At 28.7% G+C, this 1,128,098-nt stretch overlaps 12 protein-coding genes, 2 long non-coding RNA genes and 6 other non-coding genes across 27 annotated transcripts; 16 read left to right on the top strand and 4 right to left on the bottom strand.

Annotated features, from left to right (window-relative positions):
* The first annotated feature begins 149,873 nt into the window (after nucleotides 1–149,873).
* On the top strand, nucleotides 149,874–151,394 carry LOC123294490. Its single transcript, XR_006535104.1, has 3 exons — nucleotides 149,874–149,976; nucleotides 150,614–150,907; nucleotides 151,199–151,394. It is a non-coding gene; the product is annotated as an uncharacterized LOC123294490 (long non-coding RNA).
* A 1,347-nt stretch (nucleotides 151,395–152,741) lies between these two features.
* Nucleotides 152,742–154,307, top strand: LOC123294488. The gene is made up of 3 exons (XR_006535103.1): nucleotides 152,742–152,889; nucleotides 153,527–153,820; nucleotides 154,112–154,307. It is a non-coding gene; the product is annotated as an uncharacterized LOC123294488 (long non-coding RNA).
* A 9,571-nt stretch (nucleotides 154,308–163,878) lies between these two features.
* Nucleotides 163,879–180,760, top strand: LOC123294487 (dnaJ homolog subfamily B member 6-B). 3 transcript variants are annotated; one of them, XM_044875535.1, is made up of 7 exons: nucleotides 163,879–164,013; nucleotides 172,778–172,957; nucleotides 174,569–174,678; nucleotides 176,357–176,494; nucleotides 178,218–178,409; nucleotides 178,484–178,745; nucleotides 180,645–180,760. In XM_044875535.1, exons 2-7 carry the CDS (start codon nucleotides 172,893–172,895, stop codon nucleotides 180,742–180,744), a joined length of 867 nt encoding a protein of 288 aa, XP_044731470.1. In that variant the 5' UTR covers nucleotides 163,879–164,013; nucleotides 172,778–172,892; the 3' UTR covers nucleotides 180,745–180,760. The 3 variants fall into 3 exon arrangements, with proteins under 3 accessions (XP_044731470.1, XP_044731469.1, XP_044731471.1); XM_044875534.1 differs by lacking the exon at nucleotides 163,879–164,013 and adding an exon at nucleotides 164,240–164,373; XM_044875536.1 differs by lacking the exons at nucleotides 163,879–164,013; nucleotides 176,357–176,494 and adding an exon at nucleotides 164,244–164,373.
* A 47,280-nt stretch (nucleotides 180,761–228,040) lies between these two features.
* On the top strand, nucleotides 228,041–721,616 carry LOC123296429 (peroxidasin). Of its 4 annotated transcripts, none has more exons than XM_044877898.1 (7): nucleotides 228,041–228,664; nucleotides 696,216–696,431; nucleotides 715,718–715,789; nucleotides 716,789–717,018; nucleotides 717,514–718,083; nucleotides 718,164–718,178; nucleotides 718,253–721,616. In XM_044877898.1, the coding sequence occupies exons 1-7, from the start codon at nucleotides 228,444–228,446 to the stop codon at nucleotides 721,366–721,368; spliced, it is 4,440 nt and encodes a 1,479-aa protein (XP_044733833.1). In that variant the 5' UTR covers nucleotides 228,041–228,443; the 3' UTR covers nucleotides 721,369–721,616. The 4 variants fall into 4 exon arrangements, with proteins under 4 accessions (XP_044733833.1, XP_044733834.1, XP_044733836.1 ...); XM_044877899.1 differs by lacking the exon at nucleotides 715,718–715,789 and adding an exon at nucleotides 715,597–715,668; XM_044877901.1 differs by lacking the exon at nucleotides 715,718–715,789.
* Nucleotides 291,052–291,123, top strand: Trnap-ugg. Its single transcript has one exon. It is a non-coding gene; the product is annotated as a tRNA-Pro (tRNA).
* On the bottom strand, nucleotides 629,279–629,350 carry Trnap-ugg. Its single transcript has one exon. It is a non-coding gene; the product is annotated as a tRNA-Pro (tRNA).
* On the bottom strand, nucleotides 631,451–631,522 carry Trnap-ugg. Its single transcript has one exon. It is a non-coding gene; the product is annotated as a tRNA-Pro (tRNA).
* Nucleotides 655,235–655,306, top strand: Trnap-ugg. Its single transcript has one exon. It is a non-coding gene; the product is annotated as a tRNA-Pro (tRNA).
* Trnap-ugg lies at nucleotides 658,580–658,651 on the top strand. Its single transcript has one exon. It is a non-coding gene; the product is annotated as a tRNA-Pro (tRNA).
* Trnap-ugg lies at nucleotides 695,294–695,365 on the top strand. The gene has a single exon. It is a non-coding gene; the product is annotated as a tRNA-Pro (tRNA).
* A 7,816-nt stretch (nucleotides 721,617–729,432) lies between the features above and the next one.
* On the top strand, nucleotides 729,433–730,489 carry LOC123296586 (neurogenic differentiation factor 1). Its single transcript, XM_044878117.1, has 2 exons — nucleotides 729,433–729,561; nucleotides 730,041–730,489. The coding sequence occupies exons 1-2, from the start codon at nucleotides 729,464–729,466 to the stop codon at nucleotides 730,432–730,434; spliced, it is 492 nt and encodes a 163-aa protein (XP_044734052.1). The 5' UTR covers nucleotides 729,433–729,463; the 3' UTR covers nucleotides 730,435–730,489.
* A 1,355-nt stretch (nucleotides 730,490–731,844) lies between these two features.
* On the bottom strand, nucleotides 731,845–736,394 carry LOC123295442. The gene is made up of 6 exons (XM_044876794.1): nucleotides 736,380–736,394; nucleotides 734,811–735,434; nucleotides 734,490–734,684; nucleotides 734,170–734,433; nucleotides 732,788–733,567; nucleotides 731,845–732,076 (listed from the first exon to the last, which is right to left on the bottom strand). The coding sequence occupies exons 1-6, from the start codon at nucleotides 736,384–736,386 to the stop codon at nucleotides 731,865–731,867; spliced, it is 2,082 nt and encodes a 693-aa protein (XP_044732729.1). The 5' UTR covers nucleotides 736,387–736,394; the 3' UTR covers nucleotides 731,845–731,864.
* A 3,226-nt stretch (nucleotides 736,395–739,620) lies between these two features.
* On the top strand, nucleotides 739,621–745,282 carry LOC123296270. The gene is made up of 6 exons (XM_044877732.1): nucleotides 739,621–739,792; nucleotides 739,890–740,077; nucleotides 740,185–740,333; nucleotides 741,107–741,231; nucleotides 744,637–744,824; nucleotides 744,928–745,282. The coding sequence occupies exons 1-6, from the start codon at nucleotides 739,706–739,708 to the stop codon at nucleotides 745,085–745,087; spliced, it is 897 nt and encodes a 298-aa protein (XP_044733667.1). The 5' UTR covers nucleotides 739,621–739,705; the 3' UTR covers nucleotides 745,088–745,282.
* Nucleotides 745,283–746,708: 1,426 nt separating this feature from the next.
* On the top strand, nucleotides 746,709–748,240 carry LOC123295773 (enkurin). Its single transcript, XM_044877220.1, has 3 exons — nucleotides 746,709–747,343; nucleotides 747,411–747,678; nucleotides 748,062–748,240. The coding sequence occupies exons 1-3, from the start codon at nucleotides 746,748–746,750 to the stop codon at nucleotides 748,233–748,235; spliced, it is 1,038 nt and encodes a 345-aa protein (XP_044733155.1). The 5' UTR covers nucleotides 746,709–746,747; the 3' UTR covers nucleotides 748,236–748,240.
* Nucleotides 748,241–748,460: 220 nt separating this feature from the next.
* On the top strand, nucleotides 748,461–755,220 carry LOC123295650 (cleavage and polyadenylation specificity factor subunit 5-like). Of its 2 annotated transcripts, XM_044877068.1 has the most exons (5): nucleotides 748,461–748,668; nucleotides 748,793–749,057; nucleotides 751,077–751,242; nucleotides 752,204–752,318; nucleotides 755,091–755,220. In XM_044877068.1, the coding sequence occupies exons 1-5, from the start codon at nucleotides 748,502–748,504 to the stop codon at nucleotides 755,110–755,112; spliced, it is 735 nt and encodes a 244-aa protein (XP_044733003.1). In that variant the 5' UTR covers nucleotides 748,461–748,501; the 3' UTR covers nucleotides 755,113–755,220. The 2 variants fall into 2 exon arrangements, with proteins under 2 accessions (XP_044733003.1, XP_044733004.1); XM_044877069.1 differs by lacking the exon at nucleotides 755,091–755,220 and having other exon boundaries at nucleotides 752,204–752,322.
* Nucleotides 755,221–755,567: 347 nt separating this feature from the next.
* Nucleotides 755,568–764,395, top strand: LOC123294492 (cleavage and polyadenylation specificity factor subunit 5-like). The gene is made up of 5 exons (XM_044875539.1): nucleotides 755,568–755,766; nucleotides 755,857–756,121; nucleotides 761,577–761,742; nucleotides 763,783–763,897; nucleotides 764,245–764,395. The coding sequence occupies exons 1-5, from the start codon at nucleotides 755,615–755,617 to the stop codon at nucleotides 764,264–764,266; spliced, it is 720 nt and encodes a 239-aa protein (XP_044731474.1). The 5' UTR covers nucleotides 755,568–755,614; the 3' UTR covers nucleotides 764,267–764,395.
* A 1,334-nt stretch (nucleotides 764,396–765,729) lies between these two features.
* LOC123296269 lies at nucleotides 765,730–766,867 on the top strand. The gene is made up of 3 exons (XM_044877731.1): nucleotides 765,730–765,872; nucleotides 765,932–766,194; nucleotides 766,789–766,867. The coding sequence occupies exons 1-3, from the start codon at nucleotides 765,837–765,839 to the stop codon at nucleotides 766,865–766,867; spliced, it is 378 nt and encodes a 125-aa protein (XP_044733666.1). The 5' UTR covers nucleotides 765,730–765,836.
* A 372-nt stretch (nucleotides 766,868–767,239) lies between these two features.
* LOC123295584 (probable small nuclear ribonucleoprotein Sm D1) lies at nucleotides 767,240–768,385 on the bottom strand. The gene is made up of 2 exons (XM_044876990.1): nucleotides 768,264–768,385; nucleotides 767,240–768,135 (listed from the first exon to the last, which is right to left on the bottom strand). The coding sequence occupies exons 1-2, from the start codon at nucleotides 768,275–768,277 to the stop codon at nucleotides 767,778–767,780; spliced, it is 372 nt and encodes a 123-aa protein (XP_044732925.1). The 5' UTR covers nucleotides 768,278–768,385; the 3' UTR covers nucleotides 767,240–767,777.
* Nucleotides 768,386–769,375: 990 nt separating this feature from the next.
* Nucleotides 769,376–1,125,985, top strand: LOC123294475 (neurocalcin homolog). Of its 2 annotated transcripts, none has more exons than XM_044875519.1 (4): nucleotides 769,376–769,513; nucleotides 1,123,646–1,123,833; nucleotides 1,124,678–1,124,985; nucleotides 1,125,576–1,125,985. In XM_044875519.1, the coding sequence occupies exons 2-4, from the start codon at nucleotides 1,123,764–1,123,766 to the stop codon at nucleotides 1,125,768–1,125,770; spliced, it is 573 nt and encodes a 190-aa protein (XP_044731454.1). In that variant the 5' UTR covers nucleotides 769,376–769,513; nucleotides 1,123,646–1,123,763; the 3' UTR covers nucleotides 1,125,771–1,125,985. The 2 variants fall into 2 exon arrangements, with proteins under 2 accessions (XP_044731454.1, XP_044731455.1); XM_044875520.1 differs by lacking the exon at nucleotides 769,376–769,513 and adding an exon at nucleotides 1,107,810–1,107,819.
* Nucleotides 786,554–1,118,084, top strand: LOC123294476 (neuronal calcium sensor 2). The gene is made up of 8 exons (XM_044875521.1): nucleotides 786,554–786,591; nucleotides 816,448–816,492; nucleotides 865,789–865,860; nucleotides 976,740–976,772; nucleotides 1,054,830–1,054,973; nucleotides 1,091,024–1,091,167; nucleotides 1,114,629–1,114,757; nucleotides 1,117,754–1,118,084. Exons 5-8 carry the CDS (start codon nucleotides 1,054,863–1,054,865, stop codon nucleotides 1,117,928–1,117,930), a joined length of 561 nt encoding a protein of 186 aa, XP_044731456.1. The 5' UTR covers nucleotides 786,554–786,591; nucleotides 816,448–816,492; nucleotides 865,789–865,860; nucleotides 976,740–976,772; nucleotides 1,054,830–1,054,862; the 3' UTR covers nucleotides 1,117,931–1,118,084.
* Nucleotides 1,125,986–1,128,098: the final 2,113 nt, after the last annotated feature.

The raw sequence follows: 1,128,098 nt of genomic DNA, 5'->3' as shown, positions 1-1,128,098 counted from the left end.
TACGATTCATATAAAAAATAGCAGTAACCATCCTCTTAAGGTAGTACTATCGGTATTAGACTTTGCATTCAGAATTTAATGAAACTTGGCATAGTTGTCCATTATTATATCATAATTAACCAGTTAAATTTTTAGGGGCCTTCCGAGAACTGATAATCTGAACGTCCAGTTTTGTGAAATAAAATAAAAATCTGTGATTTCCCATAAGGATCAATGTTAAAATATCTTTAAAATATCTTTTTTTTCAGTTCTCTGAAGGCCCTTAAAAATTTAACTGGCTAATTATGATATAATAATGGACAACTATGCCAAGTTTCATTAAATTCTGAATGCAAAGTCTATTACCGATAGTACTACCTTAAGTATATTATGAAGATAACAATAATTATGACTATATCTGTAGTTGTAGTTGCTTGGTCCGAATTCAATAATTCCCAAACCATACATTAAAAAACCATCTTAATGGTATCAGCCACGAAATGTGTGTAATTAGGTTAAATATAAATATCTACAACGGCGTATGGTTTTTATGAAAACAAATAAAATATTTTAAAAAAATATTTGATACATATTTCCGGTCAAATATTAACAAAAAAATTACAATATTCAAACCACACAAATTTTCTCTCTAAATAAAATTAATGGAATTGTGGTTTAATAAAGCGTTCTTTTTTTGGGCTGCGTTTCATTTAATGATTTATTTATTTATTTATTTATTTATTAAATTAGATTTTTTTTTTGGTTCTGGTTAATTATGGACATTTTTATGTTTATTTCATAGAATACCGGGTGTGTCATAAAAATTAATGCCGTTTAAAATATTGGATCCTGTTGAGGAAGAAGTTGATTATTATTTCAATGTTGATTAAAACGATTTCGAATTCTTAATAATAAAACATACGAAAGGTACCGTAAGTGAATCCTTGCGACATAGACCAAGGGTTTTCGTGACTATTTCGAACCCTTAATCTTTCTCGATCATTTGCAGACCTTATGCTAACATTTTTGTGTGTTTACTATAGGGGTTCAAAGTATTATGAAAGATTATAAATGAGAACTCTAGGATTTTTCAAATTAAATTTCGATTTTTGCCTCAATTTTCGTGTTACATAAATTTTACATATTTTGACTTACATGTATTCATTATCAGTATGGATTTGACGGTTTCGACAGACGAGAGTTTCCGATAAAACTTATTTAGTACTAGCTCGATACCCGCCCTCTTCACTGGACTTAAAAGCACAAACCACCGCTTTATATACTCCACCTCTCTTTATCGCACTTATCCCTCTTCAATAAAATTCGAAGGGATTGTTTTACCCAGCTAAAATATATGCACAGTTTTCAATTTTTTCAGTGTAAAATTGTCATAATTCATTGAGTATATCAGAAAAGATGGCCACGAATTGTTTTAATTTTAATATTTTAAATTTTTGCAGATATCTTTAATTTATAATTCAAAATGATGATCATTGATGGAGCAGTAAAATGGCAGATTAAATTTAATTTTTTTTAATTTTTTTTTAAAAGTATATCTTTATAAATTATACCTCATGTGTTATTCTGAAGTATGAGGTATATTGTTGTACAGTTTCATTCAAATCCATTCTGTAGTTTTTGCTTGAATGCGTAACAAACAAACAAAGATCCTTGCTTTCATATTTATAATATATAGGCAAACATACCATAGGGGCATAGGGGCAAAATCGTAATTTTCGAAAATTTTTTATATGTTATTTATTCTTTTCCAAAATAGAAGCGAAAAATGTGGCATACTGCTCTTTGCAGCTTTATGATTAGGGTATAATTTCGATGATGATATAATACAAACAAGCTTTATAGCTTTCAAAATTTCCGTCCATGTATTCAATTTCAAAAATTGCTGATAAAATTAGATTTTTAAAGCTGTAAATACTTGCTGTATTTTTTTTTCTCAAATGAAATTTTTTTTAATTTCAATGTATGACATTTTATACGACACATCAGGTAAATGATGTTCTAAAAATTTATCGACTATAAAGAATTGGAAACTCTTTTTAGTGTGCTAGATATGATGCTGTACCAAGGTATTACGACCTTAAAAAATATGTTTATGCAAATGAATGATCGAATAACTGTTTTAAGTTGTAACGTAATTGTAATTTATTGATATCTATATTTGAAAAATGTTACTATTCTCAGATATGTGGGTAATTATTTCTAGGTTGTTCTAATTCTTTGACAAATGTGTGTTTTTATATCAAGGAGATAAGGGATAAGAAGTACATTTTACCTTCAATTAAATTAATTGACGCGGGTATTCAGTATTGATTTTTCCTCTCAATTCGAAAATTTATTTAAATCGAATAAAATCTATTTTTACATTAAAACCTGTGTTCGTAAATTTAAGGACGTTTTTCGGAAAGTACCGAAAAACACTCGTTTTCTTAGGAAAATTTTTAAATCGCGTATAAGCATTCTTATTAATGCATTTTATGAGGGGGTAAGTTTTACTCCTTATGGTGTTAAATTTATAGATTCTAAGAAAAAATTGGAAAACTATTATTCATTAGAGACAAATATGCATGACAAATATTTTCTTATAAAGAAAATTATAGCAAGTGGCACTCTTTTTTTCCATAAAATACATCTAAATTGATGAAATTGCATGCATTTGTGTGTTATTTCTTCTATAAATAGTTTTCTCTAAATCTTAAGGCATCAATTTTACTCTTAATTTTCGCTTATTTTCCCAATTTATAAATAAAATTCGAACCGGTAGTCTCAAGTATGGTAATCAAACAGTCACTTTTTGAGAAATTACGTTAACAGTTATAAATACGAATTAGTGAAATTTGAAATCCCCATTAAAGAAATGACAATAAATTATATTTATTCACTCAAAATTAGTTTTCTGCACTAATCCTTGACGTTATAAAATTAATTTTTAAGTCCAAAATTAGAATGAAATATTTTCTATTTTGTATAGAAAAACTCCAAAGTAAGAATATTAAAATGAGCTAGGATATGAAAATTGTACAAACTCGGATAAGTGCGTACCTGTAGAATGAACGGAAAACTGATTTCCGCAATATAACAATGTGGTGTCTATTGATTTAGAATAATGACATTGATTAATTTTGTGGTTAGTAAAGGCACATCTCACGTGCTAAATAAAATAAAGTTCTTATTATTGAAATGTTTTGAATATACTAATTAGTCACTAATTTGTTGTGTAAAAGACTAATCACGAATCAAAATAGTAATTGATTAAAGTAATATAAACTTTTACATTTGTTCACAAATAAAATAAATGAATAGCTTTCTTTGTATACTTAAAACGAGGTGCTATTCTGAATAGAATAAACAGCATCGGTGAGAGAATGTGTTATGTTGGGTAATAGACCAAAAATTTTATAGATCTGGAGTATTGTTGTAATTTCGAGTTTGTTGATTTGAGTTTGCGACTAAAGAGGAGTTGATTGAATTCTGAAGAAGAAGAAGAGAATTCTGAAGTTGAATTTCTTGTTTTTAGCCCTTGTGTTTACAGAAATGTTTTCAGTCTAGTTTTTATTAAAATTAATGATGTACGGACGCCCAGGCAATTTTAGATAATAGGCTTGATTTTTTTATAAGAACTTGGACTTCAAAATCGATTCAGTTTGGAGAAGGCATGACAAATAATTTTAACATATAAATAATTACTATAGAAATGAATGGTCAAATAAACCTGGCTGAATTCATTTCGAAAAGTCAAATGATAAATAATTAGGTAATTCAAAACAATAATTCAAAAGAACAAATTCAACTCAAATATTTCAATTTCAATTAAAATATTTCCAAAAATTTTTCCCAAAAAATGATAGCTCTCTAACTTTTCTTTTCATCTCATCTGATGTCCTTGACCATCACTTTGATATTGATTTAAGGAGTGTTACAAGTTTAAAGTGTTTATCTGTGCGTCTGCATGTGTGTTTCTCAGTGTCATCTTAGCCCCTAAACGGTTGAACCGACTTGATTGAGAATATTTTCTAGCTAAGTAAAAAATCGGTTTACAAGGAATAAATCGGATTTGTCGGGGGTTTTTTAAATTTTGAAAATTTCCCTTGTCGTCTACATGAAGTTATAATAAAATTCAAGTTGAAAATAAGGTACACATAATTTCAACCACAAGTGTAAACTTGCCTTGTCCTTCGAACTACCTTAAATCCGTTTTGTTGAAACGGTTGAAATTGCTAACCATAACTACTTCTAGTTATCCTTTAGCCTTTACGTTTACAGGATTATCAATGAATAGATATATTCTTTAAGAGAGGAAAACTTATTTTAACATTTTATTGGAAAAAAAACCTATTTTCTGACCGTGGGCCTAGGACTTTGGACCTTTATTTTCCTGGTTTACATGACAACTGAAAAAGAAAAGCTGTGATTTAAACAATGTATTCCAAAATCTGCACACTTCCCCCTCTGTAATAGAAGATTACTTTCCGATCAAAAACCGCATTGGTATTAATGCCTCAGCTTATACCTTAGTATATGACACCTATACTGCGGTATAACTATAATATTCTCATCAGTTTTTGAGTACTCAATTTTAATCATAACTTGTTTGCCGTATTTACAGACCGGACTATCTGTGTGTAGATAATTACTCACATTTCATTCAATTTTGTATAATAGTTACGTGCTAGTGTTGAATATAAGTTGAGTATGTTTTTATATCAAAATAAAATGATTAATGCCTTACAATTTATAATTTGATACATCGTATAATATATTTTCTTGATAACAAAACATATTTCTAGCTAAGCAATGTTAGTGAAATGTATTTTAATGAAGTTATGATAATACAAACAGTATATTAACAACATATAGAAAATATTATATTTTATTATCCGTTTATATTTAGAATTAATAAAAACTTTTACCTGTGATAATTAACAGATAAATTAACATTAATTAAATTTAGAAATGAAAATATCATGGCTAGGTTATGTTAGGTTAGAGTGGCTGTCCTGAGGTGGGACTTAGACCATAGTTGTAATACCGTTTGACTCATCTCCGGCCACTACTCCATGAACCATTTGGAGCTGTTTAAGCCGCATTCACAAACCTCATGAATAGCCATCACTTCCGCTTGATACACACTGCAGTGAAAATGTCATGAAAGCAATAAATTTGTTTTGAGTTAATATTTCAAAGAACGAGACAAAAAAATTTTTTTCGAATCATTTTTTCAAAAATAAATCAATTTAAAATCAATTGAGAGCAAATAGAAAAACCATTTCAATTTTGGTAACTTTAGAAAATTCCTACAGATATATTGATTAAGACTAGAAGTGTGAAAAAACTCGTATTTGATAGACGTCACTATCTCTTCCTTTTAGTTTAATTAGGAATTTTAAACGTTCATATTTTGCGTATTTCAAAAGATTCTCAAAAATTAACTTCACTTTTCTGCCCGTTGAGTGGAAATTTTTAACCCGAAGTAATAGAAAAAATTTAGTCAATCTGTCTATTCAACTAAATCAGTGGTAAATCCAGGTCCAAAAAAGGACCTCCTGTGATGACAAATTTAAGCAGACGACACCCAGCCTAGATTTTTATTAGAAAACTCATAGAAAAGAGCTTACATAATTTATTTTTTTTGAATTTAATTGAAATTGATATTTTAATGTAAAAATAAATGTGGTTTTTCAAATCAACCAAGTAATTTTCACCCACGGAAAAAATCTTCTTAATTCTGATAAGAAATATCGTTGAAACCGAATAGGAAAGTTATTCTGATTGTTAACTTAAAGTTAATATTTAAAAGAACAAGTTTAACTGTACGTATATGAAAAACTTGAATCAAGTATACCTAATTAACATAATTAATAAAATAATCGTTTATATTTAATTTTTTTATGTTCTTGATGTGAAAACACGAAAGTTTTTCTTTTTTTCTTTTGAATTGGCTTGGTAACTCGTTAAACTTCATCTTGTGATTTTATTAGGTGTGTTTGTAAATGTGATAGTGAGCTGTAATGTACCATGTTGAAAATTTTTAATAAATGCATTAAATAATGATAAATGAATAAGAGACTATCAATATGTGTGTCAGTCAAAAAGAAATTGAAATCCATCTTATAAATTTTTAATATCGACAATTATAAAGTATTTTATGGAAATAATTACTTTCAATTATGTCTTGGAAAAAACGAAAGTTAAGACTATTGGTGCGACAAATATTGCCCGCAGTTCACAAAAAAAGGGCACGTGTTATAAATTATAGACTATCTATCAACTCGTGTTAAAGAATTTAAAAATTGACGGCAAATCTAACAGCTTAACATTTGTTTATTTATATCCAGTGCCAAAGACATGGTATCGTGGCCAGATTCGGGTGCTAAAATTTATTTAAGCCTATAATCTATTCACAAAATTTTTCATAATTGAAGTTGTTGCTATTCGCACCGTGCGTGAGTTTTATCGAAGGCGTTTCCATGGTAACGATACACTACTTTAATTATAGAATTGTATGGATGCATATGTAATTGTATGGATTGCATTTATGACTTAAATTGAAACTTTAATATTATTGTCTCACAAATTTAAATAAATAATTATGATAATTTGCACTTGAAAAATAATATTTGTGCAATTTAATTTCTTATTTTCACAATTTTTAATGCATTAAGTTAAATTAATTAGTGTTTTTCAATAATTTTAATTTGACATTTTCTATAATAAAAGAACTGTAAATTAGTCATAACAGCCTCCTTTATCGCCATAATTTTTCACTGGAAGCGCTGAATCAAATATACGCTTTGGTATGAATCAAATATACGCTTTGGTATGGTTACTAAAACTTGGATTATGATTCAAAAAATTTCATGCATAGGCTGATTAATTTACATTTCGAAACGATCACTTAATAAATCATTCTTCAAATAAATGACGAAGCTCTAAAGTCTATAAATTTAAGTCAATAAAATAATTGACTTTATTTATATAAAAATAAAACTTTTTAATCAATATTTTCATTACATGTATATTGATTTTAATTAATTTACAATATTGAATACGTTTATCCATACATTTTATTTAAGTTAAAAAACATTCTCAATTTATTTATTGAAGCTTAAAATAAAAAAACAAAACAAAACAGTTTTTTATTAGCCAATTAAAATTTTATATTATTTTATTTAATATTATTGTAAGCGAATCAAATAATTTTACAACTGTTTGAATAAGACATGTGCTATACTAGTGCTATGGTCTTTACTTTGCTTGGTTTGCTTGAAGATCAATTCTATATGATTATAAAGTGAAATAAAAACAGCTTGCTTGTGTTTTTATACCATGTATATATGAAATATACCATAGTATATTAAGTTTAGTCCCAAGTTTGTAACGCTTAAAAATAATTATGCTAGGAAAAGAATTTTGTCATAGGTGTTCATAAAATCACCTAATTAGTCCATTTCCGGTTGTCCGTCCGTCCGTCCGTCTGTGGAAACGATAACTCAAAAACGAAAAAAGATATCGAGCTGAAATTTTTACAGCGTACTCAGGACCTAAAAAGTGAGGTCAAGTTCGTAAATGAGCATCATAGGTCAATTGGGTCTTGTAAACAGTTCGAGATAAAAAGTTTAAATGTAAAAAATGTTCCTTATCAAAAATTAAACAACTTTTGATTGAAACATTTTTTCGTAAACATTACTGTTTACCCGTGAGGGCGCCAATTAGGCGGAAATTTTATAATATGTACTATACTTGATTATCAGTTATGTATGTGTCACATGTTTGTATGTGTAATGTGATAAAGAAATCAACACTGACTATGCATGGTATTTCAACAATTAACTCAGTCAATAGTTTGTTTTCACTTGTTAATATTGACTTAAGGCCAGTGTTTTCTCTCCATAGTTCACTTCAGCTCATTTTGTTTTATTATCAAAATGTAATAAATAATAAACCTTTGTGGATTAGAATCGAATATTCCTTCACTGTACTAAAAAAGTGGATAATAATAGTCCCACACATCCTTGTAATATAGTAGGCCGCAGGACCGCATCCTTTTTAAATACATATACACTGCGTAGTCATGGTAGAAACTAAACTTGCAATAAAAAGGCATCAAAAATTGTGAAAATAAATCAAATTGCATAAATTATATTTTTTAAATGTAAATTATCATAATTATTTATTTTAATTTGTGAGACAATAATATTAAATTTTCAATGTAAGTCATAAATGCAATCCATACAATTATATATGCATCCATACAATTCTATAATTAAAGTAGTGTATCGTTACCATGGAAACGTCTCCAAACTCAACTCGTCTCCAAGCAAAGTTTTTCAGTTTAGAATAATAAATCTTTGTGTAGGTAATTTGCAACGATTTTTTTCTCTATTTCTTTTTAAAAGAAAACACATATTAAAAGCAATCAGTCTGTAGAGCGTTACCCAGTTACTTGAAATTGCTTTATAATATATAAAAAGTTTTTAATGCCTCGTAAAATTTATCCGATAACTATATTTTTGTTTATTATCGATTACATTTTATGTGGAGAAATTTTATTTTACTTCTTTTGGTATCCTGGGAATTAGGTTAAAATTTTGTGGGTAAGTTGTTCATTGGTTGAAGTATAATTTTGAGAAGAGTACTTATAAACAATTTTAAGGTGGACTATATTATTAGAATAAAAATATTCTTTTTTCCAGACTTATCATTAGTTCAGACTTAGATTATTCCAAATCTTTTATTGATTTATTTATATTATTTGTATTTTTTTGGTATATTATTTGTATAGAATTTTGTCAATATTCTTTAGAACATTCATTTTGAAAAAACGGTGTGTGTTCGCTATTTTGGGAATAAGTTCATTTGTTTTACCATGTATATATGAAATATACATAGTATATTAAGTTTAGTCCCAAGTTTGTAACGCTTAAAAATATTGATGCTACGAAAAAAATTTTGGTATAGGTAAATCGATCGGAAATCGATCCGAAATATCGTTTTTTTCGAAAATTACTCGGCCAATCGCCAAATAAACTCGATTTTTGAATTTCTTGGGTCAAAATTACCTTATAAACTGAGTTTCATCAAATTCCGAAACAAATAATTTTTTACGATTTTTTCGAATTTTTCTAAGGGGTACCCCTTGAAAAAATTGCAAAAAATCGATACATATTTATCGTCTCCAATTTCGATAAAACTCTGTATATAAGGTAATTTTGACCCAAAAAATACAAAAATCGGTTTCATTTAACGATTGGGCGAATAATTCTCGAGATAATACCGGAAATCGATCCGAAATATCGTTTTTTTTCGAAAATTACTCGGCCAATCGCCAAATAAACTCGATTTTTGAATTTCTTGGGTCAAAATTACCTTATAAACTGAGTTTCATCAAATTCCGAAAAAAATAATTTTTTACGATTTTTTCGAATTTTTCTAAGGGGTACCCCTTGAAAAAATTGCAAAAAATCGATACAAATTGATCGTCTCCAATTTCGATAAAACTCTGTATATAAGGTAATTTTGACCTAAAAAATTCAAAAATCGGTTTCATTTAACGATTGGGCGAATAATTCTCGAGATAATACCGGAAATCGATCCGAAATATCGTTTTTTTTCGAAAATTACTCGGCCAATCGCCAAATAAACTCGATTTTTGAATTTCTTGGGTCAAAATTACCTTATAAACTGAGTTTCATCAAATTCCGAAACAAATAATTTTTTACGATTTTTTCGAATTTTTCTAAGGGGTACCCCTTGAAAAAATTGCAAAAAATCGATACATATTTATCGTCTCCAATTTCGATAAAACTCTGTATATAAGGTAATTTTGACCCAAAAAATACAAAAATCGGTTTCATTTAACGATTGGGCGAATAATTCTCGAGATAATACCGGAAATCGATCCGAAATATCGTTTTTTTCGAAAATTACTCGGCCAATCGCCAAATAAACTCGATTTTTGAATTTCTTGGGTCAAAATTACCTTATAAACTGAGTTTCATCAAATTCCGAAAAAAATAATTTTTTACGATTTTTTCGAATTTTTCTAAGGGGTACCCCTTGAAAAAATTGCAAAAAATCGATACAAATTGATCGTCTCCAATTTCGATAAAACTCTGTATATAAGGTAATTTTGACCTAAAAAATTCAAAAATCGGTTTCATTTAACGATTGGGCGAATAATTCTCGAGATAATACCGGAAATCGATCCGAAATATCGTTTTTTTCGAAAATTACTCGGCCAATCGCCAAATAAACTCGATTTTTGAATTTCTTGGGTCAAAATTACCTTATAAACTGAGTTTCATCAAATTCCGAAACAAATAATTTTTTACGATTTTTTCGAATTTTTCTAAGGGGTACCCCTTGAAAAAATTGCAAAAAATCGATACATATTTATCGTCTCCAATTTCGATAAAACTCTGTATATAAGGTAATTTTGACCCAAAAAATACAAAAATCGGTTTCATTTAACGATTGGGCGAATAATTCTCGAGATAATACCGGAAATCGATCCGAAATATCGTTTTTTTCGAAAATTACTCGGCCAATCGCCAAATAAACTCGATTTTTGAATTTTTTGGGTCAAAATTACCTTATAAACTGAGTTTCATCAAATTCCAAAACAAATAACTTTTTTAGATTTTTTCGAATTTTTCTAAGGAGTCATAAGGTCATTTGGGTCTTTGCTGCGTAGGACCTATCTTGTAAACCGTTAGAGATGGAACAAAAATTTAAATGTAAAAAATGTTCCTTATAAAATATTAAACAACATTTTTTCGTAAACATCATTGTTTACCCGTGAGAGCACAAAATTGTAGAGTATGTATGTATGGTTATATGTATCAGTTATAGTATCAGACAGAGTAATCAACACTGTCCATACATGGTATTTCGACAATTAACTCCATCAATTGTTTGTTTTCTCTTGTTAGTTTATTAATTTCCGATTTTTAATAATACGCAGACATACAGGAATACTTCCAACGTCCATGCTCCGACTTTTTTGAACTCAGATTTTACCATCATCCCAACTTTTGTTTGCACTGATTTGTTGCGCAAAAAAAATTCTATAGAAGTCTGTTTGAAGTTGATATGGTGTGGACCTGCCATTAGAATTTTTACTGAATTAATAAAATTGGATAATCAACTAGTGCAGATTTTGTGACGCAGAGATACAATACATGTAATGAATGTTTGGTTTATTAGTTTTGCTTCCAAGTATTTCATACAAATGAGTTTCAAAATATTCATCCAGGTAGTTGTTTTTTTTTTTAAATCTCTGCTTTGATAAAGTTATTTGAAGTGAATAAAGAAAGCGCCAAGATGATTAATTTTATAAAAAGATATAATAATAATACTCACTCTTCGTCACTCTTTGAATGTAACACCTTTGTGTAGTTAAAACTTGTAAATATTTCAGTAAAATCATTAATATCCGTTAGTTTGTCGTTAGTGTTAGTTAGTTATAATAATCTACGTTTACAATCAAAATGTTTCTTTCTAATAAACACGTGCTTAAAAATAAATAATAATTTTTATTTATTTTTTACATAATATTATTATTTATTTTATTATTATTATTCCTTTAGAGTTTAGATAGATTTTATACGTACATAGTAATTTATTTGTCGGTAAGATGTACACACCAACATCGCATCTCATATCAACTAATAATTATATACTTTTAAAAATACTTTTTTATTACTTGATTTTGAAAAGTTGAAAGATTATTAGGTATTTAGTTTGTTTTTTTATTTACAACAATTTATTTGTTTATTGTTTGTTTATTAAATTTTTAATCATATGTTACAAAAGTCGGTTGTTTTTTAACCACCCACATTATTTACTAGCCCTGCATTTGTCCCTTTCTTGAAAATGAGAGTATTGCGAATGTTTCTATTTTGAATTTCAAAAAGGGTTATTATATAGGGTATGTCCCGACTGGATGGCCATAGTTTAAGAGTGTATTCTTTTGACAATAATTTAATCGAAAGTCCCAAAACCCAATTGTTAAGGAGTTAATTGCACTATTAAATTTAACCAATTATTTAAATAAATTAAGAATTTTTATTTTGTCAACACAAATATAATTAAACACATTTTGGGACATGAATCTTTTTATAACAAATTTATAAAAGTAAAGCAATCACTGATATTCAACATTGTCTATACAGGGTATTTCAATAATTAAATTAACTCAGTCAATTAGATTAAATTTTGACAAATTCCTTCACTTATTTCTTGAATGGCATAAATTAAACAAACATTTTAGTCCAATAAAATGAACTTTTAAAATAGCATTCAAACTGGAAGCCAGCATTTTCGAATATTAGTTCGTTTTGACATAAATTTGAAGTATATGTAGTTAAAAGTTATTAAGAGGGTAGAAAAAAGTTAAAAACTACTACCAAGATCACTTCTTTGAAAATATTTAGAAAACATACGAATATATGGAAAAAATTTTCAAATAAAAATGTAGTTATCAAAATTTTCTGATCACTTTGACGTATTTGCAATTAAGATGGGTTCTTGCGAGTAAAGCGTTAAATAATTAAAAAAAAAATTATTTCTCTGGGATGACTACATTTTATAGATACGATAAAAAAAATTCCTATTTTCGAATTTTTTCATATGTGCGGCTGAGCTATAAATCAGTTTTAATTTAATACTTTTTTCCATATCTTCGTTTGTTCTTTTTATCCCTTTTCCATATTCTCGTATGATTTTTGGTGTAGTTTTTAATGTATTATACTTCAAATTTATGTCAAAACGAACTTATATTCAAAAAGGCAAGCTTCCAGCCTTCCTTAGCAGGCTTCCAGTCTATTTGCTTGTGAAAAAACTGTGACCAAATAATTCAAATTGCTTACTTTATTGGCTTTTTTATTGCTTTTGATTGTTTTCTAGTCTTGATTTCATATGTAAGATAGACTCTGCTAGCCCCTGGGTTGCTACGGGCCTGTCACAAACTTTCGAATATTATTAGTAATAAATTAATAAAAATTCAAAGCATTTTATTAAAAAAAAAATTAATCTATAGATTAATTTGTTATTTTAAATTTAATTTTTGTTAATTTTAATTAAAGGTAGCGAAATTACTTACATAGTAAGTGCTAAAAAAATCAACTTTGATTGGTCTTAAAAATGGTAGCTTATAAAAATATATAAAATAAACACTTTCTAACATGTAATAAAACTATAAAACCAATCAATTAGATTGACAGTTTTAAATCAATTCAAAATAAATACTTAATTTATTCTAATCAAAATGTTATTCTTAATAAAACATCCAATTAAAATTAATATGATTTATAAGTATCATCATTAAATATCGTAGTTAACACAATCAGTTTATTATGCATAAATTATCTCTATCTCTATATATTATAAATGCGAAAGTAAGCATGTTTGTTTGTTTGTTTATTTGTTACGCTTTCACGCTAAAACTAGCAAATGGTTTTTAATGAAACTGTACAGAAATATAGCTCATACTTCAAAATAACACATGAGATACAATTTGTAAAGATATATTAATAAAAAAAAATTTTCAAATTAATTTAATTTGACATTACCATAAATTACAGATTTCTGTAAAAATATTCAATATAAAATATGTCACGACCATTTTTTTCTGATATACTCAATGAATAATTACGACTATTATACATTTAAAAAATAGAAAACCATACATATATTTTACCTGTGTAAAACAATCCTTACCATTATTTCGAGTGTTATAGAAAGGGGATAAGCGAGAGCAATCTTTACCAATCTTTACTTATAAACCCAGCAAAGCGGATGGGTATCACTCTAGTATATAATATAAGTCACTATGATTTACCACCCAAAATATTGATGCTGTTTTTTTTGTCAATTTATTCAATATAACCGTTATAATTAATAACTTTGCAAATTTTGTGTGTATGAATTTATAGTTAATTAGTTAATTAAGCTAATTATATATAACTGTTTTTGTCAATTTTATAAATTCGATGCTTTGCATTCAGAATTTATTGAAACTTGGCATAGTTGTCCATTATTATATCATAATTAACCAGTTAAATTTTTAGGGGCCTTCAGAGAACTGAAAAATAGATATTTTAAAGATATTTTAACAGTGATCCTTATGGGAAATCACAGATTTTATTTAATTTCACAAAACTGGACGTTCAGATTCAGTTCTCTGAAGGCCTTTAAAAATTTAACTGGTTAATTATGATATAATAATGGACAACTATGCCAATTTTCATTAAATTCTGAATACAAAGTCTATTACCGATAGTACTACCTTAATTAAAAGTTTGTTCAAATCCAGTTTATAGCCCATTAAAATAAAAGTTTTTCTGTTTAAAAAATTCAAGTTAAGTTTTTTCGTCGTAATTATGGTTATTCGGATGCAAAAAATAACCTATAAAATGTCCATTGCAAAATCATTTGTGCAAAAAAAAAAAAAAATCAAGGTATATACATTTCTGATGCCTTGCAAAATAACTTTTTATTGAATAATTTCGTTCAATTGGATCTTACTTAAAATCTTTTATTTTTTGAAAACTTATTTTATATCCAAGCATAATTAACAAAATCAACAATTTAATTTGATAAGTAGTTCTTCCATAAATCACAATAGGCCCTATGTATATTGAGCCTGCACGCTATCAACATATTATTGTCCAATTACGGAAGTGAAATCAACAAGATTAAGAAAAAAAATTTCATTGCCATGGTCATCAGAGCCATTCAAACAGATATACATGAGAAGTGTGTACACATATATAGACATTAAAAATCGCCTAAAGGCTTTTCTTTCATTTTATTTTATCTCTTAATATGGTATAAGGTTAAAACATTATTTTGATGGATGGGACATCATTTGCCCACCCGTCTATTATGATTTTCATATTTGAAAACCGGCTTCTCCAGATTTCTATATAATCATCATGAATTGGAATAATAAAAACTTTCTGATATCGGACAGATATGTTTGTATAATTGATAACTTTTCATTTCTTATTAAATAAAAAAGTAATATTAACTGATTTCTTATTTTTTTTAAATTTTAATTGATCTTGATTTCATTACTGCGCAGTTAGCGATGTATGATACCTCCACTTTCCTTGTGCATTTATACTCAGTTCAAGTGATATGAAATGATACATTATTGTTTAAAGGAAATGAATAAGGATTTTTTAGATTTCATTAATTTCTTGTGGTAGTCGAAAGAAATGTTGTTCTCTTGTGATATCAGTTTTTCGCTTGCTATCACTAATGTTCCCAATTCGGGACTAGGACTCCACATTCTTGAAACGTATTAGAGCTTAATTTTGATCACAAATTTGAAAAGTATAGCCCAAATTTAGTAGGATTACATACTTGGTTTATCAAAATTGGATAAAAATTGGATGTGGTAGAGCAAAATGAAATTTTTTGAATTCTGGTGACGCAATAGAGTAAAAAAATCTTTTTTGATAACAGCCAAATTTGTTCCGATCTTATTGAAATATTTTTATTGAAAGCTTTGTTTATCAAAATTGAATAAAATTTCGATGTAATAGAGCAAAATAAAATATTTTGAATTTTGATGACGTCATCAAGTTCAAAAATTCGATTTTTTAAATAACACAGGCAATTTTGATCCGATCTTATTGGAATTTTTTTTGAAACCCACTAATTTTGGGTCATTCTTTTCAGCTGTGATGTCAGTTTTTCGCTTGTTATCACTTATATGCTTAATTCCGAAACTACACCTCCACATTCTTGAAACCTGTTAGTGCTGGGTTAATTTTGACCAAAAATTTGAAAAGTATGGCCCAAATTTAGTAGGATTACATACTTTGTTTATCAAAATTGGATAAAATTTCGATGTAATAGAGCAAAATTAAATATTTTGAATTTTGATGACGTCGTCAAGTTCAAAAATTCGATTTTTTTAATAACACAGGCAATTTTGATCCGATCTTATTGGAATTTTTTTTGAAACCCACTAATTTTGGGTCATTCTTTTCAGATGTGATGTCAGTTTTTCGCTTGTTATCACTTATATGCTTAATTCCGAAACTACACCTCCACATTCTTGAAACCTGTTAGTGCTGGGTTAATTTTGACCAAAAATTTGAAAAGTATGGCCCAAATTTAGTAGGATTACATACTTTGTTTATCAAAATTGGATAAAATTTCGATGTAATAGAGCAAAATTAAATATTTTGAATTTTGATGACGTCGTCAAGTTCAAAAATTCGATTTTTTTAATAACACAGGCAATTTTGATCCGATCTTATTGGAATTTTTTTTGAAACCCACTAATTTTGGGTCATTCTTTTCAGCTGTGATGTTAGTTTTTCGCTAGTTATCACTTATGTGCTTAATTCCGAAACCACACCTCCACATTCTTGAAACCTGTTAGTGCTAGGTTAATTTTGACCAAAAATTTGAAAAGTATGGCCCAAATTTAGTAGGATTACATACTTTGTTTATCCAAATTGGATAAAATTTCGATGTAATAGAGCAAAATTAAATATTTTGAATTTTGATGACGTCGTCAAGTTCAAAAATTCGATTTTTTTAATAACACAGGCAATTTTGATCCGATCTTATTGGAATTTTTTTTGAAACCCACTAATTTTGGGCCATTCTTTTCAGCTGTGATATCAGTTTTTCGCTAGTTATTACTTATGTGCTTAATTCCGGGACCAGACCTCCACATTCTTGAAACCTATTAGTGCTAGGTTAATTTTGAACAAAAATTTAAAAAGTATGGCCCAAATTTAGTAGGATTACATACTTTGTTTATCAAACTTGGATAAAATTTCGATGTAATAGAGCAAAATTAAATATTTTGAATTTTGATGACGTCGTCAAGTTCAAAAATTCGATTTTTTTTAATAACACAGGCAATTTTGATCCGATCTTATTTTAATTTTTTTTGAAACTCACTAATTTTGGGTCATTCTTTTCATCTGTGATGTTAGTTTTTCGCTAGTTATCACTTATGTGCTTAATTCCGAAACCACACTTCCACATTCTTGAAACCTATTAGTGCTAGGTCAATTTTGACCAAAAATTTGAAAAGTATGGCCCAAATTTAGTAGGATTACATACTTTGTTTATCAAAATTGGATAAAATTTCGATGTAATAGAGCAAAATTAAATATTTTGAATTTTGATGACGTCGTCAAGTTCAAAAATTCGATTTTTTTAATTACACAGGCAATTTTGATCCGATCTTATTGGAATTTTTTTTGAAACCCACTAATTTTGGGTCATTCTTTTCATCTGTGATGTTAGTTTTTCGCTAGTTATCACTTATGTGCTTAATTCCGAAACCACACCTCCACATTCTTGAAACCTGTTAGTGCTAGGTTAATTTTGACCTAAAATTTGAAAAGTATGTCCCAAATTTAGTAGGATTACATACTTTGTTTATCAAAATTGGATAAAATTTCGATGTAATAGAGCAAAATTAAATATTTTGAATTTTCATGACGTCGTCAAGTTCAAAAATTCGATTTTTTTTAATAACACAGGCAATTTTGATCCGATCTTATTTTAATTTTTTTTGAAACTCACTAATTTTGGGTCATTCTTTTCATCTGTGATGTTAGTTTTTCGCTAGTTATCACTTATGTGCTTAATTCCGAAACCACACTTCCACATTCTTGAAACCTATTAGTGCTAGGTCAATTTTGACCAAAAATTTGAAAAGTATGGCCCAAATTTAGTAGGATTACATACTTTGTTTATCAAAATTGGATAAAATTTCGATGTAATAGAGCAAAATTAAATATTTTGAATTTTGATGACGTCGTCAAGTTCAAAAATTCGATTTTTTTAATAACACAGGCAATTTTGATCCGATCTTATTGGAATTTTTTTTGAAACCCACTAATTTTGGGTCATTCTTTTCAGCTGTGATGTTAGTTTTTCGCTAGTTATCACTTATGTGCTTAATTCCGAAACCACACCTCCACATTCTTGAAACCTGTTAGTGCTAGGTTAATTTTGACCTAAAATTTGAAAAGTATGTCCCAAATTTAGTAGGATTACATACTTTGTTTATCAAAATTGGATAAAATTTCGATGTAATAGAGCAAAATTAAATATTTTGAATTTTCATGACGTCGTCAAGTTCAAAAATTCGATTTTTTTAATAACACAGGCAATTTTGATCCGATCTTATTGGAATTTTTTTTGAAACCCACTAATTTTGGGTCATTCTTTTCAGCTGTGATGTCAGTTTTTCGTTAGTTATCACTTATGTGCTTAATTCCGGGACCAGACCTCCACATTCTTGAAACCTATTAGTGCTAGGTTAATTTTGACAAAAAATTTGAAAAGTATGGCCCAAATTTAGTAGGATTACATACTTGGTTTATCAAAATTGGATAAAATTTCGATGTAATAGAGCAAAATAAAATATTTTGAATTTTGATGACGTCATCAAGTTCAAAAACCTATGACAAAATTTTTTCCTAGCATCATTATTTTTAAGCGTTACAAACTTGGGACTAAACTTAATATACTATCTATATTTCATATATACATGGTATAATAATCTCCAAACATTTTCATTTTATCAAAACCTCAAGTGAGTCTTCATCTTAAAGTATGGAATACCAATTTATCTTGGAATTCGAGCTATCTGTTATCTCATACTAAGAAGTATCTTAGATTTGCAGTGAGTGTAAAAGGAAAGTAGCCAATATATTAAGAGATGTGTAAACACTCAATATCACATATAAGAATTAAAAGTGAAAAGTTTGGTCTTGAAAAAAAGTCGTGACTTTTGATATTTGTTATTTGTATTTTAATTATATTTTTTTGTTGAAAGAAATTTTTTATTTATTTTTGCTGAATGTAATTGATGGTGCCAAAATATATCTTTGGGCGGTGTTTTAAAATTTATTGTCCCATCTTGGTTCAAACTTTCATGTTTGTTTATTATTTTGAAAAATGATTATTTATTTAATTCATTATTTTCGCACAAAATTGCTGTCCAAATATTTACAATCGATTTGTGTCAATTAAATCGTTATTTGAAACATTTGACAATGGTATTATAATCCAAATGATTTAAATATCATTTTTCTTTAAATAAAGTTTTTGACATTTGGACACAAAAAACATGTCATTTGTCATCATTTTCCCCGGAAAACCTCTACCCCTTCGTTAATGAAGAATTGATTTTTCTGTATATAAAAACAGATTTTTAATTTATAAATAATTTGATAATATTGTTTTTCCATTATTTCAAGAAATTTTAATATTTTTTAATATGTAACAATCATTTATTTTCTTAAATTTAAAATACATATTTTCTCACAAATATAAACAATTTTGTGTGGCCCAAAAAAGATGCAATATATTTTTTTTTTCAAGTCTCCTGTGGAAATATGTTTGTTTATCAAGTTTTAAAAGCCCGCAACATAGGACAGTTAAAAAAACATTTTAGGAGGTAGCATAAAACTTTATTTAATTACCAAAATTGACGAAAATAGAACACTAAATCTCGTTTTAAACTTTATTTATCTTTAATTTTTGGCATTTAGGTATTTAGTACACTGAAAAAAAATCTTAATACCAACCGATATGAGATTGTCTCAACCTCATCGCGAGAGCAATTATGGCAAAGGGGCGACGAATGTGATACAACTACCGTACGAGGTTGAGTGGTGAAGTTGACACAAGCGCATGAGTTGTTTGTATGAAAATGATATTCTGTCTTAACAAATTTCAAATATTTTTGTTTTGAAATGCAATATAGTTTTAAACAATTTTTTTATTGGTCCCATTGGTTGATTGCTTCTACCACTTATAAATATTATTTTTTTTAAATTCTGTGGTTGTCACAGCCACATGAGTAGGTTTATAAGGCTTATTTAAAAAAAAAAATTTATTTTTTCGAGTCGGATTTAAAGCAGCTTAGCCAACTATCTGTAAATTAGTTACAACAATTTTCACGTAGTTGACACAATCACATGTCGACTAGACATGATAGATATGTGTTCATAATTACCAAATCCTCTATTTATATCAAACGCAAAGAAATTTTAATTCATCGATTTGCTTTATTTACACACCTTATATATTTCAACTAAGTACAAGTTTATTTTCCACGTATAAAATACCTGACTTTAAACTTAAATCAATCTCTTTCATAGAAGTAATGATTTTGTTTATTTAACTTTAGTGATTTTGTATCAATGAATTCATATTTTAAATTCAATCCTATTCTATTATTTCAATCATTAGGACATTGGTTGAAAGTATTTTTACTTTATGTCAATATGAAACGACCAATTTTGCGATGAGGTTGCCATTATTTTAATTTTTTTTCAGTGTAAAATATAAATAAAGAAATAAATCTGACATTAAATAATTTTACCACTTTGGCCCTTGATTATGGAGTCAAAATATTTAGTGTAAAATTTATTTATTTATTATTTCCACACAAAACGTTTAATAATTAATTTAGCCTTGCCCATTGAAGACATAAATTAAATATAATCGAAAATTGATATGATTAAATTCAAAAATTGATTAGAATAAAATATTACAAAGGAAGCATACAATTAATAACATCTTTTATATTTCTTAAGTCCACAAAAACTATTTCAAATATTCATAAATTTATTTCGAAATACCGTTAATATAAATTTTAAATAAATAACATGTCCATTTATCATTTTATCATTTTATCATATTGGACATATATAATGTACTGCAGAGTTGATTAAATTAAATGACTTTTATTCGTATTTAAATGCATCAAGGAAACCGTAAGTCACATTTAATGTAATCAGTATTGCCATGGCCGTAAGTGAAACACATGATAACAATCAACCAATGTAATTCCCCCAATTAATCAAAATATTTTGAAGTCCCTGTCGTGGTTTAATCTTATTATTATACCTATTACGTACGATAAATCAAAAATAAGTTATTTCTTAATTAATATTCTCGATTGGTTTGGAACATATACAGGGTGGACCATTTATGGCTATGGCTAAAGAATTTTGTAGTGAACCAATTAAAAAATAACTTAGACAAAAGTTTCAGAATTTGATGGCGGCCAAGATGTTCAGTCATACCGGCGCAGTTTTCGTGCGATTTAAATCGTCTTTAAAACGTTCGGCTATTGACTGGTAGGTTGGGGCTTCGAATCCAGGCAGCGGCAGTGTGTGCAATATAATTAATGGGGTGGTAAATGGATCACATTGTCGTCGCTTGGATAAGAACGAAGTAATCGACTCCACCCACATCATACAAATTTAATTGTATATTGGATGTAATTTAAAATAAAATAAATAAAGATAAAAAAATAATGAAGGGGATGGTCTCTGTTATAGATTGTTATCTGAAAAACGGAGGTTAAAATCCCATTATTTTCTATTATTATATTACATGTTCTGATTGGACCTAATTCTCCGGTTTGAATTGACAGCAAATTTAGATTCTAAAAGGTTAGAAATAGAATAACACTGAATAGAACATTCGAAAGTTAATCCTCATAAAAAACTAACATTTTTTATTTAAAACATTTTTTCAAAAATCGTTAGATTTCGGAGGGAATGCAACTTAAAAGTATGTTATTATTGCATTTAATGGTAAGAAAATACGTTAGCTTTAAAAATTGTTTAACTAAAGTTATTAGTGACAGTAAAGATCATTCGCCTGTGTTAATAAATTTTAAGCCCAGGTAAATTTTCAACCTAATTTAAAGATCAAGATGAAGTGACCTTAAAATTAGAATTTCAGGGCAAAATCGTGGTTTCACGGGAATGTCCTTGACAAATTTTGGTTAGAGCATTTTTCTGTAGCTAGCGTGTTTTCTTTCGATTAAATGAAATAGTTTTTTTGTGAGGATCATCTTTTTAATTTAATATTTTATTCTATATCTTATCTCCAGTCTGATGACAGAACATGATGTCCCCCCATAAAACTTTGCAATTTCCTTTGTTATTTTTTGATTGAACTATAAAACGAGCTATTAGCCATAGTAAATTAAAATGATCCACCCTATATGAGCAAATTTTTGAGATAACGTTAAGTATTCTCATGAGAAAATTGCGAAAAAACAGAATTTTTTCATTGATGTTGCGCAGAAAATATTAAATAAGTCTCGTGGTTGAGACAGCGACAATATCATGACGAGATCTGAAAGAGTGAAAAGAAAAAAGCAGGTGCAATAGTAGTCTGTTCTTAGTTATCACAAAAAAGCTTTGGGTAATAATCATAAAAAAATTACTTGCAATTCCATAATTAAGCCAATTTGACAATAAATAAAATTTGAAAGTAGCAAAAAATTAATCATAAAAATTTAATGAAACATTGAACTTTATTTGCTTGCCTGTGTGAGAAAGACCACCTAGAGATACAAAAAACTAAATCAATCATAATCGAATTATATTTTCTATCAAGATAAATAATTGTGTAATTGATTTCATTTCTAATTTGTATATACAACAATATACAATACAATAAAAAGTGGTCCTCGCCACAGGTTTAACTGTACAATCATATATGTAATTTTGTAGATATTTTTTTTGTGGGACATTAAAAAAAAGTTTTCTCGCAAGTCATTTACATTTAAATAATAATATACTCTTAAAGATATTTGTTTTTATTAAAAATAGTTTTTATTCTCTTTGGTGTCATTGATTTATCGATTTTAGTGGATCTGTTGCTGCAAATTATATGTTTTATGGACACTGAGAGAACATTAACCTAATTGTTTTTTTGTTGTTTATGTCATTCATTTTTAGCTGATTGGAATTTTATTGTTGTATTCCTTCTTGACCATTAAGCAATTATAACTGGACTCTTGAATATTGCGAGAATTTAACTTGTAAAACATCTATGAATACAGATCATTTTACTACGTAAACTGAGCCAAGTAGTTAAACGAATGAAAATGAAATTATTTTTGAGGCAATCTTATTTTTCCTTAAAAAGTGAACTTAGCCACATACTTACCTTTTCATTCCCAATAGCTTCTACCGAAATATTTCGAATCATTAGTCAATACCTTTTAAATATAAGAATTTGAGAATACGCTAATCGATCGTCATAAAAATTCTGTTTGTTGCTACCGGTCTAAATAGTTTGTAAAAAAATAATTTGTTTTACTTAAATTTCATTTCGACTAAATCATTAAGGGGGGTCTTTAACTAGAAATAGTAGTATCTCTAATTGATGTTTCTTATTTCTATTAATTTCTATTGTTTAATTAAACTCGATTAATAATTATAAAAATAATTTATAACCATCAATAGCAAATAATTAAAACCAGTAGCGGATAATTGTCATAATTATAAATCAGTGCTGGGCAAAATATAAAGTTAGAAGATATGTAGCGACAACTTAAATCACAATAAGAATATTAGAAAAATATTATTGCAAAATATATTACAAAATATTACAAAATGATTGAAATGTGATATTATTTACAGAGATATCATCAGTTTTAGGATAATTCCCCTTTTAATGTCAATTCGAACAAATCGGAAGTGTTGGAATCGATTAAACCCTGAGGTAAACCTGAGGCGCAGGTAAATACATTAGACATATCGATTTTCGCTTCAAATTTCACTCTTTTACGTTCTCAATCGTTATTATATCATGTATATATGTACTATAAAAGGTAAACTAAGTTTAGTCTCAAGTTTTTATACCATGTATATATGTAATATACAAGGTATACTAAGTTTAGTCCCAAGTTTGTAACGCTTAAAAATATTGATGCTACCAAAAAAATTTTGGTATAGGTGTTCATAAAATCACCTAATTAGTCCTTTTTCGGTTGTCCGTCCGTCTGTCAACACGATAACTCAAAAACGAAAAAAGATATCAAGCTGAAATTATTACAGCGTACTCAGGACGTAAATGAGCAACATAGGTCAATTGGGTCTTGGGTCCGTAGGACCTATTTTGTAAATCGTAAGAGATAGGACAAAAGTTTAAATCTAAAAAATGTTCCTTATAAAAAAGATTAACAAAATTTTTTCTCACATCACTGTTTACCCACGAGGGTGCAAATTAGGCGCAAATTGTATAGTATGTCTTAATATGGGAATATCAGTTATGTATGTGTCACATGAATGTATGTGTAATGTGATAACAGTCATCAACATTGTCTATACATGGTATTTCAACAATTAACTCAGTAAATTGTTTTTTTTCACTTGTTTTGATTTTATTTTGCCCTGCACTATTTTCGATTGAAATTAACCAGTAGTCGGTACTTTTTAATTTCAAACCTTTAATATAATTATGAGAGATATCATAGCTGAGATATAGTCACGACTATTTTTTAATTGTTCATGCTGTTTTAACCATGTTTGGGATTTTATCGAAAAGTATGTCACAATTATATCTTTTAACGCGCAGAAAAATACACTTTAAAATAAATAAGATGACTTGTTAAGATTATTATACGCAGATATTTATTTCTATCCGTTGTTGCATTCATCGTACGTTTGTTTAAAATATTGGTTTGTAAAATGAATTTATATGTGGCAGATTAAATAGGTGTGTTTTGTTTTGGAATAGACAGAAGACTAACTAAACACATAGGTTATGTTCTCCGGTGATGGTGCTCTTGGTCTATGTTAGCTCTTAGCTATAGATAGACTCCCAGACTCATTTGAATAATCAATACATGTGACGAATAATTAGTTGTTGAGTGTATAATATATTTTATTATATATGAATATTTTAGTGTTTTTGGATGCACGATGCATTTATTTTTATTATGAATTATTTATTTGGAAGTTGATATTTTAGTTATGATAAAATGAGCCGACACAGCCTGCGGTTACTATGAGGTTACGTTAAAGGGGAGTATTCTGGTCTAGAAGCCTAAATTGTAGGCAGTATCAAACTGAGATTATAAAAAAATTGAAAAAATTTGTGTAGCCATTTTTTCATATGATATTTATTGACATTTACTTCTTCGAATTGCAGACCGGTGAAGTAGGGGAATATCTCTATCGTCTGGACTTCAGTCTAAAAAAAAAAAACTAAATAAATAAATAAAAAATTTACAAAATGACAACGAAATGAAAAAAAAATTGGTTTTGATACCTTTTTTGGCCTATTCGAATTTTTAAAAAAATACTCAAAATTGAAATTTTTTAAAAACCAAGGTTCAGACGATAGAGAAATTTATGAAGAAGATTCCCAGCAAATTTCAAATGAATCGAGTAGGCCTTGAGATATCAAGTCAATCATCTCGAAAAATCTAGTTTCAAGAAAATGCGTTTTAAGGTTGAGAGACAATTCCGGAGGAGTAACTTGGCGTTGTCAAATTAATTATTTTTAACTTTTAGTTTTGAAATTTAAGGCAAAACTTCTTCCGAAAGAAACACTATATACTTCCGGTCACATCGACACAAATCAAATGGTTTCTCATACAAAAAGCATCGTGTGTTAACACAATTTTAAAATAAAATGAAGCATAAATTTTATTAAATTATTTTCATTCGTCATTTAATTTATCTAACTACTAAATAATCGTAAGGCGGTTATATTAAAACATTAAAGACATTAAGCATTAAAGATATTAAACCATTAAACATCCTGTATTTAATAAAATGTTGATGATTATTTGTAGGTAAGCAATTCATCTTGCTGAGTTCACATTCAAATACTTAAGTTATTGGTTAGATGTTGTGAGAACCGCTTCAGGACACTTAAGAAGTAAGTACTTATACCTTTATAATTATCACAGTACAGTGTCAAAGTTATAGTATGGAATATCTATACTTTTATATATACCTTTTAATTCTGTCCAAGTCAACACACAAAAAAGTAACGATATATGGATTTCTTTTTTACCTCTATATAGATGTGTGCGAGCTCCAAAATAAATCGAATTTTTATCGGATCTTTACATTTTTTGATTTTCTTTTGTCAAGCAAATCACTTTTATACCATGCATATATGAAATTTATATCCCATTCCGGTTGTTTTTCCATCTGTCAGTCTGTCATCACGATAACTAAAAAAAACAAAAGGAGATATTAAGCTGAAATTTTATAGCGTGCTCAGAACGTAGAAGGTAGGGTTGAGTTCGTAAATGAGCAACATATTTCAATTGGATCTTGAAAGAAAATACAACCATTAAAAAAGAGTTTTCACAATTGATGATAATAACATTTCCAAAATAATGTTGGTTTAAAATTTATGAAAACTTAACTTTCTTTTAAAACTAAACATTCCATTGATTCCCAGGATATAATATTCCTTATCATTGTCGAATATTCTTTGTCGAAGGTAGTTATTCTTCTTTTTCTTGTGATATTATGAATCGTTACGTAATAGAAATATGATATAAAATCGCACATTCTATGTGTGTTTAGTAAAATATATTTTCTTTAATTTCTCTGTTTAATAAATATTACATTTGTGTAATATTAACCGAGAAATTACAAGTCCAAGCTTTTCGTTAATTTGTGTTTTTCATTGAACCGTGCTCATTAATGGACAAGGGATTTTAAATACAAAAGGGCGATTTTGCTTAACAACGGACGTATTCTGTATATAGATGTTATGTGATTGTCTACACGTAATTTTTTTTAGCTTTCATTATTTCAAATGTTTTCTCATCGTGTAGTTAGAGTGTTTGGTTTGAATTAAGTATGGGCGTGTTTTTTTTTTGTTATTCATTTGCAATTGCGATCATTTGAACGACTAAATAGTCAGTCGTTGATATTTTATTTTATAGGTAATGCGTGTATTTCATGTGTGTAATTTGATTTTAGAATTCCGTATCACAATGTTATTTTGGTGTTGATTCTCTGTGATCATAAAGATAAAACAGTTATAGATAATGCAAAGTCTGTGAATCAGTTTTTCGCCTAAAACAGTACAAATGAATGTTTCAAAATAAAATAAACTAATTTTGAATCTATGCCTAACTTTTACTGTTATTTTGCATACTCTATTCTGTTCAAGTTCGCCGTGAAGTTAATGATTTCATTTGACTAGATGTTTCTTGACGTAATTTGAGGACGTTCCCAAAAAGTTACGCTTTCTTAGGATCATCTTTAAATTGTGTACGAACTCTCATTGGGAAATTTTTAATATCCCTTCCGAATTTTGTAATGTTTGTTACCTTAGAACATTTGACTGGGTGAACCGATTTTGATTATTCATTTGGAAAAGCTGGTGCTTATTTATTTGAAAGCTGGTGCTTCGCGTGTTGTGCCATTTTAATTTGATCCAGTTCTATTAATCGTATCCATGAGAAAACCATATAAGTCTTAAATTTGCGCTGAGTATGTGCACGAAAAATTTTCGATGATTCTCTTTTAGTGACAAATTAGTGTAGTCAGGCTCACTAAAAATCACAAAATAAAAAACCCTTAACTAAAAAGAAACTATTCCAAAACTAATATGCACTAAAAAGTAAAAAATAACTATAATACAATGTAGGTAGTTACATTTATTGTTATTTTTGGAGTCGGTGTCAGCCAAGTTAATGTTGCAAACTGTCCTGTCACAGTTGTTTCTTTGACTGACACCGACTCCAAAAATAACAATAAATGTAACTACATTATATTATCGTTATTTCTTTACTTTTTAGAGCATATATTGATTTGTTTTAGAATTTTTTTTTTTTTTTTGAAGTGGGTTTTTTTGTTAATTTTCTTTTTTAATTGAAATAAAATAATCCAAATAGAACTCTTGTTACATCAAAGATGAAATTCCTTGATAATTTCGAAAAGAAATTTACGTTATCTTTGATAAAATTGAAATTATTTTCACACTTGTCGATTAATGTATAGAAATTTACTATAGTTTTTCTATACTGTAATTATTTTTATGTACAATAATTTATTTTGATTACTATAGTAGTAAAATTATTTGTTTGACCATTGTATTTAATATTTATATTGTATTTAAAAAAAAGTAAACCATTGTTATTATAACGCTTGATATAATTTGTCGGTTCTACGCACATCTACTTCTGTTTTCTTGAAAATTAAATGACCACATAAAAAATAAATATATTAAAATGATATTTTGACAAAAAACAATTGTGATTACTGATAAGAATTTCAATCAAATCTTAATTAAACTAATCTATGAAAAATTTCTATTTTTAATGATTTATATTTTATTTCAAGAAAAAAAAAAATCATTTTTGTGGATTTAAAATGAACAAATAAAACTAATTACATGGATTTTAATATTTAACAATGAAATCTTGTTGATTTTGACAAAAGTTGATTCTGGATTGGAACAGTGAATGTAAAATTATTATTTTTTGGTTTAATTTTTTTTTTCTTATTTTTAAAGGAAAGTGTACAAAATTTCTGCGGTATAATATAAATTATTCATGCTTTTAGGTATAAAAAATAAATTTGATATAAAATTATAGAATATATATGTTCAATTTAATAGAAGATAAAGTGTCGGTAAAGTACGAGATAGACGTACCTCATAGGGCTTAGAGACACCCGAAATCAAATTTAAAATCAATTTTGGAATAAACCTACGTCCCTGGGCTTAAAAGTAAAAACCACCGCTTTATAGTCTTCAACTACTTGATCTCACTTATCCCCTTTCCATAACACTCGAAGGGGGAAGAAAAGTCATAATTCATTGAGTATATCAGATAAGATGGCCATGGATATATTTAAATTCATTTATTATTTTAAATTTTTACAGAAATTTTTAATTTGTGGTGTAAAATGACGACCATAGATGGAGCAGTAAAATGTCAGACTAAATTTAAAAAAAATATAGCTTCATAAATTATAGCTCATGTGTTATTCTGATGTATGAGCTATATTGTTCTACAGTTCCATTTAAATCCATTCGGTAGTTTTTGCGTGAAAGCGTAACAAGCAAATAAACATTTATAAGGAAACATATAAAATATATATGGAAGAAAAAAATAGCCGAATTATTGTCAAATGTGACATGTACTGTATGTTTAAAATATATACCTATGGGTTAGCAGTTATAATTAGTTTGATACATTTATTCATCTTCACAAAACTTCACATTTATAATATATCTGGATTAGGGAACGATCTTTTAATATCTAAGCAATTTTTCCAAAATTAAAACTTTTGTAAAACAAGAAAAAACTCAAAACAAATAAAATATTTGGTTGGTAATTATATCTAAGTTTGGTTGGGAAAAATTGACAATTTTACTGATACCGTAAAAAGTCATATAAATTTCTATGTTAGTTAACAGATACGGATAGTGAATTTGCTACGGAACATTAAAAATATAAAAAAAAAAAATGAAAAAAAATTGAAGAATGAAATTATTAATAATTTTTATCAAAAGTGTTATAAAATTCCATTTTAAAATATAATAAAAAAATAAGTGAAATCATTATTATTACATGCATAAATTTTTTTGTTCAATTTCATGTTACTGCTTTACAAATCGCTAAGAATAAATGTTTTTACACTTTTTTTTATGTGCGTTGTGTCGTTTGATTTTGCAAAAAGTATTTTAGAAAACATTTACAATATTTGCACTTTCAAAATCGTTTTTTCTTTAGGAAAAAAAATTATAGAAAAAAAAATTTAGAATTTTTTTTTTAATAATATATCTATCACACAAAGGTAAACTGTGTAATCTGTGTTATGTCACTATTTGTGAAAAATTTCGGGGAAATTAGTTTTCCTATATTTTTTGTGCTGTCCGTGATACATACAAAATATTTATGCTATAACACATTAAAATGTTTTCCGAGTTTAATAAACTCAGAATACGTTAAAATTCTTGACAAATTTGATGTAAGTGTTTGTGTCCAGAAAGGAATATCATTGTTCTAGAAATTCTATATTAATTGTGGTTTTTAGTAAATCAGTGATTAACAATAATTGTCATTAGCAGAAAACTTTACTAAGGTTGATTGGACAATTTGAAATATATAAATAAATTGGCAGTACATAGTCGGTGTGGTACTGAAGTCGTGTAAGTGCGACCCCTGTAGTCCACACGACTAACTTCCCAGAGGGGGAAAAACATTTAAAAAAAGGTCTTGTAAGCCTTCATAGATTATTCTTCGAACATGTACTGAAGCTTATGTGGAACGATCATTATTTCCATACATAAATGACGTGTTTTATCCACTTTTCAGATTCTGTTTATTAAGTTTTTTTCCAGTGTTTTTATTACCATTATAAACGGCTCAACTAATTCTGCTCTTTCAGTTCCTAAATACGCGATTACGCGTCGAATAAGCACAGTCACGTGTCAATATCATAAATGGTTCTTGAGATAATCGAGGCGAAAGAATCCGAACGAACATACGCACATACGTACACATACACTCATAGACATCACATTGAAAAGTTTGGATTCGGATATTGCGGCCTTAAAACCGCGGAAATATGTAAAACTGGAGATTTTCAAAATCTGTCCGATAACATTAACTTCCTCCGGAAAATTAATAAAAATCTTGACTTTTTGACATGAAATGGTTTTTTGTGTTTTATCTTTTTCAAAACGGGCAAGAAGTTTCCGAGATATATAGAAATGTATCTTTTTTATGGTCGGAATACTTCCAGCAAGTTAATTGTGCACATTTTGTTTATTAATATTTCATGCCCTAAACGGTAAAAAAAATTGTTTTCTTTAAATTAAATCAGAATGCTTTTATTAATCTTAGACTTAAGTTTAATTTTGTTGAATGTCTAAAAGAAACAATTTCACAAATGAACTACCTTATTAAAAATTTCAACAGAATCTGATCAAATTTCTCGTTTGATAAAAATTGACATAATACCGTTGAATATTCTAGGAAATAAGATTTCAAAATATGGTGTTATAAATCGGTTACAAAGTTCAACTAATAAATTATAAATTAGTGTTTAAAATATAAAATTTATAAGATTATAGAGTGATTTTGTATGTCATTTGATATACCTTTATCTGTATAGATAAAAATAATAAATATATTTGTCATAAATCGTAACATTTATATCTATGGTATGGTATCAGATCTAATGATCTAATGAAATCAATGGACCATATTTAATTGTTCACATATATTATTATTATTATTATATTTATTATGCACCTACGCATATCATTTCATTTCATCATCAAGTAAAGTACATCATGACTTGATCTTTGACTGTGGTACTGATGGTTGTTTAATCCACACTTGTAATATTATTTCGATTAAACTTGACACAAGGCTAGACCTTGAGATGTTTCTAGGATTGGTATAGGTTACATATCCAGGAAAATTCGAGAAGGTCCACTCCCTTGGGAAAACCTTTTTTTTGGGCTTTTCTCAAAAATAGCTCCAAAGATTTCAATTAAACTTGGCACAAGGCTAAACCATAAGGTGCTCCTAGGATTGGTATAAGCCACTAGTCCGCGAAAATTCGAGAAGGCCACTTCCTAGGGAAAACATTTCAAAATACAGGAAAATTGGTTTTTCAAGGGAGAGGCTGAGGGGACAGCAGTGAAACTTCGTATCAGGGTTTATATCAACAAGGTCCTAGGTTTGATATAACTGGCCTCTGGGACCCTCAAATCATCTCTACCCAAAATTGATAAAATATTATTTAAAATGCCTTTTTAAGTAACTTTTGTAACTTGCTAATCTTTGCTTAACCTCACCCTTACCAAACTACATCCATCTAATTATTATATTACCCATTATATTACAAGAATAATATATCAATAATATATCAATTTTATAATATAATAAAGTCTTGTCCGATGTTTCGGACCGGTTATTTTATCTATTTCTTTTTAGTTTTCTTGAACGTTTCTTATTTTATTTTTTGGTAACTCTGTTTTGTTTTAATTACGAGTTGGTTAAGTTGAGTTTGTCGACTATAGAGGAGTTGATTGGTTTCTAAAGTTTTAAGCCCTTGCGTTCAAAAATGAGACACTTTTACAGAAAACGGAGATATTGTCGTAAACTATATATAAAAGTTCAAGTTAGAATTTTACATGCATATATTTATATACAAAAGATTCTATGACTAGAAGTAAGTTTTGGTCTTTTGATTGCACTTAAGTCATACACTAGTCGGTCAGTCATTCAGTGAACGTGTCAACGTGTGGATCGTGCATTAGAATATCATGACATAAAGTTCAATGGTGTGACATGTAGACCAACCACACAAATGAAATGCAGTGTAATATATCGTATACAGTATACACCTATTGTTACCTATTCTTACAGTCTTACCAACATTCAACATACATTACCATACATATATCAGTTTATAATCGTGTAACAATAAAAGTAATATAAGTAATATTGATTCTGTATCCTATATATATTTTTCACATATAAATTATATTCTAAGTCACGATTTTTAATAATATGTAGAAATATACGTATACGTATACGTTTTGTAGAATATATCATTTTTATAGATCTTTTCTTTCTTTACTTACCATACGGATATTTTTTATATCACATGTAGAAAATGAATTATTTATTTTGCATCTAACCTGGTGTATCAAAAAGACCGAAACTTAACTCTCTAGGAAAAGGTGTGTCTGCATAGTGGTCATATACTGGAAAACCAGGAAATGTTAGGAAATTCAAATTCTACGGTAAAAGTCAAGAGAATTGTTAGGGAATTTATAAAAATAGAAAATTCGGGGAATTTTATTAGTTTCGTTACAAAGTTCTAAACGGTATAAGGTCAAACTTCACCCATCTATTAACCGAATGAGACTTTTTTTTTATGAAATTTTATTGATTTATAAACACGCCTATCATAGTTTACCTATTGCAAAGTGTTCATGGCTATTTTTAACCTCCGACCGAAAAACAGGAGTGTGATAAGTTTGATCGCTGTGTGTCAGTCTGTCTGTCCATCTGTGGCATCGTAGCGCCTAAACAGATGAACCGATTTTAATTTTTTTTGTTGGATTTGAAAGATAATTTAATGGAGAGTGTTTTAGCTATGTTTCAAATGGCGATCCACAAAATCGGTTCAGTTTGGAAAAGGCTTTAAGGAAAAAAGTAATTTAAAGGAGAATGTTCTTAGATTTGTCTCAATTGCGAGGTTAGGGTTCCGCACCCGAAAAATTTGTGCAGTTTTTTTTAAAATTTTGTAAATTTCACTTGTTAATTAAATTTTACTCAATTTCTTCCATGAACGGTTATTTGCAGGCAAGTTTATATAATTATTTGCTTAATTACATTGTCTTTCTTTTGATACCAATTTCGATTGATTAACAAGACGATGTAAACCAGGTAAGCCAATATAGGTAGCTACACCGGTCTGTTAACTAATCAAAATCGGTATCAGAAGAAAGATTATTTCATTAAAAAAGAATGGTATAGGCTTGGCTGTTCATGTAAAAAATTGATTAAAAATAAATTTAATAATTAAAAATAGCCATAAAATCACTTTTCTATAGAAAAAGTATGATGAAAAACTTGATTGAAAGCTTCTACTGTAAGATAGAAGATCCTGGAAAGTTATTTTTGTGTTCCGACCTTTTTTTTGTTACATCTGGTATATAAGTAATGTGAATATTTCTTTATTTGTTTTATTGAGAATCGTGTATTGTCCGTAAGACTATTTACTTCCTCCTCGTGGAAAAATTTGTCGATTGGTTTATTAAAAGCTGTTGATTTTATGAAAAATATAGGTAATAAAAGTGATACAATTTATAAACATACCTGTAGGAAACATGCTCTCAGAGTGATGAATGAGTACCTACTTAAGTTTATTATATTAATTGATTTAGTAAAATTGATTTTCTATAATTTTAATATTTGAATTTTACTTATAACAGTTAACTAAACTTAAAGACAAGTCAATAAAAGAATTTTCCCAGAAAACGACTTTAGAGACAAAATACGACGGCAAGTAAAATAATAAATAACGTCTGAAAATCTTTTCAAAGAAAGTGTTTTAGAAATTTTTAAAACAATGTAAACTGGACAAAAAATACAAACTTGAAAGTCGTGATCATCTAACGATTTGACAAAATATTCTAATTTAAAATAGAAAAGAAAGGACAATCGTTACGACTTTTTTCGAATTGAAATGAAAACTCTAGCTACTCGATAAGAAATAACCTCATTAAAAAGTAAATCATTAAATTTATATACGCAATAATATATGTATTAGGAGAAAGCAAAAATATGATTAGAGGCAAGAAAAAGACAAGAAGACGATTTGAAAGATGTCTATTATATTGAATTTATTGACAAATGACAAGAAAAAAACAATAAAGGCTCATAAATATTTAGTATTATTTTATTTTCCATATTACTTTCTTTCATATATTATTAGTCATATTGTTTTAATAAATATATTTTGTTTGTGACGTTATTATATTTAAATATAATGAGACTTCCTTCATATTTTAAAATAAATATTTCATTTTGTTTGTTAAAAATAATATCATAAAGTCCAACGCACACTAGGTTAGCAAAACATGTTTAGACGAAACATTTTCTAGCATTTTTAACATCACTATAAAAGTGTTATAAGTTTAACGTGTCTATCTGTTTGTCTGTCTGTGGCATCGTAGCTTTTAAACGGATTTTGAAGGAGAGATGTTAGTTGTAGAGAAATTAATGGATTGATTTTTATACCACGTACATATGAAATATATCAAGGTATACTATGTTTAGCTCCAAGTTTGTGACGTTTAAAAATATTGATGAAATAAATTTTGGTACAGGTGTTCATATAATCACCTAATTAGTCTATTTTCGGTTTTTCGTCTGCCCGTCTGTCTGTGAATACGATAACTCAAAAAAGAAAAGAGATATCAAGCTGAATTATATCGTGCTCAGAACGTAAAAATGAGGCGAAGTTCGCAAATGAGTAACATTGGTCAAGTGAATCTTGGGTCCGTAGGATTCATTTGGAAACCGTTAGAGATACAACAAAAGTTTAAATGTAAAAAATTGTCCTTATAAAAGAAATAAACAACTTTTGTTTGAAATTTTTTTGTGTGAACATCACTGTTTACTCGCGTTGGCGCATATTAGGTGTAAATTTTATGTATTATATGCGAATAGTATGTATTATATGGGAATATCAGTTATGTGTGTGTGGCTATCTAAGAGTGGATATCTTTTTTTACTCAGGTGACGTAAAAAAAAAAAAAAACATATGGTATTTCAACAATTAACTCTGTCAATTTTTTGTTTTCACTTGTTAAAAATAAAATAACATTTATTTCTATTTTTCGCCTTAAACTTCGATTTTGATAAGGCTAGGCGAGTATTGTTTTAATGTATTTTAAGTACATAAAAAATTTTATCAGATGTGATACATAAAATTATTTATTACTTAAAAATAAAATATTTTGGTCAATATTTGTTAAGGCCCACTTTCATACCAAAGAATGTAAATTAAAAATATATAATACTTTTAAAAATAATCACAGGTTTCTTTTTTCTGAATCGGTATTATTGATAAAATTATCTCAATTTACAATTATGTAGGACTATTAGAATTTACGTGGTTTTTCAAGGGTTTCAACTTACTGGAAATGTCATTAACATTTTTTGCATGAATTTTGCAATAATAAAAGCACCCACTTAAAAATTATTATTATATAATAATTTAATCACACCTATATATTTTAATTCCATCATCGACTTAATAAAATATGAATATCAAATTTTATTTTATTGGATAAAATATAATCGTGTCAACAAGAATAATTATAAATTGGTGTATTATTTTGAGATTGTGATTCGAAAATGAAGAATGTTTAATTTTTGTTGCGAGAATAAAACTTCGCTAGGCAAAACCTACAACCATTTTTAATCCAAAACCTTTCAAATGGAATTATGATTTTGATATTTCTCTTTATTTTATTTATTGGTTGTGTTTATCTTTTAGTTTTAGTTTTCTTAAGTATGATGAGCCTGAGAACAATGTTTGATTTAAAATCTCAAAAATTTTTATAGATAAACTTTTACTCAAAGAATATGTGGCTATAATTTTCGGGTAGGTAACCGTTCGTATTTTAAAGAAATAAATTTTCGAAAATCGAAATAAAAATACTCATATGGAGAATTCTCAACAAAACGATATTTTTAGAAAATTTTTGATAATTTTCACTTGGAACGAATGAAAAAAAATAAATAAAATGATTTTTTAATAGAAAGTAGACATGTTAGCAATGATAGAAAAGAAAAAAAAAACAAAATTTATTTTTAAATAAAAAGGTTTGTTTTCAATGCCCGGAGAGGGAATTCGCTTAGCTAACGCAGCTACTGCGCTACGAATTAAAAAAAATTGTTTACCTGAAATTATTTGTTCTTCATTCTCATACATCCTTATCTTTTATTTTATTTTTATAATTTCTATAGTCGAGTTTTAGGTTTTTAACTTTTATTGGTTAGTTATACGACTTATTTCACTTTTAGTTTCAGTGATTACCAATACCTACTAATATATTAAAAATTCAGATATTTATCTACTACTTTTGATTGGTGTGACCTCCTTAATTATTCTTTAATCTATTATTCAAATTAAAAAAATTAAATACTAATTTTATTTTCATGTTTTTGTCATAAACATGCCATTTAGTTAGGCGTGGTTTCATCAAATCAAAACAAAAACTAACTTTTTTGACATTTCCGTTGCATATTTACACACAAATTTCTCTAAAATTTATTCAAAAAATAATAATAAAAGTATCAAATTTCTAAAATTTTGAAGATAACAGTTTAGGTGATAACAATCAAAGTAAACTAAAATTTACAATTCAAATCATTCAAAAAAAATTAAATTTACTCCTATTTAAAAAGTTCAAATATTTTTAGCCAAAAAAAAAAAAAAAAAACTCTTTTCATAGGAAAACATTTTATATTAATTAAAATTTATATTGTAAAAAACATATTAAACAGAAATGTCCTAGTTTCTAATATTTTGTAGTTGCATGTAAAAACATTGGGCTCTCTGTTCTTTGATAATTGTGCACCTGCCCTGGAGGTGTGTTTCATGTATAATATCGTGTGTATTTACATTAACAGATGGTTGCATTCGAAAAAAGTACAAATAATAACTTTTTTTAATAAAGTAGTAAGTAAATTCACCTAATATTATTTGTCACATGTAATGGTAATTTAACAAATCTTATATTTTAAGACAAATCAAAACCATATTTTGCTTTTTCTCTTTTATTATATTATCAATCGAAAAACAAGTGAAAATTCCAAATTTAAAAAAATCTACAAGTTTCTCGGGTACGGAATCCTAAACTTGTATTTCAAACATCTGAGAACACTCTCCATTAAATAATCCTTTTTCTTAGGGTACGGAAGCTTAAAACCGCACTCGAAATAGTTAAGACCACTCTCCATTAAATTACAGACAGACAGGCACACACACACAGCGTCAAACTTATTAATTTTGGGGGGTTTTGAAACCTTTTTTATTGGGGGGCTCTAATAAAACTACGATAAAAGGCCTAAATTGTGTTTCGTCAGGTGTTAAATAAATAGATATACATTAAATAAAAACCATAGTAACTTACAACAATTCTGCTCAAATGTATAAATGAACTTTTTAATAAAAAAGTGAAATTTACAAAATTTGAAAAACCCCGACAAAGTTTTCGGGACCGAACCTTAAACTCGAACTTGAAACATATCTTAGAACCCTTTCCAATAAATTACCTTTCAAACGAAACAAAAAAAGAAAAGTCGGTTCATCCGTTTAGGTGCTACGATGACAGACAAACACACACACATTGCGGTCAAATTTATAAAACTCCCTTTTTTAGTTCGGGTTTTAAAAATAGCCTTTCTTTTAATGTTTTGGTCATTCATTAGAATTTTTCCCCATAACAGTGTAAGTGATTCATAATTAACAATATACAAGGAGTTTAAACAATTAACTTTGTTAGTTATCATATTCCTTGTTTGATTTTACATACAATATTTGTAATTGTTTAAAAATTTTAGAACAAACGAACAATATAAACCATTGTATGACAAATTAAAGCAATGAATTGAAAATTATTTTCAAATGTAGGTTTTATTGTTTATTTACAAACAAATGAATATTTAACACAAAATTAGGTAATAGTTTAATAATTTATTAAATGTTTAAAGAAACATTTATTAAGACATATTGCGAACAATTGTCAAAATAAAATTCACTCAAAATTGTCTATTTATTGGTAACCTCATAAAACATTTATGCTTTGTTAACACACCTAAATTTTTTAAGTTCCATATAAAATAAGTTTACTTGTATGTTCGGTTAGGTTAGAGTGGCTGTCTTGAGTCCGTTGTGATAACGAAAAAGGGCTAGCCCATTCCCGGCCACTACTCCATGAATCATTTGGAGCTGTTTAAGAACAGCAGAAGAGCTTTGACGCCGACGGACTTTAGGTCGGAGAGGTTGTCAAAGAGAGGCTGGCTCAAGTAAGCCCAATTCCTCATGACAAGAGCTGGACAGTGTCTCCTCCTCCTCTCCAATGTGACATTTCCTGCAGTAGTCGTGATACACTGCCAGGCCAACGTATCTGTAATCCTGTAAAAGTTTACTTGTATCTGAGAACTAATTTTAATACAAAACTGAAAATGCTTTTTAAATCGCAAATGGGTTAGTTAACATATTCTAAAAAAGGTTGGGATTTCGATATACATAGATTTTTACTTAATAGTCCTCTCAGTGTCTAGAGATCGTATGGCCGAATTGGTTAAGGCGCTTGGCATGAATTTACTTAATAGTTGTCTTAGTGTCTAGAGCTCGTATAGCCGAATTGGTTAAGGCAAATATACATTTGCATTCAAAAAATTATATATTTTACGAAAACAAATCAATATTATTAATTCCTAGAAAGAAATTTTCTTAGTTTAAGTAATGAGGTCTATTATTATATGATAATCAAATATTCTAATCAGATTATTCAATATCAGTCGTAAGTAATATTTTACTTGTATATTTGTTTACCCACTTGTGTAAGTAACATGTTACTTGTGTACCCTACCACATTTTTGGGAAAAACAAGAAAGATTAGGTTTAGATATTTTAAAACAATAAAGATTAGAGACCTTAAAACGGATGGTGGTAGGCAAAAACGATTTAAACTGTACAATCAATCTTATCAAAAAATAATATGCAAACACTCAGATTAATATCAGGCTATTAATATGTACGATGTAAATATCAAATAAGTAAATTTCAAAAATCTTTCTTTTGATCTGTAAAATCACGAATTGTCCTCTCACAAAATCTGATAGTGCGGGTCGTTCGCGGCGACGGATTACGAATAAAGAGGGCACCACCAACTATCACTTCGATTTTTCGACTGTTAGATAAACCTACAGAACAATTGTTACTTTCGATCCGCCGTTACATTTGTACTCGGTCTCCCCTACCTTAAATTAACCTCATTTTCATTTTTTGCTACAAAGATGATGACACATGAAAGCTGTGTGTGGGATCAGCATTATGCATCTAAAATAAATAATGGTATATGCGATAAACTGCACATAAATTAGTCTTTTATTAGAAGTTAATCAATGACTACAATTTGTTTTATTTATAGGTTAGTTACCGTACCGTTAGAAAACATCAATAATTAAATTTCAATATGAATGAAATTTAAATTTTATATACTGCATGCATTTAATTAATTTTGTAAATGAATAGCTTTAATTATTTTATTATTTACATTTACATGCAATTAATCTCACTGTGTTATGTAATTTTTATTTTTTTCGAATTGTAACTGTGTTTTTTTTTATATCTCTTTACAGTCGATAATAGTATCTGAAAATAATAGAAACTTTTCAATAATTAAAGACTTACACGCAATTTGAGATTTGGACATTTTGTTTTGAAATATGTGGGCACTATTTTTTAATCCCTAAAAAAAGGATGTTATAGGTTTGACCGCTATGTGTGTGTTTGCCTGTCTGTGGCATCGTAGCGCCTAAGCAGATAAACCGATATTAATTTTTTTGGTTTTATTTGACAGGTAATTTAACGGAGAGTGTTCTTAGCTATGTTTCATGTGCGAGTTTAGCGTTTTGTATCCGAAAAAACTAAAAATATTTCGATGAAATTCAAAATCGATTCAGTTTGGAAAAGGCAGGGCATATAATTTTAACATATAAATTATTACTATGGAAATGAATGGTCAAATAAACATTCATTTCGAAAAGTGGAACGGTAAACTAATTAGGTAATTCAAAACAATAATTCGAAAGAAGTCAACTCAAATATTTCAATTTCAATTATAATATTATCAAAAATTTGTCCTAAAAAATGATAGCGATAGCTCTCTAAGTATCCTTTTCATTTCATCTGATGTCCCTGACCATCACTTTGATTAAATTTGTTTTCATTCATTCCAAATGAAAATTATCAAAAACTTCCAAAATATGTCGTTTTTTGAGATTCCTCCATAAGAGCCAATGTATTTTATATCGATTTTTAATGACTTTTTTCTTAAAAATTTGCACGGATACCTAAGCTGAAATTTTAACCACATACTCTTTGAGTAAAAGACTACCTACAAACAAATTTTGAGCCTTTAAATCAAACATTGTTGTCATGCTCATACATCCTTAATCATATCAGAAACGTAAAAGAAAATTTTTAGAGTAGGCTAGAAATGTTTTTTAAAAGAATCCCAACAATTGATGTGAGTTTGACGAAGATTTTTCGAGTGAAATTAAAATTGAGATACAGAAAAAGACTGTTAAAACTATGTATGATATGATGTATTCACGAAAAAGTACTTTCTCATGTTTTCTCAACAATATGCCATGTGGTAAAAAAAAACAGACTATTGTAAGTGGAAATTTTTAATATATTTGAATGAACTTTTAACTCGTTTGGACTTTTTTTCTTATTTTGATGATTCTTATCATTCGTTTAAATTTCTACAAATTACACCTTATATAGTATAATTATTATGATTGTCATTAAAAGCGGCATTATTATTTACAAATTTCACCATAATTGGGATCATAAAATCATTAAATAGGAATATAGTTCAATATTAATTATTCTAGTAAGGAATATTTAAACATCTGTTCATATTACTAAATCTACCTATCCGTTCATGCATATCAATTTATTTATTAAAATTTACATTTAATCATAAAAGTTAAGAGTAAAAAGAGTAAGAAGAGAGAGGGGGAATGAATTTATAATACTATAAGTAAGTAATATTACAATAATCAAATGTAATTACAACCTACAAAAAACAACAGAAATTGAGAGGTACACACAATTCACTGAATGAACTATGCCAAGTTTCATTAAATTCTGAATGCAAAGTCTATTACTGATTTAATTGACTTGTGTCTCGTCTTCCACATGAAAAACATTCCAATTTCAAAGTTTTCGTAAATGTACACAGAAATGAAGCCACTCACGAAGTTTCTCAAGAGTGTTAATTACGAAACTATTCCCTCCCTCTGTACTATAGACTATTAAGAGTCTAAATAGATAACTTGGAAAAACTTTTGGGTTTTGTTTCTACACCGTTTTCAAAATCGAACACATCTCTGCCCTACAAGTATATAAAAATAAATTATTAACAAATTGACAATAAATTAAAAAGCCTACTTTTAGTTTTGTATTTTTGTATTTACAATTCTACATGAATTCATGAATATTGAATATACATTTATTTTGTTTATTTATTTTTGCTATTCATTTAAATAATTATAATTGTTGTACTCAATGTTTAGTACGCAGTACTCCGTACTCAGGTGTGTTTACCTTTGTTTAAATAATAATGGATGCACATTAATTTGATTTAAAATAATATGCAGTTATAATTGATTACAATTACAATAACAAATAATTATAATTATTACTAAATGTATTATATTAATTTATTACTTCAACATTTAATACAGCAAACACTATATTTATATGCATTTACTTAATTTAGGTCATTTCAGTTTGTTTTGTTTTGTTTTTTTTTATGATTTGTTTGATTTAAATGTCTCCATTTTTATAACGGTATTTGAGAAAGATAAAAAATAAACAATAAATAATGGTTAAGCTTCTGGTTATTAGAATATCGTTTAGGATACGGTTGCTTTTAACTTCTTTGTTAAGCGATTTCTAAGAATTATTTTCTGAAGGATATGAAAAGTTATTAAATTTCGATTATCGTTATTTTTTATCCCCCGAATCAAAAAAAGGAGTATTATAAGTTTAACCGCTATGGTGTCTGCCTGCCTGTCTGTCTGTGGCATCGTAGCACCTAAACGGATGAACCGATTAGGATTTTTTTTTATTTCGTTTGAAAGGTAATTTAATGGAGAGTTTTCTTAGCTATGTTTAGGGCTCCGTACCTTTACCAATTAAAGACGATATACCTCAAAATCGGTTCAGTTTGGAGAAGGCTCTAAATAAGCGCGTTAAGGGTTCCGTATCCGAAGAAGTTATCGGGGCTTATTTAAATTTTATAAATTTCGCTTGTTTTGCGATAAATTCTCGTTGTTTTATACTGTTGTTCAAATCTGTTATAAAACAAATTTTTTAATTACTTTTAAATGTTTTCGTTTTCTTCTCCTCTCTAGTAATTTGAGAAATCGATCTCTGTTTGATATTTATAATACAAAAAATATTAGCAAATAATATTTTTTATTAAATTTGTAGACATATTCTCGACTTTTTGAATTTTTTTGAGGTGCTCCTTTTGAAGAAAATCTAAATGATCGGAAATAATTCTATCTTTCTGAATAACCAAAATTTGGTAATTTCTTATTTCTGTGGATTTTGTTTATTCTAAATTGATATCCGTTTAGTTTTTCAAAGTGAAAACAACTGGTATAAGCAATTGAAAATAGAACCAAACAATTAAAGTAATGTAGGTAAAAATTGGAAATTATTAGCACGCTAGTAGCTGTGTTTTAGTTTCTAAACTAGCCTAGAAAATTCTCAATATCGAAATGCTCTTACATTTGAAAATCCTTTTCCTTAAAAATTATATTTTTAATTTTCCTTAATATACCAAATTTAATTTTGTGAGACCCAATCAGTCAATCAAACATCGAAAAACTATTTAAAGTTTATAGCACAGAAAATGAAAGTTTTTCTGCTTAAAAAATCCAAGTTAAGTTTTTTAACCTGGATTATCTTAATTCAGATGCAAGAAAAGCCCTATGAAAAGTTCAATAATAAATCATGGATGCAAAAAAAAAAAAATTATTCATTGTCAAAGGACTTGAAAATTTTTTTTTCAAATATCTCGTAAACTATGAAATTTATGGCAGTTTTAGCTGCATAAATCCCATACTCTGCACGAAAAATATTGAATATATTTTATAAATCAAAAATATTTAAAAAAATATTAAAAAAATTTTTTAAATGTATTTTTTTCAGCCAAATATCTTCTGCGAAAATTCTGTTTAGAACCTTTTTTATGTAAAATTAATGGAAGAACAAACTTTACAATTGTTAAATCTGCCATAAACTTCCAAGTTTACGAGGTATTTGAAAAAAAACTACTTTCGCGACCTTTGACCTTGGAAATTTTTCTTTGCATACATAATTTTGCAATGTACTTTTTATAGATCATTTCTTACATCCAAATAAAGATAATACCTGACTTTTTTATGTGTCTTATTTGTCTCTTACATTGGTAGTTCTATTTTCTCAGATTATATTTTGATTCGATACGAGTATTCGATGATTTGTTTATAACTCAAAGTTTTAAGATGAATTGTTGTTGTGAATAATAGTATATATTTGTCTTTTTGTTTATACAGTTAATAAAAATAATAGTTAATAACATTAAACATTAAATACAATGACATTTAGTATTTCCTCTGTCGATGTGTAGACATATTAATAATATAAACACGTGTCTAGATTACTGATTACAATAATATAAATATAAAAATCATATTATTTACATATTATTTTAAAGTCACTTCATTAAACATCTATCTATCTCTAAACCACTAAACATCCGAACTAACTAACTAACTAACTACTACTGTACATCAAAATAATCTTAATAAATTTAATTTTTTTTTTATTATTTAGATCCATTTTAATAAATTGTTCAATTATTTAAACAACTTAATATTATTTAATAATATTTAATTGACGTTTAATATTAGTGTTTAATCTTCACAGTCAATTCAGAAAATTAGTTAAAATCAATTATTTATTTATTTATTTGCAACAAGTCAAAAAAGTCTTAAAGTACTAAAACGACCCTTTTTACTTCAGACTAAAGAGAATTGTTTTCTGCATTAAATTACAGGAGTTATTTTTTTATTTAAATAGATTCAGTATCACTAACTGAATGTAAATGAACCAAATCCTTACAAAATTAATCGGGGAATGTGCCTCCATTTTAAGGAAAACCGTTTTAGGCTATGTCTCCATAACCGTGCACTAGACCAAAAATGGTAATAATCTTACAGATAATTAAATTACCTACCTTTTTTGTAAACTAATTTTTTTTGTATCACTAACCGTTTACCACTTATACGATTATGACAATTTACTTATTAACTATTTGATCAATATGTTTTCTAATATTTGTTTAAACAAGAAAATGATGCTAACTTTTAAATCTATAAATTTCCTAGAACATTTACTTAAAACTTTTTTTTCTAAAATTAATATTTATGACGTTATAACGCGTTTAATGTTGCATTACAGCTACAGATAATTGAGAATTTTTTCTTGCACTAATTTACAGGAGTTATTATTTTCTAAAAATAGGTTTATTATAACGTATACTGAATCTAAATTTAACGTTTTAGGTCAACCTTGAATTCCGGTTGAATAACTTTTGTCTTTAAATTTATACGAATTTTTGAATTTGAATTTGTATGATTTGTATGTTTACAAACATTTAGTTGATGAAATATTGTAAAGAGTATGTCATTTTAGAACTGAATTTTCAAAACGTATATGTCTGCAATTATAGCTTCTAATTAAATTTTAAATTAGAAGCGCAACTTATATATTTTGTCAGGTCCAGAATTTAAAAAGCGTGGCTCTCAACTTTTTATCGATGTTGTTAGGCTACCCGAGGACTAAGCCCTCACAAATTCAAAATAATTTACGGAAGCTTATACTCAAAAAATGTACTAACTATTTAACGCTTGGGTGGGTAGCTCTGTAGCATTTACCATTTGAATTTGAAAGTAATGTAATAGGTTTTCTCATAAAACAAATATTTAGTTTGTTTGATGTTAGTGGGTAAAAGATATGTATTATATGTAATATGTATGATACATGAGAGTTGAATGAGAATAAAATGATGAATATGATTGAATTGTTAATTCAATCATATGATGATTTATGATTGTAAACAATGTAATAATAGCATGGAACTTATAACTACTAACTTCTAACTACTGGTTTTAAATCTAGATTCCCCATAGCGCTCGCTAAATTTGTTTCATAATATCATAAACATCGAAAATATTCCCTATTTGAATCTCTTTATAAAAAAAAGGATTTTTAAGGTTTTATTTGGTTTTTGTTTGTTAGTCCGTGGGACACCACCATTTTTGTTAAATGATTAATACTTGAAACTTAGTGAGTGACTAATTTTACCGAGTCTACCAAACTTTCTCTTAACGATTTTTTTCGAAAGTGTTCTGTTTTCAAATGAGCATGACAACGTCATATTTAGACTAGCGGTCTACAAAAACGCAGCAGGATTTTTGTCGGTCGCTATGACCACTTGATAACATTGATAATTATTAAACAATAAAATATTTTGTCCGAAATACTGCGCTGATGAGCTTGTATAATATATTTGTAAATAATTATATAATACCTTATATTTATAAATATTGACCCTGGTACGTATCGCTGAGATAATGTTTGTCTGAAAGATTTTTTCATACGTTGGACCGTTTTTGAATAATAGAGGGAGCAGAAGATGGAGCGCTGAGCTATACGTACCTTAGTGCAGTATTTATAAATATTGACCCTGCATTTAATCGGTAAGTAAGAGAAAAAACTGTATCAATCGTTAATCTCAGTCTATTATGCGGTTTTTTCCGTAATTATTCATTAAATATTACTTAAATAATTATTTAATATCTTATATTTGTAAATATTGACCCAGAACTAAAGTATACTCACTGTCAAAAAAAGTGCCACAGTTAAAACATTCTAAGCGTACTCATCATATGTTATGTTATAATAGTAAACCTTAAAATGTTTTAAAACGAGCATTTTTTGTGACATTGAGTGTACGTTAAGCTGAGCGCAACATATTCTGCACCCTCTATTTCAAAAACGGTTCATAATACAAAAAAAAGTTTCAGGCAAAATTTGTAGAAAATTTTATCCCCTACAACTATAATAAATTCTAATATGATTGAACGCAAAAGAAACGAGAAATTTACAAAAAACTGATTTTCGATACCTTTGCCCTTGAATATCTAACGACGAGAACGCGTAATCATTTGTGACTGTTGAGACAACATTTATACTATCAAAAAAAAGATTTGTACAAAAAATTAGCTTATTCCGTTAGATTCCGAGGTGAAACCCTAAGATGATTGGAGTACAATACATCACGAGGCTTTGCATACATTATTGTATTTGCAATAAAATCAATGACAATAGAAATTTTTTTTCTCGAAACTCTTTTTTTCTCGGTCTATGGCACATTCATATATCTACCTCTGGTTTTCGTAATTAATTATCATACACCTTAAATCATGAAATTTTTTCTCCAAAATGAAACTATGTACTCAGCAAAAGACGTTTTTTGGGCTATAAGTTTATTAAAAAACCGTCATTCTATTAACTATATCTACCATTTGAAGAAGTCCTTCTGTTCTAACTTGGACAACCCTGTTGTAGAAGCGCAAGGAAGAAATAAAGGCTTAATCTATTGATAAATTAACTACTTTAGTGGAATATACATACCATCATGGATTTAGTTGCAAGATTAGGCGGCGTTTTTGGTATGGAAATTGTATTTGATCGTTGTTCCTTGATTTTAATTTGCAAGGTTTAGATTTTTTATACGATATTGACAGATAAAATAGTAATTTTTATGCTAAATTGATCGTGAAATATCATCATATTAATAATTCATTTGATTCTGAGCTAATACGGAACTTTTATTGATTAGATATGTTATTTTTTCTAATCAAGGTAATATTATGCCTTGGAAAAAAATTGTTTGATTTATTAGCTTATATAAATGCAATTATTGATTTATTTTACTGGAATAATTCGTCTTTTGTAAATTACTATATTAGGTAAATATTTTGAAAAAAACAAACATTTTTATTGAATTGGCATTTGAGTCTATAGCTTCTGACAGAACTATAATCTAATCTTGGAAATTTTTGAGACTATTTAAAAAAAATGTAACGAACTCAAGATCAAGAATTTGTGAATAAATTGTATTTTTTAAAAGGAAGGAGTAATATATCTGTTCTTCGAAATTTTATTATTATTTCTTCTGTCGGTTACCAATTCTTGTTACTCTTGTCCTTGTCCACATTTTTCCTAGAAATACAATAATTTGCTCAACCAGAAAGCTATTGAAAATTAGAAATTACCTAAAATATTCAAGAAATAAAAATACAATAATCATTTAGAACCATTTTTTATGGCGTTGAGAGAATAATAATCTACTATTTGATTGTCGGTAAAATAAAAATAGATCTATAAAAGCGTTATGTTAAGGTTGATAGGGCGTTAAGACAGTGTATCGATAAAAATCAGAACTTTTGATATGTTATCAATTGCTTATTCAATAAGCACCAAAAAATAGTTTTTTGAAATAATCTGACGGGTTTTTATGTAATTAATCGTTAAAAATTTGGAATTTTAACATGCTTGAATAGCAAATGTTCAATGAACTTATGCATTTTCGATAATGTTGCTCCACGTTCTATAAATTAAAAAGTAAAAAACTTATTCTCTTATAAATTAAATATCGTAGGTACATTACGTTTAAACTTAGACTGGCTAAGAGCTTTGTAAATATTTTAATTGGGTATTTGTATTAAATTTATTTTTCGAATTTCTAACATAATATGAAAAACACAGCAAGCGAGATCACAAAAAGTGAAATTAAAATTTAAATCGACCAAGAACAGGTATTAAGATAAGAACAAAGAGGATAAGAACAATGTCGTCAGTGTGTCTATTAGCCATATGCTATAGCATAGGTACATATTGGTACAGTGTTCCTTAATATTTACCAGTAATAATACTGGCCAGTGCTGATGACGTCATAAACCGCCCCCATACTGGTGAATCGTTCCGAAATATACTGGACAGTACGTGACGTCATATTTTAGGTTAGTCAACAAAATAACTTCAATGTATTTGCTCCATGATACTCTACAGGAGTTACTTTGAGCGTATAAGATTTCTTATTGTATTCGTCAATTACGACTAACTCTTTTTCGGACGCCATTATTCCTTCTTAACGAACAATAAATAAATTTCTTGCACCCCGGGGGACACATGTACACTGTCATTTCCGTTTTACCAGTACAATATGGGGTAGTATACCAGTACAAAATGGCGTCGATTTCTAACGTCATGAGCACTGACTAGAATACTGGTGAATATTACGGAACAGGCCCATGGTATACCATAGCTACTCACTCCATGCTTATTCTGTTTTGCTAGAATGAGATAAAAAAAACTTTGGTCGATAAACAATGATTTATTAATTTTAGTAAATATATAATTTCGTAAATTCGATTACTATGGATGTTAGATGTCCTCTAAATTTAAATAATTAATAATTTTCAGATTAAATCTAACGAAAATTTAAGAATGTACTGTAAAATTGCAATTTACTGTCCGACCAACCTTAAAGTCGTGAACAATTTAATATACCTACAATGATCACTATGTAATTGGTTAAAGACTACCAGATTTGTTATAACTAACTGACTCTAATACTTTATATGTAATTTATAATAGATAAATAGATATAGTATTTGCATATTTTATAATAATAGTAATTGAAATAGTTACTTCCGTTTTACTACATACGATACAAGTTTATGTTACAATATTACTAAACAAATGAACATGATTTACTTTATACCGCGTGTATCAGAGTAAATGGCAAATAAGCTGGGAGTGATCGATAAGCTTCATTCAAAACAAGCTTTTGATATGCGGAACATATGTCCGAAAACATTGCCTTTCAGAGCTGCACGGTAAGAAATGTTTTCCCGATATCAATAGTTAAGTATAGGCGTGAATGCAGTACTGCACTAATGTAAGTGGCGCTAAGGTTTTTATACCATATCAGATATTTTTTGAGTATCTGTCCCTATATCATAACAGCATTATAATCAACGCCATGCATTTCTTACCGTGTAAATATGTATGTTACTCTATCGTGTTGAATTTTTGCCAAATTCATTGTATTTTCGAAAAGATGTTTCAAAAGTTAAAAGTTGCTGATATTCCTACAAAAAACTATTTAAAGTTTTGCTCTTTAAAGTTTGCTGTTCTTTTGCTCTATCTTTAACAAAATGGAATATCTGTTGAAGAACGAGCAAAACTTGTTTAATTAAATGTGACAAATTATTAGGGATAGAGCGAAACTTTAAATAGCAAAAATGTTCCTCATAAAAAAAAATCAAATCAAATCAAGTTTTTTTCGAAACATATTTTCTAAAACTCAACAGATTTGATAGAAATTTGGCACGGTTTGCTAACGTCTGTAGGTCTAAAGAGGGTGTTTCCGTACACAAAAATAGCAAAAATGTTTCTCATGAAAGTACCAACAATTTTTGATTGAAACATTTTTTCGAAATCTCAACGTTTTTGATAGAAATTTGGCACGGTTTGCTAACACATGTTCCTTCTAAATTCTGCTTTTGGTGTACCTTGTCTTTCATTGTCTTTGGCTTTCATAGCAAATGATACCCATGTTTCTCATTTAGTGTTGAAATAAAATACTGAAGTTTTTTTGATGTCAAATAGTTACAATTTAAACCGATGGCTTCTCTACGTTGATGCCTTAACCCAGTACTTAGTATGCCTTATTATAAATTCATCACTGGTTATCACCTCCTATTGACCATTTTTCTGACACACTCGGTACAGATATAGTTACTACTGTACTACTGTGTTTATTTTTGAATTATATTTGCTACCAGCTACCAACTTATATAAAATATAATTGTTTTGATCATTTGCGATGATTATATATGTTAGTTAGAATTAAATTGAATTCACTACCGAGTAATATTATCATATTAGCTGTAATGGTTTAGTTTTCTTCTTGCTATTAGTTTAATAAATCAATTAGAAAAATAGACTGTATCTTTCAAAAACCTACAACTCTAGGCAAAACGCTCATTTTTTTGAAAGTTGTAATGCTATAACGAAAGGTTGTAACAATGTGTGCTCAAAAGTATATTCCCTTCAAAATTTCTTTGGAATCAAAAATGTATATAAAATTTCGTAGCTCATATCTATGAGCTTTCAAAAAAGAAATTGATTTTAAGCACAAAATTTTGGTCTGGCACTTATTAAGTATATTCCTATGATTAAGTGGAATACAATAATTTCATTTTTTGATTAATTTAATGATTTCATATTTATAAAAATCCATTTAGCCATTCTTACCAATTCTAATAATCATAGGTGATATTTAGTTTTAAGTTTCTATTAAATAGAAATTAAATAAAAGTCTTAAATTATTTCTGAATATCGTAATTGTTTATACAAATTAATAACTATATTTTATTTTGTTTCAGGAATTGGTAATTGTTCAAAGAATATTTATCAAACGAAATTATATTAGGTACGTTAATAAATTTATATAGAATATTCTACACCTGTGTTCTCAGGAAAATCTACTTTTTCGTATTTGCTTATATTTAAATAAATATTTTCTTCGTTTCTAATTGAATCTAGCCTTTCATTAATTTGATCGCCCTAAGGCGTAACCATTTCCGTCCGCGGTATGCTTAGGGTAGCGGGTTCGATTCCCGCCGCCGCAACAAAATTAATTTAATTAATAGTTGTGAGGGGCTAGTGTAGTGCATGATATATGCATGAAGGAGGTGCACTCAGCCTCTGAAATTGAGGAGCTGATAAATGAAATTATCAGCGGAAAGATGGTAAAACACATATATGGTATCACAATGGGCTCTTTAGCCTAAGTGTGTCCTTCGTAGACAGCCAATATAACTTAACCTAACCTAACCTTCATTAATTTAAGAAGGAATATTAATATCTTTTTTTTAATCTTATTTCCAAAAAGTTTTGGATTATATACATGTTAAGAGTAAATAAGTTTGTAGTAAAAAGGTATATAATTTTTACCTCTACCTTAACATTCAACTGTTTCTTATACAATATAAAGTGTACAGTGAATTGTTATTCTGTTAATATAGTCGTTTCTCTTCAACCAGAATATTCTAACTATAGTTGTTTCTGTTCAACAATAAAATGTATGCATTTGCAAATATATTAATGATCAGTAAGTTTTTTGAAAATTCTGGACAGTTTTTCTAGCTACAGGTTTCTTTACAAAATTACCCACGCCGTAGAAAAAATTTGATTTAGTTTGAAATTTTGATTTTGTTTTGTATCATAAATATTTGCAGCAGAAATTAAAAACGCCTCAGAAAGAATTATTTTGAAATTTAAGTCGATATGTGCTTTATTTACAATGCATCAATTGTCGGACAATTTTTCAAATATTTTAAATAGCCGATTTAATTTTTTAAAATTGTTTAATTTTATTTTATAAATGCTGTCAGTATATTCAGTAATTCAGTATAAAAATAGATGTAAAACCACTGCCTTTGTGAATTGTGATTAGAACATTTGACTGATTCTCAAACATAAAACTAAGCTTGAATAATAAATAAGTAAAAATTAGAATATCAAAGTTATTATCATATAAATGAATTGGAGTCGAGCTACTTGAATGAATTTATTATTTATTCCAAGTTCAGTTCGTTTACTTTTTCTGTTTTATGAAAATTCAATTTTACATTTACCATTTTATTGCATGTCTTTGTAAAATTTGTTGTTCGTGGCAATAATGTACTAATTTTTCACTCAATGATTGTTAAATTCTTTCTCAAATTTTACAAAAAAAGTCAAGAGAAATTCACTTAAGAGATAAAAGAAAGAAATATAAGAAATTTCTCCATGAAAAAAACGATGGGTTACGAAAAGTTGTTGTAAATTTGCTGCAAACAAAAGTATTTACATCAGTATTTTAAATTCTTGAAACTTTTTCCCTGTCAATCTGAATTTTATTAATTTCATAATGGTTTTTTTGTTGAAAATTCTTTTATTTTTGTTCAACAAAGGACAGGAAGTTTGTCTTGATTATTTTCAATTATTTCGACGATGTTTGTAAATTTTTGGAATATCAAAATTGAAACTAAGAACGATTTAATATAAACCACCTGCCTTTTATAAATGCAATTTATTTATAAATATCAAAAATTCTTTGAAAATTTTGTATTTCGTAGAAGTAGTAGGTACTTAAAAATTTTATTTAAATAATTCAAAAAAAAAAAAAAAAAAAAGAATATTTATAGATTTTTTTACAAAATTGCATTTACTTGGAAAAAATTTTTAAAGACAGAGTTTTACGAAACAAGAAAAACAAACATTAAAAATCTACTAAAGATTTTGACTTTGAATTGTAACTTTTCAAACATCCGAATAAAATTATTACTGTTTTTCACAATCGCACAGATAAAATGGTAAAAAATTTATGGAAAATTTTGAAATTTAATTAAATTTTATATAATAGTAATATATTCTCAAATTAATTTTGTTAATTATAAAAGATGTTGTTGTCAATTTTAATTTTAATTAATGTTGTCTAATTAGTTAAAAGTAGTTATTATTATCATTTAAATTATTGCTGTGTCATTTTTTGACTTTTAATTAAATATACACGTTCAGATTTGTAAAAAATACGTTAAACTTTCACAAAACATGCTGTATTATTCATTAGTTTGCAAAATAGGGTACTTTCGGTAGTGAAAAATAAATTTTGAAATTTGATAAAAATTAAAGAGGTAGAAATATACTTAAATATTCTGATTTTGAGAAATAAAAGCACATAATTGTTTTATTATATTAACATTAAAAATCGTAATTTTTAAACTGTATGTGACTTAAATATAGACGAAAAATGTCAGTTCAGTGTAAAAAGCTGGGTACATATCTGTCAAATTTAAGTGTGTTTTTTCGTCATTGCATTTCATTTGTACCTATTTATTTATTAAAACGCAAATAATAACCACTGATGACATGATAAAAAAAAGGAGGTAAAAACTGATGAAAGCAAATCAACATAGAAGTGGATTATGGTACGCTATGGGAAGAATTACTGCTTCGAAATTTTTTGAAGTAATGACTGATTTTACCAACATTACTTCACCAAAATGGATGACATCGTTTTTGATAGAATGAAAAAGATTTAAAATTTAATGTAATTTTATGGCAAGAAAAAGTTTTTATTTTACCAGAATATATTTTTTGGGGCTTTTTATTAGGAAAATCAACAGTAAAATATCCTATTAGTTTACGCAATTATTTTGGAATCACAAAAACTAAATTTTTTTTAAACAAACGTTTAAATTTTAATTATTATCAATCATTTTATTCGAAATAATTTTTGTTTAAGAATCAAGAAGTCTGGCAGTCTATTTCAAACCATTCTTAACCTTGAATTTTTTTTTCAAAAATTTGTCTTTCAAATAGTAAATAAACATAGACTGCTGTATTTTGTTCATTTCAAGACCCACAAAAATTTAAATTTCCAAATATTATTGTTCACATAATTTTGGTTTTTTTTCCACACTTGTTCAGTTTTTAAACAAATATTATTTTATTTAAAATTAAATATTTAAAAACTATAAATATTATTTTATTATTGTCAAGGTAATATTAACATTAAATATTACAAAAAGTCAATGTTATTTAGACATCAAAATTTAATTAACGGTTTCATAACAATATGTAAATAAATAAAATAATAGAAAATAAGTTTATTCGTGGCATAATATGGCGCATCAACAGAATTTAATATGTTATGATAACTTATAATTATTGTTAATTATTATTAATAAAAGGTAATAATTAACAAAATATAATTAATATAAAATTTTAATATAAATATTTCAAAAAATATACGCAATAAAAATTAAATTCATTCTAAGAGATTAATATATTTGACCAGGAAATAGTAGAATTTTAAGAAGTATAGCAATAAAAACTAGGAATCCAACAATAGAAAATAAATTACTTTTTTTGGGATCAAGAAATTCAGAACTTTTATTGTTGTATTATCGTAGAAAAGAAAAATTCAAACATTACGAAAATCTACTATATTAAACAGATAAATGTTTCTTTGATATCGGCAAAAATCGATCCGATAAATAGATTTTCCTATAGGATTAAGTCTGGAAGATATTTCAGAAAGCGTTCTTCCCATCGTTAAATGAATCCGATTTTTGTAATTTTTGGGCCTGAATTAAAGTTTTATCAAATTCTGAAACATAAAATATTTCCGATTTTTTTCGGGACCAAAAGTGCTGTCTCCTATTTCGACAAAACTGCGTACACTCTATGGGTAATGTTATCTCAAAGAATAAAAAAATCGGATTCATTTAAGGATTAAAGGGACGATTTCTGAAATATCGTCTAAAATCTTATACGAAACGGCATTTCGAGCGTACCATTATAAGGCTGAACCAAAAAATTGAAAAAATTAGGTGAATTTGATGATTGGAGGAACTGAGATATCGGCCAAAATCTCACACGAAGAGCAATACCTCGCATCGACTTCAGCCAATTTCTATGAAAATTTATGAAAATATACGTCTAATAATCAAATAAATTGAATTTTCGTGACGTGTAGGCTCCAATTTGCTACAAAATCTATAAATCCGAACAAAAATAATTTGCTTTTTCCAATTTTTTTTTAAATCATAAAAAACAAAAAATCTGGTGAAAATTGTAAAATTATCTTTTGGATTTGGAAAGTAAACATTAAGGGAAAACACAAAAAAACTCAATTTTAAAATTGACTCCCTTCATATTTTTTATCATATTTAGACATGCATGCTGAGCAATTTGGAAAAAAAAAATTTCTTTTAAGAGGTGAACTTTTAAAAAATAATTACCAAATTATATATTTTTATTGTATGATGGCTACAAATCAAAAATACATTAAAAATTCATGTTTCCTTTGTTTTAAAACAACGAAACACGTAATGATGACATTGAACGTACCAAACATACAAATACATAAGTATTCACAGTCAGACTGTTGAAAACAAAATAAACTTTTATTTCATAAACAATCGAATCCAATTATTGTTCATTAATTTGTACGAACATATGTAATGTAGTGTATATTATTATTATTATTATTATATTATTGGTAAAAGAACGTATCAACCAACATATCAACAAAACATTTCCAGGTGTATTCTCTTATCAGTTTCAAAAGAAATTTTATTTTACCTGTATACTTTGTTAATATAATCACATTCACATCTATAGTATGTCAAACTGGTCTTCAATTGCAAATAATATATGATATACCATCTGGCTCGAAGGACCAAAATGTGTATAAATATTTATCCGAAACTGCTAGAACTTCTTGAAACAGTTATCAGTACCTAAATAAATTTAATAGGAAAGCGGCAAGCATTAACTTTAGTTCCCGTGGTAAATTCATCAGTTTTTGTACTGAATAAAACTTAAAGGAAAGGTCCGATAAACTTGGTTTTCATCAAAGCTCCGTCAATTTTTATGCAAATGACTTGAAACTTTTTTCATTTTCATTTTCAGGTTTTGTTTTTTTAGTACTAAAAAGTGTACGATATACTTTTTTCAAAAAATGTCAAATTTTTCTATTATTTGACGTTAAATACACCGAATTTCAATCGCCAATTACTCGGAAATTATTGACTTTTCGAAATATGTTTCAATGACACTTTTTGCTTGGAATTCATTCCTATATCGATTCCCGTTGTCATTTTCAGCAAAAATTTTTCCACTCCAGACAAGGGGTCTTTTCCACCCCCTGGGTAAGATCGCACAAATTTGTGTTTTTAACTTCTTTAAGTAAGCTTCAAACAATGTAGTCGCACAGTTTTTATAAAGATTCATTGACTTTCCCTGGATTCTGAAATTTTAAGATATTTATACCTTACAGCTGTCTGTTAATATTATTCTAGAATAAGAAATCAGTGCAATGAGAAGTTTTTTGAGTAAAAATATCATCTTTCTAGCATTCACCTAAATCAATGAAGTGATACAGCATTCCTTTCTCTGTATTTTCCTCCTTTGTCGAAAATTTACTAAAAGGAATAACTTTTCCATAACAGTAATCTTTGACTTGGCATATTTTCTATCCAACTAATAATATGGCAAGTATTGTTACGTCCTTAGATTTGTATCCAGTGCTAGTTTGAGCTAGGTTAGTTTATTTTTGCTGCCCACAAGGGTAACACTTATAGGCTATAGGACTCATAAATTAATCTTTATTGTGGTGATGAAAATCGATTCCTCTACGCTAGGTATAACGCATACGGACTCGGTTTCACTTTAACTAACTGAGCCACTATACTTGAGTTATTTATCGAGGCCAACTTTTTAATCTTTAAAGTGTGTTTTCGAGTGTAATAGTATAATTTAATTGATTCGAATTTATATTTTTGCTAAATATAAGTTATTTAAAATCAGAATTAAAATATCGAACCACTTAAATTAAACTACCTGCTTTAAAAATGTCCTTTGTTTTTTTTAAATGTTTGCCTCGGTAAAATAACTCAAGTATAAAGTTGATTATCTACTATTATTACTGAAAGTTTGAGCTTTATTACAATGATTAAACCTCATTTACATTTTAATTGTAATGATGTTCCCCGTCCCTAAATCAACGGCGATACGATCTAAAATAAGGTTTCTCTATATTTCCAAGTAGAGTTAAATTGATTAAATTTTCCAAAAACGAATAAATTGTTGTTGTAATATAGTATTTATTACAACAACAAGGGTTTATTTTTAGTACCGGGACACTAAAAAGCCTAAAATAAAAGAAATAATTCAAATAATCAAAAACTCGATTGTGTTAAATAAAATCTGAAAAGTAAAAAACAATATTAGTAGTTTAATTTTTCCAATAATATGCTCCGACTGTTAAAGTCGTAATGTAAACTACTAATATTGTTTTTTTTCCTGATTTTATTTAACGCAGTCGCATTTTTTATTTTTTCAGTTGTTTATTTTTTACCAAACTGATTTGTTTGAAAAAAGAATATTATAAGAGTTAACGATAAAAATTTCAGTGAACAATCGAATGTCCGGACAGCCGTCCCGTTTTGTAATTCGTATTACCTGATTAAAGAGACTTAAAAAAAATACACTCGAACCCGGACTTCTTGAATTCATGTCAAGCACCCTACCAATTAGGCCATTCGAGTTCTAGACGCAGAGTGCATTTTTTTCAACTCATTGAATTTTTATTTTTATTTTGTTTATTGACTTATTTATTATTATTACTTTTTGTTTTTGTTTACTTTTAATCATGTATACGATATTTATTTAGATCATGGTCTCTCAATTATAATTGACGATTTTCAATATAATACATACAGCGTAAATATTACAAAACCGAAAAGTAATAATTTTTACCTGTGTTGTTAATAATTGTCACACTGTAAATTTAAGGTGAGTTTACTACACAGAGTCGGTGAATAGAGTCGGTGAATAGAGTCGCGCACAATTGTAAACCTTGTGCACTCATACAATGAACGGCATATGGTTGTGTTAGTAAACGACTAACAAACAGCGCGGTAGAATCATATCATATGTATAATATATACATGTATTGTATATATGTGATATACTCCGGCCACAACCTATCTCTCTACGATGCTTACTTCATACTAGTCAGTCGATTGTGAGCTTTCAATGCGTACGTTTCGATTCTGATCGTATCCAGCTCACTTCTAATATTTATATTTATTATTATTAATCCTAGTTCAAATTCTAATTAAAAACCTGTTACATTTATTTATTATTATAATTTTAAAATTAGTGTAATTTTGTTTTTACAAGTGTATTATGGGTAATATTTGTTTGAATAATTGTGAAAATTGTATTGATTTAATTTAATTTGCATTTAAAAAATATAAACATTTGTGTTTGAAAATTTTTTGTGTGCAAAAATAATTTTCCAGTTGTGTCAATTTTATCCAACATAAAGTAAGTGGTTTTTAACTATTGATTTTTTTTAAATTTTAACTGGATTGTAATTAGGTCGAATTTTTATCACCTTTTGTTTTGTCGATGAGAGAAGGAATTTCTATGGTTTCTTAGTGATGTTTTTGTTAGTTATTATGAATGTCACGCAACGTTTGCGCATAGACTTGAATCAGTTTTTTTCTCTAGTAAGTATACCGGTAATGTTTAGGGTTGAAAGGATTATTCTAGAGATTGATAAGATTTGTTTTTGTTTAAATTCTGTTGCTATGTAGATATTTTTATATTGTGTAATGTATAATAATTATATTTTAATAACAAATCGATAATTTCAAACAGTAAGGTACATTATGTTGATATAACATCATCAAATTTAATAATTAATTAGAAAATAGTTTATTTATTTGATAGGGCTTCCCTCGTGATTGTTTATTTTTACTTAATATACACTTCGAGCAAGAGTGATCTTTATGTTTAGGATTGGAAGATAAAGAAGTAATTTAAAAAATTTCCTTTCTGTTGTTTAAGGATTTATTACTTCGGGTCTATTGTGTTTTCATATTTCTAGTGTGCACAGGTCTATTTTTCTTCCGATATAACTAATTTAGGAATATTTGGAAAATATGTTAAGAAAAATACTATCAAAGCCAAAATATAGTTAAACATTTCATAATCATAAATCTTAAATGAAATAAGGCAAAGTTTAATGCTGAGATATTGATTCGAACCCAATAGTAAGATCAAAACAAGGCTTAGACCAAGCCTCTAGTACTACATTTGTTTATCGCCATTTATACCTCGGAAGCATATCATAATAATAATATTGTAACGTTCTATCCCTCGAAGGATCGAACAATAAAAACATCACCAGGTGAAATTCTTTGGAAACTTTAATATACTTCAATGTTTATTTATTTCAAAGTATATGAATTATTCCACAATGGTTCACAAAATTTACAATCATCCGTCCACATTGACTTTGCGTAGAGAACTGCCCTGTTATATCCGCATCATCCATAACTACATATTTGCATATACGTCGTTTCTATGGAAACTACCTAAGTAACGATCTTCATAGCCGTCCATGATACTAGACTTGTTAAAATATGCTTCATATTAGAATAAAAAATAATAAAAAATTGAGATATGAATGTCGAATATTAACCAAAATTAGACATTCTGGATAGAATAAGACTTGAAAAGAACGGGAATTCTCCATAAAAATAAAACGATCAATCGTAGTGTAGTGAGAGTTTCTATTCGAACGAGGACTTAAAATCAATCCATAATAGCAAAATGGACTCACTTTGGAAAATTTTTTCTAGATCGTTCCTTTCTCGAAAATTTAAATTTAAATTGTGAAATTTTAAATTTCATAGTATGATCACACAGTTGAAATTCTCGAGTATCGACAGCTCTTCGAGCATCGTATCTCCCAAACGTTTTTTTTTTTTGTCGGATGAAAATCTATTCAATAGCTTGAAGATTGTTAGATTTTCCTAGTTATCCTTCTTATTGGGGGAAGCGTAAATCAGTTCATTAAATAAGTTTTCAAGTTTTTAGGGTATAGATCCGTCAAATTTCCTTTTGCATTTTTTCTGACCGATAGCTTAAGTATGACGTTATTTGTTCATATGAAAACGCAGCTTTTCGAAAAAAATCATAGGGAGAAGTTTGGTAGACTTAGCAAGAAGAGTATTAATGTATTAATAATTGAAAAACTCTTTCTGTTACACGGTCTAGTAGTCTCACATTTTTCTACTAACCATTTTTCGTTATCGTTGAGAAAGGCTTAAACATTACCATGATTATTTAATTTGTAGATATATAAAACTTAATTAAATGAGATATATTTATGTGTCCAGACTTCAAGGACAGTCCATAAATTATTTAATTTCAATTCCCCTTAGATCCGTTAGCACGAAATTCAAATTGATAATAGGTTTAATTAATATCTTTATTGTACATTATCAAACAATTTTAATTAATTAAAAATGGAATTGATTAATCCGGTGCGTCCCCCATATTTATATTTTAAAAATAACTGTAAATAATTAGTATTGTTGATAGAATTATTACGACAATGTATTGTTATTATTTTTATATTTTTAATAATAATAAATTCATTGTTTTTTTTTGTATTATTTGTGATAAGAATTTTAAACGATACCATACTAATTTTTATTGTATTTTATTTTAAATTACTGATAACGTTCAAAGTTTGAGTGATTGGTAAATATTGTAAACATTATTTATATTATTAAATTTTGAAAGCGCCATATTGTCGTTTCATATCGTAATTTAATATTTGAATTGGGTCTGATAAAAATATAGTGTTTGATAGTTGTAGTTCAAAGAATTTTTTAGTACGAAGGTACTAGAATTATTATAATTGATTATGAACTTTCCAAATCTTTAATTTGTGTTCAAATTCAGCCTTTATAGCTTTTTTTAAGTTAACTATAAGTTGAGTTGAGCTAATATGGGTTGATCTTGAAAGCTGCTAGATACGAGATTTTATAATCGGGCTACAACATAGTGAGCCCCCCTTAAAAAATATATTTTTAATTTCAGTTAAGCCCTTTTGCCTACGCTTTAAAATTAAATCCAAAAAACATAAGTATGTTTGAAATTTTCGATTTTTTAAAAGGTAATTGAAAAATTTATTTCCAATTTTGTATGAAATTCAATGTATACAGTAAATTAAGGATGTACGAGCGCCAAGGCAATTTTAAATAAAAATCTTGATTTTTGATTATATGAAGTTTGGCTAATTCTAGATTAATTCTGAAAATGTTTAGGGGAGGGGGGGAGGTAGTTGCCCGAAAATTTAAATAAATGAACGATTTTTAAAGTAAACATATTTAACATAGGTTTGATGGAAAAACGGTAGATGGATGATACGTTTTCGTAGATATCTCCAAAGAACTGTTTAAAACCTTAATAAATTATTGAAAACAAAAAAGAACCCCTTGTGTCCGATTAATTAAGGATGTATTAGCACGGCAGTGAAGTCACAAATTAAACAAAAAGATACATTAGCAATTTTGATTGTGAATTATCTTATAACTGGACGATATAAGACGAAAAGTACGATTAAATTTTTTTTGATATCTGAAGTAATTTTCAAAATATCGAAAGTTGAAAAGTTTGTTTAATTATTTTTTAATCAGTTTTAAGTCTCGATATTTTGAAAACCATGGCAGATATCGAAAAATTGTATTATCATTTTTCCTCTACATTCATGAAGTTATAACAAAATTCATCATCAAAGTTGAAAATAAAGGTACAAATAATTTCAACACTAAATCTAAAATTTTCAAGCCGTTAAATGAAATGATAAAAATCTAATTTTTAGATCCAAAATCTCATTTATATTGTCAGTTTTCATTGTGACATAGAAAATTATAAATTTCATAATAAATTATAAATTATTAATCAGAATTCATAGTGTGGCTTTCACCAAATCCAAAATGAAAATTTTCATGGTCGCACGCGGTAAACAATAAGAATTAATCATAATTTTCATACACTATAAGTTTATTTATTTGAAGGTTATAAACAATAATTTTCATAACGCTTTCCCAAATAAATAATATTTCTAATAAATTAACTTTTAAGGTGTTAAGATCACGGTACCCATCAATCGATTTTGTTTATATCGATATCGCGTTGTAGTGGCTTTGATTGACAAAATAGTCTTTGTAATTACTTATACTTTGTGATATTTTCGAAGTACTTTATAGTAAAATTTTCGAAGTATAGTAAAAATCTCTCATATTTGTTAGAAAAAATTATCACCAGTCATATTGTTTTACAAATATTGGAGTTCGACTCGGATTAAACGTCTGAAGATTAAAAAAAAAATTTCTTCCATAAACACTCCCACTGAGTGCATTGATACAAACTGCATTTGCACACATATAAATAATATTCCCATAAGGATTACGTGATCATAATCCCTTATCCACGATTAACTTTGTATGTATTTGGCATTAGTTTATCTAATCTCAGATTATATCATAGATTTTTGTTTACAAATACATTGTAGATTGACTGAGTCATATGTGTTTACTAATTAAAGTGCAACAAATGAAAATGGTAACATGTGGCAATGTTTTTAATTTTAAACAGTAACAACCACATATGTGTAACAACTTTTCTATGTAATTGTCAAACAATTTACTTTTTCTTTATTTAACATACGTTTCAAATTAAATTTATGTAATATAAAATTGCATGATTTTTAATAAAATATAGTTCATTAATTTTAACATATTTTTGATGAAATTTATTTTAAACATTTTTTTATAAAATTACAATTTATTTACTTTTGCAATGTTTTTTTAATTTATTAATTTTTGAAACCTCTAAAATTATCAGCAGTGTAAAAAAATCGTTTTTTTTCTAATTCGAATTTTTCAAAAATTCTTGTTCTGGAAAGTTGACAGGTTTTTTTCAAGACTAAAAATTAATGCTCTGTAAGCACAAGTGTAATGTAAAAATTCAAGAATCATTTTTTAATCAACTCGAAAATTTGGATGTTAGCCGATACTGTGGAAATTGCAATTCTTAAAGTTTTGGAATTTAAAGGCTTAATCTTTCGAGTATTGGACAAAATTATCTATGCATTGTTTTTCTTCATATCGGGGCCATTTTAATCTATACATTTAAATATCTCGTTTTGTAGATGGTGACCATCATGTTCTGACATCAGATTGTACCTAGTTCTTCGGGCTTCTTTAATAGCCAATTTAAATCATAAAAGGTAAGAGATAAGGTAAGGTAAGGTAAAGGTAAAGGTAAGAGAAAAAACTAACAATTTTGTTTAAAGCATTTTTTCAAAAAATTCGTAGGAAATGTGACATTATTGAAATGATGACATATTAAAAATATGTCATTATTGCATTTAATCGAAAGAAAACACGCTAACAACTGAAAAAGCTTTAGCCAAAAGTTGTAAAGGGCAATAGAGGACATTAGTTTGTGTCAATGCCTTTGAACTATATTTATCGATAATCTATCAGCTTTTTTTTTCGATTAAATGCAATAATGACATTTTTTTAAGTTGCATTTCCTCCGACTAACGTTCTGCCAAAAATTGTTTGTTTTTTTTTTATCGCGATCAACTTTCTAATTTAAAATGTTACTCTATTTCTTACTGTGTAGGATCCAAATTGGCTATTATAGAAACCCGAAGAACTAGGTTCAATCTGATGTCAGAACATGTTGTCCTCCATCAAACTCTACAACTTTTGTTCAAGTTATTTTTTGATTGGTTAACTTCAAAACGAGATATTTAGGTGTATTGATTAAAATAGCCCACCCTGTCTATCATATCTCTTCTTATTTGATTATCGCCCCCGTTGAATTTTCGTAAAATTTAAAATTTTCGCCTAATAAAAAATTTTTTAGGACCTAGAAATTTTTAGGACCTGATGTTCTTGGTTTTAAAAATTTCCAAGAGGTTAAAATTACCACACACGACCTTGGTAACAGCCCTTAAAACTTTTCCCATTCCCCTGAAATTATTGCCATCTGCCAAAATGTCTAAGTTACATCAATAATTTTGTTTGTGAGTCACGGTGTTATGTTTACATTTTTGTTGGTTGCTGTCTATTAAACTTTTTATGGAAATTTAAATAGATTAAAAGAAATTATTTTGATTTCCCGTTAAGCGAAAGGAATTTTATTCGTAGGTATTAATAATTTTTGCAATAAACCATATCCCAAATTGAAAATATTCGCCCAAATGAATTTGTCACAGTACAAGACAAGACAAATCGACATAATTTCTCTCTCCTTCATAAAACAATTTATTTTTTTGTAAATAAAATGGTAGGATATTTATTATTTATTTATTTACTGCCCATACCTACAAAGTTACAGTATTTATTGATTTACATAATAAACAACAATGTTTCCTAATAAGTAATCTCGTTATTACAATAAATGTATGTATAGATATGTGACGTCAGATATTTATAAAAAGTTTATTTTTTTTTACTGTTTCTTGACCACGCAATAGACCTTGGTAAATAATTAAATATATTAATAAAAAGGAAAAAAATGTATAATTGAATATATTTTCTATCAAATATAGCGTAAAAATCTCCATTATACTTTCATATTTCATATCGACAGTTTTAATAACTTAAGTGCTACCTCTTTAGATAACAATAGAAGCCATTCTTCACTTCATTAAAACCATTTGATTGGTTTTAACATTCAGAATAGTGAATATAACATTTAGATATGGTGTGCGCTAATTAGGTCTCGGATTTTTCAATTTTCCGACGGAATTTTTGGTTCCTGACATTCCTTTCCAAACATTATTTAGTATAAAATTTATTCGCTGTTTAAAACCACCCTGGTTTTCTGAAAACGTGTATCCTCCAGAACAGATAAGATAAACTCACTGCTAGCGTGAATTTTAACTTAATTTTCAGGTTTATTTTTTTCACGCTGAATTAAACATACTGCTTAATTTGCCAAACCATCTAGCTTGAGCCACAGAACCTCTATCTAGAACTTAGAATGCTCTCGCGACAGCTGTAGAACTCTCTTCAACTCTAGTAAAAGCATTTTACAAATGTATGCCTCGGGTAAACCTAGGAGTCCGTTTAATAGAGAGAGCAGATTAATGTGGCTATCGAATCTAACTCTAAATAACTCTGGCTACAGTGTAAATGTATCTTGTAAATGTAGCTATAAATTGGGTCAAATGCGATTCGGACTCGCACACAGGGTTTTGGGTACCGCCGTACAAGATTGAACATTATCCAATTCATTAATAGCTATACTGTGCTTAGCCCACTCGTTAAGCCCGTTAAGGCCTCCCTCAAGCCCGCCTTCTGCTTAACTTGCCCGCAAATACAAATTTTACTACTATCTCTTGGGCAGTCTTTCGTCCTGGCTGAAGCTTTCGGCAGTGGAGCTCGCTGAACTCACATGTAACTCTAATAAAATATCTTGAATAATTATAAATAATAACTCAATATTAATCAAATGTCTGTTCACAATTCTACATAAATATAGTGGAAGCGCAAATAAATACATAAGTACATGGTAAAGTAATATAGTGCATTATTTTTTTGCGTTTCCACCATTTATTGCAATATTTTGTTTTAAACTGTTTAATATTACACTAAAGTTCCTTAATGTTTTCTTTCATAAGAACCTTCTTCGGGCACTAATTAACACCAAAAGAGATAGGTAAAATTGTTCCATTCGTTCACACGCGCAAAATTTAGTACACAAACAAAAATTTTAAGATAGAATAACTTTATGAAATCGATTACATAATCTGATATTTACGTGTAAAAATGAATCTGAGTTGACCTGAGTGGAACAACCACGAAATTCTGGGACGTCCCATCTTTTTAAACGCAACAATATTTTCTTCACAATTTCTGCCTCATCTTGCGAAATCTAAACACAAATGCTGTAGTTAAATCGCCATTGGCTTGGTGCAAATTTGTCAAAATCCCCCATTAACTTTTACGGTATATTACAATTTACCATATTCCCAAGGCGCGTGACTAAGTGAAATCATAGGCAGCAAACATGGCTTTAGATTTTACTTATTTCGAAATCATAATATAATTTATTATTATTATTATTTTTTTTTTTTTTTGGGTTTCACCCTATTCCAAATAAATGTAATACTTTGCAAACAAAAAAAATTGAATCGCGATAAAAATCATAAAGCACGCCATCAAGAGCAAATTAAAAATAAAATTATTGTATCATTGAAATGTAATCGTATTTGGTATCAAGATATATTTGTAGGTGGGTTGATTTTATTTGATTCATATACTAACTACTCATCTCAAGTATATTATTATGTACTCTGACTCTGAGTAGTGGGTTACATTGACTATGTCAGACCTCTGAAGACGACTATGACTGTGAGAGCAGGGTTGTAAATACACATACAATTGTATGTGAAGAATAAAGTTACAAATATAATTGTTTATTTTCTATACTTCTTTTTGAATCATTCAAAAACCAATATGGAAATAGTTGAAGTGTGGTGTTCATATCTTTTCATATATATTACTTTACAATGGAACTGTTCTATTGATGAGATGATCAGAACATTGAATTATTAAGTAATTGAGTCTCTCACAGGGTTCCACAAGGATATCTACTTGGGCCAATCTTTTAAATATTGTATAAAAATCTTAGTCATGAATCATAAAAGCAGGTTACTCCAAGGAAGCCATTTACTGTAGTAATAAAAAACTAAAACACTTGACCCCATTTAATATAAACTGAAAAATAATCAAGTCTATGAGCTTGGGAAGATTTGAATCGGTCTAGATTTAATGGGTCCCGACTGTTAAAGTCGTTATGTAAACTATGGAACTTGTTTTTTTTTTTCAGTTAAAATTTAACTTGGTCGGCTTTTTTGATTTGTTAAATTAATTTTTTAATTTTTAGTTTTTCAAATACCTATTCACTGATACCCCACATAACATTGTTCGTCGATTTTCATTTTCAGCTTATGTATATTTGATCTTTTATGGCGTTTAAGAGACCAAAGGTGAGGCCCAAATTTAATGATCCGTCAATCGATTTGTCTGTTTAATACCTATTCAATGAGACTTCATAGTTCGTCCACTTTCATTTTTTTTTCTTTTTGACTTTTCTATACCTTCAGTGACACTTGCAAGATTAAGACAAATCGATTGACGTAAAAATAATCAAAATCAGTCCACGCGTTTAGTCTCTAGAGTGACGCCAAAGAACGAACATACAAATTACTACTCGTTTGCGTTGCGCAGTCTGGTAAAAATACACTTTGATTGTTATGAAAATGAAAATATTTCGATGAAAACTTCAATTATAGATACCCATTGGCGGGGTGTTAGTCTTAAAATAAGGCTGTTGATAAAGTTAGTTACCGAGGATGGTCTGGATGGTAATCGGAAAATAGCCTCGGAAAAACTAACGACAAATAATAGATCGGAAAAAATAGACCCGGGAAAAATATCGACAGATAACTGTATTGTTGTAAAATACGAATTGGATGGGTTGAGTTTGTCGGCTATAGAGGAGTTGGGTTTTGTAGCTTTTAGCCCTTGCGTTAAAAAATGATCCCTATTTTTCCGGGTTTGTTTTTTCAAAGTCTATTTTTTCCTTCGGTATTTTTCCCGGGGATATTTTTTTCTAAATTCGGTTTCGATAATTTTCTAATTTTTTATCGAAATGGAATATTAATTTGTGGGTGATATAGGAAAATCAATTTTTTTGTAACAAATATTTTTATGGCGTCATCATGTACAAAAAAAATCGATTTTTTGGATAATTTTGCTAAATTTGATTTGGTATTTAAGATTTATTTATAAAAAATTTGAAAAGTATTCATTTCAATAGAATTGTACAGTTGATTATTTAAAATTGAATAAACTTTGTTCACCGATAAGAACCTACAAGAATTTATCCAGTTGCTTTGATGGATCTGTTGAAAATTATTAAGTGTATACCAGTAGTTTCAATATCATTATTTATGTAGACGTTTCACTGTAATTTATCACATGCAAAGTTTTATGAGTGATGTTATTTATAGCCGTTGGTGGTTTATGTTTCATTTTGTATAATGGAAAATAATATTTTTGCCACATTCTCTTTATGGCATTACTAGGAATTAAATATGTATGTATTTATTTTGTTCAACAAAATTGAAGTGTCAAAGGTCTTTTGAGTTAATCCATAACATCATAGCTCTCAAACACGAACGTTTTCAGTATTATTAGCGAGCTAATTTTAGTTTAAAATCTGTTATTTTTTTCAACCATATGTTAATTTTTTGTTCCTAGTGATAAAAATAGTCGAGTCATCATAATTTAAAAAATTTATTTTTATGAAAATATTTTTACTGGATGATTGATATACGGAAGTATTTTCTTCCTTGAATGTCGGAAAATGAAAATATGTTTCCTGGTAAAATTATATTTATGCTTGTCAAAATACAATTATTATTTTTACACCGGGAAAATTATTTTCAAAGAAAATATTTTATTACTATCAATTAGTTGTGATTAACTAGGAAAAATTTGCATGAAAATATCATTAATTCTTTTATTTGACTTATTTAAAAGCAAAGTTTTTAGTAAAATTATTGAATTTTCATTTATACAGTGCAACCTCGATATAACGAATCTGAAGGGAACCAGTAAATATTCGTTATATCAAGTAATTCGTTAAACTGAGGTTTGTAATATTGAGGTTAAGTTGGTCTAAAATTCGTTATAAAGAGGAAAAAAGTGTCGGAACCTCTCGCGACATGAATTACTACTATCGAGCATACTAACTGTCATATATTGGTGGGACTTTATACGTTATATAAAGGTTTTGAATTGACGAATTTCGTTATTTAGAGGTATTTAAATTTTGTATTTTGTCTAAAATTCGTTATAAAGAGGCTGTTCGCAAAAAATATTCGTAATGTAGAGGTATATTTTATATTGACTCTTATGGACAATTCAAGGGGATTGCGAAAAATTTGTTAAATCGAGGAATTCGTTATATTGAGGTTCGTTATATTAAGGTTGCACTGTATTTAATTGAAATTTTAAATGTCTATTTTTGTGAATCTACACGTGTGTAAATTTTATGCTCGTGTGAGATAATTATAAAATTTATGTCTGGAAAATTTCACACAAAAGCAAACTTTTTAAGAAATATTATTTTTATTTATTCGAATATTAAGTTTGAAATTAAGTAAAACCTTTTAAATACCTTCTAAATACTAATTTGTATTTGGTATTTTTCTCAACTTTCCGCAACGCAAGTACAAACACCAGGTTCGAGGCAGACAACACCTAATCGGATAAACTCAAGTGTGATTTTTTGTTATAACATGTAACAGGATGGAAATTTTTGGAAAAATAGTGGCAGACTCCACAGACTGACAGTATGACGCTTGATTTCAAATTACCGTCATACTGCTAGTTTGCGATGTCTGCTACCTTTATTTCATAAAAGTGTAACCACAAATTTGCACTTGAGCTTATACGGTTAGGATTAACTTTTTTTTCGGTTTACTTCAACCACACCCCCCTTTGAAACTGACTGCCACTATTTTTCCCGGTTTATAAAAAATGTATGCTTTGACTTACCGTTACTTCCAGACGGTTGGAGTCCACTTTTTCCCCAGATTTCTAAACCCGTCTCTGTCTCGAAAATGGCCAATCTGTCGTTTATATGTTCCATGAGAGAAAATTCTCCACATCAAAAGTTAGGGTTCATGAATTTTTTTAGAACTTAGCTTCTGATCTTTTTATTTAAAAAAAATGAAGTCGAGAAATTTTTGCATAGATGTGCTGGATCATACCCACCACGGCTTGTTTCAATTATGCATTCTTCTGAATATATTATTTTTTTAAAAATATTTCCATATTTTTGATGCCAAGTGGAAAAAATGATGTTTTCAGATAAGAGTTGAAAAGTAAATAAAATTTCAACATCCATGCTTTTATTGATTGACCTATTTGTAACGTTGTAATGGTTGTTACTAGGAAGTGGTGAGTGAACCTCTTTCAAACTGTGATACAAACAAGACCGTATCTGTGTAGTAGATAACATAAAGATAAACCTCTTAAGTTAAGGTATCTGCAATATTGTCATCTTAAAAACTTTTTACGATGCAATTTCTTTTGTTAATACTTAAATATTTCTCACCATCATAAAATTTAATTATTCACAAACAGTAAAATTGCAGCAGGCTAAATTAATTATTAATAATCGATTACCCATAGAGATAAGATGACGTTAGTGTTAATAGTGATGTACAAATTAATAGCTTTAGACAGGCTATTTATAGTTTCTATATACCATGTGTGTTTGTACCATCTAGGCATACACATATCTGTAGTATGACAGAATACATCCGTTTAGTAATGCATCTAAGCGAGAGGTATTATATACATGTGTTGTAAGACTACAGATACGATACGACAGATCTTCTGTTGTATGCAGTGATGATTGATGAACTTTCTAGTTATCTGTAACTAAAAAACTCCCACACTCCAAGCGTCTTCCAACTAATGTTCAATACATGTATATAATACCTCTCGCTTAGATGCATTACTAAACGGGTGTATTCTGTCATACTACAGATATGTATATGCCTAGATGGTACAAACACACATGGCATATAACATAAACCTTTTATCACAAGTGACTGCAATATTATCATCTGTACAGGGTGTTTTTTAAAGTTGACATATGCTTGAAACTCGAAAAATAAGCTTTATCGATAAAAATCCTTTAAGCAATAAATGATGAATCTATAGGCGCCCATTTTACGCAGGCATTTAACTTGACCAGGGTTTTCAAACTCAATGAAAAGCTCAGTCTACTCCATCACTGGTCGCAGATAGATGAATCCTTTAAATTATAAAGTTGTTATTGATTAAAAATGTAACATTTTTTGTTCGCAACATTTTTCCATTTTTTCCATTTTTCCATCTTTGTTCACATTGAATGAAGTAACGCGCAAAAACCTGTAATATGTGCTTTCTTATCGGGTATTATAAGGTATTTTTGCTATCCATTACTGTCTTAACTCGGTTTATAAAAAAATGTTTCAAGCAAAAATTTTTGCGCTTTATAAAGAAGAACTTTCTAATTTAAACTGTTCGTTTAATGTTTGCCAGTTAAGATGTGCGCCTTTAGCACTTTAAGCGTATAAGATGTTAAATAAAATAAGTGTCAATAGCATCCATCCATGGGCAAACGTGGCTTAGAGAAGCCACTCAGACTTCTGTATCTAACATATGAGTAAGACAGTGATACCCTTACCAGTGTCAACCAATGATACGAGTAAGACAGAAGAGACAACATTTTTTTTCTACCTATTTCATTACTATTAGAGAAACTGAGATAGGTAAAAGAGTTGTATACCTGTCTCGCTTCCTCCTCTATGAGCAATGCGGGCTCGCATAAAGAGACACACAATAAACTTTATGGCACGCAATAAACTTATAACAATGGTGGCTTTGACTTAAAATAACGCACCCAAGCCTGGCCAATAGTGATGTGCAAATTAATAGCCATAAGTTATTTATGACATAGTAATTAGGTTATGATTATAAGGCTGAGAATATATTTGCTAGAGAAAATAGTATCCAGATATAGTAAAGCTCTAAACCTCGGGAAATCATATGTGAAGACAATTCTTTTTTCTCTTACAATGAATTTTTTCTCACAGTTTCTAAAAAATAAATACGTTTTTTTTTTATAAAAAAATAAAAAATTTGAATTCTTAGATTTGGAGCTTGGGAAAAAAGCCTCAAAATCGTTTAAATGCCGGTTTCAGAGCAGGGCAAAACACAAAATGAAGAGTGTCATTCGTTAGTTTTTATCCTGTTTAAAAACTTTTGTTGACAATTTAAAGCTTAGTCGAATACGTTTTTGACCTATATTAAAAGTTGGCTTCTGGACAATTTAAAGCATAGATGTGTTTTCATGACTTTCATATATCATTTTCTTTCGCTGTTCAACTTATTACACAATTATCTTCGTTCAAATTTTACAAATTCTTTGGCAGAATGACTAGACAAACGTTTGGTTGCATAAATTAATATGTTTTTTATCAAATGAAAATCAAGGTTGAAAATACTAAATTTGTACCTGTCAAAATGTCAGAGAATATAAAAATTGCAAAATATATTTCAACTCCAGTTTTTCTAACTGTTATTTACGGAAAAAAATTTCGCTATATAAATGTCATTCATCCATTGACAAAAATGCATTATTATAAGAGAATTCGTGAATTAATAGTTTTTTCTTTGATGATTTTGCCAGAAATAATACAATTATTTGAAAAAATATGACGAAAACTTGCGAAAAAAAAAAGTAAACAGTTGACACAAAGCCAAGTTTTTTTTGATTTGATACTTTATCAAAACCGTAGAATAAACACTATAATAGCATTTTTAACTGTTCAATTTAACATTAACGCAGTGTAAATTTAGTGAATTTTCTATGGTGCGTAAAAAAATACAATAAATACTTTTTGACCTAACAAGATAAACATTTTCGTGGATTCCTGATTTAAAACAAAAATAATTTTAATACGCTAATAACTAAGTCTAACAACCCTGTGTTTTCGTAAATTTTAATTTTATTTAGATTAGATAAATTTTAGAAGGAAATGATCAAGAATTGTTTATGGTGTCTTAAAATTTTGAAAAAAGGCTAGACTTAACTAACATACGTTGGTTTTTATATGTATATATGAAATATATCAAGGCATACTAAGTTTAGTTCCAAGTTTGTAACGCTTAAAAATGTTGATACTACCAACAAAATTTTGGTATATGCATGCATAAAATCACTTAATTAGACCATTTCCGGTTCTCCGTCTGTCACCACGATAACTCAAAAAACGAAAAGAGATACCGAGCTGAAATTATTATTGTGTGCTTAGAACGTAAAAAGTGAGGTCTAGTTCGTAAATGAGCAGCATAAGACAATTGAATCTTGTAAACCATTGGAGATAGAACAAAAACTAAAATGTAATAATGTTCCTTATAAAAAAATAAACAACTTTTGTTTGAAACATTTTTTCGTAAACATCACTGTTTTCCCGTGAGGGCGCAAATTGTATGTATTATATGGAATATCAGTTATGTATGTGTGACAGGTATGTATGTCTAATATGACAGTGTAATCAAAACTGTCTATACATGGTATTTCAACAATTAACTTAGTCAATTGTTTTTTTTCACTTGTTTTTTAATAAACGTACATATAAAATTTCCAGACAAAAAGTCTAGTATTTTTTTATAATGTATAAAAATAATTATGATAATATACGTATTTTTTTTTCAATATTCCAAAATCGATTATTTATTAACTATTTAATAATAGCCTATCAAATTTAATCAATAATAATTTATAAACAATATATGTTTCATATCGGAACAACGTGATCAATTATTTTACTGTGATGTTTAGAAAAAAAAAAAACACATGTACCTATTATAAAAACAAAATTTATTGAACGTGTTTCTTATTAGTGTTCTTCCGTATCAATTTACTATGTACTTATACTTGGGCCGAGCATATTAATACTTTCCAAAACGGTAAATTTTATTTTTTCTTAATCATACATATTTAACTTTTACTTGACTTTAACCCTTGATAATTATTGCTTTTAAAAGAGAAAAATCCTTCTTCTTTATTTGATGATTAATAAAAAAATTAAAGATTTATTACTTTTTTTTAAATATATGTTAAAATTAAAATTTAAATAAAGCCTTAATAAACTATTTGTTACTCACAAATTGGAGTATATCATCATTGATTCATTGCTAAGAGAACCTCAATTCACTGGAAAGAATTAAAAATGGCTCGATAGTCCTACAGAATCGAACTGGGATAATGTCTAATTAGGTCATATCGCCACAAATATGAAAGGTTTGAAAAGAATAGTACGATGATTTACGTGAATTACAGAAGGGAAATGATTAGTTAAAAAACCAATCGGGCGATTCTATGAAAAAGTATACCTTGAATGGAAAAAAATTACTGTTTTAGAGGGTAAAAATATTTTAGTATGGTAGTACTTTTAGCTTTCCGTATCCTAAATACCTACCTAAATAATATTTTTTCTTCTTGTTTGTTTTTTTATTTAAATTTCATTATTTATGTTTGTAAGAACGTTAAAATTCCAATTATTTCAAATTTTAATAGTGACCTTTTTGATTCTTATTAATTGTACGCAAAAATAGCAATTTAGTACATTTTTTATATCTTTGAAATGGTTTTTTAGTTCCTGTCTTGTGTCCTATATTATTAATTTCTGAGACTTCTTTTAAAATACAGCTCAAAAAACAACGATTTTGCAATTCAAAGTGACGGTCCAGTTTGGGCCCAGATACATTTTAAAATCTTAAGCCTTGCATTGAGAAACATAACATGAGAAGTTTAAAAACACTCTCGAACTTGAATTCCTTTTGTATGTAGTATTAGTCACATTAAGTTTTATTATCACTTTTTTTACTACAAAAAGATAAATATAGAATCAGCCATAAATCTGAAACTCTTAACATTGGTAATAGTATTTTCAATATATAGCACATTTTGAATCAGGTGTAGTGTCAGTCACATATGGAATCACACCCATTCGATTGTAATAAATAAGTTTTTTTTTTCAATAATTACGCAAATCGATCTTTTAAAGCATCGCCCTACTGTAAGAAATGGCTTGAAATTTTGGGTCGAGTCCATTAAGATAATAATAGACCTCCGTGGATTAGATTTGCAATAAATAAATGAGCGTTTGCCCTTATACCATAATTTTTTTATCACGAGGAATATTTTTTTCCCAGACTCTTGATAGACAGTTTATTAAGTGTTAATTATTTTATATTATTAAATTATTAATTTATATATATACAAAATAGTTAATTAACCGGAGATATCTAATTAAAAACCTATTTACTTTTAAAATAGAAATAAATATAAAATTAATTACATAAACTTAATTGGTAATGTATTTATTGGCAACATTCGTATGTATCCGACATTGCAGCGATGCAATGATGTGTTTATATATGTTTTATAAGGATATGTCAATCTTTTTTTTTTTATATAATAAATATTTTTTTCGCCTTTAGTATTATAACAAATATGAATTTTTCCACACGCAACAAATATGAATTTTTTTGTTAAGTGCATTGACATTATGCAATTGTTTCTTCATAACAAGTAGTTTTAATTTCACTTTCCAAGGATTGCATATAGACTTAAATAGTAATTACGGTAGCATTTATTGGCATAAAATGATTCTGTAATTTACATCACGATATTTAAATAAGGTTTCGCTTTTTATCTTACGACGTTTGAACATCTGATAGTTTTGGTGTTACTCTGATCTTTTTAAGAACAAATTCATTTTTTAGCCAGAGAAAAGCTTTAGCCGCGGTTGTATCTTTATCATTGCAAGAACGAATATTTTCTTCTGACTTGGCATAATTTCTAAAACTAGTATTTGCGAGTAAAAGAAGCCATGGCGAAGTAATGGTAGATATATTTTAGAAAATGTCCAGAAATAATTTAAAGAGTTAGAACGTAAGTGATAATCAATTTAAAAATTTTATTTATCAATTAATCACCCATGAATGTAAAAAATTCATATCCATTCTCTTCACGTCTTATGAGAAATGTGCCCTTTTTTGGTAACACTGACTTTGATAATTAATTTCTCAAATTTTTTGGATCATTTTCATTTTTTCGGTGTTGAAACACCTTAATGTCCGATCAACCTTAATCAAGTAGACTTTCACAAATACAATATTTATAAATTGGCGTAGCCTGGGGGAAACATCTAGGGAGTATAAAGTTGTAAGCATATTGTAATACTTTAGGCCGATTTCTAATAAAGGTTTAAAGTTAACAAGAAGTATGTTAAAACCATTTAGGCGGCAAAACATAAAAGTTTTGATAGTCAAATAAGCAGCACATGTATTCTATTTGATTTTTTTTCAAAACATTATTTTTGGTTGAGTTTGACCCCTACAAAGAGTAGTCGAAGCTATTATACATGATTATATCATATTTATAATTTTATATGCCTATTTATCTAATAAATAAAATATGCGTGGTCTGACTCTAAAACTTTAAAATGGTTGGTCGTAAGTTCATGACCGCCACAGCTATACAGAGTTGCTTCTAAACATAATAATAAAAAGTTTATTGTGACCAGTTTTTATTATAACAACTTATAAACACGAATATATCATAAAAATAATAAATTTGTTACAATGAATGCGAATAATATTCAGTCAATTGACTCTACCGCCTTCTTTTTGCGGTTATCATTATCACGAATCATTTGTGTGTGTACAGGAAGTTTCACGAATTAAAATTTGGCTTACATATTTTAATGTTCTTTACTAGCGTTTTGTTTAATCGATCAAGTTCATCATGTTTTTGGGCGAAAACAATTTCAAAATATTGCATCGATTTTAACAAAATCTCTGTGGTCACGGAATTCAAAAGTTCTTAATTTTCGATATATTTAATTTAGAATAAAATTAGTAGTAGACTTTGTTTGTATAAACAGAATTACTTATTTTCAACTTCTAGGTAAAAGGGTTCGAAATGTATTAAATATTAATAGGCTCCACCGCACTTTCCGGATCGTTTTCGCCAATTTTAATTTTAATTTTTTTGTCTGTTTTTTCTCGGTCATATGGCTCCAAAAAAATTAGCCCATTTATCAAGACATAACCGTGGTGGCATTTGTCAAATTTTCAGTAAGGAAGATGGAAAGTCATTTTTCGTAATAATGGTGCAGGATCTTTTAATTATCCTCCTAAGACTCCGGGTACAATAATTTGCACAAAATGAACATTACGCTTCAAGTCAAGTTTTTTTTTAGGTCTTAGTCATCTTGACCCATAGTACAATTTTTTGTTCTTATTTTTTAACTGACGATATTTCTTTTCGAATCTTCCCAATGTTCGACACAACCCACTAAACATTGAAATATCAATGTCTGATGTGATTATGAACAAAACATCGATATCGCTGGGCTTTAAAGCAAATATTTATTTTGTGCAAATAATTGAACATTGGGCCGCTTTGCTATATTACTACCTTGCTCTTAAAACTCAAGGCCTTAGGTCGTTATACTACGGCAAATCTTAATGTTATTAATTTTGGTAACGTCATTAAAATACAAAAATTATTTTTTATTTTTGATATTTTTTAAGAGAAATGTGAAATAATTTTTATGAAATTTGCGTCAAATAAAATTCTAGTGATATTTTTCTGTCAAGTATTGTTCATGCCTCTTTATAAACAATACGCCGAAGGGGTTACAGACTCTATTCTGTGTTGCGCCCAATCGGATGACCCGATTTAGTAAATATTAAGATTTAAATATTAAATTAATTATATTTCGTTTGCTACATCATGGAGAGCTTTTTATAAATTTACCAAATCGGATAAAATTAGAGTTTGTCATATTAATTTTTATGAATTTTATTGATTTGTTGATGTAATTATAGATCCTAAAGGTCTTTGTCATACTTACTTAATTGATGATTCACAAAAAACTTCATTTTCAAATCAGTTGAATGGAGAAATAATTTTTTTGAAATTAATTTTTAAAATCATAAATTAAAAAACCGTTAATTAATTAAATTATATGACTCTTGTTTTATATAAAAGAGATAAATTTTCAAAAATATCAAGTTACTACAATAAAATAAAATTTTATATTACAACCAGATAAGTAATAAAATTTATTTTATGCAAAACAGACGTTATAGTATGTATACTTAGTCTTTGTCTAGTAATATGAGTTATTAATTAATAACTAGTGGTACACACATAGTTATTAAAGTAATTAAAATCATTTAATTACTAGTAATTATTTTCATTTAGACATTATTTATTTTTATTTAAAGTTTTTGATAATGGAAATTGAATTAATAATATACATTTTGAGAAGAAGTACTTAAATTAATTAATTTTATTGTTAGTCATAAATTTATTATAGATTTTTAGAGACGAAGAAAGTATTATTAGAATATTACCAAACGGATGGGATTATTTGCAATTATAAATTATTTGTATTATTTATGAGGTTAGAACATCGACCCGGATAGTAATTATCAGTTTGAATATTTAAATTGAACAGTTAGTATTTTTCATCATATTTTCAGTCAAAAACCTTACTAATTTTTCTTCCTCTGTTAGTGTTGCATTTATCCACCCTTTCAAATTATACGACATTTAAAATACCTTGAATCTTCAAATAATAAGACTATTTGTATATTTCAAATTGAAATTTATTAAGTATTTTCCTCAATTATTGACTAGAGTTTATGAGTAATATAAGTTTTCAAGTGAAACACAACAATTTTCAAAATTTGATTTTGCGTATTAAAAAACATGCCGAGAAGCTTTATTTGAGTTGTTAGGTTGTAACTTTTTATTCAAATCGCTAATCTTCTAATTGTATAAAATTCGTTTTCAATCTTTATTTAAATATTAAATCAATGGTTCTTACAAAAGATTAAATTTATACAAAAAAAAAAAAAAAAATTGTTCTAAGCTGGAGGCTCATTATGAAGAGTAACCCAATTCAAGCAATATAAGTTAAATTAATATTTGTAAGTATCCTAAAAGCTGGGACACTTTGGGAAATAAATTATCAAGGCTAGTACCTAAGCTTCGTGAGAGTTCAAGATCATATATCCATATTCTTCTCGTGGGCGTCGCCAGCCAGTGTTCTAGTCAAGTTATTTTCTTATGGACCACTCATACATGGCTATTTATAAAAACTGAACGCACTCAATTTAAAATATCAAGGGTGATCCGGAGCGCCTTAAGGCTTTACAAATAATCATGAATGAATGAATGACCTATAAGAAAAATTATTTTCTATTTTTTAGTACAATAAAAGTAGGTCCCAATAAAAGTATTTTTTATTTAAATGGAAGTGGAAGCGAAGGGAAAATCACGATAATTTGCATTGTCTCGAGAAACAAACGTGTGTGCCAAATTTCAGGGCGATTCCTTCAGCAGAAGTGGATGACATATTAAATGCAAAATTTTGAAACATACACACATACAAGTTAATTAAAACCTATAGAATACGAAATGCGAGGGATTCGTGAAGGCGATAAAAGGTGCGGAATCTTTGAAAATTTTCTTTCGGTAGGGAATTATAAATCTTACATTCAAAATCTGACATTTGGTTAAATTTTTTCAAATTTTTAGGCTGTACTTCCTGTCTTCTTGGCGACGTTCTAGATTCTTCATAAGAATACAAAACCTTTCTACTTCTAATGATGTTAAGATACAATCAGATGATTGATATATTATCTCAAGTTTGATCCAAAAGTGCCCTAATTATTTTATATTTCAGCAAATGATACAAATAATAAATAAAATAATCAAAGTTTCATGTCACTAATTACTTCAAAAACATTATATTATTATTACTAGTTACTAGTACGTAGATACTTATACCATTGAATTACATACACTCACTAAGCTCATTATAAATTACATGCTCACTTAATTATAACATAATAATATTGTAAGAGAGATTCTCAGAATGTAACATCAATATTGATGTAAATTATTACTATATTATTATTTACTAATTCACAGATTCAAGGCATCTTCATTTACAATTAATAATTGTTTTTGATCTAAATATGTCCATTATATTGTCAAAATGAACAGGCATTTATTTTTATAGCAATTCTATGGAATTTAATTTTAAAAAAATGTTTATGCTATTTTAATACTTTTGCCTTGGAGTAAAAAATACCTAGCTATTTTTGCCCCGAATATAAACATGCGTTTGATTGTCAGTATAGGTACACCTATTCTCAAATTGTGGATAAATGAGTTGCAGGCACTTCCCAACGTAAAAAATGGTATGGGTACCGTTCCTTAGAAAATTTCAGAGGAAATAATGTTTATGAAATCATCTTAATAAAACTAATATTAAATACAGGGAGGAACGTATACTTTCTGCAAAAAGATATGGCCATAGTTCAATCAGAGGTGTTCCGATATTACGTCACTTCAAAGGGCCTCCATAAGCAATATTGCAGTGATCATAGAGGCCTGGTTACACACATTTTTCTCTGTCACTGCCCAGCTTTGATAAAGTAAAGTAATTAACCCACCTGGATCAGCTATTTTTGGATACCCTCTTCAATTTAAAGTTCAAAGCATCTGAAGCCCTGTTGTTTTTAAATTTTAAATGATTGTGGTTAGAAAATTCACTCTTCCATTCCTACACTTTTTTAAAAACCTTTCCCGCAAAATCTAGCATCTCTAATCATTGTATATCTATTTTTTTTATTATAGAAAATCGGTTGATAAATTTACAAAGAGAGTATCTTGATGGAGATGAGCCCAAATCTTTGAAGATATGAAAAAGAACCTTATGATTTAAGCGTGTTTCGCTCTGAGACAGCCATTTTAACCACCCAGAAAAAAAGGTAATAACTCTAGCGCCAATTCTTTGGGTAAAGTAGGGAATGAGAGACAATTTAATTTTTATCGGCTAGGTATTGAATTGTATTTTCAAAGAACTCTTAAACAAAGGAATTGACTTATATTTGCCGGAGATTTCAAAAAAATAAATGATAATTTAATTACATCTGGTTAATTTGGACAATTAACGTATTAAATATATTAAGGTTATATTTTTATGAAATTGTGGTCAAACCACTTTTTATAAACTAACCAAATTTCATCCTTAAGCTAATTTAATGTCATATTGAAATCTTTAAAAAAAATTAAATTATAAATGCATAAATTAAATCCAATTATTTGATGTTGTGTACTTAACTTAAGTAATTTAACTGTAAGTAAATGCGGTTTGTGTTTGTTGTTGTTAATATTACCTTGATAGTAATTATAATTATTATTACTGTTATTAAAGCGTTTTATTGACCTATTAAAATCGTAGTTCGAGAAATGAATAAACATACAGAAAACAATGTTGGCAGATTATTAATGTAGGAAATATTAAAACTAACTATTGATCAATAATGTTTTATTTACCTAGTTTTTAATTTCCCGAATCACCGTGCATGTAATAACACAGCTGTTTATTAGTACACCAACTCGTTTAAACTAATCGTAAATAAATAAAACAGAATATATAGGATTTAAATAAATTAAATGATCTAATTTAATAATTTTCAAATTTGTTTAAGACACACATAACTTATGAATTACGGGAGAATTATTTCAATGAAATTCTTTCACTAATATTCTTCTGACAAATATTTCCTTTAGCGGAATCATTTCAAGTAGGTTAGGTTAGGCTAGGTTATATTGGTTGTCTAGGAAGGACACAATTTTCTAATCATTTAAAATTTACATATTATTCCCTATACTATACTATTAATGGCACACAAACTTTCTTAAAGGGGTATGAAATTAGAAATTTTCAAGCCAAAGTAATTTCCTGGAAAAATACCATTTTTGATTTCCCATCAGGTTGTAATTACTTCCGTGATTTTCATTATTAATCTGTTCTATGATCACGCAACGAGTCATGTAGAAAATATTTAATAAGTTTTTTTTGCCAACAAAAGATTTTTGCTAATCAATCTTATGAATAATTTAAGTGGGGAAAAAATTCAAGTATGAAATTTACATCCAAATAAGTAATTCCGTGGGTACTGGGCTGACACCTGTAAAAATCGATATAATTTAAACAGTTCACCTTTTTTTTAATAATTCTTACCACACAACTAAAAAAGATTTCAAAAATTGTATGCATAACTTTTCTTAAATTAAAATAATAAATCATAAATTTAAAAATACACCAAAATTTTTAATTAATCTAATTTAAGCTCAGGAATTTTTTAAACATCCAATTTATTTATGTAAATATATTTTGATTATTTCTTAACGCTTTCGTTCTAACGCAACGTGCCTCCAATCCGATTTGAAAAGACTTTGCAAAATCAAGCAAATTTAAACAACCAACTAAACCAAAATTGGATTGAGTCCAATCATCTCTAAAAATAAAATCACAAAGCGCAAAAGAGTGTACAACATTTTCACAAATGTTGCAAACAAATATTGGTGGATGAATGACCTAGAACAAATATTTTTGTGGTCAATTACGGGCGTTTTACTACTCTGTTGATATATATTGATGATGATTTAGGTACGGAATTCTAACCAACAATTCTAATTTAATAGAAAACACAAAGTACCAACAACAAAAAATTGTTCAAGGCTATATTTTTGTGTGTTACAATAAGATTCAGAACGGTTCAATTTTTTTTTATACCAAAAACATATTTTTGCACCTGGTTGAATTTATTTCTTTATTTTTTTTACATAAACTTAATAATAAAGTACATATATTTTTTATTGGTAACAAAAAGAACCTTGAAACCTTCTTTTTAAAGTATATTATGGATATCAACTTTGAAATCAAAAGTTACTAAATTTAAGATACAGAATTTTATTACCTAATATATTAAAAAATGATTTACTAAACAATAGTAATCAATTTGAAGCAGTTTATAAATTGATAAAAAATTACCTAATTGAACGAGTAAAAAAACAAAATCTGTATTAAATTGTTAAGAAATTTGTTAAAAACAATGACAAGTCATTATTAAGTAATTCACGATTTTTGTTTAAAACAATTGTTTAACCTCGAGGGTTTTTTTAAAAGACATCTTAATTGCAACTTTGTACATCTTAATATTTTAGCACGAAGTTTAAATATCTACTTTTTCTTAAAATATCGCTACAAGGTTAAATTATTTTCAAAATCTATGATTCTTTTCTGAAAATTAAATGAGGTTTAATGACGATTTCGTTATTAAAAAAAAAAGTTAAATGAATTGATCATAACTTTTCGTATAATTTTGAAGCGTATATATTTTTTAAACCCAGTTTGTATTTGATAATGGCAATCAATGATGTAAGAAAAATTTTATAAAATAAATAAAACTTAAATAAAACGTAAATAAATTACGTAAATAAAACCAAAAGATGCATTGTAAGAAAAAATACAAGTTGCAAGTGTTCTTAACAAGGTAGCAAGTACATATTTTCTCGTAGGAAGTTAATATTTTCACTATTCAAGAACATTTTTAAGTAGTTAAATACTTATTTTCTTGATTTAAGTATTAAACTTCTTGACTCAAGAAATACTTGCTCTAGCCACATCAGAACATATCAAACAATGGGTTTCTGGACAACTTTGAGTTAGTTTTTTTACCAAACAAATTTTATTCTATGTTAGGTATCGCCTTTTAAAACTTCTTATTTTAGGAAGAATTGGACTTTTTGCAACCTTTCATGCTCGTAAAGGAAGAGTGTGTTAGAAAGCTTTATCTATTCGACAATCAGTGGCTAAAATGGGAGCTATGGTAACAGTTTTAAGCAGGCATTGAATAAATAGATGGATTTTAAGAAATCATTGTGATTTTGAAAAATATCATAAAATAAAGCATACTCGTAGTGTTAATCATTTCAAAAACTACTGCCTTTTTTAAAGACTACAACATTACAACAAAAAGATGAAATTCTTGGCAATAAATGGCACGATTTTCGAAAGATGTGTCAGAATCCGTGTTATATGACGTCGAATTCACGTAGCGACTAAGAACATCTCCTAGACCGTATAAATACTTAGTTTTTGTGCCAAAAAGTGGAATTTCCGATTAATTGGCACGATTTTAATATATGACATAATCCATTTAGATGTGCCCTTCGCCAGGGCCATATGCCACCCTATGAGTAGGTTAAGTTATCTGAATGTTCCTCGGTCCTATAAAATCGGTGTTGTTTTCCAACTTTTCCACTATCGACATTATTTTCCGACTTACTCACTATATTAAATGAAATAATTTCATAAACCCGATTATTAGTGATGTAATCTTCCAGTGTACTGTCCGATAAACCTTACGAAGAAGTATTTTCACCAGTAAATCACTCAGTACATGAAAAAAGTTGTAAATTGCTAATAATTTGTGTATTGAATTTACATCCGGTGACATAATGCCAGTGACCTAAATAGAGCAGTGTTTATATTTTTTTTCTGTTTATAATAAAAAAAAAACACACGCACCGGAGAGTATAGAGTACTTACTTACTCGTAATTGCCTCCTACCGTGGATGAATACTTTTTCCGCTCACAGTGGACACTACACAACATGAAACCAATGTTTTTTTAAAAATCGTGCCTTTATTTTTATCAATATCGGTGACATTACGCTTCAGTGCACATTACAAACAACAATAAATATTCGTGTAAAACAAGCGGGGAAAAGAGGGCAATTGGGGGTATTGTCAAAGTGAAAAAAATATACATATATAATTAGTTTGTGTAATGATATATTGGTCGTGTACCATTCATTTTTTTGTAATATAATTGAAACTAATAACAATACTCATTCTAACGGTAAACACACCTTTATATTTTTCATTAACAATGTTGTGTGATATTGTCACTGATGCGATGGTAATAGGGGATATAATGCTTGGAAGTCCGTAGGATATGCAACCGGGATCTTTTTTAGTTCTGGGAAAAATCTAAAAAAGCATTAAATAAAAATACTTTTTGAGAACACATTTTTAATGTACTAAAAAGTAGGAAATAATATTTTATCAGGAGTCATTCATATATGACTATTCGTAAAAGCTTGAGGCGCTCAATATAAAAATTGAGTTGCAAGTGCTAGTTACGGAACATTAAACTCGCACTTTAAACCAAGCCAAGAACACTCTTCATTAAAATACTTGTCAAACGAAATAAATAAAATTAAAATAGGTTCATTTGTTTAAGTGCAACGATGCCACAGACAGGCAGACAGACACACACACATAGCGGTCAAATTTATAGTAGGTACCCCTTTTTGTGGTTCGGGGTTAAAAAACCAGTTCATTTGACGACTACATTCAAATTTTGAGTTATTATACTGAATCCAAAATTTAGCTTCATATAGGATTTCGGGCGATGTCATTAAAAATACTTGATTAATCATTAATTGAAGCCGATTTTTGTATACCAAGTTTTACTATATTTCGTAAGGGATACTACTACCCCTTAAGAAAATTTCAGAAACCGACAAAAATTTTTGATCTTTATTTTCGATAATACTTTGTACGTCGGGTAATTTTGACATAAATGTTACAAACAAAAAAAATTCATTTGATAGTCGAGTGAATAATATTTAAAATATCGTGCAAAATTTCATATTGATTTTAGGAAATTTTTTCGAAAATATTTTTCTGATAGTCCTGTGAACTGGGTTTTCATAAATTTCTGATCCTAATTACTGTAGAAAAACCAAAATCCAAGACAATGCATTCAATTCTCAATCAGATAATTATTTACATGGAAAAAATCCTTTTCTATATTAAAATTCATGAAAAAAAAACTTCATTGTTACTTTTTTTTGCATATTAAGTACCACCTTAAAAAAGCGACAGCTGAATATTTTTTTATGTACAGTAAATAAAATATAGAAAATGTCTGCGCAGTCTGTACGATAAAATATTTACAAAATTAATTCATTCAATTCACTCTACACTAGAACTAATGCATTCCAACACGAATCATTTTGATGTTAAGCCCACTTTTATAATTAATTTACCTCACGTACGTTTTAATTAATTTGAAATTTACAAAACACGAAAAAAATACTATTTTTATTTTTCTAAATGTATTTTATATCATTGACTTCTGTCCTTTTACAGATCTCACAAATTTTTAATATACGCCAGTAAAAATACAGGTTTTTTTGGTCAACTTCGCACTAAACTTCCGATCCAATTTTATTTTTATAAGGTTTACTTATCGATTACTGAGTATAAAATCACAAAATGTTGACAGATTCCGGTGGAGCTTCAGGCGCCATCTTGTAAAAACGTTATGCCCGATATCTCAGTATCTATGCACTTTAGACCAAAAGTCATAGAGACCATTGTTGTAGAGAATCCATTTCGCATCTTTTGCTTCCGTTTCCTCTTAACTTTTTTGTAAAAATTACCGCTTACGATTTATGGCTCATTTAATGAACAGATTATTCTATCTCGATTTTTCTTATAATATTGGATTCTGTCAACATTTTGTGATTTTATCTTCAGTAAGTGTAAACCTTATAAAAAAGGTTGGCTCAGGAATTTAATGCGAAGTCGACAAAAAAAATTTGTATTTTTACTGGCCTAATATAAACTGAACTCGAAAAGTTTTATTTTTGATTTTTTGGTATTGGCTGTGTGCTTAGTCATGGTAGGGACAATAAAAACGATGCCAGCGATGTTATGACTAATTATCAATTCTTTACACGTTAATGTTATAGTAAATATCAAATTAAATTTATTGAAAAACACTAATTAATTAAACTTAATGCATTAAAAATTGTGAAAATAGGAAACCAAATTGCTCAAATATTATTTTTCAAAAGGAAATTATCATAATTATTTATTTAAATTTATGAGACAATAATATTAAATTTTCAATGTAAGTTATAATTGCAATCCATACAATTATATATGCATCCATACAATTCTATAATTAAAGTAGTGTATCGTTACCATGCAAACGCCTCAAAAAATAATCACGCACGATGCGAATAGGTAATGAAATATTATAACAAATGAGCTGAAATAGTCCATATTTTGTCCAGTGTCTTGATTCAATTATAAAATTTGGTTTTTATTTATTTAATTTTTTTGCTAACACCAAATTCGAAACAATTAAATTGATGTTTAGTGTAAAAGGAAAGCAATTTATATTATTTACTACTTAATTCGCGCGCTCAAATTAAAATATCATTTAACACAATACTTTTTAGAGATCTGTTATTAAATGTTTTTTTTCTTGTTTTCTTTTTAAATCGCCGTAATTACATACAATTTGAATTATATTGTTTCATATTTTCTGATGTAATTAAATTTATTTTATAACAAATTAAAAAGTGATTATTTAATAATAATCTACTTGTTAAAAGTAGGGGCCTAAAAAATTAATAATGCTAAAAATTGCATTGTGTTTTCCCCTCTCAAAATATTGAAGTTTATTTATATTACATGCGTGGCCTACTAAAAGGTGTTGACTTTGTTATTAATTTTGAAAACGAGGTACAATTTAAATCGTTAACGATAAATACGTGTATAGTCTTATTTATTAAGTCGTTAAAACATCATGGCAGAATTTCTGATTTTAGAGAAATTTTAGAATTCTTTGAAAATTTTCTGTAACAAATAAAATAATCGATCTTTTGTTTAAGTTTGATAAGCATCTGCATAGTAGGATTGATAAAAATTGTTAGATGTATTTTGTATTTTGTCAATTTCCGAACAATCTTTAATCATACTCCGTATATATGAAATATATATCAAGGTATACTAAGTTAAATTCCAAGTTTGTAACGCTAAGAAATGTTGATGATACGAGCAAAATTTTGGTAACGGGTTTCCAAAAAATCACCTAGTTACTTCATTTCCGTTACTCCAATTCTTCAATCACCTAATTACTCCATTTCTGTTCTTTCATCTGTCCGTCAACACGATAACTCAAAAATGAAAAGAGATATCAAACTTAAATGTCGTCTTAAAATTATAAAATAAAAAATATTTTTATCTCGTTCTTCAACTTCTTCTTCAAACACTCTGTTAATACTAAAGACGTTATTTTTGTAACCGCCTGTCCAAGTAAAACTACTAAACATTTATTTTTATAGCAAATTTACTATAAATAATTTTTATCAAAAAATAATTTATTCAGGTTAATTACATTTCATTAGAAAAAAAATAAAATTTCAATTAATTTTAATAAAAGAACATTATAATTAACAAAACACATTTTAAAGGTTTGAAAAAAAAAATTAATAATTATTATTAATAATCATTAATATTTTTAAATAAGTTTTAATTTAAAAGTTAGTTTTTATAACCGATGATTACTATCTCGTGAGAATATCACAAAACCTATTAAAGTAAGTAAAGTTAAAACGACATATACTCATGGTAAACCCGGTTATATGATTATCGATTATCAATGTTTCATCCTTTTTATTATAAGTGGAACAATCATATATATACACATTGTACGAGGCAGAATACCCGTTGAAAAGTCAACAATACCCGTATTTTATACCATAAAACTTTATAGCCCTGGAGTCTCTTACACTAATTTCAAAATTTCCCATATGAATCAATACTATTTAACGATTGGTACAATATGGAAATATTATACTAGGATGTATTTCTTCCAGGATCAACCCTGGCATACCTATAGTGCATATTGTACCTATTTATAAATAGTATTGATCCATGTACGAAATATCGAAATCCGTTTAAATGCAGTGAATGCTGTCACGGGCTCCCCACTTATTATAATTATTATAATATTTGTAAGAAAAAATTTAAATTTAGTTTGTTTGGGTATCAAATTTTAATTCTTGATTAAAAATGGTTTTAATTTTAACGCGACTATCTATCAATTACTGCCCGACCGAATTTTCGGTTTTAGCCAGTTTCGGCCAAAAAATCTATTTACGGAATCAGTTTCGATTTCGGCAGGAAATCTGCCGACTTTCGGCCACCCAAACTCTGCGTTCGGGAATTATCGCGTGTCGTTCGGCTAACTTTGAGTGATTTCGTGTCTGCTGAGTTTGCTAGCCAGCCCGGTGTAATTTTGTTGTGACTTTATATGTTTCTTAATTTTAACCAAACAAACATTGAAGCATTTTTAACTGTTGACACACGTGTTAACTGTCTGCATAAGTGTAATAATAATAGCCAAGTTTCAGTAAACAATCAATTTTTAACATGTCTAAAAAACTTTCAGTTTCGGCTAAAACGGAGAACTTCCAGTTTCGGCCGGGCACTACTATCAATGTATCTGTCGCATGAGAGCTCTCAAACAATCCACAGATTAATTTCAATGCAATTTATTATTTGATAATTGATTTAATTAGAATAATTACTTGGTATAATGACAACAGTTCTTTTCTTGAGCTTTTTTACGATGAAGGACGGGTTGCTTTGCACAAATTAACCAATGCCAAATTTTCAATTTTCTGGGTCTTTGAAATATGCCCAATAACATCGCACATGGTACATGGAACGAATTTATATAGATGGATGATGATTTGAAAGTCAATGATCTGGAACATTTTATTAAAAATAATATCTAGTAATTTAAATGTCGTATTTTTTTTTATTTTTAATAATAAAGTGTTGAGTTTATTAGTGGTTTTGCTAAAGTCGGTACAAATTTTCTTTTTTTGTTTAAAACAAATGTTGTATGTAAATTAAAGATTGTATCTTTGATTATTAATCAATTTCTGTTTAGAAAACGGATACATTAAAGTCAGTTTTAAAATTTATGACTTTTTAAAGTACAGGTTTAAAAAAACTGCATTTGAATTTGTTATTAAAGTATAATGTTTATGATTTGTATAATTTTCGTTCTATCGACCAACTTTTTGGCCCAAACATAATTATTTTTGGTATCTGACACACTATTAGGAATACATTGGAAATAGTATTCAACAACAGATCAGTTCAAGACAATAGAGAAATAAATTTTAGAGAGTTTAACTAAAAGTCCTAAAATCATTATAAAATCAACAATTTTTCCATCTTTTTTTTGAGAATGCGTTTGTTCTTATGTGACTTTTCGTGTTTATTTACGAGACTTCATTTTCAGACTTTATGTTAACATGCAAGTGGTATTTCCAGTTATCAATAAATACCATTAATTAATGCTGTTGTACTGTCTGATTCATTTAAGAAAATTTACTTAGCCTACGCAAGTTTTGATAAAAAATTCTCAATATGAACCAGTTGAGTCATCTAAAAAATAGATTGCATTTTTCTTACATAATGAATGACAACATTTGTTATAATTCAGATTTTAATGTTCAATAAACAAAGTAGAATGTTTCTGTGACCTACAGACTTTCTATACTAGGAGACAACAGGTCCTTAATTGCTTGTTACGTAGGTGTTAACATGGTAAAAGTTCTTTTTTTCTTTTATAGAAACATGGAAAAAATGTAACATTAAAAAGAAAAAAAATTAATGTGCATTCAAGTGTTTAACACGTAGGTAAAAATTTATTATGACAAAATTGTTTAAAAAAATGTTAATCTTTGTATTTATTGTTTATCAACTGAGGTCAAATAAATAATGGCGGTTGAAATTGTAGAATTAAATCTGATTATATCCATATAAACAATTGCGGCCAAGTAAAGTTTGAGTTACTTAAATACTTTGGTATTTGTGGAAAAATACCTAAACGTATATATAACACTCCTTTTTTTGGGTGAAAAACGAATAAAATTGGACCACTTTTCTGTTATCAAGCGCATAAAATTAAAAATTTTCACATTAAATATGGTACACGCTGCATTACTATTTTTTTAATACATATTTTTACAAGGAAAATGTAGATTCGTTCATATTTTCTAAAGAATATTTTTGCTTACATTGGAATTTAAATTTCTAAAATACTGACAGTTATACCCGGCCGCTTTGCTGAACCTCCCTTGCTCTCACACATCCTCCCCCCCCTTCTATAACATTCGAAATATATGCTACTTTTTATTAAAAAACTATTGCTTTTAAAATCGAAATCATCCAGCGAAGCGGAGGCGTAATTGCTAGTATAGCCTATACCCTTTTTCGATAAGTGGATTGAATAACACTAAAGAATTTTTCAATTCGAACCAGTCGTTTTTGAGATTAGCGCGTTCAACCAAGATTTAGTTTTATAAGGCTTGTATGACTGTCCAGGGGTGGAATTGGACCAATTTATCTGTTGGTATATCGAGGACAAACTCTTAAGCTTTATAATATTAGTTAAGATAAAACAATCCCGAACTGCAACAGCGAACCTTTAAAAAACTAAAAAAATATTCGATTATGAAAATTTCTGACAAAAAGCACTTTATTTGAATGAATGTCAAGAATCCCATGAAATTAATAATTTGAATCAAATTTAATATCTTAAATTAATAAATTTTTCTTTTGTTTTTAGGTAAGTGGATTTTAATTAACAAAAAAACATAAGCTGACGACTTAAGCCAAATTTGTAAGTAAATATCTTAACTGACAGTAATTAAATATTTTCAATGTAACACATTAAAATTTGTATTCGAATTTTATTTACAAGATGTCTTTTATAACTTATTCTGAACGACATTGAATAAATAAATAAATTTTGTATTATCTGTCCAAAGTCAAGGTTCCCACAAAATTTTCAGATTAAAAACACTGATCTTATTTTATTAAATTTTTTGTTGTTCTTATATAAACAAGATTTATTTCAATTACCAACAAATCAAATTAATAACAAAAAAATGATTCTTGTATAAAAGATAAAACAGATTTTAAAAAAAACACTAAAATTACACAAGTGAACAAATTTTCAACTTTTTTAAACAACTGACAAAATTTTACGTGTTTTGAATTACAATTGTCTAACATAACTAGAAACTGAAAATGAATTGTACCAGGTCTAGATTTACAGATACAGCGACCCTTATAAAATTAAAAAAGCATCACAAATTTTAACATAATGGCATTAATTTTAAATTGTCCACTATTTTGAGCTAAAAGAAACAGGTCTAATTTAATAGAGACTTTCCTTTTGCCTTTTGTGGGATGTTGAATCTTCGTTTTTGAGAACCCACAAAAATCTGCCATAATAGCTGGATCCTATCGTCCTTGCTATCTTATTTCTGTTGTTCGAACATCTGGATGGAACCTCTCTCCTTGTTCATCACTCACCGCACCAAGATTATCAAGAAAACAGTCGAAATGAGAGTGTAGAAAATGGATTTTGAGCTACATTATATGGGTCGCGATACAGGTTTCAAATTTGGATATTTTAATTTATTCTTATTTTTCTCGAGTATACAAAAATATCAATCATTTACATGATCGGAGGGCTCTCGCGACAACATAGGTGCAAAGTGCATTTTCTTTTGTTTAGTTTTCATCCACTTCGGGACTTTCGACAGTCCCATGTTACAAGAAATACAACAGCTTTTATCACTTTCGTAATTTTTATTAGATTTGTCACTCCATAACATCGACACAAGTAGCAAAATTTATTTGGTGGATTTTTACATCTTCTTTGATCGCTAGCCATATTTTTGTGCATAAAACATGTGTATAATTTAACTAGATATAATAACACAAAAAACTTGTTGATTTGTATTATATTGAATAATCTATTGCAAGGACTTGTTACAGTAGGCCAATTCTAGCGAAATTATGAAACATTAAATAAAAGTGATATTAGACCTGTCCAAACACTTTGATGACTTGATATGAGAAAGGTGAGGGTAGTGCAACAAAAATATATGATTACAGCTCTGGTTGTCAAACCTCTGTTCCCTAGTGTAATTTTTATAATGTCGAACGCTTTTCATAGTTTTTAGAAAGCTCAGTAATCGATGAAAAACAATAATATGCCGCTAACACTATTTAATAGTTTGTCACGGTTAAGCTAATCTATCACTACAAAGGTCCTCTGATAATTTTCGGAGTCTTGATAAAACGGTGTATCTCTATACAAGTTTGTATTCTATTTTAAGCTCCACGAATCGATATAATACATAGATATAGTCTTAACAGAATTGGAGACCACCTCTTTTTTTGAAGTCGATTAAAACATATTCAATAAATGATGTTAGCAATTTGATGTTTATAGACAAAAAAAAATAATAATTTGAAGGCAAATAATATGATTATTTATTTATTATTACTAAATTTGGTATTGCTGTAGTTTAATTAATGACCTTAAAAAAGTGTTTATGCTTATTATCTCATTTTAACAACCTTAAAAATAAATTAGAAAAAAATCATTAATAATAATAAATATAAATAATCGTATTATCTTGTCTAATCAAATTATTTATTTCTACTTCCTTATAAACCTTGAAATATACAAGAATTTGGTCAAATTTAAAAACGCAACTGAAATATGTTGGCAGCATTGCTAGCCAATTTTGCATGAAACAGGGAAGTTTTAAAAATATAAAGTTACTATTCAAACAAAATAAATTTTGTAGACAATTTTTCATTTAATTTAAATTTCGACAAAACCAATTCTTTCGTTTAAGTAATAATTTCAATTAATTGTTCTGCTTAAAGAAGGGACAATTTTTTATTTATCTATAGAGCAAAACAAAAATGCAAACCGTCATTACTATTCAATTTCATTTCTGCTCTTAATTCATATTTTGTTAAAACAAAAAGAAATTAAATTTAATTAGTATAAATGGGATCGTGGGATTGTAACATTTGATCTATGATTTAAGCATTTTACAGGAATATTATAGATTTAAAAAAAATCGTACGATCGGTCCATAGCTTAAGGTAGTTACTTACTTACTTTTCATAGTCAAGGCTATAAAAGTATGTCTATACATATACAAATTATACACACACAGCTGCATATTTATTTTTTTTTACAAGAGGGGCAACAACCGTTCTCTTGATACCAAAAAATTCTTCATAAATTTGCAACACGTTATTTAGGTAATACATGTTAAGAACTGTTTTCGAGATATATTCAAGAAAAGTATCTATTTTTTATACTCGGTATACTTCCAGCAGGTTAATTATTAATTGTGTACATATTGATTGTTAACATCTCATTCCAGGCGGTGAAAAATTTCCTTTTTTATTAAATACAGAATAATTTCATTATTCTTATAGCTCAATTTTATTGAATTCCTAAGAAAAGCCATTTCACGAGTAAATTACTTTAAGAAATGAACATTCTCTAGTATCAAGTAAGTTTCCGAATGACATAGTAGCTATGAATATTTACTATGTAAATTTAAAAGTGCTTTATAATTGTCAATACATTGTATATAATTTTTTAATAAGTTAATTTTCTTACTCATAAGTTTACCATTTTTGGATATTGTTGTATATTACTTTTGAAAAGTACAAATGGTCATAATAATTGAACAGATTTTTACAATTTATAAATTTTCCATTTATAAAACTAACATAGCATATCAAAAATTTCATTGTAAAAAAACCGACAGTACTTTTAAAAGAACTTCAGAATATTTCTGCAAACTCCAAAACAAAATTTTTTAAATTAAACCGATAGAAAAGCATGATCTGTTAAGAAATCCAAAGCAAATTTGAAGCATTATAAATATTTCAAAAATAATAATAAGAAAATGATCTTAATTTCTTTCTGCCTAAAAAGTTTCCACTAGAGAATGAACATTCGTACTTGTACGAAATACCAAGAAAAATGTCAACCAATTAAAATGAAAAACAATTTTAAAATCTCAACCATAACCTGATCTGATCGGTTGGATCAGTTTCGAGTTCTTCCATAGGCTACTTTTTCTACCGATGCGTTGCCCTCCACCCCCCTATTATATATAGAGTAAGTTGATTTATTAATATAATAATATAAACATAATATTTTTATATAAATTAGCCTTCATTTTATGTTTTTATTTGCAAAGTATACATTTAAGTAGGAAAATATTTGCGGAAGATTTTTTAAAATTTAAATGAACTTAACGAGTGACTCGACAATCAAGGTCATTACTTATTATTAAGTTGTGTGTGACGTATGTAGTAACATTTTTGATATATAACAAACAGGTCATAGTGTTATATTTATTTTCATAGTGTGTCATATTTACTTACTTACTAACTTGACAAAGTCAAGATGATTTTAATCGTGTACAATACTATACAAATAAAATCAGCTTATAAATTCTTGTTTTTATAAAAAAAAAGTATTTGTTACATGATAGCTTCTCCAGGATGAGTATGACTGCGACACATTAAACTAGGTGAAATTTGGTTACAAGTTCATTCAACGACTCTTTAATCTAGTTGACATTCAAGTATCTAAAAAGCTTCGAAAAATTTTGCATTTCATTTTTTTTGCCGGCGAGAATATTTACTTTTTATATAATATTCTTGTAACCTTTATATTTAAAAAAAATTACAATTTATGATTTTCTTGTAATTAAAAAAAATAGTTAAGAATATTGAAACGGAAATCGATAATTACTTTTATTAATTAATAAATTTATTGTTTTGCATTATTTATATTATTGATTTTTATTGATATTTATAAAGTTATATTTTTTTTGTAGCCAAGTGATTCATACACTGTATTAATTTCTATGCAATAAAACTTCCTTTTTTATTTGTTCAATATTGATTCACTATGAGTACAAGATGTTTTAAGAACGTAAATTTCTACCCATTTTATTTTATTTTGTCCATAGAGTTTTATTCCAATTCTTATAGCTGATACCAAAAAAGATTTTTCAACTTTTTTTTATCAGTTATCAAACCAGAAATAATAAGACGTCAATTAATTTTATTGAGTTACTTATCGTGCTACAATATTGTCAATAAGGTTTAAGTTTGCGTTGTTATATCTCAACAATGATATGGACGATGGTTTTTTTTCTTTTTTTCATAAGTAAACAAAATTCTTATTTTAATTTAGAATATCGCTGGTTGTAATTTTGCGAAGTTTCTTCTAGCACAATTTTTTTTGGGACACGCAATAAGTTATATTTTTTTCTTTTTACAAATGTCTACTTGATATTGAATCTAAAGTTCATATAATATAACCTTAGAATTAAAAACCCACCTAATATTTTTTTTTCTTCATATTTTAATGGTTCGAAATAATTTATTATTATTTATTTTCAGTTGTTTCACGTGTTTAGTTTTACCGTTTCCAAATTTTTATGGACTATTGAAAATGAATTAGCTATGTTGACATTTTCCATATAAAAATTTACATATTCAAAACACAACATATTTTTCAACAATCCGTGGGAAGAATCCCCGTTTAATCAATATTCATAATTATAATTTTTATCTTGTAGATTTATAATTTTTATGAATATTCTATAATTTTTGAAGGTCATGGAAGATTAGCTGAGTATAAGTCAAATCGATCATCAAGTACGCATGGTATCCCAAAATTATAAATCATTATCAATTTATGGGGGCCATCTAACAAAAGGCTTTTGACTGGTTTTAGAAAACAATCTCAGATTATTAGATGATATTTATAGAGTACATAAAAAGTGTTTTAGTTCTTTTATGTATTTTTTCAAAAAGTTCTAACTGTATCCATTTTTACTTAGAGGCAACGTGACAATAAGAGACTTGACTGGTTTTAGGAAACAATCTCAGATTTTTATATGGTATTTATAGAGCCCATAAATAGTGTTTATTTTTAATTGTTTTATGTATTTTTTTAAGGAACAAATAAAGATATTCAATTTAAAAATTTAAAAAACGGTATTTGTACCATAAGCATTTATGGAAGAAAATGACTTGATGTCATAAACATAAGGTTTTTTCTTTATTAGAGTTGTTCTAACACAATTACGACAATTTTCGGTCTAATGCGTTTGCTCTATCTATGTAGTAAAAACGTTTAAACAATCGTAGACTGAAGTTCAAGTCATTCTAATATTTACTAACTTTTTATTTCGTCATATCGATACAAGTCAATCCGTTTTGTATCAAGTTATAATGGATATTATTTTTTTACAAATTACGAATGTTATTAAATTTAAATAAATTAATGAAATGAAATCGATCACCTTGTACTATAATTTTGGTTCGTTGATGTACGGTGTCTTAATAAAATGATTAAGTGATGGGAATTAATATAATATTTTTCATCTGCTTACTTTGTGTATTGTAACACTAAATTAATTTTTTTAGTATGTTTTTGAAGGCCATTATCATCGTTATACCACTAAAATTAAAAAAAAAACAGACTTAAGTCATGTATTTTTATTGTGTTTGAGTATCTTAATTTAGAATACCGATTTATGTAATTTTATTTTTAAATTTTTTTATTATTTTTTTACAGTTTCACTATCTAATTGAAACGCGTGTTTTAAGCGCCGGTTTCATTGATATCATTTTATAAAAATATTTTTTCATTTCAAATAACAGTATACATAAGATTTCGGGAGTATTCTTTTGCCATCGCTTGAAATCATATGAAACTTGTGTATTTTGGGACTTTATCCTTATATACACTCTGAGTCAAAATAAAGGCAAAAGTTGAATCATTCTAAGTAATTTTACTATAACAGTACATGTAATTCACAAATAAAGTTATATCACTTAGAATGGTAAAACACGTGCATTTTTTGTGACAAAGAGTGAACACTCCCCAAATACAGCTAACAATAATTTTGAATGTTTTGATATCTTTTTTAACTTGCTAATAAAATTTCACAAATGAGGTATCAGTAAAAAGGTATTAATAAACAACAAGTAAAAACAAACGATTGACCGAGTTAATTGTTGAAATACCATATATAGACAGTGTTGATTACGCGATCGTTTGTTTTCTTTTGTCACAACACGGGTCCTACGGCCAAAAAACCCAATTGATCCTATGTTGCTCATTTTCGAACTCAATCTCACTATTTACGTCCTAAGTACGCTTGAAAAATTTCAGCTTGATACCTCTTTTCTTTTTTGAGTTATAGTGTTGGTAGACGGACCACCGGAAAGGTGATTTTATGAGCATCTATACCAAAATTTTGTTCTTAGCATCAATATTTTTAAGCGTTACAAACTTGAGGCTAAAGTTAGTATATTCTGATAAATATATTTCTTGTGTGTAGATGTTAATCACTGAACTAAACGAATGGATCGTTTTTGATGAAATTTTTTGTGTATGTTCAAGTGAATCAGATGATGGTTTAGATTCACAATTAAATTTCATGAAATGGTGGAAGCACATATAAATAATATATTTCATTATTATTAAAACTTACTATGTACTATGTATTTTTAATTGTATTGAGGTATTATTTATTACTATTCAGACATGGATATTTATTAGAGCTTTATGCGAACGGAGTGAGTTCCATTTTCGGAGGCTTCAGCTAGGCCGAAGGGAGACTGTCCAATAGATAGGAGTAAAATTTATATATTTTCATCAATTATAAATTTAGAAAAAATTGTTAATTAAACGTTGGTAACAGATAAATCATTCTATGCATGGGACAGAGTGAGAGGGACAACTGCCTTGAACTTTCATAACAGCCTTAAAAGAACAAGCTTACTTTTTCACAAAAGATAAAAGTATAAAACGCACTATTTAACATCCTATTTCATACGCAAATCGAACAATCGGATTAGTAAGATGATCTTAAAACCTGTGGGCAAAAAACAAGTTTGTTTGTACTTAACTACATTCAATGTAATTATTATTAAGTATTGAATTGTAATTAGATGATTATCAACAAAATCAGTTTTTTTTTGTTGCTAGTGTTTGCTCATAAACGGATTAGCGGTAATTCAATTTACACAACATTCAGTGTTGTAATACTCATGTTTTAGATCGATTATCTAATCTCATTTGCATTTTAGTTAAAAAAATTATGTGAACAGTTTTTTTAACATATTTTTAGTTAAAAAATGAGTTCATAGTTTTTGCAATGTCATAGTTGTGGAGAGGAAAAGCGGAGATTCTTTTGTGTATTGATTTTTTGCAACACAGCAGGATGATGTGTTAAATATTACATGTCTGTGTGTGTTTTTGTCTAGTTTTCTGTGTAACCTTTGATGTGTCATTCAAACAGATTTTGTAACTGTTATTCCTTTCCCTTTGTACAGAGCTCTATAAACAAAAATTTGTAATTTCTCCGTGGGAAGTTTTATAGATGAAATGTTATTAAAGTAAGTGGTTCCACTTTCAAAACGATGGTTCCAACTTTTGCAATCTTTTTGAGTTTTTTGAAATTCGTAGATTAACATTCAACCTGAAGTTAAACGAAATTAGAGGGATAAATTTTTTACGAAAAATCTCGAAAACTACATTGAATGACAAAATGATATTTTTTTTTTTGTTTTAATTATCTTTTATATCGATATCAAAATGGGAAACACCTTTTATGATTTTATGATTTCACTTGCGCCCGGTTTTTAATGATTTTTTCGCAGAAACTGCAGAGTCACGAAAGTTTAGGCCATTTTTCTAGTAGACAGTTTTTAATTGCCAGAAATCAAAGTTTTTATTAAAGTGCATATCGCTTTGTATAATCGAAATAATACTAAACAAAAAGAGTTTTGATAAAATTTTATAGGTGCGTAGTAATTTTGATCCAAAATATGATTGAATCCTTGAAGACTTAAATTTCACAATTCATATTTCCAAAATTATAAATGCACCGTTTATGATTTTATTTTAGTTGTTAAAAATTATAACTTTTCACGAAATCACAATAATTGAAACGAGAAGCTACTATTTTCAAAATATCATTGTAATTTTCAAAATTTAAAGCGTATTATATGAATTCAAAACAAACCTTAGAAAAAGTAATTAATTTTATAGAAAATATTAAATAGTAATTGATTCTTTGTTGGTTAAATTATAATAAAATAAAAATTTACATTAATTTATAGACTTGTCTTATTATACTATGTAAAAAAATGAAGTAATATTTAAAAGTTATAGAACTGAAGATCATTGTATCAATTTTTAGCATAACTAATAAAAACTATTTTTTATAACAAAAAAATCTGATTTTACTTCATTCGATGCATTGAGACTTCTAGATTAAAATATCGCTATGTTTTTATCTATATAGGAAATATATCAAGATATCAAGGTATACTAAGTTTAGTTCCAAGTTCGTAACGCTTAAAAATATTGATGATACGAACAAAATTTTGGTATAGGTTGTTCATAAAATCCATTTTCGGTAGACTTTTCATCTGCCCGTCTGACAACACGATAACTCAAAATCGAAAAGAGATATCTACCTGAAATTTTTAAAGCGTGATCTGGACATAAAAAGTGAGATGTAGTTCGTAAATAACAACATGGGTCAATTGGGTCTTGAGTCCGTGGAATCCATCTTGTAAACCGCCAGAGCTAGAACAAAATTTTAAATGTAGTAAACCGCCAGAGCTAGAACCGCCATCTTGTTGGGGGGGGGGACTTAAGTCTTTTAAAATTAGCACGGCATTGCGGCAGTATGAGTTTCAATCCAACGCTTGCCGAAAAAATCTTTTTTACTGCGAATTTCTCAGCAAACCCCTAGAGGAAGACTTTAAAGTTGTCCACCAGTATTTATACTTTTGTATACATCTTTAACGTTGACCGCTAGATCTAATAATAATTTATTTATTATTTTTTTTTTTTAAATGAAAGAAAAAACAAGAGAAAACAAACAATTGACTGAGTTAATTGTCGAAATACCATGTATGGACAATGTTGATTTCTCTGTCTGATACTATAACTGATATAACCATAACATACATACTATACACTTTTGTGCTCTCACGGGTAAACAGTGATGTTTACGAAAAAATGTTGTTTAATATTTTGTAAGGAACATTTTTTACATTTAAATTTTTGTTCTATCTCTAACGGTTTACAAGATAGGTCCTACGCAGCAAAGACCCAAATGACCTTATGACCCCTTAGAAAAAATCGTAAAAAATTATTTGTTTCGGAATTTGATGAAATTCAGTTTATAAGGTAATTTTGACCCAAAAAATTCAAAAATCGAGTTTATTTAGCGATTGGCCGAGTAATTTTCGAAAAAAACGATATTTCGGATCGATTTCCGGTATTATCTCGAGAATTATTCGCCCAATCGTTAAATGAAACCGATTTTTGTATTTTTTGGGTCAAAATTACCTTATATAAAGAGTTTTATCGAAATTGGAGACGATAAATTTGTATCGATTTTTTGCAATTTTTTCAAGGGGTACCCCTTAGAAAAATTCGAAAAAATCGTAAAAAATTATTTGTTTCGGAATTTGATGAAACTCAGTTTATAAGGTAATTTTGACCCAAGAAATTAAAAAATCGAGTTTATTTGGCGATTGGCCGAATAATTTTCGAAAAAAACGATATTTCGGATCGATTTCCGATCGATTTACCTATACCAAAATTTTTTTCGTAGCATCAGTATTTTTAAGCGTTACAAACTTGGGACTAAACTTAAGATACTATGTATATTTCATATATACAAGGTATAATATTAAAATATTACTTTATTAGTTTTACTTAAAAGAATTGAATATCTTATATTTTATTTTAAAACCATTTATTTACATAACTTTGAACGTTTAATATTTAAAGTTGTATTTTATATTATTGAATGTAATTTTTATGTTAATTTTATGTGAAACAAGTGAAAACAAACAATTGACTGACTTATTTGTTAAAATACCATGTATAAACAGTGTTGATTACTCTGTCACATTACACATACATACATGTCACACATATATAACTGATATTCCCATATAATACATACTATACAATTTTCGCATAATTTGCGCTCTCACGGTTAAACAGTGATATTTACGAAAAAATGTTTCAAACAGAAGTTGTTTACTTTTTTAATAGAAACATTTTTTACATTTAAACTTTTGTGCTACCTATAACGGTTTCCAAGCCCCAATTAATCTATGTTGATCATTTACGAACTTCACCTCACCTTTTTGTCCTAAGCACGCTATAAAAATTTCAGCTTGATATCTTTTTGCGTTTTTGAGTTATCGTGATGACAGACGAACAGACGACAGACAGACAGACAACCGGAAATAGACTAATTAGATGATTTTATAAACACCTATAACAAAATTTTTTTTCAAAAAAAAAAGCATCAATATTTTTAAGCGTTACAAACTTGGGACTAAAGTTAATATACTATGTATATTTCATATATACATGGTATAAAAATCATTTCTTTATATGTAAGTACATTATACATATATTGTGAAGCTGAAAACCGCATCGTATCTTGTTTGTAGCTTGAATAACAACATTGACAATATTTATTATGAGATTATTTCTCATGAAGACAAAAAGTCTAATAAAATTTATGTTTATATAATTTTATTACCTTTTTTTTTTTTATTTAAACGCGGCGATTATGTTTAGGAGTATTCTGATTCGTAAACCGGTAATTTTAATAAATTTAAAACTATAATAATATTAACTTTAATTATATAAAATTTAAACATTCAAAGAAATGAGACTGATCCAACTTCTGTAACTGCCAGATAACTTTATAGAATATTTTATCCACAAGTTTCTGAAGTACGATTTTGTTATTTTCTTAGAAAATTCTCAGATATTTTATTTCAACACATTGAAACCCAACATACACTGATCCAGTAAAATGATTTATCCCAAAGGAAAATGATTAAATCCAAAATCGTGGTCAAATTAAACATTTTGTATCTAAACAACAAAATTTGTTTAACAAAGTTTTTCTTTTGTTAGCCAATGTTTGTTTAATCATGGGTGCATGCATTCCTGGTAAGACGAAATGATAATGAAAAATTAATTTTTTTAATCTAACTTTTTAATCTGCGATTAAACTTACATTTTATTTTCGAACGTTGGCGTAACTGATAATCGTAAATTAGTTTTTAACGATCAATTAATCCATATAAGAATTGATTTTAATCATCAAATTACGTCTACGGATATTATATAATTCTATTGAAATATAAAATGATGTAATTAGAAATTATTGATTCATCAATAAATAAGAAGTCATTAAAAAATGTTATATCGTTTAATATATTCAGCTCTGATGAAATTTTACGGGAATTGATTTGAAAATATGACCATTGTTTTGAAGCAATGAGAAATTTTGCACATTATTCATTCTAGGCCAAGACAGACTGTGAAAAATGGTAGCTGACAATAAAATGGCTAACAAAAAAGGGGAGTGCTATAAGAACGTACCTGTGTGCCTGTCTCTGACCTTGTAGCTCCTAAACGGATGAACCGATTTTTTGTTTTCAGTTCAAGTTTTGGGTTCCGTACCCCATAATAAATAGAAAAGAGGTAATGATTTTCAAAAGGCTAAGCAGATTTTTTTTAAATATAACTGAGAATATGGGCGATCAAATTAACTTTCAAACAAAGAAAAAATCAAAATCGGTTCATCCGTTTTGAAGCTACGATGTCACAAACGAATCGATCGTTCCTGATTTTTTGATTCAAGGATTTCTTTAAATTTTTAATTAATTGCAAAGTATTCTGCCAATACATGATTAATCATTTCTCTAATAAGTAATATTATCCACATAAGGCTTTCCTAAGTATGGCTTCCAAACTGCAGCCCAAGAAGGAATTCTAGTTTGGGCTATCACCAACAAGTATGGCTTTCAAACTACTGCCTAATTAAGAAGCCAAATTACTGAAGACTTCGCAACTGCGTTACTTCCCAAACGTTGGCTTGGTTTGACTGCCTTACATACCGCAAGTTTGACATATTCCCTATTTGGACCAAGCCCTATTTGGCAAGTATGCCCTATTTGGACCATTGGGTCAATGCCTCACTGAAATTTCTAGGCGGGAAGTTTGGTTGTAAAATGCTACACGTTTACTTATTTTGACAATATAAGTCAAATGATGTTCCCTACATAGATTTATATTTATCATTGATCTTGAATTTTCGATTCGAATAAATTTTAGGTCGGTCAGCACAGTAAGAGAATGTCTCAAATTATTACAAATAAATCTTAAAGTTCGTCAAAATAATTCTTACTTCAATTAAATATTTATTTTACATTTATTTATTCAATTTGTAGGAGTTCAAAAGTAGTTTATACAAAATCCTTAAGTACCTACATTTGAATATGATCTTCAATAATTCAATTTAATATGTATATCAATAGGGGGCGGCTGTGCCGTACAATATTTCAATAATCATAATCATATTTTATTATGACTCATCTTTTATTGTTTTTATTTAATATCATTTTTAAAGTTCTATTTCATTGTCAAATACAACAGAAGGTTATCGATTGTCTTGTTAAACGAATAAAATATATTCATTTTTAATATGGCTACAACAAATCATAAATAATCATGCGGTTATATAAATTTCACTCAAGGAAATTTTTTGAAACGTCATGGATATATCTCAGGTGTAGATCAAGATATTTATCGTTTATTTTTTATTGCATAAGGAAATGTTGATTTTTGTTATTGATTTTTTAATTCCAATAATTATTGAGGCCAGTTTATTGTTAATTAAAACTTACATTTTTATGTCTGGTATATTTTTATAAAGTAGTTAAGTCATAAACTCAGAATTACTAAAAAACGGAACACATTTTCTGCGTCAAGCAAGACAAACAAAACTTATTCATCAAAGGCTAACCGATTTCAAGTTCGGTTTATATAAAAACAGTAGGAAAATTATCGCAATTATAAGAGACTAGGAGAGCAAATATGGATGGCACAGCACATTAAAATGTATAATGAACTAGATATATTTTGCCTTTTCGTTCAATGAAAAATCAGCTGAGCCTAGCAAGTATAGTTTACATTTTTTACTCTGTATATATGCAATATATATCAAGGTATACTAAGTTTAGTCCCAAGTTTGTAATGCTTAAAAATATGGATGCGAACAAAATTTTGGTATAGGTGTTCATAAAATTACCTTTTACAAAAGTATCCATTTCCGGTTGTCTGCCTGCCCGTCTGTCCACACTATAACTCAAAAACGAAAAGAGACATCAAACTGAAGCTACCGTTTTGAGAAAGTAAAAAGTGAGGCTAAGTTCGTAAATGAGCAACATAGGTCAATTGGGTCTTGGTTCATAGGTAAACCGTTAGAAATAGATAAAAAGTTTAAGAAGTAAGTGTTCAAAATGTTCCTTATAAAAAAATTAACAACTTTTGTAAGAAACTTTTTTTCGTAAACGTCTCTGTTTATCCTTGAGAGTGCTAACTAGGATAAAACTGTGGTGTCCATTTTCTCCAAAACTATAAAAAATAAAGAGTTGAAAATTTGCAGGTAGCTTCAACAAGTGGTCTTTTGAAACATTCTCGAAAAACGAAAAAAAAAATTCTAGAAAATACTCAAATTAATTTAATGGTTTTCAAACTCTACTAATTTATAAAAAAAAATAATGCAAGCACTGATATTCAACATTTTCTATATGGGGTGTTCAACAATTAACTCAGTCAACTGTTTGTTTTCACTTGTTTTACCCATGTCGCTGACATCTTAACGTTAAAATCGAATAACATTTTATTTTCCGAATACAAGCATTAGATTCTGTTAGATTCCTGATAATTGACTTCAGAACAATAAATCATATTTTACAAAACATTTTCTTTCTACTTTTAACTTGCGGATAATTTTTAATAACGGAAAATTAATGAGAATAAATTCGCATAAAAATATAATAAATTACATTGCATTTTACGCATATTCGCATACAAAAAACTTTATTTCATTTGTAAAAGAATGCAATGTTGATTACAACCGGAAATGATTTGTTAGTTTAAATAAAAAAAAGTTTTGAAAGCAAACAGCAATAAGCAACAAGTAATGTTATTATTTTATGCTAATAACAATCATTCTTATGATAATACAACCATGTTTCAAGGTTACATAACATTAATAAAGATTATGTATCATTAAAATACTCTTAAATTAATTAATACTTATAGTTCGAGTTATATTTATATATATTTATTTTTTTATATTTTTTTTTTAAATGGAGTTATTATTTATTAAATATGGATCTTTAATTGTATTTTAATTCAAATTAGCTTGGAGTATTTAGTTATGTAATATTATAATTGCGAACTTCATATTATGTGTACTGTAATTAAATCTAATGCGAATATTTAATAATAGATTTTTAATATTCTTTACAAATACCGAAGTCCATTATTAGCACCGTGTGTACTTGTTGAAAACCGCAAAAATTTACATTATCGATAGTACTTTATGTCTTATAGGATGGTGCTGCGAACTTTCTTTTTGAATATATAAGGTAAAGAAGATCTAAAAAGTACAATAATTCAGTTTGAAAAATGCAATATAATATTCTCAATTATACGTAGCTAGCTCGACCCGTACGGAATTTCGTTATTCGTGACTAAAAACAGTGATAAATATCAATACTAATTCATATGTTTTTTACTTATAGGCAATTTTATTACAGATATGATATACAAATTACATAATGGACAAAATTAAATGTTAATATTATTTCTCTAGCCTGTTTTCTCCTAAGCGGTATATTTTTAGACCGTCAGTCGTTAGACCGAGTTATGTCAGTAGCCACAACGATAAGCTTGAAAGTGAGGTGCAACTCATGGAATTTGATAAAGGAATTAAGAAGCTATCGCGTGTACAGGAAAAAATAGGCTAGAGAAATAGGTCTTCATGCACGATTTTGGGTGATACCATAGACAATACTCGATTAATTGTCAAATAATCACGATTTAAAAAAAAATCAGAACTACCTATTAAACCGAGTTTTACTAAATTCCAAAACAAAAAATTAGACAAAATTTTTTTGCTGTCAACTTAAATGAAACTCAGAAAATAGGGTAATAATAATCTAAAAAATATAAAAATAGCCTTTGTTTTTTGGTTGAAAGCGTAGTTTTTGAGATAAAATCTCATTCTAGAAGAGCGATTTTCCGAATAGTGATTAGGGAGAGCATGATCAAGAACAATACCATAGTTATCTTGGTCTTGATCTTGTTGTCATGGATTCTTGTTATTGATCTTGCATCAACCATGTTAAAGTTTTCGATTCAAAATTTTTGGACTATTTTATAGTTATCACTACAAAATTATTAATTATCAACATATGAATACTCGAAGTCAAAATAAACGCAAAACTTAAACCATTCTAAGTCTTATTACTATATAATTACATGTGATTCTTGATGTTAATTGATATAGATAGGGTGGTTGTTAGTCTTATCGAAGTGGTATTATATTCGTCTTGGTCTTAGTCTTGAAAAATACAGAAGCTGCGAGCGGTATAAGAAACATTTTTTTCTAATTTATGATGAATAACTAGAATTAATAATAATTAAATGCAAGTTTATAGTTATGAGTTTGTATATATTATTTTTAAATTAACTAATCATCCTTGACTGATGAACGAACGGAAAACGATAATTTAAAAAAAATAAAAGCTAAACACTTACTATTTAGCTTACGGCAATATTCATAAAATTTATGTATCAAATGAATCATATTCCAATACCAATTTAAAAACTACTGCTTGAATTATTAATTATTGCATTTTTTTTTTACTATATTTATGTGGGAATCCAGAGACAGTATTTTAATATTATTACTTAATGGCAGTATCAATATTCAATAAATAATATTCATTATTAATTATTAAATATGAATTTTACAATTAACTAGTATTTAAATACAAACTGATAGAGAATAATATAAATTTTCTAAACTTTAATGTTAGTGAATTTTCTTGTCAAGAATTAGAATCCACCTTAAAAGGATAAAACACAAGACTGTAGTTAAATTTTCTGCTTAGGCAACATTCTGTAATATCCCTAATTTTACAATTATTATTACATAACCCAGAAGTTCTAAATTTCCTCAAACGCCCTCTTCGAAAATCAATTATTTTTCAACGTCCACAAAAAGTGTTATATCAGTCTTGCGCTATTACATTAATCCTATATAAATTAGCCTTACCGCCTCCCTTGTAGGCCACTATCGCCAACTTTGAGAACTAGGTTTCATGAACATTGCACCAAGGTAAACACAGATAAAAGTAACGGAATTATCGAGGAGTAACAGATACCTCTCTGCAGAATAATAACAATTAGTTAATTCATATAATAATATGATGACTACATTGTAATCGAATTACATATTATAAGATAATGGCCGTGGAAATAGCAGATATATTTGTTTACAATATCGAATCCATGTCATTATAAACTTTGTTCTATCTATTTTTAATGATTTAGCAATAATATGGCGTAACTCTGTACATGGACGTCGGGAGGAGGGAGCAAGAAGATGGATTTGCATCCCCTTGCTGAGAAAGAATTCATTCTTATTAAATCACCGTTTGAATAAAACTGTTGATTAAAAGCTTTTGGCATTGGGTAATCTATTTACAAATGTATATTAAATATATACAAGGTATATTAAGTTTTGTCCCAAGTTTGTAACGCTTGAAAATATTAATACTACCAAACAAGTTTGGTACAGGTGTTGATAAAATCAACTAATTAGTTCGTTTTCGGTTGTCTGCCAACACGGTAACTCAAAAACGAAAAGAGATATCAAGTTGAAATTTATAATTAATAGCGTGTTCAGGGCATAAAAAGTAAGGTCGAGTTCGTAAATGAGCAACATAGGTCAATTGGGTCTTAGATCCGTAGGGTCCATCTTGTAAACCGTTAGAGATAGAACAGAAGTTTGAATGTAACAAATGTTCCTTATAAAAAATCGAATCCAATCAAATTTCATAGTATAATCGAAAAATGAGCATCGCTCTATACAATACCAAATAAAAGCTAGCCAATTTATTTACTGATACATAAAACGTTAGCTCCCAGAATCACATTATCTTTCATTGTATATTAAATCGATAACGTCGAACTTATAAATATTTAACCAAACAAACAGATGGTTTTCTAGAACTATTTATCTACGACTTAATCTCACTTCTTACACCAGAAAAAGAGAAACAAGTAATCAATTCCATTCATCATTAATTTCGACGAAAAGAATTCATCGTTCCCCTAGGTACATGAAATTAAATATGAATGCCAGTAAATGTACAAGTTTTACCCTCATAAAAAGTAAATAACAATTTGTTATGTGTCTTCTAAAATGACCCCTAAATAGTATGGCATTGGAGACATATTAGTGCTTAGATATTATTATTATTATTAAATAAAAGATTTGTTATTATTTTTTAAACAATAACCCTACATTACAACTACACTACAATGTGATGAAGACAATGAAAACCAGGAAGCGTTAAACGTGAACAAGACACCGTTTATAAACAGTTCATAGAACAATTCAACACATTGTGTATTAAGTTTCGTTGTATTAGTCATTTGATATAGTTGACGAGATTATATTCTGTTACCACTGAACAGTTTTAATAAAAATATTAATGATTTTTTTATATTCAAGTTTATATAAATCTGTTTTTATACCCTGTATAATATATATGCTTGAAACTTGATAAATAAATTTAATCGAGGAAAATACTTCAAACGAAAATGTTAGTTTCAAAGACACACATATTATACTGTCATCGCATTCAGTCTTACGTTTTTAGATTCAATTAAAACCTCACTCGGATTCATAACTGAAAAACATTAGATGGACGCGTTAAATTACGAAGGTGTTATAAATACGCAAAAATTTTGTAAGTCGAACTTTTGTTTTGAAACTTTTTTTGTAAATCGAATAATTCAGACAGTAGTCGATAGGCGAAGAGTATCAAAATTTCGCAGAACTAATTATACGAAATAACAATTTTGACACAAGGAATCAATTTTGGATTAAACTTATCAATCGTTTTTGCCTAAACTGTACGGTTTGCGGAAAAACGTTTCGAACTAAAAATGTTTCTTTTTTAATCAATAACACCTTTCTAATTTAATATGTTCATCTATCGGTTACCAATTATGTCTACATTGCCAACATTTTTGCTTGAAGCATTTTTATCGATAAAATTTATTTTTCGAGTTTCGAGCATATGTTTACTTAAAAAAAGCACCCTGTATATCAAGGTATACTAATTTTAATCCCAAGTCTGGAACGCTTAGAAATATTGATGCTACGAACAAAATATTGGTAAAGATGTAAAAAAATCACTTAATTAGTCCATTTCCGTGTGTCTGTCCGTCTGTCCACCCGTCAACACGTAACTCAAAAACGAAAAGACATATCAGGCTGTAATTTCTATAGCGTGGTCAGGATTAAAAAAGTGAGTTTGAATATGTAAATGAGCAACATAGGTTAATTGGCTCTTGGGTCCCTAGTATTCATCTTGCAAATTGTTAGAGATAAAACAGTAAATTTAAAGGTAAAAGAGTGTTCATTATAAAAAAAATAATTTTTGTTTGAAACATCATTGTTTATACGTGAGAATGGAAATTAGATCCATTTTCTCCTAAACTATAAAAGATAGAGTTGAAAATTTGCAGTTATCTTCAACTAGTACTCCAAAAAATCCAAAAACTCGTCAAACGAGATCTGCAGAAATATATTACAGACATTACTTTCAAAGACAAAAACTCTAGTTTAATTTTTTACAAATACAATTTCTAAGATGATAAGATTTCAAGAATATAGGTTAAAATAAGTAACCAATTTGTATTGAAAATAATAAACATACTAACGGGACACGTAAATTCTATAAGGTGAAAAAAAATTGATGACACAACGGTGTTATAATTTAAATAATAAATTTTTTTGTTTGTATTTTTATAATTAATAATTATTAGAAATAATAAGATGCTATAAACACAATCCAGGTTACTTGGTAAGTATAATAGCTACCAAATTTTCAATACCAAAATAATTATAATTGTAAAATTATATACATCATATGACCAAAAAAATTATTTTTTATTTGAATATAAAACAATTTATTTTTAGCTGTAACAAGTTATTCATTTTAGTGAGGAAATGAAGGTTTCTAGTTCACTAATTTAACGTTTTTATTTTTATAAAAAAAAAATTTTTTTTTTGTTCAATTGTTAAAATATATATCGATTGAGAATTAATAATAATTGGTTTTGAAAATAACATATTTTAATTAAAATGTTATGTATATAAATAACGTAATCTATGTCAAATTTATAATTGAATTGATTTGGCTAAAAAAAATTTATTTTAGATTAGTATGTTTTTTATAATTTGTAATTTATAAAAATTGCAAATTAAGTAATTATTGTGGCAAAAATTTAATAAAATCTTTTTTTGATTTGATGAAATATATTTTTTACTAATCAAATTGAGCGTTATTATTTTTTAAAAACAGTTACTATCTTAAAAATGGAAAGGAGTAACGAATTAAAGAAAGATTTGTCTAAACAATCCGAGATAATTGTTTTAAAAAAAACGAATCACATTAATAATCAATCATAGTGGTCCGCTCAAAATAATGTTTTTATGTAAATTTATTCAAAGGCAAAAAAAACTAAAAAAAAGTTTCGACATCTAATTTAAAACCCTACTAATGCGTAGTCTCAAAAGTGCTTGGGTTGCGTTAATTAACGCTATGTTTACATAAAAAAATGATTTTTTGGCCAATCTCGGAGACCATCAACTTTACGAAAAATAGTTTCAAACAAAAATTGTCGGAAATTCGGAACTTTTTACACATAATCCGAGGATAATGATGATAGCTAACGAAAAATATATATAAAATTGATCGTTTTGAAAACGGCTAAAGAAATCGAAATTGTTCACTCACATTTTTTTTTTAGAAAATCAATTAATTTCAAGATTATTATGGCCGTTTTTCTTGATTTTTGGGAAAATTACTGAAGATATCAAAATTTTTTTTAGGGAGAGTTGATGGTTTCCGAGATAATGACCAAAAATAGTTTTTTTATGTATACAAAGTGTTAATAACTAACGCAACCCTGGCACTTCTGAGATTGCGCGCTAGAAAGGTCTTAAACAAGATGCCAAAACCTCCCCTTTCTTTTTTTTTTGTCTTTGATTAAATTCATAAAATAGCTTATTTTCAGTTACTTAGAACGGTCTATAGCTATAAAAAGGGACCACAAACCGTAAAAACCAAAAAATCATGATGTCGATTTGACGGCTTCATGAAAAAGCACTCAAAAATCTGAACAAAATTGTGAGAAAAAGTTACAATATAATTTTGTTAATTAGCTCGTGTATTGATTATAAAATTAATAATAAATATATCGAGTAATTAAGTCGTATTGAGTTGTCTGTACGATGCAAATAGAATTACATATAATTTTTTTTTTTTAATTACGTGAAAACAATGGAAAATTATCAATACATTAATAATTAAAATTAATAATAGAAAGTCAATACATAATAAGTATTTTTTATATTTGTAATTATACGTAATGACAATTTTTCTTTATTATCCGATGTCCTTCGACGCATTTCACTTCAGAGATATATCTCAACACAGTGAAATAGCGGAAAAGATTTTTTATTATTAATTTGTTGTATAATAAACAATTTTCTAGGATATTTGATTATTTATAGCTTATATTTTCTAAAATTACCTGAGATAGATTTTATTTCCCTTCTAAATTTTTCGGAGCGGATGGCTTCTAAGTTACTGCTTCCATGAGATTAAACTAACATTGACTAACTGGCCCAAACTAACAAATCGAACCTTGTGTTTTTGAGAGATATATTCGCTTTTTGGTTGTTTTCAACGGGCTACTTTCTATATTATTAACAATAATAGTATTGTTTTTCAATCGATACTGAATACTTGAATGTATATTTTCCAACACAGTAATAATTGAAAGTAAAGATTATCAATATACAAAACAATAAAAGGAAATATTTTTTAAAATTTTCTTATTGTTCGTCACAAAAATTCATAATATGTAATCAAAATACCGAGATAAATTATTCACATTCATTAATTTATTTTAATGAGAAGTATACAATTACATTCTGATAACAGTATAAGATTATCGTTGTAACAAAAATTTTCATTGAAGAAGAGTTTTAAATTTCTAGTCATATCGAAAAGTAATCTTTTAGAAAAGACAAAAACTTTTTACCATCATTTATGATTTTAATTAAACTTTAAAAAGATTTGTTAGATTTTTTACCATAAATTATATAGTTTTTAAAATCATTTCAAGGTAATTTTTGCAATAAAATATGTATCTTGAAAAACAAGACACGTTATTTCAGACCAGCGCAAGTTTAGAAATAAATTCTACATTCATTTACCATAGCATTTAAACTTAAAAAAAAAAAAAAAAAAATATTAACATAAAAATCATAAATGATTATTTTACTTTAAAAACGTATGAATACAAGTTGGCTAAGAGCATTATTGGAAATCGCAGAAGTGCGTTAGTAATGAATTATCACACGTATATCGTACAAAACTTTATCAGCGCCTCTAAAATGCGAAAGTAAATGGTAATTATTGGCAATGTGCATGAGTTTTATTTCCAGCTGTTTCTATAGTAACAATAAACTACTTTATTAATATAATTGCATGGATGGACGGACATATAAGTTCAAGGTTTGAATAAATAGATTACATTGAAAATTTAATTATATTTTTAAGTTTAAATAAGTAATTATGTTAATTTACATTTAAAAAATACTATTTCTGCAATTTCGTCTCTTATTTTCACAATTTCTAATGCAACAAGTTTAATTTATTGTTTTCAATTATTTCAATTTGACATTTACTATTACCATTTACATGTGAACAATTGAAAGTTAGTCATACTTTAACTAAAACGCATAATTTATTGCATATTTTACTAGCGGGCAGCACTACGGCCGATTTAGCTGTTCCGTCTACTTACCGTTACTCCCAGCCAATAATTTTAAATTTGTTTTTGAGAAAACTAGAACACTAAATAGTTACTCTAGCAATTTGTTATTAATATTATCAAAATTTGAAGCAGAAAGCCAAACGAAAGACGAAAAACAAAACAAATTGAATGATTTATTATAAAAAGAGCATAAATAAAATTAGTCATTGTAATGACCGACATTCTATATATTGCGTAGAAATTTGACATACACCTGAAAATAAAATAAAAAATTTGAACACAACAACCTAAATAATTGAAAGTTAATTTCCTGTAACGTGAAAAATTGTCATTAACCCAAATACTTAGTATTTCACTCACTTAATTCATAATGTACCTGAATATGTGTGTAATAATAAGTAATAACCTGCACCGGTAGGTAGCTTAGTTTAAAATAAAACATTCTTTTACGTTTAGAAATACATTAGGATGTACAGTGTGTTCCAGGAACCGAAATATAACTAATTTTTTCATATTGGTTTAAAAACTGGAAATGCATCGAAGAAAGTTGATTTTAATACTAAATATTCGATACTGTTATTATTAAAATTATATAGATATGATGTATGTCTGGTATCTGAGGACAGTTTCGTTAACTGCATCTACTAGTGCAAATTCTTGCTGATTTTAAAATCAATTCAAAATTTGGAATTGCATAACAAACATTCCCTATTTTACCCCTTTTAAAAATGAATTTTCAAAAAAATATAAGACAGTAGGTAAACTTTTATCCCAAACCACCCAAACCATGAACACATTAATCACTATTTACATTTCTTCAACTTCAAAAATGGCAAAGTTTCGTATGAACTTTCACCCCTTTTTTTGTCCCCTTTCATACCGTACAGTATTTAGTTTTGAACCATGAGCTTACATATCTTTTTTTACATTTTTAACTTCCAAATTGACCTAGTTGCACACATACTTTCAACCCTCTGTTTAACCCTTTAGGGAATTAATATCCAAAAATCCGTTCCCATTGCACGCTTATATATATATATACAAGTCCCCGATGTATGCTTCCTGGCCCAAAAATAGCAGGAATCAGCAAAAGATTCTTCAATATCGATCGAAATTATAATGCTGTATTCCAAAAATTGATTTTTATACTCGCTGGCGTTTCAAGTCATCAAAAGTTATATTCTAAATAAAAAATCAAAGATTGGCAAACCTTACACACACTGTACAAACAACACACTTTATTAAAATGTAATAATAATAAAACAATTCATTTATCATATTGTAGGTTAGTGAATCGGTCGTAATTTTCTACATAGCCAATCACAATGTTACTTTGTTAGTTAAAATAAAAACAATGTTTTGAATTTAAAATTGTATTATACATTTTCACGCTTACATAAATCACAATAAACAATATAAAAACTTAAATTGAATACTTAGTTGCGTTGCGTATTAAACAACGCGAGCGGTCACACAAGTTCTATTTATTAGCTAACTAATGTTTTAGTATAATATTCACTCATACAGTTTGGCAATGAATTTTAAAATTTATCGTTTATTTTATAAAATAATTCTTGGCGGTTCACCTTAACCAATACATTAAAAATATAAAAAATTTACCCTAAAACAAAAATTTAAACTAGGTACCAAGAAATTAAATTAGGCACAACGAACCTAAGATGGTTTCAGAATTTTCTTTGGGCAAAGAAAATGTATCTAGAGGACAAAAAAATGTGACACTTTGCTGCATATCAGATATATTTGGTGGTTGAAAATTACACATTAATTAATATGTGTTTTAATGCCTCCAAATATATCTGATGACAGCAACGTGTCGCCTTTTTTTATCCCCAAATATATATCTAAAAAATAGATTTTTTCGATCTTTAATCTAATTATAAGTAATTCGGGATTACTGATTGCTGTATCAGCTTTGCCAATTGCTGACGACCTGACACCAATGTTACAAATCTATCGGACACAAACCCTGCCTAGGTCCCACGTTTACCAAATTGCAATTTATTATTTTTTTGCTATTGAAGATGAAAAACAAAATGGATATGGTCAAAGCACAATCCACGGCCATTGGCCACACAAGAAGAGAAAGAGGGGTAGGGGGTCCAACAAAATAAATTATGTTGTGTGAAGCCAAATTTCAATACGCAAGGACTCGTGAGAACTTTTTTTTTGTGGGCGGCTGCCAATCTCAAACACTCGGTTTTAGGCCTTACTTTTTTCCCCCAACATCCAAGTCCAAATGAAACACTTTCAAGATCTTATATCTCTCCAGCGGATCTTCGATACGAAAAAAAGTAGCAAACATTACAGTTATGTAGTTACAGGTGGTAGTTACTTTTTGTCAACTACACAGTTTGAGGTATGAAAATCATGCCTTACTTATTTTTAATTATTGGCACAAGGGAAAATTTTTACTAGAGGATAAGTTACGTTAAAATTTAAAAAAATAGCCTGACGAAGAGTTTTTTAAATATCTTAATTAAAAAGATAATTAATTCACAAAAATTTTCGTTTGGCAAGACAGACAGAGTCGAAGAACGATTATTTATTTTTTAGTAATTAAATAATTACAAAATCCGATTACTTATGATGGTTAGATTCTACCTTAATTAAAACATCTAATTTAAAAATTAAAATTTTTAATTTCTGTTAAAAAAAATTTGAGAATATACTATAAAATTGCAGTGTACTGTCGGATCAACCTTAACGACTTAAGCATTGTTCAGTACCAAAACGTTTGAATAAATTATTTTTAATTACATTCACAGAAAGTGCAAAGGTATAATAAATATTGCTCGTTTAAATCAAACAAATCCGCAGGCAATAAATTTCAATCAATCCCCATGTCCACAATTCTATAAGGCAAAACAAGTTAATCCATTTTGACACAAATTACAAATTATAACTTGGTGTATTATATTCTCAAACAATGGCTAAATGTCTAAACATTTAAAAAATTATCCGCCCAAAAATGGTGAAACCGGATTGCTTTTTTTTATAAATTATTATGTAATATAAATTACAATTAATCAAAAATTTGATTTAAATATTGTGAAATATTTATTATTGGTTAGTGGTAATGACGTCAATATTTATGGTTTTGAAATGAAACATTTCGTCTGTTTTCTTTGTAATCTAAACAGCTGTTTGTTACAGATAATATTTGGCTTGTAAATTTATTTTTAGATAATTTTAATTGCTCGTTAACACGTTATTAATTTCCAATTTTTTTTTCTGTTTCAGGGTAAGAAAATGTTTGTTTTATGTACGCAAAGTTCTTTTCAAATATTTAAGTAAGTTTATTTTTGTTTCTGTTTATTTTGTTTTAAAATTAATTATTGCATACTTTTTAATTAGTTTTGATTAGTCATTCGAATTTTGAAAGATTCCGCAAACATGTGAAGACAGTTCTGAGGCGGAGAATACACATGCTTTTGTACAACCTAAGATCCTATTATACCATACGTCACATTGTATTTAAAAAATAAATATGCATAGTAATTAGGTGGCAAGCACGTAACTAAAACCACATTTTTCTTATGTATTTACCAACAACCTGCTGTAAAGTGGCGCGTGTATTATCGGCCTTAGAATTCATATGTCTGAAATAGCGATTATTTTGCTCTTAATTCGGATCTACATTTAAAAATATTTCAACTCGAAAATATTCGACGAAACTATTTTCGCCACAGAATAGAGTGTGTAGATTTTTGTGTCAAAATTGTTTGCATGTGTGGACGTGTCTACAGATGGAAAAAATTTTTTCAAATAACACCTAAAATTGCATATTCCGAAATAAAAGGAACCGCAAAAAATTTTCTAACACTTATCTGAGATTAAAATTTGGAAACTGACAAATTGAAATCATACTCTAAGATAATTGTTGATAATAATTAATAATAAAACAAATTGATTTCCTGCCATAATCTTATTTATACAGCAACGGAAATGGAAACCGTACGAATTATCAATTTTGTAATTTCTCATGAAAAACTCTATCACCAATTAAATGATGACAAAATTTTTGGTTTGGATAAGGAAGTGAATCATTGCCTTTTTTTTTTATCTTGAACGATAAACAACTTATCTTACAATTTATGGGAAATAACAAAATATATGTTTTAATTAATCCAGTCAATCCAGGTTACTTCTGAAATAATAACAATTAGATTTCTAAAATCAGAAAAAAAGGCTTCATCAGACTCTTTTTCAACACTTGTTATCAAAATTAATTATTTTCATCACCTTGTAGTTTTTCAATGCTACAATTTTCGTTAAGTTAATATATGAAAAAAATTATATGAGTCATTTAACCGAGTGAGTCCTTATAGTTCGATGAGTCCTTAAATCTTTTTTTGTACAAAATTTAAAGGAGAAAAAAATATTGAGCTTAAAATTATTCGAAATTTTTTTAATGTAAATTTATATGTGATACTGAACCTTTATCGTAAGAGTAAAACTCACACTTAACGGATATTTCATAATTTTTGCAAACTTTTTTTTTTACGTTTAAACTTGAAAATATGGCATTTCAAAATATAAAAATGCGGTTGTTTACTTAAAAAGATTAGTTTCAATGACTTTTCGCAAAAACAAAAATTTAAAAACATTATTTATCTAATTTTTAAGGTCAAAACGTAAATAAATTTTTCCGTCATTTTTCAATTAGAAATTTTCATTGAAAATTTGTCATCAATAAATATAACAAGTCATAACAAATTATAGGTTCAATAACCTAAATGAAGTGAAAATATTTACACAAGGTTTCTAAGAACCATCATCACAATAGTTCGAAATTCATTACCTTTTCCTTGGGAGTGTTGCCAATTTATATTTGCTTAAGGTCATAAACACAACATGCACAGTTCAAATATTATAACAATAAGAACGAACCCCTCCAATTTTTCATGAACATGAATCACTGTTTTTTCTCACAATTACCAGGAGGGTAATAATGTGTTTCAAATTATTATGACTATTGAATTTATAGTATGTGACCTTGAAAGGGGAGTGTACCCAGTAGGGGTTTTGTATGGTCATTGACTTTATTAATAATTTTGCTATATTATGAGACACTTATTATAACTTCATTTTATTGTAAACGAAATAGTAACCCGTTGAAATAATCCACGGTCAATTGTGACTTCCTAGTATGAAATAACTAACGTTTCCACCTGCTTGGCCCTCGCTCAGCAGTGACGGGCTTAGAAGATTTTGCCGGGCGACTGGACTTTTGAAAATTTTGCCGAGCCACCGAGTGGCCAGTGTCGAAAAAGCAAAAAATTAGCATTATGATTGCTGAATCGTCACCACGATGGATTTGACCTCAGCAACTAGAGTAGTGAGAATTGATTTTGTGCATGATTTTAATGTTTACAGGACTTTTCAGCTTATTTTGTTAGTATCACGATAAGAGGTCAGTTGTAAAAATTTTATATTCGTTCTATTTAAGTCACGTTCATGCAGAATTTTCATATTTGTTCGAGTCATGCTTGTGTAAAATTTCTATATCTGTACCTTATGATTAACTGTTGATAGATAACGTAAGGATTAATGCCATATCAAACTGACTGCTTGTTTTCGTGCAAAATGATGGACAAAATGTTCAAATTTCTAATATATTTATATTACTTCTTACTTATATTTTTGATGTAGCTGAAATAAACTAAATTGGACTTTTTTGAATAATTCGCTTCTCACTGCAATACCACCCCCTCCCCCCTCAATACCACCTTCATAATGTGCCGAGCGAGAGACCTGGTCGATGTGGCAACCCTGGAAATACCAGAAGTATGTTATTCGCAAAAATTCTAATTTTCGATTCCAATAGAATACTCACCTTTTGAAACTAAACATTAAAAATTAATTGCGTCTGCCACCTATCACATCTGTGTTTAACACTTAAAAATTACAGTTCCATTTAATCTTTCAGGTTTCAAAGTTTTTTTTTCAAAATATTTTTTGAACATCGGACATTCAAGACAATCTGATTACTTTTTGTGATATTAAATTTTTTACAGTCTGTGTTTTGTATAATGCAGTTGAAAAGAATTCTTTCCTGATGACTCCACTTCTTTTTAGAGTGCGATTATTTGTGTTTCTTTCTGTATACAAAAAAAGCACACGTAATATAAGGTTCTTGTTATATTTATGTCATTATATATAATTGCATACCGGATGATCGAAATAAAGTAGTCTCAAATACGGATTTTGTAAACGATATACGACAAATTATTTCAAAAACGGGGAAAAGAAAATTTTCTAGCGGGATCATCGATCAAATTTGTTTTAAACCCTGAACCCAAAAGAAGGGTGTTATAAGTTTGATATAATCGCCATGCGTGTCTGTTTGTGGCATCTTCGCTACTAAACGGATGATTCGTTTTTGATTTTTTTCGTTTGAAAGGTAATTTAATGAAAAGTGTTCTTAGCTATCTTTCAAAAGTGGGTTTAGGGATCCGTAGCCAAAACATTTGCACGAATTTTTTTTTTATAAATTTTATATATGCAAGTACAGTTTGCAAAAAGCGTCGAAGCGTCTAAACCAACTGGGCTATACATTCTCTAGGCGCAATATGTAATTTTTCAATTCACGTTTTTCATTTGTTTTGTTTGTCAACGTTTGAAACAATTTGGTACAATCGAGCTTGTCAAGTCGTTCTTAATGAAAGAGAATTAAAAAAATTCGTTTAATGAAAAATTTACACATTGTGCCTGGAGCACGTATGTCCTAATGGATTAAAACATTTGACATGAATTCGAGGAACATGGGCTCGACTCCTGGTATATGAATTTTTTTTACTTGACGAATTAATTGTCTTTATAGTATTATAAAAAACGTCAATAATAATCTAAATACGTGACGTTTAAATTTTGTATACAAAATTAAGGACACAAATATAAATAATAATCAAAACATTTTCTTTACGAGTTGGAAGAAATTGGAGCTCGAAATTCAAGTTAGTGATAGCGATTTCATGTATAGTTTCTGAATTTGTATAACTATTTTAATGTCCTCTTTAGGCATTAGTATTTGCGAGTATTTCAAAATATCAGTTACGAAATCAGAAAACTTTTCATTTGGAAGTTGTCTTCTTCCAATGTATCTATCAATTGCAATTTGCAATTGTGCAGGAGATATATACTCAGATAATAAAATGTTTGAAATATAAGTCCAAGTTTTATTATTTGAAATTTGCTTTGACCAAAAGTGTTTTGCATTTGAATTACATTTTGTAATTAAAAATTTAATAAGAGAATTTTCATCAACTAAACTTAATGAAACAACACTATTGGTTTCAATAATAAAATTAATAATTGAACTTGTATCAAATAAATCTAAAATTTTAATGTTATTTGTAAGAGATTCAAATCTAAATTTAAAATCTTGAGATTTCTCTTTACTTATCTTGGTATTTAGTGATGAAATAATGTGTGTTAAATGATCCACATGAATATATTTTGTTGCTTGCATAGTTTCACACGACGTTGACGGTACCGGATCTATTAAACATTGTATTGTCTCATCCTTTTGTTGAACTGATACTTGAACATCTTTGTCCACTAAACTCCATTCTGTTTGAATTCTTTTATTGTTGTATTTTTCGTCTTTAACAGGTTTTGGAAAACCACGAAAATCTTCGTCGTCAGACGACATTTTTCCCTTTTATTTTATTTATACGATTTCCTCAAAAAAAAAAATTAACGAAACGAAACAAAAAAAGAAATTAGTAAAGTTCAACAAAGTAAAAATTACAAGCGTTTGAATTAATTTTGATGAAATATGAACTTGTTTCAAAATAAATATTCATGTAAATAAAAAAAAGTTTTTTTAAAAAAGCCAATAAAGAAACATACAAAAAAAACTATGAAATAAAATTTGGATTTACAACGTAAACACGTTACCAATAAAAGTAATCAAAATAGAAATATATTTTAAGATTACATAAAATGTGTAAAAAGACAAAAACAAAATCTAATTAATTCAAACTAGTCAATGTTATATAATTGGATTTATAATGTCAATTCCTTGAACAAATACCAAAAAAAAAAAAAATATTAGATATTATTTTAATTAATATCCAATATTACGTAAAAATTTTTTAATTTTTCAAAATTTCAAATTTATATACGAAAATATTCAACTTACGTGATTCCACAAACTACATACAAGAAAACTTTACTAGTCAAAAAAAAAAATTTAGAGAAAATTAAACGTAGATTTTTTTAAAGTAATGTAACTAGATATAACGCAAAAACTAAAAGGTGTAAACGAAATTGGTAGTTAACGCTCTGCTACCAAGTGATGCGGGAATTAATGTTTTGGTGAGGTAATTAGAAAAAAAAAGAAACGTATTTTTACTCTTCCCAAATTAAATACTTAATTGTTTCTCGACTTGCGTCGAGAACAAGAAGTAAGCCTCAGCCAAAATTCCTCGCACCCCCCAGAACACTCGGATTAATATTTACGATATCCAAAAAAAAGAAAAGAAATATTAAACAGTGTCGCTAAAGGGAAACATCCCGGTCTGAAAATAAAACCGAAACAGATCAAAGTGCGTGCTAGGCCCAAAGATAACGCCGAAGGCGATTACCCCCCAGAAAGTATTAACAATACAAAAAAAAAAGTCTACGTTTAAAATACCAAAAACTATAAAGTTTGTTTATTTGATTAATTCAAAAAAAAAATATAATTGTTTGAGTATACATACTTTAGAAAAATATAAATTCACAAGGCATCAGCCTTGTTTTTACACTTACATGAATTTTACATGTTGAAATTAAAACCAAAATACAAAGTTTTGAAAAAAATATCTTACGATTTGAATTTAGAAAAAAAATTAACTTATATATAAAATATATAATTAAAAATAAAAGTTTCCTGTATGTAGCTTGCGATCACTGTGAATCCAGCTCCCTAATTTACATTTTTAAGGGGCTGTGCTCACATATGAGATTCGAAAAGTCACAAAAACACAGGTAGAAAAAACCAATATTAAATTACACAATTTTAAATAATTGAAGAGTGTCTATTTCACTCTTCAAACTGTGCGTCTTTCAAAGAAACGACATTTCACAAAATATTTGATAACATTGTCGTATTGCAAATAAATATAAATTCTTATTAAGAATTAAAAAAAAGAAATATTAAAATTTAATAAATTTAATTATATTGCCACACACTAAAGGTGTGTTAAAAAATAAAGTGAAGGCATGATGGAATAAATAATTTAGATTAATTATTCCAACATGTTGTTGCTGTGCCAGTTCGAATTTCAAAGAGATAGTTCTTAAACATGAATCTAGTTAGCTGCGTTTTTTGTGTACCGACTGGTGGCAATAAAAAAAACTAAAGTTGAAAAACAATAAGGTACAGTCGCAGACAGAGTAAACTTTTCAATACAATATGTACCGTCACAGACAGATTTAAAGTTTGATATTTTACATTATTGTTGCATACTTTATTACTAATTAATTAATTATAATTAGTTTGCCAACAATTTGTAACAGTTAAATTCTCACAGATTTTGTTTTTTTAGCTAATTTAAAGTTTTTTTTCCTATTTCAAATCAACCTAGACGGTTTTTATTGTAAAATAATAGGTGCGCCTACAAAATAAATTCTAGAACTATAATAATAATTTGATATAGAATTATTATTACCAGTAAACCTGCTGTTTTTTGCAAGGTAATAATAATTACAATAATTGTAAGAAAACAAGATATCATCATAAAAGTTCATTGCAAAATGATTGTTGCTATAAATTAAGTAATAGAACCCAACCAAGCCAGCATATGTGAAAATATGAACTTGTTTATAGTTAAATAAAGTTAGACCTTTGACATGTTCATCGACAATCAAGTTTACAGTAATAGACACTGGCTGACATGGCATTATATTAAATTAACATACTTATAACTGCGTTATGGATTTATGATATTTATTATATATGCAATACCTATAAAATTACCTATGCAATAACTACAAAATAAAACTGACTTAAAAACGTTGGTCAATGACATCTTATTAGGTGTCGAACGGAGCTAGGAAGTTCTGAATAATGCAGACTAAAAATTTATTCCAGTACGGACGAAAAAAGTATAGTCATCCCTAGAACTCCAATAGACAATTGAGATTGACATTGACATGGATTGACATTTTAATCTTAAAAATTTGAAAAGCTAACGATTCCAGGTTGATCAGACATGTTTCGTAGTTATTGCACATTCGTATATAAAGCGGCTTTTGAAGTGACTGTATACTATCCTAAAAGCTAAGAGAATTATCGTTGAAAAAACACTATTTTTGTCGAAATTTCCAGAAAAAGTTATTAAGGTTGATCAGAATAAATAACCCGCTTTTGACTCTGTCCGTCTTGGCAGACAAAAATTTTCGTGTTTAACTTTTTAATTAAGATATTTATAAAGCTCTTCATCAGATTTTTTTTTAATTTTAACGTAATGAGTTTTAAGTTTTTTTGCCGTTGACAATACGTTAAAATTCCAATGATTAATTAGATGGAAAAAAATTTAAAAAGCCCAAAATAGATTTTTCGGGTACGGAACCCTAAGCTCGCACTTGGCAAGTATCTAATAACCCTCTTTATTAAATTACCTTTTTCATTAAAGCCTTCTTCAAGCTGAACCGATTTTGAAGATCATCGCTTATTTTTTAGTTGGTTTGGGTACGGAACAATAAACTCGCACTTAAAACATAGCAAAAAACACTGTCCATTAAATTACCTTTCAAACGAAACAAAAAAAATTAAAATCGGTTCATCCGCTTAGGCCCTACAGACCGACACACACATAGCGGTCAAACTTATAACATCACTTTTTTTGGTTCGAGAGTTAAAACTAAAAGAATTAACTTAGAAAAATGCTTTCTTTTCCTGAAAAAATCAGTAAATTATGTTAGTTTGGTCATGGCTCTACTTGTTTTCAATTTTCATCCTTATAATTTTTACCGAAACTCATTTAAAAATAAATATCTTTAAATACGAAACATATTTCCGAGAGATAACCTCAGACTATAAAAATTTTTTAAGTCGATTGAAAACAATATTGATGTTGATTGACTGAGTTGATTAATGAAGTTAAAAAGTTTTATTGACAAGATAATTGAAAAAAAATTTACAATCACAGTTAACGAGAGTAGAATTGGTTAAGGTCGGGTCATTTAAAATAGAAATGAGGGGTCCTTGACTCTTCTTAGATCATGATATTGACATCACTTTAGTCATGTCTATACAATATTTTTTAATCGTGAGCATTAGAGGAATATGACGTCCTTTAACTAAGTAGAGTGATATCTACAATTTCGATATTTCCAGTCTCACCCACGAGTTTTGGCCAATTTTTTCAAAGAAAGTTTCAAATTTTCGTAATTTATAACGAATTTTGTATTTCAAGGAGGTCGTCTTGATTAGAAAATATCCAGTTTTGAAGAAAATACCTGGTAAAAATATAAGTACTATCCATTGCACAATTTATTACGAAGGGTAAAAAAAACTTATCTCATAACCTTACACAAGAAAAAATGCATTACAATAAAATAAATAGAGGAAAAACCAATAGGGGAAATTTTAATTGGAATAAAACATGATACAGGAAAATTTCTTTGTAATTTGCCCTGACAGAAAATCACTAGAGGGTTGATAAATTTATTTTTTTCTGTATAATAAAATACGCATCAATACTTAGGCAAGCTTATTGCAATTGTCTGATGTAATAATCATACGGAACGGAAAATATACAGGTTATTAACCTTACAATTTTCCCCTTGTTTATGCGACATAATATTATGTTTTACATGACTTTTCACAAAGTTGGAAAGCTTAAAAGAAAAGTAGAGTTTAGTAATTATGTAAAAAACTTGATGAAGTATTATTTAAAACAATTTCCATCTGAGTAATTTGTTTTGTATTATTTTGTGTTGAAAATCCTTTGAAAGCATTTTTAGGGAAGTACAATAATTTCTATGTTAAACACATAAAATATTGTATGCTTCATTTATTGTTGAACAACAAAGTTGACAAATCGTTTTTTGACGATAGTTCCAAATTTTTTAATATAATTTTTAATTACAAAATTACTATTAAAATACATCAAAATGTCATTCTGTTAATAACGGTACCTATATTGTATGACATATGCGAGCCATTTTTTCTGGATCTTGATCCACGGATACTAAAAATTTTTCAGTGTTGACTAAAATATCTTGGCAATTGAAAATAATCCGCGTCGATTATTACATATCGAAAATGAATTTTTAATTTTTAAGGTTCTTAATCTTACCTGACTATTTGCAAGCCTTTGTCAATATTTTATGAACCGAAAAAATCACGTGTCCTTAAGACCATCTTTAAATCGTGTATATGCATTCTCACTATTGCCCTTTATGAGTAGGTAAATTTTTTAGGACCCCTTACGGTGTTAAATTTATAGATTGGAGCTATTAAATTTTTAACAAATAAATCCTATATTGAAATGTTTTTTAAAGGTATGCTTTATTATGCAACCAGGCTTATTTTCTTAAGAATAAGTTATAAAACTTTTATTCATTTGTTAAAACCATAACAAATATTTTCTTATAAAGAAAATTATAGTAAGCGGCACTCGTTTTTCTATCAAATACATTTAAAGTGATGAAATTGCATGCACTTGTGCGTTATTTCTTCGATAAGTGATATTCTCTAAATCTTAAGGCATCAATATTTCTAAACTATGGTATATATTGAACAATTTTACTCTTAATTTTCGTATAATTTTCTAACAGAATCCACTCTAAAAATTTGAAACGTAGGTCTCAAACATTTTCATACACATATTTTTTTTTTTTTTTTTTTGTAACGTCCTTAAATTATTGCTATGTTTTTTTAGAAATTCGTGTCTTCATTTCAACTCTTTCGTTATTGGCAACCCTTAATATCTAACGCTAACGTTTTCCAATGTTCATTTCTATCATGAAATTAATTGAGAGAATAAGACACACCCGAAAAAATAGCAGCTAGTTCGAAAGTAAGAGAACTATTTTTCGATATATTATCCACGCAGTCACGAAAATTTCCTCGCATTCTAATCAAAACTAACACACTTTTCGGAACGAATCCGACACAAATGTGAGAACAACAATTGGAAATTTTCAATAATATGTTTTGAAATGCCATTGGTGGCATAAAGTCAATTATAGCTTTAAATAATAAACATATGCAGTTATTATCGGTTAAACCTACCTCAGGCTCCATTAATATCTATGATTTATGGAGAAATGTTATACAAACTTCACACATACTTACTGTATAAATGTATAGTTATTACTTGTACTCGATGTTTTAAGGTCGTTGGCAATTGAAAATTAATTTTAAATTATTTATAAATTATTACATGTTATTGTAAAAATTATAGGCATTGTAATATACACTTTGAGAAATTTTTTATTTCAAATTCATCGATTCTTTTCTGAAACCGCGATTGCTAACTAAATTATATGTTAAATTATTCTTCTTAAGAAATTTTTTCATAGTGCACTGGTCTAGGGAATGATTCGACCATTAAAACAGCTATTTTTATACCCTATACTAGAGTAATACCCACCCGCTTCGCTGGGTTTGATTGCTCTCGCTGATACCCTTTCTATAACACTCGAAATAATGGTAAAGATTGTTTTACACAGGTAAAATAATATATGCATGGTTTTCTATTTTTTTAAATCTATAATAGTAATTATTCATTGAGTATATCAGAAAAGATGGCTGTGAAATATTTTATAATGACTATTTTTACAGAAATCTATAATTTATGGTAATGTCAAATGACTACTTTTACTGAAATCTGTAATTTATGGTAATGTCAAATTAAATTAATTTTTTTTTTTTTATTAATATATCTTTATAAATTATATCTCATGTGTTAAATGAAGTATGAGCTATATTGCTGTATAGTTTCATTAAAAACCATTCGATAGTTTTAGCGTGGAAACGTGACAAACAAACAAACAAACATGCTTACTTTCGCATTTATAATATAAAGAGATATGAAATATTTCAAAGTATATTAATCTGAATCCCAAGTTTGTAAGCCCTTTTTGTTTATGCGTCCGTCTCTCCGTCAGCACGATAACTCACGAAAAAAGATATCGAGCTGAAATTTTTATAGCGTTGTGAACTGTATAGGTCAACTGGGTCTTGAATCCCTAAAACCCATCTTCTAAACCATAAGAGATAGAATAAAAGTTGAAATTAAATATTTTTCCTTATAAAAAAAAAATTATTTTTTGAAACATTATTTTAATTTTGTTTTCCCATGAGGGTCCAAATTACTAAGAAACTTAAGTTAATTTTTTCTCAAAAACTTTATGAGATAGTGTTGAAAATTTGTATTCAGCTTCATATAGTAAGTCTGTTGATTCAAATTATATATTAAACCTATCCGATAATATTTAAGAAGTCAAAGGATTCAAGGAGGCCTTCCCCTGCACATTTTTGTGCTTATTTTGTGCATTTCAATTCAGTACGTGATATTGAACCTATTTAAATAAAAAAAATAACTCCTGTAATTTAGTGCATTATGGACAAGAGTAACTAGCTTCTACATAACCTGTAGTATTAGACAAAGGTAATCGAATAGAAAAATTATATATTTTCCCATTAGTAATTTTGTTAAACCAAACAGGATTCATGATTTAGATCTATGTTTGTAACATATCATGATGCATCTTCATAAACAATTATTATTGTTATTAGTTAAAGTTTGTTATTTATGTATGTAATGTAATAACATTATTATTTATTTATATTTGTTGTTATTATATAACAAATAACAAACGATATCATGTCATGGACATTCAAAATAATAGCATTCATTTTGTATCTAACCATTACCTACGTTTATTTTTATACCTATGCACTATGTTTTAGAGTCATGTTCAACTAACATGCTTAGTAGGTAGTTTAGTTAGTTTAAACTTCAGGAGAAAACAATTAAATGTTTTTTTTTTTTTTAAATTTAAGTTGATTTTGTCGATTTTCTCACGTTCATGTAACTTCCGCTTTTAAAGTATCTTAATTATTACAAGTGTCGGCATTGAATTTGATCTTGGATGGTAAAATTCTTTTAAGAATGCCAAGCGTCTGTTTACAAAGTTAGAAAAATAATTAATTTTCAACAAACCTTCACCTGAAAAAAAAGTATAAGTTGCAAAAAAATATGTTATTAACAGTAGCAAGTTAATATTTTCTTGGTTCAAGCAGCCAAATATTTATTTTCTTGAATTAAGTATTGAGATCGTTGATTCAAAAATATATACTTGTTATACGAACATCAAGTCAAGTAAACGTTTTTACTTTAATCCAGTAATTTATTTTTTTATCGTGTCGTCTTTTATTTTTAGGAAGAAACTCCATTGGTTTTAGATTCCACGCGCAGTTCTCTTAAAAAAGGCCAAAAGTTAATTTATAAAATCAAAAAGTAAACGAGCGGGGAAGGAAAAATCTGTATTGATTGATTTTCTCTGGAAGGTAAATTACGTCAAGCATTTTCATTTCAAATTACTAAGCAATTACCGAATGACAAAAACTGAAAATTATCGAAGATTAAGCACACCGAAGAATTATCTTACCAAGTAACGGGAGTATGAACGGCCCAGTTTAATTTCAAGAATGTTTAACTTTTTTGGTGAACATTCAATTAAAATTATTGTAACTATACTTTTACATCACTTTTGATCCCCAAACTAAAAGCAGGGTCGTTATAAGTTTGACCATTATGTCTGTCGGCCTGCCTGTGGCATCGTAACTCCTAAACGGATTAACCGATTTGGATTTTTTTGTTTTGTTTAAAAGTTATTTAATGTAAAGTGTTCTTGGCTAAGTTTAAAGTGTGAGTTTGGAGTTCCGCACGCGAAACAGCTCAAAAAAAAGCCGATTATCTTCAAAATCGGTTTAGTTTGGAGAAGACTATAAGGAACCACGTAATTTAATAAAGAGTGTTCCTAGCTATGTTTCTAATACGAGCTTAAGGTTCTATATCCAAAACATTTTTCGGGGGTTTTTAAATTTTGTAAATTTCACTTGTTATTGTTAGTGATTGCAACAAAATTTTTAAAAAAATCTCACAAATCTCAGAAAGATGTGAGAAATTCTAAGAGATGATTATTTGAGAGAAATTCTTTGAGATGATGGTAATTATGATATGCTTATGATCACCCTCAAATATAGTTTTCTCCAGTACACTCTCAATGTTAAACATGTTAGATTGTACCAAAAAAAACAAACATATTTAAATACAATAGGAAAATTTATTCCTTCTGGAGTACCCGGAAAACATGACTAAAGTAAAAAAAACTTTACAGTGTTACAGCAAAATTGTGTTAATTTCTTCTAAAATTTAATAACAAGGAATTTTTTGATTTTTCATTTAAATACAATATTTCGAAAAATAATTTTTTAATTGTTCGTGTCTAATTATATTTTGATTTGAATATTACATAATATTGTTCAAAATATTTAACATAAATTTGTGATAACATCGTTTTTTTTTTCTTGAAAATATAAACATTGAATTTAAAATTATTTTAATTTCATAATTATAAATAATTAAATTCACTTTTTTTTCAAAATTGATATTTCCTTGTTGATAACGAGCGCAACCGAACTATAAAACTGTAATGAGAAATCATTGAACTCAAAAAAAATAAATATTGTTCACTTGATTGCTGCATATCCAACAATTATACTTATAAAGCTGGCGATACATTTGCTACTTGAAAATATGAAATCACTACAAGTTATACAAAAGGTGGAACTAATAAGAACTTTAAGAGTAGCCATCAGTTGGTTTACTAAAGTGGATCACTTAGAAGAACACAAACTTTTAATATTGCAGTAAATTTTTCTTGAATTCTATAATTATGAAACAGAACCAAATAGCAGATAAAGATCAAATCGCCTTTTTTCCATCGAAACGACTATTGAACTTAATTCGCAAAGATTTTTTGGGTACATTTCCTAAAGCCTGCTGTCCTTAAACAACTAAAATGAACATTTTAGTGGTTATTTAAACAGGCAGAACAAAATAATGTTCAATAACTAGTTAGGTTAGGCTAAGTTAGAGTGGCTGGAGTGGGACACACTTAGGCCATAAGGTCCTTTGTGATACCGAAAAAAGGGTTGGTCCATCCCCGGCTACTACTTTTTTCAATACCTAGTTATAACGAAGCAAATGTATTTCCAGTCCAATAATATATTTTACATATCCAACTTGCATATATGATTTGTGCTATGAATATTCATAGATTGTTGCCGCTAAGTGTTAGTAACTTACACTTTCAATTATTTTTTATAATTCTTGTACAAAAACTGATTAAATTTCTCATTATTATAAATGGGAAGTTGTTAGTATTCATTTTTTTTTATGTATTCCGGAAATTATGATAGTTTTATTTATTTATTTTTTTTTTTAAAGTAACATCTTTTAATTTTTAAGTTTTTGAAGGTAAAATTTGAAAAAGGGAAAAGTTGGTATAATTTGGTGAGGTGTGGTAATTTAATGAGAAATACAATCGTAGTTAGATTTCAGGAAGGAACTAATAATCTCAAAATTTATTGCCTATTATGTAGACAGTGTGTCCGAGTAAGTCGCTATTATATGGAAATCTTTTTTATTATTTGTTTTAAAATAAGAAGTTTTCCATATGATGCCGCCTTACTTAGACATACTGTATATTAAAAATTAATGACTTATATATTTTCAAGAATTTTTATTAACAATTAAATTTCGCTAACCTCCTAAATGCTGCAAAACGATAAATCATAAAAACAATAAAGTTTCTGGCAAACTTAAAAATTGAACATAGTAAATGTCAAACCATTGATGGCCAACTTTTCTGATATACTCAATGAACTATGACTATTTTACATTTAAAAAAAATTTAAAACTGGGCACATCAAGTGAGGTGGATTAAGTAGTGTTTTTTTGCTATTAAGCCCAGTGAACCGGCGGATATCAGGCTAGTATATTATAAATGTGAAAGTAAGGATGTTTGTTTGTTTGTTACGCTTTCACGCTAGCGAATGGATTTTAATGAATCTGTACAACAATATAGCTCATACACCAGAATAACACATGAACTATAATTTATAAATGCTCCATCTATTAACATCATTTTGAATAATAAATTGCAGATTTATGTAAAAATTTAAAATAGTAAATGTCAAACAATTCAAGGCCATCTTTTCTGATATATTCAATGAATTATGTTTTTTTTATACTCAAAAAAAATTGACAACTGTGTAAATATTTTAGCTTTGTAAAACAATCCCTTCGTGTGTTATAGAAGGAGGATAAATGAGATCAAGAGAGGTGGAGGCTATAAAGTGGTGGTATTTACTTTTAAGCCCAGTGAAGCTGGCGGGTATCAAGCTAGTAACAAATATTTTATAGAAAAAATTGTTTTTATTCAATTAAATTGGCATTAAAACAAAACTTTTTTGATTGTACACTAAAAAACATTTTGACTGAGAAAACATGTGGGAGGTCTCTGGCCCCACTATGTTATAACGTAGAAATTTGTAAATAGTAAAAAAAAATAACGTAAGAAAACACACGTGTGTAGGTGTGATTCACATATAAAACTTATAACCACCGCGATTACAACATTTGTGGAATTTTGGCAGATCTTCATATCAGTTAATTTGTTATTAGTTTAGTTTTTTGTAAGTACAAAGTCATTACAAATTCATTCTCTTAATGACTTATTATTATTTTTAAGTAAATGATTCAATCAATGTTTTCAGATCAAAATTTTGAAATTGTTTCAATTACCTACTTTGGAATTTTGGCAACATTTGTTCCAATTTGTTATTACTTACTAATACGGTGATATCATAAATCTCATGTTGTATCTTGCATAGCCAATGATAATTTTCGATGACGTGAATTACAAAAACATTTTTACTTATATATACTTTTTGCCGCCAAAAACACGAAATTTCTATCAATAACATTGCATCTTCATGAAAATAGCATAAACAATTTCCTCCTTCAAAGAACCCGTATCTTCTTCGTGGTATATAGTACAAGAGACGATGTAAGGTCAATCTTCATCCATCTGATAACCAGAGGAGACATATTTTTATGAAGTTTTATTGGTTTTTAAACACTCCTATCATATTTTTTCGATCGAAAAGTGTTCATAGCTATTTTGAATTAAACTAATTTTAATCAATTTTTTCCATGAACTGTTTTGAAGGCAAGCCTATACCATTTTTTTGTAATTAAATTATCTTTCTTCTGATACCATTTTCAATTGCTTCAATAAATCGATGTAGTAGCCATGAACAGTTTTCTATAGAAAAACTATGATAGGAGTGTTAAAAAATCAATAAAGTTTCATAGAAAATATACCTCATCTGGTTGAATGAAGATCGACCTTACATCGTCTGTTAGGCCAGTAGTAAAGCGACCAATGTAGAAAATGACTCATGACTAATAATTATAATTGATAAGAGAAATACCGCAAATGGATCCTTGGTACCTAAATCAAGGGTTTGTCTGTGCCCTCCTTAGGAACAGCCTGCTACGCGAAGGCGAGACTTCTCTGGGTAAGAGATGCTATTTTGAGATGACAAAGCAATATAATTCTGCCGAGGCCAGATGCCGCACAGAAAGCTTCTCCAAGGCTTCAAACCCAAGCCTTCTATATCTGATACCCTACAGGTTTCTGCAAATGCAAATAACAAGTATGGGTTTCATCGTCCTCCATACCATTGAAATCATCGAAGATCCTCCAGCTATAAAGGTGGTAGTTGGGTAATCAACAGTATCATGTCAAGATTCCCACCACCAGTCTGAACTGTTTTCTATTGAGTTTTAACCAAGCACTGTCATACGACTTAGCTGTGGCTATGCACAACTTTGCCTAACGCAAGACCTGCGCAATGTCCTAGTAACCAAGATGAGTTTATTATAGACACTTATTGCAGTAAATTTCGAAGCATCTTGCTATGGAAATGACTCAGGTCAATCCCATAGCAATCAGGCTCGGATGAAAGAGGCGTTTAGGAAGATTCCTCTTGCGCCAACGAGTTCGCTGCCTTGTTCCCCCTAACGCCAGAGTTGTCCGTTAGCCAATTCTGCTCAAGACTAAAAAAACTATCACATTTGTTAATAGACAATCAAAAATCTTGCAAGGGAAAACCACGCCTCAATTTTAAATAAAATATCGTTCATTTAATATAATAGTTCATTGTTTAGTAGTTACATAGTCATGAAAACAATTGTTATTAAAAGTATGTTAAACCAATTATTAATTATATGTTTGTAGTTAAAGTAGTTAAAGCGCGTAGTTGAAGAGTTGATGGACTGTTAATCAAAATGAACTTGACTATTTATTATTTATTTACTGCTAACCAATAAATATATATTAAAATCATCATCACTTTATTATTTAAAATCATCCACTGTGTAGTGAGTAGTGATCGAATCACTTGGTTAACTTTTAAACAATGAAAATATTAAACATGCTTGCTGCTTCTTTATTTATATTTAGAGCGAAAGAAAATGAAATTTAATTGATCTCACATTGCACCGATTGACACTATTAAACAAACTTTGGGGCAATGTTTGGACTGCTCTCGGATATTTTACACACAAAAAATTGTTCGAATTATTTTTAACCTGAACGTGTAAAGATAATTGTATAAAGAACAGTATTTTAACTTTTTATGGTATTCATAGTGCACCATTTTAATCTATCATGGATAATAGTTCAAAAGTTACAGAGTTTTATGGGGTACATCACGTACCTACTGTCATTAGATTGTACTTAGTTTGACGGGTTGCTTTAATAGTCAATTTAAATCCGAAAAATTAAGAGATAGAAAAACATTTTTTCGAAAATCGTTAGCTTTCGGAAGAAATACGACTTACAAATATATCATTATTGCATTTAATGGAAAGAAAATACAAAAGTTATCAAGGACAATAAAGGTCATTCTTCTGTGTTAATAACTTTTAAGACCAGATTAATTTTCAAGATCATTTGTAGATCAAGGTTAAATGACCTTGAAACTAGAATTTCAAGTCAAAGTCATGGGTACAGGCGAATGACCTCTATTGCCTTTGACAATTTTTGGCTAAAGCGTGTTTTCTTTCGATTAAATGCACTAATGATTTAGTTTTAAATCGCATTTCCTACGAAAGATAATGATTTTCGAAAAAATGTTTTAAATTAAAAATGTTACTTTTTATGAGGATCAGCTTTCTAATTTAAAGTGTTATTCCATCTCTTATCTTTTTGGATCTAAATGGACTATTAAAGCAGCCCGGTAAACTAGGTCTAATCTGATGTCAGATCATGAAGAAGCCCCTCATCAAGCTCTAAAACTTTTGAAGTTTTTTTTTAATGGTTAACTACAAATAGAGCTATTGGCCATAATATATTATAATGATCCACTCTGTACACACCAATAAAAACAACGAACTACATAATGATTGATCGGAGAAATTGAATTTTAATCCAATATCCGAATAACTTAATTCAAATTTCGTTTCTCGGAATATTCTTTAAAAAAATAATAGTCATGATTGTTACCAGAGACCCAATTTTGAATTATTTTACTCGAAAATTTTACTCAGTTTGTAAACTGCACATTGAAATACTTTTCATACTTGATCTTTAATCGATTTGGTTGTGCCAGTTGTTTTGCTTTTCGAGGTCATTTGTTCCTATCTATAGCAACAATAAAAAACTTCTGATATTAGGACAAACTCAATTTTTATCGACTTCCTCAGTGTGACTCCCCCTTTATAAACATTTGCTCCTTCATATCAAGCGCAAATTTCGAATAACGCTTTAAGTCTCCTCAATCTTTTAAGGTGTCTTCAATCCATTGCGTCGGTTTAGCTTCTTTAGAGTCATGAGACCCTACTCATGGATTTCTTAGTAAATACCTCAAATATTTATAAAATTCAAATTTTGTGAACTTTTGAAAGTGCAAATAATGCCTATTTGTAATTTGCCACTATTTACTTCAAGGCAAATAAATCTGTTTATGTTAAATAAAAATTTTCAATATTGAAAAATAATTAAAATTCAATAAAATTAGTGGTAATAAAATGATCTTTAAAATAAAAGTGGTATGCATATTCTAAATAAAGATAGTGACGTAACAATATGTCCTCGATATGTTGATTATTACATATTTATAATATCCAGAAAGTGAAAAGAATATATTAAAAGAATGCAGTTAATTTAAGTGTAGTTAACATTACACTGTATGTTGTTGTCACAAAAATGGTAAACACTTCTTACAAACTGAAGCTGAAGTGTTGGTTCTCTTTATTATTAAATACTTTTATTAATAAGCTGTAAGTTGTTCAATATGTGTACTGGACATATGACTTGACTACCTATTCAATTATTAAGCGATCAAAATGAGTTGATACCTTCAATCTTAATATCACGCAATAGCAGTAGTTGATGGCTCAGAGGCTTGTTTTTAAATCGGATGTCATATTCTTTATTTATTTAAGGTTAAAATGGCCCCAAAAACTCAGCTCATTTGACGATTAGATGTGTATTTTACGAAATATCTCTAGAATCGCTGCAAAATTACAGTTTTTCGTACAAAATTTTAAGCGAATTTTCTAAAATTAGTTACCCAATTGTTAAATGAACCCGATTTTTTTTCTTTTGCAGACAGAATTACTCTATACACTTAGTTTAGTCAAAATCGAAAACAAATTTTTCCTCGATATTTTCCTTAAGAAAACTGCAAAAATTTTGGAAAATTTTCGATTTGAATAAAAATTATTTTCTAAAGTAATTATGACCCATAAAATTTAAAAATATGGTCGTTTTGCAGATTTAACCAGTAGTGTTTGTGATATTATTCACTAAAATCGTATTTTGCCCATATTTCGGAACAGTTTAAATACGATCTAAAACGGTTGGACCACTAAATTATGAAAACCCGTCCGCTTAGAAGGGCTTCATAGTAAAAATCATCGCGTTATAGCTTCCACCTCTCTTGCTCTCGCTTATTCTCCCTCTATTACACTCGAAATAAGGGTAGGTGTTGTTTTATACAGGTAAAATATATATTGTACAAATTTCAACTTTTTTCAAAATGTTGTATGTCTTGATTCAGAACAGGTGACTATGAATTATATATCGTGACTTAAAAAATAATTAATATTGTATCTTTGTAATAAGAAAAATGCCAAAATTCGACAAAATTTTCTTCTGATAACAAACCATTTTCTAAAGTACTTTGTGACCCTTAAAATAAAAAAGTTCGAGTGGTTTTGAAAATTTAACGAATATTTTTTGTAATATTCACTCAAATCTTATATGCTGGCTCGTATATCTAGCAAAAATTCGTATATCCCGGAGCAGTTCCAATCGATATTTAGAAACATGTCATGCAATCGCAAAATAAACCAAATTTTCAAATCTTATTTAGGGTTATCAGAACCCCAAGAAACATAAAGTCCTGCTCATTAGATAAGTATTTTTAAAGATATCTCGAGAGTCGCTCTGAAATGAAACTTTTCGTTCAAGATTTTAAGCGAAATTTCAAAATTATCCTAATTTTTTTTTTTTGGATCAAAATTACCCTACATACTCAGTTTTGACATATTCTGAGGTATATTTTTTTGTGTGTCTAATCTCTGTAATACTAGTGCAATAAATTATTCAACATCTATATCACGTGACAAGAACATCACAAGTGCAGTCACCTGGCTTAACAGACTTAAAAACCTGTATATTCAAAATATGCATCATTTGGCACCCCAAATTTTAATTGTGTTTTCAAAACATCAAATAAAATTACATAATATCTTTTTTTAATATTCGGTACTAAAATTTTGTAACTGAAACTAAGCGTGAAATAACAGCTGAAATAAATTTTTATAATGTGTAAACAAACAATAAAATTTTATTGAAAAACAAAATCATTTTGATCAGACAATAAAAAAAATTTTATTAAAAATACAAAATCAAATATTGAGTGGGTGCTATTTATTTGGGTGGGTAGAGAAGAAACATCATTCTGCTGCTGTGGTCTAACTAACAAACTCACACTACCATGGTTATTGTTGCCTAGTGGGTCGATCTTTATCCAAACGTCCTTCACGCTCTCAAGCACACCCAAATAAATTGTAAGAAATAATATTTATATGAATTATTTTGAGAAAGTAAATCTTTTTATTTGATTTAATTATAATTGAAAAGAAATTCTTAAAGAAATTGGAAGTTTATTAATAATAATTATTTTTTCAATTTGTTACAGATCTCAAAAGGTTGGTGTTTTCATCTTTCAAGCGTAAAATGTTTCTCTAAAATATGAACAGGTTTTTATATTCTTTTGTTTTTGATTGTATTTAATTTATTATTGTTTCGAAATAGAAATTTTTGGTTTGCAATTTTCTCGCAAGGATCATTTTTTACAAGAGACTAATGAGGTAAAATTTGAATAATATGCTATTTGAAAAATCAGATTAAATTTTCGAATTTGTCCAGTTTGAAACTCTTTGGGTAGTACGAGTACCAAGGCCAGTTTAGCCTTGTGGTTGAAATTATTTGTACCTTATTTTCAAGTTTGATGAAATTTTTTTTCGATATCTGCCTTAGTTTTCGAAATATCTAAAGCTAAATAATTAAACAAAATTTTCAATTTCCGATATTTTGAAAATTACTCCAGATATCGAAAAATTTTATGCTTACTTTTCGTCTTATATTGTCAAGTTATAACATAACTAGCCATCAAAATTGAAAAATTATATTTTTTGTGTCCCCACTGCCGTACTAATACATCCTTAATTAGTCGGACACAACGGGTTTTTTGTTTTCAATAATTAATTAAGGTTTTAACCTTAATCTAAATAGTTTCTTTTTAAATTTCCAACTAGTTTTGGAGAAATCAATGAAAACATATCATCCATCCACCGCTTTTTCATAAGATCAATGTTAAATATGCCTACTTTTTAAGTCATTTATTTATTTAAATAATCGGGCAACTCTTCCTAAAATTTACAAAATTAATTTAGCCTTAGTCCAACTTCATAAAAAAAATCATGCCTTTTATCCAAAATTGCCCCAGTGCTCGTGCATCCTTAATGTTACTTGAGCTATCTCAAACGTTATGTCAATTTTTTGTGTCATCCTTAAATTATCTTATCAATCTTCATTTGAGATGATATTTGACACATTCTATGCAAAGAATATTTGTAAACTCATACTGTCAACTCGTCATACTGTGAACTCGTCAAGAAAACGAGTTCGTATTTTGGGTTTTGAAAATGAAATATTTATTTTTTGCAAAAAGTGCAGGAAAACTTTTATATCATTCATTGTCTTGCCGAATGAGATCTATAAAATCAAGTCCAGTATTTTTGATTAAATCAAATCGAAAATAAACAGCTAAATATAATCCATATTGTTGAGATTCTATTCAAATGTTAATTTTTCTAGAAAAGCTTACCTGAATTGCAGTGGAAGAAATAATATATTACGACCATACGCCAGGGTATCCAAAATTGTGACCATTGTTTGTATATTTTTTTTATCCCCTATCACATTCTTCTCAACCGCATATATTTCTGAAAAGAGTTAAAGATTTTCTGCACTTACGCCAAGGCATCCAACGTTCTGACCGTGGATTGAAGCCACAAAAATGGCTACTCCTGGAGTTTAATGCGGTCGAGAACAAGATTCAGAAAAATAATTTTTGTAAACAAAAAACCTGGGTCTCATTATTCGATTAACACACTGTATTTACGTACAAAATGATTAAATTTTATAACATAATCAACATTTTCTGGGCATGATAATTAATGATGTTACTAAAATTATATTTTGAGAAAATATAAATTGAAAATATACATACACTAAAAAAAAATATATAATGAAGGAAATATTCTCATAATGTTTGTATTGCGCTCGGTGTGTATTAAAAAGATATTTTCGGTATCGCCCCGTCTATTAATAGCGAACCAAAGTTTGTATGTATGCTGCCGTGTGTTGACGCGTCGTTTTTTGCATTTAATTTTAAACATTTACTATGTGTAAAAACTGTACAGACAGCCACTAATCATGGTTATGTTGCGTTTGCCAACATAATAGTTTCCTTGCCAACTAATATTTTCTTCTAGGTGCAAAATTTTATAGTTCGTTTTCTTTATATCATGTATGTTTTGAAGTTGGTAGGGAATAAACTGGGACCTTTTTTAATTTTATATTTTTGCTAGTTGCAAGAGTATATCAAAAATTTAATTTTATATTTTGGTGTCATATTTTGGTATCATATTTTGGCTCAATCCCAGCCACTTTAGAACTCCTTCCTCCTAGTGACCAGCAACAAGACCAAAACAAGGCTAATTTGACTGTCTTTATGTTACACACTTAGCTTGAGCTTTACTCTGTGTCTTTCACATTGGTCTTGGTTTTTTTGTAATTAACTGCTTCTGTCTAGCATACTTGATAATGTATTTTGATTTTGATCAATACACGTATGCAAGACCAAACAAGACTTACAAGACCAAGCCCAGTGAGTAAGACAAAAAAGATCTACTCATTATACTTAATTCGATAAACAATTACGTTGGTTTTGGTCTTGATCTCGCTCATCACTACTTCCTACTACCATGTAGCCTACCGTATCCTTTACTTTGACAGCCACCGCCGCGTTGGATGGGATGTAGTTTTTTTATTATCAACTTAAGAAGACAATTTCCATTTTCAGTTAAGAAACTAAAAACAAATTTTTTTGGTTAAATACCCGCTCCCCGTGGTGCTTTGGTTAATTCCAACTTGCTAAGCCTATAAAAATCGTACCCTATATGACTACAAGTCACACGTAAAGAATTGTTAGCAAACTAAAATTCAAACTCGTTTTCAACCATTGTTTGAAACTTATCAAATTTCGAGAAGCTTCGAGAATTACAAAGCTTAGCTTCATTGCCACCCCTATCCTCACGTAGCCCAGCGTACCCCCTTGTTAAGTTAACTTAACTTAGTTAAACTTTGACCTAACATTGCGGTCCAAAGATTAGGAGAATCTGTGGACAAATAATTGTCAACTCATTCTTCAGTATATTTCCTTGTGATACATTTCCTTGAAATAACTAGATGTACAAGGAAATGTTTTTTAAATAATTTTATGAGAAAATTATGAAACGTGAAAAGAACAATTGATTATTAAACTAAATAGATGATAATCTGTACCTTGTGCTAAATTAGTTAATTACGTACAAAGAAAATTATACTAATTAAAAAAAATTCACTGTTTATTTCTAGGAAGGTTGTTAAACACAATACATCTTTAATTAGGAAAAATATACATGCGTTTTTTAATGCGTGATGAACATGCTTTGTTCTAGTGACTTGCAAAAAAAAATTTACCTCCATATAAAAATCAAAAAGTAAATGAGTTTAGTCCTTGTTTGTCTTCATTAATTCAGATCAAAGATAAAATTATCATAGAGTGCGTGATGAATCTGAATTTGTACAAATTTTTAAGTAAATAAATATATATTATTAATGGAATAATTACGAAATACTGATAAGACCAAAGACATATCAACCCCGTACGCCTCTTTACAAAGTGCAAACGGTCTGGACAATAATAAAAACAAACAAATGAGTAGTATTTTTATACCATGTATATATGAAATATATCAAGCTACACTAAGCTTAGTCCCATGTTTGTAACGCTTAAAAATATTGATGACGAACAAAATTTTGTGTTCTAGGTGCTCATTAAATCACCTAATTAGTCCATTTACGGTTGTCTGTCAACACGATAACTCAAAAAAGAAAAAAAAATATCAAGCTGAAATTATAATAGCGTGATCAGGACATAAAAAGTTAGGTCGAATTGGTAAATGAGCAATATAGGTCAATTGGGTCATTAGAGATAGAACAAAAGTTTAAATGTTCCCAATAAAAAAATAAACAACTTTTGTTTGAAACATTTTTTTCGTAAACATCACTGTTTATCCGCGAGAGCGCAAATTATATAATATGTATTATATGGGAATATCAGTTATATATGTGTGTCATCTTTATGGCTATCTTTCTTTACTTATATGACGTAAAAAACAAACGATTGCATAATCAACACTATCTATACATGGTATTTACACAATTACCTCAGTCAATTATTTGTTTTCACTTGTTTTAAATAAAATTAATTCATATCAACCAACACAGAAAACACTTGAAACGATAAAAAATATTATTCAATTCGACCTAAAAAGATAACAAGTTTAAAAGTTGTAAAAAAAAAATATTATTAATTTTTATTTTAATAAATAAATATACGAGGTCTTTTTTTATATTACAATAAAATTATTACGTGTTGAAATGCATTATGATAGGGTAAATTCCATCAAATTATAAGTCATCAGAAATTTAGAAAATCCATTGGTTAGGTGTATTTAATGTACATGATTACAAGTTTCAAAAAAGTTTCAATTCGTCGTATCGGATTTTTATCATGTATTGACCTTAATTTTTGTAAAGTTTCTAACATAATTGATCCAACCAATTAATTCTAATCAAGAATGAAATTTAAAGGGTATAATTTTTTAATGTAACTAAATTACATAATGTAACGAAATTCGTTCTTTATGTATATTCGCACCGTGCGTGAGTTTTATTGGAGGCGTTTCCATGGTAACGATACACTTCTTTAATTATAGAATTGTATGGATACATATATAATTGTATGGATTGCATTTATGACTGCATGATTGCATGTTTGTATGGATTGCATTGAAAATTTAATATTATTGTCTCACAAATTTAAATAAATAATTATGATAATTTACATTTGAAAAATAATATTTGTCCAATTTGATTTCTTATTTTTACAAAGTTTAATTAATTAGTGTTTTTCACTAATTTTAATTTGACATCTATAACATAAACATGTAAAGAATTGCAAATTAGTCATAACAACCTCCTTTTTCACTTTAAGCGCTGGCATCCCTACCATGACTACGCACACAACGAATACATTCCAAATATTTTTTAAAAGTAAACAAAATTTAATTTACCTAAATTAGAATCTTTGTGGTCTACTTAATATAATGCGTTTACTGTTTACATTTTAATGTGATAATTATAGACATTTTAACAACAGAAAGATGATCGTGCTAGCTACAGTACTGCTGCTGGATGGATGGATCTTACCAAAAACAAAACTAAAAAAACCTCACACAGTGAATAAAAATGATGAACACACATTTTTTTTGTTGTATTTTTTTGCTTTTTAATTACTCAAACGTTTTTACTGTGTTAATAATTATGTGCTTTAATATTTGTAAACATAACACTAATATCGTGTTAAATAGATTAATAGTTATTTTCAATAGTGATGTTACCAACATGCGTTAGTTTTTCTTTCAATTTCTTACTTCTTTAAACAGAATGTATAACATTTTCGCCCTTGGAAATTTTCTAAATTCCAAATTTTTACCCGTAAATTTAAAATGATATTCGCTATCAAAGTTAAAATTTTTTGATCGGGTTAAATGTACCAGTTGCCTATAACTAACACTAAATCATATCAGATTTTGTTCAAAAACAAATAAATAATACCTGAATTTATGACAAATTTGGTACCAAGAAAACCGGTTCTAGCCCGTATATGTATACATACGATGTCTAAGTATTATTTACAGTTACACGTCTGTTATACAAAGTGTGTGTATATAGCAGCATGTTATTAACTTGGCTAAAACGGGCATGATACCTTAATATAAAGTGTGTCGCATTTAAGATGAAGATACCCTCATATTTTCGTTGTTAATAAGAATATCAATTTCAAATTTTGCACTATCGAGGTGATGGGTTACATTTATTAAGATACTTAACCTAAATCTGAACTTTAAACTCAGCACTACAAATTGACAAATAGAACCAATTCTTTACATTTTGCCTAGCGTCAATGATTATTAGAGATATCGAAAAAAAATTATTATAAAAAGTTCCTTAGAATATTTTCTTATAACCATAAACCGATTTTCATGATATAATTCGCAATTTTAATTTTTTCATTATTCTGGTCCACACTCAAAATGTTTACAAGTTTATTCAAATATTTGAATACGAAACACTAGTAAATTATCAATTTGTCCAGTTGTTTCATTCCATAGCACACCAGTTATAAAATTAAAAAATAAACTTCTATCCACTCTTCGTTTCTTCTAAACTCGACTCGAATGCATTTTTACTGTTTACTCGTTACTACACTATAATACAGTTAATGTATCATTCTTCATCTGGAAATAACTACAGTTTACTGAGTTTACTATACAAACATTTAAAAATGTATTTCTGTTTTGATGACTCAGCTATTAAAATTTAAAAACAAAACATACAAAAAAAACTTCAAATATTTTAAAATTTTAATAACAAATATAAATTTAATATCACAGCACAGTAGGATCACAGCCCCGTCGTCACTTGTGTACGTAACATAGGACATGTAAAAACTTTTTATTTATGACGGAAGTAAAAACTAAATTTATATTTGACTCTTTGAAAAAAAAATTGGTTGCATTAAGTAAATTTTTATTATATAATTTGAGAATGTATGCATTTTTTGAAAATTTATTTATAATTTGTTGATTCACTAACTGAATTTTTAAAAAGAATTTCTTTTAATCCTCTTAAAAGTTTTACAACTTGTTAATCATAGACCGTAATTCATTTTTGATTTCATTTGATTTATGATTAATAGTCCAGTGCACTTACATAAATCGTAGAGGTGTGACTCAAAAGTTTGGACACTAGATTTTTTTATTTATTCATTCGATAGGGGGTTTTTTGGAGACCTTAAATCTGATTTTTCGTATTCGGGAAATTAACCCTTTTGCCGCCATCTTGGAAAATGACTTTCTTTACGTTTTGGCCTATATCTTGGGTTCTATTCATTTAACTTTGATGATTATTTATTAATTGTGTTTATCATCTCTTCAAATTTTCAATTTTGTTGCATGCGATTATAAAATACTTCTTAGTGAATTATACAATTTCTAACGCGGATCTAAAAACTTTCATCCCGCTGTGCTAAACGAAGTTGCCGCTTTCCGCCTTCGCCGGGCAGAAAAATAGTATACACACCACGGGAGCAAGTAAAGAATGTTTCAGATCTCATGTTTGACAATGAAAATGAGATCTGAGAGATTCTTTACTTTTTTCTCCCTAAATGTGTAATCTATTATTTTGGACGGGGCAATATGCAATTTTGATTAGAATTTAGATTTTATGCTAATATTTTTTCGTTTGCTTCGCTGCCTATTGACACAGGACCTTTCGGTTATTTTGAAGAAAGAAAATACGTTCCTAAGTGACCACTGAAGACATTGCTCAGCAAACTATTCATCCTAAAGTACCGTAAATAACCCAGTACTTTAAATAATCCAAAGCCCGTATTTCAGGCATAAATTTAATATTTTTTTTTAACAAATTTAAACAAGTAATTATAATAATTTACATTTAAAAAATATTATTTATACAGTGCAACAAGATTAATTAATTTTTATTTTCAATAATTTTAATTTGACATTTTCTATAATATTTACTTGTAAACAATTGAAAATCAGTCATAATAACCTTCCTCTAAAACCAAAAATATGCACTGGAAGCGTGGGTGTTGATCTGATTCTCTTTATTATACGCACAGATTCAATAGGTATAAGTACTAGGAACGTCGAGAGAAAATTGAGATCGATTGCATTTACTGTGTTATGCACATTACTAGCATCCCCGTAATTTCAAGTTTCATTTCGGTATTGCTAGAAATTTAATACGATTTGGGTTTTATAATTCAAGAAAGAAAGAAATTTCCGATATTCAATTGTCTTTAACTTATCTTTTGAAAATGATGTTACCTCTCGTACCATAAGTCGTAAATCATAGCATTGAAGTTTCTCCGATCCTATTAAAATAATCATATATTTTGAAACAAATTATTGAAAACACATCAACAGGCTCTTGGACATTGTGAAAAACAACAAGAATCCATAATAATGCTTCATAAAAAAATACTTTCTAATTAACTTAAGATCATAAAAATGGTACAAAGTATTCTGATTCGGATAATAATAGAAATGAATAATTTTTATTTTTAATATCATAAGTTCCCATTAAAATAATAAAATTATATGATAGTGAAAATGGTTTGATATCTTTTTTTTTGTGCAATGTTTAATGATTCATTGTTGAAAAATAATAAAACTTCAATGTAGATTAAATCAACTGAAAAATATTAATTTAAAAGTAATTAAAATGAATGTTTAAACAAAATGAATTAACAATATGAAAAGTCATTGAAACCGGAACACTTAAATTTATACCAGTGGTGTTTTCATAAAACAATAATGCTCCTTAATTTATTTTGGTGAAACCCATGATCACGATAGATGTGTATAGATATATTCTTATACAAGTTTAAATTTTCAGATTATTTTCTTTTTGATATTTTAAATTCGTAGAAAAAAAAATTTATTTTGATGTAATTCATCTGGTAAACTTATTTACAGTGATGAGACATTCTGGCGACTACGATTCCATATCTAGTACCTCATTTCTATTTATTTTATTCTGTCTTTATTTTTATATTCGAACGCCATATGTATTTGGTAAATCATTTGCGTCCATCACTTTTTCAGAATCCTCCCTTCTCATTTTCTGCAAATTAAATTTTGTGCAATCAACCTTCGATAAGAAGTGAATTTATCCAAACTTCTTCAAGATCTTTTTCATTGAATGAAAATTAAAAATCAAATAACAATCATTAATCAACAATTTTTTTTGTTTCCTTTGTGAAACCTAATCAAATTATTCAAAAATCTCGTTTCAATTTATTTTATTGGCGATTAAATTTTTTTGATAACATGCAAAAACTATTTTTAGTAGTTTTTCATTGACATTGAGATCGTTATAAAAATTTTATTTGTAATAAATTTTGTATGTAATTTTTTTAATAATTAACAAAAAAATATTTTGGAAACTTTTCAAATTTTTTTATTTTTTGAACATTATTTTTTCAAAATTATGTGTTAAACAAAGTTATATTATTGATAATAATTTTTATAGAAATTCTGAAGAAAAATACTTCGTTGAAATTTTAATTGAGGAAATGAAAATAATTTTTAGGGAAAGTAAGAAATTAAATTTCAAATTCCTGCATTTTTGTGATCTTAAAATTTATTTGATATATAGCTAGAAAAATTCTAACATATGCCGTTTTATTAAAAACATTTGACCTATGAAAAATGTTTAAACGGAGAAAACTATGCTCGTTTTAGGAATAATTAGGCTACTAGTACAGGAAAAATAGCATATTTTGGCGGCAAAATATGTATCACAATGAAACTTGGCTTATTAAGTTTATCTTGGCATTAGAAATGAAGATCTGCCATCTGTATAAGAAAAAATTATTTTTTAAATTGCCTCCCTGCTCATACCCCCTGGGAGTTGATATTACTCCTTAAATTTAGTTGGACTCGGTAGATCTTCATTTCTAGGGCCAAGATCAGGTTAATTAACAAAGTTACATTGTGGTACATATTTTGCCGCCAAACTGTCAAATATTTAGTCTTACTTTACCTGTACTATTCGCACCGTGCGTGAGTTTTATAGGAGACGTTTCCATGGTAACGATACACTACTTTAATTATAGAATTGTTAGGATGCATTTATAATTATATGGATTGCATTTATAACTGACATTGAAAATTTAATATTATTGTCTCACAAATTTAAATAAATAATTATCATAACTTATATTTGAAAAATAATATTTGTGCAATTTGATTCCTTATTTTCACAATTTTTAATGCATTAAGTTTAATTAATTAGTGTTTTTCAATAATTTTAATTTGACGTTTTCTATAAAATTAACATGTAAAGAACTGTTAATTAGTCATAACAGCCTTCTTTACCTCCAAAATTTTTCACTGGAAGCGCTGACTTCGATTTTATTGTCCCTACCATCACTACGCACACAACGAATACCTAAAAGGTTTACTTTATAATACCATACCTTTTTTTATATTATTTTTATCCAGTTTATATTTTTCGAAATATTAAAGGAATTATTAAATTAATATTTTCACGTAACAGGAAGAATTTATTCGTTATTTTACAGTTGCCTAATTTCTGAAATAAATTTTTTAATGTATCATCTTTGACAGAAGTTCAAATTAATACAAATGCGATACTGTTCAAAAAAATAATTCCGAACATCATTAAAGTCAAAAAATTTCAACATAAAATTAAGAAACATTGTAGATTGTAATGATTTTGGCACACGATTTAACAAATGTTTTAAAATAAAGAACGTTCAAATGTTATTATTACATGACTTGTAATTGTAAAAAGTTATTTTTAATGGAAAAATGAATGAAAATGTATATTTTTACTTTAAATAGTCTTAAAAATAGAGTCACTTTATTTGATGAGAAAACAAGACGTAACGGCGGGACTGCGGGAGTTAAGTATGTACATACGAGTACTTACGTTTGATTCTACTTTTAAATATTATTATTTTAATTTTACAAAGAGTACTTTGACATTTAAATTTTTATTATGATATCTATTTTTGGCAAGCATTTCATTGCAACTGTTTATAGACAGAGTGGTCCACATAATATATTACAAAAGGGAAATGACCATCGAAAAATTTATTGAATTATTATGGAAATTAAGATAATCTACGAACTATATACCAAAAAAATTTTGGAAATTGTCCAATAATAAAGTGGATTTCTGTGTTGTTTTTGTTTTTAATTTTAATATTCCTAGTTTAGCCAAACCACAAATGCACTTTTTATGAATTTTGAATTTTTTCAGTGCACTTAAAAAGTTGCAATGGAATTCAAAATTTTTTCAATCTGGAATTTTGGAATATGTAGGGTTACGAAAACTCCAAAGAATAGGGACAGATACTAAAGTATCTGATAATAATCAATTGTCGTAAGATCCATAACTAGTACGTTATTTACAATACTGTGCGGTGTAAAAACTTTGGCGGCGCTACTTACATTAGTAAATAGTAAGTTCAACTCGACAGTATGGTTTAAGCCCCATACTAAATTGTTTATCAATACGCATTATTGAACTGCGATCCTATTCAGTATAGGTGTAAACGCTATGTTTGTTGCCACACTGCTCGTCACTCTATTATTTTTAATATATTCTGTCATTTTAATAAATATTGCTGGTATGCCATTAGTAGCATCAGTGACATTACAGTGTTGAATAGTACTATTCGCCAGGAGTTGCTCATGTTCCGATACATTTAATGGTTAAATCATGTTTAAAATTTTATAGCAAATCAAAATCATGGAAACCATACTTACAATATTGCGTTCACGCCTATCTATACTTACATAGCGATATAAGCAAAAAATTTCTTACCTGGGCATTCCATTGTATGGGTAATTCTCGAGATATCGCCGAAAAAGGTAGCCCGCTGAAAAATCTTTCCAAAATATATAGGGTTTTACAGAAGATTTTCGGCGATATTACACAAAATATTCAATCGATCGTCAAATCAACCCGTACCTATGGTAATTTTGACATTATCTGATCATTTGATTTGTTGCAGATTTCTCGATGTTCCAAACTTTGATGCATTTGCCTTGCAAAATCAGAGAAAAGTTTGATCAAATATACTAGAAAATCGGAAATGAACAGAGAAATTTTAACTTTTGATCATTTTGACCACCTTGTTTACGCCTTTTTTTAGACCAGCCGGTGTAAATAAAACGAACAAAATGTTTTAAATATCTATGTTTATTGACGTTCATACTAAACTAAATAAATGTTTACCTGTGTATTGTTTTTGCTGTTCGATGTCGTACATCATCGATGCATAAATAACATTGTTCTTGTATTTATAAAACATCAAAATAAATTCAAGTAGCCAATTAAAAAGTATCTCATAATATTCATTTACGTCAATTTATTACACATATTTTTAATAGGCACCTACTCTTTTGGATAATGAAGTGAAATTTTAATTTAGGGCAGTCACGTTTATGATGTGCAGTTTGAACTGTTAGAAGATCGTCATTCTGTTGAGAATTGTATTAGTTAGAGAGCTGTCCATACGATTTACTGATGGTCATGGTAACTGCCTGCTGAACCTTAAATATGCTAGTACCTAGGTAATGTTTCAAATCGCCCTGTATGGTTCCGCGAATTTCTAGATGGAATATTCCCCCCTCCCCAGGTGGAGGTTTAAAAAATTGTCACTAATTGATGGTTCTGAAAACTTTCTGCTTGTTTGATAATTCATTAGATGTGATTCTAAACAGTCATCCTGTAATGTTTGAGCACAAAAAGTGGTGCCAATCTGGAGTTAAGCCGAAAAACCGAAACTGTCACTAAGTGAGGGTTGTGGAAACGGTCTGCTTGTTTGACAGTTCATTCTATGTGATTGTGAACAGTCATCTTGCAAAGTTTTATCCCAGCAAGTGGTTCAATCCGGAGTTAAAACGGAAAAATCGACATTTTTGTTTTTTTCGGCATAGCTCCGTACTTATTGGGACCACTTGATTGGTATCCTAATTGAAGTTCAATCATCTCAAATATTTTGTAAAAGTATTAAGGACACTCTAACATAAATTATATCACTAAGTTAAACGAATACCATTATATTGTCTACTATATTAAAGTCTGGTGATTCCATACAATTAACTGTCATGAAAATGTCAAACGTATATGATTATATTTTATAAATAAAATATGATTTATTTAAAACGATTCTCAATTTAGTTAGAGAAACGAATATATATAAGATGTCGCAGTGGAAGTCTTTGGATCGGACGGGATATGGCGCGCAATTTCAAATGGAAATCACTAAACTTATATTAGTTGTGTGAGGTTGGCCCTACTGTTTGGGCGACTTAAGTGACATTAGATATTGAACAATACGCATCGCATGTCGACGATTGGATCAGAAAAAAAGTAAGTAATTTCAATTAAATTCAAAAAATTCTGTTTATTTAATTTTTTTTTTGTAAAATTCCCTTCAATTATTTCCACTATTCACAATTATAATTCTATTTTTATTTTATATCAAATGTACAGTATACAAAAATAAACACTTAGCATAATTTATTTTGACACCTAACCTAAGAATTTTGTATTTGAAAAAAAATTAAAAAAAATTTAATACTCGTTTAAAAAGGGGACATACGTTAGTACTAACATTGACAACAGTGGTTCCTGGTGAATTTGCTTCCAAATTAAAGCGCATACAGGCATTTATTATATTATTTTTCGTTGAATAAAAATATGTATGTATATTCGGACAAGAGCCATTTGCCGTAACAGCACGGGCGAGGTGTATGGGTCTTCGATTCAATTTAGATCGTCTTCGCCACCACCTAGCGCCGCGAAATGGAGAGTGGCTGACCCTTGTCGTTAATAGGCGGCTATTGGCCAGCACCAAATTGACAAGGGCCACTCGACAGCTTGACTAATAGATCCACCAGGAATCACCACGCATTAAAAAAAACTTAACTAATATTATTTCCTAAATTTAAAATGTTTGTTAAAACCTCCAACCTTTTATTAACGTCACTTTTCCCATTTATTTTAGATTATGTCCTTTGGTAGGCAAATTAATTGATAAGGAGGAAAAAGATAAATACAACTTACATAGTCATTCATGAATGGAACCGGGGTTGAACAACCGGACGGCCAGGAGAGAACGCAGCAGCACACAGCGGAATCACTGGGTGATCCTCGAGGTATACCAGATTTTCTTCCATAATTTGTGTTGATCGAATCGGCCTGCATGCGGTGGTGTTGCCGCTGATGGGCGATGTTGAGTTTCCAAACAACAAAAGATGAAATAACCATGCGGTCGTCCACTCGAAACTTGTATCAGCAGGTACTCCACGTGAATATTTATCGTTTTTATTTTAATTTGTTTTTGTTTTATTGTTCCTATTTAATCATTCGTTGTCGATTCATTAACTATAACACGATGTTGGTCCAGTTTTAATTTATGTTCGATTTTATTTTATTTGTTTAATGATCGTCGTCGATTGGTTAATTTTAATCCACCACGAATGAATATATTCCGAGCTCTTAACTTGCTCGATGCAAAGGTTGAAGTAAAAGTACTTCTTTTTTTTTATCAAGAAGACCATCAGGTCACTTGTTGTTTTTGTTTTATTAGTGCCTGGTGCCGCCGTGATCCAATCACGACCTTTCGCGCCGTGTTTACCGCTTGCGATGCTGCGTGCGATTCTCTGTTTGTGCGTCGTGTGCCTGGCCATCCGGGTATCCACTTTCGGCCATTTTTTTATTTTTATGATTTGTAATGAAAAAAAAATTGTATTTTAATTTTAAATAAATTTTAAATAGTTTACTGACATTTTGTTTTTTTTTTTGTTTTTTTTTTTTTGTTCGGTGGGTATAATGTAGCCTAAGCCGAACTCCTTGTGTGAAACCAAAATATGAGTATCGTCTCATCCACCCCCACTGGCTAAAATGCTACGGCATTTCCTCTACTCTTTCATTATAGGGCTTAACGCTTCAATGTGGGCTTTATATCGCGTACGAGTTGTCTACGCACTCGAGCTCACATGAGATTGGTGACGTGGTAAAGGGACATTATTATGTTTCTGATGGCTTTGGGGACGGAAATTCGTCTTAGGCGATGTTTCCCCACGAGTTTCACCAGGAGGTCAGATTTGAGGGCATATCCTGTGACATCTTCCCCAGATTCAATTCTGGAGAGGATGAGTCTATGCTCTTCATCTTCCTCCTGATGTTTTCGCAGAGAGGCACGGCTTTGGGGACGGAAATTTTCTTAGGCGATGCTTCCCCACGAGTTCCACCAGGACGTCAGATTTGAGGGCATAACCTATGACATCCTCTCCAGATTCAATTCTGGAGAGGATGAGTCTATGCTTTTCATCTTCTTCCTGATGTTTTCGCAGAGAGGCAAGGCTTTGGGGCACTTCGTCCAAAAGGTGAAATTTAGCGTCATCAGAAGGTGATAGGGTTTCTAAAGGTTTTTTTTTGTTTTTGGAGGTTTTGTAATGACCCTGAGCGTGGGGCGATTGGAGAATATTTCGGCTTAGACTACATAACCACTCACCCATATTTATTAATTGGTTCTCCATGGCCTGAAGACGGTGTTGGATGTCAGCACTAAGTTCGGTTTGGGTTCTTATAGGGTTAAACACACGTGATGGAGGAGATTGATGTGTCGAAGTTGGTGGGGCTGTTGACGTTGAGGATGTGGTGGCTGTTGTGGATGTCGATGTTGAAGGCGCCGTCGTGAAATCGAGCCGTGGAAGTTGGTTGACTACTGTAGTTGGCGGCGGTGCGACGGGTACTGACATTGTTGTTGGCGGCGTTGTGAAGCCCGGAGAAGTCACCTCGGGTTGTGGATTACAGCTGGTGGTGGGTGTGAATATGCGTCCGCTCCTGGTGCCCGGCATGTTAGACTCCACGATTGTTCAACGATTATATGTAAGTGTTATAGAAAACAGAAAAAGATTTGTAGAAATAAGCTTAATTAAAGTTAACAAAAAATATTGAAAAAAATTAAATTTATAGGATTATACGATTAATAGTTGTTTATTTTCAAGTTGTCTTAGATAACGCCGATTGAAAATTACGCCATTTACCAAACGCTCTGTTACCATAAAACGATTCTCAATTTAGTTAGAGAAACGAATATATATAAGATGTCGCAGTGGAAGTCTTTGGATCGGACGGGATATGGCGCGCAATTTCAAATGGAAATCACTAAACTTATATTAGTTGTGTGAGGTTGGCCCTACTGTTTGGGCGACTTAAGTGACATTAGATATTGAACAATACGCATCGCATGTCGACGATTGGATCAGAAAAAAAGTAAGTAATTTCAATTAAATTCAAAAAATTCTGTTTATTTAATTTTTTTTTTGTAAAATTCCCTTCAATTATTTCCACTATTCACAATTATAATTCTATTTTTATTTTATATCAAATGTACAGTATACAAAAATAAACACTTAGCATAATTTATTTTGACACCTAACCTAAGAATTTTGTATTTGAAAAAAAATTAAAAAAAATTTAATACTCGTTTAAAAAGGGGACATACGTTAGTACTAACATTGACAACAGTGGTTCCTGGTGAATTTGCTTCCAAATTAAAGCGCATACAGGCATTTATTATATTATTTTTCGTTGAATAAAAATATGTATGTATATTCGGACAAGAGCCATTTGCCGTAACAGCACGGGCGAGGTGTATGGGTCTTCGATTCAATTTAGATCGTCTTCGCCACCACCTAGCGCCGCGAAATGGAGAGTGGCTGACCCTTGTCGTTAATAGGCGGCTATTGGCCAGCACCAAATTGACAAGGGCCACTCGACAGCTTGACTAATAGATCCACCAGGAATCACCACGCATTAAAAAAAACTTAACTAATATTATTTCCTAAATTTAAAATGTTTGTTAAAACCTCCAACCTTTTATTAACGTCACTTTTCCCATTTATTTTAGATTATGTCCTTTGGTAGGCAAATTAATTGATAAGGAGGAAAAAGATAAATACAACTTACATAGTCATTCATGAATGGAACCGGGGTTGAACAACCGGACGGCCAGGAGAGAACGCAGCAGCACACAGCGGAATCACTGGGTGATCCTCGAGGTATACCAGATTTTCTTCCATAATTTGTGTTGATCGAATCGGCCTGCATGCGGTGGTGTTGCCGCTGATGGGCGATGTTGAGTTTCCAAACAACAAAAGATGAAATAACCATGCGGTCGTCCACTCGAAACTTGTATCAGCAGGTACTCCACGTGAATATTTATCGTTTTTATTTTAATTTGTTTTTGTTTTATTGTTCCTATTTAATCATTCGTTGTCGATTCATTAACTATAACACGATGTTGGTCCAGTTTTAATTTATGTTCGATTTTATTTTATTTGTTTAATGATCGTCGTCGATTGGTTAATTTTAATCCACCACGAATGAATATATTCCGAGCTCTTAACTTGCTCGATGCAAAGGTTGAAGTAAAAGTACTTCTTTTTTTTTATCAAGAAGACCATCAGGTCACTTGTTGTTTTTGTTTTATTAGTGCCTGGTGCCGCCGTGATCCAATCACGACCTTTCGCGCCGTGTTTACCGCTTGCGATGCTGCGTGCGATTCTCTGTTTGTGCGTCGTGTGCCTGGCCATCCGGGTATCCACTTTCGGCCATTTTTTTATTTTTATGATTTGTAATGAAAAAAAAATTGTATTTTAATTTTAAATAAATTTTAAATAGTTTACTGACATTTTGTTTTTTTTTTTGTTTTTTTTTTTTTGTTCGGTGGGTATAATGTAGCCTAAGCCGAACTCCTTGTGTGAAACCAAAATATGAGTATCGTCTCATATTAAATAGTATTATAAATAAATAAATATAATAAGTTTTAGCATAGATTTCATAAAATGTATGTTAAAGTTAAATTACAAATTAAAATTTATCAATTTTGTTATTTTTAAAATAATATACAAGTTTTTTATGATTTATTACAATTTTGAAGTAGAGCTTGTAATTTATTGGCAAAAATAATATATTCATTTAAAACTTCACAATAATGACAGGAAAATAATGATGCCAAATTCATTTATTACAGCTTGCAGTGGTTCAATTACTTACAATAATACTATTTAAAAATAATATCGATTTTTTGATTATTTATACTTTTTCATTAAGAATCTAGGTATTTTATTCAACACTTTAAATGCGGGAAAATTCGGAGAATGTACTCCGACATTGTTATAAATACCATTCAGTACACTGTCGTTAAAAAAAAAGAGAAAACTCAAAAACTTGAAGGACGCTCCCAAAAAATCACGTTTTCTTGGTATCATCTTTATTTAAATCGTAGACGTTCTTATTAATATCCTTTCTAAGCAGGTAAATTTTTTAATACCCCTTACGGGACTAAATTTTTAGATTTGAGCTGTTAAATTTTGCGTTTTTAACATATAAATCCTATATTGAAGTGTTTTTAAAAGGTATGCTTTAAAACAGAGATAATTTTCTTAAGAATTATTTGCAAAAATTAATATTCATTAGTTAAAAGCACGAAAAATCTTTAAAGAAAATTATAACTACTAGTATTCGTTTTTCCATAAAATATATTTAAAGTGATGAAATGGCATTTATGTATTATTTCTTTCTCAAAATCCTTAGACATCAATATTACAAAAACTGTAGTCTATATCGAAAAATTTTGCTCTTAATTTTGCTCTAATTTTCCCAAGTTCTATCAGAATCCACTATCAATATTTGAAAAGTAATTCTCAAATATTTTCATAAACTTTTTATTTTGGTCAAATCCTGATATAGACGAAGAAAAATTCAAAACAAAACTAACCAATTTTCCTTTTTTATAAATTTGAATTTAAACTGCGCGCGTTTGTTTTTCATTATGAATTCCTTCCGAACGACCCATCAGTCAACAAGGAATATTATTTGCACGTTATGCGTCATTTGCGTAACGCTATCCGCCTAAAAAGGCCGGAATTGTGGAAAGACAATTTATGGTTTTTACACCACGATAATGCACTCATAATTCGTTATCATTTCGTCAAAAACTCAACACATCTCGTTCCGCAACCACCGCATTCACCCGATCTGGCGCCGTGCTGTTCAGCAAGATCAAAAGACCGCTACGGGGAACCGTTTTGATACTATAGGAAAGAAAGTGACTACAACCAGTGTTTCGAAAATTGGAAAATCGGTTGGCGTAAGTGCATTGCATCGAGGGGATTACTTTGAAGAGGATGAAATTGATTTAGAAGAATAAATAAAAAATTTTCAAAATAAATACAATGTCACCTTATTTTTTTGGGCTTGGGCACAGAGTATAATTACCATTTATTTAAATCATAATTTACGATTTTAATGTCCTACTTTTAGAGAATAACTATATGATTGCTAATAAACGAGAAAACGATTTAATGTTGTAGTGGTTACTACATTCCATAAATTAAAACTGTACCTTTTGTTTCATTCATTATTCATTATTTTTGCTGAAATTACGCAGCTCTTGCGTGTCGAATATTTTAAAATTTAAATTTGCATGCAAAAAAATTCCATTTTTGTCAACAAATTTTAACAATAGAAAAAAAACACAATATTTCATGCTATTTAAAATGAACAATAGCCAATTTAATAAAAATTAATATCACTGTTGATTTCTGTGTGAAATTAGATTAACTGGTTTTGAGTTAATCTTGTTTAGTGTGGTTCGGTCTTAAGAAAGTAAAAGTGTTTTTTTAGTTGTTGTAATCGCATTAAAAGAGAAGTGTTCGAACAAATTAATTTTTATTTGTACGTCAAGGTGAACACACAAATAAATTGAAAATTTATTGTAATAATTTCAAAAAATTTAATATGATTATTGTTTTGATAATTATTAATTATGATTTTTGTAATTATAAAATTTTTTTCTGTTTATTATTTATAATTTTATTTGCCTTCAGTTATATTTAAAATGATTTTATCTTGCTATTTTATTTATTAATCATAAATAAAATATGTAACCGCTAGGGAAATTTATTTTGTGTGTGTGTGTGTGTATTTATAATGTCAATACTGTCATGTTGTTTGACGTTTTAATTAGTCCAATTGCATTTCCTAAACAATATATGTATTAACACTTGGAAATAGTCTCACCGCTAGCGAATATTTTTTTAAATTAATTACAGTCTATTTAGTGGTGGATTTAAGGGGTGGCAAAGGAGAAGTTGCCCACTGGTCCTTCGAAATAAAGTACCACAAGCAGGACTAGAGTGCTTTTACGAAGACTAAAATAGAAAAGGGAAAAAAGACGAATTTGTATAAAAGAGGGAGGGGGGGAGTTCATGAACGAAGGCTAAAAAAAGAGGGGAAATACAAATATTTATGAAAGGACGCCGTAAAGGGGGCACCAAGTGCATTAATGAAGACTAAAATAACGGCCCCATTTATAGATTTAGCCCACAGGGCTTTTTTTCTTAAATCCACTGAGTATATTGAAAATTTGTATATCATGTTTTCATACTATCTGAGGAGGACATGTAGAGTTTAAACTTTTTGTACATAATTTCAAAATATGTACACTAACATTTTGACTAAAATTCAATCAAATTTTATGGTCCGATTGCCATTTTCGTCTCTAAAACATTAGTGAATTTTAAAGAGCAAAGAATTCCAGTTATATTCATATCGGTTTTAAATATGAATGAAATAAATAGTATTTTTTAGAAACTGTTCCCTTCGTTAATTTTACCCTGATACACGTGAAAATCTGTTTATAATTAATTGTGTGAAGTATGACGCATTTCATTTGCTCTTGTTGTTTACTAAAAATATATTTTTGATAAATTTATTAGTGGATAATAAATGTTCAATATTATCGTAATTTTTTTTTAGTGTGCCAAGAATTTTGATTATCAAATAAATCATTCAGATACAGTGTGTTTCAGCAACTACAATTCAATCTCAGAGATGAATTGTGAACAAGTATTGAAAAATACGTGAAATGGAAGCTGGCCGAGCAAAGGAAAATTGTTGAAAATTCAATCAATTTCATGTAAATCTTTTTGGTAAAAAAAATAAAAATAAAGCCTTGAAGTGTTGCAGGCACAAAAGTGTAAGGGTCTGATTTTTACAAGCTGTTGGCTCGATTTTCCAAGCGCTTCCACCATATTTGATATGCATATGTTTTTAGTTTTAATTAAAAAATATTTTTATGAACCAGGTTTATTGTACTAAAAAGTAGAAAATAATTTTTCTTATAAGTTACTCGTACATACATTAATATTGATAAAAACTTGAGGCGCTTCGAATCTTCCTTGATATTTTTAATTGAGCGCTTCCAGCTTTTATAAATAGTCATATGTATGATGACTAATAAGAAAAATAATTTTTACTTTTTAGTACAATATAAGCTTGCCCCCAAAAAGGCATTTTTTTAAATTTTTCTTTAATTTCATTTTTTGAAAGCTGCTTGAAAATATAAAACTTCGAACTGAAAAGGAGTGTAATATTTTCTGTTTCATTGCAGTAATACACAAAACTAGCTCAACCCGTGAGAAATTCAGCTCCCATAGTTATCGTAACTCGTGCTACCCTGTACCCCCGTGGCTAAAAACAACAAAATAACAAATTTCGTAGAAAAGTGGTGCAAAAAGTCCTTAAATTAATATTAGGAGAACATGTATTACAAATATTAATTATATCTAGAGTAGAATCTAGACTTCTAAAATCTTAGGAGAACATCTGTTAAAACTGACATGTTTGCCTAATAAACTTATTATTCAAATTTGTTCAAATTATTTGTCTAGCGTGTTTTTCCCTAAGCGGTATACTTTGAGAACGTGAGTATATTTTTCATCAAATCTAGGCATAATAAGCTTGAAAATGAGGGGTGAATTATGGAATTTGATAAAGGAATAAAGAAGATAAAAGTATGACAGAAAAAGACTTGCTAGAGTAATAATATATATAATTCTAACAATATTATGCATTTGACCAAAATCAATTATTCTATTCGACCTAGTAAATTTTTCTAATTCCAAATATCATTTCAATTAATTTTAAACTATTCATGCATTAATTTCAATACTGTCTTCAGTTAAAAGATTTTTCAATTTATTTTACTCTTTAATTATAAAATGATGAAATATTTAACTGAACTGGAACGTCAGTAGTTCTCAGTTGTTAAACAATCGTGAGTCAAGGTTAAAACGAATTCATTTATTCTGATAGCTTTTGTGTTTACTTTCTGTTGCAACGAATAAAACGAATACGATAAATTTTCAAGAACAAATTAATAAAAATCTTTAATAATTAAGTGGTTTGAATCATTATGTATTCAACTACTTGACTTTTAAAATGAGTAATTAATTCTTAGATAACTTGAAACAGATGAATAAAATCAATTTTTTTTTAAAATTAAAATGGAAAAAAATGTCAATTGTAATTCAGCTCCAGGGGGAGGGGTCCCAGAGAGGAGTTATATCAAACCTAGGACCTTGTTTACATAAACCCTGATACGAAGTTTCACTGCGGGAAGTACCCTTGAAAAAAGACTTAGGGAAAAAATGAAAAAAACGTCTGGAATTATGACCAAACTGAACCTATGTACCAAGTTTGAGAAAAATCGGTTGAAAATTGAAGGCTCCAGCTTGGTTACAGACATGCCGACATACCGACGTACGCAACATTTTTTAAAAACCACTTTTTTGGAATCAGAGTCCCTCAAAACATGTATTTCCGTTGAAACCGTTTATTATACAGTAGAATCTCGATAAGTTAAAGTCCAAGGGAAACAAAAAATATTTTAAGTTATAGAGGTTTTTAGTTATCAAGGGTCTATGTTATTGAATGCATCAGAAGGATGGGTTCAATAAAATACTGAAAATTAAATACATATGTAATCATATTTATTCACATTACTTACATTACATAAAAATAAAACAACAACTAAAGGTTTAGTCTACTTATAAAAATCTGTGATTTTCTTTTGTTTTAAAAAATTCACTGTTTCTAAATCGATTTGATTTTCAATGACAAATAGAGAGGAGAATACATTATCTTCTATGTTGCTACACTGCTCTATAAATGATCGTACAGTTGTTTTGACACTCTTTCAAAATGACTCATTCACACAATTTTATGTTATAGAGGTTGTGGAAACATTTCTTTTAGTTACTGAGGGCCTAACAGAAATTATTTATTTAAGTTATAGAGGTTGCGTATTTTAAGCTATAGAGGTTTTGGGCTCTGATGGGAAGGGAACGTAGTATTTTTTGAAGTAACTAAGGTTTTTATGTTACCGAGGTTTAACTTATCGAGATTCTACTGTATTTATAATATAATAAAGTAAAAAGAGTCTAGAACATCTGTAGCAAATTTCTTTATGGTGCTCTAATATGTTACGATGATCCTTTTATTCGTACGGTTCTTTTCTGGTGCAGTTAAAGATGTTAGAAATAAAGGAAAATAAAAGAAAACGCTCGCATTTATTTTCAGCGGTTATTTATTTAATAAAGTATAACTAATTTTAATTAAAAAATTTTTAATTTTTAATTATTGAAACAAATAATTCCACTGACTATTAGAACAGGAAATAAATTTAGAAATATTATTATTAAATAATATTAATATTGTTATTAAAATTAAAATAATTATGAATAATATAAAAAAATAATAAATATCATATCATAAAAATAACAATAACAGACACTTGTTTAATAGTTTCTAATAAAAATATTTTCTATTTAAATTTAATATTTAAGGGAGTTGAGGCAAGTTTATGGTTTAGTGTGAGGTACTTTCGCTTACATTTTAAAAAATAAAGACAATTGAAGCTGTGTTTGACTACTTGCCCCAACTCCTTAAGTTTTTCACTTCAATAATCTTAATATAAAAATCTAGATATTTAAAAAAATGCACAAAATTATATTCAAATTTTTTTTATTTTTATAAAAATTAAATTACTAATAATAAAAGTATTTAATTAAATTTATAATTAAATAATTTTAAAATTGAAAGTATATACTCCTCTTGATTACGTTATTTAATGGTTATTTGTGTACGCCGATGGAGTGCTACACCATCGTGAATTATGAGAATTAAATAATTACATTGTCAGTGAGTGTGTTTTATTATAAAACTTACAATTTAATCATCTGTATTCAAATTAGAAGATTAACAATACTTCATTAAGATTTTGTTTTTTGTTAACATATGTGTGAAATTGTTTTTTAAATGTGTCAACGAAAATAATTGAATTTTATTACTTTCGTAATTATTGAGTGCAATTGAACTTGGTGAGTGAGAAGAAAATAATTTAACTGTTACTGAAAAAGAAAAACTCTTGCTCTTAATTGGTGGAAATTTTATATCTCCGAGTAGTTTTTAAAAAGGAAAAAATATGAGAAAACCACAATGATATATATTCTTGAAGAAATAATTTTAATTTCGCCGAATGCGGCCGTTGTTTAAAAAATTTTCAATGCCGAACATTGAGATCATGGTAGAATTAAACAAGGTAGGTTCGATGGAGGACGAGTTTTGATTCATTTCGCGCCATCTTAGCTTGTTCCCGCTTCCTGATTCAAATTTTGATTTTAGTAATGAAAAAATCGTTCCTTACAATGAATTAGTATAATTAATTTATGATTAATAAATTTTTTCCTCCCCTGGTTTTTGCAATTTTTTATGAAACAACTCGACATTGCAAATATGTAAACAAACATTGACCAACTTGACAGCTCGAATGTAAACAAATAATCAATATGGCGATGACTGGGTACCGCGCAAGAGAGGTTACTTGGAATGAAAAAATGCCTCCACCTTACCTCTACCGGCGCAAGAGCATACCTTGTCTAATTCTACCATGATTGAATTCAATGCAGAACATTTTTTCTATCACGTCATTTGATTTTACATCATTTTCCACATTTTGCTTCTTGGTACGGAATTCAAATCAATTCCATGATTCATTTCACATATGATGATGATATGATTCCAGTAAAATTCAAAGAAATTCACATAAAAAGATGTGAAAAATTCAGTAGAAAATACGTGGATTATGGATATTAGGTAAAATTTGTGATTAAATTAAAACTCATGAATCATAAGTTAAATGATAATTAATAAATTCATAAATTATCATATTGGTAATTATCTTGAATATGATTTGTTAAATGTCTTCTGTCTAACATCGTTTCCATCCATATATCAAAAAAATCAAAATATTTAGAGAACTGAGACCACCAAAACGAGGCTAAGTTTGCTTTTGATTGATTAAAGGCTGGATATTGGCACTATCTTAGGATGCCTTCAGAACATTTTATTCAAATTACCACCCCTAGAATTCCAAATGATATTGGCACTATCTTGATTTTTTAGAAGTTATCTCGGTAAATACCAATTGTATGTGAAATACTTACCTAGAAAATTTACTTCTTAGAAACTTAAAATACATTAAAGTGATGAAATGAATGACATTTGTGTGTGCATTTTCTCTAAATCCTTAGGCGTCAATGTTTCAAAATCATAATTTTAGTCTAATTTTCCCAAGTTCTAACAGAATCTACCCTCAAAATTTGAAACGTGGGTCTTAAATATTTTCATATATTCATTTTTTCGGGAACGTTCTTAATTGAAGGTATTTCCTAGCCAACGTCAACATATCTTCGTACTTCGAATAATTAGTGGAAATGGCACAAATATGTCTTTTTATCAACAAACATTGCAAATACTTGGTACTTTAAAATAGCGTTCGATTTATTTTTCAACAGGTATTTTCTTTCATTTGTTATTATTAACTCATTGATTTATTCTAAATCAAAAAGTGAATACACAATATATTGTTTATTTACAAATCATTATTTGTATCTTTATTCATTTAATGACTTGAAATTAATAAACTCGATGCGATTAGCTATACAAATCGTTTATCTTTGTCTATACAGTACTATATATTGTGCGCGGCATTAACTGGCGCGGCTAATTCAACTGACATTAGTATATAAAACAGTTTGGATGAATTAAGTAATAGGTGTATTTCAATGTCGTCATAAGTTGAAATTCACTCAAATTCATTTACGTATACCATTGTAATGTATTTACCAAGTACAAGAGTACACAAAACTGTTGAACCTCACAGATATAAGCTTTTGATCACTATCGTGGAAAAATAATTAGCGTTAAATTTTTTTAAAGTGTTCTTAATGAAGCAGTTTAGTGAAAAATTGAAATGTAAATTTGGTATGCCATATTATATCTTTAAAACTATTTGGCAAAGATTTAGGCCCCACTTTGAAAAAACGCCAAAAAATACAATTAAAATAATTTAGCTGAATGAAATTAATTAATTTTCTATAACTTAAGTCGTACATTAAAGTCCACGGGGCAGCATCATTTTTGTTAAATGATTTACATTCCTTTTGACGATTCTACCAAAATTTCTCTCTACGACTTTTTTCGAAAATGCTACGTTTTCAAATGAACATGATAACTTAAGCTATCTTAATATTTAAGCTACCGATCTGAAAAAACGCAGCAGGGAATTTTTCGGGCACTATGACCACTTGATAACATTAATAATTTTATTAAACAATAAATCGTCAACCACCTCGAACATGTCGTACCTAAAAATTTTGATTTTTCAATACATACATTAATTCACTTTTGCTGAATTGTTTAATAATTATTAATGTAATCAAGCGGTCGTAGTGTCCGACAAATTCCCTGCTACGTCTTTTCAGGCCGAACGCAGTACTTTTCGAAAAAAAAGTCGTAAAGAGAACGTTTGGTAGACTTGCCAAAATGGAACCACTCACAAAGTTTTAAGTATGCATTGGTCATTTAACAAAAAGAGTGCTGTCCCGCGGACTAATATACGTTCAAATAACTTTAGGCTGCCGTGATTTGAAATGCCTTTTATTAATGATGTCCGATCAATCTTAAACGGTGAATTTTTATAGAACTCTAAATTTCTTCTCACCTTAGAATCTTCTCAATTGCCTGTGTATTCCTTTATAGTTTATTGATGTACTACTTACGACAATTTCAATTTAAAAGGCCCTGATGTAGTTCTTCTTTTGTGCAATATAGATTCGCAGACGGGAAAGAAGAAATTTGTGGGAACAATGGCAACATTCCTAAGCCATATACAAAGAGTTGGGACTTATTTTTTGAGAGAGATTTACTATCGTGGCTCATATCATATTATTTTTGAGAACCATTAAAATAAATTATTGCTAAGAAACGATAATATTATTGATTTATTTATTTACAATCAATAAAACATTATAAACAAGAAAAAAAATTAAATAAAAAAAATTGTTACATGTAATCAATATTTATCCTAAAATATATTTTAATTCAGAAAATATCAAACAGAAAATGTCTTACATAATGAATTAAATATTTGTTATACTTGATTTAGAAGATTAAAATAGAAACATACGACTACGTATTTGACACCAGGTACAAATATTTTCATTTTTTTAGTAGTAGGGTATCATACTTTTGTTGATCATTGTACATTCAATTTTAAACAACATTAATTATAAAATCCCACTTAAAAAATTATCAGTTTATTGAAAGCTTGACGTTTTAAACACAAGTTAGTTTTTATATTGTCAGTTTAGTTTTACAAGTTACTTCACGAGTGTTGAAAAAAGTTTACTTAGTTTACTATTTCTAAAATGATAAGTGTGTTTTAAGCTGTTTTTTTTTTTGTAATTTACTGGAAAGTTTTTATTTTACTTGTGAATATTTCTGTGAAGTGACAGTTTTTTTGGTGAAATTTCTTTTTAAGGATGTTTACTTTAATTTGTAAATCAGGTACTATTCTTACTTAAAGTAATTTACTTGCATCGGTTATTTGGATCATTTGGGTAGAAAATTGGAAAATGTAGAATTATCTAGAACATTAAACGATGTTGTTTAAAAAATTTCGTGTTTATTTTAAATTTCGCTGGCTACAAGCAAATTTTTTCTTTTTTATGAAATGTAAAAAAAATCCTAGTACTTTTTCCAAAATGTAAAATTTGGTCGTCCTATTTGAATCTATTTTAGTGTGATTTATAATATTCAAATTTAGTATTTTCCAAAATAAAAGCCGTACAGAAAAAAGTCCGGTAAAAAATTTTTGATTCTTATGCAGAGTTAGCATTCAGCAACGCCTCATATATTCGCTGATGCAGGGGTGAGACATCAAGGGGTGTGACATTCATATTCTCACTTGTACCGCGCAAAACTGACGTCATGGTGCTTAAACTTACTTTTACATATGGGACCATCTTTTTCAACAAGATTCCTGGTGGACCATTTCACCCAAAAAAATTTAACATGGGCTTGTAGTCTATTTGTATTTCCTAGACAAGGAAAAATACAAATTTTTTAACAAATATGTTTACAATAACATTAATTTGAATTGGAATTTCCAGCTTATTTTTTCCGCTTTGTTTGTTTAAAAGATAATTTTCTGAGAGAATAACTTCAGATCAAACGAAAAATATTCATTTTTCTTCAGTTTTCTTAAATTTGGAAATCACTCTTATCATACATTATTGTATTTACATTTTTGACCAATTTGTCATAAGGGCAAATATGAATTCTCTGTTAAATTGTTCTTACTCATATACTTTCGCCATAAACAAAGCAGCAATAATTTTTCTTTAATTTTTAAAACAATTTTTTGGAAATTTGGTCCAATGTTGTATGCAATTGAAGTCAATCGTCATTTGACAGTATTCAATCGCCAATTTTTTTCAATGCAAATTTTATTCAAAAGATATCGTTTAGATTAGAATAATAATTAAATGTTTGGAACCTTGTATTTTGAATTAATCTAAAAAAAATCGGATGATATTATAAATTACATTTAAAAAACCGCTAATTAAGTATAACCTTCTTTGTTGATTCTATTGAATAATTTTTAGACTAAATATGACAATTTTAAATGACAATCATTTCATAATTAGCTTGTGTGAATAAAATATGTATAAATACAACCCTGAATACATTTAAAAAAATTTATATTTTAATAATTCATAAAGCTGAATTGATTATGCACCGCGCCTCATAAATTTAACATTGATCTTCTAAATGAGTACTCAATCAATTTTTCATTCAAACCAAGAAAAATTTAAATAACAGTTAAACTCCCGTTAACAAAATAAAATTTATTTGTTGTAATATCCTGCAATGGTCGGATGATTCATCAATTCAAATTATGTTGGCGAATTTTTGATACAATAGCAAAAAAAATTGTGACAATAAAAAAAATTTGGTTTATGTCATAAAACGTCTTGTGACTTCCAATTATTTCTAATACTTAAAAGAGAAGTTTTACTTGTTTGTTCCCTAATAAACTTCAAACTTCTTCTTTAAGAATTCCAGATTTTACTATATTGTGAATCTTATTTGTGTGTATAAATAAGGCTAGAATACAAACAGATACCTACATTTTTACTAGTTAATATAAGTAAATGTTAGAAATTCAGCATAGTACAATTTATTTCTGAAAAAGTCTGTGTTTATACTTTGACTTTTTTACACAAACAAATGTCGGTAAAATTAAAAGAATACTCTTCCAAATGACATAAAAAAGACTATGAATAAAAGGCTTTTTTCCGATACATATTTTATAAAATTTCAAATATCTTAACCCTTCTCTTAAAATTCTAGGAAATTGCACATAAAAAAATCCATGAACTTTTACTGCCAGAATTGTGTAACGTTTGTGCGGTTGTAAAAGTTATTTGGAAAGCAGGCAGAAATTTTTTTCAGTTTTTACTTTGTTTTACTGCAGTTTTGGGAATTTTCCCACGCTTGATTTCAAATTACCGCCATACTGCCTGTCTGCGGTGTCTGCCACTATTTCCATAAAATACATGTCGTAACAAGACAATCGCACCTGAGTTTGTTTGGTTAGGATCCAATTTTTCCGGTTTACTTCTACGCCACCCATCTCCCAAACCGCCATAAAGTTTTGCCTGTCGCTATTATTCCCGGTTTATAAAAAATGGATGATTTGACTTACCGTTTCTTTCGGACGATTAGAATCCACTTTTTTCCCAGATTTCTACATCCCCCATCCTCTATCTGGAAAATGGCCGTTCTGTCATGTGTATGTATTATGAAAGAAAATGTCCCACTTCGACTCAGGAGATTTTTTACGTGCCCTATCCTGGAATATAACCTTTCACCTTTCTGATTACATCAATAATATGAAATTAAGACTTCTAAAATTAGGAAATTTCTGCCCGGATTTCAAAGGAAAAAGTCTTTGTTTTGTATACATTTCCAGCTGATTTTTTAGATCCAATAATTATATGAATAACGGAAGTAAATTAATTTATTTCAAATAGATTTTAACGAGGCGGATATTTTGGTGTGAAGGTGACGCCATTTAACCGAGCTTGCTATAAATAACTTTGAAACAATATTTATTTTGCTAGCTTGGATTCATGTAGGATGATTTTGACAATAATATGGATTCAAAATTATCGCACTTGTTTTAATAAATTTTTTGTTGCCTATGCCATGAAATTTGAACATACAATGACCTAGCTGACAAGGTTTTATGTATTTTGATAATTACATATGCTCTACACTAATTATTGCAATTATCTTACGATTAATTACAATGTGAGTATTGTTAATTGTTTTTTATCTTAAACATTAGTTTGTAAAGACATTGCGTGACATTGAAGCGAAAAAAAATTGTTTTCTGAATATCATTGTTTGTAAGTGGGTTAGATTTTGAAGTTCAAATTTTGTTTTTGCAAAATTTATTTCCTTCTTCCTTAATAACCTTAGTGCTCTTTGACTCATTTTAAAATTTTGAAATTAATATTGAGCACTTGCAAAGACCACAAAAATTGGAAACTGAGCCGATTTTTTTTTCTTTCTAATTTGCAATTTAATACTTTTAATTTTCTTTGTTTTTCCTCAATTGTTAGAATACCTCCAAATCTGATCGCCGTTTATCTCAATACAAAACTGAAAGTGCTTGTTAATAAATGGCACTTGAGTTAGTTATTTTAACTTTTTAGAACGGATTTTAAAAAGAATCTGAGAATGTAATATACATAAACTTTCGTTTAGGGAGCGTATATTAATTACGTGGCTCAATTCCAGCCTCATCGGAACCCCTCCCTCGCTCCCTCCATGAACCTTGCCGTAGCCTTTACTATGATTCCTCTCGGATAGAACGTAGTTTTTTATCATCAAGTCAAGAATACATTAAGTATCTTCTGAAACACTGGCTTTTCAGTGCAATTAACTTACCAAAATGTTGAAAAATTATTATCAAAATACAAAAAATTTGTTGATGTAGAAAAATAAAATACAAAAAAGATAGCGTTTTTTTGTTTTCGGCTTGACATTGTTATCAGGCATTTAAAAAGTTGACATCCAATCGAAAAAAATTAATAGAATCGAATGCAGTGCGTTGAATTAAAATTGAACGGGTAGTTTCCGAGAAAAAACGGAAAACCCGGCAAAAATCAAGTTTTTTTAATTTGCTCTTAACTTTTTTTAAAAATGACTACAAAGTTGTTGTTATTCAGTGAAAAAATAGTTATATCCCAACAAAAGGTTTTTTTATTGACCAGAAATTTTGCATTTTTTTTTTTGTAAAATCATTGCTCTTTATTTTCTGGAATTATAATGGAGTAACTTTTCAAAACGCAATCTATTAGTTTTTACTTGTGAATGTAACTGAAAGTTAGACTTGACAAATTTTATTTTCAGTTACTGTCACATGTTGGTACAAGTAAAGAATATTGGGCTTTGAATAGTCGTAACTTAAACTGCAAATTATTTTTCATTGTGCCACCCTCCTCTGACATAGCTTAGCGTACCTTTTGAACTAATCCCCTTCTGTCTCTTGGCGAGGCTACATGGTTTATGGATACTCCCTTATTAGACCATTTAACGAAATATATAAAAAACCTGATATACTCATAAAATTAAGAAAAACAACTATAAATTTCCGTTTACTAATAAGATACAAATTACCTGAATGTAATATTTTTGTAAATAATAATAAAACAGCATTTTAAAAGGCACTTTTGTAAATAAATTTCTTTAAATGCAATATCTATAATGCATTTTAATATTTATATTAAAACAACGTTTTATTTTGTTTTATAAAAGCAAGCTATAAAAGAATAATATTTATAAACCGTGAACATGAACTGAACATGTAATGTACAACATTCATAAAACACACTCATGAAATTAATGATACGAAAAATTGACACTCAAACTCAACTTTATTTTTATACAAAATGTAACAAACGAATATATTGTTAACGTCTTTTTACAATTGACTGGGCTAGTTGTTGATATACCATTTATACTGTGATTAGGCAATCGTTTGTTTTTTACGTCATGTAAGTAAAGAAAGATAGCCACTCTTACACACAAAGTAATAAGAGTATTTCTCTGCTTCTCAATTTCTCAGTGAATATAGTCCTGAATAAACATTCGTAATATATGTAATATATATAAATTTAAAATATATGCAATATCTGTATACTCATTATATAATGTTTCTAACCTAATTTGCGCCCTTACGGGAAAACACTGATGTTTACGAAAAAATGTTTCGAACAAAAGTTGTTTATTTTTTTATAAGGAACATTTTTTTGTATTTAAACTTTTGTTCTATCTCTAACGGTTTACAAGACCCAATTGACTTATGTTGTTGATTTACGAACTCGATCTCACTTTTTACGTCCTAAGCACGCTTTAAAAATTTCAGCTTGATATCTCTTTTCGTTTTTGAGTTATCGTGTTGACAGATGGACAGACAGACGGACAACCGGAAACTGGACTACTTCGAAATCACTTTCGAAAAAAATCGTAGAAAGTTTGATTGGCTCGCTAAAAGGAAAAGCCACTCACGAAGTTTCACTGTGCACATCAAGAGAGGTGGAGGCCATAAAGCGGTGTTTTTTACTTTTAAGCCCAGTGAAACGGATGGGTATCAGGCTAGTACTTAATATTGCATTATTTTTTAAACACTCTTATTTCTTTGTCTCGAATCTATAAGAATTTCTTGGTCGCATTAACATAATAAAATGATTACTGTGAGTCGTGCATATAAAATTCTTGTCGTTACATATATTATTGAAAATGCAAGTATCCGGATAAAAAAGTAATCATGTATGTAATTTTATAATAATTCACTGTATTGGATAGTTCGTTACGTGGGAGGACTTGTTATGTTTTTATTTCTGCGGTAATTATTATAAACATAACATACAAAGTTTGCGGATTTTTATATCATATGTTTCATGTAATGATGACTAATAATTTTTTTGTGTACAAATTTATAGTCATAATAATTGTCAATTATAAATTGTCAAGTCATTAAAGCAGCGCAATATTTTGAAATTCTTGCATGCGATTATCTAATGAGATGTATAATCATTCCGCTTAAATTGATTTAATTTCAGATACCGCTTTAGGCTGTTGAAGGCGTTTCGATACCAAAACGAAAGTGTTACCAAAAAACTGAAATTAATGAGTATTTTATAAGCCTTCTGTATAAATTTCAAGTCAATTCTCTGTATGGTAGAAAAATTGCACAAACGCATGCAATTTCATCACTTTAAATGTATTTTATGGAAAAGCGAGTGCTGCTTGATATAATTTTTTATTCATTTTTCAAAATGAAAATCATTGACATATGTGCTTTCGTGAGGACTTTTTTTATAGAATCCATTTTAATAAAAAACAATAAAAATAATTCCTAAAATTTCTTTTATCCTTTTGAAGATACCGTGCTTGTACGGCCTTCAAATTTTTTTGATAAAATTTTTCAAGGAAGTTCAATTCCATTATCTTCCTTTATAGATATCATAAAAACTGCAAGTAAACGACCCTCACGTTAACTTTTGTCTTATCTGGTGACTAAAAGTAAATAATTACGATTTAATTATTTTTATTTTCATATTGAAATGATAACTTTCACAAAAATGACTAAAAATGTAAATTAGGACACGCAATTTTAGGTATTCTAGTTAATTAATTCTACTAACAAAAATAAAAAACCTACGTACTTTATTTGTGTACAAGCAAACGTTTGTATAAATGCAATAACAGTGGAATTAGTCACGGCTGCTAGTTTAACAAAAGGATAATAGAATTTTAATAATTTTTATAAATATAAATTAAATTTATTTTATTAACGGTTTTCCATTAAGAGTTTCCAAACATTAAATTTAAATTAAACAAGTTGTGTTAGGTCGGACATACACGTTACGGTTAACCGGAGCGTGTGGGCCAAATAATAGATAATAGTGGAATCGATAGAGTAATGAATTATAATCAAAAAGTGTCATTTAAGCATATTTTGAAAAGTCAACACCTTCTGAGTAATTGGTGAATGAAATTCGGAATATTTAACGCCAGATAACTGAAAAATTTGACGTTTTCTGAAAGAAGTATACCCTACACTTAAAAATTTTGTCTTTATCGATAAATAACTCGAAAAATAATAGTCTGATTACTTGCTGAACAAGTTACGGATTTAGAAAAAAATTAATAATTTGCATGTCATGTAAATTCGGACACTCTTAATGAAAAATCTATTACGAGAGAGAAAACAAAACCCCGTTATCTAAACTAACTAAGTAGCATACTTGCAAAATTAATATTATTTTAATTTTAAAATATGAATCATATTTTTAATAATGATTTTATAATCATCAAAGATGGTGAAATTTATTTTCGTAGAAAAATTGTGTCTTTATAAAATGAATCTATTGTTTTATTGTCATAGATCCGAGAATTGTTAAATTATTTGAAAGTTGTAAATTTGTACGTTTACCCATGTCTTATGCCATACATTATTCAATATTAACAAGATTCAAGGACTGACACTCATACACTTATTTCTGCTAGAAAATGATACGAGATAAGCTTTTGCTTCAAAATTACGTAACTTCTACTGGGAAATCCTCTCTAATGAGGTTAATATCAATTGTATGAGTTAAAATCCAAAGAAATTCCCAAAATAATAAATTTTTTCTTTAGAACAGCTTTTTGGATTTGCATAAATATTTTTTTATCTCAGTTTTTTCCAAGTCATTGAATGTTTGATATTTTTTACCTACAGAGAAATTTAAAAAAAGTGAAACTATATAACGGATAAAATAGATCCATTCGTTTTACCCCAAAATTATTTTAATCAATTGCACGATTTCTGCTAAAAAAAGTACTTGTAAAACGAGATTGTTAGACAAGCTAAAATTTTCCTATTAAAAGAGAAACATTGCCAACATGATAAATTGTTAAATGTTGATCTTTTCTTCGTGGAATTTCATAATTGGGGTTTGAAGAAATAAAACTTTCAAATTTTTGTAGCTTTAGTCCATTTTTTATATCTAAATATTTTAATAATTCAAAATGACACGTTTCGTCTAGCATTGGCATGTTCAAACTGTCAAATATAGTAAATTGTATTTTCTGTAGCCAAAAAATGCAAAGGAACTTACATTATCCCAACCTGTTTTATAGCTTCAACCACATAAAACAACTCGGTACAACTCAACTTAAATTATATTTCAATTTTGCCATGAATTTATTATTATTGGTTCTGAAATTTTTTTGTAAATATCAAACTTATAAAGTTACATAAAAATTAAAAACTTTTTTTAAAAAACCTGTTCATGTTTGAAAAAAAATTTATTAAAATACTAGCGGCCCCGACGGACGTTGTCCCGTAAAAACCTAACTCCAATTCATGAATACCTATACTACGTTTAGCCTGTCCGCTAAACCCATCCCGCTAAACCCCAATTTAACTCCTATTTATTGGAGTGGCCTGACCTTCTACCTTTGGCCTGACCTTTGATAGTAGAGCTCGCTGCGCTCGCATATGGCTCTAATAAATGCCTATTGACAATACCTGAATACTATTAAAAATACATAGTACACATAGTATACATAATGTGATATGATTTATATGCGCTCCCACCATTTAATGAAATTTCATTTTTTTGGTACGGAGCCCTCAAAAACAGTTGTACTGGACCAAATTGTAAATCTAAACCATCCTCGAATCCCCTTGAACTCACACAAAAAATTTCATCAAAATCGGTCCAGCCGTCTAGGAGGAGTTCAGTCACATACACACGCTCACAAGAAATATATATATTAAGATTAAGCAATAATTTTTTATTATAAGAAACAAGTTTTATTATAATTGTGTTTTCTTTTGTTACAGATTTAAGAAGAATACAAATTTGAATTAGGAGAATAATTTGAGTTAATACTTGGAATAGCGAGGCGTACCAGAAAACAATCCACACTCAAGACATACACAAAAATACAAACCAGCCATGGTGGACTACTACCGTGTGCTCGAAGTTTCAAAGGGTGCATCCACATCTGAAATTAAAAAAGCGTAAGTATTCAATTTTTTGATTGGGGGCTCATATTATGTAAACAGTTTTCGAATGATTTTTCTCTTTGATAGAAAATTATGCCAGATATACTCCCCCGAAAGCGCTTTTTATACCATGTATAAATGAGTGTTCATAAAGGTGTTCATAAAATCACCTAATTAGTCCTTTTGCGTTTCTCTGTCCCTCTGTCTGTCAACACGATAACTTAAAAACGAATCAAAAAATGCAAAAATCGTATTCTTTAAACGAATGGGTCGCCAAATAACTGAAAAATTCTGTATGAGAATACAAGCACAATCGCTAAATAGACCCAATTTTTTTTTTAATTTTTGGTCAAATGTCTTTAGAATGTGTTTTTCAGTCAAATTGAACAAACAACAATTTTCCCAATTTTTGACAATATCAAATATCTAATCAATAGCGTCTTTTTAAATAAAATATGCGAATAATTTATGAAATATAAAATATGTGAATCTGAAAAACAATACAAGGATGGATGATTCAAATAAATTATTCTGGAAGGAAGTTACAATAAAAAAAAAACAATAAATAATTGTTGTTTAATAAATACCAGTCTTACATGACAATTAAGTTGTATTTATATTTTTTTAATTCGATAAAATGTAACAGGTTTTTCTATCAAATTGCTCTAATATTCTACTGAAACATTTAATAATTATTTGTTCTACATATTTTTCATTCAAGTTGTCGATCACGTAATTGTTTTGATTATTATTATTATATTTATTTGATTTATTATCGTTTAATCTAATTTATAATAGATTTATAGAAAAAATATATTGATTGATTGGTTATTATATCTGTAAATCATATCTAGCATGTTTTCTTCTGGTTTTACGTTGTTAAAATTTATTAAAGACATTTTGAAAGTAACATAGAAAAATATAAGGCTTATAAACACAAATAGACACTAGCGGTAAATAAAAAACATGAAATTTTAGCATAAACGAAAAAGGCGGAGCTGCGATTTTTATATTCAACCCTCTCTACAAAAGAAATTTCCTAGAACCAAGTTCAATCGACTTATAAATTTGTAAATATATATGTCAATTTGGAGGGATTGTAGAGATGCACAAATAAATTAAAAACGTCGAAAAAAGTGGATTTTCTCTGGGAATTTCTTTCAAATTTAAATTTTTATAAAACCCCATTCGGTAATTACCATGATGTAATAATTCATAAAGTTTATTGGAATGGGTTAGATAAAAAGTTAACTAGTGAAAACAAACAATTGACTGAGTTAATTGTTGAAATAACCTGTATAGACGGAAAATTAGGACTTGGAAAATAGGACCTTGGATCGAAATTTTACAAATTACTTTTTCATTCGTCTTTATAAGCTGATTTAGGAAGTCAAAATTTTTGTAACATACCAAAGTTCAGCTCGTTTTGACTAAAAAAGGCAAAAAACAATGCATGTCTAAGCTGGTGTGCCTGATGTTGATGAAGCATCTAACAATCGTTAGACACATTTTTCGTATTTTCTGGACCCATAACTCAAAGCTCTATCAAAATTTGTTGAACTCACCAAACATGATAAAATAGATAACAATTTTAATTTAAAATCAATTTAATTTTTTCTTTTACAGATACAGAAAATTGGCATTAAAATGGCATCCAGACAAAAATCCAGACAATCCAGATGAAGCAAATAAAAAATTCAAAGAAATTTCCGAGGCATATGAAGTACTTTCAGATGGTAATACATTTGTTTTTTTTAAATAACTTATTAATTTATAAATCCAATTTTATTTATTGGAATAAAACTTAAGGAATCATTTCAAGGTTTATTTAACGCTTATTCGTGTTATTTGTTGCTTTTTCGTAACTTGTATCACGAGATCGTTAAAATTATTTATCCAGAAAACAAAATATATATCTTTGAATATTTTCAGTGTGATATATTTCAAATATTATTGAAAAAGTAGGACATAATAAAATTTTTCAAAAAAAAATTCGACTAAGGTTAAAAATAATTACATTTTTTATTTATTTACTTTCCATTTATTATTAATTAATATTGAATTTGTAATCTTTTATAACAAATGTTAAAACCATCATTAAATTATGAGTATTTAGTAATAAGTTTCATACTGATTCTTCAAGGTTTTTGCAAAGGTGTAAAAAATTTAAAAATAGTTTATTTTGAATAAGAAATTTATTCAAAAATCAATTTTGTTCATTTGTGGGTATTTGACTAATTTTTACATTACTATTAATTATAAAATTCACCTGTCGATTTCAAAAAATTATTTGCATTTGTTTTGAAAATGGATTTAAGGTATTTCTAACGACATGACAACATGAGAATATAAATAATTTTGCCCGAAATATTGCAAATTGGTCTATTCAGATTTTATTTAACGCAGTCGGGTTTTTTTTATTATTTTAGACTTTTTAGTGTCCCGGTTCTAAAAAGACCCTCTTCTTATATTATATTAAAACTTTTTAAACCAATTTATTATTTCCCCATATAATTTTCTGTATTTTGATACCCTATTCGATAGATTTGGTTAATTTTTTTTATTAACGTCTTACTATTTTCCCCCGAAAATCTGCCTTTTTTTCTACCGCACACCTATCTATGGACACCTGGGTTTTTAAGACAAGTATAACGATACCTTAATTGTCGAAACACATCGAGCCATTTATAAGATAAGAGGTAAGACAGTTACATATTTACAAACATACATACATATATACAAGATACGCGCGAAAAAACATATACCCTCCTTTACAGTCGGATAAAAATACAGTCAAATACCCGAAAATAATACTCTCAGTCGAAAATTAATGAAAAAAAAAACATTGTTATAGAAAATTTATTTTTGAAATATATCAATTTTTATGTAAATACTAATTTGCAAAAAACTATTTCAGCATGGCCTATTATTTATTTATTAAAAGTTATGTAAAATTTGTTCGCTCTAAATTTTCATTCCAAATAACAGATTTTTTTGGGTTCGTTCGCACATAATAAAATCGATCGAAAAATCGTTAACTTTTTTGAGAATAGTTTGATAATGAAAATCAAATCTGATTTTTTTATCTGTGAATGAGCCCATTTTTAGGTGGGATACTTTTTTACTATTGGTAAAATAATCTCAATAAAATTTGCGAATTTGAAACAGTAAGCTTTAGGGTCGTTTAAAATACTTTGTGTACAAAAATTCAAAAAAATGCAAATACACGAAAAATTCTTTGGTTGGGCGAATAAAATTTTATTTAATCAATCGTGGGAGGGTCAAATTTTTTGGTTACACTTTTTTGTTTTTAAATTTTTTAAACCTTTTTTTTTATGTTTTTTTGAAATTTATTTTGATAATTAATTTAATATTATTTTATGCCACTCTTTCTCTGGGATAACCCAAATATAGAATCGAAACGGAAATTATATGATGTGAACAAGCAACGCAGATCCCAGGATCGTCATCACCATAACTTCACACACCAGCATCAACGTCCTTTCAGGGGTTTCTTTGAATCGACGTCCCCCTTTCATCGATATTTCTTTGGTAGATACATATAAAATACACGATATATATAAATCAAATCCGCTTAGCTGTGATTGATTGACTTACCATACATTTGTTTTTTTCGATATTAATTCTACGTCCATTTTTTTTAATCAACATTTTATTTCTACTAATTTCTTTACTTTTGAGTGATTTTCTATCATGAACTAAAAAATAATTGCATGTGTTTTTTTTCTGTATAAATTAACAATTAAACTTTATCGGCAATTCATCTACGTTGGAAATTTGACATGTAGTTCGTTTCTTTTCAATTTTAACATATCTAAACTTCTAAGTAAGAATAACGCTTGAGGAAAAAATTTTATCATGAAAAGCTTGTGAAACAGTATGTTATCAAAATTTAACTATTGTGGACGAATTTTTCGGCGATTACGGATTGTAAAAAAGTGGAATAAGGTTTGACAAGAGCTCCTAGGAGAAAATTTGATCAAAAGTAAATTGAGGCCGATATAATATTGAAAATCGAAAAATCGATCCAAGTATTCTTCAAATCTGAAAACTGAGGCTTTGAAAACTGCATAAAAAATTCACTCTCTTCAGATATTTCAGTATACTTAAGCAAGCAAAGAATTGTAGAGTCATTGTATAAACCGAAATTCGAATCTTAACAATTGCTTTTCGTTAATTATTTAATCAATGAGATAGAACAGAGTGAAAATTCGAAAATTCTATGTAAGATACTCTAAATGTGCAGAATAAGTTTATCCGAAGTTCGTTGCTTTGAATGTTTGAGTCCGAAACCTTAGATCCATCAATCCTGGGAGAGACCCCGGCGGAGAAGCTGTGGGCTTTCTGTGTGGCATCTGGCCGGGTCTTCATCCGAATTTAGTAGCACCACTTATCCGAAGACGTGTTGTTTTCGGGTGACAGGTCCTTCCCAAGGAGGGCAGAGAGGACTGTTGGTCTAGATGCTAGGGGTCTTCTTTAGTTTTATATTATAATTTTTAACTCAGACCATAAAAATTGAGACTACTGTGTATTCTGTATACAAATGGAATTTCGAAATAACTTATTAAAGTTCGGGTTCATCGTTTTGGGTAATGGTACACTGAGAAGATATTTTGACCAAAAAAATTTCATATGAATCTAGAATGTATGCGTGCCATGTCTAGTACACTCTCAGTTTATCCACGAAATATTTTATGTATAAAATGTCAAAAGAACCTCATTCAAAACTGTAGCAAAAATTCCTTAGGATATCTTAGAACGTTTAGTATGTTGCTCGGATTTTTTGTACGAGTTTTTTTGGCCAGCTCCAACATGTGGATTAATAAGAGGTTCTTTGCGAGCGAAATTAACATTTTCTCAAGAGATAAATCGACGTTAATTATACTAACATGAAAAAAAGAAATAATTATCCGTTTTATGACATAAAACGACCACTTTCCTTAAATTTTTGTGAAAGTCAGACAACAATTTATTATTTCATACTTTTGAAGAAATTTGGTATGGAAATGTTTCATCGTTCAATTGGATTAAAAATTTAGATTTTCATAGGCTTAAGCGTATCTTTTATAGCTCTTCTATTTTACGCCGTTTTTTTTTTTTTTTTTACATTATTTGGATTTTGTTCATTTTGGGGAAATAATTTTCAGGAATAGATCATTAATTTTTAAAATACCAGTTTGCTTTTTATTAATTCCAAAATTTATATTTTAGAGGTAAATTTTTTATTAAAGATTTCGTATTTTTCTGTTTATAGATAAAAAGAGGCGTATTTATGACCAATATGGCAAAGAAGGTTTAATTGGCAACACAGGCGGCAGTCGATCAAGAAACTCAAGATACGACGAAGATTATGATGTACAATTTGGATATCCATTTGTATTCCGTGATCCCGAAGATGTATTCAGAGAATTCTTTGGTGATTCTCCGCTTGCTGATTTATTCCCAGGTAAAGTAAACACACAAAAACTAAACTGTTATGGATTTCGGAATTGAAATTAAATTTTTCTGATTATATTTTAGGCATGAATGGTCATGGTCGTCAACGCCGTGGCGGTAATTCAAGACATTCTCATCCATCAAATACAATAGCATCACAGTTCTTTAGTCCATTAGGACTTGGATTCGACATGAATGACTTTTTCGGTTCAGGAGGCGGTGCTGGAGGTGGTTTTACATCATTCTCATCGTTCAGTTCGGGTTTCAGTGGACCAAGTGGTGCAGCCGTTAAGCGCACTTCCACATCAACGAGATTTATAAATGGCAAAAAGATAACCACCAAAAAGTAAATTTTATTTATTTTTATTTTAATATTAAAGGTGATCCAATTTAAGTTTCCTATGTTTGCAACTCTGTAAATTAGAATGTTGTGAATACTTTTGCTTTTTTCAAACGTTAAATGTTAGTTTGAAACTATTTAGTGTTTGAGCAAAACTATTTCTCAACAACATTCAACGATCAAAATGTTACAGAAACTACAATTCTGTAAGAACTGTTTCATAGACTTTAACGGGACGGTTATGATCAATTGTATCGTTCTATTGAGCGAATAATCCGCATCATTGTGTAAAAGTTCGGGGAGACTGTGTAAGCATTGGAAATAAGATAAGGCACCATCTTTTTGTGGCGTTTTTATAAGATTCGCGTCTATGTCAACAAATCTACAACGTTGGAAAACCTAAAAGCTACATTACTTCTACCGAAAACTGGGAAACTCAATTTGGATCATCTTTTATTTTATTATTTTAAATCCAAAATGTCAATTGATTTGGAAAAGGTCACATCATGACGTAGATTGTAACATTTCCCAATTCAATTTATTTAGAAATATAAGAGGAAGAGGTGGGGTTGTACATAATAAAAACTAATTTAAATATCAAGAAACTACATATTTCTCCAGGCATTCAAATTGCTCTAGGAAACGACCAAAAAGAACTAAATAAACTTCTCAAATACCTATTTGAAACCAAATTACTATCCAAAATCTAAAATCTCTATTTTAACGTTGCACTTTTACTCACACAGTTATTTATACCCCGAGCAAGTATTTCCTGTACTTACGTCCAAAAGTGGTAGCATCAATTGTTTATGACAAATTTGTTCATATTTTCAGATTTGTTATAAAAATTATGGGTTAAAATATTGATAGATATTTCAGATTAGTAACCAGACGTATTTCCCATTATAAAATCTAAAGTGTTGAAAATGAAGGTCATGGCGCGTCACTTTTTCTCATTATATACTTTTCATTTTTTCGCTCATACTTGTTCTAATAGAACTAACGGTTTTTATAATCACTCTTTTTATTGTGAAAACTTTAAAAAATTAGATTCAAGCATTATTCAACATCTTGAAACAAAATAAATGATTATAGCGTAAGAAAGCAGAAAACAAAAATGTGTGTCCAACGGACCTTTTAAAATTTTCCTTATTTGCAAACTTTTTAACCTACATAGAATTAATTTGCAATAAAAAATACCATGTTCTTCGAAAGGACTTCGAAAGGAATTTTAATGGGAAATGGTTCTCGGTTAAAGTGACGGGAATTTTGAATTCAGGCAGTTCTTGATGTGTAAAACAAAAGTTTCCATGGCCACTATGCTCGCAAAAGTAATTGTTCCAAGATATAGAACTTTCAAGCCATTTTCAGCAGCGCAAGGCTATATTGTATGCCTCTGTTTGCGAGTGTATGTGATTGGTATGAATATGTGTCGTCGGTATTATCATGACGTGATGTGCACCGCGGGGAGGTAACGTGATCGGAATTTGCACATTATTAAAGCCCTGGAAAGTGACGATTTATACTTGCACATGATAATAGCCAGCAAAGATTATTCTAATTACTTCAATATGTTTCTCAGCTTGTTGTGATCTATCTATCACGTGTACCTTCTATTTATCAGGGAGTTATCTAGATTCTAAATTATTTTGATGTCGCGTATGTCTTAAAAAACATAGAATAACGTAACATGAGCAAATGTGCCTAAAATTATAGTTCTTGATTGAAATATAGAAAAATACTCGTAGAGGGATCATCAGTATCATTTATGCCGTCGCCATTATCACTATTATGTGCTGTTGTCCATTTATTAACCTCTTTATTTTTCTAGTTCGTAAAAATTAAAAAAGTATTTTTCTATCACTGTTATTAACTATTTCTAACATTGTTTGTATTGTTTTTCAGGGTCATAGAAAATGGTAAAGAAACTGTGATGTCGTACGAGAATGATGTTCTCACCTCAAAGACTGTAAACGGCGTTCCTCAATCAATTACGTATAGTTAAATTTTTTAATTTAAAAGAAAAAATTACACAAAAATACATAACAAAAATAAAATAAAATAAAAAAAAAATATATTAAAATAAAATTTAAAAAAAAAAAAGCTCAATTCGCAAACCAATATATAATAATTATTTTGAAGCAAAACAAACACCGAATGATTGAATATTAATTAATTATTAATGGTCTAATTATTATTATTGGAAAATATTAATGGAAGGAAGTAATTTTTACTGAATATTTTACCCCTAGTAGTTTACAAAACTCTCTGACGTACAACCAGTAATTAAATAAATTATATAATAATTATTAATAATAATCTCTAAATTCCAAATAATAATTTATTTTTTAATTAAAAAAAATTTTTTTTTGTTATTTTTCTTTTTTTTTCAAATTCATTTAAGAAAATAAAAACAAATTTCTAAATATTAATGCTTTTTGAGAAGGCTGTCGAATAAAACCTTTCCTATCTCCTCCTTGAACCCATAACCTTTTATATGATCGAATATATCGTTCATATCGTCTTTTTGATTTAGTTTCCATCGAGTATTAAAAACATATATAAATCGATCTCATTTAGTGAATTGTTCGTTAATTTACGGTTTTATCTCGTATTTTTATGTTAGATTCTAATTTTTTCCAAGATATTACAAAGTTATTTGTAGATAACGAAAGAAAATCAAAGTATATATCGTTGAAAATAATTTGGATTTTCTGGGTCGTAGTTTGATTTAAAAAGACGACCGAAATTTGTAATTCACATGGAATTTTGTTTTGTTGTAAAATGAGTTTAAGGTATTTCTAAGGACATGAGACTAAAGTAGTTTTTCACGAAATATTGCAAAGAGATAGTTTTCAACGACATAAAGTTTGTAGAAGTATTGTCCGCCTCAGTAAGCTGCTATAAATTTTCGAAGTTGTCGATATTTAACCAGTAAAGGATAGAAATCGATACTTTGTAGAAGACATTTTTAAACATTTTTAGTTCGCGTTTTTGCTACAGGAAGTAACTTTGCAAATAAAACTAGATGTACAAACAAATTAAGGATTGACGAATATTTAGTCTGATCCAAAAGTGAATTGTACAAGCGATAACGTTGTACAATTTACATTTTTGCTGTGATCATGTGCTGATTTCTATGATGTGTGCACAGATGGACAAATATGAATTTGCGCTGCAGAGTGGCCAAATTTACTGCACTAATACTACTGCTATTTAGAAAATTATATTTTCTCTATTTCTAAGATATCGGGTTCTGTCTAACTTCGATATAAATACCTTAATAGCAATCCGGAATTATTTAATATTTTACCAGATTCGAAGCAGATTGAATTATATTTTCCATGACGAGCTGATATTATAACTGCATATCAGATCGTTATGTATAGAAATGAAACCAACTTAATAAAACAATATTGTCTATCTCAAATTTGTATTCAAGCTTGTACAAGTTCTCTGTCTGGAACTGAAATTTTGAAAGATTGTTAGACAGACTATCATTCCAATATTCTAAAGGATAAATGGATTCCGATGCAAAAAAATCCTAAAAGTGTTAAGAAATCAACTTTTTATGGATATTTTGAACAAAGTTGAAACCTGCGAGCATTACCATGCTTCGGGTAAGAGAATTATCAAAAGTTTTTGTAGCTTTTTATATATATTTAGAAAATTCCAAAAAAAATTTCAACATATTGCCTCTATTCCTTTTGTATATAGCTCAAATAAAGTTTTGTAAAACATTTTTGAAAAACTTAGACATCTAACAAAAAAAAAAAAACCCCATCGATGTGTAAACTGGATCGTTTTAATTTTCACAAATCACGTTTAAAGTGATAAAAATTTTATTTTCGATTCAAGTTTGTTTTTGCTTTAGAACTAAAGTTTTCGAAAAAAAAAACAAAAACTTTGGATTGCGTTTAAAAAAAATTTTGTGTGTAAAAAAATTGAGTGAATTTCTGCTGCTGTTGCGCTGTTTGCATTTGTTTGTGTGAAAGTGCTCAGGACAATTTTTAATTTAAACAAGAAAACTTAATTATGATTTTTTTTTTTTATATATTTAAGTCTTAATTAATTAATAAGTTAAATATTTTTAGTAATTAAGTTAAAATTATTCACGATTTCATTTTTTTTTTTTGTCATTTAATTTTCTTTTTCTGTTTAATTGTACTAAAAGAAACTATCCTAAAAATGAGATGAGCTTTTATTAAAATTAAAATATAAAGCAAGATTTATAAAATTCTATCAGTTTGATGCGATTACCAAAGGGATTTTTTTTTAATGGAAAATGTAAAAAAATTTATATAAAGTAGTGTTTTTACTTAAGAAAATTATATTTTATAAATGAAATGAACTCATTTGTCACCAAAGCAAAGGTATTTGCTATTTTGATTTTATTATCTTTGGTAATTATTCTTTGAATAGACTCGCTAAGCTGATAAATAGAAAGGCTTCTGCGGTCCATAATAAAAGAAGGTGGTCAATTCGAGAAATGTGCGGCGTATTTAATTGTGCTTTCAGTTTATCAAAAGACCAAGGCCAAATGGCCCCTTTAGTTTGCAATTAATGTTATTTTTCTAAATGTTTATTATTTTATAAAAAAATTCTTTATGTAAAAACGCTACCCCTTAAGGCTACCCGACAGAAGCGCCAACAAAAACTTTGAAAATTCATGACAAAAAGGATTCTCAGCGATGATTAATTTTATTTAACAAGTGTTTTAATTTATGATTAATTAACACAATAATTTTAGCCTTCTATTTTTGTACTAACTGAAACTGCCTAAATTTTTGTTGTAGCTTCTGGAGGAATCCCAGAAAACATAATAAAAAAACTGTAATTCACTTGTTGTCTAGTCTTAATGACCAATAAATTTCCAATTTTTATTCTAATGGGAAACTTCTTTAATCAGAATAATGGCGAGAAATATTTTACAAGAAAATATAAGTGACATACACTTTCATGATGTTTAAGATCAATTTTATCTGGAAGTAAGTGAATTTGCAATAATTAATGGGAATAATTGAGTCTTTTCAGACATCTTTTTTTAATTTAAAATAATAAAAGTACAAAATTTGGAATAATTAATAATTTTTCCTTAGATTTCGTCTATATATTGAGCTTTTAATTACAATTCCGACAGATACGATTAAAGAAGTTTCACTTTGAATTGTGTGATATTTTCAATACCCACCAAAAAAATCACTGTTTTGTTTTTATTCGCACAACAAACAACCGTAAACTGTACTTAAAAAATTATTCTGGCCTCATTAAGGCTAAAAGATAATACTTTTTCACTTTGTTTCCAATATTGGATCTGTATCTTGTTATGTAAATGTTTTTCAAACAATTTTCCTCCCTGAAAATTGAATGTACTGTTTAAAAAAATTCCAAAGAGTATGAGACAGAGATGAAATATATTTTTTCGATCTTGAAATTAGCTTTTATCGTCTCTAACTTATTCTCGTTGGTAAAATAATGTATGGAATTTTATTTCATTCCAAAATATGTGTTAATATTAAAAGTATATTAATAAAAAGAAAAAAGCATCAAATTGAAGTAGTGAAGCGAAGCCCATAAACATTTAATATTTTTATCCTTGTTGCATATTTAATGATAACAATTAAAGAACATGCTAAAAATACAGTATTTGATACCACATATATAGGTCTTTCAACAATTTCAAACTCTGAGGTTAGTAATGGAACACAATATCTGCCTAATGTCCGCCGTGATTCTTCTTGAGTACGGCCATTCTTTTTGATGAAATTTTTCATCTCATTTTCGCATTATTGCAACTTTATTTCGCGAATAATAGACTTTCTTTCTTTATTGTAGAGCCCCAAATAAAAAATTTAATGGCGTTATGTTGCGATGACGATCTCGGCGGAAAATCAGTCTTCATTTCGAGAAATCACTTGACCAAAAGAGCCATTGTTTCATCAGCTCCATAGAATGAATTTCAGGCTAAAAAGAGTTAGTCCAACTGTCACTCGTTGTGGATGGAGAAATTGTTCAACTATTTCTTCTGGGTTTTCGGACACCCCAATGCGACAGTTTTGTTTATCGTAACAGGCAGATGAAAATTAGCTTCATTACTCAGAATAATTTTCGTCATCGAATAACAGTTTTATGTTGACACCTGATAAAAAGGTGACAAATTAAAAATGTCACTACTTGTTGAAAGATCAAAAGAAGATGGAGCCGAAAGACGCATTTCAATGCCGTCTCAGTGTTAAAAGTAGCATTAAACGAGAAATTTAAATATTGATCATGAAGGGTGCGCTTCAAATAGATATAAATGTAAATATATTAGTAATTTTTTTTCTCATTTCAAATGGAAATTCAAAGTACGAAAACTTCCATTTAACGAGAAAAACTTCCACTTATTTGTGTATGTATATATTCATTCTATAAGTCAGGTTTTCGTTCTTTGAAAATATTTAATTATTAGTGGTGTTACGAACCCTTGATAACACTTAAAATTCTATTTCAAAAGGCATAGATTTTTTTACGACTTAGAAGTTATCCAAAATGCAATATTTTAATTTAAAGTAAACATGACGAGACCTTTTAAAAGAACTGGAAGAGATAGCGACCCTTAAATCCTCATTTTCTAGATCGCTCATAATTTTATAAAAACCATCCCGGAGGGGGATGATTTTATTTGTAAAAAAAATGATAGTGATTAAAAAAGAGTTTTCAAGGGTATGAAATTTTTGCGGTTCTAGATTCCTCTTGTAATACTGCAGCAATACTCCAAAAATTAAGTTAAAGGTTTTAATAATAGCGTAAATAATTTTAAAAAATGCATGTTCTTTTATATAAGGGCTGAAGCCATGCAGCTTCAGGCCTTACATATATGAAGGTAAAATGTATCATTTTAAATTATTTACATTGTCTTTAAGATATGAAATCATTTTTTGGAGTGTTGCAGGAAAATACTGTTAAGCCCAGTAAATTCAGAACGGCTGGAAATATGAGAGGCTTATGTCTGGAAACTTAAAAAGTCGAGTCTACCAGTTTAAAAAAAATAGACTAAATAAGATAGACTAGAAAAATAGAATATATAAAGGTGTTATGAGGGTGGAGAGATGTTATTACATTTCTAACGTAAATCACCACATACATTTACACATTATTTTTCTGTTTGATTTTGTTCAAATAAAATAATTTTTAAGGAATAAACAAACAAAATATTTCACTCACCGTTGCATTAATTAATTATATTTATGTAGACATATAAACATAATATGTTTAGACTTTATTTAGTAAAAACAAATGAAAAACAAATAATTTCATTGAAAACTGATTAATAAAAATAATTATTAATACCATAATTTTTTTTCTCATATGTTTTTTTTTTCTACACCTAATGATAACAATTCCTTCATCCAGTTTTTAATCGTTTGCGGGATCAATTAAGGTAAGTGTGGGATCAATTAAGGTAAGCGTGCCAACATCTGAGATAATTGCTTAGGTAAAATCCATTGTAGATTCGTAACAAAAAATGTAAAGTGATACGTGATAAGTTTTTTTTTAAGTCAAAAAGCGAAAAAGTTCAGTGAATTCGCGATATTTTATGTAAAACATTTTGTGATATGGTTTAACATTCAATGTATATTTTTTTTTTTTATAAATGCCCCTATATTCAATAATATTTTTCTGGTAAATGTCCCGATATTCTTTTGATGAATGTATTTTTTTTTATAAATATCCCTAGCTGACCTAAGCAATTACCTCAGATGTTGGCATGCTTCTAAAAAAACTGGGCAAATTGTAAATTTAAATTTTCAGTGAACATTTTGTGAAATTGTCACTTATGGGTCACTAGTTCCCCTTTTGGGCAAGAGCATTACGTAAAAGACGAAATATGTATATAATGTTTTTACGTAAAAGGTGAAAACTGATTATCTATATTTAACATAAATATAAAATAATCATAATTTTAAAAAATGTTTACGGTGAATGACCTTGGGGACATTATATCGATCCGGCATTCTGCCCCAGTCGGATCCAGGGCCGAATTGATTGATTGAACATGTAAGGCTCCTATAAGCAATGCAATTCTTGGGACCTTTTTCAATATAATCAGTTTTTTTATCCATTATAATGCGTGTAAAATGAGAAGACACGGGTATTTTTACATTAATTTAAGTTATTTTACATTAATTTTAAATATTTACTTTTCTAACTTTTTTTTGTTACAAAATCGTTCTTATCGACGATGAATTCAAACGGCTCTGACACAAGATGAACTAACGTAACGTAACGAATCCATATTATTAGTTCTACTACTCGATACTAGATGGTTCTGTTCTGTAAGTTTGAAGTATTTTGTCAACTGACAGCATATGAGCAACTGGAGCATACGTCGTAAAAAAGCAATAATGTAGTAATAAAAGCAATACGTCGTAAAAAAGCAAATATGTTTTCACTTGTTTCTGGCAAACTTTCTACATGAAATCAATTTTTTTTAGTAGTCTAATGAAGGTCTCGAAGCTGTGGTGGGGTAGACGTCTTGTATTTATATTTTCCACGAAAACAGCCACCTATGCATAATATCGAAAATTTTGATTTTTGACGCTTTTACGACATTTTTAATGCATTTTATTACATTTACGTCATACAAATTGCCTATTTTACGATAATTGCCTATCATACAATTTCCTTGGAATTATGGACTGTGGCCGTAACCAAAAGAGGAACGGTGCGGATGAACAGATTATGTACATGCCAAAATTACATATATTCGAAAACAGAAATATAAAATAACTTTCAAAGATATATATTTTTTTGACGATTTATTTTACAAGTCAAATTTAATTATCTAATAATTATTTCAAAAAAGCATATACAAAAATTATAAAATACTAAATTTTTGTATGAACAAATTCTTTATTTTAACTGAAAATGCTGAATTTAAAAAAAAAATATTATCATAAATTTGATCGTACAACAAAATATATAAAATTTTAAAAGTTTGCAAGTTTTATATTATTATGTGTTCTTGATTAAATGTATATTTCGCTCTGGGAAATAGTGAGTGCCAAAAAATATGCAGAGTGCCCCCCCTGAATTATAGGAACATACAGAAAATATAAAATCCTTACGAAATTCTAAGATGCAATGACCTTTGAAATTTTTCGATCTGCACACCGTTAACATTCGTTAACAAGGCTTAATTAATTATCGTTTTTAACTAAAAAAAAAACGAAAAGTGTCGTGGGACATCCGGTTTGAACTATGTTCCTATCGTATCTTCCTATATTATAAATGTAGCGCTTACTTTTTTACTCAGATTTGCTTTAATTTTTTTGCTGGTTTGAATGATTGATTATACATACATGTTCAATTTACACTTAGAAAATCACGGAATCACAAATTTCGGAATTGTTCGGAATCACGGAGTTCGGATTTGTTATTATCAAGATTAATTTGGAAAATAAAACATGTAAAACAACCTTTTTAATGTGACACTCAATAAAATTTTCACATATCCATTTACGTAGAGATTGTCTCTAAATAAAAAAACCACAGCAGCTTGGATTGTAGTTAGAAAATTTAACTCGTTGGTATATATTTAAACATTTTCCATAATATATTTTTAGCAAGTGTATGATATATGCACATACCATACTTTATTAAGTATGATATTTCGAGTTTGCTGACAAAACATTTTGTGTTTTTTTTGTTACTTTTTGATATATTCGCAACAAGTGTAAAATGGTCTAAATTTTTATATGAATAGACGTTAACAAATTTAACAGAAACATATTTTTGATATGTTTTTCATCTTATATATTATTATTCTAGCAAGTTTTTTTCTACCCTACCCTTATCTTTCTTATTTCTATATCAAATTCTGTGATACCATGCTTGAAAATTCTCATTTTCAAGCTTATTATGGCTAGTTTTGATGAAAAATATACTCACAGTCTATAAATGTACCGCTTAGGAAAAAACACGCTAGAAAAATAATTTGAACGAAAAAATAAGCTCCGCGATCTTAGCACCTCATGTGCGGAATTTCGATTGACCAATTATACCATCTGAAAGGTCAGAAATTGGTCATAAAAGGTCAGTTGGTCTCATTAATTGGTCAGCATCAGGAAATTTTTTATTAAAGATTAAAGTTTTTCAAGGTCAATTAATAAGTTTAGCACCTCATTCGCAGAAAAAATAAAAAACTCCACCTATGCGCGATCGGGATGCATTCGCTGATAATTAATTGGTCAGTTTAATTAAATATTAAAAAAAATTAAAAAAGTTGTCTCTGTCGTAACGCGCATGCTTTGAGCCGGATGGTTTTATCAGGGCAGTGAGTACTTACGCACAGCTCTTCACTATAAACCAGACAGAGTAGGGGAAATATTTTTTTTATAATTTTTTTTTTTTGATATGTACTACTATCAAATATACATGTATATTTGATAGTAGTACATATCAAAAAAAAGGATAAAATTTTTACTTTTAAAAAAATGAATTTTTCCTTTTATTTAAATTTTTCACTCTTTTTATACCATGTATATATGAAATATACATAGTATATTAAGTTTAGTCCCAAGTTTGTAACGCTTAAAAATAATGATGTTAGTATACAAATTTTGTCATAGGTGTTCATAAAATCACCTAATTAGTCCATTTCCGGTTGTCCGTCCGTCCATCCGTCCGTCTGTGGACACGATAACTCAAAAACGAAAAAAGATATCGAGCTGAAATTTTTACAGCGTACTCAGGACGTAAAAAGTGAGGTCAAGTTCGTAAATGAGCATCATAGGTGAATTGGGTCTTGGGTTCGTAGGACCCATCTTGTAAACCGTTAGAGATAGAACAAAAGTTTAAATATAAAATTTTTTTTCATAAACATCACTGTTTACTCGTGAGGGCGCCAATTAGGCGGAAATTTTATAATAGGTGGTACTATACTTGATTATCAGTTATGTATGTGTCCCATGTTTGTATGTGTAATGTGATAAATAAATCAACACTGACTATGCATGGTATTTCAACAATTAACTCAGTCAATTGTTTGTTTTCACTTGTATTATATATATTTGTACATATAATAAAAAATTTGAATGAATAATAATAATGGTTATTTTATATAGTAAAAAATCAATTTTCGGGATAACGTTTTCAAATTAATATAAATAAATAAATATCGTTATATATTTTAAATTTTGTTTTATTTTATTCTATCCCATTTTTCCTTTCAGAACAAAATTATTAATTAACTAATTAATTTTTTTTTAGTAAAGGTACAAACAAATTCTTATAAAATATAGGTGAGATAAAGAAGTTGGATTGTAAATACGTAATATTCTTTTTGGATTTTCATTTTATTTTTGTGTGGTATTTGGTTTGTAAAAAAAAAGTTGATGCAAAAAAATTTTTTTAAGATGAAATTAATTATATGGAATTATGTGCAAGTAATTCGTAAATAGTTTTTATGTATTTTGATTTCATTTAAATAAAGTTGAAAACTCAAACCCTGTTTTTATTTTATTTTTCCCCATCTCTCTGTAGCTATACAATATTATTTCAGTTAAAAATAGGTAAGTATTTCGAACTTCACGATAGGTAAGTATTTCAAACTTCGTTTGCCATTTTTTTTGTAATAATACTACTCAAAATTTTCCGAAAATGAGTTTTACTTTTTGTTATAATTTAAGAAAGTCGAAAATATGAATATAATTATTTATTAATGCGAATAACAGAGCCCTAATGGTATAATGGTTAGCGTATCTGCCTTCGAATAGATAGTCCCTTGGTTCGAAACTAGGTGAGGACATATATTAAAAAAAAGTTCATTAAATCTTTTAAGCAAAATCTGATTTTTATTTTCATTTTTTTTCAAATTTCCACCACAGCATGTTTGCCTAGTAAATGATGAAAAAATTAGTTTTTTTTCGTTCAAAAACTTCAATTTTTTTCACATTTCTACTAGGAGAACATCAAGGACGGACGGAATAAGTAGTACCTGATAGCAAGGTAATTGTTGTCACCTCGTAAGTCAGAAAGTTAGTGGTCTGCACACCCGTGTTTGGTGAGTGTGACCTCTAGTGGACAGACCAATAACTTTCTGCCAAAATAAAATTTTAGACTTTCGGGGTGAAAACACTTACTCACCTTTCTCCTTATCAGGAACTACTAATTCCCACTTATGTTCTCCTAGTACAAATGTTGAAAAAATTGAAAATTTTTTCGAAATTATATTAATTAATTATTTTTTGAATATAAAAAATTAAACTGACCAATTATTTATATTAGCTTATTAGCTGACCAATTATCAGCGAATGCTTCCCGATCGCGCATAGGTGGAGTTTTTTATTTTTTCTGCGAATGAGGTGCTAAACTTATTAATTGACCTTGAAAAACTTCAATCTTTAATAAAAAATTTTCTGATGCTGACCAATTAATGAGACCAACTGACCTTTTATGACCAATTTCTGACCTTTCAGATGGTATAATTGGTCAATCGAAATTCCGCACATGAGGTGCTAAGATCGCGGAGCTAAAAAAATATCATAAATTTAAATAATAAGTTTATTAGGCAAAGATGATGGTTTTTACATTTGCTCTCCTAATAATACTCTAGAGCTAGAAATATAATTACTATTTTTAATACATGCTCTATTAATCAATATTAATTAATTGAAGGACTTTTGACTTTTTTCACCACTTTTCTACGAAATTTGTTGTTTGTTGTTTTTAGCTTCGGGTACAGTATACCCACAACTTACGGTAACTACGGGAGCGCAATTCCGTGCGGTTCGAGCTAGTATTATTTATTTCAATTCAACGAAAATGTACATAAGAAATCTCGTATACTAAGCCGAAAATCGATGCAATCTATTTCAATTTAGATGGAAAATTATTTAAGATGGAAAATATGTAAAAAAACAAGGAAAAAATTTTGGTGTTAAAAGAAACCCTGTCAAAAAAGTGAATATGTGTGGCAATCCAATTTTATGAATACATTTCAGTCAATTTTAAGATATGATATTATCAATTCATGGACTTTAAATTGAAGCATTGAGAAGCTGATATCCTTAGAATTGTAATTCAAAACGGATTTTAGCCTGTATGGTGTTTTCGTGAAATCTATAAGCCATTTTATATTCGGAAATTCGCACCCAAAGCGAGAATCATACCCCTAGACCATTGAGCCGATGAATGTACATTAATAATTTTAAAACCAGAACAAATTTTATTAAAATAAAAATTTCACTTTTATCTAAAATTTCACAACAACTCTTGTTAGCATTTGATTCATGTTGACTTTTGCGGACGTTATTATCGTATCGAAGTTCCATCGAATTTTGAGTAAAATTTTTGGTCATTGTCTTGGTTTTACCAAAGGGGTAATTACCTTAAGGAAATTGCATAATAGGAAATTTAGTTTTTGTTTAAAAGACATTTAATTTTAAAATTCGAAACTGTTCAGTAAATCGTTTCAATATGAAATCAATTGGAATTTCTTAAGAGCTAAAGTTGAGTTTTTTGATTTTTAAATTTTCTTATTTTTATTGAGAAATGATACTAAAAAATTTACTATTAAAAACATTTTTGTCACGTTTCTTTTCAAAAAAAATCACATTAATCATATTTTCTATAATTTATTCTATTGAACATCGTAATAATAATTATATTATTCATGAAAATTATGCATTCATGCTAATGCCCTAATTATTTTTCTTTTAAAAATATTTTATATTATATAAAAAGAAAAGAAGAAAAGTAGACCAAACTTGATTCACTTTTAAAAAACTACTCTAAAACCATACCAATATACATTTCTCTTGTAAATTATAAAGCATTCGGCCACTTGCCAGCATATGAATTACTATTAAGTCACATTCAAGTACATGTTTTAGTGTGTTGTGTGTACTACATGTATGAAATGTATCCAATGTATCCAATGTATCCAATACTCAAGAGTTGAGTGTATAATATTCATTCTTATACATGCATAAATATTAGACTGTGAGCTCACAATGAAACGAAATTTATGTTTCTTTAAGGTTGAAATATATAATTTACCGTGAAATTTATTGACAAATTAATAACAAACTGCAAAAAAACTACTAGCAGGAAAATTTGTTCATAAGACAGCAAATAAATACGTTGATTTAAGACAATATTTTCTTTCTATACTTTATTTCTTGCTTTATCTTATTGATTGAAGGAGGTCCTTTTTTCACGTGAAGCGTTGCCAATAACTTTATTGTAATATATTTAGTAAGTAAGAAAATTGTTGAATAACACGAACATCGGAAAAATCGATTTCCATAAAATTTGGTAGAAACACCAGTTGAAATTGTTTTTATTACCAAGCTTACCTCATCAACCCTCAAAAAGATAGTTATGAGATTACGGTCTTATACACTAGAAACTAGATGAAAATTATACACAGTGAGGTTAAAAAATGAAGGCGACTATTATCAACATTAAGGTAGTGTGACCAATGATGACCTGATTTCTATCCCTAATTCATTTCAAATTTCGTGGGTACGCGTAAAAACTATCACAGACAAAAATGCAACCCCGCCTAGACACAAATACTAGACATAGCCTAGACATAAAAAATTTAAAGTAAACAATTTATAGCGTATTGAAATTAACTGAATGTTATATGGCGGCTGTACCTTAGTTTTGAGATTGAACAAAAAATTACCTCAAAATTTCTAATAATAAGTTAAATTTGAATGTTAGTAGTTACATAAGTCATTTATTTCTAACAATCATTGTACTTTTCAAGTGTACACAGAACATAATGTATTCACTCACACAAATTCATAGTTTCCTTATTAAAATTCCTGCCTGCAAGTACTGTACATATAAGAATATTATTAAACCCTAAAAGCAAAAAACTAGTAACACCTTCAGTTAGCTTTTCTTTAAAAATCCGCTCTGATAAAACTAATTTACCCCAAGACGGTACATGTATAGTGAGTGTTACAAAAAATGGATGGATTACATATAGTATTATATGTAATCCGTACATTTTTTGTGACATTGAGGTATTTCTAGGAAGAATACGAGGTCTCAAATTACGAAAAAAATTTCAAATTCATTAAAGTTGATCAGAAAGTACACTCAATATTTTTTTTAACAGAAATACAAATTTTTTTTTGTAAATAAATCAAATTTAGAATGCATCACTATTAAGATTTATGTAGTATTTATTTACTAAAAATATTAAATCATCTTTCGACTCTGTATTTCTTGGCGGACGAAAATTTGCGTTAATTTTTCATCTTTTTAATTAAGATATTTACAAAACTCTTTGTCAGACCATTTTTTTTTTAAATTTTTACGAAAATATGAGATTTTTTCCAAAAAATTATTTTATACTTATGAGAATAACATATCAAAAAATCAAATTTTTATCTATACATTGCCCTAATATCCGATCAACAGATAGAAAATCTACAAAGTTTTGAAATTCTAATGTATAAACCGTAATATTACGTTTTACATGGTACAATAATATATTTATACAATCTGTACCATAATATAATTTCTTTATATTATACCTCTAACATTTATATAGACTTTACCACCTAAATTATATGAACTTAGGATATATTTTTAGAAGAGCCTAACGTAGAATATGATTATGTAGCCTAGTCTATACCTACAACCTACATCTATCTACTATACGTGATATTTAAAGTTCATTAAAACACATAGAAACAGTATACAGGGTATCTAGCTAGGTTGGCTACACATCGAAAACTTTTTTACTATAAGGTTTACGTATTAACATTCAGCTATTCACTTTTAACATCGAATATACAGGAATGTTAATAATCGTTTATAAATGTATACTATTTTGAACAGATAATAAAGGAAAAGTTTCAAGAAATCACTCCCGAGATATGTAGGATATATTTAGACAATTTAAAAAAACAATTAGATGTATGAAGCACAAAGGTGGATGCGTTGAGGCAAAAACGAACTGAAGATAAGTGTTTAGGAATTAATTGTTAACGTTAATTTATTTCGTATATCTTTATAATAAAAAAGATTTGCATATGTAGCCAACTTAGCTAGACACCCTGTATATCTTTGTCGAAGACGAAGAATAAGGTAATAGTTAACAAGTAAAGCAGTAAAATAACCAATATACTAACTCTTGGTATAAGCATTCTATATATACGTAAATAATAATAGAAGTTTTCGGAATACACAGAATCGGGCTTACAATTTACGAGCACTCTTTTTCGAACTCTCAGATACAGGTTTAAAAATACAATAACCTACGTTTTCGTAATAATAGTATAAAGGAAGACTGTTGTACTGCCTAAAAGAACCTAAGATCACCCTTCACTTTCTTGGCAGATGCTTTTATCTCCAAGACAGCAACTGAATTAAGGCAATTAATTTAATATAGCTCAAGTAAACGGGAGAGTGGGGGTTCTTGCTTCCATGTAAAGTTACTTAATAATAAATTTTTATTTTTATTTATTTATTTAAAATTGACTATATTGTATTTGGTGGTTTGAGCGTGAAAGCGTAACAAACAAACAAACAAACAAACATGCTTACTTTCACATTTATAATATATAGAGATTGTACACGATATGACCTTTACATATGTAACACCAACACATTTTTCTTCAATTTTCCACCCAACAAAAATCACAACCCAAACTTTCGTCATATTTACATCACATCAAACTGTATAACAAAGATGGAATTAGTTAAAATATGTTTATCATTGTATGGAGCACTTTCGTTTAATTTTTTTTCTCTCTCTTGTTGTTGGGAAAATAGAAAAATGTATGTTATAAATATATGCACTTACACTTGACATTTTCAAAGCTTTTTGTTGGTGATGTAATTTTCTTCTTTGTACGCTGGTATTAACCATTTTTTAAGACTTCAAAAATAGGAGGATGTTCATATTTCGTATGCATTCATTATTACCTACACATTTTAATCCGTATCGATTGATTAGATAAATAAGACTCAAATTTTAACTTATTCGAAGAGCCTTGTTTCTATCGATTCGAAACAGGTTTGAATGGATTTATTGATATATATTTTTATGCATATTAATGAGCTTTTCAGAAAACGAATGAGAAAAATGAATACTTCCTTAATGAGAGACTGAGAGAGATTCTTGTTCGATAACTGTAGGTACTCAAGGTGAATTTATCTCAACGGACACAGTTAGTTTCGATTTAAAACATCTTTTTAAATCGAAACCAATTAACTGTGTCCATTTTTAACCCCCGAACTAAAAGGGGTTTTATAAGTTTGACCGTTGTGTGTGTGTCTGTCTGTTTTTGGCTTCGTAGCGCCTAAGCGGATGAACCGATTTTGATTTTTTGTTTGTTTGTTTGTTTGTTTTTTTTTTTAATTTAATTTAATGGAGATTGTTTTTAACAATGTTTCAAGTACGAATTTAGGGTTCCGTACCCGAAAATACTAAAAATTGGCGATGATATTTCAAATCGGCTCAGTTTGGAAAAGGCTTTAAGGAAAAAAGCCATTTAGTGGAGAATGTTCTTAGATGTATTAACTTTTATATCGAACTTTTTGAAGTAAATTATTTTATTTTTGTAAAAGATTTTATAGCTTGTTTTTCTGTGTATGCGTATTATATAAAGCATCATCGTTGTTTTTGTGTATAAGAAGAATTTTCCACTTTATGCAATGTACCTACATGCATATAAGTAAATTGCCTATATTTCTCACTTCAACCTTTTCAACATTATAAGGACACTACAGTTTGAAAAAGTCTTTAAGAATTCAAAAAAGCTATACATATGCCTCCCGCTGAAGCCCTATGCCCCTCTATGACTAGGTTAAGTTGGCCGAATGTTTCTTACTGTCGTAAAAACACGTCACAAAAAGTTTCATTGACATCGGTGCTGTTTTCCAACTTTTCTATGCATCCCGGCTTATTAACTGTACAATAATTCTTCATTAGCGTAAAATAAATCCATCGTATTAGTCCATTAAAAACAAAATTAATTTTTTAGGTAATTGCATGAGTCCAACAGTCAAGCAGCATTGAGACTACGAAAAAGTTTCAAAATCGTACAATAAAATAGAAAATATACCTCAGTTTTACAATCAAGCAGTCAAAATAACTTGGTTAAATGGTATTAAAATTGTCATCAAAATTTATCTCTTGAACTATTAGTTGAATCAGTAAGTCAGTTGGGTAGGTAATACATTTATTACGTCATGTGATAGTTCAATTTAGTTCGATTCTAATTTAAATTTATATACGATTCAATTTAATGATAACAAAATTTGTATATATATATATATAACTTTGTTCAATACATTATTACTTATCTAGAAAATACAGTGTTGGTCGTATTCTTTAAAAGTATCTCTAAATTTCCACATGATTTTCTGTTACTCATAGATGTCCGCCTAACAAATTCTTAAAAATATGTTAAATAGTAAGTTGATAATAGTAATAGTTAGTTGAAATAAATGATAGTTAAAAAAAACACGCTTTATTGCACTAAAAAAGGATAGTGATTAGTTATATTTTGGCGCGTATCTTGTAGTATACTACAAGATACGCGTCAAAAGCATAACCACTCCTTGCTTGTCGGGTAAAAAACAGACTTTATTGCACTAGAAAGTGAATAGTAATTTTAATTGTAATGTAAAATTCAAATACTAACAATAAGTTTAGCCCCAAGTTTGTAACGCTTAAAAGTATTGATACTAGGAACAAAATTTTGGTATAGGTGTTCATAAAATCACCTAATTAGTCCATTTTCACTTGTCTGTCTGTCTGTCGTCTGTTTGTCGTCGGTCGTCTGTCTGTTTGTCATCATGATTACTCAAAAACGAAAAGAGATATTCCAAGCTGAAATTTTTATAGCGTGTTTAGGACGTAGAAAATGAGATCAAGTTAGTTAATTAGCAACATAGGTCTTAGTAAAACGGTATAGTCTTGTAAACCGAAGGACCCATAATTGGGTCTTGTAAACGGTTAGAGATAGAACAAAAGTTTATATGTAAAAATTGTTCCTTATAAAAAATTAAACGACTTTTGGTTGAAACATTTTTTTATGAACATCACGAAAATTGTATAGTATGTATTATATGGGAATATCAGTTATATATATGTGTGGCATGTATGTATGTGTAATGTGACAGAGTAATCAACACTATCTTTAAATGGTATTTCAACAAATTATTCAGTTAATTGTTTGTTTTCACTTGTTTTAATAGTTTTTTTATACTGTATAATAATTTATTTTATTTCTAGCATTTCAAATATTCATTTGCTCAAAATCTAGAATTAAAACACTTCTAGATTTAAGTGTATCTTCGAAGAATTTATTATAAAAATTTTGTAAACAGAGACATGAATTGCATTGAATTGGGTAATAAATTTTTTGTTGTAACATATTTTCAAATACCCTCATTTAACTCAAATGGTCTGAAAATTATATTTTTTGTTTTTGTTTCAAATCAGAGTAGTTGGTTGTTTTCTGTATTACTTAATATCCATTTTTGTTAGTCTATTCGCTTCGTGCGTGAATTTCGTTTCCATGACAACGATACACTACTTTAATTATAGAATTGTATGGATGCATTTAGAATTGTATGGATTGCATTGAAAACTTAAATTTAAAATTTAATATTCTTGTTTCACAAATTTAAATAAATAATTATGATAATTTACATTTGAAAAATAATATTTGTACAATTTGATTTCTTATTTTCACAATTTTTAATGCATTAAGTTTAATTAATTAGTGTTTTTCAATCATTTTAATTTGACAGTTTCTATATCATTAACATGTAAAGAATTGCAAATTAGTCATAACAGCCTCCTTTATCTCCAAAATTTTTCACTTAAAGCGCTGGCATCGATTTTATTATCCCTACCATGACTACGCACACAACGAATATATAGGTAGATATGTAATATTACACGCAATTTAACAATCTACAAAACAATTCGATTTGGTTTGAAAAAAAAATTGAAGAAAAAAAGAAAATAACAATAGACATTTATCTGATTTGTTAAAAACCATAAACAAGAAGAAGGGTCCAGTCACATAAAACAATTGGGGTCTAAGGAAACATGTAATAAGAGTATACCTTAATAAAATACAGGGTGGTCACACATTATTTTTTTAAGGCTGCGCCCTTGTTTTTTTTTTTTAGATATTATTGGTACCCTAGAGCAATGTTCTGTATAGGCAACTTTATTTCATTCAGAGTGATAAAATAAAGTACAAGAAACTTGGTGTCGGTGGACCAATTATCTAATATTTTGGAAGAAAAATCTATTTTTTTAAAGAACTGATGTGGGCAAACAAGCAGGCGAGCCATCTGATGTACAGTGGACCCTTCATCTATTATACCACCCACAGTGTTTCACACACTAAAACTCAAATAACATACCAAAAAAGCAGCTTTACGATCTAATTTTTTACTGCCAAAATGTAATTTACATTACAACTCTCAAAAAAATCGTCTTTTCTCTCAGCAGTTGCTATTTATTAAGGTTTATGGTAGATAAAGAAAATTGGAGAAATACGAAAATCGTGTCTTCTTAAACTACCAATTTTTTCAATTTCCAAATTTATTTTTATCAATCTTCGAAAAGGCGGACAAAAAATTATAGAATTTTCGTTATCGAGACTTAAGGTTCTAGAAATAGTTAATATAAATTAAACATGGGAGAGGACATTCTGTACATGCAGTTATTCCATTATGTATGAGATAAAATATCGATACAGTATTTTTTGGGCTATTTACAAGAACATAATAATAAAAGCCATACATATCGTTTGTCATTTTCCGTTTCGAACAATAAAGCTTCGAAAAAAATTTTTTGTAGATGCAGGATATTTTAATCAATGTAATTTGTTTTAGTCCAAGAAATAATTTAATTTCTTTTTCTATATATATCTCGATTTGTTCATTTATTAATCTTCGGCAAAATTAAGGGATTATTTCGTTTGACGTGATTGTCCTTATAAGATTTTGCATCACTCAAAATTACTTAATTTAATGCGGTTTTTTTAAATAAATTAAATTTGAAATTCGCCATTATAAATTAAAATGACTCACCCTGTATATCTTCATGTAATTTTTTTATATTTTGTATACGTTAAATATTATTTAACTTTTTCGAATATGTAAAATAAATTTAATGAGATATATTGCTGTTTTTTGCTACTCCGTATTATATATTTATAAAATACTAGCGGCTCCGACGGACGTTGTCCCGTAAAAACGTAACTCCAATTCATGAATACCTATACTACGTTTAGCCTGTCCGCTAAACCCATCCCGCTAAACCCCAATTTAACTCCTATTTATTGGAGTGGCCTGACCTTCGACCTTTGGCCTGACCTTTGATAGTAGAGCTCGCTGCGCTCGCATATGGCTCTAATAAATGCCTATTGACAATACCTGAATACTATTAAAAATACATAGTACACATAGTATACATAATGTGATATGATTTATATGCGCTCCCACCATTTAATGAAATTTCATTTTTTTGGTACGGAGCCCTCAAAAACAGTTGTACTGGACCAAATTGTAAATCTAAACCATCCTCGAATCCCCTTGAACTCACACAAAAAATTTCATCAAAATCGGTCCAGCCGTCTAGGAGGAGTTCAGTCACGTACACACGCACACAAGAAATATATATATTAAGATACAAAATTTCATCTATTTATCATTGATGATACATACTTTGCCCCATGATCATGTAATGCCGCAAGGATACATCATATTTGACTAGATTTTCTTCTAATAAATTTGTCAAACGCACAAGTATTCATTCATTCATTTTTTTGCTGCTTTTTTGTTTTTTGCCTCAAGCGATTCGTTTCAATACTAATAGAATGGTTTTTATACTTTTTCTTTTATTAGCGAATTGCCGAAGGAAATGGAGCTATTGCTTTTGTACTGATTATGGTTCAAATATTTATCCATCCTACCTAAAAGATGTCAAAAATGACCATCGTTAAAATGATCGTCTCTAGCGGTCGCAATTTAAGTCCGACTTGAATAAAATTTGGTATCAAGAAGGGATTTGGTATATGAAAGGTCAACCTTGTTAATGAGAAAAATCGACCGATAAACAAGGGATGGGGGGATGCGCAAATTCCAAAATTTGAAAGTTTTTCAAAATAGAAAATATTTTTGTATTTTTTGATCAGTTTTTTAAGCAAAAAAATACCCCTGTGATTTTTCCCTAAAATCTTAATTTTTGAAATAAAAATTCTTGATAAATTAAAAATTCAATATTCGATTTTAAGAAAACTGTGTTATTTTTTCAATCGTTGAGGGAATTCGCTTAGCTAATGCATCTCGTGCGATACGAATTTTAAAAAAAAAATATGTATATATATTCTTTTTTTTTTAAATATGAATGATTTTGTCTTGTATAATTCATAATATTAAAGGAAAAAAATGGGAGCTTTCAATAAGTTTGCATATGTATTAATGAGCGTCAAGATTACATAAGTGTAATTGTATTTAAAAAAGCCTTTTTAGTTTTTTAGACCAAAACATCGACGTTAGTGGGAATGATTAAAAAATTACATAATATTTAATTACATAATATTATTAAAAAAAAAATTACATTATATGATGCAAGTATATTAAAGAGCATAAAAACATTTTTTTCGACTAAAAACTAATAATTACCTACACCTAGTAAACGACGATAGCTTGAAAGGGGGGGCGGGGGAACCAAATTTTGTTATTTATATCTTCTTCTAGTCTCTTAATCTCAAAGTAAGTCATGATGTCATGAATAAAAAAACGAAAAAAAATGCACGGCTTTTTTGGCCAATAATTGATATAAAAATGGCAATAAAATAAAATAATTTATTATTATGACAGATTACCTTCAACATATTTTGCTAATCTAAACCATTATTTCGGGAATCGCCAGCTTTCGGAGGAAATCCGATTTAACAGATGACCTTCAACATATTTTGCCAAGATTTAAGTCGATAGGTCAAATACTTACTTTTTCCAGAATCGTGGAAATTTATATTATCAATTTATTTATTTTTGTTAGAAATATAGTAATAAATATATTAAAAAGAAAAAAATTTACTAACCTATCATAAGTCAGCGATTCCAGAATTATATAATAAGTCAAATAGTTCTTCAAAATGAAGGTTTTAGTTGTTGGTGATTGTGAAGTGATTGTTATTACACGCGTTAAATAACACGCTAAAAATTGGAAATTTTGCTTTTGTGCTAATATAACTTCAAAAATAATACTAATTTTGTTTTATAATTTTTGGAATATGTTTTATAAAAAACTCTAAAACTCCTTAAGGATTAAAAGTAACAAGTTTAACAAGTGACCATTAATGAGTCATCTATAGCTTCCTAATTTTCTCTACCTCTTCATTGAATGGGAAAAAAAATTGGATTTTCACTCTATTACTCGAACCTCATTAAGCCGTATTCCGCAGTAAATCGAAAAAAATAATGCCATTTCCTACAGTTGAATCCCTTAATATGCGGTATCTTGAATTATTTAGACTTTGCAACTCGTACGTAATTTTATTTCCCTGCGATATATTGATAGTATACATTTTTATACTCTAAAACTCGAATTTCAAAAAGAAGACTATGTGAGTCGTAGTTAGTAAAATATAATCGGCACCATTATAATTTGAAATTTTAGCAATTTAATCCTGTGTATCTCGAACTTTTGCATTTTCCTTGACGTTCGAGTTACCAAGATTCCACTGTATCTTTATTTTAAATGTCAAATCATTCTCATCGCTTGTCGATAATCGAATTGTCGGTAGTACCTATAGCGTAATGCCACAAAATAATAAAGTAATTTGGTGAAAGCAGTCGGGAAAAAACAAGCAAAATCTGCATAGGAAGTAACAAACTATTTGTGACCAAAATCTGCTCAGGGAAGTTACTGACTCAGCCGCTCTGAGTCAGTAACTTCCCCGCTCTATGTTTACCCGAAATTCGTTAAAATAAAATATACCCAACTGTTATATTCTAGAAACAGGTTTTCTAGAAAGATACTTTTCGATATTTCTTGGAAATTTATTAGATTGCCTACAGAGTTCTCAGAATTGAATATTTGAAAAAAATAAAAATAATGAAAATCTCTTAAGAAAAGGAAAATATCAACACAAATATTGTACAGGAAATTGAAAAATTTAGGTATATCTTAAATTTTACACTGATTTTTAAAAAATCATTTTCTTACACTGTGTCTTACTTTTTGTATTTATCCATGTCCGTTGAATGTGTTTATATATTACATACATCATAAATTTATAAGGGGTGTTCTATTATTGATAGCATAAACTTATACCAGTAAATTATGCTTATCAAGACAAATGGAAAAGCTCTTTACCAAATTTCGATCTGAGGCTTAATTTGGGAGATGTGACAATGGGAAAAATAGAAAGATTTGTGCATTCACAGACTTATCAATTTCATAAAACGCAGTATGTGTCACTTTAGAGTATAGAGGGGACTATTATAAAATAATTGATAATAATTGATTGTAAATTTATTTAATTGGGTATGGAATGCTAAAAATATTTATTAGTCTTTATTTATCAAGAAAATAAAAAAATAACACATATTTATTTGAGATTTTTCAAATTTTCCGTTAAATTAGCTCATTCAACGACAAACTCTCTTGATGTTTTTTCGATTTTCATATTCTGCTCAGTCTTTTTTTAACCGTTGAAATGTCAATATTAAAATGGTCCATCTACGTGTATGCTTTACTTTTCATTCAACCACTTAAAATCGTGAAAAACCGAAAAAAACGATTTTTCACCTATAAAAACGATTACTCAAAAACGAAAAGAGATATCAAGCTACAATTTTGAAAGCGTGCTCAGGACGTAAAAAGTGAGTTATAGTTCGTAAATGGGCAACATAGGTCAATTATCTGCAGTGTATGAACTATTAATATAAAATTTAACCCTCCGCCCCTCCCGTATGCAAAGTAATACATATCATAATACCACCTCCTACTTCTAAGTGTCTCCGCATTGGTGAAATAATTTGATAATTTTGTACTATTTATTTTGTTTTAGTTATAATCAAAGAATACAAAGTCGATTATTGCTTTGTGATAGTACTCTTTATATTCTAATGTGACACCTATGAGTTGGTCTAATTGGTCTGTGAATGCACAAATGTTTCTATTTTTCCCACAGTCACATCTTCGGAATTTGGCCTCAGATCGAAATTTAGTAAAGAGCTTTTCTGTTTGTTTGATAAACTTAATTTACTGTTATAATTTTCTGCTATCAATAATAGAACACCCTTTGCATGTTATTCGAACAAGTTCGATAGTATTTATTAGAATGTCGAAGTTAACGCCTTGAATAGAAATAAGATGAATATTATATATATTGGTACTTGGAAAATTGGTGATCTGGGACATATAAATCATACATTTTATTGTATTTTATATATTATAAATGTATGTCATTGTTATATAGTTTTAGCTATGCCAGAACGTTAAGAAAATGGACACCCTTACATACATCATAATTGACAACGGTAGAACTATAGTAATCCGAGTTACATTTTTTATGGAAAAAAAAATTAAGGAAATTTATGATTATTACTCGGTAATTATTATTACCGGTGATTATTATTACCGGGAAATCACGGTAATTTTTAATAAATACATACTTGAAACTTGGCCTCCATTTGACGAGTCTATCAAACTTTCCTCTACGATTTTTTTTCAAAAGACTATTCTTTCAATGAGCATGATGGCGTCATATTTGAGTTATCGTTCGAAAAAAACGCAGCAGGGAATTTGTCGGACACTTGAGCACTTGGTAACATTAATAATTATTAAACAATAAAATATTTTGTACGATTAAAATACTTCACCGATGAGATTTCCTTCATTGGCTCCATTGGTATCGGAAACTCATGGGGGTGATGATGTAGGTGTATTTGCGATAGGACCGTGGTCACATTTATTTACAGGAATGTATGAAGAAAATGTTATACCACATTTAATGGCATTTGCATCCTGTGTGGGGCAAGGTTTAACGAGCTGTGATCTTCGTTTTTGATCCTGAAATGTTCCAAGTCTATGTTTATAGTGCATTAACCCTTATAAGTATTTTAAGGACCTAAGTTCATGAGACTTTTTAATAGAGAAAAAAAATTATGATAATATAAAAGTTTAATCAATATACGTAGTATAAAGCAAAGTCGCTTCGTATGTATGCTTAGATCTTTAAAACTACGCAACGAAATTTGATGCAGTTTTTTCAAATAGATAGATTTTTCTAATAGATTTAAGAGGAAGGTTTTTATGTATAATAGATGCATAATATAGTAGAGAAACACTGATAATTTTAACTGTTTAACGAAATTGTGAACAAAAGGAGGGTAAGTGACGACATATGAAGTGATTGTTATAACACAATAATCCTTGTATTTAAAATTTAAGTTGCCCAGCAAAGCGGATAGTCGACAGCTAGTTTTGAATAATTTAAAAAATATATATTGTTACCAAATTAATTTCGGTGAATTTAAAGTTAAAAAAATTACAAAAAGCATGGTTGAAAGAAATGGAAAATATCTTTCAGTTAAAGAAGAAACCATTTTTAGAGAAAAATGCCTTAGAATCTATTTCACATAACACAATTTATGTAAACATTTATTTTTTGTGTGAATGTGACCTAATTACATTTTTTATTTGTTTCAAATTAATTCAATTTGTGGATTGATCAGTCTCTGAACACAGCACAACCATCATACTTTTTATGTAAATAAAACACTCAGATAAGAGTTATCTCATATAATACACAGTGTATAAAAAATATAGATCTAAGGCCAGTCGTACAGTTTTCTCACAAACTTTTTTCTCTACGAAAATTTTTCTATCCACCGAATCCTGTTTTTAGGCGTATGAAATATTTAAAATTGCATGGCTTGTCTGATATTGATAAAAAATAAGATAATTGAATAAAAAATTTAAAAAAACCACTGACAAAAATTAGATCTGATGGATTTGTTTGTGGCATCGTAATGTGGCATTGGAATGTTACAAGAAAATCTTCTCTCTTGAAGATCATCTCCTCTTTTATTGTTGTTATCGGGTATGGAACCATAAATTCGATGCCACAGAGAGACACACAGATACACAGATTCGTTGAACTTATAGTATACCCCTCTTATAAGTCGAGGTCGTAATAACACTGGTCAACAAAATTTGATTCTGATTTCGAGTCATAAAAGCACATTTTTCTTTTATATTTTTAATGTATTCTATAACCTGGAAAAAGATTTTGGATAAATTCAAAATCGCTTTTGAAGGAGAATGGATTTTCTGAATTAATAAATTTTTGTATGAGACAAAATTATTCACCGATGAATCATTACTTTGAATTTCGTTGATTTTTTTCCCACATTATGGGCTCAAAAACTCAACGTGCTGAAACAATTTTTCGCTCAAATTCGTATTGCACGTCAAAAACCCTCTAAAAAGTAAACTCATGCTTCTTGGACAAAATTTGTATTGATCAGTGTAATATGCAAAATTCATTTTGACCAACACTGAGCAGAACAGGGTGCAGTTAAACCACAATAATCTTCTTGTTTGAGTATTCCTCAATTTTAATTTATTGTGCAATTGCATGTTTTCCGAATGCTCACCTATGAAAATTTCCGTAGCAGTTACGCCTGGTTCTATTCCTAACACATTAAAACAATTTTTTTTTCCAAATGAATAAATTTTTTTTTGAATTTATAGATATTATATTTTTAAACTAAATATTTATTTTAATATTTTTTTACCCTGTTAAATATTTTATAATTTATTTTTCAACATAATTTTTTTTTTGGTATTATTTGTTGTAAATAATCTTTCATAAATAAATAAAATAAAATATCGTAAATCATTAAATATTAACAAAAGAAAAAATTTTTTTTGCATATTATTATAATTTTTTTTTTATCATAATAATTTCACATAATTTTTTTTATATGGTGTAATTTATTATTATTAATTATTATCATATGTTATTTAATTTATTGCTAATTTTTTTTATGTTTTTATAGATAAAAATACTCTTTTTTGCATCATCGTTATTGGAGATGTTTGATATGAGATAATTAATTAGAGTATAATACTAGTGATTATTATTATTTCATAAATTTACAGATACATCAACCGTTTATTTGACCATCTTAGCAAATATTAATTGAAAATTTCATAATATGTAGCTACCCGAGGTCGAACATGGACTTTAGGTTTCACGTCTATTGTTTAGGCCTTCCAGACCCCAAAAGAGAGATATTTTTTTGCCACAGAGACGTGCCAGAATTTTTCATGGCAGAAATATTTTTTGTCAGGGTTTTTTTTTATTTTTTGCTGCTGATTCCGCGATAAGGGAATTTCAACATAATCTTCATAGATATTTTCCTCAGGTATTAATCGAAGGAATAAGATTTCCGAAAATTATTTCGATACCTTTGAAGTAGGCAATTTTTTTAATAATTTTGATTTTTTTTTTGGAAGCCGCCATTTTGTCTAAAATTATAATTATGACTATTTCTTCGATGCACATGTCTATTCATCTATCGACTCAAGAAATTTTCTAGATTTGGGATAATCCAAACGAGAAATATGGTGCTGACTGTCAGACTCCTTTTTTTGGAGGACCTTCAGGAGATCGCCTACAGGAGCAGTACCATATCAAATTTTTTAAATCGCACGATGGAATTTAAATAAATTAATGTTAAAGAATGGTTTTTCAAAAAAAAAAAAAAAAAACAAGCCGTGGAGTTTGGTGCGACCGTTGAGGTCCACACGAAAAACTTCCTAATATAATAAAAAGTTATAAAAATAAAAATTGGAAAACGACTCGATCGAATGCTATGAAATTTTTTTCGAATCATATTGCCTTTAATACGCTACGATCGGCACCTCAACGAAGTCGAATATCAGTCAGAAAAAAATTTAAGAAAAATCTTGTCCGATTCAAAACGACTCGAAGGTGTCGATCGAATGTTATGAAATTCTTTTTGGACCATATTGCCTTTAATACGCATCGATCGACAACTCAACGAAGTATATATCAGTTTTGTTCCTGCGATATCGATAATAATAAAATTTAAGAAAAAGCTCGCCCGTCTCGACCGAATGTTAAGGATTTCTTTTCGGACTATATTATCTTTAAAACGTATCGATCGACACCTCAACGAAGTCGATATCATTTTCATCGACCATATCATTTTTTATTAGAGCGATATCGACGACGAAAAATGTCTACGGACGTACGTACACAGACACACACACATACTTGTTCTCCAAATTAGTGTTAATGTCTTATCCTAACCATGAAACGTAAAGATATGTTGAAAATTTCGATTTCGAAAATCGGACCCATTTCAATAACTTCCTATAGCGGAAAGTTAAAAAAAAAACTCGTGATTTTTTGCATTTGCAACTGGCTATAAGCCCTTAATGTCTGAACAACCTTAAATAATTCAAAGTAATCAATACTATTAAGTTACTATTGATTAACCAGTATAATAGTATGAAGATTATTAACATAATTTCTATCATTATTCTATTGGAGTCTACAACAGTAAAGGATCCACAATACAGTAAGTAAAGTAGGTATATGACTGTAGTGCAGACTTTATAGTGTAAGTATACCAAGTGTTTTTGTACCATCTAGGCATATACATGTCTGTAGTATGACTGAATACATCCGTTTAGTAATGCATCTAAGCGAGAGGTATTATATACATATATTGTAAGGCTACAGATACAATACACAAGACTTTTGTTGTTTGCATGCAGAGAGTGGGAGTTTTGTTGCATACAAATATTATTAATTAACTAAAAAACTTCCACTCTCCAAGCGTCTCCCAACTAATGTTAAATACATGATTATAATACCTCTCGCTTAGATGCATTACTAAACGGATGTATACTGTTATACTACAGATATGTATATGCCTAGATGGTACAAAAACACTTGGTATGTGCGTATTGTTTATCTTTTGTTATGTATTATTATGTAAACAATAAACGTTTACACTATTAAACGTGATTTGAATATTGAATATTAGGTACTTTTGTATTGTTGTCTTGTATATACTGTATGTATACACTTACTTATTTAGTTGTTGTAGCATTGTATTGTTGGATATCAAAAACAATGATAATAATAATAATAATAATATTAGTACTAAACCTACTAGATTAATATTAAACCTACTAGTCGCCCTATTAGCTCAATCTGGTTAAGGCGTAACCAATTCCGTCCGCGGTATGCCTAGGGTAGCGGGTTCGATTTCCACCATCGCAACAAAATTAATTCAATTAATAGTTGTGGTGGGCTGGTGTAGTGCATGGTATATGCATGAAGGAGGTGCACTAGCCTCTGAAATTGAGGAGCTGATATAATGAAATTATCAGCGTAAAGGTGGTAAAACACATATATGGTATCACAATGGGCTCTATAGCCCATATAGTGTGACCTTCGTGGACAGCCAATATAACCTAACTTAACCTAACCTACTAGGTTTTTTAGTACTATAATAGAAGTAATGACTTTGTTTATTTAACTTCAGTGATTTTGAATCAATGAATTCATATTTTAAATTCAAATCAATTCTATTGTAAATAAAAATATTTAGCTGTACTTGTTCCCGTCATTAGGAAATAGTTTGAAAGTATTTTTACTTTATTTCAATATGAAACAGCCAACTTCGGGGTGAGGTTGTCATTATTTTAATTTTTTTTTTTCAGTGTAGAAAAAAAAATCGTTAAATCGTTATCTTTCAAAGACTCTTTGCAGGTGGGATTTTAGCCATTATGATCATTTTTCGGGCTAAAAATCAGCGTATTATAATTCCATAACATTTTTTGTTGTCTAGTATAATAGAGTTTAAGTAAGTATGAAAAACAGTGTAGAAAATATTCAATGTTTAAAATAAACATTAAACACCCAAATACAATACTTTTTACGTTTTTTTTGTTTTTTTTTCCGAAGATTTCGTAAGCATTAAAATATTTTAAACAACAGTGTGTTTCAACTACATTTTCCTTTTACATTAAATCTACAATTCAATGAGCAATTCAAGTGTTCAGTTTGAATTAAATTATAACTTTGTGTATGGGAAATATTTCGATTTCATTAATATAAGCTGTGAAACTCTCACATTTTCCAGTAAGAAGTTGCTTTGCCAAAAATCAATATACTATAATGTTTTCTCGTAAAATAACAATAAAAAAAAAGGAATTTTATTCTCTAAAAATAATCACTGTGTGGTAACAATTCGATCGAAAATAATGTGCATGTATTATTTTTTAAGTACTCGAAACACCTGACTTTTATACACGAAAAGTTCGAATTGTGTATATGATAAAATTTAATATTATAAAAATAAATGGATTGGAAAAAATCAAATTTGTGTTTTTTTTTTCTTCAACGTTCTACATTCGAAGTAACAAAAAATATAAATGTAAATTATATTATCAGATCTGCACTAGAATACACCCATTCGAGTTGAGGTGATTGAGATTGATTTTTTCTTTTTCGAAATTATTATCTAGTTAAGTTTTTATCATTTTTTTTTAAGAAAATGATTATATTTTTATAAGTTGAACAAGAAAACTTTATCCTCAAACATATTGATAACATATATATGTATTATATGATACATGTGTGTAAGTTTCACGAAAACTTTTCCTTCGTTCTAATTTAAAATGTATACAGTAAATTAGTTTTGTTTCGTATTTTCTTCGAGATATAGTACAAGCTAGAATTTATGAGCTAATTAAAAAAAAATCACATAATTATAGTTTATTTTTTGAAATTATTTGCAACATATTTCAAATTATTTTACGATTTTTTCCTTAGCTTGCCTGGCAAAAAGCAACAATATAGTAAATAAAAAAAATTGTTTAAAAAATCAAAAAAACCCGACTCAGTTAAATATAAACTGAAAACAGTGGGGACCCATTATTGGGAATATTTGAGCCGGTGTAGATTTTAATGGGTTTTAATATTGAATTTTCATTATTGCCATATTTTCAGTAGCATTTGTGAGGTGAAAATCGATTAAAAATAATAATAAAATCGAAAACGCAACAATGATCAAAATCGGCCCACGCGTTTGGTCTCTAACGTGTCACTTAGGAATACGCATTTTCACAAAATAGCGTCTTACAATTTGTTCAGTAGCACTCACACAGTTAAGAAAAATGGATTGACGTCTGAATCATCAAAAACGGCCCACGCGTGCCATATAGGAACATACATACGTAAACTGACAAAGACATTACCACTCTTTTGCGTTGCTCAGTCGGGCAAAAATGATACCCTGATTAAGTAATAAGCTCGTGAAGAGTGGTCAAAGAGAAATGAAAATTTTTTTCGATCACGTGACTATGGGTTTATTTTGTTCTCGATAACACCCAGTTTGGAGGTCATACAGACATTTTTAATTAACTCTTTCCAGCAACTGAAATATCTCGTGCCCTTTGGGTTTATCAGTCTAGTGCATAGAAAATTAGAGTCTTATCACCAATTATCAACTTTCCAACAATCAGACGGTTAGAATTTTTTACCAAGAATGCGCTTTAGCTCCTGAACCATTATTAATATAGCTCCTGAACCATTGTTAATAGGTCCAAAACTGTATCCTCTTTTTTGGAAATGTCCGAACGAAGTACAATGAAGAATGTATAAAAAGTGGAATGCCTTGGAGAAAAAACCTAACGAAGTAGCTGGTATTTTCTTGAACAGCAGTGTATCAAAAGTTTTGGTTTCCCTCTTATATTAAGGCTAATAAAAAATTAACAAGTGTTTGAATAATTAGTTGATTCATTATTTGGTTCAAGATATTTGTCTTTTCCGATATGCGTTAAATATTTCATGATTAATTGATAAGAATTAAAATAAATTTTTCATCAGCCCCTGATGAAAATTTAGCTCGAAAAGGACTTGTTCGATTGCTGGAAACACTCTAGCAATCCCACAAACAGTTTTTCCCGAAGTTAAATGCGGGCGAGCAGACAGTAATTGCGGCTAGAGATCAAGAAAAATTGTATAAAGCCAACAGCCAGGACGTTGAAAGCCCTTGTGAATAAAATCCGAGACAAAATCAAGGGCTTTATATCACATACGCTAGGAAATCAAACTTTCGAGTTTTGCTGCAAAAATTTGAATCTCTAAATATTATTTTAGTTTAAGACCACTTAAAAAATTATATAAATAAATTTTAATTTAATTGAAGGTGGCGTAGTGTGAGATCGATTAAATGTTATACAGATATTTTTTTAAAGTCTCGGAATGATTCATATAAGCTTACTTATGGAATTTGATAAAGGAATAAGGAAGATAAGGATAGGACAGTAAAAACTTGCTAGAGGAATAATGTATAAAATATACTACCCATTATGAAAAACTAAGTAAAATATAAAAAAATTTCCTGAACATGTTTGAAACATATTTTCGGTAAAATCTGTAAAATATCATAATATTTACAATCGAAACGTGTTAATATTCTAGATTCTAAGAAAGTTTTATTCAAATACTTTCAAATATTGATTTTATTTGTGTATATGAAAATATTCAACATATTTTTTAACGATGAAGAAATATTCTTAACATATGCGAAGGTAAATTTTTACTTTAATAGGGAATGATTAAAAATAATTTTGTGATACCTATTACTATTTTTTTTAAATGCTTTTCCCTTGGTGAACCCTGATGACGTAATAAAATATAATGTCTAATTTTCACCTTGATAAAAAGTTAATGTTATCTGAGCGAAAATTGAAATAATGATAATTGTACTTTTTGTCTTATAGTGTTTTATAATTTTTACAATCAATTTGGTTTTCATGAAAAAAAATATTGTGATGGATTGATTAGATATTCACTGATTAAATATTTTATAAAATGGACAAAAAAGGTGAGGATTAGAGAGCAAGACAATGATTGGAATCAATTCTACTATAATTTATCTTCACCTATTTCGGAAATTTAATATCGGCCAAAATATTTACTATTTTAGCGTTCTAAGAAACATAATTTAGAATTTTTCTACTGATATTCAGTAAAGCAGTAAAACTTTTCATTAGCAATGTTGTTAAATTTTACTCTTTATCACAGAGTCTACTTGGAAGGTTTTGGATTTTAAGGATCATATTCACCATGGAATGTTATTTGTGTATAGAAGCATCTCTAACAAATACAAAAACCAAATAATGTCACGTGTTATCGAATATTATTATCGTTATCAAATCATATCGAACAATATGGTATTGCTACTATGTTTTTATTAAAGTAAACAGGTATGTTCAATAAATATATTCTATGGAAATTTTCTAAAATATTGATAGTGGTAGAGGTTATGGACACGGACAAAAAAAGGTTATGAACACGGAAAAGCTAACCGAAAATCGGCAAATGCGAGTCGGGATATGAACTCGCTCATGATCAATAAATGCATTTCTGCAAAGGAGATTTTTTCAAAATATCTGACGCCCTGATCAATATTTTGTACAGTATATTTCCCCACGAGAGCAAAGTCATGAGGCGAAATTTAAATGAAATTAGCTACGGACTCTGGTATAGCGGAATCGTTATCACATACTGTTTTCCATTTGGCCATTCAGAGTCGGTATCCATTTGTAACAGTTGATACACTGTCATTGATGAATCATCGGTACATTTGAACCACTATTTTAACCGCCTGTATATAAATATATCCAAGTTCTCGACACCTTGGTTCAGGTTCTCTTGGTTCCCAACTGAAATTGGTCGAGCACCTCCGAAGACAATGCCTCAAATCATTTATTCTAATAGGAGTATGTAAATTGATTTCCAAAAATATTATTCTACTGATTTTGCAAGGAATCTATTAAGGTGATGGGCATGCCCATCATGCCCATAAGGGTGGATCCGCCACTGACTGCGGAGTATTGAGAATATTTAACGATTATACAGGTCTGTTGGCAATAAAAATCTGATATTCCTCGAAAATAAATATGATTGAGAAGTCATGAAAAATTCGAATCGATCAAGCTTGGATCTATAACACATACAATTGACTTAACAGCCCAGAAAATTTGAAGCATAATAATTATTTTAAAGAAATGTAAAATGAAAGGCATTGTACAAGGCACTATATCCCCGTTTTCAAAAACCGAAAGTATTCGCCACGGTAAAACCTTTAGGCATTAATTTAATTCGAAGAGGTTAATCAAAAAATGTTCCTGAAGACAATATTTAAATTGATTTCACATCATTTTTTAATTTTTACAATACCATAGGAGTGAAGTGGTCCTTCGGACAGTAACTCTATTAGTCGAAATAGAGAGAAATAGAGAGAATAACAAATGACATTATTTATATTTTAAATCAGTTCCCCTCTTCTGAGGCCAAAATACATAATTTTGAATTATCTTCAACTTTTCCATTTGATGTTATCAGCAAAAATCAATAATTTTCCCGTCAAAACCAGCCAAAAAAATCAAACCGGCCAAAAAAAGATCGTTCCGCTCAAATTTTTGTGCAACTTTTTTGGATTTTTATTTCCATTACGATTCCACATCCCTTGGTTACGAAGTTCATACCTCAAGAAAGCTAATCTCGTTTTTTGGCTGATAGGGGGACTGAACTATTAGTCGTAATAAACTACAGTAAGATAACTGACAGATTTAGATTCATTTTACGTTTCTACCTTGACCGCACTGTTTCTAATTAATTTCTACCGGGTGTCCCATGACAGCTCTCCTTTTTTCATGAATTCTAGGTTCTATACATGGACCGCTTCCTTCAATATTTCACAATATCCCTGTATACAGTACATTATTAAGATATGTGTTTTCACCGTATACACACCCAGTTTTCGTTCTGTTCATAAGTACATTGTCAATTTACTTAAATCGTTCACCGCCCCTAGTGTTATTTTAACGTAATGGATGGTAGTTTTTACCTTAACAGAATAACTTTTTATACACACACACACACACATAAACACTCACACCCACATCTACACATACACACTTTTATATATTTTTTGATCAAATTTACCGAGAAAAGTGTTTTTCCACCGCTGTTTAATTTAATATTGGCGGGAAAAAAGGGGAAAAAAAGATAAATATTAAGTGAGATGCTGTTAAATGAAATTACGTAACATGTTGTATAACTTGTACATGGAGGTAGCCAATTATGCTATAAATAGTTGGAATAGTCACTGAAATTGGATGGTTTTTGATTATTAGAAAATTTGAAGGTAATTAATTAAGTTTTAATATTACGAAAATTACGTTTTAATCAACTTTTTATGATCTAATTTAAAGATGCTTTCTTCCTCGTTTTTATACCTTGTATAAAATATATATCAGCGATTATTAAGATTTATTAAGTGAAAATTTTCTAGAAAACAAAAAATTTTCTAGGTTCCAATTTTGAACTTTCCAGAAGAATTATTAAGGGTGGATATCTTCCATCTTCTGTGCAGTCTATCTTAAGAACTAATCAAACGATTTGTTTTCATGATTGAATAGAGAATTTTATACCCTTTCAAATGTGGTATAACAAAGTAGGGGGTGCCATTTGAAATTTCAAAGTTAGGGTGGCTAGGGTCGAACGGGTGCAAACTGAAATTTTCTAGGAATCATTTTTGAACTCTAACCTCGATATCTAAATCAACGTGTTTTACACAAAATAATAATCACATCAGGTCAAGAGTTATTAAAAGTGAATACTTTAAAAATGAACGCACTGATACGTTTCACTGTAGTTATAACAACGTTATTATGTATATTAAATCTATTTGAACTCAGTTGAAGAAATTTTTTATAGAAACCAAAACAGAAAAAAAAACGCATTTGGCTTTCACTTATTCAGTTGCAACATATTCTTTTTTTTTTTCTAAATTACTTCAATAACATGTATAATAATTTATGCATTCGAACCTCTATTGATACATGTATGAAATCGTTTAAAATTATTTGATAAATTTCTAATAAATAATAATTATCCAATTTATTTTGACACATTGTTCACTTCGCCTTCGCTTCAGTTCAATATCATCTTTATATATTTATTTTTTTGATATATTATTGTAATAAAAATATATTTTGTAATATAATATCAGAAAAATCGTTGTTCCAGGAAATCGATAAAACCGCAGGCGGTAATTTTTTGTATATCGGAATATTTATTCAATAAGATTTATTGTTTAGAAATTTTATTTTGTTCAACAATTTTTTTTTTTTGGTCGATAGTATTAAGACATTTAAGAATCATGTATTTTGATTTATAATGATCGATAGTAATTGTTGAAATTTGCTGTCTTCGGTATATTGTATTAAAATATGGCAAATCATGTTTTTTTAACACGCTTTTATTAGCTTCATACGTATGTTAGTATGTTGGTATGTTACGGAAACTTAGAACATGATTTTGACGCCTTTCAAAACGTCGGATTAACTCGAAATTTGCCGAACTTATCAAGAACCAATGACAATACAATAATTTACTAGCTTCAAAAGCGTGTTTTTTAGTTTTTTAAAACTATTATTTGTTATTTATTTCTTTCAGCCTGCTGGTAAATCCGCCACTGACCATATTGAATTATTTATTTCAGTTAGAACTAAGTTTGACTGTATTTTATAATAATTTATCTAAGAATGATTGAAAATAAAAATAAAATGTTAACTTGTTGTAGATATCAATAATAAATCAAGGCTATTGTTGGATGGTGTTATTATATGGTCAAGGTTAATCAATGAAACAATCAATCAATCAAACAAATCAATATAGACAATTCAACTTCCGAGTAAAATTATTTAATCGAGTAAATTATTATAATATAAGATTTGCATGTTTTATATTTATATTTATTTATTTCTATTTTATAAAATGCACATTTCCTGTAGCGACACATTCAACTTTATAAATCAGATAATAATAACTGTAATTTAATCAAACCAAATTGAGTTTGCTTTACAATAATTTTTCGAAGATTTTGAAATTCTCAGTTTTCTACACTATATAGAAGTTTATCTTATTAGAGCTTTTATTAAAATCAAGATTTTTTTTGATCGGAAAGTACTCGGCTTCCAGGAAAGGAATCTCCGACGAAACCCTATGTGGAAGCTACTGACTAACCACTCTGAAAAAAATTCTGCTCGAAAGTGAGTTATTCAGGTGTGTACGACGATGACAACACCATGGTAAAAACTAAAAAAGAAATACTTTCAGCTACGAAGTATATTGCCACACACCACACACCTCACACCTCTCTAATCTCTAATTGCCGACTAGCATCCGATAAAAAAACATTTTTTATGTCCCAAAGTGGGTATGATAACAAAAGCTAGACTTGTCAAACTATCTTGTATATTTCTGCAGTCAATTATTATTCTATAATTGACTGCAGAACATTTGACTCCCTTAAAAAGGCGAAGGAAAAACTTCTGAACCAAATTTCGATTTGAACCCCAATTTCCGAGAAAATTACTCGAATCAATTAATAAATTTATCCAATGGCTCTTAGGAATACAAAGATGTCTTTATCGTTGCATTTAATTATTTAAATATCTATCTTACTTGCTTAAATTTTTATTAAACCTCAACCAGTCACGATAAACACGCCCTTCTATTTCTAAGTGCTCAGATGTCATTGAATAAATTTTTTAATTAATTTGATTAAATCAATACCTTAAAAATTAGAAATTGGAAAATTGAAAATTAGGCCTGAGATTGAAATTTGGGTAAGAGCTTTTTCGTTCGCCTTTATAAGCTTATTAAGTAAGCCAAGAGTTCTGCAGTCAATTATGGAACATCTATCTTTTTGTTTCAATTGATTTCTGGTGAATTGTGTTGCTTCCATGAAATTCTAACTAATCCCAGTATATTTTCGGGATAGTATCAGCAATGTTTAAAATACCAATGATATTATTATGTATTGACGTACAAGAAACACTTGAATCGATCGACCGGGCTTTAAACGTATATTAAACCACCCACTACCAAAACTATTTATATTCAAACAAGCATTAAAAATCAAAACGGTTCACCGCATAATTATCACTAATACTTTTTATCTGCAAAATTTTTTTGCGTTTAAATACAATTTATGGGAGAATGAAAATATATAAAAATTAATAAAATATTGAATTATGATTAAAAATTTTTTTGTTTGTTATTCGTAAAAAACCAAAACTCACAAACAAAATTATAATTTTATTTTAGTTGATAAAACACAAATATAACCAGCGAACCAGCGAATATTCGATTCGTATTTTTTTTTTCTAATTTTTACAGCATGATTAAAAATATTAAAATATCTGGTGGAAATTTAGAGACCGAAAACCCAACAACCATAAAACGGATTTGGATGAAATTTAGAATACAGATAACTTAAAGAATGAATTAATAGATAGGCTTCTCTTAAATACGAAAAAGGGCTGAGAGGGGTTGAAAGGGGTGTGCTTCAAAAACTTCAAAAACTTGCATCGATTAAGCTCAAATTTGGACAAGGCATATACAAGCTTCAAGGATTGTTTTTATCTATTTTTAACCTCCGGTGGTAGAAAGGTGGAGCGGAAAAGTGAAGCGGGGGTGAAAAGGTGGAATCTGAGATATTTTCCTACGTATTTACTGCACTTATATGTTGTTTGCAATATAAAGGCAAAGTTAAATCCAAATTTTTAAGCCGATAAATAGAAAAAACCAAGAAAATTTTGACCTTATTTCAGTTATGAAGGTATTTGTCTTTGTACAATATTGTAAAAATAGTGTACTACATCATACAGCAGTGGTATGTACCGTATAGATATGCTTAGCACACTCAAATAAGTATTAATTTTAACATGCTTTTAACTCGATTGTCCATTTATCACGTATTCTGTATGATAATAGCATGATAATAAACATCTGTAATTCTGTATATAATAGACATCTCTCTTACACTATTTATATGTATAAATATAATTGTTTCTGTTATACAAAAAATTTAAGTAACTTTGAGTGACTATATCTCAAGAATGAAGCGGTCAATAGTTTTGGTTTTTTTTTCAACTCACATGCACAAATTCATGAATGTTCAGTTAGTTTTTTGAAAATATCTTAAATCTAGTTTTTTTCTATCATTAAAAAACTTGTTAAAAACACAACAAAACGCAACCTTTCCTATGCTCTCCATGTTAATTATCCAAACTTTAATTGTACTTAACTCGAGTTAGAGACGGTCAATCGCCTTCTTATTTTTTTGGTTAATGTATTATTATATTCCTAATAAGTATACACAAATTTAGAATTTTCTGTCAATATGCCCATAACAAGACAACTACCTTAAGTATATAATAGTATTTCTAAGTATACGATACATAATATTTATTTACATATTTATTATAGACATATATTAATAACGATGTTTACGGAAATCAACTGGATAGTATTATAGGCATGGCACATGCATACATACACAAACATATAAAATATATTCTATTGGGAACCAGAAAAAGTATCTAAATTTAAAATAATTCACCACCGATAATATATATCGAGGAAAAAACTACTACTGATTTAACACACAAAAAATTTTGTAAAAATAATAATTTATTATCCACAAGTTTATAAATCTTTTTTTTTGGGACGGTTTTTGGAGATAATTTTTTTGAACGAAGTCAAATTTATGAATATATTATTTAAATATATGAAATGCGGATATCTTTAAAAAATAATTTCCTGCTGGTAGCAAGTCAGATATTTATTTTCTTGAATTAAGAGTATTGAAATAGATTCAATCAATATTTCCTTGTTATAACAATACCAACAGCCAAGTAGACACGTTTCATATATCATGTATTTTAGTTCAATCCAGTAATTATTTTCACCGTGTAATATATCACGTATTTTCACAGAAATCAATGGTGAACCAATAACGGTTCATAAATGCAGTCTGTCGGAAGTTAAAATTTTCGCGATCATGTAAGTTGGGAAATCAAAGCTTTAAAAATTCCCTGAGAAAATAGCTTAAGTCTTACATCCCATAAAGACGCGGAAATTTCCATGATTATTTTAGTTTACTTTTAGGCGGATTGAAAATGCTAAGTTTCATAGAATAGAAATTTGAAGTTTTAATTGTGGTTTGAGTGTTAAGTCAGACAATCGATTTAAAATTGCTTACCTGAAAGACGTTTGGCTAAGTTAGTGTGCGTTTGGTCTTATAATAATAAATAATGATACTTAAAAGTTATATTAATATAATTAAAAGCAATTCTTGAAGCGATTATCTAAATAAAGTATCCTCCTTTTTTAATAATTAAAATAATCAAAGAATATTATTTTATCCAAAAGAAAGAAATTGTTTAATCAATATGTTCAGACAAAAAGGTTCCTTATACATCGATTGATCTCCAACCTTCGAAAAACAAACAGAAAATTTGTATGCAATATTCATCAAAAATTCATCAAAAAATTTGTAAAAATATGAAAAAAATTAAAAAAAGTTTTTATGTTTATTTTGTAAAAGATAAAAGAGAAAAATATAATTTCTAAATAAGTTTTTTTTCCATCCATATTAAACATGTTTGGTATTTTATTTTCATAAAAATAATTTGTGTGTCTTTGAAATATTAATGTAAAGGTATACAGGGTATGCCAGAATAATCGATCTTGATTGGGCGACACAATAAAAGAGAGCCACTGATAGTAATGTAATTTAACTCTACATACCATTCCGTGTCGACGAAAAGTCGAAATACGATCGTTGCTACATTCACAACATGAGTTGTAATATTGTAAAAGTTAGTCAATATTAACTGCAAATGTCCTTCAATTTTATTCATTATTTTTGGACATTTCAATGATAGAGAAGACAATAATCACCAGATAACATGAGAATAATGATAGTTTATATCATGTATATATAAAATATATATCGTATATTAAGTTTAGTCCCAAGTTGGTAACGCTTGAAAATATTGATGCTAACAACAAAATTTTGGTATAGGTGTTCATAGAATCATCTAAATAGTCCATTTTCGGTTGTCCGTCCGTCCGTCCGTCTGTGGACACGATAACTCAAAAACGAAAAAATATATCGAGCTGAAATTTTTACAGCGTACTCAGGACGTAAAAAGTGAGGTCAAGTTCGTAAATGAGCATCATAGGTCAATTGGGTCTTGGGTCCGTAGGACCCATCTTGTAAACCGTTAGAGATAGAACAAAAGTTTAAATGTAAAAAATGTTCCTTATCAAAAATTTAATAACTTTTGTTTGAAACATTTTTTCGTAAACATCACCGTTTACCCGTGAGGGCGCCAATTAGGCGGATATTTTATAATATGTAACATACTTGATTATCAGTTATGTATATATGTGTCACATGTTTGTATGTGTAATGTGATAAAGAAATCAACACTGACTATGCATGGTATTTCAACAATTAACTCAGTCAATTGTTTGTTTTCACTTCTTTATATTGACTTTTACCAATATCTGCCCATAAAATATTTACAATAATTGAAATTTAGCACCCCACGATAAAATGATTTACGATGAAATGATTTTTTTGAAACTATTTTCTACCTTAAGTTCAACTAGTTACAAAAGCGTGTTTTTTAGTTCTTTTAAACTATTATTTATTCTTCTGCTTGTAATCCATTAAAACTACGGAAATGCTACAAAATTGAAAACATTATCGCTTCGTCTCGCTTTAATGATATGATTCTATGATAGTTTTTTTTTGTATCAAAAAATATTAAAAAACTTAAGTCTATAGAATAGAAACTAAATGTATAATAATAATGCCCATTAATTTAGAAAATGTTTTGTAATTTATGATTTGTAAATAGTAGTCGTTAATGACCTCGACGTTAAAAAACGACTTTAAATAAATAAATAAAAAAAAAAAAAAAAAATAATGCCCATTATATATTTAATTATTAGACAATTTATATACTAAACGGTTGATGCTATTAGATATAATGATCATATTATTATATTGTATGAATTATATATTATTTAAATACCTATTTATTTTTATACAATAATATTATGTTATTATATACCGGGTGTTTAACTTCATTGAAAAAATTCTTAATATCAGTCGATTTGTCAACCTCATCGCGAGATCAAATATGTTGCGACGAATGTGATACAACTACCGTACGGGGCTTAGTGGTGAAGTTGACACAAACAAATTTCAAATACTGTTGTTTTGAAATGCAACATACTCTAATATCGAGCTCACTGTAAGTTAGTAACATCAATATTTATGTAGTTGACACAATCACACATGGACTAGACATGACCGCTATGTGTTCGTTGTATCCAAATCCTATATTTAAAGCAAAGTCAAAGAAATTCATCGATTTATTCACACGATTATATATTCCACTTAAGTACAATTTTATTTTCCATATTTTTAACCCACTTCAAACCAAAAAAGAGGGAGGTTATCAATTAGACTGTTTTTTTTTGTGTGTTATCTCAGAACTTTGAATGGGTGATCCGATTTTGATGATTCTTTATCTATTTGAAAGCTGGTGCTTCCCGTGTGGTCTCGTTTCATTTTGCTTCAGTTCTGACAACGGCATCCATGAGAAAACCATAAAACTCTTAAATTTGCATTAAGTATGCACGACAACAGGACGAATAATTCAATATCACGCCTACCGATTTCGATGATTCTCTTTTTAGTGGCAAATTAGTTAATGTACTTCAGGTTCACTAAAAATTACAAAATGAATAAAAACTTTTAACAAAAAGAAGACCGACTTCATAAGAAAAACTTTTCCAAAACAAATTAACATGCACTAAAAAGTAAAAAAATAACGATAATATAATGTACTTGGCGGTGTCAGCCAAGCTAATGTAGCAAACTGTTCTGTCATAGTTGCTTCCTTGGCTGACACCGAAAACATACTGTATACTGTTTTTTTAACTGATTTTAATTTTGTCGCATCCAAAAAAAAAAAAGTATTTTAATCAATGGTTAATATCTAAATATTACATTTAATTTAATTTTTTTTTCTTTTGGTAATTTATATATTTGATTAAAAAGGAAAGAAAGTTTTTATCAAATCTATTATAATAATGTGGGCCATTCAGATTATGGTTAATATTATACATAACATTATCATATTACAAGAATATTATCTCTATAAGAAAAAAAAATGTATACGAAAATATCTTATAAGTAAAAGAACTTATGTTCAAAGATATTATTTAATGTTAATTTAGATAATTTTTATGGACAATCTTTTTATAGTCTTCCAAAAGAAACAAAACTGGTATTACGTGGTCATGAAGATACTTCAATGTTGATGACACTTCAATAGGGAATATTCATGAAATTTAAATTTGGTTCAAATATTTTTCTTCCGTAACTTTAATGACTGGACACTTCAACTAAACCATTATTTTAGTAATTAATATCTGTTTAATTACTTAAAATTAAATAATAAAAGTACAAATTAAGTGAGGGCATTTAAAAATTTCTAAAACGGAAATACAAATTTTTATACGGACGTGACATCATAGTACGGTCCAATTTGATGACATACAGTATGATATTAATTACTTACATTTTATATGGTATTTCATTAAATTATACTATTCTACGGCTTTTTATTAGAAAACTTAATAATAACGAGTGTAAATTCTATGGTGTAAATTCATTTTTTTAAAGTGAATTACGTAAAATGTTTGCGTATTTATAAAGAAGAACTTTCTAATTTAAAGTGTTCATCTAATATTTCTCAGTTATGAATCAGAGTGAAGTTTTAATTTAATCTGAAAACTAAGATAGAGACGCCCTGCTTATAGTTCACATTGAAAATTTAATACAATTTTCTGTGTAAACTGTGTTAAGTGCTAACAAGTAATTATGTTAATTAACATTACATAATATTTTTTATGAAATTTCGTTTCTTATTTTCACAATTTCTAATACAAAAAATTTAATTAACTGTTATTTTTCAATAATTTTAATTTGACATTTACTATACTATTTCCATGTAAACGATTGAAAATTAATCATAACATCGTTTTTGAATGCCTAAGTAATTTGTAAGCGAATGGAGGATACAAAATCAAAAAATTATCGACGTATTTGATGGAAATAATTTTTTTACAAGATTAAATTCAATTAAATATTATATATTTATGGTGGAGGCTCTAGGTAAGTAACTACAACCAAATATGGTCAATGAATTGACCAGATCTCATTTGTAAAAGGCTCATATATAGGGATGAAAAAATTTTTATCAAAAGAAAAAGTTATTAATATTATCCAATATTTTGGCACATAGTTTCATGACAGTATTGTATATAAAAAATACTGAATTAGAAAATTGCATCCACTTGAGAAAGTTGATTTAATTTTAAAATCTCACAATTGGAAATAAAATAAAACTCATTATAGCAGAAACATTGGATACCTTGTTAGTTTTTTTTTTTCTTTAGAACGATAGCGATATGTCTCAACTAGCATTTCTCTATATTATTAATACAATTTGTTCAAGTGATTTTCCTCATACGGCTAGAGCCATTTGGTTCATTTTACTCATTTTCTACAAAAACTCATAGCCAAAGAAAAATTCTTTTTCTGATAATTATTTTATTTGTTACACAATTTACTTCTTTTTTGAATATCTTTCTCAATGAATATTCATAAATTTAAAGCCTGAATCTCAAAGCCCCGTTTACGAGAATTTTTGTATTGTAAAAAGTTTTTAAAATATTATCATTAAAACCTGCCAAATTTCCGGCCTTGATAAGATGAGTTGCCAAAATCTACCCGGGCTCTTAGATAAGTTTACGTTCAAGGCTTTGGTCGGTAGTCTCAACACTCTCTCAAAGGCCTGTGACTAACTGTCTGGTCGTAGGATTTACAGTTTTAAGCGAAGTTCATTAATCTACGGAGGCATTGGCGCAGATATGTACCATTTCTTCTTTCTGATCACCTTTCACTCAAAAAATTGTCCTATCCTTTTACCAATCCCGATAAAACAGTTACTGAAGATAACTCAAGTGATTATGAGTTTATTTTTAAACCCCGACCAGATTATTTTTAAAACCCCGACTAACAAAGAGGGATATTATAAGTTTAACGTGCTTGTTTCTTTGCATGTCTATCTGTGACATCGTAGATTCTAAACAGATGAACCGATTTTGAATTTTATTTCTGTTTGAAAGGTATTTTGATCGAGAGTATTTTGAGCTATGTTTCAAGTTCGAGAAGGGGTATCGTACTCGATAATAACTAGAAAAGAAGTGATTATCTGAAATATAACTAAGAAAACTTTCGATAAAATAACTTTAAAAAAAAAAAAAAACAAAACAAATTAACAAACAAATAAACGAACAAAAATCAGCATTCCTGAGGTTCATTCTGATTTCGTGTCGAGGTATTCTTCAAATTTTTTATTGAAGTTAATATTATATATTGGTAGTCTCTTTAATCTGCTTTGACCACAAGTTTTGACAAAAATTCTCTTGATTCAATGGCGATAAATGACCATCGATGAGATTCTTTAAAGATTTAATTGATATAAGCGCCGAGTCAAAAATAACCAGACCACTACGTTCTACGGAAAGTCAGTTGCTTCTCCACCTCTGCGTTTTACTTCCCACCTATGTAAATGTCACCTACATGGCCCAATTTAAAATTTTTTTTTCATCACGTGTTCTTGACTGTGGTTTTCGGCTGCTTTTCCTACTGTTTGTTGTATACTATATGGCGGAAATTGCTTTACCTATTCAGGCTCCAGACCTATCATATATGTTCCTATCATATATTGTTATGACAAAAAAAAAAACAGAACTATTATAAAAATTTTTATTATTATTATTATTATTATTATTATTATTATATAGATATATGTACTTTATATATATTTACTAGACTTTGATCGCAAAAAAAAAACCTGAAAACAAACAATTGACTGAGTTAATTGTTGAAATACCATGTATAGACAGTGTTGATTACTCTGTCATATTACATATACATACATGTCACAAATATATACCTAACTGATAATCCCATATTAATACATAATACATATTATAAAATTTGCATCTAATGTGTGCCCTCGTGAGCAAACAGTGATGTTTACAAAAAAAAATGTTTCAAACAAAAGTTGTTTATTTTTTGATTAGGAAAATTTTTACATTTAAACTTTTGTTTTATCTCAAACGGTTTACAAGATGGGTTCTATGGACCCAAGAGCCAACTGACCTATGTTGCTCATTTACGAACTCGACCTCACTTTTTACGTCTTAAGTGAGCTGTTAAAATTGCAGCTTGATATTTTCTTCGTTTTTGAGTTATCGTGTTCACAGACGAACGGGCGGACGGACGGACAATCGAAAATGGACTAATTAGATGGTTCTATGAACACCTATACCAAAATTTTATTCGTAGCATCAATATTTTTAAGCTTTGCAAACTTGGGACTAAACTTAATATACTATGTATATTTCATATATACATGGTATAAAAAAAAGTATGTGCACTATTTTACTATTATGATTATTATAAAATTGTAAAATGTATGAATATCAGGCGCATGTCACAAAAATCTGCCTTTGGCATGTGAGTCGAATGAACACACAGGAGAAGAAAATACATAAACGACACTACGAACTAATACGGCTGAATAATATGTATATATAGTGTTTATATATGTATGTATATTTTAATGTATTAAGTTGCCGAAATTAATTGAAATTAGATAATACGGCCACTGAGCCGGTTTCCATGGGCGATTCCTCGAAAACTACGTATGGTTTCCTGAATCTGAAAAACAAAGTAATTTTTTCGAAATATAGTGCAGTGACTTTTTATAGGCAATTTAATTTTATAACACGCTGTCAATCATGCTAGGCAACGATATTTCCTCTTTTTAACTGTGGCAAGTGATAATATTATTTTCTAATATTAACGTCTCTTTCAGGACATTTTTGCTTATATATCGGGTTCAAATGAAAATAGGATTCTCTACGGTGTCTCATTTTCAAGTTAAAGGTCTAAACATTTAAATTAAGTATTATCAGAGTGAAGTTACACCGGTTAAAAATCATGAAATTTTATGAAAAAATTACATTTTTCTATAGAAAATAAATATTTTTTATTTTACTAGGCATCTCTAACTTGATTTTTCCTGGAGATATGATCATATGAAGTTAGAGGCCGGCACACCAATTAGTCGCATTCACTGTAGCAGACTAGGGATCATTTATTAATTACGTAAGGGTCCCGCGGAGACGGGTTAAAATCTCTACATGCCCTTCTCTTAAGAGGAGGGAGTTAAACCCAGTCTTCAAACCCAATTAATTCATGTTCTTCAATTTTGTTAATTTTTTTTCTGAGCTACTTTTTTTCTTATCTAGCTTCCTTTTGTTTCCACGTAAGGTTATTTTGGAGTTGTAAGTTACAAATTTTCACTGGAAAAATCGATGCTCCTTTTTTTGACTTTTAACTTCGCGCAAGATTTTTTTTCATAAATATGTTATAGAATACTTAAACTTTGGACTTATACGACAAATTTTATGGTACAAAAAGGGGCAAATAAACAAAAAGCTTCGAGATTGATAAATTTATTGGAAAAAGTTACCTTTTTTAACAACAAATATGAATCACAAATAGTTATTTATATTAATAGCAACATTAACATGAAATACTAATAAATAAAGCACAAATCTTCGTCTTCTAAAATAAAAATCCTTACTTAATTACAGTAACAAATACAGTAAACATAAATTTAATGACACAGTAAATCGAGAGCAACAACAATAGTAACATGCATCAGCAAGAGCTGGTAGATTGCGGCTTACAAAAAAGGCGGGGGGGTGAGGTTAAGGTAATACAAGTGACCTGCTTGTGATTGAGTGTTACACCAAACGACACCAAAAAACAACTTTCGATGCAAAACAAAAGAGTTGAGTTTTCTGACTTTTATCTGGAAATTTGGTATAAATACTCCACTGTGCATTGTCTATTAGCAAACTACTTAATGTGGGGCTAGATAGATTTAATCCCGAAGATTTTGGCTGGGTAAAAAATAATAATAATGAGGTTCTGCCTGAAAAATTATAACTTTGTCTGAGGATTTATTGATACTTATTTCTTCAGATATTATTATAACATAATATCAGTTATTTTGGGCAACTTTGTACATATATTTATGTATATAGATATATATTTTATATATGAACAACGGGCGACGCGACGCGGCGTATGGCAAGCACACTCTCATCAGAGAAATATACTCTCCATACAGCTTCCAACCGCTAGCACAAAATTGATGCTGGCCAATGTTCGGTGATCATCATCATCTCCTGGTTCTCTAAAAGTGTGTGTGTATATACTGCTTGTGACTCTGGTGGTAGTGAATATTGTAAACGGATGAGAGATATCACCATACACTAACAGTCAACTTACGACTGTTGATCGACGTAGAGCCGTCTCTCTATTAAATAAAACAAAGTGTGCACATTGTTATAATCGAGAATTCTTCTATTGTATAGCCCAACAATTCCTGCTAACTGATTATTCGTATTTAGGGTTCCACTGAATTATTTTTTTTTTGAACAATGAATTTTTAAAAGTTCTTGTGAGTTTTAAGTTTTTGATTTTTTGTTGACTAAAAAAATCCAGCCAAATTTTGTGTCAGTTTTCCCAAAAAAAAAAAAAAAAAGTTTTGCCAAAATGTGGAAATCATTTGTGTTTGGATTTATTGTTATGTTTACATTATCGGATGTGTATTCGCAATATTCACCCACAACCGCTGTTTCGTTGTCATCAACCCAACAATCGCAAAATCCAAGCGTTCCATGCCCAAAAAAATGTTTGTGTTTCCGTAAAACTGTACGATGTATGTTTCTACATTTGGATCGTATACCAAAAATACCGGTCGAAACTACAATATTGTAAGTAATTTTTACAATTCATTTATACTTTTTTTTGGGACATGTCCAAGAAAAAAAAGGGTGTTATTCGAATTTTAATTAACGTACACTTGTTTTATTTTTTGGGACACAAAATGTTTTTTAAAGAAAGTTGTTTTTTGTTTGTTGTTTTTTTTTGTAGCCTTGGATAACCTTGAGAATTGTAAATAAAAATTATTGGTTTTTTTAAAATGTCTTTTCTGATTTTGTTCAAATGAATTTTTTGCATTTTTTAGAACGATTTATTTATTTTTTTCTACTTACTTGTAGGAAGATACGAATAACTTTTCAATTTCAAATTTCCTCCTGAATGACATGACGTTGAAAATATTGCCGGTAGTCATATTTTTCCCCTATATAGGTATTTTACATTTGTACACTTAAACAGGAATCTGAATGGCGTCTCTGTTTCCTTGCCAATTTTCAAAAAAAAAAAAAAATCATAAATATGGTAGCGATACATTGGATACAATTTTTCACTATATTCGTTTTCGAATTGAATTTTCGAGTTCATTCAACTGTTATGTTATGATTCAATTGCAAATATATCTATCTACTTGTATAGTGTCCCTAGGGAACTAATCCAGAGTCTATCAAAATCATCTTATATTATATTTTGTGTCAAAATATAATTCAAATCAATTCCGTTTGTTATGACAGTATGGTTTAAAAATCATTTAGGCTTATTTAACAAGATTATCCTTAGGGAATTATTAAAAAAAAAGTTATCCCATATTTTATTATTTCAGAAGTTTTTTTACTTTTTATAAGATTGGCTTATTGGCTTAGTTGATGTTTTGGTGGAAGGACTGGGAACTAGTATACTTTTGTTATAAATAGATATAAGGAATATACTGACCTGCGCTCCCATCAAAATGATCGCGATTAAAGTAGAACAAAATTTTATGGAGTTTAAGAGACAAAACAAATTTTAAGCAAATGATCTCAGAAAGGGCAACCCCTAATATTCTGAATCAATTCCATGAATCAGTTAAATTATTTCATTTATGAATGAATTTCTTAATAAATGGGCTACAAATGCGGCCAAAATTCGAAAATAGAAGTTATTCACTCCAAAATTGAAATGCTGGGGTTGTTGGGAAATTAATCCCCTTCACGACTTATCGACTACCCCCGGGGTAAAATATCATTTATTATCATTATAAACGAGTTACATATTGTTTTTGAGGGTTTTAGGGTCGCATATTACAAATTTTATGTCAAGTGTACGGAAATTCATCCTCTTCACCCCTAAAGACCAACCTCTGGAGCAAAATATTAAATTAAAGTTGTATAAGCTGAATTTTGTTTTATTCAATAGCTAATACTTTTCTCAGTAACCTCCAATATAGTTAAAGGCAGAAAAAACAAATAAAAAGGAAGTTTATATTTCAATTTCTACAAATTTTCTGTTGCAACATTGATATTTCTTTTAGTTTTCTTTTACTCGTAGCACTTTCGCACATTTATGACTTTTCCTTTTTTATCTACAATAATGTTTTGATTGGGCGAAAGTCACATTCTGACTGAAAGTAAAGAGGAAAATTAGGATACATGACATTACCATGAACGGTTTTCCTTTTTTAAAAGGATCCCTGAAGCAAACTTTATGATAAAAAAAATAATTATGTCGTCGAGTAATGATTTCATTCGTACAGAATCTGAACAAACGAATTAACAGAAAAGTGATGTTCCAATTAACGATAAAAACCTTCGTAACAATTATGAATACATATTCATTTGCAAAGAAAATTTTTAGTTTTCCCGAAAGCAAAATTAACGTAAGTCGTCTCTCTTTTGGGATAACTTTGGTATGTAGGAAGCCCAGATTGGGATATGGACAGATTTATTTTAAAACAAATGTATACATTTAGAATATTTTTTAACCGACTTCAAATAAAAACGGAGGAGGTTATCAATTCGACTGTATTTTTTTTTTAAATGTTTGTTACCTCAGAACTTTTGACTGGGTGAACCGATTTTTATGATTCTTTATCTGTTTGAAAGCTGGTGCTTCCCGTGTGGTCCAATTTCATTTTGGTCCAGTTCTGACCATGGAATCAATGAGAAAACCATAAAAGTCTTAAATTTGCATTAAGTATGCACGACAAGAGGATGAATAGCTCAATATCACGCCAAGCGATTTCGATGATTCCTTTTTTAGTGACAAATTAGTGTTCTTCAGATTCACTAAAAATCACAAAATAAAAAAAACTTTTAACAAAAAGAAACTGAATTCAAAAGAAAAACTTTTCCTAAATATTTAATGTGCACTAAAAAGTAAAAAAATAACTATAATATAATGTAGTTAAAATTATTGTTAGCCAAGTCGGTGTCAGCCTAGCTAATGTAGCAAACTGTTTTGTCAGAGTTGTTTCCTTGGCTACATTATATTATCGTTATTTTTTTACTTTTTAGTGCATATTAAATGTTTTGGAAAATTTGTTCTTTTGAATTTGGTTTCTTTTTGTTAAAAGTTTTTTTTTTTGCTTGATTTTCGTAGTGAATGCTATAATTTTCAATATATCTTGTACAACTCAATGTATACGAGATATTTAAACAATTAGCCCTCTGAATTATCATACTTCCTGTATTACATTATTAGATTTTTAAACTATATAAATAAAATATTTTGAATCAGTCATCCAACTCATATTATCTCTAATCATTATCGTCATGATAGATATAGAGTTATAAAGTGAAAATAAATCATGCATTTAAATATTTAAATACTTTCTCAAGCACAATTAAAAACAATTATCGTTCATTTGACTTTATCGTTCATTTGTATTGCTTGATTGCATGGTTCGTTCGCTTGGTTAGTTTGGATGATGACTGCATATAGTTAGTTATATAAGATCTCATCTCATCTCATTCAATGATTATTATAAATCATTATTTCTTTATAAATATAATCTTAATAGATTATAATTAAATAACACAAATTTATTAAACTTTAATCTTACTATTAATTTATTCTTTCAACGTTTAAAAATCGTGTTGTAACATTTAAATCAATACAAAATTTACTAGTATAAGATTCGAATTAGGGTCGACCTATCTACTTACCGAATTAAAGTTATTATACCATGTATATATGAAATATACATAGTATATTAAGTTTAGTCTCAAGTTTGTAACGCTTAAAAATATTGATGCTACGAACAAAATTTTGTTATAGGTGTTTGTTTTCAGTCGTCCGTCCGTTTGTGAACACGATAACTCAAAAACGAAAACAGATATCAAGCTGACATTTTTAAAGCGCACTTAGGATGTAAAAATTTAGGTCGAGTGCGAAAAAGAGCAACATAGGTCAATTGGGTCTTGGGTCCGTAAGACCCATTTTGTTAAGCATTAGAGATAGAACAAAAGTTTAAATATAAAAAAGTTTCTTAAAAAAAATAAAAAACTTTTGTTCGAAATATTTTTTTGTAAACATCACTGTTTACTCACGAGGGAACACATTAGACGCAAATTTTGTAGTATGTATTAATATGGCATTATCAGTTATGTATGTATAGGTATATGTGTAATGTGATAGAGTTATCAACACTGTCTATATGGTATTTCAATAATTAACTCAGTCAATTGTTTGTTTTCACTTGTTTTTTTATGAAATTTAAGACTTAACAAAAATTCCTGTAATGGATTGCCTAGAAAAAAGTGGTCAACATTTTGAGTAAAAATACGAAGAGTAAAATTTTTCATTGACTTGCATATCTACGATCCGTTCACTATCATCGCATATATACAAGTTATCGCATATATAATAGTAAGTATGTTAATCTGTTAAGGAACGCCAGGGCGATTTTGGATAAAAGCTTAATTTTTTGTATATGAAGTTGGGCGAAGTTTGTATATGAAGTAGATGGATGATATGTTTTCATAGATTTCTCCCAAGCTAGTAGGTGGAAATTAAAAGAAAAAACTATTTAAATTAAAGTTCAAACCTTAAAAAACCGTTGTGCTCGACTAATTAAGCATATATGAGCAGCGTAGTGGGGACAGAAATTAAAAAAAAAATATATTTTTACAATTTTGATAGTGAATTATGTTATAACTTGTCAATATAGGACGAAAAGTAAGAATAATGTTTTTCGATAAGTGGAGTAATTTTCAAAATATCGAAAATTGAATATTTTGTTTAATTATTTGGTTTTCGATACTTCGAAAACCAAGGCATATATTGAAAAATTTTACTCTTATTTTTATAATTATATATCGATTAATATAATTTTTAATCCTAGACTTAATATTTGATAACCATCAATGATAAATATCACTTGATAACTATCAGTGAACTCTGTGTATCGATGTACCGAGAGTTAAAAACGATTTTAGAATTATATAAGAACTTTTTTAAATATTATAATGTTGTTATAAAACATCTGAGGACCCTATCCAATATGATAAATCAACTTAAAGTACTCTCTATGTCATGTAAAAAGGACCTCTAATACTTTGTAAAAACAGTTTTATAATAATAATGACAGTCATTAGGCCATGCTATGCCCTGTTAGTGTAGTTTTTTAATCTAATAAAAATTAACAACATTAGATGATAATATTAAAGAAGAGGTAGGCAGCCTTTTCAATGGCCATTAAATTCAGAGTTATATTACACAACAGATAATGTACAAAAATACAAAAATCATTTTTTGAACATTTAATATATATAGGGCTCGACAGAATTCTCTTCACGATTTTGTGTTAAATTCACCTGAAATCATAAAAAAATTACTACCTAACGTAATCTTCTTTAGAATGAGATTATTCTTAATCTTTTTTAAAAAACGCAAAGTCCAACATTATGAATTTTTTTCAAAATAAAAAGTATTTTTGTATTTTTTGATCAGTTTTAAGCAAAAAAGTGATTTCTTTCAGTTTAGAATAGGTGTGCCATGGTTTATCCTGGCAGAAATTTTTACTGGTGTGACAGATATTTCGGTCAAGTTTTAAGTTATCATACCGAGATATTTCGAAAGTAGACCTCAAAACGAACAAATAAAAAAAAAAGCAATTCCGCCATAAGGATAAAATTTTATTGGCTTTTTATATTAAAAATCGGTGTGACAGACCTTTCTGCCACGATAAGAGCTGTCACATAAAATTTTCCTAATAATAGATAAAATTTGCAATAAAATGGTCTCTTACAAATTAATTTCCATGAAAATGCAAAATACTCGAAATTTATAAAAATATAAAATTTATAAAAAATATTTCTGTCAGGATACACACTGGCACACCTAGTCCATACCTATAGTTAAATAGCATTGTTTTATATGTGAAATTAAGAAAATTGCGTAGGTGCAGTTTTACTGACATAGGCCCCCCGCTTTATTTGAACGCTGACTCAAGAAAACAATCCATCATGAAAATTGGTAATCCGCATTTCTAATATTTTTAAAAATTTACCTTCTTGGAAAGTTTACGATCTAAATAAATTTTCTTAAGCATTTTTGTAAAAAATCTAAATTATTTTGTAAAATTCTAATTTAAACTAACAACGTTAGTCAAATTGCATGTACAAACATTCTACTATAAGTGTTAATTAATTTCATACCAGTCCTGTATAATATATTTTAGGGATCATAGACCAAGGTAATTACGACTTTACAGATTACACTTGTAAAAACACTCTCAAAGCCAGTAGTAAGTAAGGAATATATGGGGGAGACAGAAATGGTTTTTAAATTAAACGTATAATATCACAAAAGTGACAAAAAAACATACCTACTTGAAAATACACAACACTCGGTTCCTTTCTTGATAACTTACACCTTACTTGAAATGAGATATTAATCTAATAATATCCTTTAGACGACGCACGTAGTGAGAGTCTCAATTAAGATTTAATTTTACCCCCACCACGAAAAAAGATTATTTTACAATTAATTAACTTTAGTTACAATTATAGTAATTAAGATTTGAAAATTAATGTACTTATAGTTATAATAACACAGATGTTATTATTATAAAATCATAATTATATAATTACATAATATTATAATTAAAATTATTGATTAAAAGAAAGATTCACCGATTTGTTGGCTTATTTACATAAGAATACGATTAATATTATAAAGAAAGTTTTGAAAATGTTGAAAGTTTACTTGCTTCTAATAAATTATTAAAAATATGGAATTAAAAAAATTAATTCTTCTATGCACAGAAGCTTAAACTAGTTCTCTGGGTTGCTTTAATAGATAATTTTGATCCAAAATTAGAAAGTTGATCCTAAAAAAAAAAATTAACATTTTTTATTTAAATCATTTTTTGGAAAATCGTTAGCTTTCGGAGGAAATGCGACTTAAAAATATGTCATTATTGCATTTATTGTCATTATTTCCTGTGTCTATGACTTTGACCTACAATTATCGATATACTTTAAGCCTATTTATTTTCTTTCGATTAAATGCATTAATGGCATAATTTTAAGTCTTATTTCTTCTAAAAGTTGTTTTAAATAAAAAATGTTAGTTTTTTTATGGTGATCAACTGTCCAATTTAATATATCTGTTACCTTTTAGGATCTCAATCCCAGAGAACAAAGCTTAATCTGATGTCAGAACTTGATGCCCTCTATCAAACTCTGAAACGTTATTTAAAAACATTTATTAAACGTTATTTTTTGATTGGTTAGCTACAAAACGATCTATTAGCCATAATAGGTTATAATAGCCCACCTACTATATTTTTTTTTAAGGATAATTAATCATAGAATTTTCCAGATATTGATAAACGAAAACTTCATTAATTACAATTTAATAATTTATCATTCCATCAGTGAATTTGTTAGGTTAATCTTTTGTGGATTGAAAATCACGTACATTTCTTTTAGGTTAATCTTTTGTGTCCCACGACAACGCTCCTTCTATTTTAGGTTAATCTTTTGTGGATTGTAAATCAAGCAAATTTCTTTTCCTACATTCCACATTCAATTTCATATTTTTGAATACCATTAGGATGAAAGATAATGAAATCATAATTTTGTTATTTTGTCAGAACCAAAGACTTATCCAAAAGTTTAAAGCTTTTTTAAGTTAACTAACCAATATAAAACTTACGTTTAGTTAAAGTATCGAGTAACCTATTTTATTGATTTAAACAGAACTGTGAAAAATTACGGTCAAGAAATATGTCTTTCTGGAGTATCTTAACGCTAAGCTATTTCATATTAACGATTATTGTACTTTAAATGTGATTTTCGATAAATTTGGGTGGTTCGTGGAGGCACTGAACATTAAAATAAATTTTTACGAAATTCGACACAATTTTTTTGAAAGTTCGATGTCAACTATTCTATAAGTTTTTGGGAGGAAAATACAAATCCGAAAAAGTCTCTGTACTTAAGTATAGAAAGGTTTATTAAAGGTTTCATTGGTGTAAAGCCTAAAATCAAGTAATCTTCTTTTTTTTTTATCTGAAAGGCGTTAAATAAGGAATCGATACGATAAATTTTTTTTCTTTTTAAATTCGTACAATATTTTATTTTTATTAGTATAGTAAAAAGAAGAAAATCTGACATTATTATAGTCTACTAACTAAACTCAAAGGATAAGCTTTATATTTGGTTCAATCTTATCATTTATTGTAAATATAACATAAATTTAAAATGTACATAGTACAGGATGGAGTTTTAAGATTCTATCGTTTTCTGAAGTTATAATTTTGTATTGAAGTGAAAACTCGTTCAGCCGCGTTGAGCGATTTTATTATTACAATTTTTTAGTAGGGAGTAAAAGTTTTAGATTAGTGGTCACTAAGGCTTTAATCTCCACCTCGGAAGCGACATGCAATCCACGTGACATACCTACATATAATGAATAAACTGAACTTTATGTTGTTGTTTCTGTAATTATTTTTAACTAGCTGTGAACTACCCACTTTGCTGGGCAACATCCCCACTTGCACCCCTCCCTCCACATTTCCTTGCGTGGGATAACAGTTTTGTAATGTACACGTCATGCTCTTTTATTTGATACCCCACTTAGGTATATTTGTAAATATTCGATAATTCCTTCCCACTTTCTCGCTACACCTTTCTACCCTCCGAAGGTTAAAAGTAGATAAAAACAATAGATCTTTGAAGCTGGTTGTATATCGTGTCAATATTTGAGCTTAATCGATGCACAACTTTTTTATTTTTTGAAGCATATCCCTTTCAACCCCTATTTCAACCCCTTACTCTACTATAATATGGATGTATTATACATAAAAACCTCTCTCTTGAATCACTCTATCTATTAAAAAAAACCCATCAAAATCCGTTGCGTAGTTTCAAAGATTTAAGCGTACAAAGGGACATAGGGACATAGGGAGTGCAGTGATTTAAAAAAAAGTTGTTGTTACGACAAAAACGGTTTACCACTGCTAAATTTAAACAATATTGGGCGCAGTCCGTACTTGTGTGCGGATGCCGTTTTATTAATTATAATAGTTTTATATACACAGTGCATGATTTAAAAAATTTTAGATTTGGGATTCTTACTGGTCGTTGCATTTATATACCCAAAGTGTTTATTTATTCTTGCATTCTAAAGTTATCACGAGATCCAATTTTTAAAAATAACTGAAAATAGGGATGAAAGTCATATAAAGATCAAATGTTTTTTTAGAATTTTTTTACTTACCCCCGTTTTAATTAATATCAGGCGAAGCCATTAAAAAACGTGATCGGGCTTATCTAGTATGTTAATAATTTCAACTTTCAAATTATGAAATTTTAATTAATCGTACTATGATTAATTTAAAAATTAAAAAAAAAACACAGTTATTTCGAAGTTTTCAGTTTTAATTTCTGTCGGTAACCCCACGACTATCTATTTTAGATATTTTATGATGTCAGGACTTTAAATTAGAGCTCCTTTCTCAAAATAAAAAACGGGTTACTAGTTCGATTAAGTCACTTCTATTGAACTTTTTTTGCTTAGTAGGGGAGGCTAATATGTGAAAAAAATCATTTAATGGTCCGTACAGAACTACGTAACGTAATTAGTCTTGGATATCTACTATCTAATAAACAGTTATGCAGTAGGAATTTGGCAAAAAGGATGATTTGGCACAAATTTCGTGGCACAAGTAATTTAACTGCCGTTAATATTTCAGTTCTGCGAATAATTTTAGATCTAATTTTTGATATACAATCGGGTATTCCACTTATATTAAATTTGGAGCCGTTCTATGTAAATTATCGATAAAATAAAAGTAATTAAATTTGTACAAATAACAATAATTATATTTTCATGTTATACAACATATAATACAAACAACATTGCAATTACTTTATTATAGATATTGATATAATTATACAGTAGAATTCGTTTACTATGACTACAGTTTACTATATGGGCATGTACACGATAAGAAATTTTGTTGTACTAATGTAAATGACGCCAATTTTTGTTATACATTACAGTATCAGTATTGTAAATAACGCCATAGTACATAAACAAATTTTCGTATGTTTGTTTATGTACGCTATTTTCAAAAAATTCATTCTTTCATCCCCTATTTTATCTTTAGATAAAATAGGGGATGAAAGGATGAATAGGAGGTGGTAACTACGGGAGCGGAATTCCTCACGAGTCCAGCTAGTTACTCTTATAAAATACACCACTCATCCATTTTAGTGGTAAAATCTTTTTGAACACAGTATCTATACGATTTATTGAACAAACCAGTATAGTCACTTTGAACAATTTTCACTGTATAATATGTTATATATTCTCACAAAAAGGTTATCAATAAATAAAATATAATAATTTTTTTAAATAAATATTTGTCATTTATTGATAATTTTATAACATATATAGTTATAAAATTAGTTGCATTTAAAAAAAAAACTTGATATCTCTATGATATGTAGTTTAATTAATTATATTATATCTGACTAAAAAAATATTATTAAAAATTTGTAATTGAAATAGTTTTTTATTATTCTATTTAAAAAAAAACTATTTAAAAAAAATTAAATAGGTCATAAACTAATACTCTATTTATTTTATGCATAAATAAATAATTTAAGTGTTTTAGTCTGGTTTTTAATAGGCGTTCTAATATTTATTGATTTTGAAAATAATTATGGCTTTTATTTGCTTTTAAATCAAAATAAATAATAGTTTAAAAAACTTAAAAACACGCCTTTGTAACTAGCGGAACTAAATCGTAGAAAAAAATTTCTTTAAATTCAACAAAAATCATTTCATCGTAAAAAAGCGTGAGGTGCTACATTTCAATTATTGTAATTATTTCATAGACAGATATTGGTAAAAGTAAAATCATTATAAAATATCTTTAAAAGCAACCCTTTTAAAAAGCAAAGCTACGATAAAATGATTTTTTTGTAATTAAAGAAATTATTTTCTACCTGTTAGTTCAGCTAATAACAAAAGCGTGTTTTTTAGTTTTTTAGATTATTATTTATTAATCAAAAATACAGTATAAATAGGGTGGGGCTGGAAATAATTCATTAATTTTGAAAATCCTGATCAAATAAACTTGTTAATTATTGTATTGTCATCGATCCTTGATTTGTGTGCCAAATTTCCAGTTAATCTGACGTTTTGAAGGGGACAAAATCATGTTCAAAGTTTCCTTTACAGACTAACATACAAATATACTAACATTTGTATAAAGCTTATAATAGCGTATTAAAAATTCAAACGTAAGCTTTTGAAACTGAATCTTTTAATAGCTCTAGAAAGCGTGTATGCCAAGAAGCTCACAAAAAAATAAGACGGTGAAGCGCTTGATGAATAATACACAATTTTCTTTCATTTTCATCAACACTAAAAAAACTACTCCTTTTGAAGCAGAAGCGAGAAAATGAACTCCCAATTTTTGTATAAGATTTTCAAAAAAAAGTCGGTAATATAAGAAATATTTTTCTAAGATTGTGAGAGAGAAAAAAATCTTAAAAAAATTTGATGAAAACATATCATCTAAAAATATTGTCTAAAAGCTTATGTTGTTACAACGAACACATCAATAAATTATCGTCAAAAAAATTCCTATCAAATTATCTTGAAAAAATACAATAATTCGATTAGATCCAATGTTTCACATTCTATTAAATATATTTTTAACAGCACCTACAGCCGTTATTATTACAGACCGATAATGGCATATTGTTGTATTATATATATTTTTTTTATTGAGTAAAAATTGGTTCTTTTTTATGTTGTATTTATTCTCTACTAAAAATTGGTTATTTTTTACTTCATTGTTCTATATGTTAAGGAAGTATTGTATTGTCCCGAAAAATATGATGTATAAAAAAATCCTTTAATACACCAGCTTTTAAAATGTAGTTCAGACAAAATTACTGAGCTTCAACGGGAAGTGTTTTTCTACCATCAATCTGAGCTAGGTCTTCGTGGTCGTCAAGAACCGTGAAGAGATAAGAGATTGAAGAACATTTTAAATCAGAAAATTTCGGGGAAAATCAAAAGAGAATCCCTTAAAACTTGATGTCCTCCATTGGCTTGGACAACTTAAATCTTAAATATTCTGTAACTGACAACATATTTTCACTCAATTAAATTATCAATCATTCAAACAACTTTCAATAGAAATGCTCGTTTTAAAAAGCCTGAATCCATTTTAGTGTTTCTGGTTTCTCGACTTTTTTCATTTCTCGAGGCACGATATATCCCGAACAGGATTTCTCGAGTTTCTCGAGTATCTCGCAAAATTTCGAAATTTTTCACCCACGATTTAATTTTTAAGTCATTTCTATATAAATAGCAAAGAGTAGAATAAATTGTACAAATTTTTTTATGATTTTTAGGTCTCAAAAAAAAATAAATAAATAAAATAAGTAAAATTTAATCACCAAAATTACTAGTACATAACTATAAAAACTTTGTTTTTTTTTTTTTTTTCACTATAAAAACATAACTATAAAACAAACATTTTGATACCAATTTAAACTAATGCTGTCTTTTCGTTTATATTTATAAACTATTATTTAATTTTCAATTTTATTTTTTTGAATTTACGTATAGTATGCCTTCGCCAAAAAAAAAAAAACCAACAAAGAAATCAAGAGATTTTTTCAAAGCTTTTTTTTTCTTTTCTTTGTTTAATTTTTAGTTTCCTTATAAAATAGGCTTTAAGAAATACAAGAGTATTAACCGTTGATAGGTGGTTTCTTATTTTAGTAATACTATATTACCCGATAACAAATAATCACGCTCATTCTCCGTCGATGTAGGCTGACTGTATTTTTTCAATAGTAAGCTTTGTTGCCCAGTATTATATTAGTTTAGGTATCTAGCGCACAGAATTAATTTCTCGAGATATTGAGACCTTTTTTGTGGAGAGAATTCTCGTTCATAGACTCTAATCCATTATGATTAATTAGTAAATGTACAAGCAAGTCATGTGGAGATCCCAGATCAGATTTTTTATGTTGTATTTATTTTGTACTTTTTATAAATTGAACAACAATATAAGCGAACGAACAGCCAGCTAAAAGATGATGATAGGTTTTATTTTGTAAACATTTAAATTTTGTATTATTATTGACACTAAATCGTTTTTAAAAACTTAAAAGGTTTTCAATGTTGTAAAATGTATTTTTTACATTTATTTAAAATACAAAATGGAATGAAACACTGAAGTAGTTATTAAGCGTTTTTATTTATTTATTTTTTCTTTTTTTTTTTGTGTAAAACCATTTATTAACCCGTCATGTCAATCATAAAATACAATTTTACATGATTATTATTATTAATATTATATTTTATATTAATAATACGGGAAAAATTGCTTCTTTTACATAAAAATTCGTGTGAACCCGATAAAACCTCCATACATAGGTAAACCGTGAGTCAGATGACAAATCGATTTTTTTATTATTCTTTTCGAATGATATTTGAAGGATTGATTAAAATAAGTTTTGTATTATTGAAAAATAAGGTATAATCGTAGCGAGGGTGTTAAATTTTTAGAAATCAAGTTGATTTTATTTTCCGTGCTTTTTGGTTTTTTCTTGCGTACTGTATATGTTAAAAGGAAACCATTGACAATCCCATGCATGTAAAAATTTTCGAAAAGGTTGAAAAATGGTTTTGTTTTTTTATAATTGCACTTCATTTTCCAACACTTTCAGGTGTTGCAAAGTTCTTTTAAATCGTTCACGGCAGACAAAGAAAAATCATTGAGAAACACGTGAATCCAAAATATCGTTTGGAATTCATTTTTTTCGTGAGCCACAATTGAGACCTGATTTTTCTTTATTATCAAATTCACTTTTATCAATCCTTAAAAATCATATAGAAATGACTTTTCTTTGGTTCTCATAGAAGCGGTCTTTTATTTCGTGCTTTTTTTTAATAAACAAAGTTTAAGGTCCAATAAAAACCCACTTAGAGTTAATTGTTGAAATACCCTGTATAGAAAGTGTTGAATATATCAATACTGGCATTTTTTTTTTAAAATTATTAAAATGTTAAAAATTAACTAAAATACGGTTGGTATATTTGTTTCAGTTTTCGAAAATTAAACATCTTCCCTAGCAAAAGGAACATTTTTTATATTTAAACTTGCTCTATCCCTAACGGTTTAAAAAATGGGCCCTACCAACTTAACCGCACCTTTTACGTCCTGAGTACGCTATTAAAATTCCAGCTTGATTTCTTTTTTCGTTTTTGAGTGATCGTGTCGGCAGACGGACACACAGACAACCGGGATTAAATTTCTTTGGTGATTTTATGAACACCTATACCAAAATTTTGTTCATAGCATCAATATTTGTAAGCGTTACAAACTGGAAACTAAAATAAGTATGACATATTTCATATACTATACACAACAACTTAATACAAAAATCTATAAGCTGAGTACAGAAGTAAAAAATGATCCTTGAGAAATAATATTATAATAAAAATTCATAATGCAAAAAGTTTTTGCTAAAGTCACGACGGGTTAAGAATATAATATATTTTTATGATTATAATATAAAAATTCTTTTTACAAACGATAAAAAAATAATATTCTTAATAAATGATAATTATTAAAATATTGATCTACATTAATTATCAGTATATCAAAGTCAGAGACATAATATTTAACTCTAAACGCATCAACATTAAAATTTAAAAAAAGATTACATGGGTGGCCTTACTTATAAATATAGCACACTCATCTTAAATCATTAATATATTAAAATTAAATCTCTAACACAAAAAACAAATATATAATAATTTTTATACGGGCTGTAGTTTTTAGAACTGTAAATACAAAAATATTTTAGTATAAAAAATAAACGTAAAACACAAACGCGTTGCGTAGATTAGGAGAAATAGACAACAAATTTTAGGTGTTGCGGACTTAATTTTATGTGTTTTACGCTAGTTTTTTTAATTGAAACTATGTTCCTTATCGATATTTATACGATATTTGTTTGGTAGTTGGGAGTTAAAACCAAAAAAACTGCAACAGACACCAAAAACCGACATTTATGTTACCTAGGAAACTAAAACTTGTTCGATCCAGGTTTTGAGAAAATGCAAACATCTTTTTATAGTTGTCAATTTGTAATTTTGTCAAAATTTTATGTTTTATCATTTAAAAAAATTGAGTTGTGAAAGTTATCAAAAGTTAAAGAAAACAGAGATAAAGTAAATATAATGCAATTTTTATGTTGTGTTATAATAAATATCCCAATCAAACCACACGTAATATACCTCACATATTGGGTTGACTACTAATTCAGAAGTATGTCTGTTTAACTAATACCACAATTACTTCATACAGTAAAAATTACATTCCACAATTATTTCATATAGTAAAAACTAAAAGTAGCTATAAAATTAAATTATTAAAATTAGTATTTGACTTCTAAAATTAATAACTTAAATTTTCAGAAAGCTGACACTGCACAGGTTCACTTTTATAGAAATAAGCTTTTAAACTAGCTTCAAAAAAAGTTAGGAAATCTTCGTAAAAAAAATACGTGGCGTGATTAATGTCCGGCAATAATTTGTGTCTAGTAGTTGTAGGTAACTTCAGGTTTCTCATGTGCTGGCTCTGTAATATGCAACAATCTGAGCAATGCGTCAATTCAAGAAAATACACAGCTGGCATTAACAATGTATCTTCTCTTGCTTTAAAGTGTATATCCGGTTTTTAAAAATATATTCTGTATAAATAATTCAAGCGAGAAATGTTCTAGCCAATAGGCACGCTGTCTACACAGTCACATCTAAGTGTTAATTAACCGTAATAATAATATTTTTGTTTAATTTTCATTTCGTTTTATGTTAAAATTTCCAAATGTTGTCAAATATTTGCAAGAGTTTATCGAACTTTCCATTTAAATAAAATATGAACTTTCACTTTGTTACAAGGACAATTTATTTATTTAGCATATTCTGTGCTAATGATGTCTCGAAATTTTGAGCCCTTTTATTGATCAAAATTCTCGACTGAATTGAAAATAATAATTTAAAAAACTAAAAAACACGTTTTTGTACCTAGATGAACTAAAAGCTAGAAAACAATTTCTTTATATTAAAAAAAAAAAAACATTTTATCGTAAAAAAGCGGGGAGTGCTAAATTTCAATGATTGTGAAAAGTTTAAAGGTAGATGGATAAAGTAACTTAAACAACATCTCACGCTTTCTTACAATAAAATGATTTTTTTGAATGCAAAGATATTATTTTGTACCTTTTAGTTCAGCTAGTTACAACGGTGTGTTTTTCAGTTTTTTACATTATTATTTTTTTATCAAAAATTGAAGTATGGTGGAAGCGTAAGGAAATATGTATATTTTCAGATATGGAAATCGTTAATCCTTAAATCGATAATCAAATAAACTTATTAAATTATTGTATTGTCATCGATCCTTGATAAGTGTGCCAAGTTTTAGCCCGCCTGCGTATTAAACCGGAACACCAAGGTTTTTTTAAAATGACGAACACATACTTGAAACTTCGTGAGTGGTTTTACTTTTGACGAGTCTACCAAACTTTCCTCTACGACTTAATTCAAAAAGGCTGCGATTTTAAATCAGCATGATGGAGTAATGTTTGAGCTATCGTTTTGAAAAAACGCAGCAGGGATTTTGTCGGACACTACGATCACTTGATAACATTAATAATTATTAAGCAATTCAGCAAAAGTGAACCATATATGTATTCAAAAACTAAATACATTTCTGATAAATTTCCTTCTAAAATTGCAGATATTTTTTTGTTGTTCCATATTTAGAGTACTCAAAAACATATTTACCTACAAAAAAAAGGAGTCTTTAACCTGATGGAAGTTTCAGATAATTTTACCGTCAATATTAAACATAAACCCTACCAGAAACCATTAATCTTAAATAATAAATTTTACATCAAGAATTTCCCACAAATTGTAATGTTAGATGTACGTACCTCTATTTCTCATATGCTGGTAATTTGGCTTAGAGCATACACAATCTAACCATATAACGTCAATTTTCACTTAACTATTTACCATGTTAATCACTTTAGTTATCGATTTGGTGTTAAATAAATTAACTATTTAGAATGTGGAATTGAAGTATACATCATTTAATATACACGTAGAACATTCGAGGTAGATAGACATAGGTAGACTAATCTTGGTAGACGTTACATGAGAATGTACTTCATTAAATTATTTGGATATTATCAAATTGTTGTATTTATCTGAATGAATGTAATGGGAATGTTGGTTTCTTTCGGGTCATAGGGTGTTCCATGGTGAGTGAGTCGCAAATAATCCACCCAAATTGTTAAATGTACATTTACCTCCTGAGTTCATATTTTGAAAGCAGAATCTCGAAAAACATTGCAGTAAAATGTCACTAATTGCAAAATGCTTTGAACTGTTTAGAAAAATGTTTTGAATCATTTGTCAACTCTAGTAGCTTAGTTGGTTAAAGCGTAACGGGTTCGATTACCGATGCCACAACAAAATTTAATTTAAGTATCAGTTTTAATGGGCTGGTGTAGTGTATGGTATATGCATGAAGGAGGTACATTCAGCTTCTCAAAATAATTGAGGAGCTGATAAATGAAATAATTAGCGGAAAAGGTGGTGAAATACAAATAGGTGGTATTACAACGGACTCTATAGCCTGTGGCCTTCGTGGACAGCCAATATAGCCTATCCTATCCTAACCTTTGAACCATTTAGAAAAACCTCATTTTTTCGTGATTTCCCTTCATGTATATATTTTATGAACTTATTTATATATTTTATCAGAGTAATATTTTTGGAAAATGGAGACTTTTATCACATATAATAGCTGGTGAAATGACTTTTCTGAGGAATTCAACAAAATTGAAATATAAAGCTAATAATTATTTTCTTTATTCATTTGTTAATGGCTAATCACGATACATAAATGAAAATTAAAAATAAAATACAAAAAAATATTCATACAATAAACAAAACATTGCACATCCATTTAAAAAAGGAACAAAAAATTTCCCTTCCCTTATTCAAAATAAAACTTGAAAAATTGCATAAAAATTGCACCTACTTTTATTTATTCCCAAATTGTCCCTTGCACTTTTATAACATCTTTCTTAAAAATTGCATTCCCTTCTATCCCTTAGCAGTCTTGTATGAGGGGGATGATTTTACCTCTTGTTCTCCCATTCAAATCTGTACAATTTGAAAATTGCAAAAATTCACCGTTCACTTCTGCCTGTGCCTTATGCCTTCTCATAGTGATAATTTTCATTTAGAATTATTATTGATTAATATCATATAAAATTTCACGGATGTTTTTTTGTTAGTTTCATTTAGTTTCTTTTTTATCGATGTTATCTTTTGATTTTTTCTTTAAAATTCGTTTGAGTTAATTGGAACTTCCCAATTTTAATTCTTGACACTCGGTAGTTTTCCTCTTTATACATCTTTCCCAACTCATTTGCAGACAGGTTTTCTGTAATAAATTCTTAGAAGAGTTAATTCTAAAATAGTAATTTATAGAGTTCCGAGGAACATAAAGCTAACAAATTAATACTTTTTTATGTATCTCAAAGACAGTTCTTACAATTTTTTTCAAAAACAACGTACTTAAACATTTATTTTTAACGAATTCTTTGGTGCCCAGAAAACGGTTCTTGTCCAAAAAAAAAAACCTAACTAAATTTGTAGTTGTGTGTGTGTATTGAGCATATGTACAGATACAATGTCTTAGTATTGCACACTGGTGTTACAAATAGTAGTGTATGAACATGAGAGAATGTTTTATGGACTTGACTGACTTAAAAGATTGAAATACTTTAAAAGATTGAGGTAGCTGCTCGGAAATAAGCTACTAAAAAATGAAGGGAAAATTTTTCTTTTGAAATTACAAAATTTTGTATAAAAATGAATTTATACGATCAGCTATCCAACTATATACTAGTTAGGATGCAATATCTTGATAAACAGAAGTAATAAACCTTTTTGTAATTATTAAAAAAAAAATTTTAGAGTTTAATGCGATAATCTTAGGCGTGAAGAATTGGCTTATTTATCTTTAACTTAAAAAACAAAAATAAACTTGATTATGTATTCAGATAACAATTTAATTACGCAATTACATTTTATAATCTATTACATCTATGCATGCACATACAACATAACTTAAACCTTAAAATAATAATCGGTTTAGAGCCAAACGGTGTATTTGACAGTGCTTTCATGTACGGATTTAAGTTAAAAAGGTTTATTTCAAGATCATGGCTAATAACAACTTCTACTGCGAAAATTTTTATTAATGAAACTATTTTATGAGACCCGGAAATTAAACATTCTAGTATCCATCTTCAATGACGTTAACAAGATAATTAAAGTATTTGCTCCACGTTTGCGATATATAAATAACAAAATAAATAATTTGTGAGATAGTTGCGATTAAATTTAACATATTTTGCACGAACAATATCAGAGAAGCATGGAAAAGTATAAGTTTTAATATTTTTATGCTCAGCAGTAATATCGCCATCTTAATGAAAAAATGTTATCTTCTAGAATTATATGTTTAAATTAATTAAGTCTAAAAAATTAAAAGTTATTCACCACATAGTTTTAATAAAAAACTCAAAATAATCACACATTTAGACTATAATTTTTAGTGAAGGCGATACAGATAGAATGGCATGGACAAGACAACTATAGTAGAGTATTGTAGCTGTAACAGAAACAACTATAGTAGAAGAAATGTAAATTGACCATGCATTGAGAATTGTGATCAACATCCTTAATAAGAAATGTGAAAACCATTTCGACTTAATAAAACAAGGAATTTGTCGAAAAACAACTTGAAATCGTTAATTTTTTAAGATATCGGATAAAATGTTACTTGTAACTTCAAGTGTCAAAGAAAACAGTTTTTGCATTTATATTATTGTCTTATTAGAATTTCGTTCACAATGAATATAAACTTGCAACCAAATTTAAATTTGTTAAGCCTTTTGGATCCTTATGGTGTAAAAGCTAAACGCCACGAGTTAGTATTCAGATGGCTGGATATGAGGTGGGGATGAAGAACGTCTGGCTCCCGAAAGCGGTATCGTTAACTGTATTAACTAACACGTGTTCCAGAAAAAGCATGGAACATTATTTAAATAATTTTTCATGCGTTTTTATGAATATAAATTGTAATTGGTAACGAGTTTTTTTTCCATGCTAACACCGCTTAATTCTTCAGTTTTATAATTAAATAATGTAATTTTTAATTGCAGAAATTAGATTGCTTTACTCAAGTGCCAGGCTGAATAAAGAAAGGAAAAATAAACGAAGTTCAAATGTTTAAAAATAAACCTACGAAAACTTTCCCAGCTCTTATGAAAGTTTTGATTGACTAAAAAACTGCCAGACTTGACCTTGATAAAAGCTACTAACTTCCAACTACGCTAAAAAATCGGTTTTTTGTATGCTAATCAAAGACAACACGAAACACCCAGACGATTTCATGCGAGCTTCATCTCTACATTTTTCTTGTGTAGCTATTGTGTGAACTTTTGTTATAACGCACCGAGATATATCGCTGTTCCCATTTCGATGTCAGCCATAGCAATGAGATACTTTCGAAGTAAGATGAGATTGTGATAGTGAGTGCCTTTGGCGAGAACATTCGTCGCCGATACACCACGAGAGTGTGCATCAGGGGTTACAGCAATGGCTGTCAAATACTACGCTCGATCCTAAACTTTTACAGTTTTAGCCTATAATATAAATTATAAAACAGTAAATTATTTTACTATATAGAAAAGAGTTACAGAAGTATCCGTTAAAAATGAATAAAAACTATTTGAGTTAAAAATAATATTAAAAAGAAAAAACACCAAGTAACTGCCTTGTGTGTATGTTGTAATTCGATCAAGTTGACAGATAAGTGCATTGTTCGAAATGAAATGTTTTATAAATATTTCTTTTACAGAAAAAAAAATTATTCATTCCACTACCAATATTATCTATTGAATACTTTACATGATCATGTACGGTGTGTGTTGTAACGCCATAAAAACCACTTTAACGATGAAGCACGTTGGAAATGGGAAGAGCAGTTAATATTAGAACAAAATTTCTTTTCAATTTGTTGAATTTTATTAATAAATAAAACAAGTGAAAACAAACAATTGACTGAGATAATTGTTGAAATACTCTGTATAAAAAGTGAATTGAATATCAGTGCTTGCATTATTTTTTTATAAGTTAGAAGAGTTTAAAAAAGCAATACAATTATGGCGACCTTTAAGCCGCTTTTTATTTGGTTTTCGAAATTTTTTCTAGAATTTTTTTTGTTTTTCGAGAATGTTTCTCAAGATCACTAGTTGAAGCTACCTCCAAATTTTCAACTCTCTGTCTTTTATATAGTTTAAGAGAAAATGGACACCAAAGTTTTGTCCTAATTTGCACTGTCACGGATAAACAGTGACGTTTACGAAAAAATGTTGCATGCAAAAGTTGTTTATTTTTTTATAAGGAACATCTTTTATATTTAAATATATGTTCTATCTCTATCGCTTTAAAAGGCCCAATTGACCAATATTACTCATTTACGCATTAGCCTCACTTTTTACGTCCTGAGCACGCTATAACAATTTCAGCTTGGTATCTCATTTCGTTTTTGAGTTATGCCGCTCACAGACAGATGGGTAGACTGACGGACAACCGGAAAAGGACTAATTAGGTGATTTTATGAACACACCAAAAATTTGTTCGTAGCATCAATATTTTTAGGCTTTACAAACTAAAGGACTAAACTTAATATAACTTGATATACAGTGTGTCGCCGGATAGAGGTAACTATACTTGTCAATTTTCTTATTTTGAATTTTAAGAAAAAAAGTCATTCTTTATAAGAAGTTTTGCTTATTCTGAAAAGTATGTAGGAATATTTAAAAATTCTAAATAATGTACAGGGTAGCCAAAAATTTGGTATCTCTATTGTTTTATTATTTTTTTTGGTAAACTACCCTTCCAATTTAAAAAAAGTTACTCGAAATTTACAATTACGACTCTATACAAAATTTCAAGAAGATCTTTCCAACTTTGACAATTCCATTCCGTTTATCCGAGAAAATAAATTTTCTTCTTAATTTTTTAACTTAGTCCACAAAAAAAAAATACACCCTCGAATAGTACATATTAATTGATTTATTATTATTTTCTTTGTTACGTTTTTTTATAATTACAGCTTTTGTTCAAGAAAAAATGATGATAATTTTTAGTTTAGTGATCATTTCGTGATCTCGATTGATCAATTTTTTCATACTATCAGTCCTAAGACCTGTAGGCCAGCTTCGATGTAAGTATTGTTATCATTTTTAAAAGCTTCTATTTAACTTGACATTTATATTATGTAAGTCTGGGAACTTTTCAATCAATATTTCAACCACTTCCACTGAAGCAATCGGGTTGAAATTTGGTACACACGTTTGGTTCTCATGACAATGCAATTTATGGTAGTGAGATTTTCCTATCGCTTCCACCATATTTGATATACATACGTTTTTTAGTTTTAATTAAAAATTTAAATGAAAATACTTGACTATTTGTAAAAGCTAGAGGAACTTCGTCTCAACAACACTAATATTTTAAATTGAGTGAGACCACCTTTTATAAATAGTATGAGAAACCCACCATTTTCTACTTTTTAGTACAATAGAAACTTGTCCCTAAAAAGTTTTTTTACTAAAATTTTTTAACTGTTATATCCAATGATAAATTACACATTCAGTACCTTTAAGGTATGTATAATATTGATAAAGTATTCACACAAGATAAAATAAAAACCTGTTTCTCTCTACTATTTTTTTTTTTTTTCAATATTAAAAAATAAAAACCTCACTAAATTCCTTTTATATTCAATATGCTTAATAATAATAAGTATGACATTTTACGACCATGTCGGTTGCACTGTAATAAATTAATAATAACTACCGATATAATAATAACTTTTTATTTATTTTTATTATAATTTAATCCACCAAAAAAAATACCATAATCTATTTATAAATAAATCGAAACCTACAACCACGTTGGTAATAAAACCGTGACAAATGTATACAAACCGTTAAATTGTGTAATAATAATAATTTTGTATATAAAAATTCATGAAGTATTTATAGGGCCATTTATTTATATTGACAGTGTTAAATTAGGGGTGAATTTACACGAGGGTGTTGTTTTAGTTATATCCACTTTAGTTTTTATATTATATATGGGGAAATAAAAATTGAATGTTTTGTTTATTTTCCCAAAAATTTTATCTAATAGCCACTTTAGAATTGTTTGCTAAAGGCTTTAAAACTGTTTATCTTTTTATAAGTATCATTTTAATAGAGTTTTTAACGTCCATGAACTGTTCCTTTTCCCTCAAAGTACAATACTTAAAACAACAAGGTTACAGGGAAACAGGGAATAACTTAAAGTTTAAACAAGTTAAAACAAAGAATTGATTGAGTTAATTGTTGAAATACCATGTAAAGAAAGGGTTGAATGTCAGTGCGTGCATTATTTCTTATAAATTAAAAGACTTTAAAAAACTAATACAATTAACTTTTAGCCCGATACATGAACTCAATTTTGAGAAAAACGAATTTTTCTGAAAAACTCGTGCAGTTCAGGCAAATAATCGGATTTAATTAACTTTCGGTCAACGTTTTTTATTTTCAAAACCTGATTATGAGCCAAAACATAACAAGAAAAAAAGAATGAAAATCTGGATTTTTTTTCAGGTTTTTTGCATTTTTGTTTTGTAATGTTTCATAATACGATTTAAAAAAAAAAACCCGTTGACTCTATCCGAAAGTGCATAAAAACGTGTAATTTAAAAAGAAGTTAAAATCTGATGATTTGCCTAAACTGGAGGAGCTGTTGAAATTTTCTGAAAAATTTTCCGAATTGATTATCAAAATCCGGTAGAATTACCCACCTCTTTAGTAATGAATAATAATTGAATTGATCCAATACTAAAAGTACTCAGAATAGCTTAAGGCTACTCTCCCCTATATCCAATTTATAATAAGGTTCAAACTCGAAAGTACGCTGTATAAAATACTAGCTTGATACCCGCCTGCTTCACTGGGCTTAAAAGTATAGCCTCCACCTCTTTTGATCTCACGTACCCCCTTTTCATAACACTAGAAGGGACTGTTTTACACAGCTAAAATATTTGCACAGTTTTCAATTTTTTAAATGTAAAACAGTCATAATTCATTGAGTATATCCGAAAAGAAGACCATAAATTGTTTTACATTTACTATTGAAAATTTTTACAGAAATCTTTATTTTTGGTTCAAAATGATGATACTGGGTGGAGTAGTAAAATGTCAGATAAAATTTATTTTTTAGTTTTTATTTAAAAAAAACATATATCTTTATAAATTATAGCTCATGTGTTATTCTGATGTTTGAGCTATATTATTGTACAATTTCATTGAAATCTATTCGCTAGTTTTTGCGTGAAAGTGAAACAAACAAACAAACATCCTTACTCTCACATTTATAATATATAGATATAGGGATAAATTAAAAGACCATTTTTCTGGGTAAAAATAAAAATTCAAATAAATATCGTATCCATCATTCATCGATTTCAATCTCATTTTTTCTCCCTATATACGGTAGATAAATAATCACAGAGACATTAAAATGAGCAACACCAACTGTTATTATATAAACAAAGCAATGCAAAGAGAGAAAACAAATTTATTATAATAAAATTTAAAAAAATCTCTTATATGTTTAAATATGGAAAATTCGTGATGAATAAATTTTATATTATTATATATGTGAATGATGAAAAAAAAAGACGAGAATAAAAAATAATGATTGATCGAAAATTAAATATTTATTTAGTGTCAAAAAGGCGCCACCGACAAACTACCTCGTACCAACTATGACGACGACGATTCAATGAAAATATTATTATCAGGATTTTATTTCTTTGGGGTTCTGTAACGACAAACTGCGCAGGAATCTTTCTTGGATGTTTGATAATCTATTCAGGACTGTTTGAATTCGTGAGGAAAAACTTTTACCATGGGATACTTAACAAGATTAAATCAATTTAATTCTGAAACTTGAAAAGGTTTAAACAGAAATTTGTATTTAATTTAGTAAACACAGTGCAAAAGTTGATATAAAACAACAAAAATCAATGATTTGGTAAACGATTTTCAAGATGTTAAACAAGAAGACATCTTTGTAGGTTTAAAATCGTTAAATAAAGTTGCCAACTTCAAAATTTATCAAAACCGGGGGGAAATTTAGTAAGTTTAGCCCATTTTTAGTTCGAAGACTAACAATTTTGTCCGGAGATTTGAAAATTGTCACTATGAAAGATTTCTTATCCGTTTTTTAACCCCCGAATTAAAAAAAAAGAAGAGTGTTATAAGTTTGACTGCTATGTGTGTGTGTCTGCCTGTCTGTCTGTGGCATCATGGTGCCTAAACGAATGAACTGATTTACTTTGGTTTTTTCGGTTTCGTTTGAAAGGTTATTTAATACAGAGTGTTCTTAGCAATGTTCCAAGTACAAGTTTGGGGTTCCGTATCCGAAAAATTTGTGAGGGATTTTTAAAATTTTGTAAATTTCACTTGTAGTTAAATTGTCCATTTGTTGAGTTACATATTTTAATATTGGAAAAGACTAAAAATTGGCCCTTCTCGTTGCGGCAAGCAGTATTAAAAAAGAAATTTTTAACCTACCAAAATTCTTAATGTTTGATCATCTTAAAGAAAATCTTAGTATTATTGCAGATTATTTCATTTCTCGGCTTAAAATTTTATCGATTGCCTTATTCAATTAATCTTCATTGCTTTAATTAAGTTAAAATTTCGATAAATATTAATGCATACAATGCATCGTTTTAACAAACCCTTAAACCTTTCTGTCTAAAAATTTAAAACAATTTTCCCAACCTACTGCGAATTTTTTTAAAATTTCTTATAATAATGCTTGTTACAAAGTTTATTCAAAAACATGAATGTGTGATACTCGAAAACAGCAAAAAATTGATTTATTAAAACTGATTGAGTAGAAAAAAATATTTCTTAAGGGTTAAGTGGCACTGCAAAATATGAAATAATAAATCTCTAAATTAACCTTAAACGTCGCATTATTATGTTAACAATATTTAGTTTAAAGTTGGGTTTCTTTTGTAATTTAAATCAAATTTGTATGAATATCCCTATATCGAACCTTTAAAAATCATCGAATACGATTTATATTAAAACCACACACTTAATCTCGTATATATTTTTTTTAAATAAATATAAGCGCTTTTCTTTTTCCGTTCAATCATCGATATTATTTTCTTTTGTCATCCACTATGTTTGTTTATAATCACATTTTTTTTTCTTTATGCGTAGCAGCACCATACGTTCATAGCAAGCTTACGTTTTGTATGGATAGTATATATAAACGTACAAATCTTTTTTTAATTAAATTTTCTTTCCGTTATGATTGGAAGAGATATCGTATAAATTCGAATATAAAAAAGGAAAACATATTCTAAAGTTATTTCAAATTTATTGTAACAAAAAATATAATTTTTTTTTTTTTTGCTTTCATCGGTAAAAGAAATTAAAATCAAAGTTTTTATTTTTTTCATGTTCTTATTTGTTGGTTGGTATCCTCTGGATTTGACGAAAAAATGAAAATAATTAGATCGTTGTGTGATTCGTTCGTTGACCTTCAAATTCGATCGTTGAACTATGTTTTTATTATATACCGTTGACATAGAAAATTCGCCCACGGATCATATTGAGAAGAGGGACAAGAATTGTTAATTTTTTTCGACTCGCCTTTTCTATAGGTAAACGAGCCCATTGAAAAATGAAATGTCAAAAATTATTAAATAAAATTGAAAAATTAAATTCGTTTATGCAGTTCAATCGTGAATTGGCTTTCAATAAAATCGTAGTTTAATTACAGTTATTTACGACGATATTTGTGAAATAACAGCATTATTAACCTGACTTTTTAGACAGAGTTACGAGAAAGTAAGGCCCTACCAATTTTTCTTGAATTATGCTACCAGTTATTCATTAAATGGAGTGAAAAAAAACTCGCTTTAGTTTTTCGAAACTTTCTGGTCTCTGTTTTTGCACTAAAATATATAAACTATCGTGAAATTTATTGAAAAATAAATAATAAACTAACAAAAAGTTCTAACAGGAAAATTTGATTTTTAGGAAGTTAGAGAAGAAGTTAAATATTTATTTTTAAAGAAAAAAGCAATCTTATATTAATCTTTTATCTTAAATACGGATGCAGTAATTAAGTTTCGGTATACTCTTTGATCCAGACCGTGTTCATTTTCATTACCAAAATAAATTAGAAATGTCGTATTCAGTATGGTTATTCTTAGCCATTTTATAATGCAAAATATCTTCACCTGAATTTTAATAGATAAGTTTCCACATATTGCACATTGTCTAACTATATTGATTGTATGAAGAAAAAAAAACTTTATGAAGATGGTCTTTTGTCTCTATAAAATAATATTTTTTTGTTCTTCAAGATTTTCTGTATCTTCCTCGGTTTAAAAGTTTTTAATTTTGGGTGTCCTGTAAACTGTAAACGTTTCTTTCCGATTCTTTTTATAGGCCGACAAAAAAGTAATTCGTGCTTGTGTTTAAATAATATATCTTTACAGTTGAAGTACATCAGATTAATCACACAAAGAGAAACATTATTTGATTGAAATATCAAATTAAAATCATTGTGAAAACAAACAAAAAATTAAATCCTGAAATGAGATAAAAATTAAATACATTTATATTATTGTAAACATAAATTGACAGCTCATTGTAGCTGTAATAAATTTATTGTACTAAATCATTCAATTAAAATATAACGCTTTGATCAATTTAAACTAATACACACGTACGCATCATGTACGTAGAGAAGACGGCTGTTGTACCTTGGATCACAATTTAAATGTTTATGTTTATTAAGGTAGTACGAGCGAAAAGGCAAGTTCAAACTTGTGGTTGAAACTATTTGTACCTTATTTATAATTTTGATGATGAATTTTGGTATAACTTCATGAATGTAAATGAAAAATAAGAATACTATTTTTCGATATCTGCCTTGGTTTTCGAAATACCGAAAGCTAAATAATTAAACAAAATTTTCAATTTTCCATGTCTTGAAAATTACTCCAGATATCGAAAAATTTTATTCTTACTTTTCGTCTTATATTGCCAAGTTATAACATAATTCACCATAAAAACTGAAAATATACATATATATTTTTAATTTGTGTCCCCACTACTCTGCCTATACATCCTTAATTAGTCGTACACAACGAGTTGTTTTTTGTTTTCAATAATTAATTAAGGATTTAACTTTAATTTAAATAGTTTTGTTTATTTCCACGGACTAGTTATGGAGAAATCTATGAAAACATATTATCCATCTACCGTGTTCCCATAAGACCAATGTTAAGTATGTCTGCTTTTGAAGTCATTTATTTATTTAGGTAATTGCACAAACCCCCCTAAAATTTTCAGAGTTGATTTGAACTTCATATAAAAAAAAAATTATACCTTTTATCCAAAATCGCCCTGACGCTCGTACATCCTAAAGCAGAATGTGATTAAAAAACGAAATCATTAATAGTAAAATTATAAATAAATAAACGGTAAAAGCAATTATTTCTATTTTGCACTTGAAAAAAATTACACATATAGGAGCTGGCCTTGATATCAATATGTTTCAACAGAAGAATAAACCAAGGTACAACACCTTACCCAACGTTTGTACGTACGTATCCACACAATGGTTCATATTATTGTCAAATGGAAATTATATTAATAATTTGTTTTGTTGTTAACAAATTAATTATAATTATAATTTATTTATACACTAATAATAATAACAAATTATTATTATTCATTCAAATTCACATCATACATTTAATTATGTATACATGGAGTTTATGAAATGCTGAAGGTATAGTTTTCATTTTCACGAAACTTGAAGGTTTAATAGCAATTCATTTAGAAGAGGAATGGAAAACATGCAATTTATCTACATGGTAAAAGTGATCTCACTCAGTTTGAAAAATAGTTATAATTTGTGTAATATGCAAGAAATGCCGAAAATTTTGCGACTTAATTTTAGAATAAATATCCTAAACACAATATTTCAGAAAAAATTCTCTTAAAATTTTTGTGATTTTTATCACTCATATGTGATATTTACAAGAACACTGCAATATTATACGATTTGTATACCATGTATATACGAAATATACATAGTATATTAAGTTTAGTCCCAAGTTTGTAACGCTTAAAAATATTGATGCTACCAGCAAAATTTTGGTATAGGTGTTCATAGAAACACGATTATAGTTAGAGTATTGATGATTGAAGAGAGATATCTATATTATCCAATTAATAAGCAGCACTTGCACACAATATATTATATATTTTTGTAGTTGCGTGGTATTGTAAAGCTAAAAATAACACATTATTTTACTACAAAGCATGTATTTGGTTTATATATATGTACCGTGCAATCATCTTCAAAGGAATTGTTTAGTCTTATAAGTTTTAGTAACTATCTGCATAAAAAGTATATCATTTTCAATATTTTTTGTTACTCGTCAATTTGGTGACGAAATATAAAAGCGTAGCGTTTATAATTGGAGTTTCATTGATTACATAAGTCATATTTGATATCGATGACGGAATAGCCGAACAATATCTAATTTTAGAAAATGACTATGTTTATTATTTATAAAAAATTACATATTTTGGCTATTAATTAATTAAAAACTGCCATAAAAATTAATTTATAGTTAAAATTTATTATCATTTGTCATATAAAAATAGATACATGCGTGTGTCCCTCAAGTATCTAATTAATTAAAACTCTAATGAAGATTTATCTACGATAAAATTTACCATTCATTATAAAAATTTCTGGCAGAATCAGAAAGTCAAGAAAGAACGAGAATTGCGATTATAGATGTCTAAATTAATTTGGCAAAATTACTGAGCAGGTAAAAATCTGGTAAAATATAAAAAATAAGGGTGATTAAGGATTAAGTGTCAAGTCAATTTTGGACAAAATACCTCTTCTTTTATGCAGTTGGGCTAAGTCTAGGTCAATTATGAAAATTTTAAGGGGGTTTGCCCCATTATTTAAATAAATAAATGACTTAAAAAATGGACATCTTTAACATTGGTCTTATAGAAAAACGTTAGATGGATGACATATTTTCATAGATTTCTCTAAAACTAGTCGGTAGAAATTTTAAAAACCTTTAATAAATTAAAACCTTAATAAATTATTGAAAACAAAAAAAAAACAAGTGAAAACAAACAATTGACTGAGTTAATTGTTGAAATACCATGTATAGGCAGTGTTGATTACTCTTTCACATTACACATACATTCATGTCACACATATACCACTAGTTCGATTTACATCTAGGCATATAAATATCGCGAGTATGACAAAGTACATGCGTTAAGCAATGCATCTAAGTAAGAGATATTATAGATGTTATATGAAATTGCAAAAAAGACTTGTATCGTGGCTTCGATGTCTTTTCAGCTATACAACAGTTCTTCTGTTGTGTGCCTGCATAGAGTGGGAGAGAACACATGTATATAATACTGCTCACTTAGATGCATTATATAAAAATTTCAGCTTGATATGTTTTTTCGTTTTTTAGTTATCGTGATGACAGATGGACAGACGACAGACAGACAGACCGAAAATGGACTAATTTAATGATTTTATGAACACCTATACCTAAATTTTGTTCATAGCATCAATATTTTTAAGCGTTACAAACTTGGGACAAAACTTAGTATACCTTGGTATATTTCATATACATAAACTAACGTACATAAACAAAAAATCGAAAAAAATTTATGGTTTCTGATTTGAATGAAACTTAGTATATAAGGTAATTTTGACCCAAAAAATTCAAAAATCGTATTCATTTGTTGATTGAAAGCATAGTTTTAGAAATATCACCCATTTTCTCATATTTTGGCTCGATATCTCCGAAACTAGTTGCCTAACCGTTATATTAATACCATTTTTGTAATTTATGGGTCATAATTACCTTATAAACTGACTTTGACCGAAATTGGAGAGAAAAAAATTTCCTCGATTTTTTCGATTTTTTTAAAGGGGTACCCCTTAAAAAAATTCCAAAAAATCTAAAAAAATTTATGGTTTCTGATTTGGATAAAACTTAGTATATAAGGTAATTTTGACCCAAAAAATTCAAAAATCGTATTCATTTGTTGATTGAAAGCATAGTTTTAGAAATATCACCCATTTTCTCATATTTTGGCTCGATATCTCCGAAACTAGTTGCCTAACCGTTATATTAATACCATTTTTGTAATTTATGGGTCATAATTACCTTATAAACTGACTTTGACCGAAATTGGAGAGAAAAAAATTTCCTCGATTTTTTCGATTTTTTTAAAGGGGTACCCCTTAAAAAAATTCCAAAAAATCGAAAAAAATTTATGGTTTCTGATTTGGATAAAACTTAGTATATAAGGTAATTTTGACCCAAAAAATTCAAAAATCATATTCATTTGATGATTGGAAGCATAGTTTTTGAAATATCACCCATTATCCCATATTTTGGCTCGATATCTCCGAAACTAGTTTCCTAATCGTTATATAAATACGATTTTTGTAAATTATGGGTCAAAATTACCTTATAAACTGAGTTTTATCGAAATCGGAGCCAACATTTTTTTTTCGATTTTTTCGATTTTTATAAACCCCTTAAAAAAATTCCAAAAAATCGAAAAAACCAATACTTGTAATTTTGGAATAATTAATAATTTTGAATGGAATACGCAAAGTTAATTTTTGATAAGGAACATTTTTTACATTTAAACTTTTGTTCTATCTCTATCGGTTTACAAGATGGGTTCTACGGACCCAAGACCCAATTGACCTATGATGCTCATTTACGAACTTGACCTCACTTTTTACGTCCTGAGTACGCTGTAAAAATTTCAGCTTGATATCTTTTTTCGTTTTTGAGTTATCGTGTCCACAGACGGACGGACGGACAACCGGAAATGCACTAATTAGGTGATTTTATGAACACCTATGACAAAATTTTTTTCCTAGCATCATTATTTTTAAGCGTTACAAACTTGGGACTAAACTTAATATACTATGTATATTTCATATATACCTACATGGTATAAAAATCTTTGTGCCCGACTAATTAAGAATGTATGAGCATGGTAGCGGGGACACAAATTTAAAAAATATATATTTTCAATTTTGATAGTTATTTATGTTATAGCTTGACGATATAAGACGAAAAGTAATAATATATTTTTTCGATATCTGGAATAATTTTCAAAATATCGAAAATTAAAAATTTTGTTAAATTATTTAGCTTTCAATATTACGAAGACCAAGGCAAATATTGAAAATATTTATTCTTATTTTTCGTCTACATTTATGAACTTATAACAAAATTCATCACAATATAAATAATTTCAACCACCACAGTCTAAACTTGCCTTGGCGCACGAACCAACTTAAGCAGCGTATCAAATTAATTTATAATGATTTACCGCATTTATTCAATAGGTATGCAAATGTTTAGTGCAGTTTCACTCCTAATATTTGTATATAAAATAAGAATGATTTGTTAATACAGTGGTCGAACATCCTTAAAAACAAAATTTGACACTTTCTTCTCAAGGTTTCGTTTCTTTTTATAAAAATTTAATTTTACTTACAAACAAAATAATAAAATAAAACGCTATTAACTTACAGCATCCAACTATACTTATTTACAACATAACTCGTAAGTAATATAATATTCTTGTCTTTGATGTAAGTAAGCACAAAATATTTATGTGTCTTAAAATATATCAGAATAATAATAATAAAATGTGAATGCCTTGTCAGCTAGCTATAAGCTTTGTGTGCTAAAATCGTTATTAGGGGAGAATGTAATACCATGAAATCAAAATTGAAATTTATTTGTTTTTTTAAGTCATTTTTTTAGAAGTTAAATTCAAGGTAAATCACGTATTTGAAACTTACTCACCAATAACCAGTGATTTACGGTGCGTACAGAGGCGGATTATCCATAAGGCAAAATAGGCATGTGTCTATAAGCGCGAGGCTACTAAGAGGCACGCTTGTGAAGCTTATAAACTAATATAAAACAAACAATTGACTGAGTTAATTGTTGAAATACCACGTACAGACATTATTGATTACTCTATCACATTACACATATACGTATACTATACATGTCACACAAAACATGTATACACATAATGTCTCAGACAAAAGTTGTTTATTTTTTGTTAAGGGACATTTTTTATTTTTAAACTTTTGTTCTATCTCTGACGGTTTACAAGATGTTTCCTACGGACCCAAGCCCCAATTGACCTATGTTGCTCATTTACGAACGCGACCTCACTTTTTACGTCCTGAGTTCGCTGTAAAAATTTCAACTTGATATCTTTTTCGTTTTTGAGTTATCGTGTTCACAGACGGACGGATGGACAACCGAAAATGGACTAATTAGATGATTCTATGAACACCTATACCAAATTTTTTTTCGTAGTATCAAAATTTTTAAGCGTTACAAACTTGGGACTAACCTTAATATATTATGTATATTTCATATATAAATAATTGCGCAAGTATTCAAAAAATTACAGTTCGTAGATATCGACATTTGTACTGTTATTAAAATGTATGATAGTCTAATTTCTGCAGAAGGAGAAAAAATTTAATAAAAATGAAGAGCAAGCCTTGAAACTCTCAACAGTCAAAGAATATAAAAAGGACACAAAGAGGATACAGAAGAGAAAGGTCACAGCAGATGAATCTGTTGAAGGTATAACTTCTTCATTATCTCAGGTGGGAAACAGTCAGAAAGATAGTATATCTAATAATTATAGACAGACTTGTGGTAGCACTCGAGTCGGAAAACTGCCCCGAACAAACAACGCGATTTTCCAAGTTCTTTGAATAAAAGAATTTGAAATTAAACTAAAAAAAGGTCGTTAATACTAGATTTTTATTACGGGTGGTGGCGCTAATTTATAAAAATAACAATGGACACAAGTTTTCTTAATTCGCTTCTAGGTGAGTGGGATTTATATGCAAAGATCAGCTTCTTAGTAGGCAGACTGAAGAGTCAAAATTTTTTCCTTTTTTTGGCAAAAAAGTTTAAATTTAAAAATTATATAAAGAGTTTATTCGAAAATCAAAGAACATTGACAGGCAACCTAAACCCACCTGCACTTTTAAAAACAAAGGTTCGTTTCAACAAGATTGCTTTCCAGTAAATAGGAATATATATCTATATCTATATTGCACATTCTAGGTACTACATCTTACCCTATTAAGTAAAGTCTGACATTGACGAACAAAATGTTTCATACTACGTCTTGAAAATATCAAAAGTGTACGTACCCGTAATAATAACATATCGAGATGAGGATGACTCGTAGAGGTTTATAAGTAATAGGCTGCTGATATCGAATAGATTAGTCTGTAAGCCGCGATAATAGAGTGGTATATGTTAACTTTGTGGGAATTTACGAATTTTTGCACAATTTACGAGTACTGTTCAAGTCTATTCATGACGTAATCAGTCTATTCATGAAATTCGAACGTGAAACTTTTTTCTCTGTTTTTGAATAATAATAGGGCAATTTATGTCCAAAAATACCAAAATTCAGTTAGCATTTATGAAAATTACTTGTTCAGTAGTAAAAAAAAATTTTTTTTGTATTTTTGGGTCAAAACTTATTAATTTTCGAGCTATATCGAGTTCCAAAACATCTTCTTTTTTTTTTAGTTGTTTCGATTTTTCTAAGAAGTATGTGAATCCCTTACGAAAATTATGAAAATCCCGGAAATGTTTTTTAGCTCCGATTAACTCATTATATAAGGAAATTTTGATTCTTCTGTAACATGAAAAAATCGAAAAACATTTCTGGTCTCCAATTTCGATAAAACTGATAAGTACATAAGCACATAAAAAAAATTTGAGAAAAAAAAATAAATCGGGTCCATTTAATGATTGGATGCATAGTTTCTTTATTATAGCCCAAAATTAATTAATTTCTCTAGTCCAAAAGTCGAATACAGATTTTTTAGTTTGTTAACAAAAAGTCATTACCCATTTAAAGAACTATTTCGAGATATCGCCCGCGGTCATTTATAAAAAAATTTCAAAATATTTATACAAAAAATTAATTCTAATTTTCGGGACGAATACAACAACTTCTGTTAGAATATAAATAATTCTATAAGATTCGAAAATATTTTACATCTTATTATTAAAATTCTTCCTCACTGAAAGATTAAAATTGAACAAAGATCTTTCGTAGGAATAGGTAAGGTATTTAAAATCCATATTATGAAAGAGAATTTTCTATACATTTATTTCTGCGTGTTTCTTTGTGAAATGGAAATTAAAAGGCTTTAATTCAAACGTTTAAATATTCGGAAATTTTATACAAAAAACTAACGTTTTTATTAAATTTTGGTAAATAAAAATTTAATGTGAGAGTAAAACATGTTTTAAACAGAAGTTTTTAAACATGCATAATGCATGTATGTAATATGCAAGGTATACCTACTAAGTTTAGTCCCAATTTTGTAACGCTTAAAAATATTGATGCTATGAACAAAATTTTGGCATAGGTGTTTATAAAATCACCTAATTAGTCCATTTTCGGTTGTCTGACCGTATGTCTGTCTGTCTGTCAAAACGATTGCTCAAAAACGAAAAAAGTTATCAAGCTGATTTTTTTACAGTGTACTCAGGACGTAAAAAGTGAGGTCGAGTTCGTAAATGAGCAACATAGGCCAATTAGGTGTTGGGTCCGTAGGACCCATCTTGTAAACCGTTAGAGATAAAATAAAAGATTAAATATAAAAAATATTCCTTATAATAAAATAACCAACTTTGAAACTTTGTTAGAAACATTTTTTCGTAAACATCACTGTTTGCCTATGAGGGCGCAAATTAGGCGTAAATTGTATAATATGTATTATATGGGTATATCAGTTATGTATGTGTGACATGTATGTATGTGTAATGTGATAGATTAATCAACACTGTCTATGCATGGTATTTCAACAATTAACTCAGTCAATTGTTTGTTTTCACAATTTTTTTTTTTTAATATAATAAATTTGAATAAAATTTTGTTACCTATTTTCTGCATTTATGGCTAACCTAGGGCCAGAATTTATAAAAATTAGTAGCAATTAAAGGAATGTTTTGAGTTTTCCTGGTTTTTATGTTCACTATAATTCTTAAAGCTTTTGATACCCAGAAATGGGCAAGGAAAACAATTTTCACCCAGAGCTACTTCTTCTTAACTTCTTGTAATAATAATAGTGGTATGAGAACTGATGAAGTTTACGAAAGTGTATGTTCAGACGATTGAATTTCTGATATTCCTTTTTTTATTGAAAGCATAAATGGAGGAAGTTCGTCTCACACATTCGAGTGGTTGCGTAAAACAAACATTGGATGTGCGCTAAAAAAGCAATCAAATTTTTATAAAACTAAATCATATTAAAATTACAGACACACGTCAATAATTTGAAATGATTTTTGATTTAATTGCTAGAATAATATTTGACGTGGTTTTTAGAAATAGCAAAACAAACTGTTAGGTAATTATAAATTTATTGCTTAAAATGACAAATGAATTTAGAAAAATTTTTTTCTTAAAATTTCGAATCAAAGTCTGTTACGATTAAAATAAAAACTGACAAAACTGCAAACTTAACAAACAAAACTTGTTGTAAATTTTGAACTGTATGATTAATTGATGTATAACAACATCACACTCCCCGCAGACTTGATACACGAAAACACTGGGTGCATTCATTTCTTTTAGCAGTGTTCATAATGACTGTCCGTAGAAAACTCTTTATACAATCTGTTTATACTGAGCTCTCTTTTTTTTATTTCACTGCACCCATAACTGGACTTTTACACATAAGCCGTTTCCATGGAAATCAAGTACAATTTCAGTCATTTGCACAGCCATCTATGATGTCAGATTTCACTGTATTTTTCGACCATCACAGCTTTCAACAATACCTAGGCTAAAATATGTACGAATTATGAATACTTTTAATTCCTTTGTTTATAGCTTGGAAAATTGCCAGACCAAGAGACAAAATTCAATTGGCAATGCCAATGCTGACCTGGTACAAAATGAAAAAATCTTTTTAGAGCAGGTGCTGGGTGGGGTTAAGTGTGCAAAATATGAGTACTGCATTTTGTCAATTGATTCTTGTTTAGAAAAGCTTGTAGATTAATATTGTGGATCTTGCCAAAAACCCTATTGGTCCAATTTGTCCATACCCTCCCCCCCTCCACAGAAACAGTTAGATGGCATTTTTTGAGTTAAGAAAAAAGTTACTCTAGGTTCTATGGGTCATTTAACGTCAAAAAGACTCTTTGTGATTTTTTCGTAAACTTCATTTTCGAGATATTAACTCCTAAGAAAAAACTCCAAAAAGGCATTTTAATAGCTAAAAAAACGGGGCATAAAATTAGATTTTTGAGTTTATCATAATTCTATAATAATTTTTGAACATCTTTTAATAAAGTTCTGAATAGTAATACAGGTTTCTTCTTTCTAGAGGTTCAATTTCAAATTCTTAAAAAGATGTTAAGTCCCATTCTTAACAATGAGCAAGACAAATATTCTAAATATTTCAGTCTTACACACTGTTATTAATAAGAATTATGACATCTTTTGCAGAATTAAAAGTTGAGGCTTTAAATATAAGCTTATCTAAACAAGAATCAATTGACAAAATGCGGTACTCATATTTTGCACACTCAACCCCATCCAGAGCTCGCACTATTTGACTGAGACATTTAAACGTAGAATTAATAAACATGTTCATCTACTGACAAAAAAAAAACAATTTTTGTGAAAATAAATTAGTTTTTATCCGAAAAGCGTTTACATGGAACAATCTTGTTAAGTTTTTTTTCATTGATTTTGCTTAAATTTTCTATATTGACAATTATTTCAAGTAAGCTTTAGTTTGGGTAATAAAAAAAATAGATACCTACAAAAGCCTTAAAAAGTTTTTTTCTATCAACTTGTTAGGTCGTCACTCATATACCGGGTCATTCAAGAAAATGGTGCACTCAAAAATTGTTTTTGTTTCGAACGACAAAAATTGATGATGGGATGCTTTTGGTCTTTCCATGTTTTAAGTATTCAAGGACGAGTTTTCAGAGAAATATTCATTTAGAATATCTTTAAATTCATATTGATTAGAAACTTTCAATATTATATTATTACGAGCTTGATATCCGAACGCTTTGCTGGGTTCAAAAGACTGGTAAAAACCACCGTGTTATAGCTTACACATCCCTTGCTCTCACTTATCCTACTTTCATAATACTCGAAATAGATATGGACAGTTTTCAATTTTTCTTTTTGTTAAATGTTAAATAGTCATAATTCATTGAGTATATCAGAACAGATGGTCATGAATTGTATTTTTACCATTTATACATTTGTACATTTACCATTTTAATAAAAATCTTTAACTTATCGTTCAAAATGACGCTCGTAGATGGCGCAGTAAAACGTCAGGCTAAATTTAAGTTACTATTTTAAGAAAAATTATATCTTTATAAATTATAGCTCATGTGTTAGTCTGATGTATGAGCCATATTTTTGTTTCAATCAAATCCATTCAGTAGATTTTGCGTGAAAGCGTCACAAACAAACAAACAACCTTACTTTCACATTTATAATATATATGAATCATAAGATTCATTATTATAAGATTATTTTATTATTATATGCTATAGATCCAGGCGCGATCTCCGACAAATGTGTTTAATTTATCAGGGCTTCATTTATTATTAAAGTCTATCTAATTTTCATTTGTGTTTTTGAACAGAATTCCTCTCTACAATGTATGAAAGTGGTTTTTTTGTGTGTGTTTTCAAAAAAAAACTTTTTGAAAACTTTGTAAATATTCAAAAAGTATTCCAAGTAGTTTCACAATAATTCTAACCACAAAATAAATAAACAACAAGCGGAAAAAAAGTGAACAAACAATTGAACCGACAGACAAACAATAGAGCATCGCAAACAAAACACTCACTTGTGTGCTATATCTATATATATCGCTATTTATACATAGAAAAGTCTGAATAGCAGCAGGATAGCTAGTCGAATAACATAGAAAAAAAGAACTATTCAATTGATTGGGTGCTTAGCTTACATCGCTGGCAGTTCAATTACATTAAACAAGATCCTATTAGTCGAAATGTCAGAAAATACCACATATAACAACAACAACAAAAATATTTCCTTGATATTTTTCTAATTTTTTTTTTGCAAGTTTTTTTGTTGTTTCTTCTGAAATTCTGTGAATGTTTTCTATAATATGTTTGTGAATGTAATGGATTTGTATATACGTAAGGAATGTCTCAAGAAAAGTGTCTCATAATAAAATCCTATTTCATAATTTTAAGCCCTTTTTATATTATCTCTATTAGGAGCAACTTCATCGCACATGTATAATTTTCGGGGGTTTCATTTTCCAAAAAAGAATCTCTCTAACAATAGTTAGTTCAAATGATATCTTATAATATATAACTTTGCCTGGTATCTTCGCAGGTGATGTTAAAATTGATTGTTGTTTGTTATAAGATATACCTTTAATTTGATGTTCGAAACGTTTATTCAAAAATTGAATGTATTCGAGAAATAGATTGCAAATCCGAATTTATTTTCATCCGTTATTATAATTCGTTATTATAATGTGTTGTGAATGTGTTTAACATATAGTTTAAAAAATTTAAAACCACGCTTTTGTAACTAGCTGAACTAAAAGGGGACTTAAAGATATTTTAAATATAAAAAAAATAATTTTATTTAAAAAAAGAGTGGGGTGCTAAATTTTAATTATTGTAAATATTTTATAGGCAAATATTTCTAAGAGTAAATTTTTTTAATTTAAAGAAATAATTTTCTACTTATTAGTTCAGCTAGTAACAAAAGCGTGTTTTTAGTTTTTTTAAACTATTATTTATTTATTTTTTTAGTTTTTTAGACAATTAATTATTTATTTATCAAAAATTCAGTATAAATATGGTGGGAGCGCAAGTAAATGTTTATATTTTCAGATTTGGAAATCGTTTCTCCTGAAAATCCTGATCAGGTTAATCAAATAACTTATTAAAATACTTTATTGTCATCGGTCCTTGATAAGGATGTCAAATTTCTAGTTGACCCCCTTGATTTTGAACATGAACATGATTTTGACCCCCTTCAAAACGTTAGATTTGAAGGGGGTCAAAATCATGTTCAAAGTTTCCGTTACATACTAACGTACTAATATACAAACATACGTATTGAAAGCTAATAAAAGTGTGTTAAAAATTGGCCTAATCGGTCATGGCCATTAAAACATATATAATATATATACTAACTTTTTTTTTGAAAATGTAAATTGAAATAAAAAACATTTATTAATGCTGAATTTTAGCATACCTTGAGTATATAAATAATTATTTTTATCTTGTTATTTTTTTCTTGAATTCAATTTTTGTTTTTTTTTTCCAGGTAAGTGTCAATTTCTTGGTATAGCTCTGAAAGTAAAAGATCGTAAGTAGAATTTATACAATTATTCCAAAAAACTGAATTTTTATTCGACCATTCCGATGAAGAGAAGTGAATATCGAGTATCATCTTTATGGCGCAGTGAAAATAATATCGTTGAGTTTGAGAAAATAATACATAGAAAAAATTTAATTTTTTGAAAAAAAGTAATATTGAATTTGTGGCGAACAAATAAAATTTTGATTAGTTAAAACAAGAAGATCGTATTTCAGATATCGGAAACTGTATTTCGAATATAATTTCTGGAATCAAACTCTTCGTTATTTTTAGATATAAATTATTAAAAGCAAAAAAAAAAATTAAAATTGATGTAAAAATATACTTAAATATTCTGATTTCGAGTCATAAAAGCACATTTTTCTTTTATAATATTAAAATTAAAAATCGTAATTTTTAAACTGTATATCACGTGACCTGAAACGCGGGTAAGATCTGATGTGATGTCATATCGGTATGAGCCATAGACCTTCAGTTAGTTCCGTGCAGACAGCTGGGTACAATATATCCATAGATAATAAATATTTATATTTATTATAATTAGTTGTCTATGAATATATCTGTCAAACTTATCTGTGTTATTTCGTATAATGATACCGATATTACGTCACTAAATTGGATGCCCGCGTTTTTGACAGTTTAAAAAAGGTTTAAAATTTAATTTATGTTTTGGCAAGAAAGCGTTTGTATTGTTCAGATTTTTGGTGGCTTTTTATTAGTAAGTACTTTTTCAAATATAGTAGAATACGCTATTTCTCAAAAAATATTAATGAGAAAAAATTAAATGAAAAAACACCCGATACTCTCCGCGTATTTTCTCACAAACACGACGAGATTGAGAGATAAATTTTGGATTTTTGTAGGGTAAGGATTTATTTAATAGAATTAAAAACTAAAAGTAACTTCTTAAACTAAAGTAATCAGACAAGGATTTACGAGGAGTATTCAGTTGAATACAATAATAAACTTTCGTGAAATTATTAGCATAATCTGAATTAACATTAATTACGTTAATATAAATTTTAGCCGAACGTTTTTGTTAACCATACAGTATTTTTGTATAATATGTATGTTTTGTCCATTTTTATTATATGATTTCTACTTGATTCGGTTTTTCCTATTATTTCTCATTTCACATCGGTCTGTTTGTATGTATGTATGTATTGTGTATTGTGTATATCAATTTTCTTAAATGGAAAATGTGTTTTCGATTTATTTTTATTTAGAACTACTGTTTTGTATTATATTATATGAAAAGTGATGGATATTTTTCCTCTTTTCTTCTCTCATCATCATGTATGTCCATGTGTTTGTTTTTCGTTGAAATGTTTGGGATTTTTTTTTTTTTTTTTTTGCTTTAAGATCCAGAGCCACGCGTAATAATTGACAGTAATTTTATAAGGAAGGGATTCGCAAAATCTTGTTATGAAGATCATGCCTAAGAACTTTTCCTCACGATAATTTTCAAAATCGAAGACTTGAAATTGTGCAGCATGCTTAAAATTCATTGAGAATAAAATTCATAAGTTAATATTCATTGAAACTCTAACTCTATATTGAAGTAAGAAGACATAACTGAAATAAAACAAGTGAAAACAAACAATTGACTGAGTTAATTGTTGAAATACCTTGTATAGAAAGTGTCGATTACTATACCACATTACTCATATACCTATACATGTCACACATACCTACATAACAGATAACCCCATATTAATACATACTATAAAATTTGCACCCAATTTGCACCCTCGCGGGTAAATAAAAATGTTTCAAACAAAAGTTGTCAATTCTTTGATATGGAACATTTTTTACATTTAAACTTTTGTTCTATCTCTAACGGTTTACAAGATGGTCCTACGGACCTAAGATCCAATTGACCTATGTTGCTCATTTACGAACTCAACCTTACTTCTTACGCCCTAAGCACGCTATAAAAATTTCAACTTGATATCTCTTTTCGTTTTTGAGTTATCGCGTTGATAGACAGACAGACGTACAGACAATCGAAAACGGACTAATTCGGTGATTTTATGAATATCCGTACCAAAATTTTGTTGGTAGCATCAATATTTCCAAGCGTTGCAAACTTGGGACTAAACTAAATATACCTTGTATATATTTCATATACATGGTATACAAAAGAAGTGAGTGAGAGATGTTGAGGGACACCTAGTAGGAACTAAGCGCTTTTTATATTTATATAATAAACTATTCTATTTATTTATATAATAAACATAGTTTCAAAAGTGTCAAAACTATTTTTGTGGGTTGGACAAAATAATATTTATACATAAAAAAATGTACTGGTTGCAAGAAAATTTATTCTTAAAATGGTAGTAAGTAAATATTTGCTTTTAAGGAAAAAATTTCCGGTTCAAAATTCACTTACAAACAGTCAAATACTTATTTTATTTTTTTAATTAAGCACTTATTGATTCAAGAAATCAATTAGTGCTTAATTATTGATTCAAGATTATTGATTCAAGAAATATTTACTTGTTATAAGAACATCAACAGCCAAGCCAACGTGTTAACTTCAATCCAGAATTTTATATTACTACTTCTCAAATCTATCTCAATTTTTTTTTCGATCAAATTCTACGCATGGCTCTGGACTAGTTCCTTCCACACAAAATTTTTATTAAAATATTTTCCATTTTATTAAAAATATTATACATACAATATATATGTATGTATGCATGTATGTACACTTTGATTTTCCTTCCATTTTTCTTTTTATAAAAAGATTTTCATAATAAAATATTTCTACTTTTGCCAAAAAAATATGTTATCCTCTATTCAGGACATTATACATATTACATATATTATTTATATACAGACAGGGAAATACAGGGTGGAGTCAATTTTCCAAAATTATATTGTAAACAAGTGAAAACAAACAATTGACTGATTTAATTGTTGAAATAACATGTATAGTGTTGATTACTCTGTCACATTACACATATATACATATCACACATACATAACTGATATACACAAATAATACATTCTATAGAAATTGCGTATAATTTGCGCTCTCGCGAGTAAACAGTGATGTTAACGAAAAAATGTTTCAAACAAAAGTTGTGTTTATTTTTTTATAGGAAACATTTTTTACATTTAAACTTTTGTTCTATCTCTAACGGTCTAAGACCCACTTGACCGATGTTGCTCATTTACGAATTTGACCTCACTTTTTACAACCTTAGCACGCTATAAAAATTTCAGCTTGATACGTTTTTGAGTAATCGTGATGACAGACGACAGACAGACAGACAACCAAAAATGGACTAATTAAATGATTCTATGAACATCTATACCAAAATTTCGTTCATAGGGACTAAATTTAATATACCTTGGTATATTTCGTATACATGGTATACAAATCCATTTCATTAAAATACTTCTGCTTGTTTTTTCGTTTGAAAAACTTATCATAAAAACTTATTGTCCACTCGATACATAAAATGTCAAATTGGCTTTACCTTGTATGTGAAAAACGGTCAATTTGGATTTAGATGGTGGTAATATTTATGAAAAATTTATGTGTATGTGTTTATATTTTACATAATATTTTTTTGAGTAGGTTTTAAAAAGATGAAAAAATACATAAAAATAAAATTTTTTTTGTATAGACGTAGCTTTGAATTTTGCCTAGAAATACGGATATTTCATATTTACTAAATTTCACTGAATTAAGGTAGTACGAGCACCAAGGCTAGTTTAGAGCCTTGGTTTTCTTTTCTGTTTTCAATAATTTATTAAGATTTTTACTTAAATTTAACAGTTTCGTTTTTTTTTTTAATTTCCACCTACCTTGGGAGAAATCAATGAAAACATATCCTCCATCTACCGTTTTCCCATAAAACCAATGTTAAATATGCCTACTTTTGAAGTCAGTTATTTATTTAAAAAAACGAGCAACCCCCCTTAAATTTCAGAACTTACTTAGACTTAGTCCAACTTCTTATAAAAAAAGCCTTAAGTTAAGCGTTTTATCCAAAATTGCCCTGACGCTCGTACCTCCTTAATATAACTTTTCTAAAATAATTTATCTCAAATATAGAAAAACTATTTACCTCTCTTAATTAATATTACTAAAAACATGAATTAAATTTAAAGTTTGTACAAGTTTCATAAAACAAACAAAACAAGTGAAAACAAACAATTGACTGAGTTAATTGTTGAAATACCATGCATAGTCAGTGTTGATTTCTTTATCACATTACACATACAAACATGTGACACATACATAACTGATAATCAAGTATAGTACATATTATAAAATTTCCGCATAATTGGCGCCCTCACGAATAAACAGAGATGTTTACGAAAAAATGTTTCAAACAAAAGTTGTTTAATTTTTGATAAGGAACATTTTTTACATTTAAACTTTTGTTCTATCTCGAACGGTTTACAAGATGGGTCCTAGGGACCCAATACCCAATTGACCTATGATGCTCATTTATGAACTTGACCTCACTTTTTACGTCCTGAGTACGCTGTAATTTCAGCTCGATATCTTTTTTCGTTATTGAGTTATCGTGTCCACAGACGGACGGACGGACAACCGGAAATGGACTAATTAGGTGATTTAGTGAACACCTATGACAAAATTTTTTTCCTAGCATCATTATTTTTAAGCGTTACAAACTTGGGACTAAACTTAATATACTATGTGTATTTCATATATACATGGTATAAAAGACGTTTATGGTCGATTTTGATATTATTGTAATTTGAATACATTTGAAGTTTAATTTTTTATACATTTTAATTAATATTGAAAAATTAATTAAAATTTTCCGCTACAGCTGTTAATTAATAAATGCCTTGTGGAGAAGCATCTACAGAAAAATTATTGTAATAAATTATATGGTCGAAATAAACTATTGAAACAAATTTTCTTGAATAAATCAATGTTTGCTTTCTTTTTTTTTTCTAAGTAACAAATCATTATCTGTACGAAACACAACATAAATATTAATAAAAATTCTAAAAGATATATATTACATTACACTTCTTGAATACAAGACTATACACATCTTATACATACAATCATGTATTACACAAAAATCAATTATTTTTTGTTGTTTGCATTTTGATATATTATTACATATTTTATTTCCTTTATTTATACTGAGTATTCGATTTTAGTTTTCTTTACATTACAATTTTGGTTGCATATTTAAATCATTTTAGTAAAATTAAACTAAATATTTAAAAGGAAAAAATTAATACATATTTGAAATTTTCCACAAATGTTTATTAGGTTGTAAAAACTTCGTAAAAGAAAGTTAACCTCTCAGGGGCGTACCTTACCCGCTTTTTAGGGGGTAGTTGGGGGATTTAATCAGTTTTTTGCAAATAAGAAAAAAAACTATGCATCAATAAAAAAATCATCGTCATCAAATTCAAATTAAAGTTCTAGCTGAAGTATTTGTGTACTTTTTTGTATTTTTTCGACTTTCTAGCTTCAAAGTTGACCGAGATATGCCAATTTTAAAATAGAATTTTTTTGGTCATTCAATCAAATGAAAAAGAATCCATCTTGTAAACCGTTAGAGATAGATCAAAAGTTTAAATGTAAAAGTTATTACTTATAAAATAACTTTTATTTGAATCATTTTTGCGTAAACATCACTGTTAACCCGTGAGAGCGCAACATAGGAAAAAACTTTGGTACATTTTTTCCAAAACTATAAAAAGAAAGTGTTTTTGTGGAAATTTTCGAAAGTATTTTGGAGACGCCCTCACGGGTAAAAAGAGATGTTTAGAAAAAAATATTCCAAACAAAAGTTGTTTTTTTTTTATAAGATATAACTTTTATATTTAAACTTTTACTCTCTCTCTCTCTCTCTAACGGTTTACAAGATGGTTTTCGAAAAATTCAAAATAGTAATTTCTAGAATTGTTTTTTGCTTTTCTAGAATGTTTCACAAAACCATTAGTTGAAGTTAAGCTGAATAAAATCAACACACTTTTTTTATAGTTTTGAAGAAAATGGACACCAAAATTTTTTCCTAATTTGCGCCCTCAAGGGTAAACAGTGATATTTACGAAAGAATGCTTCGAATAAAAGTTATTATTTTTTTTTGTTAAATGTATTGTTATATTCTTGGCTGTCCACGAAGGACACACTTAGGCTATAGAGCCCATTTTGATACCATATATGTGTTTTTCCACCTTTCCGTTGATAATTTCATTTATCAGCTCCTCAAGAGGCTGAGTGCACCTTCTGCATCAGTAATAAGTATACCTACACAAAATTTAGAATTTTCTGCCGATATGTCAATAGCGAGACGACAACCATAAGCTTATATAAAAGAAATCATTTTTTTATGTTTATCTTATTGCGAATTTTATTTATATAAAAATATGTTTTATCAATTACTTTGTATTTTACAAGTATAAAAGTAATATTGTATACTATTTCAGTAAAATAATACTACAATGTAGGTACTACAACAATGTATCTATGCATGCATGTATGTATACTTCAATAATACATTTCATTGTTGTGTGGTTTTTAGTTTTATATGCTTGTAATTTGATTTGAAGTATTATTCTTCCGTACAATATTTATGGATTATACTACAATAGTTTAATATTATAGTATTACTAGCTGTGAACTACCCACTTTGCTGGGCAACATCCCCACTTGCACCCCTCCCTCCACATTTCCTTGCGTGGGATAACAGTTTTGTAATGTACACGTCATGCTCTTTTATTTGATACCCCACTTAGGTATATTTGTAAATATTCGATAATTCCTTCCCACTTTCTCGCTACACCTTTCTACCCTCCGAAGGTTAAAAGTAGATAAAAACAATAGATCTTTGAAGCTGGTTGTATATCGTGTCAATATTTTAGCTTAATCGATGCACAACTTTTTTAGTTTTTGAAGCATATCCCTTTCAACCCCTATTTCAACCCCTTACTCTACTATAATATGGATGTATTATACATAAAAACCTTCCTCTTGATAAAAAAAACCGCATCAAAATCCGTTGCGTAGTTTCAAAGATTTAAGCGTACATAGGGACATAGGGACATAGGGACAGAAAAAGCGACTTTGTTTTATAATATGTAGTGATAGTGCAGTATTATTTTAAAGGATATATTACACCAAAACTTAAACTATAATGCTTTATATTGTTTGTATTACAAGCTGTTACTTTAATACTTATCATTCATGTAGAACTAGAAAATTATAGCGATACAAAAACATTCATTAGTTGTAAAGATCCCCAGAAATTTACGCCGAGGCCATTTGCCACTTATTATTGGTAATATAGAAGCAAGTTACTCTTGTCCATAATGCACTAAATTACAGGAGTAATTTTATTATTTAAATAGGTGCAGTATCACGTGCTGAATGTAAATGCACAAAATCCTTACAAAAAAGGCGAGAGAAGTGCCTTCATTTTAAGAAAAACCGTTTTAGGTTATATCTTCATTACCGTATAATTAAGAACAAAAATGGTAATAACCTTTATTGTAGATAATTAAATTACCTACCTTTTTTTAAAAATATTTTTTTTTGTATCACTAACCGTTTATGACTTAAACGACTACGACGATTTACTTATTGACTATTTGACCGATATCTCTTCTAATATTTGTTTAAATAAGTAAATGATAGTAACTTAACGTTTAAATCTGCAAATTTTCTAAAACTTTTACTCTAAATCTTTTTTTACTATAATTAATATTTATGAAATTATAATTAATGTTACAATCACCGGGTGCAAGATTAATAAAAAAGAAGTATTCATAATGCAATGCAATAATTGCAATGAAGAAGAATATAGGTGAGCTAAAAAATGAATATTTATAAAGGAAGCGCCTGAAGCTCCCAAAGTGAACAAACCTCCAAGTTATAATATAATTTGGACATTAGCTTACAAAATGTACATCGAAATTTCTATGTACATAAATAACGATATATTATTTATATATAGAGTGGCCCTGAAATGTTTTTACAACACATAAGTTGATTTGAAACTTAATTTTTGTCTTAATTTGGCTGCTGCATAAGATTAACATTAGAAATTCTGAGCAAACCTTGAGAATAATCAATGTTTATGAACAGCATTCTTAATATCCTTGACCTCCATGGCCGTAAAAATTAGAGGGCTTAAGCTACAAAAACCCCACATTTTACGCCCATGAATAGATATTACTTATAAGGTTGGTACAAGTTTTTTTGTATGAAAAACAGTGTTACCACATCTTTTATCAAAATCGCGCTATCCGTTCTTTATGGAAGCTATGGAAGAAAATTTGAAAATTGCAACTTCAAGATCGTATTGTGACAAAACGGAGTAACATTCATTAGGCCAAGTTTAGCCAAATCAACTTATTTTAAGTTATGCTATATGTTATTACCCAAGGGGCTAACAAACGATGATCAATCAATTGAATTCTTCCTGCAAGGAAATAGGGCTGAACCTAAATCGTAGGAACACAATGGTCATGTCAAATGGCCAAATGGCATTGATATACATAAACGGAGTTTCCCTTGAATATGTGCTTCATAAATACTTTGGGAAAATAATTACGATCCAAAACAATTTAAAATATATATACAATATACAATGGCTGAATCCCAATAAGCTTAAAAAAAAGGTGATGGATACGTGTGTCCTGCCAGTAGTAACGTACGCCTCCCAGATTTGGGCCTTAACAAAAAAAAGAACAAAGCATGCTTAACATCAAAAGATCTCAAAAATTCCATCTCGAGATATAAGATACAAAACAAAAATCAAAGACGTGACTTTAAAAATTTGAAAGTTGAAGTGATAATGGGCTGGGTATATATCGAGAATGGCAGGAGAGCGAACGACTTTCAAGAGCACTGTATAGACGCCGTATAATTGTAATAGGAGAAGAGGGTGCCAGGTTCTACGATAGAGGGACGAGATAGTGAAATTTGCAGGTAATCAATGGATGCGCGAAGCCGCAGACAGAGAAAATTGACAAATATTAAGGGAGGACTTTGCTCAGCCAGTGGACTGATTATGGCTCTATTATTATATGTAGTACAGCGTTGTAAAGACATTTCAAGCCACCCTGTATAAAAATATACATGTACTTTGGGTCGATTCCTTCAAATATTATTAATTGAAAGAGATAGACATCCAGTGCTACTTACCATTATAAACCATCATGATGTTTCTTGATGGAATAAACATGCTATTGTTTGTGACGGCATTATCGTAGCTACGGCATCGGCTTCTCTTTACATATGATAAATGCAGTCATCTTCGATTCAAAGATGCTGTATGATTATTATCTTAACGTTATGTCAGTAGTAAATACAACGCCAATAACAATAATCTCTGTAATAAACACTTACAAACAACCACCCACTATTACACTTTATTATATTGGTCTTGGTTCAGGTGTAGTATTTGATCGCCATTTCAGAACTGTTTATTTTGAAATTGAAAATTTGAAAAACTGCTGATTTTTCTATCAGGAAGCATGGAATATATTCTTTGAGTTTTATATTCAAATAAGAAAACAATGAAAGTAGTTCTACGGCGATTAAAATATATGAAGAAATTTACAAACCTTGGAAAATGAGTAATTAAATAATGCACACACCATGTTACAATTACTGAGATAACTGCCATTAAAATTAACATATTTTACAAGTACAGGATGAGAAAAACGTGGGAAAATATAAGTCAAATTTTTTTTCTTGGTAGAAAAATCACTATCTTTATGAAAAACTGATATTTACTAGAAAAGTGTAAAAAAATTAACAATTATTCACCATATAGTTAGTTTCAATGAAAATTATAAATAATCACATATTTAGATGATAAATTTAGTGGAGGGGATGTCGAAAAAATTGTGTGCACATGACAATTATAGTCGAGTATTGTGGTTGTAACAGAAACAACTATAGTAGTATTGTAAACATCAGATCATAAACTGAGTATTGTGTGTGTGTGTCTGTAGTAAGTTTGCACTGGTGCAGTATTAAACAAAAGTTATAAGACATTGCCACTACAAGTTCATATACTCTTATCATTTCAATAAGCCAAAGCTTTATCGCAATATTGTAGCGGAGTAACATCCTTAAGGTAGTTTCTCAAAAAGTGAATGTGGGATCATACTTGTGGGGAAATTAGTCAAAAATTAAGAGTAAAATATTTTGATATTCGAATTTTTGAAATATTGATGCTTAAAGATTTAGAAAAAATCACTTATGGAAGAAATAACACACAAATGCATGCAATTTCATGACTTTAAATGTATTTGGTAGAAAAACGAATTCCACTTGCTATAATTTTCTTGATGGGAAAATATTTGCCATGCTTTTAGCTAATAAATATTAGTTTTCAAAATTATTTCTTAAGAAAATAAGATTTTTAACGTCTCAACACAAACTTTAATAGCCCAAATCTATACATTTAATACCGTAAGCTACTCACCAAACTCAATCATTACCTTAAAGATACAAAATTAATTAATAAACTATAATATTTATGTAATTTACTATACACTGTATATTATTGGCTGTATATATGACCTAAGTTGTTTAACGTACAGCCGTTAAACTACAATAATAAAAAAAAAAAAAAAAAAAAAAAAAAAAATACCGTAAGGTGTATTAACAAATTTACCTGCTTATAAAGGGCATTAATGAGAATGCATATACAAAATTTTCCTAAGAAAAGGATTTTTTTTCCCTAATATAAATCAAAAATGCAAAAATTATTATGTATTCAAGAAAGCAAAGCGCTCGTCGCTCGACACCTCGAAAATGGCTATTTTTAAGGCTTGGAAAAACCAAGATATTGGAAAATATATCGATCAATTTTAAACTTGTTATTAAAAATTTGTCTGATCCGCTGAAAATAAAATTCTTATGGCTTGCAGATTTTCAATCGTTCTGAAACGACTGTCAAATACTATGATTGATTCTAGAGTCAATATTTTATGGTATAAATGTAAATGTTCGCTCCAGTTCATATGCTTATATTCCGTTGATTTTATAATTATACTGGTGTGTAATTAAATTGCTTTCAATTAGTGGTATTAAAATTGTCGTGACGTAATGGTTTTTAGGAATTAACTTTGATTATAAGGAATTTTAATAAAATACAGTAAAATCTCGATAAGTTGAACCTCGATTACCTTAGAACTATAACTATGTATTAAATTAGGAGCAACTTAAATCTTATAAACTTGAGCAGTGGGATGTGTAACAAATTACCAAATGAGTAACGAGTAACACACACTATAAGAGTAATAACGATTCATAATCAATAGCTAATTCATACTGATGATGACTACATGGTAGTTGGAATACGTATTTGTATTTTACACAAATTGATCAAGGAAATTCAAAACATTTTTTCGAAAAATTGCATTTAATCGAAAGAAAACACTTTCAACAACTTTCTTATTTTGACTTTTATTCTATCTTTTACCGTTAAGGATCTAAATTGACTGTTAAAGAAACTCGAAGAGCTAGGTCCAAACTGATATCAGAACATGATGTCTCCCATCAAACTCTGCAACTTTTGTTTAAGTTATTTTTTGATTGGTTAACTACAAAATGAGGTAGTTAGGTTTACAAATTAAAATAGTCCACCCTATCTATATACAGAGTATAGAAATACATAAAATAAAATTTTGTATAATTGAACATAAATTTCTGAGTTTTGCACGTTACGTGTTTCACGGAATATAAACTATGACAATTTTTGCATTAAAAAATCGTTTGACGTGTACATTTCTCGGTACCTTTAGTCAGTTTTTCTTCGGGGAAAACTTGATCAATTACAAATTAAATTTACAAAATTTAATAAACCACTGACAAATTTTTCGGATGCGGAACCCTGAACACGTACTTGAAACATACCTTAGAACACTCTACTTTAAATTACTATTTCCTTAAAAGTCTTTTCCAAACTAAACCGATTTTGAAGATCATCGACAATTTTTTAGTTTTTTTGGATACGGAACCCTAAACTCCATTAAATTACCTTTCAAACGAATCACAATCGGTTCATTCGTTTAAGCGCTACGATGCCACAGACAGATACACACACACACTCACTTACATAGCGGTCTAACTTATAACACCCCTTTTTTTTAGTTCGGGAGTTAAAAATATATTCAAAATCGGTTCATTCGTTTAGTCGCTAAGATGCCACAAGCAGTCAGATACACATACAAAGCGGTCAAACTTATAACACCCCTTTTTTTTTAGTTCGGGGGTTAAAAATGATAAAAACCCAAAAATATAGAAGACATAACGTAATCAATAAAACAATATTTAAAGGAATTAGATAAAGAAACAAATTGAAATAAAAATAATATGTAATAACATTTGGTGTTAATATTAAATATTGAACGACGATATTATATAAGTAATAAGTACACATAATAATATGTAATTGATTAAATCATCAATTATGGTTCATAAAATTCAATTAACACGCTGTAAACGAGCTGTGTAGAGACGAGTTGAGTTGAGTTGTGTTTGAGCTGTAGCTAAAGCCATCATTATCGATAACATTCAATATATACTTCACATTTCTATGTAGTACATGTGTGAGCAAACATGATCGATAATAATATTAAATTAGAATGGACAATATAATATATTATGTGTATTTAACATATATGTAGATACAGGGTTGCACCCACCATTAAATAATTTAATTAATGACATACATTTAATAGTATAAGAAGACGGTATAAGATCGATCTTCGTCTATCTGATACCCAGATCATACATATTGTTTTTATTGATTTTCAAACACTCCTATCATACTTTTTCAATCAAAAAGTGTTCCTGAATATTTTATTTTAAATGAGTTGTAATAAAATATTCCATGAATGATATTTTGCTTGCAAGGCTATATCATTATTTTTGTAATTAAATTATTTTTCTTCTGATACCAATTTCGACTTGTTAACAGATCGATGTAAATCTATTCATACTGTACGAACCGGTGGTTCAATATATGTGAATATAACGATCTGTTAACCAATCGAAATTGGTATCAGAAGAAAGATAATTTAATTACGAAAATAATGGTATAGGCTTGCCTGAAAAAACCGTTCGTGGAAAAAATTAATTAAAATTACTTTATTTAAAAATAACCATGAACATTTTTCGATAGAATTCAATAGGAATGTTTAAAAATCAATAAAATTTCATTAAAAGTATGCCCAATTGGTTATCAGATGGGCGAAGATCGACCTTATACTGTCTCTTAGATCATAACTTAAAACATCTGAGCGTCTAGATGCGAGAAGGCGTTTCAACTTTTTATTAAATTTTCTATTAGGTGGGTATCAAAACAACCAAATAGTAATCAGAGTACGGTAGGATGAAAAGCCAAATCTAAGACCCCAACGAACAAGTGTCAACTAACTTTCTCTAAGAGGTGTAGCTTCTCTACTAGAATCCTACTTTCTCGAATTTAAAACAATGAAACATTCCTGACTGGAAACATTGCTAGCTTAAAAATTTGGCAAGACAATCGGATTTTAATCAAATTCAATCTTTTTATATGTTTGGTTTCCCATATTGGTTGAAGTAACACAGTCACATATTTTGCTTTCCGTATTTATACTCAAAATTATTATCTATCTCTTCATTTTCGAAACACGTCAAAATTAACGTATATCATGCTTAAACGTTGAAAAAAGTCTAGCTGAAAGAAGGCGTTTCAATGAGAGGGAGAAGACTTAAACCTTCTGTCCATTAAAACTACTATAAGGGTCCCAGAAATTATTTTTCTTTTAAAAATTTTATATATTGTACGGATTTTTTTTGAAGAAGCGATGATGATAAGAAATATAAGAAAAGCAGAAGAAATTTGTATCTTTTGCATATAATAATATATTAAGAGTATATTATAATAAGATTAATAAGAAAGTGATTTATAGATAATATTGATTTGATAACAAATCAAAATTTTACGTTTATTTTCTGGGCGCCGTAAAAGAAAACTCCCGCAACTGAGAATTTTCTTGTGTAAGAAATTGTCCAACAGAACATAAGGAATACAAGTTTTAACGTTGATGTAATCAGTAAATTTTTAGGGATGGGTGTCGACGATGAAAAACAACATATCCTATAACCTGACTTCAAGTTCGTGGTTCGTGAACCAAAAATCAGGTCAATCAATTTTACATATAAATAACAAACTCAAAATAATGATTTATATTAATAAAGTTTGAAAATTTTTACACAAATTTATTTCAAATGTTTTTTATCTGTTTGTGCAGACAAATAATACACAAAAAACACCAGTCTCTTACCATAAAGCTAAAAACTAATAATAATATACCTTTTCTCAAGCAAAAAAAACAAATATTCCTGTTTTTTTCGTTTAAAAAAACACAAAGGTAAAATAATAACAATGTTTTTTTGTATTGTCTACACAGAAAATTTTTTTTGTTTTTCATTTGAAGAGAAAAATGTATTTTCTTTTGTGCACCTTCAGTGTTTTTGTACCTCCTTTCCGATTTTTTTTTTCAATAAAATATATTTGCTTGAATGACCATTTCGTGTAGAATTGTCAAAAAGTTTTTTATTTTATTTTTATTGTTCATAAAAGTTTTGTTCGAGTGTTAAGTTTCGATAGCTATATATACTTCCATTTATTATATCGAATTATTATAACTTCTTTCGAGAAAAATTCAAAACATATTGTGTTTCTTGGTTTTATTTCTTAGGGTGACCTATACAGGTGTAAGCAATTTTGTTTATCGTAATTGAGATCATGAGAACTTTTACGATATCCTTAAAAATATGAGAGGAAATTATTAACGCATTTTTTCAAAAATTGACAAAATGTTTATATCCTGTATATATGAAATATTTTTATCAGGGTATACTAATTTTAGTACCAAGTTTGTAACGCTTAGAAATATCGATGATACGAGCAAAATTTTGATATAGCGGTCAAAATTATAAGACTCTCTAAAAATATTATCTAGATAATTCCGTTTGTCTGTCCTTCTATCACGCCAATAACTCAAAATCGAAAAGAGATAGCGAGCGGAAACATTAATAGCGTGCTCAGGTTTTACGTCCTGTGAGTCAGTTTGAGTACGTAAATGAGCAACATAGATCACTTGGATCATGTAAACCGTTACAGATAGAACAAAATTTTAAATATAAAAAATGTTCAACTTTTTAATATAAAAATAAACAACTTTTGTTTGAAACACTTTATCGTAAACATCACTGCTTACCAGTGAGAGCGCCAATTAGGACGAAATTTCCATCTCCATTTTCTCCAAAACCATGAAATTAAGGAGTAAGTAATTTGTAGGTAGCTAGTGGTCTTAAAATATTTTTGGAAAAATTGTGGTAGTAAATAACTTTAAAAATTTTCGAAAATAAAACAAATGGCGACCTAAAGGCCACCATAATTATGTTGGCTTTTTAAAATTAACAAATTTATTAAAAATAATACAAGCACTGACATTTTCGCACTTAGCTATATCGCATATAGCTTAAAAATTATTAGTCATTGTTTACTGAAATTTTGAAAAGAGGGATAGTAACATTTAATTGTTTTCTACGTCTTTTGTGACTATCATGTTTAACACTTATATTATACTAGCTTGATTCCCATCCGCTTCACTGGGTTTAAAAGTAACAACCACCGCCTTATAGCCTCCACCTGTTTAGATCCCACTTATCCACCTCCCATTACAATCGAAAAGATTCATTGAGTATTTCAGAAACGATGGCCATGAATTGTCTTACATTTACTATTTTAAATTTTTACAGAAATCTTGAATTTATGGTTCAAAATGTTGATCATAGATGGAGCAGTAAAGTGTCAGAATAAACTTAATTTTTCTTTTTTTTAATATATCTTAAATAATAGTTAATGTATAAAGATAATAAATGAGAACTCTAAGATATTTCGAAATAAATTTCGATTTTTGCCCCAATTTCCTACATCAGTTTTTTGTATTTTATAAATACGTATTTCGACTACCAAGTAGTCATCATCAGTAAGAATTAGCTAGTCGTGATTACTCTTATCATGAATGTTACTCTTTGCTAATTTGGTGGCGGATGTGCAATCCAAAAAACTGCTCTAGGAAATTGGGGAAAAAATCGAAATTTATTTATAGTTCATGTGTTATTTTGATGTATGAGCTATATTGTTGTGCAATTTCATTCAATTCCATTTGCTAGATTAAGCGTGAAAGCATAACAAACAAACAAACATCCTTACTTTCACATTTATAATAATAGGGATTGATCTATTTAGCCTATTCAATCTTTGAAAATTGAGTGAAAATGATTCAGTTTTTTATCAATTTACACGACAGTCATATCTCTAATGTAACGAAACGCTTGACGAAACAACTAATTTTCAATAATCTGAGTATTTTAAACTACTAATGTATATTTCCTGTTAAATAAATTTTTGAAAGACCTTATACGATGGTCAATGTTTCTATGGCAAAGATATTTTTTAGATCTTGTAAAACATCCATCACAGTCAAAGCCCGCATTTAAAAGAATAAATTTTAAATTCTTCCATTCATATACAAACAATTGAAGGTGTATAAAAATTAATGTTTTCTAATTTAAAACATAAATTTTTATGTTTTTTTATAAAATAAATAAAGTATCACTTCGATACTTGTTGTCAGCTCAGAAAGTTAGTGCGTTACTTGTTAAAGTTATTTACGAAGATGCTAATAAAATGTATATATGATTACTTACAGTATATATATATCATTACTCTAGCAAGTTTTTTTCTGCCCTACCCTTATCTTGCTTATTTCTTTATTAAATTCTATTATTCACCCCTCTTGTTCATGTTTATTATGTCTAGGTTTGACAAAAATATACTCACGGTCTAAAAATGTACCGCTTAGGAAAAAACAAGCCATGCAAATAATTTGAACGAAAAATATCATAAATTTAAATAATAAGTTTATTAGGCAAACATGTTAATTTTTACAGGTGTTCTCCTAATACTCTAGACAAATAATACTCAAAACATTATTAGGCAAACATGTTACTTTTTACAGATGCTCTCCTAATACTCCAGACATGTAATTGCTATTGTTAATACATGCATGTTTTTCTAATATTAATTTAAGAACTTTTGATTTTTTACACCACTTTTCTACGAAAGTTGTTGTTTTTAGCCTCGAGTATAGGGTAGCCATGGGCTACGGTAACTGCGGGAGGGGAATTCCTCACGGGTCTAGCTAGTATATAATATAATGGTATAATTTATTATTTATATTTCATGTAAATAGCAATAATAATGTAATGTAAAACAAAAAGTGTTATTTAAGAAATTTGACCTCTAAGGTCGACCTTACAACATTATTTTCATAAATTATATACCTATGTATATTTGTTTCTTACTTTTATACTTAAAGAATCTAAAATATTTTTAAGTTAATTTTGTGTAAGTATATTTTTACTTGTTGTACAGAGTTGTTCATTAATCAAATGATTATAAAATAATTAATATACGTTTACATCAAGTTCAAAGTCACTATCAAATATTTTTGTTTTGAAATGCAACATAGTTTTAAACTATTTTTTTGATTGGTTTTACCACTTATAAATATTATAACAAAATACTTTTGTGATTGTCACAACTACATGAGCAGGTATAAAACTTTTATTTAAAAAAATAAAATAATTATACCTGCTAATAGTAGAAAAACCAACTGCACTACCGATGCCTGTTATATGTACCAAAAAATTTGGTATATATGATAAAAATGATCAATAAGTTTATTTCAAACTTTCTGTACGTAGTTACAACAGTCTTCATGTAGTTGATACAATCACATATAGACTAGGCATGATATATATTTGGTCATAATAACCAAATCCTCTATTTAAAACAAACGCACAGATAGTTTCTTTTAATTCTATTTGCTTTATTTACACGATTATATATTCCAACTAAGTTCAATTTTATTTTCCATCAATGACTTTAAACTAAAATTAATCTTTTACATAGAAGTTATGATTTTGTTTATTTAAGTTCAGTGATTTTGTATCAATGAATTCATATTTTAAATTCAAATCCATTCTATTGTAAATACAAATATTTAGCTGTACTTGTTCCAATCATTAGGAAATAGTTTGAAAGTATTTTTACTCTATTTCAATATAAAACGGCCAACTTCGGGGTGAGGTTATTATTTTAATTTTTTTATAGTGTAGGTATTACATTTACAACGAAAACATTTCATATCTTAATTGTATAATGGATTTATTTAATTTGATCATATTTTTTAAATGGGAAAATGAGGCAAATATAATTGTTTCCCCATAAAAATCCCCAAAAGTATGAGGTGTATTGAAATTGTATATATTCATTCAGGTGTGGTAGTTAAACTTGAATAATATCAATGGTAGACATTTGTTGGACATTTCATATTAAAAATTTTATACCAATGATCGATGCTTCTTGTATAACATATATTTAAATCACTTTATACTTTGTTGGGTATACTTTTATTTTATATAAATTTACTTATAATATTTAATTTCTATTAGAGAAGTATTTTGAAGTTGAATATTTAAAAAGTTTTATGTATGTAGAAGAACATGATGTGCTTCATACTGTTCTAATCTTAATTAAAAGTTTTTTGAGTACAAATTTCTGTTTAATAAAGTATATAAGTATTAAATATATATAGGTAAGTACAGCACCTATGAAGTAAAAGTAAGAAGCACTGATAAGGTATCAACATGAAGCGTGTTCTACTGTTTTGACAATATTCTACATAGTTTCAATATTAATATACAGTGTGCTTAATTAAGTCGGAACCGAATAGAAAAAACGTTTTTATTAATTTTTATGAAAAAAAGTTATTCTTGATAAAAAGTCCTGCATATTGGAATAAAATATGAAATAATTTTTTTCATTTGTATTCGACGTTTGTTGAAAAATGTAAATTTTTCCCAAGATTATTTAAAGTAATTTTACTATATTGACAATAATAGGGAATATTCATGTATTTTTTATATTTTTTATTCATTGTTTACACCTATATAATATAGTAAAAAATAATAATACTGTTTAGTAATCCTGTAATTAAGTGTAAAAAAATATTTAAAACGCAGTCCTTTTGGCGCTCTCTGTTAAAGACGTATTAATATGTGACCTGTAAATTGGTGACAGTTCAATGTATAATTTACATTAAATAAAATAAATTTATAACACAGAATTTACACACGTTATTATTAAGTTTTCTAATAAAAAGCCGTAGAATAATATAATTCAATGTAATACCATACAAAATATAAGTAATTAATACCATACGGTATGTAAACAAATCTGACAAGCCACATACTATGACGTCACGTCCGTTTTAATATTTGAATTTCCGTTTTTGAAATTTTAGTTTCTCTCACTACATTTGTACTTTTATTATTTAATTTTAAGTAATTAAAAAGATATTAATTACTAAAATAATGGTTTAGTTGAAATATCCATCCAATAAAGTTACGGAAAAAAAATATTTGAACCAAATTTAAATTTCAGGAATATTCCCTATTATTACGAAAATTGATTTTAATTGTTAACTACAGTCAGATATTCAATATTATCAATGTACCATGAAAAATAGATTTTGTTATTTTCACTAACGCTTCTCTGCATTCGTAGCGATTCGTAGCACTCGTTGACAGATGAAGTCTATCAATTTGATAGCTTATACATTATTTGTTTTCGTGTTTGTTCTTATTCTACTTACTTTTTTCAGCTGATCCAAGGAACTTCTATTGTAGCTTTTATATAGGAAGAATAAATTTTTTACTTTAAGTTCTACTTTTTAAATAAATAATTGGCTTCCAACACATATTAAGTAACGTTCTAGAGCATGATTTAATGTTGTCGTCAGATGTCGTTTTCATCGCGCTCTCTACGAATAAAGTAGCATTCATAACTTATTTCTGCAGATCGTCGCGCATTTAATGAATGTACTGGCAAATTCTGTGACGTATCAATTTGTCTACGCATCGATTATCAATGTTAACAATCAGAAGAGTTAGTAAAAACAACAAAATCTATTTTTTATGGTAGATGGATAATTTTCGAAATCTGACTGCAGTTTTCAATTACAATCAACCATTCTCAATAAATCTTGCCGAATTATAAAAAATAAAGGTACTTTATTTTTGGGGAAATTTTAAATGTTCGACAAATCTTGTATGCGAAAAACTATCTGATTTTTTTCGTATTGCATTCCTGGCCATGAAGAAATTTTTATCAAGAATAACTTTTTTTTTCATAAAACAAGCAATAAAAAAGTTTCCCCGATGGTGCCGACATAATTGAACACTTAGTATATAGTATGAGATTCATTTTTCTTTTACAAGTGTTGTTTTATACTTTATATTATAGTAAAATATCAAGAAACAGTTATAGAGTCCCTTATATTGGTGCCACCTATAGATGTTATGGTATCATTTGAGAGAAATTTACTGAGAGATACAGGAAACGTAAAGCATGATATCAAATTTTTGCTTTTTGTAATTTCGAACGATTAGCAATAAATTTTAACTCAAAAAATAAGCTTAGATAGATGTAAAAACACGAAATTTGGAATTTCTCGTGATAATCTTCTGGTCTCTATATGCTATAAACATTGCAGCTTGTTTTTTAGTAGAGTAGAGTGGAATAAGCACGATCGATGGGTAATTTCGAACAGTGGAGCTTTGGGGTTTATTTCATGAAATTATTTCAACAAATGTTTATGTACATAATTTGATTTTCAATCATTGTCATCTCAGAACCTAAACTTGATTCAATAAACTATGATTTCGTTTAGTTCCAATAGAATTCTCCATCGAAAATCGAAAATCTATTTTTACTAACATACTTTTTTGGGAATTGCTTTAAATAAACTTTTTTGGGAAATAACTTTCTGCTAAGGAACCCTAAACTCGTACTTGAAGCAAAGCTAAGAATACTTCTCATTAAATTACCACTCAAACAAAACCAAGATAATCAAAATCGGTTCATACGTTGAGGCACTTCGATGCCAGAGACAGACAGATACACACATATAGTGGTCAAACTTATACCACCCCTTTTTTTAGTTCGAGGGCTAGAAAAAATAAATATTTAAGGATTTAATTCTTGTAGGAAAAGGGGTGAAAACTTTCTTCAGGGGAGTATTTCTGTTAAATATTTTTCTAAATAATGTATTTAAATACTTTGATTTTCAATCATTGACATCTCGGAAATTAGGCTTGATTCAAAAACATCCGATTTTGTCTAGTTTTAATAGACTTCACAATATTTTAAATTTTTTGTTTCTGTCTTTAAGAGGAACATTTATCCCCAAAAAAGTAATCATGTCTGTTACATTCTGTAAAGGTTTATTATACTTTAATAAGAAAATTTTCTATAATATTATAAAATATAACTTTTAGTTTAGACTGTACATACATAAAACTTAAGTAAGTATAAAACTTAACAATAACAGTATGTTATTATATAAGAAAGAAAATGAATTTAAAATTGCTTTTCTTTCTTAACTGAATATGTTTTAAGTTCATTCACTGTACCTACTGTTTATACTTTGTATATTATATTAGTACAGTTAAACTTTATAAAATTTGATCATCAGATGTTGTTTTGTTTTTAAAACATTATTAACATAAACGGTTTTTATTATATGAAGAAAAAGAAAATTTATTAAAATAATTTTATTAAATGCAATTTTATAATAATAATAATATTTAAATAAATTTAATTTTGTACATTTAATATTTAATTTTATCATTTTTTAATATGGAGAAAAATAAAAAGTTTTCGTATGAAATGTGTAAAATTAAAATTTTTTTGATTAAATTATTTGAATCGAGAAAATTATTAAAGAGCAATATTTTTCAAAAGACACATAAGATTTTAATTATTCAGAAAATTTAAAAAAACAAAAATAACTTTTATTTTTGATTATATTCCAGGACAATTTTTTATTAGTTAGTTTGATAAAGGTAACTGTTACCCAATAAATAACCCGTGCACTCCTGTAATCCGTGGGATCCTGTACCCGTGGCTAAAAACAACAAATTTCGGAGAAAAGTGGTGAAAAATGTAAACAAAAACTGAACATTAGTCAAATGTTAACATGAGATGTTTTGAAATTTAAGTTAAAAGTGAAAGTAATTTTTATTTTAATAAAATGTGTTGTGAATTTAAAATTTTTCAGGTATAAATATCGGCTCAATGGTCTAGGGGTATGATTCTCGCTTTGGGTGCGAGAGGTCCCGGGTTCAAATCCCGGTTGAGCCCAATTTTTTTACTACTTTTATAGTTTTAATATTGTAGCTAAATTTGTAACTGTAAAGATTATTGTTATATCCAGAATGAAGCTACAACCGAGTGTTATATACAGTTAATCATCATAATAATAGATGTTCAAGATAGTAAAACATTCAACAAGTTATTGCTGTAATCCATAAAGATTCATTCATTCCCAGCCAAATCTGCTTTATTCCTCCACAACGAGTTTTTCTAAAGTTTCTGTAAATTTTAAAACATATACATTAATTTAACAATCGTAAGGAAAGTCTACGTGAAATAAAAATGAAAGAACTAATAAATTTTTAATTATAACTTTGTTTCATTTGAATCTACATTTTATAACTATTATTTAAATATTTGTACAGTGTGTTTATCACATTTAATTTCAACGACAATAATAATTGATACAAAAATTAACAATTTCTTAACGGAAGAATTGTTTAGAGGAAACACGCAAAAAAAGGTTAGGAATAAGACCATGACAGTAGCAATTGTTCGTATTCACGTTAAATTAAAAATTAAATACTTTAAAATAATTGTTAATTATTATTTAAAACATATCAAAATGAATTCAGGCAGTTGTCTCGCAAATTTTATATTTTTTATATTTATTAAGAATATTGAATACAATTACCATAAAATTTGAAGTTGATTAATCGTCTCTAACTCGAGATAAAATTGTAAATAACATTTTGTACACTATTTTTTGTGTAAGTAGTCATGGCAGAGAAAATAACATCGATGCCAGCGCTTCCAGTGAATTTTGGCGATAAAGGAGACTGTTATGACTAATTTACAGTTCTTTACATGTTAATCTTATAGGAAATGCCAAATTAAAATTATTGAAAAATCCTAATTAATTAAATTTAATGCATTAAAAATTGTGTAAATAAGAAATCAAATTGCACAAATAAAATTTTTCAAATGTAAATTATCATAGTTATTTATTTAAATTTGGGATACAATAATATTGAATTTTCAATGTAAGTCCTAAATTCAATCCATACAATTCTATAATTAAAGTAGTGTATCGTTACCATGGAAGCGCCTCCAATAAAATTCAGGCACGGTGCGAATATATTGTATTAAGAAATACTTGAGTGGTACCGTAAAGCTAAAAATAACACCTTATGATACTACAATCTGAACGTATTCTTATCGTAATTTTTTTTATGAAGTCAAAAATAATGATTTTACCATACAAAAGTACCAATATATAATTGACACTACTGTATTCAACTATAAAATATAATATAAAAAAATGTTATTATATTATTTCATACATATAATAGTATAACTAACTACATGTATTACAATTTATTTAATTTAAATTTTTAATAATAAAATTTTATACTGTCGTTTTTTTTTTTTTTTTTTTTTTTTGTAAACGTGACAATTTAATCATTTTTTTCTCTAACTAATTACATTTTATAAATAAATAATAGTATAAAAAATGATGTGTCTGTATTACAATTATAATTATTAAAAATTATTATATCAGAATTATTTTTTAAAATGAAGAATTTATTTATATTTGTTTTACCACAAGACGGTAAAATCGCGTCAAAAAATTATAATAATCACGTCATTTTTATTTTTATATGTAATAAATAATGGTTATTTATTTATTAAGCGTTATGTTTAAATTTAATTATGATATTAAAAATTATGTGCCTGACCTCCGTAAAATCTGTATTTGAGTTTTAGCAGTTGTTTTCCGAAACACTCACTTGTCCGACACCTAATAATCAGAATACTCCAGTGTCTACCCTTTCCCAACTGCTACCTTAGCCTGTGAGTAGCTTTGCAACTCTACCAACTGAAGGTAGATCTATCAACTTTGAGTAATAAGGTCACATCTACTGCCTCGCAAAAAAAATTTGTAAAAAAGTTTATAAAAAATTTTTCGCTTGTTTCAACTCATTTAATTCTTTCAGCTTGAATAGAGTTAATGTTCTTTTCATTTCTAGAATATTCAACGCAGAGTACAATAACATTTTTGAATTAAAAAAAAAAAAAACAGGTCAAATAAGGTGTATGCATTATTAGCCCTAAAAAACATGGAAAAATACAGAAAATTACCTGACATTATTTTTGGTGTAAATATTTCTGCACTCACTGTTATGTGTTTTTTGTTATATTTTTCGTTTTTGTTTTATTTTCATTAAGGAAATGAAAAAATTTCACACACAATTTACTTGTATATCATTTTTCTTACTCATAAAAGTTTTTTTTACGCCACAATAAACAAATATAAAAGTTTTTTAAAACAATTTTTTTGTCATAATATTTTTGAATATTAGGTGGAATACAGAAATGTACCAAAAAAAGTTATTTCATTTATTTAAAAGCTTTTTGACAGAAATTCAAAAGGTTAAAGAAAGGTTTTTCTGCGGATAACAAATTTTTAAAATCTATAAATCAATAAGCCGTGATAGGTATGATTCGTAGAATCCAGGCAAATAAATTTCTGATTTAATGAGACAGTGTATTCATTTATATAGCACGCCAGAAGTTAATTATCCATTTTAATTGTCTATTCGTTGTGTGCGTAGTCATGATAGGGGCAATAAAATCGATGCCAGCTCTTCCAGTGAAAAATTTTGGCGTTAAAGCAGGCTTTTATGACTAATTTGCAATTCTTTACATGTTAATGTTATAGTAAATGCCAAATTTAATTATTGAAAAACACTAATTAATTAAACTTAATGCATAAAAAATTGTGAAAATAAAAAATCAAATTTCACAAATATTATTTTTTAAATGTAAATTATCATAATTATTTATTAAAATTTGTGAGATAATAATATTAAATTTTCAATGTAAGTCATAAATGCAATCCATACAATTATTGCATATGCATCCATACAATTCTATAATTAAAGTAGTGTATCGATATCATGGAAACGCCTCCTATAAAACTCACGCACGGTGTGAATGTCTAAAAATTTTTAAATGTGGGATTTTTTGAAAAAGTAACCCCAGTCAAAGCGGTTTTACTCGGAGAGGATTATCTAACAAAAGCCTTAAGTTTGATATCGAACTGTGATGTCGTTTGAAAACCGGTCTAGTCCAAATCGTACTCTTACGTAGATAATAATTTTAATTGCATGTAAAGTTTAAAGCGTGGAGTGGTCGTTATTTGTCAAATCAGATTAATTTAAAGAAAAAATGAAGAGAGAACCCCACGCTTTGAATTTAACATTACAATTTAAATTATTATCTATTTTTTAAAACAATAATAATAAGCGTGTGTTCTTAGTTTTTTTTTCTTTAACTATAATCTATTATTTATTATATAAGTTTGTTTACTTAATTTTCAAATACAAATATTAAAGATTCAGGTCTTTCGATTATAATTGAAGTTGTTTTAGGATACTTCTCTTTAATTATAATTTATTACATTGTAAAGCATATTACTTTATTAGCTACAAGACGTTTTTAATAACCACTGTGTACTTTTTCATCCAACAGGATAGATCCTGTTGGTTACTACATCATTATTACGCGTTATAATATAGTTCCTTCGTTGTTAATCTACCAAATGAAAAAATTGCTGTGATTAATTTAATAAATTATATTTTTTACTCTTACTTGACATCCATTTTAAAATACCATATCATTTCCAGGCTTGTCACTGTTTTTTTAATTCTAATAAACATTTTTTTTATACTTCTACTAAGTATTTATTTTTTAAAGTCCTCAGTTCATAGCGGAGTGTGTGTGTTGATTGACAAACAGGAATAAATTATCTATTGTTAATTTTAAATCACCCCAAAAGAAGAAGTTAAATTAATTATCCGGAAAATTGAATATTTTATCAAATATTTTATTAAATGTTTTAAGAAAGATAATTTATAAAAATGAGAATCAAGTGATGGCTTCTTAGCTAATTTTTAAAGCAAATCCGTCTTTAAACAAGTGAAAACAAACAATTGACTAAGTTAATTGTTTAAATACCATTCATAGACAGTGTTGATTAGGCAATCGTTAGTTTTTTTAGGTCATGTAAGTAAAGAAAGATAGCCACTCTTTGCCATACATACGTAATGTCACACACACGTTACTGATAATCCCATATAACACATACTACATAATTTACGCTTAATTTGTACCCACAAGTAAACAGTGATGTGTACGAAAAAATATTTCAAACAAAAGTTGTTTATTTTTTTATAAGAAACATTTTTTATATTTAATTTTTTGTTCTATCTCTAACGGTTTACAAAATAGGTCCTACGACCCATCCCTAAGACTCAATTGTTCATTTACGAACTCAACTTCACTTTTATGTCCTGGGAGTACACATCTTGATATCTCTTTTCGTTTTTGAGTTATCGTGTTTACAGACAGACAGACGGACAACCGCAAATGGACTAATTAGGTGATGTTATGAACACCTGTACCAAACTTTAGCTCGTATATATCAAGGTATAAAGTTAGTATACTTGATATATTTCATATGTAAATGGATTAAAAAGTGGGTCTTATTGAGCATTCTGTTTAAAGGTAAAAGCTGTATAAAGGTCGTTCAAACCAATGTGGCACTGATCAAGAGAGAGAATAGATGTAAGTGCACATACATATGCATCTACATTGTCTCTTGTTCGGTTCCACGTTAGTGGTGAACGACTTATCGTTGATTATTGAACGAGAAATTATTGAAAATGAACGATTATAAATATTTCAAATACTTGATTGAGAATTTGATTTTTATTCTCTTGTTTATTTTAAAATTTTTTTCGAAAAAAGCACGTTTGCAATATGGCGAGAATATTTTGTCTACTTACAACATGTTTCAACAATAATGGTATATATTTTAACAAGGTCGAGTAAAGAATTACGAATTACACACTTTGAAATATGAGCCTAAAAGTGCTTTGTTTTTACGAGAAATAACATAATGAGGTAATTATTAATGAACAATACAAATAAATACTTTGAGCGTTTTAAATCCGTAAAGTTGTGGGTGGTTAATTTTCGAAAAATGTTTAGCAGATCTAATACAAGCAAAATTTCGCCGTTTGGAGGTGAAACAGAAACTTTGATTGATTTTCCAGTATTACACATTTAATAGATATTTTATCGAAGTGGAAGTAATTTTATCAGCATAGCTAAATCGTTCATTGATCAAACGAAAAAAGTTTCTCCTATTCTTGTTACGTGCTGGAGTGAATATTGAGAAGAAAGAAAGGAAAAAGGAAGGGAGATCAAAAAAAATTTGTACCATAATTTGGACTGATTATTTTCAATTTAGTCCCTGTGGGAATTGTTGTAAGGCGACCAGAAGGTGGAATATTATGCTTCAATTCATACTAAAGTACGGAATATTTATCATTTTTCTTTTAACTTCCTGTAAATACCAGTTTAAATATAAAGCAAAACATAAACATATAAAAATAGTGAATTTTGTGACTCTTGTAAAATGAAAATGAAATGTCTTTTGAATACAATACACAAAAATTCATAAAATATTTGATCAATTTTTTAAAAAGTTATAGAGGTTTTTTTCTCGTACTATAGAGGATGATTTTTTAAAAAGTTCCTACGCTTGTATTTTGAAAAAGTAATGAAAATTAAAAAACTGCGAAAATACATTATTTAGTTTTCTTGTGTTGGAAAGTCGGCAGGGTCAAACAGGTTGTCCAAATTTTTTTTTGTAGCTGATTCATGTTCTCTACGATAGAAAAAGCAATTTTTGGCAGAAAAATTTTTTTCTTTACCTACTCTTACACTTTAATCTTAAAACTGTAAATCAGACACCAAAAATTAAATCAATTATTGACGTCTAGGAAGCCAAAGATCGCCTTGGCGGCAAAGTTTACCCATGTTTGATCATAAAGACCTGATATAAACAACTGAATACTATTATTTCATTTCCTATTAAAATTAACCGATATATCTTTATCTTTTCACGTTTATATTTTCCATTGCGTTTTCGAAATATAAGGCGGAAGACTTAAAAAAAAATCATCCTGTAGTAAATATTCTTTATAAATTCTGTGAAGAAAGAAAGCATAGATATTAATAAAAAAAATATTTTGTTTATTATGAAATTTTCATGAGATTTTAAAAGAATATTTAAATTCAAGACATATTTTCCAAAATAAAATCATTTTTTCTGGATATCTTATCTTATTTGATGTGACAGAATTTTTTTTGAAAATAAACTTATTATAAGAAAATACAACCTAAAAAATTTAATTTTAAATGAGAATTGCAAAAAATAAATTGAATCAAGAATAATTTTTTTCAAATTTTTTAACAAAACTTTTAAAATTGCTTCAGACAAGTACTTTTCTAAGGCGTTAGTTTGTGTACTGATCACAAATTTTTCATTTCAAAGACTGTTAATTTCTAGCCATTATCCCCTTCATTCATCGTCAACGTTTTCAACAAACACAGAAAAGATTAGAGCATCCACTTCGCGATTGGATCAACCATTGATTTAGGTGACTAAGTTTTGCCCTCCTTTAGATCAAAAACTTCTGTTTTGCCCTGTCTTGGATCAAAAGCTGGAGACGGCCATGTCTGCAATTAACTCTTCATCATCGGAAGTTCTGTTAATATATTAAAAGATGATTTGAAATACGCGCTATGAATTTTTTGTTTAGACTAACATTCAAAGAGGGAGATAGATTACAAAGTTGATCATTAACAGTTTACATACTTGAAATATTTTTGTAAATTCTCCAAACACAAAAATACAAAATTAAATGATTAGAATTTCAAAGCGTAAAGTATAATGTCATCACGTACGGTACGTATGTACGTGTACAAATACCGTACGTTCGTACGTATGTTTACGTGATAAATCACTTATACAGCATATTTTTAAAATTAAATAAAATAAAAATAATTGTGAATGTTTAAACAGATGAGTTATGTCGTAAAACCATATGGCTTCACACACTAATAATGGTTTATTATGTGAGTTGATACACCACCTCTTCTTAAAAACAATTTCAATATTATATTATTATTGGTCTAAAACCAAACGTGGAAATTGACATTATTTTCAAGAATTAATGAGAGAAGTTTGAGAGGCAGTTGTCAAGATCTTGTCTAATAAGATATTTCGCTCATAATAAAAATTAACATTACGGTAGTTTAAATTTACAAAGCTATAATCCTTCTGTCGAATTGGCCTGGCCATATTACCCACTAAATGCAAAACTTGACCTAATAAAATGAGAAAATTTGAAAGTGAAATTAAAATTGATTAAAACACGAAGAAGTTATAAGCAATCAATCATTCAAAGATTAGTATTAGACAAAAATATACCTCATTTCACTACAAGCTCATATACTCTTATCGTGTAGGAACCTATACATAAAAAACTGTTGACAATAATGTAATAGGGCAACATCCTTAACATTGAAGGCTTATAATTTTAAGTTTTTGAAAATAAATTTCCGACAATGAAAATTTTTGTAGAACAAAAAGTTGTTAATTACGACCTTAACAACAATCTGTCAAATTTTTTTCAGCCGTTCAGAACTGATTCAAATACTGTTGTTGGCGCTAGTCCTACTATTTTTCTTATAAACATTCGTTAGTGAGAAGGTATTATAAAAAGTTATTTTCGACATTAAATTAAAATAACACATTATTAAAAGTCAAGGATATAAATGTGTAATAAATATAAAAGTTTTTAAAGACAATGAATCAAAAAAAAATTAAGCATATTGGGCTCAAACTGTTTTGTAATTAATTCAGAGTTTTGAAACTATCCTTTTACCGACGACAAAGTGAGAAAGGTTATCGATTGAACCTGTATATTTTTATGACTTTTCACACAGTAGTCTTATTTCGAAATTTCTTTTATTCTTTAGTACCATATAAATATGAAAAAAAAATTTATCCCAGTGGGTAGTAAAATAGGGAATGATTGATTGTTCACCGACTAACTATTGTTCACCGATTATTATGAATTACTTCCTCTCTATATTAGGTGGTCCCATAATTGTTTCATCAAAATCGATTCAGTAGTTTTTAACATATGGAATAATACGTGCTACTGACTCTGCTTTGTACGAAGATACTAAACTGACTAAAAACTACAGAATAAAAATTTTTGGAAAACATATTGTTTTGGTCCCTTAAGACTATTATTAAGCTCTAATGACATAGAAATTGTGTATTTATTGAATGACGATTTTTGTTGTAACATAATAACTGTCTTTACAGAGTCAACTTTATCCTTGCCTGACTAAATAAACTACTCTGAGAGTCCAACTTTTGTCCATAATTTAAACTTTCTAATGTCAATGTTTTCAGAATAGCGATAAAGAAAACCGATATGACTTCTACAACTCACATTGCAAAAATTTATTAGAGTTTATTTACAAATTACTTCAGTTTAATTCATTTTTTCTCGAGTTCGATATTACTTACACCCATCATGGAATTAATATATAGAATATATAGATTGTTTGTTGCTTAGAATATTATTACGGATACCATAAAATATAATTCACTGATGCAAGGAATCGAATACCTAACATCTTTATAACATGATGTACGTTTAGAACAGTTTATTTACAGGGTGCGTTGGAAAGCATGTTTCCTATCTCTTAGTAGTAAATTTTATTGTTTAAAATTTTCTAATCTTAACCAAGAAATCCTTGATATAAAATATCATAGTTAAAATATTCGAAATTTTCGGAGAGTTTCTTTATTAAGCGTGATCAGATTCAGGAAATGTATAGATTAAAATCTGAATTTTTTATGTTAATAATTTATAACTCATATCGATGTAAAATAATTTGTTGAAAGAAATCTGGAGAAGAATTTTCATGTACCTAATTATACCATGTATAATTGAAATATATCATAGTATATTAAGTTTAGTTCCAAGTATGTAACGCTTAAAAATAATGATGCTACGAACAAAGTTTTGGTATAGGTGTTTATCAAATCACCTAATTAGTCCATTTTCGGTTGTCTGTCCGTCTGCCCGTCTATTCGTCTGTCTGTCAACACGATAACTAAAAAACGAAAAATGATATCAAACTGAAATAATTTTACAGCGTGCTCAGGACATCGAGTTCGTAAATGAGCAACATAGGTCAATTGGATCTTGGGTCCGTATGACCCATCTTGTAAACCGTTAAAGATAGAAAAAAAGTTTAAATGTAAAAAATGTTCCTTATAAAAAAATAAACAGCTTTCGTTTGAAACATTTTTTCGTTAACATAACTGTTTACCTGCGAGGGCAAAAAAAATTAAGCGTAAATTATATAGTATGTATTATATGGGAATATCAGTTATGTATGTTGCTCCCCCTTCTAAAGATTAAAGAGTAAAAATTTCTACTTTTATAAATTAAGTCTCGTACATTAAGTTAAGATTAAAAAAAATTAGTTTGACGAAGAGTTTTGTAAATACCTGCTGTAGAAACCACGATAATTTTTATCCACCAAGACAGACAGAGTGAAAAAATGTATTATTTATTATTATCAAATAATTTTTAAATAATTAAATAATTATATGAATCCGATTATCTACTAAATTTAAATAATTAATTTTCAGGACGTAAAAAGTGAGGTCAAGTTCGTAAATGAGCATCATAGGTCAATTGGGTCTTGGGTCCGTAGGACCCATCTTGTAAATCGTTAGAGATAGAACAAAAGTTTAAATGTAAAAAATGTTCCTTTCAAAAATTAAACAACTTTTGTTTGAAACATTTTTTCGTATACACCACTGTTTACCCGTGAGGGCGCCAATTAGGCGGAAATTTTATAATATGTACTATACTTGATTATCAGGTATGTATGTGTCACATGTTTGTATGTGTAATGTGATAAAGAAATCAACACTGACTATGCATGGTATTTCAACAATTAACTAAGTCAATTGTTTGTTTTCACTTGTTTTTTCACTAAGTTTAATATTTACCGAGAAGATTTACGATTATTGTTCTAAAATATAAGATTGCTGCTTCTTGAGAACAACATATAATCTTTTACATTATTTTCCGAGTTCCATTTTTTCCTCCTAACTCATTCTGTATAGATATATCATAAAGTTAAAAATATTATATAGCTCTTATGGCTGCTATGTAGCCATGTTGGTTGTTATGTTTGAAATGGTTTGCTACAAATAAATTTTATTATGTAAAAAGTTTTTACTAGTTTTAATCTTCTTGCTTTTCTCATTGCTCTCCTCTTGCTCTTTTTTTTTGCTCTTTTACTTGCTATAATAATTTATTTTGTGTAAAGTAAGAATATGATGTTGAATTGTGTAGATAATCATTTTATTTACTGTATACCGTATGATTACAGAAAGTTAAACTGAAGGTGATTCTCTCGTAAAGTGTTTAACTGTAGATAAACAAGTTTGTTATTCCGAGATACGAAATTTAAGTTACAGTTAAGTTAAGTTTACCGTGCTACGAATCACTCGATATTATGACCTTTTGCAGGAGTGTAGCATATTGACTGTCATTGTATTATCCCTTTGAGTGAATCGTTAGAAATTGTAAATCGGCTCTTACAGAAAATACCTCATATTACCTACGAGTAAAATATTCACTATCAAAAAATGAATGATATGCTGTTCCTTTTCGAAATAAATTGTCAGGTCTTGGAAACTTACGACATCGAATTCATGAAATTTGTTTTTAAGTATGTTGTTTCCAGTCACAAGAAGATTTTTGTACCTCTGTATTTTGGTAGCGACTAAATATACACGCATGAGGCATGGGACCGTAAGCACTATGGGAGGAGGGGGTGGAGGGTCATTGTTTTGCTTATTTTGGATGACATGGCGATAGGGGAGCCTAGATGATGATTACGTCATCGGTAGTTATTTACATTTTTACACGAATGGCAACCCTCACATTGTTTATGCTTGAAAACGAAACGCATTTTCGGGGATTTCCGCAAAAACTGCATACATTTAGCTACTCGCTTTTTGTCCCTTACTCTATATTGAATACTGTATCAGTAAAATCTTATCTCTATCCTAAATCTATTTTCTTGTTTTTAAAATTATAATTATAACATGAAAAAAAACATTTATTATTGAAAATTGTTTACGTAAGCATGGGGGGAGGGGTAAGAGCTTTGCTTACTTTTGCTGACAAGGGGGATGAGGGAGTAAATAATTGTAATAAATCTGCTTACGTATTATTTGAACGGCCCTCATGATAAGGAAAGACAAATTTACTTGACCAACTTTTACTAGGCCAAATTAAGCTTGAAGTTATTTGTAGGACAACGTTGTTAAGACCTTTTAACGACACCTTGTATATTGTATGTAACCATACATCTTCTACGAGGGTGCGGAATCCTTCGTATACGATTCAAACTTACACTTAACCGTTTTTTTGTCGTATGGACCCATTCACTACAATTCAAGAGCTGTTCCTATCGAGTAAGAAAATAGTCAACCAGGTCAGCTAAAAAATATTAGGTTAGAAAATCGATGTATGAACACTGAACTTTAGAAAACACTGTACTTTTTGCTGGTCGATAAAAAAAACACTCATGTAGAAAATTAAATGTTTTGGTCATTACAATCCAAATTACTCATTCTATATAAAATTTTCGCTTCAAGTATATTGAAGTTCATATCAAGTATTATATACATATATCAGTTTTAATCAACAACTGTGTTCTTCGAAAATAAAGCTGTTCGTTTGAAAATCATATATTGAAGTAACTTAAATAATTTTCAATATTAATCAAAGCTCCTTGTTATATACCAAACACTACCCACGTACAATATGTACAAAAAAAGTGATGCTAAGAAAAATATCCATCCGGTAAGTGTATCTATCTGATTTCGAGATGTATTCTGAAAGAAAATATTTTGAAAGAGAGATAAATCTATTTTGAGACATATTTTTAAAACATATTTTCCAAAAACACTTAATTTAGTTTAATTTAATATTTTATTTATTTATTTTTTTTTTAATTTATTTATTTAAAAAGTTTAGATTTTTGTACTTTATAATTTACTTAATAATTTAAGTGTAGGATCAAATTTTATACAATTTGAATAAACGGTCCGAAACATCGGACAAGACTTTATTATTTTATAAAATGCATATATTATTCTTGTAATATTTTTATTGAAAGCAGCCAATTATAAGAATTATTTAAAAATATGTTATGAGGAACGGGCTTAGGTATTTATTGGATTTAATATAATATTTAGAAGGATGTAGATTGGTAGGGGTGAAGTTAAACAAAGAATACCAAGTTATAAAAGTTACTTAAAAGAAATTTTAAATAATATTTGATCAATTTTGAGTAGGGTTGATTTGACCACTTTTGACGATTTCACCCCCCCCCCCAGCTCCACGGCACCAGGGGGAGGGGTCCCAGAGGGGATTTATATCAAATCAAGGACCTTGTTGATATAAGCTCTGATACGAAGTTTCACTGCTGTCCCCTCAGCCTCTCCCTAGAAAATCCCATTTTCCTGTATTTTTAAAGGTTTTCCCTAGGGTGTTGGCCTTCTCGAATTTTCCCGAATATGTGGCTTATACCAATCCTAGAAACACCTTAGGGTCTAGCCTTGTTCCAAGTTTAATCGAAACCATTAGAGCCGTTTTTGAGAAAACCCCAAAAATCCTGTTTTGGCCTAGAGGAAAGTATCCTTGAAAAAAGGCTTAGGGAAAAAATGAAAAAATTGTCTGGAATTATGACCAAACTGAACCTATGTACCGAGTTTGAAAAAAATTGGTTGAAAATTGAAGGCTCCAGCTTGGTAACAGACATATTGACATACCGACATACCGACGGACGCAACATTTTTTAAAAACCACTTTTTTGGAATCAGGGATCCTCAAAACGTGTATTTCCCTTGAAACCCCCATATCGATTTTTTTTCGATTGCAATACTTTATTATATTTATAATATAATAAAATAAAAAATTAATGTCAACTTCAGAATTCAAAACAAAAATATTAAAAGAGGTAACATAATTATAAAACGTTTTTTTTTAGATCTTCACATTTCTGAGTTGGAAAAGTGTTTTGTTAGTTTAGTTTGCCCTTTCATTATGAATAGTTTCGCAAATTATAAGATAATTTTGTCATTTTTGAGATATTCTATTATGATTAAACCTCATTACATTATTTTCTTTGGGCGTATGTGAAGTAACTTGTTTATGCTGATAAACCAGAGACGGTTGAACAACGGATTACAACATTCTACTAGTAATACGACCGCAGTAGTAGTTAAATGAAATACGACCGCGATTGCGGCGAAAACACTCATTATAATATACATACTTTAATTTTCAACGTTAGTGTATGGCCGGTCGTGATCTGTTGGGTACTTAGTATCGTCAATACTTAACACACCATATTTTGTTACACCTTGTACCATTCGAATATATGTATTTCTAAAAATAAAAGAACATAATGGAAAAAAAACGACTTGAATGAATACGATACTTGATTTTTCATTTACTTCAGTAGAAAGGCTTGCAATAAGCTCAACTTGGGTTAGCTCAGCCCGATCGTTCGATAGAATATGAAGTACTCACATCCATACTACACATACTTACATTTTTATTTCATATAATTTAATGAAATTGGTTTATGTGTGCTGTTTTAATTAAATTTCACACAAGTTAAAATAAACAAGTCATTACTAGCCTACTTCGTTAGAAACATCGTTCAAATCAATACCCAATTGACCTATGTTGCTCATTTACGAATCAAACTCACTTTTTACGTCCTGAGCACGCTATAAAAATTCAGCTTGATATCTCTTTCCGTTTTTGAGTTATTGGAAATGGACTTTTTATAGGTGATCTAAAACTAGAATACCTTGGTATATATTTCATTTACAGAGTATAAAAATTAGTATACTTCGATATGCAGGGCGCCTCAGAAGTCACGCACGCTTTTGTTACATCAGGTAGAAAATAAAATTTTAAGACGAAAAGTCCTCTATTTTTTGATGCGATACACAAATAACTATTAATTACAATAGGCAGGAAGCTTATTGAGAAAAATAGAAAATTAAAAAATTTATTATAATAACTTGTTATTTGTTTAGATTTTGACGGTAATTTGGAGTGTTGCAATGAATTCATTACCACACTAGGGCGGTAATGAACTGTTTTCCCCTCATTACAGCACTCCAAATTAATTACAAAATGTAAACTTACCATAGCTACTTTTTTAATTTTCTATTTATCTCAAATAAGCCGATATAGCGCGCTTCTGATTGACTGCCTATTTTAATTAATAATTATTCGTGCATCGGATCAAAAAATGGAAAAGGACTTTTCGTCTTAGACTTTTTTATTTTCTACCTGATGCAACAAAATCATAATAAAATCAAGGAAATAACATTATTATTTTAATTTTAAAATAAATTATTTTATTTTATCTTTGTTTAACACGAAAGGTCAAGGCTAAGAAAGTTTCCATGAATGTATATGTTTGGGTCAAAGAATGATTTTCTTTAAAAATATACTTTTGAAATTACCTAAAAGGGTTTGAGTGATAAGGCATTATTTTTACAATTATTTCTTCTGTAATGATTTATGGTTAAAAAAAATATATTTTGTTAGCATTAAATTTATTTCATTAAATAATTAATTAACTATTAATTTAACATAACTAATTAGCAGTAAAATCATTAATTTCATTAAAACTGAAAATTATCTTTTATTCATTTTATCAATATCAATACATAGTAGTATAAAACAAAGCCGCTTTCTCTGTCCCTATGTCCGTATGTCCCTATGTCCCTTTGTATGCTTAAATCTTTGAAACTACGCAACGGATTTTGATGCGGTTTTTTTAATAGATAGAGTGATTCAAGAGGAAGGTTTTTATGTATAATACATCCATATTATAGTAGAGTAAGGGGTTGAAATAGGGGTTGAAAGGGATATGCTTCACAAACTAAAAAAGTTGTGCATCGATTAAGCTCAAATATTGACACGATATACAACCAGCTTCAAAGATCTATTGTTTTTATCTACTTTTAACCTTCGGAGGGTAGAAAGGTGTAGCGAGAAAGTGGGAAGGAATTATCGAATATTTACAAATATACCTAAGTGGGATATCAAATAAAAGAGCATGACGTGTACATTACAAAACTGTTATCCCACGCAAGGAAATGTGGAGGGAGGGGTGCAAGTGGGGATGTTGCCCAGCAAAGCGGGTAGTTCACAGCTAGTTGAAAATATAAAAATGTTACTTGGGTTACTAGATGGTTCTACATTATCAAATATATATTGTGTGAATTTGATCTCAATGGGCCAAGTTGTTGACAAGCTACATGATTACAAACAGACACACCAACATTTATTTGTATAATGATATAAAAATGATTCATGTGTAATATACTTTTTTACATATACTTATTACACCCTACATAACATACAAGTACCAACTTCATGAATCTATAGCAAGCAGTAATAAGCTAACAGGCAGTGTATTACTTTATACTATAAATATATGATATTATAATTAATATTGAGAATATATTATTATTTATAGTAACTTATTGTAGTAAGATTTTTAATTACTAACTTTATAGTTGATAATAAATCTACCGGGTGTTTCTAAAGAATCGTGTTGGAAAATCGATTTGAGAGATTGTTTTATAAACGTTTGCGAAGAAGTTGTAACGGACACAATAAGAAATTTACTATTAATTATCTAAATAATTAATCGTATATAGGGTGTCTAGTTTAGTTGGCTACATATGGAAAGCTTTGTGTTGGGTACATATAAATTATAAGGTTTACGAAAAAAGTAATCTTGCATAAATATCTCTGCTTTCGAAAATATTAATATTCAGCTATTCACTCATGACTTCGAATGTAGGTACAGGGTTTTCACAAATTGAAAAGTTTGATAGGAATGTTAATGATTGTTAAGAAATGTAGATCATTTAGAACAGATAATAAGGGAAATGGTTCAAGAAATCACTCCCGAGATATTAAGAAGTGTATTTGAACAATTTTTTAAATAATAATAATTTAGTGAACGCGACGGTGGATACATTGAGGTTAAAACAAACTGAAGATAACAGTTTTTACAATGTCAACAATTATCTGTATTAATTATTTTGTTATAAATGTTTCAAATTAGCTAAAAAAATTTGTTAATTACGATAACTGGTTAATTTGGATAACAAATATGTGTTTTATAAGTAGAATTTGCAAAATTTAATTTAAAATTGAAGTGGTCAAAACATTCCAATCATTACCAATTCATTCCTAAACAATTATCTTCAGTTCGTTTTTTCCCCAACCGTATACACCTTCGCGTTCCATACATGTATGTGTTCTTTTACAAAATTCTTTAAATACATTCTTAGATATCTCGGAAGTGATTTATTGAACCGTTTTCTTTATTATCTGTTCAAAATGGTCTACATTTTTAAATGGCCATTTACATTCCTATCGAACTTTCTCAAGTTTTTCAATTTTTCTATATGTAGCCAACTTATGTAGACACCCTATATATGTCCTACGAGAGAAAATGCTTCACATTGACTCAGGAGCTTATATACCACGCAGCAGAAAGTAAAAATTCATGGATATTTTTACGTGCCATATCCTAGAATATGACAATACAAAATTATAACAAAAATTTAACTTACTTTAATATTAACTAATTTTACAGCGGATGACAAGGAATCGTTGTGGAAGCGTCACCTCATTAGTAAACTTATTTTGACATGATGACCGTCTTGGCGAACGAAAATCTTATCTTTCTAATAAGATGTTTACAACACTATTTGCCCAACTATTTTTTTTAAATTTTAACGTAATTACGAGATTTAATTTATAAAAGTTTTTTATTTTTGAATCTAAACAAGGTTGAACAATATTATCGAAAATGTAAACGTCGTTCATTCAACATTCAATAAACCAAAACTTTTTCTTTCAGTCAAATAAAACGGTACAGCAAATTCGAAAATCAATAGCCTTTCGTTAAACAGATATATGTATATAATCATAAAAATATTTGACCGATTTACCTACTAACGTACAGAAAATTATGGTGCGACGAGATATTTCATAGTACAGTTGAACTTTCAATACACATCCGGTACATTTAAATTGCATCTACATACACATCAGATAACAATGATGTGTTTTAAATTATTATGTTTTCTTATTTTATGACATGGAAATACCGTTGAAAATTGGATAGTCTTCATAGTGACCTTTCTTTTGAGTTACGGGAAGGTAAACTATAAAAAAGGTCTTTACTGATAGATTTTTATTCATAGGGGTATCACTTTTTAAAACTGCTTAAAGGTGGAAAATTTTTTATTCTGCCTCTGACTATTTTCAAAACTATACCTATTTTTTTGAATATTATTTCTATGGCATTACAATTATCATTTGGTGTGAAAGGTTATAAAGATAGTACGAGCGCCAAGGCAATTTTGGACTTCATTTTCAACCTTGATGATGAATTTTGTTATAAGCTCATGAATGCAGACGAAAAATAAGAATACAATTTTTCGATATCTGCCTTGGGTTTCGAAATATATAAAGCTAAATAATTAAACAAAATTTTTTATTTCTCAATAAAAATCATTATTTGTAAATTACTTCAGATATCGAAAAATTTTATTATAACTTTTCGTTTTATATTTTTGTTAAGTTGTAACATAATTCACAATCAAAATTGAATAAAGTAAATTTTTTTAAATTTGTGTCCCTACTACCGTGCTCATTCATCCTTTATTGAGTAGGTACAACGTTTTTTTTTTGTTTTCAAAAATTTATTAATATTAATAACTTTCTTTAACTTTCCATCGACTAGTTTTGGAGAAATCTTTGAAAGCATATCATCCATCTATCGTTTTACCAAAAAACCAATGTTAAATATGTCTTCTTTTGAAGTCATTAATATATTTAAATAATCGGGCAACGCCCTCCCCCCTAAAATTTTCTGAACTGAATTAGACTTAGTTCAACTTCATGTAAAAAAAATAAAGCCTTTAACCCGAAATTGCCCTAGCACTCGTATATTCTTAATGTTCGCTACAAGATCAAGACTTAAACCAAACTTCCATACCCTTTTCTAAAAGAATAGTCATCAGTCAGAGGATATTTCAACCAATAATATACCAAACTCTTGATTTCATTTTTTTTTTCGTTTCTTTAAAATGGAATAAATATACAACAACAACAAAATAAAAATGATTTATAAACATGATATATAAAAAATTACTTTAAAAATGAATAATGTTGTAATAATTTCTTAGTAACTTATCCACCATCATCGTAACTCTAGATATAGCCTCCAACCTCCAAGTCTCTTCTTCGCTCTCCTCATTCGCATATGAAGAAAAGAAAATGTATATTTTTCTTAGTATATACCCACCTACTAAGAATATGATGATCATCTTGAATGATTTTTCCTTTGAGAATTATCTATGTTTAAAATGTTTGATGAAAACCGTTTTTGTATACTGACTGGCTTTCTATAAGTCGATGTATGTATGCATGTATGTATGAAGTTTTGTTGTTACAAACCTCTAGAGATGGTTTTATATTCGTAAGTGTATACCATCATTGTAACGAGAAAAGGACAGACAGTTTGAAAAAACTTTATAAGGCAATCAATAGAAGTGCAAGTTTCAAAGTTGTAATATCTGGCTTATTAACGTTTTCCGTAGCCTGTCCTTGCGAATTCCAGCCAATTTGACGTATTGTTCCCAGTAAAACACAACATACAAATTTCTATCTTCTATACTATTCCATTAAAAATTCTTCCACGCCTTATGAATACTTATTAATAAAAGGTCAATTAAGGACAAAAATTATGATGTAGGTGGCTTCTGTCCTTCTATCTAACTTCTTAAATAAGTGAAGTCAAAATTGTATGACCTGTATAAATTTCAAAAATTTGATAAGCTTTCGTATTAAATTTACTGATTTATACAAACTTTATTATGGGTTCATTGGTTGTTTGAACTATTTATGTCTAATTTTTTGTCTCAATAAAAGTTGTGGCGTAAAAAAACTTTTAACAAACAGAAACCGACTAAAAAAACTAATTCAAAACAAATTAATATGCACTCAGTACAAAAATAACAATTATATAATGTATTTACAATTATTGATATTTTTGGAGTCGGTGTCAGCCAAGAAAATAACTGTGACAGAACAGTTTGCTACATTAGCTTGACTGACACTGACTCCAAAAATGACAATAATTGTAATTACATTATATTATCGTTATTTTTTTACTTTTTAGGTCATATTTATTTGTTTTGAAATAGTTTATTTTGTGATTTTTAATGAATCTGAAGTACACTTACTAATTTTTAACTAAAAATAGAATCATCGAAATTGGTTGACGTGATATTGAGTTATTTGTCCATTTGTCGCGCACATACATAATGGCTTTTTCAAGGGAAGCACCAGCAAGAATCATCAAAATCGATTCATCCAGTCAAATATTCTGAGGTTGCAAACATTAAAAAAAATACAGGCAAATTGAGAACCTTCTCCTTTTTTAAGTCGATTAAAAATAGAAGCATTTACTGTACATTAAAAAATGTTGAAACTCTCGGTATTCTCATCGTTTTCAATGCTTTGTGTAACAGAAAATATATTTTGGACTTATTTTATTTTTTGTGAAAAAAGCTAAAATTGGTATTTTTGAATACGTAGTCAAAAATTAATGACCATTTATCATTCTAGACTACAAAGAAATTTTTGTATAAAATTTATTTTCTGTTTTCTTTTGAAGATACTTTTTCCAAAAGAATTTTTCCATTTAGAGTTTTGAATTTAGATTAAAGGTGTAACATTTGGTTACTATAAGTCTAATTTACTACAAATTTTAAGTATATTTTCATGAAAGAACATAATGAAGTTACCATCGAAGGGTAAATTATTCGGTTCCTTGATTACATATTCCAATAACCAGGTGAATTTTTTTTGCAATTCATTACTGAAGAAATTTTCATGTTGGAATATGTTCAGTTGGCGGGACGGAGGGTACCGCGACTTTTAGCCCAAGTATAGGCTTTAATTTATAGCGCCCCAAACTTTGTTCAATATGATTATTAGTGAATTAGTGAATATATAGTTAACGGTTGATAATACATTAGAAATGGTGATAACCAAATTTGTAGAACATAAAATTTTCTATAAATTTTATTTAAAGTTTTTTGCCGTAACATCTATAGTTTAAGAGGTATAATGCTGAAAACTTCGAGTCGATGCACAAAAGCCTCATATTATAACGCTAAGCTGACCCCCGAGGCGGCTGTTTGTTTTTGCCCCGCGTCAGAGATATTATTATTTCATGAATTGTAATGTCCGGCCATGTATTACAATTATTCCCTCCCCCGTAATTGCCCGCAAAAAATTTCTCACACTCTCCCAAGAATTATATATTGACAGCGAATTTGATGCCTCCTTATCGACATCATCCAAGAAATATTGTGAATAATTTCTACAAATTCAATTGATTTGACAACTAAAAAAATTATAATATAGGTTAAGAGATAATTCAAAAATAATTTCATTTCCCCAAATTATAATCTCATAATCATATTTTTTTTTGCTGTAACGATAATAATAATCAGATTAAAATATCAAAACAAATTATTGTATAAAATGTTTAACAAACCATGTTATTTATAATTAGTATAATCAATAAATATGTATTGAAATATGAAATATATTATTGAGTTCGATATACTTGAAATCATATACAAATTTATCAATTCGAGAGAGAATTTTAATGAAATATGTTTATTATTAAAAAAAATAAAATAAATGAATATAATCAACTCTTGCAAGAAATTCTATCTGTGCACTTATAAATATGATCTTAATTGTATGTGTATTAAGGTAGTTGCAGAGGAAAAGTGTTTTTAATACTAGCATTGTAATAAAAAAATTTTTAAAAAAACAAACTAATATGAACTAAAAATTAATGAAAATAATTGTGTATTCTCCTAAGTGAAATGAAATAAAAAATATTAAGACTACTTAAAAATCAATCAAATTAATATGATAATATAATGTTATTATAATTATTGCTATTTTTGGAGTCGGTGTCAGCCAAGGAAACAACTGTTTGCTGCATTATCGTGGCTGATACCGATTCCAAAAATAGCAATAATCGTAACTAGATTATATTATCGTTATAGTTTGATTGACCTTTAAGTAGTCTTACTTTTTAATGCATATTAATTTGTTTTGGAATAGTTTTTGTTTTGAAGTTGATATTTTTTTTGGTTAAATGTTTTTTATTTTTTTATTTTTAGTGAATTTGAGGTACAATAACTAATTTGTCACTAAAAAAAGAATCATTGAAATCGGTTGGCGAGATATTGGGTAATTTACCCATTTGTTGCGTACATTCTTAACGCGTACATATGAATGAATGCCATTGATAAAACTGAACCAACGGGAAGCACCAGCTTTCAAATAGAAATAGAATCATGAAAATCGGTTCACCCAGTCGTAAGTTCTGAGATAAAAAACATAAAAAAAATACAGTCGAATTGAGAACTTCCTCCTTTTTTGTTTGTAGTCGGTTAAAAAGTAGATGTCAAATCGACAAGTGGTTGTAATCGACTCCTTTTAATTTGGATGAATTTTGGTCCGAACTTTTGTTGATCATATTACAAAATTCTGCAGAAGGAATAAAATAACAAAATTTTACCATTTTTGTATCTTATTTTTTAAATATCTCGAAAACTATTATAGTTACAGAAATGGGCGACACATTTTTTAAAGAGAACTCTTGGATCTGTATAAAAATAATTTACCTACAAATTTTTGTTTCCTAAAATGACTAATTGGCAGCATTTTGAACATTCAAAATATGAAAAATCGCCACCCGCCATAAAATTTTTAGCTCAAATTTTTTTCTAGAGTAACTTCAACCAATCTCAAAAGATTCTAAAATTTTCAAGATGGACCTTTAATTGATAAGATAGACAATTAATAATTTTGGATTGTTCGAGATTTAAAAAATTTATGAGGAACGATGAGCTCTATTTAAATCAACTCGAAAAATGTGATAATATCTGATGAACAACCTTAGTATTTTTATCGTATTACTTCGATCAACCCGCTTTATAAAACAATCTCGTTCTTTCTTATCTTTACATTATAATCAATAAATGTGTAAAATTTTAAATTACTGCATAACTATAAGTTAGTAATTTGAAAGTAATGGATTTATAATGTAAGAAAATTATTTAATCTGATTTAAAAACAAAGTTATAGCAATGATCGCCGCTAAACGCCAGTTTAGAAGTTTTATGTCTTCTGGTTTTTTTTTTCAATAATTATTGAGGATCTGAGGCAAGATAATTTGTTAAATGTAAGTGATTTCTAATAATATCATTTCCCAGCCCATTTTATAAAATATACTTTAAAAACTCGACTTGAAAAGGTTTGCAAAAGTTACTCATTTTTCTACAATTGTTATGACAAATCGGGTAGAATTAGGAAGAAAAAACTTTTAAACAAGTTAAGATAATTTTGTTTATAATACAAGAAAAATTCCATTACCTTTTTTGAAAACTTTTCTTGATATATGTAATAAGATACTCCCAGAGAATCAGAATTAAAAAAATATTTTATGATATTGAAATATTTTATTTTAAATCCTTATTTGCAATAAAATATAATATTGACGACGTATTTGGTAATAAAATTATATATTATGAATACTAGAATATTAAAATATAAGAATAAACCAAATACAAAAATACATATGGAAGACTGTTGTTGTACCTTGGTGACCCAAAAGAATTTTGACCCAAAAAATACAAAAATCGGTTTCATTTAACGATTGGCCGAATAATTCTCGAGATAATACCGGAAATCGATCCGAAATAACGTTTTTTTCGAAAATTACTCGGCCAATCGCCAAATAAACTCGATTTTTGAATTTCTTGGGTCAAAATTACCTTGTAAACTGAGTTTCATCAAATTCCAAAACAAATAATTTATTACGAATATTTCGAATTTTTCTAAGGGGTACCCCTTGAAAAAAATGCAAAAAATCGATACAAATTTATCGTCTCCAATTTCGATAAAACTCTGTATATAAGGTAATTTTGACCCAAAAAATACAAAAATCGGTTTCATTTAACGATTGGCCGAATAATTCTCGAGATAATACCGGAAATCGATCCGAAATATCGTTTTTTTCGAAAATTACTCGGCCAATCGCCAAATAAACTCGATTTTTGAATTTCTTGGGTCAAAATTACCTTGTAAACTGAGTTTCATCAAATTCCAAAACAAATAATTTATTACGAATATTTCGAATTTTTCTAAGGGGTACCCCTTGAAAAAAATGCAAAAAATCGATACAAATTTATCGTCTCCAATTTCGATAAAACTCTGTATATAAGGTAATTTTGACCCAAAAAATACAAAAATCGGTTTCATTTAACGATTGGCCGAATAATTCTCGAGATAATACCGGAAATCGATCCGAAATATCGTGTTTTTCGAAAATTACTCATCCAATCGCCAAATAAACTCGATTTTTGAATTTCTTGGGTCAAAATTACCTTGTAAACTGAGTTTCATCAAATTCCAAAACAAATAATTTATTACGAATATTTCGAATTTTTCTAAGGGGTACCCCTTGAAAAAAATGCAAAAAATCGATACAAATTTATCGTCTCCAATTTCGATAAAACTCTGTATATAAGGTAATTTTGACCCAAAAAATACAAAAATCGGTTTCATTTAACGATTGGCCGAATAATTCTCGAGATAATACCGGAAATCGATCCGAAATATCGTGTTTTTCGAAAATTACTCATCCAATCGCCAAATAAACTCGATTTTTGAATTTCTTGGGTCAAAATTACCTTGTAAACTGAGTTTCATCAAATTCCAAAACAAATAATTTATTACGAATATTTCGAATTTTTCTAAGGGGTACCCCTTGAAAAAAATGCAAAAAATCGATACAAATTTATCGTCTCCAATTTCGATAAAACTCTGTATATAAGGTAATTTTGACCCAAAAAATACAAAAATCGGTTTCATTTAACGATTGGCCGAATAATTCTCGAGATAATACCGGAAATCGATCCGAAATATCGTGTTTTTCGAAAATTACTCATCCAATCGCCAAATAAACTCGATTTTTGAATTTCTTGGGTCAAAATTACCTTGTAAACTGAGTTTCATCAAATTCCAAAACAAATAATTTATTACGAATATTTCGAATTTTTCTAAGGGGTACCCCTTGAAAAAAATGCAAAAAATCGATACAAATTTATCGTCTCCAATTTCGATAAAACTCTGTATATAAGGTAATTTTGACCCAAAAAATACAAAAATCGGTTTCATTTAACGATTGGCCGAATAATTCTCGAGATAATACCGGAAATCGATCCGAAATATCGTTTTTTTTTCGAAAATTACTCATCCAATCGCCAAATAAACTCGATTTTTGAATTTCTTGGGTCAAAATTACCTTATAAACTGAGTTTCATCAAATTCCGAAACAAATAATTTTTTACGATTTTTACGAATTTTTCAAAGGGGTACCCCTTGAAAAAATTGCAACAAATCGATACAAATTTATCGTCTCCAATTTCGATAAAACTCTGTATATAAGGTAATTTTGACCCAAAAAATACAAAAATTGGTTTCATTTAACGATTGGCCGAATAATTCTCGAGATAATACCGGAAATCGATCCGAAATATCGTTTTTTTCTAAAATTACTCGGCCAATCGCCAAATAAACTCGATTTTTGAATTTCTTGGGTCAAAATTACCTTATAAACTGAGTTTCATCAAATTCCAAAACAAATAATTTATTACGAATATTTCGAATTTTTCTAAGGAGTCATAAGGTCATTTGGGTCTTTGCTGCGTAGGACCTATCTTGTAAACCGTTAGAGATAGAACAAAAATTTTAATGTAAAAAATGTTCCTTATAAAATATTAAACAACATTTTTCGTAAACATCACTGTTAACCCGTGAGAGCACAAAATTGTATAGTATGTATATCAGTTATAGTATCAGACAGAGTAATCAACACTTTCCATACATGGTATTTCGACAATTAACTCAGTCAATTGTTTGTTTTCTCTTGTTATTTTTTAATTTATTTTAATGTCTTTATAAAATTATAGCTCATGTGTTATTCTGAAGTATGAGCTATATTGCTGTACAGTTTCATTAAAAAAACAAACAAACAAACAAACATACAAACAAACATACAAACAAACATCCTTACTTTCGCATTTATAATCTATAGAGATATGCTTTTAAAACATTCCAATTATATGTAAATTATAATCTAATGTACCTTGGATGACCCTCACCAATTTTAACAAAACCCATCGAGATCCAAAAAACAAACATATCATTTCAACGCCGCAACAATTAAAAATTGGCTCCTTTTCCACTTAGATAGAATACATCGTGCCTACAAGTAGTCTTGGTGAAAAAATTATGGTACACCATCATCTAGGTACAACAATTTTTCCTGATATATAAAAAAATAAAATAAAATAAATCCTCATTCAATATAAATTAATAAATGTAATATAAATCACACTCAGTTAAGTCGCCTATCATAAATTAATACATACTTAAGATACATAATTATAGTGTGCATATATTAAAAAAAAAAAAAAAATATAAAAAATAGCGCAGTCAAGCCATATTAATTAATTTCTTTTTATTTTTTTTATTTTATTTTTTTTTTATCGGCGTCATTGGAGCTGTCTTAATTTGGACTGATTTTATATTTTATAAAATAAAAAAATAAAACAATTATAGCCTTAAGTGATTCTTTATTGTATGCAGCCAACTTACATTGAATTGATATATTTAACATAAATAATTAATAATTGATTATATTCTTTTGTAGCAACACAGTCAACTTGAATGATTAAAATAATCTGCGATTGTTTGAGATTATTGTGATAAAATATTACTTACGGCTTCTATAAAATCTTATTAAATCAAACATCTAAATATCTTTCATGAAATCAAACTTTTAAACAGACAAAGTGACAAATATAGGTTCTGTATTTTTATGTTCGCACATTTTTATCAAATTTCCTGCGGTAAACTTAATTACCGTAAGTAAGATGGCTAGCTCTTTCGAAGACCACCGTCTGTATATTGAAGTTTGCAATTGCTATTTAATTTTCAATGTCGATCAGTGTATTGTGATGGCATAAAAAAGATTTAAATATAATTTTTTTACACATATGCATAAAACATTTATTAAAAAATACTCATCTCATGAGAAGTGTTTATTTAAAAAAATAATATGACTCAAATATTTACAGGATGTACAAGTAATTTTCAGAAATTTAGATTTAAGAGATAGTTTCCAAAGTATACATTCACCAAATCGATATTAGACTATTCTACTATATTTGAAAAAGTACTTCAAAATGTTGATTTTGTTAATAAAAAGCCACCAAAAATTTATTTTGGAAAAATACACACGCTTTCTTGAAAAAAACTTAATTTTTAAAAAAATCAATTTTTAACTATTTTTAAACTGTCAAAAACGCGGGCATCCAATTTGGTGACGTAATATCGGTATCATTATACAAAATAACACAGATAAGTTTGACAGATATATTCATAGACAACTAATTATAATAAATATAAATATTTATTATCTATGCATTTATTATACCCAGCTGTCTACATTGAACTAACAGACGGTCTATGGTTCATACCGATATCACATCAGATCAGGGCTTGCCTGCGTTTTAGGTCACGTGATATACAGTTTAAAAATTACGATTTTTAATTTCAATATTATAAAAGAAAATGTGCTTTTATGACTCGAAATGAGAATATTTAAGTATATTTTTACATAAATTTTAACTTTTTTCAAATTTCATAATTTATTTTTCACTACCGAAAGTACACTATTCTTTAATGCTCCAAAAGTTTAGTTTTGATTGCACTGAGAGTTGAAAGTTTTCAAGTATGAACAAATCCAAATTGTTAAAAATCGATACATGATGTTTTTGTCGAAAGAAACTTTTTTAAATATGCCCTCGTTCTAATTGATTTATAAATTACTTAGGACCTTAAAAACTAGATGCAACTTTCTTCGTTTTTTAATTAGGATAATCGAAAAAAGGGTTATTTCAGTTTAAGTAAATCTAGGTAGCTCGGAATGGAAATAAGGCGGGAATAGTTTAGTATGGCGACTTAGATAAGTCCATAAATAATGCATATAAAAGCTGAAATGATTACTGAACACTCTGTAAGTAGTCGATTTTTCTGTTAACTGCTAAATATAAACACTGAGTAAAAAAATCGATCAAATGCGAGTACGACTCGCATAAGAAGGATTCCGTATTATCGTATAAGATATATTATTTTGTACTTTTGAGATAATTTTGTAAAAGAAACAAGAGAAGCGCCTTAAAAGTATACAACACACACTACAAGTGAGCATTATAAGTAAGCGACCATGGATGGATTTACGGAAATGTTTTTTTTTTTTAAATTGGCATCGCAGCCATTTAAGCATTTACTACTTTGTTTATTGTTATAGCGGTAATAGAAATACACATTCTGTCAAAATTTCCAGTGTCATTAACTACTTGCGGTTTGTGTTCCCGGACAGCGAAGTCCACCATAATAGGCTTCGGTCATGGGGTTCCGATGTTTGTTCTGCAGGTATGGAACCCTAAAAACTATAATAATGAATTTTTATTTAATCGTGAAATGATGAATATCAGTTCTATAGCCTTCACAATATAATAGGAAGATAGATTGATGTATAACAGCACAATATAGTACCTGAATATTTAGATCAAAACCATTATAAAACTCTAATATCGAATTCATTCTGTTGATGTGTTCCAGTTTTATTTAATGTTCTATTTTTAATATCAAACAAAAAAATAATTCACTCTAAACATATTATTTTAAAAACACACTGCACTGACTTGATCAGATAGATCATCTTATGTTTATATTCCTGAACAATCAAAATTATTCTAAATACCATGATGCGTCATCGCTAACTATAAATTGAATTTAAAATTTTATTACATGAACAGAAAATTTATAAGATTGAATGATTTTTTGAGAAAATTTATTGTGATGTAATGAAGAAAGAGGAATGTCTCTTGGATAGATATTGTATCTTGGGTAAATTATTATCGCACAAAATAGTTTTGTGACTTTGTGATTTTTACATGTTAATAAAATAAATAAAAGAACACGAGACGTCGTGCGACACCTAGTAGGAACTATGTTCCTATCGTTTCTACTTACATTAGTAGTGCTTACTTTTTTGTTTACAAGACGTTTTTCTGTAAATCAAATAAAATGAAATACATGTTCCATTCTTTCAAGTATACTGCATCAATTAATTGTAATATTAGTTTAAAAAAGGCATACTTCTGATTTAGTAGTCAACCTAATTTGTGCGTACCAACATTTGGTTTGATCGGTATATTTATTATGACAAAACATAAAATTTTCTTGTATTTACTCTAAATTATCTCTATTATCTTTAAAGTCTAATAACTATTTCCACTGACTGACTGATAACTTACTTTCATATTTTTGCATATTTTCAAAATTCATGGAAAGCTGAAAATTTTTTGTTTCCTATATGAAAAATGGCCGGCTTTTGGTGTCGTTTTTTTTCTTTGTTTTACGCTTTTTTTGGTTTTATCCCCCAACCAGCAATCAAATCAGAACGATAACTTGCGTTAAGGAACATGGTTCCAATTATCAAAATCAAAAACCCGACTGCGTGAAATAAAGTCTGAAAAGAAAGATTCATGTCCAGTTGCTTGCATAGCGACTTTAACAGTGGGTGCTCGTTATTGAGAAGATTTGAGCTGGTCTAGATTTTAATGCACCCTGACTGCTGAAGTCACTATTTAAGTCACTACTAATACACCTAGTCTGTATTTTTGAAAGTGTCAGGGAACAAACACCTTCCTGTTAATCGTGACTATCTACTAAAATTCGGGTACAAGCTATCGTGTTTTTGTCATTCAAAATTGAATTCAGTTTTTATACCATGTATATATGAAATATACCAAGGTATACTAAGTTTAGTCCCAAGTTTGTAGTGCTTATAAAATCACCTAATTAGTCCATGTCCGGTTGTTCGTCTGTCTGTCTGTCCGTCTGTCACCACGACAACTCAAAAAGGAAAAGCGATATTGAGCTGAAATTTTTATAGCGTGACTGGGACGTAAAAATTGAGGTCGAGTTCGTGAATGAATAACATAGGGGAATTGGATCTTGTAAACCGTTAGAGAAGAAAAGCTTCATTGTAAAAAATTTTTCTTATAGAAAATTAACAATTTTTGTTTGAAACATTTTTAAGTAAACATCATTGTATACACGCGAAGGCGCAAATTAGGTTAGGACCACATAGTATATAGGTATGTATACACGTATTGTATTTGTGTGTAAGAGGAGTGGATATCTTTCTTTACTTACAAAACGATTGTGTAATCAACACTGTCGATACATGGTATTTCAAAAAGTAACTCAGTCAATTGTTTGTTTTCACTTGTTTTATAAATAAATTACGCCGCATAAAAGGCATTGGTGTGAAAAAATGATTTGAAGAGGTCAATTAATTGATTTAATTTTGATTAATATGTAATGTATATAAATAATTTATTCTTTTTAATGACAATAAATTGAACTTGAAAATACAAATTAATTAAAGTTTAAAGTGTCTAGACTTAATAAAATGCCATCACATCATATACGTAATCTGATTTTAAAAATAATTAGTTCATCAGTTGAGTTTAAGTGATTTTACAGTATTTCATAATTATAAACAGTTTAATGTAAATGATTTATTTTTTTTTTTTAAATCATATTTATTTTTATTTATTTATTTATGTTTCACGGCTTTAAAGGCGAGAGTTGAATACAACCCACCATAAATTAATAAAAACTAAATTCTATTCTGAAGAAGATGAACAGATCAGGCAAAAAATTTGAACAAATTGACCTTGAATTAAATTCAAGGATCGGTCAGATCGAATCAAAGCCTTTCCCACAACAAACTCTATTTGAAACCCTTAAAAATAGAAGCTACACAAAGAAGACAGTAAACTGCATTTTAAAATTTAAGGTAGTACCAGCGATAAGGAAAGTTTAGACTTGTGGTTGTAATTATTTGTACCTTATTCTCAACTTTGATGATGAATTTTATCACAACTTCATTAATGAAGTTATGATGAATTTTATCATAACTTAATCTCATAAGCGAATAGTTTATGAGATATTGACTAAAATCATATATCAGATGTGATATCCTAGACAAATTCTTAAGTTGATAATTCAAATCAGCCATAAATTTGTCGTCCAATCAAAAAATGAATCAGATAAGTCCACATTAAGCCAGAAACTTTTCGTTCAATCACAAAATAAATCAGATGTTCGGCTTTTTGTCAAGGTAACAAAATATTGAAAAACAACATTTCAAGATACATTCAAGATCCACAAATAATTTCATCAAAATATTTATAACTTTCGATAGTTAACAGTTCACAATGTTTAAAGTAGAAATACCAATGACTAAATCAACTATATTTCGATACCAACAGACAATAAAATACATTTTTTAATTAAAAATACAAAAATTAAAAATAACTCCAATAGTTTTATAATGATATGCATGACCTATATAAAAGTGTTTGAAAACACAAGAACTCATTTTAAAAGTATAAAGTTGTGTATATGTTTTATTTTAAAAATATTGAAAGCTAATAAATAAACTTCCGTAATACATCTTTCAACACCAATCAATATTATATATTAATTACAAAAACATATATTTTAACACACACATATAAAACATGCAAATATGTAAATGGATATTTCAGGTTTTTATAAAATTTCTTATCGCAGAAAAAAAAAACAAGAAATTATTTGTTTTCACAATTTTTTAAAATAAAAATCTATCTATCCATTTACATATTATAAAAGCGAAAGTAAGCATGTTTGTTTGTTTCTTTGTTTGTTTCTTTGTTATGCTTTCACGCTAAAACTAGCGAATGGTTTTTAATGAAACTGTACAGCAATATAGCTGATATATCAGAATAAGAATTACCATAAATTACAGATTTCTGTAAAAATAATCAATATAAAATATTTCACGGCCATCTTTTCTGATATACTCAATGAATAATTACGACTATTATACATTTAAAAAAATAGAAAACCATACATATATTTTACCTGTGTAACAATCCTTACCATTATTTCGAGTGTTATAGAAAGGGGATAAGCGAGAGCAATCTTTATCAATTTTTACTTTTAAACCCAGCGAAGCGAGTGGGTATTACTCTAGTCTTTTTATAAAATTATTTTTAGAATAAACGATTAAGGATGTACGAGCGCCAGTGTAATTTTAAATAAAACGCTCCATTTTTTTAATGTGAAGTTGGGCTAAGTCTAAATCAATTCTGAAAATTTTAGGATGGGATGCCAGATTTTTTAAATAAATAAAAGGCTTCACAAGTAGGCATATTTAACATTGGTTTTATGGTAAAACGCTGGATGGATTATTTGTCTTCATAGATTTCTCCTAAACTAGCCAGTGAAAATTAAAAAAAAAACTATTTAAATTAAAGTTAAAACCGTAATAAAGTATTAAAAAAAAAAAACAAAAAAAAAACGTTGTGTCCGTCTAATTAAGGATGATATACAAACTAACTACACCCCTATTTTGGCTCGGTGGTTACCAAAATCGGGATCATTAAACGATTGGTTGACTAGTTTTAGAAATATGCCTTAAAATGACTTTCAACAAACTTTGTAATTCGGATAAATTTTGGAGATATTCTACTCCAAAGAAGATATTCTACTAGAAAATTCATCGATGTACGACTCATGTAGTCGTCGTCGTTGCGATTAAGTTTCTGAGTTAAGATTCGAAACATTATTTATTTCCACAAGGTCTTCTAATCCAAACGAAATCGATTTGTTCTCGGAATATTAATATTCAATTAATATATAAATGCTCATTGCTTATGCTTTGTATTCAGACAATAACTTCACAAAAAAAAAAAAAAAAAAGAAAAACAAGAGATTGTAAATTAAATTTTTGGACACGTATACTTCTCTATAATTACAGTAATTATTTAACAGCACATTTTGTGCAACTGCTGTATTTTGAATATTATTAAATAACTTCTAAACGTGTATTTTGTATTTCTTAGAACGATATAACTAACTATACATCGTACATATATTTAAAGAATGATAGATTGTCACGTGACGAAACTAAGCACTTTGGTATCGCTGACTGCACTAGTAAAATATAATGTTGATTAAATTTGAAAACTATAATAATAACATTGTCAGCGAAATGAATGGGGATAAACTTATACTTCAGTACTTACTAATATCTATACAGGGTGTTGAATCAATGGAAATCGAGTTTTTCGATTGAGATTTGAATCTCTAACTTATAGAAAGAAAAACAATAAAAAGTGCATAAGTGGAAGAACCTGAAGAAATATCGTTAAGAGTTGAATTTGTTTCTTGTTTTAAGTTTATACCGGGTTTTTCCCTGTTATTGGTTAGTTTAAAAAACAAAAAAGTTGTTGTAAATTTAGAAAGTAGTCTCAAAGGGTTGTAATTGTTTTTCTTTAAAAGCTCTTTCAACCCTTCCAAAATTTCTGCCATTTTCATATTTGCTGTGATTTTAAGACATTTTCTCTTATTTGACAAAAAAAGAACGTCGATAAAATTTAAAGAAAAAAACCAAAAACACGAAAAATTGTGCATTGATTTTTCAAAAAATAAGAAAGATAAGAAAAAGTTTATAATCGATCGATTTGTGAATAATCGATCGAAAATTTTACACTCGATAACTTGACTTTTTTGTGTCTAAAATGCAAAGTTTTGAATAAAATGAAAAAAATTGTGGATAAATATAGAAAATTGTTGATTTTTTTGAAATCGCCCTCTGTTTTTTCTGAATGAAATATGAAATTTTTTATATTATATATATAGATAAAAAGCAAAACATTGGCATTGCTGTAACCAAAACTTCAGTAAATCAAATGAAATTTTACCTAACTTGATAGGATTACATGTGGGATAAAAAGCAAATTGTAAGAAAATTCTGAACTCGATTGAAATCGAGTGCTTAAATTAGTGAAACTGACCAGAACGAACTAAAAGATCCCACAATGATTTGTAATTGAACAGAATTTTTCAAACAGAATGTTCTAAAATGTTGAAAATGTTTCTAGAATGTTCGAGAATGCTAGAGAATTTAGTAAAATATTAAAAAATGTCCTAGATAATGTTTCAGACGAGAATGTTTTAGAATAATTTATCATATCCCATAATGTTCGAGTATTCGTTAGAATGTGGCATAAGCACTTTTAATTTAGGACATACTGTAAAAGACTCAGACTTACAATTGCTATAAGCACGCTATAGGAAAGACAAAGTATTAGTTACTAAACGACACACAGTGCGCCATATGTGTGTCATTTGTGTATTATATTATATGAGTATTGAATGTAAAGAGCTTTTCATTAAGAGTATCCTAATTTTAAACTTAAAATAGTCGTAAATGAGATATATCTTTGAATTTTTTCAATTTATGATGTATTTGTAACATCCGCTAAATTCTTCGATGACTCGACCACATAGATCAAATTTTTACGGGCAAAAAGGTAGTACGAGCGAAAAGGCAAGTTTAAACTTATGGTTGAAATTATTTGTACCTGACTTTTAACTTTGATGATGAATTATGCTTTAACTTCTTGAATGTAGACGAAAAATAGGAATAAAATGTTTCTACATCTGCCTTAGTTTTCGAAATATGGAAAGCTCATTTTGTAAATTATTCCAGATATCGAAAAATTTTAATCTTTATTTTTGTCTTATATTGTCCAGTTATAATACTTCACCATAAAAAGTTGAACAAAATTTTTTTTAATATGTGGCCCCACAACCGTGATCATACATCCTTAATTAGACAGACATAATGGGTTTATTTTTATTTTATTATTTTTTTGATTTATTAAGATTTTAACTTTAATTTGAATAGTTTTTTTTTAATTACCACCGGCTAGTTTTGGAGAAATCTATGAAAACCTATCACCCATCTACTGTTTTCCCATAAGACCAATGTAAATTATGCCTATTTTTGAAGTCATTAATTTATTTAAATAAATGACTTCAAATTAATCGGGTAATCCTTCCCCCTGAAAGTTTCACAATTGATTTAGACTTAATTTAATTTCATATTTAAAAAAATCAAGCCTTTTATCCTATGTTTCCCCGGCGCTCGTACATCCTTCATAATCGGTTGGTAGCCAATTTAATACTTTTTTGTTAAATAATTTCTTGCAGTGTTGTTGGCGAAGCTGCGGTTGTCATTTGGTTGGTATTATATTTCATTAAAAAAAAAGTGAAATTAAAGATATTTCATATCACCCTCAATTAAATTTCAATTCGCACAATCTTAATGGAACCCTTCATATATGTATTTATATAAAGTTTTTAAAAGAAATATTATTATTACACCGTAGTGATCATCTATTTCTTTAAACATTTTCATTCGAATAGCTTGCCTAGCTAGCTAGAACTATTGAAGCTATTGAGAAGCTGTATAAGAGTACTTAAACAACTTACTATATATATATTTACTTTTGCAATTGCTTTACTGTGTACTGCAATGTTAATAGTTATTTTATTTATGATTGAATTATTATCCAACGAATATCAATTTTTATAAGAAAATAAATTTATTGAATTCATAAAAATATTATTGTTTTTAGAAAAAAAAAACTTTTTTAATGGTATTAAAAACTTTGTAATAGTTAAGAAAGATGTAGTATCTAGAGTCAAAATTAACATTTATGTATTTTTCAAGCTATCCAACTAGAGAAGGAATCAACATAGTTACAGATTACAAGCCTAAATATGTAAAATCAGACAATGTACTTCGAAGAAAATATTCAAGTAACGTGGTTCTTTAATAGCGATTTACTTTTGAAACTCGATCAGAATATATTCACTCGCCTGTATAGATTTGATTATGATTTCGATTTTGATTCTATACGGTAGTTCCCTGATGTCGAATTTGCCATATTACGCATACAAATGTAAAAATAGATACCATGAAAAAATTCGAAACTGAAATTAAAATGCGCTAAAAAACCAAGAAGTTATAAGCATTCAAAGATTGTTGCCGATCTCTTTTTAGCAAAACAAAGTTTTATATCACGTTACCAACCTATATCTTCGCCTTTGTTTAATTTGGAATTTAAAACGCTCATATTTTGCGTTCTTCTAATGATTTTCTAAAATCAATGTTGATTAATTTACCATTTTGCCATTACCTGTGCGTTAATTACCCTTTTTATCATTAGGCTATTGCGAAAGTATACAAATTGATACAATAATGTTAAACCAATAACAAGTTAAACATATTTTTAATTTTTTTAATTTTTAACAGGAAATATAATTTAATGTCATAATTTAATCAGCACTTCATATAAATGTGCATATGACAACATGTTTTTAATTTTTATTATAAAAAAAATTATAATTATTAGGTTAATAAACGTTTACAACGCAATGTAATAAACTTGTTTATTACATTTTGTAGCTTTAGGTGTAGCTGTAAAGCTATGTGGTTAGTTGTTAATGTAATACCTATCTATTATGATCGTGAGCTCATAATGAAGTGAAATTTCTATGGAACCCTTTGTCTACATTGTAAGCGTAAAAAAAGTTATACAGCAGATTTTTTTTTGTTCGTTTGAAAGGTAATTTTAAAGAGAGTGTTTTTAGCTATGTTTTAAGTGCGTGTTTAGAGTTCCATGCCCGTAACAACTAAAAAATAGGCGATGATATTCAAAATTGGTTCAGTTTAGAGAAGGTTTTAAGGAGAAAGTTAATGTAATGGATAGTTTAGATAATTATAGATAAGATATAGATAATTTTTTTAAAAAAATTGGTTGGTTGTGTTATCGCTCCAACACAACCAACAAAAAAATCATCGTATTATTCGTTTCTATAACCAACTATTTCTAAAATTAACAAACTAACCTTTATCAAAAACATAGATCAAGAGAACCATACAAATTTCGCTTTATTGTGGGCTCACAGTCTAAATATAAAATGTTATTCTTGTATTTGATGTGTCGCTTATTATAATAGTTAAATACAGTGGTGGTTATATGATATTATAAGGTAAATTATTTAGTAATGTGTCAATAATTGTGTACCTAGTTAGCTCTAGAGAAACTGACGCGACGCTACGTACAGAGCTTTATAGCTCTAAGTATAATCATCTACAAAATGTACCAGATGGAGTATCAAAAGTTTATGGAAATATGAAAAATCTTCTGTTGGTAATTTGCAAATTTGTTAAGAACTTCACGAATACACAAATTTTTTTAACTCATATAAATGTGGGTTATGTTTTAAATTTATTCGCTTGATTACGCAGTCTTTTATTTGTTAATTTAAATACCGTTTGTAGACCCAAGGAAGTTTGTCCGTAAAAAAAAAATGTGTCATGGGACACTCGGTAGGAATTATATTCCTTTCGTACCTTGGTACATTATAAATGTTATTTGAAAAAGTAAATCATATGTCCAATTGACACATGCCAATTTCTCCTGGAGCATTTGGTATAGTTAAATAAGCTACATGTTATTATATTGCAATGTTGTTGCAATATTGTTTATGAATATTATAATTATAACTATGCAAAGGTAAATATAACTTGATACATATCAGGAACGTATCATCTAAGATAAGTAAAAATTAAATCGACACCAGATGAAATCAATTATTTAAAAATTTGTCACTTTATTCTACAAATTTACAATTTTGCTTACGCTTCAAAGAAAAGGTATATGTTTGGCTCTGGTTATATGATCATGTCTCCTAAATATAGTACCCTAAAAAAAGTCTCCTATAGTACCCTAAAAAACTAATTTGGAAAAGGGTGATTAATAGTTAAGCTGCAAATACTATGGCATGTTATTATGAGTAATAAGTCTTAAAAAATTGAATTATTATATTCTTCCCGGATTATAAATGTATATATACGTGCCTGTACTTTTTTTTTTGTGTTTCATATACATTTGACACCTAATTACAGGTTGTTAGACATTTTTTTTTTATAAATTAAAATATTCAAATGCAATCGATTAATTATTACTTTTAATTTATGTAAAAGAAAATCGATAATTATTTCCTTCAACATGTAATTAATATCTCACCTTTGAAATTATAATAATTTTTATATTAATTGTTCTTAATTAAAAATGTTTACGTCATAGAAGTTTCGGCAAAGGATGAACATAAATTATACGAGTACCGTTCTGAAATACAGGCTCTAAATGCATACTTTGTACATTAATGTGAAGTAAACTTTGATCCTCATTTCGATTTAAATTAAAGTGATATATCAAAAGTGTTTTAATCGAGAAAGTAGGTAAATACTACCTTTTTTGGTAAATAACTCTAAATTGTCCTCCGATTTCTCATATCTTCCACCATTTTAAAACTATATTTTGAAAAATCATATTTATTATTAATTTTAAAATTTTTTTTCTTTCTTTTTCAGGTAAGTGCGCTTGTTTTCAAAAATGTTATTTATTACATAAAATGGCGTAAGTAATTTAAGTACACAAACTTAAGTAATTCAATAATGATTAAACAGCTTATGCTTGAAGCTTATGAAGAAAAGAATGTTATTACTAAATTTATCAATTTTTGTATTATGTAAATATGTATTTCGATAACCATGTAGTCAGTATGATGTGATTATTTGCTAATCATAATTGCCGTTTTAAATAGCTTATGATACTCGTGGCTAATTTGCTGGAGGTCAGCACCGTCGTCATAGTCTGCTCCGATGCAGACCGTTACCAAATTAGTCACGAGTAACACAAGAGTAATTATGATTAGCTAAATCGTACTGATGATTACCACATGGTAGTCGAAACACGTCTTTATATAGTATTAATATTTATTTAGGAAACTGGGGCATGAATGGAATTTATTTCAAAAATAATAAAAATATACAAATTATCAAAGAAAATAAATGGCAATCTTTGATAATCCGTATATTTTAAATAGCGGAACCAATTTGTCATTACCTTCTCATCTAAAAAAAGCCTTGCAAATGTGAAAAAGTCCTTGAGAACAGTTATTCAGACCTTGAAATGTTGGTTTCGATACGGGATACTAAAAACAAAGGATTAAATGATTGTTTCAAAAAACCTATGTAGTGTATTTGTGCAAATCAATTGACATATTGTTTTTGTTTCGCTAGAATTACAGATAAATAAAATAATATTGCTGTGTAGGTTTAGTTTGTCCAGTTAAAACTAACGAACACGTTCTAACTAAACGTTAATGTACCATTCACTTTAAAGGTTGTTTCACACTTTTAATATTCCTTTTCTGACCGAAGACATACGTATGTTTAATTTGACAACAATAATTTCAATTAAACTTTAAAGAAATACGAATGAAAATTGACGCCAATTATAGCCTTAGCAAAAAATGTGACTTGTTCAAAGTCCCCGTATTCAATTTGAGTAGATTATGAAGTTAATCAAAGAGTGATGAGGATAATCTATGAACGAATTGATTCGCCTACCAACGCTAATTGAGATATTACGTTTCAAAGTGTTGATGGGAAAAGTTTTATATTTTTTTCAGATAATTCGGTTTACCAAGTCGCATCTTATCGCTGCGGCAAGGTGTTTCTTACTTAATTCAATGTTATTTTCTCTAACAGGTGAACTTCTCTGAACCCTGAAATGTCAGCTTTAGATGATCCTAAATCAGAATTGTAGCATTTTGTCTTTTAGCTTTCATAGTTGTGCTGCAAATGTCAATCGTGTGAAGCGACCATTATTGTTGGTGGCATACTTCTCTTTATTAAATGAATACTTATCGCACACCAACTCTTAGAAAGCATAGAAACAAAGAAACTATTTCTTTTGTATGTTATTATCGTGTGTTCAACTTAACTAACACAATAGTTTATGGGTGGTTTTATAACTTCCATGTACAAATACAAATATACGCATGATTCGATTTATCAAAATCATTGAGCTCGCAGCTTATAGAAATTCTTCCTAAAATCGTTAAAATGGAAAGTGTACAAATGTTATTTAGACACTTAAATCACGAAAAAATTACTTTTTTTTATAATCATCTTGAATAACTTTATGCATAGAAAAAGCTCGAATATCTATTACAGAAACAAATTTATGAATTCAAGCTTTTAAAATCTACTTTTCTTAATACAAGGCTAATTATTTTAATTTTATTGTAGGGAAACTACCGTTGTTTATAAAATGTCTAAGTCATTAAAAGAGTAGGCAACTTTTTACCCCAACGACATCGAGGGTTATGTGTTTGACCATTTTGTATGTATAATTGTTCATCTGTTCCCTTTTAACTTCATCTGTTCCCTGTTCATCTGTTCCCTTATAACTGCTAAGCTACCTATCGTAACTTGACAAATGATGCATCGTTGGAACCGCCTAGATCGCCCACTTATGATAGGCTATGTGACGTCACATTAAATTGAATACTGCGCCCTCTAGAGGATAAAAAGAAATTAATCCTGAACTAAGAAATTTTTTAAATTAAATAATACCGTGTTGAGTATCAAATGAATGGGCTTAATTAGCACATTTCAAAAATATGCATATTGTTATATTTTATTGCGAAATCATATCTCTACAATAATTTAAATATATTAAAGTTCAAAAACTAAAATCCCGACTTTACAGTCTGGAGATCGTTCTTTGGAAAAATTTTTAATCTCAGTCGCCGGGCGTTTTAGTTTTTGAACTTTATTGTATTATTAGACAGTTCATTTATTCATACATTTGAACAGTATGGTTCAAATTAATTTTCCTAATATAGAGACTTTTAAATTTGACCAGTAAATGAAAATAAGCCTATATTTGGAGGTTTATACTAACCTATATTTACAGACTCAAAGCTACATATAGAGGTGAAGAGACGTTCTGACACCAAGTTTTTTTTATTATCTAAAGAGTTAGTTCTGCAAAAAAACATTTTATAAATGAAACGAAATGAAAAGAAATAAAGTATAATGAATCCTGACAAAATAAATTAAATTTGATTTTTATCAGTGGGAATTATTATTCTCAGTTTTATATACGTACGTTCTTTTTCTTATTTTATATATTTCGGTGTGGCAGGCTGACTAATAACTTGTAGTTTTTAATTTTTGTTTTGTATACATTGAGCGTGTTAGGCCTCTTACCATTCGCGGATTATTTACGAAATGAAAAAGTTGAAAACAGTTGAAAAAGCGTAGTCGTTTATTTTTGATAAAATATTAATTGCTTTTATTAAACGTTAATGATAGCTACAAAATCTTCTACAAAAAAATTTCAATAAATGAAATACCAGTATTTTATTGACTGATAAAATTTTCATTCAATAAAATACGATTCTTAAAATTTTTTTATCCAAATTTATTTCGAAATAAATGCTTATAAAAATAATCCTAAGACAAGCCCGATTTTTAATTTTTTGGGAAAAAATTACCAAATTTGCAATGTGTTGTCGAATTCGAAAATAAAATTTTTCTAAAGAAGAAACAAGTAGAGAAAATTGTGAAAATCAGGAAAATTTTTTTAATTTTCATTTAGTTAAAAATCTTTTTTATACCATGCATATATGTAATATGCGAGATATACTAAGTTTAGCCCCAAGTTTATAACACTTAAAAACATTGATGCTACGAACAAAATTTTGGTATAGGTGTTCATAAAATCACTTAATAAGTCCGGTTTAATTAGTTCATTTTTTGGGTCAAAATTGCCTTATTTACAAAATTTTATCAAAGAATGGCTTTACCTATTCAGAAAACTTTACCGTAGCTTTACCGTAGAAAATTGCATTACAAATCGGAAAGCGCCTTTATCTCCCATTTCGGTAAATATATATTATTTTTCTACACTAATTTTCTTCTATATAATACAAAAATCGTATACGAAGTACTCCAGAACCATTCATTCAGTCGATACTCCTAGGATCGCCGTTTACTCACAAAATGCCCATGAACATTTCTTATTGCTCAGTTCAAAAAATATTTCTGAAAAACTACAAAGGCTATACGTTGCTTCTTTATTGGTACATATTCATAATGCAGCAGTACATTAAAATTTATATTTTCAGGAGCTTTATCACCTTTTCTACTTGATGTATCCCGATCACTGTGTACGTTATCATTAACCATCCAACACATAAATTACACTTGAGTTTATAACTTCTAAGTGACACATTTAATAAATTTTTACTTTGGTTTAATTACAGCACAAAAATCACTTATAATACTTTTCACCATAAATCTCAATTGAAGTTGAATGGTGTTACTCCAACACAATGGTTACGTCATGTGCCTATGTCTCTTTATTAGTCTGGTGCCAGGTATAGTAAGATGCGCAAAATTTTAATTTTTTGGGTTTTAAAGATTTCATAAAGTTGAAAAAAATGATTTTTGGATAACACATCAGCCAAATTCCATCCAATTTTTTTTTGAAACACACTAGTTTTGGGTTACTCTTTTGATCTGTGGTGTTAGTTTTTCATTACAACTCCCCTTTTTGGTAAAAGCTGAGACGACCCACATTCTGAACCTATTATAGTGAGGTAAAATTTGACCAGAAAATTGAAAATTATGATCCAAATTTAGTTAGATTACATAATTTGTTTATAAATATTGGATATAATTTGGAGATTATCGAGCGAAATTAAAATTTTGGATTTTGTCGACGTCATAAAGTTCAAAAAATCGATTTTTTTGATCTCACAAGCAACTTTGATCGGATATTATTGGATTTTTTTTTGAAACCAGATAATTTTGGGTCATTATTTTCAGCTATGTTGTCAGTTTTTCGCTAGCTGTCACTTATGTGCGTAGTTCCGGGACCAGGACATCGCATTCTTTAAAGCTCTGAGAGCTAGATTAATTTTGATCACAAAATTGAAAATTATGACCTAAATTTAGTAGGATTACATACTTGGTCTATCAATATTGGATGTTATAGAGGAAAAGACCTAATCCAATATAACTTAAATATTACAATATCATCCTTTAAAAAATGCTTGAAATTTTTTGTCGCTCACCTTTCCTGCTATAATGTGGTTGAAATGATATTTGGAAAATTTATCGGATTTCTTTTTATAACGTTTTTAAAACCGATAATTCGTATCACCCTTCGTCCCATGTTAACAATCGCAAATTTTAGATAGTAGACAGCGAATGCAGCGTCTTTTCGATTGTCAAACAAAATACGTTTTGTATTTTTTATCCAATTATTTGAAAATTACTGAACTGTTCCCAGTTATGAAAAAGTAGACATGGTCTAGACAGCTTCTTCAATTTCCAGTCGTTTTAAAAATGATTATCAAATTCTACACCGGCTCCCAGACGTAACAGTTCTGTCGCAGTAATCTTTTTTATGTATTATAAAACACACATAATACATAATTTTAGATAAACGCTATCGTCGTAATTCGTACAGTATTACAAAGCACTGGTTGACTTTGGATTAACGGTTGTGGTGGTGTACTCAAGTCATTTTACTTTACTTCACTTGGTTGATGTAGTTTGTATTTAATCATGTAGAAATGATTGCTTATAATGGTGTCCCATTAATAACAATATACACATAATATTAATAATCAGTTGTATAAATATATGTATTTTAAGGCAAAAATAATCAATCAATCAGTATTACTAAAAAATGACTGAATTAATCTCAATTAATGATCGACTAGCATTTTTGAGTCACAAATATTTGTATACCCTGTATATATATGAAATATATCATTATACCCTGTATATATGATATATATCATTATACCCTGTATATATGAAATATGTCATTATATCCTGTATAGATGAAATATATCAAGTTATACTAAGTTTATTCCAAAGTTTATAACGCTTAAAAATACTGATGCATCAACAAAATGTTGGTATAATTGCTCTTAAAATCACCTAATAAGTTCATTTCCGGTTGTCTGTCTGTCTGCTAACACGATTACTCAATAACGAAAAGAGATATCAAGTTGAAATTATTTTAAAGCGTGCTTAGGACGCAAAAAAGTGAGGTCGAGTTCGTAAATGAACAACATAGATAAAGGTCCAAGAACCCATCTTGTAAACCGTTAGGGATATAGCAAAAGTTTAAAAGTAAAAAAAAAAGTTTAACTTTGTTTTCACTTGTTAATTTCAAATTTAATAATGCCGGTTTTGTCGAAAAACTGCAATTTGTCTCTTAGAACCCTTGAATTCAAGAACACTTTCAGTCTTAGAAAAATGAAGGCAGAATTTATTTTTGCACTCTCTTCCCGGTTAGATGCTTTGGTATCTAGGGAGAGGGGTGAGTGGAAAATCTAGATCTTAGCAAACTCGATTAATTGTGGTATGAAAAGAGAGTAGTTCATAAAAGGGGCAAACTGAGTCGACATTTTATAACGATGAATTTCCCAAAACCATTTTTTATTGGCCAATTATTGTTTGATCATAGTAGAAAACAAAAAGTTTTCTGAATAAGCGGAATAGGCCTTGAGGCAAAAACGAAATTTGAGGGCCCCATTCAAAAATCCCTCGTTATAATAATATTGTGGAAATTCAAAGTAAACTAACTGTATTTTATCGATAAAAAAATTTTTATTCACATTCTATACTAATTTGCAGAAACAATCACGATACATATGAATTAATTTGATATTTATTTTTGAAAAAAAAAAAATATTATTCTGAATAAAGGTACCTGGTACTATAATCTCACATTCCGAGGTGGCTGACTAATACTTTTCTCGACGAGAATATATATAGTTCACTATCGAGTTAATGTTATAAATATTTATTTAAAAATTATTATATCTTTTTATGCGTAACTAGGATGTGCTTAGATTTAGATACTTAGAAGTTTGAAGTAAGTGATATAGCAAACACTAGGGCCACTAAATTTAAATTTATTCTACAGTATAGACAGCAAATAATTTTGTGCGCGAACCGGAGTAATGCCCCGGGGCTGATACTAATATTTCTTTGACCATTGTCATCTTTAGAACATAGATAGCTATCCTTGATTTAAAACGTAGCCTTATCCTATAATAATTGAATTTACGATATGGTTATAGAATAATAATAATTCAAATATCTCTAAAGGCATATTAATAGCATAATAATTATCGTATATTATGATTATCACAATACATAGATGACATAATTATTCTATGAATAATATGACGTTCAATATTGCTTTCATAACTTGACTCTATGTGCGTTATGCCTTTCTCCTTTCAAAATCAAACTTATCTATATAACATGATAAAGTCAGTTACACATTTAGAACACCGTTTAGAGGAAAGATTCAATAAATGCCTGAATGATTTTATAGCTTTGGTTTATAATCAAAGAACGAAATCATTCATTATAGTCCAGATTCGAACCAAAAGATCGAATCCTTTACAGTCATAGCTGATTATGACGACGAACCGGTTATAATCATGAAATTGAGAAATTTTGACTGAATTCTTATATATAATCAAATATGTGAATGTAAACATATACCTTTTACATGTACATAATTTTCACACTGAACTTTATTTTTAGTCTAAAGGATTTGATTTTGGATCTTTTTAACGCACAGAACAAAAAAATTTATATAATTTTCTAACATTTAATCCCCGAACCAAAAAAGGGGTGATTAAAGTTTGACCGCTATGTGTGTCTGTCTGTCCGTCTGTAGCATCGTAGTGCATATGTGGATAAACCAATTTAGTTTTTTTTTTTGAAAGGTAATTTTATGGAGAGTGTACATAGCTATGTTTTAAGTGCGAGTTTAGGAATCCGTACCCAGATCCATACATGTCACACACATATAAATGATATACCCATGTAATACATACTATACAATATGCGCATAATTTGCGCTCTCACGAAAAAATTTTTCAAACGAAACTTGTTTATTTTTTTATAAGGAACATTTTTTACATTTAAATTTTTGTTTTATCTCTAACGGCTTACAAGATGAAAAAGACCCAATTGACCTGTGTTGCTCATTTACAAACTCGACCTCACTTTTACGTCCTAAGCACGTTATAAAAATTTCAGCTTGATTTCTCTTTTCGTTTTTGAGTAATCGTGATGACAGACAGACGACAGACAGATAACCGGACTAATTAATTTTATGAACACCTATACCAAAATTTTGTTCATAGTATCAATATTTTTAAGCGTTACAAGCTTGAACATAGTAGCGTTACAAGCTTGAACAAAACATAGTATACCTTGGTATATTTCATATACATGGTATAAAAAGTAGGTGAAAATTTGATTGAAAAACAAACAAATGAAATACGTTTTGTTATAGGTTAATGATTTTATTAAAAATCTATGTCATGTAAAAATCCGTAGTAAAAATTTTTATAATATTACATGAATTCAATTTGATCGAAGATAAAGTTTCCTTCGAATTGTAAAATATAACAAAAGAATTTTTCCATACATAAAAGAATGTAAGAAACATAGATAATTTTTCTATACATACCAAACATATAAAATATAATAACAAATAAAACTATAACAAAAATATTATTACGTTTAAAAATACATGAAAAACAAAATATAAAAAATTTTCACTACTTGCTGACTGAGGTACTGAATATAAATGAGAGAATTCTACAAAAATTATTTTCCTCAATTTTACACTCTATCCTTTATTAAATATATGAGGTTGGTAGAACCGTTGTGATACAAGTAACATTTTTATATTTGTGAGAATGTAATGATTTAACAAGCTTATATGTTGCAATGTTTGTATATAAATATTCATGCATGTTTGTTCTTGTTGAAACTGAATTTAAAAGCAAATTTCTCAATCAATTTACCTGAAATTTTGCTAACGCGCTAAGTTTGAATGATAATACATGGTTAGCTAAATGAAGTCATTGTCAATTCAACATGGCCGACCAACGAAAATGTCGGACTAGCTATTTTTTTGTCACACTCATGATATACGTATCAAATGACAATTAAATTCTATTAAATTTTCCATATTTAAAAAATAATATTTGTTTTAATAATAAACAAAGAACCTCTCGAATACGTGAAAGAGTACATATAGCTGAGACAGACCATCTCGTTCAGGGATTAGACGGACAAGGAAATCAAAAGGCGAAGAGAAAACGGCTAGAAAATATTTTATTACTCAGAGAAATCATGAAGGCCAACGACCTTGTATTCTACTTTGCATCACATACGGCTGCGAAACATGGTTTCTCTAAAAACACCACCGAGATTAGCTGCAATGCTGTCAAATAGCGATGGAGAGAAGCATGATAGACATCGAGAAACAAGACCTGAAACGAAATACCTATATAAGAGCCAAGGCAAGAATTATGGATGTACAAACGAAGATAGACCAACTAAAATGAAGATGGGCAGGCCAAATGATAAGGAGTACTCAGGAAAAGTGGAATAACAATGTAAGAGAGTTGAAGCTCACAGCAGGCCGTTATTGAAGAAGAGTTGCCAAAGATAGAACACAATGGAAAATGTTAGAGGAAGTCTTTGCAAAAAGGCACAATAAACTTAGAGATATCCTCCAAAAGAGGAAAATAAACACTTCAAAACTGATGGAAGTTCAGGATAGAGGGCTTATAGACTGATTGATTTGTTTTATAACATAAAAAATAATTTCCGAATGAAATGAGAGGTTGGAATTTCTCGTGAAAATGCAGATAAATAGCTCTTAAATGAGTGTGAAATCAAACAGTTATGGGGAATTACGCTTATTACGTGATTCTATATAAAAATATTAATGAAAATGATACTTTTATTACTATAGTTCTACCTACCATTGTTAAATATTCTATATTCGAGTAAAAATATTCCAGAAGAGCAAATTAAATTGTTTTAGAAAATGTTGTATAGTGAAAATTTTTCATAAAAATTTCAAAAATAATTTTAACTAAACTATTTCTATAGTTTATAACTTGTTTTTGCTTGGCTTTTTCATTTTAATGTGGCTTGGCAACCGCTACCAAAATATAATAATTATTTTTTTGATAGTATGAGCTTTTATTTATTCAAAAAAATTGACACAAATAAAAGTAAGTTTGATGAATTCAGTGAGAGCTGAACAAAGTTTCCTGCATCAAATTTTCTTTTTGTACACTGAGTATATTTAAGGGTACTATAATTTAAGGGTAAAACCTCGTTGATGCATATCTACTCGAGAAAACCTGATTATATAGCAGCGGGTATCAAGCCACATAATATTTTTTATTTGAACATGACTTGTTTTTATCATTTCAGAGTTGAAACTTTTTGAAACATAAATGTTTATGTTCCAACTGTGTTTTATGAAGTTATTTGACAAACTATCCGACAAAATATTTCTAATAATTTTAAACCGTAAAATTTCATAAGCAATTTCTTAAAATAGTAATATCCTTTATTTCCTTAATATTCTTTGCTGACATATTTTAAACTAAAAAAGTTTATACTTAACTTTTGCAGCATTAAGTATTTTTAACGTATCTTATCGCCAAATGACGTGTTTTAAGGGTTTTTCAAACTATCGAACAAGTTCTTATTGAGACGTCTTAAAGTTTCAGTGCTTTTTCTTTTGAAATGACCTAAAACTTTTCTTGTTATATTACACATAATGACGAAAGCTTCTCCTAAACTGACGAATAGTGATAAAATTTAGTTCTTTAGTTGAACAATCATCCCCTATACAAACATTTAATGTTAGCAATACTTTTACAACTAAACAATGTTACTAACAATATGAATACCAACCGTTGTTATATAAAGCCCTATACATACAATTTTAAAATACTACAACAATAGGTGCAGTATAAGTATGGTACCTCGATTCACAACTCGATTCTAGCAGTAAGATATTCTTATGAAATACCAGAAATAAACTACAAACATCAAACATTCTTTGCATATCATTTTAAATTCTAAACAATATATTCACACAACTCACGAGTCAGAGAGTCAGAACAGTGCCTGTCAGTTAGGAATTGCTTATATATTGAAAATGCATTGCATCTATCAGGTACTTATCGTACAGAGTATTGGTTCTAAAATCAGAGTGAAAGCTTTGCACCGATATAAAACGTTTTTGAAACTATTCGCAGTTGCAATGCAAATGCAAAGGTGGAAAAATTTAAGTACAATCAATTCAAAACTTTAGCATTTCATTCTACAAGATTTCGAAAAATTAAACTATATACAGTCATATTCTATATATAGTCGTATACTACAACTATAACATATTTGTAAGTTTGATCACCCGTAGCTGGAAAACTACCAGTTAGAAAATTTTGGGCCCATGAAAGCTTTTTATCAGAACGATCAGAATAACATTTTGGGGATAGTTTCGAAAAGTTTCACAGATGACCATTTCCCTATCTAATGGTGTGAGTTCTTTTGAAAATTTTGAACAACTGCTCAGCTTGTTTGTATTTAGAAGTGATTTTCTTGTAATGTAGTTATTTAGAATATAATAGTTTTGGCAAAGCGACGGAGTAAGTCTTATATGATCTTTTTTACTACGGCCAGTTTATTATAATGTACCTCCTTTGCTTTAAAGGTGATTCAGAAATCTTTCAGCCTTAATATGCTTTAGGATATTCCTGGGTGTAATTTCTTTTCTTCCACTTTAGCGGAGATCAGTCCATTCAAAGTGATGTTGTGATTTGAAATAGTAGATATCAATATCGATTAAAAAAAACGTGATAAAATCTGCTCATGTAGTATAAGGATAACCACAATAACAACTGTCGCTTAGCTAAAGAAAACAGAATCCCGATTCATTAGAAGTACACAAAGTTAACTCGGTTTAAGATTGATAATAGAATGGCTAGGTTAGGTTAGAGTGGCTGTCCTGAGGTGGGACACACTTAGACCATAGGATCCGTTGTGATACCGAAAAAAAGGGTTGGCTCATCCCCGGTCACTACTCGATAGGTCGTCAAAGATAGGCTGGCTTAAGTAAGTCCATCTCCTCATGGCAAGAGCTGGGCAGTGAAAGAGAAGATGAGACTTTGGTAATAGAATAGAGATGGTACATTTAAATACCGGCTTATTTAAATTGCCATCTTAATTATATTGAAATGAATTTGATTAGTGTCGTCGCTAAAAACGGGTGAAGGGAGTAAGTAAAAGTTCAAGAGCCGAGGTTACATTTGTGAGTCGAGGTGAATTTTGGATCTTAAACAAAGGAATGTCTTCTTATCACAAAAACCAAAAGATTTGGTTTGATTCAAAATCCACAAGAGTTTATTTCCATGCCTTTCTATCTCACGGCCTACATTTTTTGTTTTTAGTCGTTTCATTGACTCTACTTACAATATCTCACAAACTGTTTGTACGACCAGTACAAGTTTGGTTGGAGTACAAAACTTTTCAACAATCCCAATACAACCAAAACACACATACTCGTACATTACATCAATCCACACATCATCCATAAAATAATATAAAACTATTCTTGCCATTTGTAATGTTGTGACTCCTGTATTGTACGTCTGTCATCATCATCATCACATGAGAGTGAAGTTAGTTATGTAGAACGTAAGCATGTATGAACTTTGTGCTACTAGTTTTCTGTTATGCTATTCACTTCACACACAACTCAATCATGCACACAATAAGACAAAGTTTAGTGTTTGTTTAATAAACGTAAATAAAATATTATAAATATTTTATTTTATACTTAACTATAGTGATGATGGTATTTCTTGACTAATTCAAGTGGTATACGGAAGATTGAAACCATTACTTCGTCAAACTTCGAAAGGATATCATGTTTATTTCCGGAACAATTACATCGATCTGTCTGCCTCATACGTTACATGAATCCTTTTTACATTTGAACTTCGCAACGAGGTCAACAACCTAACATTGGTGTAAGCAAACCTCTAATAATTTGCTTCCTTCAATTGTCGTTTCCAATTTTTTCTTCATACATATTTCAGTATACAACCCTCTTCTCCGTGTGTGATAGAACGCTACATCCCTCTAAGACGCGGTCTACATTAATAACTCGTCTTGTGACATTTTTTATACCGTGATGTTTCTGTTGTAGGAATCTAACCTTCACCAGCCGATAATTCATTCAACTATGGTTGCAAAGATAAAAACTAAGCCAAAACGATTATCGCCATAGTTTTCCTAATCCTTATCTAAACCCTATATAATTTCCTTTTCTTTACTTACTTGAAATGAAAAAATAATAATGCGAGTGGCCTCTGCCATAATAGATCGATGAGACAACCGGAGTTAGAATCTAATTTTTATTTTACTCTTCTATACAACTTCCGTCACCTTTATTGTTCCTAACTATCACTGATAGTCTTATTAATTAGCCACCACTTTCGAGACACATTTCATGTAACTAAGTTAATACGTCAATACAAAGTAAGTAGGGAAATTTGCTGTGCTTTTCTGTATTCTGAAACAAAGTACATAATACATTACGTCTTATTTAATCGTCAATTTTTGTATCCTTAGACAATGATGGAAGATGAATTCGATCCAGAACCACCTAGCCTGAAATATGCATCTCCACATATAATTGCCAAATTGCCATAACAAGTGAAATTTACAAAACTTAAAAAACCCCCGACAGATGCGATTTATTTCTTGTAAACCGATATTTGGAAACATAGCTATAAAATGTTCTCAATCAAGGCGGTTCGACCGTTTAGGGAATACGATGCCACTGAGAAACACACAGACGCACAGATAATCACTTTAAACTTATAACACTCCTTCTTAAATCAATATCACAGTGATGGTCAAGGACATCAGATGAGATGGAAAGGATACTTAGAGACCTATGATTTTTTTGGGGCAAATTTTTGGAAATATTTTAATTGAAATATTTGAGTTTTGTTGAATTATTGTTTTGAATTATCTAATGATTTTACCATTTCACTTTTCAAAATGAATTGAGCCGACTGTTCATTTTCATACTAATTATTTATATGTTAAAATTTTACGTTATGCCTTTTCCAAACTGAATCGATTTTGAAGATCATCGCCAATTTTTCAGTTTTTTCGAAAACGAAACTCTAAGCTCGCACTTGAAATATAGCTAAGAACACTCTCCGTTAAGTTACCTTTCAAATGAAATAAAAAAAGTTAAAATCGGTCCATACGTTTAGGCGCTACGGTGTGTTTAGGCGCCATAGACAGACAAACACACAGACACACACACATAGCGGTCAAACTTATAACGCCCCTTTTTTTAATTCGGGGAGTTATAAATATCTCTTTGATTTACTTCACTTATATTTAACAGAGATGATAAAATACTTTAGTGGAAAAGCAGAATTAATTATAAAATCTAATTACTTGAGTCATACTAAATTTATTCCTTTTATATCCTGCAATCAGTCACAAAAAATCTAGTTAATGGATATGTAATCACCCATCTACCTAAAACACCCCGTGTTTTGGTAACAACAAACCTGCATTATTATTTTTTTGTTTTTGTCAATGTTCCAATGTTGTTTTCAGTTTTAATACAATTTGTTACAAAGCACATCAACTATGAATTAATGTAAATGATTGATTTTAATTAATAAAACCACACCAAAATAAAACATTAAATAAATGACAATAATATCTGTATCTGTACATTTTCGTGTATTAATCATTGAAAAAAAAAAAAACAAAAAAAAAACACACACAATCTAGTGTTCAACGACTCTATACAACTTCAATGCTTAGAATACCATAGATAGAACTAGATATAACTGTAACGTGGTTGAAGAGCATACAAATACTGACTGACTCATCACGAAATCTCCGAAACTATTGGTCCGATTACCTTCAAATTTCGCATACTTATTTCTACCGTGACATAGACGTTCACTAAGAACGGATTTTTCCGGAATGCCCATCCCAACGGATTTTCTGTAGTTTATAAGTCTGTAGATACAGTTATAGAGGTAGAAGATACTGTTCACTATTCTGTCTAGTTTCTACATACACTCAACCTACCGAGAACACCACATCATATTCTTCATCTAAAAATTGGTGCACCAATAATGTTGTTGCGTAATTTAAATCCCCCAAAATGTGTAATGGCACCAGACTACGAGTAAAAACCAACAATGAAACGTTATCGAAATAAATATATCTGTAAATAAATATATCTGCATAGTATGATATAATTTATGAAATATATAATTTATATGCCTTTCCACCATTTATTTTATGGGTTTTATATTTTGGGAGTGGAACCCTCAAAAACATTTTGAAGTGGATCGAATTGTTAATTTAAACCATTCTCGCATCCACTTGAAGATACACACAAAATCATAATCGGCACATGCGTGTAGTAGGAGTTCAATTACAAACACCGATGACGCGACTGTCATGATTTTTGTTCGCCCAAAAAGTTCTCAACGTGCCAAAAGAAGTCCCTCTTCAAAAATTGATTTCTTGAAAGAGGCAAGTTTGATCGGGTATACAAATTTAAGCTAGAAAAATATGGTACATGGGAGGTAGAATACCTTCCAGGAAGAATCCGATAAGTACCTCTGACTTCCATTTAGAATCCTCGCACTGCCTTTAATTGTAATTTCTTTCACATACAAATTTTCACCTTTCCAATAAATACTTCTATTTGCGAAATCTTTATATAGAGGTGAACAAAAAAACATATTAAATGTACGGTAGACAATATTAGCTAACTTTGTGACAATGGGCTGTGTGGTGAGTGGTGACTGACCATTGTGAGTGTGATGTGAGCTTCAACTAAACAACACAACAAAATCACAAATGGACTTTCTGTTATATTAATGATGCATAAATAAATATTTGATTCCAATATGTGGTCATTGCTATATCATTGTATTGTCACTATTCTGCGCATATTGGTGTAACAATACCTAATACCACATATACCATATATTTTTGTCATTTTATTTTCTAATTAAAAAGTATCGAAAAAAGTCAGAAATTTATCGCAATTTTGAATTGGGCTGGGCAATGTTCGAATTTTTATACTTTAAATATCATGGATCCCAAAAGATTAAAATCGAATAAAGTCTAGGACATTATTCGAAGCTTTGGTTAACTGAGGGATTGATTGGAGAGATTGAGCAGAAAACTTAAATATACACGATCCTGAATTTAAAAAAAAATTCTTTAAATAAAATAATCTCTATGGTGTCTATAATCCAATTGTCATCCCTTTCAAAAAATAAAGATCTTTTCGTTGGCATTATAGCTTATGGAAGTTTAAACAGCTCTATGAAATACACTTTCGTAGAAGTTCGTAGAAGTTAGAAGACGATATAATTTTACTTTATTAGAATTATTGTATCCAACAAAAACCACTTACCTACATCGTTATTTTTATCCATTTTTTTTTAGAAATTTGACTTGCTAACTTTAGATATGGTAGCAGAAATGTATATCTGTAGTATTCATTTGTTAACTTTAATAAAATGTCACTTTTGGCCACAATTTAACGAGGTCTTTGGTCGGAAAGCTAAAACTCGTAGCACATTTTGACTACAGAATTAACAACTTTCATATATTTGATCTTACTTAGTCTGCAAAACTACATGGCAATGGTAACAGTTACATTTTTCTCAATCAATTTTACACTTTTTTTCGTAAGCACTAATTTACATGAGCATCCGAAAATTCCACCAAAATGCAATTAAAAATTGTATCACCCTATCCTCTTGGTTCTGTTCAAGGTAGATTTTTCCATTAGACTATAGAAATGGTTTTGTAAAATTTTATCTGTATCTCAATGATTAACAGGATTCTGTTTTCTACTTAGGGTTTCTGTAACGCATTGTATGCAAATGTTAATCAATTTTTTGATGTATTTTCATTTATTAAATAAATATTGACATAAACAACTCTCTTCCTGTTGCCGTTAGTGTACATATGACTTTATAATATGCAATGTATAGTAGTAATAAAATGTATACAATTGTGATAACAATGTGTATCTAGCGTGTATTTACTTAATGCAATATCTACCTCTACTAAAATTGTGTGAAAGTATCGCCATTATTGTCATAAATATCTACATTAAAATGTAGAAAAACAGAAACTAACAAATATATATTTACAGGAGGGTTGGAAAAAATAGTGCAATAAATTTAACTAAGACCCCTCCAGACGATTGAAATTTAAAGTGCTCATCAGTTGGAATTTAGTAGAGCAATATTTAAAAAAATTGTGCTAAACTAAGTTAGGCCTAAATTATGTTACCTAGGGCAACCCTTAAAATGTTTTCTATCTATTGACCGAAGGTATTTTCAGCCAAACTCCATGTCCACCGAGCTTATTGACCGATCTCATCCATTATAAACACAAAGCAAGGAAGATTGCGATGATTTGTCGTTCTTCAAAACTTGTGGATACTGCTCGATTTTAAGAAGAACTTGGTTTGCAAAATCACTGCTGTTATCCCAGGAAACTGTGCTGCCAGAATTTGTTTTAATAGATGGAAGATCACAAATGAAAAGTTATAAAATGAGTAAGAAAAAACCAGAATAGGGAATAATTAATCACCCATAAAATGTAAAACTAGACTTGATACCATAGCAAAATTTGAAAGTGAAATTAAAATTGTTTAAAAAAAGAAGTTATATCCATTCAAAGATTGTTGCTAATCTCCTTTTAGCAAAACAAAGTTTTATGTGTATTCGCTATGGTCATATGACGTTCAATGACGTCACTAAACTTCAGCTTCCTCTCCATTTAATAAGAATTTTAAACGTTCATATTTTGCATACTGCTAAAGATTTTCAAAAATCAAATTCATTTTTCTGCCCGCCCAATAAGAATTCATCACTGGAAATCGTCGTTTTAAATTATTGAAAAGAAGTGAAGCTATAAAAGATACTCGTCGATTTTCAACTCTGGACTAACAGAAAGGCCTATTATAAGTTTAACGTGCCTGGGTATATGTGTGCCTGTCTGTGGCAGCGTACCTCCCAACTGGATGAACAGATTTTGATTTTTTTTTTGAAAGGTAATTTGATCAAAACTGTTCTTAGTTTTTTTTTCAAATTAGAGTTTAGGGTTTCGTATCTGATGACAACTGGAAAAAATTGTTGATCAAAATAAGTCCATCCATCGAAATTGTTCGAAATATGTACAAACTAATCTAGCACACCTGACTTTATGGCGGTGGTTTCATTAAATTTATAATTTATGAGTTATTTAATAGAGGCCAAACACATAAGGTCTCATTTAGAAGTGGATTTTCGTGGATAAATATTTTGAGGCAAATATTTTTGTGTACAATTCTGGTGATATCTATCACAAAATAAATATATTTTTTGCACAATCTTACTAGAACACCTTGTGAATAATATCAAAAACTATGTAACATGTATGTTTGTGTATGTATTATATTATATTGACATTACACATTACATTTGTATAAAATAACAATAAATACCTTTTTACCTACTAAATATTAACTCGTACAGTGACCCATAATAATAACATAAATAACTAACTACTGCCTAAATAATAACAAAATAGTAAAATAGTTAGTACAGAGAGTTCACAAAATAATTGAGGAACAAATTTAATGGGATGATACGAAATAGAGTTTCCAATTTATAAATTGATTAATTTAAGTTTAGTTTGACTAAGTCTAAATCAAGTTTGAAAATTTTAAGTGGAGGGGGGGGTGCTTGATTATTTAAATAATCCACTTCAAATGTAGGCATATTTAACATTGGTTTTATGGTAAAACGGTAGATGGATGATATGTTTTCATACATTTCTCCAAAACTAGTCGATGGAATTTAAAAATTTAAAAATAAAAAAAACTATTTAAATAAAAGTTAAAACTTTCATAAGTTAATGAAAACCAAAAAAAAAAAAAAATCCGTTATACCCAACTAATTAGCAATGTATGAGCACCGTAGTGGGGATACAAATTGAAAAAAAAAATATATATTTTTAATTTTGATGGGGAATTATATTATATCTTGATAATATACGACAAAAAGTAAGCGTAAAATTTGTCGGTATCTGGAGTAACTTTCAAAATATCGAAAATTGAAACTTTTGTTTAATTATTTAGTTTTCGAAAACGTAGGTAGATCTCAAATTTTTGTTTCTTATTTTGTGTCTACATTTATGAAGTTATAACAAAATTCATCGTCAAAGTTGAAAATAAGGTACAAATAATTTCAACTCTTACTCTAAAATTGCCTTTGTGCTCTTACTGCATTAATGGGATAACTGTTACTAAATTGTTTTATTTAACCAGTATTTTTGTGTAATCATGTATTTTTTTGTACTTTTTACACGAATAATTCTACATCTAAGAATTATTTAATCACATAGCCTCATTATATGATTGACACTCGGTATATTCATAGACTAGCCACTGTATATAGGTAGATTCACAAAATCCTATTATACTACATATTTAATATAATTTAAAAATTCTATAAATAACAAAATAAATATATTATTAGGTATTATACAATTTTATGTTATTTATGTTCTATGTACGTATGTATGTATGTTTTATTATGTTTGAATGTTTGTTGTAGTATTGTTGAAGAGGTCATTATTGTTATTATTATTATGTTGTTGTATTTTTAATGTTAATTTAAATATTGCACTTTATTTATTTATTTATGTACCTAAAATGTATGAATAATATTAACATGTATGTATGATGTAATTAATAAAATTTAAAATTGTTATTTTTTTACTACAATTTTACAATTTTACTATTATTTATTGGTTATTTTATAAATGACGGGGATATCTCATTGAAAAATCAACGGAATTGAAACTACAAGTTATATTTTAAATTTAATTGTAGGTGTTATATAAATGTCTAAAATTATGATTCATGTAACATAGCTGCATTTGAAATTTTGTAATATCTATAATGAAAAACTCTTCTCTTTGAATTGGTCAGCACTCGCGTTATGTACATTTTTTCTCACGCTCATAACGTGTGAGCAAATCTCTCATCACCCGACTACTCGTCTAGGAGCGTATTGCCTTTGACTCGCGTACAAAAACCGTTTTTTTACAGATTTCACTTGTCCGTAACAGCAATTAGCAAACGTACATTGAATATTCAATTAAATGGTATGTATGATTGTTATGTAATCAATTTTATAATTAATCGTGTTGGAATTAATGTTGAAATAAATTTATTTTTAACAATGATGTATTAAATATGTACTTATAGTTGCTGTGTTATGTAGCATTATTTGCTACATAAATTCGTGAAATTAGACTCGAGTCCGATTTTGGATCGATTGGAACCTTGTTATTTGGGAAGAACATAGTTATCGATAATTATGATTTAAGGAAGATCTAGCAACGTTACGGAAAAGCTGATTTTTATACGACTAAATTTTGTACATTTCTTTTTAATATTAAGTAGCAATAAAGTACGCCAGGCGTCTACAAATGCTCATTCCAGACAAAATCTACGGAAGTAATTTTAAAACCATTAACACAGTATTTTTAAAATCATTTGAGTCATAATTGCAAGGCAGTTTTGCCTTTGCTAAAGTCGTAACCGATATTTTTTTAGTAATTCAAAAAAGTATAATCTAATATTTTCTGTAGAAAATCGTAAAACCGAAGGTTTGCAGGTAATACTATCTATACATGTCGTAAAATGGCTATTTTTCACACCCATTGCATCTGACGACCCAATAGAGATTTTATGTTGGTCTTACAAATATAAGCACACTGTGTTACAAGGACGTAGCATATCGAACGTGATACTATTAAATCATGTCACTCACTCATAGAAATTCACGGCAAAACTCGGAAGTGCTTCAAAGTAGCGATTTTCTTTAAATTAGAGAATATAAGAAAATAATTATACATAATTTTATCGTAGCTTAGTAACAAAAAATTTGGTCTTTATTAAGTAACTTTTTTACTTAAACCATAAAAATACTTTGATTTTTTAAATTAAATTTTGATGTTTAATAAAAGTTGTGGACAAATACTTGCGGCGTATTATTGTGGGGGAAAGGGAAGATTATAAACTTTTTTTTCCCCGTTTAGAGGCGGTGAGAGGCCCTGAAGTAACCGAAAATTGGCTAACGTAATATTTACATGATTCCTTACGGACAACTTACTGAATAAACTTATATCATTCTTGTTAATTTTTTCTCTCCGCGTGATTTTTTGAACTGACGTAATGCACTTAATTAGGATTTCTTCTAATGGCATGTTATACATTTATGTTATTGGTGAGATTTTAATATGCCAGGCAGAAATTAGGCTTCCTCGCTAGCGCGCATCTAACGCTGTATGCGAGACGTACTTCATCCGATAAAAACTGAGTTGAAAATACTCTTGAAAACGTTTCTAACTCTCGTACCATAAAATGTATAGTAAAAATTTTTTCAATACTGAATATCCCTTTTTCAGTCTTAAATTCATCGAATATAGATCGACGATGTTTGAAAAGTAATTCTAATTCCAGAAATTAAGAATTTTATTAAAGTTCATTTTCGATATCGTAAACAAGAATACACATTACCATTTTAGTATCTTTATAGTGGGTAATAAAACCCAAAGAGTAAAGCAATATTTAGTTATATATTATTTATACACTCAATGGATGGAATATAATAATGAACTTCATTCAAGATAAAATGCATCTTTTGCAAAGAACAAAAACAAGGAATACAAACAATGAAGCGTGTGCCAATTTTTAAACAAGTATGAACTAAATATTTATTTTTCGTACATTATAAAACAGTAGTCAGAGTCACTTGACTCTGAACTTACACAATAATGGAATAGTATATTGTGTAACAAGTTCAGAATTATTGCCAATTGTTCCAAGTGTTCAGCACGACCAAATTGATTGGTTTTAACGGACGATTGTGTGTGAGAGATAATCCACACGAATTGCGGATATTATTTTTTTTATGAATTTCTACTCTTTTTACGACATACTGTTTGTGAACCATATTGTTCGCCATTTAAATTATATAAAGTAAGAAGAGTTCTTATGAACGCTCTTATGTATAAAACAAAGAGAAATTGTATATGTGTATACATGAATGAACACAGCCGGTCAGACTCATTACTGGACGATTTACACATCAATAAGAATCACACACAGTAACACATAGCCATAACACGCATTACACATTCCCCCTTTGTTTTATACATAAGAACGTTTATAAAAACTCGTCTTAATTCATATATTTTATATGGCTAACGAGATAGCTTACAGTTGGTATAGCTAATAGACTTCAAGCGCATGTTAAAATTTTTCTAGTGAAATGCCCCCACAGGAATCATGTTGAAAATGACGCTCATATATTTAAAGTAATCGTAAGCACCATGGTGTCAGTTTTGCGCGGTACAGGTGAGAATATGAATGTCACACCCCTTGGTATCTCACACCTTCATCAACAAATATGTTCGGCGTTGCTGGATACTAACTTTGCATAAGTATTAGAATTGAATTACATAAATGCCGCAGAGAAATAAATCCGGTAACTTCAGTAGTGGAATTTAAAAAAATTTTGATCTCCCGTCAAATTCCGAAGCCCTACGTGATTTATTTCTGTACGCCACTTGTGTAATTCACTTCGAATACTTATGCAAAGCTAGTATCCAGCAACGCCGTAAATATTAGGTGGTGCAGGAATGAGACACCAAGGGGAATGAATTCATATTCTCACCTGTACTCACTTGTACCGCCCAAAACTGACGGTATGGTGCTCATATTTAATTTTAGCATGGGCTTAAAATCTGTAAGTAACATGTGAGTACAATAAATTTTCTAAACTTTACTTGGTATAATTTGAGTGCGGAAAGAATGTACTTAGACCGCATGAGTGAAGGAAACAAATAAAATTGAACAAGAAAAAAAAAACAGGAGAAATTGTATCTTATGTTCTTTTTAACCTTATTATAAAACTATCATTCTTTAGCACAAGTATTAGAAAAAAAGACGTCGCGACGCCAAGCCTGAAGCGAGCCAACAAACACTATAAAGTATATTTACAATTATATGCGATAGTTCTTCGTAACTACGACAGAGTGAGTGGATCAGAAAACCAGTAAAAAAAATTAAAAGTTCCAAAGCCTATGTTAACATTCATTGAACAACAAAATTATTTCGAAAAGAAAATGAACTGACACAAAAATGTGATGGAACCTTTATTTTTCAAAATTTTCTACTCAAATTTTGCTCATTTTCGGAGACGCCATTAGTAAATTTTCTCTGAGGTTGCCATGGTGGAAACACTTCTTCAAAGTAATCTAAGGGCGTGTACTTTGAGCGCATAGAAGCACGACCAGTGCGAAATAATATTCGTTTTCGTGTAAATAACATCACCAGAATTTAAGTTGCTCTCGAAGTGTTATAATTCAGTCTAAAATTCTATTCGGAGAAGGATTAATTGCTCTGACGTCAAGAGGCACACTTCAAATGATTTGCTTGGTCAAATGAACTAAATTAACCAGATGAAATTGACAAAACTACAAAAATTGGTTTCCTTTTACAACTGCAATACTGCGTAAAAATTCGCGTATTATTAGTATTTCCAAAGCTCACCTTGTATAATCTCCGTGGACATGATGCTCTTTCACTATTATATAACACCAAACCGACAAACTGATCATTATGTGTATGTATACCGGTTTTTCGGTTGTTCTATACCGTATAAAACGACGTGTTCAAGTAACATTTGGCACGTAAAGAGATTGTTGAGTATATACTCCACATAATTCCCAACTATTTTCCTACAGTCGCAAGGGAATCAATTAATTAAAATGAATTATAACATTTCATATATCTATAATATAAATATCTATACCTCGAAAATAGGTTTCCTACTACACACATTGGTGTTATAGGGTGATTCGTCTAAAAATTGGCATTTATACAATCAAAAGACAATATTATTTGACCTTGATTGAGTTCTCAAGGGATAAAAATTATTTTGCTCCTTTGAGAAAATCGCTAATAACGATCATCAGCGATTTGTGGAATGACTAGACTATTAAAAGAGTGAATCATTTTCTATTAGACACTTATTTGAACAGTAATGTTGTAAATTACTATTATTTATTAATTTCCATCTATTTATTCAAGGCCTGCTGAAATCCTGTTTAAGTCTGTTATCGTAGTTCTATTTTAATCTACCAGTTTTCGCATGACCGAATGGTGGTTCTCTCCATAGTACATTCAATTGTATATTTTTAAGCAATGCAAAACGATAAAAGTTACAAGATCAAGGACAGTGAGTTATCGGGAAGTACAGCTCTGAATACGCGATTTAAAAGTCTGCACTTCTCTACACTTTTCTTTCGTTTATTACACAGATTGCCGTCTTCAGCCTGATATAATTATTCTTCTCTATCTCCAATTACTAATTCCAAGAAACGCAGACCAATTAACTAATTCCAAGAAACGAAATAAATTGAACTTCCTGTTTATAAGATTCAACCATTTTTCGAATGCTTACGTCATCAACCAATTCAAATTTTCCTACGTCTCTTCCCTTGTCATCTAGGTTTCCATTTTTTGCAGATTGCTTTTTTGTGTGCCATTTAACTACGCCAGGACCGGTGTGACTATACTACTATTGCTACATCGTGTTGAGTCTTGATGACTTTCCATTATACTCCATTAATGTCCTGCGTATTTTCACAAGCATTTCTTCTTATCTTAAGTATTCACAGCAACAAATTTCCGGAATGGGCTGGTCTGAATTATTTCGTTTTCCTAACTGAAACGAATAACCCTGTTCGTGTATCCATGAATGCATCCGTATGTATTCAAAACCAACGGTTATACACAAATTATATATGACAAACCATATTATAGTGGTGGATTTTGTTAAACTAATTGACCAATATTCCCTATACCTCCCATAATATGCATTGTATTTCGATATATCATAGTATTATTATAATCGTATCATCTGTTCAATTCTATAACTATATCGACGTACGTTATATTGAATGCTCAATTTTAAAGCAGCTTAACCTATTTTACATCATCATCGATTACTAAAATAGTAATTTCTATGTTCAATATAGAAATTTCAATCAAATATTGATTTCGATAAGTACGTTTTTGTCAAATACTGACGTACATACATGGATAGTGAGTGGCCTTTTGACTAAATCTACAGTGTTACAGGGTTGTTCAATAATATGTTATCACTTGTATGTATACACGTATTTCTTATTTTTCTACCTTTCTAGGGTGGATATGACCAAGTTACAGAATATTGGAAAGGAAAAGAAGGTAGTAGCTTTTCTCTTCGAAGATCCTACCTTCATTTTCTCTCCCAAAGTTAGTTGGGTGGCCATATTAAGCCTGCAATGACAGGTAATATTAAATTATCGACGATCATTCAAAGGATGACATTTTATTGAACAACTCTGTATAAAATATTTTATGAAGCTTTTTGCGAAGCCGTTTGGAGTTTTCATTTTTTTTAACTCTTCGATTTTGAGTTTAAAATCTTCTCTTATTTTTATACCATGTATATATGTGATATATATCAAGGTATACTTAGATTTATACCCTGTATATATTTGATATATAAAAGGTATATTACGTTAAGTCCCAAATTTGTAACGCCTAAAAATATTGATGCTATGAACAAATTTTTGGTACAGCTGTTCATGAAATTATCTAATTAGTCCATTTCCGGTTGTCCGTCCGCCTGTCTGTGGTCACGATAACTTAAAACGAAATGAGATATCAAGCTGAAATTTTTATTTCGTGGTCAGGACGTAAAAAGTGAGGCTAAGTTGGTAAATAGGCAGTATTGGTCATTGAAGTCTTGAATCCGTAGGACCCATCTTGTAAATCGTTAGATATAGAACAAAAGTTTAAATGTAAAATATGTTTCTCATAAAAAAATAAAGAACTTTTGTTTGAAACATTTTTTCGTAAACGTTTATCCATTAGGGCGCAAATTAGGACATAACTTTGGTGTCAATTTTCTTTAAAACTATTAGAGATAGAGTCGTAGCTTCAGTGAAACATTCTGGAAAAATAAAAAAATTCTAGAAAATACTTACAGCAAATGAATGGCGGCTGAGAGGCCGCCATATTTGTATGGGTTTTTTAAACTCAATCAATTGTTTGTTTTCATTTGTTTTAACTGCGATTGATATAGGTTTCACAAGTTTTTAAAGTTTATAAATGACAGAAATTATTTAAGCCTCTTGATTAGTTGTTAAGAGCCAATTAATGATAAAAGCTGTAAATTGAAACTGCTGCAGCTGTTTACGAAAACTATCAACATTTAATAAATAAAGGTAGAAAAAGGTAAATCTACCAACATGATTGAGGACAGAATGTAAAGTTGTATGATGATAAAATTAATTTTAAAAGATACAGAATGATTAAGACAAGCAGTATTATCCATGATCTGACACTTTATAATTGCTATAGTGATAGTACTTACTGTAAGTGTCCAAACCATACAGACCATACCATTTATGAATACTATGATTTTAAATAACACAAAACCTATTTTGTATGAATTGTAATAACCTATTCATTTTAATTTATTATATTATATTATTATTTGGTATTATGACCAATTTTATGGTGGAGTGCACGTTAAATACATACATTTACGATAGAGTCAGGTACCTTGGATCATAGTTTACCTTTAAATATTTATAAAGCATTTTTTTCTTAAATACACACAGCATGATATGATTTTACGGTACAAGACGTGATTTTGCGTGTCGATTTAAATTTTTATCTTTGTCTAATTGCAAATAAACATTAAACGACAAGAATTTATACTCTTTGCGCTATAATCTTTGTTTCGGTTGCTTATCCTCAGATAGTAAACTTTGTCTTTCTCCCAGTTGGTGTCCATGAAATAGCAATACAAGAAATTGAAGAATGATCCATTGGGGCTCCACACATTACGCCTCGAAACTGAGAAATCTCGCCTCGGAGCCAAAAATTAACACAAATAATAAAATATCTTAATTTTATAATTCGATAAGTTTCGACTTAGTCCCGGTTTAACAGTCTGATTTTATGAAGAATTCAAGTCGATTTCAAGAAACGTCTTGAGAACAGCGGTATCCAGCCTTTAGAGCAGCCGTATCCAAAAATATTTTTAATCAAGGTTCAACACTTTACGCTACACAAATGCTATTATGATAACTATTATGTAAAGCGAGTGTTTGGGGCAGTGTGTATGGGCTTACCTTCCTACATACCTCTACTATTCGAACGTAAAAATATAAAGAAAAAAAACACAGTGTAGCCATTGTTGTTAACCCATAATACGAATATGAAAATAAATCAAAATAATCATTTCTATATATTTTTAATATGGTTTCCATAAATTCCCTTTTTTGGTCGTGTGTTATCAAACACAAACAAATGGTTAAATTTTTTTTATTATTTATGCTTTTGATTTCAAATTTAAATAGAAAGAATATAAATATTACGGTTTTTACGCAATTTTTTTTTTTATTTAAATGAAAAATCATCGTATTTGTCTTGGACAAGAAAAACGAATGTAATTATTTATGAAAAAGTATTTGGGAAAAGAAAATTACAAGGGTTTATTATCCATTGTATTTTAATGTGGATTCTTTTTATTGGAAATTATTTGCCCACCTTTTCCACTGATTAAAAATTGAATCAGATTTTCAATGTTTTTGAAACATGTAACAACGCCGCAAAACCTGTGCCTCAGTCATTTGGTTTGACCTAGCTTCACTCCCACAATGACTACTACACGATCTTAAACGGCTGCTCGATTTTAAGGGAAAAGCAACTGACCTGAAATAAAAAACGTTTAAAATGCAGAAAAAGTTCTGTGAAAACATTGAAACGGATTGCTTATAAAGTTGTTTAAATTGACAACTTATATTTCACAAAATAAATTAGATCTTTCGAAGTTTGACAGTTTCATGGTTAAGCTTTTGTAAAAATCGACAGTTAAGCACGAATTGAGGATTTTATTAGAAAGATGAGAATATTTTCTTGAATTGAAATGACTCAAGCTTTGAAAGAGATAAAAATTTTCTGATTTCTTTGAAAAAGGTTTATTATTGTACTTTTGAATTGAATACTAAATCAAAAGTTTGTTAAATAAAAATGAAAAAAAATATATTATTTTATTACCCGTTAGGAAAATTGAAAAAGTTTTTTTCTCTCTGTAGGTAATGACATCACATGGATATATAAATTAAATTTTCTGGAATATGTAGTAAAAGCGAACGTAACCTTTCTCGGTAAATAAAATTACATTCGACCAGACTATGATATACGTGACTTTGTGTTTTTCTATATTGATTGTCCTAAAAAAGTTGAAAACGTTTGATGCTTTTCAAAATGTTCAATCTTATTTAATGGTAAAGCCTGTTTGATATCACGACAGACAATTTTATAACTATTCAAGCAGATTAAAATCCTTTATTCGCAACCAATCGTACAGAAAAGACCAACCTAATTTCATGTTATAAACAAGCGACAACAAACAATTGACTGTGTTAATTGTTGAAGTACCATGTATAGACAGTGTTGATTACTCTCTCACATTACACATTCATACATGTCACACATACATACTGATATAGCCATAACATACATACTATACAATTTGCGCATAATATGCGCTCTCACGGGTAAACAGTGATGTTTACGAAGAAATGTTTCAAACAAAAGTTGTTTATTTTTATAAGCAACATTTATATAAGGAACATTTTTCAAGACCCAACTGACCTATATTGCTCATTTACGAACTTGACCTCGCTTTTTACGTCCTCAGCACGCTATAAAAATTTCAGTTTGAAATATCTTTTCGTTTTTGAGTAATCGTGATGACAGGCGGACAAGTAGACGACAGACAGACGGACAAACAGACGACAGACAGACGACAGATAGATGACAGGCAGACGAAAAACAGATGACAGACAGACGACAGACAGACGGCAGACAGACGACAGACAGACGACAGACAGGCAGACAACCGTAAATGGCCTAATTAGGTGATTCTATGAACACCTATATCAAAATTTTTTTCCTAGCATCAATATTTTTAAGCTTTACAAACTTAGGACTAAACTTAATATGCTATGTATATTTCATGTATATATATGGTATAATAAGAGTTCGTTCCTAACAAAAAGTTTTATAATATAAATTTTATAATTTTTTCTATTATAGACATTTATGCATGGACAGTAAAAACATAATTGGATTGATGGCTGTTCTTATAACAAGTAAATATTTCTTGAGTCAACAATCTCAATATTTTATTCAAGTAAATAAATATTTGATTGCTTAGAAATGAAAGCACAATTACTTGCTACTATACTGACGGAAGTTCTATGATTTATTACAATACCAATAACTTTATCAATTTTTCATCGAAAGTATCGACTACAGTCAATGACTTCGATAGATGATGAATAAAGAAGAGTTTTATCGCGTACGATGTTAATTGCGCTCTTGGGAGCTCATAATTTTCCTTATACTTTTTTTTTCTTCGAAATTAAAACCATTTCTGGGTTAATTGGAAACAATAAAATGCTTTAACTGTTACATTGTTAATTGAGTTTATGTGTGGTTTCTTCTTCAAGAATTGTTAACCAGATAAATTTATAGAAAATTACTAAGAAAATTGCTTCTTTTGTTTTTTAAATTAGTTTTAATTTAATAATGTAGTAATTTTCCGGTAACATAATATATCTTTTAATATTGTAAAACATGAAAATGGTATAAAGCAGGAAATATCTTCTATAACTATCGTAGGAAACGAAATCGAGGGTACGATTCGTGATCCATCCAAAACTTACTAGGGAGAGATTTCTTATCAATTGTGTTCGATAAAATTGATCGATTTTGGAATGTTTATTTTTGAAATCAATATCACCTGTAAGCTGTAATGTTCGAAAATTACATACAGTTTTAAGTTATATTATATACACGATTTTTTTCATTTGTGTCTCGAACCGGATTGAACAATATATCAGTTTTACTGGTTAAAATTTCCGAGGTTTTTGCGTGGCTAGAACATCGAAAATTTTTTTTTTTTTTTTTTTTTCGTAAGAGTCCCGCTTTGGTCATGTTTTCTGCATAAATTCTTCGATACAGTATGGCAAGCATATTGTTCTAAGTATGGGCGTACCGAGGAATTGTTTTGTTAAAGTATGAGTGTATGCCAGTGTATGTTAGAACATTGATTTTTTTGTAAAATTTTTGGCCCAAATTAGTGACTCCAAATATTTCTGTTTTGCTTTCCCCTAAGGGCCAAAAGCTGTGTAGGACCTTTGTTATAATGGTTGAAACTGGTAGAGGGATTTACATAACGACCTGCTTGGGAAAAATCCGTAGATTTTCATGATTATCGAACAAAATCCATTTGATGCAGTTTTAGTTTTATTGACGATTTTGATTTTTTGTCAAAGTATAAGTGAATTCCGGAATATTCATGAATTTGTAAAATTTTTAGGTCCAAACTTCTGATTCTAATTATTCTTGTTTTACTCTCCCCTAAGGATATACGGACTTTTCATGATTATCAAAGTTTCAAAGATTATTTGGAGTTTTGGTTTTCTAAACGAATTTGTTTTTCTTCGTATTCAGGTAGAATCATTATACCAAAATAATTAACATTTTAACATTTAAAATAGTTTCTGTTACCTTATTTTTTTACAAATTATTTTCATTTCAAGTGTAAAAAAGAGAAATAGATGGAAATTCCAGGAATACTAATTACAAATACATTGTTTTACACATAGATAAAATACAAAATAATTACCAGGTAAATAATTATTTTAATTACGGGCGAGCTAAAAAAAGTAATTGTGAAAAAAAAATTATTCACTAGCTTTCTGTTTTGCGCTCTTTTAGAGATTTATAAAAATAAAAAATACAGGAATGAATTAGAACGTTGTTGTTCCCTTTGGGGATTTGGTAACAAAATACAAAAAAGTAATATGGTAAAAGACAAGTTACAAATTTGTATTTAACCTGGTATGTTTTTATTATACGGTGCGTCATTTTTAGAACTGAATATTTACTTTTTTAAAACGCTTTTCTTAGCTTCATACGTATGTTGTTAGTATGTAACGGAAACTTCGAACATAATTTTTTCCCCCTTCAAAAAGTCGAACTAATTCGAAATTTAGCTTACTTATCAAGGACCGATGACAATATTAATAAGTTTATTTGATTATCATGACCAGGATTTTCAGGAATAACGATTTTCATATTTGAAAATATATACATTTATTTGCGCCCCCACCATATTTATACTGAATATTTTTATAAATAAATAATAGTAGTCAAAAAAACAAAAAAACAAAAAATAAATAATAGTTTAAAAAACTAAAAAACACGCTTTTGTAACTAGCTGAACTAAAAGGTCGAAAATAATTTCTTTTAAAAGGGTGGGGTTTTTTTTAACGACTTTACTATCACCAATATCTGTCTAAAAAATATTTACAATAATTAAAATTTAACACCACACGTTTTTTAGCGGTAATTAAAATGATTTTTCTTGAATTTAAAGAAATTATTTTCAACCTTTTAGTTCAGCAAGTTACAAAAGCTTGTTTTTTAGTTTTTGAAACTATTATTTATTTTAAATGGTTTTGGTGGAAAGTATGAAATATAGCTACACAAAAATTTAGATGAAACACAGACGGGAAGACGGAATAAGGAAAATGGATTATTAGGGTGATTTTTAAGCGTTAAAAACTTCGGATTTATTAATCATTTACTATTTAGGCTTCTGCGATATTGTTTGAAATTATTTATAGTGACCAATATTTCGTAACGATAGTATGCGATCAAAACGAAATTGAAAATAGCAAAAAAATTGCATCTATGTCTCATGTGGAGCTTTCTCAAGACAGTTTCATTCATAGTTATATTTATAGTTCTAAAAAATACAACCGGAATACTGCTTGTGTTTTTAAGTACTACATAAAAAAGAAATGTCAAAATCAGAAATATTTTCATATTTTTCCTCTGTATTTTATATAATAGAAGGGAAATTGGGTATACGAGATATTGGTATATGGGGAAATTTTCTTTTGTAATTTTTCTATTTATAATTCCTGATAATTTTTCATGTTCATACAATAATTAAATAAATTAAAAAAATATCTGATTTAAATATTAAAAAATTCATCTACCTCAAAATTTCTAAATTTATGGTTTTAGTCCAGTGGAAATGGGCAATTTTTAATAAATTGTTTTTTCAAAACTCCTCCTTTTTTGTAAACTTCTTTTTCTTTGTTTCCTTTTCACCTCTTATTGATTTTTTTTTCATATTTTCTTCCTGGTTTTGAACACAAAAAAAGGCGTTATGACTAACTGGCACATTGTGTAAATATTTTCTTATTCTTATAATGTAAGTTGAACTATTTTCACGACTTCTCCACCTCGAAGAAAAGTTCTATGATAAAATAATGCCAAATCGTTCAGTTTCAAAATATCAATGTTACATTGGTTAATAAACTCAATACTCTTATATTAGTGATCTATTTGTGACATTAATGTACAATACTAAGACATTATATGTATATACATACATATATTCAATAATACACATAAATGCATTTGTTTATCTTTTTAACAAAACGAACTGTTTAATTTGTACCAAACAGTTCGTCACTCTTTTATGTTTCAATACGCTGTTTTAAAAAAAAGATGGTAAGAACCGTTTTCGAGTTATGTAAATAAGTATCTATTTTTTATCGGTTACTTCCAGCTTGTTTACTTTACACTGAAGGTGAAAAAATTTCTTTTTTTGTTATTAACGATGTACGAGCGCCAGGGCAATTTATGGTAAAAGGCTTGATTTTTTTTATATGAAGTTGGACTAAACTTAAATCAATTCTGAAAATTTAAGGGGGTGTTGCCCGATTATTTAAATGAATAAATGATATTTAATATTGGTCTTATGGGAAAACGGAAGATGGATGATATGTTTTCATAGATTTCTCCAAAACTTATCGGTGTAAATTATTGAAAAAAAAAAGCCGTTGTGCCCGACTAATTGAAGCGTATGAGCACGCTGGTGAAGACTCAAGTTAAAAATAATGTATTTTTTCAATTTTGATGATGAATTTTCAAGGTGAATCAAGTTTTTCGATTTCTGGAGTAATTTACAAAGTAGCGAAAATTTTGTTTAGTTATTTAGCTTTCGATGTATGGAAACTACCGAAACTCGTTCTTCACTACTAAAAAAACTACTTCGAAATTACTCGTACTACCTAAAATACAGTTAAGTTAAATACATAATACTTTTATTAATGTTATATTTCAATTGTATTGAATTCCTAAGAAAAACGAATTCACGATTAAACTGCCTTAATATCGGCGCCATGCTGTAAAACTTTATTAGATAACAAACAACTTACATATGAAATATTTCAATTTACCTTTAATAAGAAAGAAGATTATAAGAAAGATATACCTAGGTAGGTACTAACTCCTCGGTAAGTGTAATCACCTTTCATAAATTAAACATATATCAACAGAACTGTAGAAGCAACCAAGAATTTTATCATATATCTAAAACATAGAATTTATTCCACCAAAGAGAAATAAGTAGACTATATAATCTTTAGTATAATAATGTTGATTTATGATAAAATAACACATCCTTTTCATACCTACAGCTATCATTTTATATAATTATCTGGCATTTACGATGTAATATATCCTCTGGCCAGCATAGCTTAAGCCTCAATCCCACTCCACATTGTGCAAATTAAAAATTTAAAGAATGCATGCCATAAATTCATAATAGTGTATCTAATTATTCGTAAAATCTTTTAAAATGGTTATAGTGGAAATTTTGGAAAACATTTGTTAGTGCTTCTTTATTTATTATTTAAAGTTCCTCAAAAATTGAATGTTTGATCATACTTTATACTTGTCTTATAAATTCTGTTAGAACTTGGGAAAATTAAACGAAAATAATGAGTAAAATTTTTCGATATATACCATAGTTTTTGAAATGTTGATGCCTATAGACTTAGAAGAAATCATTTATAGAAGAAATAACTCATAAATGCATGCAATTTCATCACTTTAAAATTATTTAATGGACAAGAGGGTACCGCTTGCTATTATTCTCTTTAAAGGAAATTATTTGTTATGCTTTTAACTAATGAATACACATTTTAAAGAAAATTTTACTATTTTTCTTTCACCATTTTAATGGAAAGGTATTTTTTACCAGCCCTGGGACAATAGAAATTTTTTGAATTCCACTGTACCTGGATGTGAGAAGTGAAAATTAACAGGATTTTAGAAAAATTATAGTACTAAGGGCAGGAAGAATAGGAATTCCTATAGCATATCCAAATGTCACATCGATAGAGTAAAGCGTATAATGGTAGTGCTTGAGATTCAATTGTAATTTTAACCATTCTCATCTGATAAACCGTTTTTCTTGATGAATTTTTTCCCACCAATGAATATTTAAGAGGATTTTTAATAGCTTCACGCCTCTCAAAGGATGTTTAAAATTTAAACATAACTGTCTTAAGAGGATATTTGCTCCTCCCATGTTAACTAAAAAATAATTGATTACAAGGAAAACTAATTTGTCTATAATAGTTTTTATCTATCGTATAGTGATGTTTCAATCATACTTTACCGTGAAATTTTTGAGAGAAAAATCTACAAAAATGTTAACATTTTTTAACAGTCTTACGACAAAATAACACCATACCAACTTTTCTTGAATTATACTACCCGTCATCGATTAGATGGAGTGAATTTATTGATAAATTAATAATAAACTGAAAAAGTTACTAGCAAAAATATTTTTTCTTAAAGCAGCAAGTAAATACTTTGATTTAAGGTAATACTTTCTTGCTTAACTATAATTTTTAAGAATTCAAATATTTTTTTTATTGAATTAAGGAGGTCCTTTTGCTGCCAATGTCAATTTTTTTTAAAAGCACAATTTACTTCCACCAAGTGAAATACTATATTGATACCCACTGTGAGATGAGGGTAAGTTTGATATTTTAACGGGTGTCACCTAAAAGTTTTCGGATATTAGATTATGATTATTTTGTCATAGATAATATTAAGTTATTGGATGCAATGCATAACTTACTATTATTATATAGTAAATATTAGACACGATCGATATGGATATATAATATCGGTAGGTAGATAGATATCCATAACTTTCTTAACGAACTCTATCTATACGATATATCTACCACACCATGTGATGATGTCATACACATATGGTGACGTTAAAATGTTTTATGGTGATATATTGGTGATTATGGAACACATAATTTACATATTTTATATAATAATATATTAATAGTAGGTACTAACTATAAGTTATGGTGTGTGGTTTTAATTAACTAGCTAGTGATACAGGATTGGAATTTTAGGGAAAATATAAATCTATTTCAGGAATCGTTAATTAAACACCAGTCGCTTATTTGATGTGTCTGCATATTAGTAGAATTATGGTCTTAAGTGAATCTTTGGTAGATATTATTTAAAGAAAGTTATAAAATTCAGTTTTAACAAGCGGTGATAGAAATTACCGTAGAAATCAGTATCCACACTCTAATTTTTTATACCATGTATATATAAAATATACATAGTATATAAAGTTTAATCCCAAGTTTGTAACGCTTAAAAACATTGATGGTACGAAAAAAAATTTGGTATAGGTGTTCATAGAATCATCTAATTAGTCCATTTTCGGTTGTCCGTCCGTCCATCTGAAATGACCCAAAAATACAAAAATCGGTTTCATTTAACGATTGGGCGAATAATTCTCGAGATAATACCGGAAATCGATCCGAAATATCGTTTTTTTCGAAAATTACTCGGCCAATCGCCAAATAAACTCGATTTTTGAATTTCTTGGGTCAAAATTACCTTATAAACTGAGTTTCATCAAATTCCGAAACAAATAATTTTTTACGATTTTTTCGAATTTTTCTAAGGGGTATCCCTTGAAAAAATTGCAAAAAATCGATACAAATTTATCGTCTCCAATTTCGATCAAACTCTGTATATAAGGTAATTTTGACCCAAAAAATACAAAAATCGGTTTCATTTAACGATTGGGCGAATAATTCTCGAGATAATACCGGAAATCGACCCGAAATATCGTTTTTTTCGAAAATTACTCGGCCAATCGCCAAATAAACTCGATTTTTGAATTTCTTGGGTCAAAATTATCTTATAAACTGAGTTTCATCAAATTCCGAAACAAATAATTTTTTACGATTTTTTCGAATTTTTCTAAGGGGTATCCCTTGAAAAAATTGCAAAAAATCGATACAAATTTATCGTCTCCAATTTCGATCAAACTCTGTATATAAGGTAATTTTGACCCAAAAAATACAAAAATCGGTTTCATTTAACGATTGGGCGAATAATTCTCGAGATAATACCGGAAATCGATCCGAAATATCATTTTTTTCAAAAATTACTCGGTCAATCGCCAAGTAAACTCGATTTTTGAATTCCTTGGGTCAAAATTACCTTATAAACTGAGTTTCATCAAATTCCGAAACAAATAATTTTTTACGATTTTTTCGAATTTTTCTAAGGGGTACCATTTGAAAAAATTGCAAAAAATCGATACAAATTTATCGTATCCAATTTCGATAAAACTCTTTATATAAGGTAATTTTGACCCAAAAAATACAAAAATCGGTCTCATTTAACGATTGGGCGAATAAATCTCGAGATAATACCGGAAATCGATCCGAAATATCATTTTTTTCGAAAATTACTCGGGCAATCGCCAAGTAAACTCGATTTTTGAATTTCTTGGGTCAAAATTACCTTATAAACTGAGTTTCATCAAATTCCGAAACAATTAATTTTTTACGATTTTTTACGAACGCGAGGGGTGATGGGATAATATCGTGCCTTATTTGATTTTTTTATTTTATAAGGGTATTAATTTTAAATTTTCTTTCTTTTTCAGGTAAGTTCTCATTATTTACCAGTCAAATTAAAACCATGGAGATTCGTAAGTAGTAGTGACATTAATACTAAATTCTTGACATCGAATAATGCGAATAAAATACAAAACTTGTGGCATACAACTTAATATTTAAATCGACCCCTGTCAATTATGATTGTATAACAGGTGATTAATTATCTTTATTGCAGTCTTTAAAAATAATTACCGCCTGCAAAAAATGGGATACATTTGGTGCTTAATGATACAGGATCTTTAACGTGATATATTACTGATGATTGCTAAAGTTTCCATAGCCTTCTAGAAAGAAGTGAAGGAGTCTGCGAAGGGATCTCCAACTCTCGCAAAATTACTTGAAGTCAGGCGGGCCACGAGAATAAGAATGCGATATTCATAAATTCTGTGCCTCTTCTCATCTGGCTTTGTGCGACTAAGCTAAAATAGGGTTCCTTTAGTCCCCTTTTCAAACTCTAGACGAGGTACTCTTGATCGTATAGCCGAGCGATTTAGTAGCTATTGCGGCTTGTACTGTACAAAGCATTGATATTCAAAAGTTTTTCTTATTGCTAACGGTTAATTTCTAAGCAAACATGTTTCAATAAATAAAATCAACTTTCCTCATAATTTTTATAAAAAAAGAATACTGGTACCACTTCATGGCAGCCGTAGTAATTAGATACTTGTCAAATAATACGAGAGTGTGGCTTCATTTCGGCTAGCTTTGACAAGTATACTCAGTGAAGATACTCCTCGAAAGTGAAGAACCGGTACCAATGATCCGCTTTAGTCTTCTTTAGATTGTTTGTCCTCGATACTGGTTTTTTTTTCAATTTGTCTGCCTCAGTGTTTCTCTTCACAGTTCTATGCCCATGAGCCAAACGAAGTCTTCGACTTTGTGAAAATCAGTACTATTGTTGTTTGTTGAATCTAGATATTGAACAAATTTATGCTATGAATCAATTTAGATACAAAATCTTTATGAACAAACAAAATCTTAATATATATATTTCTTGTGTTCGTGTGTATGTGACTGAACTCCTCCTAGACGGCTGGACCGATTTTGATGAAATTTTTTGTGTGAGTTCAAGGGGATTCGAGGATGGTTTAGATTTACAATTTGGTCCAGTACAACTGTTTTTGAGGGCTCCGTACCAAAAAAATGAAATTTCATTAAATGGTGGGAGCGCATATAAATCATATCACATTATGTATACTATGTGTACTATGTATTTTTAATAGTATTCAGGTATTGTCAATAGGCATTTATTAGAGCCATATGTGAGCGCAGCGAGCTCTACTATCAAAGGTCAGGCCAAAGGTCGAAGGTCAGGCCACTCCAATAAATAGGAGTTAAATTGGGGTTTAGCGGGATGGGTTTAGCGGACAGGCTAAACGTAGTATAGGTATTCATGAATTGGAGTTACGTTTTTATGGGACAACGTCCGTCGGGGCCGCTAGTATCTATATAAAATTCTCATAAGGATTTTAGATTAACTTAAAACATTTCAACTTTCTGTATGTAGCACCATTCCAAGTAATCCTATAAATAACATTACCTGTATATTCTATAACACATTCACTTAGAATGTGCGATACAAAGTATATTTCGTTTAAGTATACATTCCGTATATAAAGTAAGTAAGTAGTATTTTCAAAGAACCTTTTTATAAAAACAATAATATTATTTCAAGTGTAACTTTATAAAAATAAACAAACACAGTGGAATTCTCTTGTATGTCATATTTATTATTAACTCCATTCTAGGAACATAAACGTAATCTTAAAACGTAAAATAAACATATAAGCACAGTATATTATGGATGCTAAAAGATATGACAATAGGGCGTATTCATTAAAACGAATATAACATACATTATATTGTACGTTTTACTTATGAACATTCACTTTTTAACCCTTGTTAGAAAAATATCCAGCCGACGAAGCTACATAGTAATTAACAGTTTTTTTAAGGATTCCGTAGAGTAACGATTTCTCTTGCAATAAGTTCAGTTATTTAAAGAGAAAATGTCAACCCTAGTAGCTTTGTTGGTTAAGGCAAAACCAATTCCGTTTGCGTTATGCCTAGGGTAGCACGTTCGATTCCCACCGTCAAAACAAAATTAATTTAATTAATAGTTGTAATAGGCTGGCGTAGTGTATGGTATATGCATGACTGAGGTGCACTCAGACTCAAAAAATAATTGAGGATCTGATAAATGAAATTATCGGCGGAAAAGGCGGTAAAACCAATCGTGAAAGCCGATATAACCTAATCTAAAGAGAAAATCTCTTAATTGGGGATCGGACTACATTTTTTTTATCACTTCAGGTGAATAATTTGAAATTCCTAATGAAACAAAGAATAAGATACCCACTAGTAACATCATAGCAACCTTTGAATGCAACTTTTGATTGCTTCTATTGATTGCTTCGATATACTTCTTCATTTTTTAATCAATTTATTTTCACTTTCAATTTTGTCATGGATCAAGTCTAGTTTTACAATTTTATGGGTAATATGGCCAGTTTGACATCATGATTATCCCCTACTTTATTGTGCTCTGATAACATTTGACTTGGTCAATGTCGGGTAGGATTTATCAAGTCACGAGTCTTTCGTGCAATACTGAGCCGATTTTGATGAAACAATGAGACTCAAACAAAACAAATGGTTTAAAATCGGCCCAATATTGAGGGAGAAATCAGTGAACATACAAAAACGCGCAGTCGAACATAGAAACTCCTCTTTTTTTGAAGTTGGTTAAAAAATAACGAGCTTTAAGCTTAAATGCACTTGAATTTCACATATCTCAAAACTATTAGCCGTACATTTTTAAAATTTTGCATTGAGGCTTACTGTAACATCCACTTGAACGTTTCCTCAACTGTACGTTCATCTATATGTATCGAAATACAAAAATAAATCTAATGATTATTTTTCTGAAAAGAGGATATTGTTTATCGAATCCCTGTTATGGAGTCCTAAGCTAAACTAAATTGACTAAGCTAAACTCACTCTTGATGTATGTTCTTTAAATGTTTGTTAAACTTTAAAATCCTTGTATTTAAATGGCCCAGCCATGAATGAATGCATTTTAACTTTGTAAAAGAAAAGATATTAATTTAATGACCAATTAATTTATATTTATTTTTTACTTTTCACACCTTTTTTTCTGTTTTGTTTTAAAAAGTTCGTCACTTTGAAAATTTTTGTCATCATCTACTTATAAAAAGTATGTAAAATTTTGAATTTTTTTTACTGAGTAAACTTTTTTAAAATTACATATTATAAATCGAAAAAAGGAATCAGCTAATCGTGATTACTATACTGTTTTGCTTCTGCAGGGATATATGTTTCTCGAACCTTATTTTCTAATAGTGATTTTCTGTTTGTGGTGCTCAAAAATTGGGTGTAAAGTAAGAATCATTAATGTAAAGTAAGAATTGTAATTTTAATTTCCCAGACAAAAATTTGGTTGCTTTGCTAACGAAATCCAAACCTCTTAAAATAAACTTTCGACAACGTTGCCAGCCATTAAGAAAGCCCTGTTTTCGTATTAAATGCTTAGAGTTTCATGAAAACTATAATGAAAAATGAAAGAATTTACATAATTTTCCTAACAAATCTTTAATGATATAAAATATCATATATTATCTGTACAAATACATATTTTATACTTAAAATAACAAATGTTATCTCTAAAGTTGGTGTAATTTTTAGTAGATTAAAAGATTTTTGTATTTGTTATAACATTTCTCCATAGTTTCTAGTAGTTCTAGCACTTCCTTTCTAGTATAGTACGTAGTGTAGTTGGTTGTTATAGATCCTAGAAAAACATAGAATAATTTTCACACTATTATAAAACTTTTATACAAACATTTGGATGGTTTATTTTCTAGTTACATCGAACTATGCAAGTAATGTAGGTAGCTATATATATAAACCGTAAAATAAAACATAAAAACCGTATGGTTTAAAATAAAATTCCAAAGAGAAATTGTGAGTGACTCTTCACTTTAATTGAAAAATGAGGCTATTTACGGTCAAAACATAAGGCACAAATTATTCTCCAAGGACCTACTAGCCAGATCCATAACCTACAAAGGGGGATGAGACTCAGAACATTGCAGTGCTGAATCAGCAAAGAGCGACTAATCCCTAGAGGGGGGAGTATAGTCCTCTTCTAACTTCAGAATCGCCATCAGTGACATCAAAAACCCCGAGATACTTTTTGTTGAATATACTTTTGATACTTTTTGTCCATTTTGTTGAATATTTACAGAAAATAGCAGTGTTAGGCTAGCGAAGGGCGAAAAATTCTAAGAGGGAGAGGGAAGTATCTTTAAAATCCCCATTCTTACTTCGGAATCATGATCAGTGAACCAAAAAACCTCTGATTATACTTTTTTGATCCATTTTGTTGAATATTTACAGAATATTGCAATTTTCAACCAGCTAGGTGAATTACCCCAAGAGAGGCAATTATATCGAAATTATGATTTCGGAATAGTTTTCAAAGACCCCGAAAACCCCCGAGTATACATTTCTGGCCCATCTTTTCAAGGTTTTAAAATTTTTAAAATCACCTCAGAAATGGTCCAGAAATGTATATGCTTCTAATGATTGGCTCATTTGGCCCATAGCAAATACCAAAACTTTACCATGACTATTCCCTTTACGGTTTTTGCTCGAAGAATAAACCGATATATTATTTTACTCGTATGATTGGTTATTATCTAAGCCACAATGTTGATCAATGTTTCAAGAACAGAACTATACTATACTAGGATATAATTACAATTGTTTCAAACGAAAACCAAACACTTTCATAAAACGTAAAACAAAATTCTAGTTCGTTACTCTAATCACGTAGGTATACATTAAGGAACACAACTTGTAATGTTTACAAAACTGAATAATAAGAAATTTTGACAACAATTTGGATTTAGATATTATTTGTTTTAAACTTTTTCAATTTACACTTTTGTTTACATTGTTGTTAACTGTGTCTTATTTACAAATAAAATTAAATCAAAATAAAATTTACCGCAAATGTCTATTTAATTTGTAATTTTCTTAAATGATATAATAGCAATACCAAAAACACTTATTAACACTTCACGTAAAGGCTAAATATTTTTTAAAGACTAGAATTGTGTAAACTGTCGCAAATGTTATTTTCAAAATGAGTCAATTATTTCCATTTTTTTAGCAATGGTTTATTTAGCAATGTCACGAAAAAGTTTTACACGACTAGATTTCCGATATTACTGTTTTAAACACCCGAAAAAGAGAGGGATGTTATAAATTTAACGTTTATGGTTATATGTCTGTCTATCAGTGAGATCGTATCTTGTTTTTTTGAAAATTCATTCCATCGAGAAGCTAAAAATACTCTCGATCAAATTACCCCGAAAAACTACGATGCCACAAGCGAATCAATCAAACCTAATTTTATATTAAGGGTATCTTTAAATTTTTTATCATAATTGAATTCGGGCAGGGATGAAATATACCTTGCGCGTATTCATGAGAATTTAAAAAAAAGTTATTTTCATGTCCTTAACAATATAAATAATAAATTCCAAGCAGTTTTGCCGTTGCTTGTGGCAGATATTATTTCATGAATTACAAGTGAAAAATACAAAATTGAAAAAATCCCCGACAAATTTGTCTGGTATGGAAGCCCTAAACTAGCACTTGAACCAAATCTAAGAAAATTCTCCACTACATTACCTTTTTCCTTAGATCCTCCAAACTGAACCGATTTTGAGGATTATTGTCTACTTCTTTGGTTGTTATGGGTACGGAGCCCTGAACTCGCACTTGAAACATTGGGCTAAGAACTCTCCGCTAAATTACCTTTCAAACAAAACAAAAAAACAAAATTAATCCATCCGCTTAGGTGCTACGACGTCACAGACAGACAAACAGACAGGCACACACATATAGCGGTCAAACACCTCTTCTTTTGGTTCGGTGGTTAAAAAAAATATTTTCAAATCATTTTAGTGTGACTGTTATTTTAATTTGATTTAGTTTTATAATCAAATAATTTAATTTTAATTTGACAGAAATTCATGCCTACCTAAATTTAATAAAGAAAAAATACCCGTTTAACTTGTTTTAGTTAACCCTCGAAAACTTTACCACCCCTACAACAAGTAAAAATGTTTGGTTTTACTCTTAAAATTCTTAAGTAAAGAAACCATTTTTCCTTGTATCGTCTGCTTTTCAAATTTAATTGAATATTAGAGTTTTTATGTCTTCTCGCCTCTGGTTAACTTATTCTCATATCAAATATTCATAAATAAACATTCTTGAAAATGTATGTCTATTGAAAGGTTTATCGACCTTATTCGAAATTGGTTAAATGATTTTCTATCTATTCAATCATAAAAACACATTTTTTGATTGAGTCGATTTTAATCTCGAAAAAAAAAAGGAAAGGAAAAATGAAAGGTTAAGACCTCGACATAAAGGACAAGGAAACATTTGATAAATAATTCTATTATCATGATCTTTTACATTTTGAATTGAAATCCATTCTCACACACTGCGTGTGTTGTGCGTCTGCTGTTTGGTCGTAAATAGACTTTTCTATTCTATTATGTATAATTTAAAATCTCCATGTACAGACTAAAATTAACGGTATAATATGGCGATAAAATGGTTGAACATTGTATTATTTCTCTCTGTCACATCTTTTGAAATGTGTAGTTAAATCCAAAAAATAAAAAAATTTTAAACAAAAAAAAACCGACTTAAAAAAAAACTATTCCAAAACAAATTAATATGCATTAAAAAGTAAAAAAAATAATTGCGTATTCTTCTGAATAACAAACAATAATCAAAATATTTTTACAGTTCTCCAAAACAAAACGATAATATAATGTAGTTAAAATTATTGTTATTTTTGGAGTCAGCCAAGCTAATGTAGCAAACTGTTCTGTCAAAGTTGTTTCCTTGACTGACGCTGACTCCAAAAATAACAATAATTTTAACTATATTATATTATCGTTATTTTTTTACTTTTTAGTGCATATTAATTTGTTTTGACTAAGTTTTTCTTTTGAAGTCGGCTCTTTGTTTTTTATTTTTATTTTGTGATTTTTAGTGAATCTGAAGTACATTAACTAATTTGTCACTAAAAAAAGAATCATCGAAATCGGTTGGCGTGATATTGAATTATTCGTACTCTTGTCGTGCATACTTAATGCAAATTTAAGACTTTTATGATTTTCTCATAGATGCCGTTATCAGAACTGGACCAAAATGAAATTAGACCACATGGGAAGCACCATCTTTCAAATAGATAAAGAATCATCAAAATCGGTTCACTCAGTCGAAAGTTCTGAGGTAACAGACATAAAAAAAAAACTTCCGAATTGGTAACCTCCTCCTTTTTTGTTTGAAGTCGGTTAAAAATGAAACACCGTCACTCTTTAACAGTCTAAAAGTATGTTCCATAACTAATTTAAGCTTTTTTGTTTTGAGAATATGGACGTTATTTGAGATTTTTACACCAGATTATTTCTTTTTACTAAGTAAAAATTGTAATAAAAAAACACAACACGGTGAATAAAATAATAAATTAAAAGTCGTATATAAAAAAAAAGGAAAACGCTAAAAAGATTCTCTATCATAAAAAAAGATTATGATAATTTTATATCATAAAAAAAAAGCCCACCAGAGAGACAAGATGAAGAAAAGGAAAAATTTTCCTTTTTTATACCTTCAAACAATATTTAAGACAATTTTCTTCGTCCCTGACTGACTGAATACTGTACGCACAAAAACGTCTATGATTTCACATGGTAGCAAAGCTGGTGGTATGGGTGAGATTGTTTGTTATATTCGGGGTGAATATTAATTTAAGTTGTCAATCTTGTTAAAGAAATCATAAAAAGGATTTAATTAATGACTGTGATGAAATAAAAATTGAAGAATCAGTTTGGTATTATTAAATTCATCCTACAGGAATGAAATATTGAATTATAATTTTTATGACAACGAGAAAATTGATAAGAATTTAGTTGGCGCCAATTGTAGAAAAATTTAATTTGGTATTCTCTTTTTTCTATTTGTTCTTGTGCTACCTACTAGCAAAAAGTCCCAAGATTTCGCTGCAAAAAGTCCAAATATTTTAGAGTTAAAAGTTGTATACAAGAGAGTAAATGAACATAAATAAAGAAAGTTAATGTTCACTACTAAAAAAAATAAAAAATTCGATTAGTTGAAAAAAAATTCGTAAATATGGTCTAGAACTCGTTTATGGCCGAATTGGCTAAAGGGCTGGCTTGGCATGAATCCTGAAGCGAGTTTCTTTTTTCAATTCTCTATAAGGTAGTACGAGCGCCAAGGCAATTTTTGAAATATCGAAAACTAAACTAATTTTATTCTTATATTTCGTCTTATATTGTCAAGTTAAAACATATTTCACGATCAAAATTGAAAATTTATTTTTTTTTTTTTAATTTGGGTCTCCACTAACGTGCATCCTTAATTAGTCTTTTTTTTTCAGTAATTTTTTTTTTTTAAATTTCCATCGACGAGTTTTGGGGGAATCTATGAAAACATATCATCTATCAACCGTTTTCGAATAAGACCAATGATAAATATGCCTACTTTTGAAGTTATTTATTTATTTAAATAATTGGGCAATATAATAATAATCGGGTTCATATAAAAAAATCAAGCTTTTTATTTTAAAATTACCTTGGTGCTCGTATATTGTTAAGTTAGATAGACGCGACAAATTATTTGTTTATAAATAGTTTACGCCATTTGTATCATCATAAAATCGTCTATAAAAATCTATCTAATCTATCAAAAAAATAGATTTTCTCACTCCATTATTGTATTCCAAAATGGATAAAGTGAATTTATCACATGTTAAAGTCGACTTTTCACATGATTTTTTGGGATTTCCATTATTCGAAAGAAAAAAAATCTTTTTCCTCATCAACTGAAAGTCTGAGACACCACATCCCAAACAGGCCGCTCTACATAGCAAAACATATAAACCAGCTTTTTCAATGAATTATCGATTAACACGAGTGACTCAAAGCGGGGATCACGGAGTATCAATTTTAGTTCGAAAATAAAAGTTTGTTGTTTATTCAGCCTGAAATTTTGCCACAATTTGCCTCTTTTTGAACACCCAAAATATGGACGATGGTTATTTTACCGAATCAGAAATGGTTGTTTTACCTCTCGAAATATTCAACGCAGTATTAATTTACCACTATACGCCCACAGACATTTTTGCAAAGGCAAAAAGTCGGGATAGCTTTTTCTTAAATTATTTTCTGGCCGATATCGAGCGAACAAAAAAGCATATCGACTTTGTTGACGTGCCGATATAAGCGTATTAACGGCAATGTGATCCGAAAAGAATTTCATGACAATCGATCAAGTCGTGCGAGTCAGTCGAGTTTTTATTTTTTTAAATTTTGTATAACTTTTTATTATGTAGGGCAGTTATTCGTGTGGACCTCAAGGGTTGCACCAGACTCTATCCTCGGATTGTTTTAGTTTTATTTTTAAACGTAAATTTAAAAAAATTTGAAATTTTTAGACACACATATACAAATAAAAATATTTAATATGACTTTTTGCTACTAACATTCTTTGAAATTAAATCTATATGAAGAAGAATGAAATCATAAAAATAGCTATAAACATTCTTCTAAAGATAAAAATTATCTTTTGTAGATCTTCATTACGTTTACGTTTTGTATGTGATATATGATATAGCAGCCACCCATTTTTTTAAACTATTTATTATAAACATTCTTGAGAGTTTGTTATAATATCCTCATGGATAGAGCTTTCTAGAAACATCTCATGTGGAAAATTAGTTCGAGTTTTTCGAAATTAATATATAAAAATTATTTATAATAAAAACTTCTGTATACAGCTATTTTCATCAGAGTATTCTCAAAGTGTCTCTCAATCTGTACCACTGTATATATGGGTACTGAAACTGCTTCTTAACCCCAGAACTCAAACAAAGGGGTGTTATAAGTTTGACCGCTTATTTTTCTAAACTTGGTTTCATCTTTCAACTTAATCCTAGCTTCATTCTTTTAATGTTCTAGAGCACTAAATAATTCTAAAATATCCAATTCTGGAAAAGTGTTCATTGGCATATAAAATGGAATTTCTTTTTTAATTCTAACCTACTTTTTTATCCAAATCTAGAACAATACTCTCTTGAATTATAGCCCAGTCTAATTACGCATCACCTCGGAAAAGGAGATAATAAGCTGAAATTGCGTATATAGTTTCATTCTCCAATGAAAATAATATTTGATTTTTGAGTTTGATTTAACAAATTTTTGCATGCGCTCACTGACTCATCTATACAAATTCTAACAGGGTTCTTGACACGTTAGAAAGATACGGTTTTTGGCATTCGATATGAAATTGCATGTAAGCTGCGGAAAAAACCGGAAAACTTTTCTTTATTATGAAGCTTCAATTTTCCGAAAAAATTTTCAAAGTGTTCTGTTCATTTGAGATTATTTTGAGTTCATTAAATTATAGCAGAAAAATGTAATTTTGGGAGTGTTTATTTGACTTTCCTATTGGTTTTAATGAAAAAATTGAAGTTTTCCATTTTTAAGCAGTTCCGCGTCGAGTGTCGAAAGCCGCATCAGTCTAGTATATGCCTCTTAGAATTTGTATAGATCATTCCGAGAGTTAGTTATGGCGCTTCATATCAAATAGTTATTTTACCCAAGAAATTCGAAAATTTGGTTCATTTAACGGTTATTCGAATAGTTTTTAAAATATCACCCTAAATGCTCCCGAACTTATCCACCCAAATGCTGCAGGAAATCCCTATATGTAAATGGTTGTATTGAAATTGCTCCTTATAAGTGTAATAAACTGCTACCTAATTGAATATTCTGAAATAAATTCCTCAGATTGTAAATTATTTAAATTAATTTAATTTATATTTTCTAAAACAAATCTTTAATAATAACAAAGTTAAGAGATATTCATTATTATTTGGGATATCTCAAATTAACAATAATAATTTCTTCGTTGTTATATTTTAATTCTTGTTTATATTCGTCTCCCATAAGACTTTGGTAATAAATTATTAAGAAAACACCCCCTTAAAATGTTACACCCTAAACTGAATCTTATTTAAAATAGATATTATTCATTATTGATTGAGTAAAAACGATTGAATCTAGTTAGAAATTTATTTCAAGGTATTCACACTAAATAAATTTACATTCATTAGTCATTGAATAAAATGTGTATATATAAAGAAGAAAGATATACTTTTCTTAATGTACACAGTGGCTCAAGAAAAACTGAACCAAACTTACGATATTAAGGTGGTTGTCTTTGCACAATATTGTAAAAATAGTGTACTACATCTTACAGCAGTGGTATGTACGTATAGATATGCTTAACACACTCAAATAAGTATTAATTTTAACATGCTTTTTGCAGCTTCGTTTTAGGTGATTATCTCTTTTATCTCTCCGCTGACTTTACGTAAATTTTCTAGGAACATTTAAACACAAAGTAAATTGTTTTTAATCAAAACTTCACTATTTTTTCCATAATTTATTTTCTTGTGATTGATAATATCAACTAAGACCTTTCTTAAAGCACAATTCATTGGAAGTAGTGAGTATATTGCTAAATTTACCCGACAACTAAATTTTACCAGAATTCAGCCAATAGGGTTGCATCAAGTATCAACGATTCCATAGTCTTTGGTTTTTGGCTATATTTGATGAAAACCTTTTCATCCGCTGAAAGATTATCAATAATGATTCTGTATTCCTGTAATTTCTAATCGTAAGGACGCAAGTCAGTAGGTAGACGCTCTTTGGATTTTTTGTTATTATATTTTTTGTCGAGTTGAGTCATTTTTCTTGGAATCCAATCGTACATGTTGTGTCATTTAAAGTTTTCATACCAAAACTATTGAGTGATAAATATCTATACATACACATTTTCTTCCCCAATACGTTTCAATGAGGGTTGTTTGCATACACACAATTTGAAATAAAACACTCACTACTTCTCTGTTCCTGTGTATTCCTGTATATTTCTGTATGCATACCATAGAAAGGAATCACTTACTTACCTATAATCATTAATCATTTATACCACAACATACATTCATATAAACCAATTGTGTTGTATGTAACGGAATAAAGAGGAAATTGGTCCCTAATTTTGTGAATAATTTGTGTTGTGTCTGTATGTTGTATGTCTGAGTTGAAAGTTTTGGAAATTGTTATTACGACATTGGCATTATTTGTTTTTTTATATTTTACATTCACAAAAAAAAAGTTTTCGTAGAATTTCAAATACAAAACTTTGTCGAAAAGTGCAATAAATATTTGTTGACTTTTTTTGATAAAATTTTGCATAAAAGATACAGCGACCGGAGAAACTTTTAGAAAATACTTGTCTCTGCAGTTGAATAAATTTTTTTTTACAATATATATCAAAAATCGATAATCAGTGGAGTCACTTTAAGGCGTTTATCTCCGTACAATATTGTAAAAATGTTTCGGACTATATGCACGGTATACTATACATTCTTGTAGTCAAATAATTTTTAACTCTAACGTACAACGTTAATGTGAGTCGCTTCGAATACTTGTGCACGGACATATTTTCTGTTTCAGGAGTGAGACACCAAAGAGTTTGACATTCATATTCTCCCCTGTACTCCCCAGTTACGCGCAAAAATGATGCCATGTTGCTTAAACATGTTACTTTTACATATAGAAGCATCTGTTACAACATGTTTCTTGGTGGAGCATTTCACTCAAAAGAAATAGAAATAACAAAAATTTCCACTTCTTACAGAGGCTAGTTAAATATCTACAGTCAAAATCAATTTTAACGACATTGTTTATAATAATGAACCGGTTAAACAGCGAAATGGTAACGTCTCGACTAAATTCCTTTATGATTTATTGACTTTAGCAACATCGATAATAACGAGATATCGGCTATAGCGACCAATAATCATTGCAATTATTAACAAACTTATTTGCTATGTAATACGTGTCGGTAAGGTAGAATATTTCCTTTTTCCTGTATAACTATTTCTACATAAATCGTTATATTATCTATAAAATATTTAAACAATAGTATAATATTATAAATAATAATTACTACATATCAGGGCCGTAACGATGGTATAAAGTGTCGTTGACAAATATTTAGGTTGTGCCTTATATATATTGTAATCGGCTCTAACGATTTTGATGAAAATTCGAAACCTAGTATTTAAGAGAGTAGCCATAATCGTGTAATTTTACCTAAAAGAGTCTATACATTTATTTAATTGATAAACTTTTTTAATTTATTCAAATGATAGAGTCTCCAATTAAAGTATTGATTTCCCTCTACATTTCCGAACAAAACATTTTTTGAGGAACTCATTACTGTCTTTAATGATACTGAGGTTTTTTGCATTAAGGAATGATTAATCTCCAAAATTAAAATAAAGTAAATATTACAGAGTAATACAAACAAAGTTGGATTGAAATAATGTAGTGATTATTAATATATTCGCTGTTCATTAAAATGTATCAAAAGTGAAATTTTGGCAATTTTGATAAACCAAGTATGTAATCCTACTAAATTTAGGTCCTTCTTTTCAAATTTGTGATCAAAATTAACCTAGCTCTAATAGGTTTCACGAATGATCCAAAGTTTGTGAGTTTCAAAAATAATTCCAATAAGATCGGATAAAATTTGCCTATGTCCTCAAAAAAGTCGAATTTTTTTACTTTATTACGTCATCAGAATCAAAAAAATTTAATTTTGCTACATCATTTCATATAAAGAACTATCTTTTAAATATTAAATATGGAGTAAAGATAAAACAGTACTATTTAGTATTATTTTCTAAACTATAATATTCATGATTATGATTATTATTATTCTATGCTTTTAAATACTAACGATAGTATTTACTATCTTTTAACTTGCTTTAGCTGTATTTAATATGTTTATTTTTGGTAGAACATACATGAAAGTTTACTACACATAACAACATTATTAATAAATTTTAATATTTAGTAGTTATTTATAATATTTATAGTACTGATAGTAAATATAAAGTATAATCTCTATATTTATAAAACTATTTTGCACCCTTGCATAGGTTATAGCATTATTTTACTAATATTGTAATGAAAATATACAGCCTGTGTAAAATATCATGCACAAAACTAACTCTACGTTAGGTTCTAAAGCGTATAATATTTATAAAACTATTCTTCATTCTTGAATAGATTATAGCCTTATTTTACTAAACATAGAATGAAAATATATGCAGCCTGTGTTAAATTTCATGTAGAATACGAACTCAACATTAAATATTAGTGCATATCAAGAAGCTTATATTGTCAGACATGTAGAACATACTTGTACACGGAGCCTCATGTAGTATATTCAAAATAATACTTATCATGGAATTCGTATTGGAAATTATATTTAACACAGACTGTATACTGAAAATTTCTATTCATTTGGAAACATATAAAGATGAAACTTTATTTGGTTAAAATTAGTAAATATTTACATATGTACTTGTTTATTTTAAAATAAGATTTTTGTATTTTTTTTATTTGAGAAAATTATTTTACTAAATACAAATATTTGAAAATATCAGAAACGTGAAAAGAATACACACAAGTACCTCAAATCGAACACCAAGTTAATAAATTCTAGAAAATTTTTTTTGCGTATGACACATATTTTTGAATAATTTTTATTTTTGAATGAACATAATAATTTTCTACCAAGAAGTTGAAGGTTGCTTGTAAAGCATTATCGAACAACGATTTACTAAATAACTATACATTCATAATTTATCACCAGAAATGAATCCACATTTGCCGTAAAATTTACCATTATTTTTATGATTTAAAAATATTATATTGTCATAAAATTGAAAATGTCTAACCCAAAATCTACACACAAGCGGTTCGTTTCCAAAAGTGGAAGTACCTACTCGATATAATTAGTCATATAATAACAACTGCCTTAATTATTTCATTTTCATTTCCTAGGTCGTTATATTTTGTTTTTAATTAGAAAATAAAATCAACGAATTAAAATTAAATTTAGAAGAATGTCATTTCTCTTTCACGTGTATTTAGGGAAGTTTTAATATAAAATAAATACGACAAACAGAATCTGCGTAGTTTTTGAGAATTTTCTTACTCAAATGATGAAAAATGTTAGTTTATATCATATTTCCATATTTCACTCGGTTAGATGAAGGAATTTATTATCCAATTTGGCTATATGAGCTCTAGACCCATTATCTCTCATTATTTGTTTGCCTTTATAGTTTACGCCATTGTATCATAAATAAACACCAATTATTGCCCAAAGACTTTGACGTTTAAAATTGTTTACAAGCAAGTAAACAAAAAACAAGAGAAATAATCGGTTTATAATATAATTACTAAGATCTATTTTGCTGAAATTTTGCATTTTTTTATCAAGGTAGAAATTTCTAAAATTGGGATTCGATTCTTAACCCTTTTTTATATGATTTTTTATATTGAAGAACATGGTCTTTCAAATACCCAAAATAAATGGAGAACTTACAATACCCAGATGTAAAAGGAAGAGTTTTTTTCCCGGAAATTCCATAATCAATATTGAAAAAATAGCAACATTTTAATGAAATAAAATTCGTTTATAAATACGGCAAAATATAAATGACATTGTAATCTTAAGGTGGTGTAGTTTTTAAGTACCTACCTTTAACCAAGCCAAAACAATTCGATGTCGAGACTCCTATGAAATGTTCGAGTGTATGGAGATTGAAATGAGGAAGAACGAGATATCTACTGACTGGGTACAGAGATACGTTCATTCTATCGTTAAATATCTACGTGATATAAAATGTATAATAATGGGTTTACATAACAACACAACTGTATGGTATATCAGAGATGTTTATACTTAATCTTAGATCGATCGTTACCGTTGACTGGAATAGTGAGATAACTAAGATGTTCTCAAAATTTCTGTGTTTTATTCTGCCACATCACACACATAAGTTAATAATGTCGATTTCTAAAATACAAAATTTTCATTGGCTCAAATTCTTTTTATGTTTTTTGCAATTTTCTAAGAGGAAATTCTTATGGGGAAATTTTGACTCAACAAATTTAAAAATCGGGTTTTTTTGACGCTTGAATGCATAGTTTCCGTGTTATGGTTCATGATCCTCTATCGATTCTTAGAAACACCAATCGTAAGGGATTTTTGGCGATTCTTAATAACAATTTATCCAATCGTTAAATTAATCCTAGTTTTGTAATTTTTGGGTCGAAATTAGCTGAGTTTTATCGTATTTGGAAATTTTATTCATATTTTTCGTCTACATTCATGAAGTTATAATAAAATTCATCATCAAAGTTGAAAATGAGGTACAAATAATTTCAACCACAAGTCTAAACTTGCTTCGGAGTTCGTACTACCTAAAGCAATCTACAGAAAGAATGAATTTCCATGGTATATCTACGTATATGTAACTACTATCTCACCTACGTATGGATGATAATATGCCTTCTTTTGCATCTCCAAACGCCAACCAACCTTTACATACACAGTTCGTACACATAGTGTGTTTAAGTGGGGTTAATGCTCCCGTAAACAACTTACACTTTATCTAACTACACCTGTATGTAGTCTATATTATAAAAGTTGATGTGCTAACGCTACCGTTTGCCAAAGCAGAGCGTAAGTAAGCATTGCTTACTTGTCTCATTGTGTTGTTGTGTAGTTGAGATATGTGATATAAAAGTGTTTATATTTTCTATACATATGCATGCAAGTTCTGTCGTTACTAAAAATGGTCCAGTACGGGAAAATATTGAGCATCAAAAGTAAACATGATCCTATTTACAGAAAATTCATGGTACACTTTAAACCTTGCTATCTTGGATAATTTTACTGCATTACATTAAATCGAAAAATAATAAATTAAAGGAAACTGTGGTTTCTTCTCTGAGAACCCAGGAATAAGTCTACCATTGAAGCTTCCACTGGAAATACAAAATGCGAAAGGGTAAGATTGAACGCTCTGTCCTGAATCGGTAAAATTATCTTGACAGTTAACGGCAAAAAATATTTATCTTCATATATGCCTCTGGACTGCTAAATCAATCTGAATAGGCTGCCGGAACGGAATAATGCGGTATAAGAAAAGGCAGAGAAACGTGTTTGTCACAGAGCAAGCCTGACATGGTTATTGTGATCATCGAATAGTCGTAGGTTGTCGAAAATATTGTCTTCTTTTAAGTAGACTTGTTTTAGCTAAGAACAAGTGAAAACAAACAATTCACAGATGACACAGTGATGTTTCCAACAAAAGTTGTATATTTTTATATAGGGAACATTTTTTATATTTAAACTTTTGTTCTATCTCTAACGGTTTACAAGATGGGTACTACGGAGCACGCTTTAAAAATTTCAGCCTTATATCTCTTTTCGTTTTTGAGTAATCGTGATGACGGACAGAGGACAGACAGACTGACAATCGGAAATGGACTAATTAGGTGATTTTATGAACACCTATATAAAAATTTTGTTCATAGTTTCAATATTTTTAAGCGTTACAAACTTATGACTAAACTTAGTATACCTTGATATACATATTTAATATACATGGTATAAAAAGAAGAAATTCACAAATAATAATAGAGAAAGAATTATTTGAGCCAAACTGTCCATATCCTTAGTCTAGTATATCCTTACTTACATAAAATGTGTAACATGATATAAAGATATTTTGGAGGACAGGAAGGATATTTTCATGTTGTATAACAACAATATATTACGAAAGACTAAACATGTATATGTGAGTGTTAGACCTGCGATAGTACGTACATTGGCCAGACTGGCTAGATGTTGAAAACATATATACAATAATATTTTCTAAGGATATTTTATATAGAAAACTTTTTCTACAAGGATACCTACACTATAATATATGTAGTTAATGATAGTCTCTTCAATCTGAATTCTTTTTTTTTTTTTTTTTTTTTTTTGTAAAGGATATCTTTACGCCCTGCTTAGCTTTATTAAATTATTGATTTAGGTTTTATTCCTTTTTTTTGTGCTTTTATCAAAATATTTATAGTTGTTTGTGTTTTGTCTTTTGTCTTGGATATGCAGAGAAGAAGATAATACAAAACTTTTTACTTACCTTAATAAAATATCTTTTTTTGTGATTCAATTAACTTTAATGTAAGGGACTTTATTTATTTTATTTAAGAAAAAAAAATATTTATTTAATTTATTCAAAATAAAAGGTATTCGTTGTGTGCGTAGTCATGGTAGGGACAATAAAATCGATGCCAACGCTTCCAGTGAAAAATTTGGGCGATAAAGGACGCTGTTATGACTAATTTGCAATTCTTTACAAGTTAATGTTATAGAAAATATCAAATTAAAATTATTGAAAAATACTAATTAATTAAACTTAATGCATTAAAAATTGCAAAAATAAGAAATCAAATTGCACAAATATTATTTTTCAAATAAAAATTATCATAATTATTTATTTAAATTTGTTAGACAATAATATTAAATTTTCAATGTAAGTCATAACTGCAACCCATACAATTGTATATGCATCCATACAATTCTATAATTAAAGAAGTGTATCGTTGTACCGTGCTTACTAGATCCCATTTAAGACATGGCCAACCCATGGATCAGTGAGTGAACCCAATGACAGGGTTATCGCAATGACCAAACAAAACACAGACCCGTGCTAACTCTTCTTCATGTAAGGTATGGCCAAACCCGTAGATCAGTGAATGAACGCAGTCGCAAGATTAACGCTTGCTGATTTTGTTCCTAGTTGTTTTGACCAGAGCTATTAAATACCGAGTAATTTATGACGATTCTCCTCTAGCGCTTAAACAAAGCTCTACAGTTAGAAACACTCTTATCCAATCAAAATAATTGGTTAATATTAAAACTATCACAGACCAACAGTCAAAAGTACTTTTGCCTGTGCATACGACTTATCTTGCTTTACTTCCAAAATGGGGTAAAATTTCTCCTTTTTCTTGTTAAATATACAAACTTTGCCGTGTCTAATTATGCTTGTTTCACTCCACAGACTATAGAGCATAAAATTAATGTTATAACAGCAGTATAATATATTTTGCCTATCCTTTGATGATTTAATTCGAAATCGAATTGACGAGAAAACTATAGCGTTGTCGTTTCTTGAATAAATGTTTCTTGTCGTATTATCAATCAAGAAAAAAATTATACAAAGCACCTATCTGAAAGTCGTCTTTATTGCGGTAACATAGTTTAAGGTTGTTGTCGCGATATTTGAGTATCGTCAGAAAATTCTAATTTTTGTGTACTTACTAAAGACATGATTATACAATTACCCTTAAAATTTGAATCTGATTGACATCTAGAATCCGAGATAAATTTAACTAAAAGTTCGATATTTAACAAGTATGGTATACACTCCTTATACTTTTGCATCAGTTATTAATTTATAAAAAACAAACTAACTGTCAGATATTTTCGAAAAATTATCTGTTTATTAATTGATTTGTTACGATTCTTAAAAAATATTTAAAAAAATTTTTGACCGTCTAGTAATTTTTAAAAAATGGTTTAAAGTTCAACAATTTATAAGCAAGTATACATAGTAGCGAGTCAGACAGAGAGGAGTAATAGCGAGTATACATAGTAGCGAGTTAGGCAGAAGAGTGTTAGGATTGGTGTTCTATATGTACACAAGAATATTGTATGTGTAACGTCTCCACGAGTGCAGGCTTGCTTAAATATTATGGATCACTTAGCTACAAGCTCGTATACTTTAACAGCGCGCATATTCCATAATATTTATATATATATATATTGTTCCACGGCAACTACCTTAAATGAATTTAACTATTAAGTTTTCTAAATAATCCACGCCAATATACATTACTCTCACATATAATAATGGGTATAATTATTATTTGAAATAGAAATATACCATATAATTTCTTAAAGTAAGTTATAAAATCAGAAGTAAACACTTTTATTAAGTAAATAAATTATATAAATAAATAATATTTCTAAATATTAATTAATTAATAATAATTATAGGAGGTATTTTAAATTTGACATAAAGATTTAATTTAATTATAAATATTATGAAAGATATACGTTGTGTTATTAATATTCAAAATGATTTATATTTGTTATTACACATATTATTATAATTATAATTAATTAATGAGTCTTACAATAAGAGTAAGAAAATTATCATTATTACATTTTATATATTACTATTTATACCGTTGAGACTAATAATATACATATGTTGGGATTTTATGGAGTATTAACTTTTATCCACAGCTTTGTTATGTGATTATAAGAAGAAATAACTAAAAGTTGGATGAAATTTAATGAAACGCTTCTTATGATGCTAGAAATGATACTCGGCTAGACTTTTTTCAAACTCTTATGCGAAATAATAGGGGATAATTCTGTTATCGACTTGGCCACATTCTGAAAAAAATTCAAATAATAGCAACTTCACCCCGAACTTTTTCGTTTCATATTGAAATAAAGTAAGTATACTTACAAACAATTTCCTAATGATTGGAACAAATTCAGCTATAAGTACAATATTTATATTTACAATTATGGGAGTGAATTTAAAATATGAATTCATTAATACCAAATAAATGAAGTTAAATAATTGATGGAAAATAAAATTGTACTTAGTTGGAATATATTATGTCTAACCAATGTGGGGTTGAGCCAACCACATGTAGAAGTATGTTGTTACTAGATAAAGAGTTTGAAATAAACTTATTGATCATTTTTATAATATAGCGGGTATTTTGTTGGTACAGCGTTGGACTTAAGACACTAAAATCAATAGAAAGCCATGCGTCGCTGGTTCAAATCTGACTCAAAGAAATCAAAGTTCTTTTGAAATAAAAATAATCAACCTGCTCATGTGGTTGTAACAATCACATCAGTATTTTGTTATAATATTTATAAATGGTAGAACCAATCAAAAAAAAGATTGTTTAAAACTATGTTACAATTCAAAACAACAATATTTGAAATTTGTTAGACAGTATATTACTTTCATACAAACAACTCATGCGTTTGTGTCAACTTCACCACTCAACCCCGTACGGTAGTTGTATCAAATTCGTGGCTCCATTCGTTATATCGATTGATATTAAGAGTTTTTTTTTTAGTGTAGGCTTGATACTATGACAAAATTTGGAAGTGAAATAAAAATATCTCTATAGCGATACCGTTTTTAAACGTTTATATCTTGCATACTACTAAAGATTTTACAAACCAACTTCACTTTTCTACTTGTGAAGTCAGAATTCTTCATCTAAAGTAATATAAAAATTTAGTCTGATCCCCATTTAATTGAATAATTTATTTCGAAAAAAGCACATCTAACATATAGGACCCATCTCGTGTTTTTTTTATGTCAATAGTTAAATGTTATTTTCATAAGGACGATTCTATTTCGATACTAATTATTATCGTATTTATACTTACTATTTATTTTCTTTTCTTTCCAGGTAAGTGCTCATTAATTGTTTATTCCATCAAATTAAAATGTGCAGATTTCGTAAGTATTATTAAACAATAAAATAAATTTAAGATTTTCCAAAGGGTTTCAAATTAAAACACTGACATCGAATAGTTTCAAATATAAAGTACAACAAAGCTTTTCTATAGTATATACATAAAACAATTTTAATATTTAAAATGAAATTCAACACCAAAAATAGAAGCTTTCGAATAATAGTAGTATATATATAGAGCTTTAACATCGAATATGTCGTTTTATATGAAAGTACCTACATTTATATGTGTTTGAAAATTGTTATGGGAAATGAAAGTAGACATTTGATAACACTCAAGAGGTGAATTATAATTTGCCTGAAACCTTTTTGTTTCCATTATTTCACATCTGTATACGAATAAGTCTAGGCCCATACGCAGTAATTCACAGTAATTTCAAAGAGGTTGGAAATTTGACATGCTTTTATCATGGTACGAGACTTGGCATCGTTTTCGAAAATTTTTTTAGACGACTTTTGTATATTTCCTTCCTAATGAAACTTGAGTAGGAATGAAGTCAATCTCGCATCTAAGAGCGACGGGCGGTAGTAAAGCAACTTAATTTCTTGAAATTTAGTTACAGAAAGCAGAAACTCCTGAAATCATCAATTTTGAATTATTAGAATAATATTTGGCAGAGGGTTAGAAATAGCAAAACTGTCTGGTAAATATAATAGAGCGACGGTGGAAAATGAATGTAATTGTCTTTAAATGATTTAAAAATCGATGATTTTTGCAACATTTTCCGGGAAGGCGCCTTGGTAAACGGAACCACTCTCAAATGCCAAACGTACTTCATCACTAACTCATTGAGTTTTTGAACAAAAATTATTAATAAAATATTAATATAAAGATCGCATATACGTTTTATAACAAAAGTGTGTTTAATTTTTCATAAAAAAAGAATCGAGAACGCCGGTAGAAAAAATTTTCGTAAAACACCGTTGTGACGTAATATTTTTAATTATATACGTATATATTTATAGGTAGGCTTTTATATTTTAACATTACTACGTCTAGAACTAGTACACTTTGCCAAAATAACATTTGTAATCTGTGAATTCTTTTGTATATTTTGTTCATTATAATAAACTTTTATTTAACTATACGTAGCCTTTAAGAAAGTGTTTTTGGCGGTCAAATTTTATACCAAAATTGATGGTTATTTTTAATTCAACAACCCATTTGCAATAAGAAAAGAAATATCAAAAATATCTTCCGTCAAAAAATTAGCTTTTTCTGAACGTTGACTCGTATGTCTTGTCTATTGACTTTCTCTTCTGCGAAAATTTTCTTAACCAGGGCAATTCTCTTTTAAGGGATCTAGAAAATTTTTAATTTGTTAAGGGATGATATAATATAGAAATTTTTTAGATTTGAACAAAACGATTTTTCCGCTATGTGTGTGTGTGTTTGTCTGTCTGTCTATCTGTGGAATTGTAGAGCCTAAACAGAAGAACTTATTTGGATTTTTTTTGTTTCGTTTCAAAGAAAATTTAATGGGGAGTGTTTTTAGATACGTTTCAAGTGGGAGTTTAGGGTTTCGTACCCGAAAAATTATCGGGAGTTTTCTAAATTTTGTAAATTTTACTTGTTTTAATTCTTTTGTTAGAGAAGCCCTAGGCTATAAAAATTTTTGCAGTAGAAAATGATCTTGACCATTAAAATTTCCAGCTTTTCTGGCATGGCCATCAAATACCGCGTGTAGTCCTAGACTGATGATTACTCCATCTGTATACCAACTAGAATGTTGTATATCGAAATTTATTTTTTGGTTAAATTACGTGTTAATATGTATTGTGGTTTATATATTTACGTATTGTGTGTGGTAACCGTAGTCAAGTACTTAAAATCATGTGAATGTACCACAGGGCACAATATTCACTACACCTAACATATGGTATTAGCTGAGTTTTTTTTTTGTTTTTTGTTTTTGTGGAAAATAGCTGAGTGTGTTAGTAAAGGATGTATACACTGGAGAGTAAAAGAATCGACTCAGGTTTTTAAATAGGTTATTATGGGAAATACATTAAATTTTAACAAAAAGTCTTAATCTAAAAAGTATAATTAAGTTGTTGGTTGCAAGAAACAGAAATTAAACATGTATGAGCACCAAGGTAATTTTCAAGTCTAAATCAATCCTGAAAATTTTAGGGGATTTTGCAAGATTATTTAAATAAATAAATTACTTCTAAAGTAGGTATATTTAACATTGGCTTTATGGTGAAACGGTAAATGGATGATATGTTTTCATATATTTCTCCAAAACTAGACGGTGAAAATTAAAAAAAAAAAAACTAATTAAATTAAAGTTTAAACCTTGAAAAATGATTGAAAACCAAAATAAATTATTGTGTCCGACCAATTAAGGATGTATAAGCACGATAGTGGGGACAAAAATTTAAAAGAAAAGTTTGTTTAATTATTTAGCTTTCGATATTTCGAAAACCAAGGAAGATAGATTCATGAAGTTATAACAAAATTAATCATCAAAGTTAATAATAAGGTACAAATAATTTCAACTTTAAATATTAAATTGCCTTGGCGCTCGTACTAACTTAAGGTTGTTGTCTTGCTATGGTCATATCGATAGAAAATTCTAAATTTGTGTATAATTATTAAGAATATAATAATAAATTTACCAAAAAAATTTGAAGTTGATTGACCGTCTCTAACTCGAGTTAAATATAATTAAAGTTCGGATAATTAACATGGAGAGCATAGGAAAGGTGCGTTTTGTTATGTTTTTAGCAAGTTTTTTAATTATAGAAAAAAAACTAGATTTAAGATATTTACAAAAAACTAACTCAACATTCATGAATTTGTGCATGTGAGTTTAAAAAAAAAAAAACTTTTGACAGTTTCATTCTTGAGATATAATTACTCAAAGTTTTTTTAAAAGTTTTGTTGACAAAAACAATTATATTTAGAGTATGAGTAGTGTAAGAGAGATGCCTATTATATACAGAATTACAGATGTTTATTATCATGCTATTATCATACAGAATACGTGATAAATGGACAGTTGAATTGAAAGCATGTTAAAATTCCTTCTTATTTCAGTGTGCTAGGCATATCTATACGTACACTCACTGTCAAAAAAAGTGCCACAGTTAAAACTTTCTAAGCGTACTCATCATATGTTATGTTATAATAGTAACACTTAGAGTGTTTTAAAACGAGCATTTTTTGTGACATTGAGTATACATACCACTGCTGTATGATGAAGTACACTATTTTTACAATATTGTACAAAGACAACCACCTTAACAATATCATTTTAAAAACTCTCGATATATTTTCACATATTTTTCTCAAGTCATTGTACATTTAAATTCAGTAAAAAGAATAAAATATTTATACTTTCCACACAAAATAAAATAAAAATAAAATTTCAAATATTTAACGATGAAAATGTTACAATAGCAAAAAAAAAAAATAGAATTTTTTATTGAAATATTTTGTTTTTTTTCTCCTATTTTTTTTTTTTTTCGTTACTACAATTCATATATGACTATATAATAAAAATGTTTTATATAATATTTGAATCAATACCCATCACCCTAACCTCACTATCTACACTAGTAATACTGTATACCTTACTATTCTGCACCTACCAGGGTATTCAATATGGGGTTATATCAACAATGCAAAAAACTGACTTTATAATAATGATGATGATCCTAGGCTATTATATTATACTAGCGGCCCCGACGGACGTTGTCCCGTAAAAACGTAACTCCAATTCATGAATACCTATACTACGTTTAGCCTGTCCGCTAAACCCATCCCGCTAAACCCCAATTTAACTCCTATTTATTGGAGTGGCCTGACCTTCGACCTTTTGCCTGACCTTTGATAGTAGAGCTCGCTGCGCTCGCATATGGCTCTAATAAATGCCTATTGACAATACCTGAATACTATTAAAAATACATAGTACACATAGTATACATAATGTGATATGATTTATATGCGCTCCCACCATTTAATGAAATTTCATTTTTTTGGTACGGAGCCCTCAAAAACAGTTGTACTGGACCAAATTGTAAATCTAAACCATCCTCGAATACCCTTGAACTCACACAAAAAATTTCATCGAAATCGGTCCAGCCGTCTAGGAGGAGTTCAGTCACATACACACACACACAAGAAATATATATATTAAGATATATGTGTGAGCATAAAAAAAGGGTTCATGGATGAATTTTTGTTTAGTTTTATGTATTCAAATAGTTGAAATTCCAAACAGAAATCTATTTTACTTTTCTTTGCCCAGCCTTAACGGGGTATTCTGGTCTGGAAGCCTCAATTTTATTCGTTTTTCAAACAGAGATTAAAAAAATGGAAAAATTTGAGGCCATTTTTTCGTATGATCTTTTTTAACATTTTAAAAATACAAAAAAAAAACCAAAATAAAAAATTCTTCGAATTACAGAGTTAAGTTACATCTTTTTCGGAATTGCAACTTAATTCTTTCTTTTTTGGAAATTCATTCATTTCCGATCAGAGAAAGTTGAAAATACGTTGTTACAGCGATTTTCTTAACATCTTGAGGTTATTTTGCTGTGTTCGATTCGATAACATAAGAAGTCGATGCAGAAATTCTAAACAAACAGTTTTTTTTATTCGTCTCAATCCGATAAATAGAAGCAAAGATATTCATGAAAACGTTACCTAAGAAAACAATGAAGAGATAAAAACTGAGTGCAGAAGGTCGCGTAGATCGTTCCGGAATCGGAAAACTCCTCTAAAGAGGAGAAATCGAAAAACTCCTGATTTTAAAAAACCGATTAAAAGTAAGTCAAATTTATAAAATTAAAAAACTAACAGAAATTTTCGGGTACGGAACCCTAAACTGGGCTTGAAACCTATCTAAAAATACTCTACGTTAAATTACTTTTTTTCTCAAATTCTTTTCCAAACTGAGCTGATTTTGAAGATTATCGCAAATGTTTTAGTTTTTTCTGGTACGGTACACTTAACTCGCGCTTAACACATAGCTAAGAGCACACTCTTTTAAATTATCATTCAAACGAACAAAAAAAATCAAAATTGGTTCATCTTCTTAGACAGACAGACAAGCAGACAGGCAGACATACAGATACACGCACATAGCGGCCAAACTTATAGCACCCCGTTTTTTTAATTATGGGGTTAAAAAATTAGCGATTTGCAAAAAATTTTCGAATTCATTATCAAAATCCGCTAGATTTATCCAACCATTTGATTATTTATCCACTTTAATATTTTCAGTCCACAACATCATTCAATAATACCGAAATCAAACTATTTTTAATTAGCTAGTGCATTAAAAAATAAAATAGGTTATGTATAGGTTATGATTTACGATTAAGTTGAAGAATATTCAACGTGCGAAATCCTTGATGCTTGAGCAAATCTCTCATCACGCGAATAAAAATTACCGCATGATTGACGCGAGTGCTGGCGTGCTAAGTATACTTCTGTTAATAGTGCTATTTGTTCGTCTAGACATTTTTATAATTAACGAATTGCTTTCCACTAAAGTTTATAATCATAAGCATTGTATGGACACATGTGCTGTAATACTGTTTATATACCCTGTATGTATGTTATATATGTCAAGGTATACTAAGTTTAGTCCCAAGATTGTATGGGTGTTCATTAAATCACCTAATTAGTCCATTTTCGGTTGTCCGTCCGTCCGTCCGCCTGTGAACTCGATAGCTGAAATTTTTACAGCGTGCTCAGGACGTAAGAAGATAGGTCAAGTTGGTAAATCAGCAACATAAGTCAATCGGGTCTTGGATCCGTACGACCCATCTTGATAACCGTTAGAGATATAAAAAACTTTGTGATTTTTGAAAAAACCTTAGTTTCAAACATTTTTTTGTTAATATCACAGATAACCCGTGATGGGGCAAGTTACATAGTATGGACTATATGGGAATATCAGTCATGCGTATGTGTGACATGTATGTATGTCTACCTACCTAAATAAGACTAACTCTTTTTACTTGCATGCCGTAAAAAAAAAAACATTCCGTATTCAGCACTGTCTATACATGGTATTTTAACAATTAACTCAGTCAATTGTGAGTTTTCACTTGTTTTCCGATCATATTGAAAAGCAGTAATGGTTGAATGAACCTATCGATATTAGTATCAATGAATGACCGTAAAATAAAAACGTTTTATATAAAAAAAATGCTATCACAAGTTACAATGTTTATTGTTCGAATAAAAATACACCAACAAAATATTACCAAACAACAACAAAAAATGTATTATCTACTAATTTTTATTACATTTTTCACACTAATCAAAGCGTTTTTTTAACAATATAAAAAAATATAGTTTTTATTTTGAAAAAATTAAATTGTTATGTTCTTTTAAACGCTGTTAAATTTGTAAAAACAATCTGGTAGTAGGTAAACTGTGCACTTTTCAATTTTTTTGTTTTGTTTTTATTAACTTCATTTGTATGTTAGCATGTTGGTATGTCAGTATGTTAGTATGTAACGGAAACTTTGAACATGATTTTGACCCCCTTTAAAACGTCGAATTAACTCGAAATTGGGCACACTTATCAATGATCGATGACAATCCAATAATTTAATATGTTTATTTGATTATTATGATCATTATTTTCAGGAATAACGATTTCCATAGCTGAAAATATATACATTAAATTGCGCCTGCAACACATTTTGACATTTTTTATAAATAAATATTCGTTTAAAAAACTAAAAACTCAAAATAAATAATAGTTTAAAAAAAAAAACCCACTTTTGTAACTAGCTGAACTAAGAGGTAGAAAATAACATTCAATCCAAAAAAAACAACATTTTATCGTAAAAAAACGTGCGGTGCTTTTTAAGATATTTTATATAAGGGCTTTACTTTTACAAACATGTCTGAAAAATATTTACAATAATTGAAATTTAGCACATTCTCTCGAATCTTTCGCCCATAAAATATGGGTGAAAATGGTGGCAAAATGTATTTCACTTGAGAAACTGAAAAATTGTATAAGATTTTTCCAGTCCAAGCTGAAATAATTTTCCGTTTAAATCATCATACATGAGCTAGCTTTTCTTTCTATGAATAGAATGAGATCTAGCATCGAAAAATATACTCGAACATGAAAACCTCCATTATTTTGCAAAAAAAAAAACGTTTAAGCAAGGGAAATGATACTGAATTCAAAATAGCTTGTTTATGTATCGTGAAAAATTGCTCAGTTTACATGTGAACAAAATTCTAAAGGTGTAATAAAATCACAATTTTTATTTTTCGAAATTATTTTTATTTATAATAATTTAATAAATATTTTTTGTAATTAATTTATAATTTCCTGTAATTTAAAACTTTGTTTTTGTTCAAAGAATTTTTGTTCTTAATGGAAGAATTATTACTTTAGGTATTCAAGATTATAAAAGGTAATTACATTAATTTTATATATACCTACTTAGGGTTAATTTTATTATATACCTACTCAGTTAACTTTTTAAACCTACTTAGAGCCTTAAGGTAATTACTTAAATCGCTTCGAAAAGATATTAAAATTTTAATAATATTATTCTTAAATCGCTAGAGAAACCGAATTAAAATGATAATAGTTTGGTGTTCTAAATTGTGATAATTACATTTTTAAATGCTGTTGATATAAGTGTAGGTATTTTTGAAATTGTTAAACAACAGTGCCTTTCAGGTAGCATTTTGACGCTAGAAAACTTGTTTTTGGTATTTTACATAGTTACCGTCCAAAATTACAAAAAAATAGTACGAAAAAATTCAGTATTACAAGTTTTTAGCATAGCTATTTTTAACTTCAGAAAAAAGAGCGCGCGCATTTCGTAGGAAAATCACTTTCTTGGACTCACGGATTATGGTAGCCAGTTAATTCCTTAGTCATCCGGGAATGCATTGCTTTTCTTACTAAATACACAAACTGCTATTTAAGAAAAGAAGGCTCCCAAACTAACTTTTTCAATGAATAAGGTTTTAATTTAAGCTTATGTTCAAATCTTTATAATGCTCAAGAAATTAAATTTAGCGAGTTGTAGATCACGAATAATTGCATTGGCCAATAAGTACCTAAAAACTAGTGTCTGATTATTGTTTTTGCAGTCCCAAGAAGTTCCAAACCAGATTCCGATTGGGAGACTTGTTAGGCAATGCAAAATTTTGCAATTTTTATTTCGCCATTTTAAAGGCGAATATACTTTTATTTCGAAAAATAAAAGTAGCTTTGGTAGGTAGGATATGAATACCTTACTATCCAGGTTTCAAATCGATAGAGTAAAGGCTCCAATCGCAGTGATTGAAATTCTACTTTAACCAATCTTATTCCAATAACCGTTTTTCTATATAAAATTTGTTTCCCATTAGAATATTAAAGAGGATTTTTTTAACAATTATAAGGACTCACGCAATCATAGTTGGTTAAGGCGTTACCAATCCCGTCCTCGGTATGCTCAGGGTAGCGGGTTTGATTCCCGCCGTCGCAACAAAAATTAAGTTAGCCTCTGATATTGAGGAGCAGATAAATGAAATTACAGAGAAAAAGGTGGTAAAACACATATATGGTATCACAATGGGCTCTATATAGCCTAAGTGTGTCCTTCGTGGACAACCAATATATTCTAACCTAACCTAAGGCCAATCAAAGAATGATTCATCAATCAAAAATTTGTACATAACAGCCTTAAACAATTATTTTAAAATATTATTTACAAAATATTGCTACTTAATAATGAAATAATTGGAATTAACAAATTAAAATTAAAATCGGGATAGACAGTTCTATATTTTATAGTAAATTAAAAACTAGAAAAAATAAAATTTAAAAGAGATTTTTTTCATTAAAATGTAGACAAAAAATTAAATTAAATTTTACAAAAAAAAAAAAAAAAAAGGTTAAATGATACTAATTTGCCAATTTTTTTTAATTAATGCACTAAATATAAAATAGGTAATTTTTTATCAACACATTTTTAAAAACCAATTTGTAATTTATTTCTATATACCTAGTTTTTATTCACAAACGTGAAAACGTGAATTGCGTATTTATTAAGGATGTACGATCACGGTACCAAAGTGAAGACAATATTCGATGCCACGCAACAAAACTACAAATGTTTGTAGTTTAATCATAGAGTTACGTCTCCGTCAGTAATTCAGCTAGTGACTTATTTTTCAGATATTTTTTTGGCGAAAGAATAAGATAATTACAAAAAACTTATTAACGAGACTTGTGATCTTGAATATCTAACGACGCGCACGCGTGACCATATGTGACTTTTGAGACAACATTTGTATTATCAAAATAATTGTTTGTACAAAAATTCAGCTTATTCCGTTGGATTCCGCAATAGAATAAAATGATCCACCTTGTATGTAGCGGTAATTTTGTACGTATGTAAATGAACCATTTTCAAAAGGATTAATCGGTTATTGAAACAAAATATTGAAAAGTATGCTTTCAAATATGCACACGACCTTGGAGTGATTTAATATTTAATGGTTGAAATATGTGATTTTCACACAAGAGTAGAAAAGCTCAACTTCAAAAATTAATAAGAACTACCCACAGTTCTCGCTTAAACCTTATAAATAGTCAGTGCTCGTACATCCCTAAAATCTCTTTTAAATATCACAACGCCAGCAGACTGTTAAAAAGGACATCCAATTATATTATTTTGTCATGAGAGCCTACAAATGGTATGTGGTGGCACTTTAAAAAATAATTTTTGTTTCACAACAGTAATTAATGATATTAATTTATTTATAAAATATATTATTTTTTTATTATTGCAATAAATTATAATTTTTTATTTTTAATTATGCCCAAAAAAAGTGATATATACAGTTAAGAATGAACAAAATCTTGTTGATATCGGAAACGATATTGATAATTAAATCATTAATTAAATCGGTAATTAAATAAATTATGAGAGAAATATGATAACAAGATCGTTAAATTTAAAAAAATTGATTAAGTGGATTTAAAATAAACGCAATTTAACTAGGATGTGAAAATATTTGTTTTTAGGCTGGGAATTTAGATCGTGATTAATAATATTTATATTTAACTACAAATCAAAAATTTCTGTTTGGAAATCACATTTTTAGAAATTGTTTTCGAAATTGTTCCTCATACGGCATCAGGTTTGTAAATATGGAAAGAGTTTCAAAAAAGGGGTTCAACCATAAAAATTATTACTGTTTTTGTATCGTGCCTGAAACGCGTTTTTGTGACACGTTTTTTTGGATTTTCTTATCAACAAATATCAGATCTCCTCACTTTCTTTATTACCAAAGTTAACTACAAAAGACAGTAAAGAAAACTAGTTTTTACTTCAATTTGAACTAACGGCCTAATTTGAGAAGAATATAAGTACCTCAATATGTAAACGTAATTTTTTAACTCATTGTCAACTTCAATAAGTAACAAATTCGTAACGAAGGAGCTGCGTTAGTTAAGCGAATTCCTTCGAATTTCACCATTGAAAAAAATAACACATTTTTCTTAAAATCGAATATTTGTACTTTGTGAAGATTCCTATATATAAATTTAACGATGGTCATTTTGACATCTATCGGGTAGAACAATCGGTGAACATTCAAGGAAATTTTTCAAAATTTCATCACCCGTACAAAGGCAATACCTCCATTTCCTTCGGAAATTCGCTAATAATTGTTAAAGGTTACATGTATAGTTTCTTTAAAAAAGGCAAGCATAATAAGCTGCGCTTCCAAGTAAATTTCTTCCCGTTTTAATTGAAATGAGCCTCTTTTTCTTCATGTCAGATAAAGAATGATGGTAATTTTGTATTAAAAATTGTTGGATATTTCTGCCGATTAAGTTTCAAAACGGTTTAAGAGTTTTACAGAGCCTACTGAAAAAGCTTGTAAATAGGATTTGAATGAATTCTAAACCTTAGTAGGTTTCTCATTCACAAATAATCCTGTTAGTTTGTTCATAAAACAGGGTAATCCTCGAATTTATTTTTGACAGACTAACTTTCTACATAATCTCTCTTCCCTACAAAATTTTGTACTAATATCAGGTTGTGCTTAGATCAAATAAACAAGTTTAATATATTTCAAAATTAAAATGGAAAGGTATTATTATTTCATTTTAAATTAAAAGTAATTTTTATTCATACATTTAAAGCTAGTTACCTTGTAAACATATGTAAACATGTATAAAATATGTAGACATAATATATAATAACGAACAATAATAAATAACATTATCACATGACTGGATAATATTAGAAAGGATTTCTAGGGAAATTTATTATTTAAAATTTTCCTTTTCATTTTACAGATGATAACATAATCCTTAAAACATATCAGTATATGTGTGAAAAAATGTTTTATTATATCATATTTTATAATGATGTAATTAAAATGATTTGAAATTGTTCCAGAAACCTATTTTAAACGATAGATAAATATAAAAAAATTAACTGAGTTAACGGTTTAAATACCGTTAATGCTTGAACGATTTAAATTAAGATTGTTAATTGTAGGTGAACGTAAAATCAAAATAAAACAAGTGAAAACACACAATTGACTGAGTAAGTTGTTGACATACCATGTATAGACAGTGTTGATGAGGCAATCGTATGTTTTTTTATGCCACGTAAGTAAAGGAAGATATCCACTCTTAGATAATCACACACAAAACTAATATTCTCATATAATACATACTATAAAATTTGCACCTAATTTGCACACTGGTGGATAAACAGTGTTGCTTAAGAAAAAATATTTCAAAAACAAGAAGCCTTTTACGTCTTTTTTTCGTTATTGAGTTATGGTGTTGTCAGAAAGACGGAAATCGAAAATGGATTAATTAGGTGAATTTATGAACACCTAAACCAAAATTTTGTTCGTAGCATCAGTATTTTTAAGCGTTGCAAACTTGGGACTATACTTAGTATACCTTGATATATTTCATAAATAGTAGGTATACTTTGCTATTTTATTACAAAAATGAATCGAATTAAATAAAATGCCAAATTTGTTGATTTTCTGTTTTTTCGGAATTTTAATTCCAGATAATGAAATAGCTTCTTCATAATATTTATACCAAGTATATATGTACTATATATTAAGGTATACTAAGTTTAGTCCAAATTTGTAACGCTTAAAAATATTGATGCTACGAACAAAATTTTTATATAGGTGTTCTGTCTGTTAACCTGTCATGACGATTACTCAAGAACGAAAAGAGACATCAAGTTGAAATAAAAGGTTTTATAGCGTGCTTAGGACATAAAAAGTGAGGTCGAGTTCGTAAATAAACAACACGGGTCAAATGGATGATCTTATAAACCGTTAGATAGAGCAAAAGTTTAAATGTAAAAAATATTCCTTATAAAAAAATAAACAACTTTTGTATGAAACCCACGAGGTCGCAAATTAGTTGCAAATTTTAGTCTGTATTATATGGGAATATCAGTTATGTATGTGTGGCATGTAAGTATGTGTACTGTGACAGTATCATCATCACTGTCTATACATGGTATTTCAACAATTAACTCAGTCAATTGTTTGTTTTCACTTGTTTTGAATTCAATGTTGTATTTGTTAATGAAATATCCACTCGAGCGGGAATCCAATTCACAAACTCCGACTTGTTCGGAGAAAAAAAACTTCTTCCAAACTGTAAAGTAAATCATGGTATATATCATCTATCAAATGTACGATACCCCAATCGAATCAAGGACAAGTTCCAAAAGTACTGTAAAGTGGAAAAAAAGGTATATTTTCACTATACGAAAAATAATCAGACGATTTGGGTACAAAAATGCTTCAGCCTTGACGAAAATTACCTTTGCCCATTGAAAATTACGCTTGACAGATTTTCAAATATGAGCTCCTCTATATATTCACAATACTTACCACAATGATTATACATTAAAGTTTTAGTAGCATATATGAACTTCGAGATAAATAGAACAATTTCATTCTGAAAAACATGTTTCCTTTTGTTAACGTCGTCTATGAACACACTGTAAAATTCTAGACAAAGAATGCCAGCCTAAAACAGGAAAAAATTTTTTAACCAAATCTCGACGGATATAAAATACAAATTTACTAAATAAGTTTCCGGTCTGACTCTTCTCGTAGAATAAACTATCTTCGTAAATCACCTAGAGAAATAACCGTCAACATGCATATACATATACCTACAGAGAAAACAGTAGACACTAACATAACACAACACAAACCTCACTAAAGAAATGTTAGACACCTCGGCTCTAAATTTTAATAAATTATAACACACAAAAAACGTGAAAAGCTTGAAAACGGATTTTTTTAATACTCGAAATTCTCTTTTTTTTCCACAGGAAGGTAATTTTATAGTTTTTAATGTAGTGGTAGAAAAAAGTACCGGATTTATAACTGGTGTGTTTTTGTTAACTTTCTGTGTGGAAAGTAAATTATTTTTGTTTTCAGCCCGAAAATCGTAATCAATAATTTTTTAAGTTCTGAAATTTGATAACGTCTGAAAAAATCTTGCTCGGTTGAGATTTTTAATTTGTAGGAAAAATTACTTACCTACCAGTTTGGAACATATGGTATGCCTAGGGTAGCGTGTTCGATTCCCGCCGTCACAACAAAATTAATTTAATTAATAGTTGTGTTGGGCTGGTGTAGTGCATGCATGAAGGAGGTGCACTCAGTCTCTGAAAATAATTGAGCGGGGCTATAGAGCACAATGGGCTCTATAGCCTATGTGTGTCCTTCGTGAACAGCCAAGATAACCTAACCTAACCTAACCTTACCTAACCTTGGAACAAAAGCGAGTAGGTTCTTGTGTTTTTAATTCAATTATGTTATTTGAATAATATCTTCATCAGATAATCGTCAATTTTAAGCTTCCGAGCAATTAAATTTCCAGGAGTCCTGAAAGAAAAGTCTGGAACTTTTATAGAGGAAAAAGTTGTTTGGTGTGATCTGATCATTTATTAATTCAATTTCTGTCCAGGCAAATTTCACTTTGGTCTGGGCACAGACCTCTTAAAAATAATTTTATCCAAGTTGCAAAACAATTTAAGTAAACGTCAATGTGACCCACTTATAGCTTACGAATTAACCAACACCGCCTGTTGCTTTTGATGGTTGATAGTTCGTTACATGCCATCAAAAAACGTACTCTTGATACGCTCTCACCAACATGATAAAGAAATACAACGGAGGGAGGGTGTAGAATACCGATAAATGCCGTTTCAGGGTCTATGTGTATCAAGCCGGTACATTTTTTCATGGCATAAGATGAACTGTTTGATATCGAATAATATTTATGAATATATTACCGTTAACAAATACAATAATCAAGTTAATAAGAAAGTTAATGATATCGCCCCTAAAAGTCACACCAAACACGAGTTGTTATTGTAGTAGTAGAAATAGTACCGGATTTATAACTATGTATGTGTTTTTGTTTTATTTTTGTTGTGTCTGTAGCGTCGCGACGCTTTTCACTAATACTACAATCAGTTTGTTGCATACAGATAGACATTACTGACTCATCGTATGTATCTGTGTGAGTCTGTATTTCAGTGTTTGTTATGTTGCACAGTTGTGTCTGCATAGGAAGTCTGTTTTTTTTGTTGATTATGTGTACGAATTCATCTGTAAATACAGACTGCAACCATCAAAACCAGAAAGTAATAACCTCAATAGTTAATATTGTTATAATTTTCTCAAGTGTTAATCTTTTTAGACGGGAGAGTTTGATATCCATTCGAGCACTGAATTTGTAGACCCGTATTGTTAAAATTTTAGTTTAAAATACAGGCTCTTCTTTAACATGTATGTTAACCCAACCTTAATGTTGGAAAGAAAGTACTGTCACAGAAATGGAAATTTTGTTACATTTAGAAGGTTGTATTATCGTTTAATGAATCGTTTTACAGTAGGTCCTCGATAAGTTAAAGTCCAAGGGAAACACAAAATATTTTAAGTTATAGAGGTTTTAAGTTATCAAGAGTTTATGTTAGGTAAAGGTTAATATAGAGGTATGTACATGTTTCTATGTACCCTAGTTAATATAGAGGTATGTACATGTTTCTATGTAGTTACTGAGGGCCTATACGGAGATTATTTATTTAAGTCATAGAGGTTGCGTATTTTAAGTTATAGAGGTTTTGGGCTCTGATAGGAAGGGAACATAGTATTTTTTGAAGTAACAGAGGTTTTTATGTTACCGAGGTTTAAGTTATCGAGGTTCTACTGTATATAGATGAATGGCCATTCTTGATAGAAACATTGTGTATCTGTATGGTAGGTGATATATATTTTATATATGGCCGTACAATATATACCTACGGCATTATTTATATGTATCTGGTGATTCATTAAACAGAGGCCATATTGATATTGATCTTAGAACAATCCGGAAGCATTTAATATAACTAGATTCAATTCTTTTTGTAATGACATTCAAAGGAAAACACAATCAAGTCATAGTAAGTGGATGTTATTATCTTTTCGCCCATAGCTTGATAAGTGTGGGCCCACTTTGAAAAGTTTTTTTCAAAAAGTACACTACTCTGATCATTTTTTCATGACATAACTGATGGCTTACAAGTGAAAATTACAAAATTTAAAAAACCCCCGACAAATGCGATTTATTTTATGTAAACCGACTTTTGGAAACTTGGAGCTATAAAATGTTCTCAATGAAGTCGGTTCGACCGTTTAAGGGTCACGATGTCACTGAGAAACACACGGACGCGCAAATAAACACTTTAAACTTATAACACTCCTTCTTTAATCAATATCAAAGTGATGGTCAAGGACATCAGATGAGATGAAAGGATACTTTTGGAAATATTTTAATTGAAATTAAAATGTTGGGGTTGACTTTCTTCTTTTGAATTATTGTTTTGAATTACCTAAATTGAGCCATGTTTATTTGACCATTCATTTCCATAGTAATTATTTATATGTTAAAATTATATGTCATGCCTTTTCCAAACTGAATCGATTTTGAATATCATTGCCAATTTTCTAGTTTTTTCAGGTACAAAACTAAGCTCGCACATGAAACATGGTTTAGAACCCTCTCCGTTATATTACCTTTCTAATGAAACCGAAAAAATTAAAATCGATTCATTCGTTTAGGCGCTACGATGCCACAGACAAACAAACACACAGACACACACACATAGCGATTAAAAACAGAATTACAGCAATAGGCTTCGTTTAATGCCTAGAAGTATAATAACAGTATCTTTCTACAATACATTTAAAATGTATGAATGAACTATTTAATTCCATATTAAACTGCTTTTTTTAAGTTTCAAGCAATTTTATAGATCACAGTGTACCTATAATAAAAGCTCCCTATAGAATCTACACTATATAGGATGCATTTTATAGTGAACATCCTATATAAATCTAAATTATTATATGAGTAGTATAAATGTACATGTCACATAATATATCACACATTGCTTGCTGAGCATAGAGTAACATTAAGTACTACTAAAAAACATTCTGATATACCATTTCTAGTTTAGTTTCTAGGTAGAAGATACTAACTGTAGTTATGGTAGGTATATATAACATATATTTAGAGATAAAACAGAATATAATATACACACGTTTTATGGGTTCTATCATCAAACCAATGCAATGGCAATCGTACGTTTGTATGTATGATAGGTACCAGGTGTTTATCAAGGTGAATAATTGTTTATGAAGTGTTGTTTTGTAACGACAAGGAAGAAAAGTTGTAAAAGTTTTTAAAAAGTTGTTTAAGTTTCTTGCTTTAGTGATTGATTAAAATAAATACGTTGAGATTAGTCTGTGTTTAAAGAAGAACCATGAAAATTCCAAGAGGTTTTATTACAAACTTTATAATTAATATTTAGTTGAGTATAAACCAGAATTTGATGGGGCGTCATGTCCTAATATCAGATTGGATAAAGTTGTCTCGGTTGGGTTAATAGTCAATCTAGATCCTAAAAGATAAGAAATTATATTATAACAGTTGAAGTTTGAAAGTTGATCCTAATAAAAAAACTATCATCCTCGCAAATCATTCGCTTTCGGAGGAAATACTGCTTAAATATGTGTCATTATTGTATTTAATAAGATAGCTTTAGAAAAATTTTTCAGACAAAAGTTACCAAGGCCAATAAAGATCATTCGTCTATGTTAATAACTTTTAAAAACATCTAAGTTTTCAAAATCATTTAAAGATCAAGGTCAAATGATCTCGAAACTTGAATCTAAGGTCAAAGTCAAGGACGTAGGCGAATGTTCTCTATTTGACAACTTTTATAATAAATAAAAAGAGAACCATATATTTTCATAATAATTTTTGCGACCTTTGACCTTGCATATCTAAAAACAATATTTGAACTATTAGTTTTGTGCAAATATTCAGCTTATTCCGATAGATTCCAAAGAGGACACCTTTTTTTGACTAAGGTGGTCGAGCTATAAGTATTAATGAATATATTTGAATGCCATTTTATTTTAAATGTGTCATTTTCTCAGGATATATAGTCGACTTTGACGAAATTATGACGAAAAATCGAAGGAAAGCAAGAAAAAGTTTAGAATAGAAAACAATTTCTTTAACATGTAAGATAAAGATGTATAGACGATGGTGCAATTCTCTTGACTACAGAACTATTCGATATATAAAAATTGTAATTTAAAAATGTATAATTACAAATATAATACAATGAATTATTGAACAAACATCAATTTATTTTTATTAAATGTGTTACATGTTATATTATTCAATACATTGTTGAGGTATATAATTATGATATAATCAAGTAGCGCATGAAACCTATTATTCAGTAAACACTCTGTATCAACATTCTTGAATTATGAAAATAACAGAGCAAACATGTTCTCATATGTTATAAGGTATACAAGGTTAAGTATTGTACCTTTGATCAGAATTGAAAATATATATTTTTTTAATTTGTGTCTCCACCACCGAGCTTATCAATTCAATTTCAATAATTTATTAGATATTCAACTTGAAATTAACTAATTTTTTTTTTAATTTTTCCACAGACTAGTTTGGCTTTTTTTACCGTTTTCTATAAAATTAATGTTAAATATGCTTACTTTTGAAGTTATTTATTTATTTAAATAATCGAGCCCTCACTAAAATTTTCAGAATGGATTTATACTTAGTCCAATTTCATAAAAAAAAAAAAACAAGCCTTTTCCCCAAATTGCTGTGAAAACGCAAATAAAAGAAAAATTTCTAGCAAAAGAACATAGTTCCTACCGTGATACCTTTCATCCTTTTTCTATTTTATTTGACAACAAACGCAAATGGACAATCATTTGTACGGTTATTTGTGTTTAAGGAAGTTCACGCCTTAAGCAGAAAGTCGTCTGATCTCCAGAACATAAAAGTCAACAGATTTTTTAAAATTTAAAATTTTTTTAAAATTCTAAAAAAGTTTAAAGTTAAAAGAACCTAGTCCTTATCGGGCGCCGTTTGTTTGCATTCGAGCAAATAAAATTTGTCTTAGTATAATTGTTGTCTCATGTATAGCAACATGGTTTAAATAAACTAGAAGGTGATTCAAAGTGCATTGATCCTCCTCCCAGGTACAACACTTTCTCATACATGTAATATGTACACATGAAATTGCAATTGTATAATTAATGATAAGTTATGACATATCTTTTATATCTTTCAAACAATAATGTTAATAACAACGTTAAAAAAACATCAGCGAATCTGTTATGTGAGCATGGATGGAGCACAAGCAAACATGGAATACAGAGCGTGGAGACTATAGCAGCAGTTGGAAGATATGTGGTTGTACTATACACATACTTAGGTACTCTAAGAGGTATACTTTGATATTGCTATTCGCAGCATCTCTCATGTAATACCGTATCGTAAATAAAAATTGGTAAGGGTTGTCGAATTTTTATTTGCTTGTGCGAACGTCGAATGCCTATTATTCATTAATATGAGAGTTAAAAAAAAAATTTAGCCCTTTCGAAGAAATTGACTAATACGGTAGTTGCGTGATATCGAATTTGCCATATTACGCATAAAAATGTAAAACTAGACTTGATACCATGACAAAATTTGAAAGTAAAATTAAAATTGATTCAAAAACGAAAAAGTTATAAGCATTCATAGATTTTTGCCCATCTTCTTTTAGCAAAACAAAGTTTTAATGTATTTTAAATGTATCTCTATGATGATATCGGACAATGACGTCACTAACCTATATCTTTTTTCTCTTTTTTTAGTAAGGAATTTTAAACGTTCATATTTTGCGTAATTCTAAAGATTTTCAAAATCCTACTTCACTTTTCTGCCCGTGCAGTGAACGGAAATTTCCTTGTTACAATGTCAGATCTACTGAGTTCATCACTTTTAAGCTCTGAACAAAGCTTCTTTTAGAAAATTCAAGATTAAAAAACGCTATTCACCGAAGGATTTGATTATTTTAGACAATGTTTATTCTTATGTCCAAGTTCGGGCTGTTTTGCAATAAAGGTAATAGGATACTTTCGATAGTAAAAAATAAGTTATGAAATTTGATAAAAATTAAAATTTATGTAGAAATATATTTAAATATTCTGATTTTGAGTAATAAAAGCACATTATTGTTTTATTATATTAAAATGAAAAGTCGTATTTTAATCTGTATTTCACGTTACCTAAACCAAAAGCAGTCATTATGTGACATCATACAGGCAAAAATTATATTCTTATATTAAAAATTATGTTTATTTTGCCGAAATATATGTTTTTGAGGTTTTTTTATTAGGAAAATCAACATTTTGAAGTACTTTTTCAAAAACAGAAGAATATCATAAATTTCAAACGAAAAGCGTCTAACAGACTTTAACGCGACGAAACAAATTAATGTAATCATATAAGAGAAAAATTAGGATTCTCTTTTTAATTAAATTCAAAACATGTATTAAAAGAATATAGAAAGAATATCTCTCTCTCTCATTTTATTTTTTCCTGGTATTGACGGTCACAAAACAACCTTCAGAATAGCCTTCTTCTTATCTGTGGATTTCTAATATTTTTCTGTCAACCCTAACACCAAAGCATTCATTCTTCGGCTCTCTAAATGAGATTGTTAAGTATACACACATTTAGAAGTGTAGGCAGTGCAACCGAGCAGCAGTTTTTATATCTTCTCAGCGGCCATATTGTATAATTAATGTTGAAAATGAAAATATATATAAATGAATGTTTCAAGTAATAATACAAAAAAAAAAATATGTATATATAGTAATAATATATGATATATTTGTGGAATACCTACGACCTACATGATACTGCTGCATATGGCGTAATGGCTTTTTTTTTTAATCTTTGTTATTCCTTGGAGAATTTTTTTTTTTAAATATAATTTTTGTAGAAAATTTTTAACAAAAGGTGTTTTTTTAAAAATCCGTATAAACAAAGGTACAAATTAGTTCGTTTTTTACCTTCTCAGTTTTATTAATCAAAATGCTCTGCCCGCGGGTTAACCACGTGTATTATTTAATCGAGCCTTAGATTCATTTGACAAGAAGTTATATTGCAATGAGTTTTATTGGCGTTAAGGCTGTTTTGATTGGCGTGTAACTTCTTTTAAATATTAGTAGAAAAAAAAAATTATACAGAAAAGGGGTTTTCCAGATAAGAATGGTTAAAGTTATAATTGAATTTCAAGCACTACGATTATATTCTTGACTCTATCGATTTGAAATTTGGATATATTATTGGTATTCATATTCTACATGTACGGGATTTATTTTTCGAAAATTCTGTTAGTTTTCCCAATTTTTATTTTTACTCACAAGTACAGTATAGAATGAAAAAACTATCTGTAGTCCCAAGGCAGGAAAAATAATCACTCATTAAAATGGTGAAAAAAATATTCCAAAATTTACAATATTGCAAAATTTTTATTTCACCATTTTAATGAGTGATTATTTTTACCTGTAGGGCAGGTTGGATTTGAATACTTATAACATACCTATCCAAATTTCAAATCGATATAGTAAAGACAGTGATTGAAATTCAATTGTTTCAACTTTAATCATTCTTATCTGGAAAACTGCTTTCCGTTATAAATTTTTTCCACCGATCAGTATTTTAGAGGATTAATTATAGTTCTTAATAGAACTGAAATTGTTAAAATTAATATGGATGAATGAAAAATTATTGTGCAGATTCAGTAAATAAATGCCGGAAGCGTAATTAAAGTATACGGCATATCAGTTCTTATTACACTGAAACTTTTTTAAAATTTTTCCTTTTTTTTGACATAAATGGAAAGATCTTATATAAGTTTTATAACAAAACTGCTTTATTTTTGCATGACAAGTTTAAAGTTAGAGACAGTTTTAAAATAACTTTTCAAAGGGAAACGAATACGCCCGACAAACAAATGTTGGCAAAAGGTCGTGTAACGTCGTAATAATAATTAATAATTGTATACAGTGCAAACTATTCAATTAACATTATTACGTCATAACAATGTTTTACGAACATTGTTTTAGTTGGGGGTCTTCGTTTCTCTTTAGAAAAGTTCTTGTAAAAGGGTTTGCAATTTTAAAATTATCATGAAAAAATAAGAATAAAAACAGTTTTGTTATAAAACTTACATATGATCCAATTGCAAGAAAATATATTCTTCACATTTTCTTGCCTCAATAAAATATTTCAAAACGTCTTCGATATAAGATTATGATTCATTGTCATTCAGAGAACACCATACAGTGAATAGTTAACAAAAAATTATATTAATTTAGTTAATTACTTGCCTGCTTAGAAAACAGATAAAGAATGAAATTATATTAATTTTAAAATGTTTTTATGTGTCAACTAAAGATAAAAATAACTTAAATAAGTGTTAAAATATTTCAACATTAATCAATTTTCTTTGAATAAAACATGATGGTACCCGACTAGAAATTGTCCCAGTACTTATATTGGGGCCCGCTTGGGATTTGTTGGGGCATGTCCCAATAGGTCTATCCCAATTGGGATCCGATTGGGAACCTTTTGGGATAGCCCAATGTAAAAATAGGCGATTTTATAATAGTTTTTCCCAACTGGGGCCTATTTGGGAACTTATTGGGAAAGCCCAAATTAAATTAAAATAGGTCTATCCCAATTGGGATCCAATTGGGAACCTTTTGGGGTAGCCCAATGTAAAAATAGGCGATTTTAAATAGTTTTTCCCAACTGGGGCCTATTTGGTAACCTATTGGGAAAGCCCAAATTAAATTAAATGATAAACACAACGGTTTAATTGTTTGAGTGGGACCTAATTTTTACCGGATTTTGAAAAATTTGATTGCTTTGAATAAAGCAAATATATATGTTCTTAATCTTAGTACAGTTAATTGATTTAAAAAATTTCCTACTTTATTAAAAACAATCATAATTTTTCAATTAATTTTTTTTGTTTAAGTTATTTTTTTATAGTAAGTAAATAGTTATAAATTTAGAAAAAAATAATTTCCCTAAAAAAGTTTTAATTCAAAACGCTTTACTTCACTTTTAACTCTGTACTTTGAGTATTTATAAACTTTTCGTTTTTTACATAATCTATTTTTTTCTCTTAATATTATTCTGTTATTCCTATTTCCCTTCTATTTGAATCAAAAGTATCAGTCTTCATTTTTGAATTTTCCGCGTTTTATTTATTTAAAACATTTCACCAGATGGCGCTACGAGAAGTTTTTTATTTGGCATAATAAAAACACTGTGATTAACAAACGATGGAGTATGAATCGAAAATAAGTGATTTTTTATAGTTTTTTTTTTTGTTATTTTAATTTATAAAAATTCAGCATCATACTATATCATAAAATTTTTTAAGTGCATTTACGTTTAATTGAATTATATTATTTTGACATATGTGTAACGAACTTTGTGTAATTGAAAATGTCAATAGGAGATTGAGGTTATGTAATATGTTAACTTGGACGTCTACGGACCAGAAGTTTTTATTCAAGTATACAAGGTAAAAATTTCGATCACAAGTTATATTTTAATTATTAAAAAAAATAGTTCTTACATTAATAATTTTTTTTTTTTAAATTATTATAGATGTCTTTATTAAAAAACTAGCTTCCAGTCCCGAAAACCCACTAGACGATAAAGAAATTTTGAAGGCAATGACAGCAGTGATACAAAGTGCTCGAGATTGGGATGGCCATCGTCTTCTTCGTTTAAAAAAATGATCATTCTATTGACTGAATCTATTGTATTTTTATAAATTTATAAATAAAAAAATTTGCTTGGTAATTTCCAGTTTATTTTTAATTTGAAGCTATAGGCTACATCATGATTGTATTGATTAACAAGGGGCAAATGATTTACAATAAGGTAAATTAAGCGGGAACAGACCGGGATTATTTGATTGGGAATCCATAGGGCTTGCACATTCGGGAACCTATAGGGACTGCCCAATTGGGAACCAATTGGGATAGCCCCACCGGGCCCCAAATAAGTTTCTGCGTTACAGCCCAATTTGGGGTCCCAATTGGGCAACCAAGCTGGGTCCCAAATGGGAGCACGTGAAAATTTCTAGTCGGGTAATTATCTTACCACCATCTTCTTCTATATTTGTCTTATAAATATTATAAAATACTTTTGTTTACAAAATTTATAAAAACCTTTTAAGAAACTGTAAACAAACAAAAAAACACTTTCAATTTTTAATCATCAATTTAATGTATAAAATACAGTTTTAAATATTTGTATTAAATCAGATTACATAATGGACTCGTTCCTTCGTTTTTATCAGAGGGATTACCAGTTATTTCAGGGTCTACAATCCATGGGCAAACACCAAACATAATTCATGAGACTTTATATTTATGTGAATACTAGCTTGTTACCCGCCCGCTTCACTGGGCTTAAAAGTAAAATCCACTGCTTTATAGCCTACACCTCTCTTGATCTCACTTATCCTCTTTCCATTCGAAGGGATTGTTTTACACAGCTAAAATATATGCACAGTTTCCAATTTTTTAAAGTCTAAGATAGTCATAATTCATTGATTATTTCAGAAAAGATGGCCATGAATTGTTTTACATTTACTATTTTAAATTTTTAAAGAATCGTGAATTTATTATACAAAATGATAACCATAGATGGAGAAGTAAAATGTCAGATTAAATTTAATTTTTTAATTTAAAAAATAATATATCTTTAAAAATTATAGCTCATGTGTTATTCTGATGTATGGGCTATATTGTTGTTATTGTAAGTTTTATTCAAATTTATTCGCTAATTTTTTCCTGAAAGCGTTACAAACAAACATACCTACAAACAAACATCCTTACTTTCACAATTATAATATATAGGGATAAATACTTTCATTTCATTTGAAATAAATTACTTAGAATTATTCGATCTTGATTTCAACACCGATTTAACTATAGTTAGGAGCTTATTTTCGACTGCTACTGTAACATGGGAAAGCGTGAATTAAATGTTGAAATTGCACAAAAAATGTGTAACTGAACATTGCTCAGTTTGAAAGTAAGTTAAAAATTTAGCGTAGTTCTTAGGTAATTCAACAAATCAAAATCGAAGAGTGATAATCAGGACGCATTTGACCTTTAGTATTAACAGGTACCATCCATTCACCTATGATTTTCTATGGTTTTCCATTAATTTTACACAAAGGTTAATACCAGAATAGCTCGTAACTTTCATTTTAGCTATCCTCTTTTTATGACATGTACAATGTTTTTATTGTTTAAAAAAGTGAATAAACTTGATTTGCATTGAATTGATCGTTTGAGTGATAATTCTGTTATGAAAAAACAATTTTTTCACTTAAAACCGGGCTTCGAGTAACTATGAATATCTGGAATTGAATGCTGCTAGTTCTTATACTACTATGTCTCGCAGTTTGAAGTGGCTAGCTTCAAAAAGCTTAAAGCATTTTATACAAATTTCCCAGTGAACTTGAAATTAAATAAATTATTTTACTAGACAGCTAGGCTATAAATGGTGAGCCTATTTTAATGTTTTGTCAAAATAATTTGTGCTAGATTAATCGTGACTATAAAATACAATGTATGAACCTATTTTTGAAAATTTATGTAATATGAAAAACATTTTCAGACAGTAATTTATAGCCAAATGCCATTCATGTTTCTCTGAATTTTCGAACTGAACTCAAACAACATTTTAATAAAATATTTCGTTCGCTTGTAATTTTGTAATTTATTTAACTAATATTTTGCATTAATAATAATAACAATTAATAACAAATATACCTAAATACAACATATTACATACAATTCCATCTCTTTCTATTATTTGTATATTCCTGTATAATAAATAATTGCATTATTTGAGTTGAATAATTAAGTTTCTTGTAATGATAATGGTGGTTTATATGTATATTTAAATTACAGGGTGTGTATATAAACATGAGGCATTGTTTTGTTACAAATGATTCTTTTAAATACTGACAAAATGACCTTAAAAATATTCAGGCGATCGTTTTCTGTTATGTTTCACATATTTCATCAAGATGAAATAATTGTATTAATTCCTATCCCTATACTTATTAGAAAATATTTTCGGGATAAGAGCTTCAATATGGCAATTTTTACAGTATTTATTGACTATATATGATCCCAGATTTTTTGTTATTAACCGCTGAATTAAAAAAGGGGTGTTATTAGTTTGACCGCTATGTATGTGTGTCTGTGTGTTTGTATGCCTGTGGTATCGTAGCGCCATGAACGGGTGTTTCATGTGCGAGCTTAGAGTTTTGCACCCACCCGAAAAAACTAAAAAATTTGCGATGATCTGCAAAATCGATTCAGTTTGGAAAAGGCATGACATATAGTTTTAGCATATAAATAATTACTATGAAAATGAATGGTCAAATAAACATGGCTCAATTCATTTCGAAAAGTGAAATGATAAAATAATTAGGTAATTCAAAACAATAATTCAAAAGAATAAAGTCAATTCAAATATTTCAATTTCAATTAAAATATTTCCAAAACTTTTGTCCCAAAAAATGATAGCTTCCTTAGTATCCTTTTCTTCTCATCTGATGTCCTTGACCATCACTTTGATATTGATTAAAGGAGTGTTATAAGTTTAAAGTGTTTATCTGTGCGTCTGTGTGTTTCTCAGGGACATTGTAGCCCTTAAACGGTCAAATCGACTTGATTGAGAGAACATTTTATAGCTAAGTTTCCAAAAATCTGTTTACAAAAATAAATCGCATTTGTCGGGGGTTTTTTAAATCATGTAAACACTTGTTTGTTATTTTAGCAATATTTTCAAGTGTGATAATTCCTGGTAATGTAGACTATTCCCTTCAACTAAATCCATAATGTTGTTCTTAAGGACGTTCCCAAAAAAATGAGTGTATGCAAATATTTGAGACTTACTTATCCAAGTTTGAGGGTGAATTCTGTTAGAACTTGGGCAAATTTGACGAAAATATAAAGTACAATTTTCGATATATATCTTAGTTTTTAATATATTGATTCGTGAAGATTTAGTGAAAATCACTTCTACAAGAAATTAACACAAAAGGCATTAATTTCATCACTTTAAATGTTTTGTGTGGAAAAACGAGTGCCGCATGTTATAATTTTCTATACAGGAAAATATTTGTCATTTTCAAATTAATCTTAACAAAATTAGCCAATTGTGATATAATAAAGCATACCTTTAAGAACACTTCAATATCGGACTGCAAACTCAAACACCTCAAATCTATAAATTTAACAACGAAAGGGGTATTTACCTGCTTATAAAGAGCATTCATGAGAATAGTGTACATTATACATCTATAGGTGATCTTAAGAAAACGTGATTTTTTGGGAACTCAATCTCTTTGGGAATCTCTATCTCAACTTGGACTATTTAACTATGCATCTTAGACGCTATACATTAAATTAAACATTCAGCGATTTTAATAAATTGTAACATTGCTAGTTTTCACTAATCGGTTTCAATCTAATCTTGGGTTGCTATAAGAAAAATTTGACTACTTTAAATACTAAGACAATGTTTTTACTGTCTTAGTTTTTCTCGTAGGTACAAATAAGGTCGAGGCATATATGTAACGATATACTGGAGAGGTTTACCTGTACTGGTCACTTGGACTAAGCGAGAAATATAAGAAAATGGTGAAATATTGCCACCATGCATGCAAGAATGCAAATTTAATATCTTAACCTATAACAAAGAAATTTTACATTGGAACAGATCGGAATATGAAGTAATTTCCTCCACGATTTACTGCAACACCCTTTATCTCCAAGCCTATATTTACTATTACTATAGTAGTATATTAACAAACAAATGTAAATAGTTTAAAACTAACTAAGCATTACTAATGCACTTTCATTTTGTTTTTAGCATGATAATCATCAACAAACTACTATAAACTAACTTATTCATTCTAAATGTTATTTTACAACCATATAGCACTAGGTACTACAGGTTATATAGAAGCTAGTTACTCTTGTCCAAAATGCACTAAATTACAGGAGTTATTTTATCATTTAAATAGATCCAGTAAAAATGGGCGGGGGAAGTGCCTCCATTTTAAGGAAAACCGTTTTCGACTATATCTTCATAAAGGTGCACTTTCGACCGAAAATGGTAATGACTTTTACTGTAGATAATTAAATTACCTTCCTCTTTTGTATGATAATTTTTTTTTTGTATCACTAACCGTTTATGACTTAAACGACTATGACGATTTACTTATTGACTATTTGACCGACATGTCTTCTAATATTTGATTAAACAAGAAAATTTCCTAAAACATTTATTTAAAACCTTTTTATCTAAAATTTATATTTATGAAGTTATATACATGGCGTAATGATAAAAATTCAATAAGTGTACACCGTGTTCTGTTATTGACTGCAGATCGTCGGCCTACAGAATAGGCTCATAAAGACGAAGGAAAAAGTTATTTACCAATTTTGGATCTGAGCCCTAATTTGGGCGCTGCAGGTATGACAAAAATTGATAAATTTGTTCATTCACTGAGTATCATTCGATAACTAGCAGCCAATGATAATCAGTAGATATCAGTAAATTTCATTTAATAATATTCAACTAATGAAGAGATATAAACTGATTTCATTGGATTATATTATTTTGAAAAAAAATTTTTAAAAAAAAGTATTTAATTGGTTTGGTCAAATCCCACTTTTTATATTTTTATTATATTTTTGCAAGAAAACACAACAGGCGTGTTTTTAGTTTAACGTAAACAAACAAAACACGCCTATTGTGACGTTATTCTCAATTATCTGTATCTGTTATGCAACGTTAAACGCGTTATTACGTTATAAATATTTATTTTAGAAAAAAAAGTTTAAAGTAAATGTTTTAGGAAATTTTTTAGATTTAAAAGTTAAGTTATTATCCATTTCTTGTTCAAACAAATATTAGAAGACATATAGGTCAAATAGTCAATAAGTAAATCGTTAAAGTCGTATAAGTCGTAAACGGTTAGTGATACAAAAAAAAAAAAATTAATCTACAAAAATTGTAGGTAATTTAATTATCTACAATAATGGCTATTACCATTTTTAGTCTAAAGTGCGCGGTTATGGAGATATAGCCTAAAATGGTTTTCCTTAAAATGGTGCCTCCTCTCCGCCAATTTTTGTAAGGATTTTGTGCATTTACATTCAATACGTGAATTTGAACCTATTTAGATAAAAAAATAGTTCTTGTAATTTAATGCAGAAAATTCTCTGTAGTCTGAAGTACATACATAGTGTGTGCTAAAATGCTAAAATACTGTGCTAACTTCGCTTACTGTACGACTCTGATGTATACATCATCCTAGTAAGCATATTGAAAATAAATGGGTAAAATGTTATTACTTAGAATTAGATATTAGTATTTAATTTTAATAAAACCACAAGCATACATACAGTTAACGTGATGGGAGCAAATGTCTCTAAACTTTACCCTCAAATATTTTTAGGGGTTAGAGAGTTGTTCATTCTGTTTGGTTGTCTTGTTAATTACTTTTAATGTGTAATGCTATGTTATCATTGTCAACCAAACCATTGGAATGCTTAATGTAATAATGGAACTTGTAACTTGGTATTCTTGATCTGGTTAAACGTAAGAAAAGTTTTGGTAATTTCAATTATATAATGTATTTTTAACCCCCCAACTAAAAAAGGTGTGTTATAAGTTTAATCGCTTATTGCGTGTGTCTGTCTGTTTGTGTGTGACATCGCAGCGCCTAAACGGATGAACATATTTTGATTTTTTAAACTAAAAAAATTGGCGACAATCTTCAAAATCGGCTCAGTATGAAAAGGCTTTAAGGAAAAAGGTAATTTAAGGTGAGTGTTATAAGATATGTTTCAAGTGCGAGTTTAGGATTCCGTACCCGAAAAATTAGTTTGCCTAAAAGCTTTTGTTCAACTTCCCTTGTCCTGAAATTTTGAAATCAAAATTTGACCCGCTTTCCAGTTTCCGGTTGAGCTGAACCCCCAAACGAAAAGGAGAGGTATTATATTGACCGCTATGTGTGTGTGTGCGTCTGACTGTGTCATCGTAGCACCTAAACGAATAAACCGATTTTGATTCTTTTGTTTTTGTCTGAAAGGCAATTTAAAAGAAGATGTTCTGAGTCATATTTCAAGAAAATAGATTCAGTTTGGAGAGTTACAGGGAAAAAACCGAATTTGTAAATTAAAAATTAAAAAAAAAATAATTTTTTAGAGACAAATTTTTATTGTGCTAAAAAGTAGAAATAATTTTGCTTACAAGTGTGTCTCATACATGACTATTTGTAAAAGCCTGAGGCGCTCCAAATCATCCTTGAAATTTTAAATTCAGCGCCTCCAACTTTTACAAATAATAATGTATGACTCATCATAGGAAAAATTAACTTTTACTATTTAGTAAAATAAAATCTTGTTGTAAATTTGTCTAGCTAAAAAGACGAAAATCGGAAACCTTACATACTGAGTGAAGTTTTATTGACAGCAAAAACCGAAACATTTGAATTTGGGTTTGTAAATTCAAGTAAAATTCAATTTTGATTTAGCCCATGTCGATTTTCTGGTAATCGGAAAAAATAAATTCCCAAAAAATAGACCTGGAAAAAATAGATGGAAAAGAATAGGCTGAAAATTTTATAGACTCGGAGTATTGTTGTAATTAGGCGTTGCTTGGGTTGAGTTTGTTGACTATAGAGGAGTTGGTTGGGTTTTGAAGTTTTTAACCCTTTCGTTCAAAAATAGGACTTTGTTACAGAAATTTTTTGTTGCAGAAAAAGTTCTGCTTTTCGATTTTTTCGTTTGTCCTGCTTTTCTATTACCAGCGCCTAATGACACATTCGAGCCGTCATTGAAACCTTCAATTAAATTTAACGGTCGACATTTTAGTGCCAGAAGGACACAGTAGAAAATTTAGATGGCCAAATGCAGCCATTTAATATTTTTAACTTGTTAAAATGAGACTAAACGAGACTATAGAAAATTACAAAAACTTTCGATTCAAAGCAATAATCATGGTACTTCTAGATTCGTTCCAGATGGTCTATACGTGCAAAATTTAAAATAAGTTTTTGTTAAATAGAAACCGAAACAATTTTATTCTATGCTATAATTAAAATTGCAACAATTATTTCTAAATCTCTGATAAAAACAATGTTTTTTTTGTTTTATTTTGTTTGTAACCATAGATAATTAAAAAAAACACAAAAATAGCAGCATATACATAAAAGCACTCTTGTGTATTATCAACATAAATATGCAAATAAAAAAAAAATTAAAAAACAAGACAAATAAGTATCTAATTGAAATTACAATGTTATTATTCTATATCGTATTCATACATTAATATATCGATATCGAATGGATTTATCAACCTGAATAACATAATACAATAGAATCAGTATAGAAGAATATTCTAATAACAGTAAAAAAAAAACATGAAAATGAGTAAAAGAATTATTTTTGCTTCACATATTATTTTATCGGTATTATTAAATGTGTTCGTTCGTTACCTTCTATAGAATATTATGTATGTTCACAGGTTGTACGTTTGAGAACTGATTATAGGAATTTAAGTTAACATAAGAAAGGACTCCGCATTATTAGATAAGAAAATGATCTGTGAAAGTTTTTCTAACCCACCCCGAAATGTTTTTTGAATCATTTTGGTCAAAACCACTCACGACCACAAAAATTTTTATATATATAGTTTCAGTATATGACTAGGAAAATGGCTTCTAAATCACCCCCAACATGTTCTTCAGATTGCTCTGATCAAAAACTCTCACGGCCACAAAACTTTTTACGAGTTGTTTTCGAGGTATGGGGGATCAAAGCTACACATTATATATTATATATTTATAATAACTATATGACTAGGAAAATGGCTTTCTGTTAACCTTTTCAAACTTCCCCCAAAATGTTATTCGAATCGTTCTGATCAAAAGTTCTCACGGCTACAAAATTTTTTAACGGGTTGTTTTCAAACTTCGAACTTTGATCGCACGTAGGTCCAAAACTATCCTTTAAAAAAATTTTGTGGCCATGAAAGCTTTTAATCAGTTTCGCCGAAAGTCATTTTCCTTACTAATAAAAACTATTACACATTCGTTAAAATTATTTGTCGCTTTCAGACCACATGAAATTTTATTGCATGGTCTTAGGCTTGGTTAGGTTATACTGGCTGCCCAATAAGGACACACTTAAGCTATAGAGCTTATTTTGATACCATATATGTGTTTTACCACCTTTCCGCTGATAATTTCATTTATCCGCTCCTCAATTTCAGAGGCAGAGTGCACCTCCTTCATGCATATACCATGCACTACACCAGCTCATCACAACTATTAATTAAATTAATTTTGTTACGACGGCGGGAATCGAATCCGCTACCCTAAGCATACCGCGGGCAGAATTGGTTACTCCTTAACCAACTGAGCTCTGAGGGCGACTGCATGGTCCTAAAGAACGTACAGATATGTTGCGCTTCTGTTTGCATGCAAATTTTGACGATCATTCACAATGTATATTCAAGAACTAAAAATTGAAATTCCGCCACAACAATGTTTAAAAGCATGTTTACAGCTGTGGAAAATAGAGCCCGCCCGAATGTATGTATCGATATACCAATAATATTAATGGGATACTAATAAAGGGGTGTGCAAGTGGGAGATTGGATTTTTATTATGCTAGCAAATAAGTTATGGGATGAGAATAGATGTGATATCATTATTTTTATAGTTACAGGATGTTGTGACACTGGAAAAGTGTTACTGGGAAAAATTTATCGAAAAATCAAATGTGCAGCGAGGGTTTATTCTAATTTTTTTGATTCTTGCTAATTTTGAGTTACTTTCAATTTGGCTTTCAAATATCCCCTTTCATACAAAAAAATTAGCTTTCTAGTATTATGTTTCTGGCTTATAATTTTATGGCTATGATGATGAATGAAAAAAGCTTAAATAATCAAAATTCACAGAGTACGCTATTTTTCTTTTTCAATGCATTCATGGAAGGATCGCTGCGCTGTAGCGATAAAAGCCTCCTCCAAATTTTTCATCTGCCATTTTTGCTCGCAATTCTGTGCTTTTTTTTTGTTTTACTATCCAAGGTATACCAATTTTCTTCGACCATCATCAACATTAATATTGTCAGTCTTTTATTTTTTGCGAGAATTATTAGTTTTGCTACATGTTTTACTTTTTTCTTCTGTCTTACCGATGTATAACGTACGTGGTCTGTTTTATGCTGACCTAATCACTTTAGGTGGCTCTGAACAATTAATTTCTCTGTCAACGTTTTGTTGCTCTCCAAATTTGCCAAGCAATTACTATCGGCTCCGTTTATGATGATACATAAATTTTTTTTAAAGTTTTATTAAAATATTTTTATACCATGTATATGAAATATATCAAGGTATACTTAGTTTAGTCTTAAGTTTGTAACGCCTAAAAATATTGACGCCATTTTGGTATAGGTGTTCATAAAATCACCTAATTAGTCCATTTCTGTAAAAAGTAAGGTCGAGTTTGTAAATGAGCAACATAGGTCATTTGGGTTTTGGGTCCGTGGGTCCATCTTGTAAACCGTTAGAGATAGAGCAAAAGTTTAAATGTAAAAGATGTTCCCTATAAAAGAATAAAACACTTTTGTTTGAAACATTTTTTTGTTAACATCGCGAGGGCGTAAATTATATGCAAATTTTATAGTATGTATTATATGGGAATATCAGTTAGTCAAAAAACAAACGATTGTATCATCAATACTGTCTATACCTGGTATTTCAATAATTAACTCAGTCAATTGTTTGTTTGCACTTGTTTGAAAACAAGTTAATAATATTAATTGTGAGTAATTCTTTTGAAAAATATTATTTTCATAGCTATTTAGGAATTTCTACAAAAGGGTCGCTGACATGATTTAAAGCAACCGTGAAAATAGTAGCGAGTTTTTAGTAATCAATAAAATAAGTAGAATTTTTACACAATAAAATCCTGATTGTTTCATTCTGTACCTACTCCTGGGGGATGAGTTGAGATTAAATGTGTGTACAACATGGTTGGAAGAGGATAGATTGTGAATACTTGTAAGGTAGTATGATGGATATAATATGGATGTTGTTCATGGACGAATTGTTGCAACTTCCAGTTGAGTGTCAAGCGAAATGATTGATTCCGTTCGCTTGCTATATATATAACAACATTATATACAGAACGTATATTTTATTTACCGTATGGCAATCTTGACTGTTTCGTCAGAAACTCGCCAATAAAAAAAGGTAATTTGCCATTGTCAAATTTTTATACTACCGTACACAATCCCAAGCTGAACTATTCAATTGAGCTTACTCACTGTTTGGAGTAATCTCGCCTCTTCATAGTCTGCTCGATCGTGCAAAATTGTACGATATTCAGATATAACAAAAAAATGTGAAATATTTTCTTCGCTTTCATGACTCTGCAACGGGACCGTAGACTATTTCACTGAAATGAATCGTTTTATTTTTCTCTTTTTATGTGGGATACAATCATAAAAATAAACGTTTTTCCTCAAAAAACTGATGTTATATCTTTCATTATTGATGTAACTGCCACCGTCTTCTTGGGAGTCGTTTCTATTCAATTGTTTTACCTTGATCTTTGTCATTGGTATAAAGTAATAAGCCCATGTCTATAAATCGATAAATTTCCGCTTCATGGCTGCGAGACAATTTGGTTTTTTATGGAAGCAAATGTGGCTCCCACATCATTTGATAAAATTTCCTTAACAATTTCTGGCATGATCATCACATTTGATCAAACTGTACCTTGGCAGGTTCAACAGTTCCGTTTAAGCCTGGGGATCTAAGGAGCCAATCGTTCCAGAAAGAAGAATCTTTTTTGTCTTCTAGGCTTGTCTAGGCTAAATAAAATTCTTATCTTCTACCAGGATAGCTTGGAATCCAACCGGAATACTTCTGGGACTACACGATAAGAAATTTTTTGTGGATATCAGTATGTTAGTATCGGTGTGAACACAATAACGTGTACTATTTTGAGAGAGTAGTGACATTAGAAATAGTTAATAACTTATGCTTACACAGATACTATAGTTTCTGTTTCTATACCATACCAGCATTGTAGTAGACGCCATGCATGTATTAAACTGTTACTACGTATATTATTCCTTAAAATTAATTCGGTATGAACAGTTTATCAATACCATTCGGTTCCAAAGGGTATCACATGTGTGATATAATATTTTTTTATTATTATTTTTATATTTGAATCGATATTTTTTATTACCTACAATGTTGTTGTTGTTGTTTGTATGTTGTTATTGTTGCTCCTCCTGAGTCCTGTATTTGTTATAAATATGATAAAGAAATAGCATACAATAAATCATAACCAGGAACTGTACTATTAGGATACTATGACGCGCGCAGGTCATAACATAAAATTCATTTACGTGCTATATGGTGTGATGTTCGTATGTATGTATGTATGAATGTATGTACAAACCTGCTGGACATCGTGTGTGAGTATCTATCAAGTATTTTACACGATTAATTTTTATTGAAAACATTCTTTGTGTTTAATGGATTTTTTTTATTCGGGATATTCATTTGTTTATTAAATTGTTGTCAACAAGGGTGAGATGAAAAAAATGGAAGCTATTGTTTTTGCTTCTTTTACTAATTATAATTATTGCTCGTCTAAATTTCTATATTTTGCTGGCAATAAGTAACAAAGTGATTCGAAACTATTTGTGAATTATCACTAACTAGTGTTATCGTAAGAATAAAATAGTTGATGAGATATAAATGACGAAATAAGACAAATGACAAGAAACAGGACAAACTCCTTTTTCTATAGATAAATGACAAAAGGCAAAAGACAAAAATAAATTTCTTAGACAGGAGACGTTTATAAATCGAGCTCGGAAATATTCATCGAGCTGCTAATTATAGTTTGGAATTAATTTTAAACTAGTATTATAAAGACACATTAGAATATGGTAATAGATTCTTGACTTAGGCGTTCCACAGTGGATTATTTTCATCAAATTTCTGGTCAAAAGATAATAATTGGTGTAGCTAGATAACCATTCCATCAAAAAGGCACCACTTGTGTTATATCTTTGTTTTGAAAGTCGCAATCTACCTGTTCTTTTCCATTGTTGTAGCTCTTGATTTACCGTGTCATTCAATTTAAGTTTGCTGTGTCTGTTAGTGCAATTAAGTAAAGATTTATATTGGATATTGAAGACGAAAGTTTGTGCTTCATTTACTAGTATTAAATTTTTAATGTGTCTATTAGTATAATTAAATATTTGTGATTCATATTGTCTGTTAAAAAAGTAATTTTTTTCATCAAATTTATCATGCTCAATAAGCTGTTTGTTTAAGTGCCAAGTTTTGCATCGAAAAGTTTTTTTGTAAGAAAGCACAGTTTAAGTATATTCAATGATATGTTTATGAAAAAAATCTTGCGCGATCTTGCTCATTTTCGTATAAAGATAGATTAAGATAACTTAAGGAAAAAGTGCCTTAAATGTGCGTTCGTCAATGAAATTCTTTTTGAGCTAAGGAAAACAATTCTTGATTGGATACTATATATTATAGTTTATATTTTTTGCGGTTCGCAAAAAAGAACAAATTTTTCTAGTTACACGAACTGATAATAATGCAAGGCAGTAACAAACTACATTTAAATAGTTTGTCCGTTCAAGGACGTGAATTTCCTACAACAAAATACCTAAGGTTTTTCAGGGTATCTTGATTCCTTTTTTAGCTATCGTGTTCATTGAAAGGCAGATAAATTTAAATCATTTACTTTTTTCATTAAATTGTTTCCACTTCTGTTTCACGTGATTTTTGCTTAAAATTGATCCAAATGTAGAATTAAACTTATAATATCTTTACATACTGATTCAAACTTCCAAAACCAACGTTGTTTCTTATTTTACGACACAAATAGAAACTATGGGTAAAATTTCCGATTATCTAGTTTTCTACAGAGATCATGGAAATTGCTTTGTTTTTATTATACCATGTATATATGAAATATACATAGTATATTAAGTTTAGTCCAAAGTTTGTAACGCCTAAAAATATTCATTCTACGAAAAAAATTTTGGTATAGGTGTTCATAGAATCACCTAATTAGTCCATTTCCGATTGTCCGTCCGTCCGTCTGTGGAGACGATAACTCAAAAACGAAAAGAGATATCAAGATGAAATTTTTATAGCGTACTCAGGGCCTAAAAACTGAGGTCAAGTTCGTAAATGAGCAATATGGGTTAATTGGGTCTTGGGTCCGTAGGACCCATCTTGTAAACCGTTAGAGATTGAACAAAAGTTTAAATGTAAAAAATGTTCTTTATAAAAAAAATAAACAACTTTTGTTTGAAAAATCATTTTGTAAACAAAACCCACGAGGGCGCTTATTAGGTGCAGATTTTATAGTACGCATTAATATGGGAATATCATATATGTATATGTGTGTGTAGCTATTTAAAAGTGGATATCTTTTTTTATTAACGTGACGTCAAAAAACAAACGATTGCTTCATCAACACTGTCTATACATGGTATTTCAACAATTAACTCAGTCAATTGTTTGTTTTCACTTGTTTATATTTATGCTTTCGTCACCTGGTTAAGTCAACTCAGCTAATTTAAATATTAACCTATTGACAAGTGTAGCCGAAGATTTGTTTATAAAGTTATCAAATAATAAAAAAACATTTTACAAATCCAAACAAAAAGAAATATTTTAGAATTAAGTTTTTGTTGTGAATTTTTATCGAAAAGTCTTTATTTACTTCTGAATATACTATTCTTGAGATAATAAATATATTTGTGATTTATTGTATATTATTAAGTTACAATATAGATACAAAGCACGGGAGACATCGATCTATTCATCTTACAAAAGTGTATACACAACAATTGATAGGCGGATAAGGGGATTGTAGACAGCTATTATTGAGATTTGATACGAAAGAAAAAACCATTTAGAAAGTATGAAGATAAACGAATAGTTACGAGACGCCTGTAATTTGTATAGGATTCATCATAATTTTAAAAGAAGCACTTTCCGTAGGATTCGCGAACTCGATTTTATTTTCGTATCTATTCAAGAATAATATCGGATATTGAAAGACCTTTACAAATATAGACCTTAAGATGATGACAATTCACGGAGTTTGATTCTATTTCGAAGAAGGAAAAGTACATTTAGAACAGAATAAAGAAAAATGAAGCTTCTCATATTTTCTGACTAAATCCTATTATATCCCAAACATCTGAATGATTAAGTGGAAGGATTACCTGAGGCAAGAGATTGAAGTAAGAACCACAGACGTTGCCGTAAGCAATTTTTGGCTTCTATTTTATACATGTTAAATGGGAAGTATGAACGAATAGTAGAAGCTAAGAAAAAAAATTTACATTAACTCTGTGAATGGCCAGAAGATAAAAGGCTGTGTAATTTTCGTTTCCAGAGACATGGAAGGCGAAATTTTTGATTTATTACTAGCAAAGAAGTTTTTGCATTCAAATCAGAGTATCAAGTGATTCTTACAAAATTTAAAACACCCCCGACAAATTTGTCGTGTACGGAACCCTAAACTCGCATTTGAAACATATCCGAAGACACTTTTCATTGAATTTCCTTCTTCCTTAAGGCTTTTTCCAAACTGAGCAGATTTGGAAGATCATCGCGCAGTTTTTAGTTTTTTCGCGTACAGAACCCTAAATTGAAACATAGCTAAGAACACTCTACATTAAATTATCTTTCAAACAAAACCAAAAAAATCAAAAGACAGCCACACACATATAGCGGTCAAACTTATAACACCTTTTTTTTTACTTCGGGGATTAAAAATGGTTTTAACCATTTCCTAAGCTTTTAATAAGAGTTATTTTCAGTTCAGAACTATTTAAATAGAAACTAATTAATGATTTGGTTCTTAGGAGTCTCGATTTTTCCCTACATATTCTCTTCGAAAAATGAATCTGTCTATAAACAACAATACACCAAAGTTTTCAATATTTATCTAAAAAGCACTGTGATTTGTATGAAATTTTTTTGTCTGTTTTGTGATGCATCTGTGAATTGAAGATAAATTTTTATTTTATACATATTCTATTCGTTTGACAGATTTGAAATAAACGACACAAGAGAAACTTCATGGTTTTCTTCAGTCTCTTAAAACAGCACAACAAAGACAGAGAAAATTTTGATATACGTTCGTTTGTTTGATAATCTGATAGCAAGCTAAAATAAAAACTAAACAATACCGTGAGGGAAAAAATGTATAAAAGAAAATATAAACGACAAAAAGTTATGTATTTTGAAATATTAGAAAAGGTATATCCAAATATTGTTTATATACAGTGTGTCAATTTATTTTTATCGATCCATACCTAGATTTAGATTTAGACATTAAAATAGAAAATTGGCAAAATATATATGGTTAAAATGTTATTTTAGAAAAAGTGTGGTAACATATATGTACTTTAAGACATGCATGCTTTCAAACAAAAAATGTTAGGTGTATAAGCGCACATCTTAAGCAGGCATTAAATTTCTCCTAGGTTTTCAGGCTCAATATAAAGCTCACTCTATTATGACTAGGAATACTTTAAATTATAAAATTGTTGTTTTTGTTCGAAATTTTTTTCAGCAAACCGTACAGTTTAGACAAAAACAGACTGAAATGTTTTACCCAAAACTGTTTGTTTGTATTAAAAATTGTTATTACGTATAATTGTTTCTATGGAACTACACATTTTTCGAATAAAATGTTTCGATAAATGTGGTTTGTTTTTCAATAAAGACCATTTTTGTTCAAATTGAATGAAAAAACGCACAAAAAACTAAATTTTTGCTACCAATTACTGTCTAAGCTATTCGGTTTATAAAAAAAGTTTCAAACCACAAATGTATGTAGTTTAATACAAAACAACTTTCTAACATGTCCGCCTAAGTTTTAATAGAATCAAGAAGTTTTAATCGACTTTAATACCCGTATAAGATGTGTGACTTTGAAACTAACATTTTTCATTCGAAGCATTTCCTCAATTAAGCCTATTTTTCAATTTTCTCGTATATGTCAAGTTTAAAAAAACACCGTATATGATTTATAAAAGTAAAAGTTTTTATTTTTAGAGAAGATCCATTTCCAATTTTTTACAATATTAATCATATTAAAACACTTTGTCACCTTTTTTTTTTAAAAATTATTTTTTACGTATGAGGTAGTAATTAATAACATACCGAAAACTACGATTTTCTTAGACTCCTTCACAGACTATTAATATATTTTGAAGCACTTCAAATATAAAATAGAATAAACGATGCTGCAAGTAACAGACTTCTTATTATATATATACAATAAATTTTCCAATATAAGAGTTATATTTAGTTTAAACGAATTGTCTATCGTATTGTTTTCTAAAAAATTTTATCAATTGGATAAACGTGAAAATATAATAAAAATATTATGATATATATATATATATATATATATATATATATATATATCTATAAATGCTATTTCATATTTTAATGTTTCATAACACGTCTCAAAGATATCGTAAAAATTGTCCATTAAGTTCTCTTCTCAAAATGGTTCTTCTAAAAACACATTGATCGATCGATTGATAGAACCGAAGACTATGATGTGGCAAACGATAGCTAATAGCTAGCCGATACGGCAAAATAGTTATATTTCCTATTTCTATATACATTTTAATAATATTATTATACAGCTAATACTATCATTTTTATTTGGTTAATATCAGAAATCATAAAATAAAATTTCATGATAGTTTTTTTTATTTATCATAATATGCTGTACACTAGCGTTAAAAAAAATTACACGTAAGTCCCAAAAAAAATAAAATTAAATAAATAGATTGTCCAGTTTTTTTTTGATGGTTTGAAATATAGTTTACTTATCATTCAATAAGTAAAACCAGTAAAACAGATCGAAATTCAATACGATACGATTTTTAGTTGTGGTAGTTTCCTTGTGATTGCAATAAATTTAGATTTTTACAAAACCGAAAATAAGTAATTAAAGGTTCACGCAATTAATACCACGAAAAAATTTGAAGGTGCTTTACCTCACTGTTTACGAGATATTTTACACGAACAGCATGATAGGAACTTAAATTATATGTTTAAAATAAGTCTACTATCGTTGAAAAATATTCATTATATAAGTATAGTTTCAATAAAATTAAAAATTATCACACATTTAAACGCTGATTTCTAGTGGAGGAGATACGAAAGTAAATGTGTAGACAAGACGACTATAATAAAGTATTGTGATTGTAGCAAAAACAACTCTAGTAGAAGTTTTGTAAACAACCGATCACACACTAAATATTGTCTGTGTGAAGGACCCGATGGTTTAGTAAACAAAAATTGTACCTCATTTCACTACCAGCTCATATACTTTTACTATGCATACAATTCAAAATTTTTGACAATATTGTAACGGTGCAATTAAACGTAAATCGTTTATTACAAATTTCTAGGTTTATCCTTCAAATGATCGAAATTAAAGAGTTGAGAATCGAAAAATTGACAATCCTCTAAATATACAATATTGTTTATTTATCATTAATTCGGATTAACTTTGCCTCCAGGGTCTGTAAAACGGAAAACTTTAACTTTTCGCACACATCAAATCGTAAAATTAATACGACATTCATAAGAAAACGAGTATTTATATAAATTAGATATTGATTTGTTTGTAACTCTCCTCCTGGCATGTTCTCCCAAAACAAATAATAAACACTTAAAGTACTGAAACTTTTATTTAAAATTAAAGCTCTTAAAATAAATTTATGGTTATTATAACTTAAGTTACAATATAAATCAATGCATATAAAAACTATTAATAAAATATTAATTTATAATTTATTAAATTAAAAAGTTTTATAATATTGAAAAAGTTAAAGTCGCTTTGTGATAGTTTTTTTAAGTTAAACATAATATTGCTTTAATACTTAATAAATACACTGTTCTAAGATCGATCGTACATACGTTGTTACCATTGAGACTAGCTAATAATATCAATCAAAATTATAAAGCAAAGGGAAGTTTCTTGGAAATATTTGAAGAAAATCTTAAGCTTTTTAAGCGTAGACTCTTGACATTATAAGCGATTTATTTAAAAGCTAGCTTAATAATAATTGACATATCGCTTCTAATGATGAAACTTGTTGGTCCTTTCAATGTTGCTGTAGTTTAATTTTTAAGCAGTCTAACATACTTATTTTTTTGAATTAATAAGTACTGTGATCGTTGACTAAGAAATATTTACGTGTTAAAAGAAAACCCAAGTTCATGCATGTACTTCATTAACTTATTTTACCGTGCATGTTAAATATTCTGAGTTATCGAATTGCAGGAAACTTGTTTAAGACAACAAAAGCAACGTAATTTACTAGCTCTGATGGTAACAGCTCGTAATATAATAATGAAACTTCTTTACCTATATATTTAAGTTATAAATCTGTGAATAAAAATATCCATAAAAGCTGTTACAATGTTGATAATCTTGAAGAGAAGAAACAAAGTTTTAATGAGCTTTAATATAAATATTTTTTTTATATATTTATGTTTTTATTACAAAAACTAACTCTTTTATATTGAAAGATTTTAGGTCATAAAACTAATAGAAAATATTTTCATTTATATACACCTGACATAAAGTTAAACAAATGGCTTTTTATATGGAGATCATTTTTAATCCTCCAAAAGCAAAGCGGTATGGGATATAAAAAAGATTTCCTATGATTTTCTTTTAATTCTAGAGTTTCGATCACGTCGTCGATTCTAGAAATTCGATCCATATGAAGCACGTTAACATACATCAAAATTAACAGTTTGGTGAGTGTTTGTTGCATGGAGGTCAACGGATCGCATGTTTGAAAATGTAACTAGCCTTTATTTTGACCTCGAAGAAGCATTCAATTATATGAAATCATTTTAAATAAAAATATTGTGATACAATGTATAAATGAAAAAAAGTGATATTGATATCTCATAACGTTTTGTTTTTATGCCAATTAAATCATATTAAATTACAAATTTAGAAACCCTCGACACAAAATTACATCTGATAGATTCGTTTGTGGCATTGAAGCTCTTAAGCGCATGAACCGATTTGGATTTTTCTTTGTTTGATCGAGGGAGTTCTTAGCCTGTGTCTTTAAAGGATCATCTCAATTATTCTATTTATTATTGGGTATAGAACCCTAACCTCGCACTGGAAACATAGCTAAGAACGATCAAATTACCTACCAACAAAAAAAAAATTGTTTATTCGTTTGCCACAGGCGGACAGATAGATTCAAAAAAATTCATAATTCTTATTTAATTATCCTTTTATCATAATTCTTATTTACTAAGTTTCTGTTCGGCTAAATACATGTTTCGATCACCAAATTTTTTAAATACCAACCCTTCTAAAAGACACACAACTAAACGTCATAATTTTTAACATTTTTGAAAAAGAAAGCAAACAAATATTCCCTCGAATTTAGATTTTTCTGATAATCAAAACAAACAAATCATAAAAATAACGAAACTGAAAAAACCAAATATAATAAATATAATCCTCAGTTTTCTTTCCCGCTGACAGTAAGTTAACATATCAAATATTTTTTTGAGGGTGAATAATTTCTTTTTAAACAAATCGATTCATCACCTTTTTTGCTGTTGTTGCTTCTGTTTTTTACACCCTAATTCATGTCACCAAGATTTCTGCATTTTCCATATAGTGGTTATACGTGTATCTAAGCATTATTGAGTGATTTTTGTGTGAATATAAGTGGTTTTTCCAACATTTCCATTTTGTGTATATATCGATAGACATATTCATTTAGATAAACAAATCAAAAATATATTCTAGGAAATATTCAAGAATTTTTTTTATTGAAAACGGCGTCGATTTATAAATTGTCTTGAAAAGGGATTGAAACCACACAACCCCATATAGTTTGCAGACAGGAATATGTTTTATTTATTTTTGAAAAACAAAAAATCATTTTTTATCTTCTTTATTTTAAAGACATTATTTTCATTTAAAAAAACAAAGCCAATATGTTTTCAAACGTCTTAAAATCTGCTAAACTTTTTTGACAATGTATACATGACTCGATAATTTTACGACAAAATTTCTGATGCTCGACAACTAATTGATCTCGATTCTGATGCTCGAACAGTAATGCGATTGATTAAAAAATTTTAGTTGTTCTTAAGACTGTATAGTTTAATTTAGAAGTTCTTCAGAATCGTGCTGTAGCAAAGGCCACGTTATACTTGTAGAGAAGAGAAAATATTTATCTTTATTTCCTGCATTTTTGTATCTTTAAATTAATTTAATTATAAATTTTAAGTTATTAAAAAAAAATTTAATTAATAAACTAGTGAGACCTTCAAACGCAAAGTGGTTGACATCTCCGGCTCTGCTGATCAAATTTAAATCCGGTTCTGCTGATTTAAATTTAAATAAAATAAACTAATTTTTCTGTTTTGTTTCATCTTTTCTGATGCGATATATTCAATTTGTTTATTAGTAGTTTATTTTACAAGCGATGAGAGGGGGATGAAAAATAAAAATTTTTGGATAAAATATCTTGCAGTTTGTAGTTTATGCTCATTCGGAGTGGGAAGTTAAAAAATGCCACAGAAAGTCGCAAGTACCTTTTAAATAAATTAGTTAATTTGTTTTAACAATTGCTAAATACGTGAGATATAATATGAGAAAATCCGCCTATTCTATGAACAAAGATTAGGGCCGCAATGAAACATCCATACGGCGTTTTGTTGAGCAGAAAAAAAATCAGAAAAGTAGTTACATTTTGACCCTTACTTTGTTTATTACAATTGGACCAGGCTCTTTATTTTTTTTTGTCACCATCGTATTTAGCGCATTTTTAAATATAATTTATAAAAACAGTCAATAAAGATTCGCCTAATAGTCGCGACAGTGAATTTTTTCAACGGCAGTTTATTTTAAATATCGTCGGTCGCTTAAAATTTAAAACTTGTTCGTTTTTAATGTATAAATAAAGAGCAGAATTTTTGATATTTTGTTAATTTCTAACTCGTACCCTTTGGTCTAAGTGTGCCCCACCCCGGGACCGCAACTCTAACTTTATTACTAACTCATAAGTACAAATTTATTTTTTGAAAATAATCTGCCGAAGTTTCACTTCAATGTTGCTAAATAATAATTAAAAATTGGGAATTTTAACATGTTCTGTATAGAAAATGTTAAATAAATGCATAAATTTTCGATAAAGGTCTACCTTCTATCAATTAAAAAATAAAAATCTTCTACTTTTATAAATTAAGTAAAAAAATGAGTTTTTGAGTTATATCAAAGACCTTTAAAATTATATGTTAATCCCATCGTTAAGGCTTTACAAACCTGTTCTTTCTATGTAATAAAATTTATTCGATATATTCTATTCATCACTCTCCCAACACAGTACAGTCAATAATAAGCATACGTCGTTCGTAAGTTTTAAGTGGGTCATTCACATGGGAATAAAATGATTTGCCATGTATGGTATGATCTCCTTTTGTCTAAGCTAACCATTATTATATATATATATTGATTGAAGAATGTGTTATTCTGTTATGTATTACAACAATACAAGAGGAACTCGAACTCTTAGAAGGGTTAATAGACATTGTTACATATTTCAAAGGTTAGGTCAACCATTTTACGATACAAGAGAATAATGTGATATACTTGTGTGTGTAATTTTATTTACACCTGTGACACAAATCTAATTTTAGTGTGTTATTTATTATTACCTCCTGAATGAAATATATAGTTCTTATATATTTTCTTATAACTCGAATTTCATTCACACTATGAAGAAAAAATGCACCTAAAATTCCTGCCAAATAGAATTTTCTCCGCACCAATTGCATTAATTTTATTTTGCCACAAATTAATATATAAACTAGCTTGATACCCGCCCGTTTCACTGGGCTTAAAAGTAAAAAATACCGCTTTATAGCCGCCATCTATCTTGATGTGCACAGTTTTCAATTTTGTTAAATGTAAAATAATCATTGAGTATATCAGAAAAGTTGGCCATGAAAGGTTTGACATTAACTATTTTAAATTTTTACAGAACACTTAGATCTGTTTCATCTATAATCATCATTTTGAACCATAAATTACAGATTTCTGTAAAAAATTAAATTAGTAAATGTCAGATTAAATTTTATTATTTATTTTTTTTAATTTTTTTAAATATATCTTTATAAATTATAGCTCATGTGTAATTCCGAAGTATGAGCTATATTGATGTACAGTTTCATTAAAAACCATACGCTAGTTTTAGCGTGAAAGCGTAACAAACAAACAAACAAACATCCTTACTTTCGCATTTATAATATATAGAGATAGAGACTGGAGATGAAAGAATAATTCATCTAAAGTATATTTAAGTAACTTTTTTAAAATTAATAATTCCATTTTTTTATTAATTATTAATAAAAAAAAAGTTTTTGAATAAAAAAAAAAGGTAGTGACGTTTTTACACCCGTTGAGACAGTGAGCCAATCGGAATCACTTTTTGTGTGGCTGATTTAAAGTTGAAAAACATTTACCTATTTAAATAATTATTAAATTTTATGAGATTTAATTCAATTATCTAAACATCAATGTATGCAGGTCAATTAAATACCGAAGTAAATGTTTAATGAATCAATAATATTTACATCGAGGGCAAGAGAAATGGGTCACTTCATATAAATAAATGTTCGACATTCTTATATTTACCTCAAGAGAAATTCCCAACATGCATGCAAATTTTTACTTTTGTCTTTCATTTCATATCCTACTTGTTCTACTTTTCTAGTCCGAAATTCATTTATGGGCAATTTTTTATACAGTACCTACAGAAAATTTTTAAAATTTTTACTTGATGGAAAGAAACTTTTTTTGTGCAGAAATACCAAACGAGAGAGTAAAAAAATTAGCAGTCACTGCCGATAGAAGTGAAAACTTTTAGTATAACATCATATTATCAACATCAATCTGGTTTTCACATCTATTGACACTCCGAGCAACAATTATATGCATGTTTATATTATGGTTTTTTATTATTTAAATATATTACGGGCTGTACAAGATTATGACAAAATGTAAATACAATTCAATTGAAATAACAATTAATATACAATCATATGATTTGTGGATAGTTTTGTATTTACATAAATTTCAAGGAACTTGTTATATATGCAGTACTAATGTTACACAATACGTCAGCCGTATAGCTACAGAGATACTGCTATAAGCTTGACGGCGCACGCACAGCATGTCGGTAACCCAAACCCATAACATTTTCCTCTACCAAAAAGTGCCCAACATCACTAAAGAAGTTTTCACTTCAAAAAAATGTTAAAAATTACGAAAATAAAGATCTTTTAATATTGCTTAAACAAAAAAGTACACAACGTCATTTTTTTATGTGCGACCATTAATCTTGTTTATCGTTTTCAGACGAATATATAAAATTTATCATTGTTTCAAGACCCAATTTTATTGCCCACCAGTATATTATAAACTTATTATTATTGTAATGTATAATAAATATTATATATGATAATTATTTTAAAATCAAAGTTTTAAATAATATTCACTATATTCAATCATTATTAATTATCCACATTAATTATTACAATTTTAATTGAAATTAATTACATTTTGAAAAACAAACTCATAATTTCGATTATTTTAAAAACAGATTTTATTTAAAACTTAAGTTATGAGAAATAATCGTATGAATTAGTTGTAAAAATTGCATTTTTATACCATGTATATATGAAATAGACATAGTATATTAAGTTTAGTCCCAAGTTTGTAACGCTTAAAAATATTGATGCTACGAAAAAAAATTTGGTATAGGTGTTCATAGGATCACCTTATTAGTGCATTTTCGATTGTCTGTCGAAAAGAGATATCAAGCTGAAATTTTTATATCGTGCTTTTTATATCAACAATTATGTCAGTCAATTGTTAGTTTTCACTTGTTATAACCGTTATTTCTGTACGAGCGTCGTCGTTCGGTTAATCTGTAAATAGGAAAGGCAACTTTTTTTGGTATTATATCATTTATTAAGCCTTCTAGGTCTTTTATGAAATTTTTTTGTAAAAAGTAGTCACCTTATTACTCAGTAGCACTCTCAATAAAAATCCTAAATCTTATACATGTTAGATTAGGACTTCGATGCGCTTCCTAAGTTCTAAAATTCTGAATATTTTGGAAAGACGAGCTGTCTTTTACACCACTTTTCCGCTACGATGGGAAATTTAAATTACAAAACAAAACCTACCGCGTTAGAGCTTTTACTTCTCTTACCTCATTAATCCTCGCTCTTTTGTTGAAAATTCATTCTCATTCAAAAATTTTTGTTTATTCGGAACTCTAGTTTTTGAAAACTGAAAACAGCTTATGTTATTAGCTGATAACGTAGCTTTCGTCATGATAACAGTTGAACCATAATGGAGTCAAAAAAAAGTCAAAACTCCACTCATATATCGAATAGAATAGAAGCAAAAGGTGTATCAATTTCTATACCGCTCAGTATATTGATATTAACCAGAATAACAAATATTAGAACAAATTTTGACACTATTAATATTTATTTCTAAGAGATAATGAACACAAATATAACACTTTTCTCATTAAAAATATAACAATGTTAAGTCCTTTCCTTTTCCTTATACTTCTGTTTTCCAAGCCCATCCAAGATATTACAATTATTATAAATAGCCCATTGAATATAAGTAATGTTTCAAAACAAGGATTATATATTTGTTTTATAAATGAGTTTGGTTAAACGTATAGGAACGGATTAAGTTTGTTTACCAAACGACACTTCGACATCTGAGGTTAGTTATTCGGCAACAATTCAAACACAAACCTAATTATTAATAATATCATTCTTCTCTCACCCTTCTATACCTTTTTGTGTATGTGTTTAAAACCTTGTAATAATAAGGCGTCAACCATTTTCATACTCATAGATATAAATCCGTTGAATATTCGATGTCCTTTGTTCTAACTTATTTTCAAAACTATTGGAAAAAGCATTTTTCCATGCGACCGGATATAGTATAAACTGAGTTTAAACCTGTTGTGTTTTGTATATAATAAATAATATGATATAAAGAAACCATAGTGATTTATAGCAATACTGTTCAACTGTTCAAATGTCTGCTTAATAAACAATATCCCATGCTTTTAACCAATGCAGTTTTTTTTTAAAGATATTAGTGTACATATCTGTAACTGACTACCATATTGACTGATACACGTTGTCTGTAATTTCCCAATCAAATGTCGCAATCAAATGAGATTTTTCTAATACGATGTATTTTACGCGGGGATGCCCTTTGTCATTGCGGGGTTAACCCTCAGAGAACCACAAATATGAGAAATGTATGTTTAAGAAGAAATGACATAATTGTGAAGATGTGGTAAAATTTTTTCCAAAGAATATGCAAGGGCTTACAAGAAGGCAGTTTCAGTTTTTGAATGGCTTCAAAAATTTCAGTGCTATGATAATTTTCAGTTTATTTTCAGATATTTTCAGATATTTTACAGTTTATTCAGAATGAAAGTGCAGAAATGATTGCACAAACCATTGATTTTTCAACGGAGTTTTAGTGTCATTATTGTTTATTATTTATAGGGATGTGCAGATTATTTCTAGGTATATTTTCGAGGTATTAATTTTCGTGTACGTATTTACGTACTAAATAAAGGGACCTGCTTACATTTTGATTTAGTTATTATTTAAATAAAATAAGAAGGTAGAAATTCCTTCATTATTATTCAACGTAAAAAAAAGATTTCGAAAATATTCTCTAAAAATTAAAAAATCAAATAACTTTTAACAAAGAACAAACCGACTTCAAAAGCAAAGACTAGTTAGACTATTTGAAAGTCAATCAAATTATTACGACAATATAATGTAGTTACAATTATTGCTATTTTTGGAGTAATTGTCAGCCGAAATAATGTAGCAAACTGTTCTGTCACAGTAATTTCCTTGGCTGACACCGGTTTTTTTTGTTAAAAGTTTTTTTATTCCTTTGCTATTATTCTCATAACAAGAGACTTCTTTTCCAAGGATATCGTCCTCCCACATATCGTCTTCAATTTCTGGCCTTCTATAAGAAAAGTCCTTGTCTAAGAAAAGTTGAGGAAAACTCTTTCCACTCTACCTTGACAGTAGACTTTCAAATACTTGTCGATCTAAAATAACTGTCTAACACTACATCTGACTATAGGCTATCTGTCTTGTTTCCGAAACAATACATTTTCGTATTATTATTATTCAAATTATTAAATTTCAGTTTATACAAGCAAATTCGTTCAGGGAATCAATTCCACAATTGTCATTGAATATCTGAAACTACCCACTTTCAGACATTCAAGAGCCCCAGGAACCAAGATCCTGAAACACCAAGTACTTAGTTGAAAATAAACCACTATGTAAAACAAATATACATATATATATATATATATATATATATATATATATATATATATATATATATATATATATATATATATATATATTTTACGTAACCTAGCTTAGAATATATTTATTTCACTTCAAACATTCTCTCCCCCGGTAATATACCTTCATCTACTTTGTGCTAGAATATAGTTAAGATTATACGACACTAATTACGGAAACCATTACTCAAATATAAGCGGTTGGTGACGGACGCAAGTTTAGTGGCACATGACGAGAGGGTGGTAGACGTGAAAGTTAGACGTTAGAGGATGCTCTTCAGAAACAAACAACTGTATATAATTTTAATTTTCCATCATGAAGGAGATCGCATTTTTTCTACTCAATATTAAGGTTATTCGCTCGTGACAAACAGAGCATAAGATTTATTCAAGTTTATGTTTGTTCATATATTATCAAGACCTGATTAAATTATTCCTAGATACTAGATAGTACGGTAAAGCTAAGGTTTTTAATTTCGTCTTCGACTTTTCCTGTTCTCAGATTTTAATATTTTACCCTTGAAAACAATGAGAAAAATCTGAAATTTTCGGTCATATTTTTCTTAAAAATATGGACATATACACTGAATCGAAGGTAGTTGGGGGAGGCGTGTTAATAAATATATATCACCAAAAATTATGAAATCGATCCGAAAAAATTTTCCAAATGGGATTTTAGGCGATATCTTGGAAACTATTAATCCAACCTTTAAAGCAATCCGAGTTTTGTTCTTCTTGGTTCAAAATTAATGAGTGTTATAAAATGAGTGTGTTCCTTCTATAATGAGTGTTACAAAATTTTGGGCAAAAATATTTTCCTTTTTTTGCAATTTTTTCACCCCTTTTATCGGACGATTGGAGACATATTTGCTAAAATATTCCCAAAAATCTTTAAATCGACAGGAGAAACCTAGGAAATTCAAGTTTTATCAAATTTTGGAAAAAAAATTTCTATTTTCCAAAGGGTATCTTTAAAGAAATTTTCGAATATTTGGGCAAATCTACAAATTTTTGTATTCAATTTAGGTAAAACTCAGTACATTAGGTAGTTTTGACCCAAAAAGTACAAAAATTGAGTCACTTTAAGACGATTGCATTTAATAGTTTCCGAAATAGCGCCCAGAAATCCATTCGAAGAGTAATTTCTCGGATCGATTTAAGGTGACAATCCAGAAAATTTTATCTAATAGTCTTATAATTTAAATTCGATTTGTTTCTGGAGCTAAATAGTTACTTTATTATTGTAGAAATCCCTAAAACCAAAACTTGAGTGAACCACCTTAATGTAGAAAAACTTTTTTTTGTGTCGTTTTACTCTTAAAAACGACATCATCCTGTTTTTACACACACGTGGTTGATAAAAAATATTTCTACCCTTAAAATTTATTTTAAAAATATTTTACAAAACTATATAAAATATTATGAGTTGCATACTTATAACATTTTTTTTATAAACTTTTTTAATAAACATTTTTTTTAAAGTATTTTTATAAATGGAATTTATGGAAAGAAAAAAATATTATACTTTTTTTTTCTGTTATGAATTTTACAAAATAATTTTTAATTGCTTTAGGGGGCAAATTTAAATTTTTTAAAGAAAAAAATATTTATACATTTTAATTTATTTTTAACAGATTTGGAACACTTTTACGAATATTCTTAAACATCTTTATAATAAATGCCACACAATCAGTATGAAAGTAGGTTTAAACCAGGGCTTCAAAGCTTTCTGGCTCCAAATCTTGGTTCAGTCGACTTAATTTTATTTTTGAAGTGAAAACTTTCCAGGGGCGTTGAAAACTATTGGGATGGAAAAAAGCACTGAATTCGTGTGAACGTCAAAACTAGACGATAAAAATTCAATCCATTTAACCTGGTGAATTAGTGGTATCGGTGCTTAGTTTCTATATTCACGTGAATAATTTCAATTATCATATGATTTCAAATGATGAAATTTTAAATTATTCATAAATAATGAATTAAATAATAAAAAAAATATTATTTTAAAGTTTTTAATTCTGTCAAAATCCTCATGACAATTTTTATCTATATTTCCAGCTAATATACTGTGGCAATAAACTTAAAAAGATAGCAAAAATTTGTTAGTCTTTGGACTATAGAGATATCTGAGAAAATTACTAGAAGTTCAATTCATTTTCTAAATATTTAATAAAATCCACGATAAAATTTTTCTTACTCGTAGTTTGAGTTTTCTTGGCGGCGTTTTTCATGGTAACGATACGCTACTTCATTAATATAATTGAATATACGGTTTATATTGAAAATTAAATAATATTTTCTGTAAAATTTAAATAAGTAATTATGTTAATTTACATTTAAAAAATATTATTTTTGCAATTTTGCATCTTATTTTCACCATTCCTAATACAAGTTAATAAACTGCTATTTTTCAATGATTTTAATTTGACATTAATAATACCGTTTATTTGCAAAAAAATTCAAAATAACTACGCACCCAACGATTAATTTGAAATTTTTTCAGGTTTGCTACTTGAACCATTAAAAATTGGTTGTACGTAAAATCGTAAAAAGCACAAATACTATTTTTGTAGATTTGAATAAAGAATTTAGTACTCAAAAATTACATTCGATTTAACCACTTTGCGCACCTAAAATTCTATACAGAAAACGCACATTAATAGAAAAAAAACTCCCAGTAAAAAGTGGGTTCTAATTTAACGTGTTTTGACTAATAATTGTTCTTTCTTTCGACGCCAAATAACGTTTATTCAAACAACTTTTTGAACTTCGTTGAAAAGTAACCAATATCATGAACTTATCATAATGTCAAAGATTACAATACAAACACAATCCTTATGCATGCATTTATAATATTTACAATGTAATTTCCCATTCAAAGACACACAAGAACAAGTCTCAGTAGATAAATGATGTTTTATTAAAAATAAAAATACACACAAGTTTTAGTCTTTTTTTTTCTCGTGTTATTTTCATGTTCATCTTTTTAATTTACATTCAAAGTAAAAATGCCGTCGGCAATATTACTGTGATGATAGCTCTTTTATGTTGTCTGATATCTTCTTCCTTATAAGCTCACTCACAGAAAGTACGTACACATACAACGAATTCATTCAGTGCATTCTCTCTTCTAGCTTTTTTAAATTTCTGGAAAGAAAAGTTATTCTTTTCATCCTTAAAATCGAAATAAATTTTCTGTGCAAACTTCTTTAATCATAACGAGCGATTTTATTAAAATATTTTTTTAGTAAGATCAAGCGACATGCACACTACGTGACATAAAACGTTGAAAATGACGGTTAACGAACGATCACTGAAGTTAAGCAACATTGGGGAGATCTTGCAGCCTTCAAAAAGCAGTGATTCCAGAAAAAAAGTTTACTATGAGTGGAAAAAAGAAATTACTGTTTTTGATGGTAAAAATACTTTAGCAGAAAGCCAACACTGTACTACTTTTAGCTATCTTTAGGTATCTTAACCACCAAAGTACTTTTCTTCGTAAATGTCAAGTTTTCACTAAAATTTCGTTATTTATGATTAATAGAAGCTCCAATAATTTCAAATTTTATTGTTTTCTATTCAGATTAATTGACTTTTTAGTAGTGTCAGTCCCATATTATTCTGTAGTGTCAGTCATGATTCAAATTTCTAATAAAATAATATGGTTCCTCACTAGTTTTTTATTTTCCAATAATTTGTTATAGTGGCTCCAGATGGAATTTAAAATTGTAAATCCTGCATAGAGGAAGATTTTTTAAATTATAAAACTTAATCGAACACGACTTCCTTTTGCATGTAGTGTCAGGCATATTTGCATTTTGTTAAATAAATCATATTCTATAAAGTTTAATGAGTAAATTTTTTACTACAAAGGGATAAATGTAGAATCATCCATAAAACTATACTAAAACTAGGTATAACCGTTAACATAACAGGATTCATAATTTGACGCGAAACGCATTTTGGGTCAACTGTAGTGTCTGGTACATATAAAATCACCCGAAAGATAAACTTGAAATTTTGACAGGTCGTTGCATTAGTTTACATATAATTTGCATCCCGAGGTTTTCACGGGAATGAATCTTAAAAATAACTGTAAAAAGGGAAAGTCATATAAATGTCAAATGTGTTTCTAGAGTATTTTGATTTACACCTCTATTACCTATCAGACAAAGCCACGGTTAAACGTAGTCAAGCTTTATTTGATAATTTAAATTTTCATTATGTTTATGTTTTAAATTCCGTTTTGATGGGTTGCGTAAGACGAGTATTTTATTTGTTATTTGTTGAAAAAATACAAAAAGTAATTATAAGTAAAATCTATTAGTATTTCTTTTGCTTACACCTTTACTCTCGTGATGAGAGTAATTCTAACAATTTCTGAAGAATTTGAGAAAAATATATTTAAAAAAATCTGTAGATAGGTTGAAAAATTCATTATTCGAAAATAGATAATATTATCTGACGATAGAAAAAGTTTAAGCTAATAGAATATAGAAAAAGTTTTTATTGGATCAAAGATAATAGAGAAGACTGTATCCAATGAGAAACTTCGTACAATGTGACGAAAAAAAAGAAGAAAATTTGGGCTCTTTGAAAATCATTTAATAACCTTAATTATTTTCCAGAAGCCAGTGAAATATCCAATGAACTATTTACTCAAGCCGAAAGTAATTGATCTGAACTAGATAAATTATATCTATCATATCTATTACGACTTGTTCTTTGCCTGTGCTTATATTAAACAAAAACATAGATCAAAATCGATTCATCGTTGTCGTTATACGACCGTCGTTTCATCATATCGTATTCAAACGATATGAAGTTGTTGTTTTTTGTTTAAACATAAACGAAGTATTTTTTGTTGTTGTTTCACGTCTGTCCCAGGGAACAACAAAATAAAATTGTCAAGAATATAAATATTGTCGTATTTACTTTCTTTTGTGTATTCTAGATATTTACTATGCGCTTCAAAAAATCCTTGAAAACTTTCAAAGTTTTTCAATAAAATTTATCTCAAGTTTTATTAAAATTATTCATATAAACTCATCAATTTTTTTTTTCGCCACATCGTGTGAATTTTACCATGGGATAAAGCCCACAGCGGATTCTTTACCCGCTTGTAAAACGAAAAACTTACATCTTGTTGGATGATGTTATTTAATTTCGAAATCAATTTCTTTTTTAAAGGTTCAGCTCATGTGACCATTGCTCTTGAGTGACTATATCCTCAATTATCTTAGATCCAACATAAAGGGAAAAGTTTGTGGTATAATAATTAAAAAGAGTACCTATTCGAAGCTTAACTCTTCAGCACTCGGGTTATAAGCATTTTGCTGACACTCAAATAAAAACAAAAGTAACTCTTTTTTTTTAAGTAATATATGAGGCTAAAAATTTTTCTATTTTTAGTTAATATTATCCATTTTCAAATAATTTTTCCGATTTTTTCAAGTTTTTAAAAATATATTTTTCTCTAGTCTTTCTGAAATTGTGAAAATTTCTCTCAGCACGAGAGTAATTAAGCAAAGAAATATTAGCCTCGAAAATTTTCGGGCATGATCGTGTATTTTAGATAGGTTAAAAAAGTCGTACTCAGTAAATTAAAACAAAATGTTGTAGAACTATGGTGAAATTAGTTAAGTGAATTGAATTATTTAGATTATTTCTCTGCTCTAATATTTCACTCACAAACATCATCGTAATCGTAATCAAACTATTTTTAATCAGCTCGTGCTATAAAATAAATTTATATAAAATTATGTAGATATTATGATTTAAAAGTTAAAGAATATTTCACGGGCGAAATATTTGGCGTGAGTAATTTTCTCATCCCGTGACTAAAGATTACCGAACGATTGAAGTGAATGCTAACGGGTATAAAACGTAAAATTCGATACTAGTTGAAATCATCGATAAAGTGCTTTTAAAAATAGCAATGTGCAAGAGGATATGTTTTCAGAACACTTTGTAGTCTGCTGAGTACGAGTGTTTATGCAAATATTCAACCTAGAAACTTCTATGCTTATGTTATACGTTAAAGATTTGTTTGTACTATTTTTGGTACTAAAAGTGTTTTTTGTTGTTTTTTCTTTCATAAAAATATGAAATTTTTTTAAAAATAAATTATGTATTTATTTTAAAATAAAATAGAGTTTTTCTTTTAAATTGAACAGAAAGTTATTTCATTTAGTTTAGAAATTTATCGAGTAGGCAAAGAGATATATAAACACTTAACTTTTTTATTACTGTCCGTAAATCTGACACTTGTTTGAAATTTGAGATTTGTCAACATAGAATAGATTTGACGGTTTTATGTATTTAATAGGTGAAAATTCATTTGAAAACACTACTCAATACAATTTGAGTATCGGTAGTCTTCAGTTTATAGTAAAACCTCTATATAAAAAAATTTTAAAATATTTAAAACAATATTTTATGTATTGAGAAAACATTTGAATAAATTATTTATTTACTTAAAATAAAATTTTCATTCAATTAAAAGTTTAAACAAATATAAAAATTTTTGTTATATGTCGAATTTTTTAAATATTCAATATTATTGTTTATGAACTTAATTTCTTAAAACACATTTCTTCTTTAAAACAATGACTTCATTATTACATTTTTTTAGGGGTTTTAAACTTTATGTTTTCTTATAATACACGTTCTGTATGCTAATCATAAAGCACTCTCTAAAATTAAGTTTTTTTTTTCGAACTTTCGTAAACCATTGATAAATACGCGGCTTCCTGTATGAGTAAAAGTCCTTTTTTTGCTATGATGGAAACACTGTGACTATTTCAAGAAAGTAAATATTTGGTCCTAAAACACATAAGGACGTTCCCAAAAAAATTAGTATATGAAAACATTTCAGACTTAGGTTTCAAATTTTGAGGGTGTATTCTGTTAGACCTTGGGAAAATTAGACGAAAATAAAGTGTAAAATTTTTCGATATATACTACTACAGTTTTTGAAATATTGATGTCAAAAGATTTAGAGAAAATCACTTGTAGAAGATAAACTTATTTTCTTAACATAAATATGTCATTCATTTCATCACTATAAATGTATTTCATGGAAAAACGAGTACTGCTTGAAATAATTATCTTTATAGGAAAATGTTTTTCATGCTTTTAACTACATTAATATTAGTTTTCCAAATTAATCTTAAGAGAAGAAGTCCTGTTACTTAATAAAGTATACCTATGTCAATGGAACACATATTTCCAAAAAGATGCTACCACTGAAATGGAAATATAATATGAGAATTATATATCTTAATATACATACTGTGTCCAAAAAATAAAGTGACATTTGAATTTAAACTGCGCGCTTTTTTTGTGCATGATGAATTCCTTCCGCCCGACCAAACAGTCAACAAGAGATATTATTTGAACGTTATGCGTCATTTGCGAAACGCTATCCGCCTAAAAAGGTTGGAATTGTGGAAAGACAATTCATGGTTTTTACACCACGATAATTCACCATCCCATACTGCACTCATAATTAGTGATCATTTCGTCAAAAACTCAACCCATATCGTTCTGCAACCACCGTATTCACCTGATCTGGTGCCGTGAGACTTCTGGCTGTTCAGGAAGCTCAAAAGACCGCTCCGTTAACACCGTTTTGATACGATGGAGGAGATTCAAGCCGCGGCGAAGACGGAACTGAAGGCAATCTAAAGTGACTACAACCAGTGTTTCGATGATTGGAAAATCCGTTCTCATAAGTGCATTGCATCGGGAGGGGATTACTTTGAAAGGGATGAAATTGATTTGGAAGAATAAATAAAAAATTTTCAAAATAAATACAATGTCACCTTATTTTTAGGACCCAGTAAGTATAATAGAATATTATTCTCAGCATGTGTGATGTAGTTAAAATTCACATCTTCCCCATTTAAATGGTAACATATTTCTGGGCAAACAACCCTGGATTTTATGTGCCCTGTATATTATATGTGGAATCAAAGAAATGTAAATAATTGTTGATTTAAAGTGGTACTCAAAATTTTTTAATTTTATATTTTACTCGAAACACAATTAAGTGAATTATATTGCATCGTTTTCTATTTAATAAATATTTAAATTTTTAGAAAATTTTATTATTCATACAGTAATTTATAAATATCAAAAGTATAAATAATTTGTATTTACGCTAAAAACTTTACTGCTACACAGAAATCGTATAAATTTAACGCATATCGCATTCATTAACAGGCTAAATGAATGAGGTTCTACTGGGAGTTCCAGAAGGAGTGTTAAATTTTTAGTCCTTTCCATGAGAGATGATTAATAATTGTATTAATAAATTTTTTTACCGAGAATATGTGGATTCATGTTGAAATCTCAAAATATTTTTGCCTTCTCTTACAATCGCTAATATTTCGAGGTTATAACGTGAATCCAGAAGCCTCCTACTTCGTTAAGGTGATTTTTGTGATTTACTGAATTTCTCGATTTTCGAAATCTTTCTATCAAGTTTAGTTTGTGGTTTAAAATTTCTATGAATTTGATTTCCTCTTTGAAGAGGAGGACTTGTAGAGAAATGAGCTACTTATAAAGTCTCTGAAATTTAATAACACCAAAGAACTCTTCAATAGTTTTTACACAATTCAAAGCCTATATAATCTTTATAATGAATCTCGATGTTGTTCTTGATGTGGCAATATCTTGCAGCGAAATCCGGTAGTATTAGACTATTTTTTCAACCGATATACTTCTTTTTAGCCCAGGTCGCCTTTTAAATTATTCTGCCTATATGGAGAAACGTTTGAAAGGTTCAATTCTTCTAGTATTCTCTGTTCTTTCATTAAACCATTCTAAGCTACAAAGGTTTACAGAAAAATTTCGATTTCGATTTGGAAAACAATGCACCTTCGCTTCCACAAGTTTCTTTTAGTTTTTCTACGTTTTCTTACTGAAACATTCTCAGAGATGACATCCAAGAAAGCAATTCACCTTCTGAAATACTGAAACACTTTATAAACTTAAAACTTTTATACTTTACATAGAAATACGTATAAAATTAACGCATATCGTTCTCCACCAGACGATATAAAATACGCTTCTAGATATTACTGACTGCCATCGTAATACTTTACGTCTATACGTAGTTTCTTTTTAATAAAATACTATAACTGAGTTTACTCGATTGAATCTAGGACCAGACGCAGAATTTAACAGTTACTAAAAAGAACTGAATATTTGACAGGTTTCCATAACTCCATAACATCCCGATTATATATTGGATATATGCTTGCCTCCATACATAATTAAACGGGTTGTTTAAATCATTCTAACCAATCTGAACCAATTGCTATCCATATGTATTTTATACGTTTTCCTATAAATGTTTGTTTTTTCTCACGCTCTAACGCAAAAATTAATTTTTACAAAAATTAAAAAAATCAATTTAATATGACATCTTACTGCTCCATCTATGATCATCATTTTTAACCATAAATTAAAGATTGCTGTAAAAATTTAAAATAGTAAATGTCAAACAATTCATGGCTATCTTTTCTGATAAACTTAATTCTAATCTTTTCTGATATACACAATGAATTAGGACTATTTTACACTTTAAAACAAATTGAAAACTGTGCATATATTTAAGCTGTGCAAAACATAAATCTCTTCGAGTGTTTACTCTCTTGATCTCACGAGGGTAAGTGAGATCAAGAGAGGTGGAGGCTATAAAGCGGTGGTATTTAATTTTTAGCCCAGAAAAGCGGTCGGGTATCAAGCTAGTTGTTTCTTAATAATTCCGACAAATTCCCTGCTGTGCTTTTTCGGACCGATAACTTAAATATGACGTTATTACACTTTTGAAAACGCAGTACTTTCGAAAAAAGTCGTAGAGAGAAGTATGGTAGACTCGGCAAAAGGAATTAACTCCTGAAGTTTCAAGTAAATATTAATCTTTAACAAAGTACGTCCTTTCTGTTCCCTCTGAAGGGAAGTCTTCGACCATAGAAATTTTTGTTGAGTGAAATATTCAATTCTCTTTATTTTCGAGAAACCTTGACAACAGGCTTGCTTTTCATTCTAAAATCACTGTCGAATACAACAAATGACCCCAGACTTTTATGTAATATGAACATATTTTTCCATTAATATGTGTTTCCCCCATTTTAAATAATGTTTGTCGGTGCTCCGTTTCGGTGGTTTGGATATATAAAACTCTACAAACTCTATGTCTACGAACTCTCTCGTTACGTAATAACTAATTTTAACCCTTCAAATAACAAACATTCGAAGTGGAGAGAATTAACTTTTGATTTGATTAGGTTTTTACTGCTGGTATATGTATATATAAAAGTATTTTTCCCGTCTCGTTTAGTAAACGGTGGTTTAGCTTTTCCTATCGAGACATGACGCTTGGATATTTTTATTTTGTATAAAAATAAATTTTGTTTTTCGAATTAATGTGAATGTAGAAAATTCCAACAACATGCAGACTATTAATTAACTTTTTCTGTAATTATTCTTCCTTTGGTTTTTCGAATAACGATTCGAGGTAATATGTTTTTTATTTTTATAGTGTGGAATTTATAAATCGACAGGGAGTAATTTTTTTTGTAACAATTGAAAAATTGCAAACCGTTTTAACAACTATTTTGTGGCTGGACTGCATAAATATAGGTTCTAATTATGCTTTCAAACTATCAAAATTTTCCTCACTTAAAAAATGGAAAATTTTTATACAGAAAACTTTTGACGAAACTATCTAACAAAATATATTTGTGAAAAATCATTGTATTCTGATCGCAATATTAGAAATCTTGCACTTTCTAATATTTAAATCGAAAACTCAAAAATAATTATTATCCCGCGTACCGGGAGTTGAAAAGGTAAGAAAACTTTTGATTTTTTCCAAAAATAGTTCTTGATATTAGTTTCTCTTCCCAACTTTTTTGGCGGAGCTACTCACTACGAAAGAAAATTTTTTTTTATCAATTTTTTCATTATTGAAGTTGTGTAGTGTCGGAAACTGATGGACCAAGATTCGCTATACATCATTCTCAACTTACCCAAAAATTGATTTTCCCACTTCGATAACTTTCTGTTCCAAGACATGAATTATCTGAGTGGTTACAATGATTCAAGGTTGAAATCAATATTTTTTCGAACAGAAATATCCATAAAAAAGTTCTTCGTGTATCTGTGAACAAATTAAACAGACATTCAGGTAAAACCGTAATTTATCCGATCAAATAAATGTAATTTTTATTGTGTTACATTTTTGTGATGGGTATACACTAAATTGCATTTTATTTTTTTCGTATTCTTGTTTAATTGATACTTTATTGAAAAATACCTGTTCGTGTCTCGTTTTTTAAAATAATACATTGAAAATACTGAGTGTATCAGATAAATCTCGATTATATAATATCTTTAGCTATTTTTTGTTCTTTACTACTTCAGATTTGTATTCATTTTTAGGTACTATTTATACATTCAGTACTTATTGTGTCAAAGCTTGAGATAGCAATGAAAAATTGTCTTTGTTTTCTATTTTCTGTGATTCTTCATAAGACGATATAACTGTCTCTACCTCGCTGTAAAATGATTAAAAAAAAATTGTTTTTCTTTAAATAAGCGATAGTTGACTATCTTTTTAGAAACGAGAAAGACAGATATATCATGAAGAATAACTTAGTATAATTGATATTATATTCTAATTTACAAAAACAATCTTTTGTTTTCGGTTTTCTTCCAAAAAAATAATTTTTATCAAAACAAAAATAAGGAAAGTATGCATAAAATTACCATCCAATAAGACATGATATTTTAAAAATACAAACTTTAAAAATATAAATTCAATTACACTAAAATCTTTTTTATAACGTGTGAATTAGAAATAAAATTTATAAATACATAATATTTTACACAAGCATTTTATCACCCACGGCGTAGAATCACTGCCAATCGGTATGTCTACTAGTTGCCAAAATTTTTATAGTTTTTCACAAAAATCATCACTAAAACTTAAAAGTATGCATGTTAAGTTTAACGATTTTATTTATTTATTTAATAAATTTTATTATTCCGAAAAACATGATTTTTCAATTAAATTTTGATTTTTTTTTTTTTTTAAATGTTTATTGTTTTTATTAATTTAAAGTATTTAATTTCTTTTCCGCAAAACATTTTAGAAAGTGGTTGTTATTTTACAAAATACTGACGTCACTAATGTGATAATTAATTATTGCCAATGTTTCTGAATTTCACGCAAATGGGCAATCATTTAAGAAACGAGTTGTATTGAAAATCATGTTTGAAACTAAAGCTGTTTGGGTATATCTTGGATGTCCTTGAAAGCATTGATGTTCAAGGTGATTGATAAGTCAACTCATACGAACAAAATATTCAATTTTAGCAGAACAAGTTCAAAAACTCTCCATAAATTTGTCCCAATGATTCTATAAAATTTATTTTTCGAGTTCGCCCTTGCATAAAAAGCTTTGCTCTTACGTAATAAAACTATATTTGTTACATTTTGTACATTTAAGAACAATTGTTAATATTGTTCAAGTGAATTGATTGTGACGCCTATTTCGTGTTCACAAAATTTATGTTTTTTTTTTGTGTACATTTCTTTGGTGCTACATACAGAAAAATAACAGCTTTCATTTTCACTTCACAAGGTTATAAATCATTGTGTGACGTCAGTCATCATAATATCTTTTATATCAACGAGGCGCGAGAAACTGAAGCGATAAAGAGAAATAATATTTTATATTTGTGTTAAATTTCTCACATCCTTTTTTGATAATGCTTTACAAACTTTCTCATTTCCTATTCTCACCTCAAAATTATTATTGTTATTATAAAGTTAATTACATTAGGAGGGATGAGGCTACGAAATTATTTTGTTACACACAAAAGATACGTTTTAATTGAAACTGATATTGATTTTGTTTGTAATAAGATATATAGTCTAGGCCCATGAAGAATATTTGGTCTTTCAGAATGGTTGGTTTGAGAGATACTTATCAAGAGATAGAACTTAACACACTTTTCCTCTACGGAAATTTTTTTGCCTAGAGTATTTATTGAAAAGGATATTCGAATAAGAAACTCGTTTTGCCCAGCACACAAAAAACTATCTGCTCGCCGTCAACGGACATTTTGTTGCAATCAAAATTTAACAAAATTCCTGGTTTCTGATTGAGCTGAAATTTTGCATTTATATGTAAATCGGATTATAATTTTATGGTACTCATGATTCGATTTTCCCATCGCTTCCACCATATTTGATCGACATACGTTTTTTTTAGTTTTAAATTAAAAGTTTAAATAAAAATACTTTTAAAGGAACATGATTTTTTTGTACTAAAAGTAAAAAATATTTTTTCCTATGTTACTCATACTTGACTAATTATAAAAGCTTTGGGCGCTCTGAATCATTATTTGCATTATAAGTTAAGCGCCGCCAGCTTTTACAAATAGTCAAGTAAGATTGACTCACAGAAAAAATTATTTTCTTCTTTTTAGATTAGAAATTGAATAACAGTTTTTCCCATAAAACTTATTTTTTAAGAAATTTTTTTTAAATATTGCTTTCAATAAATGTTTACCGTTTGGAGGTCGCCGCAAAAATAAAAATTATTCTTTTAAATTCCGATTTTCTTTCAGTAAAAAGACGTTCTCAATTGAATGTCGAGTATGACACTTGGTCCTAGATCAGTAAGGTACGGGTGTGTTCCTCCATTGAACCAAAAAGTGAAGAAAACATGGTGTGTTATGCACACCAAGCCAAGGTTCATTCAACAATCTACGAATAACACACAAAAGCACAAACATTTTGGTTTTTGAAGATGAACAAATAGGCATTGTTTTAATAAAATCATGGTGAAAATTTATCTATTATAATGGGGTTCATAGAGTTATAAAACTATAGTTGAGATGAAACAAAAATTATATAAAATAATATTTTAAGCAGATAGATTCTCTCTAGAAACGAAAGTTTCCTGATGAGATAAAACTTTTGACTTTATTGATTTCACTCTTTTCGGAAGACAACGACAATTCATGAATTTCCAGCACATGAAAAATTATTACCTACTATTGTGTCATCTCAACCCGCTGACAAATATTACCCTAACTAATGGTCTTTAAAACTTCCTGAAGAGAGAAAGTTTTGAGCTAAACATATCTCGCAAAATTTTTAAATTTTTTGCCTCTCTCATTTACTTCTATTCTAAAATGCCATTAGCCCCTCCGAGTCCCGATGCAAGTGTTATAATTCGCTTTATTAAGTTTACTCGACTAAGTTATATGTCTTTTTAGTTTAACCATCATAAATAAGCATAAATTATTAAGGCTTTGACGTTTAAAAAAATGTATGCAAGATCAAGTAAACATAACATAAATAATAAATAAATAATGTTGACAAAGAAATAAAAATTCGATGAGTTGAACGCTCTGTGTTTAGACCTCATATTCCTGGTACGAGTGAGTTCTTTTTAATCCTCTTTATTAACATTTTCCTTTGTTTTATTTTAATTTAAAGTTGTAAACCTCTATAAAAAAAACACCCCGTTACCTACTTTTATTCAAGTTACTAATTTTTTTTTTCTTTCTTTTCAGGTAAGTACCTACCACTCTAAGCAAAGCTCAAATAAAATTCCAAAATTGTAAGTACAAAAAAAGACTTTTCCGACCAATAAACGGCATCATATGATTTCTTCAAGTTACGATTCACATAGGTAAGCCAGAAACACCCGGAGAAAATACTGGATACATGTGTGCGCTATTGAAATTAATCAAATTATGAATTTTATGCTTCTAAAGACGTTCGTTTTCGAGCAAAAACATCATGTGAAATCAATTTTTGGATAACATCCATAACTACGAAAATATGAAGGATTTGAATGTACAAATAGAAAGAAAAAAATACTTGGTGACGTCATAACCTCCAATTGCCATAGAGACTACATATCCATAGTGGTTTTGCAAGAATAAAATAGAAATTATTTAATTGCTTATATCTTTTATGTTTATCAATCGATTTTAATTTTGATCTTGTCATCTATTATCTCACATTTTCAAATTTTTACGAAAGATATATTGAAATCAAAAAGAGGCCAAGATTGATTGAATCATTAGAAGTCAATATTAAATTTGTATAGTCTACTAGATTGATACCCGACCGCTTCACTGGGCTTAACAGTAAAATCACCGCTATATAGCCTCCACCCTCTCTTGATATACAAAGTTTTAAATTTTTTGTAAAATGTAAAATAGTCATAATTCATTGAGTATATCAGAATAGAAGGTCATGATTTGTTTGACATTTACTATTTTAAATTTTTTAAATGATGAATATATATCTGGTCCATCTATAATCATCAGTTTGAACCATAAATTAAAGATTTCTGTAAAAATTTTAAAAACGGTAAATGTCAAATTAAATTAAATTTTTTTTTTTTAATATCTTTATAAATTGTAATTCATGTATTATTCTGATATATCAGCTATATAGCTGTACAGTTATATTAAAATCCATTTGCTTGTTTTAGCGTGAAAGCGTAACAAACAAACAAACAAACAAACAAACAAATATACTTACTTTCACATTTATAATATATATAGGGATTATATCTATTGATCAGAATTTGATAAGTCTATGAAATATTTCATAAAATGTCTCATATTGAACATAATAACATAAAATGGTAGCTCAAAATATCATCAACAATCGTACAAAATAATAATAATATTATTTAATCATTTAGAGGTATATTATATTAAAACAAATTTAAACATGGTTTTACTTGAATAATTTTCATATTCATAGGCAGCATTATTATTATTTTATAAAACAAAAGATTGTAAAGTCATGGATGGTTCTATTCTATGTTCTGGTACAATATGGTCCATGTCCAAAATATATAATATAATGGACCATAATATTATTACAGTCAACCATAACGGAAAAACCATTACATTTCACTAAGTTCATTTCCTATTCATTAGATAACAAGTGTTTCCAAAATACTGACAGTGACTCATAATACATAATAGCATTAAAAAAACTTTTAACAAAAAGAAAACCGACTTCAAAAATAACGAGTAACTACATTATATTATCGATATTTTTTTAGTTTTTAGTGCATATTAATTTATTTTGGAAAAGTTTTTCTTTTGAAGTCGGTTTTCTTTTATGTCATAAGTTTTTTTTATTTTGTGATTTTTAGTGAATCTGAAGTACACTAACTAATTTGTAACTAAAAAAAGATTAATCGAAATCGGTTGGAGTGATATTGAGTTATTCATCCTCTTGCCGTGCATAATTAATGCAAATTAAAGATATATAGTATAAAAGTGATATATTAGCTCATAGTTCATATGAAACTCTGTCATTTATAAATTAATCAATTTAAAAATTGATAAACGATCACATGTTTTAAAACAAAAGTTATTTATTTCATTTTGTAAGGAGCGCAGCGAGCTCCATAGGAAAAAGCCGTACTATTTTCCCAGGATATGGAAGCAAAATTGATGTTTTTTGGGCGGACTAAGCGAGGATAAGCGGAATGAGGGATATCATCTGTGTTTCAAAATTGACATTGTCTATATTTCGAGTAATATATAGAGGGGATAAGTGACGTAAGGGTGGGTTCTCAAGATGAATCAGTGATTTACAAAATAAATCATTTATGGAAGGCATTGAAATGAATCAGCATTACAAGCGAAGCCATGGACAAAAGCTTTATATTAGCCACAATAGCTAATGTAGTACACGAGCAATCACGGGAATGTGGAGATCAAGTCTCCTGTTTAGATGCCTTTGACACGGGTGCAACTGCCTTTTTAGCGAAGTCGGTCAAAGGTAGCGAAGGGCAGGCTAGACACCAAGTGTCAGCTCTGCATTCTCGTTTCACTGCCAACTTTCTGCTACTTTACGAGGGTATGGAGAAAGATCTTCAGAAAAATAACAACTTTTGTACAGCTACAAAAGATACACCCCCATAATTTTATTTTTTCGAGTTTTAGTAGAATTTTTGTATCAAAATTAAAGACTGTGAACGCTCTTAGAAATCTAAATTATTTTAGAATAAAATATTAGGTATTAGAAAGTCACCTTTAGTTTTTCACAAATCCTCTGTCAAACAATGATAACTAACTCTGTAAAATTCTAAATATAGTTTTAGAAATTTGAGATGAATGAATATGATGATATAATATATAACATTTTTGAATCTGTATATAAAATGAAATGCACTTAAAATTTATTGAATAATAAATGAAATTACTTGTTTTTCCATTTTGTTTGTCCAATGTAATTTAAAGTGATACTGATACTATTTTTATTATTACATTACAAGTAACAAACAGTTCGTATATGTAATAACGTTAGGTAATATATAAAATGGTGAATATTTTTAATTACATTTTAAATATGTAATGAAGTTTTTGAAATTAACTACTAACTACTAACTTTACTATACAAGGTAATGTCATTTCATTGGACTCTATTGGGGTAATGTGTTATACCTAGGTGACAATATAACATAGGTGAAAGTCCGCTCAGCTTTCGCAGTAGTGACAGGGAAAGTTGGGAACATCATAAAAGTGCACATATCCGGATAACTGGATGGCAAGGATGTATTCTGAGTGATCATCCATCCCCTACCAGGGTCCCTCTAATTTGGGTTCATAAAAACATGCACTTGTATTCATACAGTATTTGTGACAACAGTGTACAAAACTAAGACATTGTATCTATACATACACTCAATAACCACACAACTGGAAAAAAATAAGTGGTTTTTTGTTTTTATCTTTTTAACAAGCCGGGAAGGAACCGTTTTTCTTTGGGCCAAAAAACTCATAATAAATTAATGATTGAATTTTGGTTTGAAAAATATGGTTACATCCGCTTTCGAGATACGTCGAAAAAAAAATTTTTTATCAATACTCGGTGTACTATAATTTATAATATCTCGTTCCACAGTTTAAAATTTTATTGAGTACGTAAGAAAAGCCCTTACACGATTGAACTACCTAAATAAAATATGAATATAAATTTTTTGTGATCCAAGGTACAATATGCTACTTCGTTTTACTATAAGCACTATTACTACAGTAAATAAGCCGGAAAATACCATCGAATGTGGAAAAGTGGTGGAACAGCTCCGATTTCAAAAATTTTTTGTGTACGTGTTCCTTAGACCTCTAGGAACATTCAGCCGCACTAACCTTGGCATTGGAAAAAAAACTGAGAAAGTTAGGGTAGTTTTCCCATCCCCAAATAGTAACAGTGAAAACAAATCAATATTTCACCTCAAAAATCGTCTTCCGAGGGTTTTCGAGGTCACTGATCATGAATTCGAGGTTAAAAAACAACTGAAAATGGTTGCAACCCCATTAAACAACCCCTAGAAGTGTCAATATTTAAAAAATTTTGAAAATTTTGAATTTGACCTCAGAAATTGTCTTTCTGCGGTTTTTGAAGTCGTTGATAATGAATTTGAGGGTAAGAAGCAACTGAATGTAGTTCCAAGCCACCCCTAAAAGCCACCCCTAGAAGAAACAGAGATAAAATTTTAAATTTTTAATCGAATATCGTCTTTCGGGGGGTTTTTGGCATCGCTGATCACGAATTCAAGGTCAAAAAGTAACTTGGATGGTTGCAACCCTATTAAAACTACCCCTAGAAGTGTAAATGATTAAAAAATTTTGAAAACTTTTAATTTTATTTTAGAAATTGTCTTTCTGTGGTTTTTGAAGTCGTTGATAATGAATCTGATGGCAAGAAGCAACTGAATGTAGTTCCAAGCCACCCCTAAAAGCCACCCCTAGAAGTAACAGAGTAAATATTTAAAATTTTTCCTCGAATATCGTCTTTCGGGGAGTTTTTGGCGTCGCTGATCACGAATCCAAAGTCAAAAAGTAACTTGGATGGTCGCAACCCCATAAAACTACCCGTTGAAGTGTCAATGATAAACAAGTTTAGAAAATTCTGAATTTCACCTCAGAAATGGCCTCTTTGTGGTTTTCGTAGTCGCTGATCATTAATTTGAGTCAAAAAGCTACCGAATGTCGCTCCATCCCCATTAAAACCACCCCTATAAGTGAAAGAAAAAAAATTTTAAATTTAAAATTTCTCTTCGGTTATCGTCTTTTGAGGGATTTTTGGCGTCGCTGATTACGAATTCGGGGATAAAAAGTAATTGAAGAGGGTTGCAACTTCATTGAGACCAACCCTAGAAGCGACAATGAATTTATTTTAGAAAATTCTAATTTCATCTCGAAAATCGTGTCTTGCTGGTTTTCGGGTCCGTTGAATCAAAACACTACATTGAATTAAAAAATCTCACGCAAATCATATTTGACGTTGCAATTTTTCTAATTATACCCCGGATTCGTGATCAGCGACCCCGAAAACCCTCAAGAGACGCTTTTCAAGGCGAAATTTTAAATTTTTTTAAATGTTTAACATTTTCACATCTGGGGGTAGTTTTTTTGGGGTTGCAACCCTATTCAGCTATTTTTTGACCTTGGATTCGTAATCAGCGCCCCCAAAATTACCCGAAAGTCGATATTCGAGGAGAGAATTCAAATTTAAAATTTTATCTCTGTCACTTCTAGGGGAGGTTTTAATAAGGATGCTGTGACATTCAGTTACTTTTTGACCTCAAATTCATGATCAGCGACTCTTAAAACCGCAGAGAGGCAATTTCTGTGGTGAAATTCAGTATTTTCAAAATTTATTTATCATTGACATTTCTAGGGGTAGTTTTAATGGGGTTGCAACCATCCAAGTTACTTTTGACCTTGGATTCGCGATCAGCGGCCCCAAAAACCCCCCGAAAGACGATATTCGAGGAACAATTTTTAATTTTTTCACTGTCACTAGGGGTGGCCTTTAGGGGTGGCTTGGGACTACATTCAGTTGCTTCTTGCCCTCAAATTCATTATCAATGACTTCTAAAACCAGAGAGAGACAATTTCTGAGGTGAAATTCAGAATTTTCAATTTTTTTTATCATTGACACTTCTAAGGGTACTTTTGATGGGGTTGAAACAATCCTCAATTGCTTTTTGACCTTAAATTTTTGAACACCTTACCTAAAAACTCCACGAGACACGATTTCTGAGGCAAAATTTTGAATTTAATAAAGTTTTTGTCTCTATCACTTTAAGGGTAATTTTAATGGGGTTGAAACCATATTCAGTTGCTTTTTAACCTTGAATTCATGATCAACGACCTCAAAAACCCTCGGAAGACGATTTTTGAGTTAAAATATTGATTTGTTTTCACTGCTACTATTTAGAGAGTTTTGGGGATGGGAAAACTACCCTAACTTTCTCAGTTTTTTTTCCAATGCCAAGGTTAGTGCGGCTGAATGTTCCTAGAGGTCTAAGGAATACGTACACAAAAAATTTTTGAAATCGGAGCTGTTCCACCACTTTTCCACATTTTCCGGCTTATTTATTGCACTATATAATGTCATTTCATTTAACTGAATAAGTATATGAATATGATTTTAAATTATTTAATTCGATTTGTTGTACAATGTTGGTGTAAGCAATACTAAATTACTTTTTAATTTTAATACTTTGTTTTTAACATTAAAAACTACAGGAAGTTGCATGATAAGTGGTAAGGTTTTAAAAAATTTTCCGTTAAAAAATTCACAATTACCTTAACACTCATTAAAGTGCGAAAGTCGTCTTCATTTAAACAATATACAAGTTGTTTTTGAGATATGTCCCAAAATGCTATTTTGAATTCGGGAAACCCATCATTCCTAAAGGATTTTTGGGGAAATCATAAAAAATATTCATCCAATCATCAAACTATCCCAATTTTTCAACAATACTTTTGAAAAATCGAAAAAATCACATATTTGTGTTCCGTAATTTGACTATACGAGTAATTTTGACCCAAGAAATACAAAAATCGTATTCAATCGTATCGAATAAAAATATAAAATAATATATAGATAATATAATTTTGATCGATCCCTTAAAAATGGTATTAAACTGTCAAACAATTTCCCCTTCATTTTACACCTCACATATCAAAAATTATCTTACATAACAAACACTAAATAAAATTGATAAAAACTTTTTTTTTAGGATGTTATTTGTAAAATTCATAAAGAAACTTATATTTACGATCAATCGTTATTTAAATTTAATATCAGTAAGTGCAAGATCATAAATTATTTTCGTTACTTTTCAAGTCTGTGGAACAAAACCTATTGATTGTTTTATACATACCCAGTTTTTTTTAATAATATAATAAAATATATTGTTTTGGATATACGAAACTTTTCAAATGAAAATATTATGAAAATTGAGGGTAAAAAATAAGTATAGATATGTTTTTATTTTCTTGGGGAAAATATGTGTGTAAGTGCAGTGTGTTGATAAACTCGTAAAGAAAAATTTTCATTTCATACAAAATATAAATAACTCTCATGTTTGTAACGTCCATGTATTGGATATTGAAATTTCTATAAACAGACTTTTTCAATATCCCAATCAGACTTGAGCAGTGACATAGAAGATGAGACATCGTTTCTTTCTCCTTTACTGTGTTTGCTCCTGTAATAGTCATAATGCACTATCAGACTCAGGCGTTCAGCGTGCTTGTCGTCTGCCTGGCTAGTGTCCTGGATATGTAAAAATGCAGTGTTGATAAACTCATAAAGAAAAATTTACTAATTTCCTACAAAATGAGACAACGTTTCTTCCTCCACCTCACCGTGACAGCTCCTGCAATAGTCATGATGCACGGTCAGCACAGGTATCCAGCGTTTCTGTCGTTTAGCCAGTGTCCAGTAGTAGCAGCAACAATTTTGCTTATAGGGGCCCTTGGAATTAATTTAAGTTCATCGGAACGCCGACGATTGTACATGTACACAGACCATATCTGTCTTGCAATACCACAGATACCCATTTAGCTTTAAATAATTAAATCAATTATTTGGAACATGAAAAAAAAACATTTTCTATACAACTCGGGATAATATGCCCTACTTTTAAGATATCCAGAAAAAGTACAAAAAAAAACCCACGTGTGTTATGAATACGCAACAGGAGAGTCATGTCAATGACTTGTTTACGACTTCAACTTTAATACATCAAGGTATTCAAATTTTTAACATAATAACATTTTTCTGAGGGAACGGGAAGTATCAACAATTGCCTAACTCCTCAACTATATATGCTCATATAAACGGGAAATACAGTACTTATTATGTCGGAAATGGTATGTGAAAACTGTTTTATACAAACTAAATAGATAAAGGTAAGTCGAATAGAAAGGGAATGGTGGGTTTTTGTTGTTGTTGAAGACATTCACGGAAAAACGATGGTGAATGGATAGAATTCTTAAATAACGAATACGTGAATACAATCATTTTAATGGGATGAGGTGAATAAGGAAGTTAGTAGTCTCGAGTTATAATAGTAAGGGTTTCGTTTTTTTTTTTTTTTTTTTTCTGTATGTTTGTATAAAATGTAAGTAGCATAATTTAGTAAAATAGAATTTTTCAAAAATAAGAAGTTTTCATTTTTTTTTTCGATATAAGAAAACTCGAATATTCTGGTTGTGAAATAAAAATAACTAAAAACTGGTATGAATATAAATAAATGCGTTTGTGTTTATAGCATCTTAAAGTTATTACGCAAGTTTATAATTCTTTTACAGAGGTATTTAAAAATTTATGAGTTGCGCTTCAGATAGCATATAAGGTGCTCCGTAATAGCCACATAAAGGCAAAACAATGATTTTAACAAAGTCAAGTAATTGTTTGGGGGGCATGTTTCTCGATATTTGTTGTCAAGTGTTGCTTATTGTAGGCGTGCGACAACATAGCATAAAATTCAATTGAATTTGTCCAGATTGCATGTTGCATACTACAAGCCGCACCGATCCTTTCACTGTTGGATAGACGACGACTCTGTTCAACTTGTAGTATGCGGCAAGGAGACATATTTTTTTTCGCTTTGTGTCCCCCCTACCTCTATTGAGAGACTTTGTGTAGCATACTTTAATGCCGCATGATACGTGTTGTCTCAGTGGAATTGCGCCTTTAGACACGTGGATTCATGTCGAGAGATGAGGCATTTGACAGACAACAACAGTCAACTTGTAGCATGCGGCAAGGAGACATATTTTTTGTCGCTTTGTGTTCCTTCTTTTGAAAGACTGTGTGTCGGCGTCAATGTCGCATACAACATGTTGCCTAAATGTTGCCTCAGTGGAATTGCGCCTTAAGTTGTAAAGAAAGAACTATTGGCTACGACACAACTCAAGATGGTTGATAGCTGTATTTGTGAGTGTTTGGAAGTAAATGTCGACTGAAATACTTTGAAAAATAATGTATTCTTCTTGTTTTTGCTGTTCGAAGCGGAGGAGAGGACTATGGATCGTAGAGTAAAATGAAAATATCTTTAAACAGATTGGTTTCTTGTGAGAATGATTCTAGAATATTTTGGAGTTATCGAAACTTTTATTGAATTCAATCATTTTGAAAAACTAAACTGAATGTTTTGAAACTGTGCTTTAAAAAGTTTTTGTAATTTTCAAGGCCTAATTAAAAAAAATGGTACTAAGCACAAGATCCAATTTCGCAGCTGCCCAGCTGTCTCTAAAGAAATTATCGCCACATGCTAATTTAAACTTTAAGAGGTCAGCAAAAACTGAATGTTTCCCCTCAATGTGAAAGTTCTCGCAGTAACCATAATATGTTGTTTGACCCAAGCCCGGTATGCTTTTCTTTTTATATCAAAAGCCATTAGAAGTGAGATAATTATTTGAGAAGTTTTTGACCGTTCTCTAGTCATAAATCTGTAAAACAGCGGCCATTTATGTAAGATTCAAAGTAAATATTTAAATGATTCATTTACGTAAAAATTTGTGTTCTTACAAGTTGGACCTTAAAGCAGTTAAGAATAAAATTCAAAGTAGAAAAACCATTAAAATTTTTCTGACTGGGTGTTGGGACGACCTTCCCTAAGAAACGAGGAAACAATGTATCACCAAAACACTGGACATCATATCACAGCTGAGTTCTGTGTAGGATATACACACTTGACTATGTAAGAATTTCGAACAACCCGACAAAAGCTTAACAATATTTTTTGTAATGTTTTTCTTTTTGCATTTTCTTCAATGTTGATGATGATCATTACAAGTAAAGATTTTCTTTTTGTATGTATTTTCCTTCTTGTTAGGTTGTTGATGACTGGATTGGTTGCATGGTTTGGTTTGTAAGGGCTGACTGATTTGGTATGCTTTGGTTACTATGGTTGTTACTTTTCATTTTCTTTTCATGTTCTACTTAATTTTTATACTTTTATATTTTCAAGTATTAACAATGAATTTTCACTTATTCTACTTGTAGGTAGTACTTACTTCTGATGCCTGCTTGCCTTGTACACTGGAATTGATATTGCACGAGGGTATTGAAATTAATTGTAGCGTATATAATAACGTACAAGGCAAAACAGAAGTATAATCAAACATTTTATAACCAGTGTAGAAATATTTTATTAAATACTAGAATCTTAACAATAGGAGGAAAAGTCGTTGAAAGTTATTGTTAATTAAATAAGAAAATTGTTCCTTTTTTTATTCTGAAATGAATATCTTGAAATTATTATAAATAGTATTTAAAAAAATGTGAATGGTAAACAAATTGAAAAATTGAAGACTCAAAATCTAACTGCAGACTGACTTATTACAGGCTTCCAAATGAGATGAGAATACTGGGTAAATTCGTACAACGATAATATTCGTAATTATACACTTTTTTTAAATTTTAATTGTGGAAAATCGATTTAATTTATAATTTATTTTTCTAGACAAAGTTCAGGATAAAAAAAAAATTTGCGGCCAATTGAACTAACTCTTGCAAGCTTTTCATTTTATCGAAACGGGTTTTTTACTTTAAGATGGAATTTAAGTATTTTTTGGCGAATCTCATTTCAATCAGACGAATAATAATAATAATAATGGGGTTTAACCTCCGCTCATCAGACATATTCCATAACAGAGACACCCACATGAATATTTGTAAACTTTAAAAACTACATTCTATTACAATTAAATTTTTTTAATGTGGGTGGAGTCGGTAACTTCGTTCTAATCCAAGCGACGACAGTGCTTTCAATTTACCGCCCCATTAAATATAATTGATCAGACTTCCGTTGCTTGGATTCGAACCCACAACCTCGGCCACTTAGCCTCAATCGGACGAATGTAATCTACGAGAAAAGCGATATTTTGTAATTTTTAATTTTTTTGAAAATGTTCCAGCTTTGATAGCAAGTATTAAATTCTTGCCAGAACATTTGGCGTTCATGCGTGTGAAATATCGTAAGGTCACCTAAAAAAATGAATATACTTTTCATTTATTTAGATAAGAGTTTAAGAGCAGATAAAAAACTATTCATTTATAAACAAATTAATTAATTTTATGACAATTTAACTATTTTATTGCCAATAACATTTTTGTATGTTTTTTATCAGAAAACTTTTATGGCTATTTAAGACGGGTGACATTTTATTTTCGGTAATAGAATATTCTAAATAGATCGTAAAAATGGTAGGTATTAAAATACAATATGCCAAATATGTCATATTTTTAACGAACTGTGTAAGCGAATGACAATTTTAACAATGGCATGGGCAGAAATGAGACACATCAAAGTCGGTGAAGTACCATGAATACCATGCAACTTCTACCAAGCCTGAAATAGAATGAAGAATGTAGTGCGTAAAGTTATGTTCCAAAAAATTCAACGATTCTTTGATTTTTAACAAAATAATACGCCAACTAGAGTGTCCCGTTTTTGACTGGAAATTTCATTGTTAAGCACAAAATCGCTAGCTAATTATTTATCGTACAAATTGTGCTCAGGAGGTATTTTTGTCAATAATTACAAATCCGATGTCAGAAAATATGAATTCTGTCATGCCGGCCGAAAATCTTTCCATTTTTGGAAGAATTAAAATTTTTGGCAAAAAAACGGCACAAAAAAATACACACACACAGTATTTGCAGGCGCAAAAAAATATTTAAGATTTTTGACCTAATTTTTTTATCAGTTCGAGAGGTTTTCATTAGGCGGGGAGAAAAATGAAGTTGGATTTTGAAAAATCTTTAAAAGTACGCAAGATATCAACATCTAAAATTCCTAATTAAACAATGATATAGGTTAGTGACGTCATTATCCGATATCACCAAGAGATACATATAAAATACATATAAAACTTTGTATGGACAATCAACCTTTGAATACATAAACTTCTTCGTTTTTGAATCAATTTTAATTTCACTTCCAAATTTTGTCATGGTATAAAATCTAGTTTAATATTTTTATGCGTAATATGGCAAATTCGGGAACTATCGTGTTATATCAAGGTATTAGTAGTTTCTAGAGACTATGTTCAGATAAAAATATTTGACTTAGTTACTGACAAAAATGGCACGATTTTCAGGAAGAAGTGAAAAAATCCTTGTAATCTACACTGCATAGAATTTGTGATTTTAATGCGACCAAAATTACTCCCTAGAGCACTGGGTGGATGTCCTTATAGCCGATATTTTATATATATGTATGTGTTTATATAGGGATTTTTCCGGAACCTTTCATTTTCGACGCTATAACTAGTTCGTCGTTACACCCGATGTCATTATAACCAATTACGAAACGAAGTAACCGACTCCACCCACATCAAAATGTAATTGTAAATATGTTTGTAATTAAATAAATAAAGATTAACCTGGCCTCTGTTATAGGCGTATATGTCAGAGAAACGGAGGTTAAACCCCCTTATTATTATTATTATTATTATTATTATAACCAATTTTGGCTGTATAAACTAAAACTTTTCTAAATATTTAGTTTATACTATTTTTTTAAATAATCCTTAAATACCTTAGCCCATAAAACTATAGTTGAATCGACTGTGTTTATTTAATAATATGAAAGTACACAATAAACAAACAAAAACCTTTTTAACTTATGCTTATAAATCCTGTAGATATTCATACAGGGTAAAGATTTGTACCTTGCTGATTATGTTCTTTGATCAACTTTCAGTTGCTATGAGACAAAAACTGTACGAAGACAAAATTTACTCATCAAAGGACAAGCGTACTAGATAATTTTCTTTGGTTTTCAATTAAAAAAAAATTTATGTTTAGGACATTTCACCGTTATTTTAAACATTAACGAAAACTTTTAAAACTTGCACCATCATACGCCTCGAATCCAAACGTGATGCTTTATCAGTTATCACTCAGCTTGAAACTTACTTAATGACACAAGCTTATTTATATCTTTTGCTATGGGTCAGTAAACCGCCAAGTCTGAGTCAATAAAATAATTGGTAAGAAATTTGTTTGAATGCATTGAGCAATAGGAGATGATATTTTTATTGTTCTAAAAAACCGGCTCATAAAACAGTTAAATCTAAATTTGTATCCATCGTACAACACTCTCTCATATCTTTATATAACATAAAAATTCATGATTTTTCATAATTTTAACAAATTTCCATCGTTAAAAATAAACGACTCCGAAAAAAAATAACCACATTTATCACAGTCAGAAAAAAGAAAACAAAAAAAAAATTATGTAAATAAATAAAAAATATAATATAAAATAAAAACCATTTTCCTAGAATATTTACCATTTATAGTTAGAGAGACAGGTGTAAAATGAGGTAATTTTCTTTTTAGTATCTTAAAAGCTCTACACTTACACCTTATTTAAACACTCGTCTCATTTACGCCTACCTTTTTTTCCAGATATGGTAATTTTATCTAGATTATATGGCTTACTATAAATTTATTGGAAGAAGGTTTTCTTTGGATAATAATTTTGGAGGTAACTTTATAAAAGAAAAAACAAAATACTAATCCACTTGTGAGTAGTGTTGTAAGCTATAAAATTGGCATGTCTTTGGGAGAAAGACCATCTTTTTCCATTAAAAAAAATCTCCAGTTTGAAAATCTGGTATGGTAAACCATTTTTTAACGCGGGTATTTGGTAGATCTTGGACTATTATTGTGAAAATAAAAATATGTAAAAAATAACAGATAGTTAATGATGGTTATCATAGTAACGCGTAGCAGAAATAATAAAACTGAACAAATAAATAATTTTAGTACATAAATATATATTATAGAACAAAATACAGTATGATCTACCTAGCTTTCATATATTTCTTTGTTTTGGGTGATACCTTCACCATTGTATATTGTTCTTCTTCAACCCCAAAAAAGAGATCATGGGAAAAACGAAGACATTCTGCTACGCGCTGCATATTTTGGGGAAACTTCGGCATTGCATAACAGTATTATATTTGTAATAAAGTAAGTGGCGTTAGAGTTCTTTTTCGAAACGGGTGATGGCACATATTTCTATCCCTGGTGATCATAATTTAAGAACATAAGCCTTCAATCATGAAGAATCTCTGGTACATATTGTCAAGATTCCAATATCTTTAAGCAGGTGTTTTGGCAATATAAACAAAAAATTGGTTTTCTTCCGCAATTCCACCACCCAGTTTCTGAAAAAGACTCTTTCCCAGGTATAAGTGTATTAATAAATTGTCAATATTCTAACTATAACTATCATTAGACGAAGTCCTGCTGTTATAATTTTCACCATCCAGTATATCTCTGCCACTTGTTCACTTTTCTCATCTGTTCGTTTACTTTCGTCAGTTTACGGATATTCGACTGTGCGGTGTAAATCGTTGAAATTTATCTGTCAAAAGTATTGCAATACTATAATGTTGTAATAATTTTAGTGATAATAATTGTGATAGTCATTAAAAATTATGAAATAATTTCAATTATTGTTTAAGAAATGCAGATTAGTAAGTTTTTTTTTTTCATTATTTATTTATATTATAATTTTTATTGGAAGCATTCTTACTGGTACATGCAAGTATATTGTTTTTCTATATAAAACTTAAAAAATATTTACAGTGTTATTAATGAATATGATTATGATTATTTTGATTTTTGTCCCAAAATTTTTCACTTATTCAAATTCGTTCTTAGTAAATGAGATAATATTAAACGTGCGAAATATTTGACGCATGTGCAGAACGCACGGGAGAATCTCACATCACAGGACTAATCATAACCTAACGGTTGACGGAAGTGCTGACGGGTTAAAGTTGCGTGTGTATTGAGTATATGTATGTATAGATACAATATCGTAGTATTGTACACTGTTGTCACAAATATTGCACGAATATTTTAATTAAGACTTAACTAAAACAAGTGAACGCTCTTTAAAATTTTTATCAAAATCCTAAATATTAAAGGAAATACGACAGGTCTAGAAAGAATTAAGGATCAACGTATATATAACACACACGTTTTATACTGATGGAATATAAACTTCATCTTAGGAGGATTTACAACCATGTTTTACTCACAACTTTTACAACTTTAGATAAAAACATTTGCTGTTTTCATCTTCATTCTCGTGTGCTATAAATATATATTTCCCCAAATGGGACTCAATATCCTATTTCATTCATTCAATCCTTCCATAGTAGCCCTTACGACAGTCTCTCTAGTCTCACAAGTTTATCACAAGATATTATTTTAATAAAATGAAATTTATTCACTTAAACTTTTTTTAACTTAGTTATATATTTTATTATTGTGTTACACAAGCACAGTCCATGCATAATAATAATAATAATAATAATAATAATAATAATAACAATAATATAAAATTTTATTCAGGACACATAACATCAAAACACTTTATTATAATATACGGCTTCCAAAAATGACCTAAATAAAGTTAAATGAAAACTTCGTATTGGTTTCGGAACGAAGTAAATAATGGCTTGAAAAAGTTTAGTTTAAATGTACTTCAACATGTCTGTTGGATTTTCCGCCAACTTCTTTAATTAGTGGACTGTGAATTTACTACTATTTAAATATGCTGTCGAATATCTAAAATATATAAATCGATAGTTGGGCAATTAAAATATCGACAAATTCAATTAATAAAAATTTTTGAAAAAGTTTTCTAGAAAATACTTCAAGAAATTTTCGCAAACTTATACAAATGGCGTCTGGAAGGCGATATAAAGCTGCTTTTTTGGTATGTTATTTGGACACCTTAGAGGAGCGTGAAACTACTTTTAACAAGGAAAAAAAATTGTGCTCCCTGCGTAATACGTGAAAAACAGCAAAATTATCGGATTTTTTCCGTTTTTCGAAGTATTTTCTAGAAAACTAATTTGATTTTTTTCAAAAATGAAAGAATGAAATGAGAAAATGAACACCAAAGTTTTGTTCTAATTTGTCTCTGCACGAGAAAACAATGATGTTTACGGAAAATTTTGTAAAACAAAAGTTATTTATTTTTTATAAGGAACATTCTTTATATTTAAACTTTTGTTCTGTCTGCAATGGCTTAGCAAATAAAGCATAACTCAACATTTTATCATTTCTGAAATTTTTCAACCATTATATATCTCAAAAACTATTAGGCATATGGAACTGTGGGTCGGTTTCAATTGTCCCAAATTTAGTGTACTTTCAAAATGCAACGAATGTCAAAACCTCATGGTTTTTGAATTGAATTGCAAAAACTGAAGAAGGTCCGAAAATTTTGCAGTTTTTCACGTATTACTCCGGTAGCACAACTTTTTTTCGCTTGCAAAACGTGGTTTTACACTCGCCTAAGGGGTCCGAATAGCATGTAAAATGAGGTCCGGGAGTGGCGAATAACATGCAAAGAAGTAGCTTTACATCGCGTTTTGTGATTTTAGCTGTTTTTTTTTTTAATATTTAGATTTTACTGGCGTATAAATGCTTCTATTTGATTTATTTTCTAAAATGTGGACTAATTTCCTATCTTGAGAGATTAACTAATTCAACTTATTTACACAATAAATTAAATTTTATAATTAAATCGATCAATTTTAAAATACGATACCAAGGCAAAAGGAAGTGAAACACAACTTTCATTAATAAAAAATAAACATTGCATTCAATTTATCTATCAAACGCACAACATAAAAACCAATTTAAATATTAAATAATTATTCAAAAAATAAATTATTTCAATCAAATCAAATGAATCGATTTATTTTACAAATGAAACATTATGTCATTGTTCAAGAGAGTGTTTTTTATTTTGGAGGAGATTTGATTGATTATTTCATTTACATCCATGTGAAGACTAAAATTGAATCAAGATGCTGTTTTTACCTTCTAATACCAAGTTAAGGAAGCCTCATGTATGTTTTAAAAAAAAATTGCTTGATTTTATGCATTTTTAAGTAATTTTATGCACCTGTGTAAAAATCAAATAAAAAGCCATATAACTTTTAGTTTTGACGCTTGATATAACTTGTTATGTCGAGTTTGAACCCAAGAATTGTGTTCATTTGATCATTGATATACTTGAGGTATTTTCTTCAAAGTTCTCTATCAAATCTAATAAATTCTTCTTCGTCAATGATTAAGGCAATATCTTAAAAACTAATCGAAAAATTAACTATTTTTTGAGTCATACTTACCTTATATACGTCAACCCTAGTGGCTCAGTTGGTTAAGGCGTATCCAAGCTATATGCACATATGGTATGGAATAGACTCAACAGTCAGAGAGTGTTCTTCGTGGACAGCCAATATAACCTAACCTAACCTAACCTACCTTATATACAGACCCGAAAAATTCGAAATAATCGAAAAGTCTTATCGAATATGAAAGAAAATTTTGTTAACGATTTTCATAATTTTTCGAAGATAAAAAAATAGAAAAATCAGTCTGTATTTTTTCCAAAATTTGTTAAAAGGATTATTTTGACCTTTGATTCTAAATTGATTGAAATTTGACCTTTAAAATTGAATTGAGATTGAAATTTGAATGAAGATAAATTGATCGATTCTAAATATCAGTTAAAGTCATAAATGAATTACTTTACCTCGAAGCTATTTTCGATGATATCACGATATCTCGGGAACTGCATCACACTACTCGGATTATCGTGTTTAAAGTAATATTGCCACCAACTGTCTAGATTTTGTATTTTTTCCCGACCCCCGATATCAACATAAACTCCTCCAGAGTTCAATATAAATAAAAGGATTTTTTAATTGAAGAAAATTTGACAGTTCTAAGCAGTTCTTTTTATTTAAATTATTGAAAGATATTTATTTGAATTTTCAATTATGGGAAAACTATTTTAACAAATAACCGTACAATATATGAAATGTACTACACTATATAAAATATTGTACAGTATTATGATTTGGTCATATCTATAATTATATTAATTTCACCATCTCACAACTGTCTGGTTCATCTTCCGATTTCCAAGCTACAATTGCCATTTCAAAGTTCATGTTGAGGTGGCAAATGTAGCTTAAAGGCTAAAGTTTTCCTGTGCATGGAGGTTGTGTGGCTTTTAAAACAATTTTTTGTACATATAATCAATTATTGTTTATCTTTTTGGTTTTAATAATTAAATACAATTTGTAAATGCTTGAATATAAAAATAAGTTTATTCAAACTTGATTGTGTTTCAATTGTCAGGCAGTATCCTATCTACAGCTAGTACGTTCTAAACTGTAACAAACCTGTTCGCTCTTCATAAATTCTTTTATTATTTAAAATAAATCTCAATTATTAATTTAATATAAAACAATAAAATATTCATCCATTAATTATTACTTTCATTTTCAATTCCTTTTGTTAAAAATTAAAATATATAAAATCATATTTATTGTATTTTTTTGGTCTACAAAAAAAAAAAAAATTATGAATAGACTGTTAATTAATATTTAATTTATTTTGTTTCTTTCTATTTTGAAGTTTGACTGTAGATATAAAGTGGTTCGAAAATGCAGGTCTAACATAAGCGATCTTGTTTATAAACTTGCTAGATGAAGTCAATTACTTTTTAAGCATTAGTAAACAATTCTAAAAATACGCTTTTTGAGCTATATACTATAAGCTGTTAAATTTGATAGGGCTATATAAGTATATAATTATAATGGACTACTAACGTCAATTAAGCTAAAAGACTTATGTCAATTTCTGATAATGTAAAGAGACAAAGGAACTTTGTAATCAGTTGAAAGTTGATATTTATAAAACAAGACATATCTTACAAAAAAAATTTTTAAATCTCGGGAGATGTTTTTGAATGCTACAGATGCCGGAAAATATAATAATTACTAGCAGATTTTCGCCCCCTTCGCTGGGCACACTAACTATGGATGTGAATCTATACTTCTTTCATTAACGAAATGTTTAATTTGTTTAATGTTTGATGTTTAATTTCGATTTGATAATTATTGTAAATTTAAAAAAATTTCAAATAGGAAAATATAGTACCAGTCAGTGAATACACAAATTTCCACATCACCCATGAGGTACTGTGTATTGGGATTCGTTCCCGTTATTTATTGTAGAGGGATCCCCAGTAGGCCTACACCAAGAAAAACTTGCCACAATTTTTATAAATAACAACTACATTTCCATTTTTCATCACATTAATTTATATCTCTTAATTTTAACATTTAATGACATATAAACATTGTGTGCTGTTGTCTTTTTATTGATTATAATTGTTTTTTTATACCCATTGTGTATCTATGTAAAAATTTAGCAACCGTATACATACTTTGAATCCTGAAATACTCACGGGAGCGCATGTTAAAAATAACGGAAAAAGGTATGAAAGTCATATAAATGTCAAATATGATTCAAGACTATTTTTACCCACGCGCGCCCTTAATAATGAACATCAGACAAACGCCTAGCAAAACGTGGCCGGGATTAGCTAGTATATTGGTAATTTTCAAATTATTAAATTTTAATTATTCATACTATAAAAAAAAGATAAAAATATATAGTTATTCCAAAGTTATAGATTTTGTATTCTATCGGCAGTCCCTATGACTGCCTATCATTTTTTCTTCATTAATCTATTTTCTGTTCATTTTTCTACCATCTACCTTTTTTAAATGACATTTTTTCGTACTGATTTTTTTATAGAGAATATTTATTTGTCACACATTAAATTAAATACTTAAATTATTATTAAATAAATTATGATAAAAAGAAGAATATATTTCATAATTTCACACAATTACCTTCACGTATCAACGTGATACGCTTTTATATCTACCAAATCTTTACAAAACCTGACAGACGTTGATTCAAAATTATCATATTCAAAAAATTCGTATAATAAACTATATTTAAAAAATAAAAATAGTTCGCGATGACATGACTACAATACTTTGAATGTGTCTATCATTTTTTATTATTATTCAATTTTGAATATTATCTCTCAACGATAAAAAAAAATCAAGTCGTAGGGGAGACGACCTAATCAGAACACATTTGGAGCTTTCTGATAAAATAAATAAATTAACTTCGCAGTATAGGAAGTTATTGTAATGGGTCCGATTTTCAAAATCGGAAATTTTCAACAGATAGTTTAAGATCAGGACATGGCATAAACACCACATGTACGTACGTTTGTGGTCATTTTTTCCCTGGTCTATATCGCACGAACAAAAAATGGTATCGACTTCGCTGAGGTTTTGGATCGCACCGTATTAACGAAAATATGATCCCAAAATAATTTCATTACATTCAGTCGAGTGGTTTTGAATCGATAGAGTTTTTTTTATTTTTAACCGACTTCAAACAAAAAAGAAAGAGGTACTAAATAGAGGTAAATTCGAATGTATTTTTTTTAATGATTGTTTTTTTGAATGTTTGACAAGGTGAACCGATTTTGATGATTCTTTATGTATTTGAAAGCTCGTGCTGTCCGTGTGGTCCCATTTCATATTTATTTATTTTTGAATTGTTTCTTTTTTGAAGTCATTTTTTTTTGTTAAAAGTTTTTTTTATTTTTCTTTTGTATTACTCTTAATTATACTGGGGAGATATTCGCGTGATCCTTAATGGTCGCACTAGACCCATCCCACGGTTTGTTTATTTATGACGTTCAAGTTTCGGGATCAAGACGAAAACTTTCCATCAGTGCTCTGAAAATGAAAATTAGATTGATAAACGAATCAAAATCATAAAAATATAATTTTTGACAGATCGAAATACTCTGATCATGTCAAAGCGCCATCACATATAATAAAAAAAATTTTTTTATTGTTAGCTCTGATTTTTATCAAATATTTTTTAATATAATTTTTTTTTATTTATCAAATAAAAATTGTAAATATTTAAGATATAAAAAATAAAAATAGATCTTGATAAAAAAAAACGTATATTAAGCTAAACATATTCATATATCGTTTCTATAAACTAAATAATTTGAATATTTATATAATACTTTAAATATAATATTTTCTTATTATATATGCAACATTTAAAATATTGAAAGATATATCTATTTTGTACAGTGGATGTGTTGAAACCATTTCTATATTGTGTGGGGTCTTTAAATATTTAACAATCCAAATTAATGACTTATCTGAAGTACAAGAGGGTTCAGTTGCACACTTTACTCCACAAGAAATTTCTTAGGAATCCAATAAACTTTAAATATAAGATCAATTTAAGTATTCAGTACATATTTAATACCGGCTCAGTGGTCGTGCGAGTTAAATCGTCTTTAAAATGTTCGGCTTTTAATTAATGGCAAATATAATTAATGAGGCGGTAAAGTTGATCACACTGTCGTTGTTGCTATTGATAGATATCTGAAAAGCCGAGAGTAAAAAAAAATTGATACTTTTCTTTATAACTCAGATCTTTTGCAACGTTTTGGAACATTTATTTAAGACGAATTTTTGGGGACTAAGAAAATGGTGTTTGTTGATCTTGAAAGATAAACGCGCAAAAAACTTAAATAAATTTGCAGTTGTGTGTTTGTATTGAGTATATATATAGAAATACAGATACAATATCTTATTATTGAACACGGTTGTTGCAAATAGTGCACGAATTCAAAAGCACGATTTCATGGACTTGCCTATAACGATTCTCCCCACCTTAATATATTATGGCGTATTATTCAGTATCGAACTTGAGAAATTGAAAAGCTGGAAAACCTGAAAATTTTTCATATTAGAAGAGATTTAAAATCCAGTCCTACTCCGTCTAAAAACAACTTCCAAAGCATTTATACAAATATAATTTATTATTGGAGACAATGGAAAATTGATGACCAGTTAAGTTCGTAGTTAAGTTTAACATTGGCACCAACTGATAAATCAATTAAAAATTAATTGTAAATCAATTAAAAATTAATTGAAAATATTATTTCAGATCCTATTATTATTTTATTTATTAGTTTTCTGTATGAATGATATTGTCTGTTGGAAATACAGGATAATTAATTTTTTTTTTTTTGATATTTCAGATCAAAAACTTGCTTCCCAATAAATCAATTTAGATGTAAATTAAGCCCAACTAATTAAAGTTGAAAGTTGTAATTATTGCATTATTTTCGGATAACTATGCTTTTTAGTAAACAGTATTGGAATATCAAATGAGATTCAGACAAAAGTGGTAGTGTTTGTAACGCGAAATTATTCTTTTAAGATATTTAAATATTTGCGTCCAGTTTCAAAATTAATTTTTTTAATCTTGTTTTTCAAAATGATTTCAAACTCTTCATATAAAAAATATTTGCATTTATACCACTCATTAATCATTGTATACAATTTTATGTACTTCAAGTTGCCAACTGAGACCTCCCATATAGCAAATCAAACCTCGAAGATTAATCATAATAGACAACCAATCGTTTATGATTAATTAACAGCTTTTTCATCAATCATATTTTGCTCCAGGTACCTAGTAAACATATTATATGCCACTATGTAAAATATTCTATGACCACTTTAATAAAATAAAATAATTCATAACATCTTCGTATCTTATAAATAAATATAAAAAAAATATTTTAATATTTTTATTTATAATGAAATTTGTATGTTTTTTTTTTTTTTGCAAAAAGAAAGAAATAAAACTTCATATAATAATATACAAACACTCTAACTTCAACTTTTACATATTCTCTATGCTATATATACTATGAGTATATGTAAATAATCTATCGTCATCCTTTTGACATATTATCTGCAATTTAAATTATAAGGTATTATTATTATATTGACTTGCATTACCGTTTATTTCATTTCATTTCATGTCTGTTTTAATATTTATTTAAGTGTGAAATATCCATTTTTTATTTACTATTTCCTTTTACGTAAAATAAATATTACCTATATAGAATTTTATATCAATCCACCTTTCTAAAATATCTGTCAACACTATAAAATCCAAACCGTTGTATTATAATCACTTTGAAAATAAAACAGCGTCCAAGAGCATTTTGATGTACCTTTTTCCATTCAATATTTTGAGCTGCTAATTCCGAGATTTTAGGGCGAAATGCCCAAAAGTGGCATTCTAAATTGCTTATGACAAATTTTATAAACAAATACAACTTTTTCATATATTCGGTTATGCTATCGAAATTTTGGAAAATAATTAATTAAAATATTGTTAAAAACTTCATTTACGAGTCTTTGTCAAATTTTTTAAAAAATATATAAACTCAACAGTGATTGGAAAAATATCAACGGGCGGCGTTTGTCCCCAGTACGCCTCCTTTTTCGCTCATATCGCTTCTGAAAAAAATAAATTATTATAGCGAAGAAAATGTGAAATAACGCTAGCTATGACCAATTTAAGGTAAGAGTTATTGCCTTAAAACGACAAACAGCGTAACAAATGTGATTCTTTCGTGTTCCTGGTTCTGATAGCAATTCTTTTATATCGTTAGATAATTAAATAACGAACGACGCCTTATAATTACCTGAACTTAAAGTGAAAGTCTGTGAAAGTTAAGATAACAGCTTCGTTTGTTTCTTGACGAGGAAGATGAAAGAGCTTTATCCCCAACCAAAGGAGTGTACAAATCGTAAAACAGTCTACAAAATTATGGAAGGAAGAATAAAGATATTTTTCATTCGCTCTATTTCGAGTGTAACTGAATAAATCAATCTGGTAAGTTGACTTAATTCATTTGAATTACACCCGTACCAGAGCAAATCTTTGTGGGTCCTTTTTTAATACTTTTGTGTGTTCTTGCCCTATAGTGCAAGATCACACAAAAGTAATAGCTCATGTATTAAAATATACTAGGAAATATTTTCGCACTTTTTGCAGTATTTTCGCTAAGTGCTATTAAAATAAACATGTTTTGATCATATAGTTATGACATATTTACACCATTAAATTAAGTATTATATGAATAACTAATTAATGACATCAGAAACTTGTTTAACTATAAGAATAAAACAAAGCCATTAACGTGTTAAAAGATACGTATAAATCGATATTTCTGTCAATTTATTTATGAAATAAATGTTGATAATAAATAATTTAATACTGTCTGGATGCAACTAATAAAATTTGTTTAATTATTTATATCAGAATAATAATTTAAGTGTGAAATGACACTTTTGAATTGATGTTTTGTTAATAATTTATTGAAATGAAATGATAAGGTTTTGCGTTTTTTTTTTAAGCAAAGAAGCTTTTACCTTTTACACTTTTCAATCTAGTTACTTTAAGTTAATTGTTATGAAATTCAATTCAATTAAATTTATTCATTCAAAATTTTAAACAATATAAATTTTGTACAGAACATGTAATAAAAACGGATAGGGAAAATGTAAGAACATTTTAATCTATTATGGCTAAAATAGTTCGTTCAGATTGAATCTAGTTTTTGGGGTTGCTTTATTAATCAATTTTAATCCTAAAATGTAAGAGATAGCATAACACATTAAATTAGGAAATTGGTTGAAAATATTCTTTCGAAAATTGTAAGATTTCGGAGGAAATACGACGAAATACGAAAAATATATCATTGTTGCATTGAATCGAAAGAAAAAAAAACGCAAGATACAGAAAAATGCGTAAGCAAAAGTTGTCCAAATGTTAAAATAATAAAATAATATTTGCAACTAATTTAACAGCACTTAGAATCGATATCCTAAGCCAATATTTATTTTCTAGTGATCAATTAATAAATTATTAATTTATAAAGAAATAAAAAGCACAAATTTTATATTTTCCGGCATTGAAACTTTATGATACCTTCAAATATAATTTATATGAAACAAAATATTGAATCACGAAAACCATTGAATCTTGTTGAGTTGGATAAATGTTGTTTTGGATGACTTATTTACAAGAAACATAAAACAAATACTCACGTGTGCTGTTAAGTCTGTTGTTTGTTTAAATGTTTGTTGATATTATTTATATTCGATGGATATACTTGAAATTTTGGCAGATCGTTGCATTTTTAGCCAAGATTGTCATTTGTAACCCAAAATTCTCTCTGTAAAAGAAAATCATTATAAAAGAAATTTGTATCCGTTTCCACACTACCATTGAGGTAGGATACATCAGCGCGTTTTTTTTTACGTGGTATCCCCTATAGGCCTAATCCACGATCATTTCCTTCTATTTAAGTGTATCCGGTTACATTTAAACAGAAGAAAAAGATAATCATCCAATTTGTCGTGACCGGAACATGACAAATTGGATAACATTATGGTAATTCCTAAATTCGCAATCCCCAAATACTATCAGCCTAAATTTGACATCACTTAAGATAATTACAGGACAGGTATTCCTAAAATATAAGAAAAAGATAAAAAAAACATAAACCTGGAAAAAAATTCAATTATTTTAAAAAGAAAAGGAATAAATAAAAATTGCTTAATTTACAATAACCTTTATGCATAAATATTTCTGAAGGTCCATTTGAATTAACCATATCAACCTAGTTATAAGTAGACTTACCCCAGAATGAAACCAATCCAAAATATCACAGGCTATAACACAGGCGAAAAATCCATGTAATCAAGATCATTTTTTCCGTACATTATCTGTCTAAATATACCTAACTCACTTTAAGCGATGACTGCGCTTTTTTGCATGTTCCTTCTCACCGTCATCATGAGTTGATACAATCCCCTATCGAGGCGCTTGGCTTATAGACAGACATAACGAGAAAAAATTGATTTTTGACTACACAATTTCTCATAGTATTATAACACATGCAACAAATCGAACGAGTTTTTCCTGAGAAACATCATACTAACCTTAGTTAGTCAACGTCGCTTCTCAGAATTTAGGGCAGACCGAATTTAGAAATTTAAAATAATATATTTAAAAAAGAAAATAAAAAAATTTAAAAAGAAAAATTAGGCAATTTTTCAACCCAGTTATAAGTAGACTTACCCCAGAATGAAACCAATCCAAAATATCACAGGCTATAACACAGGCGAAAAATCCATGTAATCAAGATCATTTTTTCCGTACATTATCTGTCTAGATATACCTAACTCACTTTAAGCGATGACTGCGCTTTTTTGCATGTTCCGTCTCACCGTCATCATGAGTTGATACAATCCCCTATCGAGGCGCTTGGCTTATAGACAGACATAACGAGAAAAAATTGATTTTTGACTACACAATTTCTCATAGTGTTATAACACATGCAACAAATCGAACGAGTTTTTCCTGAGAAACATCATACTAACCTTAGTTAGTCAACGTCGCTTCTCAGGATATAGGGCAGACCGATTTTACAAATTTAAATTAATGAACTGATATTTAGAGTAAAATAAATTGAAAAAAACCAAAAATATCTCTGGGCATAAAAGTTAAAAATTGCTTAATTTGCAATAATATTTATGCATAAACAATTAAAGAAAGTTCTAGGATAGGATATGATAAAAAAGGATAATTCTAGGATAGGATATGAATTTTACAAGTCACAAACACAGAATTATACAAATGACAATGTCGGAGATGAAAAAGCATAAATATCTCTGGAAAAAAATTCAATTATTTTAAAAAGAAAAGGAATAAATAAAAATTGCTTAATTTACAATAACCTTTATGCATAAATATTTCTGAAGGTCCATTTGAATTAACCATATCAACCTAGTTATAAGTAGACTTACCCCAGAATGAAACCAATCCAAAATATCACAGGCTATAACACAGGCGAAAAATCCATGTAATCAAGATCATTTTTCCGTACATTATCTGTCTAAATATACCTAACTCACTTTAAGCGATGACTGCGCTTTTTTGCATGTTCCGTCTCACCGTCATCATGAGTTGATACAATCCCCTATCGAGGCGCTTGGCTTATAGACAGACATAACGAGAAAAAATTGATTTTTGACTACACAATTTCTCATAGTGTTATAACACATGCAACAAATCGAACGAGTTTTTCCTGAGAAACATCATACTAACCTTAGTTAGTCAACGTCGCTTCTCAGAATTTAGGGCAGACCGAATTTACAAATTTAAAATAATATATTTAAAAAAGAAAATAAAAAATATTTAAAAAGAAAAATTAGGCAATTTTTCAACCCAGTTATAAGTAGACTTACCCCAGAATGAAACCAATCCAAAATATCACAGGCTATAACACAGGCGAAAAATCCATGTAATCAAGATTATTTTTTCCGTACATTATCTGTCTAGATATACCTAACTCACTTTAAGCGATGACTGCGCTTTTTTGCATGTTCCGTCTCACCGTCATCATGAGTTGATACAATCCCCTATCGAGGCGCTTGGCTTATAGACAGACATAACGAGAAAAAATTGATTTTTGACTACACAATTTCTCATAGTGTTATAACACATGCAACAAATCGAACGAGTTTTTCCTGAGAAACATCATACTAACCTTAGTTAGTCAACGTCGCTTCTCAGGATATAGGGCAGACCGATTTTACAAATTTAAATTAATGAACTGATATTTAGAGTAAAATAAATTGAAAAAAACCAAAAATATCTCTGGGCATAAAAGTTAAAAATTGCTTAATTTGCAATAATATTTATGCATAAACAATTAAAGAAAGTTCTAGGATAGGATATGATAAAAAAGGATAATTCTAGGATAGGATATGAATTTTACAAGTCACAAACACAGAATTATACAAATGACAATGTCGGAGATGAAAAAGCATAAATATCTCTGGAAAAAAATTCAATTATTTTAAAAAAAAAAGGAATAAATAAAAATTGCTTAATTTACAATAACCTTTATGCATAAATATTTCTGAAGGTCCATTTGAATTAACCATATCAACCTAGTTATAAGTAGACTTACCCCAGAATGAAACCAATCCAAAATATCACAGGCTATAACACAGGCGAAAAATCCATGTAATCAAGATCATTTTTCCGTACATTATCTGTCTAAATATACCTAACTCACTTTAAGCGATGACTGCGCTTTTTTGCATGTTCCGTCTCACCGTCATCATGAGTTGATACAATCCCCTATCGAGGCGCTTGGCTTATAGACAGACATAACGAGAAAAAATTGATTTTTGACTACACAATTTCTCATAGTGTTATAACACATGCAACAAATCGAACGAGTTTTTCCTGAGAAACATCATACTAACCTTAGTTAGTCAACGTCGCTTCTCAGGATATAGGGCAGACCGATTTTACAAATTTAAATTAATGAACTGATATTTAGAGTAAAATAAATTGAAAAAAACCAAAAATATCTCTGGGCATAAAAGTTAAAAATTGCTTAATTTGCAATAATATTTATGCATAAACAATTAAAGAAAGTTCTAGGATAGGATATGATAAAAAAGGATAATTCTAGGATAGGATATGAATTTTACAAGTCACAAACACAGAATTATACAAATGACAATGTCGGAGATGAAAAAGCATAAATATCTCTGGAAAAAAATTCAATTATTTTAAAAAGAAAAGGAATAAATAAAAATTGCTTAATTTACAATAACCTTTATGCATAAATATTTCTGAAGGTCCATTTGAATTAACCATATCAACCTAGTTATAAGTAGACTTACCCCAGAATGAAACCAATCCAAAATATCACAGGCTATAACACAGGCGAAAAATCCATGTAATCAAGATCATTTTTCCGTACATTATCTGTCTAAATATACCTAACTCACTTTAAGCGATGACTGCGCTTTTTTGCATGTTCCGTCTCACCGTCATCATGAGTTGATACAATCCCCTATCGAGGCGCTTGGCTTATAGACAGACATAACGAGAAAAAATTGATTTTTGACTACACAATTTCTCATAGTGTTATAACACATGCAACAAATCGAACGAGTTTTTCCTGAGAAACATCATACTAACCTTAGTTAGTCAACGTCGCTTCTCAGAATTTAGGGCAGACCGAATTTACAAATTTAAAATAATATATTTAAAAAAGAAAATAAAAAATATTTAAAAAGAAAAATTAGGCAATTTTTCAACCCAGTTATAAGTAGACTTACCCCAGAATGAAACCAATCCAAAATATCACAGGCTATAACACAGGCGAAAAATCCATGTAATCAAGATTATTTTTTCCGTACATTATCTGTCTAGATATACCTAACTCACTTTAAGCGATGACTGCGCTTTTTTGCATGTTCCGTCTCACCGTCATCATGAGTTGATACAATCCCCTATCGAGGCGCTTGGCTTATAGACAGACATAACGAGAAAAAATTGATTTTTGACTACACAATTTCTCATAGTGTTATAACACATGCAACAAATCGAACGAGTTTTTCCTGAGAAACATCATACTAACCTTAGTTAGTCAACGTCGCTTCTCAGGATATAGGGCAGACCGATTTTACAAATTTAAATTAATGAACTGATATTTAGAGTAAAATAAATTGAAAAAAACCAAAAATATCTCTGGGCATAAAAGTTAAAAATTGCTTAATTTGCAATAATATTTATGCATAAACAATTAAAGAAAGTTCTAGGATAGGATATGATAAAAAAGGATAATTCTAGGATAGGATAGGAATTTTACAAGTCACAAACACAGAATTATACAAATGACAATGTCGGAGATGAAAAAGCATAAATATCTCTGGAAAAAAATTCAATTATTTTAAAAAGAAAAGGAATAAATAAAAATTGCTTAATTTACAATAACCTTTATGCATAAATATTTCTGAAGGTCCATTTGAATTAACCATATCAACCTAGTTATAAGTAGACTTACCCCAGAATGAAACCAATCCAAAATATCACAGGCTATAACACAGGCGAAAAATCCATGTAATCAAGATCATTTTTCCGTACATTATCTGTCTAAATATACCTAACTCACTTTAAGCGATGACTGCGCTTTTTTGCATGTTCCGTCTCACCGTCATCATGAGTTGATACAATCCCCTATCGAGGCGCTTGGCTTATAGACAGACATAACGAGAAAAAATTGATTTTTGACTACACAATTTCTCATAGTGTTATAACACATGCAACAAATCGAACGAGTTTTTCCTGAGAAACATCATACTAACCTTAGTTAGTCAACGTCGCTTCTCAGGATATAGGGCAGACCGATTTTACAAATTTAAATTAATGAACTGATATTTAGAGTAAAATAAATTGAAAAAAACCAAAAATATCTCTGGGCATAAAAGTTAAAAATTGCTTAATTTGCAATAATATTTATGCATAAACAATTAAAGAAAGTTCTAGGATAGGATATGATAAAAAAGGATAATTCTAGGATAGGATATGAATTTTACAAGTCACAAACACAGAATTATACAAATGACAATGTCGGAGATGAAAAAGCATAAATATCTCTGGAAAAAAATTCAATTATTTTAAAAAGAAAAGGAATAAATAAAAATTGCTTAATTTACAATAACCTTTATGCATAAATATTTCTGAAGGTCCATTTGAATTAACCATATCAACCTAGTTATAAGTAGACTTACCCCAGAATGAAACCAATCCAAAATATCACAGGCTATAACACAGGCGAAAAATCCATGTAATCAAGATCATTTTTCCGTACATTATCTGTCTAAATATACCTAACTCACTTTAAGCGATGACTGCGCTTTTTTGCATGTTCCGTCTCACCGTCATCATGAGTTGATACAATCCCCTATCGAGGCGCTTGGCTTATAGACAGACATAACGAGAAAAAATTGATTTTTGACTACACAATTTCTCATAGTGTTATAACACATGCAACAAATCGAACGAGTTTTTCCTGAGAAACATCATACTAACCTTAGTTAGTCAACGTCGCTTCTCAGAATTTAGGGCAGACCGAATTTACAAATTTAAAATAATATATTTAAAAAAGAAAATAAAAAATATTTAAAAAGAAAAATTAGGCAATTTTTCAACCCAGTTATAAGTAGACTTACCCCAGAATGAAACCAATCCAAAATATCACAGGCTATAACACAGGCGAAAAATCCATGTAATCAAGATTATTTTTTCCGTACATTATCTGTCTAGATATACCTAACTCACTTTAAGCGATGACTGCGCTTTTTTGCATGTTCCGTCTCACCGTCATCATGAGTTGATACAATCCCCTATCGAGGCGCTTGGCTTATAGACAGACATAACGAGAAAAAATTGATTTTTGACTACACAATTTCTCATAGTGTTATAACACATGCAACAAATCGAACGAGTTTTTCCTGAGAAACATCATACTAACCTTAGTTAGTCAACGTCGCTTCTCAGGATATAGGGCAGACCGATTTTACAAATTTAAATTAATGAACTGATATTTAGAGTAAAATAAATTGAAAAAAACCAAAAATATCTCTGGGCATAAAAGTTAAAAATTGCTTAATTTGCAATAATATTTATGCATAAACAATTAAAGAAAGTTCTAGGATAGGATATGATAAAAAAGGATAATTCTAGGATAGGATATGAATTTTACAAGTCACAAACACAGAATTATACAAATGACAATGTCGGAGATGAAAAAGCATAAATATCTCTGGAAAAAAATTCAATTATTTTAAAAAGAAAAGGAATAAATAAAAATTGCTTAATTTACAATAACCTTTATGCATAAATATTTCTGAAGGTCCATTTGAATTAACCATATCAACCTAGTTATAAGTAGACTTACCCCAGAATGAAACCAATCCAAAATATCACAGGCTATAACACAGGCGAAAAATCCATGTAATCAAGATCATTTTTCCGTACATTATCTGTCTAAATATACCTAACTCACTTTAAGCGATGACTGCGCTTTTTTGCATGTTCCGTCTCACCGTCATCATGAGTTGATACAATCCCCTATCGAGGCGCTTGGCTTATAGACAGACATAACGAGAAAAAATTGATTTTTGACTACACAATTTCTCATAGTGTTATAACACATGCAACAAATCGAACGAGTTTTTCCTGAGAAACATCATACTAACCTTAGTTAGTCAACGTCGCTTCTCAGAATTTAGGGCAGACCGAATTTACAAATTTAAAATAATATATTTAAAAAAGAAAATAAAAAATATTTAAAAAGAAAAATTAGGCAATTTTTCAACCCAGTTATAAGTAGACTTACCCCAGAATGAAACCAATCCAAAATATCACAGGCTATAACACAGGCGAAAAATCCATGTAATCAAGATCATTTTTTCCGTACATTATCTGTCTAGATATACCTAACTCACTTTAAGCGATGACTGCGCTTTTTTGCATGTTCCGTCTCACCGTCATCATGAGTTGATACAATCCCCTATCGAGGCGCTTGGCTTATAGACAGACATAACGAGAAAAAATTGATTTTTGACTACACAATTTCTCATAGTGTTATAACACATGCAACAAATCGAACGAGTTTTTCCTGAGAAACATCATACTAACCTTAGTTAGTCAACGTCGCTTCTCAGGATATAGGGCAGACCGATTTTACAAATTTAAATTAATGAACTGATATTTAGAGTAAAATAAATTGAAAAAAAACAAAAATATCTCTGGGCATAAAAGTTAAAAATTGCTTAATTTGCAATAATATTTATGCATAAACAATTAAAGATGGCTCATTTAATCTTAATTTACCTTTATTAACATAAACTTACTTAGAAACAAACCCGAAAATGAAATTTTAGATTTGGAATTCAAATGAAGGGAATAGATAAATGTCAAATAAATAAGCTATTCATAGTGAATAGTAAAACACACACTCAAATTAATTATATTACTAAGAATAAATTATCACATGAGATTTAGAAAATAAAAATAAAAATTTTACTTACCTGGATTTTGAACTCCATACCTGTGTAAGAGGAGTAGGACTCGCTATACTCTCTGCCACACTACTTGATGCTTGTTACAATTTAAACGGCCATAATCGGTGGTAAAACTGGACCAACCTAATGAATAAATATATTTTAGTGATAAATAATTAAAATAATTAAAAATAATTTTATTATTAGTGTATGTACAAATATCAGCCAATTGATTCTCGGTAGGTATATGTTCAATTTTTAAATTATCTTTTTTTAATTCTGATCGAATGAAATGGTATTTAATGCCAATATGTTTACTTCTTTTACTTTCCCAATTCTTAACTTATTGAATACTTGATTGATTATCCTCAAAAATTACTGGTTTAACGATAATATTAAAACATTCATTTTACAAACCGCAGCTAGCTAATGCAACAATATTCTGTTTTTTAGATTTTCAAAATATATTATTTCCAAATAATTGAAGGGCGTACATGCGTCAACGATAATAGTAGAGAAATAAAAAACAATATAGTTATGCGATAGTTTAAATGATTTTCTATGATTGAAGACAAGAAAAAAAACCTGTTATCGAATTATTTTCATTGAATTTTAAGTTTAAAAAATTGACTAATAAGATTTAATATGGGACTAAATGGAAAATATAAATACGATATTTTTTTTAAATTATATCGATACCAATACTTTTTTTTACAAGCTTTTACCAGGTAATAAGTATTTAAACTTTTAATAGAATTTCAAAAAAATTTCTATTAATTTAAAATTCTTTAAAATTTACATACTGGTTTCCTATGAACGCACGTAGCAAAACAGGTTCACGCATGTACGTGAACTTAAATTACATTTCATTCGATCAGAATTTAAAAAAAAATTGATTATATACCTACAAAAAATGAACTGGCTGATATTTGTACCAAAGGTTTATCAAATCAAAAATTTCACAAATTTGCTAAGTCCATAGGAATCTGTTTTTTTTGAATTGAGCGGAGTGTTGAAATCAATTGAATACAAATTTAGTTTTATTTATTATTTTGATAGAATTTTTTTCGATATTTAGTAACGTAGTTGTTGATGATAAAAAAGTTTAAATGATTTTGAATGATTTAAGAAAGAAAAGATATACAATTATATAAATTAATCGAAACGTAATTAATGTTAAATTTTAAATTCAAAAAGTGACAAAAATTAATCTTTAACATAGGTTTAAATGGAAAATATAAATCGATATTTCTCAAAAATTATATCGATAACTATACTTGAAACTTTTATCAGTTAGTAATTATTAAAAATTTTAATAAAATTTCAAAAAAAAATTCAAAATTATTTCAAATTTAAATACTGTTTCCATATAAACGCACATAGCAAAACAGGTTGATGAATGAACGTCTTTAAATAAAAATTATAATTATTAATATTAAAACTGTGTGTTTATTAGTAAACTCTACATCTAAAATAACACTAACGTCAAAAAATTTTATCGAACCATAGTACATATTCATTTTGTTATATTTATTATAAATAAATTTTGTATAAATGAGATTGAATCTCTTGGGAATAAACGCAAGCTCGAAAAATTTTGAAATCAAATAAAAATACTTGTAGTCAATCACTAATAATAAAACAACTAATTCTAGAATGTGATTTCAATTGGAAAAAATAAACAAATGATTCAAACATAATTTTTTTAAATTAATATTAAAAGTTTTGTGTAAAAAAGTATTTGGACAAAATGTGAAACAAATTAAATATAATATAGAATTTTACAATGTACAAAAAAAGAATTAGAAAAATGTAAATTAAAACAAAAACTTACTCAGAAACAAATTCGAAAATGAAATTTGACGTTTGGAAGTCAAATGAAGGTGAAACACAAAGCACAAATGTAACCAACTAACCACTATGAACGATGAAACACTACTGACCTAATGAATAATTTTGATTGAACACACCCGAAAAAAGCGCGGAAATTTAACACGCATTTAAATTAATGAAATTAATTTGAATAAATCAGAACATGACATGTAGAGAAAAAATTTAAAATTTTTATTTGCCCGAGCTTTGAACCATAGACCTTCGATCTACGAGTCGCATGTGCTTAACACTGAGCTGCGACACCTCTTATATGATGAAACAATATCAAGAGACATTATCGGTGATAAAGCTGTACAAACCTAATGAAAAACTTTGAGTGACTAAAACACCTGTGGGATTGTTACACAAACTTAAATTAATAACGTAGGGAAAAAAAAATTCCTTACCTTAGTGGGTTTCGAACCCACGATCTTAGTACTACGAGTCGGACTCGCTCACCACTTCGCCATATGACCCGATATATATACACACAATTTACACAAGCAATATCAGTGAGAAAATTATATTAACCTAATGAATAAATAAATTTAACTTATTCTAAAATAAATGCGTATTCAAATTAATTTAATTGATTTGCAAAAATTACATGAAATACCATGTATAGACAGTGTTGATGCGCAATCGTATAGAAAGTGTTGACGTCACGTAAATAACAAAAGATATTCACTTTTAAATACACAACACACACACAACTGATATTCCTATATTAATACATACTATAAAATTTGCACCTATTTAACGCCCTCGTGGGTAAACAGTGATGTTTACAAAAAAATGTTTCAAACAAAAGTTTTTTATTTATCTATAAGGAACATTTTTTACATTAAACTTTTGTTCTATCTCTAACGGTTTACAAGATGGGTCCTACGGACCCAAGACCCAATTGACCTATGATGCTCATTTACGAACTTGACCTCACTTTTTACGTCCTGAGTACGCTGTAAAATTTCAGCTCGATATCTTTTTTCGTTTTTGAGTTATCGTGTCCACAGACGGACGGACGGACGGACGGACGGACAACCGGAAATGGATTAATTAGGTGATTCTATGAACACCTATACCAAAATTTTTTTCGTAGCATCAATATTTTTAAGCGTTACAAACTTGGGACGAAACTTTATATACTATGTATATTATATTTCATATATACATGGTATAAAAATATGTATAAAATAAATCATTGAATGAATTCAAATCAAAGTAAGTTATGTAAAAACATAAATAATAATATACACAAATAAACATGATGATCGAATTGAATGAATGAGACAATGAATGAATTGGATGTATAAAATAAAAAAGAACAACTGTAAATGTAAACCCAAAAAAAAAATCGTAGCGCAGAATCTGCGTTAACTAAGCGATATCCCCCAGAGATTGAAAAAATAACACTTTTTTCTTGAGATCTTATATTTCATTTTTAGTTTTTCAAGAATGTTTATTTCGAAAAAACCACAAAAGTAGTACTCTTTTGGTAAAAACTGATCAAAAAATACAAAAAATATTTTTTATTTCGAAAAAATCCAAAATTTTATACTTTGCGCATCCCCCCACCCCTTGTGTATCTGTCGATTTTTTTCATAAACGAAGTTGAAACTTGAAGTTTCAAATACCAAAACCCTTCTTGATACCAAATTTTATTCAAATCGGACTAAAATTGCGACCGCTAGAGGGGTACAGATACACAGGCAATTCGGTAAAACAACACATATAAAATGGGTATTCAAAACGAGTTAGTAGTATATTTATTATATGTATTCAATATTATATAGACACGCAACTCCCATCAAATCACGTTAGCTTTAACGATTTCTAAGTGGCAGGCGAATCATGTACTAAACATAACCGTAAAACATAGATAAAAAGCATTTAGAACTTCAAAAAATTATGCCAAGCAGATGCTAATTGAGAAGACAATCTTTTTTTATCCAATTCAGTAAGTTTATTTCACTTGTGTGTGATCAGTTGCTTACAATAGTTCTACTATAGTTGTTTTTGTAACAGCCACAACACTTTAATATAGTTGTCCTGTTGAAACAATTATTTTCGAATCCTTTCCACTTAAAATTATCGTAACGTGTATCTTAGTTTAATTTTTCATTGAAACTATGTGATGAGTAATTTCCTTTTTTTTATACTTATTTTAAACATAATTTCTCTCAAAATTTGAAACGTTAGTTTCAAATATTTTCATACACTCATTTTTTTGGGAACTAAAATTAGAAACTATAAAACTAAATTAGAAACTTGCCTGTTAGGAAGTACAAACATTCAAATTTCATAACTTTTATAAATCATTGTGTGCAGTCAAAAAGCGAAAATATGTATATGCAAAAATCTTCTGATATACCTAATGACAAAAGATATCTCAAAGGTATTGCATTATTGTTTTAGGTTATTTTACATTCCATAATATTATCAATATGGAATAAATCAATTTTGGACTGTTTATGGAAGTAAATAAAACTGTATTGAATAAGATTTAAAACACAAGATAAATGAAAAACAAAATGATACAACGAATTGAAAGTAACATATATTTATTTTTGAAAAATTTATTATAATATATTGTGTCGAATTTGTATAAAACGACATTCAGATTCAAAACTATTGAACGGTCTTAACGTTAGCTGTTATACCATTAATTCATTTTTTTCATTTCTAGTCTACGTTGTTGACCAAACCTTGTTTAAATCGCAATTGTTTTTGAATCTAGATACGACAACAACCTAGTTGTGGATTTAGGTTCAATGCTTGATTCGGCGAAAAATGAACAAAAAATATTTTTAAAGTACCTACTTCAGTCAATAGATTTAGGACAAAATAGTAACAGAAACAATAGACCCAAAAAAATTTCCGTAATATTGCCCCATTTTTTGACACAGGAGCTATAAACTTCAAAATCTAACTAATTCAATTCCTATGTTGTCGATAAATTCAAGCCAGCCAACTTGTAATTACAACAATACTTCGGTTCTATAAAATTTTCGGTCTATTTTTTTGGGTCTATTTTTTCAGGGTCTATTTTTTCCGAATTCAGTCAATAATTCCCTTGTGCACACATACAATTAGACGGTGAACAATCAATCTTTTCCAATTTTTCTACTCTAAGGGGTGAAATTTTTTTTCTAAATTAAGATGGTACCAAATTTGAAGTATATACTATCCATTAATCATGAATTATCGAGATCTGATTACTCTTTAAACAGTTTTACATGGTCATACATATAAAAAATGTATAAGGGTTGATTTGAGAAGCTCCTCTTTTTTGCGTAGGTTTAAAATAATCAATAATCTATTCTAAGATGAAAAAAAGTCCGTGTTTTTCACAAGATGTAAATATTAAGGTAGTAAGTGGACCAAGGCAATTTTGCATAACGGGTTAAAATTATTTGTTCATTATTTTCAACTTTGATGATGGATTTTGTCATAAGTAAATAAAATTTTCAATTTTCGATACTTTGAAAATTATCCTAGATATCGAACTATTTTACTCTTACTTTTCATCTTATATTGTCAAGTTATAGAATAATTCACCAACAAAATGGAAAAAATAAATTTTTTTAAATTTTTGTCCTCATTACCGTACTCATACTTATTTGATTAGTCGGACACAACGGTTTTTTTTTGTTTTCAATAATACCAATATAAGACCAATGTTAAACTATCTATACACTTGGTTCAACTTCATATAAAAAAATCAAGCCTTTTATGTAAAATTGCCTTGGTGTTCAAAAAAAATCAAATTGATTAAAAATCGTTTTCCTGACGTAGGTACTAGCAAACTCCTGTTAAAGACTTTATTAGTTTGAAACACTCCAGGCTTTTCCAAGTTTTTGATCTAATGTGTAAATACAATGAATGAAACAAAGTTAACCAAATAAAACTGTATTATATATCTCCATAAAAAAAATAGACTATAAATATAAATTCAAAATGACATTGCTTTCAATCGAAAACCACCATGAATGAAATGAATTACAACTGACATGGGAAATACAACGAAAAAAAAAATATATTTACAAAACACAAAGTTATTAAAACCTCAGTCACAGGCAAACAAACCAAACGCAAACGCATATACAAAATTTAAATGTAGGTATGATGTAGTACCTAGAATCCAATGTACCTTGAATCATTTTACCGGAATCGTTTTTTTTATTGAAATGAGGGTATATTATCAGAATAAAGGAAGGCTGAATACTGATTGTCAATGTGATTTTGTTTTTGAATCAACTAAAAATAGCAGAAAATTTAAGACCTAAAGAACTTTTTAACAAAAAGTAAACCGACTTCAAAAGAAAAACTTTTCCAAAACAAATTAATATGCACTAAAAAGTAAAAAATAACGATAATATAATGTAGTTAAAATTATTGTTATTTTTGGACAATAATATTAACTACACTCTATTATAGTTATTTTTTACTTTTAAGTGCATATTAATTTGTTTTGGAAAAGTTTTTCTTTTGAGGTCGGTTTTCTTTCTGTTTTTCTTTTTTTTTTCTTAGTGAATGTGAAGTACACTAACTAATCTGTCACTAACAAAAGAATTATCGAAATCGGTTGGCGTGATATTGAGTTATTCATTCTCTTGTCGTGCATACTTAATGCAAATTTAAGACTGTTATGGTTTTTTTCATAGATACCGTTGTGAGAACTGGACCAAAATGAAATGGGACCACACAGGAAGCACCAGCTTTCAAATAGATAAATAATGCTCAAAATCGGTTCACCCAGCCAAAAGACTGAGGTAAACACATTAAAAAAAAATACAATTGAATTAATATCCTCCTCGTTTTTTGTTTGAAGTCGGCTAAAAAAGGTTTGATACACGATATCTATGATGTTGTATAATGGCTCAAACCTTATGTACCATGGTTAAACTTCTATTGAGTTAGTGGAGCAAGTTAGTGGTCCGCTAACTCAATATAGCTATGGAAATTTCCCAACTTTACTATACTGAAAATTTTATTTTATTTATTCTTAAACTTTATTATTCATTAACTTCTAAGAAAATCATGGTGTTTTTTAAAAAGACGCCGGTATCTTCATTTTTAATTAGGGAGCCAACTCCTGAAAATATCTGAAAAATAATTTAAGATTTGCAATATAAAATTTATTCAAAATCGGGATAGTTAAGGTGTACGAGCGTCAAGGCAAGTTTAGTCTTGTGGTTGAAATTATTTTTACCTTATTTTCAATTTTGATAATAAATTTTTTTTAACTTAATGTGGACCAAAAATAAGAATACAATTTTTCAATATCTTTGGTTTTCGAAATATCGAAAGCTAAATAAATTAACAAAATTTTCTATTTTCGATATTTTGAAAATTTCATAATTCACCAACAAAATTGAAAAAAATTATGTCAGTAACTTACACCTTTCTATTGATAGATCGATAGTTGTTTACTACTTAAATTCTCAAAAATAGTATTGAGGAATGATAGTGTTATAAACACAGACATTATTTTTGTGCCAGGTACTTTAATAATGCATGGCTTTAAAAAACAAAAAAAACAGAATGATTTTCATTCTAGGTAATTCATTTTTCCCTATATGTGATATGTGTATATAACTCAATTATTTTACCTTCCTACAGGACATTACCTTCCTATTTCCTACACAAGGTACCCTTATTGTGACGCGACACACAACACAATGAACTATTACTTCCCATGGTTACATAATCAAAAGTATGAATATGAACAAATAACAAAAGTTGCATTTACGTAATAAAAAAATATGGTTTCTATAGTAAAAATATGATGAATTTAATCAAATTTTGTTTACTATTGTTTTTTGTTTCCATGGATGTTAAGGTAGAACGAAAACGGTACTTGGTGAAAAGTGACGATATTGTGTGTATGATTTGAACATTATAATTTTCAATATAATGCTTGATTTTAAGCTTAAATTTAATAAATATCAATATACACAGCGTATATAAGAATGTACGAGCACCAAGACAATTTTGAATAAAACGCTTGATTTTATTTTATATGAAATTGGACTAGGTCTTAAACAGAAATTTTAAGCAGGAGGGGGGGGGCGATTATTTAAATAAATAAATGACTTCAAAAGTAGGCATATTTAACATTAGTCTTACGGAGCAACGGTAGATTGATGATATGTTTCCATAGATTTATCCAAAACTAGTCAGGGGGGATAAACTATTTAAATTAAACTTTAATAAATTATTTCAAGAAAAAAAAAACGTTCAAAAATCAGGTTTATTTAATGATTGGATGCAGAGTTTCTGAAACATCGCAATATTTGTATCGATTTTAGTCCTTATCTCAAAAACTATTACACCAGTCGACAAATGCACCCGATTTTTGGACTTTTTGGGTCAAAATTACCTTATATACTGAGTTTTATCGAAATTGGAGATCAAAAAAATTTTTCGTTTTTTTGCAATTTTTTTTAAGGGGTACCCCTTTGAAAAAATCGAAAAATCGAAGAAAAAATTTTTGTTTTGGAATTTGATGAAACTTGGTAGAAGGGGTAATTTTGATCCAAAAAGTTCAAAAATCAGGTTAATTTAATGATTGGATGCAGAGTTTCTGAAATATCGCAATATTTGTATCGATTTTAGTCCTTATCTCAAAAACTATTACACCAGTCGACAAATGCACCCGATTTTTGGACTTTTTGGGTCAAAATTACCTTATATACTGAGTTTTATCGAAATTGGAGATCAAAAAAATTTTTCGTTTTTTTGCAATTTTTTTTAAGGGGTATCCCTTTGAAAAAATCGAAAAATCGAAGAAAAAATTTTTGTTTTGGAATTTGATGAAACTTGGTAGAAGGGGTAATTTTGATCCAAAAAGTTCAAAAATCAGGTTAATTTAATGATTGGATGCAGAGTTTCTGAAATATCGCAATACTTGTATCGATTTTAGTTCTTATCTCAAAAACTATTACACCAGTCGACAAATGCATCCGATTTTTGGACTTTTTGGGTCAAAATTACCTTATATACTGAGTTTTATCGAAATTGGAGGTAACAAAAATTTCTCGATTTTTTGCAATTTTTTAAGGGGTAAAAAGTCGAAAAAAACGCAAAAAAATCAAACACAAAATTTATAATAATCGATTCATCCGTTTAGGAGGAGTTCAATTACAAACACTCGATGACGCGAGTTCCATAATTACCCAAAAAAATTCTTAACGTGCTAAAAGAAGATTCCACTTAAATAACTAGTCCGTCATCTTTGGCGTTCCTCCATATTGGATTTAGAATAACCTTACTAGCTAGCCAATGAAAATGTGTATGCAAAATTTCAGCTCAATCAGTGTAGGATAACAGGTTAAGAATTCAGTAGCAAGATTTGACCCGAACAAACCTATTGAGACTTTTTTGTACAGTTTATAATCCTGAAATATTTTTCATGTTCAATTAAAGTATGGAAAATCATTCACGCAAAACGAAAAACAATTTTAGAAAATAGGGATTTATTTGGTATTTTAAATTCTAAAATATAGAAAATAATGCTTACGAAAAAATTTAGAAAATAATACCGACATGCAATACTTTCTTTACATGGTATTTCAACAATTAGCTCAGTCAATTGTGTATTTTGGCTTGTTATTTTATTTTCCACTTTAATGGATATCTATTCCTAAAATCAATGTTTCATGTTTTATGACAGAGCTCAGAGGTTGGAACAAGCTTGAGTTTGTTGCCTGATCTTAGAATGAATGGTTAACGTGTTTAATTTTTGGATAAATGAGTTTGCATTTTTTTATGAATATGCCTGTTACATTGTAAAATTATAAATAAAATACCAACGAAATTGTTGTTTCAAAATAAATTCCTGTACAACAATTTTTTTATTATTTAAACAAATTACTTCGTTGTATAATAACAACATTTTTTATTTGCTACTATAAGAATATTTTGTAAAAATTGCATTATAACTTCGTTCGTATAATGTTGCTTGGTCTGGCTGGATGAAAAGTGCAATTTTATCTAATAATTTAAAGGTATATGAGCTATGAAATATTTTACTCCTGGAGTTTTTAAGAGAAAATAATAGATGTTATTTATAACAATTCATGTTATATTATTATAGAATGGAGAAAAGCTGTTTTATAACACGGTTAAGATGGATAAATAACATGGGTAATTCTTCATTTTATGGGTAAAACTAAGGTATTTTCTTGACTTAAATATTGAGTTCGTTGACTCAAGAAATATCTATTACTTATGAGAATATCAACAGCCAAGCAAACACGTTTTCATTATAATTCTTCATTTCATGGGTAAAATGTAAGATTTAATAGTGTGAGGCTTTATAAGAATTGAAAAATTAAATCTGATACTTACACTGTAAAAAAGTACTGGTTATGAAAAACATGTTTTTAGCATGGCAGCAAGTAATTTTTAAGCATTCAAATACTTATTTTCATGACTAAAATATCGAGTTCGTTGACTCAAGAAATTTGTACTTCTTATGAGAATATCAAGAGCTAAGCAAACACATTTTCTTTAACCCGATAATATTTTACTGTGTATAAAGAAAAAATTTATTTTGTAAAGAACAGCAAATAAGCTTATCATTTGTTTTTAGAAAATTGCTGTTTAAAATTTGTTGTCCATCAGCACTCCCGTTATGAGCATTTTGCTTGTCATTAAAATGCAACGAATTAATTCAATAAATATTTACAGTATAATAATTAATAAATATGATTATGATTCTTTTGATTTTTGTTCTGAAATCATCAACTTATGAAGTTGATACTCATTAAATTAAAGAATATTTAACGCGAAAAATATTTAACGCCTGCGTAGAACACGTCAGCAAATCTCTCTTCACGAGACTAAAGATAACCGATCGTTTGACGGGAGTGCACAGGTTAAAAATCAAAAGTAAATTCATGCCATGACAAATATTTTATTGACTGAGTGGATCCGATCAATGATAACAGTGTTTTCACTGTCACCAGCGACTGCTCTACTCACTGCTATTTCCGATCCGGACTTTCCAATTTTCCTATAATTCCCGAATTTCCAAAACCTATAATTTAATGGCAAACTATGGAAAAAATTATTTTATCTCAAAATATACAGTTATTCCTGTTGTTTGTCCATAAAAGTTACATTTTCCTGTTTATCTTTTTTATTTTTTTATTTTTACAATATTATTTTAAATTTTCAACGATGTGTGTAATATTTTGAGCCATGTTTACAGTGACTAACAGCCCTATAATACATAAGACATTGTTTTTTATAATATTAATATTCCCTTCTTAGACAGGTGAACTGTATGATCATAGACATAATATGAAGGTACATTATTCCATCTATGAGAGGACAAAATTCATTCAGAAAAATTACATGTTGCAAAAAAATATGTTCTTAACATGGTAGGAAGTAAATATTTTCTTGTATCAAGAAAATATACACTTATTGTCATTTTTAAAATGTCAAATACCTATTTTCTTTCATTAAGTATTCTGAGCGTTGACTCAACGAATATTAACTTGTAATAATCAAGAGAAAAATATAAATCATTACTTCTAAATAGTATTTTTTTGTACTGTGTTGTTAAAATTTCAGTCAACTCCCACTGAGAACTGTTGTCTATTATCATGCCTTATAGGAAAATTTATATCCTTTAAGTGCCAACTTTCAGAGGAGAGTCATCCATATTGCAGATTTTTTATGATTTCACAAAATGATTATGTTTACTCCCTTGAACAAACAATTATTTTTGCTAAGGTCATTGAGGCCTCAAAAACTATTAATCGTATAAGCAGGACTAATAACGTGTAGGTGAGTGTCCCTTTCTGTTTATCAAAAGCCAGCGCGACTCCTGTTTTACACTAACTTGAATGAAAAATTTGTAATTTCTATATTTCCATAGAAATATCCATTTTAATTATTCCTGAACCTTTTTTGAATAGTTGCTCACAAGGACTATGGTGCTATATTAGATTTTTATTTAAAATTTATCCTGTTTTGATCCCCATAAAGCACCAATTTTGTCACTTAGTTGAAATTAAGAACCGGTAGCATATTTAGAAGTGCATATAATACCACTTTCCCATTTAGGTCTAGATCTATTCAAATTGAATATGTCTATGATAAATTTATATAGAATGTCACACTCATTGTATTAAGGAATGAGTATATACTATACAGCATACAGAGTCCTAGTCCTGAAGGATATTATTCCTGATATATATCAAACCATTTTGCTATATAATAATACTTAGATGAAAACATTTAAACATGGCATGGCATACATCTACACATGCATACAATTTAGTAGAGATCTATCCAAGTTTATGTTGATGTTATTGTTATCTTCTAAGTATAAATGTTTGGGATATGTTATTCAGAATCCGGAATACAGGATGGTTTTATCAAAAACAGGCATTTCTTGCGAATGTCTATCTTGATTGCCTATATCATGAACTTCTCAGATAATAAAATATATTAATATTAATTATTCTTTATATAACAAGATGCTTAGCTTAGAATGTTGAACATGCACTTTCTTTCGAACTTGAAAAAATATTTTTTTAAATTATACAAACTCGTAAAATTCTTAATTTTTTAAATAATTTTATTTACATTAGTTTTATAAATAATCATAGGTTAAATTATTGTTTAATTGATTTTCTTCCACTTTACTTTAATTTTAATCAAAATTTCGAATATTTTTTTCTTTTCCCGTGCCAACGTCCCATTGAAATAATATTTTATATCGTCCATTCATTTTACCATTGAAATAATATTTTATATCGTCCAGCTTCAAAATACTCTAGCAATCGCCAAATGAAGACTATTATAGAATTTTTTGGGGCAAAATTATTCCATTATCTGAGTTTGATTAAATTATAAACGAATAGTTGTTTTCCATTTTTAAAATTGTTTTCAACCCGTTTAAAAAATTCGAGTAAATCCCAGAAAATTCAAGCAAAAAATCTCATATCAAGCGCAAACTCTCGAATTGATTCAAGGGGTTCGATATTTGACCTCAGACATCCTAGAAAATACTCGACTATTCAACAAATTAATTCGGTTTTTGTATATTTTTGGGTCAAAAATACGCTAAATGCTGAGTTTTCCGATTTTTCGGATTGAGAAATTCAAAATCAAAAATCGAGGCAAACTTGTTTTGAAATTTTATTTAGATCAGTTAATACTCGACACAGCACAAAATTTAGGTAGGTACTGTACTTTTCCAAAATAAATTATAGATTTTCATTCATTTTCGACTTGACTTTTTATTATCGGTTAACGATATGAATGCCTCCCTGTATTTCTAATACATCCTATTTCTATGCGAATAAAATATAAGCAAGCACAAGTAAGGCATTGGATGCTATGCTATAGTCGTAGTTTATTCCCATGAGAGTTGTAACATAGGTTAGTAGATCTATCATCTATATATTACACAACATAACATCCATTTACTCACCGGATATGTCTTGTATCATTGGGGTATATGCGTTACACTAATCCTTTTATTATAACCATGGTAATACTTGTGTCGCATCAAGACTCTTGGTGCAAGTCATAGACGAAGAGCAATGAACTTTTAGAAAAAAAAGAATAATACCGTATGATAGCCTACACACACTGTATAATGATATTCATAATGTGAATCCTATTGAATTCTATACGTATTGCATTTATGATTATATCAAGAGTTTTACCTGATCATAATATTTAATATGGAAAATTTTATACATATTTATATAATCGAAATACGTATAAAATATACATGAACCGGGTTTTTACTTCTAGAGCAGGCGCTATATAAAGTTAAGTGTGAAAAATCCAAGAACCGAATTTTGTCAATTGATTCTTGTTCAGAAAAGTTTATAGATTAATAACCCGGATGTTGTCAAAAACCAATAGTCCCACTTTTGTATATCCCTCCTCCTCCAGAGAAAGAGTCAATTGTCATTGTTTTTTGTTATTTTACGTCAAAAAGGCTCCTTGTGATTTTTACCTTAAGTGGATTTTAAGATTTTGAAAAGCTCAAACAATTTTTCCAAACATTAAACTCTTAATAACTCAAAAACGGTGAACTTTAGAAAACTTAACTAGGTAAAAACACAAGGATCCTTTTTGACGTAAAATTACTCAAAACAACCTCGGATAGCTTTATTTGGTTCACAAAATTGACATTTAACGGTTTCTGTGGAGGGAGACGTATATATATACAAAAATTGGACCAATAGAATTTCTGACAACATCCGGAATATTAATCTGTAAGCTAATGTAAGCGCCTGCTCTATACAAAATTTTATAAATGTCGATAAATACAAAAACGTGATATGTTGATGACATATTTTGATCATAAATATAAAGGAATATTTGCTTTGGTTTTGAGAATATCGGGGACTGAATGTTCCCACTTGGGAAAATTAATAATATGACTGACTCTTAAGGGAATATGAAACCCTTCTAGTCTACGGATATTATTCCCGATTTCGACAGAATTATAAAAATATTGAAAATGGTTCTATTCAAGGAAAGGCAAGTTTGGCTAATATAGATATTTAAAGCTTACCTCATCTTATTTGCCCTAAATATGACATAGTATCGCTTCTACAAATTTTCTCAGTATACTGATTCTATGAACTAAGTATAAATATCTGTAAAGGTTCTTGACTCCCATACAAGTGTATTTGTTAAGTAAGGTCTCATGTTAAAGAAAAATATCCCATTTCCATTCCATTCAGAATATTTTCTTCATATCATGTTTTATAAAATTCTCATGGGAGAAATATGATAGTTGGTAGCGTAAAATATTTTATCATAAATTTATTCTCTAAACATTTATACTTACGATATCTTTTTCAAACGCGTTACAAACATTTAATGATTAAAGATGCATGTTGTATTGAGGACCTACGCCAATACCCGAAAAAATAAAACAGAACGTAGACATATTTCTAGTTCTTGTAGTAGAAGCACCTCAATTTTAAAATATTTAAACTACATGATAAAGGCTCATGCAAAAACGTTTGTACGTAATTAAGTTATTTATAGGATGAGTCCGTTCGAAATCGCTTCGTAGATTTTGCTAAACTCGAATTTAGACAAACTCTATTAGGTATATAAGTAAATATGGCAAAAGTTATTAAATCAAATAATGATATATCAGAAATAAAGTTTCGATAAAATGAGCCTAATTACTAAGAATATTTACTGAAATTCAGTCTCAGTTAGTTACCAATTGAAGTAAATTGGTGATTAATCGTAATCATTTTTTTCGCGTATATATAATACAGGAAAGGAAACTGAAAATAAAGTTTGGTTTTCGAATTAACTGTTTATTTGCCATTCAGCCCACTTCACAGTCATGACAATGTAGCTTCGTCAATGTAGTATACTAAAGTTTTAAAGGACCAAACCGGTTACCTACAAAGCAATTTGCTTGCGAATTTATTTTGATAAATCGAATCGAGCAAGAAGGGTTTCCGTTCAACTTCATGACAGTTTCTGCGAGTCCATTTATAAAAAAATTGAAATGTAAAAATAACGATGATTTAAATGTTTTTTTCACTTCGTTAGTGTCACAGAGAATAGGGGCAGGATTGTTTTGGTTGACGCTAATGAATTTCAAACAAATTTGTATAGATGTCGGAAGATATATCCTTGGTTCTGATATAAGGTTTCTCATTGTTCTACTCGAATACTGTTTGAGAATTTTAACCTTCAATGCTTCAAGGTCAGCTAATCAATTCGGTCGTTCTTCTAATTTACTAAACCTGTGTAGAAAAATCATTTTCACATAGCCAGGTTGTGTTTTAACGAGAGGCTCTTCATTTAGGAATTGAAAAATTAGTAAATAGGTGGCATCTGGCAACAATTATTTTGTGGGCAACAAAAGTCTGTTAAACAAGAAATCTAAGTCTTATTAATTAACTTCCTACTTCAATTATCTGACTCGTTAAATACGTTCCACATATTTTTAGTTAAGAAAAAGTATTAAACTAGCGAGAAGTGGAAAAAACATGAAAAGTTGTAGATATAATGCTTAAACTATTTGTTTACATTCGTTCCCAATTCAATATAATAAATCATTGTCTTAATAGTCATATAGTGACTTGCATCTTTTTTTGGGTTTATATAACTAAAGTATAAGTACCATGTAATGTATTGGGAAGCACTAATAGTTTGTTTAGGATTGATTTTTGTACATGTATGAGTAGGAAAGGAGAAAAGAGCTATTCGTTGGTAGTTAGGTGTCTTCTTCTGCCTTCGAAAGTGTAGCACACTTCTATATAATATGTATTAGCAGATCTACGTCGAACATATATACAGGGTATGATTGCCTGAAGCTTAGAACTTGGGGCAAACATATTTTGCCGAGGTTGCCATAAGATTAGTGAGAAATTGGTCAATTTTTTTGTTTTCAAGGCAGAAAACATTATATTCTAAAAGAGTCGCTAACTTACCAAGTACTGCAATCTAAATGAGATTGCTTTGGAAATACTTATACCGGCGGTTATCGCATGAACTAGGATGTACTCATGCTTTTTTCACGGAGTACGAATTGTGGAAAATTAGGTTTCTTCCGAACTTCGTATTTTGTTATAAAATCATTGAAGCATTCTCACAACAAGTTTTCCATACTTTAAAGAGGAAACCAATTTAACTCTTCGCCGCAACAGCAAATCACTTTTCAGGTTCGATCAGGATCATTTGATCGCTAATCGAGCTATATTCTCTATGAGACCATTACAAATAATCTTTTTAACTTTCGACTTAAGAATCAACAACCGAAAAATTGATTTTCGCATCGTTAAAAAATGGGCAAATATGTACTTCATGTTATACGCCACGTGAATTTTTTTTAAATTTTGGGGCAAAGTTTTCAAGGAAAATCATTTTTGGAAAGAGATACAGTAAACTGTGAACCAGTTCATTTGTTCAGTCGGTGCTTAGCCTAAAAAAAATCTAATTTTGGGACATAATTCAGATTGGAAGAGTTATCAGGCATAAGTATAGAAAAAATAATAACTTTTGCTACTGAAAATTTGTTCAAACAAAATTGCAAAGGATTAAAATAAGTGCTTAAAACAGTGTAGCATTCCTTCAAATGAAGTTCAGAGGACATAATACCGAAAGTTGTTACATACAGTTATTAAGAGCGTTAAACCAGTGGAAGAAATAAACATATAATAATCAGCCCGTATAAGAATGGAATGGCTTAACACAGATGGTTCCGTATATATACATAGCTTGTGGCCATTGTATATAATTTTAGTCAAATGCTTACTACACCAATATATCTGTACCAATATATCTTTACCAAATCGATTGGATTTCCGGTATAATTTAATATATAATACGTTGGAGGCAATTTATTTCAACAAATCACGATTGTTATTAAATCTTACTGCAGCAGAAGATTCTATTACGATTCTCACTCATACAACGAACTGTACGAACGAAGCTATGAGTAAGTAAAGTATGATTTATTGGTGTAGATTTCTTCACTTACATTCACGATTTTTTTTAATGAATGTTCCGTAGGTAAAAGTTGAGAATGAGAATAATTATAGTTTCTAACAAACGCATGACTTTGACTCGTAGTGAACATCGGAGTTCACTTCAATGCAATTTAATATAACTGAATTATAAGTTGTGGAGATGCTGAATTCGTTCAATAACAAACACATTATAAAGAGGAAAGAGATTTTTCTCTTATCCTTGTATGAAGGAATCTTCCCAATTGAATCAGTTTTCAAATAACAACCGCATGGATGTTCAACCTATTTGATTACTGTGATTCCGATGGAGGTGGCGTAGGGCCACGACAAAGGAACGCCAACTAACTAGATAATGCACCATCGAATTGATGTCTCCCCAAGACTTATTTTCGTCGGTTTTTTCTTTTTCAATGTTGCCAGATTTATTACTAGCTCTTATCGAAGTTATTTTATAATCTTTAGTTATCACATATCACATATCATAATCATTGATTTTTGGGCAAAAAATTTTTGTTATTCTGATTCAATCGGGCTACTCTAAATAAAAAGATACCGAAATTTGGTTTTAAGTTGCTATAATACAGCCTAACATATACATGAAATATTTTTTATAGGCGCATCTTTAAATTTAAATAAAACAAAGAAAAATATTTTTAAAATCAATAAAACTGACCTTTTGGAAAGTTAATTTCATGCCAGTAATGTTTCAATTTCGATTAAGTTGCCGCTGTGGCTAGTGCAGCAATGACAGTAGTATTGCGCCAATACTAACTGTAAGTTGAATTCCAAGTGTTCAACTTGGATTTCCTTGGTTAACCGGTGTATCGGCTTTACATATCCTCAAGGAAATAATAGGACTAGAGCTTGGAGAAGAACCTTAAACATGTCCTTCACATGAAATTTAAAAAAAATTGCATAAATTTTTATAAAAATATTTAATAAAAATTGCAACAATTTGCAAACGTTGCTCTGGTTTGATTCTATTAATTAAAAAAGGGCAAACCAAAATAAACTCAATTAAAGCAACTATCTACTATCAAATCGGTTATCAAGCAAAAAGTTATTGCCTACTTAAAAATGTTATCCTTAAAAAACACAAATACTTTAATACAAGAATTACAAAAAAAAATTGGTTTTAAAAAAAACTACTTCCTTCATGGCTTAAATCGTAATTCTATCTATGCATTCAGAATCTCAAAGGCAGTGATATACTTCTCATGCTTGATAAAATGTTTTCATGTTTTGTTGCATTTTATAAATAGCTTTGTGTTTATTGATAAATACGGTCACTAGTACCTGCCTCGAACGGACTGGACTGATTTGATACCATGAGTCGTGGACAGACTGCCTGGTTTGATTAATTTGTTGATGTTTTTATTTACAAAATCATTGTTTTACCAGTTTTTTTTAACAATTGAACAAATCTCTCCATTTTTTTATATAAAATTGGATACAAGTGGTTTTATTTACGTATTTAATTTCAAGTATTCAAATGTTTGTTAAAAAACTAAACCAATTCGTAACGGTAGGTATCTATAGAATTCATTTATATAGGATTGTTAATTTATACCTAAATAAAATGGGATATATCGAATCTGGGCACTAACATTATAAGAAATATTTATTGTAACTTGAAAACATCCAATTATTATATAAAAAAATTTTTGGAGTAAAATAGGATAAAGAGAATATTTTCATTACTAATTTAAGAGTTCATTTATTTAGAAAAACCAGAAAGTTTCCGTTCATTACTATGATACTAAAGTTAAGAAACTTTTGGGGCAAAATGTTAATAAAGGAGAGAAATTCCAGCTCAAATCTAGCATTTTTTTTAAAACTGTCGACTAAAATTGAAATAGATAATGTTTCCTTCCAAAATATTATATACTTTACATTTATTATTAAGTAAAACAAAATTTTTATCAAAAGCTCCTAGTATAACTATTACTATGCGTTCACATAATATCGATAATTTATAATGAAAAAGTGAAAGCAAACAAATGACTGAGTTAATTGTTGAAATACCATGTATAGACAGTATTCATTACACTGGCCCATTATACATGTCACACATACAATACTGATATTCTCATATAATACATATTATACAATTTGCGGCCTTACAGGTAAACAGTCATGCTTACGAAAAAATGTTTCTTTTTTTTTTGAAAAAGTTGTTTATTTTTTTATAAGGAACATTTTACCTTTAAATTTTTTTCTATCTCTAACGGTTTACAAGATGGGTCTTACGGACCCAAGACCCAATTGACCTTTGTTTCTCATTTACAAACTCGAGTTCACTTACCTTAAAAAAAGCGCCCCAGTTTGAGTATTGAAGCTCTTTAATAACGACGGTCCTGATTAGTTTATATTTTCTGTATTGTTTTTCAAACAAGGCATAGAAATTCGTATTTTATCTGATATTCAATTATAGCTCAAAAAAATCTATGGTAGTTGAATACAATTTTTGATGTGTTTACATAATACGATCACACACGGATACTTAAATAGATAAAAAAGTGTTCACTTTTTCTATTTTGCTAACTAATATCCATGAAAAGTTGAAGTGAATCGGATATAAGTATTATAATAACGATACAGGGTATTTGAAAATTATCCCAAAGAAATGAGTCTTTCTTTACCTGTGTTTATCTATGACTTCTTTGGATCCTAAATTTTGAACATATGAACCTTTTTTAAGGCAAATTTTATTTTTAATTTGGGGAAATTGTGATTGTATTATTTTGATAACAACCTTATCAGCTATTTGAAATATTAGCTGGACTTTTGGATCTTGATATCTTTTTTCGTTTTTTAAGTTATCGTGTTGACAGACAGACGGACATATTTATCATCATTATCATCATTATTAAATATATCATTATCTCATTTTTATACCATGTATATACCATGTACATAGTATATTAAGTTTAGTCCCAAGTTTGTAACGCTTAAAAATATTGATGCTACGAAAAAAATTTTGGTATAGGTAAATCGATCGGAAATCGATCCGAAATATCGTTTTTTTCGAAAATTATTAGGCCAAATAATTTCTTACGATTTTTTCGAATTTTTCTAAGGGGTACCCCAAAATGGGGGTAAAGGGGTACCCCGATTTTGCAAAAAATCGATACAAATTTATCGTCTCCAATTTCGATAAAACTCTGTATATAAGGAAATTTTGACCCAAAAAATACAAAAATCGGTTTCATTTAACGATTGGGCGAATAATTCTCGAGATAATACCGGAAATCGATTCGAAATATCGTTTTTTTCGAAAATTACTCGGCCAATCGCCAAATAAACTCGATTTTTGAATTTCTTGGGTCAAAATTACCTTATAAACTGAGTTTCATCAAATTCCGAAAGAAATAAATTTTTACGATTTTTTCGAATTTTTCTAAGGGGTACCCCTTGAAAAAATTGCAAAAAATCGATACAAATTTATCGTCTCCAATTTCGATAAAACTCTGTATATAAGGTAATTTTGACCCAAAAAATACAAAAATCGGTTTCATTTAACGATTGGGCGAATAATTCTCGAGATAATGCCGGAAATCAATCCGAAATATCGTTTTTTTCGAAAATTACTCGGCCAATCGCCAAATAAACTCGATTTTTTAATTTCTTGGGTCAAAATTACCTTATTAACTGAGTTTCATCAAATTCCGAAAGAAATAAATTTTTACGATTTTTTCGAATTTTTCTAAGGGGTACCCCTTAAAAAAATTGCAAAAAATCGATACAAATTTATCGTCTCCAATTTCGATAAAACTCTGTATATAAGGTAATTTTGACCCAAAAAATACAAAAATCGGTTTCATTTAACGATTGGGCGAATAATTCTCGAGATAATGCCGGAAATCGATCCGAAATATCGTTTTTTTTTCGAAAATTACTCGGCCAATCGCCAAATAAACTCGATTTTTGAATTTCTTGGGTCAAAATTACCTTATAAACTGAGTTTCATCAGATTCCGAGAGAAATAATTTTTTATGATTTTTTCGAATTTTTCTAAGGGGTGCCCCTTGAAAAAATTGCAAAAAATCGATACAAATTTATCGTCTCCAATTTCGATAAAACTCTGTATATAAGGTAATTTTGACCCAAAAAATACAAAAATCGGTTTCATTTAACGATTGGGCGAATAATTCTCGAGATAATGCCGGAAATCAATCCGAAATATCGTTTTTTTCGAAAATTACTCGGCCAATTGCCAAATAAACTCGATTTTTGAATTTCTTGGGTCAAAATTACCTTATAAACTGAGTTTCATCAAATTCCAAAAGAAATAAATTTTTACGATTTTTTCGAATTTTTCTAAGGGGTACCCCTTGAAAAAATTGCAAAAAATCGATACAAATTTATCGTCTCCAATTTCGATAAAACTCTGTATATAAGGTAATTTTGACCCAAAAAATACAAAAATCGGTTTCATTTAACGATTGGGCGAATTTTTCTCGAGATAATGCCGGAAATCAATCCGAAATATCGTTTTTTTTCGAAAATTACTCGGCCAATCGCCAAATAAACTCGATTTTTGAATTTCTTGGGTCAAAATTACCTTATAAACTGAGTTTCATCAAATTCCGAAAGAAATAAATTTTTACGATTTTTTCGAATTTTTCTAAGGGGTACCCCTTGAAAAAATTGCAAAAAATCGATACAAATTTATCGTCTCCAATTTCGATAAAACTCTGTATATAAGGTAATTTTGACCCAAAAAATACAAAAATCGGTTTCATTTAACGATTGGGCGAATAATTCTCGAGATAATACCGGAAATCGATTCGAAATATCGTTTTTTTCGAAAATTACTCGGCCAATCGCCAAATAAACTCGATTTTTGAATATCTTGGGTCAAAATTACCTTATAAACTGAGTTTCATCAAATTCCGAAAGAAATAAATTTTTACGATTTTTTCGAATTTTTCTAAGGGGTACCCCTTGAAAAAATTGCAAAAAATCGATACAAATTTATCGTCTCCAATTTCGATAAAACTCTGTATATAAGGTAATTTTGACCCAAAAAATACAAAAATCGGTTTCATTTAACGATTGGGCGAATAATTCTCGAGATAATGCCGGAAATCAATCCGAAATATCGTTTTTTTCGAAAATTACTCGGCCAATCGCCAAATAAACTCGATTTTTGAATTTCTTGGGTCAAAATTACCTTATAAACTGAGTTTCATCAAATTCCGAAATAAATAAATTTTTATGATTTTTTCAAACTTTTCTAAGGAGTCATAAGGTCCATTTGGGTTTTCGTTTTTGAGTAAGCGTGATGACAGACGGACATAGAGACGACAGACAGACAGACAGACAGACAAACGGAAATGGACTATTAAGGTGATTTTATGAACATCTATACCAAAATTTTGTTCATGGTATTAATATTTTTAAGCGTTACAAACTTGGGACTAAACTTAGTATACCTTGTTTATTACATATATAAATGGTAAAAAAGGATCTGATTTTAAGATACTTTGTAGATAAATATATATCTTCTATGTATAACATGTTATATGATATAAATTACAAATACAAGCAATATCAATAGAGATATATAACAGAGATATACCTTTACTAGATAGATACCTATAATATAAAAGATACATAATAAATACAGTCTCTACAGTCTACATACTACCTACTTGTATCTATCTATCTAGATATTAAACTGAATGAATGCATAATGCAATTTTCCACATGAAAGACACTACAACGATGATGTTTCATGATGATGATGACGATGACGATGTGGATGATGATAAAGATAAAATAAAATATGTTTTAAAACTATTTTATACGATTCTAGAATAGTTCAACGTAGTGTAGGATTAATAGTCTTGGTACTAGAATCCTTTCCTGAAATAATCCTAATAATGACTAAAAACGAGGAAATCAAAGGTAATGTCCATCTTTATTTACTCAAATATTTCGATTTTAAGGTATTACGAGCACCAAGGCAATTTTGGATTTAGCATTGAAATTATTTGTACCTTATTTTCAACTTCGATGATGAATTTGTTTCAACTTTGAATATGAATAAAATTATTCGATATCTGCCTTGGATTTCGAAATATCGAAACATAAATAATTCAAAAAAATTTTCAATTTTCGATATTTTGAATATTACTCAAAATATCGCAAAAGTTTTTCTTACTTTTCGTCTTATATTGTCAAGTTATAACATAATTCACCATCAAAATTGAAAAAATCTATTTTCTTTTTAAATTTCTGTCTCCACTACCATGCTCATACATCCTTAACTAGTCGGGCACAATGGGTTTTTTTGTTTTCAATAATTTATTAAGGTTTTAAATTTAATTTAAATAGTTTTTTTTTTTTACACCGACTAGTTTTGGAGAAATCTATGAAAACATGTCATCCATCTACCGTTTTCCCATTAGCCCAATGTTAAATATGACTACTAGTCATATATTTATTTAAATAATCAAGCACCCCCCCCCCTCTAAACTTTCAGAATTGATTTAACCTTAGTCTAACATCATATACGTACATCCTTAATTCGACCAAAAATGTTCAAAAAGATATAACGTCCTTATAAAGAACTTCAGCTCAGATCTTAGAAAACATTCGTCCAATCGACAAATTAATCTGAGTGTAGTATTTTTGATTTACGTACCTAAGACAAATTTAATAAATTTTCCTAAGATAATCAATTCGAAAAGCATTCGAAATTCAATGCAAAGCGAAAATTCTCAGAGTATCTTGAAAATAATCCAATATATGATAAAATAAACTGAAACTGGCACTTTTTGAATAAAAAAATAATCTATACAGGGTGTCCCAGGAGTAACGAATGGCTTTATTACATCAGGTAGAAATAAAATTCCAAGGCGAAAGTTCTCATCTATTTTTTGATCTGATACACGGATAATTAGCTACAGTGCCAAGACAAATAGAAGCTACAGCGGCAAGACAGTAGGGTTGGGGGAGATAATAATAAAGTTAGAGTGAGATGCGAGAGCTTAAACGTTAGGCTGGCATAAACGTATGCATACGTGTGCAAGTGTACGAATGGGTCGAAAGGGGTGGGTGCAAATGCATCGGAAAAAAAATGGAAGAGAACTTTTCGTCTTAAAATTTTATTTTCTACCTGATGCAACAAGGACGTCCGTCACTCTGGGACATTCTGTGTACTGAATATTATCATAATACGAAACAATAACTTTTGCTTCCAATTCCAATAGAAGCGTGTATATAATATATTAATAACAACCTCCGGTGTTTAAACTCCGTTCCTCAGGTATATACGTCTATAATAGAGGCCACCCACATCATTATTTTTTTTATCTTTATTTATTTAAACTACATGCGATTACAATTAAATTTTTATGATATGGGTTGTGTGATCAATCAACAGTGTCATCAATTTTCCGCCCAATAAATTATAATTAATCAAATAACCGGTGCCTGGATTCCAACCCAAAACCTAACAATCTAAGTAGTAAAACGGTTAAAGTCAATTGCACTTTAACTCACTCGGCCACTTAAAGCGTATATAATATAATTTTGGCACTGCAGATGAAAATATCCCTCAATCTTTTTTCATGAAGAGAAATTCGTGGAGTTTGATAATGAATTTTTTGATGTATCCCGGAAATAGCTCAATCTATGATCATATCAATAAAAAATTTTGTGTGGGTAATTTTACTCAGGTAAACTTGTATTTCAAGAATCCATTAAGCTTCTGGACTATAGAACTCGTAAACTATTCTTTACTAACATAAAATAAATATTCACTTGATATAAAATGCAAATTTTATGTAAATTTTAAAATATTATTCACCTTTTTGTATATATAAAATTATTTAGACATTCATTTACTTGCACTACACAATTGCACTATGTGTGTGGGTACACTTGCACTATAAAACACTATAGGTATTATTATCTATCAGAATAAGTACAAGAGTCACGGACATGTCTATACATTCTAAATTCTAATTCATTATTTCTATGACATATTATAAAATTGTTAGAAAATGTAATTAGAAATTCTAGGAAAATGTAATTAATATTTTACAAATTGTCTATAACAAAGATTTGTGCATCAATAAATTCGTTGTTGCATATTATTGCAGAAAAAGGTTTAAAGGATAAAAGGTCAACAACTGTAGAATTTGGAACTTTTATGCTTTCAGTTTAATTAACTTTTTCAAGTTGAGGAATTTTTGTAATTTGTCAACTTTACTTGTTCAATAGATTTCTGTTTTATAAAGTCTTTATTTGAACTTCTATTGAAAGTATGCTCAATGTTGCTTAACTTCAGTGATCGGGCTATAACCGGTTGTTTTAAATATAGTATGTATGGAGCGTGACGCGAGTTCTATGATTTTTGTTCATCCCAGAAAGTGTCCAACGCGTTTAAAGAAGTTTTCACTTCAAAAATTAGCATCGTATTGTCTCGCAATTGTCTCGTTGTGTTTCGGTTATTTACACGGTCTCAACCCTATCGCGGCTTTTTTTAACGGTTTCGTCTTGAGCTCACGTGATCTCCTAAGTTTAATAAAATTATGGATCTCGTGTGAAGCCCCGATGTCTTTTCTTTGTGGTCTATCTCAACTCATGGATAAAATATTGCGATCCCAAAATTTAAAAAAAAAAACGCATTTGACCATCATTTATACACCTTTTATCGAAATCAGTCGGAAATGATTGATGTATAATATGTATAAATATTAAAACAAAACTTTCCGTTATATCCTGTTTTAGATTTTCCGTTCCAATCTAAGCCCACATGATAGATATTAATATAATAATATTACACATTTTCTTGATACAATAAATATGTTAGTCACCCATATTTTATACGTGTACGGGAGAATTTTGTACCTTTAATCACAATTATATATGTTTTGAATCCATGTTTTAAAATATAGCAACGGAAATTGTACTTGTTTATAGCAACTATTTTATATCGTATACATCAATTTTGATCCATGGTTCAAGATCATTATATACTATAAATCATACCCTGATATACCGTGAAATAATTCCATGATTTGCACGTGAAGACGCTTTCTTCAACATGTAACCATTACAGTTTCCTCTAGGGATTCTCATCAAAGGTGGTATGTGATTAAAAATTTGTAACAAATGATAAAATAATAATCGCATAAAGTACCTAGGCTATTGATACAGTAAGTGTGTTTGGTTCCAAGCACAGTGGAGTATTTATACTAAATTTCCGGACAAAATATAATGAAGGGATATTTATGGTAAAAATTGATTCAAAAGACTATTTAAATGCAAAACTACCTTATTTGGCAATAATAAGGTAGTTTTGCATTTAATCCCAATTATTTCATTTTCGTCTTCGATTTTTTTAATGTTTTTTTGCTTCTGAGCTACTTTTTTTTATTTATGCTTACTTTTGTATCTACGTACTGCGATTTTGGAATTATAAGTTACAAAGTTTCACTGTAAAACTGCAAAACTGCTTGCTCCTTTTTTGAATTTTGCATAAAGCTATCTTAATCTCCCTCCTAATCTTAGTTTTAAAAGAAAAAGGGTAATTTTTTTCATAAACATATTAAAGCATATTTAAACTTTGCCAAGTTAGAAAAAATTTTACCCAGCAAAACCTGACACATAAATATAAATTTAATGAAAAAATGACCTTTTTAACAGCACACGAATCACAAATACTTAATTGTAGTAATAGAAATATTAACTTAAATACTAATAAATAAAGCACAAACCTTCGTCTTCAATTTAAATAGCATCCTTACTTAACTGCACTAACAAACACAGTAAACGTTAATTGAATAACACGGTAAATCGAAAGCGACAACAATAATATGCATCCGTAATAGCAGGTAGCTTGCGGCTTACAAATTGGTGGGGAGCGAGGTGGAAGTAACTCAATTGATCTGACTGTGATGGAGTGGTTATCCAACTACACCTAAAATCAACTTTCAATGCAAAACAAAAGAGTTGAGTTTTTTGAATTTTGATCGGAAATTTGGTATAACATTTTACCCTTTGTATATTAAACATAAAACCCTACTGTTTTAAAGGTAGTTAATTAACCCCATACATTCTCATATGGTTGTTGTTATATTCTGAATGGGTTTAAATATATAACCTGGTGAACCACGCATATATATTTTATCTAGGGTTCACTTCACACCCAACTTATCCACCAATATGAATATAAATCTTTGTTTAATTTTAATATTAGGCTTGATTGGAATTTAAATTATTTTTGGTTAAAATTATTTTAACTATGTTTTTGTATATGAACCGTTGTAATCAATAAATTTTAGTATCTAACCAATATTACATATTTTAATTAATATTTATGAAACATATTTTAAATATTCGATATATTTATGATTTTCTGTTCGAAAATTATTAATTTTCATTCCGAAAATCGAAATACAGCATTTTTTTGTTAAAAGTGTCATTGACGAATACATTCATGATGAAAAAACTCAGCTTCAAATTAGCATTACGATGGGGTTTATTGTTACTTTAAAAGTTACAAAAGTTACATGTACATGTAAAAAAGTGGGTTTTTATATGCGTTCGTCATTATAGTCGATACTAAATATCTCGTTTTGTAATTTGGCGAGGGACATATCCTGAAAACAGATTGGAAACTAGCTCTCCGATTTGCTTTAATAGTCAATTTAGATCCTAAACGGTAAGAGAAAGAAACAACTTAGAAACTTAAAAATAAGAAAGTTGATCTTCATAAAAAACCAAAATAATAATGACGTTTTTTCGAAAAACGTTAGCTTTCGGAGAAAAATCGACTTAAAAATTTCATTATTGAATTTAACCGAAAGACAATTGAAAACAAACAATTGACTGAGTTAATTGTTGAAATACCATGCATAGTCAGTGTTGATTTGTTTATCACATTACACATACAAACATGTGACACATACATAACTGTTAATCGAGTATAGTACATATTATAAAATTTCCGCCTAATTTCGAAAAAAAGTTTCAAACAAAAGTTGTTTAATTTTTTATAAGGAACATTTAAACTTTTGTTCTATCTCTAACGGTTTACAAGATGGGTCCTACGGACTAATTAGGTGATTTTATGAACACCTAAGACAAAATTTTTTTCCTAGCATCATTATTTTTAAGCGTTACAAACTTGGGACTAAACTTAATATACTATGTATATTTCAAATATACATGGTATAAAAACTTGGGACTAAACTTAATATACTATGTATATTTCAAATATACATGGTATAAAAATGCGCCTAAAGCTTATCTATCGATAATTGTAGGGCAAAGTTACGGACACAGGAAAATGCCCTCTATTGCCCTTGACAAATACCGTGCATTTTTTCGTAATTAGTGTGTTTTCTTTCGATTAAATACAGTAATGATATATTTTACTAACTTTCTAATTTAAAGTGTTATTTTATCCAATCTGATGTCGGAACATGATGCACCCAATCAAATTCTACAACATTTGCTTGACTTTTTTTGATCGGTTTGCTACAAAACGAGATATTTAGTTGTATTCATTAAATGGCCCACCCTGTATATGTAAATGGGGATTCAGCAGGGATATTTCATTTTCGTCTTTATGACCCGATTTTGACTACAAAATGCGTGCTAGCATTAAAATAATAAATACCTATTAAATATGAAAATAAAATCAATATCTATAATTATTTGACACATACACACGAACTTTATTACTTGAAAATAAAAAAACACAAATTGTAAAATTCACCTTCGTAAAATCGCATAGATCATAAATTTCATGATAATTTCATTATAGTTTTGTGTCTGTCTCTCGTCGCGTCGCGCTGTAGAGCCATAAAATCTTCAAGTATATATCCATCAAATCAAGTCATAAAATTATTTATTTATTTATATATCATTTGAAATGTTTTTACATATGAATTATAAATGATGATGATTTCACTATGTTGTCATTGAAAAAATCACTTACGAAGGTATTCATATGTGACTTCGAATGTGATTCTGATTTAAAGTTACATGAAGATAAAACCAGATGCAGTAATAAAACAATGGAAATATCTAGTGAAATGTCATGTTATACAACATTGAAAATTTACACTAAAATGTATGTTTTAGAAATATTAAAGGTTGATCGAACATTCAGACAATGTATAGATAAAAATCTGAATTTCAGAAGATATTATTTGCCAACTCTAAAACAATTTTATGAACAAAATTTGACGAAGGATTTTCATGTAAATTAATCATTAAAAATTGGAATTTTAACATGTTGTCTACTTGAAGAGTTCAAATGAGTAAAATATAGGAATATTTGTTTTAATAGTACTTGTGATAGCATGTTGGATTTGGAATGATGCCTAAAAAAAATGAGAAACAAGAAACATTTTTCAGCACATAAACTATTAAAAACGCCATAAACAATTAAAGATGAAAAAGAAAGGTATTTCGTTTTTCGCGAATAATTTATAAAAAATTAATATTTAACAAATTAAAAATAAAATTCACAGCGCAAGAACTGCGTTAGCTAAACGAATTCCCTCAAAGATTGAAAAAATAACAAATTTTTCTTAAAATCAAATTGCATTTTATCTTTTATCTGTCTAAAACTAAGAATTTTTATTTCCAAAACTAATCGTCCAGAGAAAATATCGCAATAGTACTTTTTTGCTTAAAACTGATAAAAAAATAAAAAAATATTTTTTATTTTGAAAAAATTCAAAATTTTGTACTTGGTGCATTACGGTCCATTTCCTTTGGCAATTCGCTTAGAAAAGATTCTTGAAGAGGACGAAATTTCCAATAAGAGACTCCAATTCCTTGAAACCATATCCATTATATACGCTGAAAATATATCTTTTTGGGTGATTAGATTTAGATTGTTGTAATATCGTCAAAAAAGAGTATCTATAACACTAAATAATTAAATATTAACTTGAAAAATTATGGTGTATTGTCGAAACTTTAAAGAATTTATTACCGTTGGAAATTTATCTTAAAGTTAATTTTTCAAAAAGTAAGACAATTGTTTTTTAACAAAATTTTCACGGATTTTCATTTTCATTGTAAACTAAAACATGTTTAAGTAGTTGTCGTAAAATTTTTTTGCTTCGTGGAGCCGTTCTTGTATATTTTATTAACAAATAAATTTTTGGTGGCTTTTTATTAGCAAAATCAACATTTTGAAGTACTTTTTCAAATATAGTAGAATACCCTATTTGTTAAAGATAACGAAAAAGGCATACAAAACAATGCATTTTTATTTATTATAAAGTAAGCCAAAAAATTTGACGCCAATTAGTTAATAATTCTTAGTTTACAATGAAAACAAAAAATTAAAGTAATCTGAACACCCGTGACTTCTCGCTATTTCCTTATAATTTTATATGATCCCGTTCCTTCTCATTATATTTTAACGTTAGCTACCATATCATGAAATACTACTGTTATAAATTGTACCACCCTGTATAAGGGTAATAAAGGATAAAATCCAAAATATCATAACATTAAAATTTTTGATTTTTCATGTGTTTTTTAAATATGTAATCCCACACATAATATTTCTTTGGTTAGTAGTATTATTATACATAAATATTTTAAATCCTTTCCTTTATTATTTGAACTCTTATCTTATGAACGATTATCCTTTCTGTACAAATACAAAACACAATGGATGTGTGTAGAGCCTTTTATAATAATAAAACATAAAACTGGACTAACTAGAGTTATTTGTACAGATAATAATACTATTATATTATTATAGTTATGTTCATTTTGTATTCGAGTGTATAGTACTATGGAGTGTAACGAGAAAAAGGATGTTCTTAAAAAAACTGTAATTATAGCATTATTCTTTTCTACAGCTTATAAAGAGGTTCCTGGCTTAAAAAATGAATCGTTTTTCTTCGTTGTACAAATTGGATTTTGACGCGATCTATACTATCGGAAATGATGCAAACTATGATTTTTACAGGTCTTATGACGAGAGAGATTATTAAGCAGAAATTTATGTCAAGGGAGTTATTTTAGAGCGCTTTGTTATCAAAACGAAAGTGTTACCAAAAACTGAAATTTTGTATGCCAATTCTCTGTACGATTTACGATAAATTAATTATTAAAAACAGCTTTTTTTTACATGGTGGTAAGAAGTCGAAATAAATGTTGGTTTTAGTCAATAACTGCTTTTAAAAATGTGACCACTTACATAAAAAAAAAACTCTAATCAATATGCGTCAAGTTTAAAGCTTCAAAATTATACTAAAATTCAGAACTGTATATAAAAATGAAAAACTTTTTTTGGTAAAAACATGACTTTAATAATTAATTTTAATTTCTTATAAACAGTTTAGATAATCGATATGAATTTTTGACAAAAGAAGCATGAAAAGATGATTAATTAATTTTAAAAAAAAATATTGGAATATTTTCGTTTTTTCGGCATCCAATACCTTATGACATTTACAGTTTTAAGTTAAATAAAATAAAGAAAAATATTTTTAATAAAAATACTGACTTTGTTTGAATATTAATTCGATCATGTGGCCATTGCAGCTAGCACGTAGATGGCGTAATCTGGATGTTCAATTTTTATACACTTTTCGTAGCAATTGCGGTCGTTTTTTGCCAATAACTTGTCGAATGCGGTGGTCCAACTATTCAACAGTCTCTGTTTTATCAGGGTAGAGAAGTGACATTTCATATCCCAAAAAAAAATCTAATGGGATTAGAACACACGGTCTTGGAGACTAATTAACAAATATTTTACATGAAATTAATAAAAACCTTTATACATTTCCATAAAAATATTTCATTTATTTATAAATATATATTATGAAAGGACAAATTAAACCAAACACAAAGCTACTGCTTGCTATCAAATCAGTTATCAAGCAAAATAATTTTGCCAACTAAAAGATAAAAACCTCTAAAAAAATCGCACCTTATATGAAATTCTCGGCGATTTTTGTAACCCGTTTGAAATTAAAGTTAGTTATGTAATCGATTATGCGATTTATCAACCATTTTCTATTTCTTTTTGTTATAAATGGTGCTTAGATTTAAAAAACAAACAATTTGTAATTCAACCGCTTTCGAAGTAAATGTGAATGGAAATTATCGTTATAGACTAGAAAAGTTTTTTGTAGGGATTCTAAAAATTGGTGTAAGTGGAATTCAAATATTAAACTCCCTACCCTGTTTTCGATCTAGGAGCTGTTCAATTACACTCAATATTGTACACTAGATGTAAAACAGAACAAACTACAATATTATGATACTATAATGATTCTCATAAACCCATTTTGTTAAGCTATAATATAAACTAACAATGCTCTTTATATATTATATATAATAATATTCAGATGATAAAAGACTACAAAAAACATTAATAAAACCTACTCAATAATATAATAATAATTTAAATTAGTCACTGCTTGCTTAAAATATATAATATTATTATTAATATTTATTTCCATAATGTTTTCTTCTTTATTGTTTTTATGAGACGGATAACATGTTGAAAAATCAATTACACACTTTTTTGATGTAATAATTCTAAGGTTCTAAGATATTAATTTTAGTCAGGGATTTAAAATATCATAACAGATATATTTTTAATAACCATGAAATTCTAATAGGGAATATTCATGAAATTTAAATTTGGTTCAAATATTTTTCTTCCGTTACTTTAATGACTGCAACGTAAAAACGTAAAAAGCAGCGTAAAAATTCAATAAAAAATCTCCAATTTTCACGAATACTTTGTTAAGACTCATTTGATAATGGCGAAAAATGGTGTCAGTGGTCTTAATGCGTTCCAAAATTTTAGTTCTTGAGATATTAACTCTCCCTGGTACTCACATCTAAGATCTGATTATAGTTCATGAATAGACGGCAAATAATACAAATATTTTAAGAGAAACAAAACTTTCTTTCAGATTTTGTGTTTATCGTTTAAAAAACTTGTAAATCATAATTGAACCGAAACTCAAGGTTTTTGGAACCATGTTACTTCGGACGATATTTGTTTCCTGGTTGGGAGTTAAAATCAACTGCAACAGACACCAAAAACCGACACCTATGTTACCTAGGAAACTAAACCTTTTCCAATCGATTCAGGTTGCCATGAATATTGAGAAAATGAAAAATCTTTTTATAACTTTTTTATAACTGTTTATAATTTGTATTCTTTTTCAAAATTTTATGATTTATCATTTAAAAAAATTAAGTTGTGAAAGCTGTCAGAAGTTAATGAAAACAGAGATAATTTAAAATAAATGTAATGCAATTTTTATCTTATGTCATAATAAATATTCTGATCAAACCAATCGTGTACTCACATATTGGATTGACTACTAAATCAGAATTATATTTTCAGAAATATATCTTGTAAATAAAAAAAGTAAGCACTACATTTATAATGTACCAAAGTAAGAAATAAATATAGTTCCTACCGGGTGCACACGACACCCCTCGATCTTTTTTTTTTTTTTATTTTCACTGTTTTACCAAAATACTTTCCATACAAGAGCACTACATCGGACAGTAGTTATTTACGGAAATTACAATTCCATAATGTTTCTTCTTTATTGTTTCATATTATATAAATTAACTTACATACTCGTATGATAGAAGACAAACAGACATTGCATGAAAAGGCAAGGCAAAAAGGCAAGCATTATAGTTGAATTTATCACGAATAAAAGTTTTGTGTGATGAACGGACACAGCCCACTTAGCTTAAACCGATTCATTTTATTCTTCTCTTAACATTATACGTTATATAGTGCAGTATCAAAACAATTGTACAAAATGTAAAATATAGATCTCTTTTATGTTAGACTAATATATTAATTAGTTAAAGATCAGGCACAATTGAGATAAGTGAAGATATTCGAAGGTTTTTAAATTGAAATCTCTGAAATATGTGTATAGATATAGTCAAAAATCGCACCGAAATTGAGCGAAGTTCAGTCAATACCGCAAAAACTACAAGACTTAGAGTGCAATGAACACCAATTTCGTCATTTTTGGATACAGTTGAAATAAATCGTTTTTTTTCCAATGTCGATGAAACAAAATATAGGTAACCAAACCTTTTTTTAATCGAATACATTTGAAAATTGCACCATCATTCAAAAATTTATTAAATGATTTTTTAGGAAATATTTGTTTAATGATCAAATGAACCACACTTGTGTAATATTTTGTTTCAAATTCAATTAAAAACAAACAATCTAGAATCTAGATAATAAAAACTTTTTGAAAAATGTTTATCTGTTATCAAATTGGAAGCATTCCAATACTGATCGTTCCGAATTTCGTAATATAAACTGCATCGATTTTATGTTGTTCCATATACGCTACATCTATATAGCTTAAAAGTCTAAAATACTTGGTCAGAAATTTTAAGAGCTGTATTTCTGTACAGCAGTCCATTTTAGCGTTCATCCCATCAGCAGAGATCACAAATATACTTGTGATTACACTGGCTAGGTTTTTCTTTTGATTAAGCGGTCACTTTCTATGGTATCTTGACATACGTTTTTCGCCCATACACAAACTGTTTACACAATACATTTTAATTTTGTTACAATTTGTAAAAATAAATTACTTAGTTGAATAATTGGTAAATGGATACATATTTATTATATTTTAAGTATAAAAAAAAAGCAAAAAAGAACAGGAGAATGAAACAATCTGATATATTTTTGTTGTTTTGTCTTGTTGTATCTTAAGTAAAGTAACGTTTCACAACAATATAATAATGATAATAACAAAACCATAAATAAATATATATACGTGAAATTAACTTCCACTTATCATTATGGTTTTGGTTTTGTTAAAAACAAAAAGCATTTGTTCAGTTCAGTTCAGTCAGTTCTTGAGTATAGAATTTCGCTAATAAATCACATATGTAGTATTTAAAGAAACCATATACTAAACTACTATTTACTACTGTTTACAGATTGTATGTTTTACAAGTTAATTGTATAATCCATAAGGAAAAAGAAGCGCTAGTTCTTGTACACCTAATTCTCAATGAACATGAATTTCAACAGCTGGATAAATAGGATTGATTAGAACTATTAGGGAAATTGTTTGCTATACGAAAATCGTTGTTTCGAAAAAAAATAAATAGATAGATATTAAAAAACTATAGTAATTTACAACAAAACTCTTCAAATGTAAATATCTAATAAATAATCTATACGGATTTTTAAAATAATTTCCGTGTGCTTATAGCTGTCATATTGACAACATCAATATGCCATCATTAGTGATTTTTCCAATAATTATAATTCATGTTCTTTCTAAGGCTCTAGACTAGATCTGTACCAAATTTCATTTAATCGGTCCAGTAGTTTAGGCGTGGTTTCTATACTTATAATATTAGTAAGGATTTCACTTTCGAGACCCAGCTATTGACTGATTATGACATTATAATAAATTTTCATCAGTTTATCGACTAAAACTTCCTTTGTAACTTTTCTATTTACAACAAAACCGTATGCTTATAACTGTCATATTGATAACATCATTATTGACAACATCATTTGTGATTTTTCCAATAATTATAATACATGTTATTTTTAAGGCTTTAGACTAGATCTGTACCAAATTTCATTTAATCGGTCCAGTAGTTTAGGTGTGGTTTCTGTACAGACAGACCGACAGGCAGAGTTTCTCCGCATTTATAATATTAGTAAGGATTTCAGTTTCGAGACCCTGACATTATGACATTATAATAAATTTTCACCAGTTTATCGACTAAAACTTCGTTTCTAACTTTTCTATTATCTCTGTGTACCCAAGTTCTTCAGGTTCAAAGTCCAGTTGGTTCACATCTGACTATTCAATTAAAGCAGGTTTGAGCTTAACACGACTCCATAATTGTGTCACTTGGCTCAGTGGCCGTCAATTCTAAAAGTATATTCTCTTGACAATGTTGTATATAAACCAAATAGCATCCCGCTAATAAGAGCAATTAGTAAATGGAAATTTCTTGCAATATAATTCCTTAAGATTGAAAACAATGAAAGTGATTGCGGCCAATTAGTTATAAAATGTATGTTCAATTTTGAAAAATACCACCCGTAAACTAAAACTACTATATTTACCACCTTAATAGTAAGTAGTATAAAGTAGTAAGTGAGGATAAATAATTGTATTTGTGGCTTTTTAGCTGGATTTATTCATTTGTGTGCAAAATGAATAATACCATATTACGTATGTATGAATGTATTATATATTGTTTTAAAGATTTATTATGAAACATTAGCTAGGTACCGTAAAACCTTTTCTTACTGAATAATGTAATGCGATAAGTGGTTTTTATTTGTAGTTTTTGTACACCACAAATCGATGTTGCTTTCTTTCTATAAGGTTTCACTTTTTTGAAAAATGAATGAATATTTTTTTTGCAAACATCTGGAAACAAAACTATTGACCAAAGACCTCTCCCAGTCGTGGCGGATAAACAAATTATACGCTCGTATTCAGTTTCCAAAACTCACACTCTCCGAAATAAAAATTTATCAATTTTAATTTTTTTTTAGTTCTTTAGTTTCAAATTGTTTATTTCTTAGAACCTGTAGGCCTGTGTGGGGTTTTAAATTGTTTGAAAACAAAAATTGCTGTAAAAATTGCTTTATAAAAGACCTTTGTCGTGTCTTTGCAAACAATGAGACCATTAATGACAAGATCTGAAATCCAAATTAAAATCAATATGTTAACATGAATCTTATTCTTACAAAACAACTTTTGATATGTAGTCTCTATAGCAATTACAGGTCATGACGTCACCAAGTGTTATTTTCCATTCTTTCTATTTGTAAATTTAAATCCTTCATATTTTCGTAGTTATTAATGTCGAAAATTGATTACTCACGATGTTTTGTCTCGATAACGAACGTCTTTTGAAGCGATAAAAAAGTTTTAGGAAAAAGCCCTATTCTGTCTCTATCATCTAGTTTAATCCTGCTATAGATTTTACGGTTACTGAATAATAATAAAGTGCTTATTAAATCCTTTTTTTGTTTCAGGTAAGTTCAAAACTCCTATTTTCGAAAACCTAGATTCTGCTTCGTGAAGTGTCGTGAGTATACTTCAAGCTTTACATATTTTTAATATCTGATGTCAAATAAGCGGCTCACCTGAATTGATTTTTAACCAGCATCGGATCCTAGGCATTCTGAGTTCTAATTTTGTAAACTGAAAATAATATTCTTCGACAAAGTTACTGTTTTATTTTGAAAATTATATTGATTTAAGACCAATATTTAATCAAGTTTTTAACATTTTTATGAATTATTGATAGGTAGATTAATTTCCCAAATTTTTCAATGGATACAAATTTCAACAATATCTAAACTTACCAATGAAATTTTCAAAATTTAAAAATACCACCGTTCACTCAAAACGATTTTTTAGAAACATAGCTCAGAACACTCTCCATTAAATTTTCTTTCAAATAAAACAAAATCAAATTCGATTTATCCGCTTCAAATAACGATGCAACAGACAGATATACACACACATGGGATCAAACTTATAACATTCAGCTTTTTGGTACGGGGGTTACAAATTTAGATATAATTTAAAATTTTCCAATAATAAAATTTTTCTACGTATTTGTGTGGTGCATTTCACTACAAAAATTTAACTACAACAGAAAATTATTCAGTAAATAAATATATATTTCAATAATCCTATTGAAACATATGAAAAAGATGACTATTCAATTCGCAGAAAATAATTTTTTTAGATAATTAATTTATTATATATTCCAAAACAAAAAATTTTAATAAAAAATACTTTTTAAGAGAAAAGCTTGTACTAAAAAGTAGAAAGTAATTTTATCTATAAGCCACTCATACCCGACTATTTGTAAAAGCTTGAGGCAGTTAATTTAAAATATCAAAGATGAATTGGAACGCCTCATCTCCACATGCCTAATTACTTTTCGATTCATCCTTGATATTAAGCGCCTCAAGCTTTTACAAATAGTCGGGTATAAGTGACTTGAAGCGATGGGAAAATCAGGACGGCGCAAGCTTGCCATGCATTGTCATCCAAACTAAATGGGCATGCAAAATTTCAGCTCAATCGGTTGAAGATATCTACTTCAAAATTGAGTTAAAAAAAATCATTACATAATTAAATTAACCGAAGTCTCATACTTTTAGCTTAAAAAATAAAGTTGTTGACTTTTGTTTTACCTTGAAAATGGTTTCCAAGATCTTTTTCTGGTACAGATACTTTTTTTCATTATGTTTCGCCTACTTTTGGGCACCCTATATAAATAAAATGCTAATATTATATTCTGTGTAATTATTTCACTATAGTAATAGTTACAAAATGAGGTGTTTTGGATATTTAGATACATTTATATGTATAATTATTTTACATAATATGTTTATCGACCTACTAAGCATAGATTCCACTTCATAAAAAATCAATTTTTTTTTTATTCTGTAGAAAATCTCGTTATTTGAACATATTATGTCCGAGCAACTATGTTTATGCGACGCTTTTTTCGTAAATCCTATTCAATTAAGGACGTACGAGTGCCAGGGTAATTTTGGATAAAATACTTGATTTTGATGGTTGACCGATTATTTAAATAAATATATTACGTCAAAGGAAGGCATATTTTACTTTGGTCCTGTGGAAAAACTGTAGATAGATGATATGTTTTCAAAGATTTCTCCAAAACTAGTCGGTAGAAATTAAAAAAAAAAAACTATTAAAATTAAAGATAAAATCACAATAAATTATATAATTATATAAAAAACCGTTTTGTCCGGTTAATTAAGGATGTATGAGCACGGTAGTGGGACACAAATTTAAAAAATATATATTTTCTATTATGATGTTGAATTATGTTATAACTTGACAATGCAAGACTAAAAGTAAGAATGTAATTTTTTGATATCTCTCAAATATCGAAAATTGAAAATTTTGTTTAGTTATTTTGTTTTCGATAATTTGATTACCAAGGCAAATAACGAAATATTTTATTAATATAAAAAAAATTAATCATCAAAGATTAAAATAGGAGATAAATAATTTCAACCACAAGTCTTAACTTGTATGGCCACTGGTACTACCTTAACAGGGAGTATTCATGTATTTTTTTATGTTTTTAATTCATTGTTTGCACCGTTATAACATAGTAAAAAATATAAATACTGTTTAAAAATGCTGAAATTAAATATTTAAAATACAGAATAATTTTGAGATGTTTAAACTCAGTCTTTTGGCGCTCTCGGCTGAAGACGTCAATTTGTGACAGTTCAATGTATAATTTACACTTTTAAAAAATGAATTTACAACACTGAATTTACACTCGTTATTATTAAGTTTGATAATAAAAAGTCGTAGAATAATATAGCTCAATGTAATACCATACAAAATTGAAGTAATTAATGCCATACAGTATGTCAACGAATTTGACAAGCCAATACTATGACGATATTTCCGTCTTAAAATTTGATTTACCGTTTTAGAAATTTCTTTCACTGAATTTGTACTTTTACTAATTAATTTCAAGTAATTAAAAATATTTATTACTAAAATAATGATTTAGTTGAAATGTCCAGTCAATAAAGTTACGTAAAAAAAATTTTTAAACGGAATTTTTTTAAATTTCATGAATATTCCCTTTTACCCACTAAATTTTATACTTAACGTAGTTCCAGCATGGTATTTGCAGTTTCTATGTTAAAGCAATGGTACAATTTTTTTTCGACAGAATTGAACGAAAAATTAAATTTAATAATTTAATAATGCTTACTATTAATTCCCAAAGTTTCAGAAATTTTGACCGTTTAAAATGGGAAATAATTATGCCAACGTCCCAATTTCGATCAATTTACGTCAAAATTAATATCTCGAAAGTGAAAATTAATTTCTAAATTTTTTTTTTAGAATTGTATTGTATAAACATTTTTTTCTACTTTTTCTTCAATATATAATAATATCATAAAAAATAGTTGGAGAGACCGGACATTTTACATGCTTTAAATGGGACATGACCCTCAAAATCGCGAACTTTGTCTTTAAATATCTCGCGATCTAAACGGTCAAAAATTATGAAATTTTAGGAATTCATAAATAAAGCTATTATAAACCCGAGAAAAAAAATTCGGCCAAATCTGTCGAAAAGTGATTTCATGCTGGTACTACCTTAACCTTTGTAGTTCTAACTTTTTGTACAATTCTAGAATTCATAATATATCTATTCCTACTAAACCAATGATTTTAAATTATATGAAACAAAATATTAAATATTTGATACAACTAAACACATTAATTTTCAAAAAATATCCATCCATTCTATATAATATGTAGTTTTGAATGTGTAGTAGCATCATAGTCACATATAATGGTTTCAATGTTACCATCACATATACCATATTAATACTGTTTTGACGATGTTAAAGGTAATTCTTTTTAATTAGAATTTATTTATAAATTTACCCCTTTTACAAATTTTTGGACTCATACAATAAATATGTGTATTACTTGTTTCTATGTATTTATGCTATTGATGGCATACAACGAATTCATGAAATATTGAAAGGATGATTTCAACAAGTAAAGCATTATATAAAAACTGGCTTCCTAAATTTATTATTGTTTAAAAAATGCATTTTTATATCATGTATATGAAATATATCAAGGTAAATTTAGTTCCAAGTTTGTAACGCTTAAAAATATTGATGCTACGAACAGAATTTTGGTAAAGAAGTTCATAAAATCACCTAATTAGTTCATTTTTGGTTGTCTATCCGTCCGTCCGTCTGTGAACACGATAACTCAAAAACAAAAAAGATATCAAGCTAAAATTTTTACTGGGTACTCAGGAAGTAAAAAGTGAGGTTGAATTTGTCAAGTTTAAATGTAAAAAATGTTTCTTATAAAAAAATAAACAACTTTCGTTTGAAACATTTTTTCGTTAACATCACTGTTTAGCTGTGAGGGTGCAAATTAGGCGCAAATTGTATAGTATGTATTATATGTGAATATCAGTTATGTATGTGTGACATGTATGTATGTGTAATGTGATAGAGTCAACACTGCCTATACATGGCATTTAAACAATTTACTCAGTCAATAATTGTTTGTTTTCACTTGTTTAAATAAATTTTAAATTTTGTTATATACGTTTTATAAATTTCTATTGAAACCCAAAAAATCCAAGCAAATACGTCCCTCCAACCACAAAATGCGAAATGAAAACATCAGTTTTAGCGGGTTCTAGAGCTAAATTATAATTCATAGATAAATATAATTGTTCGAGTTCTTGGCTGACACCGACTCCAAAAATAACAATAATTTTAACTACATTATATAATCGTTAGTTTGTTTTTTAGTGCATATTAATTTGTTTTGAAAATTTTTTTTTGAAGTCAGTTTTCTTTTTGTTTAAAGTTTTTTAAAAATTTAAGAATTTAATGGAAGTTTAGATAGACAGTATCCACAATCAACCAAGATAAGGGCAAACAAGATAGAAAATATGTGTTCAATAGACAACTCGTCTGATTTCGATTTAAAAAAATAACCCATAATTAATCTTTCTTCAATATTTACGAAGCTCTCTATCTAATTTAGATATGTAAATATAAAACCTAACAAAAATATTTTGTAAAATATATTATTTATACTTGTGTATATACCTAATCCATATGGTTTTAAGGGAATATAATTTCATTTATTATTCTATTGAAAATTTTTTAATATTTTATGTTTAAAACAAAAAAATTCCTATATTATTTATATATTTTTTTTAAATTTTTATTATGATCCACCCCCATTACTCTGTATTTGGGTATTAAATTTTCAATGTTTGAACTAATTTGGATTTATGTGTATTTTCGAAAAAGTTTCATACGAATAAATTTATTTATTTTTTTTTTTAAATTTCCCAAAAATGATTTAATACGAATTATTAGATGATATATACTATTTCATCAACTTTTCAAACAAGCGAACTTCCAAAATTTGCAAACGCAACTTTTGTTTCGGGATTTAATAAATTATATAACCGTGTAGAATTCCTGAAAATATTACATTTAATACACACTAATTAGAAACAGTCCATGTAAATTTTGAACAAAGTTTTCGGTATTAAAATCGTCGAGCTTTTTGCTGGTTAGACAAAAAATAATGTCTAATCTAAAAATATTTTGACACACATTGATCAAACAAAACGAATTACTTTACTGTTTAATGCTGTTATCCAACAAACCAAAAGTGTGTGTACAAAACATTTTGCTTCGTTAAAGAAAAAGCACAGCCCGTTTGAAGGAATTTAGGAAAAAATAGTCCCGGAAGAAAAAGACACGAGAAAAATAGATACGGAAAAAAACCCGGAGAAGAAATAGCGACACAAAAAAAACCTAAAATATGAATAACATTGTAAATTTTTTCTTTTAACTCGAATTTTCATTCATTAACATATAAAAAATTAACATTTCCGTTCAATGAAATTATTTTTCATTTTAACAAAGAAAATATCGGGTAGATATCGCTTACGACAATATCTCCATTTTCTGTTATAGTGTCTTATTTTTTAACGAATGAGTTAAAAACTTCAGAACCCAACCAACTACTCTATAGTCGACAAACTCAACCCAACCAACTCAGTCATTATACCAATACAGAGTTATTAAACAATTTTTTTAATGTCAGATGTGTTTAGGATTTATATTTCCGGAACATTTTTTCCGAGTCTTTTTTTACGGTCTATTTTTCCGTCGTTATTTTTTTCGATTACCCCTTTGAAGAGCGTGAAGTCTTACTTACGGTAAGAATTCTGTATATTTCGCTACAAATTATGTATTATTGAATGAGATATATAATGAAGGTTAGGTTAGGTTATATTGGGTGTCAACGAAGGACACATTTAGGCTATAGAGCCCATTGTGATACCATACATGTATTTTAGCACCTTTCCACTGAAAATTTCATTTATCAGCTCCTCAATTTCAGAGGCTGAGTGCACGTCTTTCATGCATATGCCATGACACCAGTCCATCACAACTATTAATTAAATTAATTTAAACATACCGCGTAGGCCTTAACCAACTTAAGATAATGAAGGAATGGTAACAAAATTGTATTTAACCATTTAATTTAGTTTTTCATTATTCTTCAGTCCTGCTAAGTTAAAAATTGTATATATTGTACTCTTTGGCATTAGAAGCAGACAACCTAGATAGTATACTATAAAAAAAGTGTCGCTTGTTTTTTCCCGTCTAATTCCCATTCTCCAAACGCGCAAACAAAGTTTCAAAATCTTTTTTTTTATACATTCTGTCTTTCAACGGATTTTCTGTGTCAATGTATGTCGAATTTTTGGATGACTATTAATAAGTGTATATGACAAGATATAATAAAAATGTTGCTGAAATGAAACAATAAAAAAAATTAAAAGATTAAATTAAAGAATGTAAAATTACAACAATTCACACATACTGACGGTCACGTTGATGGTAATGGCTACACATCGTGGTGGGTGGGTGTTAAAATAATAATGTAATGTAAGTGTATAATTTGTTAAACAACAAGTGAACCTTATATCAGTTCCACTTTGTTAAATGTACACTGAACGGAACAAAAAATCAGATGAAATTAATCATAATAGTGTCGTCTATTTCAGTGAATTTGTAATTCAATCTAAACGCAGATTTCATTGATTGGTCGAGGAATCGATAATGTAATAAAAACATGTACAATCGTTTAAAATCATTATTGGAGGAATTATTTTATTGGTGGGAGCGCAGGTACTTAGAAAAATTAATAAAAACTAGGAGAATATTTTACATAGGTATAATTGTTACAACTTATCCAAATAGCCTTAGTAGCCAAAAGACGGGCTTTTCGGAAAAATCATCAATGACATCATGCAATCAATAGGACAATTATAAAAAGACTTAAACCTTAAAAAAACAGCAATGGTCTATGGGCTAAGGTCCAAGGGATTCGTAATTTCCTGTTATTAATTTAATCCTGTTGGGCAATTGCAAAATTGCTCTCTGCCCTTCCTAAAATAGTAAATGCTTAATTTACCATTGATATTATGATTTTTCAATTTATTTACCACTAAGTATACATGGTATAATCGTTTTTTGTAGATAATCCGCTCACTAAATACTAAATTTATAATACAAACTATATTTCGTATTCACATAATATTCGTTGGAGGTATACAGGATGGACCATTTTAATCTATAATGGCTTAAAGCTAGTTTTGTAGTTAGCCAATCTAAAAATGACTGTAACAAAAGTTGTTGAGTTTGATGGGGGACATCATGTTTTTACATCAGATTGGACATTATTCTTTGGATTTTTTTAAAAACCGATTTAGATTCTTAACGTTAAGAGAAAGAATAACACTTTAAATTAGATAGTTGACCTACAAACAAAAAAAAACTAACATTTTTAACAAAATAATTAAAATATGTTATCATTGCATTCGAATCATCATTGCAAGTCGAATGAAAACAAGTGAAAACAAACAATTGACTGAGTTAATTGTTGAAATACCATGCATAAATAGTGTTGATTACTCTATCACATTGCACATACATATACAATTTATATAATACATACTATACAATTTACGCCTAATTTGCGCCCTCACGGGTAAACAATGATGTTTACAAAAAAATGTTTTAAACAAAAATTGTTTATATTTTGATAAGGAACATTTTTTTACATTTAAACTTTTGTTCTATCTCTAACGGTTTACATAGGTCAAGACCCAATTGACTAATGTTGCTCATTTACGAACTCGACCTCACTTTTTACGTCTTGAGTACGCTGTAAAAATTTCAACTTGACACCTTTTTTCGTTTTTGAGTTATCGTGTCCGCAGACGGACAACCGGAAATGGACTAATTAGATGATTCTATGAACACCTATACCAAAATTTTTTTCGTAGCATCAATATTTTTAAGCGTTACAAACTTGGGACTAAACTTAATATACTATGTATATTTCATATATACATGGTATAAACTGAAAGTTTATCGGTAATTGTAGATCAAACACTGGCGAATGTCCTCTAGGCTATTGTCCTTGACAACTTTTGGCTAAAGCATTTTTCCGCAGTTAGTGTGTTTTCTTTCGATTAAAAGCAATAATGACGTATTTATAACTCACAATTCCTCCGAAAGTTGACGATTTTCGAAAAAATGATTTGATGAAAAATGTTGGTTTTTTTATGAAGACCTAATTTTAAATGTTATTCTGTCTCTTACCATTTAGGATTTAAATTTGCTAATAAAGAAACCCAAAGAAGTAGGTTCAAACTGATGTCAGAAAATTATGCCCACCATGAAATTCTGTAATTTTTGGATTGGTTAACTACAAAACGATCTATCAGCCATTATATATTAAAATGACCTACCCTGTATACCGAAGTATAATAGATTTTGGGTACACAATGTTTTTTTTAATAAATACAATGTATAATAAAATTATTATTCAAAATATAAAAGCATCATACATACATAATAAAAATTCATTTACATAATTTTAAATTAAATATGCAAACCATTTTATTATCTTTATTTTAATCCTTAAAGTTACTTAGTTATGCAGTTATCTCAAACAAAATTTATTAGCAAAACACAACGATCTTTTTTGACATACCTACCAAAAAAATAGAAATAATCATCTTCATCTAAAAATTCTTATTTTTAAAATCAAAAAAATTATCATTTGTGTATCATCGTTTTTTTTTTTTTTTATTGCGACAGGGTTTTGGTTATAAAAAGATTCATATTTAAAATTAGCAAAATAATCCATTTACATTTCCAAATAAAATTAGAGGTTGCTCTCCCACGAAAATTAAGAAGCATAAAAATGAGAAAAATTAATCGATTTCATCCACTTTCAAATAAAAATTTATTATCATGAAGCGACGGTACCATAGGTGAATACACATTTGTATGCTAGGTTCGCTTGGTCGAGACCGAGGGTTAAAAGTGATAAATAATATTTTCCATGGTATATTTTAAGAAAACTATACTTGGGCAATAAATTCGTTAAAGTTTGAATGGTTTTGGCCTATAAAAATTAGCTGGAATGTGCATATAGATGCTTGAAATGCCTTGTGCTCAAATTTATATTTAAATTTTCGCATTTAAAATTTTCAGAATCCGTTTTCCTGAGTATCAAATTCTTTCCTAGAATTTTATGATGAAATTCGAAGTAGAAAAGCAGCTATAGCCATATCCGCATATCCGTGTAACGGTACGATGCTTAAACTATAAACATTTTCGAAAGAATGTTTTTCAAACTGGTCTGACGTTTTTCTCGTAATCTACGCGAATTCTAACCAATTTGGGACGCAAGAGAAAACTTCAGCAATTTTAATGACTGAGAAACGTGATAGTTAAGTCCATAAAATCATGCTGCCATTAGTACACTATTTGTGACAACAGTGTACAATACTTAGACATTGTATCTATTCATATAATCAATACTCACATAAAACTGCAAATTTATAAGTGGTTTTTTGTATTTATCTTTTAAGAAGGATATACGTGATCTTCCTACAAAAAAATTTGTCATAAATTAATCCTAATACCTACGTTGTTTTTGAAAAAAGTGCCGTTTTCGAAATGTATAGAAAATTATTTATTTTTTTCATACTCGGTATATCTCCAGCCTGTTAATTATGCACATTTTTATTGTGAGTATCTCATTCCACAGACGATTAAAATTTTCGTTTTTTTTATTTAAATCCGAATACTTGTATAAATCTTATGTTTCAATTTAATTGAATTCCTAAGCAAAACCATTTCACTCCCATTTTACGCTAAAGTCCACTTTTAAAATAACAAAGTAAGAAATTTTTTGCGGATATCGCTATGTCGGTGTATCGGTGAATTTAGGGAATAATAACATTAGGAATAGTTATGGTGAATGAGCCAATGCAGTATGAGCGTCAGGCCCATACTAGTTGATAACATCCACAATAATTCTAGTGGAAAGCATTTTTCCTTACTGTAATATTATTTATACTAACGAAAATACTATATGTATCTATCTTTTTACCATACCAGCATTGTAATAAACGCCATGCACACAGATTAAATATATGTACAACAGGTAAAATATATTTATAATTTCTTAAAATGTAAAATAGTCATAAATCATTGAGTATATCATTAAAGATGGCCATGAATGGCTTTAATTTGACTAATTTTACAGAAATCTGTAACTTATGGTAATGTTATGTTAAATTAAATTCTTCTAATTTTTTTTATATATATCTTTATATATTATAGCTCATGGATTTTTCTGGTGTATGAGCTATAAGTTTCATCCAAATCTATTCATTAGTTTTTGTGTGAAACACATTGTTTGTGTAACAAACAAACAAACAAACATCCTTACTTTCAAATTTATAATATATAGGGATGTTAAGGATGTATGAGCATGGTAGTGTGGGCACAAATTTAAAAATAGATATTTTCAATTTTGATGATAAATTTATATTATTACTTGACGATATAAGACGAAAAGTAAGAATAAAATTTTTCGATATCTGGCTTAATTTTCAAAATATCGAAAATTGAAAATTTTGTTTAATTATTTAGCTTTCGATATTTCGAAAACCAAGACACATATCGAAAAATTTTATTCTTATTTTTCGTCTATATTCATGAAGTTATAACAAAATTCATCATCAAAGTTGAAAATAAGATAAAAATAATTTCAACCCTTAATCTACCCTGCTCTTACATCCCTTATATGGACGGTGAAACTTCTTTTTTCTTTTCTAATTCATTGCTAATATGTTTACTTTCTATTAAAAAGTTTTTTTTAATTTGTTTTCATTCATTCCAAATGAAAATTATCAAAAACTTCCAAAATATGTCGTTTTTTGAGATTCCTCCATAAGGGCCAATGTATTTTATATCGATTTTCAATGACTTTTTTCTTAAAAATTTGCACGGATACCTAAGCTGAAATTTTAACCACATATTCTTTGAGTAAAAGACTACCTACAAACAAATTTTGAGCCTTTAAATCAAACATTGTTGTCATGCTCATACATCCTTAATATAAATATTTTTGAACATCCGATATATTAAGTTATCTGACATAAATACATAGTATAGTCATTATATCAAAATTATAATGTATATATAAAGAGTATTACATATTCATAAGGATTACAAATTATACGATTTATATTTCATATTTTAAAAATAATATTTAAAATAATATCTTCATTGTATGATAGAATTCATAATCACCAAATATTGTAGTGAATGGTGATTATATAATACCATAGTAGTAGTTATTTTTAATATATTTTTTAACATAAAAATACGGATCAAATTTAATAAAAACCGTATAATTTAAAAAAATATAACTCTTTTTTTAATACTTTTTTAAACCATGATATAATATAATAAACTTATGTATACGAGCGAATTATCAATCCATTCAGCTATGTAAAAAAAATATTTTTAAATTGAGGATAGTCAGGCCTCTAGCCTGAAAAACGGATCAGGATCAGGATGACATTCGGATCAAAAAGGACTATTGACGATTTTTTTTAATCTTTAATAAAAGGTCATTCATGTAAGAAATAGCAGGGGAAAATTATTTTTCGAATAACTATATAAAAACAATCAAGATAAAAGCTACCAGATTTGCTTGTATCTCTTTCTAGCTAAACAGAATTTAGCATGGAGTTTTTATGGCAAAAGTAGTATATTACGTCATATGTTCGATCTCTTTCCCTCTAATTAGTACTTCAAATTCTTTTATCATGTGCATTTCTTGACCGCTTTTGATTTTAATTTCACTATTTGTCGTCTCTTGTATCGTATTTTCATATTTTGTTGAGAAATGCGAAATAAAATCATCAATATTTATCATTGTTAGAATCTCTTTAAAAATCATTTCTAAGTTTCTCTAATAATTTTCATTCACATTTCAAGTGTTTTCCCTAAACCTGAGGGCCCTCAATGAAAGTTCTTGATAATTTGTATATTACGTCTGATAAATCTTAAGCCGATTCGAAAAAAGCCGATAATTCGATGCAAACAGACTTCTGCTTAATAAACTGTCTCATCTACAAATATGTAAAAATATTGACGCCATTAATAAGTTCCTTTTCCGTTTTTTATCTTTTATCGTTAGTACCTATAAACGGCGTCCAATTCGTGCATCCAATTTATGTAACAAACGAAGCAATCATTGAATTATCGTCATCTGTGAAAAACTGTAATATAAATGAATTATCTGGCCTGTAAGTGTTTTTTGGAGCGATTCTAACAATGTATATGAGAGGCGTTTAGATTCGAGTTTAGATCCATTTTTTGAGCTAGAAACTGATCTAGAATCTCATTTTTTTGGCGTACATAATTAACACTATATAAACTTGAAAAATATACGTGTTATAGAAAAATGATTAAATAACAAATGCTGCTTGACACTCGAATACTTAAAAACTCACTTTGAATTTTGTCATAGAAATTTCCATATTATCACAAGGAAAATATCATATTTTGATTAAATTCATTCTCACTTGAATAACAAAACGGCCCTTTATTAATTTTTAGTTTCCGTGATTAATTTCGCATGAGAACCTAAAAGAGAAACCTTCGGCTATTAAAATTTCCATTGTATATTAATAAGTCCCACTCTCGGACCAAAATGCTGCAAGAAATTGATAAAACAACTCTATAACAGGGCTAAGATTATAGATATTTATAAAATTAACTAATTAACAACTTGTATGCGTCCTTATATAAATATGATAAAAAGATAATTTAAAATAGGGGATAGAAAAGGGAATGTTGATCTTATTATAAAATGCAATTAAATAATATAATTAAGTTGAAATGTTATAAGGGTATACGTACGTATAAGTAAGGGAACAGATCCACTTGTACTCACAAAATAAGGAAAATAAGGAATAAATTAAAACAAAATAATCTAGATGCTTTTAGAGTTTTAGTTTTCATTTCTTCACAACGTTTCGTTGCCATGCTTGTCATCTTCTTGTTTCCTTAATTAATAATTAAGTTTGTATATATTTTAATAAGATTGTTGACAATGTAACTATGTATGTAAGGTTACTAAATAATTCTACTGTTTCATATTTAATTAATTCTTTCTAAAAATTTTTTCTTTTTTTGACATTTATTATGATATGGTTATTAAATATTAAATATGATATCTTAAATCTTTGTCGTTTTATAAAGAATTCTATATTATAGTCGAGTATTCGTGAAACGAACAACAGAAAACTATTATCAGTTTAATATAAAAATAATTGTCAAATAGAAGTTTAAATGTTTGGTAAAAAATAACGATATTCACTTGCATTTTAATAATTTCTCTTGTTGCTGGAAAAGTAATAATAGTTAATTAAATATGTAGGTAGGCAGCATAAAAGGAATGTGTCTGAATACACTTAAGGGATTGTAGTATTCGTTTTAAGGCGTTTCGATACCAAAACGAAATTGTTACAAAAAACGTTACGAAATTTTTTACGTCAATTAATGAGTATTTAATAGGCATTCTGTATAAATTTCAAGTCGATTTTCTATACGTCTTACGATAACTTAATTATTAACAAGTGCAAACAAACAATTGACTGAGTTAACTACTGAAATACCATGCATAGACAGTGTTGATTACTCAACACATACATACACATTACACATACATACATACCATACATACAGAACTGTTATTCCCATATAATACATACTATACAATTCATGCCTAATTTGCGCCCTCACGGATAAACAGTGATGTTTACGAAAAAATGTTTCAAGCAAAAAATGCTTATTTCTTTATAAGGAATATTTTTTACATTTAAACTTTTGTTTTTACATTTAATCTTTAACGGTTTACAAGATGGGTCCTACCCAAGGCCCAATTGACCTAATTTGCTCCTTTTTACATCCTGAGGACGCTGTAAATATTGTAAAAATTGACCTTTTAATATCCTGAGTACGCTGTCCTATGGTGTTGACAGACAGACGGACGGACAGGGGCAGACGGGCAGACAACCGAAAATGGACTACAAATTTGGGACTAAACTTAGTGTACATTGCATATTACATTTATGCATAGTATTAAAACAGCTCATTTTACATGGCGATATATGAAGGAGTCGTAAAAATTTTGGTTTTTAGTCTATAACTGCTTTTAAAAATGTTTCATCTACATAAAAAAACTTTTATCGATATTTTTCAAGTTTTAAGCTTTAAATCATGCCAAAATTAAGAACTGTGCATAAAAATGAAAAACTTTTTTTGGTAAAAACACTGATTTTGATAGTTAAGTTCTCATAAAACGTACAGCGAATCGATATGAACTTTTCACGAGAGACGTGAAAAAGGATGATTAATTGATAAATAAAATTTCCAATTTTTTTGGTTTCATTTTTGCGGTATCGAAATATCTTAAGTAAACATTGTGTAAAATTTTTCTGACATATAGATACTTTAGATTTTATCAAAGTGCTGATATTTATACACCACAAGGCTCAACAATTATTGTAACAATTTATTAAGGTGCGGTTTAAAATTAATGTCATCTTGCATGTTCTATTTAAACACAGGTTGTATTAACATTGTTCTGGTTTTACAAGTATGTTATCATACTTCATTCTGATTAATTCACTCTTCCTGTGTGACATAAAAAAAAAACTGATTTCAACCATCATTGAACATCAAAATAAATAAAATAAAATAAAATAATACTTGAAATATAGAAAATGAAGTCATATTTCTTCATGATCGTTAATAAAGAATATAAATAAAATCAATATAATAATGATTAGATCACTTTAATTTAAAATAATATTCATTTTATTATTAATCGCTTTTAATTTAATTATGGCTATGAAAACAAAGGTTAATAGGTTGATTGTTCTTAATTCTTAAATATATATTTATTATTATAAATAAATTTTTATTTACTCATGCAGAATAATAAATTGTTTGTGATGTTTTTTTTTTTTTATAAAAATAATTGATTATATTAATTGATTTTTAATATATAAATAACTGCGTAAATATCAACGAAAATTATCCGATGGTAATTATGGGTTTCCAAAGTTAATTATATCTTTAGGAATTAATTCTGTGTTATTTAGTTTAATTTTGCTTTTTGTCTTTATACTGCAATTGGTATGGCTTTGAAATAAAAAAAAAAAAAAATTACAAAAAGAAAACCGATTTCAAAAGAAAAACTTTTTCAAAACAAATTAATATGCAATAAAAAGTAAAAAAAAAACGATAATATAATGTAGTTAAAATTATTGTTATTTTTCTAGTCGGTGTCAGCCAAGCTAATGTAGCAAACTGTTCTGTCTGAGTTGTTTTCTTGGCTGACACCGACTCCAAAAATAACAATAATTTTAACTACATTATACAATAATTATAACTACATTTAACTACGTTATTTTTTTTACTTTTTAGTGCATATTAAGGTTTTCGAAATTTTTTTTTTTTTTGAAATCGGTTTTCTAACAAAAGTATCAGGTATTCGTATATGTATGCAGGTACGAATGATTAAATGGTTATTTTTTAAAGACTTTTCACTATTTCATAAATATTCAATGTAAATATGGTAAGAGAGTATTAATTGTAGCATTTAATTAAATAAAAGCGTTAATGAATCTGTGTATTATATATAATAAATAGGATACACATGTAATGTAAAGACAAGATTATTATTATAGACCATGTAAATAGATCGGCTCTAGTATTACACATATATTATAATATATAACTGTAGGCTGTAAACTGTAACTATAGAGCTGTTTGAATAAACATGACCTATTACTTTATTACTAACACATATATTAAGATTAATAATAATAATAATAATAATACATTCTATATTAGATGTAATACTAAACAAACCATCTATAATCTATTGGAAAATATATTATTACAGGATGTGTAATGAAAAATTGTGCTTTTAAGGTATTTGCGATACCGACAAAATGAAAAGAATTCAAAAAATTTGCAATTTTATTTATCAATTATTCATCTTTTTATACGTCTTTTGTGAAAAATTTATATCGATTTTCAAGTTTTAAACCAAATAACGATAATATAATGTAGTTAAAATTATTGTTAATTTTGGAGTCGGTGTCAGCCAAGCTTATGTTGCAAACTGTTCTGTCAGAGTTGTTTCCTTGGCTGACACCGACTCCAAATATAATTTCTTTACATTTTAGTGCATATTAATTTATTTTGGAAAAGTTTTTGGAAGTCGGTTGTCTTTTTGTTAAAAGTTTGTTAAAAAAAGAATCATCGAAATCGGTTGGCATTATATTGAATTATTCGTCCTCTTGTCGTGCATACTTAATGCAAATTTAAGACTTTAAGGGTTTTCATGGATGCCGTTGTCAGAACTGGGCCAAAATGAAATCAAACAGAAAAATAATTGTCAAAATCGGTTCACCCAGTCGAAAGTTCTGAGATAACACACATAAAAAAATACAGTCGGATTGATAACCTTCTCCTTTTTTGTTTGAAGTCGGTTAAAATGAGAGTATACGTATACAAATGTATATATGTTGGTTTGTATTGCAGACTAAATCCAGTGGCAATTGGGAACTATAACCGATAAATGAGTCAATTAGGCTAAAATAAAGTTGATAAGCTTTAAAATTAAGTTTATAATGCTCAAAATATAATTACCATGTTGTTTTGTTGAACTGAAAAAGTATATTCATGTAGCAAAAGTATGTAAATACATGCGTTGGTCATTCTGACCAATATTTTTGTTTATAACTTCAATGAATATTAGTCATACAAGGGAATGTTAGGGCTATAACAGAAATGTTATAGCCCATACATTCCCTTGTATGATTATGTACAGTTTCAGACGAGATTATCTTTCCATTTCATCGTTACACAGTTTCAACGCTATTTTGACTATAATATAATCTTATCTAAAGTTGCAGTCCATTGCTAGTTCTGAATTTCGATGTTCAAGAAACTTTGGCTCATAAAATAGTTTCACTGGTAGGCTTCATTGAATGTATGCAGCGTTGATTTTCATCATTCGTTAGACTTCTTAATTGTCTAGAAGTTTCGTTTGAGAATTATCAAAAATTCTGTTGGTTATGAGATAATTCTTTTTTGTCTCAATTCTGTACTATATTGAAAATTTTACCTTTGTGGCAGTAAATTTACTGCTATAACCAGATTGTTATACCCAATGATTTATTACACATCTAGTTTTATTTATATTGTAAATTTGAATATGTTCACCATATTTTCCACCAACGACACACATTGTTTGTAATTATATTTTATGCACTAAAATAACAAAACAAGGTCAGAATATGTACTAAAATAAGATATGTTATACAAGTACTTTATATATACAGAATGTTCGATTTACATCTATGCATATAAATATCACGAGTATGACAGAATACATGTATTAAGCAATGCATCTAACAATAAATGAGAGGTATTATAAACATGTGTTGAAGCTTCGATATGCGTTGAGATAGATTTAAGACGCTTGGAGAGTGGGAGTTTCTTTGTTGAATAGATGAACTACAACAGATAAGCCACGATACAAGTTTCTTTTGCAATTTCATATAACTCCTATAATACCTCTTACTTAGATGCATTGCTTAACGCATGTACTCTGTCACACACGTGATATTTATATGCCTAGATGTAAATCGAACATTCAGTATATATATATATTATATAACACCGATCACTACTTATATATTTGAACAGAATAGAGTGAAATCCGATCAATCCAAAAAGAACGTCTAGTCTTATGAAAAACGACTTAAGTTCCTATGTTGAGTTGCTTCATTTTTAACCCCTGTCTAACAAAGAAGACTGTTATAAGTTTAACATGTGTATCTGTGTGTCTGCATGTGGCATCGTAGCTGTTAAATGGATGAACTGATTTTGATTTTTAAGGGTAATTTGATCGAGGGTCTTCTTAGCTATCTTTCACGTGCGATTTTAGAATTCCGTATCCGATAACAACTAAAAGACGTAATCATCCTTAAAAATATGTTTCAAAAAAAAGTCAAGGCAGGTTCATCCGTTTAGAATCTATGCATAGTGGAGTATTTACATCAATTTCCGGGCCAAAGTCAGAAAACTCAACTCTTTGGTTTTGCATTGAGAGTAGTTTGTGGGTGTAGTTAGATAACCTCTCCATCTCAAATAGATCAATTGAAATTAAAGAGAATTGAAAAAAATACACTCGAACCAGGACTCGAACCCGGACTTCTTGGATTCATGTCAAGCGCCCTACCAATTAGGCTATTCGAGTTCTAGACACGAATGCAATTTTTAGATCAATTGAGTTTTTTCAACCTCACCCTCCTGTTTTTTAAGCCCTGTTATATTTAATGTTTATGTTTCTATTAATATAATTAAACATTTGTGATTCTTATTTGCAATTTAAAAAATTGGTAATTTTTTACATTAAATTTAAATAAGTCAAATTAAAGCTTTTTGTTTATGTGTCAGGGCAAAATCTAACAAGGCAAAGTTTAGGTATTCTTTAATATGTTTATAAAAGAAAATCTTGGGTCAACTTGCGCCTTTTTCTTAAGACAAGGGTAAGGGCAGAGATTAAGATATCTTAAGGCAAAAGTCAAAAAAGGAGAAAGAAGTATTCCAATGAAACTTCGAAAGTTTGTAACAAAATCAGGTTACGTGAAAACAAAAGCAAGCATAGATAAGACAAAAAGTAGCTCTGAAGAAAGTTATAGAAATTGAGATAGAAAATGGAGTAATTGGGCTAGAATATGAATATGACAAAAAAAATATTTTTATTATTGCCAAATAAAAGGTGATTTTGCATCTAAATAGTCTTTTTTTTTAAATTTTGAGCATAAAAATAATTTCATTATATTTGGTCCAGAAATTTGATATAAATACTCCACTGTTCTACGGTACCACAAACGAATCTTTAAGACCTGATTTTACGTCGTGGATTTCTTTAAATTTTTAATATAATATCAATTTTAAATTGATAGAATCATTTTTCCAGTAAATTGATCATTTGGCTAGACATTATAAAACTTACCAAATGTTACATTTTTCCTCATATTGTGTGTCACGTATATTTTAAGATATTCTTAGGCATTATTTTGAAGATGATATGCTTCAATAATAATAAATAAATATGTTCTTTGTGTACACTACAAGTAACAAACAATATTGTGGTAAGTTAATGAAGTACCTACTTTGTACAAACATTGCCTTCTTTGCCACACACACACACACACACATATACTTACTTGAGTGAGATATGATCTGATATTGTTATTGTTCATGTTAATATGTAAAATAATTTGTTAAATTGACATTATACAAACAAACAACATATTAAGAACAATATAATATGATGTAATATTATAATATAAACGTATATATATTACAATTAATTGCCTCCTTTCATTTCCTTAGTTTTTATATCATGTGAAAAGAGGCATTTAAATCTTATCCTTAGGTATTGAATTAAATTAAATTAAATTCATCATTTTCAACTCTAGTGACTCAGTTGGTTAAAGATAACCAAATACGTACGCGGTATGCCTAGGGTAGCGGATTCGGTTCCCACCGCCACAACAAAAATTTATTTAAATAATAGTTGTGACGTTCTAGCGAAGTGCATGATACATGCAGGAAGGGGGTTTATCCTATCTCTCAAAATCATTGGGGACCTGAAATTATCAGCGAAAAAGGTGGCAAAACAAATATAAAGTATCACAAAGGGTCCCTTTGGCAGGCAAATCAACCTAACCTAACCTATTTTTAACACGCCTTTATTAGATTCATATGTATTTAGTATGTTTGTATGTTAGGAAATTAATATGTAACGGAAACTTTGAACATGATTTTGACCCCGTTCAAAACGTCGGATCAACTAAAATTTGGAATACTTATTGAAGACCGATGATAATACAATAACTAAATAAGTTTGCTTGATTATTCTGATCAGGAATAACGGTTTCCATATTTGAAAATATACACATTTGCTTTGCGCTCCCACCATATTTATACTGAATTTTTGATAAACTAGGAAACTAAAAAACACATAATAAATAATAGTTTAAAAATCCAAAAAACACGCTATTGTAAGTAACTGAACTTAAAGGTAGAAAATAATTTCTTTAAATTCATAAAAGTCATTTTTTCGTGAAAAAGCGTGGGGTTATTCTATAATGACTTTACTCTTAGCATATAAAATATCTGCCTATAAAATATTTCCAATAATTGAAATTAAGTACTCCACGCTTGTTTACAACAAAATGATTTTTTTTAATTTAAAGAAATTATATTCTACGTTTCAGTTCAGCTAGTTACAAAAGCGTATTTTTAGTTTTTTAAACAATTATTTATTTTAAAATAAAACAAAATCAATTATTTAAAAATCCTTAATTTGTTCACCTTTACCAATATGGTGGAAACAAGGGAAATTATCAAATTAAAAAAATTCCCGACGTATTTTTAGGGCACGCAACCCTAAACACGCACACAAAACATATCTAAGAACACTCTCCCTTAAATTACCTTTTAAACGAAAACACAAAAAATCAAAATCGGTTTATCCGTTTAGGCGCTACGATGCCACAGTTAGACAGACAGACACAAACACATGCTCAAACTTATAACACACGTTTTTTTGGTTTGGGGTCATCCGATTTTAATATCTAAGGAAATTTTTTTTTAGCTCGATGTGAAGCCAGAAAGTGGGTCAAATTTAATTTAACTGGTGAAACTAAATAAATGGTTGAAAAAAGTATAAAATATCACACATTCGCATTTAGACAATTATTTCAATTTGCTCATTAAAAATGGGCTTATTTCCGGGAGTCATTTTCATAAGTTGATGTATGAGTAGAGTTAAAAGTTATTTAATTAAAATTGTTATAAAAAAGATGTTATGTTCGATGCTTTGGTTTCAAAACCCAGCATGGTTTTTTTATCGTGTATTCATACAAGGCAATATTAAATTAAACATTTTCTTTTTGTAAGAAAATTTATTGTATTACAGAAAAACACAATATATTATAAAAAATTGGGAATTTTTTAGAATGTGATAATATTTTTTCATAATATAATTTATATTATATGCCTATACCTATATTCCTGTACCTATAATATTTTTACACCTTAATTTAGTTAGTTTTTTTTCTTAAAAACTGCCGGTTAAGAACGAATTGAGTGCGAGTAATCGAGGTTCTGTATAGAAATTTTAGACGGCGACATAAACGGCATACCAAGATATTTATTTGTAATTTACTAAAAGAGAGTGTATGCTTTTAATAATAATATAGAAATATATTAGTTAATACAAGGAAGATCAAAAATTAAAGTAAATAGGACCCAGAAAATAGAGTGTATCACATAAATATATATAGAAGCGATAATCGAAAAAATATTCCTCCAACTTTGAAATTACCAAGATTTTTGTTCTTTTTTTTTTGGAGAAAAATTATTTTAAATATCGAGTTTTATCAAATTCTAAAACAAATATTATTAAAACGACTTTATCTTACCTTTTAAGAAAATTTTACACATAGAAAAAATTCTTTATTTCCGATTTCGATAGATCTTTAATATGAGACCCAAAAATACAAAAATCGGAGTAACTTAGTATCCACAAATCATAAATTAATAATTGCCTAAAATCCTAATAGGATTATAATGCACTATTTTACAAAATAAACGGACCCAAATAATATAAAATTGCACTAATCTAATAAAATTTTAATATGATCCAAATAAAAGTGTCTTTCTTTTTTTGTTCTTTTTTGAAAATTTGGGCAATATTTGGAACGGCGTGAAGCTTCAGTAAAGCTTTAGACTCTATAGTCTTTGTGTAGCATAAAAACTTAATTTACGAGATACAAATTCCTAAAAATATGTGATCACAAAAAACTTTTTGGTTTATTATATATTTTTACAAACAATGTTTTATTAAAAATATGATTGCAACCAAGCGACGACTCTCTTGGTATTCTAATAAATATATTTTCTTGCTCTGCATGGCTATGTCGAAGGTATTTAATTTACTCCACGTAGGCTGACACATAATAAAGTCACTAAATATTTATATATATAGTGTGTTCAAGTCTGTAGACACCATGAGGAAAACTTTTTTATTATTTATTTTATGAAAAAAAGTTACTCTTAATAAACAGTCCCCCATGGTCTAAAACGGAATATAAATTAATCATATATCAATTTTGGCATTCGTCTTCCAGATTTCTTACTCAGAAGTAAAGTACCTACCTTTATTTCTTACAATATCGACAAACCTTATTGAGAAAAGTTGATTCTAATTGAAAACTACATTCAGATATCAATTGTCAATTCTAATACATAGAAGAGTTGATAAAAATAGCAAAATCTATTTTTTCGTGATAGATGTAGAACAATGGATATCTTTTCTCAATAAATATTCTCGACATTGTAAAAAATAAAAATACTATACTCTTGGGAAAATTCGACAACCCTATTATACGAATTCAAAAACTTGTAGTAAATGCCAAACCATTCATGGCCAACTTTTCTGATATACTCAATGAATTATGACTATTTTACATTTAACAAAATTGAAAACTGTGCACATCAAGAGAGGTGAAGGCTATTATGCGGTTTTCTTTTACTAAGCCCAGTGAAACGGGCGGGTATCAGGCTATTTTTTTCACAAAACAAATAATAAATGTTAGTAGCTCAGGAGCTGCGTGAGTTAAGCGAATTACCTCTGGGATTGAAAGAATCACATTATACTTAGAATCAAATATTGCATTTTTAATTTTTCAAGCATTTTTACATAGAAAATTAAGCGCCTAGAGAAAATACACAAGACTACTTTTTCGCTTAAAACTGATAAAATATACACAAATATTTTTTTATTTGAAAAAATTTTAAATTTAGTACTTTGCGATCAGTAAAAAGGCAATAGCTCCAATTCCTTCGGCAATTCGCTTAAAATTTTTCACAGGGTGCCGACTTAATTGAACACAGTGTATATATTATTTCTAAAATTACTCATACCCCCAGCGAGTAGAAGTTTGAGTATTATTTTATATACTTATAGGATAAATTTTCATGGTAAATATTGTTTGTATATTTAAATTTTTCATACAACGAAGGTAAGAAAAAAAAATAAACAAAAATTTGAAAACAGTGTGACCTGGTTTTGGTATTTTATTCCAGAGGGGTTGGTTGTTTAACGAAAATTATATCTCCAAGTACTTTATGACTATTTATGAGAATAAATTATTTCTAAGAAAAATCGTTTTAAATTTTTTATCGAGGTTTGAGGTTAAATTATTTGAAATTCAGGCATAGGAAACAATTTTTTTTCGGATTTTGTAGAAATCACAAAAATTCCACGTGAGACTGCATGCGCATCATAATAAAAAAAAAGTGTTATGATGCGCATGACAGGCAGATGGTGCTGTCAGGCGAATGGTGGAAATTTTGAATCACTACTCTGAAATTGTGGACTTAGCGTGTGCAACCAGGGGTACTACAAATGTTTTCTTATACTGCAATCTTGAGGGTGAGCTTCGAAGTATAATTATTCATTTGTAACTAAACTTCCTACTGTAGCCACAAATATAGTTCAAAACATTGAAACTTCTGGCGCAGTTTAAAGCTTTCTGGATATCTAGAAGAAAATTCTACTACTTTTCGAAACAATTCATACACGCAGTCAGCTTTGGTGTTTGAAAGATCAAGTTTGTTAGTTTTTTTTTGTTCAAAGTAACCTAAGATAAATAAATAAAGAACTCGGCTTTAAATTTCTAGTAAAAAAATTCTAAAAATGATATCATAACTAAAAAAATTCTTCCTGTTTGTAGAAAATAACTTTATTTTTGCACATGATTTAATCACTATAGAGTTTTAAAAATAGAAAACAATTCATATAGCAGGCCATCATGATTGGTCGAACAACCAATGGCTGAACTGTGGCTGACGTGTGTATTTTAAAACTAACCTAATAATAAAATTATTATGCTTTTCTAATATACATATATATCGTTGAAAAGTTCTTCCTCGTTAAACAAACAAGATTGATCAATTTTTTTTTTAAATAATAAAACTAACATATGCAAACATCTCTCATACATTATATTCTCGTCTAAGCTTGATTATATTCATCAATGTACAAAGTGTTTGGCATATATTGGAGGGTAAATTTTAAGCCTACCATTAATATCAGATATAAGGCTTAACAATTTTCAGAGAGATTTTTACTTTTGATTTTTTTTTTTTTTGTTTCTGTGAGAAAGAATCATTTTAGATAAAATTACTAATAGCAGATATTATCCAGTCTATGCAATATCATACTGAAACGAGTGTTAAGGGAACATTTCAGGGAAATGTTCTCTACAAATTAAGAGAGATCTATACGTTCAGGGGTGGCGTATTATTACGCAGGAAAAACAGTAAGTGAAATATTCTCAAAATAACAAACACAAGGTAAAAAAATATCTTATAGTGAAAACTTCTTTTGGCACGTTGAGCACTTTTTGGGTGAATAAGAATCATGGAACTCGCATCATTGGTGTTTGTATTTGAACTCTTCCGAAACAAAGGTACCGATTTTGATGAATTATTTTGGGTGTATTCAAGTGGGTGCGAGGATAGGTTGGATTCGATCTACAACTAAATGTTTTTGAGGATTCCGCTTCAAAAAATTAAAATCCATGAAATAAATGGTGGAAACGCATATAAATCATATATTACAGTACATCTTACAATTCAAATTTATTTATTTGCGTTCCCACCATATTTATCTAGCATTGTGAACAGTTATTTAAATAAAATTGAGGTATTTTTTATTATTATTCAGGTATTTAGGATAGGTATTAATCAGAGCTATATGCGAGCGTGGCAAGGTCAAGGCTGAAGGCCAAGACAAAGACTAGTTATTCCATAGTTTTAAGTTTTGTGACTGAAAATCAAATGCTGAGGTAGACAAAAATGTCCGCAGGTGAGTTTGTCCACCCAGGTGTGTTAAAAATATAGAGAAATTACTTTTTCGCGGGGTAGTCGGTTTCATGGCATATTTTTCATTATTTATTAGGTCAATATAAAATACAGATAGCCTTGACCAACTTTTGTAAATATTTCTAGCTTCAGTACTTAGTGAATCCGCTATCTAGTTTTGTAAATTATAGATTCTGCTATGTGATGACATTATACTGTTTAATGAAGCAGTTATATGTATGTTAAGTTAAATCACTGTGTGTGTGATAACGCCCTTTGTTACGCCTGAGTAGAAGTATACATACATATACATACATATGATCGTTAGTAATAAAAGCCTTCAGATATAAATGTAGATCAAATTCAAATTAATTATAAAAATATTCACTCACCTCAAGAAGAGGTCTTACAATGACAAGTATTTCTCATAATAAATGCTTTCTTATGTTTGTTTAGAAAATGTTGCGTAATTACATTTTAAAACCATACATTTAAGGATATACAGATTTTTCAAAAGTTCATTTTGATTTATACACTGAGTATTTCCTAAACATGGCGGTTGTGGCGCTGCGATCGATTATGTTTCCCACTATGCATACAACGAATATAATGTTCAAACTTTTTTTTTGAGGTGATGTGGTAAATTCTGATAACAGTAAATTCGAATTTTCGAATTAAATTCCAAATATTTAGAAACATAATAATAATCATAATTGCATTGTATAACATGAGATAGTTATGGCTTAATAATTATTATTATCGAATATCTAATTACATATTCTACCCTCCATGCATAGATTTTATCTAATAATATGTAATATTTTAACCACTCATAAACATTAAAGTTTGTGAGCCCATAATAAAGTGAAATTTCCATGATTATTTCTGTCTATATTTTAACTCTCGAGTGTCCTGGATATCGAATTTATGGAAATCGAGTTTCTCGAATATGTCTTAAATAACTATTATACAGCAGCAAAAAACAAATTGTAATGAAACACGATAATTGACATCCATAAAAGTTAAAATCTCAATTTTCTTTAATACCAAATTTATGTTTATCTTAAGGTCGAATAGCTTTATCATGGAAATTTCATTTCATTGTGGGCTCACGGATTATTTTGTATATTAGAATATTATATTACAATTTAAATTAGTATACATTTCTATGGTTACAGTAAAATTACATATTAGGTAGAATTTCTATATTGCCTGGTTTAAAATAATAAGAATTTTATCATGTTTTGGTAAACAGTATTATAGAAGCCGCAAAATTTTTTAAATTGCTCATTAACCTGCTGGTTCAAAAATTATCAAAATAATACGATCAATTACTAAAATATTGTGAAATTTTCTGATATTTTTTGCTTACTTTTTTTCTGGTACTCGGATTTTTGGAGGTAGAGCTATACGCTAAATAGCCATTCGTCTCCTAGTTTGGTAGAACCTACTTATTTTCCAAATTGCTGTAAATCAATTAAGAATATTATCATATATTCTTATACAAGTCTTTATGGCCCTTAAATATCGATTGGAATAAAATAAAAATATTTTTTATCGTTTGGAATCTTTTAACCTTTTTCTGGCTGTAATTGACACAGTCTAGTCATCAGATGATACAGAAAGAGCCATGTCCTTGAGCAAATTCAATTTCTAGGTTCAGCAGAGTCTCTGTTTGTTTTCATATGTGTTTATGTAGGGAAATAATCGAAATATTTTATTTCTATCGGAAAACCCGGTTCGCCGTTACAACCAGTTTTGACTGAATGAGCTTCTCTGCCTATAATGATTTTGTTTATTAAATTTAATTAAAATTAAACATAAAATTACTCTTCATTAAAAATAAATAAACTCTCCTTAAATACAATAATTTATAGAATTCAGTACTTAAAATTTGATTGAATTGAATAATACTAAGTGGAAGCGCTTATATTGATTTGATTGATTTGAGTATTCAATAATAGTTATTTGAACTAAATATTGTAATAACATTGTAATAATAATATTATCATCATATTGGTTCCGGCTTGTTTAATTTGTAATGTCTATAACAATGTTATTTGATTGTTCGGTTCGAGGTCAATATGTCAATTTCTAATTTATTACTACCTAAAATATAATGGTATCCATGTAGTCTACGATCCAATGACCAAAAACGATTTTTTTTAACTCTTTTATTCGTTTGAGTTAGCAAGCCAAAATTCAGATATGGAAGTGACAAATCGAGGCACGCAGTCTGGTGGTAGAATTGAGGCACGCAGTCTGGTTCGAAGTATCGAACGCTTAATACTTAAACAAAATTTTCAATTTTTGATATTTTGTAAATTACTCCATATATATTTTTATATGTTCGATATTTTGAAAAATTTTATTCTTACTTTTCTTCTTATATTGTCAAGTTATAACATAATTCACCATCAAAATTGAAAATATGTTTTTTTTTTATTTGTGTTCCACTACCGTGCTTATACATCCTTAATTAGTCGGGCACAACGAATTTACTTACTAGTTTCAGAGAAATCTATGAAAACATATCATCCATCTACCGTTTTTTCATAAGACCAATGTTAAATATGCCTACTTTTGAAGTCAGGAATTTACGTAAATAATCGAGCCATTCCTCCTAAAATTTTCAGAATGGATTTAGATTCATTCCAACTTCATACAAAAAAATCAAATGTTTTATCCAAAGTTGCCCTGTTTGCACATCCTTAAAAAAATAACTCCTGTAATTTATTGCACTATGGAATTTATTGCAAAGTAACGAGTTTCTTTATTACCTGTGTTAACTAGATAAAAAAAAGAAGTAATTCTGAATTAATTCTAGAAGAGAGACGATTTCTAGAAGGAGTGTTAATAGTTATATTATCATATCATAAATTTAAGTTTCATTAACTTTGAAGAAAATATATGTTATTTTTGTCGAGTACCTCCCAGGCTATATATACAAGCACAGTTGCTCGTTTCGATTATAGCGTTATGCAGAGTAGAATATGTAAATATTAACATTAATATTATTGAATATTAGAAAATGTCTCCGAGGAGACTTGGTTAAAATTTCATTTGTAAATACTGTTCAAATGGTCATCCACATATCTAACTGCAAAATTTGTTTTCGAGACTTTTTCTTTCGTTAAAAAATGGTAAAGTAGGGAGAATTTTTGATACTTTGGTATATTTTAACTGTATCACGTTTCTTACATCATTCATTCTAAAAAGTAATCTGATTATGAAGTCAGTATCTTAATCTTAAACATTATCTCATATTACAAAATTAATATATTTCCATATATTAAAATAATATTGTTAACTTGTTTATTTCAAGAACAGAAACATGGTGTTAGAATTACAGAGTGACTAGAAAATATGACGGTTACTATATTTTACGGATTTTTTCAATTAATACAAGTGAAAATTTACAAAATTTAAAAAACCCCCAACAAATTCGATTTATTCCTTGCAAACCAATTTTTGGAAACTTAGCTATAAAATGTTCTCAATAAAGGCGGTTCGACCGTTTAGGGGCTACGATACCACTGAGAAAAACACAGACGCACATATAAACACTTTAAACTTATAACATTCCTTCTTAAATCATTATCAAAGTGGTGGTCAAGGACATCAGATGAGATGAAAAGGATATTTAGAGAGCTATCATTTTTTGGGACAAATTTTTGGTAATATCTTAATTGAAATTGAAATATTTGAGTTGAGTTTGTTCTTTTGAATTATTGTTTCGAATAACCTAATTATTTTACCATTTCACTTTTCGAAATGAATTGAGCCAGGTTTATTTCACCATTCATTTCCATAGTAATAATTAATTATATGTTAAAGTTATATGTAAAGGCCTTTTCCAAACTGAATCGATTTTGAAGATCATCGCCAATTTTTTAATTTTTTCGAGAACGGAAATCTAAGCTCGCACTTGAAACATAACTAAGAACCCTCTCCGTTAAATTAACTTTCAAATGAAATCAAAAAAATTAAAATCAATTTATCCGTTTAGGCGCTACGATGCCACAAACAGACAAACACACAGACACACACAGATAACGGTCAAACTTATAACACCCCTTTTTTTTAATTCGGCGGATTCAAAATCATTTCACTCATACTAATTTTTCTTCATAAATGTCTCATTCGAAAATAACTTATAACACCATGCAATGCCAATCATTGTCATTATGTATTTTTGGGATTATGATCAAAGGTTTCTACACCTCCACCTGAAATCCGGGATTTTCTTCAAACCAAAACCAAAACCAAAAGAATTAAAATCGGTTCATTCGTTTAGCCGCTTAGATGCCACAGACAGACAAACACACAGACAATGTCAAACTTTTTTTAGTTCGGCGGTTAATGAATTTCCAAACAAAATTTCCAGTAGTATTTATCAAAAATCTAGCTTGTAAAGGGAAATAGTACGTTGTGCTTCGGTCGTTTCGCAGCCTAGGGAACGCAACTTTTACGATTTTGTTTACCATAACAAATGAATCGAATGCCCAATCATAAAACACACACCCTGTGTCTGTATACATATATATCATATTCGTGGCAATATATTTTACAGTAAAATAATATATATTGTAATAATAAATGATGTGTTTATGCTCAATTGAATATGATTTTTAAATTAAGTGTAAAATTGATATAACAAGACAGACATTTTAGAAATAAGAACAACTTTATTAAATAAATAAGGTTAATATTTATGTCTTAATTTTATTTAAAAATTATATCACATTATATTTATTCTATGTGTTCAGACATTTTGTTATACACAAATATTTAACATTAAATAAATCCTATTATGTTACATCATATATCTTGTTTATGTAAGCACAAAGAGTTTAAGTAGGAATTACTTAAAGTATGCCCAAAAAAGCGATTCATCTAAGTATATTTTAAGTATGAATAAATAAAAACTTTCATCTCTTAACACTTTAAACAAAAAATATGAATTACAAGGCTAGAATCGAGATACATTTTAATAACTTATTTTAGAAAAGATACAGACGCTAGTTTCATTGAGTCGGGCATTTCTTTTTCAGGGCGACTTGCAAAACTTTTCATAGCATGACTACAATAAAATTGAGAAAAATTCATAGATAAAATATTAAAGCAAATAATACAGGGTAGGCGTTCTTTTATTTTGGTATATAAATATCGAATAACTTTGACATTTGTCAAGCGATTGAGTAGATTAGTCATGTTTTTGAAACTTCCACACGATTTTCTTCCACCAAGAATCTCTTCACACCGAAACAACGCACCGAAATAGTGACCCTGCCCAAGCGTAGCCAACATTGAGAGAACATAAATAGTGAGCACGGGATCGTTCATCAATGACCAAGGCATTCCAATGAACTGATTGAAGCGGCCAGGGAGAGCGTCGCCCAGAACTAAAAATGTCGTGTCGTCATCGCGTCAGTATTTTGGTGTCAATGGAACCACTTTAAGGAAAATTTTGTGGGGTAAATTGAAAAGCAAAGTGTACGCCTGCTTGACTCAAACCATTGATAAGCTCAAGGCAAATTGACAACGCAAAAATGGCACAATTTATTTGGATCAATAGATATGGCCACTAGATTGATGTTTTATTCAAAAACTTATCCAAATGAATTGCAAAGGACAAAATTGAATATAAATACCTTATAAACAGAAATTTTTTTTTCAAAGTAATTAAATGTTTACATAACGACATAATATCGCACCCGTTATTCCTGAAATAAAGATTGGAAAAATCCATTGAGAGATGGCTGTGCCAACCAGAGATATTTTAATACCAGTCAGCGATATGAACAATTTGGGCGAAGAAATAAATATCCCAAATTTTAAAAAAATTAAAAAAAAACAATTTTTACATTTTAAGCAATTTTTTTAAAATTATTTGAATATTGACCTCAATATTTATGAACCGATTCGAAGAATATAGTTTTCTATGGTAAAAAAACATTTACTTCTGTTTTCGATTTTCGTAAGTTCCTTCCTTTTAGTACTTCAAAGAATGTAATATTAAGTATTGACGAAATTATTAACTTGATTTGCAATTTTATTTTATTAAATGATGGAGATATTGACACTGTCTCAAGTCTAAATTGACGTAATCTCACAAGGCATGTATTTCTAGAAAAATATTATTAAAAATATAGTTGATTTCTAAAATGTGAAAATATGAAATTTAAAATCAAATAAATATATTATTTATAAATGAATTATATAGATTGCAAAACATTTATCATATAAAAGATATTTAATGATATTTAATGCACAATCTATATTTATATTTTAAAGATATAAAAGTAATATGATAATTAATGAATCTACTTTTTGCACAATCAGAAAGGGGCGCACTTATGTACAACATGATCCAGAATAATTGTTTATAATATTTAAAAATAATATCCTCGATGCAAGGCTATCAATAGTTTAAGAGCCAGAAACAATGGGAAATATTTCCAAAACTCCTTGGCATGATATTTTGTCAAAAGCTTTCTACAAAGACTATGTCGTATGTTAAGACACGATAAACTTGTGAATTTCTGTGTTTTTTTACCTTAAGATACGTTAAAAGACATTTTTTCTGGAAAATTTTTTTTCTTTTTATCGTTTTTTCGATTATTTGGTATACGGGACATACAATTTATTTCCATATATATTCGGCTCAAACTTCAGTGTTGAAGCTTAAAGACTTAATTGTATTAAATGCAAATATGATTCTTTCTTATGTGAACTATTAGTCGCATCAATGAATGTTTTTACCCGAGAGTCCTCAACAAAAATGGATTTTAACTTTTGGTGCGGAACTCCACCTTTTTTGAAAATAAATGGTTGGTGATAATGCAGCATTCTATATATGAAAGACTTTGTAAAATCGATTACATAGTGAACTCAAAAATGACGGTTTCACTTGTTATTTAATTTTTACTTTTGGATCACAGCCTTAATTTTTTTGAAAATAAAATAAAGCCCATTTTAATTGCTGATAATGTAGCATTCTTTAGATGAAAGAATTTTTAAAATCGGTTAAGTAGTGAATCCAGTTTGTATACATCATACCATGCATATATGAAATATACATAGTATATTAAGTTTAGTCCCAAGTTTATAACGCTTAAAAATAGTGATGCTACGAAAAAATTTTGGTATAGGTAAATCGATCGGAAATCAAATTCCGACACAATAATTTTTTACGATTTTTTCGAATTTTTCTAAGAGATACCCCTTGAAAAAATTGCAAAAAATCGATACAAATTTATCGTCTCCAATTTCGATAAAACTCTGTATATAAGGTAATTTTGACCCAGAAAATACAAAAATCGGTTTCATTTAAAGATTGGGCGAATAATTCTCGAGATAATACCGGAATTCGATCCGAAATATGATTTTTTTCGAAAACTACTCGGCCAATCGATAAATAAACTCAATTTTTGAATTTCTTGGGTCAAAATTACCTTATAAACTGAGTTTCATCAAATTCCGACACAAATAATTTTTTACGATTTTTTCGAATTTTTCTAAGGGGTACCCCTTGAAAAAATTGCAAAAAATCGATACAAATTTATCGTCTCCAATTTCGATAAAACTCTGTATATAAGGTAATTTTGACCCAGAAAATACAAAAATCGGTTTCATTTAAAGATTGGGCGAATAATTCTCGAGATAATACCGGAAATCGATCCGAAATATGATTTTTTTCGAAAACTACTCGGCCAATCGATAAATAAACTCAATTTTTGAATTTCTTGGGTCAAAATTACCTTATAAACTGAGTTTCATCAAATTCCGACACAAATAATTTTTTACGATTTTTTCGAATTTTTCTAAGGGGTACCCCTTGAAAAAATTGCAAAAATTCGATACAAATTGATCGTCTCCAATTTCGATAAAACTCTGTATATAAGGTAATTTTGACCCAAAAAATACAAAAATCGGTTTCATTTAACGAGTGGGCGAATAATTCTCGAGATAATACCGGAAATCGATCCGAAATATGATTTTTTTCGAAAACTACTCGGCCAATCGCTAAATAAACTCGATTTTTGAATTTCTTGGGTCAAAATTACCTTATAAACTGAGTTTCATCAAATTCCGACACAAATAATTTTTTACGATTTTTTCGAATTTTTCTAAGGGGTACCCCTTGAAAAAATTGCAAAAATTCGATACAAATTTATCGTCTCCAATTTCGATAAAACTCTGTATATAAGGTAATTTTGACCCAAAAAATACAAAAATCGGTTTCATTTAACGAGTGGGCGAATAATTCTCGAGATAATACCGGAAATCGATCCGAAATATGATTTTTTTCGAAAACTACTCGGCCAATCGCCAAATAAACTCCATTTTTGAATTTCTTGGGTCAAAATTACCTTATAAACTGAGTTTCATCAAATTCCGACACAAATAATTTTTTACGATTTTTTCGAATTTTTCTAAGGGGTCATAAGGTCATTTGGGTCTTTGCTGCGTAGGACCTATCTTGTAAACCGTTAGAGATAGAAGAAAAATTTTAACGTAAAAAATGTTCCTTATAAAATATTATACAACATTTTTTCGTAAACATCACTGTTTACCCGTGAGAGCACAAAATTGTATAGTATGCATGTTATGGTTATATCAGTTATAGTATCAGACATAGTAATCAACACTGTCCATACATGGTATTTCGACAATTAACTCAGTCAATTGTTTGTTTTCTCTTGTTTTCATACAAACTTTCATCCCCTATTTCATCCTTTTAGGGGATGAATTTTGAAAAAACATTTCTCATGTGGCATTTACAGTATAAAATCAGTATCTTTTCGAAATTTCGAACTTCATTAGCGATTTAGGCTGGGCGTCGATATATCAGTCGCGACATTACCTATTCCCCTCCACATTATTTCCTCCATCTGAAATGTTTCCAATTTTAAAAAATATACAAAAATAATCATTTTGAAAATAAAAATCAATATCGAAGCTGTTATTGAGGAGTCTCTGAGAATGACTATTTTATGTATTCCTTTATTCGACTATATGTCACAATGGGAGTTTTGCATTTCTTGCCTGAATCACGTTGTTTTATTCCTTCATTAAAATAGTATGTTGATTTTGTTAATTTTTTATTTAAAAGATGGTTATAGTTCTGCAGATAGATGGAAAATAAAAAAGCATTTTTTTATTCAGAAACGGCTCCGACTGAAGTACATTTACATTAAATCTTTATTTGCCCTATCAAGCCAATTTTTAACTTTCAAGAACAAAAAGGGTTATATGAAGAGCATAAGGGCTTAATTTTATTAAATATAATGAAATTTTAACACATCGAGATTCATAGTTCATGTTCAAGAAAATAAAATATATTTCTCAGCTTGGAAACTAAATATTAAATAGCATTTTCTATATATATATATATATATATATATATATATATATATATATGTATCCCTCCTCCTAAACGGACGGACCGATTTTGATGAAATTTTGTGTGTGTTCAAGTGGAGCCGATAATGGTTCAGACTTACTATTCGGTTCGCGTCCAAAAAATTAAACATTAAATGGTGAATAGAATACATTATAAATCATATAGTACATTATATTTCAACATACTATGTACTACGTATTTTTAATAGTTTTGAAGTATTATTTATTATTATTCAGGTATTGTGAATAGAAATTTATTTATTAGAGCTATATGGTAGCGCAGCGAACTCCACTGCCGAAGGCTCTAGCGAGATCGAAGGCCATTTCAAACTCCGAAGGTCAGGAGTTATGATGTTTTAGCAAGACAACATTTGTCCAGGTCCGCTAGTTTTTATATAATTCAAGATTCAAGTTAATTTGTCTACAGAATTGTTTGAAAACCACCTACCCGATAAAAAAGATTAGTTTCAAAAAATATCTTCTTGTAAGAAGCAAATATTTTCTTGAATTATCGAGGACTGTGATCGTTGACTCAAAAAATATTTACTTGTAATGAGAACATCAAAAGCTAAGTAAACGCGTTTACTTCAATCCAGTAATTATTCTTTACAGTGTAGGGGAGACCGGGTACGAAAGTAACACTTTGTACTTTTACCTTGGTTGCTGGTTAGGTTTTAGTATTTTAATGATATTTTTATATCCATTTATAAATTCCTATACATTGCATGTCGACACAGGCTATCATTTGACGGCAGTGAAGCGGTTTTTCGACTGTTAGATAGACCCACAGAGCATTTGTTACTTTCGACCCGCCGTTACTTTTTTACCAGCTCTCCCCTACCTATCTATCCAACAACCAAAGTACATATTCCTGAGAATATGTTATCTATCTACTGCACTATAATAACATATTAAATCATATATATTTTCCATTTCAGTAGATACATTTATTTTAATAACTTTTCATATAAAATTTTGATTAATAGTTATATTTACATCGTTCATTAATTATATAAAATAATTTTTTATTATATGTAAAAACTGACTGCAGACTGACATGTTTCGATTAAATTTTTTTTATTTTTTAAATAATAATCAATGTTTTTAATTCGCTTTCATAAATAAATATATATATTATTTATTTAATAATATTTAATGAATCTGTTAAAACATATGTTTTTTAACATTAAAATCTGTTAAACATTTTTAATCCTTTTTATTTAAACGTTACTTTTTATTTACCAATGATGCGTTGTTTGCTTTGAATCTGCCGATAATTGTACGCATTTCCAACAAGCTAATTTTGTACTTATCAACATATAAATTTTTCTCAAAGTAAATTTTTGAAGTCAAGGTCACTAAAAAAAGTTTAAATAAATGAAACAAAAAAATGAAAAAGGTTAGCATACACACATTCATAGGGGTCAAACTTATAACAACCCTTTTTTGGTTCGGGGGGCTAAGAACGATCGAATCATCGTATATCTGGTAAATCTCGTTTGGGTCCCTAGAAATAGTGAAAGGTCGTAAAATCTTCAATGATCTACTTTGGGACGATATTTGGAAAAACCTCGTTAAAATATTAGGAATGTGATAAATGGCTGGGATAAAATTTTAGTTCCGAATCATAAAGTATAAAGACAAAATATTGAATTTTTATTTCATTGAATTCATTTTTCACATTATTTTGTATTATTCCAGAGAATATTTCGTAAGTTTTCAGCGTCGATTAACTTGGATTGTAGCTAACAAACAATATAATAGAATCTTACAATTGAACTTTAACATACTTGAAAATTAGCACACATATCAAGCCAACAATACAATTAATTGATGATTTTATCCTAATATTCCGATCATGATCACCAGGATAAACGATCCCATCTTTATTACTTTAACAATATTATTTCGAAATATTGATATCCCGACGGTTCCATGATGCTGTGCATGTTATTCGCTTCTCATGGTGAAGATTAGCAGCTCGAAACTCATCCACGTCAATAGATTTTTTATAAATTCTATTTTATTACTCAAAGACTACATAATTTTTAATAAAGTGAGATAGAAATAAAATAAAATAAATCAACGAACTCTCTATTGTTTATCCCTATATATTATAAATGTGAAAGTAAGCATGTTTGTTTGTTTGTTTGTTACTGTTAATGAAACTGTACAGTAATATAGCTGATATTTCTGAATAACACATGAACTATAATTTATAAAAACATATTTTAAAATAAATTAACAAATTAAAAAATTAAATTGGATCTGACATTTACCATTTTTTAAATTTTTACAAAATCTTTAATTTATGGTTCAAAATGATGATTTTAGATGGAGCAGACCTATGAACATCATTTTGAACCATAAATTAAAGAATTTTGTAAAAATTTTAAATAATAAATGTCAAACTAACCATGGCCAACTATTCTGAAATACTCAATGAATAATGACTATTTTACATTTAACCAAATTGAAAACTGTGTATATCAAGAGAGGGTGGAGGGAGGAAGCGGTGGTTTTTACTTTTAGGCCCAGTGAAGCGGATGGGTAACAATCCAGTTGTGTATAAATAAAATGTGAAAATTGTAGATCCCCAAACAAAAATATCTGTTTATAAGAAAGATATAATCAAATTGAAGCTGTGGGTATATTATTCATTTAATTATTCTTTCGTATATAAGAAAATAAATGAAAATTAATGTAAGAAACCTGTAGGGTATACATAATGCGTGTTTTTTTGAGATATCAGGAGAGAAAATTTAAAGGAAAGTTAATTAAATTATGAACAAAATTGTTTAGGAGGTAATTAACATGTTTTAGGTATTTACATCGGATCGTAATGTTTTAATTAGCAGTTTTTTCATTAAATATTTATCAAAACAGTGAAAATCTTTATCATCAAATATGCATGAAAGCTTTCATACTTTTAATAATTAGAAGAGTATCAAAGAATAGATGCAGAAATAATTAGCTGAGGTTCTACAACCAAAATGTACAAAATCTTTTTACTTCTAATTGTATTCGTTAAATGATTCGGTATTTAGTTTTAAAATATCACTTTTTTGTTCTAACAAAGTCCGTCGGCGTCAAGGCACTCCTACTGTTCTTAAACAGCTCCAAATGGTTCATGGAGTAGTGGCCGAGAATGGGCCATCCCTTTTTTCGGAAGCACAACGGACCCTAAGGTCTAAGTGTGTCCCACTCCAGAACAGCCACTCTAACCTTACCTTACCTATCTCCTTTCTAAGACATATAACTGAAAGAGAAAACTGATGAAACAAAAAATACTTCTAAAACTATATTCTACGGTACTTATAACTGAGCGTTCCATATTCTGTGCCCTCTGTTGCAAAAATGGATCAACGTATAAAAAAAAGTTTCAGCCAAAATTTGTAGAAATTTTATCCTCCACAACTTTTACAATAAATGTAAATACGATTGAAGGCAAAGGAAACGAGATATTACGATTGAATATCTACTTTCTAAAAACGAAATAGTAAAAAGTAAAATAAATCACTATTTTGCAGTGACATTTCAAACTTAAGAAAGTGAGGACGCTGACAAGTGACCATTTGCGGTGACTTTTGAGAAAACATTTGCACTAAGAAACTGAAGGTTTGGTCCGAGGTGAAGCCCTAAGATGATTAGACTATAAAACATTAAAAAAGTCATATTTTGAATCAGATTTCGGCTGAATATAATCCTTTTTCGAAAAAATTGTCGGGCACAAGCTGTAAATACCCAACTATGAATACCAATATGGTAAAAACAACAACTAGAGTTCTATCAAACCGAAGTGGCACCGAGCAAGAGAGAGTGTATGATGTATATGTATGTACACTCGCATCTACACTCTCTCTTGTTCAGTGCCACTTCGGTTTGATAAAACTCTAACATCGCGATATTCTTTGCAAATGCTAGTAATAAATCAGATTCCATTTATGATTTCCTTTTATAATCAGTATATGCTACTCCTCTTTGAATGTAAATCAAGGGTTAAATTCAAATTTTTATTCAAATTCATCTATCTCATGTTCCAATAAATAACCAATAATTTAATTTTGATGTTATAAATATTGTACAAAAAAATAAAGCATATAGTAACAAAATAAATTGATTATAATTTCATTAATAAATATTTTCTCATCCCTGTCAAATTTATGTTTATTGCATATGAATCGTGGAAAAAATAATACCTTTCCAAAAGAGAAAAATAATATATTGGCAAAATAACAAATTATATATAACAAAAATGCGTAACGAAATACTCGTTAATTAATTCTACTGGAAAATAAAAAGCACTCTTGAAAAATTTAACGTTTCGTTAAACAATTATAATAATAAAATAAAAAAATAAAAATTTAATAAACAGAAAAAAAACGCATTGATAAAATAAATTGTTTTGCAAAAAAGGGAAAAAATGTTAGGTAAAACAAAGCAGTTAAAAAAATCATCATCAGAATATCAGTTCTAACGTTTTAATTTAAAGAATTTCAATATAAAAATTTGAATACCGGGTGCATCAAAAATTAAAATGTTATGTAAAGTGTCCCTTATTTGGTCTACAAGTCATGTTCATCAAGTATGTTGGTGTGTTGGGAAAATCACTAATGACGTCAAGCAGTCGATATACCACTCCTAAGCAATTCATTCATACATTTGAATATTGTTGTTGCAAATTACTATGGTTTCTTAATACTTTTTTATTTATTCAACACCGTTTGCATTTGCATTTTTTTATAATGACACCAGTCATTGCATGGCAAAATGTTTTTACCAATAGGGCCAACAAAACAGATAATTATCATGGCTAGTTAGGAAACAAACGAATAAAGGTGGCGTGAAAGGGAAAATTAAAAGACTAAAAATAAATGCTTAAAACCTCTTTCTCTTGTGGCAAGTATGGTAGATATTTCTGGTTGAAAAGGATTATCACTCTAAATTTATTTAAGTGGACGAATTCCCTACCTCTTATTTCATTACAATTAAAAGTTTTAGTTAACATTTGATCAGTATTGTTGTAAATTACTATGGTTTCTTAATATTCAATTCTTTAAAACTAGTAATAAGTAAGGAGACAAATGAATAAATAAAGCGTGAAAGGGCAAATATAAAAGGATAAAAATGAAGTTTAGAAACCTTCCTCTTGTGACAAGTATGATAGCTATTTCTGGTGAAAAAGGATTACCATTCCATATTTAGTTGAAAGGGAGAATATCTTACCTCTAAAATCATACATATCAAAAATTTTAGACGATCTTTCTTCGGTGTTTGAAATCAATCATAACAATGGCTATTCGTAAATTTTCAGAAGAAATTGAAGCTTGAATTTTTTAAATATTCCTTGACATCTTCGTTTTAAAAAGACAGAATTGGTGTTTCACAGCTAAAAATATATGTATGCCATTGATTTTATTATATCAAGTTATAAAAAGTTTTGCGAAATAATTTTAATCTGTGAAGTAAATACTTTTAATTCTTAATCAAATAGCTAATTTTGTTTTCTTTTTTTTTTTTTAGGTAAGTATCATTGTTTACGAAGGAGAAGTAAAACTCATTTAAAATCGTAAGTAATTAAAACGGAAACACTTTTTAAATAACACTCTTGCCAGACCTAAGTGGCCGAGCGGTCTAAAGCGATAGACTTTAACCGTTTGTCTACTTAAACTTAGTTTGGGGGTTAGCATCCAGGCAGCGGCAGTGTGAGCAATTATAATTAATGGGGCGGTATCATTGATAACATTATCTTCGCTTAAATAAGTACGAAGTCACCGACCAGACCCACATCATAAATGTAATTATATATATGAGAAATGGAGGCTAAATCCCATTATTATTATATAAAATAACGTAATACATTAATTTTTGAATATCATTATACATTTTATTCGATTATTAAACGATTGAAAAACTAAAAAAAAAAAAAAAAAAAAAATGATGAATGAATTTAACAGAGCAACAAAGTTGCAAATATACGTAAAATAAAATCTAGAAAATCCGATATAAATAAAAAGTCTCGAGTAGAAAGGTCGAGGTGGAAATGTCGACATTGTTTAGCAATAAGGCCATACATACATACGTATATTATGTAATATTGCATTAAAACCATATAACCATGAATAAAATGTTGAGCTTTAAGCTGTGTACTTTAAATACATACATACAAACATATTGCTTGTCTAAAATACTTTAGCTATAGTTTTACTATAGTAAGTCTATACTTTGTATGTGTACGATAAAGCTTACCACCGTGTATTAGGATTTAATATGATGTAAGCGTATATAGTTCACCAATAATATGAACTTTAAAAAGTTCAACAACGTTCTATACACATACATACATACATGATACTATTCAATATAAGCTTTTCTGTTTAGATTATTATTTCATGGGAATTACAAGCATAATAAAATTAGACTCTTTATGAAATGACTGAAGAAAATGTGCAATCATAAAAAACTTATTTATCAGGGCAAAGTTTGTTTCCAAAAATATAATTTTGAAAATTTCAAGTGTGTAAGTGGTACAGGTTAACAAGTGAAATTTACAAAATTTAAAAAACCCCCGACAAATTTTTCTGGTACGGAACCCCTAACTCACACTTGAAACATAGCTAAGAACACTCTCCATTAATTTATCTTTCAAATGAAACCAAAAACACCAAAAAAAACCACAATCGGTTTATTCTTTTGGGCACTACGATGCCACAAACAACCAGACAGACAGGCAGACAGACAGACTAACACACGTAGCTGTCGAATTTATACCCCTATTTTTAGTTTGGGGGCTAAAAATGAAATCACGAAAATCGAAATCACCAGAATTCAAAATCATAAATCTTCATGTAAATGATATTTTTGTATTCTTTTTCTCTTCTTTATTCTTTTAAGATAAAGAGAGACAGGAAAACTTCAAAACAGGCTTAGAAAAAACATATACAAATAGGATAGTTTTTTAATTTTAAGTTCCCGTTGTCCGATTTTAAAAATTTGATATGATACTGCTAGTATAGACTATCTCCTGGTTTGGATTATCTAAAGGGAAGAAATCCAGAAAATTTCTTTAGCCGATAGATGAATATAGGTATTAATCCAAATTCTCACCGAATCTTGCTCACCGACTTTGACAACGCTATTTCGAGCAAAACGCGTTTAGAGTTTTAAAAGACGTTTACAATCAGTTAAATTTTTTGTTTATTCATTTACTATTTCATTAATTGCCTCCACTAAGCACAGATGTTGTTGTCTGCGAGCCACTGTTTCCTTACGGCCTCGATAAGCAGCTGCTAATCCGGTATCCGTTCCGCCTAACTTTGAACGTATAGTTCATACGATTCGTGAAAATTTCTCGGATCAAATTGAAATTTTCAGAGAATATACTTAATTATATGTTCATTTGGGAAAGGAAAAAAAATTGATTTTTTGAAAATTCTAACTGGATATAACCTCTTAATTGGGGTACAATTTTGTTCTCAACTTCTGTCGAATTTTGTTTTCGAGACATGTCACAACTATCAAAGTTTGTATAATAGAGTTTAACTTTGCCATAATAGATGTTCCATTTAAAATAAATTAATATTATCGATAACTTTTCAAAAATTTGAAGAAATGCGGATTTATTAACTTCAAGAGAGAATAATTTAGTTTTAGAATTTTATAATCTGTCTAGACATAATTTATTTGAACTTATTTTTCTTGCCCCATAAATAAATATGTAGTCTATATACAAGTCCTGATTATAGATTTAAACGATTAATACTTACAGTATCCATCAATAATTCCAATCGTTAATAAATAAATATTCAAAAGGTCTGTGGTTTTATGATTGAATGTTTATGATGAAATACGCGAACATATTTCGCAAATATCGAAAATGTCGATCGTTAACAATTATTTTCTTACTATCAAATTTTATCAAAGAAAATCTAATAAAAATACAAAATTTATCTCAAATTTTGAACGATCATATCCCCTATCTAAGATTAAGCGTAGCATCTGTGTATATATAACCTTGGAGTTAAACACAGGGAAAAAGAAATCGTTGCAATGAACCTCTTAAATTTTCCCTATATAAAAGGCATGTAAACTTTTTTGATCATTATGCAAATGTGAATGTATAAGATTGCTTCAATTAAAGCTTCAACTTAATTGACCTTTAAAAGAACTTTCTGCACCAAATTCACTGTTACAGATGAAATCTTACAAGCATATCGTGCGATTGCGTTGAGACAATGGAAATGATAAACATTGGTATTTGCACGAAATGAGTGGGGTTTCTGGGTCAAATCTCTAAAAATTTAAAGTAACGAAGTCACATAAATATTTAAATCTTTTTTGCGGTAATGATTTTGATGGACTAATTTTTCTTTTGTTCTTTTTAATGAAATAATAGTTTCTATTATCTTTTATGCATATTTAAGAGCTTTATAAACAAAAAAATTGAGGAAACGTTTCAAATCCATTCATATGTTTTAATTTAATATTAATACTCGTTTCGCTAATGTTTTATCTTTTTCTATGGACATTTTTCAGCTCATCCTGTATTAAATAATATTATATAAGTTTGTTTTTCATATAAAATATCTGTATGATATATAAATATTGATTACACTCGGAAACTGACTTTTAAAATGAAAATATAATTTATAGCTGGTAGCGTTTGTGAAATATCAACTGTGTGAATCCTATATATATATTACCACACTCAACAGAGAGTTAGTTAATATTCATAAAATATAAAAATAAAACTTCATGATTTCTCTGTGAAGTTTTTTTCTTCAAATATAATAAAAATAAAAATAAGAGTAACGGAAAATGCATTAAAATTTTTCAAATAAGCTATGTTTTGGAAAGTTTGGCATAATTAATTAGTTAGTTAGTAGATTATTAATTTTATAACTAAAAACGCGAAAGAAAAATTAACTCAAATTAAAAAAGCACATTGGAAAATTCATTAATTATTTTCAACAAAAAGTCTTGTTATGAGTCTTGGTCTTGCTCAAATAAGTCTCGGGCTTGCAGAGTTAGGCCTTAGTCTTGCAGAATACAGAGGTCTTGGTTAAAATTTATATAGATTGGGTCTTGTCGAAGTGGTATTGTATTGGACTCATTTTGCTCATCACTTTTCAAAACTATTGAAGAAGCCGCCAGAATAAAAAAGATAAAACTAGAACCCTTCCTCTTTTCTAGCCCTTAAGGTTAGCCTACTCTGTTCAGCCATTCTTTGAAATTCTCGGATGTGAAATCTCTCCAAATCATGTCTCTTTTTCTATTCTTTAACAACTCGAAATGGTTCAAGGAGTATTATCTGCGGATTAGTTAGTCAGTGTCTTTGAGATAAGATAATGAGCATTCTGGTCGTAGATGGTTAGCAAATTTTAGGATAGGTTTTTCGATTTATAAGGATATGTTGAAGACCACAAAACAACTTACTAGCGAAAACCATTTTATATTCCGCTACAAAAGGTCAGCTTGCTAATTAAATATGTAAAATCAATTCCAGTTGATTACTATTTTCCAAAATGGTTAAAAGTAGGAGTTTGTTGGATAAAAGTTTTAGATAAACTAGCTATAGTTGATACCTCAATAATGACGTGTATACATATAGTGCAGAAGGTAGTACTGATGATGACTGTAAAAACATAAAGTTGTTTGTTTGTTTTAGAGTACTAGACTTTACATTACATAAACAGTTCGTACACAAGTTGTAATGTTAAAACTAAATGCACTATGTACAACTGATGTGGTTATTGTCAGTGGTTGGTTTTATAGTTTGATGAAAATACACTGTACTTTGTACACTTAAACTCAGAAAATTGGATCCGATAAAAACTATGTAAGTACTTCTGTTTTACGCTTAAGAAAGATCACATATTCCGATGCATATTCCATTTCTAAGAGGAATACACAATAAAAAATTAATTTTGCAGATTAATACTTTCCTACAAAAGCTAAGTAAACCAAGTGTTTTTACTCAAAATGCGTAGATACTGTTATCTATGACGCAACAACTACATGAGGAGAAAACTTGCTTGCTCGACGGCAAGCAACCGAAGGCATAAATAATTTTTTATGCCATATTTGAACATAAAATGTTGCGGGTAAAGTATAGAAAACGTCTGCTAACCTGAATCGAAGCAACCTTCGGTACCACTAATAAATTACCATAAGTACTTAATCCCAACAGGAAATTGTCCCAGCACATATGTTTGAACCCAAAAGGGAACAAAGAGGGAATTTCAAATAATTCTAGGACATTCGGTATCCAATAAAAATCCAACTAGGATATTCCAATGTAGGAATTATTAAAGCTATGTTATTTTTCCCCACTTGGGATCTATTTCGAAATCTTTTAGTATAACCCCAATGTAAAATGCAATGATCTGACATTTATTTTGCTAAACTGGGATTTTTACGGGAAACTATTAAAAAAACTTTACGTAAAAATTACAATGATATCGAATTGGCCCAACTATCGATCTATTCAGGATAGAATTGGGAAAATCCAATAGAAAATTATTAATTTTGCCCAAATGGGATATACTGAGGATATGATTGGGAACACCTAGTGAAAAATTACGAATCTGTTATATAAGTTTTGCCTAACTGGAATCTGTTAGGAATATTATTGGGAAAACTAAACATAATAGAAGCAAAAACATTAAAAAAAATCTAGTTTTTGTCAATAATTTTGCTCCTTGTGTCCACCTCGATTTTGAACGAAATTAACTTGATCTTTCAAATACTAATTTACTACCACAGATATCAAATTTCAATTAAATTCAATATCAAATTTCAATTCAAACAAACTTTGGACTGCTTCAAAATTTCCAACATTTCGTGTACTAATTCAACTCCAACAAATTGCCATCTCATCTAGACTAACTAAAACCGTTTAATTCAACAACAACAACAACAATAACAATGATCTATAACTCTTTGGGGCAGGCGGTACCTAAAGTGGTTTTGGGGACATTATTGCATTTTAAAGCCTACATATGTAAAATTTACTGTATCGAATTGAAATATTTCGAAACTTAAAAAAATAAAATAAACATTCTGGTTTGCTACACTTCGGTAATTTTACTAAGTTGTCTAAAAACAATAAATATTATCAATATGTGTGTAATAGTTTGCATTGACAGATTTGGACATTGAAAAGAAAAACATTAACGTCTCTTAAATCTTTGCTTCGAACATTTCCAACTTTAAACGAAGCTCGTTATTTTGTTGAGATAACCGATGCATATATTCCCGAAAGCTATTTACTTGTCCATGACGTTGTCGCATAAGGTAACCACTGCGGTAGTTGGCTAATGTCGATTTTTCCATATTACGCATAAAAATGTTAATCTCAACTTGATACCATGACAGAATTTGAAAGTGAAATTAAAATTGATTAAAAACCGAAGAAGTTATAAGCATTCAAATATAGCTGCCCTTTTCCTTTTCGCAAAACAAAGTTTTATAGATATGTATCTCTGTGGTGATATCGGACAATGAAGTCAATAACTTATCTTCCTCTTTGTTTAATTAGAAATTTTAATATTCATATTTTGCGTTGGCACTTATAAAGATTTTCAAAAAATAAATTCACTTTTTTGCCCGTGCAGTAAAAATAAAGTGATAAAAAATTTAGTCAAGAATCCTATTATACCAGCAATAGTTTAGATAGGCAATAGTAACTAGTATTTTTGAAAATCTGACTTGGTCGTTAATATGGAGCATTTCTCCAAATCATCCTCAAAATTTTAACAATTTTTGGTTATCAAAAGAAAACTACAATCGCAAAACAACAATTATTTGTAATTAAAACATAACTGGAGATTTGGTTAACGATTAATCGATAACGAAGGCAAGACATCTTGTATTTATTAGGTTCTAATGGTAAATTTGTTATGTTGAATTTACATAAATAATGACTATTTGTAAAACAATTTCAAAAATATTTCCTGATTTGTTTTAATCTTTGTAACGCCTCTTATTCACGATTATGTATTACATCAAAATTACATATATAAGCATTTCAAAGAATTTATTTTTAAATTATGAGAGTTATCTACAAATCTTTTGTTTAAAACAAATGTTAACGGCGTTTATTAAATTTTTTTGATAAATAAAATAAAATTTATTTCATCTGCCAACACGTTTGATAACAAAGTCGAAATAAAATAACTAAGTGCGCATGTTTACTTGAACACCTAATATTAACGGTATTAAACCGAAAAAAATACGCATTTATCTAAGATTGTAAAAAAATTGTTCTCTTCAACGTTCCTGTACAACCTTAATTTGACTTACAAAATAAGGTTTGTTGATTAAATGAAAGCGAAGAAACTAATGTCTTTTTACCCTTATCTTTCTAATTACATCTTTTCAAAATGTACTCAAAAACATATCCTATTTTCTCTTCACATACCTACACGATAAATTAGAAAATTAATCAAATTTCTTATACATGTTTAAATTATACAGAATGGTCCAGGATAAATAGATACAAAATTGTCGGATTGGTTTAACTTTGCTGTATGCTATGGATTATATAAGACATCATCAAAATACATCAAATTGATTTTAAATAAAATCTGTTGAGCCGAGATCATTCATACGAAACATTTTTCTTGTCGAAACTGATGTTTTGATTCAATACTCAACACAAGAAAAAATAATTAACTGCAAAAAGAAGTAGTTTCGGAGTAGGTTCCAGTATCAAACTATCCAAATTCGTGCCTTTATGTTTTCTCGCGTTTGTTTTTACAGATATTGTTCTTCAAGATTTCAGTTGCGGAACACAAACGTTCGAAAACATAGAAAATATGATATACAGGCAGTTGCTTGTATAAAACCCGATGCCTATTGGAAAAGTTATATAGCCATCAGACAGTCAATGGAAAATTAGAACTACGCACGTTAAATAAGTAGATGTATACTACGAAACCATAGTAATTTACAATAATGCTAGTGGAATGTTCGAATCAACTGTCTAATAGAAAGCATGCTACTCTTTTAATGACCTGGTCTATCCTTAAATCACTGCTGCATTTTCTAAGAACTAAGGCTGCTTATGACTGCCAGATTGACTGCTTGACGTCATTAGTAATTTTTGGAACTATATTCCTTATCGCACGCTATTGTTCTGATTTGTTTTGCTGGTTGGTAGGTAAAACCAAAAAATATTGCACCAAAAAAAAGACACCAAAAACCGAAATGTAGGTTACCTAGGAAACTAAAACTTTTTCAATCGATTAAGCTTGCTATAAATTTTGAGAAAATGCAAAAGTATGATTACAATTGCCAGTTTGTAATTTCAGTTTTTAATTTTATGTTTTATCATTTAAAAAAAGTGAGTTGTGAAAGTTATCAGAAGTTAAACATAACAGAGATAAGTTAAAGTAAGTAAAATGAAATTTTATGTTATGTCATGGTTAATATCCTGATCAAATCAAACGTAATGTACGCACATATTTGGTTGACTACTAAATCAGAAGTTTTTCAAACTAATATTAAAATTAATCCGTACAGCTATAACTAAAAGTAGCCATAAAATTTAATTCTTTAAGGAATCACACAATTATTTGACTTCTAAAATTAATTCCTTAAATTTTCAGAAAAATATGTTGTAAATAAAAAAAGTAAGCGCTCCATTTATAACATTTCGTACCAAGGTACGAAAGGAATATAGTTCCTACCGGGTGTACCACGACACCCCTCGTTCTTTTTTTTAACACAGAAACATTTCCTGTTACTTCCTGTTCAATATTTAAGAACCGAAATGTATTTGTATGTTATTTATATAAAATTAATTTCAATCGATTACAAACATACCCTAAAAAACTAGCTATATGGATAAAATCTACTGTTAATTTTATTTTCCCTTTTCTACCATAATTTAGAAAACACACACACACACACATACAGCTAAAACCCATCTATATTCATCCATTGGACATGGACGCAAGCACAAAAACTTTTAAATGAAGAACAAAAAGCTATCATGAGCTCCTTTTACTAACCAAGTTATATTTTACATGTGTTTATAACAACATGTGAACTGTATATAGTGAGTGGTTTTGATTAATTGCCTGTCAATTTAGTATAAAAAGAATGATGAAGTTTACATTGTTAATCGGACAATATTATCTCAGATAAGATAAATTTAGTATAATGTTTATGATATAGAATACTAAGGTAAGTAAATATATCTTAAACGGAAACCTTTTTTTTTTATTGCTTTTACTGTAAGCATGTGAAGAAAAGATGAACATTGAATAATGGTTGTACCATGTTGTTTAAAAACTGTTGAATTATAGATAAAGAATTATAAAAGAAGCAAACTTACCTAGACTTGATTGGCCAACATATTTTATCGCACTCGATGAACAAATGTCCAATATTTATAAACTGTGAATCACCATAATGTGATTCAAATAAGTCAACTACTTAGAAGTAGACCTTTTTTATTCTTTGTTATGTTCAAATATTTAAAAGAAATCAAGCGGCTGAGGACTGAGAGTGTCTAACTGCATGAACTTGGTGAGAAATACAATATTCTATTTATTAATACAGTTCGACCCAAGCGGAATTCCACCATGCGGTACCGGTGGCTAAAAACAGGATACAGAAATAATATATAAGTGATAATTTACTTACTTTTTATTTATAGGCAGTCTTTTACAGATATTACATACAAGTTAGAATGATAATAAACAAAATTAAATCTTAATAATATTTATCTAGCTGTCTTTTCTTAAGAGATACATTTTTCGACTGAACTTTTTGTCATTAGCCAGCACGAAAAGCTTTAAAATGAGGTGTAAATCATGAAATCTGTTAAAGCAATACGGAGGTATCGCGTGGACGGGAAAATACAAACTAGAGAAATAATATATAAGATTATAAACTCTCTGTGTGATGGCTGATTATACATGCACTGAGACCACGATCTTGAAAGTTTATAACTAATATATATTTTAAAAAAACCATCGATTCAGCAAACATTCAAAAAAAATTAAGCAGAAATAAGCATTCGTGAAGCAACTTGCATCCAAACACTAAGAACTCGGTTGATTACGATGCAACTACTTCCGCTCATTGTAGCGAGCTGATCAATAATCTTTATCTTTTTTGTATATGAAATTGACTAACATAATTCGTTAATTTTCAAATAACTGTGTACGTTAAATTAATAGTATATCTATCTACTTCAAAACCTGATGGAATATTGATTCTATTGACAGATTAAAACTATTATAATATGATGAACAGTCATGTATTACACACAAAGTGTAAGGAAAACACCAATTAATTTATTTAAACGAAGAAAACTCGAAAATTTCTACATTTTTTCTTTGTAGAAGATTTAAGAAGGAAATTGTTTTCAAAATAAGTGAAATAACGGATAGTCCTCAAACAAACAACCTTGATTATTTTCAATTGCAAACACCTCTTGTGATAACAATCTTTGAAGATATAAATTAGAAAAAGTAACACTATTAGCAGTAAAAATTTCTGAATAAAATAAATAATTAAAATGACAAAAAACGCGACTGCTTTATATAAAATGTGAAAAGAAAGAACAATTCCAGTAGATTACATAGCGACTTCAACCGTCGCGTCCATTATTGGGTCCGTTTTTTTTACTTATTACTTCAAGAATCCGCCATTTTGTTTTGTTTTTTCAAACACTATCTATGAACACTTGGGTTTTACAACAAATATAATGATACCTCAAATGTTGAAATCCACTATCTTAAGTTTGAAATAGTATACAACTATTTCAAATAATGGTATACTTCTCACTAACAAATAGTGAATAGTGACTACAAAATAGTGATTTTAAATACTTTTCACTATTTCCTCCTTAGAAAGCATTGAGCCTTTTGGAAAATACGAAGTAATAAAGAAATTTACAAGCAAATATACATACATGCATACATACATACATACAAGATACGTGCGAAAAACAGAACCACTACTTGATAGTCGGATAAAAATAAATTTATGAGAAACGTAATTTTTGTTACATTGTGTATATTCATGATTATTATCAATTTTATTTCTGCAATTATTGTTTTTCAATATGATATAATGGTGAATATTATTTTAACATTAATTTTTTTATAATTGTGTTATTGAACATTGATAAAACATAAATCATTTTGCACTACATAAACTAATTCAACTCTCATTGCCTACATAGTTTTAAATAATGTTACAATATCATACATTTTACAAGTTCAATTTACATATTTTATTTGATTAAAATATATCATTTACATTATTTTAATTTTACATTCAATATTTTATGTATTATTACAAAAAGTTTAGTGATAGGGCATCACATGCGACCTCCATATTATATATAATGTATATATATAATATATATTATATATATTATATAGTTCTTTGGGTTGCGTTAATAATTTAGATCCTAAAAAGTTGCTTTCGGAAAAATATGTTATTCTTGCATATAATCGAAAGAAATCACGGTAGCTACAGAAAAATGCTTTAGCGAAAAGTGGTCAAGGACAATAGAGGATACTCGCCAGTGACTATGACTTTGATCTAAAATTCTAATTTCAAGTTCATTTGAAAATTTACCTGAGCTTATGCAATACTTACATATGTTTAAGTCGCATTTCCTCGGAAGAAGCTAACGATTTTCAAATAAATGTTTTAAATAAAAAATGTTAGTTTTTTTTTATGAGGATCTACTTTTTAATTTAAAATGTTTTTCTATGAGTTACCTTTCAGTATCTAGGTTGACCTTTAAAGCAACCCGGAGAATTAGCCCATAAACATCAATCTGCACACCTGAATTCTTGAATTTAACTTTAAAAACTATTAACTAAAATCAATATTTATCAGTATATAATCGGTTAAGACAAACGATGCTTTAAGCTCCAGGGAATCCTAGAATGAAATTGTTAAGCCTCTATAAATTTCACGTGGTATTGCATATAGAGGTTTCAAACAACAAGAAATATCCATTTAGAAATTAGTTTTAATGGATATTAGTTTTTCTATAACGAAAAATTATGATTTTACGAATGATTAAGGATGACAAACAATTCAATTTATTTTCCGTGTCATTATATAAAATGTCCAGCCATACTATTCATCATTCTAGGAGTGATTATTTCAGAATTTGTTTTTTCGAAATTTCTAAAAATTTTATTTTCGTTGATTTCCTCAATTCAAAAAATTGTTATAGAATTTTAACAAAAATATTTTTATTTTCTGGGACTAAAAAAGTCCCAGAAAGAGTCTTATCAAAATCAGTTCGATGAAATAAAAACACCATTGGGTGAATTATTTGGAACTGTGATATATATTATTGTTTAATTTTTATTTCACAAAACCAATTTACAGTATCAATTTCGAAATATATTACCTACTTTTAAATAATTCAATAGCTTTACTTGAATCAACTCCGATACTCCCGAATTCACTATTAATATTCGTATCAACTCGTATATACTCGTATCAACCGTCAATAATGAACTCGCCACATAAATTCATTACTTCTATAGTTACCTTAGATCAGGCATGGACGAGTTATTTTAAGTCAAAGTCACCATTGTTATAGCTTTATTGTGTACTATAAACTTTATTGTATGTCCCTTTATCCAAGACCGCATTGCTCATAGAAGAGGAAGCGAGACGGGTGTACCAATCTTCTACCTGTCTCAGTCTCTCTAATTGTAATGAGATAAGTAGAAAAAAATGCTGTTTCTCTGTTTTACTCGTATTTTAGGTTGTCGTTGGTTAAGTTGTCACTGTCTTACTCGTATTTTAAGTGGGGAGTCGGAGGGACTTTTCTGAGTCACATTTGCTCATGCCTGCCTTAGATACCAGACTTAATTTAGGTACTATCTAAAAGAGACCTTTTCAAAGCCGCTCACATGATCCATAAAAATACATAAATAATATTTTTTAGTAGTCTGTATTTCAAAATAAATGAAAAATAAATTTAGATAATATAGAATGAAATTAGAATTTCTCATAGATAAAATAAAATTATTTTATACAAATTCAATGAATTCTATTTATTTGACTATTGTAAATTTGATTAAATTAAATTTGGAACAAAACAAAACAACAAAAAATACATAGGAACATTATTTTGTATGACTTGAATATTAGAATCACTAAAACAAAACATGTGCATTGTACAAATAACTGGAATATATCCAAAATTAAATAGTTACGACATTATTATAATATTATTATTATTATTATCATTATTAAAAGACAAAATAGAAAACATAAAATGGATAAAACATTATCGGATTATTTAAATAACAATTATAATTGACGAAGGGGAGAATTTATCTTCAAAAAGGTTCGTTTCCATAATGCCACAATTCACAAGTACATTTTTTGAAAGTGAACTACAGACTTTTTTAAAAGTTAGTTTTATACTTATGGGTAGAACACATTTAAAAAATAAGCCAGTGTAGCGCCACTTTTTCATAAATTGACAGTGAGCCATTCAGGCTTCCGTAAGAATTCGTTTATTATGAAATTCATTTCTTTGTTCGCTTTTTATGACTTAAGCTCTAAGCATTCAATTTGCAAATTTTAAAATATTTTAGTGTGATGTTGCAAATATGGTGGAAGTGCAAGTAAATATATATTGTATAGTAACACCATTTATTTTCTTAATTGGCGCAAGAGAGATAAATAATTGATTATTGATGACGAGGTGAGATAGAGATAAGTCAGTATGCAATCTTCAGTGTCTATACATTTTTAATATATTAACACCTACTCTCACGGAGTTTCCTCTGCGGAAATAGTCGCCAAAGTTAGCCGCAGTTAAGCACTCTCTGACATACTTTCATCTTACTTCTCACATAACTATGGCTGACATCGAAGTGGTGATTTCTGCCGTGGAACGATTTTAAACATAATTTAAAAAACTTGTGTTTGGGATATTTTTGTTTCGATGACGCTTTTTAACGATTATATACTGTAACTGTTGATTTAAAATTTCTGTGGACACCATTTGAATATTCTCGATCTGAACACTCAATTAACATATTGTTTTTTATTAAATTCGTTAGATCACACTGTACCTATTACACAATTGTAATGTGACATAATGGATTAATATTTACATACAAATTTTGAATTAAATTTTATAAGTAAATTTTAAGTCAGTTACATAACCGAATATTCTTAAAGAAACTCGTTAAAAATGCAACAATATAATATTTCACAGTTCCTTAACAACTGATAATTTGAAAGTATTATTTTCCAGGGCTACCATAGGTTAGGTAAGGTTATATTGGCTGTCCACGAAGAACACACTTAGGCTATAGAGCCCATTGTGATACCATATTTATGTTGTTTTACCACCTTTTCGATGATAATTTCATTTATTAGCTCCTCAATTTCAGAGGCTGAATGCACCTCCTTCGTGCATATACCATGCACTACACCAGCCTACCACAACTATTAATTAAATTAATTTTGTTTTGTGTATACCGCGGACGGAATTGGTTACGCCTTAACCAACTGAGTTAATAGGGCGAACATAAGCTGCATATAATCTTTTTTATAAGCTTAAGCTTTTTCAAACATATGGCAATTATTTATGTATTTTATGGCTTTCAATCAGGGCCAGATCTGAGAGATGGCAAGCCGGTTAAATTCTCAAAGCGGCCAAAGTGAAGAGCGACGAAATTGTGAACACCACACGGTTGCACGGTTGAGGATTTTTTTTTTGGCGTTTCTTTTAAATAAATGTAACTTTTGGAGCCGTAAATCCGTGGACAGATCAATATATTTTGTGCTATCTAATATTTTATTAAATTTCTTAATGCTTTTCTAAAAATATTATCTGAAAGAGCGCTTAAGCAAACTAAACCAAAAGCAAGAATAAGTAATACTTAAATAGGAACGAAGGAATTAACTCTTTCGATTTTTAATAATTTTTGAATTGAGAATACAAAAAAATTCTCTCGAATTCAATCCATGCAGTAGTTTCTGAGAAATACTTTAACTTATATACTATCATAAACTTTTGTATTTTGTTCAGAAGCCCCAGTAGACTTAGACTAACATAATGTGGACATAATACTATTCCTTTGAAATAACAATTTCTTGGCTTATATGGTGCTAGCGACTATTATGTTTTCCCGGAGCGGCTAAGCTGCTAGATCGAGGCCTGCTTTCAATAACTTTAGTTTACAGGATTTTAAAATCGAACAGTAGACAGAACACATCATATTTTCATGACAATTCTCTTTTAATGCGATTTAAAATATATTTGTAACGTTTCAATCAAAAAGTGTAAATATAAAGTGTTTAAACTGTTCTAGAAATTGGTTTTAGTGAGAACCATGATGTTTAAATATAAAACGTATTTTAAAACACATATAATAATAATAATATTTATAATTCCTAAATGTAGAATATAGAATGTTTACCCAAATCAAATTGTTCATACATCATTTGTTTTTTGAAATATCTACGAACCGAAAACAAATACAGGTTGGATATTAAATAGATTGGTATAGAATCGTTTATTCAGATTTTAACATTCGATACTTTATATATTTGCTTATCATAACACTCATATTTCATTTTGACGTTGATTGACCGCAAGTCAAGTTTGATTATTAATAATATCAATGAGAATGGAGTAGCAGTAATATCGTAACTGGACTGAGGTAATTCAAGTCACTGCAACTGTATATGATTTTGATTTTGCATTTTAGAACAATTGTTAACTCGATAAATGGTTTGGGTTAATGCGGACTCGGCAAAATTGTTATTTTAGTCTATTCTGATAATTTTCTTTCGCGTTTCTTCGAATAGGAAAGAAAAAAATGTCTGTTTTTATGTTAATACAAAACTGCCAGTGCCTGATAAATTGTGTATGGGTAAGTTATTTAACTCGAAACCAATTCGAAAGAGGGCCAAGGATTTGATATACAGAAACTTTTGTTTAATAGATTTTGACTCGACTGGATTTCGAACATTGGTGTGACAGTCCAATAGTTCTAACACTGAGCCACAATCCATCTTTAATAAACTTAGTTTATACACAGTGAGAAAATGAAAGTGTCTTTTTTACAATTTGCTCCGCAATTTTCACAATATTCTCTCCATAAGAACCATGCTTGTGGCTTAACGAAAATATTTTAAAAAATAAACCGTATTGGTCAGGCTGTTATCAAGTTTTTCGCTTAGTATTAGTATTTTGTAATTGATTTTAAACTAACTCTCTAGGGAGCTCGAGATTCGAACTTTGGACCATAGCTCAGAAATAGATGATATTGCAGGGAAATGTGAAAAAAGAAGTAGAAAAACGAAAAGGAGGAGAGAGAGGGAGAGATGTAGAAAACGCTTTTTATCATTCGGGTGGAATTTTGTAATTGATTTTAAACTTCCCGCTGAGCTAGAGACTTCAAATTTGGACCATAGCACAGAAGTGGATGAAATGCATTCACGAAACTCTAAAAAGCTGCAATAAAAATTGAAATAAAAAAATTTTTTAATGTACTATGTTTTTATCACGAGCTAAAAAGTAAAAAATTATATACAGCTATTAAAATACTTGATTGGAAACGATAAACATGGGGCGCATTCAGTACATAACTATAACATACTTTTTGGTGCGTTATAAATCATGGTAACTACATAAAAAAAATTTTTATATTTATTTTGTTATTTATATTGATTACATTGATTATATATTACTAATTCAACTTCTTGGCTTAAACTCGTAATTAGATTCACCCTGTATATATGTATTACAATTGAATGTATATCAATTGTTTTACTAAGAAAATATAATTTATTCAATACAAATTCTAAATATTACATTTATTATTAAGATTATTTTCGAAAAACAATGTGTGTTTGGCAATAAACGACTATACAAGAAACTAAAATGAACGACATTTATTATAATATCGTGTTGTAGTTAAACGAGATGTTTAACATGCCCACGCATCAATTATATTACATACATTTTAACATTTAAATAAAGATGTATGAAATAATTTCTATAAATTTGTTTCAATTTTTTCCTTTTTGAAGAATGTTTATGAATCACATAAAAGTATCGAATGAAATTTGGATCGATTTTGTTTTAATTATGTGTTTAATCAAAGTGAAAACTTGCATAGAGGTACAATTCATAAACATAGACAAAAGCACTATTGTAAAGAAATTTGTAGAAAAATTTTGTGTGAGAATCCTTTTTTTGAAACTATAAAAATCAAATTAAAAAGAAACTAAAAGTTAAATTATCTTTCTTCTGATACTAATTTCGATCAGCTAACAGATTGGTGAAATAACCTCATCGTCAAGTATGAACAAATCAGTCAATATAAGTAACTACACCGATCTGTTAGCCAATCGAAATTGGTATCAGAAAAAATATAATTTTATAACGATAATAATGGTATAGACTTGCCTGAAAAAAACCGTTCATAGAAAAACTTAATTCAAATTAATGAAATTGAAAATTGGCATGCATACTTTTCGATACAAAAAATATGAGAGGCATGTTTGAAAATCAATAAAATTTCATAAAAAATATGTCTCAACTGGTTATCAAATGGGTGAAGATCGACCTTATACCGTCTCTTGTACTATAATAAATACATATAATTTTATATACCAAATATAATTTTCCACACACATATATATAAATTTTATTCATGAAAAAGTAAGTGAAGCTTGAAATATCAACTGAAATGTCAACATTTTCAGAATTATCACAAATGTTTCATCTTATTAGTTAGTAGTAGTAGGGTGTTTTCAAACTTAATAAACAAACAATATATATATCTGAACATATCAGTCAGCAGCTATACTGACTGAAACATATACCAAGTGTTTTTGTACCATCTAGGCATATACATATCTGTAGTATGACTGAATACATCCGTTTAGTAATGCATCTAAGCGAGATGTATTATATACATATATTGTAAGGCTACAGATACGATACACAAGACTTTTGTTGTATGCATGCAGAGAGTGGTAGTTTTGTTGCATACAAATATTATTAATTAAGGTAGTACCAGCATGAAATCACTTTTCGACAGATTTGGCCGAATTTTTTTTCTCGGGTTTATAATAGCTTTATTTATGAATTCCTAAAATTTCATAATTTTTGACCGTTTAGATCGCGAGATATTTAAAGACAAAGTTCGCGATTTTGAGGGTCATGTCCCATTTAAAGCATGTAAAATGTCCGGTCTCTCCAACTATTTTTTATGATATTATTATATATTGAAGAAAAAGTAGAAAAAAATGTTTATACAATACAATTCTAAAAAAAAAATTTAGAAATTAATTTTCACTTTCGAGATATTAATTTTGACGTAAATTGATCGAAATTGGGACGTTGGCATAATTATTTCCCATTTTAAACGGTCAAAATTTCTGAAACTTTGGGAATTAATAGTAAGCATTATTAAATTCTTAAATTTAATTTTTCGTTAAATTCTGTCGAAAAAAAAATTGTACCATTGCTTTAACATAGAAACTGCAAATACCATGCTGGAACATCGTTAACTAAAAAACTTCCACTGTCCAAGCGTCTCCCAACTAATGTTAAATACATGTATATAATACCTCTCGCTTAGATGCATTACTAAACGGATGTATTCAGTCATACTACAGACATGTATATGCCTAGATGGTACAAAAACAGTTGGTATACCAGATACACAGATACATGCCGATACGAATACAGATATAATACACAGATACTTTATATAAGAGTTATGTGAATTGTATCTCTAACAAATTAACTAAAACTATATTATGTCATAAAGACTAGATAGAATCCGTTTATATTATATAACTTTATATAATACAGATCATGTACAAGGTTATTCAGTAAAATAGGGAAAATAATTCTAAATTGTTTTTAGAGTTGATTTAGTTTTTGAATAGGTACTTTGGTATCATTTAAGATTTTTGTTGAATCTTTTTTCAACGCATCCTTCGTAGGATTTTTTCATAGGGATAGGGAAAAATGTTCAAGGTAATTTTGACCAAAAAATTCCAAAATATTTGACGATTGAAAGGCTAATACTATGATATAGCGTGTAATCCTATATATAAAAAAAACAATATCCCGATGTCCCAAATCGATTTTTGCTCATATTTCAGGAATCATTATAGTTGGGTCAACCGTATTTTTATTATCAATTCGGAAAATTTTGGGAGAATTTTTTTTAATATGTTTCTGTCGTTGTTAAAAATAGAGAAAAGAAGTTTTTCGGTGCCGAAATGATCTGAACGACCTTCTGCACGCGGTTTTTGAACAAATTTATCTCTACATTGTTTGCCTTGGAGACGTTTTGCCTAGTAACCTCATATTTTCAGCGTTCTACGATAACTTTTCGAAAAATTGAAGAATCTAGTTGAAATTCTGGATAAAGATGTAACTTATGTTCATGAAAAAGTGAGGTAAATTTTAGCCTGATCAACATCACGTACAGGTCAGGCAAATAATCGGAATTTAACTTTTTTTGCAAGCTTTTTATGTACTTTCGGACAGTGTGAACGTTTTTTTTTTTTTTTTTTCAAAATCTGATTAAGAGCAGAATTATTTATTACAAAACAAAAATGCATAAAACTCGGGAAAAATCTAGATTTTCATCAGTTTAATTGTTGTACCTTGCAATGATGCAAATCTGGATTTTTTGAAGGTATTTATCTAAATATTCAATACATTGCTTTCATTCGTCTATTGAAAGAGTAATTTCTATTATATTGTCTGAATTTTCAAAAGAAGAACATCCATGTCAAGCTATAACCTAGAAATAATTTTCTAGGTTATAGCTTGACATGGATCGAATTTTTCTAATGGATCGAATCAATACGAAATCAAATCCAATTGACCAAAAACTTTGCTAAATTGAATAACTTTTGGTCAGTTTTTTTAAATCGTAAAATTCCATTCGAAATTGATTTCCCAATTCAACAAAAAATTAAATCCTGTTACATCCTGTAATATATTATTTAAGTCAATATCAAGAATACTTCATCATTTTTTTTTTCGTTTTGCTATAAAAAACAGTTGTAACAAGGAGGTATAAATTTTCATGTTTTTCATGCATATAGATATAGAGGAAAAATATTATCAAGAAAAACAGAAAATGATGTTTGGCAAGCTATAAAAACTAGAAAAGTTTGTATATGTCTATGCCTCTAAATAAATCATTTTATTGTTTATTCAATGTACCATGTCCTCAATTTTCGAATAAGGATGTACAACCTTTAAACAGATAAAGATCAGAAAAAATACGCCATGGTAAAAAAAGAGTAAAGAACATCATTAGAGTATTGTAAGTACTTTAGTTATTTAGCAGATTCGGCAGTTTCATGGAAAAACGCCTACAAAACCGACCTGTTATTATTTTTAGAGAGAAATCGTTTGGCCGTGATCTGTTAAAAAGAAAAAAAATTTATTTATACCCTGGATATGAAAATTTTGAATATATGAGTTCGTTTAAACTTAATGTGTACTTTTTTAACCTAAATAGGTTGGAAAAAAGTATACATTCATTATAAATAAATCAAAAGGTGATCAGATCAAATTCGAGAGTCCAATTCCACCGATAATTTTCATGTGGATCAATTGTAAAAAGTCCATTGCCCTTGGATCTACATACAAAAATCGGATGCAAATAACAATGGGGAAACAAATTTTAAGATTCATCCATACCATTTTTTCAAGATATATAATACCTTAATAAGATTTCAGCCGAAATTTCAGAAATTAATTATCAAATAAATAAGATTTTTTGATTTTTGGGTCAAAATTCCAAAAAAATGAAAAAGGGTATTGCTAATTTGGATAAAACTCTCTGATATCTCTATCTCTATATAATATAAATGCAAAAGTAAGGATGTGTGTTTGTTTGTTTCTTACGCTTTCACGCTAAAACTAGCGAATGGTTTTTAATGAAGCTGTACAGCAATATAGCTCATACTTCAAAATAACGTATGCGCTATAATTTATAAAATATTTTATAAAATAAATTTTAATCTGACATTTACTATTTTAAATTTTTACAGAATTCTGTAATTTATGGTTCAAAATGATAATTATAGATTGAGCAAATCTATGATCATCATTTTGAACCATAAATTAAATTATTTTGTAAAAATTTAAAATAGTAAATGTTAAACCACTTATGGCCAACTTTCCTGATATACTCAATGACTTATGACTATTTTATATTTAACAAAATGAAAAACAGTGCACATCAAGAGAGGTGGAGGCTATAAAGCGGCGTTTTTTACTTCTAAGCCCAGTGAATCAGCCTAGGCGGGTATCAGACTAGTATATTATAATCGTGAAAGTTTTGATGGATGGATGGATGTTTGTTACTCAATCATGCCAGAACGGATCTGGATGAAATTTTGCGCAGAGATACAGTATAACCTGAAATAGCACATTTGAACCTGGTTTCCGTGGGATTAATTTTGTTTAATTTTTCATAGAGCAAAGGATCGACATAATTTTTTGCATACCACTTATAAGTAGTGGTAGTTTAGGGTCAGAAAATGACTGCTTTTTTGTCCGGAAAAAAGCACGGTTCCTATGGGATAGCATACAGGAATCGTATATTTTAAGAGTTTTTGTAAAAATTCGTTAAATAAATTTTTTGCGCTTTTTTTTGAAGGCTATATTAATTTACACAGTAACGATAAAAACTCTCAAAATCTCTTTTAATCGTGGGTAACACCGCGGGTCGCAGCTAATATAATTTTGACTCAAAATATACAAAATTTGGGTTCGGAAAACAAAAAGTGTAGACGATATAGTTTGAAATCCTAAGCAATGGTCGAAACAGAAAACCATACGATGGGTTATAATTTATTTTTTCAACGAGTTATCCGTTCCATAGAAACTAGTAAAAGTTTTGTGTTATGTGTATGGTATATTAAATATATGATTATAACAAGGATATTTATGTGTTTTTATTAAAGTGCTTACAAAAAGATCATTTCACGCTTTTGTAAACAACAATGAACATGAAAACACACATGAAAAACATGACAAAAACCAAAAACTATAGACTTGGCTGTGATGTACGAAAATACGAAATGTTTAATATATATTATTTATATGAAAAAAAAATTTCTTTTAATCATTTCGATGATAGATTATTATTTAAGTACATATTATTTATTTTAATTAATTATTTGTGGTTGGAAAATCTTGGGTGGGCAATGGTCTGAAAATCGATTTTTTTATTTTCTAATACTACAACTTATAAGAAATATTCTCGGAAAATTTGAAGTCATTGGCAATACTTTCCGAGTATTAAACAATTGAGTCTGGTAAATTCGAAAATTCGAGATCCTTGGTCTTTTTGATTAATTTTATTGTATCGAGATATCAGCTATATTAAAAAAACTTTCGATTGCTATGTTTTCCTTCTAAGAATATTAAATTGATCGTTCATGTGTTTAATTCATAAACTTCAAATGTGAACTTATTCGCAGTGAGTTGTGAGTTGTGTGTGATAAGCTCTTTTTGCTCCACAAATTCAATAACCAATAGTTTGAGTTTATAAAATGAAGTAAATTTCTGAACGGGCAAAATTATGCTATTTCGAAATTTGGATTTCAAAAAATATTGCATTCAAATCGATTGAAATTTGGCCAAGATATCCAAAAAATGGATTTAAAAAATAGGGATTTTGCTCTATCGCACCCAAATTTTAAATAAATAAATCAAGTAAGTCATTCCACTAATTTTCGGTCATACTTTTCAAATATTTGGTTAAATTTAACGAAACTGCCATATCTTTTAAAATTTCACTTTCATGGTTTCCAATTTTGGCACAAGAACTGGTATAAAAGAATCACTAACTTAAAAAAAATGGAAAATAAATTCCAAAATTAGTAGGTTTCAAAAAAAATTTTATTCAAATCGAACCAAATTTGGCCAAGATATCCAGATATTGATTATTTATGCTTTATGAAGTCATTAAAAAAAAAGGATTTTGCTCTATAACACAAATTTTATCCTATTTAAATAAACCAGTATGTTATTCCACTAATTTTGGGCCATTATTTTGTTTTATTTATACAAGAAATCAACTTGCATGCTTTACCAATCCATACAAATAATTAATCAATAACATGACAGTGTTGAATAGAATAATTGATTGATTTTACATTACTCATCTTATGTTTGTAGTAGATGCATGCAGCAATACTTCCATGCCAGATCATACCAGGCCACACGTTTTGTATCATATAACATACAATATACAGAGTGAGTTGAAAGCGCGTATACAGTTAAGAAAGCTAATTGATTCACTTTTTGAATTATTACTTTTTAACTAATTTCTTTTCTTGCGTTAGAAATTAAAAATTTTTGAATCCCATGATTGACTGTTTTATTAAATTAGAATCAAGAGACAAATGTTTTACGCAACTGTACATCTACTTACACTTCACTCTGTATAAGTGATTCAACCTATATTGAGTAAAACATTGATAAGATATCATAGGAAATGATTTATATGCAAATATTGTATAATATTATATAATATATATTATTATAGATTGATATACGTCTGAAATTATATAATAATGCATAGGTACTATATAACATATATAACACTATACGGGGTGTAACCCAGTGATCAGTATTCTCTTCATGATTGTGTGCAACTTCTTCACGTTGAAGGCATTATTAGCGAATTTCCGAAGGGCATCAATATTTTGTTTGTGTTTCTACACGTTTATGTCCGAAAACTTTCTAGCGGTTACAATTTAAGTCGAATTTGAATAATATTTGGTATCAAGAAGGGTTTATTATATGAAAGGTCAAGTTCGTTAATGAGAAAAATCCACAGATAAACAAGGGTGCGCAAAGTACAAAATTTTTCAAAATATTTTGATCAGTTTTAAGCAAAAAAGTACTCTTGTCATTTTTTTCTCTAGACGCTTAGCTGTAAAAAAATTTTTTGAAAAATTAATTCTCTGAGGGAATTCGTTTAGCTAAGCATACTTAATTATGTATAGTTTCTTAAACAACGAAGTTATTTTGATATAAAATAAAAGATATCATCTATTTCTGATAATATTGAAATGTGAAACTTTCGAGCTAAATGAGAGAAATTTTTCTTACTTACTACTCCATCGTTTTCTGACTAGGTTTTCAGATATTTCTGCTTTGAATTTTTGACATAAAACAACCATAAGTCCAAACATCTTAGGGTTGCACGTCAGAATCAAACCGAATAAGTTGAATACTTGTACAAACCTTTATTTTGATAATACAAATGTTGTCTCAAAACTCACATATGGTCACGTGTCAGCGTCCTTAAATATTTAAGGTCAAAGGTAGCAAATATAAGTTTTTTTATAATACTTCGGTTCCTTTGACTTAAATCGTAGTTATATATTTACATTTTATAATAGTTGTAGAGGATAAAATTCTCTACAAATTTTGCCAGAAACCTTTTTTTTCGCTCAATCGTTTTTGAAAAAGAAGCCGCAGATCTTTCACAAGTACACTCAAAATATCGTTCCGTTCTTGTGCTCTATTGCAAAAACGATTCAACGCATAAAAAAGGTTCAAACAGAATTTGTAGAGAATTTTATCTTCCACATCTTTCTTATTAAATGCAGGTACGATTGAAGGCAAAGAAAACGAGATGTTCTCAAAATTGATATTTACGACCTTTGACCTTGAATATCTAAGGAGCCTGACATGTAACATACATGACTTTTGATGCAAAATTTTGTGAGTAAAAATTTTCAGCTTATTCCGTTAGATTTCGAGGTTGATCTCTTTTTTTACTAACATGAGTGAATTACATGGGAATATCAAAAAGAAGCTACTTAATCAATAGTGAAACACACTGTATCGTTTCTGTGTTTAACTCGAATACGTTAGATTGATAGGATGCTTTCTAAATCGAAATTTCAAATTCAATTATCTTAATAGAAGATATATATTTTCTTATCAGAATTATAATAACAATGTCAGCATGAATTTATGATGATGAAAAAATTAGTTTGGTAAATTATTCCGTGAATGTATTACAAAACTTTATGATATTTTAATTTAACGGTTTTTTTCAGCAACCTCATTTTTTAGCTTTTAACATTAACAGAAATAGATGATATCGCTTCTCCAGCGTCTTTTGTGAAAAATTCATATCGATTTTCTGTACATGTTAGAAGAAATTAACTATCAAAGTCAGTGTTTTTGCTAAAAAAGAGTTTTTCAGTTTTATGCACAGTTCTAAATTTTGGTATAATTTAAAAAGCTTAAAACTTGAGAAATGTTTAAAATGCTTTTTATGTGAATGGTAACATGTTTAAAAGCAATTATTGACTAAAAAAGCAACACTTTTTACAACTTCTTCCACCATGTAAAAAGGGCTGTTTTTAATAATTAATTTATCCTAAACCGTACAAAGAATCGACTTGAAATTTATACAGAAGACGTATTAAATACTTATTAATTGACACACAAAATTTCAGTTTTTTGGTAACACTTTCGTTTTGGTATCGAAACATAGAAGCAAGGAAATATTTACTTCTTCAGAAAAAGAAAATATTTACTAGCTTCCATGTTAAGACGTTTCAATACCAAGACGAAAGTGATATCAAAAAACTGAAATTTTGTGTTTCAATTAATAAGTCTTTATTAATACGTCTACTGTCTAAATATCAAGTCAATTCTCTGTACAGTTTGCGAGAAATTAATTATTAACAAGTGAAAACAAACAATTGACTGAGTAAATTGTTTAAATACCATGTATAGATGATGTTGATGACGCAATCGTTTGTTTTTTGACGTCATATATAAATAAAGAAAGATATCCACTATCTCAAATAGCCACAAACACATAAACGATATTCCCATATTAATACACACTATAAAATTTGCACCTATTAGCACTCTCGTGGGTAAACAGTGATGTTTACAAAAAAATAATTCAAACAAAAGTTGTTCATATTTTTATAATGAACATTTTTTACCAACTTTTATTCTATCTCTAACGGTTTACAAGATGGGTCCTACGGATCCAAGACCCAATTGACCTATGTTGCTCATTTATGAACTCGACCTCACTTTTTACGTCCTAAGCACGCTATAAAAATTTCAACTTGATCTCTTTTCGTTTTGGAGTTATTTTGTTGGCAGGCAGACGGAAAGATGGACATACAACCGGAAATGGACTAATTAGTTGATTCTATGAACACCTATACCAAAATTTTTATCGTGGTATCAATATTTTTAAGCGTTACAAACTTGGAATTAAACATTTCATAGATACGTGATATAAAACAGCCTTTTTACAGGGTGGTATATGAAGAAGTCGAAGGGCAGACAGATACTTATTTTCTTGAATTAAGTACTGTGATCGTTGATTCAAGAAACAATTAGTTATTTTAAGAACATGATCAGACAAGTAAAAACGTTTAATTTTTTACAGTGTATATGGATACATATGTATATGGAGTGCAACACATTCAGAAATAAATAAAAAGTACTCATAAAATTTATTACAATCATTTTATCTTGAAATTATGTAGCGGAAGGAAACCACAGGGAGAAAAAAACACAAAAAATAAATAATATTTTTGGGTAATAATTTAAATACTTTTCTTTTTTTTGGTTTTTTTGTTTCATAATAAAAATCTTTTTGCTATTAAAACACATTCATTACATTGACTTTTTTTTCTACATCTATTTCATTGTTGTGTTATAGTGAGTGGAATTTAAATTGTTGGAAATTTGCCAACAATTAAAATATCATGATGATAGTTAATATAATAATAATTCTGGGTCGTTGTTGTAATGTTTAAATACCACAACAGTGAACACTTTTGTGTCCAACAACGAGAACGATTATAATATGCTTGTGCTCTATTGTTACACTCCTGCAAATGGTTCACTGGCAGTTTGGTTGATAGCTTCTGGCTACAGGCTGGCTACAGGCTAACTAATGGTGGTAACACACTTTTGTTCTTAATTATTGTAAAAATTAATGATACTACATTGTAATGTAATACGTAACGACTATTATTACAACAATGAACTGATTTTAAATAGGGTGGGAGGAAATATGGAGTATATTGATCATATATAAATTACTAATTGTTCCTACTTCCGTAATGATTACGACACTCAAATTGCTTTTTTGGTATGTTATATGGACTTAGGGGAATGTGAAACTACGTTTTGCAAGCAAAAAAATGTTGTACTACAAATTTTCGAACTTTTTTCGATTTTTCACGTATTACACAGATAGCACCACTCTACATCGCTCATTTCCGGCCGCCATTTGTACTAATTTTCGAAAAAGTATATTTTAGAAAATTTTTCGTAAAATTTACCATAATGCTGACTAGTTACCTACAAATTTTCATCTACCTATCTTTTATATTTTTTTAGAAAATGGATACCAAAGTTTTGTCCTAATTTGATCCCTCACGTAAAAACAATGATGATTGTTTTAACGAAAAATTGTTTCATACAAAAGTTGTTTTTTATAAGGTACATTTAAATTTTTATTCTATCTCTAACGGTTTAACTTAAGCAAAACTCAAAATTTTAACATTTCAGAAAACCATGTAAATTCTTGCAAAAGTTTTTATTTAAACAACTATGGAAGTGATGTATTTTGTTTTAAATATAAAAAATAAATTCTGTTAAATAAAAAAAAAAAAATGTACAGGATGCCAGTGGGAATCATTTACATATTACTATAAAATTAATTGAGTTATAAATCGATTAATTACCCTCCTGTTTCATACAAAAAATATATAATTTTTTGTAGTAAGCAAAAAATGTATACAAAGTGTTCCAGAACTTTGTTCCTAATTTTTTATTTGACAAAAATCTTAAATAATTAAAATCTCTGATCTCTGAAAAAACAATGATTAAAAAAAAATAAAAGGTAAAAACTAAAGTAGCATATTTGCCTTCTTTGGCATAAAAGCATCCGTAATATTTCTATCCAATCACCTCGCTTCGTACTATATGTATTTTTCTGATCCATAGTATGGTTCTGTCCATTGCTTTTTGTGTATTCTCTATTTTTGTTATATATTTCTTGTTACGTTTGACAGCCATAAAGGAGACATGGCATAATACTGGTGTCCATGACAGTTTTTTTCATGTGTAGGATATAGTAGGAATGTTGAGTAAATTTTTTCAGGTGAGGATTCAATCACTTCAGGTGAATAATTCTCACTGAACTGTAAAGGGAAGTTGCTTAATTTTGAAAATCTTTAGAAGCACGCAAAATATGAACGTTCAAAATTACTAATTAAACAAAAAGGAAGATATAAGTTAGTGACATCATTGTCCGATAAGTTACTGTTTGTTTTGAATGAGACTTATTTTCCCAAATAAATGTAATTATCAACATATTCTATTATGTGCATATTTTATGTTCATATCAAGTCCGACTTTTTTACTTACCTTATCGAGTTCCGGTCCTCGAGTTCCTTCCAAGAACATTTAGTACTATTGACAATTTTTTTTCCATACTTCGATGACGCCCGCGTACGATGCTCTGTAGTAAAACAATCGATCGAATTTGGAGTAATCTTTCCGTTACATTCTGTAAATTTTATAAAATTTGTATTCAGAAAGTAATTAACAATTTTGTCACACACTTTTCCACTTCGAATATCATCGTACTCTTTTTAATAATAAAGACAAAAAAATTTAAATCTAGGAAAAGCGTGTTAATGTTTTTACCACAATTTTCTGCTGTTATACAATCCGTTAGTATGAAGTTGAACCGGAGCTAGGAGTAAGAGGAATTACACCACATCAATGTAAAAATATTATGTCGTGTTTAAATCCCAAGGGAAGGAAGGGGATGTTAAATTATATAATATATATAATATTATATATGAATTTTATTCGAAATTATATATATTTGATTTAAAAACTTTTCGAAATCTATCATTAAATTACAAATTATCTTGAGCAATTATTATTTATGTTTTTAAGGCGAAAAATCTTTTTCTCGTATAGTATAATAGTAAAAATTTAACAATTTACTGTAATCAAATTTCTAGATAATAAAATTGCTCTAAAATTATTCTAAAAACAAGATAGAAGAAAATTATACCAAAATTATGCTTATCAAGACAAATGGAAAGATCTTTACTGAATTTCGAGGCCTGAGTCGGGAGATGCGACTATGGGAAAAATAGAAAGATTTATGAATTCACAGACATATCAACTTCATTAAATTAGTAGGTGTCACTTAGAACATAGAGGGGACTACCATAAAACAATAATTGGGTAATGAATACTAAAAAAAAATATTTTGTTTCGTTATTTATAAAGAAAACAAACAAAAAAATGGTTCACCAATACAGAGACACTTAGATGAGGGAGGTACCAAATTATATATTATTATAGGTGCCGGGGGAGGGGGAAATTAAGTTGTGTAATACATAGCACAAAATCTTAAACATCGTATCACTTTACAACTTCAACACACAATATACATAGTGTGGTTTGTCTGTCAGTATATGTATCTTAGAATGTATTTATGGCCCGTTTTGTCAAATCGATGCTTAATAGTTTTTATAATAACATAAGTAGCCATATAGAGTTTTTTTGTAATAATTTTGCATTAAGGGACGCCTTCCACTATGATAAAACACATCCTCTCTCTCACCCTCTTTAAGTATTGTTTTATTGGATGACTTTGATTTTGAGGAGTGTATTTTTTATTAATTGATTATAACAAGAGTTGGATAATTATCTCGTAAATTAGGCCTCAGATCAAAATTTGGCAACGAACCATGTTTATAAAGCCTAAAAATGTTTATAACGCCTAAAAATATTGATGCTACGAACATAAAATCACCGGTTCTGTTTTTGTCTGTCTGTCCATCCGTCAATACGATATCTCCGAAACGAAAAGAGATATCAAGCTGAAATTGAAATTTTATGGCATAATCAGGAAGTACAAAGTGAGGTTTAGATCGTAAATGAGATAGAACAAAAGTTTAAATATAAAAAATGCTCCTTACAAAAAAAAAATGTTCGCAGAAGAAGTAAGAAGAAAGATACTGTTAGTAATTTGTGTGTAAGACTGGCTATCTTTTTACTTCACTAACGTAAAAAAAAAACTAACGATTGCCTAATCAAGACTGTCTATACATGGTATTTCAACAATTAACTCAGTCAATTATTGGTTTTTCACTTGTTTTACATAGAATCAAATTTTTTGAATGAGTAATTTACATGTTAGATAAAAAGTTACTCGCTTTTATTCTAAAACACATTCTTATATGTAGATCAGTTTTCTGCAAGTTTAGTATTGTTTAAATGATTTGTTCGATGTCTATATACTGAACTTTTAAATTAACTTTTTTAAATATCGCTAGAGTTAAATTTAACAAGGGTTGCATTGTGCAAATTAATACGTACACTTTCAGTGCTTTCGTACAACAAACTTAGTTTCTAAAGTGAAATAAACAACAATGTTCACAACTCAACCGATTACATAAACTATTACTCATCATAACCTTTAAAATATATGATACTTAATTTATAATCCAAAATAACAATAAATATTTATTAAGAAGTGTACAACAAACTAACATGGATCTAATTTATAAAACTATTTTATTATAATAAATTTGTATATTTAAACTATAACTAAAACAATGGTAGATATATATACCGATTGTTTTAAAAATCATTTGATAAATACTTGTGAGAACACGATACAATTTTCTCAAAAAAATGTTTATTGGATTGTTTTAAGGCTTATCGTCGAAATAATCTTTTTACTTGATCGATAAACGAATCCAGCATAGTAATTTTTTGGTTTGGCCTTTTATAAAAATGACGGTTGAAAAAGGTGTAAACATCTAACAATATCAAACTATCTCCATGATATAAACTCTAGTCCTTAGAATAGGGAATATTCAAGTAGTTTTTTTTATATTTTTAATTCATTGTTTACAACGTTATAAGAAAGTAAAAATATCAATACTGTTTAAAAACGCTGTAATAAAGTGTAAAAAAATATTTAAATTACAGAATAATTTTGGCGCTTTCTGTTGATGACGTATAAGTACGTGATCTGTCAATTGGTGACAGTTCAATGTATAACTTACCCCTAAAAAAATGAATTTACAACACAGAAATTACACTCTTTATTATTAAGTTTTCTAATAAAAAGTCGTAGAATAATATAAATCAATGTAATACCATGCAAAATATAAGTAATTAATACCATACAATATGTCAACGAATTTGGCGAGCCAATACTATCACGTTATGTCCGTTTTAAAATTTTTCCATTTTAGAAATTTTGAATTTCTCTCACTGAATTTGCACTTTTATTAATTAATTTTAAGTAATTAAAAAGATACTAATTACTAAAATAATGGTTTAGTTGAACCGTCCAGCCAATCAAGTTACGGAAAAGACATTTGAACCAAATTTAAATTTCATGAATATTTACTATTAGCTAAATTCCCTTTTTTTTGTCATTTAATTATAAGTTCTAAGCTCGGAAAAGATACTACATCTAATATTAATATTTTGGTCTCAAATTTTCGGTAAATGGTTTTCTCATTTGCTCATGCCTGAAATAATTTTAAAAACGTATGGTAGCTTATTATTATTTTTAGGTGCCCATGTTTCAGTCATTTGTTTCATCTACCTGCGGCTCATTTAAACATCAGGTAAACAACGTATTTATAATACAGTTTACCTAATGTATGCTACAAATCAAAAAGATCCACAAATCACCTGTAAATTTTTTAAACTAACCCGAGTCTCTCGATTTATTTACGTACAAATATTAACGAAGTAATAAATTTCGATTTTTGCCTCAATTCCTAGATCAGTTTTTTGTATTTTTAAAATACGTATTTTCGACTACCAAGTAGTCATCATCAGTAAGAATTAGCTAGTGAATGTTAGTCTTTGCTAATTTGGTGGCGGACTGCACATCACTAGCTAGCTAATTCTTACTGATGATGACTACTTGGTAGTCGAAAATACGTATTTTAAAAATACAAAAAACTGATCTAGGAATTGGGGCAAAAATCGAAATTTATTTCGACATATAGAGTTCTCATTTATTATTTTCGATAATATTTATATTAACGAAGTAGTTTTCAAACAATATAAGCTTAAGATACGTTTTTCTCAAAAAGCGTCTAATATCGTTCTAAATATACTTTTTTCTCATAGAATATTAACCTAGTCCTTGAATTATTCGAAAACTTCGCCTAACTACTAGAAATTTAAAATATAAGTTTCGAAGTTATTACATTGGAAATTGGACTGATTTATTTGAGAACTGATCCTGATACATTAATTTGTATCAGGATCTCAAAAAAGTTCGAATCGTTCTGATACAATAGGTCTTTGCCCGGATGTCAATTTCAATGTATCTCCCGTTAAAATTAGAAAATGTGCGAGAATAGGAAAATATAAGCAATTAAATATAATTTTTAATCTTATTCTTGCATAATAACTTTTGATATGCAGTGTCCGAGTATTTTTTTCCTTTCTTTCTATTTGTACATTAAAATCCGTCATATTTTCGTAGTTATGAATGTTATCAAAAAATTTATTTCACACGATGTTTTGGCTCATTAACGAACATCCTTTGATGCAATAAAAAATTTTTTGAACAAAGCCCTATTGAAAGCTTTAAATGCTCACTTACAAAACTTAAAACCGATCAAGTTTTTTGTATCCGATGTGTACAAAATGTTTTATAAACTAAAATAAATATACTAGAAACTAACCTTTAGTTACCTGTGGAAGACTAGATAATGTTGTCTGGAACATGGAGGATTGTATCGTACAGACATTAAATAAATACTTGATGATAAACTTTACATACACAAAGATGCATATATTATACAGTTTTACTGTAAACAAATGTAGTTGTTTATTTCATTCAGTAGACATAGTATTTGTGTCATTATAGTTTATAGTTATGTCTTCTAGGTCTAAAGCTAAATGGTGATCTATGAACTTTGGTGAACAATATATCAATTATTAACTCAAAATACTTATTTTTCGGTAATAATGGAATCGTGACGTACGCCACAGTCAACTAGCCTAATTAGCTGTTTAATTAAGAGCCTAGTATTTTTACTATACGATCTCCAATTAGCGACCTAAACGATATTCAGTCATTCCATCAAATAGCGAGGATGGCTTGGATAGATATCGTTTAATTACTTGCCTAGCCTATTCATTTAAATTAAGTATCACTTTCTGTTACCTGGCACTGAAATCTATACACTGTGAATATGGTCGCAAAAGGAACAATATTGATAACATTTCACAGTGTGATTAAGTCACGCAACAAAATAATATTCTTAACTGGTTTTCACAGCAAGAGTTTTCAGTACCCAAATACAAACAATGGCAACCAAACCAAAATTCTATTCTTTTAGAAATTCAAAATTCTATGAGAGAAGCTTCGGTAAATAAATCACCTTTTGGTGACCAGGAATTAAAAAATTTCAGTTGTAAGGCTGCTGTGAATCAGTCTCGAATTAGATTTTTAGAGTACTCCTAAAAAAATTTTTTAGATATATACGAAACTATGCCTTTTGTTTTTACTTAATCGGTCCCAACGCATGTTAAATTGTGCTGTTTAATTGCAAATATTTCGCTTCTCAATCGTTTCTTCTTTTTTTTACAAATTAAAAACATCCAGATTAACACTATATTTTAATTTCAAGAAAAACAGGTTTGTCTAAAAAACCTGAAGCAATTTAAAATGAATTTTTACAGGGAGAAAATAGTATATTACACATCTAAGGAGCATTCTTTACTTACTCCCGTGGGGTGTATACTATTTTTCTCCCCGGTGTAGGTAGAAAGCGGCAACTTCGTTTTGCAGAACGGGACGAAAGTTGACCTTTCTGCACGGAGGTGAGAAAACATTTTTTACGAACCAAAGAAAATCACCACGTGAATTTTTAGCATATCACATAACTAGCCATATCTTGACTATCCTAGACTTCATCACCGTACATACACTAACGAACTAGAATTCTAGTTTCTATATGAAGTATGTTAGTTGTATATTTATTTCTAAAATGATATGAATAGGTTAACTATATCTATGTTAGTTTTGGTATGATGATGAATATAACCAAGGAATTGTAAATGAAGAACAGGACTTTATTATGCCCTTTGTGGTCTGACTACGTACATATAACATATACAGATATATATCGTTTATAATAAATATGGAAAATATCTTTCCATTTTCCGCATTTCATACTAACTATTACACAAATCCTCTTTCCGTTCTTCGTTTGTTCTCCTATGTGTATCTCTCTTCATTCCATTGAAAATGATAATAACGATGATAAATACCTTTTCTTTATGGCTGATTACCTTCGCCATATTTATATATAAATTTTAACTATCCATATTATTATTATATTCGAAATATATATATATATATATATATATATATATATTTATATATATATATATATATATATATATATATATATATATATATATATATATATATATATATATAGGGTAGGCCATTTTAATCAATAGACTGAAATTGCAAAGTTTGATGGGAGAGATCATGTTCTGACATCAGACTGGACCTAGTTATTCGGGTTTTATATCTTAACCGGTCAAAGATAGAATAAAACTTTAAATTTGAAAGTTGATCCTTATAAAAAAAAAAACTAATAATTTATATTCAAAACATTTTTTCCAAAAACGTTTATCGAAAATTATAGATAAAAGTCATGGACACAGGAGATGTTATTCTTTTCTCTTACCGTTGATTATCTAAATAGGCTATTAAAGACACTCGAAGATCTCGGACTAATCTTATGTCTTATGTGCTCCATCAAACTCTGAAACTTTTATTAGAGTTATTTTTTGATTGGTTAACTTCAAAACAAAATATGCAGGTGTATATATTAAATTGACCCACCTTGTAGTTGACGTTATTTCATAATATTATTAGCGAAAATTGGTTTTTTTCGTTTAAATTGAACTCATTTCGAAAAACGATTAATTATGTTATTAAAAAGGTCTCACTTCAGGTGTCAGAATCAATATATATTTTTATAATTTCCAATTGAAATATTATCGAAATCACTTTACCTTGAAATTTAAATCGTATCCCGTACATTTTCGTTACTTGGGATTTTAAACCAAATTTTTTTATTGAAAAATTGGAAAGATCATATATAAGTTTTATAACAAAACTGTTTTTATTTTTTATTTTTTCATAATAATTTTTAAGTTACAGGCAGTTTTAAAATAAATTTTCAAAAGAGAATAAATTCCGAAAAAAAAATATCGTTGTGACGTAATATTGTTAATTGAATAGTATACACTCTATACAATTATTAATTACACTGGTCAACACAATTTTGGCACAGAAGCATGACTTTACTTTTTGAAAAGTACTTGACTTGCTGAATATGAATCTGAGCGCAAAATTGCTTCATCACGTTACGTTATCGAGAAATTCGTCCCTTAACATGGAAAAAACTTGTTCTTCTTCTTAATTCGAGGTCATATTTCACCGGTTAATAGTTTTTCCTCACGAAAAAATTTACGCCATTATAAAATACCATTGATTCCCCCTCAAAAGCCTTTTTGAATTTTTCCAAAATCTTCTTCCAAGAAATATAATAGGTAATATATAAATATATAAGTATACAAGTAATTAATTATACATAAATATTTATATTAGTTGTAATACAATGTATAGGTATTTTAACTATAATAAATGTGATATGATTTCTCGAAGAGCAAAAAGGAAGAGGAAAAGAAAAGGAAGTCTTTCAAATTTTCATATGAAAAAAGAAATATATAGTGGTGTTACGGAATTTCGAATATAATAAAAAAACGAATTTTTTCCTCTTTTAGCTAAAAATATTTTGAAAACCTTACGTATTAGAGAAATTCTCAATTCGAATACGAATTCAGCATCCTCAAAAACTATAAGAAATGTCTCTCGCATCAATGTGGCAAAAAAAAAAAAACAAATTTTGTTGACCAGTGTTATTATTGTGATGTTACACAATCTTTTACGAAAATTTTCTGTCGGGAGTTTTCGTTTCTCTTTTGAAAAGTTCTTTTGAAACTGCCTGTAACTTAAAAATTATCATGAAAAAATAAAAATAGTTTTGTTATAAAGCTTATATACGATCTTTCCACTTTTGTCAAAACCCTAATTTTCAAAAACCCAATTCCGTTTCAAGAATGTCCAATTTATTAGAAAAGCATAAAATTTTATTCAATTTAAACTTGTACCATCATATTTTCCATAATTGAGAACATATTTATATATTCCTACCTATTCCTGGAATGGACCAGACCAGGTAGTTAGTTAGTTATATTATTCCCGACAACTAAACTAATAATAAATGTAATATGAATACAATCCTTTTGTCTTTTGTTATTCACTAATGAGCTATACTATCTAATAGCCTGGCTGATTGTTCTGTTGTTCCTACAGGATGTTAAGTAGTTTTATTTTATATATTTATAAAATTGTAGTTCCTCTTTTTATTATTACACATTTATAATAATAGAAAATATTTACGTATTGAGAATAATAAAACTATTATTTTATTACGGATATTAAATTTTATTTATTAATAACTACAAGCAGCTTCAAACGCGGAATTTAATTAAAAAATAAATTATTAAGGTTGTTTTAACCGAGAACTATAGCCAAGTTCATAAAAGTATGCTCATATATACACTATTTGTCATATCAGACGAGTTCTTGTACTTAATACTTAGACATCGTATGTACACATATACAAATCATATACTCACAGCTATATATTTATAAGTTTATCATTAATAGGGGCAAGAACCGTTTCTAAAATAGGTATTATTAAGTTTTGAAGAAAATCTGTAGAAAAGTTTTGAAGATATTATATAAAATGCATAAGTTAAACTTTGTCAGCGAATATCTGTTTTATTTAACAGACAAAAACTTTTAAATTTTCCAGTTCTCACGGTGTTAAAATGTAATTATATTCTGTGAAAAAATGGGTTTACGGAAATTCTACCTTAATGATGAAAAATTTTTTAATTAAATTTTTGCTCTAACTAAAAGACAAATTTATTCAGCTTTTAGATTATACTAGAGTGATACCCACCCGATTCGCTGGATTTAAGAGTAAAGATTGATAAAGATTGCTCTCGCTTATCCCCTTTCTATAACACTCGAAATAATGGTTAGGATTGTTTTAAACAGGTAAAATATATGTATGGTTTTCAATTTTTTTTAAATGTATAATAGTCGTAATTATCCATTGAGTATATCAGAAAAGATGGCCGTGAAATATTTTATATTGACTACTTTTACAGAAATCTGTAAAAGTATATTGCTGCACAATTGCATTAAAAATCATTCGCTAGTTTTATCGTGAAAGCGTAACAAACAAACAAACAAACAAGCATGTTTACTTTCGCATTTATAATAAATAGAGATAGAGATTTTATATAGGTACTTAGGTTAATAATGGGTAGCCAATTCCGTCCGGGGTATGCTTGGGTTAATAGTTGTGATGGGCTGGTGTAGTGCATGGTTTATGCTTGAAGGGGGTGCACTCAGCCTCTGAAATTAAGGAGCTGATAAATGAAATTATCAGCGGAAAGGTGGTAAAACACATATATAGTATCAAAATGGGCTTTATAGCCTAAGCGTGTACTTTGTGGACAGCCAATATAACCTTACCTAACCTAACCTTTCGCAACTTTGAAGGGTTTTAACAACTGTCAGACAATTTCAATCTTTTTTTTTACTTCTAAATATAATTTTTTATGCATTTGTTAAGAAAATTTCAAGATTCTTATGGTTCTAAATAGCTTTTGTTAATGTGCAAGTTCAGAAGGTGGTGAAATTGCTTGAAATGTTAATAATAAATAACTGTTCAATAATTTTGGAATCAAATATTCATTTAAACGTTTGAATTAATTTTTCTTTCATTTTCTTTTTTAGGTAAGTACCAGTTTTCTATGAAATAAAAGGATCCAAATGCGTAAGTAAAAAATAGCCAAATAATTCTCAAAAAAAAACAGGAAACGTGCTTTTTTATTTTTAAAAACTTATTGTTAATAAATCTTGATTGAACAAAAATGTTGAAATCCCAATTTGAAAAAGTAACTTCGTTAGTAGTAGTAGTTAAAAAATTTAGAAATTAGTTAAAGAGTGATAAGCATCTAAAAATACAAATTCCTTAAACCATGGGTGGTAAATATTTTTAAAAGAATAAAAATTTGTTCGGAGTCTATCATAATAACTTTTATTAAAAGAATGAATATTAATTTATAAATTTCGTGATTTCATTTAAACATATCAAAAAGCATTTATTTCAATTTTATATCATTACGAAAACTTGTACAATGATGTTCATCCCTATAGTCGTTATATAATCCAGTAACTAATGATAGTCCGTACTTTACAAATATGTTAAATTAAAATTTGTTTTGAATTTCTCAAATTATATAAGATTTCGGGTGATACCATTACGTCGTATCAGAAAATATTCAACCAATTGTCAAATGAATGCTACTTACAAAATTTTGGTACAGGTGTTCATAAAATCACATAATAAGTACGTTTTCGGTTGTCTGTCCGTCTGTCTATCAACACGATAATTCAAAAACGAAGAAAGATATCAAGCTGATATTTTATAGCGTGCTCAGGGAGTAAAAAGTGAGGTCAAGTTCGTAAATGAGCAACATAGGTCAATTGGGTCTTGTAAACCGTTAGATATAGAACAAAAGTTTAAATGAAAAAATGTTCCTTATAAAAAACTAAACAACTTTTGGTTGAAACATTTTTTAGAAAACATCATTGTTTACCCGTGAGAGCGCAAATTGTATAATATGTATTCTATGGCAATCATTTATGAATTTGAGGCTATCTAAGAGTGGATATCTTTCTTTATTTAAGTGATGTCAAAAAACAAATGATTGCTTAATCAACACTGTTTAAACACGTTATTTCAACAATTAACTCAGTCAATTGTTTGTTTTTACTTGTTTTTATTAACTTAAACTCTATCATTTTTTCTATTGACCTCTATCGTTTGACCTTTTAAATTATTTGCTTCCGATATATCGCCTAAGATACCCTGTTGAAGTCGAAAAGTCACCACTTTTCGCACTTAAGCGCATATTTTGAATATTATATTTATTTTGAAATTCCAGATCATTGCATAACATCTTGAGTGTATTACTTCATTGTAGCTAACTAATACCAAATAAAGTATTTTATAATTTCTTCTCGTAAGTTTTTTTTATGTATCCAAAAATTTTGTAGTACAAATTTGTTATTTATTTTTTATTTAATTATATTGATTAAATAAATAAAAATATTGTAAATAAATTTTATAATTATATAGTTGTAAAAAATTTACCCAAAAAAAAATATAAACAAATATACATTTTTCTCTATATATATTCAACCTAATAGGTACAACTTCATACCATATTATTAAAATATTTTGTTACTATTATTTATTATAGTTTAAGGCCGTGCTGTTTGTGTAGTGCGCTTTGAATTTATATTTATAGCGCAGCGCATAATAATTTAAATAAAATTGTTTTTAATAATATTTATTTATTTAAAAGAGATAAAAACCCGTTAAGAAATACCATACTCTTGGAAATAATAGTAAAGAAATGAATTGACTTTGTGCGCATTTTACTTGTTAATTCTTAACAGTACCAAATTTCAGATCATATTCACTAAAAAACAAAACCGACCCAAAAAAAATAAATAAAAACAATTTTAGTCAACTCGCAACTCCGATAATTCTCAATCAGAAACGAAACTGACAATTGGCGTAAGGACTTGTACTTATTTTGGGGCGAAACCGACTATCAATCAAAATTATATCAAATTCTCGGCCCTGTTTCGAGTTTAATTATCATAGAGGGTGCTCAGATTTAAGAGAAACAAGTTTAAATAGACAATTGACAGTGTTAACCGTTGAAATACCTGTATAGACAGTGTTGAATATCAGTACTTTCATTATTTTTTAATAAATTCGAAAAATTAAACTCAATCTTACCTTTTACATTCTATACCACAAAATTTTCAGCTCAACATCTCTTTTCGCTTTTCAGTTATTATGCTATAGGCAGACAGACAAACGGGCGGGCAAACGGAAATGGACTAATTGAGTGATTTTATGAATACCAAAATTTTGTCCGTATCATTATATATATTTCTAAGCGTTACAAACTTGGGACTAAAATAAGTACACCCTGATATATATTCATATATACAGGGTATACAAATTATAAGTCGTTACACTTCGAAGTAAACGTGTTTTTGAACAGAAATTTACACAGGCGAGCATAGAAATGTAGCCCGTCTACCCCTTTTACGGAATAAATTCCAAGCTAGATACTTTATAATATTTTCTGTCATTTTAAGCTCTTGCAATAACGCTTGCGAATTGTATTAACACAAAAATAGAAAAATGAATGATTCATGCAAGATACTAAAAACTTTTCTCCATAAGAAATTTTCGATTACAAGGACATTGGACGGGGAATGTTCAATAAAAGAGCATTTATATATTTTGTTATATTTAGAAAACGTTTTTGTTGATTTGCATTCAAATGAAATAAATTCATGTAATAATAAATTCTTCATTTTACATTTTAACACAATGTAGTGTCATTTATTAAAATTTATTAGGCCTGTCATTATCATTTTACAGTATATTTATGTGATTTATTATTTAATTGTTTGAAAATCATGCATGAGTGAAGTAATTTTCCCGTTAATTTCAAGGTTGTACCGCTCACGATTCTTCAACTAAATAATATTAACGCTGAATTTTTCAAAAAGAGTTTAATTATCCAAAAATATAGGTTTTGAAAATTTCGTGGAAGAACATTTTTGTTTTTTTCCTTGTACAAAAATATTTTTTTGAGTATATATATTTTATGGTACGATAGATTATAACAGAAGTTTTATCCAAGAAAAATGCAGGGGTCATTTCTTTTTTTTGCATTTTTGTCTAGTTTAATGTGTTTAGAATGGATTAAGGAACCGAAAAAAATAGACCGTATGATTGTTTCGCTTTACGAATAACAGTAAAATTGGAAATAAGTTTATTGAAAATGAAGTAGGATACGTTATTATCCTTAAGTTAAATTGGCAAACCCGGTAACAAGAAGAAGAAGATATTAATAAGAAAATTTTGTTTGATTTCTTTTCTGACCACATATAAGTAATAAAACTTCTCAAAAAAAAATTCAAACTTGGTACATTTTTCAAAAAAAATCTGAAAAGACCCTTTAAAGCTTCATTAAGGCAATAAAGCAGTTTTTTTTACAAACCCAGTGAAACGGGCGGGTAGCAGGCTAGTAAAAAATATTTTCCATAAGAATTTACTGTAGTTTGCTTATTTAGTTTAATATTTTTTTTAAAATATTTACAATAACATGAATTATTCAGCATTTTGTAAAATAAAATATTCACAAAATGTTGGAATTTTCTATTGGATACAAATTTTCAATTAAAACAAAAATTTTAGAAAGAATTTATTTAAAAATTTTATTTAATTAAATGAAAATGTATATAGATATTTAATTTTCATGTCTTTTAAATGTGAAAATATGTAATCAATTAAATAAAAATAAATAAAAACCTATTTAAAACATTTTAAATGTACAAAATAATTTAAAATACAGAGTTTATCAAAATTATGGATCCCATTCCATTAAAAAATTTCAAATTTTTCAACATATAGCTTCGTAAAAGGAAAATTGCACTATAAAAAATCGAAAATTTCAATATTTTAACCAATTTAGTTGGGCTCTTAAATTGAGCTTAATTAATTAACGATGGTTGAATGTTAATTAATCAACCAAATTCCTACCTGGAAAAATAATATTACACTCTTTCGTAAAAAACCAAATCACTAAAAGTGAAAATTTTATTAATTGTTTGATTAATATGTGGTAACGATGCTAGCAACTGTGAAACTGTCTGGTAATTATAAAAAATTGTCTAAAAATGATTTTAAAATAAGCAACTTTCGCAGCTATTTTCGGGGTGGCGCTGTAAGTAAACGATGTAAACTAAACCGAGCCAGGGGAACTTTATCCCTTACCAATTTCAATAAGAATAACATAAATCAAAATTCAACAATCTTAAAATCAACTTTTTCGTATTCAATAAGAATTATTATTCCAATGTATCAAATTGTTAAGAAAAACTTATTGCCATCAAAAGGTGTATGCCCGTCCACCTATTTCGTCGGCAGATACAAGTATAATTTCATATCGCCTTGTTTTGTACAACAAAATAACCGAATGATTATTATTACATAATATCGTAAATATAAAAGTATTTTAATATTGATGATGATTAATTAATTAAATTTTTGACAGAAATAAATGTACATGTGATATCGTTTGTATGTAAAACATTCTATATTTTACTTTTACTTGTAAAATGACAACTTGTAAATTGTATATAAAAAGTATTTATAAAATAAAATAAAATATCAAATATTTATGACGGATGTCTTGTTGCTATCCAAAAAGTTATCATTTGTCTACACTAAAAAATATTTATACAGGCTGTATCCTTTAAGACTGTATATATGAAGTGTTCCATAATAACCACAATTAGAGGCATACTTGAGCACTGCAGAAAATAGCACATAATTATCTGGAAGTATAGTCATTGACGAAATAACGGTGTCGTTGGAATTGAATTTCGAACAGATGAATTTTAATTTTAATTTCTTCTAGGTACTAGATACGGAAAATATTAATATCGCGAAAAAATATTAGTGTCCAAATAGAATTTTTCGAAACAGCTCTATAATGGCTCCGAATAAAAGTTTTTTATGCACTATTCTAAATTGTTAAATGTTTTTTTTATTTTTTGGGTCAAAATTACTTTATATACCACATTTCTTGAGATACTAAAATTATGACTATTAGAAGAAGGAAAGAAAGTTATTCCTTGAAGAAAATTTTTTTGCACTCTGATTTCGACAAAAGTCTCTTTTTTTGGGCCATTTTTGTCCAAAATGACTCAATAATCTATTTCGTTTGTTGATATTCTTCGATTGTACGTGTAATTTCTGAGATATCAACCGAAATCTTATATGGCGAATGCCATATAATTGCTTCTTCGGAGCAATTCTAGCCGATCTCAAAAACATTTTAGTCAATCCCAAAATAAGCCGGGTTTTCCAATAAAACCAAAGATCCAGTATCAATGAGAAATAAAACAAACTAAATTCTAAAATAATATGAGCACGAAAAATGTAAAATTCTTAATTACTTTAAAATAGCTCATTGAGGTTGATTTTTAAAAAAATTACTAGATGCTTCGTTAAGACATTTTTCACAATTGGATCATTGGCCAACAGAGCAGCAATGATATCGTGCAGTTCAGAAATCTCAAACTTTCTGCATTTTTAGTGTAATATACAATTTAAAGCGTATATGCACTTCTAAAGAATATACATCGTAGAAAGTATTGTGTTCATAAAACAGTTGTTCAAAGTGTCAAGTTGATCAATCATTCAGAAAAATATACTCTTGAGAATATTGTTAAGAATATATAAATAAAATAATATTATTCAACTTTATTTTATTGCAGGGGATATCGATATCGACGATGTATGGATATCTGTTCGAATAAATGAAGTTTTCGAATATAAAATATTTCTTAAAATATTATGAAAAGTTTATTTCGATATTACAAAATATATTAATACGCCGTCTAGACATACAAAATATGCACTTTTTTCAATTGTTTTTAGAAATCAAATTTCAATGGGATCAATTTTCGATTTAAAATTAGAAGAAAACAAATTAATATAAATAAAATGGTCCAATATAATATAAAAATCACGTGACTCGAAACATGATGTGTTTGATCTACCGTCATTGTCAACATTATTATCACTTATACATTATTCGCTCCATGCGTGAGTTTCGTTTCCATGGTAACGATACACTACTTTAATTATAGAATTGTATGGATGCATATATAATTGTATGGATTGCATTTAAGACTTACATTGAAAATTAAATATTATTGTGTCATAAATTTAAATAAATAATTATGATAATTTACATTTGAAAAATAATATTTGTGCAATTTGATTTCTTATTTTCACAATTTTTAATGCATTAAGTTTAATTAATTCGTGTTTTTCAATAATTTTAATTTGACATTTCTATAACATTAACATGTAATGAACTGCAAATTAGTCATAACAGCCTCCTTTAACGCCAAAATTTTTCACTGGAAGCGCTGGTATCGATTTTATAGTCCCTACCATGACTACGCACACAACGAATAGATAAAAATAGTTATTGGTAGTAATTATATTGAATGGAATATGCACAGTGACGGTACATACACTAGATGGAGCTACCTATTCGTTTAAATTTTTAAGGTAGTGCGAGCGCCAAGGAAAATACAGATTTTTGATTCCAGTTCTTTGTACCTTATTTTCAACTTTGATGATGAATTTTGTTATAACTTCAATAATGTAGACGAAAATCTTTCGATATCTGCCTTGGTTTTCGAAATATTGAAATGCTGAATAATTAAACCAAATTTTCAATATTTTGATAATTACAAAAGATATCGAAGAAGTAATTTTACTTTTCGTCTTATATTGTCAAGTTATAACATAATTCACCATCAACATTGAAAATAAAAACTTTTTTGTCCCCACTACCGTGCTTATACATCCTTAATTAGTCGAACACAACGGTTTTTTTTTTCAATATTTTATTAAGGTTTTAACTTTAATATAAATAGTTTTTATTTTTTAATTTCCACAGACTAGTTTTGGAGAAATCTATGAAAAGATATTATCCATCTACCGTTTTCCCATAAGACAAATTTTAAATATGCCTATCTTTGAATTCATTTATTTATTTAAATAATCGGGATCCCCCAAAAATTTCCAGAATTCATTTAGACTTAGTCCAACTTCATTAAAAAAAAAATCAAGCCTTTTATCAAAAATTACCTTCGTTTATATTAAATATTTGTATACCATGTATATGAAATATACCAAAGTATACTAAGTTTAGTCCCAAGTTTTTATACCATGAATATGAAATATACCAAGGTATACTAAGTTTAGTCCCAAGTTTGTAACACTTAAAAATATTAATACTATGAACAAAATTTTGGTATAGGTGTTTAAAAATCACCTAATTAGTCCATTTCCGGTTGTCTGTCTGTCTGTCTGTCGTCTGTCTATCGTCTGTCTGTCGTCTGTCCGTCTGTCATCACGATTTCTCAAAAACGAAAAGAGAATTTTTATGGCATGCTAAAAACGTAAAAATTGAAGTAGAGTTCGTAAATGAGCAACATAGGTCAATTGGGTCTTGGGACCGTAGGACCTATCTTGTAAATCGTTCGAGATAGAACAAAAGTTTAAATGTAAAAAATGTTCCTTTTAAAAAAGTAAACTACATTTTCTTGAAACATTTTTTCGTAAACATCACTGTTTACCCGTAAGAGCGCAAATTATGCGCAAATTGTACAGTATGTATTATATGGGTATATCAGTATAATAAAATTATTCAATGGAAACGAAAATCATGAAAATATCCAATTCAAAATAATTCCGACGGTGGTTCTGAATACCCGATAATCTTTAAAAGACTGAGAACATTTTATCAAATATAAACTAACTTTTAAAGTCTTGCAATTAATTTGGAATTTGTCCTAGAAACACCTAATCAAGCTGGCAATCGCCTGAATTTCACAATCCTTATTGGGCAGTCGGGCATCGGAAAATATTCTGCTGTGGTTTTGGTAACATCATTTTGTTTAATGGTAAATTTTAAATGAATCTCCTCTCTTTGTTCCTACTTGACAGATTTGTCAATGTTAATCATGAGAATAACAGATTATATTGTAATCAGTGTATGAATGAATTAGTGTTTATAATGAAAGCAATCTTTTTGTTGACATGAAAAGTGTCCTGAGGGAATAAAAACGGTTGTTATTTATTTAACTAAAAATGTTTTAAACATTATTTTTGATATTTATATATAAAATAATCAATCATTTTATATTATACAAACAATGCTATAATATATATTTTGTTGTTTAAATTAAACAACATAAACAATGATTGTTTAATTTTATATATCCAGATATATAATGCAATGTGTACCTACCTGGGAGTAGGCATGCGATATGGGACATTCAAAACACGAAATTACTGAATAAGTAGTAATCATGACCAACTTGTATTATTCGATTATAACACTGAGATGTCTACGCCACGAGTAATAAAACAACTCTGATTTTTTTATTGAATTAAAAGGCAAAAGACACGTACTTTATTATACATTTTAAGGTGCTGTATTCTTTTATGTATTCCTGGTATGTGCATAGAGTTTACTAGATTTGTAAACAAATGTTTCCCTTAAATATTATGTATCTATGGGCGTTGTAAACCATAGTTATTTTTCAAAACGAACGCAGCAAAGCAGCAAAACGAAGTTAAATTTAAGAGGATTTATATTGGGGTAATCACTTTGCTATGCGACAACCTTCCCTTTAAATAAAACGATCATAAGAGCCTGGAACTGGGTTTCAACAGGCTTTCAATAAATAAATGAATATTAAAAAAATCATAGTAATTTACAAGAATACTATTAAAATATATGAATGGACTCTTTAATAGCCCATTATTTTAAAGGTCTAGTCATTCCAAAGATCACTGCCGTTTTTTTCAAGGCCTTCTTATGACTGCCATTTTGACTATTTCATTAGTGACTTTCAACCCCCGGCTAAACAGAAAAGTGCTATAATTTTGATTGAACACGTCTGAATATCTGTGTATGGGTATATGCGTGGCTATCTATGGCAACCGATTTTTTTTAAGGCAATTGGATCGAGAGAACTAGAAGAGAGGTGACGATCTTCAAACAGTTGAGCAGACTTCCTTGAAACAAAGCTCAGTAAAACTCTCGATCAAATTTACATTCAAACATTAAAAAAAATCAAAATCCATTTATCCGTTTATGAGCCACAAGGAAAAAAACGATTATATCAGACCTGACTATGTCGGGGATTTCTTTAAACTTTTATTTGAACATTTTCTATTTTATCGGAAGTGGAGCATTGTCAGCGCATATTATGAACAGTAGAACGCTTTATATAATTTCGGATTTCTATATTATTTAGCCACAAAAATTAATATATGTTGTCGGTTGGCTTCGGGGTGTTGAATCGATATATTCACAAAATTTGATTTATACTTTTATAAACAAATAATACATATTATAAAACAATACAATCAAACACCATTACCTGCCTATCAAAGGTAGATATCGTCTAGCAACACAAATGTATGATTTATTAAATGTTACGATATTAAACCATATTCACACTAATATACGGTATGGAACTTTTAGTCTATTTCAAACTACTATGAGTCTTTTAAAGTTATAGTGGTTCATTTTTTAGTTATTCTTGCAGGAAGCTTAGAAATACAATAGCAAAGAAAAAAAACATTTTTTTAAACACTCAATATGGACATTGATCGATTCAGTGAAAATTATAGTTTTCAAAGTTTCCGATAATGGACACCCGCTTTATTTGGGATTTATAGATGTATCGATTAAAATGACTCACCTTGTATAAGGGAGGTATGTATCACTTATAATTGAGAGGATAATGAGAGAGGTTGTTTTACGATTTATCATTGTATTTTTGAATACCTTATTGGTTAAGTTGAATTGAATATATAATTGACTCTTCCCGTTCATATAACCCCCCCCCTCTTCCACTTCTCAATGTTTTAAATTCCTCTCTAGAACTCTCTAAACTACGTTTTAACACGTGACTTAAGATAATCAATCGTCAATTTGTACAAGTGTGACCATGGTCTTACCTTATGTATAAACATTTATAAAGTGTGTCCAATTAAGCGGCACCATATAGAAAACTTTTTACTTTATAAAAAAAAAAATTATTCTATATATATATATATGGCTCCAACGATTTTCAAGAAAATAAGTTTGCAAGGATTTTTTGGGGCGAAAAGTCGATTTAGCTAGCTTATTTTTAACAACGTCGTTTTATTAGTGTTTTCAGGAAGAACTAAAACATATGACCCAGGGAGGACTAAAACACTGCAAAATATGACTCTTCCTGACATCTAATGGTGTATACTGTAGTTAACAAAATCAAATATATTATCGGGACATTCAATTGGTATTTGTGTGGAGACATTTTAAACGGTTTTTATATTAATGATACAATTTGTGCCTATCAAGGAAAGTTGGGTCATCCAAGTACTCCAATATTATCCATCTGCCATGACATAACAGATTTTAATATTTTTAATAATTCATTTCGCTATTATCATTGGAAATTTATGTCCACTGATCAGTGCATGATTCTAAATTAAATGTTGATCCGAAGACATAAATAATGAGTGTCGATACATGAGAAAAGCTATTAAAACTACCAAAATCTGTTTTTCCATGGTAAACAGATAGTATTGAATATCTGATCATAGTTTTTAGAATCAACTTTTCAATATAAAAAATTTTTCTTTTCTTATTCATCTTGTAAAAATGAAGGAACTTCATTTCTGAGCAAAATTTTGTCATGCCTCGTTTTGAAGACAAAAAATTGATATTTGATTATCTAATTTTATCATTATCTCAACAAATAATGAAAAATGTTTCCCATATGGTACCGTACTTAATTGGACACACTGTATAATCATAATATAATACAATTAAATGTAAACATTTAATAAACGAAATCAAATATTATAAATTTCATGGAACATATTAATAATTATTTATTATTGTATTATTATTATTATTATTATTATGAAAACAATTGTTTATATATTGTTTAATTTGGTAACGCATACTGTTGGTTATTATTCATTCAATCCATAAGATGTCACAAGGATTAGTCGAATTCAGTAAAACATTATTAAAATTGAGAAAAAAAATACATGTAAAAACGCATAAAAAATTAAAATTTAAAAAACCCTGAGAAATTTTTCGGATACGGAATCCTAAATTTGCATTTGAAACGTATCTAAGAACACTCTCCATTCAATTGAATTTTTTCTTAGAGCCTTCTCCAACCTAAACCGATTTCGAGGATCATCGTCCATTTTGTAGTTGTCCCGAGTACGGAGCCCTAAACTTGCGCTTAAAACATAGCTAAGGACAATCCCCATTAAATTACCTTTCAAATCAAGCAAAAAAAATCAAAATCGGTTCATCCAGACGGACACGCACAGCTTTTAAACTTATAAAACCCATTTAATAAAACCATCGATTTGCAGACCCTTTCACCCCTTAACGATTAACTAACGCAAAGACGCCAGAGCACGGCGAAAATTTGGCACAACCAACTGAACATCATACAAAGCTCAATGCTTTCAATAACATATTAAAAATGACTTTTCAATAATGATTCTGAGTAGATAGATAATGTTATCAAATGTATTGAACTAATTATAGTGAATCATATATTTACCTTTAGATATAATGTTTATGTTACTCAGGTTGATACAACAGTTTTCATATTATAATATTCTTGATTAATATCACAAGGGACAAGGCAAGCATTATAAATTTATATATTGGGTATACGTATAATAACAACTTTATATTATTAAGGTTGTTAGGACATTAAGAGAATAGGAGTTAGGACATTAGGAGAATAGTATAGACTGTGTTGATTACACTGTCACATTACACATGCATACATGTCACACAAATACAACTGATATACCCATATAATACATACTATACAATTTGCACATAATTTGCATTGCCACGGGTAAACAGCGATGTTCACGCAAAAATGTTTCAAACAAAAGTTCATTTTTTTGTATAAGAAATATTTTTAACATTTTAACTTTTGTTCTATCTCTAACGGTTTACAAGATGAACCCAAGACTCAATTGACCTATGTTGCTCATTTACGAACTCGACCTCACTTTTTACGTCCTCAGCTCGCTATATAAATTTCAGTTTCCAACCTAATATTAAATAAATGTTTGATAACTCTTTTCGTTTATGAGTAATCGTGGAGACAGATGGACAGACAGACAGGCAAACGGAAATGGACTAATTAGGTGATTTTATGAACAACTATACCAAAATTTTGTTCATAGTATCAATATTTTCAAGCGTTACAAATTGGGACTAAACTTAGTATACCTTGGTATATTTCATATACATGCATGTATATGAAATGTACATGGTATACCATGTAAATTAAATTTTTAACTTTTTTTATTCAAATAGTCGTGTATGTAATTATTATTTGTATAAAGTTGAAGGTAACATAACATCATAGTCACATCATAGAGGTTTGTTCGAGATTAAAAATTACGACTTTTAATTTTAATATAACAAAACAATAATGGGCTTTTATGACTCAAAATCAAAATATTTAAGTATATTTCTGCATAAATTTTAATTTTTATCAAATTTTATTATTTCTTCTGACCACCGGAAGTACCGAATAGCAAATGTTGAATAAACGTAAAAATACATTTTCGAGAATGTTGCTACAACTCTTATAGATTAAAAAGTTAAAACTTCTACATTGCGTTAAAATTATTTTAAAAACGAAGCCTGATATTTAAAATTTAAAGAATTAATTTACAACACAATTAATTTCTGTTTAAAAAAAAATTACTGAAAATTGCAGTGTCTAGTCCGATCAACCTTAAGATATATTACATATTACTAAAACATATACATTATATTATATTGGTTGTTTAATTCAATTATAAATGATTTCTAATAAACATGAGAATTATTATTATATTCAATGAATTAGTTGAGTCTAGGACATTTCTCTATGGAGTTATTTCTTCTCTTACCATTTATTTCTGATCCAATGAAATGTTTTGGACCATAGAATATGCAATTGTTTGGAAGAGTATACATACAGACAAAATATAAAGTATCGTGCCAGGCTTTTTGCACTATAATCGAAATGGCACTAATGCATTTCGTTATGATATTATAAATGTGAAGTAAGGATGTTTGATTGTTTGTTTGTGATGCTTTCACTCTAAAACTAGCGATAAGTTTTAAATGAAACTGTACAGAAATATAGCTAATATATCAGAATAACACATGAGCTATAATAACTATAATTTGTTTACAGTTTAAAGCAATAACTCGATGATTACAGTAAGGCAACAAAAAAAAATTTAAAAAAATGTCGTGCCATGCATGAGGTCAGCTCTTGTTTAATCCATAAAGTACCAAATAGACTGAAAATCGTATTTTTAGGATTGCTGATCACGAATCCGATGTCAAAAAAATTTCTCGGAGTACCTAGGGAATTTGGCATCCTTATTTCAAAAACAGAACTCATTCGAAATTTCAATCATTATTTACTATGTTATTTTGTACAAAAAAATAACATAGTAAAAACAAATGCATTTTTTAATACACTAACGAGGGAAATTGTCTCCCGCTAATCTGCAATGTTCACATACTTTGGTATAAAATACCTTCTAGAATGGAAAAAAGTCGCATCTTCATCCATCCTCGCCTAGGACTTTTTATTACTCTCAAAGCAATCTTTTTTGCGTCCACTGTTCCGTAGTCTATGATATAATTTCTAGTTGAGAAATAGGTATATATTATGGATAAAGACTAATTAAACAATGCCAAGGTATGTAATATTTCATAAACATAGGTACATATCTATTCGCTCCGTGCGTGAGTTTCGTTTCCATGGTAACGATACACTACTTTAATTATAGAATTGTATGGATGCATATCAATATCAATTGATATGTCAGTGAAGCTACATGAATAAAGTGTTTGTAAAAATAAATTAGCAATTACTTAAAATCCAAAAAATTTTTAAATCAATATAAATAACGATAGTTAATTTCTTTCGTGAAAGTGTTAGAAATTAGGCATTTATTTAATATTTAAATAAAAGTTATTCAAAATCTTATACTTCAATAACCTAAAAATAAAAATAACATTTAGGTATTAATTTAATCTTTGAGGATTTAAAATTTAAAAATTATTGTGCAAAGTTTGAAGTGTATTTATCCGAAAGTGTGAACTTGAAAGTGCTTAAAAAAAAAAAATAAAATAAAATAAATTGGGTGAAGGAAAGTCATCTAATTTTTAAAAAAATCTTAAAACATAATAAAAAAAATAAAAAATAGTGGGTCATTCAAATAATTGAAGTTGATTATACAAAACTATATTGTTTGCAAGTACCAGTGTGGTTGTGTGGTTAAGTGATCGGACTTGAAAATAAAACTCAGTGACCATTGAAGGTTCAAATCCATCTGTAGTAAAAAAAAATTTTGTTTTTAAGTTATTCTTTTTAAATTATTTTTGAAAGAGCAACGGATCATAAAATATTGTTATTATATACATAAAAACAAAAACAAAAAATTAACAATGAATTTAGAATTGATATTAGAAGCAATACAAAAATCAGAATCGAATGTTAGACAAGATTTAAACAATATTAACATTAATATCTGCAATCAAATTCAACAAATTAATGAAACCCAAGCCTTGTTTGCAAAACAACAAACTGAATTAAGCAAAAAATGGGAAACTTATGACGAAGAACGTCGAAGGAAAAATATTGTAATGTATGGAATTATGGAATCTGAAACAAACTACTTCGAATTAGATGCGTTGATAAAAAAAGTATTAAAAGAAAATTTGGACATAGAATGTAATCGGCTTGATATAGATTTTGTCAAAAGATTAGGCGAAAAATCTGTGGGAAAATGTAGACCTGTATTGGTTGGATTGACAACTTGGGGCATGAAGCTAACAATATTACAAAGAAAAAAATACCTCAATGGAACCGATATCTTTATAACAGAAGACATGTCACAAAAAACATTACAAAGACGCAGAGAATTAAGGCCAATTTTAGAAAAATTCCGAAACGAGGGCAAAAAAGCCATTTTCAAAAAAGATGATTTGTGGATAGATGGGATTAAATGGAATGAAAACAATTTTAAATATCAAGAAAATGATAAAATCAAATCACATATCATAAATGATAAAAAGAGGCCTAATGAAAATAGCCCCGAAAAAAGTTTTACAGTAAAAACAATTGCACGAGAGTCCAAAAAAAAAACCACAAACCGGATCTCTTTCACAAACATCTATTTCGAACTTCGCAAGAATACGATCTAATTCCATGGGTTCTTCAACAGCAAATAATCTAAGTAATGAAAAAGAAAATGATAAATCAAATAAACTACAAAAAGATACATAGCCACCATCCGAGGTTCCCGGTATTGAAAATAAGACGAAAAGAATTTGTCAAACGGATAAGCACATGGACTGGATAACAAAAAATAGATATAAACAATTTAACAATCTCTCAAGACGACTGGTAACCGTGAGAGATCATAACCAAATACCTCCTCCCAATATAAAGGTAAAGCAAAATGCTGAAAACACACGAAGAGTAGAACCAAAAACATATATATGCACACTTAACGTACGTACTTTAAAAACGGAAGATAGAATGATCGAGCTGGAAAACGCGTTAAATAAATTAAAATGGGATGTATTAGGTATATCAGAAATAAGAAGAAATTTTACAAAAATAGAAGAAACTGAAAATGGTAACCTATTTCTACACTCATCTGCGATAAATGGGCAATATGGTGTTGGTTTCCTGGTAAATAAGAAATGTAAAAATGACATTGAAGAATTTATACCAATTAATGAAAGAATAGTTACGCTAAAAATAAGAATTAACAAAATGGTAATATTAATTATTCAAGTACATGCCCCAACAGCTGTATCTCCAAACGAAGAAATAGAAGAATTTTATAACAAATTGGAAGAAACTATTAAAATATATAAGAAAAGAATATATTATTTTATAATCATGGGAGATTTTAATAGCAGAGTGGGGAGAGCTAATCCAGGAGAAGAACACTTGATAGGGAAATATCATTTTGGCGAAAGAAATGATCGTGGTGAAAATTTATTAAACTTCGCGTCTAGTCATAATTTAAAAATTGGCAATACCTTCTACCAAAGTAGGCAGAATAAAAAATGGACTTGGTTATCTCCAAATAAAGACAAGTTTGAGTTAGACTACATTTTGATAAAAGATCTAAAAATTATAAATAACATTGAAGTGTTGAATCGTGTTGAATTTGACACTGATCATAGAATGTTGAGAGCATCTTTGGCGATGAATTCTAAACATACCAGAAAAGAAATGCATAAACAGAAACAAAGTTTGTTTGTAAATAATATAAATAAAGATGAGTATACCGCAGAGATAAGAAAAAATCTGGATATACCAACGGATGAAAAACATATTCCTACAAACCAATATTATGATCTGATAAAAAACGGCATTATCAACAGTGCTAAAGAATCAAACAAATGTATGCAAAAAAACATCAAAACAAATAAGTTAACGGAAAAAACTCTCCATATCATTGCCAAACGGGAAGAAATGAAAAATATTAATCCGAGAACATCCGAGCTAGAAAAGGAATATCGTGAAACCAAAAAGCTTGCTAAAAAGGCTATACGTAAAGACATTAAGGCCTATCGTGAAAAAATTATTAACGATATTCTAGAAAAGTGCAATTCGTCAACTAAAAAAGTTAACAAAGAACTCAACTATATTAATTAAACACATTTTATTTGCTTAAAATCCACTTTATTTTTAAAAATTTTGTTTATCAAAATATTTTGTTGATGATCATTTCAACTTGTTAGTCATCTTCAGAACAATAGAATTTAAAACAACAACGTACCTGTATTTATACTAAAATACAAATTTGCAAATTATGTAATAATCAGGTGATATTAAACCTGTAGATTTAAAAAATAAATAAAAACAATTGTATGATTAAAAAACGTTAAAACTTATTCGTTAAAAGAAAACGAAAGCAGTTTTCGCTTGAATAAAATTAAAAATAAATAACAAATAAATAGTTAAAAGATAAATAAATAGATAAAATTTGTTTCTTTTTCAGAAAATCGTTAAAAAGTTAAAAGATTAAAAATAAGTTAATAAAACAATTATGCACTAATGTCCATTTGACTAGAAGGAAACTAATTTCTATAAATGCGAAAATAAAGTTGAACCCGTTAGAAACATTTGATCGTTCAAAACTTCGAAACCATCCCTGGTGTGTTTATGGATTTCCAAAGCCTCTAGTAGATTCATTCTTGTACCTTTTTGGGCAAAATGTAGAATTTCCATCGTGTCTTTAGGTTTATGCCCTGAATCCACTAGGTGCTTTGCAAACGTAGAATCATCAGTATTGTTTCGATACGATCTTAAATGTTCCCTTTTTCTCACTTCAAAATTTCGTCCGGTCTGCCCCAAGTATACTCCCAAACAATCTTCGCAGGTTAACTTGTAGATACCAGATTTCTTCATTTTCTCCACTTTGGACTTATTGTTCAATAAGAAATTAGACAACTTTACAGGAGGTTTAAAAGCTATATTAACTCCATGTGATTTTAAAATTTTTCCAATTTTATAGGATATGTTCCCATAAAAGGAGATGGTTTTATAGCCTTGTTGTATTATAGTACCTGGATTGTACAAAGTGCTTTTTGTAAAGTTGTTCAATTTCTTCTTAATGAGAGAATCTATTACATAATCTTCAAATCCATTACTTGCAGCGATGCTTTTTATAGTAGTAAATTCTTTTGCCAAATTTTTATCACTTAGTGGGATATTCAAAGCTCTATGGATCATTGAATTAAAAGCAGCCATTTTGTGGGCACGTGGGTGGAGAGAATCCACTGGAATGGTGGTATCTGTGTACGTGGGTTTTCTGTAGATATCAAACTCAAAATGGTCATCTACCCTGCTTAATTTTAGATCCAAAAAGTTTAAGGACTTGTTCACTTCCCTTTCTAAGGTGAATTTTAATTTGGAGTCAAAAGAATTTACATGATCCAAAAAATTGTTCATTTGTCGATCCGATCCGTCAAAACATAGAAAAATATCATCCACGTATCGAAACCAAAGGATGACATGTTGTTTTGACTGAGGTGACAATAATATCCTTTTTTCTAACGATGACATGTATATTTCTGCAAGTAAGGGACTCAAAGGACTACCCATAGCCAAACCATTTTTTTGATGGAAGAATTTGTTGTTGAATTCAAAGTAATTTTGATCCAAAGTTAATTGGAGACACTCCAGAATTTCATCTTTAATTATCGGATTAACTAGTTTCTGGTCCAGTAAATCTGATATCAATTTTACGCAGTCTTTACCTGAAATGTTTCCAAACATATTTGTTACATCCAGTGAAGCAATTTTGTAACCAGTCTTCATTTTGAACTTTTTAAGATGTTTTGTAAGTTCAACTGAGTTTTTTATCCCATATTTGCTCGTGAACCCAGTTTTCGATGTGATAATAGTATGTAGTTTCTTGCTTAATTTATGTACAGGACAGCCTACATGCGAAACTACAGGTCTAATGGGAGCATCTTCTTTATGAATTTGAAAAGCACTTTGTACAATCCAGGTACTATAATACAACAAGGCTATAAAACCATCTCCTTTTATGGGAACATATCCTATAAAATTGGAAAAATTTTAAAATCACATGGAGTTAATATAGCTTTTAAACCTCCTGTAAAGTTGTCTAATTTCTTATTGAACAATAAGTCCAAAGTGGAGAAAATGAAGAAATCTGGTATCTACAAGTTAACCTGCGAAGATTGTTTGGGAGTATACTTGGGGCAGACCGGACGAAATTTTGAAGTGAGAAAAAGGGAACATTTAAGATCGTATCGAAACAATACTGATGATTCTACGTTTGCAAAGCACCTAGTGGATTCAGGGCATAAACCTAAAGACACGATGGAAATTCTACATTTTGCCCAAAAAGGTACAAGAATGAATCTACTAGAGGCTTTGGAAATCCATAAACACACCAGGGATGGTTTCGAAGTTTTGAACGATCAAATGTTTCTAACGGGTTCAACTTTATTTTCGCATTTATAGAAATTAGTTTCCTTCTAGTCAAATGGACATTAGTGCATAATTGTTTTATTAACTTATTTTTAATCTTTTAACTTTTTAACGATTTTCTGAAAAAGAAACAAATTTTATCTATTTATTTATCTTTTAACTATTTATTTGTTATTTATTTTTAATTTTATTCAAGCGAAAACTGCTTTCGTTTTCTTTTAACGAATAAGTTTTAACGTTTTTTAATCATACAATTGTTTTTATTTATTTTTTAAATCTACAGGTTTAATATCACCTGATTATTACATAATTTGCAAATTTGTATTTTAGTATAAATACAGGTACGTTGTTGTTTTAAATTCTATTGTTCTGAAGATGACTAACAAGTTGAAATGATCATCAACAAAATATTTTGATAAACAAAATTTTTAAAAATAAAGTGGATTTTAAGCAAATAAAATGTGTTTAATTAATGTTAATAATTTCCACAAATTAACGCTCTCAAACTTAAATTACTTAAAGCAAGCAAGCTTATCTGAGCAACTTAAATATTATTTTAAACTACGTACCAAAACTAGATTAATTGGACAAAATTTATGGTTTATCCAATCATGTTTAAAATTTAAAGTTTTTCCTAAATTTGTGAATTTAAAATGTAAAACGCTTAACAATACTGTGACAAAAGTTTTAAAGCAAGCCAAGATCTTATGGTTGAAAGAGGAAGCAAAGTTGTGGTTCATAAAAAGGAATTGTCTGTTTCATTATTTAAAAGTGCTGCACGATGAATTAATCTTCAAACTGCATTATTTGGAATTTGAAGTATTTAATGAAAAATGTAGAAATTTCAACAATATACTTATAAAAAATAAATATAATCAACAAAATATCAAGTTGAATAATTTAATTAAAGACAAAGCTCTTAAAGAAATAATTAAACCTACACCTACAATTAGTTTTGAAAAAAGAACCATTAACATGACCACAGTAAAATTTGACGATAATGAATTACAATTATTGAACAAAGGTTTAAAATATGCTCCACAAGTTAAATTCAATAATGTAAAAGAAAACTTAGTTATTGATACTGAATTGGCATTGAAGAACAAAAAGGACAATTTAGCGAAGGAATTAATAGGAGAACTCATTTCAAAAGATATAAATATTCCGTACGAGCCCACTATAACCAAATCAATAAAATCAACTAAACAAAAAATTGAAGATAATAATTTAATTTTGACAAGGGCTGATAAAGGTAATTCTATTATCATTTTAAAAAAACAAGACTACGTGAATAAAATATCAGACTTTATATACAAAGAAAAAATTACTCGACTAAAAAAAGATCCAACAACAAAATTTCAAACTGCCTTAAAAGATGTGCTCAAAAACACTAACACATTATTCTCGAGCTACGAAAAATATAATTTACCTGAAATGAATCCTAGTGCTCCAAGATTATATGGACTGTTAAAAATTCATAAAGAAGATGCTCCCATTAGACCTGTAGTTTCGCATGTAGGCTGTCCTGTACATAAATTAAGCAAGAAACTACATACTATTATCACATCGAAAACTGGGTTCACGAGCAAATATGGGATAAAAAACTCAGTTGAACTTACAAAACATCTTAAAAAGTTCAAAATGAAGACTGGTTACAAAATTGCTTCACTGGATGTAACAAATATGTTTGGAAACATTTCAGGTAAAGACTGCGTAAAATTGATATCAGATTTACTGGACCAGAAACTAGTTAATCCGATAATTAAAGATGAAATTCTGGAGTGTCTCCAATTAACTTTGGATCAAAATTACTTTGAATTCAACAACAAATTCTTCCATCAAAAAAATGGTTTGGCTATGGGTAGTCCTTTGAGTCCCTTACTTGCAGAAATATACATGTCATCGTTAGAAAAAAGGATATTATTGTCACCTCAGTCAAAACAACATGTCATCCTTTGGTTTCGATACGTGGATGATATTTTTCTATGTTTTGACGGATCGGATCGACAAATGAACAATTTTTTGGATCATGTAAATTCTTTTGACTCCAAATTAAAATTCACCTTAGAAAGGGAAGTGAACAAGTCCTTAAACTTTTTGGATCTAAAATTAAGCAGGGTAGATGACCATTTTGAGTTTGATATCTACAGAAAACCCACGTACACAGATACCACCATTCCAGTGGATTCTCTCCACCCACGTGCCCACAAAATGGCTGCTTTTAATTCAATGATCCATAGAGCTTTGAATATCCCACTAAGTGATAAAAATTTGGCAAAAGAATTTACTACTATAAAAAGCATCGCTGCAAGTAATGGATTTGAAGATTATGTAATAGATTCTCTCATTAAGAAGAAATTGAACAACTTTACAAAAAGCACTTTGTACAATCCAGGTACTATAATACAACAAGGCTATAAAACCATCTCCTTTTATGGGAACATATCCTATAAAATTGGAAAAATTTTAAAATCACATGGAGTTAATATAGCTTTTAAACCTCCTGTAAAGTTGTCTAATTTCTTATTGAACAATAAGTCCAAAGTGGAGAAAATGAAGAAATCTGGTATCTACAAGTTAACCTGCGAAGATTGTTTGGGAGTATACTTGGGGCAGACCGGACGAAATTTTGAAGTGAGAAAAAGGGAACATTTAAGATCGTATCGAAACAATACTGATGATTCTACGTTTGCAAAGCACCTAGTGGATTCAGGGCATAAACCTAAAGACACGATGGAAATTCTACATTTTGCCCAAAAAGGTACAAGAATGAATCTACTAGAGGCTTTGGAAATCCATAAACACACCAGGGATGGTTTCGAAGTTTTGAACGATCAAATGTTTCTAACGGGTTCAACTTTATTTTCGCATTTATAGAAATTAGTTTCCTTCTAGTCAAATGGACATTAGTGCATAATTGTTTTATTAACTTATTTTTAATCTTTTAACTTTTTAACGATTTTCTGAAAAAGAAACAAATTTTATCTATTTATTTATCTTTTAACTATTTATTTGTTATTTATTTTTAATTTTATTCAAGCGAAAACTGCTTTCGTTTTCTTTTAACGAATAAGTTTTAACGTTTTTTAATCATACAATTGTTTTTATTTATTTTTTAAATCTACAGGTTTAATATCACCTGATTATTACATAATTTGCAAATTTGTATTTTAGTATAAATACAGGTACGTTGTTGTTTTAAATTCTATTGTTCTGAAGATGACTAACAAGTTGAAATGATCATCAACAAAATATTTTGATAAACAAAATTTTTAAAAATAAAGTGGATTTTAAGCAAATAAAATGTGTTTAATTAATGTTAATAATTTCCACAAATTAACGCTCTCAAACTTAAATAACTCAACTATAAACGCTCGTGGATAAAATCGCTTAAAGATTCCAATGACCAAGAACAATTCAATCGCACAGAAATAAATCTTATAGCCACAGAATTCTATAAAAATCTATACAGCCATGAAAGGGAGTCAGAAATACTAGAAACAAAGTTTGATCTTAATATTACTGATGAAGAAATACCCCCAATTTTAAATGATGAGATAGAATTTGTATTGGAAAATTTAAAATTAGAAAGAGCAGCAGGGCCAGATGGAATTACAAATGAACATTTAAAGTTTGCCAAAGATGTGTTATGTGAGCCGCTGAAAATTCTATTTAATAAAATATTAATAACTGGTAAAATTCCTGAAGAATGGCGGTTGACAAAAATTACACTAATTCATAAAAAAGATGAAAAAAATAATATTTGTAATTATAGGCCAATTAGCCTCACATCAGCTGTTTACAGAGTCTTTAGCAAGGCTATACAAATACGAATTTCTCCAATACTAAATGAATACCAATCTCCAAACCAAGTTGGATTCAGAAAAAATTTTTCAACATTGGACAACATCTTAACTATAAATCAAATTATTGAAAAAACAACAGAGTACCAAAGAACAATATATATGGCCTTTATAGACTTCAATAAAGCATTTGACTCTGTATTTCATAAATATATGATATATGCGTTATATAACAGCGGATTACACTTCAAATATATAAATCTGATCAAAGAAATGTACACCAATAATAAGATGTATGTAGAAACAGAAATATCAGGACCAACTTTTGAGCAAAATAGAGGTGTGAGACAGGGTGATCCCCTGTCCGCAGATATTTTCAACTGCATCCTAGAAACTATATTCAGACATATGGAATGGGATAGTTATGGCTTAAATATAAATGGAGAGTATCTATCCAATCTCAGGTTTGCAGATGATGTAGTAATCTTTGCTGAATCAGCTGAAAAGCTGGAGACTATGTTAATGGAACTAGCTACAGAGATTAAAAAAGCGGGGCTATCCATCAATTATAATAAAACTGCAATCATTACCAACGGTACATACAGAAAAATATCAATTGAAGGGTATGAATTGAAATACACCGAAGATTACATTTACTTAGGACAGCTAGTTAGTTTCGTCAACAAGGAAACAAAAGAGGTGCAAAGAAGATGTATTACAGCTTGGAAGAAATTCTGGTCCTTAAAAGAAATTTTAAAAGGAAACTTTCATTGGACAATTAAGCAGAAAGTCATGGATACATGCATCTTACCGGTAATGCTCTACGGATGTCAAACTTGGTCTAGGAAAGACACAACAAACACAGCAATAGGAGTGTGTCAAAGAAAAATGGAAAGAGCAATACTAAATATACGACTACGCGATAAAATAACAAACAACAGTATCCGTCGTAAAACAGAACTTAAAGATGCGGTCTTCATGGCAAAAAAACTCAAGTGGTCTTGGGCCGGTCACATTCTAAGAACGCAAGATGACCGATGGACTAAAAAACTAATATATTGGACACCTAATTACTGCAAAAGAAGGCAAGGAAGGCAGAATATAAGATGGATGGACGAATTTAAACGCTATGCTGGTAACGAGTGGACCAGATTTGCAAGGGACAGACATGCGTGGAAAAATGCCATAAAAATCTTGCCAGCAATCTAAAAAACATAAAAAATTTAAAATTACTTTTCCTTAAAAATGGAGGAGAGGCCCATACCCACTTAGTGGGTCCAGTGGCTAATTATTATTATTATTATTATGGATGCATATATAATTGTATGGATTGCATTTAAGACTTACATTTAAAATTTAATATTCTTGTTTCACAAATTAAAATAAATAATTATGATAATTTACATTTGAAAAATAATATTTGTTCAATTTGATTTTTTATTTTCACAATTTTTAATGCATTAAGTTTAATTAATTCGTGTTTTTCAATAATTTTAATTTGACATTTCTACATCATTAACATGTAAAGAATTGCAAATTAGTCATAACAGCCCCCTTTAACTCCAAAATTTTTCACTGGAAGCGCCGGCATCGATTTTATTCTCCCTACCATGATTACGCACACAACGAATACAGTTTTATCAGTGTTATATTGATATCGACTCTCTATCGAGAATTTCTATATTGGTATATATTATTTTAACTCTAAACATATATTTCTTATTATTGAGTAAGTAAATATATCCCAATACAATAAGTAATTCTAATATAAGTATATCCTTATCGAATAAGTCGACAAGTTAAATACATATATTAGAAATTCTAAATTTAACAATATATAGTTCGTATATTAATTTGTCAATATATTCAATATTTGCTCAAATATCAAACAATATATTATAAATGCGAAAGTAAGCATGTTTGTTTGTTTGTTTGTTTGTTACGCTTACACGCTTAAACTAGCGAATAGTTTTTAATGAAACAGTACAGCAATATAGCTGATATATCAGAATAACACATGAACTATAATTTATAAAGATAGATTAAAGAAAATAAATAAAATAAAAAAATTTAATTTAATTTGACATTTGAAATTACCATAAATTTCAGATTTCTGTAAAATTAGTCAATATAAAATATTTCAAGGCCATCTTCTCTGATATACTCCATGGATAATTACTATTATACATTTAGAAAAATAATATATTTTACCTGTGTACAACAATCCCCCCTTACCATTATTTCGAGTGTTATAGAAAAGCTATAAGCGAGAGCAATCTTTATCAAACCTTTTTTAACCCAGCCTTTTACTTTTAAACCCAGCGAAGCGCGTAAGTATCAGTCTAGTCAAACAATAATTATCTTTCGAAAGTTCGTTGAAGAGTACATTTATTAATGACTATATTTCTATGAATTTTTCAGGAGATAAACTTTGAAATGATACGCAAGCGGTAGTGAATATGATCTCTATTCTATGAAATCATAAATTATAGTAAAGTTTCTTCTTTAAAACTTGTCTTATGGTAAATATTTACAACCCCCTAGCCCTAAAATGGATTACGATTCTGATCTGAATGCCACTTGCATTAGTCGATAAAATCTCTCCAAAATGATTTTCATTTATTTCTCCCTCTTCGATAATTTTCATTTACGTTAGCTTCGAAATTTAACGATTACAATGTTTTTTCTTAAATATGAGCGCTATTTATGTCAATTTTTTATAGATAATATCGGCGTTAAGATTGTTATTCGTTAATTTGGAGGGTAATTCTACCAAAGTTCCAATATATTTTCAGTTTCTGTTTTTTTTTCTTCGATTAAAGCCTGGTCTCGAATGGGCAAAATTCAATTTATATGTTTTAAAACATTAAAATATAAAAAACTAGCATTACACACGGTAAGAACTATTTTGTGGATATTAATATGTGAGTATCGGTGTGAACGCCATACTGATTTGATGGAATAGCAACATTAGAAATAGTTATGGCGGACGACCTAATGCAGTTTGAGCGTCAGATTCAAACTGATTAGCGATAACTACAATACTTTTGGTAAAGAACCCTATTCAATACTGTAATATTACTTATTCGAACAGAGATACTATAGTATCTGTCTCTATACCATACCAACATTGTAGTAAACGCCATACATTTCTAATAGAACAGTAAACTTTATTCGAAAATATTAAGTTGATTAGCTTTAAATTAAAACAGTATACGATGTACCAACATTTCAAATCCTCACATGTCAATAATATATTTTAAAATTATTGTAATTGTTCGAATTACATAACTTGAGGGTTTCAAGATTAATTGAAGAGACCACCAAGGTTGTTTTTTAAGTATACGGAAAGAATTAATTATATAAAAAATTATTTGTTTGAAATTTTAAAGCCTAGGTATGCGTATACCTGAACTGAAACAAAACAACAACAAAAACTGTCGGTATTGAAAGTATTGAAACCAATTATTAACGAACATATAGTTTAAAAAAATGTTGTACAATGATGTTCGGATGTTTAGACATTGCTAATCATATTAATATATTAACATAAGCAAACATTTTGATTCAAAGCAAGAAATATAACTCTTTTTCTTTGAAACTTGACGTATGATAAATATTTCCATTTTAATACTGTGAGATCCATGAATACTTTAAACTGAATTTCTATACGTAAATGATTACGTTTTTGTTCGATATATTTCACAAGTCAAAGAAACAAGTTAGTTAATGGGCAGTCGTTTTTGTGGTTCGTACATGAATTCTATATGAATGTATTTAATTTTAAAAATGACGATTTTGATATTAAACTGTTTGAATTGCTTCGCTTGGATTTGTCTTTGAGCAATTAACACCTGTTAAACTCTAATTTAGTATAAACCCTTTGAATTATGTTGTTTTATAAACCAAAAAATGTTGGGTTTATACGCACACATTTTACGCAGACATCTTGGCCAAAGTTTTCAGGCGCAATGAAAAAGCTCGAAGCAATTTTCCGCAAACCATACAGTTTAGGCAAAAACAGACTGAAAATTTTACCCTAAAATTGTTATTTCGTATATTTTGTATAAAAACCTATGACATGTAGTTTCTTATAGGGTATTTTTGCTATCAATTACTGTATAAAATATTTGTTTTACAAAAAAAATTTTCAAACCTAAAATGTTTGCGTTTTTATAAAGAACAACTTTCTAATTTAAAGTGTTTGTCTAATGTTTGGCAGATAAGAATTAGAGTGAGGTTTTAATTGAACTAGAAAACTTAGATCGATTTCAATACCAGTATAAGATATGTGCCTTTGAAATTAATATTTTTTGGTTGAACCATTTTTCTAGATTCCACTTATTTTTCAAGTTCCAAGCATATGTCAACTTAAAAAAAGACACCATGTATTAGAATATGATATCATGTGGTTTAACTATAAGTTCATCTGAAATATGTTTGATGAAACAATCCCAGTAATTTCGAATTCAACTGTAAATACTTAATATTAGATAATGCTTAGTTTATAAACTATAGTTATTAACCACGAAATTCAAAATTATACATAACATGTGCGCTTAGATATTAAATAAATCAGAGGTCCATAGACAGTCAATTTTTGTCTGCATTTAGTTTCCATCTTTTTCGGTTATTTTCCTGAAAATTTCTGTTTAAGGGTGTCCAAGCACCAAGGCAGTTTTAAATCAAAAGCTATATTTTTTTTATATAAAGTTGGAGTAAGTGTAAATCAATTCTGAAAATTGTAGGAAGGGGGATGGTTGCCCGATTATTTAAATAAATAAATGACTTCAAAAATAAGCATATTTAACATTGGTTTTATGGTAAAACGGTAGATGGATGATACGTTTTCATAGATTTCTCCAAAACTAGTCGATGGGAAAAAAACTATTTAAATTAACGTTAAAACTTTAATAAATTATTGAAAAAAAAAACCGTTTTGCTCGACGTATTAATGTTGTATGAGCACGGTTGTAGGGAAAACTATTTAAATTAACGTTAAAGCTTTAATAAATTATTGAAGAGAAAAAAAACCGTTGTGCTCGACTAATTAAGTATGAGCACGGTAGTAGGGACACAAATTAAATAATATATTTATTTCAATTTTGATGGTGAATTATGTTATAACTTGACAATATAAGACCAAAAGTAAGAATAAAATTTGTCGACATCTAGAGTAATTTTCAAAATATCGAAAATTGAAAATTTTATTTAATTATTAAAATTCATCATCCAAAATGAAAATAAGGTACAAATGATTTCAACCCTAAATTTAAAATTGCCTTGGTGCTCGTACCACCTTAATAGGCGTTGTTCTGTATTTTTGTGGACGTGGTTCTCAAGGATTTGAAAAGGTAAGTTCAATTATCAAACAAAAGAAGAAATATCGGCAAAAAAATAAATTAGAATAAAAAAACCACGTTTAAAGCCTCAATTTTCTTTATATCCAACCTGAATCCTCCAATTTTTAATTCTACAAGAAGTAAACAATCCAAGAATTTCACTTAATAATGAGAATTTCACTTCATAATGAGATTTATTCATCTCAGCTCGATTTTGGTTCTACCAAGAGTTAGAAAACTGTTAATTAAGTATGATTGTTGGGTATTTAGAGGTTACTAGACCTTACGAACTGTAAAAATTGATTTTTCTACCAGCAGTGTACCTTTAAATTATTAGCAAGCACGAAAATTGTACGTCTATTGGTGGCTTTAAATATATAAAGCTGCTTGTAGTATATATACAAAATATTACTAAATCTGACAATAATATTATACATGTAACCAACAAATTTTGACTAGCAAAACTATTCTAGTATATGTAGTGTAAAACATAAGTTTACAAAATTATTACCACAAAACTTTAATTTTCATCCATGATAATACATCACATCAGCTATTTTGATGATACTAACACAACTTACACACCCATGAGCAAACACAGAGCCACTCAACATACCTAATACACAGTTAGTTTACATCGAAAGACCCAGGGAAATATGAATTATGAACTTTTATTAACAAAAATATATCATAAATATATGGAGGTTTCGATTACTTGTGGCTATTTATTACGCCATAATATTCTCTCATATTTTAAAAAATAATAAAATATTATATCCCCTGTTTAGAAAATTTGTTGAAAAAAGTTGGAGATTTTCCAAGAAAAATAATTTTTTTACTATCTTGAAAACTTTTGGAGAACTTATAATAATATTACAGTGACTTTATACATTACAGTCTGTATCAAATCCGGTAGTTCTCAGTTTTAGCAGACTTGATTATGATGTTGTTGAAATGGGTGAAAATCAATCTTAGCCTATATAAGGAATTTCGTTAGTCTCCTTTATCAAAATTTTCTTGTTAATAAAAAAATAAAGGTAATAATAGTAAATAGTTGTATAAAATAGGAATAGAAACTTGTTTGATACGTTTTCTGCAACTTTGTATTGGTACCATTTAGGAAATATTGTAAAATTTAAATAATATTTAGTATGAAAATTTAGGTCAATATTTCCACAATATTTTCATCTCTTGACAAAAAATAAAATTTCATTGATTAAAACTTAATTTTATTTATGACTAAAAATTTACTGTGAACTAAATTTCTGTATTAAATAAGACACACTTATTTTCTTTTGTAAAATCAACCATAATTTACAAAATTTACTGTGAACTAAATTTCTGTATTAAATAAGACACACTTATTTTCTTTTGTAAAATCAACCATAATTTACAAAATTTACTGTGAACTAAATTTCTGTATTAAATAAGACACACTTATTTTCTTTTGTAAAATCAACCATAATTTACACAACTTTATTTGAACACCGGTGTTGTGTTCGTCCGTTATTTAGAGTTACAGTCATAAAATAATTTAACGGCTGTCATTAAGGAATTATGGGTATAAACATTGATCGTAAATATGTTAAATAGTTATTTGAAAATTCATGAATCAGGCAATGGGCGAGCAAGACGGTGATATTTAATCGAATCAAACGTGTTTCTCGACGACAGTGGAAACAAATTTTACGCTAGAACGAAAATTATATTGGTAATTGGATTCTAAATAATAGTATTTTTTATCAGTACGTGTAAAAAACTTCATAAGAGGAGAAGCGGGAGGAGCCAGCTGTATTCAATAAAATTGGGATATTAGTGAAATTTTTTAACGCCACCATAATAACTGGTAAGAAGCTTTGTGCTATACTCATTCTCACAGATTAAGAAATTGTGAATTTTTTTAAGGAAATCATAATAGTTCACTCATTTAGGTTTTCCTCACCTTTTAGTTAGGCCGTTTCGATACCAAAACGAAAATGTTACCAAAAAACTGAATTAAAACGCCTTCTGTATAAATTTCAGGTCGATCCTCTATTTTAAGCTTTTCTCGATTCCTTAAGCTTTAAGCTTTGAAATTATACCAAAATTTAAAATTGAGTATAAAAATGAAACACTCATAAACCCTTCATAGAATCAATATGAATTATGACAGGACGTATAAAAGGATGATTCATTGATAAATAAAATACCTACCTGGTCACCTGGTCACTGTTAGCTTGCAAAACCGTAAAGATAACTTTTAAGACCATAGAAAATATAAATAATTAAGGCAAAATCGAAATAAATTCCCTCGAATCAATATATATATATATATATATATATTTTTTTTTTTTTTGGTATTTTTACAAAGTTTGTGTATATGAAGCGATCTTTTACTTGAGATTGATTCAAATCTCGGGTGCCATTAAATCAAGTAAAGTTCAGTATGTTGAGTTTATATATTCAAGAAAAAAAAGAAGGGCTCAACCGGGATTTGAACCCGGGACCTCTCGCACCCAAAGCGAGAATCATACCCCTAGACCATTGAGCCGATATGTTGATTCAAAGAAGATTAATATTGCAGACAAAATTAAATACCTTTCACTGCTCTATCAAGTGGTTCTTTTATAACATACTTAACCAAAAATAAACTATAGTATTTTTTCTTATTCTGTTACATTTTTTTCTTTAAGTAAAATATACGTGTTTCGTTAACAAAAGCATTTTCGTAACTCAAACTTTATCAAGTATATCTCTCTGACTTGCCTGTCCATACACTAATTATTTTGTTGTAATGTAATTAAATAAAATTTCATTACTTTAAAATAATAGTAATATGCTTTTAAAATCTCATTTTGTACAAAACACAAGAACAACAAACAACAATACTAAATTTATTTTTTGAAAAAAAATACTACTAAAATAAAGACCATTTAATCACCCAATTATGTAAAAATAACTTTTTTATTAGGTATGTTCATTTTACATATACAATTTTATTACGTATACAAAATTTTTTATTAAATTTGTTTGTTACATAATCCTTACAAAAATAAAATACAAATGTACAAAGTGCTTTGTTATAATTGGAATATTGATTGACCATAGAATGTTGCGAGCAGACACGAAGGCGAACATCAAACATCCATGAAGATAGATAGAAATAAATTCGCCTTATGGTTAAACACTCGTTTTGTAGTTAGCCAATCAAAAAATAACTTGTTGCAGAGTTACAGATCCCCCACGCCCCCCCCCCCCATGAAACTCTGCAATTTTTATTAACAAGGGTTTAACACATTCTGACATCAGATAAGATGTGAATTTAGATCCACATGTGTAAATAATTTTTAAGCCCAGTAAATTTTAAGGATCATTTGAAGAAAAAGGAATGACCCTCAAACTAGAACGACCCCCCCCCCCGAAAAATTGCAAAACGATTTTTCTCTTTTGTGGAAAATTTTTTGAATTTTTTTGTTAATTTGACTTTATTTCGAATCGATTGGTGAAAATTCCATCTTTCTAGCATGTATTGAAGAAAAAATCGTTATTTTTGAGTGCTTTTTCGCGGGCTCACGTAACAATTAACAATCAATCACTTAAAATGCACTTAGGTCAAAAACGAGATGTTGAGTAAATTTTACACTACAAATAAAAATTGTAAACATCATAATTGTAAAAAACTGATCTAAGTGCATTATCCTTTCAGGCGCTACGATGACACAGGCAGACAAACACACAGACACACACACAAATAGCGGTCAAACTTATAACATCCATTTTTTAAGTTCGAGGGTTAAAAATAATTAAATTAAAATGTGGTTTATGTGATTTAGGTCGGTTGCTAAGGCTTTAAATAGTACCAGTACATAATATCAATAATTTCCAAATACTTTGTACAATTTTAATCTAAGTATTTTATAATTCACATTAAAATGTTTCTCATTAATTTACGTTTTTCACAGAAATAAGTAAAGTACTTACTTTATACATACATATGTTTGTTTCCTTTTATTTTTACCAAATTGTCTTTTGTGTGCGGGAAACCCCATTCATTTCACTTGAAACATATAAAAAAAAATATAAAATAAAGTAAAAAGAAAATTCCGAATTAAAATACTCTTCTACCATAATTTTGTTTCCTTTTATTTTTTGCTGAACAAGAAAAAATTTTTAATAATGTTTATATGAAATGTTTTTTAAAATGCTACTTGAAATATTTAATCACTTTATTCCATAAAATAGATATTTCTGGATTTGTAAATTTTGTTTTAGTTATATTTTTTTAGGATTTTGTATCTTTTGTAAGGAATAAATCGTGAAAATATATGCATCATTATATACTGATTGTAGGGTTAATAAGTGAAACCTTGCTCATGGTTAAAAATTTTATTTGTCTTTTAGTGATTTTTTCCCATTCATCAGAGTGGTTTTCGGTGTTTGATAAAATTTTGTTTAATCGTCTAAGCATTATGAACTTTTTATTGACCAATAATAAATTTTTCCACCGCCTCCATCATAAACAAATTATTTTGACTGAGACTACGGTAGGAATTTTTAGCTTGTACTTACCTTACCTGATATTATTAAAAGAAGCGCATGCAAACATAGTCCTTAGCTACAAGATATAACTTTTATGAAAGGTAAAAATATTGGGCTCAACCGGGATTTGAACCCGGGACCTCTCGCACCCAAAGCGAGAATCATACCCCTAGACCATTGAGCCGCTGTGTAATTGAATATTTAAAAAATAAAGAAATACCTTTCACTTTATATACAAGCCCACAGCTCTTTCATTACAATCATGCCTGACCAAAAAATCTAGTATGATTAATTTAGTTATAAAGAAAGTTTCCTCTATTCACTTTCCAATAACCCTTCACAAAACTGTATAAATTATGGACAAGCGTTGGACCTAACGAGCTTAATTCAATCTCCTTGAATTACGATGGTACTCCTCATCGTAAGCAGCTCCCCAAAATAGGTTAACTCTATGAAAAATGCTACAAATGGAAATGCTTATCTAGTTGATACGATAGGGAATATTCATGAAATTTAAAATTGGTTTAAATATTTTTCTTCCGTAACTTTCTTGACTGGACATTTCAACTAAACCCTTATTGTAGTAATTAATATCTTTTTAATTACTTAAAATTAATTAATTAAGAGTACAAATTCAGTGAGGGCATTTAAAAATTTCTAAAACGGAAATTCAAATTTGTATACGGACGTGACATCATAGCACTGGCTTGTCAAATTTGTATACATACTGTATGATATTTATTACTTACATTTTATGTAGTATTTCATTAAGTTATATTATTCTACGGCTTTTTATAAGAAAACTTAATATTAACGAGTGAAAAATTCTGTCTTGTAAATTCCGAATTCATTTTTTTTAGCATGTAAATTATACATTGAACTGTCACCAATTGACAGATCACGTACTTATGCATCATCAACAGAGAGCGCCAAAAGACTGCGTTTAAACATATCAAACAGTATTTATATTTTTTACTTTGTTATAGCGGTATAAACAATGAATTAAAAATATTAAAAAAATACATGAATATTCCCTATTGTCGATGAATATTATTGGAATATAGAATCCTGATGGTACAAGCTTAACTCAGACTAGACTAATTTTGTCTTTAAAATATAAATCTTTAAATCTCCATACAAGAGCTTTAAATTAATTATAAAACGGACAGTTGTAATAAAACATGAGGATCTGTTTTTTTTTTTTTTTTTTTTTTTTTTATAAAAATTTTTTATTTTGTTTTAAGAAAGTTTTGTGAAAAAAGTTGTTTTACCAAAACTAAATTTAATATGATGCACAAAAAAAGTGCATTATTTAATAAAATGAGATAATAACAAAAAAGATTTTGTCAGGGCGGGATTAACTTCCATATAAATTTATTTAGGCCTCAAGTCAAGATTCTCATTTGTTCTCAGTATTTGGAATACGCGTCCAAAACTAGAACTAGCCAAACACTTTTTTTCCTACATCTTTTTCGAGATGAGATAAATTTTAAAAGTTTTGGTAATATTTTGTGGTTTCAATTTTGAGAAAACTGAAAAAATTGTAGAAAATCCAAATTAAAAATATGATTTCCAGTATCAAAAATTTGGTATACATACTCAATACACAAATTTTTTATAGTTTTATAAAAAAATTAATATAGGCTAGATTGTATTTTTATGGGCCAAAGATCGTGTACAATTTTTAGAAGAAAAAATTAAAGTCGAAACGAATTCTTTAGTTAGAATAACAAACGAAGTACACAGGGGTAAACAACAGAGGTAGAATGAACGAGGGTTGGGGGGTATTATAAATAAAATAAATTTATTTCATACCGTGAAGAGCAGCTTGATGTAAAGAATGAAGTTCTAAGAAGAACGTATCTTTCCTGTTTTTGAATTGAGCGTACCATTAAAGAGATATTCAACCTCATTAATATTCGTTTTTAATTTTGAGAATTTCTCGAATTTTTCAAATTGCAAATTTTATAGCATAAAAACATTTAGAAAAAAAAAATTCTACAATTAGTTTTTTTTTTTTAATCATTTTTTATCTTTCAATTAAATGTTGGCGGAGATGTTAACGCTTCATATTCTAAAATAAAAATTTGCCACAAGAATCCAAATTTTTATACTTTAAAACTTTAAGCTACATATTTCTATAAATATTAAGGCAAGAAAAGAGGATAAATTGTAGTAAATTTTATTTTATAATCCTTTCCTTGTTATAAATATAAAAATCAAATCCAGGCAGGAAAGACAGGCTTTCATAGAATTTTTAATACACTGTTTCTTTTTAAAATTAGGTGTAGATGATCTACGTTTCTTTCACCTGATGTGATTAAATATCGCCGGATGTGTGGTATTGTCATCGAATTTCTATGGCAATTATAATTTAAATAGCTAAAAAGTATGATAAATAATTTTTAAGGAATTGACTTAATCGTTTCAAAGTCGATCATTTTCACCTTTACAGGCGGGATGCGTTTACTAGCCAGTAAACTAAACCGTTTTCAGATGCCAGGCGTACTTCACCCCGACACAATTTCAATAAGGAGAGAAATATTCAAAATTTAACCGTTCTTGATATCAACTTTTCTTGACAGTGCAAGTCTTTACACCATTGTATCGTTCTGCTCTTCCAATGCAATAGTTTTGACATACACTTCACATTTAGTGTTGATAATATAGAGAAAGTCGTAAAAGTTGTTAATATTTAAGAGAATATACCAAGTCAATTTTACGACCGTTTTATGTATTATAGTTTATGGGTTACATTTTTATATCGAAAAAGTTAATTGGCTGTAATGTATACGGGAATTATTAGAAAACACAACACAAGTGTAGGTTTTGAAATAAATATTAACATTAATAAAAACATGAGTCTAGCCGTCTGTCTGTTTTAGAGAACACACACGATTTAAAACGATCGAAACATTACACTTTACGACCAGGAAAATAAAAAATTGTCTTCAACACTCGTTTTATTACGAAAGTTCAAAAACTACTGCAGAAATTAGATTATAGAATGTTGTTAGTGTCGAAGACTTTCTTGAAGAAGGTGTTAACTTTCTAACTTAAAGTGTTATTCTATCTCTTACTATTTAGGATCAAAATTGGCTATTAAAGAAACCCGAACAACTAAATAGAATCTGATGTCAGAACATGATATCTTCCATCAAAATCTATAACTTTAGTTTAAGGATTTTTTGGATTATTTTGGTGTCAGCTAAGAAAACAACTCTGTCAGAACAGTTTGCTACACATTAACTTGGCTGACACCGACTCCAAAATAAAAATAATTTGAACTACATTATATTATTTTTATTTGTTACTTTTTAGTGCGTATTATTTGGTTTGATTTTTAGTGAATCTGAAGTACACTAACTAATTTGTCACTAATAAAAGAATCATCGAAATCTGTTGGCGTGATATTGAGTTATTCGTCCTCTTGTCGTGCATATACTTAATGCAAATTTAAGACTTTTATGGTTTTCTCATGGATGCCGTTGTTATCACTGGACCAAAATGAGACCACACGGGAAGCACCAGCCTTAAAATAGATCAAAAATCATCAAAATCGGTTCACCCAGTCGAAAGTTCTGAGGAAACACACATTAAAAAAAAAAATACAGTCGAATTGATAACCTCATCCTTTTTTGTTTGAAGTCGGTTCAAAAACCAAATTTTCTATGACACAAAATTTACAAAAAATCGATTCAATTGATTAATAAACAAATATTCTAAAACTTTTTTTTTTATTTCGGAATATGACAAAGTGGGTTTAAAAAATAATTTCAAACCAAAAACCAAAGCTAAATTTATTTGACGATTTGTCAAAAAAATTTGTATCACCCGTAATATTTTTTGATGCACTATATTTTGTTGTGACATATATTCGACGATATCTCGGGAACTAATTCTTTCATATCGTTAATTTTAATCGTAATTTGTCCATGACTGTATAAATATAATATAATAGTGGACGAATTGTGTTCTTAAAACTTTCACGTTATTTATCAATGTCCAAAATTAATCCTATAAATTAAATGAGAATTAGAGTACGAACCTGGTGTAAAGATAATAATAAGAATAACTCGACTATTACTATCTTAATATATATATTTCTTGTGTGCGTGTGTATGTAATTGAACTCCTCCTAGACGGCTGGACCGATTTTGATGAAATTTTTTGTGTGAGTTCAAGGGGATTCGAGAATGGTTTAGATTCACAATTTGGTCCAGTACAACTGTTTTTGAGGGCTCCGTACCAAAAAAATGAAATTTCATTAAATGGTGGGAGCGCATATAAATCATATCACATTATGTATACTATGTGTACTATGTATTTTTAATAGTATTCAGGTATTGTCAATAGACATTTATTAGAGCCATATGCGAGCGCAGCGAGCTCTACTATCAAAGACCAGGCCAAAGGTCGAAGGTCAGGCCACTCCAATAAATAGGAGTTAAATTGGGGTTTAGCGGGATGGGTTTAGCGGACAGGCTAAACGTAGTATAGGTATTAATGAATTGGAGTTACGTTGGAGTTACATTGGAGTTACGGGACAACGTCCGTCGGGGCCGCTAGTACATTTATAAATGGATTTAAAACTACATACATACATACATACATACGTAGTAAGTACCTACATTCGTAACTGGATTCGTAGCACCCACCAAGTTTAATATCAAACATTATATAATATAGTAACATAATTTTATAGCAAAGATATTATCTTTTAACACTTAGTTTTATTTTATCTGTGTTATATAGTAATTTTAAAAGATATTTACTACAATGTAATATTAAATTTTATAATACAATATTTACTTCAATATTGTAGCTTGATCATTTAAAAAGCTTTAGCTCTAGCCTTGTTTTCAAATGCTTATATTATAGAATTTCCAAATATGCCTAAAAAAATACACCTTTTTACCCCGACTATACAATGGCGAGGGCTATGTGTTTGACCCATATGTATGTATGATCATCTGTTCGCACTTAGCTTCTAAACTACTTATCATAATTTGACAAATAACGTATCTTTAGAAGCATCTTGATTGCCCGCTGGTTATAGGTTATGTTCCGTCACATTAAATTGCAAATGACGCAATTTAGAGAACATAAAGCGGTGATAGCACTTTTCAAATATGTATCTGTTGTTATACTTTCTCACGAAATTATAACCCCAAAAAGGATTTAAATAAAATTGAGTTCGAAACTAACACGCCGACAACTACAGAATCGTGCTCTTAAAAGTATGAAATGAGAAAATATTTTCATCTGAAATTGTTATGATAAGTAAAATCGTCATTACAGTTGGGGGACCTCTTTTCGGTCCTGCGGAAAACTGTTTAATCTTGGAGGTCCCCCGACTGTAATGACGATTATACTTAACATAACAATTTCAGATGAAAATATTTTCCCATTTCATACTTTTAAGAGCGCGATTCTCGTTTTCGAACTTTATTATAATAATAGATTAAAATAATCTACTAAAAATAAAAACGTTTACCTATACCAATTTTTTCTTAAAAAGGACGTAAATTTTACTTAAATAATAACACAAAGTTTAGGACATTAAAATCAATTTTACACATCTAAATCGTTTGAAAAAAAATAAAAATTTTATGTAGATGAACCCCGCAATAATAGATAGGAAAATGGCTTTCTCTGAAACTTTTTCAAGCCCTGCCTAAAATGTTAATGGATCATTCGGATCAAAAGCTCTCACAGCCACAAAAGTCTACAAAAATTAGTTTTCGAGCCACGGGCGATCAAAGCTACGGATATATTAAAGTTTTACTATATGACTAGTAAAATGGATATTTGTGAAATTTTTCAAACCACTTCCAAAATGTTCTTCGGATTGTTCTGATCAAAAGCTCTCAAAGTCACAAAAATTTTTATCGGTAGTTAATTGCGTAGCTTAGAAAGTCCGTATCTCGATTTAAAAATTTTGTAGCCGTAAGAGCTTTTAATCAGAACGACCCGTAGCACCTTTTGGATGCGATTTGAATAACTTTCATAGAAAGAAATTTTCCTTGGCATGTAGTACCACAAATATAATATGTATATGTTTAGCTTTGATCGAACGTAAAAATCTCGATAACTACTCGTTAAAAAGTTTTGTGGGCGTGAGAGTTTTTGATCAGAACGATCTGAAGAACAATTTCGGGGTGGCTTGAAAAAGTTTCACAGAAAGCCATTTTCCGAAGAAATCTCAAGTATGATAATACTTTTTGAGGAACTACCTGAATAATAAACGGTAAAACTGTTCATGTATCTAGAGGTTGCACAAATTTTCCAAATTATATTTTAATACACTTGTGATAATAATACAATTTATATAAAATGTGTATAAGAAAACCAAATATTGTGACTAATAGAATATGAAATTTTAATGCTTTTTTTTATGTTGAAGTTATTATAATTTATATATATTTTAATGATAATTAAAATTAAAATTAAATATGTTTTCAAAAATACTCCACAAACATATTACGTTACGCAATAGAAAAATTATTTTATAATAAAAACAATATTTATTTGTAATAATTTGTGTGTAATTTTTTTTCTATACATATAGTTTATATTTTATGGTTTTTGGCACGAATTTTGTAAATATTATTAGGGCGTAAAGAAAATAATAATATTTATTTGTAGTCATTGGGAAATGTTATTTTCATTTACGAATACCAACACTGGATTAAATTTTTTATATCATCCCCCTTCAATCCATCCCTTTATTCCAGCTGAAAATCTAATGGTATCAAAGCCACAAAAAGCATCAACATCTCAAAAATTTTCAAATAATCTTTTTTACACAATTTCCGCAAGCCAGGACTATAGGTACCAGAATTATATCCAGGAGAAACCATTGAAAGACTTTCAATGTATCAATCACCAACATTCTATGATACTGTTCTCTAGAGATTCTAGGTACATAAACAGTGTGATCCATGGTAAAATATGACTTTGTATCATATTTACACATCATTTTACATGTAATGCTTCCTTCTTTTTTATCAATATAGTTTTAAAATCTTAATAAAAATACATAATGTTGAGAAATAACAATTCCTTAAGGAGAGACAATGTCCATTGTGATGCATGGCTATAAAAAACACATAAATATATATGTTTAGTCTAGGCATTGTATCTTCCCCTACAATTAAAGTCTTATAAATCTATACAATCCATTTTTTCAAATCGATGGATTTCTTGATTTCTTCGATTTACAAATTACTTAAGATTCGTCACGGTCATTCGTTCTCACTCTAGTGAATATTTCCTATTTCGTTTACAATACTAATAATGTGTTGATCAATAAATGCTGTGAGAAAACTTCTTCGTGTATAAAATAAATAGTTTTAAAAAAAGCTAAATTTTTCTGCTATTATTTAGTTGGAGAGGTATTAAAATAAGGAAACATTCCATGCAATAATACCCATGGTAACTGCAGCATAGATATCTCTAAGTATTAGTCTGTTGTTCATTTATCGCAATTTGAACAAAAAATAAAGGAATATGATACCACTTTTTTTCTCTTGCATGTAAGCAATGTTATAAAATTCTGTTTTTTAAAATATTTCATTCACAATAGGGATATACTTTGAAGTAGCTTTGCATGTATTTATTACAATTACAGAGTGTAGAAGAAACGTTCTTATTCGAGGAATAGTACATATTTTCCAGCCACCTTTTTGCTAAGTTACCATGATGTGACATCATATAGGCATCCACTGTTAGTTAACGCAATCATTCTCATGTACGAGGCGTATATACTTCATCGATGTCTAAGTTCAAAAAGGAAAGAAATATCTAGAACTTAAGAAGCTAAAATCTAGAATTCTAGAAGCTTCCTTAAAATAACCTCTCGAAAACCTTGCCAGGTCTCGTACCATTTTATTCAAGGAAATTGTGCTAATGCAGTGTCAATGACTGTTTGTTGTATATTTGAATCGTTTATACCAGCCATAAAACTTCTTTTAAAATTTGGTACCCATCTTTTGTTATACCCTGTATAAAGAAGTATGTATACAATACATACTTAAAGAGAATATACTTGTGTAACGAATTACTTATCTCTTTGGATTATTTTAAAATGCTTTTAGTGCGTTCGTATCTCCCTATTTCTCTTTATCTTCTCCCGTTTCTTCGTTATTATTGTCTCTTTCCATATCATTTATATTTTGTAAATAAGGACAACTCATTATGGATATTTGTATTCAAATACGTGATATCTTACAGGGTTTTCCGTATTTTTTTTAGGTCTTTTAGTAAAATTTAACGTCACTCTATTATTCTTAAGCTATTTTGCCGTTTAAATAAATATTGCTGATATACCAGGAGTAGCATTAGTGACATTACAGTGTTAAATAGTACTATTTACCAGGAGTATTGCGGATATCACAAGTTAGAATGGGCCTGACACCCATTCTGACATCGGCTCATGCGCTCTAACTGTTACTTGTGTTTATATCAAAACAAAATCATCGAAGACATATTTAATTCACGCCTATACCTACATCGTGATATCGGCAAAAAATTTCTTAACGTAATAGTTGCAAGAAAAGTGTATTTAACATGGTTGCAATTAATTATTCAAGAAAAATTTTGTTGATAAAGGCACTTTCATTTCAAGTTAGTTTTTCGATATCATTTGCCTTATGCTAAATATCGAGACTAGGACCCGACATCCTTGAAAGCTGTTAAAGGTAGGTTAAGTTTGACCGAAAATTCGAAAAGATTAACCAAAATTTAGCGAGATTACATGTTTGTTTTATCAAAATTGGATACAATTTGGATGTGATTCAGCAAAATTCAATTTTTTTTATTTTGATGACGTCATTAAATTTAAAAAAAAAACTAATTTTTCGATATTACAGGCAAATTTTATCAGATTTGATTGGAACTTTTTTCGAATCCTAATTCTAATCTACTAATTTTAGGTCAAATTTTTCATTTGTGAAGTTAGTTTTTCGTTACCATTCATCTTTGTGCTAAATATCGAGACCAGAATCCTACATTCTTGAAACCTATTAAAGGTAGGGTTAATTTGACCAAAAATTCAAAAAATATGACCCAAATTTAGTAGGATTACATCGATTTTTTATCAAAATTGAATATTTGGATGTTGAGTAAAATTAATTTCGTTGGATTTTGATGACGTCATTAAGTTTAAGAAAATCGATTTTTTCGATATTATAGCCAAATTTTGTCGGATTTGATTTAACTTTCTTTGAATCCTACTAATTTTGGAACAAACTTTTCATTTTTAAAGTTATTTTGTCGATACCTTTTGTACAACATATCGAGACCAGCAACACCACATCCTTGAAACCCCTTAAAGGTAGGTTAAATTTAACCAAAAATGGGAAAAGTATGACCAAAATTTAGTAGTATTACATGCTTGTTTTATCAAACTTGGATACTTTTTTTTATATAGATAGAGCAAAATATATACTTGAATTTAATTTTGAGATCATTGGCTCTGGAAATATTTACTTGTTATAAGAAAGAAAAGCAGCAGCCAAGTAAGCGCGTTTACTTAATTTCATGTAATTTTTTTTACTGTGCAGCATTAATTCATAATGATGTAGGTAGGGAGTTGACGTCATAGATCCAGGAAAAATTATGTATGGTTTGAATATTTATACCTTAGAGTTTTATCCATTTTATATATGTTCAGAGCAGACATTCTGGGAATCCATTTATTTTCGACGTCTTTTACCAATTTAAAATACACGAATAATATAGTCACCACTAACTGTGGTGTGTCTACCAGATAGTAAATATGCAAATTTATTATAAAACTTAACGGTTGAATTCTGTTGACATAAACGTTTAAAGTTATATATCCGTTAACCAAACATAACTGATCTATCTACATACAAAACACAGTCACATATAAGTAGGTAAAAACCTTCAAGGTTTATAAACCTAGCCATCTCTCTACTTATTTAAATACTAAATGTTTAAAAAACATTTATTATTATTATTTATTTTTAACTTGGGTAGGTTTTAGGTAGAAGTAAATAGATACTTTGTGAAAATGAGGGACATGGATAATATTTATTTAATATTTAGTTATAAAGGATATCCTTTTTGTCACGGTAATGTATATGAAAATTTTGTTGTAGGTGTATTTATTTGTTTACACGAAAACGTTTAAAATTCATTTTAGGTTGAACAAAATTCTACAGCTTTTTTTTGATAAAAGCAATGTTACCAGATTGGGTATTACTTTCGCATATTTTATGAAAAAATTAATCAAATGAAAAATTTGTTTGTTAATTTATGTATTTTTGGGAGGAAATGTATATTTATTACAGCTTTTGAAGAGAAATTTCTAAATAAGCAGAAATGAAGATATAAATGAAGTCTAAGCAGAAAAAAATGGAGTAAAAAATTCTGTTAAATCTAATCTCTGTTAATTTCTGACATAAAATGAATAAAATTTTTATGCTTTTCAAATATTTTTTAATAAAATTGTGTATCTATGATAAATATTTTAAGCGCAATTAGTAAAATCATTATAAATAAATAGATGCATATAAAGAAACCATAGTTACAAACAACAATACTGTTCAAATATACGAGTGAACTGTCTAATAAACAAAAGCTCGCAGATCACTGCTTTTATTTAATTTAAGCCTGATTATATGACTGCCAAATTGACTGCTGGACGTCATTATTGAGTTTCCTAATGAATCTTGAACAAAATTTATATTATCAGGTACTGGCTTTCACAGAAAATAACATTACATGAATTGTAAAAAACCTCATTTTAGAGAGGAGGGCTCCCAAGTGGGGAGACTACCCTCTTGACCCCCGTGGTGGCGTTCGGCCTTGACACTGCGTCATAGAAAATAACATTACATGAATTGTATGAAAACTCATCAAAATACTCATCAAAAAGTAATAGAACTAAAAAACCTAATTTTAGAGGTGAAGGTTCCGATTTTTCGGGGTGATTGAACTTTACTTAAACAACTCAGCTGATTTTTTCATTGAATTAAAAAGCAAAAGATACCTAGTTTATTATACATTTTAATGTAGTGAACTCTAAAACTATGTGTATGGAACGTGCGTATGGTTTCAAGATTGTAAACAAACATTTCCGTTCAATATTATGTGTCTATGGGTGTTGCAAACTACAGTTCTTTTTTCTATCGCTAGATAGAGTCTTTATTAGTATTAAAATCCAATTGCATTATATAAATTATAGTTAAGTTTAATTATGTAAATAAACTTAAAGGATTTGAAAAAAATCAATAAATTTGGAATTGAGATAAATTAATCGATTTAGATATAAGGTTCTTTGACATTTTGATACATCCAACCAATCATATTTGATGCTACGTTTAAAGTTAGAAATTTAAAATTCTGTAATATTATACATGAATTGGACTATTCATTGTGTAATATAAATTTAAAATCTAATTTTCCACAGTCAAAGCTCATGTATTTGTGTCTCGTGTGTTCATTTTCAGTGCTTACGGTGTTTTGTCATACATAGTGAATATAATATGAAATCGTTATGATATAGCAAACACATATATGCACAAAAATATAATAATTACAGAACGTTTAAACAGTAGGTCCCTTAAAGGTTAAAATAAAATTGCGCACGAAATTAAGGCTGTTGAATCCGTACAATATTGTAAAAATGTTTTAGACTATATGCATGGTAACAGTATATACATGCCTTGTAGTGAGTCAAATAATGTGTTATTTTTAACTCTAAGGTACAACGTGACGTATTCTCGTAATTAATATCGGTTCAACTTTAAAATTAATGAACTTTGAGTTAAGTAGGTTGAAATTTACTTCTAAGATTTTATTATATTAATCCAAGGGAGGGATTCAAACTTTGTTCGCCATGTTAGGTCATAAAGTCAATAAAAACATGGAATTTTTTTTCGAGTTTTAAAATTTGATATTCAGTCACTGTTAATTCTGCGCGGCGCATAAAAATTTTTTTCCAAAACTCTATGCATCGGCCTCTCACCGCAATGTACATTGAGCGAGGACTCAACCATTTAGCCGATCTTTAGATATTGTCGATCTAAGGTATGTTTTGAGACGAACATACCTTAGAAGGTTGAAAACTGCCAGAAGTATTTAGTAGGCTTTCGGATGTCACGGGAATCATCATGTAAAATTGAATATTCTAGAAGTCGAGCAAGAGCTTTCATTAAAATTTTTTATTTTATAGAGAATGACAAGCTAAATTTGATAAAGTATTGAGATGGTTCAAAATTCGATAAATAATCTTTAACTGAATCAGTCTGTATATTTGAGCGTTCAGTCTGTCATTACGCGAACCTTGGCTTCCGCACATTCATCGCAGATATCGCACATGATTTTAAAAATTTGGCTAAACTTTTCTTCATTATTTCTACTTGTTTCAATCAAAATATGCTTCAGGGTGCTCGACAACCTTGCCAAGATCCAGGTTTTCTGTTTAGAGTACTCGACTCAAAGGCAAAGAAAAATAATATACCGAGCTCAAAAAATGCATTGATATCTGATTCGTCAGTGGAAATGCATCTCATAAATGGATGCATTTACAGGACTATATTTTTAGTTCAAATTTTATGTGAAATCATTCTCAATGGGAGGGGCTTCCAAAACACCTTCATTGTGCACAGGCCTAGTTAAAAATGAAGCAAATAAAAGCGTGTTAAAAATGTAATCTTCAGATATTACCAGTTTTCCCTAATAAAACCTTAAAATTTAGTAGATACGTTTTGAAATTTCTCAAACCAAATTATGCATAAAATGGCTGAATTTGATCTGCACTGAAATAAATGGATGCGACTTTTGAATGTTTGGATACAAATTGTAGTATCCAATATAATAATATAAACAAAGTATTATAAATTTTAAATCTTTGTATTATATTTTAAATTAGCAATTTAATTCTAAATATATTTGTTATTATTATTTTAATCCATAATAAATGTTTACAAAATTTTGGAAAATTTATAAACAAAATATACAAATAGATATTATTTTGTATAGATTAGAATTTATATTAAAATACTATGCATGGAAAGACGATTATTATAATCAAATATCAATTTTATATTTAGTTGTGTCAATTATATAATGTATGCTGGTCTGGCTAGAAAAATTTTACGAGGCATGAGTACGTTTTTCTTTTTTCATCCACATCAAAACAAGAATTTAGAGCTCTTAACCCCTTAATAGTATCGGATTGGCTTATAGTATGAAATAAGAATCAATTAACTCGATCATATTTGAAGCTACCCTGAAATTTTCTAGTAACTATCTTTTAAAGATTTTGAGAATAAGTAAGTTTGGCGCTTATTTTGACCCCACGGAAAAACAGAGATATTTACGAAAAAATGTTTCAATCAAAAGGTGTTCATTAGTACATAAAGGGCATTTTTGTACTTAAATTTTTGTTGTATCAATTACGATTTAAAAGTCCTAAGTCACGTTTTACGCCCCAAATAGGAGATAAAAATTTTTAATAATAATAATGGGGTTTATCCTCCGTTTCTCAGATATATACGTCTATAACAGAGGCCACCCACATCTTTACTTTTCATCTTTATTTATTTAAATTACATCCGACTACCATTAAAGTATTATCATGTGAATGGAGTCGTTACTTTGTTCTACTAATCCAAATGACGACAGTGTGATCAATTTACCGCCCCATTAATTATAATAATGGGGCAGACTACCGCTCCTTGGATTCGAACCCGCAATCTTAATCTAAGTTTTCCAACGGTTAAAGTCAGTTGTGCATTAACTCGTTCGGAAACTTAGTCTCTCGTTATGAAAATTTATATAGATTTCTCTTTTTATTTTTGAGTTATCGTGCTCAAGAACAAACAGGCGTGCGGATGGAACCTTTCATTTTCGTTGTTAAAATCGGTTTATCGTTGTAAACAATTTCGACTGTAATAATTGCTGTTACATCCTGTAAAACTTATGACATTATTTTGTAATTAAACTGTACTGATATGGTTTTTGAGGTGGTTATTAAGATCAAATGCAATTGGTTCGTTACATACTTTAGTTTCAAATGTTCTCCATGATGTTTAGGTATTAAAACTATTTATAAAGTTCAAGTTACATTGAAGTAAATACAGAGACTACACTTAGCTTAGTAAAGCTATCAACATACCTACTTCCTTTTTGCTAAACAACACAACAAGTGTATGTGAAAATCCAAGAGAAAATTACAACACTTTATAGTCAAAGTTCATAAATTAGTTCATTTACGAATACAGTAGAGTCTCTCTAGACGGGACTCGATAAAAATCAGTGGTAATTCTATTAATTGGAATGTATGGAAAAATTCGGCATCACTTTATGCAACCAAGTTGCTTCCCGCTATCTGTCCCTATGTATGCTTAGATCTTCAAAACTACGCAACGGATTTTGATGCGGTTTTTTTATTAGATAAAAAACAATTTTTGTATATAAAGACATTCTGTAGTATATTTATTATCGGTATTATACCCGTGCGAAGCCGGGACGGGTCGCTAGTTATAAATAAAATAAAGCATTGCAAAAACTCTTTTGCTCGTCTACTTTTTACCGTTTAGAATTCAAATTGGCTATTAAAAGAGCCTGAGGAACTAGATCCAATCTGATGTCAGAACATGCTGTCCCCCATCAAACTCTGTAACTTTTGATTAAGTTATTTTTTTATTGGTTAACTACAAAACGAGATATTTAAATGTACAGATTAAAATGGCCCACCCTGTATATACAAACAAACAAAATCATTTTTTGAGTGTTAGGTACAAGTGTAGGTGGACGAATAGTGTTGGTGGGCTACAAATTGAGTGTTACGATTGTCGTAATGTAAAAAGATAAAAAATTACACCAAATTTTATTCAATTTTTCTAGCCTGACAAAAATATGTACTATTGGAATAATAACCATAAGAGATAACACAGAGCACATTTAAGTCAATTATTATTGTAAAATTTTATTTGTCGTGAGAAATATTATTAAAAACTTTTTTTATATCTATGTTTTTACTACAAATGTTAAAATTATAGTTTTTTATTAAGTTCTCGGTTCTCCTTCTATACGTTTAACTTTAAGATAGCATTTTAATTAGGTCCTTAGGTTAATAGTTAATATTTATTTCAGTTATAGTTGTTCGTCTTTGTACAAATAAAGTATAATAATTAATAACTTCAACATCCTTACAATCCTAGTCAGTCTACCAGTCAACTTCATATTCTTATTAAAAACTTTTATTTATTTAAATTCATGTTTTTTTTTAAATTATATAAATTGTTATGACTATGACAATATTTAGTTTCTTTAGCTTCTTATAATGAGTGAACTTATTTAACTTATAAATTATAAATAACAAGCGAAAATAAACAATTGAGTGAGTTAGTTCTTGAAAAACCTTGTATAGAATGTGTTCAATGTCAGTGCTTGCATTATTTTTTTTTTTAAATTAGAAGGGTTTAAAAAACTAACACAATTATGCCGGACTTTCAGCCTAAATGTTCTAGAAATTTGAACGTAAATTTCTCTTTAAATATTAATATTATCTGACTAATAGGGCCATTGACCCGGTTCTTTTTTTTTCTGCTGAATCTGAATATCACTAATTCGAGTACCGACATTCAACTACAACTAATCATATCTTCGGGCAAAATTAAGTTAGAGATGTCATAATTGTCATTTATAGGACAATAATATGGCATATGCATATTATTTAAACAAATTACTTGTAATTTTTTCGTAAAATTTTATAATTTTTAACCGATGTAACTTCCTATTAAAAAATATTTGGGTATTATATGATACTTAAATTAAATATTTAGACCTTTAGCTTGGAAATAGGACGCCGCAGAGTTTCATTTTTTCATTAGAACTCGAGAAAAAAGCGAAATTGTCTAAAACAAAAGCTATTTCATATATAGGTACATGGTATAACAAGGCTTTAATTTTAAATTTTGCATCGAATCGAAAATCGCCAAGAGATGTTTCATCTTAGAATTGAGTAATACGAATAAAATTTGAATGATTAATTTTTTTATTTTAGATTTTCAATATTTGAATTATTGTTTTGTTTGATAAAAAAAACTTTTACATTTACAATAAAAAACGTTATTTTTGTTTCATGTTTTATGAAGAATTCATCATGAATAAACACTTACACAAATAAAAGAGAATTAGTATGGAGAAAAAGTTTTTTTTCTGTTTTCATCAATGCTTTTCTCAGTGTTGATAATCAATCAACAAATACTTAACACCGAAGAATACGAATGGATAAAAAAAAGCATATCAAGATGATTGAGTTGAAAGCAAAATAATTAACTAATTCTTTTTTTTCTCTGTTCAACTTTTCAAACAAAATACATTTCAGAAACTTTATTCATTTTCAAAATTACTTTTGACAAAAAAAAATGTACAAATTTTTTATTTGTTACTTTTTATTTATTTTTTATTCTTAAAGTTATTGCTTCCTACGGGGATTAGGTACAGAAAATCGATCTGTATAGAATATTGAAGCTATATCGTTTTTCGTTAGGTAAACTCAACTAACGTGATGAATGAGTCTCACATTTTATTTCGTTATTGTGTCAGAAAAATTGTGTCAGAATTTTTTCTGAAATCCAAGCTATATGAATTTTTTTCAAAATGGATTGTGAATTCAATGCATTGCTAAATATGAGCCGATTCCATTGAAAAACATTATTCTTTGATGTGTGTCAAATTCTTTTCTGAAATTTACTTCAATGTAAAAGTTTTTGATAATGAAATTTAATCAAATAATTAATTTTGTCTTTCTTTTCTTTCTAGGTAAGTACCTTTCCTCTAAAGTGATATCCGTTATTCGTCCAATATCGTAAGTATACAAGAAAAAAATGGAAGCAAGTATTCCAAATTATAATTTTAATTATTTTGGTGTAATAAATATTTATACTTATAGAATATTTTAGCTATCTCTTATATAAAGAAAGTTTTTTACATATTCTTTGGCCGATTTTTTTCATTTGCACTGTTTAAAAAAATATCAAGAAGTTTCTTTTATTTAAAAAATACTTTTTAAACTTATATTCTCTAGAAGTTAATGAAGAAAAGATTGTTGTCATTGGAGAAAATTTTTAAAATAAATCACGTCTACTTCCTTGGTATTACTATTTTTTATAAAAATAAATGAAACTCTAGTAAATTTCCGAGATTTACAAACATTTTTAATTATCAAAATTAAAATTACTTTATCATATCAAATTTTACTTATTCACTGGTCAACAAAATTTGATTTTGTCTTTTGTCACTTTGATGTGATAGAACATTTCTTATAATTTTTTGGACGCTGAATTTGAAATCGCATTAAGAATTTCTCGAATACATAAAGTTTTCGAAATATTTTTCCTCAACAAGGGAAAAATCCGTTCAGGGTTATATTTGACATTCCGTAACACTACTATGTAATTCTTTTCTCATACGGAAATTGGAAGCCTCTCAGCACGTAAAAACCTTTCAAACAGTAAACTCATGCTTCTTGGACAAAATTTGTGTGGGTCAGTGATTTTATAAAAATTAAGAAATTTTAACTTTCCAAGTGACACAAAAAGTACAGATCTAAAAATAAGTTTGACTCTTAAATAATATTTATTTTGGAAATAAATTATAAATTATGCAATTCATGTAAAGAAATTCGAAATAATTATAAAATGCCATTTATAAAAATTTTTTTTGACTAATTTTGTAAGAATCATTTTGTGTACTAAATCAGATAAAATAAAATAACAACTGTTCTAGCTACGAACAGGTTTATTCGTTTTTCGATGTCTTCAATACCAATAAAATAAACCGCAGCAATTGCGTTAGTATAAATACTTCGAATCACTGTAAACAAAAGATATCAAAAACAATCTTCAGTTAAATTATAACATCAATAATTTCTAGGATTTCTTATCTTAGATTAAGATTAACTATTTCTATTAAAGAACATTCAAGTAGAAATGATTTAATTTTTCATAGAAATGTTTCTCCTACTTACTCACATGTAATAAACAATTATTCAGTTTGAGTATAATATTATTATTGAGTTGAGTTGAGTTTAAGAAGTGGAATAGGATAGTGTAGGTTAGCTTTAGAATTCTTATAAGTCAAGTGGAAGAAGCATAAGCTTATTATCAAAACCTGTATAATGCTAAATATAATGAATACAGTATGTTTATTGTAGATACATTTAGCTTCAATGTATTCATATTTACTGATTTTAGCAATGATGCATGTTCTGATGGTATCGTTTATAGATCAAGCAGTTTTAACAAAAATGGAATACCAAACTGCATTCGGCCTTTTTGAATGCTCAAAATACAGGAAGTCAAATTCTGTTTAACATAAAATGTGAAACTGTATGCGTTAAGAGGAGTAACACCAGGCAGGACACTAAAATATGTGAGCTATTTTTATCTCCGACGACGGTGTCGGCTATGTGTTTAACCGCTATGCTTGTATGTATGCATATATGCTCATCTATTCCATCATTTTAAACTAATAATCATCATGTGACTAATGAGGTATCAAGCGTTTTGATCGTCCGCTGGTTATAGGCTATGTGACGTTAGATGTAATTGAATGAGGCACTCTCAATAGGACAGAAAGTTATTAACGGAGAAAAGCAAAAATTCCACGAAAAATTTTCCACAAGTCGATCTCCCAACTGTGATTACCATTTTACTTATCAGAACAATGTAAGTAAGATGAACATATTTTCTTGTTTCATACTATTTAGAGCGTTATTTGTCAAGTCGTCGTGATTTAAGTTTTTGAATTTTATTTTATTGCATTAGAAGGTTTTAATGAATAATTCAGAAAAAAAAGTCACCCCAGTCTGTTTTTTACTTTATCATATTATAAATATAATAAGGTATTGTATAGGTTCAGTTTAGTCATAATTCCAGACGATTTTTTCATTTTTTCCCTAGGATTTTTGGGGTTTTCTCAAAAACGGCTCTAACGATTTCGATTAAACTTGGCACAAAGCTAGCCCTTAAGGTCTTCCTAGGATTGGTATAAGCCACATATCCGGAAAAATTCGAGAAGGCCCACACACTAGGGAGAGGCTGAGGGGACAGCAGTGAAACTGCGTATCGGGGTTTATATCGGTTGACCACTTTTATTTACTAGGATGATCGGATTACTAATGCAACAAGGGCATCCATTTACTCCTGGGACCCTGTAAATTATGTTGATACCGAAATAACAAAAATCCCAGAGAAAAGAAAAATATTTTTCCATGGAAAAAAAAAATGAAATAAAATCCAGATTTAAAAATCCCAATTATTAGGTAAACTCATGGTATATTTTATACACAAAATTATATTTAGTCAATTTTATAAGAGAGGGTAATAACATTTCTGCGATTAAATGATAAGGAAACCTCTTTAATACCTACCAAGAATAAGATTCAAGTACCTGGATATCTAGTAGAATAATTCTAAGATAGATATACTTAGAACTTCTAGACTAGAAAATTCTATACAATATTAGGTATTATTATATTATTATTAAATATACAGAACGCTTACTGTGAAGATTCCTCTTGAACGCACAAAACTTAAGGTTGTTAATTTTAAATAGGTCTACCTATAATAAAAAACTTTGAATGAGATATGTGGAATGAGACATTAACAATCAAAATGTGGACAATTATTATCCTAAAGGAATACCGAATATTACCTATCTCGAAAACGGTGCTAAGCATTAGAAAAAATCATATATTGGTTCATGACCAATTTTTTCGAATCAAGAAATCAAGTTTTGTACGATTTGTAAAAAATATAAGCAAAAAAAAAAAAAACAAAAACAAAAACATCTTTAAATTGGCAGTTGTGTGTGTGTAGGTATTGATTATATGTATTGATACAATGTGTTAGTATTGTATACAGTTGTCACAAATAGTGCGTGAGTATTGTTAGCAGCAAGTTTTCATGGATTTTATGACCATTGCGATACCTGAAAATTGATTCTTGGAATTTAACCACAATACGACATTTTTTACTGCTGAAACCCGAGTCTACACAATTAGTACATACATGTAAAATGCTTTGTCCTGAAAAATTGACTGACAGATCAACGAACAGCCTAAACAGCTGATCGTAGAGACATGAAACTTAGGGAGTATGTTTCTTGTCACCCTTAGGGGGTGAGAAATGGGAGAAAATTTCTGTATATATATTTTACCTGTTTCCTATCCCTATTTCGAAAGTTATGGAAGCGGAATAATAGACAGAAAGAGAGGCGGAGGCTATATCGCGGTGGTCTTTCCTTTTAGGCTCAGCGAAGTGGGTGGGTATCAAGCTAGCCGATGATAATAAGCAACTCACACATGGATTACTTGTTTAATTATTCTTAGACAACCGGTATAATTAACACTGTATATATTATTTTGTCAATCATTTCTTAGAAACATTTGCGAAGGTTGACTACATACGAACTGAACTTGATATTTTACACAATCAAGACGTGAATATCAAAACTTTGTGTGATGTGCTTCAAATTCTAAATTGTTAAGCTGTCATAATATTATAAGACTTCAATCATCATTTCTTACTTAATGACTGTAAATTTCATCATCATACAGTGTGGCATTATTATTTATCAATATTATTATAATTATTGTCACTATAATTTTATAACTAGGTATAAAACTTGTTGAAAAATCGATGATACAGTCATTCAACAATAATATTATCCCATTTTATACAAATTTAATAAGTCTTGTATTAAATTTGAGTCGTTCCATTTAAGTTTCGATACCAAAACGAAGTGTTAGCAAAAAAATGAAATTTTGTGTCCCGATTAATGAGTATTTGATTCGCTTACTGTATGAATTTCAAGTCGGTTCTCTTTACGGTTTACGATAAGTTAATTATTAAAAATAGCCTTTTTTACATGGCGATGTACGAAGTCGAAATAAATGTTGGTTTTTTAGTCAATAAGTGCTTTTCTCAATAAATCTTATCAATTACTTAAAAATTTTCTATCCATATTCCTCCAAGTAATTAGCTTTATAATTATACCAAAATTAAGAACTGTCCATAAAAATGAAATCTTTTTTGGTAAAATAACTGACTTTGATTGTTAATTTCTCATAAACAGTTCGGAAAAACGATATGAATTTTTCACAAATGACGTATAAATGAATAATTAATTTATAAACTAAATTTCAAATTTTTGTTATCATTTGTATTTTTACGGTATCGAAATACCTTAAAATAGTATGTCTTATTTTGGATCAATTTTTAGTTCATGTTATAAAGAAAATTAATTTTTTGTACTGTACCAAAAAACTCGGTATGCAAGTAAGTAAGTTTTACAAAAATATAAGAAATGAGGTTCATTTAACAACTAGGTCATGAGAAAATTTTGAGATATCGAAGAATATGCTTCGAGAATTGAATAAGAATTGCTTCTCTAAGTTTGTGGGTCAAAATAAACTGAAAAAATTATTATTGACTCAAAACGGAGACGCAAACATATTTTCAATTCCCTTTAAGAAATCGCGAAAATTACAAAAACATTTTTAATCGTAATTCGATTGGATGAGTATTTTTGGAGATATCGCCTAAAATCACATACGAAAAGATTTTATTTTGTTTCAACTGTAAGGATATCTCTGAAAATGCGCTTCTAATAGTCTTCTAGTTTTAATTCTAAGACAAAAATACTTAAGAAAATGATTTGATCATTTTAGCATTTTTATTTTATTTCATATTTTACTCCTTTGCAAAAATATTTTTTTCGTTGTTCCATTCCAGCTACGAGCTATGCGACGGTGCAGTTGATTTCATTTTACTTTTTAGAGAGACAATTCTCTTGTATTCTCGCTTGTTCCAAGGACAAGACCCATTGAATGTTGGTCTCTCAATATATAGAAAATGATTTTATTACAATAATAATAATTACTATTTTACAATAAATTTTACATTATTATAATTTTAGTATAATTTTATCAGTAAATAATATATTATTTATTTATTATTAACAAACAATAATGGTTGGTTATAGCAGATAAGCAATACGCCTCTGGTGATAAATAATTAAACTAAAATTTATTTAGTAATTGTGGTTGTTTAACAAATGTTTAATCATTTTATTATTATTTTATAATATTTATTGTTATTAAAAATTTTATTAATGAGAGAATCTATTTAGAAGGTTTAATTGAAAATTTATTATTATTTGTGTTATAAATATTGAAAAATTTAAAACTTTAGATAGGTAATGGGTGATTCATTTAGAGGTAGGTACTTTTTTCAAAAATGAAAAAAATTTATCTGGTTATCTTTTTTATAATACAAAAACCTATTAAAGCTAGGTTAATTTTGATCACAAATTTGAAAAGAATGACCCAAATTTAGTAGGATTACCAGATTTTGTTGATCAAAATTAGGTAAAATTTGAACTTGATAGAGAAAAATTAAATTGTTTGAATTCTGTGACGTCATAAAGTTCAAAAGTTCATTTGAATTTCGATTTTTTTGATAATCCGGGCAAATTTTATCGTTTTCCACTAATTTTGGGTCGTTTTTTTAAGTTGTGATCTCATTTTTTTGCTAGGTATCACTTATGTGCTTCATTCCGGATCAGGAGTCCACATTCTTAAAACCTATTAGAGCTGGGTTAATTTTGAACACAAATTTGAAAATTATTACCCAAATTTATTCGGATTAAATAGTTGGTTTATCAATTGGATAAAATTTGGTTGCGATAGAGATAAAAAAATTAAATTTTTTTGTTTCTGATGACGTCATAAAGTTCAAAAGTTCATTTGAATTTTTTTGATAACACAGGCAAATTTAATACGAGATTGTTGGAATTTTTTGGAATACACTAATTTTGGGTCATACTTTTCAGCTGTGATGTCAGTTTTACGCTAGCTATCACTTATTTGTTTAATTCCGGGAATAGGACTAAACATTCAGGACTAAACAACCTATTAGAGCTATCTTAATTTTGAAAGTATGACCCAAATTTAGTAGGATTACATACTTGGTTTATCCAAATTGGATAAAATTTGGATGTAGGTAATAGCGAAAATTATATTTCTTGGATTCTATTGACATCATAAAGTTAAAAAATTCAATTGTTTTTATAACTCAGACAATTGGAATTTTTTTGAATCCCACACATTTTCATCCAGTTTTAAAAGATCATAGTTTGACGAAGTTTTGAGACGACATAAATTGTATTATTAGTTTGAAATCAATTAAAATAAAAGACATGCTCGTAGAGCTAATCAAATTACATTAACTCTTGGAGAAAAAAAAAAGAAAAAGTAATGTACAAATAAAAAAATATAAAGAAATAGCACTCTAAACAATAATAAACATAATATTAAAAAATAACAAGAAAGGTATAGAAAAAAGAGAATATAATACAAATAGAAAAAATTCGTAATAATAAAAATAGAAAAAAGAAAAAAAAATATCAAACACTTATACCAGTCGGTCTTTTCTTCTTTTTAATATGTCATTGATCTATCGTCCCACCATTATCACATCCTCCTGTTTCCCCACATTTAGTATTTGATCCGGATTCTTCAACCCAGAATCAAGTATGCTTACCCTCATATTCTCATCTGTGCCCTGGCAATCCGTTAATAAAGCGATGCCATGACACAGAACACACCATCATTTACCATTCACTCTGATTTTATTCTCAAATAAAATTGGCAAATACTCTCCTCACCTCTCTACCAGCAACTGTTTAATAAGGTGCTCCGTATTCAAAATGCCCAATACAGTTGAATAATTCCAAAGAGGGCTTTAACTTAACAGACTCCAGAATTTAGAACTGACATAGTATTACAAAGTGAAAGGTGCATTGCTTGCTTGCATGTAAATTTTATAAATATATGTATTAAAACATCGGCTCAATGTTCTAGGGGTATGATTCTCGCTTTGGGTGCGAGAGGTCCCGGGTTCAAATCCCGGTTGAGCCCACTATTTTTGCCCTTAAAATTACATACTTATTTCTCATAAAAAAGCATTAATTTTAATATTTTTTCAACAATGTAGAAATTATACTCCCTAAAATCGATACTTTTTCCCCCATTTCGTTTTCCCATGAGCCTTCACCTCTTAAAATAATAATACATAACAGTTAAACAAAAACAAAAAAAAGTCTGTTAGTATTATAATTGACAATTTTCACGAGTTTCTCACGAGAGAAAATTAAATTATCTTTCCGTATAGATGTAAAGAGTGTACAAAATTTTCTGTTACAATCAAAAAGTTCAATCTTCATTAAATAAATACAATTAAATCTTCATTAAATAATGATATTATAAAATATTTGGAGGGAGAAAAAGACACAAATACATCATTGGTGTAGGTATGTAGTATAGTCAAGTAATGAATAAATGAGTTTGTAAATTAATTAATATATATTTAATTTAGTATTCCGTACTGGAAATCAATAGACTTTTTATTAGCTTCAGCTGTTACTAGTATTGTACAAAAACAATTAGCACACTTTTCACTCACTTTTAGTAATTGCTCTATTCGTTTTAAATCTGCGAAGTTGATCTACACATAAGAAATTAACTGTCCGAAGCAAAAATTGTTAGAGCCGTTTTTGAGAAAACCCCAAAGATCCTGTTTTGGCCTAGAGGGAAGTACTCTTGAAAGGCCTAGGGAAAAAATGAAAAAAAAGTCTTGAATTATGACCAAACTGAACCTATGGCTGTTAATGTTCTTATAACAAGTAAATATTTTCTTGAATCTAGAAAATATTTTCTTGAATCTAGAAAATATTTCTTACTATATTAAGGATATTTTTACTTACGAATAGTAATTGTTCAAGAGAAAACTTCTTTTGGCACGTTGAGCATTTTTTGAGTGAACAAAAGTCATAGAACTCGCTTAAATACAATATCAGATAGAAAAAAAGGTCTGATTTTAATGTAAATACGTAATCGAAATGACGTATATAAAATAATTAGTACATACTTGACCGATATATTTGATAATATATTTTGACATTTTATATTTTACTTTATATAAATTGTTATTGTAAAACGATATTGTATTATATTTATATTATATAACATCTTCAATGTTCATATTCCTTAATTTATTTTATTTATTATTATTATACTTAAAGTTGAAAGTACACGGTGTATTATTTAAACGTACTTTAATAATAAGTATATAGATATCAAGTAACGTACTTAAAGCGAGAATCATTTAGCCAATATTCGCGTAAGTTTAAAATATTTTTAAACTTACAAGTTTGTAAAACATCTCTCACTTTTAGTACTACACCGATTTATACAAAATCGTTCCATCTAAACATGAAAATTCAAATCTACTAAATTGAAATTGCTAAGGCACGTGTTCTGTGTAAGTACAGAATCGAAATTTATCGAATTTCTTAAAGAAAAAAGCTGTAATACGAAAAAATAAGCTGAATAACCTCACTTAACGTATATATCAATTTTTTATCGCAAAAAAAAAAAGTTTTCATTAGCAATATCTCCAACTGAAACTTTCATTTTTAATAGTAGAAAATAGTTATGTTATTACAGCAGAATCTCGTCGAATTGCAAGAAAAATGCCAAAAATTTAACGAATAACGATTTTTCGACTTAACATTACTATTGCATTTTATTTCTATGAGCCCGGGGAATTCCAAATAATGGTTCTTTATTCATACATACATACATATTTTATTAACTTCAAATTACGGAGTCTGTTTTTTCTAATCGACTATTTTTATTAAACGAGGATCGAATTATCGAAATATCTACGGTACTATAATAACTTAATATGTGTGAACATGCCTTTAGCTATAACATTATAAAGCTGTACTAAAGAATTAAGGACCAAAGAAAATGATGATACTATAAAGACAAACGATATGAAACAGAATCAGTTATGAAGTTAGTTCTTCTCATATAGAATATGCATAAATTCTGTAAGCGACAGTTCTGACATATCATTATTTTAAAATGTTTCGTATCTACAGTAAGTCAGTCATTCTATCGGTTCGCTCAGTAGCTAAGGCTTATTTATATAATTGTTTCTTGTTCATGAAACGTGCGTAATTCTATTGTTTTATTTATATGCGATATAGCGTAGTGTTCTTCAAATATATTGTAAAGATGTTGTTTGATACAGATACTGGATATCTTTTACAAAATGCTTAAAACCCATCCTTTCGTAGTTTTTGTAGGCCAGTAGCAACCCAGAGGCTAGAAAGGGCTGCAATTTCTTTAAAATATTTTCTGCTTAAGAGTTTTACTTCTCAAAAATTATTTTCTGTAGTCATTTTTTCGATCCTTTGCCGTTGCCTTTCCTTTGTGACCCTACACAAATCATTATTTTTTCAGCATTGACTGTTTTTTAACGCTTGTACTCACTATAATCTGTGGGGGCCATAACATTATGGTGGCATTTACACTGGCAATGAGCTATGAAATTCTATTATCCTCTCAAAATGCAATACCGTATTGAGTATCCTCTTGCTACAAAATATGGCCCTTAAACTCATATAGAAACATGTGATAAATAAAACGGATAATGAAAAAAAAATTCTGTTCAATAATCCCATACAGAAAATGATTGCAATCATTCAATCTTAAGACATAACAAGTGAAATTTACCTTAAGTTCGAAGAAAACTCCCGACAAATTTTTCGGGTAAGGAACGTAAACTTGCACTTGATTCAACTCCATTAAATTAACTTTTTCCATAGAGCCTTCTGTAAACTGAACCGATTTTGAAGATCATCATCTACTTTTTATTTGTTCCGGGAAGGAAACCCGAAACTTGCACTTGAAACATAGCACTCTCCATTAAATTACATTTCAAACGAAACAAAAAAAAATCCAAATCGATTCATCCATTTAGGCGTAACGATGCCACACACAGACATATAGACACACATATAGCCAGGCAGACAGACAAACAGACAGACACTTTCACAAAGCGGTCAAACTTATAACACCTTTTTTTGGTTCGGAGGTTAAAATGGTAACCAGTGGAGCTTCTTTCGGGAAAATATATAAGTTAAACAACGTATATAAGATAAAATTGAGACAATTTCTCCTGTGTTATAATGTAAATCATGTCCGTCATAACATTCTTAAGTTCGTGGATTTGATTGTGATCTTCAAATACGAGTACAATTTTTAATGAATTAATGTAGTACTCAAAAGTGAAAGTTATTTAACAAATTTTTAATTTTAAAAATATTTTTTACATCGTACATCGGCTCAATGGTCTAGGGGTATGATTCTCGCTTTGGGTGCGAGAGGTCCCGGGTTCAAATCCCGGTTGAGCCCATTTTTTTCCTCTTCGAGTACATATTTAGAAGTCATTCAAAATAATAAAACTTGCTGATTTTGAAAATAATATTATATTTTGTATTTTCTGTCCCCAAAATCATTTTTATAATTTAATATAGTGTTATCAAATCCCCCAACATATTTTTCCTTCACTCAAATCCATTATCATTGGACACGGAAAATGTGTAGATTTATATAATAACGAGAGAGAAAAACCCTCCCGTTATGGTTTTCCCCTGTTGTATGGGGTAAATTTAATGTTGCTTATGTGACAATATGATGCTTGTAATATTATTTATATATTTATATGTATTGGGTATTCGTTATTGACTGCTATTATATAAAAAGTTTCAGACTTCGATATTTTCGTTTACGAAAAAAAAAAAAAACAATCTCTCGGAGTTAGAGTAAACACTAGATAACCCAACTTTCACTTTCACTTTAGTGGGAATCCAGGTTTCAGATATGAATGCCAGCGCGAAGATTGAAAAAAAAAGATTTTCTGATAAGACATGCAAATATAAGATATTCATGATTACTTTAAAAAAAATAATAATCAGCTTTGATGGACAGATTATGGGATCTTAGTAAATTTCGATTCAATAAGCGTTACAGAAATTATGTTTTTAAGCCCAATAAAATTTCAATCAACCCAAATTTCTAGATCAATTTTCTAAATTATAAATACGTATTTTGACTAGTAATAGGGGATAATCCTATCGTTAAATTGGTCATATTACCCATAAAAATGTAAAACTAGACTTGATTCCATGACAAAATTTGAAGTGAAATTAATATTGATTGAAGAACGAAGAAGTTATAAGCAATCAAAGATTGTATTCAAAGGTTGCCCATCTCCTTGTAGCAAAACAAAGTTTTATATGTTATCTCTATCGTGCATACTATCGTAAAAATTTTTAAACACCAACTTCACTTTTCTCTTTGTGAAGTGAGAATTCTTCATCAGAAGTGATAAAAAAAATTTAGTCCGATCTCCTATTATCAACAGAATGATTTATGTAATAATGTTTATTATCGTAAGAGGTAATCGACTTTTGGCTAATTTTCATTTTTACAAGCGTCAAATGAATATGGCACTCCTTTTCCAGATATCCAAAATTCTAGTTTATTATCTTTGATTTGGCTTTTCCAAATCATATCTACCTTGGCTTCTCTTATTCTACGTCGTAAATTCCATTTGATGCAAATGACATAATTTCAAGAATTTACGTAATACTTTGTACTTACATATAATAAATGTTATACAATAATACTACATATATATACGTCTATAATATGGCCTATTTTGTAACAGCATTTTGTTGGCCTAAAAATATCTGTCTATCTACGTCCAATAGTGGTCAAATAATAACAGTAGTCAGCTTTTTTTTTGTGTGTTATATCCCACAGGACTAATTTTTTGGAATACGAACATTATGTTTTCTGCATTTAGTTTGTAATGTACGTTTAAACAAAAAGGATTTTTTTTTGTATTATTAAATCAATATATTTATACTTTAACTTGATTTTCATAGATTCCGTACATAAAATTTTTTTATTTTTTTTTCAAAATTTACTGTGGTCCAATGCAATTTAAATTAAATTGCCGAACCATCAACCCAAGCAAAGTTCGAAGCTTTCGATTTTAATGAGTAGTTGTTTTTATCGATTCGTGAGTACTTATTCTGGTTTTAATTATTATACTAAATGCCCAGATTCGGTTAATTTTGATCGTGCACTAGAAAATGAGAAACTTATCTCTTATGAAGATAAAAAGAATTCTTTTGAATTTTTCAATAATTTTTTTTGTAATTTTCTCAACTTCTAGTCAACAATATTTTTGTCTTCCATTTAGGTAAAAATCATTTTTGGAGTAATTTTATCTCACAAAATACAAAAACAGGATCTATTTGACGATTGGATGTATATATTTTGAGATGTCAACCAAAATTTTATTCGAATTTAGCTTTACCCAAGCAATTTAACTTGAAAAACTGAACTAAATGAACTAAATTTTCGTGTGAACGCATTATTAAGAATGGTAAGAACCTAAAGACATGAAATATTTCTAGAAGCGAATCGAACTATTCACCCTATTCACCCTAATGATTGGCTGAGCTATTTCGAAAGTAGTTCGTATACAAAAAGCGCCTCTTTGTCAGATACAACTTGTTGCCGACTAGAAATTTTCAAGCGCTACTAATTTTGATTCCATTGGGAGCCAATTGAGTCCCAAATGGCTCCGGTAAGTCATTGGATTATCCCAATAGGTTACAATCCGGTTTCCATCCAAGTCCCAACTAGGCAAACCTAATTTTGAATGATTTATTTTTATCTTGGATATTTCCAAAAGGTTTTCATTCAGGTCACAACTAGGATTACCTAACAATAACCAATTGAGTTCCAATGTGTAGTTTCTAGTTGGGTTGTTTTCAAGACTGCATTATTAAACATATATATTTTCTTTTACAGTTTCAAAGGCTGTTTCATTTTAATATAAAATTTGTTTATACCAACTTAGAAATAGAAAAAACAGAATTTTTTTTTTGTTTCAAGCAAAATAAATACATTTATACTGAAATATAGTTGAAACAAAAAAAAATGCTATCTAAAAAAACAGAATACGATACGGAAGCAATTACTCTTTTAAGAACAATATTGTTTGTTCTGTTACAGAAAAAGGTATTTAAAAAAGACACGTAAAAGTTTTTCTGGATGGTGTTATATGGAGAGAAAAAAACAACAACATTGTTATAAAACTGAACTTAAACATACTTTTAGCTATGTACAAGATGTAACGGAAATTGAAGTGAACCTTGTAGCTGTTCTTATGAGGACGAAAAATCTGATAAGAGTTACATGACCTTTAAATTACGCTTTCATTTTAAGTAGATTGGACATTAGGGATGGTCATTAACCAACCTATATTGCCTTGTGCGTTCATAGAGAACGCAGTACGTAAATCTTAAATAATTTTAAATGAATAGAAAATTGCAATTTTTTTTTAAAATATAGTACAGTTAAGTATGTACGAGAGCCAGGGCGACTTTGGATAAGATGCTTGATTTTTTTTAACACGAGGTTGGACTAAGTATAAATCAATTCTGAAAATCTTAGGGTGGGTTGCCCGACTATTTAAATCAATAAATGACTTCAAAAGTAAGCATATTTAATATTGGTCTTATGGGAAAACGATACAAGAATGATGTGTTTTCATAGATTTGTTCAAAACTAGTCGGTGGAAAATAAAAAAATAACTATTCAAATTAAAGTTAACACCTTAATAAATTATTGAAAACAAAAAAAAACCGTTGTGCCCGACTAATTAAGGATGTATGAGCACGGTAGTGGGACACAAATTTAAAAAATATATATTTTCAATTTTGATGGTGAATTATGTTATAATTTGACAATATAAGACGAAAAGTAAGAATAAAATTTTTTGATATTTGGAGTAATTTTCAAAATAACGAAAATTGAAAATTTTGTTTAATTTTATTCAACTATCGATATTTTGAAAACCAAGGCAGATATCGAAAAATTGTAGTGTTATTTTTCGTCTACATTCATGCAGCTATAACAAAATTCATCATCAAAGTTGAAGGAACAAGTAAATTCAGCCTAACTTGACCTAATCATAAAATGGCATGGGGCCTCATCGTAGAGAATATGTAGTCAAAAATTTTTTTGAAATGCTTTTTTTGGCTTAACATTGTCATCTAGACGGTATTTTTGGTCGCTGAATACGATTCCAATATCAGATTACACGGATTCTGTCACGTATTCCGAAAATTGTACCATTTTTTGATCGAAAATTCCACTTTTTCATAAAAAAACGGCAAACTAAGTATTTATCGTTCAAACTGTGCTCTTCGAAGTATTTTTGGTCACTAACTATTAATCCGATGTCAAATAACCACGGATTATGTCACGTATTTCGAAAATCGTGCCAATGTTGTGAATAATTTTCAATAACATCGTTCCATTTCCTACTTTTATAAATTAAATCTCGTATACTCAATGTCACAAAAAATGCTCGTTTTAAAACATTCTAAGTGTTACTATTATAACATAACATATGATGCGTACGCTTAGAATGGTTTTAACTGTGGCACTTTTTCTGACAGTGAGTGTACATTACGTTAAACATATTTTTTTAAATAGTCTGGTAAAAGGTTTAATAAATATGTTATTTTGATAAATAAAATTCCAAAAGTTTCGTTCACCAAGACGAACAGAATCAGAGAACGATTATTTATTATTTTTAATTTCTGTTAAAAAAAAAATTAGAGTGTACTCCATAATTGCGGGTTACTGTTCGGTCAACCTTAAAAACATATTCGAGTGGAAAACAATAAAAACAAGTAAAAACAAAAAATTGACTGAGTTAATTGATGAAATACCATGTCTAAGCAGTGTTAATTACTCTATCACATTACACATACATACATGTCACACATACATAACTGATATTCCTATATAATACATATAATAGAATGTACGCCTAATTTGCGCCCTCACGGATAAACAGTGATGCTTACGAAAAAATGTTTCAAACAAAAGGGTTATTTTTAATCAGGAATATTTTATTTACATTTAAACTTTTGTTCTATCTCTAACGGTTTACAAGATGGGTCCTACGGACCGAAGACCCAATTGACCTATGTTGCTCATTTACGAACTTGATTCACTTTTTACGTTCTGAGAACGTGGTATAAATTTCAGCTTATTTCGTTTTTGAGTTATCGTGTTGACAGGCGGACGGGCGGATGGACGGAAAACGAAAAATCGAATAATTAGGTGATTTTATGAACACTTATTTATACCAAAATTTATGCATGATAAAAAATTTGATTTAATTCTATTCGAGTCCGGTATTTCTTGTGGCCAATCCAAATATTAGGTTTATTTATTATAATATTCTTTTTGCTTTTCAGATCTATCCGATTCAGAGCAAAGAAAATTCAGCACATTAAGTTCGCTATCATGCAGCATATTAAGTAGACTTAAACTTACATAGGTTTTTCTAATACACCCGGTATAAATATAGAGGAACAAGATAAAAGACTTCTATTTCTGTGACGCATTTCCGTTTTTTATATAAATACATATATATATATATATTTTTTTTTTTTTGTGTTAACATTTTTTTCAAATCGTAAATAAATGTGCATACAATAAAAATATCTATATCTTTTTTCATTTAAGGGAACTAGAGCTTTATTTCTCTAATAAAGTGTTTCTCGAATAATCAGAAAGACATGAAAGACAAATTTCTCGAAAGACATTGAAGGATATAACGACCCCCAAAAGTCGTTATAAGCGTTATGAATTTTTAATTTTAATTACATAATTTTTAATTAAATTTTTTAATTTTAATTTTATTTTTTAATTTTTAATTAAATTTATAATTTAATTTAATTTTGTGCATATGTACATGTTGTTCGTTATTGCTGATTTATTTTAATGTAGTTATTATAATTTAGTTATTATAACCGATATATGAGATAATGAGGTTTAAAATTAATTAGAGTCAAAATGAAAGTTTTAAGGTTCAAAATAGTATTACGATTGTGTTTTTAACTGAAAAAGTATGTACATGCAAAAAAAAGTATTTTTTTATCATACGTCAGTCGTTATAGCTGATATATCTACTTATAATTCCAATGCACAAAGTTCAGTGTCATTATAAACGAACTTTACTTCTTTTTATTTTTAATTAATTTCAAATTAACGAGAGGAAGAATAATGAAAAAGTGAAAAATATATAATTTCCAGAAATTGATCTTGATTCTTTCGAGCAACGCACCATTTTAATAAAAACACAGAAACTAAAAGTAGTGAACAAAATATGTAGTCGATAAGAAGTGAATAGAATCTTTCACCGTCTCCTTAAGAAAAAAACTTTCAAGCTAATATAAATATAAAAGTGTAGTAGGTAACAAAAAAGAGCAACATTTTTTTTTTTGAAGTTTATGTATAGTGTATTTTTTTCGTTTGTAAAAGAAAAATGCTTTTACGAAAATTATTTTTCTTTCAATGGATAATCATTTTCATGTTAAATTGAAAATATTTTTCAAAAGATTTAATTTTATTATTTTATTTTTTTGTAGTTTTCGATAAATTTTTTTCCGCTTTAATCGGAAATAAGACACTTAATACTTAAATGAACAGAGAAGTAAAACAACTGAGGAATTGGAACATCATTTTTAACTTTTAAGATTAAACGACGTAAAACTAATTTTACGTTTTTGTTGGAAATAAATGTTTGATAACCTGACATGCGCTTCCACCAATATCAAGACCTATATAATAGTGGATCTAGTTAAACAAAGAGGAAGATACTCATTAGTGACGTCATACGTGGGTATCGCGAGAAAGAACACATATAAAACTTTGTTTTTTTAAAAAGGGATGGGCAACTTTTGAATGCAATCTTTCTTCGGTTCTTAGATAATTTTAATTTCACCAAATTTTATTATGGTATCAAGTCCAGTTTTACAGTTTATGGGTAATATGGTCAATTCGATATCAGAATTATCCCCTACTACAAACAAAGATTCTTAAGTAACCTCCAGTAAAAATCTGGTTGAAAATTTGTTCATTTTTATCTCTTTGTGAAACTGCTACGATGCAAGTGCCAGATTATTGTCAAATTTAGAATAACCTTCACTCCTCTCTTTTAAATAAATTTAAATCATGAAATAAAATTGTTTTAGCTCAGTATAGTTTTTCGGTTAGAAAAGGTCTTTTCAGTTTTTTACACAATCTATCTTCGACTACCAAGTAGTCATCATTAGTATGCATTATATATAAATAGCGTATGTTACTCATTGCTAAATTGATCTAGAAATATAGCAATTTATTTCGAAAAATCTTAGAGTTCTCATTATTTATCTTTGATAATACTTATCCTAAACATATAAACCAATACTTCCTTTTCTTTTTTAATGGAGAGTATTCTTAGCTATACATTTAAAAGAAAATCGATTTAGTTTGGAGAGAGCTACAAGGAAAAAACTGCATTTGTTCAGCGTTTTTTAAATTTTGTAAATTTCACTTGTTGTATATTAGCTATACATTTAAAAGAAAATCGATTTAGTTTGGAGAGAGCTACAAGGAAAAAACTGCATTTGTTCAGCGTTTTTTAAATTTTGTAAATTTCACTTGTTGTATATATACTGCAATAGGGAATATTCATGTATTATACCATGCATATATGTAATATGCAAGGTATACTAAGTTTAGTCCCAAGTTTGTAACGCTTAAAAATATTAATGCTATGAACAAAATTTTGGTATAGGTGTTTATAAAATCACGATAACTCAAAAACGAAAAAAAGGTCAAGTTCGTAAATGAGCAACATGGGTCAATTGGGTCTTGACCTATGGGTCCGTAGGAATCATCTTGTAAACCGTTAGAGATAGAACAAAATTTTAAATGTAAAAAATCTTCCTTATAAAAAAATAAACAACTTTTGTTGAAAATATTTTTTCGTAAACATCACTGTTTATCCGTAAGGACGTAAATTAGAACGGAACAAATTAGGACGTGAATTGTATAGTATGTATTATAAGGGGATATCATTACGTATGAGTGACATGTATGTCTGTGTATTGTGATAGAGTAATCAACATAGACAGTGCATGGTATTTCAACAGTTAACTCAGTCAATTGTTTGTTTTCACTTGTTTTTTTCTTATATTTTTAATTCATTGTTTGCACCGTTATAACAAAGTTAAAAATATAAATACTATAAAAAATGATAAAATATAAAAATGCTTTAATTAAGTGTAAAAAAACATCATAATTTTGATATATTTAAGCGTAGTTTTTTTTGGCGCTTTCTGTTGATGACGTATAAGTACGTGATCTGTCAATTGGTGACAGTTCAATGTATAATTTACACTTTAAAAAAAATGAATTTACAACACAGAATTTACACACGTTATTATTAAGTTTTCTAATAAAAACCGTAGAATAATAGAAATCAATAAAATACTTGGTAATACCATCCAAAATGCAAGTAATTAATACCAAACACTATTTCAACAAATTTGACAAGCCCGTACTATGATGTCACATCCGTTTAAAAATTTGAATTTCTTGTTTTAGAAATTTTTGAATTTTTCTCACTGAATTTGTATTTTTATTAATTAATTTTAAGTAATTTAAAAGTAATTAATTACTAAAATAATGGTTTAGTTGAATTGTTCAGTCACTGAAAAAATAATTTGAACCAAATTTAAATTTCATGAATATTCCCTATTGATAATGCCTTTTTTCTTTCTTCGTTGATTGAGCTCATATTAAGGGTTTAGGAGTATTTATCATTTCAAAACGCATAAAAATCATGAATGTATATAACATTGTTTTGAAGTGGAAAATTACTTGAAAATTCAAAAAATACTCCTGCATTGAATATGAAGAATACCTACTAAAGAGGATAAGTTTGTATCATTTTTATGATGCGTAAATTATAAACACTCAAGCACTTCAGACATTTTTAATGCAATAGATACTTCAGACATTTTTAAATTCCCTAGTGAAGACATTTTTGTATTCTCTAGTGGTACGTGTTTACCACACGTACTGTTTCTGATAGATTGTCATGTAAATAGTTAAGTGTTCAATAGATGGATTATCTTATCTAGTTCTTGTGATTTGACTTCGTGTATAAGTTTTCAACTTTATATTAACACGATTTTTGTGATATTTGGACCCATACTACAAGGGGTTTCGACAAATTGAAGGAAAAAATTATTTAAGTTAGATTTAAAGATCTCTGAATCTTTTAGCCGTAGAATGTTGGAATTTTCGACAATAAAAGAAAGTACTAATTGCAAGAAAATATGATCTTAACATAGAAGCAAGTATACATTTTCTTGAACCAAGAAAATAATTACTTACCATACTTTTAGCTATCAAATACTTACTTTCTTTACTTAAGTATTGAAATCATTGACTGAAGAAATATTTACTTGTTATAAGAGCATCAAGTCAAGTAAACTCACTTACTTCAATCCAATAATTTCCACTTTGTATGATTGTTGCAACATTTATTTGAACACTTCCTCTTTCTTCCTTGTATGTAGCGATATCGAATACTTTCGATTTTCAGATTCCAACAGAAATACCCATTTTGATTATCTCTGAATCCATTTTGAGTAATTTATAAGAGTCATAAGAAAGATATTTTTTCAATAAAACTTTTTTCCTATGTAATTATGGCACAAAATTCCGCCACAAGTCCAAAATCTTTTAATATCTGTATAAAAAACATTCCTATCAAATTCGTGATTTTCGCTTGGAACCACTTTTTATAATATTTGGCAATTGTCCATCACCTCTTGAAAAAGAAACAGATTTTGTTCAATCTAAATATATTTGTAGGGTTGATCAGGGCTAGTTGTGAAATGGGGCAAGTTGGTCAATTGAAATTCCGCCGAAACTACGCATCGTACGACAATACATCAAATGAACGAAAGGGTAGTAGTGGTGTGCTTATTTCATCACAACATCATGTGATGGACTTGCAGTGAACCAGTAAAGGAGGGCGTTTTCTAAAGGAAGGAATAAGCTATCGATTGATATATGAATCAAATAAATATGATTACTCGTTAAGAAGCTACAACTCTGAAAGCAAAAACCTGCTCAACTAGCTCCGGTCTACCCTATATTTGTGTAGAAATAAATTTTGGTTTCTATAAATCGTCTAGATTTATTCTGTGTGAATAAAAACATAAACCAATTTTAATTTGTTATCCAAAAAAAAGAACAGTATCATCCATATATATCTCGAAAAAATTTTAGTCGAAAAAAACTTTTGTAATAAATTTATTTAAAAACTAAATCTGCATAACCATAAAATAGACACCAAAGTTGGACTGCATATAATTTGTCGGGCACTTTCCGATCACGGTCGCAGGCGAGACATTATAATGTATGAAATAAAACTAAAAATAAACTTTGGTAAATATATAAACATTTGTTTGGATTTGAAAATTTTACTGACATTAAAACCGACGAACTACTGCAAACACAATAAATAAACAAACTTTTAATAAACAAAACTCTATTTTATATCGATAAATAAATGTACCTAAATACGGAAAGTTCCTCAAATATTTAAGGGAGAGTCTTACCTTTGTTCATTCAACATTATTTAATAATTTGGTTGTTTAAAAATTTTTTTAATCAGATTTTCATAGAATATATGTGACTGAATGTTCCTTGGGATCATATAAAAACGTTACAAAAGGATTCATTAAAATAGAAACTTTAAATTATCCAAACACTGAACTACGAAATTTCCCTTAATAATTAATTTTTTCCTTTATTCTACGGGTATTTAAGAATCAGGTTGTTTGATTGAAAAAAAAAACTGTTTCAAAAATTACACATGTTAATTTTCACTATGCTAATACACGAAAAACATAAAAATCTTCCATGATATTATCATACAAAAAATAAATTTCAATATTGCAAAGAATAAATAATTGTCATTTTGAAAATGTCTCAATTTTGATGAGTTATAGTTAGGGAGAATAGTTTTCGGAAATTAACAACCAAGATTGTGCCTTGTCATCATATATATCGCATTTGAGCCTCTGAGCCTCTACAAAATCGAGAAAAACATTTTATCCAATAGTTGGGTAAATCTACCGGATTATAATAATCAATTTTGGGAGAAGGCTAATTTTTTAAAATAGGTTTCTTCGTTGTAAAAAGCAGAGAAAAGGAGTTTTCCGATTGCGGAACGATCCGCAAGACCTTCTGTACACGGTTTTGGGACAATTTATCTCTACATTGTTTTCTTTGGTGACGTTTTCTTGAATAACCAATAATATGATCAATAGAAGCAAAAGAATATTTAGTTATGAATTTTCGCATCGACCTTGCATGCTATCGAACCCTTAATGCAGCAAAATAACATCAAAATCTCAAGAAAGCCGCAGAAGCTAAACTAAACTAAACTTTTGAGAAAAACTAAAACATTATTCTGAAATATTCAACAGCTAATATAGTTCAGGCAAATCATAAGATTTTAACTTTTTTTTTAAATTACAGGTTTTTATATACTTTGCCAACGTTTTTTTTTTTCAAAATCTGATTATGAGCCGAAGCATTACAATACCAAAATGCAAAAACTCGAAAAAATCTCAAGGTTGTCTCAATCCGATCACTATACTAGCAGAGATATTCAAGAAAACCAAGGAAATGTAGAGATAAATGGCCCCAAAATCACGTGCAGAAGGTCGTGCGAATCGTTCCGGAACCGGAAAACTCATTTCCTATGGCTTTTACAGCGAAAGAAATTTATTTAAAAAAATAGCCTTCTTCTGAAGTTGACTATCAAAATCCGGTAGATTTACCCCATTAGAACTAAAACCATAGCGAACCCATAAGAAATCAAGTTTTTTAAATCCAGGAAATGTCTTTCACTAATTTACAAATTTACGTGAACAAGGTTGTTTATGTTTCGTAATTTTTCATCAAATATTTTCATTAAACAGAGATAGTAACATAAAATTTACCTGTGTAAAAAAAGAATAAAAAATCTATAGTCTACAGTTCTACACTATACATTTACTATACATATACTTTTTTATTGCATACACTCTTCCGGTTTCTCAGTCAGTCTATGCATGTTTTTCTATTGAGACTTCGAAGAAGTTTTATTTTATTTTATTTTATTTTTTTGTATGAAAAAGAAAAAGAAAACATGCAAGTTTTGCAGATCTTGAAAAACTATAAGACATGAATAAATACCAACCACATAGAAACGTCTTAGAATGTCAGTTGATTGATTTATAGGGAAGTAAACTATTCTTTAAAAAGCTTCTTCCAAACAAATGTAGTGTAAGTCTTTCTTTCTATGTATATAAGTATATCATACTTATAGAAAAGTATATTTTGTACATTTAACAATGATAAGATGTTACACGTAAAATTCGTGTATAATAGAAAATTGAAAAATTGACTTGGAAAAAGTAATTTGCCATGCGACAACCGGTGTCTTTAAATAAAACTACGAAAATATTACTTGAATACAGAAGTTGCAGTATTGTTTTTTTTGCCATAAATTCATTATAAATGAAAGAATTATTTATCTGAAGTATATTTAAGAAATTTTTCTAAAAATTATTAATTCCATTTTTTTATTAATTATTTTGTATTTTTGAATAAGTATAACGGTAGTGGCATATTAACCTCCGTTGAGGCTGCGTGCCAATCTATGGGAATTTGTGTTATAATATAGTGAAAGCCAGCTGAGAAACAAACCGTTTATCATTTTCATGTTAAATTCATTTCTCCGTATCTTTCTTCCGTGCTATAGTTTAAAAAAATCATTTTCAATTGTAAAATTACATGAAAAAATTTGTTTTTTTATTTTTATTAATCTTTCGGAAATAGTAAAAAAAAAACACATACAACTTTTATATTAGACTTCAGCAGGCGTTGAATAAATAGGTGGATATTTATAAACCATAACAACTTACAACAATACTGTTCAATCAACTGTCTAGTTGAAAATATTCCACTCTTTCAGCAGAGAGTGATCCAAGGCGTTATTCTTTAACCGTTTGGTTACTGACCCTGAGGTTGCGGGTTCGAATCCAGGCAGCGGTAATGTGAACAAATTATAATTAATGGGGGAGCAGAATTGATCACATTGTCGTCGCTTGGATAAGAATGAAGTAACCGATACCACACACATCATAAAATTGTAATTGTATACATACGGATGTAAGTAAATAAATAAAGATTAACAAATAATGATGTGGATGGCCTCTGTTATAGGCATATGTCAGAATAACGGAGGTTAAACCCAATTATTATTATTATTATTATTATTAGTCATTCCATAGATCATTTTTAAAGATTTGAGCCTTCGTGTGACTGCCATATTGATTGCTTGACGTCAGTATTGATTTTCCCAGTACCCGATGGTAATCACAGACTTTTGGCTTTTCCAGATATGAAACAGTCTATTCAGTTGAAACAAGAATGATAACAACTAACAGAGTAAATTGTGTAAATATATTATTCAAAAAAGATAAGATGTACTTGATTACGTCAATAAAAATGAAAAAAAGGATATTTTTTATCTGTGTTTCTCGACAATTTTATGCAATTTTACAGCAAGAATGGAATTCTTCATAAGTCATTAACAAAATTGCTTTTGAAATTTTAACAAATTTAAACATATTTTTTGTACGTTATTATAATCGAAAAAAAGAAATTAATTTTTCACATCCACAAATAATTATTACATTTTACTTAAGATAAGGAATGTAATTCTTTGCCACAAAACCAATTTTGAGTCATTTTTTTCGAGTTTTTAATCAAATTTTACATATATCCAAAAATTTATTTACTTATTCAAAAAATTGATTTGTTTGCAAAAAATGTATTTTATATTAACCTTGAGTTATACTTTTCATTTCTCATCAAATTCGGCTTGCTTATTCAAAAAACATGCTTTTTAACTGCCGTATTGTTTAAGAGACCGATAAAAAAATTACATGGCTGATACCCATCATTACATCATGTCAATATTTAAACGTACAACTAAATTTAAGAAAAAAAACATTTTATGAATTGTAAATTCACATCAGTAGTTTTATTCGGTGTACAACCGTACAACAGCATAACCAGACAGCAAAAAGTAAAGATAGTTTATCTAGATTTTATCGCCCACATAATGTCTACTAATGTAAATACAACTACTATTCTATTCTCTATGTATTTGGTATCAAGAAAATAAAAAACATTTGCATCACTTAACAAAAATATTGTTACACGAAAGAGAAAATCCCCGTTGAGAAATCAACGATATACTTCATTCTTTAAAAGCCAGTAGCCGGTTGATATACAGAATTTTTGAAATCATTTCCTTACATGAAGCACAGATTAGATTAGATTAAAATAAATTTAAGGCTAAGGCTTGAAAGACTATTCTATTTAACCAATTTGGTTAAATAGAATCAATCTATTATATCCCCTAAGTGTTTTTCAAAATGCTCCATATATATAGTTGCAAGAAAATGTGTTTAACATTGTTTTAACTGAGTTTTCAAGCAGTCAAATACTCATGAATTAAATATTGAGATCGTTTACTCAAGAAAAATTTACTTGGTTTAAGATCATCAGCGAAGTACTACACGCTTACTTCAACCCTGCAATTTTTTTTACTGTTCATGAGCAAGGAAGACATTATTCTGACCAATATTTCTTATAGAATCACTCAGTATGAGAAAAGCATTGTTTACCCAAATTTGCGACGTCGGAAATCCAGAAACTTATTTTATTCATGCCCAAAAATTTCTCTCAAAACCAAAATTTTGAAATCTTTCTCGAAAAACTACGTTCTTATAAAAAAAGAAAACATTCTCATACACGTTAGTTATAATAAATTAAAACGTTCAACACAATTCTTTTAGCTCAGAGAGACAATGATAAATTCATTTTAATATACACGGATTCACATGCGAAAAAAAATATACGTTTTAATATTTAAAAAAATTGAACAAAACATACCTACCATTTAAATATTTTTTTTTAACCCATTTTTATGGTAGAACCAAAGTCCGCTTTATAGTTAGAAGAAAAGACTGCTTCACAAATCACAAATGTATTTTAACAAGTGTTTATCGATCGTTTTCGAAGTGTTCTACCAATCAAGTGATCAATTTGGGTGACAAAAGCAAATTTTGAATTCAGTGATCTTTGCTCTTTGAATATGGTAGGGGCCTGATGTCGAATTTTCCATATTACCCATACAAATCTAAAACTAGACTAGATACAAAATTTGAAAGTGAAATTAAAAATAATTAAAAAACGAACAAGTTATAAGAATTCAAATATTGTTGCCCATGTTCTTTTAGCAAAACAAAGTTTTCTCAAAGTCACTAACCTATATCTTCCTCTTTGTTTAATTAGGAATTTTAAACGTTCGCATTATACATACTTCTAAGGTTTTTCAAAAACCATCTTCACTTTTCTGCCCGTGCATTGAGAGTTCTACACCTGAAGTGATCAAAAAAATTTAGTCAACATGCAAATTGAATTAAAACTTCGTACTTTGAGCATAATTCGTATTCCAGCTCTTACGATAAACTCATATATATTAAAACGTGAATGTAATTAAAATACGCTTTGTGAACAAAAAAAACTGTAGAAAAAGTAATGCGTGAATTGTTTTGTAACTTTTATTAAAAAAATTTTATCTACTATTTTAACATTTCATATAACATCGCATTTTCATCTTTTACACCTTGGGGTAGTTTTCTTGACTGTATGAATATTTTTGTTTTCTAAATGTTTTCAGATTTTAATTATTATTCAAACATAAATTTGAATTTTTTTTAAATTTTGAATCAGAGTCAAGCGTTGTATTCGATAGTAATTTCAGAACGACTGATCATTTGAGAGATAGTTGTTGAGGTTCAGCTTAATAACTTTTTAGCATACTTAAATTTTCATGAGCGTTAAAAATTTTTATTTAATGAACATTTATTGACGACAGTATTTAATTACGAATTTAAGGAAGCTCGACCGTTATAGTCCATTCAGACATGCTCTAATATTCGTACCCTATTTATGACAACAGTATACAATACTAAGACATTGTATCTATGCATAAACAATTTATACAACACAACTGCACATTTATAAATTGTTTTTTATGTTTTTATCAAGATGGGCAACAAATTCTTCATAAATAAATATTAAAACATGTTGTTTTTGAAAATGTTAAGAACCCTTTTCGAGATATGTATAAAAAAGATCTAGTTTTGTAAACGCAGTATACCTCCAGCATGTTAAGCATACCTCTTTGATTGTTAATATCTCATTCCACAGATGGTGATAAAATTTCCTTTTTTTTTTTAATTATAAGGAATACTTTTATGAATCTGATATTTCAATTTTATTAAAATTCTAAGAAAAGCCATTTTACGATTGAATTATATTACAGTTTGTTTTGTATTTTCTTCCACCCGAATGAAAATATTAAATTTTCATTTTTTAAATTATTTAAAAATAGATTTAAAAAAATTAAATGTTTAATAACAAAACAAATTTTTATTAAAAACACGTAAATTTGGAAGACATGAAAAAAGCTTCCTTCTTACGTGGTTCTGTATTAAATATAGGTACGTACAGCAAATGTTAATGATATCAAACTAAAAATATCAATCTTTTATTAGAAAAATGAAATGTTTTATACAACTATAAATCGTTTTTGACCTTTCCGAAGAATCTCATCGGCTTTCGAAAATATTTTCTGATTTTTAAAAAATGGTTATTAGAAAATATGAAAATATTATGCGTTTTGTGAGTGTTCTACCAATCTAGTTGGGTGAAAATAGATACTGTGATTCACACAAAAGTAAAATGATTGACCAGAAAAATGAAAATCTAGTTTTTACACATGTTTTCTTATTCTGAAAAAAATTTCAACTGCCTGTGATTCAAAAGCGCGAAAATGAAATACTCAAATCTGTCACTATTTATGGTCTACGAATTTTGCTACGGAATGTTTGCAGAACTTGCAAATTGATGAGAGTTAAATATTAATATTAAATTTAAATTAATAATAACTGAATAAAGTTTCTTGTATTCGTAAAATATTTAGTACACCGAGATATTTTTCCAGGAAGAACTACATGCTAGTTTTTTGTGTTTCAATTTTATATTTTATTTTTTCACAGTGTACTAGGTTTATTACAAAAAGTTACTAATTTTAAGTAGGTAGTACACCGAGCTAAAAAGAACAAAACGCTCCAATTACCTCGGATTTAAAAAACAAAACTGGGACTGAGGTCAATTATCTATAAAAAAATCATTCTAAAGAAATGTTTTTTGAAGACATCCCAACCATTCCTGTGATCTACATCAGAATCAGAATTCTGATCCATTTTTTCGAGATATGGACAGATCTAAAACCATTCGACAATAAATATTGTTCGCATTATGATCCGTTTAAATTATTCACCGTGTAATATTAAAAAGTTGTATATACTAATAATTTTATATTATTCTTATTAATACAAACTGATTATTATTAATTCTTACATTCATTTGCTTGGCATTCATCCAATATGAAAATATGTTACGTAATAAAATTTCAATCTGTTACTTCCGTTCTTTTATAAAAGAAACACATCAATAAGGAAATTAAAATTTAATTTTTTATACATTTTTTATTCTATAAATTCTACGCTCTTGTTTTTCATTTTTCTATGCAATTTGTTCTGTTACTAAAGAAAACGGATATTTATAAATAAAAATAGTATTTTATTAAATTTTGCATTTGGTATGTGGAAAAAATAAAACTATTGGGAAAATCCCTAAAGACGTCAATATGCGGAACTCGCTTAATTCTTAAATTAAACATCATTGATCTATGGGATGATTAGACCATGAAAAAAGTAGTCTATTTATTTAGACAATTCATTCATAGATTTCAACTGTAACTTTGAAAGCAGTACAGAACGATCAATTCAAACTTTCTTTAACAGAAAATCCGATGTATCTCCGAAAATAATTCGAATTTTGAAAAATCCTTTTAAGGGCATATTCGTAAGTGCCTAACCTTTATGACTATGCAATCGATTTTTTTCAACTTTCAACTGTCTTAAGATGCTACTGGTTTCTGGAAGAAATGAATACACTTCTTCTTTACTAGAAAATAGAAAAAAATAATCAAAACTCGATAAAATTGCGATTTTCCTATCTTTAAACTTTTTTATAAATTTTAACCTAATATTTTTATAAATTTTGAGCTTACAGAAAGATGCTTTTGTGTAAAGTTTATTCTCTATAAGTTTATGCGGTAATATTAACTGAAAATTTTTTTCTGATGGGTGGACATTTCGCTCGCAAATTTTTAAGAGACATAAAATAACGGATTGAAATCGAACAAGGTTTTGCATATCAGAATGGCAACAGGTTTTTATGGGAGGCTCACAAGAAAGCATTATTACGACAAATTTTTTTGAATAATGTGCCGGACATTTTTTATTCTATTTATTTATAAGAAGCCATTTTATATGATTTATTATCAATAAAAATAAAAGAAGTCTGTGTACTTATAATAAGTCGTAACTATTTATAAAACAAACAAATCACTTTTTTATGATTTTATTAAGCGATACATCATGATCATGTATCTGTTGTAGTGGTTGTGTACTTGGCCGCAATTTGATTTTTATCATCATCATCATTTTATCATACCATGTATCTTAAAATTTTGTTTTGATCGACGATTTTTTATACCATGTATATGAAATATACATAGTTAAGTTTAGTCCCAAGTTTGTAACGCTTAAAAATATTAATACTATGAACAAACTTTTGGTGTAGGTGTTCATAAAATCACCTAATTAGTCCATTTCCAGTTGTCTGTCTGTCTGTCTGTCCGTCTGTCATCACTTTTACTCAAAAACGAAAAGAGATATCAAGCTGAAATTTTTATAGCGTGCTAAGGATGTTAAACGTGAGGTCAAGTTCGTAAATGAGCAACATTGGTCAATTGGGTCTTGACCGTAGGACCCATCTTGTAAACCGTTAGAGATAGAACAAATGTTTCAATGTAAAAAATGTTCCTTATAATAAATGTTTTGTTTGAAACATTTTTTTGTAAACATCACTGTTTACCTGTGAGAGCGCAAATTATGCGCAAATTGTATAGAATGTATTATATGTCTGTGTAATGTAATAGAGTAATTAACACTGTCTATACATGGTATTTGAAGAAATAACTCAGTCAATTGTTTTTTTTTTCACTTGCTTAAACCCAAGTTCACATGTAAATGCAATTCACTTCAGAATTTTATATAATTACATTTATAGTAAATTAGTTTAAAAACATTGTTAGATATTCAAGTGAAAAAAAAAAAAAAGATCACAAAAAGCAAAACTAATGGGCTCAACCGTGATTTGAGCTCAGAATCTCTCGCACCCATTGCAGAAATCATACTCCTAAACCATTGTGCTGATGAGTTAAAAATTTGTATTAAGATTCACACAAGAATTCTTTTATTTTAAATTTACACACTAATTTTTATACCATGTATATATGAAATATACATAGTATATTAAGTTTAGTCCCAAGTTTGTAACGCTTAAAAATAATGATGCTAGGAAAAAAATTTTGTCATAGGTGTTCATAAAATCACCTAATTAGTCCATTTCCGGTTGTCCGCCCGTCCGTCTGTGGACACGATAATTCAAAATCGAAAAAAGATATCAAGCTGAAATTTTTACAGTGTACTCAGGACGTAAAAAGTGAGGTCAAGTTCGTAAATGAGCATCATAGGTCAATTGGGTCTTGGGTCCGTAAGACCCATCTTGTAAACCGATAGAGATAGAACAAAAGTTTAAATGTGAAAAATGTTCCTTATCAAAAATTTAACAACTTTTGTTTGTAACATTTTTTCGTAAACATCACTGTTTACCCGTGAGGGCGCCAATTAGGCGGAAATTTTATAATATGTACTATAATTGATTATCAGTTATGTATGTGTCTCATGTTTGTATATGTAATGTGATAAAGAAATCAACACTGACTATGCATGGTATTTCAACAGTTAACTCAGTCAATTGTTTGTTTTCATTTGTTTATTCATAAATATTTAAACTATTCAATAATAAAAAAATTACTAAAATTTATTTAAACGAATAGGCAGCTCTACTTTGCGTATTCCATTCAAAATTATTAATTATTCCAAAATTACAAGTATTGGTTTTTTCGATTTTTTGTAATTTCTTTAAGGGGTACCCCTTTATACAAAATCGAAAAAATCGAGAAAATTTTTTTGTCTCTGATTTTGATAAAACTCTGTTTATAAGGTAATTTTGACCCATAATTTACAAAAATCGTATTCATATAACGATCAGGAAACTAGTTTCGGAGATATCGAGTCAAAATATGGGATAATGGGTGATATTTCAAAAACTATGCTTCCAATCATCAAATGAATACGATTTTTGAATTTTTTGGGTCAAAATTACCTTATATACTAAGTTTTATCCAAATCAGAAACCATAAATTTTTTTCGATTTTTTGGAATTTTTTTAAGGGGTACCCCTTTGCAAAAATCGAAAAAATCGAAAAAAAAATGTTGGCTCCGATTTCGATAAAACTCTGTTTATAAGGTAATTTTGACCCATAATTTACAAAAATCGTATTTATATAACGATCAGGAAACTAGTTTCGGAGATATCGAGCCAAAATATGGGATAATGGGTGATATTACAAAAACTATGCTTCCAATCATCAAATGAATACGATTTTTGAATTTTTTGGGTCAAAATTACCTTATATACTAAGTTTTATCCAAATCAGAAACCATAAATTTTTTTCGATTTTTTGGAATTTTTTTAAGGGGTACCCCTTTGCAAAAATCGAAAAAATCGAAAAAAAAATGTTGGCTCCGATTTCGATAAAACTCTGTTTATAAGGTAATTTTGACCCATAATTTACAAAAATCGTATTTATATAACGATCAGGAAACTAGTTTCGGAGATATCGAGCCAAAATATGGGATAATGGGTGATATTTCAAAAACTATGCTTCCAATCATCAAATGAATACGATTTTTGAATTTTTTGGGTCAAAATTACCTTATATACTAAGTTTTATCCAAATCAGAAACCATAAATTTTTTTCGATTTTTTGGAATTTTTTTAAGGGGTACCCCTTTGCAAAAATCGAAAAAAAAATGTTGGCTCCGATTTCGATAAAACTCTGTTTATAAGGTAATTTTGACCCATAATTTACAAAAATCGTATTTATATAACGATCAGGAAACTAGTTTCGGAGATATCGAGCCAAAATATGGGATAATGGGTGATATTACAAAAACTATGCTTCCAATCATCAAATGAATACGATTTTTGAATTTTTTGGGTCAAAATTACCTTATATACTAAGTTTTATCCAAATCAGAAACCATAAATTTTTTTCGATTTTTTGGAATTTTTTTAAGGGGTACCCCTTTGCAAAAATCGAAAAAATCGAAAAAAAAAAGTTGGCTCCGATTTCGATAAAACTCTGTTTATAAGGTAATTTTGACCCATAATTTACAAAAATCGTATTTATATAACGATCAGGAAACTAGTTTCGGAGATATCGAGCCAAAATATGGGATAATGGGTGATATTTCAAAAACTATGCTTTCAATCAACAAATGAATACGATTTTTGAATTTTTTGGGTAAAAGTTGCCTTATATACTAAGTTTCATTCAAATCAGAAACCATAAATTTTTTCGATTTTTTGTTAATGTACTTTAGTTTATGTATATGAAATATACCAAGGTATAGTTTTGTCCCAAGTTTGTAACGCTTAAAAATATTGATGCTATGAACAAAATTTAGGTATAGGTGTTCATAAAATCATTAAATTAGTCCATTTTCGGTCTGTCTGTCTGTCGTCTGTCCATCTGTCATCACGATAACTAAAAAACGAAAAAACATTACATGTGTTCTCTCCCACTCTATGCAGGCACACAACAGAAGAACTGTTGTATAGCTGAAAAGACATCGAAGCCACGATACAAGTCTTTTTTTGCAATTTCATAAAACACCTATAATATCTCTTACTTAGATGCATTGCTTAAAACATGTACTTTGTCATACTCGCGATATTTATATGCCTAGATGTAAATCGAACTAGTGGTATATGTGTGACATGTATGTATGTGTAATGTGAAAGAGTAATCAACACTGCCTATACATGGTATTTCAACAATTAACTCAGTCAATTGTTTGTTTTCACTTGTTTTTATTTAAAATTTAAAAATAAATCATATTTTTGCCTTTCAGGAAGCGATTTCTAAAAAACAATCTTAGATATAAAGAGGCTAAAGACTAGCGAAGATATTTCCCAGCCATACAAACATTTAAACAGTATTTAAACATAGAAGTGCAAGAAATAGTCCATTTCGAAAGAAAAAAAACTCCTTTAAAAATTAAGAACTGAGGATATTTTCACGAAACACAAAAGCTTGAATATTTTGCTTAAAAAATTTAATTTTGGAAAAAAATAAAGATTTCCAACAACTCAGAATTAATAATTTTTGACCCGTACTTCTGTAGTATTTGTTGCAAATTGGATGGAGTACGACCCGTTTAAAGAATCGTCCCGTTGATCATCGAATAATCAAATATTAAAAACTTAATGCAATGTTGTAACGCGACAATAGAAATGAAACCTCTCAAATTCAAAGAAAAAACATTCCCATAAACCTTTGAGCCAAGAATTAATATATACTAGCTGTGAACTACCCGCTATGCTGGGCAACATCCCCACTTGCACCCCTCCCTCCACATTTCCTTGCGTGGGATAACAGTTTTGTAATGTACACGTCATGCTCTTTTATTTGATACCCCACCTAGGTATATTTGTAAATATTCGATAATTCCTTCCCACTTTCTCGCTACACCTTTCTACCCTCCGAAGGTTAAAAGTAGATAAAAACAATAGATCTTTGAAGCTGATTGTATATCGTGTCAATATTTCAGCTTAATCGATGCACAACTTTTTTAGTTTTTGAAGCATATCCCTTTCAACCCCTATTTCAACCCCTTTCTCTACTATAATATGGATGTATTATACATAAAAACCTTCCTCTTGAATCACTCTATCTATTAAAAAAATCCGTTGCGTAGTTTCAAAGATTTAAGCGTACAAAGGGACATAGGGACAAAGGGACAGAAAAAGCGACTTTATTTTATACTATGTAGTGATGTTTAGTTTTGAGATATTTTGTATAAAAATATTCAATCAAAATCAAAACCTCTGACCTATCATGATGACTCACCGCAGTTCGTGTAATACATTAACAAACATTCAGTATGTGTTTTTAGTTTTTATTTTTGAAAAATACACGACCGCATTAACTAATTTTCAAAAATAAATATTTTTACCTCTATATGTACTATGTAGTTACAGACAAAAAAAAATGACCTTCAGATAGAGAAATTGTGCTTTAGCAAATAATACTTTTTGATTTATTATTATCAAATACAATTTTCTGAACATTTCCTAATAGAACCCAGGTAGTAGCGTTTAATAGTAGAGCGGGCCCTGGATGAGGTTGAGTGTGCAAAATATGAGTACCGCATTTTGTCAATTGATTTTTGATCAGAAAAGCTTATAGATTAATATTCTGGATCTTGCCAGAAACCCTATTGGTCCAATTTTTGCATACTCCCCCCCCCCTCCACAGAAACAGTTAAATGAATCAAGTAAAAGTTACTCTTCGGAACTTCATAGAGGATGTTAGAATTTTGATAAGCTAAAAAATGTAATTGTGAGCCCCGTTTTCAGCTTTAAAAATGGCATTTTTGGAGTTTTTCCAAACATTAAACTGTTAATATCCCGAAAACATAGAAGATTACGAAAAAATCACAGAAGGTCTTTTTAACGTTCAATGAACCATAGAACCTGGAGTAACTTTTACTTGATTCAAAAAATGTCATTTAACTGTTTCTGTGGAGTGGGGGGGGGGAAGTATGCAAAAAAATTAGACCAATAGGATTTCTTTCATATTTTGCACACTCAATCCCATCCAGAGCCTGCACTAAGTCAAAAAAAAACTTATTCCGCCTCAAGTTTTAAACTGAGTTTTGGACTATAAATATAGGTTTGCTGATTCATTTAAGCTACCTGCTTTTCTGTTAAAATTAAATCGTTGATTATACACAATACGTATTCAAAAATGGTGAAAATTTGGTAATTTTCGAAAAGAAATAACGAAAATTTTTTGTTCTTTTGTGACTAATGTACTTCCTTTTTCAAATCTTGCGAAACTTGAAAACGTCCTGCCATTTGCGTTACATTATCAATAAATTTCATTAATCATAAATAGCAAGAAGAAAATTGTCGAAAATAGGGAAACTCAATTTCTATTGACGTGGCAGTCGCATCCCAGCTGTTATACCTTAATTTGGTTTTCGGTAGTCTTTAGTCTCGTGATGCGAAATTTACAGTACATGGACGACTTGTAATATCCGCACCACTTTTTATTACTATTAATATCCAAAATATAATTTTATATCCAAATAATTTATCTAAACAATATTTATTGGACATAGAAAATATGTCTTTTCAGAGATATATTAATTTCCATTTTCAACACACCTATTAATTCTAGTTAAAATTAAATGAAATATAAAATCTAACTCTTTTATGTATAGAATGAATGTAGAATTAATATACATAGAATGTTTGTCTGATGGCTGTGTATCATGTTTTCTTTTAGTATTTTATAATAAATTATAAGTTTACTATATAACTATTATAAAATCAATGAACTGATTTATTTTTGGAAACTATTATTAAATAAAATGAGACTTGGAACTTCGTATATGTTTTATTATTAAGATGAAACTGTATGGCAAATAAAAACTGTACGTTTATTCTCAATTATTATTGCCACCTTTTTATTTTCTTCCATTTTTATACCATGCATATATGCAATATGCAAGGTATACTAAGTTTTGTCTCAAGTTTGTAACGCTTAAAAAGATAAAATCACCTAATTAGTCTATTTTCGATTGTACGTTTGTCCGTCCGCCTGTCAACTCGATAACTCAAAAACGAAAACAGATAAAAAGCTGAAATTTTTCAACGTACTCAGGACGTTAAAAGTGAGTCGAGTTTGTAAATGAGCAACATAGGTCAATTGTGTTTTCGTAGGACCCACCTGTTAACCGTTCAGAATAGAACAAAAGTATAAATGTAAAAAATGTTCCTTATAAAAAACAAAACAACTTTTGTTTGATAAATTTTTTCGTAAACATCATAGTTTACCCGTGAGGGCGCAAATTAAGCGTAAATTGTATATTATGTATTATATGGGAATATCACTTATATTAGTTATGTATGTGTGATATGTATGTATGTGATTTAGGCGTCATTCCCCGTCAAAATTCCTTGTTGAGGATACTCGATTTTCAGCAATTTATTCTGAGATGACTACTTCAGTATAGAGCATACGTGGCCTTTAATATTTTGTCATTATGAAAAACTATAAATTGTTACATTTTCATCACCGCATCTGGAGATGTAGTTATAAGTCTTTAGGTACCACTTTGTCCCAAGTTAAAACGAAATATTTCTCTATACGTATACTGTTTGTAAAGCGTATCGTTAGCCACATATTTTATATGAAGTAAAAGGGTTCTTATGTATAAAACAAAGAGGGATTGTATTTATGTATACAAAAACCTAACCAATCGGACTAATCAATTGAAGTTGAACAAATACAATACCAATCACACCCCGTAACGCATAGCCCTAACACACTATACTCTTTGAAAATTTACTAACTAGGATTGATAACAGAGTCAGAACCACCTCTCAAAGTAGATTGAGAAGGATGATAAATGCGAGAGGATAATAATTGCCATTTAATAAATATTAGTTAAGAATTAAACTTTACTCAACTGTAATACATGTCTACGTTAAAATATTCCTTGCAAATAGAACATATCTAACCATTTTTTATAACTTTTATACAGAATTAATTGAAGAAACAGTAACTATTAAAGCAGCTGACTTCCGTCAATACGATCATGCGCATTGAATACCATGCTCTGTTATTGTGTTTCTCTGTTAGCTGATTGAATATTGTATTTTTATCTTTGTTAGTCTTCTCTGTGAAGCAAAAGTGTACATACTTGGTAACTTAGAGATATGACAGATAGAGAACTCTAGCCTGTAAGTGGATGCGATATACGAAGCGAGAGAGAATACTGCCAGTGTGTTCCCCTGTGTCCTTGTCTAATACATATACTTATACTTACTAATAGATACATTTATACTTACTAATACATAAAATAAATATATATGCACATATGATTATGACAAGGACACAGGGCATATCGCATCCACTTACAGGCATCCATATCGCATCCACATCCCCTTACAGACTATCCACTATATGCTTCGCATATTGCATTCACTTACAGGCTAGCAGACCCCTGGCGTTCTCTAACTGTATTATGTTTATGCATGGTACACGTTGGGCCTATCTAGCAATAGATGATCTGAAACCATAGCACATAGTACACATTCCCTCTATGTTTTATACATACAAACTCTGCTGACTTCATATATTTGATATGGCTAACGAGATAGCTTACAATCGATACACTACCTACACATACAAAATTAAAAATATTTATATAGATGCCAAATTTATGTTTACAAACAGATGCAAGAATCCATCAAAGTAATTAAATAAACATAAACTGTAAACATTGTAAACAGTGAACAGTAAAGTAACTGAATATGGATGCACTGTATACTATTATTCTATTTCGTTAACTTTCTTCAGTATCTGCTACCTACAACTTGTACTAGTATCACGTTTATAGAAATAAATCACTCAACTTGAATGATAATTCACATATATAATAATTATAATTACTATTATAATTATTATTAACAAAGCTATGTACAGCATTCATTAAAATATTATTGTACATTTAGTAAAATAAAATTTTAATCAATAATTCAGTCAAAATGCATTGCCCTCTTCTATTTTCTACCTCAGCCCCATACGAAAAAATGCTTGCCTCACCATTAATTTAACGTACAGTACATACTCTCAACTCGTCAATAAAATCACATCTACGCTTCTTCCAGAAGTTTTTATTTTCTTTTTGTCACAGTCCACGATTCGTATGCATACAATAAAACAGACCAGAGATAAACTTTATTACCCAAGTCTTTGTCTTTTTAGAAATGTTTTGGTTTGCCTGTAACGACCTGAATTTATTTTAGCTATTTTTGCAAAGGTCACATGCCTCTTGATCTTATGAGTTCATTTACCGTCTTCAACTATAAGAGCTCATGGTGTTATGAATTCTTAATTTGGTTTTTGATTTCTGATCACCATACACTCTTTTCCATACAATAGGTATATTTTCAGCTTTGGCTACGAATATCCCTTAAACGTTTACACTAATCTATAAGAAACCATTTTTTTAGATCAGTTAATTTTCTTCAAAAATATGTATTGCTCATTTTATGAGTTTTATAAGCGAGTTATAAAATTGAGAAAAATAAATTTTATTCAAGGTAGATATACACTACTATAGTAACATGGTGGTGATTGATATTTCAATATCAATATCGAAATGGTGATGTTTCGAAAATTTTTCGTTTAAAATTATCAGAAGAATTTAATTTAATATAGTATTTTTTAGGGTCATATTGTCCAAATTATACAAAATTTGTATTATATTTACGACTTTACTAATAAATGATTTTATATAATTTATTCAAAAAAACTTGCAAATATGGTTTGAAATCACTGAAATAGAGGGAGCCTGGAACGCTGTCTAGCCTGCTGGCAGCGACGATATATATATATATATATATTTATTACAGCCTTGTTTGAAAGGGACTGACTATAGAGTTGTTTGATTGTACAGATAAGTGACTGAATAGTTTGAAAGAAACAGTTATAGACGCCGAATCATGCTGCACCGTTGGGCACTATAGACGGTGAGCCTATAGCGTCCAACGGTGCTCGGTCACCACTCGTTGCGCGCTATAGGCAGTGAGCGTTCCAGTCTCTCTATATTTCAGTGGTATAAAACGAACCTAGATATAGATCTTGGTTAGGTATCTTATACGGTATCTCAGAAACTGCTTATCCAATCACCAAAGGAATCCAATTTCTTCATTAATTGATTCAATATTACTTTAAATGCAGTTTTATCCGAGTTGAAAACCAAAAATCACTAAAAAATTCCCTTTTAAAAAATAGAAAAAAATCCCTAAGCCATTTTTTCATCCTTTTCCCTTCTTTTTAGGTCATTACTACTCAAAAAATTAAACTGATAATACAGCATGTATAATAATATTTTTATGCATACTGTAGACTATTATATATACAAACTGTTTTATAAATGTTTAGATATATTATTATATTGATTAAATTGATTGACAACGTAAACATAGTTAAGTATATCTCAAATTCAATTCAACTGAACTCAATGAATGTGTATATGAATTAACTGTAAAAGTCTACACTTTATATTAATATTAATTATTTAATTAATTTAATTCAATTCAATTCGATTCAATGATCGATTCTTATCACAGTGAAAATTATTTATTATTATTATATTTATTTAATTAAAAATATACTGTGAAAATATTATTCATTAATTTTAAATAAATAAATAAGAATTATGTATTTAGAAAGTGTTCGTTTATTGAATAAAATGATTGATTGTTTAGTGATTTAGAAGGTTAAAAACTTGTGTTCTTATATTAGAGAGAAATAGAAGCGAATTAAGTACGAGGCGAGGGTTGTTTAAGAGATACAATTAGTCCTAGTTTCTTGTAAGAATAAAGCAAGATTTGTTATTTACTATTTTTGCTGTTAGATTTTGGCTACCTACGATGTCGATACCAGAACTTCATTAAACATTCTTAAAAACTATTATAGTGAGGTGAAATTTGACTAGCAATTTTAAAAGTATGACCCAAATTTAGTAGGATTAAATACTTGGTTAATCAAAATTGCATAAAATTTGGATTGGATAGGGAAAAATTAATTTTTTTTTATTTTGATGACGTTATTAAGTTCCAAAATTCGATTTTTATGATAATATGGCCTACTATTATCCAGTCTGAATGGAATTTTTTTTAAACTCTCCAATAATAATAATAATAATGGGAATTAGCCTCCGTTCCTCAGACACATATTTCTATAACAGACTAGCCACCCACATCATTATTTTTAATCTTTATTTATTAAACTCCATCTGATTATAATTAAATTTTTATGATGTGGGTGGATTCGGTTATTTTGTTCTTATCCAGCGACGATGGTGTGATCAATTTACCGCACCATTAATTATAATTGATCAAACAGCCACTAAGTCTAAGCAGTCAAAGTCGATTGCGCTTTAACTCGCTAAGATTATTGTTATTGATGTTAGATTTTCGGTATCATTCACCGATGTGCTGGATCTCGGTGCCAAGACATTCTCAAAATCTATAAAAGACCCAAATTTATAAGAATTACGTGACGCCAATAAGTTAAAAAATCGATGTTTCCTAATTTACTAAACCAAAAATAAAATAGAATTCATAAAAGTCCCCCAACATATTTTCCTAACATAAAGTCTATTTAAGACGGTTCTATACACATTTCTCAAGGGCGTGAAATCATTACTTGATTGGCGTGAAACTGTCTAATTTTTTTAAGACTCCTTTTAAATATTCATGTGGAAAAAAATAATTGTAAAGGAAAGCAGTTTTCCAGATAAGAATGGTTAAAACTACATTTAAATTTCAAGCACTGCGATTATATTCTTTACTCTATCGATTTGAAATTTGGATATGTTATAGGTACTCATATTCTACCTGCCCTGGTTTTTCGCAAATCCTGTTAATTTTCCCAATTTCCATTGTACAGATTCAGGTATAGTGGAATACAAAAAAGTAAAAGTAAGTAAGTAAGTGTAAACAATCATAAATTTAAATGAATAATTATGATGATTTACATTTGAAAAATAATATTTGTGCAATTTAATTTCTTTTTTTCACAATTTTAATACATTAAGTTTAATTAATTAGTGCTTTTCAATAACTTTAATTTGATATTTTCTATACCATTAACGTGTAAAGAACTGCAAATGTCATAACACCCTCCTTTATCGCCAAAATTTTTCACTGGAAGCGCTGGCATCGATTTTATTGTCCCTACCATGACTACGCACACAACGAATAGAACCGTCCTACCAATTGTTTAATTTGTATTTTTTGTCTCTCCTGTATACAGTATTTAATTTATAAATATAATATTTGGTACCATGAATAAATCCTTTGAATATTTCTGGAATGACAACTTTGAAGGCTACGACTTATTATAGTTTATACCATCATACATTTTATATTATTATAACACAAAACAAGAATAACGTAAAAGGTATCACATCTGTTATATAAAATATTATGGTCCTATATAAACTATTATGTATATCTTTCTAGCGAACACAAGAGGGCAACAAGAAGAAGATTCAAAAGAGAGTTACATAGAAAATAGGAAGAAATTTATTATTATTATTATTATTATAAAGAGAATAAAACTTATTATTAATTACATTTACGAAACTTATTATTATTATTATACATAGTCAGCTCAGAGTACAAGACAAGACATTCATTGTCAGTCATTCAATGAAATACTCTGTAAGTTTGTGTGGTTTTCTGGCTCATTGTTTTGAAAACAGGGATGTTTATATTAAATCTAGATCACTAATCTCATTTCTTAGAAAATCAATAAATTAAAATAAAAGGTTAATAATAATATTCTGTTTTTAATATGGAAAAAAAGATCGAGAGGTGTCGTGGAACACCCGGTAGGATCTATATTAATTTCGTTCCTTCGTACATTATCAATGTAGCCCTTACTTTTTTTATTTACAAGGTATTTTTCTAAAAATTTTAGGTAGAAATTTCAGAAGTCAAATACTTGTTTGATTTTGTTTTTACTGTATGAAATAATTGTAGTATTAATTTAAAAAATACATACTTCTGATTGAGAAGACAACCCAATATATGCGTACATTACGTTTGATTTGATTAAGATATTTATTATGACGTAACATAAAAATTTCCCTGACTTAAAACTATCTCTGTAGTTTAACTTAAAACTATCTCTATACTTGTGCATTAAATTATCTCTGTCTTCTTTAACTTCTGATTACTTTCACAGCTCAATTTTTTAAAATAATAAAACATAAAATTTTGACACACAGTACAAATTGGCAGTTATAAAAAGATTTTTGCATTTTCTCAAAATTAATGGCAACCCGAATTGATTGAAAAAGTTTTAATTTCCTATGTAACCTAGATGTCGGTTTTTGGTGTCTGATGCAGTTTTTTTGGTTTTAACTCCTAACCAACAAACAAATATCGTGCGATAAGGAACATAATTCCAAAAAGTGAAAACAAGCAATTGACTGAGTTAATTGTAGAAAAACTCTGTATAGAAAGTGTTGAATGTCAGTGCTTGCATTATTTTTTTATTAGATCGAAGAGTTTAAAAATTCAACGATCTAGTTTAATAGACAAACATCTATATTTTTTAATACTTGCCACACAGAACAACACAAATACATATTAAAATAATCCTTAAAGAAATGACACCAACAATATTCTACGAAACATTGTTTTAACTTATTGTATTGTATACATAAAATGTCGAATAAAAACAATAGCCATCAGCCAGCTTGATAGCCTGCTGGTATACCTGACCACCTCGTAAAAACAACAAGAACATTGGGTTCGTACTTGGATACTTGGATACATTTAATAAAAAGATCGTATGAAAAATAATATTACCTATAAAAATAACAAAACTAAAGAAAAAAAACATTACAAAGGTATTGTTGTAGTGGTTACACGTAAACTGCGCCACCTCTGCGCAAGGTGGCGTAGAGAAGTATGCAATTTTTAAAACGCGGTGTAGCTAAAATTGCAAAATTTTTTCTATTATGTTTTTTACCATCTTAAAATGAAAAAGAAAACTGAAAACAAACAATTGATTGAGTTACATGTAATTGTTCTTTTACGAAGTTTTTTAAATACACTCCTACATATCTCGGGAGTGATTTCTTGAACCGTTTCCCATATTATCTGTTCAAAATGGTCTACATTTCTATGCGACCCTATATATTCGATGTCAAAAAAGTGAATAGCTGAATTTTAATATTTTGGAAAGCAGAGCTTTTTATAAAAATAAATTTTTTTCGTAAACCTTATAATAAAAAAGCTTTCCATATGTTGCCAACTTAGCTAGACACAATGTTTATTACACATTACAAATTTGATACTGGATGGAATTTCTTTTGAAATCCACAATTTTTAGGTCAATTCCAATTAACGATAGGTCAAATTTGAAAATTACGAGCCAAATTTAGTAGGGTTACATACTTGATTTATCCGTAGACATAAAGAATGGAACTGAACATTCCTATCTAACTGAACAGTAAATAAAAGCAGAAAATAAAAAATAAAAATCAATGTGCGGTCAGTTGAACGTTCTCTATGTCTATGCTACAGACAGAGATCTAGATCATTCTCTATGTTTGTTAATTTATCAAATTCAATATTTAATTTCAATCCGATAAAGCACAAAATTAACTTTCTTTGTTTCCCTGAAAAGTGTTCCGAATTTACTTTCAACCTACTACTTTTATAAAGCTCCATAAAAATAAATAGCATTTTATTGTTAAGCTGTAGTTTTATTGTTGCAACATAAATGTGTACAATAATGTATTCGATTTACCTGGATAATTTCCTATGTTACACATAAAAAAACAATATTGTTGGGAGAAATTGAATAAATTGTTCCTGCTTCTACTGTGACCTTTAACAGCTGCTGTTTGTGGAATACAGTTTTTTTTCGAGGAAGTGTTCATGTAAGAGATACAGTCCTGCGAAATAAAGGAAAAAAAATATTTTTTCTTGATTACTTTTATTCAATTTTAGGAAGACAAGAGGGTAGTTGTAGATCTTCGTAACAAAACAGCATAAAACACGAGGCGAGGGCGGGACTTTCGTCTTTAGATCCAGATTTTAAGTTTATCGCAATAGAGTGTCTCTCGAAGCGTTTAACACTGTATGTTTGATTTTTTTTTTTATTACGTTCTAGTCTTTTACTTGCTGAGACTAATCGGAACCACTTCTACAGATAGAAAGAATCGGTAAAACCTATAATCGCACTCATTCTCAAGCCTACTTTTCTAGGTTGTCAACACTGAGAAAGGTCGCTCATTAGTTTTTGGGCAAAGCTAATTTTTACTTGTGTCACGCCATGGGCTTTAATTCAAGGCTGGTGGATCAATTAAAATTTGGCAAAGCTCTGTACTCGAAATGCGTGGTTTTCTCAATAGCGACTGGCAATCGGAAAAATACAGGTAAAATAGGCCGAAAATTGTATAGACCTGGAGTATTATTGTAATTACGAGTTGGTTGGGTTGAGTTTGCCGTCTATAGAGGAGTTGGTTGGGTTCCGAAGTTTTTAGCTCTTTCAAAACTGGGGCGATATTACTGTTTGATTACATTCGATTTGAGAATTGACTTCGAGGTAGTTTGAGTGATAAACAAACTTTGGTTTACGAATTCCAAAATCCGTCTTCAATGTTATCGTGTTATCTCAAATCCTATGTCCTGTTAAATTTTGTATTTTTTTTTTCAGATAATGAACGCTGAATGGCTTTATGCCTATAAGCCATTCGCATCTGTTTATTTTAAAATAAAGGATTGTTCAATTTATGGCAGTACATAATCATTAATTTTGATCATTTCAGGCTAAAATGACCTCCCAGCTGACTTTGAAAGGGAAAAAATAGGTTGTAGCTTAGAAAACGAAAGCTGGTAACTTATTTTCTTTTCCAAAGTCAGTCTGATGCCCATATTTAGAAAGCAACGGAAGAAAATTTTAAAACTGTGTACAACTTACTATACAATCAGTGGTAACATGATATTGTACCTATATTTATTTTATTTCATAGAATTTCTTTTAAAATCCCGCGATTCCTGGAAAATAGATAGTTAAACAATACCTACACTGACGTAAATTTGCTCTGACTGGCTTCTTCGTAATAATTTACGCTAGATAATATTCTGTTTAAGACATTTTGTTACTGTTACTGTTAGTTTAGTTTTATTCATCATTGAATATAATAATAATATAATGTACCTTGACATGAAAGCTGTTTTGTTTTTATCTTACGTAAAAACATAAATATAAGCATAATAATGAAAATATTTTATTAAATAAATGTATTTATTTTGTTTGTATGCTGTTTTTGAAATATGAATAATAATATTTACAAGAACTATGAAGTTGCGTATCTGGGAAGTTGTACCTGGAACACTTATGCTCGAGTGAAAGCATCTTTCAGCTGTATAGAAAACATTCGAAGTCAACATATCTGACTGATTGATCTGTGAATTGAATAGCGCAATCTATTTTCTTTGTCAATTTTTTATCCGGTTTATATGGACGGGTTTCAAATGAATACCAAAGTAGAATCAAATCTATATTAAGGATGTACGACCACTGAGACAATTTTAAATAAAATAGCTTCATTTTTTTTAAATATAAAGTTGGACTAAGTCTAAATCAATTCTGAAACTTTAAGAGGGAGTTGCTCGATTATTTAAATAACTAAATGACTTCAAAAGTAGGCATATTTAACATTGGTCTTATGGGAAAACGGTAGATGGATTGTTTTCATAGATTTTTTAAAACTAGTCGGTGAAAATTTAGAAAAAAAAAACTATTTAAATTACATTTAAAACTTTAATAATTTATTGAAGTTATTGCAAGTTAGTCAAATAAGGGTGTGTTCGGGTTTACCTATACCATTCAAGCCAACACTATTCGAAAATGGTTAGTTCGAAAAAAAAAAAACTTGAAACAAATAAAAGAACGCTTCTATTACAAGTTCGATTAATCACCCTTCGATTATGACCCGGTGAACAGGACCGGGTTTCAACATATTAAGGACCTTCATATTTGTAACAAAGGACTTGAAATTTTGTATCAGTGTCTTTCAGTAACTTTCGTTATAGTCGTGTAAAAAGATATTACTATAAAATCAAGGGAATTAAGTTCACTGAGAGAATGGAAATTTATAATTATTTCTTATTATCTAAACTAACGTCAACATTTTATGAAATGATTATAAATTGAAAAAAATAATAATTCTAAGATGGTACTGTTTATTATTTCGAGGGAATTTTACATTTATAGCTGTTATATAATGGACAATGAACATTTAACTTTAAACGAAATTTCACAAAGGATGTTCTCAAAATTAAAAATTTCTTAGTTTTTATTTCTTTGAAATATTTTGATAAAAAAACTTTCATCAGAGGCCTAAATAAAACTACTTAAATTTCATATTAGAATTAAGGAACATCTATAAACAATCATTCATATGCAATTCACAAAAATTGACAATAAATTATTTTTAAAATGATTTAAATATGGAAACGCTAAGTAGAGAGAATCGGATTGAACTTTCACATCTATAATTTTAAAATGTTAAATTTTCCATCGCTTCCACAGAACCAATTTAGTTACTACTTTGTTTTGCACTTGCCGTGAAAGAAAACAGTCGATTTCCAATAATTTTTCAATATCAAAAATATTTCATGCTACAAATCAATGTTTCAAGTTCTAATGAAGGCACAAATAAAATTACAGACGAGTGATAGATACTATACAAAGCGTCGCATAGCTATATAACTATTGCTTTTAGAATGTGAGCCCATAGCGAAGTTCAATTCATCGATTATTTTTGTCTTCTCTTTAAAGGCTTGATAAAAATAAGTTTGACAAGAAAGCAATAAAGAAAATACAGCTTTTAAAAGGAAGTTATCGTCAACACTATTCGAAACTGATTGAAATTTATTGAAAAACCAGGAATACACTTTTAAAGCCAAAACCTTTTTTAGTTGCAAAGTTTTGCCTTTTTACTTCGTTTTATTGTATGTGGCTCATTTTCTTTTATTAACCCCCGAACCAAAAAAAGGTATGTCATAAGTTTTATCGCTATGTATTTGTGTCTGTCTGTCTATCCGTGGCATTGTAGCGCCTAAACGAATGAACCAATTTTGAATTTTTTTGTTTCGTTTGAAAGGTAATTTAATGGGGAGTGTTTTTGGCTATGTTTCAAGTTCCTTACTCAAAAAATTGGTCCGGGGTTTTTTTAATTTTGTAAAATTAGCCTAAATTAAAAATAGTGAAATGTGTTTTCATTAACTAGACTCTCCTACGGATTAAACATTCTTTACTTTACTTTAATCAATCCATCCGAAACATGGTCAAAAATAATCATAGAATTGTTATTTCATTACGAGCTCTAAACTCCTAAAATTTTATTCTGATACATTCTGTATAATAGTACACCCCTTTTCTTGTCAATATGAAAACAAATAACACAAGCCCTCCACACAACAACCTAGAAACCAAACCAAACTAAACCACCTTTACTTATTTGTATTAATTTCCCTTGAGTTAGAATTTCAATTCACAATATCATTCTCTCTACATAAGGAGTCGAGAGTCATGTATAGAAGGTATCTAGATAGAGTAAATGTACTCTGTGCTACAAACCATACGTACGTTAAGTTGTTCAAAATGAAATCCCATTACAATCACAGAATAGAACTAAGTAAAGTGTATTCACTTGATAGTATTCGATTCAGACGAAAACTAACCAGAAGAAAAAATTATTAGACATCTTAAAGAAAATATTAGTTTAAATATTTATTTTCAAAAAACCAATGATAAAAAATCAACGATATTTATTTTTTATCTAAATGTAAAATGGTTCCTAGCCCGAAAAATGATTCGGAATTCGATGCTATTTACTGCAATTATTCGGCTATTTACATTAAACATTCATTTCATTTCTGAATTCGGTTCTTAAACTTCATTAAAAGCAGTATTTTCTTATCGATTTTAATTTGTAAATATTTCATGATAGAACTGATTTAAAAACACAAAGTGAAAGTAAATTTTGTTTAATTAAACAAAAGGTTTTGTGAATTTTAAATTCTTTAGTGAAACACGTTGGCTCAATGGTCTAGGGGTATGATTCTCGCTTTGGGTGCGAGAGGTCCCGGGTTCAAATCCCGGTTGAGCCCTCTTTTTTTACTACCATATCATAATTTTTGTAGAAAATTTCTTAGATTATGTTTGAAGATTATTAGCTCTTTTTATAATTGAATTGACATCTGATGAATGATAAAAACTCAAATACTTTAATACTAGCCCAATTTTATTTTTAATAGCAATATAATTACATATTTATTAAATTGGGTGCGAGAGGTCCCGGGTTCAAATCCCGGTTGAGCCCATTATTTTGCACTCACTCCATTAATTTTAAGGTTGTACAAGCGCAAGGGAAATTTTGGATAAGAGGATTAATTTTTTTATATCAAGTTGAACTAAGTCTAAAAAATTCTGAAAATTTTAGGAGTGGTTTCTTGATTATTCCAAGGCTAGTCGGTGGAATCTCCAAGTGATGTTTACGAAAACAGTGATGTTTACGAAAACATGTTTCAAACAAAAGTTGTTTAATTTTTGATAAGGGACATTTTTTACATTTAAACTTTTGTTCTATCTCTAACGGTTTACAAGATGGGTCCTACGGACCCAAGACCCATTTGACCTATGATGCTCATTTACGAACTTGACCTCACTTTTTACGTCCTGAGTACGCTGTAAAAATTTCAGCTCGATATGTTTTTCGTTTTTGAGTTATCGTGTCCACAGACGGACGGACGGTAATGGACTAATTAGGTGATTTTATGAACACCTATGACAAAATTTTTTTCCTAGCATCATTATTTTTAAGCGTTACAAACTTGGGACTAAACTTAATATACTATGTATATTTCATATATACATGGTATAATAATTAAAATTTATAAAATTTATTTATTTTTGTTAATTTTTTAATATAAAATTTATTTTTGTTATTCTTTTTTACAGAGATTTACGATTCAATAAAATTCGTGACATACCGGCTGGCACATTTCGTGGCTTAAAACATCTGGACACACTTCTATTAAATAATAATATGCTGACATCATTACGTGATGGTGCATTTGCTGGTTTAACATCATTACGTTATCTATACTTGTACAAGAACCGGATTTCACATATTGATCCAGCGGTCTTTCAAGGATTACCACGTCTAGAACAATTGTAAGAATTTTATAACTAACTATACTATTACTAGTTCTTTATTTTAACTGTGTTTTATTTACTTTGTTTTAATATTTTATTAGGTTTTGTATTTTTATACAGTGAAACGTCGTTATACTTGTTCGTTCTATTTTAAATACTATGATAGAAGAGGCAGAATATTTAAATCTCTAGAGGGATCAACGAGAATAATATTGAACAGAAATAATTTTTCTGGTGAAAGAATAATTTTTAGTTTTTAAATATGACCTATGTTCCCGTTACAAAACAAGAAAATTTAAAAGCTCGAAACCTCGATACGTTCAAGGTTCAAAATCTCGAAACGGCAGATTAAAAGCTTTAACAAACACATCAATGAAATATGTGCCTGTTGGATAATAATAGTTATTTACGATACTAGTGGGATAACAGCATTATTAACGTACGCCTGCGAAATTTGGATAACGAGTGCGTAACACGAGTTGGACAATCACAGATGTACGTTAATAATGCGGTAATCTGCGCAAATAAACGATAATTATTATTTAAAATTGGTCATGCCTTATTGAGAAAAATAGAAAATTTAAAAAGTTCCTATAGTAATTTCACATTTTGACAGTAATTTGAAGTGTTTTAATGAATTCATTACGATACAAGAACGATAATGAATTAATTCATTACCACACTAGGGCGGTAATGACCTATTTTTCCCATGCATAATGAGTGAGAAAAGTACTTCTTATCTCACGGGCATAGATAAAAGATATTCTGTGATAAACTCTTGTATCAAAGCAAAAAATGCGCATGTAACTTTGTTAAGTTTTATATTTTTATATTTTTTATCATTGTAAAATATTACATATCATTTTTACAGTTTATAGCGGCCAAATTTATTTTGAGACAGTTTTTTCAATTGATTTAATTCTTCGTTTCAACAATGAAAAGTACAACAATAACGGTTTAGTTATTGTAGGTTTTAAAATGCAGATCCTCGCTTAATACACATACAGCCCTGAATCTCATAAATTTTTTTCCAAGTCATTAATAACCAGCTAATTTTTTTTTAAACACCTTCAATTTACCATGACTTGGAAACATTTTATTCGCACACGCACAAGCCTCCCATTCACAAAAAAATTTAGCCAGTCCTTAATGACTTGGAGAAAAGCCATAATTTACAAACGTCAAACTTCAAGTTTTGTGGTCACGATTTCATTGCCTAGATTGTTACATATTCTTAATCTTAAATATATTTTATTTGAGAATGATTTTTGGCCTAACAGCATACACTATTTGAAATATCCAGAAAATTATTGAAAAATAGTGATCAAATGGCGTTTGCCAAAAAAAATAAGATTACTCCAACCATACTTGTACAAATCTTTGTTAGTGTCAGTGTTAGCGTCCTAGATTTTCAAGGTCAAAGTGCGGAGAAGGGCGATTATAATAAATACGATTGAAGGCAAAGAAAACCAGATATTTTCAAAAAACTGATTTTTTGCGACCTTTGACCTTGCATAACTAAGGACGCTGACACGTGAGGATATGTGACTTTTGAGACAACATTTGAGCTATCAAAATAAAGGTTTGTACAAATTTTCAGCTTATTCCCTTAGATTCCGAGGTTGGCCCCTTTTCTAAGAAATGTTAAAAATGATTATCTTGGAACATCTTGTATGTATTATTCAACAAAAAATTATTTTTTTTTTTAATTTAAATTTTTTTACTCTCTTTGAATTCAAACTAAAGTAAGTCCAGGTAATTGAATTTATAAATCACTTTTTTTTATACAATTATATTAAATAGGAATAAACAATTTTTATAGGGCATGGCATTATGTATTGTACAAAATAAATAAATATGTTTTCAATTAAAGTTTGAGTGAGTATAAAGTTTTTCTTGAAAAGTTTAAATACATTCTACATGCCATAATAAATAGCTTTAACTTTAACAGTAGTAACCCATAAAGTGATGCTAATGTTATGGCTTGACAAAAAAAAAAGTTAATTTTATATATTATGTTACATAATGACAATTTTATTTTTATTAAAAGGATTTTTTTTTAAACTTTTTAGTTATTTAGTTTTAGTACAAGTTAGTTTGAAAAGAATTGACCCATTTTGAAATGTTTTATGCTCAAAAGTTTCTGAAATTTTTATCAAGTAAAAATCATTGGTAAAACAAAATTACACATCTCAAAGTATGTTGCAAAAAATATAGTTCGTTATTTAGTCCGAGCAAGTCAGCCTGAGTTACACAGTTAGATAAAGCGTAGCCTTATGATTCGAAAATTGGATCTGAGCGCTATTTCGTTATTCAACGATAACTAATACAAACCTGAAACAAAATTTATAAATATTAAGATCAATTTTAAATCAATGGCAAAATGATCCAATTTATGCATGAAAATTATTCGAGAAAGGTACAATTATTGTTGAGGGAATTACAATAATTGATGTTGTAATATTGTTGTACTGAAATGATATCTGTATTCAAAACCCTGTACATTTTTTGGACTAAATAAGTTTTATTTGAAAAATAGATTGATACCCACCCGCTTCACTGGGCTTAAAAGTAAAAACCATCGCTTTATAGCTTCCACCCTCTCTTGATATACATAGTTTTCAATTTTGTTAACTGTAAAATAGTCATAATTCATTGAGTATATCAGAAAAGTTGGCCATGATTTGTTTCACATTTAGTATTTTAAATTTTTACAGAATTCTTTAATTTATGGTTCAAAATGATGATCATAGATCTCCTCCATCTATAATCATCATTTTAAACCATAAATTAAATATATCTGTAAAAATTTAAAAAATGGAAAATGTCAGATTAAATTAAATTTTTTTATTTTTTTTAAATATATCTTTATAAATTACAGTTCATGTGTTATTCTGATTTATCAGCTATATTGCTGTACATTTGCATTAAAAACCATTCGCTAGTTTTAACGTGAAAGCGTAACAAACAAGCAAACAAACATGCTTGCATTCGCATTTATAATATATAGGGATAGGGATAGGAATAATTGTAATATCTACCATTATATCATTATAGTCGCTATCATACTAGTCGCGTGAGAGTCGGGCACTCTGAGATATAGCAGAATCCATTATCATGATTGATTTATCCATCAAAATAGCTGACATTTGGCTGATTCAACAAAAATTGAATTCAGAGAGCCAGACTCTTACCCCATCACACATTAGAATAATTATATACTTATGCTAGCTTAATTATAATGCATACTTGTAATATGTGTTGCATAAGTAAACAGGATATTACATTAGATTAATAATTTCATATTGTTGTATCGCCACTCTTTTTTCTTTTGGAGTTTTTTTAAGTAGTACATGTTGTTATAATTTGTACTTCATTCAAATCAAAGTTGATGTCGATATTTTCTTTAGAAACTTTGCTATTTAAGTGTAACACTTTTGAAGATCACCTTGTAAGTAAATTGCAATAACATTAACACTAAAAAGGGTAATTTTATTCATTTAACGTTTGCTGTAACGATACTAGAATAATAGTAGATAGTAAGAGCTATCAACTAATTCTGGTATTATTTTACTTAAAGACCTAAGTCGATGAATATTAAAGCAATTGTAGTAATGATAATTATACATCTTGTTTATTTAATTCATGTACATACATTTTAAAATCAAATACCTACACACAGTATGGTGGAGAAAATGCTTTTAGTGGGGGGCTAGACGGGGGGGAGGGGGTTCATTTGGTACATAGGTGATTGTATACTTCCTTAAAAGATCTCAAACTTTATCAATAAGTGACTATATTATTGCCCATGTGGAAATATTTCAGACAAAAAACTTAAAATGTCTTACAAAAAACAAAATAAGAGAATTTATCAGACGTAGTAAGACATTTTAACCATTCCAAATGTTTCCACAAGGGCGTGCTTTTTTCCTCTCTTCTCAACAGCTAAATCCCAGTTCTTCGAGATCTTCCGCTATTACGACGTCTTTCAATAGATCGCCGATCTATGGTCCTCCTGCAAATATCATCGAAGCATTCACATGTTTAACAAAACTCACTGATTCTGAGCATACGCCAGTTTGATTGGACAATTGGGGTTGTTAATAAAAAATAATAATCAGTTTTTGTATTTTATTTCAATTCATTGAAAAGTATTCACTTTTATTTAGTGATATAATTTGAAAAATTAACCCGTTACTTTTTTTAGAAAGATTAAAAAATCATTTTGCATAAAAAATACGAATTGTGGGAAAATAATAAGCATAATTTTTAACCCACTTTTTCGAATCTGAAGACGTTCTCGATAATAAAATTGTTTTAAACATTTTACAAGTAACACGAAACAGTTACTGCTATAATACTTGAATAAACATTTCATTCTTCACATTACAATACAAAACTATTATATTGCACATTTCCATTTAACTCTCTGTTTACGAAAATATTGTAGATTATTGACTTCTTTACAATAAAATTTAATAAAATCGAGCTAAAAAATTGATATGAATAAAAATGTCAATTAGGTTCGCCAATTTCAAAAAGGTGATTTTTTTTGGGATATCGAAGCGGGTTCACCAAACAAAAATTAGATCAACTAACAGAAACAATAACAAATTTTTTAGGTGTCAAAACACATCGTGATAAAGAAAGGTATGCATGTACACATATTGTTTAATAATGAGGCTACAAGCCCATGCTGAAATTTTTTAGGTGAAATGACCCACCAGGGATCATGTAGTAAAAGATGTTCCTGCAGGTAAAAGTAAGTTTACGCATCATAGAGTCAGTTTTGCGCGGTACGGGTGGGTACTTGTGAGAATATGAATGTCACATCCTTTGATATCTCACCCCTGCACCTTCAAATAGGTACGGCGATGGTGAATACTAACTCTGCCTAAGGATTCGAAGCGAATTACATCAATATTGTACGTTAGAAATAAATCCAGTAACTTTGGTGCCGAATTCGAATCGCTTCGAATACTTATGCAGAGTTAGTATCCAGTAACGTCGTTCGTTTTAATATTAATTTAAAAAAACTTAAGAAAATCCCCGATTCAAAAGAAATACCTTTAAAAACATTTTTCGATATAAAAAGAGGTGGGGTACTGGGTAATTGACAATATAATACAATCTTGACTTGCATTCAAATTTTCAAAGCTCTATCCCAAACTGGGGGAATTGTAGATTAGTAGAGCTTTTAAAACGTCGAAAAAAGCAAGTTTTTGTTATGAATTGAGTTTATAGAACTATTTATTTTCTGTACTTATGTCAAATAAGTAAATAAAGGGTATAATATATGAATGATATATAAATTCATAGAATATATAGATCAGATAATTGTATATCTGTTCTTCTAATTTAATGAATATTCATATTTTATTTATATAAAACGTATAACGTATACGTATTTATATAATATTATATACTATTTACTTTACTGATATGTATATGTCACCGGGTTTTTGTAAGAATCGTTAGTCGTCAGTTTATAAACAAGAATGCAAGCTATCGTCCAATCACTGCACAGCCTTCTCACAGAGCTACTAATCGAAATGATTCGTTGAAGAGAGCGTTTAACAAATATGCTTCAAGAGTTTGTTACAAGTGAAATTTAAAAAACCCTCGACAAATTTTTCGGCTACGGAACCCTAAACTCGCATTTGAAACATATCTAAGAACACTCTCCATTAAATTCCCTTTTTCCTTAAAGGCTTTTCCAAACTGTGCCGATTTGAAAGATCATCGGGAATTTTTTGTTTTAGGGATTAAACCCGCACTTGAAATACATAGCTAAGAACAGTGTTCATTAAATTACCTTGCGAACAAAACCAAAAAAATCAAAATCGGTTCATCCGTTTAGGCGCTACGATGCCACAGACGGGGTTTTTTAGTTCGGGGGTTAAAAATACAAAAATTAAACAAATTACTTATTTAGAATATGTTTATTGACTATTTAAAAAAAGTAAATTATTTATCTCTCAAGGCGTGAACAATATGTGTTTCCGATTTCGAGTATTCGTTATAGTAGTACTATTTACTGCTAACTGAATCTGAAAGTGACTGAATCAGCGCGCATTTAGTAATTTGTAATGCGTTAAAATTCGATTTGGTACTTTATAATCTAACGAAAATAAAAGCGTTTGATTGTAAATTTTATTGTGCTTTCACAATTTATCGACACTTAACAATCTGGTTAGATTTATTATAAACTAACGATTCTTACAATAAAACGGTAACATATATATAACCTACATACAATTTGCAGTATGTCCGCAAGAATCAGGTACAGCAAAAATTCAAGCCTGTGAAATTTATAAGGGAAAATTATTTGATTTGTCTTCAAATTTAATGTAATTGTATGTTTTGTTCATTAAAATCAGATAAAATTTGACTTTCGGTAAATAAAATTTAATGGAAATTTGATGACGTCACAAGTCGAATCAGTGAGTTTGCATTAGAGTAATACGTTGATTTAATTTTTTTATTACCTCCTACATTCAAAAAAAGTAGTGTTATAAGTTTGACCGCAATGTGTGTTTATCTGTCTGCGTGTCTGTCCGTGGCATCGTAGCACCTAAACGGATTAACCGATTTGACTTTTTTTGGTGTCGTTTGAAAGGAAATTTAATGGAGAGTGCTCTTAGCTAAGTTCGAGTTTAGGATTCCACACCCGTAACAATTAAAAAATAGGTGATGATCCTCAAAATCTGTTCAATTTGTAGAAGGCTCTAAGGAAAAAGGTAATTTACTGGAGAGTGTGCTTTGATACGTTTTAAGTGCAAGTTAAGGATTCTGTAGCCAAACAATTTCTCGGGAGTTTTTAAAATTTTGTAAATTTCACTTGTATACAGGCCTGTTTTAAAGCACACGTATTTAGTTATTCCTGATACGCCCTGTATCTGTATAATTTGTATACCTATATTTATGTCAATTGAATTCATTATTATTTCGTATTCAAATGAATATTGTATAATGTTGCATTTCAATGCATATTAAAATATAAGACGTACACCATAGTGGTATACTGTACAGATACGATAAATACTTTTTAAATATTAAAAACAAAATGCAAAATAAAGTAAAAAAGTAAAAAAGCAAAAAATTATACAAAAACAAACAAACAAACACACAACTAAAACTGTAAACACAATTAATGCAATTGACATTTTTTTTTTTTCATTTTTTAGTATTATTAGTATTGTTTTTATCTTTTATTATACATATATTTATTTATGTTGACTGTTGAGTGCCTACCTACTTTAATAATACTTGAGGCAAGATTACTAGCTACAGTATCTTACAAAAAAAATGCAAAACGAAAGTTAATAGCATGAATTGATATTTTAAAGAACCATCAGACATTCAGACCTCTATACAACCTACTCAGTCTTGTACTCTGTGCAAAAACGTAGTGAGTTCATGAATAATGGCTGTGTTAATTGTAAGCGACCCCTTCTTTTCTAGTGAGCACTCTGAGCAAGTTACAGTACGGCGCTCTGCCTTGGTCCCGGACTGCAATTAAAAAATCATTGTTTGTAGGCGTCAGAGTTGACTATAGCTAGGTAAAGTATACTCTCATTGTCTTGAGATAGTAAAAGTTAGCTTTTTGCAAGGAAATGATCTTCCAGCTAATAAAAAACAAACAAGAAGAGCTAAATCTTTATTTATACATGGAAAAATTTCAAAAAACTAATAAAAATTACTAATTAAGGATGACGGATGCACGAGCGACAAAGCAATGCTCGACTAAATAAAGATGTATGGGCACAGTAGTGGAGACACAGCTTTTTAAAAATATATTTTTTCAATTTTGAAGGTGAATTATGTTATAACTTGACAATATAAGACTAAGAGTAAGAATAAAAATACTATTAATTATTTAAAAGTAAGAGTAATTTTCAAAGTAGCGAAAATTGAAAATTTTGTTTAAATATTTAGCTTTCGATATTTCGAAAACTAAGGCAGATATCGAAAAATTGTATTCTTATTTTTCGTTTACATTCATGAAATTACAACAAATTACAAATAATTTCAACTACTAATCTAAACTTGCCTGACGCTCGTACTACCTTTATAAAAGAAAAGGTGAGGTTAGTCGGACACTATCGTGTGCTCAGAGTGAGTTTCACATTAACATACTTTTAGTAGATGATTAGCGTGATCATAATATTATCTAATATTTCTGAGCTTTTCTCAGATCAATGAAGGACTGAAATCATAGGGTAAACCAAAAACCCAAAAAAACCACAGTTCCATGCTAACTCGACCAAATTAAAGACATGGCCAGCCCATGGAACAGTAAATAAACGGAGTCACGGGGAAAAACCTAATTTTTTTATGGGATAATCCTGATGTCGAATTAGTTGTTTTACCCATAAGAATGAAAAAGTAGACTTGATGCCATGGCAAAATTTGAAAGGAAAATTCAAATTGATTAAAAAATGAAGAAGCTATAAGCAATCAAAGATTGCATTCAAAGGTTGTCCATCTCCTCTTAAAGTTTTAAGTAAAGATTTATAAATACCAACTTCACTTTTCTATTCGTGAAGTGAGAATTCCTAGGACAAGAGCGTTTACTCATTTTTAATCAACTGTTACTGAAGGTTTTACTCTACCTAGAAAGATGCCAAGGCTTACTTACAATCGATGTTTCCATATAACTTATCTACAAAACAATATCATTTTTCAGTGATCGGACTAATGCGATGCGGAAAATGCAGGCAGGTGTACTGTATAAAATCAGCAGATTTTCTCTCGATTTTCGTTTATTGCCCTTAGCTAAAAATATTTTTCTCAAAATATACATGGATAATAATTAAAAATTTAAATATAATATTTTATCGATCCATATTTAATTAAACAAAAAATAAAACAAATACGATATTCAAATATCAACCTATTAAAAACCACCCCCTTTTTTCGCTATCGTCACCATTTCGCTTGATTTTGTATTTTTTTTTTTTATTTAACTAATAATTAACTAAATTAAAAAAATATCATGAATAACAAAAACAAAAATAATGACATAAAACTGTCATTGAATTAAAAAAAAAAAATTGATTAAATCATGCCATTATAACGTCATCATGATGGCAGACATCAAAAAATTAAAATGCTGTTGTAATATAAAATTTTTAATTAAAAAAATATTTTATTTTAAAGTGTGTCCCAAAATTAAAGCGAAGTGATGGCGATGAAAAAATGACCATGACGGCGAGCAGTTAAGGTATATTAAAAATATGGTGGTCTGCAAGAAAAATCTAAGCGTTTTCTAAGTTGATCAAGATTAAGTTGGAACTGTAATGGCGCTTGAAAAGGGTATAAAAGTATATTTCCATGATATAAAACGTTTTCTTTTTGAAAAATGAACTGCGTTTTCAAATGACGTCATATTTGAGTTTTCTTTTTGAAAAAACGCAGTAGAGAATTTGCCGGACACTATGATCACATGATAACAATAATAATTATTATTAAACAATTCAGCACAAGTGAAATTTACAAAATTTAAAAAACCCCCGACAAATGCGATTTATTTTTTTTAAACCGATTTTTGGAAACTTAGCTATAAAATGTTCTCAATCAAATCGGTTCGACTGTTTAAGGGCTACGATGTCACTGAGAAACGTACGGACAGACAGATAAACACTTTAAACTTATAACATTCCTTCTTAAATCAATATCAAAGTGATGGTCAAGGACATCAGATGAGATGAAGAGATAAATAGAGAGTTATCATTTTTATGGACAAATTTTTGGAAATATTTTAATTGAAATTGAAATATTTGAGTTGACTTTGTTCTTTTTGAATTATTGTTTTGAATTACCTAATTATTTTATCATTTCACTTTTCGAAATAAAATGAGCCAGGTTTATTTGACCATTCATTTCCATAGTAATTATTTATATGTTGCAATTATATGTCATGCTTTTTCCAAACTAAATCGATTTGGAAGATCATCGCCTATTTTTTAGTTTTTTAGGATACAAAACTCTTAGCTCGCACATAGCAAAGAACACTCCCTTCTTTTAGTTCGGGGGTTAAAAAGTAAACCATGTACGTATTCATAAACAAAAATACTTAAGTACCGCATGTTCGAGGTGATATACAAGCTCATCGTTGTAGTATTTTTGCCGGACAAAATATTTTATTGTTTAATAGACAAATTCCTTGCTGCGTTTTTTCAGAACGATAATTCAAATATGACATCATCAGGCTGAAATTTTAATATACTCGTCAAAAGGAAGTCAGTCACAAAGTTTCAGCATGTATTTATCATTTAAAAAAATGCCGTGGTATCCCACGGTCTATATGTTCTAAGGTAATGTTTACTCCCGGTTCACTATTTCATCTTTAAATCCGTAGTTAGCTCAGTATTTGGAAGTTTTCATATTAAGTATAGCCGGAATAATGATTTAACTATTTCGAATGAGAAAAGATATTTTTTTTAACTCAAAGAGTCTAGACCATCATTGACAACTCTATAAATTCGCAATCACTCAATCCTTAAGATCTGTATCAATGACATTCAGCCACACTTATGAAAAACGGTCCAATTTGGATAAAACAAATTTATATGTGTCAGCAAATTCGTGGAATTTTATCCGATGCACTATATATTCTACCCGATTTATTATTCTGTTATTTTGTTTCCTTTAATTTTGAGACACCATTTATAAAAAAAAATAATGATAAACGCACACCCATCCCCAAGGACCTAGTTCCATGGAGCTAGTAGCTATAATGCCATCATCATGGTTGTTAATTTAACAATAAATAATCATAATAATAACTATATAATGTTTACTAGTCACCATTAGAGTCAGAACTACAGAACACACACGATGAGCTATGTTATGTGAAATAAATAGTACATATGGGAGCTATATTATCTACAGAACAGGGATAGATTTTATTATTAAAGTCCAGAAATTATTTTACACTGAGAAGAACAAATTCCATGAATATAAAATAATACAGTTTATTTTGCCAGTTTGGAAATAATTTCGACGAGAAGGTACAAAATCGATTCAAAAAATCTCCTTGCATATGATTTTCGAAAGATATCTCAGGAAAAGGGCACTTTCGGTAGTAAAAAATAAATAATGTTTGCTAAAAATTAAAATTTATGTTGGAATATACTTAAATATTCTGATTTTGAGTCATAAAAGCACATTATTGTTTTATTAAATCAAAATTAAAAGTCGTAACTTTTAATCTGATATCACGTGACCTAAAACACGAGCCGTCATGATGTGACATCATATAGACAAAAGTAATATGCATTAATTAATAATCTGTTGTTGGCTGTCATAGTAATTGTAGGCTGACGGCGTTTTTGCGAGAATAAAAAAGGTTTAAAATTTAATTTAATTAATATGGCAATAAAGCCTCTTTATTTTGCCGAATTTAATTATGAAAATCAACATTTTGAAGTTCCTTTTTCAAACAGAGTTTAATATCCTATTGTGTTGGTTTTTTAAACTCTTATAATTTATAAAAAAAATAATGCAAGCACTGACATTCAACAGTTTCTTTACAGGGTATTGCAACAATTAACTCAGTCAATTGTTTGTTTTCATCTGTTCAAATTGATTTCAGGTGATATTTCAGGGAATATTTACCTGCTTATAAATGAATTGGGTTTTCGTGATTTTTGACTCGGTATTAAATCACAAAAAATGAATGCGAATTTATGCACAAAAACTATATTAATGGTATTTTAGCAGTTATCCACCCGCTTCACTGAGTAATTTCAACTTTAAACACAAAGACAACTGCGTTATAGCCTTCACTTCCTTCGCCTCCACTTGTCACTATTTTGTGGACAATTTCATGGATTTTAATTTTTTTTTTTTTTTGAAAATAAAATACAGCCCATGTTATTCGCTTATAGTAGCTTTCAATAGCCGAAAGACTTATTTCAAGGCAAAATCATACAAACGTACAAAAAACTAAATCTTTTCTCTTTATAATATTAGTTTAGATAAGCACTAAATGAAATCATAGTTTATGATAACGAAAAACACTTTTTCATCAACTAAAACCACGGACAAAATAAAGGTTAAAATATCCGGTCCTGTAAACAGTTAACAACAATAAATAAGGCCCATAATATGTTATTATTATTGTTATTTGCTTTTTAGATAAAAAATATAAAAAAAACATTTTTAAATTAATAAAATCATTCAACTAAATAAAAATGTCGTATTTAATATGTACAACAAACATTACAACAATATGTAATATTTTAATGTTTAGCGTCAAGTTTTCACATTGACATGATTCTTTTTGTTTGTTCGTTTATTTTTTGTAAAATAATTTCAAAGAATTTTAACATTTAATTTTTATACAGAATGTTCGATTTACATCTAGGCATATAAATATAACGAGTATGACAGAATACATGCGTTAAGCAATGCATCTCAGTGAAAGGTATTATACACATATGTTGAAGCTTCGATATGCGTTGAGATAGTTGTAACTTGAAAGGCGTTTCGAGAGTGAGTTTCTTTGTTGAATAGATGAACTACAACAGATAAGCCACGATACAAGACTAGATGTAAATCGAACATTATGTATATTTGATATTATTTGTTATGTAACACATAAATACTTAAGACTATTATGCACAAATTATACACAGTCTTTGATTGGCGTAAAACTTTATACTTTTTTTAAAAATCCTGTACAATTTTCATTGGTTGAAAAAAAATTTATAAAGAAAAGCGGTTTTCCAGACATGAAAAATAAGAAAAAGTGGAATAAGACAAATTTATATAGTCCCAGATTAGGTAAAAATACCCTCCCATTAAAATGGTGGAGGAAAAATTATAAAATTTTCTTTTGTTTGAGCGTAGTTTCGTTTGACAGTACTATTTTGAAATTTTCCTTTCATCATTTTAATGGAAAGGTATTTTTACCTGCCCTGGGGCTATAGCAATTTTTCATATTCCACTGAGTCTGGGCGTGAAAAATGACAATTGCGAAAATTAACAGGATTTTAGAAAAATAAAAATACCGAAGGCAGGCAGAATATGAAAACATATACCATATCCAAATTTCAAATCGATAGAGTAAAGGGTATAATCGAAGTGCTTGAAATTCAATATTAACTTTAACCATTCTATTGGAAAGCCGCTGACACTGACTCCAAATATAACAATAATTTTAAATGCATTATATATTATCGTTATTATTTTACTTTTTAGTGCATAATAATTTGTTTTGGAAAAAATTTTCTCTTGAAGTCGGTTCTTCATTTTGTTAAAAGTTTTTTTTTGTTGTGATTTTTAGTGAATCTAAAGTACACTAACTAATTTGTCACTAAAAAAGAATAATCGAAATCGGTTGGCGTGATATTGAGTTATTCGCCCTTTTAAGACTTTTATGGTTTTCTCATGGATGCCGTTATCAGAACTAAACTAAAATGAAATGGGACCACATGGGAAGCACCAACTTTCAAATAGATAAAAAATCATCAAAATCGGTTCACCCAGTCAAAAATTGAGGATAAAAACATTAAAAAAAATACAGCCGAATTGAGAAACTTCTTTTTTTTAGTTTTGAAGTCGGTTAAAAATAAACAACTTTTGATTGAAACATTTTTTCGTAAATATCACTGTGTACCCGTGAGAGCGCAAATTATGCACAAATTGTATAGTATGTATTATATCATTATATGGGAATATCAGTTATATGTATATGTGTGACATGTATGTATGTGTAATGTGATAGAGTAATCAACACTGTCTATACATGGTATTTAAACAATTAACTGCGTCAATTGTTTGTTTTCACTTGTTATCAAAAAAATCACGCAGCAAATTTACTGAAAAATATTACTTTTTTTTCCATACGTAACCTTTATAATAAATAGTTTTTTGTCACTATGTACAGGCATGCATATATGTATAAAAAAACATTGAATAGACAAAAATGGAAAGCCTTAAATTTGATACCTTAAATTTAAAGCACGTATATGATATTACGTAAGGAAAAAATAATAATAATTTATTATATCTTCAAAGTGTTTTTTTTTTCTTGTAGTTTTGATATAAAATATTATAAAACGATTATGTTTATAACAAAAAAAAGTAAATAAATTTATATTTCAGAATATAATCACCAGATGATTCAAATGTATTCCCAAACAAAGAATCCAGGTTAATAAATAAGCCCAGAATCTTTGCGATATAGCATATTAAAAATTTCCAAATTCCAATGTTTATCACAATTAACCTAGCTCTAATAGGTTTCAAGAATGTGGAGTCCTGGTCCCGGAATTAATTAAGCACATAAGTAGCAACTAACGAAAAGCTGACATCGCACCAGAAAAGAATGACCCAAAACTAGTATGTTTCAAAAAATAAAAATAAGATCGAATCAAATTTGCCTGTGTTATCAAAAAAATCTAATTTTTTTACTTTATAACGCCATCAAAATCCAAAAAATTTAATTTTGCTCTACCACATCCAAATTTTGTCCATTTTTGATACACCAAGTATGTAATCCTACTACATTGGGGTCATACTTTTCAAATTTGTGATTAAAATTAACCTAACTCTAATAGGTTTCAAGAATTTGGAGTCCTGGTCCCGGAATTAAGCAGATAAGTGACAACTAGCGAATTTGCCTGTGCTATCAAAAAAATCAAATTTTCTAACTTTAACGTCATCAAAATCGAGAAAACTTAATTTTGCTCTATCGGCATTGTGAGTCAAATTACATATTAAAATACTGATACACGCTGTATAAATGTATAATATATGTAATAAATATTATAAAAAACACATTTTTTTCCTATATATACCCAAAAAAATGTACTTGATGATTAATAGTTTCCCATTTAGAGAACATAGTGCGGCAATTTAGTAACCTGAGACCTTTTTTCTATTTTCACAAAAAAAAAAAATAAAAATAAAACACAGCAGCTCAGTTCCTTTTTTTATTGAAATATAAACATAACCAAGTAACTATAATGAGAGAAAAGTGGGAAAAAAAGTTTTCCCTGTGTGTATTCCATAAATTTCAATTTGAAATTATTTTTTGTATACTGAAAGAAAATATTTCCTTTGATGTTTGATTCCTCAGAATAAATTTAATCAGAATATAATTATTCTTCCATCAAATAAGATGTAAAATTTAAAGCCAAATCTTGTGACCTCTGTAGAGTATAGACTGCAAAAACAGGGGTGTACGGAGAGGAATCACAGCATAGGACTCCCAGCCCTGGATGTGCCATTGGTTTAGATTACTGGCTAAGAATGTATAATGACAAAATGTTGGTGAATTTGACCAGACAACACTGCAGTCCTGGGTGGGCCTTGGCCTCCTCAACCATAGACAACCATAGCATTATGTTTTTCGTTTTAGAACACCATCCTCAGATCTTCCTAATACGGAATTCATGCGTAGCATATTCTATTCATCTCATTTTCGGTCTCCCTCTTTTCTTATATATCTTCCTAATTACCTTCCTTTAAAATATTATCAATCTTTCCTTATCATCCTCAGTCAGCGTCTATGTTTCTCCGCCATATGTTACTACTGGTCGAATTAGTGTAAATTTGCGTATTTTCTGTGTGATTTAAAAATTTTCCCTCCTCGTTCATATTCATGGACAAAAATGTTGAAAAACTACATAATTTTCTAAGAAAATATCTTGAAAATTGAAGAAGGGTGTTTGAGGAAACACGTTAATTTTATCAAACATGACATATTCTAGTGCATTTTAACGATTAGGAGAATTCGTTAACACCTAATTTATTAAAATCTGTCAATTCTACAAAATACACCAATGAAACAGATTTAATACTATCACACCCAAATCTTTTCTTATCCTTCTTTTTAGACAGTCGTTACATAACCATTTAAAATTCGAAACATAAACCTTCTTAACTCCATCACTTTTATTTTTGAAATGAAAATCGATTAAAAGAAAATTATAAATCAATCAACCCTTATCCAAAAAAAAAGTTCATTTAATTTTGTACCCAATAAATATCATAAAAAAATAAATTCTGGTAAACGATAAAGTATTCAATACCTACGTCTAACTACACTTATGTAACAACATATTTCATGCCCCTTACGAGACAGAAAAAGAAAATTTGTGGAGTAAAGTAACCCCTTGAATGCTGATGTAACAGAAAATTGATAATAATATTGTGATATTTTACACTTGATTTTATCATCTCGAATATAATTTTATTTTTTTATGTATATATGTGATAGGTTTCAAAACGGTACCACCAAGTGTTCGAAACACATGTGAACATGTGAAAACATATAATATGATAAAATATTATCTTTTTTAGGAGGTAAACATACAATTTTATGCATTTATAGTATCAAAGTTATCGTAGCCTGTAAGCTCTAGCAAAATTTTTATATATCCCAAAGTCTATATGATTTTTCTTTCGATTAAATGCAATAAGGTCATATTTTTATTTCTAAGTCTCATTCCTTCTAAACCTGAGATTTCCAGCTTTTTAAAATTTGTTCAAAGTGACTAATTCGCACATCATTCATCATCATCGAACAATTTCTTTTTCATCTTGCTACAAAAGGCGATCAGATTCAAAGAACGCCAGATGTAATCGTTATATCTCGAAACAAAAATGAGTGCAAATTGTCTTTTTTTATCGAACACTAACAATTCGCAACACAAAATTTGAGAAAAAAACTATATTTTTTTATCAAAAAGCTTTCGATAGAAAAGAACATGTATATAATTAGAAATCAAATGCAGGAAGCGTTGGGAAGTTATTTATTTTTCGTATCATCTACAAGACCGCTTCGTTTGAAAATTTGCATTAGAGCCATTTTAATACAGTGATTTTAATAATATAGCAACACATACATATTTACATGAATGTTATGTAAATTGAACATTATACACTTGGGATCTATATTTATCCATCTAAGGTGAAAGAAAATATGCAAAATATTCATATATTACAAATCAATATGTGTATTATATGTGTATATAGGCAATATTATTACTGATATGATATAAGGTACAAGTTTTATAACAAATTTTAAAAGTTTATTTTTTATAAAGAGAAAGTATAAATTTTTAAGATATGGAATATAAATTATTTAGGATTGAAGAAATAAAATTTCCAATTCACTTTGCTTAGTCCACTTTTATTTATTTAATATTTTAATAATTTAAAATATTTTTGACTAGTTTCGTCTAACATAGACATTTTTATGACTGTTTCACAGTTATGAAAAACTCCTAATTATGGAGTTCCACAAAGTAAAGCTCTCTACATATAATAAATTATTTATTTTAAACGAGTTTTTTGGTTTTAAAAAAACAAAAAACATTTATAGGGCTATATAGTCTAGCTCGAAATTTTAAAATGAACATAATTTAAAATTATTTTTGTTATATTGTTACATTTTTATGATAATGGAAATATCATTTTTGACCTTCCCTTCGCATCCACAATTCATATTCGTAGTAAAAGAAATTCAAATGGTGTAATGCTTTGGAGTATGTTTTGATCGGATTTCAAAGGAAGCTCTTTGAAATTCTCTTTATTCTTTAACAATAATTTATCGTTAAAAAGTCAAACCTCAAGGGAAATGCAAAAAAATTTCGAGTTAATTAATTTATGACTTAACAAGTAAGTATTCAGAGAATTTAATTGCTTTCCACATAGAAAGGTGCGATTGTATTTTACTAAGACATCATTATATGTTACTAGCTACAACTTACAGAGTTTTCTTTTTGATATTTGAATTACAGAGTATTAATATGTACTATAAATACCTCGCAGAAAAATTTTATTCGAGTTACAAAGTCTAAATAATTCAAGATACCGAACATTTATGGGTTCAGCGGAAAGGAATGTCATTTTTTTTGACTTACTGAGGATTACGACTAAACGAGGTTCGAGTTATCGAGGTTCCACTGTATATTTTTGTAGAATCGAAATGTTTTGAATTAAAGATGTCATTGGCGGCGTTGCAATAACAGTATTATTTGAAAAATAAAATTTTCTTATTATGAAAATTATCATTTTTAAATGCGATTTTCAAAATGATCTTCACATTTTTTGACGCCGCCAATGGCATTTTTAATTCAAATTTTTTTTCTACCACATTATGCTATCGGTAGCATTTTACCTTTCAACGATAAATTAATTATTTGTCAGAAAAGGTGAATTAGGTATACAGAAATCCTCTGAGTCAGAATTCAAATGATTACTAATCACCATGCATCAAGGAGGAAAAAAGGTGACGGTGTTTCTGTTATTCCATTGCACAAAACTCGACGCTCTGATTTTGTATCACGATATTAACGACTTGTTGAGAATCAACCTATAGAATAATTCAGAAATGTTAGATCTTATCACCATAATTACTATGGTTTAATTATTTTAATGTAATTAATATACATATATACACTAATATTAATTATTACATCTAAATTATTGCTTAATTAATTATTATTCGTAATGACTATAATTATTATATCACTTTTTTCCGTAACATAAATGTCACATGGACATGCAAAACATTTCGAATCAATATTTTAAGCTAACGATAGAAACGTCCTTGTAAATGAGAAACTACACAAAGTATAAATTAATTATTGAAATGGTAACTGGTAACAAACAGTGGTAAATTGGAGGAAATTGAAACAATTTTTATACCATGTATATATGAAATATATCATAGTATATTAAGTTTAGTCCCAAGTTTGTAACGCTTAAAAATATTGATGCTACGAACAAAATTTTGATAGAGGTGTTCATAAAATCACTTGATTAGTCCATTTCCGGTTTATCTTTCGATGTTTCGGAAACCAAGACAAATGTCGGAAAATTTTATTATTATTTTTCGCCTACATTCATGAAGTTAAAACAAAATTGAAAATAAGGTACAAATAACTTCAACCCTAAATCTAAAATTGCCTTGGTGCTCCGACTACTTTAATAGCTTTAATTTTAACATATTTTAGAGCAATATTCATTCAGTAATGATCATTACTGAATTGCATTTTTTGGTTGTTGACACGAAAATCAGAATCAACAGAAAAAACTGTTTCAAAATAAAAGGCTTTTTACTCATTATCCCACCTGGAATGCTAAAACCCTCATTCATTATTGCAATGAATTAAAAATTTTTTTGTAAATATTAATTATTTTTTAATTTTCTAATACGCAGATACTTGCATTACAATGATTTAAAACAATTCGATGCTAAAGTATTTTCATCGATTCCATCGGTTGATCGCTTGTAAGTATAAATTTTTACAAATTATTATATTTTTTAAAAATTTTTACAGATATCTACAAGGAAACCAAATACATGAAATAGACAGTTATCTTTTTCGAAATTTATTTCGATTGAAACGTTTGTAAGTTTTTAAAAAAATCCATTTTTTGTTTTCGCGGATTGGTTTTTGGTTACTAATATTCATCCTACATAATTATAGTAGGAGAGTTGGTTATAGTAAACCCTTCTTAAAACTGCTAAAGTTCAATTTCAAAAATTTAAAAAGTTAAACTTTAGTTCTTTCAGGGAGGATTTACTATAATCGGCTCTTAGACCATTATAGACAGTAAAAATATGGTTTTTGGATTTTGTAATATAATATTTGTAGCTTTCGTATATTTTTTGTGGGCTTTTATTGTAGTTTCTTTTTGAAAAATCAAGGTTGATTGTTTTTAATTTTTTTTTACGTTACTAATTTGTATGCTATATCATTTGTCAATCAAAATTAATAATTCGTATTATTCCTGGTTTCTACAACTGTGTAAATACAATTCAGGTAAAATAATCGAATGCTAAATTTTACCAGCTTACCAAATTTAAATCGAAAAATCAAAACAACCATACACAACACAAATCAAAAATTTGTGTATGTATTGGCTTTTGCGAAGCAAGACAACCCTGAGCAAAGGCGCAATTTAAAAGTTGTGCTTTTTAAGTACAAGAGGCCTGGCAAATTAAATCGAACCAACACCTACCTAAAATTTGTTAAATAAATACATTTTCGTATATTCCAGGCTTTAAAATTATTTTGGATTAAAACGGTTTTGGAAATTAAAATCTTGCATGGGTGTAAATCTTATTTCATAGGCATGCATGGGATATTCTTCAAAATCATATTTTCCATAGAAGAAGTTTACTTTCTTTCAAATTCCAAAAAAAAAAAAGACGGAAAAGAGAGAAAATGTAGGATTTGGAAAAAAATTATTCGAGTATCTTGTGAATTTATGGAATTTTAAATTTAGTGTCACCACTCAGAAAGTTAATTAATTTTATCCAAATATAGTTTTGATTTTTCGAAAATCTCTCAACAAAATATTCATTAATTTTAAGTAAAATTTAATTTTTTTTTTTTGTTATACAGATTCCTACACAATAATAGAATTACACATATTCCTTCAGGATCCTTTAAAGATATGCCAGCATTAAAACGATTACGTTTAGATTCAAATGCTTTGGTTTGCGATTGTGGATTAATGTGGCTGGTTAAAATGTTGAATGTATCTTCCGTACAAGCTGCAGCCACTTGTCAAACCCCCAACGATATGAATGGAAAATCTATAAATGGAATGATGGAATCTGATTTCAAATGTCGTAAGTGGTTTTTATGTTCGAATAACTACTGTTATACGTAAAGAGGAAAATAATTAGAATACGGTAGTTGCCTAATGTTAAATTTGCCATATTACGCATAAAAATATAAAACTAGACTTAATACCATGACAAAATTTGAAAGTGAAATTAAAATTGATTAAAAAACGAAGAAGTTATAAGCATTCAAAGATTGTTTCTCGCATTTTCTTTTAGCAAAACAAAGTTTTATATCTAATCTCTATGGAAATATCGGACAATGACGTCACTAATCTATATTTTCCTCTTTGTTTAATTAGGAATTTTAAACGTTCATAATTAGAGTACATCTAAAGATTTTTTAAAAACAACTTTGATTTTTTTTGCGTGTAAAGTGATAATTCTTCACCTGAATTGATAACAAAATTGTAGTAAGCGTGCCTATTTAGTCCATTTACAGAAATTCTTACCCATTTTTCAAATAATCAAAAATAATAAAAACAAATTAAAATTTTCCAGATAAACCAAAAATTATGGAAGGTCCACATGACGTTGAAGTAAAGTGGGGTGGTACAGCGAAATTCACATGCCGAGTTGCAGGTGATCCAACACCGGAAGTAGTATGGATGAAAAATTCTACTAAACTCGAACCAGATAATCGAATTAGTATCCTACCCGATGGATCGTTACAAATTGATGAAACCAAAGACGTGGATATTGGTGAATACGAATGTATGGCTAAAAGTGACATGGGCGAAGCAAAATCAAGACCAGCGCGAATGGTTGTGGATGGCAGACCACAACCAAGAGATGTTCACAAACCAGAATTTGTACTTACACCCGAGGATCAAGATGTTCAAATCGGGGAACATACAGTTCGATTAGAATGTCGTGCCAAAGGTATTCCTGCACCTACCGTTGTTTGGTCAAGAAATGGTGTTATATTAGCACCAAATCCACGGTATACTGTAACTCCTGAGGGTACATTGGTTATTCAGAACATTGAACGTGGTGATTTTGGAACATACCGTTGTGAGGCCTCAAATATTTTGGGAAAAATTTCAACAACTGCACAAATTCGCATCAATGGTAAGTTAAAAAATTATTGGATAACGTGGGAGTAACACTTTTTAACTTTATAACTTTTTTCATTGCTTTCTTAACAAAAGGATCATTACCAAAGAGTGAGTTCTGGCTAGCCAAATAATCATTACTTGTTATAACAGCGAATAATTGATATAATATTTTACTTTTTCAGTTGCACCAGCCTTCACGGTACATCCAGAAAATTTGACAGTAAAGACAGGAGCAGATGCACACATCGAATGCATAGCATCGGGATCTCCTATACCTGACATCAAATGGTATAAAAATGGACGCTTAATAACTACCACAGCTCGAATTTCTATTGAGCCAGATGGAACACGATTAGTAATTAGCCATACCAAAGAATCCGATTCTGGCCAATATATATGTAAGGCCACAAATTTCCTAGGATCAAAAGAAACAAGCGCATATCTAACTGTACAAAGCTTAAAACAACAGCCACCTAAATTGAAAATTAAACCATACGATATCGAAGCAATTCCAGAAAGTACAGTTGAAATTCCTTGTCGCGCAGAAGGCATACCAAAACCCGATATTCAATGGAAGAAAGACGGTTCTTCGCTTGATAGATTTGAATTTCGTTATCGTGTATCACCAGCTGGCAGTTTATTTATTTCTAATGTTACTCGCAGAGATGCTGCCAGATTTGAATGTACAGCTACAAACGAAAATGGGCGCATATCTGCATCAGCAGTATTAACAGTGAAAAATTCTGAAATTTTAGCTCCTGGCGACCGATTTGTTCGAATATCGTTTGCCGAAGCTACTCAAGAAGTTGATAAAGCAATCAATAACACAATTAACACTTTATTTAATCAAAAATCAGGGAAGCATAATCCATCAGATCTATTCCGATTAATTCGATTCCCAGATGCACCCACTCGAGAATTGGCTAGAGCTGCTGAAATTTATGATCGCACATTAATTAATATTCGAAAACATGTCGACGCTGGTATGGTTATTAATCACACAGCAAATTACGATTACAAAGAAATTTTATCACCCGATCACCTAGATTTGGTAGCAAGATTATCTGGTTGTATGGCACATCGATTAATGCCGAATTGCACAAACATGTGTTTCCATAAAAAGTATCGTTCATTTACCGGCACATGTAACAATTTGCAAAATCCAACATGGGGTGCTTCGAATACAGGTTTTCGACGAATTTTAAAACCAATTTATGAAAATGGTTTTAGCACTCCAATTGGGTGGAATAAGGGAATTAAATACTATGGCTTTGAGAAACCAAGTGCCCGATTAGTTTCAACCACTGTCATTTCCACAGACAAGATTTCTTTGGATGAATACAATAGTCACATGCTTATGCAATGGGGACAGTTTTTGGATCATGATTTAGATCATGCTACACCTTCGGTGAGTTCAGAAAGTTGGGATGGAATTGATTGTAAGAAATCTTGTGATTATGCTGCACCTTGTTATCCAATGGAAGTACCACCTAATGATCCTCGAATAAAAAATCGCCGTTGTATTGATTTTATAAGATCTTCTGCCGTTTGTGGATCGGGTATGACTTCTGTCTTCTTCGAAAATGTCCAACCACGAGAACAAATTAATCAGTTGACTTCGTACATCGATGCATCTCAAGTTTATGGATTTAACGATGAATTAGCTAGAATTTTACGGGATCAAACAACGAACGGCGGGAAATTACGTGTAGGAATTGAACAACCAAATCGAAAACCACTTTTACCATATGCTGGAAATGAAGGAATTGATTGTCGCCGTGATCCTGAGGAAAGTGATATCAACTGTTTTGCTGCTGGAGATATTCGAGCCAATGAGCAAGTTGGTTTACTTGCTATGCACACTTTGTGGATGAGGGAACATAATCGATTAGCCACAGAATTACGAAAATTAAATCCTACATGGAATAGTGATACTTTGTACCACGAAGCAAGGAAAATAGTTGGAGCACAAATGCAACACATTACATATAAACATTGGCTGCCGCATATTTTAGGTAAAGATGGTATGGAACTATTAGGAACATACAAGGAATATAATCCAAATATCAATCCCACAATATCGAATGTATTTGCAACTGCTGCACTAAGATTTGGACATTCAATGATTAATCCAATTTTACAACGGCTTAATTCATCATTTCTACCAATTCCACAAGGACATTTACCATTACACAAAGCCTTCTTTTCACCTTGGAGATTAGTTGACGAAGGTGGTATTGATCCACTGTTACGAGGACTCTTTGCAACTGCTGCCAAGTTGAAAAAACCAAATGAAAATTTGAATTCCGATTTAACAGAACATTTGTTCACAGTTGCACATGCTGTAGCATTAGACTTGGCGGCAATGAATATCCAACGATCACGAGATCACGGTATTCCCGGATACTTAGAATATCGTGCATATTGTAACTTGTCGAAAGTTGAAACGTTTGATGATTTACGAAACGATATTAAGGATCATAATATTCGACAAATTTTACAAAATTTATATGGTCATCCAGGAAATATTGATGTATGGGTTGGAGGTATTCTGGAAGATCAATTAGAAGGCTCCAAAGTAGGGCCACTATTTAGATGTTTATTAATCGAACAATTCCGACGATTACGAGACGGTGATCGATTCTGGTATGAAAATCCCGCTACGTTTAAACCAGAACAGCTAACACAAATTAAACAAGCGAGCTTAGCACGAGTTTTGTGCGATAATGGTGATGAAATTAATGACGTTACACATGACGTGTTTGTCTTACCAAAACGACAAGGTGGTTTTGTTGAATGTTCAAAAATACCTAGAATTGATTTACGTATGTGGAGTTCATGTTGCGCCGATTGTCAGGATTCATCAATCTTCGATAGCGGTATCACAACTCGACGACCTCGACGTGAACTCAATGTTTCATATCCCGAAGATAAACCATTATTTTACGAAAATTCCACTATTACAGATGATCCTTCAGAAAATTTAATAACCGAAGAACGAATTGAAGGTATTGAAGGAGTTGTAGATGGTTTACAAAAAACAATTAAACAATTACGGAAACAAATGCGTAAATTAGAACAACAATGTGTTGACAATAAAAGTTTCAAACATGGCCACTGTGTCGATGACAAGGGCAGTAAACGCTTAAATGGTGAAATATGGCAGAAAGATGATTGCACAAAATGTCGATGTGAAAAACATCAAATCAATTGTATAACACGAGAATGTGCCAAACCGAATTGTACAAATCCAACTAAAGTATTAGGAAAATGTTGTTTAACTTGTCCGGCAGCTTAAGAATTTCAAAGGACAATTTTTGTTGACAAAATTTTATTCAAAACGAATAAAAACATATATAATAAAAAAACATTTTAAAAGTGTTTCATAAAACCACCGATCAGTAATTTCAAAGAAATTACTTTTATATTTTGTTTGTTGACTAGATGACAAACAAATTGTTTAAAAACAAGTCTCGATCTTCATCACAAACACAGTACCATTATTATTACAATAATTTTTAAAAAGAAAAAAAAAAGTTAGTGGATATTAAACAAAAAAAACTATGCATGTAATTTAGAATTTAAGAAATTATTGAATGGAGTTTCGAAAACGTCATACCTTTCATTGATTTCAAGTGGTGTTGTCCATATTGGGATTGAATATTTTAGTCATGGCATTCGACAGTTTGGAAGTTAGATAATTTTTCTACAGAAATTAATTTTTAAAATCACTTTTTATAATTAAATGCTATCAAGAATTAATTATTCGATAAAAGTTTGACATGTTTTGCAAAATATTTTTATAGAACCAGAAATGATAAATAGTAAGTAACCTGGTAGACTAAATTTGAAGTAAGTACGAATTATTATCACCAGATAGCGGGGTTTATCTGAATTTATTTGAATTTGAATATTTTGGCTAGGCTTCTAAAATGGTAAGTACAAGTATTGCCATCTGGTAGTCTAAATTGGACTTAAAAACGGGTCCACTTCTTGTTTATTTAGTACTAATTATTATCGTCAGTTGGCGTGGTTGCAACTCCCAGTTATCAACAGTAACGCTATCTTGCCAATTCTAAACATTCTTTAAACCAAAAGACAAAAGAAAGAGAATTCTTTTACAAAGTGTTACCTCGATATATTATTGAGAATAGAAAGCAGAAACCAAAATCACTAAGAATTGACGGCATCATTTCTAAAATAAAATACTAAAAATTAAGTATTTTTATTAAATTAATTCACTTGCCGGAAAGAACACAATTTGCACTTCAATGAAAGGTTCGACGCCTGGAACTCCAAACGAATTATTTAAAAATAGAATTATATATGTAATTGATAAAATTCTATTAATTTTCCTTCACATCAGAGATGAAAATACGTTTTTACTCAATGTTAGAAATATTTTCATTTAGCTCTCTTTACAATACAGACCGGTAAAGAAAATGAGACTTACAGAATTATTTTGTTACGATTAACTGGGATATAATTGATAATGTTACCTGACTGGGACGCCGATGATCTCACAAAGACGAGATTTAATGGAGAATGGAGAAATATAGCAATAATCTATCGACTGGCAATATGCCCCGTTTCCAGAGGACATGGTTGTACTCAGGGCCGGATTAACAAGTAGGCAGAATAGGCAGTTGCCTGGGGCCCCCGATTTTAGGGGGCCCCCGAAAAATGAAAAAGACTTCTAAAATTTTCTTACAAACATAAAATTCTAGAGAGTGAAAGAAAAATATAATCAGAACTTGTAATATTTGGGGTTGCGCAGGGACAAATAGGACACAACTAAACAACGTACAGGATAATTTAGAAATTTAATTAAGAATTAATATACATAGAAAAATGTTCGTATTAAAGTTCATCAATATTCATGAAATAAAATCACATCAGTGTTCATACTAAATTAACGCATGTAATACAGTTTAGATACGCTGCTATACAACAACCTCAATACAGTTTAGATACGCTGCTATACAGCAAACACAATACAGTTTAAATACGCTGCTATACGCCAAACACAATACAGTTTAAATACGCTGTTATACGCCAAACACACTTCAGTTTAAATACGCTGCTTTTCGCCCAAACACAATACAGTTCAGACGCGCTGCTATACCACATACACAGTAACACTTCTTACTCACAACTTCCCGCAGCCTGCTTGTCCACAACCTTCGTCAACAACACTCGCACTCACTGACTCCCCGCAGCCTGCTTGTCCACAACCTTCGTCAACAACACTCGCACTCACTGAGATACCTTCTCGCTTGTGTCCAAACTCAGACTGACTGTTGTCCGCGTTCTTTTCTTTACCGTAGTGAGACCATCATTTTTCGGGAGTGATAGTTTAAGTGCAATACACTAGTAAATACTCAAACTAAATTGTTCTGCCGAACGATCCTTCTCGCAATTAAAAAGAATCAAAGCTGCTGAAAGAGCTACAACGCGACAAGAGCGACTCGAGATGTTAGGTATACTTTGCATTGAGTCAGATTTATTGAACAAAATCGATACTGATGATATAATTGATGAATTTGCCGAAAACAAATGTAGAAAACGACATGTTTAAAATGTAGATAGTAATTTTATTGATATTATTACATTAGGACAATAAAATTTTTATGAAAGATAAAAGTTTGTATTTTTTAATCGAAAAAAGAAGGGAACGGACGTGAAAAAAAAGGGCCCCCAAATTGATGGTTGCCTAGGGCCCCGTTGAGGGTTAATCCGGTCCTGGTTGTACTCCTTGAAGCACAGCAAATCTGTAGAAGAGTAACCATCTTCCTAAATTGTTATTATCATTTTGATTGTCAAAAAAATGTCTTATTTTCTTTACCGATTATTTGTAGAAACATACATAAAACATTAATAATCGCTCTCAAACTAAAACCAAATAGATTTTTTCGTAACTCTCCCCTCATACGTACTTAAATTTTATTAAACATGTTTTACGTAATTTGATATGACTCAAAGTACATAGTTTAAAAATATATTCATAAGATTTATATGTAATTATACAAAAAGATTTATAAAAAAAATCATCGATCATTTGTTTAAGTGATTTGAAAAAAGGTGCGTTCACAAACACATTAAACGGTTTAAAATTGATCATTAACGACTTGCGCAAACAACATAAAAATTCTATTTGCACTCACGTAGGTACGTTGGTCCAAAATGTTCGTGGATCAATTTTAAATTATTTTACGTGAACGCAGCTATTATGATGACCAAAATTTGACAAAGAAAATTTTACTATAAAAAAATTAAATATTATTAAAACTCAAGCGAAATTTTTTCTTCAAAATTGAAAATTTTATACTAAAACTAATTGAAAACAATGTAACATATATAATATATAACTTCATCTTTAAAAAAACTATTTTATAATTTTCGATGAAAATTGTATATTCTAGAATATTATAGGCAAAATCTTGATTTCTAGAAGTATGGAACAATTTTAAATTAATTTTGGTCAATAAATAAAAATACACTTTTGTTTTTATTAATTAGAAAAACATATTTACGTAAAAGTGCATAAAATTGTCTATATTTGTGGAAAATTTCAAAAATATTCAATTATTCTCTTAGGAATTTAGATTCCTTTAAAAAAATTGAATTTATGAGATGGTAAAAAAGCAGTAACGAAAACCAGTAACTCAGCTGAAAATCCAGCTTTCTTGTTGTTGAAATATGAGACCTCGATTATTGTTTGAATAATTCTAAATATTTCACCATAATTTGACGTAGAAATTATTTGCTTAAGCCCAGTTGTGTGGATCATCATTTACCTCATTTTTAAGGAATTTCATGAACATTTTACTGATGTTCCACGTATATCCAGTCTCTTTAACAAGAACTGAGAGGACACCCCTTTTTATTTGAGTCTTTAATGGTTTAAATTACTAATACTTTATCTACAGGCTATTTTTCAATTTGGTACTTACTTTTCTGCCATCTTGTACTTCAAAATAATAGTTGAAAAGCATAGGTATTAAAATAATTAATTTCATTATATTTTTGTAGTCATGAAATAATTATTATTTCAACAATTAATCTGTAAAATGTTGACGAAAATTAATACGTAAGGGCTCTTTAAAAATGATTAAAAAAACACGTAAAAACATCAATCGATGATCAAACTCCTCTCATTAAAATCACAGATTCCACACTTCATTGGTTTAAGAAAATCAAATATGGCGTTTAATTGCCATTCGTGAGAGGAATTTATATAATTTATAACCTTAAGATCGGTTTTAATAAAACCCTTTATGTGTTTGATGTATGTATAAAAACAAATATAATTAACTCCTTATTTTGTATAGTCATTTAACCATTGTTAAAACAAAATAAAGAAAAAAAAACCCTTAAAATATTATAAAAATTGTATAGTTTAATAAAAGTTGAAAAGGTTAATATTTTACCTAGTTATTAGTTCTGGACACGAGTCCATCATGCATTTTATATAAAAGATTCCTTTTCATTTCTATACCGACTTTGCTGGAAGTATAGAATAATAAATATAATGGAAGTAAACAACCATAACTGCTTTTAAAAATGGAAAACTGATTTATTCTAGTATAGAATGTTAAGAAACATTACCACTGTTTAGATTAGATGAAAGATAAAGATCTCTTTATCCTTATCTCAATAGAAAGTTAAATCGTTATGGCCAATTTCCAAGTCTTCCTGCAAGTTTTTCAACCTAGCGATTTCTTTACAAAACGCTAAATATAGGTATTTTCCCCACTATGTATATAAAATTAGACACAGGACGAATTAGATCGAATATTTCCGGAAAGGGCCCTTTATCAAAAAATTTTTAAAAGGAATTTCTGTCGAACTCAAATATAATTTCAGCTTAAATGCCTCACAGAATAAAATCTGCAATAAATAAGACGAAAAAAGACCTGAAGATCATTATTGCCAACTCAGTGGTTTTACCACTAGAACTAGTGGATTTACTCCTCCTTTAGTTGGGAAAAAAAATTTTTGGTGGTAAATAATTTTATTTTTTCGCAAAAAGTGAGAGTTGTTATACCAAATTAAAGATCTTTTTGCGTCCTAAGCTCCGAAAGTATTCAAAGTCGAATTTTTCGAACTAGTACAAAATACTTTTGGGTAGTTTAAAATTAAACATTTGTCTAACTTGAAAACTAAAAGTCAAAATATTCGGCTTGGGAATTATTGGTGCTTTCTCATTTTACTGATAGCGGGAGTAAATGACACATTTCCATTCACCAATTTCCAAAATTTCTTCTAATTGTGCCTGTGGAAACAAAACTACTCTTTCGTAGATTTCGTTTAACAAAAATTAAGATCGAGATTTGTTACTTTGAAATAAGAAAATATTAAGCCATATTTCAAGATAAGAAAAAAAGTCAAATGCTTGCGAAGTCGGTTTTTGTTTTTAAAAACCACACAGTCATTTTTTTTAATGTAACTTTTTAAGCTAAAATTTTTGCTTTTAAATAAGTTTTTTTAAAGATTTTTTAATTACACTGCCATTTCCACCTATATAAAAATATACTAATTAATTTTATTACAAACTTTTCTTACTTACAATTTATAAACCCCCCTTAAATGCGTCCCTTGCATCCTCACAAGAATTTATACTTAATTATATAATTATTATATTAAATGTGCATGTAAAAATCAAAACAAAACAAAAAAAAAATAACAAAAATTGTGATAACGAAATAAATTAATTGAAAAAAACAAGTTTAAAATTATTAGTTTAAAAAAAAAAATGATTTAATTATTTTGGATTAAATAATTAATTAAATTGTAAATGATTTTTTTTTAATTGTATTTTTCACTTTATTATAATTGTGATCCATTGTGTATATTACTGTATTTAATAAATTATCTTAGTGATGACAAGTTTTGGCTTTTTTAAATACCCTTTTTGACCTTAGCACAGTAAAAGATGTCACATAAATGGGATAATTAAGGAAAATTAATTTTGCTCTATCACATCCAAATATCCAGTTTTGATAATCAAGTATGTAATCCTACTAATTTTGGATCAAATTTGTGGTCAAAATTAACTTAGTTCTAATAAGTTTCAAGAATGTGGAGTCCTTTTCCCTAAATTAAGCACATAAGTGATAGCTAGCGAAAAACTGAAATAAAAGCTGAATAGAATGACCCAAAATTAGTGATTTTAAAAAAAAAATCAATAAGATTGGATCCAATTTGCCTGTGTTATCAAAAAAATCGAATTTTTTCACTTTATGACGTCATCAGAATCTAAAAAATTTAATTTTGCTCTTTCACATCAAAATTTTAAAAATTTTGATAAACCAAGTATGTTATCCTAATAAATTTGGGTCGTACTTTTCAAATTTGTGACCAAAATTAAACTAGCACTAATAGGTTTGAAGGATGTGTAGTCCTGATCCCGGAATTAAGCACATAAGTGATAGCTAGCGAAAAACTGACATCACACCTGAAAAAAATGATCCAAAATTAGTGAGTTTTAAAAAAATTCCAAGAAGGTCCGATTAAATTAGCCTGTCCCTGATGGAAAAAATATTTGAAGAAAGAATAAGAAATTCTGAAAAAGTCTTGGGAACTTTGAATTTCTCAACGTTTTCAGACTAGTCTAATTCAGAGTTTTTAAGAGTTCTTAATACTTTTTAAAGTTTCTAAGACTTTTTCAGAGTTTCCTAAGACTTATTAAGACTTATTCTTTTTTCAAATATTTTTTCCACCAGGGGTATTATTATCAAAAAAATCGAATTTTATAATTTTATGACATCATCAGAATTCAAAAAATTTAATTTTGCTCTATTTTAAATTTAAATTTCCCATCGGTAGCTGCTGGAAGGTATATATAAATTAATCCTAAACAAAAAGAAAGACATTATCATGAATAATTCGTATATTTCCCTCCTTTAGTTAGCTATTAAAAAAGAATATTACTGATGGAATTTAATGGTGGATTTAATAATTTTATGATTGTCTTATTAAAATGAAAATTGTTTTTCTGACCATATGGTCCCACACTTCAATTTTTATCACTTTGTTATCAAAATATATATAATTAAGTGCTTAATAGTTGTTATCATTATCACACGTTTATTTACAGAATGTCACACTAATAAACTAAACAGTTCAAAACGACTACATTATTAGGTAGGTATATTGCAAATTTTGATGTTGAATTGGTATTTGTTATAGGTATATATATAAATTTTCGAAATATTTAAATGAAAACAAAACTCATTTTCTCTATATTCGGATTATTTGGAATTAATAATAATTTATAACAATTGTTATATCACCATTTTAAAATACCAATTTTCACTAAATCAAAATTCATTTCTAATTATTTATAAAATCTCCCATTCGTTCGAAATTTTTAAGGTATGTACTTAGCACACACATTCTGGATAAGGTAGTGGAACCAGTGATGGCCCGGGTAACAGGTCCCTATGATATCCAAAATTTAAAAAATATAAATATCCAATGGCTTAGTAATTTCATATTTTGAGGGCATGCGTATAAACTATCACAGACAAAAAGGCATCGCCACCTTTACACAAATACGCTGCCATTTTAAAGTTGGGTTTTAGTTTTCATTGACATTGGGCCGATTTTTTAAGAAAACTCGGGCCTTTCTAAGATTATGAACATTTTATTTAATTGCTCTTTACGCAATCAAACATGGCTCACAAAATATTACGACTGAAAATATTTAATTTAAATTTAATTTAGAGTATTTTAGCGTTTTGAAGTTAAGTGGGCTTTAAATGGTTCCAGGACATACATAAAATCGTTTCCTTTCTTAGTGCACATCATACAATAACCAGAAAAAGCAATTTTTTAAACTTTTAAGCTTTAAGTATTTTATAACTAGGTATACCTATGAAAAATTTAATAGATAGGTAATTTTAATAAAAGAACGTCTGTCATTTCTAAAATCAGAATATTATCCAATGAAAATGCATTTATCTACTCGCTTTGTGCGGTCTATTGTGAAACGGCTATTTAATTAAGTTCAGGGATCACTGTAAGCTATTTTTAATGACAATATTACCAGAAGATAAGGGACAAATACTCTCTGCTTCATAAGACCTATATATCGTAGCGAAGCGGACGATTACCAGCTAGTAAAAAAATTGCTATATAGAAACAGATTTAAAATTTAATTATATTCATTAATAAGCTTTTGAAATGTTAAAGCTCAATGATTTTTGATAACGATATAATATCAGCTTTCGATACTTTTAAGTGGAAAATTTATATAAATGAGATAAGACTTTTTAATAAAGGGTTTTACCATTTTTAATTAGCATATCAATTTTCAATAAAATTACCTAAATCCATAAATTAGTCCCTATACAAAACTCATCAAGGTAGCTTTTAGTTTATATACGAAAATGCGAGGATATAAAGTGAAATCAAGACGATTTAAAGCGAATGCTAGAGAACGAAATCGAATGCATGGATTAAATGCAGCTTTGGATCGATTGCGAAGGTAAGTCGTTCTAAGACATTTGTTTCATGAAAGTAAAGTATTTTTTTGGATACCTATAAAATATTGCCCGAAAAAAACGTTTTAAAACTAAAATATACCAAATATTTTTTGTTCAAGAATAAATAATATAGTAAGGACAATTTTTTCTAAGCTTTCCTGTATTTTTATTCGAATCGAAAAGAAAATATTCACAGACGAATCAATTAGACCTGATTTTGCGTCTGGGTTTTCGCAAAATATTTAATTTATATTATTATTTATTTAATTTATGATACAAATATTAAAAAATCAGGAAAATTATTATTGAAAACCCAGTCAGGAGTAATCCAAATCGATAGAAAAAAATTCCCTTTTATTTCTTGAATAAATTTTTCTAATCTGATGTTTGATATTTGATAACTGGAAATAAATAATTTTGTTCAATCAAGCAAATAATTTTCTGTGTAAAAATTAATTAAATTTATGCAATTTGTTTTCAGCTGTGTTCCATTATTTGTCTACAATACCATTCATATCCAACAAAAACCAATACAAAAATTATCAAAAATTGAAACTTTACGATTAGCTCGAAATTACATTGCAACATTAACAATCGCTTTGAATTCCGATTATCCAATGGATGTATGCAAATTAATTCAATGTTTGAGAAAAGGTTTAAGTCAAAATACAACGAATTTATTAATAAGTAGCATAAAAATGGGCGCATTTAAAGATTTAATTGCATGGCCTTCATCACAACAATCTGAAATGCATTTAAGTTCTCTTCTCTCTGATGAGAAAAAACGAAATGATGATACGAAATTGAGACTAAACTATCCACATTTTTATTACACATGTGATTATATTTCAATTTCTAAAAGTATACGACATTAATTTTCGAAGACATTTGAATGTCCCTCTTCTGGAAAAATATTACTTCGGTGGACAAGTCTGCACATAATGTTCTTTATGGATGTTATTTTATTTTTTTATTTTATTTGAAATAAAAACTAGGAATATTATTATTGCAAACAATTTCTTGTAAAATTTTAATAATAAATACACAAATAAAAAAAACTAATAAAATAAGCTGTTTTAATTATTTAATTATTTTTGTTTATATTATTGAAACCTTGATTAAGTCAATCGCGAATTCAAAGAGGAGTAATCGGGGCAATTGATCACTCCAAAATGGATATAATATGGATGCGATAGAGCAAAATTAAATTTTTTGGGATTTGATAACATCATAGATCCAAAAAAAACATTCAATAAAAAATACTTTTTAAGGGACAAGCTCTTATTGTCCTAAAAAGTAGAAATTAATTTTTTCTATGAGTCACTCATACTCGACTACTGTAAAAGCTTGAGACGCTCAATTTAAAATATCAAAAATGATTCGAAGCGTCTCATTCACTCCACATACCTACTTATTTTTCGATATTGAGCGCCTAAAACTTTTACAAATAGTCGAGTATGAGTGACTCATAGAAAAAATTATTTTCTACTTTTTAGTACACTAAAAGCTTGGCCCTTAAAAAGTATTTTTTATTGAAAGTTTTAGTTTAAGACTAGAAAATATGTACATGTATGTATGTTAGAAGCGATGGGAACATCAGGACGCCACTACCTTACCATGCATTGTCATCCAAACTAAGCGTGAATACAAAATTTCAACTCAATCGGTTTACGATAACTGCTTCAAAATTGAGTTGCAAGATTCCATCCGGACAAACATACAAACGTACATACATACATAAATTGCAAGATGCAAGTTAAATAATATTGCATTGTCATCCAATTTATACATGCATGCAAAATTTCAGTTCAATCGGAAACCGGGAAATGGATCAAATTTGACTAGCAAGATTTGATTACAGACAAGGCAACAGGACAGCTGAAAATAAATAAAAGCTTGTAAAATATTTTTTTTTATAATTCGGCCAAATTTTATACATCTTAATGCAAATTTTTTTTGGAACCTCTAAATTTTATGTGAAATTTTTCATTTATGACGTTAGTTTTTCGCTACTGTTTCGCTCTTGAAACCCATTAAACATATATATTAAGTTTCACCAAAAATTTGACCCAAAGTTTCTTGTTTTTTCTATGGTTAACCAAAGATTCAATCTCATCAGGCAACGAAATAACAATTCCTTTCATTAAACAATTTTTGGATGCGCGTCTGATTAAGGATGTACGAGCACCAAGGTAATTTTAAATAGAAAGCTTGATTTTTTTATATGAAGTTGGACTAAGGTTGAGGGGGGTCTGGTCAGAATCAAAAATAATAACCAAAAAAAATATCAAAAATGGTTTTTTATTCAAATTGTATCATTATGTAAGATTTTATGATCACAATAAACCATTATATTATCACATATCGAACATATTAATGGATCCTCTTTTAAATCCGGATGAGCAGGACTTTCACAATTGGGACAAGTCGGATACCACAGCGATGAGAACGGAACAAATGTCCGTATGCATTGATTTTCTTGATGACCATTTAAACATTTTCCAATCCATGTAACATGTAAACAAATATCTGTTAAGGATAAATAATTTCGATAATTTTTTCGTAAAATAGTGCAAATTTTTGAAAGAACGTGAAAATTTTCGGAAAAATGTGATTGCTTCATCATGTGATGTGTGATACTCAAAAACGATGCAACACAGAATCAAGCAATCAGATTTTTCGGAAAATGTTCACGTTTTTTCAAAAATTTTCGAGATTTTCCACAAATTTTTACAGATTTTCTCTTTTAAAAGTTAATATTCGTTATCAGCGTGGAAAAAAACATAAAATATTTTTTTTAATTAAAAAAATCATTAGATTTTCTCGATTTTCCACTTTCCATGTTAATATTGTGGAAGACTGACCCAAAAAACATGTAGGATCCCATTTTCAGAGTAAAAAACGTAATTTTTGAGAAATTACAACAATCTTAAATTACAACAAAACAGATTTCTCAATCGGTGGTTATTCGGACGCCGGGGTGGTTATTCAAAGGTACTAAAATTGGGAATGGAGTGCGGAAAAATTTCAAAGTGTCTAAATGTTGCTAAGGATGTAAGAAACATATTACAAAAAAAAAATTTTTACTTAAAGCTTTTCCTTGTTAGAGTTTCAACCACCCCCGACTATTGACTCGACTATTAGTGGCGTAAGTCGTATGGGATTTTGTAAACGTTCCATGCCCATGCTTGCCAAAAATATTCTGTCACTGGATTTTAAAAAGGATATCTGCATCACATAACGAACACTTCATCAAATCCATTACACGAATACTTGCCGATCGTTCCAATACATCTATAATTTCTTCATTCGTCTGTTTACCTAAATAGGATTTAAATGTTTCCGTTTTTCGCATTTCCTGTAAATAATCTCGTAAATATCTCACACTACATAAATCAAATTCACTTAACACATCCAAAATCATTAACGATTGTAATCGTTCTAAACAATATTTTATTTTCACTAATTTTAATAACTCTTCTGGTGGTGTTGAAATTTCATTCGTAATTGGTTTACTACCAGCACGTTTTTTCTTTTTCAAAACATTATCATTTGAGATTGTAATCCATAAATAAATTTTTAAACGATACAGTGGAACTAAATCATAACTATCACGTTGTTCGTAGATTTTTGTTAATGAATCGGATTTATCGTGTAATAATCGAAGTAATTCTAAACAATCCCAATAATTCGTTAATTTTTGACTGAAATTTTCCAATAAGATACTTTCGATATTATTAAAATTATTTGAACACACTGATAATTGGATTTGTTCTCGAATTATTAGATGATTGATTGGCTTACAATAATTGGAACTGATAAACCACATAACTTTTTGTTTGGAACAGCATAATCCGTAAGTGCTCATATAATTTGTGTTTATAGGATTATTGATTTCAGTCATGTGGATATTTATAATTTTATTGCCCTTGATATCAACGGTTAGCAGTCCTAGATATGAAGTTAACGTACATAATAAATATTTTCCCCGATTTATTTGTTGCAAACCTAAAATTGTAAATAAACAAGTCAAACCAAACACTTGATTGAGTTGATTGTATAAATACTCTACTGTATAGAAAGTGTTTAACTTTATTTTCTAGATTTTTCTTTTATTTTTCGATCATGTTTCACAAGACCACTACTTGAAACTACCTGCAAATTTTTAACTCTTTATCTTTTATAGTTTTGGAGAAAATGGATACTAAAGTTTTATCCTAATTTGCGCCCTTACGGATAAACAATGATGTTTACGAAAAAATGTTTCAAACAAAAGTTGTTTGTTTTTTAATAAGGAACATTTTTTACATTTAAACTTTTGTTCTATCTCTAACGGTTTACAAAATGGGTCCTACTCAAGACCTAATTGACCTTTGTTGTTCATTTACGAACTCGACCTCACATTTTACGACCTAAGCAAAGGTACAAAATTTTCAGCTTGAATTCAGCTTAGTTAGCGTGTTGCAAAACTGGATGGGGTTTTTAGGATAGCGATAATTGCATCTCGACTGAACCATTCAACTGTGCTCGGATAAAACTAGATATGGACCAATTAAGAAAAGTAGATTTTGTAGAGTAGATTTCGAGAACTGTAGAAAAATTTATTGTACCTGTTACAGCTAGATTTCCAACTTTATGAATCTTCTGATCCAATAATTCACCGGTATTTGATATTAAAAATGCTACAATATTCGATAATTTAACACAAATTAGTAAATAATTTGTATCAATTTGTTCCGAAATGATTTTATCTACTCGAATTTTGTCATTATAAATCCAATAATTATGTGAGTTTATATCATTTTCAAAGTTAATTAAATCATCAAATCTAAATCCTTTAATATCGCCATCTAAATCGCCCGCAATTATGAGACCTGAAATGAAAAATTTATGAAAAATTTACAAAATTCAATAATTTGAAGAATCGTACTTGAAGTATTAGAAGTTTTAATCCAATGTACTGCTGATAAACGTGATAAATTTGATGGGAATTCGCCGACTAATTCTGGCATTTGTTTTAATTCCGATAAGGATAAATTAGAAAAATTCCAAATTATGATATCACCATTCATTTGGCCGGTCACAATATAACTCATGTTTCCGTACAACGGGCTCCAATCTACACCTAGAAAAATAAAGAATGTCCAAATTGATATTATTCTAGAACATGAGAATAATTTTCGAGTCCCATTACAGACTGGACTATTTTGGAAAAAAATTAAATAAATTCCTAATTTTTTTTTAAACTTACAAGTAGTGCTTGCTTTATAAGTTCGATCTTTCAATGTTTCATAATTAATTGTAGAATGATTCAAGTCTTTAAATAAATTTGTTTTTTGTAAATACAATTTCGTTAGATCCGCAATTACAATCCAAAATTGTCCTTGATTTACTTGAATATCCACATTACCAATATTACTCAAAAATATTAGGGCACAATTTGATTTGTGTACACCGGCCGGTGACCAAACGCATTGAGAGCATCTCGGAGTAATATCTTGACAGTCTAACGCTTTACCGTCTGGTGTTAGAATTACATCATTCAGCAAATCATAAACATTAATTCGTGGTTCTTTCATTATCAATTCATGTAATAATGGTAAGATTTCTTTATTTGGATATTCGTTACGTGGTTTAATCGTTTGGCGATGAAAATTTACTGTATTTTCAACAGTACGCATATTAGGTTTTAATTTCAATATGTGTACTTCATTTTCGCTAAGTACGGATAGTGTATCATCCTCGGACCAAGAGCATGCAAACGGTAAAGCAGTATCTCTTAAATTTAACGTATCTATCTCTTCAAATTCCAGCCCCATTCTTTTAGTAATAGCTTTCTTTTGAACTTTTTTCAATGATTTTTTACTTGAAAATGCTTAAATTTTATGTAAAGTAGAATAAGAACCATTAATATTTGTCTAGAAAACAGGACTGATAAAAAGGAACATCCGAACATGGGAATGATTAGGACGCCCGGATAACATGCTTCAAGTTCAGTTTGAGGTTATGTTAGTTGTCAAACTGACATTTAATGTCATTAAATAACCTAGTTATGTAACGAGTAGCGGTAAATTATTATAGTACGAGAGCTAATCTTAGAAATCCTCCTTTAACGCACTTAAATCCCATGTAATTTACTTTATTTTATAATTATTATCAATAAATATTATTATGTTATTTCATTTACTTCTGCTTGCAAATTCGAAAATAAAGTATTTTTGTCTCTAAAAAAATTTGATATCTACACCCAAATATGGGTTTCAATTTTATACTGATAATAAATTAAGAATGAAAAAATTTATGAAAATTGGTAAAATAAAAAATTTATACAAAAATTATATACTACTTGGGCACTAATCGTATTTGTTGTTTATTATAAAAATGATTTCTCCTTAGAACCTTTAAAATCTAACTTACACCCCATTAGGCATAATTAATTTACTGAAAATATTGATCGCAACACAATTTTTTAATCATAACAAAGAATGCGATCAAAAATTTTCAAAATTATTATCTACACGCAATTTATTATTTTTAAAATGATAGCATTTTAAAATATTTAAAGCATTAAAAAATTTCAAGGAAAATGTTTAAAATACTTTAGTACTTAAAATGTGTAGAGGAAGGATAAGCGAAGTTGCTAAAACTGTAATAGAACATGCGAAAAAACAACCAGGATTTGCACGCAACATCGAAAAAGTCAGGAATTAAATATGTTGATATCTTTAATTATTAGTACACAATTTTTGTATGATTGTATGATTAATTTTTAGGTCAACATATATTCATGTGAAAATGGTAACTTAAAAGCAAAACTTACTGTTCATAAAAGTATGACTAAACTTAATGGAACGCTTCACGAAGCTTTCGGTTGTTTCCTTTTAGATAATTTAACAGTTGCAGCATTACTGACCCATCCAAAATCAAAGCATCTGGGAATCAGTGTTTCATTGCATATTGAGTAAGGTATTTTTTCACAAAGTTTTTTAACAAGTTTTTGAATTGGTTCGTATATTTGTTGATAGATTCTTAAAATCAGCTGAAATAGGCCAAGCATTGCATATCGATGCAATATCGATTAACGTAGAAAATAATTTAGGTTTTGCTGAAATGAAAATAAATGATGAAAAAACAGGAGATTTGTTGATTAAAGGTACACATACTGTTATCGTTGGGTAATAAGTACAATACTTCAGAAATTCAATCTTATTTCAAAATTTACATGTATTAATTGAAGTCAATAAATATAGGTATAGCAAAAATTTTGAGTATCTTAAAATTATTAAATTATTACTAAAGTTTTTTCCGTGTCCGTCGCAATGAATATATGGCATATCTTATTCCTGTATCTACTATCTGGCATAGACCATTCTTCCGTCGACTGGTCAAAAATAAATATATTGTAAGTATCAACGTCCAAATAAAAAATTAAATTTTTTTTATGGTTGAAAATTAGCAATGGAAATTATATAAAAGCTTCTTCATAATAGATCTATAATAATAGCACAGTTTTTAAGTTAATTCAAGTAATTAAAGATTCAAAAAGTCAAAACGACACTGAAAACATCTCATAACATGCCCATAACGTAATATTTAAGTGATGTAACGAGTCAGCTGCTTTTAAAATTTTTTAAAAGCAGCTAAAGCAGCTAAACTTAATATTTTTAAAAAAATATTAAGTTTAGTCCCAAGTTTTTAACGCTTAAAAATATTGATGCTACATAAAAAATTTTGATATAGGTGTTCATAAAATCACTTCATTAATTCATTTCCGTGTGTCTGTCTGTCTGTCGTCTGTCCGTCTGTCATCACGATAACTCAAAAACGAAAAGAGATATCAAGCTGAAAATTTTATAGCGTACTGAGGACGTAAAAAGTGATGTCGAGTTCGTAAATGAGCAATATAGGTCATTTGGGTCTTGGGTCCATAACCCATCTTGTAAACCGTTAGAGATATAACAAAAGTTTAAATGTAAAGAATATTCCTTATAAAAAAATAACCAACTTTTGTTTGAAACATTTTTTCGTAAATATCACTGTTTACCCATGAGGGCGCAAATTAGGCGCAAATTATATGTAATTATGGGAATATTATGTTATGTATATGTGACATGTATGTATGTGTAATGTGATAGAGTCATCAACACTGTCTATGCATGGTATTTCAACAGTTAACTCAGTCAATTGTTTGTTTTAACCATGAAATTTCAAATCATTTGTTTAGTTATATGCAGTGATGGATTACCGCCTAGGCCCGTGAGGCCCGGGCCTAGGGCGGCACAATTTGGGGGGCGGCAAATTTTTCAGAATGTCAAAATTTTAAATCTGTTATAATGTAACGACAATACATTTTAAGGATCTATTCGAATTTTTTTTATATAAATTTACAAATAAATTTCTATGAAATAGAATGGAATTTATTTTCTGATTAACTTTTTTATTTGTGAGTGCAATACTGATAAAAAATGTTTTATAACAGAAATAATTGAATATTGATAAGCTTTTTTTGAAGAATTTTCAAAGCTCTGTTGATTTTTTGTATCTTTAGTAAAATTAATCTTACATGTAAGCCGCTTCTAGAATTGCACAATGTTTTCTTATTTTATTTTCAATGATTCTGGTGTTTCATATATGAATTGATATAAGTATTATAAACGGATAAATAATATAAACGGATTCAAAAAAATAAAAATTCATCTTTAAAAAAGGGCGGCTAATCATTCAGGGCCTAGGGCTGCAAAATACTTAATCCGCCACTGCTTTCCCATCTGTATAATGTATACCGTGGACGAGAGTATATCGCACACGGTATGTTACATTTCTGTAGAATACGCTTTCCCATCTGTATAATGTATACCGTGGACGAGACTATACCGCACACGGTATATTTCATTTGCTTCAAATAAGCCTTCTAATCTATATTGTGTATACCGTGGACGAGACTATACCGCACACGGTATAAAGGCTCGACGGCATAAAGAGTATACCGTGAAAAGGTATACCGTGCACGGTATAAGGGCCCCACGGTATAAAAGGACAAAAATAATTTCATACCGCGTCTAAATAGACCGTATACGGTATACCGTGGACGGTCTAGACCGTATACGGGATACCGTCTACGGTATACCGTCTATACGGTATACTACGGTATACCGTATAAACGGATTCAAAAAAATAAAATTTCATCTTTTAAAAAGGGCGGCTAATCAGACAGGGCCTAGGGCGGCAAAATACTTAATCCGCCACTGGTTATATGGAACTTATCAAGAAAATTTATAATCTAATATATTTTATTTGTATACTAAATAAGGAGTTCCAAGGATGGATAAGTATATTTGAGAATTAAAATTTTTTTAAAAAGTGAAGTAATTTCACAACTCGCTGATTATTGTGAAAAAAATAACTGGTTGCGTTCCCACTAGACTAAATATAAACTGCAATTTATTTACACTTATTATTATTGATTTATTATCTATAGAGAATTTGAATTAAAACTTTAAATTTTTCTCACATTACTTCAATTAATGCGTTATTTTAATATCGAAAGGGTCTTTGTTTGTCTTCGTTCAATTTCAAACGAGACCGAATTGGCTTTATTTTTCACATAGAGATAAGAGTGGAAAAACCGGAAAGAGGCAAGAATTACGGCTGTAAATTAATCCGATAAAGCACCTCGTATTTTCGATAAAATGCTCTCATTTTTTCACTTCCGCGTAGAATGTATAATTTCTCTTTGTCTCCAACACTTCAACGATTTCGACTTTTGATTTTAATAAACTTTTTTATCGCTCATTTTTACAATTTAACGCTGACACTTTACGATGATGTACATTCATCTATTTTTTAGCTAGACGGAACCCTAATTTAACGCTCAAATCCAGCATCAATCGTCATCATGAGGTTGCATCTTAAAAGGATTTATTTTACTCACAATTTAAAAATTGTTACTATAAGATTTATTGAACTCACACTTTAAACATTGATACTACTAACAATAGCAATATAACAATAAAACTAATACTTCGTGTTAATCCAGTTAATTTAAATTCTAGTCAATATGAAAAAATAGAAAATAGCTATTAAGTAGGTATATACTTATGTCTTATCAAGTTAGTTTAGAACACTCGTTTAATTACATATTTCAAAATGTCAAAAGGAAGAGTTAGTGAAGTTGTGAAAAACTTAATTAAAGTAGGTAACGAAAACACAGGATTTGCACAGAGCTTGCAGAAGGTAAGTATCAAACATTGATAACATTGAACTATTTTCAACACTTCAACTTCAATCAATGTCTAAATTAACAACGTTAACAACTAAATTTTGTGTCTAGGTCAATATATTATCCTGTGAAAATGGTAAATTAAAAGCAGAATTTAAGGTCGATGAAACTATGACAAATCATTATGGAACACTTCACGGAGCGTTTAGTAGTTTAATTTTAGATAATTTAACCTCGTATGCATTGGTTACACATCCAAAAGCAAAATCTGCTGGAGTTAGTGCCAACATGTATATTGAGTAGGTACTTCATTGATATTGGAAGGAAAGGATTGCTTTCAAAAGGGTGTAAAAATAATGGTTTTCTCTCTAAATTTATTATTAAATAACTTGTTCTATATGTGTAGGTACCTAAAAACTGCTAAAATTGGCCAAGTTCTGGAAGTTGATGCAATCGCAATCAAAGTTGGTAACATTTTGGGGTTTACAGAAATGGCGTTAAAGGACAAAGAAACAGGACAATTGATAGTAAAAGGTACACATACCAAATTTGTTGGTGGACGATGATATGAAAAGAAGTTTAGTTTCAATTGTTTATTAAATAAAACAAATAAATTAAATTTTCCGAAGTAGAAATATACTCCTAATTTATAAACTTCGAAATTTCTTGCATCATTTTAGATATATATTTACAAAATTGTTTGTTATACAAATATTAAAATTTGATTTATTGTTGCAAATAGAAAGGCTAAAAAGAAATAAAATTTGAAACAATCGAATGGTTCTATTTTTAATCCCAAAACCAAATATACTATCCTGTTATTGGCACAGACATGTATGTCTGTTAGATCTGTTCAAAATGAAATTTGGTATCTAATCTCTTTGATGTTCCAATATTCTAAATTTTATAAAGAGTTTTGCAAATATAATAAAATATTTTGGTAACTTATTTTGAGAAAATCTTTAGGCTTAGGTATTTATGATATCAAGCAGTTAGCACCCCCAAAGTGCCAAACAGAATCAGCAGTGATTAGAAAATGACGTCCACGCCATTTTATTCAGAATTTTAATTTTTATATAGTGAAGATAAGAAAACATATTCCTTTAAATAATTTAATTTAAAAATAAACGTAATACCATGATAAAATAATAAATCTAGTTTCAATTGTAATTATTCAACATATTTATCATTCGTTATAAAATTTCTTCATTTTATGCCTGATTCCAAAAAGAAACAATAACAATAAAACTTTTACTACATGTTAAGCCAGTTTATTAAAATTTTAGTCAAACAAAATAGAAAATAGATTAAGTAGGTATCTTATATAGTTAGTTTAGAACACGCGTTTAATTATACACTTTTCAAAATGTCAAAAGGGCGAGTTAGTGAAGTTGTGAAAAACTTAGTCAAAGTATATAACGAAAGCAAAGGATTTGCACAGAGCTTACAGAAGGTAAAAATCCGATCATGATAACATTGAACTATTTTGAAAATTTCAACTTGATCACTTTCTAAACAAACTAAAAAAGAAATAATATATAATTGAAAATTAAATTTTGTGTCTAGATCAATATATTATCCTGTGAAAATGGTATATTAAAAGCAGATTTTAAGGTCGATGAGACTATGACAAATCATTATGGGACACTTCACGGAGCGTTTAGCAGTCTACTTTTAGATAATTTAACTTCGTATGCGTTGGTTACACATCCAAAAGCAAAATTTCCTGGAATTAGTGTCAACATGTATATTGAGTAGGTACTTTATGTATACTGAGATGTTAATCGATAATTAAGTGAAAAAACCGTATTTGAGACAGGATAAACCGTGAATTATTCATTAAATACTACTTAAATAATTATTTAATACATTATATTCATAAATATTGACCCAGCACTGAAGTACGTTAAGCTGAGAGCACCATCTTCTGCGCCCTCTATTTCAAAAACGGTTCAACATACAAAAAAAAGTTTCCGACAAAATTTGTAGAAAATTTTATCCTTTACAACTTTTATAAAAATGTTAGTACGATTGAAGGCAAAAGAAAATTTGAGTTTGAATATCTAAGGACGCGCACGGGTGACCATATGTGACTTTCATTCCGTTAGATTCCGAGGTTGACTACTTATTTTGACTAAGATGATCGGGTTAGATAGAAGTTTTTAGATTTTGTATTATTCGCGCACATTGATGACATAGATTTTGGGTAATTCATAAAATGTAATTTAAGTTTCAAATATAATGCATAATAAAGAAGTTTATTTGCCAAAAAGTGTATTAAATATTGTACTATTGCGTTGATTAAATAATTTTGAGGTATGTGAGAAAAAATTGTATTTTACGATTTGGCAATGGAATATTGTCAATTTGACAATGTCAAATGTACTATTATTTAAGTCGCTTTGCTTGCCAGGGGCTTCTCCCCTGAGCCCCATAGCGGCCTTCGGCCTTGGCTCCGAGTCACAGAAAATAACATTTAATATTTTAATGTCGACAAAAAAATGCTCGCCAGTAAGAACCACCCCCTTGACCCCCGTAGCAATTTAATAGCCGATTTGTATTTTCATATATAGGGCATTTTCATTTACAAAATGATTATTTTTTGTTTCGGACTGTTTTCAATCAAATAAAGACATATTTTATATCTTCTTTCCTTGTCAAAAAGCGCTGATTGAAAAAGATAAAATATATTTAAGTTTCTTAGGTTGAATAGGTTTTTGACAACTGTCCGAAACAAAAGCAAATCGATGAAAAGGTCTATTAAAATTTGTTTGTTTCCAAGACAACAAGCTCGAATGATGATGAATTAAATTACAAAAATTTCTCTTTTTAGACTTCTTTATCTCAAAAACCAAGCCAAAACTCTAAAATTGGTATTCTGCATTTTCTCTTTATTTAAGTGTGTTTGATCATATTCTGTTGTCAAATCGTGGCGCCACGGATATCGTAATCGCCCCCGAGAAAGAGGTTTAAAATTCAAGGAAGGAAATAAAATACTAACGTTTTTTATTCTAATTTAATTATTATTAAGTAACTTGTTCATTATGTTATAGGTACTTAAAAACTGCTAAAATTGGCCAAGTTCTAGAAATTGATGTCACTTCAACCAAAGTTGGTAATCTTTTGGGATTTACAGAAATGGTGTTAAAGGACAAAGAAACAGGACAATTGATACTAAGAGGTTCACATACCAAATTTGTTGGCGAACGGTGATCTGAGTTTATTTTCAATTGTTTATTCACTAAAACTTAAATAAACTATATTTTCCGAAGTATAATTATACTTCTAATTTATAACCTTAGAAAGTTCTTGCATTAATTTAGATGTATATTTACAAATTTTTATGTTATACAAATATTAAATTTTTATTTGAAAAAAATATGAAAAAATTTAATAGTTCTATTATTTTTATCCTGAAAAAAAGACTTCTGTTTTTTTTTTTTTTTCATTAAAAAAAATTATTCCTTTTTGTTTCGGTCATTATGTCAAAAAACTAATGTCATAAAATGAGTAACAGATATCTTGTATTTTGACCAACTTATTACTGTCTGTCCGAAAAAATGGCGAAGACACTTAGGAACCTCAATTTTAAACCGGTCAAAATAAAATGTATGTGTTAGGGTTGTGCTACAATTTGCCGTCGAGAAAATTGGAAATGCCCTGTGTCAATTCAGTCATTCCTTGCTTCGTGCATAAACATATATTGCCCTTAATAGTATATTTTTTCTATTTAACTAATTCAAAAAAGTACCTCAGAATGCAATTTGTAAATGAATTGGATTTATTTTATTAAATTTTTGTTATAGATTTGCATGTTTTAATTGTAGAAATGGTATTATTGAAATTCGTCGAAATCATACCTTACACATCACTTATGGAAATCTGTTTTCATCAGAATGCAATAAATAGTATAAAAGATAGCTCTGATGACATGGTGGAAAAAGTTTTTATAATATTCATTTTTAATTTAAAAACATATATTTTTTCCTTTCAAAGATATTTGGGGGATTCCAAAATTCCCGTTAAAATATCATACCTAATCTGTAAAAGAATTGTAAATGTAATTAGATTTTTTACGTAAAGACTTATCCACAGTTTTAGTGTTTTTTCCAATATTCTCGACGGAACATTGTAGCACAAACCTATAGCACATCCCTGTTAAAATAGCTCTGCTAACTTCCAGCACATTAATGAAGCTGCACTGCACTGAACTTATTTATTCGATAAAAAATCTTCGTCTCTGGGCACTCTCTTTTTAATTAAATCTTTACAAAAACCCAAGTTCCTAAAAGATACAAAAGCTACTTTTATCCGACAAAACCATCTAACATTTCTTTGTTTTTACTCAGCAGTTTCAACTCATGTTTGCTCTAATATTAAATTTTCTATTATGGAAATATTAAATCATACCGAGCCTCATGATACAAAAAAAAAACTCATTATTCGTTCTTAAAATCGAGTAGTGAAACGGTGGCTTAAGGAAGTTACTTAGTTTCATTTAACAAGATTTAATGAACGCACACTTTATAACAATTATATTTTCACCCAATATAAGCCCGTGTATTTAAATTCTAGTCAATATATCAAAATAGTCATAGAAAATAGATTATAGGATATTTAAAATATAATAAGTCCAATAACATAGGTATAGTACAAAATGTCAAAAGGACGAGTTAGTGAAGTTGTAAAAAACTTAATCAAATTAAGTAACGAAAATATCGGATTTGCCCAGAGCTTACAGAAGGTTAGTATTCAACTCTCAAACCTTGAACATCAAAGACTTTGAACTATTTTAAAGACTTTAACTTTATAATCTAAGTATAACCTAACAATATTATCAATTAAATTTTGTCTCCAGGTCAATATATTATCCTGTGAAAATGGTAATTTAAAAGCTGAATTTAAAGTCGATGAAACCATGACAAATCAGTATGGAACACTTCACGGAGCGTTTAGCAGTTTACTTTTAGATAATTTAACATCGTATGCATTGATTACACATCCAAAAGCACAAAATGCTGGAGTTAGTGTCACCATGTATACTGAGTATGTACTCAATTAGAATGATCCAAAGAAAAGAAGCGTAAAATATATTCAGGAATTCCCCTTTAATTTAATTGTTATTAATTCACTTTCTCAATATTTTCAGGTACTTAAGATCTGCTGAAATTGGCCAAGTTTTAGAAGTTGACGCGTTCTCTACCAAAGTTGGTAAAATTTTAGCGTTTACAGAAATGATATTAAAGGATAAAGAAACAGGACAATTGATAGTAAAAGGTTCACATACTAAATTTGTCGGTGAACGATGATACTAAAGAAATTCTAGTTTCAATTTTATTCAGTAAAACTTAATTAAATTAAATTTGCCAAAGCAGAAGTATTTCTAATTTATAGACTAGGAAGAAAAATAGAATTTTTTGCATCAATTTGGTCAATTTAGAAATCATTTCGTTTCAAATCGATTCATCAATTTGGGATACTTGGTCAATTTAGAAATGCGAAGAATGTACAAAAGTTATAGTTTTATTTATTGTTTCAAATACAAAATAAACTTTGTTAAAATTGAACAGATTTGTTATTTTTATCCCAACCAAGTCATCCTTATTCTTTTTAGAAGTCATAATTTCAGTCCGATCAAAATAATATTTATTACCCGGTGGCCGATGTGTTTTTAGTATTTCAAAGACAATTAACAATTTAATGCTCCTAAGTTTCCATTTTTCTGCTTAGTAGATAAATGGGGAATTAAAAAATATTTCAATAACTCTTTCCGAATTTTTGCAAATATTACAAAATATTTTTCCCCTATTTTGAGACAAGCTCTATTTGAGGCTCACCATTTCGAGAAGATCAGTATAGCCCCAAAATACCAAACAGAATTATTAATAAATAAATAGAGAAGATAAAAAACATAACTTTTTCTAAATAATTTATCCAGTTAATTTAATTTTAGTTGTAATAAAAATGCGGCTACGATAAGATAAACATACATAACATTTATCATTAATTATAAAATTTATTAATGCCTTCATAAAACAATTAATCCTATGTGTCAATGCCTTTTCAACACGCTTATATTTGACTAAATAGGTACAGTGAATTGAAATGTATAAACCCTTCATCCTTTTGATACAAAAAAAAAGCCAAGCTATTTTTTTATCGACCTGTTATCGAGTATAAGAAATAATTCAAAGAACTGAGAAACCAAACTGTAAGAAAGATCGATTTCTAAAATCCAAATATTATTTATCTAAATTTTTAGAACTATTATTGCTTATTCGATGTGCGAAGTTCTTCCATATCTCAAAAACTATTATTCAATTATTTACAACGCAGAATAGAGCTATTTTCTGGGTGGTTTCAGAAAAATCCTCCTAAAAGGCTTATAGGTGCGAATGGTATTGTATTTAGGAAAGCAAGATTATTTCTAGGAAGAATCAAATCGATCCTAGCGCTTCCAGTGTATAATTTTGACGATAAAGGAGGTTGTTTTGAGTAATTTTAAATAATATGTTTACCTGTAAATGCTATAACAATTAATTAAACTTGTTGTATTAGAAATTGTGAAAAGAAGAGACGAAATTTCGATAAATAATATTTTTTAAATGTTCAATGTAAGCCATATACACAAACCATAGACCTTGTCACAATGGAAACGTTTGAAATAAAACTCATGCACGGTGCGAATATAGCTTATACCGCTTAGCTATCTGTACCGTTTGTTTTTCAACAAGTACTTTGTCGTGTTTTTCAAAATATTGTTTCTTTCCTGCAGGTTTATTAAAAACTATTAAACACGTTGCTATGTAACGTATATTTAGTCAATATAATATCTACATTTTATTGCGATTTTACTCGAATTTTCTTAATATTTTCAGTTTTTACTAACGACGCTTAAAGAAAGTGCGTTTATTCAATAATTACAAAAATTAATTGATTTTAAAAATTTTTATTTATCAAAAACTTAAAATGTCGGTGGTGATAAATGAAAATCTCAAGCTAAACGAATGTATTTACGATGTTATCAAAAAAGAACCTTTAGTATTTCAGTACACGACACCAAAAGTAATTCCATATGATCCGTATATATCTATTCATAGTGATCGAGTCCGTTGTGAACGTAAAAGAGCTCAAGAAGGTCATCGCACCATGGGCTATGCTAAATATCCTATACGTTCACCTTGTGATTTTTTGAAAAAAAGGACTGGAATTGTATATGTGCGTAAGCCAGACCCTTGCGCACATCTTCCAAAGCCTAAATTAAAACCACCGCTTCCCTTGGAGGCTGTTGTTAGACGTTCAACTTCGGATTCGAATAAGGGTGCAGGAGATATACCAAGAAATAAAAAGGTTCCTGAAAAACCAAAACAATTAGAAGAAGAAAAACCAAATGATAAAAACGAATCAAAACAAATGTGCGTGAAAATATGCCAATGTTGTAATAAGAACATGGACGCTTGTTTCTGTGTTCCGGAAGTAGTGGAGGTTCCGAAAGATAAGTCTAAATCACCAACCGAAAGTAAATCAGATACTTCTTGTATTAAAAAACAAAATATCATTTTACGGTAAAAGTGAAAACAAATGTATTTTTTATTTATACTTAATATTTATTTTTTTGGTTTTCTCTTTTAGAAATATTATGAGCGTTGTTCGCGCTCAACCAAAACAACCAGTTCCCAGAATCGTCGACGATAGAACGGGTAGACGACAAATGGTGAAAAAGTCTGGCGTAGTACCACAGTTTATTTATCGTAAAAGTTATGGCAAAACTCCTAACTATATTTTAAAATTTATCAATGATAAAATAACAAAGGAACGAAGGGAAACTGACACAGACATTCTTTCAAATCAACCAAAATGTAGATATGTTACCCAAGATGAAAGGGATAAATTACTTCAAGTAAGTTACAAGATAATAGGGGATATAATCACAAATAAAATAGAATGGCATAAATTAACCTTTCATTTTCAAAATTTTCGCGCCTTTTATTTAAAATATGTAGTTCGATCCTCATTTTTAGGTAGAAATATAAATATCGTTTTTAGGCAGTTTGTATCTCATTTTTGTCACTTTAGTTTGAAAATTTTTCTTTCACCTCAATTTTCGGTGCTAGGTCAATGCGTGATTTCGCGTTTTCTGATTTGAAATTCCGTTATCCAAATATTATGGTGGAAACTCTTAAAAAAATCACCTGTATATATACAATGATAATTACATCTGTTTGGAAAAATATTAAAATTATCTAAAAGCACGAAATGTAAAATTTTTTAAATTTTTTTTAGGGGCTAAAGAAAAATTGGGAAGAAATGCAATCAAGATACCAAGGATTACCAATTTTAACAGACACAATTCCAAAAATGATACGAAAAACACAAATGGAAGCGAAACTATTAGAATTGGAAAAAGATATACGTTTAATTGAACAGCACCCATATATTTATGTTTACGATGATTAAAAATGTATTCCACATTTTTACACAAAAACACTTTTACACTAAAATAATATTGTTTACACTTTTCTTTAAAATAAATTAAATAATTTTATTAAAAAATTTGTTTTTATTTAAATTTCGCTCAATTTTAAAAAAAATAACAAATGAAAACGTTTTAAAATTTATAGTTACTTAGCAACTAATTTTATTTCATCTTTCTAAAAAGATTTAACAAACAAACCAAATCGGCACATGTTTATGTGAATTTTGTAAGACATTACAAAACGAAAATGAACGGGATAACGAATAATCAAAAAGATTCAACACCTGCAAAAACAAATAATCTAGCAGGAAGTGGTTCTGGATGGCCAAAACGTAATGGTCATACTATTAAAAGTGAAATAAATAATTCAATAACCTCTTTAAACCAATTAGCAATAAATCGTGCAATAAACTTGTAAGTACAAGTTCGTGAATCATTTATTTTTTTCAAAATGGATATTACCAAGTCAATTTCCACGTATAATTCCTTAAAATATTTTTAAGAATTCTAAATAAACATAACTTATATTTATTTGTAGATATCCGTTAACAAATTATATATTTGGAACAAAAGAACCTTTATTTGAAAAAGATCCAAGTGTACCTGCACGATTTCAACGGATGCGAGATGAATTTGAGCGTATTGGAATGCGACGAAGTGTTGAAGGAGTTTTATTAGTACATGAACATGGATTAACTCATGTACTTTTGTTACAATTAGGTACAACATTCTTCAAATTACCTGGTGGTGAATTAGCACCTGGTGAAGATGAAGTTGAAGGATTGAAACGATTATTGACCGAAGTAAGTATTTTTTATGATTTTACTTAGAAATTGAAAATTTATGTAATTAAAATTATTGTTCTTTAGGAGATATTATGATTTTCAGGGCGATAAAATCTTACTTATAGATACTTATATATCTCTTGGACAGAAAAAGAGAGTACCTATAAATTTTGGATAACTTAAGTTTTTAGGATGGCACACACCTATTAACTGTCTTTTTAAAGCCATGATTACATCTATTGTAATTATTTTCAAAATCTCTAAGACTAGTTTTATTTCCTCGAAAATCGTAACCTTTCGGTGATTTTGTAATCAAATGTATTTGAATTTTGTAATTTTTTTTTATGGAATCATATTAAGTTACTGAAAAGGAAGTTTTGGCAGAAAATCTTTCTGTAGACTACTGTATAAATAGATTATGGTAACTCAAGCCATACGAATTCTACTCTTGCGATTATGCGATCATCAGTATATATAGCCAATTCTTTTCAGTACTTTAATATCCCTTGCAATCTAAAGGTTCGTTCACATGCTGAAGCTGTATGACTTATTAGAACATTCATTCCTCGCGTTTATATCTTCCCTGGTTGAAAAAATAATTTGAAGAAATAATAAGTCTTAAAAACCCTTAAAAAAATCTTAGAAACTGAAAAAGTCTTAGAAACTCTGAATAACTCTAAATTTTTAAAAGTTTTAGGGCTGTTTCAGACTGAACAAGTCTGAGTAACTCTGAATTAGACAGTCCAAAAACTTTGAAAAATTCACGAGTTATTCACAGTTCCTAAGACTTTTTGAGAGTTTTTAAGACTTATTAAGAATTATTCTTTCTTCAAATAGTTTTTCCACCAGGGTTGTTATTCATTTTTTCCTATAATAGCTTGGCAAACGAACAATAGGTACTATCTTTCTACTAATAATAAGTCACTGAGACTGCAGCTATAGCGAAAGTGTATACGCACCTTTCGATGGCAATGATTCTTTCATATAAGCTGGTTTCGATGTGTCACATAAAATTGATCCAAAATTTTAAGATATTACATGTCAAAATAAGTAATTCTGCATTTATGAAAAGCATATTGACGCATTACTACAATGTACTAAGTTTGAATGTAAAACAAAATAATTCACGAAAGTTCAAGCTTTTCGTCAAAATATTATTTCAAGTAACATTTAGAAATGTAAATAATTTTTATCATCTAAGTGTCAAAAAGAAAATGTAAATAACAAATCTCCGGAGAAAAGCCAATAAAAAAACTACTGAACTGATTAAAGTTTAGAATTAAGTAATGAATTTTTCGATGTTTTAAAATGTTAAAATTCATTTCTCGAGTCTTTTCTCTGTAAATCTCACATGAATTTCATAATATATTGTATATCTTTTATAAAATCAGACGATCTAATACCTATTACCTGTAATGTTCAAAAACGTCTTAATTTATAAAAAATGTTAAAATTTTATTGTATGTTATTAAATCATTAATAATTGTGTATATTCATTAATTACTTAATTCATTCACTAATTAAAATATTTAGTATCCTGAAAATACTGAAAAAATAAGCTTTTAAAACTAAACTTATTTAGTCAAATTAAAATGAAAAATGGGCTGACGTCAAACTAATTCCAATACAATTTCTGTGAGTGGTTTACTAATGTAAACGCAATATTGAATAAACGCGTCGTCATAGAGTGGTAGACTTCATCACCATCTTTTCTACAGAAAATTTCAATTAGGAAACCATACTGACAAAAAATTGAATTGCAATTAGTTTGAGGTTCCACGCCAATTTTACCAGACTAATTGCAACAAAATCAATTTGAAATTTTTCATTTTTGCCTCTTCAACTTTATAAAAAAAAAAAATTTAGCAGACATTTTTCTTAAAGATTTGATCATATCAACTTTTGCAGCAAATCTTATATTTTCTGAAATTATAATTCAAAATGGCTTCTGTTACAATTTGTATATGCATGATCACAAACTATTTTCAGTATACTGTATGAAAAGTTTTGGATTAGAATTTATAAGAATGTTTACAGACTCTTGGTAGGCAGGATGGCATCATACAAGAATGGTTAGTGGAAGACATAATCGGTAATTGGTGGCGACCTAATTTCGAACCACCACAATATCCGTATTTGCCTCCTCATATCACACGGCCGAAAGAACACAAGAAATTATTTCTTGTACAACTTCAGGAAAAGGGTATTGTAAAGGAGATTTGAAGATTATGTATTCTTTTTTTGTAAAAAAATATTACACTACACTTTAATATGGACATTTTTCCAAAGATAGCGCCAAAAACTTTCTGTTGAAAGAGCATTTTAACAGTGCTTTGATTTTGAAAAATGTTTATGAAAGTAGTTTTCATTTCAATTTTGTGATAATACTGTAAAAGTTATCAACGATGATTCGTATAAATTAAGGAAAACTCGTAGAAGTAGACACAAAGTGCTTACACTTGTGTAAATTGATATAAATTGATTTACGTTAGGCTGAGAGAAAGTTTGGACATTATTCATTAAATTCCCACGTGTTGAATCATGAAAAATCAGTCTTAAGCTATAACTCCAACTTTCTACGCCTAAACAGAGTATTTTGATAAGACCTTCTAGTAGCGACCTTAATGTATTAATTCTATAAAATTTGATCAATGTTGCGCTATCGTGTTTCGTTCTAACTTTCATCTCAAATCAAGAAGCGATGCATTGCCGAAATGGATAAAACTAAAATTTAATTTAAATTCGTTTCTGCTTGTATATTTTTCAGTACTTATTGCTTTTCAAACTCCCAGATAATTGCTTATCGCTGTTTAGCTGATTATTGATTCACTGTGGCATTTATACGAGTTTTCGTTGATGTTTTAATGATTTTGTATTATTTTCTGTGCAAAAAAAATTGTTAAACATTTTTTGTAAACATAAAAAGTGATTTTTATGCGTAAAATGAAAACTTCATTGTTTTCTTGTAAACATTCGTTGTATATATTATAAAATCATTATGTTAAAATACAAAAATACTATGTCCTAAAGCTATAAAAAATTTGACTAGTTGTATATTAATCTCGATATAATTTTTAAACGGACATGGTTTTTTATAGTTAAAGACATTAAATCCAATTTTCAAATTACCAGGTATGTACTAACATTCATGTTCCTTTTCACAGCGTTATTTGCAGTACCCAAAAATTATAAGTTAGTAGCAGCGCCATTATTTGAACTTTACGACAATTCACAAGGATACGGGCCAATTATATCGTCACTACCTCAAGCTCTTTGTAGGTAAGTTGAATCAATTTATGCCAAATTAAAATCGTCGTTCGTTCTTGTTATAATAGAGCAAGAGCCCGCTTCGGCCAGACGCACATCATTTCATAAAACCCTAAAGTTTATCTGCGCACGTCACCAACACAGGTAAGAACGATGAGCGACTATGTAGTTTAGGTAGTGGTTACCTTGGCAGGTAACAGGTAACAAAGGTGTAAAAAACAGCACCTCAAGTACATTAAGATATAAAGCTCTATTTTTTTACATTTTCTTCAGAATAATATTTAAAATGACGTCATCCATTGCCGGACACTTAGTATAGTTTCAACCCCCTGCCAGACACCCCCAAACTCTAAAAAATTGTGATTACACTTACATTATAGTATAAAAGCTGAATTTTATATATGTTTCTTGGGGGGCTATGAAAAGAAGTTACCCCAGTAGCCGGACAGTTTTCATGGTTTTTTCTATCTTGCCAGAGGCCTTGAGAGTCCGCCGTCGGTGCGAGCAGCACCTCAAGTACATTAAGATATAAAGCTCTATTTTTTTACATTTTCTTCAGAATAATATTTAAAATGACGTCATCCATTGCCGGACACTTAGTATAGTTTCAACCCCCTGCCAGACACCCCCAAACTCTAAAAAATTGTGATTACACTTACATTATAGTATAAAAGCTGAATTTTATATATGTTTTTTGGGAGGCTATGAAAAGAAGTTACCCCAGTAGCCGGACAGTTTTCATGGTTTTTTCTATCTTGCCAGAGGCCTTGAGAGTCCGCCGTCGGTGCGAGCAGCACCTCAAGTACATTAAGATATAAAGCTCTATTTTTTTACATTTTCTTCAGAATAATATTTAAAATCACGTCATCCATTGCCGGACACTTAGTATAGTTTCAACCCCCTGCCAGACACCCCCAAACTCTAAAAAATTGTGATTACACTTACATTATAGTATAAAAGCTGAATTTTATATATGTTTTTTGGGAGGCTATGAAAAGAAGTTACCCCAGTAGCCGGACAGTTTTCAAGGTTTTTTCCATCTTGCCAGAGGCCTTGAGAGTCCGCCGTCGGTGCGAGCGCGAGGCAATATATATTCAGGCGGGTTTGAGTGAGATGAGACAACGAAAAGTTTTTAATATTGTCCAGAAATTCATATGCAACATATACAATGTCGGTAGCATAATTGATGTTGATGAAAATTCTGAGCATTACTAAATCATTTTTTGTATACAATAATATTTTTTTTAACTCTGTAATAATTATAAGAATATTTTTTACTTTCTATAATATGGCTATGAATATAATAAAAATATTTGTTCATTGGATTTCATACGATAAACAATATTATTACCTCACACAGTCAAAACTTGAATTTCTCAAAAATATTAACAAAACTCGAAAAATTTATGGATTACTTTTTATACCATGTATGAAATATACATAGTATATTAAGTTTAGTCCCAAGTTTGTAACGCTTAAAAATAATGATGTTAGGAAAAAAATTTTGTCATAGGTATTCATAAAATCACCTTATTAGTCCATTTCCGGTTGTCCGTCCGTCCGTCTGTGGACACGATAACTCAAAAACGAAAAAAGATATCGAGTTGAAATTTTTACAGGGTACTCAGGACGTAAAAAGTGAGGTCAAGTTCGTAAATGAGCATCATAGGTCAATTGGGTCTTGGGTCCGTAGGACCCATCTTGTAAACCGTTAGAGATAGAACAAAAGTTTAATGTAAAAAATGTTCCTTATCAAAAATTAAACAACTTTTGTTTGAAACATTTTTTCGTAAACATCACTCTTTACCCGTGAGGGCGCCAATTAGGCGGAAATTTTATAATATGTACTATACTTGATTATCAGTTATGTATGTATCACATGTTTGTATGTGTAATGTGATAAAGAAATCAACACTGACTATGCATGGTATTTCAACAATTAACTCAGTCAATTGTTTGTTTTCACTTGTTTAGATTTGTTTTTTTATTAAACTCGCCATCTCACTCAAACCCGCCTGAATATATATTGCCTCGCGCTCGCACCGACGACGGACTCTCAAGGCCTCTGGCAAGATAGAAAAAACCATGAAAACTGTCCGGCTACTGGGGTAACTTCTTTTCATAGCCCCCCAAAAAACATATATAAAATTCAGCTTTTATACTATAATGTAAGTGTAATCACAATTTTTTAGAGTTTGGGGGTGTCTGGCAGGGGGTTGAAACTATACTAAGTGTCCGGCAATGGATGACGTCATTTTAAATATTATTCTGAAGAAAATGTAAAAAAATAGAGCTTTATATCTTAATGTACTTGAGGTGCTGCTCGCACCGACGGCGGACTCTCAAGGCCTCTGGCAAGATAGAAAAAACCATGAAAACTGTCCGGCTACTGGGGTAACTTCTTTTCATAGCCCCCCAAGAAACATATATAAAATTCAGCTTTTATACTATAATGTAAGTGTAATCACAATTTTTTAGAGTTTGGGGGTGTCTGGCAGGGGGTTGAAACTATACTAAGTGTCCGGCAATGGATGACGTCATTTTAAATATTATTCTGAAGAAAATGTAAAAAAATAGAGCTTTATATCTTAATGTACTTGAGGTGCTGTTTTTTACACCTTTGTTACCTGTTACCTGCCAAGGTAACCACTACCTAAACTACATAGTCGCTCATCGTTCTTACCTGTGTTGGTGACGTGCGCAGATAAACTTTAGGGTTTTATGAAATGATGTGCGTCTGGCCGAAGCGGGCTCTTGGACTATAACGTTTCCCTCTTCTTACAGATTCAATTTCATTTATATGTAATCAGTAGACGAAATGATGAACTCGGACCAAAGCAATCAAATTTTTGGATATCACGAAATATGATTTCGTAAAGATGGATATTGGACGGTTTTGAGTTTTTTTTTAAAATATGATGATTTCAAAATTTAAAAGCAATTAACGGTGTAAAAATTTAAAGAATTATACCAAGATAAGTTATCAAGAAAGATAGATTTCTAAATGATTATTTGAAAAAACGTTAATATTTTTTGTATCACTATTTTAAGTTACAAAGTGGATTAGTAGGAATTTTTTTTATACGATTAACTGAATTTTGTTTTTTTGTTTCATATTAAAAGTAATAATTTAGATGTAAATATTATTTATAATTTTATTTTAATAAAGTTTGAAAACAATTTACTGTATTATTCATTTTCCCTCGTTTATTCTACATAAATTATGCGCATGTGCGACAGAAATTCATGCGGTACAGATAGCTTCCGTCGGCTTCGTTAATACATAGTTTTATAAACAATTTGTCATCATGGCTATGAGTGTAGCACCTCCAGTTCAAAAACCAGGAAATATGGCCGGTAGTGGATGGCCAAGAAGAAATAGTCAAGGTACAGCAAATAACTTTGATGGCAACAAATTCCCACCAAATCCTGCACTTACAATAAACAGAACAATTAACTTGTAAGTACTTGTTTTTTCAATGTATCGATTTAAAGATGGCGTTGTTTTGTTTGATATTCCGGTAAATAATATTTATGTTTTGTTTTTAAGATATCCACTAACAAATTATATATTTGGAACAAAAGAACCTTTATTTGAAAAAGATCCAAGTGTACCTGCACGATTTCAACGTATGCGTGATGAATTTGAACGAATTGGAATGCGGCGAAGTGTTGAAGGGGTTTTATTAGTACATGAACACGGTTTACATCATGTACTGTTATTACAGTTGGGCACAACGTTTTTTAAATTACCAGGTGGTGAATTAGCACCTGGTGAAGATGAAGTTGAGGGACTTAAAAGACTTTTAACGGAGGTAAGTTTACGTCTAATGTAATAATATTAAGGTTAGAACATATTAAATGTAATTTAAGTCTTGAAATTTGTTTATACTGATGGAGTTACTAAATTAATGAATATTTAAAAAATAATTTGTATATAAATTTTATGATTGTATTTCGCAATTGTAAAATTCGATGTATTCACAGCACTTCGATGAAATGTATACACTTCTAATGTAGCTATTTTTACTGTAAAATTTGAAATAACGTGTTAACCGTTACTTGTACGTTTAAAAAAAATGTAAATTACCAATATTATTGAGGGAATATATAAGAGATTACTGTCCAGGTTCAGAGTGATCACAGATGGGAAATATTAGGGAATTTTTATTGCAGGGACACAAATCAAATACATATACAGTGTGTTCCCGGATAGAGGTAACAATATTTTTAAATTTTCTTATTTTTCATCATAAGAAAAAAAGTCATTCTTTATAAGAAGTTTTGCTTATTCTCAAAAGTATGTAAGTATATTTAAAACTTCTAAAATGTACAGGGTAGCCAAAAAATTGAAATCACTATTTTTATTTTTGGTAAACTACCCTTCTTTTTTATAAGTTGGTGAAATGTTACTAAGAAAAGATACTCGCAATTAACAATTATGACTCTATACAAAATATCAAGAAGATCCGTGTACTTTAATTATAGCATCATTTTTTATTTGAACAAAAGCTCTAATTTTAAAAAAAACGTAAGAAAGAAAATAATAATAAATCAATTAACATGTACTATCCGAGAGTGTATTTTTTTGTGGACTAGTTTAGAAAATTTATTTTCTCCGATAAAAATTCACTAAGAATGGAATTATCAAAGTTGGAAAGATCTTCTTGATATTTTGTAAGTTATATATTGAGTCATAATTGTTAATTTTGAGTAACTTTTTTTTGTAACATTTTGTCAGCTTTTAAAAACGAAGGGTAGTTTACCCAAAAAAGATAGTGATACCAAATTTTTGGCTACCCTATACATTATTTAGAAGTTTTAAATATGCCTACATAGTTTTCATAATAAGCAAAACTTCTTATAAAGAATGATTTTTTTTCTTAAAATGCAAAATAAGAAAATTTACAAGTATAGTTACCTCTATCCGGGGACACACTGTATATGTATTTGATTTTTTGCGAAATATGTTTTTTTTTTAGTTTTACGAAACTTGTTTTCATTTTAAATTTAATTTACTATTTCTGTAAGGTATAAAATATGTTTTTAAAGTATTTATTTAAGTAAAATTCACTTAAAACTATGTACAATAATACAATTTAGAAAAATTAAGTAAAGGGAAAGTGTAACTAACAAATTTACTAGAACATTATCGAAAATCTTTTGTTTCGTGTGACCACTCTGTTGTTCAATTGGGGTTATTATTTCAATTTATTCTACAAATCAGAAATATGTAACAACATTAAACTCTGTAGCATCCGTCATCTTTTGATATAGTTTTTGACGAAAAATTATTCTGGCAATAGCGATCATTTCGAATTAACTACTTATAGATAATTAAATACGCTGTCATATTTTTTTACAATTTTTATGCTTTTGGAAATAAATGGTTAGTACTGACAATAATAACATTAATTATGTAAGAAATAGATAAAAATATCATATCAATTTTTGAAATATACAGGCTGGGTTTCTTCTTAACTTGACATAAGTATGCGTGAAATTCGTAAAGTAAGTTTAATCGAGGAAAATGCTTCAAACGAAAAATGTTAGTTTCAAAGGAACACATACGGATATTGAATTCGATTTAAATTTTCGGACTCAATTAAAAATTCACTCTGATTCATAACTGATAAACATTAGACGAACACTTTTAATTAGAAAGTTGGTTCTTTAAAGCAGAAATGGATACCAAAAATCTAGCATTTTGCGTGCTTCGTTCCTTACATTGAAACAAAAATTGTCTTTACAGAAAAACAAACTTCTTTTATTGGATTTATTGGAAATTTTTTTCAAAAAGTGGCTAGATTCCGTAAGATGCTAGCCTATACACACAGTCTGCGTAAGATGCTAGCCTATACACACAAAATTTTTTGCTTGAAGCTTTTATCGATAAAATTTATTTCTAGAGTTTGAAGCGTTTGTTAACTTAAAAAAGACACTCTGTATAAATTCCAAATCGCCATTGCTAGACAACAACGGATGTAAATCTTTTACACTGCAATTTTCGGCTATTCGAATATCAATGGTCTCACGTAAATCTCTGTAAATTTCTGTTTTGTTTTCGTTATAATCGATACTCGATATCGTATAGTATCGCTTAAAACCCTAAAATAAAAAATAATAAAAGAAGCGGCGAGGTTTACTCTTATTTCAAAATGTTTAACTATGATCGTAGATTTTAAAATTTACTTAATTAAAATTAAATTTTTTTCTCATTATTGCCATGGCTTTTTTTGGTTAAAATATTTTTAGCTAAATTCAGATTATCTCTTGTGTAAGTATAAAATTAATTAATAATCTGTATTTCCTTTTTTGTAAAATTTTGTTCGTACGTCTATGGTGTATTAAGCTTAAATTGAACTGTGATAGGATGATGGCTATTATCTTGGAATTTTATTGATCTTAACGCCCTGAATAATTATCTAATTCCATGATGATAGTTATAAAAATGTAGTTGATGTATATTTTAAGTAATTTTATTATACAATTTTGGTTGTTCAAAAATGATTGAGTCAAAAAAAAAAAAAAAAAAAAAATCGACAGTTACGACTAAATTTGTATTGAATGGAAAACTTGAACAGGATTTTAAGTCATCATTTTGAGTGTACAAATGTGTCCATCGATTTGATATGTTGTTAAAATAACATTTTTTAGTTCATGTTGAATTGATGCAAACTCAAAATATGTGCTACTAAAAATGGAGATTTAAATTCTGAAAAATTTTCAATTCTATGCAATTCTTTATTGATTTTTTGCAAAATGTAAAAAAAATGTTTTATTCATATCAAAATTCATACAATCATTCATGTTTCATACATTCAAAATCGTTTCAAGTTTATTTTCCCAATCTGTTTTTAAATTAAAATGTATCGTGAGATATTTTAATGAGCTGAAACTTGTTCAAATCTAAATAATGATTATAATTATGTTGAATAAATTTATTTTTTCATATTTTTCTCATCATTACGATTATCAGAATACTCTTGAAAATTTAAAAATGTTTTAATAAATACACTTGACATATTTCTCTTGATTTGTTTTTCTTTTGTACGAAAAGTGTAGCTAAGGTATTGAACACATCAAAGAAAACGTTTTTCGCCTTAAAATAAATCATACATAACCCAGTTTCTTCTTCAATTCTTAACCATCGAAATTTTAATGTAAATGAAAAAAATAAATATTTTCATTTTAAAAATAATATAAATGAAATATTTTATTCACTTAAGGTATTTCCAAACTTAATCAGCTGATCGGATACCCGATCGAGGCATATATAAATACGTCCAACATTTAATATTATCTAATTTCAAGCGACTTTCAAACATTTTTACGCATATTTTATCAAAAAACTTCAGAACATCATGGCCATTCTCCCAAAGTTTTAAGGAAAATTTTTTTCTAAGGAATTGAGAAAAGTATGTGTCGAATTTCAGAACAATCATGACTATATCGAGAGAGTCGAAGTAAAATCAGTCGAAATCACGTATTTTATTTCACAATTTTTATGGAGATGCAAGTTAAATTTTTCCAACTTTTTTCTCAAAAACGACATGGTGATAAATATTGTGAAGTTCTTGGCAACCTAATAATAGTTTGGAAATATCTTAATATCAGTTATGTGAAAAATGCGAAACAATTTATACACATTAGCTACAAGTTTCAGAGGAACTTTAGCTAAGTGGTAAAGAGGTCGATGTGATTAAAATAGATTCCGTTTCGAATTCCGACAATTTTCTTTATTCATTCAGACTCGATTGTCAAATTGTGTTATTTCGCAGTACACAGAACATATTTGAGCGTTCTTACCAGGTAAATAGGAATATATATTTGTATTACAGCATATTTACGTAAAAAAAAAAAAAAAAATAAAAAAACGTCTGAAGATTGTAGCGCCAACGTATTTACTGTTTAATTGTTAAAATACTTTGAATATTTTCTAGCTTTTTTATCGACACTTCATAAAAATATTACAAAATTAAATATACAATAATTTTCACATTTTAATTTAGTTTTATTTATATTGTATATTTCGATATTTTTAATATCGGTTCATTTTTAAAAAACTTAAAAATTATTTTATTTTTGAAATTAAAATATTAAATGAAATAAGCAAATAATATAGTAAAAAACTTACTTCCAAAAGGTTTCGTCTATGTTTTGTTTTGAAATGTAAATTTGTAATAACCAATCTTCATTCTGAATCTATCCTTTTTGTCGGAAATTATTTTGGTTTTATTTTTAACGATCAAGTTTGTCAGTAAATTAATGTTTAAAATAGGTTTTAAGAACTATAATAAAATTAAAAATTATTTAGTACATGTCAGACAAATTAATAGGTTCCTCTTTTCAATTTCCAACCATTATTTTTATAATTACCTGGTTGAATCTACTTCTAGCAAATTTTTAAACTATTCTCCATCAAATTAGGGAAATATCAAATTATAAAATTTAATAGTAACTTGTTTTAAAAAATTCTTATTATATTTTCTACTTGATACACATATTTTGATGATAAGTAGCTTCCATTCAAATTTCGTCTATGCCTGCAAACTTATGTTAACCGATTTATGATTCAAATTTTATTTTGGGCGGACATAAAAAAACGTCAAATCAATTAAAAACTGTCCAACGATATAGGTTTGCAGTGTTTGATGACTTCTAAAGTCTTTGACGAATACATGGAGGTCGAAATATGTATTTACACCACAAAGTATTAATCAATATTGAATTTTCGATAACTTAGCAATAAATTATAGTAAGGAAGTCGGTAATATTAACGATTATGTAATTATTCCTAGAGATTATTTACATCTAAAATTAAAAGTTTATAGTTGCCTCAAAACAGAATGAAAACTAGCCGAGATAATTCGATTTATTTTAAAACAAAGGTCTAATACGATCATTTATAATTTTTTAATAGTATAAACCAACCAACTTCACGTCTATCAGAATCAAGGCGATTTGAACTGTTCTTTTGATTTAAGCAACTCTAAACTTTCATTTTATATTAAAATGATCTCCAAGAATGGATTTACATACCTGTTAATATTTCCAAATAAGATTGGGAGGGGATAAATACATAAACTAAATTTGAAGCTTATTAGGATATAATTGAAAAAAAATTTCTTCAAATTATTTTAAATATATAAAATATATTTCTTGATTACAATTGTACTGCATATTTGTAATTATTAGTAATTATTATTTTTGTATATATTAAAAATTTTGTTAGAAAGAATTTGGGTAGAATTTGTAAGATGTTTACAGACGCTGGGTAGACAAGATGGTGTCAAGCAGGAATGGTTAGTGGAAGATATTATCGGCAATTGGTGGAGACCGAATTTTGAACCGCCACAATATCCATATGTACCACCGCACATAACACGACCAAAAGAACATAAGAAGCTATTCCTTGTCCAGCTCCCAGAAAAGGGTACTGTAGGCGATAGAAGATTGTTATTCTATATTTTCATGTTATTGCCATTCTTGTAATATTAATTTTATTATATTTAAAACAAAATGGATTCGTTCGCAAGTAATTTTTTAAGTTTAACATCTTAGATTGTCCATTCTGTCCGTAAAAAAATCATTCACCGTAAGTTTCTTTTTATATTTTCGGGAATGAAGAGTCATTAATGGAGGAACTCAAAAACATAATTTTTCTACAGTTTCGTTAATTACAGCTTTTATTAGTTATCGCAAAATAAATTCTAGATTTCACCTTACAATGTCGATTAAAAAGTATTTTACAGTAAAAAGAAATGTAGAATTGATTGATTGTACAATCTACTAATGAATACTATCTCCTTGTAGAGAAGATGAATGTATTCAATTCTTCATTTCATTTTACTTATTAAATACGTAAACCTGTAATTTATTTGGATTTAACCGTCTTTCTTGAACATGACATCTACAAACTGATAGATTTTTCGATTTCGATAAAGGAAACCGGTTAAATTTAAATTACAAAACCCCGACTTAAACGGTGGTTTTATACGTTCGATTAAAACTGTCGAAAAATAACTCAGATCAATGAAAATTGTGAACGAAACATTTACTCAAATTTTGTTTAATCCCTTTTCAAAATTTTTATATTGAATTATATATTTTTTTTAAAAATCATTTTTCGTTTCTTTTATTAAAAGATTGGCAAAATTCTTTTCTTTTTTTATTTTTAATTTTTTTTTATTGGAATATGAATTAAAAACTTAAAAACCAACTTTTGTACGAAGGTAAAAAGATAAACTAGTATATTAAAATGTATTTTCGAATTATGCCTGTAATTAATTAATTTAAATGTAAATAATTTTTTTTAAATTTTGAAAACTTCGTTGTTTTCAACTGCGGTTAAAAATTAACAGATTTTTTTTCTCAGATAATATTTTTAACTTCTTGTTTTTTTATCATTTTTAACTGATTGGAATTAAAATTGTAATCAAATTCAATTGTAAATTCTTGCTATACACTGAACATATGCTTGCTTCATTTTCACTTTATACAGAGTAAAATTGCATTTGGCGTTGGTGAGGACTAAGAGGTAGGTCTAGTCCCAAGAGTAGTATTTGACAGTCATTTTAGAGCGTCTGGAAATTTGAGAGGCCGAAAAACGAGTGTCTTTTTCGTCCTTGAAAAGTTTTATAATCTGCCTTATCTTTCAGAGGCCTGAAAAATTTTTAGTTGCGCGGCATGAATTTGCTCCTCAATGAATCTTCATCAATTTTAATCATTTGCCCTTGAATGAGAAATCCTTAGCTATAAAAATTTTCTGGGTGGAAAATTTAAAGACACGACTTGAAGAACAATTTCTTAAATTTCTACTTGTTCTGAAATTAATGTCAAATGTACTTCTGAGACAAGACCTAAGAGTAAATGTTAATTAGCAGTCAATTAATATAATCACGATTAATGTTACTTATATAAATGTTTTAATTGGTTGTTAATTCAGTTACTCCAATCCTTTAAGTCTGCATTTTCTGCAATTAGATAAACTCACAAATATTAATAAAAGTAGATCGCTGCCCAAAATAAATATCGCAGCTTCAAATTTTTGATTAATATTTAAGAAGTTCAGTTTTTAAACATAAAATTGTAATTTAAAATGAATTAAAAATTGAACTTAAAAAATAATTGGCTTCAAGAAAAGCCACCGATTTAAGAAAAATAATATAAATTTTTCAATAAATTAAGTTTATGTTCAGTGTTTTCATTAAAAAAAAATCGTTTTTAATATTAAATAGATATTGCAACGGAAACATTTAAAAATTAACAATCTTTTAAAAATTTTTAAATGTTAGAAAATTTTGTTTTTGTTTCTTTTTTTTTATAGAAAAACATTTGTAATCTTTGTACAATTTCTGTAAAAAGATTGTAAAAATGAAAATTGTATTTCATGAATTGCATTTTTTTTTAAAGAATAACTTGATATTTAAATTTTCTGTATTGATTGACTAATTGGAAATATTTCATTCTACAGCTTTGTTTGCGGTACCTAAAAACTACAAGTTAGTAGCAGCACCTTTATGTGAACTTTATGATAATTCTCAAGGATATGGGCCGATTATATCTTCACTGCCACAAGCACTTTGCAGGTAAACTGTCTTAAACTTACCAATCGTTTAATTTAGATAATTCCGAAAGTTCAACGAAAAGATCATTTAGATAAAATTAAAAAGAAAGGAAATATTTTGGCTCTCTATTTAAGTAATAATAATAAATTTCATCTGTGAGAGTCGAGTCAGCCAGAAGAATCTGTTTGGTACACCGCCACGTAAAATATCTTTGAACATTTTTAATCTTCTCCGGTTGAAGTTGTATTTTTAATGTAATCTGTAAACTAAATGAATCGTTGCCACTCTTTTTCTGCTAAGATTCCTAACTCTTTTTGTTTTTAAAAAACTTAAGCTAATTTTTAAATAAGTTTTTTGTTTGTTTTCAGGTTCAATTTTATCTACATGTGAATAATGACATGAAGTCTGATCTCTGATGTTTGGAATGCAAAATGACGATGATTCCCGTGGAGGAGATTAAAAACGAATGATCAATTAAAAAATTGTACTTTTAATTATTTAAATTAAGTCTTATTTTAACGATATATATATATTATGTGTAATTTTAATTAATAAAAAAATATGTTTATAATTAAATTCTATAGCAAGATTTTCTTCGAGAGAATCGTTTTTTCTCAAAAACTTTCAGGATTGCCCAAGGTTTCTTTTGTCTTCGAAAATACACAAAACTTTTAAAAATATCTCGACTTATAGTACAAGATCCAAATTAAGGTCGACCTTCACCCATCTGTTACCGACTGAAAGGTATTTTTTATGAAATGTAAAATATTTACAAATATCCCTGTAGTGAGTTGCCTAAAAAATATGGTCAAGACAACTTTTAATAAAAATATCAAAACTTGGAAAGCTTGTAAACTTAATTTTTGACTGATATTTTGTGGACAATCATACAGCAGCACCGTATTTACAATAAAATTATCTTTATTTAGAGATGCGAGTCGATGAATTAACAGATGAACGTAATTACTATTCAAAACCTGTATAAATGCGATAATAATGAACGAAAAGAGGCAGACAACATAGATGCATATTCTTTATGGCGTTTACTATCGAGTAGGTCAAAATTCGTTAGATAAGCAAGTGAGTGAAACATTTCAAAAAATTTTTCTCTTAATATTTTCACTAAAAGTAGTCTTGACCACAATTTTTAGGCAACCCATTGCAGGGATATTTGTTAACATTTTATATTTCATAAAAAATAACTTTCATTCGGTAAACAGATGGGTGAAGGTTAATCCTAATTGGGATCTTAGACAATTAGTTATAACAAATATAAATAAAGTGAAAGTGAAATTATTTTAGGCCACGCTTCATATACACAGGACTTGTTTAAAAAGTCAAAGCGATTCAATAAGTATACGTTAAAATCAATGAAAAAAACATTTCTAAAAGCAAAATTGAATCCAAAAAATTAAAAAATCGGTGTACATTTTAATTGAATCATACAATACAATTTTGATTCTTTATTGTTAAATAACCACGATCATCAAATTTCATTTTTCTTGAAAATTAAATTTTATTTCATCCGACATGGTGCGTTTTATGACCCCAATACACAGACCCACAGACCAGACTAATAAGACTTTCGGAGTGTTGAAAGAAAATTTTTTCATCTTTCCATACATACTAGAAAACCTTTGAAGAAATGCATAATCAGTTGAAAATAAAATTTTAATTTAAGCATAGTGGACCCAAATTATCCGTAAAAGAAAATTTTAAAATTCATTAATCCATTATTAGGTCTACTTGAATAAGCCGCTAATCAATTTTGAAATAAATCAAGTGGGAATTTATGTACCTACGATCGTATAAGACAACTTTCTAATTTTGATTATAATTTATTTTCTGTTACTATGTAAAAGAATTTATGCTCCAAAATATTTGAATTTTTTTTTTGAAAATAATTTGTCAAATTATTTCGTGAATTTCGTAAAAAAATATATTTAAATTTTACAACAATATGGATAAGGTTTTTGGGTGTACGGTTTTAGATGAAGTAAGTAAAATATCGGAACAAAAGAAACATAACCTAATAAAATCATATCTTTTAAATAGATTAAAGCGACTGAAGAAGCAATTAAAGCTTGCTTCGCTAAAGTTGATGAATTAGAAGAGAAAATAAAACGTAATGAAATTACAGAAGAGTACAAAAAAATAGCAAAGCAAGAATTAATGGAAGTGAAAAAATTATTAGCAACTAATACGAAACAACTCAAAGAAATGCATAAACATGGAGGTCGTTCGTATGGTATTGCAGCCGCTATTATCTTCCTAGGATTTTTAATTTATGGGGTTTATGCGATGTACCATTTGAAAATGTAAGCACTCAAATTTTGGAGTCTTTCTATTTCAGGGTAAAATGGACTGATTAAAATTTAATATTATTTTGAAGATTGATACATTTTTAGAATTTTTACAATTATTTAAAATACATTTTTGTTTATGAAAATCCCCGATTTGTTATTGAAATTTTCAAAAAAGTATCTTCGAAAAAATACAAATTTTGACCCAAAATTATAAAAAATCTAGCTCAGCATTTTTTTTAATTTAGAGTCTGACCCAATTTTATTCATAGAATTTATCTACTCATTAAGACAGATTTACTACGCTGTGAATATGCTAACGACAGCTATGTTAACTAACAAAAAAATTGTTTCTTTAATTTCACGCAATTCCATTATTATTAAAGGCTTTATATGAGAATTAAAAAAGTATTACATGGTGGTCACGAAATCCCCAAGTTTTTAAGATTAATACAGTAACAGACAAAATTCTGTTCCTTTTTTTCCTATCTGAATAAATTCATGACTTCCAGAAAATGTTGATTCCCTAACATATTTCCAGATTACCCAACGAATTGGCCACCATGTTAATGCGGTACTTAACAATATTCATATCAAATTTATTTAAAGGGATAGTATGATGTTTGGTTTTGGGGATGATAGTACAAATTTCCATGCATTGGAAGAACAAATTGTTGATTTGAATTGAAAGTATCAATAATTTTTTTATTTTTGTAAATTACAAATTCTATTTTCTTAAACTTTTGTAATTTTTTTTTATTGTATAATAAAGAAAATTAATTTTTTTTAAATTTTCGATTTATTTAATTCAAACATTTGATTTTAAATATAGTTCGATTTTTTTACGAACTTATTTTAGTCATTATTTGAGATAATTTTAATAAACAGAAAAAGAAATCAAATTTTTTCATGGGAAACTTACTTATCGTTTGACCCTTAAAAATATAAAGAAACGTTTAAGGATATTTTATTTTTATAAATAACAAATTACTTCTATTATCTTTTGTAATTTTTTTGTTTGTTTAATAAACAGAAAAAGAAATCAATTTTTTTTGGTGGGAAACTCAACGTTTGATTCTTTTTAAAAATATAGAAACGTTAAAGACACATGATTTATAAAGAAAATTGGCATTTTAACATGTTAACGACGGTTCGAGAAATGGGATGAAACGCATTTTTTTTCAGGAAAAATACGCGCCAGTTTCTAGATACCGTGATCTTAATTTTCAAGCTCTTACACATACGAATTCACAAAAAATTTACTTTCAACACTTGTTGATTCGAAGATTTTAGAAAAATAGTTTCCCGAAAAGGATAAGAGAGGATTACAGATATTAATGAACCTGTAACGAGTCTCATATTATTTAATACTCTGAATTTATTGTAGAAACAAGTTGTTTCGATATCTTTTTCATTTCAAAATTAAATTTCTGGAGAAGACGGAAATTTATTATGATAATTTGAGATTGCTCCAGTAAAAAAAATGGCATTATTTAAATAAAATACTACAAATTCTTTATAAATATGAAAATTCAAACGGAATGACAGAAAAAAAATTGTTTACAGACACTTAATACATAAACATTATTAAATATTGACTAACGACGTCCTCTACCACGACCCCGTCCTCCTCTAGGCCCACCACGACCTCCTCGTCCACGACCCCGTCCACGACTTGCCCCTCTAGCTGCTTCCTTCTTTTTCGCTCTCGCCTTTGGTGTATCATCAATTAATAATGTTTCGAGAGGTAAACTGTCGGGTAGGATATAGTATCTAATATTATTTCCACGTACTGTAAGCGTATCTAACTGTACAGGATCCCGATTTTTAATCGTCATTTTTACTGCTTTTAAATGTGTATTCATAGCGACATCGACTCCTGTAATTGTACCGTGAACTTGTGTACCATTTTTTAATTCGATCGTCACCGTTTCGTGGCTTAATTTCATTAAAAATCTACAACAGAAAATATAAATTATATATACATTTTTTAGGTTATGTTTACAAACGTATAAATTTAGTCACATATAAAATAATTTTAATAAAACTTAAAACTTTATTCAGTAAGTTTTATTAAAACTTACCTTACTAGTTTCATTTTGACTTATTTACTAATTTATTTTAAGTTTAATTATAAAAAATTAACCGGCATTTATACAAAAGCCACACTATTTTTGTACAGAAAGTTACAAGTAGCGCCACTTTTAAAAAAGCTTGGTGAGAAATATAATAACTAACGGCAATTTAAAAATGAGGTAGCGAAACAAAATTTATTTGTAAATTTAAAAACTTCTAGTTTTATTATATTATTCAATATGATTTTTCTAAATAATAGTCTTATTCTTATCAATACTGGAAGTTAATTTTGTATTTCATAGAGACATTTAATTTTTTGGATTTTTTTTACATTTATAGCCGGTTTATAAAATTAGAATTTTTTTATTCGAAATGTGCGCTCGCTATCTAAAAGCCTGTTTCTTTTTCTCTACTTTAAAATTCATTAATTTTTAACCTAGAATATTGCAGTTTCAATGATTATATAATCTAACAGTTCCTTTCAAAATTTAAAAGATAAGAAATATTTTTAAAGTTTCGTTTTTAAGGTATCAATGTTTAAACTTATTTCCGTCAAACTCGAGTTTCAAGTTTTTAAGAAACTTAACAAGTCAATTGCTTTTCATATTTTATATTAAACGAATTCCGCAGAAATAAAGAACTTCGGAAAGGTCGCTCATTGCTTTAGTCAATGAATATCAACAACGTGTTTCAGTATGGTTTCTTTTCAAACTCATCATGGTTTGAAAATGGTAGTATATACTGAAACATGCCACTGATTCTATCAATTAGTAAAACAGATTTTTTTTGCAAAATATCATTTTAGAGTGTTTTTATTACTTCAATTGTAATGAAATTGCATAAAAGATAAGACATTTATTCTTTTTTGAACAGGTGAAATATGTGCAGGCAGTGAAATTATGCAAAAATTACCAATAATATAAACCGGGAAGTTTGAAATATTGAAAAAAAAAAACACAACATTTTTGGTACTGTAAATAAAAATTAGTGAAATTTAATGAAAGAAAATTTCGTTGTAAAGAAAATTTTGTTGTTCACAAATAAAAAAGAAAAACATTTTTAGACACGCAGCGAAATATGTTATGTATTGTATACTAGCGCGTGAATTCGCACCGGCGCACCCTGCATCACGACCCCAAGAACTGTCATGGCGGTTTCTCTTGTATCTGTCTAAAAGTTGTGATATGAAAATGTGTAAATAATTACTTGGTTTGTCACACACCACCTGCTCCAATCACGTTAAGTACCTGATAACAATGTAAGATAATTGCATGTTTATTATCTGAACATAAAATTTAGCCAAAACAAATGCCTGTATGGAAGGATGTAAACGAACTTTATCCAAAAAAAATAACTCTTATTTACCTTTTTTTTACTGTTCAATCTAAAAAATTTATTTTCAAATATTCATTTCAATTAATATAAATTGAAATACAGACCATTTATGATAATTATTCATTTATAAATTGTATGAAATTTAATTTTTTCTAATCCGTAAATGCTGCCAAATTGTCTTTGATAATTTTAGAAATATGCGAGTATTGTACGAAAAATTTTATTAGGTTATGAATTATTGTAAAACTTAGTTTTTAAGTATTCAAATTTTTTTTTTTTGTAATTGTTTCATCAATTTTGTAATTGTAAATTGTAAATCATTTTGTATAAATGCAATTATTTTTGAGGGTGGTTGTGATTAAAAAAAAAAAAAAACAAAAATTTTTGTTCGTGTAATATTTTTTAGTGTTTTGTGCAAATTTAAGGAAAATTTCAGAGGTAAGTCGATTTTTCTTCTATTTTATAAGCTTTTTTGCGTGTGTGTGCATGTTTTTAAAAGAGCTTTTATTTAAGAAAATGATTGCCAATTTTATTTGAATATATATTGAGTAATTGCCATTTATTTTGGCATTGAATCAGCTATACCGAAATTGAATTATTCTTATTATCTTTTTGAATTTCTGATATAAAAATTTATATTATAAAATTGAGATTAATTTTAAAGATAAAATGTGTTTGAAGTGTGAGAGGGTGGATTTTTATATATATGTATACATAAGGGGATGAAGTTTAAATATGTTTTTATTCGTAGTCCAGTCATTATAGGTGCTCATAAGAATTTCTTGAGTTTTAAAAAAGCATGTACTTTTTGTTATTCAATAAAATTTTCCAACGTGTGTTTTATCGTTTTCAAACATTTGGGATATGTGCTGCAAAATTTAAAAGCAACAATTTATTAAAAAATTTTGAGCCCTGTGCTTATAATATGTTTATTGTACCATTTAGTTACTTAGGCGTTTCGAATGCGTTTTTCTCGTTATCGAAAGCTTAAAGCTTCCTTTAAAATGTTTGTGTTTTGTTTTAAATAGTTGGACAGGCATGGTCATCCAAATTTTAAATCTATGACCATAATCTTAAATAAATATATATTGCCAAGAAACCGAATTGTTTATCTGTTTTGTAGTACAGTCGATTTGTGAAAATTCTGGCTTTTATCACCCGAACCAAAAAAGGGGTGTTATAAGTTTGATCGCTTTGTGTGTCTGTCTGTGTGACAGACAGACAGCACACACACAGTGTTGAAATGTAATTTAATGTGGAGCGTTGTTAGCTATGTTTCAAGTGCGAGTTTAGGGTTCCGTCCCTGGAACTACAAAAAAATAGACGATGATCCTCAAAATCGGTTCAGTTTGGCGAAGGTTTTAAGGAAAAAGGAATTTTGGAGAGTGTTCTTAGATAAGTTTCAAGGGCGAGTTTAGAGTTCGGTACCCGAAAATTTTGCGGGGAGTTTGATTAATTTTGTAAATTTCACTTGTTAACTCGCCAACACTCGCGTTATGAGCATTTTGCTAAAAGGCTGGATTTAAAACATAAATAATTTATATTTTAAAATATTAAATATGGTTGAAACTTTTTATCTTCATAAAATTTTATTTATTTTCAAATTTTCCCATCTACAGTTTTTTTTAAATAAATTTTTTCAAGTCATTCAGAAATTGTGAGAATTTCTCTCATCATGAGAGTAAAAACGTAAGAAAATTATTTAATTTTGGAAATTTTGGACCTGTTCGTGTATTTTCGTTAGTTTAATATAAGTCGTACTCAGTAAATTAAGAAAACTTTTGATAGAAATATGGTGAAATTAATATTAAATGAATTTATTTATTTAGCTTATTTCTCTGCTCTAATATTTTCTAGTGCATTAAAAAATAAATTTATAAAATTATGCAGAGGTTATGATTGAAAAAGTGAAAAAATATTTAACGCGCGAAATATTTGATACATGTGCAGAACACGTGAGCATTTTTTTTCAAAATGTTTATTTGTAAACCAAATGGATTTGGTAAATTTTTAAGTGGGGTCAACAGCTCTAAGGGAAGTCAACATGATATAAATCGTTTCCATGTTGGTTTGTCTACTTTCTCTGAAATTTTCAAAGCATGTCCCCAAGAAACCTATCTTTGAAACTGTAGTAGATAGAAAAATGTTGAAAGACAAATAAAAAATTTAATAGTTTTGCCACTTTCTCTGCTAAAAAAACCAAGTGACTTACAATTCTGTATTTACAGACTATGTAGATAAGTTGATTATATTTCTTGATTATTTTAAATTTTAACTTAAGTCTCAAGAAATATTCGCCCGTTCCGAAAGATTTCTAACAAGATTTTATAAATCCTTAAATGCTGTAATTCGTTTTTACACAAATAGTTCATTTAAAATTTTTCAAAATAATTTCTTTGCATTATCGATCATAATATTTTTTGTATACTTAAGTAAAAGCTTTAACCAAATCGTTTAAAATCTCATTTTTTTCGAGTTGATAAACGATCATATTTCTGTTGAATTCATTACAGAGTCAAATACATATTTTATACCGACACCACTGCGGGCTGGGCTGATAACTTATCAAAAATTGAAAAAAAAATTGTTGTATATATATTTTCTTTTCGAAAAAACATTTATAGTTTTACCTCTATGTACAGAATGTAGCCTAAAGGTTTTATTTTGTTTTTAATCGGATCTTTAGAATCATTTATCGACCTTCAGGTCAACATAAGTTAATACAGTTAACACCCGGTAATCCGACAAACGTTTTGAAGGGCAGTGTCGGACTATCGATTTTGTCGGATTACAAAGTATTGCCTAAGACCGCTTACAGTTTGGAATTTTTTTTACAAAAAAATACCTTGTAATTCGACAAATCACAAATCCAACGATAAGATTCTATATGTTATAGTCTGAAGTAAAAATCATACTTCAATACAAAAACAACAGTCGGATTCAAGGGCCGGATTACCGGAGGTAAACTGTACTCTAAATTAGACAGTTATTATTTATAAAAAAGTCTTTTTATGTTTAATGCATTTTCTCGAACACAGAAATTGAATATTCATTTATCCCTTTATATTATAAATGTGAAAGTAAGCATGTTTGTTTGTGTGTTTGTGACGCTTTCACGCAAAAACTAATGAATGGATTTGAATGAAACTGTACACTAATATAGCTCATACATTATTAGACTAACATGAATATCATTTTGAATCACAAATTAAACATTTCTGTAAAATTGTTTACGATATACAATTCATGGCCTCCTGTTCTGATGCACTCAATGAACTACATGGAAAAGACTACTTATCATTTAAAAAAATTGAATTCTGTATGTTTTACCTGTGTAAAATAATCCCTATCCCTATTTCGAGTTTATGGAAAGTGGATAAGCGAGAGAAAGAGAGGAGGAGGCAATAACGCGGTCATATAGTTACTTTTAAGCCCAGCGAAACTGACTGGTATCAAGCTAGTAATAATTAAATTTTCGTTTGATTTTTGCAGGATTTTTTGTTTGTTTGTGAAATAATAAGTAATTTTTCAACAAAAATTCTTAAACAAATTTTGTATTTGAAACTTTACCTTTATCTCGTACGATTATCAGAAATTGAAGAAAAATAGATATTCATTTAAGCATAGATTTATTTTTTCGATCAATTTTCATTGAATCCGTTCATATGCGATTTTCTATAAAATGAATTAAGCATTATTTTAAGTAGAAACTTTTTTTTTATAAAGAATTACTTTCTAAATGTTGTACTTGGAAATGATGATTTCAATTTTCGCTTGTAGTTTGTATATGGAAGTAATGTGGCGTTCACTCAACATTTTTTTATATGCTATATAAATGGTGAATGATTAATCGTTCCAACGTGAATAATGAATATTTTGTAGCGTTAAGTAACTCTTAAGGGGGGCTGTGTTTGGTGTACACAGAGGTTTAAATATATACGAAATACTTTATCATTTTCTGTATCTGTGGCAAAAGTATACTAATCTGTACAAGACGTCCCAGGAATTTCTTTTTATATCACGTGAACCTTATTATGTAGTTTGATATTATAGTTGTATTCGATTATCGATCATGCCTTTGCTATGGAATCAGCTTAGTCCTAGAAACGACAAATACAGAACCAACTATAAATGTGTTGTCAAAGACATCATGCATTTCACATTATTGGAAAAATCACTTATGACGTTAAGCTGTCAATATGGCAGACATAGACAAGCTGAAATTTAAAAAAAACAGTGTTTTATGGAATGACTAAATCATTAAAAAGTGGACTATTTGTTATTTGAATTGATTCATATATTTGAACAGTATTGTTCTAAATTACCATGGTTTCTTAATATCCATCTATTTATTCATATGCTTGCTGAAACACATTTTAAGGCTGTTGTCGTAGTTCTGTTTTAACAGCCCAGTTGTCTGGAAATTGATAGGTTAGAATTCTCATAACAATCGCCTTTCAATTACAAAGTAACTTGATGACTAATTGATAAGACTGTCAGAGCATGGATAAATACGAATGATTGAATTAGCTTGGTTTCCATAAAAAACATTAAACCTTTTTAAAATTAAGTAGTCTTAGTCCTTCGATAATTAACTATCTCTGTCATGCTAATTTGGTGCTATACTCTGGCGTTCTTCTTCCACATTAGCAAGACCAAACAAGACTTATTTGTTACAGGAAGACCAATCAAGATTTATAATTAAAATTAAAGATGTCGATAGATTGATTGTGGAAAGAAAATTTTTGTAGAAATATTTATTAGATTATCAAATTAATCTGTTTTTACAATTTTGAAAGTAGGTTTCACAATCTTTGCCTTATTTAGTGCAGTAATTTAGCATTTAAAAGGCCGAAATCTGTGCAGGTATATTTTCATACCGGATGCGGATACTCGAAAAAAGGAACTTTCTAATGTTTAGGTTAAATTATTAAAGAAATAGATAAAAAGAAAATCCGTAAATTATTTTTAGACTTAAGTTATTATTTCTACGAACCTAAATTTTACTTTTCATAGTTATAAAATACCATAAAATTACTTAATAAAAAAAATTTACAAAATTTTAATTTTAAAATAATTTTTTATGATAAATAAAACCACAGGTTTACATCATGGGGATTCCCGAAATGTTTGTTTTCGTTGAGACACAAACACAAAAACATTCCATTGATATTTCTTCGAATTTCAAGTAATTTGCATACTAATAATAGTAGTTAAAGAGTAGTATAAAGTATCAATATGTTCCAACACGTCATTTGAGCCCGTTGATAGATATTTGGTCCTCAAAAAAGCATTACCCAGGAAAGAGATAAATCAGATTTCTGATTTTAGCATTTTTAGGTTTAATGATTGGCTGGCGTCACAATTTTACAGATACTTAGAACAGTATAAATTGTGGGCATATGAAACCATCTATGTATACTTAGAACAGTATAAATTGTAGGCACATGAAACCATCTAGGTGCCGCCTGTCACCAAATTAGCAACGAGTAACATATACTAAAAGAGTACTTACGATGACTACTTGGTAATCGAAATACTTATTTATACAATACAAAAATTGATCTAGGAAATTTTGGCAAAACTTGAAATATCTTAGAGATTTCATTTTTTATCTTTGATAATATCCATCCACGCTATTAGAATTTTAGTTGCTTCTACTTTGTTACAGAAACAGAACAGAATCTTTAAACTTAGCGAGTCAAAAATAAGATAATAAATTATAGTTTAAAAAATCACGATTTATTACACATAATTTTAATTGTAATGTAAAATTCAAAGCGTGGGCTGTGCTCTATGCATTCATTCTTTAAATGAACTGATTTGACAGATGGACCACCCCACGCTTTTAATTTCACATTACCTTTAAAATTTATATGCACTGTTTAGTGCAATAAAAAGTGATTTTTTCAGGTTTGTAAACTATAAATTTTTATGTATTTATGAACGCAAATAAATTTTCCATTACTGAAGTCCTAGAAACGTAACCTTGTGAATTTATTTTACCCAAAAAAAGAGCGTAATAAACTATTATTTTATGAGTTTAGTGGCGCGACAATTCTGTGAAGTATGACGTTCATTTTTTGTTAATTCATATTCAAGGCACTTCTCTTCATAAGAATATCAGTAACACTATTAAATTACTACCATTTTTGGATAATATGAGATATAATAATTGAATAAAAGAGGCGACCAGACGCGAGAGAATAAATTTTACGTGGACAGAACCGGATTGAAAATATTTATTTCAAATATTACACGAATTTTAGTAGACCAAATGAAGCAATACTTATTAAAGCAATATAATTTGAAGGTTTATATTATAATTTTCATATTTTGAATTTTCTGAAGGGGATTGGACGGCAATAATCCCGTCTTGTAGAATTAATTCAAATAAAAAATTTTAAGTTTGTAGTCAATGAAAAATTGTGTCTAATGCTTAATGTGCATCATTTCCGGTGTTCCTTCTACGAATAGGTCATATTTCAGAAATTTATACATCTCATGAATTTATTTTTGTTGCTTACTGGTTCAGGACCTTTGGTTTCCTTAAAAATTGCGAATATGTGGTTGATTTAACGATTAAACAATGTTGAGATATCGTTTGAAATTGCTTGAGGATATTACTTTTCGTGTACGATTTCAATTGATTTCTCAGAAACTACTTCCTTAATCGGTAAATATATCCGATGTTTGGATTTTTGGGTCAAAATTTTTATAGAAATCGTTTTTTTATGAGTTCCGATTAAATGAGTTCTTTTTGAGATATCGTCTAAAGTTCTAAAATTTTAGTCAATATCTCAAAAACTACTTTCATAATGGTAAAAGGAATCCGATTTTTGAATTTTTTGGACCAACATTACTCTATAACATAATTTTTATCAAAATCGGAGACCAAATTTTTTTTTTCGTTTTATGAAATTTTTTTAAGGGGTTACAAAATTATTTTGTTTCGAAATTTAATGAAACTTGGGTTATTTGACAATTTTGACCCAAAAAATTCAAAAATTGAGTTTATTTAACGATATGTTGAGTAGTTTTTGAGATATCGCCTAAAATCATTTACCCTTTAAGTCGAAAACAATCGTTCTCGGAAAATATGTATATTCGTGGGTTTTTGAGTTCTAATTACTCTTAATAATCCATATGCATGAAAATTTTTTAACTTTAAGCTTACTATTAACTACCCTCTTTAGATTCGTGGTTCGATCTTGGATTTAAATTTCCCTTAAGGCAAACAAATTAAAAAATACTTGAATGCTGTGAATTAATAAATTTTCTCAAACTCACAATTCATTAATAATTGCCTTTTTTCTAAAATTTCGATATTGTGTGATAGTTTTTCCAGCTACAAGTGTATTGAGAAATTTTCATTATTTTAACATTATCTCCCATTTCATGAAATCCTGTTGTTGTAACTTGAATCATCCTGTATATATGTAAAAAATTTGTTAATATTTAAGAGCCGAATATAAATATTATTTTTGCAATGAGTTATAGTTAGTGTATTTAGTGATAATATTTAATAATGGTGTAATAATTATGAACTGTGTTAAGGAACACATACGAGAACATGTTGTTTATACGTGATTTGAAAACGATTTGTCTTTAATGAAATGAAAAAAAAATTGTATAAAAATTTATGAAAATATATTTATAATACATATATCTAAGAATATGTTAGTCTAGTATGAAATCATGTTGCCACTTTGAAAACTAAAAAGTGAAGCAAAACTTTATATTATACTCATCATTCTAGTTTTGGAATCTATTTCTAAAAAATTTTTTTATCAACTGTGTACAGTGGAGCATTTATACCAAATTTCAGGAAAAAAGTAAGAAAATTCAACTCTTTTGTTTTTTGGTGTAGTTAGATAACACTCCATTACAAACAGGCCACTTGAATTACCATAACCCCACCCTCGTCTGTTTTGCAAGCCGTAATCTACCTGCTCTTACGGGTGCATGTTATTATTGTTCTTCCTCTCGATTTACCGTGTCATTCAATTTACGTTTACTGCTTTTGTGAGTGAAATTAATTGGGGATTTTTTTTACAATTGAAGACGAAGGTTTGTACTTTATTTATTAGTATTTAATGTTAATGTTTCTATTAATATAATTGCTGATTCATATTTGCTGTTAAAAACGTACCTGTACGAGCTCTTTAGACCAAGACGTTGCCTTTCCAATCAAAATTGACACTTCTTGTTTTATAACCCTGTATCTCCTGAAACAATCATCGCACTGAAATTTGTGTTATATCATTCAAAAACTGAAACTGCTTTTTTTAGTTACTGCATGGTGTTTTGTAAAAAAAATTTTTCACTACCATAATTTTTTTCAAATTTTGTGCGTTTTTTCGTCTGGCTACCATTTTGTAAAAAAATGGCAGTATCTAAAATGCCTTCATGGTCATTTGAAAACTAGAAGGTACAATTTTTCAAGTGTGCATGATTTTAGATGTTGCTATTTTTTACAAAATTGGAGCCATTACCGTAAGGGACCATCCATTAATTACGTCACACATTAAGGGGAGTAGGGAGTCAACGAAATGTGACATTGTATGACAAGGAGTGGGGGAGTCAATAGCTTTGTGACGTCACATGTTAAAATTTAAACTCAAAATTTATATGTTAAAACTAAAAAAAACTAAACCTAAAAACCTAGTTTTTATTATGGTTAGGTTAGGTTATATTGTCTGTCCACGAAGGACACGCTTAAGCTATAGAGCCCTATTGTGATACTATATATGTGTTTTACCACCTTTTCTGCTGATGATGTCATTCATCAGCTCCTCAATTATTTTCAGAGGCTAAGTGCACCCCCTTCATGCATCTACCATGCACTACACCAGCCCATCGCAGCTATTAATTAATTTAATGTTTTTTGTGACGCCGGGAATCGAACCCGCTACCCTAGCCAACTGAGCTTCTAAGGTTGACATATTTTTATTATACTCCTTTATTTAAATCATTTGTAATTTCGATGGATAATAATGATTTCAAAGAATTAACAAGAGATATACAAAGTATAGCAAATGCATCAGTTACACATTTTTTCAACATATGAGTCTTTCTCATACTAGTCTAAGTACAATTTCTCCAATGCATAGTGCACAGTATATTTACACTAAATACATGTACGTACAAAAATAAAAATAAAAAAAGGTTTAACTAACTAATATTAAAGTACAAATAAATTAAATATTATATTTTTATTGGGTGTTTACGATTGTTGAGTGTGTTATTAATGTTATTGTATCAGGTGTTTCAGTCAATAACTATCAGAAATAACAAAAAACCAACCAAAATAAAATTAAATTTTTAATGTTCGATTCAGCCATCCATCGTATTACCCTACTTCTTACGTATATATTGGTTCTTTACCCCCGTATACAGACTTTATTCGTTCTAAGTAACGTTGAGATAATGCAAATGGATCGCGTTTAGCTTTATCTAGATTTTGACTTGTTCGGCTTGGTCCTTTCTTTCGTAATAAAGGGGATTAACCGGGAATCACTTAAAAATTTCAAAAATATGACAGTATTTAAACAACAAATAACCAGTAAATCAGGCAGCTTAGTCCAAGTTCAAGGAGGGAAGGGGGTCATGACGTCATAAAGGTAAATTTTTTTGTCCTTGTATCGAAATATTATCCGATTTTATGAATTCTTTCCGGGCAAATTTAACATTTTCGTAAATTACGTTGTTTTAAACGATTTCTTTGATCAATAACACTGAATCACCCTGTAATTTCGATTACAAAACAAATAAATAAAATATGATTGTAAAATAAAAAATGTGATATGCATTATTTATGTTTAGACTCGACTGTTCGTTTTGTGACTACAAAAGTACTGAGTACAGAACATAGTTCACGGTGTTTGAATTAAATATCTTGATATTAATTTAAAAACAGGTGTATTTAATAACTATTTAGTTATCTACAGTTTACAGTCTACAGCCATTACATTATATTACATTACATTATTACAGTATTCAGTTAAATTTGTTGTTCTTGTTTCATAAATAAAACAATCTACATCATACTGGTGATATCATGGGAGTGATTACTTTCATTATTGTAATGGGAATGTGATGTAAAATAAAAGACATGCTTAAAATATTACACTATTATAAAATACTAGCTCGACCCGTGCGGAAAGGAAAAACTTGCTAGAGTAATAATATATACGACTACCTCGACCCGTGGGGAATTCAGCTCCCGCAGTTACCGTAACCCACGGATACCTTGTACCCGTGGCTAAAAGCAACAAACAACAAATTTCGTGGAAAAGGGGCGAAAATCCATAAATTAATATTATAATGTCTATAGTATTAGGAGAGCATCTGTAAAAACTTACATGTTTGCCTAATAATTTTTTGAGTATTATATGTCTAGAGCATTAGAAAAGCAAAAACTAACGTCTGCCTAATAAACTTATTATATAAATTTATTTAAATTTATGATATTTTTTTCGTTCAAATTATTTGTCTAGCGTGCTTTTTCCTAAACGGTACATATTTAACAAGCTTGAAAATGAGGGATGAATCATGTAATTTGATAAAGGAAAAAAGGAAGATAAGATCTGCACAAAAAATTTTCAGCAAACTTTTCTTTTATAAAAGTAAACTTAACCGTGTACCGTGTATATATGATACTAGGTTTATTCACGCCCGCTTCGCTGGGCTTAAAAGTAAAGATCACCGCGTTATAGCCTCTTCGTCTCTTGATCTCACCCACTTTCCATAACAGTAGAAATTCATACGGGCCATGAACTGTATCTCGTTTTTACAGAAATAATAATTTATGGTTTAAAATGATCCTCATAGATATCGTATTAATAGATATCGTATTAATAAATTATAGCTCATGTGTTTGATATATGAGCTATATTATTATACAGTTTCATTCAAATCCAGTGAGTAGTTTTTGCGTGAAACATAACAAATAAACAAACCGTTTACTCATGAGGGTGCATATTGGATCAGAACTTTGGTGTCTATTTTCTCCAAAAAAGATAGGTAGTTGAAAATTTTCCGGTAGCTTCAACAAGTTATCTAGCGAAAAATTCTCTAAAACGAAAAAAAATTATAGAAAATACTTTCAAAATTTACGGAAACCAAAACAAATTGTATTGGTTTTTAAACAATTTCTAATTTATTTAAAATTTATATTTAATCCAAACAATGACATCCAACACTTTCTATACAGAGTATTTCAACAGTTAATCTATTTTTTGTTTTGTTAAATAAATATTTTCTCTTAAATGTTCTAATCTAAGAAAAATTGACATCCATAAATTTCAATTTAGATTAAATTTGGATAATTCGATCGAGTATCAACATAATATTTTAACGTTCATTACTTCGTTTGCTAATATACAGTTAAGAAAAACTTGCAATTCTGCTTGTCGAAGATTTTCGCTAGTAAATATGGGTTTTGATTGAGAAAATAATTTCAAATTGACTATATGATGTATACCGAAAATCAATTTTCCATAATACTTGTTCTGTGTTCTTTATATGGCGTTTTCACTTTGTGAAATTAGCGTTTATTTGTCTGCATTGAAATGATAACTAAATTAGGTTATGTTCAAACAAGATGATGGCATTCTTCCAACACGAGAAAAGAAAATTGAAAACTGTTTCTGTAGTTTATATGAAAATTTACCTACAAACTCAGTTCACTCGTAAATTGATTACAATTTTACTGTAAACAATGAAGATCTGCTTGAAAAATACGCCTAAAACATATTTAAATAAATGTTTCAAACTTTTTATCTTAATTAAAAAAATCAAATATTTAACCCTTAAATGGCACACGTCCCTGGAATGAGGTGATATGGTAACATTTGTATATCACTGTGAAAGAGTGAACATAACACTTTAGAACGTATTTCTTTCCTTTACGATAAAAATACCAAATATTGAATATACAGATTATCCCAAGAAATATCTGAGAACTGAGACTTTCTTTACTTGCCCCCGTGGTGTGTGTACTATTTTTCTACTCGGTGGAGGAGGAAAGCGGCAACTTCGTTAAGCACAGCAAGACGAAAGTTGGATCTTTCCACTCGAAAAGAAAAAAAGAAAATTTATTATAATTTGTCTTCGGAGTAAAATAGTTCGGGCATAATTTCGCCGAAGAAAAGACCGAAACATCATATGATGGTCCCTTTGAAATGTCCAAATTTCAATCATATTGGAAATGGAAGAGAAAAAAGAAGCATGAAAATTCCGAAATAAAAAAAAATCATACATTTTTGTTGGAATGTTAACTCGTTTTATTAAAATACATGGTCTAAGTTCTAACAGCAGTACAACATTAAATGGTACAGCCGGAAAAGTACCCCTTTTCTAGATACAAAATGTTTAAATTTTAGAAAAAAAATATATTTTTTTGAACATTGCCAAACTGTTGCTCAGAAAAATTAGAAATTTTGCACATAACGTTCCGAGTATGGGGCATTGCATTAAGTTATTCTACTCGGTAGCGTTAAGGATTTGTCTCGAAACAAGTTTATGATTACAAGTTTATGACACCCATTTTTCTATCGTTGGATTACGTAATTTATCACCATAAGTTTTAAATCACGAAAGATCCTTAGTTCATACTTTCTAACCAGGTGTTTTGGAAATATTCACAAATATCTTTTTTCTTCCATAATTTTAACACCCTGAAAATGGAAGACTTCCTAGAAAAAGAAACTTTCTTGACTATAAGTGTCTTGAGAAAACGTCATTAATTTAGATTTATCTAGCATTTAATGGAATCTTGCTGTTATAACTTGGATCACCTTGTAGTTTGCACTATAACCTTAATTTTAAAATAACGATTTTCTTCCTAATAGTTGATAAATATTTTATAAATTTAAGTTTTATAATCTTTGAGGTTAGTGTTTCGATTACAACAACTTTTCAACAAGTATATAATGAAAAACTAATCTGGTATGTGTAAACTTTTCAAGAAAACTTATGAAAATACTTATTTTATTTATTATATATAACTTATAATAAAATAATTATTGTGGTATGTCCAGAATTTTTACCATAAAAAGGTTAGGACGAGCTATATTCGGAAAATATAAAATTCTCACCATTAAATAATAATAACTTTGAACTTATTAATTTGTAAACTTTTCCATAATAAACAACAATAATAAAGTTTTTCATTTGAGTATAAATAATATTGAGTAGTTAGTACAGTAGAGTAATAGTGTATTATTGGGTGAGGTCATGGCGTGTTTATGTTGCTTTTAAATTAATAATAATAATAATGTTTCAAAAATAAACTTTACGTGTAACACGAATTAACGATTTAATTGTACGTACTATGTTACATTTTAGAATAATAGCTGACATAGATCGGTAACTAGCACCGGAAAAATGGCTGGTGACTCCGATATGGTCGAATTCAATAATGTACTTTCTCATATAGTTAGTATTTTTTGTTGATTCTGATGTATCTGGTCACCATATATTGGGGAAATCACTGATGACTTTAAGAAAGTTCTATACACATTTTTCAATGGCGTGAAACTTAATTTTTTTAAGACTCCTCTCAAACATTCCTCAAAAAAATGTTAATAAAGAGAAGCGGTTTTCCAGAGAAGAATGGTTAAAGTTACAATTGAATATCAAGCACTGCGATTTTATCCTTTAGTGTATCGATTTTAAATTTGGATATGTTATTGATAGGTAGGTATAGTCAGTCATATTTAATCTGCCTTGGCTACTCCTATTTTTCGAAAATCCTGTTAATTTTCACAATTTTTATTGTTCACATTTAGGTACTTTTTCGTATTCCACTATACCTGGATGTGAACAATGCAAATTGGGAAAATTAACAGGATTTTTGAAAAATAAAAGAAACCAGCGCAGGTAGAATATGAGTACTTATATCATATCAAAATTTCAAATGAATAGAGTAAAGAGTATAATCGCAGTGCTTGAAATTCAAAAGTAACTTTAACCATTCTTATGTTGAAAACCGCTTTTCTTTATAAATATTTTTTCCACCAATAAATATTTAAGAAGTGTCTTAAAAAAATAATAAAGTTTCACACCAATCAAATAATGATTTCACCGCCATTGAAGAACCGTCTTAAGCAGTCAATATAGCAGTTATAAACATGGTTAAATAAACCTTAAAAAATAACAGTCTATAGAATAATTAGATTATTAAAAGAGTGGCCTATGAATTACCACTAATAATATACAGGCAGAGTTTGATAGGGAACATATCACGTTCTGACATCAGGTTGGACCTAGTTCTTTGCGTTGCTTTCATAGTAAAGTTAGATTCTAAAAGGTAAGAGATAGATTAACACTTTAAATTAAAAGTTGATCTTCATAAAAAACTCAAATTTTTTATAAAAAACATTTTTTCGAAAGGCTGTCTAAAAAATATGACATTATTGTATTTAATCAAAAGAAAACACGCTAGCTATAGAAAAATGCTTTAGTCAAAAGTTGGCATGGGCAATAGAGAATTTTTGCCTGTCCATGACTTTGTCCTCAAATTCTAGTTTCAAGGCCATTTGACATCGATCTTTAAAAGATCTTGAAAATTTACTTAAGCTTAAAAGTTATTAACACAGATAAATGACCTTTATTGTCCTTGATAACTTTTGTTTAAAAAAATTTTCTAAAGCTAACGTATTTTTTCTAGGTTAAATGCAATAATGACATATTTTTAAGCCGCATTTCCTCCGAAAGCTAACGATTTTCCAAAAAATATTAAATAACAAATGTAAGTTTTTTTATCAGGATCAACTTTCTAATTTAAAATGTTCTATAACTTCCATAGGTAGTTCCATTTTATGTTGTTTAATTTCCCCGTGCTTTTTAAAAAAACGTTATAAATTCAAGACAGTGCATTGATTCAATTTAAGTAAATTTTAATGAAAAAATATCGCACTAAGATGTATTTCTTATAAATGAAATATCACTGACTGATTGAATCATCACGAAATTTCTAAAACAATACATCCGGTTGACTTGAAGTTTCGTTACTCGTTGCGTGATGTAGATGCTTAATCCGCCGTTTTTGGATTCCCTACTTAATAGGTATTCAAAAATTTTGTACCTATAGAATTCTATATTATCAGCTAGTAACATGGGCTATATTTAAAAAAAAATTAAGGTTTCGTACCTAATAATTAAAATTTATGATATTGCGAACAAACGTGAGTGACGATTACACCAGAGTCACTGTCTATTTTTTCGAGCTGGATAACGGTCTATAATGGTAAATATTTGTTCAGCTTTGCTTATTTAATTACACATATGGTGAAAAATTTATTTTTCAATTTAACATAAAAGTGGACACGAAATTTCACGTAAAAGTGAAAAGAAAAATTCACGCAATAATTAGTCTTGTTTTAATTTATTAAAAGTCGGTCGGAGGAAAAGAAGAAAGCCTTGAGGGTACAAAAATGACGAAAAATTTCTTCTTTTAGGTTCCTTCTAGCAAACAAATGTTAGCTATAACCTCGTCAAGCTCGTTTTATGTAATCTACATTTGATGACGACAATACAAGAGATCACAAAACTGAATCAACATTTGGCAATGGTCCCCGCGATATCATTTAAGGGTTAAAAATTCTATGTAAAAAGTGTCATTTCTATAAACGAATTTCCTTGACTTAATAATTAAATCAATTTGTCTATCTAGTTTTTCGATTCGGAATTTATTAAGATCTTGTGAAAGATGACCTTTTGATATAGAAATTGTTCGTAAATAATTATGAGTTCATAATTAATTTAAGCTCTCTCGAACATAGTGTCTTTTGCCAAAATTAAATACCGTTGTATTCTTGATTTTTTGATTGTGCAATTGTCTGAACTTAATAATTAATTTTCAATTATACACTCTTGTAATTAATTAATTAATGAATTAACTGGTAAAACATACAGAGTGGTGCGTAAGTAAATGTATAATTATAAAATGTAATAGTTACTTTATTATCAATCGTTTGCAACGTGTCTTGGTTCTTTCGATTTTAAAACATTTTGAAAATTGCCTTTTTTTTATTAAATACAGAATACTTTAATTTTTATTTCCCTAAGAAAGTGAAAAAATTTAAAGAAACGAATACTTTTTATTATTGTATATCTACTTACACCTCCTTCTGTATTCTGTGTGATGTTATTACGTTTTAAAATATCATCGTTAGTCTCATGGTGTCATGTCACATGATATGAATTTAACTGTAGGTGTTGTCTAGGTTGTAAAAATATTTTGTTTTTTTAAACTGTTGGATAGGTAATCCATCATTTGTATTCGTCAGGTGTGTATAATATACCTCGGTTTCATTGTAAATAGGATTAAGGATTGTGTTTAGGTTTATACATATTTATAATGTGTACGAAACATTTATTAGGTCTGTTTTTTCTTCTTATTCAAGAAAAAATTGTGCTCTTAGAATGATTTATATAAAATAACGCGTTTTGGTGTTGGCGCAGAAATTTTTTGTAATTTAATTTGAAAACTATTTAGTATTTTTTAAAATTGCAATAATATTATATTTTGAGGCGCTGAGTGGGTTTCGTATGCATTTACAGGTCCCACCGAATAAGAAGTGTGTTTCGACGTATTTTGATTAGCAAGTTGAAAATTCGGAATCAATGGGTCAAAATACGTCGAAATACACTCTTACTCTTTTGATGGGGCCTGTAAATGAATACGAAACCCACTCAGCGCCTACACCATTTCAATTTTATTGAATCTTTAAGAAAATCCATTTCATGATTGAACTGTCTTATGAGATTTTGGAATTTGCTTTACGATGTAAACTCACAATGAGTTTAATTTTAAAAGTAATTAAGTACATGCCTTAAATTGCAAGCGCAAACAAACCTTCGTGTAGTGTTTGTTTATGTTTGTTGTTTGTTTCAATCAATAAATAGAATATTCTCGTTATGAAACTTAATATAGGTATTTAATTATTATCAAATTGTTGAAACAATGCCAAAAATGCATCCATTACACACACAGTATTTATTATGTTTGTTTTTTAATGTTCATTGCAAAATAATATTTTACCATTATTATCCAAGTGCAGTGCCTACAAATCGAATTAAATGCAATTAGACCGTCCAAAGTAACTGAAAATAAGCGATTTTATGAATTTATTCAAAAGCAAAAAAACCTAAAAAAAGGAAGGTTTCGGCGGCTAATTTAAAACCCTACTAACACGCTCAAAAGTGCTAGGGTTAATAAACCCTATGTATACATAAAAAAACTATTTTTGGTCAATATCTCGGAAACCATCAACTTTATGAAAAATAATTTCAAACAAAAGTTGTCGGTATTCCCTAAAAAAAAAGTAGAATCAAAAATTTTAATATCTTCAGCTATTTTTCTTACTTATAACTTTTTTTTTTTTATTAATAATAAAAAAAATTACTAAAATATATTTTTCATGATTTATTCTTTCATTTATATATGAATTTGTGGCAAAGAAAAACAAATTCCTGCAACTTTTCAATTGAAGAAAAATCATTCCTGTCTCGTTTTCCCTACAACCAGGAGAAGTACCTATTTGACACTTATTACAGAAAGCACGGAAATTGAAAAACCCGTCCTGCCTAACAACTTTTATCTTTGCGAAAATTTTCGCTGCTCCGTTATTATTTTTGCTGAATTCTAATTTTTCATAACTGGTAGATACACGATTAGAAATACGTAGCGTTTACTACAATGCTGGTATGTTATAAAGGCAGATTCTAAAGTATCTTCGTTAGCATAAAGTAATATTACAGTGTTGAGTAGGACTATCCACCAGAAGTATTGTGCGTATCGCCAACCAGTAAGGGCCTGACTCCCATACTGAAATAACTCGTCCGCTATAACTATTTCTAACGTTACTATTCCCTAAATGGTTAAATGAAAATGGCGTTTACACCGGTACTGACATAGTGGTGATATACACAAACAATTTCTTAACTTTTAATTTAACTTTTTTATAGTCACATAAAAAATTCAAAAATTAGAGTATATTTTGTATTTTGTTGTTTTAAAATCGGACAAAATTTCATTTAGCAGTTTCAGAAATATTCAAATGAATTAATTTAAATTAAAAAGAATTAGATAGAATTAGAAGGACTTAAACTGTGTTCACCGACCACAATCCAATCAACGTTCTTAATAAATTTGAAGGATTATTAATAATAAAAACATAATAATTATTAATTTAATCCAATAAAAATAAAATCCTACATTAAAAAAAATTTAATGTATATATCGCATTACCTCTGTATACAGATTAAAACTATTTTTCAACATTCCTGCTAAGAAAGGCTCTATCTAGAGACTTAAATTGGAATCATTTTGCAGGTCACTTTGAAGACATAAAATATTGTATGTATGCGTAAAATAGTATCCCTATCCCTATATATTATAAATGTGAAAGTAAGCATGTTTGTTTGTTTGTTACGCTTTCACGCTAAAACTAATGGATTTTAATAAAACTGTACAGCATTATAGCTGATATATCAAACAAATCATGCCAAACTATTTTGATATACTCAATGAATTATGACTAATTTACATTTTACCTAATTGAAAACTGTGTATATCAAGAGAGGGTGGAGGCTATAAAGTGGTGGTTTTTAATTTTAAACCCAGTGAAGCGGGCGGGTATCAATCTAGTGTAATAAGTTAAAAGGGCTACACGAAAGCAAAAAATTTTACCCCAATTACTTAAACATTTTTGAAAAACTGTAATGGTTAAACCATAGATAATAAATATTTATATTATACTAGGTTAAACCCTAAAAAATATTGAATTGGTTTAGTTTCGCAGGGTATTTGATACAATTACGGCATTAAAAACCTCTTATGTTCTAAAGACTTGGACTTCTATAGAACTTTTCACTTCTATAGAACATAGAAGTTAAAAACATTATTATAATGATGTCCACATATGTATGTATGGATTATTATCTAATTGAACTAACAATAATAAATATTTAAAAATAAATTTCGTTGTCCAACTTAGCAAGCAAACCATCACCATCAGCATATGTTGTTTATTTATTGATATGACGTCATAATTACAATATGAAATCACGTATAAACATTATTATAATAATGAAATTAATTAAATATAAATATATTTGTTAATTAATATAATCATCATATTTATTTATAATGATGCTACTGAGTCAAGTACAGCGTCTGTCTAAAAGCTAGGACAAATCACATTGATCAATATTTAATGAATTTTGTAAAAGCTTTTGTCCGTTGGCTACCTAAAATTGATAGTACGGTATTTGGCTAAGATAAGTAGTTGGCATTTATAGAACCCATAAAAAGTGTTTACTAAAATTTGCCATGCCATAAAAATAATGTTTTTTATTTAGTTGTGTTGTTCAAGGCAGAGTTAAGGCACGATCGCCATTTAACAAATAGGTTTAGTATCTAGAGTACTATAAAAGCTATTGAGCTTTTCAGTTAAGATTTTTGCGCTTTAACGTCACTTCGATATGACAACTGGTTTTTGTTTACCAAATCTTTTGCGTCGGGCCAAGTAAATCATTTTTATTTGTTGGGTGCGTAGTCATGGTATGGACAATCAAATCAACGCCAATGTTGTTATTTTCAATTCTTTATGTGTAAATGGTATAAGTAAATGTTAAATTATAATTATGAAGAAACAAGTGAAAACAAACAAATGACTGAGTTAATTGTTGAAATACCATGTATGAATAGTGTTGATCACACAATCGTTTGTTTTTAATTCATGTAAGTAAAGAAAGTCACTCTTACACACAAAGTAATGATAATTAACGCTATCAAAATTTCAGCATGATAGTTCTTTTCGTTTTTGAATTATCGTGATGACGAACGATCGGACAGTCGGACAAACGGACATGGGATACTTAGCTGGTTTAAGAACACCTATATCAACTTGATACTTATGTTAGTATACCTTGGTATATATTTCATATATACAGTGAAACCTGATTAAGTGAGACATGAAGAGACCTGTTAATTCGTCTCACTTATACAGGTATTCCACTTACTTAGTGTCTCAGATATCCAGGTATAAATAAATATCTGTCTTATTTAAAAAAAAAAAATCAGCTGTGCCTTGTCTTTAATCATCGGTCCACTTACCGGAACGTTTTTTGTTACGAAGTTGCTTGACCCATATTAGCAAAAACTGTACTAGTTCAAGATATTTTGATAAACGTTTTAGTTTTCCTTGTCCTTCAAAACATTGTGATTGAATTTTATCTTTATTCTGAATTATTCTACAAAGAGTATATTTTGGCACATTAAATTCGACACAGACTTCATGGCGTATTTTCCCATTTTCATAAACGGATAGTAACTTCAGTTTTTCACCTACTGATAACGATTTAAGCATTCGTTTCGGCAGTTTTCAAATAAATATTCGTATGATACTAACGCAAAACTAAAATTGAAGGTCATTGAGGCTCAAAATTTGTTAAATGCGGAATTTACGAGCAGAATAAGAATAAGTAAGTAAACAAACAAAACGATGTTATCTCAGTTCTCAGTTACAGAGGCTAATGCATATATCGAATAGGTTATTGCATAGATCATATAATGATAAAATCGAAAGAACGAATCCCAGATATAGAGGTTTGCTTCGTCCCACTAATAGAGGTAATTCAGCACCAAAGTGTTGGGACCCAGCATGAGTTCCAGTTATGGAGGTTTCTCACTTATCCAGGTCCTACTTAACCAAGCTCCTCTGTACATGTTATAAAAACCAAAGAAAATTTAATATTTGTTTCTAAGAAATGATATTTTGAAGGAATGATACCATAAAAGTATGTACTTCGACATTTTCAAAAATATTTCCATAAAAATAAAAGTGACAAATCATAAATCATTCTGTCAGAATTTTTTTCATTCAAAAAATAAAAAATGACTTAACATTTATCATCTTGAACAGATTTAATTGGTATATAATTTAAAACAACTCTTTAACTTAAACTGTTTGTTGTAAAGAGTTTTGATTGAAATATGTTCATAAATGTTATATGAAAAAAATGAAGAATTGAGTGGCACCTAATCTTTTTACCCTTTGACTTTTAAGATTGCGCATGCAATTAAAAGGTACGTGTCATATTTGCGTCATTACTTATACTTAACTTTATATAAAACATTCCGTGTGTATATTTTATGAATTTTTTGTGTATACCATGTGTTTAGTTTAATAGTCGCAGAAACGAAACGCTAAAAATGGAAAAAGTTCGAATTTGAATTGTAAGTCGGATTTGAATGCAGTTTTCGCCTTTCGATTCGTTAGAGTTCTAAATTGATGTATAAGAAATTAAAAATATGCAATTTGCATAAATAATATGCATTTTATAACTGCATTTTAAATTAATCGTTAATATACTAAATTCACAATTCGGTTAATAGTGATGAAAATGATTCCAAACTTGTTAGATGGGGGTTTTTCGGTCGCTGAACACGTCAGAATGGGTGCGTAATTATTTCGAGGTCGTCTCCTGGAGTTTTCCGTCGTCTCCTTGGAAATTCGTTACATAATCGGTCCAAACTCGTTACTCGTTACTTATAGCACAAGGCGGGGTCGCTGAAAACGAATCAAATCCATTCAGTAGTGTTTACTAATTGAGATCAATACACGGTGCTGGCATAGTATATTCCACATCTAGTGAGCAAACATAAAGAATGTCTCAGATCTCATGTTTATTGTCGCCCGAGGCGAAACCGAAATTTTCCGACGAAGTGAGCTCACTTCTGATCTGCCAGTATCTTAATTATAGTCTCATGTTTTATTCTGATGTATAAACTATATAATTGTAAGTTCGTATTTATAATATACAGATATAAGATTTGCAGTGGGTATAAAAAACTATGATAAATAATAAAAAGACAACAGCACAGAGCACATGTTCTCTAACGGTTTCTCACCCAAGTACTCACTGTGTCCAATGTGGCTTAACTTCAGTGTTTGGTCGTGTTTTCAACGTGGTATGTACGTCGCACATTGCGAGGTGATGATGACGTCACTTAACTAGAATTTTTACCCCTCCTAAAAAACTATTACAATAAAATCACTCAATGCGACTAAAAAAGTTTTCACTTCAAAAGTTGAATGATAGACTTACACTTAAAACGCTGTTCATATGGTCCGTATGCAAGGCGTTATTTGGGGCATAGATTTAAAATTTTTTGCCCCTTGGCCGTTCCTTGCGCTTTGTTCGTTAACTATAGCCGTTTGTTAGCAAAAACGATTCTTTTATCATACAATATATAAAGTTTTGTAAAAATGCGTCTTTGGAAAAATATTTTTCATGGAGAATTTTTTAATAAACCCCTGGTATTTATATTGTATAAATGATATACAATATTATAAAAGACGGACACACAGACGAGTTGAGTGGGGTTGTACTAAGTATGCATGTACATTTGTTTATATGTATTTTAATTTCCTTTTCATCATTGTTTATCGCGAGTTTAGACTCGAGTTTTCACGTTTGTAACTCTCTTTATAACAAGTTGCTGATTCTTATCGTTCTTTTTTTGTTTTTTTTTTCAAAATTTTGAACATATTGCATTAAATATCACAAATTAAAAATAGAACTTTCGAAAAGGTGTAAATCCAGAATGCTAAGTTCATCATTTTTATACCATGTATATGAAATATACCAAGGTATACTAAGTTTAGTCCCAAGTTTATAACGCTTAAAAATATTGATATTATGAACAAAATTTTGGTATAGGTGTTCATAAAATCACCTAATTAGTCCATTTCCGGTTGTCTGTCTGTCCGTCTGTCATCACGATTGCTCAACGTGATGAGATATCAAGCATCAAACGAGAAGAAAAATCAAGCTGAAATTTTTATAGCGTAGGACGTAAAATGTGAGATCAAGTTCGTAAATGAGCAACATAGGTCAATTGGGTCTTGGGTCCGTAGGACCCATCTTGTAAACCGTTAGGGATAGAACAAAAGTTTAAATGTCAAAAATGTTCCTTATAAAAAGTAAACAACTTCGGTTTGAAACATTTTTTCGTGCACATCACGCTTTACCCGTGAGAACGCTAATTATGCGCAAATTGTATAGTATGTATTATATGGGAATATCAGTTATATATGTGTGATATGTATGTATGTGTAATGTGACAGAGTAATCAACACTGTCTATACATGGTATTTCAACAATTAACTCAGTAAATTGTTTGTTTTCACTAGTTTTAATACTAAAGTTAAGTTTTCTTCTATATTTCATAGCTTATTTCAAAACTATTTGAAACGCATACTTGATGCCTTTAAATTATTGCATTGAGAGAGATGAAAAATTGGTGGATGGAATGACTAAAAGTATAAATGAAAATCGATTTCCTAGACTTGATTGCCAATTTAGTTATTCACATATTAGTTAACTTAATGAAAAATGGTGTTGTTGAAATATAAAACGTTAAAAATTGTTATATTTTCAGAAAAAATAATAAAATGGAAAATTGACTGACAAATTACGGAAGGCTTATAGTTAGTAACAGTCAAACCAATTTGAATTTTGATTTTAAATTAATTGTGAAAAATCATTGAAACAGAAAATCATGTAATTTATTCGTATTTTACTGAAAATATAAAAAAGGAGAGTGTAATTTTCGCAGATAACAAAATTGAACATTATATAAATCACCAATAAATAATGTTATAACGCCTACATTAATTTCGAATTACATCGTGTCTCAGATTAAATTTAGGTACTTTTTTTTGAAATACAAGGCTTTGTACTATTAGTATTAAGGATCGTAAAGATATACACCCGAAAAACTGGAAAATTATGTATTATCAGGGAAAATTTGATTTCACATTTGTGACGGAAATGGATAGTTTTCGAGATATTGCGGAAATTTTTTCAATTTACAGGATATTTTGTACAATTTCGGGTGTTGGCATAAAAAATTTTCGATCAATCGTCAAGGTTCGAGTTTATTAAATTTCGAAACCAAAAGGGATCTTTTCGATTTCTTAAAAGAATTTCTAAAGATAATTGCAAAAAATCGATTTTGCTTAAAATTATTTTCTAGAGTAATTTGAAACCTGGAAATACAAAAATGCGATCCCTTTGACAAGTAACCCAAAGTTAGTGAGTTTTAAAAAATTCCATACAAATTGGATAATTGGCTGTATTCCAATCCAAAAAAATCGATTTTTAAACTTTATGACGTCATCAAAATCCAATAAATTTCTTTTTGCAAAAACTTCCAAATTATATCCAATTTTGATAAACCTAGTAGGTATTCCAAATAAATTTTGGTCATACTTTTCAAATTTCTAGTCAAATTTAACCTCACTATAATAGGGATAAAGAATATGGGGTCCTGGTCTCGACTTATAGCAAAAGGAGAACTGTATCGAAAAACTAACATCACAACTGAAAAGAGTAACCCAAAGTTAGTGGGTTTCAAAAAAAATTCCACATAAATTGAGATATTTTTAAGATATTTCAAAATATCCTACAAAAAGCGATTTTTTTAAATCGATTTTAGCCCAATTTTAGGCAAATACAGATATAATATATAAAATGGATTTTCCAGGCATTTGGATCTTAATTATTCCAGAAACTGTTCATATAAGATTCCTGGATAATCTTCGGACTTTCCAACTTCGAATGTCATCTTGACTACCTCTGCAATTTTTTATGAACTTTTATTCCTGAAAGATAAAACCAGTAATCGTGAAACATTTTGTAAAATAAATGAGACGTTATATTAATGCCCTATGATTTCATATAATATTATACTGTACGATGTCATGAGCTTAAAATTTATATTTTGTAATATTAAAACCGCAAAAATATGATTTTACCAAATAAAAACATTTTATTATATTTTATTCATTTTATTAATTATTTAATTATTGCTTTGGGAAGTTATTCATATCCAGATTTGTTGTGGTTCCTACTCTATAATATCAAACATGTTATTCTAATTCAGGATTAAAACTTAAAAACTCGAAATTCATGCAGATTTCATAATTTGATTGAATATTTTAAAAAAGCTTTGGAATATTGACGTAGCTAAGGGGGCTAATCTGGGTAATCTTTCTGATCTGATTTATATGCTTATTTAATACGTTTTTATTAGCTTTGTATGTTTCTACGTATCTATGTAACGGAATCTTTGAACGTGATTATCTTCCACTTCAAAAAGTCGGATTGAATACAAACTTATCAAGTACCAATAACAATTCAATCATGTAATAAGTTTGTCCGATTATCCCGATCAGAATATTCAGTATTAACGATTAACTAAAAAATCTTAGATGTTGGAAGCGCAGATAATATTCTTTAATATAATAGTTTAAACAAGTGAAAACAAACGATGATGTTTACAAGAAAATATTTCAAACAAAAGTTATGTTTGGTTTATTCTTTGATAAGGAAAATTAAAATTTTTGTTCTATCTCTAACGGTCTACAAGATGGGTCCTACTAATCCAAGACCCAATTGACCTTTGTTGCTCATTTACGAACTAGATCTCATTTTTTACGTCCTAAGCACGCTATAAATCTCTTTTGAGTTATTGTGCTTTCGGACAGACAACCGGAAATGGACTAATTAGGTGATTCTATGAACACTTATACGAAAATTTTTTTCGTAGCATCAATATTTTTAAGCGTTACAAACTTGGGACTAAACTTAATATACTTTGATATATTTCATATATACATGGTATAAAAATTAAAAAACTCGCTTTTTAAGCTAGCTGAACTAAAAAATAGAAATTAAATAATAGCTAAAAAAAACTAATAAAACACGTTTTTATAATTATAGCTGAAGCATCTCACCCTTTTTTTTTACAATAAAATTATTTCTTTTTAATAACTCGGTTTTTAAACTTATTTTCTATTTTTTAGTTCTAGATTAGTATCAAATTAGATACTAGCTTTTGTCCCCGGCCTCGCTGGCGGTAATGATTCATTTCAATGGATTCCATCAACGATTCATTTAGTGAATCATTGATTCTCGTAGATAATCTGACTTTACCTCACTTATCCGCTCTATATACTACTCACAATATAGGCTATGCCAATTTTGAAGATCCATATGAAGATCCATATCCTTCAACAAGCTTGTCCTCGCTTGGTCGGCCCCCTAAACATAAACTTTGCTCCCATCCTTTTGGAAAGTAACGCGGCCTTCGGTCGGGATGGTCGCTGCGCCTCCTTAAAGAATGAAATAAAAAATGATGCAGTCAACATTTTCAGTGATTGGTAATAGAAACGTGTTTCCATTTTTGGAAGCTTCCGATTATTGAGTTTTCCGCTTATTCAGACTCTAGTGTCGTTGAGCATCTATGATTTATGATTTACTAATTGTAAGACACGGGATTGAGGAGTTTTTTTTTTTGATACGGAACTCTAATAGTATTATAAATCTATAACCAAATGCATATCCCATAAATATATCAATTTAAATAAAAAAAGATTCAGAAGAGTATGTTTCTAGCTATAAATAAGACATTAATTAGAAACTGTCAATTCTTCGACATCCTCACATAGAATAGAATATACCACCTCGAAGTACTGAAACAATTGAAGGCTGATTTGTTGACCATGAACAATTAATATATTGAGATGTATATAAAAATATATGTTACGGACAGACGGATAGACATTACTGATTGTTTTGTAGATGAGTAAACCGATCAATTGTGTGCGATGGCGGTAACTGGTTACACAGAAGCCACTAATTACTTTATGCGTCAATCTGTCAATTAAATTAATAGCATATCCTTTATTGTTATAGTCAGTCAGTGAATGCAGTGCAGGTTCAAACTTTTAGATAAGGTAATTTAACACATAAAACGTCAAAACCACGAAAATTTCTAAAGTAAGATGGATCGAGATGCGGTTTTTTGCATTAGGTTCTAGAAGGTATTTATATACTTTGTGAACATTGCAAATTATGGGGATATAATTTTCCTCGTTTGTGCATTAAAAAATGCTTTTTTTGTGATGCACATTTTTAGGTTTTTTAAAAAAAAATCATTATTACGTCAAATGTACCAAATGAACTGAAAATGGTTACTCGGGGGTTTTTAGGGTCGCTGAACACGAATCCGATGTTAAAAAAATCACAGTGTACCTGGGGAAATATGCGTAAGATGTGCGCCTAAACATCCAACATTTTTTGCTTCAAGCATTATATCGATAGAAGTTATTTTTCTAGTTTCAAGTATATGCCAATTTAAAAAAGCCACCCTATATAGTCTGCTCTCATTTTTATACCATGTATATATGAAATTTTCATAGTATATTAAGTTTAGTCCCAAGTTTGTAACGCTTAAAAATAATGATGCTAGGAAAAAAATTTTGTCATAGGTGTTAATAAAATCATCTAATTAGTCCATTTCCGGTTGTCTGCCCGTCCGTCCGTCCGTCTGTGGATACGATAACTCAAAAACGAAAAAAGATATCGAGCTGAAATTTTTACAGCGTACCAGGACGTAAAAAGTGAGGTCAAGTTCGTAAATGAGCATCATAGGTCAATTGGGTCTTGGGTCAATAGGAACCATCTTGTAAACCGTTAGAGATAGAACAAAAGTTTAAGTGTAAAAAATGTTCCTTATCAAAAATTAAACAACTTTTGTTTGAAACCTTTTTTCGTAAACATCACTGTTTACCCTTGAGGGCGCCAATTAGGCGAAAATTTTGTAATATGTACTATACTTGATTATCAGTTATGTATGTGTCACATGTTTGTATGTGTTATGTGATAAAGAAATCAGTCAGTTGTTTGTTTTCACTCGTTTTAAAGTAATCTTCAAATCCAATCCCTTCAATTTACCCAAAAATTGAAAGTATGCAATGTTATAAATCGCAAAAAACACATGACAAAAGCGGTTTAAACTAATTAAAAGTTCTTAAGATAGAACACGATAAATTAATTGGCAAACCAATTATAATAATCAAATGATTAAGTTCCAATATAAATTTTCTCACGTGAGTGTATCATCATAATGTTTTGTAAATAGAAACGCACGATTTTTTTCATGCTACATTACCTTCAATTATCAAATCGAATACGTTGTAAATTTTTAAGACGTCACTTATAATAACGATTTTATATAATCTACATAAATTAGATAAATTAAAATTAGATTTTTTGCTAATAAAAACAATTATATTTTGTTTTTTTGAGATCATAGAATTTGTCAAAATTTATTTTTAAACATCATTTAATATAAAAATATCTATCGCACAAAAAGTTTGTAGGTATTATAATTACATTTAAATATTGTTTCAATTATAATAAACCTACAAGTTGAATTTTAAAGTACAGTTTACAATACGACAAATGTTGCTTACGATGATACTGTGACACATGACAACTAGGTCAAATTCATAAAGACATATGTACACTATTAATGGAAGAGCCAGGCCAAAAAAATTGAATTTACTAAAGCTGATCATTTGAGGATTGGTTATAGTAGTTGTGTACACACACATACTGCGATCAGACAAGCGCACAATAGAACAGGGGTCAGATATATGCTATCGAAACGAACTGGCCAGCCCTGTTCTAACGTTTAACTGACTGTCATAACTGTTATCTATCAGCTGTAATAAATTCATTTAATACCAAGGAAATCATAAATGAATCTTATCTATTTATTGTTCATAAATAAGGGCTGACTGACCAGCTGTGTTCTAACACCTAACAGATTGACAATCCAATTGTAATTTATATGCAATATACAATCAGTATAAATTTTTTCAGTTTTAGTAAATTCATTTTAGTACCACGTTTCGATAGCATATATCGGACCCCTGTTCTATCGTTCGTTTTACTGACCGCAGTATGTGTGTGTACACAACTACCATAACCAATCCTCAAATATTTTCAACGATTTTTTTTTGGCCTGGCACTTAATTCATATTCACGACAGGCGTGTCGTATACAAATTATACACACACCTGTATATTTTTAAATTGTTATTTGTGTTTATCTTTTTAACAAGACGGTCAAGAACCGTTATCTTGGCACCAAAATTTAGTCTTAAATTAATGTAGTTCTTAAGATATTATTTATATTTTGAGTTAAAAAAAAATTTTATTCACTTAAAAGTATTTAAATAAACGTGAGAAAATCTGACCGTTTTTCGTTTTTAAGGGTAAAAAGATCCGCCAAACATACGGACATCCGAAAAGTATTTCCTTCCATCTAGAGCAAACTCGGTTAATAAATAATTTCGACAACCGACAAACCAATCTATACTTTATATACACAAAAAACGCCTTATTGTATATTGTAAAGCAGACTTGAGTATTACAACTAAGTTTATTAGTTAAAATTTGTTACTAGTGTTGTAATGTTGCCAAATAAATTAGATGACATAAATTTTAACACTTGATTAAATTTTAGCATTATATTTTTTAATATTTTGATCAACATCAATAACGTCATACATTTTAAACATTCACGGTAGATTTTATTTTTCTAACAACTCTATGACCTTATAATCACACAAATTATTGTATTTTTATTTAGCTTTTCCAACTTCTGCGCCAAGAACCTTCAAGAAGGATTAACAAATACCAATAGGTTAGTTCTAAATGCCCTGTACGCTTGATTAATGTGAGATTCGAATTAAAGTCTGGCTACGATCAAGACTTTTATACGTTGGCAAATTGCATTTTTCAACTGTACAGATATTAAACTTGATCTAGATTTTCAAGGTCAACGAAAAGCTCACTCTTTAACTAGTAATAGATGGATGAACACTATAAATTAAAAAGTTGTTATTGATTAAAAAAGGATCATTTTTTGTTCGAAACATTTTTCCACAAACCGTACAGTTTAGGCAAAAACCGACTGAAAAGTTTTACCCAAAATTGTTTTTTCGAATAAAAATTGTTATTTCGTATAATTGTTCCCGCTTCTGTTTAATTTATCTATTTCTTTCTATTTATTTCTATTTGTTCGAATAAAAAAACGTAATGTGCAATTTACATTGAAGTGCACCCTCACCGTCTCACCCTCATTTGTTAAGTGGTATAATGTGTTGAGATAGAAAAAGATATTAAGAGTTTCATGTATGAATGACGTAAATGTAAAAATTTAGTTTCACAATAAAAAAATATTATATTTTGTGGAAAATCTACTTAAATGGTGGAACGAATCACCATCATAGAATCATGGTCAAATCTCTCCTAAAAATACTAACGTATTGAATTATTTTATAAATAAATTTTTTATATTATCGGAATTTTCTATTAATTTTCATAATCCGTATCTGAAACAAATTCTTTTTGTAAAACACGTTTTAATTGTTTTCACCTCGCTGCTTTTACTGATTGAAATGCTACCTACCTACTAAAATATTCAAAATAAGTAATCTAACTTTTTTTAACGTGGGAGAAAATTTCAATCAGAAATTTGATCAAAAATATTTTCCATTATCAAAATTCTTCACACATTTAGACATGTTGATTGATATGATAATTTTATAAATTTAAATATTCTTGAATAAAACGGAAAATTAATTTTCTCGTATATACAGCATGTTTAAGAGAAATTTTACCTACATTTGGGTTCAGATTCAGGTAGTAGTCCAGGGTTAGTATTTTAGAAGGTCGCAGTTTTTTCGAGTTAAAAGTAATAGAGATTAAAGCAAACGTATATTGTACAAGTGAAAACAAACAATTGAATGAGTTAAGTGTTAAAATACCATGTATAGACAGTGTTGATTACCAGCCATATATACATATCACACACACATGACTGATATTCCCATATAATACATACTACACAATATTCGAACCTAATTTGCGCCTATAAATTATTCGAATATTAACGATATTAGAAACATTTTTTACATTTAAACTTTTGTTCTATCTCTAACGGTTTGCAAGATGGGTGGGTCTTACAGACTCAAGACCCAATTGACCTAAGTTGGTCATTTACAAACTCGACCTCACTTTTTACGACCAGAGCACGCTGTAAAAATTTCAACTTGGTGTCTTTTTTCGTTTTTAAGTTATCGTGATGACAGACGGACAGACAGACTAACAACCGGAAATGGACTAATTATGTGATTTTATGAACACCTATACCAAAATTTTGTTGATAGCATCAATATTTTTAAGTGTTACAAACTTGAAACTAAACTTAGTATACTTTGATATATTTCATATACATGATATAAAAATACAGGCATTCGTTTGAGAAAATTGTTCGATAACGATTGAAAAGTACAATTATCTTAGCCCGGTTTGAATGTTTAACACCACACCTTAAGTACATCTTGATCACCATTAAACTTCTCCCTTTTTATTCTCTGTATATATGAAATAAGTTTATAAGTTTAGCCCCAAGTTTAAAACGCTTAAAAATATTGATGTCACGAACAAAAATTTTTAATGTTGTTGTTCATAAAATCACCTAATTAGTCCATTTCCGGTTGGATCCATTTTATAAACCGTTAGAGATAAGCAAAAGTTTAATATAAAAAATGTTCTTTATAATAATAATAAACTTTTGTTTGAAACATTTTTTCGTTAACATCACTGTTTATCCGTGGGCGAAGAAAATTAGGATTCAAATTTTGTGTCCATTTTCTCCAAAACTATAAAAGATAGACAATTGAAAATTGGCAGATAGCTTCAACTAGCAGTGTTGTGGAAAATTCACTAAAAATGAAAAAAATTCAACTCTAATACATTCGAAAATTTTCGAAATTCTCGGAAACCAAAAAAAATATATCATAATGTGTTGGTTTTTTAACTTTTCTAATTTATTAAAAACAATGCAAGCACTGATATACAGGTATTTCAACAATTAACTCAGTCAATTGTTTGTTTTCACTTGTATTTCAAATATTTTGAGAAATAAATTAATAAACAAAAAATGCGAGCGTAGACATTTTAAAGTCGAGCTTCTGCCAATTAAGAATAGGCATGCTGGGACATACTGTACCTAGAAAAATATAGAAAATTAAGGTTCTTAATTAGATACTGTATACGTTATATACTCCTACAGTTATTTCAAAGTTTTGTTAGGTGTATAATTATTTATTATTATAATAGGAAATACAGGAACTGTTTAGTATGCATAAAAAATGAAAAACATTATATTTATTTAACTTAAAACATGAAAATATTTAGTTACATTTTTTATGGACTTTAATTTTTGTTTATAAACTCTTTTTTACTTTAAAATTGTTGCGTATTTAATTTTTAAAGTGCTTTTGAAAATGATTTAGTAGAGGTTATTTTTTATTCTGTTTAAAGAGGTATAAATTAAAATTTTAATATAGTGTACGCATTTTTTTAGTTAATGAATCGTCTGATATTTTCTATTCTTGACTAGCGTGATACCCACCTGCTTCGCTGGGTTAACTTTGGTGTCCATTTTCTCCACAACTACAAAAGTTAGGTAGTTAAAAATTTTCAGGTGGCTTCAACTAGTCTTGTAGACTTGCCAAACTTTTTCGAAAAAAGAAAAAAAGTACTAGAAAATTTTCGAAATTATCGAATACCAAATAAATGGCGGACGAAATTCGCCATAATTGTATTGGTTTTTTAAATTATTCTTATTTATAAAAAAAAAAAATGCAAGCACTAATATTCAACACTTTCTATACAGGGTATTTCAACAATTGACTCAGCCAGTTGTTTGTTTTCACTTGTGTAATCTTATATCTCAATTTTATTGAATTCCTAAGAAAAGCCATTTCACAATTGAACTGATTTCAGTGATGAATTTCAAACTAATCTGATAAAATAACAAAAATCAGTGTTTATTTTACAAATTGAAAAAGTTTGTAACACTGTGACTATGTACAACAGTACATGTATACATATAAATAATCTGGAAACCACAATGCATCTCTGTGAAAAACGACATTACCGTTGGTTGTTGTTATGTATTAAACTTTATTAATTATAATCTGGAAAAACTTATTGGGAAACCAACAACATATATTATACAACTTTATCTGTACGTGGGTGGTAGTCATTAATACGCGAAATAGATCTCTAACTTCGTATACAACATTCAGTCATATAAGGTAATCAGCGGTTGTTATGTAAGTTATTTGTAAGGATAAAATTGACCTAAATAAAATTAACTTTATTTAATATGTAATTGTATTTGCGAATATAATTAATCAACTTATCAATATTTATTTCAATTTCGTTAATTTTTAAGGAAGTATGGCTGTATCGAAGTCATACCAGATACCACTCCAGTCAAATTAGCAATAACAACCCTTGACCAGATGTGACTATTGAGAGGGAGGTTCAAGATGGTACCTAGAGAATTTCCTTTTCATCCTTTCATCCCCATCTTCTCCAAATTTTAAATTTCATATTACACCTTGCCACACCTCATTTGAAAGCGCATTCCATTTTCTCAAAAAAAAAATGAAATCGATCGATTGGTTCTTAAGATAGAATACAAAATATTCTACCAGGACCGCTATTCTTTAAAATATGTTTATAAATAAGAGGATTGGAATGAAATAAAACAAGTGAAAACAAACAATTGTTGAAATACCCTCTATAGAAAGTGATAAATGTCAATGCTTGAATTATTTTTTATAAATTAGAAGGGTTTAAAACAATTATGGCGGCCTTTGGGGCGCCATTTATTTGGTTTTCGAACTTAATTTTCGCCCTCACGAGTAAGCAGTAATATTTACAAAAAAATGTTTCAAACTAAAGTTGTTGATTTTTTTATAAGGATTATATTTAAACTTTTCTATCTACAACGGTTTTCAATTTCAGCCTGATATCTCTTATCGATTTTGAGTTATCATGTTGACAGACAGACGGGCAGACGGACAAACAATCGGAAAGGAAATAATTAGATGATTCTACGAACACCTTACCAAAAATTTGTTCATAGCATCAATATTTTTAAGCGTTACAAACATGGGTCTAAACTTAGTATACTTTGATATATATTTATATACAGGGTGTCCCACAGTGACCGCCCATTAGAAGTTTCTGGAGAACCAGACATAATAGAAATCTGGAAATTGGTAATCCACCAGAATTGCTTGGGATAAATCCATATTTTCAGATTTGTGACACTTCCGGTTATACCGAAGCCTTTTTACAACACGTCTAATTTATTTCGGAAAAATACACACGCTTTCTTGCCAAAAACTTAAATTAAATTTTAAACCTTTTTAAACTGTCAAAAATGCGGGCATCCAATTTGATGACGTAAAATGGGTATCACTATACGAAATAACACAAATAATTTTGACAGATATATTCATAAACATCTGATTATAATATAAATATAAATACTTATCTATGTATATATTATACCCTACTGTCTACACTGAACTAACTGATGGTCTATGACTCATACCGCTATGACATCACAGCAGTGCTTACCCGCGTTTTAGGTCACGTGGTATACAAATCAGAATATTTAAGTACATTTTTACATAAATTTTAACTTTTTTCAAATTTCATGATTTATTTTTGACTAACGATAATACCTTATTATTTAGCTGAATCAATTTGCGAGATACACTTATCAGCTAGACCATTGTAAGACGTTTGAGAGGCACTTAGTTTATTTAGGCTTATTACAGAAGTGTATTCTTTCATACAGAATGCTTTAAATCGGAACAAAGTATATTAATCTGAAATTTTAAACGATTCACTTTTGCTCTAATTAAAATAACATAAGTGTGCTTTTCACGTACATGATTCATCATCAACATCATGTAAAAAAATACTCAGGGAAACGATGAGGATGACTTTTAAACATCAAATAAAGTTCGCTTTTATTTTGTAATAAAATCAATTACATTACAATGTCAAAAGCTTCATTTTCTTTTTGTAACCACACTAACTAACCATAGTAAACAAAAACAATTTGTTCAAAGCTTCGTTTGTTCTCTGTAGTGTAGTTTAGTGTAGAGTAGGTTGCCGTGTAATAATTATTGTATATTCAAAATGTTTTAATTGATTATATTTGTCATTGTTTAATGTTATACAAACTTGTATATGTTTGTTTTTGTTTAATTTTCATGTTATTTAACTTTATTTTAGATATTTGATGTTGGTTACGGAGACATTATTGAAACGTAGAAATGAACTCTAACAAGTGAAAACAAACAATGGACTGAGTTAATTGTTGAAATACCATGTATAGGCAGTGTTGATTACTCTGTCACATTACACATGCATACATGTCACACATATATAACTGATAATCTCATATAATACATAGTATATAATATGCGCTCTCACGGATAAACAGTGATGTTTACCAAAAAATGTTTCAAATAAAAGTTGTTTACTTTTTATAAGGAACATTTTTTTTCCATTTAAATTTTTATTCTAACTCCAACGGATTACAAGATGGATACTACGGACCCAAGATCCAATTGACAGACAGACAGACAGACAGACAGGCAAGCAGGCAGACAACCGGAAATGGACTAATTAGGAGATTTTATGAACACTCATACCAAAATTTTGTCATAGAATCAATATTTTTAAGCATTACAAACTTGGGACTAAACTTAGTATACCTTGATATATTTAATATATACTCAATGTCAGAAAAAATGCTCGTTTTAAAACATTCTAAGTGTTACTATTATAACATAACATATGATGAGTACGCTTAGAATGTTTTAACTGTGGCCTTTTTTCTGACAGTAAGATACGTGGTATAAAAATTCGGGAACGTCTTGTTTTACGAATAACGCTTTGACTTTGAAATATTTAAAATAGAATTGTATTTCTCTTCATTATGTGAGCAGGGCTTAATTACTGATTGTATAAGAGACGATATAAGGTCGATCTTCACCCATCTGATAACCAGTTGAGACATAGTTTTTCTATCGAAAAGTGTTTGTGGCTATTAATGAATTTTTTCAATTATTTAAGGCAAGCTTATTCCAATATTTTCGTTATTAAATTATCTTTCTGCTGGTACCTGCCTTCGATTGGTTAACAGATCGGATAGACCATATATATAACACAATATATATATATATATATATATATATATATATATATATATATATATTGTGTTATCTAATTCTAATATTTTTTGATAACAGTATTTAGTTAAAACATCAAGAGGAAATAAAATAATCAAGACAAAGGTTCATTTTCTCTAATATTTTGAATGAATTTAAACCAAGTATATATGTACTGTTTGAAAAATGCTTGAAAAATTGTTGGCCATTTTTCTGGTAAAACCATCACTACTTTTAAAACTGTAAAGTAATAAAGAAAGCTAAATATTTTCTTGGCTGAAGAAAATTTTTAGGCTGCCAAATACTTATTTTGCTTGAGTTAAGTATTTTGATCATTGGCTCAAGAAATATTTGCTTGTTATAAGAACATCAAAAGCCAAGCAAAGATCTAAAGAAAGCTCTTAGAAAGAAAAATTCTTATAACAAGTAAATATTTCTCTGGCCCAAAGAGGTTCGAATAGTATATTAGATACATTCACCGTAAGGTCAGGGTCTTGCTCCAGCTGACTTGCATTCGCAACAGAACTGTCTTCTTCGCTCCTCAAATTTCCAGTATCTAATTTTCATTTATATTTAGAATAGTAAATGTTTAACTTCTATTTCGGTTTCGTATAAACGCGAATAATTTAAATTATTGATTGTTTTTTTTTTTTTTTTTTTTTTATTAAACTTAAGAATGTTTTAAGCATTTTATTTATGTTATTTTTGATTTTTGTCTAAATATTTATTATTTATTTATCCATGGTTACCAACCAAATGAATAACAAGCCAACTAGAGCTAGGTAGCTGGTAGTGTGCTATTATTAAGTTGGTAGTCAACTGTATAGGTAGTATTTTATAACTAAACTGTAGTAAATTAATGAAATAAAGTTTAAACTAGTAGTTATTTAGAGTTGGAGTCTATTTACAAATAAAGTATAACAAACTAATTCAAATCGTATCGGAGAGTGTTGTACCTTGATCACAATATATTTTGGTACACTTTTCAGTTTCTTGAAAAATATTTGATGTGGGTTAATATTTTAGGGTAATAATATTTTATTTGCAAGTAAAATCGAAATATAATCTTTTAGGTAAAAATTTGGTTTTACCGTTTACTTAATATTAATTGATTGCTATTTTTAAAATCACTGTAGCGGGCTTAACGTAATCAAATTTGTGTAATAAAAAAATGAACTGTCTTTACTCAAATACTAAGTTTTTTTTTTACTACATAAAAATACAATATAGTTCACAATACTTTTATTTTAATGTTATTCTGATAGATGAACTTGAAGAGTACGTATTGTAATCTGACGGTATCGTACATTATGCGCTGTTTATACAGAATGTTCGATTTACATCTTGGCATATAACTATCGTAAGTATGACAGAATACATGCGTTTAACAATGCATCGAAGTGAGAGGTATTATATAGATATGTTGAAGCTTCGATATGCGTTGAGATAGTTGTAAGCTGCTTGGAGAGTGGGATTTCTTAGTTGAATAGATGAACTACAATAGATAAGCCACGATACAAGTCACTTTTGAAATTTCATATAACATATGTATTCTGTCATACTCGTGATATTTATAAGCCTAGATGTAAATCGAACATTCTGTATAGTTACAATCAATTGATTCAGTACAGTCTAGCAAATTCTAGAACTGTCACGTATGTTTTATTGCATATATTTTACTTGTATATGTTTTCTATCTTTGTTTAAGTAATATAAAACGATATTGTTTATTTCTTTTTAGAATTGTCTAGATTACATTTGTTTTTAAGATCGTACTGTATGTGTGTGAACTGTTGAATGAGTATATCGTCGGGTTGTTTATAAAGACACATTATTTATATTGTCGAGTTAATTGTAACACCACATCACTTTCTATCAAAATTTTTGGTAATTTTTAATGTCATATTTAAAATACCGTACCTTCATATATACTTTTGATCAAAGCAATGTCTTATACCAGTGATCAATGTAAATAAGTACCTACTTTATGCGATAATAAAAACATATGAATTAATTTTGATCTAAGGTACAACACTTTAGCTTTTTCTAGTGATTGTAGGTAGAGTGTAGACTGTAGACAAATAATAACCAGGTCATTTGATTAGAATCATTGTTATTTTGCTTTAATTAAATAACATTAACGTCGTATTTCCAAATGAATAAAACAACATGGAGAAGCTTTAACGTATATATTACTGCAGATGATATCTCGCTAACCTTTCCTCAATTCGTCAAATGAGTTCGATTATCTTATTTTTGGGATCTAATTTCCTTCTCCTTTTTTATATTTTTGAATTGTGGTAAAAAGCAAGTACTTTTAACATTATTCTTTCAGTATCAAGGACTCACATGTTTATAGAGTTCAAAAGTATTTAAGCGAGGTTAGGAACGATAAACATTAAACACACCTTAATGAGCTTAGGAACGATAAACTCATCTTAATAACTACTAAAACTTCCTTTTAACTTTTTGTGGGGCTTTTCAGTAAATTTCAAATATATTTTTGTTATTTTTAAACTTTATTTAACCCAATATAATTGTCTTTTGTTAAGATTTTGTGCGCTGCTCCAATAACTGATCTGCATTTCTTTACTTTTAAAACGAGCACAAAAGGACTAAAGGAGCAAATGCATCAAATATAATCAAGTGACATAAATATTGTGTACTTTTAACGCAAAAAGGATCGCCTTTTTTACGAAGTGTACTTCCATTTTTACAACAAAAAAATTTCGAAATTTGCCTTACGTTCTCTTTACTCCACACTTTTTGAGACATAGACCAACATTTTTGTGTTCTGTGTTGTTTTATTTAAGAAAATTCGTAGAATGTGAATAAGTGTTTTTTATTTAACCACGAAAACCTTGAGAATTTTTTCAAATTTTCTTCATACATCTTTGCAAATGTCAATTATTATTAAGGAAAAAAGTGAAAACAAATAGTTGACTGACTTCATTGTTGAAATACCATGTATAGACAGTATTGATTACGCAATCGCCGGTTTTTTACGTTATGTAAGTAAAGAAAGATTCTTAGATAACCACAGACTGTATATTCTAAAAACATGATTCCAAACGACAGAATATTTTAAAAGTTCTAAAAAATGATAAACTTTGATAGCTATGATCTCGGAAACTATTGGGTATACAGAGATAATTCTAGTCTCTCATTGTCAATAAGAAATAAGATCAAAAACTAGTCCTTTAGGGTTAATAATCATCAAAATCTGAAAAAAAAAATCCGAATTTTTCACGGTTTTTTCCATTTTTTGTTGCGTCGGCGCTTGAGGTCACAAACTTCGATTGTTTATTGAATGAACACCATAAAGAAATCTGCGAAAAAACAGCGACCGGATTTAATGCTAGCTCGGATGTATAAAGTTACTGGAATATAATCGATTCTCAAACATTAATTTCATTCTGTAAAAAAGTGAGTTTATGGAAATTATACCTTAAACCAGGCATGGGCAAATGTGACTTAGAGAAGTCCCTCGGACTCCTCACTTAAAATACGAGTCAGTGAGAACCTAACCAGCAACAACCTAAAATATGAATAAGACAGAGACATTTTTTTTCTAAATCATTACTATTAGAGAAACTGAGATAGGTAGAAGATTCGTATACCCGTCTCGCTTCTTCCTCTATGAGCAATGTCGAATTGGATAAAGAGACACACAATATAATTTATGACACACAATAAAGTTAAAACAATGGTGACTTCGACTTAAAATAACTCGCCCATGCCTGCCTTAAATCATTTTTTCACTAAATATGCACCAAACATTTTTTGATAAAAACAAATAAATATTGAAAATAAAACTATTAAAATATCAAACTAACCAATAATAAAATAATATATGTAATTAGTATCACATAAATTACTATGTTATTAGATTTAATTATACAATCTATCTATATGAACATGTCAGTATAGTACTTAGTTCAACAATACCAAGATCAAACCACTAATGTTTGGGTATTGATAGATATCGAACGATACGACACAATAACCTGCATCCATTTTAATAATAATAATTAGATTGTCTGTATCGATGTCTAATAACTAGTAATTATTATTATCAAAAGCCTTTTACTAATTGATTATATTCATTATAATTATTATTATAAGATGAAAACTGTAATACAATCATTATTTATTGACCATATTCACATTTTATCGTCAAATACTATTAATTAAAATATAAAATTGATTGCTTATTTAATTCGACAATGTCGATATTATTTTTCGATATAAATATTGTTTAAGGTATAGTTGCTCTGCGATTGAAATAAAAAGTCTATGTGGTTGAAAACTTCTTATTTTGAATTTTTTGTGCAAAACTACTTTTTTTAGTCGCATGTCGCTAGAAATATTTTAACAATTATGTAAATTACGAGTACTAGGGCAATTTTAAATAAAAAGCTTAAGTTTTTTTATGTGAAGTTGGACTAAGTCTAAATCAATTCTGAAAATTTTAAGGGGGAGGTAGCCCGTTTATCGGAGGGTATTCCGATAATTTAAATAAATAGATGACGTCAAAAGTAGGCATGTTGGACATTGGTCTTATGGGAACACGGTAGATGGATGATATGCTTTCATAGATTTCTCTAAAACTAGTCGGTGAAAATTTAAAAATAACTATTTTAGTTGAAACCTTAAAAAAAGATAAGATATTTAAAAACTTATTTAAAATGTGCCAGACTAATTAAGGATGTATGAGCACGGTAGTGGGGACATAAATTTAAAAAAAAAAATATATTTTTTCTAATTTGATGATGAATTATGATATAACTTGACAATGTAAAACGAAAAGTGACCACAAATATTTTAGGATTTCTGGAGTCTTTACAAAATATCGAAAATTGAAAATTTTGTTTAATTATTTAGCTTTCGATATTTAGAAAACCAAGGCAGATATCGAAAAATTGCATTTTTATTTTTCGTCTGCAGTCCTAAAGTTATAGCAAAATTCATCATCAAAGTTGAAAATAAGGTAGAAATAATTCAACCTTAAATCTAAAATTGCCTTCTCGACCTGCTCGTTCGACCATAAGTTGTTTAAAAAATAATTTACATAATTTAGTTAAAAATACAATTTATTATTATTCACTTTAAAATAAAATTTATATAATTTTCTTAAATGTTTTTTTGAGTATTTTAAAATGAAAAATTGATAGATTTTTATTTTACATCGGTTCCATAATAGAACACTTCACCCCACCTTATATTTTCTTGCAACTCCCATATTTGTTATTGAATTTTTTTTGATAAAATTATTCGGCATGCAATGGACAAAACTTTTTATTAGCATATTTGGTAATAAAATAGTGTTATTATACCTTCTATTATGTTATTCCTAAAAAATATGGAGCATGAAAAAATACTTTATCATCGATAAAAGTTCTCCAGAGAAATATTAACTTGTCATATTTCTCTTCTATAAATATTCAAAACACGTTTCATTTGAAAGGATATGTAACCGACATTATTTTGGTGCATCAAAAATATGAATACGCTTCTTTTTGAATACCTCTATATAAAGTATTGAGCTTTGTTTGGTTTACGATTAAGATTTCGTAAGCTTTTCTTTTTTTTCAAGCTTAGTGGATACGCTGTTTATAAAAATTAGTGCGAAATATTGAAAAATTGATAAAATTATATGACCTTTGAGACAAAGTTTATATAATTATGGGTATAGAAATGTTTTATTTTCGAAATATAATCTGGTAAAATACATTTATTACGAATAACCGTGTATTAAACATTTATATAGATTTAATTGACTTAAATATGGAAAGCAGTTCGAATGAACCAATAGATTCGCGTCAATGAATAGAACCAACATTGTTTATTCTGTAGATAGAAGTCATATTCTCATAGTTTCTTATAATTCACTTTGTAGACGAAAACTTTTTGAAATTATTTACTGGCATTTGTCGTTTTTTTTTCTGGTCGTATAAAAAAAGTTTTTTTTTTTATTACGAGAGTTTCACATCTTGAATAATAAATATTTTAACAATGCATTCATGTCTTATTTTGACCATTGTAGCTGTTGCAGCGTTCTTCAATGTTTTCTTAAGCACAGTGTCAGTGAAGGCTTTTACACACTGATGCTATTTTAAGGGATGTATTCATCGAAAAAGGAATAAAACTATTAAGATAATTTCTGAGAATTTTAACAGATAATTTGCAATGATTATAAATGCTATTGATTTTCCGAAAACAAAGTTAAAGATACTGTTAAACATGTCAAGAAGTCTCAATTAAATTTTTTAACAGATTGTCTGAAAATTATTATTTCAGAAAATAACACTTGTCAACATTAGTTTTGTCCCAGAAACATGATTTTACTTGAAAATACTGAATACGAATCTGAGCGCAAAATTGCTGCGACACATCACGTTTTCGAGAAAACCATCTCTTAATATGAAAAAAACTTGCTTTTCCTTTAAATTCGGAGTCATGTTTCACCAGTGAATAATTTTTTTTTACAACATTTACGCCATCAGAAAATACCATTCATTTTTCTTCAAAAACCATTTTGAAGGAAATCTTTTTCCAGGAAATAGAAAAAATAGGTAATACATAAATTAGTAGAATTATTTAATTATACCTAATTACTACTAATAAAATTGTTTTTCAGCTTTGCAGTGACATTTTGGGACTTTTTCCAACCGTTGAACTGTTAATAACTTGAAAACGGTGCCTTAAGTATAGGATAGCTTTACCTATCCTAACCGAACCATAGCTTTAGGATACTTGGTTCATAAAATTTACAATTTAACTGTTTCTGTGGAGTGGGGATGGATTTTGAAGTAAAGATGTTATTTACTTATAGATATAGGCACCAAAAAGAAATATTTATATTATACTAAATATAGGCAATACTATTACATACATGATTAAATCATTGTGTGAGATCTCAAATTAATAATGAAACGATTTCGAAGTATTTCCAGGGAGAAGCGCTAAAAGCGGTTCTGCACGTAACGAATAGCATTGTTGCTTCTTTAGCTGTGATGCCTCTACTAGAATAAAATTGTTTTTTAAAGTTCATTAGTGTGAATTAGCCTTTAAACATACTTGTATATGAATCTTGTTTGTCATTTTAATAGTCTCCTAAAAATAACGAACAAACATATGCAAGTAAACATTTATGTTTTCATCGTATTTTATAAAATTCACTAATCTCGTTTTAAGTGCAGACACAAACCATGTAAATATGTCTAGAATATTTCACTAGATGGCACGTGTAGTTATTATTGTACAATCAAATTAAGTGAACATTTTATTATGTATTGTTGGGGGTTGGCTACTCTTTGGAGTTTGGAATGTATGGTTGATGATACAGTTTTTGGGATGGATTTAGTGTCATAATGCTATTTAATGCTTTTACTATTATGTAAACACATTTAGTGGACATGTAATAATGCTTTATGCATCATTTTATGTTCTTATTGTGGTTTGTTTGTCTTTTCTTTGTCTGTTTTCGACAATTTTTACATTGAAAGTAAAATATTTTGTCAGATACAAGGCTTAAGGAATAAACTATAGCGTTTCATCTTTCGGTATGATATTGCCACATTATAGATCTTTTTAGAACGGTAATTTAAAATCTTTATTTTAGAAGTTTCTATACCATACAGTATTGTAAACAACGCAATAGTTAGGGATCTTACGCCAATATTATATACAGCATTATCAGATAGTTTTTGAATATCTGTCTTTATACCTTACCAGCATTAATAAACGCCATGTATTTCTTAACGTAAACAATAATCTAGCTTACAGATCTACGAATCCTGGTATATCGGTGTACAATTCTTTGGATGATTTTGTATATGATTGCTTGTTTTTGCAATGGAAATTCCAAATCGTATCAGATATTGCGATGTTATTCGAAATTTATTTTATTTTATTTCTCCAGTAGGTTTTAGGTGTGTCTTGCACGTACCTAATGTAATTTGTATTAATTAAAAACAATTATTGTAGTGCTAATATGTACACTTTACGCTTGGGATTCAGTTATTACATCATTCTGACATGTTATCAGTTTAACAAGTTTTAGAATACGTAGTTATATTTTTTTTATAATATAAATACAAAATTTTATAAATATTTATAAGAAATAATTTATAAGAAACATGTAATCTTAAAATAATTTTTATTCTTAACAAAAATAGTTAACTACTAATAGCATAACCCTTCATCCACGCTTTCGCCAAAGTAAGTCAAAATCAAACACCTTCTACCACACTCTCGCCTCTCTCGCCAAGTATCTCATTGCTATGGCTGCTGCCGTATAAAAACGTTTATTAAGAAATTAACCGTTATCAATAACAAGGTTTTGTACAACCATCAATAGCAACTAAATGGAAAAAAAAAAATAAAGCACTAAAATTGAGTCAACTGCGGTCTCGTGAGCAGTAAAACGAATCGGAATGTGGTTTGTTGCATTCAAATTTTGGATTGTTTTGAACCACTGAACTCGAATAACACAATAAAAATGGCTTCCGAGGTACTTGGTGCTCAGGGTGGGCAGTACACACTTCGTCTCTTGGAGTTTTTCTAGAATATATAAGAAATTTCATCGAAACTCTGGGGGTTTCGAGGCCGCTGAACACGAGTATCACTACGAAAATGGATTACTCCCAGGTACCTGATATCCAGGAAGATAGGAGATGCCCAGGGGCGAAATATGTTATATATTCTCTTTTAAATCCCCCCCCCCCCAGGCGCAACAGGTAACCAGGGGGACATTTTTGGTTTGAAATTCGATTTCAGCGACCCCAAAAATCCTCGAGTAACATAACTAAGCTCATTTCCATCGATATTTAGTTTCCAGTTTCTTGTTGCATTTATTCACAAAATTTGTTGACGTCCTCACGAATCGAATGCAAGAAACCGCAATCCGATTCGTCTTATTACTTACGAGATCGGCAGTTCTTTGCTTTATTTCTTTTATTAAAACTACGCAAGTAATCAAGAGAATGCGGAGAAGAAACTCGCCCGTACTCATCTAGGTGCTTCGTACTGTCTTTGACTCGGGTACAAAAACGAGCTTTTTTTTACCGAAGTCTGAGGCTTTGCTCATTATTATTTTTCTGACACAGAACTATTCACATTCACATCACACTTCGAAATTAAAGTTTCTGAAAAGTAAATAAAATGATTCTAGAATTTAATTTTAACGTGCAGGTGTTCATAATTTTTCTTCTTATTGTTATAAAATTTGACTATTATAATAAAAAGTGTCGTTGAAAACCATTTATAAAACTATAAAAAAACTATACAATGTTTGTGCAGAGAATGTGCAATAAAAATCATATAATGAAAATGACTGCATAAAATTTAATATGATTCTCATTTCTTTTCATACAAAGAGTTCTCTTTAAAAGTATGAAAAGTTTAGTTAAAAAGTTGCTGGCTTTGGAGAAAGTAATTCAATTGTGATGGTCTTTAAATAAGAAATAGAGAGAAATAGTGAAGGGCTTTCTTTATATATGCATTTTTCACCGAAATGTCTCCCAAAACGATAGGAATAGAATATCAATTGACAGTCGATTCTAGTAAATAATGTATTATGTTATTTAGTTTCACTTTTGTAAATTTGAAAAAAAGTCAGTTTTAGCAGCCGTTCTCTTAACCACAAGTCCATTTTTGCTGCTGATCTTTAATTCGAATCATTAGAGAGTGTTTAATCTTCCACACGAACTCCGTAGAGAGAGTAGAAGTTACCGCAACTAAAATTTTTGGTAAGGGTATATAAAACTGTATGATTGGCTATAGCTCCTATATTAACACGGACACCAAAATTAAAAATGGCATCATTGTCTTTACTCTTTCTTGCACCACAACTCTAAAAGAGGGAAATCAGGAGCGACGTCTTACGTGCTAAATTAGGGCTAGCTGGTCGTTTCATTTTTGCCCTTAATTCTAGTACGATTCAATATTAGATCAGGCAGTGGTTTACAAATGCGAAAGGGTCCGTTTCTTGAAGAAATGAATAAATGATGAATGATTAATATCAGGTATTTCGTATTCCTTAAGAATTTTAAGACTATTTTAAAAGCTTTTATTCAACTTCACTTGTATATATGTCCTGGAATTTTGAAAGTAAAATTTGTACCACTTTCCGATTTTCGATTGAGCTCTAATTTTGAATGCATTGTAAGTCGAATCACAATGTATTTTTATGATATGAGCTGCATATTCCCATCGCTTCCACTATATTTTATAGATATACGTTTTTTTGTTTTAAATAAAAATTTTAAGCTTTTATTGTACTAAAAAGTATAAAATAATTTTTCTTCTGAGTCACTCATACATGACTATTTGTAATAGCTTCTTGAAGCACTCCGAATCATTACACGTCCTGTATTTAAATAGTTGAGCAGGGTCTTGTGTTCCATAAAAACCAGCTATGACAAATAATGTGAATGAATATTGCTGATATCTAAAGAGGAAAACGTACTGAAAATTACCTGTGAAAAGTTTTTATACATCATTTAGGATAAGAACAAAAATATAATGTTCTACTTTGTATTTAGGTTAATATTTATTCGTTACATCTTTTTGTGCAATTTATATTTTAAGTTAAGGGACAATAACCTCATTGTTTTGATGATATGAAAGCTTTTTAAATTTTATCATATTTAAATTTTTCCTCATTTAAATAAAATTTTGAATCATTGCATGTAAATTTGTACTTGGAAATGTTAATTTTTATGTCTGTTGATATTCTGCATGGTAAACAATCACCTTATTTCATTTCTGTTTATTTTCAATGATTAAATTCATTCGATTTTTTTTGAAACAATTTTAATTTAAGCCTTTTTAACATGTATTAAGTAAATTTTTATCTTTTACAGTTTCGCGGGGAAAAACATTTTTCTCTTCTGTCTCGACTCCTAAAGGTGAGTTTAACTTTTTGATATTTTTTGTCCAATTTTTTTGATATTAATGCTCGTTTTCTGTGCTTTAAAATTTTAATAATAACATTCTCGCGTATATTTCATTAAATCTAAAAATATTTTGAAATGCTTTTGACTATCGCGCCATTCTAAGTACATTCTGTGAATTACAACAATTTACAATAATGTAAATTGTACAAAAAATAATTGATGATTGAGCTTCAAAAAAGTTTTCATCGTGAAGAAAATTTATCACAGATTCTGTTTAGGCAAAGAAAACTTTACCTTACGACGCTTTCCAAAGAGAAAACATAAACAACTTTGGTTTTTGACGCTTTTACGATATCTTTAGAGCATTTTATTACATTTACGTCATACAAATTGCCTAGTTTACGATATTGTTAGAGCATTTTATTAAATTTAGTAGTTGACTAGTCACGTGACAGCCGTACTACTTTAAACAATTTAAGAACTGAAATTTACGTTATTTACTACAACCATTATCTTAACACCCCCTCTTCTTTATAATACCGTTTTATATTCGGTTGGGTGGCCCCCACCCTTAACGCAAGACTTATTGTTAATGATATTTGATTAAAATAAATTTGTAAAAACTGACAAAATACAAGTGCTTTGGTAAGTATACATACCAGATGTCCTCTATCAAAACTTTTACTGATTGAGATCTTCATTTTTCTAATTAATTGAGTCTTATACAAGTGAAAAACTTGTGAAGAAGTTTCTAGTGAAAAGGGGGTTCTGTAAGAATGGCACTTTTTTAATTACATTACTCAAAAATTTGTTAGCTGTGCCTCAAAATTGTAATTGACAGTCAAAAATTATGAAGTTACCGTAAACTATGTTATTCTGCTAAGATACTTCACAAAATGGAGATGTCTGGAAAAATTTAATTTTTTCGTTGTCTTGTACTCGAGTGTTTAGGTCAAAATTTGTACAACTGTCATTTGTATTATGTTCTAATTATAATAAATAACAAAAATGTTTAGAGCTGCTGGCGCAATTAAAAATTTGTCTTGTCTCCTGCCTAAATATGCGCAACGCTGTTCCTTTTTTTAATAGCGCCTAAGCCATTTGTATCGCGCTGTCTAAAAACTATGTTTACACGAAGTTTTGACTGAAAAATTCATGGAAGAATTTAGAATGTTTTATCTGACCATAAAATATTTTGGTTTTTATGAAATTTCATGATTTATGCCTCATTTTCAAGCGTATCGTACTGGCTTTTAACATTAAATAGACACGCTCTAAAAATGTACCCCTTGAGAAAAAACAGGTTAAAGAAATAATTTTAACATTTAAGGTGGTTTTCTATATTTAATTTTTATATGGTAGGTTGCCTATGTTTAAATAGTGCACTACATCATACAGCAGTGGTATGTACGTATAGATATGCTTAGCACACTCAAATATGTATTAATTTTAACATGCTTTTAACTCAACTGTCCATTTATCACGTATTCTGTATGATAGTAGCATGATAATAAACATCTGTAATTCTGTATATAATAGACATCTCTCTTACACTACTTATACTCTAAATATAATTGTTTCTGTTATACAAAGAATTTAAATAACTTTGAGTGAATAGTTTTGGTTTTTTTTAAACTCACATGCACAAATTCATGAATGTTCAGTTAGTTTTTTTGAAAATATCTTAAATCTAGTTTTTTTCTAGAATTAAAAAACTTGTTAAAAACACAACAAAACACAACCTTTCCTATGCTCTACATGTTAATTATCCGAACTTTAATTGTATTTAACTCGAGTTAGAGACGGTCAATCGACTTCTAATTTTTTTGGTTAATGTATTATTATATTCCTAATAAGTATACACAAATTTTTAATTTTCTGTCGATATGCCCATAGCAAGGCAATCTTAATTTTGTTCATTACATAATTTGTATATCATATCTGTAATAAAATTGCCTTTAAATAAAAATTAAGTAAATAACTATCCATATTACATTATTTATCTACTCTGTTTTTTGCTATGGGCTGAACTAGTTTATAAATACCAAGATATTAAAATATTTTGGGTTTTATAAAATGATTTTAGCCGTAGCATACTTAGTGAGACATCCTATAAGGAACGAACATCTTCCCGTGGGAGAAAATGGAAACAGAACATATTATTGAAATAACTTTGTTGTTTAAAATGTAAATAGAATATAAACATTATTATTCATTCAATTTTCATACTTTTAAAAGTCACCTTTACTAAACACCTCCGCCTGTTTCACTACCTACGCATAAATTAAAATTCAATGAGGTACCTATTTTCTCATTCCTACAGGACTTTACAAGGTATACATACAGCTTGTGATACCTAGTATTTATCTATCTATTCATTTTGTGTGATGTTATGTGAAATGATCTGAATGTAATGTAATTAAACAATTTTCGTGTACATAAATAATTTACATTTGGAATCAAATTTTCATTGAAAATTATATTACTTTTTTACCTCCATCTTCAAAATTTTTATTACTTCTCAATTTTTTCCACAATTTTAGAAGTGCAAGGTTATCCAAGAAGATGTTACCACTTAAATGGTAGTTAAAGAATTTTAATTTTAATATGGCTGAGTGACTCTATATGAGAAAAGGAAGGTGAATGTTTTTTCCTTTCAAGCTATTGCTACCTTCCATCTTTTTCCTAAATTTAGTTGAGTGCCCATTTTTAGTTGCTAGCAATAGCAATTTAAAAATTGTATATTTCATATTAATGGTAACATCTTATTGAACAATCCTGTATAAGTAGTTAGATGTTTTTGTTTTGCTCAAAAGGTTAGTTTTTAATTGAAACATTTCCCGATTATTTTTGCTTACCCTTTTGTATTTATGCATCTTTTAATGCAAGCTGAATTTTTCTCATGCTGAATGCATGTTTGACCATTAAAAGTTTCCCAATATCAAAAAATGAGCTCATAATGAAAAGTGCCCAAAACAATGTACTCTAGTAGCTTTCCCGGAAATTCTTTGTTTTAATCTATATATGGAAGTTCTACGATCTTTTCATACAAGTTTTTTTTTTGGGTTTATAAATTATTTATAAAATTTATTTGACACCAAAAAATTTTATGAATATATTCTATTCCGTTCACGTAAAACATTTGGAAAGAGATATTGATGAAATATTTTTAGGATAATTTATAATTTAGTCACATTCAATAATTTTGTGTGTAGATAATTTATGGGAATTATTGAATTTTTATCGTTCGAATGTAGGGTAAAACAGACAATTTAAGGCAATCATTCCAAAATAGTTGAATAATACTTTATGTGTTTTATTTAAGGATGTTCCAGCATGGTATTTGCAGTTTCTATGTTAAAGCAATGGTACAATTTTTTTTCGACAGAATTTAACGAAAAATTAAATTTAAGAATTTAATAATGCTTACTATTAATTCCCAAAGTTTCAGAAATTTTGACCGTTTAAAATGGGAAATAATTATGCCAACGTCCCAATTTCGATCAATTTACGTCAAAATTAATATCTCGAAAGTGAAAATTAATTTCTAAATTTTTTTTTTAGAATTGTATTGTATAAACATTTTTTTCTACTTTTTCTTCAAAATATAATAATATCATAGAAAATAGTTGGAGAGACCGGACATTTTACATGCTTTAAATGGGACATGAACCTCAAAATCGCGAACTTTGTCTTTAAATATCTCGCGATCTAAACGGTCAAAAATTATGAAATTTTAGGAATTCATAAATAAAGCTATTATAAACCCGAGAAAAAAAATTCGGTCAAATCTGTCGAAAAGTGATTTCATGCTGGTACTACCTTAAAAAAAAAGTGTCTCCAAAAATAAAAAAATTTAAAAAAAAAGTAAAATTTTCTGAATTACTACTTACTTTCTATTTGGTAATGTATTTTCAGGAATCCAGGGAAATTTATGATGATTTGAGGTGATTAACCACAATTAAAAATTATGTGCACACTGTACATTCTCGTGAAAAACGAAAACGCTTGACAAAAAAAATGTTCGTAAAAGATCGTGTAATGTCATAATGTTAATTTATAATTGGATACAGTGTTAGACTATTCAGTTAGCATTATTACGTCACACGATGTTTTACGAACATTTTTTTTGTCGGCCGTTTTCGTTTCTCTTTTGAAATGTTCTTTGAAAAAGTCGTTGTCTGTTACTTTAAAATTATCATGAAAAAATAAAAAATAAAAACTTATTTTTTTGTTGTTGTTGTTAAACTTATATTTAATATTTCCATTTTTATCAAAAAAAAAATTGGTCCAAAATCTCAATTTATATCTCGTTTTTGGTTTCAAAAACCTTTTTCATGAAAAATTCAAAGTTAAATATGTTTTAACAATCTTGATTAGTAAAGAATACACTTTTAAGCTATTTCCATCGTGCCACGGGCATCCTGTATAATTTTTATGTTGAAATAAAATTATATTCACCTCGAAAAATATCAATAAACATTTTTTTAATGTGTCAATAACAACAAAGTTCATAGCGAGACATGACAACTGTGCAAATTTGATGATTATATACCTAGTCACAGTAGAACTAAATGTCAAAGGTTAAAGTAATCACCTGTGTGATAATGTACGCGATCCTATTACTGTATAACCTTCTTCGTATCAACAATGTAGTAAAGTCTAGTACTTCGTGTAGTGACTGAGTGATCTATTAAAAAAACTTGTACATGAAGTAATAAAAGTTGACATTTTATTTTTTAGAGTGTATCTGTATGTAGTTGTAGAATGAATTTTATTACTTGAAAGGATAATAAACGCATTTTATTAGTGAAAACTTTACAATCGTTGATATTGCAACATGTATACTTGTTTATGTATAGTCAATGTAATAATGTTTATTTATTTATTTATTATAAATATACATTGTAGCTCTGTAGTTGGTATTCGTTGGTTAAATAATGAAACAACCATCTCTACTGAATTGGGTTTCAGGTAGTTTCTTAAAGAATTTTTACTATACAATTAACGTATCTGTTTGTTTGAGTAACACGTAAAAACTTTTAGATCTTAGATTTTTTTTGGGTTAAAAAGACACAAATTTTATCACTAATATAAGACCCGTTTAAAATGTCTCCACACAATTACCAATTTAAATGTCCCGGTAATGTACTTTATTTCGTAAACTACGATATACGCCAATAGATTGCAGGAAGAGTCATATTTTGTAGTTTATATTTCAGTTTTTCCTGAAAACACGGATAAACAGACGTTTTCTAAAAATGAAATAGTTTTAGATTGGAATGTGACCGAGTTGTTCGATGTTAACGTTAGTTCCAATATCGTTTTTGATTGTAGATACAGAAAATTCATTGTAATATGTAATAGGTTTCCTTGCTTTGATTACTTTTGTACAAGTAAATGGTTTTGACATTCTCATAAAATTTTCGATTATATCCCGCTCCTCGAGCTTTATTTCTTTGGGCACGTTCTCCACATGATGTTTTTTGACTGATTCTATGAAAATTCCCTTTAAAATTCCTCGTAAAGAAACCACTTTGGTAACATTCTAACATTCTTTTTTACCAAACTACTTTGGTAACATTCCAAAAGTATATTTTTCCTTAAGAGATTTAATATGTAGTATGGTAAAAAAGTGATGTTTCTTTACGGGTATTTATAAAGAGAAAAGGGGATCGGAGTAAATTATTTTTATTACTTTAGATGAGGAATTCTCGACGAATAGAAAAGTGAAGTTAGTTTTTAAAAATCTTTACTAATATGCAAGATGAACGTTTAAAATTCCTAATTAAACATAGAAGAATATACCCACTAGTGACGTCATACGTGGATATCGTCATAGATATGACATATGAAACTTTGTTTAGCTAAAAAGAGATGGGCAACCTTTGAATGCTTTGATTGCTTATAACTTCTTCGTTTTTTTATCAATTCTAATTTCACTTTCAAATTTTGTCATGGTATCAAGTCTAGTTTTTCATTTTTATGGATAATATGGCAAATTCGGCATCAGGATTATAGTATACCTACTAACCAAAAATAAGTGCTGATATTTCTATACAGTTTGGTGGTATTTGTATTAAACCTGTAGAATATATTTATTTGAAAAATATATACAATAGCGTAGCGTATGTAACTACTAATATATTAAATAGTAAATATATAAACTTTTTATTTATTGTGTAGTTATTATATTTGTATTTTTATGTAAACATTAAAACGAAATAATAGTACAATGTATACAAATTGTGTACAAAAACTTATAATTTTTATTATGCACAAAATAAAAATGTAAATAAAAAATGATAATATTATTACAAGATAATTAGCATGCAAAAGTGAACTTAATAACTAAATAAATAAAATCATGCTTAATTCTTAAGGGAACTTGAGTTCTTTTGAAATAATGATATTTTCCGAAATATCTTTTATTTGTTGAGATATCAAAATGATTTGTTGAGATATATTTTGATATGGGCAGAAACCATGGATGTACAGAGTAACTTTGCACTCCACAGTAAAAACAATTTAGACAGTGATGAATATTAGTGCTTGTATTTGAAAATTTTTCAAGGAATATTTTTGCGTTTTTTGCTTTGAATTGGTTTAAAAAAAATGTAACCACCCATTTGACGCTCTTATATAATCGCATGAGGATTTACAAATTTTCAACTATTCATGTTTTATAGTTTTTAAGAAAATGGAAACTGATGTTTTTCCCTAATTTGGAACTTCACGGGAAAACAAAGATATTTATTTAAAAAATATTTCCATGCAAAGGTATAAAAGATGGACCTTACGGGCCCATGATCCAATTTAGCTGTATTGGTCGTTTGTAGCATCTATATTTCAAAGTGTTGGGCCTAAACTGAGTATACTTTGATATATTTTATATATATGATTCAGTCAAATTATATATGAAAAGGGGGTGAATCTTGCATCAAATCAGTTACAAAGACCACTAGTTAAATTTACCTGCAAATTCTTTAATTACCTATCTTTTATAGTTTTGTAGAAAATGGACATCAAAATTTTTTCCCACTTTGCGTCTTCACGGGTAAACAGTGATGTTTACGAAAAAATGTTTCGAACAAAAGTTGTTTATTTTTTTAAGGAACAGTTTTATATTTAAATTTTTCTTTTGTTTTATCTCTTAACGGTTTACAAGATGAAATTTTGCGAAAAATCGTATAACTTGAAAAAATAAACAAACTTTGAAAAGCTGTATCTCCGAAATTGTCGGTCCTGTAAAAACCGGCTTGATCTAAAATTATTGCAAATTTAAAAATTAATGCTGTAATTTTTGATCGAAAACCAGTCGTTCCTGGTCTAAATCGGCAAAGACTGAAACAAGGGAAAATTTTTGAATTTTTTCTTATTTTTCGGCATCCGATATTGGATCCGATCGTTTCCCGATGTTGAAAGCTTGGACTTAACATTACCTTTATACTGCAAACAACGTATCAAAAAACAAAAATACCTGATTTGATGCAAGGATCAATATTTAATTTGATTGAATTAACATGCGCCTCAATAATCTTGCACCAATGGTCTTGCTTTTTCATGTTAGCAGAATCAAGATGCCAATCTAGTAAGGCCAAGAATGTTAATAAAATCATCAAATAGTCCTTCATTCTTGTCATGCTCATCATAAAACTAGAAACGTGAATATCAATCTTAAATTTATCAAATTAAATAGAAAACACCATTTGTATACAAAACTTTGTCTATCAATAATGAATCAATACGTTTACCTTCTTATTTCTTTCTTACCCAGTTTTTCTTTAATAATGTAACCACAAAAGAAAACAAAAAAACAAACACATTTGCAAAACTAATATATAAACAAAATTCCCTATCTGATATTCCACCTAAATGTAATCGATTTAACTAATTTAAAACAGAAAACTTTTATAATATTGTTTTTATATTTAGGTGCAGAAATAACTGGGTGCACTCACTCACACACACCAATATACAAACTTTCATTAACTTCAAACTCTATTCAATATGGAACAAAAACTGAAGAAAAGTTTTTTTTTCTCAATCTTGTAGTATTACATATAGGTAAAGAAAATGTATTTTTAAGGATGACATGAAGCATTTTGTACACTTATGTTCATAAAAGTCGGAAAAGACAAAAAACATTCCCGGGCTCGAGTCCTGGTTCGAGTGTATTTTTTTTAATTCTTTTTAATTAAGATTACTAGACAAGATATTTGTCAATATTTAGTTTACGCTGTATGTATCATGTTAAAAATCATTAAGTATAATCGAGAGACCATGATGTAAATAAACATCGTATACATGATTAAAAGAAAACAAAAACAAAAAGTTATTCCTATAGAGGTTATATTTTAAAATAAGATCCAAAACGTTTTAAAAAGGTGCGCATTCCATAAATTGATGAGCGCTGAAACTAGACACAATGGAGTTATGAATGTTCAAAATAAATATTTTTATTAAAAACTCATCATCGAACTTTTTTACGATTGAAAATTTCCGTTACGTTGTTCAAGAAAGTAATATACAAAAATATATTTCAGATCTTGAAGAATTTTATACAAATTCAACTAGTTTTCGAGATAATTCTAGGTTTTCTATACTCTTACACTTCCTCTGACATATTTCTATTTTTTTCTCTTGTCGAATGAACGGCAACGTGCAACCGATCATTAAAAGGAATTGGCTAGGAGGTTCTTTCAAAAAGATCTTCTACATTAAGTTAGCAATGGCTTTGACATCTGCTACCCAACTCTTGCTTTACGTGGTTTCGATATTTTAAGGTATATCAAAAAGCTTCCTGTGGGAACGACTACTATTCAAAAATAGTAGATATGAGTTAGCCATCCACTTACAGAAACCATTATTGTAGCTGGAAATGGATGACAATGGATCAAAATTCAACCGCGTTATTTTTTCTGACAATCCGCTAGTTTCGAACCTCCAATATTTTACTTACTGTTATTTTTCAACTATAGCCATAAAGAACAACCTTGCCTACATCAAATCACATTCTACACAAATAAAACCAATTAATTACAAATCAAATTTAGTTTAGTAGAAAAAGCTCTTGTTCTGATGGTTCAAGAAAGCTATCGTTGTTTGTAAGTTTTTAATAAAAATAACTTTATTTAAAAAAAAACAACATTTGCTTATGTATTTCTTAAGTTTTTTTCGATGTATTCTTAGAATATCACTTCATTGCATGAATGTGGTTCATATAATATACCTGTAGGACGGATTTGACCTTATTTTAAACCATATAATCGATGGAATCATTTATACAACGTGTTCGGGAAGTTTGACCTGAAAAAAGTTGATAACCGCAACAGAATTCATGACGACGATTCGTATGAATCGTCTAGAATTGAATATCATATTTCAAACACATCAATTTCTGTATTATATTTTTAATAAATTAGGATCATACTTTTCATGTTTCTGTTCCACTTTCACCTCACTATAATAGGTTCTAAGAATGTGGGGTCCTGGTACCGACTTATAACACAAAGGTGAATTTTAACGATAAACTAATATCACAACTGGAAAGAGTAAACCAAAATTAGTGGGTTTCCAAAAAAATTTTATACAAATTGGATAAAATTTGGCTGTGTTATTCAAAAAATCGATTTTTGAACTTTGTGACGTCATCAGATTCCATAAAAATGAATTTTGTTCGATATCCTCCAAATGATTCTAATTTTGTTAAACCAAGTATGTAATCCAACTAAATTTGGGTGGTACTTTTTCTGGTTTAATTTAACCTCATTGTAAAAGGTTTCAAGAATGTGGCGTCCTGGTCCTGACTTATGATGCACTAGGTGAACTGCAGTGAAAAACTAACATCAAAACCAAAAAGAGTAACCCAAGATTAGTGGATGTCAAAAAACATTGCATACAAATTGGATAAAGTTCGGCTGTCTTATCCAAAAAAATCAATTTTTTAAACTTTATGACGTCATCAAAATCCAAAAAAATTTCATTTTACTCTGTAATCGCCAAATTTAACCAATTATGTAATTCGACTAAATTTGTTGCGTGCTTTTCAAATTTCTGGTCAAATTTAACCTCAAGGCTTAAAGAATGTGGCGTCCTGGTCCAGACTTATAGCACAAAGGTGAACTGTAGCGAAAAACTAACATCAATCACAACTGGAAAGAGTAACCCAAAATTAGTGAGTTTCAAAAAAAAAAAGCCTTACAAATTGGATAAAGTGTTCTGTGTTACGCAAAAAATCGATTTTTTAAACTCTATGACATCATTTGTTAATAAGTTATTCACTAGAAAATCTTGGAAAATTTACTTTTATTTTTTAGACCTTATTTAAGTCCTTTTTTAAAATGATTACTAAACAGAAATATCAAATGAGAAGCTTTTATATAATGAGCCTAAAGCATTAACTATTTGTAAAAATTAAGTGAAATGGCCGTACATTTTTACAAAACAGAGTGTCCTTCCTCTTATGGTCTTTGAATTTGATTATGTATTTAAAAATTAAATGTTAATTGTGAATATATTCACAATTCAAATAAAATTTTTATAGAAAATTAAATACGTGCAATATATAAAATGAATACGTGCTATTATAGATTACAAACTTGAAACAACTGAAAGTTTAATTTTCAAAGCTATATTATTTTTAAATGACATAATAATAATAATTTTATTAATATTTATATTAACAAGAGAAAACAAACAATTGACTGAGTTAATTGTCGCAATACCATGTATGCACAGTGTTGATTACTCTGTCTGATACTATAACTGATATAACCATAACATACATACTATACAATTTTGTGCTCTCACGGGTAAACAGTGATGTTTACGAAAAAATGTTGTTTAATATTTTATAAGGAACATTTTTTAAATTTAAATTTTTGTTCTATCTCTAACGGTTTACAAAATAGGTCCTACGCAGCAAAGACCCAAATGACCTTATGACTCCTTAGAAAAATACGAAAAAATCGTAAAAAATTATTTGTTTCGGAATTTGATGAAACTCAGTTTATAAGGTAATTTTGTCCCAAGAAATTCAAAAATCCAGTTTATTTGGCGATTGGCCGAGAAATTTTCGAAAAAAACCAATTTTCGGATCGATTTCCGGTATTATCTCGAAAATTATTCGCCCAATCGTTAAATGAAACCGATTTTTGTATTTTTTGGGTCAAAATTACCTTATATACAGAGTTTTATCGAAATTAGAGACGATAAATTTGTATCGATTTTTTGCAATTTATTCAAGGGGTACCCCTTAGAAAAATTCGAAAAAATCGTAAAAAATTATTTGTTTCGGAATTTGATGAAACTCAGTTTATAAGGTAATTTTGACCCAAGAAATTCAAAAATCGAGTTTATTTGGCGATTGGCCGAGAAATTTTCGAAAAAAAACGATATTTCGGATAGATTTCCGGTATTATCTCGAGAATTATTCGCCCAATCGTTAAATGAAACCGATTTTTGTATTTTTTGGGTCAAAATTACCTTATATACAGAGTTTTATCGAAATTAGAGACGATAAATTTGTATCGATTTTTTGCAATTTATTCAAGGGGTACCCCTTAGAAAAATTCGAAAAAATCGTAAAAAATTATTTGTTTCGGAATTTGATGAATTTCAGTTTATAAGGTAATTTTGACCCAAGAAATTCAAAAATCGAGTTTATTTGGCGATTGGCCGAGAAATTTTCGAAAAAAACGATATTTCGGATAGATTTCCGGTATTATCTCGAGAATTATTCGCCCAATCGTTAAATGAAACCGATTTTTGTATTTTTTGGGTCAAAATTACCTTATATACAGAGTTTTATCGAAATTAGAGACGATAAATTTGTATCGATTTTTTGCAATTTTTTCAAGGGGTACCCCTTAGAAAAATTCGAAAAAATCGTAAAAAATTATTTGTTTCGGAATTTGATGAAACTCAGTTTATAAGGTAATTTTGACCCAAGAAATTCAAAAATCGAGTTTATTTGGCGATTGGCCGAGAAATTTTCGAAAAAAACGATATTTCGGATAGATTTCCGGTATTATCTCGAAAATTATTCGCCCAATCGTTAAATGAAACCGATTTTTGTATTTTTTGGGTCAAAATTACCTTATATACAGAGTTTTATCGAAATTAGAGACGATAAATTTGTATCGATTTTTTGCAATTTATTCAAGGGGTACCCCTTAGAAAAATTCGAAAAAATCGTAAAAAATTATTTGTTTCGGAATTTGATGAATTTCAGTTTATAAGGTAATTTTGACCCAAGAAATTCAAAAATCGAGTTTATTTGGCGATTGGCCGAGAAATTTTCGAAAAAAACCAATTTTCGGATCGATTTCCGGTATTATCTCGAGAATTATTCGCCCAATCGTTAAATGAAACCGATTTTTGTATTTTTTGGGTCAAAATTACCTTATATACAGAGTTTTATCGAAATTGGAGACGATAAATTTGTATCGATTTTTTGCAATTTTTTCAAGGGGTACCCCTTAGAAAAATTCGAAAAAATCGTAAAAAATTATTTGTTTCGGAATTTGAGGAAACTCAGTTTATAAGGTAATTTTGACCCAAGAAATTCAAAAATCGAGTTTATTTGGCGATTGGCCGAGAAATTTTCGAAAAAAACGATATTTCGGATAGATTTCCGGTATTATCTCGAGAATTATTCGCCCAATCGTTAAATGAAACCGATTTTTGTATTTTTTGGGTCAAAATTACCTTATATACAGAGTTTTATCGAAATTAGAGACGATAAATTTGTATCGATTTTTTGCAATTTATTCAAGGGGTACCCCTTAGAAAAATTCAAAAAAATCGTAAAAAATTATTTGGCCGAGTAATTTAAAAAAAAAAAACGATATTTCGGATCGATTTCCGATCGATTTACCTATACCAAAATTTTTTTCGTAGCATCACTATTTTTAAGCGTTACAAACTTGGGACTAAACTTAATATACTATGTATATTTCATATATACATGGTATAAAAAGACGAGCAACGTAAAGTATTTAAACGGAAAATGTTCTTAATAGCATCATCATAGCACACATAACATATTGTTTAACTTATCTTTCTATTATACATACCTACATATTAATGAGCCACCCAGCGTTATACAAGTGAGGTCATGATTGATAAGAGTTACATAAGAAATTTTAAAAACAGAAAATCAACCTCATTTGACGATTGATTTGTTCAGTTTTGAATCCCCGTACTAAAAATAGGGGTATTATAAGTTTGACCGCTATGTTTGTGTGTCGTATCGCCTAAACGGATGAACTGACTTTAAGTTTTTTGGTTTCGTTGAAAAGTAATTTAACGGAGAGTGTTCTTAGCAAATTTCAAGTGCGAGCTTCGGGTTACATACCCGAAAAACTAAAAAATTGGCGATGGTCTTCAAAATCAATTCAGTTTGGAAAAGGCATAATTTTAACATATAAATCCTTTTCATCTGATCTGATGTCCTTGAACACCACTTTGATATTGATTTAAGAAGGAGTGTTATAAGTTTAAGTGTTTATCTCTGCGTCTGTGTGTTTCTCAGTGGCATCGTAATACCTAAACGGTCGAACCGACTTGATTGAGAACATTTTATAGCTGAGTTTCCAAAAATCGGTTTACAAGAATTAAATCGCATTTGTTCGGGGGTTTTTTAAATTTTGTAAATTTCACTTATTGGGATATCGCTTAAAATCCATTCAAAAAGCGATATTTGGAGCGAAGTAATTAAAAAACAAAAAACTACTCTTTCAATAGGCAAATGAACAGGAATTTGTAATTTTTTGATTTGGTCTAAAACAATTTTTTAACAATTTTTTTAAGAAATCTTTGGAAAAATCCAAAGAGCATAGGATAGAGGAGAAGCAGCCCATATGAGCTAATGTAAAATCGTAGTATACGAGTTTCAGCGCCTCTACCGAGTCAGGCTTTCAAACTTAATAGTTAATAGTCACCCCCGCAAAGTAGTTAAACTTAATAGCCATACCCGCAAAGGCCGACAAACTTAATAGTTGATCGCCTCAGACTCCAGATGTCACTTATAATTATACTTCTGCTTCTTGTCTATCCTATAGTCTTTGGAAAAATCGAGAAAGTTTTTCATTTGCGATTGTAATAATTTTATTTTTTTGAGCCGTTTTGATCTAAAAATCCAACGGATTGGAACAAAAAATTTTAAAAATAAAGCTTGAAATCTAATAAAAAAGCGGAGGGATTTGTTTATTCAAATCGTGAAATTAATTAGATTTTTGTGATAATATTTGGGCCCACAATAGAAAATAAATATTATTGAAATTAAAAAAAATTTCTTCGATTTCAAATCCTGAAGTTTGAAAGTGAAGGTTCATATCGGTTGTTGAACGTCCCTATCGAACAAATAAAAATATTTTTAATGAAAATAATGAAAAATGATTTTAATAATGAATTTTATGTCCTTTTTAAATTTTAATTGTACCTACACTTGTGTTGTCTTTTATGTAATTCATACAATTGACAATGCACTTAAGTACGTTATGAAGAATGCTTTATTTATTCAGAACAAGAATATTGAAATTGTTTTCAAAGAATACTTACTTCTTATTTTAATTTTTCTTATTAATTAAAAGAAAATGTGTGTGACAGTCATGATAGAGAATTTTTTTAACGTTAGTAGATTTCTCAATCTAGCGTTTGGAAAATTAGTTTATCATTCTTCTTTTCTATTGTAGAATCCGAAAAGAATCTTCTGATCGGACAAAAAATTTAAGAATGTAGAGAAATTGATTTGATTGTAACCTTCATTGACCTCCTCTTGAACTTTGCCCTTCAATGATTCACGATGTCGAATTTTTTAAGTGTTACTCCCTTCAATTTTTTGTGGTGCGTAACAACTCATTATGAAGTCGAGCGAAGAGAGGGTGTAAATATAATATTTTTGAAAACGTTTGACTCAGTCAATTCAAAGATTTAGCATCTATATATAATGTGAATTTTGCTGTTGGGCTGGATCATCTTACACCAATTATGTGAATTTCAGAAGGTTTGTTAGATTTTTCTCGATTGAAAAGTTAGCCTAAATAATATTAGAAAGGAGGTACAATAAGAAAATATTGGATCGGACTAATTTTTTTTTTATCCCTTCAGATGAATAATTATCACTTCACGAATTGAAAAGTTGGTTTTAAAAAAATCTTTACTAATATGCAAGATATGAACGTTTAAAATTCCTAATTGAACAAAGAGGAAGATACCCACTAGTGACGTCATATGTGGATATCGCCATAGAGATTACATATAAAACTTTGTTTTGCTAAGAGGAGATGGACAACCTTCGAAGGTAATCTTCCTTGCTTATAATTTCTTCGTTTTTTAATCAATTTTAATTTCACTTTCAAATTTTGACATGGTATCAAGTCTGGTTTTACATTTTTATGGGTAATATGGCCAATTCGACATGAGGATTATTCCCTATTTGAGAAGTAAGGTAAATTAAATTAAAAATTTTCGAATGATTCATTTACTGCCTTTGTCAAATAATAGAATAACAAAGAATATTCCTGTCCAATATACTAGACAAAATCTTATTAGTAAGTGTGATTACCTCTTACTTCATAGAATACATTTTTTATTAGATTTTTGTTTTGTATTGTATTTGATATTGTTTCTGAGAAATAAATTAAAAATGACACCAAAGTAATTTATTTCTTTTTTCATAAAACTATTTTCTTCTAAACAATGCAATTAATTTGTAACAAATTTTCCCTTGTGATTGAAGTATTATTACTACAGAACAGATTTAGAAATAGAACAAACTTAACTATTATTGAACACACCTTTGGAACATTTAAATGACAATACATTTACGAACCATATCTTGTAGATTTTAAGTGTTGCAATATTACAATATATACCTTGCCATGATTTCTAGTGCGTATAATTTTCTCATAAGAAAATTAATCTATAACTTTCTTGTGAACATATCTTCTACGTATGCGTATTATATTCCCTTGAATCATTATGTTTTCCCAGAGGTCATTTCATTCGGTAAGATCAAATATATCTTTTCTAGGTTGTTGAATTTGTCTTACATAAAAGCAACTTATCTATCTTAGAAAAATTGCTTTTAAGGTAGTTCTATCGGTAATCTGACTTTGCATTCAGAATTTAATGAAACTTGGCATAGTTGTCCATTATTATATCATTCACAAAACTGGACGGACGTTCAGATTTTCAGTTCTCTGAAGGTTCCTAAAAATTTAACTGGTTAATTATAATACATATAATAATGGACAACTATGCCAAGTTTCATTAAATTTTGAATATCTGAAAATTTTGACTATTTTGAGAGCTGTAAAATTGCAATGCAAATCTTGTTTCAAGTAATGTCATAAAACATAGAATGGTGAAAAAGAAATTATGAACAGTTTTTTGGCGGCTGGATAAAAACTTAAAGTTGGAATCAGGGAAGCATCTGTGATGATCGCATACGATTCGCATTAAAATATACACGAATGAAATTTTCAGTTCAAGAATCTTTTGCATTTCTCTTCTGCCAGCCTCAAAACCTATGCGGTAAGAAGGATTGTTTTAAGACGGTGAAAATTTGTTTACCGTCTTAAGCAATGAAAATTGTTTTGAAAAATGTTTATTTAATCGCAAATTAATCATTCACCGAATGTTTTCAAAATAAAAAATATATGCTCTTAAAGACTGCATTGCATACTCATTTTGAAAAATTCTGGCAATAACGCATCATGCTTGCAAGAACAACTGAATCGGGTTAGGACGTACCTCGTAACACCGGTTTAATTTTTTGGACCAAAATTATCCTAAACAAAAATTCGTTCGCAGTATATAATTGATATTTAACACATTAAATAATAATAATAATAATAATGGGGTTTAACCTCCGTTTTTCTGACATATGCCTATAACAGAGGCCACCCACATCATTATTTGTTAATCTTTATTTATTTAACTACATCCGTATATAAACAATTACATTTAATGATGTGGGTGGAATCGGTTACTTCGTTATTATCCAAGCGACGACAATGTGATCAATTCTACCGCCTCCATTAATTTTAATTGTTCACACTGCCGCTGCCTGGATTCGAACCTGCAAACTCCAAGTCAGTAGCCAGACGGTCAAAGACTAACGCCTTAGACCGCTTGACCACTGAGCCGGTTACATTAAACAATCAATGCCGATTTCCGCGGTTAGTATCGTACAACATAGCTTATAACAGTTCGTGTCTTTCTTAAATCGATTCAAAAGGATACGAATTATTAAATCGATTAAATACGACTGCTGCCTGGATCACTTCCATTCTGGATCAAAATGCATCCCATCTGTTTTTTATAATAGAGATAGTATAGTAAGCATGTTTCGATATAGAAATTCAATTTCATCGTTGGGACTGCTCCAATTTTAAAACATAGAAGAGTTATTAATTTGTTTGATGTATAAAAATAATAACTTTGTTTGTACACGCTAAATAAAAATAAATATTTACGATGCAATAAATAATAATGATTTTTATATAAAAAACAATTGATTGTATATAATTTTCAATATCTAATTAATTTCCCAGGAAATTGTTATTTTGTTATCTTCCTTTTTATTAGTTGTATTATAACAAACGTATTGTGTATTTATTTTGATGTGGTGATGGAGAGAAAAAGAGTGAATTTTTCATGTATGGATTTTATAGGATGCTCAAATAAAACGTTCACAATTTTAAAAGCTGAAAAACGGAGCTCACATTTTTGAGCTTATCAAAACTATAAAACAATGTTTGAACATCCTTTATGAAGTTCTGAAGAAGTCCTCCTTTATGAAGTCATCTGTCATCACGTAAAAAGTGAGGTCGAGTTCGCAACAAAAATTAGCAACATAGACCAATTGGACTTGAGTCCGTAGGACCCATCTTGTAAACCATTGGAGATAGAACAAAAGTTTAAGTGTAAAAAATGTTCCTTATAAAAAAATAAAGAACTTTTGTTTGAAACTTTTTTTTGTAAACATCACTGTTTACCCACGAGGGCGTTAATTAGGTGCAAATTTTATAGTATGTATTAATATGGGAATATCAGTTATGTGTGTGTGGCTATTTAAAAGTGGATATCTTTTTTTTTTTACGTGGCGTCAAAAAACAAACGATTGCGTCATCAACACTGTCTATACATGGTATTTCAACAATTAACTCAGTCAATTGTTTGTTTTCACTTGTTAAGAATTGAAAATTGAGCCTCTAGAATGAAGTTATCTGTATAAACTGTTAATATCTCGAAAACGAAGAAGTTTACGAAAAAATCACAAAGAGGCTTTTTGACGTTAAATGGCCCATAGAACCTAGAGTAACTTTTACTTGATTCAAAAAAATGTCATTTAACTGTTTCTGTGGAGGGAGAGGGGTATGCAAAAATTGGATCAATGGGGTTTTTGCCAAGATCCAGAATATTAATCTGTAAGACTTGTAAATAATTAGAAACTAATTAATATTTATTTTGCAAAGCCCACTTTAATTAAAAATAATTGTGACAATTGTTTCGATTTTTACATCATATTCATACAAATCATTTGTATGAATATGATGTAAAAATCGAAACAATTGTCACAATTATTTTTAATTAAAGTGGACTTTGCAAAATAAATATTAATTAGTTTCTAATTATTTACAAGTTTTAATATGGATTTCCACAAACTAAAGCTCTCATCAATCAATTAATCTGTAAGCTTTTCTGATCAAGAATCTAATTACAAAAACTTATATTTTGCACACTCAACCCCACCCAGAGACTGCACTAGGAGCAAAGGGGTGAAACTTAAAATTCTCTAGGTACCATTTTTTAACTTCCCCCTCGGTATCTAAATCAACGCGTTACCACTCAAAACAGTAATCACATCAGGTCAAGACTTATTAAGGGTGGATACTTTTGAAATGATCACACTGTATATAAAAATACTACACCATTTATCAAAGTCAATAGATTTCAATCCAATTTATTCATAATTATATTGGTGTTAGTGTCATTTAATAAATAATATTCACAATTTTATTTATTATTAAGTATGTGCTCCGAAGTTTCAATACACGAATTTGGTCACTATATCGAAAAAAAGCTCAAAACTAATTATGACCAAGGAAATGTCATGGTGGAACATTGTATTTTGTATTCCGTTATTATAAACTTATAGTTATAATTTCCTGGCGAAAAATGCCTCAAAATTTGTAGGAATATGAAATTCTACCTTAATTTTATATAAACATTTTTTTATAACTTAACTTTTGATTTCAAATGGTAAATTCTTAAAATCTAGCATGTACTGAAAGGTTTTTAATCGTTTCTCCTTATTTCATAACATATTTAATTTTTTCGCTTTTTGAATATTCTTAAGTACTTCTTCCATCTTTTTAATTCAGATTTTGCACAGATACAAGAATGACGGTTGTGGGTCCTTCATCCTCGATAAGAGACGAATCCATTCATGTTATTTATCATATTCGATTTAATCACTACGTTTCTAGATCCGATTTTCGATTAAAAACATACTTATTACGTTTCTAGGTCCTCCGATTTTTTTATGAGGCACCTGAAATAGAGTTGTGGTGCTAACATGTATCTATAAAATAACAAATAATTTATAATTATTTTTCAATAAATCACTTTATAAAAAATATTATTACCTATTTTTTGTTATCCATAATTAATGAAAATTTTATAAATTATTTATTATTAATTTATTTATTGTTCGGGTAAATTCATTCAATTAATTTTTTTTAAATATTTTATTAAAAAAAATAATAAATCGTATTGTATTGACCACTGGGCACAAAAACAATAATTTTTCTTGTAATTGATTTAATTTATAAATTTCGTTGCTCTAGTGAAATGCAATTTCTATAAATTTTTTGGTCTGCTTTTTTGAGGTTTGATAATTTTGGTAAAGACAATTTGTTTTGCTTCTGGTTTCTGCAGTTGTTGTATTGCCCGATTTACATAAATTTGTTGACATTGGAGTCACAGTATAATAAATTATAATTTAAAAACTTAAAAAACACACTTTATTGCACTAAAAATGTTCCCGAAAAGGAGTGTATCGAAATATTTAAGACATCCTGTTTCAAATTTTTAGGGTGGTTTATGTTAAAACTTGGACGAAAGACTTAGGAGAAATTATATGAAAATTAAGAGTAAAATTTTTCGATGTATACTATTAATAAGAAAAACACAAAAGCCATATCTTAATCTGACGCGCTTGAGTTAATTCAAATACATATCGCAATTTCGTTTTTACTAATCAGATCGTCTGCTCTACGCGTGTCCCCTCTTATTTAGGGCTGATATTTTGTGGCTCATTAAGGTATTTTACAAATATTATTTTCATTTTTGACGCAAATACAAACTATCTTATTTTGGGAAATATAGTCAAACCTGGATAAGCGAGTGTTCAAGGGAGCACAATCTCATTCTCGTTTATAGAGGTTTCTCACTAACCCGAGTTTCTGGCTAATGCAGGTAAATGGGTGGCGTTTCTCTCTTATAGAGGTGCGCAGCAATAACAAGTCACTGCAAGTACGAATGTTGTAAATATTCTTCCTAAATAATATAAATAAAAAAAGCTCGACTGTCGCTCATAGAGGTATAGATCTCACTTACGGAGGTCCATGAGGGAAAAACGACTCTCTCTTATAGAGGTTTCTTTTTCTCGCTAATAGAAGTTTTGGGAACTTAAAATGACAGGTCCTGGCTATTACTCTCACTTATAGAGTTTTCTCACTTATCCAGTTTTGACTTACCTAGGTTTGACTGTAATTATTTTTTTTCTGCGATTTTGTAGATTATTTTTTAGATACAAATCTCAGAACAATAATTACAATACTATATAACAAAACAAAAGTTGTAAGTTTATAACATTATACGTAAATGTAAATAATACGAATTGTATTAATTTATATTTATTTACAAATTAAAATATAATGTGTGGAATGAAATAGAAAATGTATGAAGTCAGCCATAAACATCTAGTATCGCATCGACTAACAACTAACGTTATGACTGTTATTATATGGCTGGTTTACAATTACTTGCTGTGTGCGTTGTGTGTTGTTGTCTTTAAAAAATTTAATTAATTTTATGTATAAATACTTTAAACAATAGTTAAAGTTGAAATTATTTACCTTATAACACAATTAACAACAGTGTTTTTATTTATATTGTGTTCTCTATACGAATTTTCATGTAAATTGAATTTAATTTCATGGAAATTATATGTTTTTAATGAAAATTCAACCAGAAACATACAGGGTGTACTGTAAAAATGGTACGAGATTTCTTCAGTCATTTTATGGTTCACGTCCTTTTGCTGCCAATGTTAATTAAAAAATATAAGATTACAAGGAAAGATAATTCTTTTTATAATGGTTTAACTTTTTATCTATCGTACAGTGAAGTTTCAATCACACTTTAACGTGTAAATTTTTGTGAAAAATTTTCAAAAAAGTTAATATTTGTTGACAGTTTTACGAGAAACTAATACCCTACCAACTTTTCTTGAATTATACTACCGGTTATCGATTAGAGGGAGTGAAAAAAAACTGAAAATTAGTTTTTCGAAATATTCAGGTTTCTGTTTTTGCATTAAACTATATAATTTACTGTGAAATTTATTGAAAAATAATTAATAATTTGAAAAAAAGTACTAACAAGAAAATTTGTTCTTAAGACAGACAGAAAATACTTTGATTTAGATTTAAGACACTATTTTCTTGCTATACTTATAATATTTAAGAAGTCAAATACTTATTTTATTGAATCAAGGAAGTCCTTTCTCTGTTAAAGTAACTTTAAAAAATGCACAATTTATTTCTAGCCAGTGAAAGATCTACCTTAAAATAATTGTACTTTTTTACTTTATTAAAATAATTGTATGGACGGGCATATAAGTTTATGGTTTGAATATGCGGATTACATTGAAAATTTAATATTACTTTGTAAGTAATCAGGGGATCTAAATTGGAACTACTGAAAAAGCGGTCCACTTGCTGGTAATAGTAACAATTTTTATCGCCAGTTGGCCGGATTTATCTGATTTGTTCAAGTATTGCCATCAGGTAGTCGGAATTGTAACTACTGAATTTGGGACTTTTTCTGATTTCAATTAGTACGAATTAGTATCGCCAGTTGACGAGTTGCAACTCCCAGTTATCAATACCAAATTAAAACTTATTAAATTAAACGAAAAATCGAATATTCATCAATTGATGAATGATGTAATTAAGTGGGCCAAGCACTTAAAATTGTTGAATACCTGTGAAATGTCTCATTTCACAATCAATGTTCTAAAATTTTAAGGCTCGCCGAAGCGATGTTACGTTTGATGTATTTCTGCCCCAGCCTATTTATAAAAAGACGGAACACACCAAAAAAAAACTTTTTGAAAATTTGACTTTTAAAGGTTGAAAAATGGTGCCGTGATTTTTGACTGCAAATATAAAAAAATTAACTTCGTTTAGGTGCAGGATATGTATGTTAAAAATAATACACTTACTCATGTTTCATAAAATATTATAAATTAAAACGTTTGCGTATATTATGCTAATTAAAAATGAAATATTATTATGTTTTTTTTATAGTTCATTGCCTTTTAATATTTTTAAAATACACAAGTTTTTCTGTTTGAAAAAAAAAAAAAAAAACATTAAATTTTTTAAAGCGGAAAAAAATTATAATCGCTGTAAATAATATAGATACTGTTTTATATGTATTTTCTATTACTTTGATTATTCATAAAACATTTAACTCTCTATTTACAAAAAATTACAAATTCAAAAAGACCTTTTCTGGTCTTTTTGAAAAAGGCTGCATTAAAGATTTTTTAAATTAATTTTTTATGACAAAGTGAGTTAATATTTTTGAACTGAAGATCTGCACGCATTTTATTATTTCCGTAATATATACTGTGCCCAAAAAATAAGGTCACATTGTATTTACTTTGAAAACTCTTTATTTATTCTTCCAAATCAATTTCACCCCCTTCAAAGTAATCCCCTCCCGATGGAATGAACTTATGCCAAAGGGTTTTCCAATCTTCGAAACACTGGTTGTAGTTACTTTCCGAAATTGCCTTCAGTTTCGTCTTCGATATGAGTTGAGTTTTTGACGAAATGGTCACGAATTATGAGTGCAGTATGGGATGGTGCATTATCGTAGTGTAAAAACCATGAATTTGTCTTTCCACAATTCCCGCCTTTTTAGGCGGATAGCGTTACGCAAATGACGCATAACGTTCAAATAATATTCTTTGTTGACTGTTTGACCGGGCGGAAGGAATTCATAATGCACAACAAACGCGCGCAGTTTAAATTCAAATGTCACTTTATTTTTTTGACACAGGTGATTGGCAAGATATGGATGCAATCTGCGGGTTCAATTTGTAAAAGGACATATGAATCATGACCCAAGTGATTTATCATAACATAAAGTTGTCCGAATAGTGGTCAAGTAGTTAATACAGCCAGTGGTCTATGGAACCTTTAGAGTTTAGAACCATTACTTAGGTAAAGGTTATCGCATGGTAAAATGAGTTTCCCATTATAGATAGCCTTAGCAGATAGTAAGTGTAAATTGAGGGTTCAAGTTATTAAATATATTACACAGAGCTTTGGTGTTCATGATTTTTCTCTTTTGCATTATTTTCATGTCATAAATGTTTCCTCTCTTTTTATTTCTTATTAAAGTGGCTTTTTATTTCATAATTTTTAGTTAAAATTCATATTTACATTAAAAACGTGTGAGATGTATTTTAAAATTTAAATTTATTTCTGTTATTGTTGGAAATTTTCATTTCGTAAACTTTAAAATTCGTCATGATGACAAATATGTTCTTGTGTTTATGCTAAGAAATACAAACGGCTTTGATATTGTCTCACAAAAGATATTGTAAAAAGCATATTTTTTATTGTAAAAATTTCTCAAATGTTAATGTCATTTTTCACTTTATATTTATATTAAGGCTTTGCGACAACTTCTTTTACTTCCAATAAAAAAGCTAGAATCTGTAACAGGAATGCTCCAAGCATATTTAAATTACTAATGGGTATGACAGCTATCGATAAACCCTAAAAAAGTGGCCTTGAACCATATTATCATACTGAATTATATACAGTAAAAAAATTACTGTAAAATTGAAGTTAACGCCTTTATTTGGCTGTTGATTTACTTTAGTCAGAGTCAACCCTTAAAAATACTACAAATGCGATGCTTTTTGAGGAGTTTGAACCTGGTAAATAGTTCCAGGGTTCTTTTATTTATATGAATCAATAATTTATTACTATATATAATTAAAGTTATTTTTGATTGCATGTGATTTGAGTTTGTTCAAAGGTATTTAGAAAATAACGCACCAAAAACGTCTATTAATAATAATTATAAACATAGCTTTTGTTATTTGAAAGCATGCAATTATGTAAAGCTTACTGTTTCATGACACGTGTGTTAAAAATTATTAATTTATGAAAAAGGGATCGAAATAATTTCTGAGTTAAATAGAAGGTTACGTAATTGTAAATTTCGGATCAGGATACGGTCAATCAGAACCTCAAATTCAAATAAAAAAACAAGTGAAAACAAACAATTGACTGAGTTAATTGTTGAAATACCATGTATTGACAGTGTTGATTACTCTGTCACATCACAAATACATACATGTACATGTCACACATATATAACTGATATCTTTATATAATACATACAATACAATTGCGCCTAATTTGCGCTCTCACGGGTAAACGGTGATGTTTACGAAAAAATGTTTCAAACAAAAGTTGTTTATAAGAAACATTTTTTACATTTAAACTTTTGTTCTATCTCTAACGGTTTACAAGATGGGTCCTACGGACCCAAGACCAAATTGACCAACGTTGTTCATTTACGAACTTGACCTCAGTTTTTACGTCCTCAGCTTGATTTTCAACTTGATATCTCTTTTCGTTCTTGAGTAATCCTGATGAAAGACGAACAGACAAACGACAGACAGACAGGCAGACGGAAATGGACTAATTAGGTGATTTTATGAACACCTATACCAAAATTTTTTTCGTAGCATCAATATTTTTAAGTGTTACAAACTTAAGACTAAACTTAATATACTATGTATATTTCATATAAATGATACCTATAAAAAGATAAAAAATCAAGAAATTTTCATGTCAAAATGACAGTCATTAGTAGGCTTAACTCTTTAATAAAACACCAGCGGTCTATGGAATGACTCGACCGGTGGTAAATTACTCTGGCTTGTTAATACCCTTCTATATATTACACGCCTACTGAAACTTAGTTAAGCCGGAGGTCGTTTTTCTATTTTAAAGTATCGGTTGTAAATATCCTCTATGATTGGTAGACTGTGCAAAATTGTTGTAAATTACTATGGTTTGTTCACACCCATCTGTTTATTTAACGCCTGCTGAAACTCAGTTTAAGCCGGTGATCGTTTTTCTATTTTAAGGTAACGCTTGTTGAATTTTCCCAAAATGCACTCATAGAAATATTAACAATTAGAACATTTCTCATGATATCCCAAAAAAGCCTTTCTGTTTCACAATTGTAAATTGTTATTTTAAATAAATTTAAAAAAAAATTGAAAGCTCAAAATATATTCGAATGTTTTTCTAAGCTTTAACAATTTATATTCCTAAAAAAGGTAAATAATCTTAATGCAGTGCCAATAATTGAACCATAAAATAATATAAAAGATAAAGAAAAAACTGCTTTGATGATGAAGAAAATTTCCCGTGCTATGATTATAGAAAATGAGTTTCTAATGAGTTTTATGTTACATAGAAAAAGAAAAAAACATGTTTTTTAAGTGATTCTACATAGAAAATAACATGCAAACAAAGTTTATTCTATATACATCGATCCACAAAGGAATTAAAAGACAATTAGAATTTTTGTTATTAGATAATTTTTGTTTGGTTAATATTAAATATTTGATCGAGGTGTTGGGAGATATACGGGTAAAATCCATGCAAGATAGCTATGTCTAGACTTTAATGCCCAGTCAAAGATATATTTCCATCTGCCGTTTTCTATCAAAATGCGATCCCGTAGCTCCAATCAGGAAGGACATATATATTAACCTCCAAAATTGAAAATTAATTCCGAAGATTACGTCATGAATGCTTTATGAAACTTCGGCATATAATTAACGACGAATGTATTTGATACTCTGCAACAAATTTCATCCTCCGACCTTCAATCGGAGGAGAGATATACATCCAGAAAGGTTTCCCAAAAATTAGGAAGGGAAATCAGACACTCATTTTTTCCCCAAAAATAAGAGATTCATGAAGAAAGATTTGAATCAAATGTTTCACAATGCAGCTAAGTAGAAAAAGACTCCCCGTATATATTTCAATTTGGAGGGTATATATCTAGCCCCGATTCGAGGCTAAGCGATCGAATATTTGAGGGAAATGGAAGATTGGATTGCCTGGTATTAAAATGTCGACGCTTTCATCTCGCATGGTTTTTCCCATACATCTCCTGAACTAATATTACTATGTGTACGTATTCGATGTAAACTGAATGATAATGATTTTACACCACTTTTAATATTGCTTGTTGGGTACGATAACACTTAAGAGATTCAAGTCAAGCCACGAACCTAATCAAATATTAATTTACAGAAGATGGCAAGCAATACTTTGGGGTTTTCATTAATTTATCATTTAATTTTGTTTGAATATTTTAAAATATTTTGCAAAACAAACGTCAATTATAAATTCTTTGGGGTATTTTTAGGATTTTGTTTTTACATCTTACATGACGATAATATATTTTAAATAAATAATACTTTAAAAAAAACTAAAAAACACGCTTTTGTAACTAGCTGAATGGTAGAAAATAATTTCAAAAAAAGTTCAAAAAAATCGTTTTATCGTAAAAAAGCGTGGGATGCTAAATTTCAATTATCATAAATATTTTAAAGACAGGTATTGGTAAAAGTAAAGTCGTTATACAATATTGTGAAAAGCTCCCCACGGTTTTTTACGACAAAATGTGTTTTGAATTTAAAGAAATTATTTTCTACCTTTTTTTCTACTCGTCACATAAAAAGAGAAAAAGGACGAACAGTCAAAAATATTGGATTTCATCGCGACGGCCCTTATTATAAGAATACACTAATTAAGCTGATTTGATGATTCGAGAAATAATTTTTGATATACACTCGCTTTTTCTGTGAGAGAATTGTCTTGATTTGGATATAGATAGCATGTCTTGGCATAGAATTTAGAATTGGCATTCTGACTCTTGGCATAGAGTGAATTCGGATTATATTTTAGAAACGGATTATATTTTCAGATTATCTTTTAGAAAAAGTTTCCCAAATCAGAAAATATATCAATCACATTTTTATTTTAGATTATCATGGATGGACAAAGGATATAAAAGATTCATTTTTGTATTAAACAAAATTCTCTTAATGTCAAAAGAATTTTTTAGGTAATAAAATATATTATTTCATTCGGTATTTTCTTTTCTAAGGTAACACAAAAACATATATTCTTATTTTTTCCCAATGATGAAAGCAAATTGAAAGAAAAATTGTTTTCACCTACACACATAAAAAAGATTTTTTTTTTATAATATACTAAAAAAAATAAATAATATACGCGTTTTTTTGTTCATAACCTTTTGCCAAATATATATAAATTTATATATTTCATATAATCTGTTCTTATTCCTATGACTTACTTTAAGGCTCTGTCAGGACTACATCACAACTAATTTCACTTTTATCTTTTCTTTATTGCTTTTATTAAAATAATGTAGACATATATAGATAAAAAAATATATTTTTATGTTTTTTTTAAGAAAATCTCAGAGGTTTATAACCTAGTGAATACTTATTTACTTATTAATATATTTATGTTATATGCCCTTTTTACATAATTATATTTTTTGTCACTTTTCAAGGTTGAAATGGAAATTTTTTCCTAATTGAACAATACGTATTGCTTGGATTAGGTAAGAAAATACGTTTTAGATATTTTATTAAAGGGGATAAAATATTTAAGACAAGGAGGTATTAAGTACGCAGCTAAAATATTAATATAAGTGAACAGAATTTATAGTTTTTTACATTGAAATTTGCATTTTAAGGTAGCTGCTCCGTTAGCTGTATCCTACATGAATCTTTTTTACTTGATTATAATATAAATATAATAAAGTATTGCGATCGAAAAAAAAAATTGATATCGGGGTTTCAACGGAAATACACGTTTTGAGGGTCCCTGATTCCAAAAAAGTGGTTTTTAAAAAATGTTGCGTTCTCGGTATGTCAGTATGTCTGTAACCAAGCTGGAGCCTTCAATTTTCGACCGATTTTTCTCAAACTCGGTACATAGGTTCAGTTTGGTCATAATTCCAGGCAATTTTTCATTTTTTCCCTAGGCCTTTTTTCAAGGGTACTAGGTTTGATATAGCTCAAAAATCCATCTGGGACCCCTCCCTTAGAGCCGTGGAGCCGGAGGATTGAGCTGAAAATTGATCAAATATTATTTAAAATGTCTTTTTAAGTAACTTTTGTAACTTGGTAATCTTTGCTTAACCTCACCCTTACCAAACTACATCGTTCTAAATATTATATTAAATCCAATAAATACCTAAGCCTGTTCCTCATTACCGTATGATTCCAAAATAAAGAAATAAATAATACTTTATTAAGCCAAATTAGTGAAGTTAAGAAACTGAAGCTTTTCCTTGTTTTTAAACAATTCTTACAAGTGACTGCTTTCAATAAAAATATTACAAGAATAATATATCAATTTTATAATATAATAAAGTCTTGTCTGATGTTTTGGACTGTTTATTAAATTTATCTTATTTTTTTAAATAATACAAGGACTAATAAATTTCGATTTTTAAAATGAAAGAGTAACATTCACTAGCTAATTCTTACTGATGATGACTACTTGGTAGTCGAAAATACGTATTTTAAAAATACAAAAAACTGATCTAGGAATTGGGGCAAAAATCGAAATTTATTTCGACATATCCTAGAGTTCTCATTTATTATCTTCGATAATATTTATAATATAAGGACTGTCTTACAGGGTTTTTCAACGATTAACTCAGCCAATTGTTTTTTTTCAATTGTTTTGTATTGAATTTTATGTAGTATTTATTAAATTCATTTCTAATTTTACATGAAACTTAATTAATTAAAATCTTAATACAATTTTTTGAGTCTCGTACATATTTATGTAATCTCTCTTTTTCATATGATATTAGTTTTAATAAATTTTATTGTATTTAATTGACTGAAACGCGAATCAAACCATTGAATTTATACATAATGTAGTACAGATTATTATGAAATATGAAACTAATATTTTAAGTAGCTACTCAATTTAATTATTATCCTCTCTATAATACAATAAATGTATGATGTGCGATACCCACTATACCGGGTAGTCCAGTAACTGCTACCACCGATGTGTCTTCTAAAAACTCCTTTCGAATTCCAAAAGATAACTATGTAAGTATAAAAATAATTGTACAGTACGACTATCATATACCGATTATAATTAATGTTCAGTTGGAAGCGTTACGGAGATATGAAGATTCGAAGTAATTTTCGGTGGTTACTGTCACTGGAATACCCGGTATAATTTCATCATAATTTTATCCGATGAATTCTATGAACCGAATACGATTCATTCCCAGATTATTATTATTATTTTAAATACATGATAAATTAATGGTATTATTTCTGTTTTGTATTATTCTATTCGGCTTAGTATATAGGGTGTCTAAAAATTTTAATAAGTAATGCAGCCCTGTCGCTGTCCTAGCGCTGTTCGAGCCGGCGGTTTCATAATATTTTCAATTTTACCCTTCTCTTTATGAAAGATTTTGTGCTAAAAGTAAATTAATGGTAGAAATAATGAAATTAAGGGTAAAAATAGTGAAGTGGGTGGTCTGCGTAAATATACAAAACAAAATTATTAAATGTACAAAATTTTTACACTAAATTTTTACCTAAATTTTAAACAGCTGTACCTACTTCTGCGAAAAATCATCGCACTTGAATTTTTTCCCAAAAATATAGCCTATTTGCACGTTGTGTTGAAAGGATGAGAAATATTATCCTTAAATGTTATATAAAATTTAGAAGCTTGCCAAAATTTTAAAAATTATTTTACAACAAATTTGTTAAAACCGCTCGAAAGCCTGCTTATTTTTGCACCCCTAGTTTGGTCTACGTGCTATTTCGGTCTACAAATGCCCCCATATAAGAAGACATATGCCCCAATAATGGAGCCATATGCCTTCCTCTGACTTAAAAAAGTAAAGTAAAGGTAAAGTTGGCTCAATGTTCCTTGGGGTCCTATAAAACTTCATTAAAACCAGTGCTGCTTGCCAACTGTTCCATGTATCCCGTCTTATTAACTATACTAATAATTCGATTTTATTAATCATATTTAATTCATGTCAAATTGAATTTTGTCTCTAAAATGGATGAAATATAATCGACAATTTGTCAATGATAAATACAATTATTGGAAAATTAATTTGGATAATTAATTCTTATATTAAATATCAGTTATTACTTATTTTTTATCATCTATGGGATATTATTCGGTGAACAATGTCTAAATGTCCATTGTAAAAAAAGAAATTAACCTATCTCATTTTTAAACTAAGTTGTTTTTTTGTTGTAAGTATGTTTACCCTTTGTGCCCCTTAAATTCTCTGGGGTAAAACAACATACTATAGATTTTATTTACTGTCAAATATTTGTTGAATCATTTCTATTCAAAGCATATACATTTTCTGTGAAATTCTTTTAATAAATTTCATTTCAAAAACTTTCTTTTAACAAATTTAAACCTTTTTTTTGTTCTATTTTTGTCTATAAATAACTATAGTGTTTGTTTACTCACTTATAATATCTAAAGTAAAGTAAAGTTTCAAAAACGATGTGTTGAATAGTTTGTGAATGTTTATTTACGCTAAAAAGTAAACATACCAAACTAACTAACTGTTAAGGGTCGTTATTGATTTTTCTGATACCTTTAAAATAAACTTATATATAGTGAAATCCTTTTTTAATGACACCGCTCCCACGAAGATACTCGCTTTAACATCTGTTCCTCTTGCTTGTGGATTAGTAAAATCAGACAGTGCGAGCAAAATCAAACCTCTTTATGAAACATGTTTTTATAAACTCTAGGTTTGGTATAATTTCAACTCAAATTTCATGCATTCTTTACATTGGCAATACTAGCTGTGAACTATTCGTTTTGATGGACAGCTTTAGTATTAAATACAAAGATTACTGTGATATGACCTTATCATCGTTTTGTTCAAAATTTTATTGATTTGGTGCGGAATCCTAATTTGTTTGAAAACAGCCCATGTTACTCTCTGATAATAAAGCTTTCTATACGTGAAATAATTTTTCAAATCCGTTAAGTAAATTGTACCCACACTTAGATTTTGAAGCCATATATCTTCTTTTATTTTTTTAAGGTCGCATTTTCTACAATTTAAGTATGTTAGCCATTAATAATGTTGAATAAAAAATTTAAAGAAACCCCCTTCAGGTTTGATCGATTTGTTTGTGGCATCCAAGATCCTAAACGTATGAACCGACTTTGATTTTTGTTTGTTTGTTTGAAAGATAATTCGAGTGAGAGTGTTCTTAGCTATGTTTCAAGAAATTCCGCTCTACTGTTTGAAGATCATCACCTCTTTTCTATTTGTTTCGGTTATGGAATCCTAAATTCGCTCTTAATACATAGCTAAGAACACTCTCGATTTAATAACCTTTTCAAAAAACAAAAAATCAATCGTTTAGAGGCTTCGTTGCTAGATACACACAGATACACAGACACGCTAAACTTCTCCACTCTTTTATTTGGGGGTTAAAATACCTCAAAAATGGATACTCTGGCGTATGAGTAAACAATTAACTTTGTCAGTTGTCATTTTCACTTCCATATAAATGAAGTAAGCAAATGGTGGAAACGCGATTAAGTTGTATAGTATATAAACACCTGCAAGGTACTATGCACTTATTTGCGCTTCCACCATATTTATAAAAACAGATAAAAATTCAAAATCGAATTTATAAAATCGTTTTTAATTTATGTTTGTTTTTGTATTTTGAAGTATTTGAAGCTTACAGCTGCAGTGTTGATCAGTGACCTAGTTTTACGTGTTGTTTGCTTAGTATGACTTTAATTTCAATTATTTTTGTTCTTTTTGATATCGTCACTCTTAAGGAACTTCACTGTATTATAGAATAATAATAAAAAATATATTTAACAGAACTGAAAAATAACAATTTTTTTAAGTTTTGTTTGTGTGAATGACATTTTTGGTCGATTTTCCTTCAAAAAAAATAAACCAGACATAGTTTTCTGTTATGACAACACGCAATATTATATAGCTAAGCAATTATGTTTGTATTAGTACCGGGTCTTTATTTATGACTTTACTCTTTAAATAATTTTACAGGCTTTTATTTAACTTCAACTGTATGTGTCTTGAAATTATGCAATCATTACTTCACCCACTTCCACTGAAGCTATTGAGATTTATTCTATTGAAGCTATCGAATTTATGGTAAGTATGACTTGATTTTCCCATCGCTTCCACCATATTTGATATACCTACATACATTTTGTAGTTTTAAATAAAATATCTTTTTAAGGGCCAAGCTTTAATTGTACTAAAAAGACGATAATAATTTTTCTTAGGTTTGACTCATACGTGATTATTTGTAAAAGCTTGAGGCGCTCCGAATCAACCTTGATATCTTCAATTGAGCGCGTTCAGCTTTTACAATTAGTCATGCATGAGTGACACATTAGAAAAATTTATTTTTACTTATTAGTATAATAAAAGCTTGTCCCTTAAATGTATTTGTTATTTAATTTTTTATTTAATGAAATTTATAAAGTTAGATTCATATTTTTATACCATGTAAATATGAAATATACATAGTATATTAACTTTAGTCCCAAGTTTGTAAAATATTGATGCCACGAAAAATATTTTGGTATAGGTGTTCATAGAATCATCTAACTAGTCCATTTTCGGTTGTCCGTCCGCCCGTCCGCCCGTCTGTGAACAGGATAACTCAAAAACGAAAAAAGATATCAAGCTGAAATTTTTACATCGCAGTCAGGATGAAAAAAGCGAGGTTGAGATCGTAAATGAGCAACATCGGTCAATTGTTGTGCCCTCGTGAGTAAACACATCACTGTTTACTCATGAGGGGACACATTAGATGCAAATTTTATAGTATGTATTAATATGGGATTATAAGTTATGTATGTGTGACATGTATAGGTATATGTGAAATGTGATAAAGTAATCAACACTGTCTATACATGGTAGTTCAATAATTATCTCAATCAATTGTTTTCACTTGTTCACACAAGAGTAAGTTTCAAAAAGTGTAAGTGGCAAATCAACCGGAAATAAATTGAAGTCCTTGTAGAAAAGTTTCATTAAATTCTATAAAATTTTTTTAAATACCATTCCCTGTGGCCGTGAACCCATTCTCTGTGGCTGGTGTGTTAAATTTTCTTCACTTTTCCATGTCTATAATTAATCATAATTTCTTCTGTAAACAATTTCCTGTTTATGTTAAATACACACCATTCGTAACTTTACTGTTGAGCTGTGAAAGTAACTCGTAAATTTCAGGATATGAAACTACTCTATTCATATTTAAGTGTGATAGGATTTATCTTTATGAAAGCCACTGTACATAATACAATAACAAAGAAACATATGTATATTTAAAACACGTATACCTAGAAAGCTCTATAGGCACTGATGATTTAGAAATTCGAATCGACTAATAATATTACCCCTTATAACTACTCGAATTGTGATTATTTCACTAATACAACAACAATAATAACGATACCACTTGCTGACTACATACAAACCTAATAATTTGCTTACTATTATAAAGTCTAGTTCTAGTTCGTATAGAAATGATTAATTACATTGAAACATAATTATTAATAAATCATTAATGCAAGTACAATCGTGGACAAAAGTGGTGTTGTGCTCACATATATAACGCAGTTGACATATGAGTGAAGAAATATGCAGAATGGAATGATCGTAGAAGAAATAAAGCAATGAACTGTCGATTTTGTGAGCTTTTAGACGAATCGGTAAGCGGATTTTTGCATTCGATTGGTGATGGCATCTACAAACTCTGTGAGCAAAAGTGATGTGGAAGGCATAAAAATCTGAAAAAGCTGGAATATCGATGGAAATGAGTCTTATTATGTTAGTTGGGGATTTTTGGGGGCCGCTGAACTCGAATATGTATCATATGTAGCCGAAACTCGTTACTTGAGGTATTTTTAGATCCCCCTTTCATCCGCTCTAGACTATAGGTACCTCGGGGGCCATTTTCGTTGTGATAACAGTGTTCTGCGGACCCTAAAATTTCGAGTAACAAAATTAGACTCACTCAGACCCAAAGTTTAATTTCCAGTTTTTCCAGATTTTACTTTCTCTCACATCACTTTTGTTAATCAAGAGTGTTCACTACATGGAATTGTCAAGAGGGGTGATTATTTTGTCTAATTCATTAATAGTTGAGATAAGATAACTCAATTATTTATCAAATTCTTAAGGCCTCACATATTACCAAGAACTAAAATAATAATTAGGTTCTTATATGGAACTTCTATCAAAACATTTTCGGAAGAATTTATCCTAAAAGGGGATTTATTAGGTGCAAATTGACTTTCTAATGATGCAGCTCTCCCACTTATCCCCACTAATTTTGCCCTCGATAATACATAAATATATATCATACATACACACTTATATATATAATTAACATAAATTATTATAATTATAAGCTTTAAATAATACGTTGTTTATCTTTGTCTATATCATTAATGCATAATTAGTAGTAATGTATGTTTGTCTCTTTGTAAGTGGATGTAAATTATCTTTTGAAGTAGTTTGGGTTAATTAAAAAGTAATTGAAAATTTGTATTTGTAAAACAGGGGTTATTTTGGTTAAATGAATGTTTATCACTTTTTATATTTGTCACTAAATTAATATCATAAATTATTATTAAAAAACAGTCAATACTAACCGAATGAATCTTTAAAGGAGGTCGTTTCGCTTGGAGGCAGTAAATTATGCTTCTTTTTTTTTCTTTTTTTTTTTTTTTTTTAAATTAACATTTGCGACGAATGGACCTTCTTAATCCAATAAAATAAGTATTTGGCTTCTTAAAAATAAAGTATTTAATAGCTGCCTTAAGAACAAATTTTCCTGCTACTACTTTCTTTCCCGTTTATTACTTATTTCTCAATAAATTTCGCGGCTATATATAGTATGTCCCCGGATAGAGGTAACTATACTTGTAAATTTTCTTGTTTTACATTTTAAGAAAAAAAGTCATTCTTCATAAAAAATTTTGCTTATTCTGAAAAGTATGTAGGCATATTTAAAACTTCAAATAATGTACAGAGTAGTCAAAAAATTGAAATCATTATTTTTCTTTTTGGTAAACTACCCTTCCTTTTTATAAGTTGACAAAATGTTATTCAGAAAAGTTGCTCACAATTAACAATTATGGCTCTCTACAAAATATCAAGAAGATTCGTGTACTTTAAGCATCATTTTTTATTTGAACAAAAGTTGTAATTACAAAAATACGTAACAAAGAAAATAATAATAAATCAATTAACATGTACTATTCGATATGTATAATTTTTTGTGGGCTAGGTTAGAAAACAAAAAAGGAAATTTATTTTCTCGGATAAATATTCACTAAGAATGGAATTGTCAAAGTTGAAAAGATCTTCTTGAAATTCAGTCATGAATTTGAATCTAGAGTCATAATTGTGAATTTCGAGCAACTTTTCTTACTAAAATTTTGCCAACTTATAAAAAGGAAGGGTAGCAGAATGGCTTTTTTTCTTAAAATGTAAAATAAGAAAATTTACAAGTATAGTTACCTCTATCCGGGGACACACTGTATATATATTTTAGTGCAAAAAAAGAAACCTGAATATTTCGAAAAACTAATTTTCAGTTTTTTTCACACCATCTAGCGATAACTGGTATTTCAAGAAAAGTTGGTAGAGTGTTACTTTCTCGTAAGACTGTTAACAAATGTTAAAATTTTTGAACAGTTCTTTCACGATTTACACGGTAAGGTATAATCAACTTCACTGTACAATAGGTAAAGACTTAAACAATTATAAAAAAATTATTTTTCCTTGCAATCTTTTTTATTTAACATGGGAGGCGAAACGACCCCGAATACAGTAGAAAAGTTTTTAGAATGTAATATAAAATGTGTCAGTTTTGTGAACTGCTATATTTAATCCATGTAAAAAGTTTCAACATTGATAACATTACTGAAGAATATAAAATGTGTCAGTTTTGTGAACTGCTATATTTAATCCATATAAAAAGTTTCAACATTGATAGCATCTCTGGATTGGTAGGCAACAAATTTTAAATTTAGCACTCCAAGGGGATGATTGATTCTTAAAAACAAATCAAAATTTTCTTTCATTATGTTGGTTTTTGGACATTCCACCTTAAATATACTTTAATGTGAAAATAATGTTACAATAATAAACGAATTATTGTTGTTTTTGAAAATTTGTTATATGTATTATCGATATTATTATCAAAACAATAAATATTATTGTATTATCATAAAAAAATCGAAACAACGAAAAACGGATTTTGATAACAGCTAACATATTTTTAAACAACGGTTGACATTTAATTTAAATATGTAAATTTTTAATCCATATATACCATTACGAATAGATAAGAACACAGCGTATGCACAAAACCTTATTTTAAACATTTAGTATACTTTTTTATATAATAAATTTTAAACATATGTAAAAAAATCCTTCACTAATTTTGTCATAAGGTTCTTGTTCAAATCTTTCCAGGCAATTATCATTCAGTTTTAAAAAATTTGTGCTTAGTATTTATGAAAAGGTTTTGAATTCGAATACTAATGCATGTCAACTTTTTATAAAATGTTGTAATTAGCGATTTCCTACGAAATTCTGTGCTTAAATTGCATCCTGTTTATTTAAATAGCGTTTCAGGGGAGTTTTTTTGGTTTCCAGCTCTAGTTAATTCTGTACCGAAGCAAATTTAATAAAGTCATTATTAGCTACTTGCCCTGATACTCAGGAATCTATGGGAATGGAGCGGCGGACAAATTTACCAAAATTGGTGAATGTACCCCACTAAACAGTCCTGAATATTTCTTAGGGTACCAAAAAGCAAAATTAAATAGATGGGACACGAGCCCAACCACTTTTAGGCAAACATTCATAGCCATGCAAAACTCTTACAAAAGTCTCTTCATAAAAAAAGGCTTCAGAGTTCGTCAGTGGGGAAAATCATCTAAGTATATTTTCGACCCCCGCAGATTGTGCCATGAAGAAATGGAAACCGGAAAACATATTTTTTGTGAATGCTGAAAGCCACTCTCTTGGGATGGACTGATCTTGACTCAAGTGAAATAAATAAAGTGTCGCCCATTCCAAAATTTTTTACAGTTGAAGAACTTCTGAAACACTTTTGAAGTAATGATAGTACAATAGATCGAACTGTCCGCAGTACAAAAGATCTTCTATAGCTTACTTCATTCAAATTCCAATCAACTTTGATATTAATAACTGGGAGTTGTAACTCGCCAACTGGCGATAATAATTCGTGCTTATTAAAATCAGAAGTAGACTCGAATTCAGTAGTTACAACTTCAACTACCAGATGGCAATACTTGTACTTACCATTTTTTAAGGCCAATAAAAATATTCAAATTCAGATCATTTTTCAGTAGTTCCAATTTATACCACCTGATTACTTACCATTTATCAATTATCTTAAGTTTTTCGTACCTTTCTTTTTATGTTATATTCAGCACAAAAACTGATGAATTTACCACGGGAACTAAAATTAATGCTTGCCGCTTTTCAATTACCTTTATTTAGGTACTGGCAACATGCTCAAAAAGTTTTAGAAAGTTCGGATATATATTTTTTTAAATATTGCAATTTAAATGCTAAATTTTTTTTCGAAAAATACAAAAAAATGTCTTTATCGTAAAAGAACTTGAAAAAAAAAATTTAGAATGCGACAAGCCTCAATTTTAGTCCCCGTGGTAAGTTCATAAGTTTTTGTACTAAATAAAACATAAAAAGAAAGATCCGAGAAACTTAAAGAGTGTATGATGTACTTTTTTCAAAAAACTTCAAATTTGTCAGTTATTTGACGTTAAATAATCCGAATTTCAATTGCAAATCACTCGGAAAGTATTGACTTTTCGAAATATGCTTAGAAAAATGATGTTTTTGCTTAGAATTTATTCTTCTATTGATTTCTGTTGTCATTTTCAAGATAAATTTTTCGACCTCCAAGAACCCACCCCCTGGGTAAGATCTCACAAATTTTTGTCTTTAACTTCTTTAAGTAAGCTTTAAAAAATTCAGTCGAACAGTTTTTTTTTAAAGATCTAAATGTGTTTACATATTTTTTTACATTTCTAATTTACGTTTACTAGATTGTTGACCTAAATTTATGTTACTTCTCGATTAAAACGATTTCAGCAAAAGATAAAATTACAGTCGGTCATTTATAAAGATATCAGAAAATAGGTGAAATAATATCAACTCTCTTAGTATACCTTTGAAGTAAAGGTACAATTACACTTGACTTGTATACGTTTTAATCGATAACACACACTCATAAGGTCGTGTATCGTCATACGTACTTTTCATGTTTCTAGGTAATAAAATGTTATGTCTTACATTTTGTGAAACATTTTTGTATTATTTTAAATAATCAAAACAGTTAAAACACAAGAGCATTGTATAATATTAACATTGAATTAATTTTTAAGGATCAATAATAAAACCTGAATTATTTGGATTACTTTAAACACTAATTTAAAATTGAAACATACTCAATTGTAAAAATAATTTTTTATTGTTTTAAATTGAAAATGAAATTTGAAAAGGTTGTTATAATTTGAATCGTTAATTTATTTTCATATGAAAGGGGAAGGGGAATTTTAGAGCAACAACCAACCAAACTTAAGGATGTATAAGCACGATAGTGGGGGCACAAATTTAAAAAATATATTTTTTCAATTTTGATGATATAACTTGCCGATATAAGACGAAAAGTAAGAATAAAGTTGTTCGATATCTGGCGTAATTTTCAAGATATCGAACATTTTGTTTAATTATTCAGCTTTTCAGCGATATTTCGCAAAAAAGGCACATATCGAAAATTTTACTCTCATTTTTCGTCTACAATTCAAGTTATAACAAAATTCATCATTAAAATTGAAAATAAGATAAAAATAATTTCAACCATAAATCTACCCTGCTCTTACATCCTTTATATGGACGGAGAGACTTGGTTTTATTATTTTCTATGCCATTGCCTGAAAGATTTTTTTAAAATTTGTTTTCATTCATTCTAAGTGAAAATTATAAAAAACTTTCAAAATATGTAGTTTTTTGAGATTCCTCCATAAGAGCCAATATATTTTATATCGATTTTTAATGAAATTTTCTTAAAAATGTGCACGGATACCTATGCTGAAATTTTAACCACATATTCTTTGAGTAAAAGTCTGCCTATAAAAAAATTTCGAGCATTTAAATAAAACATTGTTGGTATACTCATACATCCTTAATTTTGTTAATGATGAAATAGTATAAAAGATGTCAAGTCACGAAATTTACAAGTACAAAATCGAATATCTTCCTCTATGCAGGATTTATGATTTTTAAGTATCTGGGGCCAAATAACATAAAATAAATTATTGGAAAATGGTAAAATAAAGAACCTTAGTATTTCAGAATGTAAAAGATTCAAAGCTCACTCAATAAAATTAAAAATAATTGTAATTTAACGTTCTTTTAAACATAAATAAAGAAATTTTAATGAAAATTTAATATTTACGAAGACACTCATGATACACTTTTTCATGGAATCACCCAAAAGACAATCATTGACTATAAAAAGGCAAATGACAGTTGCCGAAAAGCTTAGCAAATCATTTCGAAAAATCCAAACCCTTCTTTCCATTCTTTTCTTCCCATTTGTTTCCCCGCGTTTTTGATAATGACTTTCTTTAACATAAACGCGGTTGCACAAACTATCACTGACTCGAATGAGCTAAAAATGAAAGTAAAAGCTTGAGGTGCTCTGAATCATCCTTATATATATATATATATATATATATATATATATATATATATATATATATATATATATAAGGGTGGAAGCGAAGAGAAATACTTCCAAGAAAATGTATTGTCATCAATCGGGAACCGGGAAGTGAAATCTATACTTCATCAAATAAAGTTCTTATTTGTCATATTATTTTAGGTTGGTATGCCATAATTCTACTTAACGATCAATATTCACCTACAATATTTATTATTTTATTTTTTATTTTTTTAAGGTTTGCAATAAAAAATAATTGATGTGTTAAAAAAAATGTATACCATCGCATATAATCATTTTTTGTTTCATATTTTCCCTGAACTATGTAGTCATAAAAAGAGATAGGAATACAATATTTTATGTATTAATAATGATATGTATATACTGGATGATCCAGTTATAACAACAAAACTTCTTCAAATGATACATAACGTCAAAATAATGACAATTTCTCAATAAACTTTAATCTAAGAAAGCATCCTTTTCTAAATAAAATATTTTTAAATTTAGGAAATTATTGTACTGTAAAAAAGCTGCATAGAAAAATTAAAAATTTGTGGACACAATGCTTCAAGCATGGGACTTTTCATAAGGTTACTGTAAAGGTTACTAAAGTCAGGGGCACTATATTTTTTTTCTCGAAATGGATGATGGCATACTCATATCTCTACAGATGGGTTTGAAAATCCTATATTTAGAAACGGTCGCTTTCCCGACGAATAGTGTATTTAGAAATTCTCACTATTTTAACGTTATTATGAACATTAATGTATTTGTTCTGACTTAAAAAGAAAATAAAAATTATTGACTGTTTCATTATTGAGTTATTATAACTCAAAGTTAATAAATTTTATTGTTGAACATAAACGACTATAGTTAGAGTAGTGGTAGTTGAAGAGAGATGTCTGTTTTAACACAGCCTTGATACGCAATATTTATTACAAGAATCATTATATAGCCCAAAATATTTGTCCTATAATGTACGGAGACAAGAGCCTTAATGTTTCAATACCTACGTTGTTTTTGAAAAAAATGTTAAGAACCGTTTTCTAGGTATATAGAAAATATCTGTTTACCTATCTTTTACACTTAGACAGTAAAAAATCTGTTTTTTTTAAACTAAATACAGAATCCATTTAACAAGTGAATTGCTTCAAAAGAATTCTACTTTTATAACTTGAACCACTTTGTATGTTGTTAAAATATGTCCTGCATTACCCATTTCAGTTAGTATATGTATCTCCACATATGAGTAAGTGGCGCACGATGCGACGTCGATCTCATATACACAACAGCGTATTCATTGATCGTGTAGCGTCCTCTTTAATACTGGATGTACTACTGTAGTATAGTACCTGGAAAATATAACTAGGTGGCTCTGCACACCTTCTAGTTATTTACTTTACTTTAGAATTTAGTTTAGGTTGAACAATTTAAGGTTTTTGTTCTATATTAGAAATATACCTTTCTTAGTAATGGGTGGTTTCTTAGAAAAAGAAGGGTAAAATTTTTTTTTTATATCAATAAACTGCCTTATTTTAGTAAAAGAGACGGTGTAAGGTCGATCTTGCCTCATCTGTTAACTAGATGAGACATATTTTTTTCGAAATTTTATTGATTTTTAAATACTCTAATCATAGTTTTTCTATCGAATAATGTTCATGGCTATCTTAAATTAAATTAATATTAATCTATTTTTCCCATTTTTTCAGGCAAAACTAAAAAAACGAAACCCTATATTCAGGAAAAACTATGATAGGAATGTTTAAACATCAATAAAATTTTATAAAAAATATGTCTCATCTGGTTATCAGATTGGTGAATGACAATCGACCTTATACAGTCTTTTAGAACATTGCAAAGATAATTTTATGCCATCAATGTTTGAATAATGTTTTCGGTCGTATTTCGAAAATAATTCACGAAAATAATTCGAATGCTACATCTTCAATGAAAGTAATTAATGGGGTTAGATCGCAAAATTTTGAACTAACTTTAATTTTCATAAAAATACTGCATTAAAATAAAAAATTTCAATAATTTGTAAGCGTTGCTCTAGCGTGTCTATCCATTATGGAATGGAAAAATATTAAAACAAAACAACTGTCTGCTGTCAAATCGCTTATCAAACAAAATATTGTTGCCAACAAGATGTGAACCTCTAATAAACACACTTTATTTTCATGAAAAAGTGCTAGTTGGTACAGTTAAATACATTCAATTTTAATAATTTTCGAGCTCAAATTATCCAAAAAACTGAACAGTTTTTTTATATAAATCAAAAGGAACAATTTTTTTCTCATTTTTTCAAAAGATTTCTACTAATATATAGAAATTAATAAAAAGAATATATAATAGGTTTTTCTATTTTTTAACGAAACATTGTAACTAACTAATTTGGATATGGCGAAAACACTGCCACTGACTGAAAATTAATTCGTTTTACTGTTCTCAAGGTATCCATAAACCTCAAATTCAAAAGGGTTTGGATATCGTTATACTTATACATGAAAATGCGTAGATTTGCCGATAAAATTAATCAAATTTCCATAATTACTGTAATATTCATATTTATTATAAAAATAATTTTCATTCAAGTCAAGAAAACACATTTTTGCAATTTTTTCCATGTACCGTTTTCACAAACAGTCGCAAAAACTTCGTAAAAAGAATTTGGCATATATTCAGTAAATTCAATTTTTTTTTGTCGAAAGTTAACTTAGATTTCTGGAAATGATGAAAGTTTTCTTACATTTCTTCACTTCACTGTGTTTATATAATTTTTTTAATCCGTGCTTTAAAACAGTTTAAAATGTTTCTAACTTTATAGAAAACGGGTATTAGCTCCAAGTCTTATAGGTACAGCGCTTTGAAATAAAATTGAACCCAATTGACATGATATTTGTTCTTCAAAAGTTTAAAAAAACATTAAGTGTTTAATTTTTTCGTTAAATTGTTTCAAGTTCAACATGGATCAGTGCACATAAAACAAGGTAATTCTTAAATAAATTTTTTTCATTCTCTGCCCACCTTTAAAACTTAACAAAGCAGCCAAACTTACTATATCTTGTCAATGAGTTTTCCATAAGGTTAAAATTTCACTTTTAATTGATTCTATTATAATCGATTATAAAAAATAATAGACCACTTAATTGATCTTTGTTGACCAAATTGATTTTAGGGCGTTCCAACAACGAAAAAAGCTTTCAATGGTTTGGCATTCGACCTTTTGGATTTACAAAGATGATACTATAGAAAATCATTTAAAACTTGTTTCATTATAATCTGGAAATTCTTGGAAAAAACTTTAAGCTCGTTTTTTCAACGTGTTTTCCATCTATAAAGTAATAAATTTTCATGCTGATAGCAACAAAAATAATGATTTTGTTAACAAACCAAAAAAAAAACTTTTTATGTACTTATGTATAAATTTTTACGGCTATATAGTTAATCAAGCTTTTAGCTTAAACTGTTTAATTATATGTATGTGTAAGTTTTTGTTTAAATATATGGGGCATCAGGATCGTAAAAACCAGTAATTTTACCGTACTGTTATCAAAATTCAAAGAAAAACTTTTTCAAAGATAATAAAGTAATAATAACATTTTATTTTTAACCTGTTTAATGATCTTAGTGATAACAAAACTAATTCAAGTAAATTCGATTTTCTTTCGAAATGGGTTAAGGGGTCATACGTTCATTTCAAGAAATAAAAATATCGTAAAGATTAAATCTATGAAAGTAAAAATTATTGAAATCGTACGTAAACTTTATCGTAATGGATAATTTTCAAATATTATAGTTTTTTAAGTATGATGACGTCACCAAAACACATAATAATTAATTTTGTCTAAGATAGGTGAAGTCAGATGTACGACTTTTATCCTGTATACACGTATATTCATTGTAATGTGAATAAAATTGCCTGAGAGAAAGGCTGAGATTATTTTTACAAGACCATGAGCCAACGTTGCAAGACTAAGACAAATTTTTGTAAGACCAAGATACTATCGCCAAGACAAACATGGTCTTACTCATCACTACTTTCCTAAAAAGCCAGTTTCATTGAAATTCGATCGTGGGAAACCACTGGTTTTACTTACTTGAAACCTCGTAAGTGACTTCCTTTTGACAAGCCTACAAAACTTTCCTCTACGATTTTTTCGCAAATGCTACGTTTGCAAATGAGCATGATGACGTCATATTTTAATTATAGTTCTGAAAAAACGCAGCAAGGAATTTTCGGACACTATGACGACGTGATAACATTAATAAATTATAAAACATGAAAATATTTTGTTCTACATAAATACTGCGCTGATGGGCTTTTTTCAAAACCATAACTCAAATATGACTTCATCATGCTCATTTGGAAACGCGACCTTGTGGAAAAAAGTTTGATAGATTCGTTGAAAGAAAGCATCTCGCGAAGTTTTAAGCATGTTTTATTCATCGTTTAAAAAAACGGTCTATATTAATTTTTTTTTTTTAAATTTTAAATTGTGATAAAAACACCCATTAGTAGTAATGTTTATCTAGGATTCGGAGGATATTTTTAGTATATTTATTATTTCCTCGTTGCGTATTTTAGCGGATAACCCTGTAAGTTAAATTGAACAAACTTGATATATTATTTTGTTAAATAATTCATCAAATTTTAACATTTTACTTTCTACGTGTGCACCAGCTCAGCTCAGAACGTGTGTACTCTCGATGAAGTTGTTTTAGGCTGTTGACTAACTTTATTACTGTTAGCTCTACATAAAGTACCTACCTATCTATCTATATATGAATATATATTTAGTTAAAGTCCCTCAGTTTATATTTTAATGTTTGCATTCATTCATCTTCTTTAGGTCTTTATTTTATGTTTTTAGGGGTTGACGAAGAGACGAATAAATCACTTGGGGATGGATGATGGTACGCTACACATCCATCGTCGTACAGGAAAAAAAAATTCATATTATTTATTCATAAATTATTACGGTTCTTGACTACGGTTGTGTCGTTAAATATCATATTGATAATATAATAAAAAATTTTGTAAAAGGTTTGCCCAAGAGTTTATTTTAAAAATTAACAAAAAATTAGCCAAAAGTTTAATTAAGGAAAAACAAAATTTTCCCATCCAGAACATTGATAATTTTAGTGAAAAATAAACTACGAGTGTTTTATAAACTCTTTGTTTGAAATGAGTATTTCGAAAATGTTCGTTCACTCGAATTTTGATAATTTTTGAGATAAAGAAGCAACGATCAAGAAAAACGATCTCGGTCCTCCAGCTACGCCATTCATACGATATTGGAAGTTGTAAAGTTTCAGTACTTAAAGCTGAATAGTTCAAAAATGTGTTGGTATTTTATCCCATTTCTTTCAAGTAACATGTATAAATTTATTATTAAGAAATTTGATCAATCCTTTTTAAAGTTTTAATTAAGTAAAAACTTGCTTTGAATCCAAAGCAATACGGTAATTTCTTGATGTCGATTTGCCATATTATCCATAAAAATGTAAAACTAGACTTGATACCATAACAAAATTTTAAAGTGAAATTAAAATTGATTAAAAAGCGAAAAAGTAATAAGCATTCAAAGACTGTAGCCTATCTTCTTTTAGCACAACAAAGTTTTATATTTGTTATATGCTTGTAATCTCTATGGTGATACCGTGCAATGGCCTCACTAAACTGTTTCTTCCTCATGTTTAATTAAAAATTTTAAAGGTTCATATGTTGCGCAATTCTAAAAATTTTCAAAAACTAACTTCACTTTTCTGCCAGTCCAGTGAGAACTGTTCACCTGAAGAGATTAAAACTAGACAACACCCCTATTAAATAGTTTTTGAAATTGAATTTCTAATAGTTCTTTCCATTACAATAGTTTATTTCTATAATATAATGATACAATAATAAATTAATGCTGTTTTTCTTTTTTGTTTTGAAATATTTGCATTACATTTTTTTTACACAATTTATAAGGTTAATATTTTAATTGTCTATCCTTGTGATGATTTTTTCTTTTTTTATAGTCATTATTTATGACAAGAATCCTCTAGACATTCAGGCAAATTTTAAATACTCTCTTTAGATTTTCTATGAATACAAAGACAAAAGCAGAATTTTTTTACATTGAAACTTCTGTTCCATCTCTAACGATTTACAAGATGGGTCCTACGAACCCAAGACCCAATTGACCTATGTTGTTCATTTACGTACTCAACCTAATTTTTACGTCCTGAGTACGCCGTAAAAATTTCAGCTTGATATCTTTTTTCTTTTTTGAGTTATCGTGTTGACAGATGGGCGGACGGACGGATGGACTATGAACATCCATAACAAAAATTTTTTCGTAGCATCAATATTTTTAAGCGTTACAAACTTAGGACTAAATTTAATATTCTATGTATATTTCATATATATACGTGGTATAAAAATGTCAAGATCAAACATTTCACTTATATATGTCCCGGTGACTTAAACGGTTTGTTAAATGTTCTTTAACTCAACTGTCGTTATAACAACTTCCATGGTAGAATTAGACAAGGTATGTTCGATGGAGGATGAATTTAGTTCAGTTCTTGCACGTACTCAGTCAACGCCATCTTAGCTTGTTCCAGTTTCCTGATTCAAATGTTGTAAAAAACCTGAATACGTTTCCGTGAACAATCCTTGATTTTAGTAATGAAAAAATCTTCACAATGAAAGTTTACATCCAAATTTTTAAATATTATCGAGATGATTCGATGAAACAAATAATCAAATGGTAAACAAAAAATCAATATGGCGGTGACTGGATACCGTGCCAGAGAGATTTTCGATAGTGAGAGAATGCTCCCACCCTTCTCCTACCGGCGTAAGAGCATATCTTGTCTAATTTTACCATGACCACTTTTACCATGATTACGTTGAATATTGTAGAATGGAAAGTGGACGGCTTGAAAATGGGCCGTACCTTAACCCTACATATTACAAGCCCATCTACAAGCTACCTAACCGTTTTAACAGTCAGGGAATGAAAATTTAATTTTAGAACAATTCTACCTAAGAGCACAACATATTAATTGTATGTAAAAAACATTCTTCCAGGACCATTTTTACATAGAAATACGAGATTTTTCAAAACAATAATGCCACGAGAAATGTTTCTGTGTTGCAGGGTTTACATTCTACGCTTACTTAAACTGTTTTAAATGCATTACTAAATTTAAAGAGATTTTCTGTCTAAAACTGGCCTGAAATTTTTTTTAAGTCTATGGGGTTTTTACTTTCGTATTCACAGGAGAAAGCCACTAACAAACTGCCGTGAGTTTTTAACAGTCTGTCCAAGAAAACTAAACATTTTTCAGGTTTTTAAACAAGATTTCTGCCTTTCTTTTATGATTCATTTTGAATTGGTATTACAGTTTATGAAATACAGATCGATTCATGTGATATTAGTTTGCATGTAACACTAATAAACAATTGAAGAACTTACATGCTATGACCGAAGGGTTTATAGAACGTAGTACAATTGTTGTTTGGATTAGCTATACAATTGGATACACGTTTCGGTTTAAATGTATGTAAATATTGTAAATATTTACGCTACACTGAATAAAGCGTGATCATGTTAATTTTTTTTATTTGTCATCGTTCAACATAATTCTAGTAAATATTATTGTATTTATTTTAGTTTTTTTTATACATAATATTTTACTATTTTACGTTTTCCGATTACCAAACGGATAGTTAAGTTTTTTCATGCATTCAATTGTAATATTTTTCTATTTGTTTGTTTTTATTTGCATATGTGACGTGTTTATAAATAATGTACTTTGGATAATTGTCAGTCGAAATTTTCATACTAATTAAGGATGTACGAGCACCGGGGCATTATTTAAAAGGCTTGCTTTTTTTGTTTAAATATGAAGTTGGACTAAGTCTAGATCAATCCTGAAAGTTTGTGGTGAGGTTGCCCGATTATTTAATTAAATAAATTACTTCAAAAGTAGGCATATTTTAATATTCATTTTATGGGAAAACGTTAGATGGATTATATGTTTTCATAGATTTCTCCAACACTAGTCAGTGGAAATTAAAAAAAAACCTATTTAAATTAAAGTTTAAACCTTAATAAATTATTGAAAAAAAAAAAAAAAATGTTGTCAGGACTAAATTATGGATTTATGAACACGGTAGTGGGAACACATATTAGAAAAAAATATATATTTTCCATTTTGATGGTGAATTATGTTATAACGTACACAAATTAGAAAAAATATATATTTTCAATTTTGATGGTGAATTATATGTTATAACTTAAGAATATAAGACGAAGAGTAAGAATTAAAATATAGAATCTAAAAATTATTCTAGTTGATTGCTAATTGGAAATTTATAACCAGACTAAATAGGTGAGATTTTCGGAAGTTGACAGAATTCGTGTAATCAGACAACGAATTCGTATTCAGCGACCCAAAATACCTGCTAGATGACAATTTCAAGCCGAAATAAGCATTTTAAAAAATTTTCACCTACATATGCCCCCTTATGATCTTAACCCCCTTGAGGTTAAGGTGACTGAATGTTCCGTGGGGTACTGTAAACCCTTTACAAAAAGTTTCCTTAGAATCGATGCTGTTTCCCAACTTTTCCAAACACCCCGGCTTATTAACTGTGCTATGTTGAGTTGATCTTTTTTGATGTTGAGTACGGTACATTGCTCCAGTACCTATATTTTGTGGGAATTTAATCTACTCACATGCATTTATAGGCATATTTAACTGTATCCAGGTATTATAAGGGCCTAAGGGCCAGATATTGAATTTAAACAAAGAAATCCTACAATAATGAAAATTAATTTTTTCCAAAAGGAAAAAATTATACCAAGATAAAACTAGCTTATTATTATCCTTAATCTAATAAGATTATTTACTTTTTTTCGCACACACAAAATATAAAATTGAAATTGATCAATAAATTGTGTTCTTTTTCAACAATTTTTTTTTATTAAATAAATTTATAAAACTAAATTGATTTAATTATTTTTATTTTCCTTTTTCAGTTATTATTCGCCAATGCTCTGATGCCGATATGTTTTTAATGTTATCATGAATTCAGCCCACGTTATGAACTGGTAAGTGAAGAAAATTTAATTTTGTTTAAGGTTACTACTATAATATGTATACAGATATAATGATAAAAATTCTATGCAGAAAATGAAAACCAACACACAATCATTTTATTTACCTTTTTGGATAATTTAATTTTTATTAATTAAGGTTCATTGTGCTTAACTTTTTTATTGGGATAAATAATAAAGATAATTTTATATATTTTTCTCTCTTGTTGTCTATTTTCTTTGATTGTGGAACAATCAAAACGGTTAGTAAAGATGTCGCTATCGGCTTGACCTTAGCCAAAAGAAAAAAAGAAAAATCAGCAAGTGGCGTCGACATGAAAGAACAATATTTTTTGTCCCCTCTTTTTGAATTTTTTAAAAATAATCTAGAAATTTTTTTATATCCAAGCGGAGCCGATAGAGAAATTTATAAAGAAGATTTCTCGCTAAATTGAGATATCATGACAACCACCGCGAAAAAATATTTTCGAGAAAAGCGCGTTTTAACTTTGAGAAACACTTCCGGCAGAATAACACGGATATTAATACACTCACTTTGCATCAATCGGCGATCGCAAAATCATTAAGCCTTCTTCTATTGTAAAATGGGACTTTTACTGAAGTCTTCCACAAAATCCACTGTATTTCCGAAAATAATTCGGATTTTGAAAAATTTGTTTAAGTACATATTCTTAAAGGCGTAAAAAGTCGATTTGTTTAAATTGGACTGAAACACAGACGATTGGAAACATGAGTTAGGCTTTATTAGGCTGAAACACAGTAAGATAAGAATTAAGATGTTCGCATAAAATAATTTAACATAGTTTTTTGTTTGAAGCTAAAACATGGTATATATTTTGTGGCTAAAAATTAACCACAATTGTTGTAACACTGTATTACCATGTTATTTACTCACTATTGTACAGGAATTTAGTGTTGGTATTTGATATAAAACAAAAACCATCCACCCACTGACACACCTATCGACACCCACTCGCATACACGTTTTCTCAAAGGATGCTTAAAGTTAAAATGGTTAAAACAAAGTGTTTCTTATTTAAGAAAATTACTTACATGAGTTTTAATGTAAAGATTATTTTAAATCAATATTATGGCAGGTGGCATTTTAAGTTTTTCTTTACAGGATTGTTCAAAAAGACGTTACCATTTATACGGTAGTAAATAATTTTTAATTTTCTTTTCGTATTAAACAACATTATTGTTCTACTGAGTTTAGCAGAGAAAAGGGAAATAGCAACTTGGAAGGATAAAGTTGATACCATGCTTCTCTCTTCTAAAGTCAACCAAGTGGACATATTTAGTGTCCGCATCGATAAAAAATTAAATATTATCTATTATCATATGAGTGGTGACATCTTATTGAGTAACTCTGTTTAATGTGCGAGTTATCTTAGATAGTGGATAGTAATTGTAAAGATAAACGAAAAAGCTCAAGACTGGATTAAGCAAATAGAAACGGGTTGAATTGAAACATTAAAAATTCATCAACGTTTTTCAACAACGTTGGACAACCAAAAATGGACTAATTAGAAGATTCAATGAACATCTATAAGAAAATTTGTTTCGTAGCATCAATATTTTTAAACGTTACAAACTTGGGACTTAACTTAATATACTATGTATATTTCATATATACATGGTATAAAAACATATTACCATTAAGGCTTTTGTATTGGTAAGTGTCTGTCCTTGAAAATTGTCTTGTTAACTTAATTTTGAAATTGATTTAAAATTGCTTTTTTATTCTTTCTTAAATTCTATAAATTAAAATTTGATAAATTTTACAAAAATGTATTATAAGAATGTGACAATAATAATTTATATAATATGTAAAAACGTTTTCAAGAAAAATTGAATAAATTTGAAACGTCCATTACTACAAATGGAGCAATTAATTTTCTCCATAAAATCATAAGTTTAACAGACCTGAAATGTGTAATTTAAAGAATTGATGTCTTCATTATTATCTTGAAAAATGTAGGTTGTATATTCGCGACTCCAAGAAACTATAGGGGACCCTGTAATGGTCCCCTAATAGACAGAAAAGAGTATAAACTTCTATATTTTTTAAATTAGTAATTACTAATTTTGATACTAAGTTTTGTTACAATACACATATTGCTGTGCGGACTGAACTTAATCTCATCACATGCATAACAATTTGCTTGCGAGAGAAAAAATAAAATAAAGTTTGATAACTAAAACCCGGACAGTTACAGAATCGCGCTCTTAAAAGTATAAAAACAAGAAAATATATTCATCTGAAATTGTTATGACAAATAAAATCGTTATTACAGTCGGGTGACCTCTAAGATTAAACAGTTGTCCACAGGATCGAAAAGATGTCCCCCGACTGTAATGACGATTTTACTTATCATAACAATTTCGGATGAAAATATTTTCTTGCTTCTAAGATATCTTTCATACATTTAAGAGCGCGATTCTGTAACTGTCGGGGTTTTAGTTTCGAACTTTATTTTATTTAAATTATTTTGGGGTTATAATTTCGGTTGAAAGAATAACAACATATATACTTGAAAAGTGCTATCATAGCTTTATATCCTCTAGAGGGAACCGTACTCAATTTAATGTGACGGTACGTGGCTTATAACCAGCGGACCATCAAGACGCTTCTAACGATACCTCCTTTGGCAAAGTATACTTAGTAGTTTGGAAGCTCGGAGGGAACAGACGGAAATACATTCATTTTAAACTCTTTTGCGGTTATAATTTCGTGATCAAGTATAACAATATATATATTTTGGAAAAGTGCTAATTACGCCCTTTAATTTAAAACCAAACAAGCTACAATTTAATCGAAATTTGTTTTTCGATCATAACTTTATGTCTTCTAGAGAGCGCCATATTCAATTTAATGTGACGGTACTTAGCCTATAACCAGCGGGAAATTAAGTCGCGTCTAACGATACCTTGTTTGTCAAATTATGATAAGTAGTTTAGAAGCTAGGTCCGAACAGATGAACATATATATGGATCAAACACATAACCCTCGCCATTGTATAGTCGGGGCAACTACCTAGGTGGAAAAAATTTTTTTTTCAGTGTGGATCAATTTTGTCGATCAAGCTTGTTCATAAAAAATTACCTTTTTTTATCACCCAAAGATTCGATTAACCTTCGTAATCTTCATTTCTATTCATTGTTTTTTTTTTCCAAATTTTATTACGCATAATGGATTTTTTTTTGTAATTTTTTCCTGTCTGGATTGAAATAAAAGATACAAACCTTTTAAGAAAAATCGGAATATATTAATAATTGATTTGAGTGTGTCGTGACTATACATTTCAAATATTCGTCAAACAGTATTTTTATGTTTGAGGTAAAATTTTTTTTTTGGGTCTGGTATACGACCTTCATCTACAAGATATGCTTTTTTAGCCAGATGAAGCAAATGTTTTGTACTAATCTATTCAAGCATCTGCTTTTCTAACATATATCAAATGCTTTTGTGGATCGTCTCCGACCTCCGACCGACCGGGTTTTTTTTATACAAATTTAAATAAAATTTTCAAAAAAATTAACGGAAATAATTTTCAAGACAATTCAAATAAATTGTTTAAAATTATTTTGCTGTATATTGCAAATTGTCGTGAATATGGCGGTTATTGGGGTTCGATTATTATTCAAACACTTTGCATAACATTTATTTAAAACGAAAATATAATATTTTGATAGAAAAATAAACAGAAAAGTTTTTATTTGGTAACGTCGTGTCATGATACTGACATTCAAAGTTATAAAATTGAATTTTTACTAGAAAAATAAAATTACAAAAATAATCAATTGTGCTTGATAAACCGGAACCTTCAAAGTTATAAAATTGAATTTTTACAAGAAAAATAAAGTTACAATTGATTATTTTTTGTGCTTGATTAACTATGGAAGAAAGTTTTTATTTCTAAGATGTGAAAATTTGTTTGACTTTTACAATATTTGAATAAAATTACTAGTGAACTGATGCGTTAATTCTATATTTTTATACGTTGTATACATGAAATATATATCTAGGTATACAAATTTGTGTCCCAAGTTTGTAACTCTTAAAATTATTGATGCAACGAACAAAATTTTCGGTATATAGGCATTCATACAAAATCATCTTATTAGTTCATTTTCGTCTGTCCGCCGTCAACATAATAACTCAAAAGCGAAAAGGGATATCAAGCTGAAATTTTTATAGTGTGCTCAGGACGTAAGTTTGAGTTTGTTAATGAGCAACATTGGTCAGTAGTCGGATTCATCTTGTAAACTGTTAGAGATAGAACAAAAGTCAAGTGTATAAGAAAAGTTCCTTATAAAAAATAAACAAATTTTGTTTGAAACATTTTCTCGTAAACATTCCCGTTTACCTATCAGGTCGCTAATTAGCACAAAACCTAATTATCCGTTTTCTGCAAAACTATAAAAGATAGGCAGTTGAAAGAATGCAGGTACCTTCAACTAATGGTCTTCTGAAAGAGGCTAGAAAAACAAAAACAAAAAATGTTAGAAAATACTTTCGATAATCTTCGAAAACCAAAACAAATTCGACCACCATAATTTTGTTGGATTCTTAAACTTACCTAGTTTATTAAAAATTTTCAGTATTCCTACAGGGTATTTCAACAATTAACTCAGTCAATTGTTTGTCTCATTTTATTTTCAAAACTCAAAGTGTTAAACTTGTTTTTCTCGTATTTTTACGAAAATTTTATTTAACCTAAAAAAAATCTGTTTAATTTTTTTTAATACCTTTAAAAAGTTGCAAAAAAATTATTTTTTAATACTTTCAAAAAAATGTTAATCGTTATTTAAGTAGGGAATTAGATCAGAGATCGTCTAAAATGGCAAGTTTTCAAAAAAACTTAATTTTATTTAACTTACATAGCCAAGTATATTAACTTTATGTCAAAATAAATAAAAACTTTATCGAGAAGAATACAATATATTTTTCTAAAAACTGTCTAAATACAGACGTGATTTATATTGGTATTTTTCGAGGCCATTACAAGGAACTTACTTGTGAAAATCACGAACTATCGATTGCTAATACCATGCGTAAAATGGTACTACCAAACAATTCTATAACTAAAGAATATTATATTAATAATATTATTCGATTCGAAAATAACCTTGATGGTAGAAAAAACAAATAATAATATCATAGTTGTTACCAGCATTCGAGACATAAAACTGACGCCAAATTCAATTAAACCTATCAAAACTTAGTTGTTTATTGGTCAACAGGAAAACATACAAGAAAATCGTAATATGTTAATTTTAAGGTCAGATGATCGTTTTTTTTTCTTTTATCCTTAATTTACATATATAAACAATAAAAGAAAAATTATTGCCGAGTTAGAACACGTATGTGAAAAAAAATTATACCGGGTCTAGTTACACGATAGCGTGATTTTACGCATAAATTGGTATAAAAATTACGTAGTTTCGGTGTCCGCAAACATACGTTTTGTATGATGTAGTTAGTAATAATATAGTTAGTAGAAAAAAGTTTTGTAGTTAGTAATTCTTAAGGGGACGGTTATTCTTTGCATCTACTTGAAATTTTAATTTATTCTCTAAAAAGACGGACTAACGAACATTCTATTTTATGTCATAGTGCGTGTAAAATTGAACTAGCGTTATGCCCACGCTTCGCTGGATTTAAAAGTAAAGATTGATAAAAACCACCGTGTTATAGCTTCCACCTACCTCACTTATCCCCTTTATATAACATTCGAAATAATGATAGGAATTGTTTTACATAGGTAAAATATATGTAAGGTTTTCTATTTTTTTAAATGTAAAAGTTAGAGTCATAATTCATTGAGTATATCAGAAAAGATGACTATGCAATTTTTATATTGATAATTTTACAGAAATCTGTAATTTATGGAAATGTCAAATTAAATTAAATTTTTTTTAAAAAATATATCTTTATAAATTAAAGATCATGTGTTATTCTGATGTATAAGCTATATTGCTGTACAGTTTCAATAAAAACCATTCGCTAGTTGCGTGAAAGCGTAACAAACAAACAAACAAAAAAACAGATAAATAAACAAAAAAACAAACAAACACACATCCTTACTTTCACATTTATAATATATAGGGATAGGAATGTATTATAAGAATAGCTTCGTTTTTGAAGACGCGATTATTTAATCATTTAATGAGGGCTCACTGGCGATTCTTTTTCCGCTTATCGAATTGGTTAGCCGACGGAAAACTGAAAAATTTTAATTAGATTGACTCTTATTCAAATAAAAAATCTGGAATATTTTGAAAATCTCTACAAATTGTGGAAATAATTAAAATGCTTGTAGCTTGTTTTTGACATTTAAAAAAATTGAATAAATTTGAATTAAAATGTCGCACAGGGGAGTATTTATATCAAATCAGGTCAAAATAAAATGAAGGGGTTTTTAAGCTCTGAATTGATTTAAAAGACTATTTAGATGCAATAGTAAATTTTATTTGGCAAACACAAATTTTTTTAAATCATATTTTGTCTTTATCATATTCGTCTTCCAAACCAATTATTTTTCTTATTCAATTTTCTCATTTTTTTCTGCTTCTGAACTACTTTTTGTCTAATCTATGCTAGAAATGAACCACTATGAACCACTTTTTGTCTAATCTATGTTGTTTCTACTTAATGTATTTTTGGAATTATAAGTACAAAATTTCAAAAAATTATTTTCTGGCAAATTGCTTGCTCCTTTTTTTTTATATTCGACTGTGGAGTTAGCTTAAGTGAAGGAAAACATCCATTTTGGAAAAATTGAAGATTTTTACCAAACAGAAACATAGTAAACAGAAGTATGAGAGACGTAAAACTAATTCTACGCTAGCGTGTGACTGTAGATACTCTGATAAAAAATAAACGAATTGATTTTAAATTGTCATAGTATTACGTTTGTTTTTTATAGCAATCAACTTCTAGAGAGTGTTATAAAATTGAAAACTATTTTTTATACTTTTAAAGCTGCCATGATGACAATTCAACAGGCACCATCTACGAACAATGTGTATCATACCTGCGTTAGGAATGAAAAATCTTTTGCTATAATAAATCACACTAAAAACCATGAATATATCCTCCTACACTTTATATGTTCGCTATTGCTTGTTCGTTCGTAGTTTTCATATGTGGATTAAGGGTTGTGTGTATTTTCATCTGGAACATATTTTGGTATCATCTGACTGAAACGAAAATAAAATATTACTATCGTTAAATCTCTTCATTGTTTGGGGGATATAACGAATAATAAAATGGAGTTTGTAGAAATTTTTGTGGTTCTTTAGCATGGAATTTGAGATTTGAAATTTCTTACATGATTCATAGAATCTGAAATATGCGATATTTGATTAACGGTTTTCGTTAAAATATCTCTGAATATCTCAATATTCAATATAAGGAAATTGAGCCGGAAAACTTATATTAAATTCAATGCCCGTATCAGATTGAGCACTTTGAAATTGAGCACATTTTTCTCGATTAAACTAAATTTTTGAGTTTCATATTAATTTTTCTAGAATTTTGGACAACCCTTGAACTGAATAAATTTACTCTTAAGACAAGCTTTTTAGCAGAAAAAATTGTAAGAAAAGTTTGAGCGACAAATTTAAACCATTTTCTTTTTTCGCCGTATTGTTATTCAAAAATATCCTTTTCCTTTCTCAACAAAATGACATAAATAAAGTATAAACAATTACCATGATTTATGATTACCTATTTTTCTATCCAATTGTAGGTTGTCGGCTGATACCTTCAAGTTTTCGTCTTATTTTCTTTTTTTTTTTGTTAATATTTCTGTGAATGTCTTTTTTTGACAAAAAAGAAATAATATGAAGAATGTTTTCTAATTTAACAAAAAGAAAACACAGTAAGTAAGAAATGCTTTTTTTGTACTAACTGTATCGAGAAACGGGGAGGTTTAGGTTTATCCAGAGGTTTATATCAATATCATAGGTATATAAGTTTATTGATAAAATAAATCGGGAAAGTGTGGGTCTGATTTGTAAAGATGGATTCTGTATTGCAGACTTCATTATAAATTTTAATTCAAAAAAACCTGGTTCAATTGTTTAAGTTGGTCGAAAGCGATTTGGCTTGGCTAGTTATTCCTTAAACAACTCCGGTAAATATAAAACAAAACGTGCATGACAATTGCAATTTTTTCAAGGGGTACCCCTTAGAAAAATTCGAAAAAATCATAAAAAATAATTTGTTTCGGAATTTGATGAAACTCAGTTTATAAGGTAATTTTGACCCAAGAAATTCAAAAATCGAGTTTATTTGGCGATTGGCCGAGTAATTTTCGAAAAAAACGATATTTCGGATCGATTTCCGGTATTATTTCGAGAATTATTCGCCCAATTGTTAAATGAAACCGATTTTTGTATTTTTTGGGTCAAAATTACCTTATATACAGAGTTTTATCGAAATTGGAGACGATAAATTTGTATCGATTTTTTGCAATTTTTTCAAGGGGTACCCCTTAGAAAAATTCGAAAAAATCGTAAAAAATTATTTGGCAGAGTAATTTTCGAAAATAAACGATATTTCGGATCGATTTCCGATCGATTTACCTATACCAAAATTTTTTTCGCGGCTTCAATATTTTTAAGCGTTACAAACTTGGGACTAAACTTAATATACTATGTATATTTCATATATACATGGTATAATAATGTAGTTAAAATTATTGGTATTTTTGGAGACGGTGTCAGCCAAGCTAATATAGCAAACTGTTCTGTCAAGGTACTCGACCGAAGAAATCCGACTTCAAAAGAAAAAATCTTCCAAAACAAATTAATATGCAATAAAAAGTAAAAAAATAACGATAATATAATTTAGTTAAAATTATTGTTATTTTTGGAGTCGGTGTTAGCCAAGGAAACTGAGTTGTTTCTTTTGAAGTCGATTTTCTTTTTGTTAAAAGTTTTTTTTATTATATGCTACGGTACTCTAAATTTTTCACTATAAGAGGTAAAAAGATAAAAACATAACATATTGTTAAATCAACTAAAATATTTGTACATTTGTTATGCTTTCTTTTTTTTCCAATTTTCACAAATTGAAATTTTTTTTTCTTGTTGTAATAACTTATTGATTTAAAATATTATTCTAAAGTGTACATAATGTTTTTGTGTATTTTCTTTTCGAAGCAATGAAGTATAAGGCGCTGTTTTCTGTTTTTTGTGTTTTTTGTTTGTTACATATTTGAAGTTTATTAACCTTTTGGAATTTGAATTATTATTGTTGGAAGTATTAATAGAAAATTTTCGATATCTCCTATAATTTTCGAGGAAACTAGCTTTAAGTGACGATAGTTGGAGCTGCTCTTACCCCACTATTGGGGTAAGTTGAGCAAGTATATAGGGCAAGTTGGGCAGTAAATAAATTAACCTTAGAAAAGGACCCTAATATAAATCAATCATAAATGTATTCGTATTATATGTGGTTTAAGTGTTTAAGTCATACGTTTCACGTCATATTCTATAGCAGCAGAATTAACGCTTTTTTTTGTATTAAAATAAGCAATTGCTCAACTAACCGCAGTAGCTAATTGCATAACTAACTCCACTATACGATTTTTTTTTTTTTTACAAAAATGAAGATTTAAAAAAAGCGTTATTCTTAGAGCAACGTAAGTATTAAAATTAAATAGCCAATTAAATTTACTTTACATCACAATTTACCGGCTTGTCAAACGATTAGTGAGCATTGTTTTCATCCAAAAATTCTATAAACATACGTAAGGTAAATTTTTATATAAGAAATACAATGGTTATAAAAAAATTATTATAAATAATAAAAAAGCAACAACCTACGACTTCAGTAATCGATCGTGAACCGGTGTTTTCAACATGGTATGCATGTCTCTTCCGAGGTGACGATCCAAACCATAGTGGTCAAACTAAAATTTTTAAGCCTTACTAAAAAACTATTACAATAAAATCGCTCACTTAGAAAATTGTAGCTTTTAAATAGAGCTTCAACCAAGCTGGTGTGTAGAGTTGAATGTGAGACGTCAAATAATTTTAGGTATATTTTCTGTGGTGTTATTTTCATGGTGGTTTCTAAAATCATTGTTGTAGAAAATTTGTGTAGTTTTCATTATAAAATTCTTCTATTTTACGCTCCATAAAATTGCATAAAATACGTTCTTACTATATATTTTTCATAATGTGTACGTGATGATTTTAAAAAAATTTCCCACTCTTATCTTTCGAAAAGCAAATGGAAAATTTTAAAACGAAAAAAAACAAATATTTTACACGGAACCTTCATGATATAATGGATGCCAATTTCGTCTTTGTAAATAGAAGTACTTTTTTTTGTTCTTTGCCGTAAGAAATTAAATGTTTCTTTTAAAGCCTCTAATTTCCGACAGATAACTTCACGTATTTTGAGGTTAAAGCTTTTTTGGTGGCCCCCGTTTAATCATGAACACCTTCTTGTATATCATTTCTATTCAAAACAAACCGAAAAATACGTCTAGTAAAATTTAAGTTATCAGATTGTAAACACTGTGTAAAAAAAGTCGACCTCTCAGGGGTCTAATCTAACCTCCTTTTTTATGGGGCAGTTGGGGGTTTTAATCAGTTTTTTACAAATTACAAAAAAAATATGCATCAAATAAAAAACAAATTCAAATTCTAGTTGAAGTATTTCCACACATTTTCTTTTTTTTTTTTACTTTCTAGCTTCAAAATTTTCCGAGATATGCCAATTTTAAAATTGAATTTTTTTTTCATTCAATCAATTGAAAAATTATCCATCTTGTAAACCGTTAGAGATAGAACAAAAGTTTAAGTGTTAAAGTTATTCGTTATAAAAAAATAAACAACTTTTACTTGAATCATTTCGTAGGTAAACATCATGATTTACCTGTGAGGGCGCAACTTAGGAAAAAATTTTGGCGTCCATTTTCTCAAAAACTATAAAAATCATAAATTTGTTGAATCTTTTCAGGTTAACTTCAACTAGTGGTCTTGTGAAACATTCTAGAAAAACAAAAAAAAAAATTTGCGAAAATTTTGAAAGAATTTTGGAGACACCAAAGTATTTTTTTATTTATTTGGTGCATAGTTTTTTGTAATTTGTAAAAAACCTGAATAAAACCCTCATCTTCAACCCTAAAAAGGGGGTTAAGTACGCCCCTGAGAGGTCGACTCAGGGGCGTACTTAATTAACAACTGTGCAAAACTTCAAAGATGCATTAGTTTTTTCCTTTTAGATATTAAGTTTAATTGTAATATATATTTTTTCTCGTTTTATGATTTGTCGTTCCGTTCACAGAGAATAAGGGTGGTAATTTATTCTAAAATCATCCTGTATGAGTATGTACATACATTATTTTTTTCAGCATAATTACAAGAAAAAGCAAAAAACACTTGTAAAATGATCGGTAGCACTTGTAGATTATTAAAACTGAAAACCACACACACACACAAGGCAAGCTAAAGGTAGCTCATTTATAATTTCTATAAAACATGCAAACGTAATAATTTATAACAAATATTGCAAAGATTATCTTCGTAAAAAATGGGGTAGGTTTGTACTTAATACTTGCTTTGCCTACGTATGTACGTACTATATGTGTACGTGTAATATTATTATTAACATGAAAATTATTATCGTAGAGAAAAGGTTTTACTAACATTTTTAATTAGAAACAAGAGTCTATTATTAAAATACAAGGTTGAACAACATAAGTTCAATTCAATCTAAAATGGATATCACAATTGTATCAAGTTAATTAGTTCATGTTTCTTTTTTGCCGTTCATAATTTTAAACCTTTTCATTATTGCCGATACTTAATCTTTTTGTTATAGACCAAAGGCTCACAACTAAAACCTCATACAGCCTGTTTATATGTAATATATTTGAAGGTATACTAAGTTCAGTCCCAAGTTTGTAATGCTTAAAAATATTGATGCTACGAACAAAATTTTGGTATAGGTGTTCATAAAATTACCTTACGAGCCCATTGTCCGTCTGTCTGTGGACACGATAACTAAAAAACGAAAAGAGATATCAAACAGAAATTATAGCGTGCTTAGGACGTAAAAAGTGATGTTGAGTTCGTAAATGAGGGTTTTGAGTCCAAAGTATCTATCTTGTAAACCGATGGATTGAACAAAAATTTAAACTTAAAAAAAGTTCCTTATAAAAAAATAAACAACTTTTGTTTGAAACATTTTTTCGTAACCATCACTGTTTACCCATGAGGCGCAAATTAGGATAAAACTTTGGTGTCCATTTTCTCCAAAAATATATAAAATGGGAAGTTGGCAATTTTCAGGTGGTCTTGTGAAACATTCTCGAAAAATGAAAAAAAAAATATAGAAAATACTTCCAAAATTTTTGAAACCCTAATGTATAAATTGCAGCCTTAATTGTGTTTTTTACACTCTTCAAATCTATAAAAAAAAAAATTAAATAAATAAATAAAAATTGAAGCACTAATATTCAACACTTTTTGTACAGGGTATTTCTTCATTTTACTCATTCAATTGTTTGTTTAGAATTGTTTTAGAACATTTTCACAACTTTAAATTAAGATAAATATTTTTTATATCAATGAAATTCGCTTTATATAGGAAATATAATTTTAGGTGGACGCCGAGACTGGCGCATCAGAATCATTTTTCACATTTAAGCTTTTGTTGTATCTATAACGGCTTACAAGATGGGTACTACGGACCCAAGACCCAATTGACCTATGTTGCTCATTTACGAATTTCACCTATCGTTTTTGAATTATCGTGTCCACAGACAGACAGCCGGATAGGCGGACAGACAATCGAAAATGGACTAATTAGGTAATTTTATGAACACCTATACCAAAATTTTGTCCGTAGTATCAATATTTTTAAGCGTTAGAAATTTGGGACTAAACTGACTATACCATGATATATATTACATATATACAGGGTGCTTGATATCTCTTATCGTTTTGGAATTATCGTAACCACATATAGACGGATAGGCGGACAGACAAACGAAAATGGACTAATTACAAACTTGGGAGTAAACTTAGCATACCTTGATATATATTACATATATACAGGCTATAAAAACCACAAAGCACAAGTTTTTAAGCCACACCCAATAAATAATTTTATCATCATCAATTTCAACTAAAAAGTTTACTTTTCTTATTTACTTTTAATTAAAGTTTTCATCTGTTTCTTTTTCCCTTATTAAATTTCCATTACCTATCTAAGTTAAAACAAAAAAGAATTTCTTATGATAATTGCTATAAAATTTTCTTTCTAAACTTGTGAAGATTTTCTACGTATCACAGTTGGTGAGTGTCTCTATTGTACATATACCTACTCACTAAAACTTAACGTTAAGTATCATAAAGTAATAAATAAAATAATACTTAGAAAAAACAACAAAATTTGTAATTCATACAACTTTATTCGAGTTAGATCTGTTAGAACTGTCGCCATGTGTGTAATGCTTTACACTTCTGTATCTATTTATGAAAAAAGTATAGAAACTTAAACGAAGAAAATTTTTCAAAACTTATAGAAAGTTGTATTCTGTATTCTGTATTTTTTTTTTAATAAATCGGATGTATCTGTCGTATAAAAGATATGTTACTTACTCGAAATTAAAATGTTTTCTTTTTAAATTCTGAATTACGGCGACGAATTACTGTTCCAAATTACATACTAGCAATCATTAAATTTTAGCTCATATTTTCTATTTTTTATATCATAATTAGGAACTTATTTCTGAAATATTTTCTTGATAACATAGGTTAGGTTAGGTTAGGTTAGGTTATATTGGCTGTTCACGTAGGACACACTTAGGCTATAGAACCCATTGTGATACCATATATGTGTTTTACCACCTTTCCGCTGATAATTTCATTTATCAGCTCCTCAATTTCAGAGGCTGACTGCACCTTCATGCATATACCATGCACTACACCAGTCCATCACAACTATTAATTAAATTAATTTTGTTGGGACGGCGAGAATCGAAACGTCTATCCTATGCATACCGCGGACGGAATTGGTTACGCCTTAACCAACTGAGCTAATAGGGCGACTTGATAACATAGAAAATTGTATCCGTTCTGACTGGATTTTTTTTTAACTCACTATTTTTGGGTCCAACTTTATCATGTTAAATGTTAGTTTTTATTATAATTTACCTTTGTGCTAAATATGGAGACCAAGACTCTTAGGACCTGTTAAATGTAAGTTTTTGAACACAAATCTGAAATTTATGATGCAAATTTAGTAAGATATCATTTGTATGTAATGCAGAAAAATTATGTTTTTTGAATTTCGATGGCATCATTAAGTTAATTTTTTGGATAACAACCAAATTTATCCGATCTGATTTGGCACATGTTAGTTTTTCGCTACTTTTCACCCTGAGGCTAGATATTGAGACCAGGACCCGAAATTGTTGGCACATATTAAAAGTAGTTTAAATTTGGAATGAAGAGTATGATCAACATTTGGGTTAAATTTAGTACGATTATTTCCTATGTGAAAAAGTTCCTGTTTGATAAAGCAAAATTTATCCGATTTGAATGAAATTGGTTTTGAAACTCACTAATTTGTTTTTCATCTTTTTCTGGACGCCATATTCTTGAAACCTTATAAATATAGATATAATTTGAACATAAACTATGATCAACATTCAGTAGGATTCTATACTTGAATAGAATTTTCATTAATTTTTTTTACAATAAATTCATATATAAATGAAAGAATTCCATTGTTTTTATTAATTATTAATAAAAAATTGTTTAAATGTTTTTGAATTAAAAAAATCACTTGTGATTGGTTATGATCGGAATCACGCTAAATTAACATTTTTCGGCTTTTCCATGTGAAATTTTCTTATAATTGTTTGAATTTACAGTTTACAAAAAGGTAAAAAGACGTAATTTTACAAAAATAACTAAAATTTATCAGTTTAAGGTAGTCCTTTGTCCTTTTACTGGCTGTAAGTTAATTGTGAATTTTTTCCATTAACATTGGCGGCGAAAGGACCTCCTTAATTCAATAAACTTCCTGTCTTAAGAACAAATTTCCCTGATCGTACTTTTTTCAATAAATTTCGCTGGAAATTATATATTTTAGTGCAAAAACAGAAACCTGAATATTTCGAAAAACTAATTTTAATTTTTTTTATTCCATCTAATTGATAACTGGTAGTATAATTCAAGGAAATTTGGTAGGGTCTTACTTTCTCGTAAGACTGTCAACAAATGCTGAGTAACATTTTTATAGTAGAGAGAAGGTTTTACTAACATTTTTAATTAGAAACAAAAGTCTATTATTAAAATACAAAGTTGAACAACATAAGTTCAATTAAATCTAAAATGGATATCACAATTGTATCAAGTTATGTTTCTTTTTGTCGTTCATAATTTTAAACCTTTTCATTATTGCCGATACTTAATCTTTTTGTTATAGACCAAAGGCTCACAACAAAAAAAAAAACTTTTTTTATAATTAATAATTAAGCCTATTAACTATTAAGCCCGCTGCAGGGGAAAGGCCTCCCCCAAATCCCTCCACTTGTTACGATCAGTGGCGAGTCTTTTCCACATTTCTCCGGAGTAGCTCACAAGACTATTCCTCCATCGTTTAATCTGGCATTAAAACCTCCCTGACATCAAAAAAATTTGTTCACAAAAATTTGTTCTAAACTTTACTATAACATAGATAGGCTTGAACTATTATAAAAAAATTATTTAGTTAATTAACATTGGCGGCGAAAGGACTCCTTTAATATAATGTTTTTATACCATGTATATATGAAATATACATAGTATATTAAGTTTCGTCCCAAGTTTGTAACGCTTAAAAATATTGATGCTACGAAAAAAATTTTGGTATAGGTGTTCATAGAATCACCTAATTAATCCATTTCCGGTTGTCCGTCCGTCCGTCTGTGGACACGATAACTCAAAAACGAAAAAAGATATCGAGCTGAAATTTTTACAGCGTACTCAGGACGTAAAAAGTGAGGTCAAGTTCGTAAATGAGCATCATAGGTCAATTGGGTCTTGGGTCCGTAGGACCCATCTTGTAAACCGTTAGAGATAGAACAAAAATTTAAATGTAAAAAATGTTCCTTATAAAAAAATAAACAACTTTTGTTTGAAACAATTTTTTGTAAACATCACTGTTTACTCACGAGGGCGTTAATTAGGTGCAAATTTTATAGTATGTATTAATATAGGAATATCAGTGTGAGTGTGTGTGTATTTAAAAGTGAATATCTTTTGTTATTTACGTGGCGTCAAAAAAAAAAACAAACGATTGCGCATCAACACTGTCTATACATGGTATTTCAACAATTAATCCAGTCAATTGTTTGTTTTCACTTGTTTTCTATACATTTGAAGAATATGATATCGCTCTGAGGATACATCTAAAATACTATAAAATGAATTTATTTATGTACTATAGAACTATTGCGTATAAATTCGATGAAAATGTACATTTTATACACTTATTTACAACACTAGACTTTACTTACTATACTACTATATTACTCATGACAGTAACAATAATAAAGAAGTAAATATGTAAAAAACTTCCTGCAGATATACAACACCAGAGACCTAACATCTAACACCTAACACCCGGTGTCATCCATTTCAGCTCTGTTTCTATTTTGTTCGTGATGCTGATACTGATGATGATGATTTTCGTGTGAAGTAAACAGATATCATATGTGCTCCATTCTGACATATGTTTAGTTCCGTTTTCCTTCTATAATTTTTTTTTAAAGGTTCCGTATAGACAAAGCTTATTTCTTTGTCTCTCTTCCATACAATTGAGATTGAAGGCTTACGGCGCTTTTTACTGAATGATTACTTTATTTTTCATTGTTTCGTACTTTTTATCTAGAAAGAGAGCTACATGTTTTGTCGACAGACAAACGAAACGGGAATACCCCCTTTTTTGTATGATCTCCCTGTTTTTCATCTCGATTTTATTAGAGATATTAGAGATTGAAAATGGCAAATCTTTAATAGGAATGTAGAAAATCTTTTGCTTTAGAAGAACATTTAGGCATAGCCTTTTAAAGCCTCGTTTACCTGTTTCACAGCCTCGTTTACCTGTTTTTCATAGAATGTCCGCCGTTGCCTTAGTAGGAAAATTGGTAATATAATTTTAACACTGTTGATAACTTACTGATCTTAGGATATATTTATCAAAATTACGCAGAAACAGTGTGAAAGAAAGAATTTCGAGTGTTTACAGCAAATCGATTAAAAATTGCTGTTCTCAACAGAAGTTGCATTTTGGAAGACTTTATACATGAATAAATCAAAGCGATAAATCCTAAGAATAATAATAATAACGCCACCCGAAGGCGAGACGAGACGTTTTTGAGTAAAAGACGCTATTAAAATCAGATGTAGGTATAGAATTCTCTAAAAGCTTTCGAACCCGATCATTCTAAATCTGACGCACTGCAGATTTCTACAGGTGCAAAAAACAAGTATGGAGGTTTCGTTATCTTCCATACAAGCTAGGCTTTACAAGTGGGATCATTAGAGGTCCTCATGTTATGAAAGTGACATAAATCCTAAGAATATAAATGTAAAAGTAACTCTGCTTGTCTGCTTGTTACGTTTATAAGCCTAAACTACTGAACCAATTTTGAGGATTTTTGGTCTAGAGATAGATGCGATCTTGGGAAATATATAGGGTACTTTTTGAGCTTGAAGGATGTGAAATAAAGGATGGAAGTTAGTGGGACAACAATCATTTCTCATGCTAGAAAAATGCGATATATTGATTTCGATGTGAAATTGAATAATTATCGTGAGCGAAGCCGCAGGAAAAAGTGAGTGTTAGATGGATGATGATGAAATAGAGGTGTTTTCCAAGTTAAAAAGTGGTTCCAGTATTCTGAGGATTTCCGGTGTTTTAAATTAGAACTTTTCTTATACAGGACATTAAAAAATCAGTCAAAAATTATCTTCAGAATAAACAATACAATGCAATATTCATCTTTTTGATTTCTTTTTAAGACATCGAATTTATTTCAACAATATTCGAAGTAGATCAAAGACCATTATTGAAAGTATTGTGGACCTTTTTGTATACATTTTCCGTGCATGTCTTGGTTTTATTTTGCATAACTATATTTAGATACATTTTCAGATTACACTACATAACAGTCAAATCTGTAAAATGCAATAACAAAGGCAAGATAGGATATGGTTATATAGTGATAGAAGTGATACAGTTGGCTATGTGATGCATTTTTAAAAATCGTTACCAACATATAAATCTTTCATATTTCCTTTTTTCGTGTGAAATATGTTTTCATGTTGCCATTCAGTACTTTGCCAGCTAGTGCTTTGCTATGCTCTTCTGCCTGCTTTGTATTATTACACATGAAATGTTTTTTGTAAATATTATATTTTTATAATAATCTTTTATATTATAGAACAGCGGAGCTCTTAGCCGGAATAGAGTATGTAAAAGCGGGTGTATTTATTTCACCCGAGAGATGAAGTTCTAATAGTGTATTATTGTGCTTAAATGTGTCTGAGCTTTCGAGGTACAAATTAATACTCTGTTATAACAAGTGAAATTTATAAAATTTAAAAAAACCCCAATCAATTTTTCGGGTATGGAACCCTAAACTTCCACTGGAAACATATCTAACTAAGAACACAAAATTACCTTTTTTTAGTTATATTATGGTATACATATTAAAATTGTCTTGAAATAGAGTTTTTAATCTTACTTTCGATCGGTTTTTTAGCTAATCGTTTTTGTTCCGTAACGTACCCTTGGAAAGCTCTTATCATATCCGTGTTTTAAAATAATTGGATCAATATTATTTTGAAAATATAAGAAGTTCTTAAAGGAATCTGAGATCTAAGCGTAATTCGTAAGCCCAATTTTTACTGTCTATAACTTCAAGTATATAAATGGTGTTTTTTAGAGGTCCAGAGGTCCTTTTAGTTGAAAACACTCACTCTTGTTTCTTTTGTTTGATAACCGATTTGATAGTACACACTTGCTTTGTGTTTAGTTTGTTTTGAAATTATATGCGATGAATAGACTTATGCCCTAATAATAACGCTTGCAAATTTTTGAAGTTTTTTATTCTTATGATTTATTTTATGAAAATTAATGAAATTTTTATTAATTGCACGTAATGGACCTGTTAATTGGCCTCCAAACTCGTGCGATCTAACTCGATTACATTATTTTCTTTGGGGATATGTAAAGTCATTCGGCGAGTTATTGCCGACCTTCATCTGCTGCGAAAAGTGTATGAAAATTGAACATCTTCATTGCGCCATCCACACGTCAGCGGCGCCCGCATGACCAACATCATATTAATGGTAGAAAATTATCTTTTCAATGAAGCCAATTTCATTGACACTAAATAAATTATTCTTTGCTTTATTTTAATTTAATCCCGTGAACTACCAAAAATAACCATTGCCATCTTTTCGATATGTACTACACAAAAGAATATGTCCTGCGCACGATCAAAATTTGGCAGATTATTCTGGCTCTTTATAATGGCAAATAATACTTATATGGCAAAAAAAGTATAGACTTCTCCGTTTATTAATTCAGATTTCAAACGAAAATTGATATTTTTGACTAAAAATTATTCTAGAAAATTCATCATCTTTTCCATACTCAATACCGATTACAGCCCTCAAAATCTATTTTTGTTTATACAGGTCTTTCTTTCTGTTTAACAGAATTTTAAAGCTTTTTAAGTACATGCTTTTTATCATTATGATGTTGATATAACAAGCATTACAAGCATTATTTTTAAAACGTTGAATCTAAATTTATTTTGATAGTTTTGTATAAAAGTGTTTTCTTTTCCTAGCAAATAGAAAATATTTTACGAAATTTTCAATTAGTTTAATAAGAAAAATACGTATAGATAAGATACTACTGGAAAACCTGAACGCTCTTCAAAATAAGCCTCAATTATTCGTACGGAAACAATTTTTTAAACTATATATTGTTTAAATTTTTTTGGAAAATCGATGCAAAACATATTCCATATTAGTAAAGTTGAAGAATATTGAAAAATTAACTCGGCTTGTTTTCGCTTATCTCCTTTCTATAACGCTCGAAATAAAGGTAAGAATTTACACAGGTAAAATATATGTATGATTTTCTTTTTTTTTTTAATGTATAATAGTCGTAATTATGCATTGAGTATATCAGAAAAGGTGACCGTGAAATATTTTATATTGACTATTTTTACAGAAATCTGTAATTTATGGTAATGTCAAATGACTACTTTTACAGAAATCTGTAATTTATGGTAATTCATAAATTAAAAAACCATAACAAATATTTAAGTTTTATAAAAATTGATTGAAAAATATTTTCTAGTAAATAATTTGGTATTCTCTGAACGTTACGACGGGTAATTTTATCGAATTTCGAAATACTTTGCGAATCAAGGCTTTCTTTTGGTGCGGAAGCTAGTGAAAGTTTTCCTTAATTTAACAATTTAACGTATGTTTTTAGTATATGGTGAATATTGTACCTTTATATACATAAATAATATATGTATTTAAACATTGGTTATACATATTATGGGCTATAAATCATTTAAGATATTTGAATGTTTGGCTTTCGAAATCATAAGTTATACGTGTTTACATACACGTACTAGTTCAGGGTGGGGTAAACAAATGTGCGATTTTGAAAACGCTGTAATACGAAAAATCATCCATTTTTCTAAATTATTATTATTATTTAGATTAACATTTAATAATTAAAGCAATTCTTGTATATATACATTTATATATATTTATATATATTTATATATATTTATATATATTTATATATATTTATATATATTTATATATATTTAAATATATATTTATATATATCAACGATCTTGGAAATGGCTCCAACGATTTTCATGAAAATGAGTTTGCTGGGGTTTTTTGGGGCAAAAAGTCGATCTAGCAAGGTTTCATTTTTAAAAAACGTCTTTTTATCCGTTTTTTCATGAAAAACTGAAACACTGCAAATATGACTTCCTGACATCTATTGGTGTATATCGTAGTTAACGAAATAAAGTACGTTACCGTGACATTCAAATTGGTATTTATGTGGAGTTTTAAACGGTTCTTATATTAGTGATAAAATTTGTGTCTCTGGAACTAAAAAAATACCAAACGAAGCTCGATTTTGCGCAGATATTTGTATTTTAAAGTCAATTGTAAATTTTGTTTTAACAACTTAAATCGTTAAATTACCTAAAGTTATGAAATTTTTAGCGAACAATCATCCAAGGAAATACAAAAAAGGGAACTAAATATAACTCTATATCTAAAAAGACCAATCCCCTAGCGTAGACATTTTGAGACGACAAGTTGACATGATTGACATGATTTGAACTACCTAGGATTAAGTGAGCTTTTCAGGCAAACTTACAAGAAAAAATCAAAAGTTGTTACATTCGATTAATTAATTTATGTATTTAATTCAATTTATGTAGTCAAAAATACAAATTCAAATTCACTTGAAAATGTAACTTATTTTATTGACTTAAATTTAAAAATTTTAAATATTTTTTTGGTAAAAGTTTTAGAAGATTTTGTTTGATGTGTTTTCAAAATTTTTTTTCTGCTCCACCCTGCACGTATTGTACAAAATATGTTTATTTGTATACGTATTGTTCAGATGTATGAATTATTATTGTAGGTTATTTTAGAGTATATATGTGTTCCTGTGGGATTGTAGGCAGAAAACAAGATAATCATTTCATAAAGCAAAATATTTGGAAATTTTGTTGTGCTTGGCATTCGTCATCTAAATTGGAAAATTGGAAATTATCTGTAAAAATGATTGACCGACAATTTTGGGAAATCTAATAAATATACAATTATCTTGGAAACTATCCAAAAATAAAATAGATTTTTGATGCTCTAACTACCATGAATTGTGATTTGTATCATAACTTAACGTTTTTATAATTTTTAAAATTTTACTTATTCCCGATTTTAAGGACTTTTAAGTCACTTAAGGACGTTCCCAAAACAACAAGTGTATAAAAATATTTATAATTTAACACCGATCAACACTGTCGTTACCTATTCAACAATTAACTCAGTCAGTTGTTTGTTTTCGCTTGTTTTAATCATGGATTACATTAGTTTTCGGGATAAAATATGAATTTTCGTTCGATTTCTTCCAACTACTGTTCATAAACAGTCTCTATTTGTAAAATAATTGTAATGAATCGGACCCTCTATGGTGATGTTCATTATAAAGTGCTTTAATTCCACCCACATTAAATTTGTAGCCTGTGTCAGCAAAGCAACAAATACACCAACAATAATAATGAGAATAATAAACATGAAACAACAAATATCCAGGAGTGCTTGCTCTGGCTGTGCCTACAACAGTAGTATGTATGAAGTAGTTGTTTGTTACCCAACCAGGATCTCATCACATGTGAAAGCATCTGTTTACTGTAGGATTATATTGTTTTATATTATATTCCATCTCAAAATAAATTTTCACATATGGGGTACAAAACAACACTCTCTACAAGGGTATATTTTTTCATCTGGAAAAAAAATGTTGTTTTTTCTGTCTTGTCCTCTCCTGCAGTTATTATTATTTATATATTTCGAATTTATTTTGGCTTTATTTAAACAGAAGAAGGTAAATTCAATAAACATTTTTGATTTAAAATTGTAAAGTTCTCGCATATTTTTAGACTTTTTTTTTCGAGAATTTTTGTGGGTGTAGTCTTTTGGCGGTTTAAAAACACTAAGATATTGAGAGAGTTATGCGGTGAAAATAGGTTTAAATGCGAACCGATAATAACGAAGATAATGAAAGGTCTCGCCTGGATCTCTATATATAAACACATACATGAACGTATCGGTTATAACGGCATATCGGCTACAGCGATTAATATTTTTTGAATTTCTTAAGAAATATATCGGCTATAACGACCAATGCATGTAAAAATCCATCTTTTTGATGTGTTTATCAGTCTATCTATATATTTATGTATGTGTGTTCCTTTCAGGCTCAATAGAGACTAAACGCGTCGGCCAATCTTGATGATTCTTACTTCATTGTATTTATGTCACTGAAGATATGACAGAAATGAAAATTCAAGAGAATTTCATTAAAATTTGAAACGATCTTAAAATAATCGATTAAATTTTACGAGTAATAATAATCTTAGGGGATTTTACTTACTTATGAATTATTTAAGGGCAATAACCAGCAATATTCTATAAAATTTGTAAAAAGGATTATAATTAATTCGTTACTCTTACCATCGTTTTCCAATTATGTATTTTTCATTATTATTTAAATCTTGTCGAGAAAAAAATTTTTTTAACTGGTCAGTGGTTTTAATGAAACAAATAAACAAATAAAAACCCTTCAACCCTTGTTGCTATATAAAATGGCAAATAATGTAACAGGGACAAACCTGTGAATTAAATCCTAACAGGATGATCGCCTTTTTATTTGACGTAAAACGTAACATAAATTATAGAAAATTATTTTTTTAAATTAAAACAAAAATACAAAACCTTTTTTATACGATCTAGATTAAAAGCATTTGAGCATTTGATGTGAAGCACACAAAACCTTTATATGCAGAGGAAAATTATGGCTTGCAAACCTACTCTTTTCGTTTTTCAAAAAAGGATTGAAAATTGGATCGAATACCAAATAAAATAAAGTTCGAAAACTAAAACCCCGACAATTACAGAATCAAGATCATAAAAGTATGAAAACAAGCAAATATTTTCATCTGAAATTGTTATGATAAGTAAAATCGTCATTGCAGTCGGGGGATCTCTAAGATTAAACATTTTCATTCGATTAGTTTTCATATTTTTAAGAGCGCGATTATGTAATCGTCGAGGTTTTAGTTTTCGAACTTTATTTTATTTAAACCATTTTGGAGTTACAATTTCGTGAGAAAGTATTACCACATATATATATTTGCCACATAGCCTATAATCAGCGGGCAATCAAGACGCTTCTTACGAAACCTCATTTGCCAATTTATGATAAGTAGTTTAGAAGCTAGGTCCGAACAGATGAACATACATGCATATGGGTCAAACACATAACCTTCGCCATTGTATAGTCGGCGTAAAACCATTTAAAATCATGAACATTTTAAAGTAAGCTTTGACGATTCAGGTAAAACCTTCAAATTTTTGAATTATTATTTTTTTCTAGATTTGATTCACTGAAAATTAATATCACAAAATTGCAAAAGTGCAAATCTAACGAATACGGGGGTCAATTGAAGGTTTTTATCGCATTTTTGGAATCGAAATACGGTCATAATAGCTAGTTTAAGCTGAGTGAAAATAAAAATCTCTGAAGTCTGAAAACAAATCCGTGGTTAGAAAAAACATAAATAAAAAAATTTCGTGGTTCTTGTAAGAATGTATACATATGCCATGGGTTGTTATTAATAATCTATCGATAAAAAAAACTTTAAAATGTGAAAAATTATTTTCTAGGAGAAAATATGTGTAAACAAACTACCAATTAGAGAACCAATTCTTTTTAAACAGTTTCTATTTACAAAATTTATTGAATGGTAATTTATATAAAGTCAATCTACCATCAGATTATAATCTCGATTCATTCTTTCTTTTTAACGAGTACACAATTTCGTTTTTTTTTTGTTCATCTTCATCTTACATAAGAATAAAAATTTATTTGTCCTCCGGGAATTTTGATGAGCTTGCTGAAATGATCACATTTTCATCTTATTGTCTTTTCTGATTTTTTTTCTTTCTTTATTTTCTTTATTATTTGTATAAAAGAAATCATATTACGCATTTGTGTACAGAAAAAAAAATTATCCCAAGAGTTCCGTTTCCGTTCTTTTTTTAAGTGTTTGATGAGAGTTTTGATTAAGTAATTCCAAGAAAATAAAATGTGTATTTGATTTGTAAATACAGTAAAAAAATAATATCTTGTTTTGTTTAAATGGGATAGTCGTTTTTTATAAGAAGAAATATAGAATACTTTCCAATCGAGAAAAATTTCGATTTTGAACTGGAATGTCTTAAAATATCAACATGGTTTCTAGGTCTTAGTAAACCTGATTGTTTCCAAAATATGGGACAATATCATCGTGTAATTTCTTTTCTCTATTCGTTGTGTGCGTAATCACATGGTAGGGACAATAAAATCGATGCCAGCGCTTCCAGTGAAAAATTTTTGCGATAAAGGAGGCTGATATGATTTATTTACAGTTCTTTACTTGTTAATATTATAGAAAATGTCAAGTTAAAAATTATTGAAAAACACTTAAAAATTGTGAAAATAAGAAATTGAATTGCTGACTTATTATTTTTCAAATGTCATATCATAATTATTTATTTAAATTTGTGAGGCAATAATATTAAATTTACAATGTAAGCCATAAATGCAATTCATACAATTATATATATGCATTCATACAATTGTATAATTAAAGCAGTGTATCGTTATCATGGAAACGCCTCCTATAAAACTCACGCGCGGTGCGAATATAGAAAAATTGTGTTTAGAAAAGAAAACTTCAATTCTCACTACTATATTTTCATCTTTTTACTCCAAAATTCAGTTATCAAATAATGACCAAATTTCTGCTTTTATTAGAGTCCGCCAACTTTAAATCGTGTATATCCATTCTCTTTAATGTCTTTCATTGCAAGTAAATTTTTGAATATTCCTTGGCCTTACGGTGTTCAATTTTTAGATTTTTACAGTTTGCGTTTTTAATATGTTAATCTAATATTGAAGTGTTAATGGTATGCTTTATTATGTAACAAGGATACTTTTCTTAAGATTATTTCAGAAAACTAATATTCATTAGTTAAAAGCATGACAAATATTTTCCTATAAAAAATATAGCGACCGGCGCTCGTTTTTCCATAAAATACATTTAAAGTAATGAAATGAATAGCATTTATCTGTTATTTCTGACTGACTTCAAAAGAAAATGTACTAATAAGTAAAAAATAACGAGAATATAATCTAGTCAAAATTATTGTTATTTTTGGAGTCAGCTAATGTAGCAAACTGTTCTGTTAGAGTTGTTTCCTTGGCTGACACCGACTCATACAACTACAACAAGCACTTTTTAGTGCATATTAATTTATTTTGGAAAAATTTTTCTTTTGAAGTCGGTTTTTTTTGTTTTTTGTTTGAAGATTTTTCTATTGAATTTTGTTCATGTTTTTCATAATAAAAATATGGTATACTTTTAAATTAATTTATTTTATAGAAAATGTATTACACCAATATGAAGAAACTGATAATGCATTAATACGTTTTGATACAAATGCAGGCAAACTTTTATACTTAAATATATTGCAAGCTGCCTATAACTTTATATTAACATTATTTAAATTGTGTATTTATTTTATTTTTTAGTTGATACATTTTATTTTTTGCTTTGGCAAAATTATTGTCAAATTTGTTGTACTTATGTTACTATAAAATTCACAGGGATTTTTTTTTTTGATTCATAATAAATAACCAAAGCACTTTAATTATTAAACTATTATACCACACCCGTTTACGTTTTTAAAACGATAGTTACTAAAAGTTTATTTTCCGCAATTTTTTTTAGCATAGCAAAATGCTCGTATATATAAAAAAGAATCAAGTAAAAATGAACAATTAACTGATATGATTGTTGAAATACTCTTTATACACAGCGTTGATTATCATTGCTTGTATTATTTTTAGAATTAAAGATGAGTTTAAAAAAATGCATGTAAGATAAAATGGCGACAATTTCCCCTCGAAAATTGACACGTTTGACCCCAAGAATCAATTTATTCATTATTAAAAGCTACCTACAAATTTTTAACCCTTTATATTTTATTATTTCTGAGGAAAATTATTTTTCGCCCGAAGTTGTATCTTCACGGGAAAATAAAGATATTTACGAAAAAACTTTTCAACCGAAAACTATATTAACATAAAGAACATTTTTGCATTAAAACTTTTGTTCCATAACTTTGCTCTTGTAATAATAAATTTTGGCCTTGCAGAGTTGCTTGTTGTCTTGGTCTTGATTTTGGATTGGATTGTTGGTTGCTTGGCCTTGTCGAATTGATTGGTCTTGGTCTTGAAAATTTTGCAAGGCCGAGACTAATTTTGCTCATCACTAGACGGACAAACAACAAAAAGACTAATTATAGGTAATTTTATGAACACTACACTAAAATTTTGTTTGTAACATCAATATTTTGAGGCGTTATAAACTTGAGACTAAACTCTTATACTATGATATATTTCATATTAATAGGGTATAAAAACAAACTTGATATATTTATAAAATACAAATATTCAGTGATAGTCACTTTTTTAATTAAAATATCTTTTCAGTGATTTTTTTTAAATACCCAACTACTACACCAGTATCATATCGGTTAATGTAAAACGTATCATCTATACGTAATGTTTCATATTTGACTTTATTCTCTATATAAATGTATTAGTTTCTGTATATAGAATGTTTTATGAATATTTAACTAATATTAAAACAAGAACGGTGATCCTACGATTTATTATTCATCTAGTTTATTTAGGGAACAAACTGATTTGATAATATTGTTTGTTATTACTGTGATTATATAGATGGGATGGTTGTCTAAGTTATAACAACAGGGCTTCATTGATATCCCAGGAAAAAAAAGAGGTTTTACTGCTTAAGGGGTTAAATTTAGTTGCGAACTCAAAAAATGTTTTTTATGAACTTTTTTTAACTAAAAAAAATACATTTAGGACATTTCTTTAATTTAAAGATCTCGTTGTCCGATTTCAAAAATTTGTTATGGTACTGCTCCAGTAGGCGATCTGTCCGGCGGGGAGCACGATATCTCTGGTTATCTAAAATGAAAATATCCAGAAAACTTCTTCAGTCGATAGATGAATGGAGATATTAATCGAAGGAATAGTCAAAATTTTTATTTTTGATAAAATGGGGATTTGAAAAAAAAAAATGGGGATTTCAAAAAAATTTTCAAGTGATCTAAAATATCGAAATAATGTTCAGAAACCTTCTTATTTCGATTAATATCTGGGGAAAATATCTAAAGAGATTGTGCAAAAGTTCGAAATTGATCGGTAGAGCCGTTTCGGAGAAATCTTGCTCACTTTGAAAACGCTGTATCGAGAAAAACTTGTTTAAAATTTCAAAAGACGTTTACAGTCAGTATAATTCTTGTTTTACTTTCCAGGACCATAAGGCCATAGTACACACAGCTGTCGTTGTCGGCTAGCTATTCTTTCAACGCGTGTTCTTCCATGCACCCTCGATAAGCAGCTGTTAGTCCGGTCTTCGTTCCGCCTACTTTTGAATGTATACAGGCGTCCTTACATATATGCGTTTATTTCGTGAATATTTCTCGGATCTACTTGAAAATTTGGGAGAACATACTTAAATATATGTATATTCCGGAGATCTAAAAAAACGATTTTGGATATAACCCCTTAAAAAATCCAAGTAAAGTTTTTTCATCGGAGCATTGCAAAATGATTTACGCTGAAAAAATTATTCAAAGTCAAAAGTCGCGTGATATTTGTATCCAGGTCGCCTTTCTAGATACAAATATTAGACAAGTGAAATTTACAAAATTAAAAACCCTCCGAGAAATTTTTCGGATACAGAACCATAAACTCGCACTTGAAACGTATCTAAGAACAATCTCTATCAAATTATGTTTTTCCTCAGAGCATTCTCCAAATTGAACCGATTATGAGGAGCATTGCCTATTTTTTAGTTGTTCTGGGTGCGAAACCCTAAACCCGCACTTGAAACAGAGCTAAGAACACTCACCATGAAATTATTTTTCAAACGAAACTAAAAAACAAGAAATCGTTTCATCCGTTTAGGTGCTACGATTCCACTGACAGATACACAGACAGAAACGCAGCCAGACAGACATAGCGGTCAAACTTATAACACACCTTTTTTGATTCAGGGGTTAAAAATAGATACTATTATGAATATATCCAAAACGGCTGGTTTGAAAAATTGAAAATGTCGCACACAATCCGCCAAGCGGGGAGAATTACATAACGATATTGTATTTGGTAGAAATTCGTAGTTATTTTCTCTCAGTAATCGTACGGTATATTTAATTCATATAAATATAAAAAAAATATTAGGTCATAATATTGATGGTGATATAGCAGCTCCTGTTTGTTACCTTCTACCTCCTGGAATAAGTGTAAATGATAATAAACAGACAGTACAGCACCTACTACAAACTATATGGCTACAGACTACTGACTAGTGACTAGTATATATTTTTATAACCGCCACTTTGAATTTTTTGTCAAAATTTTAGGTTTTATCATTTAAAAAACTTGAGTTGTGAAAGTTATCAGAGGCTAAAGATGAGATAATTTAAAGTAAGTATAAGGAAATTTTTATGTTATGTCATAATAAATATCCTAATCAAACCAAGCGTAATGTACGTACATATTGGGTTAACTACTAAATCAGAAGTATGCCTTTTTTAAACTAACTACTACTACTATTATTTCGTGCAGTAAAAACTAAAAGTAGCTATAAAATTTAATTCTTTTAAGAATCAAACATGCATTTGATTTCTAAAATTAATACCTTAAATTTTCAGAAAAATATCTTGTAAATAAAAAATTAAGCGCCATAATTATAATGTACCAAGATACGAAAGGGATACAGTTCCTACCGGGTGTCCCACTACACCTCTTCTTAATTGATTTTTTTAGAGAAATGGATTTTCTCGTACAATTTATACATCATCAGTTCAAATTGTTGTTTTTGTTTTCGGAATAAACGTTGATAAATTCCACCATAACTGCTTATAGGCTAGGGTTTTTATGCCTGAGAAGCAGACAAATTTGATTTAATTCTAGAGAACATGAACTTTCCACTTGGTTTGGCAATATTTTCGAAGAATATCAAATGAATAGTGATACATTCTAGAATGTACTAGTTGCAAGAAAATATGTTGTTAACAAGATAATCAAGTGAATATTTTCTAGGTTCAAGGAAATATTTATTTGCTGTACTTTGAGTTTTAAATCAAATACTGATTTCCTTGAAATAAGGATTGAGATTGTTGGTTGATTCAAGAAATATATACTTGTTATAAGAGCATTAACAGCCAAGTAATGGCGTTTACTTTCATCCAGGAATTTTTTACAGTGTTGAGCAATTAAGAAATCGAACAAAATAATTTTATTGCTTACTTATTGCTTACATTTCTTCATAAATTTAAAATCAAAGCTTAATAAATAGTCTTAGTTTTAATAAACGAAAAATAGCTTCTGAAGTGTAAAAAAGAATAGAAGAAGTGTAACAAAGAATTCGCTTTATTATCTTCACTGGCGTTTTACAAAAAAAAAAAAAATTTCTTTATTTTCGCTCCTTTCTCAACTTTTAAAAGCTTTTATTTAACTTCAATTGTATGAATGTCTTGGAATTTTGCAATCACTACTGCACCCACTTCCTTGATACTATCGACCTAAAATTTGGCACACTTGTTTGATTCTCGTGACAATGAAAATTATGAAATATTTTCTTATTTTCCATTGCTTCCTTCCATATTTGATATCACAGTTTTTTCTTTTTGAATTACAAATTTAAATAAAAAATACTTTTTAATCAAAAATATTTAATTGTAGGACTAAAAAGAAGAAAAATATTTTTTGATTTACTCCCACATGACTTCGTAAATTGTGGGGCTCCGTAAAAAAAGGGGCTTCGAATCATCCTTCATATTTCGAATTGACCGCGTGCAGCTTTAACAAATAGTCATTTATGAGAGGCATATAAGAAAAATTATTTTCTACGTTTTAGTAGGTACAATAAGAGCTTTTCCCCAAAGAAGTATTTTAATTTTTTAAGGATATTTTCATAAAATGTACATTTCCACTAAAAGAGTAGAAAGCGCTACATAAGCTAAACTCGAATGGTATATTTATAGTTGAAGTTTAATTTTAATGTCTGTATCACAGACTTCTTGATGGCAAATACTGTTTGGTATTATGATTATAACAGTTTAGCTAGAATACAGAGTTAGACATAGGCACTAATGTTTGGAATTAAGGTCGCATCCAAGCTTTTAGTTGAAAGCTATATCAAACGTATCTGCTATATACACTTATGTACAAACATAATGAGCCGTACATTTATTTTAGATAATTACAAGGAAATGAATTTGTAAAATGATAATTAATACACGAAATGTTAGGTTAGGTTAGGTTATATTGGCTGTCCACGAAGGACACACTTAGGCTATAGAGCCTATCTTTTTGTGGAGAGTTACAATATTTTGAAACATTGGCTTGAGGAACATTTTCCTATTACTCTTCAACCAAGTTTAAATTATTGCTGTGGAATAAGGTCTAGGCATTTTTGAATATTGCACCTGCGGCATTTAATGGACACCTAAACTGCATAGTTTGTATATTTCCTGCATTAGTGCAAAGAAAATAATAGGCTACAAAACTTAAAACTTTTAGAAAAATTTAAGTTTTAAAAACTTATTCCTCGGGCTTTATTATACTACGATGTTACAATAAAACCTATGAAATTATTAAAAAATAATAAAATAATATAATAAATATAAAAATCTATTTGTAAAACAAACCTTAACCGTTGTATTGTAGAGGACATATTAAGAAAACAAAACGGTGATGTACGTTACTATATAAATAAATCGAAAAAAACTTACCGTTTCTTAGGACAAAAAATTATTACCTGCTGCTTTAACAAACCCTCGTTCGTCACTTACAAAATGGCGGTACAAGTGACTGCCGACCAATAACGTAGGGATGGAGTGTTATGTCATTGTCTTACGGCAAAATTTTAAATGTGACCCTTATTTACCTCAAATATCTTAGTGGTTAGTTTTTCTTACCTATCAGTGTACATTACGTATATAATATACACCTATATATTGATCAAATTACTAAAACCAGGTAGATAGATAAATTACTAGGTGGGTACTATATAGGAGAATGAACTATCTATGTAGCTAGTAAAGAGTTTTAGTTATATAATTAATATATTTCATACACTTTTTAACCCTCTGTTTACTTTATTACTGTTTTAATTGGACATCGAGTATTCGTGAATTTTTTAAAATAACCTGTAATAATAAATTAACCTGTTTTATTCCTGTAGTTTGGAATGTTGAAACTATGGATAATATTATATATTGCATTTAACTAATTTGAAACTAAGAAACGTATTGGCTTTTTTTTAGAGGGAATTAATGTTTTATGTTTTCTACGAGGTCGTTTTCATTGGTCAAGCTGGGTTCTATTTTTTTTAATGGAACTATATATTCTTATTTTCAAAAAAGAAGCTATGTTTGAAATTTTTTTCTCAGATCTCAATTTTTTATTCCTAAAAATGGACACGAAAATAAGTTTATTTTTTGCCCTCAAGGCGGAAAATGTAAACTTTTGTCCCACTGCGCTTTCAGTTCCCGTCCAGAAGAGAAAATTATACACATCACGGGAGCAAGAAGCGATGTCAAGGATGACAATCAACATAAATCAAAGACATTCTTTACTTTTGCTTCCTAAATGTGTATAATAATTTATATATAAGATATGGGTATAAAAAACTATTTTAAACAATAAAAAGGAAACAGCATACAATGTTCTCAAACGATCTCAAACCCTAAATTGAACTGGTGTTTCTAAGGTGACATGTGTTGACTAAGCCAAAATAAGCTTTAACCATTCAGTAAAAGATTCGAATTAAGATCGACTTTCACCCATCTGTTTACCGAATTAAAGTTATTTTTTATGAATTATAAAATGTAAACAAATATCCCTACAATTGGTTGCCTATAAAAATGTGGTCAGGACTGCTTTTAGTGAAAATACCAAGAGTAAAATTTTTTTGAAATTTTTCTCTAACTTGCATATCTAACGAATTGCGGTCTACTCGAAAGTAAAATCCATAGAAAATACGCAGCATCTGAGTTGTCTGCCTCTTTTCGTTCACTATTTTCGCAAATAAACAAATTGATAATAGTAATTACGTTCATCTGTTAATTCATCAACACACATCTCTAAATAAAGATAATTTTATTGTAAATACGGTGGTATATAATTTTCCACGAAATACGGATCAAAATACAGTTTACAAGTTTTCAAGTTTTGATATTTTTATTAAAAGTAGTCTGGACCATATTTTTTTAGGCAACTCATTACAAGGATATTTCTTAATATTTTACATTTCATAAAAATTAACTTTCATTCGGTGAACATATGGGTGAAGGTTCACCCTATATCGGATCTTGTACTAATTCTAAGTATAGTAATACGTGACTGTATGTCATGTGGTATGTGTGTCGAGGACGTGAAAAAGTGTAATAAAATCGCTCTACGCGGTTAAAAAAGTTTTCTCTTCCAAGAAAGGAAATCTATGTTTCATGGCGTACATAAAGGGTTTAATTTGTCCGTTTAAATTATTATAATATGAATAATTAAAATATTTAATATGTCGTTGGCGTTACTTAAATATGTATGTATCATGCAGATATTGAGATTATGTCTAAAGCTATGTTCGTTCATTCATATAGTTAATTCTTGATTAAAAGTTATGCAGTTTTCTTTTGCATAATGTATCATGCATTCACATTATCCATTCGTTTTCCGGTCAGCTGAATGAATTTATTAGAAACATCGATTTTATACAAGCTTTCAAGTAGAATTTATTTATTTAGAAACTAATTTCTTTATCTTTCTTTTCAGGTGAGTGCTCGAAAATTCAATATTAACTTAATTTATGAAACATGAAATGTATATGTAAGTATATTTTTTTAAAATCTAATTTTGATGAGAAATATAATTTAAAATTTTCTCAAATCTTACCTCTGTCCGATGTTTTGTGAGCAAAAATATCTTAAATTAAAGAAATATATAAGGGTACAGCAGCCTTAAAAACGTCTCTGTTCTCGATATATTATCGAAAATCGCTCTACATTTTAAGATTTATTAGGTGAAATCGATACGAGAAGTCGCATTCATATGGGATTTCGGTAGAGAGGCTCAAAATTATCCCATATGTCAATTTTTCTCCGAACCAAAAAGAAAAAAAAAAACTTCCAATTTCAATAAAACTAAGAACTTAAATAAAGTTTAATTATAATTTTCTTTTGAATTATAATTTTAAATTACATAATTATTTACCATTTCACTTTTCGAAATGAATTGAACCAGGTTTATTTGACCATTTATTTCCATAGTAATTATTTATATTTCATGCTTTTTCCAAACCGAATCGATTTTTTCCAAACCGAAGATCATCGCAAATTTTTGGCTTTTTTCGGGTACGAAAACCTAAGCTCATACTTGAAACATAGCTCTCGTTAAATCAGAAAACTCTCCGTTAAATTACCTTTCAAATGAAACCAAAAAAATAAAATCGGTTCATCCGTTCAGACGCTACGATGCCACAGACAAACAAACACATATCGGTCAAACTTAATAACACCCTGTTTTTGTAGTTCGGAGGTTAAAAATATAAAGAAATCAATTTTATGATCAAGTTTTTAAAATTTTATTTCAAACGTCATCTATGAACAACAATCAGAAGTTACCAATTAGAATCAATTTATTGAACAGCTTGAATTATTATTACATAGGTAATTGTTACATTTTTTTGGTATAGCCTCTCAGCCCGCGAACAAATCAGAACCGTGCGATAAGAAACTTAGTTCCAATATAGCGGCCAAACAAATTTATTTAAACATTGCGAATAAATAAACAGGTCTATTGCGATTTTCACTTATGTTCCTGTCGCTAGTTGTTTTTCTGATGTTTATTTCATTGTATTAGCATTTATTATTCAACGAGTATCATAACTCTATTTTAATAACATCTCTCTTAATTTAAATAAACATTAATTAATACTGTTTTTACTGAATATAATAATAATTATTTGATAATTTTAAAATTATGAAAATGGAAAATTTTACACAGAAAACTTTATCTAATTTTATCAATCTGTGAGATACACGTTATTTTGTAATGAATATAAAATTTATATTATGTTTTGTATGTGACTAAAATGTTAATTAAAGTACACACCAATTAAAACAATATGGTGTGTTTAAACACTGTCATTTCTGAGAAATTCTGATTTCCATGCACACCACAAAGTGTCTCTAGCAAAAGAGCGAGGAGGAAGTGGTTCATGGTTACTGTTATTTATTTTATTTAGTTTAGATTCAAAATATCATTTATTATGCTCATTATTTCAACATAAATTTTAATAAAAGTCAGTTTAGGTTGTACGAGCACAATTTTAAATAAAAAGCTTGATTTTTTATATATGAAACTCCAAATCAATCAAAAAATGCCCAAAAGATTTTTATTTCTTTATTGTTTTAAGAGAAGTTTTTTCTGAATTAAGGCTGATTTACTCGAAGTGTTTGAAATATTTGATTGTTGGGAAATTAAATTTTGAGTTTGTCTGGTTAGTGTACTTTAATTTTATGTAAAATATACTATTTTCTCGCCTTTTCAACGTAAAAATCTGAAATAGAAGAATCTGCAATAGTTGACGCAGAGTTTAGATTTTTTTTAGTTGTTAAAGGTTTCTAATTTGTCAACGGTTTCTTCGCTACTGAATCCTAAAGTTAAAAAAATAAATATAAACCTAATTTTCCTCGGAAATAAATCACATTTCTCAAGTGATTTTAATCTTAAGTAACCTCATTTAAAGAAAAAACGAAGAAACTGTATACAATTTTATAATGGATGAGAGATTCCTTTTTGATTGAAGTTAGTAACTACGACTGTAAAATATATGAAGAAGTGTTTGTGTCTCTGTTTTCAATCTCACAAAAATCTCAATTATTATCGAAATATAAAATAAGATAATCTAATGTACATGACCTCTATATACAAATTACATTGGCATAATTTGAAAAAAAATATCAAACAGATACGATACGGTAATCAGATTAAAAAAAAATTTTAACAAAAAGAAAACCGACTTCAAAAGAAAAACTTTTTCAAAACAAGATAATATGCACTAAAAAGTAAAAAAATAACGATAATATAATGAAGTTAAAATTATTGTTATTTTTGGAGTCGGTGTCAGCCAAAGAAACAACTCTGACAGAATAGTTTGCTTTATTAGCTTGACACACCGTCGGTTTTCTTTTTGTTAAATGTTTTTTTATTTAGTGGTTTTTAGTGAATCTAAAGTACACTAACTAATTTTTCACTCTTGTCGTGCATACAAATTTAAGACTTTTATGGTTTTCTCATGGATGCCGTTGTCAGAACTGGACCAAAATAAAATGGGACCACACGGGAAGCAGCAGCTTTCAAATAGATAAAGAATCATCAAAATCACCCAGTCGAAAGTTCTGAGGTAAGAACTTTCGACTGGGTGATTTGACAACTTTCACACAGAAAAAATATACAATCTAAGTGATAACCTCCTCCTTTCTTGTTTGAAGTCGGTTTAAAAAACTGCTTTGTTATAGAGGAGTAGTAATAGTGTTCGGGTTCTGAAGTTTTAGCTCTTCCGTTCAAAAATGGGGCACTATTACAAAACACGTAAATAGTATCGTAAAAAATATCCATCCGATATTTTCTTTGTGAAAATGAAAAATAGTTTCATTAACCGAAAATGTTAATAATATATATATTTATAAAAGAAAATTCGAATTAAAAGAACACTTATTTATGTATAACACTCATTACTATCGAATGCATTCTTGTCAGTCACTTTTTTCCGGTATTTTTTTCCGGATACTTTTTTTCCATCGTTATTTTTTTCGGATCTATTTTGCCAAGTATATTTTTATGGTCTATTGTTTCCGGGGCTATACTTTTTCCTAAATGCGATATATTTCAAAGCAATTACGTAGCACGCTCTTGATGTAGAAGTAAATTTTGTTCTAAACATATCAAACTTAGTAGATTAGAGATCTTTTGGATCATAGACGATTTATCACACTGGTTAACTGTAAAATACAGGCTTTTTTAGTACCAAGCTACTTTCCGAAGTAAAGATTAGGTGAAAACTATTACTTCATCATAAAGAACAAAGCTTGTTTACAGCCACTCTGTGCATAGAGGTAAAGAGCTTACTTTTACAGAATTTAAAAAATGGAGTTTTCGTCAAACATAAAATCTAAAAGAATAGTTAAAATTCTCTAGAGTCGTCGGAATCGAGAAGATAAGAGATTATTTTGTCTATCATTGATGTTTATTCTTCTTATAGTTTCCTTGAAACTAAAACTATAATCGGTTTTTCTTACTACTTTTCTCAGTTTTTCTTTTCGAATAGTGATTCAATTCGTTAAATTTCTTTTAGTTGAAATAAAATTTTCTTTAATAAAATCAAAATACTGATTAAAAATTCTGCACAAATTTTCTCCAGTTTTACAATTAAATAATAGTTTATCGTAATGATTAGGAACAAAACAATGTTCCATGTATTATGCAGAACAATTTAGATTGAAAACAATTTCCAGGTTCATGCATTTTTTATTTATTTTAATTAGCACAAAATCGATATCATTTTCAATGTACTTTTCATGTTCTAACTGTAAACCAGAGTGTATTGTGTTTTTTACAGAAAATGAGTGATTAATTTTTGATTCTTTAGTACCTAGATACACTTTCATGTAAAAATGTGTAGAACTTTTTTATTTTAACAATAAAGCAGGTCAACGAAATTTGACGTTTTTTCAGTAAATTTGTTGCGTACTGAATCCGAATCTGTTCCGAATCCGTTTTCGATAAATTTTATTCTGAATGTGGGAAAAAATAGTCTCCTATATACGGAGTCATGTTACGTCGGAGTAATTTTTTTTTACGAAAAATGTATGCCATTAATTCATAATAGTTATTGACGAAAAAAGTGATAAAACAGCATTATGAACATAAGCATGTGAAATTTTACTCGTTGAGCGTAGCACGAGTTGGGCAACGGCAGTATTTTCGTTAACAACAGGTATATCGTACAAAATTTTATCTACGCATTTAAAAAATGTAAATATATGGTAGTTATAATTTAAAATTATAATGATTTATTGAGAACAATAAAAAAGTTACTAGTGTAACTTGTTATTAGTTCAGATTTTGACAGTAATTTGACTTATTTGATAGATTTTCAATGCGTGCGTTATTAAACTATTAATGCCACGCAAAATGAATGGGTTAACATCAAGGTATACTAAGTTTAGTCCCAAGCTTGTAACACTACGAAAAAAATTTGGGTATAGGTGTTCATAAAATCACCTACTTATTCCATTTCCGATTGTCTGTCCGTCTCTCAGTTCATCCGTGATCACGATAACTCAAAAACGAAACGAGATATCACGCTGAAATTAAAGAGTGCTCATGACGTAAAAAATGAGCTCGTAAATGAGCAACGTAGATCTATCGGGTCTTGAAAAAAATAAACAACTTTTATTTGAAACATTTTTTCCTAATCATCACTATTTACCCGTGAGGACGCAAATTTGGACAAAACATTGATGTCCATTTTCTCCATAACTATAGCTTCAACTAGTAGTTTTGTGGAAGATTCTCGAAAAACTAAAAATATATAAAATAATGCAAGCATTTAATATTTTCTATACATGGTGTTCCCACAATTAACTCAGTCAATTTTGTTTTCAGTTATTTTATATACAATTCTTAAACATGGTTCTACTCTTAGCCAGGTCAACTTTATAATACTCCTTAATGAAATACAAAATTTTATCTCAAAACCTAGTTCCTAAACATTTTCATGAAGTGTACTTTATTCTTTTTTTTGTATGAGCTATTTTCACGGTACGATAGTACATGAGTCTTATTTTTCAGAGTGAATAGAAACTAAATGATAAAGAAAGTGTAATTTTGATAGATAGATATATTGTTTTGTTCATGTTTTTTTTTTTTTAAACTCGTTTTTTGTGCCATTTTTATTACAATTGCCTGGTTATACATATACTATTTTTTTCTGAATAAAAAAACATTTTTTCTTTTTTCTTAGAAACTTATGCTTATACTTATTCAAGTTCTAAAAAAAATGCCTTTTTTTTTACAAAAAAGTTTTTCATCTATTTTTATGATAATTTTAACGTAGGTGTACACAAAAAAAAAGTTCATACTCAAGTTTTATGATGAGAGAAAGGCATCTCATTTAATTTAATTTTTACTTTTTTTATTGGAAAAGAAACAATGGAATAAAAGACTCGTTTTACAAAGGTGAAAGTAAATAACATTTTCTAATAAACTTCAAAAATGAAAATGTCATTTCATGTATAACCGTATCTCCACTCTTTAAAATAAAAATATTTTTAACTGCTTGAATTTAATGATCTTAAAAATCAGAAATAATTCATTTTAGTTGAAAGTAATGTGATTCTTTTATTTTCTGAATTGATAGGCCAAGTTACGAAAAAGAGCGAGCGAAACACAAATGAGGAACCATCGATTATTTGACAAAGGCAAGTGTAATCGAGGTGTCGAAAATATGTCTAGAATATAGAGCTAACTATGGCATTTTAAACGTTAATACAGAAAGTAATCTACCAAGCGTCAAATTATCAGATTTTCTTCTTCCATCTTTTTATATTATTAATGGGATTTAACCTCCGTTTATCAGGCCACGTCTTTAACAGAGGCCATCCCACATCATTATTTTGAATCTTTATTTATTTATTAAACTATTTTCGACTATACAATTAATTTTATGATGTGAGTGGAGTCAGCTACTTCATTCTTATCGAAGTGACGACAATGTGATCAATTTACCGCCGTATTAACTTTTTTTGTTCACACTGTCGCTGCTTGGATTCGAATCCGCAACCTCCCAGCCAGTAGTGAAAGTAAGCGAAGACGACTAAACACGATTGGCTACGGACTCGGCTTATGATTATTTCAAAGATGGATTAAAAAATTTTACAGTTGATTCAAAAAATTTTTCATATTCTAACTAATAAACAGTCGATTTCTACTAATAAATATTTCATTATAATTAGTGTTATTCCTTTATTAAATTTCAAAGAATTTTCTTTTTGACGAATTTTTGATAAACTGTATAAATTTTTGGAATAAAACTGTTTCTGTTGACAAGTTTTATAGGGCAGAAAAAAAAAACAAGTGAAAACAAACAATTGACTGAGTTAATTGTTGAAATACCATGCATAGAGAGTGTTGATTACTCCATCACATTGCACATACATACATGTCACACATACATATCTGATATCACCAATAATACATACTATACAATTTACGCCTAATTTGCGCCCTCATGGATAAACAGTGATGTTTACAAAACAATGTTTCAAACAAAAGTTGGTTATTTTTTTATAAGGAATATATTTTACATTTAAACTTTTGTTCTATCTCTAACGGTTTACAAGATGGGTCCTACGGACCGAAGACCCAATTGACCTATGTTGCTCATTTACGATCCCGATCTCACTTACGTCCTGGGTACGCTCTAAGAATTTCAGCTTGATATTTTTTTTTGTTTTTGAGTTATCGTGTTGGCAGACAGACGGACAGACAGACAGACAACCGAAAATGGACTATTTAGGTGATTTTATGAACACCTATACCAAAATTTTGTTCATTGCATCAATATATTTAAGCGTTACAAACTTGGGACTAAACTTAGTATATCTTGGTATATTTCATATACATAGTACAAAAACATAGCTGTCTATAAATGTATATTAACTTATACTTTGAAAATCAATATCTAATACCATTTATCTATTTTTTTTTTATTACGAGGGTAAAACATGTTACAATATGAAAAGCTTTTAAATATTGGTATTAAATAGTATTTAACCAGGTTCAATTTTTTATTTCAATTATTTCTTTCATTCCATTTTTTTCATAATTTTATTACAAACATTTTAATATTGCATGTATGTGCTTTTGTTTTGTTTTTAATGACATGTTTTATTGAATAAAAATTCCCTGCTTTTATTATATTTTTCCCTGCTTTCATAATTTTTTACTCACCAATTAAAAAAAAAATTGATCACGTCAACAAGTTATTACCTTCTTTTATACTTTTTCTGGGTCAAAATGATTAAAAATGAAAAACAAAATTTAAATTTCGAAATGGTAAATTCAAAAAATGAAAATCAACTTTTAAGTGAAATTTGCAAAATTCCACATATCGAATATTTGCAATTTATTATTTATCTTATTACTCTATAGCAAGTTTTTTCCTGTCCTTTTCTTCCTTATTCCTTTATCAAATTTCATGATTCAACCTTCATTTTCAAGCTTATTATGTCTAGGTTTGACGAAAATATACTCACGGTCTTAAAATGTACCGCTTAGGAAAAAACACGCTAGACACATAATTTGAACGAAAAAATATCATTAATTTAAATAATTTCTTAATTAGGCAAACATATTAGTTTTTATAGATGATCTCTTAATCCTCGAGACATAAAGTTTATATTTTTAATAAATGTTCTCCTAATATTAATTTAAGAACTTTTGATTTTTTTTCACCACTTTTCTACAATTTGTTGTTTGTTGAAGGGAGCGGAATTCCGCCCGGATCGAGCTAGTAAATTATTATTGAGGCGCTGGAAAATAGAACATATTATCGAAACGATATATTTCAATACTTCATTGTTTTCTACACTAGAGATTTGACACTTTCTTGTACCCATATCGAAAATAATATCCATTTCGACGGTTTCTGAATTCGTCTGTCTAATTTGTAAGCATAGAGAATATGTTCCAAAACGGGTACACCACCTTAAACGGGTAAGCAACCGTACGATTCTGCATTATGCATTATCTATTTGTATTTTACTAAAATTTCAAGGTTTCATTGCCGGTTAACGTCGATTCTAATTTTTCTTTTTTTTTTTTTTATAAAGATAATTAGATTAAGAGTGCTCTTTATTAAGAAGTTATGTTTCAAGAAAATCCGTTCAGCTATTTGAAGATCATCATCTTTTTTCTAGTTGCTACGGGATGCTGAACCCTAATTTCGCATTTGAAATACAGCTAAGAACACGTTCAATGAAATTACCTTTCATAAAAAAATTGTTTTATCCGTTTAGGACGATACTACAGACAGACACACAGATACACAGACACCTTATACTTTATAACAGTTCTCTTCTTTAGGAGTAAGTTAAAAATATAATTGATTATTTACCTTAAAATATGGTAAATATGTAATTTTCTAAAATGCTTTCTCACGTGTTGTAAAATGACAGGAAAATCATTTGGGAATTTTGGTGTTTTTTTTTTTTACTGCGTTTTCAAGTTTGCACATTTCTCTGCCTCACCCTGTATATTTTATCATTTATGAATATGAGTCGAATTTAATGAGATATCGAATCAGGAATAAAAATTTAAGGTCGATAGATATATTATTCTTTCAGAGAACATTTTTACAGATGTACTCGAAAATTATTTTCATTACTCGAAAATGATTTCATTATATTTTCATGCGGAACCGTCAATAAATAAACAAGAAAAAACATTTTCCATGAGTATATATAGAATGACGTCTAACATGAAAATTATAATTTTCCATAATTGTATGTTTTTTACTTAACGATTAAAATCTCTTGAATTTTCATAAAATTTGTGGTTTTATTATTTGTATATTTGTATTTATATTTATTTTTATTTATTCATTCATTTCAATATTTTTTCATTGGAATTTATTTCCCTAATAATTGTATGTAATTATGTGAAATAAAATTTAATGATTCTATTTTTATAAGGCCATATAATACTATATTTTTTTGTACATGGTTTTGTTCTAGAGCAAAAAAAATATAGTTGTAAAATTTAACGGTTTTTCCATAATGATTTTCTATGTTTCATGAAGTTTTCTAGTTTGTATTTTTTTATTTGTTTAAATTATATGTTTGTTATGGGAAAATTTGCATTTAAATTTTTTTATATCCGGTGATTAGTTTGATATTACGTTAATTATTACAAAAACAAAACTAAAATAGTAATAACTAACAGAGTAAATTATTTAAAATACCTGTATTAACTGTTTGTTGGGCATAAAATTTTATTTATCAGCAATCCAAAGTCAGAAGTTTTGGATTTTTTCAATTAATAATCAAAAATTTATACAAATAACTAAAATTCCCCAGTTTCCCAAAAAGAAGTAAAATTTCCAGAAGTTTCCACTTGGCCAATATATCGTAAAATTGGTTTACCTCTATTCGAAATAGCTACTATTTTGTCGACTCTGTTGTGTGCACTGATTTAATTCTAAGATATAGCCTTGCATCGAAAATTGACATAAATGGGGTCTAAACATAGGGTCTAGATAGATAGGTCAAACATAGGGTCTAGATAGAATCTTTTTCCTCCGAGTTGGTAAGAAAAAATGTAAAATTTCTGTGTTTTAGCTGCTTTTGCCAGTCGAAAGTATAAATGACAAAGTAAGTTAGTTCTAAATAAATTTAATAACCAGAATATCTTGCCCATCTTTAATCGGTTGTACGACTTACTTGGTAATAGAGCATTATATGTTTTTTAGTTTAGTAATTTATGCTAAGAATAGTCTTTCTTGGCATAAATTACTAAACAGTAATTTATGCCAAGAAAGACTATTCTTAGCATAAATTACTAAACAAACCGTGAGTAAGGGTTGGTACGACCCTTGAGGTCCACACGAATAACTTCCCAGCAAAATAAGTAATAAAAAATTTAAAAAAAATTAAATGTTATGAAATTCTTTTCGGATCATATTGCTTTTAATACGCTTCGATCGACACCTCAACGAAGTAGATGTTATTTTTAATTCGCGCGCTATCGAAGACGAAAAATTTCTACGGATGTACGTACGTACACAAACGCACGCACAAACATACTTCTTCTCCAAATTGGTGTTAAATATCTTGTCCTAATCATGAAACGTAAAGATATGTTAAAAATTTAAATTTAAAAAATCGGACCCATTACAATAACTTCCTACAGTGGGAAGTTAATAACGCGCGCATGGTGCCTCTCATTTTCCTACAGGATTTAATGATTTTTTCTTTCCTAGATAATATTGATGAATATAGCCAAACGTTCTCCTGAACTCTGTAGAATAATTTTCGGCTGGAAATGTATATATATTACCAAGAAATTATCTACTACCAGTTAATAATGAACAACAAAAAAACGTGCAGGCATAAATTGTAACGAAATAAATACTGGAAAATATCACTGCGAAAATTTATGTTATTTTCATTGAATAAAATATTATTTAATGATGAAAACGTTTGAACATCTCATCACTTCAATATGTTACGTTAAAATTCATTAATATGCAATAAAACATTTCATTTTTCGATTATTGTTTACAAACAAAAAATAAAAAGTTATTAAAATCGCTGACGTAATATGAAATAAAATATAAATGGTAGATATATTTAGTAGTAAAGTATTGTGTAATATTAATTCAATATTGTGGGTTTTCCATTTAAAATTATTAAACTTTAAACGTAAATTAAACTACTTGTTTATGAGATAATGTAAAATTTTCTCTGATTTGAAAGAAGCAGAAGCGTGGTATTCGTTGTGTGCGTAGTCATGGTTGGGACAATAAAATCGATGCCAGCGCTTCCGGTGAAAAGTTTTGGCGATAAAGGAGGCTGTTATGACTAATTTGCAGTTGTACATGTTAATTTTATATAGAAAATGTCAAATTAAAATTATGGAAAAACAATATTTAATTAAACTTAATGCATTAAAAATTGTGAAAATCAGAAATCAAATTTCACAAATATTATGTTTCAAATGTAAATTATCATAATTATTTATTTAAATTTGTGAGACAATAATATTAAATTTTCAATGTAAGTCATAAATGCATTCCATACAATTATATATGAATCCACACAATTCTATAATTAAAGTAGTGTATCGAATACGGTGCGAATACAAATTATTGAACTTTTTAATGTTTAATTTGAGCAACTTATGTTGCGCTAAATAATTATTATTGACTCATGTTGTGGTTTGGTAGGGAATTTTGAATGAAAAAATAGCATAAACAATACCCTCCATAACTATACGAACCTACAGGTTATAAATGAGTGGTTTCATAAGAAGTGCCCTAAAATACTTTCAAAAGAAAGTTCATGATACTTCATACCTAAGCTGTTTAATTTAAGTGTAAATGAGTTTAAAGTTCTATCACTTTAAATGGAATACCGTTTACAATCCAAGAACTCTCACTTTATCGCATTACATTATTCCAATAAAATATACGTTTATTTATTTGTATAAATATTATATTGACATTAATATCTATAATAAAATCAAGTCACGATTTAGTTTTTAACTAAGTTCTGAATTTTGTTATTTTTTGTACAATTTTGCAATTGTTTTTTTTTAGCATTGTGAATTTATGGCGACTGTTGTCATAAACAAAATTAAAACTGTGTTTTACAAAATTGGTAATGGATATATAGAGCAAAATTAGTTTAAGGTCGAAAGGGGCTTGTCATGATTCCAAATATTTATTCAGGTGTGATCCATTCATTTTTATCTTTCTTTATTCATTCTGTTTTTTCACAGTACATGCATTATACAGAATATGGCTTAATAATAGCATAGGAAAAAGTGAAGGGTAGATATGCAATCTTTTTTTTACTATTTAGATTATCTCTAACAGTTGAAAACATATTTAAATTTTTGAAGAACTGTCTACTACGCACCGCTATTTAATTCAGCAAATTTTAGACTTTTTAATTCTTGATTTAGTCTAAATCTTGCTGCGCTTGAAGACCACTTTTTGAGGGCTAACCTAGCTTTGATTTACTGCATTTATAATAAGATAATAAACGTTACATCCAATCCTTGATTTGGATGAGAACCTGGTTAAGTCAAAGGGCGTCGTATTTTATACTGATAGATCTAAGTTAGAGAGGAGGGTTGGTTGTGGAATATTCTCTGAAAATCTCAACCTGCGTCTATCATTTCAGCTGCCGGATAACTGTAGCGTGTATCAAGCTGAACTACCTAAGGTGCAGAGATATTACAATCTTCACCGACAGCCAAGCAGCCCTTAAATTCTTCAGATCAGTCTGTCTAACCTCAAAGGTAGCACGAGACTGCCGTGCGTCCTTAAATGAGCTGGCGGAACAAATGAATGTTAACCTGTTATGGGTACCAGGATACAGAGACATTTCCGAAAATTTTGAAGCCGACGAATTTGCTAGAAATGGCACAATGCTGCCGGATACAAGCTTCAATAAATATCCGGGAGTTCCATTTGCAAACTACAAATTGCTCCTCAAAGAGGATATCTTAAAAAAAGGTCAATTTTAGATGGAGGGAGGAACGTACTTGTGGTACTACAAGACAGATATGGTCTGAGTACAATCGAAGGCGTTCCGAAGGTCTCATATCACTTCTAAGGGCCTCTATTAGCAAAGTTATTGCAGCTATTACAGGACACTGGTTGGGCGGCAGGTATGCTGAACGCCTGGGCAGTGTATCACGACTACTGCAGGAGCTGTCACAGTGGTGAGGAGGATGAGAACATGTCTCATCTTCTCTGTCACTGCCCAGCTCTTGTCATGAGAAGATGGATTTACTTGAGCCAGCCTCTCTTTGACGACCAAACCGACCTTAAGCCCGTCGACGTTTAAGCACTCCTGCTGTTCTTAAACAGCTCCAAATGGTTCAAGGAGTAGTGGCCGGGGATCGGCCAACCCATTTTCGGTATCACAACGCGTCCCACCTCAGGACAGGTACTCTTACCTAACCTACATCCAATCCTTTGCATAATAGAGGTGATTTCTCACTTATTTTTTCGAACTTAAGTCCCTCGAAGCGATCTGGATTCTTGGTTTTATTTCTTGGAGAATATAATAATAAATATAATATTACTAAGAAGGCTCTTCGCTGTGAATAAATTTAGTTCAAAAGAATATCATTGAATTATAAAAGTCGTATATCGCGTATTTTTTTAAAGGTAAAATCGCCCTTGGTGGTAGATACTTATCGATTACATAAAACATTCCTGTATAAACCGATTAATAATAACATCACATATTGCATTTTATAAAAGATATTCGCAATTAATAAATATTATACATGTCATCGTTGAATTATAAAGTACTCCATTCACTTATGAACACCAATTCAAACCGCAATCTTCGTATTGTCTGATCTAGTCCTCAGCATGTTCTCGTTCACCAGTATAGCTTATTATATCTTTTGGAATCTTTTGGACAGACAATTTTAATGATATCAACCAAGTTCCAACAATAAATAAAAATTATAGAAAGTTATATGTTATCCAAAAATATGTGTATCGTTTTGTTCTCTTTGTCTGTAGTAAAAATGTATTATAATTTTACGGAGACGATCCCTGAAGATGAAGCAGTGCATAAGCAGGCTTAAATCTTTAAAACAAGGAGCAGTGTTCTATGGAATAATTAAAATAAAGAGTGAGTTGCGAATGACAACTAAATTCACTTATACATTTTAACAGTTTGATGCAAATTACTTTTTGAACGGACTTCAAACAAAAAAGGAGGGAGTGCTGTATTTTTTTTAATGTGTTTTACCTCATAACTTCGACTGGGTGAACCGATTTTGATGATTCTTTATCTATTTGAAAGCTGGTGCTTCCCGTGTGATCCCATTTCATTTTGGTCCAATTCCGACAACGACATCCATGAGAAAACCATAAAAGTCTTAAATTTGCATTAAGTATGCACGACAAGAGGACGAATAATTCAATATCACGCCAACCGATTTCGATGATTCTGTTTTTAGTGACAAATTAGTTAGTGTACTTCAGATTCACTAAAAATCACAAAATAAAAAAAAACGACTTCTAATTGGTTTTGGAAAGTTTTTCTTTTGAAGTCGGTTTAATTTTTTTTATTCTGAAAATCCACCTATCTATTCAATTCCTGCTAAAATCTTGAAGAGTTACGGGGAGGGTAGACTAAGGACACCAAAATCAATAGTAATCCATATATCGCTGGTTCAAACCCTACTCGATAAATCTAATTTTTTTACCTATTAGCTTAATTATTATAAACTTGTAATTTTTTTTAAATAAAAGGTTCATACCTGCTCATGTAGTTGTGCCAATCATATAAGTATTTTGTTATAATATTTATAACAAAATAATATTTACCAATATCGATTGGTATTAAGAATTTTTTTTTCTTTACACTTCTTGGACTTTGACTTAAATATAAAGTACACAGAAAAATTGAAACAAATATAAAAATTTTGATTTTATAAAAAAAATATTAAATAACAGATTTTTAGTCTAACAGGTTTGCCATCAAGTTCGCGAGCATGCATGAAGAAAACAAATCACACAATGTATGGAAACCTATATTAAATGAAATATATTTAGAACGACATTGTTTTTAGTTTAAATAATAATTTTATCATTTTAAATCATCATTTATGTTATAGTAGTGTTTTTTGTTGTTGCTGTTTGAATGTTGGTCATATGCCTTATTTTATTAAAACTACACTAAAAAAGAATATAAAATACTTGACCTAATTTCTCAAAAAAAAAAAAAAAGGAAATGCTTTTCATATTAAGTATAAAAACAAAAGAAAACTTTATATGCGATATCATTCTTTTTAAAAATGAATATGAAGAAATGTTTTTTATTTTATTTTTATCAATAAACTTAGTTTTTCTCAATGTTGATTAGTTTAATTAAAAATCAAAATGATTTATGTAAAACTTATTTACCCATCACTAAAGTGTTATTTCTCCTTCACAAGATGCTTCTTCTTATTATAGTAAATTCTTTTTATTGAAATAAGTTTTTCTTATTTTGTATTTTCATACCATGTATATGAAATATACCAAAACGAACATGAACAAAGTATTGATACTATGAACAAAATTTTGGTATAGGTGTTCATGGTGATGAACACCTATAGGAATTAGGTGTAAGTAGTCTATTTCCGGTTGTCTGTCTTTCTGTCTGTCGTCTGTCCGTCTGTCATCACGATTACAAAAAAACGAAAAGAGATATCAAGCTGAAATTTTTATGGCGTGCTTTTTAAGGACGCAAAAAGTGAGATCAAGTTCGTAAATGAGCAACCTAGTTCAATTGGGTCATGGGTCATGATTATTATTATTGTTATCATTGCTATTATTGCTATTATTGTTATTATTTTATTATTATTATTATATGAAATATACATACTATATTGAGTTTAGTCACAAGTTTGAAACGCTTAAAAATATTGATACTACGAAAAAATTTTGGTATAGGTGTTCATAGAATCACCTAATTAGTCCATTTCCGGTTGTCTGCCGTCTGTCCGTCTGTCTGTCAACACGATAAATCAAAAACGAAAAGAGATATCAAGATGAAATTTTTATAGCGTACTCAGGAAGTAAAAAGTGAGGTCGATTTCGTAAATGAGCAATATAGGTCAATTGGGTCTTGGGTTCGAAGAACCCATCTTGTAAACCGTTAGAGATAGAACAAAAGTTTAAATGTAAAAAATGTTCCTTATAAAAAATAAACAACTTTTGTTTAAAACATTTTTTTGTAAACATCATTATCTACCCACGAGGGCGCTAATTAGATACAAATTTATGAAAATGTATTATGTGTGTGGCTATTTAAAAGTGTATATCTTTTTTCATTTACGTGGCGTCAAAAAACAAACGATTGCGTCATTAACACTGTCTATTCATGGTATTTCAACCATTAACTCCGCCATTGATTGTTTTCACTTGTTTTCATTAAGTTTGAACAAAAATGGTCTTTATAGAAATACAAACCACTTTTATTCAAATTTTTTTTTCAAAGAGGGTCTAGAAGACATACAAAATGTTACCCATTAAATTAATAACATTTTTCTAATATAAAGTGTTCATCGATCTATTACCAGTTATTGAATAGAGTCAGCTTTTAATTGAGCCTGAAAACCTAGGCCAAGTTTAATTTCTGTGTAAGATCTGCAAATATACTCAACATTTTTTGCTTGAAGCATTTATATCGATAACACTTGTTTTTCAAGCTCCAAGCATATGTCAACATAAAAACGACAGCCCAAATATCAAGGTATACTAAGTTTAGTCCCAAGTTTGTATTGATACTAAAAATATCGATGCTTATAACTAAATTTTGGTGCAGATAAAAATAAAATTAGTCCACTACCCGCGGGTTATTAAGATTGCCCGCTTGTTTGTTTGTCTGTACGTCCGTCCATGATTAGCTTAAAAATTAAACCAAACACAACATTTTTCCAATTACATAAAATATGGATATTTTTCTGATAGATGCGCTTGAAAAAAATAAATAATAAATCAACATAAAATATATATTATAATAAAAAATGAATATGGATGAGTTTCGTTACGTAGTCCGTCCGGATGCAATAAAAAAAATCAATATTTATGCGAAACAGATTTAAACACACACAATCATATATTTGATGACAGTTAAGAGGATATAAAATAGAACGACATTATCATCCCTATGATGATTGTAGAGCAAAACTTCTTTTTGATACACACAAAATCATTTTGTACAGGATAATTCATTTGTGTCAGTTTACTAATAGATACGTAATGATTTCTTAGACATTACACACTTTGACTATGCGATAATCAAAGAATGCCTCTGGGTAAACCTTAAACAATTTTCGATGACGAAACAAGCCCATAATCGATTACTTTCCGCAAAAATAAATGGATGTTAGACACTGATAATAAGAAAGTTTGTGTGATTTCCGATTTATGATTTCCCGACATAGTTCTCGTCAGAGTTTATCGATAAATTGACTGATGAGAAAGGGCAGAAGAAAATGTTCTTCATGACCAGAAATATTGCAAGACTTGCATTTTTATAGGTTTTGAACCCACGAGTCTGTGTGAATTTGGTCACAGGTAGTATATTTCCACTCTAGAACAGAAAATTAGATTTCCAGGCGTTAAGCGTCAAATTTTTCATATTATTGAAATTTACATTTTTTAGCATTTCATTAATTTATCATATATTATTAATCTGACGTTCTCGAGTTAATTCACTAATCGAAATTTTGCTTTTACTAATCTGAACGTCTGCGGGTCCCCCCATATTTAGGGCTAATATTTGGTGGATTTACTAAGGAAGGTCCAAGGATTCCCCCATGTGTTAATCTGATGCGCTCGAGTTACTACACAAATCCCCTCTTGGGCTCCCCTACTATAAATAGGCCAGGAAGATCATACTTTTATTTAAGGGATCAAGAAAAAGCATTTTGTGCAAATCGATTTAAAATAAAATGAATCACTCAGTAGTGTAGCTACGATTATGATGGAATTCTCCATAAATACACCATAATAATAGATTTGGAATATTTTTAAATATTTATCTAACAATCATATATAGTTGGTACAAATTCATCCATACGTGTAAACAAACAGACCTCACGGACAGACAGATAGACAAATATGTACAAAGATGACACGTACAGTTGTCACCCATCAACATATACACCTCCACTTCCGTATAATATTGTATATTGTGCTGCCTATTGTATATGTCGATCTATCATAATATGTCAAGTAAATATTGAAGTCGACTATTAACTTCATTTTTATTCCCGGTAAATATTTATCCCATGTAAGTACTCCCACACATCATCAATAAAAAATTTGATTGGAAATCGATTTCGTGTAAAAAAAAAAGTGAAATAAAAGTTTTGCATTTTTATATTGAAACTTTTAGCATATTTGAGAAACTCATATCACTTTTGTAAATAAATTAAAATGTATTAAATGTTCCCAAATGTAATCAAATTGTTCAAGGTCATGTTTTTGCTCTAATTTGGGTGTTAACATAATGAATAATAACTAATAATGAATAATGAATAATAGTCGCGAAAATGAAGAACCAAACAAGTGAAATTTATAAAATTTAAACTCTATAAAATAAAAGAGAACAAAGAAATAATTTAGAATATTACTGCCCATTTCTACTCACCAGAAAAATATCGCATATTGTGTTGGTGATATGATGATTATACATACAAATCTTTTTAGCTTATTTTTTGATGAAGCTACTTTTATCCCTTACAAAAGAAAAAATAACTAAATTTATATTTTATTCTTCTTTGTGAAAATGATTTGCCTCTATCTCATGCGTTTCGTTTCCACTTTTTTTTTGTGCGTTCGTTTGCCTAACAAAACAAACAATACGTTTGTACTTTTTTCTATGTAGTCATATTAAATTATTTTATATATCTAAAAATTTATCTTCTTTTTAAGTCATACATTCCCCGAAAATATAGACTTACACACTGTATCAAAGTTGACGAGGAGGAGTATGCTTATTTAAGAATAATTTTTTGTATAAATAAATACAAATCAAATCATATTGGTCGCCTAGGAGGGGGGGGGTATAATGTAACGACCTAGTAATTCTTATTTCTTATCGATCGTATGCACTATCAATGAGATCCAAGTTTACCATCTCGCATATATTACCTTGGTTACGATAACAACCCAACTACCCTCAGAAAGTGAATTTTAAGATGTTGATAAAGTTGTTATTATTTCTCCACATTTCAGCATTGAAATGTAAGAGCAACCTATTACAAAATTCGTTTTATAAACCCGAGAGATTTCTGGATTATATGGCATTTCCGCTACTTCTGAGCATCGCCAACGACATCCTTTAGTTCAAGTGAACTAAAATTCAATAATGGGGGAAAATGATTGGTACAACGATTTGCGATTGATTTTAGTGATTTAGAGGAATTTTCAGAGGACAAAGCCGCTTTTTTTAACGTTTTTGTGCCCTTGCACATTTTTAATGTGCCTTTTAAAGAAGAAAAATTTTTACTATCAAGAATTTTCGTGGCTTTTCAAGCTTTGCACGCCACGAAAGGTTGCCCAGATTCAACCAGGTTAGGTTACGTTGCATTGGTTGTCCACGAGGGACTCACTTAGGTCATTAGGGCCCTTGTGATACAATATATCTTTTTTACCACCTTTTCCTCTGATAATTTCAACTATTAATTGAAGAAATTTTTGTTGTGATGGCGGGAATCGAACGTTGCCTACACTTTAACCAACATCTTTGGCGGGAGAAATATAACCTTAATGAATAGTATTAATACTGGAGCGCTGCTTCAGAAAAGTTTTTTTTTTTTTTGTAACTGCAATGAATAAGATGTCGGCATATTGTAATGGATTTTGTATCCTTTATTAAGTTTATCATCATATATACATTTGTATATCCCGCGGATAATATCTTCCGGATAATAATGAAAACAGAATAAAATGAAATTTTCTGATGTTAAATTATATGTAAATATTCTTTTCAACAAATTTCTTTTTAAATAATGTATGTATTATGTGTGCAACTGTAGTTTTTTGCTTCTGCTTTTTTTTCATAAAACTTAATGTGTACCTTTTTGGCTGTTTATTTTGTGTTTAAATTTTACAGAATTATAAAATTTTCGAGATGAAATATCTTAAATTATACATTTCACTTTTATTGTTTGAGATAAAAATTTGTGTTAATGTCGAAAATCCAGCGTTATTGATGACAAGCGAATTTTTAGATTTATTTTTGTTATTTTAATAGAAATGTTTATTGGTGACTATAAAAATTTTATACCGTTCGATTCTATTGCACCGAAAAAAATATGTTACTCATTTTTTTAGGTGTTACTTTCACCCGGAGGGAAGAAAAACTAATTTCTTAGCTAAGAATATTTTTGCATTTTGACTGGAAGAAAAAATATTGAAGCCAGAAGCAATTATCTTGAGGCTAGAATTATTGACGTTATAATTATTTCTTATTTTAAATTCACTTGTTACAGTCGTGCAGACATTTACCCTTTGTCTCTCCTTCCAAATCTCGGAAAAAAGGTATCATGGTTTGATTCTTAGTAGTCGGGAAGAGAAGGGAGGAAATGTCTGCTGGCATTGCGTAACATTTGTGAGGGACATTATGTGGCACTCATTTTTATTTAAACCTCCGCCCACTTTAACTTGAAAATGGCTTTTCTGCCATATATATGTCCTATGAGAGATACTTCTCCACGTCGGGCATATTTACCACGCGGCAGAAAATTAGAATTCGTGGATTTTTTGACGAGTCATATCCTAGAATACAATACTTCGTTGGAAACCAACGCTTTTGGATTTTGATTTTCACTTAAATACAGAAAACTTTTTTTTGGTCTTATATTTAAATTTTATTGAATTCCTAAGAAAACTCATTTCACGATTGAACTGCCATAAATTGTAAAAAAGCTGTTCTTGAGCCAAGAAAACAATTTTTCGGTATGTGTTGACGAAAATCCAAAAAAAAATAACGAATGAGTTACTTTTTGATATTATCTGGTATGATAGTAAAACAGCAAAAGAAGTTAATGTATGTATTACAAAGTTTGGAAACTGAAAATTGAATCACACATTCTATGGTGACTGGTTTGGTACAAGTTTTTCTATTCTATTTTTTCCAACAAAAATTCTGAACATTAATTCATATTGACATCGTTAACAATGATAATAATAACATAATGGATTTTTTTCTATAGTATAACAAAAATTTTTATGTTTTCAATAAAAGTAATCGAATTGAAAATATTGTTTTTCCCAATAGTTGTTATTGATTCATATAAAATCAATAATTATAACTGTTATTATATTCTCGAGCCATATAATAACAGTACTGTTATACAATGCACTATAGTATAGTAACTATCAGTGCTGGCAACGTTTCGAGTGTTTATTTTACGGCTCTTGATTTTCGGCCTTATTGCTTTCTTTCCTTAGCAGGTAGGGTTGAACTACATGTTGTGTTTGAGAACGGTTGCGTTATCTAACACTGGGCGTGCGCTGATAAACGAATTTTTGTCCGGGAAATTAAAAATAAATTATTTAATGATAGAACTAAATCGTATTAAAATTATAGCTTCATTTAAGGTTATTGTCTCGCTATGAGCATATCAATAATAAATTCTGAATTTGGGTATACTTATTATGAATATAATAGGAACTAGCTGTTAACCACCTGCTTCGCTGGACAACTTAAATTTTTTTGTTCACAATTTCGTTGGTTTTAGTTGTTTGGTGTGGAACCCTAATTTTTTTGAAAAATCTCATGGTATAATATTCTCACTGATAATGCGTGAAATAATTTTTAAAATCGGTTAAGTAGGTAATTTTTTAGTTGGTCTGTTATTAAAGTTTAAAAAACTCATAGATATTTCAGCAACCGTTGATGTGTATGTTTGTCTATAAAATTATTTTTATAGGATTTCCACATAAAAATGTTCATCCCCGATGATCATCAAAATCGGCTCAACTTGGAAAAGGCTTCACGGAAGAAGGTAATTTAATGGAGAGTATTCTAAACTATGTTTCAAGTGCGAGTTTAGGATTCTGTACCCGAAAAATTTATCGGGGATAGTCAGCCAGCTCTTATACCATTATTATTATTTTCATAGTTAGTATAAACTTATTGAGTTTTAACAAAATAATAAAAAATTATCAAAGCTCTAAATAGTAGAAATCATATAAAAAAAATGAGACAATATTATTCGAATCATAATACATTACTAACGTAGGTACTGTGGTAATCATTAACTTGGAAAAGTAGAACAGGAACAGGATACTAACAATAATACATATTATGATGATGATGATGATAAAAACCATATAAATATTTTATGAGAAAATGTTATCACTGATTTCTAATTTATCTTTTGACGAGAGTTTTATGATTCCTTTAAATTTTCTATAATAGATAATAGATTGAATTCATCGATATGGATATATTTTTATTGTAATTTCTTCCCGTTTTGTGCCGTAGTGATAAGAAAAATCAGTTGGCAACAAAATGGGTAAAGGCTGTAATAAAGGTTTGGATTTGACATCTGCATTTTTTGGATATAGCATGAAATGTCTAATATGTAAGCGCTAACTAGAATGTGTACGGACTTGTGTAAGCAAATCGATCTTCTTGAAAATAGTTTGATTTCAAAACCTTGTATAGAAAGAAAATTTGGGTGCTTTTTTCTCTTCAACCAATTTGAGCATCATCCAACAGAAAATCACACAGGTAAATGAAGATACCTGACTAACAGCCTCCACCTTTCTTGTTCTCGTTTAACCTCCTTCCATAACACTCGAAATGAGGTAGGGATTGTTTAACATTCGTAAAATAAATGTACAGATTTCAATTTAAATTTTTTTTTAAATGTTTTCTAGTCTTGATCCATTGAGCCTATCAACATTGAGCCTCTACTTCATTGAGAATATCAGAACGAGATACAATTGCCATGAATTGTATCTCGTTCAGCATTTTTACAGAAATCTTTATTGGAGTTCAAAATGATGCTCATACATGGCGTAGTGAAATGATGTCATAGACCAAATTCAAATGAATTTTTAATTTTTATTTTTAAATACATCTTTATAAATTATAGCCCATGTGTTAGGCTGATGTCTGAGTTTTGTAATTGTACAGTTTCATTCAAATCCATTATGTAGTTTTTGAGTGAAAGCAAAACAAATAAACAAATAAAGTTGGTGGCCAGTGCGATACTCATGCATGTCAACAGAATAAATTAAAATTCTACTTTCTCAACAGAATAATTAAAAATTCTACTTTGTTAAATAACTTCTGATCTTGGTCTTTGGTAACTTCCGTTTAGTGTTCATAGATGGCTTTTAACATAAAATTTGAGAAACATTTTTTGTTTTGATATTGTTATGAACAGTAATCAAAATAAAATTATTCTGAACTTTGATAATCTACTGATAAAATTAATAAGGTAACTATCCATAAAATAATTTTATGTCTTGAAATATTGCAAATTTTATATCTCGATGTATTTATTACACGTGTATAGTTAGATATACATAGTTTATAATATATATAAATTTTTATAATAATAGTCTATTTTCGTATTTTGATAAACGAATAAAAATTATTAAAAACAGTTTTATTACTGCCCCTTCATTGTGCTTGTTGTATAATTTATAACGAAAGTAAATAGTTCCTGCCGGGTGTCCCACACCGCAACTAGTTTTTTGTTATTGATGATTGCTTTACTTCAAATTTTGTATGTTCAATTTGCCAGCATTCCATTATCCCGATTGATTCATCCGCATGATAATTGCATCAAAACTTTGTTGGTTGTATTAACTAGAAAAGGAATTAATTTTTTAGGATTTAAACATTTTAACAATGCTTTCTAATTTATTTAGACTAATAATTCTTACTTATTTTTCAAAGAATCTTAAATATTTTGTCAAAAATATTTTAATGTAATTGTGTGAATTTCTACAAAGACGGAGTTTTAATTTTCTTAAGTGATATAATGGTGATATCTTTTTCGTTAAAGTCTACACTTATCGTGTTATCGTGTACAGAACAACTATGTCCTTTGATAAATTTATACACATATATTTTTTGAAATTTGTTCTGATCTCATTACATTATGTGTTCCAACTGAATTGTAATGCTCAGTTATTTGTTCCAAGTTCTTTTCTATTATTTAAGTAATTGAATATATAAATAAAATATACATCGTTGGTGTATTATGAAATCAAGGTAACTATTATTGACATTGTTATGTATCGATATATCGAGTGTTTTAAGCACCCATAAATCCAATTTTGGTTCTGTGTAATAATAATACTTTGCGATCTGTAAAAGGTTTACTTTGAGACCAGGGAAACTACCTGCATAATCCGTGACATACATACCACGTTGGAAATACCGGTTCGGGGTGAGCACTGAAGTTGAGCAACGATGGTCACAGTCACTACTTTAATGGGAGACCACTTGGTAGCATTTTTAAAAATTTAGCAGCCGTATGTTTATTGCCGCAAAACTCGATGGATTGATTTATATATTGATACTTCATCCCGAATATCTCACGGTAACGAATATTTAAAAATAACTGAAACTTATATGCCAAATGTGTTTCTTAACTATTTTTATTTGCTCCCCTTAATAATTCGTATTAGACAAAGCTACAGCGAAACGTTACCGAATTTAGCTAATATGTTAATAATTTGAATTTTTTTTAATTACGAAATTTTTATTATTGTTCTTTCGGTAGTCGCCATGATTGACTATTTTATTTTAGAAGTGCTTTTGAAAATGTTAAATAAAATAAAGAAAATTTCAAGCAAATCTTTCGCAAATTTTAACGTAGAATTCGGGAGAAAGCTTATTAAATTTCTTTGGTATTTTACTTCGACGGTATTTTTTCGGCTTTTAAAATGGGTAGGTTTATAGTTTGAACACACAGTATATTATTAGCTTAATTGAATGAAACAGTGAAAGAATACATTAAATAAACGTATATTGGGGTGAGATTTTTTGAAATGTTTTCAATAAATTTACTGAACGCAGTCCCAAACTTAAAGGCAAAATTGATTATAACATTTCTTTTTTAAGGTTTTTTTTGGCAATAATATCGACGAATTAAGAATTATACTATCTATCTGTTTTTATCCTATAACTGTTTTATGTAAAACTAATATTTTCTTTTTTTTCTTTTTCAGGTGAGTTAAAAATTTCAATATTCATATCTACTGAACTGAAATACTGTAAGTATAGTTAGTTTTAAAAAATGCGAAATTTTTTTTGGCATTGATACGTGTGAAGTTTGAGGCCACTGCGATATCTGACTAAAAACTGTTTAGTCTCATCTAACCTCTGTTCCTAAGTCTATAGAGCAGGCATGGGCAAACATGGCTTGGAGAAGTCCCTCATACTTCTGTCACAACCAAAAATACTAGTAAGACAGAGAGGCAACATTTTTTTTACCTATCTCATTACTATAAGAGAAACTGAAGATAGTTAGAAGAGTCGTATACCCGTCTCGCTTCCACCTCTATTAGCAATGCTGACTTGGGTAAAGAGACTCGCAATAAAGTTTATGGCACACAATCAAGTTATAACAATGGTGACTTTGACTAAAAATAACTCGCCCATGTCTGCTATAGAGGCTTGTTTAACAAATTTAATATTGAATGATACACACAATTGTAAAGTATATTTGCATTAGTATATAATTTATTGTATATTTGTTGAATTATATCCTCAAACAGTTTAAACAGTTATAGTTTCAACATAGAACAAAACCGTCAAAAACATATTTTGGATATAGTTTCAACGTTACACCTTGTTACACAAACAATAAACAATGATGAGATGTTAATATCGAATCGAAGACATATTTTATAATATTATATTGTTTAGTTCTATAAACAACAGAAAATTATGTTGAAATCAAATCTAAATGCCTAAGTTGTACATGAGCAATGCGGGAGGATGGAGGTACACAATTTCAATAGAAAGGTGGTAGATTCAATGACGAATTATTCCTTTATTATTCCCTAAATATATATTTAATACTAGCGTGATTCTCGCCCGCTTCACTGGGTTTAAAAGTAAAAACCACCGCTTTATTGCCTCCACCTCTCTTGATCTCACTTATCCCCCTTCCATAACTCTCGAAGGGATTGTTTTACACACCTAAAATATATTCACAGTTTTCAATTTTTCAAGTGTTTCAACAGTTTTCAAGTGTAAAATAAGCATAATTGAATTGTGAATATTTAAATCATCGTTCAAAATGATGATCATAGATGGAGCAGTCAAATGTTAAGATAAATTTATTTTTGTAATTTTTTTCAAATCTTTATAAATTATAGCTTATGTGTTATTCTGATGTATGAGCTATATTGTTGTACAGTTTCATTCAAATCCATTCGCTAGTTTGTGTGAAAGCGTTACAAACAAACAAACAAGCATCCTTACTTTCACATTCATAATATATAGGAATAGGGATAAAGATATCAGATATATTTAATATGTCGCTATACAAGTATTTAAAGTGCATTTCCAAAGCAAATTAACATGAATGTTTCAAAAAATCGATTATGATTTACTTTGTACCTATTAATATATTTTGTAAATTTTTAGACCATGTATATATGAAATATACCTACATAGTATATTAAGTTTAGTTCCAAGTTTGTAACGCTTAAAAATATTGATGCTACGAAAAAAATTTTGGTAAAGATGTTCATAAAATCATCTAATTAGCCCATTTTCGGTTGTTCGTCCGTCCGTCTGTCAACACGATAACTCAAAAACGAAAATTATGTCGTAGAACCCATCTTGTAAATTGTTAGAGATAGAACAAAAGTTTAAACGTAAAAAATGTTCCTTATAATAAAATAAACAACTTTTGTTTGAAACATTTTTTTATAAACATCACTGTTTACTCACGAGGACACACATTAGATGCAAATATTATAGTATGTTTTAATATGGAATTATCTGTTATGTATATGTGACATGTATGTATGTGTAATGTGACAGTATAATCAACACAGTCTTTACATGGTATTTCAACAATTAACTCACTCAATTGTCTGTTATCACTTGTTTCCATTGCATTTCAATATATTGATCAATTTTCTAATTTTCTCATTTTCAGTCCCTTTTATTTAAAAAACCTCAAACTATTTTAATGATGTTTATAATTTCATTACAGAAGCCCTTATTAAAGATCTAATGTACTTATCTCGTATACATTAATATTTAAAGATATTCCAATACCTACTAATAGAGGTTAATTGGCCCTATGTTCCCTCAATTAAGAAACCCTTGAAATATCAATATTAACTTAGCGATGAAATTTATATCGTTCCATTTGAAGTCAAGTTATATTTGAAAATCAACTGAAACCCGTTGGTTAATCAATTATATAGTTGCTCACATTAATGGTATAATTGAATTAAATTGATGACCAATCCCATACATATTAAATTTATAAATAAATTAAACACATAAATTAGAACAAATGTTGTATTCATTCGATCGAACGAAATTTAATTTCAAATACAGTTTCGATAATCGAAAACGTCCAATAATCTGAACACCTTTCGTCCGCACGCACTTTTCACTCTCCACTCTCTACTAATCATTAAAAAATTATATTGTTTGTTTGCATATATATCTAATATGATTCATTGTTATGATACTATGAATACAATAGCAACACTATAGAAAAAAATACGAATTCCTATATATTATAAATGTAAAAGCAAGGAGGTTTGTTTGTTTGTTTGTTACGCTTTCACCCAAAAACTAGCGCATGTTTGTTAATGAAACTGTGCAGCAGTATAGCTCATACACCAGTATAACACATAAGCTATAAATTATAAAGATATATATTTAAAAAAAAATTAAAAAAATTAAATATAATCTCACATTTACTATTTTAAATTATTAGAGATATCTTTAAAATAGAAAATCTCAAACAATTTTCATGGCCACCTTTTCTGATATACTCAATGAATTATGACTATTTTACGATTTAAAAAATTGAAAACTGTGCATATCTTTTAGCTGCGTAAAACAATCCCTTCAAGTGTTATGGAAGGGGAATAAGTGAGATCAAGAGAGGTGGAGGCTATGAAGCAGCGGTTTTTATTTTAAGTCCAGTGAAGCGGGCGGGTATCAAGTTAGTCTTCAGATATTTTTAAAAACTATACATTGTTGTATTTCTTCTGAGTTTTAAAAAAAAAATCCAAAATTATTGACGGTTTCAATATAGAGACGGAAACTTAATCAATTTTATTGTGTGACAGAAACGATTATAGTTAGAGCATTGGTGGTTGAAGAGGGATATCTATATCAACACAGCCCTGGGTATATTAACACAATATTTTTTATGGGAAATAGTTTATTACGGAAACAAACACCTTAAATCTTTATATATCTTTAGACAAAAGAAATTTACTCGAATAAGATATTATATGTTAACAAACATTAGTTTCAATTGTAATGATAGGTCTTATACAAAACTTAATGCATAGAATTATAAGAACCATGTTCTTGTGATTATTATTTAATAATACAAACAAACTTGAGTAGCTAGAATAGCTCTAACAAGCTTCAACTAGTCAGAGCTACTCAGTGTATTCATATTCATTTCAACGGACAAACTAACAAGACTTAATTCATTATATGGTAATCATATTATATGCATATACGAGCATTTCTCAAGTGATACTATTACAAAGCGTAGCAAAATAAAATTGTGAAGTGAATGCAAACTTTTTGAAATGAAATACATCTGAAAAACAGAAAGACCAGCTGAAAAATCCGCTCTGAAGGAAAGATTACTTCATATCATTTCTATAAATACGTCCGCCATTTAACCCGTCAAAACTAACGTCAACCATTTGGTAATCTTTTCTTGCGCAATGAGAGATTTGATCTACACATTCATCAAGTATTTCGCGCGTTAAATATTCTTTAACTTTAAATGTAAATCATAACCTCTACAAAATTTTATATTAAATTTATTTTTTAAAGGTCCGAAAATTATGGAAGTTGATATTTCTATGCTTACACCTTTACTCTCGGGATGAGAACCAGCCTCTCAATTTCTGAATGACTTGAAAAAGATATATTTTTAAAAACTGTGGATAATAAACTATGCAAAATCTAGTTACTATAAAAATGAAAATTGAGGGAAAACAATTTCGTATTCTTTCTGACTTAAATTCACTTCGATAGGTATTTTGTCTTCAGTAAACTCAAAACTTATTTTATTTGAGAATTTAATGAACAGTTAGACTCCGAGATTTGTTTTGATGATTTGAGAAATGTTTGTTGTTCTTTTTTGGAACACACCACGTTAAACCATTAAATAAAATAATACAGTTACATAACATGTTTTTATTTGCCATACTTTATACATGAAATGAAATGTATGTTTTGCAAGAATATAAATACAGTCTTATAATATTAATTTACTCGTATTTCGTTGGCATAAGACTATGAATTGTCTGATATCGAATATTAATTTTAGAAGAACATTTGTCTTTCAACAAAACATTACAAGCATTTGTAAAAACATTTTATATAAATTATTTTGGTTAAATTTAAAATTTTGTAACAACTATTTTGTATTATCATTACAAAAAAAAGATTATTCTGTTTTTGAAGAGACATTGTCTATTATTTCGAAACTACAATTTTACCAACATGATAACAATACTAAATATTATTTTCAATAGAAAAAAAATTGTATTCATTTCTGTATCTATGTTCGTTAAAACAAAGCAATTTTCTCATAATCTGTTGATGACACATTGAGAATACTTAGATAAAGTAGGTGTACTATTTAGGCTTCTATTTTCGTAGTGTTTGTTTTTGCTGCATAGGTTCTTTTAAAACAAAAATCTTGGGATGATCACGTCGTTGTGACCGTTTTTCTTTAAAAAACGAGGTGTTACATCCAGGTAATATCAAATTAAAATGAATATTGTACACGATGAACTGCTTCATTACTTCTAAACTCGATTAATAAGAAAATGCCCATAAGCAGTAAATTTTACAAAAGAGGGAAATAATAAACCAATTACAAATACTGCAGGTAGTTAAACCAGAAGAAGAAAAGAATAATAAAAGTCGAATTTTATTTGCATTTTTTGTGTAAATTAACGGTGTGGCTATCCGCACAATACCGTCTACGGTCTAGACCTTCCACGGTATACCGTATACGGTCTATTTAGACGCGGTATGAAATTATTTTTGCCCTTTTATACCGTGGGGCCCTTATACCGTGCAGGGTATACTTTTTCACGGTATACTCTTTATGCCGTCGAGCCCTTATACCGTCTATACGGTATACCGTCTATACGGTATACCGAAAACTGATTTTTATTAATTAAAAGCATGAAAAATATTTTTCTATAAAGAAAATTATAACAAGTGGCACTCGTTTTCCGATAAAATACATTTAATGATGAAATTGCATGCATTTGTGTGCTATTTTTTCTATGAGTTTTTCTTTATATCTTTTGGCATCAATATTTCAAAAACTATGGTATATACATATATACAAAAATTTTATTATTTATTTTCTTATAATTTTCCTTTCTTAAGTTTTAGAAGAATCCACACTCAAAATTAGAAACGAATTAGAAGTCTCAAATAATTTCATATTTATTAATTTCATCACTTAGCGAGAAACGTCATTAAATCATGACATAAATTTCTATGTTTAACATAAAAATTTGTATTCTTAATTTTTTGAGTTTTATGTAATTCTTTGAGCAGATTTTACATAATAAATGATTTAATTTATGGTTGCCGATTGTCGGATTATTTATGATGAATACTCAATCATTTGATAAAGTTAAAGTTTAGTGGTACTATTATGACTGAAATATAGTGGTACGATTATGGCAGCGTTGCCCTATTACTAATACCCTTGTTACAGAAACCATGTATTATACTGTTCTCCTTAAATAGCTACATCGATTAAGCTTAACAATGCTATACATCACTTGATTGATTATTTCAGACGTATGTTTTCATATAGCCAAACCATAAACAGGGTTGTTCAATATCATGTTTCTACATAAATGGAAAATTTTTTTTACAAAAATTTTACCTCTTAAAAGAAAGAAACATATTTCCCAAAAAGGTGTTACCACTTAAATGGGTGAGATCTGTATTTTCAGAGCATAATATTAGAGTAATGTATAATTTAAATAACTTATACAGAGTTAAATAACTTATATTTCGAAAAATAAATTTTATAGATAAAAATGCTTCAAGCAAAAAATGTTGGATCTATAGAGGTACATCTTAGCTGACTCTATTCCATAAGTGGCTCTAATTCTAATAAAAGTTAAATCTAATATAAGCTGGCTTTATTCCGTACGTGGTAATAGATAGACGGACAATTAAGACAGCTTATTCCGTTAGATTCCGAGGTGAAACCCTAAAATGATTGGAGTATTTGGACAATGCGTCTCTCCCATTTAAATAGTATCATATTTTTGAACATAATGTTTGCCATTTGCGTGGCAACATATTATTGCACAACATTGTAAGTACTGTAAATATCCTGTAGGTACTGCATGTAATCTTACATTGTAAACACTACGAATTCTGATCTTATTGTATTATTGGTATTTACTTACAAGTTTCGTTAACATAACACACAGCACACACACAACACATTCAGTACCTAGGTTGGTTTGATACCCAAAACATTGTTCGTATTGATACCGTACAATATTCACTTTACCACATATATCTTCGATAACACCACCTAGATAATAATTCTGTACAAGAGACCATTTTGTGTAAAATCGTAGGAACATACAGGAATGAATTATATCTATTGTTGTTACCTGGATAATATTGTTGTTGAAGATGAGAATTTAATGTATTTTTGCCAATACCGTGTGTATGTTAAGTTTATCTATCCAGTATTATGTTGTTTTTCTAATTTGTTTATTTAATTCTCAACTTGAAATCGGTTGAGAATATATCTTAATGTAGGATTTTAGAAGAAGAAACTATGTGTTGGATCTTTAAATAATCTTAATTTTTTATTATTTTAGGATCAAAATTAGTAAATGTACTTTGTGGTAGTTCCTATGGGATAGCATACCGTGGGACCGAGTTTTTTTTAAAGAGATTTGTAAAAGTTTGTGAATTAGATTTTTAGCACAGATTTCTCAAGAAAGCGTAATTAATTTACACAGTAGCGATAAAAAAATCTCAAAATCTTTTTTAATCGCGGGTAACACCGCGGGGCACTGCTAGTGTTACATAAATTTTAACATGTTGTGAACACCAAATGTTGAATGAACTCATATATTTTCGATAATGTTGCCCTACCTTCTTTAGATAAAAAAAATAAAGATACTTCTACTTAAATTTCATGTTTTAAGTTAAAACTAAAAAAAACATAATCTGACAAAGAGTTTTTTAAAAATCTTAAAAAATTTTAATAAAGACGAAAAGAATCAATAGACTATTGTAGGTCAGCCTTTCGTTCTGCGATTTTCGCATCCTTACAATCTGTTGTTATACGCCCTATAATGAAAACAGCCGGTATGTTTTACATTATATACTAAAATGGTGTTGTATTGATTAGTAAAGAATCATACGTATATATTGTTTGGTTGTTGATATCTTTAATAAGGTAAGGTAAGGTAAGGTAAGCTGTACGATACCAAAGGTTTATTACCATTTTCATTTATAGGTCGTTGTATAATAAATTGTATGAACTAAGCTTTAGATATATTACAATATGAAGTCAAAGAACTTTGTTCGAGACATATTACATATTATTATTTAAGGGTCAGGGCGAGAGCTGACTTTCCATTCATCTATGTTTAAAGTATTCAAAATTGTGTAATAATATTATGTGTTGGAAAAAATCTGTTGAGTGCATCACATGACTTCCTTGCACACTTATAAATTAGTCACAAACCAGCAGCTATTAGAAACCAGTTCAGCAGCCGAGTGAGATAAGGCGTCCTAATTTTCTATGACTACTGGCAAAAAAAATGATTAATCAAACCGTACTTTGAATGAATGTTTGATTCTTCGATTTTGCAACACATCAAAATCAGGGTAATGACAATTTTCGCCATCGCACATGGAAGGGCGCACATTTAGATTTTACTATAATACTAGTGAAATTTACCTTAAAAACTCCACAAAGAAATTTTTCGTCATTGATTTACTCCTGCCAAGGAAGTTAAAGTCATAAAGATTATATATTGATTAAAATGTTTATGATGTGTTTTTAACAAGTTTTATGAAAATACTATTTAAAGATTATTGATTTTGTCTCCGATTGATAACAATATAATTTATTCAACTTTTTACTTTTATGGAAAAATATAAACTTTTGTTTGCTCTGTGTCTGGTTTTGATAGCTTTTTTTTACAACAACAACAAAATTTCTTTAAATCAGTATCTTTTTTATTACAGTGTTTTAATACAATAAATATCATGAAAGTTTTTTTTTTTCGTATATTTATATAGAAATGTTTTGGGGGCTCAAAAACTTTGTTATTGACATAAAATACTATCGAAGTTTTCTATTATGTCGATAATATTATGATCTTATGATAAAAGATTGTTCGAGTTAATTTATTTTCAATATGACACACTTCGTTAAAGAGAGTCGACCTCTCAGTTTTTTTTACAAAGTACAAAAAAACTATGTATCAAATAAAAAAAAAATTCAATTAAAAGTTCTAACTATATAAGTATGTGTGCCCATTTCGGTCTTTTTTAAACGTAATTTGTAGATTAAAACTTTAAATTTCTGTACTGTCCGATCAGCCTTAATAAAACAAAAAAATGTTCCATGTGAAGAACTTAATTAAACGGAACAACAGAAACACAGTAAGAAAAATTATTTCGAAATTAATTAAATGGATAAGACACAACTATAATGGATAAGGCACTGTGTAGTATTTACTACCACCAACATAGAGAATGTTCGAACAGAACAAATTCTATAAAATTGGTATTTGATTACTTTTATTTCTAACATGTTTCTATAATAATACAGGAGATTGTCACATTATTATTTTATAAAAGGGTCCACCAATCCTATAGTTTAATAATATTAAATCTCTATATCCCTATATATATTATAAATGTGAAAGTAAGCATGTTTGTTTGTTTGTTTGTTACGCTTTCACACTAAAACTAGCGAATGGTTTTTATTGAAACTGTACAGCAATATAGCTGATATATCAGAATAACACATTAACTATAATTTATAAAGATATATTAATAAAAAAAAATTTAAAAAATTAAAATATTTATTATAATTTGACATTTAACTATTATGATATACTCAATGAATTATGACTATTTTACATTTAACAAAATTGAAAACTGTGTATATCAAGAGAGGGTGCAGGCTATAAAGCGGTGGTTTTTACTTTTAAGTCCAGTGAAGCGGGCGGATATCAATATAGTACATAAATATAATTTATTCAACGAAATATTGGTTCAATTTTAATCCAGTTAAGTATTATGACAGAAGGTTAACTGTTGAGTGTTTACACGGCTAAAGTTTCGATAAAATATATTAAATATTATCGTAAATATTTAATTCTATCCATTTTATCCATTTACCTTTATAAATTCTTGGAAACAAAACCTTTCTCCTGGATATTAATATAATATTTTAACATTTATTAACAGGTAAAATTATGGTAGTCAATATAATTTTTTTGCAAAGAATAGAACCAACGAAAAAAGGTCAATTGATTCTTGTGTCCGTAGGACTTATCTTTTAAACCGTTAGAGATAGAATAAAAGTTTAAATGTAAACAATATTCTTTATAAAAAAATAATCAACTTTTGTTTGAAACTTTTTTTCGTAAACATCACTGTTAACTCATGAGGGCACATTAGATGCAAATTTTATAGTATGTATTAATATGGGATTATCAGTTGTGTATGTGTGACATGTATAGGTATATATTTAATGTAATAGAGTAAAAAACCATGTTTATAAATGATATTTCAACAATTAAAGCTTGCTCAAATTACAAAATCGTAAAATTGGTAATAATTAAATAATTTTAATAATATTGTTATATTAATATTTTCTATTTTGATAGATGATGTCAATAAAGAGTTGCTTTGCTACCGAGACAAAAAAATCAAAGCTTTAACTTCATTAGTTTCAACAAGCCACAAAAATCGTTATTTCTGGAATCAAATGCGACCAGAATAATATAACGGTTTTTACTAAATGACGAATTTTTGGGTCCTAAAAAATGGTTCTTGTCTCATTTTTGAAATGACAGGCAATGCTGTTTTCTTCTTTGGAACCTTGATCAAGCTATGGCGTAAGAAACCACCCCAAATTAATAAAAACTCATCTCCAATAAATAAACACATCAAATTGTGACATAAATCTAATATGTTTGACGCATCACGCATTTACAAAACATGAAATATACATTTTTTTACAATCAAAACAATATGTATGATCGACCTAATTAATAATAAAAAAATAATAATATCTCACTTCCATATTTAAGTATTCAAAATGTCATACAATGACATATTCTATAATAAATAATAATAATAATAAAAATAACAACCAGCAAGTCATTGTACAAAATGAAATGTAGGACATTATTCAAAAAGATTTAATAATATATACATATTTATATAAACAAATAATCATAACAATAAAAATATGTATACGAAAAATACAAATGTTTTTGTATATTTTAATCGTCAAAATATAACATTGGGCTTGTTTTCACCTGTATGAATTCGAAATAGTTGAAATAAAACTAGGAAAGAAATATAAATTTCGGAATACTGAAGAAACATTTTACAAGATCATTTACTTTAAACGAGTGAAATTTACAAAATTATAAATCTCCGACATTTTTTTCGTATACGGAACCCTAAATTCGCACTTAAAACGTCTCTAAGAACACTCGCCATTCAATTACCTTCTTCCTTAGAGCCTTCTCCAAACTGAATCGATTTTAAAGTTCACCTCATATTTTTTAGTTGTTCCGGATACGAAATCCTAAAGTCGCACTTGAAACATAGTTACTTAAAATTCCAAACCTTTCAAACGAACCCAAAAAATTGAAATCGGTTCATCCGCTTAGGCGCTACAATGTCACAGACATAGACACCCGCACATAGCGGTCAAACTTATAACACCCCTTTTTTTAGTTCCGGGTTAAAAATTGTAAAGTTTATGTATACACTGTACAGTTTTAGAAAATATGGTGGGAGCGCAAATAAATGTATATTATACATTAAGCACTAACATATTATATCATTTAATTGCGCTTCCACCATTTTCTTTACATTTCAAAACTATTTATCGTTGCGTGCAGAATTGTTTTTAGCCAGGGCTCGAAAATATCCGATATTTATTATAAATATCAAAATATCGGATATTTTTGATATATATCCGATATATATCAATATTTTGATATTTAAAAAAAACTAAAATGTTTTAAAGGTTTTATTAACTTAGGCGCTTCAAATCAGACAAATGAAACCAAAACATAAATTCTTTTCAGCTGTGATGTCAGTTTTTCGCTAGCTATTACATATGTGCCTAGTTCCAGGACCAGACCTCCACAATCTTGAAACCTAATAGAGCTAGGTTAATTTTGATGACAAATTTGAAAAGTATGACCCAAATTTAGTATAATTACATACTTGGTTTATCAAAATGGATAAAATTTGGATGTGATAGAGCAAAATTAAATTTTTTGGATTCTGATGACGTCATAAAGTTCAAAAATTCAATTTTTTTAATAACACAGGCAATTTTTATCCAATCTTATTGGAATTTTTTTTGAAACCCACTAATTTTGGGTTATTGTTTTCAGCTGTGATGTCAGTTTTTCGCTAGCTATCACATATGTGCCTAATTCCGGAACCAGGCGTCCACATTCTTGAAATCTAATAGAGCTAGGGTAATTTTGATCATAAATTTGAAAAGTATGGCCCAAATTAAGTAGGATTACATACTTGGTTTATCAAAATTGGATAAAATTTGGATGTGATAGAGCAAAATTAAATTTTTTGGATTCTGATGACGTCATAAAGTTCAAAAATTCGATTTTTTTGATGAACACAGGGAATTGTTATCCGATCTTCTTGGAATTTTTTTTGAAACCAACCAATTTTTTGTCATTTTTTTCAGCTGTGATGTCAGTTTTTCGCTATCTATCACATATGTGTCTAATTCCAGGACCAGACCTCCACAATCTTGAAACCTAATAGAGCTAGGTTAATTTTGATGACAAATTTGAAAAGTATGACCCAAATTTAGTATAATTACATACTTGGTTTATCAAAATTGGATAAAATTTGGATGTGATAGAGCAAAATTAAATTTTTTGGATTCTGATGACGTCATAAAGTTCAAAAATTCAATTTTTTTAATAACACAGGCAATTTTTATCCGATCTTATTGAAATTTTTTTTGAAACCCACTAATTTTGGGTCATTCTTTTCAGCTGTGATGTCAGTTTTGCGCTAGCTATCACATATGTGCTTAATTCCGGAACCAGGCGTCCACATTCTTGAAATCTTATAGAGCTAGGGTAATTTTGATCATAAATTTAAAAATTATGGCCCAAAGTTAGTAGAATTACATACTCGGTTTATCAAAATTGGATAAAATTTGGATATGATAGAGCAAAATTAAATTTTTTGGATTCTGATGACGTCATAAAGTTCAAAAATTCAATTTTTTTAATAACACAGGCAATTTTTATCCGATCTTATTGAAATTTTTTTTGAAACCCACTAATTTTGGGTCATTCTTTTCAGCTGTGATGTCAGTTTTGCGCTAGCTATCACATATGTGCCTAATTCCAGGACCAGACCTCCACAATCTTGAAACCTAATAGAGCTAGGTTAATTTTGATGACAAATTTGAAAAGTATGACCCAAATTTAGTATAATTACATACTTGGTTTATCAAAATTGGATAAAATTTGGATGTGATAGAGCAAAATTAAATTTTTTGGATTCTGATGACGTCATAAAGTTCAAAAATTCAATTTTTTTAATAACACAGGCAATTTTTATCCGATCTTATTGAAATTTTTTTTGAAACCCACTAATTTTGGGTCATTCTTTTCAGCTGTGATGTCAGTTTTGCGCTAGCTATCACATATGTGCTTAATTCCGGAACCAAGCGTCCACATTCTTGAAATCTTATAGAGCTAGGGTAATTTTGATCATAAATTTGAAAATTATGGCCCAAATTTAGTAGAATTACATACTTGGTTTATCAAAATTGGATAAAATTTGGATATGATAGAGCAAAATTAAATTTTTTGGATTCTGATGACGTCATAAAGTTCAAAAATTCAATTTTTTTAATAACACAGGCAATTTTTATCCGATCTTATTGGAATTTTTTTTGAAACCCACTAATTTTGGGTCATTCTTTTCAGCTGTGATGTCAGTTTTGCGCTAGCTATCACATATGTGCCTAATTCCAGGACCAGACCTCCACAATCTTGAAACCTAATAGAGCTAGGTTAATTTTGATGACAAATTTGAAAAGTATGACCCAAATTTAGTATAATTACATACTTGGTTTATCAAAATTGGATAAAATTTGGATGTGATAGAGCAAAATTAAATTTTTTGGATTCTGATGACGTCATAAAGTTCAAAAATTCAATTTTTTTAATAACACAGGCAATTTTTATCCGATCTTATTGAAATTTTTTTTGAAACCCACTAATTTTGGGTCATTCTTTTCAGCTGTGATGTCAGTTTTGCGCTAGCTATCACATATGTGCTTAATTCCGGAACCAGGCGTCCACATTCTTGAAATCTTATAGAGCTAGGGTAATTTTGATCATAAATTTGAAAATTATGGCCCAAATTTAGTAGAATTACATACTTGGTTTATCAAAATTGGATAAAATTTGGATGTGATAGAGCAAAATTAAATTTTTTGGATTCTGATGACGTCATAAAGTTCAAAAATTCAATTTTTTTAATAACACAGGCAATTTTTATCCGATCTTGTTGAAATTTTTTTTGAAACCCACTAATTTTGGGTCATTCTTTTCAGCTGTGATGTCAGTTTTGCGCTAGCTATCACATATGTGCTTAATTCCGGAACCAGGCGTCCACATTCTTGAAATCTTATAGAGCTAGGGTAATTTTGATCATAAATTTAAAAATTATGGCCCAAAGTTAGTAGAATTACATACTTGGTTTATCAAAATTGGATAAAATTTGGATGTGATAGAGCAAAATTAAATTTTTTGGATTCTGATGACGTCATAAAGTTCAAAAATTCAATTTTTTTAATAACACAGGCAATTTTTATCCGATCTTATTGGAATTTTTTTTGAAACCCACTAATTTTGGGTCATTCTTTTTAATTTTTGGGTCATGGTAATTTACAACAAAATTGTTCCAATGAATAAATGAACTTTGTTATTATTCAAAGCCCACTTTTTTCTGTGGTCTAGCCATTCTACAGACTAGTGCTATTTTTTTTAAGATATAAGCCTGTATGATTGCCATATTGACTGATAAACGCCATGTGATTCTCCCAATAGCGAAGCCCAAATTTGATGAGATTTGCCTAAGGGTATTAAGTGTATTTGGTGAACTATTTTCAAGTTGCATAGAACCTGATTCTCTTTTCATTTAAAAAATATTTAAAACAATAAGTAATGAAAACAATCCTAAATAAAATATAAACGATATAACGCGCCCAACCCTTATTATTGCTAACGAAATGTCAATTCGTTCACACTTTAATTTAATGCGAATGTTGATGTGGTATGTAATATATGTACCAGATCCATGTAGATAGCACAACACGTACCACGCCTTCTAATTCTAGAAGGATGTTCAAAACTGATTATATTGTTTAACCTGGGTATAGGTGCTTGTTCTTCTATTCTGTTCTGTTCGGTTATAGTAATACGTAAATAATATAGTGGTATACAGAATGTTCGATTTACATCTAGGCATATAAATATCACGAGTATGACAGAATACATGCGATAAGCAATGCATAAGTGAGAGGTATTATATACATGTGTTGAAGCTTCGATATGCGTTGAGATAGTTATAAGACGCTTGGAGAGTGGGAGTTTCTTAGTTGAATAGAGGAACTACAACTGATAAGCCACAAGTCACTTTTGTAATTTCATATAACATCTATAATACCTCTTACTTAGATGCATTGCTTAACCCATGTACTTTGTTATACTCGTGATATTTATATGCCTAGATGTGAATCGTACATTCTGTAGATTGTACTCTGTATGTATCATTCACATCTATCTAAAATCATTCACATTCTTCTATTCCCATAAGGAATGATCTATTTAAATTTTGATTATTTTGTAATATTTAATTGGAATAAAGTCACTTTGTCACAAAATGTTTTCAATGTAAACAATATTTTTTTTAATCAATTATTATAAATGAGACATGATATTTGTTGAAATATTAATGGTTCCTTTTTATTATCCAAATTTTAGATACAAATCTCAAAACATGAAGGACAAAGTTAGGAACGGGCTTCTTGACTCCTGGCTTCTCACGCTGTAATTGAGAGGAGCTAATAATCAAATATGATGTAAACAATGGGATTAAATAGATTGGGATCATAGATCTAGGATTATAGTTTTCAAAAATTCTCTCAAGGTAGGTGAAAAAGGCTTGTCTTGAACAATAAACAAACAAAAGAATTGTTTCTAAAAATTTGAGATTAAAAACAAAAAAAAAAAACAAACCTGAGATAAATTTTAGATGTCAATATTATTTATATTATAAACAAGATCTAATCGGTTTTTGCTAACCTGTCAGTGTTTAGGTATATATTAAGATTTTTTTTAAGTTTTTATCAGAAAGCAGAGAGTATAAATCTATAAATAAATATTCTATAAAAGCGAAAAAGAAGTAAGTGAGATCAAACGCGTGGACAAAGCTCTTAAATTGTTTTATTTTGTGTATAATAAGTTCATTCTTCACATTCATTTTGAAAACTATTTTTAAAGAAAGTTGATAGGAAAGTAAGTGAGTAAGGAGTACTTTTCTTTATAATTTTATTTGTGAAAAAAAAAATAAATAAATAGGAGACGGGTAAGGTCGAACTTACCATCTGATCACTAGACGATACATATTTTTTATGAAATTTTATTGATTTATAAACACGCTTATGATGCTTATATATCGAAAAGTGTTGTTCTTTGCAGACTAGTCTATACCATTATTTTGGTAATTAAATTATCTTTCTTCTGATACTATTTTCAATTGGTTAACATATTCTTTTAGACATCTATATTGTCTTACCTGTTCATACCATTTGGATAGGTCCATATGATCTGTAAATCAATCGAAATTGGTATCCGAAAAAAGATAATTTAATTTCAAAAATAATGGTTCATGGAAAAACTGTACAGAGAATAAATTTATTAAAATTATTTTAGTTAAAACATTTTTCGATAAGAAAACTATCATATTCGTGCTTAAAAATTAAATTTCATAAAAATTATGTCTCATTTGGTAAGAAGATGGGTGAAGATCGACCTTATATAGCGTCTCTTAGACTATGAAATATGGTTCACATTCTATATTTTTGTTTTTTTGTAACTTTTTTGTATTGATCCGAATATCTCACACTTCCGTTAAAACAGCCAAAGTTTATAATTTTTTTTTTCACCAATTTTGTTATAACTTTGGAACAACAAAAATTTCATCTACTCGGTAGCTCCATGCAATAAAGCACGTAAACAATAACAAACGAAAGCTTCTTATTATCACACCATATAGCTCTTTTAATATCAAAGCTAATAAATCATAATATAAAATGTAGTTAGTTACTATAGCTTACAGACAGAATACATGGGAACATTTTAACTGATAAATGTTTAGCTCAGTGACATAATTACTAATGACGACGAAAACGTATATGTAACACATCATAGGTGATATAGCTCACTGCTGGCTGGCATATGTGTTCAGTTAAGCTATATAGCTTTAGTTCTTCACACAACCAGAGATAGAGATACAGATACCATAGTTGGTTGATTTCATTTAATTCTGTAGCGTTACATGAATGTATACGTGTATATTGATCACAAAGAGAGCTTTCTGTCTGTCTTCCACGTGTGTGTGTTGATGTATTAGTCAAAGAGATAGTGACGCAAAGAAATCATTTTTGCAATAATTAAAATTTAACAAACATCTCGTTAGTTGAGACTGGCAAGATAGATAATTAGACAGATAATTATCCGTTTTTGGTGAGTTAATCTTAATTTAAGAGAATTGAAAAAAATGCACTCATACCAGGTGCTATTGTCACAAAAGCAGGGACTTCTGTTCCTCTTTAATTTGTGGTAAATTTTAAGGTTTGCAGTATAATTTAGAAGTTTTTAGGCCAATTCTGTAAAAATTTTTTAAGCTTCTGATCTAACAACTCCTAGGCTATGCTTAGTAATTCCTAATATAATATTATGAGAATCCCATGAATTTATCTTAAATCACAATTAGAAACTAACCATTCATCATCCAAGAACTAACTAGACTAGTGAAGGTCCATCAAAACAATGTCAAAATTAATATTGTTTAAACAACAATTATTTAATTTACTTTGGTATGAAAATTAATTACTATTTTATTATGGAATTTGTAACTATTTAGTAAATTTTAAACTCACGGATAGATGGATGTGTTACCAGAATGACTCTTCATTATTTATGGTATTCGAAACTAACAAATGTTTTTATATTTTTCTTGGTTTAGTTTATTTTCGAATTTTCATGATGTTATGTTATTTATTTATTTCTCTGCTAAAGTTTAAAATGATTTTCTCAAAAAAATAGATTAAAACTAGCAAAATTTAAATTGCACAGTGAAATGAGACCTTTATATTTGAGACGTGGTACTTTTTTATCAACTTGAAACCTGGTATAATAATTCTGCAAACCAGCTCATGAAACGGTTATTAGTAAAAACAGATTGTTATTCCAAATGTTATGAAACGTTCCAAATATTTATCAAATTTTTGGAAATGGATATCAGAATCCTTAGTAAATGGAAAAATAGGCTATAAAAAAACCGACAGCATGTGAGCAGTGGAATTATATTCTAAACCCAAGCTATCAAGATTAGGTTAGGTTAGGTTAGGTTATATTGTCTGTCCACGAAGGACACACTTAGGCTATAGAGCCCATTTATTTATATTTGTAAAGCCCAAGATATCAAATTCTCGGGGAAATTTTGAAATTTTTTATGATATTTTTTTTTAAACTCCTATAATTCTTTGAATATTTTTATTTTTTGTTTTTCCAGGAGTGGAAATCATTCCCTACTATTTACATTTATACACTTATTAAAAATTTACTAAAAATTAAATGATTTTTAGGAAAATATGACATGAAAATATATGAAAAGTTTTTTTTTTTAAATGAAATATATTTATTTACTTAAACTTAAAAAAGAAGTAGGTATAAAATATTTAATATCAAACACAAACACGTTTAGATGTTTAAATAAAAATTTTGTAGATGTGTTTTTGACATTTTTTTCAATTCAATTCAGAGTAGAATTTAGTTCTTCATAAATATTAAATAACTTATTTTATGGAAGTTTTTTCTTTTATATGTTAGTTATTAAGCATTAAAGTCTCACAAATATCGGTAACAAAAAAGATGGGAATTTTTATACCATGTTTATGAAATATACCAAGGTATACTAAGTTAAGTCCCAAGTTTGTAACGCTTAAAAATATTGATGCTATGAACAAAATTTTGGTATAAGTGTTCATAAAATCACCTACTTAGTCCATTTCCGGTTGTCTGCCCGTCTGTCCTCACGATTACTATAAAAAGTACAAAAAATCTCATATGTTTACAAAAATTGATGAATAATTTTAATTTGATTACTTTCAAGTAATTAAAATTTCATCAGTACCTGTTCCTTAAGTGCAAATGTAAGAACCATTTTCTTCTACGATAATCCATTTTTAAACCTTTTTAATAAAACTTTATTAGAATATCAATAGAGAGAAAATTGAACTGGGAATTAATATATTTCTAACAGTCGAGGGAATCAAATAATAATTTATGTTTTAATAAAATCGATTGTAAAAAAAATATAAAGAACAACCAACATAGCAGATTCGATATCGTGATTTATAGTTTGAAAAATATTATTTCAATTTATTTTACAATCGTACAAGATGTAACAGAGATTGTAATGTTTATGAACCTCTAACACCTTCCTTACAAGTTATTCTATCAAGTGTTATTATAATATTTAACATCAACCACAAAATTTTAGATCAGAAATGCTCTTTTTGGTTTCTTACGAACGTTTTTACGATTCGATTTTAAAACTTTAAGTTTTTCAATTCAATTTTCAGTTATGGATACTTTTTAGGTTATATTTTCTCATATATTTTCAAAAAGTTTTGAATTAGAAATTGACTGCATTTAGGATATTTTCTTCCTTGAGAAATTTGATTTTATTGATTTCTCAGTATTAATTAAAAAATTATTTTGTATCTAAAATATTTTATTAACAGTTACATGTGTCGCCATACAGATTAAATATAAAACTTTGTTTTTCTAAAAGTACATAGACAACTTTTGAATGCAATATATGAATGCTTATAACTTCTTCGTTTTTTAATCAACTTAATTTCACTTTCAAATTTTGTCATGGTATCAAATCTAGTTTTACATTTTTATGAGTGTTATGGCCAATTCGACATTAGGATTATTCCCTATTAAATGGTAGCATTGCAAATATGACTGACTTGTAGGTTATTTTCGTTGAAGAAAGCATAGTTTATTTTGTTATCGAAAATATAACTTGATTTATTGAAATTAAGCCCCGTTACATTGTTACGTAAATTACCAATTCCTTTTACACATGAAGGTTGCCTGTAGAAAGGTAATAGGTAAAATTATTGTAGCAGTAATTTTATTTGGTCCCTACGAACTTCATCCTATGGTTTACTGCTATTGCAGGTAAATTTTGTTTTTCAATTTTCTAACAAGAAAGACGTATTAAGACGTTCCTCAAAATAAAATAAATAATTCCAATTGTTTATTAATTTTACGTTTGAGTTCTGTTTTGTAAATAATAAATTTGTTGTAAGTTATTTATTATATCACAAGTAAATAAGTGAGCTTTTACTATTATTTATCTGAAGATAATTTCAAAGTACTTAGGTTCATTTAAATGTAAAATTTAAATTTAATAAGGGTACAATATACAACACATACATAAACTTTTGGATTCTAAAACCACGAGGAGGAAAGAGGAAATAATAATCCAATGTTGTCATATTTTAAATTGTTATATAATACATGTTAACTCCATAAGCTTTATTTCACGTGATGTTTATACAGGGTTCTCAATGATTTATTCGTCACAAAACTGAACACAATTTTATTTAGGGAAGAGTAGTCATAATCATACTCTCGTACTTCAAAGACTCAAGGTGTCAATCTATGGTTTCATTTGTCTCTACGTTCTTGAGCAATATATTTATTTATAAACAATTATTTTGAAAATTTTAGCTATTTATTAAGGTAGTTCCTCCACGACAGTCCAGTCAAAAAGTTTTGGACTAATACTATCATTCAGCGCATTAACTGTGCTATGACTACTATGACTATACCATATATTATTTTCACAAGACTGTAGTTCCTCACTACTGTATCTCCTATACGTATAAACACACACACTATGATATATACCTTTACCATTAGTCTCTATATCCTCTCCACAAAAAATCATCGCTAAAACGAGTTATTTATTTAAGTTTTTTATCGAAACTATATGGTAAATAATTTTTATTTTTTTTAATATATTTTCTAAATATAGTATTCTACATTATATTAGTTTTTCATAGAGATGGTGAACGTCATTCATTGATAAATAAATATAATATTTGTAAATTTGTGTATTTTTATACGCTTCTCCCATGTACACGTACAAATTGCGTCACTTTTAATTGCTAATATCTCATGTATGACATGGTAAATCATCTTCTAATTTTAACAGCATGTGTATTATGAATTAAATATTTTATATTCTGAGTTTTGAGAAATTCTTGAAATATCACTTTCGTGTAGGTACTACCTTAAAATGTATCAAAAAGTACAGCAAAGGGTTTCATTAATGGTAGTCCGGTAAATAAGAAACGCATTGATGATTTTCAAAGCTAAAATTTCCATGAAAATGATAAAGAAAGTTAATAATACATAGTTATTCATAAATTTAATCGTTTATTTGATAAAAATTGCACAAAAAATGAATAAAACTCTAAAAGTTTGTATATTTGGCACAGAAATTTAAATATACATTATCAGCACTTCTTTTCCATACGAATTCCATGCCAATTAACAAAATTAGTTTTTTGTATTTTTCATTTATTATCCAGATCAAAGTCCTGAAAAAAACACACACCTATGAATATCGTATAAATATCCAGTTAATTGTTGAAATACTCTGAATAGAAAGTGTTGAAAATCAGTGCTTGCATTATTTTTTAATAAATTAGAATAAAAAACCATTTATTTGGTAATTTCAAAAATTTTCAAAAGTATTTCCTAGAACGTATTTTTCGAGAATGTTTTACAAGACGACTAGTTGAAGCTAACTGTACATTTCAACTCTCTATCTTTTATAGTTTTGGAGAAAATACACCCCAAAGTTTTGTACAAATTTGCGTTTTTTTATAAGGAACATTTTTTACATTTATACCTCTGTTCTATCTCTATATTGTTCATTTACGAACTTAGCCTTACTTTTTATGTCCTGAGCACGGTAAATTTCGGCTTGATATCTCCTTTCGTTTTTAAGTTATCGTGATGATAGACGGACAACCGGAAATAGAATGATTCGGTGATTTTATGATCAACTAAACCAATATTTGGTCCGTAGCATTAATATTTTTAGGCGTTAAAAACTTAGGACTAAACTTAGTATACCTTGATATATATTACGTATATGAACGATATAAAAATATAAAGCAATCGATAGGTCCATATATATTTGTGGATTAGAAAGAAAATATGAAAGAATTTCGATTGCGTATGATCTTTTTAAAAAATTGATTATTCGTGATTTACATCTCACATTTTTTCATTCTAAGACACTGTATATAATAAAATATATAAACGTTCTATTATATATATAATGGTGTAAATAAATTTCTATATAATATAAACATTAGAATATATACACTCGTATAAACATTGTAACTCTTATAAAATTATTGTGTGCCATCAAAAATTAATGTTACGAAAAATTTCCCATTTCATTTTTATATTTAAATAAAATAAAAACACTTAAGAAAATTGTATTGTAAACTATTTTAAGAGGAAATTCATTGTAAATACTCCTTTTTGCAGAAAACATTTTTTAGAACATTAGATTCTAGTTTCAAAGATGGTAATCAATTTATATAACAGATGGTTATACTGTCGAAAAATAAAGATGAAAATATTGAAATATTACAACTGCTATTTTTTCGAAAATCTTCAACTTTCGAAAAAAATGCAACTTAAAAACATATCATTATTTAATCGAAAGAAAATACGCTTAAAGTTTATCGATAATTAATTGTTAATGAAAGTCATGGACACATGCGAATATTCTCTATTGCTCTTGGCAACTTTTAGCTAAAGCAGTTAGCTTGTTTTCTTTCGATTAATATATAAAAAGGACGCATTTTTAATGAGGATGATGTTAATTTTTTTATGAGGATCAACTTTCTAATTTATTGTGTTCTATCTTTTATCGTTTAGGATCTAAATTGGCTATTAACGAAACCCGAAGAACTAGGTTCAATCTGGTGTCAAAACATTATATCTCTCATTAACTCAGTAACTTTTGTTTAGGGTATTTTTTGTTGTTGTTGTTGACTTGATTGGAACTACAAAACGAGCTATTAGCCATAATAGATTAAAATTATACATCTTGTATCATTTAGCATCGTTTATGAAATAAGAATTGATTTTATGAATACAAATCTATTGAATGAAAATATGGAAAATCGTTTAAACTATTTCAGCTTCAAAACATACCAGTAAATTCAAGAGTATACTTTTTATTTTGCCTAAACTATAATAAGTATTATAATAAATAATAAATAAACTTATGTGAATATGAATATTGTTATAAGATTGATTACCAGTCGTATACAGCAGCAACAGCTATGTTCGTTAGCTTACAGCTCATAGCACACAGTACATAATAAACTCAACCAACTATGATTTTCGCATGACCACGGGGTCAATTGTTATATACGTATTACGAGACCAATGTCGTTAAAATATTATAATAACTAAACCAAACCACTTATATCGTTCGAATATATGGGTAAATAATTTGATGTCAAATTTATTATTATTATTTTCATAAAATTATTAATAATTTGACATACTTTTCCTTTTTTTATTATTAAGTACATTTTATTTAATTAGGTCCAATTAGTTTGATTGGATTTTGAGTGGGTTCTTTTATGTTTAGAATTCAGTTTTTGAAGTAACGTATGGCAAAGTATACATAACTAGCTTGATAGCCGCCCGTTTCACTGGGCTTAAAAGTAAAAAACACCGCTTTATAGCCTGCACCTTTCTTGATGTGAATAGTTTTCCTTTTTTTTAATGTAAAATAGTCATAATTCATTGTGTTTATCAGAAAAGTTGACCATGTATGATATTTATTGTTCAAAATGATGATTATAGATCTGCTCTATCTATAATCATCATTTTAAACCATAAATTACAGATTTCTGTAAAAATTTAAAATAGTAAATGTCAGATTAAATTTTATTTTTTATTTTTTAAATATATCTTTATAAATTATAGCTCATGTGTTATTCTGAAGTATGAGCTATATTGCTTTACAGTTTCATTAAAAACCATTCGCTAAGTTTTGCGTTTATGCATTTTGTGTAAAAAGCGAATAAAAAATCCACCCTCGAATTAATAAATTACCTTATGTGCGATTTACAAAGGTATTGTAAACTACAAAATTTGACAACAGTCTATCGTTTTTCGATCCAATTGTACTTTTAACAAGATAAGCCTTCGTTAATTAAACTTCTCAACAAGTAGTTTATCAGAAAAGAAATAAACACGCCTCTGTTAAAAAAACAGTTCCATACCTGACATTAATAATGCGTGCTGTGCCATGTGGTCGATTTTGAATAAAATCAGTAAGGGTATGTCAAAATAGCTGTCTGTATTTTTTATAGTCTAAACACCAATTATTTCTAAAAACATTTCCGAAATTTTATTTATCTATGAAAATAAATGTAAATAACACAATTTACAAATAAACATTGGAATTTTTCATTATTTCCATTTCAGCTACCAGTTGATTTATGATCGGAATACTTACTGTGTGTGTTTAAATGGGATATTGATACAGAAACAAGGCAGCAACGTTGTAAAAAAGGCTTTTTTAAATTGTTGTGAAAATTAATACAAACATTAAAATGAAAAACACACTAGTTAAAATACGACTCTTAATTTGTATATAAAATATATAACTTGTACATCTTTATCTTTTTATACAGAGATAACTCACTATTTACCGACAGTTTACAAAATTTTCAAGGTGTAATCTCTCTTAAAATGAAACATAAGCTATTTTCCCTATTTCATAGACAAACTTTTCTACTTGAATTCGCATAGTTGATCGATTTGTCCAAGAAGTCATAGAAAATTAGACTAATTATTCTTGAAATGATTTTCATCGACTCTACGGATCAAAAATACTAATAAAAAATTGAAAACCAACAATTGATTGAATTAATTATTGAAATACATTGTATAGAATTAATTTTAATAAATTACAAATGTTTAAAAAACCAACAGAATTATGGCGACCGCAAATTTGTTTTGGTTATAGAAAATTTCAAAAATTTTCGAAAGTATTTTCTAGAATTTCTTTTGTTTTTCGAGAATCTTTCACAAGACCACTTGATAAAGCTACCTGCAAATTTTCAACTCCCTACCTTTTAAGGTTTTGGAGAAAATGGACACCAACGATTTGCTCTAACGGGTAAACAGTGATTTAAAATGTATAAAATGTGATGCAAAAAATTTTTCAAACAAAAGTTCTTTATTTTTTTATGAAGAACATTTTTTACGAAATTTTATTTTATCAAACAAGATGAGTTCTTCAGATCCACGACCTTATTGACGATGTTGTTCATTTACGAACTGAAACTCATTTTTTCCGCCCTGAGAACGCTATTTCAGCTTGATATCTCTTTTCGTTTTGGAGCTATCGTATTGACGGACGAATTGGACGACGAATGGAAATAGACTAATTAGGTTTTTTTATGAACATCTATTCCAAAATTTTGTACGTAGCATCAATATTTTTAAGCGTTACAATTTTGGGACTGAACTCAATATACATTGACATATATTTAATATATACAGTGTAGAAAAAATAATTCACTAGAATCTTTTATATTAAAGTAAACAAAGTCTCATGTTAAATCTATTTCAAAAAGTAAGTCTTTCTGTTTTCCTTTTGAAAATTAACATGTTACAACCCACAATTTAAATTAATCCCGAACTTTAAAGCTCGAATACTTGAAATTAAAGGCTATTTGAAATATTTTTGATTATTAAAGTATCTTAAATATAATATGAAAAAAGACGGGATCCAAGTAATGACCCCTTTGCCAAATCAACTTGAACACTGGTTTGACTTACTTTCGGATATACAAATTTGAGATTTTCTTCTTAAATTCCAGATAGAACTTGAATGTGACTTATATTCGAGTAATTTTGCCTCAACATATCGGAATCTCGTTGTATATTAACAACAAGTTTGTGTTTTGAATATTCAAAAAACAATTTATTTTTATTACTTTTTTGCGAACATATTTATTTTGTCGGATAATAATTTACATTTTGTGTACCTACACATACCTCCAATTTTTTTTTGGTACAAAATTTTATATCATAAAAATAAAATCTACATTTTTTTTTGTTGGTGTGCAGAGAACTGATGAAATTTATTTGAAACATGAAGTTTTACAATTTATTTTTATATTTATATATATTTATTTATTTATATGTATATTATTGCCGATCAGATCGATATTTTACGTAAAATTATATTCGGATACAGTAATTGAGAATTTGTGTTTGTGGCTGTTTGTTTGGTATATCTATCTACAAGTAACAAAGCAACAATTTGAGACGGTAGAATTTTAGTGATATAAGTAAAAGTTTTTATATTTGTGTGAAAATAAAGAAAATGTTAAAAGTTGTTAGGAAGTTAATGAGTTTTTTGAACTTACTATTTATAACAAAAAAATATTAACCATTGAATAACAATATTCTGTTATTTAAAAATAATAACACTCGTTTTACACGTAAAAAATCATTTCTTCATGAAGTAAAAAGATAGAATTATCGGGAAAAATGATGATATAAAATAACACTTTGAGTGTGGAAGAAAAGAGAGCTCGCACTAATTTTTTTGTCAATAGTTCATATATAAATGAAAAAATAATTCATCGAAAGTATATTTTATTAACTTTTTTATAAATTAATAATTTCATTTTTTTTTTTATTAATTATTTATTTAAAAAAAGTTATATTTTTGAAAAAAAAAAGGTAGTGACGTATTTACACCCGTTGAGGCAATCGGAATCACGTTAAATTTACTTGTGCCTATGAAAAATATATTGAAAATAATTTTAGAAACAAACTGTTTATCACTCTGCATGTTATTTTATCATTTCTCCGTGCGGTGGCTTAAAACGATGTACTCACTTCGATGACGTTTAAATTTATAATAAATTTTTTTAAATCTTTCTTAGTAATTTTTTGTAAATTTAAATAAAAAATAATAATTAAAAAAAATGCAAGTTCTCTTTTATGAAAAATTACATATTCTTCTTGCCCACATACCGGAATCTTTATTTTAAGAAAATTGATACTTGGGTCACTATAGTTCCACAATCGTCAATTGTATTTCATCTTCAAATTGTATATTTGATGGATATATTTTGTCTTCTCTGAAACTGCATCGTTATTTTGTCCTTCTAGTTTCGTGTATCAATCTAAATTTTTGACTGAAGTGAAGCATGATTGATGTAAAAACCATTTTTGATCGTGTTTTTAAATGGATAGTATATATTATTTTTATTTTTTATAAACGTATGTAGAAACAAACATAATGGGCACTGAATGAACCGAGTGACGATGATTTTTTGAAGTAAATTTTTCATTTGGAAAAAACAGTATTTTTAACGAAAAAATTGCATATCTCATAAACTACTCGATAGTTTTATTTAAGACACAAAAAGTTTTATTTTTACAAAATTTTTATTATATTGAAAAATTTTTGGAGAAATGAAAAAAAACTACGGTTTATCACCGTTTTCTTTGCAATTTTGAGGTTATGTTAAAAATAACTTATATAAAAGTTCTAAATTTTTGCCTGATCTAAAACTGTTCTATTAAACATATTTCATTGTGATCGTAAGTTTAGTAAGAGAACGTAATAATACCATTTTCCACACTTTTTCACCTCCCAAAAACACCCTCCAACTCCGCTGCTGGGAAATAGATTTAGTTTACATTACTTATAACCTCCTTCGCCATTTTCAATCGTTTAACTACTGTTAATAATTAACTTTTTCGAGTAAAAATATGTTAAAAAGGTTGGACTAACAATAAAAAACGCTGCTATGACTGGAATATGTAACATCCCAGTTTCAAGGAGACAAACACTTAGATAAACGTTTTGCCCTTGATAATGAAAACCATGCACTAAAAAATTACTTTTATAATAGATAGACATTTTAGATTATTTGATTTAAAACAAAATAAAATTAAATTGAATTACTTTGGTAAATTGTTAATAATTATAAATCTTTTTGTCTATTAAAAATATTTGCATATAAAAGCCATTTAAATGTATACTCAATGTCACAAAAAATGCTCGTTTTAAAACATTCTAAGTGTTACTATTATAACATAACATATGATGCGTACGCTTAGAATGGTTTTAACTGTGGCACTTTTTCTGACAGTGAGTGTACATCTGAGTATACCAAATCTAGTGAAATGAGTATATTATTATTATTATTATCATTAAATAAATTACATTGCAACCAATTTGAAATGAGATGCAAATCACATGTAAATTGTGTTCACATAAACATACAAATAAGCATGTATATAAACAGTTATTTCAATGTGCAACAACATGTACTCAAAATTAGAAACATTTCAGGTAAATTACTTGAAATAAATTGAAATTAATACGTGCATTGTATGATCTGGCAACAGGAATTTACTTTATATTCTTCTGCTTATAGTCAGTTATCATTTATGATTTATTATATTTCTTTTATGGATATACGAGCGCCAGGGCAATTTCGGGTAAGAGGCTGGATTATTTTTAATGTGAAGTTAGACTAAGCCTAATCAATTCTAAAAATTTTAGGGGGGGGGAAGGGGGGAGTGCCCGATTATTTAAATAAATAAATGACTTCAAAAGCATTCATATTTAACATTGGTTTTACGGGAAAACGATAGATGGCTGATATGTTTTCATTGATTTTTCCAAAGCAAGGTTTAAATTTATTTTGAAAATTGCCCTGGCGCTCGTACACCCTTAACTAAATATTAGTCACTTTTTGCCACTGTGAGAGAGTTATCTATCTGCGCGTATATTCATCGTTAAACCTTAAACAATTCACACTAAAATAAAAAAAAAAAGCTTACAATTAAGCATCGTTCATTAGTGATACCAACATATAAAAATAAAATAAAACACGTATTAAATACATTAAAAGAAGAATTAGGTATACAAACAAGACAAGCAAATACATACAGAGCGGAAAAAAGAATGATAATTTAACACAATAATAGGATTAGTTGTGAAAAGCCTCATCATTAGAGTTCTAATAAAATATACGACGAGAAGTAACCCCATATGAACGAACCGAAGCTTTATATTATCACACAAAAACCAACGATTCAACGACCATATGTATAGTGTATATATTTATACGTATAAAGTTCTCTGATCTATGAAATATTCGACATTGAAGTGCATAATATATACAGGCAGTTTTTCAAAAGTAAAAGAATATTAGCTCTTAAATCCAGGGTACATTTTTGTAAATTGTTTGCAATTAGAGCCAAATTTTGTTATGTATCCTTCAGACGGCTCTACACACATTTTTAATGGCATGAAATCATTATTTGATTGGCGTGAAACTTTAAATTTTTTTAAGACTCCTCTTAAACATTCGTTGGTGGAAAAAAATGTTTATAAAAAAAAAAAGCGGTTTTCCAGATAAGAATGGTTAAAGTTACAATTGATTAAAGTTACAAAGATTTGAAGTTTGGATATGTTATAGGTACTCATATTTTATCTGCCCTGAAAAGTGGATAAAACACATCATTTATCTATGGAGATAATGATCGTTTCAGCATAAGCTGCAGTAAATGTTCGAAGAATAATCTATGAAGGCTAACAAGACCTTTTTTAATGTTTTCCCCCCTCTGGGAAGTTAGTCGTGTGCACTACAGGGGTCGAACTCACACGACTTCAGTACCACACCGACTATGTACTGCCAATTTATATTTAAAATTTTTGTTTTTAATTATTTTCAGTAGATAATATTGTAGCATGACAACCTTAACCTGATTTTCATACTTCAAACATTTTACAAATTTTGTGTATGCTTCATTTACATGACAATCCAGTTCACATAGTGGTTTTTAGTCATTTTGTACACATATAAAATATAAATTTTATTAAAATGTACACCATACAACCAACATATTATGATGACGAACCATATTATAATTAATAACAACATATAACACAACACAACACACGATGAATCGATGCAATGGATTACAGTAAAATAAAATATTATTTAAAAAAATAATATCAAATAAAATATTTATTGCATTATATATTTTTATTCTGTTAATGTAATGAACAATATTTATAGTTTTGAATAATAATTGTGTTGTACAACTAAATCACATAATATTTTAATATAGACAGACACATTCTTTTTATATGTAGGTAATTCAATTGTTTTTTTATTAAAAATCAGGTCATTACAATGTACGAGGTATCTTCGTATCTACATTTATTGAAAATATTGAATTCCACATGGAATTTATTTATTAAAGAACCCAAAAATATTTCGACGTTGTTTATATGTCGAATAGTTTACTATAAATTACTCGTTTTTCTTAGGGGAATCATTATAGACCACTTTTCCCTATTCGATTAAATATTTGACATTATCTAAATAGATACAGAAATTCAATTTGTTTCTATTTTATTAATCAATATTTACTTAAAATTGACATTCATATATGTAGTAACTTTAGGTTCAAAAACGTATTATTGATCATATCCCATTCGATTCAATTCGATCCGATTGTCTATACAGGGTAGTCCAAGTTATAAAAGCAGGACTTCAGCACATTGTTGATAACATTAAAATAATGAGATTATTCTAACACTCGTAAAGCATCCTTTTCTTTATTCGGGGTGTTGAATTTAAATAAAAGTAGATACTTTTTCAAGAACATATACTTTTTTAAATTAAAAATTATTTTTAGTTCATAAGTTTATATTTTCTTGTGGGCGCCATATTCAATTTGATGTGACGTCAATTTATGATAAGTAGTTTAGAAGTTATGAGGGAAAAGATTAACATGCATAGGTAAGGTAACAGGCCGATCAAACATATAACCCTCGCCGTTGAGGTAAAAAATATTTATATTTAAATTTTTATTTTAAAACTAAAAAAGGTATAAATATACAGTATGGTGGAAGTTAGAAAATGAAAATTTCCTTTAGCTAACCATGCATTGTCATCAAAACGAAACATGCATGAAAAATTTCAGATCAATCGATTGAAGATAACGACTTTAAATTATTAGGATATTATTAGGAATATTAGTAAAACAGCAGCTTAGAAAAATTTTAATATAGTATACATTGAGCCAAGCATTTGAGATTTTTTCTGAAATCGAATGGATGGTACATATCGCTATACCGCTGATTTCCGCTATTTATTACTATAAGCCTTAAATTGTAAATGATCCTTAGCAAGGATTAGCTCATATTGTCAAATTTTCAATTTTTTAAATCAAACATTTTAGCAATATTACAAAAATATTCTGTGTCTTCCAAATTTCAACACCCTAAATCTACAAAAGGACGCTTTCTCGGTAATAAGTGTATTGAATCATTTGATGAAGTTCTGCTGTTTTAACTTTGACCACCCTGTATACGAGAGAGTCAGAGAGTCTAGATTTGTTGTTCAATCTTCCGAATCGAATATAATAACCATTATAACAATAGTACAACCATTTGTGACAGAAATATTTCTACAAACATATATTCAAAAATTCGAAATAGAATTCTTATACAAAGTTAACCCTTCAATTGTTAACAATTGATGATGAAACTATTGATAATAAAAAAACTTTCTTCGAAATATTCGAAATGTAATGATTTGAATAAGGGTTCGTTGACATCATTTTTTATACATCAGGTAGGGAGCTGTTGAAATTTTTCAAGAGCTCACTAGCAATAAACACTTCAAATAATTGTTATTTTTGGTCGTGTTTAATCAAAAATCTTGTGTACATTTTAACGCGTTTCGATACCAAAACGAGTGTTACCAAAAAAGTTTTGTTAGTCAATAAATGGGTATTTATTTAATACGCGTTTTGTGAAAATTTCAAGTTGATTCTCTGTACGGTTTACGATAAATTAATTATTAAAACCAGGCCTTATTACCTGGTGGTATATAAATGAGTCGTTATAAATGTTGGTTTCTTAGTCAATAAATGCTTTTAAAATGTTTTACTATTTACATAAAAATTTTTATCAATATTCTTCAAGTTTTAAGCTTTATAATCATGCCAAAATAAAGAACTGTACATAAAAATACGGTTAAAAAAACTTTTAATTTAACTGAACGTTATGTATGATCACAGACAGTTGCCAAGGGCTCGGTTCAAATTTATTGCGGCTTAAATTTATTATGGTGGTGGGTTCAGATCTCCTTGAAACTTAAATGAAAGTGTCGATATAAAACCCAAACTTGCAGAATACTATTATTTGAATCAAACATAAAAAAGAAGCGGTCGGTGTCGTGGGCCACTCGGTAGGAAATAAGTTCTTTTACAAAAATTTATGTATGTTTATTTTTTTTTTAAATTTTAAACCTAGATGAGTATTATGTAGATTGTAGCCTCAAGAATACAGCCTCATTTAAAATACTATTAATATTTCAATTGTCAGTCGGTCGCAAAAAAGAGTCGATATCCGTACCTACACTTTTCCGTGTCTAGCCTCTATTCACCGAACTCGCGATAAGAAATATTTTTCCGATATATAAATGGATTAATTAAATTTTTCATTTTGGTGGAATAAATAAGATTTTTATGAGATAAACAAGTTCTGTAATAAATTACAAGCCTCTAGTTTAAGCATACACTATAAAAAGTTACTGGATTGAAGTAAACGTGGCTACAGATGTTATTATAACAGATAAATATTTCTTGAATCAACGATTGCAATACTTTCAAGAAAATAAGTACTTTGCTGCTTAAAAATTAAAGTATAGCAAGTTAATATTTTAAAGAAAGTATGGACTTACTACCATATTAAAAAGATAATTTAAGTATTATTTTTTTACTGTGCAACATTTAAGAAATGAATTAAATTTTACCTATGATCATAAAACAAGTGAGCGTTTTTGATATTCATAATGGTTTAACTTTATGGATGATTGAATTCCAATTGCATACATATGTTGAATGTATGTATTCATGGTCCAATTTATGTGAAAACATTTATTTTATAAGTTGTTACCATTTATGGAAAATATGTATGTTCAATATTGGGATCATCATCTAACTATTTTATTATACATAGTTACTACTTGAACGTCATCAATTGACTAGTTCCTAATACTATCCTTGTACTCATCATTATTCGTAAAACCTTCTAGAATTATAACAAACTATTGAACCTTGTACATAGAAAATATTTTTTGAGAATTATTTTATATTTTTAACGAAAGATTCCGTTTCTATTTTAAACGACATCTCTGTTACAAGAAATTCTTATATAATAGACAAATCCAAAAAAGTATATAAAGATAAATGGGGCTTAACCTCCATTCCTTAGACATATACGTCTATAACAGAAGCCACCCACATCATTAGTTTTTTAATCTACACAATCCTTATTTATTTAATCTACATTCGGATATATATATTCAATTAAATTTATGATGTGGATGGAGTCAGTTACTTCGCTCTTATGCAAGCGACAACAGTGTGATCACTTCACACGCGCCTGAATTTGAGCGCGCAACCTATGTCTACGTAGTTGAACAGGTAACACTGATGTTATCTTTACTAGCTCGACCATTTAGCCGACTAAAGGAATATATACAAATAGTAGGCCGAACTAGAGCGAAGACGCCATCAACTTTACATGTTCAACTACTAAGATTGAGAGATTGCGGATTCGAATCCAGGCAGGATCAGTCTGATTAATTATGATTAATGGGGCAGTAAATTGATTATATTGTCGTCGCTTGGATAAGAACGAAGTAACCGACTCCACCCACATCATAAATTTAATTGTATATATATTCGCCTGTAGTTTAGATAAATAATAATTAAAAATAATGATGTAGGTGGACTTTGTTATAGACGAATATACCCGAAGCACGGAATTAAAACTCCATTTTTATTCTTGTTATTATTATTATTATTATACCATGTATATATGAAATATACATAGTATATTAAGTTTAGTCCCAAGTTTGTAACGCTTAAAAATATTGATGCTACGAAAAAAATTTTGGTATAGGTAAATCGATCGGAAATCGATCCGAAATATCGTTTTTTTTCGAAAATTACTCGGCCAAATAGTTTTTTACGATTTTTTCGAATTTTTCTAAGGGGTACCCCTTGAAAAAATTGCAAAAAATCGATACAAATTTATCGTCTCCAATTTCGATAAAACTCTGTTTATAAGGTAATTTTGATCCAAAAAATACAAAAATCGGTTTCATTTAACGATTGGGCGAATAATTCTCCAGATAATACCGGAAATCGATCCGAAATATCGTTTTTTTCGAAAACTACTCGGCCAGTCGCCAAATAAACACGGTTTTTGAATTTTTTGGGTCAAAATTACCTTATAAACTGAGTTTCATCAAATTCCGAAACAAATAATTTTTTACGATTTTTTCGAATTTTTCTAAGGGGTACCCCTTGAAAAAATTGCAAAAAATCGATACAAATTTATCGTCTCCAATTTCGATAAAACTCTGTTTATAAGGTAATTTTGACCCAAAAAATACAAAAATCGGTTTCATTTAACGATTGGGCGAATAATTCTCGAGATAATACCGGAAATCGATACGAAATATCGTTTTTTTCGAAAATTACTAGGCCAATCGCCAAATAAACACGATTTTTGAATTTCTTGGGTCAAAATTACCTTATAAACTGAGTTTCATCAAATTACGAAACAAATAATTTTTTACGATTTTTTCGAATTTTTCTAAGGGGTACCCCTTGAAAAAATTGCAAAAAATCGATACAAATTTATCGTCTCCAATTTCGATAAAACTCTGTTTATAAGGTAATTTTGACCCAAAAAGTACAAAAATCGGTTTCATTTAACGATTGGGCGAATAAGTCTCGAGATAATACCGGAAATCGATCCGAAATATCGTTTTTTTCGAAAATTACTCGGCCAATAGCCAAATAAACACGATTTTTGAATTTCTTGGGTCAAAATTACCTTATAAACTGAGTTTCATCAAATTACGAAACAAATAATTTTTTACGATTTTTTGGAATTTTTCTAAGGAGTCATAAGGTCATTTGGGTCTTTGCTGCGTAGGACCTATCTTGTAAACCGTAAGAGATAGAACAAAAATTTAAATGTAAAAAATGTTCCTTATAAAATATTAAACAACATTTTTTCGTAAACATCACTGTTTACCCGTGAGAGCACAAAATTGTATAGTATGTATGTTATGGTTATATCAGTTATAGTATCAGACAGAGTAATCAACACTGTCCATACATGGTATTTCGACAATTAACTCAGTCAATTGTTTGTTTTCTCTTATTTTTTTGTTAAATAGAATAATAAATAATAAAAGCACATTTGACATTCATATGACTTTCATAAACATACGGAAGTTAAATTTTTTAATGTAAAATATACAAAAACTATTACAAATAATAAAAAGGCAACAGCACATAATGTTCTGAAGCGGTCTCCTAAGTACTGACCTCGTTCATTGTTGACTTCATTGGTCCAAATCATGTTGACTACCAAGATAAAATTTATATAAAAAGTCCTCAAAATAATATACTAAATAATGCTAGTACTATAATATACTAAATAGACAAAATTTACTCAAAAACTCTCAATTTTAATCTCGGTGAGATTTTAACCCGTTTTCTAAAATATTTTCGATTTGTTTTTGCCTCTAATTGTAAGTGTGAACCCAATGTATACACTTAGACATAAAGTAGGCACGGAAACACTTGAAACGATTTACTAGAAATAGGTAGGGGTCATAAAAGAGAACTTTAGAATTATTCATATTATGCTATAATATTCGGAACCTTTTACGAAATCAATTTTTCGCTTAGCCCCATTTTTCATTATTTATTACCAATTTTATATTTCATATTTTTAATATTTATATTTTTGATATGTATATGAGTTTGTTTGTTTGTTTATGTAGCACAAATAGGTATTTATGTTTGAACTACGGTCGTAAATAGCTTTTATTTTTCGTAAATCGATACAATTTGAATAAATTTTATCGATAAATTCTATTTATCATGAGATTCTATTCTAAATACTATCGAAATAAAATTCTATTTTTATTTTTTAAAATAAATTTTTGAAAAATTTTGCTTAAAAATAGGAACCTCATATCGGAGACTGACTCAACTCGGCTTCAATACACCTTTAATGATCGCCTTCGGACATTGTAGTGATATGAAATTTCTAACCTAATAGTTGATTGTACATGTGTGTAAAATTGTCAACTACATAAAATTTTTTGGTTGTAAAAATTGATTATGTTCGGAATTAATAGGATAAGTTCCAATTCATAGAAGATGCTTTTTGTTCATAAGGATTGACCCGAAAAGGTTTAATAACAAACATAAACCCAGATTAATTTTTCGCTCTAAATATATCGGTCTATTGTAAAAAGTAGTTCAATCCACCTTGAAAATTTTTCGATGATTTATGGAATTAAAACTTTCCTGTATATTTTCCGTAATAGTATAAAAATATCACATAAATATCTCTAAAATGAGATAAACTTCATCTAATATTTCCACCAGAAAGTCATAATTCAAAATTATTATATTTTTCTTTTTACCAAAAATAAATTTGACCCTTTCATGGTTTTGGTTTTGTAGTTTTTTTTATACTCTTGATACATGTAAAATAAGATTTCAACTAGAAAAAAATTTCGATTATGTCATTTTCTTTTTTAAAGAAAACTTTATCTAACCGTATGAAACTTTATTTATAAATATATTTTCACATGAAGAAAACCTTTAGATATTATAAATCATTTTCCTCCCATAAAAACATATCATCATAGAACGAAAATATTTGTGTACAAAACCTTCTATTTATTCAATTGAAAATCATAATAATATCATAAAAATAATTCACTCACGCGTATAAAATCAAAGAAGAAAAACTTTTCATATTCAAAAAATATAGTTTGAACATCAAACAACCTCCGTAGACAGACTATCGGTAAACGCAGGAAAGATTTTCATATTATTTATATTTCATGGAAATCGAGAAATGTTTAATGAGCTTACGAAAATTTTATGTGAGACAATTTCCTACATTTTCTTCGGTAAAAGTGATGAAGACAGAATGTTTCAAATTATTACGATTTAAGTTTACCATTTTTGTATGTGATATTTGTGAACTCTGTGAAAAACCATTTTTAGTGAAAACAGTTCCTCACACTCGATAAACATACTATTATTATATAGAGGTATAGATGTAGGGTTGAGAATACTAAACACGTTTCAGAGATAAAATTTTCTTATTTTTAGAAAAAATATATACCTGCTTATTTTTATATGTTTAGGAACAACATTAACTCGAAAAAAGAAAAGAAGAAAATTTACAATTTTACATGAATGTAAAGAAAAAGTATTGAGAACCGAATACAGAAGTGTGTCAAAATTCTAATACAACAAGGGTCCTTTTGAACTGTTGATAATAGCCAAAAAACTGAAATACCACCATTTCTGATTTTTATCCCAATTAATAAAAAACTAAATTTGGTGATGTTTTGCCCTATTTATCTTTTAAAAGAATTTTCAATCCAAAATTTATTTGTATTATTTTTAAGTTTAAAAAGATTTGTGTCTCTATATATTTGCTTTTCAGGTAGTTTTTTTTTATCAATATCGAACCTGTATTTGATTTTTGTAAATATAAGTCACTATGTTCCAAAACATCGAAATGCGTTAATAAAGTAATATAAAAATTTTCATATTGATTATTAAAATACATTAGCCTTGGTGTATTACAATTTGTACCCGTTCTTCTAACCCAGAAAGAAAACTTTTTTCATTCCACTTTTCCTTCTGTTTGTATTATATTTACTATCTTCTTCCGTAAGGAAATAAAATATTTTAAAGTAATAAATAGAGCTTCAGTTATGTCATCTCTCATTCCAGTTCAATAAATATAAAATTTATTATGAGAAGAGATAGCAATGTTAACGAATGAAATAATTATTTTATAGAAAGAAAATTTTATCGTTAACGATAGTCGGAGAGTAATTGATAAATTTCTTTCACTAACCTACATTTCAAATTTCAGAATATATCTTCTTCAATATCGTGAATGAACTAATAATATGAAAATCTAGATATAAAAAGTATTTTACGATATTTACAACTTGGAAGTGTTTGCTAAGACTTTTAAATTCGTGAAAAATTATTAACTGGTCCAGAAAATCTCTAACAAAAGGTAAAATTAAGGTAATTTTTTTATTAACTTTTGTTTGAGATAATTTTTCATAAGCTTCATCGATTCAAGTATACACAGAATACTACACAATTAACTGTTTTAGTTGTAACGAAAATTAATAATAACCTTGCCTGTCAATAAAATATTTCAAATTTTAATCGAAATAAAATTTATATTTGTTTGTAATGATGAAAAACAAGATTTCAATGAAATTTAACTCCCACAATATTCGTACATTAATTAACACAATCAACAAAAATTCATTTAAATAAAATGTAAATATTTGTCATGTGGAAAAAATCTTAAATTTATCCTATTCATATACAGACAAACATAGACTCGGAAATACTGACAAAAATTTTAACGCATTCGTTAAAAAACAGGCGATGCTTAACTTGAGGCAGTATGGTTAAAATATAAAAATAAACTTAGAACAGTTAGCCTTTTATTATATTAAAGATAAGCATCTAAATAATGTTTTATTCATGTTTGAGGATGCCTTATCGACTTTTTTTAATGAAATATTGAAAATTAATTAATCGTAGTTTTTATATCGAGTCAATGTGATCCCGTGCGTTATTCTTTATACAAGACCAAAATTCTCATATTTCCAAAAAACTGTGTTCTCACAGCGAACGAAATTTGTAGTATTTGTAATTTGGGCAAGATGGCAACTTTGTACCATTTTCTAATTGAATGTCCCATTTACAGTGGACTACGACTCCATTACCTGAAAAAGTACATGCAAACGTTATCCGTAACGATAGAGCCTGAAATTTTTGCACCGCTCCTATTGAATGTCGCCAATCTTGACCACCTAAATAACTTATGCTCCTTTGTCGAGGGAGCTTTGCGAACACGGTCATTCATCTTGAATGAGTGAACTCTAGTTACTCAAATTTTTGTGTCTTTTTCCTTTATGCAACAGATTAGTAGAATCCATTAAGGCCTTTTTCGTATATATTTACTGTACTTTTTTTTTTTTTTCTATTTTTATAATGTTAATACTTTTTTTTTTTTTTTCTTTTTTTTTTTTAAATTTTTGTATCTATATGCCAAACTTCTCTGTAATGACGATTCTCGATTTACAAATAAAATATCTATCTATCTATCTATCTATCTGTGTTCTCACAGCAATATACAAGCTGCAAAGCAATTTTCATCTTTAATAAATTCATTTAAATACCACGGAAATCATAAATGAATCTGATGTATTTATTGTTCATAAATAAGGGCTGACTGGCCAGTCCTGTTCTGACACCTAACTGAATGACAATCATAACTGTTATTTATATGCAATATACAATCTGTATAACAATTTTCAGCTTTAGTAAAGTCATTTTAGTTCCACGTAAAACTGCACCGTTCCGATAGAATATATCTGACCCCTGTTCTATCGTTCGCTTGACTGACGGTAGTAAATGTGTGTTCACAACTACTATAACTAATCCTCAAATTTTCAGCTTTAATAAATTCAACGAACTTTTTTAGGCCTGGCTCTTCATCCATATTAACAATCACCTAGAATTTTAAGGAATAACTTTAAAAATAAATTTGTCTCCAAGTCTAAAACACATATTTAATATGTTTAATGTGTATGAAGAAAAGTGTACGGAAAATACGATATAGCCAATGTTTATATTTCATTAAATTTTATTTATTTGTTTTTCCTTACATTACTTTTGTGTGTGTGTGTGTGCTGTGGAGAAAAAACGACCGACAAACATTACATTGTTATTATTATGTACACAATTTCATCTTTATTCATTTCCATTAACAATTACTTTAAATGTGGTGCTTTTTATATGATAAAATGTCTACCATTACCTAATTAATGCATAAAATAAAAAATAATGAATTGGTTTATTTTTGAATATTTGGAAAATAATGAGGATGTTACGAGGAATGAAAATAATGAGGAATTAAGGATCGAAGTCTAGGGAAGGAGCTGGCCAAATTATAGCTAATTTTACTTTTTAAGTAATTAAAAGATGCTTAGAAATAACAAAGAGGCTGCTGTACGTGAACAGAAAATGAATAAAAAAGGAGTGGCTCTTCTTGTTGAAAGTACTAGAGAGTCTCTGAAAATTAGGTCGTCGTTTCATCCTTCTTGTTGCTATAACATCTCCCACCTCTAAACATAAGCTGTGCATCTATTTAATCTTCATCACATGTTGCTGATTCAACTTGCCGAAGGTTGCAGATCCAAGTCTCTTTCTCTACCTTGACTTTACAGACTTTTGATTTTGTAGAAACACTAAAATTTTCCCCAGTCACTACTTTCCTAAGATTGAAAAATGTCTTAGTATTGATCAAATGTTCATCTATGTAATTTATGAGCCAGCACTGGTTTAGTTCTTTGTCGCACGGAAAATATATTACTTATCTCATATGAGTAAGAGAAGCGTGGAAATTGCTTTGTCTTTCTTTACCAATCAGAGTATCTTATGATTTCTTTTTATATAATCCACATTCTGTGACTTTCATTTTGCCTTCCTCCAGCCCATTGGATGGCGACACCATGGGGTATAATTTTCTTTGAAACACTCTGTGTTTCGGGGGAATGTTTTAGAGGCTCGCAAATTTAAAGCAATCCAACAAAAAAAAAAAAAACAAAGTGAAAACAAAAAATGAACTGAGTTAATTGTTGAAATACCATGTAAAGTCAGTGTTGATTATGCAACGTATTTTTAAATTATCTACAATAACTGTATATACATAATATATAATGTTTCTAACCTAATTTGCACCCTCACGGGTAAACAATAATGCTTACGAAAATATGTTTCAAACAAAAGTTATTTATTTTTTACAAGGAACATAAGACCCAAATGACGTATGTTGCTCATTTACGAACTAAAACTCACGCCCCGAGCACGCTATAAAAAATTTCAGTTTGTTATATTTTTCCTTTAAGAGTTGGGACTAAACTTAGATAACTTGATGTTCTTCATATATAATACATGGTATAAAAACTTTTAATTAGAAAGATAATTTTATGCCTTTAATGTTTGAATACGGTTTCAGTCATATGGCCACTCCAACTGGCTTGTAGATAGCGCAATTGGTATGTCCAATTTTCACACACTCTCACAGCAATTCCGATCATATTTCGTCAATAATTCGCCAATGGTTGTGTATTCGTAATATTCAATAGTTTCTGGTTTATCGGCGCAGACAAGTGACTAAACATATCATAAAAAAAAAATAATAATTTCATGGAATTAGAGCGCACAATCGCGAAATAAAAAAAGTCTTTGCAAGCATTGCTATCGCGTGAGAATGTTTATTATGAAATGAAAAACGAAACTAAAAACAAAGTAACTAACTCTCTTTTGTGAAATCGGTTATCAAACAAAAGAACTTAGAAAAATGAACGTCTAAAAAACACGTTATAATACACATTTCCTTCCAAATAGTAACAATATACTCCAATCATGTTAGGATTTCATCTCGGAATCTAACAGAATATGCTGGGATTTGTACAAACTTTTATTTGGATAGTACAAATGTCGTCTCAAAAGTCACATATGATCAAAGGTGCGGGGCAATATTTATAAATATATGGTATTAAATAATTATTTAAGTTGTATTAAATAAGATAATTAAGTGAAAAAACTGTATAATAGACAGGGTCAATCGTCAATCCCAGTCTATTATGCGTTTTTTTGTTTCATAATTATTCATTAAATACTACTTTAATAATTATTTAATATCTTATATTTATAAATATTGACCCAGCACTGAAGTAAGTTCAGCTGAGCGCAACACCTTCTGCACCCTCTATTTCAAAAACGGTTCAACATACAAAAAAGTATCAGGCGAAATTTGTAGAAAATTTTGTCCTCTACAATTTTTATCGTACATGTTAATAAGATGGAAGGCAAAAGAAACGAGATATTTACAAAAATAAATTGATTTTCGAGACCTTTGACCTTGAATATCTAATGACGCACACGCGTGCCCATATGTGACTTTTGAGACGACATTTGTACTATCAAAATAAAGGTTGGTACAAAAATTCAGCTTCTTCCGTTAGATTCCGAGGTTGATAACTTATTTTGGCTAAAATGATCAGGTTAATAATATTTTTCTACACTTGATTTCTTAAATACTAAAGTTATTGTGAACATTTTTCATAAATAATGGTCATAATACACAATAATAACATAAAAGAAAACAAAAAGAAGTATTTGAGACGAAGACCATATCATAACATACTATACATAATAAGTACCTGCACCAAATAATTTTGAAGAAGACAATATGAAAGACAAATGTGAATATTACTCATAATATAGCGGAAAAAAAACTTTCTTTATTTCTGCCAAAATAAAATGTTAATTCTACTTTATGATACGCATAGAAAACTTTCTCTCTTAATTGAGACTTTTCTTTTTGTTATTTTGAAACGGAAAATTTATTTTTATGAATGGCTTAAAGACGTGTCCTCCAAGAGACGGTCATAAGCAGTCGAAGAAAAACATAAGAAAATTCGTTACATCTCGATAAATGGTCAGAGGGATTGAATTTATGTTACTATTTACCTTTTCATTCAAATTAAGTTAATTAACTTCCAAGTATAAGGAAGTTATTGTAATTTATCAGATTTTCGAAATCGAAATCGTAGCTATTTTTTCCTGACTAAGACCACGAAGAAGTTTTATAAGGTAATTTTGATCCTAACAATTCAAAAACTAAGTGTATTTGTCTCGATAGTTCTAGACTTTTAGTTTCTTATCACTGATTACGTATCCATAATTGAGAAAATGAATTTCCCGAAATAAAATTATTTCAACAAGATATATTTCTCAACAAACCCTCAGTTATTCGATTTTAAATGTTATAGAATTATATTCGAATATTCTATTTTATAAAAATATAACATAAAACTGGTATATCGTAAAATGGAAGTAACGCTTGAGGCGACTTTATAATTAGCAACAGAAAACGGCAAGAGATAATACATAAAAGTACTACGTATATGATGTGTAGAGAATTAACGGAAAACGGAAAGAGATATACTACACTGACTAAATTCTAAAACGTTATAAAGTTATTATCATCGTTAGAAAAGATCAATGGGTCGACCTTAATAAACCTTTTGTACAGAAATGTGTATAAAACCATGAATATGGTAGCAAAAACGTGTTTATTATCTCACACATTTTAAAACTACAAAGAGAAGTATAAACCATTGGAAAGTGAACTAAAAACAAGTGTGCCTCCTTTGCGAATTTTCGAAGGAAATGGAGCTATAGCTTTTGTACTGATGATGAAATTCTCAACAAATTTCTTCAAATGTAAGCTATATTTCATTAAAACCAAGCTCTAAAAACAGAAAATACAAAATAAGTCATAAAAGTAAAATTATTTTAGCAGAAATCATTTTTACCACATTATTGTGGTAAACAACCATACACAATGTTCTAGCATAGCAGGAATGTTTAATATATTTTTATATGTAAAATCACTAAGTACTAATTTAAGTGTGTTAGAAAATATTATTAAATTTTCAATGTAAGCCATAGAATTATATGCCCATCCATAAAACCACATGACGATTACAACTCTTCCAACTTTTTGAATCGTTATATCTCAGAAACGGTAGCTGTGAGGAAAACAAGTTTTGAGACATTTTTTATATTTAATATCTGATCTAAAATTTTCGCCTGAATCAATTTTATGATAAAACTTCCGTTTCGCTGAAAATCGGGCAAAACCCGTTTTTGTGCCCTTTGACTCCGCGTAAATTTTTTCCACATTTCGGATCGATGTGGATGCCAATTTTTATACCTTAGGTTGTTTAAATTGACCGGATAATATTTTGATGAATTGTATCAGTTTTAGACGCTATATTGTACCTATTTAATAAATAAAATGAAATTGATCATAATACCAGTTCTGAAACATGCTGTAACTGCATATATGTATAATATGGGTTGGGTGGTTAAAGGATATAAGTGATAATTTAAAAAAAATATGTATATTTTGTAGTAAAATTTACCAAAAAAATAAAATAAAATAGAATTATTGTTCGCTACCATAATAATTGTATTATCATGTTTTTGTATTATACGAATATAATATGCACTAAATATTTTTATATACCAATAGTGCATGGTATTAAACAAATATAATGCCTGCTCCACATGTATACTATCAGAAAATTATTTACTCATAACAACTGTGGCAGTAAACAACGTTAATCCAATCACAAAAGACTAAAAACTAAAAACTAATTTGAATCATGCGCCCGATTACTCCAAATTGCCAACTTCTTGAAAAAAAAAAAGAAATAGCTATGTTCAATTTCTAAATAGATAATATATTTTTCGCGAATTCCGCTTAACTTTACGAGACAAGCTCCAAATTCAAAATAGATTCTAAAACCTACTTGAAAAACTATAAATGAAAAAGAAATGGTAGGTAATTAAAACAGAATGCAGAGAGAAAATACTTTCAAATGTGTTCCTGGCATCTCCGAATCCAACCAGTAACGTATTTTACTAACGGTAATTTTTATTAGAAAAAATGAGATCTGAGGAACCTCTACAACCAGATAATAATCAAATGAATTCATAACATACAAAATATTACAATTGCAAAACCAATATAAGGTAGAAAACAAAAAAACTCGTATTTTCTCGAATAAAATATTAACACTCTTTCATTTTACTTTTCCACCTTCACATATTTGTACGGCTATAATTTTGTTTTCACGTATAGAAAATAATAATACTACATTCATATTCCTTTACTTCTGGTTCAAAAACTAGAATTTAAATTCATCGTTATAAAGCAGAATGCAAAAAATCCTGATCTTTTTACCCGACTGTCAAGGAGGCGGGTACATTTTTCGTGCGTATCTTGTATGTATGTATTTATGTACATATAACTAATATAATTAACTTGCTTTTTTAACCTCGTATTTTCCAAACGACTCTATGTATTTCGACGGTCAAAGTGTAGACATATTCCTCTTAAAAACTCAAGTGTCTTAGAAAGGTGTTTGAAAAAGAAAACACAAGGCGAATTTTTTGCGCGAAAGAATAATACGTTTATTAATAAAATTGACCAATCCTGTCGTGTAGGGTATCAAAATACAGGAAATAATAATTGGATTACTAGGATGTAATGTGTTTAAATTTGGGAATAATATATTGGTTTTAAAAGTTTTAATATAATATATAGTAATACGAGGGTTTTTTTGGGTACCAAGACAAACAAAAATCTAAAATTGACCTATAATAAAATAAATAATTTAAAAAAATAAAAAATCCGAATGGGGGCCATTAATATCTAAACTGATTCAAAATTTTCCAGTAATGGAAACCGACTGTCATCAATGCTATGTAAACTACTGGATTTGTTTCTTTCTTTTTAAACTTTATTTAACACAGTCGGGTTTTTTATTTTTTAAATTATTTATGTTATTATAGGTCGTTTTACAAAAATCATTGAATCAATACGTATAAATTACAATATTTATTGTAAACGATACATGAAATCAGAACTATTTTGTCGTTTTGGTAAAAAACCTAGTTACTAATTCTTTCCCGATGACATTTTACTCTCGAATATAAAAAAGAATTATTGAACTGACATGAGTTTAACCATTTTAATCTCCCAAGCATTTGATTTATTAAACAAATGCGAATAGATAATTTGTATAAAAAACAGAATATTTTCATTTAGACTTTCATGAAAATGTTTTAATATGAATTGTATATTGTATACATGAACTTAAACAAACCACATATGTCAATTTTCATTTTCCAACTTCACTAATGGAATTAATTTATTTAACATGCATTCCGTATATTTTATGAGATTGTTCTCGTTCTGTTTTATATTCTCATATATAAATGGTGACCATTAATTCTGACGAGTAAAAATATATCTACATAAACTTTACATTCATTTGACTTTATAATCTTATGGACATATTTACAGGGATCGTCTATTTTAAACAGTCCGCAAACTACAATTTAAAAATGAGAGTATATCTATTATTTTACACGATGTAAACAAGCGATCTATTTATTCAGGGATGGATTGTCAATTTGTTTGGCCCTGGGCTATTTCTACTTAGGCAAATTATTGACTTTGCTTGATTTATCAAAATTTTCCATAACATTATAGAATGTCCTGGATCTCCGGATCTTTTAAAAACTCCAGCAGGTTTTAAAATAAAAAAAAATGGATTTTAAAACGAGCTCTCCACATTTTAATAAAATCTGATCGGGTTAGGCGAAGCGAGCACGGCTTACTCTGATAATTTGAAATAAATCGAATATAAAAGTATACCAAAATGATTCCTACCACTCCGTTATGTCTCAGAGTTCTAGTTTGAATATTCCATAAGCCAGATCTTTGAAGAAACTTTAGATTCCAAAAAGCTGAATGGTTGGTCTGGACTATCGAAAGGAAATTCTCTTCTGGAAAAAGTAGTTCAGTACATTTTTATGCGACCTGATTGAACTCGAAGTCGCGTCGAAGCGAATCGCGGCTTATCCGGAATATTTTCAAAAAATCGAAAACAGAACCATTTCAGAATTAATCCACTCCTTGGTTTATCTCTATTTAATCTTCTTATACATATATTATTACTCATAGTTTAGGCAAGCTTTTTTTCTGTCCTACCCATTTCCTTATTCCTTTATCAAATTCCATGATTCACCCCTCATTTTGAAGCTCGTTATGTCAAGGTTTGACGAAAAGTATACCCACGGTCTAAAATTGTACCGCTTAGGAAAAAACACGCTAGACAAATTATTTGAACGAAAAAATATCATAATTTAAATAATAAGTTTAGTAGGCAAATATGTTAGTTTTTACAGATGTTCTCCTAATAATAAATATTTTTAATACTTGTTCTAATAATATTAATTTAAGAACTTTTGTTTTTTTTTCACCACTTTTCAACGAATGTTTTTAGTCACGGTAACTACGGGAGCGGAATTCCATACGGGTAGAGCTTATCGCATCCTTTACCCCTCTATCAGCTACCGTGTAAAATGTATTGTACTATACAGTTTTATAGCTGATCTATTTATTTCATTAAACCTCATATAAATAATGTTTTTTCATGCTCCCACACATATCTACATATTACATAACAGCCAGCATGTAGCCAACATGTTGTAAAAGCATCCATGCATCCATGCATCCAACATCCAGCACCGTACACAGAATGAATGATGCCTCATTAAAAACTTGATAAATGTTTTAAAATCACTTTTTAACATAAAATAATAGATATGTGTAAATTCATTAACTATAAAATAATACACGTATAATATTTAAATTTCATTATTATCATTATCATTATTATTATTTTTAATTTTATTTTGTTTTGGTAAATTTATTATTATTATTATACAAATGGAAATGAAAATTTATAATTAAAATTATGTATGGGGAATGTTTTCAGGGACGAACACGCTTTTACTTTGATCTCATAGCTTTAGCTTCTGGAAAATTTAAAAAATATAACTCATACTAGCTTGGTACCAGCCCGTTTCACTAGGCTTAAAAGTATAAAACACCGCTTTATAGCCTCCACCTCTCTTGATGTGCACAGTTTTCAATTTTGTAAAATGTAAAATAGTCATAATTCATTGAGTATATCAGAAAAGTTGGCCATGAATGGGTTGACATTTACTTTAATTTATAGTTCAAAATGATGATTACACATATACTCCATCTATAATCATCATTTTGAACCATAAATTAAAGATTTCTGTAAAAATTAAAAATAGTAAATGTCAGATTAAATTTTATTTTTTTAAATATATCTTTATAAATCATAGCTCATGTGTTACTCTGAATTATGAGCTATATTGCTGTACAGTTTCATTAAAAACCATTTGCTAATATTAGCGTAAAGGCGCAACAAACAAACAAACAAACATCCTTACTTTCGCATTTATAATATATAGAGATTCACTTGAATGGACATAAATAGTTTATGTCCATTAAATAGTTTAAATTAGATAAAAGTACCTACCCCGTAATATTAATTAGTAAAATGGCTTCCTGTGAAAGTTTTTCAAACCGCCCCCAAAATGTTCTCTGGATCGTTCATATCAAAACCTTTCACAGCCCCAAAATTTTTTAACCGGTAACTTTCGATCTACGAGCTATATAACTAAAATGTATATGTAGTTTTGACCGGCCATGGCTCGAAACTCCGTTTAAAAAAATTTGTGACCGTAAGAGAAGAACATTTTAGGGGTGGTCTGAAAAGTTTCACAGAAAGCAATTTTCCTATCTAATTTGCGGGATCCTTTACGGGTGGTAAAGTATATGGAACTAAAGTTCTTCAAAGCTTTCCTTTTAGGATTTACATTTACTCAATTTACGTAATTTATTTACTTTACATTTACGTAAAAAAAACTCGCTTTAGTGTACATTTTTTGGAAAATTGTATTTCAATTTCTCGATGAATGTTAGTAAAACTTAATTTTTTTATAATTTAACTAGTTCTAAGCTATAATTTTTTATCAGTAGCGGTTAAAATTAACATTTCTTTTTTTATCGGTTGTTATTCTCAATTGAGAAGTCTCGGGTCGGAGAATGAAATAGTTTTCTGTTATGGTTATCCTCCTATTTACGCCTCCTTCTTTAAGTACGACCATTCTGTGGTCAGTATGGTCCCTGAACATCTACTTAATTTGAAATTTTTCTAAAATGAAAAGAAAAATCAATAATAAATCAATTGTTTATTGTATTTTTTCTTATTTTAAACTAGTTCTACTATATTCGTGTTTCTAGCATCGAAAACTGGTGAAAATCTTAATGATATTCGTCATTTCTACATCACTAAAACATTTATGAAGTGTGAACTTTTAATGGTTAAAACTTTCTCGAAAATATATCACTGGGTCAACCTAAACGAAGGACATCTTTGACAACATTACTCAGTGATTCATTCACATATGATTTAAAATTGAAAATATGAAAATGAATGGATATTTTTAATTTTTATGTTTTGAAATATGTGATAAAAATAACGAGAGTAATTTGAATAAAAATTTAATTTAAGCAGAAAAAAATAAAAAGAATATTAGTTTATAAGCGATTCTATTGATATTTAATTTGTTGATAAACTAATTTTAATTTATAAAGGATTTTCTCTTTTGTGCTCCCTTTTTGTTGGAATTTATTCAAATTATTTTGCATATTTCTTTCAATACATAAAAATTAAGTTATGATTTCAGTGATTGTCCAAATATTACTTCTTTCAAAATTTCATTTTATTTATGTTTCAACACATGTTACAAGTGATCAAAATTCGATTGTACCTTCTTTTCTAATGAAATTGTTTAGTAAATCAAGTGCCTAATAAGTATTGAAAACAAATAAAATAATATTTATGACATAATAATTTTAGTAGATATTTTGTTCATATAATTTTAATGGTTTCGAAACTGTTGAATAATATGAAATGAAAATTTTAACATTATATATATTTTCAAACAATATCTATTTCAAAGATGGTTTTAGTATAATACGTCTAGCAAAAATTATAATTAATCACTAAAATTTTTTTTTTAATTTCTCGTTTAGTTTGGTCAAATTTTATCCAAATTGTAATATCATGTTGTTTTTATGGGCTAAAAAACTTGGTCGCGAATTTTTATGTACTCCAAAAGCTAACTATTTAAACATACAAAACGCTAGGAGAAAGAGTATACTAGAAAGAGATGAATGTACTTCAGATTGGTGAAGTCACGAACGATAAAATTATTCTAACTTTTGCAAAAAATTTAATTATATTCTCCATTAGTAAAGTAACGCATCGAGCTACATGAGAAAATTCCACAAATGCTTCTGATTCTCTAGTGCTCCTGTATTTCTGTCAAAGACATTCGCTTAATCATTGCTCAATAGAGAATATAGTTAGTTATACAAGTATCTCATTATTTTGAAAGTGTACTTTGTGCTTCTGTCTATTCGAAGTTTCTTTTGTATCTTCGGTATACAAGTATCTCATTATTTTGAAAGTGATTCTGTCTATTCGAATTTTCTTTTGTCCCTTCGTATTCTCGCCAATTGTTCAATAGAGTTATAGTTTAATTTATTAAATACGTAGTTGTTAGAAAAAAAATTCGCCTAGCCTCAATGATGGAACCAGACTAAAGTTTTGTTAAGCTTTCAGATGGAGCAAAAACGCTGTTGAGAAAATTTTGAGGCTCCTCGTTGAAGGTAATAATTATTTATCAGTGCAGGTAAATTTTAACTTGGGAATCCTCTAGTACTAGTTGATTGTATGGCTTTGTTTAAAATTATCTGGTTTAAGATGTCTTTCCTTGCCATGACCAGAGTTTTAACAGTAGACAGCTTTTGAAACATAGCTTGCCAGAAATATAGTATGCTAAATTGTAACTAAAACTCGAATTAGAATTTATTAATACCAAACACAATATTGAAACACAATTTCAGTAGTATATTATTGTAATATTATTCAAGTCTATTTAAACTGGCATATTAAATATAGTAGGGTATATATCTATAATACTAGCTGCCCTGGACACGCGTTACTATGTCTTTTAAAATCAGCAACGAAAATAAAACGATGTCAGTGTGACAAATGTATAAAACTTATTACAAATTATACGCAGTATTTCGTGTTTTATAAAATAAAATAAATAATTATAAAATTAAAAAATCGACTGCTTTAAATAAAATTAGAAAAGAAAGAAACAAATCCAATAGTTTACATAGCAACTTTAACAGTCGCATTATTGGAAAAATTTGAGCCGGTTTAGATTTAAATGGGCCCCGACTGTTAAAATCGCTATGTTAACTACTGGACTTATTTCTTTCTTTTCAGATTTTATTGAATGTAGTCGGGGTTTTGATTTTTTAAATTATTTATTTTATTTCTGGTTTTTGAATGTCCCGGCACTAAAAAGCTCTTTTATTATACTTTATTAAATTTTTTAAACAAATTTATTATTTCTAATTAAATTTAAACAGTATAACTTGATTTTAATACCCTACTCGATAGATTTGGATAATTCCCCATTTTTTTATTAATGTATTACTATTTCTCGCCAAAAATTCGCCATTTTTAAGGCGAATATAACATTAATTTTATTGTGGAAATACATCGAGCCGTTTCGAAGATACGAGATAATCAAGAAATTAACATATAAATATACATTCATTCAAGATATGTGCGAAAAATATTATTACTGCTTGACAGTCGGTTAAAAATACAAAATAATCTCGCCACAATTAAAATAAAATATTTTAACTTTTGTAACTGAACACGTTCGTTGTTTAAATTGCATTTATGTGTGTGACACATGAACTAAATAAGAGCATCAACAAGCCGTGGGTAGGGTCTGGTGCGACTCCTGAGATCCACACTGAATAACTTCCAGCATAATTAACAGTTATTAATGACTTGACCGAATGCTATGAAATTCTTTTCAGATTATATTACCGTTAATACGCTTTGATCGCCACCTCAACAAAGTCGATATCATTTTTTGCGCGCGCGATATGTATCAGGAAAGAAATTTCCTTTCGGATGATATTTCTGTTACTACGCTTTGATCGACATCTCAATGAAGGCGATATCACGTTTTGTTCGCGCAATATGGATGACGAAAAACATGATCACGAACGTATGTACATACACACACTCACACAAATACTTTTTTTCTAAATTGGTGCTACAGCCCCGTTCTAACCATAAGACGTAAAGATATGTTGGCAATTTTGATTTCAAAAATCGGACCCATTTCAATAACTTCTTATATGGGAAGTTAAAATAATGTTTGAAATTGAAACACAGTTCCATCCATCATTCAAAATTTTATTGAATTGTGATTAGATAAAGTTATTTACTTTTTATTAATATTATATTGATTTATTTTGTTAATTATCTCGCAAAGTAGGCCTCAGATCCAAAATTGGTAAATAGCTTATTTCGTTCGTCTTTATGAGCATATTCTGTAGGCCAACGATCTACAGTCACTAACAGAACGCCCTGTATACATGAATTATATAGTAATAATGGATGGATATTATAGATATGTTAGTATATATATGGGCATTAGACCATAAATATCAATTAAATTGGAAAATTGTTTTCTCATTTATATATTATATTTATTTATATTTATATATAATACAAATAAAATAATCAATAAAATGAGTTAAATGGTTTCATTTCATTTTATATAAATAACAGTTAAATTATTTTATTAAATTTAATCATTTTAGCTTTTGGGGTGTGTTTCATTTTTATCATTAAACTGTTCCTTCGATTCCTTCTGGCCGTCTATCAATACATATTTATAATCGTTTTCTTCGATATTCTAAGAATATAATTCATTTTTTTATTTATTGTTAAAGTATTTAAAATAAAATATCCACCCTCTCATTTATTGATATTAATTTTATGTTTTTCTCTGTTTCAGTTTTAGGAAAATGGGGTGTGATATTTCGAAATGGTGAGTTTATTATTTATAATTATTAAAAACTTCTATCCATTTTTCGACTTTCTGAAATAGAATTTTAGAAATACGATCAGACAAGTTTTTGAAATTAAATGGAACCAAAAGTTTATTTTTTTTTTAAAGTTTGTTTTTCAAAATTTTCGTTTTTCAAAAGTAAACAATTTTTGTTTGAAAAATTGTCCATTAATTGAATAGATTTGACAAGATTTCAGAACTCAATAGTGAGTAGTATTGGGACAAATTTTTATATTCAGTAACTGAAACACGAATTAAATAATAAAACACACATTCTATGAATAGAAGATCTTGAATATCGCATAGAAATTGTTAGATGAAATAGAATTCTTGTTAAATGAAGTAATAATGGTTGATTAATGCCACTAATAAAATTGAAAAGAATAAATAAATAAATACAGTTCTTTAGTTGAAACAAATTACTAATAGCAAGCTAAACGAATACGAATTCTTTTTATTTTTATGATAGTAACAACTTTTACTCTTTTTTATTTTTATTATGTTCGTTAATACCAAATGTAGCGTGATACGAGAGTTGGCAACTTTTTTAAGATTTCACTTGTTTGAAGTCAAGTAGGGACGAGAGGTGTGTTTACCGATGCTAGAAACATACTTATATACCAACTGAATTTCCACACTAATGTGATTTGAAAGCTAATTATTGAAATGATTACCACGATACTCGAAAAACGTATATTAAGAAATTCTTGAAAAAAATATAATTAAGAAACATTCAACAAAACTTGTTGTATTTCCATAACTATGTCTCAATTTGAATTGAAAAAAATTCATTTCTTTATGATAAATTTAGCTACTGATCATGGTTGCTTGAAATCGGAATATTATATATTTTATTATATTTTTTAAATTAGAATTTCTTAATATACAATCTTATATCGAGTATCGTGGTATTTATTTCAATAACTATGTCTCAGTTCGAAATCAAAAAATTCATTCTTTTATGATTCGAAAACGTGTTTTTTGAATTACATGTATTAGAATAATATCAGGCGCCGTGTTTGTAATGGTAAAACTTGTCAGATTGTGATTTTAAAATAAATATTTTTTCGTTAGTTTCGTGGGTTTTGTCGTAAATACTGACTGGGAAACACATCAAATGCAACCAATGTCAGGTTCGAGACGTTCTGCACCCTTTTTTAATTTTAATAAGAATAAAAAAGCCAAATAATATTTTTCGAGACGTTGCCAGTTCTTATACTATAGTATTTTACTTGTTAATCGAATGGGGTAGTTTCTTCTTTACTTTGCGTTTCTTTTTTGTTCTTAATAATTTTTAATACACTAATAAAAATCTATTAAATTAGTTTTTCCGTATTTTTATTATTGGTAATAAAAACAAAAATAATGTGAAACTCTATAATCAAAAAATTATCTTATCCGTACGTACGGGTTTCTCATTTTCTGTATTTGTTTTTTTTTATATACTGACCGAGTTTTCATTCTTAAGAAGGTTAATTTTTATACCATGTATATGAAATATCCGTCTGTCATCACGATTACTCAAAAACGAAAAGAGATATCAAGCTGAAATTTTTAAAGTGTGCTCTGGTACACTATTAGGTATTATAGGTATTATGATTCTTTTAAATTTTAGTGTAATTCCACTTACTTTCTTGCATATCACAAACACATACTTAAAGGTGAGTTTTTGTGGATTTTAGGGTGGTTTATGAATATAGAATACTTCATGAATCATGCTTCTTGTCTCCAACTCAAAATATTTTAAAGTGAAAAATAAAGTTTTTTAATCACACTAGACTTGCTTTAAGGTAGTTTACTTTTTAAGTCCAGAAAAACATGCTCTAATTCGTGCCCTGCTTACGATGACAGTGTCTTATCTTTTCAACAAATTGGACCAGAACCATTTTCTTAGTACCAACATCAATTAGTATCATCATCAATTCGTTGCTTTTTAGAAATAAGGTAAAACCGTTTTCGAGATATATAGAGAAATATTTTGAGTGTTAATATCTCATTTCAAAGACGATGAAAAAATTTCCTCTTTTTATTAACACGCTTTTATTAGCTTCACTTGTAACTATGTATGTAAGAAAATCTTGGAATCTTAATTTGACCCACTTCCCGGTCTTCGATTAGGATGAAATTTTGCACATGCTCTGAGTTCTGATGACAATAAATGACTAGCTAAGAAAAGTCATTACAAATCCAATATGGCGGTCTCTCCAAGATGGGGAACTGCCTGTTTGAATCCACCCCCATGATATGGATATCAAATGAAAGGGTTTGTTGTCAGGAATACGAAAAAAATGTCACGTAAATTAAATCCAATATGGCGGACGTCCATGATGGCGGACAGGCTATTTGAAATGCACTTTTGTAATTTTTAGTGCGTGCTTAAACCGTGTATTTTAGTTTTTTAAACAATTATTTTTGGACAAACCACTCCATTTGTAATTTTTAGTGCGTGCTAAAAACGTGTTTTTTAGTTTTTGAAACAATTTTATACTTATTTTAATTAAATACAGAATACTTTTTTTATTAATCTAATATATCAATTTTAATGAATTCCTAAGAAAAGCCATTTCACGAGTGAACTAACTACCTTAGGATATTTTCCCGATCAACCTTCCTTATTTTACAGTCTCGTTGTAAATAATACATAAATTTGATAGTAAAGGAATCTACTGTTTGTTTTATTCTCGCTGCTTGTTTTATTACATTTACAAAATTTGTTTTTCTTCATTTTTCAACAATCGCAAACAAAATGGAAATGCGTTTATGTATGTTTATGTATGTTTTTGTATATTGTTTTCTTATTAACTACACGATACGGTTCAAACTGAACGATGATGCGATAACATGAAACCATGTAGGCGTGTATTGTTAGAGTTAGATGAAACAAAGACATCAGCATCAAGTATGTTGTTTGTTTCTTGTTTTTCTTATTCTTGTCTGTCTTAAGTAATCTCTTAGGAGGAATATAATGTTATTGTTGTTGTTTATTATGTTTTCATACTTTGCATACCCGACTAGTACCCAAGAAAAACCATGTCGAAATATCTCTGTATAGTGTCTGTATTCAATATATGAAAACATTTCTTGAAATGTGTATTTCTATGCAAGATAATCATTGCAGAGTTGGCCAAAATAAATTTAAAGAATGATGAAGCATAGAGACGCTGTGGTTGCTAAAGCGCTTTTCTTTATGAAATACTAAAAAACTTATGAAAAGTAGCCACATAACTTGTATCCTAAGCGTTTATTTCAAAATTGATTTCTAGTTGAATTGGGTTTTCCAAAAAAGATGCTGTGAGATTTTTAAGATATTTCGATGCCAAAAAAAATGAAAATGATGTATAAATTTTGAAATTTTATTTATAAATTAATCATCTTTTTGTATAAAAATTCATATCGATTTTCTGAATGGTTTAGTAGAAATTAACTACCAAAGTCAGTTTTTTTTTACCAAAAAATAAATTTTTCATTGTTTATTTTTATTTTATTTTTAAGTTTGAGGAATATTGATAAAAGTTTTTCTATGTAAATGATAAAACATTTGGAAAAACACTTACTGACTAAAAAACCAACATTTATTACGACTTCTTCATAAACCACCAGGTAAAAGGGACTGTTTTTAATAATTAATCTCTTGTAAACCGTACAGAGAATTGACTTTTATTGAAATTTATACAGAAGGCGTATTAAATACTCATTCATTGACACAAAAATATGTGTTTTGGTAACACTTTTTGGTACTGTAACATCTAAAATTAAAATTCAATAAACACCAGTACACATCAAAAGTTGTAATTTTAAGTGGTATATACTCCAAAAGTTTATATATAAGTGGTATAGACTCCATTTTAAATCAATTGCAATTTTTTTCAATGTTATTTTTTGTTTCCAATTTTGGAATCAAAATTTTTTTTTTTTTTTTTTGTTAATTTTCTAAATGTTTGTAAAATAATTTCAATAATTGAAAAAAAAAAATGATGTTTGTCAAAATTAGAAAACAATAATTGTTTTACATAAATTAAATAATTTTCAATTTTTGTTATTTTCTTTCTATTTTGCTAGAAATACATTTTGATTAAAAAAACTGCTAGTAGATCTTAAACGAAATGTTTTCGAAAGAATGATTTACTGAGCGAGATGCTGAAAATTTGGTAAGCAAATATCAGGTGTTGTATCGGAGATGGTGGTTTTACATTTTTGACAATATGGCACTGAAATCTTAATTGAAAAACCCAATAAGACTTTAGTGTAAGCGCCAGGAGGAGTTGAAGAATTAAATTAGTATATTAGCTTATTTATTTTATCTATTTTATAATGTAAGCCGTGTATCTATTAAATATACAGTGTGTCGCATTTAAGATGAAGACGCCCTCATATTTTCATTACTTGTAAGAATATCGATTTGAAATTTTTCACAGTCATGCAGGGTGACAGGTTACGTTAAGATAATTAATCAAAATCTGAACTTTATCTCAACCTATTACAAATTGGCAAATAGAACCGATTCTTAATATTTTTCCTAGCGTCAGAGATGATTCGAGATATCGGAACAAACTATTAGAAAAAGTTGCTTAAAATATTTTTTTATGCCCATATACCGATTTTCGTGACAAAATTCGCAATTGTAATTTTTTTCATTATTTTGGTTTTCACTCAAAATTATTACAAGGTTATTGAATTACATGAATGCATAACAATATTAAATTATGAATTTTTCCAGTTTTTACATTGAATAGCACACTTTTTATAAAATTTAAAAATAGATTTATATAAGTAGTGTGCTATGGAATGTAAAAACTGACCAAATTGATAATTTAATAGTGTTATATATTTAAATATTTTATCAAACTACCAATAATTTTGAGTAAAGACCAAATTAATAAAAAAAAATTAAAATCATGTCATGTCAAATCGGTATGTGAATATAAAAAAAATATTCTAAGCAAGTTTTTCCAATAGTTTTTTTTTTCGATTTCTCTAGCCATATCTGTAGCTAGACAAAATTTAAAGAATCGACCCTATTTGTCAATTTGTCGTAAGCTGAGTTTAAAATTCAGTTCTCGGTTAAGTATATTAAAAAATGTGATCCATCACCCTGTATGACTGTGCAAAATTTCAAAACGATATTTCTATAAATAACGAAAATATGAGGGTGTCTTCATCTTAAATGCGACTCCCTGTATATGCAGTATTTAAAGAGCTTTAGTTAGACAAAGCAATAATAATTCTGTAAAGTATACATTAAATTATAAATAGCTTTATACGTGTATACATCATTTTCTTAGCATTAAGCATTACTTTAAATTTAATAATATAAGACATTGAAGACACATTGTTGTCTTATAATTCTGTTGAAATACCATGAATTAATTGTTTGCGACAGCAACAATATTTTAGACATAACAATCATATGAATGAGAATTCTATGCATGATATATATACCTTTGTATGGAATTATCTCATTTATATTGTTTAATACATACGTCATGTTTTATAAAGGTTTCGAACGCTCCAAGCTATTTTCTTCATTTTGACACACACGAAGTTTTTGCTATGAAACACGTAAGGGATGATAATAATTTATGCAAAGAGTTTGCGATATACTTCTCTGGAAGAAATTTCTTCAGATTCCTCAAGTATGTAAGAAGAATTTTTATACCATGTACACCGTGTTCTGTTATTGACTGCAGGAACCCGGCTTACCAAAATAAGCTCATCAAGAGCAACAACAAAAAATTTTTACTTTGAATCTGAGTCCTAATATGGGGCATATGGGTATGCCAAAAATTGATAAATTTGTTCAATCATTGACTATCATTCGATATCTAGTAGCCAATGATAATCAGTAGATATTAGTAAATTTCACTTAATAATGGAAGACAAAACAAAGTTATTTGATTGAATCTGGTCAAAATGAATATTTTTGTGCGATAACAATAACAACTCTGAATTAAAATTATATCATTGGACGTAAACAAACAAACCACACCCATTGTGACTAATAATCTAATGTTTTCTCGGAAAAATATAATAAAAATATAAATAGTGGGATTTGATCAAAACCAATTAAATAATTTTATAATTTTTAAAAAATCTCTTCGATTATTAAGTGAAATTTACTAATATCTACTGATTATTATTGGCTAGTGGTTATCGAATGATAGTCAGTGAGTGAACAAATTTATCAATTTTTCCTTACCTGTATCTCCCAAATTAGGCCTCAGATCCAAATTTAGACAAGAGGTTTTTTGTTGCTCTTGATGAGATTATTTACGGAAGCTAGGTTTCTGCAGTCAATAACAGAACACGTTGTTAATGAAATATATCAAGGTATACTAAGTTTAGTTATGAACAAAGTTTTGGTATAGGTATTCATAAAATCATCTAATTAATCCATTTCCGCTTGTCCGTCTGCCTGCCTGTCTGTTCGTCTGTCATCACGATAATTTAAAAACGAAAAATTATTTAAAGTTGAAATTTTTACAGCGTGTTCAGGTCGTAAAAGGTAAGGTCAAGTTCGTAAATGAGCAACAGAGGTTAATTGGGTTTATGGGTCCGTAGGACCCATTTTGTAAACCGTTAGAGATAGACCAAAAGTTTAAATGTAAGAAATGTTCCTTTTGTTGAAAAATAATCAACTTTTATTTGAAACATTTTTTCGAAAACATCACTATAGGAAAATATTATAATATGATCTGAAACTAATTTCATAACATTCGGTCCAATCGTTTCGAGGTGGTCGAGGTTTATTTTTTTATTTTTTATGTGTTTTTATTAGGATAGGAAGTTATACTTGTAAACCTCAAGGATCGCACCAGACCCTATCCATGGTTTGTTAATTTATTTTATTTTCCGCTTTTGAATAACGCTTGTCAGAAAATTCATACTCTATATTTGTATAATTTGATGCCACTTTATTTTTCCACCGATTCCACCATCAGATTGATATAACTGTGTATACCCAAAACTCCGACGGTCGCTTATTTATCGTAAATTTGTTAATCAATGCATACGTTTGCAAAATAGACCATCCACTCTAAAAAACCGGTTGAAAACACTATGCATTTTCTATTAAATATTTTTGCAAAATTTAAAAAAAGTATGAAACCTTTACACACTATGAAATAATAAACACTTTGTCAAAATCTCATTTGTCTAACTGTTGCAGTTTATGAGATACAGTCCGCTATCAGACAGACGAACGAAAAACGTAGTGTTAGTAATCGAGTTTTATTGGTCACCTATGGATACGGAATCCTAAAAATTGTATAGTATCGAACAATATTGGGTGTTCATGGGCGATTTTGATTTTGTAGTGTCCTTATTACATTTTGATATTAAGCACTTATCACACCCTTTACTTATAAAGAACGCCATGTTGTCTCAATAGCGGCCCTTGTTCATCGGGGTGAAACTTTTTAAGAACCACGTAAACACAAATTGAAATAATTCTAAGAAACGTAGCTAGAAGTTTATATTAGAAATTAGATATAAAAATACCAATTTTCTTTCAAAGATGGAAAAAGTAAATATTAAAAATATATTATATATAAGCATTAATGAATATCAAGTATAAGGTATCCTTGACTAGGGAGTGTATCCTACACGTATCCTCCCCGTATCGGAATAAATTAATAGCAGGTATTTGATAAATTATATTATCATCGGGCGTGCAGAGAAACTTGATGGTGTTAATAACAGATGTAGCTAATATAATAAATTGAATAATTTACAATATTTAAACAAGAAAAATTGTCCTGATATAAAATTATGAGATAAGAAGCTATATTTATATTAAAACACTTGAAGCTTGAAGCTATACATTAAGTGGTTCAGAAAAATTATTACTGTATAAAACAAGTCGAATTATTTGATAACTGAAGAAAAGGCGAACCCGGTAACAGACTGAAGAAGAATACCATTCACAATAAAGTGATTTTTAAACAGAATTTGGCAAATATATCTCCATTATTTGCTTCAGTTTTGTTGAATGTTCACCTATTCGAACCGTGCGTGAGTTTTATTGGAGGCGTTTCCATGGTAACGATACACTACTTGATGTATATACATATATGGTATGGATTGCATTTATGACTTACATTGAAAATTTAATATTATTGTCTCACAAATTTAAATAAATAATTATGATAATTTACATTTGAAAAATAATATTTGAGCAATTTGATTTCTTATTTTCACAATTTTTAATTCATCAAGTTTAATTAATTAGTCTTTTTCAATAATTTTAGTCATAACAGCCTCCTTTTTCGCCAAAGTTTATCACTGGAAGCGCTGGCATCGGTTTTATTGTTCCTACCATAACAACGCACACAACGAATAAGCTGTAATGCATAACTTCCACCTTGTTAAAACACAAAGTTTTTAAAAGCCTAGGCTATACATTTCACTTTGCAGATTTTATCTGTTTTGAGCACCAAGAGTATATGCGCAGTATTTTCACAATATAAACAGATTTGATATTGCCAGAAAAAGTTTGTAACTAGGAATATTTGAGTATATACGATAGTTTTTGGGGATGTTGTTCGAACAGTTCTTATGGGATCTTCACAATTGGTTCATTTGATTTTATTTTATGTCGAATAAAATTATTTCATTCTTAGCTTTTTTACGAAACGTTTTGCAAAGATGGACGATTAAATTATATAAAAACCTAAAAATTCGGTTTTTTTTTTCAATCTTTTTTTCAATCAATTTTAGTGATCCACTCAGTATTTTATAAAATTATAATTAATATGAAAATACCAATTTTTACTTCATCTTAATTAATAATAAAAATGTGAAGATAATAAAATTGAAAAAATTACTGAATAATAAAAATTTCTCATTTAGAAAACTGTTTATTTTTTTTCCAGGACAAATATTCTCTTATTTTAAATAATTCAATTTCTTGTAACATATCAATACCATATTTAAACAGTTTTATTCTGTTGTACAAAAGTCATCTTGTCCAGTCTGACTTCAAGCAGTTTAGTTCTACATTTGTTCTAGGTCTCAAAATAAAAAATAAACTGTGTTAAAATAACTTGTGTTAGAAAAAACATTAAATAGAAAAGTGGTTTTCCAAATGAGAATGGTTAAAGTTAAAATTGATTTTTAAGTACCGCGATTATACCCTTTACCCATTTGATTTGAAATATTCGGGTATTCCACTTTACCTGGGTGTGAACAAAGAAAATTGGGAAAATTAACATGATTTTAGAAAAATAAAAGTACCCAGGGCACGTAGAATATGAATACATATTCAAATTTCAAATCGATTGGGTATAATGGGAGGGCTTGAAATTCAATTGTAACTTTAACCATTCTTATCTAGAAAACCGCTTTTCTTTATAAATTGTTTTTCCACTAACGAATATTTTAAAAAAATTATAAAATTTAACTCCAATCAAAATTGCAATTTTTGGTTTGAGGATGCAACCTATATAGTTTTTGATTCTACTATGTTTTTTTTTTTGGATTTGTAATTAGCATTTTCGAAAACCCAAATAAAAATTCGAAGTTCCCGAAAACTCAAATAAAAATTGTAAAGTTCGATGCAGTAGAAATTAAATCGTAAACAAATGAAAACAAACAATTGACTGAGTTAATTGTTGAAATACCATGTATAGACAGTGTTGGTTACTCTGTCACCTTACACATACATACATGTCACACATATAGGTATATTCCCATATAATACATTAAAATACAATTTGAGCTCTCACGGGAAAACAGTGATGCTGACGAAAAAATGCTTCAAACAAAATTTAAACTTGTTTATTTGCTTATAAGGAACATTTTTTACACTTAAACTTTTTTCTATCTCTAGCGGTTTACAAGATGGGTCCTACGGACCCAAGACCTAATTGACCTATGTTGCTCATTTACTTGTCCTACCTTTTTAAGTCCTCAGCACGTTATAAAAATTTCAGCTTGATATTTTTTTCGTTTTTGAGTAAACGTCATGACAGACGGACAGATGACAGACAGACAGACAACCGGAAATAGACTAATTATTTGATTTTATGAACACCTATCCCAAAATTTTGTTCATAGCATCAATATTTTTAAGCGTTTTAAACTTAGGACTAAACTTAGTATACCTTGGTATATTTCATATACATATTATAATAATTTAAACACCATCGTGTATGAAGCTGAATAATTTCAGTCAGTTTATATACGAAAATGTGCCAACATTATTATTAATTTTCATCTAAAAAAAGTCATAGAAATGTAAACTGGTTAGACTGTTTTGCATTACTGTTTTAAATGAAAATTAATTGAATTGTTTATTATTGTTGTATATGAAATGAGTTTCATTTAAAATTGTATATAATTTTTTTTTTTTAGTAGGTTATTTCATTTTCAATTTTCATCATATCAATTTTTCAAACTGTTTGTTATTATTGTTTCAATTAATAACTAACTCAACTGACTCTCTTTTACAATACAAACATTATTTCAATCAATTATTTTACCATTCGGGTTTTTTACACTGAGTCATTATTATTTTAAAAGGGTTGATTTGTGTATTTACCAGGGCAATATCTATTTCATATGTGTTTTAATTTATGATACATTTACATCAATGCTTCAGAATCACTTATGCTCAAAAATAAGCTTTATTTTTTATTTGAACTGTTTTAAAAGCTTTAACTGATTCATGGAAAAACTGCTGTGTGTAAAACTAAGTAGCATTTCGTGCATCGAAAAAAGAGCATTATGTGCATCATTTGCCAGAAAAAGGTTATTTTCTTAAAGAACGTCCCGTACAGATAGAACTTTCCGAAGAAGAAGCTATCCTGGTCGAAACATGGTCGAAAATAGTCCCTCTAGCAGTTTACGAAGAAAAATTTGTAATTAATAAATCATTAAACTATTCTACTGTAATGTCTTTACTTTATTGGTTAAAGCGCCAATGTAATTTTAGACTTGTGATTGAAACTATTTCTTATTTTCAACCTTATTTCCAACTTTGATGACTTCATGAATGTAGACGAAAAATAGGACTAAAATTATTCGATACCTACCTTGGTTTTCGAAATATCGAAAGCTAAATAATAAAAAAAAAATCAATTTTCGATATTTTGAAAATTACTCCAGATATTAAAAAAATTTATTCTTATTTTTCGTCTTATATTGTCAAGTTATAAGATAATTCACCTTCGAAATTGAAAATATATTTTTTAAATTTGTGTCCCCACTACCGCGCTCATATATCCTTAATTAGTCGTGTACAACAGATTTTTTTTTATTTAAATAGTTTATTACGGTTTTAACTTTAATTTAAATAGTTTTTTTTTTAATTTCCACCGACTAGGTTTGGAGAAATCTATGTAAACATCATCTTTCTACCGTTTTCCCATAACTGCAATGTTAAATATGCCTACTTTTGCAGTCATTTATTTATTTATATAATCGGGCTACACTCCCAAAAATTGTCAGAATTGATTTAGACTTAATCCATCTTCATATAAAAAAAGCAGCCTTTTATCCAAAGTTGAACTGGCGCTCATACATCCTTAAGCTATCTATATACATCGAGTCACGGCACCCTGTATATATTGTGTTAAAATACGTTCAAGATTGGAAAAATCATTAATGACACCAAGTAGCCAATATGGCAGTCATAACCACATTAAAATGTTAAAAATATAAGTATAAATTACTATGATTTCTTAGTACCCTTTAATTTATTAAACGCCTGCTGAAACCTTGTTGGGCTTGTTATCGTAGTTCAATTTTAACCCACCAAATTTTCGCATAGAAATGATTTTCAATACTTTTCATTATTTTTAACCGACTTCAAACAAAAAAGGAGGAGGTTATCAATTCGACTATTTCTTTTAAATGTGTTTTACTTCAGAACTTTCGACTGAGTGAACCGATTTTTATGATTCTTTATCTATTTGAAAGCTGGTGCTTTCCGTGTGGTCCTATGGTCCAGTTCTGATAAGGGCATCCATGAGAAAACCATAAAAGTCTTAAATTTCTCAATATCACGCCAACCAATTTCGATGATTCTTTTTTAGTGATAAATTAGTTAGTGTACTTCACATTCACTAAAAATCACAAAATAAAAAAATCTTTTAACAAAAAGAAAATCGACTTCAAAAAGAAAAACTTTTACAAAACAAATTAATATGCAGTGAAAACTAAAAAATTAACGATTATATAATGTAATTAAAATTATTCTTAGTTTTGGAGTCAGTGTCAGCCAAGCTAATGTAGCAAACTGTTCTGTCATAGTTGTTTCCTTGGCTGACACCGACTCCAAAATTAACAATAATTTTAACTACATTATATTATCGTTATTTTTGTACTTTTTAGTGCATAGTAATTTTTTTTTGAAAAATTTTTCTTTTTGAAGTCGGTTTTCTTTCTTTCAAAAGTTTTTTTCTGTTACTTTTAGTTTCCAAACATGCGTATAGAAATACTATGATTACATAAAAATAATTGTGCATATTTTCCACACAGTAAGAGTCATTTTAACATCCCTTAAATATAAAACTAAAAACGTAAAACATGTATGTATGTTTATATTTTTCGTATAATATGTTATAAGAAGTAAAATATAGGTATCAACTACATTTATAATAAAATATATGAACCTTATTTGCATTGTATAATGGATATATAAAAGGGTTGTATCAAAGACTATAAGATAGACAAGAAGCAGAAGTATAATTATAAGTGACATCTGGAGTCTGAGGCGATCAACTATTAAGTTTGTAGGCCTTTGCGGGTATGACTATTAAGTTTGACTACTTTGCGGGGGTGACTATTAACTATTAAGTTTGAAAGCCTGACTCGGTAGAGGCGCTGAAACTCGTATACTACGATTTTACATTAGCTCATATGGGCTGCTTCTCCTCTACCCTATGCTCTTTGGGTTGTATATTCTATCTCAAAATTTTGTTAATTATTCACATTTATTTTATTTATATTCTTGTGTTTTTGTTATAAACATATATAATATATATAAATTATATTTTCATACTATTTTCACCTATATATACAACACTTCCTATAAAAGGCAAAACCAGAGAACTGTACAACCGGGTTCTTGTTGTAAAAAATACGTTATGAAAAAAAAAAAAACTTAATGAAATTTAGTGAATTTATCTGAAATATTTTATTTCGTTTCACCATTGGATTTTATAAAAGCTTTTATCCAAAATTTTTAACAAATATTAACGCTTAGATTTAAAGTGTACCTAATGTCATGTCAGAGTAAAGTTTTATTTTAAATAGGAAAAAATTCTTTAATGGAATTTTTAATATAATTCATTATTTAACCGTGTAATACTTAGGTCGTGTACAGCCTCTAATCGACGATGGCTAGGCTAGCCTTCCTTGGGAAAACAACGTAGCATTCCCTCATGGAGTTCCCTTCGCTCTCTTAACGATTGAAATAAAAAGTGATACAGTAAAATTTTCTCTCAAACCATTACCACATATATCAATTTGGACATTTGTATCAACTTCGATACAAATCACCCCCAAAATAACTTTTTACCCCTTTCTAATCCAATTAGGCGATTATTTTCAATAAAATACGAAACACGTCTTTACTAAATTCTGTTGAAGAATGTTTATGAAAAATTTGAAGTAGATTGGACCAAGGAATCATGTTGTCCCATACAAATTATGCACCCGTTTTTCACCACCGTTTAGAATTTCGGAAAATCCTTATCGGATGATTACGTCGTACAAATAATACACCCTCCAAGTTTCAGGTGTCTACGATTAGCGGTTTCGGCCAGTCAGTCATTCAGGACAAAACATTTTATATGTATAGATTTCACATAAATTTTCTTGAATAGAACTGATTAATATTTTGGCGTTGACATGAATTAATTATAGGAGTATGTCGGTCCGTTTTACCAGGTTAAGTAAAATTTTATATGAATTTCTAAACCAACATTTAATGCAGGCATGGGCGCGTTATTTTAAGTCGAAGTCCATTGTTATGCCCATTAACCATTGTTATAAATTTATTGTGTGTCATAAATTTTATTGTGTGTCTCTTTATCCAAGCCCGCATTGCTCATAGAGGTGGAAGCGAGATCTCAGTTTCTCTTATAGTAATGAGATAGGTAGAAAAAAATTGTGTCTCTCTGTCTTACTCATACTGTGGTTGTCACTGTCTTACTTGTATTTTAGATACAGAAGTACGAGGGACTTCTCTGAGCACGGTTTGCCCATGCCTCATTTAATGGTTGTTTTGTAGGTAAATGCATATAGCAAACAATCTTCATTCATTTCATTATTCGTTTTAGTTTAAATATAATAAGGTTTAACATAAAGATTATCCTTATAAACCCCATACGATTAGAAGTAGGTAAGGTTCATAAGAAATGATTTATATTAAGTCAGATATTAAATCACTCAAAATATAAATTTTAGGTTAAAACCATGTTTGTACTTACGTAATACATTATAATTTGCATGTTTTAATGAATAACGCAGATAGTTCACGTATAGGGAATATTTTGTGTATTCAAAATTGTTTGTTATTATTTATACATGCTCGCGTTCGTATATGAATTTTATTCATTTGTGATTAATCAATAATTTTATATATTTAAGCTTTAATTTCATTTCTTACAAAAGGTATTATTTAATTTTCACACCACCCGAATCACCCAACTGCAAACTCGAGAATTGAATGTTTTAGGTAGTACGAACACCAAAGGTTGAAATTATTTGTACCTTATTTTCAACTTTGATGATGAATTTTGTTGTAACTTGATGAATGTAGATGAAAAATATGAATAAAACTTTTTGATATCTTGGTTTTCGAAATATCGAAAGCTAAATAATTTTCAATTTTCGATATTTTGAAAATTACTCCAGATATCGAAAAATCGTATTCTTACTTTTCGTCTTATATTGTCAAGTTTGAACATAATTCACCATCAAAATTGAAAATGTATAATTTTTTTAATTTGTTTTCCCACTACCGTACTCATACATCCTTAATTTGTCGGGCACAACGGTTTTTTTTCCAATAATTTATTAAGGTTTTAACTTTAAATTAAATAGCTTTTTTTTTTTAATTTCCATCGACTAGTTTTGGAGAAATCTATGAAAACATATCTTCCATCTACCGTTTTACCATTAAACCAATGTAAAATATGTCTTCTTTTGAAGTCATTTATTTATTTAAATTTTATATTAGGATTTTATATTTTGGACAATTTTAAACATTTTTTGATACCATAATATACTTAACCTCACCGTTTTCGAGATATAAGCATTTGAAAAAAATATTGCGGATTTTTCCGAAAATTCGTTGTTGACGAAAATAAAGATTATTTCGTGGTTTGAGTCAAAAATTTAATTTGAAAGTCCTTAGATATTATAAATTAGACAATTTGAAGACTATTAGAAGATTATTTTGTGGTTTAGGTTAAAAATTCGATTTGAAAACTATATGACATTTTATTTTGGAACATTCTAAATACTTTTTGACTCCTGGCATTTTTTGCTAAACCTCACCGTTTTCGATATATAAGACTTCAAAAAAAAAAACGCATACTTTGACCTCGATTTCAGCTATACATAAAAATATATGTTTTTAAGCTTATTTTTTTACATTTATTATGAATTAGAATTTCATCTTGAAGATTTTCGTCTTCAACGTTTATGTCTTCGGTATTAACAAGAGTGCTTTCTAATCGATTGCTGCATGCTGCAGTGCTTACATACAAAATATAAAATCTAATAGTTTTTTTAAATGTTTAATAAAGACAACATGGTGGTCGGGAGTAGAGAACTTCTGCCCCGCCCCATGGGTGTAAATCAAAAAAACACAAGCACTCACCTATATGACATTTTTCAGTACACTCAGACAAACATTTTCCACCGGCTCCCATAAAAATCTACTGACGAGGAAAGAATTCCTCAGTTAGACGGTTTTTTTGGTTTCATTTCCTCGATTAAAAGAAAATATTCGGTTTTCGACCACCGGTTGTTTTTAAAATAGAACAGGTTTAAACTGGCTATCAGCAGATATTGAATGAATAGTAATTTACAACAATACTGTTCAAATATATAAACGAACTGTTTACTTTAAAATATATCTCTGTTTTAAAGAGCTAGTCATTCTATTGATTACTACTGTTTTTTTTAAAGTTTTTAGTCTGTTTATAACTGCCATATTGTCTGCTTAACGTTATTAGCGATTTTCTCAATTGTGCACATAAACTTGTAATTCCAACTTAGAGGTATAATTTCGTTATTGAGATTCAAATAGGAAATATATTTTCATGAATTTTAAAAAATCCAAAGAAACAAGTTCAAAATAGGTAAAACATGATTAAAAAAAACTTTTAAACTAAAACAGTAAAGATCGCGAATAAAAGTCTCTGATATAAATCTTAAAACTTTTCAACAATTCCTTTTAACTTATTATAGTTTACAACTTCCGTATTACATCCATGTAACTCTTGTATAAGGACTCTAATTAAAAATCATTAAAAAAAAACAAGGATTTGTTTAATGTATTTCGCCATTATTACGATGTAATATTATATTATAAATTTTAAATTAGGTACAGGAAATGCTATAACGTCTAATATAGCAGCAAAAATTACTACGATATAAACTGTAGTAAAGTAAGTATTAGTTTAAAACGTCGACGCTTGTCTAATCATCATAATATAATAATATGGCGTCTCAATGGCGTCGATATTTTACACGGACACGAAACGGTAGCTACTACCTATATACGCTGATGAACATAGAAATTGATTCACTAATTGAACCGGTTTTTTTACCGGTTTCATTTGAAAGATAGTTTATCGGAGAGTGTGCTTAGCTATGTTTCAAGTGCGAGCTTAGGTTTCCCTACTCGAAAAACTTAAAAAATTGGCGATGATCTTCAAAATCGATTCAGTTTGAAAAAGGTATGACATATAATTTGAATGTATTAATAATTACTATGAAAAAGAATGGTCAAATAAACCTGGTTTAATTCATTCCGAAAAATGAAATGGTAAAATAATTAGGTAATTTAAAACAATAATTCAAACATTAAAAGTCAACTCAAATATTTTAATTTCAATTAATATATTCCCAAAAATTTGTCCCAAAAAATTATAGCACTCTAAGTATCCTTTTCATCTCATTTCATGTCCTTGACCATCACTTTGATATTGATTTAAGAAGGAGTGTTATAAGTTTAAAGTGTTTATCTGTGCGTCTATATGTTTCTCAGTGGAATCGGAGCCCCTAAACGGTCGAACCGACTTGATTAAAAACATTTTATAGCTAAGTTTCCAAAAGTCGGTTCACAAAGAATAAATCGCATTTGTCGGGGGTCAAAATTATTACATTATTAAAAAAAAACTACTTGATTGAAAAAAATGCGTTTATTTTGTTGTTTAACTTCTTATTACAAGTACATATTTTTTCAGTCAACGATCTCAATACTTCATTCAAGAAAATATTTACTTGTTATATTTTCTTGTAAATAGTTCTTTCTTAGAGAAAATCAAGGAAATTTAGTGATTCGCTTTCTTTACTCAAAAGTGTATAACTTTATTAAAATAGTTTTTATAAATTACCTTTGCAGAGAGAAAACCATCAAATATGAATAATTTAACATAAATTTATGATATAACTATTATTTATTATAATTAATATGAAATTAATAAAATTTTTATGGATTTAGTATAAACTATACTTAAATATTATTTATTTAGGGGCAATCAAATTCAAATGACAAAGAAATTATGAATTTTAATATTGCCAAATAAAGCTTGATAATTCTAAGTTCTATATTCATAAAAGTGCATATTTACAAATTACTATGCAATAAATTTTTGTTTATATTTATTTCTGTTTTTTTACCCCCACCCATAACATGCCCAGCATGCAACGAACCAGCCTCGGTAAGCCACATCAACGAGACATGCCCTGGACTCACCCAATTCAGAAGTCAAGACGGAATTCCAAACGACGTTTCAACTTCACTTAACGATGAACGCCATTGTCTCCAAACGATCAAATTGCTAAAAATCGATTAAACAAATCTGCTAGTATATAAACAGTAACTTAGGTATGTCTGTAAAACCAAATGTTCTCGCCTGTAATCTGTTCACCTATAAGTCTATCCAAACTTTGTATTTAAGTGCAGTCGCCAAGGACCTGCGTTGTCAGAGAGACTTTAAATAAACACAATAAAAATAAAAAAAATAAAAAATTATGTTATTATATTTTAATGAAATCTATAAAATGTTGAATGAAGCTCGAAATTATTTCTCACTGTCATCAAATTATCGAACATTGTGCCATTTCTGGCAAGCTCGTCGGCTTCGCAAATTCCTGGAATGTCCCTGTGTCTCGGTACCCTTACCAGGTTTACATTCATTTGTTCCGCCAGCTCATTTAAGGACGGATCGAGATCTTCGTTGCTGATAAAATACGTTGCACCAAGTTTTTGATAATAATATCGCAGGCGGAATTGGTTACGCCTTAACCAACTTAGCTACCAGGATTGACTCGTTCATAAGGTTTTTAAATTTTATAAATTAGATAATTTTATAATATTAAATCCCTAATTTATCTCCTTATGTAACTTAAATGAAAAGGTAATGTTATCATATATAATGAAAATAATTACTTGCTATCGTGTTAAGAACATATTTTCTTGCAACAAGTACTTTTTTTTACTGTATATCGATAAACGGGAAGAGAGTATTTTTATTTTACGTGACAAACTTCAGTAGAAATTTTACACTAATTCAAGCAAGTATTAAGTTCGTTGCGGGTAAAAGCTAATTAAGACTATATGTATGTAGTTTAGAGAAGCACAACAAAATATACGAACCATATTACACATTAGTTACAAAGGATTTACTAACAAGAGCGTGAGGTTATGTGAAATCCACTTTAAATAATACCATAGAATCTTTGGTGACATAATTTAAATTTTACTTTAATATAATTTGAACAACTATAAGCTGTTCCTTCGTTCAGCTCTCTTTTATCTTTTAGTAAAACTAGATGGTAGTAAAACCATCGCACCATATTATATCCGTCATCAGACAAACGAACGTACTACAAGCCGGCCGATGGTTGCTTTTCTAACATTAAAACCACACAGTATTAATTTAAAATCTTTCTTGAATTAAAATCCTTATGTAAATAGAAATTGTTGATGTTGAACAAATAATGGTCCATAATTATTATGTCACCATTCCCAAAGTTTGTCAATGTTAGTATTAACTGTTTTTAAAATGTTTCATGAAATAAAAGTTAGTTTGTTATCAACGACCATTGGAATTCTAGAAAATCAAAAAATCATGAGACGATTGAATCGGTAATTGTCTATGTCCGACGTTCTCAGAAACTGCTTCCAACACTCAGATAGAAATATTTACATAATTTATGACCGGGCAGACTATTAAGGACGTTCCTAAAAATTTAAGTTTTTGTAGGATCATTTTTAAACCGCGTATATGCATCCTTATGAATGCCCTTTAGAAGCAGGTAAATTTCTAAAAACCCCTTAGGGTGTTAAATTTATAGTGGGTGTATGCTTTATTATGTAATAAGGGTAATTTTCTTAAGATTAATTTGGAAAACTAATATTCATTATTTGAAAGCATCACAAATATTTTTCTATTAGCACTCGTTTTCTCATAAAATACATTTAAAGTGACGAAAGGAATGGAATTTGTATTAAGAAAATAAGTATTATACTTTTTTTATGAGTGATTTTTTCTAAATCTTTAAGAATCATTATTTCAAAAGCTATGGTATATATCGAAAAATTTTCCTCCTAATTTTAAGTTTCCCAAGTTCTAACAGAATCCACCCTCAAAATTTGATGATCAAATTCTCATTCTTCCTAAATCGGATTTAAATTTATATCAAATAACTCACCTGCTTGTAATTTTTTGAGCACTTTCAGTTTTGTATTGACATAAATGCGTTTAGATTTCAGAAAATTTTTAAATCGTTTCATTTTCTAATAAAAATTATCAGAGTCAGCTAGAAATTTTTTTTTTTTTTGAGTTCTACCATTGGCTGAAGGAGTATTTTCTATTTTTACCCTGACTATACAATGGCGAGGGTAAAGTGTTTGAGCCATATGTATGAATGTTCATCTGTTCGCACCTAGCTTCTAAATTGCTTATCATAATTTTACAAATGAGGTATCGTTAGAAGCGTCTTGATCCCCCGCTTGAATATAGCACCCTATAGATGGCATAATTTAACGAACTAAAAACAAATTATAATTTAACAATACCGTGTTAGGTACAAATGAAAGAACTAATTAGCACTTTTCGAATATATATTGCAATACTTTAGAACAAACCTATAACCCCAAAATAGTCTAAATAAAATTAAGTTCGAAAACTAAAACCCCGACTCTCTTACAAACTCTTGCTCTTAAAAGTATGAAAACAAGAAAATCGAGGGGTACCTCGAAGATTAAACAGTTCTCCACAGGACGGAAAAGAGGTCCACCGACTGTAATGACGATTTTAATGATCTTAAAAATAATTTCAGATGAAAATATTTTCTTGTTTTCATACTTTTAAGAGCAAGAGTTTTTAATAGTCGGGGTTTTAGTTTTCGTTTTAATTTTGTAATTTGTGAACAAAATAATAACCACTTGTTTAATTTCATAACTAATTTTCGAATAAGTATACTAAACATCCCTGATTAGTTTTGATATTATCAATTTTAAAATGCCTGCCCTTATAGAAAAATGCCTGCAACTTATAGAACAAATAAATAAGTTTTTTTTGCATGGTTCAAAAAAATTCTCTTTCCATAAAGAGGTTTGTTTGAATAAATCAACATAAAACAGACATTTACAAACGTATTTTTAATACGATTAAAAAAAGTAGAATATTATTATCAAATACTTGTAAGCCATACGGACAAACATATTCATGATAAGAGGGTTTGAATTATAATGAGAAATAGAGAAAACGGGTAAGGTTTTTCCTTATTCATTTCAATTACTTAGCAAGCAAAAATTTAATCTACTTTTTTGTATATACTTACGGTTTTTCTAATTTATCATATTCTATCGTGTATAATAAATAGAATCGGGGAAAATGGGTTCATAAGAAGGTTCCATCTACGTATATTTAAAATTTGTTTTATTAATTTTTCATTTGTAGTTTTTCTACGAAATAAAAGAGTTCATTTCTTGATGATTTCGCATATTTAAGAATAACGCTAGATTAAATAATAAAATAATTCATTGTGTCATTAATTATACCTTTTTCTTGCCATTTCCACTTTGTTTTCAATTTTTTAAGAAAATGCTATAATTTATTTAGAATTATAACGTTACGATTTCAATAGAAAGTGAAAAATTATATCCGGTCATCTCTATATATTATAAATACGAAAGTAAGCATGTTTGTTTATTTGTTTGTTTGTTACGCTTTCTCGCCAAAACTAGCGAATGGTTTTTAATGAAACTATACAGCAATATAGCTCATACTTCAGAATAACACATGAGATATAATTTATAAAGATATATTTATAAAAATTAAAAAATAAATTTAATTTGACATTACCATAAATTACAGACTTCTGTAAAAGTAGTCATTTGACATTACCATAAATTACAGATTTATGTAAAAGTAGTCATTTAACATTACTACAAATTTCTGTAAAAATAGTCAATATAAAATATTTCACGTCCATCTTTTCTGATATACTCAATGAATAATTATGACTATCATACATTTAAAAAAAAAGAAAACCATACATATATTTTACCTGTGTAAAACAATCCTTACCATTATTTCTAGTGTTATAGAAAGTGGATAAACGAGAGCAATCTTTATAAATCTTTACTTTTCAACCCAGCGAAGCGGATGGGTATCACTCTAGTTAGAGTATAAATTGTAATAAGATAAAAAGGTAATCTAGATATGTTTTTACTATATATCGGTTCGAATAAAAATGTTAAATACAGTGTATGTTACAATTGCGTTTCGCATGAATATAGCTATGTATTTAACAAGCAACGTACGTGCATAAAAATCGAAATAAAACTAAATCGAAAAACACCGACGAAATGTGACCAAAATTATACGTTCCATCGAAGACTAGCAGAGATTTTATAGTCATAAATGATTTTTTTATCCAAAATTAAAGATGACTTAATAATTTTGCAAACCCTTAACGTGAATTAAATTTGTAACTAAATATCCCTAGCTTGTGGCTGAAAAAAGCTATTTTAGCTGAATTTGAGTATAATTCTAATTAAAATTTATTTTCCCTATTTTTTATCTGAGGTCCCTTTAAAAAGCTTCGAAAAAATTTCTTCAACCTATTTTTTAAAATTTATTAGTTTTCTGAATGATCTTTTCACAACCAAAGCAGAGAAATTCGGTTATTCAAATGTCATCAATGAAAAGCAAATACCTACACCAAAACCAATTTTCTCTGTTTGTTTTATATCATATCATACGAGAGTTGATTTTCTATTTTTGATTCTCTTAACACATTTTCCTAACAAGACATCTATATATATATAGTGAACACAGTCATAACACTTAACCGAAACTCAACGAAACGAATCATATAAACATTGAAATGTTTAATTTTCATGGAAATACGAGAGCAGGGAATACACTACGTCTAACTATACGTCCATGATGATGGTTTTTCATCAACTCGGAAAATATATATACTACTGCGCTTGACATTATTGATCTATATATGTATACATATATAAGACGCAACTTTACGGAAAACTTACTACACCAAAAATATATGGGAATATTGCGTGTATTTTATATCAAATAAAGATAAAATATATGTTTTTCAGTAAATTAGAATGAAATAATAAATATTTTTTTACAATTTTCAAACAATAATAATAACAGAAAAAAGTATACTTCCCCATAAAACCTCTATGCATTAAAAATACACTGGCTAGGATGAACGGTAATCTTATATTATCATGGAAATTTATTTTTAGGAAAAAATGTTCAAAGTTTGTCCTGCCGCATCGAGTTTGTCCTGCTCTTATATCCCTCCTCCTTCAGTTTGATAAGACTTTCATAGCCGTACGATTTTTCTTTATCAAGATAAGAGCGATTTCGTAAGCGGTAATTAAATATGCTAAAAAATTCGAAATATTTTCTCGAAATCTCGAAATATTTTCGAAAATTTGTAAAATACGAAAAAAATTATAGATTCTTCATTTAACAAGCTAAAATTCTCTAGAAAAATTATCCTTACAAAATATTCTTGACAGGAATCGAGAAAAATTGCAATGGCAGAGGGAAATTTTGAATATGCGGATGTGTTTTTTAGAAGTGCACAGCTTTAAATAAAAAAAAATGAAAATATTTTAAGTATCAATGAAACTGGCTTTATGGTACAGAATTTTATGCCATGAATGTTTAAATATGATTTCGGTCATAAAGTCGCCGCTGCCAGAGTGTAGGTGTATTCCGAATATTTGTATTATTTGTATAAGTGATGGGCATCGGTTTAATCTCAACAATTTGCAAGCGTTGCTCTGGCGTAACTTACTATTCATTATGAATAGGATTATTATTATTTATTTAGTATTTATTTATTTTTTCTTATTTAAGGTGGCTTCAACAATTGAGTCATTAGCGACCATATTACTGTACCCTTTAGTTATTTACAATTAAAACTTAACACAAGGAAATTTACACAATCACACATGATTTTGTTCAAATTACTTTGATTAACTTTGTCAATTTTAGAAACACTAACACTTTGTTAACATTTTGCACATTATTTAAACATTGGTGTAAGGTATTGCGTAATTTCGCTGATTTTCTTTCATGTTCCAAGTTATCACATTCCAGTTATCAGTGTGTGATCGATGCCATTTCTCTGTGGCAGAACTGACATGGTGGTGGAGGTTTCTTTTCAAAGAGATGTTTATGTGTGAATGTCCAATTCGTAGTCTTGATAGCAAACATTATATTGATGTTTTCTTGTTGACATACATGGTGCTATCTGCCAAATATCATCTCTGCAATTATTGATTCCAGATGGTCTTGCAACCAACCAACATGTCTTCCAATAATCTCCTGAATGTTTGTTTGTTATTTTATTAAGATCTCTTGGTGGTACTTTCGTATCTGGATGTACCGGTAAAAGTGTTGCCTCTTTTGCGAAAGCGTTTGCTATTTCATGGTCTCTAGTTTTCATAAAAGTATCGTGCGTTAGGGCAAACCTTGGATTACTATCCTTAAAGATATTCTTGAATGTCCTTTACCCGCTACCTATGAAAATATTGCTTTGCATTTTTTTTTACATGGAAGTAAAGGTGTATGCGACTGATGGGTAAAGTCTATGATATGACTGAGATAGCTTTATATGTTTTCAAAATATGTAAAACAGAGATACGTTTATTTAACAACGTTAAAACGTTCGTCGTGTAGTAAAGAAAATAAAATTATAATAGGAATTACGACAAAAATAATAATGCAAATAAAAAAAGGAGTGAGAGATATTATTTTATTAAAAAAAGATGCCATTATTTATTAAACATTTTTAATCGACTTCAAACAAAAAAGAGGAGGTTATCAATTCGACTGTTTTTTTTTTTTTGTTATCTCAGACTTTTCGACTGGGTGAACCGGTTATGATGACGAAGTGGACGAATAACTCAATATCTCGCCAACCGATTTCGATGATTCTTTTTTTAGAAAAAATTAGTTAGTTAGTGTACTTCAGATTCACTAAAAATCACAAAAAAAAAAAAAAAAAAAATTTTAACAAACAGAAAACCGACTTCCAAAGCAAATTACTATTCATTAAAAATTAAAAAAATAACGATAATATAATGTAGTTAAAATTATTGTTATTTTTGGAGTCGGTGTCAGCCAAGTTAATGTAGAGAACTATTCTGTTAGAGTTGTTTCCTTAGCTGACACCGACTCCAAAAATAACAATAATTTTAACTACATTATACTATCGTTATTTTTGTGCATAATAATTTGTTATGGAAAAGTTTTCTTTTTTGTCGGTTTTATTTTTGTTAAAAAATTTTTTGACAGTTTTACGAGTCATATTTTATTATTGCATCACAGTAGACTTATTGCAGGCGAATAAAGAGAATTAAAGGCTGTTGTCTTGCTATAGACATAGTGTCAGAAAATTCTATATTTTTATATTGTAACCATGAAAAGTTGAATTCGATTGACCGTCTCTAACTCGAGATAAATTTTATTCGTTCGTATTATAAACACGGAGGCTATGGGAGAGGTTGTTTTTTTTAACAAGTTTGTTATTTCTAGAAATTGACTCTGTCAGAAATTTTCAAAAAAATAACTGTTCACTAATGTATTTGTTCTAAGTTAAAAAAATGAAAACAAGAGAGAAATAACTAATTCACCGTACTCTGTATACTTATATGAGAAACAGTTGACTGCTACAGTAGGGTAAAAACTATACACTATTTCATTTTTCAAGGAAATGTGTGTTAAGATCATTTTGAGAAATTGAGTATTCACTTTTCGACTTTGATAACAGATGGAAAATTGATCCTCAATAGCGTCCATAGCCAAATTATTCTAGATTATTCTATGTTGTCGAAGAATATCTACATCGGATATACTTGGAAATAATTTTCGCACGAAGAAGTATAAGCATTTTGAGGTATAACGTACATATGTGACTTTGTATAATATTTTCGTGCTGTGTCGTCTTAAACTTTCTAGTAAAAATAAATTAAAAATTTGTTGGTGTTTCATGAAGGAAATGAACTGAATACAATAGAGAAAGTGTTTTCATGCCAAAAAAAGATTTAAACAGTATTGAAAGTTTACACCATACATAAAAATTGATAAATATTCAGGTCAGGTAAAAACACTTAAAAAAATGTTTCGATTAACATTGGTTTACAAAATACTTTCAACAGTAGCCAATCTATCTGTTTTATATTCGATGAAAGAAAAAAACGAAGAATTCATGTGTATTATGTCTTGGAAAACAACAACTCCATGAACGAAAAATTTTTTAATAATTGTTTTATTCCCCTTTTCACAAGACAAAAAAGAAAATATTGGAAATATCTATATTAAATTTTCTAGAATATCCTACGCCCTTTTATATTTATACAAAACTATATGGGTTCGGAGAAAAATTTTACGAGTGTGATGCCTTAACGTTTCAAAATGTAACTGTAGAAAATCAGACGAATAAGGCGATTTTTTGAAATATTGATGCCTAAAGATTTAGAGAAAGCACTTAAAGACGAAATAACACTCAAATTCCATTCATTTCATCACTTTAAATTTATTTTATGGAAAATCAAGTACCGCTTGTTAGAATTTTTTTTATAGAAAAATATTTGTTATGCTTTAAACTAATATATTAATTATATATATTATTAATTAAACCCCTCAAAAGACAAACAAATAACCAAATAGGAGAAACTGTTTTCGAACCACATAAATTACTTTGAACACTTTTATTAGAGTAAAAAGACGCCAGCGTTAAAACTGATAGGAACAGAAAATCGCCAAATCTAGTCGCCCACGCCAGCGGAAATCGACCGTCATGACACACATCAACATGAAAAAGCTCGCAGTAACAACGTGCCAAAGATTGTATAAAGATATATTATACTAGTATTTTTTATTTTAATGTATTTAAACACCACTTAGAAAATTCGCTAAAAAACATTGATTTTTCAATGAGTTTTCATTTTCATACTATCAACATACACATGTTTTTAGTGTGTAGAAAATGAATATCTGCAGAGGAATCTTTGAAATGTGTTCCTTCTGAACATAGTAAGTACTTGCTCCAACAGTATGTGTTATTTTATATTGACAAAAGATTATATCATTAATCAAATCGGTTCACATATTTATACTCCTATGTAGTACAACATACAATATCTCCTGTTGATTCTTATATTTGTGAACGGGATATGGGATATGTTTTGAAATAGATACATACTCGAGAACAGTATATATCCTTTTCACACATCACAAATTTTTTATTTTCAATTTATAATTCCTCGTTTTTTTTTTTTTTTTTTTTTTTTAATCGTGTCCTGTTTATAGGCTTGCTTCTATATTGTGTGCCATGTTCTGGGAAATGTTGTTTTTCACAAAGAGAACATGTTTCAAACGGGATGTTTTCTGTGTTTTTCAGTTTTTTGATTGATAATTTTATGAATGATCTTCACTTTAAAAAAATTGCACGTGTTTACACCCATTACACCCATGGGTACGCCCATTTTTACCGGAAACATCCATTTTTTAATATTTATAAATTAATTTAATGTACTGACTTACATTCTCTTCAAACAAAGATTGATTTGATTGGGGAAAGTCGATAATTTTTAAACGAAAATGATTAACTATGCTGTATTTAATAATAAAATAAGGATATTTTTCATCGTCTGTGAAAGAAATTAAGAATCAAAATGTGCATAATTAATGAGCTATAACGAGTATAAAAAAAAATACTTTTCTGCACGGTTCAAAATGCATAGCGTTTATTACAATGCTGGTATGGTATACGAACAAATACTGAAAAAGTATCTGATAATACTGTTGATAATATTGTCGTAAGCTCTATTAATTAAATTTATTTTTTCGTTGGTGGGGGGGGGGTTAACTTAATAGGGGAATAACTAGTGTTATTTACAATACTTTATGGTATAAAAACTTTGACGCCACTTTCTTTAGTAAATACAAAATGTAACTCGTCAAAATGGTTCTTAGTCCCATAATACATTTTTCATGTAGCAATGCTACTTGTTTTTCCCGCTATGATTTTTGGCGCATTAATGAATACGCATTATTGAACAACGATCCTATTCAGTATAGGTGTAAACGCTATGTTTGTTGGCACACTACTCATCACTCTATTATTGTTAACCCATTTTGTTATTTTAGTAAATATTTCTGGTAGTTTATTAGTAGCATCAGTGTTTAATTGTAATGTTCGCCAGAAGTATTGTGAGTATCACCAGTATGGGCCTGACACTCACACTAACATCGGTTTATGCTCTCTAATTGTTACTCATGTTCCGATACATTTAATGGTAAAATTATCTATGTTTAAAATTTTATAGCATATCAAATCTATCGAAACCGTACAGTATTTCGTTCACACCTATACTTACATAGTGCTTACCGTGTGTATATCTCAAAAATGATTCTTACCTATCTTTTGAAAAAACAAGGTCTTGAGCCATTAGTTTATGACAAATTTTTTTGTATCAAGAAAACAATTCTAACCCTTTATGTTTAAAGGATATGTTATGATTATAACAATAGGGTATTCTACTATATTTGAAAAAGTATTTCAAAATGTTGATTTTGCTAATAAACAAATTTTTTTAAACTGTCAAAAACGCGGGCATCCAATTTGGTGACGTAATATCGGTATCATTATACGAAATAACACAGATAAGTTTGACAGATATATTCATAGACAACTAATTATAATAAATATAAATATTTCTTATCTATGGATATATAATATCCAGCTGTCTACACTGAACTAACTGATGGTCTATGCTACCGATATGACATCACATCAGGGCTTGTCCGCGTTTTAGGTCACATGATATACAGTTTAAAAATTACGATTTTTAATTTTAATATTATAAAAGAAAATTGTGCTTCTATGACTCGAAATCAGAATATTTAAGTATATTTTTACATAAATTTTAACTTTTCTCAAATTTCATAATTTATTTTTCACTACCGAAAGAAACCTATTGAGCTGAATTGCCAATAATATTTCGAAATATCTAGGCCTTCTCGCTTATTTCATTTCTTTAATTTTCTCTCCTATATAAAAAATTACCTTTTCAGTTTTTATAAATATACATTATTAACTGGAAATGTCTGTTTCAATTTAGAGCAATATTCAATGCAATTATAAAATTTTCTTCTATTTGAGTTAATGTACTGAAGAGTACTTTGACCTTTGATGATGATCTTATATAATGAATGTATCGATTTTCTCTTCAAATGAAAAACTATTATTACATTTCCTTATTTTTTTTTAATCAAACACAGACCGATGCGATGCTTTAATCGTCTTTATGTTATATTTGACTTCGAATGTAATTAAAATATCTTGTATTTTCTTCTATGTTTTTCGAATTCACTCTTGAAGAGTTTTGTTGAGTAAGGATAACATAATTACGTGTTTAAAAAAATCAAGTGCAAATAACTTAGAAATAGTAGATATTTTGTGCGATAGAATGGAGAGATATTTTTACAGTTTCTTCTCGAATCAACAGTGTATGTGTATTGTGTATCTTAAGTTGTAGGGAATTCGAATGAACAATTACATTCATTTTGAAAAGTATTTCTAATTTTCTCATTCCAAAAATAAGAATGTTTTTTTTGTGGCCATCTTAATACCCTAAATCTCTGAATTTTAATAATTTCTGTCAGCTAATTATGGAAAATTTTTCTCGAAAACTTAAAAAGAGGCTTAAGAGGTGTAGTTTTTACTTTCTATACCGAAAAATTGATATGAGCTCATATTAGTATAACTAACTCAGTCCCAAACGAAAAATTTATATGTTGCCATTAATTGAATGGCAACATATTTAGATTTTTGAGGAAATTGGACGTTCTAAAAAGAGGTCCCTTACACTTTTTCTACTAATTAAACCATTTAAAAAATATTAAAGGACAAAATTTGAAAAAGTGAGGGAAATTTTTTTTCTTCTTAATTTTAAAAATGGTTTTTTGTAGGAAAACGGTTTGAATAGTTATTTTTTAAACGAATTAGCTACATTTTACTAAACTTCCGAATTGAATTAATAGCAAAGTTAACTGCTCTATTTCCAAATATCTCGTGATTTAACAAAATTTAATGCAAAACTTGAATTATGTATTAAAAAATCGAGCATTTCAAGTTTAATAACTCCAAAAGAAACTAACTCTTTATGAACGCATACTTTCTAAGTTCTAATAGAAAAGAAATTGAAAAGGTAAAATAACTTTTACATTCACAAAAACGAATAGGTAAAAAAAGCTAAATATATTTTGGCCACACACAAAAATATAAAGCTTACGAAACACTTTGTGCTTTCATTCACACAAACTTGCACACATACCACCATGACAGTATAGGGGAGGGTGTAGTACCAAGAATGAAAATTTATATTTATCTAATTTAAATTTATATTAACCAAGAATGAATATTTATATTTATGCCACAATGACAATTATCTCTCTTGAGAGCACTGATATTTCCCTTATGATGCTTATACATTTGCACTGATCTTATACATTTTATTGAATATTTAAATTTCTAGCAATCGATAAAAACATGTGAACCATGTGTAAACCATGAAAGAAAATCATAATGTACCATGGTTCACACTCAAATGTACCTATAATCACTCCCATATCGATTGTATATGAAGGAACTCTCTTTAAAATATATACGTTGTAAAATATAAAATTTTAATCTAGGGAAGAGCATCATAGATTGTATTTGAATGAAACAGCATCTGAGTTTAATGACTCGGAGTAAATAAGACTTCTTTTTCCAACTTATATATTTCATTTTCCTTTACTTGGGAATCCAGATAAAACAAAAATATAATAATTTTACAAATCTAGAGATATCTTGGGACATACGGTAGGATTTATATTCCTTTCATACTTTGGTACATTATAAATGTTACGTTTACTCTTTTTATTTCCAAGATATTTTCTGAAAATTTAAGGTATTAATTTAGAAGTCAATTACTTGTTTTAAAACATTTAATTTTTTATCTACTTTTAGTTTTTACTGTATGATATAATTGTAGAATTAGTTTAAAAAAGACATACTTCTGATTTAGTAGTCAACACAATTAGTGAGTACATTACGTTTGGTTTGATTAGGATATTTATTGTAACATAAAAATTGTATTGTACATACTTTAAATTATCTCTGTCTTCTTTAACTTCTGATAACTTTCACAACTCAATTTTTTAAAATGGGAAAACAAAAAATTTTGGCCAAATATGGCAACCTGAATCGATTGAAAAATTTTTAGTTTCCTAGGTAACCTTGATGTGTCTGTTGCAATTTTTTTGGTTTCAACTCCCAACTAGCAAACAAGTATCGTGCGACAAGGAACACAGTTTCAACAATCCCTACCTCTATTTTGAGAGTTATGGATGAGGAATAAGTGAGATCAAGACAGGTAAAGACTATAACGCGATTTTCTTTACCAGTCTTTACTTTTAAACTCAGCGAAGCGGGTGGGTATCAAGCTAGTAACAATATAGTAACAATATAACACACATTATGATTCAGGTACTATATGTTACCCTATAATATGATGGTGTATATATATAGCGCACGCGATTTAGAGCTAGCTATACATGAAAACTAACTAGCTCCGGTTTACAGAATATATACAACATATACACACATTATACAAAACATAACACATCGCATCGCATAGGTAAAAGATGTCTACATATAAATAGCTAAATATTAAAATGAAATAGTATTACTGTTTACATTGATACGAGAAGGCACTTATAAAAAAGAGACAAGCTATACCGAATTGAATAATAAATTAAAGTGAAACAGAACCAAACCTACGTATTTTAAAGGTAACACACATATATACCCAAGCAATATTTATGAGTGTATATACTTGGTACCGGCGAACATAATCAGCGACGGTGGACTACTAGTCGCTGGAGTACACCGGACTTAGCAGGTGTTTTTATTCTGTACCACTGAGCTACGAAGAAAACCCACGAATCGAGTGCTTTTTTCTTGTTGTTGTTGGTTGTTACAGTGTATAATTTTATTGTAGAAGTAAAAAAAGCTCTCTCTGAAAGCTCGCTGTGTGTAGTAACTGTGTGGTGTTGCTTTAGATGTACAATTGTTGGAGTTTTAGTGTGAAAAACTTTCAGAATATGACTAGTTGGAACACTTCTAGAATCTATTGTTCAAAGCTGTCTTGAGTGTTACTAAACAAAACAAATTTTTTACTGTGATAAGTGCTTTGGTGGTTTTATTGTATATGTGCTAAGTGTACCAGAAAAAGATCTCCACAAAAAAAAAAAATTTGTGATTTGTGTTAATATAAGCAACTACAACAAAAATGTTTCAATAAATTTTTTAGTGTGCGCGCTAAAAAATTTTTCTGCATAGTTTTTTTTCCAAAGGAAAATTTTATATTAAAGGTTAGTATGAAAAAAAAATGTTTTTTTCTTTGTGTGTTGGGTGCAATATATTTTCTGTAAAACCAGGATATATATACCACTTCAGAGGGAATTCAATTTTATTTATATACATATATATGTTAGAATGTTCAGTGGTGAACTCTGGTTAACTTATCTTTTACGTCAGTATATACCTGCATAATTGTTGCTGTAAGCAAATCGTGTAAACTGTAATATGACCTTAATTTTTTTAAGGTTTTAAGGTTTTATTTTATTTTATTTTTTCTGCTTCGAAATTATGTCTATAAGGTATAAATTTTTCTCAAAGACATGTTAAGGATTTACGAGCACCAGAGCAATTTTGGTTAAGAGGCTTGCTATTTTATATGAAGTTGGACTGAGTCTAAATCAATGCTGAAAATCATTGTGGAAATCAAAAGTGGGCATATTTAACATTGATTTTATGGGAAAACGGTAGATGGATGATCCAAAACTAGTTGGTGGAAGTTAAAAAAATTGTTTAAATTAAAGTTAATACCTCAGTAAATTATTGAAGAAAAAAAAACACGTTCTGTCCGACTAATTAAAGATGTATGAGCACGGTAGTGGGGGCACAAATTTTAAAAAGTATATATTTTCAATTTTGATGGTGAATTTTGTTGTAACTTGACAATATCAGACGAAAGTAAGAATAAACTTTTTCGATATCTGGAGTAATTTTCAAAAAAGCGAAAATTGCAAATTTTGTTTAATTATTTTGTTTTCGATATTTTGAAAACCAAGGCAGATATCGAAAAATTTTATTCTTATTTTTCGTCTACATTCATGAATTTACAAATTCATGAATCTACAAAATTCATCATTTGTAGAAAATTCCTAAGTAGTTGAAATGTATCGTTATTTGTGCCCATAATAGGGCGTCATTTGTCCACTTTGTTATATCCGCTCACTTGCACGTTAATACAGAGACAGACTGATTTAAAGACACCCCTTAATAAAACAAAAAGACCAGGCAATATTTTATTTTTGAAATTTTTATCAAATCTTCCTATTCGATTTTATATAAGAATATCTCAAAAACTACTATTCATGCATTCATAAAAAAAGTTTGATTTTTTTTAAGACCTTAAAAACTTTTAATCCATGCACAGCCAAGATCGTTGCCGCAAAAGATCTATCTATAAATCCGCAAGTGAAAAAATGATTATGACCAAAAATGTCCCGTATTATAAAAAATATATGTAAATTGCTGCAAAAAAAACCTCAAAAGATCTCCTCAAAAAACCTCTTAAGACCCTCTATACTCATGAGAGATATTCATCCCAAATTCCCTCTTGTTTAGTCTTAAATTATTGAAAAAAGGTCCCAAACATTTATTTTTTCAGATTACTTATTTATTTATTTATAACAAAAATCATAAATTAGATAACTCAAAAATGATTTATGGACAGGCTTAAAATATTAGTTATTTTTCCAATTAAAAATTCTAAAATTAGCATTAAAATCTCATAATATAGCAAATTTTTATCTTGAATTAAAATATTTTTTATGATATAAGCTCCATAAAGTAAATTCTTCATTTAGCGATGGCAAAAATTTTTGGCATTTTCTTGCTCTTACAAATCGAAGTTTAGGAAGAAATATATATATTAAAATCATTGCGTTTGGAAAAGATTCAAGAAAAATCAATTAACTTTACAGAAATGCACAAATGAATGAAATCACCCGAGAAAGTTTTTAACAACTAGTCTATGACCTGACCTTTTTTGGACACAAGTGAAATAAAATTATAATCCCAAAATTATTATCTGTAACCAATTACTTGTTATTGAAATAGAAATGTTTGACAGATTTTATTTTAACACTTAATAATAATTTCATAAAATGTTAATTAAGTGAAAAATCGTTAAATAAATAATATTTTTGAACTGAAATTTTATTAGGATTTTGTAAAATTTACTATCGAATTCTTGTGTTTTGTATTTTAGCATATCAATTAGTTTAAATACACATTAATTTATTTGTTAATAGGTATAAACAAAAATTTAGAAATTCTTAAAAACTGACGTTTTGAATTCTTTATTAATTTCCTGATCGAAAATTGTTTTATTCACCCTAAAAATTAAAATAAATATATATTTTAAAATATCTGCTCTGTTTCAATAACTTTTTTCAATCTAATTGAGCTGTAAAAAAATGAGAGTTCAGACATAAAGATAAACACATTTTTTTTAAAGTTAAACACAATTTACCAGCAAGTTTTTGTTTTTAATATCCAAAAAATTTTCGTATTTTCGTTTAGTATTAGAATTTATGGGTTAAGTATTTGTGGTTCATACACCCCACGGATTGTTTTTTATCGATATAAAAATCATATTTCAAAGTAAAAAATTAAATTAAAATTGTTTATATCATTTGTACCTAAAAATATATCTTAGTAATTTTTATCAAATATTTACATTAAAAACACAAAAATTTTAATAAATTTACATTAACGATATGCGCTGAATATACAGTATGATTGAGTTGGGATGAAAAAAAGTGAAATAAATAATTTGGTTATGCAACTTAAATTTTATCCTTCGCCTTATGAATTGTCACCTGCCATTGGCGAGGCATTAAGTTATTGTAAAAGATGAGAAGTCGCACTGACTTCTTATTCTCCCCATTTTCATTAGATTCGAGGGAGGAGGGTAAAAACTGTTCTCAAATGCTAAGAAATTTATGAAAATTATTCGTTATCGCATGAAAAACTGCTTTGGTTCGAAATATTTTTCCGTAAACTTGAAAAATATTCGGTGAAAACCATTTACAAAAAACATTAGCAAATATAATTTCGGTAAATCGATATACAAAATTTAGAATACGCTCTCAAAGTTCCTCTAGTGTCTGGAGAATAATTGTTGGGCTTTATAAAATCCAATTGTTGCGCCATTTTGAATGCTTTTGCAATAAATATTTTTTTTTTTTTTTTTTTGTATAAGTTACAGGTTTTTAGGTTAATTAAAACAAGATTAAATATCAAGATTTTCTTATCAAATAAAATCTTTTTTACATCGCATTTGTCTTAACGATTATATACCATTTTCTTGAAAACCTAGAGCTTTTTCTACACGAAAATTAAATGTTTTTCATAAAACGTGATTCTATGTTCAAAGAATATAAGGTATACAGAATAATAATAGAGTATGACCTTTAAATGACCCCTCATTAGTAAGTTCTAGATTGTATGTGAGCTTTTGAAATTAGAGCGTATATGGACACTGGTTATAAGGTGATACTTTTAACAAAGGAAATAATTTCCACAGATATCTAGCAGAAGTAGGCGATTTGCACGATTGACATTTTGATTACAAGATGATGAAAAATTACATTTGATACTAATATTTTTATAATTAGTATTTTTGCTTGCAATCAAATTCACCTTTTAATTTATGTTAACCATGAAAATGTAAACAATTTTTAAGATGTCCATTAAAATCCAATTTCTCCGCTTTTCTAAGTCTAGAAAAATATTTTCGAATCTAATTAGCTCTAAGATAGACATCATTTTTTTCTCGACTTTTAGCTTAAGCAAAATTCAATCTTGTATAGAAAGTCTAAAGATATGGTATTGTGTTATTCGGATTTTACACTTTCTTGTTCATTCAAGAAAATTTGTTTAGAATCTTTGATTCCCACGCATCAAATGTAATTGAAAACTTTTCTGTATAAATATCTACCATTCCACAGACAATTTTCATCAAATTTAACAGTTATTAAATGAAAATAAGATCGAATCAGAGAAAGAAAGAAAAACCATTATTATTAGTAAAAATTGTGTAAGGAAATAAGAAATTTTTATTAAAAAATGTATATGTTAATAAATATTTCTTTCAACTGTGACTCATAACGAAATTTATTTAAAAAATATAAAATTATTATTCAATTAGCTGATTACATTTCTAACGCAGATATAAAACGATTTTTTTCTCTTACGAAACAGATGCCTTTCATCAAAAAATTACAAATTGCCATAGGAAAAATGATCAATTTTTTTTTTTTTTTTTTTTTTTTTTATATTTAATTATTTGAAATGTATTAATTTAATATGTTCAAAGAAAAAAATTAATGGAAAATTCTGTAAAATATGATTTTTTATTATAATATATACATTATAAGCTAATTTTATTGAATTGTGCAGCTTCATTTGCTACAATTAATCTTTCGAAACATTTATTAAATCTCCACTCCACTTTATATGGAAAAAAAAATGTATCGAGCAAAATTGTTTGTGATAGAATTTCGTATTTCGTATAAAATTTGTTATAACTTCATCAATGAAGACGAAAAATTAAAATAAAATTTTTCGGTATCTCTTTTGGTTTTCAAAATTCCGAAATCTAAATAAATTTGAAAAATTTGTATTCATTCTTATATATTCATACTGGTCTTATATTGTCAAGTTATAACATAATTCACCATCAAAATTGGAAAAAAATATTTTTTTAGATTTGTGTCAACACTATCGTGCTCATAAATCCTTAATTAATTGGACACAACGAGTTTATTTTGTTTTGAATAATAAATGATTTTAACTTTAAATAATTTTTTTTGATTTTCCACCGACTAGTTTTGGAGAAACCTATGAAAACATATCACCCATCTACCGTTTTCCTATTAAACAATGTTAAATATGTAACTTTTGAAGTGAAATATTTATTTAAATAATCGGGCAACTCCCCCGTAAATTTTCAGAATTGATTTAGATTTAGTCCAACTTCACATAAAAAAATCACGCCTTTTATTTAAAATTGCTCTGACACTCGTACATCCTTAAATAACAATGCTCAAAAATTTACTCACTAGCCGAATACAATGACAAAAAACTGTTCAGGTAAGATAAATCTAAGAGATGGTAATCCAAGACCCGTGTGATTGTGAAGTGTTTTCATACGTTATTTCAAATTTAAAATTAATTTGACATGTTTGTCTAAATAAGTAACGGAGAAAATTTAGTAATAACTCATAGAATAAACAGTTTCATACGTTGCCTAGAAATGTTTGGCATAAAATTGTATTCGCATTTAAAATTTGCTTGGTATAATAAGAATTTTACTCAGAACAAAACCCACTCAAACCATTCATCTATCTACTCAATTACCACTTTAAATAATTATTTATATCCGGTTGTAGATCTTGTGAGAAAAATAATATTGCAATCTGAAATCCCATAAAAATTTTTATTTTTTAGGTAATTTGACTAAGAGTACGTAAGAAGATGCTTGTACAAATATAACTACTAATCCAGTGTTTATACAAAAATTGAGTAAAAAAAACATAAATATAATTTTAATAAATATTTATGCTTACCCAATGTCAAAATAATTTGATCAAAAAACGTTCAAGATTAAAATGGAACATTTTATTAATAAAATATTCAAGTCATATTTATATCAATTTTGACTTTTATTTGTCGTCTGTGTAAAGTCAATTCACAAGCCAATGTATATTGTCTTATAAATAATAAATTTTTACCTCTGTACAGACACCACAATGCAGTCGATGGATATTATAATAATGTAAGACACAAAAACAAAAATGTTAAAAGTGGAGCTCAAACTTTATAAAAATTACAAATTTTGTTGGGTAGTGAATAGTTTGTTCGGATAGTCATAAGCTTGTGTGAAAAGATAGTCTAACAACACTGAGCCATGGTAATATGGAAAGCTGTCTATTTTAACACGCTTTTATTAACCTCATACGTCCCCCCTCAAAACGTTGGAATATCTCGAAATTTGACATAATTATTAAGGACTGGTGATAATACAATAATTTAATAAGTTTATTTGATTATCCTGATCACGATTATCAGGTATAACGATTTTCATATATGAAAATATAAACAGTTATTTGTGCTCCCACTATATTTATACTGAATTTTTTATAAATAAATATTAGTCTAAAAAACTAAAAAACACAAATTAAATAATAGTTTAGAAAAAACTAAAAAATATGCTTTTGTAACTAGCTGAACTAAAAGATAGAAAATAATTCCTTTAAATTCGTAATTTGATCGTAAACAAGCGTGGGGTGTCTGCGTGGGCTGTCTATAAAACTAATTACAATAATTGAAATTTAGCACCCCACGCATTTTTACGATAAAATGGTTTTTTTGAATTTAATGAAATTATTTTCTAACTTTTAGTTCAGCTAGTTACAAAAGCGTGTATTTTAGTTTTTTTAAATTAATTATTTTTTATGTTATAAGCCCAGAAAATTTTTGCTTCTTATTCTCATGGGAAGATAATGGATTCTCTAACAATTCAATTTTGAACATCCTTCAATTTTATTTAAATTGGCGATGGAAGTTACTGGGCCTATAACTATATTTATTCGTGGCGATAGTGATTAAGGACGAATGAGCGTGTATGATCACGTAATTCCAGGTAAGATTTCAATTTTGATAGTGAATTATGTTATAATTCAACGATATAAGACGAAAAGTTACAATTAAATGTTTCGATTTCTGGCGTAATTTTGAAAATATTGAAAATTTTCAATAATTATTCAGCTTTCGATATTTCGAAGACCAAGGCAGATATGAAAAATTGTTATTCTGATTTTTTGTCTACATTCATGAAGTTATAATAAAATTTATCATCAAAGTTTAAAATAATATAAATCCACTCTGCTGGTACAACCATTAAATAGGATAAAGACATTTGATTTTTTCCTAATGAAAGTTTTTTTTTTTTTGAGATTTCTCCATAAGAGAAATTTTATATCGATTTTCATTGATTTTTTTCATAAAAATTTAAATAAATAACTGTGCTGATATTTTAACGTCATATTCTTTGAGTAAAAGTGTATCTATTATGTGAATAAATAAATTTGGGAAAATTTGAATTCAATACATTGCGGTCATTTGAGAATTTTACACCATAATTTTCAATTGCAAATTTTTCTATAAAACTTCGTTAGTTCTCGATACGATCAATAATTTTGTTAGTTTCGAACGCATATTAATTTGATGATTGATATTAGACAGTAACAGCCTTTAATTTTAATATTTTAATAATATTATTAAAATTAATATGAACAATATTCATAATATTACAATTTTACAAGATGAAAAACAAAATAATTATAAATAGATGCTCAACAGCTCGTGTTAATCGTGATTATTATTTTATATATTTTTTTTATAAATAGGTAAATATTAATTTTTTAATGAAGGTTATTTTAGTATTAAAATATAATTGACAGGTTTTACTATTTATAATTATAATTTTTATACATTGAGCAAAAAACTACGATCTTGCTGAGTGGAAAATAATTAAAAGAAAACTCATTATTTTAAATACAAATGAAAAGTGTATTTTTAAGTTAAAATTACTTTCTACATAGTAACAAGTGAAAACAAACAATTGATTGAGTTAATTGTTGAAATACCATGTATAGGCAGTGTTAATGACGCAATCGTTTGTTTTTTGACGTCACGAAAATAAAAAAGATATCCACTTTTAAATAGCCACACACACATAACTGATATTCCCATACTAATACATACTAAAATTTTCACCTAATTTTCGCCCTCGTGGATAAACAGTGATCTTTACAAAAAAATGTTCTGAACAAAAGTTGTTTATTTTTTTATAAGGAACATTTTTTATGTTTAAACTTTTGTTCTATCTCTAACGGTTTACAAGATGTTTACAAGACTCAATAGACTTATATTGCTCATTTATGAACTTGAGCTCACTTTTACGTCCTGACTATGCTTTTAAAATTTCATCTAGATATATCTTTTCGTTTTTGAGTTATTGTGTTGACAGACCGACAACCGGAAATGGACTAATTAGGTGATTCTATGAACACCTATATCAAATTTTTTTCGTAGCATCAATATTTTTAAGCGTTACAAACTTGGGACTAAACTATACCTTGATATATTTCATATACATGGTACCGGGGCCCCACGTAACCTTTCGCTCTTTTTTTTCTGCGTAGCCCAATTTTATTATAAATAAGCCCAATTTTTTTTTTTTTTTTTTGGAAAAAATCCAATTAAATTTCCCAACGGTTGCATCACTTATATATAAATTTAGTCATTGCTATGATTTCCTAATTTTGCACTGAAATTTTGATAGCAGCAGACATATAGTCAAATGGTAAAACGAAATTAAAGAAAAAGGTTTTAATATAGACTTTTCACAAGATTAGGTGCTTTTGGCAAAGGTTTTGTCTAAGCGGTCTTTTCAGTTAAAAAAATGGTATTTTTTTTATTATATAATATGTTTAGAATAAATTCTGAAAATCTCTTAAGGATGTGTCTAAAATTTTTTGTGTTGTACCTTAAAATTTCAATTTTTTTCTTTACAGACCCACTCTACATATATAACAAAATTAATAATACCTACATTTATAATTTTGATTAATATTTTGCAAAGTCATTTTTTATATCAGGTATTCAAATTAATATTTTTAACATACCAAAAATTATATATCTAATATTTAATATTTAAAAATATTTTAAATTAATCATTCAGTAGATTAAAAAAAATAATACTTTGAATGTTCAAAATTTTAAGTTGATTTATTTCTCCTGACGGGTACAAATGAAGTATGCCGAGAGTTGATGATATTAAAATTTATATAGAAGAAAAACAGGTAAATTAAGGGTCATCAAAGCTACTTGAATAATTTTCATGATCCATAAGCAAAAGCAGTGACCATGAATGATTAAAATTGGGTGACTCATTTGGAGGTACTTTTTTAGCAAATAATTAAAAAAATTTATTGATCGGGTTATTTTTATTATCATACAGAACAGCCATTATTGACATTTTTTTTTTCAAATGTTGTCCGTAACTGCGATTAACATGGTCCATTCTGCAGTTCCAGTTGAATAACGTGTCCGAGCATTTCGATTGATATTTAGCAAATAACGAGCTGGTCAATCGTACACGATATGTTCGTGTAGACTTGGGCTTAAAATAGCCTCAAGTCTAGATTACGTGCTTCAATTTCAAGAATAAGTCCGTTATAATGGCTCGATGACCGTTATTTTGTCTTGATGTAACGGCATCTCTTGAATCTGCTGAGATTTATTCCAGACAAATACGGCAGTTTTGTTTCTTGACATATCCACCAGAAATTTGCTTCATAACTGAACAAAATTTTTGTCGAACAGTGGATTTTCTTCAAGTTTTCCTTTAAAAAAGAAGAAATGCCAAGAATGGTTCATTTATGAGATAAGAAAGATAACCCGATACCTTTTTTTTTAAATTTTAGGTTTAAAAAAAAAAGACCTATAAATGAATCAATCACTCTCATTATATATCAAATTCTTGATTTAAGAAAAAAATGTAAATCGTTATATATCCAAATAAACATTCATGAAATTTTTTGATGTGGGAAATGATCTATGATGTAACATAATTTCTCAAAAAATTTTCGTGTTGTTTTCCAGCAGTGGTTTTTATTTTATTCAATCTTTGACCTTTCATTGCATCATTACTAGCTCAATATTGTAGAAAGACGCTAAAGTCGGACTTCATTTCCATCGGCTCCCTAACTATTATTATTCACGGTCAGCAGAAATCAAAATGTGATTAGTCAAATGTAAAGTTTCCAGTTACATATCATATTATGGATGCATTTAGTATTTGAATATAATTAATTGGTTCAGGATGGCATATGATATGTCTAATTTGATTCAATTATATTGGTTCAAAAGCAATTCTCTGCTCATTATATTATTGATAATATCTTAAAAGTAAATATTAATGCACTATTATGTTAATTATCTGTTATTGATAGTAGAATCAACAATCTAGGTCATGGTTGTTGGTAATTGTTTAGATTTATTTTATAATGAACGAATTAAAATTTTAAAAACTAATTAAGATGGAATTTCAAAATGCAATCACTTTTTTATAGTTGAGAACTTAATAAAAGCATATTATTATTATTTTAAATAAATAGTTGTAGTTCTATGAAAATACGATTATTTTATTAAAAATCATATCGACAGAAAATTGTAAATTTGTGTACACTTATTAGGCATATAATAATATATTAACCAAAAAAATTTGAAGTCGATTGACCGTCTCTACCTCGATTTAAATACAATTAACGTTCGGATAATTAGCATGGAGAGCATTGGAAAGGTTGCGTTTTGTTGTGTTTTTTAAAAAGTTTTTTAATTATAAAAAAAAACTAAATTTAAGATATTTTCAAAAAAGTAACTGAACATTCATGAATTTGTGCATGTTAGTTTAAAAAAAAACCAAAACTATTGACAGTTTCCTTCTTGAAATATAATTACTCAAAGTTATTTAAATTTTTTTTTATAACAGAAACAATTATATTTAGAGTATAAGTAGTGTAAGAGAGATGTCTATTATATACAGAATTACAGATGTTTATTATCATGCTATTATCATACAGAATACGTTATAAATGGACAGTTGAGTTAAAAGCATGTTAAATTTAATATTTATTTGAGTGTGCTAAGCATATCTATACGTACATATCACTACTGTAAGATGTAGTACACTATTTTTTGTACAATATTGTATAAAGACAACCTTAAGACAATGTATTGATAAAAGTCTGAATTTTTTATATGCTACTCACTACTCAGGTAGAACGAGCGCCAAGGTAAGTTTAGACTTGTGGTTGAAAAATTATTTGTAACTTATTTTCAATTTCGATTATGAATTTTTTTATAACTTCATGAATGTAGACGCAAGATAATAATTAAATTTTTCTATATCTGCCTTGGTTTTCGTTTTATCGAAAGCTAAATAATTAAGCAAAGTTTTCAATTTTCGATATTTTGAAAATTACTAAAGATATCAAAAAATTTTATTTTTACTTTTCGTCTTATATTGTCAAGTTTTAACATAATTCAAAAATATTTTTTTTAACTGTGTGTCCCCACTTTCTAGCCCGTATATACCTAATTAGTGGATCAAAACGGTTTTTTTTTTCAATAATTTATTAAGGTTTTACTTTAACTTAAATAATTTTTTTTTAATTTCCACCGCTAGTTTTGGAGTAATCTATGAAAACATATCATCTATCTACTGTTTTGTTGTTAAATATGCTTACTTTTGAAGTAATTTATTTTTTTAATCATGCTACCCCTCCTAAAGACGTACTCCAATTTAATATAAAAAATCAAGCCTTTTATCCAAAATTGCCCTGGCAACTGAAGTCAATCATTCAACGTTTAGTAATGAACAGATCGAATATTTCATTATTTTGTAAAAGCTCATAAATATCTATTTTAAAGTTCGTAAAAAGTTTTTTAAATTGAGCTTTTAGACATCAGTGATTCTTTCAATTCACAGAATGCGACGAAAATCATATGGCTACCTCGATTTTTCGGAGAGAAAATTTCATAGAATAAAAAAACAGTTAAAAATATGGTCGAAATCTGAACAAATAAAAGTTCTTTCGCTATAAATATCTTAATCGATACTTACAATAATGATATTTCGTATATTCAAGAAAATATTGAAACCTTAAGGTTCCTTGAAATAAAAAAATAGCACCTATATTTTCGGCCCAACGTTTGTCTTATCGGTATATACTAATGCAAAAAATTTTCGGACACTAGCAACAAAATTTGTACATATCTGTGCAGTACAGTCTTGGTAAATCCAAACAAGCCGATTAAAAAAAAAAACTAATCATTTATAAAAATTAACTATCAAATAATAGATGTTTTTTTCCATAAAACTTAATAAATATCCACTAATAGTAAATTGAAAATGTAGGTACTGCCATATCATATGCCAATCTTATTTTATGAAACTTGGAAAGTTTTTTTCCTTAATACAACATCAACTAGCATACACAACTTTGAAAAAGCATCATTAATAACAATTTATACTCCTGTGTGTTTTTTTTTTTTGCTCTTCTTGTTTCGATATATACCTTTCAAAATAAGAAAGAAACGGGAATAAAAAAATAATTCATAATATTTAATGATAATTAGCTTTCAATATGTCAACGTCAAAAATATATGGTTACATATAAAAAAAAGTTATAGAAATATTAAATTATTATTTTATTTTTACTTCATATTTGTCAATAAATTTCCATCTTTAAATTGACGTTAATTAACTTGTCCCCGATTACTAGATTAATATTTTTTATTGGTCGATATTTCGAGTAAATGATTTGTTTTACATTATCGGATTATTTTTAAATACAGTGTGTTCATTTAAAAAGATCCACCCTTAATAACTCTTGACTTGATGTAGTTATTGTTTTGAGTGGTAGTACGTCGATTTAGATATCGAGGGGGGAGTTCAAAAATGGTACCTAGAGAATTTTAGGTTTCATTCCTACACATCCACTTTGAAATTTCAAATGTCAAACCTTTCCTTGTAATTTGAAAGAGCATCAAATCAAATTCTCTATTCAACCATGAAAAAAAAAGTAAAATTGATCAATTGGTTTTAAGTTTAGACTACACAGAATATAGAAGATATGAAATCAATTATTACTAGCAAAACATTGCGTATTGGATGATACACTAGCTCTTGAATTAAATTACAATATCTGGATGACCGACCACTTTGCTCGGTATTTTTTTTGAGTTAAAAGGCACAAATTTTATCACTAATATAAGAACCGTTTAAAACTCTACACAAATACCAATTTGAATGCCCCGTTAATGTATTTTATTTCGTTAACTATAATATATACTAATAGATGTCAGGAAGACTCATATTTTGCAGTGTATGTTTCAGTTTTTCATGAAAACGCGGACAAAACGACGTTTTTTTAAAAATGAAACCTTACTAGATCGATTTTTCGCCCCAAAAAAACCCCTGCATGCTCATTTTCATGAAAATCGTTGGAGCCATTTCCAAGATGTCGAAAAGTTACAAAAAATAAATAGCTTGTTTCAAAATGAGAAGTCAGAAAATATTTTTTTCGTATTCAATTCCCTCATAAACTTATGATATAAGCTACTGACATTGAATCCAAGGGTTCGAGTGTATTTTGTTCAATTCTCTTTAATTAAGCTACTTATTAATTGTAATAAATATATATTTTTTATACAATAAATTTGTTTATTTTTAAAATCAGTGTGGCACCTTAACAGAACTGGTTTATCCTAACATACTTAAATTACCCTTAGGTAGAAAAAAATTTTTCGCTTCGACTTTTTTTTGTTTTGTTTTGTACTTTTTAATTTCAGACTTTCCACCATAAAACCTCATACCATTTTATGATACAAAAAAGCACTTCGTTAACAAAACACAAAGATGCAATTCAAAAAATAAAATAAAATAATTATTCATTATAAAAAAAGTTAGTTTCAAGTGGATATGGCTCCTATTCAGAGTGAGCGTAGTCAGTAGTCATTAAATACATTATTATTATATATTTATATATTATTTAAATATTTATTTTATTCATTACAACAAAATTCTTTTAATTAATGATGAATAAACACAGCATCCAGAAGAGACTATATATCTCTGTCTTTATTTTTGTATTTTTTTGTATGTTTTTCCATATCTATTTTAAAATGTACAATTTTATGATTTCATGACGAAACTGATGCTCTTTCTTCTTGTTAGTGAGTTTACTAAGTGTCCCAGATTCTATTTCTAAAGTATTTCATAAAATATTTAAGATTTCATTGAAAGTTATCTGAATTTCTGTCATTTTTTGAGAACATTAAGGAATGATTTCAATTTAATTGCAACTATGGCGTTATCAATTATATTCTCCCATCCAAACGCTCGCGGGAGTATCCTCACCCAGGATTCTCGCCAAAGTAAGCCGAAATGAAGCACTCACGGCCACACTCTCGTCTTAATTCAAAAGTTTCTTATGGCAATGGCTAACATCGAAGCGGTAACAGATGCGGCAATAGATATCTGTGCGTTATTACAAAACTTTTGCACTGAATGCCACAAGTAATCACGATAATGTGGAGTTTTTGCCTGTACTCACATGAATGTCTCGTATTTTCAGCCTTTTAGTGGTTAAAGTAATTTTAATTAATTCATCAAAATACTAAAAACTTTAGATGATCGTCATCATATTTCATGCAGTTGAATTTTTTGTCTACTTTAATTTTTAATTTTGTTATATTTAAAAAAATATATGATGCACATATGACTTCAGTATTTATATGAGGTTTTTCTAATTTTATGATATCCTTGAATTGTATCACTTTGTACACTTCTTCATCATTTTCCAGATGAATATATAATATTTTCGTGATATAATTGAATTAAATACAAAAAAGTGAGAAACTTGATTAAAACTTTCATATAATTTTTGTTCTTTTGTTTTTATACCTTATACACTTCGCAGCACTTATCACAGAGAAAATTACGTATTCCATTTTGTTGTTGACATCTGTGAAATAAAATCATAATTTCTTTTTTCTACTTTTACATTTTCTTCATTAAATGAAGAAATGAATGTCAATTAAGAAAAAATATGGAGAATTCGTTATAAAAACTTTCAACACAGCATGATGTTTTTAGGCATTATATTATCTTTAGCCTTGCTTATTAATTAATTTGGCCCTTGCTTAAGATTATATCAGCTGTCGTCAACGTCTGTCATTTTTAGATGATATTTTTATAGATCCCATACAGAGTGTTAACTTTTAACAATTTACGTATTTTTATCCAGGAGGTTCTAGAGCTATTTAAGAAAAGCAAAAAGGCTTTCGCATCGATAAACTATCAATCAGAGAAGTTCTCAAAAAACAACTAATCCAAAAGCGGAAGAAAGTTTTCTTATAGCAACAATTGAGCAGGAGCCTGTGAGCTTTCGCTTTGCCCTCACTTATTACCGTGATAATTATAACGCACTAACGTCCTACATACTTCGAAGAAAAAATGATGGATTATTTTTATATTATTTTATAAAAATGTAACAAAATTTAAATATTTTAACTCCGATCGTAGACAATTTAGATTCGCTGAATTTTTTGACGATTTTTTTACAAATTAGTAAATATTCGAACTGTTCAAAGAAAAGCCAAGCTAATAAAATTTAATTTTAGTACGGTCATAAACAGTCAGATTCTACAATTACTTTTCCATTTCCATAAGATACCAAACCTATTTGGCTGTAAATGGCAGCAAAGTCTTAACTCTCTCTAGAACAGATCTAGTAAGTATTTTACTTATAACATATATATTACTAGTACCGTTTCAATGGGTTATTTAAACGAGTATTTTCATTTGTTTATGAAAAAAAAAATTAAAAATAAACTTTTTATGGGCTCTATAAATATCTTTTAAATATCTGAGACGGTTTCCAGAAATCAATCAAATACCCTTTTAGGTATAATATATACAAGACCCATAAATGGATATATTACATAATTTTAAAAATAGGGAAGAAGGAAAAGCAATCAGGAATTACGGAAGTTTAATGGAAATCCTTAAAAAATCATTCAACGCAACACATAATTTTTTTACAAAGTTTGTTAAACACAATTACTATTCTATCCAGCATAAAATAGAATGAATGTAAAAGTTTGGAACAAAAATATTATTATCGTTGTTTACAAAAATTTAGGATTTATTTTAATTATAAATTTAAAGTTCACAAATATTAAAGTGTTTTTTTTTTTTGTAAATAATGTAAACGGGAACAGTTTAAATACGTACATTGATTACAGTAAAATCTTGTTAAAAGACTGAAATAATATTATTTAAAAACAATGTTGGTTTTCACAAAAAAGTACTCGAGTAAACTTGGAAAGAAAAATTTTTTTAGATTTCATCGTTTAAATAAAAAAAATTGCTAGAATAACCAAAAAAAAAAAAATTGTCTCGATCTTTTAATTTTTTAGATTTATCAATATCCAAATATCACTCTAGGGTCAGTATATTTTATCCTTAGACAAATAAGTCTATGCAGTATCGGCTGAAATCGAAAAATGATCTCCATTTTTGTAGTTTTTGGGTCCAATAGAGATTACATAATTATAATACTGTGTTTTGCTAAAAAGAGATGAGAAAACCTTTGAATGCAATCTTTTTGATTGCTTATTACTTCTTCGTTTTTTAATCAATTTTATTTTCACTGTCAAATTTTGTTACCAAGTCTAGTGTTACATTTTATGGGTAATATGGCCAATTCGACATCAGAATTATCCCCTTTTAACTGTAAACACTTTTTACTAATAATCTGAAATTGTTTCCAATCAAATACCCAATTGTAAATAATTAATGGGTTGCACTGTAATTAAATGTGTATTATAAAAATATAAAAAAAGTTTTTGATAAAAATGGTATGATATAATATTTCACAAATATTTGCATATTTTATACATAATATTTGTTTTTTTGAAATTTGACTTCATATACCCTTCATTGTGAGTGCAGCCATAGGCTAGTAAAATATAGCAATAATCTATTTATAATATTATTATTATTATAAATATTTAAATATATATTTATAACATGAACAAATATTTTGTTTAAATAATACTTAAAATAAGTACTTTATTTAATAAGTACATTTATTATATTGTTGTTATAAAGTTATGTTTATTTATAAATACCTAAATAGCTTTAATATCTAATATAAATAAACGAAACCGATCAACAATATTCTAAATACTAAATACTCATTTGGATTTATACTAATTGCTAGTAAGCGGTTCGTTTATTCTATGTTTAAATTCACTATTTTATAGAGTGCACTATTTAAATAGATTCATAAATACATATTCGATATACGGGACTCAATAAAAACAAGTTACTGGGACTTTATGGAAAAATTTATTATAATTTAATGTATGGTTAGTATTTAAGCAAGACTGTACACACAGTATTAAACAAGTGTTATTTTGATGCTATTGTGATTTTAAAATCATATTGGATGTATGCTCAAACAAGCAATATCAATTTTTAAAGTGTGGGCGACCAAAAAGTGTTTCGATTATCGATACTTTACTGTATTACGCTTATAAATATTTCTGGTCCGTGGGACACCCTGGTTTTTTAAAAATGATGGGTGCATACTTGAAACTTCGTGAGTGGACACCTTTTTACGAGTCTTTCAAACTTTTCGATTTCTAAAGTGCTGCGTTTTCAAATGAGTATGATGATTTCATATTTGAGCTATCGTTCTGAAAAAACGCAGCTGGGAATTTGTCGAGCACTTTGATCACTTGATAAAATTAATAATTGTTAAACGATAAAATAATTTTTCCGACAAAAATACTTCACTGATGAACTTGTCTACTAGCTCGAATTTGCCATACTTAAGTATTTTTGTTTTTGAATACCTGCATTTTAATAATTATTAATGTTATCAAGTAGTCATAGTGTCCGAAAATTTCCCTGCTACGTTTTTTAATACCGATAACTCAAATATGACGTCGTAATGCTAATTTTAAAATGCAGCACTATCAAAAAAAAAACTCAGAGAAAAGTTCGGTTGACTCATCAAAAGGAAGTCACTCATGAAGTTTTATGTATGTATTTATTATAAAAAAACCCATCGTGATCCAAGGTCTATTCATAATTTCTATCAAATTATCGTATTCTTTCATATTTCCCGAAAAAGAAAATCAAGTTTGTCTGCAGGAAATTATTCTTGATCAATTTTAAGGGAATTTTTAAGTTACAAAAGTAGTAAAAGATGCCGGAGATAAAATTGTGAAGTATATAAGATATTATGTTCTTTCTGTTATCGTTTAAACGCTTCTTTTCAAGAAAATTTGTATACCAAATTTGTTTTAAATATTGAAGGTACCGTTAATTTTTAAAAAATTTGTCCACCTAGTCATTTTGAGCCTATAAGTATTGATAATGAAATATTTATCCGAATTTTGAATGAATTGCCCTATATTAATTCTTAGAAAAAGCGCTTTTCGAACAATTTGAAAAATGATATTCTATCTTTATTTTTTTTATTTTGAGAACACTCAATAGGTTTTAATTGTAATCATTAGTGGCTTACAGAGATTATCGCGTTGGAGTTACATTTATATTGTAACAACAATTAGCATATCTGTCTTTTACGTAAACTAATTATCATGTTTAATTAGTAAAGTAAATATCAAATCACAATTTTAATTATATCTAAAACAAATAATGGATACTAGACATTATTAACCGTTTATTTGTCTTTAAAAATAGTTCGTTTATGGTGCTCATAAAAACACCACCAAAATAGGCTAAATGCTTAATGTATTCAATTAAAATCAGAATTGAAAGTTTGTCTTTTATTATTTAAAAACACATAAAATAATTACATACAGGGATTGGAAGGGATGCTGGATTTTTTACAATATCAAAAGGCAATTTCTTAAGTTCAACTTGATATCTATCCCCTCCTTATACATAGGGTTGTTTGTATGTTTGTTTGTGACGCTTTCGCGCAGAAAGCACTGAATGGATTTGGTTGAGGTACAAAGAGTAGTCCATGCTCTTCATGAGTATCATTTTGACCCATAAATTAAAGATTTCAGTTATAGTCAATTATGACTATTTTACATATTAATAAAAAAATTTGAAAACTGTACTATCCTTTTCTTGTGTAAAACAATCCCAATCCCTATTTCGAGTGTTATGAAGGGGGATAAATGAGCGCAACTGAGGAGAAGGCTATAACACGATGGTCTTTACCAGTCTTTACTTTTAAACCCTGCGAAGCGAGCGGTTATCAAGCTAGTTCTTAGATAAATTTTCAACAATCAAGCTAAATTTGGAAAATCTTTGGGCGTGTGAAAACGTTAAAGGCTGTGAAAATTCATAATTTTTCAATATAATAACGGCGAGAGGCCGTATAATAAAGGCAGTTACTTTGCACTAACTAAACATATATAAAATAAATTTTTCAAATTTCTAGTTCAATTTGGAGAGCCTATGAAGGTACGTCAATCTTCGAAAACCTCGAAGAGTCGTGATATTTTTACCACAAAAGGAGATAGAGGTGCCAATATGTCGACAATTTCAAAAGACACTTTCTTGACGTTAATTCCGCCTACATACCGATTTTCTACTTTCTAGCTCACTTGAAGAGATGAGCAATGCTTTAAAAAGTTGAAAAAACTGTTTTTTTATTTTTTTTGGAATCTTGTCCAAAAATTCTAAAATCAATCAAACTTCACAGATTTTAAACATTTCTCTGTCTAGTAAACTATTCTTAATACTAAAACTATCCTAAATATTTCATTTGTCAAAAGTGCTCGGAAATAGCGGAAAACAATAGTTCAGTAATTTTTATTACTGTTTAACAATTCCTCGAAATTGTAAAGCAATTAACAAACAAAGTCGTTCACATTTTGTCGAACATAAAAATAATTCTTCATAAAAGTTTTGTTCAAACCACGACACTCTTCCAATGATACGTAAGAATTTATTTATATTTCATGTTTTTCATTTTCTTCATACATACATACGATCGTATAAAGAGACTTGTTCAAGAAATCTAATTAGTGTCCTTGTTGTTTTCTATAAAATATCTTGCTTGTTAGAACAACCATGAACAAACGTGCAACGTGTTTTATAGAAGAATAACTAAAACGAAGAAGAAGTGTAGTCATCAGTATCTAACATCGTTCAAAAACATTTTGTTTGAAAACAAACAATAGTAATTAGCTTTTACATACATACATACACACATACATACATACATACACACATACATACATACATACCTAAATACTACTACATACATTGCAAAGATAAAATGGAACCAGCATAGTAATAATAATAATAAATAATAGCTTTTATAGAATAATATGGCTGTGGCTCTTTAAAATGAGTTGCTGATTGTAGGATGAAACAAGATAATATCATACTACTTTTTGTAGGTAGTGTTGAATAAATTGATATAGTTGGTTCAAAAATAAATAATTCAAATAATAAACAAGTGAAAAGAAACAATTGACTGAGTTAATTGTTGAAATACCATGCATAGTCAGTGTTGATTTCTTTATCACATAACACATACAAAAATATATAGACAGTGTTGATGCGCAATCGTTTGTTTTTTTGACGTCACGTAAAAAAACAAAAGATATTCACTTTTAAATGGACACACACACAACTGATATTCCTATATTAATACATACTATAAAAATTGCACCTAATTAACGCCCTCGTCGGTAAACAGTGATGTTTACAAAAAAATGTTTCAAACAAAAGTTTTTTATTTTTTTATAAGAAACATTTTTTACATTTAAACTTTTGTTCTATCTCTAACGGTTTACAAGATGGATCCTACGGACCCAAGACCCAATTGAGCTATGATGCTCATTTACGAACTTGACTTCACTTTTTACGTCCTGAGTACGCTGTAAAAATTTCAGCTCGACATCTTTTTTCGTTTTTGAGTTATCGTGTCCACAGACGGACGGACGGACGGACAACCGGAAATGGATTAATTAGGTGATTTTATGAACAGCTATGACGAAATTTTTTTCCTAGCATCATTATTTTTAAGCGTTACAAACTTGGGACTAAACTTAATATACTATGTATATTTCATATATGCATGGTATAAAAACCCGACTGCGTTAAATAAAATCTGAATAGAAAGAAACAAGTACATATACAATACATACCTACAAGATACATACACGCGAAAAACATAACCACTTTTTGATAGTCGGTTAAAAATTATTATCAAAATAAATAAACCTAGAAATTTAGAATATCAAGAAAACGATCCACTTTTCTGTGAAATTTGAAACAAATTCGTACACGTCGTTTTTCATGCTTCCATATATTCATAATAAATCTTTCTGTTTGTATTTCTGAATCAAGTATAGATAGTACAGTAGCAAACGTTGTCGTCTCCCATATTATATAAAATTTTATCTAAATTACGTATGAACAATTGTTACTTCAATAAACATTTTGATTTCGGGTAATATTTATAAACCGTTTTTAATTTTATAACATTTTATGAAAAAACAGTATTATTTTCTTAAACATCAAATTATTTAATATTATTATCATGTTTTTTTTTTAATGTTCATTAATTAATTATCCCTGTATTTGACGCAAAGACAATTGAGACATTTTATAATTAAATTGTTCTTTTTGAAAATGATTTTATTTATGGTGAACATTTTTTATAATCTTTGCATAAATAAATTTCTTGATTGTCCTAATTTTGATTTTTAGACAATTTAAGTGTTTTTGGTCATTTAAAAAGACTTTTTATCAACTCTAGCAAGCTAATTCAATTACTATTCGAATTGCTCTATAACCTCCAAATTATACCCAATTTTGATAAACCAAATATGTAATCTAACTAAATCTGGGCCATACTTTTCAAATTTCTGATAAAATTAAACCTCACTCTAATGGGTTTCAAGAATATGGTACCCTTGTCCCAACTTACATCACAAAGGTGAATTGTAATGAAAAACTAACATCAAAAGAAGAAAAATAAACTAAAAATAAGTGGGTTTCAATGCCATACAAATTGGATACAATTTGATTGTGTTATAAAAAAAAAATCGATTTTTTTTAACTTTATGACGTCATCAGAATCCAAGCAATTGAATTTTGCTCTATAACCTACGAATTATATTCAATTTTGATAAACAAAGTATGTAATCCAACTAAATTTGTGTCATACTTTTCAAATTTCTGTTCAAATTCAACCTCACTTTAAAAAGTTTCAAGAATATGTGTGTCCTGGTCCTGACTTACGGTTTCCATGGAAATAATATACAAATTTTATCATTCATACAGCCACCTTATATGCCAAAAATCGTATTCTTCTAAAACGACTTTGACAGCCAACCACGATATCAATTTCGTTACAATATAAATTAAATATACTTTTTCTGATTTAAATAATAGCTAAATATTTCCTGTCCAACATTGAATTCTTCCAACTTTCTTATTGGATATTTCTCATGAAGAAATTTTTCACTGTAATTTCAACTTTGAGAACCGTGTTTCTATATTTTTCTAATTCCCAACATTTTCCAAATATCGTCGAATTAAACCGTAGTTTAATATTTAATTTTAAAGGCACTCCTTCATAATTTTCATTTCTCTACTAAATGGACATAGCACATAATTAAATAGGTATAAAATAATAGGTATAAAATAAGAGGTATAGTTCGCCCTATTAGCTCAGTTGGTTAAGGCGTAATCAATTCCGTCCGCGGTATGCATAGGGTAGACGTTTCGATTCTCGCCATCGCAACGAATTGAATTTAATTAATAGTTGTGATGGGCTGGTGTAGTGCATGGTATATGCATGAAGGAGGTGCACTCAGGCTCTGAAATTGAGGAGCTGATTAATGAAATTATCAGCGAAAAGGTGGTAAAACACATATATGGTATCACAATGGGCTCTATTGCCTAAGTGTGTCCTTCGTGGATAGCCAATATAACCTCTCCTAATAGGTATAAAAATTTGTTCCTCAGGAAAATTTTCTTCCATAGTAATTTACCATCTTTTTCCATTTATCCTCAAAGGTAGGCCGAGTCTCTCGTACAAAAAATATCTTTTTGCATATAAAATAATAAACTTTATTAAAATCTTGACCAAAAGTCATTTGGTATTCCACTTGTTAAGTGGATAGCGAACAATACATTTACGGTATGTGTCAGTCAGTCACACACTTCCACAAGGTACAAATAATATATTTCACCTTTTTATGTAGGTTTAAAGGTATAAATATCTACCTACATTTTTATAAATGTAAATCAACACCATTTTATAGTACCTATATATCAGTCAATGTATTTTGTACTATATAAAAAGCTTTAAAAGCATTCTTCGATTTGAATATATATATATATATATATATATACTATACAGGATGAACCATTTTAATCTATACATCTAGATATCGTGTTTTGTAGTTACCCATTCAAAAAATAAGTGTTTAATGGGGGACATCATGTTCTGACATCAGATTGACCCTAGTTCTTCGGGTTTCTTTAAGATAAGAGATGGAATAACATTTACGATAACAGATAGAATAACACTTTAAATTAGAAGGCCAATCCTCATTTAAAAACAAGTGAAAACAAACAATTGACTGAGTAAATTGTTGAAATACCATGCATAGTCAGTGTTGATTTCTTTATTACACATACAAACATGTGACACATACATAACTGATAATCAAGTATAGTACATATGTAAATGAGTTTATAGTGTTCTGCATTACCGACCGACATTTAGTGTATAGTTTGTACACATATTATAAAATTTCCGCCTAATTGGCGCCCTCACGGGTAAACAGTGATGTTTACGAAAAAATGTTTCAAACAAAAGTTGTTTAATGTTTGATAAGGAACATTTTTTACATTTAAACTTTTGTTCTATCTCTAACGGTTTATAAGATGGGTCCTACGGACCCAAGACCCAATTGACCTATGATGCTCAATTACGAACTTGACCTCACTTTTTACGCCCTGAGTACGCTGTAAAAATTTCAGCTCGATATCTTTTTTCGTTTTTGAGTTATCGTGACCACAGACGGACGGACGGACGGACGGACAACCGGAAATGGACTAATTAGGTGATTCTATGAACACCTATGACAAAATTTTTTTCCTAGCATCATTATTTTTAAGCGTTACAAGCTTGGGACTAAACTTATAATACTATGTATATTTCATATATACATGGTATAAAAACTAACAGCTTTGATTTAAAACATTTATTTGAAAAACGTTATCTTTCGGAAGAAATTCGACTTCAAAATATGCCATTATTACATTTAATCGAAAGAAAAGACGCTATAATTATAGGTCAAAGCCATGGACACAGGCGAATGTCCTCTATTGCCATTTACCATTTTTTGCTAAAGTATTAAGTAAGCATGTTTTCTTTCGATAAAATGCTATATTAACATATTTTTAAATCGCATTTCCTCCCGAAGCTGACGATTTTCGAAAAAATTGGTTTAGATGAAAAATGTTAGTTTTCTTACGAGAATCAACTTGTCTAATTTAAAATGTTATTCTATCTATCTTTTAGGATCTAAATTGGTTATTAAAGAAATATGAAGAACTTAGTCCAATCTGATGTCATAACTGATGCCCCCCTTCAAAATCTGCAACTTTTGTTTAAGTTATATGTTTATTAGTTAACTACAAAACGACATATTTAGGTATATAGATTAAAATGGACCATCCTTTATATTCATCATATTTTTTTTATATAATCCAAGACCGATTGGTAACAAAATTTGACTTACTTTAGCCACAACGCAATGATCATGATCAGTCGTTTTTTAATTAAATATTGAGAATGAGTGGGCAATTAAGGCAATGTATAGATAAAAATTTAAATTTTTATATGTTATTATTATTAGTTGCTAGCTCGTATGTATAAAATAAATTTTTAATCATTACAAATTGGAAAAATCAATAAAATTTCTTTAAAAAAATGTCTCATCTGGTTATCAGATGGATGAAGATCGATCTTATATCGTATCTTGTACTAACATGCATTATTTATATATAGAATCAGGCTTTTCGTTTAATTAATAATATGCAAAATAAGATTTAAGATAAAGGCCTCATCTATTTAAAATTCGATATCAATATAAGAAATTATTTCGTACTTTGACCAAATGTTTTCAAATTTCTTACCAAATACGTTCTTTTACGATCCAAATACATTCCATATCATATCTAATATCACTTTAGAATATAGTATTTTTTTGTTACATAACACACATACCTACATATAAAATGTAATATACGGACGATTCAACTCTTCGGATACATTAGCCTCGTTCTTTTGTTGTATCCTAGTATTTTTATCTTTTGTTAGTCCACAAGACTAATAACGGTAGATTCGTTGTTACTTGTTGGTAACATTGAGGTCTTGTCAATAGAAAACTATATTTTTATTTTCTAGCCAAAATATTATTTAATGCACCTTTTTTTCCAACTAGTCTTTACAATAAATTTCAACCCTTTGTATTCTCGGATAAGTGTATGTTGCTTGTCCCAACAGGATTTAAGCTCATAAAAATTTTAAAGTTATATATATTCCTTTAGTATCGTATTATTATTTCTATTGAAAGACACATTTTAACATGTTTATTGATAAAATATAGTACAGTAAAATATGTAACAAAAATTGGCTAAGAAATGAAAATGAAATAAAGCTCGCACTTTTTGGTAAAACCTGGTGGAATGTGTTTCTTAGGAGTCAAATATCATTCATGCTTATCTTTATATATTATAAATGTGAAAGTAAGGATGTTTGTTTGTTTGTTTGTTGTTTTTCTAAAACTCGCGAATAGTTTTTACTGTACGGCAATATAGCTGATATATTGGAATAACACATGAACTATAATTTATAAAGATACATTTAAAAATTAAAAATAAACGGTCCGAAACATCAGACAAGACTTTATTATATTATAAAAATGGTATATTATTCTTGTAATATTTTTATTGAAAGCAGCCAATTGTAAGAATTATTTAAAAAGAAGTAATGAGGAACAGGCTTAGGTATTTATTGGATTTAATATAATATTTAGAAGGATGTAGTTTGGTAAGATTACCAAGTAACAAAAGTTACTTAAAAAGACATTTTAAATGATATTTGATCAATTTTGGGTAGGGTTGATTTGGCCATGACGATTGCAGCCCCTCCAGCTCCACGGCTCCAGAGGGAGGGATCCCAGAGGGGAGTTATATCAAACCTAGGACCTTGTTGATATAAACCCTGATACGAAGTTTCCCTTTCTCTCCCTAGAAAATCCCATTTTCCTGTATTTGGAAAGGTTTTTCCCAGGGTGTGGGTCTTCTTGAATTTTCCTGGATATATGGCTTATACCAATCCTAGGAACACCTTAAGGTCTTGTCCTTGTGCCCAGTTTAATCGAAATGATTAGAGCCGTTTTGAGAAAACCCCAAAAATCCTGTTCTGGCCTAGAGGGAAGTACCCTTGAAAAAAAAGCCTAGGAAAAAATGAAAAAAATGTTTGGAATTATCATAAGATTTCTGTAAAAATTTTAAATAGTAAATGTCAAACAAATCATGGCCAATTATTCTGATATACTCAATGAATTATGACTATTTTTCATTTAACAAAATGAATCAATCTAGTAAATGATAAGTTTCTGTGTGAAAATGTTTTTATTTGAAAATAAACAATAAATAATTAATCAAATGAAACGGCCCATGTAAAAATTGACTAAAAAAATTAATACTCGGTTTACAAGATAATGTTTCAAGTAAAAAAGGTTTCTATTTTTATAAAAAACAACTTTCTTATTGTAAATGTTCGCCTAATGTTTGCCAGTTATGGATTAGACGGAGGTCTTAATTGAACCGGAAAACCTAGATTCAAGAACCGTACAATATGTGTGCCTTTGAAACTAACATTTTTGTTTGAAGCATTTTCTTCAGTTAAACTTATTTTTCGAGTTGCACGCTTACATCAAGTTTAAAACACCCTTTATATTGATGAAAAAAAAAATTGTTTTAATAACTTTGAGCGCTCGTTATAAATTTTTATCTATTTTATAAAATTTTTTGCACTTAAACTTTCCAACTCCCATTTTTAAATATCATAAATGAATAGTTGCTTTAAGTACTTCAAACTTTAAACAGGAAATAGTTTAACTGACTATTTAGTTTATACATTCGAAACTTAATTTCTGCTTAATCTGAAATACACTTCAAAAAATAGATTTTTTTTAAAGACGTTCCACGTACATTCATGAGACTTAAAAGAAAAAAAAATGTAACAATTAAAAGATTTTGAATGATTTAAGAAAGACAAAATATACTGTTATCGAATTAATTTCGTTGAAGTTTAAAGAGTGACAAAAAGCAAAGTTAGGCATGGTTTTAAATGGAAAATATAAATTGATATTTCTCAAAAGTAATATCGATAACTATACTACGAAACTTTTATCAGGTAATCACTGGTAAATTTGAAATAAAAGCACTTTAAAAAACGAGCTTTATAATGCAATTTAATAAATATTTTAAAACAACTTGTTTTTTTAAATTGATGTTTTTTTCTGATTTCGAAATAACAATCGTGATTTTCTTACAATTTTCTTCTCAATATTCATTTCCAAGTTTAACAACAAGAATCATATTGCTTAGCGAAGTATAAAACAATTAATGGAAAATAAATATTGAATTCACTTAAGTTTTAAATTTTGTTTTAAAAATAAATAAATATTTTGATTAGAATTATAAAATTTATTATTGTTATTGATTATTATTGCCAATCAATTTTTAACATAAATAAACGAGTTGATTTTTTTCTAAATATAAATTATTCATTCATTATTCTAGTATTGCGTTAAAATTTGAGTAAATATTATTGTTCAAATAAAATTTCTTCGGTTATTTTATTGCGAGGAAATTACAGTCAAAAATGTTTGTCTATTTATATGCAATATTTTAAAAAAGGCTATTTTTCAAACGAAACCTTTGATCACGTTACTATTGTCAGTGGTACAAGATATTTTTTCGGTTTAAGATAAATGACTATCTTACTATCTTTTTGAAACATCTTTCAAAATACTGAAAGATGATATCGATGATACCTTCACTATAATCATAGTACAACAGTTAAATTTAAAAAACAATATCAATATTTTAGCTTACGTCAATAATAACATCGTCGACATTTATTAATTACTAACGACATATAAATATGTATTTTTATTTAGAACTAGCTGTACCCATCATGCGCTGCAAAGTAAAAAAGTGTTTGGTTGTATAGTCTTTTTATTGAAGTGTTTTTGGATACACAACATTTTAGGTCTTCCCCTCTCGTGCGTACAGGAATAAGTCAGGCATTTTCTCCACGCGTGAGCAATTCACATGCAGTTGTCCATGGATTTTCCAAATTTAATTCTTGCAGTGGGTGTTCCTGTACCTTGTTGATGGTAATTTCAAATGCGAGTCGCCCCGGAAACTATAAGCGTTCGGATTCGAATGGGTAGAACACAATAACACAGCAGATTTCTTCAAATTAATTTTTTATATATTTTTATATATATAATTTTTTTATATTAATTTTTCATGTAATTTTATAGTTGAAAATGGTTTTTCTGAATTGTAAATTCAAACGCCAGTGACGTTTAGTAACACATCGCTTTAGTAACGCTATCGCACAGAGAAATGATAAATATCATGGTAGATGATCAATAATTTGTATCTCAACTTCTTTTCAATATGGTATAACGAAATTTTACATGGAAGCAAGGCGAAAAATGTGAATTTGACTTGATTCCTATTGGCTCTCGGGCTCAACTTTTTATTGTTAATTGAAAAAAAAAAAAACAATGGCATTATTAATTCAGAAAAAAATGCTTAAATATTCTTTAGATGAATTATTCTTTCATTTATTTATGAAATTGTAACAACAACAAAAAATTAACGCAACTTTCAATGGGTGCGTGTGTATGGTAACTTCGAGTTTTTTGGGCCCACTGAATATTCAACTCGTTTTGCGTCCACTGAATATTCAACCAAAGTTTAATCACAATCCGGAGAAGAAAAAGAAATTTTTTTTTCCATTCATGGTACACTTTTTCATCGAATCACTCATTTGATCAATGATTTAGGAACGCATAAAACACAAACATAAAAACATTCATATTTTTATTCAAATAGATTATAATATAGATATTTACAAATAAGCTATTATAGCTTTTAAAAAACAACACATCGTCTACCTCTAGAATATAGTGGTTTTTATTGATTTGTATTTTACATTTGAATATTTAAATTGGTTCAGTTTTAATAACATTAATAATGATAAAATAACGATAATATTATTTTACATAATTGAATCAAAACATTAGCTACGTATTACGATAGTACGATAGATATGATAATGTAGGTAGATATTGAAGATAATATAAAAAGCTTATAATATTACTTATATTAAAAAGTATAAACATTAGTTGGTTGATTCTATCTTTTTTATATCGACTTTATTGTTTTGTATTTGTTTCGAAATGTTTTTTTAATCAAAATCGATTTATTCTTTAAACGCAGAAGATATTAATTTTACAATAAACCTTGTAAAGTTTCATGGTTATGGAGAAAAACGTACGCAATTTTATTCCAAATAAGTACTCGATATGCATTAGATCAGATTTGTATGCTCCAAGATACTGAACTAATATTTTGCTACATTATCTTGCTTTTTAATCTTGGCCTAATAGCTAGTGAAATTAACAAAAATTAAAAAAAAAAAAAACCCTATAAATTTTTCCTAAACTCGCACTTGTAACATGTCTAAGAACACTCCATAAAATTATCTTTTTTTCTTAAAACGTTTTTCAAACTGAGCCCATTTTAAAGAACGCCAATTTTTTTTCGGGTACGGAACCCTAAACTCGTACTTGAACGCGCACACAGCTAAGAATTACTCTCCATTAAATTAAATTTCCAACGAAACAAAACAAAATCAATTCAGTTCAACCGTTTAGGACCTACAATGCCACAGATAGACACACACAGCGGTCAAATTTATAACACTCCTTTTTTTAGGGGGTTAAATCTTTAAAACTTGAAAAAGGTGATTTTTTTACATAGTACAATTTACCGTTTCACTGACTTACAAAATTGGCCTATGCAACCTGATTCAGAAGCATAGTTCTAAAAAAGAAAAATGCTTTTTTAAAAAAAACGGTTTAAGTTTGAACAAAATTTTCGTGATATTTTCAATTTTAACCGGTTTTTGTCATAATTTTAAAAATTTCAGGAAATCCAAAAATACCTATTTTATTTTGTGAAATATATAAGTAATTAGGATACAATAATCAGGAAAATCAATCTCATTTAATCGTTGGAGAATTAATTTTTAAAATATTGTTTGAAATCGATTTAAGAAATCACTGTTTTTATGAAATTTTGAATGATACTTATCTAAAAAAAACTCTTTCTGAGATATTGGCTAAAATTTTATTCAAAGAGCAATTTCTCGAATCGACTTTAGGCTACTATATACTATATCCGAGGAACTACTCGTCAAGTGGCCAAGTGTTTTCTGTGATTTCTGAGCCCCAATTACCCTAAAAATGCCAAAAACCTGAATTTTTTTAAAATATTTTGTAATATTATTTATTGATCTCAAAAAACCGAGTGCAAATACAATTTTTTAGCAATATTTGGTGAATTTTTTATCTTCATTACCTCATAAGTCTTAATCTTGAAAACCGAGACAAAACCATGGAGGATAAACAAAAAAGTGTACTTAAACAAAGTAAAGTTTTCGCGTGCTATTAACGTGCTTTGTTCCACATATATTAATATAATGAGAAACCACTGCCAAGTATAATTGTTAACATAAACCACAAATGTAAGAAAATAAATTATTCGAAAACTATCGTAATAAATATTTTCCAAATCAGATGATAAACTTAATATACATTTGTTAAAAGCTCTCAACAAGTTTTTGTTTACCTTTAAACAGAGATAGAACGATGAACGGGAGTGAGGTAGATTAAGTGATTTATTTGCATATGGTTTTTGGTGACAAAGAGAATTTAGTTGTGAAGAAAATTTATATAAATTTGTTGACATTTATAATGATTAGAGGCCGATTATCTGTGATTTTGTTTGAACCCCTTATTTGTTAGTGAATTAGAAAGTATAATTTATTGGTTTCGTAAAGTTTGAAAATTTTCATTCATGTTGACTTCGAAATATAACACAATAATATCTTTTAGTGTATTTAGATAGTCAAAATCGCTCAAAAGAACCATACGTCAAAATATTTTAATCACTCTGGTAAATATAGCTCTTTAATCCACTATTTAATATTAAGCTGATCTCATGTTGGAAAATATAATTCGTGTAAAATATACTTTAGATTACATATATTAAAACCATAAATGGTTTATGATGTGGTTAATTCCACTTTGTATGTAGAAGAAAATCTAATACTCAAATCATTTTTCTTAAACATTTCAAGTGAAAATTCTTGTGGTATATAAATTATATGCTATTAATTTTCATATTATTAAATTGTTTTCATTATCAAAGGAAATTGTTTATAAAGAAAAACATACATTCATCTTAGAAAAAAACAACTTGATTTTTATGAAGAATACTTTAGATTTTGATGAAGAAAAAAAAAGTTTTATATTAAAAATATGTTTTAATTAAACTGATCCGCGGCTTTGCATCTGGAAAATATTGCCTAAGTAAAATAATATAATGCAAGCAGACAATACTTAACTTCCTTGAATATTCATAAATTAATTCAAATGGAATCAGAAATAGTCAAATAGTGTATTTCTATTAAAATTAGTAACAAAACTTCAGTACGTTAAAAATGAACGATAGGTGTCGCGGGCACCCTTTCGTACCTTCGTGCGTTATAAATGCAGCACTTATTTTTTTATTACAAGTATTTTTCAGAAAATTTAAGGTATAAATTTAAAGCCAAATACTTGTTTTATTCTTTAAAGAATTTAATTTTATAGCTACTTTTACTTTTTATTATATGATTTTATTGTAATATTAGTTTCAAAAAGACATACTTTTAGTTTAGTAGTCAACCCAATATGTGCGTACATTACATTTGGTTTGTTCAAGTTATTTATTATGACTATCCTTAAAATTTTCTTGTACTTTAAATTATTTGTCTTATCTTTACCTCCTGATAACTCACTTTTACAGAGCATTTTTTTCTCCCGGCAAATTTTTCGGATACGGAACGCTAAACTCGCACTTGAAACATATATCAGACACTTTCCATTAGATTGCCTTTTTTCTTAAAGCATTTTGAAGAACGTCGACAATTTTTCAGTTTTTTACAGAATCCAAAACCCGCACTTGAACACTCTCCGTTAAATTACCTTTCAAATGAAACCAAAAAAATTAAAATCGGTGCATCCGTTTAGGCACTACGATACCACAGGCAGATACAAACACAGACACACACACACACACTTAGCGGCCAAACTTATAACACCCCTTTTTTTAGTTCGGGGGTTAAAAATACAAATTGACAAATTTTGAATTTTTTTTTGCATATGCTCAAAATTCATGAATTATTAAAAAATTTTAAAATATTTCAACATTCCACGGCTGATGATTTTTAAGTTACGTAAACAGACGTCATGAACAAACAAGTCAAGATTTCTCAGAATGGATATTTCGGTGGAAAACACTCAAGATCGACTAAGAGAGAATTTATAGAAGATTGTGTGAAGAATGTCTTCTAATAAATTCGTAATCTCGGAAAAAATGCTTTAACAAATATTTTTATAAAAGCTGAATAAAACAATTTTATTTGTGAAAATGTGATTGTTAAATTTTAAAGTTTTCACTATTAATAAAAGCCCCCTCAAAACTCATTAACCAAGGCTATTAAATTTAAAAATTATGAATTCTTTTCAATTTCCTAATTATAAATGAAAACAATTTTTCAAATTAAACTTACATTATTATAAAAACAACATTTTCTAGAAAATAGAAAACGTAAAAAAGGGTTTTCTTCATTAAATAATAAATAAATTTCCTTTATATAAACACTGACATATGATTAATGATAATTTGATATGATATTTTTCATAACTAGAATGTGGAATTACTTTTTTTTCTTTTGCTTCTAAATGCTTTCAAATGGTAGAGCTTGATTTTATCAACTTAAATTAAAGTCTCTGGAAAAATTATTTCATAAGTTCGTTTTTATAAACGAATAAGTTTTCTTCATAAATATCCTTCAACAATAAGGTTTTTTCTAGAGAGATTTTCTGAATAGATTAATTTTTAGTTAAAATTCTTTTAATCTTGCACATTTTACATTCTTTCAAAAGTTCCATATGTTTATATCTCATAGATCTTAAAATGATTTATTTCGGGTTTAATCTGTTATTAAATTCTGCTCATTGCAATTACAGAAATAATTATTTGTAGTAGATTTTTTATGGCAAGGTAACAGAAAGAATCTTTTCCAGATAATTTGATTTTTTTAAATTTTTTAGGTTAATTTTTTTAAATCTTACAAAAACAAATGAAAACAAACAATTGATTGAGTTAATTGTTGAAATACTATGTGTAGACAATGCTAATTACGCAGTTGTTTATTTCATGTAAGAATAGAAAGACAGCCAGTCTTACACACACAGTAATAGAACTATTTTTCTTCCTATTTCCTTAGTTGTTACAGAATACGCTATAAACAAACAAACAGATATTATATGTAACGTTTAAATTTAAAATATATACAATACATACTATATAATGTTTCTAACCTAATTTGCTTCCTCATGAGTTTCAGTGATGTTTACGAAAAAATGTTTCAAACAAAAGTTTTTTATTTTTTATAAGGATCATTTTTTACATTTAAACTTTTGTTCTATGGTTAACAAGATGGGTCCTACGAACTCAAGACCCAATTGAGCTAGGTTGTTCATTTCCGAACTGGAACTCACTTTTTACGTCCTAAGTAAAACGCATTTACAAAAACAAACTCGTAAGAACAGAAGCCACTAAAAATTTAAAGTTATTTGGAAACACACAGGAAGGATATAAACGTCATCAATTGCAAGTTTTCAACCGAAAAAACAAAAAAACTTGACAATAAATATTTCATATTTAAAAACGTTCCTTTAACTGTAACATTGGTTTTGCACCACTCTGTTTTAAATGTTCCAAAGCTCTTTTATATGTATAATTGAAGTATTTAATAATGTCTAGACTAAAATAATATTTATTTCCTTTAAGATGTGCTTTTTAAACTTATCCGATCGTATAAAAATTTATTTAATTTTTTTTCTAGAATTTATGGCTAGTTTTCATTTGAATTGAATAGTGAATAAACTGCAAGAATAGTTCTTTTTTTTTTATGCTACAATTCTCAAAGCACAAGAATGGGAGCATTTACCGAAATATTTTACTACTAAATATAACAATATTTGGTATAAATCTCTTTACAGAATGTAACAATTTGTATATATTTTATCAGAATTGTTCAATCTATCTTGGAAGATTTCCAAATTTGTAAATTCCAATGCAAAGCTCATCTTTATTTCTTCATTTGATTCTATTAGATGTATGAGCTTGCAAGATGAAAATGCCGGATAAAAATAACATACATACTGTTAGGAAAATCAATTTACTTCAGGATTTAATACTGAAGTCTTTGTATTTTCAACTAATCTACTTGATACATCCTGTAAAAATATATTTAATATAAATAAATTTTGTTTGTTTGCTCGATTTTACAGTCGTATTTTATCTGTTTAAAGACGACATTCGACAAAGGCTAAGAATCATTGGACAATAAAATTTATGAAGCTGAAATAAACATACTCATAATTTTTTTGTATGAATAAGACTATTTCAAAGTAGTTTATTACACTCTTTATCGAAAAAATTTTCCAAGAAACTTTATTTCAGTAGTTTTTCTTCAACAACAAGAAAACAGCAAATAATTTAGTTTTTCCATGTTGAAAGTAATCAATAATTCGAATGTGTATACAATTATTGAGAATATACAATTTTCTTGATTTTTATTTAAAAATAGATTTTTTTTACAATTTTTAATGTTACTATTAATTTGAAACCATTTCAACACGTTCGCCAGCCCTCATCAGGCAACGTTCCTCTGCATTTCAACAGGTTCGTCTGCCTGCCTGTGATTATTTCAAACTGAAAATTTTAAATGGTAAATGGAAAAAAAAAAACACAAAAAATCCGTCTTAAACTAAGTTTATACTGGGTATTAAACTAATTAGGTCCATCCCTTACTATATTACTTGTTTTATCTTGTGATGAAAAAAGTAAAAAATGAAAAATAACTAATCTGTCAATTATAAATTACATTTCCCTGTTTTATTTATCCAGACAGGAAATTGAATATTGTTTGCTACCACTATACTTTCAGTCTGTCGGGAATTGATTTTTATATTTCCGTTAAATTAAATATTTTCGAAATTCTATTTTATATATTATTTTCTATCATTGTAAAAATAGACTAAATAAAATAAAATTGAAAGTATTTATTTTAAAATTTAGAGTAATAAAATAGAATTTTTTGGTCATTTTTGTTTTTTCGAATTTTTCTGTTTGTATGGAAATTGAAAAAAAAATGTAAAAGGATTAAAAGAAAATAATTTTAAATATTAATGTCGTTTTTTTAACTTCCAAATATTATTTTTTCTCAGTTTTGTTCATTTTATATTAATTAAAATATAAAAAATATTTTTACTAAACAAAATGGTAAACAATACTCAGTTTTTTCAGAAATTAATTAAAGTTAAATTAATTAAAATTTCATTTGTTTGTATAAAACATATTTGCATATTTGTATAGCTACAGAAACCTAACATCAAAAATTGATTTATGTAAAATATTACTAGCTAAAATAGATTCATTTTTACAATATTTTTTTTGACTTGCAATGTTTGTATGTATGTATATATGTACAAAAATGGCACATTTTAAAATATATGTATACTCGAAAATTCGTTCCTTTTTGAATCAAAGTGAGTCATTATTTGAAATTATTTGTTCGAGATTTAATTTATAAAAATATATGCGTTCATTCAATATTTGCTATTCACAACATGTTAATATTCCACTAATAACAAATCAAAAATTCCGAATAACCTTAATTTATTTTAAAATTCAATTTATAATTCACTTGAAAATACAATTTATTTTATTTTCTGAATAAGTTTTTTATGTTTTTTAAGATGTTTTTTAAAAGACTAACCTCTTTGGAGAAAAGTGCGCAGAAAGTTTGGCTATCAGGCTAAATCTGGTCTAACTCTGAACTGAGACGCATTATGGCTATACGAGAATCTTACGAAGGTACTCACTTCCGATCAAGATCGGTGGACTACGTTCTACCCTCTCCTAACACCCTCTGCCTCCAGGCAGAATTGGAATGAAATGATTGGTTCAAACCAAATAGCGTGGTATTTTATACCGACGGATCGAAGTTAGAAGGGAGGGTAAGCTACGGGATATTCTCTGAAAATCTAGATTTACGGCTCTCATTCCGGCTGACGGATCATTGAAGCGTGTATCAAGCCGAAGTGATAGAGCTATTCACGAGGTATGTGAATGTATAACACTATCATGTGCAGCGATTTGATTATCTTCACCGACAGCCAAGCAGCGGACAGGGACATAGGGATATTGAGGGAAATTGTGAAGCCAACGAAGCAATTTCTTGCTAGAAATGGCAAAATGCTGTCGGACACAAGCATCAATAGACCTTTAGGAGTTCCATTTTCGAACTTCAAACTGCTCCTTAAAGAGGATGTCTTAAAAAAGGCCAATCTTAGATGGAGGGAGGAACGTACCTGTGATACTACAAGACAGATATAGTCTGAGTACAATCCAAGGCACTCCGAAGATCTTATATCACTTCCAAGTATCTCTATTAGCAAAGTTTTTACGAATATTACAGGACAATGATTGGGTGGCAGGCACGGTGAACGCCTGGATATGACAATGTATCACAAATATTGCAGGAGCTTTCACAGCGGGTAGGAGGAAGAAACTATGTCTCATCTTCTGTGCCACTGCCCATCTCTTGCCATGAGGAGATGGACCTATTTGAGCCAGCTTTTTTTTGACGATCTCTCTGATCTAAAGTCCGTTGACGTCAAAGCACGTTCTTCAACAGCTCCAAATGGTTCATGGAGTAGTTTATCAACTCTTTTTTCGGTATCACAACAGATCCTATGGTCTAAGTGTATCCCACTCCAGCACAACCACTCTAACCTAACCCAACCTAGGATGGTAAACAATTAATTTGGAAAAAATATTGATATTTGATTTAGGTACAGTGTTTTTTAAAAAGTAAATTACATACATCCGCACTCTGTAAATTAAAAATACTATAATATAAACATAGTAAATGTGTTTATAAACATATCACTCTAAATTGTAGGTACATACAAGTTCACCTTAGCTACCACATGGAAGGAATGGGTACATTAAGCTACATGAATCAAAGTGAGATAGTCATATATTATTTGAAATTAATTGTTTTAGTTTTAAGCATTAATTAAATTTCATCTATTTTAATTTAAAGTTTAGTGGTAGACTACAAAACATTATTTAAATGTACGTGCGCGCTCTTAGATACTACCTACAATATATTTTAATTATAATGCTTTAAAGCTTTGGAAAATTATATTAATGCTTTTTAGAGTATATAGATATATTCATTCACTGTTGTGAAAATTTCACTTTAAAATAATAATATAGAAAATTATTTAAAATTTTCATTTTAAAACACTATTCGAACATCTATCATTCATGATGCATCCCATTTGTCATGTTTTTATGTAGATATTTAAGTACACGTAAGTTTAAAAGGCTTTGTTTGTATAAGGAGTTGGTAATGTATTGACGATTCAATAAATGGTCTGTAAATCGTTTTGTAATAAAATTTTTAATGTGATGTTAATTCTAATGATATTTAACAAATTCTTTTGTTGGAAAAACCAGGAGGAAAAACCTCACACTTCGGTCTCATCTGAATAGCTACAGAGATATAAAGTAGAAGAAGTTTGCAGTACTTAATTTGAATTTGTTTGTGGTTTCTAGAAGCCTACCAGACATGCATAAGATCAATGTATGTTTTTATCCTGCAGCCTTTATAAAAAAAAAACTTAGCTTTTTTATAATTAACTTTGTTATTATCGTTTTGTCAATATTTTCGATATTAACTAACTCCATGTATATTTTTTGCTTCTTTGTATATTTTTTTTAAAAATCATTATTTATAACAATACACAACATTTGTCTGCCTGAACTCTAACTAATCAGTCTATTCGTCTGTCTGTCTATGAGTCCGTCTATATTCATCAAGTAAATGTTCTATAAAAAGCATGCATCATATACATATAGGTTATTTAAAAAACAAATACTCATTCAAATACATTCTATATTAGTCAGCTATCTATATACACTATACAGTCAATACTTAACTAGTCAATAGTTAACTATTTATTGAATGGTGACTGGTTTGAGGGTAGTTTTAATATTATGTATTGATTATTTGAGAAAAAAACAATACTGTTTTGTGAAAAGTTCAATACGATTGACTTTATAAATATATGACACATATGAGAATGATGGAAAAATCAACAATGGTTTCAATGACTTTCAAATACAAATGCAAAACAAAGCAAAGTGGTTGAAATTATTTGTACCTTATTTTCAGATTTGATGATGAATTTTGTTGTAACTTCATGAAAAAAAACGAAAAATAACAATCAAATTTTTCGATATCTGCTTTGGTTTTCGAAAAATCGAAAGCTAAATAATTAAACAAAATTTTCAATTTTCGATATTTTGAAAATTACTCTATATATCGAAAAATTTTATTATTACCTTTCGGCTTATATTGTCGGCTGTTATTTTCGGCCACAAAAAGTTAGAACATAGTTAACCATCAAAATTGAAAATATTTTTTTTTAAATTTGTGTCCCCACAATACCGTATTTATACATCCTTTATAGCCATTAATCCAAAATTGCAATTTTTTTATTTTTTGGTTTAAAATTACCATATATAACGATTTTTATAAAGGTAAGGTTACTTTAGAGTGGCTGTCCTGGGGTGAGACACACTTAGACCATAGGGTCCGTTGTGATACCGAAAAAGGGTTGGCCCATCCCCGGCCACTACTCCATGAACCATTTGGAGCTGTTTAAGCAAAACAAGAGAGCTTTGACGTCGACGGACTTTAGGTCGGAGAGGTTGACAAAGAGAGGCTGGCTCAAGGAAGTCTCCTCATGACAAGAGCTGTGCAGTGACAGAGAAGATGAAACATTGTCTCCTCATCCTCACCACTGTGACAGCTCAAACAGTAGTAGTCGTTTTTTATAAAACTCCGGACCAAAAAATTTCTTGCAATTGTTTCGATTTTTTCAAATCGTTTTCAACCTTATAAGAAAATTTGCCCCCATTGAAAAAAAAAATTTTGGTATCTACTATCGATAAAACTCAGTTTATAAAGTAATATTGACTCACAAAATCCACGGTTAAATGAATAGTTTCTGAGACATGACCAAAAACTTCGTGAAGAGCAATTTCTTTGGTCAATTTCTGGCATAAGACACATCTATACCAAATTTCAAGTGGATGCGTTCAGTAGTTTTTTGTTAATCTCCAAAGAAGACTATTCGGGGAAGAAAAAGTAGTATGTGTTAATTCAGGTTAACTATCTGTGTGATAATTTTTAAGAATAATATTTAAATAAAATATTTTTTTGTAAAATTACCCTTAATTACTTTCATAACTATTATTAAGTTCAACAGAACTTACCATATCATAGACACCCCAAAGTAATACATTTTATAAAATTATTATTTCCTGCATGGTAACTTGAAATTTAGAACTGTATGGTATGATATATAATAACTATACATATAGTTCATATAATTGAAATCGCAAATGATGGGTGTGATTATCAAATTAGAAACGTCACACCTATTAGAAAATAGTTGGTTGTTTGCATGTTACTATCTAATTTTATTATTTGATCATTGTAATAGTAAGCCCATTGGGAATCCTTATAATTAATTAAACTTTTTTTATTGCCATAACTTATATATTTATTCAATTCATTAAGCTTCTTTACTTTTTGAAACTTTTTAACAATTCAAATAAATAATTAATTCTTTTATTAAGGATGTACGAGCGCCAGGGCAATCTGTGATAAAAAGTTGTTTGAGGGGGGTTGCCCGATTATTTAAATAAATAAATGACTTCAAAAGTAGTCATATTTAGCATTGGTCCTATGGGAAAACGATAGATGAACGTATGTTTTCATAGATTTCTCCAAAACTAGTCAAGGGAAATTAAAATAACTACTTAAATTAAAGTTAAAATTTTAATAAATTATTGAAAATTAAAAAAACCCATTGTGCCCGGTATTAAGAATGTTTGAGCACGGTAGTGAGGACACAAATTAAGAAAAATATATATTTTTAGTTTTGATGGTGAATTATAAACTTGACAATATAAGACGAAATGTAAGAATACAATTTTTCGATATCTGGAGTAATTTTCAAAATATTGAAGATGGAATATTTAGTTTAATTATTTAACTTTCGATATTTCGAAAATCAAGGTAGATATCGAAAAAATGTATGCTTATTTTTCGTCTACATTTATGAAGTTATAACAACATTCATCATCAAAGTTGAAAATGAGGTAGAAATAATTTCTACCACAAGTCTAAACTTGCCTTGGCGCTCGTACTACCTTAATAAACTAAAATAAAAAAAATAAAAAATTGGAGTTATTAACATGTGTATAAAAAACTATTATAAAAATACCAACAAACTATAAAATTAATAATGTTTTTCTAATTTAATATAAAACGCCATCTAAGAACAGTAATCGGAAGTTACATAAGGTCAGAATTTACTTAGTCAATCGCTAATTGTGCAGCTTCAATTATTATTACTTAGGTGTCGTTTTTTCGAATGACTAAAGTTTTAGTTTCTTAGGTTACGATGTTATATCTGTTGTTTTATCATCGTCAGCAAGTTTCTGACGATAATGATGACGAAGTTGCATTGCTGACGCGAATTCATATTAAGATGCTACCCTACCAAAAATCTAAGGGGCTTATAGAATTTTCTACTTCAATAATCGAAATCAAGACTAAACAAGATTCTATTCCTGAGAATCTTGGCTGGTGCTTCGAATAATGTGTAACCATCGAAAAAAATCAAACTTCGCTTAATTCAAAAAAATATTGTAATTTGTGACGAATAAACTGTGTTAAGCCTCAGATAATTTACTTTGACGATTTCAAACACGCGATTTCAATTACAAAATCTAAATTACCAAAGAATTTTCAATTCATGCAATTATATAATTTTTTTCTTTCTATTAAATTGACTTTACAATAGGTACGTTATTTTTGCTAATTACTTATACGGAAATAATTCAAGAACAATAATAATGCATTTAAAATGTTCGTTCCATTTGTCTCGTTGCAGTTGTCACTTAGGTAGCTTACAAATGCATTTCTATGCAACTGTATAATTTTGCTTGCAAAGGTACTCAACTCAACACAACCGTTAGTACTGTTGTTTTAAATGATTGTCGTGTTTTGTTTATGCACATAGTTTAAATAATTTGAAATTATATTGCCATTTATTCCACTAGGAGACGATGACATTTCAAATTGTATTTTGTATATATCTAGTTTAAATTCATAAATAATATAGATAATATTCCATTATTTTACGCTTTATTTCATATAAATTGAACTATTTCACCACAATCCAGGCCCTTAGCCACGGCATATACGGGTGGCGTCCATACTAACGACTTATTTGACTTAACGACTTATACCAAAGCTTCTTTATCCTTCTCATTCATACTTTCCACAAAGAGGGTGTCGGTTAAAAGCCTTTTTATGTCGGGGCCAGTGAAAACTCCCTCTTTCAACTTTGCTTCTGACAGCTTTGGGAATTGTGTACATTGATATTTAAACCAGTCTCCATCCTTTTGCAATAATTTTACAAATTGTTTCATCAACCCCAATTTGATATGAAGAGGTGGCAACAAAACTTTTTCTGGTGGCACCAAAGTAGTATTGAAAACATTTTTCTCTCCAAGTTTCTTCTCTGGCTCTGCTATCCCATAAGCATAAGAAGTAAGGGTATTTAGTATAGCCTACCTGCTGACCCAAAAGCATCGTAAGTATTTTGAAGTACCCACAATTATAATTCAACTATTTTCAACGATTCCCAGAACACCGTAATTGTATGCAAAATTATTTATAATGTCACACCTAATAGAAATCTATTATATCTGGATTTAGATCTATTTTAACTATCTCCCGTAACCAATGTAACCAATATAATAATATACATGTACAGATGCAGCAGGGAAGTGTGTGATTTTGGAAACGCTATAAAAAGAAACTCCATCAACTTTACTAATTATCTTTTTCCTACCATAAACTGTATAAAAAAGCATTAAAAAAATTAAACCAACAAATATTGTTTTAGTACTGAATAAGTCCTAAATATTGTAAAACTAAAATGAAATGGTATTCCGTAGGTCATGTTTTTTCCATTGAGCCTAGACCCAATCGACTTATCTTGTCCAATAATGAACTCATCCTTACTTTTTACATCCTGAGCACGCTATAAATTCAGCTTGATATCTTTTCGTTTTTTAGTTATCGCGTCCATTGACAGACAGACAGACTGACAAGCATTCAGTCGAACAACCGGAAATGGATTATATGAACACATAGACCAAACTTTTATTCGTAGCATCAATACTTCCTAGCGTTAAAAACTTGGGATTAAGCTGAGTATACCTTGATATCTATATATTATATCGATATATTATAAATGTGAAAGTAAGGCTGTTTGTTTGTTGAAACTTGGCAATAATATAGCTCATACCCAGAAATAACACATGAGCTATAATTTATAAAGATATATTTAAAAAAAATTAAAAAATTATATTTATTGCTTTGACATTTCATAAAAATAATTTGTTTAGCGGTTGATTTTAATGGTATTTCCTTTTTATTTATTTCTATTGTTTTAAGCAATAATTAATATTTTTCTAAACAAATAATGTTTTTGTAAGAAGTATTTCTGATAAGCTTGATTGAACAGAGGTCCATGAATCTCCTTCACCCTGTTTGTTTCATATTATTTTATTTACTATTGAATGATCTTTACCAGTCATGTAAGGACAAAAACGCGAAATGGTATTTCTTTTTTCACCGTTTTTATAATCACACACTTCTCTGTCTCACTCTGTACATTACCTACAACATATAACTTCTTTCTACAACAATACGTGTTTCTATCTCGCTCATGATGCATACTGCACACAATGCAACATTAAAATTTGCATGTAAATTACTAATGGGTAAAACTAACTATCTACGTAACTCCACTGACGTAATTTGCAAATGCATTACTATACCTTCTCTTAAATTAGCTATTGCACATCTATCTCATACCTTGTGTGGAAAGGGGAAACATCTTTTATTATTTATCATCTGAATATATCTACTATTTATGTATTCAACTTCATACCTAACAATCTATAGGGCGGCCGATGTAATTAAGACTTTGTTATTTACAAATCGATTTAGAAAATGCTCAAGGTTGGTAAATGGATGACAGATTAGTCAGATTAAAAATTTAAATCAGTCAGTTGGATGACCAAGATTAAATGAGTCAGTTTTCAAATAGTATATTACACAACTAGGGAGTAAAAGTAAAGATTATCTCAGATCTCATATTCATTATCAAACATGAGATCTGAGACATACTTTACTTGCTCCCGTTGTGTGTATACTATTTTTCTCCTCGACAGAGGCGGAAATCGGCAACTTCGTTTTGCACAGTAGGTAGAAAGAAAGTTGACACTTTCTGTCCGAAGGGGAGAAAAAATTATTTTACACTACTGGAGACGGTATAAGATACAACTTCACCCTACTGATAACCTAATGAGACATAACTTTTATGAAATTTTATCCATTAATTTCTTTTTTGCAGGCTAACCTATACCATTATTTCTGTAATTAAATTACCTTTCTTCTGGTATCAATTTCGATTTGTTAACAAATCGGTGTAGATCTGTTCATACCATATGAACAGGTAAGCCAATTAAGGTAACTACACCGGTCTCTAAACCAATCGAAATTGGTATCAAAAGAAAGATAATTTAATTACAAAAAAAACGATAAAGACTTGCCTGCAAAAAACCGTTCAAAAATAGTCATGAACACTTCTCGATTGAAAATTTATGATAGGCGTGTTTAAAAATCATTAAAATTTCATCAAAAATATGTCTCATTTGCTTATCAGACGGATGAAGATCGACAAAAGATAAAGACAGGAAGGAAGAGTTGGCATGGCGTATAGCTCCATATATCTCTATTGCATATTAATACATGAAATTTAAAGGCGAGCTCTTTTAGCGAAAAAAGTTCGATGAAAAACTGTACGATGAAAAAAAATAGTTTTCTGATGTGCGTTCGAAAATTTCACAAAACCATCTTCAATTTGAGTAAAATGTATATTTTTTTAACCTGTACTAATTTGAATTTGATGTTTTATAGGTCAAAACTGCATTTTGTAATAATTATGTTTCAATGGTAAAAAATTAAGTATAAAAATATTAAACTATTATATTATTTTACGAATCTATAGAAACTAGTTAAATATTGCAAGCGTCTAACCATTCATGCCTACATAAATGATCTACCGGCGCAAATGTGAGTCATAATAAATATTCTTAAGAATTGAAATCATTTCGTAGAACAAGATCTCCTTTTCCAAAGATACGTTAAAGTAATTTTCTTAAAAAATTTAAACAATCATTTCTGAAATTTTAAGCAATGGCAATTAGGTCCTTTCGTAAATATAATTTACCTATGCCTACTACATCTAAAGAATTTATCGATATGTTATAAATATTTATCACATATCGATATTATTTTCGTCATGCAGAATGAGATACCGTTTTGCGTGAAACAAATATCTAATTGCCACTCTTGTGCTCCAAATTGGCTTATCGCACTGAGATGGTAATTATCTATATTTGATTGTACTGGAAATATTGCAGAAAAATTGAATTATTCCTGTATTTCTAAAGTACAGTAGGTTATAGAACTTGTGCAGGTTGACTATTACAATCTCGAGTGATATTAAAGTAGTCCAATTGTTCGTAATAACTAAAATTTTGTTTGCAATTGACAATTTATTGCACTAATTGTATAATATACTATTTATAAACAAGGATTCTTCAGTCAAAACATTAAATTTTCAATATTTTAAGTAAATTTTAATCATACCTCAGTAAAAATACCGGTACCCAAAAATTTATTCGAAAACTTTGACACAAATTAATGTAGTTACACTCTGTATATATGCAGTTTTATATGCAAATAAAATGATTTCATATAGTTACCTAGAATATTAATAACACTTCAAAATGATAATATTCCTATCAACATATTTAAATTCTGTAAAGCTATATAGCTCGTTGTTGAAAGCCTGCAGAGCTTTTTAAATCCTTTCCAAGCTCCACAGAATCTCGCTCAGCTAACTGCAACAACATTCATTATTATTTTATTACATAAATAAATTTATTCAAATTCATTTTACGTTGTTATTAAATTTATTAAATTTATAACGTATTTTTGTTTATTTTGTACGGTAATTATTAATTATCAATTAAAATTCAATTAATTCAAAACAATTATTAAATTTTATGTATTCTAAAAGTGTTTTATGCAAAAATATCGATGACTAATTTTGAATAAATTATTTTAAACTAGATTTAATTAATTGATCCTGTTATTTATATTAGATAGTTCGAAGGCATTTTGTACTACAGCAAATTCAGGAAGAAATACTTTATTTAAAATTAGTTAAAAAATAATATCCGCGTAGTCAGAGACGAGACCTTTCAAAAGAGATAAAATTCTGTCGATAGTGCACATACTACCTGATCTAAATAGAATAGGGGATCGGACTAAATTTTTTTATCACTTCAGGTAAAGAATTCTCACTTACGGATAAAAAAGTTAAGTTGGTTTTTTAAAATCTTTACTAGTATGAAAGATATGAACGTTTAAAATTCCTAATTAAACCAAAAGGAAGATACCCTCTAGTGATGTCATACGTGGGTATCGCCAAAGAAATTACATATAAAATTTTGTTTTGCTAAAAGAAGATGGGCAACCTTTGAATGCAATCTTTGAATGTTTATAACTTCTTCGTTTTTTAATCAATTTTAATTTCACTTTCAAATTTTGTCATGGTATCAAGTATAGTTTTACGTTTTTATGGGTAATATGACCAATTCAACATCAGGATTATCCCCTATTTCTCTGAATGTTTTTAAACTTTTAATATAAAATTTAAATTTTCAATTTTGTAGAAAACTAAAATTTGTTTACTTAAATGTTGTTTTTTTGTTTGTTACAGTGTTAGGAAACAACACGACGGCGTTTATAAAACATGGGCTGTTTTGGGAGCAAGGACAAATTGTCCAAGGAGGATATGGACTTTCTTAAAAGTCATACGAGATATGATGAAACCACCATAAAAGAATGGTATAAGGGCTTTAAGGTTAGTATTGATAAATTGATTCATTTGATAACCTTTAGTATTGATACATTTTTGAAACTCGGAATTTCGCGTTAAACATTTTCTAAGATGATTATTGTGGTTAAGATACAAACGAACTAGGTTCAATTTATACTTGTTATAACTAAGGATGTACGACCGCCAGGGCAATTTTCGATAAAAGCCTTAATTTTTTTAAATATGAAGTTGGACTAAGTCTAAATCAATTCTGAAAATTTTAGGGGGGGGGGTAATTTTAGGGGGGTTTGATTTTCGGCCCAATTTCCTAGATCTATATTTTATATTATATAAATACGTATTTCGACTATTAAGTAGTCATCACCAGTATGAATTAGCTAATCGTAATTACTCTTATTGTGTATGTTACTCGTTGCTAATTTGGTAGCGGACTGCGTCTGTCAAATAAGCAACCGCGAGTAACATATACAATGAAAGTAATTATGATTAGCTAATTCATACTAATGATGACTACTTGGTAGTCGAAATACGTATTTATAGAATACAAAAAATTCATTTCTGTTTTTTATAATTTTTGAGAAAATGAAAATTTAAAAAGTTTTTTTGTATAGAGAACTTTTTTTGTATTTATATTTTTTTTCTATTTCTTTCGGCTTAAAAGATTAATTGTATGACCCAATTGACTAATATTGCTCGTTTACAAGCTCAAAGTCAAAGTCACAAACTGAGGGACGGGTTAACACATCAAAATTTTGTTTGCATCAACATTTCCAAGCGTCAAAAATTTGAAACTAAACTTAAACTAACTAACTCTAAAAGTTATAACAGTTTCGGATATATAGTTTTGTTATCGTTAAATGACTCGAAAAATAATAAAGTTGCAAAAAAGGACACTCTGGAACTATTGATAACACTCCCTGGACAAAAACACCACCATATAATTTTTGATCAAGAGGGTGAACAAAGCTTAATCCCAAATTTTCTTCGAAAAAGGTGCTATAGGTCAAAATTTAGAGTTTTCGTCTTTTTTATTGGAGTAATAGGGTATACAAAGATTGAGAAAAATGTTACGTGTGAAATGGAAAATAATTTTCATTAATATTCATTACAACGTCAAAATGAACAGAAGACGTGTTTTCGTAAATATGCAAGTAACGACCTACAAACTACAAGCTAAAAGCAACGAGCTAACCATGTAAGAATGCACAATATATTGACTTGTAAGCTATGAGCTACGTATGACTGACTATAAATATTTGATATTTGTGAACGTAGAACGTTTTATAAGTACATACATATATCGTCTATCTTCTACAATGTCTACATTCTAGTGTATCGTATGAGGATAAAACATTCATAGTTCAATATTTTATTATTTTTATTATTTGAGAGTAATAATAATATATTGAATATCGAACGTTCAAGCATGAACTTAGTCACTATAAATGCACATTTATTATTATCATTATTATCATTTCTCATGCATTTATTTGTGAGTTTTGTAGGAAAAACATTGTAGCCTAGGTCAGGCTAGGTTATATTGGCTGTCCACGATGGACCGACTTAGGGCTATTGTGATATCACCGTTCCGCAGAATTATCGTTATCTCAGTTACTTAGAGAGGCTGAATTAACCTCGTCAGCTTTTCAAGTTCTTCATACTTTTTTAAGTCCTTCAGAAATTGTGAGAATTTCTCTCATCACAATAGAACAAACAAAAGTAGAAGAAAGTAAAAAATTAAGAAATTTTCGTATCTGTTCGTGTACTTTCGTTAGTTTAAAATAAAGTCGTACTGTAAATTAAAAATCTCTGTTAAAAATATAGAGAAATTAGTTAAAATAAATTTATTTATTTTAATTATTTCTCACTCCCAAACATCATTCAATAATCACATAATTAAGCTATTGGGCGAAAGTGTTCCGATTACTGGACGTTTCCGACTATCAGTGTTTTGATTACCGATACTCTACTGTAATAACTGGTTTATTCGGCATTTTACGACCTTTTGTTTTAGCTTAAAGGCTGAAAGCAAAAACCACAAACCTTACTCGTATAAATGTACGTTTATCTGTCCACAATATTCTGTAAAGAAAAGCTAGAATTGCCCATTTTGCGACGTATATTTTACAAGTTATAAAATCTGCTTTTGTATTGAAAACAGCAAATTATGCTAGTACTAAACTATTTTTCCTTGATTATGATTGAAATCTGCCATAATTCATTCATTTAGCAAAGTTATAGACACAGAACACTGTAAATGCAGCCTAAACTAAATTGTACCCAATTGTCAAATAAACTTCAATTGTCAAATAAACATCAAGTCCTAATTACAATTGAGTATTATTTTCATTTGTTTAGCTTTTTTACTACATACAAATATAATACCATTCACAACACTTTTATTTTGATGTTATTATGATAGATGAGCTCTTCACTTTACTCGTTTCGTATTGTAATCTCACTTATTGTAATCTGATTGTATCGCCTACTATGCTCCGTTTATATAGTTATTCACAATCAATTATTATCGTCTAGCAAGTTCTAGAACTGCCACGTATGTTCTATTGCATACATTTAACTATAAACCGTTATTGTTTGTTTCTTCTTAGAATTGTCTAGAGGTTACATTTGTTTTTAATATAGTTATGTATGTGTGTATTAATTGTTAAGACAACACATTTAAGAAGAGAAAAAATGTATAAGATCTCGCTAAGAGCTTACGCTGTCATTGGCCTTTTCATTTTATATACACTACAAATTGTGTACCTTTAAATCCTATACAGTATAGTTTATGTTCATGGTTAATAGTTTTTTTATCATATTTTTGTGTTCATTTTCATACAATTGTTTGTTGAGTATATTTTGATGATGGAAACATTATTATCGGAAGTACTCAGACACTCTACAGAGTTTTGAGATGAGTAAAATAATAATAATAATAATCATAATAATCATAAATAATAAATTTTCTCATATTGACATAAATCAGTTTCAATCAAGATCAGAACTTGTCTACAAATATTATGATAATATTTCAATAATATCGATATTTGAATTGATAAAATGCTATTATATTTTGTCTTTAGAATTTAATATTGAGATAGAATTTAATTTCAGTATATTTATATACATTATTTTAATTAATAACAAGAAGTATAATTTTTAGTCAAAAAGATAAATATTCATTTTCTTTTATATAAAATTTGTTTTCAAGAGATTTTTAATTTTCATTAAATAATAATATGAGCTGATGTATCGATGTAATTTTAACATATACGGTGGTCTTAACTTTGTTAATATCATAATACCATTTCGATTATTGGAAAAGTCAATTTCCTTTAAACAGAACTATGATGACTATGAACAAGCTTTAGTCAGCGCAAGTTTGAATTAATAGATGGATATTAAGAAACCATAGTAATTTACAACAAAATTGTTAAAATGTTTGAATAAACTAATATAAACAAGTGAAAACAAACAATTGACTAAGTTAATTGTTGAAATACCATGTATAAACAGTGTTGATTAGAATATTCTCATATAATACATACTAATTACAACTTGCCCCTAATTTGCGCCCTCACGGGTAAACAGTGATGTTTACAAAAAAATGTTTCAATCAAAAGTTGTTTATTTTTTTATAAGGAACACTAAAAATTTTGGTTTATCTCTAACTGTTTATTAGATGGGTCCTACGGACCCAAGACCTTCGTATATTTATTATAATTAATAAAGGTCAACTGACAAACTGACATCACAGTGCCATTCGTATAGCTTCGTGTGTTTTCGGATTGTTTTCGCCAATTTTAATTTTAATAATTTTCATTTTCATATGGCTCCAAAAAATCGGGGGAAAAAATTAGCCCATTTATCAAGGTATTTACTTTCATTTAAAAAAAAGAAACAAATAGGTCTATTTACGTACAAATTTAATATCATTATATTCTATAAATAAATATTCGTAATAAAATACCGTACCTAGCATGAAGTCGCGTCGAGGACAAATTCATTCATTCCATCCATATATATATGTATATTATTAATCAAAAATTTTATTTAAGGTAGTTCCTCCGCGACCGTCCAGTCAAAAAGTTTTGGACTAATACTATCATTCAGTGCATTAACTGTGCTATGACTATTATACATATACCATATATTATTTTCACAAGACTGTAGTTCCTCACTAACAAATCTTCTATACGTATACACACACATACTATGATATATAACTTTACCATTAGTTATTATATCCTCTCCATAAAAAATCATCGCTAAAACGAGTTATTTATTTAAGTTTTTTATCGAAACTATATGGTAAATAATTTTTATTTTTATTTATATATTTTCTAAATATAGTATTCTACATTATATTAGTTTTTCATAGAGATGGTGGACGTCATTCATTGGTAAATAAATATAATATTTGTAAATTTGTGTATTTTTATACACTTCTCCCATGTACACGTACAAATTGCGTCACTTTTAATTGCTAATATCTCATGTATGGCATGGTAAATCATCTTCTAATTTTAACAGCAAGTGTATTATGAATTAAATATTTTATATTCTGAGTTTTGAGAAATTCTTGGAATATCACTTTCGTGTAGGTACTACCTTAAAGATATTACTTTACATATTTTGGCAATTTACCTTTTAACCTTTTTTTCCTTATATACATAATAATAATAATTTTCCATACATTTTCATATATTTACATAATTTTCGGGGTGAATCATCATTTCAAATGTAGGTTATCTCTGACATAGAAATATGACAAATTAATATTTTATATTAAATTAACTTCTCTCAGTTCTGATGTTGGATATCTGTGAAAAATATCAGTTATCAGATAATTATTTTAATTTAACTGATAAGGTTTGGGAAAGTAATACGTGGTACAGTTCAAATGCTATCACGAAAATGTGGCCTAGTCACTTTAACTTACACTCCCAGAAAATTATTTACTGTCTAGAAGAAGAATTGAAGATTTTTTTAAATTATTCACCTTTCGATTTTTCAAGAACCGAGCATGTATCGAAAAATTCCATTTTATTTTCCTTCTACATTCATGAAGTTATAATAAAATGCATCATCAAAGTTGAAAATAAGATAAAATAATTTCAACTCTATATTTAGCCTGCTCGTACATCCCTTATGTGGATGGAGACACTTTGGATGGAGATGTTTTTTTCTTTTCTATGTCATTGTTTTTATATTAGTAAGAGATGGTATTAGTAAGGAACATCTACGAACACATTATGATACTTATTTGTAATGTAAAAATTGGCAATAAATTATTTTTATCTTATCTGCATGTTTACTCTCTATTAAAAAGTTTTTCTTTTATTTATTTTCATTTGTTCTAAATAACAAGTGAGAACAAACAATTGACTGAGTTAATTATTGAAATATCATGTATAGACAGTGTTGATGACGCAAACGTTTGTTTTTTGACGACATGTAAGTAAAAGAAAGATATCCACTCTTAAATAGCCACACATGCATAACTGATATTCCCATATATTACATACTATAAAATTTGCATCTAATTTCCGCACTCGTAGGTAAACAGTGATGTCTAGAAAAATTGTTTCAAACAAAAGTTATTTATTTTTTTATAAGGAACATTTTTTACATTTAAATTATTGTTCTATCTCTAACGGTTTACAAGACGGGTCTTACGGACCCAAGATCCAATTGACCTATGTTGCTCATTTACGAACTCGACCTCACTTTTTACGTTCTGAGCACGCTGTAAATTTCAACTTTTTTTTTTCGTTTTTGAGTTATCGGGATGACAGACATACAGACAGACAGACAACCGTAAATGGACTAATTAGTCAATATTTTTAGCATATCAATATTTTTAAGCGTTACAAACTTGGGATTAAACTTAGTATACTTTGATATATTTCATATGAAGAAAATTTTGGTATAGGTGTTCATAAAATCATCTAATTAGTCCATTTCCGATTGTCTGTCCGTCTGTCATTACGATTACTTAAATACGAAAAGAGATATCAAGCTGAAATTTTTATAGCGTGCTTAGGATGTAAAAAGTTAGCTCGAGTTCGTAAATGAGCAACATTGGTCAATTGGGTCTTGTAAACCATTAGAGATACAACAAAATTTAAATGTAAAAAATGTTCCTCATAAAAACATTAACAACTTTTGTTTGAAACATTTTTTCGTAAACATCACTGTTTACCCGTGAGAGAACATATTATGCGCAAATTGTAGTATTAAATGGGTATATCAATGTGTCTGACATGTGTGTGTGTGTGTGTGTGTGTGTAATGAGTAATGTGAGTAATCAACACATGGTCTATACATGGTCTATACACAGTCTATACATGGTATTTCCACAATTAACTCAGTCAATTGTTTGTTTTCACTTGTTTTTATAAAAATACAGCATGTTTTATTAGAAAAGAAAATTCTACAATTTTCAAACAAATTATACAGTTTCTCCCCTAAATGAACTATAATTTAAATAAAGTCATGTCAATTAACTTAAAAATCCTATATAATAAATATTTAATTTCTGACTGCTGTGTGCGTGAATGAAATTGTTTTTAAAAACTTTTTTACTTCACAAAAACATTTTATTTAGGTGCTATTTTATTCAGTTTAAAAAAATAAAAAATAAAAAAACATTTTTTGTTGTGTAATGTGAGAAAATGACGATGTTATATGAATGCGGGCGTCGTGGTGAGCGTCGTAGGGTTGGGCATTTATTTCCCAAGTTATTTTCACTACTAATAAACGACTTGACTCTCGTTCGTCGTCATTCTATGTACGTATGCTGTTTGATCACGAATATATTTACAATTCACGCGATATCATAATATTCAGAGACGTTTTATTCTACGCTATGTAGTTTTTAGAACTGTGTATACGCTTTTTGTCAAAAAACGATAATAATGTACATTTAAGGAAATATTCGCAACAAGTCAAGAAAATTTGTATCGACGTTAAAAGTGCAGTTTATCAAGCCCGCTAGGGAGAAAATTACACTTTCTAAACAGGTATCCGAATCCAAATGTTCGACTTTTATAGTCCAGTATGTTTGAAATTTTGTATTCATATGTTCCATAATTTTAGAAAAGGCTATGTACACAAGTGAAATTTACGAAAAAACCCCGAGAATTATTTCTGGTACGGAACCCTAAACTCACACTTGAAACATATCTAAGAATAAACATTAAATTATATCCCATATTTTTTAGTTGTTACGGAACCCTAAACTTACACTTGAAACTAAGAACAATCTCCATTAAATTACTTTTCAAGCGAAACAAAAAAAATCCAAATCGATTTATCCATCTAGGCATTAAGATGCCACAGATAGACACACAGACACACATACAGACACATAGACAAGTACACAGACAAACAGGCACACAAAGCGGTCAAACTTGTAACACCCGTTTTTTGGTTCGGGGGTTACAAATGAATTTAAAAGCAATTAAAGATTGAATTACTCTTTATGCATAACCTGCTTCGCTGTTTCATATAAACACAGTTTTATCCCATGAAATAAGGAATTTTTAAGGAAAAACACATTTATCAATTTTTGCATTTCTAACTTCAAAAATCACGAAGTTTCATATAATATTTCACCCCCTATTTTACGCCCTTGAAGAATTAGTTTTTCGAAAATAGTCATAAAGTAAATTTTTGTTTTGAACCTTGAGCTTGTATTTTATTTTTTATATTTCTAACGTCAACATGACAAATTTCATACTTTCTTACATAGTTTCAATCCTCACTTGCAATCCTTAGGGTATGCATTTCCAAAAATCCCTTCTTAGTGGACACTTACGCCGTGTAATAGACGTTTGTACAATTTCATGGTTCTAAATCCAGCGGTTTTAGCTGAGCGTTGATCGATCAGTCAGTGAATCAGTCAGCCACATTTTCCTTTTTTATATAGAGATGACGTTTTTTTCATGCCCACTATCCAAAATCTTTAATATGGAAAAAAAATGATACTTTAATCACCATGGTTCTACCATTTTTAAATATTTTGGGCAGAAAAATCATTCATTAAGGAGAAAATGAGTTTAAAATGCTCATTCGAGATGTGAAATCAAATAAATTAAGTACTTTATAGTTGTTTTATATTCTGCTTAATAAAATTTAATAGCGTCCGACATTTTAAACATAAATTCCAAAAAGAACATTTTTTGGCAGTAGAATCTCCGAAATTTCTTTCATAATTTAAACCAAAAAAAATACAACCTGAAGCTTTTTTTCTATGTTATGAAAAGTACTAAACTAAACTTATAATTTTTTTTGTTCGTATTTATTAGTGAGTATATGTACTGCTATATGTTATGGTTTGTTTAAAAATACAAGTGTATACCACTTCAATTATTATGAACTACTTATGTCATCTACATACAGAGGGTTCATAAAACAAGAAGCGTAGCGTTAGTTTCGTAATGAAGAAAAATTATGTCGTGATTATGACCCGAGAGACGTAGAACAAAGTTTATTCTTTTATAAAATGTGGATGACTAATCAACTACGAGTCTGTGGACTTAATGAGGCTTTCCCATGTCTTTTTTTTTTGTGCAGATTTTTTCAATTTTCAGTTTCCAATTTAAGAACAAATAAATTCTAATTTTTCTAACGAACTTGCATACGCATAGGTTATCTTGTAATTTACATATATGCAATTTACAATACCACAAAAAATATTACATTTTAATTTCAAACTAATCCTGAACAAACTATCGATAATATTAAACGCAATCAATTTAGCGTTAAATTGTTCATGTTGTAATCGATATTATTAGTATAAACAAGATTATGGACTGGCAAAATGGAGATATCAGATACTCTGGGTCCTCCATGTTGAATAACGAGTTTTATAATTTGTGGTCCATAGGCCCGCGCCTTAAACCCCACTAATTACATCACCGTTGAGAGTTTGTATATGTATTCTTCATTTACCGTTGGATAGATTTTTATATAAGAAAATTATCGGTACCGAGAATTCTATTTCACGGAGCCCGGAAAATTTTGATTCCGCGCCCATGCTTCAAATTTCTGGGCATTCTTTTGTTTTTTTTTTTTTTTGTTATTTTACCAGGAAAATCATTTATTATTAAATAAGTAGTTTGTTAGAATAACAAAAAAGGGATGATTTCGAAATTAATGATTATTGAAGAAAATTGGGTATACGTATTTGATTTCACTTTAATAGATCAATCATAGTTCGGGCTAAAAAAATACTTGTTATTAGTCTAATAAGTAGTAGAAATGACCATTTTGTATACATATTTGTCTATACGCGCTCTAGTTTCAGCATAGCCAGTTTGTCTGTCCATTTCTTACACAAATATAAACATGAGCAGAGCGAGTACCTTAGGTGTAATTAGTTCTAGGTGATATCTAGTTACTTACAGAAATCAATAATTAGTTTGAAAATTACATATAAACACACATAATTAACTATATAGCAAAGTTAAAACCTTTAACATCTATGACGTAAATAAAAAAACTTATTAATTTCTTTCTATGAACTTTATTTTTAACACGTTTAATAAAAATAAACCTAAAATAAGCGTTTAAAAAAAAACGATTTATTAAACGTGGATAATAATTTGAATAGGTATGTACAATTTAAAGCGTGGGGTGCTCTATACTTAGTTACTTAGCTTGTTACAAGCAGTGAGAGATTTAGCAGGAGGAAAAGAGCATTTGCTCAATAAATTAATTTAAAATATTTTCTTCATTAATTTCTTAAAACTCTCCCTCTTATTCTCGATAAAAACTAGAGAGTGGAGCACAAAATCGATGGGGGCGGGGGGTGCTGAAGCTATAATTTCAAATCCCTTAGGGAGACTTGACCCACTTTAATAAAAGAAAAATGAGTTTTGATCCAAAAAGAATCAACTTAAAAGATTTTGGTAAAATTTGGTGTGAGCATACATTTAAAATGAATACTGTGCTACGGTCATCATTATGAAAAAAAGAGAGAATATAAGTACGGAAAACTTAAACATAAAATGTGTAACCCCTGGAATCGTTAGGGGGATTTATTTTCCAACAAAATATTTTATTAAACAGTTTTCGAGAAAAGATTTATGGTTTAAGGATTTACATATCTGTTTTACGAAACCATCGAATTGATTATATCAAAATTACACACTTAACTTTTTTTTTATTGTTTCATTGTAAAAATCCATTTACAAGAATTGTAATTAGCATAAACGAAATTTGAATGTTATATTTCGAACTCACTTATTGTGTTTTTTTCTTTGAAACTACCTTGTTCAATCCTTGAAAAAATGCAACGTTAACAATAAAAAAATTTATATAGTTGAAGTAAAAAATAGCAATTATATTGTCTTTGTTTACATCCACTTGACTGACCTCTGTTTTATATTTATTGATTGGTTAGAATACCTACTTAAAAATTTATAAAGTTTGTCTGATTCTTTAATTTTTGTAAGTATGATATTCATTTTGAATGAAATTATGACAGCTTTACGGATTGGATTAAATTACACGGATAAAGTATATTCTTTCATTTACCAAATTTATTTCTCTATATTTCGGATTATTTAGGGTAATAAGGATCAAAAATCACAAAAATCTAGATCATTTGACGATTATATGAAGTATTTTTTGAGAAATCTCCAGAATCATCGAGAAATAATAGCTTTTCGTGTTGGATTTGGTTTAATATCTTAAACACTATTTACCCAGTCGTTATGGTTGATCTGACAGTACAACACAATCTTTTAGTACACTCTAAATTTTTTTAACAAAAATTAATAAAGAACTGTTGTCCAATTTCTTTGATAATATAAACTCGCCTTTAGAAATTGAATTTGTAAAAAGTCAGAGGAAAAATACTCGCTATTTACAACATGTTAAATTCCAATTTTTAATGATTAATTACACGAAAAATCTTCGTCAGTTTTTTATCTATACCTTGCCTTAATGTCCAATCAAACTTAAAAATTTTGGATCATTTTGAGTACAAATTTAATCAAAATGTATCCTTTACTATGTCTGTATATAAGAGGAAAAATTTATTCAGCCTGCCCGTGGGATTTGGCGTCACTATTGGTAATGTTAATCGTTACATAATAAAAATTTTCAAGTTAATTTAAAATCGAATCGCTTAGACCCAACTCATTATAACTTTAACTAGTTTAGTTTATTTATAGAACTTTTATCAAGTTTTCTATTAACACAATACTTTTAAATTTAAAAAATCTCATTGCCAAGTTAGTAATGTGGCATACATGACAGTACAAGAGCTGGGAACGTTATATTTGTTTTATAGGACAGTTGATTTTCGAATATTTCCTAGGTATTGAACTTAGGCAGTGTCCCAGGTACGTTTTGCATTTGAGGTCTGTCAGCTTAGCTTTTGATCTAATCCTCTCCCTCTCTTGACCGGGCGGGCAGCGTGGTTTATGGTTGAATGTTTTTCCTTAATTATTAAAATAGCTATTGTTTGCAGATTTTTATGGAAACGTCCACTAGAAAGAAAAGAAAAAAATCTAGCCGAAATAAAATCAACTTTTTCTATGGCGTTGCTAGCTCTTGAACCATTTATAAGAAATGTGTTCATATATAGGTCGCGTCATACAATGTAAAATGTATTACAAAATTTCTTATCATTAACTGTTACAGTTCATTACACTCACTAATTTATTACACAATTTTATGTATATCGAGTCGAAAATATTGTAAACTACAAACTAACTCTCTACGTCATTAAAACAGTACCTACTACAAAACGACTGCTCCAAACATACTTTATAATGTTTGATATTGATTATTACACTATCACGGACAAAAATTAATAATATACGATTTTTGTTCCGAATTAAAGTTCATTATAACAAGGGAGTAATAACTGACGGACTTTAATGTTTAAATACTCTAGAGTTATACAATAGGCCTTTGTCCTGATGTCGATTTGTGTACGAGAATAGATGATAAGGTCTGAAATCAAAATTGAAATCGATTGATAAACAAACAAAAACATAAAAGATATAAGCAATTAAATAGTTTTTTCTATCTTTACTTCAGACTACAGAGAATTTATTTCTGCATTAAATTACAGGAGATATTTTTTTATTTTTGAATAGATTCAGTATCATGTACTAAATGTAAGTGCACAAAATCCTTACAAAAATAGGCGGGAGAAGTGCCTCCATTTTAAGGAAGTGCCTGTTTTTGGCTATATCTCCATAACTGTGGACTTTCGACCAAAAATGGTTACATTCTTTATTGTAGATAATTAAATTATCTACCTTTTTTGTAAAATAATTTTTTTTGTATCACTAACCGTTTATATACAAATTTCCTTAAACTTTTACTTCAAACTTTTCTTTCTAAAATTAATATTGTTGAAGTTATAAAGCGTTCGATATTGCATTACAGCTACAGATAATTGAGAATTTCTTCTTTCACTAATTTACAAGGGTTATTTTTTTCTAAAAATAGATTTATTATCACGTACTGAATGTAAATACACAAAATCCTTACAATTTTGGAGGGAGGAAGTGCCGCCATTTTTAGAAAAACCGTAACGGCCTATAGCCCCGTAACCGTGCACTTTAAGCCAAAAATGGTAATAAATAACCTTTTTTGTAGATAATTAAATTTCCTACCTTTTGATTTTAAAAAAATTAGTTAATTTTTTTTAAATCAAAAATAAAAATTTCAAAGGGTGGTTTTGATAATGGAAATCAAATAAAAATTTGAACAATTTACTTTTGATCGTGATTGTACCTACTCTATCTTTAAAAGCAATTTTTTTTTTTTTTTTTTTTTAAAGTGGTTTTAATTTTAGTTTTTTTTTTTTTTTTTCATTTAAAGTTTTTAAAATTGTAGAAAATATTTTGCTGTATATGTCAATTGTATTATCTAATATCGATTGATTCATAGAAATGTTTCCAGTTTTTTGTTCGACAACGAATTTTCGTACTTAATTAGATGTACATCCTTCTCTTCACAAATTTAAAACCATTAAACATTTTTGATTCTGATTTGTTTTTATTCTACTCGGAATGATTTCTGATTGGTGATTAATTTTTACCAATTTCAAACATATTTAATATATAAGACTTATTTAGAAAATTTAATTTTTTTGAAGAAAATGAGTCAACCAAAATTAAATTACATTTTAAAATTTATTTTTATCGAATAAAAGATATTAAATAGAATATGTCATTTTCTCAATTTTTCTAACATAAATAAACAGAATACAAAAAAAAATAAAAGATAAAAAAAACTCTTTTTCTTTTCAATTATATTTAGAAATGGGCAAATAAGAATAGAAAAACCAAACCTTTTGATGTTCTCTCAAACAAAAAATGAGAAATTTTTATACTAAAATAAATAGTACAACGTGTTTATTCACACGACAGCAAAATAATTATTTTTATATCTGTATGCCATTTTTTATACCATGTATATATAAAATATTTGTAACGCTTAAAAATATTGATGCTACGAAAAAAAAATTTTGTATAGGTGGTCATAGAATCACCTAATTAGTACATTTACGGTTGTCTGTCCGCCTGTCAACACGAAAACTCAAAAACGAAAAGAGATATCAAGATGAAATTTTTATAGCGTACTCAGGACGTAAAAAGTGAGGTCGAGTTTGTAAATGAGCAATATAGGTCAATTGGCTCTTGGGTCCGTAGGACCCATCTTTTAAATCGTTAGAGAAAGAGTTAGAAAGTTTAAATGTAGAAAATGTTCTTTATAAAAAATTATCAACTTTTGTTTAAAACATTTTTTTGTAAATATCACTGTTTAAACACGAGGGCGCTAATTAGCTGCAAATTTTATATTATGTATTAATATGGGAATATCAGTTATGTTTTTGTAGCTATTTAAAAGTGGATATCTTTTTTTATTTACGTGACGTCAAAAAAAAAACGATTGCGTCATCAACATAGAGTGATAGAGTAACCAACACTGTCTATACATGGTATTTCAACAATTTACTCAGGCAATTGTTTGTTTTCACTTGTTTTGTAAAATAAGATGACAAAATTAATGTTACTCCTTCTGTTTACTTTTCCTTTCTTCAACCTTAAATGTGTGATGCGTAATTTTTCAAAATTCAACAGGCAATTCATGGTTGCATAATTAAGGACTGGTATGTTGATTTATATTCGCCTCCAAATATCAGAAGTGATCATTGTTTGGAACTAATAATTTAATTGAGAGACCTCGAATGCATTTTACTTCACCAAGAGATTTCAACCTTTTTTACCATTCTGAAATCGAATTTTTTGAGACAGATATAAATATGTGATAATTTCTAATAAAAATATGATTAATATTAACGATTTCAATTTGGGATGTTTTTTTCCAAATTTTTTTTTATTTCAAGAAAGGATTCGATAAAAGACAATGAACTTTGTTACAAGTGAAATTTCCAAAATTGCCTCCGATAAATTTTCCAAGTACGGAACCCTCAACTTGCATTTGAAACAAAGCTAAGAACACTCTCCATTAAATTACCTTCTTCTTGATAACCTTCTCCAAACGGAATCGATTTTAAATATAATCGACTCTTTTTAGTTTTTTCGAGTACGAAACCCTAATTTCGAACTTGAAACATAGCTTAGGACACTTTCCATTAATTTTATATTTCAAACAAAACAAAGCAAATCAAAAGCGATCTACCCGTTTAGGAGCTACGTTGCCACAGACAGACAGACTCATACACATAGCGGTCAAACTTATAACATCCTTCTTTTTGGTTTGGCATTAAAAATTAATAGACCATAGCAATTTTAGTCGTCTTCTATTGACTTGATGGGTTTCAGCCTAACGACCTTCCGTATGAGGAGGGGGCACTATAACCGCAAGACCATAGCTTCCTTGAGAATACAATTAATAATTCAAGTTAATAAACAATAAAAAAAGTGTTGGTTAATGTCGTCTTTTTTCGTCTACCCCCCATCACCTTTAACGCACGATAATTGACATAGGTTCAACATTCATGAACTAAGGTTCTATACGTAATTTTTGATTTCGCCAACATGCAAATAAACCCTTTCCGAAATAGTTAGCCTAGTTATTACCCAGACAAAAAGGTAAAAATGTATATAAGACACGGAATCTAAGTAAGTAACTAGAAGGTATATTCCATACGTTGAATTAAAAGATCAGGAAATGATTATGCCAGGATGGATATCTTAATTTTCCAGGTCATTGAATATTCTTTAAATGTATAATATCTATGTTAGTATTATGATGACTACAACAACTATATCGTTCCAACCACTGCTGGAACTTCGCGAATACTGATAAGACGAGGAGCAGTCTATCATTACAGACAGACAGACAGACTTAGTTTGTGTGTCAACATCATCGTAACGTGTAACGAGCAAGTTGTATATTTTATCTCAAACTCAGTGGCGTAGCGTGCCTTGTTGGGGCCCCGTATAAAAATTTTTTTGGAGGCCCTTATATGGAGGTAAAGATTTTTCACAAAAGAAAAAAAATATTGTGAGAAGTAATATTTATTTATCACATAATTTACCCATTTTACAAATAAAATCGAATTTTAAATATTCACTCTCCTTGCCTTTTTATCGGCAAACTGATTTATTAAATCATTTATGGCTGATGATGATTTTAGTTTTTTTATAGTTTCTGCCTCTATGGACAATAGTGAGATGTCTGACAGCCGTTCTTGTCCCATCGAAGTTCTTAAGTAATTTTTTATTAGTTTTAATTTTGAAAAACTTCTTTCTGCCGTTGCGGTTGTAACTGGAAGGGTCAAGAATAAAAAGCATGCTGTGATTACCTCGGGAAAACTGGATGCAAGACTATTGAATTTTACTAGCAATAATTCAATGAGTTCTTTAATGGAATAAATTTTTTTAATTTCAGAATTTAAGCATGTTTTTAGAGCCTTTAATTGGTCACAAAGATTAAGTGAGATGTCTTTACTGTATTTAGCAGACAGTTTTCCGGAAGCGTTTAATATCTCTTCGCTTGAAGAAGATAGGAGTTTCTCCGGTTGTAATATTTCGAATATACTACTCAGGTTGCAAAGGCTCTGAAATCTTTCTTTAGTTTGAGAAATTAATATATCTAAACAGCAATAGTATACATTGACTTTGAAATAGGATTCCGGGTCGGAAATTCTCTCATCTTGTGATAACTCATCAAAAAAACGCTTCGTTATCTTTCGCCTACTGTTTTTAAAAACAGTTGTTATCCCCCACTTTTTTGCTAAATCTTTGGATTCATTTAGCAAACTATTAAATATTAGATTATTAAATTATTATAATTAAATTAGATTATTAAATTATTATAGAATTTTGTCATTTGTAAAATAAAATAAATTAGAAAGTTTTTATTCTTTTTCCTTACACACTTTGGGGGCCCCCGTGGCCCGGGGGCCCCGTATAATTGATACGGCAAATACGGCGGTAGCTACGCCCCTGCTCAAACTCAGTATATTCTCTTTCTATCTGTTTTTATTTCATAGATCAATCTGTTCTCTTATGAAAACAGTAGGTACCTATATATTTTCTATGTTCGGTAATACGCCATTTTAGAATTTCGAACATTATGTCTTAGATTCTTTTTAAGATTCCGTAACTAATAAAAATGAGTGTTATACTAAATGCTCTCCTCAGACATGCTAGTCTACGACAGACGTCACATTTTCATTTTTAATCTTTATTAAACTGAACCTATTTCACACTTTCAAAAAGTGAATGTGTCCCAAAAGTATGGAAACCCCTGAAGATCTCGCAGACCGGGATATTACCTTGAAGATCATGGTTAAGATCATATTTTTGAGTAAATTTTCTGCTCTGATCTGAAATAAATAGTTGGGGCTTAAGTCTGAAAAATCGATTTTTGGTTCTTTGTAGCTTTGAGGTTGGATTTTCCTTCAATAAATACGTCGAATATAGTATTTTTCATTTTTTCTCCGCTGACTCTACGAGATATCCAGGAGTTTCCATACTTTTGGGATGCCATGTATAATGAGTATATAATTGCTATACACTTTAATTTTTAAGTAGAAAATAATTATTTTCTTGAATTTAGCATTGAGATCGTTTAATCAAGAAATATTTACTTGCTATTTGATCATCAACATTCAAGCAAACGCCTTAAGATATTTTAGCCCAAAAATGTTTATACTATAAACATGAAATCCAAGAAATCAACAAGACGTATATTTCCGTTTCGTTAACAGGAAACTGCAATTCTATGTAAGCGTAACGTAACTATATAGAAAGAACTCTGCTATTCAATAATCAATTTTTCAGTACGGACCGATGTACGATTCAAGATTAAGAAAATTGAAAAAAAAATCTTATTACTGATCTTTTCGTAATCAGTTACTATGTAAAATGATTTAAAAAAGATGAGATTTCAGTAACGATATTTTTGCTAAATTAAAATTAAGTTTCTTGACTAATCTCATTGTTGATTAACCTAAAAAATTCAATCACGGTTTGAACTGCACTCATCAAAAAGTTATTTCATTTGACCAGATAAAAACCTTTTACCGGATGAAAACAGTTTTTCGGACCTTTTTAATGTAAGATAGTTCACACTTGTGTTTACATATAGCTCTCATCACATATAGCTCTTTTTGGATGTCTATTTACAAATGAGCTGCATGGTGTATGTGTCAACGCTAGTAGCTTATGCTATAATCTTTAAGTAGTCAAATACTTAGATAATATATTTTGCATCAATAACGTTTTTATTCAATTTTGCATAAAACATACATTTTCAATTTACTAAACAAACAATTTACTTTAAGATAAATTTTCACGAACAATTTTAATACGTAAATTTTTTGGAAGTTTGAGATATTGCAGATTTCTATAGAACGTTAACTTGTATAAAACATCAATTTCATTTGAAAATTTGCAGTTAAGGGGGTCTGCCTGTGTATAGCCCATTTTTAATCATTTTTTGGATATTTTTTTGAAGCACAATGAAAAAGTAAAACTTTAATGTTTTCATCGTTTATGTATAATAATATTAATATTATGTAAAAAACTTTCAAAGAAAAATCTTCATTGTAAGGTTCCGATACACCCGTCTCGAAAAAAAAGGACGCTAATATCATCCGCGATTTCGACTTATTGGTTTATCTGATAGAAAAAAACAAAACAGCATTTTAATCTAGAAATCCAAATGCATCAATTGAACTAAAATCAGGTGAAACTATTATAAATTAGGTTTTTGGCAAAGAAAATTTATTTGCGTTTACATGTACTCCTACGATGGACGAAAGTTCTGAACTTGCCAACATGGAATTTTATAAAGGAATAAGGAAGATAAGAGTAGAACAGAAAAAAACTTGCTAGAGTAATAGTAGTTTTTGATATTATGTGTCGATGGCATACAATGAATTTATCAAAATTTGAATTCCAAATATTATTCGATTATTTTCATCATAGGTAACTTGATCCAACCTATCATCAACTAATGTCATTAGCCCCCGGTGTAATTAAAAAATAAAAATATCCATTGAACACCAATAAATTTTTTCAGCCAATGAAACGTGAAAATTTTAAACAAAAAAAAAAAACCATTCAAATACAGACAGTAATCATTTTCCAATTTTTTTTCCCTTTACAATTTCAATTTCTATGTCAATCCATTATTATCATTTCATTTACATAAAAATGATTTGAACAAAAATGGTGTGTGAAATCATCACACGACTTCTACGTTCTTAGATATTTGCATTTTAGGGCATATTTTATCCCCGCTTACAGAATCGCTTATATTTTGACTTTCAAAAATCGTACGGCAGTGAATCCAAAATAAAATTGTTTGGGGAATATGAATTACAGTTTTCATAAAAGGGGCGTGATACTAGCAGTGCGTTAGGACAAAAAGTGAACTTTTTCCTTTTACTTTTAGTTTTGAATTTCCGAATTCCATGGATAACCCGTCGATTAGGGTGTCTTTGAGTAGCGCTTCTGCAAAATCACTTCTTAATTTCTAGTAGGGCCTGATAGAGTCTTCAAGCATTAAGGATAACAAATTTATATAACTGCCTTATATTGTACATGTATAACGAAAAAAAAAAAATGTCACGTGTTATCTACACAAACATCCAAAAAATCAAATATTTTTGGTCCGCTCAAAATAATGTTTTCACGTGAATTTATTCAAAGGCAAAAAAAAAACTTAAAAAAAGAAGGTTTCGGCATCTAATTTAAAATCCTACTAACGCGCGGTCTCAAAAATGCTAGAATTGCGTTAATTAACGCTATGTATACATAAAAAAAACGATTTTTGGCCAATATCTTGGAGAACATCAGCTTTATGAAAAATAGTTTCAAACAAAAAGACTCGAAATATATGTTTTTTTTATTATGAAACCAAACTGTTTAGTATTTTAGTTTTTGCTTTTAAAATTGAAATTTAACTGCTAATTGAAAATAATATATATCCTATTTAACTCACTGATAATGAAGTTATTTAGATGAAGTAAATTATAAAAAGCCTTTATTTATATTATTCGTTCTTAAATTAACTGAAGGATTTTTTGGGGAAACATTATTCCCAATCGCTGCCATTATAAATCAATTTTATTGTAGCACATTACTTTTATATCATAAATGATTTGGACTTTGATGAGTTACAGATTTGAATGAGTTACAAAAATATACTTTGAAAAGACTTTTTATTAACTGACTCATGGAGGTTAAAAAGTATAATTTAATAATTATTACAATAAAAAAGTTTTTCTTTTATCATCATTTTTTTCGAACAATTTTCAAAATAATTATATTTCGTGAATGTATGTACTTAAACGATCATTATATTATTTTCTTTTTTCCCCAACATTAAATAAAACCGGATCTATACCCATCAACTCACAACTCAAATCCCTTTCCACTGTACTGTCCCAGTGGTTGGTAATACCTAACAACACAACTTTATTTTACAGCAAATATATAATAACAAAAGACGAACGAAGTGATATTCATGGATGCATAACTAAAAGTTCTGTTATAACTTTGTGAAACATTGCAGAGCCATCAAGCAACCGATTGCATTATTATAACATTGAAAATTTTTATATTATTTGAAACAGGTGATCCAAAAGTAATGAAAAATGACTATTATGAAAAATTGAAATAAAATACTTTTTTTTTTTATTGTAAAACTTTTCAATTTAAGTTATTTAAATAGTTATTATAAAAAGCTTCATCTATACGTATTACTGTATGAAAAGTTAAAGAATCGAATATTTAATTTATATAATTCTATATTTTATATTTTTGATGACGAACAGTGGCAGATCTTAACAGTCGGGACATTAGTCAGTTATGATCCATAATTAATCAGAGTTTACTAGTAGATTTGAGTCGGTCTAAATATTTGTGGGTCCTGACTGTTGCTATGTAACCTGCTGTACTTCCCAGCACAAATAAAACTCTCTTATTATACTATATTATAACTATTTAAACCAATTTATTATCCCTAACTAAATTTAAACATATAATTTATATACTTTTTGTAACCCCCTTTTAATTTCCTTTATTTTAATACCCTACTCGATGGGTTTGGTTAGTTTTTTTTTATGACCTTAATTACTATTTCGCGCAGAAAATGCGCCATTTTGGTTGTTTTTTTGTTCAAACACCTATCTAAGGACCTCTTTTTCATAGTTTTGATGAGAAACCAAATTTTGGTAGCGAGCAGGGAATTTGACTGCCACCTTTCATTAAACACTTAAAGCAGTAGCTTTTAACATTAATTTAGACTTTCTTTAAACTTTCAAAATAATTATTGAAATTTGAAACTTGAAAGATAAGAATTTTTTTTTATTATTTCATTAAATATTTCAGAGAAACATACAATTAGCTTTAAATTGTTAATGTTATATATTTATAAAGCTCCCACAAAATTTAAAGGCGACGCATAACGCTTGCAAATCATCAAGTTAATTAAAATTAACAACAAACAAACCAGTTTCTTTTATTAACAAACAATAATGGAAAATTTAAAAACAAAAGCGTTGTTTGAAAATTTTTTGTACATATATTTTATTTTTTTAAATTCCCTAAATATTTTACAGAAAAGAAATCTCATCATTCTGTTAAAAAAGTATAAAAATAATTGTATGTCTAAAACAGTTCGCTTTACAATACAAAATGTGCTAAAATAATCGTTCAAATTTTAGGATTAATAAATGTTATTACTTATGTTGAGAAGTTTATTAGTTTTCATATTATTTCCGGAAATGGTTTTGTATAGAGAGATACGGAAATGAAACACCGTTGATAATCAAACGTTGCGGTCATATTTGCTTCCTGTTCGGGTTATACTCATCTAGTATGAATAAGTTTTCTCAGTATATTCTTGAAAGTTTTTATAGATAGGTATAATATTTATGGAAAAATTTGTTCCAAAACGGATACCGGAGTAAAATTAATATTATACTTATGCTTAGAAACCAAGAATGAAACGTTATCTATGACTGATGTTTTTAATGCGCCTTAAAGTTAATTGTGTTACACAGTTATTAATAAATTTAATTATTTTATAAAATTTTCCCAAAATATACATAAAATCTCCTTAAAAGAAGAATGAGATGTGCTGTGTGACGCCCGGTAGGAACTATGTCCCTTTCGATATAAATTATGTATTATTTAATAATTAGCACAATGAAGGAATGGTAATTAAATTGTATTTTTTTTTTCCAAGCTTTTGTTTATCAAGTAATGAAAATAGATATTTTTTTATTAATTATTATTATAAAGTGTAAAGAATTTAATTTTATCATAATGTTTTTAAAATTTTATATAAAAGCCATCTGTGAACAATAATCAGAAGTTACCAACGATCAGAATCAATTCATTTTACAGCTTTAATTATAATTATATAAGCGTCGTTTTTTTGTTAACCATAGCGATAATAATATATTTATTACACAAAAAATAGTGACGAGGTTTTTGGGCAAGCCTCTCAGCCCGCAAACAAATCAGAAACGTGCTATAAGGAACATTGTCTCAAAAATCATAATTTGTTTTTTTAGTATTAAAACTTAAATTTACATGTTTTCAGCAGCTTTTTATTGGTTCGACTTAAGAAACTTGGTACAATTTTCAACAAAAGCTAGAAAGTCCTTATAATAGAATAGATATCTATATTAAAAATATTTTATGAAAATGATCTTATCAACTATTAAACTGATCTTATTTTATCAAATGAGTTTTATAAAAATTTAGAATTAGTTTCATAAAAATGTAAATTCATAACGGCTCAATAAAAATGTCAAAATATTATAGCAAAGTTATCGGATTTTTTGCCGTCTTTTATTTTTCATATTTAACTACCACTAAAAACTTTTGGTCCTTATTATCGATTTAGCTCAGTCTCCCTATTAGCTCAGTTGGTTAAAGCGTAACCAATTCCGTCCGCGGTATGCATAGGGTAACGGGTTCGATTCCCGCCGTCGCAACAAAATTAATTTAATTAATAGGTGTAATAGGCATGTGTAGTGCATGGTATATGCATGATAGAGGTGCACTCAGCCTCTGAAATTGAAGAGCTGATAAATAAAATTATCAGCGGAAAGGTGGTAAAACATATATATGGTATCACTATGGGCTCTATAGCCTAAGTTTGTCCTTCATGGAGAGCTATTATAACCTAATCTAACCTATTATCGATTTATGATCTTTTATGAATTAAACATCAGATTCACATAAAAACCACCTGTGGTTTTCATTACCACAGTAATGAAAAAACTGTACGGTACAATTAAGGCACCGCAACAGGCTTCTTCCCCTTGTGGTCAACATTGCAATTTTCTGACCATGAAACATTCTGTAAACTTTATATATAAAATATTTATCTAGTCATTCATTCATAAAACAATACTCAAAAGCATGCTCCCATTTTACAAAAAAAAAAAAAGCAGTAAATAATTGACCTCATATGTTTTGTGTTGTTCTTTAGAGTCCATTGTCTCTAAGCATCGAGTTTGTTTGTTAAATGTTTCACTGTTTCTTTTCATCATGTTTCTCTCTTTTTAAAATATTATGCTTTAAAAAAAATATGTCATTTGTTAAACAGGCAATTTTTTTTAACTAAAATAACATCCAAATAATAGTTTTAAAAAATTTTTCAAACAAAAATTGTTTAAAAATAAAAAAACACAAAAAATCTTCATTGCATATTTAGTAACAAGTGGGTAAATGTGGGAAAAATAAGTAATATTGTAGCTTATTTATAGGGGTAGAAATGAGTTTGAGAATCCATGTGAAAGTTTTCTATTGAAAATAAATGGTTAGTATTCTATGAAGTATGTGGATAAATCACAGCATATGGGGATTTTAAAATATATGTAGATGTATATGGTAAATAAAGTATATAAAGAGCTCTATGTTTTTTAAAGTGATGTTAATTTATAGTTCCTTACCTTTACGATTTTGTTTGAGACCTATTTTATTAAAATAGTTAATATTACAAGTTAAACCATGGTTGCAAGTCAGTATTTTCTGGGTTCAACAAAATATTTACTTTATTTACTTTCATTTTTAACTTAGATGAAGTTAATGTAATGGGACCGATGTTGAAAATCTCCAATTTTACATATTTCCGCGGTTTCAAGGCCGCAATATCCGAATCAAACCTTTTCAATGTGATGTCTGTGTGTGTGTGTGTACGTATGTCCGTTTGTTCGTTCGGATTCTTTCGCCTCGATTATCTCGCGAATCAGTTATGGCATTAACATGTGACTGGGCTTTCAGCAGAATTAGTTGAGCCGTTTTTTGAACTTCCAATTTATTTAATAATGTATTGAGATCATTGTCTCAAGAAATGTTTACTTTTTACAAGAACATCAACAGCCAAGAAAACGCTTCCTTCAATTCAGTATTTTTTCTTTACTTTGTAAACTGAGGATTTTCCTTTTAATTTAGAAACAACTACCTTTTTCGTGCCTTAAAAAATCGCTACGTATATTTATCGATCAAATAAAAAAAGAAATACGTGTGAGCAAAAAAGAAATATGTGTGAGCAAACGACTTGATGAACAATTTTTGTGATCCAAGTATAAAGATCTCAGAAGCTGGCAGTGTAAATATAAATAATTTCGGTGAAATTATATGTAATCGCCGAATTTTAAGCATCAAAACAGATGATAATTAATTCTTGGTAAATCAGTCTTAAAAAGTATCAAAAAGATGACAAATTAACTAGTTCTGTAGTAGTTATTTTAGAATTTTAAAAACCAATTTCACTTTTCTGCCCTTATAGTCAAAATTCTTCATCTGAAGTGAGACTTCTAGACAATTAGGAAACAAGTTTTTGGTCTTTCAAAGCTAAATAGATTATTAAATTTTTTTTAATCATTCGAGATTGTCACCAACTATCTTTCACGGGAAGCACGATCAAATATATATGAACGCAGTTTCGATTTGGTTTTTTGGATCCATTAGAATAATTTCTCTGTACTGAGAAATTAACAAACGTATCAACTTAAAATTTCTTTTTCTGCCACAGGTAAAAAAATTGCCATAAAAAATTCATTTAATTATAAAGTCCTTTAATATTTCATTCCTTTTATCGACAGGATTCACATTAAAACAAAAACCTAGATCCTCGACACATAAACTACATTTTATCCAACAGACTCCAAACAAAAACTAATAGAACAACTTTCGAATAGAAATCTAAAACAATACACGATTGTGTATTGTTTTTTAGTACAAAAAACGTACACAGTAGTACACCTACATACACACATGCACATACATGCATACATACATACAAAATAAAAAATAACATGGAAATGAATGAAGTGGAAAAACTCGTTCGATGGGAAACCAAAACAAAGAATAATATACACCAACTACATTACACCACCACCTGATGTACAGAACTCCTAGTTCTTTATGTATATGTGTATATATGTGTGTAGTATACCTCAGTGGCGTACATAGAGATTTTATACAGGGTAGACAGAAATTTTTAAAAGGTACTATATAATCAAAAATACTGCTTGGTAGTTTTTGGTTCATCGTCATGGTGAGTACAAAATGTTGTTGGTATTTGTAACCACAAATATCCATAGATTGGCTGATTTAACGATGTTCCAGCATGGTATTTGCAGTTTCTATGTTAAAGCAATGGTACAATTTTTTTTTCGACAGATATTAACGAAAAATTAAATTTAAGAATTTAATAATGCTTACTATTAATTCCCAAAGTTTCAGAAATTTTGACCGTTTAAAATGGGAAATAATTATGCCAACGTCCCAATTTCGATCAATTTACGTCAAAATTAATATCTCGAAAGTGAAAATTAATTTCTAAATTTTTTTTTTAGAATTTTATTGTATAAACATTTTTTTCTACTTTTTCTTCAATATATAATAATATCATAAAAAATAGTTGGAGAGACCGGACATTTTACATGCTTTAAATGGGACATGACCCTCAAAATCGCGAACTTTGTCTTTAAATATCTCGCGATCTAAACGGCCAAAAATTATGAAATTTTAGGAATTCATAAATAAAGCTATTATAAACCCGAGAAAAAAAATTCGGCCAAATCTGTCGAAAAGTGATTTCATGCTGGTACTACCTTAATAGACTTTAAATATTAGAATTAAAAAATAGTAATCAATCAAACTGGTAGAGTAGTGTAGGTGTATTTAAATGGATAAGAAGCGAAGCTATTTCTGCAAATGTCGTTTTTTATCGTGTTGTAAAAGACAATGTCTTTTTATGCGTTGGTATGTGTCGCATTTTATTATATTTATACGAACGCACGCAGTACATGTATGACTATGAGCGCACATACATATAAAGATTTAGGCAAGAGTAGTTCGTGTCTTTACCTGGAGGCACTCAGCAGCTCTAGTGCATCGTAATGCAAAGTTACTTAAAATTTAATGAATGCCGTATGCAATTATAGATGATACCCTTTAAGATGTTGTGTTTATTGAAAGTACTCGTAGATAAATAATATTAGATATCAGAACAAGATTATACATATTTGTCTGTATTATGTAGGGTAGGCAGTGTCTTTCTGTCTGTACGTAATGCATGCCACTGGTATACCTGTATGTATGTGCTTCGGTGCTGTCGGGTAGTTCAGGTCAATGTTATGTATATCTTTATTTCAATATGGTATAGTATCATCATCATACTTCCCTTCGAGTTTCCATAATGTAATGTGTTCTGTGATCTAGAAGGTACTATATATGAAAACCATAGGTATATAATTTTGTAGTAGGTTTACGATAAATTTCGGTAAATAGGCATTTTAGGTAAGTACAAATTGTACTCCTAAACTTAATTTGTCTATACGCACTCGGGTAAAAAATTTTTTAACTTATATTAATTGTTAAATTTACTATTTATAAAAATGTATCAAAAAGTACCATTTTTGCCACCGATTTCATAAATGGTACTTAATTGTTTCCTAAATCAAAAGTATTAAACATAAGTCATTAATCTCAAAAATTAAAACTTTAATTGGTGGTAATAAGATAAAGTTAAACAGATGAAAACAAGCAATTTACTTGATTGAGTTAATTGTCGAAATACCCTGTATAGAAAGTGTTGAATGTAAATGCTAGCATTTTTTTTTTTAGAAATTACAAGAGTTTAAAAAGCCAACACAATTATGGCGGCTTTGTTTTGGTTTTCGAAAATTTTCAAAAGTATTTTCTGAAAATTTTGTTCGAGAATCTTTTGCATGGCCAGTAATTGAAGCTGCTTGCAAATTTTCAGCTGCTTTTTTTATGGTTAGGGAGGAAATGGACATCAAAGTTTTGATCTAATTTATGCCTTCATGGGTAAACGATGCACGGGTAAAATGTTTCAACTTCGATTAAGAAGAAAATAGTTTGCATTTAAACTATTGTTCTATTTCTAACAATTTATAAGATGCATCCTACGAACCCAAGGCCTTGTCTTGAACTGCTCATTTACGAATTCAACCTAACTATTTACGCCCTGAACATAAAAACTATAAAAATTTCAGCTTGATATCTCTTTTCGCTTTTACAGGCAGACAACTAGAAATGGACTACTTAGGTGATTTTATGTACACCTATACCAAAATTTTATTCGTAGCATCAATATTTTTAAGCGTTATAAACTTGGGACAAAACTTAGTATACTTGTTATTTGTTTCATATATACTACAGGCTATAAAAGTACACCGTTAATCATTAATTGAATCGTTCATTTAATAAAAATGCGCAAAAAATGAGTAAAAAAAATTAAACATAATTTGTATATTTAATATAGAAATATAAATGCACTTTTTCAACAAATCTGTATTGGAAACATTTAGGAAACTAGTACAATTTAAAAAAATCAAAATAACCTCTATAATTAATTAAAAATATTTTATGAAATTGATCTTATCAAATGTTAAAATGATCTATAAAAATGTAAAAACGTTTCGTTTAGAAAAGTATTATTAGTGTGTATTCCTAGTAGCTAATAAAAATGTAAAATATTACAAACTTGCCTGATTTTCAGAATACTATGTAGATGTAAGTTTGTAGGCAATCAAAAATGGCGACCATTTCGAAGATTTTCATTGGTCTAAAAATAGCAAGAAGAAGTTGTTAAACAGTCAAACCTTATTACTATCTAGTCGAAAGACAAAACTCAAATTTTCTTTATTCCTACGACATCTTCATACATAATACCTTTATCTACCAACTAGCAATGAGTCAGTACAGAGCTAAGTTACCTGGAGTTTACTGTTAAATACCCTCTTTTGATATTATATGTACGACTAAGCTTACATTTATATTCTGTTTTATTTCTATGCTTAATTCTAGAGCTTTTTTTCAATATTTTTAATAAATTTAGATATGCATTGCAATTTTTTAACGATACACTATTATTTGTCAAAGAAAAATGGCTTATTTCCATCATAATCTTTTTCAAACTATTTTAATGATTTATTCTAAAGGGCTTTTTTTCAATGGAATAAACTTTAAATTGAAATTAAATGCATAAATATAAAATCAATCTCCACGATATTGATTTTTTTGGAAAGCTGAACTTTGGGCCCAGTTTCCTGCTCATTGTTTCAGTCAATTTGAAAGGGAGTAGATTATTTGTGCTGAATATGTTTATCACAAAGTAAGAATAACGCTTTAAAATGTTGCACCATTGGTGAGATCTCACACCAGAATTAATTATTGCCTGTAGGATATTTGAAGTAGCAAGGTTGCGCCAATAAACCACACACATAAAACTAATTTGAATGGAAGATTTTCTGCGATTTTGCTGACATACACCCTTAACTGCTCTATGAAAATGTCGAAAAATAGTAGTATATTTCACATCTAAAAAACAAAAGTAAAGTCGGCTTTGCGTCGGGCGATATAAACATGAGATATGAGATATTCTGCAATTGCCCCCGTGACGTGTATTCTATTTTTCTACTTGGCAGAGGCGGAAAGTGACACCTACGTTTCGCACAGCGGAACAAAAGTTGACACTTTACGCCCAGATGAAAGAATACTTTTTTTAGGCTATACTATAAATTTATTTAAAAAATAGAATCCTTGGCATAAATCCAAAAAGTCCGGGTTCGTGTCCTGGTTGGAGTGTATTTTTTTTAATTCTCTTTAATTAAGATTACTAGACAAGATATTTGTCAATATTTAGTTTACGCTGTATGTATCTATTAAAACCGTCAATTATAATCGAGAGGCTTTCTTCAATCATTACAAGATCTTTTTGCACTGTTTTTATTAAACGAAAGATTTTTATTTGATTTGATTTTACTTGAAAATAAGCAAAATAGATTTATAGACTATAGTTTTAGGCCTTTGATAGCCATTTTACGAACAATAATAATTGGACACAAAGTATCCACAAAAATGCGTAAAAATCAACTGTTACTTTTTTGTAATGCTTCAATTTTCATTAAAATTAAACCAGAAATAACTTCAAAAACACGTAAAATACGCCTGCCTTTTTTATTATTTTTTGCTGTATATTAACATTCTACATACAGTGTTTTTTTTTGGGTAGGTAGATAATAAAAGTTTTAGTTTCATTCAAATATTTATAAACCAGAAAAAAATATCACAATTTTTCAACTACCATTAAACCGACATATGGAGTATGGTAACCCACAAAAATTTTGATATTATAAATTAAATTAATTTACCTACACAGAAAAATACGCAACAATAAAATTACTTGGAATCAGAAACGGGTACAAAAAAAATTTTATTGAGGAGGAGCTCTTTATTTTTTAAACAAACTCACAATATTTTTTTAAATAAATTTTAAGATAGTGTATTGAAAGTGTAAGAGAGGAGAAAAAGTAAGAAAGAGTTCGTTATAAATACGCAAACATTTTTTGTTTGAAACATTTTTTTGTAAACTGAATAGTTTAGACAGTAAATGATAGCAAAAATCTAGCTTTTCATGCGTTTGTTCATTCAATTTGAACAAAAATGGTCTTTTTATAAAAACAAATCACTTTTATTGGATTTACCGGAAAATGTTTTTCGAAGAGATTTTAGGTAAAACTTTTCAGTCCGTTTTTGACTAAACTGTACGGTTTGCGGAAAAATGTTTTGTACAATTAATTTTAGTTTTTTAAATCAATAACCACTTTCTAATTTAAAGTGTTCATTTATCGATTACTAGTTATGAAGGAGAGTGAGCTTTTCATTGAGCTTAGAAACCTAGGTCAAGTTTTATTGTATGCGTAAGGTGTGTGCCTACACATCCAACATTTTTCGCTGGAAGCATTTTTATCGATAAAAGTTATTTTTCGAGTTTCAAGCAACTTAAAAAACCATTATGTATAGTATAGACGTCAAATACTATGTCCGATCTATCTGTCTATTTAGTAGTTTAAAATGCTTATAGCAATCGCATTTGTGGCCGATTTTAATGTTAATTTCACTTTTTGTTATCTCTTTTACGCTTTTATCATATTTTGTTGAGAAATACGAACAGAACCATCGATATTCCCTATTCCTCTCCTCCTGTCTGTACATCCGCGCCCCGTAGATTTTTCCTTAAAATAGATAATACGCAGAAAACAAACAAGCATGTGGCAACAAAACTGACAACTCTGAAATGAATGTATTATAATATCTACATAGAAAATATTCAATAAGAGAACATGCATTATACTTCGAAATAGAATAGAAAGGAAACAAGCTAACACTACGAAATGTGTACTCTATACATACACATTGGGAATGTCAGTCAGTCAGAATATTATAAAGACGACTATAGTTGGTATTGTCACAAGACTTGAAACAAACGACGAACTCTCGTAACTGGATGTACATCCAGCTATTTGGATTGTCAGTGAGTAGTTGTATGTATGTATAGAATCGTGATACAGCTACTACTTGTCCCGTTTTCTCTACTATTTTCTAATGCTTCTCTAGATACGCCAACTTCATTTAGCTTATTGTGTTATAGATATATATCTAGTAGCAAAATTGTACAGCGTGTTTCAAAAGCACAGTAATTTTGCGAGCGGCGGTGATAATAAAGGCAGTTTTAATTTGAAGCTTCGCAATTTTAAATTAAAATAAAAGGAAAAAAATATTTTTAATATCAATGAAATTTAGTTATTGAAAAGATTCATGTGGCCGCCGCGACAGAAGATAATTTCGAATGTAATTCAACAATAACTCGCCGAATGATGTCTTCCTAGAAAATAATCAAATGGGATTAGATCGAACGATCTTGAAGGACAATTAACTAACTCAAATTTAAAAACTCAAATCAATAATAACAAAATGGCAAACCAAACTAATCAGAAAGCAACTGTCTAATGTCAAGTCAGTTATCAAACAAAAAATTGTTGCCAACTCAAAAATGTGAATACCCTGCAGGTACTATCTTTGCTATATATGCTAGGTATACAATTTGAAAAATCCAACTTGCCAAACGTTTAAATAATTATATTTCGATTCAATATTCATAAAATTATAAAATGTGAAACATTATTTTATTGGACCAAAACAATTTCCCAGTCGAAATAAATAATTGCCTGGTTGTTTCGAAATAATATTAGAGGAAGTTTTTGACTTGTTAATATCGAGGGCTCAGATAAACATGAAGGCGCGGAGTAAATGAAATTATTGAAACTAATAGTCTTTTAAGTTCTTAGGAAATAAAATTTGAGTAAGATATCCGATCTAATACGTAACCTCTTAGTGTCTTATTCTATTTATATGTTTGTGCATATACCACAAGAAGTTTACACTGTTCATATAATACAAATTACATATTTTTACTGTGAAAAGACCCAGGTTCGTGCCCCGAATTCTTCATACTTTTTTTATTTCTTTCTTTTTGTCCAAATGAAAATACGTTATGCGGTTAATCCTTTGAAGTGCACAGTTTCATAATAAAAGTAAGTCAAATCGGTATTGAGTTCGTTTCCTCAAGAAAATATTTACTTGAGCAAAATTTTTTTTTTTATTCAATTTTTGTTCACATTCGAATATTCACTCAAATTGGATAACACCCTCTCAACTTTCTATCCTTCATGATTTGGCTAAGTAGGGTAGACTAAAGACACTTCATTAATAAATTTTCACCAAAAAGCAAATTAATTGTGATTGATATGCCATATTTAGCCCAAAAACTCATTATTAATGACAACAGATGGCTACAGTTAGCCACGTCAGTTTCATTCTCAAAACATTATCTTTAGAGCAGGCTTTCTTAAATAATTCGTCTAACGACTTAGCGAGTATGATACAGAAAATCCTGATATACAATTTAAAAAAACATACAATTTAAATTTACCTACTTTCTTTTAATACTCTAAATAATTTCACTGAAAGACTGTGTAGATATTCCAACCTAAGGGGCAAAAATTATGTACACCCAGAGAAATGCATAAAAATTCTATTCTTTTGTGTTTTTCGTATCGTATGTAATATATGTATGATATTTTTATTTGTTTCATACCAGGTGTAGTTTGTAAAATACGCCATTTTTGGCATGTACCCACATACAATAAAATCTTTTATTTACATTTATATGTCATAGATGACAATAGTAATATATGAGGTCATGACACAAGTACATTTTTTAAAGTGGTTTTTATAAATCTTCGTTTAGTGCAGAATAAAGTGTGTCCACTTTTTTATCGAGTAAAGTTCGTTTTTTGAGTTCCTTTAATTCTTTGAGATTATATCTGGGAGACAACTTTCCTGGAGATGTACGGGAAAAACCGTACGAAAAGGCTACATCGTGATTATAATATCAATACTGTCGTCCTATCTGCCGTTTTGTGCCAAAGGTTGGTCTCGTAAGCCCAATCAGAAAGGAAATGTTATTTCCCCCCATGAATTCGAAATAACTATTTGGAACATTTTCCGAAACCAAAACTTAGACAAAGAGAGTTCGTCCTCTTAACTCCAGAAAATTTTTTGAATAATTTTTGTCATGGATTTTATCCCTGAACACTTATTTTGACCTCCAAAAATCGCGAAACTCCTTTTTGTATATCTCTCTTCCTTAAAAAGGCGAACAAATTTTGGCATAAAGTGGCTGATAGATCTAACGCTACTTATATGCCTATGACTCGTGACATAGCTATGTTACAAAAAACTTCCCCGAAATTATTACAATATGGGAGGTCTGTATATTCTTCTTGATTGGGAATTAGGAATTAAAAGGATTAGTCCCTCTGATATCTTTGAATGACGCCGCCAATTCACGCGGAGTTTATCCATGTTGCCAAAATAATAAGTTTTTTCTTTAATTAAGAAAATAAATAAGAAAATTTAAAAAAACCAAACTGAGTTATAGAAAAACTCAAAAGAAAAAAACAAGTCCAGTAGTTTTCATTGCGATTTTAACAGTCGCAGTACATTATTAGGAAGATTTGAGTCGATATAGATTTTTTATGGATCGCGCATATTTAACTCGCTGTGTTACTGGACTTGTTCTTTTCTTTTCAGATTCATAGATAGCATAGTATATAATGATATCCATTCTTCTGTTGCAGTCGGGTAATTATTATGATTTTAATATACCAATGTCATCACTCTCACAATTGAATCGAAGCTAAATCACTAAGCACACAAAAATATAGATACATACATCCATACATAAACTTCCTTTTGGCGGTCGGGGAAAAAGTGGGAAATTATATTAGGAAATTTTAATTATATTAGGAAATATAATTAAAAGTCTTAAATTTATTTAAAGAAAGACTTTGTACTAACGACATGTAACGTAGAAATTTAATAAAATTTTCTCCAAATATTTTAGCCTTGCTACATCTGCACAAAATTCACAAATATGTGAAATTATTTAATAAACTAGAAATTTCTAGTTAGTTATGTTAAGGTCGCTTATTTGATATAAAACAGACAAACAATTTAGTTTGTTATATTTGTTATATCACATATAATGGGGAATGTAAACGACTCATATAACTTATTAAAAAAAAAAAATAACACAAGTAACAGAAGTTTCAATAATAAATTTTGTTAGATAATATAACAGCGAGCGAGTAGTATATGGTATTCTACTCCAAACCTCTATAAACGAGTTAATTCTACAGAGTGTTCAAGATATTTATAAAAACTTAGTATTAAAATTACATTTTTAATACGATCATGTATGCATTTTATGTTCTTTTGATAGAAGATCGTTAACGAGTAAAATTTCTTTTTTAGCAAGAGTGGAAGTACTCTTAGAACTTGTTACTTTTACAAAATGCAAATATTTTTCGATAACGGAGTATAATTTTTTATTCTTTTTTACTTCAATAAAGTTAATGTATCTTAAAAATTAAGTTCGGGTCCCGAATAAAGCATCAAGAAATATACGGATAAAATAACCTTTTCTAAAGTAATTTTTACCCAAAAATACAAATCATCTGGACTTTTTCATGCTTGGTCAAATAGTTTCTTAAATATTGATGTAGGATCGTACGAATGAAATTTTACCCTATTTACCAACTTTTATGAAATTCCAAAGAATTTCATGAAAATTTTTTTTTGTGTTTTTGGGAAAATTTTGATGTCGCTGATTGCTTTTCCAAAGTAATTTTCACCTTAAAACTACAAAATTCAAGTCCCATTAACGATTTGATTTCTTCGATCGGATTTTTGGCGATATCTCAAAAACTATTCATCCAATCGTTAAATTATTTCGATTTTTTTATTTTTTTGAATGTACCAAGTTCTATTAAATTCCAAAACAAAAATTCATTGTTATTTTCTCAAAAACAAAAGATGGGGACAATTTTCTGACTTCAGTTTGGAAAAAAATTCTTTGGTAAAGTAATTTTGCCCATAAGAAACAAAAACCAGGTTCCATTGATGATTGAAGGGGTGTATATCTTCTAATATATCCGCTAAAATCTTTATCCGGGGAGTGATAGTTCAAATTTCTCAGCCGATTCCTCAGGAACTTTTTTAATCCAAAGATTCAATTTCAGTAAGCAACAAAGCATAATAAAAAATTAGAGTTACTCAAAAACTGGAAAATTCTGAGAAAGTGTCGAATTAATAATGATAATTATTATAACAATAACAATAATAATGATTAATTGAACACCCTGTACCATAGAAACTATAGTGAGTTTGTCTATTTAGTTATTATCTGTTAGTTCCACGAGTATGTAATACATGGGCCATGTCAGTTACCTGCCAGATAAAATACTACATCTGTGTTTTTATAAAAACGAATTATGTAGTCCTACGTGGTGTACTACGATATACTTCAAACTTGTAGATATTCAAATAATACGTAGGAAAAGTAGGAAATATACTCGAGATAATCGACTCCTTAGGCGATGATTCTAGGTGCACGTGGATAGATTTTTCATACTAACAAGATTTTTTGAATAAAATGTAATGTAATTCTTTCAATCCTTACCAAAAATCTGCATACCGAAAATTATCTTACTTATTTTTTAAGCAGTTTTTGGAATATCGAAGCACTTTTCGAAATTCATACTACAATCTTTTAGATTTGGTCACTATTCTCAATATGTGTTTTTGTTTTAATTAATTTTTAATTATTAAAAACATTAGGTTTTTTTTGCGATTTTTTTTTTTTTTTTTTTGAAGAAAAACAAAGTGATAAGGGATTTCCGACCTTATTCAAAGAATCCTTATTTTTAAGTTTGAATTTTAATAGTAGAATTTGGTCTAAACTATTCTAGATAATTTAAAAATAGGTTTATGGACAAATAAGGATTAAACTGGATTTTAAGGCGCATTTCTCACCACTCTTAAAATTTTTGGTATGATAGCTGATGTCATTTACGAGAATTTATTTGAAAACAGCTAGATTTAAAATATTTGTTTACTTATTTAACTTAGATAATCATGAAGTACATTTTGTCCTGGAAAACGGTAAGTTAACATGGGATGCACGCTTATGAAGCAACCTGTTTTCTTTCTTGCAAATTCAAATTATCTCTCTTATAGTGAAAATAGTGAGTCACTACAAAATAGTGATTTGTTTTACTTTTCACTATTTTGTTTTTAGAGAGATATTCTTTAGTTATAAAAAACTTAGTTATATATTCAAATTACAGCCACACTAAAATGATTTGAAAAGGATTGTTTTAATTAATTACTAGAATAATATCTGGGGCGATTTTAGCGGCAAAACTGTCTGACAATTATACTTTATTTTGTCAAAATTAAATGAAAAATGATTTTATTAAAAATGTATGAAAATGATTTGAAAATCAGCTTTTTGACTCTCATTCAGCTCTCTAATACCAAGCGTACTTCATCATTATTTCATTTCAAATATAAAAATTTGCATCCAAAATTCATCCGTTTTCAAATTCATCCAACTTTTTTGTGATGGTGTCATCTATTAGACCATTTTCGAAGACGGATTAATATTCTCTCAGTTTCTGGTTCAATATAAGACGTGTCTTGATTTCTAATATTTGAAATTTAATATTCGTTAATTTAAAAATATTGAAATTGTCCGAGCTAAAATGAAATGAATTATATATTATTCAATAATATATTCTTGCTCCAAACCACGAGTAACGTCAGTTAATTAAATAATAATTATAATAATTTTTGTATTTTTTTCTGTTACAGCAAGATTGTCCAAATGGCCGTTTAACTCCCGGTAAATTTGTTGATATGTATAAAATGTTTTTCCCAAGTGGTAATGCAGAAGAATTTTGTGATCATGTATTTCGTACATTTGATATGGATAAAAATGGTTATATTGATTTTAAGGTAATTTTTTTTTCTTTTTCATGTATATTACTTACCTTTTATATTCATTTTTTTTGCCAATTTTTTCTTTATATGATTATATGACAAATCTTTTTATATGATATGCTATAATATTATATTTTTTATGGATAAAATATGTTCCTTCTTTTAATAAATAATAATACTAAAAAAGAATACAAAATCCATTTTTAGGAATTTTATTATATGTGGAAAAGCAACACAACCTACGAGTCATCGTACCATAACGAAGTGTCTTATATAATTTAAATATGGCCTTCGTTTTTTATAGTTTAAGGATTCCGTTGAAATTATTACGATTTTTTTATTCCCTTAATTCGATCACGATTTATATTACAAAAAAATTATATTCTTATTTTATAATATATCTAGTTAGTTGCACATGGTTTACATCCTAAAGTGCCTAGAATATTCCCGCTAAAAAAATGATCCAGATTTAGTGGGTTTCAAAAAAAATCCTAATAAGATCAGTTCAAACTTGCCTGTGTTAATAAAAAAATCGAATTTTTTAACTTTATGTCTTCATGAGAAACCAAAAAATTATCACAACCAAAGTTTATCCAATTTAGATAAACCAAGTATGTTATCGTACTAAATTTGGGTCATTCTTTTAAAATACTTGTGATCGAAATTAACCTATCTCTAATAGTTTCAAGAATGTGGAGTTCTGGTCCCAGAATTAAGCGCATGAGTGATAGCTAGCGAAAACCTGACATCACGCTGTACTATCATCAAGATTGGATCAAATTTGCCTGTGTTATCGAATTTGTTTACTTTATGACGTCATCATCATTTCATGACACCATCGTCATCAAATTTAATTTTGATCTATCACATCCAAATTTTATCCAATCTTGATAAATCAAGTATATAATCCTACTAAATATGGGTCAGACTTTTCAAATTCAATGAGTTTCTAATAAAATTCTAATAAAATTGGATCAAATATGCCTGTGTTATTAAAAAAATTTAATTTTTTAACTTCATGATGTCATCAAAATCCAAAAAATTTAATTTTGCTCTATTACATCCAAATTTTATCCAATTTTGATATACCAAGTATGTAATCCTGCTAAATATGGGTCATACTTTTCAAAATTAGTCTAGCTCAAATAAGATTCAAAAATGTTGAGTCTTGGTTCCGGAATTTAGCACATAAATGATGTAGCTAGCGAAAAACTGACACCACAGCTGAAAAGAATGATCCAAAGGTACCTCCAATTTTTTTTCTCCTCTAGATATTTAGTGTAGTATCTGTAGGATATCTTACGGTATAGAAACCATTAAAAATACGTTTTTATGAACTTTTAACAAACTAAGCCCTTTTTTTTAATACCTACCGATTATTGGAGTATTAACAATTACACTGCTCCATGTATCGATGAATATTATAATATAGACAAAAAAATAAATTTATGTTAAAATCAATAATTGTTCTTTATACAATTTTTACGCATACATAAAACAGATAATACATTTCATTTTATTAGTTTAGGATATAATATTCGTCTTCGTCTTGTTCGTCTTCGACTAATAATCATATAGAGGCATAGTATATTCTAATGTAATAGCCTGAGAAAAGTGTATAAAGTTTCCTAATAAAGTTTTATCACGAATAAAATAATAAATAGTTATCACTTTCTACACAAGTTATTACGCATACATGAAAACTAAACTGCTGTTGTCAGGTATATACTCACTTCTTAAGTTCTTTTTTCATCCGCTTCTTCTTCTGTCTTATTTCTACACATGTGCGGATCCAAAAGAGGTAATCTGTTCAATTGCCCCCTTCAAACAATATGGAAGTCAACTAATGGTGATTTTTTAGAAAAAAAGGACTTGAACGGATTAACCGATTTTAATTTTTTTGTTTAAAGTACGAGCCTAGAATTCCTTACTCAAAAAATTTATCTGAGGTTTTTTAAATTTGGAGGTTTCACTTGTTAATATCGGCGAAACGGACTTCATCGGAAAACTATTTTTATGCCATTTATGTTTGAATATGATAACCGTCGTGTGTCCCCCGAGGTTGGCTCGGATGCGTGCCAAATTTCCATTTTTATATACTTTCTTCCTAAAATTTCAAAACCCAGTATCTTGAAAAGAAAGCTTTCCCGGCTATAAGTGTGTCAAGAAATTGTCATTATTTTAACAATATCTCACTTGATAAAGTTCTGATGTTATAACTTGAACCACAAAGCTCCCTCTAAGTTCGAAATAAAAATTTAGGTGGTTTTCGAAAACGAAAAAATTGAAAAAAAAAAATCAAGAAAATTTTTTGTCTCCGATTTGGATAAAGGTCCTTTTCTATAGTCATTTTGACCCAAAGAATTCTAAAATCGGTCCTATTTAACGGCTGGTTGTGAGATTTCTGATATTCCGCTCAGAATCGTATATGTTGGGCAATACCCCGATACATAAATTATAAAGTATATAATTGTTATTTATTCAAATAATGCTCATGAATAGTTTATATTGCTCCCTTCATAAAATTTTCTGGATCTGCACTTGTTTTCACATGACCTTTCCTGGTTTACCACATATCACGTTCAATTGATATGGAGAAAAAGGAGAAAAAGAGCACTTTGAAAATGGCGTGTGTGTGTGTGTGTGTATATTAGTTATGTGACGAATATTCGCTTTTTTTAACATCGCTTTCGCAAGAAACAGTGTGAATGCTTTTGATAAAAAACAATTAATAAGATTTATATTTTTATTTACTTATATTTGGATAGTCGCCCTATCAGCTCAGTTGGTTAAGACGTAACCAATTCCGTCCGCGGTAGCGGGTTCGATTCCCGCCGTTGCAACAAAATTAATTTAATTAAAGGTTGTGATGGGCTGTGCATGGTAGTCGCGCTGATGTAGTGCATGGTCTATGCATGAAGGAGGTGCACTCAGCTTCTGAAATTGAGGAGCTGATAAATGAAATTATTAGCGGAAAGGTGGTAAAACACATATATGGTATCACAATGGGCTCTATAGCCTAAGTGTGTCCTTTGTGGGCAGCCAATATAACGTTACCTGAATAAAATATTATACAATTTTTAACAATTATTTATAAACTGCAAAAAAAGTTCAAACTTCACTAATTTGTGCTTTACTCATATTTGTATATAACTTTGTAGTCACAGTTAAATTTGACTGTTAGATAAATGCAGTTATAGCAAACTAACCTCAAATCAAAACCTACTGAAGTTTTTAATCGTTTCTTTTACGCTAATAAAGAATTAAATGTATTAAGTTGATACATTAAAATTTGGAGATAATCATTCATATTCGAAATGTCGAAATGTCTAAAATACAACATTCGTCACATCACTAGCGTGCATACATTTACGCAGGTGAGATCGACTTCATAAAACGTTCAAATGTTAAGTATTCAATTGTATTACGGTATGTACTTTATATAATAGAATTTTTTGTTGTTGGCAGAATATTTAAGATACTTGTTCACTGATAGAGCACATAATATTCAAGCTTTAGGTAGTATATAATTATGGTAACAAAATTATTTAATGTACAAAGTGTTGCAAAAGATATAAAGAATGACTCAAAATTAACGCAAGAAATATTTTGGATAGAAAATACAATTTGTATATCATATATGTTAAGTCCCAAGTTTGTAGCGCTTAAAAATATTGATGCTACGAACAAAATTATAGTATAGGTGTTCATAAAATCACTTAATTAGTTAATTTCCGGTTGTTCGCCTGTCTGTGATCACAATAACTCAAAAACGAAAGAGATATCAAGCGGGAATTTTTACACCGTGCTCAGGACGTAAAAAGTAAGATTGTATTCGTAAATGAGCAACATAGGTCAATTGAGTCTTGTAAACCGTTAGAGATAGAACAAAATGTAAAAAATGTTATAAAAAAATAAGTATTTTCGACCATGTTACGGAAAGTTTCTTCTTCGGAAATTTCTTCCTGTACGAAACGTTCTGCACTAGGCTTTTTCTATCAAATGACGATGCATATTTTAGAACACTTGTTTATTAGGAATTCTTTCATCAGAAAAGTTCATGCATTTCCGACACAATATCCATAAATAATGTTACTGTATCGACATATTCTTGATTTGTCACCGTAGACATTAATTTAATCTTAAAAAATATAATACCTTCAAAAATAAAAAATACAATTTTGAGGACATAATAATGCGCACAACTGCTTAACTATTGCGTTTTGGATAATAGTATATAAGGCACTTTCGAGCTATGTCCATTAAGTCACGGACACTCTGTATAATCACTAACAATTAATATTCAGAAAAATTAAATACAATAGAACCTTCGTAATCTAATATTCAACGCTTTAGCACTTCCTTGGAATAGAAAATAAACATCGATTTTATGTTCACCCCATAGATTAATACTATAAAACGATTCTAAACAACTAAAATAAACGTTGCTAAACTTTTTTGAACAATTTTAGTTGGAACGAGCCTTTTTTCCATAAAATTTATTTTTAGGCTGTTCGCCAATATTGACTAGACACACAAAAAAAAATAGATATTAGAGGTAAACCATTTAATATTTACTTGTCTCTATCTACAATAATGATAATAATAATAATAATAATAGTAATAATATAGCGATTAAATATAATACACTTTAGTCAGGCAAAACGATAAAATTCTATTTTTATATTTTTGTTGCTGTTGTTGTTGTTTATGAAAATTCGATAATATTCGTTTATAGATACAGGGTGATTCAAAAAGAATATCTAACATTTAACTCTAACGGTGACCATATTGCAGTCTAAATTGATTGGTGTATAAATGAGTAGTGAGACTGATGAGTAAATTTGAATCAAAACTTAAACAGAAAAACAAGTGAAATTTACAAAATTTAAAAACCCCCGACAAATGCGATTTATTTTTTGTAAACCGGTTTTTGGAATCTTAGGTATAATATAAAAATGTTCTCAATCAAGTCGATTCGATCGTTTAAAACCACGATGTCGCTGAGAAACATATGGACGCACACATAAACACTTTAAACTTATAACACTCTTACTTTTATAAATTAAATTCAAATATGCGTGGTACGCATAAAAATGTAAAACTAAACTTGAAACCATGACAAAATTTGAAAGTTAAATTAAAATTAAAATTAATAAAAAAACAAAGAAGTTGTAGGCATTCAAAGATTGTTCATCCATCTCCTTTTAGCAAAAGAAAGTTTAATATGTATTTGACATGTATCTCTATGGTGATATCGGAAAATGACGTCATTAACCTATATCTTCCTCTTTATTTATTTAGGAATTTGAAACGTTCATATTTTGCGTAATTCTAAAGATTTTCAAAAACCAATTTCACTTTACTGTCCGTACGTGAGAATTCTCCACCTGAAGTTATAAAAAAAAATTTAGTCAGCAATTCTATTTACAATTTATTCATATGTAAGGACGGCTCAGTGGTCGAGCGGTCTAAGGCAGTGTGAACAATTATAATTAATGGGGGTGCAGAATTGATCATATTGTCGTCGCCTAGATAAGAACGAAGTTACCGATTCCACTCACAGCAAAAAAATGTAATTGTATATATACGAATGCAGTTAAATAAATAAAGATTAACAAATAATGATGTGGGTTGCCTCTGTTATAAGGCATATGTCAGAGAAACGGAGGTTAAACCCCATTACATATTATTATACGTATGGAATATTAAAGTACTTAACTGACTCGCTATATTATATGTATAGAACACATTCAATAAATTTTATATTGTTTATAATCACATTTTTTATTATTATAATATTATTTACTAGCTGGGAACTACCCGCTTTGCTGGGCAACATCCCCACTTGCACCCCTCCCTCCACATTTCCTTGCTTTGGATAACAGTTTTGTAATGTACACGTCATGCTCTTTTATTTGATACCCCACTTAGGTATATTTGTAAATATTCGATATTTCCTTCCCACTTTCTCGCTACACCTTTCTACCCTCCGAAGGTTAAAAAAATTTCTAAATGTAATTTAAAACATTCTGACCAAGTTTTGAACTATTAAAAGCCATAATTGAAAAATATGAATTTTTTATTCATGAACACCCCCGCAACCCCCCTTGTGGGTGGAATTTCGTAAAATCCGTTCTTAGCTGACCTTTACTTGGCAAAAGGAATATTCCTGCCAAATTTCAAGTCTCTAGGTCTTATAGTTCCAGAGATATCGTGATGAGTGACTATCTATATCTATAGAAATCTCCTATATATTTATAGATTTGAATGCTTTTAAATTGATTTGTACCCATCAAGAATAATTTAAAACTAAAAAAATAAAACATCTACAAGTCATTCTATAATGTAGGTATAAATCAGTTTTATTTATTTATATACTGAACTCACCTTGAATCAATAAGTCAATTATAAAATTTCATATTATATTTTATATTTTAGATGTATATTATTTTTATTATGTATAACACAAGACGTCAATGTTTGTTCAAATTATAATTTTAAAAATAATTTAAATGAAGTAATGACCTTATTTCTGTAAATATTTTTGTATTGATTTATATTATTATAGTTAGTTATAGACGAAAAACAATCGTTAGCTAAATGGGAATTTTAAGTTTGAATATAAATGTACAGTGTGTCGCATTTAAGATGAAGACACCATTATATTTTCGTTATTTATAGGAATATCGATTTGAAATTTTACACAGCAACAGAGAACTGTATGGTATAAATATCTTAAAATTTCGGTATCCAGGGAAAATCAATTAACCTTTATAAAAACTGTGAGACTGCATTGCTTAAAACTTACTTAAAGAAGTTCATCAGTTTTTGCACTGAATAAAACTTAAAAAGAAAGGTCCGATAAACTTTGTTTTCATCATAAGTCCGTCAATTTTATGCAAATGACTGGAAACTTTTTTCACTTTCGAAGTTTTTTATAGTACTTAAAAAAGAGTGCGATATACCTTTTTAAAAAACGTTTATTAAACTATTATTTGTCGTTAAATACTCCGAATTTCAATCGTCAATAGCTCGGAAAGTATTGACTTTTCGAAATATGTTTAAATGACACTTTTTGCTTAAAATTCATTCCTATATCGATTTCCGTTCCGTCCTTTTCAGCATTAATTTTTTCACCCCTGTGAAGGGGGTGGCTCCCACCCCCTATGCAAGATCACTATCTACTATCTCTTTGCTCACCATGTGGTCCTTTTATATGTAAATATCAGGACATGTAAAAATGTTTTTGCTTCTTGAATTTTAATATGAAAATGGACAAAAAAAGGCTTCCTTTTTTACATCATAATGCACATGTCCTGCAACAAAACTACAACAGAATTATTCAAGACTATAATATGTAAACGTGACTTTATATAAAAAGTATAAATCCTCAGTTAAATATGAAAACAAATTACATTAAGAGAGGATGCTTGCTTGCTTGTTACTCCCTTGTTTCTATGGAACACGTTCATGAAAATATAATAATGTATAAAGTTTTTAGTGGACACAGATATACACAAACATTGTTTTAAATTTTCATCATGATTTTCTTCGAAATGACTACTGGCTTGCTATAAGTATGAGAAGGAAATGAAGGGCCATACTTTTAACTTGTGTTCGTAACTGTGTTTAAGAAGAAATTTGAGAAATCCAAGGAAATTGTTTGTTTCAAAAATCTAAAGGAATAAAAATATTTTGCTTAGAATGTCCTAAATAACTCCAGGCAGATAATTACCATCTATTCTATATCGAATTTCTACCAAAGAGTTCCTTTCCAATTTTTGAATCCGCTTTACCATTAACGGAATACAACTTTGTTATTTTTCGTTTGTAATTTTTAAAATTTCCCGATTAATAGTGAAGTTTTTATAATAAATTTTATTGCAAGCAAAGTTGTAGAAAATATAATTTAATATTTAAAGAGTCATTAAGGCAGTTCTATACACGTTTTTGAATGGCGTGAAATCATTCTTTTGATGTTCATTGGTAGAAAAAAATTTATAAAGAAAAGCGGTTTTCCAGATAAGAATGGTTAAAGTTACAATTGAATTTTAAGCACTGCGATTACACCCTTTACTCTCTCGATTGGAAATTTGGATATGTTATAGGTAGATACTCTATCTGCCCTGGTTACTTTTATTTTTCGAAAATCCTGTTAATTTTTCCAATTTTCATTCAAGTTCAATTCACATTCAGGTATACTGGAATAAGAAAAAGTACCTGAGTGAACAATGAAAATTGGGAAAACTAACAGGATTTTCGAAAAATTAAAAGGACAGGTAGAATTTGAATACCTATAACATAGCCAAATTTCAAATTGATAGAGGAAAGATATTAATCGCAGTGCTTGAAGTTCAATTGTAACTTTAACATTATTTCCTGAAAACCGCTTTTCTTTATAAAATTCCACCAAAGAATATTTCCAAAGATTTTTAAAAAAATTATTAAAGTTTCACGCCAATCAAAGAATGATTTCACGTCAATCAAAAATGTGTATAGAACCGTCTTAAGGTATTTCCAGCATTTGCAGTTTCTATGTTAAAGCAATGGTACAATTTTTTTTTCGACAGAATTTAACGAAAAATTAAATTTAAGAATTTAATAATGCTTACTATTAATTCCCAAAGTTTCAGAAATTTTGACCGTTTAAAATGGGAAATAATTATGCCAACGTCCCAATTTCGATCAATTTACGTCAAAATTAATATCTCGAAAGTGAAAATTAATTTCTAAATTTTTTTTTTAGAATTTTATTGTATAAACATTTTTTTCTACTTTTTCTTCAATATATAATAATATCATAAAAAATAGTTGGAGAGACCGGACATTTTACATGCTTTAAATGGGACATGACCCTCAAAATCGCGAACTTTGTCTTTAAATATCTCGCGATCTAAACGGTCAAAAATTATGAAATTTTAGGAATTCATAAATAAAGCTATTATAAACCCGAGAAAAAAAATTCGGCCAAATCTGTCGAAAAGTGATTTCATGCTGGTACTACCTTAACGTTAAAAGTTCTAAATTCGAAAATTTTAAATTTTGCGATATAAAAAGTCAATATATCCGTAAATATTCAAAGTTGAGAAAACTTTTGGGGATTAATTGCCATTAATTTTATTTGCTATAAACTACAATAAACGAAACCGTAGCTCGTTATTAGTACAGCAGATCCAAAAACTTTTTCCTGGACAATCGATTTAGAATTGCTCATGTTCTTCTGTCTGTAGTTATCTAGAATAAAAAAAGAAATAAACATTTGAAAAATCCAAAAATTCGCTTCGGTCGGCCAATCGACGAAAATCGATGATTTGAAATACCTAAAAATGAATTTAAAAATCAATAGAACAAAATAAAAAGCCCGACTTTAGGTCGATAGTACAAATAGTTCGCTCCTCATAATCATTTTTCACGATTCTTAAAAGGAAATCCACAAAATGGAGAGGATTGGCAAGGCTAACCTAGATGATTTTCCCCTGAATATAACAATAAATATTAAATGTATTTGAGTTTTATTATGATCGTTAGTTAGTTGAACATTGTAGAGGTGTTCGTGTATTCGTGTTTTTGATTTATTACGATAGTTGTACTAACTTTTATATAAAATAGGGATTATTAATTATTATATCATCATTACCACTTTTTAATGACAGTTTATGTTCATTTACTTTAATAACTGACTGTAAACTAAACAATTTGTTTGTTATCAATGCTTGTTATCAATTACATATTTGTTTAACACTTTAATTTTATTTTATTTCAATAGGTATTGAATTATTTCAATACTTGATATCAGTTAAGAGAGTCCGGCTGTTTGAATGTTTGAGCAAGTACCGTGAATGTTCATTTTATTGGCGATAAATGATATTTCAAAGTCCCTTCATCATAATGAACACATTTTTGGGACATATAGCGGGGTAAAGCCCCAATTAACCTATGTTGCTCATTTACGAACTCAACCTCACTTTTTACGTCCTGTGCACGCTTGAAAATTTCAGCTTGAAATCTATTTTCAACCGACTTCAAACAAAAAAGGAGGAGGTTATCAATTCGACTGTATTTTTTTTTTATGTGTGTTACCTCAGAACTTTTGACTGGGTGAACCGATTTTGATGATTCTTTATCTATTTGAAAGCTGGTGCTTCCCGTGTGGTCCAGTTCTGACAACGGCATCCATGAGAAAACCATTCAAGTTTTAAATTTGTATTAATTATGTATATACGACAAGAGGACGAATAACTATATCACGGCAACCGATTTCGATGATTGTTTCTTTAGTGACAAATTACTTAGTGTACTTAAAATTCACTAAAAATCACAAAATAAAAAATGCTTTTAACAAAAAGAAAACCGACTTCAAAAGAAAAACTTTTTCAAAAAAAAATTAATATGCACTAAAAAGTAAACAATTATAATATAATGTAGTTAAAATTATTGTTATTTTTGGAGTCGGTGTCAGCCAAGGAAACAACTGTGGCAGAACAATTTGCTATATTAGCTTGGCTGACACCGACTCAAAAAATAACAATAATTTTAACTTATTTATATTCTCGTTATTTTTTTACTTTTTAGTGTATATTAATTTATTTTGGAAACAGTTTTGTTTTTGAAGTCGGTTTTCTTTTTGTTAAATTTTTTTTATTGTTTTTGAGTTAGTGTATTTATGGACAAACAGACAGGCGAACAGCCAGAAATGGAATAATTAGATGATTTTATGAACACCCACACCAAAATTTTGTTCGTATCAACAATATTTTTAGTTGTTACAAACTTGGGACTAAACTTAGTATACCTTGATATATTTCATATATATATGGTATAAATTTGAAATTCAAATGCAAATTGATAACTTGTTAAAGGATTTTGGTATATCGTTTTATTGTTTACAAATACATACCTTGTAGATACTACATTCAAATCTCTCTATTCAAACAATTTATATTAGACATTCAAATAGAACCATTATGAGAAATCGATATTATGTAAAACATATATCGTTAAACTTAAAACTAATTAAATAAATCGTTTGTAATTATTACTAAGATTATGTTCAAGGTTTCTAATGAGATTTCGTACCTATATAAATTTTACTTTCTAATTATTCCTATTAAATAAATTTTCAAACTTAGTGCAAACTTAATTATGACATAAACTAAATGTATTAATATTTGAAAATTGTTACGATAGTCCTTTAAAATTGATATTTTCAATTTTGATGATAAATATATATTATTACTTGACGATATAAGACGAAAAGTAAGAATAAAATTTTTCGATCTGGCTTAATTTTCAAAATATCGAAAATTGAAAATTTTGTTTAATTATTTAGCTTTCGATATTTCGAAAACCAAGACACATATCGAAAAATTTTATTCTTATTTTTCGTCTACATTCATGAAGTTATAACAACATTCATCATCAAAGTTGAAAATAAGATAAAAATAATTTCAACCCTTAATCTACCCTGCTCTTACATCTCTTATATGGACGGTGACACTTAGTTTTTTTCTTTTCTAATTCATTGCTAATATGTTTACTTTCTATTAAAAAGATTTTTTTAAATTTGTTTTCATTCATTCCAAATGAAAATTATCAAAAACTTCCAAAATATGTCGTTTTTTGAGATTCCTCCATAAGAGCCAATGTATTTTATATCGATTTTTAATGATTTTTTTCTTAAAAATTTGCACCGATACCTAAGCTGAAATTTTAACCACATATTCTTTGAGTAAAAGACTACCTACAAACAAATTTTGAGCCTTTAAATCAAACATTGTTGTCATGCTCATACATCCTTAACCACGATATATTAAAAAATAAAAAGAACTGAAAAATTACACTGAAGCTGGAACTCGAACCTGGATGCTCTAAATATCCGGTCGTTACCAACTCCGTCTTTCTATTTGTTCAAATAGAAATACGTCATGTGCATTTATCATTGAAGTGTACAGCCTCATTTTCATATAAGTGGTATAATATATTCAGATAGAAAAAGCTAGTAAAAGTGTCATGCATATAAGGTTTTTTTTAAGTACACAAAAATTTAAAATAAATGTAAAAATTAAGTTTCATAATAAAAATATGTAATTTCTAGCAGGAACGCCATATTAGCAAAACTCGCAAGATAGGGAGACACAGCAAATCTGCACCTATTGTGAAAGTCACTATAATAACGTTATTTAATTTCATATCAGTAATTAGAAGACTCAAATCCTTAAAAAAAGTTAAATTTTTCATTAAAAGGTGAACAATTTTTTACTAGGAAGTTCATTCCTAAATTTGGGCAGTATTATTGTAAATTACTATGGTTTGTTATCTATTTCCATCTATTAATTCAACGCCTGCTTAAACCTATTTTAAACCTGTTATCGTTGTTTTGTTTGAAAACACCGATTTATGCACACCTCTGGTGGCGACGATTTCTCGTAAATCGAATTCTAGGAAATTAGAAAAAGCTATGTCATTGTTATACCGTATATATATGAAATATACATCAAGGTATACTAATTTTACTCCCAGGTTTGTAACGGAAAAAAATATTGATGATACGAACAAAATTGTGGTATAGGTGTTCATAACATCACTTAATTAGTCCATTCTCGTTTGTCCGTCCTCCTGTCCGTTTGTTCATCCGTAAAAACGATAACTCAAAAACAAAATGAAATATCTTAAATTTTTATAGCGTACTCAGGACGTAAAAAGTGACTCTGAGTTCGTTAATGAGCAACATAATTGAATTTTGTCTTAGGTCTATACGTCCCATTTTGTAAACCGTTAGAAATAGAACAAAAGTTGTATAGTATTATATACATATTAAATGTATAAAATAAACAACTTTTAAAAATGGTCCATTTTCTCCAAAACCATAAAAAATTGAGAGATGAAAATTTTTAGGTAGCTTCAACTAGTAAGCTGTTTGAAAGATTTTTGAAAAGAAAAAGAAAAGTTTAGAAAAGTTTTCTAGAGAATACTTTGTTAAATTTTCAAAATTTTCGAAAACCAAAACAAACAGCAGCTGGCCATAAATTTGTTGATTTTTTTAACTTTTCTAATTTTTTAAAAATGATTCAAGCACTGATATCCAACATTCTCTGTACGTGTTATTTCAACAATTAGCTCAGGCAATAAACTGAAGTAAATTTTTTATAATTATTATTTTGCTACTTATTTTTCTTTGTAACATGAAAATTTGACTAAGCGAAAAATTTCCTGTTTCGTGAACGCTCGGTTATTCAAATTTTCTTATGTTCTAATTTTAATATCTCAATGTTGTTGATTTTAACTTCTAATTCTCTGAGAAAATGATATATACATGTTGTCGCCATTGTCATAAACGAAGCGAACCCCCCTAAAAAGCTTTAAATTACAGTTAATTATCTTACTTTGACATAAATTTTCCCAAATATACATCTTACTAATTACATACCTGAAAACATAATAATCTGATATAAATACATATAAAATATTCGATCAAATTTATATATGTTTTGGGAATTAAACATAGCGGGCGTCCTACTCTGTACATTACGCCATTCTACCAAAAAAACATTGTAATAATATCACGGGAATATAATGACTCCTTCGGGAGTATTTATTTCATAATATACAACCATATATACAAATAATACAATTCATATTTGAAAAAATACATGATATCAAGACACATTTGTGTTGTTATTACATAAAAAAAATTTTAACAAAAAGAAAACCGACTCCAAAAGAAAACTTTTCCAAAACAAATGGAGTCGGTGTCAGCCAAGGAAACAACTGTGACAGAACAGTTTGCTACATTAGCTTGGCTGACACCGTTATTTTTTTACTTTTTAATGCATATTAATTTGTTTTGGAAAAGTTTTTCTTTTGAAGTTTTTTTTTTATTTTGTGATTTTTAATGAAACTGAAGTACACTCACTAATTTGTCACAAAAAAGAAAGAATCATCGAAATCGGTTGGCGTGATATAGAGTTATTTGCCCTCTTGTCGTATATACATACTTAATGCAAATTTAATACTTGAATGGTTTTCTCATGGTACCGTTGTCAGAACTGGACCACACGGGAAGCACCAGCTTTCAAATAGATAAAGAATCATCAAAATCGGTTCACCCAGTCAAAAGTTCTGAGGTAACACACATAAAAAAGTAACAGTCGAATTGATAACCTCCTCCTTTTTTGTTTGAAGTCGGTTAAAATCAAATCTTTATTCTTCATGGAAAAGTTTTTGTAGTCAATGAGTTTGTTTAGAAGTCTTTTCGGAACTAAGTAAATATCATTTGACAGTGTTTCCGTTTTTAAGTTTATAACTTTTTAAAATGATATTTGGTGGTTTTTTAACAGAATGAAATATCCAAGATATTTTTTATTTAGTTCTATTAAAAATTTTATGACTGATTTTGATTGGCGTAAAAAGTTAAAAGTTTTTTAAGAATATTCATTGGTGGAAAAAAAATTTATAAAGAAAAGCTTTTTTCCAGATTAGAATGGTTAAAGTTACAATTGAATTTCAAGCACTGTGATTATACCCTTTACTCTATCGATTTGAATTTTGAATATGTTATAGGTATTCATATTGTATCTGTACTTTATTTTTCGAAAATCCTGTTAATTTTACCAATTTTCATTGTTCACACCCAGGTACAGTGGAATAAGTAAAAGCACCTGAGTGTGGAGAATGAAAATTAGGAACATTAACAGGATTTTCGAAAAATAAAGTATTTAGGGGAGAAAGAATATGCATACCTATAACATATCCAAATTTCAAATGGATAGAATAAAGGATATAATCGCAGTTCTTGAAATTCAATTGTAACTTCAACCATTATTATCTGGAAAACCTCTTTTCTTTGTAATTTTTTTTTCTATCAATGAATATTTAAGGGGATTCTTAAAAAATTTATTTAAGTTTTACGGTAATCAAAAATTTGTACATAACAGATTTCTGGTGCTTTTATGTCAAGGTTTTTTAAAGATTACATTAATTTTGACGCATCTATTATTCTGCCTTATAGTTAAAAAACCCTATCTACAAAAATTTTATAGTAAATAAAAAAAACAACTTTCTTTATATATTATTAAGATAGGCAAAAGGCAGTCGGGAAATGTTAGTATTAGTTCATAAAATCACAAAATAAAATTTAAAATTCATTTCAAAATTTTTAATCCGTTTTTCTACATCATGAAATAGTAGTCGCCATGTTATTACGTCATACAGCTATGTAAACAAAAAAGTATAAATTATTATAAAATTATAAATCATACAAAATATTGATTGGAACAAGTACAGCTAAATATTTGTATTGGATTTGTATGGAATTGAATTTAAAATATGAATTTATTGATACAAAATCACTGTAGGTAAACAAACAAAATCATTACTTCTATGAAAGAGATTGATTTTAGTTTAAAGTCATGCATTTTATTGATGGAAAATAAAATTGTACTTAGTTGGAATATATAACCGTGTAAATAAAGCGAATCGATGAATTCAAAGAAAATTTCTTTGCGTTTTCTTTAAATATAGGATTTGGTTTTTACGAACACATATGTGATACATAACTACATAAAGATTGTTGTTACTAACTTATAGTGAGTTTGATTCAAACTTATTGATCATTTTTATAATATATGCCATATTTGTGTAAATATATACAAACATAAGTAGTGGAGAGTGCACTAAAAACACTAAAAGCAACCCATATGCCGCTGGTTTAAATCCGACTCGAAGAAATCTAAATTTTTTTTAAATAAACCCAATAAACCTGCTTATGTGGCTGTGACAATCACATCATAATTTTCTTATATTATTTATAAATGATAGAACCAATCAAAAAAAGGTTGTTTAAAACTATGTTGCATTTCAAAACGACATTATTTGAAATTTGTTAGACAGTATATTATTTTCATACAAACCACTCATGCGTTTGTGTCAACTTCGCCACTCAAGCCCGTACAATAGTATTCGCCATATTTAATCTCGAGATGAGGTTGAGACAACCTCACATTGGTTTATATTAAGAATTGTATAGATTCTAATTGAGACACTTTAATAGTAATACTCTATTATTACGACAATATTAGACCCATCGTAATACGAGACCAAATGATAGTAGTTTGTTTTATAAACCACCATTGAATCAAATAAATCGTTCCATTATTATTCCACGTTCCATTTAGAGAAAGAAACACATCATATAACATAAAAATAAATACATATTATTTTTCATATACATTTTATGATTTCAATTCTGTAAAAGGAGTTAGAGCTAGGCTGCTCTAGGTATATATGATGATGCTATCAACGTCAAATTCTATTCATGGTTGATGTAACATTTACATTGGGAACCTGGCACTGTATGCGCACAGCACAACACATTTGGTACGGTTCACTTGGTAATAACAGATTTATTCAAAATTATTACTAGAGATTTACTACCTCTGTTTTATATATTTTTATATAGAACAATATATTTTGTGTATTTATTTTTCATACTAGCTTGATACCCGCCCGCTTCACTGGGCTTTACGGGAAGGCTTTCCCAGTAAAACTTTGAAACTATCATATTCCGAAAGACTCGCGACTTTTAAATTTAACTATTGACAAATGTTTTCTCAGTTCTATTTTGAACTGGGTTGTAGTTCAGGATAAAAATTTAATTCTGAAACAATGTAATTTTGTAACTTTGGCACTCCAAAAATTATTTAGAGAATCATTTACAAAAACTTGTAAAAACTAACATTTTTCTTACTTAAATCATATTTTAATACTTTCGCCTTGTTGTTTCCATGTTCTACCAGCGAGAATATTGGCTTTCAAAACACTCTGTAACTGTAAGCTATAGACGACATTCTTATGTATTTTAGAACAATATATTTTGTATATATAGGTATAAGAATCTATGTATTCCTTTAGCTATTTTTTAGCTCAATACATATTTTGTGATAAATTTTTATTTTAAATTTTAAATTTATTAGTCTAGGGAATATATTATACCAACCGAGATTTATATCTATAGTCATCTGATTCAAGATTTAATGGTGCAATCGTAGATACTGTTAAAATTTAGTCATATAAAAGGCGTAAATACTCGATATAGTATAATATTTGTTACCTTTTAAATTTTACGGAATTCATAGATTTACGTATTTTTCCCATACGTATGTTTTATGAAATTTTACTGATTGATAACACGCCTATTATACCATGTATATGAAATATACCAAGGTATACTAAGTTTAGTCCCAAGTATTTAATACTTAAAAATATTGATACTATGAACCAAATTTTGGTATAGATGTACCTAATTAGTCCATTTTCGGTTGTCTATCTGTCTGTCGTCTGTCTGTCTGTCATCACGATTACTCAAAAACGAAAAGAGATATCGAGCTGAAATCATTATAGCGTGCTTTGGACGTAAAAAGTGAGATCGAGTTCGTAAATTAGCAACATAGGTCAATTGGGTCTTGGGTCCGTAGGACACAACTTGTAAGCCATTAGAGATAGAACAAAAGTTTAAATATAAAAACTACTTATAAAAAAAAAAAAACTTTTGTTTGAAACATTTTTCAGTAAACATCACTGTTATTATGGATATTAGTTATATATGTGTAACATTTATGTATGTGTAATGTGACAGAGTAATCAACACTATCTATACATGGTATTTCAATCAACAAACTCAGTCAATTGTTTGTTTTCACTTGTTTTTAATTAAATTAATTCTATATTAATTATTATACCATTATTTTCTTAATCAAATTATCTTTCTTCTGATACCAATTTTGATTGGCTAAGAGATCAGTTTAGCTACCGATACTGACTTACCTGTTCATACGGTATGTAGGTAACAACACCGACCTGTTAATCAATCGAAATTGGTATCAGAACGAAGATAATTCAATTGACGTTATGAAAAAAAATAATAATTGAAAAAAATTTAATTAAAAATAGATATGACAAACTATCATGGGCGTGTTTATCAATCAATAAAACCTAAAAAAATATGAATCGTTTGGTTATCAGGTACGTGAAGGTCGACCTTATACAGTCTTCTGCACTATTATAAACTTCTTTCATTTAAACAAAAATTCGCAGTTTTAATTCTAAGTATACTTGAAGAGTTTTAATGTTTTTCTTCCAACGTGAATTGCATCTAAACATGTAATCGTTTTAGTAATGAAAATTCAAAATTGTGAAATACATGTATACCCGTAATAATCTCCATCAAATAATGTTTAGAAAGATATTAAGTATTAAATTTCGATTTTTCCCCCAATTTCCTAGATCAGTTTTTTGTATTTTATAAATACGTATTTTGACTACCAAGTAGTCATTATCATTATGAATTAGCTAATCGTAATTACTCTTATTATGTATGTTACTCGCTGCTAATTTGGTGGCGGACTGCACATTGATATTTTCGTGTTCCTACAATTTATACTGTCCCAAGTATCTGCCAAATTGTAGTGTCAGTGACGCTAGTCAATCAGCTTCCTTCAATTGACTAGTCCTTGGCCAATGAGCGTGATCCATATGCGCAAGCCTTTTCCAGTATTTTTTGACGTTTAAAATTCTAAAAACAAATCAAACTTAAATTAAAAATTATAAATAAATCATGAAAGTAAATAATCTCTTATTTTCACAACGTATTAACAATTTTAGAAATTCAACCTTGACTTTGCAATTTTTATTAAATCCGAATTTGGAATAGGTCCCTTGTCCAAGTTCATTGTTTCATTACAAAGTTTTTGAATGTAGATGTTTTCATAAACGTCTAATTCGCAAGCATTGGGTACTGATTTTAGGAGTTTTATGTTCGATTTGTTAATTTTATGGTCATTTTCGATAACGTGAGCGGCTACACATGATTTTTCTAGAAAAATCGAAATTTATTTCGAAACATCCTAGAGTTCTCATTTATTATCTTCGATAATATTTATGCATTCAGTATTACGGAATTTCTTTCTTTGCGATTTAACAGCACATTTCGAAAATTAATGCCGATTTATTTCTGTTCTAAAACATTGTTATATAAAGCAAATACCATTTTATTTTTTCGCTTTTTGTTTTTCATATTTTGTGATATATTACAGCTGATGAATATCATTCTATTTCTCACAAATTATTGTTATTATCAAATAAATAATATGATATAGCCTTATCTCGTTTGATTGTCTGCCATTTTATATTGTTTAGTTTCTTCGTTCACTCTTTAGTAGGGTAAAATGTTGTACCTTATGTATCTTAGATCAAAATTTCTAAAAGATATAACTATCTGATGAAACGGTAATAATATTAAATGCTATCTAACCTATTTATCAGAAAGCAAGCACTCAAGAGAATAATTGTCTATATGCATTTGTTTTCAAATAAAATAGAAATATAGAAAACAGAATATTTTTTATTGGCATCTCTTCAAGACATCATTTACATCTATAGGAAAATTTTAAAATCAGCAGAATTTAGGAGAGGCGAGAATTTTCAGAATTTAAAAAATTCCATGGCTGGTTACATCCTTGGTTTTACCGATAACTTCTATAAAAACTATCGAAAAAAAATGCATTAAATTATAATAATTTAATAAAATAAATAATAAGAAAAAAAAAAAAAAAAACCCGTCTGTGTTAAATAAAATCTGAAAAGGAAGAAACAAGTTCAGTAGTTTACATAGCGACTTTAAGAATCGGTCTAGATTTTAATGAGCCCCGGCTGTTAAAGTCGCTATGTAAACTGCTGGACTTGTTTCTTCCTTTTCAGATTTTATTTATCTCAGGCGCAATTTTTATTTTTTTAAATTATTTATTTTTTTTAGACTTTTTAGTGTCCCAGCACTGAAAAAACCCTTTTATTATACTATATTAAAACCTTTAAACCAATTGGAATTAATTCATTATTCCTTATTAAATTTAAACATATAATTTACATATACTTTTGTAAGCCCTTTTAATTTCCTTTTGATACTCTTCTCAGTAGGTTTTTTAATTTTTTTTTATGAACGTAATACTATTTCGCTTCAAAAATTCACCGTTTTGTTTTTTTAATTCAAAATCGTATCTAAGAATACTTGAGTTTTTGAGACAAATATAATGATAAATTTAAGGTTGAAATTCCATTGAGCCGTTTGGACGATACGAGTTAATAAAGAAATTTACAAACAGATATACATACAAACAAGATACGCGCGAAAAACATAACTATTCCTTGACAGTCGATAAAAAAAAGTCTCAAAACATGACGATCCTAGGTACGACTCACTTCCCACTCCCATTTTATTTATTTCTTTAGTAAAAAGAAAATGGTTTTTAATAAATAAAAACCTACGAGATATATTTTATTTATCTAAACATGATATGCGGATATAATATTTTGATGTTATATTGATTCTATTCTCTCTAATCATAATATCATTTTTCTTCAATTGATATTTACTATATTTAGAAAACGAGCCTTTATTGTTCCCAGAAGGCTCTATAAGTATCAAATTTTCTTAAAATATTTTTCTCTGGCGTCGTTGATATCGAAATATATTATACCTTATGCTCGAATGGAGGACTACAAATATCGAAAGAAATTGATACTGCATCGTAAGATAAAGTTATGGGTGTCGAATATTTATTTGTTTAAATTTTTTAGTTTAATGTAGGGGCAGCTTAAGCTTAACTCTGAGCATTGCAACGGTCAAAGCTCGAAATGCGATATCTTCCAAACGTAATTTTTCGGGATCACCATAATCTATATCTATACGTAATAAAAAAGAAAGTTTGCCTCCGAATATGTAGATAATTTCTCCCAGAAGGTATTATATGTATAGTACATCTGAATTAAAATCGTGAGAAGCCGGGTCGCTTGAAACTAAATATTTCTTTCTATTGCTCTTGAAAATAAATCTTCATCTTCATAATAAGTTTAGCTGCTTTGATTGCCAATAATTTTCAAGACGCTAGAGTGATACAAGGACATCATATTCGGCATATTACACGTTAATACCCTAATAAGTATGTTTTAAATTTTCGATGCAATCAAATTTCTATTTTTGTATTGATAGAAAATTATATTTTAAATCAAACAATTTAAAGTACGAAACAAAACATGACGTAATCTTCTTTCCATATTAAGAAAAACAGCCTACACAAATGAATAAATTTTCCCCTAAAATTCTGTAACGATTATAAATATTAATTAGTTCGTTCCTTTGTCAAATACACAAAAACAAAATACAACTCAAATATGAATTTCATCAACTTGTAGAATAAACATAAACTCGTAATCCTTTATTTATATACCAGTCATAATTTTCTTGCTTATATTTTTAGTGAGAAAATGTTTTCTCTCCTTTATAAAATAAATATCAACGTACAAATGATTCTCAAACAGTTTGCAACAACGTCAATGAAATGCAGAATAATTCTCAAAGAAAGTTTCATAATTTTTTGATTCTAGAGAAAAAATGAATTTTGTATATTCCATTCCTCACTGACCTTAGTTTCTAGTTTCTGGCTGGCAAATTAAAATTACATTCTTTAATTATAAAACAAAATCATATTAAAACAAACAATTAACTGAGTTAATTGTTGAAATACTTGTATAGACATTGTTGATTACGCAATCGTTTTTTTTAACGTCATGTAGATAAAGAAAGATAGTCACTCTTAAATAGCCTCTTAGATAGATGATATATGAAATATATCAAGGTATGCAAAATTTAGTCCCAAGTTTGTTGGCATAAAACCACCTAATTAGTCCATTTCGGTCTGCTTGTCTGTCAGTCTGCTTGTCATCACGGCAACTCGAAAACAAAAAGAGGTATCAGGCTTTTTATAACGTGCTTTGGACGTAAAAAATGAAGTCGAGTTCGTAAATTAGCAACTTAAGTCAATTGGATCTTGGGTCCGTAGGACCCATCTTGTAAACCATTAGAGTTAGAACAAAAGTTTTTAATAAAAAATGTCCCTAAAATAAACTACTTTTGTTTAAAATATCTTTTTTTTTGTAAACATCACTGTTTACCCGTGATTGTAAATATGGGTTATAAATAAAATAAGGGTTATCTTTGTATGTAAGAGTGGCTATCTTCCACTCAACATTGTCTATACATGGTATTTCAACAATTAACTCAAATCAATTGTTTTGTATTATTAATTAGAATAATATCTAAATGAGCATGAAAAATGATGTAAAAATACTTTTTGAAATCATCAATTTTTTAAGGGAACTAGTAGTTAACACAATCGCTCTACGTCATCTCTATCTAATTGAAAAAAGATAAAAAATCCAGCCGTCTTAAAATCAACTTTTTCGTGATGTTCCAGGTCTTATACCATGGACCCATACAAAATGAAAATGTTGAGTACTACTGGCACTTTTCATAGTATCATATGACATTTATTTAAAATTATAAAATATGTAAATTTATTAAAATAGCTTTTGAAAAAAGAAAATTTTTCAGATTAAAAATATTGTATACAAAATAATACCATTACGGAACAGATACTTATAAAACATCATCTGGACTGTACTTCATTTTGTAGCATCCATTGTATCTTATAGTCTCCATTTTAGTAATTTACGAGCTTCCTTCGTTTTAAAATTTATTTTATTATTAGTATCGAATTCATGAATAAATAGAGCATAACATGAAGACAACTTTATTTACATAATGTTCACAAATTATATGTATAAAAAAAATGTATTTCACATCGCCTCCACTAATATATTTTCATATTAGAGAAAAGCTATTATATTTCACAACGCTTCCACTTATGGTATAACAAATTTTTCGTTACGATCACTTTTAATTTATAGGCGATACCCTCGTATGACGTCATTAGTGGGGATCTGCCTCTTTGTTTAATTAGCAATTTTAAGCGTTCATATCTTGCTTAAGTACTAGTAAAGATTTTGAAAACCCAACTTCACTTTTCTATTCGTGAATTGAAATACAAGGCTGTTGAAGAACGTTTTGCATAAGAAACTGAAGAAATATTTATAAATAAATGTAATCTTCCTCAAAAAATTATTAGATTTGCTTTATCCAAATTTCAAAGAATCGTCTAAAATCTATTAAGCAAAATGTATCATCTCTTAAACTGTCAATCAAAGTCACATGTGTAAGAAAATCGCAAAAAATATTTTTGCATTTTTTAGCAATCTCTTAAAATTTGTTTACTTATAAATTCATATTTTGTATCTTTAAAGTTGCCCCCCTATGGTCCATTCGCTGGCGACGCCCTTGTGTAGAACCTTCAATTTTAGTCGTATCGCAATTAAATTTTTATGGTAGATAAATTTAAAAAACGAAACGGGTCGAAAAAGATATAAGGACACCCAGAAAAAAAAAGCATTTATAAAAACTGATCCAAAAATGTGAAACTTCTATTATGGGTGATTTTTTCCATAAAAATAATTTAATTTATTAAATATATGTTTATACAATAATTCATTGGATATAATAAATTCATTTTCACTAATTTTGTTACAGGAATTCTTACTGGCCATTGATGTAACATCAAGTGGTACACCCGAAGAGAAATTAAAATGGGCATTCCGTATGTACGATGTAGATGGTAATGGCGTTATAGATATTCAAGAAATGACAAAAATTGTGCAGGTAACTTAAAAAAATTATTTTTATTTTTATTTTGAAAAAATTGAAATTAATATTACAACGAATTTTTTTACAAGATACTATTTTTTAATTTTATAAACCTTGCATTTATAAAACCTTTACTTTAATCGTAACACCTATATATTATTAATGGATGTGTCATCTTTTATGTCGGTAGGTAAACCTTGATAAAAAACAAAACGTCTTTCTATATGTGAGGTATTTTTATTCAATTTGGTCCTTGGTCCTATTTATTTAGAATAGTTTTTGAATACAAAATGCTTTTTGCTGTATTTTCCATCAAATATGCTTCCAAAAATGTGTGCCAGTGTTAACCATATATTATATCAACTGTTTGATCGTATTCCAAGTGAGGTGAAAGTTCTACCGGCAATATTCTTTGTATTAATTGCACTTTGTAAGAAATCAAATACAATCATCCTACATAATGCTACGCAAAGTGATTCCACTGGCGCCAAAATGCTGACCGCGGTGACGATACTATACTTTTGGATTCTGGGTAATTCTACCAATTCATTGAAACTTGGTCGTTGATGAATCTTCCATTCTCCCATTCTAAACAAAATTTGACACCAACCCAACAAAATTTTTCAAAGTTATTTCGGTGTGAAACGATTCATGGTTAAAATTGTACTGAATTGACGTGTCAAAAACATGTTTAGTCAGCTCAATCGATTGAAAAATGTTAAATTTATTCAATGTTTGAATTACTATTTATTTATTCAAGGTACCGACATAAAGAATGGTACACCCTGTAGAAAGAACAAACTTCTTTGGGAGCATCAATCAACTAAGTGGCTTAATTCCAGCTTCTTTGAAACCCCTCTTTCACTCAATGCAGCCTACCGTAACCTTTACTATGTTCTCCCTCGAATGGCATATATAGATGCTCCTTTAATACAATTATAATTTTCCATAAATACTGTATGTTCCAAATTCTGAATCCTTCAATACGCGACCTCGATTCTCACTTGCATTCTTATTTATTATCAACATCTTGTGAATTTAAATTTTAACCCATTTTCAAATAATAACTTACTTTAAAAAGTTTTTCAAAACTTATTTCCAGTTAATTAAACATCTTTATTTTGAAAATAAAAATAATAAAGAGATATTTTAGTTTAGATATTAATCAAACTTGAAGCTTCTTCTAATAATGAATCATGTACTTACTTGCAGAGTTTAAAACATTAAACAAAATAACTCATTCCTACTAATATGGCATCTGTTTCATTGTGCCTTGAATATAAATTATTACTTTAAACACTTTGAAAACTAACTATTTAACTTTTAGTATATGTTTTCATTATACATGGTCTTAGAGTATTGATATAACTTTCATCCTTTTCACCTGAATTTTAATTATTATATCTATTGTTTTGAACTGTATATAGGAAATTACATCTTTCATCCAAAAATGTATCAAAGGGTTAATTTACAGTTTGGTTTTTAATTTATAAAAAAGCTAGGTTAGGCTAGTTTAGGTTAGGTTATATTGGCTGTCCACGGAGGACACAATTAGGCTATACACCCCATTGTGATACCATATATGTATTTTACCACCTTTCCTCTGATAAGTTCATTTATCAGCTCCTCAATTTCAGAGACTGAATGCACCTCCTTCATGCATATACCATGCACTATACCAGCCCATCACAACTGTTAATTAAATTAATTTTGCTGCGACGGCGGGAATCGAACCCGCTACCTTAAGCATACCGCGAATGGAATTGGTTACGCCTTAACCAACTGTTTAAGCACAAATTTTATTTAATACGTTTTTGTGATAACTTCACAGAAGCACATAATTAAGGCGTTGTACGAGAAAAGAAAAAAAATTAATTAATTTTTTAACCTCCGAACAAAAAAAGGGGTGTTATAAGTTTGACCGCTATGTGTTTCTGTCTGTGTGTCTGTCTATGGAAACGTAGGGCCTAAACGGATGAACCGATTCCGATTTTTTTGTCTCGCTTGAAAGGTAATTTAATGAGGAGGGTTCTTAGCTACGTTTCAAGTGCGAGTTTAACGTTCCGTTTCCGAAACAACTAAAAAATAGGCGATGTTTCTCAAAATCGGTTCAGTTTGGAGAAGGCTCTAAGGAAAAGGGTAATTTAATCAAGGGTGTTCTTAGAAACGTTGAAGTGTGAGCTTAGGTTCCGTACCCAAAAAATTTTTCGGAGATTTTATAATTTTGTAAATTTTATACCCTGTTATAAGTTATTTCAGTCCCAAGTTTGTAACGCTTCGAAATATTGATATTACAAACAAAATTTTGGTAAATGTGTTCATATATTCATCTATTAGTCCATTTTCGTTTGCCCGTCCGTCTATCCGTATGTTCATCCATCAACACGATAACTAAAAAACTAAAAGAGATATCAAGTTCAAATTTTTATAGCATGCTTCGTAAATGAGCAGCATATGTAAATTGAGTTTTGGATCCATAGGACCCATCTTGTAAACCGGTAGATATAGAAAGAAAGTTTGAATGTAAAAAAATTCCTTTTACAAAAATAATCAACTTATGTTCAAAGCATTTTTTCATAAACATCATTGTTTTCCCGCGAAGAAAAAATTAGGACCTAACTTATTTTTTCCAAAACTGCAAAAGATAGAGAGATAAAAATTTAGTAGGTAGCTTCAACTAGTGAGTCTTATGAAAGATTTTTGAAAGAAAAGAAAGAAAAAGTATTTTAGAAAATACATATAAAAATTTTCGAAAACTAGATCAAATGGCGCCCATTAATTGTTTTTTCAACTTTTCTAATTCGTTAAAAATAATGCAATCACTGATATTCAACTTTTTTTTTACAGGGTATTTAGACAATTAGCTCAGTCAATTGTGTATTTTTTTCTGAATTCTTTAATTCTTGTCCGAATTATTTAAAATAACAATTTTCTGTGAAAAAATTATAGCAGCCAAAATTATTTTTTGACTTCCAAGGAATGTCTTTCAAAAATTTTCTTATAATTTTCAGGCAATTTATGATATGTTGGGCGCATGCTCATCAAATCGACCAGCCGATTCAGCTGAGGAGCGTGCAAAAAATATATTTGCAAAAATGGATGAAAATAATGATGGCCAATTAACACAAGATGAATTCTTAAAAGGTTGTTTACAGGATGAAGAATTATCAAAAATGTTGGCACCTTAATTACAATAAGCATTAAATAATTAATTAAAATATTTTACTAACGTCCTAAATGCAAAAAACAAAAATATATGAATAAATTTTGAGTAAAAATCACTGAAAACAAAACTACTCACGAGAGAATACTCAAATTTTATTAAATTTCAAAATTGAAATAAATGACTTTTTGGGATAACAAAAAATACACAATTTTGTGACGGAACACAAATAAATCACAATTTAAAAAAAAAAATAAATATTTTAGCCTTTTTAATGGGCTAATTTTAATAATTTTACATCGATATTTTATTGACATATGCCTTTTTTAAATATGAAAACTTTCTTCTAGATTTTAGTGAAAAATTCTTTCCATTACAGGTACCATTAAATAATTTTATGATATCTCAAATGGAAGAGAAACGTTATTTTTGATCTACAAAACACAAAAAAATTTACAAAGCTTTTCTCAACAGAAAAAAATAGTCTAATTTTTAAAAATAATATTTCTCGTGTTTAGATTAAAAGAAAATTTTCAAAATATGTGTCATAAAAATTAGTAATAAAATTTCGTAATTTACCCAAAAAAAATTATATATGTGTCGAATTGGCCACAAAAATGGCGTTTCTCGTTGTAAAATGAAACTAGAATTTATTGTAATTAAGCTTTTGTGTATAAAAAATAATAATTTTAATATTACAAGAAAAAAAGCACAATTTTTTAAAAGTCATTTTTTAATTTAAAATGGATGAAATGTATTCAGGTGGAAAAATACAAGACTCGTTTTACCCTCAGTTCTCCTGCCTCTGGTTCTTTATTCAACTTGTGCTCCTAAATCTCTCCTGAGTCTTTGAAACAATGTTTAAAACTCCTGTAATAAATTTTCATCCATTGAACTCTGTATAAATAATGCGTTTGACAATGTACTACAGTCAATTGCACTCGCCTTCCTCCCCCCCCCCCATTTTTTACCCCAACTTCTACAAAAAAAAAAGCGTATAATAACAGCGTAATATCTTAGAATATTATATTTATAATATGTAAAACTTATCGCTAAAAACTTTTAGAGTTATTATCACTTTTCAAATAAAATGAATATGTATATATTTTTTTCATTTTAATTTTTGACTCTAGTCACAGATTTCACAATTTTGCTTTGTGAATTTTAGAGATAAAAACATTTCCCAGAAAAAAATACGCGTTGATTGATAATAAAAAGATATAATTTTACAAAGAATTTAGTATTTAATGGATCTGTTTTCAAAAATACAAGAAATTTCAATAAACTTTGTTGAACAGATCTATTACAAGAAATCAGAGCCTAAATAGAAAAATTCAATAGTTTTAATAAATAACTTTTTCAAACACTTAAAAAAATCGGTCATAATATGTCCTTGAAATCAAGGACTATAGTACGGAATCGTTTACGATTTTCGTACAAACTTTAAAAAACATTTTTCAATCACTGCCGTGGTGTTTGAATGAGTTCGAACTTTGTAAAATTATATCCCATAAATATGTTTCGAACAATTCGTATTTTTTCTCTATAGTTACAATTCATAATAGGAGTTGCATTTGAATGTTGTAAAATTTTACGAAAAATGATGCATATAGATTTAACAAAAAAAATAGGATAATTAACTCTAAAAAATCTATTTAAACAAAAAAAGTTTGCTAATCATTTGAAGAAATTAATCGATAATCTTGAAATATCATATCATTACTGTCTTAGTGCACATTTGAACTTAAGTCATTTTAAAAATAAAATCATTTATTTTATATAATAAAAAATTATTATTCTTATAAAAGAAAAAAAACCAATTGTGAATCAATAAAATTACAAAAATAACAACTAAAGAGGTTTATTCCATTTTGAACGCAACCTTTTTTATTTTCAACACATTTTGAACACACCTTACTGTTTCAGAACGTTAAAGAAATGAAAAAAACAATTATCTCAATAGGTTTTAAATGTTAAACAAAATTTAACTTTAAAATAATAAATTCTTTTTCCAGATTTTATTTTAAATTACATTTTGAAACAAATATTTTGTACAGTATTTCAGAAAAATCAAAATTAGTTCAGCATGATCATAAACCTCTCACTTTTTTAACAAAAAAAATCAACTGCTTAAAACTTTTTCTTTTAAATATTGAAAATGCACAAAAGAAAAATTTCTCATCAATTGTCAATTTTTCATGTAAAAAATCAATTTTGTTTTGGGGCAATGTAATAGCAAAATCAAAAAATAAAAAAAAAAAAAAATATTGGACCAATCATCAATTTTCAATTCAAATTGTGATTTTAAGTATCTAGTCAAAATTAATTCAACTTTAGTTTTATTTATTTAATTAAATAAATGAGCCCTTTTTAAATAATGAAATTGAAAGAAAAGCGTAAAATTTATTAAATATTAAAATTAAAAAAAAAAAAACCTATTTTATTGCCTAACAAAATTGAATTAATATTTTTCTACTTGCACTAAATAATAATGTTAAATTATTTAAAAAAAAACTACTCTTAATTACTATTGAAAAAAATATTTCAAAAAGAAACTTCCTAGAATAATAATTATTGAATTTAATTGTATAAGATGTCCATTTTAATCTCTCCAGCAAAAATTTTCTTCAACAAAGCGTTTTTGGCACAACATTGAACCAAATATTTATAATTTTGATATAGATAAAGGGAAGGTTCAAATTAGAAAATTAATCTTTATAAAATAACAAACAACTTTTGTTACAGACTTTTAATAAATTCTAAACTTAATAAATTCTATAGAAATCCTTTACGTAAATCTCTTTAAATTTGTTTTTGCGTTCGATTTTTACGGAATCTAGTTTACTTTCGAAAAAATGTTTTGTGTAAAAGTTGTTAGTTTTTTAATAAGAGCCAACTTTCCTTCATAAATTATTTGCTTTTTTTACAAAGAATAATATTCGAATTAAAACATTACCTCTATCGCTCATTATTTATAAACATGAATTGAGTTTTTAACGTTCCTAGGAGACAAATTCGAGATTTTTTTCTGATGTCCCCGTCAAAGTAGAACAATTTTTACTCGGATCTGTTTTTCCGAAAATGCGTTATTAAAGACAAATTTAACTGGAGACGATTAAAATGGGACACTTTGTATTGATGCATTTAATTATTTTATTAATTATTATCACATGCAATAATTATTAAATGGTCGTTAATTGATTTTATATGCAAACTTTAAATAAATTGAATATAAATCATTTCAAGTTAGTAGGGCAGTATCTGCGGCTCAAAATACCTCAGTATTAAAAATCAACCTGTTCGGTTTTTCAACGCGATAATTCGAAGAAAAATAATGGTTTTTAATAAAAAATATTTGTAAAAAATCAGAAAGGGGCGAAAAAATATTTGTTTGCAAAAAATAGGATGAAAAAAGCATTTTAATATTTAAAAAAAATAAGATGGTACCTTTTTGTTTTCACGGTTTCATGGCGCATCTACGAGATTAATAATAATGCAGAGGTTGAAGGGCAACTCTTAATAAAGAAAATGCTTTTTTTAAAGTGTCGTAAAATGCTTTGTTACCGATCGCACACAGCTTTTCCGAAGCATCTACTTTTGCATTTTCGCAAATTTTGCATAAACTTATTTTGCGGCGAAAATTTTATTACAAAAAGATACCATTAATATTACAACTTGAGCCTCGAACGGATTTCTTGCGAGTCATGCAAAGCGAGAAAATAAATTGCGAAAAACGCTTTCCTTCGGATTTGACTTCAACTATAGACTCATTTTTTTTTATTAAAATGCTTTTTCCGCTTTTTTTACTACCCAAATTTTTTCCAAAGTATTGTTTCTTCAAAACTACTTTTTTTTTCCTAATTATTACGTTGAAAAAGCAGATGGGTTAATTTTTTTTAATAAGAAAATTCTCAGCCTGCACTATAAGGGCAAAGATTCATACAAAAAATTTCATCATAAAATCAAAACACGACCTCCTACAACTTTGCAAATCTTTTCTTTGCATAACTCGGTAGCGTTCTACAAAACAAAAAAAAATCTATTGTATTATATTACAGTAATACTTGTTTATAAAAAAAATGTCGTTGCTTTTTCGTTTTTGTATTTACAAAAAAATAAATAATAAACCAAAAATCAAAAAAAAAAAAAATTATGATAATATTATTAAAAATAATAAAATAATTTGTTTTTGTATTGCAATTTTTGAAAATGAGAAAAAAAAACATAATTCTAGTGGCAGTCTAGTTAAAAAAAAAATTTAATATTAAGTTTCATACAATATATATGATATATATTTAAAAATAATTATAAAATAATTATCAAAAACAAAAAAAAACATTATGTGAATGGCATCTCAAACAAAAAAACAAGAACAGAATTTAATCTCATTAATTAAAATTAATTAATTAAAAATATATATTAAAAATTTATTCAAATTCATATTAAAAACAAACATTTCGCTGGTATAATTACAATGAGTCACTTTTTTTCGTCGTCATTTTTTTAATTTTATTTTTATTTTATAAAAAAAAAAAAACATTTTACCCTAAAGTTCGTCATACATCCTTCCGATTTTATTATTTATTTTATTTAAAAGTTTTCATGCTAATTCGAATTTGCAATAAGAATTTCTCGAGAGATATTTTATATTTGTGATTGTGTCTTTTTTCCAAAATACCCCAGGAAGGTATTGCTCTTTGGCGCATCCTATAGCCTTATACGTTTCATATATATTTTGATAACTAAGTTGCCTTACGATTCGTCATAGAATTATATAATTTCTAGTCTAACTTTGGCTATTTTTGTATAATATAACAATTTATTGATTCAAACACACTAGAAAAGGCACACGGCTGTCGTGCACCAGCATTACTAAGCCGGGAATTCACTTTACGAACTGCAAATTACTCCTGAATGAGTAAATCTTAAGAATGGTCAATATAAGATGGAGGGAGAAACGCATTTGTGGTACAGTAAGAATAATATGTTCGAAATACAATCGTAGTAGGCAGCCAGAAGATCTTATCTCACTTCAAAGGGTCTCTATAAGCAAAATCGTTGCAGATATAACTGGACATTGATTAGGCAGCAGTCACATTGACTGGACCTATACTTGTGCATTAATATTATTGCAGGAGCTGTCATAGTGTCGAGGAGGGCAATGTCTCATCTTCACTGTGAATTGAGTCAGTCGTTCTTTGACGACATCTTTGAACTGAGGTCTGTTGACGTCAAAACATTCTTGTTGATTTTAACAGCTCCAAATGTTCCATAAAGTAACACCGGGGATGGTGGCAATCCACTTTTCGGTATCACAACGGACACTGGACTCTTCGTTCTAAGTGTGTCTCACTCCCTTGGCAATCACTCTAACAACCAGACCATACCAAAATGGGATGTAATTGAGAGAAATAAAAAAAACTCGACTTCTTAACACAATAAACAACAGCAGGGAAACAAACATTTATTAAATGTTACTAGACTGTCAAAAGTTTAGATTCGTTCATAGGTTGAAAAAACTAGAGATATTAAGCCTTCGACTGTATATTTTAAAGAAGAGAATATTTTAATATGCCTCATCAAAATTTCATTTTCAAATCTTATTTTATCTTATTGCAAATAGATCGAAATAGCATTTTCTAACTACAGGTAAGTATGATTATTTGTTATCTTAACTCGATTTTTAAAAAAAGTCGTTTTAAATTTTGAGAATTTCTAACATATTTTGTTTATATTTTAGGGTGCTTCTGTGAAATATGCAGAAGGTTGGTAGGATACACATTTAAATGAACAGTAGTTTCTTTAATTCAAACGATATTTAAATAAAAAAAACGATTAATATAGCTTAGTAATTCACAATGGGAAAACAAAATAGTAAATTGAAGCCAGAAGTGCTCGAGGACCTTAAACAAAATACTGAATTTTCAGGTACGTATACGCTTTGTTAACAACTTTGGTAATAGTGGATTCTGCGAGAGACTTATATAATAGTAGCTTTTTCCGGTGACTTCGCCTCGATAATGATTCATTTCGATTCATTTCAATTAATTCACTAAATGATTCATTAGTGCATTAATTCATTTCGAGAACGTACCTTGTTCTCACTTATCCCCTCTATACATCACTTGCAATATAGAAAATGCCAACTTCAAAGACAAATCCACCACCCACTATCCTTTAACCCACTTTCCCTCACTTAGCCCATCCCTTTAATACCAACTTTACTTCCATCCCTTGGACAATAAGGCAGGCAAGCTTTCGGTCATGGAGCTCGCTGCACTCGTAAGCTTGACTCTCGGGTGACCATGACTACACATAACAGGAAAAAACCGCTTATGATATGTAAAAACAGCAATGAAAAGGCCAAATTAATCTATTTGAGGGGGGTTTTGCGGTGAAAATTTTAAATTTTTCGATTTTCACCACAAATTTCCTGGAAATTTCGCATCGAAAGAAAAACTTTCAGCTTTCTAGCATTAATAGAAAAAAAAGATAGTTTTGAAGGTAATTTTTTCATTTTTCGAAGTTTTCTGTTAATTTGACTTTATCACATTCCGAATGGAAAAAACCCCACCTTTCTATTTATAATCGCAAAAGGAAGTATCTTTTGTCCTTTCTCTAGGTCTTATCTATCTCTAAATCGAAAATCATCAAAATTATTTTAGCGATTTAGGCGTGAAAGCGTAACAATAAAAGACAGACAGAGCTACTTCCGCAATTGTGGTATTAGGAGTTACGATTATTCGTTCTAATAAGGTTTTTTTTACTGTAGATGCTGAAATTCAGGAATGGTATAAAGGATTCTTAAAAGATTGTCCTAGTGGCCACTTATCTGTAGAAGAATTTAAAAAAATTTATGGTAATTTTTTCCCATATGGCGATGCAAGTAAATTTGCCGAGCATGTCTTCCGTACATTTGATGCAAATGGTGATGGCACCATTGATTTTCGAGAATTTTTATGTGCACTATCAGTAACTTCACGAGGCAAATTGGAGCAAAAATTAAAATGGGCTTTCTCAATGTATGATTTAGATGGGAATGGATACATATCACGACAAGAGATGTTGGAAATTGTCACGGTATGTATTACAGATTATGTTCTGGCTCTATCAACTCCGATTAAATTGTAAACTCGTATTTTTCCCCTTATTTATGAGCATTTTCATCTTAATTTCTTGTAAGCATCTATTTAGCACTTAATTACAACGCTTAGTTTATACCTGACTAAACATTTCCCCTAGTTTTAGAGAGACCTGATTTTTAGATCCGTTTTTTTTTTTGCAAATTCCAGGGTTTCGTTTATTAATTAGGCGATTTCACGGTCCTGATCGTTTAATAAGCACCTAATTGTGTTTGATTAACATTCATTATTTCATTATTTTTTTTACTTTGAGTATTGAGTTGCGGTGTAAGTTACAGAGCAACTTATTTCTGACTTTGATACCAAAAGTACCTAATTTTGGCATTTTTAAATGCGATTTCCGTACTTTGCCTCGCTGGCGTAATAGAGCGGAATTACTAAAACTTTGACTCAATTATTCCTCATTTCTGCATTTCTGAGGTGTGACGAAACTCGCATACAACAAAAGAGAGTTTTTTTCGATAAAATAATAACTTTTTCACCGAATTCTTGACCAGAAGTTTAATCTATTTGTTCTCTAAAATTTAGGCAATTTATAAAATGGTCGGTTCAGTGATGAAAATGCCTGAAGATGAGAGCACACCAGAAAAACGTACTGATAAAATATTTCGTCAAATGGATCGAAATCGTGATGGTAAGTTAAGTTTGGAAGAATTTATTGAAGGAGCTAAAAGTGATCCTTCAATTGTCCGATTATTACAATGTGATCCACAAGCGCAGTAAGTCATTTAATAAATAACGGCGCACCTATCACAACACAACACCACTTCTTCCACATTATCCAAAAAAAATTAGTGCGTGCAAATGGTGTGGGTTGCGTTTGGTGCTCATCAAATCTCAGACTTTTATTAATTGTGTGATGATGAATTTTCAAATTTAAAACAAAAAAAGCGTTCAAGAAAAAGACGCTTAGAGTTGTGTGTTTTACCTTTTTTTCTGTTTCGTAATATTTTTAATTTTCAAAATAGTTAAAAATTCAAACAAAAAAAAAAATTATTAAAATTAAAATAAAATTTAAAAAAATGAGATTTTTACACTTTAATAGCATAAAAATACAAAAAAAAGTAAAATATTTTATAACTTTATTACTTTTAAGAATGTGAAATTTAAGATGTTTAAAAAAATGTCATAATTTAAAAAAAAAAAAAAAAATAAAGCCACCAAAACCGTTGATTGTCAAATTATTAGGAAAAATCTAGACACACACATCGTTTTTTTAACGATTTTTTTATAAATCGCGTCCATGTATATTTGAAATGAAACTTCTATCGTGTAAAAAAAATAATGACCTCTGAAATTCAATATTTCATGGAAGTAAGATGTAAGAGGAAGATCTTATGCGTATCTTTTAACATGGATGCCAGTGTAAACCTATTTAGAAGCCATTCTGAATCAAATCGATTATTGTTTGAATAAAACTACTGAAGTTATAGAGATACATGTATTAACAGTTTTTCAAATCCTTTGGACCGACCCAACCAACATAACTACAGGAAGAAGAAAGCATACATTCTTCCGTAAAAACTTACAGGCTGTAAAATAAAAAAGCGTAAGTTACTGGTTATTTAACACGCCACTGGAGCTAAAGAGGAAACGACTACCATATTTATCCAACCATTCTGGTATCATTTTCCATTTCTTCCCTTAAATTATACTTCCATGGATTAAATCACTCGAATTGTAAATAAATAAAAAAAAACCCTTTCCACCAATTTGTATTATATAAATTTTTAGAAAATGGCAATGTCCTCGAAAAATATTTAAAAAATAATATCAATTTTAAAATTGTAAATAAATTCAAAGAAGTTTCATTTCGTTTGTGTGATATTCTTAGTATAGACACAAACCAATTTTTTTTACCTTAATTTTTAAGTAGCTTAGAATTTATTTAATAATAGCGAAGCTTTTCTTGAAGTTAGATAAAATAATTTAAAGTAGTGTTTAAGTGTCTCATCTTCATGTGTCTCATTTATAAATGAGATCCATAAACAGGACCAATGTAGCAAATCGTGTTTTTTATAATATTCGACCTATTAATTTTTCACAAAGTTGTGGAAAAGATCATATAATGCCATATCCATAAAAAGTTGTTAGGTGTGTTATCCCCTCCAATGTATGACCTGGTTCCTAATATTTTGACAACCTCCTGTGTATACACCATCTTATAAAACGCGCGATTATTTAAATAGAATTCCTAGATGCCTACTTCTAGTTTTTTTTAAATTTATTTAAGTCATAATACTCTTGTTGGAACGTTTTTTCGTAGTTAATAATTTTTTGTTTGTCTGGCAAATTAAAGTGGAAGAAAAAATCTCATCCTAATTACTTAGTTATTATTTTTAAGGTCTCCTTTAAAAAACAAAATTTTTTTTGTTAATAAAACGAAAACCAAAGAACCAAGTTTTGTTTTAACAAAGCTTGTAGCCATTGATTTATTCTTGTGTGACGATAATATTTTTTAATTAAGACGAAATTTTGTGTTCATTGTAAAAAAATAAAAGTGGTTTAAATCTCAATTATTGTCACATGATATTTTTGGGTTGTTAATTGTTTTATTTCTTGTTCAATTTTAATTTAAGATTTCTTACAATAATGAAGTTGATATTAAGGAAATTGTTTCGGAAGGTGGTAACCTGTTTAAAATTCTTTGATTATCGAGTCCGTCCATTTTCGAGACGACCTAAACAAGAAATTAAAACGTGTGCTTAATATTGACTTACCAAAAATAAGATTTATTTAATTTACAGCTTTCGAAATTATACCATTTAATAATTCCATATTCTTACCGCAAAAAAGAATCTTAAATTAAAATTATAAATAATCTTGGCTGCAAGGACTGAATTTTGAAAAAATTATTTGTGTTTTTCGTCCCTCCCAATTTGACCAAATCCCCACTTTTCTCTCATTCTCTTTCTTTTTATTCTATATAATTATATTTTGTCCCTTTTAGTTTCTTTTTTTGCTATTTTAATTTGTGAATTCTTGTGTGAATATTTATTCGAAATTAATTGTATAAATAATTAAAAAGAAAAAAAAAAAAACAAAAAAACT

Source organism: Chrysoperla carnea, chromosome 3, assembly GCF_905475395.1.
Source record: "Chrysoperla carnea chromosome 3, inChrCarn1.1, whole genome shotgun sequence".
Taxonomy (NCBI): domain Eukaryota; kingdom Metazoa; phylum Arthropoda; class Insecta; order Neuroptera; family Chrysopidae; genus Chrysoperla; species Chrysoperla carnea.
This window is presented reverse-complemented; position numbering and strand designations above follow the sequence as displayed.

Excerpts from the sequence above, each read along its gene's own strand:
- LOC123295650 (XM_044877068.1), top strand. The coding sequence starts at position 748,502 with ATGAACGGGATAACGAATAATCAAAAAGATTCAACACCTGCAAAAACA. Across the intron at positions 748,669-748,792 it reads ATAAATCGTGCAATAAACTT|ATATCCGTTAACAAATTATA; the intron begins GTAAGTACAAGT and ends ATTTATTTGTAG. Across the intron at positions 752,319-755,090 it reads CTACCTCAAGCTCTTTGTAG|ATTCAATTTCATTTATATGT; the intron begins GTAAGTTGAATC and ends CTCTTCTTACAG.
- LOC123296586 (XM_044878117.1), top strand. The coding sequence starts at position 729,464 with ATGCGAGGATATAAAGTGAAATCAAGACGATTTAAAGCGAATGCTAGA. Across the intron at positions 729,562-730,040 it reads GCTTTGGATCGATTGCGAAG|CTGTGTTCCATTATTTGTCT; the intron begins GTAAGTCGTTCT and ends ATTTGTTTTCAG.
- LOC123296429 (XM_044877898.1), top strand. The coding sequence starts at position 228,444 with ATGTGGAAATCATTTGTGTTTGGATTTATTGTTATGTTTACATTATCG. Across the intron at positions 696,432-715,717 it reads TTACCACGTCTAGAACAATT|ATATCTACAAGGAAACCAAA; the intron begins GTAAGAATTTTA and ends AAATTTTTACAG. Across the intron at positions 715,790-716,788 it reads TTATTTCGATTGAAACGTTT|ATTCCTACACAATAATAGAA; the intron begins GTAAGTTTTTAA and ends TTTGTTATACAG.
- LOC123296269 (XM_044877731.1), top strand. The coding sequence starts at position 765,837 with ATGGATAAGGTTTTTGGGTGTACGGTTTTAGATGAA. Across the intron at positions 765,873-765,931 it reads GGTGTACGGTTTTAGATGAA|ATTAAAGCGACTGAAGAAGC; the intron begins GTAAGTAAAATA and ends TCTTTTAAATAG. Across the intron at positions 766,195-766,788 it reads GCGATGTACCATTTGAAAAT|GGATAGTATGATGTTTGGTT; the intron begins GTAAGCACTCAA and ends ATTTATTTAAAG.
- LOC123294476 (XM_044875521.1), top strand. The coding sequence starts at position 1,054,863 with ATGGGCTGTTTTGGGAGCAAGGACAAATTGTCCAAGGAGGATATGGAC. Across the intron at positions 1,054,974-1,091,023 it reads AATGGTATAAGGGCTTTAAG|CAAGATTGTCCAAATGGCCG; the intron begins GTTAGTATTGAT and ends TTTCTGTTACAG. Across the intron at positions 1,114,758-1,117,753 it reads AAATGACAAAAATTGTGCAG|GCAATTTATGATATGTTGGG; the intron begins GTAACTTAAAAA and ends TATAATTTTCAG.
- LOC123295773 (XM_044877220.1), top strand. The coding sequence starts at position 746,748 with ATGTCGGTGGTGATAAATGAAAATCTCAAGCTAAACGAATGTATTTAC. Across the intron at positions 747,344-747,410 it reads AAACAAAATATCATTTTACG|AAATATTATGAGCGTTGTTC; the intron begins GTAAAAGTGAAA and ends TTTCTCTTTTAG. Across the intron at positions 747,679-748,061 it reads AAAGGGATAAATTACTTCAA|GGGCTAAAGAAAAATTGGGA; the intron begins GTAAGTTACAAG and ends AATTTTTTTTAG.
- LOC123294487 (XM_044875535.1), top strand. The coding sequence starts at position 172,893 with ATGGTGGACTACTACCGTGTGCTCGAAGTTTCAAAGGGTGCATCCACA. Across the intron at positions 172,958-174,568 it reads ACATCTGAAATTAAAAAAGC|ATACAGAAAATTGGCATTAA; the intron begins GTAAGTATTCAA and ends TTTCTTTTACAG. Across the intron at positions 178,746-180,644 it reads AAAAAGATAACCACCAAAAA|GGTCATAGAAAATGGTAAAG; the intron begins GTAAATTTTATT and ends ATTGTTTTTCAG.
- LOC123296270 (XM_044877732.1), top strand. The coding sequence starts at position 739,706 with ATGTCAAAAGGAAGAGTTAGTGAAGTTGTGAAAAACTTAATTAAAGTA. Across the intron at positions 739,793-739,889 it reads TTGCACAGAGCTTGCAGAAG|GTCAATATATTATCCTGTGA; the intron begins GTAAGTATCAAA and ends TTTTGTGTCTAG. Across the intron at positions 741,232-744,636 it reads TTGCACAGAGCTTACAGAAG|GTCAATATATTATCCTGTGA; the intron begins GTAAAAATCCGA and ends TTTTGTCTCCAG.
- LOC123294475 (XM_044875519.1), top strand. The coding sequence starts at position 1,123,764 with ATGGGAAAACAAAATAGTAAATTGAAGCCAGAAGTGCTCGAGGACCTT. Across the intron at positions 1,123,834-1,124,677 it reads ACAAAATACTGAATTTTCAG|ATGCTGAAATTCAGGAATGG; the intron begins GTACGTATACGC and ends TTTTTACTGTAG. Across the intron at positions 1,124,986-1,125,575 it reads AGATGTTGGAAATTGTCACG|GCAATTTATAAAATGGTCGG; the intron begins GTATGTATTACA and ends TCTAAAATTTAG.
- LOC123294492 (XM_044875539.1), top strand. The coding sequence starts at position 755,615 with ATGGCTATGAGTGTAGCACCTCCAGTTCAAAAACCAGGAAATATGGCC. Across the intron at positions 755,767-755,856 it reads ATAAACAGAACAATTAACTT|ATATCCACTAACAAATTATA; the intron begins GTAAGTACTTGT and ends TTTGTTTTTAAG. Across the intron at positions 761,743-763,782 it reads TGTCCAGCTCCCAGAAAAGG|CTTTGTTTGCGGTACCTAAA; the intron begins GTACTGTAGGCG and ends TTCATTCTACAG.
- LOC123295442 (XM_044876794.1), bottom strand. Across the intron at positions 733,568-734,169 it reads TGGAAATCTAGCTGTAACAG|GTTTGCAACAAATAAATCGG; the intron begins GTACAATAAATT and ends TTACAATTTTAG. Across the intron at positions 732,077-732,787 it reads GTGTTCGTTATGTGATGCAG|ATGTTACATGGATTGGAAAA; the intron begins ATATCCTTTTTA and ends ATATTTGTTTAC.